Source organism: Pleurodeles waltl, chromosome 1_1 (genome assembly GCF_031143425.1).
Source record: "Pleurodeles waltl isolate 20211129_DDA chromosome 1_1, aPleWal1.hap1.20221129, whole genome shotgun sequence".
NCBI classification, from domain to species: Eukaryota; Metazoa; Chordata; class Amphibia; order Caudata; family Salamandridae; genus Pleurodeles; species Pleurodeles waltl.
This window is the reverse complement of record NC_090436.1, coordinates 249,921,235-251,074,667: the sequence shown is the minus strand read 5'-3', so window position 1 is coordinate 251,074,667 and position 1,153,433 is coordinate 249,921,235. Positions and strand designations below refer to the sequence as shown.

The window sequence follows — 1,153,433 nt, the reverse complement described above, 5'->3', positions numbered from 1 at the left end:
CAGCACCCCATCCCCTGCAGACAGACAACCACCACGCAAGCGGGCCCTGAGATCCAGGAACAGGACAGAGCAAGATGGCAAGACCACCGCCAGGAAATAAGACCACCTGGATTGTCCCCCCACTGTCCCACTTTGTCACCCTGTTCAGATTGGAACTGCCCCAGCTCCACTTCCTATGCCCATATGGGCAATGCACCTGTGAGACTAATAGACTGGACTCTGCCATGGACATTCCTCCACCATCACCTATCCCCATTTTACAACCTTCCTTGATTTTTTTTGCACTTAAATAAACACCCTTGAAAGCCAAAAAAATCTGGAGTCAGTCTATGATTTGGAACTTTGTATTATCAATTACAGTGTCATAATGGGTTACCCATTGTAAGGCTAACATACCAATGTCACACATCACAAGCCCTTCAAGGATGCAAGCAGTTGACACGTAGGTAACCACACCTATGAAACTGAAATGGAAGGGTACAACTCAATTAACAAATAGTGAGTGAAATGTAGGTACAGGATAGAGGTAGACGTGTGAAAGTTAATGTAATGTTAAACCAGAACATGTTCTCACCTGTGTGTCACTGGAAATATTGCTGTATGACTGACTCCCTGTTGTTGTTTTCTTTATCCTCAGCTTCATCCTCATCACTGTCCACTCGCTCCACAGGCTCCACAGCTGCCACAACACCGTCATCTGGATCATCCTCCTGCAGAAAAGGCACCTGGCGTCGCAATGCTAAATTATGGAGCATGGAGCAGGCGATGATGATGTCGCACACCTTCTTCGGTGAGTAGAATAGGGATCCACCTGTCATATGGAGGCACCTGAACCTCGCCTTAAGAAGGCCGAAGGTGCGTTCGATAACCCTCCTAGTCCGCCCATGGGCATCATTGTACCGTTCCTCTGCCCTGGTATTCCTCACTGGGGTCAATAGCCAGGAAAGGTTGGGGTAACCAGAGTCCCCCAATAGCCATACACAGTGCTTCTGGAGTTGACCCATCATATCAGGGATGCTGCTATTCCGCAGGATGTAGGCGTCATGCACAGAGCCAGGGAACATTGCATTTACCTGCTAGATGTACTGGTCTGCCAAACAGACCATCTGGACATTCATCGAATGATAACTCTTCCTGTTCCTGTACACCTGTTCACTCCTGCGGGGGGACCAGAGCTACATGTGTCCCATCAATAGCACCTATGAAGTTCGGGATATGTCCAAGGGCATAGAAGTCACCTTTCACTGTAGGCAAATCCTCCACCTCAGGGAAAATGATGTATCTCCTTACGTGTTTCAGCAGGGCAGACAACACTCTGGACAGGATGTTGGAAAACATAGGCTGGGACATCCCTGATGCCATGGCCACTGTTGTCTGAAAAGAGCCACTTGCAAGGAAATGGAGCACTGACAGCACCTGCACGTCAGGGGGGATTCCAGTCGGATGGCGGATCGTGACATCAGGTCTGGCTCCAACTGGGTACATAGTTCCTGGATTGTGGCACGGTCAAACCGGTAGGTGGCGATGATATGTCTTTTTTCCATTGTCAACAGGTCCACCAGCGGTCGGTACACTGGAGGATTCCGCCATCTTCTCATATGTCCCAGCTGACGGTGCCTAAGAAGGACAACAGCAAAGAACCAGTCACTATTCCTCCAGGTATGTACCCACAGTTACACACAAGACTACACCAGACAAAACCCCTTCCTGTATGTGTGTTGAGTATAGGCCTAGCTATGCGTGACGCAGTAGTAAATGAAGCCATGTGGGCCCCTGAAATGGCGGCTGCCTGACCTCTAACCTGGGACAATGGGATTGTGGGTTAACTGCGCTGGCGTTGCACACCGTCGCGGTAGGCGGTCGTAATCAATCAATCAATCAATCATGGTATTTATAAAGCGCGCTATGTACCTGTCAGGGTTTCGAGGCGCTGAGGGGGGGGGGGGGGGCGCTGCTGGATTAGCGGTCGAAGAGCCAGGTCTTGAGGAGCCTTCTGAATGTGAGGAGGTCCTGGGTCTGGCGAAGAGATGTGGGGAGAGAGTTCCAGGTCTTGGCGGCGAGGAAGGAGAAGGATCCTTGGTCGTAGCATTGGTTAACATTGGACCCTATGGGTCCTAGGAGCCAATGAACAGGTGCGCCGGCGGTGATGATGCGCACCACCGCGGACGTCACCGCCGCGGACGTCTCCGCCATTTTATATCTGTTCAATCACTAGATACCTGACCTTCGACAGGAGAGGACCTACACTGCTAGTGCTGCTGTGACCTCGGTCTGGAAGCGACAATGGCTGCTGCGTCTGGGGAAAGGGCCTCTGCCTTCACTGCACAGGAGTTGGAGAAACTTGTGGATGGGGTCCTCCCCCAGTACACGCTACTCTACGGTCCTCCAGACCAACAGGTTAGTACACAGGGAGCACGTTGTATGGGCTAGGCCTGGGTGGAGAGGGCTGGGTGGAAGAGGGAAGGGGACAGAGTACATAGATCAGTTATGTATGGGAATGAATGGGCCACATGGCCAGAGTAGGGAGGGGGCCACTCACATTGACGGTGCAGTTGGTAATGACTGTTCCTCTTTCCTTGTGCATGTCATGTAGGTCAGCGCCCACCAGAAGAGGGACATTTGGCGTGCCATCGCCAAGGAGGTCCGGACCCTGGTGGCCCACCAGAGACGGGGCACCCACTGCTGTAAGAGATGGGAGGACATTCGCTGCTGCAGCAAGAAGACGGCGGAGGCTCAGCTGGGGATGGCCTCCCAACGTGGGAGGGGTGCCCGTTGCACCATGACCCCCCTGATGTTCCGGATCTGGCGGTGGCCTACCCGGAGTTGGATGGGCGCTTGAAGACATCACAGCAGACACAAGGGGGTGAGTACAACCTCATTCTGCAGACTTTGCGTGCAGTGGAGGGGTCTGGGTGGGGGAGGTGGACTGTGGGTGTCCCTAGGCCAGGGCGAGTTAGGTAGGCAAGGCCCCTCCGTAATGTAGGCCATGTGGCACTCAACCCCACTTCAGCAGTGCTTTGACATGGCGGTCTTTGCCCTGTTCAGCAGTGCCAAGTTGAGGTATAGTTGCCCCTGTGGCATCCATGTGCGCAGATTTCCACCATTGCCATGTAGGCCATGTCCCAGAAATTGCATGTGCAGAGGTCAGGAGTAATGCAGGGGGCTGCTGCGTCTGTCTTGTCCGCCAACGGTAGCGGCATGCCATGCACTAAAACTCTCTTTCTTCTGTCTCCCCCCCTTTTCCTGCTCTCTCTGTCCTTTTGTACATCAGCATCATCAGGCGGAGGTACAGTGGCACCGGAGCATGAGGGAGCTGCATCCCACATGGCCATGGAGGGCCACACCACAGACTCTGAATGCACCAGTGGGACGGAGGGTGAAGGGAGCTTCACATCGGCCACCGGATCACCAACCAGCGACACAGACTCGTCCGCCGATGGGAGCTCCCCTGTGGTGGCGGCACCACCTGTGCGCCCCACTTTTACAGGTACATCCGCCACCCCCCCCACCAGCACCGCCCTCCCAGCAGCCCCTCAGCGTTCGCCCCGTGCCCTCTCTTCCAAGAGGGTGGGCATCACCTTCGCCCCAGGCACCTCAGGCCCTGCCCCAGTCACCCCTGCTGCCCTCAGTGAGGAGGCCATTGACCTCCTGAGGTCGCTTACTGTTGGGAAGTCTACCATTGTGAATGCCATCCAGGGTGTAGAAAGGGAGTTGCAACACGGTAATGCATTCCTGGAGGGCATTCATTCTGGTCAGGCTGTCCTTCAGCGAACCCTGCAATCTCTGGCCTCAGCACTGATGGCAGCCATTGTCCCTGTGTCTAGCCTCCCCCCTCCAACTTCCTCCACCCAGACCCAATCTCCTGTACCCCAGCCCATCCCAAGCACACCTACAGACCAGCATGCACACAAGTCAACACACACAAGTAGCTCAAGCAAACATAGGCACCACACACACCACAGGCACTCACGCAAGCCTCACCCACGTACAGACACAGCAACATCCACTGTCTCCATTGTGTCCCCCTCCTCCTCTTCTCCCTCCTCCCTCCCAGTCTCGTCTACACACTCACCTGCATGCACCACATCTACAGGCACTAGGACTCGCACCAGGACACCCAGCACCACAAGCCGCTCACCTGCACTCACCACCTCCACTGCCATTTACACGTCCCCTGTGTCCTCTCCCAGTGTGTCTGTGACGCCCCCTCCCAAAGTACACAAACGCCGGCAATCACTCACCCAACATCCATCCACCTCACAACAGCCTCCAGTACCTGCACCTGCACCCAAAACAGCTAAAGGGACACCTCCTACAACCACCTCCTCTTCCTCCACTCCCAGACCCCCTCCAGCTACCCATCCCAGTGTTCATCAGAAACTGTCCTTCTGTCAAATTGACCTTTTTGCCCCCCCCTCCAATTCATGTGAGTGTCACGGCGGAGAAGTGCGCCATCATTTCCGGCGGTCCAGACACAACCGCCAGCACCGTCGTCACTGGTCCAGAGACCACCGCCAGAGTCACAGCCCAGGAGGGCACAAGTATCGTTACTGGTCCAGAAACCACCGCCGGAGTCACATCCCAGGAGGGCACAAGTATCGTTACTGGTCCAGAAACCACCGCCGGAGTCACAGCCCAGGAGGGCACAAGTATCGTCACTGGTCCAGAAACCACTCACAGAGTCACAGCCCAGGAGGGCACAAGTATCGTCACTGGTCCAGAGACCACCGCCAGAGTCACAGCCCAGGAGGGCCCAAGTATCGTCACTGGTCAGGAGACCACCGCCGGAGTCACAGCCCAGGAGGGCACAAGTATCATCACTGGTCCAGAGACCACTGCCAGAGTCACAGCCCAGGAGGGCCCAAGTATCGTCACTGGTCAGGAGACCACCGCCGGAGTCACAGCTCAGGAGGGCACAAGTATTGTTACTGGTCCAGAAACCATCGCCGGAGTCACATCCCAGGAGGGCACAAGTATCGTTACTGGTCCAGAAACCACCGCCGGAGTCACAGCCCAGTAGGGCACAAGCATTGTCACTGGTCCAGAAACCACCGCCGGAGTCACAGCCCAGGAGGGCACAAGTATCGTCACTGGTCCAGAGACCACCGCCAGAGTCACAGCCCAGAAGGGCCCAAGTATCATCACTGGTCAGGAGACCACCGCTGGAGTCACAGCCCAGGAGGGCACAAGTATCGTCACTGGTCCAGAGACCACCGCCTGAGTCACAGCCCAGGAGGGGCCAGGATGCCACAGTCCCGCTGGGCAATGATGGAATGTCATGCCCCACACCAATGCCCAGTGCAGAGATCGTCATGCCACACACCAATGCCCAGTGTAGAGATCGTCATGCCACACACCAATGTCCAGTGTGGAAATCGTCATGCCACACACCTATGTCCAGTGTAGAGATCGTCATGCCACACACCAATGTCCGTATCAGAACCGCCATGGCAAAGCACCGCTAAACAGTCCTGAAACGCCATGTCAAAGCACCGCTGAACAGGGCAAAGACCGCCATGTCAAAACACCGCTGAACTGTCCTGAACCGCCATGGCAAAGCACCGCTGAACAGGGCAAAGACCGCCATGTCAAAGCACCGCTGAACAGGGCAAAGACCGCCATGGCAAAGCACCGCTGAACAGGGCAAAGACCGCCATGTCAAAGCACCGCTGAACAAGGCAAAGACAGCCATGGCAAAGCACCGCTGAACTGTCCTGAACCGCCATGGCAAAGCACCGCTGAACAGGGCAAAGACCGCCATGTCAAAGCACCGCTGAACAGGACAAAGACCGCCATGGCAAAGCACCGCTGAACAGGGCAAAGACCGCCATGTCAAAGCACCGCTGAACAGGGCAAAGACCGCAATTGCAAAGCACTGCTGAACTGTCCTGAACCGCCATGTCAAAGCACCGCTGAACAGGGCAAAGACCGCCATGTCAAAGCACCGCTGAACAGGGCAAAGACCGCCATGTCAAAGCACCGCTGAACCGGGCAAAGACCGCCATGGCAAAGCACCGCTGAACTGTCCTGAACCGCCATGTCAAAGCACCGCTGAACAGCGCAAAGACCGCCATGTCAAAGCACCGCTGAACAGGGCAAAGACCGCCATGGCAAAGCACCGCTGAACTGTCCTGAACCGCCATGTCAAAGCACCGCTGAACAGGGCAAAGACCGCCATGTCAAAGCACCGCTGAACAGGGCAAAGAACGCCATGGCAAAGCACCGCTGAACAGGGCATGCACCGTGTAGGAGCGAATGGCCCGCCACATCAGGCATCCTTATCCCATGTGCAGCTGGGGCAGTGACAGGACAGGTACTTTCACGTGGAGACTCATCCAGTCTGGGCACCAGTCCCCCTCCAGAACCAGTGGAGACCTGCATCTACTTGAGAGACTGTGGCTTTGCACTCCCCAGGATATGGCAGTGGGCAAACCACCCACTGTAGAGACTTGAGAGACTGTGGCTTTGCACTCCCAAGGATGGCACAGTGGGCAAACCACCCAGTGTAGAGACTTGTGAGACTGTGGCTTTGCACTTCCCAGGATGGCACAGTGGGCAACCCACCCACTGTAGAGACTTGAGAGACTGTGGCTTTGCACTCCCCAGGATACTTCAATGGGCATGGAGCCCCGTCGTGGATCTGGCTTCGCATTTATCTGGCTGAGGTGCCCCCTCTTTCCTTCCCCCTGAGGTGCCTGTTTTATTTCTATCTGATGCCCCGGCAGTGTTCTCTCCGATTTTGGTCAGGTATCTATTGTGGGCCTCGCCCATGCATTTTTGGACTGTTGGTGCACGGACATTGTTGTGTACATATCTGCACTACTTCTCGGATTGTATGTGTAAATAAGAGTGATTTTGAGATATATATATATCTGTATATTTTTTTATGACATGTATATTGGCACATTACAATGTCTTCCCGAATTTCGCATTGTCTTTTCATTCTTCCGGGGGGATTGTGGGTTGTTACTGTTATTTTTGTGGCTGCATTGGTGTGTATGTTGTGATATGCGAGGGTGGGGGTGCTTGGTGGGTGTCCCCCTAACTTTTGCCTCCCCCGTGTCATAGGTGCAGTACTCACCGGTATCTTCTGCGCCTACGTAGCTGTTGGTCGTAAAGGAGCAGAAAAACAAGCGCAGGGAGTATTTGGAGTTTGGGCTCCATGGTGTCCTCGTTCCTCGTGGGATGTGTTCAGGTGAGCGTTTTCCCATAGCAAAAGCTGTTTCTGCCATGTTTTTATCCGCGGCGCATCCGCCCCGGAAAAGGTGGCGGATTGGCGGGTTGTAATAGTGTGGGCGGTACATTGTCTCCCGCCTGTCTGTTGGCGGTAACCGCCGCGCTGCTTGTCTGTACCGCCGTGGCGGGCGGTGTGTTAAAGTGGCTATCTTTGTTGGCGGTTTCCGCCAGGGTCATGATTCCCTTTTTTTGTCCGCCGGCCTGTTTGCGGTATTACCGCACCTTTAACACCGTCCGCCAGGGTTGTAATGAACCCCTTAGTCTCTTTTTTGGAGATTTTCTTCACCGGGACGAACCTGCAAATCAGGCCTGGTCGCGGTTGAGGCAAGCTGGCTAGAGTTGCCACGGCGAGTCGGTCCCTCTATGGAGCTTTTTTCCAAAAGTTCTCCAAACTTCTCCAAACTTCTGGATCTTCTCCCAGATGTTCCTATAAGGTTCTTTTGGGTTCCACAGCTCACCCCAAGGTTCCAGAAGCTCTGAGATGATCATTGGGGGTGTGGACTACAACTCCCAGAATGCACCTGGCGCAAACTCCTTTTTGGCCCCTGGACAGTGGTCAGCTGGTTGATTTCTTCAGGAGTTGGTGCAGGGGACTCTGGTTAGCAATTTTTCACCTGTAGCAAACATGGAGTCCTTCCTTAAACCAGTTGAAGCCAGGCAAAGTCCTTCTTGTGGTGAAGCCCAAGTGTGCAGCTGGTGCAGTCCTTCAGAGTGCAGGTTCCAGGTGCAGGCCAGGGGTCCAGCAGGGCAGTCCTTCTTCTCCTTTGGTTCTTCCTTGTTGGAATCTGATGGGGATCTGAGGTGTAGGTGCAGGTCTGCCTGTTTTATCCTTGCTCCTGGGTGAAAAACAAGGGGGTCCTGGTTCTCCAATCAGGTGCAGGGTCCTTCCCCCTATGGTGACCACTTCCTGGTAAGTGTGGCAAAAATCAATCCCAGGAGGCAACATTCCTCAAAAATCCATCATGGCTGAAAGTGATTTTTGGGGGTTACATCTGGTTGATCCCACCCACCAGTGTGGCTAAAAATCATAAACACAACCCTCTCCTGCCCTCTCCTAAACTAATCAAGGGGGCACCTAGTTGTCTGGGGTTGCAGGATGTGGGGGTGTTGCTGGGTTGCTCCAAATGTCATTCTCTGCCTTTGAAGACCAGTTTGGCAGCCCTCCCCCTTCCTGCCTCACCATCTCCTAAGGGGAGATCCCCTCCCACAGGCACATCTCTTTGTGTGAAGCCAGGCCACTTCACACCTCATCAAGGCAGCCTGGCCAGGCTGCCAGAGGCTGGCCAATCAGAGCACAGCAGCAAAAACAATGCAGGGCTGAAGTTGGCAACTTTTCAGGTAAAGTTTAAAACTCTTTACCTGAACAAGTTATATTAAATCCAACTACTGGAAGTTGTGGGATTTATTATAACCATTAATTTGATACCAAATTCTTTGTATCTGTCACTTAAGGGGACTTTTAAAATTAAAATAAAGTCTCCCCATTCTAGCCTATGAAGGCCATTCACTGCAATGAGGGAAAACGAATTTGGCTGTTTTTACCTCACCAGGGCTTATACAAACTATTTTTATAAGGTCCCTGCTTATAGTTACATGGTACCCAGCCCTATGGGCACATAGGGCACACCTTAGGGGTGACTTATTTGTAAAAATAAGGTAGTTTAAGACTTTGGAACTACTTTTAATTCCAAAGTCGAATTTGCATATAACTTTAATTTAAAAGCTGCCAACAAGGCAGGCCTGCCTTTAAAATGACACTGGGCACCTCAGCAGTGTACCTATGGGTGCACTACCTATGCTGGGGTCCCTAAACCTACATGCCCTACCATATACTAGGGACTTATAGGTAGGTTGACTTAGCCAATTATAATTAGCCAAATTTGCATATCCACTTTACACAGAGCACTGGCCCTGGGACTGGTAAGCAGTACCCAGGGCACAGCCAAGAGTCAGTATCCACCAGTACCTGTCCGAAAAGTATGGGGGTAACCAGGGCAATAGGAGGACTTTCCTACGCTGCCCCCCCAGATGAAAGGTGATGGGTACTAATCTACACCCTGGTAGTCCTCATCAGCTAAGTGGAAAAACCTGGAAAGGCCATCTGCATTGGCATGGGCACTCCCAGGTCTGTGCACCACTGTGAAGTCCATCCCCTGTAGTCCTTAGCAGTTTTGGGTTCTCCCCCCTCATTTGCATCAACCATCTGAGAGGTCTGTGGTCAGTTTGAACATGGAAGTGAGTGCCAAACAAGTGTGGCCTCAACTTCTTCAGGGACCAGACCGCAGCAAAGGCCTCCCTCTCAATGGCACTCCATCTTTTCTCTCTGGGGAGTAGTCACCTGCTGATGAAGGCAACTGGTTTATCTTGGCCCTCTTCATTAACTTGTGCTAACACTGCCCCAATCCCTTCCTCTGAAGCATCAGTTTGCACTATAAACTCCTTGCTATAGTCAGGGGCCAGTAACACTGGTGCTGAACACATAGCCTGTTTTAGGGTGTCAAAAGCTTTCTGAAACTCTGGGCTGTTTCTTGGAGGTAAGCTCAGTCAGAGGGGCCACTATGGTCCCATAATTCTGAACAAACCTCCTGTAGTACCCAGTCAGACCACGAAAGGCCCTGAACTGAGCCTGGGTTTTAGGAGCCTCCCAATCCAGTATAGTCTGGATCTTTGGCTGGAGAGGTTGTACATGGCCTCCACCAACAAGGTGGCCCAGGTACACAACTGAGCTTTGCCCTATCTGGCACTTGCTTGCCTTGATAGTCAGGCCTGCTTGAAGCTGGGCCTGAAGCACTTCCTTCAGGTGGACCAGGTGGTCCTCCCAGGTGGAACTAAATACAGCTATATCATCCAGATAAGCTGTACTGAAAGATTCCAACCCAGACAGGACTCTATTCACCAACCGTTGGAAGGTGGCAGGAGCATTTTTCAGGCCAAAGGGCATCACCTTAAACTGAAAGTGGCCCTCTGGTGTGGGAAATGCTGACCTCTCCTTAACTCCTGGACTTAAGACAATCTGCCAGTATCCTTAGGTCGGATCAAATGTGCTCAGGAATTTGGCAGCCCCCAACCTATCAATGAGCTCATCAGCTCTAGGTATGGGGTGAGCATCAGTCCTAGTGACTGCATTTAGACCTCTGTAGTCCACACAAAACCTCAATTCCTTCTTCTTATCTTGGGGATTAGGTTTGGGCACCAGTACCACTGGACTGGACCAAGGACTGTCAGAGGGCTCAAGTACCTTGCGCTCCAACATCTTAGCCACTTCAGCTTTGATGTTGGCCTTGACCTGGTAAGACAGCCTGTACAGCTTGTTCTTGACAGGTAAGCTGTCACCAGTGTCAACGTCATGGACACACCAATTGGTGACTCCAGGGGTCAGGGAGAACAGACTAGCAAACTGCTCCAAAACATGTCTGCAGTCTTTTTGTTGCTGGTCTGTCAACTTGGGAGAGAGTACCACTCCCTCCACTGACCCATCTTGTTCATTTGAGAACAGGATGTCTGTCAGAGGTTCACTCTCCTCCTCCTTGCCTTCATCAGTGACCATCAGCATGGTCATGTCTGCCCTGTCCTGGTGCGGTTTAAATCTGTTGACATGCAGGATCCTATGAGGATTCCTGGGGGTGCCAAGGTCCACCAAGTAGGTGACCTCACCCTTTTTCTCCACAATTGGATAGGGCCCAGTCCATTTGGCCTGAAGTGCCCTAGGAGCCATGGGCTCCAAAATCCACCCCAGCTGTCCTGGGTGATACTCAGACATGGTAGCCTTCTGGTCATGCCAGAGCTTCATGAGCTCTTGGCTGGCCTCAGGTTTCAGCTTGCCTTCTTCATGTACTCAGCCATGTGTGACCGCAGGCCCAGCACATAATCCAGCACATTCTCCATGGACTCTTTGAGAGGCTTCTCCCAAGACTCTCTCACCAAGCACAATGGGCCTCTTACTGGGTGCCCAAACAGTAACTCAAAGGGGCTGAATCCAACCCCCTTCTGTGGCACCTCTCTGTAGGCAAACAGCAGGCATGGGAGGAGAACTTCCCATCTCCTCCTGAGTTTGTCAGACAAACCCATGATCAAGCCCTTCAGGGTCTTATAAAATCTTTCCACCAGACCATTGGTCTGTGGATGATAGGGGACGGTTAACTTGTAAGTAACACCACACTCATCCCACATGGCTTTCAGATAGGCAGACATAAAATTAGTGCCCCTATCTGAGACCACCTCCTTTGGGAACCCCACTCTGGTGAACACATCAAGTAGGGCCCTAGCCACTGTGGGAGCAGTGACTGTCCGGAGGGGTATTGCCTTAGGGTACCTGGTGGCATGGTCCACAACCACCAAAATGTACCTATTGCCTGAGGCAGTTGGTGGGTCTAGGGGACCAACCATGTCAATCCCTACCCTCTCAAAGGGAGTCCCAACCACTGACAGTGGTATCAAGGGAGCCTTTGGCTTGCCCCCTGTCTTGCCACTGGCTTGGCAACTAACACAGGAGCTGCAAAACTCCTTGACTTTTTCTGACATTTGGGGCCAATAAAAATGGTTGACCAGCCTGTTAAAGGTCTTGGTCTGTCCCAAATGTCCAGCTAAGGGAATATCATTGTAAGGAAATGGCTCCCTGTTGCAGCTACCCCCCCACACATTTTGCCTGATACTGATGCTGACTTGACTGAGAAGTGTGCTGGGACCCTGCTAACTAGGCCCAAGCACCAGTGCTCTTTCACCTAAAATGTACCATTGTTTCCACAATTGGCCCACCCCTGGCCCACAGATAAGTCCCTTGTAAAAGGTACCAGTGGTACCAAGGGCCCTGTGACCAGGGAAGGTCCCTAAGGGCTGCAACATATGTTGTGCCACCCTAAGGGACCCCTCACCTAACACATGCACACTGCCTTTGCAGACTGTGTGTGTTGGTGGGGAGAAAAAGGCAAAGTCGACATGGCATCCCACTCAGGATGCCATGCACACAAAATACTGCCTATGGCATAGGTAAGTCACCCCTCTAGCAGGCCTTACAGCCCTAAGGCAGGGTGCACTATACCACAGGTGAGGGCATAGCTGCATGAGAAATATGCCCCACCAGTGTCTAAGTCTATTCTTAGACATTGTAAGTACAGTTGTAGCCATATTAAGTATATGGTCTGGGTGTTTGTCAAAAACGAACTCCACAGCTCCATAATGGCTACACTGAATACTGGAAAGTTTGGTATCTAACTTCTCAGAAAAATAAACCCACACTGATGCCAGTGTTGGATTTATTAACAAATGCACACAGAGGGCATCTTAAAGATGCCCCCTGTATTTTACCAATTGGTCAGTGCAGGACTGACTGGTCTGTGCCAGCCTGCTGCTGAGAGACGAGTTTCTGACCCCATGTGGTGAGGGCCTTTGTGCTTTTTGAGGACAGAAACAAAAGCCTGCTCTGGGTGGAGGTGCTTCACACTTGCCCCCTGCAGGAACTGTAACACCTAGCAGTGAGCCTCAAAGGCTCAGGCTTCATGTTACAATGCCCCAGGGCACCCCAGCTAGTGGAGATGCCCGCCCCCTGGACACAGCCCCCACTTTTGGTGGCAAGCCCAGGGGAGATAATGAGAAAAACAAGGAGGAGTCACACACCAGTCAGGACAGCCCCTAAGGTGTCCTGAGCTGAGGTGACCCCTGCCTTTAGAAATCCTCCATCTTGATTTTGGAGGATTCCCCCAATAGGAATAGGGATGTGCCCCCCTCCCCTCAGGGAGGAGGCACAAGGAGGGTGTAGCCACCCTCAAGGACAGTAGCCATTGGCTACTGCCCTCCCAGACCTAAACACACCCCTAAATTCAGTATTTAGGGGCTCCCCAGAACCTAGGAAACTAGATTCCTGCAACCTGAAGATGAAGAAGGACTGCTGACCTGAAGCCCTGCAGAGAAGACGGTGACACCAACTGCTTTGGCCCCAGCCCTACCGGCCTGTCTCCCCACTTCAAGAAAAACTGCAACAGCGACGCGTACCCCAGGGTCCAGTGACCTCTGAAGCCTCAGAGGACTACCCTGCATCTAAAAGGACCAAGAAACTCCCGAGGACAGCGGCCCTGTTCACCAGAAACTGCAACTTTGCAACAAAGAAGCAACTTTTAAAGACCACACGTTTCCCGCCGGAAGCGTGAGACTTTCCACTCTGCACCCGACGCCCCCGGCTCGGCCTGCGGAAAACTAACACCACAGGGAGGACTCCCCGGCGACTGCGAGCCCGTGAGTAGCCAGAGTTGACCCACTGAGCCCTCACAGCGACGCCTGCAGAGGAAACCAGAGGCTCCCCCTGACAGCGACTGCCTGCTTCAAGGAACCCGATGCCTGGAAACCACACTGCACCCGCAACCCCCAGGACCTGAAGGAACTGAACTCAGGTGCAGGAGCGACCCCCAGGCGACCCTCTGACTAACCCAGGTGGTGGCTACCCCAAGGAGCCCCCCCTGTACCTGCCTGCATCATTGAAGAGACCCCCGGGTCTCCCCATTGATTCCAATACAAAACCCGACGCCTGTTTGCACTCTGCACCCGGCTGCCCCTGTGCCACTGAGGGTGTCCTTTCTGTGCCTGCTTGCGTCCCCCCCGGTGCCCTACAAAACCCCCCTGGTCTGCCCTCCGAAGGCGCGGTTACTTACCTGCTGGCAGACTGGAACCGGAGCACCCTATTTCCAATGAAGCCTATGTGTTTTGGACACCACTTTGACCTCTGCACCTGACCGGCCCTGAGCTGCTGGTGTGGTAACTTTGGGGTTGCCTTGAACCCCCAACAGTGGGCTACCTTGGACCCAACTTTGAACCCTGTAAGTGTTTTACTTATCTGTCAACTTAACCTATACTTTCCTCCCCCAGGAACTGTTGAAGTTTGCACTGTGTCCAATTTTAAAATAGCTTATTGCCATTTTTGCCAAAAATGTACATGCTATGGTGATGATTCAAAGTTCCTAAGATACCTGAGTGAAATACCTTTAATTTAAAGTATTGTTTGTAAATCTTGAACCTGTGGTTCTTAAAATAAACTAAGAAAATATATTTTTCTATATAAAAACCTATTGGCCTGGAATTGTCTTTGAGTGTGTGTTCCTCATTTATTGCCTGTGTGTATACAACAAATGCTTAACACTACCCTCTGATAAGCCTACTGCTCGACCACACTACCACAAAATAGAGCATTAGAATTATCTCTTTTTACCACTATCTTACCTCTAAGGGGAACCCTTGGACTCTGTGCATGCTATTTCTTACTTTAAAATAGTACATACAGAGCCAACTTCCTACAATCATGGCTTAAAGTAAGGAGTAATTCTCTATACTTCTGGGGGACCACTAGTCTCCTGTTTGCCCCTGGTTTGGGGTCCCTTGCCTCAGTGTAGAGAACTCCATCCTCCCAGTAAACATTGTGAGTCCCACTGGTATCCCCTTGTTCTTGCCTGGCAGCAGTCTACCTTAGGCCCTCAAGAGTGGGACACTCTCTTTGTCCCTGGCACAACTCTTCTCTGGTGGGCCCACATGCCCATTGCAGTTCTGCCAAGTCAGGCAGAGCTTGTAGGGGAAGTGGCCCTCCCTCAGAGGTCAGATCCTTCCCCTCAGGTTTGGATTCCTCCTGATCCTCTGTGCTTGTGGGGGCTGGCAAGCCAGACACAGTGCCGTTTCTCTTCTTCTTGGAGGCTTGGCCCATTGTTCCAGGGTCCAAGTGTCCAGCACTTCCCTGTTGTGCTGCCTGTGACCTGGTCACAGCGCACACCCATTCAGGGAGGTCTAGCATCTGTGCATGGACCCTTCTCTCCACCTCTGACCATTCAGATGCTTCAAGATCATTTCCCAGCAGACACTCTACTGGGAGGGCAGGAGCTACAGCTACCTTCTTAGGGCCAGTCACACCTCCCCATTCCAGGCTCACCATGGCCATGAGATGGAGTTTGGTTCTGCTATCTGCATAGGTCACTTGGTGGAAGACACCAGGTAAGACCTGTTCTGGAGAAACCAGCTTCTCTGTGGCCATTGTCACACTGGCTCCTGTATCTCTCAGAGCTTCCACCTCAGTCCCATTGACTTTAGGCCTCTGCCTATACCTCTCCATGCTGGGAGGTAAAGTGGCCATAGTTGCAATTTCCACACCACCCACGGATACTAAGGTGACCTCTGTGTACCCTGATCCCAGTCCTGGGCCAACCTCCACCCCCATCCCTACCCTAGCAATCCCCTGGGATTGACCACCAGTGGGGGGCTTCTTGAAGCAGATAGCATCTCCTATTTTGTGTCCAGGTTGATGACACTCAAAACACTTGCCGGCCTTAGCAAGCTCCTGAAACTTTAACAGGATCATAATGCTTCCCCTGATACCATTTCCCCTTAGAAGTGGAATGACTCGGGGCTCCCCCACACTGATATGTTTTTGGGGACTCTTGTGAGGACTCCTTGGGCTTTTTGTCATCTTTGCCTTGGTTCTTCCCCTGTGAAGAACCATGTCCTCCCTTTTTCTGATCACCCCCTGGGAGTTTCTGGTTAACCCTAGTTCTTAACCAGTCATCTGCTGCCTCCCCCAGCTCTCTGGGTTTGGTTAACTTAGAGTCAACTAGATACTGGCTGAGCTTCTTTTGGACACAATTGGTTAGAAGGTGCTCCCTCATAATCAAATTGTACAGCCCCTCAAAGGTACTTACCTTGTTGCCCTGTATCCAGCCCTCTAGTGCTTTAACTGAGATGTCCACAAAGTCTACCCAGGACTGGGTGCTTGTCTTTTGGGTGTCCTTAAACTTGAGCTTATACTGCTCTGGGGTCAGCCCAAATATTTTAGTCAAGCATCTCTTCATACTGGGGTATGAATCTGCCTCCTCTCCTCTCAAGGTTAGGAGCCTATCCCTCCCAGAGCTGGGGACCAACTCCCAAAGAAGTGAACCCCAGTACTGAGGCTTGACTCTCCTCATCTGGAGGGCCCTCTCAAAGGCCCCCAGCCACTTGGCTATGTCATCCCTCTCTACATAGGCAGGAACCACCCCCTTGGGTAATCTGGGGAAACCCCCCCACCCATGGACACCTCAGCTTCTCTGTCGCTGCCACCAAGTCTTTTCTCTTCCCTTGCCCCCTTTTTCTCTTCTAGGGCCAGCTTCTGTGCTTCCAAAGCTATAAATGCTAGCTGGGCCTCCAGCTCTCTTTCCCTGAGGGAGAGGTTCTCTCCTCCTGAAGGGACCCCCTACCCCCAACTAGCTTTGGGTATGACCCTAGTAACTGTGTGCAGTGAGGACCTGTCTCCCTCGTCCTCACTTAGGCTCAGATGCCCTCCCCTGAGTGGTTGGAGCTAGCATCCTCCCCTGCTTCTTCCTCCTTTGGAGCTTCCTCTGAGTCTACCTCTTGGGCCTCAGCCCATGCTGTCAGGGATTTGATCAGGACATGCTTCCTGAGGTCAGTGGTTGCAGGCAACCCTTTTTCAGTACACAACCCCCTAAGCTGGACTACTGTCAGTGTGGGTAGGCTAGTCAGATCAAGCTCCATGGTTCCTAGATTCACAGGAAACAGTTTAAAAGTCCAAAACCAATACAGACGAATGTGGCAAAAATCAATCCCAGGAGGCAACATTCCTAAAAAATCCATTATTGCTGAAAGTGATTTTTGGAGGTTACATCTGGCTGAGCCCACCCACTGTTGTGGCTAAAAATCATAAACACACCCCTCTCCTGCCCTCTCCTAATCTAATCAAGGGGGCACCTAGTTGTCTGGGGTTGCAGGATGTGGGGGTGTTGCTGGGTTGCTCCAAATGTCCTTCTCTGCCTTTGAAGACCAGTTTGGCAGCCCCCCCCCTTCCTGCCTCACCATCTGCTGAGGGGAGATCCCCTCCCACAGGCACATCTCTTTGTGTGAAGCCAGGCCACTTCACACCTCATCAAGGCAGCCTGGCCAGGCCGCCAGAGGCTGGCCAATCAGAGCACAGCAGCAAAAACAATGCAGGGCTGAAGTTGGCAACCTTTCAGGTAAAGTTTAAAACTCTTTACCTGAACAAGTTATATTAAATCCAACAACTGAAAGTTGTGTGATTTATTATAACAATTAATTTGATACAAAACTCTTTGTATCTGTCACTTAAGGGGACTTTTAAAATTAAAATAAAGTCTCCCCATTCTAGCCTATGAAGGCCATTCACTACAATGAGGGAAAAATGAATTTGGCTGTTTTTGCCCCACCAGGGCTTATAAAACTATTTTTATAAGGTCCCTCTTATAGTTACATGGCACCCAGCCCTATGGGCACATAGGGCACACCTTAGGGGTGACTTATTTGTAAAAATAAGGTAGTTTAAGACTTTGGAACTGCTTTTAATTCCAAAGTCGAATTTGCATATAACTTTAATTTAAAAGCAGCCAGCAAGGCAGGCCTGCCTTTAAAATGACACTGGGCACCTCAGCAGTGCACCTATGGGTGCACTACGTATGCTGGGGTCTCTAAACCTACATGCCCTACCATATGCTAGGGACTTATAGGTAGGTTGACTTAGCCAATTATAATTAGCCAAATTTGCATATCCACTTTACACAGAGCACTGGCCCTGGGACTGGTAAGCAGTACCCAGGGCACAGCCAAGAGTCAGTAACCACCAGTACCTGTCCGGAAAGTGTGGGGGTGACAGGGCAAAAAGGAGGACTTTCTTACAGTTTCTTGTTCCAAAAAACGTAATTTAGGTTTTCTTAAAGTTAACGTGTAAGCCATTCTCTAAGTCATATGTAGCAAGGGCATTGAGTGATTGTTGAAATCTTACAGGCATCCTATCAATGCTGACTTGATTGTCCATGTAATATAATGGAATTGCTTTGACCAGGTCTACTTGTGGCAGAAAAGGTGTCCACAACTTGAAGTCATGGCTGTAAATCACCACAGATGTATTAAGCAAAGAAGGTAGCTTAATGCATCCTCAGGGTTCGCTGGACTCAATTGAGATACTGTGACTCCTATTAATTGTTCCAGCCCTTAATCCTGCAGCCCAGCTATGCTGCTGAAGATGATTTAGAAGAGTGGAGTTTACTGTATAGTACAATAGAATATACTGAGGGCTAACATCTTTATCTACATTCCCAAATGCTTTGCTTAAGTCCACAAATAGAGAGTCGAGCAGAATAGCACCCTTGGCTTTCCTGAAGTCTACAATACACAGTCTAGCAGAACCACACCACTGGCCAAAGACTTATCAGCCAGGAGTGTAAAGGTCACTACACTCTGTGTTATGGAACCCTTTTCTGGAGTCCAGTCAGAATAGGATGAAGAATATTGTTTTGCAGCTCCAATAATTCAGTACTTCAAGTATAATTTTGCAATTATCTCTGATGGCAGGGTATGAAATTGCCATGTAGTGCATCGACAATTTATGGCAGCAATCTCATTATATAAGAGTTCTTAGAATAGCTTCTCTGATTATGCCAGGGATAATATTATAGTAGGGGTTGAAAACTAGCAATTTCCTTATTTTGCCACCTTTACACTGGTCTACATGTTGGGACTGGATTAAGCAATAAGCAACAGTTCCAGGGTTGAAATGCCTTTGAGTGTGTGCAAACATACTAACGTGCATGTTTTAAGGATTTCCACCAGGTCTTCTCTAATCTTTTCCCATACTGAGAAAGGTTGGAAATTTACTTCTGACAAGGGCAGAAGTAAAACTTCTTCCAGTGGTTGTAGGGAAAGTGAACTTGTAAACGCTCAATAGATTTTTGCACGAGCAAATCTACACATGCATATTTGCTCATGCTAATATACAGTTCACAACTATTTTCTAGGAGTACAATTTCCTGGTATACTTCTGTAAATTCTTGTACATGAAAACCATAATTCTGCACTAATGCAAAGACATTGGGTGCACTTTTGTGACTTTGGTTAAGAATTGGGCCCCTAATTAAGTCTGGTGTTAACCAAGACCTTTTCTTTTATACAAATTCTAGTTCTCTCTTTATCCATCTAAAGTCTGGCATTAATGTGATTTTTAGCATTCTGCTCTTTCACAAGGAGCATATTAGCACACAAAGTAGTTTTGTTCAGTGCCAGGAACTACTGTGGCCATGTGTGCTTTTTCAGACCAAAAATATTTTTGCCTTTTTCCCATGTTTGTTACAATGGTGAGGGCCTGACAGCTCTCACAACAATAAAGCTTATTTATTTTAGTGTTCCCCATAATGAAGTTGAAACTGGCTACACTGATTTTCCATTATGAATATTTTTTGGAAATAGTAGGATACATCAACGCATTTTACTAAATGATGCTTCAAAGACATGGTACCTAGCATTTCACAGTAAGTTAGCAAAACCATTTTTCTCCTAGTTGCATTTTTTCCTGTACATTTTTCTTTGAAAGCAAAGAATCATCAGTACTGCTTCTAAGCTTCTGCAAACATTTGCATCTAATCAGAGAGCATCCTGGGAGCATTATACGTAGCATCATATTGTTAAACTTTTCAAATGTGTGTGTACACATTTTTGTACTGGAACCACTGTCAGTGGTGCAGTCCGAGCTTCCAAAAATGTATTTAGAACACTCACCCTAATAATTGCATTAATGAACCATAGATACAAGTTAAAACAGCATTCACATACGGACGCAAATATTACCTTAACTGCAGACAGTTCCCTTCCCCTTAAACTAGCAACCAAAGCGTTTGTGCTGCAGGGGGCCTGGACCTACTTGTACCAAGGGCAAAATAGACATGAACACTTGTTGTCTTTGATCCCAAACAATATGTCCTGGGTGACAGGCTATAGGAATTCCACACCCCAGTATACCCACCCTCAGAAGCCACAAGAGTCAATTGATGATTTTGTTTCAAGACTACGAAAGTTATCCATCAAGTTTCAGTTTGGACAAATGAATGATGAACTAATAAGGGACCAATTTATAGTACAATGTAGGATTAAAAAAATCCAAGAAAGCTTCTGGGCAGAGAAAAATCCCTCTTTGAAGGATGCCATACAGATTGCTGAAATAATGGAAGAGTCAGAGTTTGGCATACGAGAGATGGGCAAAAGAGACACCAATGCTGGGATAGGTGGGGTGTCCTCCATACACAAAGAAGAAGTAGAGCAAGATAATGTGGGTGTGTAAAATCTTTAAGGGAAGAATGTGAAAAAATCTCAAAAAAGCAAATCCTCAAAAACAACCCCAAAAGAGTTGTTTTAGGTGTGGAAGTTACTTAGTTGCCACATTTTCTGTAGTGCAATGCGACCACACCAAGGGCCAGATGTAGGTAGCGTTTTGCATGGCACAAACTGCGAAAATCGCAGTTTGCACCATGCAAAACGTGCATCGCGATGCTCATTCCCATTTTGCGAGTTGGTGCCGACTCGCAAAATGGGAATGCGACTCGCAAATAGGAAGGGGTGTCCCCTTCCTATTTGCGACTCTCATGGCGATGCTAAATTGCTTTGTGACCGCAAAAGCGGTCACAAAGCAATTTGCAGTTACCACCAGTGTCACACTGGTGGTAACCCATTTGCAAAAGGGAAGTGGTCCCCATGGGACCCCTTCCCCTTTGTGAATGTTGCCATACATGTTTTTTCATAGCAGGCAGTGGTCCAATGGACCACTACCTACTCTGAAAAAACGAGACCAAATGGTTTTGGTATTTTTTTGTATTGCAATTCGTTTTCTTTTAAGGAAAACGGGCTGCAATACAAAAAAAAACTGCTTTATTTAAAAAGCAGTCACAGACATTGAGGTCTGCTGTCTCCAGCAGGCCACCATCCCTTTGAGTGCAGGGAATCACAATGGGGTCGCAAATCATCTCATTAATATTAATGAGGTGGGTCTTTGCGACCCCATTGCGATTCGCAGACGGTGTCTGAGACACCATTCTGCATCCGATTTTGCGATTCGGAAATTGTGAGTCACACCATCTTGCAATTTCCGAATCGCAAAATCGGAAATTGCTACATCTGGCCCCAAATCTTCAACCATTCTTTGCACATCTTTGCCACTCTGAAGTTCCATCGAGACAGTACCTTTCACCAACCGGTTGGCTCTTTCCACAAGACCGTTACCTTATGGGGTGTAAAGAGCAGCACATTTGTGTATGATGCCACACTTACTTAAAAATTCCTTAATTTCAAATGAAGTAAGTTGTGTGTCATTATCTGTAATGAGAATCCTAGGAAATCCTTCCTCCTGAAACACTCTTTCTAGTATGCAGATGGTATTCCTAGTTGTCACATCTCTCATGAATTTCACCACCAAACACTTGGAATGGGTATCAATCATGACAAGGGCATATCTCAAATCAGATCCCAACGCATACAAAGGCCCTATAAAATTCATGCACACACTGCACCATCGCTTCCCAGGATCCTCAATATGTTCTTTCTCCGATTTTACACCAGTTTTCAACCTCTTCCTACTCTCCTTACAGGCCTGACACTTCAAAATTCAGTTTGTGACCTTCTCATCCATACTGGCCCCCAAAAGCTTTCTTGTAATCTTTTCTTTCTCCTTCTCCAGCCACAGCTTCATCCACTTCACAATCATAGGCACTCACCCAATCACCACCAAGAACCACAGAGCTGACTAACGCAGCTGGAGCAAAGTAACAGGAACACAGTGGACACAGACCCTCACCCCATTCAGTCCTAAAGCTTCATCCAACCCTGACTAGGGCATCCTGAACTTCTCCACCTGGATCACTGAATGTGCGGATAGAGCTGCCCCACTGAAACCATCCAGAACCAATAAAACTGTAAAACACGTCAGCTGGTACACCCTGGAGCTCAGAGACACCAAGCGCAGCTGTTAGAGACTGGTGAAAGAATGGCGATCCACCAGGTATCCCCTCTGACAGAACCACTCCAAAACTAGCCCTCAACAACTACCACCAACAAATTAAAGAAGCCAAGGAATCAGCCATCCTAGATGAAAGGCACAGACACTGGCCCTGGGGGATTTCCAATCCAAATATGTTTCCCTGCCATGTGGAGTTCCCCATGGGTCATCACTCAGTCCCATGCTTTTCAATATTTAGGCAGCCCCACTGGCTAAACGAATTCTATCTTACGGTTTTACCTCAGCAGCATATGCTGACGATACACAGATTGTGGTTTCAGTCCCAGGTAATGCCGATGAAGTAGCTGAAATGTTTATTAACTGTATGAATGCAATAGCTGGATAGGTGACCTCTAATTGTCTGAAACATGATTCAGATAAAACTGAAGTACAAATTTTTGGTAAAGAGCCTACTTTTGGGGGCCATTCTTGGTTGGCCCTTAGGATAAGAATCACCTCCAATTCCGACCTCAAAGGTAAGAAACCTTCGGGTCTTTTTTGACACAGATTTATCTTTTAACAAGCAGGTCAACAAGCTTTCATCTTCCTGCTTCTTACAATTGAAGATTATAAAGAAGGTGCTTTCTTACATTTCTTTTGAGCATCAAAAATCTGTAATGTTGTCTGGGGTCATGTCAAAGATCGATTACAGTAATGCCTTATATATGGAGGCAGTAGAAGCAGTTTTTAAAAAATTACAGAGACTGCAAAATTCTGTTTCACATCTCCTGAAGAAAGTGCAAAAAGTTTATGTCAGTAGAGAATGTGATACAATATCTCTGTTTGCATATTTCCTTTAGTTTTATTTTTCACCATCTTAGGTGTAGTGACAGTCACACACTTGCTCCCTTGTTTACATATCGCTTCTAGTGGTCTGACATTATTCTAGGAGGCTCTCCCAGTACGTCTAGATCATTAGCACCAAGACACCCTCAGGTATTTGTGCATTTTATAAATCCCGCTTCATTCATTCATTCATCACAACCCGCATTGACTCAGCAACCAAGCTCACACAAGAGTTTTCTAGTCAGACAGCCACAGAGAACATCCACCCTTCCAAAGAACTCTGTGACACCCTCTTAGACTACTTCCACAGCAAGATTGCCACCATATAGAACAATTTCGACCGCACGCTCACATTCCAACCTCAGCTCTATTGACCTCTCCAGTGCACACCAACAGAAAAAACACCACATGGTCACCGCACACCACACAATCCACCTCTGCTATCATATCATCCATCTACTCCGGAGCACCCTCCGACCTGTGCCCCACCACCTGTTCAACCTCGGAAGCAACCTCATCAGCACAGAACTCACCAGCATCCTCAACACCTCCACCTTGGCAGTTTATCCGGACAAATAGAGCCATGCGGAAATCAGACCCTTCCTGAAAAAAACATCCACTGACCCCAGTGAACTCAGAAATTACCAACCCATCTCTCTTCTCCCATACCCTGCCAAAGTACTCGAGAAGGCCATCACTCAACAGCCTACCTGCTGCCTGGAAGAAAACAGCCTACTGGACTTCTCCCAATCAGGTTTCTGCTCCAACCAGAGCACCGAGACCGCACTCATCACTGCCACAGACGACATCAGAGCACTAATCGATCATGGGAAAAGGGCCGCCCTGATCCTTCTCGACTTATAAGTTGCTTTTAACATCGTCTCCCACCAACCATCTTGGCATACAAGATGACACCCTAAAATGTATCACCTCCTTCCTGACAGCACACACTGAGAGCATCTGACTACCTCCCTTCATCTCCACACCCAAGAACATAATTTGCGACTTACCCCAAGGCTCATCCCTCAGCCCCATGTTGTTCAACACCTACATGATCCGCCTTGCCGACATCGTCAAATCCCAAGGACTCAACATCATCTCCTACTCCGATGATACTCAACTTATCCTCTCGCTCACTGAAGACCCCACCACCATCGGAATAAACCTCCGCAATGCCATGAACAACGTAGCAGATTGGATGAAAGCAAACTGCCTAAAACTGAACTCCAACAAGAAGGAAGTTGTAATCATTGGAAAAAACATTTTGATATAGGAGCATAGCTGGTGGCCAGCCAAACTCAGACCCACTCCCACACCAACAGACCACGTGTGCAACATTGGCATCTTCCTTGACAGCAAACTGACCATGAAGCAGCAGATCAACGCAGTTTCCTCCTCCTACTTCCACACCCTCCACATACCCCGCAGAATCTTCCAGTGGGTCCCAGCTAACACCTGAGACACTGCCATCCAGGCTCTCGTCACTAGCCACCTCGACTATGGCAGCGCTCTCTATGGCAGCATCTCCTCACAGCTCCTAAAGAAACTCCAGACAATACAGAACACCGTACCCAGACCCATCCTGGACCTCCCCAACAGCATCCACATCACCCCCCCACCTCAGAAACCTCCTCTGGCATCCATGCATGCCTACAAAGCCCTGCACGGTCAAGGATTGGACTACATCAAGCACTGCATACACTTCCACCAGCCTGCTGGACACCTCCACACCTCCTCTCAACACAGGTTTCCAAAATCCGTGTCAGTTGCAGTGGTGGCAGCTAATTCTCCTACATCGCCGCCAAAGGCAGAAACGATCTACCCCTCCCCATTAAAACTGCACTCTTGCTGGCAGACTTCAGGAAGAGACGCAAGACCTGGCTTTTTGAGGGAGACATTGCACCCCAGTGCCCAGATACCCCCAGGGGTGACAGTGCCGCACTCTATAAATGACTGATTGATTGAATGACTGATTCTGTGTGAGAGTTTGCCCTAAATGCCCTTCATGAGCCAAAGACACAATACTTTTTTTCAAACCCTGCGGCAGTATGAATTTGCCACACCTCATAACCACTTGTTGACCACTCAAAGATTATTCATCTAAGATCTTTAAATATGGCCTCACATCAGGCGCAACTGTACTTTCTCTCCTACTGCTTTTACAATTAAATCCTTATCCTTTTTAACACTTCATCAACTTCCATTTCCTTCTTCCATTCCTCCTTGGTAATTGTTCTATCGCCATTATTCTCAAAGTCAGTCAACCACGCTACAGCTCCTTCAAGGTCGTTAGATACCACTGCTTCCTTGTCAGTGATTCTAATGAAAGATATGAGTGTTCTTCCATCCTGGAATATACTTCACTTTATACCTAAATTCTTGTAATCTTGCCGCTAACCTTACAAGCCTAGCTTGCCCTTTCCCTGCGCCTCCTGCTGGGAGTGTTAACAGCGGTTATGCACACACCAATGGGCAGCAATCAAATTCTCTTCAGAAATACAGTGGTACAGTGACTCATGGTAATTTCATTTTAAACCATTTTATGGTACAACAAAGCTAGGAAACTTGTATTTACTGTGGTGATGTGCAAATTAGATACCAATGCAGAGCAGTAATTGTTTCTGAACATTTAAACATTTGAACATTCTTGTGATTATTGATTAATTTATTTCATATACGTTTGGATATAACCACTATTGTTGTCCATTGTAACCAGAAGTTAAGACAGAAAAGTTATACACTCTTAGGGCTACCACATATGTGTGTTTTTACTTCCATATATTCACCTAAAAACCAAAGGTTACAGGGACGTTATAGTTATGTTCTAAATTTACTCACACAAAACCAGAGAAATTCAGCAGTTTTAGTTAGAGCCATTTCAAGTATCTATCACGTGCGGTTTGAGGTAACTATAACTCGAGCCCCCTCCATGCACAGTTTTTTCTTCAATAATTTTACTGCTAAAAGTTAATTGATATTTTTATTGAAGTTATAAAAGTTGTCATGAGTGCTGTAATACGTGTCATACCCAGAGAGACAGGCCCTGGGGCCAAACCCCCATGACCGCCCAACCCCGAGCTGTGCATGGCCTTTGGCCCTATGCGGCTGGATATGGACGCAGGACCTGCCTCTCTGGGTGTGAGAATAGGTGTGAGAGGGTGTCTTTGGGTGTGAGAGTGGGGGTGAGAGTGTCTCTGTGAGTGGGAGTGTCTGTGTGGATCTGGGGTTGGGTGTGTAAGACTCTGAGTGGGTCTGGGAGTGGGTACATGAGTGTCTAAGTGGGTCTGTGAGAAGGTGTGTGAGTGTTTGAGTAGGTCTGTGAGTGGGTAGATGAATCTCTGAGTGCATCTGTGAGTGAGTGCATGAGTTTCTGAGAGGGCCTTTGCATGTGCTCATGAGTCTCTGAGTGGGTCTGTGAGTGGGTGCGTGAGTGTCTGACTGTCTGTGAGTGGTTATGTGAGTGTCTGTGTGGGTGTGTCAGTAGCTGTGTGAGTGACTCAGCCACAAAAAAACCTCACCTGCCCCTTTATCCAACAAGAGTCCATACCTTTGCCCAATATTTGTACCCAAGTAGAGTTCTTTCTGCCTCCATGGGTAAATGTCGATTATGTATTCTACACTACAGCTGTGTAATGGAGCCGAGGAAATGTCACCAGTGACCTTGTACGCATTTTGGCAACATGATTGTTCCTGTTGCCTCTTTCGCTAGAATTCTGTGATAACATGAATCCTCCTCTGCAACAAGACTACAAAGGGGTACATTTCCACCAAGCCATGTTTTTTCCTCTTATCTGTATGACTTAAGTGCTTCTTTGTTTTTGACCTCTTATTCCTTGGCAACAAGAATGTGCCACCAAAATCATTGGGAAATGCACTGGGAGGCCCGTTGGTAGGTTGTCCATTATCCTGGTAAAATGGGGGAAGATCTTTGCTTTTTACTAGCTGACTACTACTAAGTGGACAGTTCGGGCCAAGTGGGTGCACCTTCCAGGTGTTTTGCACATTTGCATACTTGTAACAATTTAAAGGGAGAACCATGGACTCTAGGGGAGGAGGGCCACCTTCATTTCAGACCCACTATCCCATCCCCACGGCCTGGCCATAAACAAATGGAGGAGGGAGCCTACATGTCCCACCTCCCTGAGCCGGTTTTGGCCCCAGGGACCCCATCCCTCAGTGCTCGGCCTAAATTCAGTGGGGGTCAGAGACCCCCTCCCCAGGCCAATTTCTGGACATGTCTCCTGGGTTCCTCCCATGGCACCCAGTGCGCAGTGGGGCCACGGGTGGAAGCCCCAAGGCACCTGTGGTCCCAACTGGCTCACCGTCTTCTCTGGGAGCCGTATTGCTCTTGCACACAGGGAGCTGCTAAATATGAAGCTTTCTGTGTGCAAGTGCAATCGTTTCAACATTTACTTTAGGCTCGGAGAGGTCCTCAGGGTCAGGAGTCTGCAACAGACTCCCTTCACTATTTAATTTCAACTACGGGGAGGTGGCGGTCTCCCAGGCTGCGGTGGGTCACACAACCCCCACTTAATTGGAATAAATTCCCCTGAGGAGGGGACGGTACCTGGGGCTGCAGAGAGACACGCAGTCCCCCCTGCATTCATTTCACATTTAGCCCCAGGCAGGTGGCGGTCTCCAGGTCCTGCCTCATTATAACATAGGGCCAGATTTACAAGGCCCTAGCTCCTCCTTGTGCCTCACCAATGTCATTTTTTTATGCTAATGTTGTTCAAGAAGACAATTTTCACCGCACCATATTTACAAAATGGTGCAATGCATACATTGTGTCACTTTGCGACCCCTTGTGCCACATTATGCATGCGTCAGGCATAATGTATGCAAGGGGGCATTCTAGCATTAGGAGGCCTGCAAAAATGCTGCAGTGAAATTTACAAGATTTCACTGCCCTATTTTTGCCATCATTTTTAACGCCTGCTCAAGGTGACGCACCAATTTTAATCAATGGGCCTTCTTGCACTTTGCTGCACTAGCGTCAAAACTGTTGACGCTATTGGCCTAACGTGCACCATGGTGCTCCGTATTGTAAATACGGTGCACCCAAAGTGTCGTTAGGTGGGCCAGCGGTGACGCAAGAAAACTGGTGCGCTAGTTTCTTGTAAATATGCCCCTTAGGCTCATAGTTATACTTTTTTAGCGCTGCATTTGTGTCATTTTTTTTACACAAAAGTGGCGCAAACTTACAAAATACAATTGTATAAATACAATTGTATTTTGTAAGTTTGCGCCGCTTATGCGTCAAAAAGCAGCGCAAATGCGTCACCAAAAAAGTATAAATATGGGCTTAAGTGTCTTACACTGGGGACGTTGTGATCCCCGGGGCTATGGGGCAACACGTGGACCCCAGCATTCATTTCATATTTAGCCCCATCGAGGTGGCGGTCCCCGGGTCTATGGGGGGGGCTTGTATGGCAATTACTGTTTTGCCCTGGGGAGGTGGTGGTCCGTGGGGTATACGGGACCAGCGGCTCATCTTGCATATTTCAGCCTCATTGCCCGGGTAGGTGGTCATCCCCGGGGCTAATGTAAGCCCAAGGAGGGAGGCCCCACATGCCCCCTCCTTTTTTAAGCCCCCAATACTCCCGGGACCTGGCCCACCTGGGGGCTAAATAAAAGAAAAGGCTGGGAGACCACCCTTTTAAAAAAATCAAAAAATCTTGGAAAATCCTCATATCCAGCCGCGTTTTATTCAGAGATTATTTTAAAAAAATGCTTTTCAGCCCTAACTTTTTGTGTGAAGTTTTTGAAGTATTGGCAGCCAATCAGATATCAGCACGGGAATAGTTGGATCCACTGAGGATCCGTGTTCCTAGATATCTATATTTTTTAAACTCTAATATCTCATAAACTACTGAATGAATTTACACTGAATTACAAAAGCATTCTTTCTGGGCCTATTGCGAGCTTTCTGCCAAATTTGGTGTAATTCCGTCCTGTGGTTCGGACTGTAGTCATGTGCAAAATCCCTATAGGAAAATGCATGGGGAAAACACATTTTCGGCCCCCCTTTTTCTCAGCCCCTGCTTGAGAGATCACTGCAAAACTTTAAAGACAACAGCTGAACCTACTGAAGTATAAGTTTAGAAAATTTCATGAAGATTCATCAAGCAGCGCCAAAGTTATTAGCAAAACAAAAAATGCTCTTCCGATGGAAACCAGGTACTAACTATACCTACCTACTGGCAACCACCTGTAGGTTTTTCATTTATATATATATATCACAGTCCAGCTCGTTATAGACCTCTGCTCCCGAAGAGGGGTGGGGTGACAGACCAGACAAGCACTCCGGTCTAAAATTAATAGTCCAAAAAAAGTATAAAACACCCACTCAGGCACGGATGCGATAATATGTATATTTTCAGTGCTGTTACATAGTTATTATGAACCTAGTATTTTTTTGCATTGCAATTATGCAGTCTGTTACATCTCCTCCTTTATTATTGGAATTGTCAGGGGAACCACCAATAAGGAGGGTGCGGGTGGTTTTATGCTTTTGAAACATATTTGGGACAATTGGGACATCAAGGCTTAGGGTTCAACGGAAAAAATGTTTGCTTTTGCATTCATTAGGTTTTGAAGAAAGGTCTATTTTTAAGCATCTGCCAGAAATACCATAAAATGAGATTGAAGACGTGGATGAATACACATGAGCAGTAAGTAACTTCAAGCTACGTTTTAACAAACAGCCCAGGTTAATGGCCTTAAGGCACAATTTCTTCAAGAGGGAAAAAGGGGCAGATTTAAGAGCCCCTTTCGCCACAGTAGCACCGCCTTAGCATCATTTTTTGATTCTGAGGCAGCGCTAATGTGGCCTTTTCCCTGCGCCAGATTTACAAAGTGGCGCAATGCATGCATTGAGCCACGTTGTAACCCCTTGCACCGTTTTGTAACCCCATGCGCCACATTATGCCTGCATCAAGGTTAATGTATGCCAGAGGGGTGTTCCCCCGCTAGGGGGGGGGCAAAAACATGGCGCAAAGAAATCTAACAGATTTCTTTGTGCAATTTTTTGTGGCATTTTTAATGCCTGTACAGAGCAGGTATTAAAAGGAGACACACCATTATTTATAATAGCCCTCAATGTGCTTTGCATGATTAGCTTCACAGTTTTTGACTGTAATCCTGCAAAGCATCAAACTAGCATCAAAAAGTTTTAATCTAGTTCCCTAACTACGGCCATGGTGTGCCGTATCTTAAATATGGTGCACACATGGTGGCATTAGGGGGGCGCTAAGGGGCGCAAGAAAAGTGGCGCTGCATTGGATGCAGCAGCACATTTCTCAAATCAGGCCCAAAGTGCAGAGGCAAATATTGATGCTTACATTTTAGAATTGTGCAGGTTGATTGCTGAGTGTCAATACAACAATTTTACTGATCAACTTATTAGAGATCAGTTTGTGTGACATTGTAAAGGCAAACAAATTAGGCAGAAGATGCTAGCGTTAGGAAATCCATTGCTTGATGAAATTGCAAAAAGTATTGAAATTTCCCAAATTTCTGCAAAAGAATTTGATGATAAACCTGTGGATGCAGTGAATGCCATAAAAGTGGGACGGGCTCGTCAACCAGTTACATATAATAGAAAAAAGGGTGCACCCAAAGTCAGAGGTGAAACTCTGCCCACAACAAATACTAACCAGTGTTACAGATGTGGAAATCCTCCTCATTTTAAAGGTAGCAAATGTCCTGCTGCTAATGTCATTTGCAATTACTGTGAAAAAGAGGCATTTTATGAAAGCTTGTCTAAAGAAAAGAAATTCAAACAATCTATTGCCTGTGTAGCTGAATTAGAGTCTGATTCAGTTATAGATTTGAGTGGTATGAGAGATATGGTGGTTGTGCTTCGAGATGAAGTTATCTCTGCTGCTATAGAACATATCGTAGTGGGGGAGGAACCCAGGGTTGGTGATCCAGGCCTGTGTGTTGACCCTGCAGTGGATATTAAAGAGGGGAACAAAGCATTGAAATTGTTGGTAGGTTCTGGAGCTTAGATCACTGTGATAACACAATGTCTATTTACTGACATGTGAGTTGTCAAGTCCTTACTACCTCCAGACATGTCTCTCCCTTATGAAGGAAGATCAAGGGAAGGGTTATGTAGCTGTAAAAAGCTGGTTTCATCAAGGGCTGTTTGGAATGGTCCTCAAACCAAGAGCCACGGAACAAGTTTTGGTTATGGATGGTGAGGATACTGAGGTTGACTGCAGCAATATATTTCCTACAGTGTTTGGTGATTAATTGGGTAGTATACGTGGATCCAAACAAAAGATAATAGTAAAAGAGGGGGCCATGTTGATTAAACATAATCTCAGAGGTGTTACTTTCAGTATCAAAAAAGATCTTGAAAAAGAACTCAAGTTTCTTTGTGAGCAGGGTTATTGAGCCAACCATGTCCTCACTCTAGCTTGCGCCTTTAGTTGTGGTGTGTAAGAAGTGAGGTCAATTGTGTGTTTGTGTTGATCTCTAAATAAAGAGATTTGGGTGGATGTCTATCCTTTGCCCAAGATTTCTGATTTATTTGCAAGTACTGCAGGAGACACTGGCCCTCATTACGACCCTGGCGGTATAGAACCGCCAGGGCCGCTGGACGGGGAGGCACCGGCGACAGGCCGGCGGTGCCCCGCGGGGCATTCTGACCGCGGCGGCTTAGCCGCGGTCAGAGAAGGGAAACCGGCGGTCTCCCGCCGGTTTCCCGCTGCCCCCAAGGAATCCTCCAAGCTGCGCCGGCTTGGGGATTCCGACTCCCCCTCCCGCCATCCAGTTCCTGGCGGTTCTCCCGCCGGGAACCGGATGGCGGGAGGGGGAGTCGCGGGGCCCCTGGGGGCCCCTGCAGTGCCCATGCCAACGGCATGGGCACTGCAGGGGCCCCCGTAAGAGGGCCCCACAATGTATTTCACTGTCTGCCTTGCAGACAGTGAAATACGCGACGGGTGAAACAGCACCCGTCGCTCCTTCCCACTCCGCCGGCTCGATTACGAGCCGGCTTCATCGTGGGAAGGGAGTTTTTCCCTGGGCTGGCGGGCGGTCTTTTGGAGACCGCCCACCAGCCCAGGGAAAAACTCATAATACCCTCTGCGGTCTTTTGACCGCGGAGCGGTATTATGGAGGGCTGAATTCTGGCGGGCGGCCTCCGCCGCCCGCCAGAATCAGAATGAGGGCCACTGTCTTTTCTAAACTTGATCCTGCAAGTGACTATCATCAGCTAGAGCTCCATCCAGATTCAAGGCATTTTACTGCTTTATTTCTCATGTTGAAGGATATTGAAGGAGTTCTAGTTTTCCACAATGATGTGTTGGGTTTTGCCAAAGATGTTCGGTCCCACAATGTTGTTCTCCAAAAGGTTTGGCAAAATTTCATGGATCACGGAGTTGCCTTAAAGAAAGAAAAATGCACGTTTTTCTGCAGCGAAGTAAAATATCTTGGTCATGTAATTTCCAAAAAAGGGCTTGAACCCAAACCTGGCCTAGTAGAGTCCGTTGTTGTAGCACCACCTCCTTCTGATAAAGGGGGTGTTAAATAATTTCTTGGTCTGTGCAAGTTCTACTTGTGGTTTATTCCAGAATTTACCAGTAAAGTTAGACCCACCAATGATTTATTGAAAAAGTGGTCTAGATTTATCTGGTCTGATGAATGAGGCTCTTAAATTGTTTGATCCCAATTTGCCTTGCTGTATCACTGTTAATGCCAGTTAAGTAGGTCTTGGTGCTATGTTAACAAAAAGGATGGAAGAAATTAGTATACCATAAGTTTTGCATCCAGAGTACTTTGAGAGGCAGAATTACAATACTCTGTAATTGAAAAAGAGTTGTTGGAGTGCTGTTGGTCCATAGAAGAGTCCTGCACATACGTGTGGGGAAAGCACTTTCAATTGCAAACTGATCACAAACCTTTAGTTAATATTCTTAGTGGGGCGTAGCAAGTGCTGTCCTCCTTGTTTCACTTTGACATTGAGCATATTCATGGTGGGAAGAACTTTAGAGCAGATTTTCTTTCACATTATCTCTGTGAGAATGATGTTTGCGATGATAGAAATGAAAAATTTACAGGTTTATTGTAAGAGTATATTGAAGATTGTCTTGTAGCTTCTTTAGATATCCCAGAAGTAAATGTTTGCTCAGAAGAAGAATAGAAAGAAGCTATGTCGAAAGACTAGGTGTTACAACAAATCTTAGAGTTAGTCAAAAAGGGTTGGCCTAGAGGGAAGGGTCTTTCACCATTGTTACAAGCATATTACAAAATAAGTGATGACATTTCTGTGGAGGATGGTATGGTGTTGAGGTCAGACAAGTTTTTTTTCCCTGCATACCAGAAGGAGTAGCATTTTAAGAAATCCTCCTGATGAACAACTTGAATCGTCTCTTACTAATGTGCATGCACACAAGAGTAATTTTGGTCGCTGAAAATTTACTCTTATGTAGATTGCGTTCTGGAGAGATGTGTGGTATGTAGATTGGCTGACAAAAGTTTGAAAGTACCCACTCCACCTGTAATGCCTATGGAATGCCTATCTGGTACTTGTATCAAGTTGGGTATTGATATCATGGGACCTTATGATGCATTACTGGGAGGTTCCAAATTTATAATGGTTTTGATGGACTATTTTTCTAAATGACCTGAGCTCAGAATGGTCACAGAGCCATTGATATTACTATACTGGAGTTTCTAAGGGTAATTTTCCTTAGGGAACATTTTCCTGAAGCAATTGTTTCAGACAAGGGCACCCGGTTTGTAAGTATAAAGTTTCAGTCTTTTCTTCTGCAAACCAATGACCTTGTAGAGAAAATGAACGGGCTGTGGGTGAATGTATTAAGTGGGCCAAAAGTGGTAATCGTGATGTTGCAAAGGCAGTGCACAGCATGTTGAAGTTTTATCATACCACACCATATTCCACAACCAAGGTCTCACCTTTTGAAATTCTAAGAGGAAGAAAAGCTAATGCCAGTTTCCATCCTTCATGGATGTCAAAATGGAGTAGGAGCGAGTCTAATGTAGAGCAATTGTTAGATTTGGTGAAGAGGAATGTGGGAATTACTCAAGAAAAACAGAAAGCTTGGTATAACAAAACGAAAGGTGTATAAAATGTTGCAGTCAATCCTGGTGACACGTTTTGTATAAAATATGCTATACATGTGTAAAAAGGGAAATGTAAGTTCAGCAATTCTGTCAGAGTAGAGACAATTTGTGGGAATGCTGTCAAAGTCAGTAGAGAACATTGGTGGAATATGGCAAAAATTGTTAAAGTTAAAAATTTACTATTAGTCTGAGGGATCTCATGAAAGTAGTGAGATGAGTATACAAGACAATATGAGTGTCTTTCATGAAGGTGTTTGTCAGCACCAAGTGTATAATAGCCAAAGAAGTTCCAGAACCTCAATTAAGCCAAGCAGGTTTCGTACATGAAGTGTTATTTTTATGTCAAACCAATTTTTTGGTGAAATTCTAGGGTATATGTTTTTTGTTATTTTGTTGTTTAGAAGAAGGGAAGATATGTAATACCTTCTATGAATATATTAGAGTTCATCCCTATGGAGCTCTCTGTACTGTGAATTCTGTATGTAGAATGTAATGATGTGGTTGCTTTTAGAATGCTATGGTCAAGGACTTGATAGTTAAAACTGTTTCAGGGAGCAGCGGGGTTCCTGTGTCTTCAACCTCTGATACCATGTAGCTCTAATAGTAGTAATAAACTACCTGAAGTTCTTCATGTCTCCTGCGTGTCTTCGTGGCCTTTGGAGCTCCCTAATATATCATCTCTTTCCCTTAATCACTTGGTCAAGCACTCTGTCTCAAAGGAATGAACTTTGAACTTTAGACTTCTTTGCCAATGAGTACATTAATATCAGGACATCCCCTTATTGTGTTTTAACAGAGTGGGGATCTTCTTCATATATATATTCTCAGATAATAAGCGAAAAGATGGACTTCTACTCACACAATGAACGAACAGATGAACTGTTAATAATAATCGTAATTTTATTCTGGAAGAATTCCAGAATATCTAAATCACTTACATTGCAGTGTTGATCAGAGGAGAGGTTAGCCTTCACAACATACTCAAGTAGCTGGAATGATGAACGCTTTACTGATGAACGTCATGGCAACTGGATGCAGGGGTTAACCTATGATCCAGGCTGCAAGTGTTATGTGAGTTGCTCAACATTCCCACCCAATTGGAACTCCCCACTTGCATAACAAAATGTGGGTGATGCAAACAAGTGACTGGAGTGTATATGGGAAGAAAGACTGCTCTGGAGCTAAATGGTTTGTGATCAAATTCAGAGGTAGTATCGCCATTCTGTTTTGCTCTGCAGCTGTACAGTTACTATAGAGGGCCATAGGCCACATTCAAAGCAATCTAATCAGGATCTGTTCTGAAGTTGCTGTTTCAAGGTCCAGTGATTGCAAAGTCAAGTGGGATTTCATGAGAGACCTGACTGCACTCAACATGGCTGCCTGCTACCTGTAGGACCTGGACTTCAGTGAGAATTTGCAGTCCTGCAGGAGCTCCCACAAGATTTAGCAGACCAACAGGAACTATTGTGAGATCTGGCTGTTTCACACAATGTCCCTATTGTCTCACAGATGAAGCCTCAGAGTTTGCAGGAGAAATCTGTGAGCCATCCTCTGCTCTCAAATGCCCATCAGGTAGGAGCGAAGAAAGATGACCTGCAGGCAAAACAGTGGGCATGCTGTCAGATAAAGGCCCTAAAATCTAAATGCTACATGGGTTAGGAACTTTGGGGATTGCCTCTTACAAAAGGGTTACGAACAAAAGGCATAACAGTGTAGGTCCATTCAGATCAGGTCCACTGAAAAATGGACTGTACCAATTGGTTTCGGGAATTTCTTTGCAACCTCATTACCAACTTCCTTTAACCTCTTGGAGCAGGAAGGGGAAATGCCCAGGACTAATTAGTCCATCAGAAACCTCATATGTGCCAATTAATCAAAAGGGATGAGGCTCAGGACCGGGGTCATATGAGTCTCATAACCCAAATGCTCTTGTGCAAATAAAAAAACTTTCTCAGGATGAAACTCAAAGTCAAATTCAAATTTAGAAATCATTATAGAAGGCAAAAAGCAGTTAGTCAAATTCAATATCAAAGTCAATAATGCATCAAATAATGCAAATAATCAAATAAGCCAAATGTGAGAGGATCAACATAAGGTAAACCTTCAAAGCAAATACATAGCCAAAACAAAGTATAGGTCAATAGGAGAACTAACATAAATCTGCTCAGTTAAAAAGTCAATGTGGAGTCTGTCTTTGAGAAAAGAAGAAAAAGTATAAATCAACAATTAGAATGATGTAGAATGACATAGAGACTACTCAGTTTGAAAAGCAAGAAAAGTAGGCACACATCCCAAAAAGGGCACATTTTATCGGTTTCAGAAATTAAAAGCCACACACATGACATACTGAGATCTCACAACATAGGGCTGTACTAATAAAGTTACATACACATTGTAAGAAACTGGGTTACTGTTTAAGGTGGTGAAACCCTACTTAAGCAGTAACCACAATCCTTGTCAGGGTTAAGTCACAAGCAACACTGTGCTCAACCTGTGCTCAGCCTTCAGGTAGGTTGGCACAGAGCTCAGACTTAACTTAGAGGCAATGTGCAAACAGTAATAAAGTGAAAACACAACACAAAAAGGATCCCACAACAAGTTAGAAAAATAGAACTCTCTTTAATAAATGAAACAAGACACCGGTCATCTAGATCATTTCCCTCAGGGGAGAAAATCACTTTTGCAGTTTCCCTGGGGTGACAGGTGCCCAAATGTATATTCAAGACATCGGCGGGCTGTTTTTAAAGGCTGATTGAAGCCTTTGAAAGGTGTCTAAAGAGAGCGAAATTAATGATGCCTTATATTTGCCATTGTTCTTTTAGGCCCCTTGAGTGTCCTCAGGCACATAGGGACCCCTTTCCCCCCCTCAGGGAAATGCTTCATTTTGCCATAAGCATAACAACATTCCTACTAAGAGTGTCTAAGGCAGATGATATTGCTTTGTGTAGTGACGCATCTATAACATCCACCAGGTCTTCATCAATGGGGAAGGAGAATTGCTCCCTTCTATTGCATTAATCGGCTCACCCCTATGGGCACCTGCCATGGTAGCTAAGGCGAAAGTAAAATATTTAGACCCTCAGAAATGTGGGTGCCTGGTAGCTCCTACCTGCGGTAGGGCCATTATTTCTAGGTACCAAGACTTGTTACCCAGCTGTGCCTATACAGTGCAGTACCTTACATGTACTAGTGCTTGTTTGCTCAACACGCACCCATAACATTGTCTCCATAGGTAAATATTCCTGATTTGCAAGAGCTCTGCAGCCATTAAGAGCCTCTGCCAGTGGAGCATGAGGTGATTGCTGGACTGTTGGTACTCACTTGTATTCACTGCATCTCTCTTCTCTGTGGAAGAAGAGACCCCGAAGAAGAGACCACTGAAACATGCACAGGTGCTCCTAAGGTCACCGACCCATCAGCATGCTCTGCCACATCAATACCAAACCGTGGAGCTCTCACCTTCATTTCACCCACTCTTGGACAACTTAGAAGCATAGCAAGTTGCTGTTGCACGCCCCGGGAGAATTAATTACAGTGTGTTGCATGAATGGGGCCACTGAAGCGGGAGTGTGAGAAGAGCTGAGGCAGCTCTATCAGCTGTAGACAGTCCCCGCAGGCAAGTGGAGGTCATGCAACACTAATACCACAATAGAAGCACCACCAAACATGTAATAAACATGCCAATCGTATATCAAACATGTCATGTAAGAAATTGGGTTGTTGGTTGAATGGGATGTGGGCCCTGGTCTAGTAGCAACCACAGTCCTTGTCAGGGTGAGGCATCCTGTGCTCATCCCTCTGGTACCTTGGCACAGAGCAAACAGGCTTACCACTGTGGCATTGTGTAAAGTATTAGTGCAACACATCAAGCAGTAACACAGTAAAAACACACCACAAAAGGATCCCACACTAGATTAGACAAATAGAGTACGCTTTAATAAAAAGAAAACAAAACCAAAACAACAAAAATCCAATCAGTAGAACCAGAGATATGCAGTGTTAGAAATTGGGTTTTTGGTTGGCAGTCAGGTTGCCCTCTGTCCAAGCAAGAACCCTCACTCTAGTCAGGGTAAGTCACACACAATCCAAACACAGCCTGTGCTCACCCTCCGGTAGCTTGGCACGAGCAGTCAGGCTTAACTTAGAAGGCAATGTGTAAAGCATTTGTGCAATAAATCATACAACACCATAGCATAACACCACAAAAATACACCACACAGTGTTTAGAAAAATATATAATATTTATCTGGGTATCTTCAGGTCAAAACGATCAAAGTTGCAATACGAATTTGTAAAGATATCACTGAAAAGTGATAGAGAGTGTCTTAAGTCTTTAGAAAGTAAACAAAGTCTCTTTCAAACACAAAGTACGTGGTTTCTGGTGGAAAATCTCCTCAGAGGGCCACAGGAGAAGAGGTGCGTGGAAAACTGGTGTGTGCGTCGATTTCTCCTCAGCACACACGGACTTGCGTCGTTATTTTCCACGTGGGGAAGTCGGCGTCATTTTCCGGCGCGTGGACAGTCTCTTTCTGTGGATCGCGGGGATTACCAGATGTCCCGGGTCTGTGCGTGGATTTTCCTGCTTGTTCTCCGGCTGCGCGTCGGTCTGCGGGGCTGCGCGTCGAAATTACGATCTCACGGCAGGCGTCGCGTCGATTTCTCCTCTAGACTTCGATCTGCAGGGCTGCGCGTTGAAATTACGATCTCACGGCAGGCGTCGCGTCGATTTCTCCTCTAGAGGTCGGGCGGCGTTGTCCTTGCGAGGCCGTGCGTCGGACCTTCGATCGTCCCCAGAGCGTCGCGTTGATCAGCGTCAGAGTGCGGCGTTTTTCTCGCCGCGAAACAAGCTGTGCGTCGAAATTTTCGGCGCACGGAGCGTCCAAGTAAAAGAGAGAAGTCTTTTTGTCCCTGAGACTTCAAGGAACAGGAGGCAAGCTCTATCCAAGCACTTGGAGAGCACTTTCACATCCAGACAAGAGTTCAGCAAGGCAGCAGGGCAACAGCAAGGCAGCAGTCCTTTGTAGAAAGCAGACAGGTGAGTCCTTTGAGCAGCCAGGCAGTTCTTCTTGGCAGGATGTAGTTTCTGGTTCAGGTTTCTTCTCCAGCAAGTGTCTGATGAGGTAGGGCAGAGGCCCTGTTTTATACTAAGTTGTGCCTTTGAAGTGGGGGTGACTTCAAAGAGTCTCTAAGAAATGCACCAAGCCCCCTTTCAGCTCAATCCTGTCTGCCAGAGTCCCAGTAGGGGGTGTGGCAGTCCTTTGTGTGAGGGCAGGCCCTCCACCCTCCCAGCCCAGGAAGACCCATTCAAAATGCAGATGTATGCAAGTGAGGCTGAGTACCCTGTGTTTGGGGTGTGTCTGAGTGAATGCACAAGGAGCTGACAACTAAACCTAGCCAGACGTGGATTGAAGGGCACAACAAGATTTTAGTGCAAAGAAATGCTCACTTTCTAAAAGTGGCATTTCTAGAATAGTAATATTAAATCCGACTTCACCAGTTAGCAGGATTTTATATTACCATTCTGGCCATACTAAATATGACCTTCCTGCTCCTTTCAGATCAGCAGCTGCCACTTCAACAATGTATGAGAGCAGCCCCAATGTTAGCCTATGAAGGGAGCAGGCCTCACAGTAGTGTAAAAACGAATTTAGGAGTTTTACACTACCAGGACATATAACCACACAAGTACATGTCCTGCCTTTTACCCACACAGCACCCTGCTCTAGGGGTTACCTAGGGCACACATTAGGGGTGACTTATGTATAGAAAAAGGGGAGTTCTAGGCTTGGCAAGTACCTTTAAATGCCAAGTCGAAGTGGCAGTGAAACTACACACACAGGCCTTGCAATGGCAGGCCTGAGACAAGGTTAAGGGGCTACTGAGGTGGGTGGCACAACCAGTGCTGCAGGCCCACTAGTAGCATTTAATCTACCTGCCCTAGGCACATGTAGTGCACTCTACCAGGGACTTACAAGTAAATTAAATAGTCAATCATGGATAAACCAATCAGTAGTACAATTTACACAGAGAGCATATGCACTTTAGCACTGGTTAGCAGTGGTAAAGTGCCCAGAGGTCAAAAGCCAACAACAACAGGTCAGAAAAAATAGGAGGAAGGAGGCAAAAAGTTTGGGGATGTCCCTGTCAAAAAGCCAGGTCCAACATGACCCCCTACCAGCCTAAAGCCAGGAGAGAACAATCACTATCCTGATGTACTTCCCTGTTTGAGGCGACAGAACAAGGACCCAGGCCCACAACAGCAGGGGCATGCTCCAGTTCTTCGCCTTCCTGACTCCAATTGGATCACTCTGTCCATACTCTCAGGGCCCACTAAGCCAACCCATGGGGAACCTTTCTCCTTACCTGCGGATCCCATCTGTGCAGCACCTAACCTTACTTTGCTCACAGATGTATCCCAGGAGCAGGATAGTACCACCATGACCAACACAGTGGTGTTGCCCACTCTACCCCCGGGGTGTGACACTTGTCCCCTCCCCAGGGATAACTCTGTCCACCCGGACAGCAAGCCACAGTGATTACTGACAGCTGCCAGGGATGAGAGCCAGGCCCCAGGCCTCTCAAAGCTCTCCAACCACTGTGGCTGTGGAGAGTGGGGGGCGGTAGCCCCAGGTGCTGGGCACCCTTTAACCACTCTCCCTTCCACCAGGTCAGGGATGACAGCCTGAACCTGGTCCTCCCCTCTGGGGCTCTGTACCCTCCCTCCTGGAGCGGTACCCCCAGAGTCCAACATGGTCAGGGTGCTTACAGAAGTCACCCTGTACTATTCGTCCACCAGTGCAGGGCTGTTAACCTGCAACTGGCCCTCCAACCTGGGGTCTGTACCTTCAGGTTGGACTAGGGCCCGGGGTGAGGCTTCCCTCCCCCTGCCCTCCCTTCTGGGGTCCAGCACCCTCCAACTAGGAGTGGCCTCCTCAGAAGACAACATGGTAGGGGCACTGTTATCAGTAGCCCCTCCCTCCAGGTCCGGGGGGACACCCTGAACCTGGTCTTCCAGCCCAGGGTCTGTACCCTCAGACTGGATCACTGCCTGGCAAACCAGGACTTTCTGGGAGGCACACCTACCCCCTACCAGGTCAGAGCTTAACCTTGGCACCTGACCATTCAACTCAGAGTCACCACCCTGAAGTTGAACAATTGCCTGGCGCACCAGGACTTTCTGGGAGGCACACCTACCTCCCACCAGGTCAGAGTTTAACCTCTGAGCCTGGTTCCCCAAACCAGGGTCACCACCCTGAGGTTGGGCAATTGCCTGGCACGTCAGGACTTTCTGGGGGGCCCACCTACCCCCCACCAGGTCAGAGTTTAACCTCTGGACCTGGTCATCCAACCCAGAGTCAACACCCTGAGGTTGGACAATTGCCTGGCACACCAGGACTTTCTGGGAGGCACGCCTACCTCTCACCAGGTCAGAGGTTACCCTCTGAGCCTGGTTCCCCAACCCAGGGTCACCACCCTGAGGTTGGGCAATTGCCTGGCACAGCAGGACTTCTTGGGAGGCACACCTACCTCCCACCAGGTCAGAGTTTAACCTCTGAACCTGGGTATCCAACCCAGAGTCACCACCCTGAGGTTGGCCAACTGCCTGGCACACCAGGACTTTCTGGGAGGCACGCCTACCTCCCACCAGGTCAGAGGTTAACCTCTGAACCTGGTTCTCCAACCCAGGGTCACCACCCTGAGGTTGAACAATTGCCTGGCACGCCAGGACTTTCTGGGGGGCACACCTACCCCCCACCAGGTCAGAGTTTAACCTCTGAACCCGGTTATCCAACCCAGAGTCAGCACTCTGAGGTTGGACCACTGCCTGGTACACCAGGACTTTCTGGGGGGCACACCTACCCCCCAACAGGTCAGAGTTTATCCTCTGAACCTGGTTAGCCAATCCAGAGTCACCACCCTGAAGTTGAACCATTGCCTGGCAGGCCAGGACTTCCAGGAAGGCACACCTACCTCCCACCAGGTTACAGTTTAACCTCTGAGCCTGGTTCCCCAACCCAGGGTCGCCACCCTGAGGTTGGGCAATTGCCTGGCACGCCAGGACTTTCTGGGGGGCACACCTACCCCCCACCAGGTCAGAGTTTAACCTCTGAACCTGGTCATCCAACCCAGAGTCAACACCCTGAGGTTGGACAATTGCCTGGCACAGCAGGACTTCTTGGGAGGCACATCTACCTCCCACCAGGTCAGAGTTTAACCTCTGAACCTGGGTATCCAACCTAGAGTCACCACCCTGAGGTTGAATCCTTGCCTGGCATGCCAGGACTTCCTGGGGGGCACTCTCACCCCCCCCAAGGGACATACCGCCCCCAAGGGTCACACAAGAGTCTGGTTGGCGCAGGTCTCCCGACCTCTGCCCATCCAACAGAGTCTGGGTTTCCCCCAAACCAGAAACGGTTTCACCTGGGTCATTCCTGGGGGGCTCTGCTCTCAGAGCTGTCCCCTGACTCTCAAGGTCCTCCACTGGGGTCTGCAACCCCCTCTCAACCCTATGTCTGGACTTCTGCACCCCCTCACTAGGAGGGGTACTGCCAGACGCCAGAACTGTTGGGATGCTGGCTACAGTCACCCCCCCAAGTTCTTCTGACACTGCGGGGCTTCCCTCAAAAGATGGCCCTACGGTACAGGCTAGGCTTCCCTCCTGGTGTTCCCTCATGGAACACTCTAGGACCTGGGACCTACCTGGGACACTACAATCCTTTCCCACCTCACTCGGTTGGGAACCACCTAGACCACTCCCTTCAGGAGCACCCCCAAATGCCTCTTCAGACTCTCTGGTACTCACCCAGAAGTCTGCCTCCATTGTAAGTTCCCTGGGGTCAGAGAACTCACACTCCACCTGGTGTTGGCGTAGCTCTGGAAAATAAGGACCAGACATATGCTCTCCAGCAATTACATCATTCTGCCCTTCACATGTATTAACCACAGTACCCTTCACCCAACCACCCAGTAACTCAACCTTGGAAAAGCACTCTACTTCACCCTCCTGAGACTGGTGAGACAGTATCTGTCTGTCCCTGACACTCAACCCATACTCTTCTGGGATGTCTCTACACTCTATATCCAGGACGTCCACCAGGGGGGAACCCTTTTCTCTGTCACTCTCTGCTAGAGTCAGTAAAGTGTCCCTCCCCCCAGTAGGAATATGACTCCCTGTGCCAGTTCCCCAATCCTTCTCAGGGACCTTGTGCATAACGGGAACTACCTCATACCCTTGAACTGCCTGGGGTGTGTCAACTCCCTTCTTCAAGTTGGGCACCACATCTCTGGGCTTGTGCCCTTCTTCAGCAGTACCAGATGCAAGATTTTTGCTGCCACCATCTGAACTTGACTCAGCCCTTCCGGCCTCCAGTTTCAGCTCTTTACAGCTCAGCTCTTGAGCTGCAATCTTTTCTTCTTCCAGGGCTAAGAGTCTTTTTGCCTCAACCTCTGCAAGATACTCCTCTAATTGTTGCTCCTGTCGCCTTTGACTTCGGAGCCATTCATCTATTTCTGGGTCACTGTCCAACTCTGAGTAGTCTTCCTCCTCATCTGAGTAGTCTTCCTCCTCATCTGAGGGGTACTTAGTCATTTGGTTTCTTGCTGCCTCTCTCTCTGCCCATCTTTCCTCCCCCCAGACTATGTAGTGATGGAGCATCTCCGCTTTAGTAGATCTCCTTGCTACAGGAAGGCCCCATTTTCTGCAAAGCTTCCTTAGGTCAGCCTTAGTGAGGTGGTCAGTACGAACAAAGAATGAGTAGGTACACAATCCCATTCTGATAAGATCTTATCAGCAAAAACCAAAATTCAAAGTCCAAAATATCAATAGTATATCCAGGAGGACATCAGAGAACCAAAAGCCAAAAAAGATGAAAAATCAAGTTGACCTTCAACTGTGGGTAGGTAGTGAAATACTTAGCTACTGTATGTCACTGCACAAACACAAGTCCTATCCTCACCGCTGATCACCAATGTTAGAAATGGGGTTTTTGGTTGGCAGTCAGGTTGCCCTCTGTCCAAGCAAGAACCCTCACTCTAGTCAGGGTAAGTCACACACAATCCAAACTCAGCCTGTGCTCACCCTCCGGTAGCTTGGCACGAGCAGTCAGGCTTAACTTAGAAGGCAATGTGTAAAGCATTTGTGCAATAAATCATACAACACCATAGCATAACACCACAAAAATACACCACACAGTGTTTAGAAAACTGGTGTGTGCGTCGATTTCTCCTCAGCACACACGGACTTGCGTCGTTATTTTCCACGCGGGGAAGTCAGTGTCGTTTTCCGGCGCGTGGACAGTTTCTTTCTGTGGATCGCGGGGATTACCAGATGTCCCGGGTCTGTGCGTGGATTTGCCTGCTTGTTCTCCGGCTGCGCGTCGGTCTGCGCGTCGAAATTACGATCTCACGGCAGGCGTCGCGTCGATTTCTCCTCTAGACTTCGATCTGCGGGGCTGCGCGTTGAAATTACGATCTCACGCCAGGCGTCGCGTCGATTTCTCCTCTAGAGGTCGGGCGGCGTTGTCCTTGCGAGGCCGTGCGTCGGACCTTCGATCGTCCCCAGAGCGTCGCGTTGATCAGCGTCGGAGTGCGGCGTTTTTCTCGCCGCGAAACAAGCTGTGCGTCGAAATTTTCGGCGCACGGAGCGTCCAAGTAAAAGAGAGAAGTCTTTTTGGCCCTGAGACTTCAAGGAACAGGAGGCAAGCTCTATCCAAGCCCTTGGAGAGCACTTTCACATCCAGACAAGAGTTCAGCAAGGCAGCAGGGCAACAGCAAGGCAGCAGTCCTTTGTAGAAAGCAGACAGGTGAGTCCTTTGAGCAGCCAGGCAGTTCTTCTTGGCAGGATGTAGTTTCTGGTTCAGGTTTCTTCTCCAGCAAGTGTCTGATGAGGTAGGGCAGAGGCCCTGTTTTATACTAAGTTGTGCCTTTGAAGTGGGGGTGACTTCAAAGAGTCTCTAAGAAATGCACCAAGCCCCCTTTCAGCTCAATCCTGTCTGCCAGAGTCCCAGTAGGGGGTGTGGCAGTCCTTTGTGTGAGGGCAGGCCCTCCACCCTCCCAGCCCAGGAAGACCCATTCAAAATGCAGATGTATGCAAGTGAGGCTGAGTACCCTGTGTTTGAGGTGTGTCTGAGTGAATGCACAAGGAGCTGACAACTAAACCTAGCCAGACGTGGATTGAAGGGCACAACAAGATTTTAGTGCAAAGAAATGCTCACTTTCTAAAAGTGGCATTTCTAGAATAGTAATATTAAATCCGACTTCACCAGTTAGCAGGATTTTATATTACCATTCTGGCCATACTAAATATGACCTTCCTGCTCCTTTCAGATCAGCAGCTGCCACTTCAACAATGTATGAGAGCAGCCCCAATGTTAGCCTATGAAGGGAGCAGGCCTCACAGTAGTGTAAAAACGAATTTAGGAGTTTTACACTACCAGGACATATAACCACACAAGCACATGTCCTGCCTTTTACCCACACAGCACCCTGCTCTAGGGGTTACCTAGGGCACACATTAGGGGTGACTTATGTATAGAAAAAGGGGAGTTCTAGGCTTGGCAAGTACCTTTAAATGCCAAGTCGAAGTGGCAGTGAAACTACACACACAGGCCTTGCAATGGCAGGCCTGAGACAAGGTTAAGGGGCTACTGAGGTGGGTGGCACAACCAGTGCTGCAGGCCCACTAGTAGCATTTAATCTACCTGCCCTAGGCACATGTAGTGCACTCTACCAGGGACTTACAAGTAAATTAAATAGTCAATCATGGATAAACCAATCAGTAGTACAATTTACACAGAGAGCATATGCACTTTAGCACTGGTTAGCAGTGGTAAAGTGCCCAGAGGTCAAAAGCCAACAACAACAGGTCAGAAAAAATAGGAGGAAGGAGGCAAAAAGTTTGGGGATGTCCCTGTCAAAAAGCCAGGTCCAACATGCAGGTTTTAAGATTTCAGTAAAAATAGTGCCAAAAAGCCCAAAACACCAACTGTGGTTATTAACAGTCACAAGTTCAGGCCAACCGCAATGAAGCGCAGGCCTGCTACATAAACTCAAATAGGTCTGCTGAACTAAGTATCTTTGGGTCCTGGTTGTTGTGCGTTGCAAGGTTCCACACTGAGGATGTGTTGTGCAGCCAGGTGATGCATCAGCTCTGAAGTACTGCAGAGCTGTGATGCAAGGTCCTGCCTAGTTGCCAAGGATCCTATCGGCGAGGGCTTGTGATGCAAAGTCCGGCATTGAAGATGTGGGCGCATTCAAGGTCGGTTCCAATGAGCTTAGGGGCTGCCATGTGAGAGCCTGCATTATCATTGAGGCTGCCATCAATGAGAGATTTGTGATGCCAGGGCCTGCATCGGGAAAGCTTTGGACAGGCAGTGGTTCCAATGCAGCCACGGGGTGGATGCCAAATCCTTTGCATCAAGTGAACCCCCACAGAAGAGACAATGCATCCGTTGTGTCGGTTTGGAGGATATGTATTGGTTCTGCTGTATCTACAGATAGGCTGGCAGAGCATCTTCACAGTCCACTTCCAAGGGTCCAGAACTGGGGTGGCACCACTTGATGACAGAGTCCAGGTGCTGGGTTCAAGGTTGTTGGAGCGGTCTGTCCCTAAGGTTCTAGCCACAATGCCAGCCAACTTGCCCTTGGAGTCACTTTGGGGTCCTGGGTTCAACAGATGCAGGTCCAGACCTTCTCACCCAGGCAAGAGGGCAGCAGACAACAGGATAGCCAAGCAGAGCGTCAGTTCCTTCAGAGCAGCAGTCCAGCAGAGTGGCAGTTGTCTTCAGAGGTCCAGAAGTGTACTGAACATGTGGTGTCTGAGGTTCAATATTTATACCTGGTGCTCTTCCTCTGGAAGGTGGCAGAAGCTTCTAAAGGTTTCCCTTTAAAGTCCCCAGACATCCTGCCTTCCCTATCCTGCTCAAGGCTAACTACAGGGGGTATGCAGTCCTTTGTGTGTAGGGAGGACTCAACCTATTCAAGTATAAGTAAGGCTATGCCCAGCTCTGCCCTCCCATCCTTCCAGTGATGGCCTATCCAGGCACAATTAAGATCTCTATTGTGTGTGGCTATCTAGGAGGAATACATAAAGCCCACCTGTCAGTTCACCCAGTCATGTCACTCAGGGACAGGTTATATACTAAGGGGCATATTTACGAAAGGCTTGCACCACTGTTGTGCCAAAGGTTTTTGAAGCATCAGTGGCGTGAGCTCTACTCCAAATCTATGAGACGACACATTAGCCCAAATGTGTCTTTTTTTCTACATTTGCATTATCGAAAAGTTGCACCTTAAGCAACTGCACCATGCAGAAACTAGTATATGCAAGATAGGCATTTCCCCACAAAAAGTAACAGAAAACGAACACAGTGGTATTTATGTCTTTGGCAATATGTGCTGCATCAGATGGATGTGGCACACAAAGCCCAAATGCACAATACATTTCATACACATCGGTAAGCCAGATGTAAGAAATGATGCAATGGCTGTGCCATATAAACCAGAACATACAAAAACACTTTGACATGCTCAACTATATCATGGAGGTCGTCATCCTGCAACTAGGAGTAGCGAGAAGACCACCACTACCACGTAGGCAATGAAGGAGGAAAGATTGTGACTTCCACTAACAAATCTCGCTCATCAACCTCGGGGGGGGGTGAGGTGATAAAATTCTTTAGGCTCAGGAGGGAGTCCATCATAGCCAGGCCCCCCAACATTCCTCTACAGGTGAAACTGATGGCTGTACTACACATGGCAGCCTCTAGGTCATTCCAGGTCACAACAGCAAGAGTGGCAAGAATATTTGTCTGCCATCTGCCCACTGTCCTGGATGCCATCATTCACCTCACACCACAGTACCTCCTCATCCCCAAGACACAACAACAACAGATGAAGACCAAACAAGGCTTCTATGCCATTGCAGGTCTTACACATGTCTTGGGGGCTATGGACTGTTCACATGTGCAGTAGAATTCCCCACCTGAAACAGCACACCTGTTGCACAACTGGAAACACACAATTTTTATCAATGTCCAGGCCATCGTGGTTCATCTCGGGAGGTTTCTGCTAACAGAATACCTGGGGAGTGTACATGATGCATACTTCTTCAGACACAGCATCTTAAATGAGCGGTTCCAGAATGGGTGATAAGGGAATGGCCTACTTGTTAAGTAAATTCTGAACCATACAATACACCAACTAAAGATGAAAATTGTATGAAAGAATCACCATGTCCGTCTCTGTTGACAGAGCTAGGGCCATATGTACGATGGGTGTGCCTCAAACTTCCACCATGCATCATGGTACATGTGTAATGCAATCCCATAACTCTGATATGTCAAGGTACACAAAGCACCTTTGGGTGGTTTTCTATGTCAAAGCATGTAGGACAAATGCTACCTTGTGCAAAATGATGTGTTGCTACACTGTGTGCAAGGGATATGTCCCATGTGTGTTATGCTGGTGTTGCCATTAAACTGACATGATTGATCACATATGTCAAACAAGGGAAATCTGGGATTGTGCCCAATAAATATTTTCCACTGGCGGATGTGTAAGAAGGATCAATAAATGTAGTCCATGAAGTCACTACTGCTTTTCTATATGTACTCCATTCTGTGGCACACATACATAATTGCCTTTAAGCGTTGTATATGTGCAGTAATGTGTCATTTCATGCACAAAGAGAAATTTGCATGCAAACACTGGAAGTAGTATCTGCAAAGATCATGTGTGGCATGCAATGTAAGTATAGGCCCCAGAAAATGTATAAAGCCTATAATGCAAAACTTTATGACATCCACAGTACTAAACAGGTACATGCCTCTCCCATACTGACAGTGTAGGTACACACACATATACATAGTGAATAAGTCATATTTACATATATAAGCAACATGATCGTCCACCAGTTTTGTGGTGTCATTTGTCTAAATGAAATGTTTAGCAATGTTGCATTGTGAAACTCACAGAGTCCAACACAATGCTGTGAAAACGGTCAGCTATCAGTCATAAATTGTAATGCAACCTATTCAAAGCATTAGAGTGTACTAAGGATACCAATGTCAACATTTAGAGGCATATTTAGAAAAGTGGCACTGCACATAGTGTAGCGCCACTTTTCTTGCACCCGTTAGCACCCCCCTAATGCCACCATGTGTGTGCCGTATTTAAAATATGCCGCACCCTGGCGGTAGTTCTGGGACTAGCATCAGAATTTTTTACACTAGACCAGCGCTTTGCAGGATTAGCATTAAAAACGTTTATGCTATTCCTGTAGAGCACCTAGAGACCCATTGTCACCAATGGAAAAACTCCTTTAAACGCGTGCTCTGAGCAGGTGTTAAAAGTGCCCCAAAAAAATGACGCAAAGAAATCTCTTAGATTTCTTTGCACCTTTGTTTCGGCTTCCCTAACGGGGAAACGCCTCCTTTACATACATGATGCCTGGTGCAAGCATAATGTAGCCACAGGGGTTACAAAGTGGCACAATGCATGCATTGCACCACTTTGTAAATATGGTGCTGCATTTTTTGTCTTCTGACCTCACATTAGTGTAAACAAAAATGATGCTAATGTGGTGTTAGATTGGGCCTAGGGGCTCTTAAATATGCCCCTTAGTGGTCACAGTAATGATGACAAAGTTAAGGCCTAAAAGTGAAGATTGCCCTACAAGTTACAATCATACACATACCTGTTAAAAACTAACATACTATGGGGGTCATTACAACATTGGCGGTATAAGGCGCTTAGCGCCATGCAGAAGACCGCCAATACACCGCCGCGGCAGCGGTAGACCGCCACAGCTATTATGACACACATCACGGAATCCGCCGAAATTCAGACACCCACACAACACCGCCACACCAAAGGTCAGCGATAAACTGGCAGAAGCACATCCTCCACCTCCACACCAACAGAAACGCGGCCATGCTATTACGACCCACGAATCCACGCGGCGGTCTTTCAACTGCGGTATTCCATTGGCGGTACACACCGCCGCGCTCAAAATACACACACGTCTACAAAACACCGCCCCATTGGACATTTCGAAATACACATACCTGATACACATACAAACACCACTCCCACACACCCAACACAATATAAAACACACACCCACATCACCCACAAACCCTTACAACCAGAATTTCTGAGAGAAGGCCAGAGAGACAGCACAGCTATTGACAACCCCATTACACAGAGGCACACAACACCATCACCCACACTACATCCATGCACAAAACACCACATATCACTACTCTCACTGCACTCATCACCACATACACCACCCCACACATCACACACACCACCCCATGGCACGGCAAAGACACCCCCGCTTCTCCGAGGAGGAGCTCAGGGTCATGGTGGAGGAAATCGTACGGGTAGAGCCACAGTTATTTGGCTCACAGGTACAGCACACATCAATAGCCAGGAAGATGGAGCTATGGCGCAGAATAGTCGACAGGGTCAACGCCGTGGGACAGCACCCAAGAAATAGGGAGGACATCAGGAAGAGGTGGAATGACCTACGGGGCAAGGTGCGTTCCACGGTCTCCAGGCACAACATCGCAGTGCAGCGGACTGGGGGCGGACCCCCACCTCCTCCCCCACAACTAACAACATGGGAGGAGCAAGTCCTGACCATCTTGCATCCTGAAGGCCTCGGAGGAGTCGGTGGAGGATGGGACACTGGTAAGTCAAATCTTAACTATCACATCCCCCACCCTACCTGCATGCTATCACACACCCCCACCCTCACACCCTCCTCTATCACCCCAAATCCTCACTAATCTACCCATGACACCAACCACCCATCCCAACACCAACCCCTGAATGACAAAACTAAGCATGGGCACCCCTCACTTAAGCATCCCCATTGCACATACCGAGAACACCCCCCCCAACCATCACCACACAAGCCCCCACACAGGAATGCCTGCACTGGGGTACACAAACACCCACCCATTGCACACCATTACACACACACATGCAATAATCATGTTCTTATACCCCTGCAGGAACCCGAAGGAACGTCACCACACCAGAGGGTTCAGACAACACCACTCCACCCCCAGAAGAAGCCCACAGTAATGACAGCAGCTCTGCCCTACTGGATCCTGATGACCAGCCCGGACCATCGTGGGCCTCAGGACAGTCGGTTCCCCTTGCCCAGCCACAGCCCAACACCGAGCTGCCACCCTCTGGTAACACCAGCACAGCACCCACCCAGCGGGCCCAAATCTCCCTACCCAGGACAGGTCAATCAGCGGTGTGTCCACCACTACAGGGCACCCAGGCTAACCCACCACCCCAACAACAACAGGGACCTGGGGGCAGTGGTAGTGGGCACACGGTCCAGGGGACGGAGGCACACAGACACAGGGGAACTGGCAGGGCTGCTGTGCGACAGAGGGAGGACAGGCCAAGGGAACCAACTCTCCACAAGGCCCTCTCCTCCATCATGGTAGCATACCACCACTCCCAGGAGACGATGGCAACGGTCCTGGACAAGTTGCAGGAGACCCTGCGTCTGCAGGACAAACTGTATTTGGGGTTCAGGGAGGAGCTCAGGACCATCAGCTCCGCCCCGGGCACCATCATAGGGGTGCTGACGGACATTCAAAAGACCTTGAGGGACACCGTGGCACTCCAAGGGGCCCCTGACACTAGCCAGGATGACGAACTGCCCACCACCTCCGCCGGCGCTAGTGCACAGGACGCCCCACCACAGGACCAACATACCAGGACCCCATCCCCTGCAGACGGACAACCACCACGCAAGCGGGCCCTGAGATCCAGGAACAGGACAGAGCAAGATGGCAAGACCACCGCCAGGAAATAAGACCACCCTGATTGTCCCCCCACTGTCCCACTTTGTCACCCTGTCCAGATTGGAACTGCCCCAGCTCCACTTCCAATGCCCATATGGGCAGTGCACCTGTGAGACTAATAGACTGGACTCTGCCATGGACATTCCTCCACCATCACCTATCCCCATTTTACAACCTTCCTTGATATTTTTAGCACTTAAATAAACACCCTTGAAAGCCAAAAAAATCTGGAGTCAGTCTATGATTTGGAACTTTGTATTATCAATTACAGTGTCATAATGGGTTACCCATTGTAAGGCTAACATACCAATGTCACACATCACAAGCCCTTCAAGGATGCAAGCAGTTGACACGTAGGTAACTACATCTGTGAAACTGAAATGGAAGGGTACAACTCAATTAACAAATAGTGAGTGAAATGTAGGTACAGGATAGAGGTAGACGTGTGAAAGTTAATGTAATGTTAAACCAGAAAATGTTCTCACCTGTGTGTCACTGGAAATATTGCTGTATGACTGACTCCCTGTTGTCGTTTTCTTCATCCTCAGCTTCATCCTCATCACTGTCCACTCGCTCCACAGCTGCCACAACACCGTCATCTGGATCATCCTCCTGCAGAAAAGGCACCTGGCGTCGCAATGCTAAATTATGGAGCATGGAGCAGGCGATGATGATGTCGCACACCTTCTTCGGTGATTAGAATAGGGATCCACCTGTCATATGGAGGCACCTGAACCTGGCCTTAAGAAGGCCGAAAGTGCGTTCGATAACCCTCCTAGTCAGCCCATGGGCATCATTGTACCGTTCCTCTGCCCTGGTCCTGGGATTCCTCACTGGGGTCAATAGCCAGGAAAGGTTGGGGTAACCAGAGTCCCCCAATAGCATACACAGTGCCTCTGGAGTTGACCCATCATATCAAGGATGCTGCTATTCCGCAGGATGTAGGCGTCATGCAATGAGCCAGGGAACATTGCATTTACCTGTGAGATGTACTGGTCTGCCAAACAGACCATCTGGACATTCATCCAATGATAATTCTTCCTGTTCCTGTACACCTGTTCACTCCTGCGGGGGGGACCAGAGCTACATGTGTCCCATCAATAGCACCTATGAAGTTCGGGATATGTCCAAGGGCATAGAAGTCACCTTTCACTGTAGGCAAATCCTCCACCTCAGGGAAAATGATGTATCTCCTTACATGTTTCAGCAGGGCAGACAACACTCTGGACAGGATGTTGGAAAACATAGGCTGGGACATCCCTGATGCCATGGCCACTGTTGTCTGAAAAGAGCCACTTGCAAGGAAATGGAGCACTGACTGCACCTGCACGTCAGGGGGGATTCCAGTCGGATGGCGGATCGGTGACATCAGGTATGGCTCCAACTGGGTACATAGTTCCTGGATTGTGGCACGGTCAAACCGGTAGGTGACGATGATATGTCTTTCTTCCATTGTCAACAGGTCCACCAGCGGTCGGTACACCAGAGGATTCCGCCATCTTCTCATATGTCCCAGCTGACGGTGCCTAAGAAGGACAACAGCGAAGAACCAGTCACTATTCTCCAGGTATGTACCCACAGTTACACACAAGACTACACCAGACAAAACCCCTTCCTGTATGTGTGTTGAGTATAGGCCTAGCTATGCGTGACGGAGTAGTAAATGAAGCCATGTGGGCCCCTGAAATGGCGGCTGCCTGACCTCTAAACTGGTACAATGGGATTGTGGGGTAACTGCGCCGGCGTTGCACACCGTCGCGGTAGGCGGTCGTAGCATTGGTTAACATTGGACCCTATGGGTCCCAGGAGCCAATGAACAGGTGCGCCGGCGGTGATGATGCGCACCACCGCGGACGTCACCGCCGCGGACGTCACCGCCATTTTCTATCTGTTCAATCACTAAATACCTGACCTTCGACAGGAGAGGACCTACACTGCTAGTGCTGCTGTGACCTCGGTCTGGAAGCGACAATGGCTGCTGCGTCTGGGGAAAGGGCCTCTGCCTTCACTGCACAGGAGTTGGAGAAACTTGTGGATGGGGTCCTCCCCCAGTACACGCTACTCTACGGTCCTCCAGACCAACAGGTTAGTACACAGGGAGCACGTTGTATGGGCTAGGCCTGGGTGGAGAGGGCTGGGTGGAAGAGGGAAGGGGACAGAGTACATAGAACAGTTATGCGTGGGAATGAATGGGCCACATGGCCAGAGTAGGGAGGGGGCCACTCACATTGACAGTGCAGTTGGTAATGACTGTTCCTCTTTCCTTGTGCATGTCATGTAGGTCAGCGCCCATCAGAAGAGGGACATTTGGCGTGCCATCGCCAAGGAGGTCCGGACCCTGGGGGCCCACCAGAGACGGGGCACCCACTGTTGTAAGAGATGGGAGGACATTCGCCGCTGCAGCAAGAAGACGGCGGAGGCTCAGCTGGGGATGGCCTCCCAACGTGGGAGGGGTGCCCGTCGCACCATGACCCCCCTGATGTTCCGGATCCTGGCGGTGGCCTACCCGGGGTTGGATGGGCGCTTGAGGACATCACAGCAGACACAAGGGGGTGAGTACAACCTCATTCTGCGGACTTTGCGTGCAGTGGAGGGGTCTGGGTGGGGGAGGTGGACTGTGGGTGACCCTAGGCCAGGGCGAGTTAGGTAGGCAAGGCCCCTCCGTAATGTAGGCCATGTGGCACTCAACCCCACCTCAGCAGAGTGCCAAGTTGAGGTATAGTTGCCCCTGTGGCATCTATGTGCGCTGATTTCCACCATTGCAATGTAGGCCATGTCCCAGAAATTGCATGTGCAGAGGTCAGGAGCACGGAGTAATGCAGGGGGCTGCTGCGTCTGTCTTGTCCGCCAACGGTAACGGCATGCCATGCACTAAAACTCTCTTTCTTCTGTCTCCCCCCTGTTTCCTGCTCTCTCTGTCCTTTTGTACATCAGCATCATCAGGCGGAGGTACAGTGGCACCGGAGCACGAGGGAGCTGCATCCCACATGGCCATGGAGGGCCACACCACAGACTCTGAATGCACCAGTGGGACGGAGGGCGAGGGGAGCTTCACGTCGGCCACTGGATCACCAACCAGCGACACAGACTCATCCGCCGATGGGAGCTCCCCTGTGGTGGCGGCACCACCTGTGCGCCCCACTTCTACAGGTACATCCGCCACCCCCCCCCACCAGCACCGCCCTCCCAGCAGCCCCTCAGCATTCGCCCCGTGCCTGCTCACCCAAGAGGGTGGGCATCACCTTCGCCCCAGGCACCTCAGGCCCTGCCCCAGTCACCCCTGCTGCCCTCAGTGAGGAGGCCATTGACCTCCTCAGGTCGCTTACTGTTGGGCAGTCTAAAACTCTGGCCTCAGCACTGATGGCAGCCATTGTCCCTGTGTCTAGCCTCCCCCCTCCAACTTCCTCCACCCAGACCCAATCTCCTGTACCCCAGCCCATCCCAAGCACACCTACAGACCAGCATGCACACAAGTCAACACACACTAGTAGCTTAAGCAAACATAGGCACCACACACACCACAGGCACTCACGCAAGCCTCACCCACATACAGACACAGCAACATCCACTGTCTCCACTGTGTCCCCCTCCTCCTCTTCTCCCTCCCTGTCTCGTCTACACACACACCTGCATGCACCACATCTACAGGCACTAGGACTCGCACCAGGACACCCAGCACCACAAGCCGCTCACCTGCACTCACCACCTCCACTGCCATTTACATGTCCCCTGTGTCCTCTCCCAGTGTGTCTGTGACGCCCCCGCCCAAAGTACACAAACGCCGGCAGTCACTCACCCAACATCCATCCACCTCACAACAGCCTCCAGTACCTGCACCTGCACCCAAAACAGCTAAAGTGACACCTCCTACAACCACCTCCTCTTCCTCCACTCCCAGACCCCCTCCAGCTACCCATCCCAGTGTTTGTCAGAAACTGTCCCTCTGTCAAATTGACCTTTTTGTCCCCCCCCTCCAATTCCTCAGTCCTGTCGTAGCGCCTCAGCCAAAAAGCCTCCAGTACCAGTTGTGCGTGTTCCAGGTTTTTGGAGTGCACCGGCCACCAGGGCAGGCAGTAGGACCCGGAGCCAAGGCACTGGTAGCCCACCCCCTGTAAAGGCTCTGAAAATGAAGAGTGGACGACGGGACTGTCTTAAGACCCCTGGGGATTGGTGAGTCAGCTGTAACTCCAACAAAGGTGGGGAAGGTCCAGAGGAAGTCTGCCCAGCCTGTTGTGAGTGTCACGGCAGAGAAGTAGGCCATCATTTCCGGCGGTCCAGACACAACCGCCAGCACCGTTGTCACTGGTCCAGAGACCACCGCCAGAGTCACAGCCCAGGAGGGCCCAAGTATCGTCACTGGTCAGGAGACCACCGCCGGAGTCACAGTCCAGGAGGGCCCAAGTATCGTCACTGGTCAGGAGACCACCGCCGGAGTCACAGCCCAGGAGGGCACAAGTATCGTTACTGGTCCGGAGACCACCGCTGGAGTCACAGCCCAGGAGGGCACAAGTATCGTTACTGGTCCAGAAACCATCGCCGGAGTCACAGCCCAGGAGGGCACAAGTATCGTCACTGGTCCGGAGACCACCGTCGGAGTCACAGCCCAGGAGGGCACAAGTATCGTCACTGGTCCAGAAACCACCGCCGGAGTCACAGCCCAGGAGGGCACAAGTATTGTCACTTGTCCAGAGACCACCGCCGGAGTCACAGCCCAGGAGGGGCCAGGATGCCACAGCGCCGCTGGGCAATGATGGAACGTCATGCCACACACCAATTCCCAGTGTAGAGATCATCATGCCACACACCAGTGCCCAGTGTAGAGTTTGTCATGCCACACACCAATGTCCAGTGTGGAGATCGTCATGCCACACACCAATGTCCAGGGTAGAGATCGTCATCCCACACACCAATGTCCGTATCAGAACCGCCATGGCAAAGCACCGCTAAACAGTCCAGAACCGCCATGGCAAAGCAACCGCTGAACAGGGCAAAGACAGCCATGTCAAAGCACCGCTGAACAGGGCAAAGACCGCCATGGCAAAGCACCGCTGAACAGGGCAAAGACCGCCATGGCAAAGCACTGCTGAACTGTCCTGAACCGCCATGGCAAAGCACTGCTGAACAGGGCAAAGACCGCCATGTCAAAGCACCGCTAACCAGGGCAAAGACCGCCATGTCAAAGCACCGCTGAACAGGGCAAAGACCGCCCTGGCAAAGCACCGCTGAACTGTCCTGAACCGCCATGGCAAAGCACTGCTGAACAGGGCAAAGACCGCCATGTCAAAGCACCGCTGAACAGGGCAAAGACCACCATGGCAAAGCACCGCTGAACAGGGCAAAGACCGCAATGGCAAAGCACCAGCTGAACAGGGCAAAGACCGCCATGGCAAAGCACCGCTGAACAGGGCATGCACCGTGTAGGAATGAATAGACCGCCACATCAGGCATCCTTATCCCATGTGCAGCTGGGACAGTGACAGAACAGGTACTTTCATGTGGAGACTCATCCAGTCTGGGCACCAGTCCCCCTCCAGAACCAGTGGAGACCTGCATCTACTTGTGAGACTGTGGCTTTGCACTCCCCAGGATGGCACAGTGGGCAAACCACCCGCTGTAGAGACTTCTGAGACTGTGGCTTTGCACTCCTCAGGGTGGCACAGAGGGCAAACCACCCACTGTAGAGACTTGAGAGACTGTGGCTTTGCACTCCCCAGGATACTTCAATGGGCATGGAGCCCCGTCGTGGATCTGGCTTTGCATTCATCTGGCTGAGGTGCCCCCTTCCCTTCCCCCTGAGGTGCCTGTTTTATTTCTATCTGATGCCCCGGCAGTGTTCTCTCCGATTTTGGTCAGGTATCTATTGTGGGCCTCACCCATGCATTTGAGAACTGTTGGTGCGCGGACATTGTTGTGTACATATCTGCACTACTTCTCGGATTGTATGTGTAAATAAGAGTGATTTTGAGATATATATATCTTTATATTTTTTTATGACATGTATATTGGCACATTACAATGTTTGCCCGAATTTCGCATTGTCTTTTCATTCTTCCGGGGGGATTGTGGGTTGTTACTGTTATTTTTGTGACTGCATTGGTGTGTATGTTGTGATATGCGAGGGTGGGGGTGTTTGGTGGGTGTCCCCCTAACTTTTGCCTCCCCGTGTCGTAGGTGCAGTACTCACCGGTATCTTCTGTGCCTACGTAGCTGTTGGTCGTAAAGGAGCAGAAAAACAAGCACAGGGAGTATTTGGAGTTCGGGCTCCATGGTGTCCTCGTTCCTTGTGGGATGTGTTCAGGTGAGTGTTTTCCCATAGCAAAAGCTGTTTCCGCTGTGTTTTTATCCGCGGTGCATCCGCCCGAAAAAGGTGGCGGATTGGCGGGTTGTAATAGTGTGGGCAGTACATTGTCTCCCGCCTGTCTGTTGGCGGTAACCGCCGCGCTGCTTGTCTGTACCGCCGTGGCGGTCAGAGTGTTAAAGTGGCTGTCTTTGTTGGCGGTTTCCGCCACGGACATAATTCCCTTTTTTTTTCCGCCGGCCTGTTTGCGGTCTTACCGCCGCTTTAACACCGTCCGCCAGGGTTGTAATGACCACCTATATCTAGCTTTTCGGTGGACATGTACTAGTAACTACATTCATGTGTCCCACATTAAGATGGGCAACATCGCAAGACATGTGTCAAAGTGCACCATGAAAACGTCTCAGTCAACAACTATACCTGAAGCTTGACAATAAGTTGGATAAGAATACGAGTTACATGTCATAACATGTGAAAGGAAGTGAACTATTAAAAGGTAGTGTCAATGTTGTGTAGCCCACACACAACCTCAGTGTTTTTACAAAGACATATGAATGTGTGAGTGTCTGACATGTTGGCCATGTCATAACCTATCTAGGATGAACAAATGTCTAAACAGTCTGATCAATAATATTTCACTTAAAGCGTGTAGTGAGTACACATAAAATGGAGTGAGACAGAACTTCTCCAAGTACCCATCACAGTAAGATACTGGAGAAGCATGAAAGTCAGGATGTAGAAGTGTCTAAAGCATCTGCCCATGATCATCATTTGCTATTACACACAGACATGTGTAAACCTTTATCAAAATGTATATGTACTACATAAGGTGAAATACTGTAAGAAATGTGTATGAGTCAATCTGTACACATAACACTATTATACAGAAATGTTGATGAAATAAATAGCAAAATCACTTACATATGTCATATATTTTTCACTTACAGTTGACCAAGAATATGGTCTGCATCCTTGGGTCATGACCCCATCAGCACATCCACAGAGTAGAGTGCACATTTGGGGGCGTATTTATAGGCCCTATCGCCACCTTGCGCCACATTAACGAAATTTATTTTGATGTTATTGTGGCCAAACAATGCCAAACTCCCCACGCCGTATTTACTGGGCGACCAACCCTTTGCGCTACATAATGCCTGCGCCAGGCATAATGTATGCGAAGGGGGCATTGCCCCATTAGGAGAGCCGGTAAAATGGTGTAAGGAAATCTGTGGGATTTCCCTGCACCATTTATTACGGCACTTTTAACGCCTACTCAAGAGCAGGCGTTGAAAGGGGGCTTCTATTCTTAAGAATGGGCCCCTATGTACTCTGCAGGAGTAGCGCCAACAGTTTGGCGCTACCACTGCAGAGTACATCAATAGAGTCATTAGAAATTACTTTATTGCCCCCTACGCCATGGTGCGCCGTATTTTAAATACGACGCACACATGGTAGCTGTAGGGGGGTGCTAAGGTGCAGCACCACTTTCCATAAATCTGCCCCTTGGTATGCTAAAGTTCAGGTTCAGATGCCTGGACATGTCAGGAGGCAAACTGCTATACTTGCCCCCTACAGTCTGCAAGATCATACGAGTCTGTGCCATCCTCCACAACATCTGCGTAAGGACAAATGTCCTGTGAGACGGTGAGCCAGATGATCAGGAGCCAATGGAGGAGGATGAGAATGAGGATGATGGAGGAGAGCACACAGTGGCTGGTAGGTGATGTTGGCACATTGTTCAAAATCTTTTTGTTTAAGAAACTACAACTGTTATGGACAAAGAACTGCTAAAAGATTACATGTTCATCTAGAAAACACATGTTTCCCTGGGGTGCCAGGTGCCCAAATGTATATTCAAGACATCGGCAGGCTGTTTTTAAAGGCTGATTGAAGCCTTTGAAAGGTGTCTAAAGAGAGCGAAATTAATGATGCCTTATATTTGCCATTGTTCTTTTAGGCCCCTTGAGTGTCCTCAGGCACATAGGGACCCCTTTCCCCCCCTCAGGGAAATGCTTCATTTTGCCATAAGCATAACAACATTCCTACTAAGAGTGTCTAAGGCAGATGATATCGCTTTGTGTAGTGACGCATCCATAACATCCACCAGGTCTTCATCAATGGGGAAGTACAATTGCTCCCTTCTATTGCATTAATCGGCTCACCCCTATGGGCACCTGCCATGGTAGCTAAGGCGAAAGTAAAATATTTAGACCCACAGAAATGTGGGTGCCTGGTAGCTCCTACCTGTGGTAGGGCCATTATTTCTAGGTACCAAGACTTGTTACCCAGCTGTGCCTATACAGTGCAGTACCTTACATGTACTAGTGCTTGTTTGCTCAACACGCACCCATAACATTGTCTCCATAGGTAAATATTCCTGATTTGCAAGAGCTCTGCAGCCATTAAGAGCCTCTGCCAGTGGAGCATGAGGTGATTGCTGGACTGTTGGTACTCACTTGTATTCACTGCATCTCTCTTCTCTGTGGAATAAGAGACCCCGAAGAAGAGACCACTGAAACATGCACAGGTGCTCCTAAGGTCACCGACCCATCAGCATGCTCTGCCACATCAATACCAAACCGTGGAGCTCTCACCTTCATTTCACCCACTCTTGGACAACTTAGAAGCATAGCAAGTTGCTGTTGCACGCCCCGGGAGAATTAATTACAGTGTGTTGCATGAATGGGGCCACTGAAGCGGGAGTGTGAGAAGAGCTGAGGCAGCTCTATCAGCTGTAGACAGTCCCCGCAGGCAAGTGGAGGTCATGCAACACTAATACCACAATAGAAGCACCACCAAATATGTAATAAACATGCCAATCGTATATCAAACATGTCATGTAAGAAATTGGGTTGTTGGTTGAATGGGATGTGGGCCCTGGTCTAGTAGCAACCACAGTCCTTGTCAGGGTGAGGCATCCTGTGCTCATCCCTCTGGTACCTTGGCACAGAGCAAACAGGCTTACCACTGTGGCATTGTGTAAAGTATTAGTGCAACACATCAAGCAGTAACACAGTAAAAACACACCACAAAAGGATCCCACACTAGATTAGACAAATAGAGTACGCTTTAATAAAAAGAAAACAAAACCAAAACAACAAAAATCCAATCAGTAGAACCAGAGATATGCAGTGTTAGAAATGGGGTTTTTGGTTGGCAGTCAGGTTGCCCTCTGTCCAAGCAAGAACCCTCACTCTAGTCAGGGTAAGTCACACACAATCCAAACTCAGCCTGTGCTCACCCTCCGGTAGCTTGGCACGAGCAGTCAGGCTTAACTTAGAAGGCAATGTGTAAAGCATTTGTGCAATAAATCATACAACACCATAGCATAACACCACAAAAATACACCACACAGTGTTTAGAAAAATATATAATATTTATCTGGGTATCTTCAGGTCAAAACGATCAAAGTTGCAATACGAATTTGTAAAGATATCACTGAAAAGTGATAGAGAGTGTCTTAAGTCTTTAGAAAGTAAACAAAGTCTCTTTCAAACACAAAGTACCAGGTTTCTGGTGGAAAATCTCCTCAGAGGGCCACAGGAGAAGAGGTGCGTGGAAAACTGGTGTGTGCGTCGATTTCTCCTCAGCACACACGGACTTGCGTCGTTATTTTCCACGTGGGGAAGTCGGCGTCTTTTTCCGGCGCGTGGACAGTCTCTTTATGTGGATCGCGGGGATTACCAGATGTCCCGGGTCTGTGCATGGATTTTCCTGCTTGTTCTCCGGCTGCGCGTCGGTCTGCGGGGCTGCGCGTCGAAATTACGATCTCACGGCAGGCGTTGCGTCGATTTCTCCTCTAGACTTCGATCTGCGGGGCTGCGCGTTGAAATTACGATCTCACGGCAGGCGTCGCGTCGATTTCTCCTCTAGAGGTCGGGCGGCGTTGTCCTTGCGAGGCCGTGCGTCGGACCTTCGATCGTCCCCAGAGCGTCGCGTTGATCAGCGTCGGAGTGCGGCGTTTTTCTCGCCGCGAAACAAGCTGTGCGTCAAAATTTTCGGCGCACGGAGCGTCCAAGTAAAAGAGAGAAGTCTTTTTGGCCCTGAGACTTCAAGGAACAGGAGGCAAGCTCTATCCAAGCCCTTGGAGAGCACTTTCACATCCAGACAAGAGTTCAGCAAGGCAGCAGGGCAACAGCAAGGCAGCAGTCCTTTGTAGAAAGGTGAGTCCTTTGAGCAGCCAGGCAGTTCTTCTTGGCAGGATGTAGTTTCTGGTTCAGGTTTCTTCTCCAGCAAGTGTCTGATGAGGTAGGGCAGAGGCCCTGTTTTATACTAAGTTGTGCCTTTGAAGTGGGGGTGACTTCAAAGAGTCTCTAAGAAATGCACCAAGCCCCCTTTCAGCTCAATCCTGTCTGCCAGAGTCCCAGTAGGGGGTGTGGCAGTCCTTTGTGTGAGGGCAGGCCCTCCACCCTCCCAGCCCAGGAAGACCCATTCAAAATGCAGATGTATGCAAGTGAGGCTGAGTACCCTGTGTTTGGGGTGTGTCTGAGTGAATGCACAAGGAGCTGACAACTAAACCTAGCCAGATGTGGATTGAAGGGCACAACAAGATTTTAGTGCAAAGAAATGCTCACTTTCTAAAAGTGGCATTTCTAGAATAGTAATATTAAATCCGACTTCACCAGTTAGCAGGATTTTATATTACCATTCTGGCCATACTAAATATGACCTTCCTGCTCCTTTCTGATCAGCAGCTGCCACTTCAACAATGTATGAGAGCAGCCCCAATGTTAGCCTATGAAGGGAGCAGGCCTCACAGTAGTGTAAAAACGAATTTAGGAGTTTTACACTACCAGGACATATAACCACACAAGTACATGTCCTGCCTTTTACCCACACAGCACCCTGCTCTAGGGGTTACCTAGGGCACACATTAGGGGTGACTTATGTATAGAAAAAGGGGAGTTCTAGGCTTGGCAAGTACCTTTAAATGCCAAGTCGAAGTGGCAGTGAAACTACACACACAGGCCTTGCAATGGCAGGCCTGAGACAAGGTTAAGGGGCTACTGAGGTGGGTGGCACAACCAGTGCTGCAGGCCCACTAGTAGCATTTAATCTACCTGCCCTAGGCACATGTAGTGCACTCTACCAGGGACTTACAAGTAAATTAAATAGTCAATCATGGATAAACCAATCAGTAGTACAATTTACACAGAGAGCATATGCACTTTAGCACTGGTTAGCAGTGGTAAAGTGCCCAGAGGTCAAAAGCCAACAACAACAGGTCAGAAAAAATAGGAGGAAGGAGGCAAAAAGTTTGGGGATGTCCCTGTCAAAAAGCCAGGTCCAACATGACCCCCTACCAGCCTAAAGCCAGGAGAGAACAATCACTATCCTGATGTACTTCCCTGTTTGAGGCGACAGAACAAGGACCCAGGCCCACAACAGCAGGGGCATGCTCCAGTTCTTCGCCTTCCTGACTCCAATTGGATCACTCTGTCCATACTCTCAGGGCCCACTAAGCCAACCCATGGGGAACCTTTCTCCTTACCTGCGGATCCCATCTGTGCAGCACCTAACCTTACTTTGCTCACAGATGTCTCCCAGGAGCAGGATAGTACCACCATGACCAACACAGTGGTGTTGCCCACTCTACCCCCAGGGTGTGACACTTGTCCCCTCCCCAGGGATAACTCTGTCCACCCGGACAGCAAGCCACAGTGATTACTGACAGCTGCCAGAGATGAGAGCCAGGCCCCAGGCCTCTCAAAGCTCTACAACCACTGTGGCTGTGGAGAGTGGGGGGCGGTAGCCCCAGGTGCTGGGCACCCTTTAACCACTCTCCCTTCCACCAGGTCAGGGATGACAGCCTGAACCTGGTCCTCCCCTCTGGGGCTCTGTACCCTCCCTCCTGGAGCGGTACCCCCAGAGTCCAACATGGTCAGGGTGCTTACAGAAGTCACCCTGTACCATTCGTCCACCAGTGCAGGGCTGTTAACCTGCAACTGGCCCTCCAACCTGGGGTCTGTACCTTCAGGTTGGACTAGGGCCCGGGGTGAGGCTTCCCTCCCCCTGCCCTCCCTTCTGGGGTCCAGCACCCTCCAACTAGGAGTGGCCTCCTCAGAAGACAACATGGTAGGGGCACTGTTATCAGTAGCCCCTCCCTCCAGGTCCGGGGGGACACCCTGAACCTGGTCTTCCAGCCCAGGGTCTGTACCCTCAGACTGGATCACTGCCTGGCAAACCAGGACTTTCTGGGAGGCACACCTACCCCCCACCAGGTCAGAGCTTAACCTTGGCACCTGACCATTCAACTCAGAGTCACCACCCTGAAGTTGAACAATTGCCTGGCGCACCAGGACTTTCTGGGAGGCACACCTACCTCCCACCAGGTCAGAGTTTAACCTCTGAGCCTGGTTCCCCAAACCAGGGTCACCACCCTGAGGTTGGGCAATTGCCTGGCACGCCAGGACTTTCTGGGGGGCCCACCTACCCCCCACCAGGTCAGAGTTTAACCTCTGGACCTGGTCATCCAACCCAGAGTCAACACCCTGAGGTTGGACAATTGCCTGGCACACCAGGACTTTCTGGGAGGCACGCCTACCTCCCACCAGGTCAGAGGTTACCCTCTGAGCCTGGTTCCCCAACCCAGGGTCACCACCCTGAGGTTGGGCAATTGCCTGGCACAGCAGGACTTCTTGGGAGGCACACCTACCTCCCACCAGGTCAGAGTTTAACCTCTGAACCTGGGTATCCAACCCAGAGTCACCACCCTGAGGTTGGCCAACTGCCTGGCACACCAGGACTTTCTGGGAGGCACGCCTACCTCCCACCAGGTCAGAGGTTAACCTCTGAACCTGGTTCTCCAACCCAGGGTCACCACCCTGAGGTTGAACAATTGCCTGGCACGCCAGGACTTTCTGGGGGGCACACCTACCCCCCACCAGGTCAGAGTTTAACCTCTGAACCCGGTTATCCAACCCAGAGTCAGCACTCTGAGGTTGGACCACTGCCTGGTACACCAGGACTTTCTGGGGGGCACACCTACCCCCCAACAGGTCAGAGTTTATCCCCTGAACCTGGTTAGCCAATCCAGAGTCACCACCCTGAAGTTGAACCATTGCCTGGCAGGCCAGGACTTCCAGGAAGGCACACCTACCTCCCACCAGGTTACAGTTTAACCTCTGAGCCTGGTTCCCCAACCCAGGGTCACCACCCTGAGGTTGGGCAATTGCCTGGCACGCCAGGACTTTCTGGGGGGCACACCTACCCCCCACCAGGTCAGAGTTTAACCTCTGAACCTGGTCATCCAACCCAGAGTCAACACCCTGAGGTTGGACAATTGCCTGGCACAGCAGGACTTCTTGGGAGGCACATCTACCTCCCACCAGGTCAGAGTTTAACCTCTGAACCTGGGTATCCAACCTAGAGTCACCACCCTGAGGTTGAATCCTTGCCTGGCATGCCAGGACTTCCTGGGGGGCACTCTCACCCCCCACAAGGGACATACCGTCCCCAAGGGTCACACAAGAGTCTGGTTGGCGCAGGTCTCCCGACCTCTGCCCATCCGACAGAGTCTGGGTTTCCCCCAAACCAGAAACGGTTTCACCTGGGTCATTCCTGGGGGGCTCTGCTCTCAGAGCTGTCCCCTGACTCTCAAGGTCCTCCACTGGGGTCTGCAACCCCCTCTCAACCCTATGTCTGGACTTCTGCACCCCCTCACTAGGAGGGGTACTGCCAGATGCCAGAACTGTTGGGATGCTGGCTACAGTCACCCCCCCAAGTTCTTCTGACACTGCGGGGCTTCCCTCAAAAGATGGCCCTACGGTACAGGCTAGGCTTCCCTCCTGGTGTTCCCTCATGGAACCCTCTAGGACCTGGGACCTACCTGGGACACTACAATCCTTTCCCACCTCACTCGGTTGGGAACCACCTAGACCACTCCCTTCAGGAGCACCCCAAAATGCCTCTTCAGACTCTCTGGTACTCACCCAGAAGTCTGCCTCCATTGTAAGTTCCCTGGGGTCAGAGAACTCACACTCCACCTGGTGTTGGCGTAGCTCTGGAAAATAAGGACCAGACATATGCTCTCCAGCAATTACATCATTCTGCCCTTCACATGTATTAACCACAGTACCCTTCACCCAACCACCCAGTAACTCAACCTTGGAAAAGCACTCTACTTCACCCTCCTGAGACTGGTGAGACAGTATCTGTCTGTCCCTGACACTCAACCCATACTCTTCTGGGATGTCTCTACACTCTATATCCAGGACGTCCACCAGGGGGGAACCCTTTTCTCTGTCACTCTCTGCTAGAGTCAGTAAAGTGTCCCTCCCCCCAGTAGGAATATGACTCCCTGTGCCAGTTCCCCAATCCTTCTCAGTGACCCTGTGCATAACGGGAACTACCTCATACCCTTGAACTGCCTGGGGTGTGTCAACTCCCTTCTTCAAGTTGGGCACCACATCTCTGGGCTTGTGCCCTTCTTCAGCAGTACCAGATGCAAGATTTTTGCTGCCACCATCTGAACTGGACTCAGCCCTTCCGGCCTCCAGTTTCAGCTCTTTACAGCTCAGCTCTTGAGCTGCAATCTTTTCTTCTTCCAGGGCTAATAGTCTTTTTGCCTCAACCTCTGCAAGATACTCCTCTAATTGTTGCTCCTGTCGCCTTTGACTTCGGAGCCATTCATCTATTTCTGGGTCACTGTCCAACTCTGAGTAGTCTTCCTCCTCATCTGAGTAGTCTTCCTCCTCATCTGAGGGGTACTTAGTCATTTGGTTTCTTGCTGCCTCTCTCTCTGCCCATCTTTCCTCCCCCCAGACTATGTAGTGATGGAGCATCTCCGCTTTAGTAGATCTCCTTGCTACAGGAAGGCCCCATTTTCTGCAAAGCTTCCTTAGGTCAGCGTTAGTGAGGTGGTCAGTACGAACAAAGAATGAGTAGGTACACAATCCCATTCTGATAAGATCTTATCAGCAAAAACCAAAATTCTAAGTCCAAAATATCAATAGTATATCCAGGAGGACATCAGAGAACCAAAAGCCAAAAAAGATGAAAAATCAAGTTGACCTTCAACTGTGGGTAGGTAGTGAAATACTTAGCTACTGTATGTCACTGCACAAACACAAGTCCTATCCTCACCGCTGATCACCAATGTTAGAAATGGGGTTTTTGGTTGGCAGTCAGGTTGCCCTCTGTCCAAGCAAGAACCCTCACTCTAGTCAGGGTAAGTCATACACAATCCAAACTCAGCCTGTGCTCACCCTCCGGTAGCTTGGCACGAGCAGTCAGGCTTAACTTAGAAGGCAATGTGTAAAGCATTTGTGCAATAAATCATACAACACCATAGCATAACACCACAAAAATACAGCACACAGTGTTTAGAAAAATATATAATATTTATCTGGGTATCTTCAGGTCAAAACGATCAAAGTTGCAATACGAATTTGTAAAGATATCACTGAAAAGTGATAGAGAGTGTCTTAAGTCTTTAGAAAGTAAACAAAGTCTCTTTAAAACACAAAGTACCTGGTTTCTGGTGGAAAATCTCCTCAGAGGGCCACAGGAGAAGAGGTGCGTGGAAAACTGGTGTGTGCGTCGATTTCTCCTCAGCACACACGGACTTGCGTCGTTATTTTCCACGCGGGGAAGTCAGTGTCGTTTTCCGGCGCGTGGACAGTTTCTTTCTGTGGATCGCGGGGATTACCAGATGTCCCGGGTCTGTGCGTGGATTTTCCTGCTTGTTCTCCGGCTGCGCGTCGGTCTGCGCGGCTGCGTGTCAAAATTACGATCTCACGGCAGGCGTTGCGTCGATTTCTCCTCTAGACTTCGATCTGCGGGGCTGCGCGTTGAAATTACGATCTCACGGCAGGCGTCGCGTCGATTTCTCCTCTAGAGGTCGGGCGGCGTTGTCCTTGCGAGGCCGTGCGCCGGACCTTCGATCGTCCCCAGAGCGTCACGTTGATCAGCGTCGGAGTGCGGCGTTTTTCTCGCCGCGAAACAAGCTGTGCGTCGAAATTTTCGCCGCACGGAGCGTCCAAGTAAAAGAGAGAAGTCTTTTTGGCCCTGAGACTTCAAGGAACAGGAGGCAAGCTCTATCCAAGCCCTTGGAGAGCACTTTCACATCCAGACAAGAGTTCAGCAAGGCAGCAGGGCAACAGCAAGGCAGCAGTCCTTTGTAGAAAGCAGACAGGTGAGTCCTTTGAGCAGCCAGGCAGTTTTTCTTGGCAGGATGTAGTTTCTGGTTCAGGTTTCTTCTCCAGCAAGTGTCTGATGAGGTAGGGCAGAGGCCCTGTTTTATACTAAGTTGTGCCTTTGAAGTGGGGGTGACTTCAAAGAGTCTCTAAGAAATGCACCAAGCCCCCTTTCAGCTCAATCCTGTCTGCCAGAGTCCCAGTAGGGGGTGTGGCAGTCCTTTGTGTGAGGGCAGGCCCTCCACCCTCCCAGCCCAGGAAGACCCATTCAAAATGCAGATGTATGCAAGTGAGGCTGAGTACCCTGTGTTTGGGGTGTGTCTGAGTGAATGCACAAGGAGCTGACAACTAAACCTAGCCAGACGTGGATTGAAGGGCACAACAAGATTTTAGTGCAAAGAAATGCTCACTTTCTAAAAGTGGCATTTCTAGAATAGTAATATTAAATCCGACTTCACCAGTTAGCAGGATTTTATATTACCATTCTGGCCATACTAAATATGACCTTCCTGCTCCTTTCTGATCAGCAGCTGCCACTTCAACAATGTATGAGAGCAGCCCCAATGTTAGCCTATGAAGGGAGCAGGCCTCACAGTAGTGTAAAAACGAATTTAGGAGTTTTACACTACCAGGACATATAACCACACAAGTACATGTCCTGCCTTTTACCCACACAGCACCCTGCTCTAGGGGTTACCTAGGGCACACATTAGGGGTGACTTATGTATAGAAAAAGGGGAGTTCTAGGCTTGGCAAGTACCTTTAAATGCCAAGTCGAAGTGGCAGTGAAACTACACACACAGGCCTTGCAATGGCAGGCCTGAGACAAGGTTAAGGGGCTACTGAGGTGGGTGGCACAACCAGTGCTGCAGGCCCACTAGTAGCATTTAATCTACCTGCCCTAGGCACATGTAGTGCACTCTACCAGGGACTTACAAGTAAATTAAATAGTCAATCATGGATAAACCAATCAGTAGTACAATTTACACAGAGAGCATATGCACTTTAGCACTGGTTAGCAGTGGTAAAGTGCCCAGAGGTCAAAAGCCAACAACAACAGGTCAGAAAAAATAGGAGGAAGGAGGCAAAAAGTTTGGGGATGTCCCTGTCAAAAAGCCAGGTCCAACATGCAGGTTTTAAGATTTCAGTAAAAATAGTGCCAAAAAGCCCAAAACACCAACTGTGGTTATTAACAGTCACAAGTTCAGGCCAACCGCAATGGAGCGCAGGCCTGCTACATAAACTCAAATAGGTCTGCTGAACTAAGTATCTTTGGGTCCTGGTTGTTGTGCGTTGCAAGGTTCCACACTGAGGATGTGTTGTGCAGCCAGGTGATGCATCAGCTCTGAAGTACTGCAGAGCTGTGATGCAAGGTCCTGCATAGTTGCCAAGGATCCTATCGGCGAGGGCTTGTGATGCAAAGTCCGGCATTGAAGATGTGGGCGCATTCAAGGTCGGTTCCAATGAGCTTAGGGGCTGCCATGTGAGAGCCTGCATTATCATTGAGGCTGCCATCAATGAGAGATTTGTGATGCCAGGGCCTGCATCAGGAAAGCTTTGGACAGGCAGTGGTTCCAATGCAGCCACGGGGTGGATGCCAAATCCTTTGCATCAAGTGAACCCCCACAGAAGAGACAATGCATCCGTTGTGTCGGTTTGGAGGATATGTATTGGTTCTGCTGTATCTACAGATAGGCTGGCAGAGCATCTTCACAGTCCACTTCCAAGGGTCCAGAACTGGGGTGGCACCACTTGATGACAGAGTCCAGGTGCTGGGTTCAAGGTTGTTGGAGCGGTCTGTCCCTAAGGTTCTAGCCACAATGCCAGCCAACTTGCCCTTGGAGTCACTTTGGGGTCCTGGGTTCAACAGATGCAGGTCCAGACCTTCTCACCCAGGCAAGAGGGCAGCAGACAACAGGATAGCCAAGCAGAGCGTCAGTTCCTTCAGAGCAGCAGTCCAGTAGAGTGGCAGTTGTCTTCAGAGGTCCAGAAGTGTACTGAACATGTGATGTCTGAGGTTCAATATTTATACCTGGTGCTCTTCCTCTGGAAGGTGGCAGAAGCTTCTAAAGGTTTCCCTTTAAAGTCCCCAGACATCCTGCCTTCCCTATCCTGCTCAAGGCTAACTACAGGGGGTATGCAGTCCTTTGTGTGTAGGGAGGACTCAACCTATTCAAGTATAAGTAAGGCTATGCCCAGCTCTGCCCTCCCATCCTTCCAGTGATGGCCTATCCAGGCACAATTAAGATCTCTATTGTGTGTGGCTATCTAGGAGGAATACATAAAGCCCACCTGTCAGTTCACCCAGTCATGTCACTCAGGGACAGGTTATATACTAAGGGGCATATTTACGAAAGGCTTGCACCACTGTTGTGCCAAAGGTTTTTGAAGCATCAGTGGCGTGAGCTCTACTCCAAATCTATGAGACGACACATTAGCCCAAATGTGTCTTTTTTTCTACATTTGCATTATCGAAAAGTTGCACCTTAAGCAACTGCACCATGCAGAAACTAGTATATGCAAGATAGGCATTTCCCCACAAAAAGTAACAGAAAACGAACACAGTGGTATTTATGTCTTTGGCAATATGTGCTGCATCAGATGGATGTGGCACACAAAGCCCAAATGCACAATACATTTCATACACATCGGTAAGCCAGGTGTAAGAAATGATGCAATGGCTGTGCCATATAAACCAGAACATACAAAAACACTTTGACATGCTCAACTATATAATGGAGGTCGTCATCCTGCAACTAGGAGTAGCGAGAAGACCACCACTACCACGTAGGCAATGAAGGAGGAAAGATTGTGACTTCCACTAACAAATCTCGCTCATCAACCTCGGGGGGGGGGTGAGGTGATAAAATTCTTTAGGCTCAGGAGGGAGTCCATCATAGCCAGGCCCCCCAACATTCCTCTACAGGTGAAACTGATGGCTGTACTACACATGGCAGCCTCTAGGTCATTCCAGGTCACAACAGCAAGAGTGGCAAGAATATTTGTCTGCCATCTGCCCACTGTCCTGGATGCCATCATTCACCTCACACCACAGTACCTCCTCATCCCCAAGACACAACAACAACAGATGAAGACCAAACAAGGCTTCTATGCCATTGCAGGTCTTACACATGTCTTGGGGGCTATGGACTGTTCACATGTGCAGTAGAATTCCCCACCTGAAACAGCACACCTGTTGCACAACTGGAAACACACAATTTTTATCAATGTCCAGGCCATCGTGGTTCATCTCGGGAGGTTTCTGCTAACAGAATACCTGGGGAGTGTACATGATGCATACTTCTTCAGACACAGCATCTTAAATGAGCGGTTCCAGAATGGGTGATAAGGGAATGGCCTACTTGTTAAGTAAATTCTGAACCATACAATACACCAACTAAAGATGAAAATTGTATGAAAGAATCACCATGTCCGTCTCTGTTGACAGAGCTAGGGCCATATGTACGATGGGTGTGCCTCAAACTTCCACCATGCATCATGGTACATGTGTAATGCAATCCCATAACTCTGATATGTCAAGGTACACAAAGCACCTTTGGGTGGTTTTCTATGTCAAAGCATGTAGGACAAATGCTACCTTGTGCAAAATGATGTGTTGCTACACTGTGTGCAAGGGATATGTCCCATGTGTGTTATGCTGGTGTTGCCATTAAACTGACATGATTGATCACATATGTCAAACAAGGGAAATCTGGGATTGTGCCCAATAAATATTTTCCACTAGCGGATGTGTAAGAAGGATCAATAAATGTAGTCCATGAAGTCACTACTGCTTTTCTATATGTACTCCATTCTGTGGCACACATACATAATTGCCTTTAAGCGTTGTATATGTGCAGTAATGTGTCATTTCATGCACAAAGAGAAATTTGCATGCAAACACTGGAAGTAGTATCTGCAAAGATCATGTGTGGCATGCAATGTAAGTATAGGCCCCAGAAAATGTATAAAGCCTATAATGCAAAACTTTATGACATCCACAGTACTAAACAGGTACATGCCTCTCCCATACTGACAGTGTAGGTACACACACATATACATAGTGAATAAGTCATATTTACATATATAAGCAACATGATCGTCCACCAGTTTTGTGGTGTCATTTGCCTAAATGAAATGTTTAGCAATGTTGCATTGTGAAACTCACAGAGTCCAACACAATGCTGTGAAAACGGTCAGCTATCAGTCATAAATTGTAATGCAACCTATTCAAAGCATTAGAGTGTACTAAGGATACCAATGTCAACATTTAGAGGCATATTTAGAAAAGTGGCACTGCACATAGTGTAGCGCCACTTTTCTTGCACCCGTTAGCACCCCCCTAATGCCACCATGTGTGTGCCATATTTAAAATATGCCGCACCCTGGCGGTAGTTCTGGGACTAGCATCAGAGTTTTTTACACTAGACCAGCGCTTTGCAGGATTAGCATTAAAAACGTTTATGCTATTCCTGTAGAGCACCTACAGACCCATTGTCACCAATGGAAAAACTCCTTTAAACGCGTGCTCTGAGCAGGTGTTAAAAGTGCCCCAAAAAAATGACGCAAAGAAATCTCTTAGATTTCTTTGCACCTTTGTTTCGGCTTCCCTAACGGGGGAACGCCTCCTTTACATACATGATGCCTGGTGCAAGCATAATGTAGCCACAGGGGTTACAAAGTGGCACAATGCATGCATTGCACCACTTTGTAAATATGGTGCTGCATTTTTTGTCTTCTGACCTCACATTAGTGTAAACAAAAATGATGCTAATGTGGTGTTAGATTGGGCCTAGGGGCTCTTAAATATGCCCCTTAGTGGTCACAGTAATGATGACAAAGTTAAGGCCTAAAAGTGAAGATTGCCCTACAAGTTACAATCATACACATACCTGTTAAAAACTAACATACTATGGGGGTCATTACAACATTGGCGGTATAAGGCGCTTAGCGCCATGCAGAAGACCGCCAATACACCGCCGCGGCAGCGGTAGACCGCCACAGCTATTATGACACACATCACGGAATCCGCCGAAATTCAGACACCCACACAACACCGCCACACCAAAGGTCAGCGATAAACTGGCAGAAGCACATCCTCCACCTCCACACCAACAGAAACACGGCCATGCTATTACGACCCACGAATCCACGCGGCGGTCTTTCAACTGCGGTATTCCATTGGCGGTACACACCGCCGCGCTCAAAATACACACACGTCTACAAAACACCGCCCCATTGGACATTTCGAAATACACATACCTGATACACATACAAACACCACTCCCACACACCCAACACAATATAAAACACACACCCACATCACCCACAAACCCTTACAACCAGAATTTCTGAGAGAAGGCCAGAGAGACAGCACAGCTATTGACAACCCCATTACACAGAGGCACACAACACCATCACCCACACTACATCCATGCACAAAACACCACATATCACTACTCTCACCGCACTCATCACCACATACACCACCCCACACATCACACACACCACCCCATGGCACGCCAAAGACACCCCCGCTTCTCCGAGGAGGAGCTCAGGGTCATGGTGGAGGAAATCGTACGGGTAGAGCCACAGTTATTTGGCTCACAGGTACAGCACACATCAATAGCCAGGAAGATGGAGCTATGGCGCAGAATAGTCGACAGGGTCAACGCCGTGGGACAGCACCCAAGAAATAGGGAGGACATCAGGAAGAGGTGGAATGACCTACGGGGCAAGGTGCGTTCCACGGTCTCCAGGCACAACATCGCAGTGCAGCGGACTGGGGGCGGACCCCCACCTCCTCCCCCACAACTAACAACATGGGAGGAGCAAGTCCTGACCATCTTGCATCCTGAAGGCCTCGGAGGAGTCGGTGGAGGATGGGACACTGGTAAGTCAAATCTTAACTATCACATCCCCCACCCTACCTGCATGCTATCACACACCCCCACCCTCACACCCTCCTCTATCACCCCAAATCCTCACTAATCTACCCATGACACCAACCACCCATCCCAACACCAACCCCTGCATGACAAAACTAAGCATGGGCACCCCTCACTTAAGCATCCCCATTGCACATACCCAGAACACCCCCCCCAACCATCACCACACAAGCCCCCACACAGGAATGCCTGCACTGGGGTACACAAACACCCACCCATTGCACACCATTACACACACACATGCAATAATCATGTTCTTATACCCCTGCAGGAACCCGAAGGAACGTCACCACACCAGAGGGTTCAGACAACACCACTCCACCCCCAGAAGAAGCCCACAGTAATGACAGCAGCTCTGCCCTACTGGATCCTGATGACCAGCCCGGACCATCGTGGGCCTCAGGACAGTCGGTTGCCCTTGCCCAGCCACAGCCCAACACCGAGCTGCCACCCTCTGGTAACACCAGCACAGCACCCACCCAGCGGGCCCAAATCTCCCTACCCAGGACAGGTCAATCAGCGGTGTGTCCACCACTACAGGGCACCCAGGCTAACCCACCACCCCAACAACAACAGGGACTTGGGGGCAGTGGTAGTGGGCACACGGTCCAGGGGACGGAGGCACACAGACACAGGGGAACTGGCAGGGCTGCTGTGCGACAGAGGGAGGACAGGCCAAGGGAACCAACTCTCCACAAGGCCCTCTCCTCCATCATGGTAGCATACCACCACTCCCAGGAGACGATGGCAACGGTCCTGGACAAGTTGCAGGAGACCCTGCGTCTGCAGGACAAACTGTATTTGGGGTTCAGGGAGGAGCTCAGGACCATCAGCTCCGCCCCGGGCACCATCATAGGGGTGCTGACGGACATTCAAAAGACCTTGAGGGACACCGTGGCACTCCAAGGGGCCCCTGACACTAGCCAGGATGACGAACTGCCCACCACCTCCGCCGGCGCTAGTGCACAGGACGCCCCACCACAGGACCAACATACCAGGACCCCATCCCCTGCAGACGGACAACCACCACGCAAGCGGGCCCTGAGATCCAGGAACAGGACAGAGCAAGATGGCAAGACCACCGCCAGGAAATAAGACCACCCTGATTGTCCCCCCACTGTCCCACTTTGTCACCCTGTCCAGATTGGAACTGCCCCAGCTCCACTTCCAATGCCCATATGGGCAGTGCACCTGTGAGACTAATAGACTGGACTCTGCCATGGACATTCCTCCACCATCACCTATCCCCATTTTACAACCTTCCTTGATATTTTTAGCACTTAAATAAACACCCTTGAAAGCCAAAAAAATCTGGAGTCAGTCTATGATTTGGAACTTTGTATTATCAATTACAGTGTCATAATGGGTTACCCATTGTAAGGCTAACATACCAATGTCACACATCACAAGCCCTTCAAGGATGCAAGCAGTTGACACGTAGGTAACTACATCTGTGAAACTGAAATGGAAGGGTACAACTCAATTAACAAATAGTGAGTGAAATGTAGGTACAGGATAGAGGTAGACGTGTGAAAGTTAATGTAATGTTAAACCAGAAAATGTTCTCACCTGTGTGTCACTGGAAATATTGCTGTATGACTGACTCCCTGTTGTCGTTTTCTTCATCCTCAGCTTCATCCTCATCACTGTCCACTCGCTCCACAGGCTCCACAGCTGCCACAACACCGTCATCTGGATCATCCTCCTGCAGAAAAGGCACCTGGCGTCGCAATGCTAAATTATGGAGCATGGAGCAGGCGATGATGATGTCGCACACCTTCTTCGGTGATTAGAATAGGGATCCACCTGTCATATGGAGGCACCTGAACCTGGCCCGAAGGTGCGTTCGATAACCCTCCTAGTCAGCCCATTGGCATCATTGTACCGTTCCTCTGCCCTGGTCCTGGGATTCCTCACTGGGGTCAATAGCCAGGAAAGGTTGGGGTAACCAGAGTCCCCCAATAGCATACACAGTGCCTCTGGAGTTGACCCATCATATCAAGGATGCTGCTATTCCGCAGGATGTAGGCGTCATGCAATGAGCCAGGGAACATTGCATTTACCTGTGAGATGTACTGGTCTGCCAAACAGACCATCTGGACATTCATCCAATGATAATTCTTCCTGTTCCTGTACACCTGTTCACTCCTGCGGGGGGGACCAGAGCTACATGTGTCCCATCAATAGCACCTATGAAGTTCGGGATATGTCCAAGGGCATAGAAGTCACCTTTCACTGTAGGCAAATCCTCCACCTCAGGGAAAATGATGTATCTCCTTACATGTTTCAGCAGGGCAGACAACACTCTGGACAGGATGTTGGAAAACATAGGCTGGGACATCCCTGATGCCATGGCCACTGTTGTCTGAAAAGAGCCACTTGCAAGGAAATGGAGCACTGACTGCACCTGCACGTCAGGGGGGATTCCAGTCGGATGGCGGATCGGTGACATCAGGTATGGCTCCAACTGGGTACATAGTTCCTGGATTGTGGCACGGTCAAACCGGTAGGTGACGATGATATGTCTTTCTTCCATTGTCAACAGGTCCACCAGCGGTCGGTACACCAGAGGATTCCGCCATCTTCTCATATGTCCCAGCTGACGGTGCCTAAGAAGGACAACAGCGAAGAACCAGTCACTATTCCTCCAGGTATGTACCCACAGTTACACACAAGACTACACCAGACAAAACCCCTTCCTGTATGTGTGTTGAGTATAGGCCTAGCTATGCGTGACGGAGTAGTAAATGAAGCCATGTGGGCCCCTGAAATGGCGGCTGCCTGACCTCTAAACTGGTACAATGGGATTGTGGGGTAACTGCGCCGGCGTTGCACACCGTCGCGGTAGGCGGTCGTAGCATTGGTTAACATTGGACCCTATGGGTCCCAGGAGCCAATGAACAGGTGCGCCGGCGGTGATGATGCGCACCACCGCGGACGTCACCGCCGCGGACGTCACCGCCATTTTCTATCTGTTCAATCACCTGACCTTCGACAGGAGAGGACCTACACTGCTAGTGCTGCTGTGACCTCGGTCTGGAAGCGACAATGGCTGCTGCGTCTGGGGAAAGGGCCTCTGCCTTCACTGCACAGGAGTTGGAGAAACTTGTGGATGGGGTCCTCCCCCAGTACACGCTACTCTACGGTCCTCCAGACCAACAGGTTAGTACACAGGGAGCACGTTGTATGGGCTAGGCCTGGGTGGAGAGGGCTGGGTGGAAGAGGGAAGGGGACAGAGTACATAGAACAGTTATGCGTGGGAATGAATGGGCCACATGGCCAGAGTAGGGAGGGGGCCACTCACATTGACAGTGCAGTTGGTAATGACTGTTCCTCTTTCCTTGTGCATGTCATGTAGGTCAGCGCCCATCAGAAGAGGGACATTTGGCGTGCCATCGCCAAGGAGGTCCGGACCCTGGGGGCCCACCAGAGACGGGGCACCCACTGTTGTAAGAGATGGGAGGACATTCGCCGCTGCAGCAAGAAGACGGCGGAGGCTCAGCTGGGGATGGCCTCCCAACGTGGGAGGGGTGCCCGTCGCACCATGACCCCCCTGATGTTCCGGATCCTGGCGGTGGCCTACCCGGGGTTGGATGGGCGCTTGAGGACATCACAGCAGACACAAGGGGGTGAGTACAACCTCATTCTGCGGACTTTGCGTGCAGTGGAGGGGTCTGGGTGGGGGAGGTGGACTGTGGGTGACCCTAGGCCAGGGCGAGTTAGGTAGGCAAGGCCCCTCCGTAATGTAGGCCATGTGGCACTCAACCCCACCTCAGCAGAGTGCCAAGTTGAGGTATAGTTGCCCCTGTGGCATCTATGTGCGCTGATTTCCACCATTGCAATGTAGGCCATGTCCCAGAAATTGCATGTGCAGAGGTCAGGAGCACGGAGTAATGCAGGGGGCTGCTGCGTCTGTCTTGTCCGCCAACGGTAGCGGCATGCCATGCACTAAAACTCTCTTTCTTCTGTCTCCCCCCTGTTTCCTGCTCTCTCTGTCCTTTTGTACATCAGCATCATCAGGCGGAGGTACAGTGGCACCGGAGCACGAGGGAGCTGCATCCCACATGGCCATGGAGGGCCACACCACAGACTCTGAATGCACCAGTGGGACGGAGGGCGAGGGGAGCTTCACGTCGGCCACTGGATCACCAACCAGCGACACAGACTCATCCGCCGATGGGAGCTCCCCTGTGGTGGCGGCACCACCTGTGCGCCCCACTTCTACAGGTACATCTGCCACCCCCCCCACCAGCACCGCCCTCCCAGCAGCCCCTCAGCATTCGCCCCGTGCCTGCTCACCCAAGAGGGTGGGCATCACCTTCGCCCCAGGCACCTCAGGCCCTGCCCCAGTCACCCCTGCTGCCCTCAGTGAGGAGGCCATTGACCTCCTCAGGTCGCTTACTGTTGGGCAGTCTACCATTGTGAATGCCATCCAGGGTGTAGAAAGGGAGTTGCAACACGGTAATGCATTCCTGGAGGGCATTCATTCTGGTCAGGCTGTCCTTCAGCGAACCCTGAAAACTCTGGCCTCAGCACTGATGGCAGCCATTGTCCCTGTGTCTAGCCTCCCCCCTCCAACTTCCTCCACCCAGACCCAATCTCCTGTACCCCAGCCCATCCCAAGCACATCTACAGACCAGCATGCACACAAGTCAACACACACTAGTAGCTTAAGCAAACATAGGCACCACACACACCACAGGCACTCATGCAAGCCTCACCCACATACAGACACAGCAACATCCACTGTCTCCACTGTGTCCCCCTCCTCCTCTTCTCCCTCCCTGTCTCGTCTACACACACACCTGCATGCACCACATCTACAGGCACTAGGACTCGCACCAGGACACCCAGCACCACAAGCCGCTCACCTGCACTCACCATCTCCACTGCCATTTACATGTCCCCTGTGTCCTCTCCCAGTGTGTCTGTGACGCCCCCGCCCAAAGTACACAAACGCCGGCAGTCACTCACCCAACATCCATCCACCTCACAACAGCCTCCAGTACCTGCACCTGCACCCAAAACAGCTAAAGTGACACCTCCTACAACCACCTCCTCTTCCTCCACTCCCAGACCCCCTCCAGCTACCCATCCCAGTGTTTGTCAGAAACTGTCCCTCTGTCAAATTGACCTTTTTGTCCCCCCCCTCCAATTCATCAGTCCCGTCGTAGCGCCTCAGCCAAAAAGCCTCCAGTACCAGTTGTGCGTGTTCCAGGTTTTTGGAGTGCACCGGCCACCAGGGCAGGCAGTAGGACCCGGAGCCAAGGCACTGGTAGCCCACCCCCTGTAAAGGCTCTGAAAATGAAGAGTGGACGACGGGACTGTCTTAAGACCCCTGGGGATTGGTGAGTCAGCTGTAACTCCAACAAAGGTGGGGAAGGTCCAGAGGAAGTCTGCCCAGCCTGTTGTGAGTGTCACGGCAGAGAAGTAGGCCATCATTTCCGGCGGTCCAGACACAACCGCCAGCACCGTTGTCACTGGTCCAGAGACCACCGCCAGAGTCACAGCCCAGGAGGGCCCAAGTATCGTCACTGGTCAGGAGACCACCGCCGGAGTCACAGCCCAGGAGGGCACAAGTATCGTTACTGGTCCGGAGACCACCGCTGGAGTCACAGCCCAGGAGGGCACAAGTATCGTTACTGGTCCAGAAACCATCGCCGGAGTCACAGCCCAGGAGGGCACAAGTATCGTCACTGGTCCGGAGACCACCGTCGGAGTCACAGCCCAGGAGGGCACAAGTATCGTCACTGGTCCAGAAACCACCGCCGGAGTCACAGCCCAGGAGGGCACAAGTATTGTCACTTGTCCAGAGACCACCACCGGAGTCACAGCCCAGGAGGGGCCAGGATGCCACAGCGCCGCTGGGCAATGATGGAACGTCATGCCACACACCAATTCCCAGTGTAGAGATCATCATGCCACACACCAGTGCCCAGTGTAGAGTTTGTCATGCCACACACCAATGTCCAGTGTGGAGATCGTCATGCCACACACCAATGTCCAGGGTAGAGATCGTCATCCCACACACCAATGTCCGTATCAGAACCGCCATGGCAAAGCACCGCTAAACAGTCCAGAACCGCCATGGCAAAGCAACCGCTGAACAGGGCAAAGACAGCCATGTCAAAGCACCGCTGAACAGGGCAAAGACCGCCATGGCAAAGCACCGCTGAACAGGGCAAAGACCGCCATGGCAAAGCACTGCTGAACTGTCCTGAACCGCCATGGCAAAGCACTGCTGAACAGGGCAAAGACCGCCATGTCAAAGCACCGCTAACCAGGGCAAAGACCGCCATGTCAAAGCACCGCTGAACAGGGCAAAGACCGCCCTGGCAAAGCACCGCTGAACTGTCCTGAACCGCCATGGCAAAGCACTTCTGAACAGGGCAAAGACCGCCATGTCAAAGCACCGCTGAACAGGGCAAAGACCGCCATGGCAAAGCACCGCTGAACAGGGCAAAGACCGCAATGGCAAAGCACCAGCTGAACAGGGCAAAGACCGCCATGGCAAAGCACCGCTGAACAGGGCATGCACCGTGTAGGAATGAATAGACCGCCACATCAGGCATCCTTATCCCATGTGCAGCTGGGACAGTGACAGAACAGGTACTTTCACGTGGAGACTCATCCAGTCTGGGCACCAGTCCCCCTCCAGAACCAGTGGAGACCTGCATCTACTTGTGAGACTGTGGCTTTGCACTCCCCAGGATGGCACAGTGGGCAAACCACCCGCTGTAGAGACTTGTGAGACTGTGGCTTTGCACTCCTCAGGGTGGCACAGAGGGCAAACCACCCACTGTAGAGACTTGAGAGACTGTGGCTTTGCACTCCCCAGGATACTTCAATGGGCATGGAGCCCCGTCGTGGATCTGGCTTTGCATTCATCTGGCTGAGGTGCCCCCTTCCCTTCCCCCTGAGGTGCCTGTTTTATTTCTATCTGATGCCCCGGCAGTGTTCTCTCCGATTTTGGTCAGGTATCTATTGTGGGCCTCACCCATGCATTTGAGAACTGTTGGTGCGCGGACATTGTTGTGTACATATCTGCACTACTTCTCGGATTGTATGTGTAAATAAGAGTGATTTTGAGATATATATATCTTTATATTTTTTTATGACATGTATATTGGCACATTACAATGTTTGCCCGAATTTCGCATTGTCTTTTTATTCTTCCGGGGGGATTGTGGGTTGTTACTGTTATTTTTGTGACTGCATTGGTGTGTATGTTGTGATATGCGAGGGTGGGGGTGTTTGGTGGGTGTCCCCCTAACTTTTGCCTCCCCGTGTCGTAGGTGCAGTACTCACCGGTATCTTCTGTGCCTACGTAGCTGTTGGTCGTAAAGGAGCAGAAAAACAAGCACAGGGAGTATTTGGAGTTCGGGCTCCATGGTGTCCTCGTTCCTTGTGGGATGTGTTCAGGTGAGTGTTTTCCCATAGCAAAAGCTGTTTCCGCTGTGTTTTTATCCGCGGTGCATCCGCCCGAAAAAGGTGGCGGATTGGCGGGTTGTAATAGTGTGGGCAGTACATTGTCTCCCGCCTGTCTGTTGGCGGTAACCGCCGCGCTGCTTGTCTGTACCGCCGTGGCGGTCAGAGTGTTAAAGTGGCTGTCTTTATTGGCGGTTTCCGCCACGGACATAATTCCCTTTTTTTTTCCGCCGGCCTGTTTGCGGTCTTACCGCCGCTTTAACACCGTCCGCCAGGGTTGTAATGACCACCTATATCTAGCTTTTCGGTGGACATGTACTAGTAACTACATTCATGTGTCCCACATTAAGATGGGCAACATCGCAAGACATGTGTCAAAGTGCACCATGAAAACGTCTCAGTCAACAACTATACCTGAAGCTTGACAATAAGTTGGATAAGAATACGAGTTACATGTCATAACATGTGAAAGGAAGTGAACTATTAAAAGGTAGTGTCAATGTTGTGTAGCCCACACACAACCTCAGTGTTTTTACAAAGACATATGAATGTGTGAGTGTCTGACATGTTGGCCATGTCATAACCTATCTAGGATGAACAAATGTCTAAACAGTCTGATCAATAATATTTCACTTAAAGCGTGTAGTGAGTACACATAAAATGGAGTGAGACAGAACTTCTCCAAGTACCCATCACAGTAAGATACTGGAGAAGCATGAAAGTCAGGATGTAGATGTGTCTAAAGCATCTGCCCATGATCATCATTTGCTATTACACACAGACATGTGTAAACCTTTATCAAAATGTATATGTACTACATAAGGTGAAATACTGTAAGAAATGTGTATGAGTCAATCTGTACACATAACACTATTATACAGAAATGTTGATGAAATAAATAGCAAAATCACTTACATATGTCATATATTTTTCACTTACAGTTGACCAAGAATATGGTCTGCATCCTTGGGTCATGACCCCATCAGCACATCCACAGAGTAGAGTGCACATTTGGGGGCGTATTTATAGGCCCTATCGCCACCTTGCGCCACATTAACGAAATTTATTTTGATGTTATTGTGGCCAAACAATGCCAAACTCCCCACGCCGTATTTACTGGGCGACCAACCCTTTGCGCTACATAATGCCTGCGCCAGGCATAATGTATGCGAAGGGGGCATTGCCCCATTAGGAGAGCCGGTAAAATGGTGTAAGGAAATCTGTGGGATTTCCCTGCACCATTTATTACGGCACTTTTAACGCGTACTCAAGAGCAGGCGTTGAAAGGGGGCTTCTATTCTTAAGAATGGGCCCCTATGTACTCTGCAGGAGTAGCGCCAACAGTTTGGCGCTATCACTGCAGAGTACATCAATAGAGTCATTAGAAATTACTCTATTGCCCCCTACGCCATGGTGCGCCGTATTTTAAATACGACGCACACATGGTAGCTGTAGGGGGGTGCTAAGGTGCAGCACCACTTTCCATAAATCTGCCCCTTGGTATGCTAAAGTTCAGGTTCAGATGCCTGGACATGTCAGGAGGCAAACTGCTATACTTGCCCCCTACAGTCTGCAAGATCATACGAGTCTGTGCCATCCTCCACAACATCTGCGTAAGGACAAATGTCCTGTGAGACGGTGAGCCAGATGATCAGGAGCCAATGGAGGAGGATGAGAATGAGGATGATGGAGGAGAGCACACAGTGGCTGGTAGGTGATGTAGGCACATTGTTCAAAATCTTTTTGTTTAAGAAACTACAACTGTTATGGACAAAGAACTGCTAAAAGATTACATGTTCATCTAGAAAACACATGTTTCCCTGGGGTGACAGGTGCCCAAATGTATATTCAAGACATCGGCAGGCTGTTTTTAAAGGCTGATTGAAGCCTTTGAAAGGTGTCTAAAGAGAGCGAAATTAATGATGCCTTATATTTGCCATTGTTCTTTTAGGCCCCTTGAGTGTCCTCAGGCACATAGGGACCCCTTTCCCCCCCTCAGGGAAATGCTTCATTTTGCCATAAGCATAACAACATTCCTACTAAGAGTGTCTAAGGCAGATGATATCGCTTTGTGTAGTGACGCATCCATAACATCCACCAGGTCTTCATCAATGGGGAAGTACAATTGCTCCCTTCTATTGCATTAATCGGCTCACCCCTATGGGCACCTGCCATGGTAGCTAAGGCGAAAGTAAAATATTTAGACCCACAGAAATGTGGGTGCCTGGTAGCTCCTACCTGTGGTAGGGCCATTATTTCTAGGTACCAAGACTTGTTACCCAGCTGTGCCTATACAGTGCAGTACCTTACATGTACTAGTGCTTGTTTGCTCAACACGCACCCATAACATTGTCTCCATAGGTAAATATTCCTGATTTGCAAGAGCTCTGCAGCCATTAAGAGCGTCTGACAGTGGAGCATGAGGTGATTGCTGGACTGTTGGTACTCACTTGTATTCACTGCATCTCTCTTCTCTGTGGAATAAGAGACCCCGAAGAAGAGACCACTGAAACATGCACAGGTGCTCCTAAGGTCACCGACCCATCAGCATGCTCTGCCACATCAATACCAAACCGTGGAGCTCTCACCTTCATTTCACCCACTCTTGGACAACTTAGAAGCATAGCAAGTTGCTGTTGCACGCCCCGGGAGAATTAATTACAGTGTGTTGCATGAATGGGGCCACTGAAGCGGGAGTGGAGAAGAGCTGAGGCAGCTCTATCAGCTGTAGACAGTCCCCGCAGGCAAGTGGAGGTCATGCAACACTAATACCACAATAGAAGCACCACCAAACATGTAATAAACATGCCAATCGTATATCAAACATGTCATGTAAGAAATTGGGTTGTTGGTTGAATGGGATGTGGGCCCTGGTCTAGTAGCAACCACAGTCCTTGTCAGGGTGAGGCATCCTGTGCTCATCCCTCTGGTACCTTGGCACAGAGCAAACAGGCTTACCACTGTGGCATTGTGTAAAGTATTAGTGCAACACATCAAGCAGTAACACAGTAAAAACACACCACAAAAGGATCCCACACTAGATTAGACAAATAGAGTACGCTTTAATAAAAAGAAAACAAAACCAAAACAACAAAAATCCAATCAGTAGAACCAGAGATATGCAGTGTTAGAAATGGGGTTTTTGGTTGGCAGTCAGGTTGCCCTCTGTCCAAGCAAGAACCCTCACTCTAGTCAGGGTAAGTCACACACAATCCAAACTCAGCCTGTGCTCACCCTCCGGTAGCTTGGCACGAGCAGTCAGGCTTAACTTAGAAGGCAATGTGTAAAGCATTTGTGCAATAAATCATACAACACCATAGCATAACACCACAAAAATACACCACACAGTGTTTAGAAAAATATATAATATTTATCTGGGTATCTTCAGGTCAAAACGATCAAAGTTGCAATACGAATTTGTAAAGATATCACTGAAAAGTGATAGAGAGTGTCTTAAGTCTTTAGAAAGTAAACAAAGTCTCTTTCAAACACAAAGTACCAGGTTTCTGGTGGAAAATCTCCTCAGAGGGCCACAGGAGAAGAGGTGCGTGGAAAACTGGTGTGTGCGTCGATTTCTCCTCAGCACACACGGACTTGCGTCGTTATTTTCCACGTGGGGAAGTCGGCGTCGTTTTCCGGCGCGTGGACAGTCTCTTTATGTGGATCGCGGGGATTACCAGATGTCCCGGGTCTGTGCATGGATTTTCCTGCTTGTTCTCCGGCTGCGCGTCGGTCTGCGGGGCTGTGCGTCGAAATTACGATCTCACGGCAGGCGTTGCGTCGATTTCTCCTCTAGACTTCGATCTGCGGGGCTGCGCGTTGAAATTACGATCTCACGGCAGGCGTCGCGTCGATTTCTCCTCTAGAGGTCGGGCGGCGTTGTCCTTGCGAGGCCGTGCGTCGGACCTTCGATCGTCCCCAGAGCGTCGCGTTGATCAGCGTCGGAGTGCGGCGTTTTTCTCGCCGCGAAACAAGCTGTGCGTCGAAATTTTCGGCGCACGGAGCGTCCAAGTAAAAGAGAGAAGTCTTTTTGGCCCTGAGACTTCTAGGAACAGGAGGCAAGCTCTATCCAAGCCCTTGGAGAGCACTTTCACATCCAGACAAGAGTTCAGCAAGGCAGCAGGGCAACAGCAAGGCAGCAGTCCTTTGTAGAAAGGTGAGTCCTTTGAGCAGCCAGGCAGTTCTTCTTGGCAGGATGTAGTTTCTGGTTCAGGTTTCTTCTCCAGCAAGTGTCTGATGAGGTAGGGCAGAGGCCCTGTTTTATACTAAGTTGTGCCTTTGAAGTGGGGGTGACTTCAAAGAGTCTCTAAGAAATGCACCAAGCCCCCTTTCAGCTCAATCCTGTCTGCCAGAGTCCCAGTAGGGGGTGTGGCAGTCCTTTGTGTGAGGGCAGGCCCTCCACCCTCCCAGCCCAGGAAGACCCATTCAAAATGCAGATGTATGCAAGTGAGGCTGAGTACCCTGTGTTTGGGGTGTGTCTGAGTGAATGCACAAGGAGCTGACAACTAAACCTAGCCAGACGTGGATTGAAGGGCACAACAAGATTTTAGTGCAAAGAAATGCTCACTTTCTAAAAGTGGCATTTCTAGAATAGTAATATTAAATCCGACTTCACCAGTTAGCAGGATTTTATATTACCATTCTGGCCATACTAAATATGACCTTCCTGCTCCTTTCTGATCAGCAGCTGCCACTTCAACAATGTATGAGAGCAGCCCCAATGTTAGCCTATGAAGGGAGCAGGCCTCACAGTAGTGTAAAAACGAATTTAGGAGTTTTACACTACCAGGACATATAACCACACAAGTACATGTCCTGCCTTTTACCCACACAGCACCCTGCTCTAGGGGTTACCTAGGGCACACATTAGGGGTGACTTATGTATAGAAAAAGGGGAGTTCTAGGCTTGGCAAGTACCTTTAAATGCCAAGTCGAAGTGGCAGTGAAACTACACACACAGGCCTTGCAATGGCAGGCCTGAGACAAGGTTAAGGGGCTACTGAGGTGGGTGGCACAACCAGTGCTGCAGGCCCACTAGTAGCATTTAATCTACCTGCCCTAGGCACATGTAGTGCACTCTACCAGGGACTTACAAGTAAATTAAATAGTCAATCATGGATAAACCAATCAGTAGTACAATTTACATAGAGAGCATATGCACTTTAGCACTGGTTAGCAGTGGTAAAGTGCCCAGAGGTCAAAAGCCAACAACAACAGGTCAGAAAAAATAGGAGGAAGGAGGCAACAAGTTTGGGGATGTCCCTGTCAAAAAGCCAGGTCCAACATGACCCCCTACCAGCCTAAAGCCAGGAGAGAACAATCACTATCCTGATGTACTTCCCTGTTTGAGGCGACAGAACAAGGACCCAGGCCCACAACAGCAGGGGCATGCTCCAGTTCTTCGCCTTCCTGACTCCAATTGGATCACTCTGTCCATACTCTCAGGGCCCACTAAGCCAACCCATGGGGAACCTTTCTCCTTACCTGCGGATCCCATCTGTGCAGCACCTAAGATGTATCCCAGGAGCAGGATAGTACCACCATGACCAACACAGTGGTGTTGCCCACTCTACCCCCGGGGTGTGACACTTGTCCCCTCCCCAGGGATAACTCTGTCCACCGGGACAGCAAGCCACAGTGATTACTGACAGCTGCCAGAGATGAGAGCCAGGCCCCAGGCCTCTCAAGCTCTACAACCACTGTGGCTGTGGAGAGTGGGGGGCGGTAGCCCCAGGTGCTGGGCACCCTTTAACCACTCTCCCTTCCACCAGGTCAGGGATGACAGCCTGAACCTGGTCCTCCCCTCTGGGGCTCTGTACCCTCCCTCCTGGAGCGGTACCCCCAGAGTCCAACATGGTCAGGGTGCTTACAGAAGTCACCCTGTACCATTCGTCCACCAGTGCAGGGCTGTTAACCTGCAACTGGCCCTCCAACCTGGGGTCTGTACCTTCAGGTTGGACTAGGGCCCGGGGTGAGGCTTCCCTCCCCCTGCCCTCCCTTCTGGGGTCCAGCACCCTCCAACTAGGAGTGGCCTCCTCAGAAGACAACATGGTAGGGGCACTGTTATCAGTAGCCCCTCCCTCCAGGTCCGGGGGGACACCCTGAACCTGGTCTTCCAGCCCATGGTCTGTACCCTCAGACTGGATCACTGCCTGGCAAACCAGGACTTTCTGGGAGGCACACCTACCCCCCACCAGGTCAGAGCTTAACCTTGGCACCTGACCATTCAACTCAGAGTCACCACCCTGAAGTTGAACAATTGCCTGGCGCACCAGGACTTTCTGGGAGGCACACCTACCTCCCACCAGGTCAGAGTTTAACCTCTGAGCCTGGTTCCCCAAACCAGGGTCACCACCCTGAGGTTGGGCAATTGCCTGGCACGGCAGGACTTTCTGGGGGGCCCACCTACCCCCCACCAGGTCAGAGTTTAACCTCTGGACCTGATCATCCAACCCAGAGTCAACACCCTGAGGTTGGACAATTGCCTGGCACACCAGGACTTTCTGGGAGGCACGCCTACCTCCCACCAGGTCAGAGGTTACCCTCTGAGCCTGGTTCCCCAACCCAGGGTCACCACCCTGAGGTTGGGCAATTGCCTGGCACAGCAGGACTTCTTGGGAGGCACACCTACCTCCCACCAGGTCAGAGTTTAACCTCTGAACCTGGGTATCCAACCCAGAGTCACCACCCTGAGGTTGGCCAACTGCCTGGCACACCAGGACTTTCTGGGAGGCACGCCTACCTCCCACCAGGTCAGAGGTTAACCTCTGAACCTGGTTCTCCAACCCAGGGTCACCACCCTGAGGTTGAACAATTGCCTGGCACGCCAGGACTTTCTGGGGGGCACACCTACCCCCCACCAGGTCAGAGTTTAACCTCTGAACCCGGTTATCCAACCCAGAGTCAGCACTCTGAGGTTGGACCACTGCCTGGTACACCAGGACTTTCTGGGGGGCACACCTACCCCCCAACAGGTCAGAGTTTATCCCCTGAACCTGGTTAGCCAATCCAGAGTCACCACCCTGAAGTTGAACCATTGCCTGGCAGGCCAGGACTTCCAGGAAGGCACACCTACCTCCCACCAGGTTACAGTTTAACCTCTGAGCCTGGTTCCCCAACCCAGGGTCACCACCCTGAGGTTGGGCAATTGCCTGGCACGCCAGGACTTTCTGGGGGGCACACCTACCCCCCACCAGGTCAGAGTTTAACCTCTGAACCTGGTCATCCAACCCAGAGTCAACACCCTGAGGTTGGACAATTGCCTGGCACAGCAGGACTTCTTGGGAGGCACATCTACCTCCCACCAGGTCAGAGTTTAACCTCTGAACCTGGGTATCCAACCTAGAGTCACCACCCTGAGGTTGAATCCTTGCCTGGCATGCCAGGACTTCCTGGGGGGCACTCTCACCCCCCACAAGGGACATACCGTCCCCAAGGGTCACACAAGAGTCTGGTTGGCGCAGGTCTCCCGACCTCTGCCCATCCGACAGAGTCTGGGTTTCCCCCAAACCAGAAACGGTTTCACCTGGGTCATTCCTGGGGGGCTCTGCTCTCAGAGCTGTCCCCTGACTCTCAAGGTCCTCCACTGGGGTCTGCAACCCCCTCTCAACCCTATGTCTGGACTTCTGCACCCCCTCACTAGGAGGGGTACTGCCAGACGCCAGAACTGTTGGGATGCTGGCTACAGTCACCCCCCCAAGTTCTTCTGACACTGCGGGGCTTCCCTCAAAAGATGGCCCTACGGTACAGGCTAGGCTTCCCTCCTGGTGTTCCCTCATGGAACCCTCTAGGACCTGGGACCTACCTGGGACACTACAATCCTTTCCCACCTCACTCGGTTGGGAACCACCTAGACCACTCCCTTCAGGAGCACCCCAAAATGCCTCTTCAGACTCTCAGGTACTCACCCAGAAGTCTGCCTCCATTGTAAGTTCCCTGGGGTCAGAGAACTCACACTCCACCTGGTGTTGGCGTAGCTCTGGAAAATAAGGACCAGACATATGCTCTCCAGCAATTACATCATTCTGCCCTTCACATGTATTAACCACAGTACCCTTCACCCAACCACCCAGTAACTCAACCTTGGAAAAGCACTCTACTTCACCCTCCTGAGACTGGTGAGACAGTATCTGTCTGTCCCTGACACTCAACCCATACTCTTCTGGGATGTCTCTACACTCTATATCCAGGACGTCCACCAGGGGGGAACCCTTTTCTCTGTCACTCTCTGCTAGAGTCAGTAAAGTGTCCCTCCCCCCAGTAGGAATATGACTCCCTGTGCCAGTTCCCCAATCCTTCTCAGGGACCCTGTGCATAACGGGAACTACCTCATACCCTTGAACTGCCTGGGGTGTGTCAACTCCCTTCTTCAAGTTGGGCACCACATCTCTGGGCTTGTGCCCTTCTTCAGCAGTACCAGATGCAAGATTTTTGCTGCCACCATCTGAACTGGACTCAGCCCTTCCGGCCTCCAGTTTCAGCTCTTTACAGCTCAGCTCTTGAGCTGCAATCTTTTCTTCTTCCAGGGCTAAGAGTCTTTTTGCCTCAACCTCTGCAAGATACTCCTCTAATTGTTGCTCCTGTCGCCTTTGACTTCGGAGCCATTCATCTATTTCTGGGTCACTGTCCAACTCTGAGTAGTCTTCCTCCTCATCTGAGTAGTCTTCCTCCTCATCTGAGGGGTACTTAGTCATTTGGTTTCTTGCTGCCTCTCTCTCTGCCCATCTTTCCTCCCCCCAGACTATGTAGTGATGGAGCATCTCCGCTTTAGTAGATCTCCTTGCTACAGGAAGGCCCCATTTTCTGCAAAGCTTCCTTAGGTCAGCGTTAGTGAGGTGGTCAGTACGAACAAAGAATGAGTAGGTACACAATCCCATTCTGATAAGATCTTATCAGCAAAAACCAAAATTCTAAGTCCAAAATATCAGTAGTATATCCAGGAGGACATCAGAGAACCAAAAGCCAAAAAAGATGAAAAATCAAGTTGACCTTCAACTGTGGGTAGGTAGTGAAATACTTAGCTACTGTATGTCACTGCACAAACACAAGTCCTATCCTCACCGCTGATCACCAATGTTAGAAATGGGGTTTTTGGTTGGCAGTCAGGTTGCCCTCTGTCCAAGCAAGAACCCTCACTCTAGTCAGGGTAAGTCATACACAATCCAAACTCAGCCTGTGCTCACCCTCCGGTAGCTTGGCACGAGCAGTCAGGCTTAACTTAGAAGGCAATGTGTAAAGCATTTGTGCAATAAATCATACAACACCATAGCATAACACCACAAAAATACACCACACAGTGTTTAGAAAAATATATAATATTTATCTGGGTATCTTCAGGTCAAAACGATCAAAGTTGCAATACGAATTTGTAAAGATATCACTGAAAAGTGATAGAGAGTGTCTTAAATCTTTAGAAAGTAAACAAAGTCTCTTTCAAACACAAAGTACCTGGTTTCTGGTGGAAAATCTCCTCAGAGGGCCACAGGAGAAGAGGTGCGTGGAAAACTGGTGTGTGCGTCGATTTCTCCTCAGCACACACGGACTTGCGTCGTTATTTTCCACGCGGGGAAGTCAGTGTCGTTTTCCGGCGCGTGGACAGTTTCTTTCTGTGGATCGCGGGGATTACCAGATGTCCCGGGTCTGTGCGTGGATTTTCCTGCTTGTTCTCCGGCTGTGCGTCGGTCTGCGCGGCTGCGCGTCGAAATTACGATCTCACGGCAGGCGTTGCGTCGATTTCTCCTCTAGACTTCGATCTGCGGGGCTGCGCGTTGAAATTACGATCTCACGGCAGGCGTCGCGTCGATTTCTCCTCTAGAGGTCGGGCGGCGTTGTCCTTGCGAGGCCGTGCGTCGGACCTTCGATCGTCCCCAGAGCGTCGCGTTGATCAGCGTCGGAGTGCGGCGTTTTTCTCGCCGCGAAAAAAGCTGTGCGTCGAAATTTTCGGCGCACGGAGCGTCCAAGTAAAAGAGAGAAGTCTTTTTGGCCCTGAGACTTCAAGGAACAGGAGGCAAGCTCTATCCAAGCCCTTGGAGAGCACTTTCACATCCAGACAAGAGTTCAGCAAGGCAGCAGGGCAACAGCAAGGCAGCAGTCCTTTGTAGAAAGCAGACAGGTGAGTCCTTTGAGCAGCCAGGCAGTTCTTCTTGGCAGGATGTAGTTTCTGGTTCAGGTTTCTTCTCCAGCAAGTGTCTGATGAGGTAGGGCAGAGGCCCTGTTTTATACTAAGTTGTGCCTTTGAAGTGGGGGTGACTTCAAAGAGTCTCTAAGAAATGCACCAAGCCCCCTTTCAGCTCAATCCTGTCTGCCAGAGTCCCAGTAGGGGGTGTGGCAGTCCTTTGTGTGAGGGCAGGCCCTCCACCCTCCCAGCCCAGGAAGACCCATTCAAAATGCAGATGTATGCAAGTGAGGCTGAGTACCCTGTGTTTGGGGTGTGTCTGAGTGAATGCACAAGGAGCTGACAACTAAACCTAGCCAGACGTGGATTGAAGGGCACAACAAGATTTTAGTGCAAAGAAATGCTCACTTTCTAAAAGTGGCATTTCTAGAATAGTAATATTAAATCCGACTTCACCAGTTAGCAGGATTTTATATTACCATTCTGGCCATACTAAATATGACCTTCCTGCTCCTTTCTGATCAGCAGCTGCCACTTCAACAATGTATGAGAGCAGCCCCAATGTTAGCCTATGAAGGGAGCAGGCCTCACAGTAGTGTAAAAACGAATTTAGGAGTTTTACACTACCAGGACATATAACCACACAAGTACATGTCCTGCCTTTTACCCACACAGCACCCTGCTCTAGGGGTTACCTAGGGCACACATTAGGGGTGACTTATGTATAGAAAAAGGGGAGTTCTAGGCTTGGCAAGTACCTTTAAATGCCAAGTCGAAGTGGCAGTGAAACTACACACACAGGCCTTGCAATGGCAGGCCTGAGACAAGGTTAAGGGGCTACTGAGGTGGGTGGCACAACCAGTGCTGCAGGCCCACTAGTAGCATTTAATCTACCTGCCCTAGGCACATGTAGTGCACTCTACCAGGGACTTACAAGTAAATTAAATAGTCAATCATGGATAAACCAATCAGTAGTACAATTTACACAGAGAGCATATGCACTTTAGCACTGGTTAGCAGTGGTAAAGTGCCCAGAGGTCAAAAGCCAACAACAACAGGTCAGAAAAAATAGGAGGAAGGAGGCAAAAAGTTTGGGGATGTCCCTGTCAAAAAGCCAGGTCCAACATGCAGGTTTTAAGATTTCAGTAAAAATAGTGCCAAAAAGCCCAAAACACCAACTGTGGTTATTAACAGTCACAAGTTCAGGCCAACCGCAATGGAGCGCAGGCCTGCTACATAAACTCAAATAGGTCTGCTGAACTAAGTATCTTTGGGTCCTGGTTGTTGTGCGTTGCAAGGTTCCACACTGAGGATGTGTTGTGCAGCCAGGTGATGCATCAGCTCTGAAGTACTGCAGAGCTGTGATGCAAGGTCCTGCATAGTTGCCAAGGATCCTATCGGCGAGGGCTTGTGATGCAAAGTCCGGCATTGAAGATGTGGGCGCATTCAAGGTCGGTTCCAATGAGCTTAGGGGCTGCCATGTGAGAGCCTGCATTATCATTGAGGCTGCCATCAATGAGAGATTTGTGATGCCAGGGCCTGCATCGGGAAAGCTTTGGACAGGCAGTGGTTCCAATGCAGCCACGGGGTGGATGCCAAATCCTTTGCATCAAGTGAACCCCCACAGAAGAGACAATGCATCCGTTGTGTCGGTTTGGAGGATATGTATTGGTTCTGCTGTATCTACAGATAGGCTGGCAGAGCATCTTCACAGTCCACTTCCAAGGGTCCAGAACTGGGGTGGCACCACTTGATGACAGAGTCCAGGTGCTGGGTTCAAGGTTGTTGGAGCGGTCTGTCCCTAAGGTTCTAGCCACAATGCCAGCCAACTTGCCCTTGGAGTCACTTTGGGGTCCTGGGTTCAACAGATGCAGGTCCAGACCTTCTCACCCAGGCAAGAGGGCAGCAGACAACAGGATAGCCAAGCAGAGCGTCAGTTCCTTCAGAGCAGCAGTCCAGTAGAGTGGCAGTTGTCTTCAGAGGTCCAGAAGTGTACTGAACATGTGATGTCTGAGGTTCAATATTTATACCTGGTGCTCTTCCTCTGGAAGGTGGCAGAAGCTTCTAAAGGTTTCCCTTTAAAGTCCCCAGACATCCTGCCTTCCCTATCCTGCTCAAGGCTAACTACAGGGGGTATGCAGTCCTTTGTGTGTAGGGAGGACTCAACCTATTCAAGTATAAGTAAGGCTATGCCCAGCTCTGCCCTCCCATCCTTCCAGTGATGGCCTATCCAGGCACAATTAAGATCTCTATTGTGTGTGGCTATCTAGGAGGAATACATAAAGCCCACCTGTCAGTTCACCCAGTCATGTCACTCAGGGACAGGTTATATACTAAGGGGCATATTTACGAAAGGCTTGCACCACTGTTGTGCCAAAGGATTTTGAAGCATCAGTGGCGTGAGCTCTACTCCAAATCTCTGAGACGACACATTAGCCCAAATGTGTCTTTTTTTCTACATTTGCATTATCGAAAAGTTGCACCTTAAGCAACTGCACCATGCAGAAACTAGTATATGCAAGATAGGCATTTCCCCACAAAAAGTAACAGAAAACGAACACAGTGGTATTTATGTCTTTGGCAATATGTGCTGCATCAGATGGATGTGGCACACAAAGCCCAAATGCACAATACATTTCATACACATCGGTAAGCCAGGTGTAAGAAATGATGCAATGGCTGTGCCATATAAACCAGAACATACAAAAACACTTTGACATGCTCAACTATATCATGGAGGTCGTCATCCTGCAACTAGGAGTAGCGAGAAGACCACCACTACCACGTAGGCAATGAAGGAGGAAAGATTGTGACTTCCACTAACAAATCTCGCTCATCAACCTCGGGGGTGTGAGGTGATAAAATTATTTAGGCTCAGTAGGGAGTCCATCATAGCCAGGCCCCCCAACATTCCTCTACAGGTGAAACTGATGGCTGTACTACACATGGCAGCCTCTAGGTCATTCCAGGTCACAACAGCAAGAGTGGCAAGAATATTTGTCTGCCATCTGCCCACTGTCCTGGATGCCATCATTCACCTCACACCACAGTACCTCCTCATCCCCAAGACACAACAACAACAGATGAAGACCAAACAAGGCTTCTATGCCATTGCAGGTCTTCCACATGTCTTGGGGGCTATGGACTGTTCACATGTGCAGTAGAATTCCCCACCTGAAACAGCACACCTGTTGCACAACTGGAAACACACAATTTTTATCAATGTCCAGGCCATCGTGGTTCATCTCGGGAGGTTTCTGCTAACAGAATACCTGGGGAGTGTACATGATGCATACTTCTTCAGACACAGCATCTTAAATGAGCGGTTCCAGAATGGGTGATAGGGGAATGGCCTACTTGTTAAGTAATTCTGAACCATACAATACACCAACTAAAGATGAAAATTGTATGAAAGAATCACCATGTCCGTCTCTGTTGACAGAGCTAGGGCCATATGTACGATGGGTGTGCCTCAAACTTCCACCATGCATCATGGTACATGTGTAATGCAATCCCATAACTCTGATATGTCAAGGTACACAAAGCACCTTTGGGTGGTTTTCTATGTCAAAGCATGTAGGACAAATGCTACCTTGTGCAAAATGATGTGTTGCTACACTGTGTGCAAGGGATATGTCCCATGTGTGTTATGCTGGTGTTGCCATTAAACTGACATGATTGATCACATATGTCAAACAAGGGAAATCTGGGATTGTGCCCAATAAATATTTTCCACTAGCGGATGTGTAAGAAGGATCAATAAATGTAGTCCATGAAGTCACTACTGCTTTTCTATATGTACTCCATTCTGTGGCACACATACATAATTGCCTTTAAGCGTTGTATATGTGCAGTAATGTGTCATTTCATGCACAAAGAGAAATTTGCATGCAAACACTGGAAGTAGTATCTGCAAAGATCATGTGTGGCATGCAATGTAAGTATAGGCCCCAGAAAATGTATAAAGCCTATAATGCAAAACTTTATGACATCCACAGTACTAAACAGGTACATGCCTCTCCCATACTGACAGTGTAGGTACACACACATATACATAGTGAATAAGTCATATTTACATATATAAGCAACATGATCGTCCACCAGTTTTGTGGTGTCATTTGCCTAAATGAAATGTTTAGCTATGTTGCATTGTGAAACTCACAGAGTCCAACACAATGCTGTGAAAACGGTCAGCTATCAGTCATAAATTGTAATGCAACCTATTCAAAGCATTAGAGTGTACTAAGGATACCAATGTCAACATTTAGAGGCATATTTAGAAAAGTGGCACTGCACATAGTGTAGCGCCACTTTTCTTGCACCCGTTAGCACCCCCCTAATGCCACCATGTGTGTGCCGTATTTAAAATATGCCGCACCCTGGCGGTAGTTCTGGGACTAGCATCAGAATTTTTTACACTAGACCAGCGCTTTGCAGGATTAGCATTAAAAACGTTTATGCTATTCCTGTAGAGCACCTAGAGACCCATTGTCACCAATGGAAAAACTCCTTTAAACGCGTGCTCTGAGCAGGTGTTAAAAGTGCCCCAAAAAAATGACGCAAAGAAATCTCTTAGATTTCTTTGCACCTTTGTTTCGGCTTCCCTAACGGGGGAACGCCTCCTTTACATACATGATGCCTGGTGCAAGCATAATGTAGCCACAGGGGTTACAAAGTGGCACAATGCATGCATTGCACAACTTTGTAAATATGGTGCTGCATTTTTTGTCTTCTGACCTCACATTAGTGTAAACAAAAATGATGCTAATGTGGTGTTAGATTGGGCCTAGGGGCTCTTAAATATGCCCCTTAGTGGTCACAGTAATGATGACAAAGTTAAGGCCTAAAAGTGAAGATTGCCCTACAAGTTACAATCATACACATACCTGTTAAAAACTAACATACTATGGGGGTCATTACAACATTGGCGGTATAAGGCGCTTAGCGCCATGCAGAAGACCGCCAATACACCGCCGCGGCAGCGGTAGACCACCACAGCTATTATGACACACATCACGGAATCCGCCGAAATTCAGACACCCACACAACACCGCCACACCAAAGGTCAGCGATAAACTGGCAGAAACACATCCTCCACCTCCACACCAACAGAAACACGGCCATGCTATTACGACCCACGAATCCACGCGGCGGTCTTTCAACTGCGGTATTCCATTGGCGGTACACACCGCCGCGCTCAAAATACACACATGTCTACAAAACACTGCCCCATTGGACATTTCGAAATACACACACCTGATACACATACAAACACCACTCCCACACACCCAACACAATATAAAACACACACCCACATCACCCACAAACCCCTACAACCAGAATTTCTGAGAGAAGGCCAGAGAGACAGCACAGCTATTGACAACCCCATCACACAGAGGCACATAACACCATCACCCACACTACATCCATGCACAAAACACCACATACCACTACACTCACCACACTCATCACCACATACACCACCCCACACATCACACACACCACCCCATGGCACGCCAAAGACACCCCCGCTTCTCCGAGGAGGAGCTCAGGGTCATGGTGGAGGAAATCGTACGGGTAGAGCCACAGTTATTTGGCTCACAGGTACAGCACACATCAATAGCCAGGAAGATGGAGCTATGGCGCAGAATAGTCGACAGGGTCAACGCCGTGGGACAGCACCCAAGAAATAGGGAGGACATCAGGAAGAGGTGGAATGACCTACGGGGGAAGGTGCGTTCCACGGTCTCCAGGCACAACATCGCAGTGCAGCGGACTGGGGGCGGACCCCCACCTCCTCCCCCACAACTAACAACATGGGAGGAGCAAGTCCTGACCATCTTGCATCCTGAAGGCCTCGGAGGAGTCGGTGGAGGATGGGACACTGGTAAGTCAAATCTTAACTATCACATCCCCCACCCTACCTGCATGCTATCACACACCCCCACCCTCACACCCTCCTCTATCACCCCAAATCCTCACTAATCTACCCATGACACCAACCACCCATCCCAACACCAACCCCTGCATGACAAAACTAAGCATGGGCACCCCTCACTAAAGCATCCCCATTGCACACACCCAGAACACCCCCCCAACCATCACCACACAAGCCCCCACACAGGAATGCCTGCACTGGGGTACACAAACACCCACCCATTGCACACCATTACACACACACATGCAATAATCATGTTCTTATACCCCTGCAGGAACCCGAAGGAACGTCACCACACCAGAGGGTTCAGACAACACCACTCCACCCCCAGAAGAAGCCCACAGTGATGACAGCAGCTCTGCCCTACTGGATCCTGATGACCAGCCCGGACCATCGTGGGCCTCAGGACAGTCGGTTCCCCTTGCCCAGCCACAGCCCAACACCGAGCTGCCACCCTCTGGTAACACCAGCACAGCACCCACCCAGCGGGCCCAAACCTCCCTACCCAGGACAGGTCAATCAGCGGTGTGTCCACCACTACAGGGCACCCAGGCTAACCCACCACCCCAACAACAACAGGGACCTGGGGGCAGTGGTAGTGGGCACACGGTCCAGGGGACGGAGGCACACAGACACAGGGGAACTGGCAGGGCTGCTGTGCGACAGAGGGAGGACAGGCCAAGGGAACCAACTCTCCACAAGGCCCTCTCCTCCATCATGGTAGCATACCACCACTCCCAGGAGACGATGGCAACGGTCCTGGACAAGTTGCAGGAGACCCTGCATCTGCAGGACAAACTGTATTTGGGGTTCAGGGAGGAGCTCAGGACCATCAGCTCCGCCCCGGGCACCATCATAGGGGTGCTGACGGACATTCAAAAGACCTTGAGGGACACCGTGGCACTCCAAGGGGCCCCTGACACTAGCCAGGATGACGAACTGCCCACCACCTCCGCCGGCGCTAGTGCACAGGACGCCCCACCACAGGACCAACATACCAGGACCCCATCCCCTGCAGACGGACAACCACCACGCAAGCGGGCCCTGAGATCCAGGAACAGGACAGAGCAAGATGGCAAGACCACCGCCAGGAAATAAGACCACCCTGATTGTCCCCCCACTGTCCCACTTTGTCACCCTGTCCAGATTGGAACTGCCCCAGCTCCACTTCCAATGCCCATATGGGCAGTGCACCTGTGAGACTAATAGACTGGACTCTGCCATGGACATTCCTCCACCATCACCTATCCCCATTTTACAACCTTCCTTGATTTTTTTAGCACTTAAATAAACACCCTTGAAAGCCAAAAAAATCTGGAGTCAGTCTATGATTTGGAACTTTTTATTATCAATTACAGTGTCATAATGGGTTACCCATTGTAAGGCTAACATACCAATGTCACACATCACAAGCCCTTCAAGGATGCAAGCAGTTGACACGTAGGTAACTACATCTGTGAAACTGAAATGGAAGGGTACAACTCAATTAACAAATAGTGAGTGAAATGTAGGTACAGGATAGAGGTAGACGTGTGAAAGTTAATGTAATGTTAAACCAGAAAATGTTCTCACCTGTGTGTCACTGGAAATATTGCTGTATGACTGACTCCCTGTTGTCGTTTTCTTCATCCTCAGCTTCATCCTCATCACTGTCCACTCGCTCCACAGGCTCCACAGCTGCCACAACACCGTCATCTGGATCATCCTCCTGCAGAAAAGGCACCTGGCGTCGCAGTGCTAAATTATGGAGCATGGAGCAGGCGATGATGATGTCGCACACCTTCTTCGGTGATTAGAATAGGGATCCACCTGTCATATGGAGGCACCTGAACCTGGCCTTAAGAAGGCCGAAGTTGCGTTCGATAACCCTCCTAGTCAGCCCATGGGCATCATTGTACCGTTCCTCTGCCCTGGTCCTGGGATTCCTCACTGGGGTCAATAGCCAGGAAAGGTTGGGGTAACCAGAGTCCCCCAATAGCCATACACAGTGCCTCTGGAGTTGACCCATCATATCAAGGATGCTGCTATTCCGCAGGATGTAGGCGTCATGCACTGAGCCAGGGAACATTGCATTTACCTGTGAGATGTACTGGTCTGCCAAACAGACCATCTGGACATTCATCCAATGATAATTCTTCCTGTTCCTGTACACCTGTTCACTCCTGCGGGGGGGACCAGAGCTACATGTGTCCCATCAATAGCACCTATGAAGTTCGGGATATGTCCAAGGGCATAGAAGTCACCTTTCACTGTAGGCAAATCCTCCACCTCAGGGAAAATGATGTATCTCCTTACATGTTTCAGCAGGGCAGACAACACTCTGGACAGGATGTTGGAAAACATAGGCTGGGACATCCCTGATGCCATGGCCACTGTTGTCTGAAAAGAGCCACTTGCAAGGAAATGGAGCACTGACTGCACCTGCACGTCAGGGGGGATTCCAGTCGGATGGCGGATCGGTGACATCAGGTATGGCTCCAACTGGGTACATAGTTCCTGGATTGTGGCACGGTCAAACCGGTAGGTGACGATGATATGTCTTTCTTCCATTGTCAACAGGTCCACCAGCGGTCGGTACACCAGAGGATTCCGCCATCTTCTCATATGTCCCAGCTGACGGTGCCTAAGAAGGACAACAGCGAAGAACCAGTCACTATTCCTCCAGGTATGTACCCACAGTTACACACAAGACTACACCAGACAAAACCCCTTCCTGTATGTGTGTTGAGTATAGGCCTAGCTATGCGTGACGGAGTAGTAAATGAAGCCATGTGGGCCCCTGAAATGGCAGCTGCCTGACCTCTAAACTGGGACAATGGGATTGTGGGGTAACTGCGCTGGCGTTGCACACCGTCGCGGTAGGCGGTCGTAGCATTGGTTAACATTGGACCCTATGGGTACCAGGAGCCAATGAACAGGTGCGCCGGCGGTGATGATGCGCACCACCGCGGACGTCACCGCCGCGGACGTCACCGCCATTTTCTATCTGTTCAATCACTAAATACCTGACCTTCGACAGGAGAGGACCTACACTGCTAGTGCTGCTGTGACCTCGGTCTGGAAGCGACAATGGCTGCTGCGTCTGGGGAAAGGGCCTCTGCCTTCACTGCACAGGAGTTGGAGAAACTTGTGGATGGGGTCCTCCCCCAGTACACGCTACTCTACGGTCCTCCAGACCAACAGGTTAGTACACAGGGAGCACGTTGTATGGGCTAGGCCTGGGTGGAGAGGGCTGGGTGGAAGAGGGAAGGGGACAGAGTACATAGATCAGTTATGCATGGGAATGAATGGGCCACATGGCCAGAGTAGGGAGGGGGCCACTCACATTGACAGTGCAGTTGGTAATGACTGTTTCTCTTTCCTTGTGCATGTCATGTAGGTCAGCGCCCATCAGAAGAGGGATATTTGGCATGGCATCGCCAAGGAGGTCCGGACCCTGGGGGCTCACCAGAGACGGGGCACCCACTGTTGTAAGAGATGGGAGGACATTCGCCGCTGCAGCAAGAAGACGGCGGAGGCTCAGCTGGGGATGGCCTCCCAACGTGGGAGGGGTGCCCGTCGCACCATGACCCCCCTGATGTTCCGGATCCTGGCGGTGGCCTACCCGGAGTTGGATGGGCGCTTGAGGACATCACAACAGACACAAGGGGGTGAGTACAACCTCATTCTGTGGACTTTGCGTGCAGTGGAGGGGTCTGGGTGGGGGAGGTGCACTGTGGGTGACCCTAGGCCAGGGCGAGTTAGGTAGGCAAGGCCCCTCCGTAATGTAGGCCATGTGGCACTCAACCCCACCTCAGCAGAGTGCCAAGTTGAGGTATAGTTGCCCCTGTGGCATCTATGTGCGCTGATTTCCACCATTGCAATGTAGGCCATGTCCCAGAAATTGCATGTGCAGAGGTCAGGAGCACGGAGTAATGCAGGGGGCTGCTGCATCTGTCTTGTCCGCCAACGGTAGCGGCATGCCATGCACTAAAACTCTCTTTCTTCTGTCTCCCCCCCGTTTCCTGCTCTCTCTGTCCTTTTGTACATCAGCATCATCAGGCGGAGGTACAGTGGCACCGGAGCACGAGGGAGCTGCATCCCACATGGCCATGGAGGACCACACCACAGACTCTGAATGCACCAGTGGGACGGAGGGCGAGGGGAGCTTCACGTCGCCCACCGGATCACCAACCAGCGACACAGACTCATCCGCCGATGGGAGCTCCCCTGTGGTGGCGGCACCACCTGTGCGCCCCACTTCTACAGGTACATCCGCCACCCCCCCCCACCAGCACCGCCCTCCCAGCAGCCCCTCAGCATTCGCCCCGTGCCTGCTCACCCAAGAGGGTGGGCATCACCTTCGCCCCAGGCACCTCAGGCCCTGCCCCAGTCACCCCTGCTGCCCTCAGTGAGGAGGCCATTGACCTCCTCAGGTCGCTTACTGTTGGGCAGTCTACCATTGTGAATGCCATCCAGGGTGTAGAAAGGGAGTTGCAACATGGTAATGCATTCCTGGAGGGCATTCATTCTGGTCAGGCTGTCCTTCAGCGAACCCTGAAAACTCTGGCCTCAGCACTGATGGCAGCCATTGTCCCTGTGTCTAGCCTCCCCCCTCCAACTTCCTCCACCCAGACCCAATCTCCTGTACCCCAGCCCATCCCAAGCACACCTACAGACCAGCATGCACACAAGTCAACACACACTAGTAGCTTAAGCAAACATAGGCACCACACACACCACAGGCACTCACGCAAGCCTCACCCACATACAGACACAGCAACATCCACTGTCTCCACTGTGTCCCCCTCCTCCTCTTCTCCCTCCCTGTCTCGTCTACACACACACCTGCATGCACCACATCTACAGGCACTAGGACTCGCACCAGGACACCCAGCACCACAAGCCGCTCACCTGCACTCACCACCTCCACTGCCATTTACATGTCCCCTGTGTCCTCTCCCAGTGTGTCTGTGACGCCCCCGCCCAAAGTACACAAACGCCGGCAGTCACTCACCCAACATCCATCCACCTCACAACAGCCTCCAGTACCTGCACCTGCACCCAAAACAGCTAAAGTGACACCTCCTACAACCACCTCCTCTTCCTCCACTCCCAGACCCCCTCCAGCTACCCATCCCAGTGTTTGTCAGAAACTGTCCCTCTGTCAAATTGACCTTTTTGTCCCCCCCTCCAATTCATCAGTCCCGTCGTAGCGCCTCAGCCAAAAAGCCTCCAGTACCAGTTGTGCGTGTTCCAGGTTTTTGGAGTGCACCGGCCACCAGGGCAGGCAGTAGGACCCGGAGCCAAGGCACTGGTAGCCCACCCCCTGTAAAGGCTCTGAAAATGAAGAGTGGACGACGGGACCGTCTTAAGACCCTTGGTGGGACAACAAGTGAATTGGGATCGAAGGGGATTGGTGAGTCAGCTGTAACTCCAACAAAGGTGGGGAAGGTCCAGAGGAAGTCTGCCCAGCCTGTTGTGAGTGTCACGGCAGAGAAGTAGGCCATCATTTCCGGCGGTCCAGACACAACCGCCAGCACCGTCGTCACTGGTCCAGAGACCACCGCCAGAGTCACAGCCCAGGAGGGCCCAAGTATCGTCACTGGTCAGGAGACCACCGCCGGAGTCACAGTCCAGGAGGGCCCAAGTATCGTCACTGGTCAGGAGACCACCGCCGGAGTCACAGCCCAGGAGGGCACAAGTATCGTCACTGGTCAGGAGACCACCGCTGGAGTCACAGCCCAGGAGGGCACAAGTATCGTTACTGGTCCAGAAACCATCGCCGGAGTCACAGCCCAGGAGGGCACAAGTATCGTTACTGGTCCAGAAACCACCGCCGGAGTCGCAGCCCAGGAGGGCACAAGTATCGTTACTGGTCCAGAAACCACTGCCGGAGTCACAGCCCAGGAGGGCACAAGTATCGTTAATGGTCCAGAAACCACCGCCGGAGTCACAGCCCAGGAGGGCACAAGTATCGTCACTGGTCCGGAGACCACCGTCGGAGTCACAGCCCAGGAGGGCACAAGTATCGTCACTGGTCCAGAAACCACCGCCGGAGTCACAGCCCAGGAGGGCACAAGTATTGTCACTTGTCCAGAGACCACCGCCGGAGTCACAGCCCAGGAGGGGCCAGGATGCCACAGCGCCGCTGGGCAATGATGGAACGTCATGCCACACACCAATGCCCAGTGTAGAGATCATCATGCCACACACCAGTGCCCAGTGTAGAGTTTGTCATGCCACACACCAATGTCCAGTGTGGAGATCGTCATGCCACACACCAATGTCCAGTGTAGAGATCGTCATCCCACACACCAATGTCCGTATCAGAACCGCCATGGCAAAGCACCGCTAAACAGTCCAGAACCGCCATGGCAAAGCAACCGCTGAACAGGGCAAAGACAGCCATGTCAAAGCACCGCTGAACAGGGCAAAGACCGCCATGGCAAAGCACCGCTGAACAGGGCAAAGACCGCCATGGCAAAGCACTGCTGAACTGTCCGAACCGCCATGGCAAAGAACTGCTGAACAGGGCAAAGACCGCCATGGCAAAGCACCGCTGAACAGGGCAAAGACCGCCATGGCAAAGCACCGCTGAACAGGGCAAAGACCGCAATGGCAAAGCACCAGCTGAACAGGGTAAAGACCGCCATGGCAAAGCACCGCTGAACAGGGCATGCACCGTGTAGGAATGAATAGACCGCCACATCAGGCATCCTTATCCCATGTGCAGCTGGGACAGTGACAGAACAGGTACTTTCACGTGGAGACTAATCCGGTCTGGGCACCAGTCCCCCTCCAGAAGCAGTGGAGACCTGCATCTACTTGTGAGACTGTGGCTTTGCACTCCCCAGGATGGCACAGTGGCAAACCACCCGCTGTAGAGACTTGTGAGACTGTGGCTTTGCACTCCTCAGGATGGCACAGAGGGCAAACCACCCACTGTAGAGACTTGAGAGACTGTGGCTTTGCACTCCCCAGGATACTTCAATGGGCATGGAGCCCCGTCGTGGATCTGGCTTTGCATTCATCTGGCTGAGGTGCCCCCTTCCCTTCCCCCTGAGGTGCCTGTTTTATTTCTATCTGATGCCCCGGCAGTGTTCTCTCCGATTTTGGTCAGGTATCTATTGTGGGCCTCACCCATGCATTTGAGAACTGTTGGTGCGCGGACATTGTTGTGTACATATCTGCACTACTTCTCGGATTGTATGTGTAAATAAGAGTGATTTTGAGATATATATATATCTTTATATTTTTTTATGACATGTATATTGGCACATTACAATGTTTGCCCGAATTTCGCATTGTCTTTTCATTCTTCCGGGGGGATTGTGGGTTGTTACTGTTATTTTTGTGACTGCATTGGTGTGTATGTTGTGATATGCGAGGGTGGGGGTGTTTGGTGGGTGTCCCCCTAACTTTTGCCTCCCCGTGTCGTAGGTGCAGTACTCACCGGTATCTTCTGTGCCTACGTAGCTGTTGGTCGTAAAGGAGCAGAAAAACAAGCACAGGGAGTATTTGGAGTTCGGGCTCCATGGTGTCCTCGTTCCTTGTGGGATGTGTTCAGGTGAGTGTTTTCCCATAGCAAAAGCTGTTTCCGCCGTGTTTTTATCCGCGGTGCATCCGCCCCGAAAAAGGTGGCGGATTGGCGGGTTGTAATAGTGTGGGCAGTACATTGTCTCCCGCCTGTCTGTTGGCGGTAACCGCTGCGCTGCTTGTCTGTACCGCCGTGGCGGTCAGAGTGTTAAAGTGGGTGTCTTTGTTGGCGGTTTCCGCCACAGACATAATTCCCTTTTTTTTTCCGCCGGCCTGTTTGCGGTCTTACCGCCGCTTTAACACCGTCCGCCAGGGTTGTAATGACCACCTATATCTAGCTTTTCGGTGGACATGTACTAGTAACTACATTCATGTGTCCCACATTAAGATGGGCAACATCGCAAGACATGTGTCAAAGTGCACCATGAAAACTTCTCAGTCAACAACTATACCTGAAGCTTGACAATAAGTTGGATAAGAATACGAGTTACATGTCATAACATGTGAAAGGAAGTGAACTATTAAAAGGTAGTGTCAATGTTGTGTAGCCCACACACAACCTCAGTGTTTTTACAAAGACATATGAATGTGTGAGTGTCTGACATGTTGGCCATGTCATAACCTATCTAGGATGAACAAATGTCTAAACAGTCTGATCAATAATATTTCACTTAAAGCGTGTAGTGAGTACACATAAAATGGAGTGAGACAGAACTTCTCCAAGTACCCATCACAGTAAGATACTGGAGAAGCATGAAAGTCAGGATGTAGAAGTGTCTAAAGCATCTACCCATGATCATCATTTGCTATTACACACAGACATGTGTAAACCTTTATCAAAATGTATATGTACTACATAAGGTGAAATACTGTAAGAAATGTGTATGAGTCAATCTGTACACATAACACTATTATACAGAAATGTTGATGAAATAAATAGCAAAATCACTTACATATGTCATATATTTTTCACTTACAGTTGACCAAGAATATGGTCTGCATCCTTGGGTCATGACCCCATCAGCACATCCACAGAGTAGAGTGCACATTTGGGGGCGTATTTATAGGCCCTATCGCCACCTTGCGCCACATTAACAAAATTTATTTTGATGTTATTGTGGCCATACAATGCCAAACTCCCCATGCCGTATTTACTGGGCGACCAACCCTTTGCGCTACATAATGCCTGCGCCAGGCATAATGTATGCGAAGGGGGCATTGCCCCATTAGGAGAGCCGGTAAAATGGTGTAAGGAAATCTGTGGGATTTCCCTGCCCCATTTATTACGGCACTTTTAACGCCTACTCAAGAGCAGGCGTTGAAAGGGGGCTTCTATTCTTAAGAATGGGCCCCTATGTACTCTGCAGGAGTAGCGCCAACAGTTTGGCGCTACCACTGCAGAGTACATCAATAGAGTCATTAGAAATTACTCTATTGCCCCCTACGCCATGGTGCGCCGTATTTTAAATATGACGCACACATGGTAGCTGTAGGGGGGTGCTAAGGTGCAGCACCACTTTCCATAAATCTGCCCCTTGGTATGCTAAAGTTCAGGTTCAGATGCCTGGACATGTCAGGAGGCAAACTGCTATACTTGCCCCCTACAGTCTGCAAGATCATACGAGTCTGTGCCATCCTCCACAACATCTGCGTAAGGACAAATGTCCTGTGAGACGGTGAGCCAGATGATCAGGAGCCAATGGAGGAGGATGAGAATGAGGATGATGGAGGAGAGCACACAGTGGCTGGTAGGTGATGTAGGCACATTGTTCAAAATCTTTTTGTTTAAGAAACTACAACTGTTATGGACAAAGAACTGCTAAAAGATTACATGTTCATCTAGAAAACACATGTCTGAATCAAATCTTTTTGTATGCTTTTATGTCACAGTAAACTTCAAGGCACCCACATCTATTCAACTGGAACTAGGGCTCAACAGGTTACAATTATGTCATCAGACCTGTTTAGTAACAGGGGGCCATGCCTCTCATTTAATCCATTCCATTCAAATGGAAATGCAATGTGATGCAGAGTGAGGGCATTAAAAGGACAGGACAGGCGTGCCATATTACCAAAACTAATTGAACGTATGTTTCAACACGCACTTAAACAGTACCAAGCTGCTCAGGTAGCAGTCTTGCTGTGTTCTGCATCATCAAAGTGTGTTACAGATGGCACACAGTGAAGTTTGGAACACAAACCAACAACTACAACACCGTTGGCAACCCTCACATTGTAGTGTGTAGTGTATTTCACCAATGTGGTAGCATGCAGAATGGCTGCATTTTGCCTAAACCGATGTTGTTTCAGATACCATCAGATATAATGAGTTACAGTTGTCTTGGACAAACAGGGCCAGCATCAAATCTGATTGGCCAGTACAGCTTCCTGGGTGATAAAACATTTGGTATATGTTGTGGAGGTGGAGTTAGTTGCAGGGGGTTGATGGTGTGTGCACGATTAGGTAGAGGTACATTAAGGGGTGATTTAAAAGCCTTTAATGCTATTGAGTCCAAGTCAGATGGAGGAGCTGCTGTTAACATTAGATTAAGTTATGCAGCTCCCTGCTGCGTCCTTGGAATCTTGGTACCCCGGCCCTGGGCATAGCTCCTGGCACACTGGACAAAGGCCTAGTATCATCTGAACATGTAAAAACCTATCATCTGTAAAGAAAGCTTACATGCGTGTGGGGCTTACCTAAAAAAAAACACATGTGAGACAATTCCTGGCTACACTGTCACATATACCTCATCATGCCACAATAGATAATTGACGCAATAACCACGCATTGCACAGAAATGCAATTAAGAATGGTTGGACCTGGCCCTTCTTGCAGGGTTATCCCCATACTTTCTGCCTTCTTCCTCCTATATTTTCTGATCTGTTTTTGTTGGCTTTAGGACTCTGGGCACTTTACCACAGCAAACCAGTGCTAAAGTGCATATGTTCTGTGTCTAAATTGTATTGGTAATTGATTTATCCATGATTGGCATATTTGATTTACTGGTAAGTCCCTAGTACAGGGCAGCGAGTTTGCCAAGGTCCTGCAAATCAAATGCTACTAGTGGGGGTGCAGCACAGATTGTGCCAACCACATGAGTAGCCCTGTTAACATGTCTCAGACCTAGCACTGCAGTGTCTGTGTGGGCATGTTTAACAGCCATTACGACCTGGCAAGTGCACCCACTTGCCAGGCCCAAACCTTCCCTTTTACTACATGTAAGTCACCCCTAAGGTAGGCCCAAGGCAGCCCCATGGGCAGTGTGCAGTGTATTTAAAAGGTAGGTGTTGGAAAGTGGATTAGTGGTAAGGGCAGGTAAGTACCTACACTTAGCAATAGGCCTCTAAACCCCACTAGGGCCAGTTAGGTCTCAATAATTAACCCCAGCTCAACCCTTGGTAGCTTGGCAACGAGTAACAAGGCTTAACTTAGGAGACAAAGACTCTCATTACGACACCACCAGGGTCTGGATGGCAGTTGAACTGCCACTAATGCTGCTGTCTGACCGCCACATTACAACCGCAGCAGTAGTGCCGCAGTCGGACCAGCAGCACCACCACTTTTCATCAGCACGAAAGTGTGGCAGTGCTGGTGGTCCTAATCCGCCAGGGCAGCGCTGCAAGCAGCACTGCCCTAGGGATTACGACTCCCTTCTCCGCCAGCGGTCTCACGCGGTAGTCCCGCCATGGAACCGCTGGAGGAAATGTGGTGCAGGGGGCCTCAGGGGGGCCCCTGCACAGCCCATGCACTTTGTGATGGTCTATCCATAATTGTCATATTTGATTTACTGGTAAGTCCCTAGTAAAGGGCACAGTGTGTGCCCAGGGTGTGTAAATCAAATGCTACTAGTGGGCCTGCAGCACAGAGTTTGTCACCCACATGAGTAGCCCTGTAAACATGTCTCAGACCTGCCACTGCAGTGTCTGTGTGGGCAGTTTTAACTGCCATTTCAACCTGTCAAACCTTCCCTTTTACTACATGTAAGTCTGCTATGGTAGGTCCAAGGCAGCCCTATGGGCAGTGTGCAGTGTATTTAAAAGGTAGGACATGTACTGGTGTGTTTTACATGGCCTGATAAATTCAGTTGTCACTATTGCAAGGCCTATCTCCCCCATAGGTTAATAAGGAGTTTGCCTTAAAACATCTTTTAAGTGCAGTTTCCCACTGGGAGCAGATAGAGATGTGGAGTTTGGGGGTCTCCGAACTCACAATTTAAAAATACATCTTTTGGTGAAGTTGGTTTTTAGATTGTAAGTTTGAAAATGCCACTTTTAGAAAGTGGACATTTTCTCCCTTAACCATTCTGTGCCTCTGCCTGGCTGCTGGAATACACGTCTGGTTCAGAGTGACAGTTGGGCTGTTTGTGAATTAACTCTAGACAGTCACACAAAGGGAGCTGAGGTGTGTCCTGCATATCCTGATGGGTCTTCGGGCAAGAGTGGTGGGAGTAGCTGACACCTGCACTTGAATAGGGCTGTGCCTGTCCTCACACAAAGCAGTCTCCAACCCCCTAGAGTGTGGCTGGGACAGAACAGGGAGATCCAGAGTCGTGTGCAACACAAAGACTTTCCTTTGAAGTTTGCCTACTTCAAAGGCAGAAATGAGTATAAGTATTGGACTGCTGACCCCACAACTTCAGAACACTGAGGACATTCTGCCAGAAAGAAGAGCTGGATGCTGTAGGAGGAACTTCACTCTGCCTGTTGCTTTGGTGTGCTGGCCTGCTGCTTGCTGCTTCTGTCCTGGGAGTGAAGGGACTGAACTTGGCTTTTTACATCCTGCTTTCCAAGGTTTTGCATGGGCTTGAACTGAGCTTGTCTCCTGTTGTGAAGTCTAGGGACATCAACGATTTAATCTGCCAATACTTGGGCTCTTCTGTTGAGAGTCCTGACTTGCCAAGTGGTGCCAAATCCAGTCCCTTGGATGTGGAAGCTGGTGACCTGAAGTAAAATGCACGCACCAAGGCTGTTGCAGCAGAAACATTGACGCAACACCTGTATCGTGGCTGAAAAATTGATTCATCGCCTGTTTGAGCGCAGATCCATCATTGCTGTGTGTCTTGATTTTCCATGCAACATTCCTAGGTGTCATTTTCTTGATCGACGCTGCACCGCAATAAGGAATCGATGCTTCGCCAGCCCTGCGGGAAAAGAATCCATGCATCGCCCATCCGGTGGGAAAAAAAGTAAAGCATCATAAACCTGGTGGGAAAAGAATCAATGCATCACCCATCCATGGGATAAATAATTGACGCATATCCTGTTTTTTCAACGCATCACCTCCTTTGCGGCCCACATCATCAGATTTTTCAGGATTAAGACTCTTCTAAACCTCTAAAGATGATAACTTTATTTGTGTATGTTGGATTTTTGTCGCTTTGGTCTTGTTTTACTCGGATAAATATTGACAATTTCTTCTAAACTGGTGTTGAGCACTTTTGTGGTGCTTTCGCTGTGTTACCGTATGTGTGTGTACAAATACTTTACACATCACTTCTGAGATAAGCCTGACTGCTTGTGCCACGCTACCAAGGGGGTGACCATGAGTTATCTGAAGTGTGTGACTTCCTTACCCTGACTAGAGTGAGAGTCCCTACTTGGACAGGATGTAAACTGACTGTCAACTAAAGGCCCCATTTCTAACAAGAAAAAACACAATGTGAGCTGATTACAATGTACAGTTCATAGCTAGCCAGAGAAATATGAAACTGCAGTTGTGTGATGCTAACATCTGACTATCTAAAGAAGACTGAGATGTCAAGAGTTTGATTTCACCTGGATCCAAAGTCAGAAAAAGCTGTATGTGCATACACATTCATAAATTACACATTGTCACATTGAGTGATTTAGAGATGAAGTTACCTTTTCATGGAAATAGTTGTTTACCTCTGACCTGAGTGTACAAATGCATAGGTGAGAGGATCACAAATCTTGGATCATCCCAAAGAGAAAATGTAACCAGAGTGTGTGCCATTACATTTGTCTGTGTGAGGGAATGCTGTATCCTTTTACCAGGAGACACACACAAAGGCCCACACTCAGAGTAGATGTACTGCTACTAATGTTGACAGGAGTAAGACAGAGATCGTGTGTGTATGGTTGCCTTGTGTTATTTGAACATCATCAGTTAAATTGACTATTTAACTATGTCACACTGCAGTGATGCCTAAGGGGAGAAAGCCCTATTACAAAGGTCTGTTGGTGTGTGACACAGTCACCCCTGAACCAACATCATGTTTCCTGAAACATGTGTGCTTGATGATTCCAGGCGCAGAACATGTGTGCCTGTGGAAAACATACACAACATTAAGGGGTCATTCTGACCCCGGCGGTCATGGACCGCCGGGGCCAGGGTTGGCGGGAGCACCGCCAACAAGCTCGCTGCGCCGCCATGGGGATTCTGACACCCCATACCGCCATCCTGTTCGGAACAGGATGGCGGTATGGGGTGTTGTGGGGCCCCTGGGGGCCCCTGCAGTGCCCATGCCAATGGCATGGGCACTGCAGGGGCCCCCGTAAGAGGGCCCCACTTTCTATTTCAGTGTCTGCTTTGCAGACACTGAAATACGCGACGGGTGCCACTGCACCCGTCGCACCTTCCCACTCCGCCGGCTCAATTCTGAGCCGGCGTCCTCGTGGGAAGGCTGTTTTGCACTGGGCTGGCGGGCGGCCTTTTGGCGGTCGCCCGCCAGCCCAGTGCAAAACCCAAAATACCCTCAGCGGTCTTTCGACTGCGGAGCGGTATTTTGGAGGGGGGAACTCTGGCGGGCGGCCTCCGCCGCCCGCCAGGGTGAGAATCACCCCCTAAGTGTGCAATGTGTAACAGTGTGCACATGCTGATATTGTGTGGGCTGCTACAATGTGTTCAGCTTCAGAGCCTCTACCACAGTCCAAAGGGAGTGCAGTTCCAAACAGTGTGCAATGACTGACTGTGTGAGCTGCACCTCATGATGATTGTTTCACTCTAACTTATGTAGACCACAGTATAATCTATAAATTGTCCTGTGAGTGTAAATAGATGGCCATATAATAGGTACGGCCCCACAGTGCAGCACAGATAGTCTGCCACACCTATGTCTGCAGGCAAATTGCTAAAAAAGGTACTGTATCTTACAAAACACTTTTAAAAAATCCTACTTTTTGCCCTGTTTCAGGCCTGCATTGGCTGCCTAGGATAAATGCAGGTACACTTGCACCATGAAGCAAGAATGCAAATGTTACATGCTGGAACATATGTGATTGTGATGGTGCATCTTTCTGCTAACCAAATGTGCTGTGATCCATGAAGCTCCATAAATGTGTGCGGCTGTACACAGGACACATAAAAATATAAAGTTACAAGAAGATGTCAAGCTCTAACTCCATGTAATGTCCCTCCTGCCAAGGTACTACATACTGAAGTAATTGCAGGTTTGCCTGGTGTGTCTCTTGGCAATTGCACCGATTTCCATCTGATGAGAATGGCTACTCAATGTAAAGTTAAAAGAACTTCTCTCAGGAGCACAGTAAGGTTACACAGTGATTTGCTATATATTGTGTCACACTAAATCAATCACACATGTCAGGGCTACTCAAGTTGGACTCGTTGTGCTCAAAATATAAGCAAACAGATATGCTGATCACATTTAGCAATGAGCATTGCACATGCACCACACATAATTTACCGGACATGTAGAGCAGACTGCAGATGTGTAATCCATCAGTGATCTTATGGCAGGAATCCAGGCAGATAATCTGAATGTATATATTGTGCATAATAGGGAATACAATTGTTTTGATCAAAGGCATAGTAACGCTATAGTTAAGCCAACAATCTACATACTCCACAGCTAACTACGTTCATCCAAGCATACTATAAATTGCCAAATACGCACAAAATTGATAAAATATCTACACACTTAAATAATTATGTATCATCCAAATATTTATTTGGTCAATCAAAATGTCAATACAAAGAAGGTTAACATTCACACATCGGCACATTATAACCACAGATAAATCACACATCAGAAAATCAACCTATTTAGTAAAAGAGAGGAGCAAAGAAAGGAAATCCAAGGTGTTTTTTCCTGCTTTTCACAATTCCCTTGAGAGTATCCCAGATAGTATGCCACTTGCGTGGGTCAGAACCCACGCATCAACCTATTTGTGCATCACATTGCCCCCATTGCGCAGGTCATAAAAATGGGTAGAATAGATCCAGGAAGTGAGACAATGGGTGTGGCATGATGCAAACTAGGAAGCATTAAGTTACTTTCACTTTCTCTTACTCACTGTTAGTCTGTGCTTGTTGTTGGAAGTGTTTGGAGAGTGTCTCAGTGAATATTGTTTGTTTTGGTCTTGTCAGTGTCTGTTTGATGTATATTTTGTCCCTGTCATATATTTGGTGCTCTGTCATTGTTTGTTTGTTCTAATTGTCTTTGCATTGTTGGGATTTCGATTTTGGTTTTTTTTTCTAGTCAGGATAGTGAGGTTTTGGTTGGGGTGCTAGTATTGGGGGTCAGTGTTTATGGGAGGGTGTCTACCATGTCTGGGAGGGGTAGGAGCTTTAGTGAGGCAGATTTGGGGGGCTTGATATGGTTACCAGTCCATTAGCTCCCAAGGATGCTTGCAGCTGGTGATATGGTGAACCGACAGACAGGTGAGAGTGCATGCGCTGGCACCACCTTAAGATATTCCATGTGTACTCTACCACTGTCCAAATGAAACACAGAAGGGTAGATGTCATATCCCAGGAAGCTTCTGTCATAGACTACCTTGACCTGGAGATCGTGGTCCATTAGATTTGCATGTATATTTTGTCTGCCTTTTGTGATGCACCTTTATTGGTAATGCACAACATAAAAACTGAATGTTCCTCATTTTTTTAATGCAATATGGCAATTTGCATGATTTATATCATGATAAATATTTGTAAGGAGGTGATGTAAGGTAAGGGTACTTAGTGAGCCTCAGAGTGCCTACATCATTGAAATGTAAACAAGCACCCGTTTTGTTGCACAATTCGTATACCCTGCCACAAGGGTCAATTCAGTGGTTAGTGGGTTGTACTTATAGCTGAAATCTCCACTTTAGAGGTTTTTCTTTACTTTACATACAGAAATGTTCAGGGAATGCTAACAAATTTCCAGAACACACAATGTGGAAAGCTAAGCTGCAGATCTCTTCTGTTGATGCTTGTATGTGTACTCCTTAAGGTGTGTTGCATTGTGCTGCACATACACAGATTAGTATGTCTCACGAATATCTACATGTGCAAATCTGTGTTTTTCAGTCCTAACAACATGTTATGTGCTGAGAAGCCATGTAGCCTTACACAAAGTTGGAACGTACATCTCACTACTACTCAGCACACAATACACCAGTACCAGTACACACTTCTATTTCTTCTGTGACGTTATATAAGGTGTGTGTCTGTCCTTTTCCATCATAACAACTCTTAGATGATCCTAGGGTCAAACATGTCATCAATGTTTCATGGTACACTAGAGTCAGATTTTATGCTGGCCAGCATTACTACAAAGATTACATCCTTGAGTCTACAGGATCCATGTATTAATTATCGGACACTGAGTTAATGAAGGCATCAATGTGTGCAGGCTTATGATACTCCACATGTGGTCTCAAGGCCAAGCCAGAGTACCTGAACTGTATCTCCTTATCCACTTTAACTTATGTGGATGATCAGTGTTAGACTTTTCATCCTTGGCGTGGTCTCCCTTAACTTTGTGCCTCTGTTCCCCAGGTTGTTGATGTGTGCTGGACTCTGATTTTGCTATTCGTTTTACTCTGGGTACTTTACCACTGCTAACCAGTGCTAAAGTGCAAGTGCTCCTTTACAAAATGTGTATGTGATTGGTTTATCCATGATTGGCATATTTGATTTACTAGTAAGTCCCTAGTAAAGTTCATTAGAGGTGCCAGGGCCTGTAAATCAAATGCTACTAGTGGGCCTGCAGCACTGGTTGTGCCACCCACATAAGTAGCTCTGTAATCATGACTCAGACCTGCCATTGCAGTATCTATGTGTGCAGTTTTACCTGTAAATTCGACTTGGCAAGTGTACGCACTTGCCAGGCCTAAACCTTCCATTTTCTTACATGTCAGACACCCCTAAGGTCGGCCCTAGGTAGCCCCAAGGGCAGGGTGCAGTGTATGGTTAAGGTAGGACATATGAACAGTGAAATATTGCTAAATTCGTTTTTCACTGTTGCAAGGCCTGTCCCTCTCATAGGTTAACATGGGGGCTACCTTTAAATCTGATTAAAGTGTAGATTCCCTTTGGGAGCGGATGGACATATGGAGTTTTGGGGTCTCTGAGCTCACAATTTAAATATACATCTTTTAGTAAAGTTAATTTTAAGATTGTGCGTTTGAAAATGCCACTTTTAGAAAGTGAGCATTTTCTTGCTCGGACGACACCCTCAGGACAGCAGAACACCTCCACTTCCAGATCCACACGGACCCCAACACGACCCTCAGAGGAACCCTCATTTACCGCCCACCAGGACCAAGAGCCCCCTTCAACGACACCATCGCCGACCTTGCAAGCACCCACGCCCTCGCTTCCCCGGATTACATCCTCCTGGGAGATCTGAACTACCATCTGGAAAATGCCAACGACGTCAACACCGCGTCACTGACCTCCAACCTCCTCAACCTCGGTCTCCGACAGCTAGTCAACACACCTACCCACATCGCCGGTCACACCCTTGACCCCCTCTTCACCTCTAGCAACCACATTTCCTTCAACCACACCTCCGAACTCCACTGGACTGACCATCACTGTGTCCATTTCACCTATAAGAAAACCACAGAGCAACACCGCATCCAGCTACCTCCCCACCGCCGCTGGGGCAAAGTCACCCAAGAACAACTGACCAGCACCCTCAGCAACAACCCTCCACCCGACGCAATCGACCCGAGCACAGCCGCCATCAACCTCCATCAATGGATCCTCGACTGCGCCAACACCCTTGCCCCTCTCAAGAAACCCACCACCATCCAAGGAAAGAAAAAACCAGCCTGGTTCACAGACGATCTCACCACCTCCAAAAGCAACTGCCAGAAGCTCAAAAAGAAATGGATCCAAGAACGCACACCCGACAACCTCGCCGCCCTCAAAAACGCCAACCGCGAACACCACCAACGGATCCGCACCGCCAAGCGCGCCCACTTCACCGAACGCATCAACAACAACGCCCACGACTGCAAAGAACTCTTCGGCATCGTGAAGGAACTCTCCAATCCGAAAGCCAACTCCAACGACATCCCGCCCTCCCAGAAACTCTGCGACGATCTCTCCACCTTCTTCCACCAGAAAATCACCACCATCCACGACAGCTTCATCACCGGTCCACCGCCAGACCTCACCCCTGACGTCTCCTCCCGCGACTGCCGCCTCACCGCCTGGACCCACGTGGACGAGGCAGAAACCATAGCAACCATGAACACCATCCACTCAGGCTCCCCCACGGACCCCTGCCCCCACCATATTTTCAACTCAGCCAACGCCACCATCGCCCCCGAACTCCGCAAGATCATCAACCTATCCCTCACTTCTGCCACCTTCCCGGACAGCTGGAAACACGCAGAAATCCAACCCCTCCTCAAAAAACCCAAGGCTGACCCCAACGACCTCAAAAACTTCCGTCCGATCTCTCTCCTCCCTTTTCCAGCAAAAGTCATCGAGAAGATCGTCAACACTCAGCTCACCCACTTCCTCGAAGACAATTCCATCCTGGACCCCTCACAATCCGGATTCAGACGAAACCACAGCACTGAGACTGCCCTCCTCGCCGCCACAGATGACATCAGACATCAAATGGACAACGGCGAAACCTCAGCCCTCATCCTCCTCGACCTATCAGCCGCTTTTGACACCGTCTGCCACCGCACCCTACTGACCCGCCTCCAAGAAGCCGGCATCCAAGATAAAGCCCTCCACTGGATCTCATCCTTCCTCTCCGACAGAACGCAGAGAGTCCGTCTCTCCCCTTTCCGCTCCAAAGCCACCAACCTCATCTGCGGCGTCCCCCAAGGATCCTCCCTCAGTCCCACGTTGTTCAACGTCTACATGGCCCCCCTCGCTCAACTGGCCCGCCAACACCACCTCAGCATCATCTCCTACGCCGACGATACCCAGCTCGTCCTCTCCCTGACCAAAGACCCGCTCACCGCCAAAACAAACCTCCATGAGGGACTAAAATCCATCGCCGATTGGATGAACAACAGCCGCCTGAAACTCAACTCCGACAAGACGGAAGTCCTCATCCTCGGACGCACTCCCTCGGCCTGGAACGACTCATGGTGGCCCTCCGTCCTCGGACTCCCACCCACCCCTGCCAGCCACGCAAGAAACCTCGGCTTCATCCTGGACTCCGCCCTCACCATGTCCAAACAGGTCAGCGCCGTCTCCTCCTCCTGTTTCAACACCCTTCGAATGCTCCGCAGAATCTTCAAGTGGATTCCAACAGAAACCAGAAAGACGGTGACCCAGGCCCTCGTCAGCAGCAGACTTGACTACGGCAACGCACTCTACACAGGCATACCAACCAAAGACATCAAACGCCTCCAACGTATCCAAAATGCCTCCGCCCGACTGATCCTCAACATACCTCGCCGAAGTCACATCTCCCCTCACCTAAAGGAACTCCACTGGCTCCCGGTAGACAAGAGGATAACCTTCAAACTCCTGACCCACGCTCACAAGGCACTTCACAACACCGGACCCTCCTACCTCAACACCAGACTCAACTTCTACACGCCAACACGTCAACTCCGATCCGCCAACCTCGCCCTCGCCATCGTACCCCGAATCCAGCGCAAGACATCCGGCGGCAGATCCTTCTCCTTCCTCGCCGCCAAGACCTGGAACTCTCTCCCCACATCTCTTCGCCAGACCCAGGACCTCCTCACATTCAGAAGGCTCCTCAAGACCTGGCTCTTCGACCGCTAATCCAGCAGCCCACCCCCCCCCCCTCAGCGCCTCGAAACCCTGACGGGTACATAGCGCGCTTTATAAATACCATGATTGATTGATTGATTGCTTATACCATTTCTGTGACTCTGCCTGTTTGTGGATTCCCTGTCTGGGTCAGTTTGATAGTTGGGCTGGTTGCACCTCACACTAGACAGTGACACAAAGGGAGCTGGGGTGTAGCCAGCATATCCTGATGAGCCATCTGTGCTAGAAGGGAGGGGAGGAGTGGTCACTCGCACCTGAAAGGGCTGTGCCTGCCCTCACACAGTGCAGTCTCCAACCCCCTGGTGAGTGTCTGGGGCATGGCCTGGGCAAGGCAGAAGTTCACATTCCAAAGAGACTTTACTTTGAAGTAGGCCTACTTCAAAGAAGGGCACCCAAAACCACAGACTTTAGAAATACTTCTGGAACCAAGAGGAACCTCTGCCTGGAGAAGAGCTAAATAGCTGAGGAAGAAGTGCTGCCCTGCCTGTGACTGTGCTTTATGGAGCTTTCCTGCAGTGCTTCTTCTGCCAGAGTAAGAGAGCAAAGATTGGACTTTGTGTGCCTTCCATCTTGTGAAGAAATCTCCAAGGGCTTGATTTAGAGCTTGCCTCCTGTTGTTTGAAGTCTCAGGGACAGCAAAGACTTCTCTCTGCCAGCACCTGTAGTCTCTGGAGAGACTCCTGCTCTGACAAGTGGTGCCCTATCCAGTCCTTCGGCCCTTGAAAGGAGAGCTGGTGGAAATCCAAGGAAATCGACTTTGGGCGACTCCAGACCGCCGCCGCTGCTGAATCCACGGACGCCGCCTGCACCTGATGCCGTGACCTTCGCTGGAACGAAGGCCCGACGCCGCTGCAGCCCCGCTGAAGTCCGCGACTCCGTGGAAGTCGCCACACCACGTCGTGACCGCCGCCGCTCAAAGTGCGTGGATTCAACGTTTCGCACAGATGCCGCGATCCCCGACTTTGCGCATCGGCTTGTTTTCACTCTTTACCAAAGGTACTGTACTTGGGGGTCTACGCGACTCCGTGTCCGGCGCCGCTGGTGTCGGCTTGTTGGGAACGACTCCGTCATGACGCCGTGTTAACACCTCATCAAAGCATTTTTGTATCCAAGCGCTATTTTTGAGTTTAATCTTTAAAAATTCATAACTTGACTCGTGTTTGTTGGATTTTTGTCGTTTTGTTTTTGTTTTGTTTAGATAAATATTTCCTATTTTTCTAAACTGGTGTTGTGTCATTTTGTAGTGTTGCCATTGAGTTACTGTGTGTGTTGGTACAAATACTTTACACCTAGCACTCTGAAGTTAAGCCTACTGCTCTGCCAAGCTACCAAGGGGGTAAGCAGGGGTTAGCTGAGGGCGATTCTCTTTTACCCTGACTAGAGTGAGGGTCCTTGCTTATACAGGGGGTAACCTGACTGTCAACCAAAGACCCCATTTCTAACAATCAGCAATATGCACATATGCATGATGCAACTCTAAATCCCATATGTGGTGAAAGAGGCACATATACAAATTTAAATATGGATATCAACATGAGTGAGACATTTAATCCTGTTGGATATGGTATTTATGTTATATTTCGTGCACCCATACAGAGGATGTCTGACTCAGTTTTCCTGGCTCATGTTGTGGATGTCTATGTAGTGACAATATATTGTCCATTCATCCATATCTATTGCTGGTATTGGTTTGCTCAGAGATATATGATTGCGTTACAATGTCAGACTTTTTCTCACACACGTCATGTACATGGACAGCATATGCTAGCAATTTAAAAATATTTTTGTCCTAGACAACATGACAGCTGACGAAGGACATACATATGAGATGAGGCGTGAACGTTTCCAGCATGTGTGCAATATACCCAAGGCATACAGGAAGAAGCTTAAATTGTATGACCATACAAAGGCTGAGGGGTTCCAAGATGTTCCGAGACCAATGGCACCTACAATGCCCACATCTGCCAGTGTCCAGGACAGACCAGGGCCAAGCTACCAACCCACACCTCAGCCACCTATTTGACTGGCTATTTCTGCTGCCACACAGCTGAGACACATCAGGGCTAAGAGGCCTCACAAGAGGGAATTGGTGCTCCACTACACCATTTTTCGTGAACTTAGAAGAGCAAACCATAAACTGGATGGCATTCGGGTGAAGCAGGCCAGTCTGTGCATGACAGACCTAGATGAGGCAATGGAGCAGATCTCCCAGTTGATATGAACATTTATATTTCTCATGTTTTACCTTACATATTGTAGTATTTTAGTTGTTAAGATGGTAGTTAGTTAGTTGATAGTATAGGTTTAGATAAGGTAGGTTTTAGATTTTTATAATATTTTATAGGTTCTAGATTTATAAATTAATATGTTTATAAGGTTTTAGTGGGTGGGGGAGGTAATATTTAGGCTTTGTTATAAAATATATATATATTTATATAAATATTAATGTGTAGTTAGTTTATGTATAGGTGTAGTTTATGTTTGTATTGTGTGACTCTATGTGTGATAAGAGGGGTGGGGGTTGATGTTTAACATGTCCGTTGTGCTTAGTAGTTAATTTACAGTAAGATAAGTTAAGTTAGATTTAGGTAGTGTTTAGGATAGGTAGGGGCAGCGTCACTTTTCTCTCTGCCCTCAGCGCCCCCCCACCACCATCACGTGTGCGCCGTATTTAAAAAACGGTGCAACATGGCTCAGGGTAGGGGGCAATAGTGTCACAATTTATGACGCTATTGATGGACTGTTCAGGGTTAGCGCCAAAATTTTGGCACTAACCCCATAGGGGCACTTAATGAATAATGGTTTGCACCCTTTTAAGCCTGCCCTGAGCAGACGTTAAAAATGCCGAAAAAAATGGTGCAAAGAAATTTTTTAGTTTCTTTTGCGGCATTTTTTGCTCCCCCCAACGGGGAAACGCCCCTGTTGCATATGTTATGTTTGGCGCAAGCATAATGTGGCGCAAGGGGTTATAAAATGGCACATTGCATGCATTGCGCCACTTTGTAAATCTGATGCGGTGATTTTGGCCTTGTTGGGCCACATTAATGTAAAGAAATTAAGCTAATGTGGCACAAAAAGGCGCTTGGCCCTTTTAAATCTGGGCCTTAGTTAAGGATACATAGCTGGAGTTAATTTAGGATGTGTAGTTATTTTAGGTAGTGTAATTTAGGTAGGTTTCGTTTTTTCACAAAACAATATATCTAGTAAAGATTTTTCTACCTTTGCAACCTAGCAATTATTCTATTAATGTGGGTTTTACCATTGACTGTGCTGAGTTGAGTATGATGCTCCTATTGCCCTGCTGTCTTTCAATGTGTATGTGATTTGGTATGAGGACTATGGTCAACAGGTCGTGCATATCACATATGCGTCACCTAAGGGCCATTTGGTCATCTTAATTAATTGTAAGTGGTCATCTAATTGTGATTTGACACACAGGCAAAAATAGATACCCACCGTAGCACTGTGTGTCAAAGAGATACACCATGGGCCAGATGTATCAAGCGTTTTTGCATTCGCAAACGGTGCGAATGTCCGTTTGCGAATGCAAAAATGCGTTTTCCGATGAATGAAAGGCATTCGCAGTGCGAAAATACGAAATTGCAAAAATAGCGATTTTTTGCGAATGTGCCACGAATTAGCGTGTCGCAAACAGCGTATCGCAAATAGCGATATGATTTACCGAATCGCATTTTGCGAAACGCTAATTGCGATACAGATTAGCGAATCACAGATAATGATCCGCTAAATAATGCTGCTATTTGTGATACGCAGATTGCTACACGCAAAAACGCATTCGCAATGCGATGTAGCAAAAAATCGCAAATTGCGATTATTCGCAGAATGGCCGTTTGCACATGCAATTTACCATGAACTGAAACCAGGTGGTAACCAGGTGAAACCTATATAAAGAGGCCCAGAATACCTCAGCCCCTCTTCCACAAGGGCTGCACTCTACGTCATGGCGAGGAGAATGAGGATCTTGGCAGGTTTGAGGAGAGAGAGGAGGAGACAGGAGCGCATTTTCAGAGTGCGCATAACCCTTTTTGAACAGGCTGAGGAGGACATTTATGAGAAGTACAGGTTAAACTCAGCCATGATACTTGACCTAATAGCTGAGCTACAACCCATGCTGCAGCGTACAACACACAGGACCAATAGTATACCCACCCATGTGCAGGTATTATGCGCCCTGCACTTACTAGACTCAGGCAGCTATCAAGGGTTATAGTGCCCTCTCTAGATTTTTCAACGCATTTCTCAATGCCATGCTGAGCAGAATACAACTGTACATAAGATCCCCCAACAGCCCAACACCCCACAGGCATTACAACAAACTAAAGTAAATTTCTACCAGATAGCACAGTTCCCACATGTCCTAGGTGCCATTGATGGGACACATGTAGCAATCTGTCCACCATCGGCCAGCGAGTATGTGTATCGCAACCGTAAAAACCATCATTCTATGAACATACAGGTGATATGCAATGCCTCCTGCATCATTACAGATCTCGTGGCCAGATACCCAGGGAGGACACATGACTCCTACATCTTTCGCCACAGCGAGATACACACAAGACTGCTGGCTGGGGAGTTTGATGAAGGATATCTACTAGGTAATTTGATAGTTCAGAACAATGTATTGATGTAATCATGACGTCAAACAGCAAATGTACTCATTTTACTCTCTGTGCATTCAGGAGACAGCGCCTACACAGTGCGCACCTATATGCTAGCAACCTACCTGAGCCCTGCAACTCCACCAGGAGGTACAATGCTGCACATAGGGCTACCCGCAAAGTGGTGGAGCACACATTTCGGCTGCTGAAGAGCCCTTTCAGGTGCATCCATAAGAGTGGAGGTGCACTACAGTACAGCCCTGAGATGACAAGCAAAATTGTGGCCACATGTGCTATCTTGCACAACATAGCAACCACCAGGGGCATGCCAGTGGAACTCACGGAGCCAGACTCAGATGAGGATGATGATCCCTTACCACCCCTTCTACCAGCAGACAGAACCAGTGCAGCAGGAGGCAGGCAAAGATGTGCTGACATCACACGCAACCATTTTTGATGTAAGTAATCCAAATCCACTTAATAGAAATGTATTTCAGTAGTTAGCATCTTTATTACCTTGACTTCAGGTAAACAATGTGTCATTAGGATGTAGCTATTCACAATGGGCAGACATGAACTATTAACAGTGTCACACTATTAGCATGATAGCCTGACTCTATTTCTACATGTTTAGGTGGTCCCCTGTAGCCCTCAACATCACTTCCTACGTCCACGCACTCCACTTGAGTGCTCAGTGCCCTCGCTGGCAGCGTTAGTAGCAGCTTCACATGCAGTACTGTGTCTGGCACTGTGACGCCTCGGATCAATCACAGGGACTGTCACACTGCTGAGGCTAGAGGACTCCTCACTGTCCCCAACACCCTGTTCGCTGGTTTTGGCACTGCGTGCTGTTTGCATGGCATCCACTATGTTGGTATTTTGCACCAGTCCCTGTGCAATGTCCCGACTGCAATGTGCCATCTCCACCTGTGTGGCAACGACACGCCGTGATATCAGGGCTGTTGAACTGGCAAGCCGATTGACGGATCTACAGAAGTATCAAACTTTCCCAAATGTTGGTGATGGGACCTGCGCTCGCTGACGCGCTCCTGTCGTATCTCAGTGCAGAGTTCCCCAATGGCCTGTGTCAACTCCTTGGTGTTTTCAGCAGCTCTTTGCTGTCCCTCAATCAGGGTCTCCAAGTGCTTGTTTTGTAACCCCATATTGCTATTGTGAGACACAATCTGTCTGTGCAGTGACTTCAAATGTTTGCATTGCAGGCGCTGCACCTTCAGCATGGAAGCTTCAAGGCCGCCAAAGATTGATGGACCCACTCCTTCTTCTTTGCCCTGTCTGCCTGCATCATGGCACCTCCTGAGGGGAGTTGACTGACGCTGGCGCTATTGCAGGGACTGCTGTCTTCCTTTGGGACTTGCCTCTGGTGGTGGTGTGGGTTCGTGCTCTGGCATCGCATCTGAGTCCAGGTTATACTCTGGCAGTGGTAACACCCTTGCCCTGCGTCTAGTCGGAACAATACTGTAGGACTCACTTGTATTTGAGTCAGACTGTGGCTGTGTTTCTGCTTCCACCACTTTTTTCAGATCCTCCAGCAGCAGGGACCGAGTCATCTGCAAGGACAATGTGCAACATGTCAGTTCTAGCATTTGTCACAGATTTCCACAGTGTTGCTTTAAATGTACAATTAAATTGTGTCACCCTGAGTCGTTTGTGGTGTCTCTCTATGTGGCTGACCACTATCTTGCTATTTATGTTGTGTATTCACCTTAGGGTTGTGTACTACCACTCCCATAAGGCACTGTTGTGTTGTATGTAAGATGTGACATGGACTACTTTTCACTGTGCATCAAGCTATGTTCTATTTCCTAAGGGGCATTTGTACAAGCACATGTGGGGATACACATAATCACTGGCCTTACCTTTGCTAGTGCTGGGTGTCCCTGAGGTGTCAATGTCAATTACACCACTGACAGCTTCTGTCAGCAATGTGGACTCCACCAGGTCCTCCATAGTGGTGGACGGTGTGTGGGTGGATGGTCCGCCTCCGGTGCTCTTTGCCTCCCTAAGCCTGCTGGCCACCCTCTTCCTGGAACGGGACTGCAAGTCGTACCATCGCTTGCGTGTCTCCTCCACAGAGCGCTGCGCAAAACACCCACTGCACATATGTTTTTCTGGATGTCAGACCAGAGTTTCCGCTTCTCATTCTCAGGTACTTGGAGTGAGTTTTTTTCCAAATAGTCTATCATGGTTCCCAACAGCCTCCTCAATGAGCACCTCCAATTCTTGTTCACTGAATTTTAGCTTCCTCTTCGTGTCTCCATTCTGCTTCCCATTTCCAGCATTGGCCATGTTGCAGTTTGGTCCTGGCTTACTCACAATGCTGACTCCCTGGTGCTGGGCTGTGTCTCTCTCCCTGCTCCTGTGGGTGTGGCTCCTGGAAAAGAACATGGGCTGACTCACTTCCTGGTTGTGATGTCATCAGGCTGTTCCGGTATGCCATTTTTGCTATTTGTGATTTTCAATTACAGAATCGCAATTTTTTTTGCGATTCAGTATTTGCATCTCGCAAATTGCGTTTGCGAATTTTAAGAAATCGCTATTAGCGATTTTCTAATTTAATACATCGCTTTTTGCATTTCTTAAATTGCGATTTCTTAAAAATCGCAATTTGGAAATCGCTAACTGGAATCTTAATACATCTGGCCCCATGTATCATTTGGATGGTGTTGTGACAGCATATTACAGAATACTGGCTATGCTGGGACACACACTGCTGCATGCCACAGACACACACACCCTTGCACAAATTAGCATGTAGCTACTGGTTGCTCGCTGCTTACAACTCATGTATGTGACCCCAAACCTGTCTGGAGAACATTATTGTTTCTTAGCATTGTGTACTTTTTAGGTCTGGCACTACATGCAAGTGACTTGGTGCACCAAATTGCAATGCTTTCAACATGAGTGTCCCATTTCCTCTTGGTCTGGGGAGGTTTTGCTTTGTTCCTGTGTCTGTGATCTGGCTATAAATCAGTCATATCTGTGTCTATTATAAAGTTGATGCCATGTGTGGTTACACTACATGTGAGGGCTCACAGAAAGAGAGGGACACATAAATCCAATGTATCACTTTGGACATTTCAATAGCAGTTATCATTACTACATGAACCAGTAATAATTTGAATTAAGTTGCATTTCATGCATACTGACATCCAATATTTGCCATACTTTGTACATTCCGGTGCAGCATAGATATGATGCTAAACCTTAAGGAGTGTGTCCATGTATACCTGCATATTGTCAGTGTCAGAGCTAGTATAATAACAGATGTTTAGGGTCTCTTAGTTTTTAGCATTGAGGCTAAGTGCTTGTTGAGGTTTCATGTTCCCAGAGCTTGTTATTTGAGGATGAGTGAAAAGTATTCTTTGCCTCACATGCCTCACAGGTCCCATTTGAACCATGAACACATTTGTGTGTTTAGCTAGGCTTTTTCAATGTGTGGTTGTCCAGTAACTGAGATTTAATTTCACATCGTCACTTTCAATTTGTAGACAAGACATTCCACATAATCCAATATCAGTCAGTGTGCATAATGTTTGGGCATATACAACAAGAGCAGGTGATAGTGAGATAGTGACAGTAGCTTATTCTCCTTGAAATGCTAAAATGTTGGTTCTGTCTGTACACATAAACATTAGTATAAGTATTATTTTCTGGAACAGACATCCAACATTCAGGTTTATAGGAGTGAATGCATTTATATGTGTGGTTGTTCACCATGTGAATGTATACTTTGTTTGAGGCGACAACAGAAAAATAGGTGGTCAGCAGAGGATGTCCAGATAGAAACCATTTGGGAGACATGTCATGTGACATGTAAGGGTTTTGAGAATTTCGTGAGGACATACAAATTGCCATTAGGAAAGGTAGGCCACTTCACAAGTCCACAGGTGGATCAGTTTAGCAGGTGCACAAACAAATATCAACAGTTCTGGGTAACAAAAGAGGTAGCATGATGACAGACACAGGACCAATGGGGAACTCTCCGGGGGGTACAGACATATGTTAACTGGCAGTTTTCCCACAGAAATTAGAAACATCCACATCTTCATCCTCTGAAGGGTGTTGTGCCTTCCCTGCAATTGGTGGTGTTTGTGTGAGGGTGATCCGAGGCATAGACACACCAGAGGAAGAAGATGTTGTTCCCTTGTCCCCAGCAGCATTTCTCTTAGCCATTGGGGCAGCCAGCAAATCCCTGACAAGAGTCTCCTGGCAGGTCAACAAAGCAACAACGTTGCAATTAAGGTCACCCATTGTTTTTATGTAGGACTCCAACTTGCGCTCCTTGGATTTCATGATGTTATGGATGGCCCCCAGCTGCGTGGCTACTTCACTGGTGTAAGAATTAGAGGGTTGATTTTGTTTCCTCTGCCTCATGACACCACCACTCTCAGCTAGGGACTGACTCATCGCATGCAAGGAAGTGTAAGTGCTTTTTATCAATCAATCAATCAATGTATTTGAAGAGCGCAGCTATTCACCCGTTAGGGTCTCAAGGCGCTGTGGGGGGCAGAAGTGAAGGTCAGAGGGGATCAGGTGAAGAGCCAAGGTTTGCAGTCCTTTCTGAATTGTGATAGAGTGGGAGATCTTCTGAGGTGGATAGGAAGAGAGTTTCAGGTCTTTGTGACGTGGTGGGAGAAGGACCTTCCTCTGGCTGTGGCCTTCCGGACGCGTGGGACGGCTGCGAGGGTGAGGTTGGCAGAGCGGAGTTGCCTGGTGGGCGTGTAGAAGTGTAATCTTTGGTTGAGGTATTCTGGTCCGGCATTGTGGAGGGCTTTGTATGTGTGGGCGAGAAGTTTGAATGTGATTCTCTTGTTTATTGAGAGCCCGTACAGGTCTCTCAGTAGGGCGGAGGTGTGGCTGTGTTTGGGGGCATTCTTGATGAGAGTGGGCGTAGGCGTTCTGGATGCATTGTAGTCTATTCCTTACCTTGGTGGTGGTTCTGGCGTAGAGTGCGTTGCCGTAGTCCAAGCGGCTGCTGACTAGGGCCTGTGTGACTGTTCTTTTGGATTCAGTTGGGATCCATTTCAAGATCTTCCTGAGCATGCGCATGGTGTTCAAACAGGCAAAGGAGACTGGGCTGACTTGGCGGTTCATCGAGCGTCCTGAGTCCAGGATGGAACCAAGGTTGCGGGCGTGGTCGGTGGGAGCTGGAGCACTTCTGAGGGCAGTGGGCCACCAGGAGATGTCCCAGGCTGAGGGGTTGTTGCTGATGACGTGGACTTCTATTTCTTCAGTATTTAGCTTGATGAGGCAACTCTCCTTCATCCAGGCTGAGACTGCCCTCATTACATTGTGAAAATTGACTTTGGCTGTGAGCGGGTCGCTGGTGAGGGAGATGAATAGCTGAGTGTCATCTGCGTATGAGACAATGTTGAGTGCATGGTTTCTGGCGATGGTGGCGAGGGGGCCATGTAGAGGTTGAAGAGGGTGGGGCTCAGAGAGGAGCCTTGCAGGACGCCGCAGATGATCTTGGTGGCCTCTGAGTAGAAGGGGTGAGACTGACTTTTTGGGTCCTGTCGGAGAGGAAGGAGGTGATCCATTCTAGTGCCTTGTCTCGGATGCCGGCATCGTGGAGACAAGACTGTAGAGTGCGGTGGGAGGTGGTGTTGAGGGCGGCAGACAGGTCGAGGAAGATGAGAGCCGTGGTCTCACCCGTATGTAGGAGGATGCAAATGTCGTCTGTGGCAGCGAGAAGGGTGGGCTCGGTGCTGTAGTTGCTCCGGAAGCCTGACTGAGAGGGGTCAAGGATGTTGTAGAGTTTGATGTGTATGATGAGTTGTCTGTTGACAGTTTTTAATTACCTTGGCTGGGAAGGGGAGTAGAGAGATAGGTTGGAAGTTCTTGAGGTTATCTGGATCTTCAGTTGGTTTCTTCAGTAAGGGCTTGAGTTCAAAATGTTTCCAGATTTCTGGGAAGCTGGCGGTTTCGAAAGAGCGGTTGATGATGTGCCAGAGCTTGGGTGCAATGGTGCTGCTTGCTTTGTTGAAGATGTGGTGGGGGCAGGGATCAGAGGGAAAGCCAGAGTGGATGGAGTTCATGATGTTGAGGGTTTCCTCGTCGGAGATGTTGGACCAGCAGCGTAGGTGGTGGGGATTGGAGGTGCAGGTGCTTCGGTGGTGGCTATGACGGTGTTGGGCGTGAGATGGTCCTGGGTCGGGAAGCTGTCGTAGATGTCTGCTATCTTGTGGTGGAAGTAGGTAGAGAGATTGTTGCAGAGTTTTTGTGAGGGGAGGATGTCTGTGGAGTTCGCTCTGGGGTTGGTCAGTTTGATGATGATGAGCTCTTTGCTGTTATGTGCTTTGCTGTTGATGTGTTCCTAGAACGCATTTCTCTTGGTGGTCCTGAGGAGTTGGTGGTGTGTGTTTAAGGATTTTTTGAAAGCTTCTTGGTTGGTGGAGGTCTTGTTGGTGCGCCATATAGCCTCAGATGTATCCTTATTTGGACTGAGGCGCCTACGGACTCCTTCTAGGGTACCCATTATGGTCTCCATCTCTGCATGCACTTCATCAACCATCTGCTGCTGGACTCCTACCACTCGCTGTTGGAACACAACTAGGGGGTCCTCGAAGTACATAGCTGTGATTGGACTGATAGATGGGGCAATTTTTGTGGGTGATGGTTCATCTGGAGACCCTGAAATGCTGTCATCCTTTCCAGGTCCAGAGAAGGAGATTCTATGCAATCCCTACCTTGTGCCGCCGTAGTGGGAGCAGGAAGTTTTTCTGCCCCTGCTTGCCCCCTTTTGCCCTTATCCTTCGACCCTCCCCTAGCTGTACAAATTTCTCCTGTTTGGATACCGTGAAGTGCAACTAGTCCTCTCCCTATACTTCCACTCTTCCATATCTTCCATAATTAGGCACTCCAAATAATGTGTTATCTGTAAACATCATTGTGCACAGAGCATAAGAGCTATTGTATGACACTGCAACATATTCTTGTGTCTAATGTCTGAAAATGTTAATAAAGACATATTTTTTTAAAAAGTTCTTCATAGGAGCTCAACATTTTAGGAGATACTGCAGACCGGCAGATGACAAAACTAGTCATTGATATTTGAACTACTGTAAGAAAAATTGATGCACAGTTGGCTCTAGTGGGGAGTTGGCAGCCCAGCAGACGTGAATTATTTACTTTCACTAGAACTTTTAGAGGTACACTTCATCTGATATGTGACAATAAAGATTTCTGTTGTGTTAACAGTCTAAACTTGGTCACACCTGGTAAGTTTCTCTTGGCCCCCCTAAACAGTGCAGGTTTATAACTTACCATTTGGAGTGGGACAATGTACAGGTGTCATGTGAACATCTCCCAAAACCACCTGAAAGTTTCCAGAGACCAGGCGCACTGTTCCTGGATTTCATTCACCCTTTCCCCTGACCCATAACACACAAAACATATGGACCATACTTTTTAGGTTTAAGATCTCTTTTATTAATATATGCATGAAAACAACACATACATCATGTTCCACCTACATATAGATGCTGGTGGCATTAATTCAGCAATGTGCAATACACAGAAGAAAAAAACATATCAACCAGGGTTAGGGAAGTTAAATGGTTAGAGCACAGTGACGACTATCATAACATTAGGGGCATTAGGGCCAGAGCCGGGTGGGGAAGGTCTGTCCGTTACGTGGCCAACCATCTATCTGACCCCAGTCACCTTCCAATGTGGTCTGACTCCTCTCCCCATGTGTCAATCGGAGAATGCGCAGATACACGGGATATGTAAAATCGCGAAACTCCTCTGCTACATAGCAGATGCAGGGGCTCCACGTTTTGTCAAAAAGTAGTAGGGTGTATGTCACAGTGGCCATCAGTTTCTCCATGCCCATCAAATCCCACATTTTGTGAAGCCCTTCTGTAAATGTCAGGATCGAGTCCTTGCCCCAGCTGCAAAGTAAGAGTTGTTTAGCCACTCTCAATGCCAACTTGATGTCCCTGCCTCGGATAGACCTCAGTGGCTATGTTAATGGATTTGGGAGTCCTAATAGTACATAGCTAGGAAAGCGTGGAATTTTTGTATCATACATGTCATCTATGACGTCCAATACATCTCCCCAAAAGGCACCTACTTTAGGGCTTTGCCACAGAATGTGTGTAAGTGTACCTATTTGACCACCAACACATGTTGTTGGTGCCTAGTTTCCGATGTGCAACCCTTGCCGGTGTGTAGTATACCAGTAGTGGGCTATCTTTAAAAACATCTCCTTACTGGTGGCATTATGTGCTGATACACGAGCACGATGCAGAATGACGCACCACTCACTGTCCACACTCAGTCTCCCATCTGCCTCTCGTGACGGTGTTCTGATCAGTGTGGCTGGTGTGACCAAAAAGCTATATATGTCTGACAGAAGACGTTTGTCCGACGAGCTACCTCTCAAACATTGTAAAAGGTCTAGCTGCATGGGGGCGCACTGAGGGGAAGGTTACCCAGTGTCGGACTGCTAGATATTGCCAGTGTGTTGTGGATGGCAAGCCAAAGGCTGCCTGGAGTTGGAAGAATTCCATCAGGCCATCCGAGTCATAGAGGTCTCTGATTCATTTACAATTAGCTGCTTGCCACATGTCATAGGCCGAGTCTGTAAATGGAGAGGGGAAGTCTGGGTTTCCTATGATTGGTGTCTGGGGGGAGAGAGGAGTAGAAAGACCCTTCTGTGTTTGTATTGTGTCCCATACCCCCACTGTAGCCCGCAGTACATGTGAAATGTACACCCCCGGTGGACGGTGTCAATTCGGCAGACATGGTATTTTTCTTATATGAGCCCCAGCTATTGCTTGGTCAATAAAGCACCAGTTCTTCTCTGTGGTTTGGCGCAACCACTCCACCATATAGCACAGCTGTGCCACACGATAACAGCTGACCAGGTATGGTACCCCCAGTCTGCCCTCTGCTTGGGGTAAATATGCCTGCGCCTTCGTCATTCTTGCCTTTTTGCCATCCCACAGGAATTCCCATATCAAGTTCTGCATCTTATCCAGGACTCGCGGGGGAGGAGGTAGTGGCACTGTTTGCATGACATAGAGTATTTTGGGCAGTAGCTCCATCTTGACCGCTGCGAGTCTGCCTAGCCAGGAAAGGCCGTATGCCTTCCACCAAGACAGGTCCAGTTTCACTGTTTCGGCAATCTCTGCATAGTTGTAGGCTGCCATTGACATAGGAGTAGAAAGGATCTGCAGTCCCAAGTATTTTACTGCCTGTGCTGCCCATGTAAATGGATGATTTTTGTAGGTAAGTCTTAAATCCAGAAACTGCCCCAAATGCCGTGAGCTCCTCAAGCACCTGCGGTTGTGTTAAGTAGAGCAGTACATCGTCCACATAAAGAGCTATCTTGTGTGTCCGTCTGCCCATTCTAATACCAGAGATCCCTGGGTGTTGACGGATGCATTCAGCCATTGGCTCCATATGTAAAGCGAACAGTAAAGGCGAGAGTGGCCCTTCCCTAGTTATGGGAAAGGGACGGGATAGAAGGCCTTCACTCGTGCATGTGCTCTCTCCCCAAAACATGGTAGCATTGGTTCCTACCCAATTGGTATATTTAATTTAACAGTAAGTCCCTAATAAAGTGCACTCCACATGCCCATGGCCTGTAAATTAAATGCTACTAGTGGGCCTGCAGCACTGATTGTGCCACCCACATAAGTAGCCCCTTTACCATGTCTCAGGCCTGCCATTGCAAGACCTGTGTGTGCAATTTCACTGCCACATCGACTTGGCATTTAAAACTACTTGACAAGCCTTAAACTCCCCTTTTACCACATATGTCACCCCTGAGGAAGGCGATACATAACTCAGAGGGCGGGGTGCTATGTAACTAAAAAGGCAGGACATGTACTTATGTGTTGTACATGTCCTGGTAGTGAAAAACTCACCAATTCGTTTTCCACTACTGTGAGGCCTGCGCCTCGCATAGACTTTCATTAGAAGTGCTCTCATATACTTCTAATTGGTACATTCTGATCTGGAAGGAGTAGCCCTGTCATGTTCAGTATGGCCGGAATGGTAACAGAAAATCCTGCTTAATGGTGATTTATTATTACTATTTTAGAAATACCACTTTTAGAAAGTGGTCACTTCTCTGCACTTACTGCCATCTGTGCCTTACAGCCTGTCTCCAAACCATATCTGGTCTGTGCTGGTTGACAGCTACCCTTGTGCATTCCACCTAGGCAGCCATAAACACAGGTCACTCAGTCACATTTGCATTCATCTGCATACTGAATGGGTCTCGCAAGGGCAGTAAGGGTGGCTGGGCTCTCTCTTACACTTCGAAGGCCAGTGGCCTGCCCTCACACAAAGGACTGATACCCCCCACAGGGATCCTGGTAGATAGGACTGGGCTGAAAGGGGAACTTGTGCACTTCAAAACCACTCTTTGACTTTTCCCCCGCTTCAAAGGAACTTTTGGGGTATATCTACCACCTAAAACTGAACCTGAACCTTAACTTTTTCACTCTCTAAATCTCAGTGGCTTTGTGACCACACCAGCTTCATTATTCTAATCGCTTGACATCACTTTCAGTCCAGCTCTCAACTTCAGAAGTGCACTTTTATCCCCATACTCTAAAACAAACTGGCAGCTAAAGGGGTTTAGGAAGTCACAATTCTTCCCTACCTGAAAGTCGGTCTCCAGGACGACCTATTCAATCTGTAATTATCTTCCTCCAGTGCCCAGAACTTACCCACCACCATCCAAGATGGCCCTATAACTGAATAGACAAGCCTCACCAAAATTGACACAGTGGCAATCATGCCTAGGATCTACTCAGGGGCCCCAACTGACACATGCCCCAACCACATCTACACCCTGGAAAGATCAACAATCAGCAAAACCCGGACCCACATTATCAACACCTCCATCATGTTCGCTACTTTCCCAGATGAGTGAAAACTTACAGAAATCAATACCCTCCTTAAGAAGACCACAGCCAACCCATATCAACTGAGCAATTTCCGACCCATCTCCATGCTCCCCTATAGAGCCAAAATGATTGAGAAGACCATCAAGACGCAACTCATAACCCACCTCAATGTTCACCAACTTCTACACAACACTCAGTCAGGATTCAGAAAGAACCACAGCACCGAAACACCACTCATTGTAGCCACCAGCAACATTTGAATCATCCTGGGCTGAGGAGAAACAATGGCCCTCATCCTGCTTGACCTCTCTGCAACTTTTAATAATGTCTCCCACAACACCCTCACCAGAAGACTCCACAAGACTGGCATACAAGGATCTACCTTCAAATAGATCTGTTCTTTCCTCATGGATCAACCCAAAGGGTCCGGCTGCCACCCTTCACATCAGACACCAAGAAACTGATATGCGGAGACCCACAGGGATCATCCTTCAGCCCCACTCTTTTCAACACATACATTATACCACGCACCAACATCATTCGATCACAAGACATCACTGTCAACTCCTATGCCAATGACATCCAACTCACCCTCTCCCTGACAGATAAGACAACCACCACCTGAACCATCTTTACCAACTGTATGACCATGATAGCAGACTGGATGTGAACCAACTCCAACAAGACAGAAGTACTGGCCTTTGGCAACAAGACCTCCCCATGGGATTCAACCTAGTGGCCGTCTGAGCTAGGACCAACACCCACACCCAAAGACCAAGCAAGAAATCTAGGGATCATGCTAGACAACAAACTCAGCATGACAGCTCAAGTCAACACAGTATGCATCTCTTGCTTCCACATCCTTCACATCCTGCAAAAGGCCTTCAAATCGTTGCCTCAGAACCCCAGACGGACAGTCATGCAAACATCACCAGCAGGCTAGGCTACTGCAACACTGTCTATATCAAAATCTCCAAACAACTCCTACACAGACTACGAACCATCCAAAACACCGCAGCAAGACTCATGCTTGACCTTCCATACCCACCCACATCACACGAACCTCTGGCAACTTTACTTACTTACAATTCACAAGCGCAGCCAATTCACACTTCTCATGCACACATACAAAGCCCTACACAACACAGGACCAGAATACCTGAACAGCTGCATACACTTTCACCAATCTACCAGACACCTATTCTTTGCCTCACTCTCACACACTCCCCGCATCCACAAACCTGGAGGTCGCTGATTTTCCTACATTGCCCCCAAGGCCAGGAACAACCTCCCTCAACACATCAGAGGCTCCTCCTTACTTCTTGAGTTCCGCAAAAAGCTGAAGACAAGGCTCTTGGTATAAGAACCTTGGGGACCACACACCTGCCCAAGTGCCCAGATACCTTCGCAGGTGGTTAGTGCAGTACACAAATCATCATAACACATAACATAACAGAAGGGAGGAAAGCAGGGGATAAAGGGCGCTACAATCCCGTTAAGACTATGATAATTGGAACCCGTGAAAACACTTTCAACAAATGCTGGGAACAAATCAAGCAGTTTCTGCTTCCTGTAATATATGATGGCGATTTGTTACAGTGGTATGCTGTTCCTGGAATTAATTCAGATCGAAGTGGGCTGTGGAACAGTTTCTACTAGACCCGCGGTAAGAATAGAAACGGAATTGCACATAAATACATCTCGTACCATACAATGGAGCATTTTGCCATAAACTGCTATGCTAGAAGTGTGCAATTATTATAATTATCTTTAATGCATCGCACTCAGCCAGAAAAAAAGAAGGAAAATGATAGTACTGCATTTTAGAGAAAGAAATAAAATACACCCTATGTCTATTTTCAGATGTCAATATAAGGGCTTGAAAGGTTGAGACATATAGACTTCTTCTCAATTAAAGAGGTGCAGAGGGGGTGCACCGAGGCTATACAAAGGAGGGCAGCAGCAAACCTTTTGTGCTTACGTGACATTTTTACTTTCATTATCCCATCCTAATTCATTTTCCTGCAAGGAAACGAATTAGGAAATAATTAGATATGCTGTCATTTAGTGAAATGTATGGCAAGGATGCATGAATTCTATGTCAGTGAAGATTATAGAAAACAATAATTAATAGCACTGATTTAATTCCCTCTCAATTTCCTCTGCATTCAGTCATCTAAACCTCCATTACAAAAAGAGGAAGACCTCATAACTCATGCCTGTGTTCCAAAGTTCCATTCATTGCCAGCGCCTCAGTCACGTGTACTTTGGAAAGGTAAACGTGGTCTTGCCATCATCCACGTTTGTGTGGCTATCAACCCACATGTTGCCCACTGTGCTAATGTAGTGCAACCAGGTCGTGTGCAAATGCCAGCCTTTTATCAGACAAACACCTGGACCGTCCTAAAATATGCAGTAAAGCTTTAGATGGAACAAGCGTCCTCACGACACCATTTTCTGTCGTGTTTTGGCTGCAGGCCCACCTACTCATCCAAGTGTGTGCACTGAGGAAGCTGTACTACTGTGTTGGCGCAGGGTAAACCTAAAATCTCACACTCCAAAGGAAACCTGAATAGCACACCCAAGGATTGGTGATTTGGGAAATCTAAAACTCAATTTCATGAGACAATGTTTCCCAAGATAAGGTGCAAACAGCAGATCAGAAATGCAGTAAAATAAGGTAGAACAGACTTAAGTGAGTTCTAGGATGGAACTGGTAATTTAGAAGGATTCATAATAAAAATTCAAAACATACATACAGGAAAATCAAAATTCTAATTTATAGAGTAATTGCCAACAAGCCTCTCAGTAACAGGGAAATACAGAATAACAAGCAAAATCAAAGACATTCAAAGTCTCAGCAAAATCAGTAACAAATCATACAGCATCCCTACTAGCATCAGTAGTCTAGCTCACCACCAAAATGGGGGCTTTGATAGGAAATCTTCTAATATACTAACCTGAAAGTGTAGATTCATCATGGTGTGAGCAAAAGAGTTACAGCGCCAGCAAATCAGAGCACTAAAATGAGGTGTGTCAAACAGCCTTGCCACCTAACACTATCTCACTACATGAATATTGATTCATGCTAACGTTATCTGGAGATGTCAGAACAAACTAGTTACAAAACAACAGTGAAATACTTTGGATGAATGCAAAACCGTGGGCAGGCAGAAGAACCTTGAGAAAGTAACATTACTGAGCCAATGCTGGAGAGTCTTCTTCGAGAAAGTCATTCAGAAGTAAACAAAGATGACTTGCTTGAAAATGTGCAGCAGAATTAATAAACAGTGAATGTGACATGATGATACATCAATTTTGAACAAGGCGCTGTCGAGGCCTAGCTCTGGCCTAGTTAGCATAATCCATGAAAACACACTTTAACAGGTCATATCAAAATAATAACATATTTTAGGGTCACACATGTAAATCAAAGTGTAGACAACTATTGTGTAAATGTTAATAATGCACAATCATGTTAAATACACAAACCTCCCACAGATTCAACAGGTGCACAGCAAGGTATGTGTTTGATGCCATATCTCCTCCAAGAAGGACAGTTGAGGCAGGAAGTGGTAGTGTAGCAAATTTGGTAAGAGCTACACTGAAATTTATGAATATGCAAAACTTTTTAGCAGTTACAGGAGTTAACAGCTCACCTAAAAAGAAAGATGACCGTGTTCTTTTGTTTTGCCCTCAAGGTAACCATACGGAGGTACTGCTCTGCCAAGCCCAACATGACTGGCATGCTCCTTTTACTATCCCTTGAGGGAGGCACCTTTTTAGGTCATGGCTCTACTTGAGAGGAAGCACCGGAACAGAGCAGATCCGAGAGGGAACAGGCCTGGCACTAGGCCGCAAATAGCCACCGGTGAGTAGATTTCCACGTCCCCTGATGTTATTCAGACCAGCCTTAATGAAAAGCGACACCGGTTCTATTAGAGACGAATTCAGTGCTTAATTGGTACTGGTGTTGACCATCAGCACTTATTTTTTCAGGACCAGGCATCATGCCAGCAGTGCTAAATATGTAGCATATTAGTACCTTGACATATAACATGCTAAGAACCATGGGCCACAGCACTTCTTGACCCACCTGTGCTCAGGAGCTGGCACTTCTCATTAGCTGGTGTATTTGGCTAAATGGTCTCGGTTCAGACATGCTATGTGAGCACGCCTACCGCCACGTTTCTACTCACCCGTGCCCATGTCTTCTTTTTCTCCTGGTATGTCCCCCCTCGAAATCTTAGAATCTCCCAAGCATTTCGGCAAGCACGTGGTGTGTTCACTTAGTTAGACTCGGTGTTCCCTTTAATATTTTTTTTCTGTGCGCAGCAACAATATAATTGTGCGCACACTTCTGAACTGCGCACGACATCAAGAGTAGGGACGAGTCAAGTATGGGAGTGATGTTGGTGAGCATGTTGTAACATTTCATGGCACTTAGAGAACCAGGAGACCACACAAAAGGCAGCAGAAGACTATATAATTTTCTAGTAATAGCAAATATGGCAAAAGCTGTTGCAGAAGAAACTCTATGATGCTCAGTAAGATAAATGATTGCTCCGTGCCTTCAAGGGTTGCCGTTGTTGATAAGCAGGTCACGGGTTCAAATCCCGGCAAGGCTGAGCTAGCCTTCTGTTTTCCCGAAGAAAATACAGTAAGTAATTATTACTAACATCTGTTTTTACAGCATTTAGAAATGGCGGCAGTGTGGTATATAGCGCTGTGGCAAAAACACGTTATAATCAGGGAGACTTCGCACCCAAACTGAAGAGCTGGGCATTGGGAAATGCTAATTCTGTAGGAGAAATCTAGACTTTCTCACATGTATTACTAATTCACTGCATCAGGGTACGGTGGGGGTTTAAAACCCGTTCACTGACTCAATGTACCTATTTTGGATTATCCTTTCATGTGAGAGAGCGTAGTTTAAATATTATATATTATAGACGTGAAATGCTTACATTTGACAATGCAATATTAATAATTAATAATTGAAATATATTAATAAACGTGAAGATTTACTCATTTGTGAACACTAATGCTGAATTAATAATAATCTTTCAGTTATATGTATTATTACGATCAAAACTGTATTCATTAGAACTCGTATGTCTTAAGTTAGCATGAGTCGCGAACTAGCTATGTAACTCTCATTTTAAAAGCGTATTTTTCTGCTTCTCCAGTATGCGGACTTGCAAACGACCATGACCCAGCTATTGTTCTTTTCTGTATTTGTTAGTAACATAGAGGAATGTTCCCATTCGTATGCTAGTAGCTTTTAGTTCAAAATTGTGTGATTTGAAACTAACACAGATACTTCCAAGGACAATGAAGCGAGGAGAAGAGAACTTTTGACCTGAGACGTGTGCCAAAATGGTGAAGTAACCCCGGACATGCCACCTACGAAAATGTCGATTATGAAGACCAATTAGAAGACGAGCTAATATCAAGAAATGACAAATGCATTACTTAATGTATAATTTGATTGGTTACCAATAATGGGGTGTAGTGATTAACCAATAGAATTTTGGGGGAATGTATCACGAAAAAGGGATAAAAACTCGTGACACGAGAGACGAGACACATTAGGCAGGGAATGATATTGATTGCATCCAGAAACTCTGTCACTCTATTTGGTGACTTGAGACTTAGAAAATAACCTTGTCCATAGATTGCCCCATTAACTTTCCCCCTTAAGGGGAAGGTGTTCCTTGTTTCCCACTTAGATAGACTGACGATGACTCAACTGATGTCCTGAAGACGAAGACTGATCCTGTGTGCTGACCTATCTCGAGGAGGGTAATTATAATGCTAACGGAATCTATTTGCCTTTCTTTCTAGGTACCAACTGCTGTATGTTTAATTAGGTATCTTAGTTAGATGTTTTCCAAATTGATATTCTAAATTGTTTTGCATGAAGCCCAACATGCTAATGCTAATTTGAGGTTAGATGAGGTGTTCATTTGACTGACGGAACTGACGTGACTGACATTGGCTATGCTGAACTGATATTCTATGGATTATTATATACTGTGTTCTACTTACGCTGACGCATCTATCTTATGTTTCTGATCATCGCATTATTGAAAACTTATCGTAGTTGACACCTTGTGATTATGTTCTTATGCTTTTTGGTTTTGAGACTAATGCGTTTATTATTAGATTGTAATCAATTGGGAATAAATTCACAAAATCCTCCTTCAAGGTGCGGTTATTTGAGTCTGAGAACTAATGAATGCGCCGAAGGTTCATTAATTGTTATTGTGAAATATGTGTTGACGCTAACTTTTAATAATGCTATTGATTTAATATTGGTAATCTCGTCTTACGGAGACTCACCACTGGGTCCAAAGATTCATCGACCTAAAACGAGTCCTGATGTGTATAAATTGACATAGACGGAGGCGTTAACAGTTCTGGTAGCAGAGCGACGGTTAGGCCCTTGGGGGCCCTAGGACGAAGTTTTCATTGTTAATTTTGTTTTCTGTGATACTGAAATTTGGTAAAACAATGAGTGGCTAGGTTCGCTATGGGCTTTCCCGGGATCTCGGAGCCTGCCTAGATGAAGTTGGGAATGTTCTCGGCGCCATAGTATGTGTGATTAGGGTCTTTGCGCTTGCTTAAAGCTTATGCATTTTTGTACGGAGATTGTGAAGATTTGTGTGTATTTAGGCCAAATTAAGTGTTGTTTAGCAGGAGTGGGCGTACTCCACAGTATGAGAGCAGGGAAGTCGGCGTACTTCATGTGAACGCAGTGCTTATTGTTCAAAATTATCCACGTGGTTGGTTAATGTATACAGACTTGTTAAGGTCTAAGACTCCGAAGTAGGATGAGAAATATGGTTCATGTAATCTGTGCAGGTTTAATAGGTCAATCGGGCGTGATTGACAAGTCAGGTTTGAATTATAACGTATGTATGAAACCTTCGATGGAGATTTGACGAACTCTAAAGTGCACTAGAGGGAGTCATTGACAAGTCGAGAGTAGGATTTGCGGGTCGAATTCTGCTTGCGCATGTGGGAACTGAGAAGGAGAAAGTAGCGGCTGAGGCTTCAAGTGAAATCTCCGTAAAATTCTGAAGCGAATGTGTTACCCTTCCTGTAGTAAACCGGCAGATTTGTATTGTCATTTTAAAGTGTCTGCAGTAAATTGCATTAGTTTGTATGAATTATATGAGTTAGTGAGGTGTGGACAAGCCGCAAGACTTTGTCAGCTGCAGAGTGTGTGAGTGTGACGTCAGTGGTGCCGCGCTGAGATAGGTCAGATGTTAAGAGGGGTCGCACACGGATTGGCTGCCGCCCGTGAGAGGCAACAGGTTGAGAAAGGGTAGGTGAAGAGTGTCCTGGGAATTAAGCCATTTTCTGATTAAAACCAAAATAAAAGAATTGTAAAATGAATTTTGTTAAGGCATTCAAAAGCGCTTTGAGGGGAGATGTGTACATTGTCGCAACCGATGGGGAACCTACACCACCCGAGGGTACTCCAGCTTATACAGTTATGGAGGAAAAGGGTGTTGCACCTTGTTTATGGATAAAACAATGGCGCAAATTGACGGAAAAAGAGGGGTGTCTAGCGTTTGCGGAACATGGGACATTCAATCCAAAGGTATTAGAAAATTTGAGGTGGATGTTAAGTACGCAGAAACCTCCTCCGAGACCGGCACAATATGAGGCTCTAGCGATTTGGGACCTGATGGCTCTTAAACATAGGCAGGAAAGGTTTCATAGGAGGTTGACAAGGGCAGAAAAATCCTATGCAGAAGCTAGATGGGACAATGAGAATAAAATGTGGAGACGGGGAATAGTAGATGGGTTAAAGCTGTTCCCAGCGATAACACAGGGAGAAGAGACACAAGGAAAGAAAGCTTCTTGCAAAACTAACAAAGATTCAGGCAAAGTTAAAGAACAAAAAAGGTCCTGGGAAGAAGAGAATGACTCAGAGGATGAGGAGTTTATGGATAGATTGCTACATGATCGACCACCACCTTATGCGGTGAGCGACGATGTTCCGAGTACTAGCTTGGATCCTGGGAACCAGACGCAGGAGAAGGGAGTTACTGATACGGTACAGACTAGCAATACAGCCTTGATACAGAATGGTGACAGTGTACCCACTGCACCAGACGTGCCGATACAGTTACAGCCTCCACCGCAGATAAAAAGAATTTATCCCGATGTTCCAGTGCTTGAGACTACTACGAACTTGGTGGTGCCGCCAGACCCGATATATACAAAACCAAGGCTGATTCAGATTGAGTCAACTCCAAAGCTAGTGTCTCAACCACCACAGCTGATACCAGGATATAACCCTATAGCAGGACCCCCGATAGTACCTGTACCAGGTACATTGGAACAGACCTATGGTGTTGAGGCTCCTAGAAGCCTGGGAGCAGGTCAGACCCCTGCCGCTATATCACTACCTATCACTGTCGGTCCCCCAGTGCCGTTATATGCCCAAGAGAGGACAAGGACATGTGAACAGGGAGTTATGACTCATGAAGCGATAAGAGGAGGGTCTATTAGAACTCCACAGATAATGGCCCAGGAAGAACAGGTATGTGAGCAACAGAGATCCTTAATGGACCTTAGTCCAATAGGGGCACCTCTTGAAGCAATGCGACAAGCAGGGTTGGGAGTTTTGACTCCCCAAACTATGAGTATGAATACCTCACATACTCCAATGATACATGCAGGAAACATCTCACTGCAAGGTTTTACAGTACAGCAATTAAACGAGTGGCTAGAGAAAACTTCTACTTCTCGAAAAACTACAGTAACCGAAATTGATCCTGAAAAGGGAAAACAAGATGAATATCTGAATCTTGTACGGCTAGGGGCAGAAGCTGCTGAGTTAGTGGAAGGAACAATGGGAGTGAACAGGTTGGAATCCTACACTGAGGCAGAACTGAGATACTTATGCCCTAAAATTACCAAAGAGGTAGGGAAAATACACCAGAGATTAGCAAACTTGGCAGACAAATACAATATTGATATTGGTAACACGTAGCATTTGAAAAGGAGCTACAGATTAGACTTTGACACTAAAGATTTTGACCACATGAGATCTGCAGGCATGAAGACACACCTGAAAGAATTGCTGCAGAGTGCGCAAATCTGGGGAGCATTAGAAAAATGGGAAAACCGATGGGCAAAGAAAAGAGATAGAGGGAAGAAGGATAGCCCAGGGTCTATTGAAACAACGACCACACCCAATGTAGATTCAGTAAAAATCCTGCCCATGAGAGAAACGGCTGGTGGTGTTTTAGTCCATGTGCCTTGGTCCAGGGGAGATATTTTGTCCTTTACGAATGATTATCCGAGGTTAAGAGAAAAACCGATCGAGTGGTATCAACAGACAGATAGATTTGTGAAGCTTGCAAAATGTCTTTGGGAAGACTTAAATACCTTGTTTGAGATTATTGTTCCACCGGATTTGTGGCTCGAGTGCAAAAGAGGGGTAGATTGGCCCACAAAGGAACCAGCAAGGGATAAGGTGACTGGAGCACCTTCTGAAGAGGTGATGAAATATTATCATAAGGTTATTGAGTTTTTGAAACAAAAGGTGTCGCCGAAGGTGACCGATTGGCAGAAAATCGACCGGACTTCGCAAAAGGTTAAGGAATCTATACATGCCTATTATGAAAGGTTGTTAAAGGCATTTAAACATTACAGTGGTACTGAGACGATCGAACCGAAAGACATGAATCATCTTGTGTTCAGATTTGTTGAAGGGCTGAGACCAGAGGTTGGTCAGATGATTAAGAACCATTTGATTTGTTGGCAAGCTAAACCGATTGATGAGGTGTTACAGTATGCAAAATACTGTAGTGATGAAATTGAGTTGAAGCAGAAAAAGCTGAAAGAGAAGGTGATGGTGATGCAGATAAAAGCTGCACAAGCTGGAATTCAGGGAAATGGTGTTCAGCAAATGATGCACCAGCATCCGCAAATGAATGGTGCGTTTCAGGCACAACCGAGAGGCAGAGGCCGAGGTTTTGTGAATCGTAGTTTGGACATGAATAATGTCGTCGTTCAAAATGACGGGCAGGTAGTGAAAAGGATGTCGCCATGCCATGCATGCGGGGGCGTGGGACATTGGAAGCGGGATTGTCCAAATATGGTGCATGATGGTACAGTTCAGCAGAGCATTAATGTTGGTGGACAACAGAATCCGCGAGGTCCAAGAATGAGACATCAGAACCCGAACTTACAGAATAAGTTGATGCAAATGCCAGGGGTACAACCTATGCAACAAATGTCAGTGCCGCGTTTTCAAAACGTGCCCATACAATCGATGCAACAGCAGATTCCTATGGTACCTAGACAGCAAATGCAGTTACCCCTAGCTCCGATGGGACAGCAACAGGTGACGCTTCTTCAGCAGGTCACAGGTCAGGTGACAAGTCAAAACAACACTGTACAACAATTCCCATTACGAGGTGAAAATGAGATGAATGAGGAATGGTCAGATGACAGTTCAGACAGTGAAGAGTGCAGGCTTGCAGCCTCATTAGAAGTTGATCAGAGAGGCCCATACGTAGAGGGAAAGGTGATGGGCTATAAGGTTTCATTTTTAGTTGACACTGGAGCTACACGCTCTACAGTCCGCAGCATAGAAGTACCGAGACTACCCTTATCAGGGCGCACTATACGAGTGGTTGGTGTGGCTAACCAGTATTTGACAAATCCAATTACTGACCCAGTACAGGTTGAAATTGGAAATTTCCAAGGACTGCATAGGTTTGTCGTATGCGACTCAAGTCCAGTATCCCTACTGGGAAGGGACTTACTATGTAAGACTAAATGTTCAATTACCTGTTCCAACGATGGAATAGAAGTCCAGACAAACAGTGATGATGAAGGAGATGAGAGTCAGATCATAGAAGGGGGGGAGACGAGTGAAGATTACCCTCTAATTACCTTATTCCCGGTGTTCACTCTAATCGACTTACCTGCTGACCTACAAGGGTCCGTAACAGAGAGAGTGTGGGATTTGACAGGAAAAGAGGTTGGATTAATTAAAGGGGTTAAACCAGTCAAGGTGCAAATAAGACCAAATGCAGTATTCCCACAAGTACCACAATATCACATGGCTCAAGATGTACTCATTGAAGTGACACAGATAATTGCAGATTTTCTCAGACAAGGAGTTTTGAAAGAAGTTTTGAGCAGTCCGTGTAACTCACCTATTATGGGTTTGAAGAAACCCTGTGGGAAAGTTCGAATTGTGCAGGATTTGAGAAAAATAAATGAAATCGTGATAAAATGTTGCCCTGTGGTACCTAACCCAGCGGTAATAATGTTCCAAGTTCCTTGTGATGCTGAATGGTTTACTGTAGTAGACCTATCACAGGCATTTTTCTCAATACCGCTACATGAAGACAGTCAATTTTTGTTCAATTTCAAATTCCTGGATAAGGTGTACAGTTGGTGCAGAATCCCTCAAGGGTTTTCTGAGTCACCATCCATCTTTAATCAGATATTAAAGAAAGATCTGGAACCTCTTGTACTGCCTTTTAATTCAAATCTTGTGCAATACATTGATGACTTGTTGATTGCATCCAAAACCAGAGACAGTTGTAAATATGATACCATTGCATTGTTGAACCATTTGGGAAAGAATGGGCATAAGGTGTCACCTAAGAAACTGCAATATTGTCAGAAAGAAGTAAAATATTTGGGGCATCTAATTGAGAAAGGATCCCGAAGGATATCAAAGGAGAGAATAACAGCTGTCCTACAGATGAATCCCCCAACGACAAAGAGAGATGTCAGGATGTTTTTGGGAATGGTGGGTTATTGCCGTCAATGGATACCCAACTTCTCAATAATCGCAAAGCCTCTAATAAAATTGACAGGGAAAGATGTCAAAGATGAACCATATACAATCACTTTGACAAAAGAAGAGCTTGAGTCATTCTTAGAGCTGAAGGAATGCATGTGCAGGGCACCAGCATTAGGAATGCCTGATTATGAGAAACCTTTTCTGTTGTTTTGTCATGAACGTGATGCTTGTTCTTTGTCTGTTTTAACACAGGTCCACGGAGATGCAAATCGCCCTGTAGCATATTTTTCCGCTACTTTGGACCCTGTCGCAGCAGCCTTACCGGGTTGTTTGCGAGCAGTTGCAGCAGTTGGTCAAAGCCTTTCACAATGTGAGGGCATAGTCATGGGATACCCTTTGACAGTATTAGTCCCACATTCTGTTGAAATCTTGTTGACAAGAACGAAAACACAACACATGACAAATGCACGACTTACCAAATATGAGACGATTATTTTGGGGTCACCAAATGTTACACTGAAAAGATGCACAGTACTGAACCCGGCAACTCTACTTCCCAATGAGAATACAGAAATCAAAGATGGGGAAGAATTTGAGCATGATTGTCTTGAGGTGACTGACCTCTGTACCAAACCTCGCCCAGACATACAGGACACCCAGTTAAAAGAAAACGACTGCATTATGTTCGTGGATGGGTCCTGTTTAAGAGATGCAACAGGGACATTGAGTGTACAATATCTGGCATAGTTGAGGCCTCTTGGCTTGAAAAGGTATTCTCTGCACAAGTGGCAGAATTAATAGCTCTTACAAAGGCCTGCCATGCTGCTGTGAATTTGAAAGTTACAATCTATACTGATAGCAGACACGGATTCGGAATTGTACATGATTTTGGTCAAATCTGGTCACAAAGGGGTTTTATGACTTCCTCTGGATCACCAGTGAAAAATGGAGAACAAATAAGAGATTTGTTACATGCAATTCAGTTACCTCTTGAAATTGCCGTGGTAAAGTGCAGTGCTCACACCAGATCACAAGATTTTGTGTCAATGGGGAATGATTATGCAGATCAGGTTGCAAGGTTTTGTGTATTGAACTGTATATCTTTTAAAGAGCAGTGGGAATTGCTACCACAGCCTGAAAACAACACAACTTTGAGTCTAGCATTACGAGTGGTTGATACTTTAGATGAATTAAAGACACTACAAAATCGTGCCAGTAAAGAAGAAAAACGTTCCTGGCAGAAAATGCAATGTGTACAAAGAGCAGATGATATATGGGTCTCAGATGATGGAAAGTTGGTCTTACCAAATAGTCTTCTGTCACAATTTGCCCGATTATATCATGGGCAAACACATTTAGGAATAGATGCCATGATCAGATCTTTTAAAATTGATTGGTTTAATCCAAAATTCAGACATGCCGCAGAAATTACTTGTCACAGGTGCATCATCTGTCAACAGATGAATGCTGGAAAAGGAACAGTGGTAAATTTGAGCCACATTGGAAGAGCTGGAGGTCCATTTAATAGAATACAAATGGATTTCATTGAAATGCCTGTTTGTGGAGGATTGAAGTACGTGTTGGTAATTGTATGGGTTTTCAGTCATTGGATTGAGGCATACCCTACACGTAGAAATGACAGTCTCACAGTTGCAAAACTATTACTCAGGGAGTTAATACCAAGATTCGGGTTTCCGGTTTCTATAGAATCAGATAGGGGAAAACACTTCGACAATGAGGTGATCAAGCTTCTGTGTGCAGCACTTAACATCGAGCAGAAGTTGCACTGTAGCTATCGCCCTGAAGCATCAGGACTAGTTGACTAGTTGAACAGATGAATGGTACCTTAAAATAAAGGATAGCAAAAATGTGTGCAGCAACGAACATGAAGTGGCCAGATGCATTACCACTAGTACTGATGTCCATGAGAAACACACCAGATAAGAAAACGGGATTGTCCCCCCATGAAATCCTCATGGGTAGAGCAATGAGGTTACCAGCGGTACCTGCAAATGCCCTAGTGAATATTACAGATGATATGGTGTTGGATTACTGCAAAGGTTTGGCTGACGTGATTCGCTCTTTCTCTCACCAGGTGGAAGCTAACACATTACCACCAATCGGTGAACCAGGACATTCTTTGCAAGCCGGCGACTGGGTGGTTGTCAAGAAGCACGTGAGGAAATCGTGTCTTGAACCACGCTGGAAGGGGCCATATCAAGTAATACTGACTACCACTACTGCTGTGAAGTGTGCCGGAATTCCCAACTGGATACATGCCAGTCATACAAAAAGGGTAACGTGTCCTGTCGAAGAGGAACTTGAAGAGTTCGGTACAGTAACTTCAGGTGGAGAGGTCACAGAAACAGAGATCAGCCAAGAAAGATCTGAGACTGCAGACGAGCCCACTGAGGACAGCCTTGTCACTCAAGCTGACAGTGAGATCGAGAGAGGTGACAGAGTGCCTATCTCAGTTGAGGCAACAGGAGAACAAAGACAAGGAGAGGTTCTCCCAGAAGCAGACGAATACAATTCTGAGTCTGAATACAGTATAGAAGCGGAGGTCGGCAGGGAGAGAGAGACAGGAGATTTAAACCAGAACGAATCAGAGTCTTCTGAATTGATTACAGATCCGTCAAGAGAAAACAACATATCACAAGAGGAGGGTGCTATCCAATGTTTAGAAGGAAGACCCCGAAACAAGACACACAGAGGTGATAAATGGCCAGACAAGTCACATCTTAGAATAAGAGAAATAGCAAACGACACAATAATAGAGGAGAGCGATACCTCACAGGCAGATGATCTGAGTGAAGGAGAACAACAAGGTGAACGAAGATTAAAAAGAAAGAGAATAGCAAACCGAAGGTACGCAGGTCCTGAATAGGCATATGCTACAACTCCTGAATGGCAACAAGAATTCTTAGCATTTTGTTTTGATCGAGAAGTGCCAGGCCAATACTACGGTACCTGAAGGTAAACAACAAAAGAAAACCTTGATAAAATTAAAAGAAAGAGACTTTATAAACTTACCGGAAAGAGACAATTAAACCTGGATTTGACATCAAGAAACCGAATTACGACAAGCTGCTAACCTGAACTGACAAAAAGGGTCCTGGAGTGAGAGAAGACGCTGCAAATACGCAGAAAAAGTTTTGCCATCTTAAGTTGATTGTTGATCTGCTATTCTGATTCTATACAAACATGGCTTATAGTAACAAAGGAAGTAAGGTGTGTGGTTGGTTAGGATTTATGGTAGGTGTTGTATGTGCAATAATAATTGTAGGAGTGATTGTAGGAATGCCGTGGAGAGAGAGAGAAACTATTAATGCAACTTCAAAACCAGAGACTACTACTATTACTAATAAATTATCACCGTGGGAGAAATTTGAACAGGATACTTATCATAGCCTCCCTCTTACTTATGGGATTAGTTGCAGCTTGCTACTAACAAGATTCTATAATCAAGAGCATGTACAATACTTTTATTCAAATCTGGATGTTGTGTTTTCTTTTGTGCCTGTAATTGAATTTTTGAATAGGTTAGCTAAAGAACATGATATTAAAATAGTTAGAGGATTCTTTGAGCCGACACTTACATTTGGAACTGCTTATGCACATCGCAATAATCTGACTTGCTTACTGTCTTCTGTAGAGAAAAGCTTTTTAGACCACACAGATGATAGACGCAAAGCATTAAAGGAGAAGTTAGAGAAAGGCTTAGAAAAACGTACTTATGCAAATGATTATGCTTACACAGCCATTAAAACTCAAGGCAAATTAGCTATAGATGCATTACACGTAGGTAGGCTATGTATATATAGACCAAAATCTGATCAAGACAATTTGTTTGTGGGTACGAGTGAATGTAGACATGTGTTTTTGTTTCAGAGTAAATGGACCTTCATGTTAAATGGACAAGACCCAGCGATTCCTGGAATCTATTACATTTGTGGGTTAAATGCATATTACCGTCTCCCAAAGGGATGGTATGGGACATGTTATTTGGGAATAGTTTTCCCAAAGATATACCAGATTGATGACTTAAAACAAATACCTAAATCTTCTGAAATACAACATACTAGACAGAAACGAGAATCAGTGGCAGCTGTCATTGGTGACATATTTGGAGCAATAATCCCATCAGTTGGGGTTATCTTAAATTCTATGAAAATTCAAAAGTTGTCTACTATTGTGGATAACATGCTGACAAATTTTACAGGAGCAATACTATTGATGGATACTGAACAGTAGGAAGCTGGTTTACCAACATTTGGAATGGAGTTCTTGCGAAAATTATGTTAGGTCTATTAATTGTTTTGATTTGTCTATTAGGATTATGGGGAGCATGCAAAATAAATGACAAAATTAAAAAAAACTTGTCAAAAAGAGCCAGACTGAATGAAGAAAGTGAAAGAGAGAAAATGTTCAATGAAATATGGGAAAGTTCACATAAAGGGTAAGATGTTGAAATGCGCATTATACGCAAGGTGAAAAATTGAAAATGAAGAATTGTTGACGAGCGTCATCAGAGGAGGGACTGAGAGAGCGTAGTTTAAATATTATATATTATAGACGTGAAATGCTTACATTTGACAATGCAATATTAATAATTAATAATTGAAATATATTAATAAACGTGAAGATTTACTCATTTGTGAACACTAATGCTGAATTAATAATAATCTTTCAGTTATATGTATTATTACGATCAAAACTGTATTCATTAGAACTTGTATGTCTTAAGTTAGCATGAGTCGCGAACTAGCTATGTAACTCTCATTTTAAAAGCGTATTTTTTTGCTTCTCCAGTATGCGGACTTGCAAACGACCATGACCCAGCTATTGTTCTTTTCTGTATTTGTTAGTAACATAGAGGAATGTTCCCATTCGTATGCTAGTAGCTTTTAGTTCAAAATTGTGTGATTTGAAACTAACACAGATACTTCCAAGGACAATGAAGCGAGGAGAAGAGAACTTTTGACCTGAGACGTGTGCCAAAATGGTGAAGTAACCCCGGACATGCCACCTACGAAAATGTCGATTATGAAGACCAATTAGAAGACGAGCTAATATCAAGAAATGACAAATGCATTACTTAATGTATAATTTGATTGGTTACCAATAATGGGGTGTAGTTATTAACCAATAGAATTTTGGGGGAATGTATCACGAAAAAGGGATAAAAACTCGTGACACGAGAGACGAGACACATTAGGCAGGGAATGATATTGATTGCATCCAGAAACTCTGTCACTCTATTTGGTGACTTGAGACTTAGAAAATAACCTTGTCCATAGATTGCCCCGTTAACTTTCCCCCTTAAGGGGAAGATGTTCCTTGTTTCCCACTTAGATAGACTGACGATGACTCAACTGATGTCCTGAAGACGAAGACTGATCCTGTGTGCTGACCTATCTCGAGGAGGGTAATTATAATGCTAACGGAATCTATTTGCCTTTCTTTCTAGGTTTCTGCTGTATGTTTAATTAAGTATCTTAGTTAGATGTTTTCCAAATTGATATTCTAAATTGTTTTGCATGAAGCCCAACATGCTAATGCTAATTTGAGGTTAGATGAGGTGTTCATTTGACTGACGGAACTGACGTGACTGACATTGGCTATGCTGAACTGATATTCTATGGATTATTATATACTGTGTTCTACTTACGCTGACGCATCTATCTTATGTTTCTGATCATCGCATTATTGAAAACTTATCGTAGTTGCCACCTTGTGATTATGTTCTTATGCTTTTTGGTTTTGAGACTAATGCGTTTATTATTAGATTGGGGAAACGCCGAAACTTGCAGGGGCCGGAGGAGGTGACGGGCAGCAGCTGTGAGCTGCCTTTTGATCAGGGCAGGAGCCCTTTAAAACTGCGTGTGCGCTCCCGCTCCGCGGGAAACGCCGAAACTTGCAGGGGCCGGAGGAGGTGACGGGCAGCAGCTGTGAGCTGCCTTTTGATCAGGGCAGGAGCCCTTTAAAACTGCGTGTGCGCTCCCGCTCCGCGGGAAACGCCGAAACTTGCAGGGGCCGGAGGAGGTGACGGGCAGCAGCTGTGAGCTGCCTTTTGATCAGGGCAGGAGCCCTTTAAAACTGCGTGTGCGCTCCCGCTCCGCGGGAAACGCCGAAACTTGCAGGGGCCGGAGGAGGTGACGGGCAGCAGCTGTGAGCTGCCTTTTGATCAGGGCAGGAGCCCTTTAAAACTGCGTGTGCGCTCCCGCTCCGCGGGACGCGCGCGGGCGGCGCCCGGGCGAAGCCCGGGCCAAGGGCGGGCCCGTCCTTGCCCGTCATTGCCAGGAAGAGGCAGGGCAGGGCCACCCCTCTGACACTTATTTTTAACTGTGGTCCCAGATAACCACTCTGTATTTGACTGCCTGAAGGACATACTCAAGCCTATTCACACAGTGTTGGGGTAGTTTTCCTTCAAAGCTCTAGGCCTCTACCTAGCTCGTGGTTAATTACCAATATAAACCCGCCTTTGTTCGCCCCGTTGTGCTCCTACTTGAATCTCCCACTAATCCCCATATATTTTCTAACCGTAAATTTGTCTTTTTGGTAGGTGGAACGTGGCGCAGGGGTTGGAACTCTCCATTCATTTTCCGCCCTGTGCCTGCCTGCTCACGAAAAGTGGATTGGGCCAAACTACACACACATATATGTACCTGGGCCTTTGACCGTAGTTTCGTCCCTGAGATCCGCAAATAGCAGGACTTGAGAAGTCCACTTAACGCTTGCTTGGGGCAGAAGTTGGGTTCCAAAAGGCCCAACCATCACTATTATTCAGGAGCTCATTAAAGGCCCTTGGTTTTTGGCAAAATGGGCCGCCGACGTGGGGGGGATTGGATGGGAAACTGCACTCTAACAAAACCCTGGATGGCTTTTTACAAAAGGCCGTTGGGGAACTTGAAAGAGAAATAGAATTAGTGCAACGACGCCTTACCGCCCCTCCTTCCGCATCCATAAGTCTATCCCATGATAGCCCAGTTTCACAGCCCCACCCGCGACTAGAGCTCCAGTCGGTACCGTCTATCCCTTCCCCTCCTCCGTCTAAAACTCCTCAAGAGATCCAAGATGTAACTCCAAATGCACCTGCCATTGGTGTCGCACCAACCTTGTTGGCCCAGTGTCCCTCAACAGAAGGTTCCCTTACTTTAACTGAATCCAATACTAAAGGGAAAAGGAAGCGAAGGGAATCTGTCCTCAAAAATAAACGCTCCAGAACCCTGAGTCCCTCCAACTTGGCCCAACCTTCTACTAATGATATGGCATCAATCTCCTTACATAATACCATTAACCCCTATGTAAATGAGTCTATTAGGGATCTCATAAGAGATGAGCTCTCTAAATTACTTCTTCCTATCTCTAACCGTCTTCAAATAATTGAGGACAAACTTGAAAGTCTCACGAGCAGGCAGCTACCTATAATTTCTTTACCTGTAGAAATTCAACCTAATCATGATTCTTTTGCTTCCAATAGTCACACTGGCCAAATACCCAAAATTTTTCCTCCTATTTTAACTCACGACCGGCCTAGTTCCGCTAAAGCTCCCAGTATCCTGACGAATAAGCCCCACATGGCCTTAGCTCCCTTACCAAAAGGAACTGCCTCATGGAATAATCCAGTAACTAAGTCGGGAGACGGCACCCCTATTAGGGAATTCTCACAACCAGCATACCAGAAGAAGGATAAGAGTAGGGACTCTCAAGAACCTAAAGTGCTTCATTTACCATCTGAATCATGCCCTTATGTTCTTATTATATCCAATGTTCCCGAACTCAAACCTCATTTTTCTGAATCTTTTTTTGAACTTAAAAACAAGGTTATTCACTGGTTGCATGTGAATGCGGGGTTTGCCTTTTCCATGTCACCTTCGATATTGATGGTGAGAAGGGTTGGGTGGGTAGGTCCTCTAGCGAAGATTGGATCTGGGGACTGTATTGTCATTAATTTTAATTCCCCCGATCTTGTTCAACGACTTTCTTTAATTGCTAACAGACCTTATCCTACAACTGGCAAAACTTCTCTTTGCAGGTTACAAGTGTTCTATCCACCTTCCATGTCGTCCTGGAGCACCCAACCATCACCATCATACGGGGCTGGTTCGGTTACTTATACACTGCCTACCCCCGTAACTGGTCCTAGACGTCCCCTATCTTCTCTCTCTGAGGCAGATTGACTAGGAGACGCCTTTCAGGATGTGGTACTGTCTAACTGTGAAGCTGAGTCCATTTGCTCTATTGGCCCTAACATCTTGGCAGATTTTGTTGTCCCGGGTTCACCCACAAGTTCAACATGTCAAGCAACTGAGGAATGCATTTCTAATTTGTCAATTGCTCCCTATACCTCGGGTCACATCAGTATGGTCATTTCACCAAATCCAAACAGTGTTGGGGTTACATCTAGCGTGGTTCTAAAGACACAGAACGAGAAATCTCTTGGTCTTAACCCACCCGAGGGAAGCATCATGGTCTTTAATAGTCCCCCCCCTAGTATTTTGTATTCCCAGAATAAAGTTGGGTCCTCATGCTCAGAGGATCTCGATAAGGTACTCAGCTGGAACATAGCTGGATTGGAAAGCAAATTACAAAGCCCAGGTTGGGGTAACCTTATTGATGATCACTTGATCTGTCTTTTTCAAGAAACATGGGCATTAGAACCCAAATATAGACTCGGTTTCAAAAGCTATTGGGTTTCGGCCCGCAAGTCATCCTCTGGGAGACCTTCGGGAGGGTTGCTTGTGTGGCTAAACACTTCTCTCAGATGTAAGATAGAAGAATTAGATACAGGTTGCCCGGACCTGCAAGCTTTATTGTTAATGATTTCTGAAGAAAAACCCCTCCTGTTAATAAATATCTATAACAGGAATGCGAGCCCCCACTCTGAGCCTGACGTTCTGTCGAATTTGGACTATCTTCTTAAAAGCAATCCCTCCTTTTTTGTCTTAATTGGAGGAGATTTTAATGTTACTTTTGAACCCAATCCTTTAGTCCAAGGAATTTGCAAAGAAGAGGATGCCCATTGGGGCATCCCCCAACTAGTCTCCAACAAAAAACCAAGATTGAACAAATCTGCGCGCTTTTTGGCTGACATTGCACTAGCCCATGGCCTCCGAGCCTGTAATGGCCGCTCACATTCGGATACTATTTTGCGACCCACTTTTAGGCGCAGAGAATATAGCAGTCGCATTGACTACATATTTCTTGATATCCGCCTTTGGCGACACATGGTAGATATGAGGGTAGAGGAGCAGCCCGTGAGCGACCACGATCCTCTGATTCTATCAACCAGAGGTCTTTTTCCTTCACTCATAGTACCTCACCCTAGGTCTAATGCTTCCCATCTAGCCCTAACTAATAATAGATGCAATCTTAAATGGGAATCTGTTATCTCCTCCCCTAATCATCTGGCATCTATTTATAGCTTGCTTGCAAAGCATATGGAGTGTATGACCCGGTTAGACGAGTCTGAGGAGGGCGTCAGCCTTCTCACAGCCCATACTGATCTGTTCCAATCTTTAAAACAACTTTTTATAAAAGAGACTGCCAACAACTTCAAAAAAAAATACAATGCTCCTTGGTTCAATAACTCTTGCAGAATAGCACAATTAGCTCTCCTGGACGCAATTAAAGAAGGCCACGCTGCGACACTGAGAATAGCCAGGGGCGCTTATAAGAAGGAATGCTCAAAGGCACGCAGAAGCTGGGAGGAGGCCAGATGGGCCACTATTCTGGATTCAGCTTTATCTAATAATACATCCAGGTTTTGGAAACTAATAGCTGACAATGACATTGACTCTCCTGCCGCGCCTGGCTCCACAATCCTCTCAGCAACTTGGGTAGAGCATTTTGGGCAACTTTATGGAGGTCCACCAGAAGTTTCTCTGTGGCCCCCCAATGATTCATTAAACCAAAAGATCATTCCAATTTCATTTTCTCTATCCGAAACTAGAGCTGCAATAGACTCCCTGAAATGGGGGAAGGCTCCTGGCCCAGATAAAATTCCAGGTGATCTATATAAATCTAGACCTGACATATGGGCTCCCTACCTCAATTTTATCTGCAATGCAATCGCAGCGGGCGCTCCAGTTCCATCTACTTGGAAAGGGGCTGAAATTGTACCGATCTTTAAAAAAGGAAATCCAAACACTCCAGCTAACTACCGTCCAATCAGTCTCCTCGATAACTTTCAAAAAATGTATGCGAAACATCTTCTGTCCCACCTTGAGGAATGGATTATTGAGTCTGAAGCTCTTTCTGATTTACAAGCGGGTTTCAGACCCGCAGTGAGCACAGTTGACCAAGCCCTAAGATTTATGTCTATAAAATGGAAGAATGTTGACCTGGGGAGGGGTAACCTTTATGTGGTCTTTGTAGATCTAAGAGCCGCATTTGACCTGATCCCCAGGAATCTGCTGTGGTCAACCTTATCAAACATGGGAGTGCCATTTGGCCTCCTGAAACTTATAGCTCAATTGCACCAAAATACCTTTGCCCAAATCAGGTGTGGACAAGGGGGCGAGCTGACTGACCCTGTAGCTATCAAAAAAGGAGTTAGACAAGGTTGTGTTTTGGCACCTACTCTTTTTCTGCTCTACATTAATAATTGTATCCACTACCTAGAGAACTGCATAAATGATTCTCCGAAACTGGGTGGGAAAAAAATCCCCTGTCTGCTTTATGCAGATGATACGATCCTATTGTCAAAATCGCCAATGGGAATTCAACACCTGATCAACCAGTTCTGTGCTTACTGTAGCGACTATGGTTTAGAAGTAAACATTAAGAAAACTAAATTCATGATATTCACTAACTCTAAAAAACGATTGCGTACTGATATTAAGATGAATTCAACCCCATTGGAGAAAGTTGAAGAGTTTGACTATTTGGGTCTCAGATTATCTACATCAGGCAAATGGAAGGCAGCTATTGATAAAGGGGCTCTGATCATAAGCCAAAGAGGTGGGGCCTTAGTCCGTAGATCTAGAAAGGCTCCGAGCCCCCCTCTGAACATTCTCGCGGAGATTTATAATGTTCAAATTAGAGCAGCGGCCTTATATGGAGCGGAACTTTGGGGGTCCAACAAAAACCTGGACATTCTGCAAACCAAGGAAAACATTTTCCTTAGGCAGGTGTCCAGGCTAGGTACAGGTACACCAATGACCCCTTTAAGGCTTGACCTTGGTTTAAATGGCATTAAAACCATAGCGGCCTTAAGACCCCTTTCCTACTGGATTCGTCTATGGAAATCTGCTGAACTTGAACCATATAGGCTGGCTATAAGAGAGTTGATAGCTGCCCCCAAGGCATTGGAGAGAATCCCTTGGCTGAAAGAGATGAAAACCGCCTGGGATAAAATGGGTCTTCCCCATTATTGGAACCACCCGGATCAAATCCCCGATAAGGCTAGGAGATTTGTCACAAGCAGATATTGGGAGAAAGTTAACGAAGATTCCTTGCACCAAAAGGGGGCGGGTAGGTTAACAATGGATTTTCTTCAAATTAAGCATGAACCCTGGGCCGAGAATTTCCTGAACCTCCCTATCCCTCCGTATGCCCGCGCTCTTTACCTGCAGTTAAGATATGGTACATTGCCTATCAATGGGTTCACGGCCCATTGGCCATCTAACATCGCTACAAATGATAGGTGTATTTTCTGCCAACATTGTAAAGAATCATCAGAGCATGTATTATTCTTCTGCCCTCTGTATAAGACACCAAGAAAGAGGTGGATTATTCCCCTCTGTAAAAATATGTCATTTCAGGATAGAGCGACTGCCATTAGAATCTGCACGCATGATTTCTCTCCCAGGGTAGCCATTCCAGTCACCAAATACTTATCGGAGACCTGGTACATCCGTCGCAAATTCATTGCATCCAAAAGCTCCTGAGTCATCTCTATATTAGTCTTTAGAAGGATTTTAATCTGCTCTTTTTATCTTCCTGTATTGTTTTTAGCAGGAAATTTCCATTAGGAAGTTGTTGCCTTCTTCATGATTTCCTGAGACTGCACTAGCCTATATAGCCTTCCCATATAGCTTTTACTGCTGTTTTTTGATTGGTATTCTGATAATGTTTTTTATTCTATTTTTTATTTTTTAATCTAATCAGACTATCTCTGTCTTTTTGTCTTCTGCTCGTGCACACTGGTCCCCCAGACAAAAAGTTTTATACCTTAATTTTTAGCTCTGTCCCCTTTTTTTTACTACATCTATTTATGTCCTACTTTATTGTATTTATATATTTGATCAAATGCTCTGTCCTGTTGTTCTTATTGCTAGAATGTTTTGACGACTATTGGTTTTACATTGTTACCATGTTTTTATCACTCTTTTCTTTTATGTATGATTGTTATTATTACCTCGAATGGTCTAGATTTCTAGACCGAATGAACTCAAAAAATTATTAGATTGTAATCAATAGGGAATAAATTCACAAAATCCTCCTTCAAGGTGCAGTTATTTGAGTCTGAGAACTAATGAATGCGCCGAAGGTTCATTAATGGTTATTGTGAAATATGTGTTGACGCTAACTTTTAATAATGCTATTGATTTAATATTGGTAATCTCGTTTTACGGAGACTCACCACTGGGTCCAAAGATTCATTGTCCTAAAACGAGTCCTGATGTGTATAAATTGACATAGACGGACGCGTTAACACATGAACATATAGGAAAGACGAAATCTAGAAAATGGTGGAGCAACCAAAGCACCCCATAGAAAGGATCAACAAATGGATGTCCAAATCCACCTTAGCTCCTTATTAATTGGGTTCTCTGTGACGGAGATTATGCAGTGCTTGTAATATTATTAAGTGATTGGCGGAGTGCTTGTGGGTGGCACTAGAATTGCGCACTTGACCACTTGGAATCTGAATTAGGGTGTTCTCTAAAACAAATTGTGAGCCCAAATTAAAAGCATTTTTAGGCAGCTCTAGATATAGCAAGTACAAATGCGGGTCTTAGACCAGTGGGTCTTTGGAGGAAGAGAACAGCAAATAAGGCACGAGCAAGATGGAGGATTTTCTTTCGCATTTGCCTGGTTCGAAGGGTATGTTAGGCGGTATTGCTTTCCAAGTGGCAAGTAGGCACTAATGGGAACTAGTGTTCGTATTTGTGTGTGCATAGAGGTGACAAGCGAACACATTTCTAGACAAGATAGGGTTCTTGTCGGTCCTCAATAGTCAGTTTCAGTTTCAAAATCTTTATTCAGTTCAAACAAGTTGACCATAAAACAGCACAGAAAATACAATAACAACAATAATATAAAACAGCCATAATTTGCAAATAAGAACAAATCAAATCAAACTGAGAATCTTAAAAACAATATCTATTAAAGGAGGCTCCTCTCCTACCATGTTGCCCACTAAAATATAAAACTGTCCCTATTCTAGCCACCCCCTAAATATATAAACAATGCAGAGACATAAAATACTCAACAGTGCACATAAAAATCTTGAAAGAGAAATGTAAACCCCGCCTCAGAGGACAGTTTCAAGTGGAATTGCTTTGACTCATCATACAAAACAACACAACAAAGTAAAATAAAGTGCAAATAATCCATACTGAAGAGCTAAAGAGTAATACTTCTGTTAATAGAAAGTTCTCCCCATACATATGAGGCAATACATAAATACACAAGCATTTGCAACGCAACAGGTCTCACTTTTGCTCGAGTTACAGCTATTCGAGTTTTAAACTCTTAACTGGACTTTTGTTACTGCATAAACTGAAAAGTAAAACAGTTTCACATATGTGAGCCCACGGCCACCAGGAAGCATGACGAGGACACACAAAAGGAAACAGAAGTTCGCTCGCAATGAAACGCATCGGCAAAAGTGCAAATATCCATATAACCGGCAAAAGTGCAATTAGCCATGTAACTGGCAAAAATGCAATTAGCCATGTAACAGGGTTGATGTCTTGCAAATCGCTCGACTACTGCCCCCAGAGATCATGCTGCTTGCGAAATAAAGAGAAAAAGTAGTCCAGAAACCACACGGAAAACATAGAGCCTCGTATATTTTCAGTAGTTGGCCGGTGTGCTTGAGGAGGGCTAAACACCGGAAAAGGCATTACGTAAGCATGCCTTTCACTAGTGAATTTTAAAAGACAAGCCCCCAAACCAACCAAAATGATGGGTGTGGTTAAAAGCCCATAAGGAGATTACATCAGGGACAGAGCACTTTGCCATTGACCCTAAAAAAAGGGGTCCTTCAATCCACACAAAGGGGCATATTTATACTCTGTTTGCGCTGAATGTGCGTCAATTTTTTTTACGCACAATCGGCGCAAACCCTGCCCCATATTTATACTTTGACGTCCGACCCCGCGGGCGTCAAAATTCCACCATGTGCGTCATTTTTTGGAAGGGGGAACCAGCCTTGCGTTAATTATATGCAAGGCAGGAATTCCCTTCCAAAAAATGACTTTAAGGCCTGTGCTCCATATTTATACTCTGATGTCATTTTGACGCACAGGAGGGGGTGGGCCTTAAAAAACGACGCACAGCCTGATGGGCGCCGTTTTTTAATGCCTGGGTCAGGGCAGGCGTTAAGGGACCTGTGGGCTCGGAAGGAGCCCAGAGGTGCCTCCCCTGCCCCCAGGGACACCCCCTGCCACCCTTGCCCACCCCAGGAGGACACCCAAGGATGGAGGGACCCATCCCAGGGAAGTAAAGGTAAGTTCGGTTAAGTATTTTTTTCAGATTTTTTTTGTGGCAAAGGGGGGCCTGATTTGGTCCCCCCTACATGCCACTATGCCCAATGACCATGCCCAGGGGCCATTGGGCAAGGGGGCATGACTCCTGTCTTTGCTAAGACAGGAGTCATGTCAATGGAGGTTGGGCGTCAAAAAAAATGGCGCAAATCTGGTTTGAGGCCTGAATTTTGCCTCAGACCTGACTTGCCCCATTTTTTGACGCACAACCCCCATTTTCCCATACGCCGCCGCTGCCTGGTGTGAGTCATTTTTTTGGACGCACACCAGTCCGCATCGCCGGCTAACGTCATTCCATAAATAAGGCACCCGCATGGCGCGTTGGAATGGCGTTAGCCGGCGGTAAAAAAAAATTACGCACAACTACGTTGGTGCAGTTGTGCGTCAAAAAGTATAAATATGGGCCAAAAAATGTAAAGCATTATTATGATCCCTAATAATATTTGCTATAAAACATGGTTTCAAAAGTATCTCCATAGCCCATTATAAAAACTACAAAATAGAACAAAGTGCTGAGCGCTCTGCTTGGAAGTGACATCACAAGGGCATGGAGTCATACTGCTTCATAAAAGGGAAGACAACTAAAAATGTACTATACACAGCCAAAACCTAGTTAAAACAAATCGATATTTGGGGATTGAGACCATAGTCAGATATGGTTGGAAACCATCCCCAAAAGTGATTGACGTATATAAGGCTACCATGTGTTTCCTAGACTCCGTGAGGGCCATGTTTCCGGACCTAGCACCTAAGTAAAATGCTTTGACCCCCCCTCTAATGCAAGGCCAACACGCTATATTGGGTCCGATCCACAGAGGGACAATGCAACATTTTCAGGGGTTCATTCATACAGGAAAGCCAGAGGATGTTAAAAACATGATCAAGTGCTAGACAATCCATAATAATAGATTCTGTGAAGGACGTTTCAGGCTTTCCCCAGATAGAGCCCAGAGCAAGACTGGCTCCAAATAGGTTAGCCCACTTTCTTTGTGGACACAATAAGTCAAAACGGAGGAAGGAGTGCTGAGCAGATGCTTAAGGAAGCCATTCATCTCAGCCTGAAGAGGACCACAAGGCATATAGCCCCAAAGGTCCCCTCAATACATAGCAGCTGACAATTCTTTAGCTTTAGAAATATTAACCATTTCTTTAATTGGGGCGGCTGCCAAGTTTGCTAAAAAATTGGAAAACACCCTCACAGACTGCTCATTTGTAATCTAGCATTTTGTTCAAGATTAACCCATGAGTCAATACTGGGACATAAAAATACTCAAATAGTTAAATGAGTTAACCCTCTCAATTGGGAAGCCCTTAATACAAAAAGTCCTACATTTCTGTATCTTTCTACCACATATCATCTTAAATGTTTTAGCATTGTTGAGCTTCAGTTTACTCCCATCCTTGAAATCAGCAGAGGTTTCCATCAATCTCCGTAGACTGCCAGCAGTTCTTGACATTAGTATTACTTTGGTGGCATAGAATAACAGTGGCAACAATGGGCATGTCGGCCTGCAGAGTCCTGCATCAACCAAGTTAATGTATAAAGAAAATAAGAATGGGGCCAAAACACAACCCTGTCTGATTCCTCTCTTGATTTTAAATGATTGAGTACATTTCCCACTGGGGCCTAGCACTTTGGGTCTGATCTGTCCCCTTTTTTTGAAAATAGGCACTACGATAGAGTCAGTCCAACTAGGGGGAATCATGCCCCCTGCAGCTGCATTGAGCATACGGGTCAGGACGGGCCCCAAAGATCACCCACAACCCTAAAGGCATCGACCTGGAAACCATTAGGGCCAGGTGCTTTATCCCCTGCACTGCACTCCAGTGCAGGGCAAGAAGGACCTCCCCCAAAGTCACTTCTAAGGAACTGCTACAAGTTTGGTTGACTGTTGTACCTGTATCACCCACAAAGGTGCCAAAAATGCCCAAAAAATGATTGACCCACACATGAGGGGGCACATATGTTTGGCAACAGTATCACCTTTTAAAAAAAGGGGCATTAACCGTATTCCAGAACAGGTGGCGTAGTTGGTCTCAGCTGCTTGGGCCAAATTAGTTCAGGCCTCTTCCATGTGCACATTTCTCCTATTGGCTAATGCCAAGTCATAATCCTTCTTGAGTAATTTAATATCAATATGATCCTTAGGTGAGCTACGCAGGGCAATCCACAGCAACTTTGCTGCCTGAGTGCACAAGTGGTCATACCATGCGTGTTTCATTGATGACTGGTGTCTAGGGCGTTGGGTCCAAAAGGCATTGAATGACTTAGTGATTGTTTTGAATGCATGGATTACCCCTGAGTTATCCACCTTTTTTTCCAAAACAATATTTAAACTCTGTCGTATTTGTAATTACCAGCTTTTGCAACATAACTGAAGGATCAACCTATGTCCATTCAATCCGAACACCATTAACACTAGTGCTCACCCCCAGACTCTCAGCATGTAACAACATGACTATAATCCAATGGTTATGATCGCTCACTGTAGTTGGTATTATCCTACGATCAAGAACAAAATTTGTAGCAGGGAGAGAGAATAGAATATGGTCAATGGTCGTAATAGCCAATAAAAGAGGGGGCCTGGACACTATTCACTTCATTATGTGTCTCCAAAAGTGAGAGGTCAAATTTAGAAATAAAGGAATTAAGACACTGTCCATAGGTGTTATGTAAGAAGTGTAAGACTCCCTCACCTGCTAAATCAGTAATGCCGCACAAATGCTTTGCTGAAGAAGGACATTTCTGTATATTAAAGTCCACAGCCCATAAAATAGAATAATTTGGGAGGCTGGCATGCAAGAACATACCTAGATTCGCCTCTAGAGCAAAAATACCCTTGCTGCGAGACAAGTCAAACACACTGTTATAAACATTGATTAAAACCAAATCAGACTCGCCCATAAAGAACGAATGCACAAGCTGATAATAGGGCGGGGCTTTAAAAGACCTCCTAATAACCACAGCCGACAAGTTTGAAATTACAATTTGGAGACTACTCTTAGGGTGACCTGATGATGACAGGATAGCAGGTGTGGAAATGGGGGAGAACCCCTTCACATGAGAGGTTTCTACATTTCAGGTTTTCTGGAGGCAGATTGTGGTAGCTTGAGGAGTGAAAGGAATTCTGTGCATGGGACTGATGTCATAACTGATGTCAGATCAGAGTGTTGGTGGGGGAGAATTCTGAGGTTGGAGGAGAGCTGTTGATGGGAGGCTGTCTTGCTGTGTTGTGGATAAGGTACTTCAAATAAAGAACCTACTTCTCAAGTATTTGGATTGCCACTTTATTACACAGATCATGTGAGAATAGACCCAATTTGGGATGTTTAATTAGCTTTCAAGCCCAAAAATGTTCCATGAGGTAAACAAACTTTCCCTTATATCCCACTGATGTTAACAGAGGAATTGAGGCATCTGGGCTAGGGTCTGTTGATACAACTTCCCCAGCTAACAAAGTAGAATAATTGGAGGAGGGCTGATGGACCTGTGGGCCCAGAGTTGGGGCCTAAAGGATGAATAGTCCGATCACTCACATCCTCTGGATAGAGAAGATCCCATGGGATGTTATGTTAATCTATCTCCTGCACATAGCTTAGTGCCTCAAACCTATTTGGTGTAGGGATAGAGAATGGGCAATCAGCAAAAGAGAACCAGTCAAAAGGTGGAGCATCTGGCTCCCTGCAGAATGGGGTGCAGATGACAATACAAATTGCCCAGCGGAAGGAGTGTGATATTGCCAGGGTTTGTATTAAATGTTGGAGACCTGGAAAAGATCTCTCTTGCAAACCTAGGGTGTTTTGATGATAACTATATTTGATGGCTTCCCCTCCTTCCCAAAGCTACTAGTGTTCCCTAGATGTAGTAAGGCTCTGGTGGGATAAAGAAGGGCCCACTTTTGGCCCAGGCCAAGTCTGGTCACGTCCTGCACCGTTGGAGTTGAGGAGGACTTCAGATAAAAGGTGCATGATTCACTTTTCTGCACAATGTGCTAAGAGAATACACACCAGCCCACCTTTTTCTAAATTAACTTTCTTAAATATATTTTTTGACTTGTGCAGCTCATTTCACTGATTGATCCTTTTTTATTTTAAGCCTGGGTGATATTTGCTCTGCATAGTCCTGAAGAAGCCACAAATTACAAGGCTGAAACGCATCAACCCATAATTCCCAGAACTAACACCAAACAAGAAGAAATAATAAGGAATTAAAATTTTGTTGTAGACCAATGTTAAAGCCACATCTCTATGCAATTGATTTGTGCACACTATAAGCTGATCTACCATAACTGGGCATTCTTATCAGCAGACGGCACTCTTTTGTCACCTGTAACAACTAATTACTGTCCGTCATCGAGGTCCTAAATTTAACCTACACATCAATGTTGATTTTTGACATTTTATTTAATGTATGATGCACATAACTTTCTCATTTTGTTTGTAAAATATGTTAGTTATGTGGCAAAAGCAAATATTGTGATGTGAACTGTATTTTGGTGTTTTTCTGATTGTAACACTGAAATGCCTCTAATAATGATTTGACTTTGTTTATTAGAAAATACAGGATTTAACCTTAATGGTTGATTTCAGTCCCAGTGAGGTTACAAATAAGACGTTTACCTGCTTGAAAATTTTCAGTATATTCATCCTGCTAGAGCTATATTCCTTTGTTTCTTTTCCAGAAGTGTAGCCTAAGCTCCAGAAGGTTATAGGGGCTACCCCCTTCTTTTTTAGTTTCATTAAGCGATAGTGCGGCGTGAGTATAAAAGTTGGCCCGCCTTCTGCTTCAACCAAGGGTAATGCAGGGGGAAGTAGTCTCACCCCAGCAAGGACACAACCAAGTCAGTATTGGTGTTGCACGCTGGGGTGGTTGAGGAGCGCTATTAAGCACTAGTGCGGTATGGGTAATAAAATTGGCCTCTCCTCCTGCTTCGACCAAGGGTGATGCTAGGGGATGTTGGGACATTACACAGGTGAGACACCATCCTAAATACTCACCCTCAGAGGTTGAGTGAACCTTTGGGCTTGATGACAAAGTCAGTAGTTAGGATCAAACAACCACAAGTCAATACCATAAAACCTGATAAACAATATTAAACACCACAAATAATTCAACACTAATACAAAACTCCAACTTGAATAAAGTTTCAAAGCTTTATTGCAGTCCCAAAATCAATGTCACATAAATGGTGTGCAAAACTAACTTATAAATATACATGAAGATCATAGGCTGACCAAAGCATCTGAAAAGATTCAACCTACTAAACATCAGTGCTGTTAGACACTTCAAAAGAATAATGTAGATTAGCGACAACACAATATGCATATTATTACCAGACATCAAAGCAGATAATGGCAATTTAGTTTCAGAGCTGGGCCATTCCCAACACTAACCTGAGTTGCGACTTGCATGTGTGAGAATGGGCTAACACATGCGGGCAAAAGCAAAAATAAAAGAAGGCAAAAATAATTTGGAAAATATCTAACTTGGGTAACTTACAGCGTTGATTCATCAAGCTGAATATTGACCAGTTTCTGGTGTCGTTTGACAGCAGCATCAAGGTGGTGCAGAACACGAGCTGCACATAGGACAGATCAGCAGTTCAGAATTGGTTGGCCTTATTAGTATTGAACCACATAACAGAATAGGGCAATTAAAATAATGATAAGAAAACTCATCAGGAGACTTAAACAAAATAGACAAACTCCAATAGAGTTCTAAACTCTACCAAGCAGAGGAAAAGACTGGAGAAGACTGACATAAGTTCCAAAGTTCTTCACTAGTTACAATAACCAAAATCCATTTGATTGGTCCTCATGGTCGGCACACACTCGACGTCAGTTTCAGCATCCGATCACTGTAGATGGCTCCACCAAGTTCTGATACAGTATGAAATTCTCTCAGTAAATGTCCATTGTTTCTACTGACTCCATATGGTAACCCTAAAATATAACATTTTCTAATAATCTGCAACTAACATTTCCTTTCCCATGACACACAATAACTTTCACATAAGCTTTATGAATCTTCCTGTGCACCTCAGCAACTAGAACAAATATTGTTACATTAGATAAGCTTGAAACATGCTCTTCTCCTGGAATACAATAGAACATTTCAACAAAACATTTGCTCCCTAGAGAAAAAGAATACAAGTTAAAGGACAAAATTAACAGAAACTTTCCACTGCTGCTTGCAGAAATGAACTTTCAGGCCTAGTCATATTAAGAAAGCCTAATGCACATTATAACATTTAATACATTAATAAACCTATTGCACACCTTTAAATTAAAATCAAGGGGCAGATTTATTAAAAGTGGTGCTGCACCCAGTGCAGCGCCACTTTTCATGCACCTCTTAGCGCCCCCCCCCCAATGCCACCATATGTGCGCCGTATTTAATATACGCACACCTTGGCGGTAGTTAGGGAACTATCAGCATTTTAGGCTAGTTCGGCGCTTTGCAGGCTTAGCGTCACAAATTTTGACGCTAGTCCTGCAAAGCACCCGGAGGCCCATTGAAAAGAATGGGAGCCTCCTTTTAACACCTGCTCTGAGCAGGCGTTGAAAATGCTGATAAAAGAAATCTCTTAGATTTCTTTGCACCATTGTTTCAGCCCCCCTAATGGGGGAATGTCCCCTATGCATACATTATGCCTGGCACAGGCATAATGTGGTGTAAGGGGTTACAAATAGACGCAATGCAACATTGCGCCACTATGTAAATATGGCGCAGAGTTTTGGACCACCTAATGCCACATTAGCGTAAACAAAAGTGACACTAATGTGTTGTTAAGGTGGCATTAGGCCCTCTTAAATCTGGGCCCAAATATGCAAAGCAACTTATTTCATTAAACTTCATTCATGTTATTTCAAAGCAATTTTAAAGTTATTCGTATTTTCTAAACACAAAATTCATTATGATCAATGTAAGTGCGTTTAATTTGAATTTATTTAATACTCAATAATATATTTCATTTCCACTGTTTCTATTTGGAAATAATACTTTCATACTAATTTTCATTGTTAAATCACACATGTATAAATGCAAAATAATTTCATGTTAAACATGGTGTCCGAAATACAAAAGGTAGGCACAAATGTCCACCACAATTTAAACTTGAACGATTCATTTCTATGTTATTTTTCTTGGCTACGCTTTTAAACTCCATATTTATTAGCTGCCATATGCTACCTATGTGCCACTAATTTATTATCAGAACTTGATCTCTCACAGGGCCATAGTGCCACCCCAGCAAGGGCATAACAAAATCTGTACAGGTGACAGGTGACAAGCCAGCAAGATAGCGTTCTTGCCTGTCCCTAATAGTCAAAGCAAGATCCAAGCTATTGAAAGCCACACAAGAAATGTCATGTGAACCATAATAAGAGTTCTTTATAACTTTTCATTTCATTCACATTTGTAAGTATGTCAACTTAATGCATCAGAGATCACTGCTTTGACAGACATTTATTGAAAGTACTAATCTCCACACATGAATGCAAAAACATTAATTTAGCAAATCAAGGACAACGATTTGCATTCCGTTGCTTCCTTTCTTTCATGACCTAAATTAGTACATTTAGGGGCATATTTATACCCTGTTTGCACTGAATTAACATCATTTTTTTAATGCTAATTCAGCGCAAACCTAACTCCATATTTATACTTTGGAGCTAAACCCGTCCAGCGGCAAAGATATGGACTTAACGTCATTTTCTGGACGTGAAATCCTACCTTGCTTCAGTGATATGCAAGGTAGGAGTTCCCGTCCAGAAAATTATGATATCGCCTTAACGCCATATTTATCCCGTGTGCTAAATTCAAGCACAGGGGGACGGGGACCTTGAATAGTGGCGCTTGCCATTATTTAACGCCTGGGTATGGGCAGGTGTTAGGGGATCTGTGGGCCTTTTTCCATGGTCAGAGACCATGGAAAGAGCCCACAGGTGCCCTTTCCTGGCCCCAGGGACATCCCCACCCACCCTAGAGGGACAACATAGGATAGGACTTGGGGCCCCCTGCATGGTCATTGGGGTGGTGGGCATGGCTCCTGTCTTTACTAAGACAGGAGCCATGTCCATTGGGGTTATGCGCCAGGAAATGGTGTTACACTGTTTACAGGTTTTTCTTTTTGCCTCTAAACAGTGTAGCGCCATCATAATTCGGCGCACAAGCTCTGGTTTACCCTATGCCTCCCCCACCCTGTTAGCGTCCTTTGCAAGGACGCTAACAGGGCATTAGCACCGGCTAGCACCATTCCATAAATATGGCGCCCGGCCGGCGTCTAGGAATGGCACTAGCCGGTGCTATACTTTTACACGCAAAACTGCGCTAACGCAGTTTTGCGTGTAAAAGTATACATATGGTCCTAAGTTCAATTAATGCACATCAGCTTACATCAATTTGACATGTAAAGTAAAAAAAACTGTAGAAAAAATACACAGTTAATTGAAAAGGAAGAGAGAAAAACTTAATTTTAATGTTTTTATTCCAGGCTTCTCGGTAATGAGGTGCTCTTATAAAACTTTTATAAAATAGCATTTCTCACTGTACTTGAAAAGTTTAACAGTTGCCATGGAGGATACCTCTTGCTCAGCCTTGATTATATGAACACGAGGTGAGGTTTGAGCAGTCAGCAGTTATTGACCTCGGGGGGGGGGGGGGCTGGCAGGGGCAGCAGCACTAAGGTATTATGACAGGCATATCCTTGGTGATATACATAAAGAAAAAGACGAGGCAGCCCTAAATCAGCATAGAGCTGCCCCTAAAGACATGAATGCAATGGTCCAACGAGGTCGAATGGTCTATCGGCCCCGGAGCGTGGGTGATGCTACTCTCCGCCTACACAGCTGTTGTGTGCTCACTCATAAGTTGTCTGTGCGCAGCCGGAAGAGAGCAAGGGGACGGATGCCCGAGTGCGCGTGTCACAGGGACCATAGATTAGAAGTGAAGGTAGGCCATTCTCCTCTGCTATTGCCAATGTCGGGGACTCTTTGCATGTTAACTAACATATGGCTATCAGACTATCTAGCAAGCTCTGAAAACCTGGCTGTTTGCCAACAAGCTCTGAGCTTCTAGGGACAAGCATATTTACCTAAGTGCCCAGATGCCCCTTGCAGCTCGCGGTGTGCTCTGAAAGTACTTCTCATTCATTCACCTTTTATTTATTAGTTTAAAAAGTTGGCTAGGGATCTGCTTGGATGTTCGCCTTCTCCATTGCACCATGCCACTGCTTGTTTAACCAGGTGCTTCACTTTTTACAGGGCACGTCATTGTACTCTGTGACTTTTTCTTTTATCTTTGCCGAGGTCAGAGACTCTGCCAAACCAGACCGTACATTTTCTTGGCCCCAGTGATTTGAGAACCCCATCCTGTTTATCATTCTAGAGGCCATTTATCACTGACGTAAAAACATCCGATACCATGCTAAACTCGGATACTGAATTTCGGATAACTAACAGTATTAGTATGAAAGTGTGCCCGAATTTCCGGAAGCAATTCAACTCGGAACAATTAATCTTTCAAAGAGTCCTGTGAGAATCTCCATAGTCTGATTGTCAACAGTAACTCAGGGACCTGTAGTCGCACTACAACTGGTTCATGGTCCCTGAGGGTTTTGGCAAGATGCTGTGTGATAGTAACCCAGGAACTAACACTGCTGATGGATATCCAAAAGTCCAGTCAGGAGCATGATGAGGATACAAACATGCCTTGTTTTCGGTCAGCATGTGTTATACACCAAACATTTACCAGAGTATGATCTATCATTCTAGCCCTCATCGCCACTGCAGCTCAATGTCTGAGGCTGGCCGTGCTTGACAAACTATCCAGGCTGTGGTCAAGGGCCACATTAGGACAATACACCTCCTCAAAGGACCACCTTAGGAGACAGCAACACCACAATGGCACATGCCATATGGAAAAAGCGTGCTTCATCAATAATGGGGTCGTGTACATTAACGAGTGTAATGTGTTTGCACATAAGTATGCCTTGCATGACGACAAACCTCCCCTGTTTATCATTAAAGGTTTGTAGGTTTTGGAAATGGGTCCCTATTTTTATTAAGATAGCAGTTCCTCTGGAATATGAGAAGGATGAGGAAGCATACATACCCACACGCTATCCGTCTGGTCGTCAGTGAGCTTGGTAAGGTGTCTCTCCACCAGGAATGCTATTGAAATATCATGTAGCGCCAGGTAAGCATACATTAAGCAAACTATTCAGCCCTCTGACATTCCATGTTAGAGGTTAAGTGAGGGTTTTATCTCGTGTATATTAGAGAAATATGTTTTTTATGGTGGTAGGAAAACATCTGGGCAACATCTGTGTGATGGTAACATGAGTGTCAGGACCTGGCACAAGGGATATATTGCAAATGTGAACCAATTATTATTATTATTATTACTCCCTCAACCACACCGACCTCCCCAACCATCAAGTGAGCCATTTAACCAATTCCCCCACCCCTAGAACAGATCCAAAAAGCAAAACAAAGAATTAAACAAATATCACAGAAAAACTCTGCACAAATAATGGTCATGAGGGCATCAGTCAAATGGGGTGTGTCAAGAGTGCCAACTCAACTTCTGTTCACGGAGGCAGCCGGGAGCGTTTTTGTTTGACTTCATGCCCAGTAGCAAAAAAAAGAAAGAAAATAAATAACATAAAAAAAACATAAACATAAAAAAAATAATTCGGTAAATAGATGCCCCATCACCCGCACAGTTAATTTGAACAGAAAAGGATTTTAACGTGGCAACTGGTGCAGCTCAGTAGGCCTTAGGCAGCAATCAACCAGTGGATGTGTTTCCGTTTACTTTAGGAGGCAGCCTCAGAACCACTGTCAAATCTGCGATCCTCTGGTCATTGACCCCACTGCTAGTGACTTGCTTTAGTAAGCTTCTTCAGGAAAGCCAAGTCGAGCTAGGGCATGGAGAAGACATGCTGCTTGTGCTCGTGGTGCTCCCTGGGGCACACAGAGTACAGCATTGTATATTTTGTCCCTGCTTGTTGTAACTTCTTTTTGACAGGAAGGTATTCCTGCCACGCCTGGACAGAGAGTGTAAAATCTGCAATGAATGTGACACTTAGCCCTGTAGTTTAAGTTCAGTTTTTTTCACAAGCCATCCTTAGCACTGCATCCTAGTCCCAGTAGTTTAACAGCCTGGCAACTACGGGGTGCACCTGTGCAGCAGGAGGGGGTTTCCGTGACAGCTCCATGTAAGCGTGCTCCAACACTAACAGTCCAGAGAGGGTGTTAGCACAAAAGATTGTGGTTAGTAGGTTCTCCACAAAGTATTCCATTTTACCAATCTCCACAGCCTCAGGGATGTGTAAATTGTTGTACCAAGACCTGACCTTGACCTCAACATCTTCAAACATGGCCTCAATAGAGATTTTTCTCCACGTTGAGCAGTCTTGCCTTCTTCTGCTCTGCATTGCTTTCCACTTCTGAGATGAGCTGTTCACCCATGTCAAGTCTGGGTGTGTTTGTCTAGCTTATTGGACATTTTGTTTATAGGCATATTGAGGGTGTCAATGTTACTGTCTATGGAGACTAGGCTATGCTGCATTGCTTGCAGCAGGGATTTCATCTCGGAATCTATGTTTGATGCTTGGCTGCTGGAATTATCTGTGCTGTATTGGCCTTGATTTGATCAGTGCTGCTTCTCCATTTTCCTAGACTCGAAGCGCAGATTGGTTTGCTCATTTTGTACATGGGGATGCAGCTTTACTTAGTGCGCATTCCCTGCCCAGCTCTAGTCGTGTGTATCTCTAAGGGCAGTATGGCATTCCAGGAAGGGGGAAAAAGACAATGTAGCATGTATGATCACAGTCCAAGCCACTCTTGAAGCACCCAAACAGGCTATGTAGTTGGGCAATTGGCGTCAGGCACATCCCAGTTTCCAATGGGAGCCAGCCAGAGGCCCCATCCTATGTGGCATGATGAAGGTCCCGGGCTGCCATTGTACAGCAGCGTGCTGGTTGTTCTCTTGTGCCAAGTCTGTGGGTCTGGTGATGCCCCTGCAGTGGGCAACATGATACGGATCCACTAGGGCACCACCTGCAGTGGGTGTACTTCCTGCTTTGTCCAGTCTGCTCCGGCAAACAATGTTCCTCCAATGGAGTCATGAACCGCAATGCTGCACATAGTGGAACAATCTATCTGCTGCATACTGTACTTCCGCTGGGTTGCACCAAAGCTGGGTAATTGCTTTGTAGGCAGGAGCAGCATGGATTTTGCTGTAACCCCTGACATCACAATTATAACCTATATGCATTCATACTAATTGAAAGTGGTGTACTCAAATTCAATAATAAAGTGCATTAACTGTAGTGTTAGGAAGCATGTATTGAGTGTGCCTAAACCTTATTAAATGAAATGTAATCATTGAATTTAATTTCATAACCATCCTTGTGTTATTTGAGTGTATTTGTTTTAGAACCTATAACATTTCATGTAATGTGTGCACTAATATTTTATAGTTTAATGTTTAAATGCATTTTCCAACCAAACTTAAGCTCATGTATTATCAAAGTCTGCATTTTGTCTAACTGTAACATGAAGTTTCATTTGAATCAATGTAATCACATTATAGGAGTGCTGAAATGCATATGTTTACAACATAAACTGAAATTAAATGTGCATTACTGCGTGTAATTCTCAACTTGAATGAACTAGGTCTGTATTTCTTTTAACGTGAGAAACTGTTTTCCATTTTTACTAATGTGTCATTTCATTGCAGGTGCATTCACATGAAATGTTAGTTTGGAAATATATGTTTTATTGTTTTACTAACAGAGAGTCCAAGAAAAGGTCCTTGAAAAAAAGAACATGAAGAAAGTGAGTGTGAGATGACTGTCCGATTCATATACTTTGCAAACGATGACTAGAGGACCAAGGACAGCAATGTTCTTAGGACTGCTCTGTGAGAGAAAGAAGATGTAACAAGTTGCACCGTGGGATAGGAGAATACAATGGAACTCGTGATGGCTTGGTTGAGGTTGTTACCTAATAGACTTGTATGGTACTAACTAGCATTCTCACCAATTGATCTTAGGACACTTTCTCCTGGACTTTGGGAGGTGCAGACCTCTGACTTCCCCCTTTTTTGCTGACTTCCCCGTGTTTTGCTGAGTGTGACTTAGGCTTATACTTAACTCTCTAAGAAGACTCTTGACCAAGCTTCTGAAACGCTGACACCTTCAACGTCTTTTTCTATTTAATCCTATGCCTTTTTCTAGAATTTTTCCTTTTTGCCATAGCTTTTTTACTTTTGACATTTTCATTACCCTTTACAGATAAACGTAGGTAGATGTCCTTAGTCTGTATCCATGTATAGGAGGGAAGACCGAAGATTCTTATCTGAGCATCAAATAATGCTACTGATATTCTGTATTGCTGTCACTGAATTCTTAGTTTGCCTTATGTTAATACGCTTACATTTCTTCAGGAGATTTGGTTATCTTTCAAGTATGTTTTTGAGATTTGTTTACATTAACCTGAGTTAATTTGTAATAAAACCCTTTACTTTTTTTCTGATTTGGGTCTTTATTGTGTGGCCAAAGCGGTTACACTGTAAATTAATGATTACTGAGTGTTACATCATTTACTAGTTAATCCCTTTGAGGGAACAAAACAACAGTCACCCGCAGAAAAGAGCACACAAATGACCCATCAGGACCCATGGCTGCAGCTGCACCTCAGTGGGTGATGCCGATGCTCAGCCCCATACAGGTGGCTGGTATAGGGGTGTCATGGATTCAGTCTGCACTGGTACTCGGGGCAAGGGTCAGCCCTGCTCTGCTTCACAGCCTAGAAACCTCTCTCTGGCACGATTCAACTCTGTAGGGACCGGCTGCCATCTTGGGCCTCCTCGGTCACTGGTGGTGTTGAAGAAGTAAGTTCACTGCAGAGACAGTGAAAGGGAGGCAGGCAGGTCACCATTGTGTTGCGAACCTGGGAATCCAAACCCTGTCTTGATGCAGGCCAGCATCCAGTGATGCTGATAGATAATAATTCCCAGCCTGCAGAGCTATACTAAAGTGCGGCCATCCTGTGGCTGTAAATTTTGCGCCCCTCTTTTCATCTATGTACCGCGACATACAATAAAACCTGTAACTGACTTGCAATATGTGTTCCTATCAAACATCTCTCATGCAATGCACTTTTTCCATGGAGTCATTATGTAACTTTTTTTAATTAAAAATAAATATCTAGTGTTAATCTCCCCAAAATGGACTCTGCAATTAGAAGAAACTTCATGTTGCTATTGTCAGGTATGTCAAGCAAATCTTTAGCAACAAGTAAATGAAAACACCTTGGATATGCACATAAATCACCACACTGGGTACAATGGGTTCCTGAAACTTTATTTGCTGGATACTATCATTCATGACTTTGAAGTTGCATGCCATGAGTGATCTTTGATCATGAATAAGGCTTTTGGATTTAGGTTCATTTCATTTATTTCAACCTTATGTGTTGCTTTTCTCCACATATAAAAGACCCCATGGACATTTTAAGCAATATATTTATCTGCTATTGCAGGTGTTAAATCCACACAATTTAATGTTAGTACCTATTTTCGACAGCCCACCATATTGTCTTTAGTCACATTTTTTCAATTTGAGCGAGAGAGACATGGAAAGGTATCAATTTGATGTTTTTTGCAATCATGTTTTCTATTTGCATGTTTGTTGGTTTCTATGCTATTTAAATTGTCTAACCTACCTCCCTCCTTTTGTGATGTCTAAGTAGAATCAGCTAGACTACCCTTTGCCTCACGGTCAGTTCTGGGGGGCACCTCCTGTAGTCACACATTCGTCAAGGAGCCTTGCCCGTTATGATCCTACCCGGTCCCACTGAACCGCCTGGTAGAGAGGTAGGTCCTCTCTTCACTATTTATTTTTTCCCTCTATTTAAATAAAAGTGAGGGTTCAAATACTTGCTCTGACAAATGCCTGAGACCTTTTATAGGCTGAGAGAAGGGCACAAACATGTCGGCACCATAGGGTGACACAAGGGTGATTATACATCTGACGTCCCCTGATCTCAACCTGTGTGGTATAGTTGTTTTATTTATACCTAGGGTACTACCTTTATAAAGGACACTTAGTGGATTACACTAAGGTATTTTTAGCAATACACAACTGGAGAATCAATTATCCAGAAAGATTAATATCTAAGAACTCCCTGAAGACAGCCCAACTTGAGGTTGCAACCGTCCTGGTACCATCTTACCACAGTGGGACAAGGTGGCATATGATGAAGCATGCCACATGACATGAGTGAGCCCACCTCATTCAAATCTATGTGACTGGCAAGCTTACAGGGAGGATAGCAGCTGGGCAAAGGAACTCTAGTTGAGTAACTGTTCAGACACAGATTACCACGCAAATTTTTGTGTTAGGGATGAATGTCATTCTCTTGGTAGCTCTTTTTTTATATTTCTTATGTAACAATCTTTCTTGCCAATGTTGTTGTTGATTGTAATGCATCTTCTTTAAAACATCTTAAGCAATCTCTTCTCCTGTATATAAATTCTTGTCGTACAATTATCTACTTTCGTTTGATAAGTTGAGAGTAAGGAATTCCTCTATCACACTTCTGGGGTGGAAACTCAGGGCCTCATTTACAAGGCCTTAGCACCAGCATTGCATAATTTTTTTGATGCAGCAATGGTGCTAGCGTGCTCTACACAGCTCCAGATTTACACACTGACCCATGGGCCCAATGCGTTAGTTTGTAAACCCTTGCATCACATTATACGTGCGCCAGGTAGTGTGTGTGCAAGAGAGGCGTTCTCACGGTTAAAGCCACCCAGAACTGGCGCAGTGAACTTTGGACTGTGTAATTACAAGAAATTGTAACAATATTTCAATGAGTCATCCTTCGACTTCAATATGGAAGAATGTTACCGCCTAATCAGAGCAGGCATGAAATTGACACTAGGCTTTTCTCGATGGGGGCCTCCTCGCATTGCTGGAGTAGCATCATTCTTTTTACGCTAGTCTAGCAATGAGTGAGTTAAGTGCCAACAGATGATCAGAATTTGTGTCTCATCCGTGAAAACGTGTGCCATGGAGCTCTGTATTGTAAATACAGTGTATCCATGGCATCGTTAAGGAATCATAGGGCAGCACAAGAAATCTGGTGGATCAGGCTGATGTATCAGATTCTTGTAAATGAGGTTCACAGTCTGTAGTGAACTGGTGGATCACACTTCTGAGGAGGAAACTCAGTCGATTTAATACTGTTCCTGTCTGTAGGTTTACTTAGCAGATGTGTTGTAAATATAGTCCATTGTTTCTTTATTAAAACATTCAGGAAGTTAGCATTCCGACTGATAATACCTAAAGTAAATTGTTTTCTAGGAGGGTTTGGTTCGGCATTCCCTAAAACGTTGTGTTATGTACGGAAACATTTATTAATATGACCTTTCACCAAGTTAAGCCCAGCATTCAACTCCTAAACTCAATACATTTTGCCTATGAACCCATTGCAGTCTCTTTAATTTGCAAATGTTATTCATAATTGCACCTAAAGTCATTATGATGCAATTTCATTTGGAACAATTGTAGTATGAACCCTTTGGCCTATATTTATACTTTTTTAGGGTCGCATTTGCGCCGCTTTTTGATGCAAAAACGGCAAGTTTGCGCTGCTTTTGCGTCAAAAAATGACGCAAATGCGGCGCTAAAAAAGTATAAATATGGGCCTTTATTTGCAATACAACTGTATTTTGTAAGTTTGCGCCGCTTTGGCATAAAAAAAATTACGCAAATGCAATGCTAAAGAAGTATAAATATGGGCCTTAAACTCTTCGGTAGAACAACAAGCCACGCTTTATTTTAGTACGAAAACATTCAAAGAAAACAAATCAAAGACAACAAAACCAATGCCAGATTTGAGGGAAGCAGGTCCTTTGCAGTACTTCTAACCTCACAGATCCAGGGGTGAATGGAGACGCAGGATGCCTGGGCCACTTTCCACTGCACAGATACGAGGGAGAGTAAGAAACGTCCAGACAGCCCACAGGCAAACCACCCTCTCATCTGCTGCCTCCTCATATCAGTGTATTGGAATACCTTCACCCATGCTGCAGTCGCCCTGAAATCATAAAGCGACATGGCTACCCCAAACATTGAACCAGAATTTATACCCAGCCCACGGGTTCACAGGCATGCAGCAGGCGGCATGAGCAAAGACAACACAAACAGGCTAAAGCTTGCATCTGCAAGCCTGAACAAGAGTAAGCTGGTGCAGGTTCCCCTGATCTGTGCAGGGAAACAAAAATGTTGTCAGCTAAGTTGCAGCACAGAAATGTTCTCCAAAGTTTCATTCTCCACATGACACTGATGACACTTCTAAAAAATATGTAATTTGAAACATGCTGTTACTATCTTTTGTGCTTTCTTCTCATGGTAACCTCTGACGTCAAATGGTAGATTTAGGGGGCAGGCTTTGATTAAGTGATGACAGTACTGGTAGTATAATCATCTGACTCTTTCAGGACACTGCATTTGGGGCCAGATGTATGAAGATTTCGCTTTGCGAGTCCTTAATAGCGTTTTTTAAGAAATCGCTATTTCCGGCACGCAAAATGTGATGTACCAAAAATGCGAGTCGGAAATAGCGATTTCTTAAAAATCGCTAATGCAATTTGTGAGGTCCAAATACCGAATTGCAAACAAAATTGCAATTCAGTATTGGAAAATCGCGAATTGCAAAAACGGTTACCTGGCACAGCCTGATGACATCACAAGCAGGAAGTGAGTTAGCCCATGCTGTTTCCAGGTACCACACCCACAGGAGCAGTCAGAGAGTCACAGACCAGCCCCAGGGAGCAAGTGTGGGAGCAAGCCAGGACCTAACACCAACATGGCCAATGCTGGCAATGGGAAAGAGAAGGGAGAGAGGAAGAGGAAGCTGAAATTCAGTGCGCAAGAATTGGAGGTGATCACTGAGGAGGTGGTCAGGAGCCATGACCGGCTCTTTGGGAAGAGCTCACTCCAGGTACCAGAGAGTGAGAAGCAGAAACTTTGGGCTGACATCCAGACCAAAATCTGCGCAGTGGGGGTTGCGCAGCGCTCAGTGGAAGAGATACGTAAGAGGTGGTACGACCTGCTTTCCCATGCCAAGGAGAAGGTGGCCAGCAGGCTAAAGAAGGCAAGGAGCACAAGAGGTGGACCATCCACCCAGACACCCTCCACCCCCATGGAAGACCTGGTGGAGTCCACACTGCTTCCAGAAGCTGTCGGTGGGGTCACTGACATTGACACTTCCGGCACACCCAGCACCAGTAAAGGTAAGTCCAATAATTATGTATATCCCGATATGTGCATGTACAAAGGCCCCTTAGGAAATAGCAATTAGTGCAAAGCATTGTGATAAGTAGTCCATTCCACATCTTACATGTGGCACAACAATGCCTTATGGGAGTGGTAGTCCACAACCCTGAGCTGAAAATAGCACATACATAGCAATTAAGTATACAGACACACAGAAGAACAAAACACACAATTCATAGTGATATGATGTAACTGTACATTTATTACCATAGTGCAACATTTGGTGATACATATATAAATGACATGCTGCACATTGTCGTTGCAGATGGCTCAGGCCCAGCAGCAGCAGAATGTGCCAATGTGGTGGATGCAGAAACACAGCCACTGTCCGACTCTAACACCAGCAAGTCATTGTGTATAGCACCAATCAGACACAGGGCAAGGGTGTTACCTCTCCACGATTTGAACCTGGACTCCGATGAAATGCCAGATGAAGGCCACACACCACCCCCAGAAGCTAGATCCACAGGAAGGCAGCATTCCCTGCCCCAGCGTCACTCAACTCCCCGCAGGAGGCCTAACGATGCAGGCACACAGCACTCAGATGAAGTCGAGGGCCCATCAATCTTTGTGGCCTTGAAGCGTCCATGCTCAAAGTGCAGCACCTGCAATGCAAAAACATGAGGGCAATGCACAGGCAGTTGCAGCCACACAATGCCAATATGGGGGGACTGCACAAGCAGTTGGAGTCTCTGAATGCGAACATCTGCAAGCTGCATGAGGGACAACAAACAGCTGCAGATAACACCAAGGAACTGACAAATGCCATTAAGGAACTCTGTACTGAGATCAGGCATGAGTGTGTGAGCCACCGTAGGCACGAACGGCAATTCATGGGAATGTTCAATGGCTTTTGCAGATCCGTAAATCGTCTTGCTACATCAACTGCCCTGATATCACGGCGTGCTGTGGCCGCACAGGGGGAGGCAGCACATAGCAGTTGGGACGTTGCACAGGGATTGGTGCAAATAACCAAAGTTCTGGGTGCTTTAGTGACAGCACGCAGTGCTACACCCAGCGAACTGGGTGTTGGGGATACTGAGGAGTCATCTAGCCTCAGCAGTCTTGCAGTCCCCGTGATGGAGCCTAGGCATCGCAGTGCCAGGCACAGTACTGCCTGTGTGCCTGATACAAGAGGTGCTGGCGAGGCCACTGCGCACTCAAGTGGAATGCGTGGTCGTAAGAAGTGACATTGAGGGCTACAGAGGACTACTTTCACAACTAGCAATACAGTAAAACTATGATGATAATAGTGTGACACTGTTAATGGCTCATGTCTGCCTCATGTGTATTGCTTTGTCCTAGTGACACATATGTTACCCGAAGTCAAGATAATAAAGGTGCTAACTACCGGAATACATGTCAGTGAGGTGGTGTTGTCATTAATTACTTCTGAAATGGTTGTGCGTGATGTCAGCACGCCTTTGCCTGCCCTCTGCTGCACTGGTCCTGTCTGCTGCCTGTTGGGGTGGTATGGGATCATCATCCTCCTCTGAGTCTGGCTCCGATATTTCCACAGGTATGCCCCTGGTGATAGCTATATTGTGCAAGATCGCACATGTGGCCACTATTCTACAGGTTGTGTCCGGGCTGTACTGTAGTGCCCCTCCACTTTTGTGGATGCACCGGAAGCGACTCTTCAGCAGGCCGAAGGAAGGTGCGCTCCACCACATTGCGGGTTGCCCTGTGTGCTGAATTGTATCTCCGCTCTGCTGGTGTTGCAGGATTTAGGTAGGGCGTCATCATGTAGGTGCGCACTGGGTGGGCACTGTCTCCTGGAAGGAACAGAGGGTATAATGAGTAGCTGTGCCATCTGATGTCACATTGCCATCAATGCAACATTGTAAAGTTGCAAATTACCTAGTAGATATCCTTCACAAAATTCCCCAGCTAGCAGTCTTGTGTGAATCCAGCTGTGGCGAAAGATGTATGAATCATGTGTGCTCCCTGGGTACCTGGACACGAGATCAGTTATGATGTAGGAGGCATTGCATATCACCTGTATGTTGAATGTTGGTTTTTACGGTTGCAGTACACATAAACTGTGGTCGATGGTGGACAGATTGCAACATGTGTCCCATCTATGGCACCTAGGACATGGGGGAACTGTGCTATCTGGTAGAAATCGATTTTTGTCTGCTGTATTTCCTGTGGGGTGTGGGGGAATCGGATGTACTGGTGTATCAAGCTCAGCATGGCATTTAGAAATGCATTGAAAAATCTAGAGAGGGCACTCTGTGATACCCCTCCAGCTGTTGCTATTACCCCTTGATAGCTCCCTGAGGCTAGTAGGTGCAGGGAGCATAATACCTGCACATGGGTGGGTATGCTATTAGTCCTGTGTGTTTTGCGCTGCAGTAGGGGTTGTAGCTCAGCTATCAGGTCAAGTATCATGGCTGAGCTCAACCTGTACTTATCAAAAATTTCCTCCTCAGTCTGGTCACAAAGGGTAATGCGCACTCTGAAAATGCGCTCCTGCCTCCTCCTCCTCTCCTCAAGCCTGCCAAGATCCTCATTCTCCTCGCCATGACGTAGAGTGCAGCCATTGTGGAAAAGAGGCTAAGGCATTCTGGGCCTCTTTATATAGGTTACACCTGGTTACCGCCTGGTTTCAATCCGTGGTAAATTGCATGTGCAAAAGGCCATTCTGCGAATATTCGCAATTTGCGATTTTTTGATGCATCGCAATGGTTTTGCATGTCGCAATCTGCGTATCGCACCTTGCGACAACAAATACCGGTTCTGTATTTGCGAGTCGCTATTCGGACTCACAATTTGCAAGATGCAAATAGCGATTTGTTTTTTCATGTTAATTGCGATACGCAGATTGCGACACACAAAACCGTGTCGCTTCACTAACAATTGCAATTTTTGCGATTCCTTGTTTTTGGCCTGCGAATGCCTTTCATAAATTGCAAAACATGTTTTAGCATTCACAAAATGACGATTTCTGTGATTCACACCGTTTGCGAATACTAAAACGTTTGATACATCTGGCCCCTAGTACCTTCGCTATATAACACCCGAGAAACCAGAGGCACACAAAGACAGGAACATTGTACTCAACCCAAGGTGACATGAAGATACAAGATGTAACAATTCTGCTCTGTGAGATTTGTCTGCGACAGCTAAAGGAACAAGTTGCCCAGTGACACAGAGTGCACATTTATTTTCATATATTTCTATAGATTTTCATAGTATGGGTCTGCACGTTTTCTGCTCAGTGCAGATAATCTGTTTTTATGTAGCTTGTCCTTGATATTTCAAATCTGTTATTTGCTTAAGATTCGTATATCATATCTCTGCATTGCCACCATCATGGCGCAATCAGTAAATGTCCCTCTTTTTGTAGGTAATACATACTCAGGCAGGTCTCACGTGTGATCTTCTGTGCCTCACTCCTAATACTGTAATCACCATTCTACCTTTCTTATGCTCTTTATATTAAAGGGCCTCAGATGTTTGATCTTGGAATAGAGATACGATGCTGGGGCAGTGAAGGGATCTAGTTTATGCACACTGGTTACCTGGTGAAACTCTTCCTCAGAAACAACTGGTGAGCTACCATGTTGTAACTGCTTGCTCAACATTGTTTTTGTTTCATAGAAACAAATGCCCACAGTGGCAGATTGTAACTGTGAAAGAAAGTAACTGTGGCCTTAACACACTGAGGCCCATATTTATACTTTTTGAGCGCCGCTTTTTGGCGCAAAAGTGGCGCAAACTTACAAAATACAAACTTATTTTGTAAGTTTGCGCCACTTTTGCGTAAAAAAATGACGCAAATGTGTTGGTAAAAAAGTATAAATATGGGCCTGAATATTTACTACCAGTGCATGGGGGTCATTCCTGCCCGTGACCTCCATGACTTCCTTGAAGGACTCTGAAGGAAACTGGGGGTGGCTTTGTGTCAGATGGGTTTCCGGCAGATCATTTCCACCGGGGAAACACAACGCTCTGCCACGAGAAACTATGGGGTTCTCCGGCTTCCAAACAAGGTGGGAAAACATCAAGGGCCTGATTTAGGAAAAATTAGCGCCGTCTTTGTATAATTTTTTATGCAAAAGCGGCGTAAACTTACAAACTTACCAAAAACTTATATTTTGTAAGTTTGTGCCACTTTTGCGTCAAAAAATGACGCAAAGGCGGCGCTAACTTTTCATAAAACAGGCCCCTAGTGTGTAGAACGGGGCATCCACCGGTTTAATACACATGAACTGGATTTGCTGCACCCCAAATGGGTCCCACCTAAAATGTTAATATTTTCCGCTAACTCTTTTTTGTGGTTATTATTCAGCATGGTAATAACAAGTCAGCTAGATAATTGCATTTGCCTCAGTATAAAAACATCGATTTCAAAGCATTGCTTAATCACTGTGCAAAGAGTCCATAAACCATGTCTCAAAACCATCTCCTCTAATAGGCTATTCCAATTTTATCAATATTCCAAGTGAGTTATCCTAACATACCCTGATTGCTGCTCCTACATATGATTGCCATATCCTCTTTATAAGTTAAATAGAGGTTCTATATCCTGTCATCTACCTCACGGATGCTGCCTCAAGGAGGAGACAGTGATTTATAGCAGGTGTCTTAACTGTTGCAATAGTGTGGCTCATATAACAACAATAGTCAGATTAGGTTGCTCTTTGGGTGATCTCCTTTTATTTTGACCATTGCAATTATGAACCGAGCAAGTATAGTCTGCTCCAGAAGGATTATGTTACTTACCCTGTAAGCACCTGATAGTGGCATGTAGTGCTGTAGATTCACATGCTTTGCATACTTCTGCCATCTAGTGTTGGGTCCGGATTGTGCAAGCTGTTTTTCTTTAAAGAACTCATCAAAGTCATGAGATAAAGTGACCCCTCCTTTTAGTGGTACTGCACCATGGGTATCAATGCCATTGTTAGATTGTTTTCCCATAGTCGGGGGAGAATGGAGTGTGAATATAGTGTCAGTAAGAGATGTCCATGCATGTGAAGTGTAATGTAATACTGCAATAGCCACAGACGCATGTGAATCTACAGCACTACATGCCACAAACAGATGCTTACAGGTTGAGTAACATAATCTGTTTGATGGCATGTGTGGCTGTAGAAACACATGCTCTGCACAGATTGTAAAGCAGTGCTGGCTCAAACACGGTGGCTAACCCGTGGGTGTTGCAGTTGTCTGAAAAAGAGTACGAAGCACAGCTTGTCCAACATTTGCTTGTTGCCGTGCGAAAGCATCCACACAGCAATGTTTAGTAAATGCCTGCGGTTATGACCATGTGGCTGCTTTGCAGATGTCAGTTATTAAATTACCCAAAAAGGCCATAGATGCACCTACTCTACGAGTTGAGTGTGCTCTAAGAAGTATGGGTAGAGTTCTTTTAGCTTTAGTATAGCATGTTTTGATACATTTAATTATTCATCTCGATATGCCTGCTTTAGATGTAGCCTTCTCTGTATGTGAAGGTGTGAAAGTCACAAAGAGCTGTTTAGTCTTATGAAAGTCTTTAGTCCTATCAATATAGTACATTAATGCTCTTTTAACATCTAAGGTGTGTAGAGCTCTTACAGCAACTAAATCAGGCCGAGGAAAGAAAACTGGTAGCTCAACCAATTGGTTCAGGTGAAAAGTGGAAACCACTTTTGGAAGAAATTTTGGATTGGTAGAAAGGACTACCGTATCCTAATGTATCTGGAAAAAAAGGTTCTTCTAAGGTTAATGCCTGAAGCTTACTGACACGTCTTGGGAAGTGATTGCCACCAAAAATTCTACTTTCCAAGAGAGAAACTGGATTGGGCATTTATGTAAAGATTCAAATGGGGGTCCCATAAGTCTGGTAAGTACAATATTAAGATTTAACATTGGTGCTGGGGGTACCTTAGGTGGAATAACTCTCTTAAGACCTTCCATAAATGCTTTAATAACTGGAATTTTAAATTATGTTAATTGTTGTCTGTTAACTGGTGCCAAGTGCAGCTGTATTGAGGTATATGCTAGCCCACAAGTTTGCAGGTTGCAAGTTGAGCAAATAGCAAACAATATTTTGAGTAGTTACATTAAATGGATCAATTTGTTTGTTTTGACAATAAATAACAAACTGTTTCCATTTATGGGTGCAGCAGTTTGCATACTTAAGAATGGTCATGCATTCTGGAGGTAACTGTAAATATCCAAACTCTATGACCTCAGAAGCCAAATCACAAGGTTGAGTTCTTTGTGATTTGAGTGTCTGATTTCCCCATGTTTCTGAGTGAGAAGAACCAGGCGTAGGGGAAGCTTCTTGTGTGGAACTACTGATAGTTCGAGTAGTCTTGTGAACCATGATTGACGTGCCCAAGTGGGAACCACCAGAATGAGGATGAGAGAGGATTGTCTGAGCTTCTTCACCACAAAGGGAAGGGGAGGTAGAGGTGGAAAAGCTTAAGCAAATATCCCTCAACTCATCCATAGAGCATTGCCCTTGGAGAAAGGGTGTGGGAGCTTGGAGGTGAAGTTTGGGCATTTTGAGTTGTTTGCTGTTGCGAACAGATCTATGTGTGGAAACCCCCAACGACTGAAGTATTTTTGTAGGACTTGAGGGTAGAGTTCCCACTTGTGAACTTATTGCCCCTTCCTGATGAGTAGGTTGGCAAGATCGTTGTCTGTCCCTGGGAGGTGTTCTACTAACAACTGAATGCAATGGCAATTGCCCAAAGCCAGATGGTCTGAGTTAATCGAGACAAATGTAGAGAGTGCCCCCCCTCGTTTCTGTAAATAAAACATGGCTGTTGTATTGTCCATCCGGATTAGAACAGTCTTGTTTTAGAGATGAACCAGAAAACCTTTGAGTGCTAGGTGAATGGCTTGAAGCTCCAAGTTATTTATGTGTAGAGCTTGATGGTTGGTGTCCCACAACACTTGTATTTGTGGAGATGAGCACCCCAACCTGCAAGGGATGCGTTGGCTGTGAGAATGATCTGGGGAACAGGGTTTAGAAATAGCCGTCCTTTTGTCATATTTTGTGTGCTCCCCCATTGCAGAGAAGAGTGCGTGCGGTTGTCTACCAACACTAGTTCATGTAACTGGCCCTGTGCTTGAGACCATTGATTCACCAGGCACTCCTGCAGTGGACGCATGCAAAGTTGTGAATATGGCACTATTGCATCCAAGATGCCATCATCTCTAGAATTCTCTGGACTGTTAGTACTGGAATACCTAGATTGGGGAGTCCTTGACTCAACAGAGTTGTTATATTCTGAATCCTGATTGGATTGAGGTAGGCTAATCCTAAGTGGGTGTTTAGAACAGCTCCTAGATAGGGCTGTATTGGAGATGGTTGAAGGTGTGATTTTTGTATGATGATGGTAAACCCTAACTCGTGTAGGAGATCAATGGCTGTCTGTGTGTGCTGAAGGCATTGCTGAAGTGAACTGGATTTGATAAGCCAATCATCCAGATATTAGAAGACATGAATGCTTTGTCTGCGTAGATGCGCTGTGACTACTGCAAGGCATTTTGTGAATAGACAAGGTGCAGTTGTTACTCCGAATGAGAGTACTTTGAACTGGTAATGTGTACCTTGTATGACAAATTTGAGATATTTTCTCTGTGCTGGATGTATTGGGATGTGGAAATAATCATCCTTTAGATCTAGGGCAGCCATGAAGTCTCCTTGTTGTAATAGTGGTATTACATCTTGTAGAGTGACCATATCAAGATGTTGTGATAGGATATATTGATTTAGTGGTCTGAGATCTAGAATTGGACAAAGGGACCCATCTTTTTTGGAAATGAGAAAGCACAGAGAATAAGCTCCTGTTCCTTTTTGATGATTGGGAACTTACTCTATTGCTCCTTTGTGAAGGAGAGCCTGTACTTCTTGATTTAATAATTGCAGATGTTGGGGGGCGTGGCCAAGGCGTCAAGATGTCAGTCGCACTTTTTTTGTGCTCAGGACCCCTCTGTCATCCGCCTCTCATAAAACCACCATCCGAGCACATCAACACCGTGAACGCTCCATTGGGATTCCTCTATCCCGCCCCGTCCGGCGAGTCCCAGACTCTCCCGGCCCGCGGGGCTGAGGTTTTGGCTGCCTGATGTCCGGCCACTGCTTCCTCCGACCAAGATGGCGGCCAATGGATGGGCCTAGGGCGTGGCCCGCCGCAGGGGAAAGACGGCAGCAGCCCAGACTGCCTGAAGGTAGGGCTGCAGACACCGAGACGAGAGAGGCGCAGGCCGTGGCCGCTGTGATTGGGAGAGACTGAGGTAGGCCCTGGGCCGGCGGCGCCGCGGTTCTCTGGTCCCCCTGAGTCCCCCCCCTTCCCGTGGTAACCGAGGGCTGGAAAGGGGATCGGGATGCTTTGCGGGCCCGGTGCGCGAACTGTGTGGGGACCTGGTGAGCCCGGGGTCCGATGCTGGGAGGACGCCCGCCACGGACCGCTAAAAAGACCGCCTGATCGGGCGGGAGCCTGCCGGGGCGTAGGGACCTATTAATACTATGTTATTTGTTTAAACAATTTGAAAAAAAAAGGATTGAGTGATTATGCAAACTAATAAAAACCTGTATGTTGTACGTACCCAATGATGTAACATAAATTTACCTAATTGTACAATTTACAAATTGGAATATTTAAATAGCTGGACTTAGCTAGGAAGCATCAACACACTGTACATTACATTGTGGGGAGGAGGAGTTGGGGGCTGATATCAGATCCTTTACATCAAGTGGGGATTAAACCACAAATTATGGGGGTCATTCCGACCCTGGCGGTCATGGACCGCCAGGGCCGGGGACAGCGGATGCACCGCCAACAGGCTGGCGGTGCATCCATGGGCATTCTGACCGCGGTCAGAGCTGCCCTAGGGAATCCTCCATGGCGGCGCTGCAGGCAGCGCCGCCATGGGGATTCCGACCCCCTTACCGCCAGCCCGGTTCTGGCGGTTTTGACTGCCAGAACCTGGCTGGCGGTAACGGGTGCCTTGGGGCCCCTGGGGGCCCCTGCAGTGCCCATGCCACTGGCATGGGCACTCCAGGGGCCCCCTAACAGGGCCCCACAAAGATTTTCAGTGTCTGCCAAGCAGACACTGAAAATCGCGATGGGTGCAACTGCACCCGTCGCACCCTTTCCACTCCGCCGGCTCCATTCGGAGCCGGCATCCTCATGGAAGGGGGTTTTCCGCTGGGCGGGCGGGCGGCCTTCTGGCGGTCGCCCGCCCGCCCAGCGGGAAACTCAGAATTACTGCAGCGGTCTTTTGACCGCGCAGCGGTATTCTGACGGCGGGACTTTGGCGGGCGGCCTCCACCGCCCGTCAAAGTCAGAATGACCCCCTTATATTCTTTAGGCACAGGGAGATTAAGTGATTTGCCCAGTGCTGGGGTGGAAACGTCCCTCGCAAGGTGATGGACATGTACTCCTGCCCTGAGTGCCCCAGTTGCAACGATGTGTGGATCTTTGCTGCACAGTTTTGTTGTCATGGACAAACAAGGGTCATGCATGTGCACCATGACATGGGCATGTCTCATGGATCGTGGTCTTGTAGCACCAAAAGAGGCATCCAAAGTGCTACCATCATGGTGATGAAAGGCTACTCTCTTTGCCAGGAGTTAAGCAGCACAAGCATGGTGGTGGCAGCATAACGTACTGATCAGTAGAAGTGAACAGCCCACCTGCTGCAGTGTGCTTAACATCCCTGGCCTACCTCAAATTAGTATGTAGTGCTTGGAGGGTGAGTGTGTGTGTGTGTGGGTGTGCGTGTGTGTGCCTGTGAAATGTACACTTTATGGAAGGTTCTGGGATCCATTCCCAGGTGAACTCCATGAGACTGCTAGTGCGGCCTAACCTGAATGTCACTTATAGTGAATGGGGAATAACCACTACCACTAGTGGGAGGAAAGTTAGACTCAGGGGACTGCCACTAAACATTAGGGCCCTGACCTCTAGGGGGTTGCATGTATTGTTTGTGTATGATGTATTTCACTTTATGTTCATATGTAAATACTACTTTCGTCATAAAAGAATTTGACTGGACAATCATTTATTGCCGCTACTAAACATAGTTTGAGTTATGAGGCTTTGTTCACCCCCTGTGTCTACCTTCCCCCAGCAAAGCCTTGGGCTGCTCGTTCTGCACTACCACTGAAATCCAAGTGCTGAAGGGGTAATTGGCCCAATGGCTCAGGACCCATATTAGGTCGGGTCCCAGGACCTCAGGAGTAAAAGAAATCAACCCTCATGGTTGGGCTCCTGCTTGCCCCGTGGCCCTCCGAGTGGGATTCCTACACCAAGAATCACACGATTGTAAGCCTAGCGCTGAGACTGGGGCTCAAACCTGGGCCTCCAGGTTCCAAGGTCTGCAGCTCTAACCACCAGGACACATCTCTTCCCCTTCCCCTTATACTCTATATATAGCCTTGACTAAACTGGAAAAAGAAAAAACATATTCAAACACTAAATATCCTCTCCTTACTCCTTCTAACTCCTCCATATGTTTTAGATGTTTAATCCAGGACAATTAAGTTTTTAAGGTTAAAGACTCCTTACAATCTTCTACTATCACTATAAGGAGGACATTGTGGCATGGTTGAAGGTCTAGGTGTCAAAAAAGTAGAACATGAGGATGAAGCTGAATGCGTCTTTGGAAGGCAAACATGCTTGTCAATGATTACCCGCTCAGGGTCTTAAAGTGCGATGTTTGTCTTCAAATTCTTCCTTCCACTTTGTGACAAAGGCAATAGTTGGCAGCTGATTTTGTGTTCCGATTGAAAAACTGCAGTGAAACAATTTGATTACATTTCTCATTTGAAAAGAACATTACTGAATTATTATGGTTAGAAAGCTGTATGATGTTTTAAAATATTTGTATTGTATTGACTGAATGACGGGTTAGAATACAAAGGTGTAACAAATAAATGCTACTAAAATTACAAGAAATAGAAATAGCATAATATAGAGTGACAGAAAATAGGGTAAGTATGCAAGTATTGGCTTATTGTTACAAGCTGTCTTATAAGCCAACCTATTCTTATACATACATATGCCAAAGTGTAGGAAATGAAAGAGCATTACAAATGTTAATGATTACACCAGGCCATATGGTGCTTAAGCAACAACAGTTCTATCAATAGTGGAAGGACTATTTTCATGTATTGTTTGACTGATGGCTATATTTAGGTGTATGTTTGCTGTTAAAAACTTAAGTCCCTGGAGTACACACTGTTGTCACAGAGGGTAGAATGAATATAGGGCACTGTATCAAAAGGTTGCTCTTCTAATGTCAACATTAAAAAGGTAATGTCAACACTTATTCAAGAAAATAAATTTATTTAACTTTTGAAAGAATAACACAGACATAGGAAAGTTACTTAAAGACACAAAGATTCATATTTGTGGATAATGGCTTACATTACCAATAAAGTACCAAACTGACATTCTGAGACTGATTGAGGTATTTAACTATTTTTGGCGATATAAAGTTCTCAGTCATTAGCAGTACATTAAGAGACATGTTCATATTGAAATAAAGTTCATATTTGCATTAATGTCCAACATACATGAAATCGAACAGAAAACTGACAACATAGCTTATATTGTTTGCAGCAATTTGACAATTAATCAGAACGAATTGACATGCTAAATGTTCAAACTCATTTCAAACCACTCCGCGAAAATCCTCCAGGGCAATACAAATACAATTCTTTCTTTACAGTTGCTTAAAAATGGCTGTAAAAATTGTAGAAATAATAAGAAGTCTAGAAACGTCTCTTTCCAAGCATAGCAATAATTATTAGAATGAAAATGATTTCCAACGAACATCCAAATTCCTGTATTTGCACTTTTAAATGTCTAGCTACATGTGCAAACACTAAGGAATAATACGTTTGTTTTTATGGTTGTTATAACATACTACTGAACAACAACAAACATGTACTCAAATACCATTCCCACTAACGTTCTATTTTCTATTTTCAAAATATGCATTACATATTCTCCTTAACATTCAGATACAATTTCATTCACATCATGTCACTAAAAAAGAAATTGCCTGAAAGTGGACGGTGTCCAAATCACATTGGAGATGTTATTCTTATTAAACTTTGTGCCACTTTTATTGAGGAGAATTATTAAGTGACAGATGCTTTAGTTGATAAATATGACTTTTTTATCATGAACGTTTCTATCAAAACCCTTCAGAATGTAAATACATATTACAGATAAGAAGAGCATGTTTTGATAATACTAGTTAGCATTTTATAGAAATTGGCTGGTTTATTCTTCGGCATCCAATGATGTACAAAATTGGATCTTTAGAAAACTATATGCATGTACTTGTTTGACTTGAGTGACTAAAGCAAAACCCGTCTTTTTATAAAATCGTAGCAACTACATTCAACAAGATGAAGCTTGTTATTTAAAGCTGTATAGCTTGTAGTGTATTATAAAATATCTATACTTAAAATCTAAAATATTAAAATATCTTAACTAGTAAGTCAAAATATATGTTTTTCTTGCCCAAACTACCCTTTCCACCTACATAATTAAAATATGTACCACCCAGTTACTGACACAGACAAATCCTGTCATTAACTGTGGTACGTTTTGTCAAACTGGAACACCAGATAAATGTAGGTTTTTCGAAAAACGTGATTTACATAGCTTTTCGGGTGCTTAAACAAATTAAGGAACAGTTTCTGCCAATGTTTCTTTGGCAAAATCACATTTTATATAAGGCCCTTTGTTAACTCTATCAGTAACTGGACAGTCATTCGTATTACGCGTTGTATGAGATATCTCTTAAACTATGCTAATATTTAAGAAATAGTATCATTAACGTTTTAGCATTTTTCATCATTTCAGGTAACAGCCTAAACTTTACAACAAGAACCACAAAAAGTGTGTATATTGTTTTGGTTAAAGCACAACAGCCCAAGCTAACCCCATGCCATTAAATACAGTTAAGTACATAGAGAAGCATTTATGGCATGACTTTGTTCACTTGGTCTGGGGTCATGTATCCACACGAAGCAATGAAATTCTTCTCTGGGATTGTAGCTGCATTCAGTACAATGCTCTGAGAAGAATTTATTATGTGTATGGATGTATAGTCTGGGACAGGCATTTCGGCGCTAGGGACTTCTTGTGTTTCACAAGAATTCATGGCAGTAGTGGTAAGGCTCTCTGTGGTGAAATAGGCATCATCATTAAAGTTTGGCTGTATGCGTGGCTCTTCCTGGCGATTTGAAGATAAAGGACAGAAGGTTACTGCATCTGTCTCACAGACGTAGGCGTTGTGAATGTTGAAGGGAGGTTGGAAATGTATAAAGGGCTCTCTGCTGTATTCACTCTCAATCTTGTTTTTCTGCCCGGGGGAAAGAAGAAGTTTTCCCGCTGGAGTAATATCACTAACCAAAGCATAGAAGTCGATGTTTGACTTTGTGCTCTGGTTACTCATCTGCGTAGTGATAGGTGGGGTTTCCTTTTCATTGCAACAAATTAACAGGGGGCTTACTTTCTTTTCATCAGACTCTGGGATGCTGTTTAGCAATTTGCTTGTTGGGGCGTTGGAACTAGAGGGCGAGTCATCATTTTCTCTATGGTCAAGGCACATCAGATCTTCATTTTCACTCAACTTTTGTGACTGAACTATATCTGAAGTTCCATCGCATGTATCACTTGCGCTGAAATCGGTCTCGGGAATATCAGGTTCACAACAACTAGCTCTTCCGGAATCGTCATCGTTAACGCTAATGCAATTCGACTTCAGATGATCCTCATTCAGAAGTCTGTCTGTATCAGATCCTTCGGTTTTCTCATCCAGTTCATCTATGTCCAAGTCTATGAACTCAATCCAAAAGTCATCACTGTACAACTGTGGTTTATAGCTCTCGTGTGAGGCCATGATGGAGTTCAATTCATCGAAATTCCCTTTCTGCAAAATCGTAACAAATAAAAATTATTTTATACATGTAAGTAGTTTCTAAACGGTTTATGTCATTTGTGACGTCAGGTATGTCAAAAACATTTGAGCAGCAGATTACTGACCTTTAAAAGTTCTGGATTAATGCCCTTTATCTTCGGAACTGGAACTGGAGGAAGAATGAGCATCTTCACTCTAAAGAATAGAAAAAAAATACTACTTAGAACATAAATTGATCTTTTTTGAAAATATAGAAAATAAGAGTTTAGTAACAAAGAAACATTATCCTCATAACATATGTGCAATGAGACCACTGAAGGGTGAATAAAAAACATGAAACACAGAGAAACACAGGAGGAGAGAATTACTATAATTCATTTTGACAAGACATGTGACTACATAATCATCTTATAGTCTGGTATAGGAACAGACAACCTGAAGTTTTTTAGCAGTATTAGCTGTTTTTGGGAATCCCCAAATGGCTTGGTATGCAGCTTAAGACTTAGTATATTGCCTACGGTTAAACCTGGGGGACATGTACAGCTAGCAAATGTCCATAAGAGAGAGAGCATATTTTAGGTTATCAGAATAAATGCAGTTGATGAGAAGTTTAGAACAAGGTCATATTCCACCACACACATTTGGATATTTGATTAAAAAAAACTTGGATAGAATTGATTTGCAATTTGAAGAGGAGAAGATGTGTTTCAACCCTGTATTTTATCAGTAAATAAGCATATTGATGAACATGTAAGCATAGGTTTCCTAGTAGAGTACCAAGAAGCCCCATATTTAGGTTGCCAGATGAGGCTTAAGAATTGATGCCTGTTGGACGTCAAAGACTTTTGGAGTAGTAGGGAGGAAAGGTTAATTTATCTTTGCTTGTTGCATACAGTCTTCAAAGGTAGTGGACTATTTCATCAAATTCTAAGATCAGATTCTGTGCAGTTCAGAAGAATCTCATGATCTGTCAATTGAAGACTTAGGACATTAAAGAGCTTAGCAAGTTAGTCTTGCATGACTGGTACTTGGTCAGTATATCATATTGCAGAGAAAATCTCAGAGACTGCCCACACAATTTTCTTTTTTTTGTGGTAGAAATGCAAACATGTGACAAGATGACATTTTATTGTTCACTGTGGAATTTAATTTCTTCATGAATGGTTCTAGCGGGCTATCAATGAAGCATGCATAAAACTCCCATGAGACAAGGAAAGGTCTATTGTGGTACAGGGTGCTGAGGAAGGCACAGCTGAAAACTGCTCAGTCTAGTCAGGGACATACAAGCTTGTATTGTTGGGACTGATGTGTTATACAGGCTCCAACAGCTTTCTAGGATGATTTTTGGCAAAGACTAGTTGAAACGTAACAATGCCAGACTGGGCTCAATAGATAATAGACTTCATATGATCTTATTTCTCCATCTAATAATGTGGGCCCAAGAATTTGATCCCATCTCCATTCACGATGCCTCAGAGCCCTTAGATTGGTATTAAATAAGCTTGCAAGCAATAGGATGATATAGGTATTTCTTTTCTTTTGAGAGTTGGAAGTTAATTTGTAGCTTCAGGATTCTGATGTCCCACATTAGCACTTATCCTTGTTTTTTCCGGACTGTCAAACTAATACCATTCGCTTAGGCACGGACTGAAGGCTAGAGAGCTTATGGGGACCAATGATGGAGAGGGTGTTCCATTAGCCCGTTTCCTTTTGCTGAGAGGTAATAAGGTTGCTATTGGCCTGCATAACCATTATACACCTCCTCTGATCCAAAGTTATAAAGATAATTCAGGAAATTAAAATCTGTTATTAGCCAAAGCTGCTGACAATAGCCCTTAATTAGACAAAAAGAATGCTGGAAAGAGAGTATAATGGAGTAATAGAAACATATAAAGGACTTTCCACTCACCTAGCGATATAGTTTGTTCCAAAATCCCTGTATGAGGAATTTTTCTACTCTAACAGGTTTGTTCTTTCCATCCAGATGGATTTTTACCCAAATATCTACTTGAGACCAAACCGGATCCTGCTTTTCAGGAGGCACTAGTACCTAGTGATCACCTAAAGGACAGTCAGTTTGTAGTTAATCATTTAGGGTTATATTTTTCAGGACATCATAGAGGTTTGACATTTTCTGAATATGTTAATCCGTCATGTGTAAACTCCAACCTAAAGCAAGTGCATAAACCCCCCATGAAGTGCTTTAACTAATCAGCAATGCTTAGTGCCCTACAAGATCTTCATTGCATGAATGAAACATAAATAAATAATAGGCCTGGAGTCATACAATGCCATTACAATGTTTCACCTCTGCCTCATTCTAAGTAAAACATATTATGTCAAATGGTGGATTGTTGTAACAGGGTAAGAAGCTGAAGACCTGTCTTCTTGAGCATTCTCACTAGGCCTAAGGCTAGAATCATATCTGCTCAGTGTCAGGATACCCTCTCAGGGGGTAGCGTGCTATACCAATCTACATAATGAGGCCTTGAAAAAACAAAAAAATGCTACCATACCTGCCGGTCTAGTGACTTTATTAATCTGATCAACTTAACTGTAATGTGCTTGACCCATAAACTCATCCCAAAATGTGTGTTCCTAGGCAAATATTTTATTCCATGGACTCAACTTTTTATTCATTATCACGTTCAAGATCACCTTCAAATATAAGGGTTCAACATGAATGCTGTACAAAAACTCTTTTGTTTCATTTAATAGACTAAACGTTTGCACCAAGTATAATACAAATTCAGCCCACATACAGCGTACACATGACCTCTTCGTCATCACAGCAGTGGCAGGAACCTTCTCAGTTAATTTTTTTAAGCTCTCACTTTTATTAAATGTATTACTAAAGCATGATGTTGTAGCACACTGTCATTTACAGACATTCTATAGAAATGGCCACAAACCTTTCCATTGACATGCAGTTTTACTAATAAGACTATATAACGTACAAATGATAATGCGTGGAAAATGGGTTTCAGCAAATATTTATCTTTTGCACATTATCAAGTAAAGTGTTCTGATTTGTTTTGACCGTGTTAAAATCTTTGGGCCTCATTACGACTTCGGCGGTCCTTTCACAGGAGCAGGCAAAAGACCACCAGTACTGGAGGTCTCTTGCCCGCCATATTACAAGTGTTCGGCTGGCTCAGCGGAACACTCACCACAACATTGACGCTGGCTCGTAATTGAGATGGATTGGATGTTGTGGTGCGTCAGCACCCGTTGCGCTTTACACTGCCAGTAATTTGGGCAGTGAAATGCGCGATGGGCCTGTGCATGGGCAGTGCAGGGACCCCTCACCAACCCGATTCCACCTGCCTTTCCATGGCGGTGTTTACCAACATGGAAAGAATGATGGATGGGGACTCATAATCCCCACAGCAGCACTGCTTGTAGCACTGCAATGGCAGGTTACTACCGCGGGGACCACCAGGCTGCAGGCTGGCTGCAGCCTGGCGGTGTCGGCGGTTGAACCATGGTGGCTCTGCCACAGTCATAATGGGGCGGTCAGAGCGCCCTGTCGGCGGCGGTCCGACCGCCATCACGAGGCTGGCAGTCTTAAGACCACCAGCCTCGTAATGAGGCCCTTTGTGTTCATCTCTTTCCTAACTACGGAAATATATTTTGAAATATTTGTACAGTTTATTTACAAGCTATCTAAATGATGTGTGCCCTGCACGGTTGTCAGACAGTTCACTGTTCAAAATACTTTCAGGGGGATATCGTTATGAGCCCCTTGTGCCACCGTTGCATCGCTTTTTGTGATGCAATGGCGGTGCAAACCTTGAACTCATATCTATGAGGCCACGCAAAGCTGCTTTGCATGGCTTTGAATGGCCTCATAGATGTGAAGTAAGGCAGAGCAGGCCAAAGTGCTGCGATGCATTATTCTGTGCTAGGGAGGCGTTTCATGGGCGTTGAGTGGATGTTCCCATGCAACACAAATGGATTTTGATGCATCCACAGATTTACAAGAGCTTGTAAATCTGGGGATTTGCCAAAACCTTGCGAGCATTTTGTAGCACACATAGAAAGAGGAAAAAGCCTACCAGGATTCTTTTTGTGCAGGAAGGTGCCCCTTCCTGCACAAACAATCCTGCCAACAAAGCAGACACCGTTGCACCATGATGCAAGGGTGCCTGCATTGGTGCTATTGTTTAACAAAATGAGGTAAAAACCATAAACCCTTAGACCTGGGTAAGTAAATAACAGACACAAACTTGGCTACAACGGGGAAGTGTATGCCTTGACTTCCATGGCAAATCTACACTATAGAAAAAAGAACCCTTTTGTCTCAATATGGTATCCTTAAATTAGTTCAGATTTTTTATTTTTTTTAAACAATTCCATCTTTTTCCCATTCAGAAGAAATTCATCTATTGGAAGAACTTATAATTTTTTTATTCTAGGTGCTCCTATAGTGATGGTGCATTGAAAGTAAATACTCTGATACATAAAGTGCCAAAGTGTTATATACAATATATACAAAATGTGGTGAAAAAAGGAATCAGTTATCTTCAACAAGACTCATTAATTCCAGGTGTCTTGAAGTCACCATATATTTTTACATCAATCCACATCAAATTTTGTCGATGTTTCAACCCTATATAAAGACATAAATCAATAACGGGTCACCATCAGGACTGAAAGATTCTCTATGCATGTAGCACCTATTGGTTCAAAGATTTTTAACATTACTCTGCAAAACTGTTTCTTGGCCTTGCATAAATAGAGGCACATGCTACATCAAATTAGTACATCAATCTAGAATTTATTGGTTTCAAACAGATCCTTGTGGAAGCCCTGAGGAAGTCATGGGGTCACTCCCCTAGACGAAACACGTATTGGCTGGGGAACATTTGACATTTCCATCATTTCACTTATGAATACACAAGGATCTGTTTGAAACCAATAAATTCCAGATTGATTGTAAGGAAATGCCTCCTTGGCATGGTTATCCCCTGACTTTTTGCCTTTGCTGATGCCAAGTTATGATTTGAAAGTGTGCTGAGGCCTGCTAACCAGGCCCCAGCACCAGTGTTCTTTCCCTAACCTGTACCTTTGTTTCCACAATTGGCACACCCTGGCATCCAGGTAAGTCCCTTGTAACTGGTACCCCTGGTACCAAGGGCCCTGATGCCAGGCAAGGTCTCTAAGGGCTGCAGCACGTCTTATGCTACCCTGGAGACCCCTCACTCAGCACAGACACAATGCTTGCCAGCTTGTGTGTGCTGGTGGGGAGAAAACGACTAAGTCGACATGGCACTCCCCTCAGGTTGCCATGCCAACCTCACACTGCCTATGGCATAGATAAGTCACCCCTCTATCAGGCCTTACAGCCCTAAGGCAGGGTGCACTATACCATAGGTGAGGGCATAAGTGCATGAGCACTATGCCCCTACAGTGTCTAAGCAAAACCTTAGACATTGCAAGTGCAGGGTAGCCATAAGAGTATATGGTCTGGGAGTCAAACACGAACTCCACAGCACCATAATGGCTACACTGAAAACTGGGAAGTTTGGTATCAAACTTCTCAGCACAATAAATGCACACTGATGCCAGTGTACATTTTATTGTGAAATACACCCCAGAGGGCATCTTAGAGATGCCCCCTGAAGCCATTCCGACTACCAGTGTGGGCTGACTAGTTTTAGCAGCCTGCCACACACCAGACATGTTGCTGGCCACATGGGAGAGTGCCTTTGTCACTCTGTGGCTAGTAACAAAGCCTGTACTGGGTGGAGGTGCTTCTCACCTCCCCCTGCAGGAACTGTAACACCTGGCGGTGAGCCTCAAAGGCTCACCCCCTTTGTTACAGCACCAGCTAGTGGAGTTGCCCACCGCCTCCGGCCACGGCCCCACTTTTGGCGGCAAGGCCGGAGGAGATAATGAGAAAAACAAGGAGGAGTCACTGATCAGTCAGGACAGCCCCTAAGGTGTCCTGAGCTGAGGTGACTCTGACTTTTAGAAATCCTCCATCTTGCAGATGGAGGATTCCCCCAATAGGATTAGGGATGTGCCCCCCTCTCCTCAGGGAGGAGGCACAAAGAGGGTGTATCCACCCTCAGGGCTAGTAGCCATTGGCTACTAACCCCCCAGACCTAAATACACCACTAAATCGAGTATTTAGGGGCTCCCAGAACCTAGGTAACTAGAATCCTGCAACCTAAGACGAAGAAGGACTGCTGAGCTGACAAACCTGCAGAGAAGACGGAGACACCAACTGCTTTGGCCCCAGTTCTACCGGCCTGTCTCCCCACTTCAAAAGAACTGCTCCAGCGACGCGTTCCACAGGGTCCAGCAACCTCTGAAGCCTCAGAGGACTACCCTGCATCTAAAAGGACTAAGAACTCCCAAGGACAGCGGCTCTGTTCCCCAAAGACTGCAACTTTGCAACAAAGAAGCAACTTTTGAAAACAACACGTTTCTTGCCGGAAGCGTGAGACTTGGCACTCTGCACCAGACGCCCCCGGCTCGATTTGTGGAGAACCAACAATACAGGGAGGACTCCCCAGCGACTGCGAGCCCGTGAGTAGCCAGAGTTGACCCCCCTGAGCCCCCACAGCAACGCCTGCAGAGGGAATCCAGAGGCTCCCCCTGACCGCGACTGCCTGCTTCAAAGACCCGACGCCTGGTAAGGACACTGCATCCGCAGCCCCCAGGACCTGAAGGATCCGACCTCCAGTGCAGGAGCGACCCCCAGGTGGCCCTCTCCCTTGCCCAGGTGGTGGCTACCCAGAGGAACCCCTCCCTTGCCTGCCTGCATCGCTGAAGAGACCCCTAGGTTTCCCATTGAACTCCATTACAAACCCGACGCCTGTTTGCACACTGCACCCGGCCGCCCCCGTGCCGCTAAGGGTGTACTTTTTGCGCTGACTTGTGTCTCCCCCAGTGCCCTACAAAACCCCCCTGGTCTGCCCTCCGAAGACACGGGTACTTACCTGCTGGCAGACTGGAACCAGGGCACCCCCTTCTCCATTGAATACTATGCGTTTTGGGAACCACTTTGACCTCTGCACCTGACCGGCCCTGAGCTGCTGGTGTGGTAACTTTGGGGTTGCCCTGATCCCCCAACGGTGGGCTACCTTGGACCCAACTTTGAACCCTGTAGGTGGTTTACTTACCTGCAAAACTAACAAACACTTACCTCCCCCAGGAACTGTTGAAAATTGCACTGCGTCCAGTTTTAAAATAGCTTATTGCCATTTGTGTGAAAACTGTATATGCTATTTTGCTAATTCAAAGTTCCTAAAGTTCCTAAGTGAAATACCTTTCATTTGAGGTATTGTTTGTAAATCTTGAACCTGTGGTTCTTAAAATAAACTAAGAAAAGGTATTTTTCTATATAAAAACCTATTGGCCTGGAATTGTCTTTGAGTGTGTGTTCCCCATTTATTGCCTGTGTGTGTACAACAAATGCTTAACACTACCCTCTGATAAGCCTACTGCTCGACCACACTACCACAAAATAGAGCATTAGAATTATCTCTTTTTGCCACTATCTTACCTCTAAGGGGAACCCTTGGACTCTGTGCATGCTATTTCTTACTTTGAAATAGTACATACAGAGCCAACTTCCTACATTGATGAACTATGCAGATGAACTCTGACACTTATTAACATCTTGCTAGAAGATAAGATTCTGATTTTGAGTATTTGTCTTGGACTTAAACATCTCATCGGTTTTTGACTGAGCTTTTTTCAATTGAACTTTTGTACTATCAATTGAAGTTATGTACTAATTTGATGTAGCGTGTGCCTCTATTTATGCAGTTTTTTCTGATTAAACTTGGATTTTTCAGATTAGGGGTTGTGGGTGTTCTGCTTATGAGAGCACCGCTATTCAAGTTTATACCTGGTATACTGTTTGCTGACAGGTCTCTGAGCACCCTTTTTCTCCATTGTCCAACACCCTATCATTATTTCACTGTTTCATGGCCTTGTTGGTGTCTTCCAGCACGTCGTAACAGAGTAACTAAAACAAGGTTGTATGAGGCGAAGCCATGGCATTTTGTAAGGCTGTAAAGGCCAAAATTTGAAACTAGACAGATGGTTTGTTTGCCAAGCAGTTTGGGACTCATGAAAAACTACCAGAAGCGTTTTTAACTGCCATTAAGAAATAACAACATGGGGCATACCAGCCATTATGAAGTTTGATAATGGTCCACCCTTCAACAGTAAAGAATTTCTCAAGCATCTGAACATAAAGCATGAAAAGTTAACACCTTTATGGCCTCAGGCCAATGAACTTGTTAAGCATTTTATGAGTACGCTAAAGAAAGCAGTACAGCCTGCAACTCTTGAAAAGCTCAGTTTGAAAACAGTTTTGAGCTTATTATTTTACATACCAACAGAAAATGAAAATGTATGCAGATGAGAGGCAACATGAAAAAAGACCTCTCATTCAGAAAAGGAGATCTGGTGATTGCTCGACTGATGCCCACCCCCCCCAAAAAAAATCTGATGTTCCTTTCGATGCTGAACCTTTCCAAGCAGTATCTACCAAAGGACACTTGTGAATGTCCAGTACCCTGGTAAGTGTATTACCAGAGACTCTTCTCACTTCAGGCCTGTGTTGGTCTTGAATTTAAGATGCGAAAGAAAGACTGATTCAGAAAGCTCAGTCTCTGTTGCTGATTCCTTATCATCGTTAACAATCTCTGACATTAAAGATGACAATTTACAGCTTCCAGTAACCAGATTGGACCGATTGATCAAAACACCAAGAAGAATAATTGAAGAGATATATAGTTGAACATGTATATATATTGTGTATGTCCAATGATTTTCTAAAAAAACAAATTGTAATTTTTCATTTAGCAGAGGGGGAGATGTAGTGTCTTGCATGATTTAGAACAGAACCTTACTGCCTCCCCACGGACTCCATTTCAGTGTGATATAATCTTTAGAATAGAATGTAATGAAAGCTTGGTTTAGAATGTAGGAGATCTCAGGTACACTTAGAGGAATAAAGATGTTTAATTTACAAGTATGTGTGTGCCCTAGTCATTGTTGAGCACCAGGCTGATGAAGACAAAGGGAGACTAGATGTTGGCAGGATGGGCCATCCTGCCAGGAAGGGTGGGTCAGAGCTGTTTCATGCCCCACTTACATTTCAAAGGGCCGCTACCAGCACACTCATAAAGGAACTTGGCACCAGCTTTTTGTCACGCTAGACCACGGGAAGGGCAAGGGAAGGAAGGAAATTTACAGACCCATATGAGGGACAGCTTAGAAGTTTCTGCTGCTTCAAAGGATGGCACCAGGCATAAACACTGGACCCTCATACAACTTTTCAGTATACTCCTGGGCCAGCGGAGGGCCTTCAGAAAAGATGCCTTGAACTTCAGAGGACTCCCCTGCTGCTTGAGACCTGTTTTGTACATCAGAGGACTGCCTAACTGCTACCAGAAGACTGCCCTGCTGCTAGAGGTCTGCCTTGCTGCTTGAGCACAGGATTACCTGAGTGACTCAAAGGGCTAATTGGCTGGCCTCCTGTTGGAAAGGGACATAACAAGTTCCAGCAACCTTGAACCCTGCACCAGGGCTCTACCTGGAGTGATTCCAGAACCCCAAGTGGTGCCCAATCAGTTCCTGACCCTTGGAGGTGGTGCTAAAGGTGCTACTCTAACCAAAACCTAAAACATGGGACTTATTTCCTCATTAGCCTGAGGACCAACAGAAGAACGGGACCAAACTGCTTGCCGATCCACCAGAGATGCATCGCCCATTGGTCTGACTTTGTAGTAGCTGCCACTATGTCCTTTTACGCAGCAGCATCTCTTGTTCAGTGGGATCCGGTCTTGTGGAGCCCTTCTTGGCTTCAGCCTGCAACCTTGCCCAGCTGGAGATTTTCAACTTAAACAAAAGTGACAAAGTCTGCACGGCAACATCGTCTAGAGGCTCCCTGACAGCAAAGTCTCCTCCTCGAACACCGCCGGCTGTCTTCCCCCGCTAAACTTTACTTTCTCAGAAAAATTTCTTTAAAATGTTTTTTAAGTGCAAAGGTAATCTGAGACAAGGCCCAATTCACCTTCTGTAGCTGAACCGTGCTCCATCACAGACATTCTTATCTTTTGACTTTGCCCCAGTCTTGCGCGACCAGATACCCGCAGTTGGTGCTATGATTTTTTTGAGTGCTGTTTCTCAATACAAAACTTAAACAATTCATAACTCTAGTTCTACTGATTCATTTGTTTTGGTGTCATTTTATTCTACTTAGGGTTTCTACATTGGTGTGTGATTTTTCTTGTGTTGTGTTTTCACGTTATTATTGTTTGTGTGCTGCATAAATACTTAACACAGAGCCTGTAAGCCAAGCCTCGGTGCTCTTGTACAAAGCTACCAGAGGGTTAGGCACAAGTTAATTTACTAACTTTAGTGGTTCACCCGGACAAAGATTGTGGTTGTTGCTTGAGAAGGGTCTTCACCCCATCAAGCAAAAACCTAATTTATTACAACCACCATGTACTTATTAGTTTGTTGTGGAACAAAACAGGGAATAGGTGATAAATGGCCCACAGAGAGACGGACAGGCCATTCTAAATATTAATACCAGGACATTATGTGACCAGGCATTTGACAATGACTTTTCAATTGACTCAGTTACTCCTCTCACCCAAGATTTTACAATTTGTCTCCCAGGATGTTACAAAAACAAGACAGAAGACCAGTTGGAGTAGTACTACTTTGATGGAGACAAGGTATGGTGTTATTACAACAGGCAAAGCCCGGGCAGGCTAAGAACCTCCTCCAGCTGCAGTATCCTTACTCCAGCTTGAAAGAATACTAGAAATAAAGCTTTCTGGGACAGTCATGATCAAAAGAAAAAACACCTACCACAAATTAGAGAAGGGATTACATATAACGTTACAGAGCTATGCTCAGGGGTTTCTATGAGCCATTGCATAACAAACATTACAACTTGTGCCTCTCTCCACCTAGAAACTAGAACACTGCTGGTCCTTGGAGACTCCAAAATCAAGAAGACTGCTCTTCTGGGTTCTCTTGATGAGGATTCACATGAGGTCAGAGACATTGACCTTTCGTAGTCAAAAGGCCTTTAAATTACATGAGGGCAAGTTGGAGAAAGAATCAACAGGCCACTGGAGCTGGATTTTGACTTGCATCCTTGGTAAGGAGAGTGGTTCAGGCTCCCCCAACCGTTCTGTATGTGCAGATAATCAAGAAGCTGTTTCTGGAAGCTTGGGAAATTTAGAATAGACCAGGGGAAAATATTCAGATTTCTGTACAGTTGGGAGTTGGAAAACTTTTGGCTACCTGACAAAAGCACACTTTTACATGAAAGATTCTATTGTTTATTCCACTTTGAACTTTTTGTCAGCAAAGATTAGAGCTTCTATGGGAACATAAAATCTATGTTCCTAATCCCATGCAGCCCTATATTTGATATGTCCAACCTGATGGATCCCATCTTAGTCACACCCTCCTTTCTTGCCCCTCAAGTGAATTTTCACTTTCATTGCAGGGATGACATCTGAAGGTCAAATTGTTGACCTGTCACAAATTGCTAGGCTTATCCAATGCCCACCTCTTTCACGGTGGCCCAATAAAACCCAGGTGGACCCAGTTATCCACACTGACACACTTATATTGACTTTTCGCTTCCCTATTGTTTTCTATGGATGCTTTTTATTTTTTCTTTAACAAATCATAATCCATGAGCCCTTTTTAGGATGTTTTAGTTGCGTTCGATTCATTTGTTTGCTGGATTGGTTTACAAATTTTAATGGATTCATTTATTGACTGTTTTAATTTGGCTAAAATACTTTTACACATGTGCCACTTTGAAAAACAGCTATAAGTGGTAAGCCCAGGATTCCTCACTGAGAACAGTTTACTTTCTAGGCACTTACACTATTTAGGGGCTGATTACGAGTATGGTGGTTAATGGACTGCTGTTTCCGCAGTGGCAGTCAGACCGCTGCAACCTTGGGAGTCCGACCTTAAGATTACGCTGTTGGCTGTCGGACTGCCAGCACACCACCGCCACCGCGAGGATCAGAGATTCCGACGGGTTGGCGGCGGTAAAAGTCATGGTCAGCAACGGTGGTACCGTGTACGGCGCCGCTGTGCTGATCGCAACTTTCCTTTCTGCCAGTCTTTTCATGGCGCTGTCCCTGCCATGAAAAGGCTGGCGGAAAAATAGAGTTGGGGACACAGAGGGGCCTCTGCACTGCCCACGACCATGTTGTGGACAGTGCAGGAGCCTCCCCTTGCCATGGCAGACAGTGCGCATTCCGAGTGTGCTGTGTGCGGCGCCATTGGCCTTGGCTCTCTTTGAGAGCCGAGGCCAAAGCCGTCACACTGCCCAGCGGAAACATTGTAATATGGCAGTAGGGACGGACCGCCAACTGTTGTGTTGGCAGTCCGGTGGACAGACCGCCAACTTCGCAATCAGGCCGTTAGTCTGGAAGCTCGTACATTGCTCTGTCTCCCGATTAATAATCCAGTTTTCAATACAATGCTTTTGCCCGCCAGTAATAAAGAAAACCTAAATCCACCATTTGAAGGGCTTTAGCCTCAATGCTGTAGTTAATGAGCGTCATCATTAATTTCTTTACACCACTATAACCTTGCATCTGTTTTACAATTCTTCTGTATACTAAGTTTCTTAATTTTGTAAGTGTTTAACTATGGATGCTTTATAGCGTGCATATAACTGTTTTTGATGTTTGTGCTTTAGAAAACATTTAACAAAATAATACGTGCTCTGGCATGGTTGCAAATATGGTGTAGCAAGCAACGCCAGTTTCCTGTACCTGTGGACAAAAACGTATAGGATCATAGGATAACGCCTCTCCGAATATTCTGAAACCACCACCCACTAGAATGGTTCCCAGTAAAGCACTGTCAAATAAATGAAGTTATTCGCGTATCAATTGAAATGCTGTGTTAGCATTACATTACTAAGACGATTGTCAACCTTTTGCTCAGTGCAATGTGTCTGTACCACACTGTACCAATAGATGGCATGATTACATCAGCTTTGTGACGACTTGGTGCCCATCAATAACACGTTTTGTAGCTACTTCTGTAAAAATGAATATCAATAGTAAGTATATATTTCTGTGTTCTGGATCGATTACGAGTGCCTGTATCAATAGAGAGAGCCCTCCAGTGTTTAGTAATAGTAGGGTGACCAGATTTTGAGGAGCAAAAACCGGGACAGGTCGGACATAAAAGAAGGACTATCTGGCAAGTCCCGTTTTTTGCGTGGCTTTGTGAATGTGTGCCTATACATGTGTGTTTTTATATATCTATATATGTATATATATATATATATATATATATATATATATATATATATATATATATATATATATGTATATATATATATATATATATATATATACATACACACACACATTTACAAGACTACATATACAAAATTAGCTATGGCTTGACCTCCCACCCTACACCTCCAATCCGCCCCCACCCTCCTCTCTCTGCTCCCCACTCCTCTCTGCTGGGAGCAGACAGGGGACTGTGTTGCCTGACAGTACCAGATAGTTTACTTTAATGATTGCATACTTTGTAGGGGTCTGTTAAAGGAGAGCATACCTTGAATTTATGCTTCCCTAGATAATCTGACCCTTGTCCCCAAAAACGTGACATTTGTTTAAAATTAAAATAAGCGTTGGGCACGGGAAAGTCCTCTAAAAACCGGGACTGACCGGGGAAATCCGGGACGTCTGGTCACCGTAAGCAACTGATAGGAAGGAGCTCTGTAAAATGGCTTGAATAGCAACCAGCGCTTGAAAGAGAGACACGGAGAATTTCTGTAGCTACTCAGAGATAGTCAGGAGTCCATATGAGCGTCTGGGATTGATTCGAGTTTGTGGAGCAGATAAGACTTTTAAAAAGTAGGCGACCAGGTGTGTTTAAGATAATCAGCTGAATTTGCTATGAATGGGAAGCCCTGAGATGCAATCTGCTGATTTGACCATCCAGAAAAATGGTGAATACTAACTGTTAAAGGGCAGGTGTTTTGGGAGTGGTAAAGGAGGGACATGCTAATATGAACACTCACCTACAAAAGGTATGGCGATTGCTATTCACTACCTATACAACTAAAGTTACTACAGTTCAAACATCACAAATCAGTAGCAAAGGCTTTGAATAAGTCTAGCATCACAAGCGACCATTCACAGGTACTGCAATTCACTCTGAAAAAAAAGAAAACTATTTTGGCTCTGATTGCAGGTTGAGGAATTATTTATTGCCCTGATAAATAACGATGCCATGGGGTACTTTGTTTATCAGGTGCAATAAATAATACCTATTATGGGTTTATGGGGTATAAAATGCAGATTTTGGTGTTTAACGCATCAAACTACGCATGATACAGTAGATACCATGGGCCACATGTATGAACACATTTTCCCATGGACATAGAATGGGTAAAAACCTTTGATACATCTGGCCCCATATGTTTTCCCCTGTTAAATTTCGACAGGTTTGACCTGCCGAAATTTAAAGAATGCTGGGTTATTTATCATATCCGATAAATGTTGGATGCCTTAAATAAGACCAAACTCGTACTTCTGCCCTGTACATTAACAAGTGTTTACGCACATGACAGAATTTAACAATCCACTCATAATGAGGCTCTTGGCTGCTAAATTAAATATATATAAAACTGTTTTGGTATAAAAGGGTTAGATTAAATAAAAAATCAAATATTTTATAATTGAAAATATAGGATTTTACATATTAAACTTTTAACAAAGTTTAAAATTAGTTTAAATTAATACATTTTTTCAATTAAACCTAATTAAATATTTAAATTCCTGTAAGGGTATGTTTCTTTTATTGGGATTAAAAATAATTGTTATCAATAAAATGAATATAAATATGTTTTATGTATTTTTATTTACTTAATTTGATCAGTTTATTTTATTAGTTGCAGGTTAATAATAATTATTTTAAATAATAAACATTTTGATTTCTCATTTAATTATTTGAATTATTTACTTAACAATGAATCAACTTGGTTATTTTTTCCCATACTTTACCATAGGGAGATCTCCACCTACCTGTGAAAACTACTAATACCCTTACACTTGTACATTCTGTCTAATATATCTCCATATGTCAGGGGGATTAAAGGGAGGACAGTGGACATGTAAGTCTGCACATAGGTGTAAATCTACACTTGGAAATGGCCAATAGTGAAAAAGTGTACACAGTTCTCCATGGAGGAATATTGATCAGAGCAACAATAATTTGGAATTACAGAGTTGCTATAGAAAGATCTTTAAGATTCCATAGGGTAATGAATTTGATAAAATTTTCACAAACTTTCCTGGCGTTTAAATTGGGTGGACTGTTTAATCCAACATTCCTTTCAGTCAGATATATTGGCCTCATTATTTGACAATATTTATTTTGTATACGAATATGGTCCACTCATGAAAGGGAGTGATTTAACCCAAATATACAAAACATTCCAGATACACTAAGATTTTTGCATCCCTATTGTAGGATCGCCGGAGATAACTGGACAGGTGAAAACATATATGTTTCCACTAAGTTATGTTAAACAAAAAGGCGCACATTTGCGGTATTCTTCTAACTCTGGCATGCATAAAAAGACACTTGTTAGTTAAAGAGGTCCCGGTCTTGTAGGTAAACTACATCAAATATTTTTCAGCTTTTGATTCTTGATCAAAATTATTTTGGAGTTGATGCAAATGTTCTCTTGCTCTTGGTTAACAATGTATTCATACCCAAGGTTTTGAGCCAAGGAAGGGGCTATGCATTAATTCCTTATATTTTAACTCATAGTCATTCTAACTACCAGTAAAGACATTCTTTGAGTTCAATAGGACTGCCCTGCTATACCATACTTTTTAAAATCTTCAGGAAGTGGCGTGACAGCATTGCCACAACAGTTACACAACTCACAGCCTTGCACAGATTTGCAAGTGCCCCTTCTCAAGAATACTGTTATTGGCATGGCCATCACCAGAAATTACAGACCCATATCAAACTTACAACCATACCCGCAGTAATTAAAAACACCATTTTTTTTAACTCACTGAACCTTAAGATTGACATCCTGTTGCCAGTAAAACTCTGGCTCAGCCCTTGAGCGAGGTCTGAAGAAGACCTACAGAAAACTCAGAAAGATACCTTTGGAGGAGTTGATAAAGAAAAGGCATGCATCCTTCAAATTCTAGATTTTAACATGAATGTTCACTTTTATTTCTGTTCTTCCTATTCATCTATCTTAGTGGTTTATTCAAACCACTTTGTTATCTCTTAAAATAATCTCCCATAATAACTGTACACTTTAAAATGTACAGCCAACTCTCTAGCACACCAACAGAGACTAGAGCCTCTTTTACTACAATTAAATATAAATTCGATGTGTAGGTTACCAACAAGCAAAACTACTGAACAACAACTGGTGTTCAATGCTACATCTAAAAGTGACCTCCCCCTCATTAAAAATCTTGTAACCATCCAATGTGAATCAATAATCTCCAGCACCATGTTTAAGATACTAGGATCCAAAATCAAAAAGGAGGATTGACGCCCAGATCATATAGCCAGTCACCACATTTTAAGCAATGTGGCTCCTTACATGTCAAGCCCAATAATAGGACTGAAAGCCCAAAAAACAAAAGGTCTATATAGAAAACTGATACCCTGAAAATCCACATCAACATAATCTGCACCGACTTGCAACTCTTGACCTAGGAAATGTATAATCCAAAATAGCAAAAGCACACCATTTTTAAGTCGCTAGCATACTCCAAGTCTACAACAATGGTCTCCTCTACTTCATCCAGCCACGGCTAAAAGTCCCCTCATTTTCTACCTGCCCACCCAAAGAGTCTACATTTTACACACAAACAGGTCAATGTTAATTATATGTAGTCTTCTTTGCTTTCTCTTTCCCTCTACCCCTTCATCTTGAAACTTACGTTTAAATTATTGAAAGCCCTGAAACCTCATCATTTCAAAAAGGCCTCTGGGCCTCTCCAAAGATTACAGTACCTGAAGCAGCTGTCCTTCCAAGAATGTATGATCTTTGAATATGCTACACTATTTGCCCCAACATCCTGTAACTCTGCCCTCATTCACACAAGTGCTTTGAAGCAGCTCATGAAAGCATGGGTAATACATGAAAGCAGCAAATTAATAGCAACATTCCAGTATACATTTCTCTAGCTGCTGTATCTACTTAAGGTGTTCTGCACCAAAAAAGGGCTAATTTAGTTTAACATCTTTTAACACACTTTAATGAAAACACTATGCTTTTCTCTAATGATATACTACTGGAACATTTTACATTGACTGGGGTAACAAAAATATCAATTTATTTCATGCCTTAATAGAAGTTCACTATGGAGGTATATCTTACTTCTTAGAATCTGGCAAACAATAATACAAACTCACAAGTGCTAAGTGGAGCATTTCTGCTACCTGTACTGGACTTTATGTACACAATTTAAAGAGCTCCAGCAACGAATTACAATTCCCAGCTGACCATGAACTCTCATACAGTTTGGAGAAGCAGCTGCCATATTGGCTAATTGCGAATATATTCTCTCGGGAGGCACAGCTTCTTTGCTAGGCAACCGTGATACTGCCCAACACGACCATGGAACATGTATTTACTATTTTAAAGGTCAGTTGCTTCCTTTGGATTGTATTGAAGGGTATTAGGAAGACAGAGAACTAGTTTTGAATGCTGTACTGTGTGGCGGGAATAAACTTCAAAATTATTTGAACATATTATATGAACTCATCTAAGACTGTGGGTGTATTGCTTTTTGCTATCCACTGTTGCAACAGGAATGATTCTTAAGCCATCACTCTTTGCTCAAGCTGAGAATAAATATGTGTTAGAAATGGGGTCTTTGGTTGGCAGTCAGGTTACCCCCTGTCTAATAAAGGACCCTCTCCCTAGTCAGGGTAAGTCACATGCAATCCAAATTATCCTATGCCCACCCTCTGGTAGCTTGGCACTGAGCAGTCAGGCTTAACTCAGAAGACAATGTGTAAAGTATTTGTGCAATAAATCATGCAATAATCCACTATAAATACCACAAAAATACCTACACAGGTTTAGGAAAATATAGAATATTTATCTGATTGAAATAAGGTCAAAAACGATCAAGATGCAATAAGTACAAGTTGAAATATTACTTTGTAATGATAAATAGAAGTTTTAGTTCTTAAAAAGCAATAAGTGTCTCTTGTAGGCACAAAGTACCTGATTTGCGTCTAAATTATCCGCAAGGGGCTGCAGAGGAGGAGATGCGTGGATAACGGGGAGGTGTGTGTCGGTTTCTACGGGTGCACACGAACGACGTGTCAGTGCTTTTCCACACAGCAGGGGCTTTGTGTTGATTTCTGGCCAGCAGGCTTGGATCCTCTTTGGGTGGCGGGGTATTTTGACGCCATGGGGACAATGCAGAGAAATCCTGGGGTGCAGGACGAAGTCACAGGAGCTGCATCGATCCGGTGGGCGATGTGGGGAAATATCTGTCGCACGTCAGGCTGCGTTGTTCCGGCTCAGCAATGCGTAGATCCAGTGGGCCACGCGTCTAAGTTCTGGTCACAATGCTGGCGCTGTGTCGATCTCCACTCAGGAGCCAGGCGTCATTCCGGTTTAGCGTCGCATCATTTTCTCACCACGGTGCAGGCTGTGCGTTGATTCCGACAGGCTTTGCGCCGATTTTCGTCGCACAAGGAGTTCTTTGTGGAGGTGAAGTCTTTTTGGCCCTGAGACTTCAGAAAAAAAGAGAAAAGCTCAATCCAAGCCCTTGGAGAGCACATCTCAGCAGAACCAGAAGGCAGCAAGGCAGCAGGGCCACAGCAAGGCAGCAGTCCTTTGTAGACAGGTGAGTCCTTTGGGCAGCCAGGCGGCTTCTCTTAGCAGGCTGCAGGTTCTGGTTCAGAGTTCCTTTCTCAGAAGGAATCTTGTCAAGAAGTGTCTCAGTTGGTAGGGTCGGAGACCCGGCTTAAATACCCAAATGTGCCTTTGAAGTGGGGGAGACATCCAAGAGTGACTTAGAAGTGCACATGTTCCACTTTCAGTTCCATCCTGTCTGCCAGGGTCCCAGAAGGGGGTTTGGAAGTCCATTGTGTGAGGGCAGGCCACTTTCCTTTAACATGTAAGTGTCAGGCCCTCCACCCTCACAGCCCAGGAAGACCCATTCGGTATGCAGATGTGTGCAGGAGTGACTGAGCATCCTGTGTTTGGGGGTTGTCTGAATGAAATGCACAAGGGAGCTGTCAACTAACTCAGACAGACGTGGATTATAAGTCACAGAAGGATTTAAGTGCCGAGAAATGCTCACTTTCTAAGAGTGGCATTTCTAAAATAGCAATATTAAATCCAACCTCAACGGTCGGCAGGATTTTGTATTACCATTCTGGCCATACTAAGTAGGACCCTGTTACTCCTTTCAGGTCAGAATCTACCACCCAATACCACTCAGTATATGAGGGTAGCCCTCATGTTAGTCTATGAAAGGAGCAGGCCTCATAGCAGTGAAAAACGAATTTAGCAGTTTTACACTACCAGGGCATATAAACTACACCGGTATATGACCTGCCTTTTACTTACATAGCACCCTGCTCTATGGGTTACCTAGGGCCTACCCTAGGGGTGACTTATATGTAGAGAAAGGGGAGCTTAAGGCTTGGCAAGTCCTTTTAAATGCCAAGTCGAATTGTCAGTGAAACTGCACACACAGGCCTCGCAATAGCAGGCCTGAGACATGGTTAAGGAGCTTCTTGTGTGGGTGGCACAATCATTGCTTAAGGCCCACTAGTAGCATTTAATCTACAGGCCATGGGCACGTGTAGTACACTTTACTAGGGTCTTATAAGTAAATTAAATAAGCCAATTGGGTATGAGCCAATGTCACCATGTTTAAAAGGAGAGGGCATATGCACTTTAGCACTTGTTAGCAGTGGTAAAGTGTGCAGACCTAAAACCAGCAAAAACAGTGTCAAAAAGTGGAGGGAGGTAGGCAAAAAGTTGAGGGTGACCACCCTAAGGCTTTCAGGTCTAACAATATGTATAAATGGTTACATGAAATTCTTGGATAATGAATAGCAGAATATTAATGTTTGTTAATTGCCTTGCAGTGCTAGAATAGTCACGTAAAAAACATAACTCATCTTCCACAGAGTGTGCATAAAAAGGAAGCTTAATGTAGTTATTCTATTCATAGGAAGAAGTGGCACTGAATATATAAATAAGGTACTCTTTCTTTGTATGTCTTAGTTTCTAGAATTAAAAGTACCAAATCAAACTACAGAGAGTTGGCTACACAGAGATATTGTTAATTTATAGCCATCGACTATTACGGGTAAGGGCAGAATTTTCAAGGTAATTTGATAAAGATAACTCTTTAGATACCCACTAAAACCTCCATACCTCATTGACCAGCAGACGTGACAAGTCAGAGTGGCTAAGCCTGGTGTCTCTGTGATCGAATTCACTTGTTTTCTGCCACTGGCCTTCATATCCCTGTGTATGTGGTCATTGGCAGAGGTGGGGAGAGAGGGAAGAGAGCATCACTCTCATTGGTTCTGCCCACAAGGTCAGTGCATCCTGACATTGACCAATTTTGCAATTTGCAAAGACTCTCTTTAAAAATCCTATTCAAAGCACTGCTATATTCCCTTCTGTCGTCCTTCCATAGTTTAAGCACTAGGGCCCATCTGCCCTACTTACAGTCTATAAGTATGTATATACTGTGAATATGGTAGACAAGATAGCAGGCAACTGTGGAAACTAGAGCCTTCAGTTCCATTCAGTACATAAGAATGTCAGCGTGTATGGAATCCCCACTCTATACTCATCGAAGGTGCATCTTGGCAACCCTCATCACAACTATACTAACATAGTTAAAATGTCCTGTTGATAAATTGTTTACATAGCCTATGCTTTCAGATGTGTGGTTCAATTTGTTTGGTCTAGGTAATGCTACAAGTACAAAATACAATTCAAAATATAATCAGAATGCTAAGAATGCTCATTATTACATAATTCAATATTAAATAGCATATGCACATTTCAATAGTGGCATATCAACCCTCATCAGACATAGAAGTATTCAATGCTGATTAGTGTGAGGTCTTTGTCACTGAGTGAAATAGGGAAGGGAGTGAGTTCTATTGCCTCCTTCATGGACTGGACCTGAACATTGGCAGATTTAGCAAGAATTTGAGGGAGAGGGAGGGCTAGTGCTGATGACAAGAGGCAGGGAGTTGTCACGTGGGGCACAAATGTCACAGATAAAATTGACAGCCATGTGTTGAAATAGCTTTTTTAGGACTGTACAATGTCTTCATGTTTTCTCATGTCCCTTATTAATATTATAATAATAATCAATTATAATGAATAATGGATATTATTAAGGAAATATTTCCTTGTGGCTTGTTTTCTCCCTTTACAAAATGCTACTTTTGTTCATAAAAACTACAACCTTACCTGTATTAATTTTCTTGCACATGTGATAAATCAGCAAAACTGTCAAGGTGTGCCATTTATTGGTCAGCAGCAAAAATACTTGTAGACAAAATACAAATTTTGATTGTGCTGGTGCAAGGCAGTACTGACACCAGCAAAAATGAGAGGCACAGACTTACTGACAAGCAATATGGTGCCAATAAACTCCAAAGTGTAAATTACCACAAGCTACCTAGGCAGTTTATGCAATGTGTCACCAAACTGTAGAACCACCTAATCAGGAAGATTTTAATGCAGGAAATGCGTCCTCTCTCCAGTTGTCTTGAGGTAGGGATAGTGAATGACTACCCGTTTTACAATTTATTTTTAAAACCATCATTGCCACATGAATTTCCATGCTTGGCATCAGCACAAAGAAAACAGCACGGTTCCCTGCCATATGCCCCAAAACTGTAGAAACACTTAGGGGCAGATTTAAGAGCTCCTAGCACCACCTTGCGCCACATTAGCATCAGTTTTACGCTAATGTGGCCCAACGAGGCCAAAATTGTCACACCAAATTTACAAAGTGAAGCAATGCATGCATTGCGCCCCTTTGTAACCCTTGGCACTACATTATGCCTGTCCCAGGCATAATATGTGCAAAGGGGGTGTTACCCCATTAGGGGGGCCGAAAAAATGGCATAAAGAAATTTCTTTGTGTTATTGTTTTCGGCACTTTTAATGCCTTCTCAGAGCAGGTGTTAAAGTTAAAAGAAGCCACACCATTGTTTACAATGGGCCTCTGTGGGCTTTGCAGGATTAGTGTCAACATTGTTGACTCTAATAGTGCAAAGGGCCGAACTAGCATAAAAAATGATGACGTTAGTTCCCTAACTACCATCATGGTGTGCCATCTGGCGTTAGGGGGTGCTAAGGTGTCCTAGAAAAGTGGCGCTATACTAAGTGCAGCGCCACTTTTCATAAACCTGCCACTTAAACAGCAAGGTTTTAATACAGGGAGAGGCCGTCTTGATGCGGGCTAAAGACTGACTACCAGTTTTGCAATTTATGTTTTTATAGACAGATATTTTCAAAACCCTCACGAGACATGCATTTACAGTGTCTGAATCAACACAAAGCAAACTGCTAGGATCACTGCTCAGAGCATTCTGTGAGGATCATTAACATTCATGAGAAATGTGTTTGTGCTTATGAAAACAATTTAGTATATGTTAAAAAGAATTCTGCTTTAAATCACACTTTACAGCGTTCCCAAGCTTTTGGGTGGTGGAAATAGGATGAAAGCTGTCTTGTATAACTTATAATAATGTGGGGATGTACTGGGAATACCTTCCTATTTTCCTAGTAGAGGTACCATTTTACCAAGGTGAATGAATATCTTCCTTAAAGATGGAGGAACATGAGCAGTGTGCTTCCTGAAACTGCGTGTTAGGGATAGACATGTAGTGGTAGGGGAGCTGTTCCATGCACCATTGACTGCTTTGATATTTATGGACTGAACTTAGGGCCAGATGTAGGTAGCTGTTTGCATGTCGCAAACTGCGAAAAACGCAGTTTGCGCCAAGCAAACAGCCTAACGTGATGCTCATCCCCAAATGTCGTGCAAATAGGAAGGGGTGTTCCCTTCCTATTTAAGACCCCATCGCCATGCTGAGTTGCTTTGTGACCGCGAATGCGGTCGCAAACCAACTCGCAGTTACCACCCACTTGAAGTGGGTGGTAACTCATTCACAAAGGGGAAGGGGTCCCCATGGGACCCCTTCCCCTTTGTGAATGCCAAAACAAATGTTTTTTCAGAGCACTGCCTACTCTGAAAAAAACCGAAACCAAATGTTTTCAGAAGTTTTTCTTTTTGCAACTCGTTTTCCTTCCAGGAAAACGGGCTGCAAAAAGAAGAAAAAAAACTGCTTTATTAAAAAAGCAGTCACAGACATGGAGGTCTGCTGTCTCCAGCAGGCCACCATCCCTGTGAGTGCATGGACTCGCTATGGGGTCGCAAAATGGGACCCACCTCATTAATATTCATGAGGTGGGTCTTTGCGACCCCATAGCGAGGCGCAGAAGGTGTCTGAGATACCTTTCTGCATAAAATTTTGCGAGTTGCAAATTGCGAGTCGCTATGACTCGCAATTTGCAACTCGCAATATTTTACTTTGCTACGTCGGGCCCTTGGTGAGGTATCCAGAGCCAAGTTCAAGATACTAGAACTAATAGTATACGTGAAGCTCCCAGTTTTCTGTTTTTAGTGATTTTTACCGATAAATACAGACAGAAAACTATTCATTTTTCTGTCTGTATTTATTTTTAAATTCAGAAAAATCTGGAAAATAGGCCTTCTATGGATGATTTTTTTCTACTGTCAATCATGAATGCCAGGTTTGTAGGTGTATAGACTGAGTATGGGAGATGAAAAAGGACAATAGGTTTCCTAATTAAGCTAAATTAAGTGCAGATCTACAGTCATTTATGCTATTGAAAAATGCAAGTGTTTTCAGATAATGCGATTGCATCATATACTGCTGAAACCTTTGGACATTCAAATGAGGCTCTAACATTTATCAGTTAGTTAAATGCGGGAAAATATCTATTGCAGCTTCATTTATATTGTAGACACAAACTAAAAATGGATAAATACAGAAAGAATGAGCAAAGAATAAATATGGACACAAACAGATCGAAAAAATAAATACCGTAGAACCAGTAATCCTACTTATACGTAACTGTAAGTCAGTACTAAAAGACTTGCAATGTGTTATGCTTTTCAAATCCATGAATAATCCATTGCTAATAAAATGTAGCTCGAAGTCTGGCAGAGATTTTTTTCAGGATATTGTCACTAATGATTCTGGTGATGCAGAAAATTGGAGATAGTTGATCTCAACGCTGAAGTTAGATGACGCAAGTCAAAGGGAGCATTGAAGAATCATACATTAATACGTTTGAAACTAACATTAAAACCCTTTGTTTTCACAGAATGTGGTGGTTCTAGAAGACTCCTTGGGGATGAAGATGCACATAACGTTTTGTTTCATAATAATATAATTTGTGTAGAAGAAGCTTGGTCTTGCAATCTGCTGCTGTTCTTAGGGTCTTGTACTTACTGCAGTGCCAGTAACGTAGGGGAAGAGCGAAGGAATCCTATGCATCTGTGTTTCATACACTGTTGATTAACGCCATTGATTTGGGAATTGACTATATTTAGATGCTTAAACTAAAGTGGATAGGACTATGGAAAGGTTTTATCTCACTTCTTCTGTTGAATGTATACTTACATCCTGCAACAAAATGTATACAAAACAATGCCTGGAAATTGATCTTTTCTCCTAATATGCTCTTGGGGCCGACATGGGCAATGTTAACTTTAATTTAACATACAGTTTGATGGATGAGATTTACTTTGTGTATGTCTATTTTACTTGGGGAATTCCACTGGTAACTAAGCTGTAAGGGTCAAGTGCTACACCTATTAGGTTTCTTATGTTCCATCAATTTGCATTCACTATACTGTAGATTTCTCACTGGTTAGCTCCAGGAAGTTTGCAATGTGGTACTTCATTGCACCATTGTTTCAGAAGAACAATTTAGATGCTTTGGGCATCATTACGACCCTGGTGATCTTGAGACCGCCAGGGTCGTGGTGGCGGTTGGCCCGACGCCAATGTGGCGGGCCGGCATCCACATTACGACTGTGGCAGTTGCACCACTGTCGACCACCATCACCACCAGATCACAACTTTTAGTTGGTCTGGCGGTGCTGGCAGTCCTAATCCACCAGGGCAGCTGGGGATTACATGGCAGTAGCCCCGCCATGTGAAGGCTGGTGGAGACGGGGTACAGGGTGCCTCAGGAGCCCCCCTGGCCAGCCCCGTCGATTGAGATGGGTACGGGCGCACCATACGCAGTACAGCATTGCCGCCAGCCCAATTATGACCCAGCGTCAATGTTGTAGGCTGTTTCCCTCTGGGCCGGCAGGCAGAAACTCTGCTTCCGCCTGCTGACCCAGCGGGAAATTCTTAATGGGGCCCGCGGGAAGGAGACCGCACTGGCGGTAACCTGACCACGGGAGTTTGGCAGACGGCCTTTTCAATCTGCCAAACTCGTAATGACCCCCCTTTATCTCATTTGAAATCATGTCAAAAATTGAGAGTGCGTTTAAGGTAGAGAGCTACACACTTGTCAACTTTTTCATGCTGCCTTTGGCCAGGTCACAGACACTGCACAGACACACTGGTCCAAATTCTAAATGTGTTTCCAATTAATTTTCAAGGATACTGGTACGTGTTTTCAGTATTGCAATATAGGAGCAACTCATGATTATTATTGTAAATAATCACTGCGACCTACTGTCATTTCTCAAATGTGAGGTCCTGGCTTGATAGAAAATAAGCTTTTTTATGGTTGTTGCATGGTGCTGAAAAACCTAAACACAACAGTTCTGTGCAAAAGTCTGAAATAGGCTCCCATTCATCATCTATACTGGATTAAAGCAAAATAGTATTTAGGACAATCTATGTTTAAGAATCATTTAAGGTCATCAGGGCAGGACTGAGTGGAGAACCAAGATGATCAATCAGGGAGACGCTGAAAGAAGGGGCCCTGGGCCACAGCCCACTTTTAAGCACCTCTGCAGAAAGCCAATTACTGTCAGCAGTTAAAACGCACCTCTTGGTCTGATTTAATGGATGGAGACAGATGGGTGTCTTGCTATGATCAAGAATTGTTCTAGAAAGGGCGGGACACCAAATGAATACAATGCTGAATAGGAAGAAATAACCAAATCTATGCTTAAATCTGGGCATCGCTCCTTGTTTCAACAGAATATATTTATTCCCCCAACAGTGCAATCAAGACTGATTGGTATGATACACAATTAAGAGACTAGAAGAACATTTGAACTTGAGAGTTCGATCTTTCATGATCTTTCATGATCGGAAGAGGTTAATGCCCTAAAGAAACATTTTAAGCAAGAGGCTTGGGAAAGAAGGAGGGCTCATATGGGTGGGTGGCTAAAAAGAGGGGACATTTGTAGATCTGGCTGCCCAAGTTTTGGTGGTTTATTAACAGTTTGGATTCTCAAATAGAAACCGCGTTGGGTAATTTTATCGATGAGCACTGTTGGGTGCATACATTGAATCATTATATATGGGCAAGACGGGTGAATGGTGAATTACTTATGCTGCCGGTCTTCAAGTTAGTAAAATCTTCAGCATTATTAAGTCATCAAGATTAGATGAGGCCCCTGGAGTTAATTGTCTGACAAACAAGCCTTTTAAGTCTTACCTTGATTTTTCGTTCTAAACTCTGATTACTCCTTGCTGTGATTTTTCAAGACCCAAGTTATTCCACTCTGATGACAAGGCTCCACCCTACATCCAATATATTACAAAAGGTGATCCATGTCAAATATTACATTATATGATGATTTCTTTGCTTTTTGCTGAGGCCAAGTAATGAACTAGAGACCTGAGCTCACACAAAAAATGTAATCCGAGCGATGCAAACTAGCTTCAAAGATGACAATAATATGACTAATAATGTGGTTGCTTTATCAATATTGATTTATGAGTTAATGAGAATTAAAAAAACAATATGTGTGTTTGCTTTATGGACTACTGTATGGCTTAGATGGAGTGAATCGAGCTATGTTATAGCTGATGTTAATTAGGTGGGGGTTCCCTATCCCACTATTGAGGTCTATACAGTAATTGTATTGGATAACACGGTTGTAGGTATAATTGTCCGAGAATGGTCATATTTTAAAGAAGATCACAACAAACAGAACACTCAAACAAGCTCTGTGCTTGTCCTGCTGTGTTTTATATGCTGCCAATTTACCCATGGCCACTGCAGTGGGAAGTAGGCGTGCACTCAGGCTGGGCAATTTTTGCAATAAGCAGATAACACCATTATTTTGGACTATACAGTAACAGGGTTGGAGAAGTCATTGGCAGCATTGAAGAGCTATAATAATGTTAACAAATTAACATAATGCAAAGTAACAAATAGTGCAAAGTTAAGAAATGGTACATTGGTGAAATATAGATTGAGAGACATACGAATGGTGATTACCTAGAAGTATGTTCTGAACACTGCGATCAATGATCGAACACTTTTGAATCATTAAAAATTAAAGCTGCTTCTTTGACATTGGGAGTCTTCACAAGAATCTTTAATCTCTATACATTAACCATTAAAATATCTTAATAGTTATAAATGTAAAGTGGCTTCCATCCATTGACATTGGTTTGGGAGCCTTCATAAAAAAATTAGATCCATGGCTAGACCGAACACAATGTAATGTATTTAGGCACGTTTTTTAAACATCAAATTTAACTGATGACTCAGTTTCTGACTTGTTGTTTCGCAATGCGCCACGCTAGGGTGTACACCCATAGAGCATTTTCGTGCCCAGCATTCTCTGGATGACATTTTTCACACTTGCTAGGGTTAGTTAATTAATATAAGGCACTTGGTACTTTACAGCTAGAATCTTTATGGAGATCTTCTACATCTCAGGCGAATTTCAAATTAGTGTCTAAAAAATAGATTAAAGCCCTGTATTTTGCTAAGGACATTTAGACTGTGAATTAAAATAAGCAAAAATCAGATTATGGGCCTAATTTAGAGTTTGGTGAAGGGGTTACTTGGTCACTTTGCTGACTCCTGGTAGAGCTCTGAGGTCGGCGGTGAGTGAGCCGTTGTTTTGGGTGCATCAGTACCCTCATTAACAGCATGTCCGGATGACTAAGTCTGAACATGTCAGAACAGTTCATGCACTGAATGTCTATCCATCCATTTTCTAAAGCCCTTCATATGCAAGGAAATTTGAAGGGATGTCTTTGAGGTGGGACTGCTGGAGCAGTTCCTCCTAGCCGTAGATTCTGCTTCCCTGAGTGTTAATGCTACATCACAGCACACACTGAGCGACCACATTACCAAGTAAGTTTATTTTGGTTCAACTGCCTAACCATCCTATACAGAACTAACCAAACTGCCCACACAATTCCCCCTGCAATGCTCCTCTTGCTTCTCTTATCTCCTCTCTTGAACTTTTTGTCATTTTTACAAGGCCCGTCTGCTCTGCTTACTATGATTCTTCACTTAATAACGCTAGCTGTTTACCATCGGTGAACAGTCTTGGATGTCATCTCACACCCTTCGTCTTAACCCAGACAACACTCTCATTCCTTTGTTTGTTGACTCGTCTCTATTCCCCCGCTTCCCCCATCAACGCAACTTCTATTCCACTATCCTTGTTAGCCAAGAGTTGAGGGATAATCTTTTGACTCATCCCTTCTCTATTCATGTTCCTTTCCCTGCAGCTAGCTGTCATTTTCAACTTTATAAACCATATACATTTTTTATGATATCAAGACTCTTATCACGTCTCTTCTTGATTACTGTCATCTTTCAATGCCGCATTTCACTTCTTCTCTCTTGCTTTATTTTCAATTCCACAATCTGACTTCTTTTTTTTGTCTCTCTCCTGGGGCTTCTATGTCTTCATTAACCTCTTCTCTCTCTGGTGGTCTCTATTTCAATCTCGTTATGCAATGAATAATTCTTCACCCCCCCCTCCTTTAAATAGGTACCCACTCATAGACTTTGTACTCTTACATTCATCTGTTATCTCCTCATCTTCCTTGTGCTAGTCTCATTTCTTATCATTTTCATCGCTAATCCACAAATATTCCAACTCCCGCCCTCCTTCTATCTATGCTGCCCCCCACCATACAGTCTTTCCACTCTCGTAAAAGAACATCTCCATTTATCCCCATTAGCAATTTGAATTTCTGGTGCAAGACTTTGGTGAATGTGTCCAATAAAAATAAAAACGACATAATATTAAATTAAATATTTATACGAAGAGTTTTGTGCATTCTGCACGCGTTCATGCAGAAGTGAAACAGTAGCATCACTGTTAGATGGGATCAGCACTTCAATGTGAAATGGGATGTTTGACGTGGTATCTTTAAATATTTACATCTCAAAGACACTCCGATTTTATTGAGACCAGGTTTCTCTATAGTTTTACCATTCCTATGGCCATACTGGAAAATGTCACCGAAAAAATGTTTACAAACATAGTTTACACATACAGTATCAGACACTGCTTTGCCTACTTGGGAGCATAAGTAAACGTTGAAACACAACTTTTGATAATACCTCTTTTGTTTTGAGAATAATACCAGCAGTAGTACCACAGTACCACCAAACGTCCCAAAGATGACAAAGAACAGCCAAGGAAACTTGGATTCTGAAACAAAATAACAAAAAACAAATTCAGACTGGCAAGATATAGTTCGTTAAAACACTGTACCATGGTTATATTAAACGAGACCCCAAGGGTGATTAGCCACGCTTTAGAAATTACTGATTGATTTTTTTAATGCTTCTTGTCTGAACTTCAATTTACAACGGACAGTATTCTCTGGGAGATAAATTCACAATTGTTTACAACAACATCCTAGGGGGAAGAAGCATTCATTTGGACTTAAAATTCCAATCACCCCTACAGTATCATTCCCCTTATAAGGTATATCATATTTTCTTACACAAAGAATCGTCAACCACATTCTATTGTTGTCAAAGTTTTTTTTTATGTGAATTTAATTTCTATGTATATAATTTATACTATCTCTCTCAAAGTAAGATATTTTGGTTAAAAACCTTTAAAAGCTGTACATAAATAATACACAATATTGCACAATTCATTGTCATAATATCAACAGTGTGCATCATAGCATAGCGGGGACAGGAAAGAAAAAGAAGCTCAGTAGAGAATTTGTATCAAGCACAGACTAGTGACAGTAACCTAGACAACGGTCTGCTATCCCTTCCAACTGCGCTAAGTCTATCAGTAGAGCTTAGAAACCTGGTGTAATCGAACCTATAAAGCTGCTGTCATAAAAAATAAAGCCCCCCCCCGTGCCCAAACACAAGTATGAGACAATCTATCAGTAATAATGCAACAAATCGAATGCCACGAATAACATACAATTAAATATATCAGGAATAGCAGTCAAAATATGAACTAATATGTACCTGACAAAAAATAATACAAATACTCTTCGAACATAAATCAATTCAAAGGTCCCAGCATGTGCTAAAACTAATTAAAACTCTTTGCCTTTCATCCTTCTAGTTAAATATATAATGTGCAAAAATCTGCTCAGGCCAAAGACAACGGGCGGTGAAGTGTCAGTTAAAAATAATGGAAGTGCTGGTTAGAAACTGCAGAACACCAAGGGAAGACAGAGGTCTAACTGCTGCTGGGTTTTACAAACATTGGACAGAAGAAGAGAACATGGTCAATGTTTCCAATCACTAAGAATTTATCAAAGTCGCTCTCAATTACAAACATTAACATTAATTTATACTATTTATACAAAATTTGTATTTTACATGTGGCGTCCTTGTGTTCATATATCAAAAGTGATCATTACTTTTGCTTCTCTTGGTTCCATGTTCTGAAACCTCTCACATTTGTCCTTATTTTGATACACCCAGTAGATGGCTTTGTAAGGTCTTTTTAGTACAATGGGTGGGTTTCCTTCTGTAAATGTCAATGCATTTTGGTCCCCTCTATTGCTTTGCTGGTGTCTCCTTAGGACTGGTATAAGGACATACTGATTTTTTGACAGATCCATTCCATACTTAACTGGTTGTACAGCAGCATTCCATATTGGTTGATGTCCCCGCGTAGCTAAGTAGTGTGATCTCAAGAAATTTCCCCAACTGGAGCCTGGCTCCAAACATCCACCTGTTTGCTATCTTTTATGTGCAGTGGTGGGAATGTACCTTTTGGGAGTCATTAAGAGATTGCTCACAATTGAATTCACTTTATTTGTTTGAGGATTTGTAAAACTCAGTCCTGAGAACAAGTATGGGAGTAGGCAAACGACTTGCTGAAGGCTATCAACTGTAGAAGAAATTAACAACCCATTCTTTAACAGATGTATGAGGCTAGGACTTGACCAATGTTTATTGCAAAAATAACTTGGAGCAGGGGATGGGAGGTCACAGTGACCATAATTCTGTCAGACCACAGGCCACTGCCATGACCAGTAGAAAAGTCTCTTTGGTGATACTGCTTTCTCCAAAGGCACAAAAATGGCACCCCACAGCAGAATGTTCCTATAAGAGGACTGGTGAAAGCACTACCAAACATTTGTACATGAAAGTCTACCAAACAGTTAGGAAAAAACAGTCCTACTAAGAAATCATCCAGCCAACACTCACCAAACGACAGGACAATTGCCAACTGGACCCACATAATAGATTCTTAGTCAAATTCCAAGTTGCTTGATGGGAGGACAGTCAGAGTTTATGATTCTGTGAGAACATTATGTTGGGAAATGTGCCCTATGGCAGTCTTACCATGTCAACTTTACAGTACGTCTAGACAACCTGGTGTTCTCTATTAACTTCTGGGAACATAAATCCTTGTTGTTTTAGGATTCTCTGCTCATATCACACCTCCAGATGTAAAGAATGTTTTTTTTTATTTGGGAGTGAGAAAGAACAAAAGTGGGCAGAGATACTAGAAGAAGCAACACAGACCCATGATTAGCTCCTACAAGGAAGGAAATCAGTATATAATGTTCCACCTCAGTCCTACTAAGGGCCTCCTATGACAAACCATATAAAGAGGATTACCACTGATGATTTGGCAGGTGTGGAGAACAATACTTCAAACCAACTAACACTAAATCCGTTTCAGGAAAAGAAAGGCTGGCGGTGTTCTCTGAGTGTCAGTGCTGCCTGTTGTGAGGCTTTGAATATGTGGAGAATGCACTACATGACAGCGCCCCAGAAACCAATGATATTTTCTGGATGTCTTTGAACTCTGATGTTTTCAGATGGATCACCATGTATGGCTTTCCTCAAGTTTCATGGAGCCCTTGTGCTACAATATTGCTGCAGCTAGTTTCTTGCTACTCAGAGTCTGAATTTCCTTTTTCAAAGAACAATCGTTTCTTTGAGAGGTTACTGGAGGACAGCTTGTGAATACAGAGAGATGTTGTGGAAAATCAAGTCATCTGAACATTTGATATTGAGCATTGCTAAAAGATTTTGGCCCTCATTTTGACCATGGTGGTAAGTGCTGCCCATCGCCATGGCGACGGCCGCCAAAAGACCGTTGCTGCGGCTAACAGTTGTCTGCCAAATAATGACTACAGCCGGATTTCTGCCACAAGAAGGGTGGAAATCCAGCTGTGGCCATACTGACGGGCGGCGTTAAGGTGGCGCTGCTACCACCAGCATCGCCACACCAGTAGACCACCGCCATCCATATGATGAAAAATAATACGGCCTGTTGGTGTTCTGCAGGTTGGCGCTGCTGGCGGTGGAAACACTGTGTCCCATCCCCCGACAGGGGAGGGGGTGGGGAATGTTGTGGGTGTGTGTGGATGTGTGTGCATGAATGTGTGAGTTTGTGCGTCAATGCGAATGAGTGTGTAGTGTTGTGTGCATGCATGAATGCATGTGTGAGAATGCGTGTATCAATGGATATGTGAATGCGTGTCAGTGTGAATGTGGTATGGATGTGTGCATGAATGAATGGATGCATGTGCCTATACCTGTGTGAGTGAGTGTGGGACTGCGTGGTGCGTGTCTGCGGGGATGGGGAATTGGAAGGGGGGCGTGGATGGAGCAGTGGAAGGGGGGTCTGGGGAGTGTTTGGGAGGGAGGGGGCCTCCTATCAGTGACAGGGAAGGAATTTCCTGTCACTGATAGGGCCTACCGCCATGGTTTTCATGGTGTTACAAATGCCACTGAAACCATAGCGGTAGGCAGGGTCAAAATGCCTGAGGGGGTACAATAGTGGCCACCAGACTGGAGATTTATGGCGGTCGGAGTGGTACGTTGGCGGGTTGGCTTCAGCCAACTTGCCATTGTCATAATGTGGCGGTATGTACCGCCAGTCTGTGGTGGGACTGCCACCACATTATCACCGACAGCCGGGGTCATAATGACCCCCTTTATATACTGCTAGCAAAAGAAACCACAGAATAATCTTTTTAACTCCTCTTCAAATGACACAAGAATGATGTAAAAACTAAGCTTATCTTCATCAAATAGTGCATATTTATGAAGCTTAAGGTAATGATTCTATCAATAGTGGAGAAGTGTTGATGCTATGGTTCAGTTTCAGGAACAGTAAATTTCATTTCAGGACATAGAGAGCTGGTTACACAGAGATAAAATTAATGTATGCCTTTCTAAATGCTACCAACTGATGCAGCATGTTCATGATAGGTTACTAAAGTATTTCTTATTGCATTCCAAATTTGACCTGCAGGTGTTAGTGCCCAGAATAAATGATGAACCAAAATGGTAGTTTTGTTGTCTGTGTTTTCTCCCTTATCGATTTCCCTTTCACTGTTTCTACTACTGGCCCTCATACTCGCATTACTTATGGTTACCGGTGGAGGCTGTGAGAAATAGAAGACTGTGTCACCTCTATCCGATCCAGGGGTAGTGCTCTCTGACAACCCTCCGCCTAATCTATCAAATCTACCTGGATCTTCTACACGACCTGTAGCATAACAGAAAATGGAATTAATCCACAGAGCACCCTGCCAGGCAATTGGAATGACAAAGCAAACATTAATCAGGATACTGGTAATGGAGTCATCAAGCAGATGTATGGGACAAAAACATTGCATTTGTCCACAACTCGATCCAACCAACGGCTGTTGATCCATTGTACTATCAAAATAAATATCCAATGATAAAGGCATAGATCGCCTGAAGGGGGGAATCTGAACCAGACAAGCTGCATTACCCTCTTCAAAATCTTTAAATAAGATGTGTAGTTCACTAAGCAAATTAGCACAGTTACCTCAACTTGTTCTCACATTCTTAGGATGATTAGGAAAAAGCTTTCTGAATAAACATTTAGGCTCACCTCTTGTGGTGCCGACATTAATCTTATCCCACCTGGACTACTGCAATGTCCTCTATTTGGGAATCAAATAACCTTGAACATGCTTCAGTCCTGAATGCAGCAGCAAGTCTATTACTAGAGATACCTTAAAATCAGTCTATTTCTAAGGATTTAATTAACCTGCATTAGCTATTGATGAGGAAAAAGGCCATGTGTAAATCTCTTTATCTAGTGCACAAAGCCCTATACAAGAATGGTCTTGACTAAATTAAGTCCAAAATGTTAGTCGAATACACCCCAAAGTGCTCTTAGATCAGCTTCCAGGAAGCACTTTATGATACTTAGAATCCGTCGGACTGTTATTCTCTGGAATTCTCTCCCTTGTGATTTGTAATCATTTTCATTTTAAGACCACTCTCTTTTCAGGAAATGGCAAAAGCGTGGCTATTAAATTAGTAATTGGTGTGTTTTTTCAGGTGAGTCTCTGATTGGCTGGTGACGATGCCTCTGGGTATTCAGGCGCTTCATACATTGATTTCCTTTCCTTCACTGACATCTCACATAGATACAGGCACACACGCACACTAAAATTTGGTATACTGAGGCCATCAATTTAACTCCCTCACATATGTTAAAAGAGGCACCAAACTTATTAAAAAAATAAATAAACCTGGCAGTAATAGCATAGCCTGCTGGTGTTTACCAGCACAATTTGACCAGTTATTAAAATTGCACAATTTGTGTGGGCAAACATCACATATTCCGATTTTCTGCACCTTGTAATGAGGGAAAGGGATACATTACTTGAAATGGAAACACTGTTAGCTGTGAAACTGAACGTTATGGGAGTTATTTTGTAGGGTTTATATTTTTCACGCTGCAAGTAACATTGAGTAATAATGATTTTTATGAAGTTATATACGTAAACATTGAAATAATATGTAAGCAGTTATATTATTATGGTTTATTAGTGTGCTTATTAACGTGCTTCAATGAAATTGCCATATTGGTTAAGTGGATGCTGTTCCGCTCTTATTCTTCGCTCCTGCATTCACCCTCCCATCAGGTCTCTTTGCACTTCATCTCTCCCCATAGGCTTATCAAAACAAGAAACAGAATGATATCATAGTGTTTTTTTCCAAAATGTGCATGTATTGTGAATGATCTTTCCTGAGATTTGGAAGTTACAAACGTCCCAAGGTCTTTTCCACTGTAATTCTGCTGCTCGGTTAGTGCTCATGTACTGGTGCATAGCCCATTGTTTATAAATGTCACATTTTCGCTGAACTTCCTATGACGATTTGTTGCTGAGGCTGCTCTAAAACTACTTAGAAATGGGATAGTGTTAGGAGTAATACTGTGACATTACAACCTCTGATTTACTCAGTGTTGGTTATTTTCAGTCATGCCATGCTGAATCTGTGCCTTTAGGTAATGATCTATGCAGGAAACATATATAAGAAGCCTTATTCTGGGGGTGAGGCAGAGACTTTTACTTTTCTACTAGGAATGCTGTCGGTTTTTCTTGTGAATCTGAAAGTTAGATTTTCCTTAGAGGTTTTACCTTTTCCACCAGAGATGCTGCCCAGCTTTATTGCTTTTGTTGCTCATTTGAGCCTTGGAATAATTTATTGACTGTTCTGTATAACTCTGCAATCTGAGCCTTCGTGGCATTTACTGATTTGAGATTTCTATAATAAAACTCTGTAACTTTTCCCTGATCTAGATCTCAGTTATCCAATGGTGTTTATGACTTGCTATATTACTTTGCCAAACTGATGTCAGGTTTTGAAATTTTGGGGTGTGACAATTATTGGGGTACAATCTTGATTATTGGGGCACTGGGTTCCATTTGTACAAGGTCTAGAGTATGGAGTGAGAAATGATAAGAAAATCCTTACCTTCATGTGGGCGAACTATAGAAACTTGGGATAGAGGTACATAAAGAATTTCGCTGAATTCCCCATAGTTGCCAGAAGAAAGTGGCCGGCATCTTACTCTGAATTCATAATCTTTTTCTGGCTTCAAGGAATACACTGGAAGCATTGTTGACTGCACAGGGTCTAGCTGCAGAGGTACAAATTTAACAGATAAAACACTTTTTCTAATCTGCAGTATTTAACAATTATGACAAGATGCAAATCTAAAATGCATATACCAACATAATACAATTTGCTGTTTTGCTGATGTAAGTGATTTACTATTACTCCTATTGTGACACACTTCTATCTTTCATGTTTATTTTTTCTATTGTTGATCCACCATCATCCTCATAAAAAGTAGAACTAATTTAATATTAGAAATCTGCAGCAGTGTAGCATAAAAGGTAACAAGGTTTGCCAATGCCAATAGGTCTGGCTGTAAATAAATGTTGAATGGTAAAGTGAAGCATAGGAGTAAGTAGAATGGGACTGGATTTGCGCAGGAGCAAAATAACTGCAGAATACTATTGTTGAAGGTTAAAAGGCCAGGTGATGGTTGCTCTGTCAAGCTAGACTAAACATCCATGTAGGTTAATGATTGCTTTCCTCCCATCTGTGCTGCTGCCAGAGAAGAACACCATAAATTATCTGATTATCTAAGAGACTATCATTACTCTGCCATGTGTGTGCCCTGAAAGTTCTAACTCAGGCAGCTGGATAAATAAACAAAACTATCACAGCTGTGTGTGGGGTAAACATTTTTTGGTGGAAGCATTCCCCTTTCTGTCTAATCAAAACATGTACTCATGGCTTCCAACATGTGGGCACAGTCAAAGTCCTTCTCTAGTGATGATCACATAACTGTCTGAAGACAGCTTCGCTGTCAACCCAGACCATACAAATTGCTCTACCTAAATCAAGATATTGAAGCCAGGTTTTCCACTTTTTTATCACACTATATCCTCAACTTCAAAACAGAGAATGGCTGCTTCTCTGGTGATGTGAACAAATCTTTACTTAGAATGGGACGGGGCATAGCATTGCACTACAAGTGGCTGGCTATCCTGCAGCTCAGTTGATTCGGGCAACAACTGATTTATTTATATTTAACTAGGTAAATAAATACTGATAGGTGACAAATATATTTACCTAACAGCCCAATTTTCTATGCAACATGCTTCTTTCTCGACGTTCTTACCCTTGAAACAAGTTCACTGTATTGTTTGATATATGTGCGATTTTTTTATTACTTTTTAAATAATATTTCATTAAGCTGCAAAGTAAATCCTAATGTATGAATGCATATACATAACTTACAATGAAGCAAGTTACAATAAACTTCCATCTGGTTTGTCCTATAAGCATAAGAACAGTGAAAGAACCTGCATATTGTACCACATCAAAATATAACCTATGTGTAGACCCAAATATTCTCTATATATTGATCTACATATTGATATATCTAAGTAAGTAGATCTATGTACAGGGAATAAAATATAACACAAACAATAGAGAAAGAGAAGAGGTAGAGCGAAAGGAAATAAAATAACCAAAAGAATTACCAAAAGGGACTACCTATCTATCAACTGTAGGCGCATATGCCTTTAAAATGATACCAGATTCCTTCATATTTGTGTTGTGATTCCAGGTTTATAAAATGTACTTTCTCATTTGGAAGAGCGAGACAAATCGAAAATCCTGCTTTTAACTATAGGAACAGCATTTGACATCTGTACTCTGTTAGCGCGTCAGACCTTATTAAGTAAACTTACAAGGGAGATGCAAATAGGCCGATGGACCTATTGACTGTGCTTCGAGTTTTTCCCTCCATTTATCCCGTATCAATACAGATCAAGAACATCAACAATCAATTACATCAATAGTCAATGAGGGCCAGTAATTTCCACACACCATGACCTCTTGGCCATAAATAACCACACCTTTATGTAAAAGTTAGAATGTTTATTTCCCTATACTAACAATGCTAATGTCATGTAACTTAATCTCAATATCAAATGATAAACATACAAAAATATTACTGGCTGACCAAAGCGGCAAAAGAATTGCAATCTAATTAAAGCTTGAGCTACCACACATTCTAAAGTCACAGTACAAATCAATAACAAGAATAACTGCGCAAACCATATTACATACATTTAGATTCAGCAAAGAAAATACGTCAACTGTTATAACGTGTGGCGAACTTCATCAGTGAGAACCCTAACTAACATCAGATTAGAATAGCATGCTTGGACTTCATGCAAAGCAATTTAGTCAACACAAATTTGTAAAACATCTAACTATGGCTCTATCACAATAAACAGTTCGAACCACTACAGTATTCAAATCCGGACCACGGTTTCCATCACCAATTCTCTGCGACCTCTACCTCTACCTCTCATCTGATTTTGAAACAACACATATCCCTGCTGCCTGCGGCTCTGGAAATTTTCCCTGCATCCCTGTTTGTGCCGCTTTAATCTGCATCACCATCACCTTTTCCTTCAACTTTCTCTGCTTGAAGTCAATTTCGTCACTCCAGTAATTTGCATACTGCAACACCTCATCAATCGGTTTTGCTTGCCAGCAAATCAAATGACTCTTAATCATCTGGCTAATTTCAGGTCTCAATCCTTCCACAAATCTGAACACAAAATGAATCATGTCTTTCGGCTCGATCGTTTCTGTACCACTGTAATGCTGAAATGCCTGCAACAATCTCTCATAATACTCATGTATCAACTCCTTTGCTTCCTGAGCTGTCCTATCTATCGGCCGATCTCTCTAACTATCTCTAATAGAGTGTTCAGGTGTTCCCAAAGGCACTTCGCAAGTTTCACGAACCTTTCTGTCTGCTGGTACCATTCTACTGGCTTCTCTCTCAACCTGGTATAATCATTTGTGAAGGTCAGAATGTCACTTCTGCTCCAAGGGAAATGAACAAAATTCCCTCCTGGGATTTCTCTCATTGGTAACATTTTCACTGGACCCTTGACCTGCTACACATTTGCAGCCAGCTCCGCAGAATCCCTTTTCCTTTTATCTCTTTTCTTTTCCCATCTGCCTTCCCATTTGTCTAAGGTTCCCCATGTTTGGACACTTTGGAGTAATTCCCTAAGGTGTGGCTTCATCCCTGCAGATCTCATGTGTTTAAAGTCTTTTGCGTCAAAATCTAACCTGTAACTCCTTTTCAAATGTTTTGTTTTCTCTATTTCTATGCCATACTTTTCTGCCAAGATTGCTAACCTTTGATGCACATTGCTCACTTCCCTTGTAATTTTTGGGCCCAGATATCTCAACTCTGCTTCTGCGCAGGACTCTAATCTGTTCACACCCATTGTTCCTTAAATGAGCTCACCTGCTTCCATTCCTAGTCTCGTATAGTTCAAGTACTCCACTCCCCTAGGAGCACTCTGTGAGTTATTCAGCTTGTCTAACCAATCAGTCAATTGTTGGGCAGTCAAACCTTTCAGCAAAATATTATTAGCCTGGGCACTTGGCACCTGTTGCACCACTGTATTCGGGGACTGTGGTGTCATTAATTTCAGACTATGAATAACATTCGACCCTATGACAGTATCCGGAGGAACTCCGAATAGGCTAAGGTCTATCAATGATCTCGATCCGTCAAAGGTCTGTCCTACAGGAGGGAGACTACTCAGATATTCTCATTAAGTCCTCCTCTCATTGAATTCTGACTCATGACTCCCTGTCCACTTGCGCTGTTTTTCTCTTCTGTGAACAAAGGTACAACTGGACCAATGGTAACAGATACAGCATCTGGGCTTGGTCTAACACTCAAGTTCTGTGGGTGCATAGTTCCCATATTCAGGCTCATCAGTACGGACCTGTCTAACTGTGTCCCTATTATCGGCGCGTATGTTGGCACTGCTTGTGACTGCACTTGAGGCAGAAAAAGTGGAGTTGGCTCTGTCTGAACCAACATCGGTTTTGGGGAAACCTGTCCTGTTGACACTATTAGGTTTGTGACAGTTTCCACTATGAGTACAACAGGGTAAATTCTCGGGACGTTTGTCTGTGGCACCTGATTCTGTGCTACTGGAGTAATAGGTGCGTTGAGACTGCTCTGCATTGGGCTCTTTGTCATGCTCGGATTAATCTGCACTGGACTCGCTGTCACGATAACCTGGGTTGATGCTAAAGGATTTACACTAGTCCTCGGCCATTCTCTTGTGCTGCATATGGTGGGGGACGATTTCTCAATAACTGCAAAATAAACTCATCATCATCTGACTTTTCCTCAAATGTCAATGATCCTCTAGACTCCTTTGGTCTCCTCTCCCTACTCTCGGAAGGGCTCCTGTTTGTTTGGTAGCTTTCCTTACTTCTCCCTCCTTGTCTTGTGTAATTGCTGGAAATATTTTAATTCCCTGTAAAGTCTCAGCTCTCCACAATTTCTGAGCACTGTCCCATCTAGCCTCTGCTAGTGTCTTTTCTGCCTTTTTCATTCTCCTCTCAAATTTCTGTTGCTGTATGGCTACTAACTCCCAGATTGCTATTGCCTCAAATTGTGCTGGTCTCGGAGGGGGTTTCAGATCATACAGCACCCTCCTCAGATTCTCTAAGCTTCTCATATTAAATGTTCTGTGGGTGGGAAACGCTAAGCTCCCATCCTTCTCTGTCACTTTGCACCACTGCTTCAGCCAAAGGCATGGCGCGACACCCTGCTCCTCGATTACAATATAAGCTGGTGTACCTTCTGCCGGTGCAATATCCCCTATACTCAATGTAATGTATGTATCTTCTCTGAAAGCACTCTTTAAAGCTTTGAAAAATTTCATTTTTACGACCTTTATTTTATTTAAAATCAAATCAGGAAGTGACTTTTAATCAGAAAATTCTCTTCACCCACCTTCTCAACCAATTGCCCTTCATGGATGGCTGCCAATCTGTGTGCGACCCTTATCACTAACCAACCTATCCCAGCGCAGCTCCAATGACGCCACACTCACACGTTCTGCAGCTGACAAAGTCTTGCGGCTTGTAATCCCAAACTCAGATTCACATAAAACTAATGCAAAATTATTGCGAGCACTAAACAAAATCAAAACCCAGTTTGTCCGTTTACTAGTTAGGGTAACACAATCGCTTCAGAAACTTTACGGATTTTTCACTGACGGCGTTTCGCTCTAGCAGCTACTCCTTCTTTCTCAGTTTCCCTGATTGGCAAGCAAAATTTGACCCCCAAATTTCACTCTCAATCGATCAGTGAGTCTGTCCTGGTGCACACAGGACTCGCCAGATCTCAGTCAAAAATTATTTCACTCACTTTGACTCACACTCTGATTTGTCGATCACGCGCGATTGACCTACTAAACCAGACAAATTACAACAAAAACCAAGTGTCTCATACACTTTTCAATATACTCTGGAGTCTTAGACCATGCAGGGTCTGTATACCAACAACCACGTGGACAACTTTTTGAGCACAAAGTGCCACACATGTGAAGTTCGACGACTTCCCTACTCCCACTCTTTGAATACGCACACTCCTTCTACAACTTCATTTGGAATACACAAACTCCCTAAACCCTCACAAACATCACAATTCACCTGCGATTTGCATAAGCTGTGCAAGCCAAAACTTACTTCATCCACACCGTCATTAGAACGCTGAGAACATCCTCAAACAATCATTGGCAAGCTCCAAGATTCTGGGAAAGTCATTTTAGGTACTCAGGGGCATATTTTCTTTACACTTTGTATCACTGAATCTAGAAAAAAAAAAAAAAAATCTGCAAATTATCTTGCTCTTTGTAGGACGTTAACCCTTACCCTACTACCATCTGTGGAGACATCTGTTATTCCTCGCTTATTATCTCTGGGACCAAATACTCTACTACCTATCTCTGGACTGTATGATGGGCTCTTAAGGAGACAAACCTTTACCGGACATCTATGATGGGCTCTTAGCAAGACAAACCATCTATCTGTGCTAGCACCACTGTTAGCGCGTCAGACCTTATTAAGTAAGCTTACAAGGGAGACGCGAATAGGCTGATGGACCTGTTGACTGAGCTTCGAGTTTTTCCTACCATATATCCTGTATCAATACAGAGCAATAACACCAACGATTAAAGACATCAATAATCAATGAGAGTCAGGAGTTTCCACACACCATGACCTCTCGGCCACCAATATCTACACCTTTATGTAAAAGTTAGAATGTTTATTTCCCTATATTAAAAATGCTATTGTCACATAACTTAATCTCAGTATCAAATGATAAACATACAAAAACAATACTGGATGGCCAAAGAGGCGAAAGAATCACAATCTAATTAAAGCTTGAGCTACCACACATTCTAATGTCACAGTACAAATTAATAACAAGAATAACTGCATAAACTCTATAACATACATTTAGATTCAGCAAAGAAAAGAAAAGATATAAACTGTTATTACGTGTGGGGTGGTGGCTACCAACAAGCATGGGCATGGTTATGCCCGCACCCCAACTGAAGGGAGTAACAGCCTTTCAGCTCTCCTCCTGCACATTAAAAGATCTTATCCCAACAGCAAGCAAGAGGACATTTGATTATTTTGGATTTTGGTTTTACATTGGGGCCAAGAGAGCTTGTCTAACTCTCAAAATCGCCCCATTTGAAATGGTGAGGGCTGCACTTTGTGGACTTTGGGACGCTGCCATGTAGAAAAATCTACGAGACCTAGACACATCTGAAAACTAAACATCTGGGTGAGGCCAGGGTGGTGTGCTTCACATGCACCCCACACCATTTTCTTACCCACAATGCCCTGCAAACCTCCAACTTTGCTGGAAATAACACATTTTCCCACATTTTTGTGATGGAACCTTCCGGAACTGCAGGTATTCACAAAATTCCTACCACCCAGCATTGTTGCATCTATACCGATAAAAATTCTGCCCCACTTGTCTGCCTAAAAACGTTTTATTTTTCAAGCTGCCTTTATGGACCCGCTTTGGTTCCCCCTCCTTTTTTACAGGTTTTTGGCTCTTACCTGTCTCAGGCACTTGGCCCACCTACATAAGTGAGGTATCATTTTTACCGGGAGACTGAGGGGAACGTTGGTTGGTAGGAAATTTGGCCAGTGCGGTGATCCCACACAGAAATGAGGAAAAATGTGATTTTTTTTTGTAGCTAAGTTTGAGGTTTGCTGAGGATTCTGGGTAAGAGAACATTGGGGGATCCACGCAAGTCACACCTCCCTGGACTCCCTCAGGTTTCTCGTTTTCAGAAATGTTTGGGTTTGGTAGGTTTCCCTATATGGCTGCTGAGTACAGGACCAAAAACGCAGGTGCTCCCCGCACAAAATAGGTAGTTTTGTATTTGATAATTTTGATCTGTCCACATAGTATTATGGGGCATTTCCTTTCACGGGCACTAGGCCTACCCACACAAGTGAGGCACCATTTTTATCGGGAGACTTGGGGGAATGCTGGGTGGAAGGAAATTTGTGGCTCTTCTCAGATTCCAGAACTTTCTATCACCAAAATGTGAGGAAAAAGTGTTGAGGTTTGCAAAGAATTCTTGGTAACAGGACCTGGTGAGAGCCCAACAAGTAACCCCATCCTGGATTCCCCTAGGTGTATAGTTTTAAAAAATGCATAGGTCTGGTAGGTTTCCCTAGGTTCCGGCTGAGCTAGAGGCCAAAATCCACAACTAGCCACTTTCCAAAAAACACGTCAGATTACAATGTAAAAATGTGTGGTGTCCAAATTGCGTTTCCGGTCGCAGGCATTAGGCCTACCCACGCAAGTGAGGTACCATTTGTATCGGGAGACTTAGGGGAACACAGAATAGCAGAACAAGTGTTATTGCCCCTTATCCTTCTCTACATGTTTTCCTTCCAATTGTAAGCCAGTGTGTAAAAAAGACGTGCATTCGAGAAATGCCCTGTACTTCACATGCTAGTATGGGCATCCCGGAATTCAGAGATGAGCAAATAACCACTGCTTCTCAACACCTTATCTTGTGCCAGTTTTGGAAATAGAAAGGTTTCCTTGATACCTATGTTTCACTCTTTATATTTCACCAAATGAATTGCTCTATCCCCGGTATACAATGAAAACCCATTTCAAGGTGCATCTTTTTTATTGGCTCTAGATACCAGGTTTCTTGATGAACCTACAAGCCCTATATATCCCCGCAAACAGAAGTGTCCAGCAGATGTAACAGTATATTACTTTTGAAAATCTGACATCGCAGGTAAAAGTTACAGAGTAAAACATGGAGAAAAATGCCTTTTTTTTTTTAGCTCAATTTCATTATTTTTTGTTATTTTCTGTAGGAAAACCTTGAAGGTTCTTCACAAATTACCCCTTGCTGAATTCTGAATTTTGTCTATTTTTCTGGAATGTTTAGCTTTCCCGGATCCAGCATTGGTTTCACCCCATTTCTGTCACTAACAGGAAGGAGGCTAAAAGCACAAAAAATAGTAAAAATGGGGTATGTCCCAGTAAAATGACAAAATTGTGTTGAAAAATTTGATTTTCTGATTCAAGTCTGCATGTTCCCGAAAGCTGGGAAGATGGTGATTGTTGATGCCATTTTCAGGGAAAAAACCACAAGCCTTCTTCTGCAGCCCTTTTTCCCATTTTTTTAATTAAATAATAAAATATTTGCTGTATTTTGCCTAATTTCTTGATGTTCTCCAGAGGAACCCACAAACTCTGGGTACCTCTAGAATCCCTAGGATGTTGGAAAAAAGGACGCAAATTTGGCGTGGGTAGCTTATGTGGAAAAAAAGGTTATGAGTATCTGAGCGCAAACTGTCACAAAGAGGCAAAAAAAGGCCTGGGACTGAGGGGGAAAAGTCCTGGCAGTGAAGGAGCTAAGCAGTTCGGAAAAAATAGCTAAATAGTCAAGACAGCTAAGATGAATATCACGGAATGGCCTCTCTCCTCTCGGGGCAGTCTGGCTAAGTTAGATTTCCTAAAACTACTTCCCACATCCTCATTGGTCAAGTAATCAAATGTTTACATTTAGTCCAATGAAACTAAAACCCCTAATCTAAAGTTTACTACTACATGGTTCACATTTCGATGATTGGCTCCTCTTCTCCCGCTCTCGTCATTCGGCTCGTCAGGTATCCATATTGTTGCAGCTTATACTCCAGTCATTGCATCCATTGTCTTCTCCTGGGAAGGTCAGTCTTACACATACTACATTAAACATTGTTTCACTAGCAAGTACAACATCTTCTAACAAGCAGTTTCTCATGAGAACTAACTTCAGCTACGACTACATGGTCAGAACAGTGGAAAAACACAGTTTAATTCCCTAAGCAACCATTCTATAAAAAAATGCAGCTTGACATGAGGCCGTGAAGACCTCGCTAAGTTAAGGCCTACAATTAATAAAGCCAATAAATAATGCATAACCCTTAATATGACATTAGTCAAACATAAACTCAACATTTTACATTATTAAGCCATTAATAAGTACACTTTGTGAACATTAGCGACCACTCTGGTGCGCACAACTTCAAATGCATGGGTTATTTCCCTATGTTAATACATTTTCTACACAAATTCAACACTCAAAATACCAGAATATTCATTAATAAATTCAGCGTTAACAATTATACATATTTGTGTTCCATGACACTTGATTAAAATGTGCGTTAACAGCAAAAGCAATTATGTTTTGCTATCTGTTGCAAAATATATGTCTGGAAAAGCTTTGCTGAACTGGCTGCACCCATCTTCTAGCTGCTCAAGCCAAGTCTATAAATCTATTACTGAACCCTAACTGAAGTTAGAAATATGCAGTCAGGTAACTGCTAGCTATTCTTCATGACATAAGGATGCCAACTTTAATCTGACTGGCATCTAGGCGGTTTGCCATGGCTTGGCTATATCATGTTTGAAATGCAGTGTTAGATATTCTGGCAAAAACTAAACTTTCCTTCCCCAAACAAGATGCCAGAGCCTTGATTCCTACGGAGCAGCCCAAACAACGTAGGTTTTTGCATTGAATGTGAAGGTCCAAATAGACTAGAGGTATGCTGCTGTTACAGGAAAACTGGGGTTATACTAGTCTGTATACAGGATTAGAGCAAAACTAATTAGCAATTCTGTCAAATATTATTGTGAGCAACTTGCCAGGTGGGATATGTACCACATTCCAGTCCACAGAGGTAAACAATTTTCCCTAGGGGTTCATTTGCTGTTCTTTATTAGCTAGGCAGAAAGGCACTTTAATCCTCAGAGATCATGGCTGAGGTGTTACATGTTCCAGGAAGCCAAACTTCAGAAATAGTTCAAAAAGAATCAAGGGATGGGATCAAAAGTTATAAATATAATACAATTGATGCAATTTGAGTAAAAAGGAAATGGAGCAAATGAATCAGCAAGAAAATAATTCATTTATCCAAAATCACCATCATAAAGCAGTGCACTTAGATTATTTGTTGAAGGGAAAGAAGGCAGTTTTAGGAATGCTTCATCCATGCCCAAATGGCTGTGGACTAGACAGTTTCACAGCCTTGATTTGATGCATGTTGCTCTTCTGATGGGATATTACAAAGATAGTCCAAATAGTTTTCAAAGTTGTAGCAATTATGCAACAGTTAAAGTGAGATTCAGACTGCTCAGCTCGCTTGGCAAGGGTGCTGGGCAGCAAGCCCCAAACACATATTCCGTCCTTGTTTCCAGCATCTCCAGAGAACAGTGAATTCTTCCAAAACTGCAGGACTTCTCTTACCTTCGTAGTAGTTTGACATCCAACTGTACTGGTCTTCAGAACTGGATTATTAGCACTTCTATGCAGACAATTCCTACTATATCGAGGATCTTCGCTACTCTCCAGTATACAGCTGACTGAAGTAAGTTCTTTCCAACAGTTAGTTTTTACAATAAAGACAAGATCAAATAACCCAGTGGACAAAGTCAGGTAACCACCTCAACCATTCATGGAGGAGACCTCTTGTAAATGGAATCAAGTCAGCAGTGGAAACAAAGCCTTCTGCTTTTTCCCTGTTAGGCAAAACATGCTAGTGTGATCTTTACACACTCAAGAATGTTCAAATAGTGCACCCAGAAAATACCCATCTCCTCTTTCTGGCTATTGTGTGTATTTCGTTTGAGGTTTAGAGCAAATGTCTCCCATGAAGACTTTTGAAGAGTGCAGGATAAAACTCTCTGTCCATGTAGCAGTCTGAAATAGGCATGAAGGACTACAGAATACATCCCATCAGGCCACTGTAGCGCATAATATCCCATGGTTTGTAGCTTGCATGTTTAAAATGGGCATTTCAAAATAGATTACATGTCTCAGGCAAAATTAGATTTAGGATAATATGTTTTTGCTCATTGCCTTTACCAGGGCCGGCTTTTGCGCCACTGAGCCCAGTGTGACAATCTTTTTTGGCTCACCCCATGATATCCTCCTCTGCGGATTCCCTCACTATCACCAGGCAAAAGTGCCGCTGATCTATCCTTAGCCCTTCCCTCCTTCAGGTCAGTGCCCAGGGCAGCCGCACTGGTCGCACCTCCCTAAAGCCAGCCCTGACCAGAACTGAGATCTAAATAAATACTTAAGTAACATTTGTACTCCAAAGTGACACATGGTCTGAGGCCAAACTCGACAGAGAGCTGGATGACTGTCCAGCACAAATGCTATACTGCAAACTTTTGAGAGTTGTTTGGGATTTAGAACGTGCTTAAAGCACGGTGTATAAGTTTCATTGTGCTGCTGAACAGGTGGACTGTATTCTGTGAGGTCAGAATAGTTGCACTAGAGAGTGACGATTTCACAGTCATATTTTAGTTTAATAGAAATGTTCTCATAAATATTATAGGCACACTGGTTAAGTGGGTGTCAGTAACGAGATCACATCATGGTCATCTGCATTGATAATCCATTGACATCTATCGACAGTCCATGCACATAAAATTAGGCGGTGAAAATGTTTGTTAATGTATAGTTATGAATGGTAATCAACAGAGATTTAAAACAGTTCTGCCATTTGTAAAGTTATAAATTCTTCTTGTACGCCTTTAAGAGGTGCACGGCCACACAGGAGCTAGTGGGGCTCACTTCCATTGCCAGAGTTTACCTTTTTTAATTGAAAAAAAGGACATTGGAACAGAGAGGTATGTAATATGGAGCACAACAGCATAGCAACTAAATGATGGGATAATTCTCCAGAGGTGTAATTTACGACAAAAATCCTGCTGATTGTTGGGAACACTATTGTCAAGTGGATGTGGTGAAGGAAGGGGGATGTGCTAGGATTTAAGCTTGGCAGAAAAAGCTTCTATGTAAGCTTGGCACAAGAGGATTCTATTTAGAATGAAGGCACAGTGAAATTCCAGGGAGGTCAGTTTCTGCTGTCTCCCTGGTGTGGATCGACTCCAGGTCGTGTACTGGAATAAAATTTGAAGCAAACTTCAACAACGTTACTTGTTGTTTCTGGTCCTGCTCACAACATTTCAGCGTATGATGACAAATATGTTTGGAAGGATGGAAAATGTCATATTTTTTTAAGATTACATTTTGATCATGGGTGAGACATCTCAGAAACACAATGTCATCTTGAAAAAAGTGCAAAACATATTGGGTGAAGCTGGTTTATGTTTGAATCAAGAAAAAGGCACGTTTTTAACAGAACAAATTGAATATCTGGGATACACCATATCCAGTGGAAGTATCCAACCAAAGCACTGTTTGTTAGAAGCAATCAAAGTAGCACCCTCTCCTTCTGAAAAGGATCAACTGAGATCATTCTTAGGTTAGATAGAATGTTATTCTAAATGTGTGGACAAATTGGCTGACAAAACAGAGTCCTTAATGATATTATTACGTAAAGGAAACAGATTTATCTGGGAAAGTAATCAACAAGAATGTTTTGTCAATATTAAGAATGAGATTTGTGATGCAGGAATTCTCACTGCTTTTGATATTAAACTAAAATCGATACTAACAGTTCATTCAACTGTTTTAGGAGCCATACTATCCCAAGTACATGGGTGCAAAGAGAAAACAGTAGCATTTGCTTCTCGTACTCTGACACACGCAGAGAGAAATTACTCGGTAATAGAGGGTGAACCTTTGGCTGCAGTGTGGGGTGCTGAGTATTTCAGAGTATACTTGTGGGGGTTGCAATTTGTCCTACGTGGTGATCACAAGCCCTTGACCAAAATTCTGTCTTCAGGTGGAGGAGGCAAAGGCAAAATTAGCCAAATTGGTGGCAAGATTACAGGAGTATCAATACAAGATGGAATGTGTTCAAGGATGGAAGAATGTACGAGCAGATTGTTTGTCCAGATTATCCCGTGATTGGAAAATGGTAGACGGTCAGTCGGTAAAAGATGCTGATACAGAAGAAGCAGTAGCCTCAGTTCAGGATGTTGTAGAAAATGTTATGGGTACTTTCATGAAGTGGTAGTGGGAGGAAGAAATTGGATTAGATCGTGTTCTTTATAAAGTCATAAAGATGATTTGTAAAGGAGCTAAAAGAGAGAGCGCATTACCTGTGTGAACAAGACCTTACTTAAATGTGTTGGATGAGTTATCAATTTGCAGTGAGAATGTGAAAATGAGAGGTGACCAATATGTTCCACCCACGGGTTTGAGGTTTAGATTGTTCAATCTAGCACATGATGGGCATTTGGGCCAGGGACTAACGAGCAGAAGGTTCAAAGAAGTGTTTTGGTGGCCGGGTTTGGATGGACAAATTAAGGACTGGGTGGAGAGATGCAACAAATGCAAGGGGAGTGAGAAAAGGCTTAAAGTGGGTGACAAGCGAGACTGTTGTCATATTAAAGATCCTGGAAAACCGTGGCATACCATTTGTCTTGATTTTGTTGGACCAATGTCAGATTTACCACTTGAGTTAAGGTTTGCAGCTGTAATTGTAGATGTGCATTCGGGGTGGCTCATAATAAAAGTAATGAGAGACATAACCACAAAGGCAACCATAGAAGTGTTGGAGAGGATTTTTGAACAAGAGGGTATACCTTTTGTGCTTATTACGGATAATGGGACTCAGTTAACGTCTAATGGATGGTTATATTTTTAAAGCTGTGTGGGGTGTGATATTCCAGAACTTCGTTAAACAAACCAAAGGGAAATGGTATTCCTGAGAGGGCCAAAAGACTAGTCAAAGGAACCATTCAGATACCTATAGCTAATCATTGTAGTGTGAAAAAACGATTTCTGAAATGTTATGGGCTTATCAAACTACTGTTCATAGTACTAGCAAGCACCAAATTAGTTCCTTCATGGCTTAAAGAGTGGGTTTTGGATGGTGGAGAGAGTGTAATGAGACCATTGAAAGATTCTAAAATAAGAGTAGGTGACTGGATCAAGATTAAATATGGAAGGGTGATAGGAGGAATTTCTATATTCAAGCGTCCATTACGGGTATTGAAAGTTGGTAGGTTTTATGTGGTTGTGGAAGGGGGTGGAAGGTGGAATAGGAGGAATGTGGCTTTGTATCAGAGAGGTGGAGAGCGTGGATGGAGAAATGATGATGGATGTCCCTGTGCAGTGTTGTTTTTGAATGAGGGAAACAAAGAGATTACATAGTCTGGTACAAGATTATGTGAGAATGAGAAAGATAAGGAAGTTACGTATGAATCTCTGGACATGAATAAAGAAGTTAATGAGATGAATGGTTCCAAGGTTGCTAGAAGCATGAGAACTCATAGGCCATCAGCCTATTTGGGTGATTATGTGAGATCTTTAAGTTTATTCTGTTTTCTTTATTTTATTTTACGAGTAGTACAGTAAAGCTTTTAAAGATATCAATGTTAACTTTTCATAGGTATTATTTATGGTTTTTTTGTATACATTTATATATGTATTTTCAAGTGAATTCATTTATGGTTTAGTATGTAGTCTTGTTTTTCTTGGTGTCCTTTGTTAGGTAATAATAATCTTGGGAACAATACTGTCCTGTTGATGTGGTGAAGGGAGGGGGATGTGTTATGATTTAAGCTTGGCAGAAGAAGCTTCTATGTAAGCTTGGCACAAGCGGATTCTATTTGGAATGAAGGCACAGTGAAATTCCAGGGAGGTTAGTTGCTGCTGTCTCCCTGGTGTGGATCGACGCCAGGTTGTGTACTGGAATGAAGCTTGAAGCAAACCTCACCAACGTTACTTGTTGTTATTGGTCCTGCTCACAACATTTCAGCATATGATGACAAATATGTTTGGATGGATGTTTCACCCAATATTTTGATCATGGGTGAAACAACTCAGAAACACAATGTCATCTTGAAAAAAGTGCTAAAAATATTGGGTGAAACTGGTTTATGTTTTAATCAAGAAAAATGCACTTTTTAACAGAACAAATTGAATATCTGCGATACACCATATCCAATGGAAATATCAAACCAAATACCTATTAGCTAGAAGCAATCAAACTAGCACCCTCTCCTTCTGATAAGGATCAACTGAGATATTGGTCCTGCTCACAACACTGATCTGAACACACTAATTCTGCGTGGCATGCATAATTAGTACCCTACTGTACATCACTTAAGATGATGTGAACAGACAGGTTCATCAATAGATAATGCCAATTTTTAGAAAATTTAATATTTACATACTAATAACCCTGGATCCTCACAAATATTCTTATCTTTTGAGAACACAGTCAGTTATTGTATTTTTTGTTTTAACAGTTCTTTAACAATACATTTGTTTTACATGACATCTTTAGTACAGATTTGAAAAGTCCAAATGTTACATTTATTGTACATAATAACACAGCTATTTCTTCCATAGAGTAGCCCCCAGGCCTTCTTTTGTATACACCAGTATTATCATTATCTGATTGGACCAGTTCTGCTTATGTAGCACCTTATAATATCCAAGTTTCAGACGTGCCTCTCTCAGGGGTTTACCACAGCTTGGCAGAGGGTCTGCCCATTCTTCCTCTGTGTATTCCATATGTAAGAAATGCGCCCACCATTCTCGTAAATGCTGGGCTCTGTAAATGCATGGTCTATAGTGATCTTGTATAGCCTCGAAACGACCACTTTGCATGATCCTCATTTATGCAAGTATTTGTCCCAGATTAAATGCTTCTGTTTGTTTCCACAATACCACAAATCTCATGTTACTTGTATAGTATGAACAGTTTTCCAGGAAACTGCAAACTTACGCTCCAGTGAAACAGAGAGTTATAAATAACTGAAATCTTTTATGAATTATAATTGTGATGCTGTTTTCATTGCACCTCTCCTATATCTGCCATAAACTGGTACATTGTACAACTTTTATTGATACACAGATTTAGATTTGTTTGTTCATCTCTTCGGCTCTGATTTTTATTAGGTTGAGCCTGCAGGAAGTGCGAATGCGCTGCTGTCACGAGGCAACCTTTTGTTTCTTAAAAAAAGGGTCTTTCAGGCCATCCTTTACTTAAAATTTGCTGGGATTTTGACACTCTTTTTTGCTGCCTTCTAATTCCGCAGCACGCGACACGTCACTTCCTGTTCTCTTTGTGTGGAGTTTGGACCAAGTACTAATTAAGTAAAGTTAATTAGTGTCCGTCCACTGCTCCAGCTGTGATTAGGGCACTTTTCTTTGTGCATTTTTATATACTGCAAATCTGACACAAACGTATTGGAGCTCTTTTTATGAGTGCCTGCTATTATACGCAAGTCCACCTTCATTTTTAGGGTTGAGCGCGCAAGCGCTTTGATCTATTGTAATCTCTCAGTGGGCTTTTAACCATGCCCACTCTTGCTATTCATTCTTTGTTGTGCTTGTCTTAAATGCTTCATTTTTGTTGGTGCATTTTGTGAAATATCCCTGCTTTGTGTGCTGGGGTCAGGCCCAGGCAATTTCACTAAGTGAATATTTTTGTTGGCCATCACACTACGTCATGCTTCTTCCTGTTACAGCTTCTGATGGCCCCTCCTCCAAAGCATGCAAAAATAATACATGGTGTGCATGCAACAGTTAGCATCACCAGGTCAACATCTCTAAAATACCCTGGAACACAAGCATACACTTTTTGTTTCCTCAGCAGTTTGCTGTCATTTGTCAATGCGAAAATGCACACATTTAAAATGAACCACAGAACTTACCTTTATTATTTTAGTCTGTATTTTAAATGAAAACACCGATTTTGATCAGCAATCTGTGCATTTTCTTCCTCGTTTTAAAAATGAAGTCTGTGTGGTAATGTCTCTGAAACTTGCTGATGCGCTACAGCAGGTGTAAAGGGCATTGGCAAAGCCAATAGCTCCCAAAGGCGAGACCTATTGGCTTTGCCAATGTCTGTGTTACTGTTTCTTAACTGTCTTTCTTTCATTAACTCATGAATGTCGTTCTATCCTTTGTACTGCAATTCTAATATATTTTACTTTCTCTAGCCTGTAGGCATGCCCAGCGTTTAATCTGTAAAATAAGGAGTGCCGGAGACTAAAGCTCTGCTCAGAAACCCACGGCCGGTGCAATTAAATGTCAGCTCACCAAAAACTAAAGCTGAGTAGTCTTGAACCCACCTCAAGCCTCTTTAATTCACTGCCAGACACTGCTGCCCCTTTATCTCACTGTTGCCAGTTCCCATATTCCATTTTTGTGATCATTTTCCATCTATCTCTTCCCCAGTCTTTCAATTTTGTTTGCCTCTTACTCTTGGTAAATGTCTAATGTGGAAAAATAAGTTCAGGTTCCTGAACATGATAGCAGGCGGCCCTTACTGGCTCACATTTGGCTCTGAGCACACCCTACACTTCGAATCTTATAGTAAGATTTTATTCTACATTGTTCTTCTCTCTTACCATTTTCCTGGTTTCATGTATTACAACTGTACAAATAGGAAAATTAAAGTATGTACTACATTTAACACCTATAGTCTTAAAATTATATTCTTCTGACCTTTGCTGTCCCTTTGCAAAACGGTCTCACAGCTTACTCACTTGCATACATTTTCCTATCACACTGCTAACTTCCCACTCACCAAAACCCATATTGTCTTTTTGACCATTTATTTTTATTGGGGGTGAAATGGTTGTATTGTTACCTTTAATTTGAATATATAATTGGTATTTATTCTAAAAAAATTTGAACCATGCGTTTTGTTCTGTGGTGTGGTTTAGTGACAGTATACCACAAGCAAATAAGATAAATACATGAAATAAATACATTGAAATAACCAGAAACACATCATGGGTAATTTTACTCCCAGAGTTGGAAAAAATATATTTTTTGAAGTGCATTTCTTTTTATCTTAAGTCTTACCTGCATCCACATTGTTTCATTGACTTCTTTGAATTGGAGCTCATAAAGTAAAGTGAGCCATCCACTTTTCACGTCAGCAGTAGGCGGTGGCTTCCATCTCACTTGGATATCTGCATTGAGCCCTGTCTGGCTGACGTTCAGCAAGGTCCAGTTGAGACTAATGGGTGGATCCGGATACACTGTTTAAATGAAAATAAATCAAAGGAACAGATTTAGAAAAAAAGAATCTCCATTTGCTAGTTCAGTGGTTCCTAAGCTTTTGATTTCTGTGGACCCCCACATTATCATTACTGGACCCCGGGGACCCCCACTGAATCATAATTGGAATCCGGGGACGCTTCACTGACTTTTGACTTGAAGCTGGGGACCCCGGCCTAAACATTGTTCATGATTTGAAATGCAAAACAATACACACAAAAAAGAAACAAGCATTCATCAAACATAAACACAAAAGATAACACATTTATTTTAATTTGCAAATAAATATAAGTATAAAAAATGTAATTTTAACACGAAAGTTGGAACTTTTTCAAATTCAATTGAAGCCACACATCGTCCATACTATATTCTGTTTGATGCACCTGCATGGCACCCACAAATCAAACTGAGGATACTAATTAAATGTTTAGCTTCCAAATTAAATTTCCTTGACATTTACAGTACATTTTAAGATTTTCAAATGTACATTTAGCCACTTTATTTATAAACACTTTATACACACTTTATGAATCTGTTAATATTATTTAATTTCCTGAGCAGTCGTAGACTCCCTGAGGAGGCTTTGCAGACCCCCATGGGTCCCAGACCACAGGTTGGGAACCACTCTGATACTTTGTTAACTCTATTATGGTCAGACAAAGAGGCCACAAGATGCACACAAACATCAAAATGGCCACACACTGTTTTGGAATTGGAGTGGTTAGGGTTTCTTTTTCACTGGTATTTAAACTAGTCTATTTCAGAAGCTCCTACTTTAGATTATATGTTAATCTTATGTCAAATCATGGGACAGTTGTGGAATTCACTGTGCTACATCAAAGCAGTTAGGGTGCTATATTTCTTTAAATAAGAACACCCCTGGAACCGTACTGGGCGCTATAACGGAGCAATTTGGCCAGGGGTGATCCATGTGAGGATGTGCGTAGATCTTTGCTGCTGATAGAACCTCATGAAAGCACCAGAGCAGAGAGTGTGCTGCATACTGTGCATGGACTGTGTGTGCACTTCATACTCTCAGTACTGTTTCGATTTCAAGAAGACAAGCAATAATATCTAATGGATGGTCGGCTCAGCTTATTAAGTCAGCTAAGTTGAAATAGTGTTTAACCTTGTTTCTTCATCATTTGCAACTTGATTCCAAAAAATCTTTTCTTTAAGGATGGTAATCATAGGTACTCTGGTTAGTTCCAAATTCAGCAGGAATTTCTAGAATCAGTATGGCAGCGTGATAACAGGCAGCAAGAGTATCAGAAAGTGTAGTTATAGCTTTGGCATATGCTGAACCTACTATAAAGAGAATAATATTGCTAATCAACTCAATTAGAGCCTTGATGAAGCGACAATGTACTGTTTGTGTTGTGAAATATGTTGGCTTGAGCAGAATTCTGAAATAAAAAAATATTTCAATAATAAATAAACAGCTATTTTTACAAAAGGGACTTTGACACCAGCATTACTTTCACACTTTAAAACTTGCCTTCTTGCAGTTACTTTCGAAAGAGCTAGAAGGGAGCTCTACAAAAATGGCTAGCCCAGGTAGTTGTTCCGCACTGCAAAGCAATTTTCAAAACAAGCAAATGCTAGTGGAATGTATTTTGTTAAGGAAGCTAAATATTTAGAGGATGCTTATGACCGAGGCCAAACAGCAAATCGTTCGACTGCACTGTGGTATTAAAAGGTTGACCCATTTTTGAAAATACTAATGTCTTTCCCATTGTTTGCATAAACTAATAGGCCCATATCCCCGTTTCAGTACAAGGCTCCGCTATCCTTAAATACTTGCACAAATGAGGAACATGCAAAGTGGTCGTTTCGAGGCTATACAAGATCACTATAGACCATGCATTTACAGAGCCCAGCATTTACAAGAAATGTCCCAGGTCTATTTTCAGGCAAAAAGCTCCTTTTCCAACTTTCTACAGTTTAGAGGGGGTTTTCTGATTACCAATTGCATAGGGAAGGGTAGAGTCTAAGGATGTGGAAAAGGCAGAAACACTTTGGGGGTCATTACGACCTTTTGGTCTTTTCGCAAGACCACCAAGGTACCGCTGTGCTGAAGACTGCCAGTGGTGGTGGTCTTCCGCGCCCCGTATTATGACCGCTGGCAGGCCGCCGTCCTTTTTCGTACGGAAAGCCGCCAGCAGCCATACTGGTGGATGGCGGAAAAGAGGAGGTTGCTCAACCTCCACCACCACATCAACAGAACACCGCCCACTGAATCACGTCCCATGATTCGGTGAGGCGGTGTCCTGGTGACAGTGTTCTGGTGGCGGAGCTGGCCCCATGGATCCCGTCCCCTCCCGGAGAATCAACGGACAAGGTAAGTTGATTGTCCGTTAGGGAAGGGGGTGGGGGGTGTTTGTTGTGTGCGTGCATAGGGGTGTGCGTGTGAGAGTGTAGAGGGGGTGAGCGAGTGAGTGTATGCGTGCGGGGGGGTGCTGTGTGTATGGGAAATGTGTGCGAGTCGGACGGTGTGCATGTATGTTTGTATGTGTGCAGAAATGTGTTGTTGGGGTGCATGTGTGCGTGTAGGGGTGTGTATATGTGCATGTTGGGGGTGTGTGCGTGTAGGGGTGTGTATATGTGCATGTTGGGGTTGGGGTGGTGAGGGGGGTTGTGCCACCTTTGGGGGATTGCAGGGGGGTGGGGGGTGTTGGGGGAGGATTCGTGGGGATTACGGGGTTGGGGGAGACCCCTATTTAGTGGCAGGGAAGGAATTCCCTGGCACTTATAGTGCCTACCGCCATGGATCTCATGGCGGTTCCCAACCACCCGAGATCCATGGCGGTATGCAGGGCCTGATACCGTTGGCGGTCTAGTGACGACCGCCGGGCTGGAGACCGCAATCTCCAGCCCAGCGGTTCTCACCGCCATTTCGGTTGGAATGGTGAAGTGACGGATGACCGTGGCGTCATAATTCAATTTATTTTTCCGCTGGCCTGTTTGCGGTCTTATCGCTGCTTTACCACCGACCGCCAAGGTCGTAATGAGGGCCAATATATGGACAGCTTCAGACACAAAACACAGAACTAGTCTATCCCTCCCCAAAGAGGAGTGGTCCGGGTGCTGTGCATGACACACAGTCTCCATCAGTTTATTGTGTTTTTTCTTCCCTCTGTTTTCCTTTTGAGTTGGAAGCTATCTACTCACCTGTCAATGACCAACTATGACTCTTTTGTTTTTACATTTTTTTTTACATAAGTAACTTTGTGACGTCTCGAACAGGGGCCGACAAAGGACAAGATTGGCCTAGAAACATCCTTTCCTTGAAAAACAGAAAAAGCAGTCCTACCAATCATCCCTGCCATCCACTATATACCAATGCTCAGGAAGACTACACTGCATCTGCTGGTTGAACAAAAAGCCTCTTGGAATTTCTTAAGGTAGCCCAGTTTCTTCCTCCTCACATCAGTGTCTGGGGCTCTTCCCTTGAGTTACAATAATGCAGGTAATGCACTTCCACTATCTGGGGACCTAACCTCATGTGCAACTTGTGCCATGCTAATGGACACTACTTGCTTTGGTAATAAATACTGTGAGGCAAGCTTTAAGGATACAAATCAGACAACCTCCACACCAGCATTTGCAAAATCAAATTTGTGAGGTTTGCATTTCTTATCTTCTATATATTATCACACTTTATCATGGGGTTACTGCTTTATTCAAGAGCAACCTAAAGCTGTCCATAACTACATATATTTGCACCTAGCCATTACTTTACACTTCCAATCACTGAGCTGATCAGCTGTCCTTCCTTTAACAGAGGTCTAGCAGCAGATTAGCCTTAGAAAGACTGTTGCCCTTTTTTGGGGGCCTATTAAACATTACCTGGTTTAGCACTATCTCACATGCACACAATGATGTTTCTCTCTACACTTTTTGCTTCCTGATATTCCATGCTATCTCACAAGTCTACTATGCATTCCCAAAGCCTTGCATTAACATTTTCCCATTCACATACATGTTTCAACTATAGCTTCTCCCTTTTTAGGTCTTGGCTAGAAAGTGCTTGCCCTGTCTTTTCGAGACATGTTTGATATACTTTGTGAGCTTACAGCCAAACTATTAGTTTTCATTTGTTTCTTTGAGTGTCCGTTAAAAAGCCTTGCTTCCAAGTGGTTAATCTTTCCTATTTGTCCCTCCTTTTTATGGGTTGTTCCCTCCCACGAAGCAGTCCCCCATTACTTGTAGCCCTACACTTGTCCCATTTTTAGCAACTGCTTTAGGGACTCCTTTTTTCTTTGTCTAAGAGCACTTCACACAAGCGCTCTGTGTTTTCACTGCTCTGAGCTTTTCATACAAAGAGGGCTGTCATTTTTGTGCTTGTCTCATTGCAATTGCTGTTCATTCAAAGACTGAGGTCAAATGCCAGATGCTGTATTCCCGAGAGTGTCTGTACGTTCTCTGACTTCAAAGTGAGAGAACCCGTCTTCCCCAACCCACTCACTCATCACTGCTTGCCCCCTACTTGCTTGTTATTTGTAGACAAGGCTTAAATAGGCTGCAACTATAAACCTCGCCGGAAACCATCCCTGCCTCTGCCTTCTCCTCTGGCTGCTAAAAACAAGATGGAGAAGAGACTGAGCCTCAAAACGTTAATAACCTCACCCCTCTCTTCTTACCGCTCAAGTCCGGTAATCCCGATGAGTGGGCTCCAAGTAAAGCTTAGGGTCAGTTGTGGTCATGAGTGGCGCTGCCACCAAGGGGAAGCCCACTGTTTTTTGCAATGGCTTCTGAAATTTTCAACAACTTCAGCTGTTTGCTTTAGGATGTCTCGCCTCAAGCAAGCTAAACCAAGATTACTGAAAGTTAAGAACAACAGAATTTTTCCAAGCACAATTGTATACCCCCTGTTTTGACATCCTACCCCCACAGTTTGCCTTTGTGTTTTTAATCAGAGCACAGACACAAAACTGCATAAGGAGGATCGAAAGTTGAGAGAATGAAATGATTAGCGTTTGAAGGGGAAAATGAAAGTGGCGGGGCAGCACCATTGAAACTTTTCTGACCTGCATGGAAAGAAGGAAAGGAATATTTGAGCCCAACTTTCCTCTTCCGTGCTTGTCAGTTTTGGCATGTGTGCGGTGGGAGCACTGTTTAAAACTTCAGCAGTTTGCATGGTAACGTGCACATGAGTTGCAGTGGAGAAGTGAGTTTGTTAAAGCCATGTAGTTGTTTATCTTAGCTCGAGTTGCTGTGAGTGGGGAAGTCTCTGAATGTCCGGATCAGGGTATGCTTTGCTCCAGACCTGTTGTCTCCCCCTCACGGCCCTCCTGTCCACAGACAATGGTGCCCAAGACAAAATGAGGGTGAAGGGAGGATGAAGTGCATGGATCACAACTCTGGGAGACGCGAGTGTTGTGGTTGAGTTTAGTTTTGTGTGTAGGTGATTAACTGCATTTATTTTTCCCTTAATTCGTTCTCATTGCATTACAGCGGAATAACCCACAGCGTTACTTTCACTTTACTTACTGCGAGGTAAATATTTTGAGAAATTATTTTGTCTTGTATATAACGCTTACTTCAAAGTATGACAGCAAAGTATGTCCAAAGAGAGCATGGCTAATAAAACTCACATTCTGGGAGGCAAGGTGGGAGATGATGTATTTTCAGTCTTGAGGGGCCATTGTGAGTGAGAGTCATTATCGGAAAGAGTTAATAGGGGTAAGCGCACGTGGTCTGACCTTACACCGCGGCTCTGTGGGCTTGCTGTCTGGTGTCACCCTAAGAGGTGGGAAGAGGGCAGTGTTTTCAGCTTCTGTCAAACTCATTCCTTTGTTCCATGGGGAGGCTTCTCCTCTGGGTGGTAGCTAAACCCGGTCGTGCTGGAATGTGTGCGTCACAAGGCACCATCCTTCTGTCTGGAGCAGACTCTGAAAGGACTCACTGCCACCCATGCCTGCCACTTTCAGGGAGGATGCACGGTGCCACCCATACCCGGTGATGGCTGTAAACTAAACCAGGGGTTTCTTTTTTTTTAAATGTACATGCCACTTCAGAATTCCAGAACATGAGCATGAATGTGTGATGTACTCAGAAATACCTGGGTCAAGCCATATCAACACGGCACACATTTACAAGTATTTACCATTTCTTGTATTTGTCATTTAGTTCCTAAAGACTTGGCTGAAAAAAGCATGTGGTTGTTGTTCCTTGCTTGAAAGGGAGTGCTGCTTTCAAAACGTCAACATTGTACTCAGTTTATCTTTTGGAATATTTACACCTCTAAACTTGTATTGTTATTTTGGTTAGTATTGTCAATAAAGTCTGTATGGTGACTTTGGGACTTTCTTGATGCTAGGTAACACGTCCAGATTGTGAGAGGTTTGCTAGCAATATCAGACAGAGACAGATGCACATGCGTGCACAGCCAGGCATACAACACATCCTACCCCTCCCACAGGCCCGAAAATGGTGGGCTGTGCACTTCTATCAACTTTCAGAAGGTAACATCCGGAAATATATTTCATCATGCCAATGTGTAAATTTCGTCATGTCACTCTCAGCACATACCGGGCTGCAGACAAGACTTGCGGATGGTTTCAGAGCGATTCTTAAAAAGATTAACATAAATAGGGCAGCTCGATTCACCACCCCCAACCACACTTTCAAAGCAGCGCAACCAAAATCCCTTAATCTCGCCGGGGCAGCCCGAATTTGCTGTTGGTTGCCCACCCAGCTCCCGCCCGTCGCTGCTTGCCCCCACTGAACTTCATTGCTCAGATTCCCTTCTCCACCAACTCCATTTTTCAGATTTTTTTGTACAGTTTTATGTAGCGCCAATACCACCCAAAGGTATTGTAGCATTCTATATAAGCACCAGTTACTTTTTTGGTGCAGTTTTATTTGGTACTAACACCACCCAAAAGTATTGAAGCGCCTTACATTAGAACCAGTTATTTTTTTTCTGCAGTGTTATATAGCGCCAACCTTTTTGTAGGCAGGGTGAGATTAAGTGATATGCCCAAAATCAAGGATGCAAAGCACCGGCAAACTGCATTGCCAAAGCAAGAAAGACTAAAAGACGAGCCTAGTGGCTTTGCCAATGCTTGTCTTTAAATGATCCTACCCTAACTTCACATACTCTGCATGCCTCCTCTCCAAGTGCATGTTTCTCTTAATTTTTATTATTATATTTCGGCAAACTGCCACAACTCATCAAAAAGATAACAACCTCTTCTTCTTTGAAAGTCATACCCTGCAACCTTACACTACCTAATGTCTAGCTCATCTACTAATCCTACCAACCTTCCATGAGAAGTCACATTTAATCTACAACATAGATACTGGAGTATGAGAACAGAAGACTAATCCCAATAAGCAACAATACTGACTGGACTAACCGCTAACCTTGGGTTTTGGGTCAGTCTGCTGCCTGACATAATACACTTCAATCCCTCGCCAGGGGTATTAAGTGCTATATAAATGTAATTACAATACGAGGCTTGTGATGCAAGGTCCTGAGACTTTGTTGAGGAAGCTGGATGGCTTGCGGAGACTGGGGCTGCAATGAGTCAGCCTAGGGAATGAGATGCATCACGCTGGGCCGTTGGTGGTGGTGGAGCTTGCGGGGACTTGCAATCAGATGTGTCAAGGACAAGCTGCATCGTGCTAGTCATAAATTGATGGCTAGCTGCATAGTGCTGGGTCAAAATGTGAGGAGTTGCATCAAAGTCGAAGAAGTCAGTTGTGATCCTGTAGATTAACAAGGAGCCAGCTCACTTACTCTTGGAGATTCCTTAGAGTCCTAGGTCCACACAGCCAGACTGGACTTGGCAGGGCAGCTAAGAGGCAGCAGAAGTCTTGGTGCAGCAACAGCAGGCTTTGGGCACTATAACAGTACTTGGTCAGTGAGCAGGTCAGCAGAACAGACATCACAGCTGGGAAGTCTTTTTTCCTGACATTTTCTCCAGGTCCAGAGGTGATCTGAAGAGTTGGGTCTGAGGGTCCAATATTTATAACTATGTGCCCACTTTGAAGTGGAAGATGCTTCTAGAGCACTCCCTTATAAAGAATTGGGACTTAAAATTTGACTTTACCATTAAAGGGCATTTAAATTACAGTTTAGACACCAAACTCAAGATTCCTAACTGCTTCCAATTGACAGTTCTCACTTATTAGATGTCAAAAGTGTACCCAATGTTATCCTATGGGAGAGGCAGACCTTGCAGTAGTGACAAACAAATGTAAGATTTTTTTTCACTACCAGAACTTATAAAACTTAAAAGTAAATGCCCCACTTTTTAATACATTGCACCCTGCCCTCTGGGCTGTCTAGGGTGAACCCTAGAGGTGATTTATATGTATTAAAAAGGGGTTTTTAGGCCTGGCAAAAGGTTTATTTTGCCAGGTCGACATGGCAGTTTAAAACTGCAAACACAGACTGAGGTGGTAGGCTAGAGACGTGCCTAATGGCCTACTTAAGGGGGTGGCACTATCAGTGCTGCTGGCTCGCTAGTAGCATTTAACTTACAGTTACTGGGTACACATAGAACCAATTTATTAGGGACTTACGAGTAAATTCAATGTGCCAATTGGGTATATGCCAATGTTACCATGTTTAAGGGATAGGGCACAATCACTGTAGCACTGGCTAGCAGTTGTAAAGTGCACAGAGTCCTAAAGCCAGCAAAGATGAAGTAAGCAAAAACATGAGGATTGAAGGCAAGAAGCTTAGGAAAACCACCCCATGGATGGCAGGTCCAGCAGTGTTCAATAATATTGTTGTGTTGTTTCCTTGTATATGTGATATGTTCCACTGACCACGTGGCTAGGTCAATGTCAATGCTATACAAATATTGATAATAAATACTCAATGTATCATAAGGAGAAGAGAAGCCTTGTGGATTCTTACAAAAGATATATCCGATGCGTAGACTCACAATCTGTGTGATTGATTCAAAGCTGGTGAGAAATGGTTGGTTCTTTTTAGCTTTATAGTAATTGATCTGCTGCATTTTGAATGCATTCTTGCAGACATTTTGAAATGCTCTGGTAACTTCTTTCACCTCAAACAATGTGTGCAGATATTAAATCATCTAGTGTTATAAATTGATTAGTGGAGGGGTGGGAAGCAGCAAGATGGCAGCCATTGAGTAACTAGATATGGAAAAATGAGACCATCATTAACCTGATACCAAGATTTCTAATGACAGGCAAGGTAAAGGGCCACCGGTCCACAGGCATATGATAGAAATTCTGCTGCATGAGTGGTGATTTATTGGGCCAGTATTAAGCAGGTTTCAGCTTTAAAAACTGCTTGGAAATCCATAAATGAATTGCTTAGAGAACTGCAGATTTAGAAAATGAGTGCTGTGTACCATCTTTTTAGGTTTCTCAATAATCTGTGTATTATCAGCATACAACATATATTGTACTCAAAACTCTCAGAGAAACCTTGCCTTCCGAATTAACAAGATTTGAAAAAAGTCCTGGGGTATTTGCATGAAGATTAATACAGAGACAAAGCAAATTCAACAAATTAAAATCACTTTCGACCGAAGGATGGACAGTTACCAGACAAGAGTATATGTGATCAATTTAACAGGTGATCCGAAGACATAGTAAGTTCTGAAGGCGACTGACAAAAATCAGACCATATATGTTCATGTCTAAGACCTACCCAAAGGTCAATTAACGTAGTAAGGCCTGAGAACCACAAGTTAAGGTCAGATTCAACTAATTGTTCAAATTGTTAGCTGTTAACCAACTTCTTTTTCTGTTCCAATCTTGCAGTCTTGACTTAAGTCAGAAAAAAACCCAAGACCTTCATCAATTATGCCTCGCCTCTTTTAATGTCGTTGCTTGCTTCAAAATACCATTCCTCTAGGATAGTACCAGTAACTGTACAATGTGCCTCGCCTATTATCATGCATGCTGTACCCATTGAGGTGGAACGCTTTGTGTCCTCTCACTGCAGGACTATGTTCTTGAGTGTCCACCATTTTAATAAAAAAAAACACCACAGCAACTCAACACTCTTCTACTACATCTACCAGGTAAATTCTAATACATGACTGAGTGCTGCTCTCTGATGATTTTCCAGCCCTTCTACGCTATTTTGCATGGAAACTACAGACGTAATAACACATAATTAATTCATCATTCTAAAGCTGGGCACCCATGAATTCAGCCACATTGGTTTGCATATCCCTGCCTGCCTTTTCCGCTGGATTAAGAAATTTTTCAGCTAGAATCATTTGCATATGCAAACCCTCAACTTTTGTTTCCAGCCTCACAATTTTTCTGTCAATGTCATCAGTGTTTTTGTGGAAAGCAGCGTCAGGTGCCATCAGGGCTTTCTCACGTTTGTAGAAGGTCAGCCTACTGGAAACTATTTGAAAGTATCTGTCTTCCACGTGTCCAGAAATCTGGGAGAAAGTGGCAAAAATTCCCCCCTCGTATCCCTCATTATTTGTTACTGTTATCCCGGGTCTGGGTACAAAAGCACCTTTAACAGTCAGCATTTTCATCAGTCATCAAAGAGAACATCAAACATCAATTCTCCAATCCTCTAAAAATCAATGCACATCAAGGAATAACACCTTTAACCCCCACCCAAATCCTCTAACTCCCACTACTTGTCAGGGCAAAGCAGCGTCATAATCCCAAGATAAGCATGCTCAGCCTAAAATCATGCAGGCTCAGCTAGGTAGCTCCAACAATATGAAGCAGATTGGCGATGAGCTCATCCTTCAGTGGAGTTCACCTCCAGCAACAGCGCTCCCTGGCACAGTGTGGGTGAGTGCTCTGGGATACAGTGCCAGCATATTCCACGTAGGGTCTCCAAAAAGTCTGCAACACCTAGCAACACGGCCACTGCAAAATCAGTATACTGGAGAGAGGCAAGATTAGTGCGATCTTCAGGGCTGCCAGAAGGAGCCACAAACACCATCAATATCACCATCAAAACTCAGAGGTCACCTCTTCATAGCTTTCCCTTGGATGCCTCTTCATAACTGACACACACCAGTAGAACAGCTAGAGGATAACAATCTGGACAGAGCTTCATCACTAAACAGCCACCTTGGAACTTGGTTCCCGATAATCAGAGATTAGCAACAACCTCTGGGGCATCAAGTGGATTAAATACAAGGTAAAACTATGTTCACATTCCTTATAGCAGAGTGTACAGGGACTGTGTTTAGATCACTTCTCTGTACAAAAGACCTTGATGCTCACTTCTCAATGAGTTGTTCCATGTACACTTTCCTGTAATAGTGGCGGTCTGCTGGACTTTTATGTATCCACATCATGGCATAATAGCTACTCATGCCTCAGAGGGGGCCAAAAGACATCCATTCGTACATTCTTTGAAAACAATAAAACCTGGTGTAAGAAAACAGAGTTAGTCCTCACTCCACTTTACCAACAATCATTTGGTAATTGACTTCCACGGAATAGAAAGTGTCCTCTATAAACAGATACAAGTTCCTTTAAGCTTGGTTTCAGATATGCCAATGTCACAGAGCAATGGGTGAGATTAAGCCTTACATTTGCTCCAAAAAGCATGAATTTCGTCCAAGAAAGTCAGACAATGTAATGCTAATATTCCTCCATTCTGAACGAGCAACCCTTAAAGAAAGACGGAACGTTCACAGTTACTGAGTGTTATGATTATTCACCGAGTGACACAATTAACAAAAGTTAATCAGTGAAAAAGCACATGAACATTAAAGTCAGATATATGCTCTAATCAAAGAAGATCCATTTCTGACTCTTTGTAGTTACTTTTTGAGTACAGCCTTCCATGATTTTCACAGAACAGCTACAAAGGATGGACTGAAAAGGCCTTTTGGAGTTTGTCTTTCAGTTTTGGAGTTGACAATTGAACATTCAACGTGCGCAAACTCTAACTCAGTGCATCCAGGTGAGCAGTGTTAGACCAGCAACATTATTTCCTCCAACACTATGAGCCAAGTTTATGTGGAACCGATGCTTAATCAGGGAGAGGTAAGGCCGCCTTAGAGAACCACAGAAAATACAAATGGGCCAAAACAAATTCAGTGTATCTGAAGCACTCCAGCAGCAAAACTATATCCTGTCTCTAGAACGCTCTTAGGCCCATATTTATACTTTTTGACGCAAATCAGCGCTAGCGCAGATTTGAGTCAAAAAGTTTACCGCCGACTAACGCCATTCCAACGCGCCAGCCGGGTGCCTTATTTATGGAATTACATCACCCGGCGTTGCGACCTGGTTAGCGTCAAAACAAATTATGGTAAACAGGCAGCGGAGGCGAAGGGAAGATTGGGGGTTGTGCATCAAAGATGGTGCAAGTCAGGTTAGAGTAAAAAATATTGGCTCTAACCTGACTAGCGCCATTTTTTGACGCACAACCCCCATGGAAATGACTCCTGTCTTAGCAAAGACAGGAGTCATGCCACCATGCCCAATGGTCATGCCCAGGGGACTTCTGCCATTGGGCACAGCGTCATGTAGGCGGGCCCAAGTTAGGCCCCCTTATGCCACTTAATAGAAAAAAATAAATTATACTTACCTACACTTATCTGCACTCACCATGGAAGTGTTTAGAAATGTGTAAATGTAATTAACTGCAAAGTCCATCAAAGAGAAATTGGAAAATAGCAAACATATTAATGGAAAGAGAAACAACCCTACAATTATCACTGTTATGGCAAAATATATGATTTACACGTCAGTTTTAAAATCGTCTTGAAGGTTCTATCCTGAACATTTTTGAAACTATGTCTACTCTCGATAATCCGAGACATGCGTGAATATTTTGTAGCTGTGTCATTCCAATGATTACCTACAGACAGGCTGTGGCATCTTTCAGGTTACACACTGGGATACCCAGAAAGGGGAAAGGGACCTCCACATTCAGTTTGATGACCAGGTAGTTTGAGAGCTTGTATCAAGAGACGGGTATAAACAGGCTGACCAGTAACCACGTTCAAAAGTGTATGTCCCGGGGCCCAACTGGATAACATCACCCACAGACCTAGACTAAAGATACCCTGGCCATAGGACCATTGAGCAATGACAGGCAACTTCTCCAACCTACTGGAAAGACGAATAGACTGCCACATCCCATTGGCACACAAGAGCTTAGCCTTCCTTCTCTAACCAATGTCTGGTTCATCACCCTTACAAAAGTCAAAAGAAAATATGCATCTAAATGGAGAAAGAAGTGACAGTCTCAGGATGTGCTGTGTCAAAGGAAGAATAAACTATGGCACTGTTTTGATAATGTCCATCTGATGTACAGACTACAATGCCTGACTCCATTCTCAGTGGCCCGAAATCAATTTTCTGTCATTTCTAAAGAATCATCAATATGTCTGCCCTTGACGCAGCTGTCTGTCCTTATCTTTCCAAGAACCTGCGGAAGTGTCATGTCACTCAGATATAGATATCAACAAGACACCTGATGTGACATCAGCTTGAAACAAGTGTCTTCTTATCTTGTTTTCAAGGTCAAACAAGAACAATACTCATAACAGTGTAGTCTGAACTGTCGTATTTTTACCTTATTTGATTAAAAGAATGTGTCTTATACTAGCATCTGGACACTCATTGCTTGCACTTCACATTACTAACATGATGTTGGAAATTCCATCTTATACAAGATTTAGTATAAAAGTGCTGCCACTTAACCACTTGTCGGGAGAGGGCCTTCACCCCAGATTATCGTGCAAGATACTGCCAGAGATGATCCTGCCTTCCAGAGGTTCTGCTGTATTGCACTTTCTACTGGAAGCTGGTATCGAGCCCAAGGAGGTGATTTTGATCTACCCATGGTTGCCTTTCACTGGGAACACAACCGCTCTGACTGCTGATCTTTACAGTGTGTGGCTGTAAATAGGTATGCAGTGAGCTCATTCTCACTAAGAAACCCTACATGCAAGTTATACTACTCCATGCTCTCCTAGCATAGCACAGAGAAGTAGGTTTTAGGCTTTTAGGTTTTTGGATGACATTATAACAACCGTGATAGAAATGTTCATTTTATTCTTGTTCGCAAAATGAACTTGTGCTGTTTTAATCGTATTCTGTGAGGTTAGTTTAGACGTGCTGAGCAACAGGGTGCACCTGTTGAAATAAACACTTTTTAGTTAAAGTATCTTTTTCTAGTGCAGTTTGTGTGTGTGGTATCAAGGAGAATGAAATAGGTTTTGTTTCCAAACATCTCGGTGTTCCTGGATCCCTGTTTAGAGACTGTTAGTTATGTGCGCTGCCTACGGACTCAACTAGTATAGAACGAATCAGATGCTGTTTTCTTGTATTTCACTAATCATTTTGTCCGCATGAAGCACGGTATCAGCAATTGAAGCCACCAGCGTAAAGTAGCAGCACTTAACAATGGCTTGCACTTAACAATGGCTTGCACTTAACAATGGCTTGCAATTGACACGGTTTAGTACTTCATAGATATCATCCTTATAAGGTGAGTTAAAAATAAACTCCTCCGTACTCTGGAAAGGGATTTAGTCCAGTCTTTTACTGGAGCACAGTTTAACCTTCTCCAGTGTGAGAAAGATTCGGAGAGGGGCTTGTGAATATCTAGAAGACTCACAAGTTTGAGGGCAATCACGAACTTTGAAGGTAAACTACGCTTTGACCTGCTTACTCCGCACCCCATTGTGGAGGTTTTACTATTGCAAATTTTACGCAGTTGTTGCCTACAGTTATGCAGTAGTAAATTGCTACAATTGAGCCATTTATATCTGCATTCATGGCTGAAAATAGCTTTGTGAATGTAGCCCTTTATGTCCTGAGGAAACAATGAATAAATAATACACTCAACACTCCCTATTTAAAACCCCAATTAGGTGCTTTAAAAATATTTCCCCCAAAATCCTCAATTTAGGTATAAGAAAGGTACATAGGAATCCCAGAAAACTGCCGAATTATTTACTTAATAGGTGCACTAAACCAGGCAGCAGGAAATGTTGGCACCTTCAACTACTAACTAAATAAATGAATTACTCTTCAAGTCCCTGAACGAGCAAACCCAAGAGTCAGTATAGGTTCACCTGCATTATATAGTGAACCCTCCAAAACACAATCATCTAAGAATTAAAGCTTCATGGATGGCCCCTCCAAGTTCCCCATTCAATAGAATATCTCAACAACAATATTGCGGAAAAGTGTGGCACAATGGTTAGAGCGGCAGACCTCTGATGCACAGATCTGGTCTGTGACCAGAGATCATTTCCCACTTTGGCGGGTCTTGGGCTCAATTCCCTTGGACCAGATCATTCTCAACTCAGTGCCTAATCTAATTAATGGGTCCCACTCTAGGGAATAGCTTGCTTAATCTCCACAACAGCACTGACAGTGCTTGGGTGCCTGGTTTCACCCTGGGGGATTCCCCAGGAGTGGGTGCCTCACAGGGAAAGACCAGGATGGGTTCCACAGCAGTATGAGTACAGCACCTTGAGACCCTAATGGGTGAGTAGTGCGCTATACAAGTGCGAGGTTTACAGTTTTTACATGTAACAGCTGGATGGATGCTTTATGGTTCATTATCATTCACACCTCTCGTAAAGTGAAGACCACAACTGATTGAAAACAAAATGGCACACCGATTCCACTGAAAGAGTATGTGTGCTTGGAGAACCAACAAGAGTTTAGAGCAAAGACAGACTAGAAACTGCTTTGAACAATTAGGCGCTCTCCCATTTTATGGATAGATTGAAATCCAGATACTCAAAATGGATAAAGCTATTTTCTGTGTTTTGGTCATTTTTCTTATTAACTGACACTGCCAAGCAGTTCGGAATGCCCGGTAAAAGTGTATTATGTAAAAAGTATCATCTGGTATTCCAGGGTCATTAAAAAATCTATAAAAAATAGTGACTGGTCGTTTGAAAGGAGTTCATGTGAAATAAGGAACATTGCACTAATGTGCCAACAATTGCTTGAATTACGTAACGGTAATTTTATAACTGACCTTTCTATTTCAACAACAATTGGCGTTTTCTGTACAACATAACGTTTCAATGTGTAGGAAGTCTCGAATGAGTAGGGCAAGAATAACATTACCTATGTCTTCCACATTGAAACAGAAATTTCCTGGTGCGAGGTCTTCAGGTACCAGCTTCAGACAATATTGTATCCATATATGGGTGTACGTTGAGTTGAAATAACAACTATTTTCGCCAGCAGATTTGTAATCAGGACATTCTGCCCAGACAAAATCCTTCCTGAAAAGGAAAGTAAAGAGGGCAAATGATATTACAATTTGTGCAACACGTTTATACGTCACAAAACATCTGCTATGCAAAGGGTTTTAACTGAATCTGCAGTTGGTTCTTTTTAGGTTTTGTGCGCTAGTCTGCAGAAAAAATATATTTTTTGAATTACTCTTTCAGGGCCATATTGAAGCTTTTTTTTTAAAAATGTATACGCAGAATTCATTTGCGTCTTTTCATTCCCATATTCACAGACATGTAAACTAGCAACACTATTGGAGGACATAGATTCGTAAACAAGGTGAAATTCTCCTTAGCTGGCTGTTTGCCACCCAGACTTCATTCTGACACAAAAGCTTGATTCATACACTTCTTACCTGTGCATGCTGAATTAGAGCAGATCTCATGCCGTGGTGATTCTTACAGAAATTAAAAACTGCACCACTGGAAATTGTGCATTTGTATCACAAGCTATTAATAAATCTATGGTTCAAGAGCTGCCAAGCAACACCATCTTCACTAGTTTTCTCAATGCCCAGTGAAAACGTCATCACAAAACACGCTGAAAAGTCATTACAACACCCGCTGGAAATCTTGCACAACAGGAAACATATCAGTGGGAAAAATAAAAAAAAGTATGAGGCACAAGTGTAACCTTTTCATACCACCCATGCCCGGGTTCAATTTTCATAAAACCATTAAGTATCTGTGATTGCTTATTATGCGTCTGTTATCTCACTATGTAAGGGATTCATTTTCTATTGCATACAGTTAGATAACTCTGTTATGCACTACAAATCCTTTTTCCAAGGACCCTCTTCAGACCCACTAGCCACACTGGTAACACTACTGAATATTGACCTCTAGATAACTGTGGTACAACAATATCCAGGACAGAATATCGAGGAACAAAATGTTGACAGTGCATTTAGAGAAGTACAGAATTATTAATCCTAATTTCACATTGATGTACTTTGAAGATATATATATATATATGTATATATATATATAACCTACTAGTGGTCACTAGTAGGTAGTTATAGTTAGGACCTAGTTTATTGACTTGCCTACATCTTTGGCACCGTTTGATGAATCTTCACGAAAATCTGTAAATTTCCCCAAAACTGTGCCCAGAAATATTGTGCATGGGAAATTTTGGGGTGATCTGTCGAGCTGGGGCTGAAAAAATGGGGGCTAGGGGAAGTATGTGTGTGTGTGTGTGTGGGGGGGGGGGGGGGGGGGGGGGTGGGGGCTGGTTAATAAAAAGTGCATTTCCCATTTTAATTCCCATAGAGATTTTAGAAACAACTACAGCCCGAAGTACTGGATGGAATTACCCCATATTTGGCAGGAAGATAGCTCTTGGTCCAGAAAGAGTGTTTTTGTTATTTGGTGTAAATCCAATAATTTGTTTTTTAAATATTAATAGAAAACCTAATTTGTATATCTAGAGGCAGGGATCCTCCTGTGATCCTTCACAATTCTAGGGAAAAGCAAGGCCCTGATTGGCTGGACACAACCAGACAGAAAAGTTGCAGCCACCATTTTGTTTCTCGCTTTGATTGGGAGTTTGGGAAAAGTAGTGTAAAAACATATAAGGGGTCAGGACACAGGTTTCCTGACCCCATAGGAGAGATGGAGGGGTCCCTTAGCACCCTTCATGGGCAAAAAATGTCCTTTTTTTTTTGGGCTGATCTGTGGTCCTTTTCTGTCTCAAATCGGCTGAGGGTTGGGAAACATGCGTTATAGGGGGTTGGCCGCAGAGCTGGGAGGATTCACGTAAAGTAATTATAGTAATTAAAATTACTTAACTTTGAAAAACCATAGAAATTCACTAAAAAGACTAAAGGTTACAGGGATTATATAGTTAGGAAATATGATTAAAAATATAGTTATCCATCCAGTGCCAACCACGCCAAGCTAGAAAATGACAAAGTATTTTGCCATTTATACAGCAAAGTCGTTAAGCATAGGATTAGCACAGTGCTATCCTCGCTGAGCTGTAAGACCAAAAGTAATTCCTGACACAGGAGATGACTTAGTCATTTGCTAGCTAATTCTATGCTTAAAAACTTTGCTAGAAAAACAGACTTTTGAGGTGACCAAATCTAGAGTGCTGCTGGTGTTGTAGGGTGCTCTATAGTGGATCTGCTCTCCACCTAAACTTGGGAACTACTCAGAGTTCGCTCCTCTCTTTTGTATAATTTATGCATCACTATAACCTAATGTTATTTATATAAATATATATATATATATATATATATAAATATATATATATATATATATATATATATATATATATATATATATATTGAGAGAGACACACACACACACACACACACACACCACCATGGGACATATAGGTGGAGGGAGATACAGAAACTCTTACTTACTTATCTGTTGATATTTTACTTTTGATATTTTGTCTTCGATATTGTGAACCATCATTATTCTGGTGTCGATATTTATGGTGCACACCACCACATCATTTTACAAATCATGCATTAACACATCTTTTTTCAAGCATATACTTCAAGAGCTACTGAAATTGCAAGATACACAACTCATTTGTCCCAAGGTCTATTTCCAACTGATTGTGTTAGACCAACTCCAAGATCCCATTTCAACAAATCTGCTACAACCACTCCCGTACAACTTGAGAACTTCCCACTCAGCCTCGCCCCAATTTGAGACTTTATCAAACAGTTGGAGGACGTCTCAAAAGCATGTATTTGAAAGCTCCTACATTGCACAATACCCACTGAATCCCTCACTAGGTTCGGATTGTTCATTAAGGCTCATGCCACTGACAATCCCATCATGAAAGACCTAATCAACAAATTGTATTGGAAAGGTGTGCTTCCTGGTGTCCTCAAAATGATTGTGTTGCTACTCTACTAAACATCACAAGCTGGACACAAACACCTAACCCAGCTACACACCTTTCACTAGTCAAATTATCAGAAAGATCATGGAATAAGTTGGGGTACTTCAAGTTCACACCCACCTTGATACATGCTTACCCCCCGTAAAACGTTTTGAAATCCGCCCTACTCAAAGTCTATAGTGACAACCAGCAGAGGGTCAATGAGTACAAAAGAGCACTTTTGGACCCTTGATTAGTCCCTACATTACGTGGTGTTAGCATACACTACAATTCCCAGCAGCAATAAAGCGAGAATGAAAACCTATTGAGAACAGTGTCAAAAATAATAGTGACCAGAAACTGGGACATCTTTTTAAGGAGCTACTAAGTCCCATCCCCTTGGGCGGCATGGTGAAGCATTTACCAGTTACATGATATAGTACACAGAGGTCTACTGGTGTACATTGGCATCCACCCTTGAAACCACCCTTCAATCCGTTGAACTTTTAGTAGCCATTCCTCTGCCTACTGACTCATCAGACATCCACACTTTCTTCGCCTATTGATGAGTCACTACATCTTCTTTTTCAACAGTCTTTTTTTAATTACACCTAAATGTCTTATCATGTTTCCTGTTACATCCTTTAGCACGTTGTTTCAGTTCATTTTGCAAATACCCTATATATATTTTTTTATTAAAAAATAAATGTATTCAGCTTCATCTGTCTTACATTGGATTGCCATATCACCCCTCCCCCCTTCATGCACTCTAGTTTTACCCAGGTTTGAAATCTTCTATGGGTGTACTGCCCCTTGTCAGTATTGGCCAGCCTGTGGCATAAGTACTTACTTGGATTGTTCAATGTAATTATTAAATAACTTGGTTAGCGATGCACCAAGCTCTAGTTTTCACCCCAGAAACCAAAGTCTGAATTTCAAATTCAACTCCGAAAGGAGATTCCCAGCAAACGGCGCAGGGCTATTAAGGTAGTTAATGCTGTTCTGTGCCAAAATAACTATTGGCTTCACTTAGAGTTTCATCATTTTCCCTCCCTTTTTATGTTGCAATAGAAATGCACAGCTCATGATTTCATTGACTGATTCCTTCTGTCTTCCAATATTGATCTGTTCTATTTCGCTCATAGTTAGTAATACTTTGCTTCAACAATCCTTTGTTAAATAAATAAATAATTCATGCATGTGAAAAGGTTAGTAGCACATAACATTCCCATTTTTGCAAGCACGATTCATATTTGGAATGTTTGAAATTAAATTTGCAAATGACTTAGGCCCAAATTCTCAAAGTTTATATTTGGTATATATTATGCTGAGAGGGAGGAAGAGACTATTGGCAGGTGCTATCCAAGCCTCCTCATAGCCTGGTTAGTGTTAATATCTTGACTGCAGGGAGCCTGGCTGGGTGATAATGTTAGGTAAGTGTTTCCCGGAAGACTCTAGAGCACCCCCAAGTCTAACATCAACATATGTATTCTGGCACTAAGCAGGTATAGTGTAGCCTCGCCTAGGGTGGCTGGAGGGATTAATCCAAGATCCAGGTCTTCAATTTCTTGTGCAACTCAGGCATTGAGTAGGAGGCCTGATGTGTAAAGGCAGGTCACAGGAGAAGGGACACCTGTTGCCTCCTGTTCTGCATATGCATGGAATGTGTGCTAAAAGGAGTCCGGCATGTCGGAGGTGTCTGGTGGCTTTATAAAAGGAGATATGGCTGTTGAGTAATGCAGGGACAGTGTTTTGCAGAACGCTGTAGGTGTGAGTGAGGAGTTTGAACTGTGCTCATTTGTGTAGGGAGCCAGTGGACGTCCTTGAGGTGCGGTGAAATGTCGGTGTGGCGGGAGAGGTTTGAGAGTGTTTCTAGAGAGTGACACCCGCAGTTACAGAGCATAGCTCAAACTGCCAATGAAGGCAGGTAGGGTATGAGCGTTTGCCATACTGTTCCATGGCGCAACAGTCTAGTTTTTCTTGTACATGGGTTGAAGTATAAATTGCATCTATATGGTATCCAATATGTTGAAAATGTAAATGTACTCAAGGAAATCCTCAACCTCTTATGAAAAATAGTTTCCAAAGTAAAAATTATTAGATGAGCTTCGGGTTGACCTTACCCTGCAGCATACATCAGTTTTACGTGGTCCGTCACGTTGCGTACGTTCCCATAGTTCCAAAAACATGCGAACCTCTCTTGTTCTCGTGATCTGCACCTAAATACAGGTTCTCCTGAAGTGAAGAAAAGGAAAAAATGAACAGACTACCTTAAGATCTAGAAGCATGAACACAAGAAGGCAGATGTGCGTGACTGCAACAGAAGGCACAATAATAACTCTACAAAAAATGGTAATATTCAACATAGCCCTATGTACAAATTACATGATTTGCACCGTTTGCCTTGCTTGTATAACAGTGAAATGAGCAAACAGCTTTTGCTCCAACCTTAGCCTGGACCATATGACTTATGTTTTGCACAAGTGGAAAATGGATGAATGTGTTACACTATTTTTGTTATTTATGCAATGCAGAGACCAGTTAATAAATGTTGCTTCACTTTATAAATGTAAAACATAGGATTACATTTGAGGTAAAATCACATAGCTCCATTTCTTATTTTGGAAGCGGAATTAATAGTGCAAGAAGAATTTGTCCAATTTTCTCCCAAGACAAACTTTAACTTCGACAGATGTTCCTTTCGCAAGGTTGTTGCCGATTACAACCATGAAAAATACAACAGTGATATAAAATGTTCTAGAGGGCAAGTTCACATTTATTACTTATAAGATGTTTATACACATATATAAATATATTCTGAAATGAAAAACCGCCACTAAAATAACTCTGTCAAGGTCCTGCCAACCAAGGAGGCATTTATTGTGCCAACTGGATGGTAGAACATAGCTAAAGGGATGGTGACTAACTGAAAAGTGTCAATGGGGGGTGGGGGGAGGCTGGATTGTATTGGGGTTGCAGTGGGTCATCCAGCTTTGCGCACGTAACAGCTTCCAGTCACTTGCTACATAGCGCACTTGCGGGGAGAGAATGCTGTGGACTTCCTGGACCCAGGGAAGGAGAACATAAATTCCATCATGCTCACCCTATGAGTCTTGGGATTACCTCTCCTGGGGTGTGAGATATCTCCAGGAATCTGAGTTTCCATTTTGAATTGAAGCCATTTGGACCATGCACCAGGGAATTCTGTAGGTCCGTAGGAATATTAGTGATTGCACCGTCATGCTGATGTCCACTAGCGCCACGCCATTCCTGACCTGCCATCCTAATGAGTAAAGACTATTCTGGGGGCAGTCACAGTGGGAGGGTGGAATTGCTATGGCAGCATTTAGACTTCAGAGCATATAGTGTCTCTGGTCATCTCCGAATAGGAGCCTTCATATTTTTTGAGTGAGCAAAATAGGATGTCCACGTCAACATTATTCGGAAGTAAATTACGAATGCAATGTTGCAAGGACATGGAATGCAAATCTGGCTGAAACCCAGAAAGTGGCAACTTTTCCACAGATTCCTCAAGCAACAGTACTGCACAAGCTATATTTATATGTGGAAATAATGTATAAACTGATTGGACTCAGCTTACATTGCACTACAAGTAAAGTTAAGTACACAAATGATTTCTGCAATATCAAAATGCAAGGGATGGATGGCACTAAGCAAAAAATACGATTATTTAGTACAAAATATTAATAAAGTATGGAAAATCCAAATGTGTCTAACTGTAACCATGTGTAATATGCACATGGTGTATTATGTAAGTGTGCTGAAATATCATAGGGGCAATTGTAGGATCCTGGCATCTCCCTTGCTGTTCAGAGTCAGGGGCTACCATATCCCATGGCAGACACCTATCCTCTATTCTCCCATCTGTCAGTGCAGGGGCGTCACCCTGCACCTGAACAGCTGCCTGACTACTCAGGGCTTCCTCGGGGTCAGGTGAAGCCTTACACATGTCAACCCTGGGCTTCCCCCTTACTGGTACACGAGGCCCTTGGCTCACTGCACCTCCTTAGAAGAGTGGTCTACCTCTGCTCTAACTTTTCCTCTTCCTTGGGGACCCCTGTCTCCTAACTGTAGGGACTGGCTCTCCAGGATATTTGGTTGGGGGAGGGGGTGCCATGGGCGACCGCCCCATCTGGGATCAGACCAAGTTCTGGGAGGTCATTTCCCAGGATACAATCTAAGGCGAGGTCAGCACTGACCATCACTTTTTACTAGCCAAGAGTTCCCTTCCTTTCTAGAGGCACTATAGCTACGGGTTTGGTTGTGACCCCACCTAGGGCTACCTTTACCCTCCAGGTTTCTCCTGGCACATGCCTGTCTGGGGACATCAGCCTGTCACTCACTATGGTGTGACTGGCACACGTGTCTCTCTGGCCAGTGGTAAGGATCCCATTCACCTGAAGCGAGTGAAGGTGCTTGCTCTCACCCTCAGGGATCACCAGCTTACCATCTAGACCAGTCTCCCAGCACAATGCTACGAGGACGTCATCATCTGAGGAGTCCTCCTCTATGGCTACACTGGGCAGTCCAGTGCTAACCACCTTCTTGGGACAGGCTGCATCGCCTCTAAAGTGACCTGTCTGCTGACAGTCAAAGCAGGCCCTGTTATCCAAGATCTTTTTTAACCCTGGGGGACTCCCCGCCTCTGCTGGTCAGAGTGGGAGCGGTTTCTACTCTCCTCCTTTTTAGTGTTATGGGTGTACTGAGGGGATTGCTGTGGTGGGCTTACCACCCCCCTCCTTAGGTTTTTGTGGACCTGACCCCACCTTCTTACAGTCTCCCTCCTCAAATGTTTTAAATACTCTGGTTCTCAACCACTCATCAGCTGCCTCTCCCAGGTCTCTGGAACTGTACAGCTCAGAGCTTATATGTATTTAGCTCATCTCCTTTGGAAATAAGACTTTATTATTTTAAAATAAAGACTTCCAATGTTAGATCATGGAGCCCACTGACTACAATGGGGAAAGAAATGTGTCTGTTTTCCCTCACCAGGGCTTATAAAACATCTTTTATAAAGTCCCTGCTTACATTTACACTGCACCCAACCCTTGGGGCACCTTGGGCAGACCTTAGGGGTGACGTATATGCAAAAATAAGATAGTTTTTGACATTGGAAGAATTTTTACTTTTCGCAGTCGAATTTGGTGTTAATTTTAACTTAACTGCAGCCAGCAAGGCAGGCCTGCCTTTACAATGACATTGGGCACCACAGCAGTGCACCTATACTGGGGTCCCTAAACCTACGCGCCCTACCATGTACTAGGGACTTATAGGTAGGTTGTCATAGCCAATTACAATTAGGCCTAATTTGTATATACCACTTCGAACAGAACACTGGCCCTGGGACTGGGACTGAGACTGGGTAGTAGTGTCTAGAGCACAATCAAAGTCAGAAAACACCAGCTACAAATGGGGGCAACATTGAGGGAGCTTCTGCAATCAGTACAGAGTTTCCACACTTATATGCCAAACACACTTTAAGCACGTACTGCAAGAAAAGGTACATGAATTTAGCAAAATATAAGCTAGGAAACTGTGCGAATGTAAATTACTCTTTTGCTGATGTCCTCCTAGACCTTAGTGAGTGACCTATATAACCTTGTTACAAGTATATGTATTAGCCACGTAGCGTAAGGCGGTATCCTTTACACAATGCTCAGTTAACTAAGTAACAGATTTGTGCTTTGCTATTCAATACTTCTGCCAGATGGACAATAGTTTAATTCATGACAGAGGCCAGGGGTGGGTTTCCGTGGAGGGGGCGGCGCATGACTTGAAATTAAGTTACTTCAAGATTCTACGTGAACAGCACTGGCCTCCTGGTAGCCTGGTGGAACACAATTATAGTTTGAATTCACTCTGCTGCAGGAGAAACTAATCATACTGAGACATGGCACAGGTTACGTGGTCCTATCTTAATCTGAAATCATATTAGGAACAAGTAATCGTTTACTTAAGATTTGTTAGCGGTATCCCCTGCACTGTCATTGTATGATTGATACCGATGCACCATGTTTCTGATACACTGCAACTGCACTGACCTCCTGGTCAGTGTCTGCTGCCCTCCCCAGCTCCTTTGGCTGCTGCTGCCGCCTCTACCTCTTGCCTGGGACGAACTGAGAGTCTCCTGACTGAGTTTGAGGCCCTCCTCCACCCGCAGGCTTGTACCTGCGCCTCATCCCTGGCGGTCTAGTGGCCATCTGTAATGACATTAAGTATGTTTGACCACTGACTGTGTTTCACCACTGTGCATATTAGTTGTTCAATGTTCACCAGTAGCACATTACATTTTGTATTCAGTTTAGCTGCCTATTGGCTTTAACGTGGCATTAGACATTACATTCTGTATTCTGTTTAGCTGCCAATTGGCTTTAACGTGGCATCAGGCATTTTGTATTCAGTTTAGCTGCCTATTGGCTTTATCGTGGCGTTAGACATTGCAGTTGAGACATTGCAGATGAGCTGTGTTTTTCCACATGGTAAACCAAGCTGTGTTTTTTCGTAAATTCTCTCACCGAACACTAATCATGATAAGGAAGCGCATATTTTGTGTTTTTCTCTAGGCAGCCTTGGGAAAAACAAGCCTTGAGGACTTGGCCAACCTTCAACGCTTGTTTCCTTCCAACTCTGACCTACAGTAACCAGCATGTTTTGACTATTAGAGGGAAGGGCTGTTAGCAGGCTTTTTTCATTATAAAAGGTGTCCCTGGGTAGCAGCGAGGGGAATTTTCCGAGACTTCAGTCAGGAGCAGACGTCAGCCACCTGACATGTCCCGTACGGGTGGAAAATCTCTTTCTCGCAGTTGAACAGGAGTCATCAACTTGCAGGCATGAGAAAGATGACGAGCAGTGATAGGCCCTACGGTGATGAATTTTGACTTTTATTCTTTGCTTTGAAGTTATGCTATAATATAATCACATATATTCGCTGTGTTCATTGCAATTGAGAATCCCTTTGATATATTTTCCTTTCATTGCTGTGACTATTTTTAAACATGTGCCTCCAACCTACTAATCTCCTCTCTCAGAAACCTCGTGGTGAAGTAATAATAAATGTCTTCTTTAAGCTAAGAAGTGCATTCCAGAGATTATTTTCAGCTCGGTCGTTAGTGAAAGCAAAACAGTATTTTCCATTTCTTTTCTTCTCTCTCACTCTTGCATTTTCTGCCTTTTTCTTCTATCACCCCTCGTTTTTCCCTAGTGCTTTTTCCTTTCACCCCTCTTCCTCTTCCTCTGCCCCTCTCCCCCTGTGATGCACCTTTTCCACCATCCCGCCTCCCACCTGACTGATCCACCTGCCCCCTCCCTTTCTTAATGGCGGCTGCAGCGTTGTGAGTGGGCAACCTTACTGACCTCCTGGTCAGCGTCTGCTGCCCTCCCCAGCTCTTCTGGCTGCTGCTGCCTCTGCCTCTTGCCTGGGACCAACTGAGAGTCTCCTGACCCTCAGTTCGAGGCCCTCCTCCACCCGCAGGCTCGTCGCTGCGCCTCATCCCTGGTGGTCTAGTGGCCATCCCAAGTAAGTATTTTCCGATTCTTTTATTCTCTCTGTCACTCTTGCATTTTCTGCCTTTTTCTTCTATCACCCCTTGTTCACCCACACACATCGCAGGACACACACTGGACCCCATCTTCACCTCAAGCAACTGTATCACCATCAAGACCATCTCCACCCCAGACTGGACCGACCACTGTTGCATACACTTCACAATAACCGCACCCGCACCTCCAGGACCCCCCACAGGAAATGAGCAACTCACCTCATCGCTTGCCAAATCCCTCTCTCCTTCCTCTGACAACGCCAACACAGCAGCACGCAACCTCAACACATGGATCACTGAATGCGCTGACACTCTACCCCTCTCCGGCGGACATCAGCCAAACGCGTACCTAAGAAGACCAGCTGGTTTACCACTGAACTCCAAGAATCAAAGCGTACCTGCAGACGTTTAGGGAAAAAATGGAGGAACAGCCAATCTGGGGAAGACCTCGCCTCCGTTCAGAGCCGCAACCACTGTCCACTGATAAAAAAAATCAAGAACGCAAGGAAGAACGCACTTCGGGAGCGCATCAACTCCTCCACAACTCGAAGGAACTCTTCTCAGTCATCAAGGAGTTCACAGATCCCCCCTCCGAAGCCACCAGCATCCTCCTGTTACAGGACCTCTGCGACAAACTCACCTCCTTTTTCCACCACAAGATCTAGGACATCTACGACAGCTTTCTGTCACCTGGCACCCGAACCTGCGAACAACCCACCCCCCCAGAACCCGTCCAGACCATCCATGATTGGTCCACACTCACCACAGAGGAAACAGTCAACATCATGAACAGCACCCACTCCGGAGCCCCCTCAGACCGCAACACATATACATCAGAGCCAGCGCATCCATCGCCCCCGAGCTTCGTAACACTATTAACTGCTCCATCAGCATGGGCACCTTCCCTGAGGACTGGAAACTTGCAGAAATACACCCTCTCTTGAAGAAACCTTCAGCCGAACCATCAGAACTAAAGAATTTCTGGCCCATCTTGCTGCTGCCCTACCCCGCCAAAGTACTAAAGAAAGCAATCAACGCACAACTTTAGAATTTCATCGAGGCCAACGACTCCCTGGACAGCTCCCAGTCTGGCTTCCACAGGAATGACAGCACAGAGACAGCACTCCTGTCAGCCACCGACGGCATCCGATTACTCCTAGACCGCGGCCACACTGCAGCACTCATACTCCTTGACCTCTCAGCAGCTTTCAACATGGTCTCCCACAGCACTCTGCACACCAGACTCCACGACATAGGAATCTGCGGAAGAGCCCTGGAATAGATCCACTCCTTCCTCTGCGGGAGAACGCAGAGGGTCAGACTCTCACCATACACCTCCAGACCCACAGGAGTCAACTGTGGAGTCCCCCAAGGATCCTCACTGAGTCCCACGCTGTTCAACATATACAACCCCTTTTGCTGCCATCGTCAGAAGCCACGGTATACACATCGTGTCATATGCCGATGACACACAAATCATCATTTCCCTCACCGAAGACCCGGACACGGCCAAAAGGAACTTTCACGCAGGAATGGAAGCCGTCGCCACCTGGATGAGAGAAAGCTGCCTCAAGCTCAACTCAGACAAGACGGAGCTCATCATCTTTGGAAACGCCACCTCAGCTTGGGACGACTCATTGTGGACCACATTCCTCAGCGCCCCCTGTGCGCCGGTCGAGCACGCCCGCAACTTAGGAATCATCCTCGACTCCTCCCTATCCATGACCCGCCAGGTAAACTCTGTCACCTCCTCCTACTGGCACACACTCCGCAAACTCTGATTGGTCTTCAGATGGATTCTTGCAGACTGCGCAGGACAGTCACCAACGCCTTAGTCACGAGCAAGCTCGACTACGGCAACGCCTTCTATGCCGGCACCTCAACTAGGAACATCTAAAAACTTAAACTCATCCAGAATGCCGCCGCCAGACTCATTCTGGACCTCCCTCGGCGAGAACACATCTCCCAACACCTGAGGACCCTCCACTGGCTACCGGTCGAGAAGCGAATCACCTTCAAACTTCTCACCCACACGTACAAGACCATACGGAATGCAGGACCAGCCTACCTGAACCACCGCATCTCCTTCCACACCCCCACCAGATCCCTCTGCTCTGCCCAGATGGCCTTGGTCACCGTCCCTGGCATCTGCAAAACCACCGCCGGAGGACGATCTTTTACCTACACTGCAGCGAAGAGCTGAAACAACCTCCCCCTTGACCTCAGACAAAGCCCGTCACTCACCATCTTCAGGACGTAGCTCTTCGGATGAGCCCTCTCCCCCCCCCAGCACCTTGAGACCCTCACGGGTGAGTAGCCACGCTTTATAAACACTGATTGATTGATACACTAGGCATGGATTCAAGCAAAAGCCAGTTTGCAAAGTATATTGCTGTAGCTAACTTGCGTGTGCCTAGGAGATGGAAAACAGATCATGTACCTTCTTCCAGTGATTGGATGAAAGCAATGGTGTCTACGGTCTGATATGAAGGTTTGGTTATAGATTGAATGACAAAGATGTGCCTGCTTATATTTGGGAAAAATATCTCCAGAATGGAGCTCAGGCTACTTTGGGATCACAATCAATCAGATCAGAAGTAAAAGACAGTAGTAAGGCGGCTGATTGAAGAATTCGACCTTCAAGGTGAAGTCAGTAATTACAGAGGACAACCTTAGGCTGCTGTTTCATAATCCATATGAAATAAGAAAACTTTGTTCTGCTAGGATCCCTTTCCTGAACATTGTGTGATGATTTTTATTAAATTTAGTTTTGCATTTCTCTCCAGAGTCTTCCTACAGCATGGGCCTCACTCTCTTCTTTGTTGCTCCATTGGCAGAAGATTCTGGGGGAAGCCAAGCACTGCCTGAATTTGTCGTAAAGGCACATTCATACCTTTTCGGGGGACCAAAGTCATTAAAAAATACTTTTGTTGTGTATGGCTTAACTCACATGAAAACTAGATTGGATCTAACAACCATAAAAAACAACTTATTTTCAACTGCTCTCATAACACTGGAAGATATCACTTGCTTCATCATCTCCCTGTCTTGCCCAGGCCTCCAGAAAGCAGAGCAAAGCAGCAGATTGGCAGGCAAGACCCCTGTTAGGTGGTGGAACAACTTTGAAGCTCTGGCTCACAACTAACGTTCCTCATGCCAACAATGGGCTGTCCAGACCCAAGGGGGACCGGAGAGTGTTAACCTTTGCTGAAGCAGCTCAGCTTGTTCCAACTCTGTGTTTATTCACTGAGAGCAGAGAGCACATCAGTTAAATGAGGAAAGGGGTTGGCTAGAACGGGGTGGGCGATATTTAAGGGAAAACTGTGTCAATGCCTGGATGGACTCAACCTTCTTCTCAGGGGAGTTCTTAATAAAGCAATACTGGATAGGCAAAGAGCTCAATAAGTTAAAATTACCTTAAGGATAGACATTTGATTTTACTAATAGAGATACTCGAGGGACACTTCAAAGAAAAAAAGGAGATGTCCAAGTGAGTACTTTGATTTACGCATCTATATCACCTGCCAACATCTTTTTGCCTATCAGATTTCCCCTGGAGGTCAGAGGCCTTCTTTGGGGTTGAACCTGATCACTATTCAACTACTGCAAACACTTATGCATATAAGGCTCACATTAGGCAACACTGCAGTACCTCACTCACAGCTATGGGTTGGCTGCCTTTGGGGTTGAAAACAGGGTCTTGGTCAAGCGCAGTGAGTTGGCCTTATGTATGGTAACAAAATATTACTTTATGTAAAAAAAACAAAAAAAACTGAGAAAGTAGCTGAAAAACAAAGGTTAAAATAATGTTAGAGTTAGGTGAAATGTTCAGTAACAATGTAACATTTTCAGCAAAAAAAGCACATTCATAATTATAGCTATCTTAAGTAACTATAACATGTGTGCTAAGGTAACTATAACTCGACACACCTGAGTCCTGAGTCCTAAGATGGCTGTCACCACTTCTTGGTTGATGTGGTGGTATCCAATCAGATCTAAGCAGAAGATCTATCAGCTCCGTGGATCCTCCATGGCATGACATATATACATTTGTGGAGCATTAATTGCTCATAAATTACTGAATGGATTTACAGTAAATTACAAAAAACACTCTTTGTGGGCCAAAACTAAGCTTTCTGCCATCTCTGCTGTACATCTGTTCAGTGATTTGGGCTGTAGCTGTGTCTAAGGTTCTATGGAAAAATGAATGGGAAAATCCATTTTGGGACCCCCCTTTTCATGGCCCCTGCATGACAGATCACTCCGAAACTTTTTGGAAAGTTTCTTAGAGATTTGTAAAATGATGCTAAAGTCATTAGCAAGACAAAAAAGTAATTTCCTATGGAACCATGATCCTAACTGTAACTACTGCCACTCAACCTCTTATGAAAAATAGTTTCCAAAGTAAAAATTATTACTTCAGGTTGACCTTACCCTGCAGCATATATATATGTGAATAGTGCGCCTTTCTTCCACACACACATATATATATATATATATATATATAAATATATATATATATAACTATATATAGAGTGGGGGCCTGTTCACAAAAGTAGTGCTCTTTTACATACTCACATACTCTTACATGCCATTGGGAATTGGACCGAAAGCTTCATAAATGGGGTTTAAATGGATATTTCTATATTGGTAGTATAAACAGAAAGGACTGTGCTGTCTTTGCACTAATAGAGAGTTGGACATCGAAGAAGCTAACACACACACACACACACGTAAGAGTGTGTAAGAGTATTTCTGTAGTACAATTTCCTATACATGCTTCCTGTACTCATAACTTCACCGGCCCCTGTGGTTGTCTGCAGGCACCTCACCAATTTTAAGTTTGTTACCCAACAAAAACATATAAAAATCCAAAGAGAGCACTTCACCTCCTACCGAAAAAGCTGCTCTAAACAACATTTAAAAGACTCTGCGTGACGACTGCTTCCTGAACAGACTGTACAAGAACTTGATAAATGAACATACCAAATAAGCTGAGATTTATTTAAGCATTAAGCCATCAGGATTAAAAATGGAAAGCAAAGGTAACACACATTAATCTCCAAAGCTCTGGAAATGGGATTTAAACAACCTAAACTCAATTGCGTGGTGTTTTCTGACTCGCCATATCAATTTAAATAAGCTGTCAGCACCAACACAAGTTAATAACAACAAATTTCCCATCTAAAGCTACTTACTACATCTTTGCGTTAAACTACTGCTTGCCTGAGCTGCTATTAAACCTAAAAGATTATGTAAATGAATTTTAGAAACTCTTGATAAACATTATGGGAAGAGACATAGAGCTGAGGTGGCACATTAAGTAAGGTGCATGTTTAAAACAATATATGCTTGACTAATACTTAAACGCTAATTGCATCGCTTTTAGTAGTTGCCCCAAAACACAATGTGAAAATGTACTAGAATCTTCATTGAGAAGTGTAGTTCTCTCCAAATATGCTTATGGACAACAATGAAAAGGCACAAGGGCAAAGATGAGCTTGAAAAGGGGAGCCGGGAAGAGATTATGATGATGGTGCAAGGTTGGGTGGACGAACTGAACGGGAACTAAGTGTCAAAATAACTATGAAGAGTTGTCAGGTAAGGAGACCTGTGTGTGGTTAAAAACGTGCCCTAACACAAAAGACTCTTTAACTAGGAAGTCCCCACCCTCACTGTAGTTAGCCGTCTAGTGTCTCCCAGAAGCCACTGATTTGTCTCTAGAGTTTCCAGCCCCTTCCTTGTCTGAATCAGGTGACTCTATGGTTTACATGCGGGTGATGCAGCATTAGTGATGTTGCCTATGGTAGACAGATTTTAATTTGAGTGAGTGACTCTATGATCCCTTCCCAGGTCGTTCTTGGACTGAACACCTGATATGACTGAGCACAGTTATTTTCAAGCTTATGTATTTTTGCACTTGCCATGAAATCTTATAAGTGATATGATATCCCTAATTACCTCCCCTCACCACACCCTGAAGATCCACATCATTGATCAGACAGCACCCTGACCAGCAAACCGTCACCTCCTCCCTGACAGTGTTACCTTTCATTCAGTGGCTTGAGAGGGACGAAAAACATTAAGTGATGGAGAGCTCAGAGGTTCCATAAACCAATATTTATTTGGGACAGACGTGTTAGTAATGACCGAAGCATAATACCCAAACAATCCACCTCCATATGGCGGCTCTTCATTTCACATGACTGAGTCCTTGCCACATGACTCTCAGCCTCTCGAGGTTTTATTGAGTCCCATGCTTATCGGGACATAGACACTGACACCCGTTGACTAGTGTAAAACGCCATTTATTAGGACAGGCTTGCTCATCATGATAATACATCAACATAACTGGAACTTTAAATGAACAACTTTTCATCTTTAACCTTTGGAACTCCCCGCCTTCCATTCTCACTTCAAACCCCCACTTATCCTTCGCTCACCCAGCCTCCATTTCCATTTTCCCACACATCCCCCTTTTCGTTTCGTCCCCTGTCGGACTCGGGCATCCCCCAGTCTGTCATTCTCCACCTGCATCTTTTTCCTCCCTGGAAGGGTGGACAGGCCCGCATCTGACTCTCCATCCTCCCCCATCTACTGCCCGCACCAAGCAACATGCCCTAAAACTGGCGACGAAATCCCCACCCCCCTGAAGCCCCTTATACACACTCTCTCCTACCCCAGCGCCTCTCCCTTTTCCTTCATGTAGGGCGGGCAGGTGGCCAACCTCAGCGCAGCGCGACAAGCTGGCGCAGAAGAGGCCGACCCTAATCTAGTCCCCTCATATAACCCTCCAACTAGACCATCCCTTGAAACACCCCCCAGCCTATCCCAAATTATTTAGTGTGAAATGTGCCATCACATCAAAAGTGGAGTGATTTTGTGCTGCAGTGCAGCACTAAATGTCAGATTTGCATTTCATGGAATTACACTTCATTTTGTGTAATTTTCCCAAAATTTTACATAATTTCGCCAAAGCAAATTAGGCAAACATCCCTCATCCTAACGGGTAAATGCTTATTTTTTACATTAACAATGAATAAAATAGGATGATCAGACTCACAATTTTACCCTGATTTTTCATTTTTCATAAGAAACATAGGGCCAGATGTAGCAAATTCCCAAATTTGCAAGTCGCAATTTGGGATGCAGAAAGGTGTCTCAGACACCTTCTGCGAGTCGCTATGGGGTCGCAAAGACCCACCTCATTAATATTCATGAGGTGGGTCGCAATTTGCGCCCCCATAGCGACTCTGGGCACTCATGGGGATGGAGGCCTGCTGGGAACAGCAGACCTCCATGTCCGTGACTGCTTTTAAATAAAGCAGTTTTTTTTTTTTTCAAGTGTAGCCCGTTTTCCTTAAAGGAAAAAAACCCGAAACCTTTAGTTTCGTATTTTTTCAGGGCAGGCAGTGGTCCCTTGGACCACTGCCTGCCCTGAAAAAATATTTTTGGGTCCAGTCACAAAGGGGAAGGGGTCCCATGAGGACCCCTTCCCGTTTGCGAGTGGGTTACCATCCACTTCAAGTGGATGGTAACTGCGACTCCATTTGCGACCGCGTACGCGGTCGCAAATGGAATTGCATACCACTGCGACTCGCAAATAGGAAGGGAACACCCCTTCCTATTTGCGACTCGAAAATGCATTTTGCAAGTCGGTTCCGACTCGCAAAATGCATTTCTACATAGCAAACACGCATTTGCGACTCGCAAACGGCGATTTTCGCCGTTTGCGAGTCGCAAAGTGTTTGCTACATCTGGCCCATACTGTTTTTCAGCTGTGATGCTTCAAATTATCTCTTCAGTCAGACAGTGCTATTAATAAATGACTGCTATTGTTAAATCAATTAAACATTCCAAACACTATGACTAATGTCCCGAAGCATGTAAACAGGCACCTAGGAAGTTAAAGATGATCCTTTATATAGAACCATAACTAGCATCATCAGTAATTAATGTCAACATAGTTATTGCCTAGATCGTCTTTACAAGAAGCCTGTTAGGTTCTTATCGTTTTAATTTGACTCTGGAGAACATATTATTTCTAGAGATTGGGTACGCAAAGATCGGTTTATGTGTAACACACTTTGAGTGGCATATCTTATCGTAGTCTTAAGTATGTACTCTACAGCAGTGGTTCTTAATATTTTGACTTCTGTAGACCACCGCTTCATAACTATTGGAACCCAGGGACCCCACTGAATCATTATTGGTATCCAGGCCCCCCCACTGAGTCATTACTGGAACCTGAGACCCTGACCTAGGAATGGTTGATGAATTAAAGTAAACATTAATCCATGAAAAAATACAGAAAAAAGCATTCATCAAACAATCAACTGATTAAATATTTTATTTAGTTCACAAAAAATATTACAAAAATAATTTTTTTTATTCTAATTGGAAGGTTGGAGCTTGTCTAAATTTAATTGAGGCCACTCATCGTCCATACTATGTTCTGCTTGAGGATACTAACTTTATTTTTAGCCGCCAGTTAAAAATTCCTTCACATTTACAGATTTTTTTTTTATTTTACATTCTTTTTCTTTATTCATATACACTTTATTAGTCTGCTAATATTATTTAATTTTCTAAGCAGCCACAGACCCTCTAAGTAGACACCTAAGGGTTCCCGAACCACAGGTTAAGAACCACTGCTCTACAGGCATGAAGCCTATTGTCACAGAAGGGTATACCTTTCAAGAGTAGTGAGTAAGCAAAGAAGCATTTATTGTGAAACAACAGAGTGAAAATTCAGAGAAAAACTTAAGCAGGGCTATTACTATTACTAATCATGAGGAAATGATTATGCTGGGGTATTATTACAAAGATAGATTTTAGGGCAGTAATGGATGTGATCATTTTAGCGGACTTGACACAAAACACACAGTGTAAGGAATATTTTTCAGAGAAATGTCAAATCGTGCACCACTTATATATATATTCTTTTATATGAATGATGTGGTACACCTTTTATAGCCACTCTTTCTTTGTAGATGATCAACAATGACGAAATATACATATTGTGCTGGACCAAAGGATTGTTGGGGATCTGCAGTGTGCACCACATCTCGATACAGTAAGAACAGAGAATATACAACAATCACTACTGTGGAGTCCCACATCGCTAGTAAGAATCAGTGTGAGTAAATCCATGTTTTTAGTTTGACTTGTGTCCAATACCAGTAGTGCAATATTTTGAAATAGTATAATTTAGGCATGACTTACTTCAAACGTTTGTCATATCAGGGTATTAAAGAGGACCACTCTTCAGTCCATTATTCTAGTGATAATAATGTGTTCCAGTGTGATAGTCTTTATTGGCTCTGAGAATAATTCTGAATCAGTATGTGTATAGGCCTGTTATGACGCCTTTCTAGTCACTCCATGTTTTGATATATTTTTGATGGCATCTCCATGAGCTGTTGATGCAATGTCTGAGTTGCCAAGTACACCAAAGTTGTGACCGTTGAATGCTATACTCCATTCTCAAATCAAAGATTTTGAGGAAGCTTCCTATAAATATAGGTATTGAATGTCCTAATACCCTTACGATGGCATTCTGACAAAGACAAGGATCTTTAATTGATATGCATGCCTATTGTATGCCAGGTAGGTGCTCCGGAGTGATGGAATTGGTAGGTGTGTACTTTTTTGTATGCGCAATGTTTCATGATGCCCACACTGCTGTTACCTTACGGCACCGGACAGTAGCTCAAATATAGTTAATCTTATGAAAGATGTTTAGACCAGTGATGTTCCCTATGTCTGTTATCTCTATGGCTGTCCAAAGGGGTGATGAAAAAGCAGTTGGGTAAGAGTTATCAGCTAAAACAGATATCCATAGTCATATTTTCCTTAGTGTCCGGTCGATGATGGAACCCAATAAGGTCTATGTTATGTTCTTATGCTCGGTATAACAGAATGTTTGCGTTAATGTTCTGTTGCTGTGGTTTTGCCTGAGTGTTCCCACCATGTCAGTTGGAGCGCGTCGGACAGGGCACAGCGGTGGGTTCTTTGTGCAGATCAAAGTAATAAAAAAAATTACTGAGTCTTTAGCCAAGCATCCGTGATTCAATACGAGAGACTGCAACGGTCTACCCTCAGTGAGTTAAGTTCTGCCGACATTTCACTAGTCTTGTCACCCACTGTTGATGGAGCTTATATTTCCCACATAATAGTTTTGAAAGTCACTTCTAGCATGACTATAAATGGGGTAGTGACAGTCATCCCCCTGACTCCACCAGCAACTCCAAGAAGGATAGTTGATGTAAAGGTTTTTGCAAGGACATCTGCCTCCTGGGCAGTAGCATTTAGAATGAATGTTACATTTAGTGACTGAATGGTGTCTTGCACCTTACCATTTGGTTAATTAAATGAATCAGAAGTAAAGTGCTGTAAAACCTACCCAAGATATAGCACCATGATTAGCAGTAGACAAGACAACTGGAACGTAGGAGGGGTGGTTAGGTGCCCCGAGCATAGTCTTGTAATGGTCACGCGAAATCATGGTCTCTGTCATGATATGTGTTAGACCTGACAGCCTTAGGGTAGTCACCCCTAACTTTTTGCCTGCCTCCCTCCGTTTTTTGGACACTGTTTTTGCTGGTTTATAGACTCTGCGCACTTTACCTCTGCTAACCAGGGCTAAAGTGCATATGCTCTCTCCCCTAAAACATGGTAACCTGGAATCATACCTGATTGGACTATTAATTTACTTATAAGTCCCTAGTAAGGTGCACTCTATGTGCATAGGGCTGGTAAATTAAATGCTACTAGTGGGCCAGCAGCACTGGTTGTGCCACCCACTTAAGTAGCCCCTTCTCCTTGTCTCAGGCTTGCCATTGCAAGGCCTGTGTGTGCAGTTTCACTGCCACATCGACTTGGCATTTAAAAGTTCTTGCCAAGCCTAGAACTCCCCTTTTTCTACATATAAGTCACCCTTAATGTGTGCCCTAGGTAACCCCTAGGGCAGGGTGCTGTGTAGGTAAAAGGCAGGACATGTACCTGTGTAGTTATATGTCATGGTAGTGTAAAACTCCTAAATTCGTTTTCACACTACTGTGAGGCCTGCTCCCTTCATAGGCTAACATTGGGGCTGCCCTCATACACTGTTGAAGTGGCAGCTGCTGATCTGAAAGGAGCAGGAAGGTCATATTTAGTATGGCCAGAATGGTAATACAAAGTCCTACTGACTGGTGCAGTCGGATTTAATATTACTATTCTAGAAATGCCACTTTTAGAAAGTGAGCATTTCTTTGCACTTAAATCCTTCTGTGCCTTACAATCCACGTCTGGCTGGGCTTGGTTGACAGCTCCTTGTGCATTCACTCAGACACACCCCAAACACAGGGTACTCAGCCTCACTTGCATACATCTGCATTTTGAATGGGTCTTCCTGGGCTGGGAGGGTGGAGGGCCTGCTCTCACCCAAAGGACTGCCACACCCCCTACTGGGACCCTGGCAGACAGGATTGAACTGAAAGGGGACCTGGTGCACTTCTTAGCCACTCTTTGAAATCTCCCCCACTTCAAAGGCACATTTGGGTATAAAACAGGGCCTCTGCCCTACCTCATCAGACACTTGCTGGAGAAGAAACCTGAACCAGAAACTACATCCTGCCAAGAAGAACTGCCTGGCTGCTCAAAGGATTCACCTGTCTGCTTTCTACAAAGGACTGCTGCCTTGCTGTTGCCCTGCTGCCTTGCTGAACTCTTGTCTGGCTGTGAAAGTGCTCTCCAAGGGCTTGGATAGAGCTTGCCTCCTGTTCCTTGAAGTCTCAGGACCAAAAAGACTTCTCTCTTTTACTTGGACGCTCCGTGCGCCGAAAATTTCGACGCACAGCTTGTTTCGCGGCGAGAAAAACGCCGCACTCCGACGCGACGCTCTGGGGACGATCGTAAATCCGATGCACGGCTTCGCAAGGATAACGCCGCCCAACCTCTAGAGGAGAAATCGACACAACGCCTGCCGTGAGATCGTAATTTCAACGCGCAGCCCCGCAGACCGACGTCTAGAGGAGAAATCGACGCGACGCCTGCCGTGAGATCGTAATTTCCACGCGCAGCCCCGCAGACCGACGCGCAGCCGGAGAACAAGCAGGAAAATCCACGCACAGACCCGGGACATCTGGTAATCCACAGAAAGAGACTGTCCGCGCGCCGGAAAACGACGCACGACTTCCCCGCGTGTAAAATAACGACGCAAGTCCGTGTGTGCTGGGGAGAAATCGACGCACACACCCTTTTTCCACGCACCTCTTCCTTTGTGGCCCTCTGAGGAGATTTTTCCACGCTAAACCAGGTACTTGTGCTTGAAAGAGACTTTGTTTATATTCTAAAGACTTTAAGACACTTCATATCACTTTTCTGTGATATTTCTACAATTTTCCATTGCAACTTTATACTTTTTGACCTACAATTATCCTGATAAATATTATATATTTTTCTAAACACTGTGTGGTGTATTTTTGTGGTGGTATATGGTGGTATTGTATGATTTATTGCACAAATACTTTACACATTGCCTTCTAAGTTAAGCCTGACTGCTCGTGCCAAGCTACCAGAGGGTGGGCACAGGATAATCTTGGATTGTGTGTGACTTACCCTGACTAGAGTGAGGGCTTTTGCTTGGACAGGGGGTAACCTGACTGCCAACCAAAAACCCCATTTCTAACAATATGCTTCACAGCTGTTGGTAATGCAGTGTACATGACTGTTGTTATATTTACAAGGTGTGGTACAAAGGAAGTGGTAGCACCGTACAAAAGGCAAATACCTCTTCAGGAAAATCTTCTTCCTTCTCAGGTATATTTATATCCACAGTGATTGTTCCCTGTCAGCCATGTCCTTGTTGGCTGTTTGGAAAAATCAGAGACGGGCTGGTAGGTCGTTAAGTGTTCCTATATCAGGGTAATGCTCTCTGACATGGTGATGGAATCTTTCTCTTGTGTACGTGTTCTATAAGGTAGGTACCGTGAGGCTTAGTTGAAGTAGTAATTGATTGCATTGAGATTATGAGCATGTACAACGGTGCTTGCAGAGCAGATATATTTAGTCATAGCCAAGTCATGGTTGCAAATAAGATACAGTTTTACAGAGTAGGAGGTAGAGGGTACAGTCAAGAGATCAGGTAAAACTATTGCTACTGTGCTCCCAATACTTTGGCTTTGCAGCACTTCATTATTCGTGTGTACTTCTCATCTTAGATGGATGCTCCCTGTTGCTTCGTAGCCCCTTTAACATCTTCAGTTCTCAAATGCAAATAAGACATGTTTTCAGTTCTTCAAATGAGCCTATTGCCTCTTCCAGTCTGGCGAGCTCCTCGAGCCTCAGGAAGAGTGGCCATCTTGTGGGTACTCTAGCCTCGCCTCATCTCCTGCAATTCTACCTAAATGTATTCACTCCTTCTGACACTGTATATATCTAATGTCATGACAGTTCAAGACCAAATGTACAGGTCTGTAATGTTTCTCTCAGGAAGTGTAATGGCATTCCTGCCTCTCAGTAAATTCTCTGGGTGTACCTGTTTCAATTGCACAACTCCAAGCTGAGTCAAGCAGTTACTATCTTCAAATTCTAAATTGTATTAAATGCCATCCAAGTAGAATTATTTTGGCCAATGACAGCACCCAGAAACATTATAACTAAACCTGTGTGATTTATCAAAATAAATAATATACATGACATCAATTGTATTTATTGATAAGATTCTCCAATTGGATAACTTACTTTGGGCACTTGACTCTAATAATTACAGATTACGCAAGGAGGCAACAGAGATTTCAGACCTCAGAGTGAGCCTGACGGACTGGACTACACTCAGTATTTCTTTCAAAATAGGTTGGTCTTTTATTTTCATATCAGAAAGCATGACATAAAATTAACCAGGAGGTCCTAGTACCTTCTGCGATTGGGTTATGACTCTGCCACATAATTATAATACAGCAGGAGTTACCATATGTAGAAAGATACAGATCTTCACAACTATCTTTGTAAATGATGTGACAAATGTACTTATCACCAGGTGATTACTAGCCGGGGTCCATGGGTCAAACGTGCTAGACAGAATTTTATAATATAGCAAGTCGATTTCAATATGTCAGCCCTTGCCTGACTGCAATGAGTAATCACTTGGTAATTTGAGCTCATGAGCTGAAAGTCATCTAAATACAACTCAAAATAAAATCTAAGATTCTCTGAGTAAACCAAAAATTCACCACCCAAAATGAACAGAAGATTTCATCCATGTGAAACGGAGAAGTATAGGATGCTATGAAACTACTTGTAAACATCATTATAAGCAGTTTAACAAGCTCACCCGGACTATAGTGAATTATAAGTGAGGGAGATGTTGAGAGAGCTTTTGCAGAGAGGGCTTTCATGAACAATGAGGGTAAGAAATCAACTAGATAGATGATATTTAACGAATGACCATTGTGGGATGCAGTGGAGAGGAGTGGCTGTCAGAGGAAACAGAGGTGTGGTGTTCTCGATGTGCTGTCACAGCTTCTGTATTGTTTCAATGAAAACGTGGTGTGACAGGAAGTTCAGGCAGTGGGTTGAAGCACTTTTTTATTATTTTGAAGAGTGTTCTACCTCTGTTGGCAGCTTCATAGATGGTGTTGGCTTTGGCTGATGTGGTGAGTTTTCTGTGTGATACATGGAGGGATTTCATTAGCGTAAGGTCATTGGAGGGCCTGTTTTTTAAATGTTTTTCCTGTCTGTGGGTGAAGCGTTTACACCAGTTCACCAGCTGGAGCTGGAGAGCTGTGATTTATGATCAGCACACAACTGTGACTTCAAACTGTGGTATCTTCTGAACTATAAGGTCTATAGGTCGAGCAAATCATTTAGGAATCCGAGTGACTGGCTTCTGCACACAAAGTACTACCATAAGAAGGAGGGTGATGAGAAAAAATATTAGTATTTCTTTTGTGCTGTGAATTGGGTGATTTAGGCTCTCTTAGAAATCAAGGATGTTATGAGTCTAGTGGCTGTAGATGGTCACTCTCTACACACACAGCCATGTAATGCTTGCTACATGTCTTTTAGATGCTATGAGATTGCCTCTGACCAATGGCTCTGCAAGGGTCATTTAGTTCCTGGGGAGCTCAGTTCCTCAACGTGACCCTCTCTCCCAGGCAGCTTCAGTGTATTGTACCTTGCTCTTTGCCCTATCATACATGGCATGTCTTACAGGACAAGTCACAAAAGCTGGTCACAAAGGTGTTGCTTTTTCCATAATAAAAGGCTTGGGCCTTGCATTGAGAAAAACAGTAGCCAGTAAAGTCCTGTTTCCGGAAACCATTCCATTGTTCAAGCACTTCAGAGCACCTTAGTGACTCAAGAGACTTATCTACTCTGGGACACAGATGGGAAGTGAGGACAAATTGAGTTCAAGCAACCTTTGTTTTTTTTCATTTTTGAAGGATTTCTATTCAGGTCTTCAGAGGTAAGGAGGAAGGCACCAAAAAGTGAGTTTGTGGAAAGCAGTAAGTGGTCATCCATTGAGCCACTCCACACCAGGTCTCTCAGTTGGCAGCAATCTAAGCCTGGCAGGAAAAAAATGTATATTTCTCTGGTCATACTGAGATTTAAGGAGGATGTGTGACACGAATCCCGCATATCCACACAAAGGACAAGGACAATGTGTAGAGGAATCACCATTTTGAGCAACATTAGCTCCGTCAGTCATCGGATACTACTTATGTCACAAATGTTCTCTTCTTGTGTAGCCATTTTAGTTATAGCTCCATGCACGTTATTTTAGCACACTAGGCCTGCCGCTGTGCACTTTAATCTACATATATTTTATTCAGCTTTGTTTATTATTTCAACAATAACTACATTTGCAGTCTTGTTTTATTTCTCTCAATTTAGCTGTTCTTTGCCTAGGCCAGCACTGTGTTCTTAAACAAGACATTTCTTTCACTCTGTGCTTCTCTCAAGGCTGCAGTAAGATAGGTTGCCGGTACACGTGGTAAAATTTTGTCTCCTGTATTCATAGAAACATACACATCCTTATGTAGGGACGTTTTCTCAGAACATCAGCTGTTTTATTATAAAAACACTTCCCTGTCCCATACACGTTAGAGGGAGATTCCAGCCAGATGACCACGACTGTATGATGATTGCTGAACGCTTCGCTATAGCTGCTTATGCACACTTTATGCCTTTGCTCAGGTATGGGGGATGAAGTCTTCCCAGGTGAACCTGAAGGGCAGAACTACAGCTTAACACGCTGTGCTCCAATATAGCCTAGGTAGGAATTAGTCTATTGACTCTAGTGACAATATGGTAGCGTTATTTCTATGCTTTACTTTCCTTGTCACAATTTTAATCCCGTCAAGCTTTATCATCCTGGTTATTGCAGTACATGCTTTATTGTCTAAGATGCAGTTGCTTCATTAAAACCTTATTGAAACATATACTGCTTCTGCTTGTCCTTGTATATGTGAGACTCATGTAACTGAGAGATACGGATGAGATCTGAGAGACCACGAGTTCCCTGACGAGTCAATTGCATTATGCGCTCAGCTGCCCAATCATCCCTGCTCTTGGATAGAGATGAGGCACTGCTAGTTAGTCGGAGCAAAACCTGGATTGGGGTGACAGGTGTCACCTGTAGTGGGTTAAAATTCAGACTCCTACACCGCAGGCGATTCGGCCGCTCAAATCCAGTAGTCTCATTAGAATAATGAGAGCCTACACAACACTCTGACCACATAACAAAATGTGTAACACACTACAAACACAAAAGGATGGAGTGGATTTTAAAATGGAGGATATCACTTTTTTGCCCAAGCCGAGTATCGACTTTAAGCATAACAAACATAATCAGGCATTGGATTCCTTATGATTTACATCAGGGTACTAGTGGAGAAGACACAGCTTAAAGGCCAAAGCTACTGTCTTTGGAACTTGGGAACTAGGGTTGAGTTCCAGTCTTGCCTTAAAATTCTGTGATTCTGACCAAAACTGTTAACCTCCCAACATAAAAACATGTAACATAATTTGGTTTTCATGTTAAGCACTTGAATACCCTTGAGTCAAGTTCGCACTTTTATATAAAACCCTAAATAATATGGGCCAGATGTTCCTAATTTGTTTGCGGTAGCAAACACTCCAGTTCGGAGTTTGTGACTGCAAAAAAGTTATTCCCCAAGAACAAAACCCAGTTTTGGAGTCTACCGGGTCTAAATGGGATTGCAAACGAATACCAAATCGCAATTTTTAAAGGGAGTGTTGTGCACATCAATTTCAAATTGTGATTCAGTTCCAGATGTATCAAAGGTTTACAACCAGAAATCTGGTTGCAAACAATTGAAAGGTTTCCGACTTCCAACTTCGGGTCATAACTTATTTGCAAAAGTGAAGGGGTGCCCATTGAAGTTATTCCACCTTGTGAACTGGGGTGCACTTTTCAAGGTAATAGGGAAACGTTGTCAACTCTCAATGAAATATTCTTTAGGAAAATTGTGCTGCTTTCAGAAGCAATCACAGGGGTGGAGGTCTGCTGACCCTAGCAGGCTACAATCCCTGTGACTGTGCCATATCATTAGGTAGTTGGATTTTGAACCCCTTATACTCAGACTTTTACAAAACAACTGCTTCTATTTCCCAAATGAACTGTGAATAGCTTCTAAGTTCAGCAGGTTTGGAAAGACATGAAGAACTATCTGGTTTTTTTTTAAACTGCTTTTGAAATATTTTAAAAACGTTTTCTACTTTTACTTTTATGTCTGCATATATTATGTGTCTGTGTGTGTTAGTTATCTTTTTTCGCTTTCAAGTTATTTTATATTTGTATGGTAAGGGGCTCAGTTGGCCATAACTTGGCCATGTGCACAGTAGAATAAGTTTGTTATATTAAAATACAATAAATGTCTTGTGACTGTTAGGTATTTAATTTACAGAATCAGGTGAGTAATAAACCACTGTTTTGTTGTTCACAGCTCTAAATGCTTACACTGTCCCTATGCACTCTAGAAGGTTTCTATCCTCATCCAATTGATGATACAAGTCATTAGACTTGCATGAAGAAAAAAAGATTCCCCGTTCATTATTACTTGTGACTGCTTCAGTATGTTTCGCAGGTGTGTAGTTCTTCATTGTAGCTCAATGATTAACAGATACACTTACCTTCCTCCTTTGACACTATGGCTATGTCCAGAGCAAAAATATTTAAAATATTTAAAATACCAATTCAGTGATACCCTTCTCTTATCTTTCTTCCTTATATCGCTTGTTGTCTCATCCACAATGAGATTCAAACTTCTGACTTGTATTAAGTTTATAGTTATTCATGGTTCATATTATAATTCTTATTATAAGATTTACAATAAAAATAGCAATAATTGTGATAAAATTTCGTTTGAAGATACAACCATTGCTTTAAATGGGCAGGTACAGTCCGGTACTGAGTACCTGCACTAATTTCATTTGAAAGGGAGAGTAGCTGCACTTTTCAGCACTGCTGCAACACATTTAATGGGACAGTACCAGCTCTTGTCAGGAGCAAACAGGTACTCTAAATAGTGAGTACCTGGACTTCTATATTTCTATTTAAAGCACTGGATACAACAAATCAGATTAATAACAACATAATTTCAAGGACCTCCATTCTAAGTTTCATAGTAAAATTGCAATGGGACTTTTTGACTGAAAATTACTGTTACTGGTACATTGCAATTTCCTGGCCATATTTAAAGGTTGCCTATCTTTGTATATTCATAGAGTAATCATGTATTTAGTTGTATTTTAAGAAACCTAATGCAAAGACGGTCAATGTAGGTGCATGTCCATCTACAGTGGTCATTTTGTAATGTCCCAGTCCCAACTCTCCTTGTGCCGTTGCATCGATTTTGCTCCTGTCTTCTTGCTTTTTCCCCAGTTTTTTAGTGCCTTCTTGCTTTTCCCTCGTTCTCACTGACTTATCCTTGCTTTTCCCCCCATCTTTTGTGTGTCTTCTTGCTTTTTCCTCATTTTCACTGCTTTCTCCTTGCTTTTTCCTCCATTTTTGTGTGCCTTTTCCTTGCTTCTCCCTTGGTTTCACTGCTTTCTCCTTGCTTTTCCCACAGTTTTTTGTGTAGCTTTTCCTTGCTTTTCCCCTTATTCTCACTGCTTTCTCCTTGCTTTTCCCGTTTTTACTATGCCTTGTCCTTGCTTTTCCCTCACTTTTTTCTACTTTCTCCTTGCTTTTTCCCAATTTTTAGCATGCCTTCTCCTTGCTTTTACCTCACTTTCACTGCTCTCTCTTTGCTTTTCCCCCATTTTTTGTGTGCTTTCGCCTTGCTTTTCCATCATTTTCGCTGATTTCTCCTTGATTTTTCCTTCATTGCCACTCCTGCATGCAGCCCGTTATTTTTGTCTGCCCACCTAGTCCCGCCCACTGCCTCCCAGCACCCCTCCCTCCTCCCAGGACCTACATAACAGAGGCCGCAGCACGATCTCATTGAGCAGATCCCAGTCCCAGCTCTCCCCGTACTGCTGCATCGCTCTTGCTCCTGTCTTCTTGCTTTTTCCTCTGTTTTTTGAGTGCCTTCTACTTGTTTTTTCCTCATTCACACTGCTATCTCCTTGCTTTTCCCCTGTTTTTTGTGTGCCTTCTCCTTGCTGTCCCATGTTTTCACTACTTTTTCCTTGCTTTTTCCCGGTTTTTTTGTGAGCCTTCTTGCTTTTCCTCATTTTCACTGCTTTCTTCTTGCAGCTTCCCCATGCAACATTGGACCATCAACTCACTTCTGGAATTCTGAAGAGCCCTCAAGACCTGGCTGGTCGAATGAGCCTCCGGGACCTGCAAGTGCCTGGATACCCTGTTGGGTGATTAGCTGCACTTTACAAATCCTAATTGATTTATTGATTTATTTTAAAAAGCCCCATTCCTGTTACAGATGCATGTCCATCTGTGGAAGCCATTCACTCAAAAAAATACTCGTCATGCCTGCAGCTGCATACAGCCTTCCTGTAATGGTTAAAAAACATTTCAAGATGGCCGAAAGCACTGTGGGTGCCGCTAAGTGCAAAAATATCCAGGGAAGAAGCATCTGCTTTAAGAGAGGGTTAATAAAGAGAGAGGGTTAATAAAGAGAGAGGGAAGAGGAAGAACAGAGAGAGATGATGAGAACATATTCTCTCTCATGCAACACAATGCAAGGTCAGATTGCAGCAATAAAAAGACATGTCATCCAATCAAAGCACTGTGAGACAGAAGTGCTCTGTGAGTGAAACAAACACAAGACAGAAAGTAAAGCAATTGAATCAGGAACAAGGAAGTGAGACAAACTACAAAGTTATCCAATCATGAGTAATGGACTGACTCAAGGCCACTCTGTATATTATATTGTTCACAATAGGTCTTTAACCCCTTCTGTGCCGGGGACATAATGGTTACGTCCACCGGCACAGTGCTCATGTGCCGAGGACGTAACCATTACGTCCTCTGCACTGAGCTCAGAGGAAGTGCTAGAGCTCCCTCTGTGGGCTTTCCTCCCACCCCCCAAGGCAGGGATGGAAGGGGAAGCCCTTCCCCTTCCACCCTGACCCCTCCTGACCCCGCCAGTGACGTCTGATGACGTCAGCGCGCATTTGTATGTTGACCTCATCAAAGGCCACTTCCCCATCGCGCTGGAAGCTCAGCTTCCAGCACGATCGGAAGGGAAATGCAAAGCATTCTCTTCCGATCATGTGATGGGGGCCCTGAGAGGCTTCAAAGGGAAGGAAAGGAATTTTGCAAGGCCTTTTCTGCCCCCCAGATAGCGCCAGGGATTTTTGTGTTTATTTTATTTATTTATTTGTGTTGGGGAGCGACCCCTTAGGCAAATTATATTTAGACCATTTCTGCCCCACTAGGCACCGGGGATCTTTTTTTTTTAAGCAAATTCACGGAAGGGGAGCGACCCCTTAGGCAAGGGTCGCTCCCGGGGGGGAGGGGGGAATTTATTTTAGGCCATTTCAGCCCCCACTGGGGGGAGATCAGCCTATTGTTATTCAGCAGATCTGCCCCCAGGGATACATTTTTGGTTTTTTTTTGGTTTTGTTTTGTTTTTTAGAGGTGGGAGCGACCCCTTAGACAAGGGTCGCTCCCCTGGGGGGCAAATTGTATTTAGACCATTTCTGCCCCCATTGGGGGCAGATCGGCCGATTTTTGTTGGGCCAATCTGCCCCCAAGGGGGGCAGTGACAACTAGGCACCGGGGATCATTTTTTTTACGCCAATTTCACGCAAGGGGAGCAACCCCTTAGGCAAGGGTTCGCTCCCTGGGGAGGCAAATTTATTTTAGGCCATTTCTGCCCCCCCCGGGGGCAGATCAGTCTATTGTTATTCGGCCGATCTGCCCCCAGGGGGGGCAGAAACCTCTAGGCGCCAGGGATAAAAAAAAAAAAAAATGTTTTTTTTGTTCTGTTGTTTTAGAGGTGGGGAGCGACCCCTTAGGCAAGGGTCGCTCCCCTGGGGGGCATATTGTATTTAGACAATTTCTGCCCCCCTTGGGGGCAGATCGGCTAATTTTTGTTAGGCCAATCTGCCCCCAATGGGGGCAGAAACCACATAGGCACCAGGGATTGGTGTGTGTGTAGGCGTGTGTTTTCTTTAGGGGGGCAGTCCCTTGGGTAAGGGTCGCTCCCCATGGGGGCACATTACTGTTGGCCATATCTGCCCCCCTTGGGGGCAGATGGGCCTATTTTTGGAAGAACCACCTGCCCCCAAGGGGGGGCAGAAAGCCCACCAGAGACCAGGGAAGTTTATTTTTTCCAAAATAAGAGGGTGGGGGTATGGCCATACCCCCACCCCAAATAAATGGGGCCAAATTTGTTCTGCCCACCAGTGGGCAGATGGGGTAAATAACCCTGATCCACACCCGGGGGCAGAAAGTCTACTAGATGCCGGGGAATTTAAAAAAAAAAAAACATATTGGGGTGGTGGCTACCAACCAGTATGGGCCTAGTTATTCCCCCACCCCAACTGAAGGGGGTTACAGTCTTTCAGCTCTCCCCCGCACTGTAAAACATCTTATCCCACAGCAAGCAAGAACACATTTGATTAATTGGGGTTTTGGTTTTACATTTGGGCCATGAGAGCTTGGCTAACTCTCAAAATCGTCCCACTTGGAATGGTGAGGGCTGCACTTTATGGACTTTGGACGCTGCCATGTAGAAAAATCCACAAGACCTAGACACATCTGAAAACTAAACATTTGGGTGATTCCAAGGTGGTGTGTTTCACATGCACCCCGCACCATTTTTGTACCCACAATGCCCTGCAAACCTCCAACTTTGCTGGAAATCACACATTTTTCCCACGTTTTTGTGATGGAACCTTCCGGAATCTGCAGGAATCCACGAAATTCCTACCACCCAGCATTGTCTCATTTATACCGATAAAAATTCTGCTGCACTTGTCAGCCTAAAAATGTTTTTTTGCAAACTGCCCTTTTGGATCCTCTTTGGTTTCCCCTCAATATCAACATGTTTTTGGCTTTTCCCTTTCACAAGCACTTGGACCACCTACACAAATGAGGTATCATTTTTACCGGGAGACTGAGATAAACATTGGGTGGTATGAAATTTGTCTCAGTGCGGTGATCCCACACAGAAATGTGGGAAAATTTAGATTTTTTAGCTAAATTTGAGGATTGCTGAGGATTCTGGGTCAGAAAACATTGGGGGATCCACGCAAGTCACACCTCACTGGACTACCTCGGGTGTCTAGTTTTCAGATATGTCTGGGTTTGGTAGGTTTCCCTAGAAGGCTGCTGAGCCCAGGACCAAAAATGCAGGTGCCCCCACCACAAAAACAGGTAGTATTGTATTTGATAATTTTGATGTGTCCAGATAGTGTTTTGGGGCATTTCCTTTCGCGGCCAGTAGGCCTACCCACAAAAGTGAGGCACCATTTTTATCGGGAGACTTGGGGGAACGCTGAGTGGAAGGAAATTTGAGGCTCCTCTCAGATTCAAGAACTTTCTGTCACCAAAATGTGAGGAAAAAGTGTTTTTTTGGCCAAATTGTTAGGTTTGCAAAGGATTCTGGGTAACAGAACCTGGTCAGAGCCCCACAAGTCACCCCATCTTGGATTCCCCTAGGTGTCTAGCTTTCAAAACTGTGCAGGTTTGCTAGGTTTCCCTAGGTGCCGGCTGAGCTAGAGGCTAAAATCCACAGCTAGGCACTTTGCAAAAAACAGCTCTTTTTTCTTTGTGAAAATGTGATGTGTCCACGTTGTGTTTTGGGGATTTTCCTGTCGCTGGAGCTAGGCCTACCCCACAAGTGAGGTACCATTTTTATCGTGGGACTTGGGGGAACGCTGGGTGGAAGGAAATTTGTGGCTCCTCTATGATTCCAGAACCTTCTCTCACCGAAATGAGAGGAAAAAGTGTTTTTTTGGCCAAATGTTGAGTTATGCAAAGGATTCTGGGTAAGAGAACCTGGTCAGAGCCCTACAAGTCACCCAATCTTGGATTCCCCTAGGTGTCTAGTTTTCAAAACTACGCAGGTTTGCTAGGTTTCCCCAGGTGCCGGCTGAGCTAGAGGCCAAAATCCACAGCTAGGCACTTTGCAAAAAACAGCTCTGTTTTCTTTGTGAAAATGTGATGTGTCCACATTGTGTTTTGGGGCATTTCCTGTTGCGGGTGCTAGGCCTACCCCCACAAGTGAGGTACCATTTGTATCGGGAGACTTGGGGGAACGCTGGGTGGAAGGAAATTTGAGGCTCCTCTCTGATTCCAGAACTTTCTGTCACCGAAATGAGAGGAGAAAGTGTTTTTTAGCCAAATTTTGAGGTTTGCAAAGGATTCTGGGTAACAAATCCTGGTCGGAGCCCCACAAGTCACCCCATCTTGGATTCCCCTAGGTGTCTAGTTTTTAAAACTGCACAGGTTTGCTAGGTTTCCCTAGGTGCCGGCTGAGCTAGAGGCCAAAATCCACAGCTAGGCACTTTGCAAAAAACAGGTCTGTTTTTCTTTGCGAAAATGTGATGTGTCCACATTGTGTTTTGGGGCTTTTCCTGCTGCGGCACTAGGCCTACCCCCACAAGTGAGGTACCATTTTTATCGGGAGACTTGGGGGAACGCTGGGTGGAAGGAAATTTGTGGCTCCTCTCTGATTCCAGAACTTTCTGTCACCGAAATGAGAGGAAAAAGTGTTTTTTTGGCCAAATTTTGAGGTTTGCAAAGGATTCTGGGTAACAGAACCTGGTCAGACCCCCACAAGTCACCCCATCTTAGATTTCCCTTGGTGTCTAGTTTTCGAAACTGTGCAGGTTTGCTATGTTTCCCTAGGTGCCGGCTGAGCTGGAGGGCAAAATCCACAGCTAGGCACTTTGCAAAAAACAGCTCTGTTTTCTTTGTGAAAATGTGATGTGTCCACGTTGTGTTTTGGGGCTTTTCCTGTCGCGGGTGCTAGTCCTACCCCCACAAGTGAGGTACCATTTTTATCGGGAGACTTGGGGAAACGCTGGGTGGAAGGAAATTTGTGGCTCCTCTCTGATTCCAGAACTTTCTGTCACCAAAATGAGAGGAAAAAGTGTTTTTTTGGCCAAATTTTGAAGTTTGCAAAGGATTCTGGGTAACAGAACCTGGTCAGAGCCCGACAAGTCACCCCATTTTGGATTCCCCTAGGTGTCTAGTTTTCAAAACTGCGCAGGTTTACTAGGTTTCCCTAGGTGCCGGCTGAGCTAGAGGCCAAAATCCACAGCTAGTCACTTTGCAAAAAACAGCTCTGTTTTCTTTGTGAAAATGTGAGGTGTCCACGTTGTGTTTTGGGGCATTTCCTGTCGCGGGGGCTAGGCCTACCCACGCAAGTGAGGTACCATTTTTATCGGGAGACATAGGGTAACACAGAATAGCAAAACAAGTGTTATTGCCTCTTGTCTTTCTCTGTATTTTTTCCTTCCAAATGTAAGACAGTGTGTAAAAAAGACGTCTATTTGAGAAATGCCCTGTAATTCACATGCTAGTACGGACACCCCGGAATTCAGAGATGTGAAAATAACCACTGCTTCTCAACACCTTATCTTGTGGCCATTTTGGAAATACAAAGGTTTTCTTGATACCTATTATTCACTTTTTATATTTCATCAAATTAATTACTGTATACACGGTATAGAATGAAAACCCATTCCAAGGTGCAGCTCATTTATTGGCTCTGTGTACCTAGGGTTCTTGATGAACCTACAAGCCCTATATATCCCCGCAACCAGAAGAGTCCAGCTGACGTAACAGTATATTGCTTTAAAAAATCTTACATCGCTGGAAAAAGTTACAGAGTAAAACGTGAAGAAAAATGGCTGTTTTTTTACCTCAATTTCAAAGTTCTTTTATTTCAGCTGTTATTTTTTGTGGGAAACACTTGTAGGATCTACACAAATGACCCCTTGATGAATTCTGAATTTTGTCTACTTTTCAGAACTGTTTAGCTTTCTGGGATCTAGCATTTGTTTCTCACCCATTTCGGTCACTAACTGGAAGGAGGCTGAAAGCACAAAAAATATTAAAAATGGGGTATGTCCCATTAAAATGTCAAAATTGTGTTGAAAAATTGGGTTTTCTAATTCAAGTCTGCCTGTTCCTGAAAGCTGGGAAGATGGTGATTTTACCACTGCAATCCCTTTGTTGATGCCATTTTCAGGGAAAAAATCACGAGGCTTCTTCTGCAGCCCTTTTTCCCATTTTTTTTTAAAAAACTAAATTTTTGCTGTATTTTGGCTAATTTCTTGGTCTCCTTCAGGGGAACCCACAAAGTCTGAATACCTCTAGAATCCCATAGGGTGTTGGAAAAAAAGGACGCAAATTTGGCATGGGCAGCTTATGTGAACAAAAAGTTATGAGGGCCTAAGCGCCAACTGCCCCAAATAGCCAAAAAAAGGCTCGGCACAGGGGGGGGGGGGAAAGGCCTGGCAGCGAAGGGGTTATTGCTAAAGAAATACCATGCTGATTAATGAGGCTTTGACAATGTGAAGAATCAGTTCATCTCCAGTCGATGAAAAGTTTTTTTAAGGTGTTTTCCAGTATGGCAAGGGACATTACTTCTGTGCTGTGAAGAGGGAGAACATGCATTAGAAGTCAGCTAAGAGATTGTTTTAGATTGTTTTAGGAGATATTTTTTCAAGAATTTGCTGTTTAATGGGAACTTGGATAATAAGTGGAAATTGATTTGGCCTGTGGAGTCTTGAATGGTTTTCAATATAACAAAAAACGCAAGTTATTCTCTAACAAGTTGGATACGGTTTTAGTGGCAAGTTGTTTACACTACTGTTAGTTTTGGGGGCAACGTTTGGTAGGGCACCTGTGGTTCTCCATGTATCCCATCTACCTACATGTGAGGTGTTGTGTGCTGATAATCTGGTATGGGTACGGGTATACTGAAACTATACTGGATACCCCTACTCTACACCTATTGAGATAGAGAAGTGCAAATACCGCCAAGCGAAGGGCAGAAGTATTGTCTGTGGTGGCCATCCTTGTGCTTGTTATGGACCCTGTTTCATAAAGCAATATTACCATCCTTTACTGATCTCATTTTGTGCAACAACCGATTAGTGACCTGAGTTGGTATTCTAGATTGCAGACCACTGACATCTAAAACAAAGAATTTAGTATTACCCACCTTATGGCAGACATATCTCGTAAACACCTACCATAACTAATTATGAAAGTGTATTTTACTTATTCTTTTCTGGTCCCTTATTAGTTCCATTACTTGTATTGCGTTGTTCCACAAAATAAACTCATTTTGATTGAACTTTAGTTTGCTGCTTTTAAGAAAGACAGGGTATTCACATAAAATATTTCAAATATAAATTAAAAACCTTTTCGAGAAAGGGGTTTCTTTAAAACAAAAAAAGGCAACTGATGGTTTTATACTCATTTTTTAATTTGTACTGTGCGACAGGTGCATCACACAATATTTCATCTTACTCTAATTAATCAATTTATTGTGACCTTCTAATTCACCAACTCAGACAGTAGCAGTGAAAATGCAGGCAGTAATTGACCCTGAAAATGAATGAATCTCCATTTAGCCTTAGCCTTGCTAGCTGAGTCACTGATGTTGTGCACAGTATTCACAATAACATTTTCAGAGACTTAATTAAGAAGTACATACCTGGGAAATTGCCTGTGGGCTGCAAAAGCAGCTCTAGCAAGGACACACTACCCTACGGAGCAAGTCAAACACATGAGAGCAGCAAAGGCTCTGAAATCTTAGCCCTCTCCAGGATGAAGAAGCATTTGCAATGCAATGAGTCTTGCGTTTGCTCGAATTAGCGTTGTAAATTCCTCACTGGACTTTTCTTGCCACATAAATTGAAAATTAAAATTAAAAAAGTTGACATAAGCGAGCCAATTCAAAGCGCCACTGCCTCTATGAGTGTCAGTGCGAAGAAGAGACACAAAAGGAAAAAGAATTTTGTTTGCAGTCAAACATACCAGAAGTCATGCAATTATCCATGGAACGGGGTTGATGGCCAAGGCAGTAACAAAACCACCCCAAGGAGTGGCAAACGTAAAGCATTTACCAATGATGATAAAGGATTTTTGAAAGGCAAGCCCATGAACGAGTCATAGTGATGGGCGTGCGGTGGGCGTGGTTAAAAGCCCACAGATAGATTACAACACTTCAGAGGGCTTGCGAGTTTGACCTAAAAAGTAGAGTTGGTCTCCGCATTTACTTTTAGTAACATACCTATATTAGAGCATTTGTTTAAGTTAAAAAGACGGTGGCATAAAATGTTCAATTCCGGACACTTTGAGCTAAATTTAAAATGCATTTGAATACCAGGTTGTTTTCATTTTTGTTATAAATGTTATATCTCTCTTTTTTCTGTTCTTACACTAGTACACAGTTGACCCAAGAGAACCGACTTCCATGAAGAAGAATGTCTTTGGAATACCTGCGACAAGGAAAACACTGTCCTTGCTACACTTCATATGTGGTGCGAGATAAAACCAAGAACATGATTGAAGTTAAAACAGCACAAGATCAGTTTTTTTTCAAGTCTTTGGATTTCGAAGAAACTAAAGTTTGAGGGATTCCATTTGTCAAGGTGTGACTTCAGCCTCCTTGGCACTTGAAGGGTTAAAGCCGCTTGCCTCCTGGATGTGAACCACATCTCCAATTTAATTCTTCTGTTTCCTATCATCATGGGCCTCTTCTGCTTCAGGGCATCTTGCATACAGTCCCGGAGGCAGAATTAACCTAATAGGTTCAAAACGACCCCAAAAGCCCATCTGTTGCCCTTTGCAACAAATATTACAAAGCCTGATGAAGCCATCAGTACAACTGAACAACTAAGACAAATTCTTGGCAAAAGGCTCAAGTGTTCCCTATTGGTACTGGTAAATATGGCCGAAAGGGCTGAACTGGAACATGAGCCTTTCGTGTAATAAGTAGATATGATGAAGAATGATCAGCGCGTCTCCCGATGTTTACCGCAATCCAAATCCAAAAGCAAAAAGCTGCCTAAGAAACTGAAGTTCTTACTAAGAGTTGTTATTACTGTCTAGACTTTTGGCACTGCCACTGCATCCCCTGGTAACACCATCGATGTTTATTAATCATGAAGAGTGGAAAGATGCCCAGTAACACAATAACTGGACATTTTTACCACTCCGCACCATTTGGATGCCTTGTCTAAATGAGGAGGTTAGCCTTACACTACTTACAGATTCACTTTACAGGGATATGGTTTGCAAAACTGCAGCCAGGTAGACAACTCGAATGTACCACTGGTGTCAGTATCATCCCTGATAATACATACAATCACTTACATTGAGTCTATACTTAAAAGACGATTGTATCTAAACACCAATAATGCTGTTGTTACTTTCACATCAAGCTTCAAGGGAGAAGAAAATCGTATTCGGGATAGCTTTAACTGAGTAACTTTCCAGAATCTTCTACAGCTCATGACAGGGCAATATACCGCAGCTAGGACGAGGACGTCTGCTGCCCAAGAATCATTAAGAAGGGCATCTGGGACATTCATTTTTATGATGGTGGAACTTACTACTATGACTGTTTTCCATGTGGTGTTCAAAGGGCCGTTGGAAAAGGGAGCCATGAGCAGGGCAGAACTGGCCCTAGTGGACATCAGGCATTTCCCCGGGAGGCTGGAAGGGTGGGGGCTAGTTTTGCAGCAGTGTTGCAATATCGCCCTTCAGTAACAAAAGCAGCAATGCTTCACACTTGCAATCCACCCCGTCCCCCGGGGCTGGCCTGACAAAAATTGCCAGGGCTGCCTTGAGTTCCAGTCGGGCCGTGGGCTTAAGTCCATTAGTGAAAAAAAAAATAGGATTTAATGCAATGATGCAAATGTAGCAGCATTTCGATTGTTGAGGCAGAAATGTATTTACTCATTCTAAACAATTATTCTATTCAGATTGACCCGTGTATTTAAATATGCAAAACACAAATGCACAAAAGAGCCCTACAAATAATAAACTTTTATTTACAACACATGTTAGCATTAAAGACTCAGAACCAGAGATGCTCACACCTCTGCTACCCAGCAAATGAACCCTTTTGAAGGCTGGTAAGGTTCTAAAGGCTGGTAGGGTTCTTCCAAACTCCCACATATACATGCATGCAATTATGCTTTGTTCGTTACACTCAACTATTATTTCGTAGCTGCGATTCTTTTATAGCAGGTACAAACAGATCATCTTCGAGAATTAGTAAGAAACTTAATTGGAAGATGCCCACGTTCTTCCAAACTCTCATAGGGAATCAGGTTATTATCCTCCAAGAAATAGGTTACTTTGTTCAGTCCATTCAGTCCACTCTCAATCAGTTTGCAACAACCCCAGACCTTATTGGTATTTTTTTTTAAAAAGATGATGCACTAAAATGAATGCACATTAAATATTGCTCAGATGCCATTACAAAAAGTACCACATGAAGTGAATGTTAAACATAAGAAACAAGCATTTTCAATGCAACGGGTCTCGCGTTTGCTCGAGTTAGAGCTATTAGCGTTGTAAAGAAAACAAAACGCAGAACGATCGCACTATGTAAAATGCAATGAGATCGTGCTGCATGGAAAATAAACAGATAAAGTAGTCCGGACCCCAGGCTGAAAACATCGAGCCTCTTATGTTTTTAGTAGTTTACCGGTGCTGTGTAGGTGGAAAAGGCATGACGTATACATGCCTTTCACAAATGAAAGCAAGCGGATTTTAAAAGGCAAGCCCACGAACCAATGTAAGTGACTGACGTGACATGGGTGTGGTTTGAAGCCCAAAGAAAGATTACAGAATGGACGGAGCGCTTTGCGTTTGCCCATAAAAATATACAGAATGGGTGTATTTAAAAACAAAGAAAATATTCAAGGAGAGGTTAGCCATGAACACTCAGTCCATAATCATCCTGTTCTAGATCTCACTTAAATAAATAACATAAATAAACTGTAATTTACTATTTACCTTCCATCAGGTAGTGTTCAATCAGAGATCAAGTCTGTTTGCTATGGGTGGCCTGGGACCAATTGAGCTGCACACGTAGTGCGGCGCTCTCGGACCACAATCCAGGTCCGAAGCTTAAATCCTGCCATAATAACGACCGGAGGTCTTAAAAGTTGAAGAGAAGGGATCGGAGAATATACAGCACAAGTAGAGACCGAGGCGATACATTTTGGGGCAGAGTTTACCAAGAAAACTCCCCCCGACAACTCCGCGGCTGCTGTGACCTAAAATGGCGGCCGCGACAGAGCAGTGAACCCGCTGCAGCTGCAGTCCGCGGCTGAGAATATACGAAGGTCCCGTGGAGGTGAGGGCCCCCACATCATTTGTTGGAGGGTACGAGGGGCTCAGACACCTTCGCCACAAACGGCGAGAGCAACAGTATGAAGCGGAACATCAGCGAAAGCGGCATAGCGTGGGGCCTCTGGGCCACAATCCAGGCCGAAGTTTAAAACCTGCCATAATGACGACCGGTGGTCTTGGGGATTGAAGAGAAGCGATCGGAGAATATACAGCACAAGTAGGAACCGCGGCGCCCCACCCTGGAGCAGAGATCACCCGGAAAGCTCCACCCGAAAACTTGGTGGCTGCCGCAACCCAAAATGGCAGCCGCAACAGAACAGAGAGTTCGCTGCGGTCGCGGCCCTCGGTTGTGAGGACACGAGGGTCTCGTGGAGGTGGGGACCCTCACGCCATCCATCGAGGAATACAAGGGCTCAGACACCTTCACCACCAACGGCGAGAACAACATTACGAAGCGGAGCATCAGCGAATGCGAGTAAGGTGGTGCCCTCAAGCCACAATCCAGGCCCGAAGCTTAAATCCTGCCATAATAACGACCGGAGGTCTTAAAAATTGTGGAGAAGCGATCGGAGAATATACAGCACAAGCAGGAACCGCGGCGCTCCACTTTGGGGCAGAGATCGCCCCCAAAAAAACTCTACCTGACAAGTTTGCGGCTGCCACGACATAAAATGGCGGCCGCGACAGAGCAGGAAATCAGCTACAGCCGCGGCCCTCGATCCATTGAAGAGTGCAAAGGACTCAGTCACTTTTGCCACTAACGACGAGAGCAACAGTACGGAACATCAGCGAATACAGTGTAATCCAGGCCCAAAGCTTAGATACAGCCATAATAACAACCTAGGTTCTCAAAAAGTGAAGAGAAGCGTCTGAGACCTGTTACAATGGTAAAACCAAAAAAGCAAGACAAATCACCAGCGGGGGACTCCCCGCACACTGAGAATCCACCCCCAACGCCCGCCAGAGAATCGCAAACGGGGCACGAACAACAAGAAACAACTCTGGACACTGTGCTACTGGCTATTAAAGATTCCCGGGAAGCGCTTGAGCGTAAAATCGATAACCTCACCACAGATCTTTCCCTTTTGCGAGACGACCACCGTAAATTAAAAGAAACGGTGGGTTTGCACGAGACCACGTTGACAGGAGTATTAGCGGGGCACAAAGGCTCATCCTCAGAAATCAAAGACCTGACCACCCGGCTGAAAACATTGGAGGCAAGGGCAGAGGATGCAGAAAACCGAGCCCGACGGAACAACATCAGATTAGTGGGGGTTCCGGAGGGGGCGGAGGCCTCCGCAGCTAATATAGAAGTATTCCTAGAACAGTGGCTCAGAGACACGATAGCATCAGAGGGCTTCTCACCATTCCTTGCAGTGGAACGTACCCACAGGATCCCTGGCGGACCGCCCCCACCAGGAGTCAGGCCACGGCCAATAATCGCTAGATTACTCCACCACAAAGATAGAGACTACGTACTGTCACAATCCCGCCAACTAGGTGAGATTCAATTGGATGGCCAAAAGGTTATGATATTCCCAGACTTTACGAGAGAAACACAGGCGCAAAGGGCATCCTACATCGCAGTAAAACGAACCATGCGAGAGCATGGTATAAAATATGCCATGCTCTTTCCGGCAAAACTCCGAGTGGAATACGATAACAGAACCCACTTTTTTCTCACACCCCAGCTGGCGATGGAATGGCTTGAATCGCTGAACATCCACTGCAGAGCAACCCGCGACCGGACATTCCGAAACCCCGGGAAGAAACGTAGCAGATCCCGGAAAAAGACCACAGAAGCGGCTCCATCGAAACGTCAATCACAACAGGAGATGCGTGATGCAGTAGAAACAGCAGCAGCATTAAGCAGGGGGGACTTCCACACACGCCGGACCCCAGATGCTACATCAGACGTTGACTCAAACTGCGAACAGTCCTCAATATCCTCCCAGGACACTCTCGTCGGCTTGCCTTTGATCACCCCAGCAACGGCAGACGAGATTATCTGACCTCGCTAAAAGAACAAGTTGGCAAGTGAGCGGACAATTGTGGGGGAATCTCAATCTGTTTAGGGACATTGATAAGACCCAACCAAAAATAGAGCTATAGGAACCTAGATGTCATTTCTTAACCGGCACATTACATATAATCGGGCCTGGGGGAGAGTCCGGGACGCTGCCTCTTGGTCTCTGGCACGCCTCCCTCCAATAGGTTGATAATTAGGATTACAATAGTTGTAATGGTTTGGACGGGGAGAGTTGTAGGTACCGGTCCTGGGGAGAGGGAGTTACAAAGGGGGTTTGATTTTGGTTGTGTTGTCTTCAGGGTTTATCAGGCACATCTATCTCAGAGCCCAAACAGTTCACACCTTAGATTACGAGACTCAATAGGTTTGTCCATTAGTAGTAATAGAGCGGTGTTAGCGGACCGCCTCCACATCCCTCCCTAAACTATGACCACAGAATACAAGATAATCACATGGAATGTCAGGGGCCTAAATAACATGTCCAAGAGGTACAAAGTTCACAGCCTTCTTAAACGAAGGGGAGTGCACATAGCTATCTTACAGGAAACTCACTTGTTGGAGCAGGAGATGAAGGCCTTGAAAAAGCGCTGGAGGGGACAAATATTCGCCACTAACCACTCAGCATTTGCGAGGGGAGTGTTGATATGGATCAGACCAGGCGTTTCATTACAGGTTCTTCATACCTTGATCGACACTGAGGGGAGATACGTAGTAATATCTGGTAGATTGGACGGGAGAGAGATAACTCTTGCGTGACTATACGCCCCAAATCACGAACAGGGAAAATTCCTAGACAGATTATCACTGACCATGAGCACACTTCTCACTAGCACTACATTAATAGGAGGAGACTTTAATTGTGTAGTGGATACCGCAATGGATAGATCGCACCCACAATTGTCACAATCCGTAACTCATAAAACAGCACTGCACTTCCAGCAGTGGCAAAAACACTGGCAATTAACGGATTGTTGGCGCAAACTTAATCCCCCCAATAGAGAATACTCTTTTTATTCAGCAGTTCACGACCTGCATGTACCACTGGACACCGTTCTGGCATCTCCAGAGGTGCAATCTGTGGTGGCGAAGGCCGAGTATCTTGGCCGCACCACCTCAGATCATAATCCCTTATTGATCTCTTTGGCCTCGGGCGGCGAAAGACCTTTGATTCCCACTTGACGCCTGAGAGCAGAGTCACTTGAAGACGAAGCTTTTAGAACCCAACTGGGCACGCAGATTACGGAATTTTTCGAGAACAATGCTGGAACTGCCTCATCCAGATCTGTCGAATGGGAATCATTTAAAACAGTGATCAGGGGATATTGTATTAGCACTACTGTGGGAGTACGGCAAGTGCTAGAGACAGAACTAACCGATCTCGAGAACTCCCTTAGGGAACTCGAACGTAAGCACCCATCACAACCCGACCTCTCAACACAACTAGAAGAGACAAGGACTAGAATAATAGAAACTAACACTAGATTGTCATGTTTCGATTACAAACAATTCTTGCAGAAGCAACATACAGAGGGTGACAGAGCAGGCGCCCTACTGGCATGGCTGGCCAAACCGCCCCAACTTCAAACCATAGTGGTGGAGTTGGAGACCACCCCGGGTATAAAAGTATATGGACAGAAGGAGATCAATACCACCTTTCTTAAATATTACTCAGAGCTGTATGCGCCTCCCTCCGAAATACTCAGCGACGCTCAATTACAAGATCTGGGGAACCTCAACCTCCCAGCATTGAAAGGGGAAGATAGAATAGCCCTGGCGACTCCCATATCACTTACAGAAATAAAGGCTGCAATCCAGAGTATGGCAAGGGGCAAGGTACCGGGAGCAGATGGTCTCCCTCTGGAGTTCTACCTTACATATCAGGACTCATTAACCTCCCAGCTCAGCATCTTATATGCAGAGGCATGGAATAACAACAGCTTACCTCCTTCCACTACAGAGGCAATAATGATTCCCCTTCTGAAACCTACCAAACCCCCCACAGAAGTTCGATCATACCGCCCACTATCAATGTTGAACTTAGATTATAAAATACTAAGCAGGGTACTAGCTAATAGACTTCTACCATATATGTCCTCATTGATCCATCAGGACCAATCAGGATTCATCCCAAAGAGAAGCACTGCCCAAAATATCCGTCGGTTGATCTCACTCCTTCATGCCCTACCCCCGGACGCAAATAGAGCAGTAATCATCTCAATAGATGTCGAGAAGGCTTTTGATAGCCTGCGACGGGACTACCTAGAACGAGTGATGCTGCAGCTAGGACTAGGAGAAGGATTTGTCAAATGGACGAGGCTTCTCTACACAAACCCCACAGCGAGAGTACGCACTGGCCGTACAATATCCCCTTCCTTTGCCATAGGTAGGGGTACAAGACAGGGATGCCCGCTTTCACCTTTGCTTTTTGCATTGGCAGTTGAACCTCTCGCCCAATCAGCTAGGTCCCAGAGGTTCTACGAAGGCATTACAATCAATGCTTGGACGCATCATATTGCTCTCTATGCGGATGACACGTTACTCTTCCTCCGGAACGCAGAGACCGATCTACCAGGAGCAATGACAATGTTAGACAACTTTGGAGCCGCATCTGGACTCCGGATAAACTGGGAGAAGTCGTCCATTTTTCCAGCTGCTAGGGGTATCGAAGAACCAATGGACAATCGGGGTCTTCCGTGGTCCCCGTCCACATTCAAATATTTAGGGGTCAATATCTATCACTCCGCTGAGGATTTACTAGAAGGGAACATTCAGAGCACAATTAGGAGTATCAAAAACAGCATGATATTCTGGCAGACACTCCCGCTAGCGGTTACTGGGAGAGTTGCACTGATTAAGATGATAGTGTTACCTAGAATGTTATATTATTTTGCAACCATCCCACTCATTATACCGAGGGTGGTATTTAAAACAATTTCGTCCTTGATTACAGGATTTATATGGGGAACCATCAGACAAAGGATAGCATTGTGCACCCTCCAGAGAACAACGGCAGAGGGTGGTTTGGATGTTCCTGACTTTGAATTATACTAATGGGCGAGCCAACTCCAATGGCTGGCGCGATTCATCAGAGCACCCCCAGTGGGGGAAGCACTGAGAACCCCTCTCCACTGCCCCCGTGATAGAATTCTGGGCATTCTACTAAACCCCAAGAAACAGAATAAAACACTTCCGATAGAATGGGAAGCATCACGTCACTGCAGGGAACAATACCTAAAACGAACACACACCAGAACACCGTACTCGCCAGAGGCCCCCCTGATCTGTATAGGAACCGTCACAGGTAATCATGTAATAAGGGGTATCACCCAATTCATGGCACTTCAGATCAACACCATAGGGGCTCTATATAATAACGGGAAACTGTGCACTTATGCAGAACTGCAGGAAAGGTTCCAGATACCACCAGGGCTGTTCCTAACCTTTAACGCAATTGCTAGGTCTTACAGGACTAGAAGAGCCCCCCAGACATAACACCTGTGACCAAATATGCACTATAGGAGACCAAGGGAAGTTGATTTCAGGGATATATACATCTCTACTAACCAGCATATGTCTTCCCTTAAATAAACTTAAGACCAAATGGCAGGGGGAACTGGATGTTACAATAGATGACACACAGTGGACCAGAATAACCACACACATATATACAGTTTTCAGAAATGCCAGGTTTAAATTAATAAACATATATGTTTATCACAGAGCTTACTTATCCCCCTATATGATATCAAAGATTTATGGTGTAGAAAATGCCAGCTGCCCCCGATGTGCAGAACTAGCAGCAGGGTTGCTGCACATGCTCTGGAGTAGCCCACTAATCGGGGACTACTGGATGGGGATATTTGAAGCACTCTCCACTTGCACGGGCAGAAAATTATCCCGATCAGCCATGGTGGCGGTTTTGGGAGATTTCCCTCCCCCCAGCAAGCATAAAATCACAAACAGATTCATAGACCTGGCTTTGATACTTGCAAGGAGAGAAATAACTTCACACTGGAAAGATCCGAAGGGACCACAGATAAATCGTTGGAGAAATGCATTAATCAAGTGGACGGAAACTGAAGGGACAGTATTACTAAGGGAAACACTCAGGGGCCTAGGAACTAGAGACAATGCTCAGCACTGGAACATGATACTGGAGAATTTTAGAACACCTGACACTTCTAACTCTGATGCGGAGGCAGATTTACCAGAAACAGATCATGTATAATTGTTCAAGACATTCCTGTTGAAGATCGTACAAGAGACCAAATAAGTGATTCATTTGTGAACCGAACAAATACCTCTGTATAATTGATGGGAAGTGCGAAAGGGGAGAGGGAGGGGGAGGGGGAGTTACAAAAAGATGGGAAGTTATTTTGTTTTTGTATGCGTTCATGCAATTATAAAGCAATAAAAGAGATCTTAAAAAAAAAATTTAAAAAAAAAGTCTGTTTGCTATGACACTTTTTATTACATTTGTCCTACGGAAAATAGTGGGGGTTCTGCCACTTCTACATGTCTTACTTAGTTGGTTCGTACTTTCACTCCATCTATTATATTCATTTTCAGAGCCCCACACAAAAGGACTTCAAGCAAGAATGCTAGACTTTTCTTTTTTTCTATCCTGTTACTCTAAGCCGTCATCCAGTAACAACAGCAAGCTCTAATGTAAAATTTACTATCTCAACCACAGAAAGTGTGAGCTTCATGCCACTTATTCCATACTGAAATGACCGGTCTCCTTTCAGCACCCCATTGTCTGGAGAGCCTGCCTTGTCAATGAGAAATTGATCTGATTGTCCACAATCAACCACCACAGATATTTATTTGTGGCAACAACTACTCTTTATCAGTAACAATCGAGGTAAAGAATAATTGGTTCAAAAAATGTGAAGTATATAGAAATGCCACATCTGGACTGTGATAAATAATGCAATAAGGCCATACATTAGAGCCTGTGTTCAACTGACATAAAAGTTGTATATGGCATAGTTTACAGATAAGCAGCAACAGAATATGCTGTCTTAGTCACACTTGTTCATCAATATTAGATATGCTGCAGCATTCCATGAGAATCTATGGGCCAGATGTGCAAAGCCTGTTTGCATTTCTTAACGGTTCGAATCGATATTTTGGGCCGTTAAGAAATACAAACTGGGCATTTCTAGTGTACAGAGCCCTTTAAGGAATCATAAATTTACAATTCCCAGAATAGGAAATGCAAGTAGGGATTTCCTATTTACATTTCCTATTCTGATGTATCATGCATTTCCAAAATGCGAGTTGGGCATTTTAGAGATGCAATTACCATTAATTTGAAGTCGGTGGTAACCAGGTGCAATTTAAACAAGCATTTGCAGTGCAATGGGTCTTGCGTTTGCTCGAGTTAAAGCTATTAGCATTGTAAACTCCTAACCGGACTTTTCTTGCCACGTAAACTGAAAATGGAAAGTAAAACAGTTTCACATAACTAACTGGACTTTTCTTGCCACATTAACTGAAAATGAAGAGTAAAGCAGTTTCACATAAGCGAGCCGACGGCTGCCATGAGCACAAAGCAGACACACAAAAGGAAACAGAAGTTTACTCACAGTGAAACATATCGACAAAAGTGCAATTATCACTGTAACCATCAAAAGTGCAATTATCCATGTAACCGGCAAAAGTGCAAATATCCATGTAACAGGGTCAATGTCATGCAAAGCGCTCGACTACTGCCCAGTGAGATCGCGCTGCCTACGAAATAAAAAGCAAAGGTAGTCCACAAACCATACGGAAAACAAGGAGCCTCGTATGCTTTTAGCTGGCTGGTCCGCTCGAGGAGGGTTAAACACTGGAAAAGGCATGATGTATGCATGCCTTTCACTAATTAAATCAAATGAATTTTAAAGTGCAAGCCCATGAACTGATGGGCGTGACATGGGTGTGGTTAAAAGCCCACAGAGAGATTACACCAGGGACAGCTCACTTTGTGCTCTACCCTAAAAAAGCACCCGAAGGTGCTTTTTAAAAATTGCAATAGAGCACAAATATGCCCCTTAGGCATATGTGTGCTCTACATGTGCACCCCTATTTTTTGGGCGCACCAAGGGGGGGCTTGTTTTCATTGCCATCCCTGGTTTTGCATTACCTAAATAACGATTTCTTAATAAGAAGAGATGTAAAATAACTTTTGACAATATTTGCAAGGCAATTCTAGGTAGTCACTGACGACACACCTAGCAGTGATACATCAGACTGCAATTAGGAGCACTACATATGACTTTATTGCTAAGGGATGTGGCCAAAAATGCACTTAACCTAAGGCAACAACAAATTTGCACAGTAAGTAGGTGAAGGTACGGTGCCTCCCATCTGGGCTTTTAAAAATTTGTGCATCCTAAACTGAAGCAATATTAAACACCTTTATGCCAATAGATATGCAAGAGCCAGCACCATAGTGTCCTATAGGCAAGGGTATAATAGATCAGATTAGAATAGTCTATTGGTAGGCACACAGATTAATATGCATGATTCTAAGGTGTATTGGAAGTCTCTGGTTTTCTGACTGGTTTCATGCTGAATCTTTGATGGCTTTAGACTCTCCTAGAACTTAGGATCTGTCAGGACAGCCTCTCCATGACTTTGAGAGAGCGTCTTAACAATTGCTCGGTGCAATTGCTGAATAATGTAGAACTTTATTTGTGGAAACTGGGTTTCTGCTCTCCGGTTCGTGAAACAGGTCAACATTCATTTACTCCATCCATTACAAGATTTTTTTTCTGTACAGAAAAGACAACATATAGGAAATGTGGCTAATATGTGCAATGTTTGTGTGCCTACTGCGCTGCCCGTTTATGACTCATAAAACTTTGTATATGTTATAGCTTTCTACATTCTTAACATATTTGTTAAACCTTTGGCTGTTATTCACAAACGTCCGGTCCAAGGGGTTCACTATGAAATGAACTGCAGCCTGATCTGAGACTCAAACTTAAGCAGGACACCTTCTGAAAATTTGTAAACAAGTCTCTTCAAAGAAGCTTTTCCTTTTCTTCACGACACTGTCCGGGAATGCCACACTTCAAAAAGAAATAAGGACTCACAGAGTTTAGAATGTTACCATCTATCTCTTGTACCAGAACACTAAGCCTTCGGAAACAAGACTTATATAGAATGCAAGAATGGGATGGATCATCTTGAGAACCTGGAATCAACTGCATCATCAGTGCCATCAAGCAACTTTGGTCATTGGTTGATGATTTACAAAACTATGAAATCTATATAAATACAAGTAAATAAATATTTTAAATTAGCACATCTTGGTTTTACCATTTACTGGTTGGTTGTGTGTAAAAAAAAAACTGATTTTCCTAGAACCTGCTCCAGCTAATTCTAGGAGCCAGATGAAACTGGGATACGAAACACCTTCTTGACACAAACCATTGAAATGGAAATACATTGACCAATAGGATAAACATGGCTTCTAGTTATTTTCCTAGTGGACTAATATTTTAGTTTCTAAAGAACATGATGAGATGCATGAGCGAACAAGATGTTCAGCATTAATTCAAACTGACTTGATCCCTCCCTAACCCTTTAGTCTCACATATATCTTATGTAGGGGCGCTATAAAGACACCATGCAATTACTGCCCAGCACTGACAATACACTACCCAACTGTACTCATTTTATTGAAGTCAAAAGAATGAAAACGATCACTTGCCTACCAGGACATAACCCAGTTATCTGCAGCTTACATAGAAAGCTCTGAAAACAAGTGCATTAACACACTTATCCATCTGATGCGCTCTCATCATTACCTTGAATAGTTCAGTAATAAAGGCCATGCAAAAACATAATCCAGTTTTTAGAACACTAAACTGTAAGGCTAGATAAGGAGGAGAAAAAAGAAACCCATGTTATACTTGCTCAAATGATCCTCTTTTGTGATCCCCTAATGCAACAGCGCCTTGAAATCCTTTTAAGAAATCAAAACACCTTTCAAAATATTTCCATAATGTGTTAGGTGGAACTCAGACTTGCTGGCTGAGTTCATAAAACAACATTAAATACCGTTGGCAGCAGAAAGTAGCACTCATGGCAACATATTCAAAACAAAGTTCAATTCCCCTGCATTAGTCGGTTGGATTCCTCTTAGTAAATAGCTCCTCTCAAATCAATCAGCACATCGAGGTCAAAATTAGCTGTAGAACATTCAGATATCTGAGACCGGCAGCAGGACATAGGGCCTGATTCTTACTTTGGAGGACGGTGTTAAACCGTCCCAAAAGTGGCGGATATACCACCTACCGTATTACGAGTTCCATAGGATATAATGGACTCGTAATACGGTAGGTGGTATATCCGCCACTTTTGGGACGGTTTAACACCGTCCTCCAAAGTTAGAATCAGGCCCATAGTTTGGCTGCCAAATAAGAAATATCAAGCAGCTCAGTCCTTCAGGTTAACGTTTTTATATTTGTTTTTTCAATATCTGATCACCCACTTCATCCCTTGGCATTATTGTATGTATCCGACTGGGGCAGAGAATCACAGTCCACATTGATCCCACTGAACTCTAACTGTTGCTTTAAATTGTGTGGATTAGTGTGCTACCCATCTACCACAAGTGCCTTGGTGCACACCACTCCTATCACTACCAGTGTTGCTTGCCAAACAATATCATCCACTGTTACACCAAATAACTACTACTTATGGTTAGGTTGTGTATCAACATTTTGTTGAAAAGAAACTTTGACTTTCAACACACAGGAGATTCTGTATGTCCCTAACATGTATTGGGTGGTACATTTGCTTCAGGGGTCTTCTACCTTGACCGCTCTTGTAATGAGGACACACACATTCCTCCCATTATTTTCAATTTGAGACTCAGCTACAAAATAAATGGCTAGGGCTTAACTGCTTCTGCTTCTATCCACTTGGGAAAGAGTTCCATGTGTGGATGTGGAGGGTAGCAGGACTTACTTTTCATCATCAGACTTTGACCCAGAGCAAGAGAGACAAACCAGCAAAAGAGAAAGAAGGAAGGAGGAAGAGAAAGTTAGGAAAAGTGACCAAGTACCACCATGTTAATTTTTCACCACAAAGTGAAGTGTTTTTTTTTTACTCACTGGACAATCACTCTTTGACTATTGCAATAGCATGTCAATAGGCCTCCAGAAGAAGAAGAACTTACATTAGTTCAAACTGAGCATTGACACTAGTCCTTGGCATGAAAAAGCTGGAACCCATTAGCCCTGGATTTTTAAGCATGGACAGTAACCTTCAATTATGTATTCAAATAACGTCTGGATTGTACAGATCACAAACTAAGTTTATAATAAATTGGTGAGGCTGTTAAACCGTCTTTACTATGTCAACCTTACCTGGTTAAGGTGCAGGAGAAGTATACATTTGTTTGACCAGTTTTTAAAGCCCTAGACTCAACTCAAACATGATCCAGCTCCAACCAGTTACATCAATAGTAATGTCATTTTGACACCCTTTTCAGTGGAGTAGAAGTTGCTCTTGTATCCTTATCTTTGATTTACTTCAATTTAAATACAGAAAAATCACCACCAGTTTTGAAGAAGGAGATTCCATTGTTTCTGTGACCTAAACAAACACAGTCAAGGTTGAAGCCTGTATTAAGACAACAATCATCTCTGATAGCTAATTTTGTAAATGTTCCTTTCAGATATGTTCCTAGAAGTACTAACCCATGTTTTTTCATCTGTCCTGTGTTTGTACAACTAACAGCATGTCCCTTGCTAATATTGACTAAACATCACATTAAAAGTTATTCTGCTAAACGTTTTAGATATGGTTGCTTTTTAAAACAATTCGGATCATATTGCATCTGCAGTGACTGCTAGAAAGGTTTTAGAACTGAGCAGGGAAACTGATGCAGACTGACATCTTAGACATACACAACTTTGATCCGGCGCTCAAATTTATGGTCATACTGGTGTCTTAGCATGTTTTTGTGACACTATTTGAGTCTATTATCTAGAGCAGATGTTTTCAAACTGTCTTGGAGCTATATGGAGGAGGGGGAAATTTGGGCGAGATACCAACAGATAAAATCCTGTCTTAAGCTCTAATTCTGGGCCTGCTGACATTATGTCCTGTGGGACACTCCTTCCCTGGAGCACTGGAAAATAAATGACTGACTCCTGCAGCTCATTTATTATTCACTTTTTCATATATTTCATTTTTTCATATATGTTGGGTGCCCCGATGCCTACCTGGGGCACCCACACCTTTCTTTTAAAAAATGAGGGGCACTGGGAGGGGGGGTCCCAAGACCCATTAAGCCCTTGCCAGCTTCCAATCGCGGCTACTGTGGGGAGCCAGAATTTATTTCATTTGTTTGTGAAGGGACCCCTCGGTACCTGCCCCAGCATCCACAATATAGTATTTGCTGGGGGCTGCCGGAGGGAGCCCAGGGTCCCGGTGGCCCATGCTAGCTTCCCTGGCACGAGCCGGCCACTTAGAGTTTTGGTGGGTGCTCTGGTGCTTACCTGGGGCACTCACAATGTCTCCAGCATTGTGGCCATGGGGGACCCTCAAGGCCTCAGCAGCCCCTGCCATACTGGGTGATGGCGGGAGCCGGCTCCGTTACTTTGCATTTTTCACTGCTAAGTTGTGTTACCTGCCTGGGAAAGTGCAGGCAGGGTGTGTGCACACTCTCCAATGCAGGGAACCACAGTGAAATTGCAGTCTACTTCTCGGAAAGGGTAATCGGAAACACCCCTTCCCCAAAAACTAGTGACCCCCGGAGGATGAGCCACCCCTTGGCCCTACTGTGGCTTGGAGAGGGGAGGGCCACATGCCCCTTCTCTCAATTTTAAATATTGTCCCAGGTGTTGGGGTTCCCAGGGTCTCTCTGAAGCTCAGGGGGTGCACTTCGAAAACAGTATGGCTTCAGGGGTGGAGTAGCCCAGGGCCTTTGAGAGGCTCGGGAGAGGGCCTGCATTACCCCTCCCCTTAATTTTAAATATGGTTCCAGGGGATGGGGACTCAGGGCATCTAACAGACTTGGGAGGCACGTGCCCCAACCAAAAAGATGTAAAATCAAATCAATGTTTGTAAAGTGCAGCTACTCACCCGTAAGGGTCTCAAGGCACTGCCCCCAGGACTTGGCCCACCCAGTTTAGTTTTCTTTTAAATAAAATGCAGGACACGATTATGAGGGGCACTGGTAAGGCCAAAGAGGAGCATCGTGAACTGAAAGTGCTTGTGGCTCACCGTGAACCACAAGTACTGTTTGTGGGCAGGAAGGACGGGAATGTGGATGTAAGCGTCCTACAAGTCCAATGCAGTCTCCTGTGTCCTGGGCAGATTGAAACTGAGCCACACTGGAGGTCTAGGATAGGGCGGAGGCCCTTGTCTTTTTTGGGCACCAGAAAGTAGAGAGAATGACAACCACGACCCTGCTTCTGGCACAGGGACCCTCTCTATGGCTCCCTTGGCCAAGAGAGCCGTAACCTCCTTGCAGAGAAGTGCCAGGTGATCCTCCTTCATCCGATCATATGATGATGGCATGGATGGAGGAGTAGCCCCTTCTGACTATTTGCAAAACCCACCTGTCCATGTGATAGACTGCCAGCGGAGCAGGTGATGGTGAATCCTGCTCTGACTGGGCCCTGGTGGGGAACTGTCAGACTAGGAAGGTTTGGAGGCACCTGCAGGGAGGAGGCGGTAAACTGGCTGGACTGCAGGACAGCATGTGCGGCACATGGCTGGAGAGGAATAAATGTGGTGGGACTCCCCTTCTGTGGCCACAAAAGGAGCGAAAAGCAGACTGAGGTGGACGAGGAGGCCCAAGGACCTGGCCGTAGCATGAGAATCATTGAAAAGCCCAAGCGCCGAGTGTGCTTTGTCTCCGAAGAGATGGGTGTCATCAAAGGGCATGTCCAGGTTAGCTTGGACATCCCCCAAAAAGCCAGACATCCTCAACCAGGCGTGGTGCCTAAGGGCCACTGTCAATGCAACCGCTCTGGGCTGTGAGTCGGTGGTGTCCAGCCCACATCTGATTGTGAACTTCGCTAAGTCTCACCCATCAGCAACAGCTTGGGAGATAATGACCAGGCCTCCTCCGGGACCAGTGGCAGCACTTGTGCAACCATGTCCTATAAAGTTTGGGTGTAACAGCCCAAAAGGCATGCGATGTTCAAAGAACGCAATGATAAGCTGGAGAAAGAAAACAACTTTTCCCAAGTTGGTCCAGCTGCTTGGATTCCCTATCCGGGGGAGCAGAAGGGAATGTGCCCTGGGACATAGAGGCTTAGATAACCAAGCTCTTAGGGGTGGAGTGTTGCATCAGGAATGCTGGGTCATTTGGAGCAGGTCTATGAAGGCGGGCAATGGTCTGGTTAACAGGACCCCCTGTGCTGGGTTTGGGCCAGGTGTCCAGCAGGACATATGTAAGGGCCTAATTAAAGGGCTGAATCCCCAGGCTGAAGCACCTCTGTCAGAAGGTTAGTCCATACTGCCATCAAAGGTAACTTGAGGTCCAGAACATGGGCCGCTCTTTGCACCATCATTGAATAGGATGCTCCCTCCTCCATAGCCATGGTTGGGGGAGAAAGCATGCCAGTGTCAGGGAAAGTATCCAGACCACTGGCCTCGTCCAGGTCCATCCGCCAGTACATAGGGTCCACTGGTATTCTAAAGGGTCCAACGACCTCTCCCATCCCTCACTGTACCCCCATCCATAAGAATAAGGGTCATGAGCTGACATGGGGGCAAGGCCCCTGGCGAAGTCAGTGTTGTGCGATGCCAATCCGGCTCCTTGTCGGCAATAAAGATGGGGTCGACACCACCCGGGGGCACGGGCAGCATCAGGAGCGTCGATGTTGGACAGACGTGAGTCCTACCCATCCAAGTGGTGCCACCACAGTCCTGGACCCTTAGAAAATGGACCTGAAGGTGCTCTACCGGCCCATCTGTGATTCAGCAGAATTAATGCATCTCCGCTGCTGCAAGGTGCAACCCTGAGCAGAACCAACACAGCCTCAGTTGTGTGGAATTCCCCTGGTGCAAGGACTTTGCATCACCACCTCCAAACTTCCAGAAATTGCTGCTGCACAAAGCATCTTTGACGCAGGCCTTCACATTGCAACAACAGCATCCTCGACAATGACGCAGGACCTCACATCACAGCTACGTAGCTACTAGGAAACACCACTTCGCGACACATCCTCAATGTGGGACCTAGCAATGCTCCACAACCAGGATTTATGGTACTATTGTTCAGTGGGCCTAACTGGGTCCTGTTGACAGCCTGCACTCAATCTATCATGATCAGCTTGAATGTGTGACTTTGCCCCGGTCTGAACCGACCAGGTAACCACAATTGGCGCTTTGGGCTTTTTGCTACTATATTGACTGAAATCTTTAAATTGCATATCTCTGGTTCTACTAGTTAGATTTTGTTGTCTTGGTCTTGATTTATTAATTAAAATCTTATCTATGGGATTTTTCTTGTGTTTTCACTTTATTACTATTTGAAGTGCTGCATAAATACTTTACAGATTGTCTCTACGTTAAGGCTACATGCTCTGTGCCAAGCTACCAGAGGGTTGAGCACAGGTTTATTTGGGGTTTGCTTGTGACTTCACCCTGACAAGAATTGTGGTGGCTGCTTGAGAAGGATTTCACCCCCCCAACAAGTAATCCAATTTCTTACATTGTGTTAATGTATGTGAATAAATGTTAAGTAACTGTTTTAATGAACTGTTGTGGTATGCTTTGTAGTGGTAAATGTCATTAAAATGAATCTGAATGTGTGGTGAGTGTATTCAATGTATCATACTGAGTTGTGTTGGGCTGGGTGGAAGTGACCTAATACCATTAAGCACATTAGAGACTAGTGAAACAAAATCAGACCCCCATCAACTTTTCAACTTGTCCCAGAGTAGTAGACTAAATACCCTGCAGGGCATTTACATTCAACTCATTCACACCTGGAGACAGAAAGCAGCAGTTTATCAGGGAAATGAAGGCGCAGCTAGTGGGGGAAAGGGATAAGGGTGAGGTTGTTACAAACACTTTTGCTGCATTCTCTCTACAGTCTAACTTTATTTTTGCACCCAATTTGTTTTCTGAAACCACACACAAAAAGTCTATTAAAATGTATGCTAGCTTAAAAATGAGTAAATAAATAAAATGTATTAGTATGCATACTTGTCTAACTCCTGGCTTCCATTTAAACTATTTTCAGACAATAAATATAACCATTTAGCTGCTGACTGATAAATGTAGTCTTCTATGCTGTTTAGTCACATCGTTATAGTTAGCAGCCACATGCAGGTGTCCCTGAACTCAAGAGACTCTCACTGGTTTATCTGCTAGCCCAATGATGATTTTTAGGTCTCGGCTCTAGAGGGCGTGCATGCTCTGTCTTTAACCGAGACATGCTGTAACTACCTCATGGACTTCACTCTGCCCAGAGGCTTGCCTTTTGCTGGGACCATCGTTGCTCCAATCAGCATTCTCCACATTTGTCAAGGGCATGCATACGCCATGCCTCTTCTGGTGTTTAGCCCTCCCTGAGCGCACTACCCAGCTACTGCTTACCATACGCATTGGTCATTTTCTTGCACTGTTTCAGGACTACTTTTTTAGTTTTCAAATGGTTGACCCTCCCGCCACAGGATAGGAGTGCTGGGTTTCCTTATTGCTTCCCCCGTATCTCTGGCTTTCGTTACATCTCCTCTCTCTCTTCTAGCCCCCTCTCTCCCTTTGTTCGTCTCTGTCTACTTATGACTGGATGCCCCTTTTATTCCCTCTTTTTATTACTGAAATGGGATTCTTCAGAGTAAACAGGATATACCTCTGCCCCATCCACAGCTTGGCAATTAGCATGTTAATTCATTTAATCAAATTCCTTTAAGACTGCTATTAGATGTGGGCTGGTTGCCAGGTTTCTTTTGTAATTTCTCACTCGTATGCATTCCTGATACATCAAACACACAGCCCTGGCATTTGAACATCAGTCTGGCTTTCCTCTCTTTACGCTGATAGTTAAAACATAGCTGCCGCTGGTTCCCTTGATGGGATTGATAGCAGCTGCTTGGTTCCCACAGCTTGCAAAAGTGTATTCTCTAACATGCAGAGCTGACTTCCAGAAAGGACAAAAAAATGCACCAGACTTATAACATTTTGGTGAAAAAACACACGCTAAGCATCAGCCATATTGCGGTTGACATGCCAACAAAAAAGTCTGTGCTGCATTAAATGAATATACGATTGAGACAAGATATTTTAGATTGGTTTGAGGTACCTTAGGTTAGATTGCCACTGGTTTAGCACGCTATTGTCACCTGGATAATATACATGCATGCCACAGTGTCATCTATATGTCCTGGTGGAAGGATTAGTCTTTCTTCATTCAGGTGGTGACTGAAAGGAATATCACCGCTGGCTAACATGGCATCTCCCATAACCAGCGCTGCACTCTTCTCTGACATGATGCTATGAATCGCTCATCTGACCATCTAGTCAAATTAATATTCCTTGTTGTAAATAACTATCAATGCTATGTTTAAAGTTATGTTTTTCTTTTAGTTGGCACGTCTGTAAATGCCAGATTACAAAGATAAACAAGCATTGGCAAAGCCAATAGATCTTGCAAAGAGCTGCAAGCGTTATCAATGTTAATCCATTGTCTATATCAGTAAAAACAGCCCCAGAGCCGTACACAAAGGCATTTACAATGCCAACGTCTCTAGCTCTCAAATTGCCAAAACCTTTTGGCTTTGCCAATGCTTGTTATCTAAAGGATCACCCAAATAAACCGCTGTGCGCCGGAATCTCCCTAAGATTACTAACATTAATAAACTCAGATAGATATCCTGACAATTAAATTAAATAATTTTAAATTTTAATAACTGTAAAAATGAATAAAATTATTTCAAATGTTCCTTATAATGAAAGTACTAGTAACGAGAAACACATCTAGGGCATTCCTTAAATTCTAATGCATATTTTGGCAGTATTCAGTGTTCACAGTAAACCACTTTACCGGTGTACATCGCCTGGGGGGGCTGGGCAATTTTTGATTACTTAAGCGGGCATGTGTTAAAAAAAAGTTTGAAGATCGCTGGTCTGTTTGTCACCTGTCTAATGCCAGGGGTTCATGTTTGAAAAAAAGCATTGATGGCTAAAGACCTTTGAAATAAAGATTGCATAATAAGAGGAGGTTACAATTAATTTGTCCCACTTTTCACATATGAGATATGGTCCACAGCTTAAGGGAAAATCAGCCTGCTACATTTTTTATTATATAATCCAAAAATAGTGCAAAATCAGTTTAATAGCTTTAATCAAAAGGAGATTATTCGGGGTGTGTGGCTTGGCCTGGAATGGAGTATGACACAGATCTCCTGTGGGCCCTTAAGCACCCACAAACTTGATTACTGGCCTGAAACCACTCACAGCGGCACCGGAGCAGCCCCTGCTCGGGATGACTTCACCCCAAGCACAGTGGGCGACCTCCCATTCTTGGCAGGGGACCACAAGATGACAGTCGCCAGCCCTGCACAGGTGCGCAGCACCATCTTGCATAACCCGCCCGGAGGAGCAACATCAGCCGAGGAGGATTCTGGTGGCGCCTGAGGGCGCCAGGACCCTCTCTTCTGCCTCCCCGGCCAAGGACTGCTAGCGCGTCAAACCTTAATAGGTAAACTTACAAGGGGACACACAAAGGTCGATGAACCTTTTGGCTCGCAATTAAGATGTTCTTACCATAGCTCCAGTACATAATCAATACACAGTAATCATTGACCATTAGCAATCAATAAAATCAATAATCAATGGAGTCAGTAATTGTCACGCACCATGACCTTTCAGTCATGAATAACCACACCTTTAATAAAAGTTTAGAATGTTTATTTCCCTATATTAACAATGTTAAGGTCATATAAATTGAGCTCAATATCAGATGAAACAAATACAGAAACAACACTGGCTGTTCAAAGCGGCGGAAGAAACGTAATCTAATCAAAGCTTAAACAACAACACATTCCATGGTTATGGTGAAAATCAATAGCAAAGTCAACTGCGTCAATGTGATAAGGTACATGAAGTTTAGCAGAGGAATTCATCAAACATTAGTCCCTGTTATTAAAATGTCATTAGTGAGGATCCTTAAATAACATCAAATTAGCATCAGCATAATGGGCTTCTTGCAAAACAATTTAGTAAGACAAATATGGAAAAACATCAAACTATGGCTCTATCAAAACAGCGCAGTTGGTACCTAGAAAGAAAAAGCAAATATGCATAATAATCACAGTTTGGATATACCTATCCTCAGAGTGGATCAGCAAAGCAGAGTCAGTCTTCGTCCTCAGGAAATCAATCGATCAGCAAGACATCAGGCTTCAGCATCAGAGTTCAGAAAGAGCAAAATCTTTAAGCATTAGAGTTAAGCACGTCTCTTGTCAAGACGCATAAGAAAATAGTAACCTCTTGGTCCGGAAAGATGGGTAATAATGCTCACAATGAATGTAAGGGCAGAATGTCTCGGAATTAATGTCTTCTCTCCTTGTACTCTTGTTAAGTCAAAACTGTTAAAACTACCCTCCAAATCCCTATTGGTCGGTTAATTGTATGTTCACACTTGGTCCATTAAAACTAAAATCCCAAATCTATGAAATCTAATATTACTCCGTTCACACGTTGTTGATTGGTTTGTCTTGCAATGTCCTCATCATCCGGCTTGTCAGGTAACGATATTGTTGCACCTTCCACTCTAGTCAGTATCCTCATTGTTCTTGTCCTGGGAAAGTCAGTCTCACACACGTTACATATAAAATGTTGCATTAGTTAGAACATCATCTTCTAGCAGTCAGTTCTCATGAAAGGCTTCTGTTATGAGCACATTTAAACAATACAATGGAAATTCACAGTTTATTCTGTCTTGGTCAGCTATTTTATTAAACACTAAGAAATGCAGCTTTTACATGAGGCCTGGCAAATATGCCATGACACTCGCTAAGTTAAGGCCTACAATTAATAAAGCTCAAGCAAAATTCATAACCCTTAATATGACATATTACTGCATTAGTCTAACATATATTCAACATTTCATAAGTAATAAATCATTGATTAGTACATTTCGTTAACATTGGTGGCCATTCTTCGTAATCACATTTTCAAATGCGTGCATTATTTTCCTACGTTATTTTATTTTCTACATAAACTTATTATTCAAAATACATAAACACTCATTAATAATTTTTATTAAAACACCTGCGCTAGCAGGACCATTAAGTGGGGCCGATCGGGCTCTGGAAGCAGAGAGACACCTCCCCAGTCTGAGCTCCAGTTTGGACCCAGGCCCACGTGGAGGTAATATTTTCTTTTCCTAGGCTTCAGCAGGGGCTGCTGTGGACTGGAATCTGTGCAACCCCCCCCCTACAGCCTTACAGCCTTACATCATGACATCAGCCATGCCTCCGCACCTGCACCCGACTGACATGAGGCCTACAACATACCGGGAGCCTGGGGGTAGCTGCAGCGAAGGCTCATGCTGCCACAACTTTCAAAGCAGACACCCCCGGACACTCAGGGGGCCACGCAGCATCCACTGTCACAGGCTTGCCGGGCTGACACTCTTCTGGGCACCCTCACGGCTCCCCTTTTGGACACCCCTTGAAACCTGGTGGCATTAACATCACAATCTACACACCGCTCCCTCCACCTATACATCAAGGCCCCTAATGTGCCTCCCTGGTATCCGTGATACTTGGGGAACAGTGGCCAGGGCAGCTTCGACAGTTGCAGACCAGCAGGTAAGGGGCCTATCTCTCCTATTTGAGCAGTGCTAAGCTGGGCCCCGGGAGACTTTATTGGTGGAACTGAACCCTCTCCATCTGTGGAGTGTGCAGCACTCCAGGAGACTGCTATTGATCCTCCCCTTGACAACTGCTCAGGCTGTCTTGAAAATATTCGCAACTTATGTGTGTGACATTGGGGCCCCTTCACATCAGCATGCTATGGGAGACATAAACACTTCTACGGAATCTGCATGGGCAGTCTGAACTCCTTTCCTAGGTGCCTGGTTGCTGACAGTGGAGCCTGCGCCCTCGTTGTGTGCAATGATGTTAACTACCCCCACGTGACCTGACTGAAACCCTCCAACAGTGGTCCCGGCAACCTTGGGGGGCCACCGGCAGCCTGTCTACCCTTTTGAACACCCTGCTCTAGCCCATCTCTGTAGGCTGAGCATGTCTCCTAAACCTGCTTCGCAAGGGATACAGCCCCCTGTGCATTCTACTCCTTCCTGATTAGAGCCCTTTGAACTCACCAGTCTGCCGCCTCCCCTATTATGCTCAGGGGTAAAACCGCCAAAGACAGCTCGGTGGTCTCCCTTTGGGCCAAGACTCCTGAGGCCAACGTGATTGGCAAGAAGGACCTCCTGTGCAGGTCCCCATAGCCCCCCCACTCTCTCCATCACACAGGATTACATAGAGAAGTTCTTGGCAGACATCTGCCAGGAGATTGGCTCTTTAAAAATGGACTTCAAGAGCTGTCTCAATGACCTCCATAGGGATGTGACAGCTGTAGGAGAGAGAATAGATGATTTGAAACGCATGGTAGACTACCGTGCTGTGGACCAGGAGGAGCTATGGAGAGGACTCAACACACTGGAAGAGCATCATATCGAGCTCCAGGTTAAGCAGGAGGACCTGGAGAACTGGGGCAGCTGTAACAACCTGCGCATCAGGGGTATCCCCGTGGTGTGGAGGAAAAGAATATCATGTCGTTTACTAGGGATCTTCTAAGGTCCATTTGGGGTGCTGCAGAGGGGGAGACCCTAGCTCTTGACAAGGCACACAGAGTACCAACTGTGCCTGGAAGGCCTGATGTGCCCCCGACATCCTCACCAGGGTCCATTTCTTCAAGGACAAAGAGGCAGTGCTCAAGGTGAAAGGGGAAGCAGGCTTGATCTTCCAAGGGCACACTGTACAGATCTATCAAGACCTCTCTCCCTTGACTTTGAAGAAGAGGAGAGACTTCAAGCCAGTGACATGGTTTTTGTGTGCCCAGGTAACTAATTATCAATGGCCTGTTGTTCATATGGAATGAAAAACAGTGTATTGCCCGTTCCCTTGCTGAGGCCAGGTTAGTTCTGGGTCACTTGGGGACCCCCCGCAGTAGGGACGCTTTGCCTCCATCTTCTATATGCCCAGACGCTTGGCAATCCAAATGGCACAGGGTCCATCGAAGCGGCCGCAATCGAATTAATAAGGCCACCCAGTCCTCCCATACAGCGAAAGCAGACATAATTGCACACCTCCAGAAAATGAAGAAGGAACCTTCACACTTCTCAGCTCAGGAGAACTGATGAACGTAGCCTGGGCTCCACCCCTGCCTGAGGCTGCCACCGGCTCCCAATGACTTGTACACCATTCATATCCTTAGCAAGGCCCACGGCCCCTAGCTCAAACGTTTGAGGTCCGTTTGATATTACTTGTGTTTTTACTTACTATCACGTCAGGGTTTGTTCATTTCACAGAGTGTGCATCAGGTCTGCTTCCAACCTCTCACCCCCCCCCCTCCACTGGGCTTTCTCTCCATTGATGGCAACTCGTGTAGAGGGTCTGGAAATCTCCTTTGACCCTTTTTGGAGTGGTTCCATAGGTTGGGCCTGTTGGCCCCTTTTATTCCCCCATCACCTGAAATACATCTGTGCCCTCCCTGCTAGGACTCCAAGCTGCTACCACACCCCCACAAGAGCTCAGTGGCGAAAGTACAGACCCCTTTCTCGAACAACCACTTATAGGGTGTCCACGCCCCCTCCAGCATGCACAGAACCTCCTACTCCCCCCATGAGCATCACACATGACGAAGTTAATATCTCTCAACATTTGCAGGCTCAAAAAGTCAACAGATCTGGCGTTATCTTCTACAGCAGGACCCAGAGATAATCTTCCTGCAAGAAACACACCTGCTTAGATCTGACTGACACCCCAATTACCCTCACCAACACTGGGCATACACCGACTCTAGGACTTTGGGCATCGCCATTTTCTATAAAAGGGGTTTTTACACAAAATCTACCAACACGACCACGGACCCTGGAGGGAGCTTCCTTACTTTGACGGTTAAGAGGGGCATGGGCATGCTGACACTCCTCAACCTTTATTCCCTGAACCAAGTGCAGGACACATTCATGCCACAGACACTCACAGAACAACTGAGACCAGTTGAAGGTGACATTGTTGTGGGGGGCGACTTTAACATGGTCTGGGATCCTGACCTAAACAGGAACACAGCACACACACAGGGCACTGGAGCTATGTCCAAGCTGCTTAAGAAGGAACTCATGGACACAAGCCTGCTTGACTCCTGGAAATACCTACAGACACAAGGGACTATTCTTTCTTTTCACATGTGCACCTTTCTTATTCTCGCATTGACTATCTCTTTATCACCCCCTCCTCATTACTGCCAAGCTTAACATCTGTGTGAATATCTGATATTTCCATTTTGGACTACACACGCGTGGAGCTCCACTGGACACCACGTGCAGGTAAAACCTGTGTTCCACTGCGTTGGCACCCCCCCCAACTTCTGCAGGATCCAGTGGACAGGCTGGCAATACAAAAGGCTATCACCAAATACTTCACGCTCAACTCCCATCCTGATAACTCACCCCACACCTTTTGGGATGGGTTTAAAGCCACAGTATTAGGTGTAATATCACTCATCGCTATAGCCAGGGCTCTGGAGGCATGCCTATTAGAGGTGAAGCTTACAGAGAGCATCCTCACCCTAGAACGCTTTGACAAGCAACACGCTACACAAAGGGCCAAGCGTCAACTGGCCATACTACGGGGACAGCTCTGGGCACACAGAGTTAACAAAGCTGAGCGCTTCTTCTTAGCACTTAAGCAAAGGTACTACGAGGGGGAGACAAAGTGAGCACCCTCCTGGTGTGTAGGCTACGTCAACAACACGCAAGGTCCCACATCGCTAAACTCAAGACAGAAGACCCCTGCTGGGTTATCAAGGAATTAGACAAGCAGGAGGCCTTTCTGGCCTTCTACCAATGCCATTACACCTCGGGGAGAGAAGAACAAACCTCAATAGATTCCTACCTCCAGACCTGCCTCTGGCAGTCACTACCCCCCAGTTTGGCTACAGACCTGGAGGAGCCAATTTCAAAGCTGAGCTCCACAAAGCCCTTAAGGTGCTTCCCAATGGCAAATCACCAGGCCCAGGCGGCCTTACTCTGGCCTTCTACATGGTTTTCTTGCTGCAACTTCAAGCTTTACAACTCCTTCACCCACACTACAGGACGTATACCAACCATATCTAATGCAGAAATCACACTCATTTCCAAGCCTGGTAAAGACCCCATGCTTTGCTCTTCCTATCGCCAGATAGCCTTACTGAACACTGACGCCAAGCTCTATATCAAAATGCTGGCCAATCGCCTAGAATCCCTTTAAGCTGCCTTAATGGATCCTGACTAGGTTGGTTTCATACAACATAAAAAGGGCTGTGCTAATGTCCGGCGCCAAGCCCACCTAATTGAAAAGGACCACAGACATGCCATTCCCGTCCTCCTTCTCTCCCTCGATGCTGAGAAGGCTTTCAACAGGGTGAGTTAGACCTTTTTAAAGGCAATCCTGCAGAAAGTAGGGTTAAGTTCAGTCATGATCAGTAGGATCATGGCCTCATACACAGCACCTCCATTCAAATTAACGGCCAGACGACCCGTCCTTGTCCTCGCAGTCAAATCACTTGTCATCCATCTTCGCCAATTCTCCGATAGCAAGGGCATCCCCTTTGGTGGACAAGAGCACAAAGTCCTTCTATACACTGGTGATCTCCTTCTTGCCTTGATGGAGCTGAACACCTCCCTCCCCACAGTGGTCCATGCCCTCTAAACCTATGAGCAGATAACTGGGTATAAGATCAACTTGGCCAAGTCCCAGGCACTCAATCTCACATTCACCACCCACATGCACTCACCCCTTTCAATGGTCCTCCCATTCCATACAATATTTAGGCCTCACTATTACAGATTCCCTGGCCACATGGATGAGCGCTAACTGGCCGCGCTATTGCAAGGCAATACTTGAAGACCTCCGGCGCTGGAGTCCAGTTCAAATCTAATGGCTAGGTCCCACTAACTTAGTGAAAATGAACATCCTGCCCAGACTATTGTACCTTTTTCAATCATTACCCACCCCATCCCCTCAAACGACATCAAATGGTTGCAGGGAGATTTTCGCTCATTCATTTGGAATGGGAAGCACTCTTGTGTTTCCACTGTATTGCTTATCCTCCCGAGAAGCCGGGGAGGGCTTGCCTGTCTCAACATAAAGGGCAGCCCATCTGTGCTACATCTCCAAGTTGGTAGGGTGCGAGAGCGAAAAACACTGGGTACACATGGATACAGCTGTCACGTGCCACCCACCCTGGGATCTTGCGTGGCTCCCAAAGCAGCTTCACCCTCATAGTGCTTATATCGCTACCCAACACACACAGTATTTAATATATGGGACAAACTGGCTCTAGGGCGGGCTCTGACCACACTCCAATTTCCAAACATCCCCATTGCATGTAACCTCAACTTCTCACTAGCTCTTCCTCAAGACTCTTTGACTCTTTCCCAGATTGGGTAAAGGGCGAATGCAGAATCCTACAAGACTCATTCTAGGGAAAGACTATGAAGTCCTTTGACCAGTGTAAAACGGAATTCCACCTTCCTGACTCCACCAGCCATCAGTACTTCCAGCTGCGGCACTGGGCTCTTCACCCCCCCCCCAATGTACTAGCTGATAGCCGCTCCTTCACCCCTGTTCAAACCCGCGGACCGGTGTCAAAGACATATGTGGTCCCCCAGCAATCGCGCCTCTTACCCTACCACCCATACCAGTGGAAATGGGCCTCAGACAACACCCCTGGTATTACACACAAACAGTGGGAGCAGCTATGGAGGGACATCCCACACATCCATAGAAGCTGCCCTCTGTAGATAATGCTTTAGTGGTACTACACTCCAACTCTCTTACATGCCATCTACCCTAAGGTTTCTGCCTTGTGCTGGCGCTGTGGGGCACAAATGGGTGATTTCCACCATATATGGTGGACATGCCGCTCTCTTGCCATTGTTTTGGAAAGAGATCTTAAGCCATATATATCAAGGGCACCATGGGCTATCTCGTCCCAATAGACTACCACAGTTCATCCTGGGGATACGCCCCAGATTGCTGGTAGCAATGACACAAGCGGATTGGTACTTCATATGCCACATGAGTCGCGCGGCCAAACACCTGACAGCCCAAACTTGGATGTCTCCCCAAACCCAACCTCTGGCATACTGGTTTACACAGCTCTGGCACACCATGGCAATGGAACAGATGACACATAAATTGTCCTTCACAGACAAAAAGTTCCTGCGTCTGTGGACGCCTCTTACTGATTGCATGTCCCGTTAAGACTATTTATTCTTCCAGCCCTCCATTGGCTTCAGGCCCATCATATGTTCGATCCATTAGAATAGGGGTGATTTTCCCCCTTCTTCTTGGCGACCACCTGCAATAAGGATCCCGCAGTGTCTTGGGTATCCACTTCCTACCTATACTCCCACTGACGTGAACACTGACTGGAGACCCCTCACACTCCCCTCCTCCCCCCGCTTGTTTGTTATACCCCTGCTTGTTATCTTTTTGCACTTTCCAACCAAGCATACAAAGGTACTGAAGTGAAGAACCAAGTCCTCTACATAGGATTTCACTGCCTCACCTTTGGCAACACATTGGCATACAATGGATTTTCCCTTTACCTTCCCGCTCGAGACAGCTTTAATCTCGCATATGTATTTGCTGCAATTTTTCCTACTGCGTTGGCAATGACGTGTATATTAATCGATGCTTCGTTCTTTATGATGCAAAAATGATGTAAGATTGAAACATTTTAATAAGCAGATTTTGAGCAAAAAAATAAATAAAAGGAGATTATTCATCAATTAGGATTTCCATCTTTATATCTGGGACGCATTCAAACTGGTTAAAAAAACACCACGTTTGTTGAATAATGCTTCTCAAGGCATGTTCTCAAAATGTAATTAGTCCATTGTGTATTAACATTAATCAAATGATGCAAATATGTATTTTTTGCCAGAGAAAAGTTTCTGAAATATAGCGCCAGAAATCTTTAGGTGTGCAAAGCACTAGCCATAGACCTTTGCTCTTGTGTTACTCTCGGCTAAGGCATGGCACACTCCTAGAACCTAAATCACACCGCTGTTTTCTATGAGTTAGCCGACGTTGAGCATGGAAATTCATGAGAAAGTAAAACTAAAGGCTGGAGTAAGACACTACTCACAAAGAACGCGTTGCCAATCAGGCCTTGAAAGCCAGAAGCATTTCACAACCGAGACAGCTGTAAAGTATATCAATGCATAGAAATCTCTCTGTGAATCAGGCCCTAGTGACTTATTTGGCCTGTACGCAAGTGCAATATCGCCTGCATCCGACAACTGGGCTACCCACAGTGCGTGCAGTTTCCGGTTTTTCCTTAAGCAGATTGCGTAGTTTTTTGTTGTAGGGGGAGACTTGGTTAGAGTAAAAATGTATCATTGGAGCTATGACACTGGGTGTGTGCCACATGCGGAGACTTAAAAACATTTTCAGTTTACCCTGCACTTACAGAAAGCGGACAGTCGCCTTGGAAAAGTGCGTGAGGTTGTTTATTCCAGCAGAACAGATGACGAAAAGGATTGTGAAAGTATTGTTTCTATGTTGACAGCTTTTCTCGCACAGCGCAAGTAGAGCTACCGTTCCTCTCGTGAGAATTCAGGCTTCAATTCCAAACCAAACTGCGGATGGAGAATGGGATAGTCCTCATTCTCGGTTACTTAGCTTTGAAATACTCGCATCAGTAGGAGTACATACAGCTGAAGAGCGTTGCACCGCTCCACTATTTGCCATGGCTTCGGGGCACATCTCGTAATTTCAGTAAGCTCCATCACATGCGCGCTCAGCATCAAGTGGTGCCGCAGCCACGGGGCATGGACTGTTGTTGATGAGAACTGGATATCAAAGAGCAGATGCACATATTTGAACTGCTTCTTTTACTCTGCCTTTCCAGTTGTTTGTCTGGTTCTTTCATAATCCTTTTGTAAGAAATCAGTTTCAGATGCTACCAAGGTTTGTGGTACACAGATGCTTAATTCTGGTCGCTTTTCCTAATCCATTAGTGACGTCTCGGTGCTGCAGGCTACTCATGAGAGGTTCTCATGAGGAACTGGCAGTGCCCAAGCACACCAGATGATGAGCAGCTTTCATGCGACTGAAAGTTTAGAGAAAACTATGGCTGTTTGAAGCTAGCACTTGGGCGTCTTGTTCGCTAGGGGATTTACTCCTTCCTCAATCACTCAAGGTACACATCTGTGTTTAAAATAACTGTTATTTCTTTTGTGAGTGTAGTAGTTGGCTTAGTGGCCATTGTAAGGTAAGGTAATTGTGAATAATACGTTCATTTAAAACCTACAATATATTGATACATAAAAAAAAGATTTGAATCTTCTCTTCGGCAAAGCATCCTGAAATAATGAGTGCCGATTTGGTTTTAGGGTGAAGGATATGCACTGGCTGGTGCAAAAATAATGCATTTTTTTAAATATAGCAATTAATGCCTGTATGTCACAGAGGAATAAATATAATCTTATCCCTCACAGGCAGTTGATTAATCCTCTAAAAGGTAATAAGAATGTGATTCTTTTTGATGTGTTGAGATAGTTGTGAGAAGGTTGGGTACGTTTGTAGAGCAGAAGCTTCATGAAAAGTGGAGAATCAAATGAGACAGCAGGAAAAGCTTCCTTTGACAAAGTAGGAATTGAACTGTTGCCATTGCTGAAATGGAACAATAACTTATTTTTAGGATACTCTAAGGAATAACAATCTGTTAGAGTCTGTGCTTGAGTGCAATCAGAATCAGTCTGCTCAACTTCATCTGTAGGTCCTGGATTGTACAGGAGTCATAAATCAAAGAACCTGTGATTGTGAGAATCACCTGCCATCGTCAATCCACACCTCGCCCTCACAAAAAGCAACTCAAGTGTGAGTTAAGAATAAACAGAGCCAGTAAAATCTGCACAGCTTTTAGATGTGCATGCGCTCCTGGGGCTGCTCAAAAGAAGGAGCATTACCTCCCGTCCCTCCCTCGCCTTCCTTTTAACCAATGAGGCCTCCCGCCTCCCCCCTAGACCCTCCCTTCCCCTTTCAAAACCCCCCCCCACCCTTATCCCCTCCTGTTCTTTTGTCTAGCCCACGCTAGACGGATCTCTTTCCTTTTTCTTACCTGCACGGCGGGGCCTGGAGGTCGTCGAAGGAGGCGCTCCTCGGGACGCGGAGCTCCACGAGGAGTGCTACGGCTGGGTCGCGTCTTGAACGAGCAGCATGGCTGCTGGAGAGGCGTGTACTGGGGGCGGGCTGACGGGGTCAGCTGGTCCTCTGTGGCTGGGGCGTTGGTTTCCGGGTTTCCGCGCCGCGGAGCCGCGAGGAACCGAGGAACTTCGATTCTTGTGTTGCTTCCAGGTAGGACGGGCGTTCGGCCCGTGGTTTATTATGCAATGTTACAATAGGTTGACCTCTTTAAGGATTGGTGGAGCCCTGTTGGGGGAGGACCGGGGTCCTTTATATAGGGTAGTTTTTTGGGATGGAAGTCAGTGTTTTTTGATGGTTTACCATGCCTAAAGCTCCAGCAAAGAGACGTAGGATTGTCTCTTCTTCCTCCTCGGAGGGGGGAGGTGAGGATAGCATGGCTCTTCCTGAGAACCCACAGGTACCTGACAGGGGTACTCCCCTCATGTCTAGAGAGGAGGTGCAGGATATGATTGAGGTGGCTGTTACCAGGGCACTGCAAGCTGGCGTGGCCAGGTCTGGTCAGCCTAAGCGTGCGCACTCATCGGTAGCAGCAAGGAAATCCTCATCAGAGAGTGAGGATGAGGCCCCATCAACGTCATCTGGGGGGGAATATGTTTCCAGAGAAGAAATGTGGGAAGTGATGGCACTTGTTCGGAACAATTTGGGTTTCCCAGTGTTTCAACCTACACCCTCGGATTCTCATTTATTTCCTCAATATCAGACACCTTCAAAGTTTGCCATGCCTTTCCAGGGACCTGTGAAGGATATGGTGTTTCGTGAGTGGAAGGATGTGGAGAAGGCTCAAGTTCCACGATTCCTTCAGAAACTTTACTTACTTGAGGGTGAGGAGGTTTTGCCTCCTTCAATACGCCTGGACTCTATTTTGGCTACTCTAATTGGCAAAACGGCAGTCAATCCGGAGGATTGTGTGCCTACGGATGCCACAGACCGTAAAGTGGATTCGGGTCTTAAAAGGGCTTTTGCTGCGGAGAATCTGGCGCTGAAGGCAGGGATTTATTCTGCTTATGCGTCACAGTCATTGGTTCAAGACTTTGATAAACTGGCGGTGGCTGTACAGGAAGGGGCGGAATGTTCAGAGCTCCTGGCTGGTATGGAGCAGCAGGCCAGATTGTTGGCTGATGTGTCTTCTGATGTGGTCCGTACTTCGGCTCTGGCTTCTGGGTCTTTGATTGGGGCTCGTAGGTCTCTCTGGTTGCGTTCCTGGAAGGCTGATCCAGGGGAGAAGGCGGCCTTGTTGAGACTGCCGTTTGAAGGCCGTAACCTGTTTGGAGAGCAGTTGCCGTCCATGCTTTCCAAGGCATTTAAGGAGAGGAAGCATGCCTTACCTTATAAAGGGGGTTCTTCTTCGAGTAAAGGGTGGAAGAAGCATTCCAGATCTTCTCCTACTAGGGATGCTAAATCCTTTTCATTTAGGAAACGTCGTTTTCAGCCACGTTTTTTGCCTAAGAAGTCTGCTCCTGCGACCCGGGGTGGTTTCAAGAAGGGGTCCTGACAATCACTGTGGGCCTGGCAGAGGGCCGGTTGGGGGAAGACTGAGTCACTTTCTTTCAGCTTGGGAGGACAGTGTAAACGATCATTGGGTATTTAGACATTGTGACCAATGGTTATGTCATAGATTTTGTTGTGGTTCCTCCAGATTCAGGGGTACGTCCCACACCTCTGCCTTCAAGGGGGTCACGGAGAAGAGCATTGTTGAATGGAGTGCGAGACTTACTGGTCAAAGGGGCCATTTCCCGCGTTCCGCTAGACGAACGGGGTCAGGGCACTTATTCGGTCTTGTTTCTTGTACAGAAAGTTTCAGGGGGATTTCGGCCTGTGCTCAATCTAAAGGAGGTGAATACCTGGATCAGGACAGTGCATTTCCGCATGCTGTCCATTCAGACTATTTTTCCATTGGTCAGACAAGGGGACTTTCTGGTGTCACTGGATCTGCAGGATGCTTACCTACACGTGCCTGTGGCAAGATCCTCTCAAAAGTTCCTGAGGTTTGCTGTGGGTCAGGACCATTTTCAGTTTTGCGTTCTGCCTTTCGGTCTAAAATCTTCTCCTCGGATTTTCACAAAAGTGCTGGCTCCTCTAGTGGCTTTGCTTCATTCAGAAGGGGTGTTTCTGCATCCTTATCTAGACGACATTTTGATTCATGCCCATTCACGAGACCTTTTGCAGAGGCAAGTGGCCCAAGTTCTGTGGGTCCTGCAAAACCACGGGTTTTTGATCAATTGGGAGAAATCAGACTTAGTGCCGTCCCAGGATTTGGTTTTTCTAGGGGCTCGGTTTCAGACTATTCTAGGGTTGGTGACTGTGTCCGAAAAAAGGTTGGATGCACTCCAGGCTTTGGTAAAGAAGGTATTGTTACTGTCTGCTCCCCGAGCTCTTCTATGGTTGCGACTGCAGGGTCATTTGGCGTCAGTGATATTTCTGGTTCCTTGGGCACGTTTCCATCTCCTGTGCTTGATGACGTGGTTCTTGAGAAGGTGGGCTCCAGGGTCCGGTTCTCTGAAGGACAGGGTTCCAGGGTCCGGATTGATTCACAGAGAGTTGCAATGGTGGTTGGATGCAGACCACCTGAGGGTAGGGGTGTCTTTGTCGCCTCTGAGACCCGTGGTGGTGACGACGGATGCCAGCCTCTCCGGTTGGGGGGCATGGATGGGGTCAGCTCAGATTCAGGGGTTTTGGTCCCCTCGGGAGGCGAGTCGGTCCTCAAATTGGCGCGAATTGCGGGCAATATTCCTGGCTCTGGTCCATTTCCAGGATTCCCTGATGGGGTTGGCGGTTCTGGTTCGCACAGACAACTTAGTGGCCAAGGCTTATGTCAATCGGCAAGGGGGGACCAGATCGAGGGCTCTGTTCAATCTAGTCAGGGAGATTTTTGTGTGGGCTCAGGAGTGGGTTCCTTCTCTCAGGGCTACGTACATTCGGGGGGTGGTAAATGTTCGGGCGGATCTACTGAGCAGAGTGATTCCTTCCTCTCAACTTTTCTCTCTCCGGAAGTCTCTGTTTCAGCATCTGGTTCGGCTTTGGGGTCTTCCAGTGCTGGATGTGTTTGCGTCAGTAGGGAATGCGAAAGTGGAGCGCTTCTGCTCCCGGTTTCGGTGTCCCCAAGCATGGGAGGTGGACGGGATGTCATGTCCTTGGCCGCAGGGCCTTTTATATGCGTTCCCTCCGTTTCAACTACTCAGGGCGTTTCTGTTACGAGTGAGGGATCTGGGGTCCAGGGTTATCCTGATTGCGCCACTTTGGCCGAAGGCGAATTGGTTCCCATTGTTGAGGCTGATGGCGGAGGGGAGGATGTGGCCTCTGCCTCTTTGTCCTTCTCCCCTGGAGTTTCCCTGCCTCCCATTGGGGTCATTGAGGAGGTTACACTTGACGGCTTGGAAGTTGAACGGAGGGGGTTGACAGGTCTAGGGGTGCCAGTGGCTTTGAGTTCTACCTTGCTGGCTTCAAGGAGACGTTCAACTTTGCTTTCTTATGGTAGACAGTGGAAGGTGTTTTCGTCTTGGTGCTTAAGTCGTGAGTTGGATCCTACCTGCGCTTCTCTCTTTGAGGTGATGCAGTTCCTGCCGGACGGTGCTCGTTTAGGGTTGTCAGTGGCTTCTCTTCGGGTACAGTGGGCGGCTATTCAGGCATTTAGAGGACCGTGGCGTAATCTTCAGGATGAAGGGCGATTGATGCCTAGATTTTTTCAGGGGCTTATTAATTTATTTCCTCGCCCGGTACGTTCTTTTCCCTCATGGGATCTGTCCTTGGTTTTGGATGTGTTGACGGAGGCTCCTTTTGAACCATTGGGGGACTGTGATTTGCGACATCTATCTTTGAAGACGTTCTTTTTGGTCGCCATTACTTCGGCTCGTCGGTTGGGGGAATTGGGGGCATTGGCATGTTCCTTTCCTTTTTGTAAGATTTTTCCCGATAGGGTGGTTCTGGTTCCGGTGCCTTCCTTTATTCCAAAAGTCAATTCTTCGTTCCATTCCAGGCAGGAGGTCATCCTTCCTTCATTTTGTCCGAATCCCTCATCAAGGGAGGAGGTCCGTTTGCATTCGTTGGATGTACGTAGGGTTTTGTTGGAGTATCTGTGGGTGGTGGCTCCTTTTCGTAAAGGGGATTCACTGTTTGTTAATTTTGGTCCGGTGCGCAAAGGTGAGAAACCTTCCACGGCTTCCTTGAGTCGGTGGGTTCGATCTTTGATTCTGTTGGCCTATTCCTTGAAAGAGGTGGTTCCTCCTCTAGGGATTCAGGGGAGGTCTACCAGAGGCATGGCGGCGACGGTGGCAGAGCTTCAGGGGACTTCGGTGGTGGAGATTTGCAGGGCCGCCACTTGGGCTTCTCCTTCGACGTTTGTGCGTCATTATAGGCTGTCGGACTTGGGTAGTTTGGAGTCGGTGTTAGGTCACCGGGTCTTATCCTCTATGAGATAATGTTTGGGGATGTTCTTGGTGCAGGATATTAAATAAAGGTCTTGCAACTCGATGTCCGTCTCCTGTGTGTTTTTCTTGCTATGTCTCATTGGTTAAAAGGAAGGCGAGGGAGGGACGGGAGGTAATGCTTCCATTTTCTTACGATAATGGCATTACTCCTAGTCCTACTCCCTCGCCTTCCTTTTCCGTTCCCTCCCACCCTCCCGGTACAGACTGTCCGAGTTGCAGCTTGGGCTTGGTTTTTGTACAGGAGGGGATAAGGGTGGGGGGGGTTTTTGAAAGGGGAAGGGAGGGTCTAGGGGGGAGGCGGGAGGCCTCATTGGTTAAAAGGAAGGCGAGGGAGTAGGACTAGGAGTAATGCCATTATCGTAAGAAAATGGAAGCATTATCACTGTGTGCTGGTAAGGCACATGGACAGGAATAGTTATTACTGGTTAAATAAAACTAGTTTATTATCACAAAGAATCTTTTTAAGGTCTAACCCACTTGTTAACAATAAAGGAGTTTACTCCTCTAGATAACTAGCTCCACTAATTAGGCCTTTATCATCCCGGTTTTCAGAGGTCTAGGCTGGTTCCCGGTAAAGATACAGATCAGCTTCAAAGCCAAGTGCCTTATCTCAAAGGTATCTATTGGGCCTTAATTGCCTTTCTTGTGGTAAAAGCTGATCTTTATGAGCAGGGACCACTAGTTGATCAGTAGATGGCTAGTGACCTGTTTAGTCCGTCCAAGATTGCAGTGCGGGATCCTTGACGAATGTGTGACTACAGGCCCGCACCCCTGCCAGGTGCACTTGATGCGTGAATAACCCACAGACAGGGTACTTCAGAAAGTAAAGTCAGCTTTGAACCAGGTGAGAGCAATAGGCCTCACATGTATGAATGACACTTTGATGTGATAAGCAGGGAAAGTTGTCATTGGCTCTGAAAAAGACCCCTAGACCTGACTGGGCTCTTAGAGAGGGCCAAAACATGTTGGCTTGGAAGAAGGGTTTCCTAGAAACATTAGAAAACCCACAGGAAACAGAAGTATTGTTTGATTTTATTTATACCTTTGGTACCCTGTAATAAACAAAATATTCTTGGGATATACCATTAAGTATTTTAATGCTATGATCTGGATCCCTGCCACTGTCCAGTTGGCATTTTTAACCCTTGGTTGAGTCTGCCCCGGTAGTATCATCTTACCGGGGTGTGGATAGACAGCCGATGATGAAGCATGCCACTATTTAGTGGGGAGGCGTCTATTTTAATTCTTGGAATAATCCGGTTGGTTGGTAGTATGAGAGGTTAGTTCAGAAAATCCCAGTATAGTACGAATGGTCCAGTCACAGAAATAACTCCCATAACGTAGTTACTATGGTGTGATATAGATGTTATGTTGGGAGAAAGTGACTAGGTGTTATTCTCACTCTCAATGTGTGATAAGTGTGATTCCGTCCTCCACCACTGTCAGCCCATCAGGATCACCGATTTCGGCGGGGACGGCGATACTTCTCAATGTGGCGGTCGGACCGCCACAGCAGTTCTGACCTTCACCGCAAGGATGGCGGTCTCAAGACTGCCAGCCTCGTAATCAGGCCCTATGTTTTTATTAGGTAAACTGAGTCTGAGAGGTGGGCGGGTGGAGAGACTAGTGGCAGAAAACAAATGACAATAGTGAAGTATTAGGAGTCAAAAGAACTCTAAAAACGTTATATTTTGTGTATGAAGCGTGCAGTGAGGCGCTCCTGTTTTTCTATTGCATAAAAGTAATGCAGTATCTATTTCTAGGTGTATTTGCTTCGAAAACGCCTTTTTGGGATTAAGAGAATACAATCCTCTCTTGGATGGGGCAAACCACACAGGCCAAGGGCTGAGATGAGGAACACAAGTAAGAGGGATGAGGACGTGGAGTTGCAGCATTGTACACTAACAGCTCCCTCTGAAGTGCTCTGTTGGAGCTCTCCTTTTTAACTTTTCTATTCTTCTTCATATTCAATTTATCGCATTCTCATTATTCTTTTGTTGCTTGTGAGTTTCTGTACTTTTCTTCGTGGATAACGTTTCATGTACTTCAGGAGGTTCACAATATAGAAACTGCTATACTGAGAAGATAATACATAAATCAAAAATCTGTTTTTCATTTTTCAGTGTACAGCCTTCAACCACTAACTCGTGCATGAATACATGTTGCTAAATTAAGCAACATGTGCCCTAAGTTTTGTTGTTGGAACAATATTAAAATCCATAAAAGCCATCTATGCTGCTCGGTGCACACTATTGAAAATGTTCCCCGAAAGACAATGCGTTCATACAGCACATATTAAAAAATGTTTAGCACCGACTCGAAAAAATCATGCAAACAAAGGTGCTGAATTCAATGACATTTCTGCGAGTTTAGCCGCCTGCAAAGAGATATACAGTCAATTAGTGATGGCATGTAGAGCCTTTGTCAAACAGATCATATAAAATGGAATAATGGATCGCAGGACAGGAGATGTAACTTATATCATGCACAGCAGTCGAGCTCTGCGTGGGCGGTGCTGGAAAAGCTTGGCAGACCTTATTGGATAATCAATAGAGCCCAGTGTTTCTAACACACACAGGAGTCCTAAGGATGTGATGGGTTCTGCTGCATGGATACCTGTGGCTGATTTCAGAACAATAGCCGAGCCTTTGGGACACGTGACATGACACGGGAGCTTTGGAACACAAGACAGAGCTCCTGTGACTGAGATCTCTCTTGTTGGGAGCTCAGTGCAATCAACGGAGGCTCTTAAACCTTTTACACTGATCGTGTGTATTCTTATCTCATTAACGGAAATAGGGTGCACCTATCCCATTCAATTCCTGGATACCGCTCTTGCCCACAACTATCAACTGCAAACATTCACAAAAATGAAATCTTTGAAGGGAAAGATGTAAACCCTCTGGACCAGAATCGCAAAGCCTTATATCCAGTCATCCACAAAAAGATACCTGTGAGTGTAAATTGTTTTACTATTATGGAATTCTCTTCCACAAGTGATGTGAATTACACAGGAGGAATGCTGGAGGAATGAGTCAAGGTTACTTTTTATTTTTTATACAGCGCACACTCTACCTGAAGGTATTGGAGCGCTTTACATACGCACAAGTTATGTCACACAAGGCCGCATTCAGTTTTAGTAGACCCGGGGAGATTAAGGTGGTCATTACGACCCTGGCGGTCTGAGACCGCCAGGGCTAAAGTGGCGTCCGTACCACCAACAGGCTGGCAGTATGGAGACACATATTTCGAACGCGGAGGTAGCGCCGCGATCGCACCGCCGGGGCCAGCGTTTTCCTGCCGTTTTAGCCCCGGCGGTGATAATCCGCCAGGGCAGCGCTGCAAGCAGCGCTGCCCTGGGGATTATGACTTCCCTACCGCCAGCCTGTTTCTGGCGGTTTTCACCACCAGGAAGAGGCTGGCGGTAAGGGGAGTCCTGGGGCCCCCTGCACTGCCCATGCCACTGGCATGGGCAGTGCAGGGGCCTCCTAACAGGGCCCCATGCAGCTTTTCACTGTCTGCATAGCAGACAGTGAAAAGCGCGACGGGTGCAACTGCACCTGTCGCACGGCTGCAACACCGCCGGCTCCATTAGGAGTCGGCTCCTATGTTGCGGCCGCATCCCTGCTGGGCCGGCGGGCATAAACTAGGTTTGCGCCCGCCGGCCCAGCGGGGATGTTGTAATGGATACCGCTGGAGTGCGGCCGCATTGGCGGCCGCATGGCGGTTACAGCCAATGTTGTAATGACCCCCTAAGTGATTTACCCGGAATCACAGTATGCTGAGCCTACGCCTAGCCTCGATCCTGGTTCCCCAGTTTCAAAGTCGGATTCTCAGCCTGTTACACAACATCCTCTCCCTCTACCTTGTTAGTTTATGAGCATTCACAAACTCCTTTCCAGTGCTTTCCCATTGGGGATACTGTCAGAGTTTTGCTCCAGAAAAGGTTTCAGTAACTTTACGCTAAGGGTCACCAGAAACTGGGTGGGGGTATCTGAGGAAGGGATCCTCCACTTAAACGTTTTTTCCAGAGGAAAAAATGGAAAATAAAAAAATGTACAATTAACCATTTGGGAAATTTCAGCCACGTGTCTCGCTCAGCAATATGGCAAAAAAGCTGCACTTAGCTCAGCTTTCCACGAATACCACTGCAGAACTCTACGAATAAGGGGACATCGGGAATTTGAACCTGTGAGGAATAGTACAGATACAGTGCAGATTCAGGATAGGTTGTGAATTGGGCCCAGATTATTCCATCATTCCTCACCTTAGTAATTAGGAGGCTGAGAACAGAAAACATTTTCTGAAAGATTAACTCAGATAAAAAAAACAAATAATCTCCTATTAGGCCTGTCTTTACCCAATACCTTTTGATTTTACTAAAATTATGTAAATGATATACAAAATACTTATAGGAGCTTTCAGGCAGGTTTATTCATCGATAGGTCTATTTTTGTGTCATTCACATCTGTCTTTCTCCCACAACAGCATAAATCAATGGAACATTGAGCCAGCCCACTTCAGCCATTGCGCCCAAAAATATTTTTTTTTAGCTTTTGGTCGTTTTTTTTGACAGTGGAATGGTGCCAGCAGAACTACATTCAATATAGTTTTACAGTGACAGTGGCTGACACAAAACAGAATAAGCACTGAAAAATACTTGAAAGACTGGCAGCCTTTGCCAATGCTTCTTTTTCTTTTCTTTTTAAAAGTTTCAAGGTGGAAATACATGGGACTGTAGCAGGTGTAAATGCCCCCAGAATTAAAAAAAAAAACAGAATTCACAGAACTACATTAACATTCAAGCAATGGGCTGCACTATTTTGGATGCCGGTAGTGGAACATGTACATGTGTAAGGTAACTTTTCAGCTCTTGTAAACGTTCACATCTAGAGAAGGCATACGATTTGGATGTACTAACTTAATTTCGTGCCTGATTTTATAACCATTGGATATATATGTATTCATATTATTTGCCTGTATTACTAATCACATAGAGTCACGGTCACTGGAATTATTTGCCAAAAAGGAATCTAATTATGTGGCAGGGTTGACAGTATGCAGCCAGAAAGGCAAATTATGCAGCATAATTTACTATAGTATTTCTCAATTATTTTGTCACTTTTACAGATGATAACACTGTCAGAGCAAATGTTTCACTTCATTAGTACCAGCTTAGCACCCAAATACAGCATTAAGCAACAAAATCACTGCGCAGCAACATATTTCACAAAAAATGTTTAGTAGTAACTTTTGATCTGTTTGAGCAAGAAACATTTCTTGCTAACATCTGCAAGCAATGCACCACATGATTCAGTATTGGCAAATGTGGCCTATCTATACTTATGCGGAAAATGACGTGGCAGCAAAATCACATTATTCCAGTGGCCCTGCATAAAGTCTGTATTGCACTTAGCAGCACTGGGGCGCTTTAAGGAACAGACATGATCCTTTTTAAATACGCCTGATGCAAGGTAGTTTATTGGCATGTATGCATTACCTGTCAGTCAGGCAAGGCCTTTAAAGGAGAGCAACGTCAGGCATAAGACTTACCAAACAGGCGCCCTCAGGTCAGTGCAGGCCCACTGCCTTCTGACAGCAATGCAGTAGCAAAGAGGCAAGGGGAAAGATGATGCGGGGGTCAGACAGAGAAAGACAAACAAACAGTAAAAGGAGAGACTTTTTCTCCTCCAGAACCCTTGTTGTTGTGTTGTCTGAACTCCATCAATGGCATATGCACATGCAAAAACAAGCTCGCAGCGTTGGAAGGGATGTGAGGTCCTCTGAGCCCATTTGAAACATATTAAAATTAATTACAGGTTCACAGAGAAGGAAAATTGTGAGCAATTGATTCCATATTTTCCTTTTTCTATAGCATTTGATTTTTTACTTGCTTAAAGATTACGATATCACTTTGTACCAGAGTTTTTATTGTACTGAAAACTATCACTATTTATTCATGTTTACATCTGCATTAGCAATCATTTCATTTTTTTTTACACATGGACCGCACCGCGATCCAATACTACTGGGGCCTTTCATGGAGAAAGTTAGGAGGTGGGCACACAGGCCGGGAGGGCTCTCGAGAGGCACAGTAACTGTGTGCCCCCGAAGAAGTGGTTCCAAGTTAGTGGACCCTTTGGGGTGCCCTTGGAAGGGTGCGGGGAGGGTCCCACGGCTACACCGTCCCCCACATGCAGGTTTTGCCTGACATAAACATCACTACTGTGCCCTTAATTAGAATGTCACTCATACTTCTAGGCCAAATGAAGGAGCAATCCTTGCTTAAATGACTCTGCTTCCTTCATTTTAAGATATCCCTCTGCATGTTTAAGAGGTAGTGCGTCCGGGGAATTTGATATGTGCCATGGCTGCGTTTTTTTACATCGTTGCCTTATAAGGTAAAATTGGTGCAATTACGGGCACTAATCCTAGCCTTTCCCTGGGCTGATCTGCACCCTTTTTATTTACTACACTGTGACACAGTCAAAAATCCCAGAGGAATTGGTTTGTGGTTGCCAGGGCAACACAGCAGACTTTCTCCTGTTTTAAAGGTGATTCAGGTCTTCCATTATTGTCAGCAAATCAGTTCCTTGTTTGAACTGGTTGACTCAATTGGGAAATAGAGGGTGAATCATAAAAAGGGAAAGAGTAACAGACTTTGTTTAGGGTCTCCTTAGTCATTAGAAATCCATACAGTGTCGTCCTGCGCTTCTGCAGAATTTTCTGTATTGGTCGATGATATTTCACTAATGAAAAAGGTCCGAGAATGTGAGAATTTTTCATTTAGTGAATAAAACTTTATATCCTTCTGTAGTGTCCTGCTGGACACATTCTAATGTTTCCACCAGCCACTCTACTGAGGGCTGGCTTCCACACTCACTGCACACCCATTCATCACAGGCGTCACCAGTCAGGTGACCCTGCTAATAAAAGGGGCCAGGAGCACGTGTTCTGGGCCAGGAATATGAACTCTAACCATGTGTCTGTGTCATCTATATTAGTAGCATGATGGCCTTGGGCGAAGGCCATTGAGCTAGAAGCATGTCATTTCCTCATGGGGTGGAATCGCACCAGTCCGAGTGACCACGAAGCCGGCTTTCAAAAGGTGGAAGTGGCACCGACATCGGACATACCCGAGCCATTAGAGGTAGGACATGGCCCACTCTATAGTTTGCCCCATGCCCAACGGGTGCCCATATGCTGCCCCCACTGAGGACTTAAAATAAAGGACTCCATGACAAAAGCCGCAACTCCCGCGAGGCAGTGGAGGATCAGGACCAGCGCGTGCCCATCCATCAGGCGGGAGGTGAGCCCCGCGGGCAGATTGGAGGCAAAGCTGTGCGAGAGGCTGGGAAGTAAAAAGGGGGTGAAGGACTGCAGCCAGCACCATGCGTAAAGCACCCACACACTCCCAAGAGAGGCTGCGCCCCTCCCCCTTTTTGCCGATACCGCCGTAAAAGTAAGACCGGACGGCACCTTACAATGTGTCCTTAACGCCTTGTTTCCGGCCATGCAAGTTATAAGCGAGAGAGCTGAACTGGCAGCAAGGCAGGATCATGGAGAGAGGCACACCGGCTGAGGCCCTACCTGCAGGCACGATGAGTGTGGAGCGGCCCGCGACTGCCTCTATGGTAATTGCTGATCGCCCCATACCATCACCCGATAGGCTTTGCTGCATGGGCGCATAAGGAGACCCGAATGTTACAGTCATCCCACAGTGACTGCCACCCACCTTTTTGTGCACCCCGCGTTGTAGAAGAGACATTCAACTTCCTAATGAGAAGCGCTCAGGCAAGCAGCGCACCGCCACAAAGAGGGGAGATTGAGTCTGCACGTCAGTTTTGAGAGCAGCATAGTAACTCGAAGCCAACCCCCCAAGCATTGCCTATTTTATGCCTGCCTCTGCAGTGCCCAAGGAGCAACAAAGCCTGCAGCCTTAGACAAGCTACCAAGGCCTCCTGCTGTGACCACAGCGCCACCTAGTGGGCATCCCCCAGCACCACACCTCATCCCGACCCCAGAATGACAGCACAGTGGCACTGTTGTTCCCCCAACAAACCCAGTAACCTGCTACGTCTGTAGGAAAGTGGCAGGAATGGAACTGATGTCTCCCCATCATAGGGATTGCAAAATAAGGGCATGAACCAGTGGGAACTGGAATGTGAAACATGCCCCCTAGTGGTAAACGGCCACCGCTGCAAAAGAGAAAAAGGGGGTCACAAGGCACCAGCAGAGGACGCCTGCAGAGAAAGACTGTTAATCCCATTAGAAGCCCAAACCACCCCCAACGAAAGCTGCCAAGTGTCCAGTAGATGCAACACCCTAGGCCAAGGACAGCGCAAGCAATCAAGGAAGAGCACACCCCCCTTAGTGGCTGCCTGCTGCACATGCAACTAAGAAGATAGCACCACATGCACCCAGCGGCAAAGGGCCACCAACGTAGGCCTGGACAATAGGCACGCCAGGTGCCAGCAAAAGGTGCCCAGGAAGAAGGACAGATCGCAATGTCAGAGATGCGCAGAGGGTCACACCAGCAAACCTGACAGGATGAGCAGGAGCCCAAAAGAGCCCCACAAGACAAGATGAAACGCCAAGTGAGAAGAGGCCGCACTAGCCAGCCACACCGCAGCACCAGATGGCCACCATTGGCCCATAGTTGAGTAGGTCAGGAGGAGTGACGGACCCTGCCAAGCAAACCGGATTGTGGAGGAGCAAGCGCCTCAACAGTGCAATGTTCCGTGAGTGAAGATACGAGGAAGAAGGAGACGGTGACCCTCAAGTAAGGGAGCGGATCACAAAGGAGATCCCGGAAGGGACTAGACCTGCGAGAGGTGTGTGAGGAGAACAGATCAAGACCTACTGACAGGACTAAGCCTGCGACAGGCTGCAATGGAAGAAGATGTACCAGCCGAGGTGAGCACATCAACAGCGAGAGATCCATGTGGCGCAACATGCGACCTATAGCCCAACGCCACATTGAGGAAGGAAATCGAGAGGAGGCGGAAAGGAGGTAACCTGCCATCGCTGCCCTGCAATGGGCCAGATACTGTTCAAAGAGTGCCGTTCCTCAGACTGCTTCAAGACAGAGTCGGCAGTGACTCACAACAGGCAAGAGGAGAGTCGCACAAACTAAATGGAGAAGATGCCTAATCCTTAGACAAGGCAGGACCTGCGAGAGGTCTGCACAAAAGGAAAACATGTGGCCAGACGCCACATCAAGGAAAACAGACAGAGAGGAACGTGGCACGACACCACGTCGTGAAGGTTTGAAGAAGAAGGGTGTGACAGACTGGTCACACGGAAGATCTGGAACACCACAGGTGCGCAAGAGAAAGGGAGAAGAGTGATATGACTGAGGACTCGTGCCAGCATATAAAAGGGCATTTATCCCCACAAGCCAGCCACCAGGGTGAGCAGATGTCACTGGCGACAGCTTGCAGGCCGACCAACGGTAAGCTGCTGGCAAGCTCAAACCGCGTCCAGGCCTCACTCTTCTTCATACAACTGTCCTGCCACCTGTCACCAGCTGCTTGACATTGTTGGCATCCTGTTGCCAACAGCACACACCGTGCAAGAACCGCAAGTGGCCACAAAGTCCCTCAAGTCACCCATTCTCCAAGAACGACACTGCCACCTGTTTATCTAACTCCTAGTTGGTAAGATCATCATCCTTACCAGGTGCATTACCTAAACCACCTAAGGAACACAGCACCACCAGAGTGGAGCCAATGTCACTGAAAAGACCAGAGGTTGACAAGGCATCCCTGGCACCGTGGGAGGCTGATCACACAGAAACCTGCTGTGAGCCCCCGTGACCTGGACACCTGCCGCAGAGAGCATATTTGACCATTTGGACCATCCACCCTTGGGGTTGCATGAGGCTTGGACGTGGCCCTGTTGGGAGTTCCACAGCGACTCCCTTGGCACGGCCTACGAGTGGCCGCACAGCCCATGCAGTCCTGTTGCAATCTAGGGACAAGGGCCTCAGGGGAATTCCAGAGAGAGGGCAATCCCTCCAAGACATATATGTGTCTGAGGCAGCTCCACGACAGGCACTGGGAAGCACTGAAGTCACGGACGGAAACTGGTCACCCAAAGACTATTGCGCAGAGGCCAGAGCACCTGAGTCTTAACAGCCAGAGGACACCAACCCTGTAAAACCCGCATCAAACTTTGTGAATAGACTACAACACCGTGAGCACAGGCAGGACAAGACCAACGGTCCCTAAGTGAACTGTAATGTTGTGGACATGCGATTGAGGTATCCAGACTTCATCAACACTGCCATTCGTGTCCAGGGCAGTCTGGTTAAACTACGGAGGCATGCCTTGATGCCAAGTACCCCCAGCTGTACCTGTCCATGCAGGATGTCCAGTGGACCACCTGATGAAACTCAGGGCCTCATTACGACCCTGGCGGTTTATTGACCACCAGGGTCATAGTGGCAGTCTGACTGCTGCCAAAGCGGTGGTCCGACCGCTTTGGCAGAGGTCTGACTGCCACGTTATGACCGTGGCGGTCAGACTGCCAGCACCGCCAGTTCTCCTCCACAGGAGGGACTGGCGGTCCGGGGATTATGACCCCCCCTCTGCCAGCGTTTACATGGTGGTAGCACCACCATGTAGAGGCTGGCAGAGTCGGGTGCAGGGTGCTCCAGGGGGGCCCCTGCACTGCCCATGCACTTGGCATGGGCAGTGCGGGGACCCCCCTGGCTGGTGCACCCTATGCACTACAGCATTGCCATCGGCTCAATTACGAGCTGGCGACAATGCTGTAGGCCGTTTCCCACTGGGCGGAAAATGACCCAGCAGGAAACCCGTAATGGGGCGCACGAGAAGGCGGCCGCACTGGTGGCAACCCGTCCGTAAGGACTCTGGCGGCGGGTGTAAACCGTCTGCCGAAGTCATAATGGCCCCTTCAGTGTTTATTTCAGTGTTTCTCTCCCGCAGGTTGGACTTGGTTGTTTGTTTTTCAATAAAGTTTGGGAGAAATGTAGTGTCTTGCTGGACACATTCTAGTGTTTCCACCAGCCACACTGCTGAGGGCTGGCTTCCACACACACCCAATACCCATCCATCACAGGTGTCACCAGTTAGGTGACCCTGCTAATAAAAGGGGCCAGGCGCACATGCCCTGGGCTAGGAGTCTGAACCCTAACCGTGTGTCTGTGCCATTTATATTAGTAGCATGAGGGTCTAGGGCCCAAAACATTACTCCTACCACAGGCCTTTCCATCAAACCTCTACATCACTGCAAGCTAGCACAGGGAATCGAGGGCTGATTTCTCAATTATAGGTGTAAAACGCTGCTCAAAGCTGTATCTCATGGCACAGACTGTCATCTTTCCCAGATTGTCAAAATGAGGACCACTGAGCACAGTGGCATAACAAAACCTGGGGTGGGGTGCTGAAAATACGTGGAGGGGGCCCCCTTCCCTGGCCTTCCACCTGCCACTTTTGTTGAGGGGGCCCCTTTGAACACAGGGCACCCCCACACTGCGGGCGACTTATGTTACGCCACTGACTGAGCATAGAGGTTTCCAGCGCTGTTGTTCCTCCTTGCATTCAAGTATAAAAAAAACACAAGGTAATCATAACACGCAAACCCTGTAACAGCAACAGGTGTCTTATATTCAGTGCAAAAAATAATACATTTTAAAGTTGCTGAGGGAACATGGTGATGAGATCTAATGTAATTCTCACATCTGGCAAATTGCATGCTATTTCTTCCCGCAGGCGGTAAACTGCCAATTTACAGGCACCTCGAGGAGCAGTGATAAACACACAGTAAAAAGTCCTAACACTTCAGGCTCCGACAAGAGAGCGTGTTTAGTGCTCAAGGTTTGAGCTTCCCAGTGAATAAAGAAATGCAGGGGTTTTCCAAGGGATGTTGCTGTAGCGCCGTCATGTAAACCATATCTACAATACACACTGCATTGAAACAAGAGCAACTAATTCCCTAAACATGTGTAACCCTGCATCGAAGGTTTACAGAAAAACAGGCACTCTGGTTATAGGTTATCTTCTTTTCGGTGGTGGCAACAGAGCAAGAACCCCTCTTAAACTTGCAGCGGCCTTTTTTTATGTATTATCAAGCAGGGGCCAAGTCCTTACAGGCCAGACCCACAGAGTGTGTCCAACTGCTGCTTACTTCCATCTTAATCCCACTTTTAAGGTCGAGCACGCAAGAGCTCTGGCACCTGTTGTAATCGCTCTGTGGGCTTTAAACAACGCCCATCAGTTTTGTTGGTTCGTGGGCTTGCTTTTTAAAATTCGCTTGATTTGATCAGTGAAAGGCATGCATACGTCATGCCTTTTTCGGCGGTTAGCCCTCCTTGCGCGCACCGGCTAACTGCTGAAAACATACAAGACTCCATGTTTTCCATATGGTTTCTGGACTACTTTTTCTTTTTATTTTGTACGCAGTACGATTTCGCTGGGCAGTAATCAAGCGCTTTTCATGACTACCAGTTCAATGTTATTGTTTATCCTGGCGCGCCTTCGCAAATTCAAGGTTTTACATAGCGCAATGGCGCTCATTTTTTAAAATGTATTCGTAATTTTGTTTGTCATCTTTTGTCGTCCCTATCCCCATCCCCGCCCCCCCCCTTTTTTTCTTGTATTTAATGTGGATGTTTGGTTCGAGAGAAAATAAAACAATATAAATATTGAAAAACTTTTTTTACGCCAACTGGAATGGAAATTTGAAACACACATAGGTATAGCAAATGCTTGCAAAAAAGGGAAAGTAGTAGAAGACGCTAAATGTTGAACTGAAACTAGCCCTGTGCCTTTAGTGATGCCCTCATTCAGAACATATGCACGTTCCATTTGGAACAAGCTATTATAATCTGGAAAGCAGCCCAGTAACTTCAGTGCTCTCTGCTGAGTTCTTTATGTAATGCACTATCTACTGGATATCTAGGGGTCATTCAGCCTTTCATCCTTCCGAAGTTGATAAGCTAGTATCAGCGAATTCGATGAAGCAGTCACCAGGTATGTAGTGTGATGTGAATAAGCTCAAATCTGTCACAGAGGTAAGTTCAAGTAGAAGGTTTATTTCTACAAGCGACCTAGCATCCAGCCACTCTGGAGAGCTTCAGTAACTGTCGCCTCCAGAATCCTTAGACGCCAACATTCCGCCGAACACAGCGCGGAATCAAAACATAACATATCCTCTTATCTTCACACTAAGTAACTAATTAAAAATAATAAACAAAAACAACAAGAGAAATGGAAAACAAGTCGTACTTAAGAATACATGTTACAAATGACATAGTTCTTCAAATAAGTAATACATTAATAAAGAAAACAATAAAGCAATAATTTAGAACAAAAGTTACAAATGTTATTTCATAACACAGTTCAACAGATAACTTAGGACACTACATAGTCCTTCAAATAACTAGGACACTTATGGATCCTCATCGGTTGTTTACGAAGGGATGTCTCCACTTGAGGTGTACTTGCACCTTCTTTTTCACCCTCTTGAAATGCACTTGTACTTTGTATCCCACCTCCTTGAGCTGTACTCGTGCTTTGTATCTCAACCTCTCCAGCATTTTCACAGGTTCCATCACTCACACCAAAGGCAAAAGCTTCTGAATCACCATCCATCTTACTCCCATTTCCCAAGAAAAATTAACTCGAGCACTCTTCCACCTCTTGACTACGGGCACATGCTCCACTTCTCTGATACAAAGCCACATTTCTCAGATTCCACTTCTCCCCTCCTTCAATCTCAACTTGAAACTTCCCCACCTTCTTCACACGAAAAGGGCCTCTAAATCTCGAAACACCCCCCTTGACTCTTCCTGACTTGACTTTAACCCAATCCCCAACCTTCAACTTATAGTTGTGATGAGGGATAACAACCTTCTCACCACTTGACATCTTGACTCCTCCTGAAGCAACCCACTCTTGAAGCCAGGGGGGAATCAATTTCGACCCTATCGATCGCCCCCTCATCACTCGAAAAGGAGACTTGCCAGTAACACTGTGAATTGTGGAACGATAGGCACGTACCACATCAACAATCATTTTCCGCACACAACAACGATTAGCAAGAGCTAGCTGTACTGTCCCCTTGATTAATCTATTGATTCTTTCTACAATTCCATTACCCTGAGGATAATATAGGGACCTTCTAGTGTGACGCACTCCACAATTCTTCAGAAACAAACACATCTCATTCGAAGTTAATTGAGTGCCATTGTCCGTAATCATGACCATAGGAATACCTTCTTCCATAAAAATGTCCTCCAATACCTTTATGGTCGTGGTTGTGGTCACATCACGTACAAATTTAACCACTAACCATCTTGAATGTACATCCACCACCACTACTGCAAAACGCATCTGAAGAGGAAGTTCAAAAAGTGGACCAATAAAATCTAAACAAATCGTGTGCCAGGGTTTCCCAGGATCTTCAATGTGCCCTTCCATCCTGCCCACTCCGACTTTCAACCTCTTCTCACTCTCCTTGCACAGTCTACACTGCTCCACCCAACACTTGACCTGACCATCTAAACCAGGCCACCAAAAAAACTCTTTCAACCTCCTGCTTGTCATCCCCTGACCCAAGTGACCTTCATGAGCTAAGGAAAATAATTTAAACCTTAACCCAGCTGGTGGAACAAAAGTTCTCCCCGCATCAATACACTGTCTCCACAACACGACAATTCATCTAACACATCCAGAAATGGTCTTACCGACAACGGAAGAGAACTCTCTCTTCTAGCCCCTAAAGAAACTAGTTTGAAAACATACTTAAGACAATCATCTGCAGCCATCTCACTCTTCCATTCCTCCAGCGTAAATGTACCCAAACCCCACTCAACCACATCACATATAGAGGCTACAGCATCATCCGTATCGCAACACTTTATCGATTGAGGATCAACTTTTTCCCAGTCTAGAGACAACCTGCTCAGACAATCGGCCTGGACATTTTTCCAACCTTGGACATACTCAACTTGATACAAATACTCTTGCAACCTTGCAGAAAGTCTGGCCAACCTCGCTGATCCCTTCCCGCACCACCAGCAGACAATATCCTTAGCAATGGTTTGTGATCACTCCTCAAAGTAAACTCCAACCCCCACACATACGTTCTGAAGTATTCTGTACCCCATACAGCCGCCAAGGCCTCCCGTTCAATAACAGAATAATTCCGTTCCGTCTGGGTCAAAGTTCGAGACGCAAATGCAACCGTCTTCTCTTGACTCCCATGCTTTTGTGACAACACAGCTCCTAAACCAGTACCGCTGGCATCTACAGTCAAGATAGAACGCAAATTAATGTCAAAAGCTGTAAGGATACCTGCACCACAAATTTCCCCTTTGATTTTATCAAAGCAACTCATCTGCTCACCAGACCAACAAAACTTACTCCCATTCCTCAGCAACTTCCGTAAATCCTCAGTCTTGCTTGCAAACTTATCCACAAACTTGGAGTAGTATTCCACAAGTCCTAAAAAGGACCTTAATTGTTCTTTATTAGTTGGTGCTGGTGCCAACCTAATGGCCTCTAATAGACTTCTTTTTGGTTTAATACTCCCTTTAGAAATAGAGTACCCTAAGTAGTCAATTTCCTCCACCAGAAAAGTGCACTTCTCTTTGTTCAAACTTAAACCAGCTTCACCAATGATCTTGAGAACTTTCCTGAGTGTGATATTATGTTCATCAACTGTTTCACCCATCACCAGTATATCATCCTGAAAAAATAACACTCCTTTAACATCTCCAAAAATCTTTGCCATCATACGTTGAAACACACTCGCAGCGGAAGCCAGACCAAAAGGCATACGGGTAAATTGAAATGTACCTTCCGGAGTGACAAACGCTGTAATGTGTTTGGATTCAGGATGAAGTCTAATCTGATGATAGGCATTTCTCAAATCTAATTTCGAGAAAAACCTACCATTTTTAACCGCTGTTAACAACTCATTTATATTTGGCAAGGGATAAGTATCCACCACAATATTCTGATTCACAGATCTCAAGTCCACACATAATCTCACATTTCCATCTGATTTCCGTGTAATGACAACTGGGGAAATCCATGGAGAAACCTCAATAGGTTCAATGGTACCCTCCATTAACATGTTGCTTATTACTTTTTTGACTTCATCCCTCACCACAAATGGTATCTTGCGAACTTTGTGTTGACTAGGGTGAGCATCATCTCTCAACATTATCTTGTGTACATAACCTTTCAAGCATCCTAACTCTTTCTTAAAAACATCCCTGGCCCCCTCCAAAATATCTTCCAATTGTACATTATCTACCGACAAAATTTGACAGGCGGCTCTAGGACTGATGACAATGTTGAGATCAAATTGATGCATCCATCCCAGGATGGGTGGACCTTCAACAGCCACATAAATTTTCCCAAGAACTTTCCTCTTTCCAAACTGAATTTCCTTCAACATATAACCAAGCAATTGGATTTCCACCCCTTGATACCCACCCGGGGATATATCCTTTGGTAACAATTTTTCCTTCCGCCAATGACTTCTAAAAAGGCTCTCTGGAATTATGGTGTACAATGAACCGGAGTCCACCATGAGGTTAATTTGAACTTCCCCAATAGAGAAAAGAGCTGATGGTCTAGAGCATCTGCGGTCACTCCCATTCACTCTCATGGTCACATCATTCTCAACTACAAGTATCCTGTCCTCACCAGCAGATTCACAGCACTCTTCCACTATATTTATACTTGGTTTAGATTCTTTAGCAAATAGGTTACCTTCCCTACACACCCGAGCATAATGCCCCCTACGACCACACTTGCGACACTCCTTGTTGACAGCAAAACATTTCTTGGAGTCCCCTAAATGAAAAGTACTGCCACACCGAAAGCACTCTTTTCCCTTGCTCCTGTTATACCCCCCTTTCTTTGATACAATTCCAGTTTCCTGTTGAAACCCTGTAGAATTGCTTGACAAAGCCATAACATCCACAGTTTTCTCTTTCCTTTCTAATTCTTTTATACAGCGTCTCGATTCCTCCATGACTTTTGCAAGGTCAATTGCTTCTTGCAATGTGGGATCCTTTGCCGCCCACAACCTCTCCTGAATCTTTTTATCGCGGCACTGAACAATAAGTTGATCCCTTATTAGTTCATCAGTCATGGTTCCAAACCTGCACTTGACAGACAACTCTCTCAACCGTGACACAAAATCATCAATGGATTCATGATGGTCTTGGGGTTGAGTATAAAATTTATATCTAGCTAGCACTAGATTAGTTTGTTTAGCGAACCTGTTCTCCAATCTTTTAATGGCTTCTTTAAAAACATCGTCCATAGGTTGGCCATTGGGCCCCATGGAAGGGGGAAGATATTTAAAAATCCTTTGACCTTCGCACCCCAAAGTACTTAGAAGAATAGCTTTTTTTCTTTGTGGCGAAAAACTTTGTCCATCCAAAGCGACAATATAATTATCAAGCATTTCTATCCAATCTTCCCAGGGAAGAGTTGGAATACCTGGAAGAGATAGAAATAATGGTGGTGGGGAAATATTGGTCTGGGTAGCCATTATAACTGTGCACAGACAATTTGTGCACAACACAATACAGTACAATGTTAGAGTACAGTTATTCCTTACTCCAAAGATGCCAGCTCTTTTCTAATGTCACGTGCCTCGATGCACCAATAACAGTACAGTGTCTCAGCGAGGCTCCTACAATGCCCCGTTTTTATTTTCCTCTTTTTTTTTTTCCTACGCGTTCCAAGTCTGAAGATGCCACCCACACGTCTGCCTCCTCCAATCAATGCGCTGATTTGACGTGAACCAGCCTGCTCCCCCGGAAGAACTAGTGGTGTCCTTCCTGAAACAAGCAGTCAAATAATAAAACCCCCGGCTGCTCGTCAACGCGGCACGAAGGGGAAACTCCAGTCAGAACACCAATTAAGACGGGGGCGCCCGTAATTGCCGAACAGGTGCTGGCAGGCAAGATCGGAAGTCGAGAGAAGATGGGCGCGCCCGCAAACATCAAATAAACACCTGCTGCCGGGTCCGGACGGAGATCAGCACCACTCTCGCCTGTGTACCAGCGTGAAGAGGAATAAGCAACGGCACACAGAAAATCCAAATCGGGCCGACCTAGGTCGCGTTAATCTTGATCCTCGTCGCCAAACTGATGTGAATAAGCTCAAATCTGTCACAGAGGTAAGTTCAAGTAGAAGGTTTATTTCTACAAGCGACCTAGCATCCAGCCACTCTGGAGAGCTTCAGTAACTGTCGCCTCCAGAATCCTTAGACGCCAACATTCCGCTGAACACAGCGCGGAATCAAAACATAACATAGTGCTCCTTGAAAAGGCTAAATGCTGGCACTAACCAAGGTGTAAAAACGTGCCATTATTTTCAAAACGGCAATAAAAGTAATATCCATGCCAATTCTCGTTTCGTGTTCTTCGTGCTAAAGGACCATAGAAAGAAAGTAATGCTTGCTAAAACATCATTCATGGGCATGGAGGTTAGTGGAGAAGCAGCCGCAATTGCACCAGGCCCCGAGGTTAACAGGGGCCTGTCGTGAACTGTGTCTCCAAAGGAACTTGCTCACCCACATACATTTTTCGTGGCTTTAAGCCGTACTGCTCCATTGGGAAGATATTTCTATTACACTACATATGCCGCTAGACACAGGAGCACAGTTGAACGGTATCAGGTTATTTTATTGTAAGGTGCTTGTAAAAAGTAGACCGGCCACCTGCCTGCCACCACGCATGTGTGCACTGAACACCTAAGCTCTGACAGGTCAATGACTGCCCCTCGCACTGAGTGGCAACACAGAACCTAATGAAAGGATGCTTATATCTGGGAGCCCAGTCTGTGCAGGACTGGTGGCTGGTTTGTCTGCATACGCAGACACCACTGCAGAGGTCACTGTCTGCAGCCTGGAAACTGACCGGCTTTAGCTCTGTAACTTTTCAAGTAAAGCAGAAAACCAGCAGCATGGAGGAAACAGTAACTCTTGGTAAATTGTCATGTTTATTGTCAGCTGGATAGTCTGGCAAAGTGGTTTCGGTTCATCATTCGGATTGCAACATAACTCTGCTGTTAGTTATTCTGGAGACTTTAAAAGTCAGCATTAGGAAGTCAGCTGAAACAGATAACTAGCGAGAGGTAAAACAAAGACAGATTGAGATATGGGTCTATATGGGTTTATTTTACTTCTCAGTGCTGCAACTAAAAGATATTACAACTTTGCTCAGTAGTGTTTATAGCTTCCACCTCAAAACGAAACGTAGAATGCCTAGCTTTAACTCACTGAGCTATGGTCTCCTTCTAAGGGCCTTTTTAAGGCATGGGCAAAGTGGATTGCTGTCCATGGCCCCTACCTTCCAAGGGGCACAATGAAAAAACTTATTGAGACAGTCCAAAAACCTGGTGTAATAAATGTGAAGATACAAAATAGATTTATGTTAATTTACCAGCTTGCACCTCTGATTCACATAAGGTAGTGCCTTTCCAATCTGCAAAACCGTAACCCTTATTTCGCATTATTTTTCTGCAACTTAGTTCTCTTTAACTCCTACTCTCTCCCTCATCCCTCCCTACCTCCATTCTCACGCAACCAAAATTCTCTAACTTGCATCTCTGTATCTACATTATCAGTCTCTACTCTGCCCCCTCCCTTTTAATCTAATTAACCTCACAATTTACCTCATCATTCATTTGCTAAACCTCCACCTTATGCCTCTCAATTTCTACCTGTTTCATCTCCCTCACCTCTAGACTACTTCTCTATCTTTGCCTTCTCTCACTCTGCTCTCCCATCACCTTCTTCTTTATTTCAATTCACCCTCTCTACCTCACCTCACCTCTCTCTATACCTGTCTCTAAATACATCTCACTGTATTACCGCTGTTTTTTACGAAACCCTCTCAATACTTGTCTAAACTTCACCTCTCATTCACATAATCCGTTTTTTATACTGCCCCTTATTTCCCTCTGTTATTCATCTCTCCCATTTACCCCTCAGTCTCTCACTCTACCTTTCTTTTGCCTCACTGCTTTCTTTACCATATCTATCTATCCGTCTATTATCGTCCATATACCTACCTTGCATCACTCCATACATCCCTCAACACCTCACCTACCTCTCTGCATTTACCTCTCTCTAGCTCACCTGCCTTTTTACCTTAGCTGCCTTATTCCACCTCACCCCTTGGTGCATCCCACCTGTCGCCCGCTCTCTTTATTTTCTCCTACCTGTGCTGTGCGCTTTCTTCCACACTCTAAAGCATTATGTTCCCCCTTACTTTTCTATCTCTTCCTACTTCTTCCTTTTTTAGGTCAAGCGTGCAAATGATTTGACCTGTTGTAAGTATTGTGGGCTTTTACCACACCCACAGCGCACCTATCACTTTCACTCGTTCGTGGGCTTGCCTTTCAAAAATCCTTTGTTCATTGGTAAATGCTTTCCGTTTGTCCCTCCCTGGGTGAATTTGTTACCACCTTGCAGACTGCCCCTGTTACATGGATAATTGCACGATTGCCGATATGTTTGACTGCAAGCAAAATTCTTTTACTTTTTGTGTCTCTCTTTCACGCTCATGGCGCTTTGAATCGGCTCGCTTATGTCAACTGTTTTACTTTTCATTTTCAGCGTATTTCACAAGAAAAGTTCAGTTAGAAATTTACAACGCTAATAGCTCTAACTCAAGCAAGTGCGAGACCTATTGCATTTCAAATGCTTGTTCTTCCTTCCTATAATCCCGCTTCACTGGTGCTTTGGATCAGGTCCCGCCTACTGCACTGGCGATCTGGCTCAAAGGAAGCTACACATAGTGATTTATTTTAATGTGTAGATATAAACATCAGTTAATGAGGTAATTGCGTATTGAGATCAGTAGAATGAGAGTGTGGAAGGTTTAACAAAGTTAAAGTACCTGAGAAGTAACAAACCAGTCATCTACTTTATTTTGATATTTTCATCAAGGAGCTTTATATATGGCAGTACCAACTCAATTCTGTAAGAAAATTATATTTCAGGTCCATTTCGTCTAAGGGGCTGCATCTAACAAAGATTTTCAGGCCATACACGTAGTATATATTTATTAAGCAACAAACAAAAGCTTCTTTACATAATCAGTGGCTACCCTAAAAATATGTCATGACTACAACCCTGCAGGATCTATGTTGGTCAACCCTCTAATACAAGATATGGTACTCGAAACACAACACATCAAGTTAGTGTTGTGCTTCATGCAGTGGAGACATGCCATGGGAATATTGTAATTTCACTGTACACAAAGCAAGAGGTGTTTTCTTTTTTTCAACACGTGCTAATTATTTTGATCAGGTATACCCGTCACAGACATTAGAAACATATGTACATAGTGTAATACATAAGTATTACATCCTGATGTCATAGGGAGTGTTAGAAATGGGGTTTTTGGTTGGCAGTCAGGTTGCCCTCTGTCCAAGCAAGAACCCTCACTCTAGTCAGGGTAAGTCACACACAATCCAAAATCAGCCTGTGCTCACCCTCCGGTAGCTTGGCACGAGCAGTCAGGCTTAACTTAGAAGGCAATGTGTAAAGCATTTGTGCAATAAATCATACAACACCATAGCATAACACCACAAAAATACACCACACAGTGTTTAGAAAAATCTATAATATTTATCTAGGTATCTTCAGGTCAAAACGATCAAAGTTGCAATATGAATTTCTAAAGATATCACTGAAAAGTGATATAAAGTGTCTTAAGTCTTTAGAAAGTAAACAAAGTCTCTTTCAAACACAAAGTACCTGGTTTCTGGTGGAAAATCTCCATAGAGGGCCACAGGAGAAGAGGTATGTGGAAAACTGGTGTGCGCGTCGATTTCTCCTCAGCACACACGGACTTGCGTCGTTATTTTCCACGCAGGGAGTTGTGCGTCGTTTTCCGGCGCGCGGACAGTCTCTTTCTGTGGTTCGCGGGGAGTACCAGATGTCCCGGGTCTGTGCGTGGATTTTCCTGCTGGTTTTCCGGCTGCGCGTCGTACTGCGGGGCTGCGCGTCGAAGTTTCGATCTCACGGCAGGCGTCGCGTCGATTTCTCCAGGGGAGTCGGGCGGCGTTGTCCTTGCGAGGCCGTGCGTCAAAGTTTTGATCTCACGGCAGGCGTCGCGTCGATTTCTCCTGGGAAGTCGGGCGGCGTTGTCCTTGCGAGGCCGTGCGTAAAAGTTTCGATCTCACGGCAGGCGTCGCGTCGATTTCTCCCGGGAAGTCAGGCGCCGTTGTCCTTGCGAGGCCGTGCGTCAAAGTTTCGGTCGTCCCGAGGGCGTCGCGTCGATCAGCGTCTGTGTGCGGCGTTTTTCTTGCCGCCGAACAAGCTGTGCGTCGAAAATTTCGGCGCACGGAGCGTCCAAGAGGAAGAGAGAAGTCTTTTTGGTCCTGAGACTTCAGGGAACAGGAGGCAAGCTCTATCCAAGCCCTTGGAGAGCACTCTTACAGCCAGACAAGAGTTCAGCAAGGCAGCAGGCCAACAGCAAGGCAGCAGTCCTTTGTAGAAAAGCAGACAGGTGAGTCCTTTGAGCAGCCAGGCAGTTCTTCTTGGCAGGATGTAGTTTCTGGTTCAGGTTTCTTCTCCAGCAAGTGTCTGATGAGGTAGGCCACAGACCCTGTTTTATACTAAGTTGTGCCTTTGAAGTGGGGGTGATTTCAAAGAGTCTCTAAGAAATGCACCAAGCCCCCTTTCAGCTCAATCCTGTCTGCCAGAGTCCCAGTAGGGGGTGTGGCAGTCCTTTGTGTGAGGGCAGGCCCTCCACCCTCCCAGCCCAGGAAGACCCATTCAAAATGCAGATGTATGCAAGTGAGGCTGAGTACCCTGTGTTTGGGGTGTGTCTGAGTGAATGCACAAGGAGCTGTCAACTAAACCTAGCCAGACGTGGATTGAAGGGCACAACAAGATTTTAGTGCAAAGAAATGCTCACTTTCTAAAAGTGGCATTTCTAGAATAGTAATATTAAATCTGACTTCACCAGTCAGCAGGATTTTATATTACCATTCTGGCCATACTAAATATGACCTTCCTGCTCCTTTCAGATCCGCAGCTGCCACTTCAACAATGTATGAGAGCAGCCCCAATGTTAGCCTATGAAGGGAGCAGGCCTCACAGTAGTGTAAAAACGAATTTAGGAGTTTTACACTACCAGGACATATAACCACACAAGTACATGTCCTGCCTTTTACCCACACAGCACCCTGCTCTAGGGGTTACCTAGGGAACACATTAGGGGTGACTTATGTATAGAAAAAGGGGAGTTCTAGGCTTGGCAAATACCTTTAAATGCCAAGTCGAAGTGGCAGTGAAACTGCACACACACGCCTTGCAATGGCAGGCCTGAGACAAGGTTAAGGGGCTACTGAGGTGGGTGGCACAACCAGTGCTGCAGGCCCACTAGTAGCATTTAATCTACCTGCCCTAGGCACATGTAGTGCACTCTACCAGGGACTTACAAGTAAATTAAATAGTCAATCATGGATAAACCAATCAGTAGTACAATTTACACAGAGAGCATATGCACTTCAGCACTGGTTAGCAGTGGTAAAGTGCCCAGAGGTCAAAAGCCAACAACAACAGGTCAGAAAAAATAGGAGGAAGGAGGCAAAAGGTTTGGGGATGTCCCTGGTAAAAAGCCAGGTCCAACAGGGAGGTTTGCTGAATTGAATGTATTATACCCTTTCCTCTCACAACTTAGGCAAATACCTTATTTGCTGACTGTGCATCAGGACACTCTGGTGCTATATTACCTGCAATGCAGACACTTGTTTTTGAAGTTCTATGTCTGGCTCGACAGCTGCAGCTGTTTGCTAGACCTCTTGTAATCAATACACAGAGGGTGGGATCTGTGTGAGCCCCCTCCATTCTTCGGTTACCCTGGGTTAGCAGCCTTCTGCCATCACTTGGAAACAGTGTGAATCACATCTTGGATCAGAAGACTGTTAGTGTCTCACCATTATTCTTTTGGCTAATCGGTGTCTTCTTCTGCCTTCTAGGAACTGCTTCTGTTTCAATCCATGAGGTTTACTGTTTAAGTAGCAGAGCAACTTTTTGGGGCCATTTGGTGAATGCAGAAGTGTTCTAAGAAATAAAGTTTCTTGAACATAAAGGAACACATTTGGGTGTTTGTTAACCAAATTTCCATTTGACATATTATCTAGGTAAGTAAATATGTAAATGAGCTATAATAATTGTTATGCCTTATTTTTCAAGAAAATCTTGTCTATATGGAGCAAACATGTTACATCAAAAATACAGAAGAAACAAATTGTATGTACAATCTGAGACCTGAAAGTGGGTTGTAGTGCTGTCAGTGGGTGTGTTGTTATTTTTTTTGGGTGGGTCATTTTAACCGGCAGCACAGCACATTGCCACTGTGGGTCACAGGGCAAGACTGGATGGCCTCCATGCTCCCAATGTTTACCAACTTAGATGTTATTTTTGCCTGCTGGAGACCAGTTTTTGATGCATGCTTTGTTGCCCAAAACCCAATAAAAAGTTCTGGAAAAAAATTAAACCTGGTTTTGAACTTCATTCACATCATTTTCTTGACTGTATCCTATTTTGCTTTCGTAGGTCATTTAATTTCACTTCGATAACTCCAATATGGACTTACAATTATATCTTGTACGTTTGCGCCGCTTTTGCGGAAAAAAATTATGCAAATGCGGCATTAAAAAAGTATAAATATGGGCCTTAGACCCTGATTTATATTTTTTGGTGCAAAACTGCACTAACGCAGTTTTGCACCAAAATGTTTAGCGCCGGCTTGCACCATTTCTGAGCACCAGCCGGGGACCATATTTATGGAATGGTGAAACCGGTGCAAAGGGTAGGCTAGCCTGAAAAAATGACGTTAGCCAGGTGGGGCTGACGGTATGGAAGAAGGCGGGGTTTGCATCAAAAAATGACGTTAGGCAGGTTAGAGTTTTTAAAAAAATGACTCTAACTAGCCTAGCGTCATTTTCGGATGCAAAACCATCTGTACCACATGACTCCTGTCTTAAAAAAGACAGGAGTCATGCCCACCACCCCAATGGCCAGCACAGGGGAACAGGGTCCCCATGGCATGGCCATTGCACCCAGTGCCATGTGGGGGAACCCATTTTAGGGCCCCCAATGGCACTTTAGAAAACAAAAATACTTACGTAAACTTACCTGGGATGGGGTCCCCCATCCTCTGCTTTCCCTCTGGTGTTGGTGGGGGTGTCCCTGGGGTAGGGGAGGGCACCTTTGGGCTTATTCCATGGTGTTCCACCATGGAAATAGGCCCACAGGTCCCCTAACGCCTGCCCTGACCCAGGCGTTAAATAATGGTGCAAAGCGTGAATTTAGCACGGGGGGATAATTTGGCGCTAAGGCCACAGAGTCAGTTTTTGCACAGGAACGCCTACTTTGCATCTCATTGACGCAAAGTAGGTTTCCACGTCTAAATAATGACTTTAACTCCATAACTTCGGCATTACACAGGTCTAGTGCCAAAGTATAAATATGGAGTTAGTTTTGCACCGAATTTGCGTTAAAAAAAAAATTACACAAATTCGGCACAAAACAAGTATAAATATGCCCCTCAGTTCTACAAATCCTGCCCTTGTATGCTTACACTTTAAGTCATTTGCCCATCTTGTTGCTCTTAAAAACCGCAAATTTGAGTCGCTTTATCTCTTCTGTCTTTGTGGGTCGCCTACGAGTCCCTATTCAAATAGGTGCACAGCCTCATTTCAAGATGCCCTCGCACAACAAGGTATTAAACTACGAATGGTGAACGGCGTTTGGGAGAACATTGTATAACAATATGAAAACGCATTTCATATGTAAATAAGTAAGAAAATGCACTGTGAGACTTGTCGGCAATATTTTAAAATAAAATCATTTTTTGTGTGGAAAAATGCTTCATAAAAATAGAAAGCAGGTAAATGCATTCAAAAACAAACTCTGACAATTGTTATAGTGCATTAATCCTTACTTCGAAAGCACTTAAAGCATTTTCTTTATATTTGCAACTTGTGTTGCTAATAGTGGGGAAAGCAGCCATTCAAATGTGTTTTTCCTTTTGCGTGTTCTACGGCATGGTCTCATTTCAAAATGGCTCTGCACAGCAAGGGATGTGGTCACCTTTGAAAGCCATATATTAACCGAGTGAATGAAAGTTAACTACAAGAAAGTGAATGTCATTATATTTGTTTTTGAAATACAAGTTCCTTCTTTATAATTACTTGTGAAATATGTTTAGCTTCTACTTGATTTTCAGGCACAAGTCAAGTGTTACTGTATCTCATTCAAAGCTCAGTGCTTCAGTGGTGTTGCATTATGGGTAAGCGGACTGTGTGCTACTTTTTTTGTCAACTGACCATTCGTCGCCTGCACTGCAGCGCCTCATAAAAACAGTGCTGCCGTTGGAGGTGGCTAAATGCCCGTGAGGAGGGGGCGAACAAGGGGTACCCTCGGAAAAAGGGCAATAATCATGGGGCAAATGATACATGGCGCAAACAGGGCATCGAGAGTGTGTCAGTAATTCTGCTTTGTGGTCCATCCAGGGCTGGTCGAATCCTTGAAGCTGCTCTCCGTAGAAACACACAGTAAGGGAGAGCACCTAATAGAGCAAACTGAAACATGCACTGAAGAACAAGAAGCTATGATATAATGCTGAACATTCACTTGTAATTGCAATAACAATGAAAACTGACCATTCAACCCAAGATGGAGCACTTCCTATGTAGTAGTTGCTCCGCAATAATGGTTGTAATTCTTGACATAGTTGTGACACCATGATGGCAGCCTCTGGTTATTGCTTGCGCTAACATGGTGACTAAATGTTTCTATATTGTAGGGATTCGTGGCACAATGGTGGTCATTCCTGCGCAAGTCTTGCATTCACATAATATTGGTGTTGTTCAATGTTGTATGACATATTTACCACTGCTGTCTGAGAAACATTGTAACCTGTCACCACCAAAACATAAATTAATTCATCCGTGGATCCTCAAATGTCTTCATTTATTCAATCATTCATCGTACATTTCATTCAGTCTCACATTAAAATCGCAAGAGCTATTGGTTTTTGTCAATGCGTGAATGTTTTACAAGCCAAGCTGCCAAAGGTGTACTGCCAGTCAAAGGCACATCATGGTAGCACTACTGTTGAAACCTTTCATATGAGTTCATTTGAGTTAAGATGCTTCACTTGAGAATGATGAAGGGCATTAGGTGGCTAGTGCCTCGCAGCTCCAAAGCTATGGCTATGAAATCCCTTTTATCCATTTTTTCCTCTGCACATGGTAAAAATGACATATTTTACACACTTTCAAGGATGTGAAGACTTTGATGGCAGATTATGATTTTGTTCGACATGGTCCTTAAACTAAAGTGACTAGGCAGCTTGCCTCAACTGTAGATACTATGCTGCCCTCTTGACAATGGCTATGTTGAGAAAGAGCTTCCCTTGAAATGGGAGGAGACAAAAGCAACGTCTGGCAAATGCCAGAAGGCTCCCCTGTGCTATAAATCGATGAGAGTAAGGAATTAATATACGAGAGGACCTTTTCTGTATCATTTAGCTTGACCGGGAGGGAATAGCTCCTTCAGTCCAGGAGTTCCTCCCTGGAATGCCCTTCTGCAAAGCGTCATGTCGGAACTTTACTTTGTAAAATTTACAGCTGTTCTAAATACTCCTCCTTAGTCCCTAACCAAATGGAGTGTGCAGTTGATTGCAAACTACAGGCTTTTAGTGTCTACCGATGTATTATCAAGAGCTGCTATTTTAGTATCATAATCATCAAAAACCAAAACTGGGTTGGCATCTTGTACAACGAGAACCTCTCCCGTTACCTCTCCCGTTAAATTGTGCAGTAAGGTACTTCACCAAAGCATTACGGCTGACTAGAGTGTAATTATCTTGTCTCAAAGCCCCACAACAGTCTTTGCTTCAGCTGTGGGTCATTGCAGCTTTGTTACAAATGTATGTCCATTCATTTACAGCGGTCTAACGTGCAGTGGAGAAATCCATGTGCTATGATCTTTCATGACAAATTGGGCTCTTCCTGGTGATATTGACAAAGAACACAAGTTGACATCTTGGCATACAGTATCACGCCAATTTGTCTGGCTTTTCCCACAGAGCCCTCTTCTCTTTTTTCACCACAGTTCAACACTGATTAGATCACTGGCAGATTAAAAATAACCTACCAGTGTGACAAATTTAGTGGCAATGTTCTCAACATCTTGTATGAAGCTCCACTGGTGGTTCCACGGATTGCCTTATAACACTTGCAGCAACATCTCAGAGCCACACCAAGATCCTGAAGACAGTGTCACTCTATGAGGAATCACATCACTGGGCAGGGGCATGACTGTTTCTTTTGGCTCTGAAGAGTCAACACCCTGGTGAGTCCAGTAGCTGCAAGAAGCATGAGCTGATGATTTGTGATGACCATTTCAAAATGTCTGGGTGCCAACTCCTTCTAATCTTCAGGATGATAAAGTTTTTATTTATTGACATCCTGGAAACACTGGTTCGATGGGAGCAACTAATGGTCTTGCAGTTATCCTGCTTATAGAATATGGTGTTGATGTTAGTGCAACAAAATGGACTATCAAGTGAGCTCTTTCAAGATGATGAACTAGACGTTATTCATAGGGCCTTTCATAGGCAGGACTGATTTATAAGTCTGGCCCATTGCCAAGCTGGCAGAGCTACCCTGGTGAGGATGGAACAACTGTGCCTGGTAAGGCCACACACGTTGCTGTCCTGCTGATATTTACCAGCGGGTTCAGTCATATGTCCACCAACACTTTCTATGGGACAGGCTCTCTTATCAGACAAAACATGGTGTGGGGGGAACTAAAATTAAAACGGAGAAACAACCCTCAGTAAACCTTCAAAAAACACGGCGGAACATGCGATATTACTATTAAGATAAATTATTATTTTATATCTGATGTTTTAAATCACGATTTTTTGTAATTCCGAGTATAAAACATTGGCCGCATCTTCCGGCCAAATGATGGTTTAGCTTAGCCTTCATTTTTTATTATTTCACAAATAATTTAATGTAACATAATTTTCTCACAAGCTCTGCACTTCTCGAAACCTGAAAGTAGGAAGTTCTTTGCCTGGCTCATGGTGCTATTAAACATCATACCTGAGATGTACCAAACATAAGTTATAAAAGTACACTAGAGTTCTTGATGCCAAAGAGAAATGTAAACATACAATTGATTAATTGCTGACAACGTCTGCAGATGGAAGTCTGTAGAGTGTATCAGTTTCCAGGGCCGCCCTTGCAAAACAACGCAATATCCCATATTCCCCAAAGAAAAAGGCTCGAGCTCCCAGCTCTCTGCAGCAGTTAGGTGGAGAGTTTCGTGAAGATGTTTTACATTTATAAATAATTTGTTCTTCGCAACGAACTCACTGCTTTCGAAACCCATTGCACCAAGTATAGCGCGATGACGTGTCGGTATTCTGATGCATTTTAACCCAGATTGTGCTAGTCGCGTGCTGAAATATGGATATGACAATGCAAACTTGGCTCGATAACAAGTGCATCAACAGTGCCCAAACCCTCATGTTTCTGACAGGAGGTACGCTGGCTGTGTGTGGACTTTCCTTTTAAATATGGTGTTTGTTGAAAAGTTATTACAGAAAAACAACAAGCATTTGCAATGCAACGGGTCTCGTGTTTGCTCATAGCGTTGTAAACTCCTAACCGGACTTTTCACTGGTAATGAAACCTATCAGCAAAAGTGCAATTATGTACGTAACCGGAAACAGTGCAATTAACTGTGTAACAGGGTCGATATTATGTAAAACACTCGACTTCTGCCAAGCGAAATCGCGCTGGGAAAATAGAGAAAATGTAGTCCACGAGCCAGACGGAAAACAGCGAGCCTCGCATGTTTTCTGTACTTGGTCGATGCGCTTGAGGAGGGCTATCCACCGGAAAAGGCATGACGTATGCATGCCTTCCACTAATGAAATCAAGCAGATTCTAAGAGGCAAGCCCAGGAGCTAATGAAAGACACTGACGTGACGTGGACAGGGCTCCGAGCCCTTTTTAATTCCTAAAGCGTCTCGCTTAGTGAAACGGATGCGCAAGCGCATGCGACGCAGGCTCGACCCTAAAAAGTGTGGGACTGGAATTAGTGGTGCACTGGATGGGGCTTTAGGGACCCGTGCCAGGGTGTAAAAACTGTGAAAGTAGAGCAATGAGGCCCAGTAATAAAAAGTACCTCATGGTAAAGTACCTCCCACTGTCATCACATGGAAATATGGTATAGCACAGAAATAATTTCTCTATCCATGTTAATAAATCAAGCGTGCAAGCCAAAGATCAATGGGGAGACAGGAGAGAACAGAAGACTGATGATGTTGTGCAACTGGTGGTCATGGATGCGGTCCTTTGAGAAGTTTAGTCCACAGTTTAGCCGAAAGCATCAACGTTTCATGCTCCAACACAAAGCAAGGCTCACACCTTCTTTGAAGGCGCAGAAGTCGATTGTAGTTGCAGGGAGTGAACTAAAGACCGGAAAATTGGATGAGGACATTGACAGAAATGATAATCGAGGGCAAAGATGGAGAGAAAACTTCCCAACCAGCGAACTAGTTTTTTTAAACGGACACAAGTAGCTAAGAGACTAAATAACAGGGTTCTCGGCTGGCCATGAGCAGATGGTTCGGTTGCCGCCAACATCTACCACCAAACCTACCCTAGTGGCAAATGATGAAAATGGCACCGCTTTGAGAACGCAGTCTGCACTACTGTAATACAAGTGGGGGCTATGGCCAATTTCTGATAAGAAATGGTGGATTTATGTTTTTATTGAAGAAGTCAAGAATTTCAGAAAGTCTACAATAATTGTCATCTTCCTGGATTGGAGAATAGATACTCCCCAACACCGAGTCACCAGGCACAACACAAGTAACATCATAGTGGGAAACAGGATTTGCCTGCCTGGCAGCAGGAATATACTGATTGCGGTCTTATATTGCCAGGTGCCATGTCATGAATACTGTGCATTGGAGCACGACGGACCTGTACACTTGTTTTCCTGAAGCGCACAATGTGCCTGTCCCCACGCAGTAATTCCAGGCGGCAGTGCACGCGCTCCAGACTTGAACAAGAAATCTTGGAGTGCCAAGCACTGCTCTGTGTTTCTAAGCTGTGCCAACTGCTTACGTGCTATTGCAGACTGTCCCCGAGTTCCTGTGCAGCAGAATTTAATTAAAAGAAAGGCACACAGCCGTTTCACCCCTTTGTGCGGAGTTTATGATACAGCCTCATCGGGAGCTGTAAGCAGCACCATTTTGTTAACCAAATTTGGGCTTTGTTCTGCCCCTGTGCACAAGTTACAGCCCCATGCAGCGAAGGGAAGGATCAACAGGCTTAAGCCCAGTGCCGTTACCCATCCCCATTATCATATCATGGGGTCTTGCAATCAATGCACTTTCCCCTTCCAGGAACCTCCTTTAGAAAGAGCCCCTTGCTGTCGGTGAGCGGGCATGATGGGGAGGCACTGGCTTTGGAACTAGGGGTGCGGATGAACAATGAGCTACAATAGAAGCCGCAGGCGTTTTTTTCCTGCCAGTATTAGCTGTACTTTGGAGGACAGGCTGCCAAATATCAAACAAATTATTTTGAAAAACTGCAGATAATTACTCAAGCATGAATAGGTTTCTGTAGCTGATAGGTAACTCTGAAATAGTAGCCCTGTTACTAGGGTCGATTAGGTAGATAAATGCGTGAAGTGAAAGGAGACATACATTATGTCAACATTTTTGTAGGTCACATGTAAAAAAACGTACTTGCAAAAAAAAGTAACCTCTAAAAGTATTTCCAAATATTCCAGCGGCCAGCTAAGCACTGCCATATAAATCAAAGTGTGACGGCAACACATATTTTAGAAGGTAGAACAAAATCCATTTAGAATATGTACAGTGGCCCCCCATCTCTTCAGGGGAGATCCCTCTTTGGTCAGTGTTTTAGCATACCACTCACCATTCCTCCCACCCGCGATTTGTTTGCCAGAGCATTTTTTAGCAAAAATGCATGCTGGTAAAGCAGCCATGTCACGTCGGCGTGCTCTGCTCTTGAACGTTTTTGTATTTGTTTAAAAAAAAAAAAACGTAAAGTGGGGGTTTTGATTCTGAAATACAAAAAACAAATGTAGCAGATGCGTAGGGAAAGTTCTACCGACACTTTCGGGTCATTTTCTTATTTTCCTGCCGAGGTCCACCATGATTCGAATGGCAGAACCGCACATGAAAAGCTCATCTTAAATAGGGCAGACTTTCCGATGCACAGATGGTCGCTGGAACCCAGGGGTTTCAACTGGCAGACCCAGGGTTTAGCACTGCAGGTGAAAACTCGGCAGCTCAGCAGACCAGGGCATCCACAGGTATTCACTAGATGTCCTGGATGGGACAAATCCTAAATGAGGCCCCCTACACGATGAATACACAGCGGGAAATGCTATGAGGTTAACTTTCATCTTGCAATAATGTCCTCATTTCATTTACAATAACATAAGGTGCAAATTCAAAAAACATATTTTTATATAACAGACATGACAATAGTATCGTTTGCATTTAATGCAATATCTACTTTTATGCATTGGGCCTTATTTAGAAAGCCATGCAGTATGCGTGGATACTAGATATCTAAACATATTGTTTGCACACATCATGAGATTAATGGTAAAAATGCTTTCCTTATTACATGAATGACAATTTAAAACTGTGTCATGGCAAGCAAAATGTGCTCCTATTAGTACTTGCAAATGTTGCTCTTAAGTATGGATTTAAAAACGCTCGAAGATATGCAAAAACAAAGGCACCGAGATAGAAAGAGGGAGAGACAGGCATGGGCGTCAATTCAATTCCTTTACTTTGACTGATACACGTGCTTACAAACATTCACACACTCTCTCTTACATAAATACACTCTCACCTACAAGCACACATACAACATATATTTAAAAATATTGTTACTTAGCTTAGCTGCCAGATAGTGTCATATTCCAGCTAAATGTTACTCTAGTTTTTTTTATTATACTAATAGCGAATATTATTCACTATTCGTGTAATGAAAACATTGACATAAATCCAGGAAAGTGGAGCCCCAACCGACATATATTAGGGCGAGCAGGCTCTGTGTGTTCCAGGTACTGATTTTGTCAAGGGGTCGCAAGGGGCAAGCCAGGGGTCGCAGCAGCGACACATGCCGAGCACTAAGTGATGTCCATAGAGACATAACTCCTTGTCCAGTCCCACCATTCTCCAGCGTCTCCTCTGAGGTACAATCAACTAATTTTCTCAATGTACCAGAGAGGTAAAGCGATTTTTGTAATGTGACATACTGCTAACCAAACAAAAAACACATGCTTACAATATGTTTACAGAAACTAGTCATGGTTGAAGGTAATTTGACGAGGGAGTGATGCATAGTATCCATTCATCTCGCACACCGTTCTTCTTATTTATGGGTGACATGCTATTGTATTAGATACATTATATACAACTACATATCCCAGAATGCCACATAAAGGCATAGCTTAGTGGAAAACTATAAATGGCACATGTTTTGGAGTAACAAATTACCGTGATCAAGACCGTGAAGGTCGAAACGCGTAGGTGTTAGGTGGTGGGATGTTTCGTTGTCTGTAATAAAAGTGGATTCATTACAATCCTGTGAGCGCGGCATCTTTAACTTAAATGTTAAACTGGTAAAATAATATATATATATATATATATATATATATATATATATATATATATATATATATACACACAGATTAACTATTAGGCTCCAAACCACTATATAAGTTACCAAGTAAATACAATTAAATAACAATAAAAACATTTACAAAAACTATGATAATAATTTAGAAACAAATAACATTATAAACAAATGCTATAAAGTTCAAATTATGAACAAATTTTAATAAAATGTATTCCAAGCAATATTAGGAAATGTATTTAATTTTGGAATAACACAAACTATTTGCACTCCAGTTCATATAACAGTAGAGCAAAGCATTGGTCTTGGAAGGGTTTAGATTTCCTATACCCACTCCAGCCTATGTAACACTAGGGAAAATGTTGTACTTTGGAGGGGGTAAAATGTACTGTTCTCACTCGAGTCTGTGCAACAGTAGGGAAAGCGCTGGAATTCAGAGGGGTTAAAATTACTATTCCCATTCCAGTCTGTGCAACAGTAGGGAAATTGCTGGACTTCGGAGGGGTAAGATTTACTATCCCCACTGCAGTCTGTGCAACAGGAGGGAAAGTGCTGGACTTCGGAGGGGTTAAAACTACTATTCCCATTGCAGTCTGTGCAAAAGTATGGAAATCTCTGTACTTGGAAGGGATTAAAATTACTACTCCCACTCCAGTCTGTACAACAGTAGGGAAAGAGTTGGACTTCAAGGGGTAAAATTTACTATTCCCACTCCAGCCTATGTAACAGTAGGAAAGGCGTTGGACTTCTGGGGGGGGGAGGGGGAGTAAGATTTACTATTCCCTCTCAAATCTAAGTTCCTGTAGGTAAACTACTTCACTTCAAACACATCACATATTTGCATAACTGTACCACTTTAGAAAAAATATATAACTCTTAATACCTGTGGCTCCCTGCACTTGTTCTCCATCAGCCTTTTAGTAGCGGTCAGAGTGCCATGAAAAGGCTGTCAGAGAATAAGAGTGTAATCAGTACGGCAGCGCTGACCTTAGCGCCGCCCTGGCTGATTACAACCATGACTGCCGTCATCCTGTCGGGATCACTAATCTTGGCGAAGACGGCGGTCTGACCACCAAACTCTTAATTTGACAGTCGGGCCGTCAAAGCCACGGTGTTCTGGACCACCACCACGAGTCTGGCGGTCTAGTGACTGCCAATCTCGTAGTTAGGCCCTTAGCGCCATAGGCTTAATTCGATGTTTGGGACACATTTCTTCCTTTCATGTGGTTCACAAGGAATCACAGTAGTACTCCTGAAAATGTAAGCCAGGCATCGTGTTAGGATGGGTTTTTATAATGGCCCCAGTGTTACGCTACTGTAGTATGTGCACACGGCCTATGCATATCCATGAGAATGCAAGCTTGACCAGACCTTTTTCTCTGCATCAACAGGTAGGCAGTCAACTGACCCATCTCAGGAGAGTTCTACTGTTATTTGAAACACAGAAGCTCACCTTGACATCCCATGTGAATGTTAAGTGGATGTTTGTCTAGTGAGTGTGTGATGCATGTTAGGTAGTAACACTGTGTGTGATAGAGTGTCTGAGTTCTGAAACCAATGGGATCCATTTGGATGTCCCTGGTTTTAACATGGCAGAGGATATCAGAAGGGGGATAGCCTCTGCAAACTGTAAAAGTTTTTTATCAGCATTCCTATTGCTAAAGGGTGGAGACCCAAACACTAAAGTGAAGAGCATGGAGACAGGGTTACTCTGATACATGTTCTCCACCCCATTTAATCCCCTGGGTTTTTCTGCTTTTTGGACTACCTAATTTATGGACGTCTGCTAAGAGTGAATCTTAGGACAGGAGCCTCACTTACTGTTAACGCGGCCATAATGGAATGGGAGTACTAACCACCATTGTTGTCTCTTGAGATAAGGCCCGCTACTAAACAGATAGGGTACGAGGCTTTTGGGTGGATGCATGTGAACAGGTGCACACATGCGTGTGTGCAAGAGTGCAGCCTGAGCATTTGATGCTACCATCTAAGTCAGCCCGGTACCTGTGCACAAGTAGTCTTCCACAGAGGGGACCCATCATGGAATGATGCTGGGCACACCTTATAATATGACTGGGCATTAATAGTGTGAGTATGTACATCTGTAGTGCTTCACTGCATTCAGGGATGTGGAATTCCTATCGCCCGACGCCCGGGACATCTTGTTTGGGGTCAAGGGCAACAAGTTTTTATGTTTACTTTGTCCTTGGGACAAGTAGGCCCAACCCCCTGCAGCACAAACCCTTTGGCTGCCTGTTTACAGAGAGTTGAACTCTCTGCAGTTGAGGTAATGTGTTTCCAAAAGATAATGCTGTTCGAACTTGTATTTATGGTTCATTATTTGAAAGCCTTCATTATTAGGGTGCGTGCTGTAAATAAATGTTTTAAGGTCACACTTCACTACTGACGTTGGTTCCAGTACAAAAAAAAAAAAACGTGTACACACATGTTTGAAAAGTTTAGGCTAAGAGGCTAAGTATAATGCTCCCAGAATGCTCTCTGATTATATGCAAATGAAGTGTCATTTAGTAAAATGTGTTGATGCATGCTAGTATTTCCCAAAAATATTTCTAATGGAAAATCAGTGTAACCATTTTCAACACGATTATGGGAAGCATGAAAATAAACAAACACTGACAAAGCCAACTGATCTGACATATTTTTATAAGTCTTTTAGTTTCATCAATGCGTGTCTTGTTTTGACATGGCTTTTGTAACACTTTATTGTTGTGGGAGCTACCAGGCCCTCAACATTGTAACAAACATTGGCAAAACCCCCCCAAAAAGTTTTTGAACTCTTAAAGCACACGTTGCCACCAGCGGCATAACAAAGGCCCCGCAGCCGCCCTCCAGGGGGCCTCGTCAGCACAGCACCTGCCCTGAGTGAGTCTGGAGAGAGGGCTCCTCCATGTTCTTTGCAAAGGGACACCCTCCAGTTTCGTTACGTCACTGATTGCCACTGTAGTTCCTGACACTGAACAAAACTACTTTGTGTGGCAATATGCTCCTTGTGGAAGAGCAGAATGCGATCACTCACAGTAAAGCCAGCCGAAATAGAAGTTTAATAAAAACAAAATGTCTTTGTTAACACCAGACCTAATTAGGGACCAAGACCCACATGTAGGTAGCTTTTTGCATGTCGCAAACAGCGACTTTCGCTGTTTGCGACGTGCAAAAAGCACATTGCGATGCACAAACCCAGTTTTGCGATTCAGTAACCTGGTTACCGAATCACAAAACGGGTTTGCGACTCGCAATTAGTAAGGGGTGTTCCCTTCCTAATTGCAACTCGCAGTGCAATGTAGGATTGTTTTGTGACCAAGAACGCGGGCGCAAACCAATCGCAGTTTGCACCCATTTCAAATGGGTGCTAACACTTTCGCATCGCTCATGTGAAAATCTATTGAGCATTTGCAAGTTCATTTTCCCTCCAGCCACTTTCTTCCCAACCCTGGAAGAAGTTCTAATTCTGCCATTGTCAGGAGTAAATGTCCAACCTTTCTTATTATGGGAAAATATTAGAGAGAAGCTGGTAAAAATCTTTAAAACATGCAGGTTAGTAGGTTTGCAGACTCAAAGGCATTCCAGCCCTGGAACTATTGCTTACTGCTTCCTCCAGCCCCAGTATGCAGATCTGCAGAAAGGTGGCAAAATAAGGAAATTGCTACAGTAGGGATTGAAACTCCAAGTATTCAAGCCCTACTACGGTAGTAGCCCTGGCATAATCAGAGAGGCTATTAATTGCTGCCATAATTTGTCGCCACACTACATGGCACCAAAGGGACAAGTAGATCTTTTTACAGGACAAGTAGATTTGAGAAGCAACCTGTCCCCTGGACAAGTAGATATTTTAATAAATTCCACACCCCTGGCATTGTATACTATGGATGCTATGGATGAAAACTGCACCGAACAACAGTTTTGACATAATCTGGCCTACAGTCTCACCTGATTTATCAATATTATGGTAAATAAGGACCCTAAAATCAGATCTGACATTAACGTTCACATATCTGCACTCTTTGTGACACTTGAAGATTCATAATTTTTCTCTGGTTCAGTTCTTAATTAATTAGATTCTGGCCTTACAATATCCCAAAATGCTGTGCAGGTGGGTTGGGTCAGGTGTGAAGTGATGATGTGTCACTCTAGGATTGGACAGAGGTGCCTATCTTCTGGAACTTTCCACCCCTGCTTAAAAACCCTTGACCAAGCGAGAGACTTTTGAGAACAGTCTGGAGCTGGGGAAGCGAGGCAGGAGGAATACCTAGCTGGAGGAAGACTGATACCTGACACCACTGCAACAACAGACTCAAGAACTTCGGATTTCAGTTGGCACCCAAGGACTAGGACTTATTTCTCTATGGCCAGTGTTGTTGAATCTGTTACACCCACTGGGCATAGTAAAGGGACTGACCTGCTGGGAAAGAATGCTGGAGGTTTTCCCAGATTTTTCTGTGAACTGGTCATGAAGGAATGTGTGCGCTCCAGAAGTAGGGGGCACCTGAATTCCGTTGACTCAAGTGCACATGGTCAAAGGAGGCTGTGGGACCTGGAGAGTGTGGGAAGGAAGGGCATTGTGCCTGGGGATTTTAGGGGTGCTGTTGAGGAAGACCCTTTATTCAGGAGAAGTAGCAGCAGCCAAACCAGAAGACAGGTCCTATGTGGTGAGGGAGAATAGTCAAAGTCAGACTTCTAAAGATTTACAAAGTTTAGAGGTAAAGAGGCCTGAAGAAACCACTCCTGAAGAAACCACTCCTGAAGAGACCATCAAGTGCAAAACATAACTTCCACAATGCAGTAAACCATTACAGCTGTCATTTTAACAGGACAACATCCCTAATAGTTAGTGGTTTTAATTGTGCTGTATTGTTTTAGCATGACATATTTCTTATATTTGTAATGTGCTTACACCCTGACAAAGCCGGTAGCCTTTTGATAACTACACTCCATTATATTGTATTAGTGTACAGGATGGATATCAAGGCTTAGGGGTCATATTACCACCAGCTACAAGGAGAAGTTTGTCAAGTCACCACTGCAACGGAGAATCAATATCAGGCTGGATGCTGCAACTTTATTAATAGCCACAAGAAACTTGACCTGGATCCTTTGAGGCAAGTGTGAAGGTGAAGTAGGTGGAGTGGCAAAAATCCACGTGGCTCATAGTTGCCACTGTTTAGCAGAATAGTGGGAGCCCATCCACCGCTATGAGGCACGATGGCCTCATAGCATCTGCGTTCATGCTTCACCCTACCATACTCATCGTTCTCAAGTTTAAACCAGAGATAGTGGGTTCTTAAGCTGGGGCATCGCTCTGCCGATGGGCACCTTTGGCTGAGAAATCAAGTTGAATGTTTTCATGTGAATTTTGAAGTGACTGTGCACAAATGACTGAACATTGCGCAAACACAGCGATCAGAAAATAACATACACATAAACACCTACGCGGAGAAATCTCGGCGTTTAGATTCCAACGCATTCAATACATACATTTGCTTGAAACAAAGAAACTATTTATTTCCTTCTCCCAAGAGTTAGCATTATATAGTTATGTTCCCACATAGAATAATATAGTGGAGAACATTACTGTATTGCAAAGCCGTGGCGGCCATGTGTGTATGTATGGAAGTATCTGCAATCAGTATGTACTGCAGCAATGCTAATACCCCGAGGTCCAATTAAGCTTAAGTTTTAAAATGACGTGGATAACTGGAGTAATGTGATAAGATACACTGGATTGCAAAACCGCGTGCATTGCCACGCTAGGCATTTCTATCGCTTATAGAGCAGGACAAAATAGAGACGGTCTTGTAATCGATGCTGTTATTTGACAACCCAGATTCTTTTTGGAGTGGGACCTAGCCACAGAGGCTGTGTTCAGACCAGAAACACAGTTCTTTAATTTAGAGTTCAACGTTTAACATGCAGAATTAGCACAGTATGGCCCCTGTAATTTATCCACACTTCATGATTTTAATTAGGCGTGCAAACATCCACAAAATCAAGATCTCATTCTCTAGGCCAGTGGTCCTAGTGCATTAAAAAAGTAACTACAATTAAAATAAGTCACAGTTTAAATGAAAAATACATGCAAGTTAAGTTAATAAGTGGGAATGCACTATTGTACATTATGAAACCTGTATTAGTTAATGAGCTGCAGAGCTCTGTGTCTGTAACTAGAAAGATACAGAATTGAATCCTAGTTGGTGCAATGGAGAATAGTAAGGGCCCAGTCTGTAAGAGAAGGCACTGTAAACATGCAAGTCATCATTGTAACTTGTATTACACAAGGTATAAGTGCTACAAAATGCGCAAAAACGTTTATGATTCAAATAAAAACGGTGCTTCCAAAACATATAGCCTGATTATGACTTTGGCGGTCAGAGTCCCAAAAAGACCGTTGAGTCGACAGTCTCTCACCTGCCATATTACAATGTTACCGCTTGCACAGGGGTGATGTACTTGATGGCGGTGGCGCGGCTGGGGTCCGTCGGCAATACAATACATATTTTTACATGTGTCTATGCAGGTGTGTACATTGTGACCAAAAGGTACACATATCCATGACACAAGTGAAAAGACATTGTGCATGTACCATTCCGTTGCTGATGACTGGGCCATATGTGCCCAGTCAATGGCAGGAAAATGCAAAATTTACTTATCAGGGGCACACATACTGCTGTGAAGGAGGGCTCTGGTAAAAAGGGGCCCACGTTGGAGACTGAAGGGAAAAGAAGGAAATGGAGGAGCTAGCACCCCATGTCCTTCGATTCCACCATCTTGCAGCAGGTGGTCTCTCCCACCACGGTCGGTGGAACAGCACATCGTAATGGGCACAGTGGTACCCTTGCCTATATCACCCTGTGATGGCTGGTTTTCCCCAGCCGCCGTCAAGGTGGTCGGGGGATGGCTGGCAGTGTCGGAGGGACTCCAGCAGTCTCTAGTTCAGCACACCGTCGACATTGTAATATGGCGAGGTGGACTGTCAATGTAGCAGTGGTTGGACTGCCACCACTGCCATGGTGGTTCCCGGGGCCACCAAAGTCGTATTCAGGCCCATAGATTTTAGTAATGCTCAGATTTTCCATAGTGCATTTTTTTCATAACTGTTCGTTAAAAGCATACCCTTTACATTTGCAGACGTGCACACTTACATTTCTTTCAGGCAAGCAGGCACCATGGCAAAATGGCTTGTTTAACTGTTTGCCCCTCCCTCAGCCTTAAACTTCAGCTGAAGCATTTCAACTCTCAGAATTAATGGTTCCGAGACAGTTATTTTTTCACAAAAAGTGAGGAACTGTTTTTCTTAAATTAAAAAAGTATGGCCATGTCATGCACAGTTTTTTCATCAAAAATGTTACTGCAAATACTACTGTGATATTATCAATTATGTTATCAAAGATGTCATAAGTGCTGTAATTTTTGGGGTAATTGGCAGTGCATGGTGAGGTTTTGTACGTTTAAAATGTGAGCCTAACTATAATGTCCCTGTAGCCTTTGTTTTTTTAAGTGAATTTCTATGGTTTACTTTTGTACGATTTCCAAACTATAATGTCTATGTAACCTTAGTTTTTTTCAGTGAATTTCTATTTTTATTTCTAACATATACAAATTTTCATTACAACACGTTTATCCAACCAGTGTCATGCACGGCCTTTGGATGTGAGTGGTAGAGGTTGGAAGGCCAGGCCCTGAGGCCAACCCCCTATAAGCACCTGACTTTGCACCATGCATGGCCTTCACCGGTGCTTGGCAGGAGTTGCCCACAAGTCCTGGCCTGTGGCCAGACCCTGTGGCCAACATCCCTAACTACCCAACCCCACACTGTACACAGCCCTTTGGCCGTGCGTGGCAGGAGTTGACCACAGCCTGTCTCTCTGGGTGTGAGAATAGGTGTAAGAGGGTGTATCTCGGGATGAGAGTAGCTGTTAGAGGGTCTGGGAGTGAGAGTGCGTGCATCAATGTCTTAGTGGGTGCGTCAGTGTCTGCGCAGGTCTGTGAGTGGGTGCATCAGGGTCTCAGTGAGTGGGTGTGTGAGAGTCTGAGTTGGTGTGTGAGCGGCTGAGTGGGTCTGTGAGTGTGTGCACAAGTTATGGTTACCTTTGGGCACGAGTTATAGTTACTTGAGATAACTCTAACTATAATAGGTGAATTTCTATGGTTTTGTATGTTTAAAATGTGAACCTAACTATAACGTCCCTGTAACCTTTGTTTCTTTTCAGTGAATTTTAATGTTTTTTTAACATATAGTAATTTTCACTACTATACTTTGATCCAACCTTTGGCCGTGCATCGCAGCGGTTGGTCACATGGCTTGGCTGCACCCAACATTGCACCATACACTGCCTCAGCCTGTGTGCAGCAGGGGTTGCTTGCAAGGCGTGGCCTGCAGCCAGACCCTGCTGTGAATACCCTTAGCCACCCAAGACTGCACTGCACACAGCCTTTTGGCCGTGTGCGGTGGGAGTTCGCCACTGCCTATCTGGGTGTGAGAATAGATGTGAGAGGGTGTATCTGGGGATGAGAGTGGCTGTGAGAGTCTCTGTCTGGGTGTAGAGTGCATGCCTCAGTGTCTTAGTGGGTGTGTCACTGTGTGTGCAGGTCTGTGAGTGGGTGAATGAGGGTGTCAGTGGGTCTGAGTCAGTATGTGAGAGTCTGAGTGGGTCTGTGAATGGGTGCGTGAGGGTCTGAGTGTGGCTGTGAGTGGGTGTACGAGCGTCTGAGTGGGGCTGTGAGTGGGAGCAGGAGGGTCAGAGTGGGGCTGTGAGTGGGAGCAGGAGGGTCAGAGAGGGTCTGTGAGTGGGTGCGTAAGGGTCTGAGTGGGTGTGTGAGTGGGAGAAAGAGACTGAAATAGAGAGAGAAAGAGATGGATGATATATTTAGAATGAGAAATTTCTGAACAAATTGAAAAGAATAATGTATTTGTCAATTAAGAAGAGTAAGATCACCTTTCAGTGTGAACCTTAATCTTTCTAAGTTTAAAAGAAATTAAAGGAGGGAAATGATCATGGACACACCTGGAGTAGAACCCTCAACTGTCCGTGTGAGGGTCTGAGAACTTAAATATTAGGCTACAGATGACTCCTTATTGTGTTTTGTCCAGACATAACTATGATATTCAGCCTGCACACTTCGAGAGGAAAAGGACATGAATGTTTCATTACTAGGAAGGTTTATCAGTTTATGCACTAGTAAATAAACTGACCCATTGTCTTGAGATACTAGGCTTTGAACCATCAACCTACTGAGTGACAGTCCACGAGCTTTACCAGTAGGTCAGTAGAGACTCTGTTCTGTTTTGCATCAACATTTAACTATAGCATTCGAACCACACATCTTGCTAGTCTAACTCTTTGAAGTCATTGCATGGAAAGACCATGTAAAGACAATCTCTCTGACCCATTCCATTATGGTACTGGGGATGAGAGAGAAAGAAAGAAAGAGAGAGAGAGAGATTGAGAGAAAGAGAGAGAGACAGAGAGAGAGAGAGAGAGAGAGAGAGAAAGAGAGAGAGAGTGAGAGAGAGTGAGAGAGAAAGAACTGCAGGGGGAGCCTCAAGGCCCCTGCAGGAGCTGGCATTGCTCCCTGAAAGCAGAGAGCTGATTTTAATACCAGCTCCCCGCTTGTGGGAGCAATGTTTTCATCGGTCTTTCCTGCACACATATTTGGATGCAAGAAAGACAGATGAAAGTTCCGCTTACTGACAATGGGAGCTGTTTGACTTTGTTTGCTTTTACTTGGTGGGGGCTGTCAGCTCCCACCAAGCAAAAGCAAACAGCTATGTCCCGGGGGTGGGCACCCCCGGACATAGCAGGAGCCTGCCCTGGGGGTTGTGGTCCCCAGGGCCATCAATGGCTCCTCGAGGGGTGCCATGTCGCCTCCCATCCAATGTTACACAGCCCCGGGGAGGTGGTGGTCCCCGGAGTTCGGGGTCCAAAATGGATCCCCTACATTCATTCTTTTTATTATAGCCCCGGGGAGGTGGTGGTCCCCGGGGCTGTGGGGGAGCTGCATGGCCCCCACATAATATTTATGTAATGCCCCAGGGAGGTGGTATTTCCTGTGGCTACAGTGGGGCCATGCAGCTCCCCTGCATTCAGTAGAAGTGCCTTGGGGAGGGGGTGGTCTCCAGGGCTGTGGGGGCGTGCAGCTATCCTGCATTCAATTTGCAAAAGTGCCACCGGGGAGGTGGTGGTCCCCAGGGTTGCACATGGACCCCCTGCATTGTATTATCAAAACTGCACCGGGGAGGTGGCGGTACCAGGGGCTGCAGGGGGGCCATGCAGCCCCCCACATTCAAGGTGTAAGGAGTGTCCCATGGAAGTGGTGGTACCCAGGACTGCGAGGGAGGCCGTCAGGCTTCCCCTACACAAACAATACAATTTGCCACATGTAGGTGACGGTCCCCAGGGCTAATTAAAGCTCAAGGAGGGGGGCCCCATGCCCCTTCTCCTTATTAAACTCCCCGATGCCCCCGGGACCTGGCCCAACCAGGGTCTAATTTTTAAAAAAAGGGCAGGAGACTGGGCCCTGGTGGGGTCCCACAGGGACCCCAGACCAGAGCTAAGTGGGAAGGGTGACTCTTCCCTGGCCCCTATTCTAATTTTTTTACTTTTGTTCTGGGACTCAGCTGAAGCGGAGTCCCAAGATGGCTGCCAACACTTCCTTGTTGAAATGTTGGCAACCAATCAGAAATCAGCACAGAGACAGTTGGATCCACAGAAGATCTGTGTCTCTAGAGATCTATATTTTTTAAAGTCTAATATCTCAGCAACTGCTGAACAGATTTACACCAAAAAACATGCTTTCTGGACCAAGTACTAGCTTTCTGCCACATTTGGTGTAATTCCGTCCAGCCATTAAGGCTATAGTTGTGTTAAAAAATGTTTTAAGTCCCACTGACTTAAAATGCGGAAAAAGTGTTTTGGGCCAGCCTCTTTTTCTCAGCCCCCGCTTAACGGATCACCCGAAACTTTCAAGACAGCAGCTGAGCTGACAAAAGTATACGTTTTGAAAATTTCATGAAGATTCGTCAAGCGGCGTTAAAGTTACTGGCAAAACAAAAAACGCTTCGTCTTTGGTAAAAAAAAAAAAGTCCTAACTATAGCTACCTAGGTTATATATATGTGTGTGTATACACATATATAGAGATATATATATATGGTCCCTTATCGACCCAACCCCTAAATCCTACCCACCCTAACATCTAAAAATACCCTTGCCATCCGAATACACCTACCCATTCTAAAACCTAAAAAAAACCTGCCATTTAAACACCCCTACCCACTCTACACCCTAAAAATACCCTTGCCACCCAAGTACTCATACCCACCCTAAAACCTAAAACTATCCTTGCACCCAAATACCCCACCCACCCTAAACCCTAAATATACCCCTGGCACCCAAATACCCCTACGACCCTAAATTCTAAAAATAACCCTTGCCACTCAAATACCCTTACCGACCCTAAAAACAAAAAATACTCTTGCCACCCTAACGCCATAACCCACCCTAAATCCTTAAAACGTTAAAAAAAACCTTAAAACGTAAAACACCTATATATACAGTATATATATATATATATATATATATATACATATATATATATACATATATATATATATATATATATATAAATATATATATATATATATATATATATATATACCTAGTAGTTATGATTAGGACTTACATTCCATTTGTTTTGCCTATAACTTTGGCACCGCTTGATGAATCTTCACAACATTTTCAAAACTAATACTTTGCTAAATTCAGCTTCTGTCCTGAAAGCTTTGTGGTGATCTGTCAAGCGGAGGCCGAGACAGGACCTTTGGACACACCTACAGGCTGAACCACTGAACGGAATTACACCAAATTTGGCACAAAACTAGATTCTGTTCCGCAGATCATGCTTTTTGTGGTTTGGTGTAAATCCTTTCAGTAGTTTCCGAGTAATTTTAAGACCAAAAAATATAAATATATAGGGACACCAATCCTCTGCGGATCCAACTGTCCACGTGCTGATATCTGATTGGCTGCCAACACTTCAACATGAAGTGTTGGCAGCCATCTTAGGACTCAGCTTCAGCAGAGTCCCAGAAAAAAAAGACAAAAAAAAAGAAAGAAAAGAGGCCAGGGTAGAGTCACCTTGACCCCTTAGCCCCGGAGCTGGAGTCCTTGAGGAAGACTGCCAGGGCTAAAAATAATTTTGTTTAAAAAAAAAAACACCCAGTCTCCTGCGCTTTAAAAATAGTTTTTCCCTGGGTGGGCCAGATCCCAGGGTTTTTTTGTGTTAATGTAGGAGGGGGGCGCATGGGCTTTAATAAGCCCAGCGGACCTCCACCTTCCCGGGCCGATTGAGGTAATGGGTGAGGGGGCTGCTCCCTAGGGACCACCAACCTCCCAGGGCAAAATGATTTTTAAGGAGGAGTAGGCCTCCCACATTGCCCTGGGGACCACCACCTCCCCCGGGGCAAATATTTAAAAAAAAAAAAAAAAGGTGGTCCCTTTGGGACCCACAAGCCCTGGGACCACCACTTTCCCGGGCTTTGTCCTCGTTGGAGCGGGGCTGCGTGCTCCCCTCGAGGAGCCTCTAATGGCCCTGGGGACCGCCAACCCCCAGGGCCGGCTCTTGCTATGTCCCGGGATGCCCACGCCTGGGACATAGCTGTTTGCTGTGGCTTGGCTACAGCTCTGCAGCTGCAGCCAAGCAACATCAAACACTTCGGGTTTTGACAGTAGGATCTGTAAAGCAGGTCCTGCTGTCAAAATCCGGAGCTTTCATCTCTGTCCCCTGCATGCGTGCAGTGGACAGAGATGAAATGCTTCAGCAAGCTTAGAGCTTCTGTCAAAGCAGCTTTGTGCTTGCTGAAGTAATGGCACTGCGAGGGAAGCCTCAACGCTTCCCCCACAGTGCCAGGTAACCCGTAAGGGCTTTTTATTTAAATAAATAAAAAAATAAAAATAAAAAAAATACATAAATAAGGAGGGACCGCGAAGGAGCACTTGAGGGCTCCCGCGCGGTCCCAGATAGCCCATAAAGGGCTGAAAAACCCCCCAAAAGAAACAAAAAAAAACATAGCTCAGTGTTCTACACTTACCTGCTAAATACTTTTTTGCTTTAAAGGTATGTGTACTAAAGACATATGCATGATAACTTTTGTGTGGTAAAGGCATATGCATTGTAATGGATGCGTGGTAAAGGCATTATGTGGTAAGGGTTGCGTTGTAAAGGGTGTTTCCCTCCAATGAGTAATAGATAGTTCAAGCGGGAATATCTGCTGTTGGATGATCTATTTCCCTCGCGTTTTTGGACCTTACCTTTTATTTTAGGTGGTGCCCTACATTGTTAGTTTGTAAACATGTAAATCATTCATTCATTGATAGAAAAGAGTCACTTTGAAACTACTGGACACAATTTACCAAGGCTTTTACAGGCATAAGTTGCATTAGAAAAAAGTACAACCTTTATGTATAGAGTTTACAACAGAAGTACAAGGTGTATGTAGATATGTCTGTGGCAGTGTGTCATTTATTCACTGATGCATAACTTCATATTTTTTAAGTATCACGGCACCAGTAATGATGCACCGAAAACATGGAGTTAGATTGGTATCGAAGCTGTATAGAGGAGGCAATATTAGTTCACTACATGTTATGAGTCATTTCTATTTTAATGCTGAGTCTGCATACAGATATTAAGAAGAAAGGCCTTAAATTCTTAGTGGATCTCAAAATAAATAGAGGATTTAGGGCCAGATGTATCAAGCGTTTTTGCATTTGCAAATGCTGCTACTGGCCGTTTGCGAATGCAAAAATGCCTTTTCCGATGTGTGAAAGGCATTCGCAGTGCGAAAATAAGGAATCGCAAAAATAGTGATTTATTGCGAATGAGACATGAATTAGCGTATCGCAAACAACGTATCGCAAATAGCGATATGAATTACCGAATAACTATTTGCGAAACGCAAATTGCGACACCGATTAGCGAATCGCAGATAGCGATCTGCAAAATCCTGACGCTATCTGCGATACGCAGATTGCGACACACTAAAACGGTGTCATAGCAGCAGCTGGAGGGGTATCACAGAGTGCCCTCTCTAGATTCTTCAATGCATTTCTCAATGCCATGCTGAGCAGAATACAACTGTACATAAGATTCCCCAACACCCCACAGGCATTACAACAAACTAAAATTAATTTCTTCCAGATAGCACAGTTCCCACATGTCCTAGGTGCCATAGATGGGACACATGTAGCAATCTATCCACCATCGGCCAGTGAGTATGTGTATTGCAACCGTAAAAACGATCATTCTATGAACATAAAGGTGATATGCAATGCCTCCTACATCATTACCGATCTCGTGGCCAGATACCCAGGGAGCACACATGACTCCTACATCTTTCGCCACAGCGGGATACACACAAGACTGCTAGCTGGGGAGTTTGGTGAAGGATATTTACTAGGTAATGTGATAGTTTAGAATAATGCATTGATGTAAGCGTGACATCAGACATCACATGTACTCATTTTACTCTCTGTGCATTCAGGAGACAGTGCCTACACTGTGCACACCTATATGCTTACGCCCTACCTGAGCCCCACAACTCCAGCAGATAGGAGGTACAATGCTGCAAATAGGGCAACCCGCAAGGTGGTGGAGCGCACTTTTGGGGTGGAGGTGCACTACAGTACAGCCCATCCCAGAGACGACATGCAAAATTGTGGCCACATGTGCTATCTTGCTCAACATAGCAACCACCAGGGCCATACCAGTGGAACTCACGAAGCCGGACTCAGATGAGGATGATGATCCCTTACCACCCCTTCAACCAGCAGGCAGGTCCAGTGCAGCAGAGGGTAGGCAAAGACGTGTTGTCATCATGCACAACCATTTTTGATGTAAGTAATGACAACTCCACTTAAATTAAATGTATTTCTGTAGTTAGCGTCTTTATTACCTTGACTTCAGGTAACCAATGTGTCAATAGGACATAGCTATTCACAACAGGCAGACGTACAATTAACAGTGTCACACTATTAGCATCATAGCATAACTGTATTGCTACATGTTTAGGTGGTCCACTGTAGCCCTCAACATCACTTCTTCTGTCCACGCACTCCACTGGAGTGCTCAGTGCCCCCCCTTGGCACCTCTTGTAGCAGGTTCACATGCAGTACAGTGTCTGGTACTGTGACACCTCGGATCTATCACAGGGGCTGTCAGACTGCTGAGGCTAGAGGATCCATACTGTCCCCAACACCCAGTTCGCTGGTTGTGGCACTGTGTGCTGTTTGCATTGCATCCAGTACGTTAGTTATTTGCACCAATCCCTGTGCAATGTCCCGACTGCAATGTGCCATCTCCACCTGTGTGGCAACGGCACGCCGTGATATCAGGGCTATTGAACTTGCGAGCCGATTGACGGATCTACAGAAGCTATCAAACCTTCCCAAATATTGGTGATGACGCCTGCGCTGGCTGATGCGCTCCTGCCATATCTCAGTGCAGAGTTCCCCAATGGCCTGTGTCAACTCCTTGGTGTATTCAGCTGCTGTTTGCTGTCCCTCAATCGAAATCTCCAACTGCTTGTGTAGTAACCCCATATTGCTATTGTGAGACACCAACTGTCTGTGCAGTGACTTCAATTGTTTGCATTGCAGGCACTGCATCTTCAACATGGAAGCTTCAAGGCCGCCAAAGATTGATGGGCCACTCCTTCATCTGTGCACTGTCTGCCTGCATCGTGGTGCCTCCTGAGGGGAGTTGACTGTCGCTGGCGCTGGGACTGCTGTTTTCCTGTGGGACTAGCCTTCGGTGGTGGTGTGGGTTCGTGTTCTGGCATCTCATCAGAGTACAGGTTATACTCTGGCAGTGGTAAAACCCTTGCCCTGCGTCTAGTCGGAACAATACTGTAGGACTCACTGGTAATAGAGTCAGACTGTGGCTGTGCTTCTTCTTCCACCACTTTTTCAGATCCTGCAGCAGCAGGGATCGAGTCATCTGAAAGGACAATGTGCAGCATGTCAGTTCTAGCATTTTTCACAGATTTCCGCAGTGTTGCTTTAAATGTACAATTAAATTGTGTCACCATGAGCTGTTTGTGGTGTTTCTCTATGTGGCTGACCACTATTTTGCTATTTATGATGTGTATTCACCTTAGGGTTGTGTACTACCACTCCCATAAGGCACAGTTGTGTTGTATGTAAGATGTGACATGGACTACTTTTCACTGTGCATCAAGCTATTATCTATTTCCTAAGGGGCATTTGTACATGCACATGTGGGGATACGCATAATTACTGGCCTTACCTTTGCTGGTGCTGGGTGTCCCTGAGCAATGTGGACTCCACCAGGTCTTCCATAGGGGTGGGCGGTGTCTGGGTGGATGGTTCACCTCCGGTGCTCTTTGCCTCCTTTGGCCTGCTGGCCAACCTTTCGTTGGCATGGGACCGCAAGTCGTACCATCGCTTGTGTATCTCCTCCACAAAGCACAGCGCAACACCCACTGCGCATATTTTTGTCTGGATGTCACACCAGAGTTTCCACTTCTCACTCTCAGGTTCTTGGAGTGAGTTTTTGCCAAATAGTCTATCATGGTTCCTAACAACCTCCTCAATAAGCACCTCCAATTCTGCCTTACTGAATTTGAGCTTCCTCTTCCTGTCTCCCTTCTCCTTCCCATTTCCAGCATTGGCCATGTTGCTGTTTGGTCCTGGCTTAATCACAATGCTGACTCCCTGGCTGGTGTTGGGCTGTGTCTCTCTCCCTGCTTCTGTGGGTGTGGCTCCTGGAAACAGCATAGGCTGACTCACTTCCTGGTTGTGATGTCATCAGGCTGTTCCGGTTTGCCGTTTTCGCTATTTGCGATTTTCTGTAACCGAATCACAAATTTGTTTGCGATTCGGTATTTGCATCTCGCAAATTGCGTTTGCTAATTTTAAGAAATCGCTATTAGCGATTTTCAAATTTGATACATCACTTTTTGCATTTCTTAAATTGCGATTTCTTTAAAATCGCAATTTGAAAATCGCTAACTGGAATCTTGATACATATGGCCCTTAGTTTGAACCCATCCAAGAAATACATCCCTGGCTGGAGTCAATTCAGAGTAAGCGGGACGTTACTTATTATGATTGTAGTGGGTGGAACTACATCTGTAGTGAAAACAACACAACATCTATGCCAGTTTAAGCAGCTGCTTTACTAAAGCACTATAAAACACTACATGAAGGTGCTAGATCACATCAAGTGGCCTTAACATTACCTGTTACTTGGAGATGGCCCAATCAGCCAAATGCCCCCTGCAAAAGGGGCAGAATGTTTTCTATAAACTTAGTGTGGGAGGATTAAGCAATGAGAGAGCTGGAATAAGTAAGAAATCCGCCTGGTCATGTTTTTGACACCCTTTCATATTTAGCTTCTGTTTCTTCACTACTACTTGAAGCTAGGTAAGCGAAAATAAGTTTTGATAAGTGATTATCCGCCAGTAAACTTATAAAACATTAAATAATCCTTGAGCACTGCCATGGTAGAACAACATCTATTTTTTTATTTTATTTTTTAAATACCACATAACGTTTTTTTGCTGTCTCCAGGAGGCGTAGATAACAGGCGGCGTGAATACACAGATTATTGGTAGGCGGTTTCATTGGAAGCGTGGAAGTCTGAATGTGAAGGGTACTGCACGTCAGAAACAAATTATGCATTTTATGTGGTTTGCATTTTGAGAACCAATTAGAACATCATTGTTCCATAAATTTATTCTACTGAGTTTAAAAATATGTTGACAAAAATGCAACTCCTAAAATATGTATTCTGAATTAAAAAAAACATTCGGCGATGCTACAGTTTTGAAACACATAAAACAGTTGCTGCAGAGTTAATGCTTTTGATTCGGTGTTAAAATATGCGACACTTCAAAGGGACACAAAACCTCACTACAAACAAAAACCTTTTCATAAAGGCCTGCGCCCCAAGATGTCTTTGCTGTATAATTCCACAATATGCAAATCACGGGAACCGCTCATCTTGAACGCTGCTGGTATTATCTCTCATTGTGCTTGGTTTCTTAATTAGTTGTCTCAAATCAAAATCTCAAATCCAGATTCAAAAACAACAGTTTATGAACATTATATTTTAAGAAAATGTTGGAGTCTGGCATCATTTTGCAAACACATAATACATCAATACAATGTATAGCTGCCATCCATGCTGTTTTTGTAATGTAAATTCAGGCGTATGTTAAGCTTCACGGGGGCTGTTTGAAGTGTGACGCCCTCAAATAAATCCATTCCTTGCTTTGTAGTTGGGCCTGGAGGCCCTGAGTGGGCGGGCTATTCCTGTGTCGATTTTTGCACGTACCCAGATTTCAATAAATGGTTTTAATCTTGTTCATTTTTTTTGGTTCGGACGGGACTTGGATATATATATAAATATATATATCTATATATATATAAATATAAGGATAAACTCATAGCCACCCTGGAAAATTACAAAATGGTGATTAGGCTGGGTAAAACTAATTACTTTTCCAAGGACATTAGAGAAGCCATGAATGCTCCTAAAGAACTTTTTAAGACAGTACGTGCCTTGATCTCTAATACGGGATCTCCTGTCTTGGAGAACTCGGCCATGTTTTCTCAAAAGGTCGCTGACCATTTCGAAAGTAAGGTTCTTAACCTTAAGGCAGTGTTTAGGACCTCTCCCTCAGACTTGGAAGAAATCGAGGTGGAGCCTAGTGTGATTTTGGATGAGAGTAAGCATTTACATGGCTTTCAGCCCCTTACATTAAACAAAATTTTGAATCTATTACTGCTGACCAAATCTGGCTCTCCTAATGATCCCTGCCCAGCACGTGTTCTAAATCTATCGCCTAATCTCATTGCTTCCGCTTTAGAACCTGTGTTTGCCGAAAATTTGGAAGATGGCTGTTTCCCGGGAAGCTGGAAAGAATCTATTGTCATCCCCCTTATTAAAAAACCCAGCAAAGAGGCGGCTGATTTGTCTAATCTCCGGCCGATTTCGCTTCTACCAACATTGGCTAAATTCTTAGAAAAACATCTTAATAGTGAGCTAGTGGATTTTTTACAAGTTAACAGAAAGCTAGATCCTTCCCAACATGGCTTTCGCAGCGGGCATAGCACAGAATCTGCTCTACTATCCACATCAGATCTGATCTGCAGAAGAGTTGATAAAGGAGAAAGCACCATTCTGGTCTTACTTGACCTATCCGCTGTCTTTGATACCATTTCACACCACATCCTGTTACATCATCTGCATCAGGCTGGTGTCAGGAGCAAAGCTCTAAAATTACTTAGTTCTTTTCTGACCAACAGAACCAGCACAGTGTCATGTGGCGAGCAGCGATCCTCTCCTTTCCAACTGCCCTGCGGAGTACCTCAGGGTTCCTCCCTTAGTCGCATCCTTTTTAATTTGTATGTGGCACCGTTGGCCACTTTGGTACGATCTTTTGGCGTTCACATTGTTTCTTATGCTGACGGTACTCAGCTTATCGTCCCTATAGCCCACAATTGGGAAGAGTCTAGGGAGAATTTTCGGCAGTGTATGGGAGCTATTAACAACGGATGGCCAGCAACTAGCTTAAACTTAATAGGGACAAGACCGAAATTCTTTGTTTTGGTCGCAATAATATCCCCTGGGATGCCAGTTGGTGGCCAGAACAATGTGGGGGTTGTCCCCTACCCAGACCCTCGGTTAAAAATGAGGGCATCATTTTTGACTGTGCTCTCCCCTTTGAATCACAAATTAATAACACGATCAAAAGCTGTTTTTGGACTTGGAAAACCCTTAGGAAAATCTTCCATCTTTTGGAGGAAGATCTTAGAATTCCAGTTGTTTTGGCCTTAGTCATATCAAGGCTTTATTATTGCAGTGCATTGCTGCTAAAAGCGAATAAAACCTCAATACACAAGCTCCAATTGATTCAGAATACTGCCTTACTTTGAATCTTCCCTGCAACTCCTCAGCCAGTAGTTGCCTGAATTGGCTACACTGGCTCCCGGTGGAGAGGAGAATTAAATTTAAATCCTTGTGCCTAACACATAAACGAGTGCTGTGAATATTTAAAGTCGCATTTCAATTTTACCAGCCCCCTAGAGCCCATAGATCTTCATCTAAATACTTGATTGCGGTCCCTCGCTGCCATAGGGCCAGATGGGGGGACCGAGCCTTCACAGTGGAAGGGGCCAGACTATGGAATGCCCTCCCTGATTCGCTACGACAATTAGAGTCATATGCCATGTTCAGAAAAAAATTGAAGACCTGGCTTTTTGCCCAATAGGGGGGCTTCTTCTTCTGGTTGGGAGCTTTGTGAATTCAATATTCTTGCTCAGATTAGCGCTTCGATGCATCTGCCGGAATGCGCTCTAGAAATACCCAATACATACATACATACGTACATAAATATATATCTAGTAACTGGTTTACCAAAAAAAGTAGCAATTCTGCAACCACAGAAGTACTCTTTGAATTGATCCAAATTTACTACTTTTTAGAAACCTCAAACTTTAGTAATAGGCATGCAATGTTGCTCTAGTCTCTGCTTCCAGGTATACAACTGGCAATCAAACATCCAAAAGGCATTGGAAGAATACTTGCAAATGGTCTATCCACTGGCAAATATTCTGGGTAATATTCTAAACCCTTTTTTCGCCCACTATGTCACTGTAGAAAAAGAGCCTGATTTAGGGTTTGGAAGATGGAGTAAAGGCAACAGGGGGGCGGAGGACTTCATGTCTGCCACCCTGCCATTACTCTGCCCACCACATTTAGACAGGTCAACCGGCCCTGCAGACATCTCTATACATTAGCAGGAACCGCCATCATGGCAATTCCGGCTGAGATAGGAAAACTTTGACGGACGGCTTCGTCAAAATGACTGCTGGCAGTTAAACCTTTACAAAGTACGAGTTTATTTCTGGAAAAAAATTAAATAAAAATAATGACCCCCAAACCATGAGGGTTTTTCTCATGCTGAGAGATGCGTTATTCTTTTTGTACTGTCCCTCATCACCAGGACATACCTGGTGGTGATGGAGTGAAAAAAGCCGTCCCTCCGTCCACTCCAAATAGGGTGGATGATTGAATGGCTTACTTCTAAAACTACCAATCCAGTAAACTTAATTCTGTTGGTGGAAAACTCCACACCAGTTTAGAAAACTAGAGAATGTGTATCTGAGTAAAACAAGACCAAAACAACAACAATCTAATCAGTAGAAGTCGAGATATGATTTTTTAATGATTACATGTAAAATAGTTCTTAGAAGTCACTAGTGGTCAAATAATTACTTGAGGTCGCTTGGGACCAGAGCAAATCCAAAATCCAGGCTGACTGCTACAAGTGAGTAAGCTACAGCTACAAAAAACACATAGGGTTAGCTGAAACAGCACCTTTATTGGAACAAAGCGTTGAAGCTGGGGCATGATGCGTCAGTATTTTCCACACAGCCAGGTCACTCTGGGATGGCTAAGCTCCACTGAAGTGAATACGATGCATCGTCGAGCCATGCAGAACGTCGTCGCTGAGTAGCACAGGATGTGAAATGGCCCTTGTCGAGCAGCCTCTCCATTGGAGGAGCGATGCAGTGAAATTTTACACACACTCGGGGCAATGCATCAGTTTTTGCAGGAATAAGCTACAGAACTCACTTCTGAGGCCCAGGACTGGAGAGGGGCACCTAAGGTAAGGTTAGGATTCAGAGATGGCACAAGGAGAGTTGCAAGCAGTTGTTGATGTCCCTGAGATTGCAAACGAATAGTGGGCAAGGTAGCAATTCCTTGGAGATACTCTGGTTCAGCAGGATGGACCCAGTCCTTGTCCTCAGCAGGGCAGAGACCAGCAGGCAGTAGGGCAGTTCAGAAATGCAGAGAAAAAGTTCCTTAGAACAGTCAGTCCAGGCAGAGCAGCAGTCCTTACAGCACAGCAGTCCATACTCCATACTGAGTTCTTCCCAAGTCCAGTAGTGATCTGATTTCAGGGGGTCAAAGACCCTTTACTTATACCCAAAAGTGCCTTCGATGTGGGGGATGACTTTAAAGGATCTCTCTGGAGTGCACAGCTCCCTCTTTCATCCCAGTCTTAGCTCCATACTATCAGTTAGGGGTAATGAGCCATGTGTGAGGGTTCTGGCCACTGCCCTTTGAAGTGTATGTGTGAGCCCCTCCATTCTCTCTGCCCAGGAAGACCCATCAGTATACAGCTGAATAAAGAGGCAATTGGGTGTCCTGTGTTGTGGGTGTCTGGAGGGAATGCACAAATGCAGCTGTCACCCAGACCATACGTGTATTGGAGACATGCTGTCAGGCACACAAAACAGTGAGAGCAGAGAAATACCCACTTTCTAAAAAGTGTCATTTCGAGAATAGCAATAATAAATCTGACTTTACTAGTAAAGAGGATTTATGATTTCCATTCCAATGAAAGGAAACATGATGCAACTACTCCTTTCTGATCAGGAATTACAGCTTAATATTTATTAAGGAATTATCAATGCTGGCCTAGGAGAGGAGGAGGCCTCACAGTAATAAAAATGACTTTGGGAGTTTTTTATTACCGGGACATGTAAGACTTAAAAGTATATGTCCTGCCTTATACTTACAGGGCCTACCTTGGTGGTGACTTATTTGTAAGAAAAGGGGCGATTAGAGTTTAAGGCTTGGCAAGAGGTTTTACATGCCGTGTCGAAGTGGCAGTGGAACTGCGCACACAAGCTCTGCAGTGGCAGGCCTGAGAGATGTTTACAGGGCTACTTAAGTGGGTGGCACAATCAGTGCTGCAGACCCACTAGCCGCATTTAATTTACCAGCCCCAGGTGTATGGTATACCACTTTAAAAGATACTTACAAATAAATTAATATGTCTTTTGGGGATACACGATTGTTACTATGTTGATGGAAAAAGCACATGCACTTTAGCACTGGTTAGCAGTGATAAAGTGCTCAAAGTCCTAAGGCCAACAAAAAGATACAGCAATAAAACAGTAAGTGAAAGGCAAAAAGTCTGGAGCAAGACCACCCTAAGAATGGCAGGCCTAATACCCATATAATGCAAATCAGTATTGATCCTACTCCTCATGGGAACAGTCAATCATGAACCTTGGAGTGCGCACCCATTTACCCTGAGGTCCACTGCATTTTCAGTTGGGAAATTTGATGTTAAGTCCCCCTGACTCTCTAAGGTATGTCCCCTGCGTGAAGAAAAGAGGGTTGCTCAGTATGGTAGCCTAATTACACTGTGGTGTTAATGATCATTGGTGTCACGGCTACAGGTGGGTGTCCATAAGAAATAAAAGGTGCAAAAACTAGTGCTATTGACTTGCAGCAGGGTAAATAATAGCAGAAAATAAATGTAAAAGTAAAGGCACCCAATTAATCTGCTGTGTCCCAATTAAATGTCTGCCCTGAGAGAGATTCAGCTGATGGTCCATATTACCAATTGCTAGCTGTAATCTGGACATGTTGTACATACATTATTGTTTTCTTGTAGACCCGTTTAGCCATAATTAAATCTGATAAGCAAATTGTATTGTTTAATACAAATAAATGGCTTAGAGAAAAGGGTAAAACATATTTTTACGACTGGATGAAGACCACTTTAGCTGTCTCCTTTTGAAAACATAACAAAGAAAAATAGAGAATTGCACAGAGAAGTCAAACCACTTCAGCCACTCCATGTCTAGATTTTCAATCACATATCGGAACATCTCAAAAGAGAACCATTCGGTGTTTAAAGTGTGAGTAAATTGCTGTTGTATTTTTGTAGCAGCAGAGATTGGCCAGCAATTATGAGTTTGCCTGGAAGACACCAAGAGAAGATCTAACGTTGTAATGTTCAGCTATTTTCTTGCTGGTGTTTCATTCACGTTTTGGATCAGTAAATGGGACAGCATACAAACAAATAATACAGTGCTGCAGAGTCACAGAAAACACTTGAAACACAGGGCGAAGCTTGTGGCAAGGCTGGTGAGGGGTCCTCTGCTGATCACTGAAACAATTGAGCCACTGAACGCCATTATATTGCAAGAGGATTCTTCTCATCAAAGAAGGCTACCACATAAACTTAATAAGGAAAACAAAAAAAAAGTGATCAGTAGATTGCATGAATTAATTTCAGACACAGATAATTACTCAGAACTACAACATGTTCTGTCAACTTGCCACCTCAGACAAGAACCAGTCATATGCAAATCAGCCTCGGTCCTGCTCCAACCTCATGTATTAGGCCGATTCCCCTCGGAATGGGAACACAAGCAATCCAGTTGCAGCCTCGTCAGTGAGGTATAGCTCGAGGATTCTGGAACAGTAAGCACAACGACCCATGACTGGGCAAATCTGTCACATGAAAAAATAAATAAAATGTGTGTACTGCTTGAATGAATCTCAGCCACAGGTAGTTAGTCTGGGATGCAATCCCAGTTTATCCATTTTTAGCCACCCAGCAGCCTCCCACATGCAAATCAGCCTAGGTACTGCTCTATTAGGAACAATCTAGCCTGAGCTGTCAGGCAAGGCCCCCCCTGAACGAGGCCACAATTAACTCCAGGCCAGTATCAGCCTGTTTGGGTCTCATACGTAGGGTGTGACTTGAGACCTTTGGCACAATAAGCACATGAAGCATATCCAGGTCTATCTGTTGTACATAGGGTGCCGCACTGAGGAAAATAAAAAGATGGGTGGATTTCATTAAATTAATCTCTGCTACTAGTAATTACTCTGGTCTTTAATCCCAAATGGAGGCCCTGTGCATACTGGGCCACTGGAACCAAGCTATACCTGACACATGGACCCTTATCAGGGTGAAACCGGTCCGATATTGCTAGTGGTCAGATTCGGTGAGGACCTGGCCTATCAGTTTAGGTTGGACTGTTCCCATAGGTGCAGGGTCAAGGCCGACATGCATGCCAGGGCCAAACTGAGATGGCATGGGCAGCAAACGAACAAAGTGTTGGGATGCTACACCGTGCAAATGCTAGTGGTTGGAATTATTGCAGGCATTCCTCCCATCACCTTTTGTGTATTTGTAGCCCTTCAATACAACCAAACACAAAAAAACAATAACGCACCCATCAGTACCAATCACTTTCACTCATAAAAAGCCAAATCTGTTACCTTTGTAACTGCGTATTAAGTATTGTTCCCAAAACGTGAGGCATTACGAGACATGAAAGGGCGAGGGAGGTGCCAGGGGCTGGAGACGTGCGCGGGGGCAGGCTGAGAGTTGGGACCGCTGCTCTCCACCCAAAGTAAAACAAAATCCTTGGCAGGCTCAAGTGCAGTCTGCGCCAGAGCGCGTCCCTGCCAAATATACAACGCAGACATGCACTTTTCAGAGCCTTATTTTTGCCAGCACGAGACGCGCCAAGAATCTGCTGTGCTTGAGGGAACAACAATATATCTGTGCCAAACATGGACTGTCTCAAAACAACATCCTTAGCGGTTAGAAGCCTAATCTACTGCCAAGATCACTGATCACGTAAAACGTGTGGATTCTATTTGTTGAGCTCAGTTGCAGATGAAGTCAAGCAGAAAGTAGTGTTAGGTAATCGATTTAAGTAAGGCAGAGCGCCTGAAAAATATACTTTACCAGACACAGCAAACACCGGATGGCAAGCTTATTTTTTTACATTCCATTTATCTCAGTAGTTTTTTTAATTTGACTATGGAAAAAAGTAACCCGCCTTAGAACAAGACCTACTGTGGTTCCAAATGAGATGGTTGAAGCGTTTTCACCTCGAGAAAACCTGCTAATAGTTTGCTCATCTTTTCTTTATCAAAATAGGGTAGTATTGTAGCTGAAAGTATCAGAGTAACAGTCCTAACAGAAATAACGAATGACGGTGTGTATAAAAGTCCAAGACTTGTTTTCATACTGTTTGTGTCTTGAAAAACATACAAAAAGGTGAAGGCTTCTATTAGCATGAGGCCGTTCTTGCAACATGTGTGCTGTGTTAATAGCACAGTATTGAAAAGAATGAGTGTGCTGGGTCAGTACAGTCTGCAAGTGCACAAGGTCACATTATATGGAGCACCCTACAACACCAGTGACACTCTGAGCAGGTTGCCCGCCGCCTAAACTTTGGAACTACCCAGAGTAAGCCTGCAAGGGTATTTGTGTCAATATATATACATATACCTGAAAATATGGCAGACACGTCAGCTGCTGTCTAAAAAGTTTCAGGGTGGTCTGTCAAGCTGGGGGTGTCCCAAAAAGCTTTTTCTCCATTCATTTTTCCATAGGGATTTCAAACAGAGTTCGCGCCGAATTCTGGATGGAATTAAACCAAAGTTGGCAGAAAGGTAAGTCCTGGTCCAGAAACCAAACTTTGTTATTTGGTGTAAATCTATTCAGTGGTTTTCTTGTAATTAACTGGAAAACAAATTTGTATATAAAGGGACGCGGATCCTCCTCCAATGATCCTCCCCGGATTTGGAGGAAAAGCAAGGCCCTGATTGGCTTGCTGTAACTTGACAGAAAAGTTGCGGCCGCCATTTTGCTTCACGCATTGCCTAGGGGGCGGGAATAAACAGTGTAAAAACATATAAGGGGTCAGGATACAGGTAGACTGAGCCCATAGGACACATGGATGGGTCCCTTAGGGCCCCTCATGAGCAAAAAATTAAAATTACCCTTTTTTTTCCCAGTCAATCCATGGATCCTGCCCGGATCCTTAGGAAAACCAAGGGCCTGGGTTGCCACAACCTGACACAAATATTAACGTGTGCATTAAAAAAGTAGAAATTCACTGAAAAAACAAAGATTACAGGGACGTTATAGCTAGGTTTTTAATTTACTCATACAAAAGCATAGAAATTCAGAAGCTATAGTTAAAGTTCTTTCAAATAACTATGCCCTAAGGTAACTATAAGTCGCGCCCTCACCATACACTGCTAATTACCCCAAATTATTGAAGAAAAAACTGTGCATGGTTGGGGCATATAATCAAGACATTACCCTTGCAGGCTTACTCTGGGTAGTACACACACACACACATATATACATATATTCACCGAAAAAACAAAGGTTACAGGGACATTATAGTTAGGAAACAGAATTTTAAAAAACATAGAAATTCACAGAAAAAACACAGGTTGCATGGATGTTATTTTTTTTAGGCAATGGAGCCAAATGGCCCCCTCCTCCCCAGGCTAATATCGGCCCCGGGAACCACATCCCCCGTACACGTCCTAATACATTTTTTGGGGGGAGTGGAGGGATGCCGCATGGCCCCCTGCCACAGGGCCGATCTCGGCCCCCGGGACCCCATCCACTGGAGTGCAGCCTAATTTTTTTTTTTGGGTCGTGTAGGGGAGCTACATGGCCCCCATCCACAGGGCTGATCCAGGTCCCGAGGTCCCATCCCCCAGGCCGAGCCATGTGTCCTGGGTGCCCCCCAGGACACTCAATCATAATGTTGGGGACCATGGAGGGAGCCTGAATGCCTCCACGGTCCCAGCTGGCTCCCCACCTCCTGTGGAAGCCAGCATTGATGGCTGGCAGAGAGATGAAACTCTGCTCCGATAAAGGAAGAGCTGTTTGACAGCTCTCCCTTCATTAGACTGGAGAGTTTGCCATCTGCCGCCATAGCAAACAACTATGGCCTGGGGGTGGGCACCCTGGGACATAACAGGAGCCAACCCTGGAGGGTGGCAGTCCCCAGGGCCATCAGTGGCTCTTTAAAAGGGGGTGCCCCTCTCCAACAAATACCTCTGGGGAGATGGTGGGCCCCAGAGCTACAAGGGGGACAGCGTGGCAACCCGCACTAAATAAGAAAACTTCCCTGGGGAGGTGGCAGTCCCTGGGGCTGCTTGGGTGGCCGCATGGTCCCCCTGCACATATTATGTTAAATGCCCCGGGGAGGCGGTGATCACCAGTTCACATTAAGGGTTTATGGTCAGTGACCACCAAAAATTCCCTGCCCCAAAGGTAAGTGGAAAATGGTAGGCAGCCCATACACAAGCCAAAGCTTCCTTTTCAATTGTACTGTAATTTTTCTCAGATGAAGAGAGTCTGCGAGATGCAAATGCCACTGTGGATTCTTGTCCTTCTTACAACTGAGTAAGCATAGCATCAATCCCCAAATTACTGGAATCCACTGTCACACAGACATAGCTTTGTCATTGAAAGGTTGTATGGCAGGAGCTTTGATGATCAGCTTTTTCAAAACATTGAACGCCTCCAATTGGTCTTCCTCCCATTCAAACTTCACATTTTTCCTTAATAGTTTGCAGAGAGGTTAGCTCTGTACTACAAAACTTTGCAAAAACCTAGAATAATATTCACACAATCCTAGAAGAATTCTTAACTGATCCTTATTTACAGGTTGTGAACATTTCTCTATAGCAGCTAATAGATCATCTTTTGGTTTAATAACTTCCTCACTTATCTTGTGACCTATGTATTCCACCTCTTTCATCATAAATGTGCACTTTTGTTTAGAGACTGTCATACCCTGATCCTCCAATATACCCAAAACTCTATCAAGCTTGTCCAAATGGGAATGTATAGTATCCGAGCATATCAAAATATCATCCTGATAGGTCAGAACTCCACTCTCCTCTCCAAAAAGTTGGTGCATCAATTTCTGAAAAACAAATGCCGCGGATGCTAAGACAAAAGGCATTCTCAGAAACCGAAAGGCACCAAAAGGTGCATTAAATGCAGTTAAATCCTTGGACTCTGGGGTGAGTTCAATCTGATGATATGCAGCCCTCAGATCAATTGTGAAAAATAACTTTGTACTACCAAGTTGAGCTAGCATGTCCTGAATTCTTGGTAAAGGAAAACAATCTACCTGGATGTTTTTGTTTAACTATCTCAAATCAACACAAGTCTCAAGTCTCCTGACTGTTTGATGGCCACCACAATGGGAGAAATCCATGGAGACGATTCAATTGGTTCAATAACCCCATCTACACACAATTATTTGAAATGATCTTTAAGCCTCTGTCTCATGTACAATGGAACATTTCTAACTCTGTGTATAACAGGAACAGAATTCGGTTTAAGAATGATTTTAAGTTCAAATCCTTTGACATCTCCTAACCTATCCTCAAAAACCTTTTTGTGTCTCAACAAAACATGTTCCAAAGAATCAATGCGTATCTCGCTCTCATTAATCAAATACATTTTTTGTGTAGTACCAGGTCTGAGAACCATCCCAAACTTACCCTGACCCTTCCATCCCAAAATGTTGTATCCACGTTTAGCCACATAAACCTTGGAGCTAATGGATCTATCCTTATAATGTAGAGATTCTATGAAATAACCACACAAATCTATTTGTTGACCACCAAAGGCAATAGTGTGTATATCAGTGGGACACAACTATAACCCATTCCATTTCTCCAAAAATAATTTTTCAGAAATTATAGTTATGGGTGAACCTGAATCCATGGTAACTTGAACACAACATTCACCCATTTTCACCTCACACACTGGATCACCAAACCCTTCATATTTGTCATCGTCTGTGTCAACCATCTTTATCGATAAAACCACTCATTTCATTAAACTCTTCCTCCCTTATAGCCGAAGAGATTTCACTTTATTGGTTATCTGAATTGCTAATGGTGCCACTTTTGTTTTGTTGTCCGGGCCTATTTTCTGTCTTAGTCCGACCCTGCTGTTCTACAGTTCATATTTGTGAGTGCTGGGTTTCTCCCTATCTCCTTCTTTTTAAAGCCCATTCACTAGTTGTATCACTGCTCTGCTATGCGCTAGCTAACGCTGTTTTAGATATGTTGTGTTAAACCACAAAACACTGTAACATGATAGACTATGCACCTTCAGTGCGGGTCTAGGGAAGCCAAATCTATGCCAGATTTTCAGGATAAAGGATCGCATTCCATATTCTAGGTGCATTGACAGAACAATCAGAAGGTTGTTTCTTTTTCTTTTTAACCTGGTACTCTTTACGAGTAAGCATTCAGTAGTGCGCATGGAGCGACAGACCTCTCATACGCTGAGTTCTTCAGATAGGAGTTTCAGGGTGCTACAGTGCAGGGCTCTGTGTGACATATATACTCTTTTGACACAGTCCAGTGCCAGTCGAGGAAGGTCAGCACACAAGTAAAGTGATCAGTGTCTTGCTCCTGAGATCATTCTTACTGCAGTGCTGAGGACTATCTTCATTAGAGAAAAGTGGGATTTAAGGCATCCATGAGCAGCACATTGCCAAGGTCTAGTATGGAGAAGACAAAGGATTGTAACACATGCTCGAAATCTGATTCTGGGATGTAAGGTTTGGTGTTTCTAAGAATACTGAGGTGACACTGGACGCCTCTAGTTGTGGCATTTATGTGTTCCTGAATGTTCAGATTGAGCATACAGTGATTATAGGTTTTCTGTTCAGAGTGGCTGGTACGTTCACCAGTGTTGGATCAGGGTCCAACAATGAGGGCAAACTACATAAATTATATTCTCACTATGTAAATTAGTTTATTTAATTTCGTTATCTGAAATAAAAATCCTTAAATTCGGGCATGAATATGGTCCTCCTGGGCTTACGCTATACATCTCAGCCATAGTCCAAGATGCAGTGAAGTCTCGGTCTATCGTTGTCCGTATTATAGGTGCATGTAGGGTTGGCACTTTGCCGGTTTCTTACCAGCATGACAGGTATTTTAATGTTCCTGCAGTACAAAAAAAAAATCAGAAAAACTACACCTTATCAGAACATGCTTTAAACAGTAAATATGAGAAGTTTTTCAAAATGTGCATCACACCTGCTTTAATCACTCCTGACTGACAATGAAAGTAGACGAAGACAGAAAGGCCATGTTAAAACAGAATTCAGACGATTTCTATACATTTCTATTTAAGTATCATGTCCAGCCCTTTCCAGTACCTGAAAACATGTACAAACAGCTGGTGTTTTCTTCTGGGAAATTTAAAAAAAGGTAGATGCATCCTAATTTATGTAAATGGTCCTAAGTGGAGACAGTATCAGTTCAGTCCAAGTCAAGTTGATCCCAAAAGATTGAATTTTTGATACTTGCTCTTCTGATTACAACATGGCAGATGACCGGGTAACAGGTTCTGCTCTTTAGGTCTAAACTGTCTGGCTGCAAAAACATATGGGTGACATCTGAAAGATTACCTAACAATGCATCCTGTTAATTGATTACCATTGACTTTGTGTTTTGCTACTCATAGTTGCTTGCTTTCTATTAGCCGGCTCTCTTGTTTTAAGCCCGTCCAGCATGTCTTTGTCCCTTCCATGTGGCCTAGCCTCTTTACCACCGCTCTGATTAGCTTCTTCTATTCTTCCACAAGTGCTTGCTTTGCAGGTTCTCTTTTTTCCTTTTCTTCTGAAGCACTCCAACAGAGTGTATATTTTACCTAGCTGTCTGCATTACTAGGATTGTCTAATCACCCCCGTCACTCTCAAGCAGAGTGTGCTTCTGTGAAACCTCCATGCTCCACATTACTGTCACACCCATGTGCTTTGTTTTTTTATCTTTATAGAAAGTGTGAATTCAGCCCATGGGCATTGGAGCGCTTTATGTGAGCATATGTTCCATTACACAAAGTAATATTCTACGTAATGTGCCCAGGATCACAGTATGCTGAGCTGACCCCATGACTTGCACCTGGCTTCCCAGTTCCAAAATCGGCAGCCCTGGCTGCACCCCGCGTCATTTGCCAGTGTCACATAGAACACGTAGGTTAATTAAGGGTGTACTGAAGCATTTGCAAAGCTTGTTCAAGTTGATCTCACTGAGATCAAATATCCACTCTTTAAATGTGGGCTAGGCACCTTGATTTTAAGAGTAAATAATTTTACATGCTTGTGTGTTACCCATTAATGAACCCCAGTATTATCAGCATCTCTATAGAATTTGTGATTGTAGGATTCAATGAAATGAGGCATTTTGGATATGTGTAGCAGAAATCTAAAAAAATAGATCTAGTGGTAGATTGCCTATCAATTAGTTTGAAGAACTTGTTTGATCGACCTCAGAGCTTCCTTACTGTAATGGAATAGTGCGGTCACCAGTATGTTATGCCACTAACAGATGCAGAGTTACATGTCTGCTATGGCGAACAGTTGTCAGTATAGAGCTTTCCAACAGGTCCATATGGTCTGGGTTTAAATATAAAGATCAGTGATAGACTCTTGGTATCCAGCTGACATGGTTTTTAAAAAGGTAAAACAATAGCTGCATAAATATTTACCATAATTTCAGCAAATATCTCCTTTTAAAATAGGACATATAGCAACAGATAGAAAAAAACATCGACGCAAGCATTTTTGTGATCCCTTTACCAATTATTAAAAAAATCTTTCAACAGTCTCTAGCATGTATTAAATAATACTATTACACAACGTGAAAAATGTGAATTATTATTGGATGAAAATGTGTTTCCATAAATCAAGTTGTTGGTGGAAAGGCATATGCTCATATTGTGCATGCCCTGCAGTGGCACTTCCAGCATTAGTGCATTACGACCGTGAAACAGGACAGGCTCCCACGACTGGGTGCCTCTTAGAACTATTTTTGCCGGTCACTGGGTGGATAGGGAGTTGGTCTAGAATGTCATACTTTTCCATGAAAGAATATTGTGATAATTCTTTTTGGGCAATACTGCTAAGGAAATCTTTGGTGTGTAGACCTTAAGAGCTAGCAAACAGCAGTATGGGAGGGGCCGCTTATTTGAAGGAGAATAAAAAGCAGGATTCACTTTAAATTGGGCATTACTAATGTGTCTTACTGAATTTCGATAGCACTGTATATGTATCTGCAGGCAACATGTATTTTATTGTTAAGTATCACAAATTGTTGTTTTTACAGCCACAATAACTAGAACAAAATTAACACATATAGCCTGAGTTTTTTTAAAATTCTTGAGTTTCACTTGTAGAATTTAGCTTTCTGTGTGGTGTAAGGTGTGAGTAAGGCAATTCATCAGGATCCTGCCTTCTTTTATTTAAAGGACGGCAGTGCTCTAACGTGATCAATTCGGCCAGTTTGTTTCTCTTGCCATTTCCAGCCTGCAGCTATTCTCCTGGTGGCACCGAGCCCTGCCTCAGATTCGCTGCCTTACTCCTTAGAAATCCAGAACCTAAATCAAAATACAGACTCCATCCTGAGTGTGATGACCTGCCTGTAACTGAAAATGAACTCTACCAATTTCTTCTCTTCCGTTCTGATTGCCAATACCTTCTTGGCTCCTAGCACTGTCTCCCCTTAATTCCACTTGGGCATTGAATATTTTGCATGTAGTGTGCCAATGAAGGGACCTCAAGACAGGAGGCTGCTTCAGATGTATGAGCACCCAGAACCTGGTGAGGGGAAGCATTCTGGATCATCTGAAAAAAAACGCAAGAGACAAATAGGAATGCACACACTTGTCTAATGTAAACACATTTATGTCAGTGGGATTGTAATCTGACAGCAGTATTGAGTGTACCATGTAAACAGATTGGTAGTATGTGCATAAGTGGATAAGGCAAGTAGCGTTATTATATCTGGATGCAGTAATTTGTGCAGTACTTAATGTGAGTACCTCATTGCACCATTAAATGTGGTATTCATTGTTGCCAGAAGAATTCCAATAAATAACAATCTGCACTGTAAATTGCCAATTGCTGCTTTATAGAAAATGTATATACAGTACACAAATCTCTCTACGTGAGAAAATACCAATTTTTTGTATCGTTGCCCCTATTTTTTATCAAATTGTACTGCTGTTTTCAACACTTTGCAGACTGAGACAATGCTGTCCAGTGCCCAGTTTATGTGCTCTGGCCCCTAAACCATGTCAAAATTGTCTGAACCCTTATAAGCAAGTTTAGCTTTTCTGTAAGGCCACAGTATTTTAATTTTAAAAATTAACACGTCACCCTATGCAGGTGCTGTATATGACAAGGCGGGAAGCATGGTATTTAAAAGTAGGACATGTGAAAATTTAAAGTTAACATGTCCTTACAGTGACTAGCACCAAAAATTTATTTTCACTGTAGGAAGGTTGGCTGGCCCATACAGAAACACTGGGAAGCAATATTATCTATTAATTCTACTGTCTTCAGCTAGGGACCAGCTGGAAAAATGATTAAATGATTATTTCAGATTGTTGATAAATATTAAGGAAGCTAAACTTTTAGAAGGTTACCTTCCCCCTGCCTGAAGCTCCAGGAGGTTAATTTGCATTAGCCCTCCAACTGTTACCCAGATGGTGAATAGCCAGCCCTGATCAAGTGTCAAAACTACTCCCAGAGCAGCGACAATGGCCTGGGTGTGGGGAGGTGTTTTTGCTCCACTGGTAGGAAGACCAATTGAGCTGTGCCCACAAACTTAAATTACTTTAAAGGGATCTAACGTATCACTAGCAGATATCAGATGACACATCAACAGGCTTCTTCCTTTGTCCTTTCAGTCAGGTATGCACTGAACCAGTGGGAAAAGCTGGGCAGAACTGGTGTGGAGTGACCACAGAGTGGTGGACTGCTCATTACCTTGGCCACACTTCTAGGTGAGCTCTAAACAATGGGAGATGGGTTTCTCCATCATGGATTTAGTGAGTGAGGTGCACTGTGGGACTGTTTGCAGTAGGGCATACAGGAACCTCTACAACAGTGGGTTAGATTATTTTTAGGAACTTTATCGTATAGGTTAGGGAGGGGCCAGGAGTCACCCCAGCCACAAACTAGTGCCAGTCATAAATGTCAGAATCCAAGACACTTTCTTCACGCTCTGAGGCCGTGGAAAAACAGGAGTGCACCTGCTGTTTGTGACCTGCGAGGAGACCTGGAAAGCTAGACCTGCTCCTACTTGTACCCAAAAAAAGAAAGAATTCTGAGGATCAGTTGACTGATTTCCTGTGAAAGCTGTAGGGCCACGGAAAACTGCAAAACTGGCCAGCACCAACTGGACATGATGTGGACCCTGCTGGTGGCCCCTGCTGGAAGTATTATTCTTGACCAGCAATTGCTGTTACTGAAGTCCTTGGACCACTGGCTGTGTCTGGGACTAAGAAAAATTCTGGAATTCAAGACCTCTGGAGGACTGGGACAAACCTGACAGGTTGATTTACCCAAGGTTCGACACTGGGCTGAAAAGACGGGCTTCCTCCACTTGGAGCTTCTCCACAGCAGCAAATCTGTTTCAGTAGGCCCTCAGCGAGAAGGTATCAGCGCCATGGAGCCCTTGTCAGACACAAACCATAGCCTTGCCCAACCACAGGATTTTGAGCTCTGAAAAAAGACTGTGTCAGAAGGTAAAGCTTTTTTAGCAGGTGAAGGGGCCAAAAGTATCTAACCGGTGAGAGGTTATCACTGGGTGTGAAATTCAAACTGTCCCACTCTGAGATTTTCCAGCCAAAACCAGTGACTTCACCGGGACTTTGCCCAACATCTATACAACATATTTTGCCCTCCTCGTATTCAAACTGCTGCCTTGCCCCACTGAAGGATTTTGCCACCCAGAAAAAACTAAGTCCCAAGGTAAATCCTCCAACTGGGACAACATTTTGCACTTTTTGGTTCTATTTTTACTTTCATCCTTAAAAAAGTTGTGTCTCTGACTCCTCTCATTGGATTTTTGGGTTTTTTTGGAGCCATTTTGTCCATTAGATTATTCTCTGTTTTTATAAGCTGGAGTTGGATTTTCATTGTGTTGTGTATTTGACTTTTTCATTGTTTTGGTACTTCTAAATACTTTATCCAAGTTAAACCGTGTGCTCTGCGCCACAGCTACTAGGGGTTGAGCTCAGGTTGAAATTACTGAGATCTTTGACTGAACCTAGCAAGATAATGACTTTATAATTTATGGTGAGCACAAATCCAGCTTAATAATAAACCACATTATCACAGTGACACAACCCACACCACCCACAAATGCAATTACGCAAACGCAAACTTTGCAACAAATTGCTTTAAAAAATACATATAGGTATTGGTTTTTGCTACCATACACATCGTCAAGATGGCAAATTGCTGTTTTGTCTGGCATGTCATAATCCTTGTAAAGGGGCTGCATTTGGAACACTTAGCATGTGCACTTAATGTTAGAAAAAAATGTATTAGGGTTAGAAATGGATATTTGAATATGTTTACGGTAAACAGGCTGCCTTCGTTATTTTTCATCTACTTCCAAGGGTGATAGACCTGCCATAGGGTGGTCTTCTCCAACACCTTTTGCCTTCTTACCTCACATATTTGCTGATTTCATTTTGATGGCCTTAGGACTCTGAGCACTTTATCACTGCTGCCCAGTGCTAAATTGCATGTGTTCTCTCCCTAAAACATGGTTTGATTGGTATATTCCTAATTAGCATATTTAATGCACTCATATGTCCATAGTGAAGTGCACTACGTGTGCCCAGGGCCTGTACATTAAATGCAACTAGTGGGCCTGCAGCACTGCTTATGCAACCCACTTAAGTTGCACTTTAAAACATGCCACAGGCCTGCATTGCAGCCTGAAGGCAGTCTTACACTGCCATGTTGACTCATCATTTAAAAAACGCTTGCCAAGCCTTAAACTCCCCTTCTATTACATATAAGGCACCCCTAGGTAGGCCCTACGTAGGCCATAGGGCAAAGTGTTGTGTAAATAAAAGGGAGGACATTTACTTTTAAGTTTTACTTGTCCTGTTAAAGTGACAAAGTGAAAAACTCCCAAATTAGCTTTTCACTACTGTGAGGCCTAGCCCTCTCAAAGGATAGCATTTGGTATTCCTTATGACATCTAATAAGATGTAATTCCTAATTAGGAAGGGGTAGACCTGTCATGTTTAGTACCTATGGAAATGTAATGCTAAATAGTCTTTAATGGTAAAGATGGATTTATTGTTATTATTTTGAAATGCCACTGTTATAAATTTGGCATTTTCCTACTCTTAGTCCTATGTGGCTGCAGCCTCTCTCCAATACACATTTAGGGTGGAGTGGCAGATGGGCTTGTCCATTCCCTCTGACAGCCACACACACAGGGAGCTTAGGTGTCACTGATAGACCATGAACATCCTGATGGGCTTTCTGTGGAAGGATGAAAGGGAGGAATGGGCTACAGCCTCACACTTACATCTGAATAGAGTGTGTCCTGACCTCAAAGGACTACTTAACCCCCTGTAGTAAATCTGGAGCCAGGGCAGGAAGGGATGACCTCTGCGCACTTCAAAGCCCTTCCTTGAAGTCTCCCACATGTGAAAGGCACCACTGGGTTAAAAAATGGGACCTCACACACCACCAACTAAGTACACTTCTGGACCTATGGTTTCTCGGCAAGGAGGAAGACTGATATGCCACTACAAGGACTGCCACTCTGCTGAACTGCTGCTCTGGAAGAACTGAATTCTTGCTGTGCTGACCTGCTGCCCTTCTTGCCTGGGTGAGAAAGACTAGACCCACATCACTAAAACCTACAATCAGAGTGACAGCAAGGGCTTGTCTACTGTTCTTCTGAAGTCTCAGGGACACAAAAGAATTCCAACTCTTATGCTACAGCACCTGGGCACTGCCAACTGTAAGTCTTGCCCTGCCAAGTGGCGCCAATCAAGTCCTGGACTCTTGGAAGTGGGTATAAAGTGCTGCTCCAGTCCAGAATCCATACATCAATGCCACTGTGCTGCTTGGACCCAGCGCATCTCCATTGACATCAACGCATTGTAGCTGCTGCGAGGATTGGGGACATCGCCGTGCGCACAGCACATCACCTCCAGTTCCAACACATCTCTGACTCTGCATGGCTCGGAACTGAGGTGTCACCTGCATCCCGAGGATCAACGACGATGCATTGCCTCCTTTGTTCCTCACATCTTGTTCTTAATTTCGATGCAATTGTGAACCAGGGTACTGTTTCAGCGGGCCAAGGCTTGGCCCTGTATCCAACCCGCGCTCCATCGAGGCCGGCCTGACTTTTCAGATTTGACGTGTTCCAGAGCGACCAGATAGCTTTCTGCTTCTGAGCACTACAATTAAGGGTATGTTTTAAAAATTCATATCTTGACTTCTACTTATTGGATGTTTGTCATTGTGGTCTTGTGTTGTTCATTACATTAAGCTCTATGTTTCTAACCAGGTGCACTATCTTTATGTGTGGTGTTTTCACTGTTTCACTGTTTGTTTTGCACAAATACTTACACATTGCCTCTTAAGTTAAGCCCGACTGCTCTGTGCCAAGCTACCAGGGGTTCACCACAGGTTAATTTAGGGCAGGCCACGTTGCAGAAATCTCACCGGTGCCCTCCTAGCAATCGTAAATAGAGATAGAGGATGCCAAATCTCACTGATGCTTGTGAACTTACCACTGTCGAGTTGCATGCGAGAACAAATTCCGCCACACAGTGGTTGGTTGAAATTGGCCGGAACTTGGCCTTACAAGCGTAACATGGAGAGGCCAAAATTCTACTAACTCTAGAGGCGGGGCGGAATTTATTACCCAGTCCTAGGTTTAATAGACCCTTTAATGCTGTCCTCACTTTTTCATTAGACTTCAGATCAGATTGAGTGCTTTTATGAAGGGGGAATGACTGCATGCGAGTGTGATGCCTGGTAACAGCAGTGCTATAATACCTTGTATATCTAATGGCTTCTTTGTGATTAATTTGGTTCGAAGGTAGCAGCTAAATTGGTTCTTTTTGCTTTCTGTCTTTGCTGTCCCCCACCCTGTAACTGCCTATTGTACTGGAGATTCTGAAGCAGTCATATGTATTCAGATTGCATCCTCTATATAACCCTAAGCCTCTGGCTACAATCTGGCTACAAAAAAGATTAAACCTATATGAAGGATATCAGTGCAAATATGAACTACTTGGGAAAAACAGCCATCACCACATATTTTGTGCTTAGGGCTCAAAGTCGAGTGCGATACACATATCATCTTTAAGGAACATCTTTTTACTATTAACACATGTGAACTGCTTATGACAAAGTTGCTCTTCACATAATGAAGTAATCCTTCCTTACTGGGTGCCACTTAGGCATTTCTAAACTTACAATAAACAGTTAACTTTCTGACAGCTGAACTCCTCTTCCCGGCAGTTGGGGTGGCTTTAGGGGCTAAATTAGATGAAAACAGCAACTCAGAACCTGCCAAAATTACATTTCCTCCATTCATTTGTTCAGTAAATAAATTGGACTATGTGTGGTTTTCAGTGGATGCTCTTATGCCATTGAGACATCTGTCGCATGATTCAAACTGTGCAAATGATGGACCTCCCAACACTATCAAGTATTAGGTCCACCACTGTGCTTTTCAGAGTGAGCCTTATGAAACAAAATATGGCAAGCTTTCATAGACATGAATGTATTGTGTCTCTAACATTACAAGTGGCCGCACTGGGCGCTGATGTTTTGCTATTTATTATGAGAAATATTGCATTTTCCACTTATGTCTTTTCTTCCAGTGGCAGAGACAATCACTTTGAAGGAGAAACGTCTGTCACCGAGGAGAAATTCAACCACTGACTGATTCCAGATGGTGAAAGCCATTCTGGAATCATGGAGTTTGGCCACTGTCATTGAGGCCTAGTGGAAGGGGAGAATTCGCTCTCCCTCATGAGCTGAAATAGGCAGCTTTGAACTCTCACAATGGGATAGCACTGGCAGAGTGGGCATATAGCAGACTAGTGTGTGTTTTCAGATTGTGTTTCTAAGTCATAGAAACCGTTGGCTTAAAAGAGTTTCTTTACCTGGTTCTAGCAAGCCAAATATACAAGGACACTGTGGCTCCTGACTTCTTGTAGCCAATTTCCAACTTTGTTTCTGCCTGCTGGTCTGCACCTCTAGTATTTCTTATGAGCAGCCTGCTCCTCTCCTCACTGAACATTACAGCTTTCTGTTCTTTTGATTCCCAACAGCCAAGCTTTTTCCAGGTTCCTAGGCCTTGAGCTTGAATTGAAAGTGACAGAGAAAAAAGGAGTCCTGTCACTAGCAAAAAAAATTCCGGTCTGCTGACCAAAGCTCCTAATTGTAGATCGATTACAATAAGTGGATAGATTGGGCAGATTGATATATCCTGCTTTGGGGGCACTAGTGAGACCAATTCCAAGCCTTCTACAAAAAAAGTATTCCTTTTAATGTGTGGAGGGCATATTTCCTCATCATTCTTCATAGTATTTGTGGAAAGATAGACAAAATACTGAGATCAAACTGTGAGTGTTGGGTAGTCCAAAATAGATTCTTCAGGACAGGTTTTTCAGGTTGCTGAGTGACACTGGCTTGGCTAGAATAGGATGTATATTTTAAACTAATGTGTAAATTCACCCAGGCATTTGAAGACTTTAAAGGTCTAATCAGAAGGGATAGAAGGTGACAAATTGCTCCATCACAACCACCTCACAATGAAATTAGCATTTTATATGGTGTTCTCAGTATGTCTTAAAGGCCATCATTCACTCAATTTACTGGAACATAGACCTGTAGACCTATATGCGCCCCAGCACTGACGCAAACAAACCAAATACTCTACACAGGCATCCCAACAAAAGACATCAAACGACTCCAGCGTATCCAAAATGCATCCGCCCGCCTGATCCTTGACATACCCCGCCGATGTCACATCTCCCCTCACCTGAAGGACCTCCACTGGCTCCACGTGGACAAGAGGATCACCTTTAAACTCCTCACCCACGCTCACAAGGCTCTACACAACACCGGACCTACCTACCTCAACTCCAGACTCAACTTTTACGCCCCCACTCGTCAACTCCGCTCTGCCAATCTCGCCCTCGCCATCGTCCCCAGGATCCAGCGCAAGACCGCCGGCGGCAGATCCTTCTCCTTCCTCGCCGCCAAGACCTGGAACTCTCTCCCCACCTCACTGCGCCAGACCCAGGACCTCCTCGCCTTCAGGAGACTCCTCAAGACCTGGCTCTTCGACCGCTAACAGCTCACCCACCCCCCCCCCCACCAGCGCCTCGAAACCCTGACGGGTACATAGTGCGCTTTACAAATGTTATGATTGATTGATTGATTGAATACAGAAATAGCGGTCTTTTGACTCCATGTGTATTTACAACCAGCACAAGTCTGAAAGGAAACCTTTAAATAAAACATACATACCTGTGTCATTCATGTCATAATTTGAAAACACACAAGAGGGAGATATAAAGAGAGTTTCTCAGTAAATTGCATAATATTGGAGGAAAACTGTAGAAACAGGAGTGTTGGTATGCATACCATTTGTAAGAGTTAGGGCTAACTAATGGCAGATAACCCTCATTGTATTAGTTTTCACATGGGTGAAAGGAAGTGCTCATTTACAAAATGGCTGGATCAGGTTTACATGTGTCCATCCTCAGTCAACATTGAAAAGAGGGTGCAGCACAATTTGTTTGCTGATCTCGTTTTTGTTGGTCTTAGGACTCTGTGCACTTTATCTCTGCTAACTGGTGCTGTAGTGTGCGTGCTCACCCCCTAATTTTTTTTTATATTGGCTTCCATAAAACTGCCACATTTAATTTACTTCTCAGTCCCTAGTAAAGTTGTACTACTTGTACCAAGAGCTTGTAAATTAAATGCTACTAATGGGCCTCCATCACTTATTGTGCCACCCCCTTAAGCAGCCTTTCAATCATGTCTCAGACCTGCCATTGTAGCCTGTGTGTCAAGTTTTAAACTGCTATTTCGACATGGCAAAATAAACCTTTTGCCAGGCCTAATCCTTACTTTTTAATACATATATGTCACCCCTAAAGTAGGCCCTAAACAGACCATAGGGCAGGGTGCAGTGTATTTATAAAGTTCAATATGTAATTTTAACTTTTTCATATCCTGGTAGTAAATTTGTTTTTCACTACTACAAGGCCTACCTCTCACATAGGGTAACACTGGGTTAACTTACTTCACTCAATAAATAATAAGTTTCAATCGGGAGCCAGTTGAGATGCCGAGTTTGGTGTATAAAGAATTGTAATTTAAAACGCTCTTTAATGTTAAAGTCAGATTGTAAGTCACAATTCTGAAAATGACACTTTTATAAAGTTGGCATTTTCTTGCCTTAACCAATTGGTGCCTGCAACATGTGTTCTGGGTCAATCACTAGGTGTAGCTGGCAGTTGGTTCTCGTGTATTGCTGCCAGACAGTGAGACAAAAAGGGCAATTAGTTTGCCATCCCTGACTTGGTTCAGTCACCCACCACACTTACACATCCCAAAGACTCTTCCACAGCACACTTACAAAATGTTTCACACTAGTCTATTGTGCCCTCAGACATGCAGGGGCCAGGGCTGGGAGGCAGAACATTTCAAACATCTCTGTGGGTGAAAACCTCCAGACCCTTCTCCTTCTTCAAAGCAGGCACCAAGAATAAATATTGGACCGTGAGACCCATGTCTTTAGATTCATTTTGGAACTGTTGACAGGAAAAAAGACTGCACGGCTGTTAAGTCTGCCCTGCTGACCTGCATACTGAACAAGGACTGCTTTGCTGTGCAAGGCCTGCTGTTGCTGTGCCAGGATCTCTGCTGCTGTAAACTCCCTTACTGACTCTGCCCTGCCAGTATGGACCCAGGACTCAAGTATAACTCCAAGGTAAGTTGACTGGGCCCCTGTTACAGGGACAGAGCAGGCTTCCTCGATGTCAACGCACCACTACGCAGAGTGGCACAGCTCGCCATCAACTCTGATCCAGAGCGATCAGCTCATACTCGACCCCAACGCATCTCTTCATGAGTCCTTGCCAGTCCTGGAGGCTTTCTCGATGCAGGACATCGCATCTCTTCCTTGAATGTTCATCGACCCGTCCCTGTGCAACGCATCTCCTCAACGACCGACTTTCGTCAACGGCTTCTCAATGCCAGCCCTTGCAGCATGATTCAATATTTCATCCCCCAGGCCCACAGGGTACTTTCTCAGAGGACTGAACTCAGTCCAATATGCGGCCTGCGCTCCATTGCGGTCGGCTTCAACTTGTGACCTGCATCTGGTCTACAATGTCCAGATAACCGCATTTGATGCTTTTTGCTTCTTAGCACTCGATTTTCACAAAATCTTTAAAACTGCATATCCGAGGTCCTGCTAAATTGGATTTTTATCTCTTTGGTCTCAAATATATATTTTTTTAAATTATACTCAATTTTTCTGTGTTCTTTGGGATTTTTCTTGTATTGTGTTTTACTTTATTACTGCTTGAAGTGCTGCAGGAATACTTTACCCATTGCCTCTAAGTTAAGCCTATTTTTGTGGCAAGTTACCACAGGGTTAAGCACAGGTTAATTTGTAGTTTGCTTGTATTTCACCCGGACAAGAATTGTGGTTGCTGCTTGAGTTGGATTTCTCCTACAAAGACCATTATTTTGTTCAGCTCTTTGGAGTCTTTTTCACAGACCATCCAGTGAAAGATAGCACACATATTTAGGTTTTACGAACCTTCAATTGGCTGGACCTAACAAGATAGTGACTAATACTTGTGATGAACACAAACAAATCCTCAACTAATAAACCATGTTCTCACAGTGACACAACCAATACCACCAATAAATACTGATACTGAAAATAGCACTGAACACTCTGAGGAAAATATTGTATTCTTAAAGCATACAAGGTGGTAAATAGCACCTTGGTGCACGTCAACATCCATCTAGGCACTTTCGGCAATCAGACCTTGACTTATTGAGTTAACTGCTTTTATTAATTATATTCACTATCTTGCTTTGAACATTTGAGTTATAAAAAGTTCCTAAAATAAATCACTTATGATCATATGAATGTTGTTTAATCTTATGCATGGCTAAATTATAATTATTCCAATAGAAGGACAACAAACATGATACAGCACCACACAGCAATGGTTCTGTTTAAACAAAGCAACCTGAAAATGAAGACCCCCTTCCAAATGTATCTGTTATTTTAGCCATGGCCAATGAACAATTAAGGCTATAATAGGCAGTTGTTTTATCGCATCAACACAGGTGGCCACCAGAGAGCGTACTTCTGCAACAAACTGCTTTTAAAAATAGTTTTATTACTACAGTAATGGCAATTTGCTATTTTGTCTGGCACTGCAAAATATTTGCCCAGGAGCTGCATTTGGAACACAGCTGTATTGCTAAACTATTTTTGCATGCGGTTTAATGTTAGCAAGCCAAATATTCTTCCGTGGGTAAAAAATGAAAATTTAAACATGCTTATCGTAAACAGTATGCCTTAGATCTTAATTATTTTGATCTATTTCCAAGGGTCTTTCAGTTTTTAAAATTCAAAATGGAAGAAAGGGGCAAGCTTTGCCGAGGATTTCATTATGGACTTCTTATGTATGAAACCAGGCTGGGACTGACGCCAGGAAGGTGTTGCTTTCATAAATTGCACCTGGCAGCCTATCATGGCTGCAAATCAGATTACCTTTTGACAAGTCGGTTATCTGGTTAGGGTTTCCTTTCTAGCATGTACATTTAATGTTAGCAAACCATGTTTTGTATAGGAAAAAATGAATATTTATAAGTATAATAATAAACAGACTGCCTTAGGTCTTTATAGTTTTTCATCTATTCCCAAGGAACTTTCAGTTTTATAGATTTATTAAAGTTTTTATGACGTGGTGGGCGGAGCTCACCCACTGGTATCAGAGCACTTTACAAAAAACAAGACAACACACATTTGTAAAATTGTAAATATAGAAACATGTGATGACTGGGAAGTGGAAGAGGTATTCTGGGATTGGGCTAATCAGTAACAGGCGAAAAAAATAAAATAATGTGGACTTATCACTGATGATATTGTAGTGTGGTCAGTTTTGTGTATCCTTTGCACATTAGCTTTAGGCCTTTGTGCACTTTGCCCTGGATGTATTTTATTCCTTTGCTTGCGGCTTAGAGCCTCTGTGCACTTTGCTCTAAATGCTTTTTATTCGGTGTCGTACTGTTATTTTTCAAATAACCAGTTATACGGTCTTGTTTTATTTTTTATATCACACTGTTTAGCCTACTCCAGCACTGAAGTTTCAATAACACATTCTTGTTCACTCTGTGCTTCAGTCAAGGATACAGTCTGGTACATTGCCGATAGACGTGGTAGGAGTTTAGTCTTTGGCGTTCTTGCGTAGGGACATTTTGTGATCACGCTGACATGTTAGTTATGAAAACACTTCCTTGTCCCAATACATGCAAGAGGGAGATTCCGACCAGAGAACCACAACTAGACGCTGACTGCCTCGTTGCAGATGCTGAACCAGATCACAGGCCTTTGCTCAGGTATGAGGGTTGATGTCTTCCCAGGGAATCTGAAAGGCAAATTAGAAGCTTAACATGCTGTGCTCGAAATAGAATTAGCTGAGAGAGAGTAGAAATTGTTAACACCATGATAGCGTTATTCTTATGTTTCACTCTCCTCGTGACTATTTCAATCCTACTGTGTTGTATGGTTCTGGTTATTGCGGCTCACGCCTTAATATCTAAAATGCAGTCGTTTTATTAAAATGTTATATAAAACTTAAACTGCCTTTGTCATTTGTATATGAGATCATACTGTAAATGAGAGAGCTGGTTTGGATCTGAGTGACCACGACTTCCCTGAGAAGTTCCAAAGATGTCATGCGCTCGGCTGCCCAATCATCTCTTCCCCTTGGGAGAAATGAGGCACTGCTAGTTAGCCGGAGCAAAACCGGGTTTAGGGTGACAGAGGTACTTCCAAGTGGGTCAGACTCAGTCCCCCACACCGTGAACGATCCTGCTGCCTAGAAATCCAGTAGTCTCGTTTAGGATAATGAGAGCCCACGTGACATGGCGCCGCCAACGATTGGTCTGGCTCTAATTTTCGGGTCCGGCTGACTCTCTCGGTCTCATATATATATTGACTCCTCGGTTCCGTTAACGGACACGTCCGTGGGGCTGAGGTTTTCCGCCGCCACGGAATAGGTACATCCTATTACTTAGTGGTCGGTTGTTCAAGCTTGAACTTCGAAAAGGAAAACCCCGTTATTGGTGTGCCTTCTCTGCCCTAGTGCTGTTTCATAATGGCAAATCCTCAAGTAGTGAACATAGCGCTTAATATGCGGCAACCGCTCACAGGACATTTGATAGCACATGGTCTCACGAACCAGGGGGGTCCAGTCACGTTTGTGGTGGACGCCCATGCAGCCTATAGGACAGAACTTTTTTATTCTTGGGTTGTATTTCCAGCAGTAGATGGAGGTACAAACACTTTTCACGAATACACTTTTGCTAATGCCCCTGGACAATACTGGGCATATGCATATTTAGAGATACCTCTATCTTATCAAGAACATAATAATTGGCTTGATGGCACCCTACCCCACACCATAGCACCTGTTAGGTTAGGTCCACTGAGTAATGATGGTCCTACCTGGCCTTTATTGGCTACATATACACACCACATCCTGCGGTAGCTCAATTGGCAGTGGCTGAAGTTCGTCGCTTATATACGGAATTAACGGCTACATATAGACGTTTGGTTCAATTTGTGATGCAGACACTTAACACAAGCCCAGCGCGTGCTGCTCCTGCGCAACCACATGCAGTGGTTCCGGGGGTTAATCCGACCACTGTACACTCAGTTATGGGTAAAGCCCCAGCTAAGCGAGAGGAGACTCCATTTTGGCTGGCGCAAAAAATGTATACGCTGGAAGCAGTATTTCCCCATACGGGACCTCAGGATAAACATAGAATATTGACGATGTGTTTGCCGTATGGAATGGTTCCTCCTGTGGACCACTGTAATACTTGGGGCACGGTATTTGCCGCGCTCTACACTACAGCACAGGGTACACCCACATTGGGTAATTTACCGGAAGTGCTGAAACAAATTCAGGATGAATATGGAGCTGCCCCAGCCTTAGATTTGGGGATGCAGCTTATGGGCAGTTTCTTCTATGATTTTGAGTAATCTCAAAGGAGAGGCAGTAGCACTAGCGGTGCGTATGCGTCTTCGAGACGTCCCGCAGTGTAGCCAGGAGCGGGAATTGCCGAGAATCATAGCGGAAACATATTCAAGTATCGGTCGTGATAGCCTTGGGGCTAGACCCCAAAAACCCCAGTTACAGGATAAGAATAGTAAAGATACTACTAAACAACAGCAACCTGAGGGTACTAAAAAGCGCTGGGAGAAGAAACAACAGACACCTAAGAAAGATAGGGGACAAACTCCGCAACCGGAGACCCCGCAGAATAGGTATAATCTCAGGAATAGGGATAATTTGAAGACGCCTGATAGATATCAATATACTGATACACGCCAATCTCGTTCTTTTCAGGACTCCTCGGAAAAGAGAAGTGAGAGAGGTGGGTGGTCAGAGCGGAGAACGGAGTACGTGAAACCGAGACAGGAGTCACAACGCTCATCGGAGGTTTCAGTCAAACAAGAAGAGAAACCAATCCAACAAAAGCCACAATTTAAAAAGAAGAAAGTGGTGGCCGTCTCAGTTAGACATGCCACTCAAGAAGAGAGTTCTCTTGAAGAACAAGACATGGGCGTTAGCACTGTTAGACAGCGCGGCAGAGGTCACAATAGTTAGCCGGAGTCTTCTAGAGCATCTGGAGGTGAAAGCAACTGATGACTTCATACAAGTCAAAATAGCAGATATGCGTGTCTCTGATCCTGATAGAGTATATACAGTAACTTTACGATTAGAAGGGGACATTGAGCGCACTATAAACGCCATCTTTTGGGACCGTGTGGTCAAATTGTATGACGTTCTGCTGGCCGAACAGGATTGGCCACCTGACTGTGTTTGTGACTGTCCAGTTGGGGAGGAGGTTATTACACCTTCGTTCTCACCACTTGTTCTGGGAGAACAAGCAGAGTCCTATAGTAAATCATGGGCTCTGGCACAGGCCCCCGCCCTATATAGAAATAATGTGGGGTGGGATAGGGATTCACCATATCATGTAATTCCGATAAAAGGCAAACCTCAGCCGCAACCGCAGTATCCTATAAAGTTTGAAGGCAGGGCATCGGTAAGGAAAATTCTTACACAATTGGAGTACCAGGGAGGAATTGAACCCTGTGTCTCGCCGATGAATAATCCCTTATTTCCGGTAGCAAAACCGGACCATTCTTATAGGATAGTGGTGGATTACAGACATTTAAATGGACATACACGCACATATGCAATACAGAATTCACACAGCGCTGCGCTCATGAATAATATAGTGCGTAAGAAATACAAAACAACTTTAGATATCTTGAATGGATTTTTCAGCCAAAATATAGCGCCCGAAAGTAGGGACTATACAAGCTTTACAGCGTTTGGCTCTCAAAAAAAGTTTTGTCGTCTGCCTCAGGGGTATAAGAATAGCCCAGGAATATTTTCGTCTCGTGTAACTGAAATCTTGCACGATTTGGACCCCAAAGCATTATCTTATGTTGATGATATATATTTGACAGGCAATGAGTTGCTGCAACATTTAAGGCGGGTAGCGTGCGTTGTTGTGGGATTTGCTGACATAGGCTACAAATTTAATTTAAAAAAATCAAAGATTGCCTTCTTCAGCGTGATATTCCTGGGATACGAGTTGTCGAATGAGGGCAGGAGCTTAGCGCCTCACTTTTTGGAGAAATGTGCTCAGTTGCAACCTCCTAATACGGTTCGGAAACTCCAGTCATTATTGGGGTTTCAAAATTTTGGCAGAACTTACATTCCTGATTACGCTACACGTATAAAACCATTATACGAGTTGATTCGCCCGAATTTTTTGGGTAGATTTTGGACGACTGAACATACACATATTCTTCGAGATTTACAATCGGATCTCTTAGCAGTAAAACATTTACACACACGGGACAATAAAACGCATCTGGTCATCAGGGTTATACCTGGTGCCGTTGGGTTTACTTATGTCACCTTTAACGAGGGTGACACAGTCCCAATAGCATACAAGTCACACTTGTATTCTGCTGCAGGACACCGTTTTGCACAAATTGAGAAAGTTCTCACTGCTGTGATTAAAGAACGACCTCTTGCCCAGGGCCAACGCATTGTTGTTGTTTCCCCGATTCCAGCCTTAGAAGCTGTTACAAAAGCGAGTGTTCCTAATTCGAAAGCTTTACACCCGCGATGGATTCAATGGGCTACGTCTTTGACAGCCACTGATGTAGATTACATATTTGACCCTAAACTGCAGACTCAAGAATTCCTTCAATATGAAATGGAGTACCCAGTTCCCGCTGGCACATTGTCTATTGACCAATATCAGGTGGGCATGTATACCGATGGCTCTGCACAACCAGCGGTTGGGACTAAACAACAGTATTCTGCTGCATGTGCGGTGGTGAGCGGCTATATGGAGGGGGAGAAGTTCTGCCCCCAACATACTTATACACAGACCTTGGGAGACTGTACGGCACAGTTGGCTGAGCTGAAAGCTCTATTGTTAGCCTTGGAACACGTGGATCCGGCGATATTTACATTGCTGGTTTGTGACTCCTATTACTGTGTTCAGCCTTTCAATGAATATTTGCACTACTGGAGGTTGAATGGGTTCAGAGATTCCAAAGGTAACACCATTAAACACAAATTGCTGTGGGGGAAGGTTGCGGATCTGAAGGAAACGCTTCCTAAAGTCCATGTTGTGCATACACTTGGACACCAGCGCGTTGGAATACACGTTGCTGGGAATATATTGGCTGATGAAGCAGCAAAGTCGGCAGTGGCAGTTGCCACTGTGGCCGCAGTAACTCGTTCGAGTTCCAAACCAGACACAGAGATTTTGGCTGCCATAAAAGCTACGGCTGATGGCACGCCATTTCCTAAAGGATTCCCTTCTAAATATAGTTACTGTATGGGTGGTATGCTGAACGCTGTAGTTAAAATCCCAGGCGTTGGTGTACGTGAAATGCCCAATAAGCTTGAGCGACCTCGATTAATTACTGCACCACATGAGGGGGCGGCATCTGCGCATGCGGGCGTGGCTACCACAATTTCACTCTTACAGGCTCGTTACTGGTGGCCTGGTCTCCATAAAGAGACAAAGCAGTATGTCCTTTGTTGTGAAGTCTGTCAACAAATTAAAGTTTCCACGGTCAGACGCCCGCAGCAGACGCCCCTTCTCGTATCAAATAAACCTTTACAGTGTGTGTACTTGGATGATTGTGGTCCGCTGACGCCAGATAGTGCATACAAATATATATTGGTTGCTGTAGATTCGTGCTCCAGATTTGTGTGGGTCTGGCCACAACGCTTGGCTGACGCTTGAACTGTTATTAAAGATTTGCGCATCTTTGTCAATACATTTGCAGTTGCGGCTTTTCATTCGGACCAGGGCCCTGCTTTTGCCTCTAAGGCATTCAGGGACACCATGGCTTCATTGGGGGTCTAGCTCCAGTTTTTGTCTCCATTTCATCCCAAGGGAAATTCTGTTGTGGAGCGTTTAAATCGCGATTTAAAGCAATCCTTAACGGCCAGAGTTATAGGTACGGGTCGTAGTTGGCTAGCCCACCTGTATGGAGTACAGAGAGCACTTAATAACTTGCCTAGAAGGTCCCTGGGGGGGTCGTACTTCATATGAGTGCCTGTTTGGAACACGAATGTATGTTCCTGATCTAGATGGTCCTGGTGTGGAGACGGCAGATACGCTCTTTGACATAAATGATCGTGTCACTGTTTTGCAGGATTTACAACAATTCAGTGAAGATAACTCTTCTGCAAGTGCTGCCTCCACAGGAATTAAGGATGTGCCAGTAACGCCTACTGGTTGGATTCCCAGGATTGGGGATTGTTGGACCTGGCTTTTTGACAGGGACATCCCCAAACTTTTTGCCTCCTTCCTCCTATTTTTTCTGACCTGTTGTTGTTGGCTTTTGACCTCTGGGCACTTTACCACTGCTAACCAGTGCTAAAGTGCATATGCTCTCTGGGTAAATTTGACTACTGATTGGTTTATCCATGATTGACTATTTAATTTACTTGTAAGTCCCTGGTAGAGTGCACTACATGTGCCTAGGGCAGGTAGATTAAATGCTACTAGTGGGCCTGCAGCACTGGTTGTGCCACCCACCTCAGTAGCCCCTTAACCCTGTCTCAGGCCTGCCATTGCAAGGCCTGTGTGTGCAGTTTCACTGCCACTTCGACTTGGCATTTAAAAGTACTTGCCAAGCCTAGAACTCCCCTTTTACTACATATAAGTCATCCCTAATGTGTGCCCTAGGCAACCCCTAGAGCAGGGTGCTGTGTAGGTAAAAGGCAGGACATGTACCTGTGTAGTTATATGTCCTGGTAGTGTGAAACTCCTAAATTCGTTTTTACACTACTGTGAGGCCTGCTCCTTTCATAGGCTAACATTGGGGCTGCCCTCATACACTGTTGAAGTGGCAGCTGCTGATCTGAAAGGAGCAGGAAGGTCATATTTAGTATGGCCAGAATGGTAATACAAAATCCTGCTGACTGGTGAAGTCGGATTTAATATTACTATTCTAGAAATGCCACTTTTAGAAAGTGAGCATTTCTTTGCACTAAAATCTTGTTGTGCCCTTCAATCCACGTCTGGCTAGGTTTAGTTGACAGCTCCTTGTGCATTCACTCAGACACACCCCAAACACAGGGTACTCAGCCTCACTTGCATACATCTGCATTTTGAATGGGTCTTCCTGGGCTGGGAGGGTGGAGGGCCTGCCCTCACACAAAGGACTGCCACATCCCCTACTGGGACTCTGGCAGACAGGATTAAGCTGAAAGGGAACTTGGTGCATTTCTTAGAGACTCTTTGAAGTCACCCCCACTTCAAAGGCACAACTTAGTATAAAACAGGGCCTCTGCCCTACTTCATGAGACACTTGCTGGAGAAGAAACCTGAACCAGAAACTACATCCTGCCAAGAAGAACTGCCTGGCTGCTCAAAGGACTCACCTGTCTGCTTTTCTACAAAGGACTGCTGCCTTGCTGTTGGCCTGCTGCCTTGCTGAACTCTTGCCTGGCTGTAAAAGTGCTCTCCAAGGGCTTGGATAGAGCTTGCCTCCTGTTCCCTGAAGTCTCAGGACCAAAAAGACTTCACTCTTCCTCTTGGACGCTCCGTGCGCCGAACTTTTCGACGCACAGCTTGTTCCGCGGCAAGAAAAACGCCGCACACCGACGCTGATCAACGCGACGCCTTCGGGACGACGAAACTTTGACGCACGGCCTCGCAAGGACAACGCCGCCCGACTTCCCGGGAGAAATCGACGCGACGCCTGCCGTGAGATCAAAACTTTGACGCACGGCCTCGCAAGGACAACGCCGCCCGACTCCGCAGGAGAAATCGACGCGACGCCTGCCGTGAGCTCAAAACTTTGACGCACGGCCTCGCAAGGACAACGCCGCCCGACTCCGCAGGAGAAATCGACGCGACGCCTGCCGTGAGATCAAAACTTTGACGCACGGCCTCGCAAGGACAACGCCGCCCGACTCCGCAGGAGAAATCGACGCAACGCCTGCCGTGAGATCGAAACTTCGACGCGCAGCCCCGCAGAACGACGCGCAGCCGGAAAACAAGCAGGAAAATCCACGCACAGACCCGGGACATCTGGTAATCCCCGCGACCCACAGAAAGAGTCTGTCCGCGTACCGGAAAACGACGCCCGACTTCCCCGCGTGGAAAATAACGACGCAAGTCCGTGTGTGCTGGGGAGAAATCGACGCACACACCCCTTTTTCCACGCACCTCTTCCTTTGTGGCCCTCTGAGGAGATTTTCCATCAGAAACCAGGTACTTTGTGTTTGAAAGAGACTCTGTTTACTTTCTAAAGACTTAAGACCCTTTATATCACTTTTCAGTGATATCTTTACAAATTCATATGGCAACTTTGATCGTTTTTGACCTGAAGATACCCAGATAAATATTATATATTTTTCTAAATACTGTGTGGCGTATTTTTGTGGTGTTATGCTATGGTGTTGTATGATTTATTGCCCAAATGCTTTACACATTGCCTTCTAAGTTAAGCCTGACTGCTCGTGCCAAGCTACCGGAGGGTGAGCACAGGCTGATTTTGGATTGTGTGTGACTTACCCTGACTAGAGTGAGGGTTCTTGCTTGGACAGAGGGCAACCTAACTGCCAACCAAAAACCCCATTTCTAACATTGGTGATCAGCGGTGAGGATAGGACTTGTGTTTGTGCAGTGACATACAGTAGCTAAGTATTTCACTACCTACCCACAGTTGAAGGTCAACTTGATTTTTCATCTTTTTTGGCTCTTGGTTCTCTGATGTCCTCCTGGATATACTATTGATATTTTGGACTTTGGATTTTGGTTTTTGCTGATAAGATCTTATCAAAATGGGATTGTGTACCTACTCATTCTTTGTTCGTACGGACCACCTCACTAAGGCTGACCTAAGGAAGCTTTGCAGAAAATGGGGCCTTCCTGTAGCAAGGAGATCTACTAAGGTGGAGATGCTCCATCACTACATAGTCTGGGGGGAGGAAAGATGGGCAGAGAGAGAGGCAGCAAGAAACCAAATGACTAAGTACCCCTCAGATGAGGAGGAGGACTACTCACATGAGGAGGAGGACTACTCACATGAGGAGGAAGACTGCTCACATGAGGAGGAAGACTACTCAGATGAGGAAAGAGAACCAGTGGGAGATGAATGGCTCCTAGCTCTAGAGCGGTGTCTAGAAGAGCTAGATGAGCAGCTTGAAAGGGCTGAGGCAGCAAGTCTCTTAGCCCTGGAAGAAGAAAAGATTGCAGCTCAAGAGCTGAGCTGTAAAGAGCTGAAACTGGAGGCCGGAAGGGCTGAGTCCAGTTCAGATGGTGGCAGCAAAAATCTTGCATCCAGTACTGCTGAAGAAGGGCACAAGCCCAGAGATGTGGTGCCCAACTTGAAGAAGGGAGTTGACACACCCCAGGCGGTTCAAGGGTATGAGGTAGTTCCCGTTATGCACAGGGTCCCTGAGAAGGATTGGGGAACTGGCACAGGGAGTCATATTCCTACTGGGGGGAGGGACACTTTACTGACTCTAGCAGAGAGTGACAGAGAAAAGGGTTCCCCCCTGGTGGACGTCCTGGATATAGAGTGTAGAGACATCCCAGAAGAGTTTGGGTTGAGTGTCAGGGACAGGCAGATACTGTCTCACCAGTCTCAGGAGGGCGAAGTAGAGTGCTTTTCCAAGGTTGAGTTACTGGGTGGTTGGGTGAAGGGTACTGTGGTTAATACATGTGAAGGGCAGAGTGATGTAATTGCTGGAGAGCATATGTCTGGTCCTTATTTTCCAGAGCTACGCCAACACCAGGTGGAGTGTGAGTTCTCTGACCCCAGGGAGCTTACAATGGAGGCAGACTTCTGGGTGAGTACCAGAGAGTCTGAAGAGGCATTTGGGGGTGCTCCTGAAGGGAGTGGTCTAGGTGGTTCCCAACCGAGTGTGGTGGGAAAGGATTGTAGTGTCCCAGGTAGGTCCCAGGTCCTAGAGGGTTCCATGAGGGAACACCAGGAGGGAAGCCTAGCCTGTACCGTAGGGCCACCTTTTGAGGGAAGCCCCGCAGTGTCAGAAGAACTTGGGGGGGTGACTGTAGCCAGCATCCCAACAGTTCTGGTGTCTGGCAGTACCCCTCATAGTGAGGGGGTGCAGAAGTCCAGACATAGGGTTGAGAGGGGGTTGCAGACCCCAGTGGAGGACCTTGAGAGTCAGGGGACAGCTCTGAGAGCAGAGCCCCCCAGGAATGACCCAGGTGAAACCGTTTCTGGTTTGGGGGAAACCCAGACTCTGCCGGATGGGCAGAGGTCGGGAGACCTGCGCCAACCAGACTCTTGTGTGGCCCTTGGGGACGGTGTGTCCCTTGTGGGGGGTGAGAGTGCCCCCCAGGAAGTCCTGGCATGCCAGGCAAAGATTCAACCTCAGGATGGTGACTCTGGGTTGGATACCCAGGTTCAGAGGTTAAACTCTGACCTGGTGGGAGGTAGATGTGCCTCCCAAGAAGTCCTGCTGTGCCAGGCAATTGTCCAACCTCAGTGTGTTGACTCTGGGTTGGATGACCAGGTTCAGAGGTTAAACTCTGACCTGGTGGGGGGTAGGTGTGCCCCCCAGAAAGTCCTGGCGTGCCAGGCAATTGCCCAACCTCAGGGTGGTGACCCTGGGTTGGGGAACCAGGCTCAGAGGTTAAACTCTGACCTGGTGGGAGGTAGGTGTGCCTCCCTGGAAGTCCTGGCCTGCCAGGCAATGGTTCAACCTCAGGGTGGTGACTCTGGGTTGGCTAACCAGGTTCAGGGGATAAGCTCTGACCTGTTGGGGGGTAGGCGTGCCCCCCAGAAAGTCCTGGTGTACCAGGCAGTGGTCCAACCTCAGAGTGCTGACTCTGGGTTGGATAACCGGGTTCAGAGGTTAAACTCTGACCTGGTGGGGGGTAGGTGTGCCCCCCAGAAAGTCCTGGCGTGCCAGGCAATTGTTCAACCTCAGAGTGCTGACTCTGGGTTGGATAACCGGGTTCAGAGGTTAAACTCTGACCTGGTGGGGGGTAGGTGTGCCCCCCAGAAAGTCCTGGCGTGCCAGGCAATTGTTCAACCTCAGGGTGGTGACTCTGGGTTGGATACCCAGGTTCAGAGGTTAAACTCTGACCTGGTGGGAGGTAGGTGTGCCTCCCAAGAAGCCCTGCTGTGCCAGGCAATTGTCCAACCTCAGGGTGTTGACTCTGGGTTGGATGACCAGGTTCAGAGGTTAAACTCTGACCTGGTGGGGGGTAGGTGTGCCCCCCAGAAAGTCCTGGCGTGCCAGGCAATTGCCCAACCTCAGGGTGGTGACCCTGGGTTGGGGAACCAGGCTCAGAGGTTAAACTCTGACCTGGTGGGAGGTAGGTGTGCCTCCCAGAAAGTCCTGGTGCGCCAGGCAATTGTTCAACTTCAGGGTGGTGACTCTGAGTCGAATGGTCAGGTGCAGAGGTTAAACTCTGACCTGGTGGAGGGTCAGTGTGCCCTCCAGGAAGTCCTGGCGTGCCAGGCAATTGTTCAACTTCAGGGTGGTGACTCTGAGTTGAATGGTCAGGTGCAGAGGTTAAACTGTGACCTGGTGGGGGGTAGGTGTGCCTCCCAGGAAGTCCTGGTTTGCCAGGCAGTGATCCAGTCTGAGGGTACAGACCCTGGGCTGGAAGACCAGGTTCAGGGTGTCCCCCCGGACCTGGAGGGAGGGGCTACTGATAACAGTGCCCCTACCATGTTGTCTTCTGAGGAGGCCACTCCTAGTTGGAGGGTGCTGGACCCCAGAAGGGAGGGCAGGGGGAGGGAAGCCTCACACCGGGCCCTAGTCCAACCTGAAGGTACAGGCCCCAGGTTGGAGGGCCAGTTGCAGGTTAACAGCCCTGCACTGGTGGAGGAATGGTACAGGGTGACTTCTGTAAGCACCCTGACCATGTTGGACTCTGGGGGTACCGCTCCAGGAGGGAGGGTACAAAGCCCCAGAGGGGAGGACCAGGTTCAGGCTGTCATCCCTGACCTGGTGGAAGGGAGAGTGGTTAAAGGGTGCCCAGCACCTGGGGCTACCGCCCCCACTCTCCACAGCCACAGTGGTTGGAGAGCTTTTAGAGGCCTGGGGCCTGGCTCTCATCCCTGGCAGCTGTCAGTAATCACTGTGGCTTGCTGTCCGGGTGCTCAGAGTTATCCCTGGGGAGGGGACAAGTGTCACACCCCAGGGATAGAGTGGGCAACACCACTGTGTTGGTCATGGTGGTACTATCCTGCTCCTGGGATACATCTGTGAGCAAAGTAAGGTTAGGTGCTGCACAGATGGGATCCGCAGGTAAGGAGAAAGGTTCCCCATGGGTTGGCTTAGTGGGCCCTGAGAGTATGGACAGAGTGATCCAATTGGAGTCAGGAAGGCGAAGAACTGGAGCATGCCCCTGCTGTTGTGGGCCTGGGTCCTTGTTCTGTCGCCTCAAACAGGGAAGTACATCAGGATAGTGATTGTTCTCCCCTGGCTTTAGGCTGGTAGGGGGTCATGTTGGACCTGGCTTTTTGACAGGGACATCCCCAAACTTTTTGCCTCCTTCCTCCTATTTTTTCTGACCTGTTGTTGTTGGCTTTTGACCTCTGGGCACTTTACCACTGCTAACCAGTGCTAAAGTGCATATGCTCTCTGGGTAAATTTGACTACTGATTGGTTTATCCATGATTGACTATTTAATTTACTTGTAAGTCCCTGGTTGAGTGCACTACATGTGCCTAGGGCAGGTAGATTAAATGCTACTAGTGGGCCTGCAGCACTGGTTGTGCCACCCACCTCAGTAGCCCCTTAACCCTGTCTCAGGCCTGCCATTGCAAGGCCTGTGTGTGCAGTTTCACTGCCACTTCGACTTGGCATTTAAAAGTACTTGCCAAGCCTAGAACTCCCCTTTTACTACATATAAGTCATCCCTAATGTGTGCCCTAGGCAACCCCTAGAGCAGGGTGCTGTGTAGGTAAAAGGCAGGACATGTACCTGTGTAGTTATATGTCCTGGTAGTGTGAAACTCCTAAATTCGTTTTTACACTACTGTGAGGCCTGCTCCTTTCATAGGCTAACATTGGGGCTGCCCTCATACACTGTTGAAGTGGCAGCTGCTGATCTGAAAGGAGCAGGAAGGTCATATTTAGTATGGCCAGAATGGTAATACAAAATCCTGCTGACTGGTGAAGTCGGATTTAATATTACTATTCTAGAAATGCCACTTTTAGAAAGTGAGCATTTCTTTGCACTAAAATCTTGTTGTGCCCTTCAATCCACGTCTGGCTAGGTTTAGTTGACAGCTCCTTGTGCATTCACTCAGACACACCCCAAACACAGGGTACTCAGCCTCACTTGCATACATCTGCATTTTGAATGGGTCTTCCTGGGCTGGGAGGGTGGAGGGCCTGCCCTCACACAAAGGACTGCCACATCCCCTACTGGGACTCTGGCAGACAGGATTAAGCTGAAAGGGAACTTGGTGCATTTCTTAGAGACTCTTTGAAGTCACCCCCACTTCAAAGGCACAACTTAGTATAAAACAGGGCCTCTGCCCTACTTCATGAGACACTTGCTGGAGAAGAAACCTGAACCAGAAACTACATCCTGCCAAGAAGAACTGCCTGGCTGCTCAAAGGACTCACCTGTCTGCTTTTCTACAAAGGACTGCTGCCTTGCTGTTGGCCTGCTGCCTTGCTGAACTCTTGCCTGGCTGTAAAAGTGCTCTCCAAGGGCTTGGATAGAGCTTGCCTCCTGTTCCCTGAAGTCTCAGGACCAAAAAGACTTCACTCTTCCTCTTGGACGCTCCGTGCGCCGAACTTTTCGACGCACAGCTTGTTCCGCGGCAAGAAAAACGCCGCACACCGACGCTGATCAACGCGACGCCTTCGGGACGACCGAAACTTTGACTCCGCAGGAGAAATCGACGCGACGCCTGCCGTGAGCTCAAAACTTTGACGCACGGCCTCGCAAGGACAACGCCGCCCGACTTCCCGGGAGAAATCGACGCGACGCCTGCCGTGAGCTCAAAACTTTGACGCACAGCCTCGCAAGGACAAAGCCGCCCGACTCCGCAGGAGAAATCGACGCGACGCCTGCCGTGAGATCAAAACTTTGACGCACGGCCTCGCAAGGACAACGCCGCCCGACTCCGCAGGAGAAATCGACGCGACGCCTGCCGTGAGATCGAAACTTCGACGCGCAGCCCCGCAGAACGACGCGCAGCCGGAAAACAAGCAGGAAAATCCACGCACAGACCCGGGACATCTGGTAATCCCCGCGACCCACAGAAAGAGTCTGTCCGCGTGCCGGAAAACGACGCCCGACTTCCCTGCGTGGAAAATAACGACGCAAGTCCGTGTGTGCTGGGGAGAAATCGACGCACACACCCCTTTTTCCACGCACCTCTTCCTTTGTGGCCCTCTGAGGAGATTTTCCACCAGAAACCAGGTACTTTGTGTTTGAAAGAGACTCTGTTTACTTTCTAAAGACTTAAGACCCTTTATATCACTTTTCAGTGATATCTTTACAAATTCATATGGCAACTTTGATCGTTTTTGACCTGAAGATACCCAGATAAATATTATATATTTTTCTAAATACTGTGTGGCTTATTTTTGTGGTGTTATGCTATGGTGTTGTATGATTTATTGCACAAATGCTTTACACATTGCCTTCTAAGTTAAGCCTGACTGCTCGTGCCAAGCTACCGGAGGGTGAGCACAGGCTGATTTTGGATTGTGTGTGACTTACCCTGACTAGAGTGAGGGTTCTTGCTTGGACAGAGGGCAACCTAACTGCCAACCAAAAACCCCATTTCTAACAGGGATTTTGTGCGTGAAAAAAGTGAAAAAAGTGAAAAAAGAATTTGGTCCTTCTTATCGGGTGCCTGTCCCTGTGATAGGGGTCAGCGGCACGAGGACTGTAATTTTACCACTGTTGCGAGGTGCCAAGGGAAATCACTTGGTTTCCATTGATAATGTCAAGTTACAACATGTGGCCGATTCTGCACAGCAGACCAAGAGGGACACCCAGTAGTTCCGGAATCCCTCTCACTACTGGGGAAGAAGTCCCGCTGCAGGTGATTTGCACCAACGTTGTTTCCTCTCCGAGCTTGGGGAGGGTGGAAGCTGATCTTGCGATTGTTCCACAGACGGCGAATGCTACGGAATCTTTTGATCAAGTTGATGTATGTTCTAATGATGTTACTGACCATGTGGTTTATAGCGTGCCAAGGCGAGAACCACCATCTGCTTCTTTGTTTACGGTTGCACCTTTTGCGAGAACTTCCTCTGGCTGCTTCAACACCACTGATGATACTGTGTCGGACTCCTCGTCCTCTTTACCATCAGCCCAGGGTCCACGTAAGCTACTGTGTTGGCTTAAAAACACATATTTTGTTATTCCTTGGAACTATCTGTGGCTTTTTATGACTGTAATGACTCTTTTTTTGTGGCTGGGATTTGTAGTTACCTTTTCATTGGTGATACATGGTCATTTTCTTCCTAAACGATCTGACATTGAGCACGTGGAGACGGTGTTGAAGCCGCATTTTTCGTCTCATATGGTTCGAAGAGACTTGTCCTTTGTGAACATTTCTGCAGTGCCGATTCCGGATGGGATTGCGTGGGATAAAGTAATGTTTGATATATATGGTCCCACTGAAATAATTCAGATACCGTATGTTCTCAAATTATCAATGAATGATATCGTTATTCCAGGCATTGTATCTGATGATTGGGATGTAAAGACAATGGATTCTATGTTGACGGAATTGCAATATTATACTGTCTATGAAAATGAAGATGCTTACCTGTTTAGAGATAATCATGGTGACATGTTTTGCTACAATTATTATGGACACCACTTTATTCATAAAGCTAGTAGCCCTAAGTCGATATTTGAATATATGCAATGGGAACATTGCCCGACTCCTCCGAGCTCTAAAACGTATTCTGATAAATTTGCATATTTTTCTGGGCATAATCAACAGGGTGCTAAGTCATATTATTTTAAAGTTACTCTGCATACTAATAAGCAAATGTTATTGACGGATACTAAATTACTGTATTCAAATTTGTTTGTATCCAAACTTTCGATTGAGGGGTATGAATACTGGTCCAAAACTGTTGACTTGAAAAGTGTCTGGGGAACGACAAATTGGCAGATGAGGGGCAGGGACACATTGTTTAGGGCGTGTATTATTCCTGTCCAAATGATTTTTCTAAATGGCACTGTACAACACACTAGTTGTTTGGGCTTAGCAACGATTAGAGATTTGAATTTACCTAGCATACCTGTCCCTTCCAAATTGAACGATTGGCAGCAATATATTAATGCCACGTTTCGTGAGCTTACAGACTGGGTCCAAAATGGTACGCTTAACACTTCATTGATACATCCGGGCGGGTGGTTATTGTGGCCCATAGACACTAATGGGTGTCATCAGCGTTTTGTCACCTCTTTGGGGGGGTTCAGGACTAGTAGGGCAGACCCTCGCTACATATCACAAGAACATGCTGATATCATTACTACATACAGCGTGGGGAAACTCTGTCAACAATGGTTGAAGTCATCCACGCTGGATGCAGTTAAGACACATCTCACATTACTGTCTAATGATTCTGACTTGCAAGATTTTTTGTCTGGACCAAGAATGCCGCGGAAGAAACGTTTTCTATATGAAGTATATAATGAGATTTGGAAGCTTTCACAACAGGAGGCAGCGGCCCGGTTGAGGCAAATTGATCAGGAGAATTTGATACAGGCTTTGTCTGTTGTGGATAATGGGATGCATACCCTTTCGGACCGCGTTTACACAATTGACAACATTGTTTTGTCTGCTATAGACATTATTAAATCTGATATGTCTTCTTTATATCATGGGCAGAGTCAAACGCGGTCTATCATGCAGTTGGGTTGGACTTTACAGACCTGAAGGCAGGTCGCGTTCCGTGGCAGCACATTCGTGCCAGGGAGATATTTATTTCCTTTAATTTGACTCGTCAACAACAGCTGATGGCTAAGAAGGAAGCAACATATGTCATGTTAAATATTGAAAAGTTGGAGAAGTTGCCTTTTACTGTTGCTGAGATTCCGTCAGCTGAGTGGTTGATTCACGGGGTTATTAATTTGCCTATCTCCACTCTGCAATTTACTTCATGTTTAAAGCACACTCCGGTGGGTAGATATGAACGGTTGGGAGACAGTTACATACACAAGGTGTGGGAGCTTCCCTTTGTATACAGATGTATTAATGGTTTGAGGGAGGTTTTTCTTAGCGGTAGCGAATGCGAAACTTCTGTCAGCCATTCGATGGTTTGTAAACAGCTGTCTTTGCACGGGGCGTGTAATGCCTCGATTGCTAACTTAGCTTGTTATCTAAAGGGAGTTCCAGTCCCGGTAATTAAAAACACTTTCCAGGTGCTTTCAAACAGCAGTTACGTCCTTCTTAACAGTGAACCCTGTTGTGGCATGCGTGCCGGAATAGTTTATGTAGTCATTGTCACCAAGGCCGTTACGTGCTGCGGGAATGTGTTGTTTCCCCCCACTCAAATTAGGGAGGTAGCGGACATCTGGCCTCATATTGCTACTTCCAAGGTGAATTTCGACAAGTTGAGTCGACTGAAAGCTCTATTGTTTCAAAAGCATGTGGCCCTTACGTCTGCTAGCGAGACCTACGCACTTCAGGTGGCAAGGTCATCAGCAGAGATACAGTCCATTTTGAATACTAACTTTCCGAGTCACTTTGGTGAACTCGTGGGACGTATATTTAATGCGTCCAGCACTGCTGGAATTGCACATTTTTTAAAGCCGTTGGTGTTGGTTTTGCTCATAACTTCTCTTCCATATTCGGTTTAATACCTTCGGCTATTCACTCTATTTTCGGAAGCATTTTTGGGGGATTCCCGATTACTTTGGCTTTGTTGGCTGGGGTTTTGCTGTTGCTGCTGTTTTTCCGCAATGGCTGTCCCGCTGCGACGAGAACCCACATTAGCGCTCCCATCAGCGTAGCTGTGTCGTGACCGCATGATGCAGCATTTTAGAGCAACACTCCTGGGACAATTGGAGTGTGACTGGTCTCTGTCATTCCGACCGGTTTTGGATTGTGTGCAGCCCGTGTTTCGGTGCCTCTGGTGCTCGTTTGAACATGCACTGGCTCTCTGTCTCTCACTGCAGCGCCCCCCAGTGGTTGATACTGATCTGTTGATGTTCCCGATTAGGGCTCAATCCCAGACTTGTGCACTGCGGTTGTGTTTGCTTCGTGAGGCAGTTTATGAGATTCCCTTCCTGGAGGAAGATGGTATTGTCTCTTTCATAGGCCCTTCACGGGGTGCCACCCTGGATGGTTCTGGGGCTTTGGAACACACCTGCTCCATGTTAATCTGGGGCGTACTTTTATATTAGTTGAACCACTTGCTACCGACAAGGGGAGGGTGTAGTGTGGTCAGTTTTGTGTATCCTTTGCGCATTAGCTTTAGGCCTTTGTGCACTTTGCCCTGGATGTATTTTATTACTTTGCTCGCGGCTTAGAGCCTCTGTGCACTTTGCTCTAAATGCTTTTTATTCGGCTTCGTAATGTTATTTTTCAAATAATCAGTTATACGGTCTTGTTTTATTTTTTATATCACACTGTTTAGCCTACTCCAGCACTGAAGTTTCAATAACACATTCTTGTTCACTCTGTGCTTCAGTCAAGGATACAGTCTGGTACATTGCCGATAGACGTGGTAGGAGTTTAGTCTTTGGCGTTCTTGCGTAGGGACATTTTGTGATCACGCTGACATGTTAGTTATAAAAACACTTCCTTGTCCCAATACATGCAAGAGGGAGATTCCGACCAGGGAACCACAACTAGACGCTGACTGCCTCGTTGCAGATGCTGAACCAGATCACAGGCCTTTGCTCAGGTATGAGGGTTGATGTCTTCCCAGGGAATCTGAAAGGCAAATTGGAAGCTTAACATGCTGTGCTCGAAATAGAATTAGCTGAGAGAGAGTAGAAATTGTTAACACCATGATAGCGTTATTCTTATGTTTCACTCTCCTCGTGACTATTTCAATCCTACTGTGTTGTATGGTTCTGGTTATTGCGGCTCACGCCTTAATATCTAAAATGCAGTTGTTTTATTAAAATGTTATATAAAACTTAAACTGTCTTTGTCATTTGTGTATGAGATCATACTGTAAATGAGAGAGCTGGTTTGGATCTGAGTGACCACGACTTCCGAGAGAAGTTCCAAAGATGTCATGCGCTCGGCTGCCCAATCATCTCTTCCCCTTGGGAGAAATGAGGCACTGCTAGTTAGCCGGAGCAAAACCGGGTTTAGGGTGACAGAGGTCCTTCCAAGTGGGTCAGACTCAGTCCCCCACACTGTGAACGATCCTGCTGCCTAGAAATCCAGTAGTCTCATTTAGGATAATGAGAGCCCACGCGACAATATGGTAACCACACTGCATATGAGGCAAAAGAAGTCATAATATTATTGTCTACTGCAGCCCTCCAACTGCTGGGTTGTGAAAAGTGAAAAACAGGTAATGGTTGCTGATGTTTTGATGTTTTAATTCTTGACAACTTCTTTAACGACTGATATTAACAGCATTGGAAAGGTTCAAGATTTTCTGGTGGTACAACTACTGAAAGAGTTGTATGAACATATTCTAGAGAATTTCAATGGAGAATGTTGTTCTCTGCACGATTCATAGTAAGACAACCTGTACAAACACTGTGGATGTATTCATGTTATTTAACTATTTTCAATTATTTTGTTATTGTGGTTGCCGCCTGAGGAGGGTTTTACTCCCCTTAACCCAGGGGTGTAGCTTGGTCAGTAAGATTGCGGGGTGGAGGGGTGTGACCTTCATATTTCCCAGCAACAACGCTGGGGCTTGGGATAGGTTCAAGATTATCTGGTGATACAACCGAGGCTGGGCTAGGTTCAGGATCCCAGGGCATGGGATAGGTTCAGGATTATCTGATTTAATACAACCATTGAAAGCGTTGTATGAACATATTCTAGAAAATGTCAATGAACAATGTTGTATTGTGCACAATTCACAGTAAGACAACCTGTAGAAACACTGTGGATGTATTAAAATTATTTCATTATTATTAATTATTTTGTTATTGTGGATGTCACCTGAGGATGGTTTCACCCCCCAGGTTTCACCCCACCCCCTCAACCCAGGGGCATAGCTTGGTCAGTAAGATTGGTTGGTGGGGGGCGGAGGGGTGAGTTTCAGATTTCCAAGCAATCACAATGGAATATAATGTTAAAATACATTATACAATGAGCAGGGCGAATCAAAGGGGCTTAAAAGGCAGTGGAAAGGGAGAGGTCTGTGGATTGGTAGGAGTACAGAGCGAGAGAAACACAATGGGGCATACTTACAAGCCCCTTGCACCACATTAGCGTCATTTTTTTTCAACGCTAATGTGGCGTTAAGAAGGCATTTTCGACACGCCATATTTACAAGGTGGAGCTGTTCATGCATTGAGCCACTTTGTAACCCTATGTGCCACATTATGACTGCTCCAGGCATAATGTATGCAAGGGGGGGCGTTCCTCCGCAGGCAGGCCCAGAAAAATGGCACAGTGAAATCTACAAGATTTCCCTGTGCCATTTCTAGCGTCATTTTTAATGCCTGCCTTAGACAGGTGTTAAATTGACGCTCCCGTTGTATTTAATGGGGGTCCCTTGACTTTGGTGGATTAGTGCCATAATTTTTGGTGCTAATCCACCAAAGTGCCTGTGGTATTAACAAAGAGATCAGAAGAAACAGGTAAATATTTCAGGTTTATTTATAAGTGTGGAAGCAGGGAAAACCGCAGCCACCGCCTCAGCCTCCAGCTGCCAACTGTCGAGTCTGACCGTGTTCTTTGAACATCAGTGTTCCAGAACAAAACCAGAAGGTAAACACCACCTCCCTCACTATACCCATTAACAATGCACATTTCTTATCTACACACCTTACATGTTGCAACAATTGTAAACACATCTGTAGTCTAACAAAGTTTTACAAACAATGAGAAAACCCTTTAGAAGATACAAGATATTATTATAATTTGATTTTTTTTTATAAACTAATGCCTGGCGTAATCTTTCAAAAAGGCTGGACTCTTTCTCACTCTCTGAGGACTACTTCCTTCTCCCTGAGCCTTGCGATGTTCTATAAAATGATCACATCACGTTTTATCACACATAGCACACTCATCACGACCTTGTATAACTCTTGCAACTCTATTCAAATTCCATATTCTATGATCACTCAACTTTACTGCATTCTTAAAAACTTTAATCACGTTAAAAGGTTGACTGAATTTGGATTCACCCCCTTCCCTAGGTAATTTTATCTTCAACCAATCTCCTACACTTATTAAAGTTTCTTTAACTGCTTTTCTTACATCATACAACTCCTTCCTACGTTTCATTTTCTCTCTCTTTCTCTCTCCAATTTCCAGTACCATCAACCTGACTATCCACCATATTTTGTTTCTCAGATACCCATAACGGTAACATCTCAGTGTTTGGCCTCCTTCCTCTAAATAATTGGAAAGGAGTCACACCAGTAGAAGAATGTGGAGTAAAGCGATACTCTCTCACTTTTTTTCTTATCGCTACCTCCCAATTACACCCTGAAGACAGAGCTTGTTGCACACTTTCTTTCAAAACTTTGATAAACCTTTCAACCACACCATTGCTTTCTGGATGATAGAGAGCCGCTTTCTTATGCCTCACTCCTCTCTCACGAAGGAACTCTTCCACCTCCTTTGAAGTGAATTGCACACCATTGTCCGAAAGCATAGAGCTTGGAAACCCCTCCTTTTCAAATAAATCTTCTAAAAATTCAATAACTACTTTCGACTCCACAGAATTCACAACTTTAACCTCTGGCCAATGCGAAAACATATCCAGACACGCTAACACATAACAATCAAATGAATTAATTCCCAGTGGTCCCAATATGTCAATAACAATGTCTGACCAAGGGCTGTTTGCCCCACCATTGGTTGTGTCCTGCACTTCAACCCTTTATCACACGTCGAGCATTCACTGCAATTTCTTACCATACGTTCTACCTGTACATCCATAGCCGGCCACCAGTATCCTTCTCTCACCCTCACCCTCTCCTTAGTCTTGGCTATACCCATGTGACGTGCATGAGCGTGCTTTACTAAAACTTCTCTTATGTTGGTCGGGGGAACCAGTTTTGTGCCTCTCATAAGCAAACCATCCACAACTGACAACTCATCTTTGACCTGCCAAAAACCTTTTAACGTATCATCACATTTATTTTCCTCACACCAACCATTATTCACCAGAGACATGATCTTTATTAACACCACATCATCACCTAATTCAACCCTCCACATTTCTTCAGAAACAATTCCTTCTGATATTTTGCACACACTGACTCCCTCATCTTCGTCCACTCCTTCCTCCTCCATGACACCTTCACCGCTTTCAACATTCACCATCCTTGATAGACAATCAGCTAACATGTTATCCACACCAGGTATATACAAGACCTCAAAGTCAAACTCCTGCAGCGCAACCACCCATTTCCATATCTTATGAGAAACTAAGTCTATTCCTTTTTTGCAAAGCACTTCTTTAAGTGGCTTATGATCAGTTTTGATTTGAAATTTCTTTCCCCACAGAAACTTTCTTAACTTACGCACTGACCAACACACAGCCAGTGCCTCTTTCTCCACAATGGAATAATTACATTCTTCACCCCTCTACGCAAGAGACACAAACAAAATGGTACGTTCAACACCATCCTTTCTCTGCATAAGTACCACACCTAAACCTTTAGAGCTGGCATCAGTCAATATCCAAGATTAATCTGACGTGTCAAAACTGCCTAAACTTGCAGATGAGATCAAACACTGTTTTAATACTCAAAACTGTTCCTCACAATTTTTTGTCCACTGAAACTCCTTTCCTTTCTGCAACAACTCCCTTATACCTGACGTCTTCTGAGCCAAGTTAGGAATAAACTTGCCATAAAACTCCACCATGCCCAACAGCTTCATCACTTCCTCCTTGTTTTTAGGACTCTCAAGTTTACAGATTGTGTTGACCAAATCATCCTTAGGTTTTATCCCTTCACCACTTACGACATGACCTAAATAAATTGAATTTCCTGCAAGTCAAACTTGCACTTCTCTGCCTTCAAAGTTAACCCAACAGTTTGCAACCGAGACAACACTTTCCTCAACTGAATATCATGATGTACCACATCAGATCTAAAAATCAACATATCATCCTGGTACACTTTAACACCTTCCAGCCTGTTAAGAATATGCTCCATTACTCTCTGGAATACTGCAGCTGCAGAAATGAATCCAAATGGCATTCTCAGGAAATTTAAATATTTCAAAAGGTGCCACAAAAGCTGTCAAATCTTGACAATCCGGATGCAGGGTAATTTGATGGTACGCAGAAGCTAAATCCAGAGAAGAAAAGTGTTTCCCACCATCCAGAGAACACAATAAATCACAAAAATTAGGCAGTGGATAATGACACACAATCACCACCTTGTTGAGTTCCCTTAAACCTACACACAGTCTTGCACTCCCATTAGCCTTCCGTGCCATGACCACAGGAGACAACCATTCTGTAGCCTCGACCTCCTGTATAATTCCTTCATTTACCAATCTGTCTAATTCCATCCTCATGTCTTGTCACACCAAAAATGGTACATTCCTGACTTTGGCAATCTTAGGTATGGCATTAGATTTCAATTTTATTAAATGACAATAATTCTTGAGACAACCAACCCTTTTCGTAAAAACTTCTGGAAACTCTTGCATCCATCTTACATCTCTTTCCCGCACCAGACTGACCACAGAATCATTCCTCACTTGTACATCACACACCTTTTCACTTAAATCTTTTCTAACACATACTGGGGTTATCCTCATTGGGATCTAAATATACATTAAGATCTTGTTGATGCAGCCAACTGATAAGAGAAACTCCCTTCATGGAGACATACATTTTCCCTGGTATAATTCTGTCCTTAAATTCTATGGTGCCCCAAAAGTATCCTAGTAAACGTATTGGTACACCTCCATACCCTCTTGGTTTAATGTCTGGCTTAAATAGTAAAACATTGCCAGACAACGTTTGCTCAAAAAATGTTTTGGGAATGTCCGTTATTTTGGCACCAGAGTCAAACAACATTTTAACAGGATTGTCATTCACTTTAACCACTTCCAAAGGGTGATTGCCAGAAAAACCTTTAATCTGAAAAATTTAATTTTCTTTCTCTAAATCCCCTCTATTGTCCATAATGTCCGCCTCCTGCACTTTCTTTTGATTTTTGTTGATCTGCAGCACATTGTGAAATGACCCTTCCTTCCACAACTTTTACATTGAGCTTTCCATCCAGGACATCCTTTATTATTAGCAGAATGTCCCTCATTACCACATCTAAAACATCTTACCTTCACTTGCCTCATGCTGTCATAATTAAACTCTGACGTCTTGCTAAGAAGCTTAGTATTTTGTACAACCTGTACCAAGCTTCCTTTCTGACATTCATGCCCATTGTCACTTCAATATATTTCTTTCTTCAGAACCTCAGAACATGCTTTTGAATGTTCTAAATTTTTTGCAGCAATAATGACCTCCTGCAAAGAAGGGTTATCCTTGTGCCACATGCTTTCCCAGGTTCTGTAGCACATCCTAACATTAGCTGATCCCTCAGTCTTTCATCAAGTGAAGTTCCAAAGTTACACGTTGAGGCCAATTTTCGCAACTCTGAGATGTATTGTTCCACAGACTCTCCTGAAAGCTACGGCCTCTGACCAAATGATAGCGTTTGAGAACCATACTTATCTTTGGAAGGTAGTGCATATTCAATTTTTTAATGCAAATCTCAAATTCATTTAAGCCTGCAGCCTCTTGCTCTGACAGTTCAGGCAGATGGTCAAATATTTCCTGCCCTTCCGATCCCAAACAGTGCATCAAAAGTGAAGTTTTGCATAGTGAGCAAATATTTTTTCCACTTAATCCAAGGAATGGGAGGACTTCCTGGAGTTGACAAAAAAAACGTAGGTGCAGGAACATTCTGCATCCTTTGATTTTTATATGGTTTATTTATTTTTTTATTTTATTTTTTTTAATATATTTTTATCTCACCGAGATCAGAACTATAAACTAAGGTAAAAGTCTCAGAGCCTTCCTTAAAGTACCATAAAAATAAATAAAGAACTTGTACTTAATTTAACTGCATGAAAGAAAAATTAAAGCAGCACCCACAGCATTAAAAACACAACACTGTGTGGAGCGCGCACAGTTGAGGGTGCTGGCATGGAAACTAGGCAGAGCGTAAACACGCACTGCAGGAGAAGTGTGACGCGAGTTCAAGCAAAGTGGGTGCGTTCTCCGTGTGAAGCTGCGGGGAACAAGCACAAGACACGCCTCGCGGAGGCAAAGCGCAAGTTTAAAGCGCTTGCACGTGGCAAAGCGCGAGGTAAAATGCTCTGCAAAATAAATGAGCCGCTTAACCTCTCCTCTCCACCACGCCCTTGAGGTCATCAAGCCTTGTTGACGCCCGTTAAGTACTCACAGGTGCGATTCACTGCCTCCGAAATGAATACGTGTATCCGCCGAAAAACAGTTCCTGGTGTTGGGGTCACAGAAGTCCACACCGAATGTCATCAGGTCCAAGGAGTTCGTCGCTCGTCGCCAAATTGTGGTATTAACGAAGGGATCGGAAGAAACCAGTAAATATTCCAGGTTTATTTATAAGTGTGGAAGCATGGAAAAACCCAGCCACCGCCTTAGCCTCCAACTGCCAACTCTGGGAGTCTGACCGTGTTCTTTGAACATCAATGTTCCAGAACAGAACCAGAAGGTAAACACCACAGTGCCACAATAGCGTCAACATTTATTTATGCTATTGACCAAACGTGCACCATGGTGTGCGATATTGTAAATAAGGCACACACATGGTGTCTTTAGGGGGTGAAATGGGGCACAAGAAAAGTGGTGCATCATCTATGATGCTCCACTTTCTTGCAAATATATCCCCACATTTTGTAAAATAATCAACATTTTAGGGTTTTCACATCAGAGATGAGAAAGAGTTTTTGTCAGTGTGTGAATGCAAAAAACACCGGTGAGATCTGGCAGACACCTCACCATACCCAACTCAAAGCACCTGTACCCAACTATTCACCAGAAAATACATTTGTTAGGTGGGTGTAATACCCCAAACACACCCACCAAATCTATACCTCTTACTCAACCAGTAAACCAATTTCTTACAAAGGTGTAAACAAAATCATACTGATTATGTCTGAACTGAAGGCTGTAGATAAAGAGGGTGACAGAGGTGCTCCTATGAAAATTTAGTTTAAAGGAAGTGCAACAGAAGGCAACATCTATGTAGCAAAGACAAACAACAAGCTCTTAGTTTGGAGACATCAATGTTATCTCAGTATCACACTAAACTCCAATGCATCTCAACAAGTGATGCTGGTCTCGCGTATGAGTGATGATGATAATTAAATTGTTGAAAAGTTTTCTAAATTATTAGAAATATAGTTGGTATTTTGAATATAACGTTGTGGTGAAAAAGAGAGCTAAACCGGGAGTCCAGAAGGAACAAAGGTTTCCAACATTATGCTTGAATCAGAAAGAAAATAATCAAATAGGGTGGAGAAGATGAGGGTGAGAGAGAAGACTGAAGCATCTGAGTGGTTTGTACCTGTGATGCAAGCTTCCAAGGATGGGGCAAGAAGGTAAGAATCTTTGTTGATTTGTGTGATCTGAAGGGATAACAATCTGCATATCATCAGATACAGCTGCAAGAAGCTTCTAGACAGCTTACTTCTTTTGTGACATGATGTCAATTGCAGCATTCCATATGGTGGGCTCCTGAGAGCCTGTAGCAATTACAGCTTAGCTGGTGCTTTATCGAAGGGCAAGGTTTGTTGGAGGCAAAACATTGAGTGCAAGTGCAGAGGTAGAACAGGATGGAAGCTCACTGCTAAGATCTATGTACAATATGTAGACTATAGGATGGAACCCTGACCTTTTTGTTTGCTCAATGCTGAAATGCGTGCATTTGCCTAGGTTCAATCGCCACACTACCTAATGTAGGCTTTATGATACTCTAGAACAAATGTGGGCGTCAGCTTTTAGACATGTGTAGTAAGTGGAATTAGTTTTCACTCGGTGCGGTACCGAAGACAACTCTAAATCAGCAGATATTAATGTAATACTAACAAACTCATTACATCCAAATCCGCAGAAGCTATTTCTTTAGGACTCTGTAGAAATGGGTCTAAGAGTAGGATACATAATTTCAAGTAAGGTGCCTGCTGACCCTCAAACCAAATATGTAAGGACTAGTACATAGCTGTTAGATGTATGTTTTTGCCTATGCCTTTTTTCACAAGTATCAAGTATAGCAGACATCCATGAAAGAGACTTGCATACAATCATAAAATATCCCTATACCAAGTAGAGGTTAGAGGAAGTAAGTGCATTTATTTTAACACTCACATACATGCACATTCATAAAAATAAAATAAAGCAAAAATATTTGTATTAGGAAATGATGAAGAAGATTTCTATATGTTGCTCACGAGTACATGTGCATGCAACACGTAATTCATTATGGCCTGGTATGGCGTTGACAGTTTCCAACATTTTAGATCAACCTGTATGTTGGGCATGTAGGAAAATGCTGCTGTCAGCATGATCACCTCCATTTTTATTTCACTAATGCTGCTCATTTTTTGACTATGTGCACTGGGACTCGGCTAGCCAGGCCCCAGTGCACCCTAAAACGTGTTGAAATTGGCTAAACTCCTAATTGGTACATTTAAATTAGCTGTACGTTCCTAGCCTATGGCACAAAGTGTACCCAGGGCATGTAGGTTGTGGTACTACTAGACTGCGGCACATATTGTGCCACCACTACAGTGACAGTGAAAAGCATGATTGCAGGCCTACTACCATAACAAGTCTGTGCAGTTTTAATACTGCAAATTCGACTTGTCAAAAACCTTTTGATAGGCCTAAACTCTCCTTTTAAATAATAAGTCGCCCCTAAGTAGGCTTCAACAGCCAGTAAGGCAGGGTCCATCGTATTTAAAACTAGGATTTGTAAAAAAAAAGATTATGTAAACCATGCCCTTACAGTGACCCAGCCAAAACCTATTTTCACTATAGCAGGGTTAGCTGTTACATAAAAAAATTGGAATACAGCATTAAAATTAAATAATGTTATCTCTGCCTAGGAACCAGCTAAAAAGTTCATACTTCGACTTACCCAATTCATTAATAAAGTTGGACTTGTACTAAAAATCTCTTGTCCCTCTAGCCAGCCAGGCACTAACCCCAGTGAGAGAGGAGCTGGCCCCAGAACTGGTTTTGGGTAACTACATCGTAGGAGTTGCTCATATCCCTAGCCACACTTTTAAGGTGGGAATTGGAACGTTGCACAAGGGAAAAAGGTTCTGCCATGTTGGATTTAGGTAGAAGGGGCACTGTAGGATTGTTTGCAGTATGGCACGGAGGAACTGCTACAATGTGGGTAGGGTTACCTCTGAAAACCTCTAGCTATTAGTTAGGAAAGGGCTAGGAGTCACCCCCACCTACAGGCTAGTGTTAGGCATACGCATAGCACCCATGGCACCCTTTTCAGAATACTACTGGACCGGTGGAAGGCAGAAGAAGGTTGAGACCTGTAAGGGGAACCCTAAGGACTGGACTTGCTCCCTCTACTACCTAGGACAAAGAAGTGAACTCCAAAGGTCAGTTCACTGACCTCCTGTTAGGTCACAGGGACAAAAGAGCTGCAAGAAGCCCACCTTCCTGGGAGGGCTCAGATGACCAGTTCCATTCGACCTCCCCGCATGCTGTTGGTGGCTTCTGTGGAGTGAGTCTTGACCTAAGCATTGTTCCCGAGGTCCTGAAAGCTTTGGCTGGTGTTGGAGTATACTCCTCCAGCCTAATGCTAAAGACTGGGGACTTAAGAAACTTTTGTTAACCTTTTGCCTGGAGAACCGTCAAAAGGCCGGGACTAACCTAACAACTGAGCTGCTAAGGACGCATTGCCATTGAGCCTGACTTCAAAGATCCGGCTACGTTGTTCACTTGACTCCAGAATCCATTGACACCAATGTCATCCTTGGTTCCCTGCTGAAATTTTGTCAGTGCTACCATCAGAGAATACCTGATTGTCACCCGAGACCTCCAGGAAGTGAAACATGAACATCTCCAGACAGAGCTTTTACCACCTTAACCAACAGTTTTGCCACAGTACTATCTTGATGCTGGAATCTGTTGACGCGGAGCATTCATCTCTTGGTGCCGGCCACACCGCCTGCTTCACTGAAGGCTGTAAATGCTGGAAGAAAACTTTTTCAATAGGACAAACCTGGTCCCTGTCTCTGATCTGTGTTTCATCACAGTCGGCCAAAGCTTGCACCGTTTACCGGGCAAGTGCAACAAGATGAGCATGGTTGGTCCATAACGCTTTTTATTGCATTTTTATTGAAAACTTAATTAATTTGTATCTCTGGTTTCCATTATTTTTTTAATCTATTTTTATGAATTGAAATGGGATTTTTATTGTGTTGCCTTTTCAACATTTTAACTGTTTTTTTAATTTCAATTACGTTACACATTTTCTCAAGTTAAGCCGGGCCGTTCTCTGCCATAGCTACCAAGGGTTGTGTTCTGGTTTAAATTACTAAAACCTTTACTCAACCTAACAAAAATAGTGACAATGTGCCTCGAAACACATTTCTTATTACTTCAAACAACTTAGGGCCTCATTACCAGTCTGGCGGTTCATGGACCACCAAACTCGCGATGTCGGTCGGATCACCGCGGTCGGACTGCCAGGAGACCGCTACCACTAGCAGGAACATGGTGCCTGATGGGTTGGTGGCGGTCAAAGTTGTGGTCAGCAATAGTGCGACGGCTTCTCTGCTTAATAGAAAACTGATGTAAGATAATATAGCTTAACATCTGGCCAATGATTCTACCTTATAATAACTTAAGCTACCGGGATGCCGGGCAGCAGTCTCGTTTGGAAACGTCTTTACAAAAAAGACCTGTGTATACTGAGAGATTTCTTGAATATGATAGTTGAAACAATAATTACATTTATTGAGTCATACCAATTTCAATCTCTTTCTCTCTACATAATTCCATTTCCCAAAACAGTTATACAATGAAGCTAAATTGACTCCTGTCCATCAAGATTATGCCTTGGTGCCCACATACATGCAGAATGAGTGCAAGGGTCTGTATTGATAACCAAGGGCGTAGCTTGGCCAGTATGATTGGGGGGTTGTGAGATTCAGATTTCCCAACAATCCAGTTGGGACATCTTTTTAAAAAAGATTATGTGAGAAGCAGTAAAAGAGGGGAGTTTGGGGGAGGCAATGAAAAGAGAGAGGAGAGCGGATTATTAGGGTTATTAGAAATGCAATCAGTTTTAAACTAATAAACATTCTTAAGGCCTTCAAAACATAGACCATAGAGAGTGTGACTGTGTGCTGTTGTCAGTGTGGGCATGTATAAAATCCCAGGTGAAATCAGACAGACACTTCACAGTACCAACTGAAAGCACTTGAACCCAACCTTCTACTTCCTCATACATTTTTAGGGGGGTTAACACCCCAACCCTCCCTCTCCCTCCCGGAGTTACGCTCCTGTTGAATACCCAAACAATATCGTTCTACCAGCTATTTACAATCAACCCAGATAGTACCTCCGCTCACAGGGTTAAGGTTTGTGGTAACTATTCCTGCACAGCCAGTAAGAAATATGGCTAGATTTCCATATTTGTTCACACAAATAAGTTTAGAAAAGTCTCTGAAACGTTCTCTAACTCAACCAAGCATAATGCTATGATAAAATCTATAACAATGTGCAACCCTGAAAGCTACAAAATGTTTCCCTTTGGTGCCCTACGAACCCAGAAACAAAGCAATAATCTGAGACCACTCCTTCTTTTTTAAATCTCGGATGCAGTGTCAAGATTCTTTTTGAATGGTCCGCGCTTTGCACATATTTCGAAATGCTGGATTCAGCATTTATTTTAATACAATCATATTGCTGTGCCTTCAAGTGCACAAAATGTAAACATGCGTATGATTAGTCGACGGAAGCCAGCTCATATGAATGGAGTCTCATGGTTTGTAGAAGACATTGCTGCATAAGATTTCATGGAGCTTGTAGAAAGTATAAACAACACCTTAAACAGAAAGGGTAAAAGTATAGAATAACATTCTATAGAGACAGGGCTTAGGAAGAGGAAGAGGGCCTTTTGGCAAAGACTCACACTCAGACCAATCAAAATGATGGAATTACAGAGCTGGAAACTTCTGCCCAAGTATGAGTCAGCAGTGAGAATCACGTTTTCTCATAACTTTTTTGGTTGTATGGTTCCTGCTTGCACTTAGTTAATTCATCGTTCAGTTCTTGCACCTTTGTTTCTTTGCTCCTTCCCTTGGGGAGTTTTCCAGCATCTATCTGCCTTATTGAATGCCATTTCCCTGCAAAATTATTTGTGATTCCACCAGGGTTCTGCTGAAGTCCACCTCTTTATATATATCCAGTCTCTGCTTGGGCTTACCGCTGACATTATCCTATGAGCGCTCTGGCGCTCTTGATTCGGAGAGGTCTCCAGGTACTCTCTGGGGTCGTGAACATCAGTGTTCCCAAGAGCATCACGTAGGTCCTCCAAAGACCACTTGTATTGTTGGAGCATGGTGGTGACGTTTATTGGAGATTTTAAGATACATTTTCAATATTACAAACAGCCTGAGAACCACGGTGAGTGAAACCTGCCCTCACCAAAGCACCAGGATAGTGTTTACAGAAAGAGAAGCTGTGTACTCCGTTTGTTTCTCCCTTTTGTGTCCTAAACCCCATTTTCCTCCGGGGAGATTGTGTTTGCAGTGACAAATATTTTGGGATTCATTAGCATCCATAATGATATGAATTGGTAGAACAGCGCCAAAGATCCTTCATCATCTTGAAGACCGGGCCACAAACAGAAAGGTCTGATAAGGGAGCCAGACAAAGATGTACCCTGTAGTGATGTCACTGTGGGGTGACTCCATATTAACCACATGGATTAAGAAAGCCAAGACCGACAATGACAGCGGTAGTTGAAACCTTGCAGTTTTCGCAGGTGTGAGGCTGCCTATTACGTGTCCAACAGAGAAATGGAAAGTACATGCATTTACAAACATTGGCAGATTAGTTTAAATGAATATTTGAAAAAAACACATTGTTTGTTTTTCCTAGGAAAATGGGCATTTTCATTAAAAACATATTTTAAGACAACGATACAACGAATCAACTTCAGCAAGCATTAGTGGCAGTGCATGGGACAAAGCACAATATTTGCATAGCTACAAAGTATAATTAAATACATTGTAAATGCTGAACCAATGTGTTCAAATAAGGCCAGCAATGTTCATAATACAATGTAACTACAACAATTAGTGCATGCTAGCCATTTTCAGGGTATGAACCAGTGAAGAAGACTAACATTGCTTTTTAAATAAGAAGGCAACAAAAATGAGTCAGATATGAGATCAGTATTCTGCTATGCTCAGATGCCTTGTTTTGTCTTCCTTAACTACATTTTTCAGTTTTTTCAGAGTATGTCTCAGCCACACAAAAACAGCAATTTAGTTCCAATGCCACGTTGTGGAGTAGAGGACTGGATGCATTAGGAGAATAAGGGTGGGGAAGCTTGCCTGGGCAACTACAGTCACAATGACTTTTTAATTATGAATCATGTCCTGGTCTGTGTATTCCAGACGCTAAAGTAGTTACATAATAAGCACTTTGAAAGGACTGCAGTTACTTCCACCTGATGTTTCCCACAGCCCATACATAATTACAGAAGGAAGCTTGATTTTCATCTGGCAATGCCATTGCACATTTTTGGACTTTCCTTGATTGACTCCAAAGATTGTGCCCAATATGACATGCATTTTTCCTTCCTGTCTTTAGAAGTGGGGACTGTTTTAGACAATAAAGGCTCAACTAAACCCCAATTCTATATGTAACTTATTTTTAGTTGCAAATACCTAGAAGAGTAACTTCTAAAAAACACTTTCCTGCTTGCTTTTATTAGTTTAGCTTAACACAGCACCTCCTTGAGGAAGAGGGGTGAGAGTAGTAATACATGTAACTCAATTTAATAAATGTATAGACATAATTAAGTGAAGATCATGTTCATTTTGAATAAGAAAAATCGTAGAACCATACAGATTTTAAATCTCATTAATTAAAAAAAAATGCAATTTTAACAAAAATATTCCACTGCTACTTAGAATCAATGTTTTGTGTGTCTCACAAATGCTAGAAACAGACCCATGTTTTCAGTCTACAATTTGTTTGACTTGTCTCTTGCTATGTTTAAAATAAGTAGGGAATAAGTTACACTGAATACAGGTAAAGTCATCTTGCCCTTCACGTATTCTGCAACTATAGAGAGACTGGCTTGTGGCTTTATGAATGGACAGAAAATGAAGTTTGCATCAAACAAAACAGCAGCCTCATCTACAGAGCATGCTTTTGAGACAAAGTCATTACAAGCTTGTCTTCAATCTGAGGGTGTTTGTTTTGGTACCCCAGAAGGGGTGTATCAATAAAACAGCTAATTCCACCGTAGAGTTTCTCTTACTGAGCCTTCTAGATCTTCTACATATTAAAATTTCAACTTTAGCTCATATTAGTCCAACATAACGACCATCATTCTTCCAATGAAAGATCCCTGGTTGCTGAGAAATGTAGTGAATTGATTAGTTCCTCAGAAGTCCTCTGTGTTCACCCAGACAAGCTTGATCATGTATTATCTCGCAGAAGGACCAACCCAAGAAGGGGCAGGAGGGCAAGGCGGTGAGCTTTCAGATGTGCAGCCTTGAAGGTAACTCAAATAATGATCTCAGCATAAAATAACCATCAGTTCAAAGTCAGACTCTGCATGTCTGTATATTGTAAATCTGGATCCAGTAAATAACTAGAGTGACTCAGCAGAAAATGTATCTGAACATGAGCTCACATGGAGTACACGTTTATCTATTAATGTTGTCTAACCGTTCTTCATGAAAAGAACAAATTAGGTGCAAGCCAATTACCTTGGTAAGCTGAACAAGATGTGTTGCCGAGGGCCTGCCTGTGCCAAGGTATAGCAAGCATGTGAATTTGGTATTATAATCCCTATATGCATCACTACACTGTCATTGTGAGATGCTTGTGCATCATTGCATCCATCTTTGTGATGTAAGTGTTCAGGGTTTTAAGACAGTCAGTTACATCTGGACCAATGAGGAGGGATGCTACTAAAGAATATGCTCTTTAGTTTATGCTGGAGTCGTCCTGTTCAATTCCACAATATGCTAATCTCAAACTACAATTATAAAGAATTACTTATATTTATATTCTTTCCTTATCAAAAGTAAGAACAAACAGCAGGTGCAATATGTGTATGTGATGAAATATGCACCGCCTATTGGACCATTCAAACAAGAAAAAGTACAATCAAATCTAAGGTTTAAGTCACATAAATGTTATTTGTGATTATTATGTATAAAACAATGAATGTTATTTCATAATGAAATATTCTGCAGAGAAACGGTAATTAGAAGATTTTCAGAGCGGGCTCATTATTAACGGATTAAGACTGCGTAGACTTGATCCTCTCAGTAACCCTGCCAAGGGAAAAGTATATCATACTGGCTACAGTAACCAATGTACACCACCCCATGTACGTTTTCCTTTTAAAAGACATTAGTGTTCAGACACCTGGATGTGACTGTTCAGAGGCCCCATCCTACATACCCATATTAGAGTTGAACTGAGAGAAACACTGGATGAGACTAGTTTCAGCTGTGTTTCCGTCATCAGCTATCCAGAAGCTGGAGTGGACAGATTTGTTAATGTAACAAAAAAGTGACAGTAACTGAATGCATTAGGGGCAGGTTACATGTTCTGGTGCCATTGGGAAATGAATGTCTGCTTGGCAACACAACCCTATAAATGGACACAATGTATTTCCCCCCCCAAGTACAGGCTTAGGTCAGTCCACCTTTTTAGGGTGAGCGTACACAGCGCACAGCGCTGTCTGCAAGACATGTATTCAATCTATGGGCTTTTAACCACACCCACTCTTGCCATTCGTTTGTGCGTTTTTGTTGCATTTAGTAGAACTCCACATGGTCAAAGTTTTTTTTTAATTGGAAGGAACAGTTTGAAGTGTCTAAAGTGAGAACATAATAGGTCAAAGGTTCACCCCAAATAAGCATTAGCTTTTATCAGGTATGTGCTCACATGTGTTTTCTCCTTCCCCCGGGCACCATCTGTCTCTGTTGGTGTGGCTGTCTCCTGGTTTATGGGCCTTTCATCAGCTAAGGGCTACCCGATATCCTGCTGGCGGCCACACAGTTATCTTGTCTTTCCTCTTTGCTGCGCTCTTTACTTACCACCCCGACTACCATCCCTCCTTGTCTCCTTTTATCGTCTCTCGCTTTAGGTCTCTGTGTCTTCCCTTCCTATGTCCCTCCTTCCCCTTGTCTTTTCTCTCATTTGCACGTCTCTCCTTCAAGATTCTCTCTTCCCACACCTGTGTCCCAGACACAGCCACACACCTTTCATGTGACAGACGGAGGCAGTCTCCAGTGGCGACCACGACTCCACTCTCTCCCCTCACACTCTCTTCCTTAGATGACCCGCTGCAAAGATGTCGTCTCTGAGACCTCATTTTACAGCTGTCTCTTCTAATACCTTGAAAGTGTTCTCACTAATCCCTCAAGAGGTGTCCTCTCCAGCCTCGGTGACAGCCCTTTCATAACCCCCATTCCCGTACACACCCCCTTCTGCTTCATCACTGCACAGAACGTGTGCCACGCCTAGTGAGAAGCGCGTGTACAAAGACTGCAAGTGGCCAGCATCAGTGACAGTCGCTTCCTATTCTCCATCAATGCACACACTGAGCATGCGCCTCTCCTAGCGTTTACAGAGAATACAAGTGCTCACCAATGACCTGGCAAGTGTTTAAAGGAAAATGCTTCCTGTCCTACTCGTACACATGACCTAGGCCGAGATCTTTGAGTTCATCAGGATGTGCTTGTAGCAGCCACGCACAGTGAACACTCCCATCAATGGAACAACTGCAGGAATAATATACTCGACTATTATTTTGAAAACCGACATAAGTAACAGGAATAATAATAAACCATTGTTCTTGGTAGCAATCCTCCACTGAATAGGATGAGCATAGCTGCAGTGAAGCAGCCATAAAGCAGAGGAAGCCTTTATAAGGAGGGAAATAATGAACTCTAAACTGGCAGGGAGCAGGCCCTAAAGCCTATAATGCAGCCGGCGGATCCTGCATTTGGAAAACAGAATGACATCTGACCCCCCCCATAACCTCCTGCTGCACAGGATACATGTAGCAGCACTGAGCAGAGGTCATGACCCTCAGGCAGATTCTCCTACACTTTGGTCAGACTTCTGTCACCATTATTAACCATTCTTCCAATCTTTTCTGTAGATGCCTCCTGTTTCCGCATCCCAAACAAAAGGCTATGAAAAATGTTAAAGCACACCAACCGACTTTGCTTTAAGTAGTAACTGGCATGAAAATGTGCAATATAGAAAGAATAAATTGCACTTTCCGTGAAGAGGCAAAATGGGCTAAGAATCGTTGTTGAACTTATACAGCATAATGTAAAAAAAAAAAATGTTTTGGTCCCTCTGGGGGAAGGATATGAATTAACCTCCACGATGGTGGTTGTACCATAAAGAACTTTCTGTACCGATGAGGTTTGTGAGTAATATATCACATTTATTAGATTCAACAATTTGAAGTAAAGTAATCGAGGCGCAGTGTGAGTGAATTATTTGTTAGTATAGGTGTTGCAGTGCTATTTACATGAAAACTAAAACCAAACTGTGGTTAAAAGCATGAGGTCTCAAATAAGCACCTATAACCATAGGTACTGTGAACCTGCTAAATTTTTCAAAAGTCAATCCACAATTTCTAATACAATGTCGACATTTCGACCCCAATCAAAGAAATTAATTCAGGCGGGTCATCATCAGGACAGAATATTGCAATAGGAAGCACCCCTATTTGATTGTACTCAGACACATCCTAGTCATGTTAACAATAACATTTTACCAATTCTCCTTCCATCTCATGTAGCCCTAGTGTGTTATTAATACCACTTTTTTACTTTGCCATCTAATGGCTTCACCAAGGTCTTAGATCGTACCAGGAACATTAGCCAATTGTTTAAAGTCGTTTTTAAAAAACTTGTTGGCATGATCCTATGTTAAAGTTAAGGATCTTCAGCCCGGATTTAATCAGGTTAAATGCTTTGGCCGCATGGTGAAAGCACACCCACCGACTCTGCTTTAAGTAGTAACTGTCATGAAATGTGCAATATAGAAAGAATGATTGGCACTGTCCATGAAGAGGTCAAATGTGCTAAGAATCGTTGAACTTTTGCAGCAGGCAGCCTGATACACCAAGCCAGAAAACAATGGGGAGGCATGACACAGACGGGAGGATGCAGGTTAGAAAGATGCAGAGTGATGGTGCACAGCTTGCAGTGAGTAGATATCAGAGGAACCTGAGACCCAAAGATATGGCTACAAGCCACAAGTACAGTGCAGGTTGATGATGTCTGGTCTCTCAGAAGTGGGCGCTATTTCACACGTATAAACAAGCACATGGCAAAGGTCTTGAAACTGGTGATCTAAGCACCCTACCCCGTTAAAACACAATTTACTTAAGTAGTGAAAGTTTCGGGGGGCCATTATTTTTAATGATAATAGGACCTATTTATACGCCATTTGCAATGTGCGTAAGATAAGGGTTGCAATAAGGTGATTCCTTGGAATTTGCTTGCAAAACTGATGTTTCACTGTGTTTATAATTCAAGCTCTGAAGACTGTGGCAGTAGGAAGAAGTGTTAGATATATGAACATAGAGTGTTTTAGTACAGTGGTTCCCAACCTGTGGTCCGAGGCCCCCTGCGGGTCCGCAAAGCCTCCTCAGAGGGTCCGCAACTGCTTAGAAAATCAAATAATATTAATAGATTTGGTCCCCAGCTTTCAGTAATGACTTAGTGGTGGGTCCCCAGATTCCAATAATGATTCATTGGGGTCGCCAGATTCCAGTAATGATAAAGTGGGGGTCCACACAAGTCAAAAGGTTGGAAACCACTGTTCTAGTGTTTGGGTGCAAATCTAATGTGTCATTTGACGTGGGGTTGCGAACTTAACGCTTTTCAACCTCTTAGCCTCTTTTTGTTACCTTGTCTGTTGGTTCTCTCGAATATTTTATATTTGCAAAAATTCATCTAAAATTCAAAAAATTTAGCACAAAATCTAACTTGCTTGGGAGACACTCATTGTGCCTGTATTTTGCCGCATTGCCCTGGGGGTGAAATGGCCTGTGAAGGCCCACCCAGATTTCGGCAGTGGCCATTTTGGGAGTAGAAGGTTAGCAGACTAGCTGCTGGACACTTGCTGTAACTACCGCGTGGAGCGACCATAGGTATTTAAACTGATCGGGTCGCAGGTGTGCAGCGCAGCGGGCACGCTTAAGGCAAGCCCGTCTGCGCCCGTCCTTGCTCGACCGGACCTGGGGGCCAGTGATTCTGCCCGAACAGTTCAAAATCTCCCGCATCCAGTACCCCCAACAGCGCCTTCTAGATTTTACGACTAGGCAAATCTGTAAGGGCAGCAAGCGGGCTTCAAAAGATCGGCTTGAGGGCTGGAAGTCTCCTGACTGCGCCTGGGAGAATGGGCTGATGACCCCCCCATAGGCCCGTCTGTGCTATCCAGCAGGACCCTTCTCCTATGCCTAAGAAATGGGGGTCAGGCGCTTTGAGCCAGTGAATCTGCGGTCCAATTAATGCTCGCTCATTGATTAAACACTGTGCTGAGATTGGGGACATGAATGAATCCTTAGAATTGGATTGTTTGTTCATCACGGAAACATGGACCAGGGAAGACTCCGGTCCTGATTTTACAGCAGCCTCACCCCCAGGTTATGAGTCTTCTAGACTCAATAGAACTTGCAAGAGGGGAGGAAGGCTGGCAGTGATATTTAAGAATAAACTACAATGTGCTTTATACCCTATCAATGTTAGCCCAGAAATTTGCAAAGGCACCTACTTTAAGGATCGCCTTATGAATATGGTGTTCTTCAAGGGCCTCTTGACCTATCATCCACCTGGGCCTGAGAACTCTTTCTTACTTCACTGGCCATCCATTATTGAACCACTTATTGTAACCTCTAAGTGTATTGTGCTGGGAGACTTTAACTTTCACATTGAGGATAAACAGGACTGTGGGATGGGATTTTTCCTTGACCTGATGTCTGATTTTGAGTGGGACCTTAAGGTCACATCAGCCACCCATCAGGCAGGGCACACCACTCTGGATGGCATTTTTTCACGCCATGATAGTTATTCTCTTTTGGATAATGTGGCCCTTGACTGGTCCGATCATCATCTGCTATCATTTAGTGTGGATGGGGGGGGTGTCTACTTATGCCCCATCGGTCACTAAGCTGGTTAGACACTGGGGCAGAATTGGGGAGCAGAAGTTTGCACAGGCATGTGGGAGGGTTGGGAGCAGGATAGGGGGCTGCTTAGCTCCTCGGTGGAAAGGTACAAACAGGGAACAAGAGCAGCAACTGACTTTCTGGCCCCCTTAAGGAAGGCTTGACCCTTGGCCAGTAAGAAAGAATCTTCTCCTTGGTACACTAAGGAACTCAAGGAGCTGCAAAGGCGATATAGAAGGCAGGAGCACAAATGGAAATTGGATCAAAACATAGTAGAACGAGAGAAGCTCAGGACTCTGTTTGGGGAGTATAAATTGTTGATTAAGAAAGCTAAATGGGACTATTTCACTCTTAAAATTAAGGAAGCAGATAATCCACCTAGGGAACTCTTCAGAGTGGTCCACTCTCTCACATCACCGGACACCTCCCTGGAACTGGAGAATTCTCAAACTTTTTGTAAGAAAGTAGCAGATTTAAAAAAAAATAAAGTCTTACAGATCCACACAAATTTTGCCCAGCACTCTGTGAATCTGGACCCCGAAGTCTCTATGGGGAATATGGCATCTCATAAAAGTCCACTTCTAGCCAAACTCCACCCACTGTCAGCAGACAAGATTAAAGCACTAATGTTTGGGATTAGGTCAGGGTCCCCTAACGATCCTTGCACCCCTATAATTTTGAGGCTTGCTCCTGACCTGGTTTCCAAAACATTAGAATTGACTTACCAGGAGGTGTTGAACACCAAGGTTTTTCCCCCCTCCTGGAAAGAGGCAATCATAATCCCGCTTAAAAAGAAACCAGGAGGAGCTCCTAATGATATAAAAAATCTTTGTCCCATTTCTTTAATACCCACTTCGGCTAAGATTCTTGAAAAAACATCTTAATATCGAGCTAGCCCGTTTCCTCCAGGAAAGCGGCTGCTTATATCCCTCCCAGCACGGGTTCTGGAAAGCACATAGCACAGAATCCGCTCTTATCTCCACCTCTGACTTGATCTGCCGGACGGTGGATCAAGGGGAGGGAGCCATTCTGGTATTGTTTGATCTCTTGGAGGCGTTCAACACCGTCTCTCCACAACTGTTGGTGGAGCACCTTCATCAAGCTGGGGTAAGAGGCAGTGCCCTCGATATCCTAGAGTCCTTCTTGCGTGAAAGATCAACCATTGTGAGCTGTGGTGATTTTAGAGCTGCCCCATTCCAACTTCCTTGTGGGGTCCCCTAGGGATCTTCTTTAAGCCCCACTCTGTTCAATCTGTATGTGGCTCAGCTGGCAAAGTTGGTCCGCTCCTTTGGCTTCCAGGTTTCCTCTTATGCTGATGATACCAGCTCATTATCCCGGTCAATAGGGACTGGGAGGAGGTAGCAGTCAGGTTTCACAACTGCATGAAGGAGGTCAACAAGTAGATGAGACAAAACTGGCTAAAAATTAATGGAGAGAAAAACGAAATACTGTTTTTTGGCTCTAACAGCTGGTGGCGGCAATCTTGCAGAGACCTGTCTGCGTCCATGCCGGTGGCTAGCAACTTAGGGGTTTTATTTGACAATTCTATGTCTTTTGACCTGCAGGTTAATCAGACTATTAAAACCTGTTATTGGGTGATTAAAACCCTCCAGAAAATTCTTCCCTTTTTACAGAAATTGTGATTCTTGCTTTAGTCATATCCAAATTGGACTACTGCAACGCGCTGATACTGAATATCAGCAAAGGCTCTCTCCACAAGCTGCAACTTATACAAAACACGTAGCCCGCCTGGTGTTAGATCTTCCGAGGTCAGCATCCGCTAGTGGAATCCTGAGGCAGCTACATTGGCTAGCTGTGGAGAAGAGTATCTTTTTTAAAGCTCTTTGCCTCACACATAAGGCTCTCCATTCCGAAGGATCCAAATACCCTTGCGCTACCCTGAGACGGTATGTGCCTAGTCACCTTGTTAGGTCTACCAGTCCCTATCTGGCTGCAGTCCCCATAGCTGGAAATCTAAATGGGGTGACAGAGCTTTCTCGGTGGCGGTAGCTAAGCTTTGGAACACTTTCCCGCTCCGCATCAGGAAAAAGGAATATTTTATGCCTTTCCAAAAACAGCTAAAAACATGGCTTTTCTCCCTCAAATTATAACTCAGCGTCTGAGTTGCTGCTCCTCCCTCATCTTCATTTGCTCTCACTTGCATTTCTTTCCGCTTAGCGCTTCGATGCTACTGCCGGAACATGCTCTACAAATACATTTACAAATTACAAATAGAGGTAATGTGTGAAGAGGAAGGCTCTGAAACATATGTGTTAGTATGCTTATTGTTGTGAAGAGAATGTTAATTGGGTGGAGTGTTAGGGCAGCAGTCTCTGGGAGGAGAGTACTTGTGGGCAAGAGAGATGAAGAGTTTGGTTTACAGACTTTGGGCATCATTTGCTAAGGTTTTGTGTGGGCGCTCTGGTGACGCAAAGCATTTTGTCAATTTATTACAATTATCAAAACCCATTGGGATCAGACCAAAACTGCAAACGCGCCTACACAACTGTTAGTAAATGACCAGCTTCATTTTGATGCAATTCAGTTCATTTCAGGGAGAGGATGACAAATGAGTGCGGCGAGTCATTGTAACTTTATGTGAATAATGCCTGTTGGTGGTTGCGTACTGCCTTGAGGAGTTTTTTAAATATGGCAAGATCCATGCAAGAATGGATGTTGTTTGATAGATTGTGTCAGTAGAAAGCGGCAAGGAAGGTAAAAGACCTGCCTCCGTATCAAGCCAAATGGACAAGGGGGGGCGGTTCATAACTGGACAATAATAGCTGCACTTCTGTAAATAGATGCGGCCCTTTCCCGTTAGGGACTTATGCATGAGGCAACAGAGCTCGAAGAGTGTTTGTAGAGCCTGAACGTAGGTTGCTAATAAGCAGAGTTGCAGTATTTTGAACTAATCATCAAAGTCTCATTTGCTGCCACATCGTATTGAAACAGTTGCCCCAAGTGGAAGCGACATGTCCTTTCATTGATAAAGATTGATCCAGTTTAACCCCTCGGTTCTTTAGTGACTGCCTGGGGATGAAGGCTTCACCTAGCTCAGGGGGCCATTAGTCAAGAGACCATAACTGTTGGCCCTTACCAAGCAGCATAATCTCTGTTTTATTACTGTTTAATTGTAAACAGTTCATTGTCATCCAGGCAACAATCTCTCTCATGCATCTAGAAAAGCACAATTTTACTTTATCCAGATCTTTATCAATGGAGATGACAAGTTGGATGTTGTCTGCATACAATAGTATTTCAATTCCATATGGTTTATCAGTCTTGGCAAGGGTACCACATAGATGTTTAGTAATGTGGGGCTTAAACAAGAGCCCTGCGTAACCTCTTGTCAATCACCATGGTGTGTGACTTAAAAGGGCCAAGAGAACTGCTTGTGTTTGATTTTTCAAGAAGTGTTTGAACCATTGGAGAACTTTCCCAAAGATGCCTATCTAATGGGGCCTGTGGATCAGCCTGGTATGGGAGAGAGTATCAAAATCTGCTGACAGGTCAAGCAGCACCTGCATAGGTGGGGTACCAGGATCTAGTGAAATTCTAATGAAAAGCGTGTCCCCCTAACCAAGGCAGACTCCATGCTGTGGAAGGTGCTGAACCCTGAATGAGAAGGGTCCAGGATCTTATTTCTCTCTAGATAAGCTGAGAGTTGTTGATTAATTAGGCTTTTCAGCATCCTGCCCAAGAATGGAAGCAATGAAATAGGGTAACAGAAAATTATTTAGGGTCAACACTAGTTTTCTTTTATATTGGGGAGATCTGTGCAGCTCTCCAGGCTTGTGGGATGTTCCTTTTGTCTGCTGACTGATTGAACAGTTGGTCCTTGACAGTATACTTATCTGAGTCAGTAAAGTGCAAGCTTTGTTCCAGTCCATGCTCCCAACTATCTTTATTTATGTAGGCATTATGTTGCATGATTTATTCATCGATGGGTGAGTAGGTGATACTGCAGAAATTGAGGAGTCAGAGAAGGTCGAGCTAATGGTGTCATAGGAGAGATGGTAGGCACAGAAAAAGTCTTAATATCCACAACCACAGTAGCTTTCGGCACTGAAAAATATAAAGGATGATATGTGAGGACTGGACCACAGCCTTCCAGTTTTCATACAGGCTGATCTGCTCATATTTCTGGCTACGGTAGTGTGAGATAATCTGTTTTTCCCAGTCAAAATGTATGTGTTCTTTAAGACTAAAAAGAAAAAGGTGTAGTGTAGTATTTCAGAAGTCTATGCCTTTAGTCAAAAAAGAGTAGGTCAGTTTAATTAGCCCAGTTCAAGACTATGGTTTTTGTTACTGATTAGGGCTTTCAGGGTAGTTTTTTATAGACTTCTGAGATATCCTTGCCTAAATCATGGAATCTGATTTGATATGAAGCTCTCTTACTTTAGGGTTTGCGGCCATAATAATATCAGACTAAAAATGTATAGGCTAAGATCTTGAGAAGCATATTCTGTATGGGACAGCAGCAGTCGGGAGCCGTAGTGTATCAGCAAACAGAAAAGACATTGCAATATTATGTGATGTGAGAGGTAAAAGATGCAGAAAACTATGTCCCCACATTAGTTTGACAACCTACTGTGGTGCATAATCTTCCTTGGTGCACCTATAGCATAAGTGTGGAAAAGGTACAGAAGCGCACATCACATTTATGTGCAAAATAACATTTAGGTGGAAAAAATCACTTTTAGCTGTAAAATCACCATTGGTGCAAAGTAAGCCAGATGCTATAACAGACTTAGGTGAAAAACCACATTTAGGCACAAAGCAAACTGTGGTGCTACATCAACAGTGATACGGTATCACATTTAGGAACACAAATAACATTTAAGATAGAAACAGATTTAGGTACAAAACCACTTTTGATGGAAAACGTGTGAAACAAGTTTAGGAAATCAGTTTTGTGCAAAATCACACTGCGTTCAACATCAACAGGAGTAAGGAAACACCTGTAGGTGCAAAAAGAGATATACATCCATAAACATATTTAAGTGCGAAAATACTAAAATAAATGTAGAATACTTTCAGGTAAAAAGCACATTAAGGTGTAAAGTCATGAAATGAGCAACAGCAACATGAATGTGGTGGCATATTTAGGTGAAACACCCATTGATGCAAAACTACATTTTGGTGCACAACAAAATGACTCTTGGTTTTTTGTGGTGCTATTTCTTGCCCTTTTTTCCACTAAATAAAACTGCAGTATTACTGTAATACTCATTAACCTAGAGAGTGGCTGAGAAGGCGAATGACTATACAAAATAATTAAAAAGTAAGGGAAAAAGAATCAGTAACTTGACTAAGGGGAAAAAATAGGCTTTCATCAGAACGTGTTGTATATTCTGATTGAAGAGTTAGTTTGAATAATACTTAAAAAAAGAAAATGCGGGATGCATCTAATAAGAGAGTGCAGGATCAGACTCTCAGCACCACAGGGATGCTGTAAAACAATATGCCGACATTAATTTAATAACCGAAAAAATAAGGGATTTAGATTTGCGGACACATGATTATTTAAGGAGTTTAGTGTGCTGCCTTTAGAAAGCCAGGAAATATACAAGTTAAATCGTGCATAGAAGGGGCTTAGTTGTTGACCTGGTCTTAGCCAATATGGTGATACTCCTGAATAAAGATGTTTGGTATCCACAGTGTTTGTAAGGTGTGGTTCAGGATGGCATCATAATTCCCAAAGGGTAGGCTGCCCCACAGGTAAAGCATACCCTTTGTGAGTTAGTTATCACTCCAGCTTTGGTATAGGTAACGTTTTGCATCCACAAATTTGGTCACAAATCACTGATACATCTCACTGCTACTCATAAAGAGGAGGGAGTAACCCCTTTAATGCCCAACTATTAGTCGTTATTCGAAAAGTATTCCAAAACCCCTTTTGTAATTGCGAACAACTTTTCTGACTCACAAAAAGAGTTATGTACATTTCAAAAGGGTATTTTGCTGTCATAAGCCCTGTAACTTTGCTATTCACATGCTTTGTTACTTCGAAAAAAACGTTGTACATGGGGCGCTAAGTTATGAGTCAGATTTTGTGATAGGGCCCACTGGTTGTCAGTCACTACGCTGACAGCCGATGCTTAAAGGCTGTTATCAGAACGGTGGCAACAGTGTTCTAAAGTTTGGGACCATACACTCCCAGGCATCTGCCTAAGTACAGCTGCCTTTTTATGTTTGTTCACGGGGAACTGGTTTGTATGTAGTTTTATGTAGTTTCTGTAGGTGGATTTTTCTTTTCCCTCAGTAAACTTTGTGCCCAATAGATTCAGTTGAAGTTTTTCAAGGCAGTGTCATAGGTTCTTGGTTTTTACAAAAAGGCTCAGTTTAGTCCCCCTAAATTGATCGAGCTGTATTGTAAGGAGGTTTTTGGAGAGGTAGGTGCAGGTTATGTTGGATAGGCAAGCTTTGTCACCGCCGTTGCTCTTGTTAATTCCACTTGGTAGGCAGATTTGAGGAACAAAAGCCTCTTTATCAACTTTTCATGTCCACTTTTCTTTTTTTCAGGGAAGAGGCATGAAGTTGAGAGAGTAATCGAAAATATGTCTAGATATCTCTATGAGCACTCAGTTCGGGGCCAGTGATGATGGCCATTGGAGACCCTATGAGCCTTTTCTGGCATCCCTCACATGCCTGGTCTCAGTTTCACTGCACAAAAACCAAGGTAGTTCACGGTCATCAAGAAGCATACACAGTCTACACACAATGATGTTATCTTGGCATTTTCATCCATTTTCCAAGGAGATATAGACCTGAATGTAATCTGCACACATCTGAAATTGATGCAACTTAGCTAAAGATCACCTGCAAATGAGGGTCAGAATGGCCGAGACTGAAGATGCGTAAAGCATTAATCTTGGAACGTTATAGCTAGAAGATGCCACTGATCTGAGAAGCGCACCTGAAACCTCCCTTTACTTTAGCAGCCTTTTAATCAAAATGCCTTCATTGACTGGGCCGCATGCTATTGTGAAGTCAAGAGGTATAAATGCTGCACTGTTGTGTACATCAAGTGTGATAAAGAGGTTCTCTCCAATGTTTACCAGTGCTGTTGAATTCCTCTGGTTGAGGGGAAATCCTGACAGGCAATCATGAAGGCAAGAGTTCCCTTTTTTGGCGTTGTCCAGTCATCTCTGTTTCCCTGGCACCAGCCTGGGCAGCAGGTGTGTTCATGGGAGACTGGACAAGCAGGTACGAAGACATTTCACAGTTGATCAATATGGGCTCTTTAATTTTGTTATTTTAGAATCAGAGAATGATCACACATGTTGGCAGTGTCACTTGGAGTTTTTCTCAGTTTTGGGTTGCTTTTTTCATTGAATATGATGAACATTTCCCATGACTGACAAACTATGCCTTTGATGCAACTGGTTTAAACAGCTCTTTTGTCAGGTTTGTGATAGCTATGTCTATGCATTTTACAACCGACTTTGCTTTTCCATTGTTGATCGGTCCACCTGGCATCCCAATTTGCTTCTAACTCTTTTGAGGTCAAGACGCTTAGCAATGAGCCAGTTGTTTTCTTGGTGGCCCTTTTCCAGGAAGCAATTTTGTTGCAAGAGTATGAGGGATTTCCTCAAGGCTTACCTCAACATGTTGTTTGAACTAATTAGTGGTGAATACATTATGGAACTCAGTCATGGGGAACCATGTACTCTAAAAACAAACTGGCCAGAACGCTGACGATACAGAACTGAACAAGTCTGGCTTTACTGTCATGAGGTTCAAAGGTTCCATGGAAGACAAGGAACAGCTTTACATTCTGGGAGGCAGATATGAGCCATGTGAAATGTACTTAAGTTTGAGAAAACTGGTCTCATCTGTTTCTGCTGTATGTTCACTGCATAAACAAAAGCACTGGAGTTTGTCAGATGACAATGTTATTCCGAATGGGCTCTGCTTTCTTGCATTCTTTAGTTACAGTCATTTGTTCATAGATATTTGTTATGTGGCTAAGAAAAGACGCATGTGGAGCGTGCTGTTAAAAACATATCTGGGTAAAGTGTGAGCTGAAAAGGTATAATAGAAAATTGGTTTGGAGTGGATAATCAATATAAAAGCAAGACGGACCATCTTGAAACAGGCTGAGAGATCAACAAGCAGTCTTCCCTGTGGAGCTTTCATCTTAATTTTAAAGAATGAATCGCAGTGTGCAATGCTCATGTGTTTATTTTTCGTCGGAGAACTGTTTACCTCTGCTTGTTTCATGGACTGGCCGAAAACTGTTTATTTTTTGCAAGGTTGAGTAAAAACGGTGGAGATAAAGAAAGCAGAACATTAGGCGCGCAGGAAAGTTTGATGAAATTGTCATTCGGACACTATTCCCTCTCAGATTCTGAGTTAGCGCCAGACAGCGAAAAGGCAGGTTAGTGGCACCCTTGGGCCTCAGTAGTATTTAGTCCAGTGCCTGAAAACACCAAGGCTACCCCACTGGTCATCAGGTAGAACGGTGTCACTAGTTGGTCCGATAGTGGTAACAAAGGCTTAGCGCAGTAGGACCTCATGAAAAGCGCAAATTAATTTTCCTCCTACACAAGTCAGGGAATCTTTGTAGGCCTCGGCAAGACAGGTGTTGGAAGTGAACATCGTTTGAGTGGTACCACCCTAGATATTTACTGTGACTGATTTTGCTGGCTCTAGAACTTGTATGCTTCACCCCTGGTAAACCAGTTATAAAGTGCCTGTGCTTCCCCTTTTAACATGATAAAACATGATAAAAGTGGCATAAGCCTGACTGGCATCTTTAACTTACCAGTGCATCCCTAGTATATGGTATCACAGTGTACCCTAGGGCCTGTAAGCTAAAAGGCACAAGTGAACTGTAACACTCATTGTGCCATCCACTAGATTGGCAAACATGACTTCAGTAGCTTGGCTGTGTAGGTTTAAACTGCAAATTTGATCTGTCAAAGTAACCCCTTTTAACCCTCCTGTTAATATGCCACCCTTAAGCTGCGTTACATGCCCATGAGGCAGGGCGCATGGCGTTTAAGAGTGTGACATGTAAAAGTTTAACATTAAACATGTCCTTACTGTTAAAAGGCCCAAAAGGCTATTTTCACAGTACAGGGGTAGCTGTTTCATAGGGAAGCAATCAGATACAATATCTATATTAATGTTGACTGTCTCCCCTTAGGAAGCAGCAACAGACTTCATGTTTGGATTTTTAAAATAATTTATTTGAAGCCCAATTCATCAGCAAGGTCCGATATGTCAATGTATGTTTTAAAATAGATACTTTAGCAAAGTTACCTGTTGCCTACTTAAAGCTCCTAGAAGCCAATTTGCATGAGCTTCAAGCTGTCACCCCAGGGCTGTGTAGTTCCCTGATGAGATGTGAACATGCTTCCAGAGCAGAGACAAAGGCCTTTGGTGTGGGAGGTGTTCTGTTTCTCTGGCAGGGTGATCACCTGGGCTGTGCCCAGGAACTTAATTAACTTTTTAAGGCCCTACCTTGTCACAGGCAGATGTAGCTAACATCTGACCCTATTCCCTTCCTTTTTCAACCCAGCCATGCAGGCACCAGGCCCAGTGGGACAGGAGGTGCCCCCGGTAACCAGCTATGAGTGATCACAGAGGAAGGGTTGCTCATATCCCTGGCTATACCTCTAGAGTTGACACTGGAGCTCTGCACAGAGGAGGAAAAGTTATGCTATGTTGGTTTTGGGCAGAGAGTTGCACTGCAAGATTTATTCCAGTAAAACACACAAGAAGTGCTGCAAACCTAGGTAGGGTCATAAGGCTAAGCCTCTTTTTAGGCTTCAGGGACACAACAAGTTTAAAGAAAAGAGGCAACTTCCTACATTCCCAGCTGACCAGTTGCAAATGGAACTGCTCTAGACCTTGCTGCTGGGCTCTGCAGGACCACCTGGAAATGCATGTTGTTTCTAAGGTCCTGAGTCTGTGGCTGGTGTCAAATTTTTCTCCTCCTAAAGTTTCTCGAAACCTGGGACCTAGAAACTTTAGCCAACATTTTCAATCAAGAATTGACCGGGGCTGGGACCAACCTGCCAGGCTGATCTGACGAAGGTGCATTGCTCCTGGACCAAAGTTTCTGTTTGTTCCAGCTATGTCCATCTCAGTGTCAGCACATCCAATTCTGTAATTGCTCACTGAGAAGGTATCTGCCTTGCAGGGCCCTCTTTAACTACAAAGTGCAGCCTTGCCATGTTGGAAGAATCCAATCTTCAAAAAAGTGCAAACTCCAAAGGTAGAAACCTTCACCAGGCAAAGGGGCAATGAGTATCCAGCTGGCAAGGAACTTTCTCTGGGCATGAAGTTTAAATTTCTCCCACTCAGAGCTTTCCCATCAAACGTCACCGGCTTCACCAAGACCTCGTCCAGTGATTAACAGACAAATCCTTCTCTGCAACAGCCTGCTGTCTTGGGCTACTGAGAATTTTTGACTTCCATTCTGGATACTTAGGGCCTGATTATGAGGCTGGCGGTCTGAAAACCTCCAGCCTTGCGGTGGCTGCAGACCACCATGGCTGTGGCAGTCCAACCACCACATTAGGAGGTTGACGAGCAGATCCGCCAACCTACCACTGTCTCTGCCAGCATCTCAGATCCTGACAGGCTGACAGCGGTGCAGGTTGTATTCAGCCAGGGAGGTGCTGAACTCAGCTCTGTCCTGCTGATTACAACCTTGTTCTCCACCAGCCTTTTTGTGGTGGTTCAACTGCCATGAAAAGACTGGCGGAGAACAAATGCATGGGACGACAGGGGGGCCCTGCACTCCCCATGCCTGGGTGCAAACAGTGCGCATTTCGAGGGTGCTGGTGCCCCCTGCATGTGGAAGCATTGCCGGCGGATCATTATGAGCCAGCTACAATGCTGCAGCACATTTCCCACGGGGCTTACCGGCAGAAACCTTGGGTTCCACCGGTCAGCGCACTGGGAAAGATGTAATGGGGCCAGCGGTGAGGTCTCTAGAATGGTGGCGACCACCCCGTCGGGAGTTTGATGGACAGGTGTTTCCGTCCACCAAACTCCTAATCAGCCCCTAAGTCCGAATGCAAAACTCTTCATCAGGATGAACCTGGTCCTTGTATCCAATGCACAATCCATTACAGTTAGCCGTAAACCTTGTCCAGGTCAAGTGTCCGGCTCAAGTTCAACAAGATGACTGCAGTTGGCTTTTAAAGCTTATTTGTGCTATTTTAAACCTTAAAATTATACCCTGGATGCAACTAAAATTTGTACAAACTGTATTAGCTGCAGTTATCCTCCTTTATTAATTCCCAGCACGTATCTTTATTTATTTAAGAAGATTTTTATAGCACTACCTTGTCACTCTGCATCCACCTCAGAGTACTATGTGTCTAGTGAGGAGCAGTGTCAGACTCCACGCAGAACAAGAGAGCAGATGATGCAGACAACAGGAAGGGTTGGTTGCACATGGTAGCCATAAATCTGGGATGCGTGGGATATACCGGATGTCTGGGGTGTAAGATCTTAATGGAGACTGGGGCCTGGGCTTTTTGATAGGTGGGGCTGGGGACTCCTGCAAAGAGGGTAGTGTACTCAAAGTGTTTCTACAAAGGTAGGTTTATGGTCTTTCCTAAATATGTGTTAATTCAGCTGACCTCCTGAAGGTACTTAAAGTTCATTCCAGACTTAAATGGATTTTTCTCTGTATTTTAGGCATCTGCTATTGCTTGGGAAAATTATGCATGAAGCATTGACAATTACCACAGAGGTATATCATGGACGTAGTTGGCATTGAAAACACAGCAGTGAGAGCTATTTTCACTCATAGAATTGTCACCAATGTGAAAACAAATTTTTTGGCTGTTTTTGTTTACACTAGCACCTGTATACAAGTGAGCATGTATAAAGCTGGACATCATGTTATGCTGCCATAGGCCTCTGGACTAAAACTCAATGGAGTCCAAAACAAGTCTAAAGAAAAGGCAAAATGAATTCCCTGGAACCAGGAATGCACTTGCATGCTTAAATCCCTCCATTGTTGGTTATGGCATAGAGATATTTTCTGTCCTGTGTTTTCAGACTGGTCCAGTACAATGATGCTCCAAGCATTTCATAAAATAGAATTTAAGAGCGAGAAACTATTAATCTAGTATACATGGCCACAGTCTCCATATTAGGCACATGAAGGTTACTTTTAACTGCTAAATTGAAAAAAAATATTGTGACACAGAAATTCACTACCACCACTTACTAAGCACTTAAAAGAATCTGCAGGAGACAGAACAATGAGATCAATTCCAGCAGTAGTGAGCTAATGTGCGGGTTACTATCTCGTATCCATAATCAAAGCCCTATAGTTGCTCGTGGGATTCACCTACTTCTCCTCTTCCGATTATATACAGTGGTCACTAAGCACGTAAAAGTGAACTGAAGAAATGGGAAAACCAGAGGACAACTGGTTGGTTTAAGAAATTGAACTATTATTTGGGGTGGCTGATCACTCGCCACAAGAAAAAATAACACTAACTTGTGTGGGTGAACTCCAAAGTCATTTAATTAACCTGAGCTTAAACACCCACCACCAGGTCACTATGCCACAGAGCTTTACTTTGGGAAATCTGTAACCTATGTATACAGTACCAAAACAGTTATAAAGTCAAAAAACTAAATAATAAAAATCCCAAACCCAGTTAGAAAAATAGAGGGACATTTAATAAACAAAACCAAAGTCCCCAATAAGGGAAACTGGAGATATGGATTTTTAAATGTTTTTGTAAAAATAGGTTGGAAGCATAGCCTGGCATGGCATTGTGTTGTCCCATCCAAGCTTGTGCTCCTGTCCCCCTTCCTACTTGCCATCCATTGTCCAAGTCCATGACCCTGCTCCCTCTCTATAAACCTGTGAGGCCAATGTTCTGCCACTGCCCCGCCATCCTGCCCAGCATGGTCAGGTGGCTGCCTCCTGTCTCTGCCACTTCCATCCTGCCTGTCCAAGTTCTATATCCCTGTCCCCTCCATCCTCTCCGCCATGGTCTATTTTGCTGCACCTCCCTTCTGCCCTCCATGCTCTGTTGTGCTGCAACTGCTCATCCTGCCTGCCCTGCGTGGTTTGTTGTGAAGCCCCTTCCCCTGCCCTCTCTTGTCTGGGTCCAGCCCCTACCCCTCCCTTCTGTCCTCCATGGTCCCTGCCCCCTCCCTCTTGCCCACCATGGGCGTTGTACTGCTACTAACCCTCCCGTTTGCAATGCATGGTCTTCTGTGCTGCCCCTCCCACCTGCTGTGTGTTCAGCTTGCTCCCCCTGAGTTCCCCCCACTTTCCCTCCATTGTCTGTGTGTATGCCATTATAGTCTCACTGTTGCCCTCAATGGTGTTCCAGTGCCCATCCTGTCTCCCCTCCATGGTCAGCTTGCTGCTCCTGCCCTCTTTCCCCCTGCCCTCCGTTTTCCATCTGCAGGCCCTTATCCCCTTCTTCCTGCCTTGCCCAGTACATTGCTGTGACCCTGCCCTTCATGGTCCATTATGCTGAAACGGTCCCTCCTGTCTGTCCGGTATGGTTAGCTTGCTGCTCTTGCTTCTTTCCCGTCTGCTCTCTGTTGTCCATGTGCATAGCCCTGTCCCCTCCCTACTGCTTTCCATAGTCTATTGTGCTGCACTGTCACCCCACTTGCCCGGTGTGGTGTATTGTGCTGCTGCAACCCCTGACACCTACCTTGTATAGTCAGTTTGGTGCCCCTGCCCATCTCCCTCCTGTCCTCTGCTATACGAGTCCATGTCCCTATCCCATTCCTCATGTCGTCCGTGATCCAATGTACCTTACTTGCCAACATTTTGAACTTGGTAAGAGGGAGATTTTGAAAAACAAAACCTGTGGAATTGACTTTCCCCATTGACTTACATTGAAAAGAGGACATTTTAGGCAGGAGACAGATATAATAAAGCCTTTTTGAGCTTAAAAACATCTGGAGTTTCCTACCTGAATCGGGTTTGTTGGCATGTAATAGTGTACTGCCACAAACTCTCTTGCTTGTCCTGCATGGTTGGTTTCTTGCCCCTGCCTCACTTTCCCCTGTTTTCCATGGTCCATTATGCTGCCACTGCCATCTGCCTAGCATGTTCAACTTGTTGCCTCTTAACCCTCCTCCCTGCCCTTCATTATCCAAGTCCATGCCCCTGACTTCTGCCTCCCCACAGAATTCTAATGAACAACTAGATTGCTAACATTATAAAACAAAAATACCACACCACTCAAAGTAGGTCCACAATAGTTATGAATATTCCGAATGGGAGTTGTAAAGCACATGTCAAGTTCAATTCTTTTATTGCTATGTAAAATCATTCATTCTTCTCATAATCAAATGTAAACACGTAAACAGCCAATATGTGTTTCATCATCCTCGTGACTTTTTCAAGGCTGTAAATACATAAAATACAATGAGTACAAAATATATAAGAAAAGAGGACACAGACAGGGATAAAACAATATTTGCCATAATTCAAACGGTGTCCTGATCAATAATTCCATGTACACCAAAAGATGTCAGCCTTGAAAAAGTCACAAGGGTGACAAAACATGTGTTGGCTGTCAATGTGTTTACATTTGATTATGAGAGAACAGATGCTTTTATGTGCCAATAAAAAAAATGAATTTGACATGCTCTTTATGAACTCTCATTCAGAATATTCATAACTATTGTGGACTTACTAAGAGTGCTGTGGTATTTTTCTTTTATATGTTTTTACAGTGTAACTGTTTGTTACACTGATCTCCCTTTCGGTAGTATTTCATAATGTACCTTTCAGTACAACCAGAATTCATTATTTGTATACTTACCTGCCCACTTACTATTGGAAACTTTGAGGAGGTGCAATCAGCAGTACCACTAATAGACCCTTGTTTGAAGATTTCAAAAATTCCATATTTATTACAAAAGTGTGGCACACCAGAGGTCATCTTGATGTAATCAAAACTGTGTATCTAAAGCATTTCCTTAAGAAATTATAAAAATGAGAGGGTCTTATTCCCATAGAAGTTATGGTTAGAGTTCTAAAAAGACTAAAATGAGGACATATTTTCTAAGTTCTCAAATAGTGACAAAGCACTTTTAAATTATTTACTATGTTTATGTTTTTTTTTTATCCAGTTGATCACTTGATTATTTGTCACCCTTAGGGAAGAGGATGTGGCACTAAGGCTAGAGATGCAGACTTTGCAACTGGGGAACCAGGTTCCAGTTTTGACGTCAGCTTGACATCTGGTGATTCTGGGCAAATCACTTAAGGGGTCATTATGACTTCGCCAGACGGGACGGGCAGGTTGCTGCCAGTGCGGCAGCCTCCCCGAGGACCTCATTAACAGAGTTTCCACCCGCTGGCCCAGTGGGAAACTGTATAACCACCCAACCACGTGCCACACACAGCATTTGGCTCTGCGTAGTGGGGGTTGGCCGCAGGGCCCCGGGCACCACCACCTCCCCGAGGCTACCTAATAAAAATTATGGGGGGGGTCATGCAAACGCCCCTCGGGCCCCAGGTACCACCACCTCCCCAGGGCAACGTTAAATAAATATATTGGGGGGCAAGCGGACCCTCACAGCCCCATGGGACCACCACCTCCCCTGGACTACATATAGATCCCCCTCCCCAACCTCTCCCCCCAGAGACCACCACTTCCCTGGGACAACATTAAAACAAGCATTTGCAATGCACTAGGGTCTCGCATTTGTTGGAGTTACAGCTGTTCACAGTTGTAAACTCCCAACCGGATTTTCCCTGCATTAAAAGCTGTACAGTTTACTGGCAAAAGTGCAATTAACGAAGCGCTCGACTTCTGCCCAGCGAGATCGTGCTCAGAAAACTGAGAAAAAGTAGTCCACAACCCCAGCGTGCCTCACATGTTTTCCGCACTTGATCGCTGCGCTCGAGGAGGGCTAACCAAGGAAAAGGCATGACGTATGCGTACCTTCCACTAATAAAAAGAAGCAGATTCTAACAGGCAAGCCAACTTGCCAATGAAAGACACTGACGTGACATCGACGGGGCTCCGAGCCCTTTTCTAATACCTAAAGCGTCTCGCTAGTGATACGCATGCGCTAGCGCATGCGAGACCCTAAAAATATGAGTGGAGATGCACAGGGACACCCCCCGGGGCCCTGTGGACCACTACCTCCCTGGGGTACATTTTAAAACAATATGGGGGGCTGCATGGACCCCCGGGGCTATTTTTAAATAATTTATGGGGGGTGCAAGGAACCCTCCAGGGACCACCACCTCCTAAGCCCAAATATTATTTTTTTTAAAAGGAAGTGGGGTCCGTGGCCAATATTGGCCCCAGGGAACCCATCCTCTGGGGCCTGGCTAAATGTTCTTGGGTGCCCAAGACACCCACTCTAAAGTTATGGGTACTGCGGTGGAAGCCTGAACTCCCCCACTGTCCCAGCCATCTCCGGTCTCCTGCAGGCATTACTCTTGCATGCAGGGAGCTGCTGCAAACTGCAGCTCCCTGCATGCGGCAGCAATGTTTTAATCTCTTTCATGTTAGCTGGTAGGGAAAGAGATGAAAACTCTGCTAACAGCAAGCAAGAGCATTTTCAAAACTCTGACTTGCTGAAAGCGGAATGTTTGCTTTTGCTTGAAAAAAGCAATCAGCTACCTCCTGAGGGTGGGCACCTCGAGAGGTAGAAGGAGCCGGCACTGGGGATCCCCAGGAAGTTATATGGCTTCAGGCTTAAGTTAAAAAAAAAAAGAACAAAGTTTACAGGGATGAATTTACACACACAAAACTATAGATCTTTAGCAGTTATAGTTAGAGTTATTTCATGCAACTATTACTCGAGCCCCTGCTATGGACAGTTTTCTCATCAATAATTTTATTGCAAATTTTGCAGTGATAATATCAATGATGCCATAGAAGAAGTAATTAATGATGTAATATGTGGGGTAATTAGCTGTGCATGGGAAGGGCGCAAGTTATAGTTACCTTGGGGCACGTGTTATAGTTACTTGACATAACTCTAACTATATGACTGAGTGCAGCATATTTAACTTTTCACAAGAGCCCTACCAAACGTGTGCTAGATGATGCCCAGCTCAGGGGTAGATCGCTCAGGGGTTCAAATTCTGCTACTCAACTTAAGAGAACACAGCAGGTGTGCTCATTTGGTCAGCTAGTATGGTTTCCTCATTCGCACATCACCTTCATCATACAGGCAGTATAACTGACGTTTTCAAGAGTTTTTTCCCAATCAGTGGGGCTTCAGCAACACCCATGATAAGTTATTTTGTATGGGAAATGTATTCTAGTAGTTTGACTCTTTGTGTTGGAACTAAAAGACCTGAGTTCTAAAGCCATCCAATTGCTCACATTATGTGAATGTGGCACATCACTCCACCCCCTCTTTCACGTTAGTGAAATATATATTAAAAAAGGTGTATAAAAAGCTGATCATTTACGTTTCCATTTAATCTAGAATATGCATACAGATGAATTCTAACAGTACTTACTTGTGTAGAGAATGAATCCTATATTGAACGTGCTGTGCAGGTCGGTTCTTTTCCCTTTTAGAGCTTAATTCACAAAGGTTTGTATCTAGTCATAAATGGGACAGGTTGGTGTAATTAATGTACGTATGCAGATTCACACCATTGATTAACAAGGTTTAAATTTAAAGTTGTAAATGGATTAATTCATACTTAAAACTATGCTAGTGTGCCACCGTTTTCTATCAGAGTGAATCTGCTCACGTTGGTTAAATGTGGGCATTCTAGTACAGGGCACTACAAAGCAGCAGGGCATCTACAAACTCATGATTATGAGTGGTTTTAAGGGAAACAAATATTAAAACTTAAACAGTGCAATTATATGTATGTTTTACATTTCTATATGCAGAATTGTAGATTTTGTGAACGTTTACGCATGTGAGTACGCCTGGGAATTCACAATAGTTATGTTTTTTTTTTTTAAGTATTACAGAGACTACCATGCAAGTCTGAAATTTGTGTGGATGCTAGACAGGCGGTTAAGGGTAGAAATGTTTGATATTCTCGCCCAGACTGAGGCCTATTCTGGGGTTGCAGCCATAGTAGGGAGCCACCCACAAGAGGCATTAAAGAGTTTGCTATGCAGCAGTCAAATGAAATGTGGTACTTCCCTGGAAGAGAGAGAAATCATAAGGAGAGAAATTAATTATTGCTTTTGGCCCCTGTAACCCTCGCATTGCTGCTGGCTGTAATCTTTGTGACTCGGTCCCTGCAGGGACATTGGCTGCTTGCATTTTCTCTGCAGCGCTACCTTTGGTCGAAATTCAAATATTTTATCAATGCTGATTTTTAAGGTCCTGCCTTTTGACGTTGTCATTTCATGGTTGTCCTGCCAGAAGTCCCTTTACTGTTCTTTTTTTCCAAACTGTTCTTTACTTGCAGCTTATGACTTTGTAGAGTATGGATTACAGAGTTTTTAAAATCCTTAGCTGTTAGACCACAGTGGAAAAGCACATCTACAGGAAATTAAGTTTCTATCACGCCTTTTATTTTTTAAACACAATTAACGATGCAACAGCCAATAATATTCATTTCACACTTACTTTCTGCATGGACTTAGTAGCAATTTGCTGTTTTTTGGCCCTAACGCTGCGGCCTTAGAGTTAAGTAAGTGTCATGTTAGAGGTCACTAATTAGATCCTCCAGGGAGTTTCCCTGCTATGGCCTTTCAACCTCTAGCAGGCTGCTGGCCGGAGCAGAGCGCGAGCTGTCATCCGTATCATGCTAAGGAAACGGGCTTGTACCATATCCTCCCACTACTTAAAAGGGAGCACGCGCACCCACCTGCGCCTGGAGATGAATATGCAGGTTAGGTGAAAATTAATCTGCACTTGTAGCATCTGCCTTCATTGCCTCGTAGAAGCCGCACAGTATATCTTCCTATTTTATCACCTACGCAGTTTAAATAACTTTCTATGAAACGAACTAGAATAGAATAAGGATATATTGTGGTAGTTTAAAAGCAAAGGTCGTGCTGTGAGAGGAATTCCTTATTCATATATTTGCTGAACATACTTGTTAGGCCAGAGTTTAGTCAGTCATCATTAATCAATTCTGTTCTCCTGGGCCTCCTGAGCACACTTTTTTTCCGGATCATTGGCCATAATTAAAGGGCCGACAAGCATCATGGGCACAATCCTAACACGCCAAAAACAGAGGTTTGTGAATGAACGGTGAGGATGAATGTTTTTTTAATTCTTTATGTTTAGGTATTTACAATTGATTCACTCATAATTTATGTTAAAATATACCCCCCACAGGATCTGGTCCATCCAGAGATTAAAATACAAACAAGTGCGGGAGCCAGCACTTTTCTTTCTTTTTTTTTTTTAATGCAATTTTGCGAATTCACAGCTAAATTTTAAAAACATAGGATTTTTTGCCTTGGTGTTGGCCCAAGGGGACCCTAACTTCAATGCTAGGGGATCAGGGTATTTACCCTGCCCCCTTTTCTTCATTTTTTATGTTTTTGTTTGGGACTCTGCTGAGTCCAGGTACCAAAATGGCTGCCAACACTTCCTGGTTGAAATGTTGACAGTCAATCAGATCTCTGCAAGTGATATGGATTAGTTGTGAATTATTTGCGCACCTATATATAGAAATTTGGATTTCCTTTATTATTTCAAAAATTACTTAACGGATTTACACCAAATAACAAAAAGTGTGCTTTCTGGACCAAGAGCTACCTTTCTGCTGTAGTCGTATCTACAATCTCTATGGGAATTAACATCAGAAACTCACTTTTTTTTACCCCCCAACACTTTTTTTCTTGGCCTCCGCTTGACGGATCACCCTGAAACTTTCCATGTACAATAAGACCCAAGAAGACACTTGTTTTTGGAAAATTTCATGAAGATTCGTCACACAGTGCCAAAGATATAGCCAAGTGAAAAAACTATTTCCCAACAGCATCTATTTGGGAAGAGGAGATGGGCTTCAAATTAACTCATAATAATATTAAAACTGTACTCATTATTTAACAATACTAATCCATCACTAATTCTTGTTGGGTTCCGGAGTAGCGTGCTACTCATCAAAAAGCGCTTCGACGCCTCGTCAGGGGTAGTAAGCGCTATATAAATACGATTGCAATACAATACAATACTAACGTCTTTTTATTGTTTATATAACACAGACTACTATACCATCAAATTAGCATACTCTATAACACAGGCTAATAAACCATGAGATTAATTGAATAGAGAGAGACAGTTACATCAATTTTGGATTCGAGTGGTGCCTTCTATAGAGAACTTGCAGCCATTGCAGCCACAAGGACTTTTTCCACAGTTGCATTTGGATTTAGTATTGCTGAGTCTATCAAAATATGGAAAGTGACTGGCAATTTTGTGGTTAGGCTTTCGTGTGGTCAGAGACAGCGTAATGGAAATTATGAGACCAGGCGAAATGAGGGTAAAGAAGAAGGTAAAAAAACAGGCTTATCTGGCAACAAAGCATCAGGGTAGAGCTGCCAGTAAATTTACAGAGCCAGTGAGAGGTGTAACAATAAAGGGTAGAAGCAGATGTTGGCAGCACGTACAAATTATGTAAGTGTTATTGGATAATATGGTATAAGTTGAATTTTAACATATGAGGGATGTGCAACAACAAGTGGTTGTAATAGACGAGTAAGAACATCATATGACACATGTAGTAGAAAGTTATCAAATATGGTATATCTAACTGCCAAAGAGTAAACACGGATTTCATGTGTGTGCCAACTGGGCTGTATGATGCCTTGTTCTTTTTATAGATACATCTTCACACATTTGAAAACATTGTACAGTGGGTGATGCATTTATGACGAATATTTTGTAGAAGGCACTCCTCAATTGGAACTGGTGGTTGCAGGTGGTGCCCACCAGAACTACCTTTTGGGGACCGGCATTTATGTTTCTCCCTCATAATGTGGCCCAAAGCAAGAGGAGAAAAACACAAAAGCGGCAAAGAAGAAGCAAGAGTAAGACAGAAAAACAGTGACAAAAGGAGAAAGCAGAAACCTGCAAGAGTGAGATAAAAGGGCAGGGATTGTCTGGTGGTGGATGAAAGATGCATGAATTGTTATAATCAAGAGAACACATTCTTGGCATACAGTACCTCAACATTCAATAGTGCAGGGCGCAGGCTTCAACCCGTCCTGGCACTTATTCCTTTACAAATTAAGCAGCAGCATGGTTATGGCTATTTAAGACTTTCAGCCTTGTAGGCGGGCTGTGATGAAATAGGATCTCCAAGAGATGTTTTAAGGTATGGCCAAAGTGGGCTATTGCCTTCCACAGGACCCCTAGTAAAGTGAACATTTTCTCCATATGATCTCTATTTTTTTATCTCAACCTTTAACACACAATGAATATTGTTTGGCTTCACGAGTATTAAATTAGCAGAAATGGTTAATAAAATTCCAAGTTGTTGTGAACAGGGTCCCCAAAATCATTAAGATGACACTGGGAGTTCCAGATGAGCAAAGTTCCCTTACTGCTGAGGTCTAGTCCCTTATCAGATTATTTAGGGCCTGTTCCCAATGCCATTTTGCTATATGTATTTTATAATATTTTATATAATCTAAAATGCCTTTGTGAATCCGCCCAAAGCCATCAAAAATGGAAGCAACATTGATATAATGAGGGAATAGTTGTATACAATTAGTACTTTCTTCACACTTTTACTCTCAGTGAGTTGAATGTTTCGGATAGATTCACAAAGGCATGCAAGAGTATGTAAAATAGTACTATATGATTACTACTTTCAAGAACTAATGCGTTTGTGAATCGGCACGAATATGCTTACTTGATTATTAAAACATTAAACACATTCCTTCTCCAACTTTTTTTTTCAACACACAGTCACAATTTAAAACATTTTCTAGTTGCGATATCAGATTTTATAAAACAGACTTAGAAAAACAGATTTTAGGCAAAACGTTGTGCTTGATGAATGGAGCGTAATAGCTTTAAATGATAGTACATCAGCTAGACAGAAAAAATAATTAATTCTGCTAAGCAGCCCAAAGTCCTGGAGGAAAGTTACTGGAGGGCAATGGATACAATTGCACCATCGTGGTAAACAAGGACGGATGTGTTCTGTGAATTTCTGCACACAGAATTTGGCATTGGAACACGAGTACCTGAGTTTGAGTGTAAGGTGTGCCAATAACCAGTGATGGTTTCTCGCTTATTCTCTCCCTGTCCTAGTCTGACCCATACTGGATTATTTATGGAGCCTGACACACAGGCATCTTCTAACAGAAAGCGCAGCCCAGCCTTTAAAGAGTCATGCTCAGCAGTCAGCAAAACTCCATCTATCTGACTGGTGTTTGTTTATGTACTGTACATTATTTGTGTACATTTAACTTTCCTTTGATCATATCGTATGTGTTGTTATCTGTGCTATCATACGATGGGGGGGTTCTCTCTGTACATCACTCTGATACCCTATGGCCTCGTTTGTGCTCTATAAAATTATCTAAGTAAAATAAATGCATCTTTAGTCATAAAAATAAAAAAACAAACCAGCTGAAGAAACTATGATATTGGTAAATAGTCAAAAATTCTGTATAGCGCAATATTTTACTAAAACAAGGTGTGCTGATTAACACAGTCATCAACACCAATGTTAATATATAGGCCCATTTCCAAAACTTTTTAAGTGCCAATTCCCTAACTTACACACATAAACCTCCAACAAGTTGCCAAAAAAAAGTAAAACGGAGCATAAATTCTGAAATCTATGTTTAAAGATTATAGTTCTAAGAACATTTCCAGCTGTATATTGAATTTAGTATGCAGAAAATCTGTTAGAAATCTGCTGGATTTGTAGCAGTCCTATATTTGGGGTTGAAGTAGGATTGGGGTGTGATGGGGAAGCAATGCAATATGCTTGGATCACTCACAAACTAAGTATGATAGTATTCACAAATATTAACCGTATCTTTTCTCACCTTGGAAACATGTTGGGGAGTAACCCCTCAGCTGAGAACTATTCTGAAAATCCCTCCTAAAACCTATGATCCTGCTATGTAATCGCTATTGCTAACGCTCTGCCTCCACACTCCCACTATCATGTTTCTTTTTTCTTAAATCACATCCTCTAGTATTCCCCTGCCTTGATTATACCCCCATGTGTACCCTCCATCTACTGCAAAATGTTTGAAGCTTTGTAGCACGACTCAGCCAGGTAAGACCACCTATATACATACATACATACATACATATTTCCATCATCCATCTGCAGAGGAAATGACACCACTGGATTTCCCATCATGTCGCTCAGTCTAATTTCAGACCCAACCACAGCACTCATGCCATGGATGACATCTGCATGAATCTGGATAGAGGAGACCTGGTGACCCTCATCCTCCTGGGCGTCTCTGCACCATTTGACACAGTCTCCCACCCAATCATCATCCAGTGTCTACATGACATCAGAATCCAAGGATCTGCACTCTTATGGATCTGCTCCTTCCTTACTGGAAGGACCCAGTCAGTCTGCCTGACGCCATACACTTTGGACGCCTATGACCTCATCTGTGAGGGACTCCACCTGTTGGCCAACAGAGCTAGGACTGACACCCACCACCCTCGCCAAGAACATCAGGATCATCATCAACAGCAAACTTGACATGATCGCTGAAGTCAATTCCGCCATCGTATCATGCTTCAACACCCTGAAGATGCTGAGGAAGATTTTCAAAAGGCACCTGATCAGCACCCAGAACCCGTTGCAACAAAAAAAACTCAACAGAAGGCTGCAGAAAATTTGGAATTTGCGGGAAGAATCAACCTCCCACTCCGAAAGCTCATCACACCACCCCTGAAGGAGCTGCACTGACTTCCCATTCACAAATGAGAACAATTCCAAACTCCTCACCTACACTTTCAAGGCACTACATAACACTAGCACAGCATACCTCAACAATCGCATTTGCTTTCACAAAACTTCCAGACACCTCTGCTCGTCCAGACTATAACTTGCAGATTTCCCACAAATGCATAAAATTAGATTTAGTGCTCAAGACTTCTCTTACATCGCTCCTGCCGCTACACATGAGCCTCCTACTCACTTCTTGAATCTGCACGAACCTGGAGAGTAGTCCCACTAGGCCCTAGGTGTGCCTAGAGAAACACCTGCTCAGCTCCAGGATACCCTCCTTGGTGATAGTGCACTCTACAAATCTGCATAACGTAACATACAACTACTCTACAGAAGGCAACAAGTTGTTTTCTTGGGTGGGAAAGAGAATGGACATTCCCATATTTCATTGGAGTGTAGGAAACAGGGGTTATCCAGAGGAAGAAATATTTTGTTTAGAAAAAAAAACAAGCAAAAGCACATATCTTCCAAACATTCTGATGTTCACAGTGTGATACTACTCGATGAGGAAATCCTAGGTAATCCGGGACTTGTGCAAATTTACACAGGTACACTTGGAGCTGCCTATGATTACCCAAAAAGTTAGAAATCTACTCAGAGTGGACATATATTTATTATTTCACAAAAGCTTCTGACTCAGTCTTGCCGAAATTATTGTTCTAATTATTGCAATCACCTTCATCCATTGCATTAAACAATACATCCATTGTTATGCTGTGTGTAGTTGTAAAGCGCCCTACCACCAGCAGGGATATCCTGGCACAGATCTACTGCACCATTTAGGCATGCTCTCTTTTAGCGGACCGAGGTCAGTCAATCCCTTAGGGTATGTAACTGACTATTAATAATTGATTGTATTCAACATGTTTAGACTTTTTAAAACTGGCATGTATACTTTTGGGGAACTGCACGAGCAGTAAGTGCATTCCTGTACATATACTGTGTATGCTTTATGTATTTGCAGATATATTTGTGGGCTTAAAAGCTAGATCCCTGGCATTACACGTTATAAAAATAAATCAATGAGAATATAAACGAAATATACGTTTAGTAATTGCCATTTTACAGACTGGCACATAGATAATGTGAAGAACGTATTTTATAGCCATACGCTTATTCAATAAAATCATTGACGTTAAAATGAACATGAAGTTACCAGATTGATTCCCACCAGGCTGGGCCAAATATATTTTTAATTACACTCAAAAAACATCAATAGCTCTGTTTTCAGGGACAGGCCGCTTGACTTTCTCTTGCACGGTGTGGTGAATAGGAGTGAGGTTTGCTGCCTGCAGACATCCAGGTTAATGATTCAGATCATTACCTTGACCTGCATCCTTTTAAAGTAATGCCATAATACCAGGTGCAGCATGGCAGGGTGCCACGTGGACCGCTGCCAGTGTGTTTGTAACAGAGCAGCAGGTAGACGTCGCTTCGGAGAACATCTGATCTGAGCTAGAGTCGCTGCCACGGCTTTCTAACGGAGAAGGGAATACAGCGTCCAAAAAATCCGGCACTGGGGTGTTATTCAACCACCTTTCTGCTTCTAAAATCTACATCTTGTGAAAAATGGGAGCACAAGCGAACTCACCCAAGCTTGACTCAACAAAGAGTTAACCTTATGCAAAGATAACCCAAAATGTTTATCTATAGAATGGGTTGGCGAGGTATGTGGTAGTCAATGTATTCGTGGAGAAAGAAAAATAACCAGCAGGTTCAGGGGCTGGATTGTACGGTGCAAACCGAATGCTTGCTCACAACATGAAATGAATTTCGGAGCTCTAGGGTTATAATAAAATAGCCCGTTAATCGTGACTGAGCGAATGCACTGGCAATTAAAACGTCTTTTAGGATGCTATGGTTCAAGACCAAACTGGAAACCAAAATCAGCCATGACAAGAATGCTCAAACCATCCCCACACCAGGAGACGCGACTAACATGGGGTAGGAAGGGGCTTTCATTGCTGAGTCGTTGCAAGGCAACTAGTTCTGAAAGCAGTTCCTTATCCTGCAGCCTACTAGAGAAAAGGTCACAGAGGCAGAGTGGTCAGTCTGGCCATTGTCTGACTGTTTCAGTGAACAATTTGTTAACCAGTCAGGCTTCAGCATTCAAAGCCTAACCTTCCTGACCATGTGGGTCTATTTTTAGAGCTTTAACACTCTAAAAGTATAGTTCGAAATTGCGAGTTTCTCATCAGTAAATTTGGAAAGAGTCTATCTACATTTCCGGTTTGAATGGCCAAAAGGTGACAGTTTATCAAAGGGGAAGGGGGACTGGGGGGGGGGGGGGGGGGGGGGGTGCGGGTGGAGTCGGTTGGGCAAGGACAAAGAAAGTGACCAGCAGATTAATTTGACTTCTCATCCCTCGCGGAGACTGCATGTCAGTTAAGCATGGGACGACTGTCCACGGTACGGTATGACGGGGCACCAGGACAGTCAGCATACAAAAATTAGAGGCTGTACAAGAGGGACGGATAAGGGGAGTCACTGGAAAAAAAAGTATTTAGGAAGAAAGAGTGGGCTCTTTCTTATAAGACAAATGTGGCAAGAAGGGATGAGAACCCTAGATAAATGCTATGGTCAGAACTCTTAGGAAATAAGATTTTTAGTGCATGCACCCAGATACAGTGCACTTCCATGTAAGCATTTCCAGGATGCAGGAACCCTCCTAAAACAGATGCCAATGATTAACCATCCCGGAAGAAGTTCTAGAAGCACTACGACTGAGCGAAAAACATCTGATCTATATATTTTGGCCAAAGCCATCATTCTGGTATATGGAAGATTCATGAAATAGTTAATATACATTCACAACAGTCAAGGTGGGCTCAGTGTCACGGGATTAATAAGCAGAGGCTACCAATGGTTATTACACCATCAGATGCCTAGCCTTTATAGGATGTTTAGTTGAAATCTGATTTCAACAACTCCATTTTGGGGAATCTCCTGCCCTGCGCATAACTGGGTTCAGTTTGTAGTATGGGTTGAGAGCGTTGCAAAATCCACCCTCCCCCCACCTTTTGCCTGCTTTCTTCTCCAGCCCCCAAAGTACCTCACACCTGTCGGCTAACAACAGTTTTTTATCATTTCAAATTTCCACAGTCATATGCAATGGGCCTCTTTCAATTTCTTTGGTTGGTTTACTGAGGGGAGAAACACCCTAAAAGCATTGCGCGAGTTTCTCGACCGCTAACGAGCAGTTTAAGTGAGAGACAAACTGCAAGTCCCTGGTCAAAGGGGAGTGAAAGCCCCGGTTGTGGCGGTAGCCTGCCTTTAATATAATCTGCTTCCATTGGTGCCCCACTGCACCTGTACACACATTCCTTGCTAATGATTTATAAACCGAGAACGACCAGTTGAAGAACTAAGGGCCAGATGTAGCAAAGGGTTTTACCCATTCTGTGTCTATGGGAAAATGTGTTCGTACATATGCCTCTAAATCATTTGAAGTAGCAGGCAAATGTTTTATCACACACTTACGTGTTTTATACTATAATATTGTGAGACGTTACTAAACTGGCTCCACACTTGGCTACTTGCCCAAACCCTAGCACCTTTTGCCATTGCCTTCATTCAGACCCTAAATCCACTGTGCACTACAAACACTCAGGAAGAGATAGACAGACATACACACTCGCATTCTCTCGCGCTCTTCTGCGGGTGTGTCACTGGCCTCCCTGAGATCCTGATCATATCAGCGGAGGGAAGGGAGAGTTTACAGCAGTGGTTCCCAACCTTTTGACTTCTGTGGACCTCCACTTTATCATTAATTGAACCCAGGGACCCCCACTGAATCATCATTGGAATCCGGGGACCACCCAATGAGTCATTACTGGAAGTTCAGGACCTAATTTTCAATATTTCTTAATATTTTTTAATTTTCTAAGCAGTCGCGGACCCCCTGAGAAGGCTTTGCGGACCCCCAGGGGTCCCCGGACCACAGATTGGGAACCACTGGTTTACATCTTTTGCAAAGGGGAAATTCCCTCTCTTAATGCACCTCAACCCACTGGGGGCAGTCATTTCAGTTTTCTATTTGAATGGCGTGAGGCAAGGAAAAGATGGAGAATGATTTCTTTAAAAAATATGAAATATATTAATGTCAATACAGGAAACAATGACAAAGTCTATGTAAGCTGCAACATGTTGCTTTCCTTTACAGTCACTCCCAGGTTTTCACTATTTATGTTCGAAACAATGAAAACAGGCACTGACAAAGCCAACAGGTATTTCCCATACGAGAGCTATTGGCTTTTCCAATGTCTTTAGCCATGTTTTAGAGCAGCACGGTTCAGTTCATCCCACCTGGTTTGGCTAAATAAACCGAATATAAACACATTCACTTCATGGACAATGGCTAGGTCAACTTATAACAAGTCCACTGTGTATTATCTGATTTATATCATCTAGAATCTCCTAAAGGACAGGGCCATCTATGATCCTGAACTAAAAATATATCATGAACGTACAATCAATAATAAATACAGAGGACATATATTTTCACAGAAGCTGTAATTCACTCCTTAATAAGGAATAAGGCCATTGGGGTATTAAATAATTATGAAAAAGCTACTTACCTTCTTTTGGCGAAAGAGAAACCGTGTTGCAGAAAAGCGCCAAAGTAAACAGAAGCAGCCAAAACGCCATCCCTGCAATTATACGTATTAATTAAAAGAATAGTGCAATTTACTTCAAATTTTATTGCATAAAATTGCAAACAAGACAATAATAAATCACAGCAAAGGCAGTTCAGATATAATTCGTAGCACATTGCAATCAGAACAGACGAAATTTCGGGAAGGTAAAATAAAAGCCCATTTGAGGATTAACTGTCAGCTAACAGCAGGCTGCAAGACCTGGCAGATATCATTGTGCTTTGAACTAGTTGTGCCATGTTTATCTTGGCCAAAATAACTAGAGGACATGTTATACAGGTAACTGTTGACTAGTATCCTCCAAAACAAGTTACATAGCACGTACCTAATGATCCTTTGTAATGGGCTAAATAGTAAAGAAATAAATCCCCTGTTCATTGGTGTTTTATAGTAATTGCAAATTGTATTTATAGAGCACTTCCTATCCCTGAAGAGGCATTGAACCCCCTGCGGCGAGTTGCACGCTACTCTGGAGACTAAGTAAGAGGCTAATAGTTAGATTAGTTAGATATATATATTTTTTCTTTTCATTCCTTTGTGTACTAGTTGTGTTAGGTTTGTGCCCTTGATTTGCTGTGCGTTTAGTAGCGTTTACTTTAGAGATATAATGATGGGAATGGATTTGAAAGGGGAACTAAAGTTGTTTTTGTAAATAGTGATCACGTGTTTGTTGGGTGTCTTTTCATTCCTCTGTGTACTAGTTGTGTTAGGTTTGTGCCCTTGATTTGCTGTGCGTTTAGTAGCGTTTACTTTAGGGATATAATGATGGGAATGGATTTGAAAGGGGAACTAAAGTTGTTTTTGTAAATAGTGATCACGTGTTTGTTGGGTGTCGTGGGTAAAAAAGGAGGGGAACTTTGAGAAGAAAGTTTGGGGGTGAAAAGTATTTAGAAATATTTGGGAGGGGGCAGAGAAAGAAGGGATGGGGAAAAAGGTTGAAAGGAGGACATTCTTTGTACTTTTTATTATAAGAAAAAAAGTAATTTAACATATACGTATGTACATAACACTTGGTAAGGTTGTAATGGATGGAGATAACCCCTCTGTTTAAATACATGTATGTGCACAGAAGCTGTAATATGTAATAATATGGGCCGATGTACTACATACTTTCAGCCAAAAAGACCGAATACCACAAACATAACCTCGTATTTATAGCTTACTGCCAGGGCTCTGTGCTAAACCACAAGTTAAAATATGTAGAAATATTGCATTTTGTGTAATGGTCAGCAGTTGCTGTAGTACAATATTCTGCTTTCAGCAGGTTCAGGTGTGTTATTTGGCGCCACATATGCCTGCTTGTTTTTGATGAAAGTACTTACATGATGTTAGACACTGGGTTTCTGGTTGGCAGTGGCATGCACCCTGTCCAAGCAGGAACCACAATACTAGTCAGGGTAAGTTGAATACACACCATAAACTAACCTTTGCTCACCATCTGGTAGGTTGCCACGAGCAGGCAGGCTTAACATAGGAAGCAATGTGTAAAGTATTGGTGCAGCACTTAAAACAGTAAAACAGTGAAAACACCACACAAAAATTTAGTTAGAAAAATAAAGCATAATTTAATTCAATGACCAAAACCAGAACAAAATGATGAAAATCCAATCAGTACAATTTGAGATATGAATTTTTAAAGAATATCTGAAAATCTAGTGCTTAGAAGCTTAATGTGCCAACCAAGTCTATCTGGTTACGCTAGACCGGGATAAATCCAAAAGTTCAGGCCGACTGCAATGGAGCACAGGCCAATTACAGGGACCAACCTTGTCCTGCTGAAAAAGTACTTTGTGTGAAGGACTGCGTCAATGTCGCAGATCTGATGTGAAGGCAATGCTTTGGTTTTGATCAGTACAGTCAGGGATGCGTCGTCGTTGAGCTGCACAGTCATCGATGCAAAGTCCTCGAGCAGTGGTGCGTCACCAAGGGCCATATGTACAAATGAATTTCCCCATAGACACAGAATGGGTAAAACCCTTTGCTACATCTGGCCCCAAATCCTTTGCGATAAAGGCGATTTGTTGTCGTTGGTCCATGCAGCCAGCGATACAAATGCGATGCATCAGACTGAGGGCAATGTACCTGTTCTGAGCCACACAGTTGGTGCTGCAATGTCTTTGTCCTCAGTGGCAACGGTGATGCGTGGAGGAGAGATGCAGCGGTTTTTGATTGCATGGATTCCTGTAGAAACAGCTGCAGAACCCACTTCTGAGGGCCCAGGACTGGACTGGCACCCCAGGGCAGGGTAGGACTCACAGTTGGCAGAGTCCAGAAGCTGTAGCAGAGTCCAGTGAAGTCTTTGATGTCTCTGAGACTTCGGAACAGGAGGCAAGCCAACAAGCCCTTGTAGTGACTTTCGAGTGAGAAAGTTTAGTCCTTCTCATTCCCAAGCAAGGAGGGCAGCAGGGAGCAGGGCAGGCACAGCAAAGCAGGAGCCCAGCAAAATCCATCAGAGTGACAGTCCCTTCAGCAGCGCAGCACTCCTTCTTTGAGTCAGAATGTCCTGAGATCCAGAAGTGTACTGATTTGATAGGGTCAGAAGTCCAGTTCTTATAGCCAGTCGTGCCTTTGAAGTGGGGAAGACTTTAAAGATAGGCATTTGAAGTACACAAAGTCCCTGCCCTTCCTGCCCTGGTTCCTGACCCACTTCAGGGACTTATACAGCCCTTTGTGAGGGCTCAGGACCCAGCCTATCAAGGTGAAAGTGTCATTTCCTCCCTCCTATCCTGCCCAGGATGGTCGATCAACAAGCAGATCGCCACTCAGTGACACCTAAGCTCCCTTTGTGTGTCACTGTCTGGAGGGTATTCACAAGAGCCCAGCTGTCACCCAACCACACATATGTTCAGAGACAAGCAGAAGGCACTGATCTAAAGTAAGAAAATGCCAACTTAATAAAAGTGGCATTTTCTGACTTACAATTTAAAACCCAACTGCACCTTTAGTTGTGCTTTTAAATTGTGATTCCAGATATACCAAACTTGGGGGTGCCATCTCTTCCCAACTAAACATTACACTTATAAAATGTAATAAAGCATTCCCAATGTTATCATATGTGAAAAATAGGCAGTGCAGAAGTGAAAAACGAATGAAAGAGTTTTTCATTACATGGACATGTAAAGCTTAAAAGTACAAGTCCAACTTTATAAATACACTGCACCCTGCCCTTGGGGCTGTCTAGGACATACCTCAGGGTTGGCTTATATGTATTAAAAAGAAAAGTATGGGCCCTGCAAAAGGATTAACTTCCCAAGCTGACGTGGCAGTTTAAAACTGCACGCACAGGCTCTGCAATGGAAGGCCTGAGTCAGGCTAAAAGGGCTACTGAAGTAGGTGGCACAATCAGTGCTGCAGGCCCACCAGTAGCATTTAATTTACAGACCTAGCCACATGCAGTGCACTTTACTGGGGACTTATATGCAAAATAATATGTCAATTGTAGATAATCCAATTGTATCATGTTTTAGGGAAAGAACACATGCACTTTAGCACTGGTCAGCAATAGTAAAGGGCCCAGGGTCCTAAAGATGGCAAAAACGAAGTCAGCAAACAGGAGGTCAGAAGGCAAAAATGTCAAGGGAAAGCACACCAATGATGCCAGGTCCAACAGTGGGACATTAGTGGTTAATGCAGGTGTTGCTAAGGGATTTTAAATCTGTCAGATTTACAGCATAATGCAATACACCGGGGGATATTTCTACATGGGTTTTGCTTAGAAACTCATAAGATGAGCACAAAGCAAATATACGGGCTAAATGTGAATGTCTTAATTTTCTTCAGAGTTATCCTTTGAGCTACTTGTGACAGCTTGATTCAACTAAACTACTAACTGTCAAAGATATGTTCAGTAAAGTCCAACTCAAATAGCACAATGTACGCAACCAACAGATTGGGAACCTAAGGCTCGGGGTAGATATATAAGTAAAAACATCTGCAAACTACAATTGAGTGTTAAAATACAAGCAAGAAGATTAAAATCCGATTTTGGAATATGTAACAGTATTATTGTAATACACTTTTACGTATTGTTACACACCTTTGCAAATTAGCCCCAAAATATCAAATATGAGGATAAAAGAATAATGTTTAGATAACATTCATATACGATTAGTAAAAATAGAAGGATTGTAGTCTCGTTGGACTTTGAATAATAGGGAGCTTGATTTATAAAACCATGTACAACTACATATAAGAGTAGTCTTATAGGACTGATTTCCTTTTGCCAACTACTCCAAAAGAATGGATATAGGTTTACCAGCATTTGTATCATCATATGTATACCAACAAAAGTATGTAATTCTAACATAATATTTGTAAGCACATTCATGAAAGTAATTATGATTCCAAGGGACATAACTATTAATCTTACGTCTGATATAATTTGGCCTGCCCTTTATCTTATTTAACTGAATGACTGCAAGCCTCACTTCAAAATCTTCTTGTTGCTGCCAGGTTTTTAAATTTGCATGCTAGTTATCAACACCATCTGTGCAACAACACTTCTTTTCGCACAATAGGGGCTGACAGCATAGAAGTGCCAGAAGCAAGTATTATCACAGACAATACCATCTCAAAATGTATCACACATAACAATTTTAAGAAGATACACAGTGCAATTAAAAGATATATGAAAAGGGTAAAGAATAGGAGTTGCAGAAACATGCATTATCATTGACAATATATATCACAAGTACCATTTTAAGAAGGTACATATTAATGAAAAAAGAGTGATCAAAGTAACCAAATATATGGAGGGCAGTATGATACCTGCCCACTTTTGTAGTCAGAGATGAGCAGATTTCAGGTAAGGAAAAGATGAAGGGCAGTTTTAGCTGACTGGTTTAAGGCTAGGCTCGAGTGATGCTCAATGATGGGTGTGAGGTGATATGGAATCTTGAGGCTGGGATAAGTGAAGTTCCTTGTGGGGAACACTGGGAAGTTCCCTCTGAGGAGCACTTAGGGGGAAGCATTCTTGGGTGGGCAGTTGCTGCCGGGTGGTTGAAGTGACAGGAGGAATAAAGCTGTGGTACTTACCATTTGGAGAGTATGTCCCTGTTCCAGTAGCAACAAGCTTCTGTCACCTTCAATGTGTCTTCCTGGGAGATACTGCCTGGTGTTGTGCCTCCAGTGCAGTTTTTACACAGCACTGTCAACAGGCTGGAAACTGTCATCCGTGTTGCTGAGTGAACTGAAGTTCTGAGGTCCTTTGGAGGTAGGCCAGCAAACTAGGCTTTCAGGGGCATTTGTTTTCGGAAAAGGGGCTGTGTCTTCCTGGGAGAAGGTGATAGGAGCTGCGTAAGTGTTCTGACATGCAACTCCACAACAAGCTCAGTGTTGGCAGCCATCTAAGTTGTTTGGGATGGAATTCCTCCATCAGGAATAGAACATGCCCAACTCACTGTTGAAATAAATTCATCTCATGTGCAATGTGGTGGCCATTTTAGGAGGTTGTGAAATTTCCTATTACTCCTAAGTGGATTTGCGTCTACTGTCATCGGTTAGCCTGCATCAGCTGTCTTTGACAGGCACACCTGAGCACCTTTACATTAACCTATGGTTTGGCCTGCACCAGATGCAGTTTACAGTCACACATATATATTCAATTTTGATTTTTTCAGTGGTGTAGAAAATCTAGACACACTTTTGAATTTTGGAGTAAATAGCTTTTTTAGATCTGGAGTTCCACAAAATTCTAACATGGTTTCTGCCAAGAGTAGTGAGGAAAAGAATGATATACTGTGTTTCCAATGTGGGAGTAATTACATCTAGGAAATGCTAAGTTTTGCAAGGTTGTGAGTGGTTTGTTTTAAACCTGGAAAAAAGGACATTTTGCACAAGTGTGTAAAGCCATTCTAGGAAAAAAGCCTCGCACTTTTTTAGGCAATTAAATCTATGGAGGAGAATGCTAAAAGGGATCAATTAGCAGAAGGTGCAGGTCAGTTTGATGATAATGCATGTTCTGATAGAAAATCAGCAAAGTGTGCACCAAATGTTTACAAAGCATGCTTATATTTGAAGAAGTGGATCATTTTTTATGTACCTTACATAGTGCAATAATTGAATGATTGTTAAGAATATATAGACAGATATTTGCTCGAGTGCATCTCTTCTAATAATGTCTGTGCACCGTTTACACCACCTAAAAAGAACTTCCTCTTCTCATGCCAAAAAGCCGAAAGCCCCATGCAAGGTGTGTAATTGTTTTGTAATTCTTTTTATTCAGCTTAGTACAGCCAACAGATCTATAAACTCTTAATAACTCCTCCCACCCTCCCCAGCTTAGTGGCACACCCATAGCTGCGTTATTCTTGACACAGAGTTTATCACTCTTAGCAACCGGTCACTGGTTTTATCATCAATTGTAATCCCTAATCCAAATCAAAAGTAGTACTAAATTTATTAACTTATTACATTATTACCAAACCCTGGGCTTTTGCTTTTGTTCAAATGACTCCAATGATGTCTGATAGAAAGTAGGTTGTGATCTACATGATCTCCCCTCAGATCTACGACTCGTGCTACCACTTGACTTCTCACTGCCCCTCATACTCTCAGCCCCGTTAACCGAAGACTAGCAACGAACCCTAGCTGGAAAGTGGAGCGATACCAGCAGCCAGGCCTGCAACATGGAGTCTCACTTCCTATTATAAGTATGGGCTCTAGAGTTTTACTATAGCACGTGCTGTTGACAAAAAAGCCAGAGCTTGTTACAAATGCTAACCACGAGTTACTAGGCACCAGAGCACTAGTCACCATGGGTGCAATTCCAAATCTACGTTTCTCATATGCGTTTAGAATTTTTGGTGAAAATGCTTCCAGTACCACAGATTCCCCAACTAAATTACTCAGCAAAAAATAACATATTGAAAATGAACTACAACATAATTACATACTGTAAGGTTTGTGGCTGAAAATAGCTAGTGCCCAAACAAAACAGTAATCCCTTTGTGTCTTGCATTGCCCACTAGCATGTGATTACAAGAACATGCTGCAGGCCATAAACAATAGTCCAAGGAACCGTCTGATTAAGAATGATGGATCCCAGCATGCTTCCAGCTTTCCTTTCCGACATAAATAATTCTTTGCTTCCTCAGGGCAAAGAGGTGTAAATTTCTGCAATGTCAAGTGACACAGATCACATTTCTGCACACACAGAACATTAAAACAGTCGTGAAAACAATAATCGCACTGTGAACTGAAATGGAGAAAGGCGAAAATACCCGGTAACACTACCAACAATACCCGTTCCTATTACTCCTTCAGTAGTAGTCCATCCAGTGATTGGATCACTGCTACTTTTATGAAAAGATCTTGGTGGAAGTCAAGTGTGATGAAAAAAAGACTGATTAAAGTATACAAATGGTGAAAAATAAGAGAAGAAAATAGAAGAAACATGCTTTATCATAGACAATGCCGTCTCAGTATGATTCACACATAACACTTTTAAGAAGGTACACAATGTAATGAAAAAAGACAGATAAGCGTAACCAAATGTATGAAAAAGAGTAAAAAATAGGAGTGGCAGAAACACGCATTATCATACACAATTTCCTCTCGATATAAATCACAAATTCTATTTTAAGAAGGTACACAGTGTAATGAAAAGCGATTGATTAAAGTAACCAAATGGATGAAAAGATGTCAAAGAGATCTCAGACATGCTGATTAATGGGTCTGGACACAAAAGCTTATAATAATTCTTAACAGATGAAACACTGATTGGATTAGAAGCTTGTTGAAAAAAACAGGAAAAAGTGCAAAAATGAAACGTAGAAAAGTGATTAAGGAGGATCTATACTTGATGGTCACTGTCCTAATTCGACCATGACCTGAGTAGGGAAGAGGGAGATGAGAGCGGGGGGGGGGGGGAAGGACAGGAGGGCACAGAAGAAGAGAGTTATGGAGGAAAGGGTAAGAGGCTTGAGTGTGGGAATGCAATTGGAGGGTGAGAGGAAATGAGGTCACAGAGCTGTATGATCAATTAAAGGACGTGGTGAAGTGGGAAATAATAAAGAGAACATTTGAGGAAAGCAGGCTGTGGTGTTAGGCAATTCAAAGGGACAAAAAAAGAATAGATAAAAAAGGTGAGGGGGGTATAAAGCTGAAGAGAGGATGAGGACAGGAACAGTTTGCCTGTGAATGGATCGGAAGGCAGACCCGTAAGATGAGGCCAGTAATACAGGGACGTTGAGAGAGAAAAGCAAGATAATTAGAGGGTTAGGGTATCCCAAAGACAATGTTTATTGGTTGAGAAAGATGAATTGAGAATTGTGTTTCGTCGTTTTTGAGGCTGTATATATCATCTCAATCAACCGTTCACAAGGAAACGTTAATGGAAGTGTATTCTTCAGTAGAAAGTTATCACAATGGTAGTCTTTAAGTTAGATCACATAAGACCTACTTATGAAGGTTGATTATTGACAATAGTAAGTGTGTAGCAGTTTGACAATTTTCCTCTTTAAAATATGAACTTGCTTAGATCAGAGTTATGAATCCATGAGCTCTCTAGGCACCCTTCTCACTGCAGCTACCTCGGCATCCATGGTTGACCGTCTAAGAACTGTCCTGACTTATACTGACTTTGAGAAGAATACACACCAAGAAAAAGCAGCATAACACAATGTAAATCAGTCATAGGAAGAAATAATTTAATAATATATCTAAGAAATTACATGCATTTTATATTGAGTAGTGTTGGGGGTAAAAATAAAGAAATAGCAGCTCAAATGGGAAACAAATGGGGCAACTGAAAATTAAGACATTATGATTACTAATACAAATTTACCATGAGGGCTTATTAAAATACATGATGATGGAAAGATGTGCCAAAAATGATGAAGGGCCCGATTAAGGTTTCAGCGATAATGGAACATTCCTTGACATATGGAGGTTGTGGTGGACATTACCTTTGTGGATTGTCACCTGGATGACGCATTTTCTCCAGATATTGAAGGATTTTCCATTACCACCCAACTCTATATCAGGCCACAGGTATCAACTATAGCCTTTAAGGAGGTAAACACTCTAGGACACAAAATAATCTTCCTGTACTGACAGCAGATACCTAGTCTGCAAGATAAAGTTAGAGTCTGACATGTTTATTGCTGGAACGAGATTGAGGGTGTTAAAAGCAAGATTGCCATTTGTTTGCAATTGATTCTTTGTGCAGGACCTGGACGGAGACGTCTCTAATAAAATGTATCATTCATGTCCTTAAGATATGCTTGGGTCCTCACTTAAGATCTATGCCAGTGGTTCCCAACCTGTGCTCCGGGGACTCCTGGGGGTCTGCGAAGCCTCCTCAGGGGGTCTGCAACTCCTTAGAAAATTAAATAATATTACCAGATTAGTTCCCCAGCTTTCAATAATGACTCAGTTTGGGGGGGGGGGCCTCCCAGGATTCGAATTATGATTCAGTTGGGGTCCCTGGGTTCCATTAATGATGAACTTGGGGTCCACAGGAGTCAAAAGGTTAGGAACCACTGATCTATGCTATAAACAGAGCTGCCAGAGAGATTTCTTTCTCTGGAGTCTTCAAAATCCCAAACCTCTTCTGAAGATGTTTTGATTTATCTCAAAACTTCAGCTTATTGTTTATAAATGGTTTGAAGTTGTCCACATTTTTTCTTCAAATCTTGAACATGCAATTCTAAAAGACCCCCGACTCAAAACCTGTGATGGTGGCATACTAGTACATTGCTCATTTAGCAGCCAGAGTACAAACAATGTTGTCTAGTGTTGCAAAGCTCTAAACATAGACTCTCAATTGAGCCAAGTACACTTGCTACACGAATGAGTCACATTCATTTCTGCCCAAATATTAAGTGCTTCTTCTTGCAGGAGTTCCAGATATGACGTATGGCTTGGGCTGGCACTGTTGTCTCACCTCCATGAAAAGAGTGGCTTGATACTCATAATTAGGATAACACGGATATTATTCAGCATGAATCCTCTGGCTTTAGGTCTAGCATATTTTTTTCTATATTCCACACTTTGTATGTAAATTAATATGACCACTGATCAATTGCCAAAGTGCTTCACATATATGGAAATTTGAACCATTGTTCCAATGCCATTTTTCTAATGTATACATTCGACTTGCCCAAGTTAATATCTTATAGCTCTACTCAGCTTGACCCGGCCCCAGCCTCTATGGGTTAGAGAGGACAAAGTACAATAGCAACTGCTCACGGAATCAGTCCACCAGTCACAGAGGACTAACTCTGCTGCTCCACAGTACCAGAAGCAGCATTCGCCTGCTGCTGCTAGCTGCTCGCTCAAAGTGAAGAATAAAGCTGATAGGGACTTTCCATTTATTTGGAATCAGAATCTATTAATTAAGTCAGGGTTAAATGAGCATGATACCTATAGCCCTGCTCTAGATATTTGCACAGTTAAGTTTGCCGGGTTGCACGTGCACGGTGGGCAAGAGAAGGCTCCTAACGGTTAGAGGGGAGTGGGGGTCACAAAGACATTTATGCGTATGGGTCTAGTGTCCCTCTTGACTGCACCTTGTGGATTTGCCTGGCTGGCCAATCTGGATATATCTGATCTAATATAAAAATGGGTGAGAGAGTATTCCACACACTGGGTCCCAATCAGGGAAAAACTATTTGAGATTAAGTACATAAATCTATTTTATATATATTTATATATAGTATACATAAAAATATATATTTATATAGATTCACATATACCTGGCCACACATATAGCTGGCTGCTAGATTGGTTGTTTATTATTTTTTTATGACATACTGCACTAAGCAACGTAAGAGAATATTACTTCTAAGCTCTGTAAAATAGTAAATCAAGCACAGTGGAGGCAGAATAATTAGGATACGTGAAGGTGGACCAGGAGAATAGTGACAAGAGAATCAAATGTAAAACAGAATTAGTGTGGGATACAAGGTAGTTACTAGGTTTAACTTGAAATACAGTTGGTGGTTTCCCAACGGATATGGCAGCAGAATGATGTAACCAAATATCTCCTGCCAGAAATATCATGTCCCAAATATAATTTACAAAAATATTAGCCCGTTGGACTGAATAACAGAAAATCTACAGCCAACAGTTGTAAACGGTATTTAGCACACAATATTTATGTAAGGTGATATTTTTGCTGTAAAGAAATGGCTCCCTGTTGCAGTTACCCCCCACTTTTTGCCTGATACTGATGCTGACTTGACTGAGAAGTGTGCTGGGACCCTGCTAACCAGGCCCCAGCACCAGTGTTCTTTCACCTAAAATGTACCATTGATCCACAATTGGCAGACCCTGGCATCCAGATAAGTCCCTTGTAACTGGTACTTCTAGTACCAAGGGCCCTGATGCCAAGGAAGGTCTCTAAGGGCTGCAGCATGTCTTATGCCACCCTGGAGACCTCTCACTCAGCACAGACACACTGCTTACCAGCTTGTGTGTGCTAGTGAGGACAAAACAAGTAAGTCGACATGGCACTCCCCTCAGGGTGCCATGCCAGCCTCTCACTGCCTATGCAGTATAGGTAAGACACCCCTCTAGCAGGCCTTACAGCCCTAAGGCAGGGTGCACTATACCATAGGTGAGGGTACCAGTGCATGAGCATGGTACCCCTACAGTGTCTAAACAAAACCTTAGACATTGTAAGTGCAGGGTAGCCATAAGAGTATATGGTCTGGGAGTCTGTCAAACACGAACTCCACAGCACCATAATGGCTACACTGAAAACTGGGAAGTTTGGTATCAAACTTCTCAGCACAATAAATGCACACTGATGCCAGTGTACATTTTATTGTAAAATACACCCCAGAGGGCACCTTAGAGGTGCCCCCTGAAACTTAACCGACTATCTGTGTAGGCTGACTAGTTTTAGCAGCCTGCCACAAACCGAGACATGTTGCTGGCCCCATGGGGAGAGTGCCTTTGTCACTCTGAGGCCAGTAACAAAGCCTGCACTGGGTGGAGATGCTAACACCTCCCCCAGGCAGGAATTGTCACACCTGGCGGTGAGCCTCAAAGGCTCACCTCCTTTGTGCCAAACCAGCAGGACACTCCAGCTAGTGGAGTTGCCCGCCCCCTCCGGCCAGGCCCCACTTTTGGCGGCAAGGCCGGAGAAAATAATGAGAAAAACAAGGAGGAGTCACTGGCCAGTCAGGACAGCCCCTAAGGTGTCCTGAGCTGAAGTGACTCTAACTTTTAGAAATCCTCCATCTTGCAGATGGAGGATTCCCCCAATAGGGTTAGGATTGTGACCCCCTCCCCTTGGGAGGAGGCACAAAGAGGGTGTACCCACCCTCAGGGCTAGTGGCCATTGGCTACTAACCCCCCAGACCTAAACACGCCCTTAAATTTAGTATTTAAGGGCTACCCTGAACCCTAGAAAATTAGATTCCTGCAACAAGAAGAAGGACTGCCCAGCTGAAAACCCCTGCAGCGGAAGACCAGAAGACGACAACTGCCTTGGCTCCAGAAACTCACCGGCCTGTCTCCTGCCTTCCAAAGATCCTGCTCCAGCGACGCCTTCCGAAGGGACCAGCGACCTCGACATCCTCTGAGGACTGCCCCTGCTTCGAAAAGACAAGAAACTCCCGAGGACAGCGGACCTGCTCCAAGAAAAGCTGCAACTTTGTTTCCAGCAACTTTAAAGATCCCTGCAAGCTCCCCGCAAGAAGCGTGAGACTTGCAACACTGCACCCGGCGACCCCGACTCGGCTGGTGGCGATCCAACACCTCAGGAGGGACCCCAGGACTACTCTGATACTGTGAGTACCAAAACCTGTCCCCCCTGAGCCCCCACAGCGCCGCCTGCAGAGGGAATCCCGAGGCTTCCCCTGACCGCGACTCTTTGAAACCAAAGTCCCGACACCTGGGAGAGACCCTGCACCCGCAGCCCCCAGGACCTGAAGGACCGGACTTTCACTGGAGGAGTGATCCCCAGGAGTCCCTCTCCCTTGCCCAAGTGGAGGTTTCCCCGAGGAACCCCCCCCTTGCCTGCCTGCAGCGCTGAAGAGATCCCTAGATCTCCCATTGACTTCCATTACAAACCCGACGCTTGTTTCTACACTGCACCCGGCCGCCCCCGCGCTGCTGAGGGTGAAATTTCTGTGTGGACTTGTGTCCCCCCCGGTGCCCTACAAAACCCCCCTGGTCTGCCCTCCGAAGACGCGGGTACTTACCTGCAAGCAGACCGGAACCGGGGCACCCCCTTCTCTCCATTCTAGCCTATGTGTTTTGGGCACCACTTTGAACTCTGCACCTGACCGGCCCTGAGCTGCTGGTGTGGTGACTTTGGGGTTGCTCTGAACCCCCAACGGTGGGCTATCTTGGACCAAGAACTGAACCCTGTAAGTGTCTTACTTACCCGGTAAAACTAACAAATACTTACCTCCCCTAGGAACTGTGAAAATTGCACTAAGTGTCCACTTTTAAAACAGCTATTTGTCAATAACTTGAAAAGTATACATGCAATTTTGATGATTTGAAGTTCCTAAAGTACTTACCTGCAATACCTTTCGAATGAGCTATTACATGTAGAACTTGAACCTGTGGTTCTTAAAATAAACTAAGAAAAGATATTTTTCTATATAAAAACCTATTGGCTGGATTTGTCTCTGAGTGTGTGTACCTCATTTATTGTCTATGTGTATGTACAACAAATGCTTAACACTACTCCTTGGATAAGCCTACTGCTCGACCACACTACCACAAAATAGAGCATTAGTATTATCTATTTTTACCACTATTTTACCTCTAAGGGGAACCCTTGGACTCTGTGCATGCTATTCCTTACTTTGAAATAGCACATACAGAGCCAACTTCCTACATTTGCTAACCAATATTCAGACCTACACCATCCATCAGATAAAACAATCAGGCTAATCTGAGATCAAATTTTGTTTTTGGTTTGCATATAAAATGCTGCAAGCAAATTGTTCTTCAGATTGAAGGTAGGATAAAATGCAATTATACTTGCCATCATTACACATGTGCTTAAGAAATTACTTTTCCTAAACAGATTAAATTTCACTATTGAGATTACTGCCAAACTCAGGTGTACAATAACAACATCTACATTTTGAATGTCTAGGAAAGTTACATTTAATTAGACTAAATAAAAACATCTCTAACATAATAAATCAGAACAACAGCATAACTGTCTCCACGCTGCATGACTGGACACTGACAAATGTCTAAAGCAAATGGAGAGGTCAGTATTCATGTTCAAAGATATATAACTTAGACACGTTGCACGCTGTAACCAAGCTACGAATATTAAACGCTACCCTTCTCCAGAAGAGAAATTTAGAGCCATTCTAAAATCAAGTAATCAGGTCGGCAAAGAATAAACAGCACAGGGATAGTTTATTTTTTAACATAAGCCCCAGAGTTAATAAGCTTCTGTTCTCTCACAACTCAACATACCCTAGTTCACTTTTGCACAAACAAAGATGCATGAGTAAAGCATCACATTCTTTGTACTAATAGTTGCATTCTGTGCTCCAGCCTCTTGCAGGGTAGCATTCGATTTTGCACCGATTTACATATTTTGCAGCCAACCTGCCATTCATGCTCCACTTAATATTTATTTCAGACAGGTGTGACTTATGTTCTGCACTAACTGCAGCATTTCTTCATAACTAGTTACTATTCCACTTTGTCAGCCATATTCATCCTCATATGTTTTTCACTGGGATAGTGGAAGAAGAAATGCAAGGCCTTTAGTCTTTATTAAAGAACTTTCAGTTTGTTGCCCACTATGGCCCGCGGTGGAGAGGTTAATGTCGAATTAGACATGCACATTAGGCTTAAAATAATCAGGGGCTAGAGGTGAGCTCGGCACTTTTACTCAGAGGAGGTAAACTGGTTTGTAGCCGCTGTAAAGCATCTAGAGCTTTACAACATTGAATCCAAGCTATTTGTTTTCATTTCTGATTCAATTCATTGGAGTCAGGTCTGTTGTGGCGTTAATGTCTAGTGTGGGATTGCATTTTGGTGTGACATTTAGCTTTCAGTTTTCCATTCACCTTTTCACCCATTGTTCTGCTTGTTACCCATCAATTCATCCTTTCTTTCAATCTTCCTTCCATCCATTACCATTTATCTACTATGCATCCATCCTTTATGTATTCAGTTTTCACACTTCTATTTACTTTTCCATTCACCATCCCATTTACATATCTGACCACCCATCCTTCCAGCCTACCACACTCAATCCTTTCTTATTTTCATCCATCAAACCTCATTCATCCTTTCCATTCATCCACCCACCTTTCATCCATCCAGTCATTCACCATCCTGTAATTATTCCTTTCAATGTTCCATTTATCCATAGACAGCTATCCACCCTTTTATTCATCTGCTGGCCCTTCCATCAATGTACCCTTTCATTTATTCACCCTTCAAGACATCTATTCACTAATCAATCCTCCCATGCATCATTTTACCTTTTTATTTCCCTTCCATCTGTCCATCTTTTCACATATTCAACTATCTATGCTACACCCTACAACCTTCCACACTACTGTTTTCTTTTTAAGCCCAATGGGTGGGCCAGTTCCCGGCGGAAAAATATTTATATTTTCTGGCAGGGACGGCTGTATTTGAAAAAGGGGAGGGGGGCACGCAGCCCCCATCCCTGGGCTGATTTTGGCAAGTCCGCTCCGAGCGGGTGGGAGATTGAAAAATGCTACCGCCCACTGTCAGTGGATTTTATATCTGTTTCCTTGTCCCCAGTGATGGAGGCAGGGAAAAAGATATAAATATTGCACCCACAGGAGGGGGGGCACACATGCCTCCTACCCCCATAAAATGGGCCGGGCCCCACAGGATGTTTTCCCTGGGGGCCAAAATAAACACGTGGAGGGGGCCGCATGCCCCCCCCTTGGATATAGTGACAGGCCCTGGGGGATGGGGTCCAAACGTGGGCCAGGGAGGGGGCTCATGAGCCCCTTCCCATAAAAAATAAAGCAGGAAAAAGATCTGAATATCGCTCCTGCCTTAAGGGGGCAGTATTTTTAGCTGCTCCCTGCAGGCGGGAGCAATGGCCGCTCCTGCTGGATGCAGGGAGCCAGATAGTGCAGCAGGGACCTTGGGGCTTCTTTGGCAGCTTCCAATGAGGATATGGTGGGTGCCTTGGGTGAGCACTAGGGCACCCACCCTTAGTTGGCCAGACCCTGGGGGAGGAGGGTGGGAGGGAGGTCCCAGAGCCCCCCTCTCCCTTTACTAATCGGCCAGGCCGTGGGGAATGGGGTTCCTTGGGCCCAGGGGTCCCTGGGCTGAAATCGGCCTGGGAGGGGGCCTCATGGTCCTCTCCCCCTTTACAATGTGGTCAGGCCCTTGGAGATGGGGTTCCCGGGGTCAATATCAGCTGTGTGGCCCCCACCCCCATAAATATAGTGGTGGGCCCTAGGGGATGGGGTCTTCAGTTCCAAAAATCGCCTGTGGAAGGGGGGGGGGGGCACGTATCTCCCTCACCTACAAAACACACCAGGCCCCAGGGGATGAAGTTCCTGGAGCCAAAATAGGCCCAGGGAGGGGAAGTGTGTTGGAACTCTGGGATAGGGCCATTGGGCCGAAATTGATCCGGGAGGGGGGCTGCTTGCTTCCCTCCCCATTATAGCGCTGGACCTCAGGGGATGTGGTCCCTGGGACCAAAAACTGCCCCCAGGAGAGGGGCTATGTGCCCTCTCCCCCCCAAAAAAATGTGTCAGGTGATGGGGTCCCTGGGTCTAAAATTGGTCCGGAGAGGGGAGGAGCATTTCTCCATTCCCTTAATTTTAATCAGTGGCACTAGGGGATGGGGTCCCCAGGGTCATAATAAGTTTGGGCGGGGTGGAGGGGATCGCATGGCCCACCTCCTTAAAAAAATGGCCCTGAAGTCCACAGAGATAGGCCCTGTGGCCAACACCCTGCAGCACATGGCTGAAGGCCATGCATGGTGTGGGGTCAGCTGCTTTTGGTAGGTTGGCCACAAGACCTGGGCAAAGGCCCCACGCTGTGCACGACCAATGTCCTTGCACAGTGTGGAACTGGCTGCTTGCAGAGGGTGGTTCCTGTGGCCAACCTCCGCCATGCATGACCGAACGCTCTGCTCAGAGTGGGTTAGCCAAGCCCTGCAGCCAATCACTCGCTGCACACAGCCTATGGCTGTGCACAGCGGCAACTGGATTAATGTATAGTAATTGAGTATTACTTCATCTTTTTTTTTAAAACCTAGAAATTCACTGAAAAAACAAATGTTAAAGTAACATTATTTATAGGTGAAATGTTCAGTAACAACGTAATATTTCAAACTCTAAAAAACACTGAAATTCAGCAGTTGCAGTTATCTAAAGTAACCCTAACTCATGCCCTAAAATAACTATAACTTCTGCCCTCGCCATGCACTGCTAATTATCATACATATTACATCACTCATGACATCTTCTATAACATCATTGATAATATCAATGTGCATGGCGAGCGTGAGTTATAGTTACCTTAGGGCACGAGTTATAGTTTTAGCTTTATATATATATATATCACCGTACCTCAAGCCTAAAAGATTACCTTACTACTGCCTACCCTACCCATGCTTTACAATCTAAAAATGCATTACTACTCCTTTATACTCTACCCATCCCTCAACCACAAAAAACCCTCACTACTCATCCCTTTAACCTAAAATATCTTACTACTTGCTTTACCCCATCATTCCTGAACACTGAAAGACCCTTACTAATCTTAACTACTACCCTTTCCTTAAAACTAAAAATCCCGTAGTACCTTACCAACCTCTGACTCCTAAAAATATTTCACCACCCTTTACTCTCTTACAATCCCTTAAAACTAAAACATCCGTCTCACCCTTTACACCTACCCATCCCTTTAACCTAATAAACCCTTACTATCCTTTACCCCATCCGATGATCAACCCTTTAAACATTTTAATGGCATAAGTACATTTTTATAATATATGTGTAACTTTATTTACGTGTATAGACAAATATGTGTGTGTGTGACTGTGCTTGTACTATGTCATATTAAAAATAAATAAGATTACCACGTTGTAAAGGTGCCGTTAAAATAGGCTGCATGGTACATATATATCTGTGTGGTAAAGTAGCCGCGTGGTAAAAAGCTCGTTGGGAAGGTGACATACCACCTGATATCACCAGAGCTAACAAAAGGTACAATTTACCTCTCACCCACACTATAAACTTCTTCAGAACGTTAACCCAAAATATGGAAATTCACACATTCCATATTCAGCTAAGTGTGCAATCATTCACATGACACGCCTCAATCTCACCTGCATGATCCTGGTGGAAGACGGCATGCCGCCATGGAACACATCAATCTGATCCATGTCCAGAGTACCAGAACTGATCCTAAGTTCAAGCCAATGGATATTAATATCCAACACTTCCTACCTCATTAGGAATTTAGTAAAAACAAAGATTGAAGTACTGCATATACATACATGATCTGCTAAACAGTCTTCTGGGTTCAGAACAGAGGCTCAGAGATAGTTATGCGGGGCAGCAGAATAGATTTATCAAATTACATGGGTAACTGATCAACTGATACTACAAGCTACTATAAATCCAAATATTTTAATATGTTACTCGTCCGTGCGGTCTGCCCTGTATATTTACATTGTTTCAAAGCACACTAAAGTTATCACATGCGGCAAGTTACTAATGAATCATGTTGTGTTTCAGAAGCTGACACGCTTCCAAAAGTTATTTCTCGGAAAAGCGTTAGGATATTAAACTGTGCACGATAACGACCTGTTGACATTTTTGTCTGTGTCACTGGTGATGTGTTTTCTCTAGAAGGGTTTGTTTTGTTCCTTTGTGGCAAGATTCCAGCAGGCACCAGTGCTCTGAGCAGGGCTGAGCTCGGCAGGAAAAGCTCGATATATCTCAGTTGTTATCATACCATCCGGGAAATGCCCATGCTCCACCTACAGGAGATGTGCTCACTTGAAAACGACTACGTTAGTTAGGCCTTTTACAAAGGGGAAGTTATGTCTTTTGCGAGAGGATCAAAAGACGCTATTTCCATATGTAAGTGAAATGTGAACATAAATTGGCACCGTATGCTGTTTATCCGATCATTTATTACACGCCACTTTCCTGTTAGCTGCTGCTGTGCTGACGTTATAGCATCTGACTGATTCACAGTCAACTCACTGTCCCATGGCAGGTGGTGAGACCGATTTTCACCTGTAATTTCAATCCGCGTACCCCTTTCTGCTTCAGCAGGACACTTCCTTAATAATAAACAAGCCCAGTGCCTGTCAAGCGGTTCTCTCACTCTCCTTACTATTATGCCTGGTAACAGCCACATCTTCTCTTTGCAGCCGTGACCTTTTCTATTCCTTTTCCAGTGGTTAATCTGTAAATAAAATCTTGCCGGTGCTCAGAGCTTTCCTCGGAAACTCGCGGCGGCTGTAATTAAATGTGTGAGCACGGTACACTGAGGCCGTGTAATCATAAGGCACTCTGGGGGCTCTTTAATTCAGTTACAACCACTCCCTGCCGCCTTCAGCTCACTCTTGCTGCTATCTGCTTTCTCCCTTTGTGATGCTTTCAGTTGTTCTCTTCCTCCATATTCCCTGTTAGTGTCTTTTTTTCACAGTAAATGCCTGATGCAGAATAATAAGGTCTGCCCCCCCACCCACAAAATAAGTGCTGGTGCCCCCCACCGGCAGCTACCTGTTGAAATTAAGCACCATCCTTTCCTCTTTTAGCCCAGCCCCTGCCTTTCATTAAGTATCATTCCAGGTCTTTTAAAGACACAAAATCCATCACTTCTTATCTGCTCTTTCTTGTAATTTTCTTTTCTCCTTCACCATCAAAGGCCAGCCCTCCATCCAATGCCAGTTTTCCTCCTTCCCACATGGCTTAATTAACCATAGTTTTTCATCATGGTATTATATGCCTCAGGTACCCTGTAACAGCATGTGTGAGAAAACTGGACTGATTGCAGAAGCCCCCTGAAATTTTGACCCCATTTTTCACTTTTTGCTGCGGTTTTCCTGAATCTGATGGTGCCCTGAGTACTGCTAACCAGTCCCAGGGCCTGTGCTCTGTATAAAATAAGTATGCAAATTAGGCAAATTATAACTGGCTATGCCAACCTACCTCTAAGTCCCTAGTATATGGTAGGGCATGTAGGTTTAGGGACTCCAGCATAGATAGTGCACCCATAGGTGCACTGCTGAGGGCCCAGTGTCATGTTAAAGGCAGGCCTGCCTTGATGGCTGCTTTTAAATTAAAGTTACATTCAAATTTGACTTTGGAATTAAAAGTAGTTCTAAAGCCTTAAACTACCTTATTTTTACATATGTCACCCCTAAGGTGTGCCCTATGTGTTCCTAGGGCTAGGTGCCATGTAACTATAAGCAAGTACCTTGTAAAACTAGTTTTATAAGACCTGGTGAGGTAAATTAGTTTTCCCCTTATTGTAATGAATGGCCTCCATAGGCTAGAATGGGGAGACATTATTTTAATTTATAAAGTCCCCTTAAGTGTCAGATGACTTAAGTTTGGTATCAAATTAATTGCTATAATAAATCCCACAACGTACTATTGTTGGATTTAATAGAACTTGTTCAGATAAAGAGTTACAGGAAACGTTGCCAACCTCAGCCCTGTAGTGTTTTGCTGCTTTGCTCTGACTGGCCAGCCTCTGGCAGCTAAGCCAGGCTGCCTTGATGAGGTGTGAAGTGACCTGAGCTCAACAAAAAGAGATGTGCCTGGGGAGGAGATCTTCACTCAGCAGATGGGGAAGCAGGAAGGGGGGAGGGCTGCCAAACTGGTCTTCAAAGCAGGGAATGACATTTGGAGCAATCCAGTACCTCCCTCACATCCTGCAAACCCAGACAATTAGGTTCCCCCTTGATAAGATTAGGAGAGGGCAGGAGAAGGATGTATTTTTAAACACACCAGAGGGTGGGCTCAGCCAGATGTAACCTCCAAAATCACTTTCAGCCATGATGGATTTTTGAGGAATGTTGCTCCCTGGCAATGATCTTTGCCACACTTCCCAGGAAGTGGTCATCACAGGGGGAAGGACCCTGCACCTGATTGGAGAACCAGGACCCCCTTGTTTATCACCTAGGAGCAAGGATAAATATGGCAGCGCTGCACACATACCTCAGATCCCTGCCAGATTCCAACAAGGAAGAACTACAGAAGAAGAAGGACTGCCCTGCTGGACCCCTGACCTGCACCTGGACACTGTACTCCGGAGGACTGCACCAGCTGCACACTTGGGCTTCACCACAAGAAGCACTTTGCCTGGCTTCAACTGGTTCAAGGAGGGACTCCCTGTTTGCTGCAGTGACAAATTGCTAACCAGAGTCCCCTGTACCAACTTCTGAAGAAACTGACCAGCTGACCACTGTCCAGTGGCCGTTTTGGAGTTTGCACCGGGTGCATTCTGGGAGTTATAGTCCACACCCTCATGGAGCATCTCAGAGCTTATGGAACCTTGGGATGAGCTGTGGACCTCAAAAGAACCATAAAAGAACATCTGGAAGACGATCCAGAAGTTTGGAGAACTTTTGGAAAAAAGATCCATAAAGGGACCGACCCACTGCAGCAACTCTAGCCGGCTTGCCTCAGCCATGACCCAGCCTAACTTGCAGGTTTGTGCCGGTGAATAAAATCTCTGAAAAAGTGACTAAGTCAGAACGTAGAATGTTGAGTGGGACCTTCCGGGCACTGTATCTGAAAAGGGCTCCAGGACGTCAGATCAAGATTCAGGTTTGCCCCGGTTGAAAGATTTTCATCTCGAAAAAACGACTGAGTCCAACGGCGGTTCCAGGAGGTCAGATTGGACTGTTGACTTGGTCCCACTGAAGAAAATCTTCAAGAAACCGACTAAGTCCGAAGGTAAACTTTTGACAAAGGCCCCCCGCGAGCTGTAGCCGAGCAGGGCTCCATCGTGGTCAGCCTCAAACTAAGACTTTGCCCCGGTCGAGGTGCAACCAGATTGGTGTTATTCGTTTCTAAGCACTAAACAGCATTAATTCTATAAAAAATTCATATCTCCGGGTCCCCTTATCTGATTTTATTCATTTTGGTGTCATTTTAAAGGTAAAAATATAATCTATTGTTATAAATAGGTGAATTTTTATTGTGTTTTGTGTTTTACTTATTTACTGTTTTGTGTTTTTTAAATGCTTTACACGTATGTCTCCTTGTCGTTCGTTGCCAAGCTACCAAGGGTTGAGCTGGGTTTCATTTATTGAGACCTAGCTGGACCTAAGTGGAGGTTAGTGGCCTATTGCTAAGTGGAGGTACTTACCTGCCCTTACCAATAACCCATTTTCCAACAGCATGTTCATCTCTTTGGTCTCTTTGTTTGCCCGCCAGTGTCTGAACCTCCTGGCCTTTTTTCAGTACCCATATATGTAACTGGTGGGTTAGACCACACGAAATGCCAATTTGATAGGCACCCGTGGAATTAGGAAATAGCATTACTGCAACTATGGGTACATCTTTTATTTGAGGTAATGCCTAAACTTATTGCACATAGAGTGCACCTATTGGCTACCATTTACAGATCCCTGTACTTGTGAAGCCAGCATTTTAATTTTACCATTTGTCCTGCTTTGTCAATGTAGTAAATATGCCTATATCCCGTCTTACGAGGAGACACGTCTACTGCGGAGTAACTTAAACTAGAGTCCCAGGCTACCTCCATATCTTCACCATTCATATGATCTGTCACTACTCAACTCATACTTTAGCTTTCTGAAGACTGCCCTTTATTAGCACATGGTCTGCTGGTTTATTTTACTTAGTGCTCTTTAAGACAGTGCTGCATGTGCTCCCGTTTGTGCTTCAATACTCTTGCACCAATCAGTGATGGAACTGATGGACATTGTCACTCAGGCCGTCCCACCTATTGGAAATCTTGGTTAGGTGGTTTGGTGTAGGTGAAATGGATGCCTCATTTGTAGGACAGTGCTTACAGCCTTGGCAGGACTTGGTTCTTTGGAGCGGGTATGGGTGAGTCCTACTGCCGGCTGTCTGATGGAACCACGCATTCGCCAACCACACATGCCTGAACAACACGGTCGGAACAATGACCACGTTGTTTCCACGCATGCCTTTACCACGCATGCCTTTACAATGATTTTTCGTTGTAAAAGCATGCCTAGTAAAGGCATGTGTGGAAACGTCCTGCGTGGTTGTCGCATGGGCACTCCCCACCCTAAAAACAGAAGTACCCCGACCCCCCACCTTTAAAAACTACCCTGATACCCCCAACCTGCCCTGAGCCCTAAAACGGACCCCCCCTAAAAATAAAACTGCCAAACCCCTAAAAACAAAACTACCCCAACCCTCCCACTCCCACCCCTAATACCCACCCTCCCTAAATACAAAATTACCCAAACCCCCCACCCCGCCCCTAAAAACCCGACCCCCACACCCACCCTAAATACGAAATTACCCTGACCCCCACCCCTAAAAACCCGCCCCACACCCTAAATACGAAATTACTCTGACCCCCACCCCTAATAACCCACCCCCACCCACCCTAAATACAAAATTATCCCAACCCCACCCCGCCACCTAAAAACCTGACCCCCCCACCTGCCTTGAATACAAAATTACCCCAATCCCCTACCCCCACCGACCTCCCCACCTGCCCTGAATACAAAATTACCCGAACACCCCGCCCAGCCCTTAAAAAAGGACCCCAACACCTGCCCTAAATAGAAAATTACCCAAACCCCACCCCTAAAAACCCACCCCCACCCGCCCTAAAAACATAACTACCCCAACTCCCCAAAATACAAAATTACCCTAACCCCCACCCTGCCCCTAAAAACCCAACCCCCCACCCACCCTAAATACAAAATTAACCCGACCCCCACCCCTAAAAACCTAACCGCCTCGCCTAAATACAAAATTACCCCGACCCTCCACCCCGCCCCTAAAAGCATAATAACCCCAACCCCCCCACCCCCTGCCCTAAAAACTATAGCGCCGACCCCCTCACCCCGTCCCTTAAAAAAAATAAAAACCTAACCACCCCTAACCCTTCACCACTCACTGCTAAAAACTACCCCCAACCATACCCAGGCCCCACTTACCTGACCATGTCCTCTCCCAATGGATCTTCCTTTTTCTCTGCCTTAACCACGCATGTTCGTTGTTCAGTACATGCGTGGTTAAGGCAGAGAAAAAGGCCTGTGTTGTTCAGGCAAGCTTTGTTCTGCTTGCATGAACATCGCAGGTGTGGCTCCGGACGCGTTGTTCCAGATCTTTCCCCCTACTGCCTGTCTGTTATAAGCTAAAACCTGTCTAAAAAGGAAAACATATTAGATCTTCCCGGACCACTGTTGGCTCTCTTGTGTCCTCAGAAGCAAGTCCAGATTGTTCTATAAAAACACCCACAACACATATATGTCCTGATTTAAAGTTTCATTGAAAGGGGTTTCAGCCTTGTTGGGCCTCATCAGTGAGGAACAACTAAAGTATTATGCCACAGCAAACACAAGCTCCACATCTGGCCAAACATTCACACTTACCGATCATCAATAAAAAAACTAAGGGTGGAATGCTTGAATTAATTTCAGCCACTGGTAAATACTCCTGAACTCATTCCCGTTCACTATTATTTTGCTTGGTCCATCGCTACAGACAGGGGCCAAACAAATGCAAATTAACTTTGGTCCTGTCATAGGGTCGCTGTTGTTCCCATTCAGAGGAGACGTGACTAGAAGTTCAGCCAGTACACTTTCTACTGCAACAAGGCTTGGGTTGGTTTGCATACGGTTGACCACTGTCTTCATTACCACAGTGACCCATGAAATAATGAGATTAATTCAGGCATTTTACCTATCACTTGTTTTTTTTTTCTTATTCAGAGTCTGGTAGGGATTCTTTGCACAGTACTTAAATGTGGTAATACCACTATCACACTCAGGAGGGGTCGTGTAGTAAATTATTTGAGCACTACAGCAAAGCTAGTGCTTAAAAGTGGGTAAAACATTGTAATATTGAAGCTGAATTGTTGCAGGTTTCAGCACTTATTTTAGCTCTGCATTGGCGTTAACAGTGTCAATGGCAGAGCAAGAGGGTATTGCTAACAATGTTCTAGAGCTGATTGGTACTGTGAGAAAGTATACTATATTTCCTTTATAGATCTGGCAGAAGAAAACTTGGTGCATGTGTTCTGCATTTGCCCAGCTTTGGCTGTTGAAAGAAGACATTTACTGAAAAAAGAACTAAACGGCTTAGGGGTCAGATCCTGTAGACAAGCACTAACTGAAGCATTCAATCCAAAAAACACCATATTGAATATTAGGCTGGTTCAACTTCTGGAAATTTCTTCCTTCAAAATTTCCTCTGCTGAAAGAACCCAGTGATAGGGAGGGCGAAAATGGTAACAAAATCCTTTGACCCAGTATGAATACATCAAAGAATGGAAGGTTCTTAAGCAACATCACACTGGATACAGCCAGCGCAGTAACAAAGTCTTGTACCAACAATCAGAATTGAGTAGGGGCAAACCAAATCTGTAGAATGTATTATACTATTTTTTATCTCATAACTTTTATTGTAGCATAAATGTCTTATTGCACCAATATTGTTCTGTTAAATTTTATGTTGAAGGAATATTTTTTATCGTTTTAATTAACTAATGAAATAAACATTCATCATCCTTTATAGATAGTAGCCTCCAATGTTCACTAAAACAGCTTAGTGCTTAGCGCATGGTCATGTTAAAGTTAACAAACTCTATTTCGCTAATAAAATGTAAAGCACGCTATACAGTCTGCACCATTTAAATGCACAAATTTGTATCCTGAATGCTCGTTGTATTTATGTTGGTAGCAATTTACAGGTTCCTTTCGGAGCTGATATTATTGTCAGTTTTAGGTGTTCCTGGACAATCATAAATCTGGCACATTTACTGCATAGAGTAATATCACATATGGATAATCAAGTATAAAGCCTCCGACAATATATTGGACAATACCAGCAAACGGGAATAATGTAGATTTGTTCATTTTTGCTGATAATTCTAATCTCGCTGAAACTCTGAAAGGGAGATTATTATGTCCTCCATGTTTGTTTTGTTTGAAAACCTTTAGGGAAATAAATTAGGAGTGATGAGAACTCACGTTGTGGATGAGAACGTAGGGTATTCTTAGCTTTTCAGATAGTTCAGCACAACTCTCCAGTTCAGAGTGTTGACTTTAACAAAATCAAAGTCATTATATTGTATTTACCACATTTTATTTGTTTAGGTGACTGTAAAATGTAGCATATCACCAAACCGTCTGACGTGAAGGGAGCTACTGATCTTGCATTCTTCACAGGGGACCCAAACACAATCTTTCAAATGAATGAGCATCTGAATAATTCAGTTTTGAGCAGTTTCCTGAATTTAAGGTCTTTCGGTTCTGAAAAAGGTCATGGATGTCCTAAAATTTGGGGTCCTGGCACTCTAAGGGTACAGCTACTATGTTAAGCTGTTTGAAGTGGTGTTGAGTAATCAGGTGAGAGGTCATAGAACAAAGATGTCTGGTGGAGGTACAATAAGGTGCTCACTTTTGCGGGCATTTTGCAGTCGCGGCTCGAGAGGGGTGGTGCGTGGACAGGAGCAGGAGGGGGTGTCGGGGTGAAAATATTAATACATCAAAAAATAAATAAACTTACCTGAAAGCTGTGCTCTGCCGCCGCTCCTCCGTCTCCTCAGCATGCTGCAGGCACAGGCTTCCAGCCTGACCTGCGGCCAATTCTGACACTGCTCAGAGCAGTATCAGGATTAGCTGGGAGCGCCAATCCAGGGCGCTCCCAGGCAGACTGGGAGCCTGTGCAGGCTCTCTCCAGCCCGGTAACTGTGTTGCTGGGCTGGAGACAACCTACTGCGCATGAGACAGCTGGCCAAACACACATGCACTCTGAGGGGGAGTGCACAGCACTTCCACTCACACTTGTCACCCCCTTCGCCCCACCCCTTTAAAAGGTGACCATATTAAGCACTGTTTATTATTGTTTCCTGGTAAAGGTTTTGCAGCTGCTGGCGGGTGGGTGACACTCCTCTGCCCTGAAGGATGAGCCGCTCCTGGTATTTTGGACCCTTGTTCCAATAGGTTTTGTATACATGCCGAATGTTGAACTTGATTCTGTGTCTACTGGTTGCCAGTGGCGCACTCGCAGGGATGCTTAGGACATGATTTCATCTGTTGAATCAAATCAAGACAGTCTGATTTTGAAACCTTTTTAGCCCACCCATGAGTTTCTTTGATAGACCTGTGTTGGTCATATTACAAGAGTCTAAGCACTCCATGACCAGACAACTAGTCAGAACTAAGAGCAACTTGCTGGAGAGGAATTTTCTAGCTCATTGAGAGCTTACAATTGATGTAATTGACCCTGTCTTTCAATATTTCAATACATTATTTGTACTGATGCATTTTCAATCAAAGACGGATCACATTCACGGTTCCTATAAAGCAAAATCACACAAGGAGTTATCACAGTCAGCACAGCATGGGCAAACACATACAGTACCACAGGGCTGTGCTAGGCAGACCGGAAAGCCTCTGGATGGGGGCGTGCTTCATGTACATGTTTGTTCTGCCTGCTGTCGGCTTGTAGTGTGATGACAACACTGGAAGGTCACCCACTGTTCTGCATTAGGCAAGCATTTCAGTGGTCTAATTTTGAACAGCGTTTGTGGGCGTGTGTGTTGGCGGGAGGAGGGAATTCACGTCGGTCCCACTGGCGCGCTGTGAAGTGGTGTGATCACAAGGCCACATCCATCGCTGTGGAGAGGGGACAGAGCTACACTTCCTCGTGGGTGGGGTACCAACCAGCCCCGCTCCGAAGAGAAGAGATTCACTCCAAGTGCCAGTGACCCAACGGGCAGAAATAATCTAAGATGCTGCGTGGTCCGTTTTTCCAGACTCCCCAGCAAAAATGAATCACTTTATATAAGAGCCTGGTCTGAGCTGCCATTCCAAAACTAACCCAAACAGGACGCCCAAAGTGAATGACAAACGTGAAAGTGCTATTCGCATTATTTAATTAGCTCGTAATTTTAAACGGAGACAGTCAACTTCTTGACATATTCAATAGCACCTGGAACGAATTACTGACGGCATATTATATTATGCGAATCACATTTTTTAAATAATTATATTTGTCCAGATGTACACAATAACGCCGTTGTACTGATTTCAGTTTTTCTTAGAACTGTCTAAAAGATCCAAAGGCAAAAAATATCTGCTGCTTAAGTTTGACATAGACAGGCACCAGTCACATCTGCGATTTATTTTATCAAAACAATTTGAAAGCCAAGGTATTTAACTGCATTCATGCACGGCCATGACCACAGAGTCAAGTCAGCCAAGCTAAAACCACTGAGACACATCATTGAAGTCTGCAGAGGGAAAGTCTTCAGCATCTCAGTGGGGATCTGACAGGGAGAGATGTTCAGAGCTCAACAAGCTGCGCTTTAAATCACAATAAATAGGAGCTGATCAAGGCCAGAGCTGAGCTGTCCACAGCATCGTGAGAGTGCATTTCGCACCCTGTTAAATGTCTGAGAGGCTCGGTGGTCGATCTGTCACTTTCTTGCATTTTTTATTACGACGTACACTTTTTATTTGAAACATTCTGCTTCCATGTTATATGTAGCTTATGACATGTTGTATATTATAATAACTTGTGATTGAGTGTCTGTCTAAAGGAGGAATGAAATGCAACCTTGGCCAATTTGATACTTTGCCTTCATGCACATCTTTAATGATTAGGGTTCCAAGGGCATGGGAGTGGATTATCAGTGGTGATTTCACACTTGTGCATATGGATCCAGGCCTGGAGGTCTGCCAGGGTTCTTGTCACAAGCAAGTCCCAGCTCTTCCCAGATTCCAGGATATGGTCCATGTCCGGTTTCTCTCTGGATGTTTTCTAAAATAGTAAGCTCTTCTGATTTCGCTGATGTTGCCTCATTGTTATCAGGGGCGGCCCCTCTGCTATGACGGAGAAGCCTCGCCCATCTGCTGAAAGGCAGCAGAAACCTAAAATGATATTACAACTATTGTATTGTCATTTTATTTTTTGCTTCCTCCTCCGCCAGTCTGCTGATTAACCCTTTCGCTGCCAGGCCTTTTCCCCCTCAGTGCCAGGCCTTTTTTTGCCTATTTGGAATAGTTCTCGGTTAGGCCCTCATAACTTTTTGTCCACATAAGCTAACCATGACAAATTTGCGTTATTTTTTTCCAACATCCTAGGGATTCTAGAGGTACCCAGACTTTGTGGGTTCCCATGAAGGAGGCCAAGAAATTAGCCAAAATACAGTGAAAATTTCGTTTTTTAAAAATAAAATGGGAAAAAAGGGCTGCAGAAGAAGGCTTGTGGTTTTTTCCTTGAACATGGCATCAACAAAGGGTTTGCGGTGCTAAAATCACCAGCTTCCCAGCTTTCAGGAACAGGCAGACTTGAATCAGAAACCCCAATTTTTCAACACAATTTTGGCATTTTACTGGGACATACCCCATTTTTACGATTTTTTGTGCTTTCAGCCTCCTTCCAGTCAGTGACAGAAATGGGTGTGAAACCAATGCTGGATCCCAGAAACCTAAACATTTCTGAAAAGTAGAGAAAATTTGGAATTTAGCAATGGGTAATTTGTGTAGATCCGACAAGAGTTTCCTACGGAAACTAACAACTGAAATAAAAAAATATTGAAATTGAGGTGAAAAAACCAGCCATTTTTCTCTACGTTTTACTCTGTAACTTTTCCCTGCAATGTCAGATTTTTGAAAGCAATATACTGTTACGTCCGCTGGACTCTTCTGGTTGCGGGGATATATAGGGCTTGTAGGTTCATCAAGAACCCTAGGCACCTAGAGCCAATAAATGAGCTGCACCTTGCAGTGGGTTTTCATTCTATTCCGGGTATACAGCAATTTATTTGCTGAAATATAAAGAGTCAAAAATAGGTATCAAGAAAACCTTTGTATTTCCAAAATGGGCACAAGATAAGATGTTGAGGAGCAGCGGTTACTTGCACATCTCTGAATTCGGGGGTGCCCATACTGCCATGTGAATTACAGGGCATTTCTCAAATAGACGTCTTTTTTACTGTCTTATATTTGGAAGGAAAAAATGTAGAGAAGGACAAGGGGCAATAACACTTGTTTTGCTATTCTATGTTCCCCCAAGTCTCCCGATAAAAATGGTACCTCACTTGTGTGGGTAGGCCTTATGCTCGCAATAGGAAATGCCCCAAAACACAACGTGGACACATCACATTTTTCGACCGAAAACAGAGGTGTTTTTTGCAAAGTGCCTACCTGTGGACTTTGGCCTCTAGCTCAGCCGGACCTTAGGGAAACCTACCAAACCTGTGCATTTTTTAAAACTAGAGACCTAGGGGAATCCAGGACGGGGTGACTTGTGGGGCTCTCACCAGGTTCTATTACCCAGAATCCTTTGCAAACCTCAACATTTGGCTAAAAAAACACTTTTTCCTCAAATTTCGGTGACAGAGAAGTCTGGAATCTGAGAGGAGCCACAAATTTCCTTCCACCCAGCGTTCCCCTAAGTCTCCGGATAAAAATGGTACCTCACTTGTGTGGGTAGGCCTAGTGCCCGCGACAGGAAATGCCCCAAAAGGCAAAGTGGACACATCACATTTTCTCAAAGAAAACAGAGGTGTTTTTTGCAAAGTGCCTACCTGTGGATTTTGGCCTCTACCTCAGCCGCCACCTGGGGAAACCTACCAAACCTGTGCATTTTTGAAAACTAGAGACCTAGGGGAATCCAAGATGGGGTGACTTGTCGGGCTCTTACCAGGTTCTGTTACCCAGAATCCTTTGCAAACCTCAAAAAGTGGCTAAAAAAACACTTTTTCCTCACATTTCAGTGACAGAAAGTTGTGGAATCTGAGAGGAGCCACAAATTTCCTTCCACCCAGCGTTCCCCCAAGTCTCCCGATAAAAATGGTACCTCACTTGTGTGGGTAGGCCTTATGCTCGCAACAGGAAGTGCCCCCAAAACACTATCTGGACACATTGAAATTAGCAAATAGAAAACTACCTGTTTTGGCGGGGGGCACCTGCGTTTTTGGTCCTGGGCTCAGCAGCCATCTAGGGAAACCTACCAAACCCAGACATTTCTGAAAACTAGACACCCGAGGGAGTCAAGGGAGGTGTGACTTGCGTGGATCCCCATATATTTTCTTACCCAGAATCCTCAGCAAACCGCAAATTTAGCTAAACAATCAAATTTTTCCCACATTTCTGTGTGGGATCACTGCACCGGGACAAATTTCCTACCACCCAACGTTCGCCTCAGTCTCCTGGTAAAAATGATACCTCACTTGTGTAGGTGGGCCAAGTGTTTGTGACAGGGAAGAGCCAAAAACACGTCGAAATTGAGGGGGAACCAAAGTGGGTCCAAAAGGGCAGTTTGAAACAAAACATTTTTAGGCTGACAAGTGCAGCAGAAATTTTATCGGTATAGATGAGACAATGCTGGGTGGTAGGAATTTTGTGGATTACTGCACATTCCGGAAGGTTCCATCACAAAAATGTGGGAAAAATGTGTGCTTTCCAGCAAAGTTGCAGGTTTGCAGGGCATTGTGGGTAAGGAAATGGTGCGGGGTGCATATGAAGCACACCACCCTGGAATCAACTAGATGTTTAGTTTTCAGATGTGTCTAGGTCTTGTGCATTTTTGTACATGGCAGCGTCCCAAATAAAAAAAAAAGTGCAGCCCTCACCATTCCAAGTGGGACGATTTTGAGAGTTACCAAGCTCTCACGGCCCAAATGTAAAACAAAAACCAAAAATAATCAAATGTCCTCTTGCTTGCAATGGGATAAGATGTTTTAGTGTGCGGGGGAGAGCTGAAAGACTGTTAGCCCCTTCAGTTCGGGTGGGGGGCATAACCAGGCCCATACTGGTTGGTAGCCACCACCCCACTATTTTCTCCCCCCCCCCCGGGAGTGACCCTTGCCTAAGGGGTCGCTCCCCAAACATAAAAAAATAAAAGTAAACAAAAAAAAAGATCCCTATAAACGGTAAACTTTAAACTGTAAGCTTTGCACTTGTATAGCGCACTATTCACCCGTTAGGGTCTCAAGGCGCTGTACGCATACCACTATGGAATCCCTCCCGGCTTTTCCCTGTGTGATGCTCACTCCTGGACACCCCCAGAGTGAAGCCAGGCATTCAAGCGCTGTTGGGGCTGTTGTGGAGATTAAGCAAGCTATTGGCCAAAGTTACAGATTGGGACCCATTAATTAGATTAGGCACCGAGGCGAGAATTATCTGGGCCAAGGGAATTTAGCCCAAGACCTGCCGAGGCGGGACTTGAACGCTGGTCCTGGGCCAGATCTCTGCATCAGGGTCTGACGATCTAACCATTGTGCCACACACCACTAGGCACCATCCCTGGTGTCTAGTGGTTTTCTGCCACCCCCCTCGGGGCAGATCGGCCTAGTAATATTAGGCCAATCTGCCCCGGGGGGGCAGAAATGGGCTAGAATAATTTGCCCCCCGAGGAATGGCCCTTGCCCAAGGGGCCGCTCCCCTTACTTGAAATAGCCCACAAAAAAAATATATTCCCTGGTGTCTACCCAGGGGGTGCAGAAATGGCCTAATAATGATTTGCCCCCCCATTCCCCCCCACCCCCACCGGAGTGACCCTTACCCAAGGGGTCTCTCCCCAAGCATAAAAAACTAAAAAAAAAAATTTTTTTTTTAGCCCTGGTGTCTAGTGGATTTCTGCCCACGGGGGGGGGCAGAAATGGCCTAGAAATAATTTGCCCCACGAGGAGCAGTCCCCTCCTTACTGTTGCAGAGGGCGACAGTAAGTAAGGGGCTGCTCCCTTACTTCAAAAGCCCACAAAAATATATATTCCCTGGTGTCTGGCCTTGTGATCTGCCCCCAGGGGGCAGAAACCACTAATCTGCCCCCGGGGGGGGTAGAAATGGCCTAATAATAGCTTGCCCCTCCTTGAGCGGTCCTTGCACAAGGGGTCGCTCCCCAAACATAAAAAAACAAAAAAAACAATAAAGAACATTTTCCCTGGTGTCTAGTGGATGGGGGCAGAAACAGCTGTAAAATTATTTGCCCCCCTGGGGAGCGGCCCTTGCCCAAGAGGCCACTCCCCTTATGTGTACATATAAAAAAAAATATCTCTGGTGTCTAGTGGTTTCTGCTTCCCTTGGGGGCAGATTGGCCTGTAGAAATTTTTTTGGAGCGACCCTTGCCTAAGGGGTCGCTCCCCACAAATAACAGAAAAAAAAAAATCCCTGGTGTCTAGGGGGGTGTCTGCCCCCCCTGGGGGCATATCGGCCTATTTTGTTTTAGGCAGATATGCCCCCAGGGGAGGCAGAAACAGCCAAAAAATTATTTGCCCCCCTGGAGAGTGGCCCATGCCCAAGGGGCCGCGCTCCTTATCATGTAAACAAAACAAAAAAACTGGTGTCTAGTGGGATTTCTGCTGCCCGATCGCATCGCGATCGGGCAGCAGAAATGCTCAGAGAAGCCTGAAAGGAGAGGAAAGACCTTTCCTCTCCTTCCAGGCTTCTCTGACCCCCTCCACGTGATCGGAGGAGAAATGCTTTTCATTTCTCCTCCGATCGGGCGTTGGAAGGTGAGCTTCCAGCGCCGGAGGGAAGGCCTCTGATGAGGTCAGCGTGCGAAAGCACGCTGACGTCATCAGACGCCATAGGGAAATCACGGGGCGGGGGTGGAAGGGGAAGCAATTCTCCTTCCATCCCTGCCTAGGGGAGGGGTGTGCCTGGCCATCAGGGGAGCACTAGCGCTTCCCCCGGGGGCCCCTAGCAGGACGAGGTGATCTCGTCCAAGGCACCCGTGAACCAGCGCCTTGGACGAGATCACCTCATCCGGGGCACACAAGGGGTTAAAGGACGGGGCCATCTTCTTCAACGGGGAGGAGTAGTATGCACTCTAAGGGGCATATTTATACTCTGTTTGCGCCCAATTAGCGTCATTTTTTTAAAACTCTAATTCAGTGCAAAACTAATTCCATATTTATACTTTGGTGCTAGACCCGTCGAGCACCAAATTTATGGAGTTAAAGTCATTTTTTGGTAGTGGAAACTTACCTTGCCTTAATGAGATGCAAGGTAGGCATTCCCTTGCAATAAATGACTCTATGACCTTAATGCCCTATTTATACTCCCGTGCAAAAATGGTGCACAGGAGTGGTAAAAAAATGGTGCAAAGCTTGCTTTGCCCCATTTTTTAACGCCTGGGTCAGGGCAGGCATTAGGGGACATGTGGGCTTATTTCCATGGTGGAACACCATGGAATAAGCCCACAGATGCCTGCCTCAGGCACCCCCCCCCCCCACACCAGAGGGACTTCGGAGGATGGGGGGCCCCATCCCAGGTAAGTACAGGTAAGTATTGCATTTAATTTTTTTAAGTTCCATAGGGGGTCCTGAAATGGGCCCCCATACATGGCACAGGGTGCAATGGCCATGCCCTTTTCTAAGACAGGAGTCATGTGGTGTGGATGGTTTTACATCAGAAATGTGTTTCAAAGGCCTTATTTTCTTTCTTTCTTTCTTTCTTTCTTTCTTTCTTTCTTTCTTTCTTTCTTTCTTTCTTTCTTTCTTTCTTTCTTTCTTTCTTTCTTTCCATTGTTATTCTGGGGGGGCACTACAACCCCCAGCTGCCCAGGAGGTAGCTATCTTGGGTGTGGCACTATCCTATAAAGAGTGGCCCCACTCTGTGGAAGCTGCTCACTATTCAGATGCTCTTGCGAGTGCAGGAGTGCCAATCCTTTCCGAAGTGCCCAACAGTCTTCTGGTGGCCTGGTGAGCTCCGAAACATCGCTCTGGAGCGCGCATGTTGCCTGCCAGCTCTGGTTCTCCTGGCCGGCTCCGGCAACAGTTTTATCCCTGACAGGAGAGCTCAAGTAAGCACAGAGCTCTGAGCGCTAAGCCAGCAATTCAACTCTTGTGTTTCCTCGTATCTCTTAATGATGCGGATGTGTCTATCATGTACTATATCACTTATAATTATTGAAATACCGGGTCGCTTGTATGCTCTGAACCTTGCTTGATTTTGGGAGATATTTAATTATATGTATACTTTGATCTCTGAGTACAGAGTGTATTTGCAATATACATTATGAGGAGTCTCAGAGCTTATTCCATTTCTCACCAAAAAGGATCCTGGTGTTTTTATGAATGTGTCTGCATGTGCATGAGGCTCTTAGTATATAGTTTTTGGCTGCATGAACAGCGTGAATGAACTATTAATACTTGTGCAATAATCAGAAAGATTGCCTGAGACTTTAGCCTGATTATGAGCCATCATCATATTCTGGTCTAATGTCATGCAACATATACATTACTCAAAGCTATTAGACAGCAACAAGAGTCATCGAAAAAGCAAGGCTTGCCTTTGCCAATTTATGTTTGTTTTTGCACACTAACTCTTTTCTTTCAGGTCTCCTTCGCTGCAATTCGATTCCCACACTCTTGGCCTCAGCTGGCAACTCTAATCCTCAGTGCTATTAAGGCATACTGTGGTGGAGCTGCCTGGAGGTGGGCCATAAAAGAGCTTCATGTAGATCCTGAGGATACGGCCACTGTGACAGTATAGTGAGCCCATTAATTTTTATACCACCTGTCTGCACAAGAGCTTTTTTTAATGGCCACCATAGATGATCTTTCGAAGGTAGTCACTCAGATGCAACAAGAATTAGTGGAGTTTAAAAATCCTATTGCAGCTCTGGCAGATAAGGTAGCACAGCTATAAGTTAGGGATGAGGAAGGTAGGCAGGTTCCTTTTGGATCCGCTTGGCAAAAGACCCCATCACAGCCTTGTGGTCCATCACAGCCCACTAACATGTCTCTTAAAGTTCCTACACAAATACCTCTAGCTGCTCCAGAACGGTATTCAGGAGATCCAGAAAAGGTGCAAACCTTTCTAACCCACGTAGAATTGCATATTACCTGCAGACCTAGCACCTTCCAAGATCCACAGTACTGCATAGCCTTTCTCATATCCTAATTGTCTGGAGATGCAGCCATCTGAGCTGTACCGTTAGTTTGTCAGGACAGCCCCTTGTTATACAATTTGAGAAAGTTTGTCCAAGAGTTTGAAAATGTATTTGATAGGGAGGCAGTCAACTTGTCTGCTGATCGTGAACCTTTAGAATTATGACAAGGTAACAATGACTTGGTTTCGTACCTTGTTCAATTAAACCGCTCAATAGCAGAAACATGATGGCCTGAGGAGACAAATTCAACCCTTTTTAACAACTATGACCTAAAAGGCATCCTAGCAAAGACTGACTCTCAGTCCACATCTTGCTTGGAACTCATTACCCTAACACTATGGTTAGATCATCATCTCTCCGAAAGGAAGGGAGAAGAAATAAAACCAGAGAAGCCTAATTAGCGATATGAGAAAGTAAAGACCCAACATATATCCACTGACAACCGCACATAACCCATCGACATAGGTACAATATGCAACCATTGACAAAGGAAAAAAAAGAACTAAGCCGTAAAAATGGTCAATGTTTATGTTGTGGCCACAAAGAACACTTTGTAAAGGAATGCCCAGTAAAACCAAAGAAGAAGACTCCACCTACAAAGAAAGTGTAGCAAGTGTGGAAAATGGAGCAGAAGACTAGCCAGCCCAACTAGTAAAGAAGGGTTACACTTAGAGTGTAGTAACAATCCCTTCCCAGATGATGATCTCTAGCACTCCTTCTAGGACTGCACATTTACGAATCAAGGTTGATATGCATGTGTGTGAACAGACTCATAAAATAAGTGCTCTTATTGACTCAGGAGCCACAGAAACTTTTATTGATGCCCAAACCACTCAACAGTTAACAATTCCTTGTATCAAGAAGATGGCCCCGACGTGGTGCAGGCCGTTGATGGCAAAATTTTGTCCGGAGGTCCTGTTCCGTAACAAACCATATTCAGAAAATTGGAGTGTCTGGACTAGCAAGCAAAAGGCATGCAGAAAATATCACACTAGATGTAATAAAAACTCCTCAATATGGCATTATCCTAGGAATGCCATAGCTTGATCTTCACAATCCTCATGTAGATTGGAAGAACACAAACAATACATTTCAATTTATTGTTCTGTAAAAATACCTGTTTTCATCACAAGGTAGCTGATCATGGCCCATCTTCTGTGTTACAAATCACTATGGCTGCAGAGAAGGACACTGACTTAGCACACAAGTATGGCCAATTCATAGATGTATTTGGTGAGAAAGAAGCTGAATTGCTACAATCTCAAAGGCCATATAACTGCCAAATTGACTTGATACCAGGTGCTACGGTACCTACTTGTCATTATGCTTTAACTGACTAAGAAACTCAACACTTAAGGGAGTACTTTGATCGATAGTTAGCCAATGGGTTTATTCACCCCTCCAAATCCCCAGCAGCATTGCCGCTTTTCTTTGTTTCCCAGGCTAATGGGGATGGGAGGCCATGCATAGACTATCAAGCATTAAACAAGATTACCATCAAAAACAGGTACCCATTACCTTTGATCCTAGTTCTCCTGGATCAAGTGAAGATGGTTGTGATTTACACCAACTTATCAGGGGCATACCTTCTGGTTCGAATGCGAACTGGCGATGAATGAAAAGGCGCATTCAAAACCCATTATGGCTTATATGAATATATTGTATTGCCCTTTGGTCTTTGCAATGTGCCAGCTGGGTTTCAACTCTTTCTTAACGGTGTCCTACGTGACTACCTGAATGTATGCACGATTGTGTATTTTGATGATATACTTATATATTCCAATACTGAAAAGGAACATGTGCAACAAGTTAAAAAGATCTTATTGGTTCTCTGACAAAGTCACTTGTATTGTAAGTTGAGCAAGTGCGAATTCCATGTTACCACTGTAGAATTTTTAAGTGTAATGTTCACATCTTCAGGAATGCACATGGCATAGAGAGGTGTATCGGTTTATGCACACTCTTTTCTTTCAGATCTTCTTCCCACACCCTTCCTGTCACTTGACCGATCTAATCCTCAGTGCTATTAAGGCATAATAAGTTGGAGCTGACTGGAGGTGGGCATTAAAAGAGTTTTGTGCAGATCCTGAGGACACTCCCACTTTGAAAATGGGCCCCTTTTGGACCTCTTCTCTTTGGTGAACTGTAGTACACGCTTCAGGGTTTCTGGAGAGTAGGAAGAAATCTCACTGAAACATTTGAAAAAAGAAAACCTTTTTTTTTTTAGGTGTCCCTGTGCCATTTAAGGGAATCAGACTGCTTTAAGAATATATTTCAATTCAAACACAGACAAGGTTGTCTGACCCTTGTAGGTCATCATCCCTACGATTTTGAGCAATCTGTCTGTCACCATTTACAACCACCCTATTTACTAGGACTAAGGTAAGTCAGACTGCGATCCATGCCAGTTCCTTATTTTGCAAACTAACCTATTAGTACATAGAACAGTTCACAAAATGTTTCTATTTTAAAAAAGAATGGCTGCAAATTGCAACTGCTTTTGACAACCAGAATAATAGTACCTTTAACCCCATATTGACTATTGTTTAGGGGAATGCATCTACCACCAGGGAGTTCCTCCTGTGGAAGGAGCAATGCTCTCAGCACAGTGGCAGCAAGTTGTAGCCAGGCAGCCAAAGGGAGACATGATAGAGGTGATGAATGCAGCAGGAATTTCAATTATTGCCCTAAGGTTTGGAATCGCCAAAAGAAACTGTCACAGCTTTGTGTGCTTTTATGCATGGAGAGAGTGAGAGCCATATGCGTACTAGGATAGACCACCACGTGAGGATGGTTGTTAAACTAGCCAATGCCTCCAGTGTCCTGTCTCGAAAGTATTGCACACATATAAAATGAGATAGCCCTATGTATCCATTATGTTGCCAAAGGTCTAGTGCAAGTATCAACAGTCCTTGAAGCCCTGCAGATATTGCAGTCAGGTCCTGTATACCAAACTACCATACCACATAAAACCGTGGAGTAATCTAGCCTTAGTCATGTTTCAGTGACATATGTTCACATAGAACATGGCACATGGAGTCAAAAGAGACAGGATGAAGGTGTCAGTGGAAGGGTCCCTCACTGAAAAGCCCACAAGAGGCGGATAGAAACAACGAATGACAATTACGAAATGTAACATGTTTTTGTGTGTTTTGTATACCCTTAGATTGTGTCATCAATAAACAGCTGCCACTGGTCAGTTATTTTGTTTGAGCTACCTTTGAGCAAAACAGAATATAATGTTACTCCAGCGAATAGGACTAATACGTCATTATTTTACATTAACAAATGATATGCTGTTACTGTATAAACAGCTGGTGACGTGTGACCTGCATACTCTTCCTTCCGCAGCCCTTTCTGAATCCTGTTTGTGGGGGAGGGGAGCGAAGGGGAGATTCCTCTTGATCTGAGTAATTGTCTTATGGCTCAATTTTCAGATCTTTTTTGAGTGGTAATATTAGTATGATTGCCCAAGAGGCAATTTTGCGTGATGTGTCAGAGGCATCCTGCAGGGCTCCTCCACACCTGTATAGGCACCTTAATCTGAATCAAAACCCCAAATGCTCGCTTTAACAAACTTATTGTACACGTATGTGTGGTATTGCATCTCGATTTACTGGAAATAACACTGCTCAGATATAGTGTCAGGAACCAGGGTTGTATGGAACATCCACTATCAGGTACAATGATGCACTGTCTTCGGTGTTGTGTAAAATGAGATGGCTTTTAGTGAATCATAGCACACGCAACATGATTTACCTAATTTGATCCGCCTCCAAAGCCTTCCCTTGACAGATTACTGTAGAGGCCATTACGTCTGAGCATGTAGGAGTCATGTGCACTGCCTGCAAAACATGCCACAAAGTTTGTAATAATGCATTCTGCTCTGCATATGATCTGAATGTTTAAGGAGCGATGATTTTCACTGTTGCAGTACAGAAATTCATGGCCTGACAGTAAACATATCAAGTACGTGTCCCATTTATGTAACAGATCATCTGAGGGAATTGTGCTATACTATAACATAACATGGCACCTACAAACATATGAAAAAAACCGGGATAATGAACTTTGCGACAGCCTACCTACTGTGGCTACTATTCTTTGGAAACTGCTAGAGGCCAATGGATGCAGAGAATATATAAGCTTTGCACATGTATGAATGGCCTCACTTCGGTGTTTCCCCTTACCCAGCTCAGGGTTAGCTATCAGGTCATATATCACCTGTTTGCTCAACCTGTACTTGCTATATGTGTCCTCTTCTCTTTGATCTAAGAGTGTGGCTCTGAGCCTGAAAAGTATCCCTCGTTTCCTCCTCCTTCTGTGCTCTTTCGCCTTGCCTTGGCATAAAGCATAGCTATTTTGAGAAACAGATTTGATTTCTGGACAGATTTTATAGTTTGCACCTGGCAGCCACCAACTTCCACTTGGTGTTTGTTTGTGAGTACTAAATCCTAATTTACACACATTACAAATGCTTCTTATAACACATTTGTGAACTGCTATTAGGTAATCACAATTTGATAGTCACCAGTTTCTGCCATTGTACAATACATACCTTAGCCAGTTTGTGGCTCAAAGAAATTTCTCCTACTTATAAACTTCACCTAATTAAATACCCTCTTCCACATCCTTAACAGAGTGACATGGTTTGTTTTGCATATTAATATGATTTCTATTTCAATGAATAGGAGAGTCAAAGATTGAGTTTCAAAGTAAATCTCTGGGGGGAAGAGAAATGTTGAAATCTGTGTTTACAATGTTTTTATTAAACACCAGGACTGATGTAGTGATTTCGGTTTAAGATCTAGCTGCACAAACAAAATACTTGCCAGTAAACACCATCAAAAGACCAAAATAAAACAATTTCAAGCGGCTCAAAATAGGGCTAATGGAATGGATAAATGTTTCTGCAAAGTGAGAAAATTACACTTGCTATAGATGGAGTAATTCAGGTTAAATAACCTCAGAGTAGGGACGTAGGTAATTGAATCCGATACGGCAGGGCCTCATCTGGATAGCTTTACTTTCCAGTCATAATAATTTTTAATTCGGGATTTCAGTAAAACCATTAAAAATATTTGCGATGACAAGGTTCACAAGTTACTTTATATAGCCAGCAATGCAATACTACTGAATGATATGATAACAGATGGCTAGATTGACATACGTAGGCTCAAAATAAGAGATTATAATTTTTTACAGAAAGCTGTATTTAAACATTACAGAGATAATCTTACAGTCTAGTGCCCAGAATTCTTTTTAAAACTGAGACAGTAGTTTGTGGAATGACTTTGCTCCAGATATTTTAATGCTTGAAATGATCTGATCTCTAGTTTTAAGGGCGGCCAGAAACTCTAACACTGTGAAACTGTTTCTGGGATCTGTCAGGACACTTCTCAGGAGTCTGGTGCACTCGAAATGGCAAGTGCACAATCCTTGTGGCAAGCATTACTTTGGGCCCTAGAACCACAAACACCAGACACTACTCCCATCATCTTCTTTAGACATGTGACTTTTAGAGGGTACCAAGATCAACAGTCAAGGTTGTTGGAGACTGACTGCATGGCAGAAACATTTTAAATTCAGTCAGTACAAGTATATCTTAAAATAATTAATGTCCATTGTTATTTCTTAATTTAAATAAAAATGTTAAGAAACTGTGGTAGTCCAGGATGCTAAAAACTACCTCTGAATAAGTGTCTGTGAATACTTGATATCTTTGTTTAGGCTTGTTGTGATCTAGGAGCACTACAGGAACATACACACTGCTTTGCAAGTAAAAACAACAGCCAAAGTGAAACTTCTTTTTTTATATGAACATTAGCTTTGCATTTTTTCAGTATAGCAAGTGTGTCGTGGCTTATTACTAGTTGGCAACGATTCCACTAGTAACTAATAATCTTCATTGTATTACCCTGAGTTCAAGTGCTCCTCGTCCTAGTCCTTGATATTTGAAGTGATCCGCCCTTTGGGCAGCTTTTTTTAAAGTAAAACAGAAAGACATTCAGTATTCCCTGTACTGTTTTATGCCTGCCACAAAAAATATCCTGCTTCCACTCCCTGCATTCTGTCATCCAAGGAATTATTTGTATTTGGCGCTATGCTTTCAAAGTGGGAGGGAAGGGTAGGTTGTAGGACTGGGACGAGGAGCACTAAGATCCAGGGTGATCATGATTACCAGTAAGTAATGGAATCATCACCCCTTCGTCCATGATCATCGTCCAAGCACCCAAGCAAAGAAATGCCAACAAAACAAATCTGTTCTGCTTTTCTTTAGATTACATTTATTGAAGGACATTAGAAACTAACACAATTACTTCACTGTGGTTTGTAAGAATCCTGAAGCAAAATTTAGTTTTATCTTCAGAGATAAACAATAATGAAAGGCTTTAGTGTGCACCATGCTGCTGCATGGTCTGAGTGCATTAGACAAGGAACATACATACAAGCTCCGATGAAGGCCGTTTGACCTGCAGGGGAAAGGATAAGGCCAAAACATGTTGGCTATAACCATACAATAAAAAATAAAATACGGTTCAGGAACTTGCAAGTCCTTCTTCCTGAAGTGAGTTGATTTCCAGTCAAAATGTCTGCAATAAGCTAGTGGATTTCTTCAAAGATAAGGTAGAATCTGTATAAAGGGCTTTACATTAAGTTCTAGATCTGCCCCATGGTTAATGCATCGGCAAAAATGAACCATCCAAAGCTTCTCAGTTTCCCTTTTCTCTGTACTGAAAGAGTGCCTGACCTGATTAAACTGACTAAATTGAGCACTCCATCTGACCCCTACCCGCTGAAAATATTTCATGAGATAGCTGATACACTGCCCCCTTATTTATTACTAAACCAGATTATCAACACGGGTATCTTCCCATTAGAGTGGAAAAAAGCAAACATCTTGCCATTGCTCAAAAACCCCACACTAGATGCCAAGGAGGACAAACATTATCACTTTATTTCTCGCCTTCCCTTCCTCGCCTAAATCCTAGAGAAACACATGAATACTGTGGTTTTAGAATACCTTGACCATACAAGATCGTGGATGGAGCCCAGTTCGACTTCAGAAAGACCCATAGTACCAAGGTGGCTATATTAGTAGCTGCAAAGGAAAAAAGGGACATCATGGATAATGAAGGAAAGGCTGCAGTGGTCCTGTTGGACCTATCCGCAGCCTTTATCACCGTAAGCCACTTGTTCTTGATGCAAAGAATTGCGGAGATAGGGATAGGTGGGTAAACCTATTACCTTCTTCACTCCTTCCTGTTGGAAAGAAAGCAACTGGTTACATTAGGGGATTTTTGTCTCAAATTTCTTCTCCCTCCTGTGCGGTGTTCTAAAAGGGTCTTCGTTTAGTCCCACCTTATTTATAATTTACGTGGCTCCTCTTGTGAAACTCATAAGATCCTTTGGCCTTTCCACCATTTCATATGCGATGATATGTAAATTGTTGTACCTATCAGCAGTAACATCGAGGAGGTAGCATTGAGGTTCAACAACTGTATGTGAGCAGTGGACACCTGGATGGGAAACCACTGTCTCAAGTTAAAACAAGATACTTCTTTTTGGGAGGGACACCACCTTTTGGAGTGACACGTGGTAGCCACAGAACCTAGGGTCTTTTCCCACCCCAGCTCTGAAGGTAAGGAATCTGGGGGCCATATTTGATTTCTAAACTCACCTTTTCTGATCAAAAAAATAACTTCATCTTTTTCTGATTCTACCAGCTAAAAATCCCCAAAAATATTCTGCCCTTTCTCCCAATAGATCTCTAGAAAACTGTTGTTATTGCTTTGGTCTTATCAAGGTTGAATTAATGCAATGCCCTCTACTGAGGCACGCAGCAGGCCTCCCTCAAGAAATTGAAAAGAGTACAGAATGCAGTATCACTTCTGGTTAAAATCATTAGGAAACTTGACTCAGTAGAGGAGATCCACTGCTTTCCAGTAAAAAAAAAAACGAGTGGCTTTCAAGGCTCTGTGCTTAACACATAAACCACTCCACCGCATAGACCCAGGTTACCTTATAAATAAGCTCTCCTGGTATGTCCCACAAGGAAGAAACCTTAAATCAACAACTTCTAAATCTGTCAAGGTGCCTAGAATCTAAACAACCTCAAGGGGTGGCAGAAGTTTTATATTTTCAGCTAGCAAACTTTGGAATGAGCTGTCTCCCTACCTTAGAAACCAGTCAAATTTGTTGATTTTTAGGATACTGCTCAAAACATGGTTATTCTGACTCTCAGTGTAGACATGATATATTTTCTTCACAGAAGTTCTTTTTCTCATGCAGATGTTAGTGCCAAGACACCCTCGGGCATTCGTTGCGCTTTGCGGAAAACAAAATTAAGAGTGGATACAGGATACATTCTCTATCACTGACTGTCTACATTTCTGTTTTTATTCATATCTAGGTCACTGTTATACCTGGCATCCTTGGCATGGTTCTGCCCTAATTTGTGGCCTTCCATCCACCTGTTTTGCTGGCTTTAGGACTCTTTGCACTTTACCACTGCTAAGCAGTGCTAAGGTGCTTGTGCAATCTTCATAAAACAACGTAGGATTGGATTCTACCCAACTGGTGTGTTTACTTAAAAGTCCAGAGTAAAGTGGCACTACCTGTGCCTAAGGCCTGTAAATTAAATATCACTATTTGGCTTGCAACACTGATTGTGCCACCCACTTAAGTAGCACTTGTAACATGTCTCAGCCATTGCAGCCTGTGTGAGCAGTTTTAAAACTACCATGTCGACCTAGTAAAATAAGTCTCTTGCTAGACCCAGACCTTCCTTTTTTATACATATAAGTGACTCCTCGGGTAAACCCTGGACAGCCCAGAGGGGTAGGTGAGGTGACGTATCCAAATATCTTTGATGCCTGCATACTTTTGGAAGGGGTACAATAGCAGTATCTCTTTACAGTCTCTAGCATTTATGGTGTTGTGTTTATATAGGTTATAATGGAGGTCATGCAAGGATGTTACCCCATACTCCCCATTGGTCCCTTGGTGTTTACAAGACTTCACAGCATTGAAATCAGAATCACCACATAGAAATGGTGCAGTGGTGAGATGCCAGCACTAGAGCTCTTTGGCCCTAACAAAGAGTATTGGTACTGCCAGGAGTGCCTCTCATGCTCACGGAGTATAAGCAACCACAAAAATGCTCTGTACATCTGCCCATAAGCAATCCGTTTTTAATGGGGGTGATGGCATTCTGAAGCTGTGAATTGTTGTCTAAGAAACCTGTTTTATTTGCTTGACTGTGTTGTTAAATCTTTTATTAAATTTCAGGCAGGAAATGCATACAGTACAGCATAAATATGCAAACATGTGCTCAGAAAAAACATCAAAATAAACCAACTACAGCAGACGGTTGTACTAAAAATGCACTGAGCGATCCACTATTAACTGAACATAACAAACCTGATTGCTTGGAAGATTAAACTATTTGCTTCAATTTATATCAAATGAAGTGATTAAAAATAAATTGCGCACTTTGAAGAAATGGTTTACATTTATATGAATTAAATGGAGAGCAGAGAGAAGAGCAATTGATTCTACAAGGAGCTTGTGGCTGTCCTGACTGAGTGTGCGTTGGGGCCAGATGTATGACGCAATTCTGTGGTTGCAAAATGCGAAAATCGCCTTTTGCAACTCCAAAATGGCCTTGTAGGATGTACTATCCCTATTTTGCGAATCGGTATCCAGTCACTGACTCGCAAAACAGGGATTGTGTTGCAAGGGCATGCCTTCCTAATTGTGATCACAGGCCCATCTATGATTGTTTTGTGACTGTGAATATGGTCTCAAAACAATCGCAGTTACCACCATTTTCAAATTGGTGGTAAACCATTTGCAAACGAGAAGGGGTCCCCAAGGCCCCTTTCCCCTTTGTGAATGTGGGTGCAGACATTTTTTCAGAGCAGGCAGTGGTCTTTCAGACTGCCTGCTCTGAAAATATGAAAAAGTAACTTTTTATTTTAGTTTTTTAAATGCATCCCAGTTTCCTTTTAGGAAAACAGGATGTATTTTTTCTTTACTAACAATGCAATCACAGACATGGCTGTCTGCTGGGAAACACCCGGAAGAACGAGTCCGGAACCACGAGGTTGTGAAAAACGAAAGCGAAACAACGCTTTTGTTTTCCACGACTTCTGGGTTTTGGTACCTTAACCACGCATGTCTGAACAACGTACATGCGTGGTTAAGGTACAGAAGAAGGGAGTCGAAGTGGACGCGGTGAAGGAGGAAGTAAGTTGGGCTGGGACTGGAGCTGTTTTTTTGGGGGGGGCTCAGGGTGATTAGGGTTTGGGGGGGCAGGGTTAGGTTTAAGGGGTGGGTTGGGGTCTTTAGGTTTTAGGGGAGGGGGTGGGGACTCAGGGTATTTTTAGTTTTTGGGGTGGTGTGAGGGGTTGGGGATGATTAGGATTTAGGGGGAAGGAGGGGAGTCAGGATTTAGGTTTTTGGGGTGGGGGGGCTGGGGGTGATTAGGGTTTGGGGGGATGGGGTTCAGTGTTTATGTTTAAGGGGTGGGGTGGGGGGCTGGGGTGGAAGCATGCTGGGTTGTGCATGCTGATTGCTAATGCCTTTACCAGCAATGCGGTTACAACAGTAAAATTGTTGTAAACGCATTTGTGGTAAAGGCATTAGTGGTTAGAACAAGGTCATTGTTCCTACCTCGTTGTTGAGCCACGGGTGGTTTAGGCACCCGTGGTTCCGAGATATAACCCTGTCTGCTGACCCCAGCAGGCCACCATGCCTATGATTGTTGCCATTCACAAATAGGTCGAAATTTGTGACCTGTCTCATGAATATTAATGAGGCAGGTCGCTTGTGACCCATTTGCGAACCGCAAACAGTTTGCTTGACACAGTTGTACATTTTGTTTTGCGACATACAGCTTGCGATTTGCAAAAAATCACAAATTGCGAGTCGTAAACCAAAATGGTCGTACATCTGGCCCGTGGTTCAGGTTTAATTATCTTCGGACAGATTAGGTCTATTATTTTGAGTCTGGGGTCAGGGACTCACGAGGTGGCACCTGAAATTAAATTACTATAATTGAAATGAGTAGAATTATATAATATAAAGGTTTGTGACGGAATGTGTTCCAAATGTTTTTAAGACTTTGAACACTGATACAGATTTTTGCTAGGTAAATGCATACTCCGCATGTCATGCTATAGTCTTAGTGATGAGGCGGTGAAAATAAACAGTGGCAAAGTCAATAGGCTAGGTGTATAAATAAAGCTTGCTTGCATTTACTGGTAACTTTATTTGTGTGATAGTGTGGATGGGGTAGTGGAGTGAAAAGGTCAACCTGTGTGTGAATAAAGGCATGAGTGAAAGATTGAGTGACCAAGTGCATGGATGATGAGTGGCTAAGCGCATGGATGGATGAGTGCAGAGATGGAAGCATCCATTCATCCACACTGTGACCCATTGTTGTACATACAGCGCCTTGAGACCCTCACGGGTGAGTAACTGCGCTTTATAAATACTGATTGATTGATTGATTGATTGATTCAATTCTTTAACCATGCACAATAAGACGTATGCAAACTGAGGAATAAACAATGAAGCAACATGATCCGTTAGGAAGAATACCTGTTGGGTTTTCGATATATTTGACAAATATTTACAGAAATGATAGAAACAGTCCATTCAAAAGATACAGTTGTGGTGATACGTTCGTAGGCACACTGTGCTAATCAACCAAACATAATACTGTGTTTCCCTAACAGGCATATTTAGCCATGTAACTAGGTCACAGTAATGTTTTCTTGATGGTACAAATTTCCAATTTTAAACTATCACTGTAAAAAAATGTTAAGTGTGCACAATTCAAGCCCCTTGTATATTTTATCTTTTTCTCAAACGTGCAACACTACGCATTCTCTTTGCTGCAGAATAGTTAAGTACAGAATGAAGAAAACATTAGAAAGTTCCCTAAATAGGAGAATACTTAACAGACAGATATATTGACAAAGTCTGCAACCATTAAATGGCTTTTTACTATGTTCTAATCCATTTTGTGATTCAATTACATGTTACCAAAGCGCAAAATGAGTTTAGAAGCACATAACAAATGGCAATTTGGAAGGGTGTGTTTAGAAATTTCTTCCAAACTTTTTTTGGTATGTTCCAGTATTTTGTGGACTCCCAAAATGGGGCGATAAGCCATTTGTAAAAGAGAAGTGCGTGTGGAGAGGGTGGGGCTGGATACATTTCCTTTTGTGAATGTAAAAAAAATGTTTGTTGGGAAGTAGGCGCAGATCCAGGGGAAAACTATCTCATCTCAAACAAAGTTTTAAAAACTTGAAAACAGCCTTGTTCCCTTCAAGGAAAACAGGCAGTACTTAAAACAAATATTTAAAAAGCGATTATAGAGAAGCAGTGTGTCACAATTTGCAACTTATCTCATGACCTGTGATAAGGTAGGTTGGACTGCTTCACACTACGATGTGGAATTTTGCAAAACAAAATTGCATACTAGTCATAATTTGCGACCAGTCTTTTCCGTCAGTGTTACATTTGGGTCCAAGTTTTTATAATAGGTATTTGATCCCTATTGTGTAACATTTTGGGCAAACAACAGCCACAAATTATCTGCACGCAATTTTAATCTACTGTAAAACGAAATGGCAGGCATAAGTAAAAGTTAATTCAATTAATAGTTCTGAAACATTAATTAATATTTGTAATAAGAACATTGGATCCAACATTAAGGAGTTAAAATACTTGTTGCAGGTGTTACCCCAGGGCAATTTGATTTTCCCAGTACTCCCTTTTCACTGAAGTTGTGATTAGGGAGCAGCAGGTAATTGTGTGGTCTATAACTTCTGAGGCCATCATCACTGCTTTAAGTGAATGACCACTCCTACAGCCTGAAAGAAGATAGTCCGCCTCTGCCACCAGTAGAATGTGAGCACCTCTGCAGTGGATGGGGAAGAACTGAGCATTGGCACAGTTCATCAATACTTGTGTATCAAGTTTCGGAGGGAGGAAGGGAGAATTTTCTTGGTCATCTAGTCTGCCTTCATTACACTCTCTTCTTCCTCATTCATCTCCACATAGTCCACAGACTTGAGGAGACTGGTCTTGCTGAACCTTAAGGCCGGCACAGCACAAGTCTTTAAGGCCACGTGGATCTCTTAATATTCACAGCAGATGGGGCCATTGTTCTGTAGAGTAGTGGCAGGATGCAGTCTTAAATGGAAGCCAATGAGGAGAGAAGCAAGATAATATTCACTGCCTCCTTCCTGGAAGAGGATTGCTTATGTTTCAGATGCTACAGCAGAAGACAGACCACTTGCTGGGGCCCACCCACAGTAGGTGACCATATACTTCCCCCTAATGACTTTTGTGGCCTCTCCTAGGAGACTGACCATGGCAAAGATGACAAACAGTAGGCTAGAGTGCTGCACTGCTCTGGAAGCAGGGAGGTTATGTGCTCAGATAGAGGTTGTTGCCAGTAACGGCCTGGGATCATGTGGCTGCTGCTGGGTATGTACGTCAGAAGCTGCCTGCAGTCTGGCCTCCCTCCTCATAGCCACTTCACTACCTGCAATCGGGCACTAGCATGCCACAGTGGCACTGCTGCCCGCTGCCATAAACGGGTGTCATGAAGCACTGGGAAACAATACCAACGTCTCGCGATGCTCATCGTCCAGCTCTAATTTATCTGCCAGAGTCCCTAATACTACCAATCCTTTCAGTGATTGTGAAAACAGCATACAAGCTGCTTCTATGTCACAGTAACCTCATAACAACATAATGGGCCATGGTTACCACCATAAACTAAGCAAGTAAAGGCATGAAGGACATATGCACACACTAAGGGCCAGATGTAGCAAGCAGTTTTGCCCATTCTGTGTCTATGGGAAAATGTGTTCGTACATATGGCCCTAAATACCTCCATGGTTAAATCAAGTGGGCATTATATGGACTAGGTCAGCAATAGAAGAAAGACACACAGCTACAGTCCTTAATTAGGTCAGGAAGTATATTCTTTAAAAAAGAGGACAGCAGCTGCAGTCCACATAGAACCATGTTTCAGACTCCTGCCCAGCGAAGGGATCAGCATCAGTCTGGCAGAAGGGACCGTTGTGCTATAGTCACTGTCAGGAAACTTTAGGAAATTGTCCCTGTGCAGAACAAGGGTAGCTTTTCTAGGCAGCAGTCAAGCTCATTAGTAGTGAGTGCATTCTCACCCCACCCAGCCCACCGAGGGTACAGCCAACCAAGGGTTGAGCAGCGCTACCCTGCCTGCTTTGGCTGCTGAACAGCACCATCATGGCAGAACAGGCATGTGTACGCATGAGTTCATTCAAAGAACAGGAATGCTCGCTTGTGGAGTGGGCAGAAGAGGGCAGTAGGAGACTAGAGCCTGCGGTGGTGGCACATGTACAACATGCATACCCCTACAGGCACCTACACCTTCAGCTTCTATGCACTGAATCCACTGTAGGTGTAACAAGCATATAAAACGAGATAAAACACCAGTTCTCTCCAGGCAAACTAATATAAATGTTTAACGATGTCAGCTGCCATAAAGAGGCAAAACTATTATTATCGTTGACTGCACTTTCACCACTTAATGGATCTCCAGGAGCATGCCGTTGACAATTTAAATATGCAGTGGATGAAGAGGACTGATACAGAGCTCTTTCATGTACATTTTCTGTATTTCCCTTTTGTTGCGATTTTGTGTTACCAAAGGCTGTGAGAGTCTCTGCTACTTAAATAGGAAATATAAATAGGAAATATATCTCCAATTCAGGGACTGATAAATCAAAACTGTACACAACATATTATTGGTAGAGGGGACCCATCTCCCACAGCGACAAACTGACTCCATCATGCTTTCCCTGAGTAACAGGTGCACGTGGATAGAGGCATTTGGCCACAGAAAAGCAGTCATCTTTCACTACAGCATATGAGATGGAGTGAGTGTGCGCTGAGGTGCTCAAACACCCGTCACCCAGCCCTGAGATGGCTGGGGAAGTCATGCATCAACTACTTGCTACCCAGCCACTGAGCAGCCCCTACAACTCCTACAGGCTCAGCCAGGCAGATGATCGGAGTAAGATAATTTGCATAACCACTGCCTTATTTTTATGGGCCCACAACTACGTATTCGAATTGTTACCCTCAGTTATTTCTGCCAGTATTAACATTTGTCCAAGCAGCTCATTTTTATGGATGGTTTATCGGACGCAATTTTAGTTGGCTGCTTCCCTGGTACATCCTCATATGTGTACCACCTTCTAATCAATGAGAAATGGCACATGCCAAGGTTTGTAAATACCTGTAGTGGAACATGCATCTGCCCAATGGTATGTTTCTAAAAGACCTTCTACTTTGTTAGAAAGGTGCCTTCAGCCGATGACAGGCAATCAAGAGAATGCCTAAAAGAAACAAGGTACTGACAAGAGTAAGATAAGTCAAAGTGCTTGTGTTATTGAGGAACACTTCTGCCAATACCACAGAGTCAAATCAGGTTTACTGGCACGAGCATTACCTTAAAGTATGTTAAGACATGATACGCTGACATTCACAGTTCCTGTTGTTAAGGGCATACATAAATTCATTGGACCAAAATAGAGTTTCACAAAAACTAATGGCGCCAAGAAGCCAACCACAGAATATTATGAGTGTTCATTAAAATACACTGTGATTACATGGTACTTCCTAGGGTAACACTTATGTCAGCATTTACTTTAGCAGGAAAGATAAAAACCAATATCATGATTGCCTCTGTGAAGATCTGTTCTTAATTTGCAAATTACAGACCGTTTTCAATTTCCATACGCATGTAACTTCAAAATCCTGAGCTATGCAGGAAAAGATTTCTAATTGAAAGTGCAGCGTAGGACAGAAAAGCTTGCAAACCTAAATGGCTGGGAGTTTATGCACCATTGCGGAGAAGCAGACTCCTTTACAACTTTTATCCACCATTTGCACCAAAAGGATGATGAATTTGTCAGAGACATAGGGGCCGATGATGGAGAGGGTACTCGGTCGCAACTGAAGGTTTGCTCACCTGATTAACAGAAGGGTTGACCTTAAGTATGTTAGTGATAGAGCCTACTCCAGCTCTGTCGCTGACTTACTCCTCCAAAGGCCAGACGGAGTATGGGCCATTGAATGTTCACATAAAATTATTGCCTGATTTAGAGTGGATGGTGTCAGATGGTATTTTTCCCTTTTATGTATGTCGATGGAAAAAGTAAATCGCTATAAACTTTTGACAGGTGGCCATCATGCTTAACGGAGCAATCTGTCAAACTTTTACAAGAATACCGGGAACTGCCAGCACAGCGGTTCATGCCAATGTTTAGAGCCCTCCACGGGACTTGAGGGGGGAAGACCATTGGTAGGGTAATAGTAAAGTACTGCACCAAACTGACAGACTTACCTCCACCAGCGAAAATCAAAATCAGCCACTTAGTTATTCAAAAGTGCTACTCTACGTCAACAACCATTACCACGATGAAGACAGCACTGGTGCAATGGTGTGCACTTTGAATTAGCTCTAGCACCTGATTTGCTAGGACTTAAGTCAGATTATTACAGCTGCGTAACCAGAGTAATGGCAAGCTAAGGCCATACCCAGATGCAATGCATCGGTAAGGTCATTGTAGATGCCAGTCACGGTGATGGGGTCGAGGTTATGACATAAAATGAAGCAATTATGTGTACTTCCTCAGCACAACATGGTAGTCACTGTAATGCCAATCATGGATCTATTGATTCGAAAGTGTGTCTTTTCGCAGAAAGATCTTTGAACTTATGGAGCATTTACTACTGTGATTGATACAGTGTGTATAACTGCATGTTGACTTAACTGATGGATGACATACACTGAGTGCAGACAGAACGAATGATCCAAAACCCCATATTTAGTTTGATTATATATAGAGAACCTGGGAAACTGACAATGAGAAATAAATTTGATTCAGTAATTTTTTAGTTGAGTTTTGGGAAGTTGTGCGATATATTTGCATTAATTTTACAGACTATACTAGAACAGAGGTGCCTAATATAGGTCGAGGTGGCCTGCATTCATGTTGGCATATCAAGATATTGGTATAAAAGAACTTCACATTAAAAAAAATCCAATGGCCACTCCTTCACCTAGTCATTGGTTTTGTGAAAATTTGCAATGGATCGAGCAATCCTAGATTAACGGTCAATACCTCTTTTTGATGAGCTTTAAATTCACAGTGAAAAAACCCACAGTTCTCAACTAATTAAGGAAATGAGTTACAGGGACTACGTTGTCCATTGATGATTCAAGAGGCCAAAGTTTTAATTTTGGCTAAGTAACCTGCCTAAATATAGGAGACTTGTAAATAAATAATTCCATATCCTACTCCTCAAACTGCTTGTCTGCGCAAATTTTAAACTGTTAGATTCTGGACAAATGCTGAGAAAAAATGTTATATTAGCACATTTCTGAAGTTAATTTGACTTTTCTTTTACACAAAAATCTTATATAAATATTATGAGATACGTACATTCTTAGGTTGTCCAACATATTATAGGTGGGTTTAATAACATAAATACCAATAAGTGGTCAAATCTGCCAAAATTGTGCAAACCTTCATGTGTTGGTCACATTAAAAGATGGGTTCATGCTCTGGCTATATTTTGCTTCAGGGGTGCTGGTTTCACCTGCCCCTTCTAGGGGTGATGCACTATATTTATTGTATACTGGTTTAAAAATTGATAAAGTCTTTGTCTGTGGGACCTTTATTGTCTCTCTGCAAGATTTCGAACTGCCACTTGAAGATAAAGGGTCTTTTGACCCCAGCTAGCCACCGGCCCATAATTATTAAAGACAGTGTATTAATAAATATGCAGATCTGGATGTGTATTTCTCAGGTGAAGGAGAACCTTTGGGCAGATCTTCACTTAATTAGCACAGATTGGCAATTTGATATCTGTGTGCTTAACATTTACAAAATTGTAGTCACTCTTTCTAGCTACTCTCTGCCTCTCTATATTTACGGGTTTCATTTTAAAAACATTTGGACCTACCAGCTTAAATGTGTGCAGTGTTCAGGCCTAGGCATCAAAAACAAGCGTCCTCCATCTGTGAATAAGATATCGCAGCAGTTGGGAGCTTGTACAGACACACTGTACAGGTGTTTTTACAAGATATGATAGACTGCATGCATTTATAGTTGCTGCAGGAAATGTTTGTGGTAATATCAGAGAAGTCAGCTATAAAAACCAGGCTACCAGACCACAAAATACAGGCCCACCAACAGCCAAAAACGGTCCACACACTGGCCTGAAGGACCACCTATTATGGCACTGCTCTATAGGCCTGTCCAACCAATTTAACTGATGATATGGGCAGTTGTGGGCAAAATGCATTAACTAATTTAATGATTACAAATAATACGACTCTGTGTTTGCAGAAATTAAATGGCCATTAAGCAAGTAAATAACTTAAAAACTGACTTCATGCGGATGGAAAAAGTACTTCCATTAACAGCACGGAATCTATTTATCCATATGGCACTTTCCTTTTATCTTATCAGCGATTTGTTCATATCCATTTGCTGGACTCACGCCAACCTGCAATGAGTAATAATTCAGTGTACTGTCAACTTGTCTCATTCTGTATTAGACACGAAACCAGTTAGGAAGCACAAGGGAGCAGCTCTCAACAGCGCAGCAGATGCCGTGGTACTAGGGTCTTGGGCTGTGAGGGGCCTCTGCATCCTACTTATTACTGTACTTCACTACCTAAAGAGTGGAAGGCTTGCCTACTTTCCATTCTTGCATTATGATCCATGTCATCTCTGCTAAGCCACTGAGGAAACACTAACAGTTCATATGTAAAGATTGACTATATATGTGTTGTTCAACGAAACCTGGTCAGAAGAAGTAGACATATCCCTCCGCACACCAAAATCAGCTACTCTAACAAAAATACCTTAATCAGTAGAAAATTCTGAGCTAGCTTGACCTTTGGTCACTATATTATTATATGTTTGGTTGGTGGCTGTATTCACAGAATCAGGTGTACCATATAGACCTGTATCTACATTTCCTACAACTCTTGCTTTCCTTTTGTCTTGCAGGCTCGGTAGGGTGGGTTGGATCATCGCAGGTGCCAGTGTTCTACATCTAGACACTTCCAGAATTAAAGAGTGTAGTTATCTCAAGATTTTAGCTTTTACCACAGATGGCATTAACTGTTGTTAAAGCCATGTGGTGATCAATCCAGTTAGTGAATTGGGCCATCCCAGGGCAAAACCATGTGACTCCAGACTCCAGTACCCTCTTGGCCTGTAAAGATGGTGGAAGGAGAAGACACGAGGCATCCCTGAAAGAGAGGGGATTGTGAGGGCCAGCAAACATTGCAGGCAGTGGGGCAGCCACAATGAGCCTTCTGCACTAAAGAAAAGAGGAGCTCAGAAGATACATCTAATGAGCTTGGAAGGGACATCCACAAGAACCTATGACTCTGGGGGTCTAGGAGAAGCTTGAGCCAAGAAAAGTTCCCCAAGCAGTGCAGGAAGATGAAGGGAACAAACAGAGCAATAGGAAGGGGGCCAAGGGAATATGTAGCTGAAAAAAAGGCATGGACCTACGGAACCCAAAAGAAGCAAATGGCATAAGCATAAAGGAAAACCGGGGATCAGGAAACCTCTAGACATGCCATGAAGCAAACATTAGAGGGGAGTGGAGGAATTCAGACAGTGCAAGGCGCCTTAGGACCCACAAGGAACAAGGCGCTTATTGGTATGGAGCAGAGCGGATGGGCAGTGCAGCCCAACAGCTTGGTTAGAGGCTCCAGGGAATGAATGGCGAGGTAAAGAGGAAAGCAACACGGAGCAAGGATCTTTAGGGTGAAGGTTATGAATGGACAAGAGGCATAGCAAGGACCCAGGAAACCACGAAACAAAAAGAGAGAGGAAGAGAGAAGGGGAAAAGAACCCAAAGGGGAAAGAGCATTCAAGGTGCGGGCACGTTTTTCATCCTTCACAGGAATCAAATGTGCCAGAGAGGTTGACGGATCCTTTGACCCAGAAAGATGCGTGGTGAACCATCAACAAAATTACATCCACACTCCAAACAATTTAGACACCATGACCAATGTGGCCATTGAAAGAAAAGTCCAATCTGAAATTAAGTTAAAAGTCTTATTACAACCACAATCTCAAAGTCATGAAGACAATGCACAAAACCAAATTATTAAGATACATAATCACCAAGGTTTGCCCAAGGCAACAAAATAAATTCAGGCGAACTAACATCAATGCAACTAAGCATTCAAGAAGAAGAATACATAACATCAACAAAATTATCTGAGCTACTAAAATAAGGAGTTAACAATCATTTATCGATTCAAATTAGCAGATTTCATAATCTTTGGTTGGCAAAGGTCAACTCTACAGCTAACCAACTTATGGAAATACATGTGTGGGGAAGAATACATGCAGGCAAAATACTAAAACATAAAAGGAGAAATATAATTTGGAAAAAGGATACATCGGGCTACAAACTAAATATATATATATATATATATATATATATATATATATATATATATATATATATAGAACAAAAGTAGCTAAGGCACCAGTTTGGGATCCATCCAAACACTTTATTCCAGAGTGAACAACAACTCTCCTTTTCCTGACGCGTTTCGGCTCCAACTGCCTTGATCACAGGTGAGACAATGCAAGTGATCACAAAGCCAGTGCTTTTTAAATTGCTGATCATGTGACCTGATAATCACGAACTCCATGTCCCAAGGTGCACCATTCCATGTTCTTAAACTCTGGTGCTGAATCATTGTACTGCATGAAATAGCGTTTTAGGCACCAAAGTTACAATGTATACTGGAAAAGTGTCCTTGTTTAAAGTTGTTGCCCATATTCCTCTCGTTATAATGAGGTCCCAAACAGCTAGAAGGGAGGTAAAATACCTCTCTCCCATCCCTTGCTCACCTCAGTTTGACCTTCTGTCTCGGATAAATGCCGTGGTTCTCACCGAGGAAAGCGGGTCGGGCCCCTTCAATATAAATCTTTGTTCAACACGCTCCATTAAGGGGCCACAGACCCTGACAGGGCAGCCTCCGCATGAGGGCGAAGCATCCCATCTTAACATAGAACAAAAGTAGCTAAGGCACCAGTTTGGGATCCATCCAAACACTTTATTCCAGAGTGAACAACAACTCTCCTTTTCCTGACGCGTTTCGGCTCCAACTGCCTTGATCACAGGTGAGACAATGCAAGTGATCACAAAGCCAGTGCTTTTTAAATTGCTGATCATGTGACCTGATAATCACGAACTCCATGTCCCAAGGTGCACCATTCCATGTTCTTAAACTCTGGTGCTGAATCATTGTACTGCATGAAATAGCGTTTTAGGCACCAAAGTTACAATGTATACTGGAAAAGTGTCCTTGTTTAAAGTTGTTGCCCATATTCCACTCGTTATAATGAGGTCCCAAACAGCTAGAAGGGAGGTAAAATACCTCTCTCCCATCCCTTGCTCACCTCAGTTTGACCTTCTGTCTCGGATAAATGCCGTGGTTCTCACCGAGGAAAGCGGGTCGGGCCCCTTCAATATAAATCTTTGTTCAACACGCTCCATTAAGGGGCCACAGACCCTGACAGGGCAGCCTCCGCATGAGGGCGAAGCATCCCATCTTAACATAGAACAAAAGTAGCTAAGGCACCAGTTTGGGATCCATCCAAACACTTTATTCCAGAGTGAACAACAACTCTCCTTTTCCTGACGCGTTTCGGCTCCAACTGCCTAGATCACAGGTGAGACAATGCAAGTGATCACAAAGCCAGTGCTTTTTAAATTGCTGATCATGTGACCTGATAATCACGAACTCCATGTCCCAAGGTGCACCATTCCATGTTCTTAAACTCTGGTGCTGAATCATTGTACTGCATGAAATAGCGTTTTAGGCACCAAAGTTACAATGTATACTGGAAAAGTGTCCTTGTTTAAAGTTGTTGCCCATATTCCTCTCGTTATAATGAGGTCCCAAACAGCTAGAAGGGAGGTAAAATACCTCTCTCCCATCCCTTGCTCACCTCAGTTTGACCTTCTGTCTCGGATAAATGCCGTGGTTCTCACCGAGGAAAGCGGGTCAGGCCCCTTCAATATAAATCTTTGTTCAACACGCTCCATTAAGGGGCCACAGACCCTGACAGGGCAGCCTCCGCATGAGGGCGAAGCATCCCATCTCAACATAGAACAAAAGTATCTAAGGCACCAGTTTGGGATCCATCCAAACACTTTATTCCAGAGTGAACAACAACTCTCCTTTTCCTGACGCGTTTCGGCTCCAACTGCCTTGATCACAGGTGAGACAATGCAAGTGATCACAAAGCCAGTGCTTTTTAAATTGCTGATCATGTGTCCTGATAATCACGAACTCCAGGTCCCAAGGTGCACCATTCTATGTTCTTAAACTCTGGTGCTGAATCATTGTACTGCATGAAATAGCGTTTTAGGCACCAAAGTTACAATGTATACTGGAAAAGTGTCCTTGTTTAAAGTTGTTGCCCATATTCCTCTCGTTATAATGAGGTCCCAAACAGCTAGAAGGGAGGTAAAATACCTCTCTCCCATCCCTTGCTCACCTCAGTTTGACCTTCTGTCTCGGATAAATGCCGTGGTTCTCACCGAGGAAAGCGGGTCGGCCCCTTCAATATAAATCTTTGTTCAACACGCTCCATTAAGGGGCCACAGACCCTGACAGGGCAGCCTCCGCATGAGGGCGAAGAATCCCATCTTAACATAGAACAAAAGTAGCTAACTGGTGCCCTAGCTACTTTTGTTCTATGTTAAGATGGGATGCTTCGCCCTCATGCGGAGGCTGCCCTGTCAGGGTCTGTGGCCCCTTAATGGAGCGTGTTGAACAAAGATTTATATTGAAGGGGCCCGACCCGCTTTTCTCGGTGAGAACCACGGCATTTATCCGAGACAGAAGGTCAAACTGAGGTGAGCAAGGGATGGGAGAGAGGTATTTTACCTCCCTTCTAGCTGTTTGGGACCTCATTATAACGAGAGGAATATGGGCAACAACTTTAAACAAGGACACTTTTCCAGTATACATTGTAACTTTGGTGCCTAAAACGCTATTTCATGCAGTACAATGATTCAGCACCAGAGTTTAAGAACATGGAATGGTGCACCTTGGGACATGGAGTTCGTGATTATCAGGTCACATGATCAGCAATTTAAAAAGCACTGGCTTTGTGATCACTTGCATTGTCTCACCTGTGATCAAGGCAGTTGGAGCCGAAACGCGTCAGGAAAAGGAGAGTTGTTGTTCACTCTGGAATAAAGTGTTTGGATGGATCCCAAACTGGCGCCTTAGCTACTTTTGTTCTATGTTAAGATGGCATGCTTCGCCCTCATGCGGAGGCTGCCCTGTCAGGGTCTGTGGCCCCTTAATGGAGCGTGTTGAACAAAGATTTATATTGAAGGGGCCTGACCCGCTTTCCTCGGTGAGAACCACGGCATTTATCCGAGACAGAAGGTCAAACTGAGGTGAGCAAGGGATGGGAGAGAGGTATTTTACCTCCCTTCTAGCTGTTTGGGACCTCATTATAACGAGAGGAATATGGGCAACAACTTTAAACAAGGACACTTTTCCAGTATACATTGTAACTTTGGTGCCTAAAACGCTATTTCATGCAGTACAATGATTCAGCACCAGAGTTTAAGAACATGGAATGGTGCACCTTGAGACATGGAGTTCGTGATTATCAGGTCACATGATCAGCAATTTAAAAAGCACTGGCTTTGTGATCACTTGCATTGTCTCACCTGTGATCAAGGCAGTTGGAGCCGAAACGCGTCAGGAAAAGGAGAGTTGTTGTTCACTCTGGAATAAAGTGTTTGGATGGATCCCAAACTGGTGCCTTAGCTACTTTTGTTCTATGTTAAGATGGGATGCTTCGCCCTCATGCGGAGGCTGCCCTGTCAGGGTCTGTGGCCCCTTAATGGAGCGTGTTGAACAAAGATTTATATTGAAGGGGCCCGACCCGCTTTCCTCGGTGAGAACCACGGCATTTATCCGAGACAGAAGGTCAAACTGAGGTGAGCAAGGGATGGGAGAGAGGTATTTTACCTCCCTTCTAGCTGTTTGGGACCTCATTATAACGAGTGGAATATGGGCAACAACTTTAAACAAGGACACTTTTCCAGTATACATTGTAACTTTGGTGCCTAAAACGCTATTTCATGCAGTACAATGATTCAGCACCAGAGTTTAAGAACATGGAATGGTGCACCTTGGGACATGGAGTTCGTGATTATCAGGTCACATGATCAGCAATTTAAAAAGCACTGGCTTTGTGATCACTTGCATTGTCTCACCTGTGATCAAGGCAGTTGGAGCCGAAACGCGTCAGGAAAAGGAGAGTTGTTGTTCACTCTGGAATAAAGTGTTTGGATGGATCCCAAACTGGTGCCTTAGCTACTTTTGTTCTATGTTAAGATGGGATGCTTCGCCCTCATGCGGAGGCTGCCCTGTCAGGGTCTGTGGCCCCTTAATGGAGCGTGTTGAACAAAGATATATATATATATATATATATATAGTGTCAGCATAATGGAGTTTCTAACCTAAAAGGGCATTCCAAGGGGCAATGACAATTGGTAAAGAGGAAAATACCTCTCCAAGGGTACAACATTCAGGGAATCTTCATCAGCAAAGTATCAGGTCAGCAAGACATCTGCAAGCAGCTGGAGAGAGAGTGTAAGTGAGTGTGCTCAGAGAAAAGGTACAGACCTACCCAAGTTCAAATGTCCAACAATATTTCAAATATCATATTATTTGATTTGCCAAGGGTATCAGTTCATGTCACGCGAAGGGGCGTCTACCAATCAAAACTGATCAGCAGACATCAAGTTGCAACAGTTTGACAATTTCCCAAGTCTGTCATAAAAACATCTTTCTGTGTGACTTCAAATGGATTGAAACAAAAGTATAGAAATTCAGTCCATGTTCCAGCAATGGTATTTTTTCAAGGCTAAAGATACTCTTCTTTCTAAATTCAAACAATAAACTTATTACAACAGGACTTTCGTTCTCATGGGAAGAGAACCAAAAAAGGAAACTTCATGTTACAACACTTTTATATGACTACAAAATGCAAGCTCAGTCAGCCTAATTTAAACTAATATAAGAAAAATCATAAAAATGCAATTAATTAATAACTTTTAGTAAATCACATATCATATGCACATTGTAAATTCAACATTAATAATATTTCATCAATATAAGTAAAACATTTCATATGAATGGAAAAGCTTTGCTATTGAATTACATTAAGTATAACAGAGAAGTGCATTTTTTCATTTCTGCATGTATCTTCAAACTCATAAATCACTCATTAATCTTTGGAAATTCAATATCCTTTTGGTGTTCACACTTAATCTAGAGTCTAAATTACATTTTAACATAACTTTATCTTTCTTGCATATGATTTAACTCAAATGGCACCAATGTTGACTTTGAAATACAAGTGAATTGCACAATTAAAATGCATGTCAGAGCAGCTTTCCACGTTAGGCCATTAATCATAAAATGTAAACTGTCATATTCTGATGACTTTTGTAACGCAAGGAACAGTACAAACATGTACACTCTATCAAAGGTAAAACGTTCCTAAGGGCCCAGGACAACCCTGATCATGCAGGGTTCAGAGGCATGGAATGGAGATCTATGGGCTAGACTAAGAGAGAAAAATAGATGAGCCCGGAGAAAGCAGTAGCCTTAAGAAACATGCTTCCTTGCTACCTAGGGGCTCACAAAGATGATGGACCCTTTGGGTTCATGACATACAGGCCCTAGGGGTCTCAGAGGCATACTAAGAGCATCATAGGAATGGATACAGAGCATGAGAAAGAGGGCTTGGGGAAGAGGATAGCCCACAAGGCACAGGAATCCTAAGTGCTCATAAGGAACAAGGACTCTAGGAGTGAAGGAAAAACAGGGACCAACAGGCATGGCAAGAGTTCTTAGGGATCACAAGGCAACAGCAAGATGAAAGGGCTGTGGGATGGAAATCCTGCAAGGAGTCTGGACCCTATTTCCTTGTGCGTACACTTTGAGTTACTCAATGTACCTCTGTATTACTGTGCACACAATTATGTTACTTCACACGTGTTAAAACACAACCTAATACAACCATTTATTCAGACTGCTCAATTTTTGTCACTGGCACCAACTCTTTTCTCAGTACATGGATGTACTTAGATATACAGCCTTGTGGTACCATAAACGAATCCAAGTCGCCTTGCTGAATCAGCATACGTCACAGTACATATCTTTGTGGTGTTATAAAATATTGCATTTTTTGTGCACTGTTTTTGGTACCTAATACACGTAAGCAACGCCCTCCAAAGAAAAACCTTATGTTCTAAAAATGCATAACATGACTTATGCTCTACAAATAGGTGTCAACTGATTTGTAAAACACAGGCTTAATACTGTTTATTCCACCAGAAGTCACATAATTACATATTAAAAAACATGTTTTCGGAGCAGACCAGGGAACTACCCTGAGAACCAATGAGGAGCCCCGGCCCACATGAAAGGTGTCCTACATTTAAGGCACTTATCACTCTGGGCTCACCACACACTAGTGCTCTGTTAAGATTTTATTTGTGGCTGTATAAAGTAAGGTATTGCCTTAGGGTATAGTTACTTCAGATTGGAAACAGACGTTTCTAGAGCTTGTCCTGTTAAATGAAACACAATAGTATTTGTAAGGGATTACAAAGAACGAAGGCGTGTGCAATGTCAATTAAATTAAAGATAACAGTCTTTCATAATCTGCTTTGAAAGGTATAAAATATTTATGTAGCTTCAGATTTAAGTTTGGATTACGTCTGAAAACCTAACTCACAGATGCTGAAAGATGGCATCCCTCTCAAAGCGGTAAATCATAAACGGGTTTAAACCCTCCAGAGTTAATATTGCTGCTGGTTCTTTCCCAAACCAGAGAAATTATGCACTTGCCTGCAGCTGCAACATAATAAGATATAGACTAATTTTGTCTTCAATATGGTATAATAATAACTGCAAAAGAGTATGTGCAGTTTTTGGATGGTGAAAGAACCAATAACTTTATTTTATACCATGCCAGGAACACTAAATGTGGACAAAGAACACATGACACATAAAACACATATACTAATTCAATGCACATTCACACATTTATAACTATAGGACAAAGGTAAAATTTTATGTTATAGCTATAATACAGTTTAACATATGAAAAGTTTACTGTCTCAAGGGATGCATGTTACAATGATATTTCTGCTAAAGGTCACAAGGCAAAGACCCTGTGATATTATCTCAATGCATATATTTAATCTCCTGTATGCTGATTATAATTAAATGATGTTGTTATAACTACCACAAAGATGAGAACAGGGAGGCATAAATGAATAATGTAGGCCCGCTGAGTGTAATATGCTATTTATTACCAATTTTAGGGAGGTGTGGAGTATCATAGCCCATTCAAGGAATAACTTCCAGTGAGTCATGGCTCTTTCCTACACTCAACAATGGTAATAAATAGCGCATTATACTTACAATATAGTACATGGGTGGCTGTTTTTAATGCTCAAAATGAAGTTTCACAATATTCCATAGTCAAATCTTTCCATATTTCACAATAATTGCACCACAACGATAGCCCCAAACAATTCTGCATAATGTTCACTTTGTCCATTGTTTAATTAAAAATAATTACAACCTACATATTCTAATTCCAATACGCATCTACACCTTGCAAAGCACAGTTTCAACAATCTCTCTTTTTTCTATAGGAAGAATGCATTTAACAAAGCAAAATCATGGCTGTGGAATTCAATTAAATGTCTACTCGTCCATGGGACAGGTTGCTTCTCAAATCTACGTGTCTGGTAACAAAATCAACTTGTCCTTTTGGTGCCATGTAGTGCAGCAACAAATTATGGCAGCAATCTCATTATGTAAGAGCTCTGATTATAGCCTCTCTGATTATGCCAGGGCCCTACTATAGTAGGGCTTGAATTTCCTTATTTTGCCACCTTCCGCAAATCTAAATACTTGGGCTGGAGTAAGCAGTAAGAAATAGTTCCAGGGCTGGAATGCCTTTGAGTCTGCAAACCTACTAACTTGCATGTTTTAAGGATTTTCACCAGCTCTTCTCTAATCTTTTCTAATAATGAGAAAGATTGGAAATTTACTCCTGGCAATGGCATAAGTAGAAGTTATTCCAGGTTTGAGAAAAAAGTGGGTGGAGGGAAAGTGAACTTGTAAATGCTCAATAGATTTTCACATGAGCAAGTCTACACATGCATATTTGCTCGTGCTAAAATACAGTTCACAAATGTTTCCTAGGAGAACAGTTTCCTCGTCCCTAATTAGGTCTGGTGTTAAGAGAGACATTTTGTTTATATTAACCTTCTTTTTCTCTATTGGCTGGCTTTACTGTGAGCGATCGCATTCTGCTCTTCCACAATGAGCATACTGACACACAAAGTAGTTTTGTTCAGTGCCAGGAACTACTGTGGCAATCAGTGGCATAATGAAACGGGAAGGGGCCCCCTTGCAAAGAACATGTAGCACCTCGTCCCCTCTAGACTCACTCAGGGCTGGTGCTGTGCTGAGGGGCCCCCAGGAGGAGGGCTGCAGGGCCTTTGGAACACCACTGGTGGCAATGTGTGCTTTTTTAAACCAAAAACTTTTTTTTTTTTTTTCGCCAGTGTTTGTTACAGTGGTGAGGGCCTGGCAGCTCCCACAACAACAAAGAGGCATATTTAATAGCCCTTAGCGCCATCTACTGACTGTGAGAAAGTAGCCTCTTTCTAGCCTTGTTACCCCCACTTTTGGCCTGTTTGTGAGTGTATGTCAGGGTGTTTTCACTGTCTCACTGGGATCCTGCCAGCCAGGACCCAGTGCTCATAGTGAAAACCCTATGTTTTCAGTATGTTTGTTATGTGTCACTGGGACCCTGCTAGCCAGGACCCCAGTGCTCATAAGTTTGTGACCTATATGTATGTGTTACCTGTGTTATGACTAACTGTCTCACTGAGGCTCTGCTATTCAGAACCTCAGTGGTTATGCTCTCTCATTTCTTTCCAAATTGTCACTAACAGGCTAGTGACCAATTTCACCAATTCACATTGGCATACTGGAACACCCTTATAATTCCCTAGTATATGGTACTGAGGTACCCAGGGTATTGGGGTTCCAGGAGATCCCTATGGGCTGCAGCATTTCTTTTGCCACCCATAGGGAGCTCTGACAATTCTTACACAGGCCTGCCACTGCAGCCTGAGTGAAATAACGTCCATGTTATTTCACAGCCATTTTACACTGCACTTAAGTAACTTAGAAGTCACCTATATGTCTTACTTAGTGTGTGGGCACCCTGGCACTAGCCAAGGTGCCCCCACATTGTTCAGGGCAAATTCCCCGGACTTTGTGAGTGCGGGGACACCATTACACGCGTGCACTACACATAGGTCACTACCTATGTGTAGCCTCACAATGGTAACTCCGAATATGGCCATGTAACATGTCTATGATCATGGAATTGCCCCCTCTATGCCATCCTGGCATTGTTGGCACAATCCCATGATCCCACGGGTCTCTAGCACAGACCCGGGTACTGCCAAACTGCCTTTTCAGGGGTTTCACTGCAGCTGCTGCTGCTGCCAACCCCTCAGACAGGTTTCTGCCCTCCTGGGGTCCAGCCAGGCTTGGCCCAGGAAGGCAGAACAAAGGACTTCCTCAGAGAGAGGGTGTTACACCCTCTCCTTTTGGAAAAAGGTGTTAAGGCAGGGGAGGAGTAGCCTCCCCCAGCCTCTGGAAATGCTTTCATGGGCACAGATGGTGCCCATTTCTGCATAAGCCAGTCTACACCGGTTCAGGGACCCCTCAGCCCTGCTCTGGCGCAAAACTGGACAAAGGAAAGGGGAGTGACCACTCCCCGGACCTGCACCTCCCCTGGGAGGTGCCCAGAGCTCCTCCAGTGTGCTCCAGACCTCTGCCATCTTGGAAACAGAGGTGCTACTGGCACACTGGACTGCTCTGAGTGGCCAGGGCCAGCAGGTGACATCAGAGACTCCTTCTGATAGGCTCCTTCAGGTGTTGCTAGCCTATCCTCTCTCCTAAGTAGCCAAACCCTCTTTTCTGGCTATTTAGGGTCTCTGCTCTGGGGAATTCCTTAGTTAACGAATGCAAGAGCTCATCAGAGTTCCTCTGCATCTCTCTCTTCACCTTCTGCCAAGGAATCAACTGCTGACTGCGCTGGAAGCCTGCAAAACTGCAACAAAGTAGCAAAGACGACTACTGCAACACTGTAACGCTGATCCAGCCGCCTTCTCGACTGTTTTCCTGGTGGTGCATGCTGTGGGGGTAGTCTGCCTCCTCTCTGCACTAGAAGCTCCGAAGAAATCTCCCATGGGTCGACGGAATCTTCCCCCTACAACCGCAGGCACCAAAGAACTGCATTACCGGTCCTCTGGGTCTCCTCTCAGCACGACGAGCGAGGTCCCTTGAACTCAGCAACTCTGTCCAAGTGACTCCCACAGTCCAGTGACTCTTCAGTCCAAGTTTGGTGGAGGTAAGTCCTTGCCTCCCCACGCCAGCCTGCATTGCTGGGAACGTCTTTTGCACCTACTCCGGCTCCTGTGCACTTTTCAAGGATTTCCTTTGTGCACAGCCAAGCCTGGGTCCACGGCACTCTAACCTGCATTGCACGACCTCCTGAGTTGTCCTCCGGCGGCGTGGGACTCTCTTGTGCAACTTCGGGTGAGAACCGTTTCACGCCACTTCGTAGTGCCTGTTCCGGCACTTCTGCGGGTGCTGCCTGCTTCTGAGAGGGCTCTTTGTCTTGCTGGACACCCCCTCTGTCCCCTCACACAATTGGTGACATCCTGGTCCCTCCTGGGCCACAGCAGCATCCAAAAAACCCTAACCGCGAGCTTTGCAGCTAGCAAGGCTTGTTTGCGGTCTTTCTTCAGGAAAACACTTCTGCACAACTCTTCACGACGTGGGACATCCAGCCTCCAAAGGGGAAGTTTCTAGCCCTTGTCGTTCTTGCAGAATCCTCAGCTTCTACTGTCCAGTAGCAGCTTCTTTGCATCCACAGCTGGCATGTCCTGGGCATCTGCCCACTCTCGACTTGATCGTGACTTTTGGACTTGGTCCCCTTGTTCCACAGGTACTCTCGTCTGGAAATCCATTGTTGTTGCATTGCTGGTGTTGGTCTTTCCTGCAGAATTTCCCTATCACGACTTCTGTGCTCTTTGGGGAACTTCAGTGCACTTTGCACTCACTTTTCAGGGTCTTGGGGTGGGCTATTTTTCTAACCCTCACTGTTTTCTTACAGTCCCAGCGACCCTCTACAAGGTCACATAGGTTTGGGGTCCATTCGTGGTTCGCATTCCACTTTTGGAGTATATGGTTTATGTTGCCCCTATCCCTATGTGCCCCCATTGCATCCTATTGTAACTATACATTGATTGCACTGTTTTCTATTGCTATACTGCATATTGAATATTGCATATTTTTGGTCTTGTGTACATATATCTTGTGTATATTTGCTATCCTCATACTGAGGGTACTCACTGAGATACTTTGGCATATTGTCATAAAAATAAAGTACCTTTATTTTTAGTATATCTGTGTATTGTGCTTTCTTATGATATTGTGCAAGTGACACTAGTGGTACTGTAGGAGCTTCACTCGTCTCCAAGTTCATCCTAAGCTGCTCTGCTAAGCTACCATTTTCTATCAGCCTAAGCTGCTAGACACCCCTATACACTAATAAGGGATACCTGGGCCTGGTGCAAGGTGTAAGTACCCCTTGGTACTCACTACAAGCCAGTCCAGCCTCCTACACTGACACATTAGCATAATTTATTTGATGCTAATGTTTCTTTAGGTGGCCAAAATCCCAGCACCATATTTACAAAGTGGCGCAATGCATGCTTTGCGCCACTTTGTGAACCCTTGCGCCACATTATGCCTGTGCCAGGCATAATGTATGCAAGGGGGGCGTTCCCCTGTTAGGTGAGGCGAAAAAATGGCACAAGGAAATCTAAGAGACTGCCTTGTGCCATTTTTTTCAGCACATTTTAACGCCTGCTCACAGCAGGCGTCAAATGGGGGCATAATATCATTTACAATGGGCCCCTATGTACTCTGCAGGAGTAGCGCCAAAGTTTTGGCTCTACTTCTGCAGAGTACATCAATAGTGTAATAAAAAATTACTCTATTGCCCCCTACCCTTCGCCATGGTGTGCCGTATTTGAAATACAGCGAACACATGGTGGTGGTATGGGGGTGGTAAAGGGCGCAAGAAGGTGGCGCTGCACTGTGTGCAGCGCAACTTTTCTTAAATATGCCTCTAAGTGTTTCAAAAGCCATGTAAAAAAGCACACATTGATGAAATCAAAAAATGTCAGCTTGGTTGGTTTTGCCAGTGCTTGTTTATTTTCATGCTTCCCATAATCTTGCTGAAAATGGTTACACTGATTTTCCATTAGGAATATTTTTTGATAATGCTAGCATGCATCAACACATTTTACTAACTGACACTTCAAAGAAATAACACCTAAAATGTCATAGTAGCAAAACGTTTTCTTTCCTACTTGCATTTTTTCGGATCATTTTATTTTGAAAGCAGAGCTTCGGCAAACATTTCCGTCTAATCAGAGAGCATTCTCGGAGCATTATACTTAGCCTCATATTGTTACTCTTTTCAAAGGTGTGTACACTTTTTTTTTTAATTAGAACTACTGTCAGTAGTGCAGCGTGACCTTAAAATGTTTATGTACAGCGCTCACCTTAATAATGAAGGCTTTTCTTTAATGAACCATAAATACAAGTTTGAACAGCTTTAACATATGGGCACACATATTACCTGAACTGCAGACAGTTCCCTTCTTTGTAAACTGGCAGCCAAAGGGTTTGTGCTGCAGGGGGTTAGGCCTACTTGTCCCAAGGACAAAATAAACATGAAAACGTGTTGCCCTTGACCCCAAACAATATGTTCCGGGTATAGGGCAATAGGAATTCCACATCCCTGAAAATCTTTTTTTTTTAATACTACATTTTTAATTAAATACTAAATTATTCTTCTCTTCTGCATACTGCAAATATTAAACAGTACAGTCCACCATTTCATTTATTGCTTTCAAAACGATTTGCATATTTTCAAGCTAAATGCCCGAAATAAAAAGGCAATATAAGAATACAAAATGGGCAACTTTTTAATATGATCTATGTTGCAGTCAGGGGTTCTAGTTACATTTACAAACCGTTCAGTCAAATGTTCAAAGCTTAAAATCTAACTTAGAAATTTCTCCTTGTAACTAGTAAAGGCAGCTTTCTTGTAACATTACCATTAAAATAGGTGTCTGATTACGTTTGGCTGTAACATCCTGGAAGAGACACTTACATACAGGTGATCATCTGTTCATGTTATTATTTCATTCTTTATGTGTATGTTGTTTTTGTTGTTATTGTTTTTTTAGTCTCTTTGTTGGATTTTAGTCCCAAGATATCCAATGGCTGTAACAAAAACAAATCTTCATACTGTCAACATTAGCTGCATGTCACAGCTATAAGGAAACAATAAATAGACTGAGGAGTATTTAAAAAATAGAAACCTGCAAGCAGCAAACAAGATAAGGAGGTGAAATTGGTCCCAAAATGGCACACAATGTTGGAAATATTCCACAACGACTAGATTTCAAGATGCCTATTTGTTTGATCATTACAGCTATCGAGTCTTAAATACATCTAATCACTTAGTATGAAAACTCATTAAAAAGCGTACATGATCAAATGCCTATCAAAATATATCACAATAGTTTTTACATTTCAAACCAAAGTGAAAGTTACGCATACCCCTTAGCTTCTGGCATCACATACAATTGTTTATTGGATTATATTATTTTGATTTTCCTGTAGGACCAAGATCGCTTCCTTGAAGTATTATGTTAAAAGGATACTTAGAAGGTATTATTTACCTTATAAAAGGGTATGAGTTCTCAGTCTTCCCTGAAAAATAGTTATGAAGGCGTGTAATTGTGGAGGCTGCGTCAGAATCAGGATGCTAGCAGGTAGGATAACAGCAGCACTGTCATGTTAAAAAAACAGGTTTTTAACTTCTAACAGAATGCAGTTAAATTCTTGAAGTAGGCCATAAAAATGTAATTTCAGTAGTAATGGCCAAGGATGGTGCACCCTTGGAAAATCTGTGACACCAAATATTGTGGACACAATATTGAAGGTCAAAATATCGAAAGATAAGTAAGTGTGGATTTTTTATATCTAACTCCACATATATGTACTTTGACAGTATATTATATATATATATATATATATATATATATATATATATATATATATATATAAATATAGCTGTGGAGTTAAGAATAGTAAATCTATACTTCCTCTATATGCTCTTACCTTTCGATATTTTATCCCTCGATATTCTGTACACAATATTAGTGTATCTCGAAATTACTACACTTGATATTCCATAGCACACCTCCAAAGGACAAACTAGGATCCACCACCTATGTGTTTCAACTAGAGTCCAACTAATAGTTAAAATATTTAACGCTACAACATTGCATGGTTTCAGAAATGCTGACAATAAACTGTGGGAGGGTATAATAAAAAATAGGAGGATACTAGGGCACAGAATACTTCTGATTTTCAGTTGGTGGAACTAACTGAAGTTCATAGTTGCAGTTTCCAAAACATTGCATGGTATATAATGAAATAAAGACTAATGTAGAGTGGTCTTGATACCATTTTCTTAAATTCTCATTTGGCACTTAAAATATGTTGGCCTTTTCCGGTTGAAGAGGCAGCCACATTAATTTAGGACACAACTTCTACATCATTGAATAACCACACAATTTTATCTCTCACATTTTGAGACTGATACCATTATTTGCTTCATGCATGTCTTTTTGCAAGTTGCACCAGTCCATTGTCATTTAGCCTACTGAACTATCAGGGAGAGGAGACTGAGAAGATTAACAAATCAGCAAGTAAAGAAGTGGGTAAATGAGAACAATAAATACCTGCATTAGGTGGGCAGAATTGGGATAAAACTGTGACCTGCATTGTTAAAATTCACAATATATTTAGTGTGCTACCCAAAAGAATGCTTCTAAAGGACATACAGTTTTTTTGCCTGTTCGGTTAAGGTTGTTTACACATGGGAATTTTTTTATGGGTATGTCCAGAATTTTAATGTCCCAGTGGGTACAAAAATTAAGAAAATCATTTAACGCTGGTATTAATCCCGCAAATACTTTAATCAGCAAATGTATGTGTTCTAGAGATGCCAGGCTATCTTGACTCCAGTAGCACAGTGAGCACAGGTCCCACGTCTGGGCATACCCTTCAAACTTAGGGCAATTTTAGCAGCACAAAAGGATGATGGAGAGAGTGCTGAAACTTCTCAAACAATTACCCCCCCCCCCCAATTCAAGTTAGCCTAGCTGATGAGGGGTGATACCCCGAAACCGGTCCTAGGATGCCTGGCCGAACAGTTCGGGCTGGACTGTTCCCATTGGGAGCAGTGTCAAGACTGATTTGCATATGGCTGGTCCAAACTGGGGTGGCGTGGTAGGCAAAAAACACAATGGATTAAACCTGATCTTTGTGACTGGGGGTGAATGTTTGCAATTTTCAGCATGCCGTCCAGCATCTGTTCTTTTTTGCCCTGGGCAAATATTTTACTTCACTGAAATTCCTTTTTCTTTACTATGATATATGAGAGCACCTTGAAATAAGTGAGATAAGGATTTGTGCTGTACAAAAACCTACTGCCTTTGATTTAATACACAGTAATGTTGCTAGTAGCACAAAGGCTTGCCTCTTAGTTCATGATTGGCCTAGTTGGTAAGGCGAGGGGGACAGGAATGTTTCTAAGTTCATGTTTAAAAAATATCACTTTTAATAAATGCCTCTCAATGCAGTGGTACAAACTCATGTACTAAAATGGAACGCTATTGTGAGTTGACTTTTATCATACTTTTAGAACATGTTTATTGTATGACTTACATGTCAAATATTTTCTTGCCTCTGGGCGTGCACAGGCTCGCAAAGCCAGAGCCGACCCTTGGCTCAATTCTCCCTGTTAATTGATTGGCTCATCCACCTCTACTTCTCTACAGCATGAAGCATGGTGCTGCAGAGGTATGTCCTTGTAGGTACCTTGTGGTATGTGCCTCTCTAATCCTTCACTTCAAGGTGGGTTCCAGCAGCAGGCTGTGTATTTCACCTCTTAAGACAGTGCTGCTTGCTAGTAGAAATACTGAATTTATGGTTACTGACATCTGCAGAGAGCAAGGAGAGCCCATCTCTCAGCACGTGCACGAACTTTACTATGCAATACCATGACCGTATTGATTTCTCCTCAACCCCTGATTGTCCAGTCCAGCTGCAGGCAGAGGCACGAGCTAAATGATGGCTGTCAGAATCTTCCAGGACAAATAACCTTTAGACATGATGCAGCAGAGCTCAAAAGAGCTCTCACAATTGCGTGACAATGTGAGGCCAATGTGAGAATGATTAACGATTTGTGTAGACCTAACTGTTACATGGCACTTGGCAAGGCTGCTTCTGGCCAACTTCCCAAACTTAATTCGCTGGCATATTTCCAATTTTCCGGGATTTCATTACTGTCAATAACAGCACCTATCAGCTAAAAAGCTGACCTACTTTCAGATGAGAGACGTTTGATAAGTCTCCAGCTATTGCAGGACACCAAATCTTACATGCCATGAGAGAGCCAGTCTCCCTTCATAAAATGGCGGCCAAAAAACCAGCGCTCACAGAGCAGCAAACATCAACGTGACCCATCCAGTCAAATGTAAATGTCCGAAGCAGGGGTTGTGATCACTAAAACTACAAGCGCACCCACTTTCACTGGCGGGCACTTCTGAAAACAGATTTATTTAGGCAAATTTACCTAACCTCAAAAAGCAACTACCTGACGGTAATGATAACTTTTTTAAAATGCTAAAAATTCGCACATTCAAAAGGAGCCAATAATTGATGGCTACCATGCCTAATTATTTGTGTGGCATAATTTTGCACTGCACTCTCGAGGTTGTGAAGAGTCATTATGGATGACTTACATCAAGTTAACGGTCCAAATATACAACGTACACCACTGAGAGAGGTTTGAACACAAATTTATGGGCTTGAACAGAATTCAAACGTCATGGAGCAACCACAGGCTGAACTTAGGCTGGTCAGATTCCCATCTTAGGAATTAAGGGGAGTGTCTAATAGCCCAAATCTATCTAAGTGCCCAGTGGCATCCACTATCTACTCTCTTACCATTCCATGACATACAGCCTCCCCTACACCTTCACACATTGCAAGCTCCTGTACTGAAACCAATAACAACATGGATTTCATGCGTGTTGCACAATGTATTGAGTTGTATAAACATCTTACTTTTTTCAGTATGTTGATATTTGTTTTGTGAACTTATTTGCAATTTTAAAAACACATTTCTGGCTAATGCTCAGGCGCATTGTCCCATATCATGTCACTTGAATGCTGCTGGATTGCACTGTGGCAATATTTGCAGCCAAGTACAAAAACAAACTTAGGGCCAGATGTATCATACAACTGATTGGCGATTCTCAAATAGCTATTTTTAAGAAATCACTATTTCAGAAATGCAAAAAGGTATGTATGATTTTTGCGATTCGGTAATAGCGATTTCTTAAAAATCGCAAATGCCATTACCGAATCGCAAATAGAGAGTCCGTCCCCATTTGCACCTATGGGCCTGTAGGCCCATATTTGCATGTTTTTGGCGTGTCGCTATTGCGGATTCCAGTTAGCAATTCTTAATTTGGGAAATGCAAACCCCAGGGTGCTGGGGGCCTAAGGCCCTCTCTGCTGCACCCCAAAAAAATATTTAAGGACATGTAAGGCGCACACAGGTCAAAGGGGCATGTGTGCGTTACGTCATTTTTAAAAATTCATTTTTAATGCATTTTTAAAAATTGCACATGGTTACCACCAAATTGAATTTGGTTGTAATTGCATTTCCTAAATGCCCAATTCGCATTTAGGAAATGCTTGTTACACTGGCATAAGAAATCGCAAATAAGAAATCCTTATTTGCAATTTCTTAATTAGAGAATCACAATTTGCGATTCTCTAAATGAGGTCGCAAATAAGGAATCCTTATTTGTGATGTCGCATTTAGAGAATCGCAAATTGCGATTATCTAAATTGGGTTGCAAATTTAAGGAATCACTATTTTAGCGATTCCTTAAAATTGCACTGTGAATGCCTTTCTTACATTCAGAAACGCAATTTTGCATTCGCACCGTTTGCGAATGCAAAATTCTTTGATACATTTGGCCCTTAGTTGGCTGAGTGACCGTACAAGGGTTAACTCATTCACTTGTATATGAGCTTTATCCTCAAGTAGTGTATTAAGTTTTTGATTTATTTCAGTACAGTCATGTCAGCTACAGGGCACTCTTCAAAAATGCATCAATTACTCAGCCTTGTAACTCAATGCAGCCGTCGATCCTTGATGAAGTGTTGATGAAACAACATATGGCTCCAGCAGCTTGTCACAGGAGGTTTTTAATTAACGAAATGCTTCAGAATAATTGGAGAACAGGCTTTCTAGAGAATAATTATAAGTGGTCAAGACCTCTAGACATGCCGCTTCTCAAATGTCTGAAAAGTATCTGGGAGGGATGGCAGTAGGAGTTACTTCGCTTTAAATGAAATGTAAGTGCCTGAAGTCAAAACCACTCCTGCTGGAGAAATCTGACACTCTTGTTGGGAAGAAGCTTTCTGATCAACAGAAACTCACTCCATTAAAGGCTCTGTTGTGGTTATGTGGGTCCCTGCGTTTGCGCCCCATGGAGACTATTAGCAGCTCCAAGGAGGGGAAAAAGTGAGTCCAGACCTCATGGGAGTGGAAAAGTACGGAGACAAACATGGCAAATCCCCTTAAATGCAAAGAGGACTTGCAGAAGATGTGATGCAGTACAGAATAGATACTAGGGAAAAACGACTTTATTGAAAAAAGCAATATTAGAGCTAGAGCTCAGACAGGGTTTGCCACAGGTAGGTAGCAGAAAAACACCAATGTTCTTCCAGAATATTTTAAGCTATTTCATTATTTTATTTGATTTACATTTTTTGTTAGCCTGACCAATCTAGTTCAAATGTCATAACATACCAAAGATATAATTTACCACCGTCTATTCCAGACTTCTGTGCACTCCTTCACTTTATTGAATTGTTAGTGGTTCCATACCATGAGCAAAATAGAAAAAAACTATTAATTTAGGGTTGCGTAAATAAAAATATGTATTACTCAAATGCAATTTGGTATTTGGAAAAAAGAAAGGATACGTTTTGCCACCTCAGGGCTCTTTGTGGAGACTGGGGTACGAGGTAACGACCAGGAGGATAGGGACGTGCTTGCTTGAGAACGTGAAAAGTTTTGAAAAGGTAGGTGTAATGGATTTCAGTTCTGTGCAGTACCTCCAAGGGCTTGAGTTAGGGATGGAGAATCCCTAATACGGTGGCCCACATGCTCCAGATGCCAGCTGATGGATGACTAGTTTAGAACGTGTTTGTGCTTGCACGTGTCCGAATGGTTGCTTAGGTCTAAGATCTCTGAGTGTGGGGTTGAATGAGTTATGAGTTCAGGATTGTAGTGTTAACTAAAGTGGTTAAGTCTATTATTCTGTTACAATTGTAAGCATTTTACATGAAAAATGTATCCCATAAATACAAGCTTGTGATTTAATTGTATTTCATAATCAAAAACTGAATGTGTCACATACTCACTGGGTTCAACACTAAAACTTATCATCACTTGGGTATAATCAAAGCTCTGCTTATATGAAAGACCTGAATTCATATGTCTGGGGAATGTGGCTGCTGCAATTGAGTTCTGCTCATTCAGAACGCCTGGATTTTTATGGTTTTTGGATGACACAGATTTGGACTTTTTACTGTGAGGGAGTCTCACTATGTGTCTCACCCACTGTAATCACATTGCAAACAGAGAGCATGTGTGTTTAGTGCCAGTGTACGCCTTTTAAGATAAGGCCACTGCGATGCAGCAAGGGTAAGGGACATTTGGCTGGTCACACGTGAACATGTGTACACATGATTGCAGGCTGCGCGCAGGAGACTACTGTCGTGCACAGCCTGGTAACTGCATACAGGTAGCCTCGCGCAGTGGGGGCTCCTCAAGATTAACTATTCACCTGAGTAGGCCTTATAAGGGTAGTTCACAGTAACAGGGAAAGTTAGTGTGATTTACTGTGTTGCCTATAGTGACACTTTATTATAAACATGGGAAGAACTGCCTTAGAGAGCAGTTTTGCTTCTCTTTGGTATATGAAGACCATTGATGTCTTGAACTGCGGTGTAATCTTTGCGGGAAAATCAATTCTGTAATTTCAGTAATTATATCTGTATGCTTTATGGGTCATCCAGAGTTGCCATATTTCTCTGGCTTAGCTGGGGATCAGAGCCCAAGCCTTTTGTCACTCTGCTTTGCTTGTTATTGACATTTCTCTCCAAAAGCAGGAACAAAAGCCGCTCCACACAAAAGGAGCAAGTAACAGTACTTCACTCAGCTCCTGAGGAGGAAAGGGGTGGGGCGAGATGATCTGCATCAATCACTCACATGTCACTCTGTACCAGGGAATGGGCCTGCAAAAACACCTAGAGCCAACCCAGGAGGGGGGCTACTTTTGAAATTTTTGGTGAGCAGGACCCTGTCAGTGATGTCAGCGAGGGGCAGAGCTGATTCCTCTGGAGCAGATGTGACCAGTGGCTCCTGAATGACCCAATTTTGGACTGTTTCTGGATCCTGGGCAGGAGGGTTGGGATGGGGTAGAGAGGTGACATGGCACCCTAGAATTGGCCTGGGATGCTCGACTTCTGAAACCTTCCTCTCCTCTTTAAAATCTATTGCACAAGGGGGAGACCCTCTCTTGCCTTTGTGGGGGTCCCAGGACGACAGTGACGCCACTGTAATTTCCTAAAGTGTGGGAGCTGCAGAAACAACACAGCATCCCCAAAATGTACTGCAGGAGTACCCACCCTAAGTTGGGTGGCCCTCCAAAAGACTAACCTACCCAGGATTTCTCTACTGATTTCAAGCACTCCCAAGGCTGGAGCTTTTGATCTACAGCTGGGAGTGCTGCACCCTCTAGGGGTTATTTGTATGGTTGCCATCTTTTTAGACCGAAAGGCCTGAAGGTGGTCAAAATAAATACATGACTCTATGGGTCAGATTTATGGTTGCAATATAATGTGGTTATAACGTGATGTCCTCTAGGGCTGCTTTTATAATTACAGTATTATGGTTAAAAATGGTTAAAAAAGACACAGAAAACAAGTTTTGCTTATTATACATGCTTCATTGGTTTCACATAATGATGACAGGGTCTAGGTTTAGCAATTACACAGGAGTATTGTTTTGATTGGTGCATTTATGTGTCAGCTGCAGTTTATTGATCTTGAACCTTGACAAAACCAATACTCACTTGATATGTTTGTATGACCCCAGTAGGGGGTCCAAATCTGGTTAAATAATGTCATTTATGGTATTTTCCATTTGCCAATGTACATATATGTAAACTACTGCTTCGTATTTAGTAGTGTAAGTAATAAATCAATGTTTCCATTTTCTAAAGAAAAGGCACTGACTAGACAATCATTTATTTTGTGTTATTACTGCGTGCCAGTGAATGGTGATTACTAGCCCACTCCACATCCCCTGAGTAGGCCTTTGACTGTTCTGCCTTGCTACCCTGAGAGTCAAGTGCTACAATGGGGTGCTTGGTTTCCAGTCAGGGGACTGTGGACCTATCACTTGTGCAGGCAACACATTTAATAACTCAATTTCCTACAGTAGCCAACATTCTGTTCTGCTTTCCTTTAGGCTAATGAAAGGTGCAGAGGAATCCACTAATTTCTGATGCTTTGGGGCCAATGGGATTTAGCACAGTAGAAACTACACATAAGATTACAGTCCTATTAAAGCTTAGCACCGTTTCTGAGAATGTGGTGCTACCATTTCTGATGGAAGGGCTATCCAATCTAGGCAAGCTCCTATGTTGGCTTTTCTCTATTCTGCTCTTTTTGAAAGACTGCCATATAAAGAATGGTGGTCCCAAACAGGAAATCTTCTGAAATATTTGCTACATGCTTGGAGGCAATTGCCAGGTCATGAACCCACACTTTGAAAGTCTGACTCAGAAATCAAATAAGTGACAACAGGTCCGTCATGCTAGCACGGCCTGGTGGACCTCTTATCTTAGATCATTTTTCTCCTGAAGTGGCAGCTGCCATGTACATTTACATGGATTTTAGACTACACTGTTTAAATGCCTGTTGTGATGGAGATACTGACTTATGGCAGCTAAGCCATTTCCTTTAAATAGCTTCATTTGTATTCTTGGTGAGAACCAGCATTACTGACCAAATAAAATATAACTCTAGAGCAGCAGTAATACTAGCCAAATAAATGTACAACCACAACCCAGCTGTATAAAACCAATAAAGTATAATATCCTGGCTGAGAAGCAGAGGTCGGCCCCAATGAAAGTAACGCTAAAATAACTCAAAGCAAGTGCATGGTTGACAGTGTCCACAAGCACTCTTGCCACAGCACTGCTGAAAAGTCACTGAACAAATACATTTATGGCGGCTCTGCTGAAATTGCCTGTAAAATCCAAATAAAGCAAAGAGCTCTGCTGAGAAACACTCTCCGCGCTTTCCCCCTGCATTCTCTTGCAAAGCACAACAGGCTTCAGATACGATCTTTCACCAGCCAATGAAATGCACAGCAGATGTCTATGCTGATTAATCCCTCTCCAGCAGCAGCAATATTACCCACTTAAGGTACAGCACAAGTACTAAGTGGCAGAACAACACACCAATTATTTATTTGGGCGCAGCTTTGACATTTTGATCAGAAGTGTTTTACAGTTGCGGCAATAGACGTTTGTGTGATTTATATTAAGACAAAAAGTATATTAAAGCGTGGACCAAATACGCCAAATTGCATAAATAACATGAATGAAGTAAAATACCCATACATTTAATGACTACTACTGGGTATAGAGATTTGCAACATATTTCACTATATATATATATATATATATATATATATATATATATATATTTATATTCGAACAGAGGTTTCCCGAAATATCGAGGCTCCAACGTAGCGGTATTGACATGGGAACGGCGGAAATCCCATAAATATGCTGCAAGTATTTTCTTCTCAAGTGTAAAGAAAAGTCAAGACACAAATGATCAGTTGCAAAAAATATATTAACCAAACAGAAAGGGTCTTCCTCCCAACGCGTTTCAGCCGAAGCCTTGTTCACGGATGATATATATATATATATTCACAGTGTTTGTGCATGTGTAGGGTAATGTGGCAGCCCTGGCCAGAGGTTCAGGTCATTTGCCAAGTGAGCTACAGCAGAACAGATGGGCTCAAGCAATCCTAGAAGAACTGTGGCAGATTCAAGGCACAGCAGTCTGCTGAAAGTGGGGGCGACATGCAGTTAACTGTGCAGCAGCCCTTCTCTGACACACTCAGTTCCAACTAACCTTAAGCCAGTGGTCTCCAAACTTTTTAATGCCACGCCCCCCCAGTTGAAAAATAAAAAACATTGGGTCCCCTTCAGAATTTTTCACAATTATTTTATAAAAATGGCAATGTTTAAATATGTCTAGATGTATTTAAACATTGCAGTTAAGTACTGTTGCCTTTTTTAAAAAGCAATAACACGTTTCTGATTAAAACAAATCACTGTTATCTGTGTAATGCTTATTTTAGCCAGAGCCTGGCGCCCCCCCTGGGATATCTTGAGGCCCCTGCCTTAAGCTGTTGTGCTGAGCAGTGTTCATACAGTCCCATGCAACACTATGCAGCCCTCATGAAAGGAGCTATCACTGCCCCATTATAAATACAGTGTCCTTTCTAACAAGTGCTCATAGTATCTCACTAAATGTACAGCAACTTTTCTCTCGTAAACCTGTGCTGTCCCTTTACGTGTAAAGCTCTTTGAAACCTATAACCACCCTAATGGGAAGTACAGCTCCGTCCCATTCCATACGCTGCAGTCCTGCCGATAAGTGCCGGTGCTCTGATGAAACTCACAGGAGCCCCTTTGAGGAGCGCTGCTGCTGTAATTAAAAAGACAGGCGCCCTTTTCAGAAGTGACGTGCTATCCGTCTAAAGGTGTACCAGTCCTGCTGTATAACGTGCGTACATGCAGATAATCAGAGCCTAGTAGCTGCCGGCCATTGCTTGTTAGAGTGCAGGTAAACGCCATGCGGCGGACTGACCCTGCAACCATCGGTGGCAGGTTACATACACCTTAAACCAGCTTCAATTACGCAAATGTTCCTTATCTCCACTTTGTGGCTTGTGTAATAGACAGAGGAAAACACCTCCTAATCCAGTTCATCTTTTAGCACAGGGCAGCAAGAGTTTTGATTTCTGGACAATGCAAAACATATATGAAACCTACTTTGCGTATTATCCATTTTACACTGCACTCGTAATAAGAAACAAAGCTAGTGTATTACTTTGCACCAGATTTAGTGTCAGCTTTCATATTTTGACAGTAAAGGGGTTTAGCCTTATTACATTAAACCGATCAAAAAGACAGCGTATTTAGTTTGTAGCATTAGTAGCCCGGAACATGATAAAGCGGTTTTCCATGTGTAGAGCTCATGGAGGAGGGAGGCTGAAAGGTCTGTACACGCAGCGATAACAGATCTATACAAACAGGTCAGCATACTATCCGGAACCACACAACTTGGCACACACTGAGGCTTCAAAAATTAAGTAACGTTAGGAATCGAGGCATAGAAATGACGATGTCATATCAGTAACAAAAACAAATGTGTAACAGGATTGATTTAAATAAATGAAGTGTGGCCACAGGGCAGACTGAGAGATGTACTTCACATGTCGCATGAAGAGCACCATGTGAATGAAAGGCATAGCATACATGTTGCCAAAAGGAAGATCAACAGATGTGGCTGTGTAAGAATGGTGCGCACTTCCAATATGTCTGCCACAATAGATGGTTGAAGTTTATGCTGAGAGAGTCATTATTCGTGAGGAGAGGAAGAGTGCTCCAGTGGTACCACACCCAGCCACAAGGTGTGAGGGTCGTAACCTATGTAGGTCACAGTCCATTTAAGTAAAACAGAAAACCACGGCACATCTCAAGGTCACAGTAAAAGCCATTTATTCCTTGGTGATTGTAGCAAGAGAATTGGTGAAAGAAAACAGCCGACACGTGTTTCGTCACACTGCGACGTCAGATGCGACGCGATCCATAAGCAGTAGTGACGGGAGACCGGTAACAGACGTATCATGGTCTACGGACTCCCCCTGTTAACGCTTGACATACCACACATATCTGGTCTATATTCATGACCACTGGAGTACAATATACATTACCAATACCTCTAATCTACGAAAGCCTTGAAAAAGTCCAGTGTGACGAAACATGTGTCGGCTGTTTTCTTTCACCAATTCTCTTGCTACAATCACCAAGGAATAAATGGCTTTTACTGTGACCTTGAGATGTGCCGTGGTTTTCTGTTTTACTTATGTTGCCAAAAGGTATAGCAATGCCTAGCACAACACACAAAAAGCAGGAAACGATCGAGGAAGAAAGACATAACATTGAAAAATAAGTAGGACAATGTCGCTTGAACAGAGGCAACGATACACAGAGACAAAGTAAAGGTCGCTTTGATAGTGGGTGGCAGATTATGAATTCCAATCCTTTTATTGTTTTTATTGAGCAGGCTTTACAACCCTCAACTGTGTAAGTGCCATTGGCAGCTGGTCTGTCCTTAATTCTAACAAGATTACAGCCATTTTTCACCCCTGAAAGTCGCCATCAAATCGTGGTAGGTTGGTCTTAGTGCAAACATTCATCCTATAGCACTGCCCTTCGATAACCTGGCATGCCAAACAAACAAGGGACATTTAGGCACAAGAAGACTCAAGGTATCTGTAGGATGTCCCTAGCATTGTTCCATCCATGGATCAATAATGATCTTGTTGGTCCCAGAAGGAACCGTGACGTAAACATGCATCTCTTCTTTACTTTGCTTGCCTATTTGCCAGGACAGGGGAAACCAGGTTAACACACAGATGCAAACAGGCACTCGCAAACTAATTCTCTGGTCAAAGTTAAAAAACAATACTCTATCAATCATCATGAAGCGTGAAAGGCGTTTTAAAAATTGTTCATTTTGGGGACAGATTTCTTTTGAATTTTATTTTTGTAAATAAAATAACATATAAAGTTTATATGAAGAAAGTAAAAGGACATAGTCATTCGTTAGTGGATCTTTCTCGGAAAGTGGCCGTAGAATTTCTAACCTAGACCTTGCTTAAAATGAGCTGAGTAGCCTTAATTATTAATGTTGTGAAGCCTTTTTTATATAAAGCACTGATAAAGACATTCTGGCTCTAAGCATATCAAAAGGGCCACCACCCTTGCTCTGACTGACCACATGGTTCCCCTTTGAAGCAGTGGGGAGAGAGTAACAATGGTCTATAGATGTATTGCTTCCAAGGAAATGTATCTGACATCTTGGAATTCATTGAAGTGGCATGTAAGGTTAGTTGCATTAAAGCAATGGTCTTCATAATTTGGTGAGATTTCTTTGTAGTAAAAATGAGTGTACGTTTAAGGACTGCATGTCATCACTGCTGGTAGCCTTAAAAATTACAAAAATACAAACACATATTGTCACCATAGAACATCTACCTGTGGGTCTCTGACTTTGTAACAAGAGGGCAAGAAGTGTTTCCTGTAGTGCCAGTGTCTCAAATGATCTGCACTTGCCTATCAGGTTTGGAAAAGCCAAATTTTAAACACATCCCAGTGAGTAGTGGGGCATTCTTCCTAAATGCCTGCTGTTGGAGCTCCCATGTGTATGTATGTCTTTTTAGGGTCGAGCACGTAAAGCGCTCTGTCCCTGTTATTATCTCACTACGGGCTTGTAACCACGGCCATCACTTTGGTTGGTTTGTGGGCTTGTCTTTTAAAATTCGCCTGATTTGATTAGTGAAATGTATGCATACGTCATGCCTTTTCCGGTGTTTAGCCCTCCTCCAGGGCACCGGCCAACTACTGAAAACATACGAGGCTCCATGTTTTCCGTATGGTTACTGGACTTCTCTTTCTCTTTGATTCGTAGGTAGTGCGATCTCACTGGGCAGTAGTCACGTGCTTTGCATGACATAGATCCAGTTACATAGATAATTGCACTTTTTACCGGTTACATGGATAATTGCACTTTTGCCAGTAACATGGATAATTGCACTTTTGCCGATACGTTTCACTGCAAGCTAACTTCTGTTTCCTTTTGTGTGTTTGCTTCGCAGCCGTCGGCTCGCCTATGTGAAACTGTTTATCTTTTTATTTTCAGTTTATATGGCAAGAAAAGTCTGGTTAGGAGTTTACAACACTAATTGCTTTAACTCGAGCAAACGCAAGGCCCTTTGCATTGTAAATGCTTGTTTAACTTGAAATAAGTGAGACGAGCGATAGGCTGCAATATACATTCCTGATGTATGAGGATCTGTTTGTCTTCAGTGATGTGTCTGTGCGTGCTAAAGGAGAGAGAGAGAGAGACGGAGAGAGGGAGAGATGTTTGCTTGGAGAACCCTGCCTAATTTTCAGTACTCAAAACCCACACTAGTGCCTACCGTAGATTTTATTTTTTTGTGATCGTTTTTTATTAGAACAACAATTTATACAGTTAAAAAGATAATAAAATAGATTTCCAATTAAAGACCAAGAAGAACAATGAAAAAACGTCCCCAATAGATAACAAACACTGTCAGTTTTTGGTTGAAACAAAGATGGAGATTATCAGAACACTGTTGAGAAATCCAGCCATAAATCTAATCTCTGCTTAGACTAAACCTGAGCAAAAGAAAGTACATGCTTTAAATGTGAAGTCTCACAAATGCAGCAAGGTCATCCCGGATGCTTGTGTCATGTGCACATTTTAGCTGAATGATTTTACCTATTGGCAAATTCCTTAATTTAAAATTAATGTACAACTTTCTCACAACACTTTCTAACTCAAATTCCTTCAATTTCACAATATTAAAAATAAAAATGAAATTATTTGTTTTTCAGCAATTTTATAAATCCCATTCATGGGTTTTCGTGGACTGATTCAGAATCTCGTACTTAGTTATTCCAAGGACATCTAAAGATATAAAAAGTAATTTGGAAACAGAATACTTCTAATTGGGATCTCTTGATTATTCATACTAAGTAATACTATTTCAAAGAGAAAAAAAGGAGCCTTAGATAAACGGTAAGAGCAGTGAACCACTCTGGAAACACAATATTGCAATGAAGTTAAACCAAGCTCTGTTTGCAAGCAATCTTACCTATAAGTAGTTTTCCGAAAGTCAAGACTTTACCATGTCCATTTTATTCATGGTGTGTAAGGGTTGGTCTAAAAGGCTTATTGGGTAATGGCTGAAATTTTAGAAACATGATTTTAATATGGAGATCATGTCTCTCTTGCCTACAGCATTAAAAAAACACAGAGTAGGCCTAATCCAACAGATTTTGCTTTAATGAACTGCGTTTTCAAATGAGTTAACCATGATACATTATTAGAAACTGTAACACCTAAATATGAATAGTTATCTATGATTTCATGGTGATTACAATTTATTTATTTTTGTTTTTAACCACCATATTATTGAGATCAATCAATACTAAATTTGCTACACACTTTAATGGTGAAAGATGTGTTAGCCCTAAGATTGGGCGCAATAGGCTAAAGGTTTTTTCTAATATTATGAACGTCTAATACTTGGCTGTTAGTTGAAATCTAATCCCAATCAAAACTAATAACCAGTTGCTTGAAGCAATTAGTTTGAGATGTTCAACATTTTGTTTTTGCCTTACTATTGGACAGGCAACAAGAGTGAATGCACAACTAAAATCGATAAAACACAAGTACATTTTTTATGTGTCTACTTTGCACATGTTTAGAAATCAGAAGCTCTAAAAATAAAATGTTGTTGATCCTTGAGCAAGAAGCTGTAAAACCCGGCTCAGCTATTTGGTATTAAATGATATTTCATAACCTATGACCTTAGATATGTTAAAACAACTTCGGGAAACACTTTCTATTTCACACCCAACAAGGCAATGGAAGGCAAGTGAAGGGGTCGGTCCTGTCGCCCTTTTTGTATTGGGGTATTAAATTACTACTTTTACACAAATCTGCTATTTAGTTAAAAACATTATTATTACAAGATTAAAATGTTGTAAAAACATGTCACAAATGAATGCGGCTTATTTAAGAACCATGATTATGACTCTATTTGGCCCTTGGGTACAAAGACTCTTTATATACCATTTGCAATATTGACAAACACATCCATCTTTACTAATTCAAAAACTATAGAACTAGACTAAATATTGTCGAAACTAAATTAAAATGATAACGTTTTTTAATCCCAATAGAGATTAGAAAAATTAGATATAGGAAAAGGCTTTTCAGAGACATCCTTGTCATTCTTACCCAAGACCTTTGCCATTAAATATAAAAAAATCTCTTAACGTTTTGTTAAAAAGTTTGAACAGGGTGACACCACCTGGCTTCTCGAGTCTTCATCCAACTTTGTTCTTTTGTTTTTACATTTCTTTTATTGGACTGTTTTGGTCTCAGATTGTCATTGACCAACAAGTGTTTTGGAGCAGTAGCAGTGTATATACGAATGACCACTCATTTCAAAGTCAGAAGAACGTACTACATTCACAGACTCTGAATTGGCCACGTTGATTATGCCCACTGATAACCAATCTATAAAGGTATCATCAGTAACTTTGTTCCGATTGAACAAATGATTATTGCAGCAACTATATTTGTGCAAAGAAAACAGCGGATCAGAGGGACAGGAGAAAGGGGTCGACTGCATAGTTATGATTAATTGTGAATTGTCACAAATTATTTCACTATTTTCAATGAAGGAACATAATCACATTCTACATAGGAACTAAAATACAAAGTTGATTAAAGAAGATAGTCCCTTCTTGCTCCATTGAAAACTACCCATGTGGATTTCTAAAAAAATACTATTCAATGATTTTGAAAACTTTAAAAAATGTCTAGATCCCTGGAAGACTGCGGTGACGAGCCTACATTCTCAGCATTACAGCTATCTCTACCGCGAGTGGGGCGTGACTCTAAACCGCCTTTGTTTAAGAAAAGAACTGCATTAGAGTGTATATTATTTTTTCTCGCTTTGCCATCTGTTGCCATTTCTCAGGGTCCTTTGTATGTTTTTGCTTCACAGCAGTACTCAGTGTACAATGTGTATTCAGCCTCCCTTGTAAGGAAAATTCTAGAACAAAACCTAGAACATACATTTAACATATGCTTACATGACTACATCGCCAGGCCTTTTGAAAATACTGCTCTTGTAACAGCTAAACCGGAGTCAAAGCTATCGAATTCACAATATGAAAGTTTGTAAAAATAGTTATTTTAGAAAAGGATCTTAAACTTTTTTGTGCACTTCTGCGAAAAAGCAACTGGTTGGTACATAGCACTGCGTTAGCACCGCTGGTACCAGTACCTAATTTGAGCTGGTGGTTGTATATGGGCCCACAGGCATTCATTTCTGGGGACCGGCACTCATTTTTCCTTATCAGAATTGACCTAGAGAGAAAGACAGAACAATAGCAACAAAGAAATAAATAGGTAGAAAGAACCTGAAAGAGTCAGACTAAAAGGCAGGCAATTTCCAGAGGCTTATTATAGAGGAAAGAGGTGGAAAAAAGACATGCAGCCATGGTATTCAACACCCCGAATATTCGAAGTTGCAGGCTTATAAGAAAATGTCGGTCTTTTAGAAAATAAGTACTGGCTCTTACAGATTACTGCAACACGAACTTACAGGTAGGGACAGGAAAAGGACACGCTGGGTGGTGCGGGGTGACTCTGGCAGGTAGTTTTCCTCCTTGGAAACAAGGTAAATCTGGTCCAGCAAAAAACATGCATCAGTTTCAGTAAGTACTGGTAATGCTAAAAGTTTGAAAAAACTATGCAAATAATAGGCATAAAGCTACAATTGTAAGACTTCTTTCGCCACAACATGTTTTGGCTAATTAGGCCCCACTTTTCCTTAACACTCTGTAGTAAAATAGCCACCCAAATCTGTTCTAAATCTCATTTTTGAATGGTGGGCTTGGAAAATAGTCTCTGTGACACAACACTTGCATGGAAAGACAGACATAAGATTCCCATCCGTGAGGACAGCTGGAGGTCTTGAATGATGTATTACCAGTCACAAAAGTATGGAACGCGCGCACACAGCTCTCTTCGAGTAGCAGCATGTTTATAAATGCACTCCTGTGCGAGCCACAGAAAGAGAATACACTTTACAGGTGATGAAGCAGAAAATGAAGGTTTTGCTTTTATTAATGCGTAAACGTAGTGTGAAATAATCATGTGTGACTTTAACCGAACTAATAAAGATTGTACGGGGACAAAATGTGCCCTCAGAATAGTTTGCCAACATTTATAAGCGTGCTTTATATAACGTGATGTATTAGAATTGCACTAATCCGACATAATCGTAAACGTGTGCTATGATTTGCTTGTTTGAAATGCTTTAGCTTAGCATGACTTTAGCGGAGGCTTTGGCCTAGTGGCCTGGTCTCACGGGTTAGATGCTCGTATTTTTCCACTGTGCTAATAAACGTGTATTTTTGCTTGAAGCTGTACTTTTCCACAGAAACTGTTCACATGCTTATCTTAAGGTTTCGTGCCAGCCTGGCATATTTTCTCTTTACTCCAAGGTCGATTTGCAGGTGCGGACAATGGAGGCTCTGAAAGTGAGCTAATTGGTAGACAATGTTGCAACTTGCGTACCCATCTCCAAGGATAATGTATGCTTAAGTAAAAGCTTGAGAACTGTTGTTTTTGATTGGACAATTTGAAGCTAACCTATGAACCCTCCAATGGAAGACCCTACTAGATTTGAACTGTTGTCTATAAAAACCAGGTGCACGAGAGGAAACTCTCTCTCCATTATTGGACATCCCGCCATTTTGTAGACTTCGTAGCTATTATGGCCCACTTTGCTGCGACGCCATTTTGAAAGAGACTTTGATTCTTTCTCTAATCGAGAGAAAGAGACTTTAAATGATTCTTGCCCTAGAAACTTTAACTTTGATCCCTTTGCATGAAGTAGTAGTTTTACCTTGCCGCCGTGAGGCAATTGTCCCGTCCACCCCTGCCCCTTTGCCCCGTCATATGCTGATCGAAACGGTACCCATGCTGATCGAGAAACGGTACCTGTGAGACGAAGACTTCCTTGATTGCTGATCGTAATTGGTAAATATGAAAGGAAATTGTACAATTGCATTGTGTTTCTTTTAGGTAACCAACTGCTGATTTTGATAAGAGCCCTAGTTAGGAGTTTTTCTAAATTAATGTTGCTAAATTGTTTTCGCATGAAGTCCCACATGCCGATGCTAATTTGAGGTTAGATGAGGATTCCTTCTGTTGCACGATGCAATTTGAGACCTTGTTATGCTGACTAAATGTATGCCATTAGTTCATTAAAGATTATCGTATTAGTGATTTGCATTGCTATTATCGAATGCCTTGTGATTCAAATGCTACATAGATTGCACTTGTTTCGCCGTTATGGACAGCTATTAATGTTCATTTATGTTTATCATTTGGTGTTGAGACACATCTATATTGTGCTAGCTTTGTTAATATAGGGAAATAAAATTCACTAACTTTGAATAAACTGGTGTGGTTATTCCTGACTGAAAGGTCAGGGTTCGCCGAAATGTATTCTGGATTAATTGTTAAGTGTTATGTTGAGCAGGGTATTGCTTATGTACGTTATTGATTATTGATTTGATGAAATTGATTGATTAAGAGTACAGAGAGTTCCCACTTAGTCAAAAGATTCATCGGCCTAAAGAGCGTCCGAAAACAGGAAAAATTATTAGTACGGACCGCTCTATCACAGGTCAAAGTACAGAAGTTGCCGGATGCACATGGTATACAAAATGAAGCATCACAAATGCACACAACGTGATGCATATAAAACTACTGTCATGGAAAATAATAAATGCAACCAGAACAAACAAATGTACATGTAAGAGATGACTGAGAATCTAACAACGTGTTTTAATGTCTGTCTAATGGCTGAAGGGAAGTATTAGAACCTACTGCATTTTGCACGTCATATAGCATAACAGAGAAAGTTAATATGTGTTGAAGATTTAGCTTACTGAGAAAAACATGGATGAGTATAAAATAAATCGGAATGGAAATGTGAGTTCAAACTTAAGCACACAAGATACTTTCAAGTACTTTCAACATTCTTTTTTGGTGGCTCTATTGAAGCCAATGTTTACTAGCCACAGATAGTCAATTTATTTCATTATTACCTCCTCATCGTCCTTCCTCGTGCTATTCCTAACGAAGTGGAGTGGATGTGCCCATTCACTCCCCACGTCACCTCTAGAAAGCTTCCTCTTCCCTTTCTACCCGTTGTTTTTTTATGCCCACGTCTACCGTTGGCCTGTAAGGGCTGCGTGGGCTTCCTTCCGAGTTCCTCGGATCTTTAAGGTAAGGGCAGTTGCGTGTATGCCACTTTCTTCCTTTTTTCTGCATTCTGCATTGTCCTGTTTGTGTACTCGCGGCTGCTTTGGTACCCCGTTCCTGATGCTGTACTTTCGCATACAGGCTGACTGGGCAAGCAGTGCCTCTTTTTCATTACTATTACATACAACAATGCCCTAACGGGGAGAGACCGACAAATTATTTACACATCATAAAACAACATAGGTGAAGGCAAAAAAAATATTATTATTCATATAAATATATATATTAATTTATTTACTTATACATAAATATCAATTTGTATAAGTAAATAAATTAATATATATATTTATATGAATAAATAATATTTTTTTTTCCTTCACCTATGTTGTTTTATGATGTGTAAATAATTTGTCGGTCTCTCCCCGTTAGGGCATTGTTGTATGTAATGGTTATCTTCTACCCAGCCCGGTCGGGTTTTTTGGGTTACCCTCTGTGGTTTATAAGTACTCTTTTCAATTACTAGCAGTTCCCTTGGGTCCGGCATGCTTCCGCGTTTCCCAGTTCTGCTTCAGCCCGGACGCCTTCTTTGGTGGCTGCATGGGCACCGCCTTTGCGGTTCTGGCTGCTGTGGCGCCATTGTTTCATTGTGGCCTCCGGTCTGCCCCCTGCTACCTGGCTGGGCAGTGAGGGGAGGGAGGTTCACGATTTTGCACGCGGAGGCAACAGTCCCCTGCGGTTTAACCCAGACTGTTATGCAGAAGGTTGCTGTTTCTCATCTGCATGTATCTGCAGTTCTACCCTACTTATGTTCTTCTCTGGTGACCCTCAGCATTGGCTTACAGCTGCATGCAGTGGCTGCCTGCTGCAGCAGATCGATGCCGTCCGGCTGGGTACTTTTCTTTTGATAATGGCCCCCCTGTGCCTGTCTCTGGCACTCGTGCTGTCAGCTCTGGATGGGGTTGCTTGTTTGTGGGGGGTTGGGATGAATCAGGCCTGATTGTCCTGACCCTTGGTTCTTTTCCTTCCCTCTTGTTTAGGTAAACCTATGGTATATTGGGCAATGTCAAAGGTTCTCACACTGATAGTTGAGGGTTCTACTCCAAGTGTGTCTATGAGCATTTACCACCTTTTCAGTTCTCAAACCTGCTATTCAGGCTCTTTGTCTACCTTACCTGGTTGCCTTGGTGGGTCCTGGTGCGGGGATGGTTGCAGAATCCCCGCTCCCTGCTCTTTTTCTTCGCCATCTTGGTGGTTTTCGACTGCCTGAGGGTCCTTTCTTTTTTCTCTCTGGGTCTTTTATGGTTATCCAGGGTCCTCGGTTGCCTTAAGTTCCTTCATCTGTGTGTTGTAAGCTTCTTTTTTTTCTTTCTGTTCCGCTGGAAACATGGGGAAGCACACTCGGAAGAGCCACCATCTTTTTCCTGACTTGGTCCCTAAGGAGATGCGTGATGGCGGAGTTCACTGTTGCTGCCCCAGATTCCTGATGCCCAGATCCAGGACATGGTTCATCAGCTGTCGGATGCTTATAATCTACAGCAGGGGAAGTCTTCTCCTGTGTCTCCAGCATCTTCTTCTGGTTCTGCCTGGTCTGTTTCATCTCCTTCCTCGGTGTCCTCCTGGTTGTCTCTTGATTATGATGAGGATGATCTGGGGTTTCCAGCTGGTGCCGGGCCTAAAGGGAAGTATGTTCTGAAGGAGGACTTTGAACCAGTGGTCTCTTATTTGTCCTCCAATCTCCAGCTCCCTGTGGATTTGAAACAACCTTGAACTAGTGGAGAATGCTTCCGTCAGTTCCAGCGTCCTTCCATTCCCGAGCTTCCTGTTATCCCTGCTCTTCAATCCTTACTACAGAGTGAATGGTGGGATCCTGAAAGAGTCTCCGTTCCCTGCTTTATGGGCCGTTTTTATCCTTTATCCCACAGATAGACTTCCGTTACTAAGGACCTCACTTTAGATCCTTTGATTTCTAACCTCACAGGGGGAAACCTTCCTTGCTTTTGGAGGAGGTAAATTTTACTGACCCCGTTGATATAAAAGTTGAGGCTGCTCTCAAGAGATCTCACGCTGGCATCAGTCTCTCCTTACGTTCTGAAATTTATGGGGTCTATACTTCTCAGTCCCTGGTCAAGGATTTTCGGCCTCTCTTCTCTGCTGTTCAGGATTATGAAGACTTTTCTGATTTGCTGTCCCGTATGGAGGTTCAGGCTAAGTTTCTCTCCAACATTGCCTCTCACTCTCTTCGGGCTTCTGCGATGGCCACTGTTGGTTCTGTTTCTGCACGTCGTCATCTTCATCTCAGAGGCAGGAAAGTTGATTCTTCTCAGAAGAATTGTTTGTTGCGCTTGCCCTTTGGAGGTTCTAAGCTTTTTGAGGGTGAACTGGAGGAGGTCCTCAGGAAATCCTTCAAGAGTCAGAAACATGTTCAACCTTTTTGTCAGAAGCCTAAGTCCTGGGATAGTGGTAGGAGGCGGGTGGATCACTTTCGGAAATATCGCCCCGATTCACAGCCTAATCGCTCACGATTCGAGCATAAGGGCCCTCCTTCAGGTAGTGCCTCCCGTCAGTCTGGTGGCAAGGGGGGTCTGAAACATCCTTCCTGACTGGGCCACCTCCGCCGTTTCTCCTGTTGGAGGGCACCTGGGTCATTTTTTTTCCAGTTTGGATGACTTCCGTCAGAGACGCCTGGTTTCTTCAGGTGGTGTTCCAGGGTATTTGTCTGTTTCAACAGAGTTTCCAGAGCCCCACTTCCTGCAGAAAGCCTGGCCTCGGGATCCGGTGAAAAGATTGTCCCTGGTCTATGGTATAGCCTCCCTGGTACAGAAACGAGCCCTCTTTTGCTATCCTCCTGAATACCAAGCTTCACCTCTTCTTCAGATGTTAGCCTGGAGAGGGGTTACGGTTGCTATAACCGTGTCTTCTTAGTTAGGAAGGTCACAGGGGATTTTCGACTGATCATCCCCCAATTAACACCCTGAATACCAAGCTTCCTCTCTTCTTCACCCGGTTCCCCTGAAGAGGGGTTACGGTTGCTATTCCCATGTCTTCATGGTTAGGAAGATCACAGGGGATTTTTGACTGATCATCGACCTGCAGTTTCCGAACCACTTTGTTCCTACCCTACACTGTTGCATGCCCACTTTGCGTCAGGTGATTCCGCTGGTCTCTCCGGGGTGTTTCCTGACAAAGATCGATCTTCAGGAAGCCTATCTCCATCATGTTCCAGTGGCTCTCTCCTCCAAGAAGTTTCTGAGGTTTGCCGTGGGCTCCCAACATTGTCAGTTATGGTGCTTCACTTTGGCCTCAAGTCCTCCCCCCAGATTTCCATCAAGGTTCTGGCCCCAGTGGTGGGTCTCCTTCATTCCAGGGGTGTCTTGGTACAACCATCTCTCAATGACCGTCTGATCCATGCACCCTCTCAGAAGCAGTCTCTGGCAGACACAGCCCCTACAGTGTCCCTCTTGGAGGACTTCCGCTTCCTGATCCATCCTTCCAAGTCCCACCTGACTCCCTCTCAACACCTGGAGTATATTGGTGCCTTATTCAATACGGGTCAGGGGACGGTGTCGCCCCCTGCCTCCAGGTGTGCCTGGCTGCGTCAGTCTCTTTAGCATCTGCTGAATGTGCGGGAGGCTTCTGCGAGGAAATGGCTGCATCTTTAGGGTCTGATGGTGAGACGGGTTTGTTTTAAGGTGGTTCTCTCCATTCCTTGCCACTCTGTTGCTTGACCCTGTGATTAGTTTCTATGGTGCTACTTTGTTCTCTCTTATTTTTTTTCAGGCGGTGACTTTGGATGTCATTCCCTGGGCGAGCCTCCACTTGGACCCGGTGATGCGCCATATCCTGCTTCACTGGAACTGGCCAGCAGAACTACAGAGCTCTTATTCCTGTTTCTGCTTCCATTCGCCCAGATATCCCCTGGTGATTGCATCCGCCTTCCCTGGACTGAGGTTTTCCTCTTTAATCTCTGACTCCTTTGGCCCTCAGTACTGATGCCAGCAGCCTGGGCTGGAAGTGGTCCTGGGGAACCTCACTGCTCAGGGTTTGGAATGCCCTCCAGGTCTGTGCCTCCTCTCTTCGGGGTCACTCGGTGGTGGACAGGGTGGACAACCGGGTGGCAACGTTGTACATCAATCGCCACTTCGGCAACGGGTCCTCCTCCCTCAATCTCCTTGTCTGCCTCATCGTATTCTGGGCGGAGTTTCATCTCCTCCGTTTGCCGGCTGTTCACATTCAGGGAGTTCTAAATCCTCAAGCAGATCTTTTGAGTCGGGTGTTCCTGTCCTCCCTGGAGTTTGGTCTGGCTCCTTCAGTGTTTGCCCAGATTTGCAGTCGCTGGGGTGTTCCGACAGTGGATCTCTTTGCTTACCCCCTAAATACCAAGCTTCCCCTCTTCTTCACCCGGTTCCTCACTCTGGGCACGCTGGGGACCAATGCCCTGACCAGTCTTTGGCCTCTGGGTCTTCTTTACGCCCTTCCCCCAATTTCCCTGGTCCAGCAGGTCCAGTCTTACCTGCTCCAGGAGGTGGCGGAGGTGGTGGTAGTCCTTCCTTTTTGGCCTCAAAGACCTTGGTTCCCTCTTCTCCATCTCCTGGCGGTGGGGCCAGAGTGGTGTCTTCCTCTGGAACCATCCGCTCTGTCTGTCCCTCTGCTTCCTCTGTGGACTCTGGCATGTTTGCGTCTCATAGTCTGGAGACTGAGAGGGAGGGTCTCATGAAGAATAGTCTTTCTCTGCAGGTTTCCCGTTCCCTCCAGTCTTCTAGGTGGGGCCCCACTAACAAAGCTTATGCAGATCATTGCTATTGTTTTGATGCTTGGTGCAGGGCACGGTCTTTGTCTCCTGTTTCTGACCCTTCCTCTGTGGTTTTTCAATTTCTTCAGGAAGGGTTTGATAAGGGTCTCTCTGTTGCTACTCTAAAACTTTATTGATGCTCTATTAAAACGTTTTAGGCTCCCTGGGATAATTTATCCTCTGCTGCATGCATGGCCTCTAAGTTGTTCAGGGGTTTCATCCTTCTTCGTCCTCCCCTGTGGAATCTCTTTCCTCCTTGGTACCTTCCTGTAGTGCTTTCCCATTTAAAGTACCCCCGTATCAGCACCTGAAGTCAGTGCCCCTTAAACTCCTGACTTTAAAATGTTTTTTCCTGGTGACCATTACTTCTGCCAGGCGTTTGGGGGAGCTTAATAACTTGGTTGTCGCCCTCTTTACCTGCACGTTTTTGAGGACCAAGTCATCCTTTCCTTCGATTATAAGTTCCTCTCTAAAGTGAATTCTTAATTTCACAGTGAGTAGGAAATTGTTCTACCTGTGCTGCCTCTGACCCTTCCTTGTCTCTGTTGGCTGTGGTCTGTGCTTTGAAGATCTATTTGGCTAAGTCTTCCAAGTTTTGCTTCTCTGACCACCATTTTGTCAGCTTTGGTCGTGTGTGGAAGGGCGGACGGCCTTCTTTTTCTACCTTGTCTCATTGGGTAAAGTCTGTTATCTTTTCCACTTACCAGGCCCTGGCAAGGAGATTCCAGGTGGGGTTAAGGCCCATTCTACATGAGATATGGGTGCTTCCTGGGCTGAATGGTCTGGTGTTCCCCCTGGGATATTTGCAAGGTTGCCACCTGGTCCTCTCCTTGAACTTTCATTATCCATTACAGGTTACATGTTGCTCAGGGTTCCAAACTGTCCTTTGGTTCTGGGTTCTTGGTGGCTGCCAATTTCGCCTCCTGATGAGGCTCCTTGGGTGGGGGCTTTTCCTGTTGCTGGCTCATGAACTGTTGTGTTACCTGACTTCTTCCTTTGTGGTTTCATTAAAGTTTGCACTGCACTACTTTGTGTTCCTTGTGGTTCCTTTGCAGCTGCTGAAAGTGGTCTTGCTTGGGCATTCCTCCATATCATTAGGAATGGGACGAGGAAGGATGATGAGAAGGTTTACTTACCATTAATCTTCATTACTCCGATTCTTCCTTCCTCGTCCCATTCAGTACGTCCCTCCCTTCCTCCTTTCCTGTTCTTTCATCAGCCGGTGTTGTGGTGCTTGGTGATACACAGGAAGTTCTCGGGGAGAGGAGGGGCTATATGCCCCTTGTCCTTCTTCCCTTTCACAGAAATGGAAGAAGAAGCTTTCTAGAGGTGATGTGGGGGAGTGAATGGGCACATTCACTCCATGTCCTAAGGAATGGGAGGAGGAAGGATTAATCGGAGTAATGAGGATTACCAGTAAGTAATCTGACCATTTATTTATGTGCCAATATTATATGCTACACGTGCACAAATAGGTGCTAGGGTGTTCTACATATAACTCTAACTCAAGCTGTTTCTGTGAAAAAAGCTAAAAATATAAACTGAACCCAGTGAAAAAACACTATGATATAATGAGTTATTACGGCATACAGACATCACAATTAAAGATCATTGTATGAAACGATTCAAAGATTTCTTCTTGGCAAAGAGCCAAATGGTACTGGAATCCCTGTAAAGAAATTGACTTGTTCCACCTTTTCCATGAATGAATTTTATAGGCCAGCACAGATGCTGCATGCTTAAGTAAAACATTCATTTTTTGCTGCAAAAGTATGGTGGGGAACTTGAGATTTTCTTGGGCGTGATGTGGGTGTCTTTCTTGTGATACTGGTGCATTTAAAGAGTGATTCAACATTGGTTGTCAAGTTTATTACTCTAATGACTGAGCTCAATTAGTCAATACACCACTAGAAAGAAGGTAAATCATTACGATTGGTACTTGTAAAAGGGAGTTTATATGCAACTATTATTGCAGGTGCATTAAACTAATTATCTAGCAACTTGATTGGAAACTGTGACCAATACATTTCCTTTCCTTCTCCACTTCTCTATTCGCACTGTGGTTCTTTGTGGTGGAGACCCTTTCTTTTATTTTCCCTTCTTTATTTAATTTTTACTGGTAGCTTTTTTCATTTTTGTATTCTTTCCCCTCACTTCTCTTACTCTTTATCCCATTCTTTGTCTACCCTCTTTCTCACAATTGTACCTTCTTTCTTTTTCCCTCCTGCTTCTTTTTTGCTTCCTCTTCTGCATGGAAAGAGTAATTGTCAAGCAAGAGTGGAGCAGAATGATTGTTAGCTATTTTTGAGTTCCTAACAATCTCTTGCCAGGAAAAGCACATGAGAGCTTTTCCTACCCCTGTATAGATACCCTGTGGCGAGACAGACATGCACACCCTAGAGACATACCCTCCTAACACAGACACACAATCCACATTTCTGACACACCCCTCTTGCACATACGCAACCTCTCTGCAATGCTACATACCCTCATGAAGTGATAGACCCCGCACTGAACTGACATTTCACAGCCACCTGCAGACATACACCATTCGAGCACAGACACACACACACACACACACACACACAGAAGGCATGTTCTGCTAAGACACAACCCTGCACAGCACACAAATATACACTCTTAAGGGGCATCCCTGCATTCATACTTTGCAGGCATACTCTTCACACAGACACTCACACATCTTCTGTCAAACAATGATCCCTGCTTAGATATACGCACAGAGGTGAACAGTCACATTCAAACCCATGAACAGACACAGACCCTTGCAAAAAAATACATAAACACACACACCTGGCAGACACCCACACATATATCCGTGACAAGACAAACCACCTGCATGTGTACACCTCTTTGTTAAAAAGAGCTTATAACCACACAGAAGCTCTACCTCAGATGCGTATTTCTAGATCTGCCCCCAATACCCCTATGCAAACGCACTCCTTCAATGGTCAGGGATGGTACATGGATCAAATGTTGAAGGGCTGGGGTATCAAAGAAGAAGCCTGTATAGAGCAGATGCTAGGGATCTGGGATTAGTGCATTCAGAAACTACCTCCATGGGAAAAAGAGGCTGAGTGCAGGGAAAATTAAACACCTCCTCAGTAGTTGCAGATAATGGTATGACTACAGAGATTGCAGGCTGAAGTAGGTCGAGAAACAGTTATGTTGCAAATGTGTGGGGATGAATATCTGGAGAAGGGAGAGAGTTGCAGACTACATTGAAGCCTACTAGGCTGTGGAGGTGTCCGATTATAAAAGTACGTCTTGGGGGCATTCTGAAAGCTCCTCTGGGACTGCCTTCTGCCCATTGGTTACCACTAGCTTTGTGGTTTGAAACTCACAGTTGCTTGCTTTCTATTTGCTGGCTTTCTTTTTTTAGGCTATCCAGCATGTCTTTGTCCCTCCTGTGGAGCAGAGCCTGTTTACCATCGCTCTGTGTGTTCTTTGCTTTCCGTAAACAGACCTTCAAATTTTGTTCTTATCCTGTCACATTTGCTCTGCATTCAAAGACAGAGGTCAAATGACAGGCTCTGTTTTCCAGGAAGCTTGGTGTTTATAACCTTGCTGGATATTCTGCTGGGGTGGAAAAGGAAGGTTTTTTTTTCTAGCATGCAACAAAACTTAAATGTCTGTAAATAAACTGTGCAAATATTTCAGAATATATCAGAAAATAGGAAATCACAAATAAAACACACTTTTTTGTAGTTCTGAACCGTGGTGGAAGCAAATATTTAAATATGATCAAAACAAAGCAATATACTAGGTGATGCTATGTCTCTTACAATATAGTTTGTGAGCTGTACAGTTTTATCAGTAAAACTGTATATGCAGATGTAATAGTCATTTTAGTTAAAAATGTGTTGTCAGTAATGGCAGTGCGCTACCACACTATGCATACTCCACACTTTACCACAAGCTAGTCCACTCTATGCCACTCAAGGACACACCACTCTACGTCACAACACTACTTTCTGTCTTCACCCTACGATATTCTGCTCCACTCTATGCCACTATACTCTACCACACTCTACCCCATGACACTTCATTCTATCCTACTCCACTCTATAGCACTTCACTCTACAGCACTCTAAGCCATTCTATGCCACTCTACTCTTTACTCCACTGTACGCCACTCCATGCTATGTAACACCATTCTATGACCCTTTACTCCACTCTGCACTATGCCACTCCATTGTACTCTATTTAACTCCACTCTACACTACTCAATTCCACTTTACTCCACTCTACCACACTCTACTCTAAGCCTCGCCACTCTACGCTACTCCACTCCACTCTAGGACACTCTTCTCCATTCTATGCCATTGTATGCCACTCCACAACACTCTATGCCACTTCACTGTAGGCCACTTTACTCCACTTTACAACTTCACTCCATGCCACTCCATTCTACTCTACGCCTCTCCACTCTACAACCCAACACTCTAGAACACTCTACTCCCCTCCAATCTACAACATTTTACTCTTCAGTACTCTATGCCACTCCACTCTAACACACTCTACGCAATTCCCTCTATGACAATCTATACGATTCTATGCCGCTCTACTCTTTGAAACTCTACTTCACTATGCCACTTGACACCAATCCACTATATGCAACTCTACGGCACTCCATTCTACAACACTCTATAGCACTCCACTTTACAACACTCATTTCCACTCTATGCCCCTTCATTCTACACTACTCCACTCTACACCATTCCACTGTACGACACTCCACTTCACAATGCTCTACACCACACTTTGCCACTCTACTCCACTCGCCACTCCACTGTACGCTACTCCATGACCCTCTATGCCACTCCAGTATACATCACTTTACTCAACGCTACAACACTCTACTCAACGCTACAGCACTCTACTTCAATCCACTGTGCTACACTACACTCTATACAACTCCATTTAATCTACTCCACTCTACAACACACTAGTCCACTTTTTGACACTCTATTCCAATCTATGTCATTCCCTCTAATGCCACTTTACTCCACTGTATGACACTCTGCTCTACAACACTCTGCTCTACGCCACTCTGCTCTACGCCACTCCATTCCACACTATGCCACTCCACGACATTCTATTCCACTCCACCACTCCACTGTATGCCACTCTATGCCATTCCACTCCACAACTCTCTATGGCATTCCACTCTACAAAACTATACTCCTGTTTATACCTCTCCACTCTACTCTATGCCACTTCACTGGTCAACACTCAACTGTTGGACATTTCATACCACTCTATGCTACTCCACTGTATGCCACTCTAGTCGACTTGCCACTCCATGAACACTGTTCTTTGACTCTCTATGTCACGCCACTCTACAACACTTAATACACGGATAATATAAACATCAAGATGTCTTACCTTCTGGGGAAAACAACAGATCTCGGACGCCAGGTGATACTAGTTCATTATCCCTGCCTTTGCAAATATCTGATGCAAAACCTATGAACAAAGCTTCGATCCTTAAGAGGCAGGTATGGAAGGTAAGTTGTAGGCATTCAGTAACCAAGATTGCCTCCCAAGGAAGGAAAGCACTCTGCCCAAATCCTAGCAATGCGTCTGCTTCACCACACTGCAGTCAAATCGCACCAAATTCACACCCACTAAGCCAACACCATATACACTAACTAACGTTATGCAAACACGACATCTGTCCTGCACACATTCAAGCAGACCATAATATGATACTAATATGGTTGACATAGAATAGTACTCATAAGTTCATTTAAAACCTGGCATATAGATAAAGGGGACTGGTACTGCTTCAGGCCATATATGTGTTTAATAATAATAAAATCACACAGCACTGTTAAGACAACAATGTACAGTACTAAACAACATCCTGTTCTTAATTTTCGTTTTTAAAAAAACAGTGCAGGAGACTAAGGTTTTTCTTAGTAGCCTGCCACTGGTTCTTCTGAATGACAGGGAATACCTTCTCCTTAAACCCTATGCTTCCTGTTTCTTTTTTACGCTTGCATGTTCTTTTTTCAATCTCACTTTGGCTTTTTGTCATTGCTTTCCTATCTTCCTCCTCCCTCATCCTTTTCTGCCTTTCCCTCTCTTGCTCTGGGTCAACGCCTGATGATGAAAAATAAATCATATTTCCTGAAGATGAATGCCAGCTACTCCCACCTGTAACCACCAGAGGTGTATCTTGCTCAGTATGATTGGGTGTGTGAGCTTCAGGTTTCCCAACAATCAAGCAGGGCGCACAAGAGGGGCCTAGGGGCAGTAAAAAGAGTGAGGAATGTGGATTGGTAGGGGTACTAAGTGAGAGAAAGCACATTATTTTGTGAAATAACCAGCATATTTCTAGGCCAAACAGAGAGAGGGAGAGAGTGTGTGCGTGTTTTTGTCCGTCTGTAAAAATTCCTTGTGAAATCCAACAGACACCTCACCATACTCGACTGAAAGCACCTGTAACCAACTATTTATTACAAAATAGATTTATTAGGGGATGTAGGATCCCAAACACCACCACCCCCCTTGAATCTACACCCCTGGTAACCACCTCTATCAATGCAGCACTGACAACACCAAAGAACGAACCTAATTAGCATCAAACAGGCATAGCAACACCTGGATTGAACGACCATGGATACATAAACAAGAATACTATTAATGTAAAGTTTGAAACAGTGAAACCACTGCGTACTTTGTAAAACATTAGAAGTACATATGTAAATGCTATTTCTTTAGCAAGAAACTAGCCAAGAAACAGTGCTGTAAATGGTCGACGTCCAATAAAAACTCAGAGTAATAGAAGACTGTTAATGCACGTGGCATGTTAATGCAATGTTATGTAGCAATCTTTAAAGAGGTGCATCTTCTAATCTTTCCTATACTAGAGGAGCATTGGGGTGGTCCTAATGGATAGGGATTGTTGTTCCAGATCATGAGTGCATAGGTGGAAGAAAACTGTGCTGCACAAAGGAACTGCATTTTGTTTTATACTTCTTGTCACTGTAAGTCATTATCTTCAGATATTAGAAACGATCAGCCAAATATCGATTATGAAATTTCACATGAACACTCAGACCTAATGTATACATCTGTATGTTGTGCAAATGGCATTACACAGCACTTACAATCACACATGTAAAATCCCAAATATGCATGCAATAGAGTCTGACATATGTGTCAGGCGTAACACAATCACATTGTGCGACATAGTGTAACAATATAGCAGATGGCACAGTGAATACTCATCACAAATATACCCTATAATAATAGTTTATTATTATGCATTATTCACTTCCAATGTTTTTGTTTCTGGTCTTGCCTACGAAAACATGTATCTCTCTGTTGTGACCTATTTTGGACAATACCAATACTTAAAGTGGGCTTAAGGGCAGCCCATTGCTTACCACTGGTTGTCCTTCTTGTCCCTCTCATTTGCTTGTTATCCTTCCTCTTCTTGTGTTCCATTTTATGCATGCATCCTTCCACTGCTCACATTCAGGGAACACCTTTATAGCTTCCGATTTTAGCACTGCATGGGAGTGCATGTGTTCTCTTGCTCTCTGCCTCGTGCTGTATCACCCTGCACATTCACAAACCCCTTGTGATCATCTGACTTTTTTATTTTTTCAACCTCAAGCTCCTGCGACCCCTGCTCCCTTAGGTCCCCACACCTATGAAAGTGACATTTACCCACACCTCCTCCTTTGTAGTTTCCCCACCCTAGCAGTCGCAATTTTGTTATATTGTTATTTTTCATCTTAGGGATGGGCTGGGGATGGCGATTTGCTATTGCATAATTTTTTTTTTTTTTGTTACAGATCCAAGACTGATGTCTGTCAACTTGGAAAGATGAACAAAAACAGGGGCAATTCATCACCCTGTGCCACACTATTAAAATGATGCATATGTACTATGAATGATGAAGCATGGGTGTGTGCGCATCATCATGCCTTTTCTTTTCCTTTGCCAATGCTTTTCAAGATTACCAAACAAAGCATTTTTTTCTTTTTGCAGTGAACCTGCACGGGTAAAAAACATTAGCAAAGCCAACAGATCTGAATTAGCAAAACCAAAAGGCAGGATCCATTGGCTTTGCCAATGCCCTTTGTAGTGCTGTAAATAATTAGTGTTAATTATGTTCAGGGTACCCACCACAGGAGGATGAAAAGCTGGGTCTGCTCCACCTCATTCAAGCCTGTGACCTGAAGGACACACATCGATCTCAACAGAGCGTCCTTAACTCTCTTAGCTCAAAAGAAGAAAACGAGTAAAAGAAATATTGCCACTGGCAAACACCACATCCCATCCAACCCGCAAAGGTACAAAAAACAACACAAGATGTGTTGAACTCCCAGGAAGGCAGTGCTGGTTGATGATTAGGATTCACTGCAATATGTTTCTGCGCATGCTACGTTTTTCCCAACATTTGCTCATTGCACTGGATTGTAGTGGATGGGATATCAACATCTGCATAGCACAGCTCTGTCATTTTCGGTCTAAATTTGTCCAATAACAGACAGGTAGTAGACATAGTCGTGGATGGACGTAAGTGAAGGAATGCTTCTGCCTTACCCACTACAAACACCTTGCGGCACACGAGGCTATCACAACACCAACTAAAGAAGAAAAACTGTGGTAAAGGGAGTGCGCTAGGGCAGTGGTTCCCAACCTGTGGTCCGGGGACCACTGGGGGTCCGCGAAGCCTCTCCAGGGGGTCCGCGACTGCTTAGAAAATGTAATAATTTCAACAGATTAGGTCCCCTGCTTTGCATAATGACTTAGTGGGGGTCCCCGGGTTCCAGTATTGATAAAGCGGGGGTCCAAAGAAGTCAAAAGGTTGGGAACCACTGCACTAGGGTATGCAAGTCATCATTTCCATTAAGTATAAAACTATCTGAAGAATTGTGCGCCTTCGAAGGTGGCATTATTATTTTAGGAGTTATCAAAACATAAATGTGTCAAGTATCTCAGTGAAAAACAATTTCCTTTTGCTAGGATATCCCAATGAAGAGATCGGAACTGCATCAAATTCAAATTCTTTATATATAACAAAATGTGCAGTGTCCAACAGACAGACCAACGAAATGGCTTCTTAATCTGTATGAACAGCAACAATATCTCTGCCTAACTTATGCATCATTACTGCATCGAAAATGCACAAATGCTGCTGAATTCACTCCTTGAAGCACACTGAGCATCATTCGATTAACAAGCAACCTGATCAGATGAGGCTTCTGGGCGCACATTGCCTTGGTTCACCTGAAACCTCAAAGAGAGTTGGTCTCAATGTGAAAAAGACAATAACAATAATGTCTCACAAGTGGTTCCTCGACTGAATAGATGGCATTTCGTGTAATTTCAATCTGGTGCCAGACTGCAGGACATATGATATGAATATTCATTTCACATTATTCTGCGAAATATGCACCTGTATTTGAATCTCAAGCCTACCAGATATAGTTTGCCGTTATGGTTAAATGATTGACATACAGTTATAGAAACCGCTTCAAATTGTAGGGCTAGATTAGGATGCAGGTTCACCGCCCTGGGCGGCGTGGATGTGGCCCCTCTTTAGGATCGCTCTACACACACTAGTGGTCCTCGTCTTCTCCAGGAATGCCTCTCCTTTTTAACTGGGATCAATTAGACCACAGAAGATTACAACGTGGCCTCGCTAAGGCTTTTTAAGCTTAAAATGTAACTAAATCACATTGTATCGCAAATTAATACATCTTTGAATTCCTCCCAAACCTGTTACTTGTGTGATCAAACAGATGATCCTATTAGACTTTTGCCTCGTTTATCATAAACTTAGAGTAATACTGATTGTTGCTAACCTTTGCGAGTCCCTTTTTAAACGGCTGTAAATCTTGTGTGCACAAATGATTGCTCGTTAAAATTTCCCAAAATAAATTATGGCTGAAAGAATGATATATATCTCTTCATACACACCTCCAGCCTGCACGCCGGACGAGATCAATTGACATTTGGACTGTAGACACCACCCTCCCGTCCTTGTCCACTTTGTTGATAATGTAAAAAATAAACCCGACTAGCACTACATCCAAACAAAACAAAAAACGCAGCAAATCCAGGATGATAACATTCCCAGTTTTTCAAAACAGAATTGTTTTTTACAACCTATCGCAACAGCGGAAACCGCACTCGAATAACCCAGATAGATTTTTGTGACCTTGAATACTGGCATCCTTAGATCATTCGTGGTGAAAGGATTTTCATTTTGAAACGTGCTTCCTGCTGAAGAGCCTGGTACCACCGCATGTATGCATCGAAAGCATCGCATGTTATATCACTATAGCCTATTGCCAATACCTGCTGCAGCAGTTAAAGGTCTTGTACTCGAGTTTAAGACCTAAAACAGAGGCAAAGCGTCGTAGCAAGGGTGGTACCTTCAACAGCTGGCACAGCTCAAGGCAGGAGGGCTTTAGTGAAACTAGAGCAGTCCATTCACTGAGTGTACAATGTTCTAAAGCAAACAGAAAGATCAGATTTGGAATACTCTTCCCTTCCATGTCCTTCTGTGCGGTTATGAATGTTTTGACATTCTTATTGGAGATAAGCAATCAAACTGTAGATCAAACAGAGGAAAGGAAGGTGATATATAATGTACAGAATAATCGCATTTTTTCTATTAGTAGATGTGTCTGACTTTTATTTTAATAACTCCTGAAGTTCGATGTCTTGTTCACAAAGCACTGGAGCGTGTGGGCCTACTTCACCCGTAGGCTTCCTTACTCATGAATTTTACACTTTCAGATTCTGGAGCTCTGGAAAGCTTCCAAGTGCTCCTCAGTATTTTGAAAGCCTTCAACGCCATTGGGCCACAGTATGTTCTGAACAGATTTAGGGGGTCATTCTGACCCTGGCGGTAATTACCGCCATGGCGGAGGTTGGCGGTAGCACCGCCAACAGGCTGGCGGTGCTCCGCCGGGCATTCTGACCTCGGCGGTACAGCCGCGGCCAGAAGCGGAAAGCCGGCGGTGTACCGCCGACTTTCCGCTGCCCATGGGAATCCGCCATGGCGGCGCAGCTTGCTGCGCCGCCATGGGTATTCTGACAGCCCATACCGCCATCCTGTTCCTGGCGGTTCACCCGCCATGAACAGGATGGCGGTATGGGGTGTCGTGGGGCCCCTGGGGGCCCCTGCAGTGCCCATGCCAATGCCAATGGCATGGGCACTGCAGGGGCCCCCGTAACAGGGCCCCACAAAGAATTTCAGTGTCTGCTTTGCAGACACTGAAATTCGCGACGGGTGCAACTGCACCCGTCGCACCTTCCCACTCCGCCGGCTCCATTCTGAGCCGGCTTCCTCGTGGGAAGGGTGTTTCCCGCTGGGCTGGCGGGCGGACTTTCGGCGGTCGCCCGCCAGCCCAGTGGGAAAGCCAGAATGACCGCCGCAGTCTTTTGACCGCGGAGCGGTCTTTCGGCGGGAACTGCTAGGCGGGCGGCGACCGCCGTCCGCCGCGGTCAGAATCACCCCCTTAGTGAGGTACCAAGTGTGTCTGGACAGGCCTAGCACTGATTCTCTTCCTTATTATGCACGAGATACTTTTTTAAATTTAAATTCCCACAAGTGTTTTGCGTGGCTCAGGTTTAATATTTATACTGGATGTTTGTTTATGCATTCAATTTAACATTGGCACAAATGATATTCAAGTAGCCTTTGGTTTATGGCGGTGTGCTTATGTATATCATTTTCATGAATTATATGTGCTGCAATACTTGTGAGATATAGTCTTACTAACTACATGAACACGTTCAAGAAAGATGCTGTAATATTTTGTGTTCTACCATAACTTAACAATACAGAATATTATAGCTTGGATACAACAACTGTGCATGTTGGTTCAAAATGCCCGATTTAAAATAATAATAATAATTTTTGCTTGTAAAAGGAGGTCAATTAAAAAAAAACACGATACACAGTCAGTCATGTGTGTTACCAATATGTATAAACAAATAAAGCACAAAAGCATGTGTCACTATTGATGAAAGTGTGCTTAAAGCCACATAGCAATCAGTCAACTATCATTAGGTTTGATGAAATGGAGAATGATTTATTTATAGATGCAGAATTCATGTAGCAAAACTAAACTGGTCACAGAGGTTTTTAACATGAGCAATGCTGCTAGGATTGTGGGATTCAAATTTCTCAAGTTATATACTGAGTGAAAGCAAAAACAAGTAACCTTTTTAAGACGGTTTGCGGGCAGCAATGAAACCTATCCTTTGACTACTGTGAATTGGAATCTATCAGGTAAACGTTTTCTTCTTCTAATCGGTAAGTCAATATTTTGTCACTTTGCTACCATGTGATCAATGTAAAAGTCGTAAAAGAGCCAACCATACAATTTCCAAAACGCCTGGCATATTCAAGTCCATATTCTTAATGATATGACAACAAACCACTTGTTAGAACTGATTTACAAACGTACAAGGAAAGAAAGATGTGACCAACAGTAACATATCTTATGTGACTTTATCGGCCAGTGTTGCCAGAGGAATTTTGCTTGTGTTAACCAAATTTCATGATAAATACACTGAATAGGGCAAGGTTAAAATGGTGGATGGGTGAAACACATTTTTTAGTCTCTGCATGCCCCGACGTTGGCCCATCCTGCTCAGAACTGCTGGAGCTCCCTTGGACTGCGGGGACGCAGTAATAGGTGAACGGCCTGGTCTGCTGCCGCTCACACACGTAGAATCGAGATCTGGGCTACAGACCAAGATCGGTCGGATGTGGCCTGGATTGAGGCAGGAGGCCGCGGAAGGCTGTACCAGTGCCGGGAGCCAAAGAGAGGGGCCGGCCACAAGGAGCTCGGAGGTGGGGATCGGAGCTCTGAAGCAGCAGTGCTGGGCTGCTGGAGGAGGATGCCCAGAGGAGACAGATGTGGGTGAGACCTTGCCCCACGAAGAAATCTCTCGAAGGGGGAGGCAGTGGACCTAATACCCTGACGCCTCGCTCAGTGAGGCTGGCCCTGTTTGAACTCTGGCGTCCCCCCCTCTGCTAACCCCTGACTGGCTTGGTGACTGGGTGGCATGCCGGCATTGGACCTCGGCGGCGTGGTGGGCCTCAGTTGGGAAGTGCAGCCTGCTGAAGAACTGGGCAAGGGGCCAAGCCAGTCACTATTTGGACGGGGCCTAACAGGTGAGAGGCCCAGGACTCCCAAATGACCAAAGACAAGACCCTGGGTCAGCAGCCCGGGGGAAGATTACCAGATTACCAGACTGAGAGCTCAGAGAGGACCCCCCTTGTACTGCAGGGCTCCCCGACCACCTCACAGCCTTTGCACAATGCTTGCTTCTCCTACCAACACTAGACTGTAGGCCCTGAGTGGTGACACCACATACACTTGGCCGCGGGGGGTTGGGCGGGGACCGACGGAGTTGGGCCCTGACAACGGCTATTGGAAGTGAACGGATCACTGGGACTCATCTCCTAGGCATTGATGGTTGACGCCCTTTGTTGCAGTTTAACACCTGCCCAGGTTCGGTGCTACAAATCCTGGCAACCCTGACCCCTGTAGGACCACACGGTCCAATGCGGGTTGCGCTGTGCCCTAAACAGTGCTAGGTGAGACATAACACATGGACTGAGAAGCCCAACTCCTTATTTAGAACCAGGCGTGAAATACCTTTTGCAGGTGTCTATGAGTGACACACCCCAGCAGACCAGTTCTCCAGGGACTCACTTACCACTTTATTGTCGCAGTCAGTCATTCCTGATTGGGGGCGTCAGCCACATTCTCTGCACGTTCGGAGATCGAAGCTTCCAGCCATTCGCAGTGTGGACTCTGAAAAGTGGCGAGATATGGCTTCCAGGTGAGGCAAGAAGGACCGGACACTAAAAGAGATGCTCACCAGGCCGCCAGGAGCACAAACTACTGAGCCCACCCGGCCCTCAAGCGGGGACGTTGCAACAACTTCTGGGGAGGCAGATGTGCAGGTCACCCAGCCTTTTCTAGAAGCCTTGTTTGATTCCCTAAGAGATAATTCCCAGACCTTAAAGAAAGACCTCCCCGATGATCTCAAAGAAGTCCGCTGAGACGTGGGCAGCCTGGGCGATAGAGTATCCTCCATGGAAGAACGTGAGAACACACGGGATGAAGAGACTGAACAGTTACAGCAGGAAATTATCTGCCTCTGGATCTGCAGGCCCACACTGAGGATTTGGTAAATGTCTTGAGATGTAATAATATCCGAATCAAAGGACTGCCATCAGGGGCTGAAGGAGCTGACATATATCTGTTTGTTACGTATCTTTTTAGATCCATCTTGGAAGAACCCCCCAATTTTGTCATCCAGCTGGACAGGGCGTATAGATTGGGCCCCAAGAGACCGGACACTGCCCATTCGGCAGACATCCTAGTGCGTGTAAACAATTTCAACTGAAGGAACGTATCCTTCGTACTGCTAGGGCAAGGCACCCATTACAAATTGATGGACTCTAATCCATGTTTTATCAGGATTTGGCGGCTTCCGCGCTTCAGAAATGCAGAACATTTCACCCAGTAACCACCCGCCTCGGACAGGAGGGTATCTTGTATTCATGGGGCCATCCTTCCAGTTGATTTTTAAGTGGCAAGGCAAACTTCACCAGCTCCACTCCCTCAAGTAGGCCTGCCGCATCCTGGGTCCTGGGTATAGAAGATAATCCACATGACCAGTCCCAGACAAAAAGGCAGGATGGAGGGACCCACAGGCATCAACGACAGAACACGGAGGGGGCCCGGTCCACAGGCCTTCAGCCAGATCCAGCAACAATGGCTAAAGAGAGACAGGCAATATTGGAGACTCTCTTGGGGACTCACAAGGCAATGCCTCACCATAAACAAATCTGCAGGAAGCTGTGAACCCCTAATTGCATGGCTTTGGGTGCAGGGTTGGCAGGGGATGGGGGCCAGGCCCCAAGGCTGCCCCACACACCTTACCAACAGTATCCAGTTAAATGCCTTGCCTATTCGCAGGCACGATTTGACCATTAATTGTTTAATGTTTATTTTGTTATTTCCACTGTTGTTGTTGCAGGGTTTTTGTTTATGTGGGGGTAACATCTACCAGACAGTCACACGTCCCTAAAGGTACACATCCATGGGTACTTTTTTTCAATGACTCCCAAGGGGATTTGCAGCTGCAACTCTTCACATATAATGCGATCACTAGCAGTCCTGCCTTTTCATCAAATGTAACATAATCTTCAAATCCTGACTTTAAATGTGAAGGGCCTCAATAATCAAGTCAAACGTCTGTCTATCCTCTCCTATTTAGAACACTCTGGGGCATACATTTGCCTACTCCAGGATACACACTTATTGGCAGGCAATTGGCATAGAATACGTTCCCAAGCCTTTCTGCATCAACTCTTCTTTTCCAGTTCCTCTAAGACAGCAGGGCTGGCAATTGTGGTATCTGGCTTATTCAGGGGTAAGATTGTCACTAAACTGGCTGAGTTTAAAGGCAGACTACTCGCTTACTCGGTCTCTATTGGTGACCATACCTTTATACTGGGTACCATACATGCCCCTAATGAAGAGCAGGACCATTTTCTCAGGCGGTGGGAGAGATTGCAGCAACCCAGAACTGTTCAGTAACCTGGGGGGTGACATAAACATAGTCTTTGATAATGGGATGGACAGATCTGCACAACTGCAGGGCTACTCTGACGCTCTATCACAAGAAGGGAAATCTTGGCTTGAGGAAATGGGATTTTGGCTTACTCTACACACTCACGTTAGGGACTACACATTCTTCTCCCACGCCCATCAACCTCACGCCCAAATTAACTACAACTTGGGCACCTCGAACATGCAATACCTGGTCACATCCTGCGCAACTGAGCCTTGCTCCCTGTCAGGTCACGCTGCTGTATCCCTCACATTCTCTATTCCTCCGCTGCAATCCTACCTGTACCCACCATGGTGGTTGACGGAAACCCTCCTCTATCGCCCGGAAGTTGTCACACAAATTAATAAAACAGTTATGGATTTCATGGCCATCAATGACACGGGAAACATCCTGAACAACGAGGTTTAAATCCCTACTTGCCTGAACCACTACTGCTAAACAACTAAAAAGTCTCTACAACGAAGTACTAAACAACTACTGTCTAAACAACGATTTTGCCTGAATAACGAATGCCTGGACAACGAATTTAAGGCGTTTCTTTTTTTTTTAATGGTTTATAAGTTGTTTAGAATTTATATATATATATTGTTGTTTAGTATAGTTGTTTAGTACTTAGTTGTAGAGACTTTTTAGTTGTTTAGCAGTAGTGGTTTAGGCTATCGTTGTTTAGGACATAGTTGTTTCATCACATATTCCAATGACACTCCTGAGATCTCAACCTTAACCCTGTGGGAGACCTCGAAAGTGGTAGTTAGAGGTGAACTCATCACAATTTCCACAGCCGATAATAGAATTTGCAAGGAAAAGAGAGACCAACTGTCCCACTAGGTCGCGGAACTCGAGCGCATCCATAAACGCAACAAAGCCTTTGCCAGTCATTTTATATTGGAGGCGACAAGTGTGGCCACCTTTACTGAACAGACTGCGGATCCAACATCAGGCCAAAAATATCCAGACGATTGTTGCCAAACATGGTCAGGAATGTACTACAAACAACCAAATTGCCTCGGCATTTCAAACCTTTTTTACAGGCTAGGCGGGACCTTCCACAGGATGCACCAGATAGCTTTTTAGAGGAGGCCTATACCACCAAACTTACAACAGCTCAAGCATCCAATTTAGATCGGCTAATCAGATTTGAATAGGTGATCTCTATCATCTTGAAGCAGAAGTTGCTTAAATCACCAAGCCCAGACTGCTTCTCAGCTATCTTTTCTAAAACCTCCTGCCCCACCCTGGCACCTCTTCTTACTAGATAGCTCAACTCCTTCAAAGACCCTGTCTTCATGTCACCCTCCATGTTTGAGGCGTCCGGTGTGGTCCTCCCAAAACCTGGTAAAGATAAATACCTATGTGCCTCATACAGGCCGATATCTTTCTTGAATGTGGATGCTAATCGTTTTGCAGGTATTCCTGCTGCTCATCTGAGTCCCCTTCTCCCATCTCTTACTGCCCAAGACCAGGCAGGCTTTGTTCCACATCGCCAATGCAGCATCAATACGAAACAAATTCTGCATTTGCTGGACAAGGCACAGCGCTTGGACTGGGAGCGAGTGCTGTTGGCAGTGGATGCCGAAAAGGCATTCAACCAAATCCATTGGCAGTACCTCGATGCTACACTGAAACATTTCGGTTTCAGAGAACGATTCAGGTTGTGGATCTTAAGTAACTACTCCCACACTGTAGCTACTGTTAGGGTGAATGGGAAGACTTTGGCTCCATTCCCCACCCTTAGAGGTACATGACAGTAGTGTCCACTTTCCCCTCTGCTCTTCATACTCTACATGGGACCCTTAGCCCAGAAAATCCGGGACCTTCCGGTTATTAGTGGGATCCCCTTCCGAGGGAAAGAACACACTATCAATCCTTATGCGGAGGACGTCCTAGTGGCACTGGAGGACCCTTTGGTTTCACTCCCAGCTTTCTTGAAGGAGTTAGACTTTTTCTGTCAGGTGGAAGGCTTTTGAGTGAATGTCCACAAGTCCCAGGCCCTTAGTCTCTCCCTCCAACCACACACATTAAGGGTCTTATCACACATTTATCCTGTCAAATGGGCACCCACTTCCTTCCCTTGTTTAAGGAGTCAACTCGCCCCCACTCCCAAAGACACAGCATCCCTAAACAATGCTACCTTACATTGTCAGGTTAAAGCTGAACAGACTAAATGGTCCTTGTTGCGCCTTCCCTGGCTGGGGAGAGTGGCTGCCGTCTAAATGACAATTCTTCCAAAAATACTTTTTCTCTTTCAGTCCTGCCAATTGCTCCTCCCGCTGGGATTATTCAGGCTATGCAGTGAGAGCTAAGTTACTGTCCCCCAGGGGAGGGTCGTTTAGGCGTCCCAAACCTCCAACAATATTATCAAATGGCTCAACTTCGATTCCTACTGAAATGGTCCAGAGCGCAATCTGAAAAGCATTGGCTTTTCATGGGCAGAGCAGTGGCCTTGCAACATCTGTAGAAGATCTCCTTCTTGCATAAAGCAATCCGTCTGCGTAGTCTTTACCTCTACTGCGTCACTGGGGCCTCCTCTGGGGTGTGGGACCAAGTGAGTGTGTGCAGGTGCTTGACTTAATTTCCTTCCCCACTGACTCCAATTGTTGGAAATGCAGACTTCATCCCAGGGCTTCATCCATCTGCCTTTGACCGTTCGCGTCCTCCCGGATGCCGATCCATAGGCCACCTATTTGATGAGGTGGGGCCCCTTTCCTTTGAACATGCCATGCTTGAAACAGAGAGATTACATTTTGTGCAGATCAGACACTGGGTCATAAATCCCACCAACTGCCCCATAGCTCAGCGCCCTCTTGTGTGCTTGAGAAATGATTGTTGACCAAATCTTCTGACAGGCGACTTATTACCAAGCTTTATGCTATCCTTTGACCACCTACTTCACACACTAAATTGCCCACCCACAGGCACTGACAACAGAAACTGGGTCGCTTCCTGACTCCAGTGAAATGGGGAGAGGTTTACCACCGCGCACGACACACAACTCGTAATACTGCCAGTATCGAGACCGCCAAGAAAATTGTGACATATTGATATTTAACACCAGTCCAATTACACCAAGGTAACCCTGCACGCAAGCCTGAATGCTGGCCCAGCTGCGGCTCTCAAGGCACCCTGCTACATCTCCTATGGCACTGACTGCGCCTTACATCTTACTGAACCAAAGTATTTGATGATATAAATTCGCACCTGAAAACTCAGCTTCCCCGCATATACGATTCTGAGCCTACCCTTTGCGCTTACATAGCCGTGGCATAATTATGTGGACCAACATATCAATACATTCTGGAACACTGCTGTTCCCTGGGCGGAGGGAGGCGTTAGGGATTTGTTATGACAATACATGTATTCTACTGCAATTGAGCAATGTACGTTGATGATAGCAATGCTTTAAATTTGTAAAATCCAATAGAGATTTGAACCATAAATACACTGAACATATTATCTTAAGTACCATATATGATTCATGACTTTCTATCAATATCTCTTCCGACCTTGTCCACGTTGCTGATGATTTAAAAATAAATTAACCAAAAAAAGATTTTAAAAAATGAAACCGCAGAAAATCTGGTATAACATTCGCCCAGGTTTTGAAAACAGAATTGTTTTGTGCAACCTATTGCAACAGAGGAATTCACACTCGAATAACCCAAATAGACTTTTGTGACCTTTAATACTGGCATCCCTAGATCATCCACATTTCATGTCTTTTCATTTTAAAACATGTGCTTCGAGCTGAAGAGCCTAGAACCACCGGTATCACTGCAGTTCCGTGTATGCATTGAAAGAATCACATATTATTATATATACCATTATAGCCTATTACCAAAACCTACTGCAGCGGTTAAAGAGTTATATTGAAATTAGAACAGTCCATTCATTGAGTGTAGAATGTTCTAAATTAAACAGGGAGAAACAGAAAGATAAGATTTGGAATGTTGCAGTGTAAGACCTTCACCAGATATTTTTAAAACTGCCAATCCATGCCCTAAGTACGGTTGTGAACATTTTGATTTTCTGGATGGAGCTAAACAGTCACACTTTAGATCAAACAGAGGAACTATGAAGGTAGCATATAATGTCCACAGTAATCAATTTTTTTCTTTTAGTAGGTGTGCCTGGCTTTTGTTTTAATAACTCCTGATGTTCCATCTCTTATTTACAATGCACTGTGAGTGGCTGGGCCTACTTCACCCGGAGGGATAACTTACTGATGAATTTTACACTTTCAGACTCTGGCCCTCTTGATCTAGCTTCCAAGTGCTGCTCAATATTTCGAAAGCCTTTAACACAATTGGCCACAGCATGTTATGAACAAACTCAGTGAGATACCATGTGTGTGGGCAGGCCAAGCATTGGTTTTCTTCCTTGGTGTGCAAGAGATACTCTTTGGAATTTAGATTCCATTCCCACAATTAAGTGGTTTGCATGCTCATGTTTACGATTTATACTGAATGTTCATGTATGGATTCAATTTCATATTGACACAAATTATATTCATGTAGCCTTTAATTTATGGTGTGTTTATGTTTAACATTTCCCGGAATTATATGTACTGCACTACTTGCAGAAATCAACATAAATCCAGTTTGAAATATAGTCTTTATAACTACAACAAAACATTTAAAAAATATTCTAATTATATACCATCATTTCACTAACTATGCAACATTTAGGTCGTTTTTCCGTTCAAACTCTGATATAATCTTCCCTAGTAGATTAAGAGTGTTCTTCTACACTACATAAGATATTGTTGCTTTAGATGCAAAAGAATCAGGTCTCAGGTAACAAAGATGATTTTGTGTTCAATTATTTATAAAAATGATAGACCACATTGACCTTGTAGAAACTGAAGTGATCAAATATATGTTTGATTATTTTAATTCCAGTGCCCTACTATATCTTCCAGCGCAGAGTCTGATTTGTATAGGGAAGGTGTACCACTTGGAAGATTTTTTGCGGTCTCGTTTTAGTTAACCTTGCCATTACCAAAACGTTTTTAAAATGTCATAATGATTGCAATTGCAACCCTTTTCAAATCAAGCTACCAATGAAAGGATGCAATATGTAACAACAAAGATGCATGTTACTTGCCCTGTAATGATCTATTTGTAGTGTGTAATGCTGCAGATTCATATGATATGCACACTCCTGCCATCTGATGTTGGGCCTGGACTTTGCACGTTGTTTTTCCTCAAAGAAGTTTTGTGGTCCACGTTGTGCATCGTATATCCTCCTCCTTGAGGCACTGCGCATATTCAACGGCTCCTTTGTTAGATTGTAATATTTTTCTTCCCTATACAGGAAATGAGGATATAGTATGTTAATTTAACGTTTAACATACTGAAAGTTTTGTGTATTAGTGTCACCATCTAAAACCTGGTGGGAAGGTGCATGTGAATCTGCAGTACACGCTATGAATAGATGCTTACAGGGTAAGTAAAATACTTAATTCGTAGCATGTGTTGGCTGCAGATACACATGCTATGCTTAGACTGTAAACCAGTACCCCTTTTGTGGGGGCCTATCAGATGGTGCACTCACTTGAAATAGTGTACGTAGAACTGTTTGTCCCACTAAAGCCTGTTATCTGGCTTGTACATCTACACAATAATGTTTAGTAAAAGTGTGTGGGCATTTCCATGTGTCTCTTTGCAAATGTCTGTTAGTGGGATGCTTCCTAAAAATGCCTTGGATGCTGCCTTGCAGTGTTGAATAAAGCCTTAGCCTTGTAGGTAGTGCTCTCTTTGCTTTAATGTAGAAAATATGTATTCATGTATACATTTTACCATCCATCTCCCAATTCATGCTTTTGAGATTGGATTGCCTTTCCTTGGGTTAGAAAAAGCTGCAAATAGGTACAAATTGATCTGGGAGGTGTTGCATTAATTCTTGCATTTCATCCCAAGTTGCCCTACTATATCTTGACAGCAGTTCTACTGAATTTGCATCCCACCAGTGGTTTGGATGTTACGTGGCCTCCCTTTTGCCTGCTGTGTTGATGCGCTTAATCTCCGTGTCAGGAGGTGGCTGTTCCTCAGTGCCCTGAGATGCAGTTCTCTTTCTTGCCATTGTAACTAGTAGGGAATCTGTTGTAGGGTGCCCCTGATATATATTGGATCTGAAGATAAAGATATTTATTTCCTTTCAAATCATGGAGTAAGTACCCTGGATCTCACTGGATCCTTAAATATGTCCTTTGACTTTTAACAATGACCAAATCATTGGAAGATACTGGGCTGTATGCTCAGTACGAGAAAGTGTCTCTACTAACAAAATCTGCTTCTTCCTCTGTGGTTTGCATTGGGAGTTTGTGATATTCCTCATCTCTCTGTATAACACTGTGAGATGATGTCATGTCATCAGGTGGTGAAGCTTTTGCAGGGACTGGTGGTTTTTATATCAGTGTCAGGCAGAACCATGTCACGATCGTACCATCAGTCTGATTTAAGGTTGGTATCTTCCTACAGATCAGATTCATAGTCCTATTGATGAGTAACCACGCCCCCATCTTTGTGTGTAAGTGAAGGAGATCTAGGATGTGGGGACTGAGGCTGTTCAAATGTAATAGGGCTTGTCGCCCTGTGTTCAGTAGCCACCCTCTTAGCTGGTGGTAGCATAACATTGAAGTCATGGGCATGTCTTTTAACTGCACCTTTGTGTTGTTTTTTTCTGCATATATCTGTGCAGTCCTTCAAAAACAATGCCTTCCTCTTCTATTGGCATTTATTTTGTGCTGTTTTTGCCTGTTTCTCTGGTACCATTACTGTGGCAGAGGAAGGTGCCTTTGTTTTTCCCTCAGTTATAGTCTGGAATTTCTTCAGCATCTAAGAGTGTCCTTCCTCTTTTTGTTTCATTGATGCCAAGGGGTATCTAGATTCTGAGTGGCTCGATGTCAATCTTTTCTTTGGATCCGATGACTTTTCTGGCGACAAAGCCAGTTTTGTCTTATTTGGGGCCGAAATATGTGTTGAGGCCCATGTGTGTTTCCCCATATTTTGGCCTTGTTGCCTGATCGGGATCAAGAACATTCTCGTCCCTTCTCGCCTACAAGGCATGCTTGCGGTGTCGACCAGAACCAGAGGGTTATGGTGCACCATGGCATGAAGGGAGAGGTGTGTGTAATATTTTCTTAAGTCTGGGTGGATCAATCATACTCACAACCCTTTGTCTTCGGTCCTGACACAGGTAGCGGAGTCTTCTGTGTGGGCTACTCAACCAGCACCTTCAGGTTCCTCTTCCCCGTTGGATTAATCGGAGGTGATATAGTGTGGGCTTGTGATGACAACCCCACCTTAAAAAGGTAAACCGGCGTCGATCTCACCCTCGCCGTGTGATTCTTCATGCGTGAAGTCTGCCTCGGCTGCCATCTCCATGTTGTGTGCTAGGTGCCAATCTCTTCTAGTTTGTAGCACCTTCCTGCTTTTAAAAAGGATGCACGCTGTGCTGTCTTCTTCTTTGTGCTACAGATCTTGTGGGTATCCGAGTAGGCATATTTACCCCGCACTGACGGTACTGTTGAAAAAAGGTCCTTCTTTTCTCGCCGCCATTACCCGGAGATGAACATTCTCAACAGGTGTGTATGTTGACTTCGTGCAGATCCGATGCATGCGCTCGATGTGTACACATTTTCAGCATTTATTGGTGTTGTCCGTTGCTCTTTACTGTCATTTTTTAAAACTTTCTTTCCATATGCCATGTGGCTATCAAAACTGATGAGCTCTGATGCAGTTCGAGCTGGATGGCAGAAAAAGTGAATCTAACAAAGGACCATTTGAACATGAGCAAAGCTCAAGGAGGAGGAGATATGACGCACACCATTGACCATAAAACGTCTTTGAGGAAAAACAGCTTGCAAAGTCCTGGCCCAACTCTACATGGCAGGAGTGTGCATAGCATGTGTATCTGCAGCCAACACAAGCTATGAATATATAAATCCTCTTTTACAGCTACAGGTATTCAGTTTGTAGGAAGCAAGTGTGATATTCTTGTCCCAAAAACCTTAGCACACCTGCATCCAACTGTAAAAAATGTATTTCTAGCCTGAGTATTGCGAGCATTAAAAAGGGCTACAGTGTTTTTATGTTCTTCACAAAATTATTTTTATTGAAATATAATTGCAAGGTGTTTAATTATGTGCCATTTCCACCCAAAGCCAGAAGGATTTCTTCCCACAAATGTTATTAAGGGGAATACTTCAGCTTCTTAATTGCAAAGTTTTTAACATCAAGCCTTAGAAAAAACGGTACTTTGCATAAGAATGGGAATATGGATGGATATGATTAGTCACATGAGGAACATTATGTACTTTTCTCAGCAAATTTTAAGTCACATGATTGAAATATTGAACATGCCTGAATAGGGTTTTGAACTATAAATTACATGATCTTTTTGGAAAAATGACTGGTTTGCAAAGCAAATAGTGAATCGCTCTCTTCCCTGTGAAATTGGATATTTGGGAGATGCTGGAAAGAAGGTGAAGAGAAATAAATGTTGTGATAAAAAACAGCAGTGTAAGACTTTAGGTGAAGAAGAAAAAAACATGGGGAAGCCTGCATTCAGGCAATGTAACCAAGCCAGAACAAAAAGCAACACAACCTATCCCTGACATAGAAACAAAAGTGATCTAATATTAAAAACCAGAAATTGAAATAGAAAGTATAATGGAGCTATGGGGCTCTACATTCGAGTGTAGTGTATCAGAATATTCTGGCCTGAATACTTTCAGTCAAAAATGTACAGTCCTGAATCTCCTTTGCAAAAATATTGCCCAATCGGAGAAACTCTACACCCTTTGGAGTGATATTTTTGAGAAAAATACTTAGCCTATAACCATTTATACCAGACGATATTTTTGAAACCAATAATCTGGCATTATTCACCATGCTGGAAAAAATCGCTATGACCTACAGAGATCTCACTTCAAAAGGATACATGCAAAATATTTTAGTGGACCTGCTCATTTAGTCCTGTTTTCCCTGGCCAACTGACCTGTTTCGTTGACTGTTTTAATTACTGCCAGATTATGGGTGTACTACAGGCATATTGTGTTGAGTCCCACCAGCTAGGAATGGCATTGGTTTCTAATAGGGCACCAGCTATCATCCACTTTAGCATTTCTCTGCATGCTGCATTTCATGCCCGATAAAATTTGAACTGAAGAAGTCACATCAAGGACTAGGTCACAGCACCTTTGAGGAGATTAAAACATTTTGGATGCGTTGGGTGCAACATCTAAAGTTTTACAACTTCTTTATGAAAAACAGTAATATCAAAGTAATATCATTCCTCATAAACTGTTTTAAACCTTTATTTGAATATATATATATGATAGGATTTATTTTTAATTTACATCCACCTTCTATAACAAACATGTTTATATTTTTACATTTGAAGCCAAACAAAATACTGGTATCTCTTTCCACATCATGAAAATTCCATAGTGTACACAGGGACCTTCATATACTACTGTTTCAGTTTTTACAGTGCTTAGTCTAGTCTACATAATTTAATCACCTGTGCTCATTAAACATGAAAACTATCGCCACTACAGCCAAAGAGCCACTTCCTAAGGGAAAAAGACTAGAATGAAAACTGCTTTTCAATTTGTTTATATGATGAATTTTAAAGTGTCGCAAATGTTCTCTCTAAATTTATTACACGCCTTGGTCATTCTCATTCATGGTCCTGTAGTCATTTCATATAATTTCAAAACTCACAGGGGCTTAAGAATTGGACTTGAGTAAACTTCAGATTCCAGAAATTGCAAGATTGAATGCATTGAGCCCAATCTTCTCTTAATATCTGGTCTGTCTCCTCATTTTTTTGAAACGTCACATGTCTAGAATACCTCTCTCTGGGCTCATGTCTTTACCGAACAAGACTGTTTAGTTGTAGAGTGCTTCTCTTGCTGCGACTTTTAATTTTTCACCTTTCTTGCCATGAAACAAGGCCACCTCTTCAGGCCTAGGAACTTTGAAACGGATATCCTGCATATTTCTAATGTTTTGCTAATGATAGGTCAGCCATTTTACTTGCCTTACCAATTTACTGATGTTACTAGATTGGCCTCTGGGGTGTTTTCTTCCAGACTAGATCAGAAGAAATTGTGATTGGAAAGAGGAAGAGACTGGCTGCACTTAATGGCAGTCCAACAGTATGCGGGTGCGAGCTTTACACACTGCAGACCTTGTTGTTCTGCAAGAGAATGTTGTACAGGAGTGCTATTTTACAAACGGTGTTAGCATGGACGAGCATGGGGTCAATGAGAAAATGCAGCAGAGAAGAAGGCTAAAAAACACTGGCTTTGGAGGGAAGTAGAAGGGGATTATTGTGGGCCTGGGGGAGGTGAAGGGTGAGTGGTAGCTTGAGGGAGTTTGGGATGGGATATAGTATAGATAAGTGTAAGGAGGAGTGCCTATTGGAGGCAATGGGATCAGGGGAGAGGAGTAGTAGATGTGAGAATGCAGGAATGCAGGGAGAAGGAGAGATGGAGGGATGGGAAAGGGGTTTTGATTGAACAGCTGAATCTTTTTTTTATAGACAAGAAGAAGGGAAGAGACCTGATGAATCTGATTTGGATGAAGTGAACATGTGAGTTGTCGTTTTACTTCCCTAAATTTCCTCGTTTAGAATCTAGTCATTCTGCTGCAGATCATGCATGTTTGAGATGCCAATTTTATACTTGGTGGTCAGCGAAGGACACATCTGGTGCTAATGGATAGAGACTGCAGTATTAGAACTATATTAGCAATGAAAACAATACAAGTCCCCCTCTCAGTTTTTCTTCCCATAATGTGAGAGCAAGTAAGTAGATTACTGTGTTTTGTTCCAACCCAGACACTTGAGTTTGTTTTTATCACATTAAGCAATTTTAAGGTCCATGAAAATGTGATATGTTAGCTGCTATTTTCTATGCTCTGCTTACAGAAACAAGATTCAATAGTATACTTCTAAAGATCATTCTCCACAATATAAGAGAGTCGCTAGACCTTCCTCACTTATTTCACTGAAGAGCTGCCAACATATAGGTTCCCCTTTGGTTTAAAATGTCCTCTGTTGTCGTCGTCTCAGAGAGGAGTTGGGAATACTCTTTGCAGTTTTATTTTGAACTTATATTCAAGCTGCTTACCTGTTAAGACCCAACTTTATAATACCAAAGTATTCTACCATAAACTGCACTTTGAAATGGCTAATGCTGGTGAGTACATGCCACCTAGTATGAGAAGAAAGTATCAAGCATTTTTATGCTTTATTTCTACACTTATGTGTGTGCCCCTACCGGCATTTGATGCCTATCTGGATTAATAAGAAGAGGTTTTAAAGTGTGCATAGCTGCCAAGGTTTTGCTATGTGTGACATTTTCAGAATTTCAGTGCAAAATCAAGTGATGAAGTCAAGGGAACCATAGAAATATTATAATATATTGAGAAGCCTATATCTCCCGTTGTACACCACCTTGTGGCATTTGATAAACACTACTCGGAGCTTACCTAGCAAAGTGGGAAACTGGAACCAGAAGGTTTTACAGCACCTCAGGACATGGTTCTTTTGCGTGACAATCTCAGGCACTGCGGTATGTGGGAAAATGACCGGATATACGATATTCTAATGCGAGATGCATGACACTTGGCAAGGCTGAGTGGGTTCAATTTATTATGTAATATCAAGTAACCATTGTAAAATTGTATTTTTCATTTTTTTCTTTACTTATAAGCCCCTAGTTGTTTCTTAAGCCACTTTCTTAAGAACTGTTCATCTTAGTTGCTTATTTACAACCCTAAGACAGATTCCTTTACTAGTTACCTTGGGAATCTGTTATGTTCCTGCATGTGTACACTGACAATGTCTTGCATTTTTGAGTAAGGATGTAAGTGTGTATGAAGGATGTGTATCATACTTTTCTCAAATGATTCACATTCAATTTCTTACCCGGAACCGTTCTAAGCAGGAAGTGAAAAATGTTTCTGACACAGGGGAAAATACCCAGTATGTCAGAGACATTTTTATTTTGTCAGAAATAAACCACAGCTTTTAGGGTCTCTTTCTCCAGAACAAAAAAATATGGATACATTGTATAAAATATTGCATTCTAACATCCATGTTATATATACATATGTATGCATGTGTATGTATACATCCATGGGATGTGCGACCACGTTTGAAATCCCCTGCTCCACTGATGCAGACTGAAAAGGATATTTAACAATCATTGAATCAGCACAGCCCTTCAGTGAATCTCATGAGTGTCAGCAGAGTACTTAATCACCAAAAAACTGATGTGATTTATGGCTGTGTTCTTTCATCTAAAAGTTTAACTTGATGTTAATAAATAATTTACGAAGATGTTCGCCTGCAGTGCCTGTCATTAGCTGGTAATTACCTCAAAACATAACATCAAAATTCTTTTTGGCATTTCAAAAACTGATAAAGAAAATTAAATCACATCGTAAATTAAAATGTCATTCAAATGTAGTAGGTACCACGAACCTTTGACATTTCAAAAAAGTATTTATATATAAATAATTACACCGTAGGCTAAAATGTAGTTTAACTATAGTAGATGGTATGGGCATCTTTCAATGGCAGTGAGGGGCAACTACAGTGTTTTTGTTTTAGCAGTATTAATTTTTGATCAGTTTATTTGGATATATGATGATTACTGGGTTGCAAGACGGTTCACGTTCTCTACTGGATTTTTGGGGTTAATATCGAAAACAAAATAAGTACAAATCTAAGTGCTAACAAAGGGTTTGGTTCACAAATACATTTGTATACTTACATGCAAAGATCATAACTGAAGAGTGCAAACTGAGACTTGTATTCTACAGTCTAAATGGCTGTGCGTATACTTAACATACACTTACAATTCCACCAGTATCAGAATTTTCTAGGTCACCTGCTGAAATAGGTGACCACGCCATCATAAAATGTCCTTGTGCGCACTGATGTACTTTTAGTAGACACTTTCCCACCCTGAATAATCTGGATTTACTCCTGCCACGTTAGTATCCAGGACACTTTATGGCGAGTAGCGCACTACTCCGGACCCCAAATGGATTCCCTATTAGTATAGTGAAATATGAGTACAGTATTACTATTGGTATAAGTTGATTTGAGCAGAAGGATATGTGAGTTCATTAGTAGGTTTGAATAGAAAAATGAAGGGATAGAGCAGGAAAGAAACCAGAAGTGTTAATTGGGAATAAGATGAGGCTTGGGATGAGTAAAGGAGAGAAGGAGGAGGGAAGAGTCGGTAGAAAGGGGTTAGGGAAATGATAGTAGTAGAAGGGGTTTTGTGGATTAAAGCACAATGTCAGTTCCTTAGGAAGGTTTTGATACACTAGAAATATTATCCGGTATCTTTTTACAGACCAGATAAATAAACCCTGCTAAGGGATAGCTTAACACATCTTAACACAGCTTGAGCATAGTTTAAAAGTCAAACACAAAAGTGTGTGACACCTAAATTATTCTTATGCAAACGCTATAGGAAGGAAGCTTCATATGCCCTGTAGCTGCAGTGAATAATCACAGAGCTGTGCCTGCTTTCATCACTGTTGCTTTCTCTAACTCCTCCGCCTGCTTTTTTATGAGGGAATTGATATCACTACTGCTACTGACAGCCTTGCATGTGTGAACTGCAACAGCTGGTAATACTACTATCAGTAAAGGCTTTTAGAATGATTGCTCAAAATCCTCTAAAAAAAAAAATGTTAAAAATTCTGGTGATGTGGCACATCTTAGGTGTTTAGGCTTAATGTAGATAATCACACAGATCTTAGTGCGTGGCAACTGAGCTTGAAATTTTTGACTAATTATATGTCTATAAATATGGTATAATTTACTGCAATCATTCCGGTACTAGTTAGTCATGAAAACTGATACCTACATATATGAATGGCATATAAGAGACAATCAATCAATCAATCAGGAATTTGTAAATTGCACTACTCACCCATGAGGATCTCCCATGAGGATCTCAAGGCGCTTAGGAGGGGAGGGGGGGAGAAGGAAAGAGGTGCTGCTACCGCTCGAACAGCCAGGTCTTGAGAAGTTTCCTGAAGGTAAGTAGGTCTTTGGTCTGGCGCAGGTGGGTGGGAAGACAGAATATCTGGATTAAAGGGCAGGGCCTATATTAGCCAAATAGACAGTAACTACTGGTGGGTGGTAAGCATGTGTACTAAATGATGGCAAAGTACTCTCATTACATAACACTGGGCAGCAGGGTGACCATCTCCCTTAGACTAACACACCTGAAGTCAATGATTTGTAGGTGAAATGTTCAGGACTTAAGATTGTGGGCCTAATTGGGAGTTTGGCGGACGTGAGGATCTGTCCGCCCAACTTCCGACGGGGAGGTTTCCGCCACACTGGGTACCTCCCTGCCAGACCGATTAAGAATTTTACGCTAGGCTCACCGGCAGAAACCGAGGTTTCCGCCAGTCAGCCTAGTGGGAAAGTGGCGGCAGCATTGTCTCTGGCTCATAATTGAGCTTGCGGCAATGCTGTTGCCTGCAGAGTGCACCTGCAACAGTGAACATTGCAAGGGTGCTGGGCAGGACGACCCCTGCACTGCCCATGCTAAGTGCATGAGGCCCACCTGTGACCCCCTGCACCTGTTTTCTGCCAGCCTTTTCATGTAGGTAAAACCGCTGTGAAAAGGCTGGTGGAGAACAAGGTCATAATTAGCAGGGTGGCGCTGCATGCAGTGCCGCCCTGGCTGATTCTGACCTCTGCCACTGTCAGCCTGTCGGGATCATGGATCCTGGCGGAGACGGTGGTACCCTAGCGGTCTGACCGCCAGGGTCTTAATGTGGCAGTCGGACCGCCACAGTATCGCAATCCTGACTGCCACCGCAGGCCTAATTCACATGGTTATTCTAGTGAGCAGAGCTTTGTGATCATGACCACTGGAAGATGCTTACCCCTGAGGACTAAAACTGCGTGGCTTGGGGAAGCAGAAGGACATATAAATAAGGGTTAACATGTTTGGAAAAACTGAATATCCGTATTGTTTTGGTATATATGTATTTGTCATTGCTATTTTTGGCAAGGGCTCGGCGAACCCTGGAGTTGCCACTTGTGACATATTGTTAAAAAGTATGATTTATTTGACGTCCTGATCAAGAGACTCCATGAAATTGGAATCCATGGAAACGCCCTCAAATGGATCACCCTACACCTCACAGGAAAAACCCAGAGAATCCGTCTCCCACCATCCACCTCAAGCCCAAGAAGATCATCTGCGGCATCCCCCAAAGATCTTCAACACTTACCTCACAATCCAGCCAAAATCAAGTCAGATCGCACAGACTAAACATCATCTCCTATGCGGATGACACCCAGCTCATTTTCTCTCTGTCAGAAGAGCCCTCCACCACCAAAACCAACTTCCACAGATGTATGATGAACGTCACCTACTGAAAGATAAACAACTATCTTAAGCACAACAGAGACAAGAAGGAAGTCCTCATCTTTGGGAACAACACCTCACAGTGGAATGAATCATGGTGGCCAGCTGAAATCTGCCTTTTCCCTGAAGACTGACCTCGCCGCAACCTCTGCATCATCCTGGACAGCAATCTATCCATGAAGAAACTGATAAACGCAGTCTCATTCGCCTGCTTCTACACCCTGTGCATGCTCTACAAGATCTTCAGGTGGCTCTCAGTCAACACCAGAAGGACTGTCACACAGGCCCTTGTCACCAGCAGACTGGACTACGCGAACACACCCTAAGTAGGAATCACAGCACACCTCTTGAAGAGACTACAGACAGTACAAAACTCAGCACCCAGACTTGTCATAGATCTCCCAGACAAACCTAGATCACACCCCCACCTCAAGAAGCTACACTGGCTCCTGATCCAGGAGAGATGCCAGTTCAAGATGCTGACCCCGCATATAAAGCCCTGCACAATAAAGGGCCGGAATACATCAGCAAATCCACTAACCAACCAGACACCCACAATCTGCCTCTCTCTCCCTCGCAGACGCCCCGTGGATCTGCTGAAGCAACAGGAAACACGCTCCTTCTCACACCTGGCTTCCAGAGCTTCGAATGACCTTCCCCTGCATCTTAGGACTGCCTTATTGCTCCTGCATTTTAGGAAAGGACTAAAGACCTGGCTGTCCAGTGGAGCAGGCCAGCACTAAGCAGCTATCACCTCCAGCGCCTTGAGACCCTCTTGGGTGATTTGACATCCATTACAAATCCCTTGAATGATTGATTGATTTCAGTTGTTTCACCGAAGATGGTGGGTTCAGTGATTCTTTCATTACTGTATTCAGGAGAATAGTTTTCTGGAAAAGTAACATATCCTTTTTTGAGGCAACTTTGAGTGTTGGGCTATTGACTGGTCTCATATTATGCATTCATGTATGGATAGATTGATATTTTTTATTACTATGAAAATTAGTGATATCTGTTTTACATTTGTCATTTTGTTTTATAATAGGAGGTATTTCTGACTTCTGAATGACTTTCATGACCTGCACTGGCAGGTCCATTGAATAAGCATATGAATTGTGTGTTTTTGTATATCTCAAAACAGTTATCTTTTCTAGTGTGTTTTATGTAGCAGAAAGTTCATGCCAGAGTCACAGAAAACTCCCCAGTAATTCTACTCCAATATGTTTTCTTCTATACTTGGAGTGGAAATTTCCATGAGCTCTCTTGGGATGCTGCAGTGGTCTGCTCACAGTTTTCTGTGGTGCACTTCTGGTATTTTTAACTTGTTTTTCCTTGCTTGTTTGCTCCATTGGAAGCATAATTCATATAATGGAGAAACTTGTTCTCTAATACCACACATAATTTTGAGGATGGCATTGTCTGTTACCAACCTGTAAAGTAGTTTACTCTGGCCATTGACAGGATTAATGTTCACAGTACTTTCAACCTGAGAATAGGTGATGAAAACGTTGTTAATATCTACAAACATGTTTCCTTGTGATTGTGAACAAACATTCTGGGTGCACCCTCATTGGAATGCCAATTCCCTATCACTTAGAGTAGATTAAGTGCAAAAATCTTTTTGTGAATGCCAGCCATGGTTTCACACTCATCCAAAAGTTTATTTGTATGTATAGTTCAGAATTATAGATTCAAACAACATTGTGAATGAGACATTGGGTGAACCAGGTCAAGGCCTAGTGCAAGCTCTATGAAATAAATAAAGTGAAACTGTTTGTTAGAAATTGGATCTCAAGTTGGAAGAGGTATGCAGACTGTCCAGGTAGGAACCACAAAAGTAGTCAGGTTAAGTCAGTTACACTCCCTAAATTCACCTGTGCTCACCCTCTGGTAGCCTGGCATAGAGCCGTCAGACTTAACTTGAGAGGCAATGTGTAAGGTATTTGTGCAACAATTACTCCACACCAGCTTAGAAATATAGAGAATATTTATCTGATTAACACAAGACCAAAACTATAAGAAAACTATAAGAATCACATGAGTACTTGGCAAGTTATGCAAGTTTAAAGACATCAGTAATGCTGTAGTTAGCTCTGCTCCTTTTAGAGCCTTTGCGGCAATTTCTTTAGAACTGTTGACAGACCAAGGCCCCCATCGGAGACTAACAACGGGCCTCTGTAAGCAATGGCACGGCGAAAGCAGAGATTCAAAAGGTCCTGGTGAGGGTTCCAACAGTTCCACAAAAATTAATGCCCAGCGCTAGAAAGAAAGGCTTCGCTCGGCCCCTCGCAATTGCATGCTTGCCAAATCACCCGCTCACTAGAGCATGGGGCGGCAACACATGCCCACAGTACCTGGTTCTCTCTAGGTGAGGGGATGCCAATCTCCTGGCCCCCATTGCTGGAGGTTTCCCCAGAGGAGTGCTGATTGAGCCCCAGAGACTGAGGTGACACGAGTGGTGATCTGCACTGCAAGGGTTTTCCTTCATGCAGTGACACATCCTCAGTTGTTGCAACAGTGACTTCAGGTGGTGCACAGCGCAGAGTTGAATTGTGTGCCTTAAATACAGCGTCGGCTAGGGGGAAGACACGGAGCGCTCGGGCCTCTTAAAACAGTCAGGAGCATTGAGTTACTGCCCCACGTCAGGGTGCAGCTGTCGGACTAATGAGTGGCAGAGTCCCACGCCAGCATCACGCAGAGGAAATCTTTGATGTCTGTGAGATTTTCCCAAAGAACAGGTGGCAAGCCAAGAAGCACTTAGAGAATCTTTAGTTTCAAGGATGTAGAGACAGGTTCAGACCTTATCATGCCAGGCAAGAGGTAGCAGGTAGAAGTCCAACACAGCAAAGCCAGTAGCAAAGTGGCGGTCCCTCCAACAGTACACCACACAGCAAGCAGTAGGCCAACTCAGCAATGCACTTGAAGAGTGGTGGTCTCTCCTGAAACACAGCAGTCCTTCTTCCTTGCAGAACGTCCTTGGTTCCAGATTCTGATTTGGTTGGGTTTATGGTCCAGTACTTATATCCACATGTTCCTTTGAAGTGAGGGAGACTTCAAAGCGGCTTTTGAAGGTCACATGTTCCCTGTCCTTCCTTCCAGGGCGCGAGACACTCTAAAGGGTGGTATGCAGCCCTTTGTGTGAGGAGAGGCACAGCCCTATTCAGGTGTGTCAGCTCCTCCCACCCATCTAGACATGGAAGACCCATCAGCCTGGTGATTGGCCATCAGGATGCAAATGTCACCCCCAAGCTCCCTTTGTGTGTGACTGTATAGAGGGAATGCACAAAGATGTTGTAGGACTCTTACCATGAGGGTAAGGCTTCTGAGTTTAGGGGGCAGCACCACAGTGTATGAGTGATTGAGTCAGTCTCACACAGAATGGGAGCTGTCAGCCTGACTGTGTAGGCTAGCAAGCAGCTCCTCACACATACCTAGAAAGTAAGGATGGTTTCTGGCAGCCAAGAGACATAACACTCAGACTCCTCAGGGAAGTTGTGGTTAACAGATCATACCCCTTTCTCCAATGTACACAAGGACTCATCCATATGAAGGCAAACAAAGAGATGCAAAAAAAAGTTTCAATACATTTTATTGCAATGTCTGTATCCTAGTATTAAAACATGATTATTAGGAGCATGAAACATAACACAGTGATGATTGTGACCATTAGTGTGAAAAAATATAAACAGACCCAACATCCTGGAATAAACACGAATCTAGTGTTTCCTACCTATGGCCTAATCTCAACAGAACACAACAAAGTCCAGCTTCAATCAAAGCCAGATGTGTATTCAGAGGCAGGGAGAGGCACAGAATGGTTAAAGACAACGCCAACTTTCTAAATGTGGCATTTTCAGACTTACAATTTAAAATCCGACTTCACCATAAGTTGTGATTTTATACTGTGAGTCCAGAGACACAAAACTCCATATTTTTATATTTTCCCAATTGGAGGTTACATTCAAAGGATGCTTTAAGATAGCCTCAGTGTTAACATATAAGGAGAGATAGGCCTTGCAGTAGTGAACAACACATTTTAAATTTTGCAGTTTTCATTATTTGGACATGTTAAACTTAAAAGTACATATCCAACGTTTTAAACACACTGCACCCTGCCCTTGGGGCAAACAAGGGCTTACCATAGGGGAGAATTATATGTAATAAAGGATAGTTTGCCCTGCAAGTGGGTGCACTTGCCAGGCTGGAGTGGCAGTTTAAAACTGGCACACACAGGCTCTGCAGTGAAAGGCCTGAGACATGTTTGAAAGGTTACTGCAGTGGGTGGAGCAATCAGTGCTGAAGGCCCACTAGTAGCAATTAACTTACAGACCCTGGGCACATATAGTGCACTTTACTAGGGACTTACAGGCAGTCGCAGCTGGTGTCGGGGCAAAGTGGTGGGTTCACAAAACAATAACACAAACACAAAAAAACACAAAACAAATATCTGCTGCCCGCCGCATTGTTGCTCTTTTGGCTCAATTGGAGGCAGGTACAGGCTCCTAGCCTGCCCTGCGGCCAATCCTAAAGCTGCTCTCATGTTGTTGACAGGATCGGCCTAAGCGTCCTTAATTTGTGTTCCCAGACAGCATCGCAGCTCAGGTTGGAGACACCACAGTGCGCATGTCAGTTTGGCTGCCCTGAGATGCCGGCCAAATCCACATGCGCACTGATAGCATTGCACCTACTACTTCCCAGGGTGCCTGTCATCCCTACAGCCCCGCCCCCTGGAAAAATAAAACAATAATAAACATGGTTAATTATCGATTTATTTTTCATGTTTTGTAGCTGCTGCTGCTGGCAGGGGGGCGGCGCTATTAAATATGCCAATTGTGGAGAAGCCAATGTTACCATGTTTAGCGTACAGAGCACCTGCACTTTAGCACTGGTCAGTAGTGGTAAAGTGCCCAGAATTCTAGAAGCCTGTAAAAATGAGTCAGAGAAAGAGGAGGTCAGAGGGCAAAAAGTTTGGGGAAACCATGCCATGGATGCGATGACTAACACTGCAGAAAGCGGATTCAGAACTGCCATTCAAGTACTATTATCCCTGAATCTGGATGGTGACTCTTGCCAAAGTCAGGCATGTGTACAAGGAAGTGCACAAAATTAAAAATAAAGCAACAAGCCTTCCTCATCTATATCCGCAGGATCTGGAACGATATTCCTTTATCCATAAGGACTGCCCACAACCACCTTCCAATTAGGAAAGAGGTGAAGACGCTTCTTTCTAAAAAACACTACATGTCTACTACATTATAAAAGTCAATTTCTACTCTCAGAAACCCCTCCAATCACTCGTTGACTATCTTTGGCTTTTACCCTGTACAGCGTTTCTCTGCTTTTCAGGTATGTGTAACCTATACAAATGCAACATACATACTTATCTCCATAGCTCACTTTCTTACACTTGAAATCTTTGCCCTAGTGCTGCGAAAAATAATGAACCATGTCATAACTGAATATTGTGTTACACTGGTAATATATCTAGATAACGTTTAAGAACTTCGTGTATTGTGTTCTCATGTTAAATACACCTAAAGAAATTTCTTGCAAATGCATACAGTAGCAATTATACAAAGGTAATTACAGTACAGTAGCTATATTATTTTCTTAGAATAAGTGAAAAGTGATGGCACAACTACACTTTAATATGGAAATTAGACACAGTATTATATGCAAGGGTCGCTGGTTTATATGTATAGGTAAACCTATTACTGGCTACTGTAAAGCAGGAAGTGAGCGTTCATTGGTTAGAAGAGAAGCAGCAATCGAGCCCTGCAGTAGCTGAGCCAGCCACTCAAACATGATGGCAGCATTACTACACTGTAAACGCACAGCCTTCTTCTCTGGTTCAAAGGAATTCAGCGTTTTGATGTTTTATAGCCATAACAATTGGAAACCAAAACAACTACAGCTTTGTAGGTCCAGGATATCAGTTGCTGTTCTTAAATATTCACCGTACTATCTATTCTAATATGAAAAAATACGGCGTCATAAAATCTGTTGAAAGTGTTTGTCGAGTGAAAAACACATTAATTTTCACTTTGAAACGATGAGCTAGTCAGACAAAGGACACAACTTCCACAACACCACTAGTGAAGGCCTCTGTCGTGCTTTGTTGACAGATTGTGAGTGCTGGGTCATTTCAACAAACTGTTTCATCGAAAACTCTCACGCTTTGCCTTGCAACATACCACATCACACCATATCAGGGCCCACTGTACCACTTTCTGAAAATATGTGCAAACAATGTGCAACATTTTTACTTTGGGCTCATCATTGGGGAATATGGTGCATTACAAGGATTGATGTGGAGGGCATGTGCTCTATGGATGTCTCTTCAACAAAAGGTCAGGGTAGCAGAAGTGACATTATGGCATAACAGGGTTGCCCTTAAACCCCTTCCTCCACAGTTTAAGAACACTGGGGCATCGGTGTATAAGGGCATGGTGTAGAAAGGACAGAAAGGACCTGTTTATTTTCTGTTCCTGTTGCTGTCACAGTGATCCCTGAGACAAGAGCCTTTGCCAAAGTGTGTTTCAGATACCTGCAGCTGAAGAGTCTCAGAAGTTGGAGACATTCCATCCACCTGAACTCCAACACCAGGATTATTATTTTCCTTATTAATGCATTGTTTGAACTTGGCCCTCCCTGCGGGGTCATCGCCATACTTTTTGCCTTCATCCTCCCTCTGTTTTCGGAACCCTTTTTTTGGAATTTTGGACTCTGCACAACTTACCACTGCTAACCAGTGCTAAAGTGCCAGTGTTCTCTCCTTTAAACATGTTGAAATTGGCTAACACCCAATTGGCACATGTAATGTTAGCGTAAGTCCTAGAAAAGTGGTACTACATGTACCTATGGCATGTAAATTAAATGCTCCTAATAGGCCTACAGCAGTTATTGTGCCGCCCACTTAAGTAGCCCTTTAAACATACCTTAGGCCTACCATTGAAGCTTATGTGTGCAGTTTTAAACTGCCATTTCGACCTGGCAAAGTAAACCTTTTGCCAGGCCCAAACCCTCCTTTTTAATACACAGGTCACCCCTAGGATAGGCCCTCGACAGCCGAGGAGGCTGGTCGCAATGTATTTAAAAAGTAGGACATGTATTTTTAAGTTTGACATGTCCTGGTAGTGAAAAACTCTAAAACTAGTTTTTCACTACTGCAAAGCCTACCTTTCCCATAGGACATATTGGGTTAACTTATTACATTTAAGAAGTGATAACCTTCAGTTGGGAGGAGGTAGAAAGTTTAAGTTTGGTGTGTTAAACTTTAAAGCCTCTTTGATGGTAAAATCCAATTGTAAGTCACAATTCTGAAAATACCACTGGAATTTTCTTGTCCTAACCATTTGGTGCCTTCAATCTGTATCTGGGGTCTTATGACTAGGTGAAGCTGGCAGGTGGTCTTTGTGTATTGCTCTCAGGCAGTGAGTCACTGGGGAACAGATGTGGGCAGGATAGGCCATCTCTGATTCGATGAGGGGAAGGAGCTGTCACTTACCACACTTGCACATCACAAAGGCAGTGCCCAGCACACTCACAAGATTTTTTGACACAAGTCTTTTGTGTCCCTAGATAAGCTGGGGCCCGGGAAGGGAGGCAGGAAATTCCAGATATCTCTGGGGGTGGAAACCTTCAGAACCTTCTCCTACTTCAAAGTGGGCACAAGGTTTAAAAAGTGGACCCTCAGACCCAGCTCTTCAATACACCCCTGGGCCTGTGGGAGACTCAGAAGGATTGCTGTGCTGCTCTACAAGAAGGAGTGCTAATCTGCTACCCTGCTGCCTGAGTGAAAAGTACTGGACCTGCATTTAAAACCCAAGTCCACCACAGTAACCCCAAGGGTTAAATGGCAGGCCTCCTGATCAGAGCCACAGAGGCACTACTTTTAGTTTTGATCTCAAATAATTTATTAAATTTTACTCTATTTTTGTAAAGTGGTAAGTGATTTTTCTTGTATTGTGTCTTCACTTTATTACTGCTGAAGTGCTGCATAAATTCCTTACGCATTGCCTCTAATTCAAGCCTGACTGCTTTTGTGCCAAGCTACCACAGGCTTAAGCACATGTTAATCTGGGGTTTGCTTGTGATTTCACCCTGACATGAATTGCGGTTCCTGCTTCAGTAGGGTTTAGCCCCCCTCAACCAGGAACCCAATTTCTAACATACATGCTTTTCTCCCTTATTGTTAGATGACACCAAGCTCTTAACAAAATATCTGCAAAAAAATAATAACACAGACACCTTCTACCCCTAGCTAACCATAGTTCGCATACACCACACTCTCCTGTCTTATCACTAGTCAATCATTGTTGTTTCCTGTGCATTAATGCTTCAGTAGAGAACATACTGTTTGTCATCCTTTTACGTCATATGTATATAGGAGGGTTTGGATGATGTTTTTTTATAACTTCCAAATTAAAAAAAAAGCACAAACTCACATCAGGCAGTCTTAGAAACCGAGCAGAGCAGAGGTGTGTTGCAATTTTACCAGAATTACTACTATTGAAACCATTTTAGGAGTGCTTACATTCTAATACGACTATTAAAACACAGAGCAATAATTCATAAGTCATATCTAAAGTGTTTGAAAAGTATAAAATGTGAAGTCCAGCATACCTTCTTCTTCCTGATGTTCAAATTCAGTAGCTTGTTTTATGCCACCTACTGATCATCAATGTCTGTGAAGAGCGAGAAAACAATAAGAGAATGTTGTAAGTATAAGGAGAACTTTTTCTGCATCCATTTGCTACTTACTTTTCCTTCATTAGCCCAGGGCCTTTGAAATTTCAATGGAAATAAGAGTAGCTCTACCACAAAGCAAAACACAGCCTTTTGTAGTTTTGTACATGAAAAGATATGATGTCTGGAGTACAAAAAGGTAATCCAGTGAATCTGTTCTTAGCAACGAAGCTTTTACCGAACAAGAGCATATTTTGCTGTGCTAATACCAAAATATATATGTAACTATCTCAATCTTAGTTATGAAACCGTATCTAAAAGGTATTTAAAGATAGAGGATGTGACAAATGGTGCAAGAGTAACCAATATGCACAATCGGTCACTACACACATGCAAACAACTTTCCCTTTGTATAATATAGGGGTTTAACACATGGTTACAGACAGCACATATAAGTTTGTCATCTACAATGCGATAAAAAATATGTCATCCTATTCAATTCTCTGTTCCTAATATTCATAATGTTAAATGTATTATATAAAATATTAAGGCCTCTTATTAGACCTGGGTCGAGCCACCACTCATACACGGAACTAATTCCAACAATCACCAAACAACTCTGAGCGTTTTTATAGCTTCACTGCAGGGGCAGAGTGGTGATCAGTAGTAAAGATCAGCATGGTGCCTACAGCACCCTATGCAGATATCTCTTATCCATTGTCCAACCCTTCAGGGTGACCCATAGTTACTGGTGCATATCTGCCAGACATTGCATCTATGCTGGCAGAATCACCCAGGGCTGTCGTTCCTCGGTTGTATAATGATTCCTGGAAAATGGGGAATCCTGATTGCACATTATGGGGGTCAATACAACCTCGGTGGTCTTTTAACAAGACCGCGAGGGACCGCCGTGCGGAAGACTGCCAGTAGTGGCGGTTTGCCGCTCGGCGTATTATGACCGTTGGCTGCCCTCCGTCGTTTTTCTGACGGAGAGCCGCCAACAGCCATACTTGCGGGCGGCGGGGAAGTGGAGGTTGCTCCACCTCCACCGCCACGCCAACAGAACACCGCCCAGCTAATCACGTCCTGTGATTCTGCACGGCGGTGTTCTGTTGGCGGTGTGGTGTCGGCGGAGCTGCCCCCATGGCTCCCGTCCCCTCCCGGCGGATCGACGGAACAGGTAAGTTGATTGTCCGTTAGGGGAGGGGGGTGGGGGGGTGTTGTGTGTTGTGTGGGTGCATGGGGGTGTGCGTCTGTGTATGTAGGGGGTGTGTGAGTGCGTGTATGCTTGCAGGGGTGTTGCATGTTTTGGGAATGAGTGCATGTATGTCTGTGGGTATGTCTGTATGGATGTGTGCGTGTATGTTTGAATGTGGGTGTACGCGTCTGACTGTGTGTGTGGATGTTGGCATGTATGTCGGTGTGTGCGCATGTATGTGTGTTGGTGGTGCCTGCATGCGTGTCGGGTGTGTATGTGTAAGGTAATGTCGGGGGTCGGGGTGGGGAGGGGGGCCCTGCCACCTTTGGGGGGGTGGCAGGGGTGGTGGGGGGTGTAGGGGAGGGAGTCAGGGTGGGGGTGGGGTGTGGCAGAGACCCCTATCAGTGCCAGGGAAGGAATTCCCTGGCACTGATAGTGCTTACCGCTATCGATTTCATAGCGGTTCCTACCGCTGGAAATCCACGGCGGTAAGCCGGGTCAAAATACCGGCGGCGGTATTGTGACGGCCGCCGGCTGGAGACCCAGGTCTCCAGCCCAGCGGGCGGAACGGAGAACCGGCGGATGACCATGGCAGTAACCGCCATGGTCATGATGCCACAAGGTAAGACCGCCAGCCTGTTGGCGGTCTTACCGCCGGTTTAACACCCACCGCCAGGGTTGTAATGACCCCCTATGTGCGGTATTGATCTAGGAAGCCTTGTTGTTTACTTTTGAAAGGAAGTTGGCAGGATTAAAGGAGTATCTCATGGCTCAGTGGGTGACAGGAGGCATCTCCTCCGTATCAGGACACACAGAATCTCCAGGGATTCTCTCAACTATATTTCTGGTACATCAAGAGAATCCCCAAGAACTCCTTGAGCCTTAGGCAGCTAAGCATGTAAGTTATCACCTGCTCAGAATTTGAGAGAACCATGCCATCCCATCACCATCTTTCATTCTAATCATAGCAGCAAGTACTGCTACTGAATTATAACATGGTGAGCGTGAGGCATGCGGTGGATGAGCAGATCCCATCATCTGAATGGCGGTATCCCTGCCTCCAGCATTACTTTGTAATTGGTCTCCAAGAGGTGAGGTGAGGGCCCTTGGAGGAGGGAAGGGGATACCTCCCTCTGTCTAGGTTTAACACGAAGCCTAAGTTCTGTTCTAGAACATTATACTAGATTTGTTATGCTATGTAAGTCTGCATAGCATGAACATCGACCTTCAACAGGTTGTAGTGTGTTTTTGTTTTCATTTGTGGTCATTTTTGGGCAGGTTAGATATTTTGTTTTACCAGTTCTTAAAAATATACAGAGAGAGGGAGTTGGCTCCATCCATAGGAATACTTCTGTCTCTCCTCATGGGACTGACTATTAGTAGTATCATTCTGCCTTCCAGTTAGCACCTCCACTGTAATGACGAGGGACTATTTTAGATTTGAAAAGTAAACTTAATCATCAAGAAGATTGCCCATTCAGCCCCTCATCTCTTGCATTCATACTACAGAAAGCAGTTATTACTTCTTTTTTCCCCAGGATTGGCAAAGCTAATAGGGCAGGCTTTAATGTGATAAACATTTGTGCATGGAAAGCATTAGTGAGTTCCTGTATTTACATATGTTGCTACATTGGAGACAGCGCTATTGCCTTTACCAATGTTTTTCTGGTTTGATGAGACTTTCCTGAACATTCCAATCAGAATTAACATAAGATCATAAGCATCATTTTACACAATTACCCCTTAAAACTTAGCAATGCTACCTCTTTAAACCTTTAGTGAAAGCCGAAGTTAATCATCTGACTTTCGACTTAGCATCGTAGAAGTTCTGCACAAGAGAAAACTCACACAAGAAATGAAGCGCAGAGCAGAAAGATTTACTGTGGCATTATGATAACATATGTGTAGCCTCAATCAATCAATCAATCAATCAAGAAATTTGTAAAGCGCGCTACTCACCCGGAGGGTCTCAAGGCGCTGGGGGAGGGGGGACCGCTACTGCTCGAACAGCCAGGTCTTGAGTTGCTTCCTGAAGGAGAGGTGGTCTTGGGTCAGACGGAGGTGGATGGGGAGGGAGTTCCAAGTCTTGGCTGCCAGGTAGGAGAAGGATCTTCCTCCCATGGTGGCTTTTCTAATGCGTGGCACGGCGGCGAGGGCGTGGCTGGTCGATCGTAGCTGGCGGGTGGGAGTGTAGAAGGTCAGGCGGTTGTTGAGGTACCTGGGGCCCAGGTCGTGGAGGGCCTTGTGTGCGTGGGTGAGGAGACGGAACGTGATTCTCTTGCTGACGGGGAGCCAGTGCAGGTCTCTCAGGTGTCCGGAGATGTGGCTGTGTCGGGGGATGTCAAGGATGAGGCGTGCGGAGGCGTTCTGGATGCGTTGGAGTCTTTTCTGTAGTTTGGCCGTGGTTCCGGTGTAGAGGGTGTTACCGTAGTCCAGTCGGCTGGTGACGAGTGCCTGGGTGACCGTCTTCCTGGTTTCGGTGGGGATCCATCGGAAGATCTTTCGGAGCATGCGTAGGATGTTGAAGCATGATGATGAGACGGCGTTGACTTGTCTGGTCATCGAGAGGGAGGAGTCCAGGATGAAGCCCAGGTTGCGTGCGTGGTCCGTTGGTTTGGGTGCGCTGCCCAGGGCAGGGGGCCACCAGGAGTCGTCCCAGGCAGATGGTGATGATCCAAGGATGAGGACTTCCGTCTTGTCTGAGTTCAGTTTCAGGCGGCTGTTCATCATCCACTCGGCTACGTCTTTCATCCCTTCGTGCAGGTTGGTTCTGGCGGTGGCTGGGTCGTTGGTGAGGGAGAGGATCAGCTGGGTGTCGTCGGCGTAGGAGATGATGTTGAGGTTGTGTTGGCGTGCGATGGCTGCGAGGGGGCTCATGTAGACGTTGAAGAGGGTGGGGCTGAGTGATGATCCTTGTGGTACGCCGCAGATGACTTCGGTGGCCTCGGATCTGAACGGGGGGAGGCGGACTCTCTGGGTTCTTCCGGCGAGGAACGAGATGATCCACTCTAGTGCCTTTTCTTGGATTCCGATGTTGCTGAGGCGCTGCACTAGGGTGCGATGGCAGACAGTGTCGAACGCTGCGGAGAGGTCCAGGAGGATGAGGGCCGCTGTTTCCCCGTTGTCGAGCAGGGCTCGGATGTCGTCAGTGGCTGCGATGAGGGCGGTCTCGGTGCTGTGGTTGGCTCGGAAGCCAGCCTCACTTCAAGTAAAGTACAAAGGCGTTTATTTGAGACGGCCAGGATTATTTGAGTGTGCATCAGCAAAATGGTGTGACAACGCCAGCTGGTTCTCTGTGTTACCGTAATCTCTCAATTCTCCTGAGCGTAGTAGCAGCTAGATTTTACTTCCTAAATGAGTAACGTTACCGCAGGCCACCCTCCACCAAATATAAACAAACAAACACACTTGTGGATGTTCCTTAATAAACTCTCAATGACCTACTAAGTACCACAAATATCTAAAAGCATATTTTATCACTTGTCATTGTTAGGGATGGTAATTCATTTTTATCTCCCCCATCACAGCCATGATGGTGAATTCTAACTCGCACCTGGACGACGCAACAGTCTCTTTGGCAAAGCTATTGTTACTAAAACAGCAGACTGATCAAAGCGCTGGAGTATAAGATCTCTGTAAGAAGACCATATTTTTGTTGCCATCAAAGCGCTGGTGTATAAGGTCTCAGTAAGCGGGCTATATATTTGTTGCCATCAAAGGGCTGATGTATAACATCTCTGTAAGTGGACGATATATTTGTTGCCATTAAAGCGCTGGTTTATAAGGTCTCAGTAAGCAGGCCATTTATTTGTTGCCATCAAAGTGCTGGTGTATAAGGTCTCAGTCAGCGGGCCATTTATTTGTTGCCATCCAAGCGCTGGTGTATAAGGTTTCAGTAAGCGGGCCATATATCTGTTGCCCAGAGACACATCAACTGATTATAGGGGGCAGACCAAATTAGATTTACAGCCCTGTGCTTCGCTTACAGAGCAATGTACAGATATCTACTCTACTGCTTATTTCATTAAGGGCACTCTTATCATCAAACAATAATGTTTTGTTACTATTAACTGTCGACATCAGAGACCATATGATAGAAAACAGGATTTTTTTATCTTGACCCAAGATAATAGAATTCTCTAAGATACCCAATAAGACTTTAAGAGATCTTCCTGAGGCTTCAGTCGCTCCTTAGGTTTATGAAAGATTTTGCCTGTAGACTAAATTGAGGAAGCAGGCTTCTCAGAGTCAAATGTGCATCATACAAATGTACTCAATTAACCAATAGACATAAAACCGGTACAGAACGTGCCTGGTTCCTACTTATAATCAAAGTCGGATTACTGCAACATTGACTACACAGGGCTGCCCAGGAAACAGCTTTTAAAACAACAGAGAATTAAATAATAGGGTCTGTTTCAGCTTCAAGATATTTCACTATTTCACCCCTACACTAAAAAAGCTAGTGGATTCTATCTTACTCCTGTGGGTCATGCACAAACAAACAGGGACAAAGCCCTGTCTCTCCAGAAATTACTGCAAAAAGAACAGACACAATGCTGAACAAATCAAACATTCAACCCCAGTCACAGATCTGGGTTTAATCCATAGTTTTTTTCTCACCACACCACCCCAGTTTGGACCCAGCCATATGCAAATCAGTCATGACCCTGATCCCTACTGGAACAGTCCAGCCCAGACTGCCAAGCCGGATCCTCCCTGGACTGGAAACAAGCATCCAGGGACCAGTTTTGTGGTAACAGCCCTCATCAGCCAGACTAGAGTGAATCTAGTGGCACAATGAGCATGGGACCTACGTCTGGGCATACCCTTCCCACTTAGGGTGACAAAGCAAAAAAACAGATGATAGGACGGAAGGCTGAACAAATCAAACATTCACCCCCCTTTTGTGACTGGAGGTAAATGTTTGATTTGTTCAGCATTCCACTGAGTGGTTGGATAAATCTAGGATTTACAATATCTGGTACATTATGCAACCAAATTTCAGTTGGATCCATCATGGTGGAAATGTTTTCATGTACCATGTCTCTGCTTATCAGTTGCAGCTGCTAATTTAAGGAGGAGAGGGGGGCGGATGGGACACGAACGTGCACATATACACTCCCTCAAACCCATTTATTCACACACACGTTCATATACACCCATCCATTCGCAACACTCATTATGAAATATTCAAACATACATGCACACCGAACATTAATTAAAAACAAAATACACTTACCTGCAGCACTGCCTTTGGGGTCCCAGGAGGGTTGGGTCTGCTGCCTTCCCTCATTGGTTGACCTTAGGTCAGCCAATGAGGGAAGACAGCAGTCCCAAGCCTCTGAGATTCCAGGAGGCTTGGAACTGCTGTCTTCTCTCATTGGCTAACCTTAGGTAAGCCGATGAGGAAAAGCAGCAGCTCCAACCTTATCACAGAGTGGGATGGTGTCAGTGAGACTGCTGACCCCACCCCACTCTGTGACGAGATGTCACTGGCACGCCCTGGGTGCTCCAGGGCTTAAAACTGAGGTCAGAGGCAATGAGTGATGCTACCCCTCATTACCAAGGGGGAGGGCCTCGAGGACCTTTGCTGAGCTGAGAAGGTCCGCCCACAGGAGCTGTGACATCCTCAGCCCAGCAAAGTTCAGCTAAGGCCTTTGCCTTTGCATTTAGCACATGTCTATCTCCTGGCTGCATAACCTGAAAATGAAGAGTGTAGGCTGACCTTTGCTCAACCTGACAGACTCTCTTCTTGACGGGCACAAGGTGAGGGGCGTGGCCCATCAACCCCTATGGATGGGCCACAGCTGCTGGTTATGGAAGGCTCTGAATAACAAGCTGAAACGTCAGCAAAGCTTCACAGTATTTCAAGAACCATTAAAGCGCCAAACAGAATATGACTTACAACCTACACTACACAGAATTTCTAAAGTATTTACAGTTCAGACACGCCCTCCTGCCGTATATAGCAGAGCTTAATGACATACCAGCCTATAGCCCTCTAGAGGCCATAATCCTTTTGAAAGCTCTGACTACACGCAAGATCTATCAGGTGTACCATTCCATCATTTGTGATTAGTACACCAGATCCCTTCAGCGACCTATGTGAGACCTAAGAGAAGGACCTGGGATAGCTCTCTAATGATGCACTGCCACCACCCATTCCCCCCTCCCCCAGGCAATCAGCCATGGATATGGCTCGTTATCTTTCAGTGCTTTATGTTTATATGGTGGCTGACTGCTTTTTCTAAGTACCACTTGTTGTATAAAGTGAGAAAATCAATCAAATTTTTCTGGAAAAAAAGAAGTACTTGATGATCACTTTTTTGAGTCAAGTCTTAGTGTCATAACCTTCAAGTACAGGACACCCTGACCTTGAACCATTTAGTGTTATGCTTTGTTGCTCTGGCACTTCTAGGTCCCCCCATGCTCTGTGGTCACTATGATGTCACATGCTAGCACTGCACCAGACCCTTACATTAGATAAAAATAGATTGTGTTGACACCGCAGCAATTTAATTTTTCACTACCAAGCGCATTTCCAACAGCGTCTTTTCATGATGCTTATTCAGTGAAATGCAGGTATAAATCAAGTTTAAAATCAAGTTCGTCAACGAATTTTGGCTATACGCTCAGCAACTTGTATGCTCACACCATGAAATCCCAGGAAAAAAGGTCCAAGGACAGAACGCTGAAATCCAAAACACACAGCTCTGTACTTCCAACAACTGATAAGAAAGTAATGACAAAAGCCTAAACAAATAAATCCGATAATGTTCACCTTCTCCTAGCGTAACCACAAAGGGAATTTATAATAATACAAGAATATATGAATTAATGCAAATGTACATCCAGGGTGCAGAAGGGCACCTGGCTTCAAGCAGCAGACCAAATTCCTAGCAGGAACTGACACCAGGGTAACAGGGTCTGGTGAAAGAGTCAGTTGACAGTACTGCACGAAAAAGCCAAGGACTTGAAGTAAGAAAATGCAAAATGTGGAAAAATCAGTAGCAGAAAAAAAGCATAGAAACATAAAATGAGGAATATAATAAATACATTTTATTCCGAATATGTTACCATTGCAGTTATTGGTCATTTGTACAATGCTCCTTACCACTGTTCTCTAAACTTTGCCAGATTAGTTCAGCTAGTTGTCCAGGGTTAGTTAGGCAAGGAAGTGTAAGGAAGGATGTGAGGCCTACAGGTTCCACTAGCTTTAGGCCTACTAGCTTAGTAGGCTGGCGTTACCTTCAAGTTGGTGGGGAAAGGTCAAGTTATTTTATAGGTCTTGAGCACATATGCTCTGCCTTCTAAAAAAAAAAAAAAACGTAATTCACTGCACACGAGGACCTTCCAAGAAAGAACGCTGTCACAAAGAGTTCCTTAAGATAACTTGAAATCCTTCATCTACTAAAAAGATCAGGCTTCGGAAATAATCTCTATTAGTTCATATGAGATATCCTTTCCAGCAACTACTGCAGAAATAAAGGCAAAACAGATGGAAATTGCGAGTACTGGACTGAAGTACGCTGTGTTACCACTGGGATCTTAGTAGATTAGAGGCAACATACATTTAAAAGGCAGTTTTGAAGGGAAACCCATATTATATTCCAATAATTTTCCATTGTCCCTTGAGGCTAGTCAAATCCCAGCAAAGGCTCCATGACTATTCGCAAGAAAAAAACAAGCATTTGCAATGCAACGGGTCTTGCATTTCCTTGAGTTAGAGCTATTGGCGTTGTAAATTCATAACTGGACTTTTTTTGCCACATAAATTGGTCAACCCTGCCTCATATTTTGGTAGTTTCCTGCCACATAATTCCAGTGGTCCTGTATATAACTAAAGCACTTCCATTTACCTTCTTCCTCTTTCTGCAGCCACAAATGACAATGTTTCCATTTAGCATCCTAATTTAAATCTGCATTGCTAATTTCATTAGAATACCACTTTCTCCCACCATCAGAGTTTCTGGCTGGCTAACACAATGCCCAAAACAAGACAGCCACGGAGGTGTAACAAGAGAAATAAACTAGAAGGGTCACCCAAACATCTCATAAGTGTTCAACATTCATAGTCTAATAAGGATGTTAAGTTGACCTGAATCATGGTCATAATTGCAATTAGGAGAGATTATTAAAACATATACAATTATCATATAAACCAAATGGAAAACTTTATCAGGAATAAACGTTTGGCATTACACTGTAATTCTAAAAACAACCCCTAGAGAACACCACAATGAAAATAGCGTTTGTAAGAAACATGGTCATGTTACCATATAGATAGCCCATAGAGGGCATAACCACAAGAAAAGAAAATGACGGCATAGTGCATTGCACATTTTCAGGGCTGACAGGCCTACTGCGATGATATTACAATCAAGACCCTTAAAACACAAACTACTCTCAACTGCAAAACAAAAGTTCAACCCATGAGAGGGTTTCCTATCTTGGGGTCCCCACTAACCTAGTGTGGGGACCCAGAGATGGTCTAGACAGAAAGAGCAGGTTGTGGTGAATGTTTTGAAGGTGGTCCCATTGTCCTAGGCCCACCAAAGGCTGAGTTATGGACAAAAAAATGTTTTGTAAAAGAATGCCCTGCAAAGCATTATGGGATGATCAAGTGCAGCAAATAGTGTAGTATGTTGAGTGTAATGCTCAGAACAGTTCCTAAAAGACACCACAATAAAAATATTATTTGTAAAAAACATGGTCATGTAACCATATAATTAGCCCCTAGAGGGCATAACCACATGAAAATAGAATGGAACAAAGTAATGTAGTACAACCATATATTTAGACCCTAGAAGGCATAGTGCCTTACACATTTTCAGGCCTAATGGCGTGAATAGTGGGAGGGGTTATTATTTTGGGGTCCCCACTAACCTGTGAGGGCCACGGCTGCCTTTGAGCATGAAAGGGAGAGACAAAAGAAAAAAATAGTTCACCCACGCTGAAGTATATTGGCAATCGTGCAGTTATCCATGTAACAGGGTCATTCTGCAAGGCGGTAACAAAACTGCCTCAAGGCGGGAGAAATGTAAAACAATTACCAATCACATCAAGGGATTTTTGAAAGGCAAGCCCATGAACAAGTGAAAGTGATGGGCATGATGTGGGTGACTTAAAAGCCCACAATACTTACAACAGGTCAAAGTGCTTGCGCGCTTGACCTAATGATTTCAACAAAATTACTAACTAATGTTTTGTAATCACAGTTTCAGGTTTCTACGTATGTACTGCTACTCTTAGCATATAATATAATATTTAACTTAATGAACGCCAAGGTACAAAATTCAGTAATTATGCAATTATTGCCTTACGAGTACAGAATTCTGGGGGTCATTCTGACCCTGGCGGTCATGGGCCACCAGGGCCGGGGACGGAGGAAGCACCGCCAACAGGCTGGCGGTGCTTCAGGGGCATTCTGACCGCAGCGGTACAGCCGCGGTCAGAAACGGAAAACCGGCGGTGTCCCGCCGGTTTCCCGCTGCCCTAGGGAATCCTCCATGGCGGCGCTGCAGGCAGCGCCGCCATGGGGATTCCGACCCCCTTACCGCCAGCCTGGTTCTGGTGGTTTTGACGGCGTCGCCATGGGGATTCCGACCCCCTTACCGCCAGCCTGGTTCTGGCGGTTTTGACCGCCAGAACCTGGCTGGCGGTAACGGGTGTCGTGGGGCCCCCTAACAGGGCCCCACCAAGATTTTCAGTGTCTGCAGAGCAGACACTAAAAATCGCAACGGGTGCAAATGCACACCTTGCACACCTTCCACTCCGCCGGCTCCATTCGGAGCCGGCATCCTCATGGAAGGGGGTTTCCCGCTGGGCTGGCGGGCGGCCTTCTGGCGGTCGCCCGCCAGCCCAGCGGGAAACTCAGAATTACCGCGGCAGTCTTTTGACCGCGCAGCGGTATTCTGACGGCGGTACTTTGGCGGGCGGCCTCCGTCGCCCGCCAAAGTCAGAATGACCCCCATAGTGTTCTTTACTGCTGAAGTCAATCAAAACAAAACAAAACAAAACCAGAACGAAAAATTTCAATAGTTTTAATGCAGGATGGAAGTGACCAGAAGGCAGGCCTCCTCCACCTTCGAACCCAGGATCTAGAACAATATCATATCGACATCAGGACCATTCGTACCCTCCTGAAATTTAGAAAGAAACTGAAGTCACAGTTCTTCAAAGAACATAATCACCCTTATCAATAGAAACCTACATTGCCTATTTTATAAATAGATTTATATAGTTATTATTTTTAGTAACATGAAATGTGTATTTTCTTTTGTTAAGTGAATATACGCACGCTTTTAATCGCGTGTTTTTGTAGGATGCAATGCTTTTGTGGTTTGCCATGTCATGTGAATAAAATTTATTTGACTTTGACAGAAACCTACATACGAACTGCCTCATTGTAAACAATGTTGAATCGTAGTCAACTTGCCTGCTGTTCAGTGTTCCTTTGCTCCCAGGATAGGTTGACTTTGTATAAATAGAAATAGAAAGTCTCTGATTCTGATACAACAAAGTAAAAATACAAATACATACACTTATATTCCTTTCACTTAGGAGGAGCTCCACGAGACATATTATTAGACTACTAGTACACTCATAAGGAGTCATGGCAAGGTGCTTGATGCCCTAGGACTCCATAGACACTGCAGCTACCTCTGCATGGAACATTTGATCTTTCTATGTAATCACCATTTACTGAATAATAAGGAATTAAGGAGGAACTAAGGGATCCTTAAACTAAAGAGGAACGAATAACTATACATTTTGTTAGGGAATCCAATGTATGTATACATTGTATAACGGGGTTGTGCATAGGTTCGTATATATAAGTGCAGTTATTTGTATGGTTACTTTATAGTATCAGAATCAGATCAGATCAGAGAATCAGAGACTTAAAAACAACAATACAGAGTGGAAATGTTACATAGACAGGCTTAGGGTAGTTATAAATTGATTTCGGTGGAATTAAGTTCATTATCCAGTGAAAATCGATTGTTTCATTGTTGATACATTGTATTGTACACTAATCCGTCCCTAGTGCCACTACAGTTTTTGTAATCTAGTTGTATTGCTCAGGCTACGGGGGTGAGGTAGGCAAACCCACTTTTTTACCTCTTTTCTTTTGCAGACACTTTTTTAAAGAAGCAGTTACAAAATAGAAATTTTAAATTCGATGTGACCACTAGGTTTTGTTTTGAATTACCATTAAATTGAGTCCTTGAATCATTTTTCTAGCTATTCCCAAAACGAAGTTATGCATTATAAGGAGTTATAATGTAACCCAGTGTGCTTCTATGGGAGAGCCACCCTGGCTTAAGTGAAAAACAATGTTCAAGGATTTTCACTGCCGGGACATGTAAAATGTAAGTGCCCATGTCCTACATTTTATATACCCAGTATCCTGCCTTATGGGTGTTCAGGGCCTACCCAGGGGCGACATATTAAATATTAAAAAGGAAAGTTTAGGCTTGGCAAAAGTTTAATTTTGCCGCATCAAATGGCAGTTTAAAACTGTGGTAGGCCTGAGACATGATTTTCAGTGTTACTTTAGTGGGTGGGATAGTGAGTGCTGCAGCCTTCGTGAAGCATTTAATTTACAGGCCCTATGTACAAATAGTAAGACTTGTAAGTGAATTAAATATGACAAGTGGGTGGATGCCATTGTTATCATGTTTAAACAGGAGAGCAAAATCACTTTTCGACTGATTAGCAAGAGTAAAGTGCACTGAGTCCTACAGCTAACAGAAAAAAAGCCAGCAAAAAATAGGGTATTGAAGAGAAAAACTCTTGGGGAATACCACCGAAAATATGGTAATTTCCAACAATTGCTTTGTTTGATGATGCCTGCTTGGGCTCTGAAACATATGGTGACATCATTCGTCAGATGCCCATTTTCTACTTCGGAAAAGGAAGGGCCCATGGGAAGCTGCTGACAACCACTGATGTAGATACCAGAGAACAACAACACTTGGCAAAGCAAATAGCTCTTGTATATGCAACAGCAATTGGCTTTGGAAAACTGTTTTAGCCATGCTGTACACCAGCCTGAGTGTTGTTCAGCATTGCTGGAAGTGAGTGGAGTAGGATGGGGTGGGGTAGAGTGTTGGGGTGGGCAAATTGGAGTATGGTAAACTGGGGTGGGTATATTAGGGTACACTGGAGTGGGGTTAGGTTGAGGTAGATTGGGGTGGGGTAAATTAGAGTAGATTTGGGTGAGCAGATTGTGGCAGGGTGGAATGGGGCAGATTGGAGTAGATTGGGTGTGAATTACACTGGAGTGAGGTAGTTTGGGGTGGGTAGTATAGAGTGGGGTAGATTGGGATAGGTTGGGTGTTGTAGGTGGGCTAGATAGGAGTGGAGTAAGATTGAGTGAGGTAGATTGGAGTGGGGAGACTGAGGACGTTTGGAGTGAGGTAGATTGGGGTAGAATGGACTGAGCTTGATTGAGGTAGACTGAAGTAGTTGGAGTGGAGTAGATTGGGGTAGATAGGAGTAGCCTGGAGTTGGGTAGATTGAAGTGGAGTAGATTGTAGTACATTGGTCTGGGGTGCTCTGGAGTGGGGTAGATTATTGTGTAGTAGAGAGGCTAGAGTTTGGTAGGTTGGTGGGGTAGAATGAGGTAGTATGAGCTGGGTTGGAATGGGATAGATTTGGTTGAACTGGAGTGTGATACACTGGAGTAGAATAGATTGGACTATATTGGAGTGGGGTGAGTGGATTGGGGTAGATTGAGTGAGCTGGACTGGAAAAGGATAGATTGGGGTAGAATGGACTGGACTTGGATGAGGTAGACAGGAGTAGTTGGAGTGGATTGGAGTAAACTGGAGTGAGGTAAACTGGGGTCGTTTAGATTTGGATAGATACAGTAGGCTGGAGTGGGGTAGACTGAGGTAGGTTAGGTGTGGTAGATTGGGGCAATTGGGTTGGGGTAGATTGGTGTGCGGTAGACAGGGTAGATGAGTAGATTGGAGTGAGGTAGGACGGGTAGATTGGGGTGGGGTAAATTGGGGTGGGGTAGACTGTGGTGGGAAGATTGCGATAGACTGCGATGGGATAGATTGGGGTGGGGTCGATTGGGGCAGATTCAGGTGGTTCAGATTGGGGTGGAGTAGACTGGGGTAGGATGGGTGGGGTAGATTGGAGTGGGGTACATTGGATTTGGGTAGATCGGAACAGGCTGAGGTAGACTGGGGTGGAGTAGTTTGAGGTACATTGGAATGGGTTAGATTGGAGTGCGGTAGATTAGAGTGGGCAAATTGGGGTGGGCATATTGAGGAAGACTGGGGTGAGGAAGATTGGTGTGGTGTAGATTGTGGCAGATTGCGATAGATTGGGGTGGGGTAAATTGAGGTTGGATGGGTGGGGCAGATTGGAGTGGGATACATTGGAGCAGGGTAGTTTTGGGTAGATTAGAGTGGGATAGATTGGGGTAGATTGGAGTGGGGTGGATGGGAGAGGAGTGGGTTGGTGTAAATTGGACTGGGGAAGATTGTGGTAGGATTGTCATGGAGTAGACTTGAGTGAGGTGGAGTGTTCTAGACTTGGGTAGATTGGAGTGTGGTGGAGTGGAGATGGGTAGGTTGGTGTAAATTGGAGTGGGTTAGATTGTGGTAGATTGGAGTGGGGTAGGCTGCAGTGGGGTAGATTGGGGTAGGTTGGGTAGAATGAGGTAGACTGAGCGGGGTTGGAACGGGACAGATTGGATTGAACTGGAGTGTGATACACTGGAGTACAATAGATTGGACTGTATTGTAGTGTGGTAGGGTGGATTGGGGATGATGGAGTGATGTGAACTGGAATGGGATAGATTGGGGTAAACCGGAGTGAAGTAAACTGGGGTAGATTAGATTGGGGTAGATGTGGTAGACTGGAGTGGGTTAGACCGAGGTAGGTTAGGTGTGGTAGACTGGGGCAATTGGGGTGGGGTAGATTGGTGTGCGGTAGACAGGGTAGCTGAGTTGATTGGAGTGAAGTAGGTTGGGGTAGATTGGGGTGGGGTAAATTGGGGTGGAGTAGACTGGGTGTGGTAGATTGGGATGTGGTAGATTGGGGTAGATGGAGGTGGCGTAGACTGAGGTGAGGAGATTGTGATAGACTGCGGTGGGGTAGATTAGGGTGGGGTAGATTGGGGTGGTGTAGACTGGGGCAGATTGGGGTGGAGTAGACTGGGGTAGGATGGCTGGGGTAGATTGGAGTGGGGTACATTGGATTGGGGTAGATTGGAACAGGCTGGGATAGATTAGGGTGGTAGCTTGGGGTAGATGGAGGTGGGGTAGATTGAGGTGAGGAGATTGTGATAGACTGCGGTGGGGTAGATTAGGGTGGGGTAGATTGGGGTGGTGTAGATTGCGGCAGATTGGGGTGGTTCATATTGGGGTGGAGTAGACTGGGGTAGGATGGTTGGGGTAGATTGGAGTGGGGTACATTGGATTGGGGTAGATTGTAACAGGCTGCGGTAGATTGGGGTAGGGTAGTTTAAGGTACATTTGAATGGGTTAGATTAGAGTGGGCAAATTGGGGTGGGCAGATTAAGGAAGACGGGGTGAGGAAGATGGGGTGGTGTAGATTGTGTCAGACTGCGGTAGAATGGGGTGGGGTAAACTGAGGTAGGATGGGTTGGGTAGACTGAAGTGGGGTATATTGAAGCAGGGTAGATTTGGGTAGATTAGAGTGGGATAGATCGGGGTAGATTGGAGTGGGATAGATTGGAGTGGGGTGGATTGGAGAGAGGCAGAGAGGGGTAAAACGGAGTGGGGTAGAGAGGTGTGGATTGAAGTGGTGTAGGGAGGGGTGGTTTGGGGTACATTGGAGTAGAGTATATTGTGGATTAGAGTATGGTAGATTGGAGTCGGGAGATAGGACTGGGGTAGAGGGGTAAATTGGACTGAGGTAGATTAGAGTTGTGTAGATTAGCGTAGATTGGATATGATAGAATGGGGTGGATTAGAGTGGAGTGGACTGTAGTGGGCTAGATCATAGTGGGGTAGATTGAGGTAGATGGGGTGAAGTAGATTGGGGTGGGGTATATTGAGGTACACTGGAGTGAGGTAGGTTGAGGTAGATTGGAGTGGGAGAGACTGGAGTGGGGTAGAGTTAAGTAAATTGGAGTAGTGTGGATTGGTGTAGGCTGAAGTGATGTAGATTTAGTGGGGTAGGATGTAGTGGGGTAGATTGTAACAGGGCAGAGTGGGATAAAAAGAGTGGGGTAGATTGGAGCATGGTTGATTGTGGCAATTGAAGTTGGGTAGATAGGATAGACTGGAGGGGGTAGATTGGGTAGGGTAGATTGGAATGGGGTAGGTTTGGGGAGATTGAAGAGGAGTGGAGTAGGATAGATTAGATTGGGGTGGAGTGCGACGAAATGAAGAAAGGGTGCAGTAGCACATGGAGGGAAGGGCCGAAGCAGTGCCATGAAGGTGGAGAAGGAGTAGTGCGATGAAGAGTGAGGGGCAGCGGTGCCAGGAGGAAGCGAGAGCATTATTGCGATGATGTGCACTTTCCTCTCTAATCAATAGATGTGTACGCAATTTGATTTAAAAATTGAAGAAAAAAAAAACATTTCTGGCCCAGGACGCACTTACCCCATTGCCAGTGGTTTTAAATGGGTGTATTTTGTTTAAAAAAATGTATTGATTTTGTGTATTTTTTTGTCTTTGCATAAAATTTGTATTGCTCCAGGCGAACAAATGCAATACTGATAAATGTGTGTGTCCATAATACTAAGGGCTCCAATTGCCAATTTAAGCTGCGTCCTCCTTTTTCATTATCTTTTAGCCACCAGCGATATGCTTGAAATTTGCCAGTAGACAGCACCGATTGCATGGGCAGTGACGACTAGTTTTTAAAATCAGTCTCATTTTACCATCTTTTCAGGTTAGGGCTTTATATACTGTTCTGTTTGATTTTGCTGTTGCTCACGTTCTGCCTGCAAAACACAGCAGCTTCTCCCGCTTCATTGCAAAGGAGGATGTTGGGGTTGGGGGAAGCAACGTGGAATACTGAGTCAGTGGCATGTGCTTGTTTGGTGGAAGGACACAAGTACTTGGTCCGTGCTCTAGGGGAGGGCAAAACACAAGAAGAGCCATGACGCATGCATGTCATGACAAATAGGAATAAAGGATATGAGAGCAATATCGCAGCTAACAAATGGTAAACCTGTATGCAGGCCTTAGCACAACAACTGTAAATAATATGTCTCAAAGAGACTGGGCAGGCGCTGTCTAGCCGAAACCTAATAAATGGCCTCCACTTGATCTCTGTCTCTCAATCTTCTTACTGATCGCTTTATGAATAAGTTACATGATGATTTACACCATGCCGGTTAGGGCTCCATTTAAGTCGGCTTTCACATTGTACCTCCATTTATTTAGGTACATGGAAAGGCAATGTTTGCGAAACACAATCAGGGGCAAAGTGAATACAATGATGAGCTTGGTTAATCTACCTACAATGTCTGTATTGCTCCAAATGCCACACAGATCTTTGTAACCACCTTTTCACTTTGAAATTAGGTAAATCTTTCTTCCTAACCTACATTTTTTAAATGCTTTTAGAAGCCCTGGGCATTCTTCAAAAAACAATTGACATTAATTATTGGGAATAATACCGTGTGTGCTTTAATTACTATCCTTAACTAAAAACACTTTATTTTTTGCATGATCAGCGCTCGCCAACGAACACTATTTTGATTTTGCATTTTATTTTGAATGTTTTGCAGGTATGCGTGGGGGACGAAGCAATCACTGGAGTTAAACATCACAAGGAGGTAGAAGAAAGGGGGATCTCGGTGGCTATCAGTTGATGGGGATAGCTAAAATATTGATTTATAGAAAAAGTAGATTCAGTTGCTGACATTAACTCTACTGGTTAAAAAAGGAAAACCGTACCTAGCCACATCTCTAGGAATCTGGGCATCTTAAAAACAGCGGCCTTTTAGACTTTTAAACACTGTGCTGCATTGTAGATGGCATTATGCATAACAGGTTGTGCTGTGCAAATGAGCAGGCCTACCTCCAAGCTGCCAACATAACGACATGTGCACCCTTCCATCAAACGTCAGGACATAATGTGCCGGCGCGTCTGTGGCGTGTGCTTTGCAGGGGCTCGTGTCAGAGGAACATTTACACATCAGCTCACTTCCAGCTGTCGTGCTTGGAACAGTTCAGTGCAGCGTGTGGAATGGGTCAAATCCATTAGTGACTTTTCATCAAGCGCCTCTTCATGTCCTTGTGTTGCGCCCCAACTATTTTTGGTCTTTTAGACTATTTTTATTGACCCCAAGTATTTTAGAACTCACGCCAGACTTCAGTGAGCCATTAAACAGACAAGGCTTTTGTACTTCCCACATCACAGCCTGTTTTGTGAAACCCTTGGGCCGACTCACAAAAGAGTTTATAAATACATGAAGCAGCGCTACTCCAGTAGTATTAAAGGTACTCATGAAGGCCTTTGTGAATCGGCGCCATAACTTCGCCTTATCGACAACAAACTCCAACTGCTTCCCTTTAGGAGTGAAATTAGGCCGTGTGGTGGTTTGTATGTTTCCTTTTTTATTTAATTAAGCCAGAACGGTTTTTTGCTAACTTTGTGTAAACAAACGCAATAAACAAATTGCCTCACCAAACAGTTTTGCAGTAAATTTCGTTTGCAAATGTGCAATAAATTTACCTTTAGGTGAGGTTAGTGGGCAAGGTTACTTTTGATGTGTGATCTCCATCCGGGGTTCAGGGTTAGAAATGGCTGTATCTGTAGAGATTTTTCTGTGTTTCAGGGTAAATATAAATTTTTGCAGCCATCAAGAGACAGTCTGTTTTGAAGCAGCGCATATTTGGTGGTGTGTGTCCAGCTAAACCCTGCCAGGAAAGATTTAAGGTGCTGCGTAAAATGATATTGTAATTCACCGCTAGATACCTCCCACTAAAACTGTGGGTTGGCACCGTGCAGCCTGATCAGCATTATCCACCCAGCCTCTTCATATACAAGGTGGGAGATAAGATGTTCGGATCATCAGAAAAAAACGTTTGGCAGTGGTAGATGTGCATATCTCCAACGGAACTTGTTAGATTTATTCACATTTTTATGCTCATCCCAGTTGAATCAAGGTGAACAGAGAGACATCTGGAAGATCAAATGCTCTAAGACTGAAGCATACAATTAGGAGCAGTGGAAATATACACTTAGAGACTGAACACAACTGCTGTTGACCATGTGCTCCTGGCACAGATTTTCTGCAGTTCAAAGTTTAGGGCTAGAAATGGCACCAACGGTGTAATACAAGTTGTGACCGTTCCAGACACAATTATATACTTCTGAGTATTAACAAATATTTTACAAGGCACCCCGCTCAGGTAACACATGTAATTCTAGGTGAGTTTATAGAGTGAGAAAGACACAAGAATACTGCCCTGCCAAACCCATATTCTGCGAAGGTCTTGGGGGGAGGAGAAGGCGAGGGGGGGCTTAATCATACAGAAAAATAGTTTTTTCTATGTAAAAGAAAAAGAAACAAAATCAAGTAAATGCATACATGATAACAAAAATATCGATGAGCATCGTCTGCAGGAGCAAACCCAGAGCAGTAGTAGGCATGGACATCTAGAACTTCTGTGTATTACCATGTGTACCACTCAAGTATTCAGAGATGCCCCAAATAGTTGGAAATCCATATAATTCATAGGTATAAATCTATATGGACTTTTTCCTAACCTTTTGTGAATCAGCCTTAATTTATTTTTAGGTCTGGCGTCATCAAAGACTTTGATTTTACGAAAATTAAAAGTTTAACATATTAAATTAAATTATAAGGGCTTTCAGAGACCTTTCTCATCGATTAGTCTGCTGCTATATCATTCACATTTTTCTGCCACCCACTACAGAATACAGCGTAAGGCATTGAGTCAGCGCAATTCAGCCATGAGCTAACTTCGCTATTCTTCTCTTTTACACGGGGACATATACACACACAGTAGTTCCCTTAAGGAACCACTATCGCAATGTGTGATTTTGTAGACAAAGATGTTTGATTTTAGCCAATGTTCTCTTTCATTTACATTGTCATGGGCCAAGCAGCTCCTGTAACTATAATGTTTCACAAATAAGCCTGGCAAAACAAAACAAGCATTGGCAAAGCCAAAAGGATTTTTAGCTAACAGCAGACCTCTTAGATTTGTGAATCCTTGATCATTTGTCAGTAAAATACCTTTCCTCGCTGATCATTGTAAGACATCCAAGTACATGTAATGCATCTATCTTCCCTCTCTCCCACCAAAGACACCACAAAAGGAATTGAAGCTGCTCAAGGTCCTAAGTATCATGATGATAACTCGAGTGAGATAAAATATGCACCACTGAGTTCGTTAATGGTATCATCTGCTATTTACAGCATTGCCAGTGGGGTTGTTGTTGCAAGTGACATGAAAACATATTATTACTGAAAGTAAATTCTTGTGACCACAGCTATGAATGTAATGTAAAACCAGTGATCACATTCAACTCGTAGATACCTTCTTCACAAGGCTCAAAGACCTGGGGATATTTTGATGGCAAGGGGAATAAGTCTCGTGAAAGGGAGGTGAATTAAGGGAGATGATCTGTTCTGGGGTGCCCATAGTTAGCAGCTTGTCAATGACTTGCAGTCAGCACTGAATCCTCATGCTATTTCAGAAGCTAAGGTTTTAATCAAAAGACAAAGCAGCTGTGAAGACTTCAGCTAATTCAGCTTACTATATATTAATTTGGCGAGAAACAGAAAATGAATAACACGGTTAGCACGGGATAGTGAGGGAGTATTGCACATGCTGACCCCATGCACTTCTGAGAACGCAAGGCCTTGCCTGTGAGATTCTGCAATGTGATATATTTGTTCTCAGCCTACATGAGGAAACATCTGATGTAACTAATTATATATATATATATATATATATATATATATATATATTCAATTAAAAAACAAAAGGTTACAGGGACATTAGGTTCTGAATTTAATCATACAAAACAATAGAAATTCAGCAGTTATAGTTATTTCAAGTAACTATAACTCACGCCCTAAGGTAACCACAACGTGCGCCCCCGCCATGCAAATGTTTTTCTTCAATAATATGATGGCTAATGTTTCATGTATATTTTTAATGATGTTATAGAAGTTGTCATGAGTGCTGTAATATCTGGGGAATTAGAAGTGCATGGCTGAGTGATATTGCTAAATTGCAAAAACCAATCTGGTTCTCACAATTAAAAATCAAGACAAGTCCTTAATCCAGGCCGTCAGATAATCTAACAGAAAAGTGGTAGCCACCGCCAAAAAAGATTTCAAGAGGGGAACCTGGGATAACCTCCTACAGGCCGCCAGAGCAAATGGCTCATTCTGGAACTTGTTGTCCTCGGGCTGTAAGGATGAGCATGGCAGTAAAGATAATAATATTGCAGCATCTGACTGAGTAACACACTTTTCCAGCCTTTACTCACAGCTGGGGGAAACGCAGGGGCACGGCTGCAAACATATTGGTCCTGGAAATATCACTGTGTCCTCTGGGGTGGGAAGGAGGGTGACTGCCTCCAAGGGGATGTCTCTGAAGGGGTTGATGCTCAATACGTTGATCTTGTGGGAGGGGAAGTATCCGTAGAGGAAATTAGCCATGCCATAAGGAGTATTGTTTCTAATAAGGTCCCTGGACCAGATAAAATCCCCAGAGAGATTTGTTTTTGAATGATGTATGCATCTGAAGCACCTACATCTCAGTAACTTTCACTGCAATCATGAAAGGTACCCCTTTACCACCTACATGGACTGAGGCTGAAATTATTCACATTTTAAAAAAGGGAAGTCGTGACCAGCCCTTGAATTACAGACCAGTCAGTCTCATTGACAGCACCCACATTTTTTTTTCAGCAAGGTTACTCTGAGTAGACTTCAGAATTGGCTGTCACACCTACAGGCAGGTTTTAGAGAGTCCATTTGCACCACGGGCCAAGTTTTCCATTTACAGTTGTTGCACGGGAAGACTCTTACCCTGGGTGGGGGACATCTCTATGTTTATTTGTCGATCTGCTTACTGCCTTCGACTTAGTCCCGGGATCAACCTTATGACGAGTCCTTCCGAACTGGGATTACTCACTCACTCCCTCGACATCATAGTGAGGCTGCATTCTATAAACTATGCCCAGGTCAGGTGTGGTACTATAGGAGAAATGACCAACCCATGTCCCCCGGACTAGAGGAGCGAGGCAGGGGTATGTACTTGCCCCCCACACTGTTCACACTCTATATCAATGGTATAGTATATAGTGGGGTATTTGGATGCGTGAGATAGTGATGCGCCCAAATTGGCCAACATGCAGGATCTGGCCCAAATGTTCACCGATGATACCCTGCTACTTTCCAAGTCTACAATTCGTCTGCAAAGGTTGAACGTTTTTGTAAGTTTACAGATCTGGAGATCAATGTGAGCAAAACTAAATATACGGTTCTGAACCAAGGGCAAACAACTAGGGCAAACCCCATGCTAGTAGTAGCCCCTCTAGAAAGGGTAAACACATTTGATTACCTGGGTCTTACACTCACAGAGCAAATGGAATGGCAAGCACACATCACAGAACACCGGCTTAGGATGGAGCAAGCGGTGGCCGGGACCACTAAGATGTTGGGTGGTTCTCAGTTTCACCCTGTCCAGCTGGCCCTCCAGATTTTCAATTATAAGGTCGCCGGGATAGCGTCATATGGAGCCGACTGTCTATGGTGTCTATGGTGTAAAATCGCTTAATGCACCAGTTGCTTGGTGTACCAGTTAGCACTTCGTCTTTACCACTTAGGAGGGACCTTGGGCTGAGACCACTGTCTGATAGAATAAGCCTTCGTCCCCTGCTCTACTGAACGAGGATCTGGGTTACCTAATTTTCAGGTGGAAGTACACATGACCAAACTATGCCATCAACCACAGGACAAGAGAGCCAATGACTGATGTGGACTGAAGCATCATCCTACGTAGTAGGCTGTCATTGATGGAAGCAAATGACACGCAGACACACCCATGACAGAGCTGAGCTGGCCTAAAGGCCCTCTTACTCTTACCTAAAGGCACTCTTACTAAATATTACAGTGGAAATCTTCTTCTAGAGTTTGTCAGAGGCGGAAAAGAAAACCAAACTACTTTCCTACAAAGAGAATCTGTGACATTTCATGTATTAAAATTCATATCTGCAGGCATTAATAGAGAGAAATAACATCCCACATTCTAATGCATATTAACTTTAACATATGCTTTTTATAACCAATGTGTCAGGGATAATGTATATATCATAACTTCTCATAATAAACATATAAGACATATGGCACTGAAAATACTCTTCCTAGAGAACCAATCAGGCCTTTAGCTGTTATTATTGGATTGTCATCATAAGCATTGTAAGCCCTCTGTACCAAAGGATTGTCAGTAGAGGGAACCTGCACAAAAACATTGCCTACTAAGGTAATCTGTGAGATTCCATCTAATAAAATACATGTCTGTACATTTTAGTACAGAGTAATAAAATCTACCCTCTAATTCCAAAATGCCATACCTTCTGCCTTCATCATAATTTTACATAAACAATCAGGCTATAACCTTTATCTTTGGCTTGTCCCCATAGCCACCTCAGACATATTATCTTGCTCACAAGTTTCCCTCAATGAAACCATCAGGTATATTAAAATACAATTACAAATATGTACAAAATGCTACAAATAGATGATAAAAATGATTACAATAGAGTAAATAGTCATCCCCTTAGTTTGTTCAGGTTGGTCCTTAGCACCAAATTGTTCCTATTATGGTAATTCCAGCGAGATTCTGTGTAACAAAATACCTGTATACAGGCTTTGGTGCAGTAAAATAACAATCTACCCTTAAAAGCCCATTGCGTTTAACAAATATTTTTCTTAATAACTAAGGTCTACTTCCTTTGTCTTCTCGATTTGTAAGAAATCTGACATAAACTTTCCCAGGGAACCAATAACACCTGTAGCCTTTACGAATGGCTTGACACTATATTAAAGACAGGCCTCCTAAAGAATGCATAAAATGGTAATCATACTTTTTTAAATTACAATTATGTACAAAGTTATAGCTGCCAAAATAATATACAACTTTTCTAAACAGGGCCTAACAAGAATAATCACAATGAAAATCAACTCCCAGAGTTTGTCAGAGTAGGTGAGCAACAACAAAACCCTTGCCTCCTATGGTAATCTCTGAGATTATGTGTAAAATACTTTTTTACTTCTTGTAACACAATGCGAAAACAATCAAGTGTGAGAGGCCTACATTTTGCGTTTCACAATTAATAACCCAGGCCTACTGCCTTTGTAATAACTTTTCATAATAAATAGGCCAGACCTGTGGCTTATGGCACAGCACACCAACCAAACATAAAGCTGTTATCAATGGCTATCCACCATAACCAACTCAGGTTTACTGTACTGAGTGTAATCATTCCCACAAGGCAACCATCAGGAATACAGTCAAAACATTTGAAATGTAGAGAAAATTACAGATGGCAAAGAAATGTACTATCGCTCATATTAGGGCTTACCACAGATTCTCACAGTGGGAATCCACGATACCCATAAGTTGTCAGAGGGGGTCATCAACACAAAAATCCTCGACTGCTAAGGTAACCTGTGAGATTCCATTTATCAAAAAACGTATCTGTAGGCTTTAATTCAGAGTAAAATCAATCCACCATTAAATGCATTTCACCTTTACGAATGTGCCACGCCTACTGCCTTTATCGTCATTTTGCATAACAAACAATCAACCCTATAGCCTTTAGTACTGGCTTGTCCACATAACTAACTCATATCTACTGTATTGAGCATAAGCTTTACACAAGACAATCATCTGACATACAGTTATAAAAGTTCAAAAGTATGCACAACAGCAAGTTAGCCAAGTAAAATACCGTTGCTTCTAAGACAACCTAACAAGAATTATTGCAGTGCATATCTTCTATCCCCATGGTTTATTGTGGTGGATCACCACACAAAAACCCTTGCCTACTACACCAATCTGTGGAAATCCTTGCACAAAAATACCTACTTAAAGGCTTTAACACATCTTTATAACAATCCATCCTCTAAAACCTATTGTCTTCACAATACATACATCCCACCTACTGGCTTTGGTATAACATTTCATAATGAACAGATCAAACCTGTGAAATCTGTCATGAGTTTTGCCAATGAACCACTGACACATTTACCCTTGGCTTTAACCTGACACAACACCAGCCTATTCAAGTGCACATAAGCTGACAACCGTTATGTATACAGTTATAAAAGTACAAAGATGTAGAAAAAGATAGACCAAAAAAGGCTATGCAACCCCACTCAATGGGGCCTAACAAAAATCATCACAGTGAAAATCCACAGGGTTTGTCAGTGTGGGTGGCCAATGCCAAAACCCTTGTCTACTAGAGTAATGTGAGAATACATGTACCTAAATAACTGTATGTAGCCTTTTGCACAATGTGATAACAACCAACTGTTAAGGCTTACTTGCTTTAACAAATGTTGTTCACAATTAATAAGACAGAACCAATGACCTTTGTCGTAAAGTTTCTTGATATGTACACCATACCTATAGCATTAGACATAGCATTTCCCAGTCCACAAATCAGGCCTACAGACTGTCATCATAACCAACCTGTGGCAACACTTTTTGGGCATAAGCTTTACCACAAGGCAACGGTCAGACAAACAGTATTCTGCTTGGCCAACTGTAATTTTGTATAATTTTTAATTGTATAACTATCTCTCCTAAACGGGCCTACCAAGGAGTCTCATAGACCAAACCTTCTATATCCATGGTTTGTCCTATAGGGCAACCAACACCAACACCCTGGCCTACTATGGCAATCTGTGAGATTCCATGTAACAATATACCTATCTGCAGGGCTTACTATAGAGTAATATTGGCCTGAAGGTAAATATTTAGAAAACACTATTATTTCCTTTTGGTAAGTTAGTGGGGACGTCACCTGAGTGCCTCCCGGACCTAGTGATTCACTGGTAAATTAGCAGCTTTTGATACATAGGTAAACAGGTTGGACATACAGATGCTTGTCACCGGCACCTGAATGTTGACAGGGTCCTGGATGGCATCATGGACTCTGTGAGTTTTTGGAATAGGCTGTCGCTGTCAACAATGGGCAGGGCAGCTAGTGCCAAGATGGTTTCCCTCCCACGCTGTTCCTATTTAGTTCACAATTCCATGTTCCTGCTCAGGCCGCAATGTTTCCGCAAACTGAACAGTTTATTGATCTTGTTGGTCTGTCCTGGGTGGCGCAGTAGAGTAACCCTACTGGTCCTTGAGAGAGACATGGAGGAAGGAGGTCTTGCTCTCCCAGAAATATAACTCTATTATTTTGCGGCACATCTGCAGTATGCCGCAAGGTGGCTCACGGAACCTGACAATTGGAAGAAGAGATTATTTCAGGACATGCTTAGGGATGACCCTTTGGCACATTTATTAATGAAAGAGGATAGCCCGCATCGTCACATCCCATACCGAGTGCAACAAATGGCTGCAATATGGGAAATGGTGGTCAAGAAGCTACCTTGCATGGCTCCGTTCGATAGGGAATTGGGGCTCTGAGATCTTGTGATATTTAGGGCAACTGAATCAGACATGTCCATGGTTCAGTGGAGAACGGGAGGCTGTCTAATGGCAGGTGGCCTCTACCCAGGTGAGGTGTTTATTACCGCTTCGGAGGTGCAGGGTGCCTTTGGCATATGGCTGGGCCACTTTCTGCACTATGCTAAACTAGAAAGTATGGTGAGAGAGGTGTGGAGCAATTTCCTGGCAGAGCCGAGGCCTTCCCAGGAGACACCTGTTCACCCTTTTTGATAAAACCCTTAACAGGGACATGCAGCAGCCCCATTGCACAGCCAGGCAGGCCTGGGAGACTGAACTGGGGGCCCCCATTGCGGACAAAGATTGAGCGTGGGCCTGTGAATTGTTGAGGACGGTATCATGCAATTACAGGTTTCAGTTACTCCATTTTAATTACCGGTACCTCACATTTGTGATCTCTCTTTTGGGTCAACAGGATAGACCTCGTCAGGGTGGTGAGATGCGCACGGTGTGGGACAGTTAGCACCACGTTTTTACATCTTGCCAGGCGTTGCACTCTGAATCAAGGGTTCTGGGGGTCGGTAGTGCCCAGGATTGAGGCGGCCACTAGTGTTGCGATTCCCCTTACTCCTAGGGCCTGCCTGCTGGGTATGATTACGAGGACCAAAGGGCAAAAGGTACCATATTACCTGTCTCAAATTGCACTCCTCTTAGCCAAACCACGGGTGGTCATTGAGTGGTTGGGATCCAGAACACAGCAGATCTCCTCCTAGATCAGGGACCTCCTTGAGTGGGGTGTGGCTGAAGAATCTCGTATGCACCTCTTGCAATGATGAAGGGGCTGCAGAGGCAGTGCTAGCCTGGGGACTTCTCTTAGATAAATTTAATAGTGAAGAAGAGTTTGACTGAGACTCTGGCTTGAATGATGAAGTATGACGTCTGCATGATACGTGGCACTTCGTACAGGTGATAAGACAGCCAAGTGTGGTAACCATTGATCTCCTCATATCGGACTACCTTGTAGACTTGGACAAGGTTACCTTGCATTCTCTAATATATACTTCCTGTTAGAAATGGGGTCTTTGGTTGGCAGTCAGGTTACCACCTGTCGAAAGACCGCTGAGGGTATTTTGGGATTTGCCCTGGGCTGGCGGGCGGCCGCCAAAAGGCCGCCCGCCAGCCCAGGGCAAATCAACCTTCCCACGAGGACGCCGGCTCAGAATTGAGCCGGCGTAGTGGGAATGGTGCGACGGGTGCAGTGGCACCCGTCGCGTATTTCAGTGTCTGCATAGCAGACACTGAAATACTTTGTGGGGCCCTCTTACGGGGGCCCCTGCAGTGCCCATGCCATTGGCATGGGCACTGCAGGGGCCCCCAGGGGCCCCGCGGCACCCCCTACCGCCATCCTGTTCCTGGCGGGAGACCCGCCAGGAACAGGATGGCGGTAGGGGGTGTCAGAATCGCTCCGCCGCCATGGAGGATTCTGCAGGGCAGCGGGAAACCGGCGGGAGACCGCCGGTTTCCCGCATCTGACCGCGGCCGAACCGCCGCGTTCAGAATGCCCTGCGGGGCACCGCCGGTCTGTCGGCGGTGCTCCCGCCGACCCTGGCCCCGGCGGACCCCCAAAGTCTCTTTCAAGCACAAAGTACCTGGTTTGCATGAAAAATCTCCGCAAAGGGCCACAGAGTGAAAACAAAGGGGTGTGCTTTGATTCCTCAGGCCGCACACGGCGATGCGTTGTTTAGATTTCACGCAGGGACGGCTGTGCATCGATTTCCGGCGCTCAGTGGTGGTTCTCTTCGGGTTGCCGGGTTTTCAGACGCCCCGGGGATGATGCGTGGGTTTCCAGCACTGCTAGGACGAAGTCACAGGAGCTGCGTCGATCCGGTAGGCATTGCGTCAAATTTCATACCGCACGGCAGGCGCTGCTTCGATTCCTCTATGGAAATCGGGCTGCGTCGTTCCGGCTCGGCTATGCGTCAATCCGGTGAGGCCGTGCGTTGAAGTTCCGGTCGCTACACTGGCGCTGCGTCGATCTTCTCGTCGCGAAGTCGGGCTGCGTCGTTCCGGTTCGGCGTGTGGCAAGCTCTATCCAAGCCCTTGGAGAGTACTTCGTCACCACAGCCAGAGAGCAGCAGGGCAGCAGGACAGCAGCAATGCAGCAGTCCTTCACAGAAAGCCAACAGGTGAGTCCTTAAAGCAGCCAGGCAGGTCTTCTTCGCAGGATGCAGGTTCTGGTTCAGGTTCTCTTCTCCAGGAAGTGTCTGAGTTGGTAGGGGCAGAGGCCCTGTTTTTAAACCCAAATGTGCCTTTGAAGTGGGGGAGACTTCAAAGAGTGGCTTAGAAGTGCACCAGCTCCCCTATCAGTTCAATCCTGTCTGCCAGGGTCCCAGTAGGGGGTGTGGCAGTCCTTTGTGTGAGAGCAGGCCCTCCACCCTCCCAGCCCAGGAAGACCCATTCAAAATGCAGATGCATGCAAGTGAGGCTGAGTATCCTGTGTTTGGGGTGTGTCTGAGTGAATGCACAAGGAGCTGTCAACTAAACCCAGCCAGACGTGGATTGTAAGGCACAGAAACATTTAAGGGCAGAGAAATGCTCACTTTCTAAAAGTGGCATTTCTAAAATAGTAATATTAAATCCAACTTCACCAGTCAGCAGGATTTTGTATCACCATTCTGGCCATACTAAATATGACCTTCCTACTCCTTTCAGATCACCAGCTCCCACTCAAACAATGTATGAGGGCAGCCCCAATGTTAGCCTATGAAGGGAGCAAGACTCACAGTAGTGTAAAAACGAATTTAGGAGTTTTACACTACCAGGACATGTAAATTACATAGGTACATGCCCTGCCTTTGGCCTACACAGCACCCTGCCCTAGGGGTTACCCAGGGCACACCTTAGGGGTGACTTATATGTAGAAAAGGGGGAGTTTTAGGCTTGGCAAGTACTTTTAAATGCCAAGCCGAATTGGAAGTAAACCTGCACACACAGGCCTTGCAATGGCTGGCCTGAGACAACGTTAAGGGGCTACTTTAAGTGGGTGGCACAATCAGTGCTGCATGCCCACTAGTAGCTTTTAATCTACAGGCCCTGGGCACATATAGTGCACTCTACTAGGGACTTATAAGTAAATTAAATAGCCCAACTGGGTATGATCCATGTTTAAAGGGAGAAGGCATATGCACTTTAGCACTGGTGAGCAGTGGTAAAGTGTGCAGAGTCAAAAAACCAGCAAAAACAGTATCTAAAAAGTGGAGGGAGGCAGGCAAAAAGTTAGGGGTGACCACCCTAAGGCTTTCAGGTCTAACACTTCCTATTCTGTTCTCTTGTTATATTGAATGATGCTGTTCATTGACAACTGCTATATTGATGTTCGGGGAAAGGAAGTAATTGTATCCCGGACTTCTGCACTGCTTAGTTTGTTGTTCTTTAAATAGAAAATTATACAACCAAAACATATAAATAATATATATAGAGAGAGTAATATTAATCCACACAAATGCCTGTTGAATTTAACATATGCTTTTCAAAAACAATATGTCGGACCTACTGCCATTATCTCGACATTCATAACAAATGGATCAGACCTATAGCCATGATCATTGGCTTGCCACATAACCAACTTGGCCTTGCTGTATCATGTACAAGCTTTGCCAGAAGCCTAAATGTGCAATACAAGCAGTCATTTTTTTACTGGAAGAAAACTAAGCCAGCCCAATCAAATCCTGTACTCAGGGGAATTAACATGTGTTGTCTCATTAGTACTCTGAAGGATCTGTAAGGTAAATTGGCAGTTGCACTATCGAGCCGAACCTAATATCCATGTATATTAGTGAACCCCAGGGCGTTCCATACTGCTCCCAACCAGAAAACCGCACTCCGAAGTCTTAGGCTAATGATGGGAGGGGAGGGTACTAGCACTGCGATACACTCCTCGTGACTGCCTCCTCCGATCTGTGCTGCTGTGAGGGGAAAACAAACATAATAAATTATCTAGTTATTTAAGATAGTTTAACAGCATTACAATGTCATGAGGGCGCCCCTATAAAGTTAGGCTCAGGGAGCCATACTGCTGCTGTTCCAGGCAGCTATAGAAACAAAAACAATCACAGCTGTGTGGAGATGGTTCCGCCCAATCAAAACATGTACTTCTGGCTACCAACATGTTGTCGGAATCAAAGCACATCTCTGTAGTACTACTGAAAGCTAATTTGTAGACTAATCACATTACACCTGGTGTCAGCTGCACTGTCAAGCAAGACATAAGATCTAATTTAATGTAAACTGATTGTCTCTTTCATGCTTAGAATACACTCATGATATGTGTTCCAGCATTCCACGGAGCTGTTGTCTGTCCCCAACCGAGCTTTGAGCATAACATGCTATAACAAACTCTTATGCCGAACACATCAAAGGTACTGCAATTCACTTGGTCTCCCTAAACACATGCTAAATCGCTTCCAGATCATTCAAAGTATGATGGCCCGGTATTTTCCTGTGTTTAAAGAAACCTTGCCATAGCTCCCCTCTTCTATTTTCTTTGCACTTGCTGACTTTCTCCAAAGGCTGTCTCTGTGAATACTGCTATTGTGCTTTTTACACTACTAGTCCTACGTTCATTCAGAATCTCTTCACTTAATACCAACCTTACACTTGTCTGACTCATGCTCTACTCTAAGGTTAGGCAGCAAATAATTTGTAGTCCTCATAGCCAAGGCCTGGAAACCCCTTCCTATTGGATTTCGCTCTCTACACTCTCTATTTTGGATTCTGGAAGCTAGTCAAAACTGACCTATTCACTCCATATTTTCTGGATTTACGTAGGTGTTTCTGGTCAGGACACCCACCTGGTGTAATCACACTCTTTACAATTATTATAACAATTAGATTTGGTATGCACCAACAAAGGATTGAAATCCTTGAACATTTTTTTTTTTCTGATTATGTCAGTTTATTTTCTGTGCATTCTGTTCTTGATTTTTTAAGAGGAACGTTTTCATGTTGGCACATTCATTTGATGTGTTTCATTGGCATTTCTTGAAGCAGTATTTCATTGCAATCTATACAGCACTCTGGCCACTTTGCCCAGGTTTGTGCTTAAATACCAAAACATGAAAATGAAATAATTTGAATGTGAATTTTAATACATGAAATGTCACAGAGGATCTCTGTAGGGAAGTATTTTGGTGTTCTTTACCGCCTCTGACAAACTCAAGGGGAAGAAGATTTCCACTGTAATTTTTTTTTGTTAAAACTTCTTTTTAGCAGTCTGCCAGGATTTTGTGGAATGCGGACCTTTAGGTCAGCTCTGCTCTGGTCTGTCATTGGTCTGTCTGAGTGTCATTTGGTTCAATCAATGACAGCCTACTAGGTAGGGTGATGGTTCAGTCCACATCAGTCATTGGCTCTCTTGTCCTGTGGATGAAGGCATCTTTTGGTCATGTGTACTTCCACCTGAAAAAGAGTGCACTTCAGTGTTGGGTACTTTCGTCAGTCCTTTAATCTTCAGTCTTTTCCTTTCATTGATCTGATTTCACTTCTTCCCTTCTTTTTTAGTGTTTCTTAACAAGCAGTGCAAATGTGTCACTTTCTTGCTGCTCCTTTCTTCAGCAGTGTGCCACATCCCATGTGGCCACTTCTTGTAAATCTTGAGAACATTATGTAATGTTTTTTTTGCATAATTTATCATTGTTTTACCTTTCAAGGATGAACACTTTACATCTAAATGTGGCGAACATTCTGGAACTTTAAAACAACAATAGACTATTTACAATACCTCTGCATGATAGATTAGACAGGTGACACATGCCAGTTATTCTCAGAATTGAGGGACTTGTTCTACATTGAAGCAGGGCGAACAGTGGCTAGGAAGCAGCCTTTGTCCTGGTATAATAGATCTTGCCAAATTGCTAAGACAAATTTCGTTCTCACAATTAAAAATCACAAAGACTGAAATAAGGTGCTTGGATGAAGGGAGGACAGCTTTCACAGACAAGTGGAAGTGTATTGCCGGCATTCCTACAGCTGGAGGAAGGGCTGGACTGAGACACACAATAGGCCGGGAACCACAATAAAAGTGGCCCCACTAGTGAATTAAAAAGCTAAAAAGGTGCCCACTGTACAAACTAGCACAGTTTTGAACTTGTAAAGACACGCTGTATATAAGGTTTTGCAAGAAATGGACAATGACATTGATTTGAACTTCTTTTTCATTACCTTTTCTGAATAAGTAGAAACATAGTATAACATATAATATTCAATATGTACATAAATGTTCATAGCTTCTATCCCTGTATCCACATTGCAATCTAAAATGTTCAAAATAGTATATAACTCAGAGGAGGGGACAAAGTATACCACAGTGCTAATTACAATTGATATGTAACAACATCATAATTCATAATCTCACTAACAGGTACTCTCTAAATCTGCACTTCTATTGTACCCTCAACGTGATAATGAATAAAACATTCAATCAGGCAAATATTTCCATCTCTTCCCAATGTTTTCAATAAGCCCGTTCTTGCAGCGTACAAGCTCTCATCCCACTTCACCCGCTTGATCTTATTTAGCTATTGGCTAAAATCCGGTACTCAGTAGCTCTCCAACGCTGCAGTAGTATTGATCTGGCAATCAATGAAGCAAGAAATACAAACTTTTGTCTTACAGTGAAATTAAGTGATCAGAAGATCATACCAAATACAGCTTCATAGTGATTTGGTTGTATTGTTAACCGAAGCTACTGGCTAGTAAATCTGAACACCTAGTCCCAAAGGCCGTAGAGACAAGGGCAGGTGAAGGATATATTCATCCAATCACCATTAGCATTATTACACCTGAAACATCACAGTGAGACTGCGGGATACATTTTGTGAATAATCTGTGGGGTACAAAATAGCTTCCATTTGTTAAGAAATACATTATTTTGAAATTAGCAGCACAAATAGCTTTACCACAAATTTTGCCATAAAGCTGCCATTCCTTTCGATCAGTGGTAAAGTTTTTGGGGGCAGTGATAGTATTTAACAAAAAGGGTATTGCTTCCTCTGCCAGTTTCCGATTAGGCTGGATACAAAATGAGCTTTGCTTATGCTTTGTGCTACTGGGAAAGGGCTCTATTCCACTCCCAATAAGAACATTTCTAATTTTGTTTGTAGCTAAACCTTAGTAAGGAGCTATTGGTGGATGCTTATTAGCAAACTTTGTAGTTTGGAACGTCCCCTCCTTTCCCAGCTTGCTATGGCTAATTCGTTAAGCTCTAAACCTAACTGGCAGCAGTATTTCAATAATAGTAAGGGGTAATAACTACTACAGGTGTAAAAGCCCTCGTGCTTTAACAAAAGTTGGGCTATAATTGAGTCTATATAAATCGGCCAAATTTGTTGGGACAGAGATCCCAGATATCTAACTGGGCGGTCCGCTGTATAAGGTGTCTGCATCTCTCCTGGCAGAATTGAGGGAGAGCTGTTAAATATTAAAACTTCCAACTTGCCATGATTAACTTTATAGCCTCCTATACGAGTAAATTCCTCAGTTCTGTTGAGTCTCTTATGAATATCACTTTCGTCTGCCACTAGGTATAATATCATATCATCAGCGAACAGCTGTAGCTTCGCCAAGCCCTCCACTGGCAATGAAATACCAGAGTTCTGCCTAATTCTGCAAGCCAATGTCTCAGTAAATAGCGCAAAAAGGACAGAAGAGTTTGGACAACCCTCTATCGTCCCACATGTTTTCGTCATAATGGCCACTACCTTAGAATTAATGATAATTTTAGCTTTGGCCTCTTTATGTATATTATGCAGCGGGTAAACAATTTTTAATGGGGACCCAAATTTTATCAAAATTGCAAATAGAACCTCCCACTGGACCAGATTAAGGGCCTGATTACAACTTTGGAGGACGGTGTTAATCCGTGGACAGTTATACCACCTACCGTATTACGAGTCCATTATATCCTATGGAACTCGTAATATGGTAGGTGGCAAATCCGTCACATTTGGGACGGATTAACACCGTCCTCCAAAGTTGTAATCAGGCCCTAAAAGTTTTTCCTGCATCAAACATCACAATAGCTTCCTTAGTCTTATTTGTGGTGTGACAATCAATGGCTTGTATCAAATAGTTATTATTAGTTGATAGAAGCCTTCTGGGCTAAAAGCCATTTTGATCTTGGTGAACCAAGGTTAGTGCAAGCAAGGCCAATATATAGGCAATTATGTTTGCGAAGATTTTATAATCAAGTTAAATAAAGTAATTGAGCGATATGGTCTAGGTCATTTGGGTGGTTTTCCTTTTTTCAAAAACCTTACTATACTTGCCTTGGTAAAAAAACTAGGAGGATTTTTACCATCGTTAATTTCATTGTAAATAACAATTGCTGATGGATAAATAGCTAATAAACCTCTATGGGTAAGCTATCATTCCTGTACACTTTTGCATTCTGAGACACTTTAATTGCTCTTTCTACTTTGGCCAGAGTAATAGGTAACATCAGTGCTCTTTGGGACTGTGCTGATAAAGCCGGCATCTGGATAGATTTGTAAAAGTTATTAATACTTATTTGTGCATTACTATTTATGAAAATGGCCTAATTCCCAGCTTCTGCTTTCCTGCTGTGTATTCAGTTTTTCCTCTGTCCGCAATTATTCACCTGAAAGGCCACAAGTGCCCTCACTCGTTGTGAGATTGCCCGCCTCCCAGGGTGGGTCCAGGCATCTCTGCCTTGCATTTAAATTCTGTCACTTCCCGACCCGCTAGTCAGCTGTTGTGCTGTCCAGCCCACTAGACAGTGACCACACTTTAAACTGAGGTGCAAACTTACATGCGAGTAAATTGACATTCTTATACTTTAGTAAAGTTACTACATTTGGTTACTTACAATTTACAAGTGTACATTTATTATAAACTTTGGACTTCTATGTCTCTATGCCATGAATTCAGGTGGTGGAGCTGAACTTACACATGAAAAGTTACTACTGGTAACAAGCGTACTGGTCTCCATCACCCTCCCATTGTAAAATACATAGAAAAGGTTTTTTTTAAAGTATAATGAACTTTACAAAAAAATTAGAAAAAATAGTTTTATGATAAATCATAATGAAAATTAATGTGGTATATTTATTTTAAATGCAGAACAAATTAAACTGCTATAGCACTATTAATTTAGCAATAAATATTACATTCATTTAAATATAAATTACAATGAAATTATTTTTCTTAAGATGTATTTAAGAAATACTGGAAAGTTAAATGCTGATATGCATTATGCATTAGAAGATACCGCCAGTTAGGTATACAATTATTTGAATTAAATTAATTATTGTTTTGATAAATGTTACATTTATTTTCTAATAAAAAATGCATAGATATTTTACAATAAAAATAAGATTCATTAGTTATATATAATCGTTAAATGTTAAATTAAATTGATTAATATTTGTGAAAAGTTTAATTAAATTAATTTATTTTAACATTCTTCCCTGTTTGGTTCTAGTTTAAGTCCCTACCTCCATTATGTTCTATAGGAGAGTGTTGCAGTAGCAGTTGATGGTGATGTGGGGTGCTGGACTCACTCCAGTTCTGAGCTGGAGTACATTTATGAACTGCTGTGAGTCCTTTGTGTCTATAGAAACCATAGAAGTGCAGTCCGTGAATAGCAATGGACTTACAATTGTGTTGATGGGTGGAAGTTCCTTCCTACATTCCTCCTTGGACCAACCTAAATCTCTCCTTACTCCTCCCTTAACCCCTCCCAATGTGTAGTAAGTATTCCCCATTTTGCAGAAAGTATTCCCCATTTTCCAGCTACTCCCCCCCCTTCTCTCCAACATTTACTGATAAAACGCAGGCCTGCGTGCGCCGAGATCTCTGCAGTAGGGACAGGTATCACTGTACAGAAAAGATAGGCGAGGCAGAGACCTTCGCACGGAGGTTAGTGAATAGCATTTTGTATTATGGGAGTATTTTAGTACTAATGAATGTATAAAAAAAGGCAGTCTGTGAATAGATCCCAGAGTGTTCATCTTGAGAATGTAACACGTTACTCAGGATTGTTTTCCTGTACATTTCTGTGTGTCCAGAAGGGAATGGGCAGAGTGGTGCATTCTCAATCTCACTTGTGATACTGTAATGCTGTGACTATCGGAGTACTTACTTACCAGGATAGTGTCAGAAGAAAGAAAGGGGGGACCCATTCACCCCTCGTGAGCTTCTGTATTAGTATATACAGAGGTAAATGGGGATCATTTACAGGTTTGACCCGGACAGGGAAATTATTTAAAGGTTAATCTTGTATCTATGCATAAAAGCATGTAAAGGTAATCAACAGAGCAATGGATGTTAACATAAAACCAGATAGAATAGTAGTAGGCATACAGTTGCAAGAGTATTTAATCAGTGGGTTATATGGTTAAAACATACATAAATCAACGAGGGGTACATTGAGTAGCAAAGATCACACACTGGTCGCATGCAGATGGAAAGCATATAAGAAAATGCAAAGTTGTCTTCAACAAATGTATGATATTTCACTCTTGTTGGAGAAATAGACCATAGAATGGAACACGTTAGTTATAGATTCAATTATGTTGTTAAAACTGGAGCAAGAAGTGGAACTACGGCCAATACAGATCGCTACTTAGAAAATTGCAAAAAATGTGATGAACATTTTGTTTTCTACTCTGCCTTCTTGTGAAATCTAGGTCTAGGGCGACAGTAATACAGCAAACCTTTTGTTGATGTCATTTTTTTTTTTAAAAGAACACGCTTTCCAAACACTTTTCCCCATTTTCGTAAAAACGGATTGCCACATTTTGGTTATTTTCTGAGGCCCCTCTGGCTGAAGATGCAATCTCTGGGTACCTTTGCAATCCTCAACAGAGACAACACAATATTGACATCAATTTTGTATGGGAAAAAAAGTTTACAAAGGATTAAGTGCACAGTGTCTAGTGGATGGACCTGTTTACAAACGGAGTTTCCTCTACATATAGGATTTTGCATGGTGCAGTGGATGGATTTTAAACCAGACAGTCATGTGATAATTCCTCAAACAGAACAAAAACGTGATGCTATGGCTGAAGGAGGTAGAAGGTGCATTGTGAGAACAGGAGGCTCCTTGTCTGTGGACCCCATTATAAATAGCACACTGCAAGTTGCAAGTTTAACTACTGATCGAATTACATAACTTCGAAAAGATTTGAGCTACGAGCAAACAAAGAATTAAAAAGCAAACATTGAGGCAGCAAAGCCAAAACCTCCTTTCTGCCTTGCCTAGGGCAAAGTCTGATTTTGAATGGTGCAATACACTTCTTAGCTAAAGCGCACTTTAAACTCGTTCATTAGTGTGTAGCAGTCAGTAACATACCATTAGCACCATAAATGCCCTTAACGTCATCCATGGTTAAGTAGCAGCAAATGATCAAATCAGAATTGGTTATATGACAGGTAAGGAGAAAGTTACATTCCTTTAGTTACCGATCTCTGTTTTAGACTTTCTTGCCCAAACCACTTTTTATTTTTAGATTTCCAAGAGAACATTTTGAGACGTAGACAATGCTTGATCTTTGGGTGGGGTACTAATGCCTTTGCAAAAGGACTATAAAGGTGTTTGAGCATTATGGGATAATAATACTGAGGGAGACCTAGTTGACGAATACATAATGATGTCCTATGAAACAATTTTGATGGCAGAAATCTTTCATCAAACATGACAAAAGTAATGATGGCTAGGGTGATGGTGGACAGCAAATATGTAATCCCACATCATGACCTTCTTATGCTGTCGCAGGCATCCGTCTACTCTTCATCTCGTTAAGAAGAAAAAGAAAGGAACAGGAATGTAGGGAAATATCTCTCATAAGAAAAATAAAATGAAGTAAATATTTATATATTGATCATTTATCAAAACTACCTTTGTCATTACTCATTCCTCATCAACCCTTGCTCATGTCAGGCTCTGTCATTTTTAAATAGCTATGTATGTAAATATGGGCTAATGTTCTTAAGTGTCTTCCTGCTGAACGTTTCCTACTAAATATAGTAAACACAAAGGGGCCTAGTGACAAAGGAATTTTGCAGTACGTAAAGTAGTCCTGCTGTATAATTGTTTCATGTACTCTTAAATGTCTTTGCCAATGGGCCTTAAAACATCTAAAATGAAATTAAAATATGTAAACAATTAAGGGAAACATAAAGGAGTGTGCTTTCTTTGTAATTTTACTAACATGCAGCTGAACGTTTTGGGGAAAGTCACAAAGGCAGCTAAGAGTATTATGCAAAAGAGTACCCATGTAGTACAACTCCCAATATTCAAATGCTTTTGTGAATCAGCACATATGGAAAGCAGCTCAAAAAGTGATTGCCTCAAAAACTAAATCATGGAAGGAATGAGGGCACAAATTAAGATTTGTCAAATAATGTTAAAAAGTTCATTTTGGAACTGGTTACTAAAGGTGTTGCCATCAGCAGGCCCTTGGTAGTGTGCATAATGTTTCTTCAGCACGTCTTCTCCACCTTCTCGGGATGTCCTTCTTTTAATATCACCCTACCTGACAACTTCATAGATGTACTCAGCACACACTTCCTGGTTCCCAATGAGCTACGATTACATTCGGGAAAAGGGGATTATGAAATACCAAGGTGGTTGTTTAGGGCAAACGTTATTGTTTAATGGCCAACATTTTTTAATTAACAAACTGAGCACAGTGGGACATAATAAAAAAATGATTAACAGCATAGAGATCATACAGACATCTACTTAATAATCTTCTGAAACACAAGTTTCACTGGACGAAATGTCACTAGGTTTCACCGTGGAAAACAACTTCACTGTCAAATAATACATCGCCAAGAAAACTAAGATGGTTTGGTAGTAGCTCCCTATGCTACATGAAATTAACTCATTTGCAAAAAGTGACTTCAGAGCTGCTGTTTATCCTCTTGTTCTATTGCATCAAAAGGGGGGAAAATCATTTTCCGTAGCCTCCAAGGCACTACTCTGACCTCACTTAAGAACATCTGACAAACTGCGAAAAATGTGATCACAACACTGCCAGTCTGATGGAACTCTATTGATTTCCCGATGGAACTCCATTGGCTCCCTTTGCCAGCCAGCTCCGTTTGCCAAACCAGGTGCATGATCTACGAAGCCATTATAATAAACACCCCTACCTCTCTGGCTCACCAGCTAATCTAATCAAGCTAGCACTTTGGCTCTCGGTACAGCCCTCCAATCTCTCCCGGACTGTATCTTTGCCTTTTATCCTTAACAGGACTAGACTGCCTTTTGGCTAGATTTGAGCTATACAAATGCTACATACATGTATTCATACATACAAATGTATAGGGTGCATATTCAATAAGGCGGATACTGTAGTTGGAGAGAAAAATGACAACTTTTGTCTAACACTTGACACTCATTGATAAACGTAGGTATATGTTTAGACCTAGGTGTCGATGCTGCACAAAAGAAATGTCAGGCATTAAGAAAGGGTTCTACAAAAGCAACAGTTTCCACGTTACCAATAGAGACCTGTCACTGAAATTGCCATTCATTTGGTACAATTGCAAATGAGTGCTCAAATAATTAAATAACAATCAATTAAATAATGTACACAATTAAGTGTCATGTCAATTAAATGTGTAATTGGCCATTCATTGTGTACATTAATTGATTTTTTATTTTTAATAGTTACATGTATTTTGTGCTTTTTAATATGTAATTTAGGTTTTATATAGTTTTGTTAATAATTTATAATTTAGTAGTGAGTTGTTAAGGTTTGGGGAGATAGGATGGGAGATCATTTGCATTATAAATTATTATTTTATTCTAATTGTTTTCTGTTATTTAGCACAACAATAATTTAAGTATGAAAAACTATTTATAATTTAAATAATATCCCCCTCTACTCACCTGCAAACAGGCTGTTACTCAATTATAAATTACTAATTAAATGTAAAAACCCCCATTACATATTAAAACGTACAAACTATAATATAAAATAATATAATAATTATTAATACTAACTAAAAATAATATAACTAACTAATACATATTTGAATCAATATTGATAATTGATACAATTACATTAAAGTAAACAATAGTACATGCAACAATATTTCAAAAAGCATTACCATAAAGGAGTGCATTAAGAATTATAGGTAATATGTTACTGGGCAACCTTACTTAACCTGTTCACCAACAGGTAAGGCAGGGACCAGCATCTATGAAATTTTATAGTGCCATTGAGACCTATAGGCAGTGTTCAACACAATAGAAAAGAAAATGGAGAATCTCTTCGCTGTGCACTGCAGCAGTTTTATGTATTTCTCTTTCGTAAGTGGAGGGGTGAACGTCCAGGACCATTAGAGCAGCTGTGCTATTTTCACCAACTGTCCTTGGCTCTAGATATTTCCCAGGATGTTTGCTTTTTAATCATGATTTTGGGACCAGTAATCATTGAGGAACTCTCAAACTTCACATTTGGTGCTCTTCATTGTCACCCGTTTGTTCCCCATTGGCCTCCATACCTTGTAGTACGGGTGGTATCTGATTTCTTTTTTTTGTGTATATCTGTTTATTTGTCCCCAGGGTAGTTGCCTACTAGCTTCTTGTTGCTAGAAACAAAGAGGAAACCTTTGTGTTATAAATGTTTGTGAATATTAGAATGCGTGAATGGTTATATGACGGAACACCGAATCTTAAACTACTACTAACCTTAACAACGAGGTCGGAACACCGACCTTGTCTTTACTACTAATGATTTTACCACGAATGCCTTAACAACGATATTTCGTTGTAAAGGCATTCCTGATAAAATCATTAGCAATAGGCACCATTCACCCTACATCCCTCACCCCACCCCCCCAACCCCACCCCCCCAACCCCACCCCAAAACCTAAAACCCCCTGACCCCCCCACCCACTCCCCAAAACCAAAAACGCCCCACCCCCCCAACCCCACCCTAAAACCTAAAACCCCCTGACCCCCCACCCACTCCCCAAAACCAAAAACGCCCCACCCCCCCAACCCCACCCCAAAACCTAAAACCCCCGACCCCCCACCCCCTCCCTAACCTAAAACCCCCCACTTACCTGATTCGTCACCTTGTCATCTGCGTCGTCCTCCTCAGCCGACTCCCTTGTTTGTACCTTAACCATGCATGTTCGTTGTTCAGGACATGCGTGGTTAAGGCACAAAATAACAAAGTCGTGGTTAAAGAAAGCGTTGTTCCGCTTTCGTTAACCAGGACTTCGTTATAAAAAATTCGGCATAAAGGTTGTTTACCTGCGTGAATAAAAGGTTTTGCAAGCATGCATGTGTTTGTTTTTAGGATTACCCTTAACCATTTGTGAGCATTATCCCTTACCAACAACATTTGCACCATGGAGGTCACGTGCTGCCCACAGAGCACATTTGCATTCACTACTTCTGTTTCCTACCTGTTTCTTCAGCTCTCAGTCTGTTTGGAGGGAATCCACATAGTTTTCTTAGTCTCTGAATGTGGCTGCATTCATGCAGTGCATGGTGGGGGGATGGCATTCCCGGACTCTGGGGAAGGAAGTACTGGCCTATCCTGATTAGTTTACTATTAACATTACAAAGATGGAGTGGACACTGATTGGCAGTAGGAATACGGCCATCTGTTTGGCTTTGCGAATATAAACTGGAGCTGCCATTTACTTCATTGAACATCATTTGGATTCAGACCTACATGGATCCTACTGTTAAAGATGCACTTGAGAGAGTGAATTCTGGTGACTTTCAGGTGAAGGAGAAGGTCCTTTCTAACGCCATTCGCAATAAAGTCTACCGCACTTCTGAAACCTATTCTGCTAGAATTTTTTCAGACATGTCTATTTCAGCAGCCTAGCACCGCAAAGAATTCAAGTCAATGATTGACTATTTTAAGAGCTTAGGGGCACCAGCAGGGATAGCACAACAGTCTAAACTGAAAGTTCTGCCAAGTAGACAATCCAGGATTTTCCACACAGTGGAACAGGCCACGTAGTTTTCCAGACATTTAGATGTCTGATGTGGGAGGAGGGGGGGCAGGTCGGACCCGGTTTAGGGTGAGTGAGCAGGCTTTTCTGTATTTTCTGTTTTTTCATTTTTAATGTTTGTTTTTGCTTGTGCTTTGCAATGTATCTGTTGATTCTTATATGCACTTTAAGTTGCCGGCTAGTTATGACAGGAGGACACTTCGATAGGCAGGTGGCTTTCGATCACCGACAGTTAGCAATCACCTGAGTGCCATGCCAAAGCACTCATTTGGGGGAAGATGTGGTAAGGGGGACGGTGGGTGAGAAGGTCGGCACACTAGGGGTTGGGGTTCAGGTTTGCAGGGGGCCTGTGGCGGGTGGGGGGCATGTGGAGGGGGCATTGGAGGGTGGGCAAAGGTCACTTTAGGTCAGATAAATCCAGATAGAGTAGTTCAGAATAATTTCCCTCTGCATTTTAGCCTTCAGTGTGTCGGGCTAGTGAGTCTCCTGTTTAGCAACAACTATTTAGTAAGGGGGGAGATAAGCAAGCCAGTAATGAGTCATGAGATTCTCAGCTTTTGCCATTTCACTGTAGTATCCTTCGAAGCGAACAGCATAAATAATCAAGTCCTGTCCATGTTGGCATCACTCAAATCATGAAATGCGCATATTATCCTTCTTCAGGAGATGCATCTCAAAGCTTTGGCCAAGCAACCCAGTATTCCAGTGTTTATTGCACATGCATTTTACACTTCCATCAGCACTGCAGTAATGGAAATTGCGATATTAATATTGCTGGATTTTGCATGTGAAGCGTAATTCATCTCTCAAGATAACTGGGCTAGGTGGATCTTGGTGTGATTAAGGGTCCATACTCAAACCATTGAAATTATCAGCTATTATGATTCAGTTGAAGATGACAACTCCTCTCTTTGAGAAGTATATAATCTCCTTCGATCTTTTGAGCGGTTGGTCTTACGAGGGGAAAATTTCAATACCATTTAGGATACTAAAGTTCATTCTTCACATAATATTAAGCAGCAAAATAAGCCAAAATCCTTGCGCTGGCTGAGAAAATTGTGTAATGATTTTGCATTGCTGGATCCTTCACTAGTTGATCATTTGCATGAGAGATCCTACACATGCTTCTTGAAATTACACAATTCTGCCTCCAGAATTGATTTTTTTAAATTTCTCATCTGTGGACTAGAACAATGTTAGGCATGTTATCAAACCCCTTCTCAGACTATTCACCCCCATTTATTGAAGTGTTACTGAAGGAACTGAGGTCCCAACAACCACAGTGGAGCCTGGACAGATCACTACTGACTGATGAAAGCTGGGAGGCGGTTATGCATTCTGCTGTTGCCAAATTTTCAAGAGAAATTTAGGTACCGTCTCATCTTTTGCAGTCTGAGGACCCTCAAAGCATTTTTACGGGGCAAGGACATTTTGTTTAGAGCTCAAATTAGCAAACATAGAAGGGGCCAGACTGTGGCCCTGAAGTGCAAACGTGATCAGGCCACGCATATTCACAACAGGTCAGTTACCACATACACTTATCAAACTTTGGCAAGCGCGTCAAAATCTTAAAAGATTTGTTTATGTCTAAGGAAATTGTCAATCAACTTACTTGTTCCTAAAACCTCTATGAAGAAAGTGAACATGTAGGTCATTTCTTGGCATGGTTTATCAAGAAAAAGAGGAACAAGGAATTCATTAAGGCAATCTTAGAAGGTAGAAGGTAGAGTGGTCATCCAATCAGAACAGATTGGTAAAGTTTTCCTTGACCACTACTTAAGGTGATATGCCCTTTCCGTGAGTCCTCCCTTTGCGTATTTCGAGGAGTACTGGCACTCCATTCACTTGCCGGTCTTGTCTAGTGAGGCTCAACTCTCTGCATTGGTACCTATCACCCTCGCTGAGGTTCAAGATGCCATAAGGTCTTCCCCCAAAGCCAAAGCTTGTAGATGTGACAGCCTTCCGGCCAGAATCTATAACATGCTTGAGGCCCAAGTAGCAAAGGTTTTAGTTATCTTGTTCAATGAAATTCTCGAAGAATGCAAGATTCCCTACTCATTTACGGAAACTGTGATTATCAGCTTTTGGAAAAAAGACAAGACCCCGGACAAATCTGTCTTTTATCATCCTCTCAGCCTACTGAATAGTGGCTAGAAAATCTTTGCTAGAATAATTGTGACCAGATTATCCCCTCTAAACATCAAGCGTGGTCCATCAGCCCCTCTTTTTAACAGTTCACTGTTGGTTCTACCTACCACTATGGGTCCGCATTATTCTAACACCCGCCCGATTAGATATCTAGGGATCTATGTTACACAAAATTTCACAGACTTGTTTCGATTCAATTACTCCATTACTCTCAACAAGGTGCAAGGCTTACTCTAGCAGAGGCACTCTCTGCCTACTACTGTAATTGGTCACATAGCCTTGATAAAAATGGTAATTCTTCCACTATTTTAATTTTTTTCAAATGCTATGATTAAAATCTCTCACTCTTATTTTTGTCTGTTCAACTCCATGCTTTGCTATTTTTTAATGTCAGGGGAAGAAAGCGCGTGCCAAGTTGATGACTTTACAACTGAAATCCTAAAACAGGGACTAGCCCTCCTGTGGTTGAAAAACTATTTTCAAGAGGCATTTTCAGATTGGCTCGTTTGTGTAGCAAATACAACCAATCTGCCAGATCTCTACTACTTAACCAGATGTTAAGTGAGGCTGTTCCCAGCCTTCAGTTTTTTCAAAAATCCCAAGACTACCCAAATGTCCAAGATGCAAGCTGCCTTTTATTATGATGTCCAGAGTTGCACAATTTAGAGATGAATTTTATCTTCCCTGGACTCATCCTTGTATTTGTTTTCAAGACTGTCCCTGGCTGGGGCTGCAGTTGGAGACTGCAGTCATAGGGGAATGGGAAAGGGTGGGGTTTTCTAGGCTCAGCGACTTTATGGTATCTGAGATGTTGATAACATGGGACCAGCTCATCGTCAATAGTGCAGCCCCCAGCCGTTACCAACAACCTCACAACTCTCTCACAAAAGATATCAGTTGTGCCTATTTCATGACTGGCTTCACTGGGATAGGGAATTGGTACCAACTATTATCCCAGAAGCTATGTGAGACCCTGCTTCCCGTATACTGGGCCACTGTTCAGACCCTCATGGTTTGTAAATTCAATAAGCGGACATGGCTTCCAGAGAATCAAATGACCCGTTAGGCCATCCAGGGTGCAAACCTCAAAAGGATGGCCTTTACTCTACAGGGAGTGCAGAATTATTAGGCAAGTTGTATTTTTGAGGATTAATTTTATTATTGAACAACAACCATGTTCTCAATGAACCCAAAAAACTCATTAATATCAAAGCTGAATATTTTTGGAAGTAGTTTTTAGTTTGTTTTTAGTTTTAGCTATGTTAGGGGGATATCTGTGTGTGCAGGTGACTATTACTGTGCATAATTATTAGGCAACTTAACAAAAAAAATATATACCCCTTTCAATTATTTATTATTACCAGTGAAACCAATATAACATCTCAACATTCACAAATATACATTTCTGACATTCAAAAACAAAACAAAAACAAATCAGTGACCAATATAGCCACCTTTCTTTGCAAGGACACTCAAAAGCCTGCCACCCATGGATTCTGTCAGTGTTTTGATCTGTTCACCATCAACATTGTGTGCAGCAGCAACCACAGCCTCCCAGACACTGTTCAGAGAGGTGTACTGTTTTCCCTCCTTGTAAATCTCACATTTGATGATGGACCACAGGTTCTCAATGGGGTTCAGATCAGGTGAACAAGGAGGCCATGTCATTAGATTTCCTTCTTTTATACCCTTTCTTGCCAGCCACGCTGTAGAGTACTTGGACACGTGTGATGGAGCATTGTCCTGCATGAAAATCATGTTTTTCTTGAAGGATGCAGACTTCTTCCTGTACCACTGCTTGAAGAAGGTGTCTTCCAGGAACTGGCAGTAGGACTGGGAGTTGAGCTTGACTCCATCCTCAACCCGAAAAGGCCCCACAAGCTCATCTTTGATGATACCAGCCCAAACCAGTACCCCACCTCCACCTTGCTGGCGTCTGAGTCGGACTGGAGCTCTCTGCCCTTTACCAATCCAGCCACGGGTCCATCCATCTGGCCCATCAAGACTCACTCTCATTTCATCAGTCCATAAAACCTTAGAAAAATCAGTCTTGAGATATTTCTTGGCCCAGTCTTGAGGTTTCAGCTTGTGTGTCTTGTTCAGTGGTGGTCATCTTTCAGCCTTTCTTACCTTGGCCATGTCTCTGAGTATTGCACACCTTGTGCTTTTGGGCACTCCAGTGATGTTGCAGCTCTGAAATATGGCCAAACTGGTGGCAAGTGGCATCGTGGCAACTGCACGCTTGACTTTTCTCAGTTCATGGGCAGTTATTTTGCGCCTTGGTTTTTCCACACGCTTCTTGCGACCCTGTTGACTATTTTGAATGAAACGCTTGATTGTTCGATGATCACGCTTCAGAAGCTTTGCAATTTTAAGAGTGCTGCATCCCTCTGCAAGATATCTCACTATTTTTGACTTTTCTGAGCCTGTCAAGTCCTTCTTTTGACCCATTTTGCCAAAGGAAAGGAAGTTGCCTAATAATTATGCACACCTGATATAGGGTGTTGATGTCATTAGACCACACCCCTTCTCATTACAGAGATGCACATCACCTAATATGCTTAATTGGTAGTAGGCTTTCGAGCCTATACAGCTTGGAGTAAGACAACATGCATAAAGAGGATGATGTGGTCAAAATACTCATTTGCCTAATAATTCTGCACTCCCTGTAAATGGATCCTTTATGTCACCCCTTTTAGACTGCATAAAATGCTTCCTTGTATCTCTGTGTAAGAGCGTAGATTTTATGTTCTATTTTTCACATATGTAACAATACTCATATTTCTATGTATTAATCATTGTGTAATAATTTTTGTGGAAAGTCGAGATTTATGATCAACTTGATGGCCACCATTATATGCAAAGCCTACTTTTTATTTTCCATGCTAATTTAAGCTAATGAAATGATTCTGTCTTTTTGAAAGAGTGTGTTTCTTTGCTAAAATAAATGTCAGAATTAAATGTGTATTTAATGGTCCCTGTTGGACTAAAGCAGAAGCAGATGCAAGGTCACTGTAAAATGTTATCTGTATAAAATGTTTCTAGTGTGTTCTGTTTACTAGCTTCTTTCCGTGACCTAATAGACTTCATTCATTGTATTTGTATATTTTGCTTGTAGTTATGTTTCTAACCTATGCTCTTTTCCTTGAGGGAGAGAATGGCATGATGAGAAATGTTTCCATATTTTGAAGTCATTATCTGGTTTCGAAGTAATTGGAGTTTTCAACAAAGACTCTACAGATGCAACAGAACGGAAGAAGAAATAACAAATGCATTAGTTTGAGTTTCGTCAATGGAATAACAGCAAATAGAAAGGCTTAGAGCTAACATTTTATATAATTTTGATATTTGTTAGTGTTCTGATTGGACATAGATTTCTCAGCATATTTCTCTGAACCAATCAGAGTGTTTAGTAAGTTTAATTTAATGTTCAGTCACCATTGATTGGTGGTTCATTCATTATTTGAGTTAGATCAGTCTGTCTAGTTCGTGTATCCTGAGTTCCAGAGATCTTATTCTTTATGACTTGTCATTTTGACTTTTCGTGCTTTGCCAGATAGTCTACTGACAATGCTGGTGTTTATTATTTTCTGAAGTTGACTTTGTCTGTTCAATCCTGAACAAATGCTTTGATGGTTTAGTAATTTTAAAGTCCAAATTCTAAACCATACCCCTCACATTGTTCCTGATCCGATCTTGTTCCGATCCTGATATCTGATGTTGCTGTCCCCTTGATGAAGTAGACGTTGTTGCTGAATACCTTAGTGATTGGGTAATTGAGATGTATATTGTTATTTGTCGTTTAGGTACCAACTGATGATAATATAATACATGTCCTGCTCTCCAACAATTCTGGGAAGAGATATATGGCTCCATTAGCAACAAACTTCAAATCAAGATTGACCCAGGCCCATGGTGGGTGCTATTTGGTGCAGCTCCGCTGGTTTGGCTGATTTGTCTGGTTTGATTAATTTCACTACATTCTAGGCTGTACCATACATTATGTTAAGGCACAAGGAATGCCATTCTTGCACTTTATGTGGTATTGTAACTTTACCTATGTACAGGAAATATTCTGTATGACAAAGACATATGAATTGTAGAATTATGATTAAGATGTGTAATTATGCTGTGAACTTTTTATATATGTGGATGAATTAGTGATTGGGTAATTGAGATGTATATTGTTATTTGTCGTTTAGGTACCAACTGATGATAATATAATACATGTCCTGCTCTCCAACAATTCTGGGAAGAGATATATGGCTCCATTAGCAACAAACTTCAAATCAAGATTGACCCAGGCCCATGGTGGGTGCTATTTGGTGCAGCTCCGCTGGTTTGGCTGATTTGTCTGGTTTGATTAATTTCACTACATTCTAGGCTGTACCATACATTATGTTAAGGCACAAGGAATGCCATTCTTGCACTTTATGTGGTATTGTAACTTTACCTATGTACAGGAAATATTCTGTATGACAAAGACATATGAATTGTAGAATTATGATTAAGATGTGTAATTATGCTGTGAACTTTTTATATATGTGGATGAATAACATTTTTTTTAAAACAGCACAGAGCTGGCCTGCTTCCCACTTGCTTCTGGCTAGGACTGAGCCAAAAAGCCTGTTGAAGCTCTGCTGGCTTGCCTTGCTGCTGTCTTTGAGGTTTGTAGAAACCCTCATCCACCTGAAGGAGAATCGAGAGAGGAGAGGAAAAAAGTGCCTGGAAACCTGCTATAACCCTCACATGATTCTGAAGGAGGACCCGTTTTACGGAAGCACAAATACTATAGAAATGCTTCTCAGTGGATATACTTTCTCGCTGCAATTTAATGGGCTGTCACTTCGGTTATATGATCATGTTTACATTGACAGGAATATCACTGCTTCATTGGAGAACTGTCAGAACTGTGGTGAAACCAGGCAAAAACACACCTTATTGTCCAAATATATTGTGGAACACCGTGTATAAAATCTTAGCAAATTTATTGCTGATACATTAAGCAAGATCACAACATTTCTAATCCATCATGATCAAAATGACTTTGTTCCTAATTATTACTTGTCCACTAACAACTAATATTTACTAGAGGCAACTGCCTAATATACCACCGATGACAGCAGTCATAATGCTAAATACTGAGAAGGCATTAGACCTAGTAAATTGTGACTTTGTTTTCCATTTTAAATAAAATTAGCTTTTTACCCCAATTCAAGAGGTTGATCAATGGGATATATTAAGGTTCACATGCTTTGATACTGATTGACTGTTCAGTGTTGATGAAGATAACACAGGTGACGTGAGTTCCTCCACACACACAAGGATGCACCATATCTCCTAATTTATTTGTCATTTTCACAGTGTCCTAACACTACCATTCAATAGAGCTTCATTTAACAGAGGGCGTGTGAGAGACACCTGTCAGTTCTCCTTCTCTCAAAAATGGCTAAACGGATGCACTTCCTTTTAGGGCTAAGAGGATCTATGGTGTGACTCCAAAAATAATTAGATGAACATGACACCTGTAAATGTGGTCTGGAGAGCCCAGTCTGAGAGCTGGTTGTTTACTGGCACATGGACATGATTATTTATTTCCACAGTCTTCTGCATTGTATTGAAAGATAGGCCTGTAGCATTGTTCTTATCCAAGGTTATGAGTCTCATCTGCTCATGCCATTGTCCTGTGCGGCACATCTATATGGGGTTTAGATAATAGCAGTTTATAGTCGTGGCTGCTACCATATGTTTTAATACAATAATCACGTATATCAAACTCTATGCAACTGTGATAAGAAGTTGATATATATAATTGAGGCCTATGCTTCTGCAAGGTACAAGGTATTTCTGTGCAAGGCACATGAAGTTACAGTTGCCTGCATATTGCTATTTATAGCACCTCTACTTGTTGATATTCTTAAAGGACAGGGTATTTGGTAGAAGGCTGACTGTCCATAATTACTAGACTGAGAGGGTCACGGGTGACTTTCAGGGCAGTTGAGCTAATAAATAGCAGCCCATCCGGTCATAAAGACAGGGCTGAGGGAACTACCCATAATTTTGGTGTATGCACATAGACAATTTGCTGCTGCAGAAAAACAGTGCTCTTCGCACCTTGCTAGACCTTCTAGTTTGAGCTTGTTTTTTGAGCTGACGGTAAATGCTATTACAATTTAATTATTATACATAGGCAGTTGTGATGTAAAATTAATTGTTTGACCACCAACACCATCCCTCCTGGAGATGCTCATATTTGCTAGGAAAGTTTGCTATGTGCAATATGGGGCTCTACTGACATTTTTTCGAGGGCTATTTATAGATCCTGGCTTCTCCAGATAACAAGTTTAATTTTATCTAATTGAATCTGCATGAAGAGGGTGTTTTGTTATTATGTAACTTGGCATTGTATAACACGGCACTCACTAATGAATTAGCCTATTTAATCTTTTTTTTTACAAATTTCAGACTGCAGTTGCAATTAGTCCATTCTCAGTGGTTCTCCACTGCCGGGTTGCTACTCGAATCATTAAAGTGATGAAATTGCATTTTTCAAGGCCCTCACTGAAAACAAACAACCCTCTATAGCAAAAATGTACAATAGGAGTAGCAGAGTCGCGGAGCCATTCTTGTCTTTCCAATGAATAATATTTAAAAGGCTTTTGGGAAATGTACAGCTAGGTTTACTCCATGCAATCAAGACCAGGCCTGCACCGCTACACATTTAAAAACTGCATTTTGAGACTGCACTTAACAGAAATTGCAAACAGTGCCAAAAGAAATACATGCAATGTTGGCAGGACGATTAGTCTATTAAAATCTCAGATCAAATGCTAAGCTTTCATTACACAATGTTAAATTAATTTTACGGAAATATCTCAGCTCTGTGTGCTTCTGGGCATTGGCTTGAGTAAGAACCTTAAATTAGAAAAATAGAACAGCCCTTAAACGAGAGACCAGTGAGATTTAAGAGGTAAAACTCTCCAAACAGATCACCTGAATGGATAATAATATTAATGCAAAGTCCTCCATGACAAAAGTATTCTAAAGGCAAGAATGCATCTCAGATGTGTACTGTTATTGACTAGCTAGTCCAGCAGCATTCCTACTTCCTCCTGCCTCGTCGGGTTCCTTTACAGTTCTCTCGATGGTCTCTCTGGCCAGTCGGGCTAGTGGGATATTGCAAAGTCCTCTCAGTTTTATAAGGTCGCAGGAGGAGGCTAGAACTTAAGTAAAAGGTACTACATGATAACATTGCATAAAAGTAAGAGAAAATAAGTCAGTGAGCCTATTCAGAAAACAGACGTTTATCGAATCACAGAGTGAGATATACTGTGACTAGCCAAGTGTTTCCCAAACTGTGGCTTGAGCTGATTTTTGGTGGGTTGTGTTGGTCCAAGCAACAAACAAAGATGCCTTTAAAATCCGTATAAAACGTGTCACATTTACTGCACTTTAAAGACAGAGGCCACATTTCATGCTATATCTGTTGACAAACTGATTCTTATTTTTTTCGCCCATAAATTGGTGTTTACAACCTCCTCTCACTTTGCAGTGAGGGAAAGTAAAGTAAATTATGTGACAATCTTACTGGGGTAAAAAGGTGTGAACAGAAAATCTGTAGGATGCGATTTTTCTAACACAAAAAAATGTGAATACCTGTAAATGAGTTGTACAAATCCAGCAGCTCCGAAAGCAAGAACAAAGCAAATTTTTTTGTAATTCTGTAGTGTGATGAAAGCAAATATTTTAATAGGATTAAAACAAATTAAGATAATTTATTTGGTGATGCGCAAATGATAAATAGTTCCACACATCATTTGTGTGCAATATATCAGTAAAAGTGTATGTTTGTGCAAATTTAGTGGCCATTTCAATAGAAAATGTGTGGTCTGTAAATGACAGTGCGCTGCCACACAACGCTTTAGTTACATTAAGAAACCGACTGCCTGAGGGCCATTAAAGGTAGGTGGGTTGCAAAAATGTGTTGTTCTAAAAAGTGAGTAGTGATTCTATAAAGTGTGGGAAGCAGTGGATTAGCCAGTTTCGAGAGTCACTCAATAAGATAATTTCTCATGGGTCCTAAATTAAACCTACATAAATCAATGTCACTGTAGAACATTACATACAACTAGAAGGCAAATATGAGGGAGGAGAATTTTGATAAACAAAATTTACGAGAAAACATAGAATTTGTAATTTCATGCAGATTTTCATAAGTTTAGAAAGAGTGTAGATGGTGCTGATAGGAAAAAGGAATGACTAGAGCAAAAAAGATGGGCCATATTACCAGTAACTAAATAAAATAGAAACTATCATAACCGAAGTACTGAATAACGATTTTGAAATGAAAATGAACTGAAGTACTGATTGTAGTGCCAGCCCAGGTGAGTTGTAAGCTGGGCTAAGCAATGGGCACCTGAATGCAAAGGCAATCTTGGCAGCACCATTGCCAATCCCAATTTGCCTAATCACTCAGTGGAAACTTGCTCTTTTCCCCTCCCCATGGCTGAACTGGGAAAGCACCTGTGTGCTTTCGTGAGCAAACACATACAAAAGAGGTCAGGGCGAGATATGTGAGAGAGACCAGCACTATAAATCATGACTCCGGGAGGTTGAGAGTTGTGTTTGAAAGTAACCGAGACACCACCATCAGAAGGCAAAGGGGATGGGGAGATGTGGGGTTGAGGTTTACATATTTCCACTAGCTTGCTTTCAACACATTTTTCAATGATTGTTTATTGCTTTTTGGCATCAGAGTGAAAAACATTGGAATAGGTTTGCACCTTTGTATTTGCAGATTTCCTCGGTTTTAACTGCATTTGTTTTAGATTATTTTCATGTAGAAACCTTAACATATTTAAACATAATTTGCATTTTTCAGAACATCTGGACTGTCTGTAGTGATCACATTTCTCTCTTCATAAGTGACTTTGACAGAGGAATGTAAGCTTGCTTTTCTGTGCATGCACTTTTGAGGATGAAGTAGCTGAGGTGGACTGGAAAGTGGCCAAAATGTGTCAATAACTTGGGGCTGAAGTGAGGAGCAGCAGGTTAGGCCTTAAGGGAACAGGCACTTGTGGTACTCCATGTGTGGAGTATTAACACACTCAAAATATAAAGTAGTGGAGAGGATTCCCAATACAAGGGCTATCACCTCAGAGTGGAACTGTTGAGACAAAGGGCCTGATTTAGACCTTGTCAGAGCGGGAAACTCAGTTACAAAGGTGATGGATATGTAATATGATCCCTTTATATCCTATCGAGAATGTAATACAGCAGATGGGATATTCGTCACGTTTGTGATAGAGAATTCCATCTTGCGAGATCTAAATCATGTTCTAAGTGAAGCTTGGGATCAGAAACCTGATTATTCATGAGAACTCAACCTATATTCATTTGGTTCATGTCCAGACAAAGTAATCATCAGAAATTATGAAAGCAGCAACATTCTAGACCATCTCAAGACACTAACGGCCTGATTTAGGTCTTGGCGGCGAAAAATACTCCATCACAAACCTGATGGTCATCCTGTTCGCTGTATTACGATACCATTATCTTCTATGGGGATCGTAATATGGTGACAGGATATTCGTCCTGTTTGTGACAGAGTAGTCCCTCTGCCAAGATCTAAATCAGGTCCCATTTGATTGAATAACTTAATGATCACTGTTAAAGACAAGTGAGCCTGTGAAGGGCACATGAAAACAGCGTAAAACCTGCATATTGAATTCACACAAGATAGATTACTGACAGAGACTGCTTCCACCAGTAGATGGTCAGACCGGTGTCTGCTCCAGTTAGAATGATAAAGATTGCCTAACGTCAACAAGTAAAAGTAAAAAGGAGTAATCTACCTAATTTTAGGATGTAATATTTTTAGCTGCACGGACTGAGGCCCTCATTTCGAGTCTGTCGGTCCCTGGACCGCGAGACACCGCTGGTAAAGGCCGCCATATTACAACTTCGGTGGTTTGGCCAAAGCCAAACCAGAGAAACGCCACCTGTACCACCAGGGCAATGGGACTGCTGGGCCGGAGGTAAGCACCTGATACATTAGCCGCAATACCGCCATCGGCATTGCGACTCGGCAGACCGCCAGCATTTTCGTGGCGGTCGCAGGCCATGAAAATACTGGTGGTCATGCACCGGGCGACAGGACTCTCCAGTCCTGTCGCCGGCAGACACACCCCCACACACCCACACACCTACATTCATGCACCCCCACACATTCACTTACTAACACACCCACACACTGGCAACAAAACACTCACTCAGATACACCCATTCACTCGCACACATGCACTCGATCATACACATTCACTCGCCTGCACGCACTCAAATACACCCATTTACTCGCACACATGCACTGAGACATACACATTCACTTGCATGCACGCACCCAGACATACACATTCACTCGCATGCACGCACTCAGACATACACATTCAGTTGCATGCACGCACTCAGACATACACCCATCCCCTCTGCATTCACACAAACATACACGCACTCACACAGCACCCTCTCTTAGCATACATGCACTTACACACACACGCACAGACACACACCCAGACCCTTTCCCCCAGCATTCATACACACACACACACACTACTCACATTCACACAACACCAACCACCATCCCAAAACCACCCCCCCTTTTTCGAAGACCAACTTACCTGCTTCAGCGAGTTGGGCTTCTGGGAGGGGATGGGTCCCTGTGCTTTCCACCGCCAGTACCACACCGCCGTGCAGAAAACTGCTGCGCCTTATTATGGGTCATAATAGGTGGTGTCCTGTGGGCGTGGCGGTGCCGGCGGTGGAAACCGCCTCTATTCCGACATCACCAGGCCGACGATGTTGGATTTCCACCTATAATCGGGCAGAAATTGGCACAGCGTCGTAATATGGGGGTCTTTTGGCGCCTGCGGCTTTGGCAGTCTTACGAAAAGACCGCAGAAGTCGAAATTAGCACCTGAGTGTACTGGTTGAACTGATTACTTCCTAGCAACCCCTGCCATCCAGACACTAGTTAGTGGCTCCCAGGTCACTCTCAGACCACGCACCGATAACTCTCACCATGCATTTAGGCCCCATGCGAGCAGCTACTCTGCACTGGCGCCTTAGAGATTCACTGCTTTAATCTCCAGAGACAACTGCAGCCATTCAACAGACAATTGTTGGCTACTTACACATCAGTGACTCTGACCAGGTTGCGTTAACCTTCCTCTAGGAAGCTCTGAAATTGGTTGTCAGGTGGAAATTAATCACCATATTCGCCACAGAAATCCGTTTCCAAAAGGAGAAGCATTAAGTGCTTGAACTAAAAGTCCTCGAGCTTGAAACGATCCACAAATGCACAGGAGCCCCATGAGTCTGGAGAGACTTTGAGCAAGCATACTCGCTCCTTAGACGGTTAGGCTTAAATAGGAAGGAATACGTCCTCATCCACCTGAGGCATAAGTACTACCAAGGGGGAAGCAAAAGTGATAGAATGTTAGGCCACTGCTGAGAGCCAGGATACAGTCTGGGTCAAATCAAACAATCTAACCCACCCCCACTACAGAAACACATTTAGACACAAAGATCCCTGATGCTTTTCACAACTTCTACAAATCGTCCTATTCAGAACAGTCGGGAGAGCCCACCGACCCCTCTGAATACCTTCTAGCCTGCCTTCCACTTCTGCTGCAAATAACTGGCTCCCTGGATAATCCCATCCGAATTGAATAAGTAATTTCGGCTATTGCCCGTCTTAAACTCCTGAAATCCCCAGGACCTGACAGCTTCTCTCCTACGTTTTAAAAAACATTCTGTCAGGAGCTGGCACCTGTCCTTACGCCACTCTTCAAATCTTTCGCCTCTACGGACTCCCTTATGACTTTGATGCTCGAAGCTTCCATTTCAGTTATTCCTAAGCCTGAAAAGGACCTGATGCTCTGCGGTCTGATAGGCCCAAATCCCTCCTCAATGTTGATGCCAAATTATATACTAGCATACTGGCCCACCAACACAACCCACATATGCCGTGACTGATCTCCCCAGATCAGGCAGGCCTAATTCTAGCGTGCCAATGCGGTGACAACACAAGACTACCTGATGGATAAGGTGTTGAGGATGAGGAAAGAAGCCTTACTCTTCTAAATCAACGAGAAAAAAAGAGTTTGATAGAGTGCACTGGCCCTACATGCACAAGACTCTAGAGTTTTTCTGTTTTGGTGCCCAGTTCTGTAGGTGGATTAAAAGCATATACAGCTCTCCTAGGGACACTGTGCACGTCAATGGGCTCTCCTCCTCACCCTTCCCCATTGGCCGGTGGCACTCGCCAAGGCTGCCCCCGTGTTCCCTCTCCTCTTTGCTCTCTATATGGCACCTATAGGTTAAAAGGGAGGGAAAGAAAGGAGGAGGGACTGCAATTGTTTACAAAGACTCATTAAAGGTCTCAACAATAGACACATTAAGCTCCGACTGGTCTGAGGTTTGTATCTTTAAAGTAGTTCTTTCTCAGAAAGCTACATGGAAAAGAGCATTGCTTTATAGACCCCCTGGCCCAAAAAGGGATTTTGTTCTGAAACTAACTGAATATATCACCCCCCATGTACTTACCTCACAGCACATTCTTTTACTTTGTGACTTCAACTGTAAAACAACTGTAAACTTCGTACTTATATAGCGCACTTCTACCGTGTAAGTCGCGCTTCTTTGTGCTGTATGCATACCGCTGTGGAACCCTTCCTGGCTTTTCCTGTGAAGTGCCCACTCCTGGCACCCCCAAGGTGAAGCCAGACATCCCAGCGTCGTTGGGGCCGTTGTGGAGATTAAGCAAGCTATTGCCCAGAGTTATAGAATAGGACCCATAATTAGATTGTCACCCAGGTGAGAATTATCAGGTCCGAGAAAATTGAACCCAAGACCCGCCAAGGCAGGAATTAAACCCTGGTCCTGGGCCAGACCTCTGCATCAGGGCATCAGGGTCTGCCGCTCTAACCATTGAGCCACACTTCTACACGGGGATTTATCATGGGGAACTATTTTCTAAGCCAGAGTTTGCCCAACTGTTTTCCGATCTTGAGATCCTGGGCCTATCACAGAAAATCACTGGTCCTACAAATGTAGCCACACACGTTAGATCTTATTTTTACCAGCACCTCTGACTTCATCTGCTCCCTGCCCTCCGCATTGGTCTGGACTGATCACCATCTGATTCAGTTTCATATCACAAAATCATTGAGCTTAGAAAAGTCAAACACCATTGCCAGAGTCATAACCAGACACTGGCACAAAGTTAACCAGGAGTCATTCTCTAAAGAATTTAAAGTTACTTCATCGGAAGAAATACCAGACCCGAACAAGACTTTGGCGAAACTTCACAATGCCCTAACCGTGGCTTTTGACCAAACTGCCGCGCTATATAACAGCTCCAAATTTATATCCAGGACTCATGCCACCTGGTAGACCACTGAACTATGTACAGAAAAAGCTCACTGTAAAAAACTAAAACGACGTACCAGTAAGGACCCTTCTGACAAGTTTACTTTTAAATCAGCCCTAACTGCTTATCATAAGAACATTAAGCAAGCTAGGAAAGTTTTTTGTTGCTTAAAATCTATTCAGCCAAAAACTCTTCCAGATCTTTATATAAAGCCTTGAACAAGTTCACAAACACACATGCCTGTAACCCTGACTGACCTGAGTCACAATACCTATGTAGCTTGTTAGCTGACTATTTTGAACAGAAAATAATCCATATTTAGGACAAAATTTTAATATCTAGAGATTATAAGGGCCATGACACCCTTTCAAGCTCCTCTGTTTATACTAATCACAACACTTCCCCAATTCTTGACTCACATCCCAACTTTAGCAGGTTATCAATTTTTACTTTGTTTACTCCAGAGGAGATATAAGCTCTCACAAAAGGAAAGTCGGGTTCTCCCTCTGATATCTTTCCCCCCAGGATTATGGCCTTACTTGCAGAGCCGTTGGCTCCCGCAATATGCTCCTTATTTAACCAATCTATCGCTACAGGGAAATTTCCCCAGAGGTTGAAAGAAGCTATGGTTTAGGCATTTTTTTTTTTAAATCCTCAACTTCTGCCAGCGACTTAACTAACTACAGTACAGGCCAATCTTTCTTTCACACTTATTAAGTAAAGTTTTAGAAGGCCTGATAAACAAACAACTGATTGACTATCTAGAGCAGAACTCTCTCACAATCAAGATTTTGCTCATCTCAAAGTATAGAAAGGGCCTTAGTTGCTTAACAGATCATATCACACTATCCCTGGATTCCGACACTGGTGATGCTGTTGTCGCTAGATCTTTCTGCTGCTTTTGACACAGTGTCACACCACACTCTCTTGCAAAGGTTGAAAGACTACAGAATCCAGGGAATGGCTCTAAACTGGTTTAGGGACTACTTAAGCAACGGAACCCAAACCATTTCCTTGGGACAGTTTAAAATTCCTACCAAACTGTTTGACAAGGGAGTGCCTCGGGGCTCTTGCTTAGGCTCCACACTCCTTATCATTTATGTAGTGCCCTTGGCAAAATCGCTAGAATAAATGGCCTGGAAATTCAGTCGTATGCTGATGACACTCAGTTGATTCTTTCTTTCAATAAGGACCCAGTAATAACTACAGAAGTGGTTTCTATCTTAAATTAAATCAATCGTTACATGGCTGTCTTGTCACTACTTGCAATTGAATACTGCAAAGACAGAGATATTACTGTTTGGGAAAGCACAACTCCACTGGACCGACGACTGGTGGCCAGCTGAACTGGGTGTTGCTCCTTCTCCCAAACAAGTAGTAAAAAATCTTGGTTTCCATTTTGATAACTTACTGAGTATGAAAGACCAAGTAACAGCAACAACCTGTACCTGCTTTCACATACTGCGTATGCTAAGGAAAGCCCTACCATTTCTACCAATATCATCCAGGAAAATATTAGTACACAGGCTTATAATGAGCAGACTTGACTACTTTAATGTCTTGCTAGCCTCGGTAAATTACATCAAACTTACTAAATTACAAAGACAACAAAACATCGCCGCCCGCCTTATTTGCAATGTGCCATATCGGACGGCTTCTGTCCCCCTTCTAACAATCATTAGATTGGCTACCCATCAGGAAAATAATAATTTTTAAAATATGCTGTCTTACCTACACAGCAATAAGAGGTTTGGGACCACAGTGTCTTGCTCAGAAGGTCCTGCCATCTAGTCCAATGTGACAACTGCAATCAGGCGGAAAAGCTCCTCTGGTCATTCCAAGCATACGAAAATCTAAAGCTGAGGGAAGAGCTTCTTCTTATTTGGCCCCTTACTGTTGGAACCAACTGCCTTACAAAAAATACTCATATGCACTGACTATCACCCTTTTCTAGCTTTTCGCTGTTCGCTATACCCAGCAGCACTGAGATAACCTCTTTGGTTGATTTGTTCGCTATACCAAATTAACTTAACATAACATACAGCCCAACACATACGAGTGTACCCTGACTTATCTGCGGAATTCAACAAACTGACCTATCCCTCCTACCTGAAATGACTGTGACTACTGCCCATCTCTGTTGAAGCGCACCCCCACTGAGCTTCCACCCTTACCGCCCTAGACTTAGGTTTAGATATACTGTCATTGCGCATGCCACCTTTACACTCCCAGAAGGAATGGGGGGCGGTCTGTTTCGTTGATGATTTGTTAACTTTTATATTGGTTGCTTGTTCAATGTTGTAGACATGCCAGAGCTACGGATTTTTGCTGTGCACACCTCTCTTTTCATGTTATTTCGCTGCCGGCCCTCTGGGTTGTAGGCAATGAGCTGTGTGTCACTCCTTTTGCTCTGCGACTTTAAGAAAACAGAATTGATCCATAAAATGTTCTGGCCATCGGGGTGTGTTAAAGCGCAGCAAGCACTGAGGAAGGCAGTGGTGCCGAAATGCGTCTGCTTGCAGGAACAAGAAAACCAATTTGCGTATTACCCCGTGAGTGCCCGCATCTCTGTTTGGAGATATTTTTTTTCATGCTAACGTGAGTTTGCCCTCACGAGCTATGCACCCGTCAGAAAAAAAGTTCGGCAGCTTTGGTGAAGCTAGAAAACATATATATATATATATATATATATATATACATATATATATATATGTATATATATATATATATATATATATATATATATATGTGTGTATGTATATGCACATATATATTCGGATATCACACAATCAGCAGCTTACCCACAAAAATAAACACCTTGACTAACTTGCTCCTACAAGTCTTTCTTGGCATGGCAGCGTTTTTCCCAGTGAAGACAAACCAGCCATCTTTTGTACCCTCATTTCGCAATGTTAGGAAAATAAAAGGCGATGACTCGTACTTGGCAAAGGAGAGCTTATGTGGATGAGCTGTTTTGTCTCATTCCTGTCTAGTTGGTTGCAGGAAACCCATGACAAACGACTCATCTGCCAGGACCATGTGGCAGGCACTGCTGGAAATAAAAGTGGCATAGAAAAGGTATCTGAGAAGGGATAGAACAATGCCTTGCTTGGCACATAACTTGCAAACGTACTACCCAGCACATGCTTGGCATGCGACTGTCTCCTTATGTCACTGACACATATTCACAAAAGATGTCGTGCAATTCATGTGGGGATTCGGGAGCATTCGGTCTCCCTAGTAACTCAGCTCTGTTTTTAATTTGCTGTTTTTCACACTGTAGAAAACACATGATTTGTAAGATCAGACCTTGTTGCAAGAGGCCTCCCTCACGGGATTAATATACAGGAAATGCAGTGTTCCCTCTAGTCTGCAGCAGAACATTAGACAGGAAAGCCAAAAAATGTGGAATTTAAGAAAGAAATGTGAGAGAAAGGGTGCGATCCTGGCCTGTACATGTGCAGGGCACAAACTGTCTGTGCATATAAAGTGAAAAAGCACAGAAAGGAGCAAACAAGGGAGAAAACTAGCAAACCTGAAGCACTTGTCCAACAGAAACAAAATGTAAGAAATCTGGGGTGGATCGAACTTACTCCCACCGATGAGACAGCTAGTCAGTCTGAGGTTAATATGGACACTGCTGAAGTGTAACAGTCGGGCCTATTTCTATATTTATTTGTTGCAGGCAGAGCTCAGATTGCATCTCACACCTGAAATTCCAGTTCTACTGCAGTCCAAATACAGGCTTAAACGCTGAAGCTCTGGGGGGCACATGTGCAGGCACATTCTTTCATGGTCATTTGTTTTTGACAATGTCCCTAGGGGCGAAAAAGGATCAGAGATATACCTACAATGCAGACGGTTATAGGTTGGAGCAGCGCTGTAATGCTGTACAGCCACCAAAGGCACAATAAGAATTCTCTTTGAGCCGCGAGAGGCTACAGGCCTACCCAACAGCGATGTAGTATAGGTCGCCAGCATTGCAAAGTGGGCCAAAAAGGGCCAAAAAGGCACCTCGTTTTCCCTTTATGCTGCCTGCAGGAGCTAGTGAAGCTTTAGACCTGTGACTGAGCACTCGGGAAGTCTCTCCCCACAAGACATGGCTACACTCGAGGCTGGGCCTGAACATCAATGCACAAGTTGCTGAATTCTATAGGGTGGACAGCAAATGGCCATGCTGGTCACAGAGACTGCACAGAGAGTGTGAAGGGACTGTAAGGTCGGCAGGGAAAAAATGGGACCAGCCTCACTGAACACCGGGCACCTCGGCAGTATGTGCTCTTTTCCAACATGTGGAGAGAGGCCAACCGCAAGCCAGAGAGAAAGAGGCTGCTGGCATAAGACGATGTTGTCCATTCCTCAAACCCACTTGCCTAGCTCATTTTTAGGGCAGGCCTCACCATGGGGTAAAATGTGGATACATTTTTATGTGCTAGAATGGTACCAGGGACTTCTGGATCGGTAGTTCTTGAAATACAAATGAAAAGTCCTCAAAAAGATTTTGTAAAGGAAGCCAGAGAGAAAAGGACTTTGGCGGATTAAGCATAATCCGAATTTAATTGCATGGATAAAAGCAAATGTCTCTCATTTGCCTTTTTTCAGCTGGTATAAGTTTAACCTTTAGTGCAAATGATAAATGAAAGGAATATATTCCCTATTCATTTACCAACAGCCGCCTGAAAACCTGTGACATTCGCTGCCTTCAGCTGATATTTTGTTTTGGCTTCCAGTACTTTTGGAATATGGACATTATGAATACATTTGGGAACTGGTTTAGCAGTTGTATTAAAAAAATAAAACTATCCTGAGAAGAGTCAATATGAGAACAAATCATGTGATTCTAAGGTTCATAAGAACAGCACCGAGCAGCTCTTGTGCAAGGACTTTGTTAGCCTCGGGGAAAATCACTGTTTGCCTTATGAGAGCTGTCTTCTCCCAAGCCAAATAAAATTCTGTAAGCTACATTTTAGGAACCCTGTTGTTTTATAATGTGGAGGAAAGGTAAGCCCGCGAGGAAGAGTGCCTTAAGAAAGCAATATAACCTAAAGTACAAAAATGCGAAACAACAAGGGCAGCCGGGCCTTAAAGAACTCATTTAAAGAGGAAAGATATATGTTACATTGGCCAAATCACACACAAACACTTAATGTCTGCTATTGAACACTAGAATATTGCGTTTGCTTAGCAGGATGTCTTCACTTTCAATAGATTCAGTAATTGGCACATTGGTGATGATCTCTGTATGCAGTCCCTCACACAGGATTGATCACATAAGGTATATCTGGGGCTAGTAGCCTCGGTGGGTAAGGAATGACAACATGCATTGGTAATGTGTCTTTTGTTGGATCTGTAGAAGTAAATTTAGTCTTGAAATCTAAAACTCAAGATACATATTTATCAATACCAATATGCTGAAAACATCCTTTTTTCATTACTCTAGTTTACTTTCTAGTTGGATTTGAATTACAGCTCTTTATTGAACACCTTTGTCAGTTTGAAGCATACAGTATGTATGATTGGGATTATAAAACTATTACAACACTGATCTTCACAGGTGGGGGTCATGTGAACCAAGGCTCCTAAAGCCTGGAATGGCCTACCCCTGCACATCAGAGTCTCATGCTCAGCTCTTGAATTCCACAAGAAACTGAAGACCTGGCTCGTCACCTAAGGTGACCTTGGCTGCAGCTCATGCTTCATCACCAGGATGCCCTTTTGGGTGAGCTGTGTGCTACACAAACACACATCACATAACATTCCCCATTGGTTTGGGACTTCATATACAGTTGACTCAAGTTCTGATTTCAAATTCAACATCCACACCTTTCTAAATTGTTGATGCACAAGTGTTTCCCATCCAGAAGCAAGCATATCAAAGATGTATAATATAAGTCCATAACATTTAAACATGTCACCTGTATAGTAGAAATGAGATGGTGCCAAGTATGGATTTATTGTACAAACATCAAAATCATGGATGTCATTTGTATCCCTTCTGTTACACTAATCCTTACAAATACAAAGATTTGTAGTATGTTTCTGTTGTTAAACCTGTGCCCCATGGCTCCTTGCTTCTACTGGCCATACTCGACCATATGTCCCGTGTTGCAGCTGTACTTTGAACTGCCAATGGGTACAGTAAACTAAACTACTAAGTAATTTCAATGATTCTGGTAATAGACAGCATGCACGTGCCTTACAGTACTGTACCTGTGTAGTGTCAGATGTGAAGGCAAGCAGACACCAAATGTAAAGAGAGAAGGGGACTGTAGAGAAAGCCTGACTTCGAATTAAGATTATAATCTGGAACAATGTTAAGGGATAAAGAAGTAAATCTGGCCTAAAATCAAACACCACACTGTAGTGTACATTGAATCATCCTATGGAATATTTCTTTCATTATGCTCTGCTATTTTGTGTGAATAATTGGGTGAACATGCAATGTCTTGATCACACTAAACCTCCAGGAAAGTTGCTAAACATTATCAAATATTCTGTGAAGTAGAAAATGTAACAAAAATCTAACAAAAATCCAGCATTGCAAATTCCAACAGTGAGATCCATTGACGTTTTTTTTAACAATGAACACATTTTTGCATAAGTTAATTTACAAAAGAAATTTGTGGCGAGGTGGTAAACCCTGCTTGCCGGCTAAATGTAATACGCACTATGTGCTAGTGGACGAGCTAGAGGGAGTGGCCGGTACATGGCCAGGCACCACTTTTGGCATCCGTCTCTGAGTATGTCCTGATCTAATGAAGGGCAGGAGAAGGTAAGGGCCAATGTGAATCAGGGAAGGGAAGATCTTTGCCTGAATGCTCGTGCAAGCATCGTTTTGGCTGTATAGTATTACAATACATTTCTGTATTATGATTAAGAATGTAATCCTTCACATTACCTGCGAAGCCTGCTTAGGTAATGTGCAGAGTAAAGTATATTACCTGTGACTGACCCACGATGAATTGTTCCTAACTTTTCATGGAGAATGAACAATGTGAAAGTCATGTGTTGTACATTATGTACTTTGGCAAAGTCAGAAATATTGGAAAACAAGGGGCATATTTCAGAAAAGTGCAGCGCCATTTTCTTGCACCCTTTACCGTCCCCCTATCGTCACCATGTGTGCTCCGTATTTAAAATATGGCGCACCATGGCGCGGGGTAGGGGGCTATAGCGTAATTTTTCATGATGCTATTGATGTACTCTGCATGAGTAGCACCACAATATTGGCACAACTCCTGCAGAGTCCATAGGGGCACATTATAAATAATGGAAGTCCCCTTTTAATGCCTGCGCGGAGCAGGCGTTAAAAGTGCAGTAAAAAATGACTCAAGTAAATCTGTTAGATTTTCTTGCGCCATTTATTCAGCCCCCCCAATGGGGGAACGCCGCCTTTGCATACATAATGCCTGGCGCAGGCATCATGTAGCGCAAAGGGTTACAAAGTGGCACAATGCATCCATTGCACCACTTTGTAAATGTGGCATGGGGATTTTGGCCTCACTGGGCTACATTAGCCGCTAATGTGGCGCAAGGTGGTGCTAGGATCTTATAAATATGCCCCCAAGTGCGATGGATTGCAAATTTAAGTAAAGATTAAAACTCAGGTTAAAATGAAAAAAATATATACAAAAGGAGTGTTAAGTTGGGGGAAAGCGTGGCTGGAGGCGTGGCTAACCGCCAAAGATGGCGGTCGCGTAAGCAGAGAGCTCCTAGACCCGGTCCCTGAAATCCTGCTGACAGTGCCCGCACTACACAGCATCAACAGCAGGTGAGGCCCCTATTTGCCCCTGATGCTGGGCACTGACTCGGTAACTGTTTGGGCACTGCAAACACTCAGGGGGCTCCTCGGTCGGCAGCGGAGACCGGATTGTCATGGCAGCCATTTTTAGACGCGCCCCTGAGGGTGTACAACCAGCGTCTGCCAGACTGGCTGCCATGAGCAGAGGTGTGCGGAGCTGCAGCGACCGAAGGAGGACACAGCTAAGGGCAGAACAATAAAGGCTGGATACCAACTGGGCCCTGGTGCAGGGTCAGGGCCTTTCTGAGCCAAGTAAAGCCTGGAGTGACTGGAGCTGGAGGGTACCGAGGGGGACTCACCGATCACAAGATCTGCCCGTATTTCCGTGGGCTGGCTGGCGAAGAGGCCCTGAACTGAGCTCCGGGCTGGCAGTCAGCTGGATCAGGGCCCACTTAGGACCAGAGGAGCCTGAGTGACAAGAACTGGCAAAGGTACCAAGGGGGGGGGCTTACTGCGCATAAGAACTGCCTGTAATTCAGCGACAGGGGGCATCCTTCTTCTCCCCCCCGGATGCATACTGAGTGAGTGGAACTGATGCATAGTTCACTGTATGGCAGACTGGGCCCCGCATGCCCAGGAGTAGGCAGAGGACTGGACACGGGCCGCAAGAAGAGGTCGGTCCGAGGCATACTGAAACAAGACGAAGTCCCCCGCGCCTGAGGCTTTAAAAACAGCAAATGCAAGTGGCTTAATTTGAGTGGTTCTGTGCATGCTGAAACAATGTGTTTCGCCTCTGCCAACAATAAGCACATGGCCAACTGATTAAATGGAGGGTGCCAAAACCTTGGGCAGAGTTTTTTTTTAAACTTTCAGCCCGCCTCTAAGCACTACCAAGTTCAATAAAGAAAGGAACTGAAGCACAGTGACGTGAATCCAATTGCTCAAAGCAGATACCTGGAGAACGGTGCGGTCTGTTGGCCAATCAGATGCGGCAGATGGGCACCATGATGACCTGATCGGCCATATGACCCTAACCTCGAACTCAAGAGGTGTGTTACACTTGATTGTTCTTAGCACATACTTTCTAGTTATCACCTCATTGGGAGTGAGGAGATTACAGACCGCCAAGACCAACCTCCATGAAGGAATGAAGGCCATCGCCGAATGGATGAAGAGCAGCTGCCTCAAACTCAATTCCGACAAGATGGAAGTCCTCATCTTTGGCTCCACCCCCTCGTCATGGGATGACTCCTGGTGGCCTGCCACTCTCAGAGCCGCTCCGACTCCCATCAACCACGCACGCAAACTAGGATTCATCTTGAACTCCTCATTATCCATTACCCAGCAAGTCAACGCCATCTCCTCCTCCTGCTTCAACACCCTATGCATGCTCCGAAAGATCTACAAATGGATACCCACCGAAACCAGAAGGACAGTCACCCAGGCCCTCGTAAGCAGCAAACTGGACTACGGCAATGCCCTCTACGCAGGAACCATGGCCAAACTCCAGAAGAGGCTGCAACGTATCCAGAACACCTCCACACGCCTCATCCTGGACATCCTCCGCCACTGCCACATCACAGACCACCTGAGAAACCTGCACTGGCTCCCAGTCAACAAGAGAATTACCTTCAAACTCCTCACCCATTTTCACAAAGCACTGCACAACACCGGACCAGAATACCTCAACAGACGGCTCTCCTACAACCCGACCTGGCATCTCTGCTCCGCCGACCTCGCCCTCGCAGCTGTCCCACGCATCCGCAGAACTACAACCGGCGGTAGATCATTCTCGCACCTCGCCACCAAAACGTGGAACACTCTTCCCACCCACCTGCGCCAGACCAAAGACCTCCTTACCTTCAGGAAACTTCTCAAGACCTGGCTGTTCGAGCAGTAGAAGCACCCTTCCCTTCCCCCCTCTCCTCAGCGCCTTGAGACCCTCACGGGTGAGTAGTGCGCTTTACAAATTCCAGATTGATTGATTGATTGATTGATTGCCAGGAGGAAAAAGTGTCAGTCTCACCTTGGGTCCCCCATACCAATATACCATAATAGGCTATGCGCAACGTGGTCTGCTAAATACCCCGGTGAGGCTCATCAAGTGCTGTGGGGGCTACCAGGATACCAGATTAACTGCAACTGGTCCTGACTAGGACTGATTCCAGCAGTAGTGCTGCAACCATGGGCCGCACCAAACACAAGGCAGTAATGGTGGAACCGCCCTTCTACTCTGGATCCACTCGATCGGCGAGCCCAATCATGCAGCTGCCAGATGAGGTTGTCCCCCCCCCACTATTATGCCGGTACAGGCTGATAAGCTAGATATTATTTTGCTGGAAATAAGCGACTCAAGAGTGGCATTGGAACAGCGCTTAGGGGTTTTAACGACGGACATAAGCATTTTAAAGGACAATCAGTGCAAACTGTCTTAGCAAATTAAGACAAACGAAAAGTCACTGTTAGCATTCACTCCTGGTCAGGCAGATCATTCCACGCAGTTGGCACGCCTGCAGCAACAGAAGAAAAGACTCCAGGACTGAGTCGATAACACAGAAGGCAAGGCCTGTAGGAATTATATCAGAATAGTGGGGCTGACGGTGGGAGTCAAGGGACCCAATGCCACCCTATAAACAGAAAACTAGCTTCGCACCTCAGTGTCCCCAATGGAGCTGTCTGACTGGTTCACAATTGAGAGAGTGCACTAGGTCCCTTCAAAGCGACCAATCCCCAGGGCACCATCCCGACCCATGTTGGTCAGAATACTAAATTTTAAGGATCGAGACACGCTGTTACGAGCAGCACAGGAAAGAGCACCCATGCTCATAAACAACAACAGAATCTCCCTGTTCCCAGATTACACTATAGCTGTCCAGCGAAGAAGATGCTCGCTTCAAGAAGTTAAGGAACAGCTGAGATCTGCGAATCTGCAATATGCCTTATTTTTTCTCGCTAGACTAAAGGTGATTCTCGGATCAAGTACCCGTTCTTTGACACTCCTGAGGAGACCCGTGATTGGCTGGAACAGAACTTTCCTGTCTCACGGAAATAGCGTGGAGTAGATCGTGTGCCTCCGAAACAACAGCATAATCGGGGAAGAAAGTAACGTCCTCCCTCACAGATGTGTCCTAGTACGTCACCATCCCCACAACAAGTCAAGGAGGGGAAACGGGCGACAATCACCTCTGCCTCTTCCCTAAGACTGAATACCGACCAAACAAGCCTCTACACATCACAGGACAGTAACTGATTCAGAGTCCACCAGTAGAATAGCACTGTTTCCATCAATTACCCTGCAGATGGCACATGACTTGTAGAAACGAATAAGGGTATAATCGCAAGATGGTACTGATAACCCTTTCCTTTTAGGTGCAGAATTGCTACTGGAGGCAAAGTAGAACCAGTGGTGGGCCTCTGTATAGGTAATGGGTTGACTCTTAAACAGACAATGTTATGGTATACCACTTACTTTGCACAAGATCTGCCGTCTGATAAAGTATGTCTGCTGTTGACATAGTGTTGGGTGCTATAACAAAGATATGTTATGTTGTTCACCGGTTAGGGACGGGTCCGGCTGACCCCTAATGAAGGGTACAGATACCCCACCTTCTTTACATTGTTCCACAAACTGACTGTTTGTGCCCCCGAAGGGTAGACACACATGATTTCACTGCAACTCTGTTGTTAATGGTTTTTAAGTTGGGTTGAACAGTTCAGAAAAGGTGGACCAAGTGTTTGGGGATGAATGTTGATAGATTGTCATTCACTCCAGATGCATCATCCACAGCAGTTATGTCTCACCTAATGAGAGAGGTCACGTTTAAGAGGGGAGATATTGACCTGCATGCTAAAGCTCAAAATGACCACAATCGCAAATAAATACAATATTACCACTTGGAACGCACGTGGTCTAGGATCCATTCAGAAAAGAAACGTTGTGCACACATTATATTTATGCAAGAACCTTACCTAGCCATGCATGAGGCCCAAAAAGTACAAAGGAAATGGAGGGGACAATTATACCATACTTCCTACTACGCCTTTGCCAGATGAGCAGCAATATGGCTAAGATCTGGGGTTCCATTTGCAACAATTGACACTAAAATAGACACACAAGGCTGATATGTCCTGCTCAGAGGTAAGCTAGGTGCTGAACATGTGGTACTGGGATGCATATATCCACCAAATACAGATCAAGAGGCCCTCCTCTCACATCCGTCTACTGTGTTGGCAGAATGGTTGGCATACACCTGGGTGTTGGGTTCTGACTTGAATGCTGTTTTAGATAGAGCCCTAGATAGGTCACATCTCCCTGAAAGGCCGAAATACAACCATGCAAAAATACACATTCTATTCCCACCCACACAAATAACATTCTGGCTTTGATAGGTTTCTAAGTCCCATAGGCTCCTGTCCAATATGATACAGGTCATACATTTGGGTAAAACAATTTCAGAACACAACCTGGTAGAAATAACATTGTCATGGGGACGACTGCCAACGCCCAAACCCGCTTGGTGGTTGCAACCAGATTTATTAGAGAATGCGGTATTGAGGGAGTTCCTGGCCCATATGATAGACAACTATTTCACGGAGTACCTCCTCCTCTGTGTTGGTGGAGTGGCAGGCCTTCAAGGTCATTGTGCGTGGAACATCATTACGAGCAGTGGTGGGGGCCAGACAGGAGGTGGTAAAGAAACAACACAGCCAGAAAACAGGATGGGCCCTGAAAAGTAAAAGCACTCACTGACACAGAGGTAGCAGATGAATAGCAAGAGACCCAAACTTCATATCCAGAACTATTGGAGCACTTCACCTGAGTGACTACAAGGTATAGGCCCAGAAACTACATATTGAAGCAGGCAGGTCGGCATCACTACCAAAGGCTAGGGAAAGACCGGACCACATATTTCATACACCTAGCAGGTACGGGTGGGACTAGACAGGGCTGCCCCCTTTCACCAATTTTATTTGTGTTGGTACCGCCTGCACAGCATATTTGTCAGGCTTTGAGGGAATGGGGTATACAGTTGCACTATGCACTATGTATGTGGATGATATGATCATATATTTCCGCAACCTTCGTAACGGTTTGCCGACAACATTCGGGACACTATCTGGCCTTCGCATTAACACTGAAAACTCATCTGCTTTTTATTTTCACACCAATGCTACAGGACCTGTGCCAAAATGTGAAGGCTCTGAACTGCCAGCTGCTACTTACACCTTCTGCTACTTGGGCATAAATATCTACAGTGACACGAGAGATTTACTAGAGGATAATCTTGTGAGAATTATAAATACACTCAAATCACAAATTGCCTTCTGAACCACACTGTCACTTACGGTTGCTGGCTGGTTGGCTGAAGCTAAGATGGTCATGTTACAGTGCTTGTTGCATCATTTTGTCAACGTGCCGGTGATATTAACGGCATGGATATTCTGTTTGTTAAACACTATGCTGGGGACTTTCGCTTGGGGTAGCGGTCACCATAGAGTAGGCCTTACTAAGTTACTAGGTGTATTAGGAGCTTCAGACTTTAAACAGTATTTTATAGTGAGCCAACTACAGTGGCTGGTATACTGGTTGGCTGGGCACACACTTGTTTAAAATCGGTTACTCAACTACCCAAATTGCGAAGGGTCAACTCCATAAGTTGTTATGTCCCAGAGTGCCCGCACCACAACACTGTCCCCCCCTACTTCATGTAGCCTTGACATACTGAAAACTGGCACTGAAGTGCACTGCAAATACCACACCACATGCACCAAATATTCCTCTTAGTGGGATCCCAACATCAGTGGCTAGAACTGTGGAAATGTGAGAGGGTATCAACAGTGGGTTTGCGCTTTCTGGCTTACACCCTGCTATCACACACAGACTTAGTGCACCTGAAACACTATTTCTGACACATGCAAGCATACTCAAATACACAGAACGGCACTGGGCCCCAGATGGAAAGGAGCCGGATACCCACAAATTGGTACAATCACTATATCTCATGAAGGATGGCAGACATCTTATTCGCTGGCACTATAGAGGAATCGAAGGACACCTGGGAACACCCTTGACATTTTTGACACAGAGGTGAGAAACTGACCTAATTTATGAACTAAAAGACAAAGAATGGAAACATATACTTGAATATCCAAGGCAGGTATCATGCAATTCTAGATTCAAATTCATTCAGTCCCCAATTCTGCACAGGGCATAGCTAACACCACTTAAGATTGCTAAAATATTCCAAGATGCATCCTCCAATTGCCGCCGACGCAAGGCTCTGGAGGCCGATTTATTGCACAGGTTATGGACTTGTCCTCGTCTAACTCAGTTTTGGTCAGGAGTAGCAATGGCATTGACAGAGGTTCTGGGACTAGACCAGAGGAATACATCAGCACAGTATCTACTAGGGCTACGCCCCAGACTGCAGGGCTCGAAGGTAGTACAGCGCTTCGCAAACCTGCCCCTATTACTGGCAAAATGACTTACTACGCAGCAATGGAAAGCGTAAACAACCCAAGTGGAGTTATGGTATAATGAGGTGACCCACTCGGGGCAAGCGGAGAGCAAGGCACTACGTCGAGAGGAGACCGTGGCCTCCACAAGAATCTCATCTCCCTCGAATACAGGGTTTTAGTTCCTGGCACATGGCACCAGATTAGCCATCAGCAGTATACAATAGATGCTCCCCTCGAGAATAGCTTGGTTTAACTGACAACACCCAACCCATGGAATGGGAGAGTCCTCTTAAGAATGAACAAATAAAGTGCAATGGGAAGTACTATAAGCAATATATTGCACCTCCAATATAGCATTGCACAGTACGTAGTATGCCTCCTCTCACAATACGCTGTACCGTAGTTACCTCTTCCAAAACCACAACGAACACGTCACTAACGATGAATGGTGAGGCCAATGGGTTAGGGCGATGAGTTCAAGTTAAGTTTATGACTTAGTTTAAATGCACATGTGAGCAAATACGGTGACTGTAGTATGAATACATGTATGCATTTCATTACAACAATGTGGAATGTCACGTCAACCTAATGACAAATATATTGTAAGTTATATGTTTATGATATTTAATAAATCAATTAAAATATACTGTAAATTAACCTATGCAATACCTTAAATACTTTCTCTGCTATTTAAAATGCTTCATAAAATCAACAGGCAAGATGTTATTTGCATTTAATCTCCAAGAATCAAGATACATTTGTAGAGAACTGCTAAATGGAAAATCTAACAAACGGGAGATTACAGAAAATCCAGTGAAAAAGACACTGCAAAATGTGATCCAGTACAGTATCGAAGACCACAACATCCTGCAAAAATATCGAGTGAAGAATGTTGCTGCCACTATATTGCATTGTAAAATATACACAGAAAGGTGTAGACTGGTTATTTCAACTCTAGTTCACGTTGAAGAACTGTCTATTGTTATGGTAAGTATGTTTGGGTATGAAATTAGTTAATCTACACTCCCCTACACATCAAGCAACAAATACCAGCAGACCACTAACAAATTCATAGTCATTGGAAATATGTTGCTCACCATCCACACAAAGCCTTTCCTCAAGAACTTCATTCGATCTACCATGTAGCAAAATATAAATCCGTTTATAGGGTTTCAAAGTGTATATTGGGGCGTGCCAAGTTCAAAATGTGAAAAAGTGTCTACGGAAAAAGTACCTGCCTTCCCTATATATACTTATCCTGACGCTATGTATAGCATCAAGGTAAGCAGATGTGCAGTAAACTATAATACATTTACCCTTATCTTTACATACTTAACTTGACGAAATAGTCGGGCTCAATATCCTGTAGTCACTGCAGGATTGATCTTAATGCTCTTATAGAAAACTTCCAGTACAATGTTCTGCCTCAAGATAAGGTATCATATATAACATTGTCATTTCCAAATCTTCATTGATTAGGCCATTTGTAAAATAAATTTGCTCATCTGTGATAATGTGGTGTGTGTGCAGATTAAACTGCACCCACTGATGTACCACTTGCTTCACTAATCTCTCGTAATTGAAGACAGGTCAAAAGTTGTGAATGCTGATTGGCTTGATGTGGAATTTACCCCTGGCCTCTCTTCTTCTGTGGGAGTCTTGACCAGTCACAAGGATACTCTAGGACAAGGTGAAAGGCGGAACACAAAGGCAGATAGGTATGCTGACTGCATTGCCTAATCAAATACATCAGTGTTGATGCTTGCTCTATGCCATAAGTACAAGGGTTTTAGACCTGGTTTAAGTTACTGAAAACTTTAACAGGACCTAGCAAAATTTTGCCTTTATTATTTGAGGTGGACCTCAATCCACTCCAACTAATAAATAGTCAGCCTTCAAAGCCATATCTCTCCCAGATCTCATTGACATACTCAACTCCCTCAAAGTCACTTCTTAAGAAGATCATATCTTACCAATTACTTTTATCAAAGCTCTTTCGGGGGATGCGCTTTTAAATCTACCTACCAAGGCATCTTCCCTGAAGCTTCCAGGACAGGCCAGATCCTCCCACTTCTAACGAATCTTATACTAGCCCTGATGCCATCGCCCACCTACCATACATCAGCAAGATCACTGAAAAAACAATCCATGTTCAACTCCAAGATCACATCAGTGGTAACTATCTTCTGAATGACTATCAGTCTAACTTCAAAACAGTCTGCAGCACAGAGTCCACTACCTAACACTTCATAGACAACACCCTTTTGACCACAGAGGAAGACTATCTCTGCTTATTGATATTACTGGATTCCACAGCTGCCTTCGACACAGTCTACCGTCTCACTCTCAAAAGTACCCTGTAGTCTCAAATAATGAAATTCACGTCAATGTTCTTCACTGGTTCTCCTCCTACCTTTCCAACCAACACCAGTTTGCTCACATGGGCATCTCCAGGTCACTAAAGATCTCTTTCACTTGTGGAGTCCTCCAGGTCTTCTGTTATCTTCAAACATTACAAGCTGCTGCTTGGTGCTATACTCACAGATAACAGCATCAGGATTCACCAATATGCTGATGGCACGCAATTCTATCTAAACGTCTCCGCTGTTTCAGACATCCAGTGCCTTAAGCAGTGCTTCCAAATCATCCAGACCTGAATGTCCAGTATCCACCTGATGTTCAACTCAACAAAGACAGAATTCCAGTTGTTTGCCATGGACAACAAGATACAGTACAAACTGTCTCAATGACATGGACTTTGATGGCATTGAACCTCAAATTTCACCGAAGGCAAATCACTTGGGTGTACCCTGGACACAAACCTCCCAGTCAGGAAAAAAAAACTAAGATGGCCTGGTACCAGCTTTGTCTTTTAAAAAAAGTCCAACCTTCCACAAAATGAGTTCAGAACTGCTGCTCAAGCACTAATACTCCTCCATTTTGATGAGGGTAATGCCTTGCTCCATGGCCTCCTAGACTCCACACTGACACCCCAATGGGGCATCCTACATGGCCCAGTATATCTCCTCCATGGCCTGAAGAAATACGATCTCATCACCACTAAGCTGATGGATCTCCGCTGGCTCCCCTTGCTGGCCCACAACAACTTCCAAATCAGCTGTATAATTTACAGAGCCATTCCGAACAGCATCCCTGCTTATCTTGTAGACTAACTCACTATCTCTGGTGGTTCTCAGCTGTTCGACCTGACAGCCTTAGGGTGGCCTTCCCTCCAACTTGTAGCCTACTTCCTTAACTTTCTGACCTTGTTTTTGTTGAATTTAGGACTCTGTGCATTTACCACTGCTAACCAGTGCTAAAGTGCTTGTGCTGTCTCCCCTAAACATGGCAATATTGACTTATCCCCAATTGGCATATTTAACTTACTTATAAATCCCTAGTAAAGGGCACAAAAAATGCCCAGGGCCTGTAAATGAAATGCACTTGTGGGCCTGCAGGACTGATTTTGCCACCCACTTAAGTAGCCCTTTAATCATGTCTCAGGCCTGCCATTGCAGAGCCTGTGTGTGCAGGTTTATGCTGCCATGTCGACCTGGCAAAATAACTCTTTTGTCAGGCCCAACCCTTCCCTTTTTACACCTATAAGTCACCATAAGGTAGACCCTTGACAACCCAGAGTGCAGGGTGCAATGTATTTAAAAGGCAGGATATGTACTTTTAAGTTTTACATGTGCATTTAGTGAAGAACTATCAAAGTCGATGTTCAGTAAAGAAAGGCCTATCTCTCTCATAGGTTAACACTGGCATTACCTTATTACATATTATAAGTGTAATTCACAATGTGGAAAAGATAGGTTTGCCAAGTTTGGTATCTCTGGAATCACAATTTAAAATCACATCTTAGGGTGGTCGGATTTTAACTTGTAATTCTGAAAATGCCACGTTTAGAAAGTTGGCATTGTCTTACTTTAGCCATTTGGTGCCCAATGCCTGCCTCTGATCACTTGTCTGGGGTGGGTGACAGCTGGGCTTTGTGAATTCTCACTAGACAGCCATATACAATGGGAGCTTAGGTGTGACTTGATGGGCCATCCTGACAGGATGAAAAAGAGGAGCTGGCCACAACCCCACATTTAAACCTTAAAAGGCTGCATCCTGTCCCCATACAAAGGGCTGCATTGCCCTGAGTAGTGAGCCTGAAGCCAGTGCGTGACCTCTGTGCACTTCAAAGGCCTTCTTTGAAGTCTCCCCCATTTCAAAGGCAAAACTGGGTATAAGTATTGGACCTCTGACACCACTAACTCAGTATAGTGACTACTCTACCAGGAGGACTGCTGAAAGACTGCCACTGTGTTGGATTGCTGCTCTGCAGGACTCCTGCCTTACTGTGCTGCCTGCTTCCCCCCTGTCTGGGTGAGAAGGACTGAACCTGCATCACATGAACCCATAATGACTCCAAGGATCAGCCGACTGGTCTGCAGATATGAAGTCTCAGACACATAAAATAATTCCAACCATCCTACTGCTGCACCTGGACTCTGTCATCTGTGAGTCTGCCCTGCTATGTGTTGCCACCCCAGTACTAGACCCTTGGAAGTGAGACCTAAGGTGCTTGCTCCAGCAGAACCACCACATCTATGCCATTGCATGGACAGAACCAGTGCCTCTCTGCCGTTGCAAGGACAGAACTGGCACATCGCCTTCATAACCAGCATTGCAGCATTTTCTTCAGTGCAAGGTCTCTGCAACTCCGTCGACGACAGCCTTGACGATGATGATAAAATCTGCATTACAACCACTGCGCTCATCAGAATCAGTGCATCACCTCTATGTTAACACAGCTGGTATCCGCACCCGAATTCCATTGCCTCTTGGAACCTGCGCATTGCCACCATTGCATGGGGTACTTTGACTCACATCTCCTTGACTGCATGGGGAAAATTGATGCATCTCCTCGACAGCATGGTTCGGACAAAATGCAATGCTCCATACCAGAATTTTAAGGTACTTTTGGTTAAGTGGGCCCAGAGGGGTACCTATAGCCAGCCCGCACTTCATCGCAGTCGGCCTGAACTTTGACTTGTCCTGGTCAGGCATGACCAGATATTCCGGGTTGGGGCTTCTTGCTTTTAAGCACTGTTATACAGTTTATGCTTTACAAATTCATATCTTAAGTACTACCTATTTGATTTTTCTAACCTGGTGTGGAATTGTTTGTGAGGTCTTTTCACTGGTTTACTGTTTGAAGTGTTGCATAAATACTTAACACACTGTGTTGGAAAATGGGTTATTGGTAGGGCAGGTAGGTACCTACACCTAGCAACAAGCCACAAACCTCCACAAAAGTACAGTTAGGTCTCAGTAAATTAATCCCAGCTCTACCCTTGGTAGCTTGGCATCGAGCGTCAAGGCTTAACTTAGGAGACAAAGTGTAAAGCATTCAAATATCACACAACAGTAATTAAATAAAACACAGGAAACAGTTTAAAAATCCAAAACCAATTTATAAAAATAGCTTATATTTTTATCTTTAAAATGACACAAAAACGATTAAAATCGGTTCAGGGGAACCGGAGATATGAATTTTTAAATTATTATTATTTTCTAGCGCATAGAAACAAAAAGCGCCAATCGGGTCATCTGGTTGCACCAGGACCGGGACAAAGTCAAACTTTCAGGCCGACCGCGATGGAGCCCTGCTCGGATACAGGTCGCGGGAAGCCTCGGTTAAAAAGTTACCTTCTGACTTAGTCTTTATTTTGAAGTTTTTCTTCACCGGGACGAACCTGCCAGTTGGATCCGACCTCCTGGAGCCCTTGTCCGGATACGCGAAGTCGGTTTCCTCGGTGGTGATTTCTACCTTCGGACTTAGTCGTTTTTTCGAGATGAAAATCCTTCGACCGGGGTAAACCTGGATCTTGATCCGACGTCCGTGGAGCCCTTCTCGGATACGATGGCTGGAAGGTCCCGGTCAACTTTTTACGTTCGGACTTAGTCTTTTTTTCGGATGTTTTTCTTTACCGGGACGAACCACGAAGTCAGGCCGGGTCGCGGTTGAGGCAAGCCGGCTAGAATTTCCGCGTCGAGTCGGTCACTTTATGGAGCTTTTTTCCAAAATTTCTCCAATCTTTTCCAAACTTCTGGGGCTTCACCCAGATGTTCTTTTAAGGTTCTTTTGGGGTCCACAGCTCACCCCAAGGGTCCAGAAGTTCTGTGATGGTCCTTGGGAAGTGCGGACTTCAACTCCCAGAGTGCACCTGGCGCAAACTCCTTTTTGGCCACTGGGCAGTGGTCAGCTGGTCACTTTTTCAGGAGTTGGTGCAGGGGACTCTGGTTAGCAATTTTTCACCTGTAGCAAACAGGGAGTCCCTCCTTGAACCAGTGGAAGCCAGGCAAAGTCCTTCTTGTGGTGAAGCCCAAGTGTGCAGCTGGTGCAGTCTTTCTGAGTGCAGGGTCCAGGTGCAGGCCAGGGGTCCAGCAGGGCAGTCCTTCTTCTTCTTGTAGTTCTTTCTTCTTGAAATTTGGTGGGGATCTGAGGCGTGGGTGCAGGTCTGCCAGTTTTATCCTTGCTCCTGGGTGAAAAGCAGGGGGGCCCTGGTCCTCCAATCAGGGACAGGGTCGTCCCCCTGTGATGACCACTTCCTGGGAAGTGTGGCAAAAATCCATCCCAGAAGGCAACAGTCTCTAAAAATCCAAAGCTGGTGTGGCTAAAAATCATAAACACACCCCTCTCCTGCCCTCTCCTAATCTAATCAAGGGGGCACCTAGCTGTCTGGGGTTGCAGGATGTGGGGGTGTTGCTGGGTGCTCCAGATGTCCTTCTCTGCCTTTGAAGACCAGTTTGGCAGCCCTCCCCCTTCCTGCCTCACCATGTGCTGAGGGGAGATTCTCTCCCCCAAGCACATTCCTTTGTGTGAAGTCAGGCCACTTCACACCTCATTAAAGTAGCCTGGCAGAAGCTGCTGCAGGCTGGCCAATCAGAGCACAGGAGCAAAAACAATGCAGAGCTGAAATTGGCAACTTTTTAGGTAAAGTCTAAACTTTTTACCTGCACTAGTTATATTAAATCCAACAACTGGAAGTTGTGGGATTTATTATAACAATCAATTTGATACCAAATTCTTGGTATGTAACATTTAAGGAGACTTTAAAATTTAAAATAAAGTCTGCCCATTCTAGCCTATGAAGGCCATTTACTTCAATGAGGGAAAAACGAATTTGGCTGTTTTTACCTCACCAGGGCTTATAAATCTATTTTTATAAAGTCCCTGCTTATAGTTACATGGCACCCAGCCCTAGGGGCACATAGGGCACACCTTAGGGGTGACTTATATGTAAAAATAAGGTAGTTTAAGACTTTGGAAGTACCTTTAATTCCAAAGTCGAATTTGCATATAACTTTAATTTAAAAGCAGCCAGCAAGGCAGGCTTGCTTTTAAAATGACACTGGGCACCTCAGCAATGCACCTAGGTGTGCACCACCTATGCTGTGGTCCCTAAACCTACATGCCCTACCATATACTAGGGACTTATAGGTAGGTTAACTTAGCCAATTATAATTAGCCTAATTTGCATATCCATTTTACACAGAGCACAGGCCCTGGGACTGGTTAGCAGTACCCAGGGCACCATCAGAGTCAGGAAAACACCAGCATAAAGTGGAAAATGGGGGCAAAAAGTTATGGGGCCTCTGCAATCAGCCCCAGTTTCTCACACAACCCCCCCCCAGCCCACACGCCCAGGAGACTCAGCCCAACCCTGGGAGAGTCTTCCTGGCTTGTTAGGCGAGGAAGACAGTGAAGAAAACTGGCTGTCCCTTTGCAGGGCCTACTCTGCCTTATATCCTCCTGTCAGGGTCACTCCCTCTGGGTAGTGAAGCCATCCCAACAGTAAAAGGACCCAACTCAAACTGAAACTTCCCTCTAGGGGGGTCTTCCTCCTCTCTCTCTGCCAACTTGGGTAGTGAGGTGCCCACCTCCCCTACTCCTAACTTTGCTAGGGCAACACCTAGCTTACCCAAAGAGGTCACCCAACACTTGAGCAACCCCACCATGACCAACAGGGTCAGGGGGCCTACTTTGCTATTAGCCCTGGGGTCTGCCTCCCAGGTCAAGTACAGTGCTGCCTGGAAGGCTAGCACCCAGCAGAGGCTACTGACAGCTGTCAGTACCCAGAACCACACCCTAAGCTCTCCACTGACAGGTGGCTGAGCTGCTTTAGGGGCATCTTTGGGGTCCTGGCACCCCTCTTGCTGTCTAGAGTGGGGGGCTACCACCTCCTGTGGCAGACACCCTCCTTCCACTCTCCCTTCTGTCAGTGCAGGGGCAACACCTTGCATCTGGACAGCTGCCTGACTACTCAGCACTTCCTTGGGGTCAGGTGAGGCCTCACCAGTGCCAACTCTGGGCTCCCCCCTTACTGGGGCAGAGGGCCCTTGGCTCCCTGGAACTCTCTTTAAGAGTGGCCTACCCTTCCTTTTCTTCTTTCCTTTTCTTGGGGACCCCTGTCTCCTAACTGTAGGGACTGACTCCCCAGGACTTTGGGTTGGGGGGGCGCCCTGGGCGACCACCCCATCTGTGACCAGACTCACCTCTGGGAGGTCATTGCCCAGGATACAATCTAGGGGAAGGTCAGCACTGACTACCACCCTAATCCAGTCAAGGATACCCTCCCTCTCTAGGGGCACTATGGCTACAGGTTTGGAGGTGACCTCCCCTGTGGCTATCCTGACTTTCTTTGTCTTTCCTGGGACATACATGTCTGGGGTCACTAACCGGTCACTCACTACAGTGTGACTGGCACAGGTGTCTCTCAGGCCAGTGGTAGGGATCCCATTCACTTGAATGTGGTGGAAGTGCCTACTCCCACCCTCAGGGATCACCAGCTTACCATCTGGTCCTGTCTCCCAGCACAATGCTAGGAGGACTTCATCATCTGAGGAATCCTCCTCTATGGCTACACTGGACAGCCCAGTGCTAACCACTTTCTTTGGACAGGCTGCATCTCCTCTGAAGTGACCTGTCTGCTGACAGTCAAAGCAAGCCCTACTGTCCAAGAGCTTTTTTAACCCTGGGTCTCCCTGTCTCTGCATGTCAGATTGGGAGTGGGATTTACTCTCCTCCTTCTTAGGGTTCTGGGGTACAGAGGGAGTCTCTGTGGTGGGCTTACCACCTCCCTCCTTAGGTTTTTGGGGACCTGTCCCCCCCTTCTTGGAGTCTCCCCCCTGGGACTTGACAACCACCCTGGTTCTCAACCACTCATCAGCTGCCTCCCCTAGCTCTCTAGGGTTGGTCTGCTTAGAGTCCACTAGATGCTGGCGTAACCTTTCTTGGATACAATTGGTCAAGATGTGCTCTCTCATGATCAGATTGTATAACCCCTCATAAGTATTTACTTTGTTGCCAATAATCCAGCCCTCTAGTGCCTTTAGTGAGGTGTCCACAAAGTCAACCCAAGACTGGGTACTGACCTTCTGGGTGTCCCTGAACTTCATTCTATATTGCTCTGGGGTCAGACCAAACTTCTTGACTAAGCACCTCTTCATACTAGGGTATGAATCTGCCTCCTCCCCCCTTAAGGTCAGAAGCCTATCCCTCCCTGAGTTGGGGACCAACTCCCACAAAAGGGAACCCCAGTATTGAGGCCTAACCCTTCTCATTTGGAGTGCCCTCTCAAAGGCCCCTAGCCACTTATCTATGTCATCCCCCTCTACATAAGCGGGAACCACCCCCTTGGGTAATCTGGGGCAAACTCCCCCACCCATGGACACCTCAGCTTCTTTCTCGCTGCTTCCATCTTTTTTTTCTTTGCTTGCCCATTTTTTCTTTTCTAGGGCAAGCTTCTCTGCCTCCAAAGCTATGTAGGCTAGCTGGGCTTCCAGCTCTCTTTCCCTGATGGATGGGTTCTCTCCTCCTGAAAGGACCCTCTTCCTACCACTAGCTTTGGGTCTGCCCCTAGTGACTGTGTCCAGTGAGGACCGTTCCTCCTCTTCCTCACTTGGGGTCTGATGCCTTTCCTCCCCTGAGTGGTTAGAGTTAGCATCATCTTCTTTTGGTTCCTCCTCTGGAGCTTCCTCTGTCTCTACCTCTTGGGCCTCAGCCCATGCTGTCAGGGATTTAATCAGGATTTCCTTCCTGAGATTAGTGGTTGCAGGCAACCCCCTCTCAATACACAACCCCCTAAGCTGGACTACTGTCAGTGTGGGTAGGCTAGCCAGATCAAGCTCCATGGTTCCCTAGTTTTGTGTCAACAAAAACTTTTTGCAAAAATTGGAAACAAGAATTTAGAAAAATTACAAAAATTCAATAATTGAAATTAATCCAAATTAATTTTTTTTAAAAAAAATTTAAAATTAAAAATTAAAAACAATTTTTGCACTAGGACAATTTAAAGGATTTTTAATTTGTTTTATCTAAAACTGTAACGTGATATTGAACACAAGTACAGGATCCCGTCGCTGCTTCCAATTATGTTGGAAAATGGGTTATTGGTAGGGCAGGTAGGTACCTACACCTAGCAACAAGCCACAAACCTCCACAAAAGTACAGTTAGGTCTCAGTAAATTAATCCCAGCTCTACCCTTGGTAGCTTGGCATCGAGCGTCAAGGCTTAACTTAGGAGACAAAGTGTAAAGCATTCAAATATCACACAACAGTAATTAAATAAAACACAGGAAACAGTTTAAAAATCCAAAACCAATTTATAAAAATAGCTTATATTTTTATCTTTAAAATGACACAAAAACGATTAAAATCGGTTCAGGGGAACCAGAGATATGAATTTTTAAATTATTATTATTTTCTAGCGCATAGAAACAAAAAGCGCCAATCGGGTCATCTGGTTGCACCAGGACCGGGACAAAGTCAAACTTTCAGGCCGACCGCGATTGAGCCCTGCTCGGATACAGGTCGCGGGAAGCCTCGGTTAAAAAGTTACCTTCTGACTTAGTCTTTATTTTGAAGTTTTTCTTCACCGGGACGAACCTGCCAGTTGGATCCGACCTCCTGGAGCCCTTGTCCGGATACGCGAAGTCGGTTTCCTCGGTGGTGATTTCTACCTTCGGACTTAGTCGTTTTTTCGAGATGAAAATCCTTCGACCGGGGTAAACCTGGATCTTGATCCGACGTCCGTGGAGCCCTTCTCGGATACGATGGCTGGAAGGTCCCGGTCAACTTTTTACGTTCGGACTTAGTCTTTTTTTCGGATGTTTTTCTTTACCGGGACGAACCACGAAGTCAGGCCGGGTCGCGGTTGAGGCAAGCCGGCTAGAATTTCCGCGTCGAGTCGGTCACTTTATGGAGCTTTTTTCCAAAATTTCTCCAATCTTTTCCAAACTTCTGGGGCTTCACCCAGATGTTCTTTTAAGGTTCTTTTGGGGTCCACAGCTCACCCCAAGGGTCCAGAAGTTCTGTGATGGTCCTTGGGAAGTGCGGACTTCAACTCCCAGAGTGCACCTGGCGCAAACTCCTTTTTGGCCACTGGGCAGTGGTCAGCTGGTCACTTTTTCAGGAGTTGGTGCAGGGGACTCTGGTTAGCAATTTTTCACCTGTAGCAAACAGGGAGTCCCTCCTTGAACCAGTGGAAGCCAGGCAAAGTCCTTCTTGTGGTGAAGCCCAAGTGTGCAGCTGGTGCAGTCTTTCTGAGTGCAGGGTCCAGGTGCAGGCCAGGGGTCCAGCAGGGCAGTCCTTCTTCTTCTTGTAGTTCTTTCTTCTTGAAATTTGGTGGTGATCTGAGGCGTGGGTGCAGGTCTGCCAGTTTTATCCTTGCTCCTGGGTGAAAAGCAGGGGGGCCCTGGTCCTCCAATCAGGGACAGGGTCGTTCCCCTGTGATGACCACTTCCTGGGAAGTGTGGCAAAAATCCATCCCAGAAGGCAACAGTCTCTAAAAATCCAAAATGGATGAATCTGATTTTTAGAGGAGAGATCTGGCTGAGCCCACCCACTGGTGTGGCTAAAAATCATAAACACACCCCTCTCCTGCCCTCTCCTAATCTAATCAAGGGGGCACCTAGCTGTCTGGGGTTGCAGGATGTGGGGGTGTTGCTGGGTGCTCCAGATGTCCTTCTCTGCCTTTGAAGACCAGTTTGGCAGCCCTCCCCCTTCCTGCCTCACCATGTGCTGAGGGGAGATTCTCTCCCCCAAGCACATTCCTTTGTGTGAAGTCAGGCCACTTCACACCTCATTAAAGTAGCCTGGCAGAAGCTGCTGCAGGCTGGCCAATCAGAGCACAGGAGCAAAAACAATGCAGAGCTGAAATTGGCAACTTTTTAGGTAAAGTCTAAACTTTTTACCTGCACTAGTTATATTAAATCCAACAACTGGAAGTTGTGGGATTTATTATAACAATCAATTTGATACCAAATTCTTGGTATGTAACATTTAAGGAGACTTTAAAATTTAAAATAAAGTCTGCCCATTCTAGCCTATGAAGGCCATTTACTTCAATGAGGGAAAAACGAATTTGGCTGTTTTTACCTCACCAGGGCTTATAAATCTATTTTTATAAAGTCCCTGCTTATAGTTACATGGCACCCAGCCCTAGGGGCACATAGGGCACACCTTAGGGGTGACTTATATGTAAAAATAAGGTAGTTTAAGACTTTGGAAGTACCTTTAATTCCAAAGTCGAATTTGCATATAACTTTAATTTAAAAGCAGCCAGCAAGGCAGGCTTGCTTTTAAAATGACACTGGGCACCTCAGCAATGCACCTAGGTGTGCACCACCTATGCTGTGGTCCCTAAACCTACATGCCCTACCATATACTAGGGACTTATAGGTAGGTTAACTTAGCCAATTATAATTAGCCTAATTTGCATATCCATTTTACACAGAGCACAGGCCCTGGGACTGGTTAGCAGTACCCAGGGCACCATCAGAGTCAGGAAAACACCAGCATAAAGTGGAAAATGGGGGCAAAAAGTTATGGGGCCTCTGCAATCAGCCCCAGTTTCTCACACACTGCCTCTAAGTTCAGCCTGACACTCTGTGCCAAGCTATGAAAGGGTGAGCAAAGGTTAATTTATGATTTTCCTAGCACTTACCCTGACTGGGATTGTTGCTTGACTAATGTTAACACCCTATTCAACCAACAACACAATTTCTAACATTGGCACACTTGCAGCCAGATTACAATTAGACAGTAGACTAAGAAGAGTAAAAAAAACAAGACAGCAGGCCTTTTCCATCTATGCACCCAGGATCTGGACCACCATTCCCAAATCTATCAGGACCGCCCCAACGCTACTCCAAGTTGGGATAGAGCTCAAGAGCCACCTCTCTAAAGCATACTCCATCAAAATGAATTAACCGCCAACAACCTATTGCCACTCCTATTACTTGTTGACTTTATGCTTGTCTTTGACCTAGTACAGCTCTCCGCTGCCTTTTGACTAGGTCTGCACCGTAGCAATACCATACACACTCTGTAGCAAAAGCAGCCCAAATTGGCGTGCAGTGTGCCCCTCACACCCCCAGGGACAAATGCTGCTCTAATGGCAGCTATGCTCTTGCCACATATTGCTGAAGAGAGCTATTCACCAGGTGCTTTAGTATTCATAGACGAAAGAGCTGCAAGAAACCACACTGCTTTGGTGCCTCCTTCCTATCCCTGTCATAAATTATGCAAGCAATTCCAATTTGTGCTCATGCATCCTCTACCGGGTCTTGCACATTTGTGCCATTGTTTTACAAAAGCACATTAAAATATCAAACATTGTTAGATGTGAAGGTGGCTTTAGTAGAATTCACTACTGACTGCACAGAAGTAAATACTCAAAGGGTCCATCTTCCATCCATTGGCGTCAGAGACAGCCATGAACCTTAGACTTTGGTACTACACGCATGTTGCAATACCGTAGGGCTGAAACAAAGAAGGGTTCTTTCTTGTATTTTTCTTGTTTGCTTTTTCAGTCACCAAACGTGTGAAAGGAACTTATTCCAATCCCTGCAAGAACTCGAATATTCATTTGTGTATTTACACTGTGTTTCACTACATCACGAAGGTCTCGTGTTCGTGATTAGGAATAATAGCTGACGTGTTATTTATGGCCTTTGAATGATTCTCATCGCATAAATAGCATTCAAAAAAGAAAAATATAAGTAGAAGGGCAAGAAACATTCTTATCATGCTGAATGTTCCCGAGCAGTGTTAGCACAACATGTCATCTGATATCTGAAGTTATTACAACCACATCAAACTTGAATATTGCTTAACAAAAGCTGACAGTATGATTCATCGTTCACGGTGTAGCTAAAATCGTTGCATGACAGCTCATTTTGTACTCGGGATTTTAAATGCATTTATTTAAAAAGGATGAAGTTGTAGTTTGACTCGAGTCACTGGTTTTAAGAGTAATGTGTTCACAAGTGAAATTAAATGGTTCTTTTTATACCCCACCCAGGGGATTATTTTATTGCTTAGCTGCTTTACAGCCCATTAAAACACTGAAACCGCAGGATGCACTGTAATTAGGCACTGACAGCAGACAGCCTTTAAGTCGTAGGAAAACGTTTTAAAAGCATTGTGGTAAAATCGAGGCTCTTTAAGATCTGCCCTCCAGAAAGGGGTAGTCTTCACAGATCTAGAACTGTTCATTGGCGGAAAAACCTTCAAACTCGCCAGAGCTTTTACATCAAAAGCATTTTAGTTAGTCAATTACAGTAGAATACTGCGTGCCAACACCAGACCCGGAACAAATCAAGAAAACACTACCGAACACGTATAACATCTTGGTGGTGGTGGGGGCAAAACCGGGACCTCGAGGAAGTTTTGTGAAAAAAATATGTGAAATATGGTTCAGTTAAAAAGTGCAACAGCAGCTTCAAAATTAGTATTCTGGCATTAAAACAGCCAGGCAGGAGTAAATATAAATTTATGACTAAATAACAACTAGTGGGAAGCACTCATTAGAACACATCAGTTAAAGGGAGAGATTTGATGGATACATTTGAATAAACAGTTTCTACATCTAAACTTGTAATATTCTTTTAGAAGATGACATTATGATGATGATATCTGTATTCTATTTTTTTTATTTTAGCCCTATATACTTTATTAGTGTTTGCAATGAGTTATTATTACACAAACTTCAGGCTGTGTTGTCAAGGTATTGTCGAATGTATGTGTGGTAGGATTTTGTTAGGTCTGCTTTCATGTGAGTGTGCTACTAACTTCAGCTCTGTTTAGAGGACGAAGGAAAAGCCATGGCCTATGCCAGAGGGCTTCATTGCTCATAGTCCCTGGTGCCAAGAGGTCCTGCCCACCACTAGCGCGCTAGGATTAAGGTATGCTTTCTTTCCTGAGGCCCCAACACTTCAACTTTGACTGGGAGCTCAAGTAATAGGCAGGACCTAGGCCCACAATCCTAGGTGTCAGGATGTCCTGGCCACTGCTGCTACTTAAGGTTTAAGGCAATCATGCTTTCCTGTGGCATGAGATGCTCCTGGGAAGAGCCCAGGCCAAAGGTTCTCCTAATTCCAATGGGGCTGGCAATTCTCATTACTGACCTCCTTCAGGCACAGACACAAGAGGGCACCATACTGCATTTAAAGGCGCCATAAATGTCCATGTTTATAGGGGGCAATTGGCTACAGAACTAAAGTCCTCCAAAAACCTTCCCTGCAGAGTCTGATATTAAGCACTATCTGTAGACTACTGATACAGTGTTAGAATGCATTCTCTTTACATAACATAAATATTGTTAGAAATCACATTTAAAAGTATCTTAGTGGGCAAATGGGTTCCTTAAGCATGCAGCTAGTACAGAGATGACGACATAGCCATTAAAAGCAACTGAGTGGTTTTGCAGGCCTGTGCTCTACTCGCTCTGTCCTATGATGTCGATGAACACATCCGTGCATGTTCCCGTCTCATCTTTTGGGCAATCTGTCCCATCTGCTTGTCAATACTCTGGTACTAGTGTCCTCTTTTCTGCCCACATGCCTTGATGGTTCTTGAGTTTATGCACAACCCTGCCTATGTGCCCAATTACACAACAGAAACACTGGGTTAGTAGTATCTTTCTAGTTATACTTATTGGGTTTTTGTTGTTTTTGTCTTGTTTTCCTCATAAAATTAAGCTATTTTGTCCTAACCAGGTGTGGTGTCTTTTTGTGTGGTGCTTTCACCATTGTACTGCTTAAAGTGTTGCACAAATATTTTACACATTGCCTCTTAAATTAAGCCTGCTTGATCTGTGCCAAACTACCAGAGAGTGAGCACAGGTTAATTTATGATGTGTATCTCACTTACCCTGCCTGGGGGCCCCATAATTTTGTGCTAAGCAACTGTCTTGTGTCTGTAAGAACGTTTAGATGTCAATACTTTTTGTATGATAAGAAGAAAATGGTGTATTTTGGGAGTCTGCGGGTGGAAAGGGGCATGTGTATAGATTTACATAAGGAAGAGTAAAACATAACTACTGATACACTGATAACCTGTACTGTCGAATACATATCCAAAGTGATACGTGCTCATGAGCATTCAGTTGGTCTTGTTTTAACTGTTTTAATTTTTTGGTAACATAAATTGGTGCCATTAAATACTATATCGCATTTGATACAAGATTAGGATTGCATTACGAGCCATCATGGAGTTGAGGGTTCTGCTTTGGCCTCATTTTCCTTTTCTGTGACTTTCCGGGTTCAACCTCTACTCGGATGTTTACTTTCCACTGATTTGAAAAGATTTGTTGCTTGCTTTGTATACTAGAACATGTCGTGTTTATTTTCCACAGTTACTAAAAGTTATGCTTGACACAAAATTTCCGCTGTGGTTTCTTTTTAAACTAAACATACTGTGCATCTCAAAGGTCTTTAATTTCAAAGCCATAACTGGATATCTGAGAAGAAATAATTCTGAGAGGCCCTGTCCCTTTTTATTCATTTTAGTGTGTTTTTCCTTCACTATGAACAGAAAGGTTGGTTCGCTAGAATCGTCTAATAAGACCATTTCCTTGTCCTCTAAATTAATAGTACCTCATTATATTGTGGTGCTGGACTCACCATTGCCTTACACTGTAAACAGACTCCAACGCTACAAGAATGTAGCCAGCTCTGGCTCTATGGACCAGACAGGCAAACTCAGAATCTCCACATGTTCTGGTAGATCTTTGTGTGGCAGTCTGTCATCAAGTTTGCTTTCTGTCCTCGTGACTGTGTGCATGCAATAATTTGCTACAAACTTTAATTTTAACCATTTCATTTTATAACTGCCTTTGACTAGTTCAGCAGATCTAATGTGGAGTTAAGTAGTGCGGTATTTTTATCAGTCTTTGCAGGAGCACCAACATTCCAAGGTCAGGGGCCCCACCAATGAAGGGTCCCCCATGCAGAGTAAGGTTTATGAATACCTGCGAGATATAGGAATCTCAGAGGGCCATCGCCACATTCTACAGGGAGGCACTTCATTGCAGGTTACGCCACTGTCCAGAATATAAAGGAGCATGTGAATGGGTGGCTCATGGTTAATCTCCTTTGATTTTATTCATTCTTCTGCTATCCCTCATAATTGCCTGTTTTCTTTTCATGAGTAAGTATATGCTTTTGGTCACTCTGCTGACTTATGGGGTATTAATCTGACTCACTCTTTACGACTGGCACACGCTACTTGGGTGCCCTTCTTCCTTGAGCTCCTGCTCAGATTCCCCACATAAGTCTTTAAATTCCTTAGTTTCTTGATCTTGCAAGTGCCTAGTTGGTTTTCTCACTGGTATGAACGTCAAGCGTGAGACTTTTCCTCTTTCAACTTTCACTGCACTCTTCTACTTGACTTGGTCTGACTGATTCATGCCTGTTGGCATGTAGCAGACTTCATGTTGCTGCTTCCTTTTGTTTGGGGCTCCATGGACCTGCTACTGGTGTAATAAAGGATAAGATAACACCTTTGACTCCACTTGGCATCTATTGCATGTCTTCTTTCTGTTCCTCAGCTGATTCCAATTTTGATTATTCTCTCTTTTTCTCTCTCTTTTCTTGTTTACACTCGGGAGGATTTTGTCTTCATGCAAAAAGGGTGAGGTGAAATTTTTCTAGAGCCAAATTCAGTAATCCTAGTCACGTTGGACCCACTGGTATGCTCACTGGGGGTGCAGGAATCCCAGTCCCTCGTTTGAAAATAGCATTCAGTTTTTCCCTGCAACTCTAGGTAGTTTTTAGATCCTTCCCAATAAGTTGCTTCCATAGAGTTGTGCTTCAGTTTTTACTCAGAGGCAATGTTTCCTAACCGTTAACTTCCTCAGAAGTGGAACAGGTGCATATGGGGAACATAGCATCCTTGTTCAGTCACGTCATCCAATAAGGCTCATTAAATTACCTGGAAACCTCCTCTTCTGAAAAGGACATATGAATAACAACAATGGAGCCATCAAGTCAATTTACTCAAAAGAGAAAATTGTGGTGAGCTTCAACATGACATGTAAACCAGTTCATCCACAGTGATTAGTTGTTGGAAGTCACGATCCCCAGCTGCTCTTCAAAAGATCTTTCTCCAATCAAGGCTAAACTTAGAAAAAGAACTGCTAGGCACATTGCAGCTTTGATGTGACTAGCTAATGGAATTTCTGACATGTTTCATAAGTTGAACAACTTGAAATAGTGGCACAAATGTCAGTGGCGGTTGGTGAATTATCTAACTAGAGGGTCGTTAAACAAACACTAAATATTTTTAGCAAATAAACGTACCTTACACTGCCCGCAGCATGTTCAGCAGCACATCCTCGCTGTTGCTGGCTCCGGAGTGGACTCCAGTCCAAGTGCGAGGTCCCATAGCCACCTTCTTTTGCCAATCAAGACACTGCTCTCAAGCTGTTAAGCAGCATGAGTGAAGAGCTTTGATTGGCTAGAGTGGGCTGCCTTAGCGCTCCGAAAAGCAATGGAGGCCTGTGCCTACTCTCCATCCCAGCTAAGACAGCCAGATTGAAGTAGTTTGAATTGCGCATGTCGGTTTGGCAGCAGCAAGGTAGCCGGCCAAACCAGCATGCGCACTTCAAACTGAAGTGGCCACTTCTAACTGCTGCCAATCAATGGCAGCAGTGACACACTGGCCCCACCCTGCCCTCGTACTCCATTTGCTGGTAGAAAGCATCAAAAATAAAATGGTAATAAAATCATTGTATTACCCTTTTATTCTTGATGCTTTCTGCACAGAAATGTGTATGTGGGGGGTGACACTCCTCCGCTCCTATGGAGGAACCGCAGTTGACAAAAGTGATAAACCGGACAAGGCCTTTTCACTCGCCCACAGTGACTTCCCCTGGTATTCTAGTACAGGGAATCACACATAGGTCTGCTTATGCATCACACTCCTGACTCCTGCTGTATCGGCCTCTACTCCAGTGCATGCACTTACAAACAGGTCTGTTAATGTTCCTAAATCCTGGCCGCAGCATGCATACTATTTTGGTAGTAGGATTTAATAACGGTTTCATCAATGTACCACAATCCCGACCCTCAGTTATCCATTTTATTCTTATACACAATCCATTCACAACCTGAACCAACCTGAAGAGGGATGATAGTCAGAGTTTTGGGCATGTCACCAAGAGCCTTTGCTGATGTCAGGAGGACTGACAGCAGGCAGTCACAATATATGTTTATTTAGGCCATAGCCTTTAAAACACTGCTAAAGCACTTTAGCAGATAAAAACAATTTAATAGTGTACCGTATGATACAATACAACATATCCCAACTATATAAAACTACCATATACAAAACCCTGGTATACAACATAATTTTTCTCCCTCAACCTGGTAAATAAATCACATTATTGTCTTTCAAAGATGCACTAATGGTAATTAAAAATCGACTCAACGCACACGTCACATCTAAGAATCTCATGTCCATCAACAGGTCAATTGCTTGTCCCAAATCTCTAATACCATATTTAAAAGAAATAGGCCTTATGTACTTCGCCCACTGGGGCAAAAACCACAAATAGTCGACCCGGATAGGGAATGAATTCTTTTTCACATTAAAACCACATTGGCAGATTTTCTCCTCATTTTGCAGAATCTACTGATTCCCTGACATAAAAACTAAGTTCTCCCTGGAACTTAGCAAATTTGAGACTGAACATTTATTACTCAGGTACAAAAGATCCTCTTCCTTGGAGATCTGTTTTAATAGTCTTTTAAACTCTGACTTACTTACTCCCACCTCATCCATACCCCCCTGTTACCTGTATTTTTAATGCCCTGGCGCAAGCCTTAATTCTTCCTCCTACTCTCCGTGCCCAAAATAATTCGCTTTGTGGTATCTCCTTTTTACATAACAGGGAGATTTTCGATAATTCTGCACTATCCATTCTAGTCCAAAATGTTAATATCTCTACACCAGTGATCTGTGTCAACTCTAATAAACCTGTCCCTACTCTAACCGCCTGCGCAATGGTAGAGGTTGAGAGGCAGAGTAACCTTTTCAAGCACCTTCCTTCTTCCAGGTCCCAGCTCTTTTTACCCCCTATACTCCTCACCTCCACCCTATACATGAACTGTGGTCTTACCATGGCTTGATAAGCCTGCAGTACCTGTCGAAGAGAAGGCCCCCATAATTGTCAAATTTCCTTAGCCCCGCTATTGATACCAGTGCCTTATCTTGTGAGGAGGCAAGGTGCTCCTTCAAACTAAAATTGTGCGAAAACCATACCCTTAGGTATTTAAATTTACTCACTCTCTCTATTTTAGTTTTATTAATTACCCAACTCATACACTTCCCATGGGTCCCATCTGGAGCACTTTAGTTTTTTCCACATTTATTTTCAATTTTTTTTTAATGCAGTAATCCCCGAATATATTCAATTTTTGTTGTAGTCCAATTTCTGGCCAATCAAAAATCACTGAATTTTCCGCATATAAGAGACAACTAATATATCTGCCATTCATTTAGGGACTAAAAACAATTTGCAGGCTTAAAACTTTGGGGAGATCGTCGACAAACAGAGAAAGCAATGTTGGGGCCATAACACACCCTTGCCTAAGGCCATTTCTAAAACTGATTTTCCTCTAGAGTGAGCCCCCACTATCCAGCTCCATTTGGGCCCAGTTGTCCCTGTGGAGTTCCTGAAGAATTAAAAGCAGTTCTTCTGGGATCCCATAGCCCTTTAATACCTCCCACAGCAATACCTGATCAACTGAATCGAAAGCGGAGCTGAAATAACAAAAACAACAATAAAGTGCCCCACCCTGCTCTATGGTTTTCTGTGCAATGGCCCACAAACTAAAACAGTGATCAATCGTCGAGTGGCTCGCCGTGAAACTACCATGCTCCTAGGGTATGAGAGAATTTACATCCACCCACTCCTTAATTATCTTCAATGAAATGTTAGAAAAAAATCTTAACACCTATGTCCAACAAATGAATTTGCCAACAATTTCCTGGGATTGACAGCAGATAATAGGCTGCTAAGGAAGCCAGTGGCTAGAAGATGTCTATGACTGAGCACATGTGTATTATTTGTAACCCTTAGGAATAGCCACTAGCCATAAACTAGCTGTAAATTGGTGACAAGAGGGCACCACCAACAAATAACGTGGGGTCACAGTCATAGGAATAGGAGAGCTATCTTCTGCTTATGCTGCAGTCTCTGGATAGAGGCAAGCTAAGTTGGGATATGACAACTAACTTGCTGGTGGGACAAAAGGGATATGTCACATGAGGTCAGGCCACTTCCTACATCATTAAACCATGCTCCATCACAGTAACTATTGCATTCCCGCATCAGATTTAACAGCAAGAGGGCGGTGTCAGTGAAAGTATTATGAATTTTGCCTAAGTTCCTATATACCAAAGGACTGCACACTTATCTCCACCTACAGTGATCAATCTTCACCCCACAGGGCTTCTGGCTCTCTGACTAGATTCAATTGGGATCTGCTGTTCATCCAGTAAAGGCACACAGGTCACCAAATCAGACCTCACAGAGATTGAAGTGAGAATTCCAAATCATAAAACGTAAAGGTAGAAGTTACCTATGCTTTATTTTTCTTCGGCAAATTCATTCTTTGTGTGCAATGGTTATACGGAACTTGCTGGAGTGTGCGATATCTCGGCGACTCGCCACATTCACCACTATTCCTGGGACCAGACAATTCGAATGATGTGAATGTGTGAAATATTTTCAGTGATCAGGATGAGACTGGGACAGAAAATGGGCCCCAGCACCAGAATAAAAGTGCCCTCAATTAGTGAATTAGATAGGTGGAAAGTGGGCCTTGTTTGCAAATTGGGACCGTTTTGAACTTGTAAATGCACACTGAGTGTTTCACAAGGTATGGGGGACTGCAAGGTATGGTAGACTACATGGATGTGAGCTTGCTGCAGGCAATATTTCTTTTATTACCAGGAAAATCAACAGTAAAAACTGGCCCAGCAGACCATAAAAGAGGCCCACAAAAAGCCAGAAAATGGCCCACACACTGACCTGTCAGAGCAGCCTTGCGGGCAGTGCCTGACCACCCATTGGTCAGTCCGATCCTGCCAGTACTTAATATACATGTATATCTAATGTGGGTGTCTAGTATTCAATGTGTTATGTGAACTGCATGAAAGTTATCAGTTAGTACTCCTTGCAGTAAAAAAGACACTGTGTTTCCAGTTATGCAATCCATCCACGTTCCAGCAGTGTACCAGGAATGTTTCCACATTGGTATTCTTTGTCCAATAATAAGTGGCTTCTGTCACTTTTTCCTATCTTGGAGTAAAGTTTTACGCGGTAGTTCCCAAAATATATTTTACCAAGTGGTTGCTTTTTTATGCAGTTAATAATTTGAAATCAGCAGTTGTGAACCAGAACTCTGGGCGCACAGTCCAGTCTCTCTTTTTATTCTGAACATCAACCTCAGTTCAACTTTTTTCTGACAGTGAGGGTTTCATAAGCAGTGTGTGGGAGCCTCTCATGGAGTTCTCTGCCTGCCCTGTACCTTCCATCTCCCTCAACAGCTGTACAGACTGGGACACTTGCCAGGCCTATTCACTCGCCCACAGCGACTTCCTCTGTTATTCCAGTACAGGGAATGACACATAGGTCTGTGTATACACCGCACTCCTGACCTGCAGTACCCTCTTGTTCTCCTGTACATTTACCCATAAACAGCTCCGTTAATGTTCCTCATTCCAGTTCTTCAGCATGCATGCTGTTCTGGTTTTTTAATCAAATACAGGCCCATCAATGTACCTCAATCCCGACCTAAACGCATCCATAAACAACTATGCTGATGTTCCCAAATCCAGCCCTGCAGAATGACTTTTGATCTTGCATCAGAATTCACGAACAGCTCCACTGATGCACCTCAATCCAGACATGCTGCATCCTGTCCTATGTTTTTGTTAACCACACACAAACCGCTATTCAAAATCACAAACAGCTCCATCAGTGCACCTCAGTCTTCTCTGCACTACTTTATCAGTCCGGCCCGGCTCCAATTTACTTCATTACTGGAGTTGGCTTCAGTCTTAAACTGGAACTCCCCAAGGTATGTAAATATCTTCGTCCCCCCTGCAGCACGATGCCCTAGTTCAGTATACTCACACACAGCTCTACTAATACACGGAAGTCGTGGACCAAAGCACAGTCTGCTGGTTCACATCTAAATCCCAGACACACCCCGGCCAATGTTCTGCATTCCGGAACCACGCTACCCATTTTGAGTTCTGGGTTAGCCAACACCTTTTGAGTTTACTTAAACTTTATCAATAATATATTTACTCATAGGGGCTTTCAGCCAGCCCTCTTCATCCATTGGCCAGTTGCATCATTCAGATTTTATTTGCCCCCGCTACAGCACGCAGCATGGGGCAGTGTGTCAGCCACTTCAGCCAATGGCTAACTTCACTGTGAATAACAGCAGTTCGCTCTTTCACAAGGAGCGCATCAACACACAAAAAAAAGTTCCCTTCCGTACCAGCGACCACTGAGGCAATAAGTACCTTTTGAAACCGAAAAAATATTTTAGCTTTTTGTTTATGTTAGCAAAGGCCCTGCAGCTACCCAAACAGTAATGTTTTACAAAAACCATTACAAAACAAAAATAAGAAACATTGACAAACCTAAAAGGCTGACACCTAACTACAAAACTATTAGCTCTGCCAGTGCTTATTTCGAGGCTGAGAGGCACAAACAGATCTGAAAAACCACCTAAGCCCTGATCACCAGTAGTTCAGTGATTTACAAAACATACATTTATCAAAATACTAAAAAGTATCAGTACTTTTTATTTCGTGCTAATTCTGCATACCATTTCTGGTTTAACAAAACTGTAAAACCCAGGGCTTAATTTGTGTTTTTTTTAAAAAATCTCAGGAGTCCCCTTCATGAATTGTTTACTGCCAAGCCTTCCAAAGCTACCCAGTCTTCATTCTACCTCATGACACTTGTTTCTACCACCCCACATTTCCTCTCCTTCTTTATTCCACTCGTATGTGTTCTTCCATCCGTGCTTTCTCTCTCTGTTATTGTTAAACTGTCTGATGCTTTCCCCTTCCCCTTTCTGCATTTCTTTCTCTTTCTTTTGGTTAAAGTCTGATAATGAAAAAAATACCTGACCCCAGAATTTAGTGCTGTGCTCCTAACTAAATCTATTCCCATCACTCTTGCCTTCTGAGTAATGGGCCTTGTATCTAATGTATATTGTGCAAGGACGAAAAAAAAATAGATATTTACGATCCCTTTTAGACAATCCTGACTGAGGCAGTATTGCCCACACTACGAATGTGAGATTTCTAATTTCACGAAAAGGTCGCAGATGTACTGAAACCACAGTAGTCAATGCAGTCAGACCCTGTTACATAAATTTAGAGCTATGCAGTCAAGTAACTTATTAACTGGTGCATTCAGAAAAAAATCCATATACATTACCCAGAAGTGCTGACAGAGCATGACACGGGGCTCATTAAAATAACTAGTCACGTAGGAGGTATGGTAAAGCACAAACACGATTCAATGATAAAGTGCACAGTATGGAAGGTATTTTTCAATCTTCTCAATCAACAGGAAAATGTAAATATTGAGTGCCATTGCCAGATCCTAGTATCCGTATTCAGCTTAATAATGACAACCACTAGGGTTTTCCTTGGCTTCCTGGAATACATTCAAACATACTGGTTTACAGGTTGTAAATACCACCAAGCCCAAATGAGCATTTTCTAATTCCACCGACCTTGCTTAGACAATGGATTATACTTTCCATTTTCACTGCTAAGATACACTTTTATCAACTTCAGGAGTTATTCTCGTTCAAAATTCCCCCCCATTTATGGTACTAATAGTGACCTGATCAGACCATTCTAGATGTGGTACTCGATGAGGGAAAACCTCCCTGGGCCATCACAGTGCTGTACAGAACTACAGAATATTGATATGTGTAGTGCCTCCTAAATGGAATAATGCAAAGATTAAGCCAAGGATATTGGTGGAACAGGACTAGTTCGCTGCTCTCAGGCCTACACTGAGGCTATTCTATATGACAAGTCTTAAGCGACAAATGTAGCAACAGTCTTACATACCACATCTATCAGTCTCCGATATGCTATGCAATCAAAACTCTAGGAGTTATCTGACACGATTGCATTTGGTGAACCAGGTTTCTGTGGATCCTGTTAGCTTGTTTTTCAAAACAAGTCAACAACATTTCTGTTACTTAGATTCTACCACCATTGAGGCCACACTACAAGTCTCAGTCATGCAAAACTCCTCTTTCCTTTGACGTCTGGGAATCAAGTATACATTTGATCTCCTCCATTGTGGAGGTACTACAAACAATTTAAAAGGAAGGTCAGTGGTGGGGCCTACTGTAGTCTTTGTTCCCTCAGTGTATTAATTATGCCATTACTTGGTTTAATAATGTATAAAATATTACATTATCACATATGATGAGGCATTGACACAAAATTGATTCATTGTTCTCATTGTTGATACACTGGTTAAAGTATTTTAAAAATTCAGATTTTACCCTGTCCTCACTGCATTTACCATCCCTTCTCTATTGATTGACAGTAAGCCAATGGCACTATTTCTTACAATCTTGTTTTGATGCTGTACTGGCTGTTTCATTTGTGCTTCCATTTTGCCCTTAGCTCAGTTGCTTTTCTTTTGCATGGATCCTTTTACCAATATGTCCTGCTGTTTTTCTTCCAGTACAGTTACTTTAGCCATCCAGCTGCTCTTCACACCTCTAACATACTGTTCGAGGATCACAATAATTTAATCTACTTTTGTTTATTTGTGCCTAGTAAAAAGGTTCGGTACACTAATTATGGACACTTATGTCTTCACTCGTGTTTATTCCAAGCCTGCTAACTAACATTTGGTATGAATGAATGAATGAGTTTTGTAATGCGCATGGCTACTCAGTGAGTGTCCAGGCGCAAATCTATCAGAAAGACCCATTTCAAACTCGGAAAGGAAAGTTCTCTAAGCAAAGCCACGTTTTCAGCTTACTGTGGAAGACTTTCTCCGAAGGAAGAAGCAATAGGTTTAGAGGGAGCTGGTTTCAGGCTTTAGCAGCTGAAAATGATAATACCTTAACTCCCTTCTTTATAAATTTAACTTGAGGCAATACCGTCAGTGCTGTTGAAGCTGAATTGAGAGATCTGGCAGGACAGTAAGGAAGAAACTTGTCTGCAAGATAGCCAGGACTGCCTTGAACCAGAGCACAGTGGACCAAAAATAGAGGTTTGAAGAGAATGGCTTGCTTAATAGGCAGCTAATGAAGAGATCACATACATTGGGGTGGTCGATGTCCTACAGAGAAGTCTCAGAATAAGGCAGACTGACACATTTTGCAATACCTGGAGCCGACACAGAAAAGCCTTGGACACCCCAGGTGGACAGCATTAACGCAATCTGACCTTGGAGTGACCTGCACATGTACCACTATCTTCCTGTAGTGTATAGTGTATGGGGAGTAAATACAGACATTTCTTAAGAATTCATCAATTTACTGAGAAATTTCTTGTGTATTCAAATAAGACTTAAAATTAAATGGGCTGTCGCTGTGCTTGCTCTTTAACTATAGGATACTAACGAGTGGCACCCAGAGCTCAGTGTTCTGCTTCTTCAGTGTCTGATATCCTTTCCCCATTTCAGAAAATGTCATATTGACATATCACACATGGATGTATCACTAACTGTCTGAGACGTGTCTTGTTTAAGGAGGCCAGTGTGCATCAGCTTCTAGCTGTGTTTGCCATTAGAAAGTTGCAGTTGATACGAGATGGAATGATATCTCCAAAAAGCAGCTTCGGTCCGTTTTCCTTATGTGGAAGTGGTGCGTGTATTACAAGAAAGCGGGCACCATTGAAGTGCTCCGTCTCAAGAAGGACCCCACTGGTCTCTACATATCTTCATGAACCTTATTCCTGTGTGTTGTTTTTCTTTCATCCTTTGCAAACCGAGGAACTACATTCATTGCAGCAATACGTCTTCATGTTTTTCTCAAAAATGTATATCAAATAACTGCATTCATGCTTTTATCAGCATCTCTCTAGAAATAGCTACAATGTCCAAATCTACCTTGACCACCAAAGCTTCTACAACAGAAAAAATACTTCTCAAATCTGTACTCATGAGCTCCAATATGTACTCATGCAGGCATAAGGTTTACTTTGACTAGCACTTTTGCACATCATAATTGTCAGATCTGGTACAGCTTGGGTTGGATGAAAATGATGACAAAATGTGAAATCAGTGAAATTGTCCTGTTCTAGTTCACCAGTGAAAAAAAACCTGAAATAGATTTCAAAATCCAATCCACAAGTGGACTTGGATTTTGTACACAAGCACAGAAAACTAGTTTTGTGGCATGAGCACAACCTTAGAATTCAAAGTATGATCCATGGAGGTGTGGGCAAGTCACAGCTATTATGATTGGATGCCTGTAGCCAATCTAAATGGTACTAGTGCAGGAACCAATATATATGGGTTGAAAGTTGGCCATTCAAAATTGTGGAAACAGTATGCTCTTTTAGCGATCTGACTGGTCATATTTTTAATAGGAGGCTGCTGGACATCACTCACTCCAATGCACTACTCGGCCTAACCCTAGACCTCTCTCAATATATCCTTTATCCCCACTCTCTGATTCATCCCAAACCTCATTCTACTTCTATGATCTCCGGAATAATCCTTGCTAGACCCTTCCCTCCTTTATCCCTCCCAAACCTCAGTTTACTAGTATGATCTCCCAAACAACCCTACTATATTCTTCCCTCGTGTATCTCTCCTTTGAGTCATCCCAAACATCATTTTACTACTATGATCTCCCTAATCCCTTTCTACAGACTCTCCCCTCCTCCATCTCTCCTTTTATTCACCCCAAACCTCATCTTGCTACTATAATCTCCCACCTAAAACTTTCTATACTCTTCCCTCTTCTATCCGTCAATTATTCTATTCTACCCAACTAACAGGCTCACATGTCCACCGCTCAAATGTAACTCATATTTCCCTATACTAATCCACCACTAAACCTTTTGGGTTCCGGAGTAGCGTGCTACTCGCCAAAAAGCGCTTCAAGGCTTTGTCAGGGGTAGTAAACACCGAATATAGATACAATTACTTGTTTGTTATTTGCAGTTCATGATAATTGAAAGTGGATGCACCACAAATAGGAACTTACCACCAACTGATAAAAGTAATCACCCAGTTGGAGGTAATAAAGTAATAAACTATATTTGATCGAGTTTGCAGGTTTCCTCCTCCTAGTACCCCACCACCATCACTATTATCTTATGACCTATAGCATTCTAGGTTAACCTACACAATTGGTCTTTTTCCGTGCATTCAACTGGCCATTTACCATACCCAGTAATGAATCCACAAGCTGTTTTTTCAGCCCCTTTTAGGTCACTTAGAAGAAGGTATGCATTTCTCAGAATAGGTAGCAGGCTTTCAGAACAAAATGTACCACAGAGCAACAGCAACACGTTGTGACCTTTCAAATGGACTTTACTATGATCAACTAAGAAGCTTTTCCCAGTGTTCCTGGCAACATTTCGGTCACAGCCAAGCAAGGGAGAATCACCTCCCCAAGCTTCTTAATTTACTTTTCACTCCAGGGAAATAATTCCTGGGTAAATCTTCTCATGTTCTACTGAAAGGTCAATCAAATCTGTAAGACTAACATACAGAGCAAAATATGTCTACAATGCAACTATAGTTCGAATCTGGAAGTGTCATCTGAAAGAAGCGCCAAATAGATTAAAGGGATGCTCATTGCCATTAGTATAAAAACGTTGTTTAGTGATTTAAACTACAAAAAAGCACAATTTGCACAGCACCTGTACTTTCGTAATGCAATTGTGCTTTGGAAATAGGTTATCTAGCACAGGCGCCAAGATATTTCACAACTGGGGCGTGGGTTATTTTTGATGCTGAGATATTATATAAAACAGGCACAACACAGCCCTAGCGATCAGTTTGTAGTGTGCATACGGCATTTACACGTAAACAGTTTGTGATGCTTCACAACACCACTTCACAGAAACACAAATAATAGAAATATCATATTTATAATGGATAGGAAGATCAACATGGAAAATATAATTTTCTGAAAGACAATTACCAAAGCAGACATTTCTTAAGTCCATTTACTTTCAATATATTTTCATGGATTTACTAATTGCACTGTTTAACTTTTTTTGTGGCATAAGCGTGAGTTTTCGGTAGTTCCCGATTAATGAAGGTAAACTGAAATCCCGCGAGGCTGCAAGTTATTTTCTCCTAACTTCAGAGGGGCCTTGCTTCAGTTTAAAAAATGGTATAAGGCACTGCCTCATCTACAATAAACTAAACGTCTGTAGCACGTTCTGCTGCAGTATGATCTATTTCTAATAAGCGGTATTGATAAAACAAACACAGATCCCAATGCTTTGGAAAAACATAATGCTACTTTTAAAGACAGCAATACACAATACATAGAATATTACATGTTATTCACCACCATAAACATAATTATTGACAAAATATGTGCAAATCTTTAGCTCTGTGCATGTGGTTTTTATTTTACCTGTTATCTGGAGGTCAGTGTGTGAATACCTTTGTATACCCATTGTGTGGTCTTCCGAAGTCACAAAACCTCACTGGTAATTTACGCATTCACGAGGAAAAGGGTTTCAAAGTTCTTAACTTCCTACCCCTTCCTGTGGACAGTGTACACACTGGGCAGAGCACAGCTACATAGAATCAGGACATTTTCAAAGTTTTCTTGAACTGTTGAAAAATCGTTTTCCTTCTTTTTAATTTTCCTTATTCGTACTTCCTTCACACACACACACTGTGAAACCTGGGATAATGCCTACACTTGTTCAAACGTTCATGGCGATGCAAACGCCAAATGTTTATTGGCCTGGGCTTAGTGCATTGAGCGAACACAAGTCTTTTACACACAGACTTAACAAATCCTTGACATCGGCTAAAAGACCTTATTGCAAAAGTACACATATGTGAAATTAATTGACAGTCTGGAAAATGGATTCTCTGGAGATCGAGAAATTGTATCTGTTGGAGCTTTAAACAGTAAAAGCACAAAAAGCAATAACAAACGGGATGAGATTCCACTGTTAGTGGGCAATAGACACCTTATGTCCTATGGCAGATTACGTTCGATGGAAGAAGCTGCTGACTAGGGTGAAGAGTGAGGTCATGCTCTAGCACAATCCAAAAAAAGAGAAAAAAGTAAAACAGTTAATGAAGACAAAGAACATTCACTTGTCAAAGGCGCATACATGAATGGACTTAGTTAGTGGACTTCAGTCGTTTTTAGGTCGTAATGTCTGGTTTGCTAAAGACATCTCTGAGGACATTCAGAAGGCTGACCTGAGAATGCATTCTGCCTCTTGCCTGCCATTGGCTTTCTCATTTGCTGGATTTATTTGTTTTAGGTTGTCCAGCTCAAGTTCATACCTTCCCTTGCCCAAACTTAACCTACAGTATCCTTCTGAGTGGTCCCTTTCTGTAAACAGGCCTGTAAATCAATTTTTTATCTTGTCACATTTGCTGTGCATTCAAGGACCAAGGTCAAATGTCAGGCACTGTCTTCAAAGAGTGCTTGTTTATTTTTCTTTCTCTGACTTCAAAGTGAGAGGATTTATATCAGAATCAGGAACACAAATGGATCAGATTTTTTGTTATTTCTGAAATGTGTTGGAAACAAATACTTTAATATGATAAAAACTAATCATTAAAATAGGTGATGCAATTTCCACACAGTTTTATCTGTGCACTGTATAGTTATTAGTAAAACTGTATAACTGTGAAACTGTAATAGCCATTTCAGTTAAAAATGTGTTGTCTGTAATGGCTGTGTGCTACCACATCATGATTACTTCACTCTATGTCACTCCACTCTACTGTGCACCACTCCATACCACTGCACTCTACTCTGCACCTCTCCACTTTACACCACTCCATGTTACTGCAGTCCCCACCACTGCACTTGATGCCACATTACACTATGCCTCTCTACTCTACCTGTACCACTCTACTCTATGCCAAATCACTCTTTACCACTCTACTCTATGCCATTGCACTCTTCACCACTGCAGTCTACACCACTCTAGTTTAGGACACACCAGTCTACTCTGCATAACTCCACTCTACGCCACTGTACTCTATGCACTTTGCAACACTGAACTCTACGCCACTGCACTCTATGCCAATGTACTTTACGTCAATGCACTTTACTCTGAAACGCTCAATTCAATGCCCCTGCACTCCACAGCAATCTACTGTATGCCACTCTAATCGAGTCTGCGCCACTGCACTCTATGGCACTTTACTCTACACCATTACTCTCTATGCAACTGCACTCAACTCTGCGCCACTCCACTCTACGCCTCTCTACTCCACTCTGCACCACTTCACTCTATGCCACTGTGCTCTACTCTACTCTGCGTCCCTTCACTCTATGCCACAGCACTCAACATCACTCTGAATCACTGCACTTCACACAACTGCATTCTATGTCACTGCCTTCTACACCACTGTGCTCTACTCTGCATCACTGTACTCTATGCCACTGCTCTCTACACCACTGTACACCACTGCACTGGCACTGTACAAAACTGCACTCAATGCTACTGCACTTTACAACACCATACTCTACTCTACATCACTCTATGCTAGTCTACTCCTCACCACTGCACTCAATGCCACTTGATTATACTCTTCATTCTATTCCACTCAACTCTATGCCACTCGACTGTACTCTATGCCACTGCCCTCTGAATCACTCAACTCTAATCCAGCCCACTCTGCACCACTCTACGCCACTACACGCTATGCCACTCTGCATCACTCTACTTTGTGCCACTGTACTCTATGGGCACTCTACTCTCTGCCACTCTAGTCTGCTCCACTCCACGCCACTCCATTGTACACAACTATATTCTACACCAATGCAATCTACACCACTGCACTCAACTATGCACCAGTCTAATCTACACCCCTGCATTCTACGACACTGCATTGTACTCACTGAATTCAATGCCCCTGCACTCAATGTCCCTGCATTGAACCCCACTGTACTCTGCAACACTACATCAATGCACTGCACATGAGTACACTCTACTCAATGCCAATCCAGTGCATGGCACTCTAGGAGACGTCATACTATGCCACTCCAACACACAACACTCTCTGCTACTACACTCTACAAAACTCTACTCCACTCTTCGTCATTCTAATTTACGACACTCCACACCACTCTATTCTACGCAGCTAACTTTTAGCCATGCTGAACAGCTGCCACACTGGTGTACAACACGGCTAAAACACATTGGCAAAGCAAATAGCTCTTGCATATGTGAGACCTAGTGGCATGTTTCTAGAAACCACGACTACAACTCTTCAGGTACAAATATACAAATCAGACATTGAAACAACTATGTTTTGTCACTGTAAGATAAGTTTAAATGTATTAATCCTGACATATTAGTGCCAATATTGTTACGTGAAATGATGTGATCCTAATTCAAATTTTGGTTAAAGGACCCCTAAAAGCTTACTTAACCTCTTTGCTTCACAGTTATACAAAGGTCTTGGCAGAGTGATCTTCTGGGGTGATAAACGCTAGCAATGAGGACCTGGGAAGATGCAATTAAAGTAATGTTAGAAATGGGGTCTTTGGTTGACAGTCAGGTTACCCCCTGTTCAAGTAAGGACCCTCACTCTAGTCAGGGTAAAAGAGAATCACCCTCAGCTAACCCCTGCTTACCCCCTTGGTAGCTTGGCAAAGCAGTAGGCTTAACTTCAGAGTGCTAGGTGTAAAGTATTTGCACCAACACACACAGTAACTTAATGAAAACACTACAAAATGACAACACCAGTTTAGAAAAATAGGAAATATTTATCTAAACAAAACAAGACCAAAACGACAAAAATCTAACATACACAAGTCAAGTTATGATTTTTTAAAGATTAAACTCAAAAATAGCGCTTAGAAACAAAAATGCTTCGATGAGGTGTTAACACGGCGTCGTGACGGAGTCGTTCCCAACAAGCCAACACCAGCGGCGCCGGGCACGGAGTCACGTAGACCCCCAAGTACAGTACCTTTGATGAAGAGTGAAAACAAGCCGATGCGCGAAGTCGGGGTTCGCGGCGTCTGTGCGAAACGTTGAATCCGCGCACTTCGAGCGGCGTCGGTCACAACGTGGTGCGGCGACTTCCACGGAGTCGCAGACTTCAGCGAGGCTGCAGCGACGTCGGGTGCGCGCGTTCCAGCGAAGGTCACGGCGTCGGGTGTAGGCTGTGTCACCGGATTCAGCAGCGGCGTCGGTTCGAAGTCGTCCGAAGTCGATTTCCTTGGTTTTCCACCAGCTTCCCTTTCAAGGGCCCAGGGACTGGATAGGGCACCACTTGTCTGAGCAGGAGTCTCTCCAGAGACTCCAGGTGCTGGCAGAGAGAAGTCTTTGCTGTCCCTGAGACTTCAAACAACAGGAGGCAAGCTCTAAATCAAGCCCTTGGAGATTTCTTCACAAGATGGAAGGCACACAAAGTCCAGTCTTTGCCCTCTTACTCTGGCAGAAGCAGCACTGCAGGAAAGCTCCACAAAGCACAGTCACAGGCAGGGCAGCACTTCTTCCTCAGCTATTCAGCTCTTCTCCAGGCAGAGGTTCCTCTTGGTTCCAGAAGTGTTTCTCAAGTCTGTGGTTTTGGGTGCCCTTCTTATACCCAATTTCTTCTTTGAAGTAGGCCTACTTCAAAGTAAAGTCTCTTCTGAATGTGAAATCCTTTCCTTGCCCAGGCCAGGCCCCAGAAACTCACCAGGGGGTCGGAGACTACATTGTGTGAGGACAGGCACAGCCCTTTCAGGTGTAAGGGACCACTCCTCCCCTTCCTCCCAGCACAGATGGCTCGTCAGGAAATGCAGACTACACCCCAGCTCCTTTTGTGTCACTGTCTAGTGTGAGGTGCAACCAGCCCAACTGTCAAACTGACCCAGACAGGGAATCCACAAACAGGCAGAGTCACAGAAATGGTATAAGCAAGAAGATGCTCACTTTCTAAAAGTGGCATTTTCAAACGCGCAACCTTAAAATCAACTTTACTAAAAGATGTATTTTTAAATTGTGAGCTCAGAGACCACAAACTCCACATGTTCATCCGCTCCCAAAGGGAATCTACACTTTAATCAGATTTAAAGGTAGCCCCCACGTTAACCTATGAGAGGGACAGGCCTTGCAACAGTGAAAAACAAATTTAGCAATATTTCACTGTCAGGACATATAAAACACATTACTATATGTCCTACCTTAACCATACACTGCACCCTGCCCTTGGGGCTACCTAGGGCCTACCTTAGAGGTGCCTTACATGTAAGAAAAGGGAAGGTTCAGGCCTAGCAAGTGGGTACACTTGCCAAGTCGAATTTACAGTGCACATTTACACACACAGACACTGCAGTGGCAGGTCTGAGACATGATTACAGGGTTACTTATGTGGGTGTTACAACCAGTGCTGCAGGCCCACTAGTAACATTTGATTTACAGGCCCTGGGCACCTCTAGTGCACTTTACTAGGGACTTAACAATGCCAATCATGGAGAACCAATTACATACACATTTTAAACAGGAGCACTTGCACTTTAGCACTGGTTAGCAGTGGTAAAGTGCCCAGAGTAATAAAAACAGCAAAATCAGAGTCCAGCACACATCAATAACCTGGGGAACAGAGGCAAAAAGTTAATGGAGACCACGCCAAGGATGAAAAGTCTAACAAGTAAGAAATAGCACATGTGTAAATTTGCTGAGTGCAGAGAGGAATACATAAGGAACATTCCTCTAAAGGGATTACTCACTAATTACTTTATCATCTTCCATGTTTGAATATTGAGTTATAGCATATCCACAGCATCACTTCTACAAATATACCAACATGCGCCATCTTATGATATGTTTTTATAAAGTGTACAAATGCCCATGGGCGTCTTGGCGCTGCCAACTGTCAGAATATATCACAGAACCAAACTGGCACATTAACTGTCATTTGGAGAACAACCACGTATTTAGTATATTTCTAAAATGTAGTAGGTTAGTCAGAGATATGTAAAAGAAGGCTGTTCCAAAGTTTATCAGTGCAGCAGATGAAGCCTTTGCCACCCTAGGATGCATGTTTAAATTTAGGAACCACTACGCTTCTGGCAAAGGTAGATCAAAGCATCCCGGTAGGAGTGTATAATTTAAAGATATGCTTCAGGTATACTAGGCCTACCTCATTAATAGCCTTATGAGCAATGCAATGGCTCTCAACAGCAATCCAGTTTCTGTCGGTATTCAGTGAAGTTTAAGTAATGCCTAAGAAACTGATTTGAGCTTAGGGATACCTAGGAGCATGTGAGGTGATGCATTTTGGAGGGTCTGGATTTTGTTTAACAGTCGCTGCTGTGTATTCACATACAGGGCACTGCAGTAATCAATTTTGGATAGCACAATGGTTACTATTACTGTCATCTGGAAGTTCAAATGGGAAGCAGGAAACATTTATTTTATTGACCTCAAAGTATGGAAAGAGGATGAGGTGACAAAGTTGATTTGATCTAAGAAGGTCAGCTTGTTGTCAAACATAATACCTAGGTTCCTTACTTTTCTGATGGGAATTGGAAGAGTTCTTGAGTTCTGTGGGCACCAAATGGGGGACGAAAAGTAAATATCACTGCCAAAAAGAAGGAAGTCTGCTTTTCCAAAGTTAAGTTTGAGGCAATTGTTTTTCATCCAATTGCCCACTTCCATCATACAATCATGGAAACTGTAAGCTGCATCATGAACCTTACTTGAAATGGAAACAACAAACTGTGTGTTGTCTACATTATAAACTATAAAAAACTCAAACTTGCTGATCAGACCGACAAAGCGTGTAAAGTATACATTGAAAAACTTTGACTTAATGATAACCCCTGCGGAACCCCAGGTGGCAGCAAGAAAGGGCTAGATACAAAATCATTAGGGCAACTAATTGTCCTCTGTCAGAGAGAAAAGAGCTTAAAAGCGCTTAGGCAGCGCCTTAAGTCCCAATTTTATTAAAATAATCCAGGAGCACAATGTGGTTGACCGTGTCAAATGCAGTTGACCAATCTGGAAGAATAAGTGTTGCCCTACCGCCATTGTCCAGAGTTGCCCTGATTTCATCCAATGCCACAATCAGCCCCAATTTAGTACTATGATTGTTTCTAAAACCAAACTGAGAAGAATCTAGAAGAAGGTTATTGTTTAAAAAGAAAGTTAGTTCCAGGTTCATAGACTTCTCTATAACTTTATGTGGCATCGGAAGGTATGAAATGGGTCAGCAGCTGTTGAGATTTCTTTATTAAGGGTAGAAAAGAAGCTTTTTTCCAGGATTTAGGGAAATATCCTGATCTAAGATCCTGAAAGATGTTAGTAAAATGTGGAGCTACCGTCTCTAGGGCTATATGTATTATTGCGGAAGGACAGAGATTAAATGGAGAGCCCAAATTTATTGATGCCATTCTTTTTTTTTATCGCACAACCGTTACAGTGGCAAATTCATTAAAAGTCTCAGGTATTGTGGGGCATCTTACATATTTAGCGACAGACTGATTGGCTTGCTTATTCAAGGAAAATTGATTGCATACCTCTTTAAACTTTTGTAATGAAGTGATTAGCAGGTTGGTCACAAAAGAAATGATTACTATGTGAAGTATTTTTTGTTAATGAAATTAGCAAGCATGTTAACCAAATGAAAAAGTGCTTTGACTGAGTCGTTTGCCGATTTCAATTTAGCTATAAAATATTTACACTGGATCATGACTTTACAGTCCCTGATACAATGTTTGTATTTATCTCTCTCGCTGGTATTATAATTTTTCCTCCATTTTTGTTCCTGTTGTTGACAGAGTGCTTTGTGGGTTCTTAATTTGTCAGGAAACCAGGGAGTTGTAGGTTTGCTTCTATGATGAATATGAGAATTTAAGGTAGCTAGTCGGTCCACTGCTTAGCCAACCCTGTTAGCGTAATTTGTTGTTGCTAAATCCAGATCACTCATGTAACGCAGTTGGGTTTCTGATAATATCTGGTTAAGCTTAACTGCTTCAATTTTATGCCAGGCACGTGATTCTAAACTTTGACGTGGCATGCTAGTTGGGGACAGTTTGTTGAGTACCCTCAACCTAAACATAAGCACCTTATGATTACTTCCCTGCGGTACTTGGTCACCGTACACCCTTTTTCTCTTTATACACTTGCCTCAAACATAGACGGTTAGTAGAAGTATTTCACTTTTATTTGTATCATAACAATTTCATCAATCCCCTCTCATGACTCACATCAATGTTTATTTTACAGTATTTCAAACGTGAAGTAATAGTGATTCTAATGAACACACAAGGACAACTTTGGACAGTATTATCTAAAATTTTTAGTACTGCACCTTTCAAGGAATGTTTTGTTGACCTTTTCTAGTATTTGTAGACACATTTGCCTGGACTTTTTCTTGGACTACACATATTTATTATATTTCCCACATGGCACATTTCAGTGAAGACTTTTTTGGTTTTAGTACACGTTAAAATACTTACACATAATTTACTGATACACAGGTCCTTTCTTTTAAATTCTCATCATGGCTGGGTTATAGCCATTTGTTTAGGTTGCTCTATCACACCACAACTTGGATCACTGGGGTTTTTAATTTCTGAGTACCCTGTTTCTCCTTAACCTTTCAACTAGCAACTACGAACATCATACCTTGTAACAGATTGTAACTTTGGTTGTAGGATCCCTGTACTTTTGCAGCCTTGAAAAAGTCATCTTACATGAAACATGTGTCGGCTGCCTCATGTGTAAACACTAATAGAATATTGGACCAGTTGGGAACTCCGAATGGAATAGATACCACTGTATTGTTTTACACAACTCTACATTGTGGACTGGATATATTTTGTGATTACTATGTAAATGAATGCTTCGGTATCATTCTATATAGCCAAGCCTATACCATTATTAAGAAGTGAACAGGCCACACAGAGTACCAAGCCATCTATTAATACATCTAGGGCCAGTATTAGGGTGGTGCGGCTGCTCTGGGCGGTGACCTGGAGGGGGATACTGACCCTGTGGGAGGGAGGGAGTCAGGGTGTTTAGCAATAACTTACAATTTAGAAGCATCTACTACAGAGTTCCTTGTGCCCAGCTTTCGGGCAGCAATAAAAATGTCAAGGTAAATCTTGTGATTCATTATGCTTATTGTGAGTTTTGACAAGTAGCAATTTTGACTCACCATAAAGTAGCGCAGATGTTTAATTTGCCTGCTGCAAAGAGCAGATCTGTATTCTATGATGGCAGCTGAGTGGATTAGTTAAGCCAGCTTTTACTATCGCTTTAAACAAAATGAAATGTATGTGAAAGAGGGGCTATGGAGAGATGAGGAGCACTTTTGCCAAGTGGTAATGAGGGAATCAGATGAGGATGTCATGGGGTCAAAAAAGACTGCTGCACTAGGCGTCACCAGCGCTAAAGCCGGCCCTGAATACATCAATGGCAGCAGTACTGTGTTAAAAACTCTAGTAGAACTACCGGACTACAGCAAATGCAGAGAATCGAATTTGAGAAGTTTCTCCCAATCCATATTGAGTCCTTTTGATGGCTCCCTTTTTCATGTTTATATAATTTTCGAATTACTATGTATCAATGTTTTCCATACATTTCCAATGTCTGAATGGCTATGCTTGAGGAGTTAATGTTTCTGGAAATTCCCACGAAATGCCACTACATTAGAGGTGAATGTAATATTTTTGGAGGCTACTAATAGGAATTTACTTTAACTCTTCCAGTGCACTCTTGTACCATTGTCCTTATAGAGAGAGCTAACACTTTGTTATACAATACATTAGGAAATGTATTTCTGACTGGAACAGCTACTGATTTTGACGAACAATCCTTGGAGTACTGAGTAGACAACGAAACCCCAACTGCATGTTTTTCATCAAGAAGCTGTAAAAGAGAAATATCTTACAGACTTTTGATGAGGAAACTAGTCTTATCCTAACATATTTTAACATGTCTTTACTGGGAATAAACTGGGAAAGTGAGGTGGCATGCAGTATCAATCTGATTGCGTACATTCTTTCCTGATGATACACTGACATGAGAGTTAGAGTAATTTAGAGCAGTTTAATGTCATACTAAATGCACACTGAATATGAATTGCAAAGTGATTATCAATGAACCAGAAAAAGGGACCGAGGTTAATACCGGGATTAACTAACTACAGTATCCAGAAATTATTTTCCTCTTGATCTCTATTTTGAAAAATTCATAATTTTTAAGAAAGAATAAGATTTGGCTAACTATGTTGACCTTAGAGAAGGACAATGAAACTTGTTTGTCTGATGACTGGTCCAGAAAACACAGTTAGAAGTGATGAATACCAAAGTAATGAGATCCCAATTTGACGGACATCTACCACCTGAAGTCTACCATCTATTGCATATATATCTCAAACATGTTAGCCTAATGACCAGCAGAACCGTGTGCTTGTGAAAATCAAGTCAAATAATCTAGTATATAAATAGCAAACAAACCAATAAGTGCAAGCAAACCCAGGGAAAGCAGAGACTGAGGAAAGTCTATTAAAGGGTAGCAAGAAAGGGGTGTGCCCAAAGACTGAACCTCTGCACCTCATATGAAATCTGAGATAAACATATAGAGGTATGCATATAAGATACAGGCCTGACACAGTGAATTTGTCTAGAATCCAATAACGAATAAAGGAAATGTAACGAATAAAGGAAATGTAGGCACTCTTGCCACAGAAAGGGTGCTCGCTCTGTGTTTAGTAAACAACATCCAAATCAGTCAGGCAATCAAACTAAAGTACTTAATGAGAACTCTACAGTTAAGTGTAGTACAAGCAAACATCTCCAACAGTAAAGGAAGAGATCTAATCACTTCCCTGCATGAGAGCATTTAAATATGTTTGGTATTTTCACTTTGATTATTATAGAGCCCCTATGTTTTATTTAGGTACAGCTCCCTGTTTTCACTTTGTATGTAGCCTTGAAATGTCATATTGGTATCATACACATCACTAATTATTTCTAATACTTTTTTCCATACAACCCTCATTGCGATTATTATTATTCTTTAAAAGACTTACTTCCATTATTTCAAATATTGATATGGGGACGGGAAACTCTTTATGGGAGAACAAGCCCAAATACTTTTATGTGTCTTTAGAGCGTTACTTGCATAGAGGGAATGAGATCTTGGTGATGCAATTATGAAATTACATTATAAAGACAAACACAGAGGTATTCCCATGCATAAAATGAGCATTGAAGCAACAGGAAGAGAAATTCACTAATTGCATTTTTAGTTCGTGAAGTAGCAGTAAAGTACTACTCATGTACTACAAAATGCTATTCGCTAACCTACGGGTGTACACCTTCGGGCTCGCCTCCCATATTGTCCGTAGTGTATATTTTAGTGCATGTTTTAGTACTGTACATTTTAGCAGTGAAGAAGGAAGGGACTAGGGGTAGTGGCTGGCAAAGGTGGACTACTTAGTACCAAATGGGAGCGGTTTGGGGAAATGTAATAAGGGGCTTAGGAAGGTGTATATTAATAGAGACAAACACTGACAAAGGAGTAAGACCATTGCTATTTGCAAATTAGGGCCTTCATTTCAACTTTGGCAGTCTTTTGCCAAGATCGCCTTTGAAGCAGGCGCCAAAAGACCACCAGTGTTGGCGGTCCGAAGACCGCCATATTACAAGGCACCAACGGATTTCCGCCCATAGAAAGGCAGAAATCCGACACCGTTGGTCTGACAGACGGTGGGTGAGAGGCAGTTCCACCACCAGCACCGCCATGAAGGAAGGACTCCGCCCGCCATATTATGAGCAGTAATATGGTATGGCGGTCCTTGCATGGTGGTGCGGCATTGGCGGTGGAACCGCCAACATCCACCCCCTCCCAGATGACCACCTTGACGTGGTCTGCTGTGCGGCCCAGACAGGTAGGTGGACCGACCGGAAAGAGGGGGGAGGTGTGTGGTAGGTGCATGTGTGTGGGTGTATGTGTGCGAGCATGTGTGTGTGTCGGAATGGGTGTATGTGTTTGACAGTATGCGTGCATGGTGGTGGGGGAGTGAATGTATGTGGAGGGTGTGTATGTGTGTGTGAATGTATGCGGAGGGGTGGCCTGTGTGTGCATGAATGCGGAGGGTGTGTGTGTGTGTGTGTGAATGTATGCGGAGGGGTTGTGTGTGAATGTATGCGGAGGGTGGGTGTGCATGAATGTGGAGGGTGTGTGTGAATGTATGCAGAGGAAGGGGGTGTGTGTGAATGTATGAGGGGGCGGCGGGTGTGAATGTATGCAGAAGGTGGGTATATGTGTGTGAATGAATGCGAAGGGGTGTGTGTGTGAATATATGTGGGGGATGTGTGCATGAATGTGGAGGGGGACTGGGGTGTGTATGAATGCAGAGGGGGTGCATATGCATGCGAGCAGGGGTGCGTGTCTGTGTGCGAGTGAGTGCATTGCGTGTCTCTGTGTGGGTGAGTGGGGGTGCAGGTATGTTTGTGTTCGGTTGGGTCGGGGTGCTTGTGTGTTTGTGTTCGGTTGGGTCAGGTCGGGTGCATGTAAGTTTGTGTTCGGTTAGGTGGGGGAGCATGTATGCCTGTGTTCGGTTGGGTGGCGGCGCGTGTATGTTTGTGTTCGGCTGGGTGGGGGTGTTTGGATGTATGTGTGCAGTTGGGTCGGGTTTCTGTATGTATGTGTGCAGTCGGGTGGGGGTGTGTATCAGGAAGTGTGTGGGCAAGTGGGGTGTGTGTCAGGCAATGTGTGGGCGAGTGTGGGTCTGCAAGTGTGTGGGCGAGTGGGGGGGGGTGTCTGCAAGGGCGGGAACGTGTGGGGATGCTTGTGCCAGCGACAGGAACGGGGATTCCTGTCACCGGGTGCGTTACTACTAGAATTTTTGTGACTGCCGCGAAAATCCTGGCGGTTTGCTGCCTCTTAATACGGTTGGCCGTCTTAGGCATGCCGCCGGCCTGGAGGAGCTCACCGCCAGCCCCGCAGGTCTGACCGCACCATCGGGACTGGCAGCATTGTGGCGGTTTGGCTTCGGCCAAACCACCGGGACCGCAGCGATAAGTCTGCCACACTCGTATTGCCGGCCTAGATGTCTAACATTACTTCAGCCCTAAAGATGCCACAACAAGTGTACTGTACTCTAATCCGCCTTGAAGTAAGTGGGAACTAAAAGGTACTGCAATGCACTCCCACAGAAATCAATGGAGGACAATAAACTAATCTATTTCGAATTTTATATAACAACATTTTATATATATATATATATATACTGCGTTAAAAACAATGTGTTATTGGAAAAGTTAAGAAGCTTAATTAAAATATTAAATTAAACCTTTAAACTTATGTAAAATTAAACAGACTTTGAATTAGTTAAATAAATTATGTTTAAGAAACATTAGTAGACATTGATAAAAGTAAAAATGTTAGTGAGGGCTGGATTTCATTTAAAATGTATTATTCATAAATAGAATTAATGCATTGAAATTACTCATGTAATACACATTTACCTTGATCTGTTAATGTAGTGTTACATTTTATGTTATTAGTGCTAAGTTAAGAATAAATATTTACAAGTATTTAATATTATGTTTTACATCAAATATGTTCAACTTTTTTCAAGAATAATACATTTTAATCATTTTACAATCTTAAATCCTGTTGTAGGAGTCTTCACCCCAAGTTTTGAAGATGTAGAGACGTACGTCCATACCTAGGTGTTAATCGACAGGTGGAACTGCTGAATTACAAAAATGTGTAGTTGTACACCTAGGTGTAGTAGTAAATATACACGTGAGTAAATGTACATATGTTTATTTACCTGTGTGACTAGGTCCCTGGCTGTATTATGGTAACATTCAATTGGATCAATTTGAGTACTCATTTTGCCTTTATCAATCCCACAGATTGCACCTGATGGAGGCAGAACCTATTCACTTCTAAACAGAAATGGAAAAGGAATTACTGCATTTGCGGGTAGGACATACCCTGAGAACACTGCTTTTACCATCCTATTCAATGTACGAGAGTAATACATTTGATGGCAATTCAGCATTTTTATGTTGCTACCACCATAAAAAAAAACTGTTGCATCAAAGGCACTTAAATGTTACATATTTCTTACATAAATAGGTATGACAAGATTGGCAAAACACATTGGAAGCACAAATCAGTTTATCACCAAGACTGAAGATGGTGTCACACACACACTATGCCTGCTTGAGCAATGCCATTACAGCTGCAGGACCTTAAAATGGAGCAGAGTGCCAAAGACAACATTCTAAAAGACATAAATGAAAATATTTTATACCGTCTGAATAGGAAATGTTGAAAGACATTTATTGCTTAAAGTTCATGTGTGCTGCAGCATTAAAAAGTATATTTCAACTGGTTAGATAGGTCACAATAAACGATGCATCACACTGTGCAAATTACTTACACCATCTTCATCCTTGTGTGGGCGTCTAATAAACAACTCGAGTGGCAGGCCTGAGAAGTGGATATTCTGCTCAACCAATGACCAAGTCAGTCTTTTCCTCAGCCAATGTTGAGACAATCTTGCTGGTAGCTCAACCTACGATCCCAGCCTTTAACGTCACTAAAACACCTCTTCTCACCCTTGAGTCATTATACAGACTACTTCCATAAGTCACAGCCACATAACCATCATGAGGTTATTGAGATACTGCTATTTGGCAAACCACGCCCCAAAAAATATCACCAGATTCCAATTGGTTTCTTAAACAGTTTCAAACACTTTCAGCCCCATTTTTTGCTAGCTCGCTCAAGCTCGATGCTTACACAGCAAGGTTACCTGCAAAAACATGGCTATGCACTTTGGCACATGGCTACAATTCAAGAAAAATATACAATTGTCTCCGTAAGTACAGTGTTTAAATAATATTAATCATCAGCTAAGTGACAAACGTAATTTCCCTCAGATGCCCGGAGGTTATGACATTAGATCAGCCCTGTCACCAAACGTATAACATGTGTTATCAATGTTCTTTCAGGCGTGACATGTACCTCCTTCTGAACTATACATGGGATCAGTAGTGACCTCTCTCGCGACTGCCCCAATATCAAAGTCGTACTTTTGCCAACCTTTAGAAACTCCAGAAATTTGAAAATGTGTGATTAAATGTTGGAAAAAGCTCGTGCTTTAGAAGTTTCTTTTTTAATAGGGTCCGTAATTAATAAAATTACTTTAAAAGTCTAGTCTCTCAATCCAGCTCCCTCCACACAGTCACAGGTACATAATCCTGATGGCTAAAGGCAATTTTCCAATTAAATCAAAGTTGTCACCACAAAAAGGTCTTAGCTTTTGTTGCTGAACTGCTACAATACTGTATTTATTCTCTCAGGAATTAGACCGTTTGGCATCATGTTTTATGTGGCTACCATCTACGGTGAGTGATTATTCTGCCAGTCACCTCTAGAAAGATGACTGCCCATCAGCCATTACTGAAATTACAATAGATTTCAATCACAACTATTACTTGTAAAACTTTAGCCACATTTTTAGATTCATTTAGCAGCATTTGTATGTGTAGCCTTTATAACAATAATATGTAATGAGAATAAAATACGGAAACTAAATAATAATAACAGTAATAACAGTAACATTAGTAGCAGTGATAGTGGGTGTAGTATTAATAAATATTAACAAGAAGAAGAGAATAAGAACATGTTTTATATATTGCTTAACACCATACAGCTGTCATTTCAAAGCAGTGTAAACAACTACTGCTACTATCACCCTATGACCAAAAGAAAAATGATACAGCAGACCGACTTATCGTGAAATTTCCTAACTGGGCACTCATTGCACGGAAAAATGTTCTCTATGCAGTCGCTACATTTTAAGTAGTTTCAACCACAGTGAACTCATGGAGCTAAATGAACATGACCCAGTCTGTCATCAGATCGTTACACATGTTAAGAGGTCTCTAGGGGACGGCCCCGTGGCGAGTGACGGGGCTGGGCTGTGAGACTGCAAATACCGCAAAGCAAACACAAGCAGGGTTAACAACTACACTGTTTAATCTATTTCATGCTTCATTAGAACTCTGTTTAGACTGATTAAACAGAAGATTAATGCCGGCCACCCACTTACTGTGGATCGCATTTCTCTAGCACCCCTATTTCCTGCTCTCTGCCCCCAACGAAATGTAATCTCCTTTCATGAAACTCTTAGTGGTATTTAGTTCTGCATGACCGGCACATAAAGGGGGGGGGGGGGGGGGGGCTCTAAAACTCGCCAGGTGCTCCAATTAAACCCGTTCACAGAAACACCATATTTAAACTCAAACACTGTAAGAGATCTGCATCTTTAGACACAAAGGGTTATGCTTATCACTTAACTGGGCAATTCATTCTGCACTTATTTTTACCTGCAGGAAAACAAACACCATATATATATATATATATATATATATATATATATATATATATATATATGTATGTATATATATATATATATATATATATATATATATATATATATAGCCTCGTTTATTTTCGACTTTATGTTTTGCTTTGAAAAACAGACATTAGGAAAAATCAAATATTGTTTTACCAACTCGAAAATGTTCAAACTTTGAAAACCATTCAGACAGACCAGACTGAACTTCTGAGTGCTACCAAATTCACTTTTAGGTTGAAGTAGACAGTGCGATTGGCAGGTTTGCAAAAGACACATTGGGGACATTGAGAAAGCTTCCCTGAGAATGCACTACTGCACTCTACTGCACTCTATTACACTCTAATCTTTGTCACTGCATTCTACGAAGCTGCTTTGTATGTTGCTGAATTCTATGCTGCTGCACTCTATGCCACTGCACTCTACACCACTATACTCGACAACACTCTATGCCAATGCACTCTACACTAGTCCACTCTAGTCTACACCACTCTATGTGACTCCACTCTATGCCACTTCAATACACAACATTCTATGCCACTCCACTGTATGACACTATACGTCATTCCTCTCTACGACACTCCATGCCACTCTCTCCTCCATCACTAACCTTTAGCTATGCTGAATAGCAGTCACACTGTTGTACAACATGGCTTAAACAGACTAGCAAAGCCAAATGTTCTTGCATAGGTGAAACCTATTGGCTTTGCTAATGCTTGTTTCAAAAGTTAAGGATAGAACTCATATCAACGCCTCACTCACAAAGAATAAAAATTCCTATTTTATACCATGTAAGAAGATGTAGATTCCATTTTTAAATTTGTAATTTTATATGCTAAACATTGTCTCTCAATTTCTCCTCAGTGTAAACTTCTACCCATGATTCTTAACCCATTTACTTACAGTGAAGTGTCTCCCCTTCTAGAAAAGACCAAATCTTCCAGGCGCCCTTCTTTCTCCTATCCCTCTAGGCACTTGACTCATTTAAAAAATAAATGACACCTAACAACAAATCTTTACCCAATTTGTTAACATTATATGTTTTTGTTAATCCTTGGTACTATATTCAATTGTTTTGCCACATAATTATCAGCAGCGCTCCATCTGTCTTTTTAATTAAAACATACTGGACAACACATTGCTAATTACAGTTATTTGATATGCTTAAAAATGGCAGTCATCATCATCACATTTTATTTGGCTTAGTAAGCCATAAAAGTACATAGTAAAAAAGGCAATTCATGTACATAGACTTAAAAACCTGAAAGTAGACAAGAATATCATATCTAAAATCAGATCACATGCACCATACATCAAAATAAAAACCTAAAAATCAGATCACAAAGTATTTTACAAATCCTCTTATCTATTTCTGATCACCAAAGAAAAAATGGATGAAATTTGTCACAGCAAAACATAGTTCCATATTTTCCACTTGTTGCAAAACGTCTAAGGCTTCTTTATATAGTCTAATATTAGTAAAGCCAAAAAATGTTACCAAGTATAATTCCCATGCTTAAGAGGATAACTGACAGAAAAGGAAAACGTGTGTTGTGCTTGGGAAGAAACATGGGCATACATTTCACATTAAAAACTGATGTCAAGTAAAACTCACATCCCTGGGACAATTTGAATGAATTATAATTAGTATTGGAGTGCAATTAAAATCCTCCTGATGAAATCTGGCTTGCCTTTCTATACACATTTCATTCACCTGCAGCTTTGTTCATACCTCTATGATCTCTGGATTATAAAAGAACTCTGGTAAATCTAGTTCTAAAATGCCATTTTCAACATAGTTAATCCAGGGAATTGTTTTAGCATTGCCCAAAGAAAGACAGTCTGCAAGCATTTCCCTCGAAAAATTGACTATTGGGTTTTCCCAAATTCTTATCCAGAGAAGTAAGGCTCCAATTTAATTCTATCTGCCATAGGATCCAGACCTACCTCAAAGTACCAAAAAGGACTCTGTGGACTGATGTACTGCTAAAAGTCTATGCAGAATTTTTTTTAACATACTGTAGTTGGAATGCACCCTTGCCCCCCCAAAGGCTCGCTCCTTACAACCACCAGAGAAACACACTTGCCTTTGTAGATATGAATCAACTCTTTTACAAGTCGATGTGCAAAACTAAAAATAATTTCCACAATTTAAATTAGAGTCAAGGAGGAACCCTACATAAGTAAACGTAAATGTTTTCATTTTAGAAATTTCTATCCCTTCCAATTGAAATGTTCTTGTTTTAACATGTTTTGTGTCTATCCTCGAAGCAAATGATTTGCTAAGACTAGTTTTAAGTCCCAACCCCCCAATAAAAGACTAAAAACATCTGAAAAGAGTTGCAGACCATTTGCCCTTCTTGAAATTAACACTGCACCATCTGCATAAAGTAAAACTGGTATTGCGCAATACTTAATTTTGGGTAAGTCTTTCCCTATTCTGCACAAATGGTGTTCTAGGCCATTAATATATATAAAGAAGAATACTGGGACCACCACACAACCATGACAAACCCCCTAATGAGGAGTTAATTATAGGGGAAACTTTGCTGTCTAATCTTTGCCACTGTATCTCAATGCATCCTTTGAAGTAAACCAATCAAAACCTGATTAATCCACATTTTCACCACAATGGCCCAAAGTTTCCCCCCCAATCACCATGTCGAAGGTGCAGGAGAGGTCCATAAATGCAAGTGAGTGGATCCCCTCCTGGCCATGACATACTTACCAATTATGAGCTGGAGGTTTAAGCACTGTTCGACCATGCCCACTCCTGGGTGAAACTCGTACTGCACTTTGGACAAGGCTTGATTTTCCTCTAGCTAGCCCTCTAATTTGCTGTCAGAATCCTGCCTAATATTTTGAAAGAGCTATCCAAGAGGGAAAGTGGATGATAGCAAATGGAGAATGCCGACAGCCACTTCCCTCCAAAATTGCCCCTTTATAGCAGTCCTAAAAAGGTTAGTTAATAATGGAGCCCAGAAGACAACATTATAAATATATAAATATCCAATGACACTCTGTCAGACCCTGGGGGCCTTATAGTGGGGAGCGCTCGTTAATGGCGGCAATTACATCCCTAACCTTAATAGTTTAATTGGAATTGAATACACCTCATTAGTACAGCCTACTACCTCTATATTTTGTGGGATGATGTCCTTATTGTCTGGGTCAAAAATGTTAGTAAAATCGTCCACCCAGGGTTGAACAGATATAAAGATGTCCAACGAGGGCTTCTAATACCCAGACAAAAAATCTTGGTTAACAACCTTCCAGAAAACAGCACTATCCCTTAATATAATTTTCTTCTTTAGCTCCTTCCAGACTGCCCTTCTGAGCCCAATTTTCCTAGCCTCAAAGGTATCTTTATAAAACCTCCTGACTCACATAGGCCCTCATTTTGACTTCGGCGGTCTTTTTGAAGACCGCTGAAGTTGCTGCAGCCAACAGACCGCCAGTGCTGGTGGTCTGCTGACTGCCATTTTAGGAATGGGCGGAAGTCCGACTCTGAAGAGGTGGATGTATCGCCAGCACCTCCACAGCAGCAAGACTCTGCCCGCCGTATCACAAGCCGTAATACGGCTTGGCGGAGTCTTGCTGGTGTGGTGGTGCTGGCGATGCAAAACTGCCAGGACCCATCCTCTCCCAGACAATCTCCTCGAAGATTAACTAGAAGAACATCAAAAGAGTTAGGAATCTGCAGTAACACCAACTAAAATAAAATTAATTCACAGAAAACAAAATGGCTAGGCCCCCTGTAGCTCTTCCAGTATGAGATGGCATAGCTGCACTACAAAGGGTTTGAAAACCATTTACACAAAAATCCTCAGTAGACCAGGTTTCTTGCAGACAAACAATGACAGCATTATTAATGACAGAAGACCAGTCGGGATTTCCTAACTTCTAATGGACACCAGCAATGTTCCATGAGAAAATCGTAAGGCCGCGTCGAATAGCCATGGGCCTACTTGTTGTGTCCTTAGGATCTACTAAGTCCAACACAAAGTTGCCGTTAGGAGCTACCTCTTGCCCCAAACCCATAGAGCCCCTATTCTGTGGCACATCAGTGGTAAAACGGTTCAGGGCCACTGAAAGAGCTTTGGAACAAAGTCAGTCCAAGTCTTCTAGGGAGGCTAAGACTTCAAGACTTCAAAAGAATTTTGGACTTCTACATTAAATGTTGACCTATTCATTATGGGGTGAGTGGCACTTCCAATAGCACTCACTTTAAATTAAGAAAACCATGGGTCTGTAAAACTACCCAAAGGGCAGCGCCTGAATTCATCCTGAAATTCAATTCCCATTATCCATGCAATTAAGCAGTAAATTAACCATGCTGATTACTTCCTTTTCACCTGGGCCAATCCAACGGATTCTTCCTCTCATTAATACCTTAGATGAGAAATCGTAGGGCCACCCAGAGTTTTTTCTTTAGCCAGGGTACTGCCTTATTTTTTAAAGCTGAATAGTCTACCTTCACGTATGATGATAAAATTGGAACACCTTTTAGGACTATTATATAAGGGGTACACTCCAGTGGTAGCTGCAGAAAAGTGCTTTTCTTACTCTTGGAGACTCTCTGGCTTTCAGCATTATCTACTGTTTCATTCCTGATATTAGTACTGAGATTCCCCATCCTACTGTTTTTGCCAGATTGCTCAAGAGATATAGACTCTCTGATTGCAGAGGGGTCATGTATGCCTTGATCAGGATGATTTGACTGACCTCCCCTGAGTTATTCTGGACTGTTGGATAGGGGCCTCAAGTTCAAGTAGTTTGCATTTTTGATTTTCCAAGTTTGCCAATACTTAAGCACAAAAGTCATCATACATACCCTCCAGTTTATGCATCTGGTATGAAAGGTGATTAGTTATACGAAATTCAAAATCCTGCATATGTCTAACAGATGGGGCCTTCAAGTTGGTAGTTTGATTCTTTTTGATGACCTTGAACCCTCCTTTTTCACTCCTGTGGCTAAGGTTGGGAGTGACCACAGATGCTTCCGTAGGGGTACAATTTCCTTTTTTCCTTTTTGGTGAGGCAAGAGGTGGATGTTAACTGACTGTCCTTTTCCAGTTGATCGACCCCCTTTCTCTCAGAATGAGTCAGTGGTACATCCACCACTTCACCCCTTTCCTTGCTCTGTAGCTGAACTCATAGTTTCCATGTTTTCACAGTCTTAATGAGCCTCATGCACTCCACATGAAATTTGCTTTGCAGCACAAATTCTCTCTTCAACTGAACTAATCTTTCAATTGATGGCCCTCATAGCAGTGGTCAGACAGTTGGTGATGGCCTAAAGAGAGGAGCTTTCCTGCGGGCCATTTACTTTTCCGTTGCCCATGCTGCAGGGTGAACCCAAAAACATATCAAAACCAAATAACAAAAAGAATTACAGGTGACTATACCTTCAGTGTTTTTTTTTGTTTGTTTTTTTTTCTCTCTCTCTCTCTCTCTCTCTCTCTCGCGCAGGCTGGCCCCCCTCTTGGTCTGGTCTTCACCTGGGCATGTCCCAACCCCCATCCTAGCGCAGCCTGTAGGCAATAAACAAGCATTTGTCCCACAACGCGTGTCCCCACATGATACTTGGTACGGATGCAGAATCCACACACCCTCCTCTTGGGCTGACATGAGGGCAGCAGGAGCCTTGTGGGGATTGGAGTCCCCCTGCAGGAAACAAACAAGCAAGTGTCTGAAGGCTCGCCGGACCCCATGCCCTCTTTATCTCAGATGCAGCGTCCACCGCCTCCTCCTGGGTTCCCTCGAGGGTAGGTGTCTTGTGGGGATTGAATTCCCCCAACAGGCAACAAAAAAGCAAGCGTCCCCAATGGCAGTCATAATTGTGAAGTTGTGTTCACTCCCAGAAGTTTTTGTCTATTTTCTTCAAATTTTGCATGCCAAAACACATTGGTTCTCCACGGGGGCTCTTCTTATGATCAAAGGAAGAGAGAGAGAAAGAGTGAGTGTGTGTATGTGTGTGTTTGTATGCGCATGTGTGTGTGTGTGTGTATATATATATATATATATATATATATATATATATACATATATATAAATATGTATATATATATATATATATATATATATATATATATATATATATATATATAAAAGGAAGCAAGGAACTTCAGGTGGGTCCTATGTTTAGGTGGAGAGCAGCTCCTATATAGAGCACCCTGCAACACCAGTGACACACTGAATCTGCTCACCTCAAATGTCTGTTTTACTAGCAAAGCTTTGGCAGTGCCATTCATGCTGAGCTAGAAAGTGACAAAGTCTTTTGCCATTTTTACACCAAAGTCTTTAAGCATATGATTAGTAAATACCATTGATGCAAATCTGAAAAATTACAAAAGCCTTTTACCACTCCAGGCACAGTATTACAGCTATGGATTGGTAAACTATCATCCAAGCCAAATGGAATCAATAAAAGCAACCCCTGGCGCATGTTTCACTCTTGTTATCAGCTCTTCAGAGAGGCATAGCTTTGTCCAGACAAAAGGGAGCATGCAGTGTAAGTCAAAGCAATAGCTTATCAGGCTTAGAGTGGTGCATAAATTAATCAAAAAAGGCAGCAAGGAACGCTAGATAGGTCCCAACTTAAGGTAGAGCACACTGCAACAAAAGTGACACTGAATCTGCTCACCTCCAATGTCTGTTTTTCTAGCAAAGTTTTTAGGCATAGGATTAGCACAGTTATTTATATATCTATTTATGTCTCTCCACCATTCACAGACGGGTCGCACACTCACGGAGGATATAAATTGAAAGTGATTTATTGGCCATCAAGCATTTTGGTGCTCCACCTTCATCAATGATATATAATATATCTCTCTATATATATATATACACATATATATATATATATAAATGTACACATAACCAGCCAGAGATTGCCTTGGCTGGAATATCAGAATAAGAAAGTTTGGCACTAACCCCTTAGATAATTAAATTATGGCAAGTTCAAGAGAACAAGAAATATGAGTCTCAAGACACTCTATTCGGTCCCAGGAATTCTTTGGTCGGGTCTGCTCCTATAGCATGGAAATTATAGGTAGTCTTCTTGAGTGCCATCACTTAAAAGGCACTGGATCACTCATAGCTACTGTTGTATAATATCACTCCGCTTAAATTGTCAAAACCCCTAGCACTAGCCCTGTTCTTGATATGCTGAAACCTGTGTAGGTTTCAGAAGGTGCTTAATCGGGCATCGAAGTATCAAGATGTTTTAATGAGGCTGTCGGAGACCCGCTGAAGCGTGTCCAAACTGAACTTATTTTTCCACCTGATTTTTCCTATGAAAATGTGGTGATGTTAGATACACTACTTCCATTATAGTAATATATTGGCCTTCAATTAACTTCAAATATGCTTCTCACTTGACCTAGGAAAGATGCAACTCGACTGGTAAAAATGTTTACATGGATCTACTAATATAAGAAGTAAATTGTCAGGCGGTGTTGTGCAAGTTTCTTAGTACAATTTTCCAGAATGAACTAGCATTCAGTTTCTAACACCTGAACATGTTTCCATCATAGTGTATTTTTTTGTTTCACACGATGACCATTTTTGGAAGTCCGCACAAAAGTAATGAATTACTCTGAAAGGCCATCGTTTACCAGAAATTTAAGAGTTTACTGTCGCCAAAAAGTCTGGTCGAAAGTAAGAAATACTCAATATTTACCAGCAGAGTACTTGAAATGACTCAGAAAGAAGTGATCCTGCTCTTGGTTTATCAAAGATCAGATACAGAACATAGCACCTGACAGCAGTCTTTGTTGGGACATTAAAAACACACAGGGGAATCCTAGATCAAATGTGTGCACTTCGGTCTCTGTTCAGTGCTAATACTTTCAAGAGTCCCAAGCTGCCTACGCAACACGCTGCTGAAAATAAGATTCACAGATTACAATTTCAATATCTCTTGTTGTCAAGTAATCATTTTCATGTGACCCTCATTACATTTTCATCTCAGACTAGCGGTATTCTACCACTATGAAAGTCACACTTAGCGAAAAAACATTCTTTTTTCAGCTGAAACCCAGAGTGAAGTAAACAAGGGCCTCATATAATACTCCAAAAACTCCAGCCCACTTTCCATAAATGTGTATGTATATATATATATACATATATATATAAATGTATATATATATTTTAACATGGAAAAAGCCTCCTTTACGTTTGGTCATTTAAGCGTTCCCATCATGAAAATGATGAAATCTGTTGTTAGGAATAATGTGTATCAATATGTCAAATATAACAGCAGAAAGGAAAATGTATATTTCCTTTTATTTATGGAATTTTGTTTACCATGAATCTTTCATATTGAGATCATTTTAAAAAATTGTGCTACAGATGCCATTAGTACTAAATACAATATACAGGAAATCACCGTACTGGTTCCCTAACCAACACATACACTACACTTGTCCAACTATTACCTGCCAGGTACCAAAGCTTTTTATTCATTGACTCGCTCGGGTCCTGTTTCGACTCTACGTACATCGATGTTACTGAATTCAAGCAAACATGCTTCAATTATATTCCATTGGCATTCTCTGAAATGTCAGTCTGTCCAGCCCTCAAACACACTTAGAGGAGGGAAAATGGCAACTCTGTCCTTAGTTCAGAAAAGCTTTTCTGAGTCTACATATCCTTATACCAATAAGAAAAACCTTCCATTAGTTCTCCAAGCCTGTCGGTGTCAGGAATGGCTTGCTGGTAAGGTGGAAGGAGACAGAGCTGGATCTTATTTCTGGACGCTTGGGCTGGTGTTGATGGAAGGTCGGCACTTGGCTGCGGGGGCGCATGTTTGGGTTGTGCCATGTCTGGAGGCAGTTGCATGGAAGGAATTCCAGATTAATGTAAGTACATCAAAGAAAGACGAAAAGACACCTAGCAATGATAGCAGTGGATGTCTTCCATCGGCAATAGTTCACACCTGTTCTGGGGCCTGCACCTTTTTTCCCATTGGTGCTTAAGTTGGGGCCCATTTAGTTTAGTGTGCTTTGTGTTCCTAGTTCTCAGGAAGATGGTAAGGTGATTTATAGGAGGCTTCAATATGCATCTGTTCTACACTTGGACTTTTTGAAATAAAGGATTGTGTTTCTTCTCTTTGCGGGTACATTCTACGACCTCTCTATCCTTAGGACACCCACCCTGTGACATGTAGCTGGAATGTTGCTTCCACTAGATCTAAAGATCCCAAATGATCCCTTTTCCCCTTAACCTTCCCTGCAGGAAAATACCTGAGCAGTCCTTTTGAGCTTGCAAAGGGTTTTGGCCTGGGGGGAGGGTGGAAGCTGGGGCTCCACTTCTGTGTCGTTTTTCCAGTAGCTGAAAGCCAAAACAGGTAATGAACAGATACATTTTTGAACAACGCCTGCATTTTCTGGTTCAAAACGTCTGTTAGTGTTTTGTTCTCAATATCAGATGAAAACCATCCTTTTTTTCTTTAATTCACTGTACACATACGGACACAAGAATGCACAGCACATGTCTTGTTAGTTGGGGTGGCATTAAAAGTAGAGTGCAACACTTTGCGCATGCTGCATACACGTAAATGTGTGTGTCATGATCAGATCACAGTAAAAGCTGTTCCAAGTGTATGCACAACCCCGCACCTGGACTGGAACAGCGCACCAATGAAAGGTGGACTGGCTGTTTCACTGAAGGCTATGCTGTGTCCTCCGGTACAAAGGGAGGCGGGTAGAGATCCCTCTGCCAGCAGGTGCAGTGAGTGACTGTACTCACCTAGAGATAGATACCTGGGGAATCGCTATACCCTGTGTGCCTCCTGGCTGCATCTATGCTTCTGTGGCTGTGTCTGTAATATGCCATGGACACGAAGGGAAACAATTACCTCATTTGCATGGGGCCATGGCTCCATGCAACTGAGCTTACACCCCCTTCAGATCAAGCCGGCACACAATTAGCACCAGCACAGCTCATTGCACACATGGGTTTGTTCAGGTATCTGCGGCCTAGTCCGTAATACGACAGTGCCCCTGTGGCACAAAAAGTGAGCACAAACACATACTGCATCCCAAGGCATTATGTATAAGATGGCCTAACAATGGCATTCAATCCCTTGGATCACCCAGGGTAGCAGGATCTGGTAGGGGTGGTCAGAGAATCACCAAATTCACCTGAGTGTTTCCATTCTTTCCTAGAGGGTAGACACATGACTTATGCTGTTTTATCCTTCATGTGTTATCATCTGAAGAACTAAAGGGCCTCCACTCTGTATGTTTTTAATGTTTAAATGTATCTGCTATTGACTCTCAGACACAGTCAGTGATAACGGTACGCACATGTGCAGATGCACACAGATGTAGGCATGGGTAAATGGAAAATTCGAAATTGTATTAATATCTACAAATATACGCTAGACATCTTTGAATCGATTACTTCTATATGGCATACTGAGGTGCAAAAAATGATGCTGTTTGGTTTGTGTCTTAGAGTTCTAACCTTTTCCTTTGAATCCAGTGGACCCCTTGTCACTGAGGTGAATATACTGTGAAAATTGATAGTGTACCCACTTGAGATGGGCAAAATAATTACGAGGATATTTTGAATCAGGTCAGGTTCGCTGTTTTTTCTGCTTGTGGAGTGGAACTGGGGCTGCTGGTCCACTGCTCCGTGGGTGGAACAAAAGGAAACATGCAAAAGCAAAGCCGATAGGTCTCACCTATGAAAGAGCTATTGGCTTTGGCAATGCATTTTAGGTATGTTGTACACTAGTGTGGCTGCTGCTTAGAATGACTAAAAGTGAGTGGAGTGGAGTAGGGTGGGGTGTATGAGCTAAAGTGGGGTAGACTGGCATAGATTGGAGTGGGGTCGCTTAAGGTAGATTGCAGTTTGGTTGGTTTGGTTTAGATTGGAGGGGGTAGATTGGGGCAGAGCGTAGTGAGGTAAATTGGTGTGAAGAGGAGGGGGTTTACTGGAGTACAGTGGAGTAGGATAGGTGGGGGAGAGTGTGGTAGATTGCGGTAGATTGGAGTGTAGACTGGAGTGGGGTAGAATGTAGTGGAATGGGGTAGATTGGAGTAGTGTAGATTGGAGTGGAGTCAAGTGAGGCAGATTGGAGATGTCTGGAGTAGATTGGTGTAGATTGGGTTAGATTACAGTGGGGTGGGGTACACTGGAGTGGGATAGATTGGAGTGGGGAAGTGGGGAAGATTGAAGGAAGCTATATTGGAGTGGGGCAGAGTGAAATGGGGTGCATTGGTATGGATTTGGGTAGATTGTGGTGGGGAGGGGTAGGCTGGAGTGGAGTGCGGTAGAGTGGAGCAGTGTGGGGCAAAGTAGAGTGCAGTAGATTTTTGTAGATTGGAGTGGGGTAGACTGAGGTAGATTGGGATGGATTGGAGTAAAGTGGGCTATACTGGAGTGGGCTAGTTTGGAGTTGAGTGGGATAGACAGGTGTGGACTGGATTACATTGGAGTGGAATCGGGTGGAGGGAGTAGACTGGAGTGGGGTAGGTAGGCTGGAGTGTGATAGTGCTGTAGATTGGTCTGAAGGACAGTGGAGTAGAGTGGGGAAGTTTGGGATACAGTGAAGTGGGCACGATTGGGGTAGACTGGGGTGGACTGGAGTGAAATAGAGTAGATTGTGGCATAGACCGGAGTTGAGTGGGGTAGACTGGAATGGAGTGAGGTAGATAGGGGAAGGTTGGAGTGGAGTGGGTAGACCGGGGTGGATTGGAGTGAAGTGTGGTAGATTGGGGCAAAGTGGAGTACAGAAGATAGGAGTGGAATAGATTGGAGTGGGGTGGGTGCATTGGAATGGAGTGGGATAGACTGGGGTAGAGTGGAGTGGGTAGATTGGAGTGGAGTGGGGTAGATTGGAGTGAATTGGCATGAGGTGGGGTAGACTGAAGTGGGGTAGAGTGGTGTTGGACAGACTGGACTGGGGTTGATTGGGGTGGAGTGGGATATGCTGCTTAGAGTGGGGTAGAGTGGGGTAGATTGGGGAAGAATGGAGAGGGGTACACTGGAGAGATTGGAGTAAACTGTGATGGGGTAGACTGTGGTGGAACAGAGTGGGGTAGACTGTAGTGGAATGGCGACTGAAGTGGAGGGAGGTAGACTGGAGTTGAGTGGGGTAGATTGGAGTGGCATGGGGTAGATTGGAGTGGTGTGAGTGGGGTACATTGGAATGGAGCGGGGTGGAATGGGGTAAATCTAAGTGAGATGCAGTGGGGTAGACTGGGGTGGAGTAGAGGAGTGGGGGTGATTGGAGCTGAGCAGGGTAGATTGGAGTGGGGTAGGTTGTGGTGGATTGGAGCTCAGTATATTAGGGTACATAGGAGTGGAGAGGGATAGATTTGTGTTTGAAAAGCAACAGAAGCTTCAAAAATGTTTAAGTCGCTTAGTGGCAGTCTGGCTTGATGCGTGTGACAGTAGTGCTTGTATGGAAAGACTACAAGAGACACATTTCAAATTAGAGTATGGTGCTACAAAAGCATCCGCCGAACAGTACAAGAGTCATGAACTGCCTTAATAGCCCATGCCGTTTGTTTGATGCTGTTAAAGGAAGTGCCGAACTCCAAAACGAATTAAAACAACAAACAAACGTGTAGGAAGGAAGTTAAAAGCAACCCAAAGGTGTAGCATGAAGTGTAAATGAACGACAGAACAATGAAAAAAAGTACCCTGAATCACACCATGAGCAGAGGAAGGACACTAATCAAATGAAATCAATTAGTGCTCAGTCTATGCTCCAGAGAACTAAAAGGAAGTTAGGTGTGCCATAAGCCGCCCAATTAGGAGGCAACCAAAAGGATGACAAATAAGCCAACAAATAGTAAGTAATGGGCGTGCTCCAAGCCCTTTACTGTTCACATTACCCTTGCAGCAACAGCAAGACCTAAAATAAGAAGAACAAAGCAAAAAGTACAGCTTCTTTTTGAAGCATGTCGAGGAGCTGGACAATGTTAACTGCATTAATTCAAATACATGGCCCAGACTCCTGACAGTGCACTTCAAAGCCAAAGCAACTTACCATGCTGTGCCAGACTACTGGATCTTCCTGGCACTGTGCCAGGCAGATGCCACACACAATCTCCCCTGTTGGGAACATTGAATTGAAGAGTATTGTCAGGGTGGGAATCGGGGGGGGCAATGTAATTAAGTTACTGTATCATGAAGACAATAGCACTGTCTAGCCCCTTACAATGCAGGACAAAGAACTCCCCATCCCATGCACTCCACTTCTCAGAAGGAAGCCTTGTTCTACAGAGCGTTTCACCTTCATTTTATTTGTTTCCAATAAGGACAGGCAGATGTGAAAACACTGAAAGCCACTATTTTGGGCCTTCACCTCCGCTGTTTTGTTACAACCATTTATCTCTAACTCTATAGGATCAATCAATGTTCCATCTTTATTTTCACAAGTGCACAGAGGCGTCTGCAATGTAATGTTAACTTTACATAAGGTTAGGTGAACCTGATATACCTTGGGCTACAAAATACAATTTTGAGACTAATACAGAGGGCACAGAATACTAGTGCAGGGCTGATACTGGCCCACCTGTGGTTTGTATCACAACATTGGGTCTCAGTAGCAGACAGTGTCAGGTTCAATCGACAAAGAGAGCTATACATGCAATTACCTTGAAATAGATCAGAATATGTCCTACTTGCAAAGCCCACATACAGCAATCAATTGCTAAATATACAAATGTAATATAGTTTCCCGGGGAAGAAAACACTTTTCTTCGAATGGCACAAATGATGTCCTTTTTAGATCTAGACAAAAAAAGACGGAGGTGCACTTTTTTACCAAGTTGCTATAGACCTTTGTTTTGAAAGTGTCTGAATAGCAGACATGAAGTTTACTGATGGATGTGCTCAGATGTGAGGATTTGTGTTATAGGAATGCCCTTCTCCATGTGTCCATTTGTTGATGTATCCATTCATCAATCCATCCATTCACAAGGCTGAATTTAAATGCTAAAGGGGTTCAATACTCACATCCTCCACATATTAGCATTTTATGGCAAGGGATAAATGGGCATTCGGTCACAATAATCAAATCAGAACAAAAAGGTGGGCTGCAAACGCCTGACTTGCATAGGATTTAGGTTACATGTTTGCAGTGCAGTCATTTACAATGTTACATTCGACAATACACCACAATTGTTAAATTGTTAAATGTCCTCAAACAACACACTCACACATAAAACGGTTGGCTGGTATTCAGTGTTTTTGTTGTGCATCCTGCCATGTTCATATGTGACATGCTGGATGTACCATGTGTAAGATGTGCAGGGGTGTACCCAATACTGCTAGAATAGAAGGAGAAAGTATATGAGATGATCTGCTGGTGCTGTAGCCATAGGTGGTCCGTGCACCTGGTGGGTATTTAGTGAATGTAATAAGGAGGAAAGGACTAATATACTGACAAAAGTCACTTGTAACAACTATACATATGGCAAAACATAGTAGCAGTTATTGGCTCATTTACAGAGGGCCGTGAATTTTTTATAAAACAAAGCTAGTAGAATGAAAAGATCTCGTAGTACGAGAGCCAACTGCAGAACACATCCCGGCAGAAAAAAAGACCTTTACAGTGGATTATTATTAGTGGTTCCTTTTGCAAAGTAAATGTCATGGTACAATAAACTGTAGAATTCTGTAGTCGGTTTCAACTTGTCAGTTTGTAGGGCTTTTCTTGGCTGAACGGCATCTGATGCTTGGATTTGGACTATGTATATCCTGTGCATTTACCTTAGCTGTTTTAGTGATCTCACAAGGTTTTGTGCAAATTTCCAAATCCTACCCCATCTACTCACTGAGAGCAACCAAAGCAGCCTTAGTTCGGAGAATAGAGTGTACACCTTGCCATCGCTGCTCTTTTCGGCATGTTTGCTGCACTATGGCTGATACTATGGCTCTCCAGACAGTTCTAATGCAGTTCCTGAAGTATTGCCTAAAAAACTAATGATGGGTGCTTGGAACCCTCTGCTGCAGCCCTGCCCGTATTGTAATATCTGAAACGCTTCAATGTGGAAAGCCATCTACAGACTGCCACATAACTAACTGAGAGGGTAAGAAAGCGCATTTTGAGTCTGCAATGCTACTCAGGGAATCAGGACCAGGATCTTTCAATATTCTGAACTGTATCATTTGAAAGGCCCTGATTGGCCACCTTCTTTCTAGGATAATATGGCCATCAAATTCCAAAGAGCAACCTGCATTGCTAGTATTGGAGTCTACAGTAAACAAGAGGAAAGGGATAACAATATATAGACTAGTTTACCAAGCCAGGGACAGTGCGAGGATGTTCAGTGATTCAGGCAAAACAACATTTTGCTGCTGACCATCATATTCATCACCGAGAGAACACAATGGGTCTGATTACAACTTTGGAGGAGGTGTTAATCCGTCCCAAATGTGACGGATATACCACCAGCCGTATTACGAGTTTCATAGGATATAATGGACTCGTACTACGGCTGGTGGTATATCCGTCACATTTGGGACGGATTAACACCTTCCTCCAAAGTTGTAATCAGGCCCAATGTTTCTAACACTTTTCCTTAACTTGGTGCCATGAGATGGATTGATTACCAAGCCACCTGCCATCAGGCATCAGTGAAAAGGCACATAGCTACCTTGTGTTCCTGTGATCCCAGGTTTGAATATATAATACGAAGAACAATGGTTCCTACTGAAAAGATTCAAAGAAAGAAATATTATTCAAAGAATGAGAGAGTGAAATAGGCCCCTGTAATGGTTTCCTTTCTATAACTAACTAACAAACAAGAAAAACAATGCTTTTATTCATACTGGTATAGACACTTGAGTCAAAATAAATCACATTTGACAAGGTGCTGGCTGAAAAAAGTGGAGAGTGAAAAAAGTAGTTAGAGTGCGAGTTAGAAAAGGAAATGACAAAAACACAATTTCTTTAGATCCACTTTAGATCAAAGGTGGATGCTTCTGGATTGTATTAATGACTGAAAACAGAAATATAAGGACTAAATGACGCCTTGCACTTGATGAATTGAAAACATAGGCACTCCACTCAAATTACTGTTTACATTTCGACCCTTACTGTGAGATGACTTCTAAGGGGTCCTCCTCAGTCCAAAGACAAAGATGCACCTCAGTCGTCAAGGAACTGGAATCACAGAAGAACATTCTCCCCAAATTGTCCAGAAGCATTGGTCCACGTGTCATGGAAGTGTAGCCCAATAGTATCCCAGTGGTTACATACCTAGGGTGCTAAATAATGTGGTCAAGGGCAAGAGTTCCTGGTGTAAGGGTGGTATTGCACTTTACCCACAAGGCAAAGACTCCTTGGTTAGCTCTGGAGAGCTATGTTGAGTCTCAATTCCAACTTTCTGGCAAAGGCACGTGAGAGTTGTGATGGTGATGGCCATGTTTATAATGTGTAATAAATATGTAATAAAGCAAACCAAACTTGCGATAGCATCTCTAATTGCTTTTGGACTGAATGTAATTTCCCCTCACAAAATGTACAATGAGATAGAAATACTCTTAAAAACATGCGTTCCGAAATGTTGCTTGACTGCCATTTCAAATAGTAAATACAATACAAGAATAATGACTAGCCAATCGGTCTTGGCAGGGGCACAGCTTGGTCAGTATGATTATGGGGGAGGGGGCGCTTCAGATTTCCCAGCAATCACACTGGCATATAATGTTAAACTAGATTATAGGCAGGGCCATTGGAATTATGCGGCAAGGGGCCAATTTATGTGGCAGGGTTGAGTAAATTATGTGGCAAAAAAAGGCGAATTATGCAACATAACGTGGCACATTTTATAATAGTATTACTCCATTATTTCATCATTTTTAAGCTTGGTAACACTGTCTGGGCATTGGTTCAACCTAATTAGTACCAGTTTAACCTCCCAAATATAGGAATAAGCAACTATCCAGCTTTGCAAACTGCTTTCCACCACGCAGCAACACATACTGCTGTTTTTTTAGTAACTTTTGAACTGTTTAAGCTAGAAACAAACTCTTTTTGGTTGAATGAATGATTATGTAGCAAATGCGGCAGATATATAATAATGCCTAAATCGCCGCAGCCACACAATCGAATAATTCCAGTGGCTCTGATTACAGGACAAGCAGGGAGCATGAGAGGGGCCTACGGAACAGTGGAAAGGGAGAGGAGTGTGGGTTGGTAGGACTACTAAGCGAAAGAAAACATATTTTGCCAAATAGCCAACAGACAAAACAGAGAGGGAGAGAATGTGTGTGCGTTTTTGTCTGTGTGTATGTAAAAGTACCTGGTGAAATCTGACAGAAACCTCACCATAACCAACTGAAAGCACTTGTACACAACTGTGTGTAAGAAAATACATGTATTGGGGGTGTAACACCCCAAACACCCCTCTGTAGCTACGCCCCCTGGGTCTTGGACACCAACAGCAGCAATTAGTGATGCCTTCGCTAGCTCTGGTTGCTTTAATACACATTATAACATGGCCACTGCCACCACGATGTTTGCCATGTGACACCGGGAAACCGCTGAGCTGCATTTAGATAACCGAGTCCAGTGTGGTGTATCCACGTTGGGGCAAACCAGATGCTGGGTGTCCTCACCTTGCACCGAGTTTCCATGGTTAGGTATCAGATCCATCCGCAGCTGCACACATGTATAGTGACCTTATTGCTGGTTTTGGTATTTAATTTAAAGTGTGTATTTTACATTAACGGGAAGCATTGATACTATGGCGCCTGGTGTGAGTAATTCAGTTTGTTTATTTCTAGGACAAAGGCGGTCTCTTTGTTTACAGTGTGTCTGAGATCTTTCTGATTGTCTGACCTTCCTCTTTTTGCTGGAGATGCAGTACTAATGTTGTACATGCTGGAAGCATGAGGAGTAAAGTTAAAATGCGACATGCCCATCGTTACTGTTTTTAACACAAGATATGTTAATATTGGATTTCATCGTGGCCCATAGATCATGCAAGAAGTTGACATGGTGGTTCTTCAAGTAAGCACCACGTCTTCGTGGTCTGCATTTGATGGCTAACCATTTACAAGATGGCAAAGTAGTGCTGTACAAATTAGTTGAATTGTACATTGTATGGGACTAGCACGTACTGCACACAGAGATATTTACGTATGGCAATTTTGCAGAACAACTGTTAGCGTTTTTGATAACTACCACCCACGACACTACCATGATGTTTGAAAGACATCAATCGGTTTTGAAGGTTTCCACCTTTAATAGCAAGTTGTGTTCTACTGGACAAGTAGAAATTCATTGCTTTGAATGTTATGTTTTACGTTCTTAAGAATATTTTATAGACACTATTGATTTCTTGGTTGTTTTACGATGGACCTGGTGGGTTTGTATCACGTCTTGATCTGGCATGAACAGACTTGCTTGTTGTTGACATTGATGTTTGTATGTATTTCTTATTGCTTGTTAAGTACACCCTTTGATGAAAAACTTGCATCTGAAATGCATTGTACTCTTCTGATGTGATATGTAACTGATGTTACAAAAACAAATTTGTTTTTGCAAAACAAATTAAATCTAATAATAATCAGGGGAATTGGCGAGTGCAGAAGCATAATGATTAATTTTAAATATTTGTTTCAATACAAAAAAATGTAAAAACTAACACACCTAATAGGGTGAATATGATTCTGCAAGTTTGGTGTGGTCAAGCAGTGCATTTGTGGGCCTGATTTACCTAATGCCAGGCGGCTTGATAATCTTTGTATGTATAATCATGAACAGGGAGTGAACCCAGACAGAACACAGCACAAGATCGAAAGCATCAGAATATTAGAAAGAGAGGGAGTGCACAGCCGGAACCATGTGAACCCCAATCAGTATTACCTTGCATTACTTAGTTTTATCCAGCTAAACGTTGCCCCCTAAAGTATTGTATTCTAAATTTATAACATACTAAAGCTGATTAACAAGATTAAAAGTCTGTTTCAATGAGTTAACATTATGTAACATTGCCACTTTGTACAATGACATGAACTAATAAAACACTGCTCAGACTAACAGCTGCAGAAACAAGCATTGACAAAGCCAATATGTTTCGCCTTTGTTTGTTCTTTTGCATTCTATCTTACTACCTGGATTATAAATATTAGGAAAAGATTATAATAATGTTTGTTTCCAAAATGATAAACCGTTAATAGTTGCTTATGTTGTGATGTATGTTGAGTTAATATCCCAGGGGTCCAAACTTGCAATTTTTACCTTATGTAATATGGCATTGCATTACAGTATAGTAATGTGTAGTTAGTAAAGTGCCACTGCACCTCCCGAACCATTCAAATCATGCCCCATTTAACTGCAAGGTAACCACAATTGTGACTGCCCGTTTAGTAGTAAAATATATATCAATATTTGGTGTTTAGAGGTGATATGACAACTTTTGGCCCCGGTGCCACTGCACCTGCTGCACCATTCAAATCATGACCCTAATGCCTGCAAGATAACTGCACTTGTGACTGCCTGTTTGGAAGTAACATGTTTTAATAATTTGTGTTTTGTGATGTTCCTGGAGTTTTGGCCCTGGTGTCATTGCACCTGCTGCACCATTAAAACCATGACCCAAGTGCCTGCAAGATAACTGCACTTGTGACTGCCGGTTTAGTAGTAAAATATTGCAATATTTGGTGCTTAAAGGAGTTATGATAAGGTTTGGCCCCGGTGCCACTGCACCTGCTACACCAGAAAATCATGATCCTAGTGCCTGCAAGATAACTGCACTTATGACTGCCTGTTTAGCTGTAAAATAAAGCAATAATAAACATTTAATGGGGTGCCTTAAGCATTTGTTCCCAGTGCCACTGCACCTGCTAGTGACCCTAGTGCCTGCTAGGTAACTGCACTTGTGACTGTCTGTTTAGTAGAAAAAATTTGCAATGATCCATGTTTAGAGGGATTCTGACACCCTGTGGCCCCGGTGCCACTGCACCTGCTGCACCATTCAAACCATGACCCTAATGCCTGCAAGGTAACTGCACTTGTGACTGCCTCTTTAGTAGTAAAATATACCCATATCGGTGTTTACAGGAGTTCTGAAAACTTTGGGTGCTGGTGCCACTGCACCTGCTGCACCATTCAAATCATGACCCTGGTGCGTGCATGATGGCTGCATTCGTGACTGCCTGTTAATAAGTCACAAAGAGAATAAAATAAAATGTTGCCCAATTATACAAATGACTATTGTTTAAAAATGAGCGAGTGGTAATTTAAAAAATGAGCACTCAATTAATTGTAATATTTACAACTGTTATTCATCAGAAATGTAATTATTAAGTAATGAAAGACACAACATAATGAGCCCACTCGCTGCATGCTTTACATCTGCACTTGATACTCCATTGAAAGATGGCCAACATAGTTACGCACATTTCAACGCAAACTGACTTGCGTTTAGTTTACGTTTTTGCGTACAAACACTAACAATTAACCAATCACTAAACGCCCAGACAGTGTACTTCGGCCATGCACTTCACACGACGGCAAAAGCAGAACTGAAAGCAGAACAGACCAGAAGAGCAGGAACTGACCTGTCAGCCAATAAAAAACAAGTACATTCAAGCAACGTTGGAGCACCGTTTGAATGAAGAAGCAAGAAACGGGAGGTTCAGGTAAGTAAGAGGCGAAGTAGGGGCGTGTTCTACGTCCCTCAAACTGGGGATGTGGCCACGTGTCAGGTAATCTTGTGTCAGTAAACAGTTAACTAGTGCGTGCTTTCTACAGCAGAGCACAAGGTCAGTTATTCACTACAAAGAAAACTTCTCATACAAATGACACTTGGGAACACCATAGAGAATGATTTAGAGAATATTATGGAATTATTTACTTCCCACATTAAACTATTTTGCATTAACATTTTAGGAGAGAGAAAGCTAAAGTAGCATAATTTTAGTTTAAAGAATGGGAGCTTCGCACCTAAATTGGAAGTGTTCTCATGTATAATAGCCATAGCAAACTGAGCATCATGTAGAATAGCCATAGCAAACTGAGCATCACAAAAAAATGAAGAAGACATCATGAGTTTATACAAGTCAGAAAAAATAACGCTATGTACAGAAGACTTTATAGTTCACACCAAACAATCGCAACTAAAATGCACAAAATATTTACACTTTTCTGTGACCTCACTGAAATATTGCTGTACTGTAAGGATAAATGACAATACAGAACGAACTGAAAAGCGTCTGTACATGACGGGCAAACAAATTCAGGAGAGAAGGGCCTCCACATAGTACTGTAAATGCAAAGTGGACCTGAAAATGCCTAGCCTTCAGCACAGTCTGTCTCAGAAATAACAAAAGCACCATGTGTTATTTTATGATACAGCTTTTGTCAGCCTAGAACAAGACCTGAAAATGGGAGGTTCTAGGTATCTTAACTGTTTATTTTCATTCTGATTCAGTTAAATTGATCACAGGTCGGGGCTATCAAAAGCACAGGGACTGCGAAAAATGATTTTGCAGTCATGCTCTTGTAAACAACCATTTATGGCTTAAACATTGCCAGTCACCCCTCCGTGATATTCAAAAACCTCGAAATGACTCTGTGTCATCTTCTGGTAGCCACCAGGGGGTGTGGAGTCAAAATCTTGAATTTAGAATATCAGTCTAAACCTTCATGAACTCCACAATATTCCCTATCTATGTATTATCGTGTTATCAAGTTAAGTAGATGTGGAGTTAAAAATAGTAAAGATATGCTTCCCTATGTGTGCCTACCTTAATGATATCTTGGTAGTCAATACTGTGGACTCAATGTGTGTGCACACTGATATTCTTGACTGAAATATTGCGCCATACAGCCCCTCAGAGACTGTCAGCTCAATCAGCTTGCAGAATTTCTGCTCATCTCTCTGCAGCAAACCAAAGACTTTATGCTTAGCATAAAGTCAGGATCTCCATCGGATACCTTTCCTCTGAAGACTCATCTTGCCCCCGTTTTGATGACTAACGTTTTGCAGAACGTGTTCACCCTCACGCTGTTATGAGGGGTTAGGGGGCAGCCATTTTGGTTATGCTCAATTTATCTGCGCCGTTTGACACAGTCTCGCTGGCATGGATGGTCCAAGTATGTGTCTGGTGTACCGCCCTGAAGCTTCTCTGCTCTTTCCTAACTAATGGAAGACAAATTGCCAGCTGGGGGTTTTCAGGGCAGAAGCCTTTAGCCTCCCTTGTGGAGTGCCCCAGGGCCCATCTCTTAGGCTGAACTTTTTTAATGTTTATGTGGCCCGCAGGCAGAAGTGGTGCACTCCTTTGGGTTCCATGTAATCTCATGTGCTGGCGACCCCCCGATGATTGCGTCCATCTCATCTCAAGTGACCCTACATCAGTGGCAGAGAAGTTCAACCATTGCATGACTAGTACTGGCAGGTGGATGAAAGGCAATGTCCTAAAAGTGAATGCTGGCAAAAACGAGATTCTAGTGTTTGGCATGCAGGAATCCATCTGTTCCATCATCTGGTGGCCGAAGGACTATGGACCTCTTCCCACTCCAGTCAAATCAGCCAAAAACCTGGATATCATCTCATAACATCTTAAGCTTTGACACTCAGGTCAGCTGCGCACCTGCGTCCTCATTATCAGGGCCATGAGGTAGATCTTTCCATACATTCTCCTGGAATTGCGTCAATCAGTCATCTTGGCTCTGGTCACCTTGCAATTTTAATTCCTTAATAAGCACTAAAGCTCCCAGAATGCAGTAGTCAGTCTGGTCCTTAAAATCCCCAGACAGCGCTTGGTCATGGACGCGATTCGCTCTTTACTGGCGCTCTTAGCCCTGCAACAGAAAAGACCCAGTCAACTGAACTCACTTTTTAGCTGGTACATTCCCAGCAGGCTTCTTAGATCTCCCTTCCATAAGAAGGCAATAATTCACAAAGTTCGGAAGGTCAGATGGGGCAGTCACTCCATTTTGGTGGCCAATGGCAAACTATGAAACACCCTTCCCCGTCCACATCTCTGGGCATTACATTTTTCTGTCTTTAAAAAACATCTGAAAACGTGTTTTTTTCCTTCCCAGTCCCACGCTGAACAACTACATACTGCTATGTACTGCCTCTCAAAGCGTTTTTATAACTTTGGGTATAGTGCGCTCTATAAAATCTATTAACATAATATATCAGCATCAATGGCCCCAAGCTGTCTAACAGACCCTCCATGCTGGTCCTCTAAATCCCAAATCAGCCTGCCTTCAGATATTATCAGCAGGCCTTTAGGGGCAATCCACAAGCCACTATACACCCTCACTCTCTCTTAAGACACTCCCAGACAACTCTTCTATCTTCCCAATCGACCCTCAGAGAACTCCAACAGGCAGCCAGCCTGTACTTTAGACACCTCCATTTTGACCTTACACCAATTTATCCTCAAGGTAACATCATCTGATATTTATCAGTGGCGTCCCTTGGTGTGACATCAGACACCTTCAGATGACCATACCACCCCAACAGAGACCCTCAGATTGCACCTACTTAATTCCCATGTGGCCTTCAGATACCTCCAGCATTTCCTTAAGAGTAGTGCTGTTATCAGAATTACTGTGGGAACACTTAGTGGTAGGAATTTTGTAGATTCCTGCAGATTCCAGAACTTTCCTTCATAGAAATGTAAGGAAAATGAGTGATCTTACCAAAGTTCGAGATTTCCAGAGCATTCTGGGTAACAAACCATAGTGGGATCCATGCAAGCCACAACATGGCTTTGGTCTCCAAGTTTCAGAAATGCCAAGTATTTGTACAGTTCCGTAGCTGCCCAGTTCCCAAATTATGCAGCCAGTCACTGTCAAAACACTCCCTATGAGAATCCAAATTTCCTATTACTGGGCATGGGGATGCTCTAGGCCCCAGGAATGTTGGGTCTTTAGGGATGGGGCAGCATCCTGTCAGGATGGATAAACTGCTTCCCAATATTTTTGTAAAAAAAATATCTGTGGCATGAAATCCTAGGGGGAGACTGGGGGGTATATCCTCCAATCTCCTCCCTGAGGGAGAGCGGGGGTAGAAAGACTGCTGGGGTCAGATAGTTTGGCTCCATGTGGACTGCCCCCACACTGATCTTTTTTTTCAAGAATAGGCACACTGGGAGACCACCCCTGCAGTCTACTTCCCAAGAGGTGAAAAAATAATGTTGGGGGTCATTAGAGTGGGAGCATGTCCCAATGCCTGGGTCGGCTGTCCCTACCTCTTCTTAAAAACAAAAAAGAGTAATATCCCTTGCATCTACATGGCTTTCTGCAAGTCCTCCCTCCCCCAAGGGGCCTGACAGAGTCTAAGGGAGGTGGGGGGGGGGGGCTAGAGGGGCGCTGCCTGGGAAGCACATAGACTGCTGGGCATGTTTTCAGGTGGGGGGAATAACTTTATTCCAACATAGGCTGCATTCACACATTTTTGTAAAAATTATCCCTGGTGTCAAGTGGGTTTTCACCCTCCCAAGGCAGTCGTCCTCTTATAGGGCAGAAAAGCGGAATTTTAATTTTTTATTATAATTTTTAAAAATATTTTGGGTACCTTTGTGCTCAGGAGTGAGGTATGCCCTCGAGCGCTGATTGTCAAATAATGGCCCCAACGGGTTTCACTTTCAATCTGTGTAAGGTCAGCGCTCTGGAAGCATCTCCCTTTGCTGATCAGAGAGGCACATGCGTTGGTACTTTTCGCTCTCTTGCTGGAACGCAGTGGGTATTCACATTACTCGGATCCATTTCTGTATGCGTTGCGAGGAGCTCTTCTCTACTTTTGGGATTTATAAAGTCAAATGTGTGCAGAAATAAACAACAGAGTAAAAGTGCACAGCCAGGGTGGCAGCGTTGGCAACACTCAGCAGCATCTCATCTGAGTCACGTATTCAAGTCAGCAGCATTTCATCCCTCTGAACTTGTATAAACGAGCACCAGCTGGGGTTATGCAATAAAGTTATATAATACTGCTTAGCATGTACAATAGCTCAGATGAAACCGACCTAAAAGAACCAGGTCATTTTTAGATTGTTTCTATAGAGATGTCTACTCTGTAAGACAAGGGACAACTGTTTAAAAATGGATTTGAATTGTGCATGCTCTGTCAGGGCCTGATAAGAGATATGAACCGGTAAAAATCTCAGGGAAGTCAAAGTCGCAATTAATATATAACAATGTATTGTGCTGTTGTTGATTGCTTATTTATTTATTTATTTATTTTTCCTTGTAATACTTTCACCTCAGAAGCACTTCAAAGTACATTTACATAGATAATTTATAGGAAGTTTGTGAAAAGAAGGTTTGCACTTTATTGAAGGAATGGTTTCCCAGATTTGAGATGATCTGCGTGATTCTCTGCAGGTCACCACCAGAAGTACAAACGACCTATCTTACTCTTCTTCATTGTTATTCCCTTCTCTGTCTTTTTAGATTGAGCATGGCAGCGCGCCAGCGTGGCTTTTCAGACGTGTTGGTATCTATGTGGGTGTGTAAGCACGCCCACCTCACGCCTATCACTTTCACTCGTTCGTGGGCTTGACTTTTAAAAATCCTTTGTTATCATTGGTAAATGCTTTACGATTGTCCCTTCTTGGGGCGATTTTATTACCCATTACACATGTAACAGGGTCGGTCCCAAAGGTATCTTTGGGACCGACCCTGTTACATGGATGATTGCACGTTTGCCGATATGTTTGACTGTGAATTAACTTCTTTTTCCTTTTGTGTGTCTCCTTCGCGGTCATGGCAGCCATGGAGCTTTGAATCGTCTTGCTTATGTAAACTGCTTTACTTTTCATTTTTCATTTTGTATGTCTCCTTCATACTCACGCTCATGGTGGCCATGGCGCTTTGAATCGGCTCGCTTATGTTAACTGTTTTACTTTTCATTTTCAATGTATGTGGCAAGAAAAGTCCAGTTAGGAATACACCAATAGCAAATGCTTGTTTCTCTTTGTTGTTCTAGGTCAGAGTCAAATGATGAAAAATAAGCCCTGACCCCGGAGGTGGCAGTGCTCTCTGCTGGCACAAATTAAGCACTGGAGGTAAGCATTCAGGAGGCCATGCATGGGGAACCTTAACATTGCACCACAAATTGTTATTATTGATTAAAAGTATTAACTTTCAATAATAACAAGTTTGGTATTTTAATACATTGTTCTTGATTTGCCTTTTTTCCAAGCATGTCTCCAAAGTATATATAACTGAACCATATTGCTCAGAGCAAAGGTAAATGCCCTCATTTGATAATAGTTCAGCAGTATCTGGAGATTGGTGTCCCCCAACTTCAGGGCAAATTAAAGAAAATGATGCATAGAATTCCAATTACAGAACAGCAATGACCCCCCATTCAAAGTCCCAACCAGAGCATCAGTTGCTCTAGATATCTTCAGCATTCTATCTCTAACTACATGTCACTGCCTACTACTCTGCAGACTGTGGCTAATGGATAATACATTTGGAAATGTTAGTCTGAATGACTATGGCCCAATGCCTGGTCAGTGTAGTCCTGTACAATAGACCTTTGCTGAAACTCTTTGATCTATGTACACCATTTCTCTTAGGTTCAGATCTTCTCCAATGCTTTCTATATCAGCACAGCCCAGGGAGTAAGTACATCTTCATACAAGAGACAGACTTCGGGTGTGAGTGATGGTAGAGGCTGTGCTTTTGTAGTTATTGTAGACGAGTACTCCGATGGACTCCATCCCTTCAACTATTGTGCATCAATGCTGATGTTGTAGGTTTCTCAAAAGTACGTCTTTAGCGCTTTGATTTGTGATCTGCTTTGTAAGCTATGCATATTTATACTGTTTATCTTGCTGTTTTAGCTTTTCTAAGAACACAGTAACTCTTTGCTTCATGTTCCTTTTGTGTGTTGTGAGGTTCTTTGTACATAGCAGTGTGAGTATTGGTTTCTAATGGATGGATGGATGTGTAAAACATGACTGTACTGTTTTTTTCAGATGTTGAAAATGTTTTGGGTTTATACACGGTCATCGGACTCACGTGTTTGCATTTAAATTTGGGCATAGAACCCAAGTGTTAGTCCGCTTTGGACCACTCTTTACGTGGCCTTTAGTGCTGCTGCCCTTCTATTTTCAAGAAAAAAATATTAAACCAAATCCTTCCAATGCTCTCTTCCCTAACATAGATAAAATAGTGATGAATGTTGAAATTAATAAATCTAGTTCAACATAGCTCACAAATCCTTACGTTGTAAACCCTCACAGTACCTAGTCAGAAAAATGAAGATCTCATGGGGACTCAGTCCTTATATAGTTCAGATACACTGGTCTTTGAGACTCTGGATTTAAGACAAAAAAAACACACTACTAACCATTTGCTAATCATATTCCTTCATACATAGTACACTTCCTTCTTCTACAGCATCAATAGAAAACTGAAATCGGTTGTTGCGTACAAAACTGCAGTTGCTTTGCAATCTTGTACATAAGGAAACATGCCAGATGCTTTCCTCCACGTGTAACGTCTGGACACCAACAACACAGAATTCATATAGGGCCTGTTAATGTTTAACCCAATGCAAACTGGGAAGTATTGTGCAGCAGTTTCTACCCTTTATCCCTCCATTTACCCACTAACCCTCCAACACCCTTCAAGTGGCTAAGATTTAGCCAGTGGTTGGGTACTGGACGAGAATATCAACAGACTTTACTGCCACACCTAACACTAAGCTTGTGTTTGGCAGCTGAACTAGTAGCCACAACAGAGTTAATCCCTCCTGCATCGGGAACAGGACTATAAAGCAGCCCCAAAGTCTACCAAGCAGTGTTCAGACCTACTGGCCAGCACTCAGATATGAATAACACCATGACGTCCTGTGAATCAGCACCAAGAGCCCTTGGACAACACTCCTTACCGATGAGAAGCACCGAAACCTATTGGTGGCCACGCAGAAGTTCACAGCTGTACGCAGGCTGGCTTGAACTGCACCTAGGATCATTCAGATATATACAGGACTATCGGGCAATGGCAAAAGCTATTGCACAGCACCCATGTCTTTTGGGCAGCACGCAGGCATACTGACCTGAACACGGGCATATGATCTTCAGCATACTGGCATAGATTTTCTTACACTTATTGTTATTGAGTTTTGCATAGTACTTAACAATACATAGGAAACACAGGCAGTGATTCGACATACAGGATAAATGAGCAGATAATTTAGAAGGGAGTATAAAAGAAAGCTGGTGAGTCGACTGTGGACACACTATACACGCACAGCGTTGACGGCCCCAAACTGAGGGGCTGGGCTGCCACAAGCAAGTGTGGGTAGTAGAGTCGGAGTATTGGCAAGCCTGGAACCTAGAATAACTCAGCGTCCAGCATGCTAAAGAAGTGTGCAATATAATTGAGAACTAAGGAAATCAGAAAATAGATGTGATCATTTACACAATGAGAAAGTAAATTGTGAAAGAACCTTTAACCTTAACTTATGCTGGGAGAGCGGGAAGAGCTGGTATATAGGATTAGCACTTAGTTTTTTTGGAGGGTGTGGGGGGCAGTAGCCAGTCAGATAAATGGGAAAGAAGTTGTGGGTCGTCATCTGCTAGTGTCTCCGCTTATGTGGTACCAATGAGGGGTGGAAGCTGAACACAATGCTTGGGGTGGGAGACAGTTGGGAATAATAGGGGTGTGCAGTGTAAGATGTAATGGCTAGTCTGTTTCTTTCTGGGGCAAGACGTCAATCCTGGGTTCCTCCCACACTGCGGCTCATATTCTGTCCCAACCTTCCACTTCTGGATGCTCATGAAGGCCCTTATTCTCTTCTCTATGTAAGGCCTTGCTTTGCTGCTTGGGTCCAATGCAAGACCATTGTGCACCACATAGAGGGAGAATGGGCATGCAGTGATTTCCATTTACAGGTCAACACTCTTGGCCAGAAGAGGGTCAGGGTCCAGGAAGCACATCAGAGCTCTCGTGTTTCCTGGTCCATACTGACATAGTTCATAAGAGATTCAGGCATAATCTGCCCCATCGATGCCAAGCAAGACATACAGGGTACTACCTAACAGCATACATGAATAATAAGGAGCACTTCTGATATACAGTACCATGATATTTAATGAATACCATGGAATATTTGAACAGCACCCAGAGTTATAGTGGCAGCTCCCTGGTGGTTATTTTCGGATAGAGAGACTCTAATTGGCTACCCACTGGTGAAAGAGCAGTGGGGGCAATTATATACCCTGACAGTGCCTTAAAATAACAATTTCTTCTTGACTGTAATTAAGATGGGTATATTTTACTATGGAGCAAGCACTGAACTGCAGTATAGCCATTTCTTCTACTGGGCACAGCATTTTCTGATTGACATATACATTCATTTCCTTCTCCGGATAAAAACAGCTTCAGGGAATTGTTTGGTTTTTAAACTTGTTTTATAATCTTCACTTTATAAATATCTTTGACTTGCTTTTCAATTTTTAAACTATATGACAACCTCTCATGTATAAGGCATTGACACCAGGCTTGTGGAAGACTCAAGAACACCTCATTAACTGATTAAAGGCGAGAAGACATCCAGGAAGACATTTTGATGAACAATGTCAGATGGATAAGAATATGTAAAAGGCTACCGCCTCAACCCACCCCCTAGGAATCTGCCTGACCTGATCAAGTTTTGTTCTCAAACAAATGCAGTTCAGGGAAACTTTATCAAGCACTTTAAAACTGAAAACGCGTTCAAACAAGTGACCTAGAATAAACAATGAACGGTGGGATTTTTTGGGGGATTCCTAGTAATTGAGTTTAAATCTGATGATACTTAGTAAAGAAAGTGACTGTTTTCCTAGCACACATCCATTAGCCAATGTTTAGTTTGTAATTTATTGGAACGCTGGCTCGTGTCCAAGAGAGAAATATTGTTCTGACTCACGCAATGTATGCATGTGATTGTGGAAGGGACAACAGAGACAGATTTAACTAATACTTAGACTTTTCAGTAAAGTTTTCTGTCTTGTTCGAGGCACACCTTGCTTTCCTGCAGGTCAGAGACCGCGTTATAGGTATGGCCTGGAGGATTTTGGGGAGGCACCAGACAGCGGAACACGGAGCTAAGAGGAGGATTAGTTTTAACTGCATAACCTAAGAGGGAGTGGAGTGATGACAAAAGGGTTAGATAAGTGTAAAGCGCCTCTTCAGCCCTTCCCCATCAAGGCACAGTTCCCTGAATGCAGAGGGGTGGAAAGATGTTCAGAGATGGGCTGCTGGCCAGTGAGTGACTTCACTGTCCAGCAGCCTCCCACATCTTCAACATCCCAAGGATATTAATTCTGTTACAGACAGTCATTCTAGAACTAGACACACCTCTTTGTTACCACCTTCCAGAATGTTCAAAAGAATGGCATGCAGGGGTGAATTTTAAAGCACATTTTCAAACAAATGAAAATACGATGTAATACGGGAGACTGATTTGTAGAGAGCATCTTCACTATACATGTCCTCCTGTGGAAGCAGGGAAACCAGTAGAAACAACCACTGGAACTCCCGCTCACAGACAGATCTTTTTTAAAGGGAGATCTTAAAGTGACGAATCAAAACACTGTGGGCCACATTCACCAGCTCCTGGTGCTTGTAAATTCCACTGACGGGGCAAGTGGCTGGATTTACAACTACAAAGAAGTTAAAGGGGACCTTGCTGACATCAGCCCTTCTACATCCACACAAGAATACCCCACGATCAAGTGAGATTATGCAGGAGGAAATGGCATGCAAGGCATGAGGACCACAAAAGTTTGTGAATGTCCAGAAACAGTGTGTGGTTATTCAGAAACTGCTCTCAAACTCTTCCCTATCGTGAAAAAGGTTACAGATTTACTGTTGCCAAGGGATTGGGTACATCAATTTACACTTTTCAAAATATTTGTAAACTTCAGAAAGGAAGAAGCAGCTATAATTGTTACATAACTTTATCCCTTCCCGTTTTCCTATGCCCAAGCTAGTGCTATTACATTTAAGTTCAAAATGTTTACATTTTGACCTTAGACAGTCATAAACCTAAACCTGCATATTACAAAACATTCAGTAGTTTGTAATAAAATGTTATTCCCTGTTTATGTTTCATTGCACCTGACAACTGACGGTACAGGGTGTTTTTATAAAGCGATGTTGCAAAACAAGCTTCAGAATAATGTGTAATATTCCACTCTTGCTGTTCCTTCTTCGTGACCCAAAAATGGGGGGCGGGGAGGGGGGGGAGGTCACAAGCTCGAGAGCCCCCCCAGAGCACAGTAGACTGACCTGAGAGCTCCTGCGTGGTTCTGTTTCATTACCTCAGCCCCGCTGCTCTCCTTTCCTCGCGCTCTCTTTCCATCCTCCCTCTCTCTCGCTCCTGTTCGTCTCTGGTCGCGTGCTCTCTACCTCGCCCCTTTGCCCGTCCTCCCTTTCTCTCACTCTTGAATCCTCTCCCACCCTCCTGCTGCAGCTAATCTCGAGGAGCTGGGGAGAGCGAGAGAGTGACAGAGGCCCCACGTGGCCCTGGGATTCCTAAACCGGCCTCCAGCACCCCCGGTTCCCGGCCCCCTGCATGAATGTGGCACAATGTCAGCATCCGCCCAACTCTAATGTCTCTTTTTCCACACTCATGCTAGGCGATTTCTTTCTCTCGCTCTGTATTTAAAAAAAAAAAACGGTAGCATTTTAACATTTTGTTCACTGTTCCGAAAGACTGCAGCGGTTTACATCTTTGTCAGCTTTATAGACCACAAATGTTGTTCTACTACGTAGTTTCTCCCCCTCCCCATGAGCCAAAATGAATGCCCTATTCTGAGTTTTCCCGCCCACAACGAGGCCTGTTAGTTAGGTGACGGAGTTTGAGCACCTGCTTCCTCAAGTTCAACGTGGTATATTATTCTATCGTGAAGAAAATGACCTCTGCAGCCATGCCAGAATATGGAACGATTTTTTAGCAGGTTTTGGGATGGAATACAAAACTGCAAGTGTGGTGCTATGGTTCTTGGATTATGCTAATTTGCATGGTGGTATCATTTAACAAGTCATACCAGCACTGATTTCTGCTGTTGCAAAACAGCACTGATCATAAGAGTAAATGAAGGAAAATATTATACCAGCCCGGTGTCAATTACCACAGACCAAAACAAAAATCACCACCCGGTCACTTTATGTAATCTAGCCACAGATTCCAAATGTACTTAGATCTGCAGTTTGGGAGTACTGCGCTATGAGACAGGACTACTCTTTGCAGTCACAGAGATTATATTAATTAGCCAAAACAAAAGCTTATCACACAGCATAGGGAATTTTGATTAAACAGTATGTTACCACCCGATCAGTCCACCAGATGGAGGCCCATGGACAACCTCACAAAAAGCAGCGGCCATTTGCCGGCAAGGTGTAATGGTGTGGATGGACAATGCTTAACAGTATAGAAACCCCTCCCACTTTAACTAATCCAGCAACAGTTTAATAACACACACCCAGATGTTACCACAAATGTTGTTGCATACTAACACAATTGTGATGTTGGTTAGAAACTGATGGGCTACTTTGTTGTTGTCAATCGAACCTATCCACAAACGATCAACCCAGGGCATTTGTAGATCTTGCTTGTCCTTAGCAATTGCTTTGGATCGCCCCGAAATCTGCGCCCCCCCCATGTGGGTTAGAATGTCATGCTCTGATAAAAGTTGATCTCTTGTAAGCCTGAGCCTCATTACATTATCATGTATAATCCCTATAACTTTCAAGCATCCTATTGTGTTATCACTACTAAAGAAAGCCTCCCAAGCACCCAATCCACCAACTATTAGCCAATTTCTCACCCGTTTCACCTAGCAGATCTAATAGAATAGACATTCGTACAGATGCTGCATGCAGTTTTTGAAGCAGGCGTCATCCTAGATTCGATGTAGGCTGGATTTAAGTGGAGGCAAAATACACAGCTGTCAACATCATTATGACAGACCAGCTATGAATGTAGATCAACAACACGTTTTTCACACTCAGGTCTCTTCAGATGTGTCTGCAGCCTTCAACACCATCAAAAATACTATTCTATTTTGATAACTAGTGGAATTCAGAGTCCAGTGTATGATGCTAAAATTACTTAGCTCCTTTCCCTTGAGTAGAATTCAGTTTGTGTCAGTTCAACCCTTGACCTAGGTGTCAAATGCAGGTGTCAGCAGGTCTCTGAAGTGCAAGCATTATTATCAACTGATTTGTGTTTAATTACATACATCTTGTAACCAACATATCATTAACTTTAAATTGAAATAAACCATAACACAGCTTATTGTATAAACCACAAGAGGTCTGGTCATAACTATTTCCAAGAGCATCTCAAAAATAAGCATGATGGGAGTATTAAGGTGTCCTCAAGACACAACCAGAATCGAAACAGCCTGAATCTTTCTTCTTATGATACAGTGGTACATATCCCTGGTATCACCTTTAAAGGTACCTACAAACATACACACCAAAGGGAGGTAACCTTGTCCTCAACACCCGCCTCAGAGTGACCCTAGAGTAGCGTTTAGTGGTCCGCCCAACTTCAACCTATTCACTCAAGGCAGTTGCTCATCAGTCTTTATTTCTAGTTTCACCAAAATCGTGTCCCATATCGAACGTGCTGTGGCCCTGCCTCCTTCTTTGTGATATGTATTTGTATGTTTACATCAACCAAAGCCCACCTCTTGACATCATTTAACCACTGGCGTATGCGTGGTGCTAACTCCTATGGTTAAATTATTCCAAGCCATGACTATTTGCCTTTTTTGTGAGTATTAGGGCAAGATCTACACATCTATAAACATATTTGGATTGTTGGGATCTCAGTAGTTGCCCTAACAAACATTCAAGTGGGTTTGCTCTATATTTTTGTTAGTGAGTTCCAACGTTATTTTAAGTATGCTTTCTCAATACCTCACAATCACAAGAGAATTCCATAACATATGGCAAACATCAGTGTCAGATGCTTGACATCTAAGGCAACTGATAGAAGCTGCTCCTGACATTTTACCAATGCACTTGGAGGAGAAGCATCTTTGTTGAATGTATTTAAATTGAGCGTACTTTAAATGGGGATTTTGAGACAGGTTTCCACAATACTTCGAACATTAAGAGCACTGATTGTCTCAACTCGAACGGCCTATTAGGACTTCTCGCTGGAACTTCAGTCTTATATTTTTACTCAGGGACTTTGGCAGAATCACATTATACAGTGGGGTAATAGCTCTTTTGCCTGCCCATGGGTATGTAGGAGATGGAATACTTCCCACTTTGTAGGCTCAGCCCCATTTAACCCCCATGTTTGTGAAACTGCTCTAAATGAGTGCATTATATGTCAAAAAGTGACCTCCTGCAATCCGGAACATTTCTCTCACATGCTCACATCTACATAGTAGGTCATGCTCACACAGATTTCTTGCTGTGATGAGGCCTACTTCTGACCATGGTCCACTGGCATTTGCCCATGATAGTTATTGGAATTTATGCACAACAGTATGACAGCCTATGTATAATAATACAGTCTCAATAAATAACACAGGCAGGGCCACGAAGAAGCACAGCAATCTGGCTAATCTAGCATTTTAGCCATTACCCCATACCCATCAGGGACAGCGGAAGCCTCTTCTAGATGGAAATGATTGCCACACAGAAGTGGCCACTTCACCTAAATTACCCATTGTAGGAAGCTGGCCCTTTATGCTGTATGTGATAACTGTCAAAAGGGTCCAGGAGTTCCCAAGTGAGTGGGCAGGGCTTTCTATGCAATCCCAAAGTTCTGTATTTAGGGGCAGTGTGGTTGAGCAGCATTAGGCTTAACACAAAGGAGTTAAAGACATTTACAAATACACAAAATAGTCAAAAAGTGACTCAAGAAAGAGATTTACACCAATTTATAAAAATAGTAAGTATCTTTATATATGTTTAGGCATTGGAGAAAAATCAGTCAAGTAGGTAAGTGTAGGAAGTTGGCTCTGTATGTGCTATTTCAAAGTAAGGAATAGCATGCACAGAGTCCAAGGGTTCCCCTTAGAGGTAAAATAGTGGTAAAAAGAGATAATACTAATGCTCTATTTTGTGGTAGTGTGGTCGAGCAGTAGGCTTATCCAAGGAGTAGTGTTAAGCATTTGTTGTACATACACAGAGACAATAAATGAGGTACACACACTCAGAGACAAATCCAGCCAATAGGTTTTGTTATAGAAAAATATCTTTTCTTAGTTTATTTTAAGAACCACAGGTTCAAATTTAACATGTAATATCTTGTTTGAAAGGTATTGCAGGTAAGTACATTAGGAACTTTGAATCATTTCAATTGCATGTATACTTTTCAAGTTATTCACAAATAGCTATTTCAAAAGTGGACACAGTGCAATTTTCACAGTTCCTGGGGGAGGTAAGTTTTTGTTAGTTTTACCAGGTAAGTACGACACTTACAAGGTTCAGTTCTTGGTCCAAGGTAGCCCACCGTTGGGGGTTCAGAGCAACCCCAAAGTTACCACACCAGCAGCTCAGGGCCGGTCAGGTGCAGGGTTCAAAGTGGTGCCCAAAACGCATAGGCTTCAATGGAGAGAAGGGGGTGCCCCGGTTCCAGTCTGCCAGCAGGTAAGTACCCGCGTCTTCGGAGGGCAGACCAGGGGGGTTTTGTAGGGCACCGGGGGGGACACAAGCCCACACAGAAATTTCACCCTCAGCGGCGCGGGGGTGTCCGGGTGCAGTGTTAGAACAAGCGTCTGGTTCGCAATGAAAGTCAATGAGAGATCAAGGGATCTCTTCAGCGCTGCAGGCAGGCAAGGGGGGGGCTTCCTCGGGGAAACCTCCACTTGGGCAAGGGAGAGGGACTCCTGGGGGTCACTTCTGCAGTGAAAGTCCGGTCCTTCAGGTCCTGGGGGCTGCGGATGCAGGGTCTTTTCCAGGCGTCGGGACTTAGGTTTCAGAGAGTCGCGGTCAGGGGAAGCCTCGGGATTCCCTCTGCAGGCGGCGCTGTGGGGGCTCAGGGGGGACAGGTTTTGGTACTCACAGTCGTAGAGTAGTCCGGGGGTCCTCCCTGAGGTGTTGGTTCTCCACCAGCCGAGTCGGGGTCGCCGGGTGCAGTGTTGCAAGTCTCACGCTTCTTGCGGGGAGATTGCAGGGTTCTTTAAAGCTGCTCCTTTGGATAAAGTTGCAGTCTTTTTGGAGCAGGTCCGCTGTCCTCGGGAGTTTCTTGTCATCGTCGAAGCAGGGCAGTCCTCAGAGGATTCAGAGGTCGCTGGTCCCTTTGGAAGGCGTCGCTGGAGCAGTGTTCTTTGGAAGGCAGGAGACAGGCCGGTGAGTTTCTGGAGCCAAGGCAGTTGTTGTCTTCTGGTCTTCCTCTGCAGGGGTTTTCAGCTAGGCAGTCCTTCTTCTTGTTGTTGCAGGAATCTAATTTTCTAGGGTTCAGGGTAGCCCTTAAATACTAAATTTAAGGGCGTGTTTAGGTCTGGGGGGTTAGTAGCCAATGGCTACTAGCCCTGAGGGTGGGTACACCCTCTTTGTGCCTCCTCCCAAGGGGAGGGGGTCACATCCCTAATCCTATTGGGGGAATCCTCCTTCTACAAGATGGAGGATTTCTAAAAGTCAGAGTCACCTCAGCTCAGGACACCTTAGGGGCTGTCCTGACTGGCCAGTGACTCCTCCTTGTTTTTCTCATTATCTCTCCTGGACTTGCCGCCAAAAGTGGGGGCTGGGTCCAGGAGGCGGGCAACTCCACTAGCTGGAGTGCCCTGGGGCATTGTAACACGAAGCTTGAGCCTTTGAAGCTCACTGCTAGGTGTTACAGTTCCTGCAGGGGGGAGGTGTGAAGCACCTCCACCCAGAGCAGGCTTTGTTTCTGTCCTCAGAGAGCACAAAGGCTCTCACCGCATGAGGTCAGACACTCGTCTCTCAGCAACAGGCTGGCACAGACCAGTCAGTCCTGCACTGAACAATTGGGTAAAATACAGGGGGTATCTCTAAGATGCCCTCTGTGTGCATTTTTTAATAAATCCAACACTGGCATCAGTGTGGGTTTATTATTCTGAGAAGTTTGATACTAAACTTCCCAGTATTCAGTGTAGCCATTATGGAGCTGTGGAGTTCGTTTTTGACAGACTCCCAGCCCATATACTCTTATGGCTACCCTGCACTTACAATGTCTAAGGTTTTGCTTAGACACTGTAGGGGCATAGTGCTCATGCACCTATGCCCTCACCTGTGGTATAGTGCACCCTGCCTTAGGGCTGTAAGGCCTACTAGAGGGGTGACTTACCTATGCCACAGGCAGTGGGAGGTTGGCATGGCACCCTGAGGGGAGTGCCATGTCGACTTAGTCATTTTCTCCCCATCAGCACACACAAGCTGGCAAGCAGTGTGTCTGTGCTGAGTGAGGGGTCCCTAGGGTGGCATAAGACATGCTGCAGCCCTTAGAGACCTTCCCTGGCATCAGGGCCGTTGGTACCAGGGGTACCAGTTACAAGGGACTTACCTAGGTGCCAGGGTTGTGCCAATTGTGGAAACAATGGTACATTTTAGGTGAAAGAACACTGGTGCTGGGGCCTGGTTAGCAGGGTCCCAGCACACTTCTCAGTCAAGTCAGCATCAGTATCAGGCAAAAAGTGGGGGGTAACTGCAACAGGGAGCCATTTCTTTACACAAGCCCCCCCCAGCCCACAGGCCAGGAGACTCAGCCAAAGCTGGGAGAGTCTTCCTAGTCTGTCAGGCGAGGAAGAGTAGAGGAAATAGGCTGGTTTGTTGCAGGGCCTACTCTGCCTTACATCCTCCTGTTCAGGTCATTCCCTCTGGGGAACTGACCCACTTCCACAGTGATAGGACCTAGTCTGAACTGCCTCTTGTCTGTGCTTTTTATGTCTTCACCCATTCTCTCTATTTTGGGGTTAGAGGTATCCACCTCTGCTAATCTTATCTTAGCCAGGGTCACCCCTAGCTTACCCAAAGAGGTTACCCAGAGCTGGAGTAACCCCACCATGACCAACAGGGTCAGGGGGCCTAACTTGTTATTTGGCATGGGGTCAGACCACCATGCCAAGGATAGTGCAGCCATAAAGGCTAACACCCAGCAGAGGCCACTGACAGCTGTCAGTGCCCAGAACCACACCTTTAGCTCTTCACCTACAAGGGAAGGGGCTAAGTTACAGGCTTCTTTGGGTTCAGGGTGCCTGTCTGCTGTATTGGAGTGGGGGGTTACCACATCTTGTAGTAAACACCCTTCTTCCACTCTTTCTTCTGTTAGCTGAGGAGCCACCCACTCAGGCTTAACAGTTGCCTGACTAGCCAGGACTTCTTGTGGGTCAGGTTGGATTTTATCAGAGCCACTTTTGGAGTTCTCCCCCACTGGAGCAGAATCTCCTTGGCTTGCTGGAACCTTGGCTAAAGGTTGTCCACCTTTCCTACTCTGTTTCCTTTTCTTTTTCTTCTGGGGCCTACTTGCATTTACTGCAGAGGTAGGCACTCCAGACTCCTTGGGAGAGGACTGGCCCTGGACCAGTTCTTCTCTTAGGCTCTGACTAACCTCTGGGTAGTCATTTCCAAGGAGACAATCAAGGGGGAGGTCTGTACTGACTACCACCCTTCTCCAGCTAAAAGTTCCACCCACTTCTATGGGCACAAAAGCCACAGGCCTATTAGTGACCCTGTCTGGGCTAACTCTTACTCTGGCCATCTCACCTGGGATGTACTGGTTTGAGAACACCAGCCTGTCATGCACAATAGTGTGACTGGCACAAGTGTCTCTCAGGGCAGTGGCTGGGATTCCATTCACCTGTAGGTGGTGGAAGTGTCTACTTCCCTCTGGAATCTCCAACTCACCTGTTGGGCCCTTTTTCCAGTTGAAGGCTATGAAGACCTCCTCATCTGAGGAGTCATCCCCAATGGCTACACTGGTCACCCCTGGGATTTTGCTAGGGGGTTTGTTTTTGGGACAAGAAGTGTCCTTGGTGTGGTGCCCTGTCTGTTTACAGTTATGGCACCATGCCTTAGTGGCATCCCAGCTCTTACCCTGGTACCCACCTTGGTTTTGGGTTGTGTCTCTGGGCCCACCCACCTGGTCTGGTTTTTGGGTGCCTACAGGGGACTCTTTTTCTTTGTTTCTAGTGTCACCCACTTTCTCCTGGGGAGGCTTTGTAACCCCTTTCTTTTGGTCACCCCCAGTGGAAGTTTTGGTTACCCTAGTCTTGACCCAGTGGTCTGCCTTCTTTCCCAATTCTTGGGGAGAAATTGGACCTAGGTCTACCAGATACTGATGCAACTTTTCATTGAAGCAGTTACTTAAAATGTGTTCTTTCATAAACAAATTATAAAGCCCAACATAGTCATACACTTCATTTCCAGTTACCCAACCATCCAGTGTTTTCACTGAGTAGTCAACATAATCAACCCAGGTCTGGCTCGAGGATTTTTGAGCCCCCCTGAATCTAATTCTATACTCCTCAGTGGAGAATCCAAAGCCCTCAATCAGGGTACCCTTCATGAGGTCATAAGATTCTGCATCTTTTTTAGAGAGTGTGAGGAGTCTATCCCTACACTTTCCTGTGAACATTTCCCAAAGGAGAGCACCCCAGTGAGATTTGTTCACTTTTCTGGTTACACAAGCCCTCTCAAAAGCTGTGAACCATTTGGTGATGTCATCACCATCTTCATATTTTGTTACAATCCCTTTAGGGATTTTCAACATGTCAGGAGAATCTCTGACCCTATTTATGTTGCTGCCACCATTGATGGGTCCTAGGCCCATCTCTTGTCTTTCCCTTTCTATGGCTAGGATCTGTTTTTCCAAAGCCAATCTTTTGGCCATCCTGGCTAACTGGATGTCCTCTTCACTGGAGTTACCTTCAGTGATTTCAGAGAGGCTGGACCCTCCTGTGAGGGAGCCAGCATTTCTGACTACTATTTTTGGAGTCCGGGTTTGAGAGACCCTGTTCTCCCTAAATAGGACTGGTAGGGGGGAATTTTCCTCCAAGTCACTATCTTCATCCTCTGTGTTGCCATCCTCCGAGGGGTTGGCCTTTGCAAACTCTGCCAACAGCTCCTGGAGCTGTAGTTTGGAAGGTCTGGGGCCCATTGTTATTTTCTTTATTTTACAGAGTGACCTTAGCTCCCTCATCTTAAGATGGAGGTAAGGTGTGGTGTCGAGTTCCACCACATTCACATCTGTGCTAGACATTATGCTTCTAAAAGTTGGAATACTTTTTAAGAAACTAAAACTGGTTCTAGAATCTAATTCAAACTTTTACAAACTTTTAAACTCTAAAAGAAATGCTAAACAGGATCTAACACAAGGCCCTAGCAGGTCTTTTAAGAATTTAGAAAACTTTTCAAATTGCAAAAATCAATTTCTAATGACAATTTTTGGAATTTGTCGTGTGATCAGGTATTGGCTGAGTAGTCCAGCAAATGCAAAGTCTTGTACCCCACCGCTGATCCACCAATGTAGGAAGTTGGCTCTGTATGTGCTATTTCAAAGTAAGGAATAGCATGCACAGAGTCCAAGGGTTCCCCTTAGAGGTAAAATAGTGGTAAAAAGAGATAATACTAATGCTCTATTTTGTGGTAGTGTGGTCGAGCAGTAGGCTTATCCAAGGAGTAGTGTTAAGCATTTGTTGTACATACACAGAGACAATAAATGAGGTACACACACTCAGAGACAAATCCAGCCAATAGGTTTTGTTATAGAAAAATATCTTTTCTTAGTTTATTTTAAGAACCACAGGTTCAAATTTAACATGTAATATCTTGTTTGAAAGGTATTGCAGGTAAGTACATTAGGAACTTTGAATCATTTCAATTGCATGTATACTTTTCAAGTTATTCACAAATAGCTATTTCAAAAGTGGACACAGTGCAATTTTCACAGTTCCTGGGGGAGGTAAGTTTTTGTTAGTTTTACCAGGTAAGTACGACACTTACAAGGTTCAGTTCTTGGTCCAAGGTAGCCCACCGTTGGGGGTTCAGAGCAACCCCAAAGTTACCACACCAGCAGCTCAGGGCCGGTCAGGTGCAGGGTTCAAAGTGGTGCCCAAAACGCATAGGCTTCAATGGAGAGAAGGGGGTGCCCCGGTTCCAGTCTGCCAGCAGGTAAGTACCCGCGTCTTCGGAGGGCAGACCAGGGGGGTTTTGTAGGGCACCGGGGGGGACACAAGCCCACACAGAAATTTCACCCTCAGCGGCGCGGGGGTGTCCGGGTGCAGTGTTAGAACAAGCGTCTGGTTCGCAATGAAAGTCAATGAGAGATCAAGGGATCTCTTCAGCGCTGCAGGCAGGCAAGGGGGGGGCTTCCTCGGGGAAACCTCCACTTGGGCAAGGGAGAGGGACTCCTGGGGGTCACTTCTGCAGTGAAAGTCCGGTCCTTCAGGTCCTGGGGGCTGCGGATGCAGGGTCTTTTCCAGGCGTCGGGACTTAGGTTTCAGAGAGTCGCGGTCAGGGGAAGCCTCGGGATTCCCTCTGCAGGCGGCGCTGTGGGGGCTCAGGGGGGACAGGTTTTGGTACTCACAGTCGTAGAGTAGTCCGGGGGTCCTCCCTGAGGTGTTGGTTCTCCACCAGCCGAGTCGGGGTCGCCGGGTGCAGTGTTGCAAGTCTCACGCTTCTTGCGGGGAGATTGCAGGGTTCTTTAAAGCTGCTCCTTTGGATAAAGTTGCAGTCTTTTTGGAGCAGGTCCGCTGTCCTCGGGAGTTTCTTGTCGTCGTCGAAGCAGGGCAGTCCTCAGAGGATTCAGAGGTCGCTGGTCCCTTTGGAAGGCGTCGCTGGAGCAGTGTTCTTTGGAAGGCAGGAGACAGGCCGGTGAGTTTCTGGAGCCAAGGCAGTTGTTGTCTTCTGGTCTTCCTCTGCAGGGGTTTTCAGCTAGGCAGTCCTTCTTCTTGTTGTTGCAGGAATCTAATTTTCTAGGGTTCAGGGTAGCCCTTAAATACTAAATTTAAGGGCGTGTTTAGGTCTGGGGGGTTAGTAGCCAATGGCTACTAGCCCTGAGGGTGGGTACACCCTCTTTGTGCCTCCTCCCAAGGGGAGGGGGTCACATCCCTAATCCTATTGGGGGAATCCTCCTTCTACAAGATGGAGGATTTCTAAAAGTCAGAGTCACCTCAGCTCAGGACACCTTAGGGGCTGTCCTGACTGGCCAGTGACTCCTCCTTGTTTTTCTCATTATCTCTCCTGGACTTGCCGCCAAAAGTGGGGGCTGGGTCCAGGAGGCGGGCAACTCCACTAGCTGGAGTGCCTTGGGGCATTGTAACACGAAGCTTGAGCCTTTGAAGCTCACTGCTAGGTGTTACAGTTCCTGCAGGGGGGAGGTGTGAAGCACCTCCACCCAGAGCAGGCTTTGTTTCTGTCCTCAGAGAGCACAAAGGCTCTCACCGCATGAGGTCAGACACTCGTCTCTCAGCAACAGGCTGGCACAGACCAGTCAGTCCTGCACTGAACAATTGGGTAAAATACAGGGGGTATCTCTAAGATGCCCTCTGTGTGCATTTTTTAATAAATCCAACACTGGCATCAGTGTGGGTTTATTATTCTGAGAAGTTTGATACTAAACTTCCCAGTATTCAGTGTAGCCATTATGGAGCTGTGGAGTTCGTTTTTGACAGACTCCCAGCCCATATACTCTTATGGCTACCCTGCACTTACAATGTCTAAGGTTTTGCTTAGACACTGTAGGGGCATAGTGCTCATGCACCTATGCCCTCACCTGTGGTATAGTGCACCCTGCCTTAGGGCTGTAAGGCCTACTAGAGGGGTGACTTACCTATGCCACAGGCAGTGGGAGGTTGGCATGGCACCCTGAGGGGAGTGCCATGTCGACTTAGTCATTTTCTCCCCATCAGCACACACAAGCTGGCAAGCAGTGTGTCTGTGCTGAGTGAGGGGTCCCTAGGGTGGCATAAGACATGCTGCAGCCCTTAGAGACCTTCCCTGGCATCAGGGCCGTTGGTACCAGGGGTACCAGTTACAAGGGACTTACCTAGGTGCCAGGGTTGTGCCAATTGTGGAAACAATGGTACATTTTAGGTGAAAGAACACTGGTGCTGGGGCCTGGTTAGCAGGGTCCCAGCACACTTCTCAGTCAAGTCAGCATCAGTATCAGGCAAAAAGTGGGGGGTAACTGCAACAGGGAGCCATTTCTTTACAGTAAGTTTTAAAATAGGAATTCTTTTCACTATAAAAAGTGGGCACAGTTAAATTTCTGAGTTCTACAATATTATATTGTGGGAGGAAAAACAATTTCTGCAAAGAGGTAGAGGTACAGCGACTTGCAAGACCAATCTGCTGGGGTTAAGTGGAGTAGTGGGCAAGGTCCAAGGCAGCATCCACAGAACACCCTCAGCGGCACTGGGGCAGCCGGGTGCAGAGTACAAAACAGCACTGGGTGCCCAATCCGCTCTTATGGAGATCGGTCACTGCAGAAAGATGCTGTAGACTCTGAGGGCCAGTTGGGCTGAACCAACAGCGGGGCTAAGGCCTCACGATGCTCGGGCACAGGCAGGCACCTTTGGTCCTCTTCTCCACAGCTCAGAGGCAACGGTGCATAGGTGTCCTTAAGTGTTGGATTTTCTTTACCGGAGTGGTTGCAGTGGAGGAGTGCTGTGGGCAGAGGCTGCAGGCATCGTCGGGGAATTCCAGGAAGGGTGAAACCACAATGGACTCGGACTCTGAAAGACTAGGGAATCTTGTTGGCATCAGTGGTCAACTTCATCTCGGGTCAGAGATGGTGGGTGTAGTGGTGGCTTCAGGTGTCAGGTTTTGGTGGTTCCAGAGACTTCAGAGTTTCTTCTTTGGGGTTTGTTGGAGAACAGGTCTGCTGTTCACAGAAGATCTTGAGTCTTTTTTGAAGGCAGGCAGTCCTCCCGGGTTTCTGGAGTCACAGCTGCAGGATGAGTTGGCTTTGGTGCAGATTTCGACAAGGGCTGCAGGCAGGCAGGTAGGTTGATATAAGATCAGCTTCTTTTCTCCTCATCTGCTTTGCAGCTTTTCTGTGCTCTTGGTTTTCCTAGGTCATCAGGATCTGCTTCTCTGGTGCCAGGGGCTCCCCTATATACTGAATTTAGGGGCGTTAGGGGTGTGAAGGGTAGTAGCCAATGGGTTATTAAACCTTGGTGTTACTATGCCCCTTATATGACCACTTCCTGTGGGAAGTGGGTAAAACTCCGTCCCAGAATTCCTAAGTATGCCATTACAAAGACGGCTACTTCTGAAGAATCATGTCCACCTCGCAGTAGCCCACTTAGGGGTGGTACTAGCCTGGGGGTGACACACCTACCTGATGAGCTAATTTTCCTGCCTGACCAGGTGCCAAATGAGCTCTGGACAGGAGGCGGGGGGGGCTAACTCTCCTGTGAGGGAAGCCAGGGTCGCATTTCAAAGGTGGCAGCTCTTTGAGACTGGCTGCCTTAGGAAGGCTAATCAGTAGGTCACCCAGGGAGAGGGGGTGTTACAACCTCTTCCCAGACAGGCTTTTGTTCTGGGGCTCCTGAGATCAGAAGGCTCTCACCCTAGGGGTCCAGAATGGAGTCTTGGGTGGCAGGCTGGCAGAAACTGGTCAGCGAGCACACCAGAGGCTGGTAAGGTTTCAGGGGCACCCCTAAGGAGCCCTCTGGGTACATGTATTGGTAAATCCAACACTGTCATCAGTGTGGGTTCACCAATACGACATGTTTGACACCAAACATCCCTATCTTCAGTGAAGCCATCACGTAGCTGGGGAACTCATATTGACCAGTGTCCAGCACATGTATTTAAAATGGCATTCCTGGCCACTTACTATGCCTGAGAATCGAAAAAGACATAGCAGGGGAAAATCTGCTCATGCAGATATGCCCTCACATGTAATACAATGCACCAGGTCTTAGGGCTGCCATGCCTGCTAGAGGGGTGACTTGCATACATTACATGCTGTGTTAGGGGACAAGATAGCCCGTCATGTGCCTGGTAAGGGGTCCATTAAGGCCCCTCAAGGTGGCACAATTTGTGCTGCCACCCTTATGGACCCTCTTTAGTACCCCAGACCATAGGTACCAGGGCAGGCCTCAAAAAACTATAAAAATGTTACTAGACCTGCAGGTCAAGTAACCTTAATAATCCACTGGACCAATAACTGTAATGTACGTCACCCATAAACGGGTCTCAAATTGCGTGATCCTAGGCAAATATTTTAGTTTACGGAGTCGCCTTTTTCTTCATTCTCACATATCAGTGTACCTTCAAATATGTGAGCACAGCATTTCTGCTGTATAAAAAAACTTCTATGTTTCATTAAATAGACTAAACATTTGCACCATGTATAAAAATAATCTAGCCCACATACAGGGCATCAATGATCCATTTCTTGCATCTTAGCTTAATAATAGCATTGCTACAAGGGCAGGAGGGTTTGTTTAAACTCTCACTATTAACAACATTTATTACTAAAGCATGATGTGGTCACACACTGTCATTTACAGACTGAAAAGTTCCCAGAAATGACCAAAATCTTGCCAACTAACTTGCAGCTTTACTGATAAAACTATATAATGTATTACTAAATATGGGAAACTCTGGTTTCAGAAAACATTTATTATTTGCACATCACCAACTAAGGTGTTCTGATCTGTTTCCACCCTATTAAAATATGTTTTTCATCACACAGCAGTACAAACAATGGGCTTTCACAACCACTGAAATATATTTTGAAATGTTTGCACAGATGACTTAGCTGTTTAAATGTTGCTTGTTAGGAAAAAACTGTCAAAATCCTGGAACTCTGCAGTAGGAAGGATAATTAATTGTAAGACACACTGACTTTTGACCTCTGTCTCTGAACTCAAAGCAAAGGCATCCTTCACTTTCTGACTGAACACAACACCTGTTTTATGTCAACTTGCCAGAGTAAGCCTAAGAATAGCTCGACCTCATAAAATATGAATCCTCATAGAGAAGCCTGCAGGGATATCATCTACTAGGAATTGGGGGGAACAATTGTGCAGTTTTGGGAAAGAGACCTGGCACTGGGGACCTGGTTAGCAGGAATCCAATGCACTTTCAGTTGAAATCACATCAGATACTGGGCAAAAAAACAGGGGTGGGGGAAAAATGTCTAAAATAGGCACTTTCCTACACCCACCTTAAGTTGCTTGCCCGTGAGGAAAATCTGTATGCCCACACACTTCAAGGTTTCTTACAGTCAGCAACTATACATCTGATAGTGGTAGTAGCTGAAAGATGCCTCTTAAGCTTGTTGTTCTGCCGTAGCTCTCAGAGGAGGTCCGCCATCTGTCCCTTGTAGTCACTCCGCTTGGCCTTTCAATGAAAGTAAAGCAAAGCAAAACAAAGCAAAGCAAAACACAAAGTAAGCAAGTCCTGTCTTCCATCTCAGGCAGCAAGGTAGCCCTTCAAGCAGCAAGGAATCCTCTGGCAGCAGGGCAGTCCTTCATCTGTGACTTTCACAGGTCCAGGAGTGTACTGAAGAGATGCTCTGTTTTTCAATATGTATTCTTGGTACCAGTCTTTGTGTGGGAGACCTCCCTGTCCTGCCCCCACATAAGGTTCTGGAAAGTTCTTCCCCTTCTCTTGTTAAGGATCCAAACTGTCTGGGAGTGACCAATGGCAGGCTGGCCTCGTGTCAGATTCCATTGTGTGTGCAAGAAGAAAAGCCATTTGAACTGTAAGTCGGGCTAGGTAAAGCCCCTCCCAGTCATCCTGCCAGGATGGACCACCCTATCCACATTGAAGCCCTCTTTGGGTTACTTTCTGGAAGCAATACACAAACTCCAACAGTAGAGCCATTCACAGTCATGTGACCAAGGACACTGACAGAAGGCACTGATGGTTGGGACAAGAAAACAACAACTTTCTAAAAGTGGTACATTCAGAATTGTAACTTAAAATAGACCCCACAATTAAAGAGGGATTTAAAATACAAAAACAGCATATCTCAATCTGCTCCAAATCCAAAGTTAGCACTTCTTAAGTATTATAAATGTAATATGGTAACCAAGTGTTAGTCAATGGGAGAGACAGGCTTCACAACATTGAAAAACAATTTTAGCAGTTTTTTACTACCAGGACATGTAAAACTTTAGTGTCTACCTTAGGAGTTAATTATACACATTAAAAAGGAAGGTTTAGGCCTGGCAAAATGTTTATGTTGCCTGGTTAAAATGTCAGTTTCAACAGCACAACAGGCTGCAGCGGTTAGCCTGAGATGTTTCAAAAGACTACTCTAATGGGTGGCACAGTGAGTGCTGCAGACCTACCAGTAGCATTTAATGTACAGGTTCTGAATACATGCTGTAGTACTATCTACGAGGGACTTACAAGTACATTAAATGTACCAACCAGGTAGATCCTAATTGTACCATGCTCTAGGGAGAGAGCACAAGCACTGGTTAGCAGGGAAAAAGTGCAGAGTCCTAATGCCAAAACAATGGGTGCAGCAAAAGAAAGCAAAAATATAGGGGAGATCCTGCATAAAGGGACAGACCATACAATGAGAAACCACTTGCATGTACTCATAATATTATGTGATAGTGAATGCCATACAGTTTGCTCATGATAAGCACTGTCCTGCAGGCTGCCCCAAGTTTGACATATTTAGCCTCACTCCCATGCTTCGCAGCTCAAACCAAGGATTCAAAATTTGTCAACTCAAAGTCTGGAATGTGTTTTGTATCTCTTCAGTGGGTCACCTGCACCTTTCTCATGACAGCTGGACATCTGCAAAGCTACAACTCTTTTGATTTCGTGTTCCATTGGTGTTTGTATTAAAAAAAATTCTACAAACTCCGTGCATTGGGAAGGTGCTCAACAACAGATGCTCACTGCGGTATAAGGGGAACCTTTGTCACTTTTTCTGTTTATTCACGTTTCGTGTTTTTACTTACTAAATGTTCTGAGATTTCAAGTAGGCCTCAGCGCAGATTTTTCGTCAGCTTTGTGACATCTTTGTTTCTGAGCAGTGGTCTACAGATAACCGACAAACAAGGAAAAATCAAAGCTATACTTAAAGTTGCCAATAGAAACCAGGAGTCCCTTTTAGCGCTGACAACTAAATTGGCCAAGCCACCCTTAAGGCAGCATCTATTATTGTGACCATAGACCATAAAGTGGTGCCTTCAGGCTGGAGCGCATTTCCTAAAGTCTTTATTTCCTGGTTAGTGTAAACATGGAAACAAATCTTGGTCTAATGACTACATTTCTGCTTGATTTTGCCCTCTGAATCCCTTGCCTACAACATTTGAAAACAAACATAGAAAAAGAAACTTGCATTGCAAATGTACATGAACTGAAAGTTTTTTTCTGAGTGACTAACGTTTGTAATAAAGCTTGTTTAGGATTAACTTGTACTGAGCACCAGTCCGTGTTCCAGTGGTTAGATGCTAAATCTCTTTTCAGAGGATTATTATTGTCAGAATGGCATTCCCTTCAAAGTGCAGAGGCAAGTATCCAGACCCTGAACCCGAACGCCTCCTGGACGTGACAGATGTGTTTTTTACACAGTTGAACTATCGCTCCGACTTTTAGAAGAGACGCTATCTTCCTCATTAATCACATTTCCAGCCAGAGCTTTGAAGCAGCAGCGAGCTACCATAATGCACATGTGTGCGATGTGCACTGCTGACCTCAGAGAGGCCTTGGGTGAGGTGTACTAGTGCTTCGCAGCTGTTACTCATGCTGATAGATAGATAGATAGATAGATAGATAGATAGATAGATAGATAGATAGATAGATAGATAGATAGATAGATTTACTGTATATGCATCTCACTTGTGTACATCTTTATTCACGCTGAAATGTGTGGCCACTGAATCCAAAACAAGCCGACAGAAAGTGCATTCTTCACTGTGAGAAAGGTGAGTTCTATTTCAGTATTAGGAGCTAAGTCAATAGTCACATAGCATTAATTTTCCAGTTGTGCAATAAAATACACAACACATCCATCTGCACCATGATTTCTAATTTTGTGAAAGGGAAAGGAGCCAGAATATCACATTACAGCAGAAATCAACCGAAAATATTTTTACCTGATATGCACCCTATGTTTGGCATGTAATTCGTTTGACTTGAGTCGTAAAACCAACGAGAGCCAGTCCAATAATAGCTCCTTTGAAAACTATGCTGCACTTTTATTATCACTTACTTAAAACTGAAATGGGAGAAATTCATGTATCTTAAACTCAGATCGATATTTCAAATAGGAAGGGAAACGCTGTATGTATGCACCTTTCATAAGGTAAACAGCAAAACCAGTGTGTATTAACTGTGCTTTTTGTTTTGCCTTTGTGCAAATACCATTTACTAAGCAAGCAGCATAAATGATGCCAAAGGACAATCTTTGTATTTCTGCACCCATGCACAATTTATGTGACAAGGTCACAGACAGAGCACAGATTTTGTGATCGAAGTTCCCGTACTTTTTAATTTAATATAAATCTGTTGCTATCCTCAGAGTCAGAGTAAGCACTAAAAGCAGCCCTATCAAATGTTGTCAGATCAGACCCCACACAGCGTATAGGGAGTGAAGAGATCTAACCTGATCACTGCACTCCAAATACTTTTTTGAGAAAAGTGCAGATATGGTGCATTTTACGACTCATTTTTCATTATCAAGCCTTGTCCTTTCCTTGACGGAATGTGTGGAGATTGGTTAGAGGGCTGCATAGCCCAATGGATGAATAAGGGGCTTGTGAACGGTGGGTGGATGAATTAATTCAAGAATGGATAACATTTGTTGTAGGAAATGTGAACAATAAGCGCACTACTATAAATATGAAATATGAAAGCATCGCACAACATCAAGCACCAATAGAGACCACACGACTGTTCACAATCAAAAACCAGTATAGGCCAAACCCCCACACTGAAACAAGGAAGGTGAAGGGTTAATGCAAGGATGTAGTGGAATAACCAAACACAAAATGGTCATCTGTTAAAGGTCAACTCATGTCTGACCAACCTGCAGGTATTTACGACATAAGCACACAAGTCCCCGGCACACTCTTCGTGCCTACAAACAGATTGCGGACTGATTAGACACTGGGCACATAATTGAATTAGCCCAAAGCGCACAGGTGTGCGACTTACAATGGATGCAGGGAAGAAACAAAATTCTAAAGACTCAGGAGTCTTGAACACGCAGAATAAGCATATCCGCTTTCCATAAGCACCCCATGAGCTGTCCAACCACCTGGCTGTCAGCAGAACACTTCAAACAAATTACATTAACAAAAGAGCACGTACACAGTCATAGGTCCAATAATGCTTGGTCATAAACCTCTGTCAAATGTATAATGAGTGAGTAATGTCTTAACCTAGGAATTCAGGGTTATGGCGTCACATGTTTTCAAGTGTTTTCCTTTTTAATCCGTAAACCTGCAAGTTATCTATTATTAATCATGTGTAATAAAGTATTGTACTGCTTTGTATAGAAGGGTCTGTCTGTGAACAGGCATTTGAGAAAAAACATAAAGGCAGGTAGTGAGTCAGCAGTTTTTTTCTCCCTGCTGCAACATTTAGTAATTATAGTTTTTGGAACTGCCAAGAGGAGTCTGCATGGTCATTTCTGAGTCATGAGAGCATATTAGTTTACCCCGTAACACAATAGATAAAGACTTTTTAACTATATAGCCATAGAGTTTTAATGCACTGACCAAGGGTGGGTGCTTTGGTTTTCATTTTAACATTTGGTATGGATGTCAGCAATTCAAAAGCCATCTACGCATCTCTCACTATAGGGAATCCACTTTGAATGAATCTAAAAATATCGTCTCTCCATTTCAAAAACTGTGTAAACAGCCAGATGGACCCTTGTCATGTGTGAAACCTTAATCCAGGTCTGGATTTTTAGCTACCCGAAACAGAAGTGCCTTTGTGGAGATCCTACAAAACTAATTGATGTTCCCGTTGAGTGCCATTTGCATTTAAATGCATCAGTGCTTTGCACTACTATATGCAGTCAACTGTTGGCAATTGTAGATCACCTTAGGCTGAAGATACATTATTATTATAATGATTATAGCACAGCATCAAGGGTTAGGATTTGCTTAACAACTCTTTACTTTCAAAGACCAGGTCATCCCTTTTTTTTATTTTTAATATATTTTTATTATTTTATCGGCCAAGTGGCCACATTGAGATAAAGTACAAACTGTTACATCATGTTTCATCATGTATTACACAAATAACTATTACGTATGGGCAAAACGCTATTCTCGTATGCGTGTAGCAACGGCCGGGTAGGGCACCACAAGTGGCAGGTTCACACAGGAGTTATATTAAACATATGCAAAATTTCCAGGAGAACAGAGAACATAGAGAGAAAAGAGTAAGATAGACGCTGAGTAGGCTACAGCTGACACACAACGGCGGGGGCGAAGGAGGGGACCGACAAAGGAGGAGAGGAGGGGCCCAGGAGGACGAGGAACCAGTTTTCGGAGGGTCAGGGAGCAATCTACATGAGGCTTGCATGACATTTGCGGGAGTCTCCGCGTGTTACATAACATCAGCCCGTGGCCATGCCACCCCACGGCCCCAGGGGACCGGCCCACCATTGGCCGCGGAGCGCCATGCTTGAGGGACGGGGCATGGCAGGAGGGAGCCAGAGGGGACCAATGTCTCCCAGCCCTAGTACCCCCCAGCTCACCGCGAAGCACCCGCCATGAGCCCAGGGGAAAACGCCCAAGGCATCGCAATTTTGTACTGGTTCATTTACTTTATTATTGTTATAGTTTTTTTTTTTTTTTTTTTTTTTTTTAAATATTTTCTTTATACTATTCCTTTCCCCCCCTCCCATCCCTCCAACCCGCATGCCCCGAACGCACCATATATTGATGTTACACTGTGGCCACTGCGATGATGTACAATCTCTCCTTTCATTAGTTCAGGGAGGACGCACATCGTCTTTTTTTTCTACAGCTGACAAAAACGAGTTCCATACCTCCAAGCCTTTAACTAGTATCCCCCTATCCAGTAGATTCTGCAATGTCTGTGTTTCTGCTTTGGCCCAACGTATTACCTCTTCGCGCCATTGGGCCACCCCGGGGGCACCGGGGGCTTTCCAATTCATGGCGATCAGGCGTCTATACAGCACCAGAGCCAGGGCAATGCATTTATATGTACGTTTGCGTTTCTTGGGGTGAGGTGTTATGCCCAGTAGGCACACTTCAGGGGTGGGGGATAGTGTAGTGTTCGTCCATTCCGCTAGCAGCGTTATTATCTCTATCCATGTGTTCCGGATCGGGAGGCATTCCCATGTCATGTGGTAGAATGTGGCCTCTTCTGTGTCGCATCTCGGGCATGTCTGCGGCGACCGGGGAAACATACGTGTTATGCGGTGAGGAGATAGGTAAGTCTGATGCACATAATTGAACTGTGTGTATCGGAAGCGCGGGTTGCGTGAAACCTCGCGAGTCAGCTTCAACGCTTGTTCCCATGAATTAGGGGGTAGTGGTTCCGGTAGCACGCAGTCCCATTTGTTTTTTGCCTGATCCTGTTTGTGTTCAGCGTGGGCGGCTATGATATTATATATATTTGAAATACTTGATGGGGTGCATATGCTTCCCAAAAGTTCGTGTAGCAGAGGGGAGGTATCCGGTTCCGAGTTGCCTTTACTCCAGTTCTCTCTCATTACCTGCCTAATTGCACCGTACGCTATGAAACCTCCCCGGCCGAGCGCATACCTATCGGCTAGCGCTTCGTAGGTTTGAAGTTGCCCGACCTGGTAGATGTCGCCTAGTGTGAGTATGCCCCTGCTACCCCAAGTATTCAGGCCCACTTTGGCTGCTATTTTTGCTAATGTCGGATGGGCCAGCAGTGGAATCTTCGGCGAGTACTGCGGGACTTTTGCGTTTTGAAGCGCGTATCGGCCCCAGGCCCAGTGTGCAGTGTGCAACAGCACACTGCTAGTGCTCACTGGATCGGTACGGTTCATGAGGTACTGAATTATCTCCATACCTTCAAGATCCTGCAACATCCTCTGAGTTTCGGGCCCGGCAGGGTTACCAACCCATGTGGATATCCATTGTAGTTGGGCAGCTGCGTAGTACGCTTCAAATCTGGGGGCGCCCAGCCCCCCCAACCTAAGCGGTAGGAGGACCTTTGTTAATGCGACGCGTCTGCGGCCATTGCCCCATATTAAGTCCGTTAGTAAGGTATTCAGTAGTTTAAAGAAGGAGCTCGGGAGTATTAAGGGTAGCGCCATAAAATAATAGAGTAGTCGGGGTAATACTATCATCTTTGCGATAGCTACTCTGCCCATAGGAGACAGTGGTAGTGAGCACCAAAAGGGCAGGGAGCCCCTCGTTGATCTGACCACTTGGCCGAGGTTACCATCTCTGAGATCTAGACTGTCATGGTATATATTTACCCCTAAATATTTAAATGTTGTATGGCACCATTTCAAGCCTCCCGGACCCAACGGTGTTCTCAGTACCTCAGGGACCGGGCGCAAAGGGAATATGCAGGATTTTGTCCAGTTCACTGTTAATCCGGCAACCGAGCTAAATTTTTCTAGGAGTTCCAGTAGGCCCGGCAGGGCTCCAACATGATCTCGTAGGAAGATCAACGCGTCATCCGCATATAAGGATACTATCTGGTGCTTCTGGCCATCCAAGATACCCCACGTGGGGGCCATTATGCGGAGGCGGGCGGCCAGCGGCTCAATGGCTAATGCGAATAATAGTGGTGAGAGGGGGCATCCCTGTCTGGTGCCCCTACCAATATTGAATTTTTCGGAGACCGTGTCGCCCGTTTTAACCCTAGCCGTTGGGTCAGTATATAATGTTTTCACCCAACCAATGTACACTTGCCCGAACCCCATCCGCTTGAGTGTTTCTGTTAAGAAAGGCCAACCCAGAGTATCAAACGCTTTTTCTATGTCCAATGATACTGCCACCTGGTGTCTGCCTTCTACCGGGGAGTTTCTCATTAGACGCAGTAAATTCCTGATGTTGCTGAAGGTGTTGCGGCCGGGAATGAAGCCTGCCTGATCCTGGTGTACCAACTCTGACACACAGGGAAGCAGGCGGTTAGCTAGTATTTTTCCGAGTAATTTGCAGTCGGTGTTTAGTAGTGATAATGGCCTGTATGAGCGAACATCTAAGGGATCACGGCCTGCCTTTGGTAGAACTGCTATCAAAGCCTCACGGCAAGTTTCAGGGAGTTGGCCCCGTTCCAGCGCTTCCTTTAGCATTGCTAGATATGGGGCTAGAGTCTGAGATTGGAACGTGCTGTAGTATTCTATGGGAATGCCATCGCTGCCGGGTGCTTTGCCCTGTGTCAGCTGTAGCAGCGCACGTTGGATTTCTGCTATCTCAATCGGGCCGTCCAGTTCTATAGTTTGAGAGGCAGTTAGGCTGCTTAGAGTTATATCGTTGAAGAATTCATCTAAGTGGGTCTTAGTAGGTGAGGGCCGTGCTTGGTATAACAAGCTATAATACTCTTTGAAAGCGTTATTTATCTCAACCTGGGTATTAAATATACGACCCGACTCCAGGCGGATAGCGCCTATGGGGGCGTTCCGGTGTTCACTCTTTATGAGCCACGCTAATAGTTTACCGGATCTATCGCCCTCTGCATGCGTGCGAGCCATATGGTGTCGATAGTCGAACTGTCCGAGGCGCCTGTCTGTCTCGGACCATTTAGTGCGCAAGTTAGTGAGCTTAGTCACTGTTGAGGCATCTTTGATAAACTCACCCTCAGCAATTTGAATTTCTTGTTCTAATGCGCGGAGTTCGCGCATTAGCGTTTGCCGGACTCCCACTGTGGTTGATATACATACCCCTCTTATGACTGTCTTATGTGCATCCCATTCAATGGCTCTGGAGGTGGCTGTCCCTTTGTTCGATGTGAAGTATGCTGAGATGTGTGTGGCAATGTCCTTCCTAAAAGGGGGGTCTTGTAGTAATTGCGTTTGCAGTCGCCAGGTGGGAATGCATGAGCGGGGCCTTCCCCATCTTATTTGTGCTATGAGTGGGCAGTGGTCTGAGATTACCCTAGCGGAGTACTCCGCTCTTGTTATTTTATGCGTTATATTCTGTGAGGTGAGGATGAGGTCTATACGGGTATGTAATAAGTGTACTGGGGAATAATAGGAGTACACATTTTCATGTGGATGTATGTGTCTCCATATGGCGATCAGTCGACGTTCTTCCATCCATGCGCCCAGCATTTGGGAGTTTTTCGTTATTGGAGCGGCCACTAGCGGGGGATGTGATCTATCCTTATCTATATGTGGGACACAGTTCATGTCCCCCCCCCATATGCATGGTGAAGTTAGATCATTGGTTAATTGAGAGGTCTTGGTTTGTAAGAATTCACCTTGCTTGATGTTTGGTACATATTGTCCATTTATCACAAGATCCTCCCCATCCAGTGAGCCCCTTAACTGTATAAACCTGCCCTCCTTATCTTTTGTGCAGTGTTGTACTATATAAGGGACACCCAGCACTATCCAGACCAGCACTCCTCTGGCGAAGGAGGAATCGCCTGCGCTATATATTGAGCCCAACCAGCACTTTTCTATCCGAGCAGCCTCTGTAGGTGTGATGTGTGTTTCCTGCAGTATTGCTATATGTATGCGGTGGCGCTTTAGGTACGCATGTATTCTATGACGTTTACTAGTCCCTGCCATGCCCTTCACATTCCAAGTTATGAAGTTATAACTAGGTATCTTATTCATTGTGTTATGGTTAGGCGCAGGGGGTTATCTGATCTGTACCCAACACGCCCATCCCCTCCCGCCTCCCCGGTCCCACCCCAGTCGCCCCCCACCGGCCCCCAGCCCTCCCACCCCAGCCTCCCAGCGTCAGTGATAAAAGAATAAGCCCATAGTGGGCTAAAGATAGAAAAGAAAGAGATAGATATAACAACCAAAAGGATATTACGGGCTGTATACGTCCGTTAAGTAAAGTGGCACAACCGGTGCCTGAGATGGCTTCCAGAGAAGACAGTTCCATACGGATACCGTTCCGGTGTGGGGGGTCGTGGATCTCCTGACGACTAGCCCTTGGGTGGCCCACTTGCAGGATATTTTCCTCTTCTGCAGACCCATACGCCTTTATACAATTTACGAGGGTTCAGACGTAGTTCCTCATATTTAATAGTTGTTATTCGCTGTGGAACTTGAGACGATGGTCCCGATGACAGTGACATGCAGCACCTAGTTGCTGTCGCCGACAGCGAGGGGCCACGAACGGCAACTCCACCCCTTCAAAGTTCGTCTGCCAATCGCGGCGTGAGGTCAGGGCCCACCCGTAACGGAGAGGGGGACGGGCTCGTATCTCCCCCATGTGAGGCAGTGTCATTAGTGTCCGTTTCACTCCTTGAGTCCAGCAACCCACGAGCGAATGAATTTGTGTCTTTTAATATTTGCGCCCGGTCCAATGCCATTTGCGCTTTTGTGGGGCGGGCAGATGTTTTGGTGTTTTTTTTCCTTTTTTTGGAGCCAGCTGTGGACCACTCACCGGGAACCGTGTCGTCCCCGGCTGGGTCGGCCAATCCCTTAGCGTGTATCAAGGTCCATGCGTCTTCAGGAGTGGGGAACATTAAGGTTTTCTCGTCCATAACAATGCGTAGTCGTGCAGGGAACATGAGGGAGTAAGTGATGCCTTTCTCTCTTAGCAGCTGCTTGATCTTGCTATACGCTATTCTCCTGCTTTGTACCTCCATTGTGTAATCAGGATAAGCTGCTACCCTGCTGTTCTCCATCACGATCTGGTCAGCCGCTCTAAAGTGTTGGAGGACCAAGTCTCTATCCCTATAATTCAAGAAGCGAGCTATTAGTGGATGGGGTGGTGCTCCCGGCCTAGGTGGCCTGCCCGGAATTCTGTGCGCTCTTTCAATCACCGGTGTTGTGGTAGGGTACTGCTCTTTAAGTGTGTTCCTCAGCCATGCCTCTAAGAACTCCTCTGCTTTAGGAAGTTCGATTCTCTCCGGGATTCCGAGGAATCTGATATTATTCCGCCTGGAACGACCCTCAGCTTCCTCAGCCTTACGTTGTAGTTGAGTTATGTCCAGTTCCATTTTTTGCATTCTAGTTCTCATTTCTTCCACTTCGGGCTGAATGGTTTTCAGTGTCGTTTCCGAGTTGTGTACCCTGTCAGTTAATTTGCGGTGGTCCGCTCGCAGCAATGAGACTTCCTGTACTGCAGCGTCTATTTTCCCCTCTAACGAGGATTTAGTGTCCATTATTGCTTGCATAATTTTGTCAAATTGAAGGGAGTGCGTGCGTAATGTTTCATTCAACTGTAGCTGTGTGGTCGGTTGCGAGTCCCCTTGGCAGGACGGTTGGAGAGGAACAGCTTCTCCAGTGGACCCCGTCTTGGGGTGTTTTGGTTTGACAATGATTTCCGCGCTATTTACATTAGTGTGTTGCCAGCTTTATCAGACAGTTGTTTGCCGGGAGCGATCACCCGGACCCACAGCTTCCTTCAGCACGTCCCCTGGTTCGCTAGGCTGTGCTACAGGAGGGGGTTGAGTGTGCTTTTCTGATATTGGCGCCGGTTTAGATTCACCGAATGCCCACTCCGTCTTGTTGTTTTGGGCTAAGTTAGTGTCTGACTGATCCACGCCATGTGGCTCCCACCACTCTCGATAGCCCGCAGACTCAGGGTGGGTCCTATACCATACTTGGTATTCCACGCCAGAGAGGGCAGCACAATGCCCGGTGCTCCCATGTGTTCCAGGACAAAGGCTGTGTCAGCAGAAATATTGTCAACCAATGACCGGCTATGGTCTGCTACTGGCCGCTCAGTGCAGCCCAGAGGGGGCATTCGTTCCGCCAAAGATCCGCCGTCCCGACTCCAGCCTCGCCGCCAGTAGAGCCCAGGTGCCCAACTCGATGCCAAACTGCAGATGCAAACAGGGTGTGAGGCCAACAGCGTGCTGTTAAGGCAGTTGGTGCGCCCGTTGAGGTTCTCAGTGAGTGCCGTGTATCCCTGGAGCTGGCGTCAGGCGAGGCTGGAAGCATCGACGAGAACGAGGTGCAATGCCGTGCATCTGCTCACGCAGAAAAGACATGGGTGGCGTTTCCAGTCCACCCACCTTATCGCTGCCCACTTCGCATGAGTGAGCCCACAAAGTGAAGATAGAGCCCCCCGCACGCCGCGACCCGAGCCGTGTCGCCGAATGAGGTGCAGGGGGGGGGAGTGCGATCCGTCCCCTCACCGCGACTCGGTCCGTGTCGCCGAGAGGTGTGCTGCTCTTTATCGTTCCGAACATATGTGGGCGCCTGGGGCCCAGTAGGGGATCCCCGGAGCGGCCGCTCCGGACGGCGCAGGCACGTCGGCGGTACAGACACCGCAGCTCCCTGAACACCTGCCGAGCCGGCAGCCTCGGTGCACTCGGGCCGCGCCCGGATTAATCACCATATTCCAGCGCCATGGGGGGGCCGCAGTAAATGGCTCAGAAATCGTCCGGTCCGCGCAGTGAGAAGCGGTAACCAGCCGGGAAGGGAGCCCCGCGGGCCGGAAAGCCCAAGCGCGGCCGCAGTCTGTCGCGCCGCGCGCCCCACGAGGCCCAGCTCTGCAGCGGCAACTCCGCCACAGGCGATGGGGCACGAGCAAGCGCTCCACCGAAGAGCGATCCCCGGGATGCGAGACTCCCGAACGCCGATGCCTCACAGCTCCCCACGATGCCTTTCCATTTCAGCGCCGAGCGCTAGAGGTCCGGGGGCGGATCAGGGCCACGGCCCCGGGCAGCAAACTCACCAGGCGCGGCCGCGAGCGTCGGCTGAGCAGGCCGCCAGCTCCTCCTCGACGTCCGAAGCGACCCCAGAGTCCCGAAGAGGGACACCGCACCCGTTGGTGGTCCCGAACAGCCGGGCAGATGGTACCCGCCTCGATGAAGGTTCTGGGTGCCGATTTCAGGATGTTTTTGTGGGCGAGGCACGGAGCTGCAGTATTACTCTGCCGCTCCGGTCGCCATGTTGGCCACGCCCCAAGACCAGGTCATCCCTAATCAAAAGCTGCCATGAAAGTTCTTAGCCCCACACTTCAATTTCTAGGGATCTAATTGAAAAAAGTATTGTTTCGTATCAAGCAGAGCATACTGGTTTATCTATTTACAAATGCCCTGAAAATGTTGGCATGTTTAGCAAGTCAGCAACGGGGCTGACAACTTCTTGCATGTTCTTGAGGTAGCTGCTACTAATACAGGCCAATGGATAGGAAAACAAATTGAGAATGAGAACTGTTGTGCTTAGATAGGCAAAATGGTAAACCAGTACATATATTTCTCTCTACAAGGGAAAAGTCAGGAAAAGGGATTTAATTATAGCGAATATTCTTCAAGATGCCCGGGTATTTCCCACCCAGGTTGCCAATGCAATACTGAGTGCATTTATTGTGTAGATATGCAGACTTTTGTCCATTCATTAGTAAATATATTAGTTTATGGACTGATGTGACAGATCAGCAAGTATATTAATCTTAGCACACTTGCGCATGACCTAAGGTAACTATGACTTGCATCCCCGCCATGCACAGTTTTCTTCTCAATAATTCTAATGCAAATGTTACACTGATATTATCAATGAGGTTATCAAAGATGTCATGAGTGATGTAATATGTTGGGTTATCAGTAGTGCATGGCGATGGCGCGAGTTATAGTTACCTTAAGGTGGAGTTATAGTACTTGAGCAAACCATAACTATTACTGCTGAATTTCTATGGTTTTGTGTGAGTAAACAGATTCTGACTATTACGTCCCTGTAACCTTTGTTGAATTACTGTAATTTTCTATGTGTTTTTAAAATTCTATTTCCTAACTATAATGTCCCTGTCATCTTGTTTTTTTCAGTGAATTTCTATGTTTTTTTTAACGTAAAGCAATTTGAATTACTCTATGTTAATCCAACCACTGCAGCACTGGGCATTTGACGGTGTGTGGCCTACAGCCAGGCCCTGCATCTAACCCCCTATAACCACCTACTTGCATAAGTCTCTGAGTGGTTCTGTGAGTGTGTGTATGAGTATCTCAGTGGGTGCATGGGTCTGTGAGGAGAGTCTCTGAGTGGGTGCATAAGTCTGTGAGTGGATGTGTGAGTGGATGCATGATTCTTTGAGTAGGTCTCTGAGTGGATGCATGACTGTCTGGATCTTTGAATGATTGTCTGAGTGTGTCTATGGTTGTGTGAATGAGTGTGTGAGTGGATCTGTGACTGGGTGCATGAGGTTCTGAGAGGATCTGTGAGTGGGTGCATGATGTCTGAGTGGGTTTGGGAGTGGGTGCTTGAGTGTCTGAGGGGGTTTGTGAGTTGGTGTGTGAGTGTCTGAGTAGGTCTGTGAGTGGGTACATGAGTCTCTGAGTGCATCTGTGAGTGAGTGCATGGGTTTCTTAGTGGGTCTGTCAGTAGTGCATGAGTCTTTGAGTGGGACTGTGAAAGGGTGCATGAGCTTGAGTGGGTCTGTGAGTGGATGCATGAATATCTGAGTGAGTATGTGAATGGGTGCATGACTGGCTAAGTGGGCCTGTGAGTGGGTGCATAAATGAGTGGGGCTATAAGTACATGAGTCTCTGAGTGGGTGCATGAGTGTCTGTGTGAACCTGTGAGTGGGTGTGTGAGTGTCTGTGTGGGTGTGTCAGTAGCTGTGTGAGTGACTCAGCCACAAAGGAACCTCTCCTGCCCTTTTATTCAAAAAGAGTCCATAGCTTTGCACAAATTATCTGCCCAAGACGAGTTTTTTCTGCCTCCTGGGGTAAATGCCCAGTATGTATTATATACTACAGCTATGTAATGGACCACCAGTGACCTTGTGTGCGTTTTGTCAACATGATTGTTCCTGGTGCCGCTTTCTCTATAATTCTGTGATAACATGAATCCTCCTATAGAGAAGCCAACAAGACTACAAAGATGTAAATCGCCACCAAACCTGGGTCTTTCCTTTTATATATATGAGGTAAGTGCTTCTTTTTTTTTTGCATCAATGTTCTCATATTCCTTGGCATAAAGAATGCACCCCCCAAATTGGCAGCAAATGCACTGGAGGTGCTTTGGAAATCTGTCCATCATCCTGGCAAAATGCGGGAAGATATTTGCATACTACTAAGGTCGACTGTGCGTGGCCAAGCTTCCAGGTGATTTGCACATTTGCATACTCATAGCAATTTAAAGGGACAACCATGGGCTCTCCTTTCACCAGGAGAGGACAAGAAAGAATCCACTCGTCATAGTCACCTACAGCTTGCGCTCCAATTGATCAGCAATATATTCACCTCCACGAAGGATATCAGATTGTAATAAAGGAGGGGGACCACAGAGCCCCATCCCCAGACCAATCTCCACCCCGGGGACCTCATCCCCGGGGGCCCAGCTTTCATTCAATAGGGAAGGGGGGCAAGCCCCCCCACCCTTCAAAGTCAAATTTCACCCCGGAATCCCATCCTCATGGGTCCCGACCATGTCTCCTGGGTGCCCCCAGGGCACCTAGTCAGCAGTGGTGGGAACCACGGGGGAGCCTAGCCGGCTTCCCGCCTCCTGTGGGAGTCGTCATTGCTCTCATACAAAGCGAGCTTCTAAACATGCAGCTCCCTGTGTGGGAGAGCAATTGTTTTGTAACCCAGCGGTTTTGTTTTGCTCCCAGCGGGCAAGAGGGGTTTGACAGCTCTTGCTTCCTGGGAGCAGAATTCGTGTTTGCTCTGGCTTGATGGGAGCTGACAAAGCTCACGCCAAGTCAGAGAAAACAGCTATGTCCTGGGAGTGGACACCCAGGGACATAGCAGGAGTTGGCCCTGGGAAGTGGCAGTCCTTAGGGCCATAATTGGCACCAGGAGGGGGGCCTCGTGGTCCCCCTCCTTCTCTGAGCACAGACCGGCCCCAGGGAGGTGGTGATCCCTGGGGCCATATATGTCCAGGGAGGTGATGGTCCCTGTGGCCGCATATGGCCCAGGAGGGGAGCCATGCTGCCCTACTCCGTGATTTGAAACGAAGCCCCGGGAGGTGGTGGTCTCCGGGGCTTCTTTAAAGCCCAGGAGGGGGTCCACGTGGACACCCTCCATTATTAAAAACAAAGCCGCAGGAAGGTGGTGGCCCCCATGCACCCCCCTTTTTTAAAAAAAATGCACACGGGACCTGGTCCTCCCAGGGGCTCTATTAAAAAAAGCGCGGCAACCCACTTTTTTTTTTTTTTACATATTTTTCACCACATTAGCAGTTTCACCGCAATTCTTTGCACTTTTTTAAAATGCTTTTTTCCCTGGAGCTAAGGGGTCAGGGTGTCCCTACCCTGCCCCCTTTTCTTTTCTTTGTTTACATTTTTCCTGGGACTCAGTTGAAGCCAAGTCCCAAGTCCCAAGATGGCTGCCAACACATCCTGGTTGAAGTGTTGGCAGCCAACCAGAGCTCAGCATGAGAAGCTTTCACACACCTCCATATACACGTTTTTTTTTTTTAATATCTCAAAAACTACTGAATGGATTGCACCAAATAACAAAAAAGTCATCTTTCTGGGCCAAAACCTAACTTTCTGCCAAATTTGGTGTAATTCCGTCCAGCAGTTCAGTCTGTAGTCATGTTCAAAATCCCTACGGGAATTATAATGGGAACACATTTTTTTTTTACACCCCATCCTCCTTTGCTCGGCTTGACTGTTCATCCTGAAACTTTTCATGTACAACAAGATTCTCAGGAACACTTTTTTGGAAAATTTTGTGAAGATTTGTCAAATGGCACCAAAGGTATAATCAACTCAAAAAACACTTTTTCCATGGAAACTAGGACCAAACAATAACTACCTACTATATAAAACCTACTGGCGGTCAGCCCTACTTTCCAAAACAAAAGCATTTTTTGTTTTGCTAATTACTTTGTGGTGCCATTTGATGAACCTCCACACACACATATATATCACCACTGGGTGGTTATAGCAAGAATCGTTTTTCCATAGGAAATGCATTTTTCGTGTTGCTAATAACTTTGGCCAACAAATGTCAACAAAACTTTCCAAAAACGGCTACTTTTTGACTAGTTTGCGCATGAAAAGTTTGTTATTTAACTGATATACAGGGAGTGCAGAATTATTAGGCAAATGAGTATTTTGACCACATCATCCTCTTTATGCATGTTGTCTTACTCCAAGCTGTATAGGCTCGAAAGCCTACTACCAATTAAGCATATTAGGTGATGTGCATCTCTGTAATGAGAAGGGGTGTGGTCTAATGACATCAACACCCTATATCAGGTGTGCATAATTATTAGGCAACTTCCTTTCCTTTGGCAAAATGGGTCAAAAGAAGGACTTGACAGGCTCAGAAAAGTCAAAAATAGTGAGATATCTTGCAGAGGGATGCAGCACTCTTAAAATTGCAAAGCTTCTGAAGCGTGATCATCGAACAATCAAGCGTTTCATTCAAAATAGTCAACAGGGTCGCAAGAAGCATGTGGAAAAACCAAGGCGCAAAATAACTGCCCATGAACTGAGAAAAGTCAAGCGTGCAGCTGCCACGATGCCACTTGCCACCAGTTTGGCCATATTTCAGAGCTGCAACATCACTGGAGTGCCCAAAAGCACAAGGTGTGCAATACTCAGAGACATGGCCAAGGTAAGAAAGGCTGAAAGACGACCACCACTGAACAAGACACACAAGCTGAAACGTCAAGACTGGGCCAAGAAATATCTCAAGACTGATTTTTCTAAGGTTTTATGGACTGATGAAATGAGAGTGAGTCTTGATGGGCCAGATGGATGGGCCCGTGGCTGGATTGGTAAAGGGCAGAGAGCTCCAGTCCGACTCAGACGCCAGCAAGGTGGAGGTGGAGTACTGGTTTGGGCTGGTATCATCAAAGATGAGCTTGTGGGGCCTTTTCGGGTTGAGGATGGAGTCAAGCTCAACTCCCAGTCCTACTGCCAGTTCCTGGAAGACACCTTCTTCAAGCAGTGGTACAGGAAGAAGTCTGCATCCTTCAAGAAAAACATGATTTTCATGCAGGACAATGCTCCATCACACGCGTCCAAGTACTCCACAGCGTGGCTGGCAAGAAAGGGTATAAAAGAAGGAAATCTAATGACATGGCCTCCTTGTTCACCTGATCTGAACCCCATTGAGAACCTGTGGTCCATCATCAAATGTGAGATTTACAAGGAGGGAAAACAGTACACCTCTCTGAACAGTGTCTGGGAGGCTGTGGTTGCTGCTGCACGCAATGTTGATGGTGAACAGATCAAAACACTGACAGAATCCATGGATGGCAGGCTTTTGAGTGTCCTTGCAAAGAAAGGTGGCTATATTGGTCACTGATTTGTTTTTGTTTTGTTTTTGAATGTCAGAAATGTATATTTGTGAATGTTGAGATGTTATATTGGTTTCACTGGTAATGATAAATAATTGAAATGGGTATATATTTTTTTTTGTTAAGTTGCCTAATAATTATGCACAGTGATAGTCACCTGCACACACAGATATCCCCCTAACATAGCTAAAACTAAAAACAAACTAAAAACTACTTCCAAAAATATTCAGTTTTGATATTAATGAGTTTTTTGGGTTCATTGAGAACATGGTTGTTGTTCAATAATAAAATTAATCCTCAAAAATACAACTTGCCTAATAATTCTGCACTCCCTGTAGTGTTGAGTAAAGAAGAAGAAAACATCTTGAAGCTTGGATTATCATATTGCCCAACTAGTAACATCGACTATACACAAACAAGAATGGACCTTTTTAAGTTCATCAGACACATCAATTGAAAAACCTTTTTATGATTCAACCAAAGAAGATCTATAATCATGAAAGTAAGAATGGTGCTAACCAATATATATTGAAGGTTGAAGATTTAATCCTCTTCACTACTCTACATGAGTTAGAGAATGAAACTTAAGAAATTGAGGTGCTGGATTCCCCATAATTAATATGTAATTGGCAAGGTATAGATATCTATGGAAATGCTCCAACTAAATTTACACCTAAATCTAGGTTCATACCATCAATGCCAAAGGGATGTGGTTGATATTTACTGGGACCTAGTGATTCAAGATCTGAAACAATTACATATTCAAGTGAACAGGAAACAGAATAAAAGCCCTAGTCAGTGCAAATACCATGATCTCATGACAAAGTTCAAATCTGAACATGACTGTATTATTCAGAACTTGGATAAAGGGGGTAATTTAGTTCTATGGCCGAAAGGAAAAGACTTAATGGAGGCCTACAAACAGCTCAAAAACAGACATTGTTATGAAAAGGTGACAAAGGAAGCAGTGAAGGAGATACATAGAAAGTATAATGATGAACTGTCTGACTGGCATGACCAGTGTCTTATTTCATGGGATGAATTTCAATTTCTAAAGCTTAACCAACCAAGAACTCCAGTGCTATATTTGACACCTAAAATACATAAAAACAGAGACAATCCACCTGGTCGCCCTATCCTATCTGCGATTAGCAGCACCTTTGAGAACACCTCTAGATATGTGGATTATTTTTTACAAGATTTTGTTACTGCGTTGCCAACTTATGTTCTGGATACAAGAGATTTTTTTTTTAAAGGATTTATGATGTCTCTTGGGAGAAGGATTTTCTCTTAATTACAATAGATGTGGCAACATTATATACATTATATACCAGTATTCAGCATATTGATGGTATTAAGGCTGTACAATATTTTCTAGAATCTAGGCCACTAAGTTTGTGCAAGCATACCCAAATGTTAATAAAAATGATCCAATGGTGTTTAGAGAGTAACATCTTTCTGTTCAATAGGGAGCTATTCCATCAGGTCCGCTGCACTGCAATGGGCACCTGCTTTGTTCTCAATTATGCAAATTTGCATATGGGCAGGTGGGAGGAGCAGGCGGTCAGGGTTGAGCCTCATCATGAGTGGAATACACATATAGTACAATGGAGTAGGTATATAGATGACCTCTTCATAATATCGAAGGGATCTAAAGAAAGTGCTGAACATTTTGTGAAGAAAACCAATACAAATGAACTTCCTTTACAGTTTACATATGCTATCCATCCAACAGAGGTGAATTTCCCACATTTGACTATGTATGTTAAGAACAACAGATTAGAAACTAAGCTATTTAGCAAGCCTAACGCTGGTAATACTGCTACATGCCACAAGCTTCCATCCGTATAAACTAATTCAGAGTGTTCTTTATGGTGAAAGTATAAGAGTCAAACGGAATTGTAGTGAGCCAGATGAAGAAACTAAAGCATTAGACATCCTTTCCAAGAGGGTTGCAGCCAAAGGGTACCCACAAGCATGGATTCGAGGAGCATGTGAGAAAGTGCAAAAAGGTTCTAGAGACCAGTTATTGTTAGTTAACAACAGGAATAGACCCAGTCATAATGAGGATCCTCATTTTAGGTTCATCACCACTTGAAGTAAGCAAGAAAGTAATGAAAGGTCTATTCTGCAAAAACACTGGCGGTTAATTCAGACTGACCCAGTAATTGGGAAGGTGGTGCTCCGCAGACCAAATATGACTTTTAGAAAAGCGAAATCTATGAGGAATTGTCTTGTCAGAATTCTGAAGTAAGTCCCATGGTGAAACGGACGTTTGCTTGGCTTTAGCAATGGATTCAGGAAATTTAAGAAGTGTAAAGCTTGCAGCCATGGAATAAACACTAAGATGTTTGTATCACTGTTAACAAAAAAAAGCAAACAAATTGTTGGGAGTTACCATTGTAAATCAAGCTATGTGGTAAATGCTTTGAAATGCCCGTGTGGCTACTCCATATTGGTAGCACAATACAAAAGCATTTTACAGCATGTACAAGCCATTAAGAATCATGAGAAAACCTATCCAGTTGCAAGACATTTTGAGGAACTGCATGGTAGTGATGCCAAAGGGTTGCAGTACTTTGTGATTGATGATATTCCCCTAAATATAAGGGGCAAGAATAGAGAAAAAGCTTTAAGGAAATTGGAGTTGCAATATATTATTGAGCTGAATACAAAGTGTCCTAATGGGGTGAATAGTGAGGAGGACATGCATACCCATATATAAGTAAGAAAATGAAGGGAGCAGCACACTTTCTTGTGTTTGGCAATTTCCATAAGATTTGAATCCTCACTGGTGTTTTTTATAAGGTTTAGGGTTATATTCAGGGCTCCCTCATGCAAACGCGTCTGTAGTAAGTAACATCAATGGAGATGTTAATCCACTTGGATGAGATTGGAATGTGGGTAAAATTAGACACTTGAACGTTGATATATAGCACTTTATTACATGATCACTCTATTAAATGATGATGTGTAGCACATATAGCACTTTCAATTTTACTTTATTCGATTACAGTAATATTTAGCCAGGATTGATTGAATGCTTAGTAATTGTTTGTAGTAAGAAATTATTACAGAGTATAGAAATGTTGTTGGTAAATATTGTTCCATTGAAAATACAAATAATATCAAGGGTTTCTAATCACCCACATGGGCGTAATTTTCTAAGGAGTATAGAATTACTGTGTGAGATTATAAAAATACCCACTTGGGCTTATTGATATCATGTAAGTAAATTCTCACATATGAGCTTTAATGTATGATATTTCAAAATACGAACGCCACATTTTTATGTGGATTAATGATATGGTTAAGTTGAGATGAGGAAGGTATAAAGTGCTGTCTAAAATTGATGATTTTATATTTTATACATGGGTGGTTAGTATATTAACGTCAATGTTTTGTTTAAGCCCGTAGCATAAATGTATATATATGTATTTTTTCTATGTTCATGGTGATGTCATTCACTTTGGTTAACAGAGTCACAAAACTGCGTTTCCCTGTGAGCGAACAAGGCTGCGAAGGTTGCCGAAATGCGTTTGATGGTGGCAGCAGTGAAACTATCTGCAAACACACAGCAGGCTTTGGTTCCTTTTTCAAAATATTGGTGAGAGGCGTAGTGGATAATTTACGGCAGGTGCTGGCTCCTGTTATGTTGCTACCAATGGGTTTATTTTATTAGGGGTAATCTACACGAGCCGCTGGTATGCGGTCGCGTAGAAACCCCTCTCAATGTTTGGTTTCCGTTGGTTGCTTCATGACGTCATGAAGCCGCGTAATAAAGGTTCTAGTGCTCGCGCTAGAGCGGCAGTTCCACACAGATTTCTAATGCATGTGGTGTGTTTATGTATTGCTCTCCTGATGCCGATTTCCTCACAAGATTACCTGCAAGCAGTGTTAAGAATCTAACAAAGTGGCGACGAGACCGGGAGACGGCCCTCGCACCCCAATCACTGCCAGTTTATTTCTGTTTCTCACCTCGAGTGGCCTGCGGTGCTGGTGTAACAAGCGGGAGCGCGGCTGATTGACATCGTTCGATGTGTTCGCTGAGCAGGAACTCCGGCGGTGAGTCTCCCAAGCGGTAGACTCTGTAGAAGCACGGGCATCTGCTGTGTTTCTAAATCACTCAGCGGCAGAAGGAGCTGACGTGCGTTCAACTCCAGTCAGGAAGACGTTGTTTGTTTTTGGTGGCTGCACTTACACCAGTTACTGGCGCATGAGGAGAATCGTCATTAAAAAAAAAAAAAGAAGAAGAGAGAGGAAGAAGAGAACAACCACGCCCCCATCAGGAAATTCGAGGAAAGCGCGTGGGGGAGCGCTATTCAAGAAATACAGGCAGAGGCTGCAGCCACTGGACTCTTGGTGAGTGACAGGAGCAGGGAGAAGACACAACATTGAGGCAGTGCAGGTGAGGAAATTGAAAAATAAACCTATCTTAAAGGTTTTCATGGCGTGGCAGTAGGACTGCACATTTGCTGGGTGGAAAAATAACTAGGTGTCTGCGCAGACAACACAGAGTACTTGGGACACCTTAGATTACTGAGTGGACGTCAACGACAGTTGCAAGTGGGCCCTATTGGCAAGCACACCCTGTCAGCAACATGAATTCGTTCCCGGCGTTGGAACCGTTCCTAATCGATGGTCCTCCTTCAGCACATACTGCCAAATGGAGAACATGGGTGGAGCGTTTGGAGAACTATTTTGAGGCAGCAGCAATACACCCTGAAAGAAGAAGGCTGATGCTTTTACATTTGGGAGGGCCTGCGGTCCACAAGGTTAGCAAATCAGTGGTAGAAGATGGTCCCCCATTCACATATCAAACTATGAAACGTGCAATCACAGCATATTTCGAGCCATTGGCGAATCCAGACTATGAGTGTTTCCTTCTCAGGCAAGCCAGGCAACTTCCGGAAGAGTCTGTAGATGTCTTCTATGCCCGACTCAGGGAGTTAGCGAGCACATGTACATTACCTGATACGGCTGACGAGATTCGTGCGCAGTTTATTCAAGGCTGTCACTCTACCAAGCTCAGGGAACATATCTTACAAGTCCCAGGCATGTCAATGGTGGACATACTTACAATGGGGCGCTCCAAGGAATTGTCGCGTGTGAGGGCGGCACATATGGAGTCAGCACTTGTAAAACCTGTAAAGACAGAACCTGTGAATGCAGTGGTGGCGGCGACACCTATAAAGAAAAAATAAAAGAATAATTCTGAGGGAGGGGGTCGCACCTGCTACATGTGTGGAGGAGTGTATCCGCACCAAGGAAAATGTCCAGCAATGGGGAAGCAATGTACAAATTGTTAACGTTTCAACCATTTTGCAAAAGTCTGCAGGTCGGCCAAGAAGCCTAAGTCAAGGGGACGGAAAATGATACATGAAGCTCAAACCATCCAACAACAGAATGAGGTTCTAGACATGGATGATGATGACGAACCGGAAGGCACAGTGTATATTATTCACACCACTCAACCAGGCAATGGTCGGGCGAAGAGAATTCCAAGGTGCACAGTGAAAATTGATAATCATCAAGTGCCTGCCCTCATTGACACTGGGGCCTCGATAAACATACTGGCACAGTCGGTATTCCGGCAGCTTCCAACTCGTCCCCAACTTCGGCCCACCACCGTGCAGGTATATGCATTTGGGTCGGCAACCCCAATTCCTCTGGCAGGTGTGTTCACGACAGACCTTGTACATGAGGACACTGCCACCAGAGCAAAGGTGTATGTCACGAAAACTGGAACAGGAATGTTACTGAGCTGTCGCACGGCCGAGGAACTGGAACTAGTCACTTTTGCTTTCAGTGTTCATGTGGGTGCCGTAGAAAGTCTGGAAGAAGAATATGCAGATATCTTCCAAGGCATTGGTTGTTTGAAGGAACGACAAGTGAAACTACACATCGACAAAACGATTGAACCTGTAGCCCTGAAACATCGACACATAGCATTTCACCTGAGGCCAAAGGTGGAAGAGGAATTGGCCAAATTTTAAAAAGCTGGCATTATTGAAAAAGTTGAGGGGCAGAAACCATGGGTGTCACCCATAGTTGTCACTCGAAAGCCAAAACAACCAGGTGAGGTGCGCATATGCGTGGATATGAGGTTGCCGAATATGGCCATTCGGAGGGAGCGGCACCTCACACCAACGGTGGATGACATTGTGGCAGAGGTAAGTGGGTCACAGTGGTTCTCTAAAATGGACCTTCGGGCCAGATATCACCAACTGTTGCTTGCTCCTGAATCAAGGGCCATAACCACATTTTCAACTCATGTGGGGCTGAGGCGGTACAAGCGTCTCACTTTTGGCATTGCCAGTGCCGCAGAATTGTTTCAGGACACGATTCGTGGTGTGTTAGCTGGGCTCGAAGGGGTCATCAACGTGAGTGATGATATTCTTGTGCATGCCCCCACTGTGGAAGGGCATCTCAAGAGACTCCGCGCTACCTTCCACAGACTTAGACAAAACGGACTGACGCTACACAGGGAGAAATGCGAATTCCTGAAACAAGATATCGCATTCTTTGGCTATCATTTCTCGACACAAGGGGTCCGGCCTGATCCAGGAAAAGTGGCTGACATACAGGTGGCACGTCCTCCTACCTCCATCACAGGTGTTCGCAGTTTTCTAGGAATGGTGACCTACTGCAGAAGATTTATTCCTAATCTGACGTCTCTCACGGCGCCGTTAAGAGAACTCACGAAAACTCACACTCCGTGGGAGTGGACGGCTCGCCAGGATGATGCTTTTCAAGCGACTAAACGGGCGTTGTCGGCAGACACCACGTTGGTGTGTTTTGACTCTTCTAAAGACACCGAGATATCTGTGGATGCCAGTCCAGTAGGTCTGGGAGCAGTTTTATCTAAAAAAGGAACAGATGGTGAATGGGCCCCAGTAGCCTATGCGAGTAGAGCTTTGACGACCACAGAACAACGCTACTCTCACATAGAAAAAGAAGCGCTGGCGGTCCATTGGGGCTGTCGTCATTTTCATTTGTATATCTATGGACATCCGTTCACAGTAAATACTGATCACAAGCCTTTGATACCCCTGTTCAATAAGTCAACATCCCAACCCCCACCCAGGATAGAAAAGTGGATCCTCCAGCTCCAGGAATATCAATTTGTGGTGCTGTATCGACCAGGAGCCCAAAACCCGGCAGATTATCTGTCTAGACACACCAGACCCCTCACTACTTAGGAGGAAAAGGAATCGGAGGATGTGGAAGAGTATGTAAGATTGGTGGTGGAACGGTCAAGACCACGTCCCATTTCAGTCCAGGAAATTCAAGAGGCCACCCAAGCAGATGAAGTGCTGCAGTTAGCCATATCGTGTGTTCGTGATGGAAAGTGGCATTTACTAAAACAAGACATGGGTCGTAGAACGACACAAGCCAAAGTAACTTTGTCTTCCCTGCACAATATTCGCCAAGAGTTGGTGGTGTCACCGGAAGAGTGCTTACTGCGAGGTCATCGTTTGGTAATTCCTGAAGCATTGCAGCAACGAACTATTGATTTAGCTCACATCTCCCATCAGGGGATTCTAAAGACCAAAGCGAGACTGAGAAGTAAAGTATGGTTTCCTGGCATGGACGCCAGGGTAGAACAAATGATCCAACATTGCCACACATGTCAAATCCTCAGACCTGCTGATTTGCCCGCTCCAATCATAACAGAGCCAATTCCCCCCCACTCCATGGCATCGAGTGAGTGTGGATTTAGGCAGTCTTCCTGATGGGCGCCATATGTTGGTTGCCATAGACGATTTCTCCAAATACCCAGAGGTGGAGGTCTTGACCTCTACCACTACTGATCGAGTTGTGCCATGTTTGGAAAAAATCATGGCCACCCATGGCATATTCAAAGAGCTGAGAACAGATAATGGACCCCTCTTTTTCGAGCAATGAGTTTGCAGAATATCTAGCGTCACATGATATTTATCATCGAAAAATCACCCCTCGCTGGCCCCAAGCTAATGGGGAAGTTGAACGATTTATGAGAACCTTGAATAAAGTGCTGAGAATTGCGGTTTCTCAGGAAAAGGATGTGGAATGTGCTCTGTTTGAGTTTCTAAGGGAGTACCGCCTGACTCCCCATGGCACCACTGGCGCTATTCCCAGCGAAGTGTGTCGTGTACAGGGTGTGAGAGATACGTTGCCCCAAGTGAATACCTCGAGTGGGTTTCATGATCAAGTTTCTAGTCGTTTGCGAAGTCGTCAAGTGCTGAATGATCGGATGTCTCAGAAGAGGCGAGCCCGGGTGCGACGCTTGAGAGTGGGAGACCAGGTGTTAGTAAAAAATAGACATGCAGGAGGCAAGTTCAAGCTCCCATTTGAAGCTAGCCCTTGGACAGTTGTGAATGTGAAAGGCACGATGGTCACTGCCCAACGAGATAAGGAGATAAGGAGATGGTGACTAGGAATGTATCTTTCTTTAAACCCTATTATTTGCCCATACATGATTCTCTGGAGCCAGTTTTGGGTACACCTATTATCCTGCCGAAGGAATGTATGAATCAGGGTTCTTCAGCACAGGACAGGCTCCCTGCTGAGGACCTGTGTTTGCCCCTGGATGAGACTGAATCATCAGATGATGTTGTTGTTACAGAGAAGCCTACTAGCAAGTCTTTAGACAGTTCTTCCCCGACTGGCACTGTGCTGAGAAGAGGCAGGGATAGATATACTTTGCGTTCCCGAATATCAGCTCCTGTTAAAATGAAAGACTATGGGGGTCATTCTGACTCCCGCCGGCCGCGGTATCCGCAGGGCCGACGGGAGCCGCCAGAATACCGCTGCGCGGTCACAAGACCGCCGCGGGTATTCTGGGTTTCCCGCTGGGCTGGCGGGCGACCGCCAGAAGGCCGCCCGCCAGCCCAGCGGGAAACACCCTTCCACAAGGATGCCGGCTCCGAATGGAGCCGGCGGAGTGGAAGGGGTGCGACGGGTGCAGTTGCACCCGTCGCGATTTTCAGTGTCTGCATGGCAGACACTGAAAATCATGGTGGGGCCCTGTTACGGGGGCCCCATGACACCCCATACCGCCATCCTGTTCCTGGCGGCCAAAACCGCCAGGAACAGGATGGCGGTATGGGGGTCAGAATCCCCATGGCAGCGGAAAACCGACGGTACACCGACGGTTTTCCGTTTCTGACCGCGGCGGCCTTAGGAGCACCGCCAGCCTGTTGGTGGTGCTCCCGCGGTCCCTGGCCCTGGTGGTCCATGACCGCCAGGGTCGGAATGACCGCCTATGTGTGCAATTAGAGTATTCAGGAATTTTTGAAATGCATGCAGTGTTTTTTTTTTGTTTGTTAATTTGTTATTTTTATTTTGAGTGGAGGAGGAATGTTATGTTGCTACCGATGGGTTTATTTTGTTAGGGGTAATCTACACAAGCCGCTAGTATGCGGTCGCGTAGAAACCCCTCTCAATGTTTGGTTTCGGTTGGTTGTTTCATGACGTCATGGACCCGCGTAATAAAGGTTCTAGTGCTCGCGCTAGAACGGCAGTTCCACACAGATTTCTAATGCATGTGGTGTGTTTATTTATTGCTATCCTGACGCCGATTTCCTCACAAGATTACCTGCCAGCAGTGTTAAGAATCTAACAGCTCCCACATTTCCAAAGTGCACCCTAATATATATATATATATACACTGGAAGATGCAGGATCACAAGAAAACAACAGCCAGCCAGGGCAAAAATCTGGATCCCAAAGGATACAATGAGCCACAAGAAAATGTAATATCCAAGAAAGAAGTGACTTAAACAGATGATCTCACTAAAGAACAAAAATATATTTCTACTACAACGTTTCAGCTTCCGCCTTCCTCAGGTAGTACAAGATTGTTTGCTCAGTGGCTGCACAGCTGACACTGGTGGATTTTCAAAAAGCATCATGAGTGAAGATTCCAATTGGAATGTGGAATCAATGCAGTCCTGAGAACTCTTCAGATATGCAGAAATCAAGTGGTATTGTCAGTGATGTTCAGTCCATCTGGATGCAGTGATTTTAAACGGCACATCCAGAAATGTTCTCTGATGTCCAGTAGTTCTTCCTTTAAAACATGTTCCACAGGGAAAATCTTCAAATCTGATGGTAAATGGTCCACAAGGTTAAAATGGTTGGCTACAGGCTGGTCAAGTTTCCTGTTAATTATTGCCGATTTGTGGTTCCTGAATCGTGTACAGAGGTCATTCACAGTTTGACCTACATTTTGTTTTTTACAGCTTTGACGTTGGCACTGAATCACATAAATAATGCATGTAGAGCGACATGTAAGATGCTGTCTTATTCCATAGGTCCTTTTTGTAACAGAGCTAGTTACTGATGATGTTTGTAAAAGGTATTCACATGTGATGCACCTTTTGGAATCACAGCAATGAACTCCTGCATTTGTTACAGCTTGCTTAATGATTTGGGAGAGGAGGTATATGAAATCTTTGATTTGGGAGAGGAGGTATATGAAATCTTTTATTTGGGAGAGGAGGTATATGAAATCTTGATTTGGGAGAGGAGGTATATCAAATGCAGGAGTTCATTGCTGTGATTCCAAAAGGTGCATCACATGTGAATACCTTTTACAAACATCATCAGTATAGCTCTAGCTATATATGTATATATATATATATATATTAACCCAATGCTGAGGGTTATACCAATTGTAAAAGGTCCTGAACCCAAGCTATAGGCCCAAGCCACAGGTGAGGGCCTATAACACTGGAGAAGGACACCAGTATAGCCTGAGGCAGAAGGGCTATTAGACCAATCAACCCAACAAAGGTTGAATGTTCTAAATGAAAAAGGGAGAAATAGAAACACAAACGTTTGAATGTTGGAGCTGAAGCCATTTTTAGCCATGTGGAACTACATTGTCTTCAATGGAGCACCCAACATTCCAATGTTCTATTTCACGTTTTACACCTTTAGCATCCATTCTAGTCGCAGGTAGCCAGGTATAATGCTTAATTAATGGTCACCTGACAATATTCATGTAGATTAAAAGGAGGGAAAAAATAGGGTTGAGAATTTTACCGACTGCTCTGGTCATTGCCAATATGGGAGAATTTATGAGCTCTAGAAAACTCCCTCCAGTAAATTCTGCACAAGGCTCCTGTCATGTGTGCTACCTGCAGCTGGTACCCATTTGTGACACAACTGCAAGAAGCATTCCGAAAAAAATCTGAGTTTTGCTTTTACTTAGAATATGGATTTGGGTGTTGCTGCGGCTTGCATTTGTGGTTAATTTAGAAAGAATTTGAATAAACATATTTTACATCTTATGTCCATACAGTTTGGTTTTGTGTTTACCATTTTGGCTTATATGGAGGATCTGTAACATTTCATAGACATGTGGTGATATATTTTTAAGTTTACTTTGACATCTTCATGTCCTACTATTTATAAATAATTTTTGTCTCTTGCACAAGGAAGAAACATACAATTGTTTTACTTGCTTGTGGGATGAAAGTAGGATTAAAGGTTTATATATTTTAGCCATCCCACATCTCTGTGCACACACTGCTAAGCCTGCTTGACCAAGAGGCAACAGGTGCATGGTTTAAATGAGCTCTCTAACTTCTTACACAATCTAGTCCTAAACAATAAACATCCTGAGTATTCCATCGAAAGAGAGAAACAGCATTCAAAATTAAAAGAGGATTACATTTACTGCATTTGTATTAGCAGTGTCATTTGTGAAAATATTGTGCACTGATGTAGTCTTTGCCTGCTTTGGCTTGGAGGAGGACCGGTGACATTTTTATATCACATTTGTTGCAACAAATGATACTCAGAGAGTATGGTGAACAGGAGAAAGTTAAATAACATGATGGGAAGTCTGAATGCTGCTCTGACTGATCGAAAAACAGACTCAAATACACAACATGCTAGAACTGGGAACACTCTACAGTGCTGCATTGATTTAGTTCTAGCTTCTCCCTCCTCCACTTGGCTAACTGGAGAGGTCTGGTAAGCATACATGCTCACTGTCTTAAACCGAGATCTGCACTCAAAGGAAGAATGGGAAATTACCCTGCAATTAGACAAGCGCTCAATCACCTGGGAGGATATCCGCACACTTCAGCATGATCATCAAGGACAGGCCTCATGGACAAGCTGGTGGTGCCTATTCAAAGAGCCATGTCTTTAGCTTCTTGCAGAATTAAAAAACAGAAGAAGCTTTAGGAGCGATGTAGGAGAAAACTAGACCACCAGTTCTGTTTCTGCATGTAAATGGGTTATCTGTGAGTTGAAGTCTGGCTGAGCAGAGGTGTCTGGTGGGCTTGTGGAAGGTGATGCAGTTGTTGATGATGGCTGGATCAGTATTGTGTAAGGCCCTGAAGGCTGTGTGAGGACTTGAAGGTGAAAACAGATTAACTGTGTATGGCAGCCAGTGAAGCTCCTTGAATTGCAGGGTTATCTCACTGAGGTGTGGGATGATGGGGTGAAATCCTCTGTCTTTACAAGTACTAAGATATACTACTGCACCTGCTACTACCACAGTAGTGGAGTTCAGTCATTTTTGGTTGCAGTCTTACTGGCCCTGTACAGCATTTGTAGTGACAGTTTTATACACGCTTCCTTCTTCCTTACCCTGTACCATCCTGTTATTTCTCTGGCTGCCAACACCTTCTGTCAAGCAAGGCTTGACACGTCTTGTCAGAACCTGCTAGAGTCAAGGCTTCATCTGTAGGATACAATAGTTTACTTTAGAAAACTCTACCTGTTTCAAAGCCTTTTTCAGCATTCCGTGATACCAGCACTGACAACAAAGTTAATAGAAGTTCATTTTTTAGCTGCAATAGCAACAAATCCTTACTACTTTGGCCATCCAGATGCTGTAATTGCCCGAGAAATTATAGCCAATAAATCGTGCTCAGACCTCGATAAAGGCAGTGATATTAAGTGTAGTTCTAGAAAGGTAAAGGGCCTTACGACGATTAGCTACAGAAGTTATAGAAGAATACAAGTTTAAGACAAGGTTAATGATAACTTTTTTAAGTTGTTTAGCGGAACGTTGTTAAGACTGTTATGCATTTAAACAGCCAGCCTTGTATTTGGATGGAGAAGTTACTTCATTTACGTGAACTCATTTTAGTCTGACCGAAAACTGGATCTACTTAGTTAAAATCAAGGGGGTTTGTTAGTAATATAATTGGCCCAATAAGCCCAGTTTTGTGCTGATCCAGAACCCACAAGCAGTGAAAACAGCATGCATTCAGGAAGCTAAAAATGACAGATTGGACCCTTTGTCTTCATAAAGTATTAGCCAATTCGTTTTCCAAGAAATCATGTGCCACGTAGTGTGTTTAGGGAGTGAAAGGAACGAATTCCATTTTTTTATTGTGTAAAAGAATCATCAAATGAACTTGGGTCTACATGTTGTACACTGAAACTATTTACTGTACCCAGCGGTCATTTAGCTTCCAGGAATATTGCAAACTAAACTTAAGATCACTCAGTCTGTTTACATGGATGGACCACTGCCACAACTGGGATGCATTCCCACTTTGCAACACATCCGCAGTGTAGGAAAAGAGACCTACAGAAAATAACAACAAAAGAAAGGGGCAAAGTACGAGCGTTGTACTCACTGAGTGGGCATAAGTAACTGAACGAAACCCGTGCTCTTTCAGTGGAACCAGCTCTTGAATCTATAGTACTCATGGAAGGGAGGATTTGGGTGTTTTGTGCCACTTCCTTTTAAATTAAGGTGCGAAAGTGATACAGTAGTGATAGCTACTATGTGAACCCTATGCACATAGTGTTATTTGAATCGATACAGTAGTGATAGCTACTATGTGAACCCTATGCACATAGTGTTATTTGAATCGCACTAATATGTTTATCAGCCTCCTCATTTAATGGCAGACAGAAGATGTTATGAGGATTCCATCACATGTCAAAAGTATTTGAAATTGTTGATTTATTTGGACGGGGTGCCAGCTTAACTCCCCAGATGTTCCTGTATGCACTCCGGATGCCTTCATCAGTAGCCAGAAAAAGATGTAACCAGGTATAACGAGCCTAGAGGTACCCTCTTCAAACCGAATCAAGGTAGCCCAGGGTACTGACGATTTCCTGGGGCTCAAATTAAAAACTGAGCATGGTGGGTGTGTGAGATATAGTTACCTTTGGGCATGAGTTACACTTACTCGAGATAACTATAACAGGTGAATTTCTATGGTTTTGTATGTTTAAAATGTGAGCCAAACTATAACGTCCCTGGAACCTTTGTTTTTTTGAGTGTAGATAGATAGATAGATAGATAGATAGATAGATAGATAGATAGATAGATAGATAGATAGATAGATACCCTAGTGGTGGTCATTATAGTTAGGTTTGCTTTCCCCTAGAAATAATGTTTTTTTGGTTTGCTAACAACTTTGGCCTCATTTGACAAATTTTCACAAAACTTTCCAAAACAAAAGTCCATCCATCTCAAATCCTTCCTGGATTGTGGGGTGATTCATTCAAGCGGGGTCAGGAAAGAAGGTGGTGTACGAAAAACGCAAAATCCCCATGCATTTTCCCTAATTTCCTTAGACTTCTTTATACAAGACTACAGCAATAACCAAATGGAATTATACCAAATTCTGCAGGAAGTTAGATCTTGGCCCGTAGAATGTACTTTTTGTAATTTGGTGCAAATCCATTCAGTAGTTTTTGAGAAAGTAAGGGACAAAAATGATTGTATATCTGAACAGTTGGGCTCACAAGAGTCTTAAAATTCTCTAGCAGGAGCGCCAATTTAAAAATGGAGGGTTCTGATTGGCCTAGGGAGCTTTATTTTCTTTGGACCATCTTTCTCCCGCTGGAGTCAGACTCCAGTGAGAGTGAGCACCCTGATTGGCTGACAGCAACATGAGGAAAAATGTTGCTGGCAGTGATATTCAACTAACTATAACATTACTTTCGTTAACCTCTGTTTTTTCAGTGAATACACACACACACACACACTATAGGCACGCAATTGATTTATCATATAAATATATTCACCTGTGAACAAGGCTCAAACGTGTCAGGAAAAGGAAAGGAAACAAAGCATACTGTTTTATTATTAGGGAATAAAATGCTATGCAGCACTGGAACTGGGCTTCAACACTTTGATCTGTTGCTGCTGGTTGCCCGTACCCATATGCTGAAGCCGCCTGCAGGGTTGGTGGCTTGCTCATTTTGAAGGTTGTTTTGGAAGTATTTTGGGAGCATGACTCACGTACCCTCAAGTGAATGGAAAGGATTTACTCAGTGATTTAAAGCATGGAGGTGTGCACGGGACTTCAGAGGGGGATTACCTCTTCTCAACTTTTCGGGCTGCCAGCATTCTGAGACATTAACAGCACTGCGCACAATTAGACTATGAAAATGATTTAACTAGACTGTTTTTCAATGTATTCACAATGTGAAGATACTGTATACAGGTGCACCGAATGGAATGCATTTATTACATTATGCAGTGTTTTTTAAACACAATTATGCTTTATTTGAGATTTACACTGCATGGCAAAGGATTATTTAATAATGTTTTTCAGTACACTATGGGAGATGTATGCTCTGATACTATAATCACGTGGCAGCTTGGCTATAGGCGCGCAACCGATTTATGATATAAATAGATTTACCTGTGAACAAGGCTCTACCGGAGCCAAAACGTGTCAGGAAAAGGAAAGGAAACAAAGAGTGCTGTTTCAATATTATGGAATAAAATGCTGTGCAGCACTGGAACTGGGCTTCAACACTTGGGCCCTCATTATAACCCTGGCGGTCAGTGACCGCCAGGGCTATAGTGGCAATAGTACCGCCAACAGGCTGGCGGTACTAGTCACCCTATTTTGACCACAGCGGTTACACCAAGGTAACACTGCCGGGACCAGCAGTATACCGCCATGGAAGCAGCGCTGCCCTGGGGATTTCGACTCCCCTTACTGCCAGCCTGTCCATGGCGGTAGACACCGCCAAGGAAATGCTGGCGGTAAGGGGACTCGGGGTGCCCCGGGGGGGCCCTGCACTGCCCATGTCCTTAGCATGGGCAGTGCAGGGGCCCCAAGGCATAGCCCCATTGCGCATTTCACTGCCCAGAAATGCGCAACAGGTGCTACTGCACCCGCTGCACATCAGCATTGCTGCAGCTCTATTACAAGCCGGCAGCAATGTTGATGTGACTTTTATGGTGGCCCAGCGGAAAAGTCGAAATAGGGAGCCAGGCATACCTCCAGCAATGGCAGTATTCTGCCACCCGCAGCCTCGGGGGTCTTTAGGAAAGACCGCCGAGGTTGTAATGAGGGCCTTAGTTCTTCTGCTTGTTGCTTCATGGGTTGCTCCATACCCATATGCTGAATTGCCCTGCAGGGTTGGTCGCTTCCTCATTTTAGAGGTTGTTTTGTACATACATGTAAGGGGGTAGGGCATTACATCGAAAGCAGCACATGCCAATTTATCACAGTTGATGAGAGTTTGCAGCCTTGTACATTATATCACATTACAGAGAGATACTAACTATCAAGCATAACAGTCCCACTATTTAATCTGTATACCTATTTTCTAATCCATTTCACATCATTAACCAATCCCTCCACAAATTCTCTCCTCCTCTTCTGATGAACCCATAGTGGAGTTTTTTTAACTATGTGTACAGGCTGTTGTGGTCTACTGTCCAGGGAATAATCACTAAAGTTGCACATTTAAAGGCAACAAGACATGCTGTTGAGCGGTAGGAGCCCAACTTCCTTGTTAATAAAAAAATTGTTTAATGAAAATCAGGAGGGCTTCAAGAGAAGGTCCAATTGAAACATAAGCAAGTGGACACATGCATTTATCCATGGTGGAGTCACAGACTTAATCAGTAAGAGAATTAATCAAGGTGCCAGTTCTGAGATGTTGTTCATGAATGGACTATAGCTTTTCCATTTAGTGTTTACTTGCATAAGTGTATGTTTATTTGTATTCAAATTTTATTGTTCTAATTTAGGACATTTATTGAGTGCAGTACAAGATCTATACAGAACATGGGATATCTCAGGTATGCAGATTTACAGTGTTCCAATGACTGTTCAGGCATGTGATACATGAGGTTGAGATGAAGCTCAGTAGTTGGGGGTTTAATTACAATATTGCTAAAAGAAAATGAATTAGCTTCAGCCATGGATCTAAGATTTGTCTGTTGTTTAATTATTTAGAAAGTTTGATTAGTCACCTGGGGCACTTCATGGAGCAACCTTGGCATTTAGAACAACTGTGATACATAGTATCAAAATCAAACAATTTTAAAATGTATATTTTAAACGCTCGCAGGCTTCCAAACTGTGCCTTTTATGTCTTGTAGACGAGCGCTACCTTTAAAGTAAAAAATGGGGCCTTAGATGGTAAAAACCAGGTCTTCTACACAAACAGATTTAGGTGCGGGACATTGATGGAGGTGGAGGTTGGGAATCAGGGTGGAAAGCAGGGCAGGATTTTCTAAAGGCCTTGCAGTTGATCATAACATATTGACATTGCAATACAAAGTCCAACTTTGCATGATGTTCCCTCTCACAGAGAAAGAATGGGTCTAAATCGGCATGGCTTTACTACCTCCTTGGAGAAGAGGGTATGGGGGCTATTTGCAGGGCTGTGGTGCAGGTGACCGGAGGTGGGCAGTGTAGCTGATTGGCACTCTGGGATAAAGTGTCCTTTACTCCCTTAGTGAGCAGCAGGACAGTGAGCAATGGCCTGGTGCGACAGATGCCTACCGTAGCTCCAACACCACATCACATTTCCAATCTGATGTCTCCAGGACTGGCCTTACTGGGTCCACTACTTGTGCATCTGATAATCCTGGGCCCAGAAACACCAGGCTTTTCAGTATAGCCAGGAGTGGTCACACTTCCTCTAACCTCTAGCAAGTTCATGTTTAGTAAGGGTGTTGTAATGTTGGGGCGAGCCATTTGAGAGGGGTGTGCTAGCCTCTCATGGCCGTTCGATTCCCCATGTTTTGGACACAGTTTGGTATGCCCCCTGACTTAAGGGGGACGAGATAATAAATGGGTGTGTGGAGTTTGCGCCACAGGTCAGAATCCCACCAAACCCTGTGAGTTTGTGTCTTTATTCCCACTATGCTCTGCAACACACATTAATGGGCCTGGGTCCACCACACAACAAACTGGCAACGAGCGCTGGCCACGGACCCCAGCAACAATCTCTGATGTCAGTGTTTCATACCTGAAGGCATTCCAACTTCTGAGCCCCAGCAGTCACTCACATGCTCACCCGCCACGGGCTGCATTGCTTCCTGCTGTCGCCGCCTCAGCATTGCTGTGCCTGCCGGCTCTACTCAAGCTGCTCTGGCTCGCTCTGGTGAGCGCATGCTCCCCGAGACCCTGCCCACTGTGAACTCCCTGGAGAGAGCATGCTGCTGCCAGCTGGGGGAAAGGCGCAGCATTTCCTCTCTTGTGCTCAGCTGCCCCTGCTTCAACGCAGTGCGTGTGGGGGTGGATCCATGAAAGGAAAATAATTAATCATACACACTGCAAATCACCATGCGGTGCATCGTGCATCTCCCAGGAGGGAGTGTAGAGTGAGGGTTGTGATGTGTGGGGGCCCAGCAAATTAAAAAGACTGAGTTTTGCACAAACAAAGGTGGAAACAGGAAGTACATGGCAGCAATGAGCCAGGCATCAAAAGGAAAAGATGACATACAGGATAATGACTCTCCCATGTGACTGCAGTATCACACCAGCAAGCCAATGACTATAATTGTAGAGATACGCATCACCCCTCCGTGCACACTACAGTGAATAACTAGTATCACCATCAAATGACCCTGGCTCCCTAGAAAGGACGGTAGACTGGTGAGCAGAGTCATTAAAAGAAAAAAAGAGTCACCCAAGCGCAGTTCAGCACCCGGAGTGGATCCGTAACATGGCGTCTAGCACCCGGAAGGGATCTGTAACATGGCGTCTATACCCACTCTGGAACCCTTTTTCGCACATGGTCCGCCATCGACACAGGCTACCCAATGAAAAGAATGAACTGAGAGGTTAGAAAATTACTTCTCAGCCATTACACTGGACAATGATAGATGCCGTCCTATGCTTCTACACCTGGGGGGCGCGATGATACACAAAATCAGCAAGTCGGCTATCGAGGAAGGACCACCTTGTACCTATCAAACGCTGAAGAGGGCCCTCACTGCATATTTTGAACCCCTCACAAACCGAGACTAGGAGAGATTCCTACTGAGGCAGGCCCGTCAACTATCTGAGGAGTCGGTTGATACTTTCAACGCAAGACTACGAGAACTGACAAGCATCTGCACACTCCCGGATCCAGAGGATGAAATAGGAACGCAGTTCATCTAATGGTGCCACTCTGCAAAGCTAAAGGAAGGTATCCTACAAGTGCCAGGCCTGAGAATGGCAGACAACCTCACCATGGGCAGGTCGAAAGAGATGTCCAAGTCTTGTGCTGCTCACATGGAGGTAGTACTGCTCAGGTAAAAATGGAACAAATTAATGTGGTGGCCCCCACGTCCACAGACAAGAGGAAAAGCCGCCCAAAACCAAAATCCACTGCAAAGGTGTGCTTCATGTGTGGTGGTGTCTACCCACACTCAGAACCATGTCCTGCCCATGGAAAAAGGTGAACAAACTGCAACAAACTCATCAATTGTGCAAAGGTCTGTCAATCCACAGCAGCACCCAAGCCTACCAAGGCCAGAGGCGTAAACTGCGCCCAAATTACACCACATCAGGAAGAGGATGATGACATGGATGATGACGACGACAGCAAGGGTGTGGTGCACGTCACTCATGCCATGCAGCCTGGGGGACAACTCCAGCGGAGCATTCCAAGATGCAACATCACAGTCGCTGGTAAGCATGTATCTGCTCTTATAGACACTGGCGCGTCCATAAACATTCTGGCACATTCTGTTCTTAAGAGCTTCTCCATTCATCTGACACGTCGTCTTAACAGAACACAAGTCGCCAACTCCACTGCCCCTGGCAGGGGTATTCACAATGGAGATTTTCCATGGCCCACAGACCAGACCACAGACCACAAGCGCCAAAGTATATGTCATCCGGTCTGGATCAGGCAGGCATATGTGTCACAAAACGTCAGAGAAGCTATACCTCGTGTCTTTTGCTTTCAGTGAGCACCTGGGGACATTTGATGATCTGGTGTCCAAATTTTCGCAGTTGTTTGAGGGGATTGGATGCCTGAAAGGGTGACTTGTCAACCTGCGCATCGATGAATCCATTCAACCAGTGGCATTGAAACATCGCCAGGTTGCATTTCATCTACGCCCCAAAGTGGAGGAAGAGCTGACAAAGTTAGAGCAAGCCGACATCATTTAACAGGTTGAAGGCCCGACCCCCTGGGTGTCATCCATCGCGATCACTCGGAAGCCTAAGCAGCCAGAGGAAGTGAGGATATGTGTTGACATGAGGCTGCCCAATGTAGCGATCTGATGGGAGCGTCATCTCACCCCAATGGTGGATGACATTGTGGCCGAAGTCAAAGGATGATTCTCAAAAATAGATCTAAGAGCAGGGTATCATCAACTGCTACCTTCTCTGGAATCCCGAGCCATCACTACATTCTCAACGCAATGGGGACTCCGCTGGTATAAACGTCTTATCTTCGGCATCTCAAGTGCCATTGAAGTCTTTCAGGACAAGATCCGTGGAGTGCTTGCTGATCTGGAGGGCAAACTCAATGTCAGAGATGACATCCTGGTGCATTCCTGTACCAATAAAGAACATCTGGAAAGGTTGTGAGCCACCTTCACAAGGATGCATTGCAGTGGTCTGACCTTTAATCGTGAGAAATTTGTGTTTCTGCAACCTGAGATCACTTTCTTTGGATACCATTTTTCAGAGAATGGTGTAATGCCATACCCAGATAAGGTCAGAGACATTCAGGCTGCCCCAGCGCCTACATTGGTTACCAGAGTTCAGAGCTTTCTGCGGATGGTCACCTATTGTTGGAGATTCATCCAAAACCTCACCTTCCTCACTGCTCCTCTGAGGAAATTGACCTAGGCCAATGTTAACTGGCGTGGGGCACAGCACAGGAAGCTGCTTTCAGAGCCACCAAACAAGCACTGTCTGATCACACCACCCTTTTTATTTTGATTCCTCCAAAGACTCTGAACTTTCTCTTGATGCAACTCCAACTGGTCTCAGTGCAGTACTGTCCCAGAACGGATTAGATGGAGAGTGGGCCCCGGTAGCCTACGCCAGTCGGGCTTTGACAGACACTGAACAGTGATATTTGCATATCGAAAACGAGGCAATAGCTGTTGACTGGGGCTGCCATCATTTTCACCTGTACTTGTACTGCAATCCGTTTGTAGTTCACACCGATCACAAACCGTTGAAACTGCTTTTCAATAGATTGTCATCCAAACCACCGCCCTGTATTGAAAAAAGGATTCTCCAACTACAAGAATATCAGTTCTCGCTAGTGTATCAGCCTGGAGCCCAGAACCCAGCGGACTACTTGTCGAGACATGCTAGACCTGCTACGGCTAGTGAGGAGGAGGATGCTGAGGAGGTAGAAGAGTATGTTCGAATGATAGTGGAACAATCCCAACCTCTGCCATTCTCGCTGGAGGAAATTCGGACAGCAAGTGGATGAGTGTCTGCAGTTGCTCATCTTAGCTGTCACCACTGGAAAGTGGCACACCCTCACGTGTCATCTGTCAAGGTGAACTGAAGAGGAGCACATAACATTATCATCTTTCCACTTCATTCGGCAGGAACTAGCCGTGCCACCGGATGGAGGCTTACTGCGAGGACCTCGTTTTGTGATTCGGTCATCGCTGCAACAACGAGTGGTAGACCTTGGTCATTCATCACATCAAGGGACTGTCAAAACCAAAGCCCTCCTCCCATGTAAGATATGGTTTCCTGGGCTTAACAAACACGTAGAATGCACTGTGCGGCACTGCCACATTTGCCAGTCGGTTGGTCCTGTGGATCCCCCTGCACCCATTATCACTGAGTCCGTCCCTTCGGTCCCATGGCATCATGCCAGCATCCCAGATGGATGACACATGTTAGTCATCATTGATGACTTTTCCAAATACCCAGAGGTTGAAATCCTCGATTCCACCACTAGTGCTCAAACAGTTCCACGCCTAAAAGAGATCATGGCCACCCACGGTCTCATAAAAGAACTTTGAACAGACAATGGCCCACCGTTTTCCAGCCAGGAGTTTGCAAATTATCTGATCTTGTTAGAATTCACCATATCAAAATCACTTCTCGCTGGCCACAGGTGAAAGGGAAGACCGAAAGGTTTATGCGCACTATAAACAATGTTCTGCGCATTGCTGTGGCAAATGGACAAAACATTGACCCTGTACACTTTTCTGCAGGACTATTGGCTCACTCCCCATACTACTGCCAAGGTGGCTCCCAGTGTGTTGTGCATGAAGCATCCTGTAGGTGACACGATACCACACTATGAAAGTCCCTCATTTTGAACGATCAGGTGGCTGCTAATCTGAGGCAGCGTGTGAAGAATGACTGCATGTCACAACAGAGATGGCCTTACACGTGGGAGACTTTGTGTTGGTCAGGAATCAACAGGCTGGGGGAAAATTCCGACTGCCATTTAAAACTGTCCCATGGATTGTGAGCAAGGTAAAAGGGACCATGATCACTGTACAGAAAGGAAATAATTCCCTAATGAGGAATGTATCGTTCTTCAAGCGATATCAATCGTTGGAGTCCCCCCCGGGGGAAGATGGTGGTGACTCACCAGACATCTATGTGACTCCACAAGGAGGAGAGACCCCCATCCCATCACCAAATGGGAGGACGGATCTTATGTTCGGCCAACCGGCAAGATGAGGTTCCCAATCAGGGGTCGATGGATGGACACCAGTCTGTGGGCTGTGTGACGAAGAGGCCAGTTGCCAATCGGGCTCTGTTGGACTTTTTGCCTTACGCAGGGTCAGCCCCAGTCTTTTTGCCTCCTTCCTCCTGGTTTTTCTGACCTCTCGCTGTTGGCTCTAGGACTCTGAGCACTTTATCACTGCTGACCAGTGCTAAAGTGTAGGTGCTCTCCCATCTAAAGTTGGTATGATTGGCTTATACCTAATTGGCATATTTAATTTACCTATAAGTCCCTTGTACAGTGGTATCTCTATACCAAGGGCCTGTAAATTAAATACTACTAGTGGGCCTGCAGCGCTGCTTGCGCCACCCACTGAAGTAGACTTTCAAACCTGGGCCTGTGTGCGCAGTTTTCTGCCACAGGGACCTTGCATCTAAACTTACTTGCCAGGCCCAGAACTCCCCTTTTACTACATGTAAGTCACTCCTAAGGTACGCCCTAGCTAGCCCTATGGGCAGGGTGCCATGTATGTAGAAAGGCAGGACATGTGCCAAGTTGCGTGGCCTGTCCTGGAAGTGACAAACAGCCGAACTGGTGTCTCATTGCTGTGAGTGCTGCCTTCTCATAGGATTGCATTAGAAATGCCCTGCCTTATGTGTAAAGGGTATTGTCTGCTTTATGAGGGGTAGCGTAGGCGTGTTTGGTATGGTTGTGATGGTGATAATAAATACTGCTTACTGGTGTGGGTGTATTTTTTATTACTATCACAGAAATGCCACTTCTAGAAAGTGCGCATTTATCTGTGCTTATGACTCTGGTGTTTTGCAGCTTGACTCCAATCCACGTCTGGGCAGAGTGACAGTTGGGGCTTTGTACATACTTTTCAGACAGCCTGTAACAGGGAGGGTGGAGGTGTCACAGAGGTGCATCTGCATACTGAATAGTCTTCCTGGGCTGAGAGAAGGGAGAGGCGGGGCACACCTACATTTGTAAAGACTGTGAACTGGCCTCACACAATAGGGTCGTTAACCCCCCATTGATGTTTGGAGCCTGTGCTGAAAGGAGAGAGGGGGCACTCCCAGAACCAGTTGTAACTGGCTGGAACCTCCTCTCCCTACCATTGTAAAACACTGTAAGAACTGACTATAAGTACAGGGGAATTTTCCCCACAATTTGAACACTCTTGGAAATTGAACCTGGACACAAGACGCTGCTGAATGGACTCACCAGGAAACCGCCTTGGACTGCTGCTGCTGTGCTAACCTGTGACCTGCCTGGTCACTAGGAGGAACTGCCATCATCTGCACCCCTTGTGCTGGCCTGTAGCTGGACCCACCAGCCTTTTGCTCCTTCCTGCTTCATTGTTCCTAGGGACAGGGTGCCGTGGCCCCTGACCCCTGTAACTTTTCCCTGCACGAGGAGTGCTTCCTTGATATCCCCTTTGCGCTGAGAGAGCGCTCTTCTGTGCCCTCAGGCACTTCGAGGCACCTGTTTCATGCTGGAATCACCGTCGCAACCCAGGCTATAAGTATGGCCTTAGCACTTTGAAAAGCGCTTCCTGTGTGCCCCAGATCACTGCCGCAGCCCGGGCGCCCTTTATTTACAAAGCGCGAGACTCGCGCACCTTCTATTGCCCCTGGAGCACGAAGAAAACGTCCTTGCTGTCAACTGGAGCAAGTGTGCTCCTATTGGTGCCCCCGGGGCGAGAACTGCTCCGTGGAGTACCCCTGGGGCACCGGCAGGCCCTGCCTTGGGCCAGGACGACGTCAGGAAGAGAAGGGAGAGGAGGACGCCTCTCCCTCGCCTGCGGGAGCCCCAGAGGGCTCTTTCATTGCGGGCGGGGTTGGAAGCCTCATCGGTGGCTCCCGCGCCGCTAGGCTCCTTTGTTGGCCCCCCTCATGGGCCAGTGGCATTTCTGAGGTCTCCCCTACCAGAGGAGGGCCGGTGGAGGCCCGGGGAGACCCCAGGAAATCACGGGTCCCTAAAAGGGGCCAGTTGTAACACAGAGGGGGTGTGTGGCGCCCCCCTCAGTTCAAAAGCAGTTTTGGCTGACGTGGGCCCCCCTCATGAGGACCGGTGGAGGCCTAGGGGGGCCCCCAGTGTTTACGGTCCCCAGAGGGGCCTGTTCATGGACAATAGGAGGTGCATGTCACCCTCCTCTGACCCCAGGAGATCAGGGAGGCCCCTGTTTTGCACAGAGGAGCGCCGGGGACCCCATTGTTCGTTCTAGGCACTGGAAGTGCCTCTTCATCTCTCACAGGTATTCCCTAGAGGACCAATATATAGAACCTATGTTCTTACTATACTATAGACTTTGCGCATTTATATATTGCCTACCTGCGTTTGATGTTTTTACATATGTGTATACAAATGTTCCTGTTATGGGCATGACATGCTAATATGTTTTTCTAACTTGCCATATGTTTTCTAATGTTCCAACTATGGGCGTTTCATGATATTCCTATGACAAGTGCTTTAGTGTAATAACGTGTTTCCTGACTACTGCTTATGTTGCAGAATATTGAGTAACCTGTGTGTTATTTGTGACTACTGCTAGTTTGCAGAGTAACTAATGTGTAACGTTCTGACAACTGCTAAAGTAGCAGGATACTACTGTTATGTGATGTTGGTCTAATAATTACGTTGTGTACAATACAGTATATTTTCATATAATCTGGTGTTGTGTTTCCTTTGTGGTGGGGATATTGCGTCACATGTGTTGTGTGCGTTGTGCAGACGCTTTACACATTGCCTCTGGGTTAAGCCTGACTGCTCGTGCCAATCTACCAAGGGGGTGAGCAGGGGTTATCTTGGACGTGTAACTCCCTTACCCTGACTAGAGTGGGTAAGTTCTGCCTGGCTGAGATGCATACCCTAGCCAACCAGAAACCCCATTTCTAACAGGCTCTATACTATCCAACAAGAATGCAGGTGTCCAGAGGCATGTTATCACCCGTATCACTTAAGGCCAAACCCCAGACGTCTACCACACTGAAAGACTTTGTGGTAACCTAGTCTGTAACAAAAGCTCCAGTTTGTGTTTTGTGAAGTGGTTTTTTATTACGTTATGTTAATTTTTCTTATGGCAGGTGTAGGAGGAATGTTATGTTGGGCCGAGCCATTTGGGAGGGGTGTGCTAGCCTTTCATGGCCAGTCGGGTCCACATGTTTTGGACACAGTTTGACATGCTCCCTGACATATGGGGGACAAGATAATAAATGGATGTGTGGCATTCGTGTCACAGGTCAGAATCCCAGCAAACCCTGTGAGTGTGTGTCTCTATTCCCGCTACGCTCTGTGACGCACATTAATGCACCTTGGTCCGCCACACAACAGGTGTAAATGCTATTGAAAGAAAAGCATGTATTTTTCAGTTAGGTGGAGAAAATACACGGTAATAACAGTTTAGAACAACTGCCATAAAACAGACGTATAATTTTCTTTACAATAAACTTCTGGTATGCATTTTTGTATTATCTATTGTAGTATATTAATGCTCAACATGTTTGACACATAAAGTAAACAACAAAGCAAGCTATCCAATGGCTCAAGACACCATCAAGTGGCACATCGCCAAGCATAAACTCTGGCGCATCAAATCCATTAGAAAGGAAGAACCATATAGGTGGACCTAAGTAAAAATATTATATTCCTTTTTTGTCAGCTTAAAATCCTGTCATAAAATTCACGGACTGAAGCCCACTGATTTTAGCCACCTCTAGGGTGTTACTCATTCAAATATAGCTCAGACTTTTTGTGCGTCCGCCAAGTAATCCTTCTTGAATTGCTTCCATTGTAGTTTAAGTGAATTACATACATTTGAACCTTAAATATTTACAGACGTACCTGTATCTTCATTTAGGGGACTCCCTCGGTCTCTTCATCATGGAAACATGCAAGACCCTAATAGAAATGCATACATAAATAATTTTAAAACTCGTTGCAGACCTTAATTGGCAAAATGCTATTAGTAACTCATTAAGTCGATAACATGCATGCACTTTAGTAAATGTATGGCAAATGAAGGTTTCTGTGAAGAGACAGTGCATTGGTGAACGTCTAATTTGTAAGGCAGCGCTTAATTATCGAGTCATCGGTAATTTCGTCACTTATGTTTTAGATGGCGTCATCTCTGCCGTCATCTGTAAAGTGATGAACAGCGGGTTGAGGAGGATTTTTTTTTAGACGTTGTAACTGTGGCCTTTTGTGGCTCATGATATATTTCTTTGCAAACTCAATGCATCATTAATTTATTCACTGAAGCTTTGCAGTAAATATATACTTAAGAATGTTTAGCTAGACACAAACGCACACACAAATACACAAGCATCTATTTGAAACCCTTTGTAAAATAACATTACTTTCATTCTGCAAATTACAAGAGCAATCTTTAAATATCAGTTCAAATCAATTTAACATTTTTAGTTAATATGACATTAAACACACTGTTCAGGAAATGTGAATAATAAGTGAAAATTCAACCTCAACTCGCTGCCTAATAATGTGTTAAAATCATACATGCCTCTTCCTATAAATATTGACTGATTTCTCTCCCATCAAAAACTCTCATTGTATGAGGAGCATAACTTGGAAAAAGAAGCCTTGCTGCACTTATTACAATCCACATAGGAAATCCGCGGTGCTTAATTCGTAGCTGAGGTCAGCATTGTTGGTCACAATCTACGAGTGAGTGAGTGAAGATACTTCCAAGAGCATGTACACCTCAAGTATGTTGTTACTATGACTGCAGGAGTATGAGAAAGGGAATATGAACATCTAGGGTCTCATTACAAGCTTTGCAGACAGTCACCATTGCGAGGGTGCTGGTGCACCCTGTGGGCTACAGCATGGCAGCTGGCTCAATTATGAGCTGAAGACAATGCTGTAGCCTGTTTTCTGCTAGGCCGGTTGGTGGAAACTGAGGTTTCCATCCGCTAACATAGCGAGAAACTGTTATTAACCCCGGCGGGGGGGTCACCATGAAGGGGGCACCCACCCTGTCTGGAGTTTGGCAGATGGGCTTTCCCATCCGCCAAACTCGAAATGAGGCCCCTAATGTCTTCCTGTATCCGCAAGTTCACCAGCAGACCATTAAAAAGTCCACACAGACTGTGCTTCACAATGGCCTTCAGATCACTGACAATATCATCGCAAACAATATTGTTGACAAAAATAGAGGGCCTTATTACGAGACTGGCGGTCCGAAGACCCACCAACCTACCGCCTTCCCTGCCAAGATCAGAGATCCCGACGGGCAGATGGCAGTCCTGGTTGCAATCAGCCAGGGCGGCGATGAACTCAGCGCCGCCCTGCTGATTACACTATGCCAAAATATCTTTTACCACAATATCATGATCCTATATTTATAAAGGTGAGTAAAGAAATATCGGAAAAAAAACTATTGTTGACAAGAAAATTGTCCTAAAACAGACAAAAATATACATTTTTGAATATAGTTTAATGTAGTAAATGTTAAATATTTCACCATGTAATTTTAATATAATGTGAATGAACTATATTCCACCAATATTTAATACTATATATAAATACCTGTTATGTTTATAAAAAATTAGATTGAATTTGAGTGATATTTTTTATTTTATTCTTTAAATTTCACTTTCATATATGCTTTTGTACAATGTCAAACAACCATAACCAGAATGCAATGGGGCGGTAATAATGACAGCACACTATTTAAGGGTGGAATAAAAAAAACTAATTTACCGTGAGCAAGACTCTAGTGGAGTTGAAACGCATTGGTGGTTACTATTCTTATTGATTAATCTGCCTAAAGGAACTTTGGAGTGTAGTAAATTACTTTTTGGATACAATATATATAAATATATATATATATATATATATATATATATATATATATATATATAAAACCATAAAAATATTAGCCCATGAAGAACATATTAAATAATGTAAACAATAAATAACATATTAAACCCTGCCAGGCTTTTCCCCCCTCAGGTGCCAGGCCTTTTTTTGGCTATTTGGGGCAGTTCTAACATTTTGTCCACATAACCTACCCACGCCAAATTTGTGTCCTTTTTTTCCAACATCCTAGGGATTCTAGAGGTACCCAGAGTTTGTGGGCTCCCTTGAAGGAGACCAAGAAATTAGCCAAAATACAGCAAACATTTCGTATTTTTTACAAAAAATGGGGAGAAAGAGCTGCAGAACAAGGCTTGTGTTTTTTCCCCTGAAAATGGCATCAACAAAGGGTTTGCGGTGCTAAAATCATCATCTTCCCAGCTTCCAGGAACAGGCAGACTTAAATCAGAAAAACACATTTTTCAACACAATTTTGGCATTTTACTGGGACATAGCCCATTTTTACTATTTTTGGTGCTTTTAGCCTCCTTCCAGTTAGTGACAGAAATGGGTGAGAAACGAATGCTGGATCCCGGAAATCTAAACATTTCTGAAAAGTAGACAGATTTCTGAAATCACCTAGGGGTCATTTGTGTAGATCCTACAAGGCTTTCCTACAGAAAATACAGCTAAAATAAAAACATATTTAAATTGAGGTAAAAAAACAGCCATTTCTCTCTACGTTTTACTCTGTAACTTTTTCCTGCGATGTCAGATTTTTTAAAGCAATATACCATTACGTCTGCTGGACTCTTCTGGTTGCGGGGATACATAGAGCTTGTGGGTTCATCAAGAACCCTAGGTACCCAGAGTCAATAAATGAGCTGCACCTTGAAAAGGGTTTTCATTCTATACTGGGTAGACAGCAATTCATTTGCTGAAATATAAAGAGTGAAAATAGGTATCAAGAAACCCTCTGTATTTCCAAAATGTGCACAAGATAAAGTGTTGAGAAGCAGTGGTTATTTGCACATCTCTGAATTCCAGGGTCCCCATATTAGCATGTGAATTATAGTGCTTTTCCTAAAAAGATGTCTTTTTTACACAATGTCTTACATTTGGAAGGAAAAAATGTAGAGAAAGACAAGGGGCAATAACACTTGTTCTTCTATTCTGTGTTCCCCCAAGTCTTCCGATAAAAATGGTACCTCACTTATGTGGGTAGGCCTAGTGCCTGCAACAGGAAACGCAACATGGACACATCACATTTTTACATTGAAATCGGACGTGTTTTTTTGCCAAGTGCCTAGCTGTGGATTTTGGCCTAAAGCTCAGCTGGCACTTAGGGAATCCCAGAATCCTTTGCAAACCTCAAAATCTGGATAAAAAACACGTTTTCCTCACATTTTGGTGACAGAAAGTTCTGGAATCTGAGAGGAGCCACACTTTCCTTCCACCCAGCATTCCCCCATGTCTCCCGATATAGGCCTAGTGGCCGCCACAGGAAATGCCCCAAAACACAACATGGATACATCACATTTTCCTGAAGAAAACAGAGCTGTTTTTTGCAAAGTGCTTAGCTGTGGATTTTGGCCTCTAGCTCAGCCAGCACCTAGGGAAACCTACCAAACCTGTGCATTTTCTATAACTAGACACCTAGGGGAATCCAAGATGGGGTGACTTGTGGGGCTATCACCAGATTCTGTTACCCAGAATCCTTTGCAAACCTCAGAATTTGGCCAAAAACACAATTTATCCTCACATTTCGGTGACAGAAAGTTCCGGAATCTGAAAGGAGCAACACATTTCCTTCCACCTAGCATTCTCCCAAGTCTCCCAATAAAAATGGTACCTCACTTGTGTGGATAGGCTTAGTGCCCACGAAAGGAAATGCCCAAAAACACTATGTGGACACATCAAAATTATCAAATACAAAACTACCTGTTTGTGCGGGGGGAACCTGTGTTTTAGGTCTTGGGCTCAGTGGCCATATAGGGAAACCTACCAAACCCAAACATTTCTGAAAACTAGGCACCTGAGGGAGTTCAGGAGGTGTGACTTGCGTGGCTCCCCCAGTGTTTTCTTACCAAAAATCCTCAGCAAACCTCAAATTTAGCTACAAAAAATCACATTTTTCCCACATTTCTGTGTGGGATCACTGCACCAGGACAAATTTCCTATCACCCAACATTTCCCTCAGTCTCCCAGTAAAAATTATACCTCATTTGTGTAGGTGGGCAAAGTGCCTGTGACAGGGAAGAGCCAAAAACATGTTGAAATTGAGGGGGAACCAAAGTGGGTCCCAAAGTGAGTTTAAAAAAAAATATTTGACAAGTGGGGCAGAATTTTTATCTGTATAGGTGAGACAATGCCGGGTGGTAGGAATTCTGTGGATTCCTGCAGATTCCAGAAGGTTCCATCACAAAAGTGTGGAAAAATGTGTGATTTCCAGCAAATTAGGAGGTTTGCAGAGCATTGTGGGTAAGAAAATGGTGCAGGTGCATGTGAAGCACACTACATTGGACTCACCCAGATGTTTAGTTTTCAGATGTGTCTAGGTCTTGTGGATATTTGTACATGACAGCGTCCCAAAGTCCAATAGGTACAGCCCTCCCCATTCCAAGTGGGACGATTTTGAGCGTTAGACAAGCTCTCATGGCCCAAATGTTAAACCAAAACCCAAAATAATCAAATGTCCTCTTTGCCGTGGGATAAGATGTTTTAGTGTGCGGGGAAGAGCTGAATCACTATTACCCCATTCAGTTGGGGTGGGGGCATAGCCATGCCCATACTGGTTGGTAGCCACCACCCCACTATTTTTTTTATTTTATTCCCTGGCATCTAGTAGGCTTTCTGCTCCCCCAGGGAGTGGCTCGGGAGTAATTGCCCCATCTATCCACCGGTGGGCAGAACAACCTTGTCCCTATTTATTTGGGGTGGGGGTATGGCCATACCCACACCCTCCTTTTTAAAAAAAAAAAATCTTTCCTGGTCTCTGGTAGGCTTTCTGCCCCCGTTGGAGGCAGATGGGCTTTCAAAGAATAGGCCGATCTTCCCCCAAAGGGGGCAGATATGGCCAACAGTAATGTGTCCCCATGGGGAGCGACCCTTGCCCAAGGGGCTGCCCCTCCAAACAAAACACACACCAATCCTTGGTGTCTAAGTGGTTTCTGCTCCGTGGGAAGATCGGCCTAACAGAAATAGGCCGATCTGCCCCCAAGGTGGGCAGAAATGGCCTAAAATAAATTTGCACACCCAAGGGAGCGACCATTGCCTAAGAATTAATTAGATTAGGCCAATCTGCCCCCAGGGAGGGCAGAAAAGGCCTAAAAATTATTTGCCCCCCGGGGAGTGGCCCTTTACCAAGGGGCTGCTCCCCTTATGTGTAAATATAAAAAATAACAAACTCCCTGGTGTCTAGTGGGCATTTCTGCTGCCCGATCACATCGCGATCCGGCAGCAGAAATGGAGAGAGAGACATGAAATGAAAGGCCTTTCCTTTCCTTTCATGCCTCTCTCGCCCCCTCCACGTGATGGGAGGAAAAATGCTAGAGCATTTCTCTTCCGACCCGCGCTGGAGGGGGCTGCCTCTGATGAGGTCAGCGCACGATTGCGCGCTGACATCATCAGACGCCGGGGGGGCTCAAAGGGGGTGGGGGTGGAAGGGGAAGTGATTCCCCTTCCATCCCTGCCCAGGGGAGGTGGGTGCCAGGTCCTAGGGGAGAGCGTTAGCGCCTCCCCTGAGGGCCGGTAGCTGGACGTAATGGTTACGTCCTGGGCAGCCAGTGCTGCCCAGGACGTAACCGTTACGTCCAGGGCACCCAAGGGGTTAAAAACCGAAAAATCCAAAAGACACATTTATAAAAAAATGCTACAAACATTAAACTAAATTCAAAACTAAAAACACATAATGTAAAATATAAAAAAATTAAAGAAGGTGATAAACTTTAATTTAAACAACTTTATGAAAGCTATTGGAGTATAAGTTTGGAGGAGTAAAATTTACTATTCCCACTCCAGTCTGTGCAACAGTAGGGAAAGTGCTGGATTTTGGAGGGATGACATTTACTACTCCCACTCCAAACAGCACACCACTAAGGTAAGTGTTGGACTTTGGAGGAATACAATTTACTTTTCTCACTCCAGTTTCCTTGCAACAGTAGGGAAAGTGTTATATTTCACAGGGGTACAATTTACTATGCCCTCTTAAATGGTGCAACAGTAGGGAAGGTGCCTGATTTGGGTGGGGCAAAATTTACTATTCCCACTCCACTCTGTGAGACAGTAGAGGAAGTGTTGGACTGTGGAGGGGTGAGATTTACTATTCCAACTCCAAATAGCGCAAAGGTAGAGAAAGTGCTGAACTGAAAAGAGGCTAATTTTGCTATTCCTGCTGCAGTCTACACAAGAGTAGGAAGAGTACTTCACTTCAAACACATTCATAACACTGTGAAAGTAGGAAAAACATTAAACTCCAAATATGGTAATTATTAATTAACACAAATACATATATGTAATAAAAAAATAAAAAATTATCAATTTAAATAATTAATATTGAATAAAATAATCAATTAATTATTCAATTATTACCAAATTAGCTTCCCACTCTATACCCCTAAAAGCCTAGCAACCTGCACCTAAAATATAACTTACAAAATAAGTATTCCATAATTTACACATTTAAAATCAATTAACTATCAATTGCTAATTAAGTATTAATGACTTAATTAGCTTCCCAGCCTAGACCCCTACAAACCTAGCAGCCCACAACTATATTATTAGTATTCCATAGTTGAAATATTTAAAATACAATCAAATAACCAATTCACAAATAATAATTTGTAATTTTTATGAACTTCCCACCCTATACCCACGCAAATTTAGCGTCCCACAACTAAAATATCAGTAAAATAAATCAGTATGCCATATTTAACATATTTAAAAATTAATTACATTGATAAAAAGTTCTTAACACATTACTTAAATAATTTCCCAGCCTAGACCCTACAGACCTAGCAGCCTGCAACTAAAATATAAGTATTTCATAAAATACATAATTTAAATCATTCAAATGCTTAACAATTAATAATTATTACTTAACTTCCCACTCTATGCCTACAAATAACATATACTGAAAATAAATCAATATTACATCATTAACATAATAAATGTCAATCACATAATTAAATAATATCTATTAAGGAATTCATAATTATTAATAACTTAACTTCCCACCCTATTCCCATACAAGCCCAACAACCTGCTATGACACTATAAATTACTATTAAAAAATATATATTCCAACTAAATTAATAAATAAATTACCATCTGTATTTAAAAAAAAATAACTTTTATATAAATAATAATAGCACATAGAATTAATATATCAACTAAAACATTCAAACAATTAAAAAAACATTTTATATTACTGAAAACAAAATTAACAACACCAATATTATTTAAAACAATATTACTTATCTGAAGGAACAGAGGGCCTGATTTTGAGTGTTGCGGTTCTCGGACCGCCACACTTGTGGTAGCTGTTAGACCGCTTTGGTTGTGGCGGTCTGACCTCCACATTATAAGGCTGGCGGTCAGCCATGCAAACCCTACTGCCATCTCCGCCGGGATCGGAGATCCGGACGGGCTCAAGGTGGGTGCAGACTGCAATCAGCAAGGGCAGTGCTGACCTCAGTGCCGCCTTGCTAATTACAACCTGGTTCTCTGCCAGCCTTTTCATGGTGGTTTCACCTCCATGTAAAGGCTGGCAGAGAACAGGTGCAAGGGGCCACAGGGAGGGCCATGCACTGCCCATGGCATGGGCAGTGCAAGTGTCCCCCTCCCCAGCACCCTCGTAAGTGCGCACTGCATTGCTGAGTTGGAGAGACCAGGCAGAGACTCCCAGTCTGCCTGGGAGCACCCTGGCTGGGCGCTCCCAGAAAATCCTGACACTACTTTGAGCAGTGTCAGGATTGGCTGCAGAGCAGGCTGGGAGCCTGTGCCTGCAGTGACGGAGGAGAGCAGAGCAGATGGAGCAGTGTGGCGCGGGCAAGAGGCAAGTTTTACTTTTGGGGGTTTGTTTGGTCCCACCCTCCCTGCCATGCGCCACATCGCCCCTTTTCTCTCCTGCAAGCAGCGCCTGCACCAGGACGCCAGCTAACTGCAGGTTTTCATATAGTTGTTATCATTTTAGCTTTAGAGTGAATCACATAGTTGACACTGTGAAAGAATCACCAAACAAATAGTAGGCAGGGACCCAAAAACCTAACCTTCAATGAGACTTATATTATTGTGCCCAGACACGCAGCTATGCTAGAGATGGACCTGACATTAGAACACTCTAACTTTGAAAAGATCTGCAAATGCCTGTCAAAAGCAACCTACTCTTATCATTTCTTTGCTGTACTCTGCATAGCACTCTAAAATCATATTGAGCTAGACGCTAGGTTTCTTTGATTTTTCATTCCGCTTCCTTTTTCTAGCTGTGCTAAGGCACCTCCATCTTCATCAGAAAGACATGCATTTCCCAATTCTAGGACTAAATCGCTTGGGTAGTAATTAATCAAATCAACCTGCTACTAAGCCGCCTTACAACACCTGACCCTACTTGACCAACTTGCAGCTCATTTAGTCCACCTTGTAATGATGAATTGCTGAGTTGGCCATGGTATTACTCAAGGCTATGAGAAACTGAGCTCCAGTTACTATATGCCATTACCCTTACTCTCCAACCCTGGTTATAAGTAAGAACAGACAGGATGATAGGGAGAGACAAAGGGGCCTCATTACAAGGCTGGTGGTCTTGACCGCCGGTGCTGTGGTGGTCTGACCGTCACATTAAGACCCTGGAGGTCAGGGTTCCGCCGTCTCCACCGGGATCGGTGATCCCAATGGTTGATGGCAGGTGGAGCACCACCCTGCTGACTATGACCTTGTTCCCCACTAGCCTTTTCATGCCAATTTTACCACCATGAAAAGGATGGCGGAGAACAGGTGCAGGGGCCACGGGGGCCAAGTGGATGGGCAGTGCAGAGCTTCCCTTGCCCAGCACCAACGCAATGTTCAATGTCTGCTGTGCAGACAGTGAACAATGCAAAGGTGCTGGTGCACCCTACAGGCGAGAGCATTGCAGCCGGCTCGATTTCAAGGCGGAGTCAATGCTGTCGCCAGTTTTCCGCTAGGTTGATGAACCTCCGTTTCCGCCTGTTGCTAGACGGAAACTCGTAAGAAGTCCGGCAGATTGGTCGCCACTATGGCGGCAGCCACCTTGTCGGGAGTTTGGCGGATGGTGTTCTCATCCGCCAAACCCATAATTAGGCCCAAAGTGTGTATGATGGGTGAAGAGTCAGGATAAGAAGGATTATTGTTTTATTTATTAAATTATTCATTTTAACATAGTAATAGTCATACACAAAGACCAGGAAGCTTGAAGCAATATTGTGTGGGATAGTTAATTTCAAGGTTTTTCTCACTGCCAGTGTTTCTTTCATCCTCTGTGTCTCTCCTTTATCTTGTTTGTGACTGTTGAACTTGTCTCTTTCTGCAGGATCATCCCCAAACTTTTTGCCATCACTGTTTTCTGACCTGTTTCTTTTTGTTGGCTTTTAGGACTGTGTGCACTTTAACACTGCTAATCAGTGCACAGTGCTTGTGCTCTCACCTATAAACATTGTAAAATTGGCTCACACCCAAATGGCACATTTAAATTACTTGTAAGCCCATAGAAAGGTGGTACTTCATTTACTCAGGGCCTTTAAATTAAATGGTACTAGTGGGTCTGCAGCATTTATTGTGCCATCCACTTAAGTAGCCTTTTTAAACATGTCTCTTGTCTGCCCTGGAGAAATGCCTTGAGCAAGATATCACCATAATAATAGGGCACCACTATGGCAATATTGGAAGTGACAACACTGGGTACTAAGAAGTCATGAGAAACCATAGCCTTGGCAATATGAACAAGTATAATGATACGGCAGGGTGGAGTGCATTTGTAAAGCATAACATGTGCTTTTCAGTTTTACATGTTCTGGTGGTGAAAAAGTCTTAAATGTGTTTATCAGTACTGCAAGGCCAGCCTCTGTCATAGGATAACATTGGGGTTACCTTATTACATTTAATAAGCTGTAACTTCCAATTGGCTGCAGGTAAACAGGTCAAGTTTGGGGATCTAAAGAATTGTAGTTAAAATCCTGGTTTAATGGTAGAATCATACTTTTAGTCACAATTCTGGAAATGCCACTTCCAGGAAGTTGGAATTTTCTTGTCCTAACCATTTGGTGCCTGCAGCCTAATCCTAGGTCAAATGACAAGGTGTAGCTGGCAAATGGTCTTTGTGTACTGCTCTCACACAGTGAGACAAAGGGAAGATAGATGCTGGCAGGATGGGCGACTGAATCATTGAGAGGGAGGAGCCATCACCAACCACACTTGCACATCACAAAGGCTCTGCATGAGCACTGTCACAAAGGGTTTGTCACACGTCTTTGTAACCACCCCCATCCCCCTGTCCAGCTGGGGCCAGGACGGATAGAAAGAGAATGCCTGACACCTCGGGGTGCAAACCTCAAGAAGGGTCCTCTACTATAAATAGTCGCCCCTTAGATCAAATCTTTAGTACACTTATGGACCTGAGGACCCTGCCTGGAAGAAGCACTGCTAGGCTGCTGAAAGGATTGCCACTCTGCAGGACTGCTGCCCTGAAAGACTGCTGCACTGCTGTGTTGACCAGCTACTCTGCTGTCCTCTTGCTCAGGTGAGAAGGACTGGACCTGCATCTCTAAACCTAGGGTCCTAGAGTGACTCAACGCCTAACTGGTTGGCACCCTGTGACTTCAAAGACTAGTTGGCTGGCCTCCTGCACAGAAGCCTAAGGGACAGAATAGGCTTCCAACAACCTTAAACCCAGCAGCTGGACTCTGCAATCTGTGAGTCCTGCCCTCCCAAGTGATGCCACCCCAGTGCTGGACCCTTGAACGTGGGCCTGGAGGTGCTCTTCACACCCATCAGTGGATCCAATAGAACCAATGCATCTCCTCAGTGGCACATCTCCAGCAGAACCAGCGCATCACCTTTGCTGCTAGATGCATTATCCTTTTAACCGACTGCTGCATGGACTGCCCCAACTCAAAGGACTTCGCATAGCCCATCGGCGCTGACTGATCTCCACACAGTTAGATTGCCTTGCCCAGCGCAGCCCATCAGAACTGCCACTGCATGATGCACCTCCATGCAAGGACACCACTTCACACTTCGCAGCTCCCTGGAACCACTGCTGCGAAATGCATCTCCTCACCTGGACCTTCAATCACCTCTGTTGGGAGAGGCATCCTCAACACCGTACTCTGCATCTCTTTGCAACCAGGATTAAGGTACTGTGTTCAGCGGGCCTATGTGGGTCCCTGTAGCTGTCTTGCACTCCATCGCAGTCAGCCTGAACTTCAGAGTTTGTCCTTGTCTGGCACAACCAGATAACCATAGCTGGCGCTTTTAGCTCTCTGGTGCTATTTTCACTGAAATCTCGAAACTTGCATATCTCAGGTTCTACTGATTGGATTTTTGTAGTTTTTATCTTGATTTATTTATTATAGCTTGCTTTATGTTGTCTAAATTGGTATAGGATTTTTCTTTTGTTGTGTTGTCAGTTTATCACTGTTTGAGGTGCTGCATAAATACTTTACATATTGCCTCTAAGTTAAGCCTAACTGCTCTATGTCAAGCTACTAGAGAGTTTAGTACAGGGTAACTTGGTTTTTATGTGTGACTTCACCCTGACAAGTTGCTGTTGAGTAGGATGTCATCCCTGTCAACCACTAACCAAATTTCATAAATTGACATATCACTCACATTTTGCCATTTTGGGCTATATCCCTTTTTCTTTTATGTTCTTCTTCTCCTCATGGTCTTCCTTCTTCTTCACATCATATGTTACTCTGCAGTCTCTTCCCCACACACTCATTCCAATCTTTGTTTCGTCTGTCTGCCATTTCTCATTTTTTCACCAAGATGTCTTGTTGCTTTTCTGTCATAGCTTCTACACTCGTTAAACTCACATCCCTTCTTTCTCTATTCACCCACCAAACTCCTACTAATCCTCTTTCTCTACGGTACTTTCGCTCCAATACCATATCCCTCTATTTACCTCATCCTCCTAATCTCCATAAACCTATCCCTTCTCAATCTGTGTCCCTCTGACCTGATATCCCTAGTTTTCACTGTCTCGCTGTCTCATCTGCTTTCCCATCTGCCTGGATACCACAGGAAACTACCATTCTTTTGTCCAACTTGGGCCTCCTTCCACTTTCTGATGATTCCAAGTAAACTCTTTCTTACGAGTCGCTATGCACTCTGCCTTGCTCTTCAGCTTCTCTCCCTTTCACCTTCTATACGCCTGTCATAGTCAGAGCACTTTTCCCTGCTCTTCTACTATCACCCCAATACTGAGTACTAGAAAAAGAGGGTTTAAGACAAGCAGTCCTATATTTTGTCAATGTAGTCTCTCAGGTGGATTACATTTCATGAATAGTAATAATAAGTTTTAAAAAACCAAACTATTAAGAGAGCTAAGCAGCAGCAGGATCAGCCTCCAATGCAGTATCTCACATTGCATCACATTATGAAATCCATATTACGTTCACTGGCAATATAAGAAGTACTCTCTCCACGTTTATTTATTTATATTTTACAGCCTGAACTATTAGCTAGGAAGGCCTCCTGGCGCTAGATTTCCTAAGTGAATAAAGAATACGGAGGAGAGATAGCTAAACTATGTTGGGCCATGTTTTGAGTGCTTTCCTAAAAGCATAAAATTACTACTGCAGGAAGGAGGGCTGGCAGACTGCTCCACTGAGGGGAACCCTGCACCGTGCAGGCACAGCTGCCTATACAAACCTTAAACTTAAGAACCTTTAAGAGGCTGGTGTTAGCAGAACGCAGGGTTCTTTGAGGAATTTAGCACTGCAGTTTATTCTGAAGAGGATGGGGTCTGACTTGGCGGAAAGCTCTGTGCGCAATACAGAGCACCTTAAACTGAATTCTCTTAGGCACAGGGAGCCAGTGCTGACCATCCAAGGTGGATGAGGTTAAGGAGTAATGCGGAAACAGAAGAGCTAACTGCTGCAGATGACTGTATAACGTTGTTTTGATGAGATAACCAGGAACCCATGAACAGCACATTACCAAAGTCTAGTCTACTCAAGATGCCGCTCTGTACTACAAAGAGGTGAGAGGGATTAGGTAGCAAAAATAGGAATTCACGTAATGTTCACATTACAGAAAAGTAAACATTAAATAGTGTCGCACTCAGGGAGGAACCCTGGGGACGCCCTGGCTGAATGACTTGAAAGAGGAGCAAAAGAGGGGGCGCGGAGATGAACTGCTTGCACTCTTTCCTCAAGTAGGACTTGCACCATTTCACAGCTCTTCCTCTACCCCCAGCTCAGCTCACCCAGAAATTAAAAAGCCCCGGTTAACTGTGCTGAATCCAACTCAGTGAATGCAAGAAGGCTACCTGATGATCATTGTCCACCCCATTCGAGATCATCCTATCCCGTGACCAGGGCTGTTTCGGTCCTGTGTGAGGGATGAAAGCCACAAAGGGCCTCATTCAATAGGGAATGTTCTCCCAAGTATTCAGAACGTCTCTTGTTGACATATCTTAGAGGGAAAAGACAAAAAAGAAATCGGTCTATACTTGTTAAGGATGGAAGGATCTGGACGAGCTTTCTGTTTTTCTTTAAATGAGGACGCACCAAAGCGTTTTTCCATTGCGAAGGTACATGTGCGCCTCCAGACAGTGATTACAAATACAAATAGCTACTAAAGAAGGCCAAGGTAATCTGACTGCGATCTCCAGAGCCTGGGTGGTAACGGATCACGTGGGGAACCAGAAGAGATGGAATTTGCTATTTTAAGGATGTCAGCTTCTGACATCTGACCAAGGGAACATAGGGTTGGGAGGTATTTGAGATCGAGCCAATAAAGCCATCTTCGGGGGGGGAGGGGGGCGATTGGGGATGGCAGTAAATTATTACGGGGGGAGTAAATTAGTTTGTGAAGTAATAGTCGATATGACTTTATTTTAATTGTATTCTCAAAGAAGAGTGCCAGATTATCGTACAGTAGTTGTGTGGGAGCGGCCCTCTGCAAAGTGCAAAGTCATTTGGACACTGTATGCAAAGGAAAGGATTTTCTTTATCGTGTTAGGGGCTTCTAGCATTTATTTTTCAAAAGCCTCTGCTTTGGTGCTTCTGGTGATTTTTTTTGTACTTCCACAAAGCCACCTTTAGTTCCGCTGAATAGCTGGCAAACCATGATCTTCCTCGTTTTTACCTAAGTGCAGCGCACCCCTAAGGGTGTCACTGAACTACGTTCACACTTGGATGTCCCCTGACTTAATAGACATACAAAGAAGAAAAAAATCACACGCAAGGCGCCTCATTCAGAGAATCCATTTATTTTAGATGGTAACACCGTTCCGATAGCACTAAATCCACGGGGCGCGGTATTCACTAGGTGGGCATTACTCAACTGAGTTTCGCAGGTTAGACTGAGGCATGGCTTATGGTATTGGAGTTATGTACACAAGACCATCACGTTATGCCTCTGTCGGACCTTTTTTCGTTGCACACATTTTACAAAGTTTTTCCCCAGTGAAATGTGTTCAGAGGAGATTGTAAATGTGTTATTATTAATGGTAGACTCGATCCCCTATTCAGGCACAAACTCCAGTTTGCATTGGAATGGGTTTTACAGGCCAATGCAATGAGGGCCAGATAGTTTCACGGTGTGTACAGAATTACAGCTCATCGAATAAACCTGCCGTTCCATTCCACTGCGTGACTGACGAATTACAGTCTATACGGCAACATCACAAGGGCGTCTATAAGTACGTGAAGTAATACTGCCCTAGTAGTACTCGTGTAGTGCTTGACGTGTTCATAAACATATTAAAAATGGGAATATTCAGATACACTCAGGACGAACAGGAAGCACTGTGCCTCTTAGCAATTTTACTAAAAATGTGTTGGACATTTCAAGGCCAATCACTAAGGCACTTATGAGTACCTAACATAGCATTCCTGATAACACAGAGCATTAAGAGGATGGAAATACATATTCAGTACGATTGAAGAAAAGAAAGGCATTCAGTGTCATGGTTCCCTTTTCCATTAAACCTATTTAAATGGGCGCTCAGTTGACTTGTTTTGAAATTCTGTAGCAGTGACCTTAGAAGACAATCATCTCTGGTTATGCACAGCTTTTAGAAGCAATAAGAGACGTTTTTAAACAAGGTATTTGTTTTAATTGCAGTAAAAGAACACATTTGCACGTAATTGCTGTGTCCACCATACTCATTTTCTTTTCAACAGAAAAAGAGTTAGTGAAAATGTTGTTTATCAAATTGAGCTGTACATCTCAAATGTAGAGCAATTACAAAAAATGTAGAATAAATAGTAAAACTGTCATTTTAAACTTAAAGAGGCTTACAAACCTCCAGTGCACAAACAGAATTAGAGGGTGTTAATCGATTACATTTACATAAATATTCTACAAAATATTCCATCATATTTATACAGCAAGATCTGTAAACTTGTGTCATTTAATTTATGATTGAAGCAAATAGAACTCCACCAGGCTAAAAACGATGAGTAATCTTTCCAAACAGAAGCATACTGCTGAATTGATGAAATAAAGATATGCACAGGTTTTCTTTTACATGTGATATGATCTCAATCATGGATTATCCTACCCAAAATGATACTATGGCACTGAAAAAGTATATCTGTACTTACAATAATGATCAATGGTGGTATAGTTATAGAGCTATTCTGTAAAGGCGGTTCTTGCAACCTTCCACTCTAACCCATGAGATAGTGGTTGTGCCGTAGTTTGTAGTGGAAGATAAGATCTTCAGATTCTCAGTCTAAGTTATGTAAGTTGTCATTGGCCTGACACAGGTTTGATGCTGATGCACCTCTTGTGCAGGATGGATCCTGTTGCACACCTCAAGTGACTTTGTGGTGTTATAGTCAACCTGTGGTGGTACAGCCAAATGTTGCAGCTTAGTGGTTCCCAACCTGTGGTCCGAGGAGCCCTGGTGGTCCGCAAAGACTCCTCAGGGAATCCGCGACTGCTTTGAAAATTAATGAATATTAACAGATTAATTAAGTGTACATAAATAAAGTGGCTAAATGTACAATTGAAATTTTTAATTTTTAAAACGTACTGTAAGTGTTCAGGAATTTGAAAATGGAGGCTAAAAATTAAATTAGTATGCTCAAAATTCAGGATAAAAATTCAGGACAAAAGGTCAATTTTATGGACACATCCGAGGTGCGGCCATACCCTACTACTTTATCAATGCATTTATTTACTAGATTTTATGTTTCACTTATTTACTATTTTTATGCACTGTACTACATGAGATTGCCTCTAGGTATGCTACATTTAGATGGTGCATTATGTTCTTGTTCAACAGTAAACTGATACCCTTTTACACGGTGTCAGGTGCATCTCCCCTACCCAGTCTTTCTTGGCAAGAAAGGAACAGCACAATTCTGATTATGCTTCTAAATACTTCAACATCAAATGCAAACAATTTGGGAAACATTACTGTAAGTGACTTTTTCACCTTCTGCTCACCTCACCCTCCACTAAGACATCAAGCATAAACAAATAATGAAGCAGAGCGGAGGGTGTGGGTGACAGTCTCACACCTGATGTCAGGATGTGAGGTGCCCACATCTTGTCTGTACTCTCACAGCACCAAGAAGATCCAACTGATACATTAGAGTGGGCATCAAGGACTCTACATTCATGTCAGAAATGGGAGCCTGATCACCAGACAGAGAATTAAAGTGTAGGATGAACTCAAGATCAGATCATTAACAATATTAAAGAATACTGGGGTTATTACATTACATTCTTATTTGGCGAGAACATTAGTCTTCAGCCTATTCAGCCAGTAGCACCAGTTTCTGCTTCTAATAACCTTTATTTCTTTGTGTGGCCAAAGTGTTTAGCTTGGCACGTCTATCAGTACTCTACATTGGAAAACTGTTAGGGGGGAGAGAAAGGGAAAGGGGTGACTCTTGCCACGATCATATGCTGTCTCAGTTTCAATCAATCATAGCACTTGTATAGTGCACTACTCACCCGTGAGGGTCTCAAGGTGCTGAGTGGGTGAGGGGGTTTACTGCTACTGCTCAAACAGCCATGTCTTGAGGTGTCTCCTGAAGGTTAGCAGGTCCTGTATCTGTTACAGGTGGATAGGAAGAATATTCTACATCTTGGCGGCGAGCTGGGAGAACGATCTGCCACCGGCGGTCGTTCTGCGGATGCGTGAACAGTGGCGAGGGCAAAGACAGCGGAGCGAAGCTGCAAGGTCGAGGTGGAGAAGGCGAGCAGTCTTTGAGGTATTCTGGTCTGGTGTTGTGAAGTGCTTTGTGAGCGTGGATGAGAAGCTTGAACGGGATTCTCTTGTTGACGGGGAGCCAGTGCAGGTCTTTCAGGTGGGCTGTGATGTGGCTGTGGCGGGGGATGTCTAGGATGAGGTATGCGGAGGCGTTCTGTATGCGATGCAGTCTTTTCTAGAACTTGGCTGTGGTTCCTGTGTAGAGGGCGTTGCTGTAGTCCAGTCTGCTGCTTACGAGGGCTTGGGTGACCGTCCTGGTTCTGATGGGGATCCATTTGTAGATCTTCCAAAGCATGCAGAGGGTGTTGAAGCAGGAGGAAGAGACGGTGTTGACTTGCTGGCTCATTGATAGCTATTTAGTACCATCCTATGGTAAACAATGCAGCCATCACCCTGAGAGGAGACTATTTGTCTGTCATGGCGGCTACTATGGCATCGTATGCTTATACTAAGTCAATTTTACTCATTTCTCTTATAGCCACTCGGTGAACAGGGACCCTTCTGCTTCTGCCCATTTTTTAACTTCTTTCAGCCATCCACTGCTATTAAGGCATCTTGCACTTCTCCAGTTCCTGGTGATCTGCTCTTAGCTAGTAAGTGCTAGGTCTATAATGTAGGGCATGCCATATGGTGTTTTGTTAGCCTAGACCTAGTCCAAAAAGGCAGTGGAGCGCTGTGCATTGTAATGGAACCATTATACTTTCAAATGAAGCAGTAAATAGCAGATGACAATAAAAGGGACCAAAAGCTGGGCTCCTTAGGCATAAACATATACAACAAACACAGTAGTGTGAAGGGTACGGTTCCTGCCACAGTGAGTGCTGTGGGTTTTACAGTGCCTGAAGACTAGCAGTGTGAAGCATGACACAGATGTGGAATACTGCGCTGTATGGCACAGTTAGTGGTCCAGGGCAGGAAAATGTACAGGACGTTCAGTAAGCTGAGCAGAGAGTGGTTCAGTGCACAGCAGTTCAGTTAGGCAGAATGAGGTGTAAGACAAAGAGCTGAGCAGGACAATTCATGTTGCAGGACACGTAGATGGGCAGGAGAATGAACACTGTGGGAGAGAGATTTGTGCAGTACGAGGGTTCTTATCACTGATTACCTGACTTACACTCTGGAGGGCTGAAATGCTTTTTTATTTTCCTCCCTTTTCTACCTATTTTTTGCACACTAAATGAAAACAATGGTTGGTATTAACCTTAATGTTCATCGATGTAAGTTTAATTTTAAATATGTGTAACAACTATGCTTATTCTAACTGAACCTCCTTTAGGCATATTACCTTGCATATTTATATTTATTGTGCCTCAATATATATTTGTGTAGCTTGTCCTCAACCAATTGGGATTTTGTTTGTGATGTGCTTTTAAAACCAACAAATAATTAAGTGTGGGGGCAAGTCACTGGTGCCTAATGTGATGACGTGCATTTAAGCATATGTGCAGAGCAGGTAGGTGTGAGGGTCATGGTGCTGTTTAACTCAGAGCATTCACATACTTAGTGGTGCTTGGAACAGTCATTGGTCCAGGATATGAAGTCATGAGGGATAGTCAAGGGTGTGGGGACATGACATGCACTACAAAGTCTTATGTGGGGAAAGGGGGTGGTATGCAGTCAGAGTTGTGGGACACTCAGTGGTACAAGAAAAACATTGGTTCTGCTCAGAGGGAGGAACTGTGCTATCCTAACAAGCGACATCATCAGGGACACAATAGGTTTGATACAGTTCACCTACAGAGCTGACACCGCCACAACCCGTCTCTGCACAACACTACAGCGTGGACTATTCAAGTTACTGAGCCACTCCAGTGTGGGATGCTGTTCTACGCTCCCGATCAGGACTAGTTTGGTGACCTGAGTCATCAATGATGAGAAGACTATATGAGCAGTGAATATTTGGTATTTATTTATGTCAACCCCTGTCCTGTGTGTGTATGAACTTTAGTTCATGTGTGGGGGATTGAAATATTGACCTGTTACTCCACGGTCAGTACTCTCGTCAAGCTCTTTAGCAGCATTCTTCATCCAAGCCAAACTGCCGGGGCCCATATTTTGGCAACTATATACTGCTTTATAGTGCATCCAAACTAAACACTTTATAATGCAGTATGTGTCAGGCAAACATTGGCTTGACACAAATGGCCTGCCAGGGGTTTTGTTACTTATTGACTGCATCACTAATGCACTTGTACAGGCACTGCATTGAACACATGACACAACTAGGCTCTGCACCTTCTGCTGTACTCTAGGACTGGTTTGGGCTGCATGATGTTCGGTGCGTCACCAACATGCTTTTACAGCTGCACCTCATATTGTGGTTTTAAGGCTGATGTTACAGAAGATGTCTGACCACAGGACTCAATTACATTAAGTACACACGTGCTAAAACAGTGTATGTACCCTGCTTACCCAAAATCTAATATCTGTGGTCATGTTACTGGAGAGGCTTTCCATAATCTTGCCGCTGTGCAGCCTAATGCTTCTAAAGCAGTGGTTCCCAACCTGTGGCCTGGGGACCCCTGAGGGTCCGCAAAGCTTCCTCATGGGGTCTGCGACAGCTTAGAAAATGAAATAATAATCAGAAAGTAGGTCCCCAGCATTTAGTAATGACTCACTGGAGGGTTCCCGGATTCCAATAAGGATTCAGTAGGGGTCCCCGGGTTCCAATATTGATAAAGTGGGGGTCCACAGAAGTCAAAAGGTTGGGAACCACTGTTCTAAAAGAAGAAAAGCTCATTTTTTGACTGATGCAAATGTCTTTATGTATTGTGCATAGTTTCCACTTAGCACTTTATAGAAGCAGCCTGCTGACTTAAACGCTGGTTACATTCAGGGCCACTGGAATTATGAGACAGTGAGGCTGCACCGTTTTTTGCATAATTATGGATTAGCCACTTTTGCCACTTAATTCATTTTCTGCTGCATAATCTGTAGTATTCAACAATAAAAAAAGTTTCAAGCTCAAACGGTTCAGAAGTTACTGAAAACGCAGCAACACGTGAAGGCTTTGCAAAAGTTGACTGGTCACCTTTTCTTTTTTTTAAAAATGTTTTCATTGAGCAGAAAGAATATTCAAACACATTCATAAATTCATAAAAGAGTGTGAGAGTATTTCTTGAACTGACGGATTTCCATATCCTACTAATAAATATACAAATACAAAAGATATAAATATCCTTGTAAAGTGCACAGATAAATATACTGCACAAAAGAAATGAATAAAATAGTAAATTGCAAAATTCCATATTATAGTCCCTGAGCAAGAAAAACAAATGAACCAATGGATTTACCGATAAACAAACATCATTTCAAAAATGCAACATTTCTTATTGGTGTAAGAACCTTCTCTCTCTCAAAGCAGGTGTGACAAGAGTAAAATGGATCATACTCGTTTAGGTGCAACATAGCTACTTAAGCAAATTTACTCAAAATAAAAAAAGTGCCGGTACTCAGTACCGGACAGTACAGGCCCATTTAAAGCACTGCCATAAACCCCATCTGGAACCCCGGAGAATCTAAAATAAACTGCTGTCATAAATTTCGAGCAAAAGTAGAGCCCAAGCTTTAGTTCCTTTTCTTAATTAGAATCAATGTAAAAACAGACTCATAAGAGGGATAAAAATTCAGCCTCAAGTAGGCGGATTGTATATCATATTATAAATGTACAGTCCAAAGACAAAATATAGATAAAGTGTTAAAGTTCATGATTCCAAGAAGTACTTGAGCAGCAACGGGATGCTTAAGCATCCAAGTGACATATCATGTAATAAATATACTATATCGAAAATAAATATATAACATAGCAAAGTGCACATTTCTAAAGCTGTAATTGGGCAGCAAGAGGAGCACATGAACCAATGCTCTTACTAACAGATAAGCCTGTAAAACAAGCCTACAGTCTCTTAGATTATCACGCCATGAGCCAATATAAGCTCCATCTGGACACCCAGGAGAGAAAAATGAAAGTGCTTTTGCAGATATACACCTAAAATGTAACTTGGCTTTATGCTTTAAGCGATAACCCCATCCAATTCCCATTTAGGGTATCTTGAAAGGGGAGACAGCTTCCCTATCAATGCAGATAAAACCAAGGGTGGCGATATCGCCCCTGGTATTTACCCAAGGCCAGGAACCAGTTCTATAATACACTCTACATACTGCCATATAGCCACATGACGCTTAGTCCCCCAAACCATTTTGCATATGCCTCTTCGAACTGCTGTATTCTGAGCATTTTGGACCACCAGACCAGCACTGCTTAGAATGTGCTTTCCAATTTTGGTGAAGCAGGGAGCGGTCAATTGCCAATGCGATAGAAACAAACACATGCCACTCCCCCCCTAGCAATATTCGTCCTTTGGGTCTGAAAGGAAACACCAAATACCACAAAGCCTGCTTCTGGGGTTACTAAGGTATGGAGGTATGGGTACTTGGAGTTCCATTTCCTGAAGCTTCAATTGTAGATAGAAACAGTTTGATTCATCTTTCCGTACCTCCATCTTGTTAAACAAATCCAAACACGTGGCATGGTAATATTTGCGAACATGTGGAAGTGCACACCCAAATAAAATAAAATAAAATTCTGTATAATTTGACCTTTTTCGGTAAAAAAAGGCTTGGTTAGCTGAGATCATACCATTCGAAAAAATGAATGTGAAAAGAGGTATTATAGACATTTTAATGAAGAGATACGTCCTAATATTGTTAAGGGCATGCAGTGACAGTTAGCCAAGGTATTTGATGCTTTCTTTAAAGCGGCAGAGTAGTTTAGTTTAAACAGATCCGAAAAGTCATGGGTCACGTATGTGCCCAAATATCTTATAGGTTCTGTGTCTGAAAATGTAGCTTGCATTTCTTGGGGCAAAACATATGACTGGCAATTGAATAAAAAGATCTCTGTTTTTGTCGTATTGACTTTATAACCGCCTACATGGGAAAACTTTTGGATTTTGGCCAAAGCACAATGAATGTTAGCCCAAGTCCCATCTAAATAAAAAATAATGTCATCCGCCAATAATTTTTGTTTTAGTGCGCCTACCACCGGCGGGGTGATGGGCCCATCCTGTCTAACTGCTAATGCCAATGGCTCGATAAATAGAGAGAAAAGGACCGCTGACATGGGAAATCCTTGACATGTCCCACTCAATATAGGGGTATGGCCTACTACTTGGGTATTAATTATGATAGATACCTGTGCTTGATAAGGTAAATTATATAATAATTATATTATTCCAGATGGGAAACCAAAACGTGCCAGCTTCAGAAACAGAGTCACCCACTGGACACGATCAAATGCTTTTTTGGTGTCAAACATCATGATTGCTGCTTTCATCTTGTTAGCTGAATAATAATCTATAGCTTGTACTAGGAAATTTGTATTACTTAGGATGGACTGACCCGGCAGAAAGCAATTTTGATCGTTATGCACCACTGATGCTGCGACAGAAGCCACTCGAAGAGCCATGATTTTAGTGAAAAGGTTATAGTTTGAGTGTAATGGACTAATTGGTCGGTATGATCCTGGGGACTCATGTGGTTAATCTTTTTTAAGGAAGCTGACCATAGTTGCTTTGGTAAAGTCCACCAGGTTGTTGTCTCCACTCAGAAATTGATTAAAAGCCACCAATAAGTGATCAACTAATTGACTGGTGATGGTCTTACAGAACTCGGCTGGTAAGCCATCCTCACCACAGGCTGTAGTGTTGGAGAGAGTTTTGATGGTAATCAATATCTTGGTTTGCGTTATGGGGTGGTAGGGCTTTTCTGGTGCTCTTCAGATATGGACGGAAATCTTAATTGGCCCAAAAAGCATTGGTCTGTTTGATTGTTGGGGGGTCTTTTTGGGAGTGTAGCTCAGAGTAATGGTTCAGAAATACACATCCAATTTGTTAGTTTTTGGTTACAGTAACTTTATTGATCGTATCCCAAATCTCACAAATGGGTCCCTGATTGCGCCTTGTCTTTACTGACCAGGCCAAAAGACGCCCTGTGTATTCACTCTCTTCGTAAATTTGCTGAAAGAATGTTTCTTGATTGATGATTTCACAAGATACAAAGTAGTCTTTAAGAGCTTGATTCGCATTGGCCAATATATGTATGAACAGTTCTATATCTACTGTCTGCTCATCAAGATTTGTCAACGCAAGCGGTCACGGCAGGTCACTACCGCTCACGTTGAGAAACCTGCCACTCGCGCTGAGGAAGATGCTGTTCAAGTAGAACATCTACTCGAACGGCAAGAATAAGCAGCGCCCTTGTGTGCTGCACATTGTGCCGCTCCCACTGATTTCGCAGTGCGGTACAAACTCCTGGTGTTAAAAATCAGCGCGAGCAGCGCAACTTACCCCACTCCGCCGCTCGTAGCACAGCAGAGTTTTTCAGCACTCTGCAGAGTTCGGCATAGTGGAACTCCACAAACTCTGCCCAGGACTACTCTCCACAACGTGCCAACAGTTCCTGACAAGTTATGTGTTTATCCCTCAGGATCAAATGACCAAGCTCTGCAAAGCTGCATAAATTCCAAAACTTAACATCGGACTCAGAGAGAGCCCATCCAAGACAACAGCACTCCTGAAGTTTAAGATGTATATAACCTGCTGGAATATTATGCAATACATAAAGATCTCTTAGCCGAGTGTTCATCTCCTGGAGCATCTTATACTTAGTTATTTTAGGCAGCTTTGCTGTCTTACTAAATACTGGCAAACTAATCTGATTCTTGGATTGTTCTCTCCAGAAGAAAAAGATACACCACCCCACCACCTTCAAGTTCTCTTGCCAGGAAGTCACGCAGAGTGGACTCATATTAAGTCTGCACATGGGAAAGAGCCAGACCACCCTGCGCAACATCCAATTTCAAAACTACATATTTGACCCTGGAAGCTTTCTTTTTCAGATAAAATTTCTGATCAGTGAATCGAGATCCTTAAAATAACTATTACAAACTTTTATTGGCCCATTAGCAGACAGAAATAACAAGAGAGATAAGATTAACATTTTGATAAGGGCAACTCGCCCCACCCCAGTCAGAGGAAGAAGTGACCATCTCTCCAATAGCCCTCGGATTTTATATAACGTTGTCATTAATTGAAAAAGCTGCAAGTAGCTATTCGAGACAAAAATTCCTAAATAACTAATAGGGCTGCGGGAGGAAGCTTGCTGCTGTAGTGCCAGAGGCAAATCACTTGGTGCTGCGTTAAAAAAATGCAACTCTGTTTTGTCTTCATTTATCTTATAACCACCAATCCTAAAGAACTTGTCAAAGCGATTCAAAACCCTCTGCACATTTGATTTATCTGGCGTCAAGTATCAAATAGTGTCATTTGCAAAAAGCTTTAACTTAGACAAACCCATAACTGGTGGAATAACTCCCTCATTACTATGAATTCTGACAGCCAGGGACTCTATAAAAAAAAGTAAATAAGGGGACATACCCGACGGGTACCCCTATTATTTGCCACTTCGCCTGCCAAACTAGAATTAATATATACCTTCGCTCATGCGTCTTCTTTCAAATTCTTAAGCTTTGAGATAAATTGTTTAGTAAATCCAAACCTCCTTAAACTATAAAACTGTGCTGCCCAGTTTACAAGGTTGAATGCTTTTTCAGTATCTACCATCATTATTGCAGCACTAATCTGGTTACATGCCACATAGTCCATCCCCTGGATTAAACAGACAGTATTAGCTGCCATCAAACGACCGGAAGTAACCCCAGACTGGTCTGTATGAATTAAAGCTTCAGCTGCAGGTGTGATCAGATTGGACCAAATTTTCATCAACAGCTTATAATCGGTGTTCAGGAGGCTGATAGGTCGATGTGAGTTAACCCTAATAGGACCTTTCTCTTTTTCAGGAAAGCTGACAATCGTAGATTCCTTAAAAGTTAGAGATACTTTTCCCCCTCCCTTAATAAAATTAGAGAGGTTGGTTAAAAAAGGTATAAGTTCCCCAGTGAACACTTAAAAAAATTCTCCTGGAAACCCATTGTTTCAACACTCCTACCCATTAGGCATTTTAAAGATAGCTTTGTGATCCTCCATGCTCATTACTTTGACTGTAACTTTTGAAAGCTGAGGTAACATTAAAGATTCAAAGTAACAACAAATGGAAGCTTGCAGGATTGAAAACCTGGTTTCATACAAAGATCAATATTTTTGGGTTGGCCGTGTTCTCTAGCTAACCAACTAACGAGGCCTCTTGACTGACCCGCGTCAACCAAGCCAGAAATTTGCCAACCTGCGGGCTCTCTTCATACACCTGCTGTTGATAAGCTTTAGAGTTAGTTATCTCCTCCAATAAAAAAATTATTTCAAGTTCTGTTCTGCCTCCTCTGACTTAACACTAGGCAAGGAAAGCCTGCTCTGTGCCCAGTGGGCTGATTTGACAGCCGCCTGCAACTCTTCCACTTTACAAACCCTCTGTTTGTTCTGATTAACTTTATATGCAAAAGTCTATCCCCGAGCTGTGGCCTTAAATGTCTCCCAAACTGCAAAAGGTGACGCTGTGTGAAGATACAACAAGAAACATTCTTCAATAAATGTCCTCATAATATCCATCCATTCCTGATTGGAAAGACAGGATCGATCCAGCTGCCACTTGGGCCTTTCCAACCTAATTGTTGGCACCTCTATCGTAACTCCGACCGCAGAGTGGTCGGAGAAGGTATTCGCCCAGATACCCAAACCTACTCTGCTAATCGATTGGGAGATTAAAAAAGAGGCAGTATGAAAGTGGTGTGAAAAACAGGTAAACTGTAAAGACGCAGGGTGATCACAGCATCAACGGTCAATTAATTAGATATCTTGCCTAAAGTTATCAACTACCCATTTTTTCTGAGGCTTCGACTGCTTTTTAGCCGCATTAGAAGTATTCAGTGCCAGATGCTATATAAAATTAAAATCCCCACCCAAAATTATGGGGCCCTCAGACCCCATTGCCATATTAAAAATCTGCAAAAGTGCCTCAGTCTCCTCAGAGACAGGCCCATATTAGTTCACAAAACTGAGGGAACAGCCATTTGCAGCCACCTTCACTCAAACCCACCTACCTCTTGGGTCTCTAGTCACCTCGCTTACCGACCAACCGATCCTGCTTCCCAAAAAATTGCAACCCCCCTTTTACTGCCAATCCTGCTAAAGAAAAATATGCATGTGAAAAATATTTGGGAACAAACATCCTTGGGGAATTATTCTTAAGGTGGGTCTCCTACAAACCACAAAAGAATGGAGGCGCAGTTCCACAATGGAGATGATTGCTCTCCACCAAATCTGGGAGAAATCAATTGGTCCCTGTGAGTATCCAAACTCAGGAAAAAGAGCCCTCACTCACCATTCGGTGACATACTTCATCATCGGGCTTTGCTCCTTGTTAGGCCCGCACTGCAATGCCTGACGGGCCCCTCAAGGGGGGCTCTTTGCCAGAGATCTTTTAGAAATATTTGCTGGTGGTGAATGCAGCAATGTGGGATTAGTGAAATAATCTGTTAAAATTAACTAGAGGGACCATATAATAGAATATTTATTGCGAATGTGGGCCTCTGTCAAGTTAAAAATGAAGAAAATAAGGGGAAAGTAAGAATAATGTTTATTTTACGCTACTCAAATATGATATCTTATGTCAAAAAACCCTATAGGCTAGGGGTTTTGTATGTGGAGGGCAGAGTTGGATATCCTTACACTGCCTGAATTGGAAAGGTCAAGGTGTCTCTCGCTAAATTAGTCTGAAAAGATGTAAGTGCGATTCAAAAGGATTTTAAAAAGATCATACCTAATCCTCACTGTTGCCGTAAACTAAGTTAAATGTGCGGAACAAGATCCTAGAAAGAGAGAAAAGGTTATTAAACACACAATAGTCTAACACATGGTGCAAAGCAATACATGCCAGTGTAAATCAAAACACACTAGTGGAATCCCCTAGTGATGCTCTGAAAAGATTTGAAGACGTGTGGATGTACACTTCTAATTATCAATTATCTTACCATCCTCAAATTAAAGGATGGGCCCCCAAAGGGATAGTGATGGGCATTAGTGATCCATCAAATGTACTAATCTGCATGTATGGAGTCAAAGGAAGAAGATATAGTCATTGGATGTCTGAAAAGAAACTTCAAAGGATTCTGTTAATGATTGTCTACTCATATGTATTGATACATAAAAGAATATCAAAGGGACTGACATCTGATATTATAAAGTACTGTCCCTAAAATGAACTAAAACCCATCTGGTAATACGTTGGGACAGGATATGTAAACTGACATTAGTAGTGTAGTGGACCCGGGTTAGGGTAGTCTAGATTCATCACTGTAGTAGGTACCCATATCAATGAATATACACATGACAGCTCCCGCCATACAGTATATAGGTATAGTATCGGCAGGGATAGTGATACTTGCATAGGTAAAAATAGTCAAATTGATGTCTTCAACCAGGTTGATGAGTAAATGGCAGATCCCGCCAAGTAATGATTAGCATTGGTACCACTCGGAATGTCGAGGTATTACTAATGTCTCAAGTGTCTAAATATTAGACTTATTGACAGGTCCCACCAAGGGACGTACAAATTATACACACATAGACATTGATAAACCCCTAATCGGGTAGCCGTAATACCGCCAACCATGATAATCATGAAAGAATGGTGGCGGTAATGCGTAAATCAAGTGCGGGTCTCCTGCAAAAACACCCCAGGGGAAAGCGAAATCAGCTATATCATCAGCCCACCACATCTACCCCTGTTAGTGATATCAGTCACCAGTGGCTCTGCGAATACTGCACTGAAAAAAATATGTTGTAAGGAATGCACTTTGTTAATATGGATGCTTTAATTCATGTGGCTCCAGGATGCTGTACTGATAGAAATATGTTGTTAGAAATGCACTTTGCTAACAGGGGTGCTTTAATTCCAGTAGCTCTGCAAATCCCAAAGTGAATATGTTGCAAGAAATGCACTTTATTAACATGGATGTTTTAATTCCAGTAGCTCCGCAAATCCTGATGAAAATATGTTGCAAGAAATGCACTTTATTAAAAGGGATGCTTGGATTCCAGTGGCTCTGCGGATGCTGTACTGACGAGGATACGCTGTAAGAAACGTGCTTGTTAATAGGATGCCTGAAATGAGTCGAAGTGAAGCGTTGTAAAAGAAGATATTTATTCCATTTATCAACAAGTATTACTCCTGTAGAAGAGGGGCACAGCACCGCGACCAACCGTCACCTCCACCCATCTGTCGCCTCGAATGGCATGACATCACTCTCACGATGTCACACGATTCCAAGTGACACATGCATATTCTAACCACCTCACCACACTTCTTCCCCTCTTTGAAAACTCAACCCAAACTAAATTCATAAATTAAATATTAAGCTAGACACTAAAATAATTCTAAAAATACTAACAACATTTCATCTATAATTATAGACCTAAAAACAAATTCTTGAGAAACATATGATATAACAGTACACTCTATAGATCATACATAATATATATATATATTTTTTTACATCATGACATAATCCTGAAATTTTGCAGGCTTATTTCTGACTCTCACACTTCTCCTCCCAACATCTTCACTCGTTCCAGTCGGGACATTAACAATTAATTGTTTTTTCATGCCTTGCATTTTCAAGTTAGGGTCCAAAGCTATTCTTGTAGTACTCCACCAAGTACCATCTGACAATTTCACAGCATTCTTACGTAATTCTTGAATCTGCAGAGAATCCCTGAATTTTGACATACCTTTCCTCACTAACAAAGGATTCTTCACTCGCACCCAATCCCCAACTTGCAATGGATTCTTTTTGTCTTGTGGCTCACACAATTTTCTTTGTCCCCTATTATTCGAATTAATTTCCGCCATTTGCCAATTTTTTTTTACATCCGCCCCTTCATGAAATAACTTTACCATCCAGAACGGGCATAATTCGGTCGTAGCAACTCTACCCCTCATAAGTTCAAAAGGACTTTTCCCAGTGGCTACATGCGGTGTAGTGCGATACGACCAAATCAAATCTTTAACACTCTGGCTAACTGACATATTGCTTCTACACGCAGCTTGAACACAATCCACTAAAACCCGGTTAAATCTCTCCACCATTCCATTGCTTTGGGGATGATATAAAGGTGTTCTAATGTGTTTAATACCACATTTATTTAAGAATTGCGTCATGTCTGATGAAATAAACTGAACACCATTATCAGTCAAAATTTGTTCAGGAAAACCTTCACGAATAAAAATGTTCCTTAAGCAATTGATGACACTTTGAGTAGTAGGAGCTCTAACAAATTCTACCTCAACCCATCTCGAAAGATGGTCAATAATGACTATAAAGTACCTCATATCCGGTGGTAATATATGATACGGACCCAAAAAATCTAGACCTATTTTTTGCCAAGCCCTAGCTGGAGATGGTACAAAAGAATCTGTGTCTTTCCCTGTGATCAAAACCTTGTCACTCATGGAGCACTTAGTACAACTCCTTACATACTCCTCTATCTCTTTATCCATTCTGGGCCACCAAAAATCTGATCTCAACCTCCTCTTCGTGATAGTCGCACCTAAATGACCAGAATGAGCACCAACAATTAAATCCCTTCTCATGCTTTCGGGAGGAATAAGTTTATCACTCCTCACCAATTTGTCACCCTCAATAGATAATTCATCTGAAACTTTCCAAAATGGTTGAAGATCCAATGAAAGATTTTTCTCTTTTGGCCATCCAGACTTCACCAAACACATCACTTTACTCAATAAGTCATCTTTCTTCACTGATTCAATCCAACTTTCCTCATCCATAGATTTACAACCATCAGAAATATAAGCTACAAAACACTCTTCAATTTCTGTTTCCCACTCCTCTTCATCATCCTCTTTGATAGGTAATCTAGACAGACAATCAGCTCTACTGTTTTTCCCACCAGGTATATATTCGACCAAAAAGTTAAATTCTAATAATTTGGCAGATAACCTAGCAATTCTGGCTGTAGAACGTTTAATCTTTCTCCCTGACAATATGTCTACTAAAGGCCTATGATCTGTTTTTAACATAAATTGTCTGCCCCATAAATATGGTTTAAATTTCTCAACACCCCATACACATGCCAAAAGCTCTTTCTCTATCACTGAATATTTGCGCTCCACTAAGCGTAGAGTTCTAGATGCAAACCCAATAGTCCTTTCCAAACCATCACCCGAGACTTGTGTTAAAACAGCACCTAAACCATATTCACAAGCATCTACCGTAACCACAGTTTGCAAACCTTCTGTAAAAGGTCGTAACACTGGAGCTTTAATAATGTCTTGTTTAACCTTTTCAAATGCTTTGTTGCACTCATCTGACCAAGCAAAAATCGCATTCTTCCTTAGCAGAGCTCTAAAACACTCAGTGGTATTGGCAAAAGTTTTCAAAAATTTAGCATAAAATTCGCATAGTCCTAAAAATGTCAATAATTGTTCTTTAGTTTTAGGTGAAGGCGCCTCTAAAATACTTTTTACTAATCCCGGCTTTGGCTTAATCCCTTGCTCAGATAAAATGTGACCTAGGTACACAACCTCCGCGGAAAATTATCTACCCAAATTTCTTTGTTCAAACTTCTCAGGTCCACACACATTCTTAAATCCCCTGAACTCTTCTTAGTTAAAACAATTGGAGACAACCATAAAGTGCCCTCAACTTTCTCTATAACACCTTGTTCACACAAATCTTGTAATAAATTTGTTAATTCTGTTCTTATACTGAAAGGTACATTCCTTAACCTATGTTTGACAGGAATTGCATTTTGTTTGATTTTGATAGTATATGTAAAGTTAGTTATCTTCCCTAGTTTATTTTGAAATAACCTTTTGAATTTCTGTTGCCATATGCTTGTCCCTTTTTCAATTGTATTCACAGGACTTGGTCTGTTCCTTTCAATATACACAGGTATCTCTTGTCCTGGTTTAATAACTAATTTAAATTCAGCCTGGTGAATCAATCCTAAAACATTGATTCCCTTTTTAGCCACATAGACTTTCCCATGAATATTTTCATTATAAATAGTTAATGACGCCCAAAAATAACCAAGTAGATCAATTCTACTCCCTTCAAAAGCAACAGTGGAAACATCAGGACTACATAGTGGTTTTGCTCCCCAAAATTCATCATATTTGTCTTTTGACACAATAGTAATACGAGCTCCTGTGTCTACTAATAACTTAATAGCCACCCCTTCTATTGACACTAGAATGTCAGGATCCACAATCAACTTGCTACTTGTATGTCCAGTCTCTTTGACCATCAATACCAACTCGTTCCTGTCTTGTTGTTCCATTTGAATCTCATCATTTAGAACACAGCGGACATTGTTCTTACGAAGACTTCTGCACACTCGTGAAAAATGACCAGTTTTGTTGCAATTCCTACACTGTTGACCAACTGCAGGACAGTTTTTGAAAGAAGATACATGAGAATAAGCCCCACATCTATAACAGAAAGTCTTCTGACTAGATTTGCCTGTAGAAAAAGTTCTAGATGACGTAAAACCATCTTGTTTTTTCTCCAACCCATAACTCTTCTTACTATCAACACTCTGAACATTAGTTACTGCACCTGATATTGTAGTATTTGCTAAGGCAGATTCCAATTGTTTTGCATCTTCCAAAGAACACTCAATACTTTTCGCAATATCAATAGCTTTGTCTAGAGAAGGATCTTTACACGTAAGCAATTTTTCTTGTATTTTCCTTGAAAAACACCTTGCTACCAATTGATCCCTAATCAATTGAGATGTAAAATTTTCAAATTCACATTTTGCAGCTAGTACTTTCAATGCAGTAATAAAAGTATCAATACTTTCATTTGAATTCTGCAATCTCGTGAAAAATTTATATCTATGTACTACAATATTCTTAGTTTTTACAAAATGTTTATCCAACTGTGCAATAGCCATATCAAATTCATCTAACTCTTCTTCTTCGCCCACTTGATACGTAGGTAGATGATCAAAAACATTTTGTCCTTCAACTCCTAAATAGTAATACATTAGACTTTTCTTCCTTTCAGGTCTAAATCTATGACCATCAATAGCTCCGAGAAAAGCTTTAAATGATCGTAACCACAGTTTCCATTCCAATGGAGGATCCCCCGGATCTTGCAAGAATGGAGCAGGTGGATGAATATTCTGCATTGTCCAATTAGTAACAAAAAAACTACTTAAACAAATATACTTCAAAAATGTATATTCTTATTATTTCTCTGTTTTCTATAAATAAAGCAAAATATAATAATTTAATCTTCTTTGGTTGTTAATTTGAGAATTTATTCTTCCCAATGTAAGATGGCCGACACCAAAAAAAACTTTCAGATATCCAGAGTCCCTTTTTTATTTTACTGATGAGATCGTAACAGGAAGTTCATAAAAAACAGTACCACCAGAGCCTGAAGAACCATTGAAGACTGGAGGTGAGACTTGCCTTTATTTTTGGTTCTTAATTACTTTTTACTTGCTCCGATCGATGCGTGTGCGCAATACGAAATGCCTCCTGCCCGAACTCACCACACTCCGAGTAGCGCGTGTGTGTCCTGCGCGCGACACTGTATTTTAACGTTTGTTGCACGAGCGTTGTTCAGCTTGTTAACGCGCTCGATTAATTCAAACTAAACCAATCGATGCGTATACACACCAACTCGGAGTATACTGTTTCTTGTGCGATCACAAAATGCACTCATATATTCTGCGCCCAACAGTGTATTTCACTGTTTGTTGCGCGAGCGTTAAACTGTCAAGTGTCTCACGCTGCCACCAACAATCTCATACTGCTGCAAATCAGCTGATTTGTAACTGCCTTTACGCTTAAAGTCTCTGTGCCCCACACCACCCCAGTTACTGTACTTGCCAAATTCTCCATCAAAAACATCCGATCCAGATCTTCATAATTTCACTTCATTCCACCATTTCTTTTTACTGTTCCGTGTTCAAGAACGTTCCTTGATTCTTCATCCTCGTCGCCACATGAAATGAGTCGAAGTGAAGCGTTGTAAAAGAAGATATTTATTCCATTTATCAACAAGTATTACTCCTGTAGAAGAGGGGCACAGCACCGCGACCAACCGTCACCTCCACCCATCTGTCGCCTCGAATGGCATGACATCACTCTCACGATGTCACACGATTCCAAGTGACACATGCATATTCTAACCACCTCACCACAATGCCTTTGCCTAGTTCACGCTATCTTCCTTTTAATAAGAGCTTTACTGCTGCTGGCAGAAACATTCTGCTTATTTTATTCTCTGTGACAGTTAATTCCTAGATATTTTACTCTTCTCATATTCTGACCAACATCTCATGTTCCCTCTTTACCATTTAACCTTACTGCTGCGTTTGCTTGTGAAAAGATCTGTATTTGTGAGTGTTTTGGCCCAACATCATGGCTAAGTCAGTCAATGACCAATCACTACAAAAGAAAGTAACAAAAGCTGCTGCTTTGGAAGAAGGCCAGAGAGGAATTATCCAGTTTACCAGTCATTTAATATGGATAATGGGGGCATTAAATACTATTGTAAGGCTGAATAGACTTCTCTCCGCTGCCTGGCACTCGAGGATTTATTTCTTAGCACTTACAGATTTAATGACAGTAAATTTACTTTCCACAGTTTATAGATGCGATAAAACTCTTTTATCTGTCAGTCATGCAAATTATAAAAGAGGCCACCATGTGCATCATACACGCCTGCGGCCAGGGCTGGTGCTCCTTGGCAAAGTTACCATTTGCAGTATCATTATGCTAGGATCAGCAATCTGGCACATCCTTGCAGCTGCCTGGTACTGTCTCATCACAGCAAGAGCCCTGGCCGAGCGGGAGCTGTGCAGACAAACCCTTACAACTCGTTCATTCCCTCCAGACTAGGTTCACGACAAGAAAACAACCGTCATGTATAAGAAAATCAGTGATTACTTTGTTTTTGCTTAGGCATTACATAATGCTGACATACATTACTTTAAGCTTAAAAAAATTACAACTGCGAAATTAAGTCAGTAAAACATACCTGTGATATAAAGACTCCCGATGTAAGCTGCTATCGGTTGAAGAGCCATGTCTTGAGGAGTCTCCTGAAGGTGAGGAGGTCCTGGGTCTGGCGCAGGGAGGTCGGGAGAGAATTCCAGGTCTTGGCGGCGAGGTAGGAGAAGAACCTGCCTCCGGAGGTCTTGCGTTGAATTCGGGGGACGATGGCGAGGGAGAGGTTGGCAGAGCGGAGTTGGCGGGAGGGGACGTAGAAGTTGAGTCTGTTGTTCAGGTAGGCGGGACCGGCGTCGTGTAGTGCTTTGTGCGCGTGGGTGAGAAGTTTAAAGGTGATCCTCTTGTCCACGGGGAGCCAGTGAAGGTCCTTCAGGTGGTGGGAGGTGTGGCATCGGCGGGGGATGTCGAGGATCAGGCGGGCGGATGCGTTCTGGATGCGTTGGAGTCGTTGGATGTCTTTTGCTGGGATGCCTGTGTAGAGTGCGTTGCCGTAGTCAAGTCTGCTACTGACGAGGGCCTGGGTCACTGTTTTTCTGGTTTCCGTCGGGATCCACTTGTAGATTCTACAGAGCATGCGGAGGGTGTTGAAGCAGGAGGAGGAGACTGCGTTGACCTGTTTGGACATGGTGAGGGCGGAGTCGAGGATGAAGCCGAGGTTGCGTGCGTGGTTGGCTGGAGTGGGTGGGGGTCCCAGTGAGGTGGGCCACCAGGAGTCGTCCCAGGCCGAGGGGGAGCGTCCGAGGATGAGGACTTCCGTCTTATCTGAGTTTAGCTTCAGGCGGCTGTTTCTCATCCATTCGGCAATGGATTTTAGTCCCTCGTGGAGGTTGGCTTTGGCGGTGTGTGGATCTTTAGTAAGGGAGAGGATGAGCTGGGTGTCGTCGGCGTAGGAGAGGATGCTGAGGTTGTGCTGACGGGCCAGTTGTGCGAGGGGTGCCATGTAGACGTTGGATAGCGTTGGGCTTAGCGAGGAGCCTTGGGGGACGCCGCAGATGAGGTTGGTGGCTTCGGAGCGGAAGGGTGAGAGTCGGACTCTCTGGGTTCTGCCGGAGAGAAAAGAGGAGATCCAGTTGAGGGCTTTGTCTTGTATTCCGGCTTCGTGGAGACGAGTTAGTAGGGTGCGGTGGCAGACCGTATCGAAGGCGGCGGATAGGTCTAGGAGGATGAGGGCTGAAGTTTCGCCGTTGTCCATTTGCTGTCTGATGTCGTCTGTGGCGGCGAGGAGTGCAGTCTCTGTGCTGTGATTGGGTCTGAATCCGGATTGGGAGGGGTCTAGGATGGAGTTGTCTTCGAGGTAGTGGGTGAGCTGGGCGTTGACGATCTTCTCGATGACCTTTGCTGGGAAGGGGAGGAGGGAGATCGGGCGGAAGTTTTTGAGGTCGTTGAGGTCAGCCTTTGGTTTCTTGAGGAGGGCTTGGATGTCGGCGTGCTTCCAGCTGTCCGGGACGGTGGCGGTGTCGAAGGAAAGGTTGATGATCTTACGAAGTTGGGGGGCGATGGTGGAGTCGGCTTTGTTGTAGACGTGGTGTGGGCAGGGGTCTGATGGGGATCCTGAGTGGATGGAGTTCATGGTCTTTCGGGTTTCGGCGTCATCTATGTGGGTCCAGGTGGTGAGGCGGTCGGCGTAGGAGGAGTTTTCGGGGGTGGGGTCTGGCGGAGGTGTGGAGTTGAGACTGTCGTGGATGGCGGCGATTTTCTGGTAGAAAAAAGTAGAGAGTGCGTCGCAGAGTTTCTGGGATGGTGGGATGTCGTTGACGTTGGCGCTGGGGTTGGAGAGCTCCTTCACGATGCAGAAGAGTTCCTTGCTGTCGTGCGCGTTGTTGTTAAGGCGTTCTGTGAAGTGGGAGCGTTTGGCGAGTCGGATAAGTTGGTGGTGCTTGCGGGTGGCTTCCTTGTGGGCTGCTAGGCTGTCTGGTGTGCGTTCGAGCAGCCATTTTTTCTTGAGTTTCTGGCAGGAGTGTTTGGAGGTGATGAGTTCGTCTGTGAACCAGGCTGCTTTTTTCTTTTCTTGGTTGACGGTGGGCCTCTTGAGTGGTGCGAGGGTGTTGGCGCAGTTGAGGAGCCACTGTTGGAGGTTGATGGCGGCGGAGTCCGGGTTGGTGGGGTCGGTCGGCGGGTTCTTGGCGAGGGTGCTGGTTAGTTGGTCTGCGGTGACTTTTCCCCAGCGGCGGTGTGGTGGTAGTGGGGTGCGGTGATGTTCGGTGTTTTTCTTGAATGTGAAATGGACGCAGTGGTGGTCGGTCCAGTGGAGTTCGGTGGTGTGGTTGAAAGAGATGTGGTTGCTTGCAGTGAAGAGTGGGTCTAGGGTGTGACCGGCGATGTGGGTGGGTGTGTTGACCAGTTGTCTGAGTCCGAGGTTGGAGAGATTGGTGGTCAGTGATGCGGTGTTGGCGTCGTTGTTGGTCTCCAGGTGGAAATTGAGGTCTCCAAGGAGGATGTAGTCCGTTGAGGCGAGGGCGTGGGTGCTGGCGAGGTCGGAAATGGTGTCACTGAAGGGGGGTCTTGGTCCTGGTGGTCGGTATATGAGAGTTCCTCTGAGGGTAGTGTTGGGGTCCGTGTGGATCTGGAAGTGAAGGTGTTCAGCTGTCTTGAGGGTGTTGTCCGTGTGGGTGTGGATCTTGAGGGTGGATTTGTGGACGGTGGCTATTCCTCCACCGATTCCGTTGGTGCGATCTCTTCTGGTGATCTTGTAGCCGTCAGGGATGGCGATGGCGATGTCCGGGCCGAGGAGCCGTTCCACCAGGTTTCGGTCAGGAAGGCTACGTCTGGGGCAGTGGTGTCGAGCAGGTCCCAGAGCTCGATGGCGTGCTATCGTGCGGAGCGTCTGTTGAGGAGGATGCAGTGGAGGTGGTTGGTGTTGGTTGATGTAGGCTTCCTTGTTCTGTTGCAGGTGAAGTTGCAGGAGCGGCAGGATAAGGGTCCTTTGGTGTGCTTCGTAGTGGCCTGGAAGCAGGCTGTGGAGGAGCCAGGGTTAAGGGCGAGGAGTTCGCTGGCCGAGTAGCGGAGTCTGGTGGTGCGGGGGGCGTGCGGGCCAGGGGGGGTGGCGCTGGGCGTGGCCCAGGTGCGGACGGGCCCAGACGGGCTTGCTTCTGGCGTGCCTCTGGCGCGCCAGCCATTAAGAAGGGAGGGGGAGGGGGGAACGGAGGAGCAGCTGGGAGGCGGGAGGGAGCGGCGAATGGGGGCGCGAGGGGGGCGGGGCCGCGGGGAGGCAGCGGCAGGGAGCGCACAAGGGGTGAAAAAAAACAGGAAACAAGGCACAATAACAAGAGTAAGGCACAATTCAAAACAGTCACAAAAATACGCTAAATGGCACAAAATACAATTGGAATACGGCAATCAGAAGGGGCACAAATGGGGGCTAGAGCGCAAGGAGGCAGGCGCTGAAAAAGTGGAAAAACACTTACAGGAACGGCGAAAAAGCGGCAGAAGCCTCGGGCCTCGAACACGCTAGCAGCAGCGTGGGCGGGGGTCAGGGGCACGAGACAGCAGGGTGGTGCTGCGGACGTGGGGGGCGAGCTCTGGACCAAAAACAGGTCAGAGGTCGCTCTACCTTTTGAAGTAAACGTATTAATACTGTGGAAGAGCTCTGAGCGATGGATTGCACTGTCTGACTATATGCAGAGCTGGTGGTAAGCAGAGGAGAGATGGAGGACCAGGAGTACTGCATGCAAGGGGGACAGGGTAGTGGCCATGATTTACTGCATCAGTGGTTCTGTTTGCCTGGGCCATTTCTCTGGTGGCTGATTCCTTCACTCCATTATGGGCCAAGACAGAGCATGTAGATCCCCCCAGACAAACCAAGATAGATCACTATCAGGCTAGAGCTGGAAAGCAGAAGCCGAACTAGAGCCTTCTAGTGCTCAGATCTTAGCAGCAATCCAATATTCTAAGCAGGCTCTGGAGTATAAAATGGATTTGATATCTGTAGAAGTCAACCTACTGAGGTAGATTTCCACAAAGTCAGTGAACGCTCTCTGTGGATGGAAAAGATTACCACTTTAACAAAAAAACAAAAAAAAGGTGGAGGGACCATGGACCACATCCCAAACCCAGGATGACTGCCTCACAGGTGGAAGTGGTTTACCTGGAACTCTTCTTGAAAGGATGGCTCACAGACGTCATGGGTCCAGGAAATGTATCACACATTTGTCACTGAAAAATTGGCTCTCTGTCCGCCTCTGGGTCCCCTCCCCCACAAGAGCACGTTTTGCGAGAGCACATAACTATAGAGGCCAGGACTCAGAGAGACCCTAACTTCAAAGGGCCTGTTATCAGAATCTTTCAGGACTATACAAAGACAGTTTAGGCTCCAAAGAAATCCTTCTCTGGCGGCCAAATGACAACTGTGGAAACTAGAAATTCAATATGTGCTATGAGCTTCAATAATGTTTTTGCTCCGGCTAACTATTAGTGCCTCATCCCTACCCAAAACCAGGGATGATTGGACAGCCAAGAGCAAGACATAATTGATTTCTCAGGGAAACCGTGGTCACTCAGGGCTCATCAGTTTCTCTCAGTTACATCAGTCTCACATACACAATGACAAACAGAGGCAGTATATGTTTCAATAAGATTTTAATGAAGCAACTGCATCTTAGATAGCAAAGCATGTGCCGCAATAACCAGGACGATACAGCATGACAAGATTAAAATTGTGACAAGGAAAGTAAAGCATAGAAATAAAGCTACCATATTGTCACTAGAGTCAATAGACTAATTCCTACCTAGGCTATAACAGAGCACAGCATGTTAAGCTCTACCTGCCCTTCAGGTTCCCCTGGGAAGACATCATGCCCCACACCTGAGCAAAGGCCTGAAGTCTGCATAAGCAGTTGTAGTGAAGCGTTCAGCAATCAGCATACAGTCGCGGTTCTCTGGCTGGAATCTTCCTCTCAGTAAGCTCAAAGTGATAGAGCATTTTGATATCTCACTCTGTCCTGGGATTGCATAAAAGGGAGTCGCAGGTTAAAAAGGTTTGTGCATTACACAAGGGGCACATAAAGAGGCCAACACTGAATAGATAATGACATAACAGTTAATATTCAGCAACTAAATCCATTAGTTAGGAACTCCGGTGGGAACTGAACTCTGTGTCTAAATGTAGCCTCAGACTGGGTAATCAGTGGACATTCACTAGATTTGCAGCAATCTAGAATACAAAATAGTAGATTTGTTTGGAGTTGTTGATGATATTGATTTTGGCTAGTTGTGGGGACATAGCAATTATAGTCAATATGGGGAAACATCTTTGATATGTTGAGGGGGGTGCTTACCCAGGGGGTGGCAGGATAGATGGGCAGCTGGGTAGGGACAGTGGAGGATTATATCTAGAGTTCCGCATGAGCTGGACCATTTCAGCATAGCGGTAGTGAGGGCACACTAGGATTCCAGAACACCTGGTGGTCTGAAAACAAAGCGAAATATAAATGAACACCTAAATTGAGACACCTGCACAATATCAACATTGTGTTTGCCCATATGACAGCGGCAAGAATCAAGTATGTGGGATACTACGAAGAATATCACCTGGAATATAAAGGATTGCCACAATTACACCAAGAGACACAGAGCATGTTCATACTTGAAAAGATCATGAGTGGGGCTAGAATCCTTGCAAGAGACTCATTTCAGTGATGCAAAGGAGGACAAATTGTAGACAAAATGGAGGGGGCAGTATTTTTCCAACACATACTGTGCCTATGCAGGGGTGTGGCTATCTGGACGAATACTGGGGTGCCCTTCCATCATCTAGCCTCTCATGCAGACAAAGTCAGATACATCTTGGATTGTGGCCTTTTAGGCAGTATAGAAGTTTGTTTATTGAACGTATATGCCCCCAATGTGGATCAATGGTGACCACACAAATAGCTATTAATAAATACCTGAGGGAGTACTTAGCTAAGTATGTAAGCAGTCACAATAAAACCATGGCTTTTCTGCACCACACTTCCTTACAGGTGTAGAAGTCTCAAAACATTTCCAAGGAGACAATGCTTGATCTAGAGGCAAATATAACACAAGCAGAGCTACATACAGTTATCCTTGAATTGCTGCATAATAAGACTCCAAGAGAATATGGTTTATCATCAGAATTTCATCAGGTATATGCCTTGCTGCTCCCAGATCGCTTACTGGAGGCCACAAATATCGACCAACTACAGCAGTTGATGTGGGAGGCTGTCATAATTGTATTGCCTAAAACAGATAGGGATCAGTTGCTGCTAGGGTCTTATCGACCACTGTCTATGATGAAGGTAGATGTGAAGGCACTATCCAAAATTATTGAGAATAGGCCAATAACTGTGATTGTGATGCTGGTACAAAAAGGCCAGTATGGATTTATACCTACAAAGAGCACCCTTATGAATATTAGATGGTTGACCCATGTCATGCACACAGTTCAGACATCCATTGTAGAAAGGGCATTTGTGACCTTACATATAGAAAAGGCGTTTGATACATTAGGCTGGGGATACATGATTGTGGTCCTCCAGAAGTTGGGATTTTGCCAAAATTTCCTTAAATGGATTTCTTTATTGTATTCAAATCATAGGGCACGGGTTTTCTCCCAAGGTAATATGTCAAACAGCTAGGGTACTAGACATGGATGTCCCCATCTCATCTCTTGTTTGCTCTGGATATAGAGCCATTAGTTGTATAGCTGCATGAGGTGCTGAAAGACGGGGGTATTCCAATGGGGAATACTACTCATGTTATGTCCTTGTATGCATATTGCAATATATTTGCAACAACCTCAGATTTTCATTCTTAGACTACTGGCCAAACTTCAGACATTTGGGGAGGCTTCATGTCTCTTTATCAACCAGAGTAAATCATTATTGTTCCCATAGGCAAGGCTGGGTGGTACATCAAAAGACGAGTTACCTTAGGTAGGGCTACACTGGGAAACAGAAAGGTTCCCTTTATTTAGGTACACAAGTAGCGCACATGTCTCAGAATCAACTCACCCACAACATAAACAAGCCTCTGTCCGCTTTTGGAACACTTTGCCCTTGTCTATGGCGGGAAGGATAGCACTGACAAACATGGTTTTCCTTCTGTGTTTTCTTTACGCATTGCAAAAATTTAAGTGTCCGATATTCTGAACCACATTTAAGGAACTAGAGAGTCTGTTGGTATCATTGATAAGGGCAGGCAAAAGGAGCAGAGTAAGGTTGTAGATCCTCAGAAAGGGGGGGATTGCTGGGACTCGGAGGTGTACTACATGACAAACTATCTCCAGCACGCAGTAAAATGGTGCTCAGTAGAGAATAATTAGGGAAAAGGCTCCTAGAGGGAGTGGAGGGGGTAGACAATTTCTAGCTGATGTTTGAGGCACACCAGGAACGCCACTGCCCCTATGTAGTAAATAGGAGAGTGGGAAATGGTGGTGAGGGTGGTACTATGCAAATTAGCCTTCCCAAGGAGTTTACCAATTTGGTGGCTAAGTCTTTTCATAAGCATTGGTGAGGAAATGGACGGAGGCATTTGTGCTGCTACCCTAGCAGATCATTTGTGTACAGATGACTGTATTACATTCCAGGAGGCGCAAGAACATTTTGGAGTAGGAGCAGGCCAGTTTCTGCAGTTTGTCAAGCTAACCAAAACTATGTGGGATATATGAACAGACTTCCCATCAGCCCCAGCAGTGATGCAAACCTTTGAAGCTATGCTAGAAAAGGGGACTGTAGGACAGGTGGATCTTTGTCTTTATGTTGCATTGAAACAACAGAGGACCCTACTGGTCCTGAAAAAGAGAGAATGATGCAAGGAAGGCTTGCAGGAGCCTTTTTAGGCTAGGGAGTGAAGAGATGTGTGGACCCATGTGAAGAAGATCTCCAGAAATGTCAAATTCAAACTGGCACATTTGTATGTATTACATCGTACCTATCGCACATATGCTAGACTGCATTACATTCACCCACCTAGATCTCACACATGCCCCGCCTAGATCTCAAAGATGCCGAGGTGTGAAACTGGGATGCGAGTTTCCTATGTATGGTTTGGATCTGTGTTGGGGTAGTGCAGTATTGGAGTGAGGTCACGGAAAGGTTGAGGGTTGAAGCAGAGATCCAACTAGAGCTCTTGGTCACGCATTGTCTCATGGGACTCGTCCCCTCCTCTAAGAATAAAAAGATAATGGGCGTTTTGCACCAATGGGGTTTCTGCTAGCAAAAAGGTGTATAGGCAGCTGGTGGCTGGTGGACGTGGGACCTGAGCTGCAGACATGGCTGAGGGTTGTGGAGAAGTGTGTGCTACCCGAGGAATCACAATGAGAGATGTGCACAGATGAAAACGCAGAGGACACTTGTTTGATATAGGCTGAACCTTTACGTGAATTGGGGACCCCTACACAAGTAAAATCATCCCTTGAGGAAGAAGAGGAATCTCAGAATTCCATTGACGCACTCACCCTCCCTGTAGTAACTCGGAGAAATAAGTAGTAAAGCTTGAAATGTTCGTATTCGCACAAACATCTGGTTATATTGTGGGGCCGGACATTGCTTTTACACTCAGGAACTGTAAAAACCTATCAGTGAAATCAAGTAATCTCTGATTGTGGAATGTATGTGCTCTCTGTATGCCTACGGACTCTGAAAAATGTCTTTCGGAGGTAATGCCATTTTATGCTTGCAACTTGGCTCGTTTTATGCTAGGCCACGTTCTACGCTCCCTGCCACTTGTATTGTTGCTGCAAAGCAAGAATAAATAAAAAAATAAATATCTTTAAAAAAGTGGTGGAAGAACGTGCTACAAGTATTACATAATCTCTTTATGGGCAGAGAGGTCTGTAGTGGCCAGTAAGCGAGAAAGTAAATGTTTGTTAATTGACCCGTTTATTTACTTGACAGAGTTCACAATATATACATGCAGATCACATTCCTGTTGGGTCAATTTCTAGTTTGTGCGTGCGTGCTTCTATTAGAGATGTTACATACACGGTTCAATGATAGTTCTGTCAGAAAACCTAAGTACTTTGCTTAAAACAAGTCTGTAAAGATTCTTTAATAAAACAGCAGTTATCACCGCCAGAAATAGTCAGAAGTCTCCTGCAGGCAACAAGCAGAGAAGCCCCCTGAAGAGACAGCACTGCGCACATTTATACCCAACTTGTGAAGTTTCAAAGTAAAGCAACATGGGATAAGGTTTCATTCTAAGAGGATTAAAGATAAACACATCATTGAGAACAGCTTTAATCCATTTTTTTGCAGAACAATTATTGATCAGAACATCTGAAAAACTAAGAAGATACTTATTCACGCAATCTTCTGCAAAGGGCATGACACAGAAGGAACAAGCATTTGCAATGCAATAGGTCTCGTCTTTGGGACCCTTGTAAGTGTTTAGCCATGCAGTTCATACATACATGGGATGGCCAATCACAAAGTGACACACACTTCTGTAGGCCAACACTAAGGAGTGTAGAATTGGGTAGAAAAGGCACCAAGAGTGACTGCTGTGTTTAAATAGTTAAGCTGCCTGCGGAAGCGTCGTATGGGTCCTGCAGGGCTCAAGCTGGGACTAGCCGGGATGCTTCCGCCTCTGTAAACTGACCCCACATACATTAGTGAATAAAAGCCAATCCAACCATATAAGTCTGGGAGGTACTACAGAAGTACAACAGCACGGGCAAGCGCAGACATAAAATCCATGTACATTATCACTGAACTGAATTGGTTTCCTGTAGGGACACCCCTGTGCACAGCTGTGCTGTCTAGTTAAACATTAAGTGCAGCACAGTCCATCGACCTCAGAAGGATGAAAAGCTCACATAACCCCCACAGCATTGGAAACCCCGACCTTCACGCTGCGAATATGTGGTAAGCTAATAAAAATATTGCCTGGCTGACATGCAGGTCCAATGTAAACTAATGCAGCCTATAATTTAAGAGCATCCTTAAGCTGTCACATCTCACAAGTTAAACCAACTGCAGCTCGCTTAATCTTTGCAAAAGTTCTGGGTAAAGAGGAGCCTGTCGGGTGACATATTTTGTGGCAAGCCTGTGCCTAAAAGCGATGTCTTATGTGACTCAGCGCACCATGCCGAAGTGCCCTGAAAACTAGGCCTCAATTCAAAGGCTATTCACCAGCTATGTTTTTTTCTCACCATTACACACATGGGTGACCTGTAGCTTTAAGCAGGGAGAAAGCCCTGAAGAAATATAATGATTAATGTCTACATTCTACTTTTGAATACTGCTGAGCAATGGTTCAAGTTTTAGCATCACTAGAGGGGGACCACAGTGCACAGCACAATAGAAATCGAAATTATAAGACAAAAAGCAGGTACTGGCATAAGAAATGCATCCAACATGCCTTCCGGATAGATCATTACGCTCATCAATAGTAATGGCTGCTGTTTACAGCGCAAGACATCTGAAAAATTTCCATTTCCATTACCGTCCTAGTCACACTTTGAGGGAAACCTGTTGCATAGCATGAACACATACATTAGCAGAAGGGGTCGGGAGCCACGTGGCAAGAAGCAACGATGGCGGCAATCTAAAAAAATCATTAGCAAAGCTGGAAAAAAGCACTATGACATGTCTAGTGGTGGCAGCATTACAGTGCTTTTGCGGGTGGGTAGCTGCAGCACAAACAACAAAGATGAGGAAGATAAGCAACCACATGGGCGAAGGGGGGTAAAAAAACAATGACAGGAGGCGGGTGGGTGAAAGCAACGAGTAAGAGAACAAAGAAGCAACAACTACGGGAAGAAAACAACAAGCATTGTGAATAAAGCAAGTTAAGGAGAAATAGATAAAGGGGGAGCGACTGGTAGGAGGGAGACAGATGGACATGAAAATGAGACAATAGACGATAGACAGGAAGAGCCGAAGAGCGCATGGAAAGAGGCAGACACATGAAAGGGGAGACCCGGAGAGAGCTGGATAGTGGCAGGCAAAGGCATAACAGTAGACCGGGGACAGGAAGAGCAACAGGCAGAGTACCTTACAAGGAGACAGAGGTCAGCATAACGTAAAATGCATGTGATCTCTAACTACTTAACTTGGTGCTAGGCACAGGCAGCCAACTTCAGCCCTGCCTAGCAGTAGTGGATGAACCTATATCGTTACACTGGATGTACACACTGAGGGCTCCTAACCTCTTATCCGAGCTCTGTGAAAACCACCCCAAGTTAGCTACAATGAGATTGGCTCTACAGACCAGACCCTTTAATTACCGAGGTCCTTCAGCCAATCATGTCCATGGGTGTGCAAACGTCTTTTCACTGTGTTCTGAGAATACTGGTAGGAACAGGAACTACCTATAGCGTAATCTTACAAAACGTAGGGACTGAAGAATGTCATAATAGAAAAAACGTGATCCTGTGCCACATGATTTGCAGCAAATCAAACAGTCCTCAAAGAGGTCCCTTTACAATGTTCTTTATAGCATCCCATGACCATGCACATGAATTATATGATCTCCCCAGATGCCTACAGGCGATCCCCCACAACTGCGACAGGTGGCAGTGTGGCAGACTCCCTCCCACCTGTAGAGAGAGGCTGACCAAGGTGCACTGAACCCATTAATGTTAGGATTACCTGCAGAGAGAGGTTGCCAAGTGACACCCCAGGATTTAAGGCAGGAGGGGGGAGAAGGTAGCAGCAGCCAGAGGAGAGGGAGTCAGCGGCAGTACAAAGACAGCTAGCGAGAAAAGGGGGAGGAAAGCGAGCAGTGCCAGCAAAGAGCAGAGGAAGTGCAGAGGCAATTAATCTGCGCTGCACTGTGTAACAGCTGTTCAGAATTTTAAAAAAAGTTCCAGAGCAAAAAGTGAAACAGAAATTAGCAGAAGTCGACAAGTCTTGGGGCAATACTCCAGGGGAGTCAATAACTTGCAAAAAGGAGGGACCTGGAAGACAAATTATCCACTGGCAAGCAATGAATTTTAAAAGACAACGGATTAGACCAATGAAAAGTAATGGGAGGAGTCAAAGCCCACAATGTACATACAACAGATCATCCTGACAGTGAAAGCGATGCCTAGGCTCGACCTAAAAAGTATGGACCGCTAATCAATTTAGAAGGTGCCCTCAAAACAAATAACAGGTCTTCTAACATCGTCAACAACTATGAGGAATACATAGGCAAAGCGTTGCTGCACAGGAAAAATAAATGTATTCAGTGCCCACAAAAATTTTAATGAGTGCACAAGTGAATCAGCTAGGTACCAACAGAAACATCAGCTTTGGGTAGAGGACTTGAATCCTACCTCACTCAAACACACCCGGCTCTGTTGGAAGATTGGAGAGCATTTCAAATTACATCACCTAAAATAATACATTTTTGATTTATAACAGAATCCAACAGAAACGACCAAGCTAAAAAAAAAAAAAAAAAGATATGAGTGGAGCATGGAAGAACCCCTAAACTTAATGGATTCATTGCTTATGACAACAATTCCATGGAAACATACAAAAAACTAACCGAATATTTCCAGTTACAGTGCCACTAATCTGTGGTTTAGTTAATTATCCAGGTACAGTGGACCCATTCACAACTATTTTGCTGTGACTTACCCTTGAATAACTCCGGACTTTATAGTGAAATCCAGAAACAAGCCAGGAGTGCTCGTGACTTGCTAGTGAATTTCACGAGTAAGTCAGGGGTGGAAGAAGAGAATATTGCGTCTACTCAGAGCAAACTCTTTGTGAAGTGGGAGCTTTGGTCTATAGAGCTTTCTTTAAAGTTTATTGTTCAGTATGCCAAAAGTATAGTATGTCCACAAATTAGTGCAGTAAACATGTATGGTAATATGCGATAAATGTATTTAATTGCTTAACAAAGAAATATGAAAATATATTCAGTGCATTGCACCAGATTTCTGACAGTATTCAGTATCTAATCAGAGCATTATGTTAATCAATTAGCAACCCATTAGACGCTTTTTGTGCTATTAGCTAGAAGTCAGCTTACATTCATAGAAAACAAGCATTAGCAAAACCAAAAAATCTTTCCTTTGTAATGTAATGGATTTGCTAATATTTTACAGTTATGCTGTACAGCATCCCTGGAAAAAGGTGCTAAGGCATGGCCACTGCAGTATGGCCATGCCTACAAAATTATGTGGGTGCTTTTTGTTATTTCTATTTACTCATCTAAGAAGGATAGGTACACTTTCCGGAAAAGTGTTTTTTTGTTCCAAAAGGTGGTGGGAGGAAGCATCAAGGGGGTGGAGGGAAGCAACACGGAGGGCATGGCTGTGGGGAAGCAACACGGAGGGCAAGGCTGTGGGGAAGCAACATTGAGGGTGTGCCTGGGGGAAGCAATACGGGACATGCCTGAGGAAAAACAAAGATAGCTTGGTGTGGGAAGCAAAAAAGGGGGGCGGGGTGGAAGCAACAGGTACAGGGGAGAAGAAGCATATATGTGAGGCTGAGCGACATGGAGCATGGGGGAGAGAAGCACACAGGCGAGGGAGAGCAACATGAGCATGGTTTGGAGAAAGCAACACACAAGTGACACAGCTAGAAAATCAGTCAAACTCAAAACCACCACATATATAACCATAGTCCACTTAACGTCTGATTTGGGGTGAGTTGCGGAAACCGTACTGTAGTTATTTGTAGGCAAAGATTAATCAACTTGTCCTTTTTAGGTTGAAGCCTACCAGATAGCAAAGCTGTCTGGTTTGCTAAAGACATATTTGGGACATTCAGAAAGCTTCCCTAGGAAGGAATTCCGCCTGTTGCTTACCAGTTGCTTTGTAACTCATATTTTATGGCTTTCTATTTGCTGGCTTAACTTGTTTTAGAACGTCCAGAGTGAGTTTGACCCTCCCAAGGAACAAAGCCTTTTCACACCATCTCCCAGTGTTCGTAGTATATCATAGTTAGGCCCACACAAATTAAGCACACTTTTTATTCACCATGAAGATGATGATGTCACATTTGTTGTTAATTCTGAAGTGTGTTGGAAACAAATAGTTAAATATCATCAAAACAAATCCATACACTAGGCAATGCCATTTGTACACATTATTGTTTGTGCGCTGGACAGTTTTTATTAGTAAAGATGTATGTGTGTGCAAATGTAATGGTAATTTGCACACACTTGAAAATGTGTTGTCTGTCATGGCACTGTGCTATCACAAAATGCATACTCCATTCTACCCTGCACCACTCCACTTTACAACACTCCAAGCCACTGCACTATGTGCCACTGCACTCTACGTCACTCTACTCTACATCATTACATTCTTCACCATTGCACTCCACACTACTCCAGTTTAGGCCACGCCAATCTACTCCACACTACACCACTCCATACTATGCCACCCTGCACTCTACAGTGGTGCACTCTATGCGCATACACTCTACACCAATGCACTTAACTTTGTACCACTCAACTCCACACCCCTGCACGCTACGCCATTCTACTGTATGTCACTCTAATCGATTCTGCACCATTGCAATCTATGCCACTGCACTCTACACCATTACACTCTAAGCCACTCTAACCTCTCTACTCTGCAACACTGCACTCTACTCCACTCTATGCCAGTGCACACTGTGCCACTCCACTCTGCAATACTTTACACCACTGCACTTCCTATCACTCTACATCCATCTATGCCACTGTTCTCTATATTGTTCTACTCTGCCTCACTCCACTCTGCACTGGTGCACTGTGCTATGCACCACTCTAATCTAAGCCACTGCATTCTACAAAGCTACATTGTAGGCTGCTGAATTTTATGCTGCTGCAATCTACGCCACTGCACTCTGAGCCACTACACTCCGCACTACTGCATCCTATGCCAATGCACTCTGCGCCACTGTGCTGTATGTCACTCTACTCTGCATCTTTTCACTCTACACCACTGCACTCTGCAGCACTCTACTCTGCACCACTCCAGCCTGTACCTTTGTACTCTGCTAGGCAAAACTCTAAGCTACGAAGCTGCACTGTACGCTGCTGAATTCTATGCTGCTGCACCTTATGACATTGCACTCTATGCTACCTTACTGTGCAAGACTCTAAACCAGTCCATTCTACTCCACTTCACTGAATGGCACTCAATGCAACCCTACTCTTTGCCACTCCACTACACAGCATTCTATGTCACTCCACTGTGCTCCACTTTCCTCCACTCTTTGCCATTCCACTCTACAACACTGTGCTCTATGTTATTAACTTTTAGCCATGCTGAACAGCAGCCATAGTGGTGTACCACATGGCTAAAACATACTGACAAAGCCAATAGTTGTTGCGTCGGCAAGACCTACTGTCTTTGCCAATACGTGTTATACAAGTATACATTTCTTGGGGACCTTAATCTAACTTTAAAATAATAAAGGGAATCCTGACTATAGCGAGTATGTTTTCGAAGGTTTCAAAACACATGGATGTGAAATTTCATTAAAGGTGCCTTTGTATTCCTTACCTAAAACTGAAAGAGTGACTTTATCATCGAATCTTCATCTTAACCTTAACTGTGCAGAAACTATGCGGCAAATAGAAATTTGTAAGGGTGAGTAATCAATCGCCAATCATTTTCCTATCACATGAAGAGGCATCTTAAAGACTCAAGTATGCAAACTGCAGTTTCACGCAGATTCAGCGACACTGAAAAGGCTATTGTAAAGTGAATTATTACTGATTGTTTTGTGTGCAAGGACAGATGCCAGGTTCTATACGTAAAATGAATGTTTTGGGTTTGCAAAGTGTGGTGGGGGTACGTGGTTTCCCAGACTGCTACTACTGTGTTATCTATAACAATCTACACACATCAAGCAACAGAGTAAAGTATGTGACAGGTTTTTCTAGTGAGTTTACTTTATTTAAAGGTTGTGCATTTGTTTTCTTTGCAGCAATAGTGACAGGTTAGATAGGTTGTGAGCAGCAAAGGTGTGAAGGCAACAGAAAGCACTGAAAAAACAGGGGGCAAAGTTAACATATATCCAGTTTTTATCGGTCGATCCCTACATTTTTGTAAATTAACTTTGTTGTATGGCTGCATTTGGGCTGTTAAGCAAGACAAGTGAAATAAAACGCGTTTGCCTTCCTCTGTTTGCTGTCCTGACCTCAAGATAAGGAAACGAGTCCAAAGTCCTGCAAAGTGTAGACATGCGTGCCCCATGGCTCCAGAGATGTGGAACATTTATCTGAATCAACAAGTGTGCAAACACGACATTGTTCTTTGCTCAGTACTACCTCCCTGGCTTTTCAAAGTGAAATGAAAAGCTAAATGCGCCGACAGCAGTCAGGGAGAAAAAGTATGGACGTCTGGACTTTCAACTGAGTTTTGTAACAAAGCTGCAGCGACAAAATATCAGATCCTGGCAGAATGTCAGAAACACAAATATCATGTAGACAGAATATCCCGTAAGACCTGTAGAGGACCAAAATATCGAGAGGGTAAGTGCAAACAGGTGAGTATAGCTTTGCTTTGCTATTCTTAACTCCACATCTACGTACCTTAAAGACATATATATCGTCAAGGTACATAGATGAGGAGTTATATGTGGTAAGACTTGCTTACCTATAGGCACTTACCTTCATGATATTATTCTTCTTGATGCTCTTGAAACAATACTTTGTCCACAACAGAAATGTTTTTTCTCTGATATTTTTTTGGCACACCAGAATATCATGTCACAGGCAGTCGACTTTAGCGAGTAAGCAGTTTGGCCAAGCTCTACAACACTGACTCATTTATGAGCTCAGCCAAGGCACACTGCAGTCTCACAAACGACTGGTCCTCAGACAGCACTTCACTCCATGCAGGGGATGATCAAATTTTTCCCTCAACATGCCTGTGCAGGTGGTTTAAAAAGGGCCCACTCCTCAAGAGTTGTTTCAACTTTCTAGTAACGAAAAGACATCCTCATTCCTAAAGGGCAGAAGCCCTAGACAGGGCCCGACTGGGAAAGAAAAGATGCCTGGGGACCAAATTAAAAGGTACCCCCATTAAGGTATCAGATGGATAAAAAATGGATCACATTTGTAAATAGGCAGTTTATGCTTTTAAAGACCAACTGTATAGGTGTTTTGCAATGTATGGGATACTGCATGCATTTGTGCATGCTGCAGGCAATGTCTGTGGTAATAGTAGACAGTAAAAAAACGACCCACCTAGCCATAAAACAAGCCCAAGAACATCCAAAAAACAGCCCATACACTGACACGTCAGACCAGCCCTTTGGTCAGATTGCCCTATAGGCCAGTCCGACTCTGACCCTAGAGTGCAGAAGAATTACCTAAAGTAATCAATGGGCAGCAATAGCACACAAGCCCAGCGGCGCATTCTCTGTGGCTCAAAATTTCAGCTCCAGTGGACCACCCCACAGAAGTTATTTTATTAAATTATTTTTCTACAGCACTGACATAGCCCAAATTATTTCAGGGCTGTTTCCAACAAGACAAAAACTTTATACAATTTGCAGAACTGGAAGAATATGATATTTATATTCGAAATACAATCAGGGATTGTCATCAACACTTCAGCAGTGACTTCTTGTGCATCAAGGGGAACATCCACAGAGGTGCCAATTAGTTGAGAGGAATGGAGCAATTCTCAATGAAGAGATCAGGGGAGAGAAAGCAAAATAGGTTACAGATGGGAAGAAGGGGAGAGGTCTAAACAGGAGGGGGCTTCTTCAGTGTTACAGCTGTAGGGGAAGGGTTATGTCATCAAGGAAGAACAGTACGTTCCTGTTCCAACAATATCAGAGGATTATTTAATAAGGGTACGTTACAAAAGTAAGACCTCTTTGCAGTTACTTTTGAAGGATGAGAAACAAGTGTCGAGTCTATTCTTATTTGGAATGTTATTCCTTCTCTAGACCCAAATCCCAGTTTATGGAAAGTTTTTCACATACCTGGTCTGTTTTAGTCAACAAAATCTTTCTCCAGTGCTTGAGGTATTGATTTTATATCAAATCAATCAATCAGTTTTTGTAGAGCGCAACTACTCACCTGTAAGGCTCTCAAGGTGCTGGAGGAGTTGGTGGTCAGGGGGATGGACAGAACCTCATCTGAAGAGCCACATCTTGAGGTTCTTCCTGAAGATGGTGAGCGAAAGGCTTTGTCTGAGGTGCATGGGTAGGTTGTTCCAGTTCTTTGCTGTGAGGTAGCTGAAGGACCTTCCTACGGAGGTGGTTTTCCGTATGCGTGGGACAGAGGCCAGTGCCTGCTGGGTGGAGGGGTCTGCAGGGGTTGTGGGAGGAGATGCAGTGATTTAGGTAGGCTGGTCCGATGTTGTGAATGGCTTTGCAGGAGTCGGTGAGTCGCTTGAAGATGATTTGTTTCCCGACCAGGAGTCAGTAGAGGGTCCTCAGGTGCTGGGAGGTTTGTTCCTGGTGGGGGAGGTTCAGGATGAGTCTGCCAGTGGTGTTTTGTTTTTTGTTGTTGCCAGCGTAGAGTGCGTTGCCGTAGTCGAGCTTGCTTGTGACTAAGGCATGGGGGACTGTCCTGCGGCAGTCTACTGGGAGCCATTTGGAAATCTTTCGAAGTTGGTGGAGGGTGTGCCAGCAGGAGGAGGTGACTGTCTTTAATTGTCGGGTCATTGATAGGGAGGAGTCAAGGATGATTCCTAGGTTGCGGACGTGGTCAGTCGAAGAAGGCAGGGCGCTGAAAGATGTGGGCCACCAGGAGTAGTCCCAGTTTCCGAAGATGATGAGCTCGGTCTCATCTGCGCTGAGCTTGAGGCAGCTCTCCCTCATCCAGGCTTCCATTCCTGTGTGGAAGTTCCTCTTGGACACGTCTGGGTTTTCAGTGAGGGATATGATGAGTTTGTGTCATCGGCGTAAAATACAATGTTCATACTGTGGCTTCTGACGATGGCTGCAAGTGGGGCCATGTAAATGTTTAAGAGTGTTGGGCTCAGGGAGGATCCCAGAGGCACTCCGCAGCTGACTTCTGTAGGTTTGGATGTGTAGGGGGAGAGCCTGACTCTCTGTGCTCTTTCAGAGATGAAGGAGTGGATCCAGTGCAGATCTCTTCCACAGATTCCTGTGTTGTGGAGTCTGGTGCATAAGGTGCTGTGGGAGACTGTGTCGAAGTCTGCTGAGAGCTTGAGTAGTATGAGTGCTGTGGTGTGGCTGCGGTCTAAGAGTGTGCGGATGTCATCGGTGGCTGCAAGAAGAGCTTTCTCCGTGCTGTGGTTGCTGTGGAACCCAGATTGGGAGGTGTCCAGTGAGTTGTTGTCCTCGATGAATTGCCACACTGTGAGTTGATGGCCTTTTCCAATACTTTGGCCGGGTATGGTAGAAGCGAGATGGGCCGGAGATCTTTAGCTCTGATGGGTTGACTGAGGGTTTCTTCAGGAGGGGGTGTACCTCATCATGTTTCCAGTCTTTGGGGAAGGTGGATGTGTTGATGGAGCAGTTCATTGTCTTGCGAAGCTCGGAAGAGATGGATGTGTTGGCTCTGATGTAAATGTGGTAGGGGCAGGGGTCTGTGGGAGCTCCGGAGTGAGTGCTATCCATGATGCCTTCTGTTCCCTCGGTGGTGAGAGTGGACTAGCTGAGGATGGTTTCGGTGGGTTCTGGGGGCATGGGTCAGTTGCAGGTTCTGTTGTTGGGCTGGTTCTTAGGGAGGAGGCTGTCGTAAATGTCCTTCATCTTGAAGTGGAAGAAGGTGCTGAGTCTGTCACAGAGGTCTTGCGACCGGGGGATTGGTGAATTTGTTGATAAACCATGAAAAGTTCCTTTGTGTTGTGTGTGGAGGAGTTGATGTGTTCCCGGAGTGCGTTTCTTTTGCGTTCTTTATGCGTCGGTGGTGGATGGCGGTGGCGGCTCTGAAGGAGGCAAGGTCTTCATTGGTTTGGCTGTTTCTCCATTTCCTCTCTAGGCGCCTGCAGATGCGCTTGGATTTTTGGAGTTCAGTGGTGAACCAAATGGCTTTCTTTGGGAATGCTCTCGGCTGATTGTGAATGGAGGGGGGCTAGGGTGTCGTCACATTCAGTTATCCAGGAGTTGTAGTTGCCTGCTGCAGTTTTGGCGGCGTCGGAGGGAGGCAGGGGTGATATGGCGAGTGTCGTGGTGAGTTGCTCTTCGGTGGTTTCATTCCATTTCCTGTGGGTGGCCCTGGCGGCACGGATGCGGCTGCTGGGTGCAGAGATGATGAAGTGTAGGCAGTGGTGGTCTGTCCAGTCCTGAGTGGAAATGGTCTTGATGGTAATTCGGTTGCTTGAGGTAAAGAGGGGGCCAGTGTGTGCCCTGTGGTGTGCGTGAGAGCGGTGATCAGTTGTCTGAGGCCGAGGGTGGTGAGATTGTTGAGTGGGGTGGTTGTGTTTTGGTCACTGAGGACCTCAAGGTGGAAATTCAGGTCACTGAGGAGGAGGTAGTCGGAGGACGCCAAGGCCTGGGGGGAGTGGCATTTTCGACAATGCCATCGATGAATGCTGGGCGGGGACCGGACTGTCTGTAGACCAGGATGCCATGGATGGAGGAGTTGTGACCGGCGTGTATTAGGAAATGGAGATGTTCCATTGTGGTGCAGTGTTCCTCTGTATTGGCCGTGATGCATAGTGAGGACTTGTGTACGATGGCAAGTCCTCCGCCAGGGAGGGAGAGAGCCGGTCCTTCCTTAGAATGCTGTAGCCATCTCAGATAGCAATGACGATGTCTGGTCCGAAGGTGGGGTTGGTCCAGGTCTCGGTAAGGAAAAGCGATGTCTGGTTGGGCAAAGTCGATCAGATCCCAGAGTTCGGTGGCGTTCTTATGGAAGGAACTTATATTCAGAAGGATGCTTTTGATGAGGTTGTTTCTGGTGGGCGTTGGTGTTTCTGGGTGTGGGGGTGTTCCTTTTGATTGATGTTGTTGAAACTGAAGTCATAATGGAAGGTGGTCTTGGGACGACTCGTTGGAGATCCAGGGTTCTTGGCGCTGGGTGCGGTCCAGGTGCAGACGGGCACAGACAGGCTTGGCTTTGGCGTGCCTGCTGCACGCGTCCGCCATTAAGAAGGGGAGAGAGATAATGTGTGAGAGAGCTGATAAACTTATTTGTAGATGGCCACTGGGCCACCAGGGATTAGGCGCAGCCTGCGGGAGGAGGAGGGCATCGAACTGAGAGTCAGCAGGCTCTCAGTTCGATCCTGAAGGCAGAAGAGTAGCAGCAGCAGTGGCAGCAACAGCAGCAGCAGGAGCTGGGGAGGGCAACAGATGCTGAACAAAGGACAGAGGAGTCACCCTCTCACAGAGCTGCTGCCGCCAATAGGAAGAAGAGGGAGGCGGGGGAAGGGGACAGCTGGGAGGCAGGAGGGTGGGAAAGGCGCTTTGAGGGGGGAGCGTGGCGGGGCTGCAGGGGCAGCAGCGGCGCGGACCGAGAGAGAGGAGAAGGGCAGGAGAAAATGAGAAAAGGAGTAAAAAGGAGTGAAAATGAGTAAACAGGAGTAAACAGGAGTAAAAAGGAGTAAAAAGGTGAAAAGGAGTAAAAACAAGGAGAGAAAGAGTGAGAGAGCGGAGATACTTACTTGTAGATGGCCACTGGGCCACCTGGGATGAGGCGCAGGCAGGAGCCTGTGGGTGGAAGATGGCCTCGAACTGAGAGGCTGACCTAGGGATAGCCAGTTTAGCTGAGTGCATTATGTACAGAATGATTTCAAAGAGGGAGTGCGAGAGGTATGTAAACCAGTTAGGACAGATATTTCACAGCCTATGTGGGACGTAATCCACTAGAGGTGAACGATTTAACCACATCTATCATTGGGAAGCCCCAACCCAACCAGTTGCAGGGAAGGAGTCTCTCAAGACTCCCAAACTTACCAGAATGTCTTTTGGAGTCCCACCAAATCCCCTCGCACACGTCAAAAAAATCTTGGCAGCCAGCAATGTTTCTTCTAATTATATTTCTCTGAGTGCAGCAACAGTATGCTCATGTGCACACTTTTCACAACTGTGTGAAATCGAGAGCAGCGATGATTCTTTGTGTTGACTAATCTTCCACGTCTGAGGGTGGTGAAAGGGAAGGTAGATGGAGAGGTGTCATAGACAGGAGGCTATGGAGGCCCAGCCAAGATGATTATCATTAATGACTGCAGCAGTATAAATCTGCTTATTACTGGGTTTCAGCTGTTCATATTGGGCTGGAAAGTTTGCAGTTGAGGCCTACAGTTACTGTCTCCAGTGTGAGGATTGGTTTAAAGTTCTATATATATAAAGTGACTCATGTTCATGCATGATGGGAACGTTTAACTCCACTTACAAAATCACAGTATCAGAAAACGTATGTCCCTGGTGGTTAATGTGGTGGTAGTACCGCCAACAGGTTGGCGGTACATATCGCCACACCATGAGATTGGTGGGTTGGCTGCAACCAACCCGCCAATTTACCATTCATACTGCCATGGCGGTATGAGCCGCTGGGCCGGGGATGTAAATCCCCACTCCGGGGGCCGTCAGAGTACCGACCCTGGCCTTCTGAGCCAGCCTACGGCCATTTTTCCGTGGCATTAGCAACGTCATGAAAATCATGTCGGTAGGCTCTACTGGTGACAGGGAATTCCTTCCCTGTCACCGGTAGGTGGCTCCCCCACCCGCAACACTCATCTGACACACCTCACCCCCCTCCATCCAAACTCAGCCCCCCACCCCCATACAAACACTATGCCCCCCACACCCCTCCATCTGAACTCAACCACCACACTCATCTGACATCCTCCACCCCCAATCCAAACTCAGCCCCCCATCCCCATACACACACTAACCCCCCCCACCCCCTCCGATTCATCCGCACATCCCCGTCCCCATACACGCACACAGACACGCACCACGCATACACCCATTAACTTACACTCATCCATACATGCATTCATACACACACTGGCATACACCCCACCCTCCCACAACCCTTCCCCTGTCAGATGATCAACTCACCTGCTCCGGGGAGGTCGTCCAGCAGGGAACGGGATGGGGTGCTGCTACCACCAGCACCGCCCCACCAGCTGAACACCGCCAAGCCATGTCACAGGGTATGATACGGCTGGCGGCGTTCAACTGGCATGGCAATGCTGGTGGTAGCAGTGCCAGCCTACCACAGTCTGCCAGTCTGATCACTGCCGGATTTCCGCCCTTCTTGTGGCGGAAGTCCGGCAGAACTCATAGTCTGGCAGACAGATGGTAGCCACATTGGCGGTCTTATGGCAGCCGTCACCGCGGCGGTAGGCTGATTTTACCGCCAATGTCTAAATGACCACCTAAGCATGCACTGCATTCTATACTGCCATCCCTTCGGGTGGCTTATTGCTTAACCAAGTTGCTCTTTTACACCTTAAACTCACAAATTGTAGTGACAGCCATCAGTCGAGTTAGCCCCAGGAGTAAGTAGAGGGTATGAAATTCAGATACAGTACAGCAGAGTAATTGCACTTTTTAAATGTGCATGAGCAAAGTAATAATGAAAAGTTGTTCACATTACAAATCTCTCACTTCAGTATCCGCTGGAACAATGCTAGGATCCTGACTTTAATAACACTGAAAGGTTTGCAACAGAACACTCTGCAAAAGAGTGCAGTTCCGACTCAAGCCACAAATATTTAGATGCTACTATGATTTTAATGTTTGCTATGAATGTAGGAGCAATTTTCAGACACATTTCCCTCATGAAAGCTCCTGCAGAGTGAGACAACAACCACCCACACTTTTCAGTGCACCACTGTGAAACTGTCCAGGCACGTTTTAAAAGAAAAGCCTTTCACAGTTTCAGCTTTCTCTATTTTTTTGGTAGTGTTATATAGCACAAACACGAGCCAAAAGTTTTGGAGCATTTTACAAAAGCATATGTTACGTTACACATGCTGCATCAGTTGTGGTGCTCTTGCACTGATCTGCTGAATTATAGAATGAGTTTGTGAAAGACCCAATTATGCAAATGTCACTGAGGTGAACATACATGTGTACTCTTAGGGGCATATTTAAGAAAAGTGACACTGCACTTAGCGCAGCACCACTTTTCTTGCACCCCTTAGCGCCCACCTACCACACCCATGTGTGCGCCGTATTTATGATACGGTGCCCCATGGTGCAAGGTAGGGGGCAATAGCATCATTTTTATTGATGCTATTGATGTTCTCTGCAGGAGTAGTGCCAAAATATGGGCCCTAATCCTGCTGAGTACATAGGGGCCCATATAAATAATGGAAGCCCCCTTTTAATGCCTGCTTTGAGCAGGCATTAAAAGTGCCATAAAAAATTATGCAAGGAAATCTCTTAGAATTCCTTGCACCACTTTTTCACCCCTTCCCCTCCCTCCGCCCCCCCCACTAACGGGGAACGACACCAATGCATGCATTGTACCACTTTGTAAATATGGCATGAGTATTTTGGCCTCATTGGGCCACATTAGCATTTTAAAAAATGATGCTAATGTGGTGCAATGTGCCGCTAGAGGCTTATAAATATGCCCTTTAGTCCTTTGCAAACGTTCTTATTCTCACACTGGTGGGCATTTCACAGGATGTCCTTCTGCTGTAAAATAAAACAGGGGCAAATTGTTTTAAAGTAGTTTTCCTTCTGATTTGAGATTTGGGATTCCTCGAGTGCTGGATAGGGGGCCCTCAATTTAAATTGGAGACTAGGTGACCAGAACAGGAGGACAAATGTTTGTAATATGCTAAACACTTTATCAACATTTAGGGCCTGATTCCAACTTTGGAGGAGGTGTTAATCCGTCCGAAAAGTGACGGTAAAGTGACGGATATACCACCAGCCGTATTACAAGTCCATTATATCCTATGGAACTCGTAATAAGGCTGGTGGTATATCCGTCACTTTACCGTCACTTTTAGGACGGATTAACACCTCTTCCAAAGTTGGAATCAGGCCCTTAATCTCTGTAGCAATGCTAATAAAGGAAAAAGGAGGAATGTAGTTGCATGCATCAAGGCTGCCATAAACCAGGAGGGGATCGACCACTAAGTCCTTCACATGGTTGGGCCCACAGTTATATTTAATGGCCAGCCCTGCCCCCTATAATGAAAGATACCTTTTGTGCGCACTCTCTAGCTCTTCGTGCGCCACAATAAGTATACAAAACAATGATGGATGGAATGCTTGAATTACTCTCAGCCACTTGTAATCACTCAGGTCACATTCAAAACCATTGTTATTTTGCACACAATGCCACCTCAGTTTGGGCCCAGCTATATGCATATCAATCCACTGTTCCTGCTCCAATAGTCCACTGCCATGCCAAGTCCTCCTGGGACTCACCTCTAAGCATACCCAGCGGTCTTAGAGCGGCAAATGCAAAAACAACAAGTTGATGGATGGAATGCTTGAAATAATCTCATCCACTGGCAATCACTCGTGTCTCATTCCAATCCATTGCTTTTTGCCCACCATGCCACCTCAGGGTTTCATAGTTACTCTGGGAAGCACATCACACGCCCAACTTTCCGGTTTGCAGCGACTCAGCTCAACCGCCAGGATGCAACATTTTGAATGTAATTGAACGGCGGAGTAACATTTCACACACCCGACTGGCAGCTGTTTAATAAACTTGATGAGTTGATATTCTTTACTTGGAAACAAGTAGCATGGAGCAGCGTTCTTTGCATCTGGCTCTGTTCTTCAACCTAGCCTTCAGTCGGCTCCCTGCACGTGTATATGTTGGGCCGGACTCACACTAAATGAGGTCCTTTTTTCATCAACACATGAACATCTTAGTCCTGAACATGGTCTCTTGGATCACTACAGTGTGAGAATGAAATGTAGATGCACTGGTCATCTTGCTTCTGGATTACTTACCTCACTAAAATAAGTCTTGTCTTCATACTAACAGGGACATTCTTCTGTTGTACCAAGCAAGTGGACTTTAAGTACACTGTCACATGTCACAGAAAATTCTGAATTTAGTTGTGCAGTAGACAACACATTGTCAATGTACCACATGTTTTCATTTATGTTGAATCCTTTAAATTTGTATTTTTCGGACGTTCAATATAATTTTGCAAGTAGCACATACACCGGCCTTTGAGGTTTCTTCATCATTCTCGTAAAACCTTTTTGTTCTTTATGTACTATACTACCAATTGAATTGAGATGTTACTATTGGACATCACTAAATAGTTATATGATCATTCAAATTGATTCAGCTAGGTCTTAAGTGAAGAAAGGGAACAGCTAAGTGTTTCCTGTCTGGCATCACTTACAAAGAACATGTTGCCCACAAAGGCTTCCTATCCCCGTTTAAGGTTATTCACAATGTTCCCCTGAATGCTTAAAACTGAAACAAAAACATAATCTGCAGCCTGAGTAAAAAGGGCTCCGACACTCTACAACAGACTTGCCCATTCTGATTTTAAGAATGAGACCAATGGAGAGGTGATAATGAAAGTATATTTGACATGGAACAATAATTATGAGTGGTCGAAGTCAGCTGTAAAAGCAGCTTGTGGTTTTCAAATTAAACCTGATCAATTCAGCAAATTAAGTCTCTTGAATTCCGGGAATAGGCTGAATGACTGGTGAGTCTGCATAGCCTGAGCCGAGCCTGCATAATAACTCCTCTGAAGCAAACACCTGAGTGAATTATTAGAGCTGCTGTCTGCAGTGACCTTCAAAGTATTCTCACCACAATGTATATATAATGCCACATGTAAATCACGAACGGATGGATATATGGCCCAACTCTGGTGATTGGATTTTTCACACCACAACAGGATGCCATTACAGTGATCTAAGGTCAGGGTTTGTCTATAACAAGGGAGAGGACAGTGAGGGATAACTTCAGCATCTCAGTCAAAATCCAAGTTTCCAGCGACTTTCTAAATTTATATCTCATACTCAATATTCAACAATATTAAGGAATGCCTTGTCTTCTAAAGAACTAGAAAGCTGGAGCAAAAGGTCTAAATCTGAAAGTCAATGGACCCTTAAATTAGAACTCTGTTGTAGAATACAAATTGATTGGTGCAGAATCTGCTTATCGACTGACAACCATATAATAAGACTCGGGTCGGATCACACAATTTCTTTGACTGGCGCTATTCCATGCTTTGGGGGTAAGTTACAGCAGTGCTTGCTTCAAACACCTTTCACCACCTTATTATGAAACAGGGTTGCAGGTCGTAATGATTGACAAGATCATTTGTGTATATGTCTTGTTTAATATTTTGTTGTGGTTGGGATGTGTCCTGTTGCTTTTTGCGCTGCTGTGCTTTTGTGCTGCATTAGTGCGCTGTGGTTTTGTTGCATTGTACTGCGGTAATTGTGAGCTGTTCTGCTTAAATTGTTGTGTTGTGATGTGTAACATTATGTTTTAAATGTGTTGTTATGGTGCTTTGTGCTCTCTTTGATTGTTTACTTTATATATGTCAACAAATGCTGCTACATTTCCATCAAAAATCTGCACATTACTTTAAATTAGTCAATGTTACTACAGATAGTAATTAACGAACACCTGCTGAAAAAATATCATGTACCCCGCTACCTAAGGATAACAATACAGCTTCTGGCTAGAAGGCCTCAGCTTATACCAGTGAGAAGTAATGTGTAACTGAGTACTCCGGTCAGTTAGCAATGTAGTCAAGCAGTCCACAAGTATGACGCCCTTTCTTAGTTTCTGACTGCGGATTAATGTTGAAATGGCACATATTTATCCTTCAGGTAAAAAGGTAAAACTTTTCAGGGCTCATAGAAATGGGTCTGACAAATCTAAGAGGAAAACATTGCTGGTTTCTCCATCAATATGCTGGCAACGATCATTGAGGGACAACAGAGCAACTGGTTTGGTACCATGACCTTGAGCTTGTCAATTAGGTCGTTAGGTTGTAGGTGGATGCAGGGACACCTTTTCCAGAACTTTGCCCATGGGAGACAACAGTGAGATAGGTTTAAGCTAGTCCACATAGTTGACTCTCAGGGCAGGCTGAAAAAATGCCGCGCCCAAAAGAGCTGTGAAAAACAGTCTGGAGGATGTCACTTGCCAGGCACCACCCAAGGGAAATTGGCTTTAGATGCCATAGTGGAACTGGAGCTTTTGGGGAACCTGAAGGTTGTTCATTATGGTCTGCGAGAGTTCCTCTTGTGTTATCTGTGTGAAAGAGTGTAGATGTCCCTGTGTCTGCAAAACACATTTAAATGGTGAAGAAGGTATGCGAGTTGCATCAATAAAGATGGAGTCCCAGATACTAGAAATGTTGTCTGAGAAAAAGGGCAATATTGTCACAAAAGAGGTGTGATGTCGGCATTTCAAACTTTATGGTCGTGGGTTGTTAAGTTCAGAGACAATGCTAAAGAGTTATTTAGAAAGTTTGGTGGAAGGTGAAAGAAGCAGCATGAGATGATAAAAAATAAAATAAATTCTCTAATTCTTGGTTCAGCCTATCCTGTTCTTACAGTGGCTGGATGCTGTCCAATACTTTATTTTCCATATACTATTTAAAGTAAGCGTCCCCAAACCTCTGCTTAGAGTAACATCAGGTTAGAATTAAACTAGTAAAACAAAGATTACGCAGCCTTTCTCAGCTGTGCTCCGAGGCTATGTTTAGCATCCTTAGTTTCTTTAAAGTCAACATGCTAACATAAGTAAATGATGAGCCTAGTTGTCGAAAATACCTGGGTTACAGCCCTGTCAACATCATTAACTGACCTGAATCTTGGGCGATAGGGGTGGCCGTGGACACTGATGGTTGGTGGGTACTGTGACACAAACAATAAAGGATGCGATCATGTTAAAGAATTGGAGCGGCACGGACACGCGGGGGTGAGTTGGGGATTCTCTACTGTGTACTAAGAACTGTTCAGACTTTACAACATTAGTGATTCGTGGAGCACATGACACTGCGAAAGAGGTGAGGGAACTCCGAGTGCTCTAAGCTGTGCAACAAACGGCATGGTCGAGCGACCGTAAGAAACATGGCTGTGCACTTGCTGTGTGAGTAATTAGCGACATGTACACAAAATAATACAAAAAAAACGTTAAAAACTGGCCCGATTCCTAATGGCTTCTGATCAAATCCACCTTCACCTGTTTATTGAGTTGGTGATTGAACAACAAATAAGACTGATGTCATCAAGCGTGTGAAGCTCATATTAAATGGAAAGGTTCAAACTCCAAGGAGGGTAGCTTTCCCACTTTAGTTCTGCTGGTCTATACGTCTTCCCACCAGCCATGGTTACCAATAAGACAATACATTCGTTTGTGGCTTCTGTCTTTGTCAATCTTAGAATTTAGGCTGCGGTAGATGGCTTATCAATTTAGTTGCAGGATACTTCGTTTGTGCAAAGAGAAGCCATAACGTTTTCAAGAATAGTTCTGCATTTGTGCAGTCCTTTGTTGTATTAGAAAAAGGTGTCATAGGCCCATATTTAATGAAATTAGAACTTGCAATTTAGCCATATCATTTTTTTTTGTGATCGCAATCATAGAATGATTGCCTGTATGGTTAGGCTTATATCCAAAGCGTGGGTCACTCAATAGATTCTGTAAGCACAATTGAGCATTAGTTTTAGGTCGAAGGGTCCACTCCACTTCACTACAACACAATATGAAAGCACAGGACCCGCTGCTGAATAATACGCTCTGTTGAATAAACAATAAGCAGAAGCACCATCCATCCTCTCCTCATCCCCCCACAGCACTCCCTCATCAAAAAGGTTTGCTGGTACCCCTACCTGATATTAAAGCCCCCAGATAAATTACTGTTTGAAGGCCGTGCATTAACACGTGGAGATGCTATCAGTGCTGGTCCACGAAATAAGCCAGAATCTTATTTATTTGTGCATCCGATTCACCACTGAGCTAATTTCATAATACCATACTCCTTACACTGCAGGTTCAGGAAGTTGTAAACACACTTAATAAAGCTCAACAAGCATTGACAATACCAATTGGTATGGATTATCAATGCACTCTAAAGCCAGACCTAAAATCCATGTGTATTAATAAATGCCTCCTCCCATCTGTTCTGCTACCAGAGACAAATGCTGTAAATTATTGTGTTATCTAGGACACTTTAATAGCATTTCAATGACATGTGTGTGCCCCTTAAAGTGCAAGCTCAGCCAGCTGCCTAAATAAACAAAATGACCACAACTGTGTAGAGGGCAGGCACTTTCTTTGTGGAAGCACACAAAGTCTGGCCAATCAAAACATGTGGGTGGAGCCAAAGCTCATCTACTACTGGTTCCCGCATAAATGACTGACGGCAGCTGCACTGTAAAGCCAGACCATAAAAATGGCTGCACTTGGAAAGCAATATATTTTTGGTTATGCCCAAGACACCTCCACCGACTTCTCATTTTAAAAAAATTCTGGCAACCCCAATTTTGCACAAACTTTGATCTACTACATACTGGTGATGCAACGTAGGAAACCTGAATGGCACCTGATGCTGTTTGGTAAAAGAAGGGCACGCCTCTCTGCAAGAACTAGTTACCATTTCTTTAAAACATACATAAGGTTTTGGCTTTGCCAAAAGGAGTATTTTGTCTTGCCTCAGGCTATTGACTGTTTGGTGTAGCATTCCACCACCCAAGGAGTACTTGTGTTGCAGTGTATAAGATACTATTTTAGACTTCGAAAGCTTCCCAGCGAATTATACATTATGTTTGAAGCAATGTATAAAGAAAGCAACCATTTCTTTAATGTTTTTTTCACCGCAGCTAACTTTACAAAATACTTTAATCAGGACTTAAAATGCAAGCCAGAACTATTCACCCTGGGTCCTTAGATAGTGTACTGATGTAAGCGGGAATCAGCACCTAAATTCATGACGTTAGTAAAGTGCCAGGAATGCAGATCTTGATACAGAGATAAAAAAAAACCAGAATGCGAGCATGGTGGCAAGTATATATCTCCTCATTTGTTTGAATTTTTATCACGTTCTTCTAAAAAGAACATATTTTCTCCCTCACGGTTTCACGGAGATCAAATAAAAGGAGTTTGTCATTTCCCTCTCTCAAATGGGTTTTACCGGAGAACAAACGAGTAATCCCTCTGGATTTACACAGCTTCTGTTATGCAAACATGTGACTGATATGCCTTTCAATAAAAGATGGTTTAATACTACGATCAAAGAATACCTTGGCACTAGGCATGCTAACATGTAAACTACTTACATCCTTTTAAGCTCCCAGGCTGGCACCAAAATATAATGAAGTATGACAAGCATGCAGCATGTGCAAAAGAGTAATGCTGGCGATAGATTACAGTTCATATTCCATTAATTTGTATGGAAACCGTTTACGCACTACTCTCCAGCTCTTTTTTTGTGGTTAGAATACTTTGGACGGCCTCAAAAGATACTTAGAATCCTTATTAACTACGACTATGAGTCAAGTAACATAGTTAAGAAAGGCAGGAGATGAATATATATAGGTATATATATATATATTCATCTCCTGCCTTTCATATCAGCCATACGTTTGCATAAAAGAAGCTGTGTAAATCCTGAGTATCTGTGGTAGGCTCCAAAAAGTATTGTAACCACAGAAAACCAAGTGCTTAAAAGGTTTTTACACACACACACACACGACCTCCCCCCCCCAACAACAGGCTCCCCAAAGTATTCTAACCACAGAAAACCAAGTGCTTGAAAGGTTTTTACACATACACACACACATACACAATACCTAGGAAGAAGTAATATACAGGTAGCTCTGTAGATGAAGGAATAAACACTGTCTTAGACAATTTATGGGTAGACAGAATCCCTGAGTGAATTTTTAAACCGCCAAAATTAGGGTTGCTCAGCAGTCAGAAAAAAAACTAAGCCCGACATAGTTGTTTCTTAGGAGTACTGTGAGGGGCCAAGTAACACAATACCTTAACTTACATAATTTGTCAGGATCTTTGACAGCGCTCCTGAAAGCAACTTGCTCAACAGGAAAACCTGTATGCAGTACCAGCTTGCAGGGTCCTCCCGTACTATAGCAAGGAGGCACCAAACACAGGCTTCACTGGTGGAGAACTTGCTTTCATGCACTGTCATTGGCATGCTATTCTTCCTCACTTTGATGAATATTTGTGCTGCAAAGCATTTTACCTACATTCTGGCTTTTTTCAAATCTGGGGGAGGCAGATGAGAAGCTAGCAGCATGGACCAAGTTATCTAAAGTTTTGCATCTGCATACCTCACATTAAAAAACAAAATCACTCACTCACAACTATCAAGTTTGCATGTGGGTACAATGGCTTGGCTATTGAATCTAGAAAACTATCATTGTGGAATCACATTTTCCTAGAATCCATTTTTGGGCCTGCTAGGCCCTGTGATAGCCAATGACAACTGAGCCTGTTTTTGTTGAACAATTAATGACCTACATGAACTATGTTTACTGATATTTTGTATTGTTGCTCGGAATGCATTATGTTGCAAGGCTTGCTATTAGAACAGCCTCCATGAAATATCATTGCATGTTAGCTGAAGCAATCATTCTTTAGAAATGTACCATTCTGTGTACGTGCTGTTCACAGTTCTGTAGATATTAGTTATGTAGGACATATGCTGTAATTTCCTTGTCTATGCTTTATCTTACTACATATGGTGCATTATGAAAAATTAATGGTAACACCTCTTGCAATGTTGAAGAAATGACCATACGGCAATGTCAAGAACCAATGAAATGTACAAACACTCCTTGTGGTTTGCTAGAATAAAAGATCATGCATTACGTCCTTCTTCAGACTGCTCGGACTCGGCCTTTCAAGCTGACAGTCTCCGTGTGCATGTAATAAATTACTTTATCTTACCCTAAGAGCAGGCTGGTCTCTGGTTTCTGAGCTGAGCTGAGCTGATTTGGCTTCAACATCATCACTGTGTGTACTGCACTAGTCTACCAAGAGGATAACCCAGTCAAAAAATGAACATGAAGTAATATCTTGCTATGGCTAGCATACTGTGAGACAGAGAGAGGTGAACAAATCACCAACACCATGTCAACATTAGAGAACATTGCCACAGTCACTCACTGAAGATCCTGGAGGAATGTGTCAGCTCCATGAAAAAAAGGAAAAGTAAGAATAAACAAACCCTTTCCTGAGGCTGAACATTGAATGTGTGAAATGAAAAATTGAGAGAAAAGGGGCCTGTGGGGTTGCACTAGATGGAGATGTAAGTGGGGCTTGTCCGAGATGTGCAAGGATGTAAAGCTTTGGGAACACTTGGAAATGCCCATTTAAAAATCTACTTCTTCACCACAGCGGCTCATCCGTTATGGCGGAGGAGCGCCTCCCCCCTCGCAAGCAGCAGCAGCAGCTGCAAGCCTTTTACAACTAAACGATAATAAACAATAATAAACTATTATTGCTTAGTTGTTAAAGGGGCAGGGCCATGGGGGATGACGGGGATGAGCGGTGTGCACTGTGCACTCCCCTCAGAGAGCTTGTGTGTTTGGCTGGTCGTCTCGGGCTGGCCAAACACAAATGCGTACTGTGCACTCTCCAGCCCAGCACTGCGCTGCCGGGCTGGAGAGAGCAGGCACAGGCTCCCAGTCTGTCTGGTACAGTCTTGGCTGAGTGTTCCAGCCAATACTAACGCTGCTCGGAGCAGCGTCAGGATTGGCTGCAACTCAGGCTGGGAGCCTGTGCCTGCAGTGACCAGGAAGGAGAGAAAGAGGAACGGCGGCTGAGAAAGTACGTTTTTTTTTGTAAATGTTTTTGTTCCCCTCGTCCCTCCGCGCGCCGCCCCTTTAGCACGCAGCAAGCCACGACTGTTGCTGGTGCCCACTAAAGAAAAACACTGATATTTTCCATATTTTAATATTTTCGGAAACAGGTCAAATGAAAACTACAAAAGTAGACAAGTTGTATAAATACACTATCTTTCATTACCAATGAAGCATTGTAGGTATAATCTAGATCAGTGCTTCCCAAACGTTTTAGAAATAAGACCCCTTTTTTGGTACAACACTTTCATGAGCCACGGGACATGAGGCTGCGTTTTTTGATGTAACTGAAGGATTGTGTGGCAGTACATTGTGATTTTCGAACACCACATTTTCCATTGAAATAGTCTTAAATTTGCACAGACATACAGTTTTACTGATAAAACTATATTGCACACAAATGATAATGCGTGAAAAGCAGGGTTAAGTGGATATTTATTATCGCTGCATCACCTAGAAAAGTGTCTTGATTTGTTCTGATCCTATTAAAATCTTTGTTTCTATCACAGATCAGAATTACAAAAAATTATTTATTTCATAACAGCTGAATGTGTACAGTTCATTTGAAGGTATTTGCAGTCTGATGTATGTTACGAAATAATGACAACCCACAGACTTCTTGTTCACATTTCATTGACCCAAGCAGGTTTGTTGCATAATTCCCTTTATTTTTCTTTCTCTGACTCAAGTGAAAGGAGTTTGTAAACACCAGTCCTTGTTAAAAAAAAAATAGGGAGCAGAAGCTTAGACTGACATTTGACCTCTGTCTTTGAAGTGCAGCAAATGTGACGAGATAAATATGTAATTTAAAAGCATCTCTATTTATTGCTTGGACTTTTACGACCCATCAAAAATAGGGTAATGACCCACAATTTTGCATACATTGGCCTACATATTCATCACCAAATAAAATGATAAATCATATTTCAAAATGCATACATATGTACATATATTGAGGGGCCTTTGTTCAGCCCTCTTCCCCCATAGGTCTGTTCAACCATTATTCAAATTTTGCTTCGACCCACCACAGTCGGGAAAATGGGTCACCCCACTTTACCCAATGACACTAGCATTTTCCTGATTGCATGTGCACATCCACCTAAAAAGATGTATATTTCTTTGCCAAAGTATTATTTATTTCCATTTGTTATCCTTTTTTAGTCATCATTGTATGATGCAATTTTAATTTGCGATGTGCATTAAAATGTAAAGGGTTTTCTATACCTGCTGTAAGTGGACGTGTGCTGCTCTATCAAAATTGTGTGTTAATAATTTTTTTATCTGTAGACTTTTTATTGCAAGCATATGGACGTCATGTTCAAGCACTGGCTTGTTTGTTCTATTCTATTTTTGAAGCATATGCTCGCAGAAAAGCTAAAAAAAGAAATGCAACCATCGCCCTAGTTGGCAAATGCCAGAACTATTGACTATGCCAATGCTTGTTTAATTATTGAAGTGCTAATGTACATATGCAAAATATCTCAATAAGAACCCAAAAGTAATAGCTAACAATATCATGTTCAACAGACTCAATTAGAGTATTTGCATTTCTGCCCCTTGTGCCTTAGAACAGTGAATCTGCACTGACCACTATGCCTTCTCTTGAAACGTCTTGCAGCAACAAGTTCACAACGAGTGGCAAATAATCACATGGAGATACAAATGGAAAAAAGCCAAGAAACTAATGCAGCAGAAAAAAACACCGGAAAATACTTTTTCTACAGTTTGCATTTCTTTACATAAATGGAATTCATCATGCATATAACATTTTTTTTTCAGCCAAACTGTGCAATAGTGCCCTAAACCTTTCAGTCAGCCAGTACTTAATTTGAGCCGGTGGTCTCCGGTGCAAGCCACCGGAACTTATTTTTGAGGGCCGACACTTAGTTTTCTGCATTTAACTGCGAGCAAAATACATAGATGGGAGAGAGGGAGGAAGAGAACAATGAAAAATCATCACAAAGGGAGAAAGCATAGAGCTGCAAAAGTGAGCTGAAGGGGTAGGGAGTGTCCATAAATCGATTTAAGAGGCCCGAGATAGATTCAGGGTTACGCTGCCTCAGTATTCTGTGCTCGCACATTTAATTGTAGCAGCCGCATGTTTCCGAGGAGAGCTTTTGGCACCGGCACGTTATTAAGCACTGCCTTCAGCTCTCCTGGCTGGAAGTCACGTTTCTCACTCTAACAGAGAGAGTAAATGACCAGCAAAGACACGTAGGGCAGGTCTAGATGGAAAAAGGTTCTGATGTTGAAGTGCTGTAATGAGCACAAGAGAAGTAGAACCCAGGACACGAAGCTGGGAAGGAAGGAGAGAGCAGCACACATGCAGATTCCCAGGAGGGTGCAAGTGGCGAGCAGGCTGATGTTTTTTTCTATTCAAACAAAATCATGGACTCACTGGTTTCCTGAGAGGAAGGAATGGCGTAGGGTCTGCCGTATTGTTTTAAGGTCATTTTTGCAGATTTAACACAATTAAATTCCGCCAATGAACAAAAACAAGGGAAACAATGTACCTGAGAAAAAAACTATTGTACGAACGAGCCTGCAAGATGACATGGATAGACAGTTTAGTACTGTCTGTCCAATGGTTCACGTACTTGAATCTTGACATGGCTAACTCAGCCCTAAACTGCTGAGTTCACTCTAAGAGCACCATTAGATTGGGTAATAGTAACTACTGTTATTTACAGCACCATGAAGCAGCTAAACCCTTAAGACAACAAACACTTTGACATCACCTACAGTCTTCCAAAAGCGAATTAATTACCATGTGTGTTTACTCATTTTTGTTTCATGTCTGCTTATCCTATGAGGTCACGTGCCTCATTTCATAAAGTGATGTGGGTATGGTTCCATGTGAAAAAGAAATGCGTTGGCATGACTGTGTTGCAACTGTACAGATCCATTGCTGATGCCAATGATGGTGACTGGCTAAATGTGTGCATTGCAGATCATACCAAACTGGTAAAATGCAGGAACTCAAAAGGGATGGCTGGAATGCTTGCAATAAGCCTCACCACTGGAAATCAGTTCTGGCAGAATTTCAACCCATTGTTCTTTTGCCCACAGTGCCACCTCCGTGAGGCCCAATCACACGCAAATCAGCTTTAACCCTGCTCCAATAGGAACAGTCCAGCCCGAACTGCCAGGCCAAGATCCTTCTGAACCCGAACGTAAGCAACCAAAGGCCGGTTCCACCTGGATTGTAGCTCACAAGTCGTGGATTAGAGTTTGTGACTCAGGTGTATCTTACTCCTAGTGGCACAATGAGCATGCAGCCATGCCTAGGCAAGACTGGGAAAATGTATCAGATGAAGCAAAAAAGCTATGTATTTTGGTAACAAATTCCAGTGTGGTACTGAATGGTGGTCATATTACATAATCTCATCTATGTACATTCTTCCGTAATCAGAAGGCCTCTTCCCACCAAATAAAGACCAACTTAGTTGTCTATCACAATAAAACCTACCACAATAAGGGACCACTTAAGGCCGAGATGGACATAATCTCCAAGGCCCTAACTTTAAACATGGAGGGTTAACCTTCCAGTTAGCCACTGATGTGTCTGATTCACCCTAGCTAGTAGACTGTTCATATACTGTCAATCCGCACTGTATGCTTCCAACCCTGTCTCAGTAGTGAAGCCTAAGTGGTTGTTGAAATCTGTATGTCACATATGAGTACAAGTATAAACACCAATCCACTACTGTTGGTGATATACTATAAAAATTAAATTCACTCAGAATCACAACCTACAAATCCTGTTTAACTCTTAATGTGGATGGAATTCCGATTTTCTGGTAATCAAAACAGACACGACCTGCCAAATATATCTCTTTATTTTACACAACAGCCATTATGGGGCCACTTTATATATTGTGCAAACCTTGGTTTAAAACTGCAGCTATTTCTTTGACTGCCAGAATACCTGGCTCTTGTTTTAAAGGGGACAGGGACTGTTTCCTGCAGGCAGGTGCACTCAGTAACTGCACCAACCTGTGGGGGGAAACATGTGAGGTTACTAGGATCCCCATGACTACCTGTTAAGGGTTGGCCTGGCGGGGGGGGGGGGGGGGGGGGGGGGGGGGGGCACTATTTGGCATCTCCTACAAAGCGCACGTGCATGGTGCCTTGACTTACCACTGCACTCACGTCTGTAATATGGGGCGGGGATACTTGGAAATGCTTTCCCTCAAATGCATGGGATAATGTCCATGTACATTTTGCTTCAAAAGGGTTCGTGCAAGCATTTGCAGCCCCTTCTGCTGTATCTAAGCACCCTGATGGCACAAAAAGGTTGTAAACACACCAGGTTGTCAAGGCCGCAGAACTGCCTTCCAGTGGGGGAAGTTGCCTTCCGACTTACGCAAACCACGAGGTGGACACTACCTTCTGCCCGGCGATGGAGACCCTTCACCGGCTCTTTTAACCTGCCTCTTGAATCTACACTCGACCTATGAGCCCAGAGCCCTATTGCAGGTTCGCAAACTTCCCGTTCCAGCCTCAAGACGTCCTAAGTGTGTTCTGGGGATAAGAACGCTTTATATTATGTTAGCAGAACAACTAGCCTCTGTACAATATGCTAGTAAATAGACGCTAATTCAAATACTCCTGCGAAGCACAGCAAACGCATTTTTAAATTAACCCAAATAATGAAAGAAAAAGTTATTCTCTGGTGTATTCTTTTGTTTTAGGAATACTGACAATTTAAATGCAAATTTTCAGTTGGCTGGTGTGATTTTTTTTTTTTTACATCCCAGCAGTGCGAGTCTGGCAATTAATGTTACCAAAGGTGGTTGAAATAACTGAAAACAAATAGCCCTAGAGAACTTGAAATCACGGGTCTGCTCTTCAAAATCTTTATTAATGCACAAACATTACCTATGCACAGAAAACCCTCCATGCAAAATATAATCCTAACTCACTAGTTTCTTGGTTTGTACATATAATACGTAATCTTAAAAGGCGTAAACTGTACGGTAAATACAATAAAATAGTTCCCAACTTGTCAGCCGTACAAATGAAGGCGATATATGGCTACCCTCTGCCATTGAATGGCTCTCACGGAAACAGAGAGTGCTTGAGGTTTGCTTATCAGTAATAATCAGTTAACCTTAGAAATATTTGAAAAATCTATAGCATCTACAGTGAATGATTTCTGTTGAGAATGGAACGGCCATAATAGCGCAGATGATGCATTAGAAGGTGGTACTATTTGAGACAAAAATCAAAAAGTAGCTTATTTGATGGGTAACCAAAGAATATAGTGCTGTAGATACAGAGGAGCTGCCTGGATGCAGGGAGATGAGCATTTGATGCAAAACACTGAGGCCCTCATTATGAGTGGCATGTCAATTTCCAGTATGTTTGGTAACTCCTGTGACTGCGCATCCTGTAAGTATACGTTTGTGGCAGATTTTGATGAGTAGTGTTATTCCCCAAAAGGTATAATTGGTGCTATTTGTCGCAAATGACAAAATCAGACCCCTGCGCAGTTGGGGTTTATCAGGTGCAATAGGCATCCCATCAGGCACCTGCTGCTTGTAATGAGGGCCTACACTGTGGAGGCCTTAGGCACGTAATGGCATGCAGTTTAGCTATTGTTTTTTTTTCTTCCCAGTTCTTTCCCTATACTATTTAGCTAGGCTTGAAATGCAACTCCATTCTACTCCCCATTTTCCTCTCCAGCATTGATATGTAACAGAATTCGATCATGTCGGAAGGTTATGCTTCAGAAAAGGATGAGCTTCTGCTGCAGTGCTGATCCTGAAGGTGCCTCTTGTCACGTGCTGTGGGTCATCTTCAATGCGGTGCCCTTGAAGATGAATAGATGAGTCCAAAAATGTGAAACAGAGCTGAAGTAAGAACAAGATCTAACACTGCATAAGTGGAAGGGTGCACCAACAATGTCCAATTCAAAGCCTTGAGAATGTTATAGGCTCTTATCTATCATTCTAATCGATTCATACCACCTTGGTGTCTGTCTACATCTTTAATTCTTAATCAGTTTATAGAAAACTTCAAATCCTTATGTATTTGACAAATAATCAACATACTTCTAGCAAAAGGACTGATTTTCGACCAATCGCAAGGCCTGTATGTGATTCTAAGATTTATGATTCTATTAGTAGTATGTCGAGTTAATTGTTAAATGAATTGGATTTTGTTAGTCCACCATTACATTTGTGAAGTGTGAGAACTTTTTTCAAACTTCAGTTGCATTTCAAAGATAACTTTATCACTAACTGTATTATTCCAATTGTTTGTTTCTATTTTGGGAGCCGTGGTCCCTAGAACAGCAATTTACCATTGCATTAGCATGGCTGTTGGTCTCCTTAGTTTATACCTCAACTGAAAGGTGACATCCGTGGTGAATGAATCAGAACTCTAGTTTAAGCTGGATTCACAGGAAACTTCACCACCATTCTACACTAAGCATTTTAGTTCAGAGTTTTGTTGCATTGGACATTTAATGGAACTATGCTTAAAGACTGGACAACAATTTCACCCTCTGTTTGAAATTGTGGACTTCTGTTTACATCTTGTACATTTATATGCACACCATGAAAGCTTTGGAGTCATCAAGTGGTTTGTATTTTGGAAATATCTTCAGTAATTGTTTGGGTACAAAGGGGGGGGGGGGGGGGCGGCAAAACAGTATTGTACAGGCAGTATTCCGCTTCACAATCACTGGGCATCTAAACCAGTGGTAAATAAGACATAACCCAGGGAGAATGAATAAAAACATTTTTGTTCTAAATTACAAATTGAAAGACACATAGGTTACGTTCCTGGGAGAGAGAATTTATGATCTGACCTACAAGCAAACAAAAGTGGATAAGTATCACTTTAATTGGAAGTGGTTTGTTGTTTTCACTTTTCCATTCTTAGGGGAGCACCCAGATAAAGTAGCTGCACACCGACACACTGGAATGTTTGTGGGTATACACAGACCTCTTTTATATAGGTTCCCCCCGGAAACATGTAGATTTACTCCCATCAAAAGCAAGAGTTAGTGCATTTTCACAGCAGAGCCAGCGATGAGGAAGGACTATACTCACATTTAAAGGAGGTATAGGAGAAGTGGTTTCTCCCGAAGAAAATATATTTGCAGTGTACAGAATTAGCTATGTGTTATTGGCTATTTTACTTTGCATCTACTCCTGCAGGATTTTTTTTTACTTAGCGGGACCATATTCAACTGTCAAAGAGTTCACGGACTAGTCCTGGAATTCTTTGTAAATGCCAAAAAAAGCTGAAGATTTGCTTCAAATGCAGAAGGAACTCTTTCGGAGCAAATGCACCTTTTGATTAAGCTGTGAAAATTATACCTTAATTGGTACTCAATGAAAACGTAAGGGGTCTGATTCACAAACCAATGTAGAGCCATAAACTTAAATGTATTGTTTGAATATGCCTCTAGTTAAACCAGTCCAAAAAGGTACCTGGCAAGTGTAAATAGCTTTACTAAGCAATTGCACACTACAACTGAGTACAAGTACTTAGGAGTCAATATCAAACTAAGGATCAGGAGTGGGTTGGACCAATGTCTGGTGTGCTATAAGAGTTTGTTAACACCCAAAAAACTTGTGAGTTTATGGACATTCACATGCTCCTCTATGAGCCTTTCCTAAACTCTAAACGGTGAGAGGTTTACTTCAGTAAAAAGCATGAGTAGTTTCCCATTTTACGTGGTAAAGGGAAAATAACACCCCTACAGCTCTGTGGCGTGCTGTGGAAAGGCTAGTGTAAAACAAACAAAATAAAACAATGCACATCTGCTGTGCGGTCTGCCATTCCCCAATGCAGAGCTGAACTGAGCTCATTGGTGGAAAAAATGTCTCATGCCATTCCCAGTGGTTCACCCACCAACCTGCAACTGGCACACCTTTTATAGTGCACTACTGGCAAGAAAAACAGTAAAATACAGATGAGAGGAGGCAGATTCCAATTTAGACCTTACTGGTTAGCCCTTTACACAGAGGCTTGAGGAGGTGAGGGGTCACTGTCCGCAACTAGGTTATGCGCTTTGTATGCTGATATTTAATGATAGAAACTATCAGATACAAATAATGGAAAATTATGAACTGTCCAGGGAGGACAGTCTACTCATGGCAAGAAAATTGTTGACAGTTAAAGAAAGAATATGTAGAAATCATGTGGATAATGTATCAGTCCTTACAGTGAGTGCTAAATCAAACCCTAATTGATGAAGGAGTAAAAGGTCGTTGCATGGTCAGCAGGAAGAATAATTGCAGTGCTAAGGTTTGGAGAACATCTAAGAGAAAAAAAAATCAAAGCCTTCCTGTGAACTATATACCAACACCACACACGCCATGCTGGGGTCTGTGTATCACTCACGCTATGATTCCACAGTCTTTCATTCCTCCCGCGATGCACTGGCCGATGTACCAAGATCATTCATCAGAGACAGACTCCATATGTTTGAGACAGAACATATATTTTCATTTAACATTTTCCTGCGGCTCGTTTATTATTACAGTAAAAAATCACCCCTGTAGAATTCAACAGTGAATTTTTCTACGCTTTTTTTCCCCCAACAATTTATCTTATCATGCAACCACTGCCTCGTTTAGGTGCTGCTTCTCACAATTTAACTGACATATATCATTGTTACATCAAAACCATTCGTTCCATGTATTCTTTCTGTTCTAGGCAATATAGTTAATAATACTCAAGTCCTAAACCTGCAATTTTCCTTTGCCAGCATTTACAGGCACTGGAATTCATTTAAGCTTTGGTGTTATTATGGTTTTAGGTAGATTGCCCACGTTTACCAGTGTTACATAGGACTGTAATATAAAGCCTTATTCGCCAACATTCGAAGAGGAACAGCAGGAGAGCTGTTCCAGGTTTAGATTTTCAGGAGTGCAATTGGGAATGTCATGTGATATGCAGTTGCGTCTGGTGACTCGCCAAAGTGGCGGGGTGGGGAGGGACAAGCAAAACAATATATATATATATATCGCTGCTGCTGCGCTGTCGCACTCCAGGCAAAGTCTCCCAACCTGCCCTGCAGCAATTATGACGCAGCTCAGAGCAGCATTATGATTGGATGGAGTGCCCTGGCTAGGCACTGCTGTGCAGAATAGGAGCCTTGGCCGGCGCTTGACATCTCGGCTACACAGTGCTGGGTTGGAGATAGCCCTTGTGTGCATGTTTGTTTCGCAGGCCCGAGATGGCTGGCCAAACATACATACGCACTGAGGGAGTTCTCTGTGCACGCCCCTCACTGTTTGTCACCCCTATGGCCCCCCCCTTTTAGAAATAAAACAGCGTTTATTGTTATTTTGTTTCTAAAGTTTTGCAGCTCCTGCTGCTGCTGATGGGGTGGGGTGGGAGTGACGCTCCTCCGTCCTGACGGAAGAGCCGCTCCTGGTGATATGTCCCACAGATTTCTATGCACCTTGCTTAGAAATATACATGGGAATGCAGCCCCCTGTGCAAGTGCCATTTCAGAAATTCGGGATGACCTCTTCCCATTCTACGAGGTGAGTTGTTCCAATCCTTGGGTGGAGTAGATCTCTGACCATTTCCAGGGCTGGGAAGGATTGGACTGGAGTTTGTGAATGGCTCAAACGTCTTCCACCTGCATGGGCATCACAACTACAGATGTATGTGCATTTAAGGTGGAGAAACCTGCAGCCGTAAATCCATTTATGCTCGTCAGGAGTTGCTTTATGGATTTCTGGCAAGTGTACATGGAGGGAGTTTCGTATGCAAACATATAAATGCTTATGGAAGAATATACCTCAGCGAGCAAGCCCCATAGTTTTTTTAAACTAAAGACATCCTAAGGCCCTGATTAGATTTTGTTAGTGCAGGGTCCTTATTAGTAAGTTTGTAGTTCGCTGACTCCATGTTACAAATCTCCCGATGAGTAATAACACAATTGTACGTTTTTCCTCTTAATGCGGGGCACAAAATACCACTGTATCAGTGTTTGCATTCCAGATTTTTGGCAGATTTTAAATGAAAGTTTGAGCCTAAAACCGAATTAGCGACCCCATTCTGATCAGGGCCTTCATAAGGAAAAAATAAAACAATCGACAGACACAAACACAAAAACTAAAATCAGGACGATTATAAGGTTATGCTTTGGTCCATGCGCAGTTCTTTACTTAAGCCTTGAAGCAAGTCATGGGGGCGTGTGTGCAATTTGGTACTTTAGGTAAATAAAAATATAAAATCCCTGAAAAACATTGGTCAACTAACATATTGCATTCCGCTTAGTGCACACCCTGAAAAGTAAAATTGTTAAAGTGGATGCATTACCCAGTAATAAATAATCAAACTAAGATCATAAGTCCGTGATTGGTATGGTTATTTTCTTTTCTAGACATAGATTTTTACAAAAAGTACACTCGGCACTCTTCATTTACTCTATAAAACGTATCAGAGAAAAAAGCATTATTGGAATGTAGCCGACCGTTTGAAATTTTGAGCCCTTGATACGATGTGTGGCAAATGTTATAGACTTCACCTTATAATAAACATACAGCAAAATCTGGTATGCCTCATTTACATTTTATTATATTCTACTATAATCAAGATATATCCAGACTGATCTAGGATTCATATATAGTTACTGATGAATATGATATACACTTAAACATCTCCTATGTGCTATAAAAGTTATCACTTGGATGAATGAGAATTTATGGGAAGTACCTTTGCTTCCAAACATGATACAAGTTTCCATAGCTTACTCAGCTAGGTGTCGATAAATGATTTCAATTTCGAATTCCAGATTTGCATAGCCTGTTGTTTTCAAAGTGAGAATCAAGCACATAGTTTAATTTGGGCTGGGTTCTGAAACTTGGCCCGGCTCTATCCATGTGACCAACATATTTCTCCACATTTTTACTCCAAGACTACGAATGAAAAACGCAGCTCTTTTTTTCACACTTTACTGGTTTGCTGGCTGATGCCCTGATGAAGATTATGCATTACTAGTCTACATCTCAAAACTCAAGTGACACCACTGAAGAGTGTCCTACATGCAGCATGCTATCTCATTCAATGGTCTCTGAAAATATAATAGAAACACACTGACGTTCAGAGAACTCTGGTGACCCTCCCACATCATATGAATATCTGCTGCATTGTGTAAAAGGCAGTCAATTTCAACACCTCGACATTCTTGGCAAAAGACATCCAAGCTCTGGCAGAATATGCAACATGTGCAACAGCTTCAACACTCTAGAAATCAGGAAATATCATAAACTAAATGTTAGAAACAGAATTATTGATTTGGGAGACTGACCCTACCAGCTTAATAAACAGAGTTGGGTTATGTCAAAACCGTTTTGAGAGAAACCCTGCTCAACCCGAAAACTATTGCACAAGCAGCAGACAATTCCCAGAGAAGTGTGTGTCAAGTTCAAGCAGTACCAGCAATTTTAAAGTCAATATTTCAACACAATAAAGTTGCCAAGACAATAAAAAAAAATAAAGAACAAATTAATGTATAAAAATACACCAAGATCATTGAACCGGGTCAAGGTGAACCAAGGATATGAATATTTTAAGTTTTAAATACTCCTGAAGAGGCTGACATACCCTTTGGGCTTGGGTACCACATTGTAAACATGTAGGAATGCCAACAAGGGACATATTTCTGCAGATGTTCGATGAGTTAAAGTTACTTAAAGTTACGAACTACTAGCATCTGCATTCAATTCAAAGTCAACATCCTATATTATTGATCAGCTAGAACTAATCATGACTGCAGGATTTATTGATTAAAGCATCAGCGAAGTTTCAGTGTCTTCACCCTAGATCTACCCAGGGCTGGTGAAGATCTTAACAAATGGCAGGTGGAGTCCAGCCAGGGTGTCTTGAGAGACTTGCAGCTACTAACACCTCAGGGGAGGTTTAAGGGCACCAGGTCTCTCTCCAGCCCGATCTCCTGCAGAGCCCAATCCTTTATGATCAGTTGGGCCTTTTGGAGTCAGGAACCCATCTGCATTTTGTGTCCCTGAAGCATGTAAATATTGGCCAAACATCTGACCCTTAGAAAGCAGGCCCTGTCCATTGGTGCCAGCAGGAGTGTTCGAGGCTTCTTTCTTCCAACAGGGCCTTCTTCACATGGAACCTTTGCAGTTCTAGGAACGGTCTGAGGAGTTTGTCATTTGAGAAGCCAGATTCATCTCAGCTCTAGCCAGCGAAACTAATTCTACCAATTGATCCTAACAATTTTCTTGCAGCTCCCACTTTTCAGTACTAGTACTAGGTCTTGTTGTGTTATCATAATATTATCCAGGCACCCCTTGCAAGATGGCAGAACACAGTTACAACAAGGGATGGCTCTCTTCAGCTGCTAATCCCTATTTAGAGGAGCTCTCCTCACATCGGACAGGATGATAATTGGTTATCTCCAATACTATGACTGGAGCATATCTATATGGATGGGTGCTAGGATAGAAAAGAAGAAGCCCTCTGTCAAAATGATGTTATTGATTTGGGAGGAGGCACACTTGGCAACTCAATAAACCCACTTTGGTAAGGTCAATACACATTTCTGAGAGAATCTCTCTTTAACCAATGACAGCTATGGCACAAGCAGCAGGCAATCCCCAGAGAAATGCATGCTACGGTCAAGCAGTAACGTAACAACAATTTTAAAGTAAAGAACACAACATAATAAAGTTCCCAAACCAATTTAGAAACAATTTAGTTTAGTTTAGTTTATTCATGCATGATTAATTAAAACCTTTGCACAGTAAAACATAAATATTATCAACAGTTAAAAAGCGCCTAAATAATGGATTGACCCATGAGTAAACTCATTAATGAGGGAGATAAAAGAAAAATAACATAAAAGTAGATTTTACGATTCGAGTTACTAGGTTCTCCAGAATACTGGGTCTTTACGAGGGCTCTTGAAATTTCCTATTTGCAAATAACATTTTATTACATGGGCCGCTGGTTAAATGTTCCTTAATGCGGTTTGTAAAACATGTGACAGATTTACAGCAGTAACTGTAATGACAAGCTCCAATTAAACTTTCCAAGGAGCCAGACAGTAAAGAAGCTGGGTTAGGAGCCACAGTCTAAGTGGCGGGGGGACAACTTCACAATCCCTCTGCAGTCACAGAATGTGCTTAAAAAGTGGTCCCCCTACCTGCCATTTCACAAAGATTTCGTACTTAATCATTTGTGGATCCGGCTTATGTTGCAGCAACTTTCTTCTCAGCCTTCATAAGATATTTCACAAAACGACAGTTCAATTGTACATCCTCTGATGTAAAGCAGGCCAGTGCCGCCCGCCTGCATGTTTAAATACCACGCTGGTTAAAAGTGGCGGCAGCATTGACCTTCTCTTAGTCTTTAGTTCCTTACAGGTGCACACCAGGTGTACCATGTCTTTTTTCCCCTTTCCACACAGCTGGCACTTAGGGATGGTGTGATTGCGCTTCCACTTTGGTTGATGTTGAAGTGATGGAAGTATGCCTAGTCGGTACTTCAGAAACCTTTCTTTAATGTAGTAGAATACCCCATGTGAAGGTAAGGTTGGGCTACCACTTTCCCGTAGCTGTGCAGCACCAGTCACCCATGGGCGCTTCCTGCCAGTGCCATCTTTTAGTTAATTAGTTATGTTATTTTTATGGTTTTATTTAATAATGTCGTTAGGCTGGCGTGGGTTGCAGACAATTCCCAAAGATCCTGTAAAAACCAAGATATGTTAATGATTCCGTCAGGTAGGTCTGGGCAGGAGAGCAAGCCCTGGTCATCAGTTCCAACCATAGGTATGAGTTCAGTGTATTCTGCTCAGACTTCTTGATTTTGTGCCAGTAGTTAACATAAGCACCCCTCCTGGCAAGTGATTGTTTCTGGAGCCCAAACTCCAGCCGTATTTGGGCAGGGTAAATGTATTTGGGGAGGCCAAAAATTATTCTATAAGCTCCAACCGGGATCCTGTCCAAAGTGGCCGCATCCTTTCCACATAGTGCCTCACTCCCAAAGATTATGTTGGGAATCAATTTCGCTTGGATTACCTGGAGCAGTGGTGTCAGTGCTGGGCCCACCACTTTCCTCTTTAAATTTCTAAAAGCCAGGACAAGCATGTTCTCCTTCCTCCGCAAGGCTTCTTTCTGCTGCTTAAAATAGCCCTTTTTATCTACGATGATGGTTAGATATTTATACTCTACCACAGTCTTTAAGTGTTGACTTGCAATATACCAGCTTGAGGCTTACCTTTTCGTACTGTTCACTGACATGTTTAACCCATTTTGTTCCAAGTATGATTGAGTAACATTAATGAGGAACTGTAGTCTGACTGGTGTGCGACTTATAAGCACCAGATCATCCCCGAGGAAAAGGTTGGAGGGGGCTTTACTCCCCAGCCTGGGGGCCTGGACATTGCAGCTATCCAATTTTGGTCATAGTTTCACTTGGACCGAAGTGTCTGTATGCAGCAGGATCAATAGCTTCAGGAGGACAGTCAGAGCATTCATTTTAGCTAGTTTTGACAACAATTTCCCTTAATCAACGTGGTCAAAAGCGGCCCTGAAGCCAATAAAGCAAAAGAATAAAGATGTCTTGGCTCTTATTGCCCAGTCTATTGGTAACGAAAGTACCATGATGTTTGATGTGGTTCCCGTTTGTTTGCAGAATCTAATCTGATTTAGCGGCATCTTTATGAGAGCACACTAACCCCAATATACAGTGTGCCCTATTTATGTACATTAGCCCTCTGCCCTACTGGTGTACAAGGCACATTTTAGGGGTGACTTGTGATTATATAAAAATGGGCTTTTCTTACATGGCAAAGGTATATTTACCTAACATGTGTCACTGTAGTGCCCTTAAACTGCTGTCCAGCACAGCAGCCCTCCTTGCAGGCATATGTTTGTCAGATATATGTGTGCTGTAAGTTTATGCTGAGCCCACATTTGATATTTAGCTACCACATCATAGAATACTTTTCTGTGCAATCTACAAAGGTCTTAAAGGACAGTTCAACAGATCAATGAAGTGAAACCTATTTTATTAATACACATTTAGGCTCAGAGCACACTCACTGGAGCACTGATTATGATCAAATACCAAGACTTCCCCTGCTGTGCTTTAAGAATGTCACAGCTGACCTGCATCTAAATCTGTCAGGCCTTATTCCGTTGCCATTTCTGGAAAGAGATGACAACCAACACTTCTCTGCGTCAAACCCACACCCCTTTCAACCCACCTAAAGTAATATGCCCTCATTCCCATGCTCTCTAATGCAGGACTATAGTCTCCCACACACTTCCTCATATCTACATCCTTTTATTGCATTTTGTACACCCTAGCCTACAAATATGCCATGGCTCTAGACCATGCTTCTCCTTCGAGTAGCTTGTGAGCCACTGGTAGCTCTCTAGCTACCTGTAAGACGCTCTCCTATTTGCATCCCAGCCTAGTAAATTGGAACACTTTGCTTGGGTGAATTAATATACATGTATCAAAAAATTGTGATTTCACTCCAAAATATGTGTATTTTCAGAGCTTATAAAAAGTGGTAGAACTTCCAAATTATATTTAAAGCTGCTTTTTGAGTAATAGATCATGTAGGGAGACTTATTACTAATATTATTACTTTACATGCAGATGTGGCAGGCATGTATTACCTTTGTAGAGGCCTTAAAGATTGACAAGTCCTTTTACATTACTGCTGGCAACCCCTGCTCTAGACTGTAATCTCTATTCAATAAGGAACCTCCTTACTCCCTAAGGCACTCCCCTTGCCATTGCGCCCTCCTATGACATAACAGAACTCTCCCATCCCAGCACTCAACAGTCTTTTATTTGTCATTTTCCCTCATTTTTGACTTGTACTATGTTTTCAAATGTCTTCACAATACATGCTCTTAAATATGGCGATATCTTATTTATTATATGCTAAGTGCATTTGTATGGCTCACCACCATGTATATGATACCCCATATAATGACTGTTAAAATTATGTTAGTCATGATTTGTTTACAAATGTTCTTGGGCCTGTAATGGTCTACTAAATATATTTCAGTGCTTAACATCTCAGTGCGAGCTACATAATTGTCATTAATTAATATATGTACTCAACGTTTTATATAGTTAATTAAAATGTCACAATGATGTGCTTAAAATTGGAACAAAGTGTAATGTAAAAATTAAGTTAAAATTTGCAAATATGTGATAAGTAAATAAACAATCTCTATCATGTCCTGGTTTCCAGAGTCATTGCTTGAGCCCCCCTGTCCCGAATATGGACCCTCCCACTGTGTGTGCTTTTTCTGGGACACAGAGCAGGGGTAGGTTATCCACCCGGTGGCCACAAGTGCGGGTTGACTATACAAGCCTGGACCACTGATGCTTATCGCTATCCCGATGGGGCCCATCCTTTAATACAAGGAGGGTTTTTGTGGTACGAAGAAATCCCGTATTGGGTTATAACATGTGGATTAGGTACGTTTTTTGGTCCTGACGAATCGCACCGATCTTAACAGACATTTTTTGCGAGAAACATGTTGACCCGATGATAGAAGTATAGTTAGTTCTGTACTCTAGCTCTCCAGATTCCCCCAATTTAGGGACTGACAGTTTTGTTGTTTCTGAGGGTGGACTAGACATTACTTCTAATCCTTACCCACACTCTGTTTTTAATCATGACAGGGGTCTGGGTTGATTAAATACGATATTTCCAGACCTCTAGCCATTTTTATTTTCACATACCCATATACCGATCCCACATACTAGCATTCAGCTACCGGCATTCTTTACACTCAAAACATCACTGGCAAAGAGCCCCCACGAGGGGCCCGTCAGGCATTGCAATGCCGGCCTGACGAGGAGCAAAAGCCCGATGATGAAGCATGTCACCATTTGGTGAGTGAGGGCTCTTGTTCTAATAAGAGCAGACTCATAGACTCTATTATTTACTGTATACATTTATACTAGTCTATTGGCTGGAATTGTGTACTTTTGTTTTTTTGGTTTTATAACCATAGCCTAGTTTTATATATACTACCTATTACAATAAAATATTATGTGTGAAGCCATCACAGGCAATATTACCAACAGTGATCCCTTCAGTGCATCAGGCAGATTTGCCAGCAGTAATGTAAAAAGGCTTTGTCAATTTGGAAGGCTTCTACAAAGGTAATACATGCCTGCCACGGCTGCAGTGCCCCAGCACAAAAGTAATTGTATTAGTAATATTTGTCCCCACATGATTTATTGCTAAAAAATCAGCTTTAAATATCATTTGGAAATGCTACCATTATTTATGAGCTCTGAAAATACACACATTTTCGACCTGAATACACAATTTTGACATACATGTATATTAAGTCAACCAAGCAAAGTGTTCCAATTTACTAGGCTGGGATGCAAATAGGAAAGCTACTTACAGGAAGGTGTACATAGAACCTGACCACCTTCCTCCATGTTGACTCAATATGAACAGTGCACATGTGCGAGTCTGGAGTAAGGGATGTAATCACAGTGACAAATGAAGGTTGTGTTTGTCATTGGGAGAATAACATACTGTAACTTGGCAATGCAACACAAGTGTCAGTAGCTCAGTTGGTATTAACACCACATTACTAGACAGCCTGCTATCTTGATGGGCATTTTGCCAAATAGTAAACATTCTCGTTAAATCTGAGAGAAAAGAGTGGGCAGGCATGACTGAAATACTAGTAGGCGGTGCAGCCAAAAGTACTGTAACAATGCAACACCTGCACACCACAGGAATGTTTGCACTGCTTGAAGTCATTTGGGTAAAGCACTCACCATTGGCAATAGCAACTGTCAGAATAGATATTCAGTTGAAACACATTGTGCAAATGTGCATGTAAATGAATGAGTGTGGATGAGCCATAACCCACCCCTGAAACTGAGGAGGGCTTTACTCTGCACAATGTCATTACTCTCATCATCAGTACAATGTTCAAATTCAGAATGTGCCATAACAAGTACTGATAATTACACTTTACAAGTTAAAAGTGTTTACTAGCTGTGTCAATAAATTGATGGTATCCACATTCAAAATAGTATAAATTACAAAAGCTAAAATAACATTTTATGCACAGCTATACCCTGTAGATGTAAGAGTGTAAGTAACTAGTGAAAAACAATTAACAAAGAATTTTCCTGGAGCAAAGAAAGCAGCTGGAAGACATTATGAAAATAATTGGAAGTTCAGATTTGTTTGAGATGCATCACTTCAGGTAGAGCCAGAACAGATGTGGTTTCACTATCCTCCTTAAGTGAGGAGATCTGATTGGTGATCAAAGTGATGATCGAAGTGAGTTCCAGAAAGTAGTCACCGCACCAGTGTAGGATAGCTTTAACTCCTTCGCTGCAGGGCCTTTTCCAGCTCAAGTGCCAGGCCTTTTTTTGGCTATTTGGGGCAGTTTGCGCTTAGGCCCTAATAACTTTTTGTCCACATATGCTACCCACGCCAAATTTGAGTCCTTTTGTCCAACATCTGAGGGATTCTAGAGGTACCCGGAGTTTGTGGGTTCCACTGGAGGAGACCAAGAATTAGCCAAAATACAGTGAAAAATGTGTTTAAAAAAATAAATGGAAAAAAGGGCTGCAGAAGAAGGCTTGTGTTTTTTTCCCCTGAAAATGTCATAAACAAAGGGTTTGCGGTGCTACAATCACCATCTTCCCAGCCTTCAGACACAGGCAGACTTGAAACAGAAAACCACATTTTTCAACACAATTTTGGCATTTTACTGGGACATACCCCATTTTTACTATATTTTGTGCTTTTAGCCTCCTTCCAGTTAGTGACAGAAATGGATATGGAACCAATGCTGGATCCCGGAAAGCTAAACATTTCTGAAAAGTAGACAACATTCTTAATTCAGCAATGGGTCATTTGTGTAGATTATACAAGGTTTTCCAATAGAAATAACAGCTGAAATAAAAAAAGAAAAATTAAATTGAGGTGAGAAAACAGCCATTTTTTCCACGTTTTACTCTGTAATTTTTTCCTCCCATGTCAGATTTTCAAAAGCAATATACTGTTATGCCTGCTGGACTCTTCTGGATGTGGGGATACATAGGGCTTATAGGTTCATCAAGGACCCTAGGTGCCCTGAGCCAATAAATGAACTGCACCTTGTAATGGGTTTTCATTCTATACCGGGTATAAAGCAATTCATTTGCTGAAATATAAAGAGTGCAAAATAGGTATCAAGGAAACCTTTGTATTCCCAAAATGGGCACATGATAAGGTGTTGAGAAGCAGTGGTTATTTGCACATCTCTGAATTCCGGGGTCACCATATTAGCATGTGAATTACAGGGCATTTCTCAAAAAGACATGTTTTTTACAGACTGTCTTACATTTGGAAGGAAAAAATGTGGAGAAAGACAAGGGGCAATAACACTTGTTTTTCTATTCTGTGTTTCCCAAAGTCTCCCGATAAAGATGGTAACGCAAAATGGACACATCACATTTTTACATTGAAATGCAAAGTGCCTAGCTGTGGATTTCGGCCTCTAGCTCAGCCAGCACCTAGGGAAACCTACCGAACCTGTGCATTTTAGAAAACTAGACACCTAGGGGAATCTAGGATGGGGTGACTTGTGCTCTTACTAGGTTCTGTTACCCAGAATCCCTTGCAAACCTCAGAATTCGGCACACAAAAAAAACACTATTTCATCACATCTTGCTGACAGAAAGTTCTGGAATCTGAGAGGTGTCACAAATTTCCTTCCACCCATCGTTTTCCCAATTCTCCAAGAAAAATGGTACCTCACTCATGTGGGTAGACCTAGTGCCTGCAACAGGAAATGCCCCAAAACACAACATAGATACATCACATTTTCCCAAAGAAAACTGAAATGTTTTTTGCAAAGTGCCTAGCTGTGGATTTTGGCCTCTTGCTCAGCCGTCACCTAGGGAAACCTATCAAACCTGTGCATTTTTTAAAACTAGACACCTAGGGGAATCCAAGATCTCACCAGGTTCTGTCTCCCAGAATCCTTTGCAAACCTCAAAAATTGGCAAAAAAAACACTTTTCGCTCACATTTTGGTGATAGAAAGTTCTGGAATCTAAGAGGAGACACACATTTCCTTCCAGCCAGCATCCCCCCCAAGTCTCCCAATAAAAATGATACCTCACTTGTGTGGGTAGGCCTAGTGCCCGCGAAAGGAAATGCCCTAAAACACTACGGGGACACATCAAAATTATCAAATACAAAACTACCTGTTTTTGCGGGGAGGGGCACCTGCGTTTTTGATCCTGGGCTCAGCAGCCATATAGGGAAATCTATCAAACCCAAACATTTCTGAAAACTAGACACCGAAGGGAGTCCAGGGAGGTGTGACTTGTGTGGATCCCCCAGTGTTTTCTTACCCAGAATCCTCAGCAAACCTCAAATTTAGCTAAAAATAAATCACATTTTTCCCACATTTCTGTGTGGGATCACCGCACCGGGACAAATTTCCTACCACCCAACTTTCCCCTCGGCCTCCCGGTAAAAATGATACCTCACTTGTGTAGGTGGGCCAAGTGCCTGAGACAGGAAAGAGACAAAAAGATATCGAAATTGAGGGGGAACCAAAGCTAGTCCAAAAGGGCAGTTTGGAGAAAAAGAATGTTTAGGCTGACAAGTGGGGCAGAATTTTTATCGGTATAGATGCAACAATGCTGGGTGGTAGGAATTTTGTAGATTCTGGAAGGTTCCATGATCAAAAATGTGGGAAAAATATGTGATTTCCAGCAAAGTTGGAGGTTTGCAGGGCATTGTGGGTAAGAAAATGGTGTGGGGTGCATGTGAAGTACACCACCCTGGACTCACCCAGATGTTTCGTTTTCAAATGTGTCTAGGTCTTGTAGATTTTTCTACAAGGCAGCGTCCCAAAGTCCAAAAAGTGCAGCCCTCATCATTCCAAGTGGGACGATTTTGAGAGTTAGACAATCTCTCATAAACAAATGTAAAACCAAAACCAAAAATAATAAAATGTCCTCTTGCTTGCGGTAGGATAAGATGTTTTAGTATGCGGGGGAGAGCTGAAAGACTGTTACCCCCTTCAGTTGGAGACGGGGATATAACCATGCTCATACTGGTTGGTAGCCACCACCCCACTATTTTTTATTTATTCCCTAGCATCTAGTAGGTTTTCTGCCCCCTTCTGGGGGGTGGATCGGAGGTAATTGCCCCATCTGCCCACTGGTGGGCAGAACAACTTTGGCCCCATTTATTTGGGGTGGGAGTATGGCCATACCCCAACACTCTTTTTTAGGAAAAAAAATCTTCCCTGGTCTCTGGTGGACTTTCTGCCCCCCTGGGAGCAGATGAGCCTTCCAAAAATAGGCCAAACTGCCCCCAAGGGGGGCAGATATGGCCAACAGTAATGTGCCCCCATGGGGAGCGACCCTTGACAAAGGGGCTGCCCACACCAAACAAAACACACACATACATACACACCAATCCCTGGTGCCTAAGTGGTTTCTGCCCTCCTCGGGGAAGATCGGCCTAATAGAATACACCGATCTGTCCACGGGGGGGGGGCAGAAATGGCCGAAAATAAATTTACCCCCAAAGGAAACACCCTTCCTTAAGGGGTTGCTCCCTTTGCATGAAATTGATGCCCAAAAAAATATGTGTAAAAAAGTAAACGAAAAACAAAAAAAAAGATCCCTTGTGTCTAGAGGTTTCTGCCCCCCCCCCCCGCTGGGCAGATCGGCCTAGTTAGAGTAGGCTGATCTCCCACCGGGGGGAGTGGAGGGGGGGCAGAAATGGCCTTAAAATATCTTGCCCCCATGCGGAGCAGCCCTTGCCCAAGGTGCCGCTACCCTTATGCGTAAATGAAAAAAACAAACTCCTTGGTGTCTAGTGGGCATTTCTGCTGCCCGATCGCTTCACAATCGGGCAGCAGAAATGCTGAGACATCAAAGGAAAGGAAAGGCCTTTCCTTTACTTTGATGCCTCTCCCACCCCCAGCCTGTGATCGGAAGAGAAATGCTTGGGGGGGATCAGGGGGTGGAAGGGTAAGCGATTCTCATTCAAGGGGGGTGCGAGGCCCCAGGGGGGAGCGCTAGCGCTTCCCCCGAGTGCCCATACCAGGACGAGGTGGTTATATCCATATCGACGAGGACAAAACCACCTCGTCCTGGTCACCCAACGGGTTAAAGCCAGTGAAATGTTCAAGACAATTGTTTGTAAAAGGAGGCCCTACTCCGAAGTTCTCTATGACTAGTGAGAAATAATACTAGGTCAGGAGGTGTACCTAGGTGAAGGGCCTTGTGAGCCAGCTGACTAATTTTGAATTGTATTTTGACTTGTGTGGATAGCCAGTCAAGTTCCTTGAGCATCAGTGAGATATGTTTGAATGTTTTCTTCTAGGCCATTATTCGCTGTGTGGTGTATTCTTGTTCTTCGAAAAGGGATCACTGATGGCAGTGCAACTTATCTTGATAGAAAGGTCATTGACTTCATTATATTCTGAAATAATGACGGATTTGAGAAATTAAATTGGATATAGAAGATGCATTACTACATTTATTTGCAAAGGTCATCTGAATGCTAGCCCATTCAATCACATTAGTGAGCACACAAGCAGCTTGCCAATCTTTGTCTACTGATGGATTGAAGCCACTGAATCATACTAATGACAGTATCTTGAGAGAAGAGAAGTCTATTCAGTTAGTAGAGAGAAAACATGTTATTGCAATCTAGGCTGTGGTAAAACTTACTCTACAAACAAATGTAGGGAATTAAAGCAGTGGACAGAAAAGGGCAGACATTATAAGTAACATGGAATATGTGATGGATTCAGAGGATCTGTACAGGCATTTAGTAGCAAAGAAAAATAATTCAAATATGGTCTTGTTCATTTGCTTTTCTACCATACATTTCTGTCTATGGATACGACGACTCTACAACTTTTAAATATTTGCCTAAAGAACACGGAGATGCATAAACCTTCTTTGACAACAAACAGTAGCTCTTGTAGCACTTTTTAACAGTTTCAATGAATTAACAACAAAGGCGTGTGATCCTTCCAAGATCCTTTGACAAGTGACCATAATCTGTACTTGCATGTCTGTGTAGATCTTTGTATGTATTTTTCTGTGTGTTTCTATAAACCTACGGGTTGGTGTACAGATGTATGCACATCTGTGTGTATTCTCTAGTTCTTGTAGTAAAGCAAAAACCTAGCTATGGGACAGATGAGTACTGCTTACACATCTTGGCCATGGAAAAAGGGGCAAGTAATGTTTACTTATCATTTACAATGGAAGAAGATAGTGGTAAAGGGGCATGCCTTCAATGCAACAAATGTGGTATGCAGAGAAAGGTTGATCAGAGCCTGTGTACACAGACTAAGAATGCTTGTCCTTGTCCTTGCCTCTCTAGAATAAAATCCCATGTAAGGAAAAACCTAACATGAGAAAACGTTGTCCATAGTATGAGGTAAATCACTTTTTCACCATCCCACCAACGTGTTTTCTGCCTGCATAGATGTACTATCTCTCTTCAGTCCCAATGGATTATTTCCTTCATATTGAAGTAGTACTTACATGCACAAAGCGATTTTCTCTCATGAATGAATGTATTACCTTAAAAGCATGCATGGAGACCCTAGGACTTCATTGTGCTAAACAACCTCAAAAAGAGTGAATTCACCAATCCCTAACAAACAAGGGGATTTACTGAAAAAATTAAAATCTTTCTGAAGAGCAATAGAGTAGCAGAGCATGCAATAGAGTTAGAGTAACAGCTGAACATTATTTATTTCCCAATCTTGCGGAGGCACCATCACAAGAAGTAACCTGTTAGAATGAAGAGGACAAAGAGATAAATATGTAGGAAAATTCATGTGAAAGAACAGAGAATAATGTCCATGAAATGCTTTACAGCAGTAGCACAGGCTTTTAATTGGAGTTTTCTTTGAACTAAAAGCCAGTGAAGATGTCGTCGGGCCTCAGAAACTGTTATATTTTCATAGGCTGAAAACTTGCCTGACCACTAAGTTCTGCATTATCTGTAACTTATGCAGTGACCTATGCAGGCCTAAATAATAAGCATTTGTATTATCAAATCAGGAATTGGTGACTGAATTCACCACTAATGACATAACAAGGAACGGGGGAACAATTCCCTTTATACAGGAGGAGAAGATGGAATTTGCCTGAGGAATCATAGTAAGTTCCTTATCAAGCAAAACCTAAGGCTTGTGACCTTCTCCTCGAACAGCAGCACCAGACCCAAAGTAGAGAACTAAACGGAGGGCGATCACTGGCTAATTTAGCCTAACAAGCTGAACCTCTATCTTAGACCCACTGAGTCTCAAAAAACTGTGGTTCATTCAGTGCAAGGTGGCTGATAGAAACCATTTAATGCTTCTTGAGTCTAAAAAACTGTAATTCATCCTATGCAAGGCAGCTGATAGCAATCCTTTTGAATACATCTTAAATCTCTGATAGTAGCTTATAGCAACCCTTTTAAATCAATGTTAAGTCAAGTCATAGAATAAGTTGGGTGTTGTAGGATAATGAAACTACTTAACTGCCAAATTAGCTGATATTTTTGGCTAGAGGCGGAACACAGACGTTAAAAAAGGATGGGCAGGAGTCAAGAGCCATAAGGTACATTACAATAGTTGTGATTAATATGGATTGAAATAGAAGTACAATTATGGAGAATTTTTCATTTTGTAGAAAACATCCCAACCAGTCTTTGGCTGTTCCTGAAAAACCCACCGCCTGCATCCGTCTGATCAAAATGGTGTTCTCTACTATATCTCATGCAGCTGACAAATCAAGTGGAATGAGGCAGGTGAGGATACCAAGATCTAGATCAAATTTTAGATCATTCTACACAGAGACTAGTGTAGCTTCTGTCCCAAATCCTGGTATGAAGCCATTTGATTATGATCAAGCAGATGATGTTCTTCAAGACGACCAACTAAGGAGTGGGCAAGGAATTTCTCTACAATCTTACAGTATGCAGCTAGGAGAGAAATGGACCTATATTGCACCTCAATTGAAGCACCTAGGTTAGGCTTTTTCAAAAGAGTTTTTACAATGATTTCCTTACACTCCTGCACAACCACATGAAAAACACATGAAGTCTTGTGAATAATAGTATTGGCTGAGACTGTAATCAAAGAAACTGCTTAAAATATTAATAGGGCAGATATAATGAGGAGCGTCAAATTCTAGAGACAATATTGTTCCAACTTCTAAATTGGAGACTGCTCATGAGGAGCTAGCAGGGCTATTAACAGACTTTACAGATGCGCACAGAAGTTACATTATCATAAGAGTTTGTGTATTATGGATGGATCATGTCAGGCAGTAGGAACTAGTGAGTTTTTAAACCAATTGGATAACTATTAATAGTAGTTGGCTGCTAGTGTAATTGATTTGATCAGGTAAGAGATTTTGGAAAGAGAACGTTCATATGTTGTATGAACACAATTTCTACATCACAGAATCATGGTTTCTGGAGTTTTATGATCATAAAGAGCCTCATTATGACTTCAGCAGACGGAAAAGCTTGACAGCCGAAGTCCCAACGAGTAGGTTGCCGCCAGTGTGTCAGCCTTCCCGCCGGGCCCATTGCGAGTTTCCCGCTGGGTCAGCGGGCGGAACCTCAATTTCTGCTGCCCTGGTGGATTAGGACCGCTATGTCGCCAGACAGCTGAGAAGATTAATCCTGGTGGGGCTGGTGGTCCGACCGTGCGCAACAGCCACGGTCATAATGTGGTGTTCACATTGGGGGTCTGACCGCGACTCTGGCGGTCATTAGACCACCAGACTCGTAATGATACCCAAAATGTTTTAGGATGAGAAAGGGAACTGAGAATCAAATGTTTAATGGGAGGGTAGGTGAAGTTGTTTAGCCACACGTTTTGTTCTCCATAGTTCTGAGAGCATGAAATACTGTATAAACTACTGTGGCAGATGCACAGTCACATGTTGAAGAGTGACCCTAATTGCAGGGCTTTCTTTAAGATTATCAAGGCCTAATGGTCCCACCTTATTAATGGCAGAGCTGATTTTCCTGCACTATTGAACTTGTGTGAACAGGTTGTGGCCTCAGAACAGGCAATGTGGATGTCAGGATGAGTATACGTTTTCAATGCTCTATGGATAAGCAGAACAGAAGCCTGAATGTGCGCTTCATGTACATGCTCAACTGCACTGTCAATTTGGTGTTCAACTCATGGTGTAGAAGTTCAAAGGTCAGGCTGTCGAAACGTCCCCACTCAGGACTCTGGATCAAGTTCCCTGTGCTGTTGTTCATGATTCAGTGGAGAATGAGAGGAGAGGATTTTTTTATTTTTATGCATAAAGCGCTTGTACACCAAATGGTTTCTTGGCTCTATACTTGTATGGAATGAGTGGGAGCAAAAAAGAAGACACCATTTAAGAGGTAGACAGCTAGTAAGGTGAGTTGCAGTTTAAGGGAGAAAGCTTGTGAAAACAACCACGTTTTCAAAGAAAAGATTCGATTCAGCCCAAATCTGAGGACAAGTAAACCCTTCTGGTTTGAGAATACCGAGGTAACCAACCGGTTCCCTGAAAAGATGCTTAACTAACGGCTAGGGGTACAGCTTGCAATTCTATTAGCAACAGAGAGGGAAGGATTTTCCTCGAGAGCTTTAAATGTGATCCAGAAAGACTTGAGCTAAATCCTCCTCTCGATAGACAGAAAGCGTAGCCTGTGCAAAAGAGGGCTGGCTTTGGGACACCAGAAGCCTTTAGGACCGGTCAGTCTTCTGGACAAACTGAAATCTGTGTCAAATGTGAACAAGATGCCGTGAGTGGACTTAGTCCAGGCCTGACCCAATACCTGCCGTGGCAGCTTTTTCTGTCCTCATTTAGGAAAGGCAAGACCATTTGCATGGCGTGTAAATGAGAACGGGCTTTGAAGGAGGCTGCATGGTATATAAATGAAAGTGTGTGTCAACGGCAGAAGCATGGTATATAAATGAGAACGGGCTTCGACGGTGGCTGCATGGAATATATATGAGAATACGCTTCCAAGGATGCTGTAACTTAGAATGGGCTTCGAAGGAGGCTGTATGGTATATATGTGAGTATGGGTTTCGATGGAGGCTGCATGATATTAAAACGAGAATGTGTTTCGATGGACGCTGTATGGTATGTAAATGGTAAGTGGCTTGGATGGAGACTGAACGATATGTAAAGGAGAGCGGGCTTCACTGGACGCTGTATGGTATATAAATGGTAATGGGCTTTGTTGCAGGCTGTATGGTATGTAAACAGGAATGGGTTTCCATGAAGGCTGCAAGGCATATATATATGGTAAGAGGCTGTAATGGAAGCTGTATGGTGAATACATGGTAATGTGCTTCGAAGGAGGCTGCATGGTATATAAATGAAAGTGTGTGTCAACGGCAGAAGCATGGTATATAAATGAGAACGGGCTTCGATGGAGGATGTATGGTATCTAAATGGAAATGGACTTCGGTGGTGGCTGCATGGAATATATATGAGAATACGCTTGCAAGGATGCTGTAACTTAGAATGGGCTTCGAAGGAGACTGTATGGTATGTAAATGGTAATTGGTTTCCGTATATATGAGAATGGGCTTCGAAGGAGGATGCATCGTATATATGTGAGTATGGGTTTCGATGGAGGCTGCATGATATTAAAACGAGAATGTGTTTCGATGGACGCTGTATGGTATGTAAATGGTAAGTGGCTTGGATGGAGACTGAACGATATGTAAATGAGAGCAGGCTTCACTGGACGCTGTATGGTATATAAATGGTAATGGGCTTTGTTGCAGGCTGTATGGTATGTAAACAGGAATAGGTTTCCATGAAGGCTGCAAGGCATATATATATATGGTAAGAGGCTGTAATGGAAGCTGTATGGTGAATACATGGTAATGTGCTTCGAAGGAGGCTGCATGGTATGTAAAATGACAGTGAAATGCAATGGAATGTGTATGGTGAATAAGTAATATTAGGCCGAGACAGAGGCTTTACAGTATATTAATGATAATGGACTGTGAAGAAGGCTGGTTGGTAAATAAATCACCCCCTCCCCTCCGCCCCCAAACACACACAGAACCCCCCAAGAGCATTTAATGATTTCAGAAAATGCAATTTTCTTTTGAAATATCAAAAGTCATGCCTGCTATTTTAACACATTTGCAGATAAAATTAACTATTGCTTCATGTTGTTTGTTTTGTATTCCCCACCCATCAGTGAAGTAGCCCTCCTACCCGAGGTCAGGATAAATAACTGTCTCAAGGCTACAAGAATGTTTGCAGGGAAGACAACATCATAGCAGCTACTTTCAAGGTACATCGCCTCACTGCTGCAGTAGTGGCAAGCAAGAGCGGGATGCCAGTGTGTCTCTCAGAGACACAGCGAGGACGCCAGGTATCTCCTATCTTTAAACCCTATCATGATGGCCACATGGACCAAATATAAAGCTCTGATGCAAAACAGGAGAGTTGGACATCCATCTAGTGGTTTAATCTAGGCCACAGAGGGTACACATGACAACAGACTTCTCTCTTAGATCACTATTGACATTGTCATCAGATCGGGACATGGGAGCAGGAATACTTCACTTTTAATGAACACCTCTTAATGCAATGTTATATTCTGATGTACTATGGCGAAATGATTCTTCATTTTGAAAAAATTAACCTTTTGAATTTTAAAGAGACTTAGGCGGTCATTCCAACCCTGGCGGTCCGAGACTGCCAGGGTTGGGGACCGCGGGAGTACCGCCAACAGGCTGGCGGTGCTCCCATGGGCATTCTGACCGCGGCGGTACAGCCGCGGTCAGAAACGGAAAACCGGCGGTGTACCGCCGGTTTTCCGCTGCCCTGGGGAATCCTACATGGCGGCGCAGCTTGCTGCGCCGCCATGGGGATTCCGACCCCCATACCGCCATCCTGTTCCTGGCGGTTTCGGCCGCCAGGAACAGGATGGCGGTATGGGGTGTCGTGGGGCCCCTGGGGGCCCCAGCAGTGCCCATGCCAATGGCATGGGCACTGCAGGGGCCCCCTAACAGGTCCCCACAAAGATTTTCAGTGTCTGCCATGCAGACACTGAAAATCGCGACGGGTGCAACTGCACCCGTCACACCCCTTCCACTCCGCCGGCTCCATTCGGAGCCGGCATCCTCATGGAAGGGTGTTTCCCGCTGGGCTTGCGGGCGGCCTTCTGGCGGTCGCCCGCCAGCCCAGCGGGAAACCCAGAATAACCGCGGCGGTCTTCTGACCGCGCAGCGGTATTCTGGCGGCTCCCGCCGGCCCTGCGGTTACCGCGGCCGGCGGGAGTCAGAATGACCCCCTTAGAGCCTGATTTAGATTTCGACAGATGGGTTACTACGTCACAACGGATATCCTGTTCGCCAAAATATAAATCCCATTAATTCTTATGGGATTTATATATTGGCAACCAGGTTATCCGTCACCACTGTGATGGAGTAACCCATCTGCCAAAATCTAAATCAGGCCCTTATTTTATTGACATGATGTTTTTAAAAGGTTTACAGGTCAAGCATTTAGGTGGCTGGTCTCATGCAGGGGCTTCTAGAGTCAAGCCAGGCTCCTCGCTCTGCTTCCCGAGAGAAAGAAAGTGAGAAAAAGCAAAATAGAGAGGGAGAGAGAGAGAGAGAGAGAGAGTGTGTGTGTGTGTGTGGTGCACAATAGCAGTTAGGCTTAACTTAGAGGCAATGCTTATGGTATTTATGCAGCACACAAACAGTAATAAAGTGATAGAACAACACAAGAAAAATCCAAAACCAATTGATAAAGAGTAGCTTCTAATAAATAAAATCATGTCAGAAAGACAAAAATTAGTACAACTGGAGATATTGAATTCTAAAGTTATAGGTAAAAGTAGCATTTATGGAGATAAAGGACCAGGGCAAAGTCACAAACTTCAGCCCGACCATGATGGAGCCTAGGCTTGGCACAGGACCGAACTTGGCCTGCTGGGAGTTGTACGTTATGACCTTAGCGCGAGGTCTGTGTGGCAGTGCTTTGCAAGGCTTAATGTTGCTCCACGTTCGTAAGGATGAAGCTTTCACCTGTGTGCCAAGGGTTTGCAGGGCTTTGCATCGTTCTGCATTGGGTCAGATGAATGTCTCAGCTATGTGGCGAGGCTTTGTGAGGCTTCCTGATAATCTGTGTCATTTTGGATGACACTCTCAGCTGTGCGGCAGGGCTTTGCATCATTCGTACCGATGAAGCTCTCAGCTGCGTGCCAAGGCTTTGTGTCACTCAGCATCAGTGATGAGGAAGCTTTCAGCTGTACGGCAAGGCTTTGCGTCACTGTACGCTGGATTTGATGGAACCTTCAGTTAGCCTTGGAGGAGTTTTCTCTGATGGCAGCAAAGGGTCCAAGATCTGGGGGACACCTCTTGGGGATCAGGACTCACTCCAGCAGAGGGAAGCAGCACAGCTCAGGCAGGTCCAGCTGCAGGTCAAGGCAAGGCCAAGTGCAGCAGGTCAGTTGGGCAGATGCAGGAAGGCCTCTGGAGGTTGCTGTGTCCCTGTAGGACACACAGGAGGTCAGCCAGCTGATCCTTGAAGTCACTCATATTAGCCTGGGATGGAGGAAAGCAGGTCCAATCTTCCTTCTCAGGCAGCACGCAGTCCTTCAAGAAGCAGGGCAGTCGTCCGGCAGCAGGCAGTCTTTCTTCTGTAAGTCTTTCATCTGGCCCAGTAGTGTTCTGATGAGTGACTCAGAGGTCTACTATTTATACCTTGTGCCAGCCTTTGTGTGGAGGAATGCCACTCCTACCCCATATCTGGTTCTGTAAAGTTCCTCCCCTTTCCCTGTCATGGCCTCAAACTGTCTGTGGGTGACAAAAGGCAGGGCACGCCCGGTGTCAGTTTCCATTATGTGTACAAGTTGCAAAGCCCTTTGAAATGTAAGTGGGACTGGTACAGCCTCTCTAAAGTCATCCTGTGAGGCTGGCCATTCCTGTCCACACCTAAGACTCCTTTGTATAACTGTCTAAAGTGATAAAAAAATCCCAGCTGCATAGCAATGCTCAACACTTCAAGCTCTCATGTGCTGAAGGGCTGAGACAAAGGGACAGCATTTCAGTTTCCAATCCTTTTCTGTTGAAGAGATGGCCTGAAAGGATGTCAATTAGCGCCACTTCTGAAGGCAGTGCACGTTCTAACTACGACTAATCTTATAAAGTGCATGTCAAATTATATCTCACTTGAACTTGTTGAATCAGAAATTAATATTTGAATAGTCATGAGCACAATGCAAGGATATTATTAAATATCTGGTACACAGCGGCAGCTCAGCCCTATTGAAGAAATATTTTAAACACCCCTGGAGAATAGCAAGTTGTGTGACCGTATTACCTCGGGCAGTACAACCAGCGTATTTGTTGAAGGTGCGTATGTTTTTGCAGTGGTTAGTTTGGTTTCTAGCTCTACATCAAGTTGATTGTCCAAGCAGGATGAGGGCAGATGTTCTTGTGCATTACTATTCACTTTCCATATATTTTTTATTAGCATTCAAAAATAGAAGAACAAAGCATACATCAGAAATGAACAGCAGAGTCATTATCTGTCACAACTGGTGTGTACAATGGCAGATATTAGTATCATAACATTTGGAGTAATTTACAGATCGATACTAGAGTATCTCCGAAAAGCCCAATTGTAGACATAAACAGTAGGTCCACCACTGCCTAAGGATAGTAGTATACCTGTGTCCTTCAAGTTTTAGATACTTGACTAACAATGGCTTGAATCACTCTATAACCAGTGTGGAACCATAACTGCAAATCCCAAAATCCCCCCTCGCATCCGTCACTTTAGAATGAGCCGTGATAAGTGTGGTTCTTAATTCCAAATGAAGGGATAAGTCAGGGAAGGTACTTCATAACATTATTCACCAGTGCGGTTAAGCATTTCAGTCTTGGTAACGTGTTCGGTTCTACAATTTGGGATTGTGGATTTGGATCTGACTCTTCGTTCTCAATGACTTGGGAGGCCACTTCAGAGGGCTCAGATAGAGTCTGTGTAATCACTTCCCAGGGCAACAGAGCCTCTGCTGCCTTCCTGGCTCTACGTGCGCATATGAGCCTCCTCTGCTCCTACCCACTCAATCAAATCGTTCATCCAGTTGTCAATCGTCGGGGGGCTGACCCAATGTATAGCTAGATGTTGTTTAGCCAGTGTAACACCCAGCAGTGCATAGCCTCTGATCAAGGCCCTCTTGGGATTCTCAGGGAGAAGTCCCAGCAAACACCTGGGGATCTGCTTTGATATGTCCCAGCTCATTGCGTGTCTTGCCGTAGCGAGGACAGCTTTCCAGAAGGGAACCACCAAAGGGCAGTACCAGAGTAGGTGTATAAAGTCAGCACCGTCTGCACTGCAGCGAGGACAGCGGGGGTCCCTATTCGGGTATGTTGTGAGTAAAAAGTTTGGAGACATATATACCATGTGCACAGTGTTATTTTGTATTTGTTTAAATCTAGCACATGCAGCCCCCTGCGAACTCCTGTGTGTATTTTGCACCAGTCTTTTTGGGTGATGGGTTCGTCACATAGGTTGCGATTCTAATCCTCCACTCGCAGTGGCCTAGCCGGTCTATCCCTCATAAAGCACTATATATGTGTGTTATCAGTCAGCATGCTCCCGTCATGCTTAACAGCGTCGCTAAGGTTTGCGAGGTTTCAGGTGCTTCAGGGAACTTGAGCCACAGCTGTCTAGCACTAGCTGCTATTTTAGTGTTTTGTAGAAATTGTCTATGGCCCACTTCAAACGTATTAATTGCCTCATGCATAGTAAAAATCGCCCCCCTGGACAGAGATGCCATAGCATCAGGCACTCTCACTCCTGCCACCTATCTACAGCCATATGTGTTGCAGTACTATTCACATGCTGTGTTCATGTCTCTGGATACTTGGGGTTTGAATCTATAACACAGTTATGTACAAGCAGATTTCCTTTGCTCAGTGGGTCACTTTATAGCAAAGACTGACTATTTACATCAGTTATTAGAAATATTGAAATGTGTTGAAGGTGTAAGCCTTACTACAAGGTCTTCAGAATGCCTTATGCGGTTTTACGCAGCTGGAAATCCTCCTTATTTGCCATTATAGGACTAAACCTTATAAATCTGAATTACTGTGGGAACTGGTTTTCCGCATCAACTGCATTTTAGCAGGATACCTGCTTTCAGCAAGACATTACAAATGCTTATTATGGGATCTAGAAATACAAAACAGGGTATGATCCAGTTCAGGAATAGGGGTCTGGGATCCCAATGCAAATATTAACCACAAAAAACCCCGACAACCAGATTTCAATCTTAGTTAGTTAATTTACCTCATAGTTTCTCTGGGTATATGCATCTAATTATTTACAATAGCATTCAGATGTATTCACACTTCATTCATCCTCCCATGGTGGGTCCCCATCCTCTATCTTTGTGTAGTTTGTGAAATAGTGAGAAATCACATATAGTGTGCGGTGTGTGATATTGTGTAATTGTGATATTTTGAAAACTATATATAGTACAAACTAACCACAAAATACCAATTTCCACAAACAATACAGAATACTTAAAACATAAGGAAATTAAATTCACATCACAATTTCACAAATACATTAAAATTCAGAATTGTCCCTATGAACAATAATTAGAAAAACCTGAAAAAATGGCCAACAGATAAAAGTCCTTTTTATCGATTCTTCAAATCTACTAGAACAATAATTCAGAAAACTGCAATGGCCTATGGGGGATGGGTGCCTAATGAGCAGTCTTATCTTGTCTTCTAGATTTATCCCCCTCTTTCTCACTATTGCAGAAATAGTTTTTCGTGGTAGTCTGTACCATATGTAATTTTCAAAATATCATAATAAAAGGATATCACGCACCACACACTTTATATGATTTGTCACGGTTTCATTTACCACTCAAAGAAAGAGAACGGAAACTTGCAATGGTTAGAATGGGGTGTGAAAGCATTCCAAAGGTACTGTAAGTAATTAGATGCACATACCCAGAGTAAATATGAGGTATATGAAGTGACTAGGATTGATTTACGATTGACGGGTATTTTATGATGGATATTTTTATTATGGGATCCAAACATCGTAACAGGCCTGAAAACTTCACGCTGGGAGGATTCCCTATAAGATTTCTAGGTTCTGAAATGGCAAATTCGAAAGTTAGGAAAGAATCCTCAGACTATGGATGGTAGAGGAGGCCAGAGTTTCAAATCTCCAAACAAAAGATACCAATTGGCATTTAGAATGGGTACAGTGTGCAATTCCAAAATAGAGATAATTGTATTTGGGTGGTATTCCTTGCTAGCACCAAGTCCCCTCCCTTATAGGAGAAAGGAAAGCAAAATGTTTGATGGTCCATTTCCGTGGAGAGTGTTCAAAAACGCTATTACCATGTCAACCCTCTACTAAAGCCCCTACTCCACTTAACCTTTGGTTGAATTCTCATTATACTGAATTGACACTGTCCTTGCACTAATGGTAATGGTAAAGGTAAGTGTGCCGTGCCTTATCTAGGCAGAGATATAAGGTGCTGACATCATGACCTACAGGAGCTTACAAAATGGCCTTCTTTAAGCATCCTGCATCCAGGAATGGACCACCACAACGTTTTCTCGATGAGAGATACTGTGGACCAAGAGTATGCCAGACTCTTATCACTGAATATCACATCTTGGTAATTTCTGCAGCCAGACTGGACTAAAAACACAACCAACACTATTTGTAGGTCATCTGTGGGAAAAAACATATCTTAGAGGTTCCCTTACCCTGTTCAATACCTCTTTAGTTAAAGTATTTGCAGCCCTGATAGGCAAAATTTAGAATACACCGAGGTAATAAACTGTGTTTCCATAAAGGCCACCTCTATAACCAAATCAGTGTTTGTGAACTACCATAAGTATTTTAAACATCACAAACACCAAAGAAAAGGACATTGGTAATTGGTACCATATGGCAAAAACATACAAGGGCCAGGAAAAAGTTGGTTAACACATTCGCTATAATTACTATTAAATGTCCTTGTCAGTGGAAATACTTTCTGTAGCATTTAAAAGACTTCTTTACATACAGTTAACCGCACCGCCCCTTTGCTCAGAATAGAGCACACTACCAAAACCGCAGTTACATTCGCTTAAGTCATGCTCCAGCAGAGAGGCATATTTAGGCCAAATCTATTCACAGCATTATAAACACTTGGATTTGATAGAAACAAAAAGAAAATGGCTGACGCTACTGCATGTTGAATTAACAACAGTGAATCTCAGCGCCTTCACTTTGAAAGTAGTGAGATAATCAATATAGCCATTTACAAATATTGATCCGCAGGGAAAGGAAACCTAATTCGTTTTGTTTACGACCCCCTAGCTCAGTTTTCATACCCGGATCAATGTGAAATCTTTGAATCAGCCATTCTTCTTCAAAATGCAATTATTTGTAAAACAAAACATGGGCAAGACCCAGTGAGAAAAAATAGAGTAATGGAATGACAAAAATACATGAACTTCGTAAGTGCCTAACATTATATTTTTAGATAGAGGAAGTGTTTTTTCAGTCTTAAGGACTGTAAAGCACTCTCCAGGGTAAAGAATAGATTTATTACTCTGAAGGGCTGCTTTTTTAAGAAGCACAACATGTAAGACACAGGGAAGAGTGGTTAAAAAGCCAGTCCTCTTTCGAAAAGAGCTGTGCTTGGTGCATGAACATGTCTCTCACTGTGGAAACAGAAAAGCCAGCCCTAAAAATAGACCAACTGGAGATGAAGGTGGCTGAATACATGTCTGGATGCTTATGTGGGAGTTTCGGGCTGCAACTGAAGCAGGCTTCATGAAGTCGTGCCAAGTGGGCAAATGTTACAAAAGCTGGATGCTGCCCCTGCACATAAATAGATGGAGGGCCGAAGAATGACAGCTGCATTTGGGTGCTCAGAGCCAGCAAGGATTCTCATTAAGGGCATCTGCTTCATTGGTTCAGTTATCATTTGCAGTGGATTTTGCAAAAAAATTATGTATGGCAACGTGAACGTTAGGTTGGATAATAAATGGCAAGAAATTATGTGACAATGACTGAATTTATATTTTCTATTCTGGAAAGATGAAATCTGTTAAGCACATTTCCATCTTTTAGCTTCCAAAAATAGACCCAAAAAATAAAAGATAACACAACCATTGATATTAGGCCATGCATCTTTGAAATTCAAAAACTTCCTACATATTTGACAACGGACACAAAGGAAGTTTTACTGATGAAAAACATCCAGCCAAAGCCAGGAGACACCAGTAAACGCCAGTGCTTACTTTCAGGATGCAACTAGAATCAACTGGAGTTTTCTTCTTAGCTGTTCACTTTTTTCCTTGACTGAGTTAAAGTCAGACTAGGTGTAGACTGCGCCTGCATTAAACAGCAAGGAAGACCATATTGAGACCTTAATCTTTAATCTACAGTGTATTGTAATGCACAGTTCAATTACCTGTTTTTTATAGTGTAATGTAAACTACGTTTATTTCGACTTATATCACTACCAAAAATTTACTACGTCAGTCAATTAATAAGTAAAATCTCTGTTGCTGTACATTCTGTCTTTACATACATTATCAAGTGCCCTTCAATAGAACAAAATATGCACAAATTGTCCTGGTTTTATGACATTCTAGCAAGACCTACAGATGCACAACAGGTATGCCTATTGGAGGGTAAAAATGTGCATAATTTGGAAGAATAATCCTTGTCATAGTAGGTTTACAGCAACGAATTTCAGTACAAAGAAACTCGATGCAGGAAATTGTTTCATTATTGAAGACTTGAGGGTAAATGTGAGTGATCTATCTTTGTAAGGATACTACACTCACTGTAGATACTCATCAACGTAATGTAATAAGTAGGTTCACAGCTTCTTATTGATAATTATCAGAGTGGTACAGACAGGAAATTCTGACGGACTGTTGGAAATTCATCAGTATATTGTTTATCCACCAGGGGGAGATTACTTAAGGAATGTATTGCGTGTTGTGGGGCAGTATCAATAGGTACCCAATCCTACCGAATGATCACTTAAAGGGTGTGTGTAACATTCAGAGTACGGACATGATGATGCTCTTTGTCAAGGCACTAACTTGGAGAGTGAACATAAGGTCAGAGTCAAAGAGCTCTCCCAGATGTGTTGCTCTTACTGAAGTGGGTTTGGGTGTCATTAGATGAATAGGGCCATTGAAAAGGGTCACTCTTGAGCTTTATCCCAGTCAATATAAATCTTACATTTAGGTCCATGTAAGCCCTTTCCTTCTGGGATTTAGCATCTAGACATTATTAATTTGTAATTGCGTTTCCTGGTCTTTTTCTCTTTTTCCAGAAGGATTTTAAGGTGGGTGCTGTTGGTAGCTATTAAAAAGTCTGCACAATATTGCTCTAGCATCTTAGCCAGAGCAGCATGAACAATGTGGATGAAATGCCGGATAAGATGAGGAAGCAGCAGGCAGGCAGGGTGGCCACCAACACAGCTTCACTTCCGAGATGATGAGATGATTGCCCCAGAATAGCTACAGGTGTGTGGAGGACAGAAGAATAATATGTGGGGAGTGATCTGAAGCTAAGATGATGGAAAAAATAAAGTAGTGGGAACTTCAGGGGTGCCATCTCATTTAGAGGATTTAAATATGGCTTGGTGCAGGGTCAGCACCGCAAAAATACCTACAGCTCGAACAAACACATGCAACCAGATGAGCCAGAGAGAGAGCTTGCAGGCTGGGCTACCTTTGGAGATACTTGCAGATGGAACACAGGAACAGGCTTCTCCTGTAGGCAGACCCTAGATGGGATACTGGCATCCCCGGAATAGTTATGGTGTTCTTGATGCTGCTTCATTAACAAGTCCTACCTGCAGGGAGTCTCTATACTACAAGGGTAACATTCTGAACAAATGAGTAAACCTGAACTTGCAGGTCTATGATTTTGCGTGGGTGCTAATTTTGGACTTTCGGGAATGGATGTTTCTAGAGGCAGACCTGGCGACTAACAATAGTTGAAGGTGCTGGAAAACCTTTGTTAATTTCTAGTTCTGGCAATGCAGAGATATATGCATGCATAATTTTACACGTTGTAAAGTTACACGTTGGGGTTAGACAAAGCCCTTGTGCAAATGCACCATTTTTTCTCTACAGTAAAAATAGATTTTCCTCCTGTGAAAAATCCTTACACCTGGGACCGATTTTTGAGGGGGTTTCGAGATTCTCTTTCCACCTTGGAGAGGAAATTACTACTGCCATGTCAGAGGTACATTCCTGATCTTTGTCAAGGAAGGGAGGTGGTAAAAAAGGAGTTTCTGAATAACCACAAATGTGTAACTTTGCAAAAACTCACAGAAATACACGCTACATTTCACAAGGGGTAGAATTATTCATATGAAAACCCCTGTTAAAACATTTTATTTGGCCCTGTACATCAAACAGATACACTCAAAAAGTTTTGTGACTCGAACCCTCATTGTTTTCTTTCAAAAATAAAACAAACTTCACTTTTCATTTCACTGCCACTATTAATTCCAGCTTAATTTAACACTTTTCCTCCATATTCTCCTGCATACCTCTAATATGTAATAAGTGGGGGAGACCGCATTGCTTTCTCAGCTGCCCTTCAAGCTGGCTAATCAGCCTGGGAGTGTAACTAAGGCAGCCAAAACAAGGCAAACTCTTCCAATGTGCCCATTTTGTTCTCTCAGAGCTTAGGACAGCTATCTACCAAACGGCACAAGGGAACACAGAAGGGACAGGCTTTCAAATACCTACAAATCGCTAATTATTGCTTTTCCCAGACAGAGACAAGATACAGATGCGCGTTACTGCTCTCACATATCACAATCATGTTTTTCTCAGTACAGTGCACATCGATGTCGTTTACATTCAATCAATGCCACATTTTAAGACCTCTGGAGCGAGATACCCGCGCAGACCTTTGACGAAGACTCCAGTCCTGTACATCACAAAGCTGTGAATGAATCACCAGCATTTTATATAATGAACACAAGGAGAATGGTCGTGGGTGGCAAAGAAAAAGGACATCGCATTTTTAAATTACTGGATGCCTTCGCAGAAGTAAACAAAACAGAAAATACTGATATTAGAGATTTAACGACGTTCATGCTGTAAATAAACACTGTCATGAGATACTGAACGCAAATCATAATAACACAGACTGATCTTAATTGATATCAGGTTCGAATATAAATGAAAACGAGCATTGGCAATGCCCAAAGTTCTGGCTTTAAAGAAGCATTACAAGTAAATAGCACAACAATGAATATGTATTTGTGTGGAAGCAAAGAGCTGTAGAATAATATTGGTGAAGGTTAAAGGGTCAAGTGACTGTTGCACTGTCAAGCCAGGCCTAAAAATACATGTAAGTTAATGACTGCCCTCTTCCCATCTTCATTGCTGCCAGAGAAAAACACCATAAAGTATCCCTTTATCCAAGACACCTTTACTGCATCACAATGTCATGTGTGTGCACCTGAAAGTTCATGCTCAGCCAGCCAGATAAACAAAATGATCACAGCTGCGAGGAAGGAAAGCATTTTTTTTAAGGAAGCACACAACTTCTGCCCAATCAAAAAGATGTATTCCTGACTCCCAAGATGTAGGCAGAACCAAACACCCTTTCTAGTGATGTTCACATGATTGACTGGGGACAGACTATAAAAAAAAAGGTCAAGATGTGAACGATTGTGACCGAGAAATGCTTGCATTACTGTAGAAATCAAGATTGATTTTAATGCTAAACAGGGTGTTTGATAAGGTAACTAATGTTAAATAATTCCAACGGAACACAAAACAGGAAATTAACAAAATATTTTTGCAGGTGTTAAATTTGTCCACAGAAACATTTGTAACTTATGAGCACACAGTATACATCTAATTTAAAAAAAACTGTGATAATGCCTATGACAAACACATGTGTAAATCACTCCCACGTGTGTGAGCCGTGTACTGTAGACTTAATTCTGACTTGATGTTCATCAGCGTGCACTCCCAACATCAGTGTCTGAGAACTAAGCAAGGAAATACTTTGTAGAGATGATGGGCATGCGCCCATTCCTGGCTAAGTGGGTATTCACAGATATAGCCAAAGAACTAAACTCAAAAGAGAGATGAAGTGGTGGCAATGGCCTTCAAGGACACTATTTGGAGATGGATTGCTCTCTCTCGGATACCGCCTTAGTTCATTGTGTTAGCAAGTAGGCTTTTAAGGCCCACATTCTGAGTCATGCAGAGTGGGTCTATGGAACGTTTTCAAGCAATTACCATGCTAAACGATTCCATGTTTACTGGGTACAGGATAGAACCTGGTAAAACAAAATGCTCTTCTGCAATTGTTTTTCACCTGAAAGGCGGTGGAAAATGTTTGCAGAAAAGAGACTGGAATCGGAGAATCGAACCTCTAAAAAACTGCTGATGAAATGACTGACTTTGTTTGGCCGTTCCCAGCCACTAAGAGGTCAAAGGCCTTTAGCGGGCAATATGTCAGACAAGAGTTTTGCCCTAAAAGCAGAAATCCTGCTCTGTTGTTTTTTACCCTTAAACTGATGTTATCAGGTTGTCATCAGTCAAATTCCACCACATAATTTTGTAAGTGAACATTGGTGACCCATAAAGCACTGATACCAAGGCTTTAAATACACTCAAGGCCTGACAATAGGAGAGTTAAGTGGTAGTCCACATCAGAGACATGCAGTCGAAGCAGCTGAGGTCACTTTAAGAACAGAAAGGGTAAGGGAAAAAGAGGCAATCAAAGACATACAGCACCTACTACAAAGCATCTGCAGCAACTACAAAACAACTGGAATACTCACTATTGTCCCCATACCCAAATGACATTAAAATACTTTGCAAAGCTTTACAAGAAGTTTGTCTTCATAGCTAATCGTGACCCATATCCTGAACATATTTTTCTACTCCTAATACATTGTTTAACTTCCTTTCGGAGATCCACATTAAGGCAGCACAGGAAATACAAATTCCGATCGCTCAAGTATAGCACAGAATTGGCCATAATTATGTGTTTTTAACAAAGTGTATAATATCCACAATATTATAGCTTTGAAAATGGATGAATGAAAAAAGATTTGCAGAGCATATGGATAAACTAAAAGGGTACCGGGACACTGAAGTTTTAGTTCCAGAACTAGACAATGAGGGATTAAAAACTCCTCAACCCAGATGCACATTGGCTCTAGATAGGACATATTTATATCTGAATGCTCCAAGTCACTTGTAGCTCCTCCTTATGAGTCTACTCATATGTGACTTCTAGTCTTGTACCAGAAGAATCAACCATCTAACCCTTATGCTTCTATTTAACATGAGTATTAAACCATACCAGACACGATTTACTTATTTCATCCGTCATTGTATATGTATGCTGGCAATCCAGGACTTATTTGCATGGAAATTTGGGTTGCGTCTAACAGCCAGCTCGGCATCTGAGTGGAAGCCATAAACAGCAGGGGAATGAAAACAGGTTACATCTAACCCTCTAATATTTCTGATTTTTCTAACCTCATCATCTTCTATCCCACATGGTACTGGCTCCAATCAGTGCCAAAATACGTCTGTGCAATTCTGGATGAGCATCTTTCACTTGGATCACAGTTGCATCAGCCACAAAGGAATGCAAAATTGAAGTAGCAAGGAGTCAAAAATGCTGCAGTTCACATGCTGATTCTTTAAAGGCTAGATAGACTGCAAACTGTCCAAAATGTTGCCTTGTGCATGTTGTTCCTTAAAAAGCTTAGCCACAAACAGTCCAAAATTTAGCAGTCTGTATGTTGCTTCTTTAAAGGCAAAAACTGCAAAGAGTCCAGAATGTTGCAGTCTACTTGCTGATGCTGTACTCAATTTGTTCTCAATTTGTTGCATATCTGCTGGAATCAAACAGCCAGCCATAGAAAATGAACAGTGGAAGTGGAAAGATATGAGCAGAATCAGGACGGACGATAAATACGGTTACAATCAGAAGAATCATTATAAAGAGGTAGAAGCTGGTTGCAGACAAAAGTCTTCTTACATGCTTCATTCTTCTTAGTTATAGGCAAAGCTATTATCTTAAAAGAGCTGGATGGCTCTCCTGAAAAGCAGAACCTTTGGCTTTGTTTTAACTTACCGGCACCCAATTGGTCTTATTTTGTCTTGAATCTTTTTCCTAGAAGTCAGAGTGCATAGTCCAAATGGTATCCACGCGTTCCGTGGTCATTTAAATATTCCAGAATGATCAGGCATGTAGTTTTTGATCTCAAGTTCCTTCCTGATCAGAAACCATAAAGAAGCTGCAGGGGATAAATTCCTGGGAAACGCCTGCTTGTGAGTACATGATGCTAAATTCTATCCTGAAGAAACAAAAGAGGGCATTACAGTTCTCAAAGAGGTGGAGATTTATGACCTGGCTCTCATTGTAAGTATAACTGGCAAAACTATGTACATCCAATCAATCATTAATCCCTAATCATGCTTCATATTCAGGTCTAACACCTTCTACTTAGACTGATTCATATTAATAAATTTATCTACTCTCTCACCTAATTGGGCATGCAGCTGCTAAAAGTTTCAAAGATATTTAAAGAAAAAAGTACTTGAATGCAACAGCCACTAAGAGGTCAAAGGCCTTTAGCGGAGGAATTACCTAGAAGAAGTTTCACATAGAGTACCAGATCTACCTATCCTGCCAGGTGTTTCGTTTCCTGAAATGTGAACTCATGCCCCAATGTTAATATAATCAGAATAATTACAACACAAATATAAAAAAAGACACTGATAAAAAATCCTAAGGAACCACACTATAGAACCTGTTGGCTTAAGATGAATTCAAATGAATTCAAATAACAAAACAAATATGAATGGGGGCATGGCTTGAACGCTTATGAGATAGGACGTACCCGCCTCTAGCTCCTGGTGCCATTGCCCTGGGGGCCCCAAAATCCGGAATGTAAACAATTGCGGACGCAGCCAAACCTACAATGCCGACTCGCAGAACACGGGGGCCCGTAAACCACTAGAGGAGGGGCTGAACACTCTGCTCATCGTGCAGGAGCCATAACATGCCTGATAGTAAGATGGCACCCGCGGGGTGCATCGCAACGGAGGAGAGGTGAGGAGACGGGCAGCGAACTGGGAGGTCGTGGAGAGAAGGAGCGCTCCAGACCGCCCGACTAGAGGACAGACGCAGAGGGTCCAACGTCCCTCCATGTGACTAGCCAGAGGGCGCACCTATAGACTGGGAGCGCTGCACCGCCTGACTCCCGGATTGAGCCTGCGGCCTGCATGGCTCCGGGAAGACGGTAGGGGGCATGGGGCGACCGTCCTAGCAGCCTGCGAGGAGTTGGGCGGAGTGTCCCAGCTGCCACCTCCGGGGATCTCCGTGTGGCACAGGAGAGACGGGAGACGCGCAAGGAGGTGGAGGAGGGGCACGTAGTGGGCCTGGGACATGACGGGGAGGAAAGGGTCCAGAGGATATCTGAGGTGTTAGACCTGACAGCCTTAGGGTGGTCACCCCTAACTTTTTGCCTGCCTCCCTCCACTTTTTGGACACTGTTTTTGCTGGCTTTTAGACTATGCGCACTTTACCACTGCTAACCAGTGCTAAAGTGCATATGCTCTCTCCCTTAAAACATGGTAACCTTGAATCATACCTGATTGGACAATTAATTTACTTATAAGTCCCTAGTAATGTGCTCTCTATGTGCATAGGGCCGGTAGATTAAATGCTACTAGTGGGCCTGCAGCACTGGTTGTGCCACCCACTTAAGTAGCCCCTTTTCCTTGTCTCAGGCCTGCCATTGCAAGGCCTGTGTGTGCAGTTTCACTGTCACCTCGACTTGGCATTTAAAAGTACTTGCCAAGCCTAAACCTCCCCTTTCTCCACATATAAGTCACCTCTAATGTGTGCCTTAGGTAACCCCTAGAGCAGGGTGCTGTGTGGGTGAAAGGCAGGACATGTACCTGTGTAGTTTACATGTCCTGGTAGTGTAAAACTCCTAAATTCGTTTTTGCACTACTGTGAGGCCTGCTCCCTTCATAGGCTAACATTGGGGCTGCCCTCATACAGTATTGAAGTGGTAGCTGCTGATCTGAAAGGAGTAGGAAGGTCATATTTAGTATGGCCAGAATGGTAATGTAAAATCCTGCTGACTGGTGAAGTTGGATTTAATATTACTATTCTAGAAATGCCACTTTTAGAAAGTGAGCCTTTCTTTGCACTTAAAACTTTCTGTGCCTTACAATCCACGTCTGGCTGGGTTTAGTTGACAGCTCCTTGTGCATTCACTCAGACACACCCCAAACACAGGGTACTCAGCCTCACTTGCATACATCTGCATTTTGAATGGGTCTTCCTGGGCTGGGAGGGTGGAGGGCCTGCTCTCACACAAAGGACTGCCACACCCCCTACTGGGACCCTGGCAGACAGGATTGAACTGAAAGGGGACCTGGTGCACTTCTTAGCCACTCTTTGAAGTCTCCCCCACTTCAAAGGCACATTTGGGTATAAAACAGGGCCTCTGCCCTACCTCATCAGACACTTGCTGGAGAAGAAACCTGAACCAGAAACTACATCCTGCCAAGAAGAACTGCCTGGCTGCTCAAAGGACTCACCTGTCTGCTTTCTACAAAGGACTGCTGCCTTGCTGTTGGCCTGCTGCCTTGCTGAACTCTTGTCTGGCTGTGAAAGTGCTCTCCAAGGGCTTGGATAGAGCTTGCCTCCTGTTCCTTGAAGTCTCAGGACCAAAAAGACTTCTCTTTTTCACTTGGACGCTCCGTGCGCCGAAATTTTCGACGCACAACTTGTTCCGCGGCGAGAAAAACGCTGCACACCGACGCTGATCGACGCAACGCCTTTGGGACGACCGGAACTTCGACGCACGGCTTCGCAAGGACAACGCCGCCCGACCTCCAGAGGAGAAATCGACGCGACGCCTGCTGTGAGATCGTAATTTCGACGCGCAGCCCCACAGAACGACGCGCAGCCGGAAACAAGCAGGAAAATCCACGCACAGACCCGGGACATCTGGTACTCCCCGCGATCCACAGAAAGAGACTGTCCGCGCGCCGGAAAACGACGCACGACTTCCCCGCGTGAAAAATAACGACGCAAGTCCGTTTGTGCTGGGGAGAAATCGACGCACACACCCTTTTTCCACGTATCTCTTCTTCTGTGGCCCTCTGAGGAGATTTTCCACTCAAAACCAGGTACTTTGTGCTTGAAAGAGACTTTGTTTGCTTTTTAAAGACTTAAGACACTTTGTATCACTTTTCAGTGATAGGCTCTACAAATTCACATTGCAACTTTATTTGTTTTGACCTACAATTATCCTGATAAATATTCTATATTTTTCTAAACACTGTGTGGTGTATTTTTGTGGTGCTATATGGTGGTATTGTATGATTTATTGCACAAATACTTTACACATTGCCTTCTAAGTTAAGCCTGACTGCTCGTGCCAAGCTACCAGAGGGTGGGCACAGGATAATCTTGGATTGTGTGTGACTTACCCTGACTAGAGTGAGGGCTTTTGCTTGGACAGGGGGTAACCTGACTGCCAACCAAAAACCCAATTTCTAACATGAGGCACCTGCTGAAACTGCATTAACTGGAGCTGGTGCCGTGGGGGGAGCGCGGAAGCAGCACTGGGAACAACCGCTTCCTCCCTCCCTTCAACAGCCAGGAGGCGACTGCCCATACTTCATTATTACTACCCTGAAAGAGCGCAGAACAAAGTCTCTCCATTTTAAAGGCAAAACGAGTAACACTCTGATCACTAGTCTACAACCAGAGAGAAGAGACCTCACAAACCCCACTCCGAGAGGTACGAAAGGCGTGCAACCTGAAACAGCAGGAGGAAGCATATTGGGGCGTAAGGACTATAAAATGGTACGCAATTGGGGCTACAGAAGGTCCCACCTGAATGGAGGAGCGACGGACCCAGACCTGGACAAACTTAGTTGAGCAGAGGAAAGTACGCAACTGGCGGAGCACACAGCCACCATTCTACAAACAATCAAGGAAACCAAACTGTCTCTGGAAAGCCAAATAGCGGCAATGTTGAATGAGGTGTGGCTCCTGAGAGACAACCAGCAGAAATTATCAGATAGAGTTAAAGACTCTGAAGACTAAATCAGCAATGTCACGCTACAAGTGGCAGATCTTACCAAGAAATGTGCAGCTATGGACAAAGAACTACAACAACTAGCGGGCAAGATCGAAGACACGGAGGGCAGGTCCCGGCACCATAACTCAAGACTGGTTGGAGTGCCGAAGAAGGCAGAGGGACCAAGTATTGAGCGGTTCGTGGAGGAACGGTTAGAAAGGACGGTTCTACAAGGTAAACCCTCCTGCTTCTTCTCTGTGGAGTGTGCACACAGGATCTCAACGTACCCCCTCGTGATCGGGAGGACCCCCCACCCAATAATAGCATTGCTGATGAACGTTCGGGACAGAGATGTAATCCTGCAAGCAGCTAGGAAAAATGGCCCTTGGCCCATAGGGGGGTCACAATGTACACATATATCCGGATTATACGTACCTAGTGCATGGTACATGGTGCATTCATACCAGTTAAGAAAAGACTGCGACAAGCGGGCCTTAAATACTCCCTACTATTTCCAGCCAAATTGAGAGTCGAACACAAAGGGAAGATCCACTTTTTACAGACACACAAGACGCCTGGAATTGGCTTCACGACCAGGGACTGGGGAGAGGCGTGAAGGCTGCAACGGGAAGCGGAACGGAATGGAGAACAGTGCCTCAAAAGGAACGGGGACAGAGGCGGACGGGGGAAGAATACGGTATCCTCCCCTACAAAGGCAGAGATGAAAGCGGCACAGCTGCAGGCTGTTCAAGAGCTGCATAAACTCTACAGCATCCTCAGCACCAACAAATGGAAAATCCTGGAAACGATGGATCGAGACAGCGACCTAGAGCACATGGTGACTGAACTGGAGGAGGAGGACAGACCAGTGGTAACACCCATGACAGAGGATCAACTGGGATGAGACCCCCTTACAAAAAGCAGGGTCAGGGCAGATATATTAGGAACCCAGGGGTTTGGGAGGGGAGACAATGTTATTGCTCTCATCAAAAGGTAGAGATACTGTAGGAGGCTCAGAGCTAAAGTGGATTGCTTGATGCACATGGCAGACAGTCATCCCCCAGCGACGAAAGCCTAGCTGAATTAATTGTTAAAGTTGTATTGGGATGTATATATGCCGTGAATTGGGGAGATGGTTAGTTCTAAAATCACAGCACAGTGAGGTAGGGAGGTGTGATGGCTGGGGGGACAGGGAGTACGTTATGACACTAAACTTCACCCGATACACACCAGCACACAGGGATGCTCAGACAGGTAGGCTCATCATCACAGATGGAAGATTGTAATTATCTGCCATGACACAAACAAATTCCTTACTACTGACATCATGGAATGTCAGTGATCTGGGAATTAGAGAAAAGAAGGGGTTAGTCCAGCGGGCTCTAAACAGTGTCAAATCGGATATAGTATATTTACAAGAGACTCACTTAATGGACAGACAGCACCTAAGCATGGGACACAGTAGATTCACACTGGCTCGCTCCACACAGTATACATCGGCCTCACGCGGGGTCATGATTCTGATTAGGAAATTACTCCCATTTCATATATCACACACATGGGAAGATGCAACCAGCTGCTACATAGAAATTCTGGGTGAAATGGAAGGGAAGAAGATATTATTGGTTAAAGTGTATGCCCCTCTGGGTTACAGCTGGGGACACTGAGGAAGCTGGGTGGTGTGCTGGCCGAAGCCAGCCCTGATCTGGTCTTGTTGGGGGGAGACTTTAATTTGGTGATGAATACTATCATGGACCGGGGCAGTGAGAAAGTGGAGGGGGACTCTTCCAGAGAAAGTAGCTCATTTCACCCAGGCATTGAGGCTATCTACGGGATATAGGATACTCTTATTATTCAGGGGCACATAACATGCACTCTAGGATAGATTACTTAATCTCTACAGAAGAAACACACTCTAGATTTAGATCAGTGAAATACCAGGCAAGAGGCATTAGCGATCATTCTTCGATGGTGGTGGTTGTCAACACCAAGACTCGGAAATCCAAAGGGCAATGGAGGATTGAAACCTGGAGCCTCGCTGACAAACAGGTCAAACGTCTCGATACAGAAACCAAACATTATTTTGGAGACAATCAGCACTCACTGGATGGCCCAATGATAGTGTGGGAGGCATATAATACAACGATACGAGGTGCCACCAAAACCAGGGAAATAGAGAATAGACTGCAAAGGCGAGAAAGACTGACTGTCTTAGAGAAGGAGCTAAAATGTGAAGAAAGGGACTACTCCCACAATCCACTCCCCTCACAGCAAGATGCTGTGGATCTTAAGCAAGCAGAATACCAGTTGGTAGTAAGAAAAGAGGTGAAGACATCATATCTAGCAAAGCAAAAACTTATTTATGAAGGGGCAAATAAGACGGTGAAATTATTGGAATGGCTGGGCAGCAAACTAAGAGAACATATGACAATTAAGGAGGTGAAGACGGCAGCATGAGACTTAGTGAAAGATAGCAGAAGCATTGCAGAGGCATTGCAGGGGCATTTTTAGACTACCTGGAGTCGTTTTATGGATCCCAATTGGGGGTCATCCACCTAGAGGTGTTGGGTTTCATAAAAGACTGTCCTGTGAGGAGGCTGGAAAGACAGAAAGTAATGGATTTGGAGTCAGATATAACGGTGGAGGAGATAGCCTCCACGTTGAGACAGTTGCAGTCAGGGAAGGCCCCAGGCCCAAATGGACTCCCACTTGAGTTATGCAAGACATCATGACACAAAGTGGCAGCCACGCTTCCCACGGCATATCAACAGGTGCTTCAGGAATGGCAGTTATTGGAGGGCATGCATAATGCAACAATTACATTGATTGTAAAAACAGGCAAGCCCCTGGACAAATGGGACTCTTACAGACCCATATTGTTGCTAAACGTCGACATTAAGATACTGGCCAAAGTGTTGGCCAACAGACTAAGGAAGGTAATACACGCTATGGTACACCCGGATCAAACAGGATTCATAACGGGAAGATAGACCAAACTGAATTTACGTAGACTATATAATAATTTGGCTATGATTGTAGACTCACCAATTGGAATAGTGATTGCATCATTAGGCACAAACAAGGCCTTCAACTTGGTAGAATGGCCATACCTCTATGGGATATTGGCCAAAATGGGCTTCGGTCCCAAATATATTTGGTAGGTCAAACTCTTATATGACTGCCCCATAGCTAGAATTAAAGTCAATGGACATTCGTCGAGGTAAATCCATATTCGTAGACGCACGAGGCTGGGGTGCCCACTCCCCCGGATGTTATTCCCGCTTGCCATTGAGGCACTAGCGGGTTGGGTGCAAGTGGACTTGCTGGTGTGGGGATGGCCTGGTAGAGGGGACAAGGAGGAACATATCTCCTTATATGCAGGTTATATCTTGTTATATCTGTCTAACGTGCCCCAATCCACAGCCAGACTGGAAGCAATCTTTAGAATATTTGGGGCTTTGCTATAAACTAGGATAAATCGCTGCTGTTCCCGCTGGGAATGGGGACACGGCACTGTGACCCAAGACTCCCATTGAGGGTGGAGAAGCTGCAGTTTAAGTACTTGTGGATCACACGAGACCCAGCCATGTTTTACAAAGCTAATGTCGAACCCCAAACAAAAATATTAGAAGAGGAGGTGGGACACTGGCAGACACTCCCGCTCTCGCTATTAAGTAAAGCTGCAATGTTTAAGATGGTGGCGCTACTTCGTCTTTTATATATCCTACAAAATAGCAAATATCAGATACCCGACCATTTTTTTGGTAGGGTGGAATCCCTGCTTCGCATCCTCCTCTGGGCAGGGGAACCACCCAGGATCACCCTGAAAGTTCTACAAAGATCCAAATACGAGGGAGGTATAGCCCTGCCGCACAGTAAAATATACTATGATGCGGCACACGTTAGTGTGGTAAACGAATGGGCACATGCGGAATGGGATGACTCGGCGTTTAGACAGGATAGGATGGCGCTTGGGGAAAATAGATATATGCATACACTCTATGTTGGTAAATAGTAGTACGATTTGGCAGAGACTAATGTCGGAAATGGGCTGGAAATGTAGACTCACCCCCAAAACGGCACTGTGGGAGGGCTCCAGGCTAAAGCCAGTTGTGACACTAAAGGGCTTCTCAGGTTGGAATGCCATAGGGCTATCCAGTTTGGCAGATGGGTAAGGCATAAATGGAGTGGCCCAGAAACACAGCGGTTGCGCTACACTACACCCTATCATGCACTTAAGGTTTGCATATCACCAGAGACTGAAACACAGGAAGAATCCCCTCTAGAAACTATACTCCTTAATGGGAAAGTAAGCGAGAAACTTATCTTGCTGACGTACGGCACCCTCATGAGGAACACACAAACTTCTCTTCTGCCCTTACAGGCCAAATGGGAACAGGAACTGGGAGAATTGGATGAGGAGGACTGGCAAGAAGTACTGGCACACCCTGCTGGGGTGGCCATTAAAGCTAGCTTCCGACTGATCCAACTTAAAGTTCTCCACAGAGTGTACTATACACACACCCTGGTCCGTAGGATAGGCAAAACAGTGGACACACATTGCCTTAGAGGCTGAGGCATGGAGGACACTTTCCTGCATACACTGTGGACCTGCCCTGTATCCGTCCATTCTGGGACAAAGTGGGAAGATCTCTGGAAGAAGTCACAGGCAACACGCTGGACTTGAAACCAAAAATGGCACTGCTGGGAGTGTGGAAGAACACAGATCACACACGATATCCAAAACACCTGGTTAATCTGGGATGTATAGTAGCGAAGCAAGATATCACACAAAAATGGGGATCGGGCACTCCCCCAAACACACAGAGAGTGGAAGACAGGAATGGAATACTGCAAAGTGCTGGAAAAAGAGGTATATAAGGTAAGAGGGTGTGCAAATAAATTTGACATTATATATAAGTGCTACTACTCCCCAATATATTGGTATTAAACGTATTGACCTCAGAAGGATGAAAGAATAAGGGCCTGATTCTGACTTTGGTGGTCCGACCGTCGGACCGTCAAAGCCACGGGGATGAGGCCGCGGTCAAGTCACCATCCACATCACTGTCATATTACAAAGGTTCTATTGGGCTGACCGGGGGAAACGGTCAGCCTGGTTGGAAACAATGTGGCGGCATTGGCCTCGGATCCTTTAGGGATGTGTGGTCAATGCCGTCGCACTCCAGCATCCTCAGAATATGCACTGTCTGCATACCAGACAGTGCACATTCTAAGGGTGCTGGCCACGGCCATGTCGTGGGCAGTGCAGGCCCCTGCACCGCCCCTTGGTGCCCCCAGCACTGGTTTTCCACCAGCCTTTTCATGGCGAGGTCCCAGCCATGACAAGGCTGGTGGAAATTGAAGTCATGATCAGCACAGTGGCATTGCCATGGGCACCACCGTGGCTGACCACGACTTCTACCTCCGCAACCTGTCTGGATCCGTGATCCCGGCGTTGGCGGCGCTCCGACTGTCAGGATCATAATCTGGCAGCGGGATTGCCAGGAGTGTGGCAATCCAACTGCTACCGCATCTTTGGTGGTCCTAGGACTGGCAAACTCCTAATGAGGCCCTAATCATTCCTGCTAGTATTTAAACTCATGACCTGGAGGGTGGCCAAAGTCCTTCACAAGGACCACTAATCTTACTAAGATATATTTCTTCATTTTACAATTCCAAAGTTCTTTACCTATACTTTTACTATCAGGATTTCTGAAATATGGCGTAGAATGGTTACAACAATAAAAACAAATGAAATGAAAATCAACAAAAAATGATTCTTTATCTGGTAGTATAAAGTTTATCTTGAATGTGCCATGAGTAATAAAGTCACCGTTATGCACATCACCTAAATAAATTATGCAATTTGATCATGTGTGGGGAGAAAATATTAGAGTGTCTGTTTTACTGATATTACATTTTTGTCATGTTTAATCCTTAGGTATTAATCTCATTATCCTTGTAAATGTCCAACTGGTCACTGAAGTAATGGGGTTTTATTATCTATAAGAGGGAGAGACCGAAAGTTTATAAAAATTCCCCTAATTACTGTGAGAATAATGTTGGCATGTTGAGAAACAATGGTGTCCAGGATTAATGGAGGCAAACGTTAACAATCATTGACAAAGACAATAGGTCTCGGCTTGGACAATGTTTATTCGTTGGTGCTTTTTACGTGAGCATGAGTCGCCATATTTTATTTACTGTTTTTACTTGGCAGACTGATAAGGTAGAAAGATAAGCTAAAATTTACATTAATTAATTAATTAATTAATAACTGTGCAAAGTATGAAAATGGATGTGAATATATATATATATATATATATATATATATATATATATATATATATATAATTATGCTCAACACAGGGAGCAGGATGAGGAGCTGAAAGTGGGGTGCGCTGGGGAGCAGGGTATAATGGCATGAAGAGGACACAGGGGAGGAGAGAGAGGAAAGAGCTGTGTTTGCAGTAAACTTTTACAACAAATGGTGCACTCACAGTACATTTTTACCATGATGGGTGCATAAATATGTGAAGTGGCGTAATGATATAATATCAGGAATTTGGAAATAACAAGCATAACGCAAAATCCTCAAAATTATGTGAATTATTCTGGCATCACTTACATTTTGGTAAGGTCTAGAAAATTTAGAAATACTCTTGTACATTCGTCTAGGCTGGTAAAATTCCATGAGTGGCCTTTGTTTGGTCCATGTTTGATGGGGGCTCACCAGTCTGAAATCCCACTACCGGGCATCCCAGGTTAATAATATAAACAACAACTATTTGGACACCAAGACAATCCAGCATTTTGATTAGTTCAAGAGCCATTGGGAATCAGTCTGCTGTTTATTCTGTATGGTGGGTATGGTGGCCTAGTGCCCACCTCTTTATTTCCTTACTAAAGTAGTATTGCACCGATGACACAGGAATCTCTGTTGGATGGCCTATAACCACATATCCACTTAGGAGATGCCTCTGTGGATGGGAAAACTGGCTTATTAACATTGTCCACCTACTTCATTTCAAACAATGCAACTATGTTCATATGCCAGTCATTACAACTTTATCAGATTTTTCATGAAAATCATTAAAAGTTTGCACAATAAGGAATATACTAACAGATAAGTATAAAAAGATCTAAAACCCAGTCGATACAACAAGCAAGAGGCAAGTTAAAAACACATATAACCAAGAAAAAGTCTAAAAAGAATCTTGAAAAGCACATGAGTACCAACTGTGAACACAATATAAGAGTTCTACGCACATGCAGGATCCCAGATAAAAGTTATAAAACAGCAAATAGTAGGAGACTTTAACAACTGCAGAAACGAATAGGCTGGTCTCACTTGGCTAAAATTCAAAGGCAAAAAAGCGTCCTGATATACTTGTGATGAAGACTATTAAGTCTAAGGTAAATCATTACAATATTAAAGGTGTCAGCAATAGAAAGATCAGCGCAAGAACAAGCCTGTAGGTCTGATCCTTTAGACCACGGGTACTCACAAACATTTTCCCAGGGGCCAAAAGGTTTTGACTGAGATGTGACCGAGGGCCGCATTGATAATAGAAGAGTGGCGGTTGGGGGGTGGGGGCTTAAACCCAGGAAAGGGGGAGGCGGTGCCTGTAAGGTGGGTGTAGGTAGGGGAGGCGAAGCATATACATCCATTGGCTGGATTGCTTAATGAGAAACCAGAAAACCTGGGATTATTCCCAGGTTCCCTATATTGTGTGATACTAGGCAATTGTTTAATTTCACTATCCCTCCTTATTCTTCGTTATCATATATAAAAGGACATTGAAATAATTGAAATACAAGACTTCTGTGTGTGCATTGTACAAAAACTTCTCCTGTGTCTGATTTAATAAAGTAATGTTTTATTACTATACTATTATAGGATCCCAGCCCAAAATGTGTACTTAACAACTGACTTGCATTATTTTCAGGTTGTGGGGGGGAGAGAGAATGAATGTAAATTCATGTTTGAAAACTATTGCTTAAAAAAATACTTCTCAGTGCACTGGTATAAGGTGATGTATTGGGGGAAACGGTTCTTCGTGTTAATGAACTACACTATTAGAACTTTTAAAATACCTTATATTTTTACACTTTTGCTGCAAGACGACTTTAAAAATAAAGGTGTTTCTTAAAGTTAGGCTGTGCAGGATAAGCTAGTTACGACCTTTCATGAACTTCAATTAAGCTTTAAATACAGGATTGTCTATTTATTTAACGGTGAAGAAAACAGCAGCCCAGTGCTGCTCTTGACCTGGGGGCCACATGTAAAGGTCAGGAGGGCCGCAAGCGGCCCCGGGCCCTACTTTGAGTATCACTGCTTTAGGCAATAGCAGTTGGTAAAGTAGATGAAATTTAAAATAGGTTAATAACCTACGATGGATGGCACAGAGGTTATGAAATGTCAAAGACTCTTGCTCGGCTGCTGCTCTGGCAAGAAAAGTCTGTTTTATCCAAGAAATGTCCCCCTCACAATGTGCTTCAGTTCAGAAAAGAGTTCAAGGGGGCCCACAGAGGTTAAGGTTCGTTCAATATATGAGAGCCATGGGACATACAACATCAAATACAAAGTTAGACAGTCCCTATTTATACGTCTGTTAAGGTTCAAGTCCTCCTTTAACCAAACTGACAGCCAAAGAAGCAAGGGGCATCGCCCAACTAAGTCAAAAATATACCCCAACCAAGCTTCCTCATGAACCACCTCAGAAGGTGTGCTCTTCGGAACTCCGAGAAGACCTTTCAGGAAAGAGGTTTCAATGACCCGTAGTTGAGAAAATGACCCAAACCCCCAAATGTTGCACCCATAGCAAGCCACGTGATACACTTAGCCCTGAAATATCTCTAAAATTGGAGATGTTTGGGCAGGGAACCATAGCAAATTATTTTTTCAACTTAAGTGACGAATTTTATCTACAGAAGTGGCAATTCTTTAAGTAACTCCAGTTGAGTCATGCCCTTGAGGCTCATCAACATGGTCTGAACCCTCTTCAAGAGTTCAGCACCATGGAGCTAAACTAGTCATAAGCAAATTGGAAGTTAAAAGGATCTCAAAGCTAAATCGCACACTCGTTATTAATACAACAGATACGTTACAGATACTCAGCCCATTAGATAATGATGATGATGATGATGATTGGAAGGAAGTTGCAGTGGCCTCCTGTGAGGTGGTCATTTCGACCAAACTGTGCCTAATTAAGTAACTCCACAGGGTTTTTATTCACCAGAACACCTTCGGAGGATGGTGAGAAGGGCCTGAGATGTGGGTTGGCAGTCAGAGGTTTTCTTCCATGTTACATGGGGAAGTGCGATTATCTAGGTATACTGGCTTACGATAACCTGGGTACCATTGAGTATGCTGGTCTGGCATGTTACCCTCTATCAGAAATTGGCAATTATATGTATTATACAGGAAGAGGGGCATACGAGGAAGCGATGCTCCCAAGTTGATCTCGGTTCCTACTGATGAGACAGGACATTACCAAATATTGGAGGCCCACCACAGAAACTCTTCTTCAGGAATAGCCAAAGGGAATTAGCATGTGCTCTTTGACTGAATTTGTTATTCATAAAGTTAGGAGTTCCCCGTGATGGCATAGTAAGATATGGGCCGTCGGGCTGCAACATTTTCAAAATACGGTGACATACATCATGTACATATGTACCATTTATCTTTTCTACCCTGGTATTGTGTTGAATTCCTTATACTATTGTTGTTCATCAATGTGAAAGTCAATATGCACTCGCTATGTTGTCTAGCCTATTATTCAGGTAAGATGATGTCTTTAGAAATATGTGAATAAAATGTTATATTACAAATAATTATTTCACACAGTGTCTTTCTTATGTCTTGCTATATGTCCATCTTGTGTCAGAAGCAACTGGCTGCAATTAATATTGCAGTTTTCAATAAATGTATTTATTTATTTTTATTATTTATAAAGCACAGACACTCACTCCTGGGTACTATGGTGCCAAATACCTTAAATGGAGAAAGTCATAACAGAGGCACAGATTCGCCAGTCAGTGGACAGTCAGAAGTAGGTTTTCAATGAGTTCCTAAATTTCCATATGTAAGGTTTAGAATGTAATAAAGGTGATAAGGGTTTCCAGTGCTTAGCTGCTGTGACTAAGAAAGCTTTGTCTCTAATGGGAGCTCAAGGAAATCTAGTTATTGCCACTAAGTGATAAGTTTCAGACCTTAGACAACGTAAATGCCTCATATGTTATAGGTGCCTAGGGTGATACACTATTATACTTAGAAACCAGAAGTCAATGACAAATGCTTAGTGCCTCTAAAAATCTAACTCTGGTGGACTACTTTTTAGGTGGGTGTTTAAATGTGTACCAGCAAAGTGTAGGTGCTTATAGTGAAGAAAACCAATGGCTGAACAGACCTGATCCACTGCCACAGACTGTGTGCTGTGTTGCATACTCTGATTGACAGTTGAACAAACCAATGGACTAAGATTGTTGTTATTTATATGTGTGGGCGTATGTGTGTGCCCCTATATATATATATATATATATATATACATATATATATATATATATATACATACACATACACGCATATACACATACAAATAGTATTATGTTTTCATAAAAAAAAATATATATATGGCTAGCTAGACATTCATAAAGCTGCAGCACACAAGCCGTTACACTAGATGTTCCTCTCTGTGTTGCAGTACTGCATTTCTATGTCAGGACCGGAGGCTCCGATTATGCTTTCTCTTTCTTTACTGACTCAAACAGCAGCCAATCAAATACAAGTAACAAAAAAAACTACACATCCCAAGATGCCTAACATCCTATCACATGGTCCAATCACTATCCATGTCCTCTGCTATAAGTCCTTTGACCTTTGATGTCACTTTCTCTTTCTTTGCTGCTTCGCAGCAGATAAGTACATGATTTGATTCTCTTGTGCATTTACATGTTTATTTAATTGTTTAAACTGTTATTTAGTCGTTTTATAGCGTCGCGATTCAGCGTGCTTCCTATATACTGTTTTGAGTGCTCGTGCGCTCTGTTTTCTTGGCTTTTCGACAAATTTCTGTGGCCTGTAACAAAGTGGAGCGGGAGCAGAGCTGCTCTTGCAGTCTCCTTTTTATTTCTACTCGCGCGCGTGCGCGCGTGCGCGCGCACGTCTCGGCGAGCCGATTCCTTTCTGATTTTGGAATCGATCGGCTCGTGATGGGTGCGGCGAGGGCGTTCAAGTGCCCTTTTTGCTATTTCAGTGCTCCCTGACGCCCAGCAGAGTGACTGCCTGGGTTGTAAAATATAATTAGGCTTTCAGGCAGCTCCCTCCACATTTTAATAAGGGCTCATAGTTTCTCTTGCCTGAATTGGGGTTTTTGCACTCCCCCTTCCTTGATTACAAATTACCTACTCGTTTATCATTAACCCTTAAAGGTATTTTACCTGAACACTCTGGCCATGGCTCAGTGGGATGATCGAGGAGCAGAATATTATACAGATAAATTGAGCAATCAACTAGAGGTTGATATAGTAGAAGCCCTTGATACCAGGGTTCAACAATCAGTAAATGATGCCCTGGTGAGAGCTTTGGGTCCCTTTCCAGGGCAATTATTTGACTATGCTCGCTCACAGGGCTGGACGCAAGAACATCAACCTCCTCCCGAGTCCAAAAAAGTGAAGGACAAAGCAAAAAACTTAGACTCTAGAGCCGAGGTTAGTAGCCTTCACGCAGACGCCTTCGAAAAACTACATAAGAAACATAGTGGCGAACATAATTACAGTTCAAAAAAGGAAGTCTTCCTTCCTTCCTCGTCCTCTGATAAAAATTCCTCCTCTGATGACTCAGATGATTTCGACGCTCCTAGGCCTAGTAAAAAAGTGAAAAAAGCGCCTCCTCCCTGTCAGGTTCCAGACTTCGATCCCACGGAAATCATACACCCCAGAGCGTCTAATTGGGTTCTTCCACCCGAAGTGGCTCAATATGTCCAATCTAATTTACGGAAAAGCTTTGATAAGGAAGTCAGATCACGCTTAAAAGCAGAATGTCCTAGACATGACCTAGAGGGCAAGCTTTCTGAGACCCCAGAAATAGACCCCACAATGGTCACCTTTATGCAAAAAATTTCTAAGGACCCCAAAAAAAAGGTTTGGATCGCTCCTGGCGTAATTGCCAAGACAAGTTGTTGGACCTTCCAGGACCCTTGACCAAGATTCTTGAGATGGCATATGTTGCTAAGGAATCTGGATCCCCGGTGGACACTGATGTCCTTATATGTTGGGCACAAAGATCCATTTGCCTGCTTGGAAAATCTAATTGTGCTATTTCTGCAGAGCGCAGAAAATCCGTGTTAATGCGCATTGACCCTAAGTTGTCAGACCTTGCGACTTCGGAAGCAGGCCCTTCGGCTGAAGGACTGCTTTTTGGTTCTTCTTTTATCAAAGACTTGTCCAAGTTCTGCTCCACCTTTTCTTCGCTTGACAAGGCTCAAATGTCCCTCAAGAAGGTCTTTAAACGAGGCCTTTTTCTCAGGGCCGGTCGTTACGGGGGACGTATGCCCGGCCGTGGAACATACAACAGTCCCCAGAACTACTACCCGAGAGGCAGAGGTCGCTGGTACGGAGATCAATACCCCACCTTCTACCCAACGCGCCCTAGGGGAGGACGTCCCCGTTTCCGTAGAGGCCAACGCAGAGGGCAGCAAGGAGCCATACAGGACTCAAGTTTCACAGGTGAGCATTATTAATTTTTCTCAGGTCAAACTTGGGGGCAGAGTAGCATTATGCTTGGCAAATTGGAAACGGATATCCGGAGATCCTTGGATTCTCCAAACAGGATTTCGCCTGGAGTTTATCAGTACTCCCAAACAGCTCTACCCTCCATTACAAATGTGTTTTTCCCTAGCAAATCAAATTTTTGTAGACAAAGAAGTGCAAGCTCTTTTAGACAAAGGAGCCGTCCAGTTTGCCTCCCCTCACCCTTACGGTTTCATCAGTCCTATTTTCGTAGTAGACAAGAAAGGAGGAGGTCACCGCTTAGTCTTGAACCTGAAGGATTTCAATCATTGGATCCAATACAGACACTTCAAGATGGAAGGCATCCACATGTTAAGAGATATCCTTTTAGAAGGGGATTGGATGGTTCGACTGGATCTAAAGGATGTATACCTGTCGATTCCAATTTTTCCTCCTCACAGGAGATTTCTGCAATTCCAGTGGAAGGGACAGTATTTGGAGTTTATGGCCCTTCCATTCGGTCTGTCGTCAGCCCCTTGGTGCTTCACGAAGCTTCTGAGACCTGTGATGGAATGGCTCAGAGCCAAGTGAGTCAGATTGACTATATATCTGGACGGCATTCTGCTGATGGCTCAATCCCCTCAAGTCCTCCTATCTCATTTGGATTGGACCATCAATCTTCTGCAAGATTTAGGTTTCCTTATCAATGTGCAGAAGTCATTATTGAAACCCTCTCAGGTGATAGAGTTCCTGGGGTTCCAGATAAACTCCATATTATGTCAACTCATCCTTCCCTCTCAGAAGATCCGCAACATCAAGAGGGAATTGAGATCGGTTCTATCCAGCCAGACCGTCTCATTGAGGAATATTGCCAGAGTAGTGGGCTTACTAGCTTCATCTATTCAGGCGATCTTCCCTGCACCCCTACATTACCGGGCACTACAAAGACTCAAGATCAGACATCTACAACAGGGTCTGAGTTACTTGGAACAAATCCCCTTGACTGACGAATTACGATCAGAGATTCAGTGGTGGCTCCATCATATGGAGGCTTGGAACGGCAGGGCAATTTTCGGGTCCCATCCAGAAGTGGTGATAGAATCCGATGCCAGCAGATGGGGTTGGGGAGCACGCTGCAACTCCCTAGTGACAGGGCAGATGGACAGAATGGGAGCAAACTCTACATATCAATTGCCTGGAACTTCTAACTGGATCTTTTGCCATAAAGAGCCTCTCCCCTCAGAAAACAGATTGTTGCATACTCTTACGGATGGACACGGTCTCAGCAATAAGGTATGTCAACAAACTAGGAGGCACGAAGTCCAGAATTCTGGCAGAGATTGCCAAGGATTTCTGGCATTATTGCCTAACTCAACGTCTAGTGGTCATAGCGGAATACCTTCCTGGGGACCAGAACATCATAGCAGACTGGAACTCCAGATACCTGTCGGATTCCAGCGACTGGAAATTGGACCCTCTGATTTTTTCCCAGATAATCAGGGAGTGGGGCAGTTGCGAAGTGGATCTCTTTGCCTCGCGGCTCAATTGCCAAATTCCAAAATTTTACAGTTGGTGTCCAGACCCTTGTGCGCTAAAGACGATGCCTTTCTTCAGGATTGGTCCCAGTTTCGGAGTTATGCCTTTCCTCCATTCCTGATGATTGCCAGGGTTTTGTCTCAGGTGAGGAGACAGAAGACGGAAATTGTTCTAGTCACCCCCTTTTGGAGAGCACAGCCTTGGTTCCCTATAGCTCTTCATTTAGCTTGTGCCTCTCCTCTTCTGATTCCGCCTTGTCTGAATCTTCTGTTGAGCACGGAAGGCCTTCAACATCCACTGGTCTTGTCAGAGAAGTTGACTCTGCTAGCCTGGTTAATTTCAGGTCTAGATGGAGTACCCCAGACGTTTCGAAGCAAGCTTCAGAATACATTAAGCAGGCCTGGGCCGATAGTACCTATAAAAGATACGACTCAGCTTGGCGCAGATGGTCTAGTTGGTGTGATGGAAGGGGTGCCAATCCAGTGGAAGCACATATTAGTATGATTATTAACTTTTTAGCAGAGCTAGCTAGTTCTGGTTTGGCTGATTGGACAATTAATAACTTTAGATCAGCTATCTCAGCAGGGCACTCTCATCTTGAGGGTAAACCCATTATAGAACACCCATTACTTTGCAAGCTTTTGAGGGGTATACATCTTTCCAAACCTCCTCAAGCTCAATATTCTGTATTATGGGATGTTAACATTATTAAAAAAAATTGGGATTCTTGGCCTACCAACAGGTATTTATCTCGCAAACAGCTTTCTGCTAAGCTGACCATGCTTTTATGTCTTATCTCTTGCAAGAGGGTTTCAGACGTCAGAGCTTTGGATTTAGCTGGTAGAGTTTTTTCTCCAGAAGGGGTCAATTTTTCAGTGACAAGAAGGACTAAAACAAATTACAGGTCAGTATCCTACCCAATATACACTGAAAATTCGAAATTGTGTGTAGTCCAATGTTTAAAGGACTATGAAGTGGTTACAGAAGAATTTCGACAAGATGTTAAAGGTCAATTATTAATTTCTTTGCAAAAACCTTTTAAACCAGTGACCTCAGCCACTTTGGCCAGATGGTTGACATGGTTGATGAGTGAAGCAGGTATTAATACTTCTATATTTGGGGCTCATTCTGTTAGAGGAGCTATAGCTTCCAAATCTTTTGCCTTGGGTTCCAGGATAGAAGACATTATGAAGGCAGCAGATTGGTCTTCAGAAAACACTTTTCGTAAGTTTTATCACAAACCAGTATGGGACGTAGCTACTGTAGTAATGGAACAGCTTTAAACTAGCATAATCAGAGCCTCCGGTCCTGACATTGAATAAAAAAATTCTAGCTATTGCGTCAAGAATTTTCGATTCTATTAAGGACACGGAGGCGAGGATTATCCCTCCCTTTAAAATATAATGAATATTGAATGCCAATTATTGTGAATATTTATGATTATTGTTATTTCTCCCTCCCATTTGATTGTCTATTATAGAAACATCAGTTTATTGAGACATTTTCAATTTATACCTGCCTGTTTTATTTTTACGGGTTCTGATCAGAAAAATTCCTGAAATTCTTATCATCATGGATAAGTTTGATTACAATGTTCTGCCTCGACTGATTAACGGTGTTGAGTTGTCCAGGAGAAGGTTATCCTGGAAGAGAAGATGTTAATGTCGCCGGAGTTCGAGAAGGCGTAAGAAGTTTCGTTTTCAAGTTGATCTTATCTGTTCTGACCAAAGAAAGAGGAAGTGGCATCAAAGGTCAAAGGACTTATAGCAGAGGACATGGATAGTGATTGGACCATGTGATAGGATGTTAGGCATCTTGGGATGTGTAGTTTTTTCTGTTACTTGTATTTGATTGGCTGCTGTTTGAGTCAGTAAAGAAAGAGAAAGCATAATCCTCGCCTCCGTGTCCTTAATAGAATTGAAAATTCTTGACGCAATAGCTAGAAATGTTTTTAGTCTTTACTAGATATTCCTTTAGAATCTGAAGCAGCTGCTGGAATAGTCTCCGTAAAGCCTGCAGTGCTCCAGCACATTACTAGATGCCCCTCTCAAGTCCGGCCAGTGCGGGGCGCTGGTGTAAACGCTGAAGTGCAACAAATGTTGAGTCAGCACAAAATGTCGGTGTCTTTCTCCGCTGTGGTATCTGAATCGGGCAGTCTTTGTTTAAAGCCGACACTGCAAGTAGGACACAACCTCTCCTCAGTTGAATCTGACTTGTCAGTCAGGCAGGGAGACTCGGGACCCAGGTTACCTCATGGGCTTCTCAGCACTATTCCATGTTTCCTCAGTTCGGTCTCGCCTGGCCCTCACACCGGGTTCAGTAGCTTGGTTTTCCTTCACTGGCAAGAAGACTCCACCAGAACAAGGCTCTCTCCTCTCACCTCTTAGCAGGCAGGCAGCTCCCAGGGTCGCTGACAGAATCGAAGCTTTTACAAGCAAGGCTTGCAGAAACCAGGCGATGTCCCCTCATCTTTGGGAGACTTGCTACCAGTAACACCTGTCCTGAAACACAGTGGCTCTTTCCAGGCAGTGAAACAGCTGAAACGGGCACAAATTGGGGGAGTTTGGGCCCCACTTTTATACTGTAATTCAAGGTAAGGGACAAGGATCCACTGTCTGAGTTTAGAAACCGGTTTTGCCTGGTTTATTTTCATAGGTTGTATTCCTCTGCAGCTCAGACAGGTTATTTGTGCAGGGTAATGACCACGTGAATGGAACTTTACTCCAGCAGGCATCACGCTCATATGCTTGAACAGGGAAAAAAGGCCTGTTGAGTTACTGACCACTAAAAGCATGTTACGCTGCCAACTCCACTCAATGTACATGTCTAAGGACAAAAACGGCAGTCTTGTGCTCAGCCAAGGGTTTACTAATGGCACCTCTCCATACCTCAGAGCCAGGCTCTCTACCTAAAGGTTAAATTAAGGCCGATGCCTTCAATACACGAGCAGGATTTTGTGTGTGCAGAGGGTGAAATAAAGTCAGATATCAGATCCACTTGTAATTGGGTCACTCGGGGCACGAGAGTACACATCATTTACTGTACAGGGATATATTCCCATCCCAACACCATCCACTAGACTAATGAAACTAAGAGCTGTTTTCTCTAACACAGAAAACAACGTCAGAAAAGTAGAATGAGAGATGCAATATAAATGAGGGTTTTTTTGCAAAGAAATCTTTTTGTATTTGTTTATTAATGCTGTATCAGAATGAGAGAAATGTTGAGTATCTCATGTGTTATCACATCATGTGCTTAATCACAGCTGAAGTCAAATAGAGAGGTAGTTTTTTGCATTTTAAGGTAACTGGTCTAAACTCTGAATACAGATTTATCAAAACCCTTGGCTGAAAGTTTTTGACGAGGATAAACAGTTTATTTGCCTTAATATATTTGTTACAGGTCATAACTTTATCACTGGATTTTGGATGCCCATGACAATATATGTCACATTGTCCCTTTCTGATCAGTTGTTGTATAGTCATGGTATCGTAAATAATTTTAAAACAATCGAAGCATCTTCATAAAGCAGTCAAACAGGTGCATAAATTGTGAATTAAGAAGTACAAATGATGACCCTTCACTACTTGCCCCTTATTGCTTCTCGGCCCTAAATGTGATTGTGCAAAAAGGCTTTGATGTCAGTGAAAGAACTTATCATCTCATCTCAAGAGCACTTTTCCAAATCAATGGCTGTTGTTTGACTTCTTCAATTTTGTCCATTTCCAACAAGTAACATCATCCCTTTCACACACAAGGGCGTACACACACACACAAGCACACACATACACTTGTGAACATTCTCACACACACTCTCTCACTAGTCATGAGGCATATCTATTGCTTAGTGTGCTCATCAATCAACATCAAATGGATAGATCTCATCAAAACAACTTATTTCCTCTAGATTAACCAGTCAGTGTTTACAAATAATATTACATCACTGCTTATTAGGTCTGAAGGATTTACAATGTTTTATTTTTGACAATTTATATAGCACCAATTTTGAGCTCTGGGATGCTCTAGTACAAGGTTGTCCAGTAAAGGTTTACAACGTCAGGATCAATGCCAGATTTTCAGGATATCAACACAGAATAAAGCTACATACAATGAAACTAAGTGGAACTAGTTTACAGAGTATATGCTTACTACATAAATCTAGCATCGATCTGGCCCTCCTGGGCCTATGTTGGACAACTAGGATTTAGTGCATCTGCTGGAGATCTAATGGTTTCGAGCCATGTGAACAGTTTTTTAAGGGAGAAGTTAGTTGAAACACATATATCTTCCAACACGTTCAAGATAATAGTTGGTGATAGGTTAATCTGCGAGTTAACTAATACAGTTATAAATAGCATTTGAGGTGTAGCTGCACAGAGACTGTTACAATGGTGCAGCTTTAAGATAATTCTAAAGAGAATATCCAAACTTTCTTGTGATCCTAAAGGGAGAATGTTTTCTACTAGGTCAATCTGGTAATAGACACTTCTGTTCTACTACAAGCAGCCAAGGTGTAGCAAGAAAAAGTATGGGAACTGTGATCCTGCATTGGGGGCGGGGTCAAAGGCATGGCTAAACAGAACAAAATATTCAGAGACTAGTTTATTGGTCTTTCATCTTCAGGTAACTGCATATAAAATAATGCACACCTTAAATGAAAAATAAATGCAAGTTAAACGAATCAAAGGGAATTGTACTGTTACACTCAGCATAAGAAAGGCTGCCATAAAATGTGCGAAAAGATTTTTTTTAAACTGCTTCCAAAATATAATTTTAATAATAAGCAGATTGTACCTAATACATTATTATAACTGTCCATTAGAAGCACGCACTCCACAGCTCAGCTGGTAATACCCCTACAACACCTCTAAAAAGATTAAGGGCCTCATTACAAGTCTGGCGGTCAGAAAACCAGATCGCCAGACCCGTGGAGAGGAGACTGCTGCGGAGATGGCGTCCGGCACTATTACAAGGTTTCCACTGGGCTGACCTGCGGAAACCTCAGAAATCTGAGGTTTCCGTCGGTCAGCCCAGTGGAACCCGTGTGGCAGCATTGTTAATGTCATCGCACATGGGGTGCTCCGAGCACCCTCGGAATGCACACTGTCTGCTGTAGCAGACAGTGTGCATTCCGAGAGTTCTAGGCAGAGGGGCCCCTGCACTGCCCACGACATGGTCGTGGGCAGTGCAGGGGCCCCCCTGTGGCCCACAGCACTAGTTTTCTGTCAGTCTTCTCATGGCGGGGTCCCCGCCATGAAATGGCTGGCAGGAAGTAAAGTCGTGATCACCACTCCAGTGTTGCTTTAAACACCGCCGTGGCTGAGCACGACTTTGCCCGCTGCATACCTGTCAGGTTCCTGGTGGCGGCAGTGGTCCCCTAGCAGTCTGACCACGAGGGTCGTAATTTGGCAGTTTGACCACCAGGAGTGCGGTGGTCCCACCACCACCGCGAGTCTGGTGGACTGAAGACCGTCAGACGTCAGGCCCTAAATCTTGTTCATCATGAAGCTTCAATTGACTCTGTCAATTAAAATTGTTTCCGGCTTCCAAGCAACCTTTAGACTGGCAGATTAACCACTTGCACACATTTTCATTTTCTTTCAGGCTGCAGGCGCACTGGCAAGAAGGAGTGTTTCTTGTTTAGCTGTCTGTCCCTGCCACAGCTTCACAGCATAGGAGGCTCCCTCTCTTCCACTTCACCTGAAGCGTCTCAGCTATTGGAATTAACCATTCGGGGGGGTGGTTGTCTTTTAACAAAAAGTAGGGGCAGTGTCTTTGCTAAATTAAACTAAGTATGGGCATGTCGCGCTCCACAGATCACTCCCCCTTCAACCTTTGTATTATAGCATGCTAATATTTTTTTCTAGACTTCTAGATGTACTTCAGATAGCTGCTACCACTCGCATGGGGAACTAAATCCAATGACAGCTAGATATTAGCCCATAGTGTGAGGTCATAAATATAAGTGAACATTCAGGTACGTTTATCCTGAAAATGGTGGAAATGTCAGAGAGCAACCCATTCCGCTGGACATGCCCATCTGAATAGGAATAAATCTTTCCCTTTTATTTAGAGCATTTTTTGCTATAGCACGAACTATACCACATGTTGAGCATCAGATCACTTTAAAACACACTGAACATAGTTTTAGCAGAATAAAATGTCAACTGAATAGGGATGAAACATTGTTATACATAGAAGTGTTACCGCAAAGTTTACTATTGAATATTCATGTATTCTGAATGCTGAATTTGCATAGAAAATGAATTAACTTAGAGAGAATTAATGCACGCATTTGAAGTTGTGCCCACCTGAGTGGCTGCCAGTGTTCACAAAGTGTATTTATTAATAGCTTATTAATGTAAAATGTTGAGCTTTGTTTGATTAAAGTAGTAATATGCCATATTAAAGGTTATGTGTTAGTTTTATTAATCACAGGCCTTAACTCAGAGAGGTCTTGGCCCTAGTTGCACGTCCTCATGTCAAGCTACATTTCTTAGGCGACTTACAAAATAGCTGCTTATAGAATTAAATTGTGATTTTCCACTGTACTGACCAAGTACTCGTAGCTGAAATTCTTTCTCATGGGAACTGGTTACTAGAAGATGTTGTACTAGCTAGGGATACATTGTTTAAGGTAGTATGTGTAAGACTGACCTTCCCAAGAGAAGACAATAGATGCACTGACTGGAGTATAAGCTGCAACAATATTGATACCTGATGAGCCGAACAATGGGAACAGGAAAAGAGGAGCCAATCATCGACATGTGAACCATGTATTAGTGATACTTGTAGATTTAGGGGTTTATTTTTGTTGGACTAAATGCAAACATGTGATTCTTTCACCAATAAGGATGTGGGAAGTAGTTTTAGGAAATCTAACTTAGCTGGACTGCACTGGGAGGAGAGAGGCCATTTGTCCCATTCTTCTTGAGCGTTTAGTGATTATTCTTTCCAAACTGCTTGAAGAGACTTTTTCTGAACTCTAAGGCTGAATCCTGACGTCTTGCTGACTGAACTGATGTCCTATTGATGAAGACTGTCACAGCCACGAGAAAGACAAACAGAAGCCCTTCCGAGAGTGGGGAGCGGAGATCAGGGGAGGCTAGGAGATCTTTGACATTTGAGAAAGAGTCAGACGATGATGAGTTTATTTTGTAGTTATTGAGAAATCGTACCCCACCATATGCAGCACAAGAGAGTGGTCCGTGCACCAGTGTAAATCCTTCAGCTCCGACACAGGTTAATGTGACAATGAGTCCAGTGCAGATTAATCCTAGCATGACACCGAGCCCAATGCAGAGCAATCTTAATGCACCTATTACTCCAATAGCACAAAATCAGGTGCCACAGCCAAGTGTCCAGAGAATTTACCCTGATGTACCTATAGTGGAAACTGCCACAAACTTAATAGTGCCTACAGAACAGGTTTTCCCGAAACCGACACTGGTTCAAACAGAGCCAACCCCACTTTTACTGCCTCGAGTGCAGTCACAAGAAATGCCAAAGTACACTCCAATAACAGGGACACAGTCGGATATGTCTGTACGGATGAACCAGAATGCGGGAATTACACTCCCACAGAAACTGAATGCTGGACCAAGCCCGGATGCTGTATCTGTACCTGTTACCATTGGCCCAATCGTACCTCTGTTTGCACAGGAGAATAACAGAGCAGGCGGACAGGGAGTCCTGAGTCAGAATTCAATGAGGGGAGGACTCAGTGAGAATACCCAAGTAGTCTCTCCTGTGGGACAGACCTTTGACGGAACAAGGTCATTGCTAGACCTTAGTTAATTTGGAGTTCCTCTGGATACTGTAATAGGGTTGAACGTTAGTCCGAGCCAGAAATTACTGACACCGCAGTCCCCAAATGAAGTTGTGCAACCAATGCCACATGCCCAGACCAACAACATTTCGCTGCAAAGTTTGACTGTCCAGCAATTGACTGAATGGTTAGAAAAGCTCAATACCCCGTGGAGTGCTCCTATGGGAGAGGAGTACGTAAACTATACGAGGCTAGAAATGGAAGCAGGTGAGCTCATTGAAGGGACTATGGGTGTGAACAGACTAGAGTCTTACACTGAAGCGGAGTTGAGATATCTGTGCCAAACAATTACGAGGGAATTGAGCAATGTGCATCATTGGCTAGCAGACTTGGCAGAGAAATACGCATAAAAATAAAGAAAACTAAACATTTGAAAAGGAGTTACAGGTTAGATTTTGACACAAAATATTTTGAACACGAGATCTGCAGGAATGAAGGCACATCTTGGGAGATACTCTAAAGTGTCCAGGCATGGGTAGCATTAGACAAATGGGAAGGCAGATGGGTGAAGAAAAGAGATAAATGGAAAAGGGATTCTGCAGAACTAACTGCAAATGTGCAGCAGGGCAAGGATCCAGTCAAAACTTAACAGATGAAAGAGATCCCAGGAGAGAATTTTGTTCATGTCCCTTGGAGCAAAAGTGACATTCTGTCCTTTACAAATGATTATCCCAGGTTGAGAGAGAAACCAGTAGAATGGGACCAGCAGACAGGTTTGTGAAACTTGCAAAATGCCTGTAGGAGGACTTGAACACTCTATTAGAAAGAATAGTTCCAGCTGATTTGTGTATGGAATGTAAGAGGAGCATAGATTGGCCGACAAAAGAACCAGAGAGAGATCCGAATACGGGTGCACCGTCTCCTGAGGTAATGAAACATTATTACAAAGTGATCTCATTTTTGAAAACGAGAATTTCACCCAAAAACATTGACTAGCAGAGAACAGGCAGGACTGCTCAGGAAGCAAAAGAGTCAATACATGCGTCCTATGAGAGATTGTTGCACGCATTCAAGCATTACAGTGGTACAGAAACTATCAAGCCAAAAGATATGATTCATTTTGTGTTTAGATGTGTGGAAGCTTTGAGACCTGAAATTAACCAGATGATTAAGAGTCATTAGATTTGCTGGCAAGCAAAGTCGATTGATGAGGTGTTGCAGTATGCAAAGTACTGTAGTGGCGAGAACGAGTTAAAGCAGAGAAAGGTGAAAGAAAAGGCGATGGTGATGCAGATTAAAACGGCACAAATAGGGATGCAGGGAAATTTTCCACAGCAGCAGCAACAGGAAAATATGGTGTTTCAAAATCAGATGAGAGGTAGAGGTTGTGGAGGAATTGGTAATAGAAATCATAGTCCCAACTTGGTTACTGTAGTGGTTCAGAATAATGTGCAGGGAATGAAGAGATTGTTGCCTTGTCACGCTTGCAGAGCGGTCGGACATTTGAAGCAAAACATCCCGATGATGGCACAGGAAGGTGTTCTTCAGCAAACAGGTGACATCAACTCCTTCCAAAACATATTAGGACCGAGAATGAGAGGTCATAATCCAAATGTTCATAATAATGTGAATCAAATGCAAAATTTTCAACCCATGCCGCAGGTGTAAATGCCACACGTACAAATGCCAAAGTTGCAGCCAATGCAACAGCAGGTTCAAATGGTACCTAGACAGCAAATGGAACATCAGCAGGTGATACTTCCTCAACAGGCCACAGATCAGAAGCTTAACAAGAGTAATAACACGGTACACCAGTTCCCGTTACACAGTGATAATGGAATAAACGATGATTGGGTGAGCAAGAGTTCGGATGAAGAGGAATGTGTGCTTGCAGCTTTGTTAGAAGTAGATTAGAAAGGCCCATATGTGAATGGAAAGGTAATGGGTCATAAGGTTTCATTCTTGGTTGACACAGGAGCTACATGCTCTACAGTGAGAGCTGCAGAGCTTCCGAACTTGCCTCTTTCAGGAAAGACAGTCCAGATTGTAGGAGTAGCGAATCAGTATCTGACCAATCCAATCACAGAACCAATCCGGGTTAAAATTGGTAACTTTAAAGAATTGCGCAAATTCATAGTCTGTGACTCAAGTCCGGGATCCCGACTAGGGAGAGACTTGTTGTGTAAAACCAGGTGCTCAATTACTTGTTCAAATGACGGAATCAAGATACAGGCGAATATTGATGATGAGGATGACCCAGCTCCAGAGACATAGGGTAAGACAATAAATGAGGAGTACCCCCTGATTAATTTCTTTCCAGTATTCACAATAAAAGAACTTCCTCCTGATTTACACAGAAAGGTTAAAGAAAGAGTGTGGGGTTTGACAGGTAAAGAGATTGGCCTGATAAAAGGAGTTGAGCCACTTAAAGTTGCTGTATAGCCAAATGCTATTTTTCCCCAGATTCCCCAGTACCGCATGCCACAGGATATCCTTATAGAAGCTGCTCATGTAATTGCAGAGTTTGTAACCCAAGGGGTCTTGAAAGAAGTGTTGAGCGGCCCATGTAATTCCCCGATAATGGGATTGAAAAAGCCCTGTGGGAAAGTTCGAATTGTCCAGGACCTGAGAAAAATAAATGACATTTTGATCAAATGTTGCCCCAGGGTGCCAAATCCAGCTGTGATTCTGTTTCAGACTCCATGTGAATGCTGAATGGTTCACCATCAATTCTTGAAAAAGAATCTGGAGCCAATGGAATTGCCTTTCCAATCAACATTGGTACAGTACATTGACGATTTGCTGATTGCATCCAAAACAAAGAAAGAGTGCGTGTACGACACGATTGCCCTACTGAACCATTTGGGAAAAAATGGTCATAATGTGTCCACACTTAAATTACAATACTGTCAGATAGAAGTGAAATACTTGGGTCCAGAGAAAGGGTCACAGCCATACTGCAGATGAGTCCCCCAGCCACACAAAGAGATGTCAGGATGTTTCTAGGAATGGTAGGCTACTGTCGCCAATGGATTCCAAATTTTTCAGTCATTTCCAAAACATTGCAGAAGCTGACTCATAAAGAAGTCACTGATCCCCTAGTGTTAGATCAGGCTTGCATGAAAGCATTTTCTGAATTTAGAAAGAGTTTGTGTAAAGCTCTGGCTTTAGGAATGCCTGACTACACTAAATCCTTCACAGTGTTTTGTCATGAGCATGTTCTTTGTCTGTCTTGACGCAGGTCCATGGAGGTGTAAACCGCCCAGTAGCATATTTTCAACTACTTTGGACCCAGTCGCAGCAACTTTTATCAGGCTGTTAGAGTGCAGTTGCAGCGGTTGGACAGAGCCTCACACTGTGTGATGGGACATCCTTTAACGATAATGGCCCGTCAACCTATCAAAGTTTTACTTACACGAACCAAAACCCAGTACTTAACAGGTGCCAGATTGACTCATTATGAGAAGAGTATTTGAGGGTCACCAAATGTGCCATTGAAAAGGTGTAGTGTGTAACCCGGCAACCTTACTTCCGAATGAAAATGTTGAAATTGAGAACTTGGACGACATTGAGCATGATTGTCTTGAAGTAACTGATTTGGGCACAAAATCGAGACCTGATATTAGAGACACCTGATTGGAAGAAAATTACCAAATTATCTTTGTTGATGGTTCTTGTCTAAGGGACAATGCAGGAACAGTGAGAGCAGGATCTGCTGTATGCACAATTTCTGATATACTTAATGAGTCCTGGCTTCAAGGAGTATATTCTGCACAAGTGGTGAAACTGGTAGCCCTTCCTAGAGCGTGCCATGTTTCTACTCAGCTTAAAGTTACCATCTAGATGGATAGCCAGTATGGATTTGGAATAGTCCATGACTTTTGCCAGTTTTGGTCACAGAGATGTTTCATGACCTCTTCTGGATCACCAGTGAGAAATGGTGTAGTTGTAAACTATCCAAATGCCTGAAAAGATTGCCATGGTGAAATGTAGTGCACATATGAAATCACAAGATTTTGTGTCAACGGGGAATGGATATGCGGATCAACTTACAAGGTTTTGCGCATTGAACTGTATATGGTGCAAAGATAGGTGGGAATTGTTACCTCAAGAAGATGAAACATGTCCAAGTTATGCATTACATGTGATAGATACACTGGAAGAATTGAGAACACTGCAGAATAATGTTGACAGGGAGAAAAAACAATCATGGAGCAAAAGGAAATGTGTACAGTGACAGGATGAGTTGTGGGTTTCAGAAGATGGTCAACTGGTTTTGCCGAACAGTTTGTTGTCTCAAATGGCTAGGTATTACCATGGTCAATCACATGTTGGGAGGGATGCCATGGTTTGCCTCTTTAAACACCATTGGCTCAATCCGAGGTTTAGACAAGTTGCTGAAGCAGTTTGCCATTGTTGCGTCATCTGTCAACAAATGAACGCGGGAAAAGGGACAGTGGTTAATTTGAGCCACATTAGAAGAGCAGGAGGTCCATTCAGCAGAATGCAAATGGATTTTATTGAATTGCCTGTGTGTGGAGGTTTAAGATATGTGTTGGTAATTGTCTGCATCTTTAGTCATTGGATTGAAGCATACTCTATAGGGAGAAGTGACAGCCTCACAGTAGCGAAACTGCTGCTTAGGGAACTGATACCACGTTTCGGGTTTCTGATCTCTTTAGAATCAGATAGGGGAAGTTACTTCAACAATTAAGTAATTAAATTGCTATGTGTAGCCCTAAACATTGAGCAGAAGTTGCATTGTAGTTACCGCCCTGAAACATCAGGACTAGTAGAACAGATGAATGGTACCTTGAAATCAAGAATGGCGAAACTGTGCGTGTCCATGACTCTGAAATGGCCTGACGCACTTCCGTTAGTTCTGATGACAATGAGAAACACACCCGACAGGAAGACAGGATTGTCACTGCACTAGATCCTCATGGGCAGAGCAATGAGGTTGCCAGCGGTTCCTGCAAATGGTCTTGTGAACTTTAACAGATGATATGGTGTTGGACTACTGCAAAGGTCTGGCTGATGTGGTTCGCTCTTTCTCTCAGCAGGTGAAAGCCACCACACTGCCACTGATTCAAGATCCAGGACCCAACCTGAGAGCCGGTGACTGGGTTGTGATCCGAAAACACATGAGGAAAACATTTGGAACCTCGGTGAAAAGGCCCATTTCAGGTAGTTTTGATCACTACCACAGCTGTGAAGTGTGGGGGAGTTCCACACTGGATACACACCAGCCACACAAAAAAAGTGGCATGTCCTTTGGACAATGAAGAGGAGTTGTTAAGAGTACCAACAACAGCCAGACAAGCCTCAGAGCCGGAAAGAGAAGAAAGAGGAACTGAGACCGGATCTGAGCATGCTGAGAACGGTTCAGTCACTCCTGTGAGAGACGAAGGAGAAGACTTCCAGGAGAGTGACAGTGAGCCAATCTCAATTGAGGCGGCAGGAGAGTCTAATCAGAGAAGGGCTCTCCCAGAAGTAGACAATTTTGAAAGACAAACAGAGCAATCACCAGACCCCGAGGCAGAGGGAGCTGAGGCGGGTCAAAGCCAATGTGATCGGACTCCTCCTGAACCAGTTGCAGGTCCGTCAAGAGAAAATGCTGCAGAGCAAGAAGAAGTTTTGAGTTCAACACTGAAAAGAGCATTGACCAAGGGTCCACTGAAAGAAGATAAGTGGCCGGAATCACAAGCAAGAGAAAGGAAGCAGTTGTTGTGACAACAATCGAGAAAGAAATAGATACAACAAGGAGAGAAGATCTGAGTGAAGGAGAACTGAATGGAGATCGAAAGTTGAAAAGAAAGAGAGTAGCAAGTTGAAGGTACACAGCTCCTGAATGGGCATATGCAACAACAAGTGAATGGCAAAGAGAATTTTTGTTTTTTTTGCTTCGATAGAGACATTCCAGGTCAATATTTTGGCACTTAAAGGAAATCACTGAACTGTTGAGACAAATTGAGAAAGAGTGCAAAGAAAAAGAGAACTGTTGAAAGTTATGTTATGTTATGTTAATTTAATTTATATAGCGCATGGCTGCCCTAAGGCTTCCCAGCGCTTACGGTAGTGATCTCACTCAGATAGGTGTTGAAGGCAATTACACACAGGAGTTAAAATAACTAGGGGCCTGATTCTAACTTTGGAGGACGGTGTTAAACCGTCCCAAAAGTGGCGGATATACCACCTACCGTATTACGAGTCCATTATATCCTATGGAACTCGTAATACGGTAGGTGGTATATCCGCCACTTTTGGGACGGTTTAACACCGTCCTCCAAAGTTAGAATCAGGCCCTAGGTCTTTAAGAGACACCGGAAACTTAATTCATCTCTATTCTGCCGAAGAGAAATGGGGAGTGAATTCCAAAGTTTGGCGCCCAGGAAAGCCATTGACCTGCCACCCCACTTGGTCTTCTTTGTGGAAGGAATAACTGCTAGGGCTGCGGATAATGACCTGAGTTGTCTCAAAAAAAGGAGGACCATTTGCATGAAGGGTTCTGTGAAGGTAACAGAGCGTCTTAAACTTTATTCGTTGCTCTATCGGTAGCCAATGCAGAGCCACCAGGGCAGCCTTCGCCAAATGATGTTTGGGCAGATTATACAGAAGACAGGCTGCTGTGTTTTGTAGCACCTGGAGTCTTTTTATGACATATTTTGGGGAACCCAGAAATAGGGCATTACCATAGTCTATGCAAGAGCTAATGAGTGCCTGGACTATGAGCCTTTTTGCAAGGAAAGGGAGAATTTTGAAGACTTTCCTGAGAAGTCTGAAAATCCAGACACAGGTAGAAGATATTTTCTTTGCCTGCAACTCCATTGTTAGCCAGGGATCTAGCCATACCCCCAGGCTCTTAATCTGGTTCTTCGGGGCTGGGAGATCTCCTAGGAACTCATGTGTCGGGACCACTTGAAACGAGGGGGAGGGATGTCCCATTATCATAACCTCCGTTTTGTCCCCATTCAGCTTTAGCTTGCTTTCCTCCATCCACTTGGGGACTGCCTGTAAGCAGGGACCCAGCTGATCTGTGGAAGAATTATGAGTGGGGGAGAAGGATACCACAAGCTGCATATCATCAGCATATGATACAAGTGACAGCCCAAAGGATTCCACTATTCTGGCCAGCGGGGTAATATAAACATTAAAAAGTGTGGGGCTAAGGGAGGAGCTCTGCAGTACTCCCCACAGGCTTTCCAAACTGTCCGATAGAAAAGAGCAATCGAAGACTTGGAATGTTCTCCCTTCTAAAAATCGAGTAAGCCATTTATGGGCATTGTCAAATATTCCAGCTTCCCTTAGTCTGTGGAGCGGCATCACATGATCTACAGTATGAAATGCTGCACTAAGGTCTAATAGGATGACTGCAGATGGCATACCTTGGTCCATGCGTTTCTTGACTATTTCAGTCACTCCTATCAGTGCAGATTCAGTACTGTGGGCTGGCCTGAAGCCCATCTGGGAGGGATGGAGAATGTGGTTTTCCTCGAGGAACTTAGAAAGATGGCCATTAACATGTTTCTCAAGGATTTTAGCCAGCGTGGGTAGCATACAGATGGGTCTATAATTGTTCAGTACCAACGGATCCAGATTGGTCTTTTTGATCAAAGGTTTTACTATTACATGCTTCCATTGTGAAGGTAACACATTGTGAGTCAAGGAAAGATTCAGTAAATCTGTCAGAATGGGGACTACCGTATCTCCTCCTTGAAGTAAAATGGAGGGCGGGGCGGGGTCTAAATGAGATCCGGATTTCAAAGTCCTGAGAAGACTCAGCGTGGCCTCTACAGACGGGGCCGGGAACCTAGATGAACTGGGTAGGTTTGCAATTTTTAAGCTACATCTTTCCTGTGGAATGTGGGGTTGATTCGGAAAAGCTGAATATATATTTGCAATTTTCTTTTGGAAGAATGTGGAAAGCTTATTACTGTGTTCTACAGATGCCTCTGTGTTAGGTACAGGGGTATGGGGGGGACACTAATTTGTTAAGAATCCGGAATATTTCTTTGGGGGAGTTTCCGGTTAATTTAATTTTTGTCTCATAGTAATTGCTTTGGGCTATTTCAATTTAAACATGAAATTGTCTGATGGCCTCCCTGTATTCTTTCTTAATCGTGTTATCATACGTTTTCCTCCATTTCCTCTCAATGCGCTTGCAGACTCTTTTTCGCTCACGCAACTGGAGAGAAAACCACATGGCTCTCTTTTTCTGGGTGCCCGAGGACCCTTCGGAAAGTGGGAGAGTGGTATCCAAACTATTAGTTTGGATACCACTCTCCCACTTTCCGGAGGGTGTGACTTTCGACCCTGCTTTAAGCAGGTAGGTCGCTCCCCTCACCCTTGCTGCTACCTGCCGCTAGCCTCCTGCATTTCCTGTTGGGCTCTCTGCTTTTTCTTTGGTTTCACCGTAGCCGCTTTGTCCCCGCGGCCCCGCCCCCCTCCCTCCTCGTATTTCTGCCTTTCCCACCCTTGCTCCTCCACTGGCCCGCCCCGCTCGCCCTGCCATTGGTTGCCGCCACCCTCCTCCCAGCTGACACACCCTCCCTCTTCCCCTCCGCGCCTAGCGCCAGACCCCCTGGCCAACACGCCCCCCCCACTACCTCACAACATTACACCGCTGATGACGCCCTAAACCCAGCTAGTTCCTCCATCTGCTGCCAGGTCACACCAACGCGCACCAGAGGACCCTTCTCTTGCAGTGCCTGCAACTTCACCTGCAAGCCAAACCCCGAACACCACACCAAAACAGACTACCACCTAAAATGCATCCTGTGAACACCCGCTCCGTCCACAAACATGCAATTGAACTATGGGACCTACTGACCACTCATTCGCCAGACATCACATTCCTCACCGAAACATGGATGAATCCTGCCTCGGAACCAGACATAGCAATAGCTATACCAGATAACTACAAAATCACCAGAAGAGACCGCGACAACAAACCAGGAGGAGGAATCGCTATAGTCCATAAAAACACCATAAGTGTCTCCACCAACTCCGACGACGTCAAGTCCGCCGAGCACCTCCACTTCACAATCTACGTAAATGCCAACAACACACTCAGAAGAACACTGGTCTACAGACCCCCCGGCCCGAGACCACAGTTCTGTGATGATATCACTGACACCATCAGCTCCCAAGCCCTCACCTCAACTGACTACATCCTCCCAGGCGACCTGAACTTCCACCTGGAAAATAACAATGATACTAACACCACCAACCTAATCGACAACCTCGGCCTCAAGCAACTGGTCACCTCACCGACCCACTCCGTAGGCCACACTCTTGATCCCATCTTCACAACCAGCAAACATGTGGCCTTCAGCCACACCACCGAACTCTACTGGACAGACCACCGATACATCCACTTTTCCTACCAAAAACCAGTCACTCACCACCACCGCACACAGCCTCCCCGACGCAACTGGAGCAGAATATCCTCGGACCAACTGATCTCCACCCTCGCCCAGACCCCCCCCCGGGACCTCAGACCCCATCACAGCCACCACCAACCTGCACCACTGGCTAGAAGACTGCGCCAACACCCTCGCACCGCTCAAAAAACACCCTAACACTCCGCACAGAATCAAGGCCAGCTGGTTCACCCCAGATTTACAGGAATCAAAACGACATTGCTGCAGAACGGAAAAAAACTGGCGCCGTGACCCCACCGCCTCCAATCGCTGCACCTTCAAGGAGGCCCTTCGCAGACATCACCAATTGATACGCACCGCCAAAAGGACCCACTTCAAAAACCGCATCGACACCAACGCTCACAACACCAAAGAACTCTTCAACATCATCCAAGATCTAACCACCCCGAAAGCATGTTCCAATGAACCCCCGCCATCACAGGAGCTCTGCAACTCAATCGCATTCCACTTCCGTCAAAAGATAGAAGAAATCCACAACAGCTTCAACTCCAAATCCTACCAGCTAACTACGAACACCCTCGAACCCCACGCTACAAGAAACACCCACCTCCTCCACACCTGGACCCCGGTCAACACAGAAGACACCGCGAACACCATGGCCACCATCCACTCTGGATCTCCATCGGACCCCTGTCCACACCACATCTTCAACAAAGCCAACACCATCATCGCACCTCATCTCTGCCACACCATCAACAGCTCCTTAGAATCAGCCACCTTCCCAGAGAGATGGAAGCACGCAGAAATCAACGCCCTGCTAAAGAAACCTAAGGCAGACCCTGACGACCCCAAGAACTACCGACCGATCTCCCTCCTCCACTACCCAGCCAAGGTCATCGAAAAAATCGTGAATAATCAACTATCCCGGTTCCTAGAAGACAACAAGGCACTTGACACCTCCCAATCCGGATTCCGCAAAAACCACAGAACCGAGACCGCACTCATTGCTGCAACAGACGACATCAGGACCATGCTAGACAAAGGAGAAACAGCAGCACTCATTCTCCTGGACCTCTCCACAGCTTTCGACACGGTATGCCATCACACTCTCCGCACACGCCTCCACAACACTGGAATCCGCGACAAAGCCCTGGACTGGATCTCGTCATTTCTCAAGGACAGGATCCAAAGAGTTCGCCTCCCGCCATTCCTATCAGAAGCCTCCAATATCACCTGTGGCGTCCCTCAAGGATCTTCACTCAGCCCCACACTTTTCAACATATACATGGCCCCCCTCGGCAACATCGCACAAACACACCACATCAACATAGTCTCCTACGCCGACGACACTCAGCTCATCATCTCCCTCATGAAAGATCCCACCACTGCAAAGCACAACCTCCACAACGGACTCCACGCCATAGCCAGCTGGATGGAAGCCAGCCACCTAAGGCTAAACACAGACAAGACAGAATTACTCATCTTCGGCACCAACCCCTCAGCCTGGAATGACTCCTGGTGGCCAACCTCCCTAGGATCCGCACCCTCACCCACCACCCACGCTCGCAACCTGGGCGTCATCTTGGATTCCACACTCAGCATGACTCAGCAGGTCAATGCCATCTCCTCTTCCTGTTACTACACCCTCCGCCTGCTCCGCAGAATCTTCGAGTCGATTCCCATCGAAACGAGGAAGACCGTCACCCATGCCTTGGTCAGTAGCCGATTGGATTACGGAAACGCCCTATATGCAGGAATAACAAACAAACTTCAGACAAAACTGCAAAGAATCCAGAACGCATCCGCACGCCTCATTCTGGACATTCCACGCTACGAACACATCTCACCTCATCTCAGAGACCTACATTGGCTACCAGTATCGAAGAGGATCACTTTCAAAATCCTCATCCACGCACACAAGGCCCTCCACAACATGGGTCCGACCTACCTCAACGACAGACTCACCTTTCACACCGCAACCTTCGCTCTGCCAACCACGCCCTCGCCTACGTTCCTCGCATCCGCCGCACGACCACCGGAGGAAGATCATTCTCCTACCTTGCCGCAAAGACCTGGAACTCCCTACCACTCCACCTCCGCCTGACCGAAGACCTTCTATCTTTCAGGAAACACCTTAAGACGTGGCTTTTCGACCAGTAGCTCCCCCCCCAGCGCCTTGAGACCTTCCGGGTGAGTAGTGCGCTTTACAAATCCCTGATTGATTGATTGATAGTTAACCCGTTGTCAAAAACTGTCACTGCATTATCAATATTTACCTAAAGAATGGGTTTAGTTTGTTAGAGAGATTGCGTCCATTGGCTAGTGTTCAGGAGATGCCAGCGCCTATGTGGGTAAGATTTGGCATAGGAGATGTTTACTCTTGTTTTAAGAGTCAGAGTCAAAGAAATTAGCATATAGTCTGACCAGTCCAAAGGAGAGGGGGGGGAGAGCTTTTAGTTCTGATAAATTGCTAAAAACCAAGTCAATCGTATGCCCTTTATCGTGCGTGGGCCCTTGGATCAATTGGCTTAGATCCAATGCTTTCATGTCATCCAGGAGAGCCCTAGCTGCAATGTTGGAGGATTCGGCTTGGATATTAAAATCTCCTAGTAACGTGAAGTTAGGTCTAGTACAAATGAGTTCTGCTACTTTATCAGGGAGAACATCAAGGAACTTTTGCACCGAACCGGAAGGGCGATAAACTAATAAGCCCGAAAGGGTGAATTGGGGGCTAAAATAGAGGTCGAACAGAAGGCTCTCATACTCCGGTAAGGGGAACAATTGGGTGGAAACTCTCAGTGTCATTGCAGATGATGGCGATTCCTCCACCTCTACCAGAAGATCTGTCTAATCTTGTAATTGAATGGGGGTGGGGCAATGCCAGTGCTATGTCAGGTCCAGAGCCCTCATGGAGCCAGGTTTCTGTAAGGAAAAGGACTGAGGGTTTTTTGTTGAGAGAAGAAGGTTAATATCTAGTTTATGCGCTGTCAAAGACCTGCAGTTAGCCATCAAGAGGGTATATTTAGATAATAGTTGACTGTGGTTTATTGGCCCATTGTTTTGCCTAGTCCCCCTGTTGTTTTTCTGAACACCTGTTAAGTTTGTGATGGTGTGGCTACCCCTATCTGTTTCTGTATCAGGTCTGACTGGTCTGCCTGTGAGTTGAGAGATAACCTCTTTGGGACTGTTATCCGGGTAGGATCGGGCAGGGGAACTAGCCCCTAAACCTGGTCTGGTGTGAACGGGCACAGATGGGCGCAGACCGCATACTCGTGTCTTTTTCAAATAACAGGGGAAGTCAGCAACTAGAATGCTGACTTCCTAAAATGGCGGCCGTAAAATGGCCCGGCTTCCAGGAGTACAGCGCAATAATGGGCATGTCAGCGATGCCGGTCCCTGCACACGGGCCAGCAGGGCTGATTAAAAGAAATCAAGCGCCAATATTTCCAACTACTACAGTACGGTAAACAACACAGTTGTAACTTTAAAAAAAAAAAAAATGTTAAATAGCCAGGGCAGACAACACAATTTTAAGAGGTTAACAGTGATTTAAAAAAAGATAAAATGCTAAAAAAACAGGGGCAGCCTGAAGTGGCCTTTGATAACCTGATTTGACTTTTGAAAACCTGATTTGACAAGCTGCTAAACCGATTTTGACAAGCTTACAGATTCTGAGAAAAGGATCCTGGAAGTTAGACTGAAATCTGTAAATAACTGCTGTAGGAAGTTGGCTCTGGATATGCTATCTCAAACTGAGAGATAGTGTCCAAGGGTTCCCCTTAGAGGTTGATAGTGGCAAAATTAGATGATACTAATGCTCTAGTTCGTGGTAGTGTGGTCGAGCAGTAGGCTTATCAGAGGGTAGTGTTAAGCACTTATTGTACACACACACAGGCAATAAATGAGGAACACACACTCAAAGACTTATCTTCAGGCCAATAGTATTATATAGAAAAATGTATTTTCTTAATTTATTTTAGAACCACAAGATTCAAGATTTGAGGTAAGTACATAAAATGTAAGGCAGTTCACACAGGTAAGTAGAGAACTTTGACTTAAAACAGTAGTACACAGAGTTTAAGTTAAAATGGCAATAAACTATTTTAAAAGTGGACACAGTGCAAAAATCAACAGTTCCTGTGGGAGGTAAGTTTGGTTAAGTTTTTTAGGTTACACACACACACAGGTTAAGCACTTACACAGTCAGTCTCCTGGGCATAGTCAGCCCACCATTGGGGATTCAAAGCAACCCCAAAGTCACCGCACCAACAACACAGGGCCGGTCAGGTGCAGAGCTTAAAGGAGGGCCCAAAACGCATAGGTGCCTATGGAGAACAGGGGTGCTCCGGTTACAGTCTGCTGGCAGGTAAGTACCTGCGTCCTCGGGGAGCAGACCAGGGGGGTTTTGTAGAGCACTGGGGGGGGGGGGGGACACAGGCACACAAAACACACCCTCAGTGGCACAGGGGCGGCCGGGTGCAGTGTGCAAAATAGGTGTTGGGTTTGCTATTGAAAGCAATGGAGGGACCCGGGGGTCACTTAGGCTATGCAGGCAGGCACAGGGGGGCTTCTCGGGCCAGCCACTGACTGGGCTAGGAAGAGGGCTGCCTGCTGGTCACTCCTGCACTGGAAGGTGGTTCCTCTCGGTCCTGGGGGTTTGGGCGCAGTGCTTGGTCCAGGCGTCGGGTTCCTTGTTACCAGGCAGTCACAGTCAGGGGTAGCCTATGGATACTCTCTGCAGGCGTCACTGTGAGGGTGCAGGGGGGTCAACTCAGGTTATTCATGTCATTGCAGTCACCTGGGAGTCCTTTCTGCGGTGTTTGTTCTCTTGAGCTCGAGCCAGGGGTGTCAGGTGCAGAGTGAGAAGACTCATGCTTCCGGCGGGAAGGGAGAGTTCTTTCAAAGTTGCTAAAAAGTTGCAATGTTTTTGCCATTTTTGAACAGTGCCGCTGTTCTCTGGAGTTTCTTGGTCCTTGGGTTCAGGGCAGTCCTCTGAGTCCTCAGAGGTCGCTGGTCCCTGTCAGATCCGTCGCTGTGCAGGTTCTTTGAGTCTGGAGACAGGCCGGTAGGGCTGTGGCCAAGTCAGCTGTCATCTCTGCGGGGCTTTCAGGTCAGCAGTCCTTATTCTTTCTTCAGGTTGCAGGAATCTGATTTCTTGGGTTCAGGGTCGCCCCTAAATACTAAATTTAGGGGTGTGTTTAGGTCTGGGGGGCAGTAGCCAATGGCTACTGTCCTGAAGGGTGGCTACGCCCTCTTTGTGCCTCCTCCCTGAGGGGAAGAGGGCACATCCCTATTCCTATTGGGGGAATCCGCCAATCTTAAGATGGAGGATTTCTAAAGGCAGGAATCACCTTAGTTAAGGGCACCTTAGGGGCTGTCCTGACTGGTGGGTGGCTCCTCCTTGTTTTCCTCATTATCTCCTCCAGCCTTGCCACCAAAAGTAGGGGCAGTGGCCGGTGGGGCGGGCATCTCCCTTAGCTGGGATGCCCTGTGGTGCTGTAACAAAAGGCATGAGCCTTTGAGGCTCACCGCCAGGCGTTACAGTTCCTGCAGGGGGAGGTGAGAAGCACTACCACCCAGTACAGGCTTTGTTCCTGGCCACAGAGTTACAAAGGCACTCACCCCATGTGGCCAGAAACTCGTCTGGTTGTGGCAGGCTGGCAGAAACTGGTCAGCCTAGCACTAGGAGTCGGACTGGTATTCAGTGTGCATTTATTGTGCTGAGAAGTTTGATACCAAACTTCCCAGATTTCAGTGTAGCCATTATGGAACTGTGGAGTTCGTGTTTGACAAACTCCCAGACCATATACTCTTTATGGCTACCCTGCACTTACAATGTCTAAGGTTTTGCTTAGACACTGTAGGGGCATAGTACTCATGCACATGTGCCCTCACCTGTGGTATAGTGCACCCTGCCTTAAGGCTGTAAGGCCTGCTAGAGGGGTGACTTACCTATGCCACAGGCAGTGAGAGGTGGGCATGGCACTCTGTGGGGAGTGCCATGTTGACTTAGTCATTTTCTCCCCACCAGCACACAGAAGCTGTGAGGCAGTGTGCATGTGCTGGGTGATGGGTCCCCAGGGTGGCATAAGACATGCTGCAGCCCTTAGAGACCTTCCCTGGCAACAGGGCCCTTGGTACCAGGGGTACCATTTACAAAGGACGTATCTGTGTGCCAGGGCTGTGCCAATTGTGGGAACAAAGGTACAGTTTAGGGAAAGAACACTGGTGCTGGGGCCTGGTTAGCAGGGTCCCAGCACACTTTCCATCATACCTGGCATCAATAAAAGGCAAAATGTCAGGGGGTAACCATGCCAAGGAAGGCATTTCCTTACGACTGCTGAACGAAGATTGAAGATTTTTGTTTTTGTTTTTTGCTGCATCATTTCTAAATTTTCTCTTCTACTTTCTGATTCTTTACAGATCATGAGTAACATTAGCCAGCAGGGTAGGACGGACAGGTGCTGTAAACATATGAGTATTGGTTTGGCAATTGTGTGTGTGATATTGTGTGTGATGTTGATTGTGTATAAGACTGTTCTTGACAAGAGTAAAGCCAACCATACTTCAGCTTTAGAGACAACTAGTGCATTAACAGTGATAGAGAAATTAAGGTTACATGAGAAGTATTTGCACGTAGACAATGTACAAGGGTAACTTTCTTTTAATGTCTTCTATTGCTTACTGAGTAAGTTGAGATGATGGATGCAAAGAATTGTTAAGTGTACGCAGATTCCTTCATCAGTCGAAGAAGGAGTTACCTATCACAGTTTGCCCCTCACTTATGGGATATGTTGTAGTCTTTTACTAGCAAGATTCAATAACCAGGAGTACATTCAATATTTCTATTCCAACCACGATGTAGTGTTTTCGTTTGTCCCCATAATTAGATATCTGAGTAGAGTAACTAAATACAACGACAGTATTAGTGAGAGGTTTTTTTGAGCCTACCTTAACTTTTGCCACTGTTTATGCACACAGGACTAACCAGACATGCTTGCTTACACCATTAGAAAAGAGCTTCTTAGATCATACAGATGACTGGAGAAAGACATTGAAAGAGAAGTTAGAAAAAGGCTTAGAGAAAAGGACTTTTAGAAATGATTACGCTTTTAGTGTACCACAAGGGAAATTAGCTTTAGATGTACAACACGTACGAATGCTTTGTGTATACAGACCTAAATCAAGAACTGACACTTTGTTTGTGGGAACGAGCGACTGTAGTCATGTGTTTTTGTTTCAGAGTAAATGGACATTTATTTTGAATGGACAGGATCCAGTGATTCCTGGTATATACTAAATTTGTGAACCTAATGCATATTACCATCTTCCAAGAGGATAATTTGGCACATGTTACCTGGGGATAGTTTTCCGAAAGATATTCCAACTTGATGACTTGAAAAGATTTCCGAAAATGACTGAGTTACATCATGTTAGACAAAAGAGGGAGTCTCCTTCTGGTAAAGTGGGAGATATTTTTGAGCAATAATTCCTTCAGTAATAGTTGTTCTTAATTCTATAAAGATTTGAAGGTTGTCTACTATTGTGGATAACATGTTGACAAATTTTTCAGGAGCCATGATTTTAATAGATACAGAATTGGCTGCGGGACGATCTATGACTCTTCAGAACCGCCATGCGTAGATATTCTTTGAGCAAAAGATGGCAGAGTTTGCAAAATGCTTAATTCGAGGCATTGCTGTTCGTGTATTCCTGATAATAGTAAAGAAATTAGAAGCTTAATTTCTAATGTGAGTAATGAAAGTGCTGATTTGAAAGACTTGAACGAACCAGGTGTTTGGGAGAAAGTTGGCAAAGGAGTTGTTTCAGTGGGAATTTGGCTCAGCAACATTGGGAAAGGGATATTATTGAAAATAATACAGGGGATACTGATTATTATGATTTGCATAATTGGAGCATGGGAAATATATAAATTGTGTAGAGTGATTAAATTGAAGAAGACAAAAAATAATCAGAGGAGGGAAGAAATGAAAATAGAAAATTTGTTTAGGAAAAATTCAAATAGAGAAAGAAGATCAAGAGGGATTGGAATGACAGAATTTTAAGCTGAAGCAAAAGAAACGTTGTGTGGGAAGGTTTAGTGTGATGACACATTTAGTCATCAGAGGAGGGATTGTTAACACTGAATTTTACTAATGAATAATCGTGTATCTGAGTGTTGAATTTGCATAGAAAATGAGTTAACTTAGAGAGAATTAATGCACGCATTTGAAGTTGTGCCCACCTGAGTGGCCGCCCTTGTTCACAAAGTGTATTTATCAATAGCTTGTTAATGTAAAATGTTGAGCTTTGTTTGATTAAAGTAGTAATATGCCATATTGAAGGTTATGTATTAGTTTTATTAATCATGGGCCTTAACTTAGCGAGGTCTTGGGCCTAGTTGCACGGCCTCATGTCAAGCTGCATTTCTAAGGTGACTTACACAATGGCTGCCTATAGAATTAAATCGTGATTTTCCACCGTACTGACCAAATGCTCGTAGCCGAAATTCTTTCTCGTGGGAACTGCCTGCTTGAAGATGTTGTACTAGCTAGGTATACATTGTTTAAGGTAGTATGTGTAAGACTGACCTTCCCAGGAAAAGACAATGGATGGACTGATTAGAGTATAAGCTGCACCAATATTGATACCTGAGAAGCTGAACGATGGGAACAGGAGAAGAGGAGCCAATCATCGACATGTGAACCGTGTATTAGTGAGACTTGTAGATTTGGGGGGTTATTTCCATTGGACTAAATGCAAACATGGGATTCTTTGACCAATAAGGACGTGGGAAGTAGTTGTAGGAAATCTAACTTAGCTGGACTGCACCGGAAGGAGAGAAGCCATTTGCCCTATTCTTCTTGAGCATTTAGTGATTATTCTTTCTAAACTGTTAAAGAGACTTTGCTTTTTCTGAACTCTAATGCTGAATCCTGATGTCTTGCTGACTGAACTGATGTCTTATTGACAAAGAATGTCACAGCTTGCTAAACCATACTGAGGACAGGTATAAGACGATGTTACTGATTGTTATGTCTATTTGCTTTTGTTTCCAGATACCAACCGCTACTTTTGATAGAGCCATAGTTAAATGTTTTTCCAAATCTGTGTGTCTAAATTGTTTTGCACGAAGTCCAAACATGCTATTCCACTACGATGTTAGTTAGGGCTTTCACTGATGAGGTCCAGTATATGTAATAACAACTGATGTCTTCTCTCCGCTGAATCTAAAATGTATGCTATTCCTTTTGTGCAGTTATTCTTGCTATTAATTTGTACTATAACCTTAGAATGTGTATTGGCTCAAGTTTTGATTAGATTGCGATTCTTTTGACACTTTGGGCAGCCAGTATTGTATCTGTATATTTATAATTTCATTTTGAGACTGAGTTACGTGACATTCGCATTGTTAATATAGGGAAATAAACATTCTAACTTTTACATAAAGGTGTGGTTATTCGTGGCCGCGAGGTCATGGTGTGTTAGAAATTACTGACTCCTATTGATTGTTGATGTCATTGATTGTTATTGCTATTGATTTGTATTGGTATGGGGTTACATGGTGGGAACTACTCAGAGAGCAGTCAAATGGTCCATCGGCCTATATGCGTCTCCTTGTAAATTTACTTACTATGGTCCAATGTGCTAACAGAAGGAATTACCATAATCCAGAATTGTTCAACAATAAGAAATCATATAGATAATAGAGGTCCTAATGAAACATGTACACCCGAAATAAACAAAGGAAGCAGGTCACATGATGTTGGAACTAGGTTACTCTTCTAAGTAAACATATCTTATAAAGCTTTTTTTAATGAGTAGCTATGCCTTACTTTAGACGTGAATGCAAATTATTCCTGAATTTCCAAGTACACAAAGGCTTTATAAATCTGCAGATTCTGAATTACTAAAGAAAGGACTGAGACACAACTACTCATGGAAACTCTCAGTGAATCGGGCTGGCAACTTGTAGTCAGTTAGAACAATGTACTATTATGCATGAGTGATGTCCATAGGTCTGCTGAGAAGATAGCCTCAGTTATTTTACGATCATTATGTAAAGAGAGAAGAATTTTGAATTATCCCATCCGGTCACTGGAATTCTAGGTAGCGGGAATATAATAACTGTTATAGAATATGTAAGTCTAGACACTCTAATGATCAGAGATGGTTTGTTTTACACCTTTTGCCGTTTTGTCAGGAGCACAGTTAGACCTAGTTACAAAACCAAGGACAAATTCTCATTGGCACAAATAGTAATTAGGCTGGGCATCTGCCAAGTTTATACCCACTTTATGGCCCAATTCATATGTTTGTGATACTTATGTTCACCTTAAATATGTACAAACCCTCTAACATGAAGGCATAATCCTACTCCTGATTCAGTGAACAAGGAATGGATTTTTATCTCATGTGGAAATTCCATACATGTGGTTAAATTGATATTAGAACATGTGCTTATCATGGCAGGTGTGTCAGCGAGGGCACTCCTGGGTTTGTTCATCAGCAAAAACTGTAGAATGGCCACCAAATCACAAGTTAATGTGTAAAGACCAAACATTTGATTACGCTCACACATCTACTCTTCTGATGGCAAGTGTAACTGCATTTTTAGCTTAGGAATACCAAGAGGACACCCAGAAAATTAAACGGCATGCACACAAAGAGATCTTTGCACTGGCAAAAATATTTTCACAGCAAATGCATATTGTACATGCATAAATGTACACCTGTTACATTTCTGTAAGCACAAATAATTAGGCATCTGCTTCACAGATTTGCATGAGTACTAATGGAATGCTTTAAAGAAATTCTGTTACGTATGCAATGTACAGCAAACATAAGTGTGGGTCTATAGTTATGGAGTTTTTTGTTTAACGTTTGTAATTTAGGCTGCTAGATCTAGCTGTAAAAAGACACATGATGTAAAATATTTTTTTTGAACTTTGCACCCTTGTTTTTTAAATAACTTCTGTGCTCTGTTTTAAAACCTACTTGTAGTTGGTGGTAGCATTACTTGCGTTCCTTTTTTAATTTGCGGAGGAGCAAAAAAAAAAAAAGAAAAGAGGTGCTTTGAACCTTAGCTGAAAGACCACAACACAGTTATTTACAATATCCGTTATAATAACAATGGTTCTCTGATCAAATAATTATGATTGAATGTTGCATGTCGCTACCAAGGAAATTACTGAGATTAGAAAGGAGTCTTTTGCCTCCATGTCAATTCTTAGAATATGGCCTTGCATTTTTCAGACTTTTGTTCACATATTTTTTCATATTGCTGATAAAGTCGATGTTATTATTTTCACGTCTTTTTAAAAACAGTTTCTAGAGTCTCTACTAGCAACACAGGTAAGAAAGAATAAAATAAAATAAATAAAGTAATAGACTGTCACACAACACGATTTTCAGGTTTTCAAGTTACGCAAAGGGTTGTCGCCAAAAGTCAAAGAAAGTATAAACAATTAAACATTTGGCATTGTTCTGAGTTTGGGGAACCTGAGACCGCCAACCTTGCAGTGGCAGTCAGACTGCAGCAATCCTGGCGGCCTGACCACCAGACTATAATCCTCATCATGGATCCCAAAGTGGTGGGAGTGGTCAAAGTCATGGTCAGCCACGGCGGTGCCGAGCTCGAAACTGCCGTGCTGGTCACGGCTTTGCTGTCTGCGAGCCATTTCCTGGCGGGGTCCTTGCTATGAATAGGCTGGCGGAAAGGCAGTGCTGTGGGCCACAGAGAGGCCCCTGCACTGCCCATGACCATGTTGTGGGCAGTGCAGAGATCCCCTGCCAACACACTTGGAATGCTATGGCAGACAGTGCGCATTCTGAGGGTGCTGTGTGCGACGGCATTGGCCTTGGCTTCCTGAGGGGGCTGAGGTCAATGCCACTGCATTGTTTCCACTAGGCTGACCGGTGGAAAGGTTGTAATGTGACGTTTCTGACAGTCAGCTTGGTGGAAACATCGGAATACGACTGTGGTGAGGCAGCCAAATTGGCAGCAGCCTCACTACTGCCGTATTGGAGTTGTGGTGGCTCAACCGCCACAACTTGTAATCAGGCCCATAGTCTTTTTTAACAAAAACATGGAGGTATTATCATAATATTTAGCAGGTGTAAAATCTAGGTTTTCAGCCTTATCAAGCAATATGTAAATTGATTAAAATGGTTAGAAAACATGTGGACAATGAAATAACCTAGCACTTTTAATCAAATAAAATACCTTGTATAACAAAGACTTTGGGGGTCATTACAACCCTGAGGGACAAGACTGCCAGGGCTGAAATGACGGAAGCACCTCCAACAGACTGGCAGTGCTTCCCTGGTCATTACGACTGCGGTGGTAGCGCAGCAGTCGCAACGCCGGGGCCGGCAGTTTCCTGCCACAATGGCCCCGGCGGTAGTAATCCGCCAGGGCAGCGCTGCTAGCAGCGCTGCCCAGGGGATTACGAGTCCCCCTACCGCCAGCCATTTCCCTGGCGGTTTGAACCGCCAGGAAAAGGCTGGTGGTACGGTCAGTCATGGGGCCCCTGGTGGGCCACTGGCATGGGCAGTGCAGGGGCCCCCTGACAGGGCCCCACGCAGCTTTTCACTGTCTGCTAAGCAGACAGTGAAAAGCGCAACGGGTGCAACTGCACCCGTCGCACGGCCGCAACACCACCGGCTCCATTTGGAGCCGGCTCCTATGTTGCGGCTGAGATCCCCGCTTGGCCGGCAGGTGGAAACCAGGTTTACGTCCGCCAGGCCAGCGGGGATCTCATAATGACCGCGGCGGGGTGCGGCCGCATTGGCGGCTGCCCGGCGGTTACATGGTCATAATGAGGGCCAAAGTGTTCTGTTTATGTGACTGCAATACAGTATTAGGGGACTATACTCAAGCAATTCACAGTTCAACGTAAACGTTTAAGAAACAGCTTCTGAAATAAGCCAGGTGTCAAGCTGCCTTAAAGGAAGGCTCAGCCAATAGCATATAACTAAACAAAGAAAAATTGGTATTACCCTCAGTGCAAGCTAATGTAAATCAGAGTGACAGATTTCTACTACTGACAGATTTTCTGCTATATGTCAATAGTTTGAGCGTCATTACTTAAAAATGACATCAATTCGACTCTTTTACCATCACTGAGACCAGTCTGATCTTAATGTCTGCCTCATTCTTCATCCTGTAGATTACTTCAGTGTCTACACTTAACCTAATCTTTACTCAAAGCCTTACATTTACATTAACACTGTTAGTGTTCCTATCTGTCGTCATATCCTTAATCTTAATATAACCTCTATCCTTAACACAAGTGCTAGCAAGTACCATTCTCTTTAAAAAAGGCCTATATTTAAAATTACTTCACATCTATTTGTCTAATATAAATTAAGTTGATTATACCACAATCTAGTGATAAAACTGCAGTTACTAATTTAATTTAAACCATTTTATTTTGAATGCACTAAATAATTATATACGTTCTATGCTTAAATGTATTTCATATTTGAATTTAGTTTTAATTTTATTTATGTTTAAATTGATGATGGTGGCAAATCATATTATTGAGTTCATGTTATTAATAGTAGCTTTCTACATTTACTTTACATTAATGAATAGTAATCAGTTATATTATAATTATAATAAGTGATTCGCATAAACGGAGAGGGCTGATGGATTTCTGTCACAGAACGAAGGAGAGCTTCCACGGCCACAACGCCTTCCTCTGCACTAGAGAACCACTGCAACCAAGTGCTGAGGTAGAGGCGCAGCTATCATTACTGCACCGATGCTGTGGCAGTGGGATTCATATGTCTTTGAGGCCCTCTGCCCCCAACTAATCCCACTGCTCAGAGACAATTGGTGGGGTAAACACCAAATCGCAACCACAAATTATGGACAGTACTAACATTCAATAAATACCTTATGGTATAAGCCACATCATTTGTCAGGGAAAGCTTATTTCACAACTTAAATCAAATCTGTTTTTCTGCAGATAATCCCACAAACTTTCCTTACGCTAAGCAGTTAAGCAATAAGGGATGGAAAAACTGAAGAAAGAGGGATTCATTAGATTAATCAGTAACAGTTCGGAAAGGCAAAAGATCCACAAATTAGAACAGTGCTAAATATTCAATTTCAAATCTAATGATAATATTTCCCAAAATTGGTCTTGGAATTTGGTTTGTCAGAATAATAGGCTTGATAGATTCAACCACAGATCATAGCCATTGGCATAAGCATTACAACATGTGGCTACCCATCACTAATTACTTGACTAAGGCCATCATTTAGTTTGCCACACTTGCGGTGACTGTCAGACTGCCGCCAAATTGGCGGTCTGACCTCCACATTACGACCATGGCAAAAGCGCCATGGTCGGACCGCCAGCACAGCAACTTTTAGGCCGGCCGACGGCCTGGCAGTGCTGGTGGTCTTAAGCCACCAGGGCAGCGCTACCCTGGGGATTACAACTCTTGTGTCCGCCAGCTTCTGCATGGAAGGTTCCTCCGCCATGCAAAGGCTGGCGGAGACGGGGTGCTGGGGGCCCCATGGCAGCCCCAGTGCACTTTTCAGTGCCTGATTTACAGGCAGTCAAAAGCGCGACGGGGGCTGTCGCGCCCAACCCACCGCAATATTGCAGCCGGCTTGATTACTAGCCGGCATCAATGTTGTGGTGTGTTTCCCGCTGGCCCAGCGGGAAACTCATAATAGGGCCAGCAGGCAGAAGACCGGAGTGGTGGTCTTTGGACCCAAAGAGTTTGGCGGGCAGCCTCCGCCATCCGCTAAACTCATAATGAGGACCTAAGTGTGCTGTTAATAATAAGAATAATTCTGCTACTTATTGATGATCAAGTTCGATGTCCATATTGCTTCAAAAAAAAATTATATACTAATTTTTCATTTTTATGCTATACTGGTTCTTATTTTCAATTCAATTTTTACATTTTTGTTCCTATTCTTTGCATACCCTTCTCTCTCTTTCTTCTCCTTCCCATTTTGAATCTTTATCTTTAGGGTTACATTTGGTACATATTTTTTTCTTCTTGGATTTCTCATCCCTCCTTTCTTTGCCTTTCTTTAATAAAAAAAATATTGTTTCAATTATTATACCTGCATTGTTTACATTATGCTCTTGTAATCCTGTATTTGATTAGATATATGTATTCTAATCAAATTTCTATAAAATTGTATAGTACTTTCTATTAACAATGTTTTATGTTCTCTCTCTTTAGTAAAGGCATATATGTATTTCTTGATTTATTTTTCAGAAATTATGTGGTCTAAGGTATTTTTTTACAAAAACAAGAACACAATCACACACCAAAAATACAGACAGGTGACAGATCAGGTTATCGAAAGCAAGCCCAAATTTGTGAGCTTAAGTTATTCCATTTCTTAATATATTGAGTCTCACTAATAAAAACAACCCATAGCAATAAGTCCAAAGGGTCAATCAAACCAATTCTCTATTGATGTTTCAGCTTCCATCAACTGGGAACCTCCTTCCTCAGGACAAACAGTATACTGACAACACTTCTATACAAATTGCTTTGGAAACACTAAGAAAAAAATAAAAAATGCTAATGCTTTAAAATGTCTTTTACTGCCCCACCAGGAGACAGGCATCCATTCTGCTTGCTTTCATTAGAGCCCATGGCAACGTAGCTATGCCCTGCAAGGGAGGGTTCAATCAAGGAAAGACTGCCATTTTGTGGGGACGTGCAGGGAGGTCTGATGCAGATACTATACTGATATTGTGTGTGCTTGCACAGCCGCCACTGCCAACTGCACTGCAGTATGGCACCCCATACTAATGTGAAGGGGCTGGGGGGGAGGTCGGAGGGGCGGAGGTTCTTCCTTGCAAGTTAAATCGGGAGCACAGAAGAGTTTTTCTCTGATCTGTCTCATGGGTACTGAACTCTTTGAACTGCTCTCTGTTCAGAAGAGGCATAACAAGAAATACCTGAATTCAAAAAAGGCATATGGTTGACACAGGTAACACAGAAAGGAAATTAGTGGGGCTAGGATTCAAGTAGAAAAAGTGGTTTTAAAGGGTAAACAAAGTACTTGACAAAAATATTTCAAATGGTTCTAAAAAACAACCTTTTTTCAAAGTACAGAGGGGAAGCTGTATGTACTTGCTGTTTAAAAGCGTATGTTTCCTTCTGGTGTATAATAACACAGCACAGGGGAGGGCAGGCCACTTTAATCGTGGACTGAATTTGCAGGGGTGAATTCGGTTTTAAAAGGCTCGTTTGTTTTAGTTAAACAAGACAAACATGACAGAAAAGAGAATCTGTTGTGCAGAGGGAGGGTCATACATTTTCAGCAATTCTTCAGTCTTTGAAGAGAGGTTATTTTAGGCACTCAGGACAGATATTTGTGCCTAAAATTATTTTTTCAAAAGGTTACCCGCCTGCTCTGAGCTTGCGCTTTTCACTGTTTGCAGTTGCATTTGGAAGAAGTCTGTACTTAAACCCCAGGTCCGCCCTGCCAGTTCACCAGCTGCTCACACATAACTAACAAGAGCCTGCTGGTATCAACAAAACAAGTGCTCGAACCAGAAGGCCACCCTGCTGGACGTCGAAGCTCCAATTGTAATGAGAGAGGAAACGGAACGAATCTCATGTAGGAATTATCGCCTTTTCACCCCATCGGGAGACCTGGAGTACAAACAGGAAAACCATCCATAGAGACTTCAAACAGAAACCAATCAAACGTGGGGTTATTTCATGCTCACGGAAGTGACATACTACAAACGTATTAAAAAAATATAGGTTTTCATTTTCTTTGGCACATTTAATCTTGAATGCCGTCCCGAGTTATCATCAGGCGAGAGTTTGTGTTTTTCCTTTATTTTGCTTTTTTCGTTGCAGGCACAGTAATGTGCTGTAAGCCTTTTAGCACTGGCTGGCAAAAATGAGGAGGGATACATTGTAGATGGTCCTTTTTTCTAAATATGATTGTAAATGTCATGCAAAAGGTGCTAATCTCCTAGGTGACCAAACGTATTCTTTGTAAGACTCGTTAATTAGTAAGTTGGTTCAGCCAGTGCTGTTAACAAAGGCACCATGTGCTTAGCAGCACTGCAGAATTGATTGTACGCAGAAATCTGAATAATACTCCACAGTAGGGAGGACTCTAGAACACAAATCAACAACACCAGAGATTCCACTGAGCAAATGATAATGTTTTGGAAAAGTGAAAGGAGTTGCCCAAGTCGCTGCTCTCAAAATCTCCAACATAGAAGCTTCTTGTGCCACTGCTCAAAAAGCAGACATTCTTTGAGCTGAGTGGCACCCCACCCCAACTTGGCAGGGATCATTCTCAATGCTATATAGGTCATCGATATGCAAGGTTTCACCCACCTACCTAGAGCAGGGGCAGAGGGTTAAGAGGCTTTCTTGTTGCTCCAAAATTAACAAAGAGCATCCCATTGTCTAAACATGGACAATCTACTACGTACATGAAAACTTTCCTCTTGACATCTAGGAAATTAATCTTCAGGAGAGGATGGATTAGGGAAAAATTCAGATGCAATTATCTCTCGATCCTTGCGAAAAGTGGGAGTTACCTTAGGGACAAAAGCAGGTCCTTATCTTGGTTTCAGGGAGGCCTGCATAACAAAGAAACAAACTAACTCTCTTTAATTTTCTAGGCAGAATTATTACAGCTAGTCCACTCCTTTCTTCTGAGATCTGATGGTACTTTTGTTTAGAACTTTCAGCTGCTTCAGCTGCTATTGCCTTTGACGCTTCTACACCTTTTGACATACTCCAACATCTTTTGCACCCCAGCAGAAGACAAATACTCAGGCCACTCTGCCTATTTACGCACTGGGGAGACTGTGTATTTGGATTTATCCCTATCAGCTCTTCTATTCTTATCATCAGAAGGATCTACAGCAGTCAGGTGATTTAGCATTGCTATCTCTCAAATATCCCAGGAAACCTGTAAATTGCCCTATCCCCAGTACCCAATAAAAAACTTAAATTCAATCACTGAAAAATAAATACTCCTTTTTCATACTCAAATTTTCACAATACATTGAGATGGAGTAGTGCAATCACTATACACAAATTTGTACTTACTTGAAGCGGTAAACAATGTTGAGATGAGATCTTAATTCCATTCAATACGATGATGTGCCTGAGAGAGAGCAAATGTTATTATTAAATTTGTGTCATACGAGAAGCATATGGCAGCTAATAAATCTGCAGTTTCAAAGGCCTAACAGAGAAATTAAGTAGAAATGAAAATGTATACATTTAAATTGTTGTGGACATTTGTCCCTACCACTTTGACATCACGTTTAACATGAAAATACTGTACATTCATTAATGAATGAATTATTAATGAATATTAACATGAAAGTATTATTTTTAGGTAGAAACAGTAGAAATAAAAATGTATTATGAGTATTAAATTAATATGAATTAAACACAATTGTATTGATTTAAATTAATTTAATTAACATGCAAAGAAAAATAAGGATATGTTTAACATTGACATAACATAAATAATATTTGAAATTAAATAATTTGCTTTGCACATGATTTTAACTGTAAGGTGAGCAATAGGTTTATTGATGTATTATTTGTACTAATATGCATTTAGGCTTCATAACTTGACCAGGCCTGAAGGTTCATTTAGCAAGCAGCAATAGAAAATCATTTGTTTATTCTGTCCCACTGACCTGAGTTCTTTCCCTAGGCAGTTCATGTAATGTTGAATGTTCTATTATATTGCAGGAGAAGAGCATGTTTCAAATTTAGCTGATGTAACAATATATGTTGTAGCTATTGAACTGGACAGGAAATCACAGTGTTAGTGTCAAAGAATATTAGTTTAGTGTATTTAGTGTCATGAGAAAGGAACTGTAAGTAACAAAATATAAAGAAAATGTAATATTTCAGTGGAATTGTACGATGTCATAAAGCAAGCAATGCACTTTTGCTGAGAAGATTCTTAAAAGTATCAGAATTTAGTGGTGCCATCGCTTTCCATTGGATGCTGAAATTGACTCACAGAGTGTGCTCACCTGGCGGACCAATGAATGAATTGTGCGTATTTCAATTAGTGAAGAACTTTGGAACTGAAGTCAGTCTTCTCCCCTGCTTGGTACAGTTTCGATGAACTCTGTTGGAGTTTGTCTATTCTTGTTTAAATCTGCTTTTTCACACTCTTATTCTTTGAGTTCCCTGATGAGTTTCCTCACCATCGTTTTAACTGCCCTATTCTGTTATGTGGTTCTGTACTAATAAGGCCAACTAATTCTGAACTACTGTTCTGTCTTATGTGCAGCTTGTGTTCTGCACCATGCTGCTTTCAACTGACGCCAGAAGATGGTGACTGTCCTGCTTGATGAATCATCCTGTATGCTGTCCCGTGAGGAGAGGTATAACTAAATGGGTTTTCTTGTTTCCTATTTAGCTTAGTCACTTACACCCACATAGTTTTAGAGTTAGGTGCCCTAGTTAGATGTTTTTCCAAATTATTTGTGCCTTTCTTATATTTTGATTTTGCCCACATGTGTTAGCCCGTTCAAGTCACAATTCTGTCTAGTGTTAGAATTGGCCCAGCTCTGAAATATTAAATCTGATATTGATTGGTAAAACTGTATTTTGATGATTCACTGATGTCACCATCATCTGCTTTGAATGTTAATAATCATGCTCATATTGTATTGTTGCTAATCTATATTTTTCTTTTGGAGTGTCTAACCGTATTGATGTTTAGTAGATTGAATCTGTTCAGACGCTGCGGTCAGCCTATGGTTTTCATGCATGTTTATTATCTAGTTTTGCACACCATTTATGTAACATTGATTTTGGGATTGTAATAATGCTTTGAAAACTTTATTCAGTTTGAAGTTTTGATTTAGTGTTGAATTGTTCACAGTGTTTAAAATGTGTTAATGGTTTCATATTATTGATTTGTGAATGTATGATTCTGACAACTACCTCCATCACCAAGTCCAACGATTTAGTCGACCTCAGAGGGTGAGAGTTTGTGATGTTGTCTCACCCCAGTGCTTGTGGTTTCTGAACCCAAAGAGGGAAGAAGACCTTGGCGAGTGCTCCATCACACCCCACCACCCCGCTTACTATTAGACTTCACATTAGATGCCTTTAGTTATACCTTACATAATCGGCCCGGCATGAGGATCCGCGCCGCCACTTTGCATCCAGTCATGCGTTTTAATCAAGTAAGCAGTTTCATTTTCACTTCAGGAACACAAACATGACCACTTTAGAGTCCACTAGTAGCCACTGCATGCAGCATTACTAGAGGTGGCCCCCTCAGTAAATCAGGCAAGGTTGCCAGCAAGTACGTTAAAAAAAAGTTTCATAAATTTTAATTTTGAATGTCACGGCAGCCATATAAGCAACTCCCCTTGGCACTCACAAAAGAACATCAGTAATGCCCCCGGCATAAATTATAGCCTTAGAACCCGCCGTAGTGGGCTCTACCGGCTATTAAAGGCCCGCTCCTGCATTAAAGGCCAGAGCCGAAGGCGAGGGCCTTTAACAAGGGAGAGGGCCTTTAATAGCCGGTAGAGCCCGCTACGACGGGTTCTAAGGCTATTAGAACATTCTGCCATTAGAGGGCAGAATGTTCTCCTAAATAAAACAAAGGCTTCACAGAACCTGAGGGGATTAAAATCCCCTCAGGCTCCGTGAGGCTTTGTTCACAGCTGCTGCTGTGAACAAAGAAGATTGGAATGTTGGCGCTGCGGCCAGTAAAAGCCAGGAGCACTCCATTGTTTTCAATGGAGCTGCCAACATTCCAATGTTCTAATATAGCCTTAGAACCCATCATAGTGGGCTCTACCAGCTATTAAAGGCCTGCTCCTTTAACAAGGGAGAGGGCCTTTAATAGCCGGTAGAGCCTGCTACGGCGGGTTCTAAGGCTATTAGAACATTCTGCCACTCAGCGCACAATGTTCTATTAAATAAAACAAATTCCTCACGAAGCGGGAGGGGATTAAAATCCCCTCGGGTTCCGTGAGGCTTTGTTCACAGCTATTGCTGTGAACAAAGAGAACATTGGAATGTTGGCACTGCAGGCTTTTACCAGCCAGTAAAAGCCCGGAGCACTCCATTATTTTCAATGGAGCTGCCAACGTTTCAATATTCTAATATAGCCTTAGAACCCGCCGTAGCGGGCTCTACCGGCTATTCGGCGAGGGCCTTTAACAAGGGAGAGGGCCTTTAATAGCTGGTAGAGCCCGCTACGGCGGGTTCTAAGGCTATTAGAACATTCTGCCAGTCAGGACAGAATGTTCTATTAAATATCAGCCTTAGATATGTTTTTCTGCTTAACAGTTCTGAAAATACACAAATTTTACTTTTAGATATATCTGTTTCAATTTTGGACACATACCTAATTCAACCAACCAAAAGCGTTTAATTTATTTGCTAGGTTGGGATGCACGTAGGGGAGCTACTCACAGATAACTGGAGAGCTACCGATTTCTCCCAAGCTTACTGGAGAACCCTGTGCTAAGGTCTTGGGCCAAGCGGGCCCCACTGAATGAAAAAAGGGGGCCTCTGCAAGACATAAGCCGAATGGAGCAAGGTTGCAGCCATGACTTTCCCAAGTCGTTTTTCTTGTACAAACAACTGTGAAAACTGCAATTATTGCACAAGACCAGAAGACACAAAACAAGATAGCAAACACAGACCTAGGCATAAACATAGACACTCAGCTACAAAGCACCCACAAGAACCAACACTAGCAAACAAGCACTGGACCTTGACCAGGAAACTGTGATTAAAAAGCACAAAGAGAACTACTTCCGAATGCGATAGGATCTGTGAGGTTTCACACAGTGACACGCACTAGGCAACTGGTGTGAGCTGGAAGCAAGGCCATGTCCTCTAACTACATGGAACTGTGCGGCAACAACTCTTTTCAACTGAGATCACATGGAAGCAAAATGTGCAAACAGGGCATTTGAAGCAGAACATCACGTGTTATAATGCCTCGTGAGAACACAAACAATTGTTTACTTCTTGAGCAGCCTCTTTTCTGATGCTGGGCAGCATGGAGAAAATAATTGGGTTTAATACAGTATATCATTTTCATTCCAAGCTAGGATTTAAGAAAAAATGAAGCAACTTTCCTGTATGTCAGAATTCAGAATGGCAGTCTGCAGGGGTGCAAGGTGATGACAACTTGGTTTGCTGGAGCTGGCTAGCACACATACGTGGGGCTTTAGGAGGTATTTTTGGGCTGTATTGTTCTAATCTGGAAGCACAGGATGATGGCATAGGTACAAAAGATCTTTCAGTCAATTACAATGCTTCAAAGGCCTTAAATTGGTTTAGGCCCTCACATAAGCACATTAACATAGATTGGCAATTGTGAAATGTTTCTTGTTAGTGCGTCAACACCAGTGGCAACAAGAACAGGCGAGTCTGCAATTCACTGTTTTCCATGTGATTTAAGGAGCCTAACCTTTATTTAGTCGGGCTATGAGTTGTTCATTTGTAGGGTACAGCTGGTGCGAGTCTATATATTAATTTATTGTTTGGTCTAATATATTAACTGCTTACATGGCTCATCCGCTCAAGGACGCTCCCATAATATCATGATAGAGTATCAAGGATGGATAAAACTTGTTCTCACTGAGGAGAGGGGGTAGTTGTTGAGTGTAGGTCGAAGGGAAGATACAGGTCAAAGGACAGGGCATGTGGTCCTGCCAGAAGGGTTCTCTGCAAAAAGAAATCATCGAAGAACATACACAGCGTAGTTTCTGTGCTAAGGTGGGATACTAAGGGTCTCTTTCGTGCTTTGCATTGATAGGACGCAGGATCCCTGCTAATAATTTTCATTATTAATTTATTTAGATCGCAAATGCATACCTATATATATTAACAACAGAAACATGAGAGTAGCAATCTATTCTAAAACCAGACATGCTAAAACATGGTAAAAACACACCCAAATTATCATTGTGCACCAGCAATTGATATACTGCCCTGGTCATTTAAATAGCTATAAATGTATTTCTTCTTTCCGTAAAAATGAAACAACTAAATAGTTACATTTGCAGTGCTTAAAATGAGAAAATAATCATATACCTCACTAACTGCACGGATGCCAACTTTTTCTAGCCATGGTTTAAAATTTCTCATTTTATCATAAATGTCAGTACACAGTTACACTATATGCCCTACCTCGGTTGGTATTATTTGTCGGCAGCTATGTGGATAAAGTGGGACCCTGATTGACAGGCTCCCTCTTCAAAGTAGCACTGGGAGAAACATTCCTTGAAACTCAGGATTGGCAATGGTGAGAGGTAACCTTAAAGGCAAAGGCCTATAGGTAAGTTGCCACAATCTTGATAAGCACCCTGGGAACCAAGAGATTCTCTGTGACCTGCAGCTGGCAACAGGTGGACAGGCTGAGGAGATGTGGCTGACTGGATGGCTGCTTCATGTCAGGTGACAGGGTACCATATTGCCCTCTATGGTGAGGTGTAAGATTCTAAAACATCTCGCACAAGTACTGAGGGAAAAGGGTCTCTCTTCCTCGTTTGTGTCTCACTCCACTCTCTCTCTCTCACTTTTGCTTTCCTCCCTCTCTATCTCCCCCGCCGCTGCTGCCCCCGTGGCCCTGCCCCCTTTTTGCAGCCCGCCACCTTTTTTGCGCCATTTTTCGCCCCCGCTCCCACCTCCCAGGTGTCCTCCCCCCCCCCACCTCCCTCTTTAATGGCGGCCGCCAAAGGAAAGCTCGTCTGTGCCCACTCGTGCCTGGACCATGCCCAGCGCCAGAACCTCTGGCTCACGTCCCCCGCACCGCCGCCATACACATCTTCACTACGACAACACCACTCTCTGTGCCCTCAACATCGGCCACTCTCCCGCATGCCTTCAAACCTCCCCGCAGACCACCCGCGGACCCCTCTCCTGCCCAAACTGCACCTTTACCAGCCTCCATGCCAACGACCCACCCACCAAGGCAGGACGCAACCATCTCAGATGTATCCTCCTCAACACCTGCTCCGTCCACAAGCACGCAGTAGAGCTATGGAATCTACTCGACTCAGCCTACCCAGATGTTGCCTTCCTGACCGAGACCTGAATGAACCCCTCCTCAGCGCCTGATATCGCCATAGCCATCCCAGATGGCTACAAGATCACCCGAAGGGACTGCTCCAACAAACCAGGAGGAGGCATCGCCATCATCCACAAGAACTCCCTCAGGATCACGACCAGCACCGAAGACACCCTCAGCACCGCAGAACATCCACACTGACCCAAACTTCACCCTCCGAGGGACCCTCATCTACAGGTCCCTCGGTCCCTGACAGCAGTTCAGCGACTCCATCAACGACGTCATCAGAATGCATGCTCAAGCATCCACTGAATACATACTCCTCGGGGATTTAAACTTCCAGCTCGAGAACACCAACGACAACAACACTACCACCCTGCTCGACAACCTCTTCAACCTCGGCCTCAAACAGCTCGTCACAACAGCAACCCACTCGGCAGGACACACACGGACATTTTCTCCGCCAGCAATCACGTCTCCTTTAGTCACACTACCGAACTCCACTGGACAGATCACCACTGCATCCACTTCTCCTTCAAGAAACCCACAACACATCACCACCCACAACGGATCCCCCACCACAGTTGGAACAAGGCCACCGAAAGCCAATTTTTCACGACTCTCTCCCAGAACCCACCCATCGACACCGCAGACACTGATGCAGCTGCCCGCAACTTTAGGCAATGGGTCGACACCTGTGCCAACACTCTCACCCCAATCAAGAATCCCTCCTACAGACGTACCGACAGAAAGGCCTTCTGGTTTACCGCGGACCTCCACGAATCTAAGCAAACCTGCTGAAGACTCGAAAGAAAGTGTCGCCAAGATCAGACTCTGTACAACCACACAGCCTTCAAAATCAACAACAACGCACACAGCCACATGGAGCTCTTCAACGTCGTGAAGGAACTCTCCAACCCCAGCTCCAACGACAACCACATCCCAAGACCTCTGCGACTCACTAGCCTCCTACTTCCAACACAAGATTGCAGACATCCACAACAGCTTCAGCACCCAGACCTCCCCGGCAACCACCAACACCACAGATTCACCTCCGACCAACCTCATGCTCTCCCGGACCCCCGCCAACAACAACAACACCATCAGAATCATGAACAGCATTCACTCCAGCTCTCCATCTGACCTCTGCCCTCACAACATCCTCAACAAAGCAAGCTTCGTCATCGCAGCCCAACTACTGAAGATCATCAACAGCTCCTTCGAGTCCGCCACCTTCCCAGAGAGCTGGAAACATGCCGAGATCAACGCCCTCCTCAAAAATCCCAAGGCGGACTCAAAGGACCTCAGGAACTTCCAGCCTATCTCCCTGCTCCCCTTCCCGGCAAAAGTAATTGAGAAGGCTGTCAACAGACAACTAACCCGCTTCCTCGAGGAGAACTGCACCCTTGACCCTTCCCAATCTGGATTCCGCAGCAACCACAGTACCAAAACCGCCATCATCGCCGCCACTGACGACATCAGAACCATACTGGACAACGGCGAAACCGCTGCCCTCATCCTCCTGGACCTCTCAGCTGCATTCGACACCCTCTGCCACCACACCCTTTGATTATGCCTCAGCAATGCAGGAATCCGCTACATAGCCCTGGACTGGGTCACCTCCTATCTCACCAGCAGAACCCAGAGAGTCTGCCTCCCCACTCTCCGCTCGGAGGCCACTAAAATCATTTGCGGTGCACCCCTGGATTCATCCCTCAGCCCGACTTTCTTCAACGTCTACATGGCCCCGCTTGCTAACATCGCCCAATCCCACAACCTCAACATCATCATCACGCAGACGACACCAAGCTGATCCTCTTCCTCAACAAGAACTCCGCCAAGATCAACCTCCACAAAGAAATTAAGTCCATCACTGAATGCATGCAGATCAGCTGCCTCAAACTCAATTCCGACAAGACGGAGGTCCTTATCTTCGGCTTCACCTCCTCCGCAAGGGATGACTCCTGGTGGCCTGCCACTCTCGGAGCCGCTCCGAATCCCACCGATCACGCATGCAACCTAGAATTCATCTTGGACTTCTCATTATCCATTACCCAGCAGGTCAACGCCATCTCCTCCTCCTGCTTCAACACCCTCTGCATGCTCCGAAAGATCTACAAATGGATATCCACTGAAACCAGAAGAACAGTCACCCAAGCTCTCGTAAGCAGCAAACTGGACTATGGCAATGCCCTCTACGCGGGAACCACGGCCAAACTCCAGAAGAGGCTGCAACGCATCCAGAACACCTCTGAATGCCTCATCCTGGACATCCCCCACCACTGCCACACCACAGACCACCTGAGAAACCTGCACCGGTTCCCAGTCAACAAGAGAATCACCTTCAAACTCCTCACCCACGCTCACAAAGCACTGCACAACACCGGACCAGAATACCTCAACAGATGGCTCTCCTTCTACACCCCGACCCAGCATCTCCGCTCCGCCAACCTCGCCCTCGCAACCATCCCACGCATCCACAGAACTACAACCAGTGGTAGATCATCCTCGCACCTCGCTGCCAAAACGTGGAACACTCTTCCCACCCACCGGCGCCAGACCAAAGACCTCCTTACCTTCAGGAAATTTCTCAAGACTTGGCTGTTCCAGCAGTAGCAGCACCTCCCCCCACATATTCTCCCCTCCTCAGCGCCTTTAGACCCTCGCGGGTGAGTAGTGCGCTTTACAAATTCCTGATTGATTGACTGATTGATAATAACACTATTCTGTGTTCCCCTAAGTCTCCTGATAAAAATGGTACCTCACTTGTGCGGATAGGCCTAGTGCCTGCAACAGGAAACGGCCCAAAACGCAACATGGGCACATCACATTTTTCCACTGAAAACTGACCCTTTTTTGCAATGTGCTTAGCTGTGGATTTTGGGCCCTAGCAGGCAGCTAGCAATTAGGGAATCCTAGCAAACGTACATTTTTGAAAAATGGACACCTCAGAAAATCCAGGATGGGGTTTCTTGTTTGGCTTTCACCAGGTTAAGTTAACCAGAATCCATTTCAAACCTCAATACTTGACTAAAAAAAAAAAAAAACATTTTCCTCAAATTTCAGACAAAATGTTCTGAAGGGATTCACAAACTTCTTTCCACCCAGCATTTCCCCGAGTCTTCTGTTAAAAATGGTACCTCACTTGTGGGGAAGCCTTAGAGCCCGCAATAGTTAATGGCCCAAAACACAATATGAACACATCATATTTTTCCACTGAAAACGGACACTTTTTTGTAATGTGCCTAGTGTGGATTTTGGGCCCTAGTTCAGCCACCACCTAGGGAAACCTATTAAACCTGTACATTTTTTTAAAGTAGATACCTAGGGGAATGCAGGATGGTGTGATCTGCAAGGCTCTCACCAGGTTGTGTTACCTAGAATCTCTTGCAAGCCTCAAAATTTGAATAGGAACATTTTCCTCACATCTCTGTGATGGAAAGTTGAGGAATCTGCAGGGAGCCACGTACTTCCTTCCACCAACAATTCCCCCTAAGTCTTCTGATAAAAATACCATCTCACTTGTGTGGCTGGGCCTAGTGCCTGCATGAGAACGAATCAAACCAAGGTCAATGAGGGTCTCTTTGCGAGGACTTCCACTGATCTTAGCTTAATCTGTTCCTGTCACAGGCACTAGGCCCAGCCACACATGTGGGGCATCATTTTTATTGTGGCAAGTGGGGAAACACTGGGTGATAGGAATTTTGTGGTTTCCTTCTGATTCTGGAAGAATATGGCAAAGGAATCAAGGAAAATGTGTGATTAGTCAAATTGTGAGGTTTGCAGGGCATTGTGGGTAAGAAAACGTGATGGAATCCACGACAGCCACACCACCCTGTACTCCCCAGGATTTTTAGTTAATGAAAATATCTAGAGTTGGTAGATTTTCCCTAGAGACAATGTATACCCTGGCAGAGAAAGACAGAAAGACAAATATTACTGTATAAACATCTGTTCCTCAAGAACACACATATACTGGTTGGATTTGGCATGAGGGTGAGTAAAAGGTTCAAAACGTAAAGTTTATTAACAAGAGATATCAAAAACATTAAATATACTGGTAATTGAAAGTTCAAACTATAGACACAATAACTCACAGCTCGTGAGCTGAAAAGCTGCAACAAGGCACCAAACACTTTACAGGCCATTCACAAATATTTAATGAGTGACACACACAAAGCCATCTACACTGTCAGCCACAGGCCAAAGCCATTACAGCACTCAACAGACAGTGCCATTCCATGACCCATCACTTTCATACACCCACATGACTGACAAACCAATCACACTGGCTGGTAGCTGACGGAGTGTGTGGACTGACGTTTGGCTGACAATGTGTGTGTGATGACAAGCACCAAGTCACTACATACACCAGCAGCCAAGTGCCAGCTCATATACACCACCAGTGAAGTGCTAGTCCATTCACACTGCCAGCCAAGCACCAGTCCACGCACACTGCCAGCCAAGCACCAGTCCACACTGACTGCTAGCCAGGACACAGTCCACGTACCACGCCAGCCAAGCAGCATCCACGCATACCTCCAGCCAAGCACCAGTCCACGTGCACCGTCAGCTGAGCACCATCCATGTACACCTCCAGCCAAGGGCCAATACACACACACTGCCACCCTGGCATTAGTCCACACACGCTGCCAGCAAAGTTCCAGAGCACACACCGCCAGCAAAGCGCCAATCCACACACACCACCATCACAATATTTTGAATTTAAAAAAATACAAACCAATTTTAAGGAGATGCAAAACCAATTATGACTTCAAACACAACTGGTCAAACTAAATACATCAAACTTTTGCCAATTGTGAAACTGAGCAAGAAATATAAAATGAGACACACCAGTCAGTTCACTTTTATGCTCACGGTTGCTCCCAATGATTCTGTTGCATGTGGCACAATTTAAAACATGTAAGCACACACAGCCCAGGATTAAGAGGACACTTGGGGTAGTACATATGACTCTCCTTCCACACAGCTCTTCGGACACAGACTCTACATCTTCTACAGGGAAAGTTTATTTTGGGTGTGCGAGGAAAGTGGCGATTTTTCAATCTAATTACTAAATATGTCAAAATGCACTCAGAGTTTTAACAAACAACTATCATACACCACCAAAAATCATAAAATAAACAAAGTTTTAGTGTGCAACAATGGTGCAAGTTTAGCATGATCGCTGTGTACAATATTAGCGAACAGCTGGTTACCCAATGGAGAACCAGATCCAAAGTGCCCAATTTAACAGCTTACGGGCTACATATATAGACCGTTTAACAATGACTTAACATTTTCTCCACACGAAATTGACATTCTTCAGTACTGTAATTGCTTTATTGAAGATGAAACAAATCAGTGTTCATGATTCAAACAAAATGTTGCTCCCGATTTGTAAGATCTAGATTTGGTTGTGCCGAAATCGTCTTATTCATATAATCATGTTAAAAACCCAATGCATTCCGGTAAAACCCTTCATCAGGGGTTAAAACATGCACGGTAAAGACCAGCCCAAACTAGAAAGTAACCATTACTTGATAAGCACATCATGCAATCAGGCAAAGACAATTGTAAAGCGGACCCTGAGATGATGAAGTTGCTTGGGGTGTTACGTACGTGCTCTAGCAAATGACCAGCTGAAGCCAGGAGCGCACCTAATGCAACAACGTGCTAAACGCATGCATATGGCGTTCTAACAATTACAATACTGCCATATCAAAAGAGATGAATTTCAATCCTCTATTGGGCATTCTCGGCCCCTTCATGCACAAATCCTTCCTGCAACACAGGCACTATTGCACCATGGCATAAGGGTGCCTGTGAGGGCGGTAGCACAAGGAATGAGAAGGAATGTGGCATATCTTGATAGATATGGCACATTCATGCCTTCTCCCTTGCCATGCAATGGAGCACATTAAGGTATCTTGCTGTGCTACGTGACATTTTAATAAATCTGACCTTATGTTTTTTGTGATTTATAACTTTAACACTAGTCAACCATGATAGATCTACTACAAACAATTGCCCTTTCCAACCCATAATCTACATTCCAGACAAATTTCATCTACAGCTATTTACCAATTTTCATACTATGTCTGTTTAAACTTGATTCTACGACATGACACTCCACTGTATGACAACACTCCAATCTATAACACGTGATTCACTCTACGACAGTCCACTTCACTTTGACACTCCACTATCCGACATGACACGCCATTCCACTCTAACACATGCCACTTCATTCTACGACATGCCACTCCACTTTATGACACACCACTACACTCTATGACATGCCACTCTATTGTACACCAGTTCACACTACAACATTCCAGCTCACTCTGCGCCACTCATCTCTGACCCTCCACTCTAACACACTGTATTACATGTCACTCTGACACGTGACTCCCCTCTACTGTAACACATGCCACTCCACTCCACTGTACAGCATGCCACTCCACTGTAGTCTTTTGTTATTTATGTCACTTCACGCCAATACACTGTACCCAAATCCACTTTACACTATTCCAGTGTACCCCACTTCAGTCTACGCCACTCTACTCTATGCTATTCACTCTATACCACTTCCACTCTACACCACTCCACAACACACTTGACACTACACTACACCAGTCTATGCCACTCCACTTTACTCTATGACATGAAACTCTACTCTACATCACTTCACTCTACCCACTTCAGTGTACAATATTTCATTGTACGCCACTCCACTCTACGCTATTCCACTGCATGCCACTCCACTTCGTGCAACTCCACTCTATGCCGCTCCATTACATGCTACTCAGCTCTATGCCACTCCACTCTACTTAATGAAATACCACTCTACTGTACACTACTCCAGACTTCGCCACTCCACATATGCTATTTGACTGTATGTCACTCCACTCTACTTCACTCTACGCCACTCCACTGTACACCATTCCACTCTATGTTATTCCACTCTATGCCACTCCACTCCCTGCCACTCTTATGTACACCACTCCACTGTATACTATTCTACTGGATGCTACTCCACTCTACTGTACGACACGCTACTCAACTCTACAGCACATCAGTCAATGACACTCCACTCTACTCTACAACATGCCACTCTAATGTACACCATTCCACTCTACGCACTCTACTGTACGCCAATCTACTCCATGCCACTCCTCTGTACACAACACCACTCTATGCCACTCCACTCCGCTCTATTCCACCCCATACTTATCCACACTACGCCCCTACACTGAAAGCTATTGGATTGTAAGCCACTCCACACTATACCAATGTGTGTCACTCCACTCAATGCCCTTCCACTGTACCCAATGTATTTCACTACATTCTATTTTAAGACACACTACTCAACTCTTTGCTACTCCAGTTCATGCCACTCTACTCTACTTCATGCCACTCAACTATACGCTATTCAGCTGTTTGCCATTCTACTCTACACCACTCCACTCTAAGGTATTCCACTGTATGCCACTCCACTCTACTGTATTCCACTGTAAACCCTCCACTATATGCTATTCCAATGTTTGCCATTCCACTCTACCCGACTCCACGCCACTCCACTTTACGACACTCAACGCCCATCTTCTTCACCATGCAATAGTCCTCTCTATCTCACTTCACTGTACAACAGTGTATTTCAGCCTGTTCAAGTGTACGGCACTCTACTTTACTCCATTCTACTGTACTAGACACTACTCCACTCTACAACATTCTACACAAGTCCCTCTATGCCACGCCACTCCACTTTACTGCACTATACTCTATAACACACTGCTCCACTCTCCAGTAATCCACTCTATATTCTGCGCTAATCTATGACACTCAACTCTACAACACTCTATGCCACTCCAATTTAACACACTATACACCACTCCACACCACACTAATCAACTCTGTGACACTCCATTCTATGACAGTTTCTGACACTCTTTATGAAATGCTGCTCCCCTTTATGACACTTCACTCCATCCTACGCCAGTCCACTCTATTCCACACCACTGTAAGACCCTCCCCGCCACTATGCTGTATGACAGGCCACTTGATGACTCTGTACTCTATAATTTGAAAAACCTTTTATTTAAAAAAATCCTTGAAAAAAAACAAAGGTTAAACCTTAGACATAGTTAGGAAAACGTTATTTATTCTTTCCATGCAATCTAAACTTAAACTACCCAAGCATTAGAAGTTCTAATGTTGCAGTTATACTTTATTTAATTAAATTTAATTAAATAAATTAAATAAATCAATTTATAATTTACACCCCACCTTCAAATTATTATAACTCTCTCCTTCTCCACGCACATTATATACCCTTTCACGTTACATCACTTATACCATCTAAAATCATAGCATTCACAAAAACACTTTAGAGATCACATATCACATCATTTGTGAGAACATAGTGCATGTTAGTGTGGCAAGTTATAGTTAATGTAGTGTGGCTATCGAGTTCACTACCCTGTATACGGAGGTGCGCGAGTTACAATAGTTTGAAGGTGGTGCATAAATAATAAATTTAAGTTATAAGTTTCTAATATGTGTGTAGTTTATGTTTGGTTTGTATAGAAAGAATAAATAAAGTTATAGTAATTTAACTGTGGTGCAATATTATAAATGTAAGGTTTAACATAACATTAGAATTCCTAGTGTTTGTGTAGTTTAGGGTTGGTTGGTATAGAAACAATAAAGTTTTCCTAACTATAACTAAGGATTAACCTTTGTTTTTTTTTCATTGATATAAATATAAAACTGACATTTGTGACACATCAAATGGCCACATGAACTTGGCTTTAAATTCTGAGTTAAATGTAATGTTTGTCACTGGTGTAACACCTCAGTAAAAAGTGACTAGCATTGCTGAATAAATTAGGCTTTCAGGTAGCTGTACTTTAACAAACTCCACTCATTAGCACCCGCTGAAAATGAAGTGTTATAAGGGAACAGAGAGAACCTTGACTCACACTTGTTTCATCTTTTGGAAAGTGAGATTATTGCAGTAAGATGAATTTCTTAAAGACAATGATAAACTATACAACAGAATCAATGAAACGATGTTAGAATTTCAGCGAAATACAGCACAAGGATTTACATGGAGTCCCACTACTATTTTAAATAGCTGCAATCAGTTTTAAGGCATTGGTTACACCTTACCTTAAAATAGCATTTCACATGTTCACTCTATGTGATCCATCCCCTTAATACATATCTTCCTATAATTACACCCCACTTCAGGGTGATCCTCCCTGACCGAAGATTACATGCTGGGATGCATTAAAGGTCATCGTCCGAGGGCCTATAACACTTTTGGAGCTTCCAGGCACGAGAACAATGCGACATTTGTGTTGGCCGGTGGCGACCCCACTCTGTAGCCTACAAATGTTGTGAATAAAGTGCTGCGTAGAAGGCAATAGAAAAGATAAATGTTACTTTTGCATTTTATCTAAAGGCTGGAATAGTGAAAAGGTGTTTTCTATTGGAATTAGTACCACGGTCTTGCAGGTTATAGCAGGAGATACAAATAAAAATAGTTATTAAGTAACTAAATGAAACTGGGTAGGTTATATTTTGCGTTTTTCTATAGTCCAGGTCACATCAGAGTGTTAGGAGTGGAGGGAGGAGAGGTGGCTGGAGGAAGGCCAGGATGGATGAATCCAACTATCTGCCTCACAAGAACAAACCCTGTGGTCCCGCTGTTGCATCTACACCTGCAGCAATTTATCCTAGGGGCTATAAGGGCGTAATTTTGAAGTTCCTCTGTGGTACCATATTCGTGTGTGAATAATTACTACAGTCTGTGAACTTTTACACCCATGGTTACATACCAGACTTCTTTTCGTATTTAAGCACTGTAAATAACAGGTATCATTATTACCCAATTGCATTATTACCCAATTGAATGCCACTGAATTTAATGGCCTCAGAAAGATGGAAGGCGGAGTTGGCCCTGCCGCAATTCAAATGTGTGGCCTGTAGATCACTGCCCATTTCACCGAGTGTAAAATCATTGAGCCATCCTGCTGACTTTTCTTTCCTTCGTTAAGGGATGTAAGAACCTCTTTCGAATACAAAGGTCTGTACCTCGCTGCTTTGATTCTACTTCTTCATTGGCAGTTTGATGCAGAAGTGACAGAATGTGGTGAAGGACTTCTGACTTGAAGGCGGCCGGACCATGGTCAAGGTTTAGAGAGAGGCGTGGACAGTCGGCTATCAATTGATGTATTGTACCCTGGACAAACACATTATAGTATTAGCTGCGTTTCATCCACTGTCCTTGGGCGTCAACATTAGCACTGCTACAACTGTAATGTGGTGGGAACTGTGGTTTGCAGAAATACTGACCTCTCGTATGTTTATCTCACAGGAAAACGGTCAATTAAAGTCTCTTTTTTGTTACGGTCGTCTCGTGGGAACGAAAGCCCAGCCCATTCTGGATAAATCGGTTAAGAAGTGACATAGACAAACAGAAATGCAGCGGTCTATAATGTAATTTGTATAGTGTGACCGCCTATACCAGTTTTCCAGTCCTGGGATAGATGAATTCTGGACAGCAAAAGTTTGGTTTGACTCCGTCCAGCCAGTTGCACTAACACATCGGATTACACTAAATTAATTACTGAATAAAGGAAAGCATATGATTCGAAAACGGGTGTATGGCGACATGGAGCCATCCGTACATACTGGGATGCAAAACCATAGAAAGGTCTTCGCCCCAGCTACTCTTCGAGCGTGTGCACGTCAAACATATCCCCTATGCCATGTTATCAACAGGTGTGCAGCGCTTTTAACCATTACTGTGAGAGTGTATATTGTTCAGCAAGTTGTTACTGCAAAATCATCAAGGAATCGAGTAGTTTCAAAAACTTAAATTGAGAACTGGTGATTTATAAACAACAGCTGCAGACTGTATTTGCCGGGACAGAATAAAGTAGCGGTATTTGTGTAATAAATTGGCATAAAACCCATAACACGGCTGCAACTAAGAAACGCACACAGAATTATCACAATGAGATTATGCGGGGACACCACAGAAAACAGGGCCCGGCACTTATGAAAACTTAAGTTTGAAGATGTTCCCTCGAAATCGAAAGAGCTCCTACTGTCCAGCCCTCTCAGACCACTCACAACTCACCCAGCAGCAGAACCCTCCCAAGAGTTATACAAGTGCACAGCGCCTGCTAGTAAATCACGGGGTTGCAGGGAAGACTACACAAATGCAAGGTTAGTCAATTATCTTAAACTCAAATACGTCCAAAGCGGTGTATTATATCCCATGCAAGTACTGCATGGGAATATACCGCTTTATGGAGAAGCTCGCGGATGTATCATGTGAAATGGGAACTCGCCTCTTAAAGCGCCTACGGCTGCTCGGATTGTTAATTAAACCACCTCCAGCCGGTCTGGGTTCTTAGCAATTAAACTGTTAGCTAACCACTGCCTCTTTCCATTCTGCCTCCTCTCTTAGTGCCGTCTGCCAGTGTGACATGCCGAGGAGCGCGTGTGCGCCCAAACGCTAAAGGCACGAATCCCCATAAGCGTAAATAGTAAGTACCACGCGGCAAAATCAGCCAGGGAAAGTTTATACGCTTTTCTGACTGGGAAAAATACGAAACCAGAATAGTGCAGAAGTTTTCCGCTTTGGGCTTCCCTCTCTTCCTCCGCCTCCTCCTTCACGTTCGTACGAACACACACACTTGCGAGAGATCAGATTACAAGACCCACCAGTGAAAAACATGTTCAGGAACTTGGAGTTGGGAGAGCAAAGCCCGGGCCCATGCCTGCACATGGAAATCAGAGTGCCATGAAAAAGGTACCTTGAAAGTGGCCTTTCCCGCACTGGTGAGATACTTTGTAAATCCAGAGGAGCAGGCAAGCTCCTTTCCAGCCGCAGTAATCCCCCGCTCCGGGCGATCTGGACAGGGATCAGCAACGGCAGCCGCCGAAGCCTCCTCCCATTTCTCGCCTTTCTGATCTGTCAGATTGTGCAGAGGGAAGGGCTCCTGCCCCCGCTGCCCCGTCCTCCCTTCCCCGGCTCCGGGCTCCAGAGGCAGCGCGCTGACACTGGTCACCACTGTGGGCGGGAATTACCCTGCTGCTCAGGCTCCAAGACGAACAGGACTGGAGGGAAATGGGGAAAAAAGCTCTCAGCACATTCCTGAGAGCTCAGACGGCGGCCTCGCCCCCTCCCCTCGGCCTGTCAGTGGGAGCCGAAGCGCAGCGCCGTGCGTGTCACTTTTCACCGAGCTCCGGGGCTCCTTCTAGAGGAAAACACTGGCTGGTGCCACGGGTTTCACTCAGTGTGATTGAGAGCGAGAGACGAGAGGGACTTTCAAGTGTGCGCTACAGATGGAGCCAACAAAAATGACAAACACATCGCAGTTGCACGTACAGGTTATTCACTCTCTGCCAGGAAAGTAGGCGCCCACGTGGAGTCGCAATGTGTGCAGGAGGACAGTGCAGCCTGTCACCAGGGCCGGACTGGGAACTCAAAGCAGCCATAGCAAAGTTAGTCAGACCAGCCTCCCCAGGGGCGCAACTAAACTGGAAGGGGTCTCCCTGCACTGAATATGGAGGGGGCACCCACCGGACTCACACAGGCCAGGTACTGTGTCGAGGGGACCCCCTGGAGTTCGAGGGCCTTTGTTACGCCCCTGCCACCCCCATAGAGTTCATAGCCAGCGACCCTGACCACTACCATGGCACTTGGGGAGTTCCCCCCACCCCGCTGCAAGAAAATGTGGAAAAAATGGCAAAAAAATGAGCGTTCTACAACACATTTTTCAATATATTATAAATTGTATTCGTTTTTAAAGCATAATGAATAATGACCTTACAGTGCACCAGCATACAGCCATCTTTAGTGGGGTTCATCAGTGATTCCCAGCACTATCACTCTCTAACACTGCCTCTCACCCAGTGCTTAATTTGTAAATAAAAAGGTGCCGGTGCCCAAAGCCTTCCTCTTAAACATGCGGCTGCTGCAATTAAATGTGTGAACACAGAATACTGAGGCGGCGTAATCCTGAAGCCATCTTGGGCCTCTTCAATTCATATAAAGCAACTCCCTGCCCTTTCAGCTCACTCTTGCAGCTTTCTAATTTCTCCCTTTGTGACGCTTTTTCGTTTTATCCTTCCTCCTCTTTCCCATATGTGTCTTTTGCTCGCAGCAAATGCTTGAGGCAGGATAATTAGCCCCTGCCTTCAAAAATAAGTGCCGGTGCTCAGCACTGGAAACAACAAGCACAAATTAAGCACTGCTCTCATCTCACCATAGAGCCCCTCTCACATGTATTTCATTTGTTTTATAGCAACTTTCATAGCAGCGTAGAAGTGTAGGATTCACATCATCCATACTGGTAAACATTTTTTAAGAGTGCTTGGTTTGGGGAAGCATAAACTCAGGATTCAGAAAGTAACACAGTCTTTAGGGTTACATTTACTAATAATTTATTTCTACCCAAACAGCCCCTTTTAGCAAAATTAGAATAATCAAAGCCTGGAAAAAACATAACTTTCTAGCCCATACCATGCAGTTTGCATGCAGCTATTTTATGGCAGTTCATAGCTCAATGTGCTGGATTATGGTTGTAACCTATGAATTGCACAGTGACAAAAGGATCTCTGTGACAAAAGCAGTATCCCACTGAGCATTGCACATAAAATACTTTTCTGTGATCTGCATAGTACACATTGTTTGCAGCAGGCATCTTAAGCCTCTGCCCTATCTTAGATGAGTCAAAACCGCCACCATATTCAGCGGGTATATTATTCACCAGAGTTATCGTGCCACTTTAATTTTTGCCTGAGAACTGTTGGCTATACAAATAAGTCTGCAGTGCTTTTAAAACTGATGCACTGCTACAAAACTGGCCCCGCAGTAATAAATTAAGCCCACCAACATACCAGCTCCTGGGGAAATGCCCGATGTTTGGTATGGCCAGTCTGTCCTTGCCTGTCACTTTGAACCGTTCAGACTTGCCATCCTCCCACAAGTAAACAAAAAGAGAACTTTTGTTGTCAGACTCACGACATTCCAGGAGCAGAACCAACTACTTGATGCCTCCCAATCTGGCTTCCGCAGCAATCACAGCACCGAAACTGCCCTGATCACAGCCACCGACAACATCCAAACCCTCCTCGACCGAGGACAAACAGCAGCTTTGATCCTTCTCAACCTCTTGGCAGCCTTCGACACCGTATCCCACCACATCTTGATCGAAAGACTCCACCACATCAGAATTAAAGGGGACGCACTCAGATGGATCACTTCCTTCCTCACCAGAAGAGCCCAGAAGATCTACCTCCCACCTTCCATCTCCGAACCCAAGGAGATCGCCTACGTTGTTCCCCAGAGATCATCCCTCAGCCCCACACTCTTCAATGCATATATAACCACGCTGGCCAACATCATCAGTTCCCATGGTCTCAACATAATTTCCTATGAATAGGACACACAGCTCATCCTTACACTCACCGACGACCCCTCCACCACCAGAACCAGATTCCACAGATGTATGACAAGCATCGCTGTTTGGATGAAGAACAACTGACTGCAGCTGAACACCGGCAAGACAGAAGTACTGATGTTTGGCAACAGCAGCAACACATGGAACGACTCCTGGTGGCCATCAGACCTAGGACCACACCCACTGAATCCTACCACACCAGAAACCTCAGAATCATCACTGACAATGAGTTCACCATGAAATCACAGATCAGCGCCATCTCCTCTGCCTGCTTCCTAACTTTGCTCATGCTATGTAAGATCTTCAAGTGGCTAGCTCTACACACGAGATGCACCGTGACACAGGCCCTTATCACCAGCGGACTGGACTATAGCAACGCCCTCTATGTAAGAATCGCCACACACCCCCTACAGAGACTTTACATCATACAGAATGCTGCAGCCAGGCTCATCCTTGGCCTTCCCCGACGAACCCACATCACACCCAACCTCAAGCAACTCCACTGGCTTCCCAGACAGAAGAGATGCCATTTCAAGCTGCTGACCCAGGCCTACAAGGCTCTACACAACCAAGGTCCTGCATACATTAACCAACGCCTGAATTTCCACCAACCCTCAAGAAGACTACACTCTGCCTCCCTTTCACTTCCCCATACTCCGTGCATCCACCGAAGCAGAAATGGAGGTTTCTCCTTCTCCCACGTTGCAGCCAAAAACTAGAACAGCCTCCCTACACACCTCCAGGCCTACCTCACTTCCGGAATTCAGAAGGGCCCTCAAGACCTAACTGTTCAAATAAGCCTCCGTGATAGAAGCGCCTGGATGCCCTGGGTGATTAGCCACGATTTATGAATCCTGATTGATTGATTGAGATGATCTAATTGTTCCTTTTCTCTTTATGTTTTCACTGGCCTGCTCTATGATAAAGAATTCTCTCATATTATTCTTTCACATATGCAGTTTTCTTTCCACCATTGTCTTTTTGACTTTTGGTTTCTCTTTGACCCCTATCCAACTTGTATATGTCTTCTCTCTCCAAGGCTTCTATTCATTTATATCATGTGCAAACCCCAACACTCTCTTACCAACAAACCCTAAAACGTGTCCAGCCCTTTCCATCTCCCTCACCTCTTTCAACATGTTCCTTCCACCAAACAGTGGCATAGTGTAAGAAGCTTGGTTATTAGCGGAGAGGGGTGAGAGCCCAATTCAAATAATAAACACAATCCCTGTCAGGGTGAACCACAAAGGTCAACCCTCTGGTATCAGCCTCCTTACAACCATCTTTGTGATTGGGGCAGAGGAGTATTAATCCATGTAGTGACCCTTTTATCTTGCTGCCATGATTCCAAGGGATTGTCATTATTCTTTGCAGCTCGTCCGCATCACCGCGGGTTGTTGCCCACTGAAGGGAAATGCTTCTTTTTACATGATCACCCACATTACTTTTTGGATGAATGCTGCTGATTTGTTGACTCTGTGCCCTGGGACTCCGCTAACCAGGCTCCAGTGCATGTGCTCAGATCCCTGAAGCATGCAGGATTTGGCTATACTCCTAATTGGCATAGTTAACGTACCTTTAAACCCAAAATATATGTTATAAAGTGCACCCCTGACTAGTCAGTGAAAATTCACTAGTGGAGTGCAGCACACACTGTGTCACCACTCAACTGACAATGCAAAACATGACTTTGGACCTATTACTGTACCCTGTGTATGCTGTTTTAAAACTGCAACTTTGATCTATCAAAATAACCCCCATGACGGACCTAAAACCTTCCTTTAACATATGAACATAACCCTCTTAGGCCTTCATGCTTAATAAAGCAAGGTGCATGGTATTTAAAAGTAGGGCACATAAAAGTTTAATGTAAACCATTTCTTTACATTGACAAGGCCCCGAAAGCTATTTTCACTGTAGCAGGTTTAGCTGTTCCATAGGAAAGCAGTCAGATATAATATTAACATAAATAATTTTATCTCAGCTCAGGAAGCAGCTGCAAAGTTAATTGTTGGACTTTTAAAAATATTTAGTACAAACCCAATTCACTGGTAAAGTCAGACTTGTACTAAATATTTTATAAAAGGTACTTTGCAAAAAAGTCACCATTTACCTGCCTAAAACCTTTAGAAGCCCATTTCCACAAGCTTCCAGCTGTCACCCAGGAACTAAATAGCACCCTTGATAAAGTGTGAACTTGCTTCTAGAGTTGAGACAAAGGTCTTGGGTATGGGAGATGTTCTGTTCCTCTGACAGGATGATCATCTAGTCAGTGCACAGGAACTTAAGTAACCACAAAGGGGCCTATCACAGGTAGATATAGCTAATACCTAATCCTGCCCCCTCATTTGTCCTTTGTGTCATCCAGGCACTAATCCCAGTTGGAGAGTAGCTGACCACAGAACCGGTTTTGAGTGACTACAGAGGAAAGGTTGCTCATTTATCTTCCACACTTCCAGGGTAGGCACATGTGCTTTACACAGGGGAAAATACATCTACATGTTGGAATTAGGTAGAGAGGGGCACTGTGGAGCTGTGAAGGGCACACAGGAACAGTTGCAAAAGAAGGTAGGGTTACCCCACGGAACCTTTTCCGTATTGGTTAGAGAGGGAGGCAGGAGTCAGCACACCCATAGGTTGGTATGAGGCATAAATGTGGCACACTACTGGACCTGTGGAAGACAGAAAGAGGAATACACCTGCTGTTGAGGCCTGTTTGGAGACCCGGCAGGCTAGATCTGCTTCCACCTGCCCCCATGACAAAGAAGTGGACTCCAAGTGTCAGTTGGATGACCTCCTGTTAAGCTACAGGGACACAATATGCTCCAAGAGGCCCATTTTCCTAACAAAACAACTGATTAATTTCAAAAGGCTTCTGCTTGACCTCCAAATGCTGTTCCTGGGACCGTTGGCTGTGTCAAAGTGTACCCCTCCTATGATCCTGGAAAAACCTATAAACGTTTTATCTGGAAAACTGTGGGAGACTGGGACCAACCCGCCCAGCTGATTGGATGAGGGTGCACCAATGCTGGGCCTGACTTTGTTGTAGCTCTCACTACATTCGTCTCTTGACTCCATAATCCATCAACATTGAACCCTCTTTGGTTCCAAGCTGCAGCTTTATCAGCATTGCCATCAAAAAAAGAACCAGTGCTGCAGTCTTCTGGGCATGAAAATTTGAACTTCTTCCACTAGAACCCCTTTTGCCTTAAACAACGGTTTTGGAGAGGCTCCATCCCAATGCCAGAATCAATTGACAAATTGACAACAAGCTCCTTCTCTCTGCATCAACCTCAGTGGTTGCTTCACTGAAGGCTGTTGATGTTGGTAGGTAACTTTTCCATTGGTGTGAACCTTGTCTCTGCCTCCTACTCGCACTCCATCACCCTCAGCTTCAACTTGCACCTGAGTACCAGTCAAGCACAACCAAATGATCGCCGTTAGCTCTTAGTGCTCTTTTGTGCTATTTTATTTGAAACGTAAAAAAATTGGATTAGTGTTGTTTTGAAGTGTTATACCTGACTGCCTTAGGGTGGCCTTCCCCCAAATGTTTTGCCTGCTAGCCTCTTATTTTGCTGAATTTGTTTTATTTGGCCTTATGACTCTGTGCACTTTACCACTTCTAACGAGTGAAACATGCTTGTGCTATCCCCATAAAACATGGAAGGATTGGTATATACCTAACTGAGTTATTACATTTACTTACAAGTCCCTAGTAAAATGCACTCTATGTGCCTAGGGCCTGTAAATTAAATGCTACTAGTGGGCCTGCAACATTGCTTGTCCCACCCATGCAAGTAGCACTTTAAAACTTGTCCAAGACCTGCTAGTACAGCCTGAATGCAATTTTATACTACCATGTCGGCAGGACGTTTAAAACCCTTTGGCAAGCTTGAATTCCCCTTTTTATTATATATACATCGCTCCCCAGGTAAGCCCTAGGTAGCCCATAGGGCAAGGTTCTGTGCAATTAAAAGGTAGGACATGTACTTTTAAGTTTTACATGTCCTAGTAATGAACATCTCTCCTTATTACATTTAATAAACTGTAATTCCTGATTGGGAAGGGGTAGATCTGTCATGTTTAGTACCTATGGGATTGTAATAATCATCTTTAATGGAAAAGTCAGATTTATTGTTACAATTTTGAAAATGCCACTTTTGGAAAGTTGACATTTTTCTGCTCTTAGGCCTGTGTCCCTGCAGCATGTCTCAAATATACATCTTGGGTGGGTGACAACTGGGCTTTTTGCATTCCCTCTAGACAGCCACACACGAAGGGAGCTTAGATGTGACTGGAGGGCTTTCCACATCCTGATAGGCCATACTGAGCAGGGTATGAGACAGGAGCTGGACACAGCCTTACACTTACACCTACATAGGATGAGTCCTGTTCCCACACAAATGTCTTCTTAACCCCATGTAGTGAGTCTGGAGATAGGACAGGAAAGGAGGAACTCTGTGCACTTCAAAACCCTTCTTTGAAGTCTCCCCCACTTAATAGGCACCACTGGGTATAAGAAATAGACCTCAAGCCCTACCAACTCAGTAACCTTCTGGACCTGTGGATACTCTGCCAGGAAGAAGGATTGCTGGGCTGCTACAAGAACTACTACTCTGCTAGAATGCTGCACTGGAAGGATTCCTTTCTTGCTGTGCCGGCCTGCTGCCCTCCTTACCTGGATCGAAGGGGCTGGACCCATATCACTTGAACCCAACACCCAGAGTGACTCCAAGGGCCAGCTGACTAGTGTCCTAGTGTCCTGTTGTCTGAAGTCTGAGGGACACAAAATACTTCCAACTCACCTGCTACAGCACCTGGTCTCTACCATTTTGTGAGTCTTACTCTGCCAAGTGGTTCCAATCCAGTCCTGGGCCCTTGTAAGTGGGTATAAAGTGCTGCTTCAGCAAGAATCCCCATATGAACGCTGTTGTGGTGCTCATAAATGGTGCATCTCAATCGACACCAATGCATCATCGCTGCTGCAAGGATCGAGTGCATCTCATAGCCAACTGCGCAGCACGTCAGCTCCATTTCCGAAGCATCCCGACTTTGCGTGGCTCGGAACTGATGTACCGCCTACCTCCTAAGGATCCATGATGACACATCACCTCTTCTGCTCCTCGCATCTCCTTCGACATTGATGCAAGCAAGGTACTTTTCAGTGGGCCAAGGCTGGCCCCAGTATCCGACCCGCTCTCCATTGCGTTCGGCTGGAACTTTCAGATTTGACCCGGTCTAGTGCGACCAGATAGCCTCTGCTGGGGCTTTATGCTTTTAAGCATTACATTTCACTTTATTCTTTAAAAAATAATTACTGTGGTTCTACTTATTGGATTTTTGTTATTTTGCTTGTGTTTTGTTCATTAAATTAAGTTATAGTTTTCTAACCAGGTGTGGTATCTTTTTGTGTTTTTATTCACTGTTTAGTGTTTGAAGTGTTTCACAAATAAGTAACACATTGCCTCTGGGCCCACACCGGAGCAGTCTCCCAGGGACTGGAAACTAGGGGCCATACTCATTATATAGCACTGTATGCAGATAACCTGCTTCTGTTTCCCCGGGATGATTGGGATGCTCTGAGAGGAGCCTGTAATGGCATCATGTCGGGACTTAGAGTCAACTGGAGTAAGTCTTGCCTGTTTCCAATTCATGACTCGTGACAACCCCCAGAGAACTTGGGCCCCCTTATATGGGAGCCTGACTCATTCCAATATCTGGGTGTCCGTATTTATCATATGAATGATTTGCTGGAAGGCAATGTCAGAAGGACAATTGGGTCCCTCATAGCCAGCACGGCCTTTTGGGTGATGCTGCCTCTCTCAGGTTCAGGCCGAGTGGCCCTGCTGAAGTTGGTGACACTGCCTGTCTGCTTTATTTTGTTACAATGATCCCAGTCTGGATTCCTGCTTCATACTTTCATACTATAAATAAGATCACCATTGGGTGAATTTGGGGTTCGAACCAGTGCAGAGTGGTTCTAAACCACCCTTCAGCGTCCTTTGATGGAGGTGGGGCTGACGGTACTGGATTTTGAAGCTTACTACGTGGTGGTGTTGTTGCTGTGGGTGGCTAACAGGAGGTTACCGGGCAGAGGGGTTCCACCGGTGGGCCCTAGTGCACCCCGGCCAATTCAAGCTTTGCTGGGTCTCCCAGTGACTGGAGCCAAGGATGACATGCAGGTGTTGGGCATGCAGTATCCGAAAGGCGCAAATACGGATCCCATATTCTCCAGATATAACGTTCAAGTATCTTTAGGAATTACCCCATGGAGGAACGTGGAATGGGCTGGTTGCATGGTGGGAAGTGGGAGTAACCATGGTGGGGGCCCTCTATGAGGAGGGGGTGCTTCTCCCTTTTGAGGAGCAGCAGTTGCAATATGCTCTGCCACAGAGTCACATCCTATTATACAGAGCACTCGCAGCAGCAATTCACAAACACTGGGGATTTGGCATAGGGAACTTCCAGGGGTGGCCTACTCCCAATACATTCTGACAGCATCTGGAACATTCAGGGCGGTTACCCGTCTATACAGACAGGGGACATCATGGCACTGCTTACCAACCTGAAGGGCAAATGGGAAGCGGACCTTGAGCTGACCATAAGAGATAAGGACTGGGAGGACATCCTATTTCACACAGCTAAAGCGACCAGAAACACCAGGTTTAAACTCATCAATGTTTTTGTGCTCCGTAGGGCATACCTCATTATGGGGAAGCTCAACAGGTACTTTCCACCACTGGTGGCTGCTTGCTCATGCTGTGGGTAAATTGGGGAGAAATATTATCATATGATCTGGAACTGCCAGGAGCTGATAGATGACTGGGGGGATTACAGAGATACTTTCAGCTAGCATAGAGCGTAAGGTCCCTTGCGCAGACCAATATTGTCTTCTGGGGTGGTTCCAACACCCGCCAAAGAACAAAGTCACCAGCCGCTTCCTTGCGTTCGCCCTTGCTAAGGAGGAGATTACTTGGCAATGGAATAGTCAGAGGGGCCCTGACCTGAATGTGTGGAGACAAGAATTCTGAAAGTGGGTGGATTATGAGCAGAAGTGAGACTCTGGGATGCAAAAAGGGGAAGGGGCTTCCTGAAGGCAGTGCAGGCCTGGAGGGCGCTGGTGGATTCCTTCACAGAGCCAGAGGTCGACCAGTAGGGGAAGATCGAACGCGCCCAGTGTGTGGACTGCTGATCCTAGCAAGGGGGATGGACCTTGCAACATTTTTAGCACCAATAGCCCTGGACGCCATGAGGTGAAAGTCACAACCCAAGTGTAGGAGGGAACTAGACAGGCAGCCCGATCCCCAACACTCACAATAATTGATGCACGATGGGGGGGGGGGATAAAAGGAGTTTATAGACAACGATAACAGCAGTTTTACAATGAATGATAGCATAATTAATAAGACTCATGGATGAAACTATAAAGCCACTGTATGTACAGTATAAGAAACAGTTTACACACCTGGCAAGAAGGGTAGAAGTCCCAAGCACAATGAAACCGCAGTGGAGATGTTACAATGACATTGAAAAGATACACAGTATATGGCTATTGTGTTGTAATCATCTTGAATCGCAAGAAAGTAAAAAAAAAAAAAGTAACACATTCCTCTCAAGTTAAGCCAGACTGTTCTGTGCCAAGCTACCAGGGGGCATGCACAGGTTAATTAAGGGTGTGTTTGTGACTTACCCTGACTAGGATTATGGTTCCTGCTTGGACAGGGTGCATACCTCTGCCAACCAAAAACCCAGTTTCTAACATTGGTGATCAGCGGTGAGGATAGGTCTTGTGTTTGTGCAGTATCATACAGAACCCAGGTGTACACCACCATTCCACACCTAAGACCACTTCTGGTAAGCTCTCCCTGATTGGCCTTTTTTGTTTCCAAATGTATCACCTCTCTATCTGCCTGTTGTGACTGGAGCATCACCTGCAAAAGATGAAGTTTGACCTGGCCAACCTGGAGAGCTGCACTGTGGCCTAGTTCAAGGAAGTTTGCCAAGATATGCGTTTGCCTGCCAAGAGGAACATAAAGAAGGCAGAGCTTCAAAAGGTTTTGGGGGCATGGTCTGAGGTCCACCAGGCCCAACAGATGATGAGGAGGAAGAGTTGGATGAGGAGGAATTAGATCAGGACCAGCAGGAGAACCTTGGAAGGCAAACTGCAGAGGAGAGGGGTAACCTACTCCCAGGAATGACAATCCTTCCCCGTGCAGGAAGGAGTGTATCTTCAAGAAGTCTGTCTCAAGAGCAGCTGGAGGACAGAAGGGAAGAGAGCTAGCGTGAGTTCGAGCTTGCTAAATTGGAAAAGAAGCAAGCTCTGGAGGAGAAGAGAATGGCCTTGAGGAAGAGAAGGATGGCCTATGAGCACAGTCAGTTGGATTTGTAAGCTGTATGGGCTAATTCCAGCAGCAGTGGTGGCAGCATACCTGCAGTGTTAACTGAAGAAGGGAAGGTCTGCATACCCAAAGATGTGATGCCCAGCTATGTGGTGGGGAATGACATTGATAAGTGGTTTTCAGCAAATGAGGTAGCTCCAAGGGTGGGTGCACAAGGTTCCTGAGGAGTACTGGGGGGAGGAGGGGGGGAGCTTTTGGAGGTACATGCCCACAGTGGGGAAAGACACTCTCCTGATACTGGAGGTAGAGAACCAGACACAGTGCATTCCCATGAATGCCATACCTACTGTTGGAAATTACCTCTCTGCAGGGTCACCCCAAACCTTTTTGCCTCCTCCTCTTTTTCTGACCTCATGTTTGCTGGCTTTAGGACTCTGCACAATTTACCACTGCTAATCAGTGCTAAAGTGCATATGCTCTCTGCCTAAAACATGGTAACATTGGCTCATACCCAATTGCCATATTTAATTTACTTGTAAGTCCCTAGTAAAATGCACTACATATGCTCAGTGTTGTATTTAGATAATAGAAGGTTGGGGGTGCCTGGCAATTTTACTTAGAGTGTAGATTAGAATGTAGAATTGGAAGTTAGTCTGTAAGGCAGAGGCAGTTGCTGCTGTCATCTGCCAGGGTTGGATGGCTATTTCTTCTGTGTGAATTAAAACAAGAATTTAAGCAAGAATTTAGAAGAAAGAAGAAGTGTACTTCTTTTTATTTACGACGAGGATGGGATATTTTTTCTGTGGATACCCTGGCAGAGTACAAATGAAGGCCACAAGCTGTTGCCGGGTGTGTTGAAAAGGAACCAGTGTTACAGCAGCGATGACAGTTGTAAGTACTCTGACAGTGGCATTTCAATCGTGAAATTCACTACGTGATTGGAAAACTCAACATGGATTTGTGGCGGGGGTCATTCATATGCATCTAGTTGAATGACGTACACATTATCGATTGTGGAGCCTATGTGAGGAGTACTATCGCTGCAGATTTAGTTTTTTCTTTAAAATATTATTGCGTTTGTATTCATTTTTTTTGTCAGCATTGGGATTACTGGAAACAGCAGCGCACGCCGCTATTTTACCTGGAGCTGGCTGCTGTGAAGCATTTGTCGAATTTTGAACGGTGCTGGTGTTCCATCGCGCAATCCTGAATAGGCAGAGTTGGAAAGGCAATGTGGGCCAGCATGCGCTGTGCTGGATGCACACGATTGCGTGAGCGTCTTTGACTCAGCAGCGTGAGCAAGCAATAATTGTGTTGCTGTTTCTGTGGAAATGTACGGCGTACGTCACTCGTAAATGCCGTGACAAATAGGAAGTGGTGAAGCATCGCACAACCATGTTATACATCGGCACCATGGCAACGCAACTGTTCTGGTTTGGTTAGCCGATGTCAGCGCGTTTGAGATGTTGAGTGCTTAAGTGTATTGTCAATCCATCAGATTTAGAGAACAGTGATTTTGATTCAACACAGCACAAGGAAGGAAGGAGGAAATATTTTTTCTTCTCTTTTTTTTTATTTGTGTTTCTATTAATTCCAATTGTGGTGGAGAAAAAAAAAGGAAAGAAAAAGAAAAGAAGCACATTTTTTTTTTCTCTCAACATGAAAGCGCATGGACAACGGTGACTACTTTTATTATTTTAAATTATTATTTTGATAGAGGTGGGGAGATTTTGAGCAATAAGTGAACTATATTAAGAGCGGTGATTGTAAATTTGACTATGCAAGCTATAGCACCTCTGGCCACCTTTTTTCCTGTTCCAGATGAACCATGTATGTCATGGGAGGACTGGCAGGAGGCTTTTAAAACATATTTAGAAGCATTGGGTGGAGCTTTTTTACGGCTAAAAGGAAGTTAGCATTTTTGAAGCATAATTTGGGGGTTGAAGGGAGGAAAGTATTGAAAACATTACCATATGTAAATATAGTAATGAATGAGAATGCAGGTTTGGATGAACAAGGAGATGAAGATGATGTATATACAAATGCAATATTGGCTTTGGGAAATCATTTTGGGCGTAAGCTAAGTATTGTAGTTGAGCATCACAAATTTTTCTCTAGGGTACAAGCATCGCATGAGTCAATTGATCAATTTGTCAGTGCACTACGAATGCTAGCAATAACATGTAAGTTTGGAGACTTGCATGAAGAAATAATTAGGGACCAATTGATCAATCGTACTAAAAGTCTACGTATCCAGGAAAAATTGTTGAGTTTGAAGGACCCATCGTTAGATGAGGTTATAGCAATAGCAAAACGGGTGGAAGATACTTCGAGATATGTCAAGGAATTGAGTAATAATAACGGGGAGAATGCATTGGAACAATCAGTTAGTAGTGTGAAACACAAAACTAGCAGTAGAGTGGATAGAAAAAAAATGTTTTCGTTGTGGAAGTGTGAAACATTTGGCTTTTTCTACCAGTTGTCCTGCATAAGAAGCCAAATGTTTTTGTGCAATAAAGTGGGCCATTTTTCTAAAGTATGCAATCAAAAAATTTAGTCATATAAGAAAAAGAGTGTGAATTGTGTGAGTGGGAAGGTTAAATAGCAGAATATCTCCGAAGAGAATGAGGATGTTAGCAGCCATATAGAGGTTCTCATGATAAACGACAATTCTGTATCAGTGCAGGAGCAAGGAAGTGAGGTGTGTGAACTTGGAAATTATCAATACACTACCCCAAAGTGTGAGATTAGTGTGAATGGCAGGGTGGTCAATATGTGGGCGGATTCGTGTTCCCCTTATACTCTCATTGATAAAACAACATGGATTAGATTAGGACAATGTGATTTATCCAACTCTGATATTGATTTGGTGGGATATGGTGGTAATAAAATACTCGTTATGGGTTGTTTTTAGGGAGGTAGTTTTCAAACAAAGGGAGGAAGAGTGTTGGGTGTATGTTGTGGAAAGGGGTTGTTGTTTGTTAGGTTGGAAAGAACAAAAAATGTTAGGAATAGTTCTGGATCCAAACAATGAGGAACAAGTTTTGACTGTTGAGCAAAATGATGCAGAGAAGCGGAAGGTGGAGTTTCCTAATTTGTTCAATAATAAATTAGGCTGTTTGAGGAAATTTCAGCACAAGATTGTGTTGAAGGAGGGGGTGCTACCAAAGGTGCATAAGGTCAGAAGTGTTCCAATAATTTTGAGGGTTGCCTTGAAGGAAGAACTTAACCGACTATTGGAATTAGGAGTGATTGAAAAAATTGAAGCTTCAGAATGGTTAAGCCCAGTTGTTCTAGCTCGTAAACCTAATGGAAAAATTAGAATGTGTGTGGATTTAAGGGATTTGAATGACAACATATGGGTCGACAGGCACCCTATTCCCAACATAAGGAGTTAAAGGTGGTAGGATACCCACCTTAGATTTGTCAAGTGCGTAACACCATATTTTATTGCATCCGGAGTCTAGGCACATAACCTCCTTCATTACTCCAGAAGGTGCATTTAGATTTGTCCGGATGCCATTTGGTCTGGCTTCAGCATCAGCTGTGTTTCAGAGAGCTATGCAGAGTCTGCTAGGTCGATTGGAGCATGTAAGGTGTTTTCAAGACGATGTACTAGTTTGGGGTGAAAATGTGATGGAGCATGATATTAATTTGAGGAAGGGGTGTCAAATATTGGAGAACGCAGGACTAACAGTGGAAGTGAATAAATGCATATTTGCGCGTCCAAGTGTAGAATATTTGGGTCAGACAATATCTGGGGAAGGAATAAAACCTAAGAGAATTTTAATAGAGGCAATTGAACAAGCACCCAGACTTGAGAATAAGGATCAGTTGCAGTCTTTCCTTGGGTTGGCAGAATATTATGCCAGACTTGTAAAAAATGTTGTAGATTTAGCACAACCTTTGCGTTGTTTTTTGAAAAAAAATCAACAGTATAATTGGACGAGTGAATGTCAACAAGTTTTTCTTGAATTAAAAAAATGTATTGTTGATGTGGTTGAGTTGAAACCATTTGTGGTACAAGACCATACTATAGTATCAACTGATGCTAGCATGTATGGGTTAGGAGCAGTATGAATGCAAATTCACAATGGAAAATAACATGTAATGGCGTTTGCATCACGAACATTGAAGTGTGCGGAAATGTCATATTCAGTGATTGAAAAGGAGGCCCTAGCTTGTTGGTGGAGAATACAATATTTTAGAAACTATGTGTGGGGAAGAAAAGTCGAGCTGTGTACAGATCATAAACCATTAGTAGTTTCATTCACCACAAGCGGTGCAGGCCGTGCATCATCAAGAATTGCTAAATGGGTGTATAGATTACAAGAGTACACATTTAGTGTTAAGTATGTACCTGGTGTGGCAAACGTAAATGCTGACTGTTTGTCAAGATTGCCGGGTGAAATGAGATCTGAAGAGGAGGATCCTTTTTATTATTGACACGCGTTCCCTGTTGTGTAAGTGAGATGAGAGCAGGCTAAATAAGATAATATTGTTGTTAAATCATGAGGTGCCCCTTGAGCATGGTTTTATAGAGATTTGGATCAAAGTGAAACAACAGGCAATCAGTTTTTGCATGCCGATTCATTTTTTACGTTATAAGATCATTTTTTGTACTGGCGCGTGCTGAATTGGAGTAAATATGTAAGCCTTGTTGCTATACCAACAGATGCCAGAGGGGGCGAATAGAGCCCGGTGTAGTTGCGGACCGGAGTGGAACACTAAAAATCATGCTTTCCACACCTGCGATCGCTTCACTTAATGAAGGAAGTTATAAAAGCGCGGCGTTTGACTTGCCGTGTTTTTGAAGGTCGGATATGAAGTAAAACTAACGGCTGCCACATCTAAAGGTATTGGGGCTTTTGGAGAAGCTTGACAGAGCGGAATAATTCAGTTTGTTTGATATGCCAGATTTTTGACTTCCTTGTTTTTATGAGAATAGAAAAATAGAGTAATTTAACTAATGTAGTGAGATATGGGTAATTCCTTATGTGTGTTTCTCCAATAGAACATAGAGAATTGCTAGGTTATTGTGGACAAAGTCTTATAAATGGAGATTATAATGTGTGTTTTTTTTGTTTGTTTTTTAAGCAGTATTTCAAAGAGATTTGGTGAAATTATGGTGGAAGGAGCATATCTTTAGGTGACTCGGGTAAGGGTGTAGTGTTATTTGGTTTGCTCAACATTATTTTGTTGTAAAGTGAGTTGTTTAATAAAGTTAGTTTTTGTATGTTGTAGATGTAAGGCGAGATGAAGTGATGTTGAAGAAGATTGAGGCTACAAGAGTGAGATTGTATGAAGTGTAAGTATTGGTGTAGATAGTTTTGCAGCAGCATGATATTTCACAAAAAGATTAGTACAATTAGATTGATTATTATTCTTTTTGGATTACTTTATTGGTCCCCTATCATTTAAGTCCTGATGAAGACCCATGTGTGAGCCCAGAATTAGCCCGAGAGCCAGAGGGGGTCGAAACGTCGACAATGGTGGTTGAGCCTGGATGTGTTTTCTCTTTTTTATAATGAAGGAAGGACCTGAATGGGGATTTAATACTCTTGTAATTATCTTAATGATTCAATGTGGAAAAGGTTGAACCAACAGGCACTTATTTTAAATCTTTGTTTCTATTGGATAGTTGTGAGACTTATGTTTCTCTTTTTCTTCTAATCACAAGCACTTGCACTTTTTCTTGTCCTTCCAGTTTGGTTTTCCGATAGGGGTATCTTTTATGTGAATATGTAATATATTTTTGTACATAAATAAAGGATGTTTTTCAAATAAGTATCTTATTATGCTGCATGTAAATTATAGGATTTATGTATGTTGTTAGATTTGGTTCCAGAGTGGGCATTATAGTCTCTTAACAATTTCTACCCAACCCCTCTGTGGATTGGCAGGGTTACCCTCTGTGGTTTGTGATATACCCTTTGAGAAGATAGGCATCAACATTGGTGAGCCTGTGGATCCACAGACAGCCTCTGGCAACAGGTTTATCCTGGTTCTGGTTGGTCATGCCTCAAGATAACCAGAGGCCATCCCTTTGTGGGCCATAACTGTACTTGCAGTGGCTAAGTCCCTAATGGACATTTTTGCCAGAGTAGGTTTCCCCAAAGAAGTAGTGTCTGGCAACAGGTTTATCCTGGTTCTGGTGGACTATACCAAAAGATACCCAGAGGCCATCCCTCTCAGGGTCGCAACTGCACCCTCAGCGACTAAGTCTCTAATGGAAATCTTTACCACAGTGGGTTTCCCCAAAGAAGTGGTGTCTGACAGGGGTACCAACTTTATGTTTGCTTACATGCATTCAATGTTGAAGGAGTGTGGAGTTACTTATAAGTTTTCTACAATCTATTATCCACAAACCAATGGGCTAGTTGAAAGATTCAACAAAACCCTCCAGATCATGATCATGGGCCTACCAAAGTCCATGCGGCATAAGAGGGATGTCCCCTTACCATGGCTGCTCTTTGCTTACAGGGAGGTGCCACAGATGTGGGTTGGTTTTACCCTTTGAATTGTTGTATTGGTACCCTGTAAGCGAACCTCTCAGCCTGGTAAGGGAGGAGTGGGAGCAGGCCTCCAGGATGTGGTTAGCTGTGAAATTCAAGCCTGGACAGAAAGTGTGGGTGATGGAGTCAGAAGTGCCCAGGGCCCTCCATGACCACTAGACTGAGCCTCATGATGCGGTTGAGAGAAAGGGGGTGGTCACCTACTTCGTGGACCTCAAGACCCCAAACACTTTCAAACGGTCCTCCACATGTACCATGCTGTTGGTGACAGATGGTGGGATGGAAAAGGAGAGTGAACCTCTCCCTGACCTCCTAGCCTCCAAAAAAAAAAGATGGGTCAGTATAAGTTGTAGACCTCTCGCCTACCCTGACTTCAAAACAGCAGAAGGACTGTCACCAATTACTGGGACAATTCTCCTAGCTGTTTTCCCTCAGTCCTGGGTTACACGTCTGTGTACCCTTTTATATTGATACAAACAAAAACAAAATATACAGGCTGTCAGGCAAAGTGAGGGCCAGCAATATGGAGGAAGTCTCCACGATGTTGGAGTAAGTGGTGATTGAGCCTTCCAGTAGCCCTGTTCTAGCCCTGTTGTGCTTGTACCAAAAGCAGCCCCGCTGTGGGCTACCCTAGAACGTAGTTTCTGTGTGGATTACATGGGGCTCAACTCAGTCACCAAGACTGACGATCATCCCATTCCCCAGGCTTATGAGTTGATTGACAGGTTAGGGGCTGTCTGGTTCCTAAATACTTTTGATCGGACTTCAGAGTAGTGGCAGATCGCCCTAACTGAAGGGGTTGAATGAGAAGTCAGCCTTCTCCACCCCAGAGGGCCACTACCAATTCAAAGTAGCAGTTGGAAGGGACAGCTATTTCACCTGCAGGAGGTGCTTCAGGCTATTAAGGCCAGCAAGTTTCAGAAAGGGCAGTTGTCACTGGTGTACCTAAAACACCTGGTGGGTGGGGGTGGCTATCATGGCTTGGGAGCCCCTCAAAATTTAAACTGAGGTAAGAGCTAAGAAGCACCCCAGAAATGTGATTTGGACCGAGGCATGCCACATAGCATTTGACTTTCTAAAACAGGCCATGTGCGCAGCCCCTGTGCTCAAGGCCCCTAACTTTTCCAGGGAACTCAGTGTTCAAGATGATGCCTCAGAGCATGGCATAGGGGCATTACTTTCATACCTTACTGATGACGGCCTAGAAGAACGAGTAGCTTTCATCTCTAGGAGGTTAGGTCCTAGAGAAAAGTGCTGTTGAAAGGGAAGCCTTTCCTGTGGTGTAGGCACTGAAGAAGTTGAGCCCATACCTGTTTGGGTCTAACTTCTGGATTCAGACAGACTACAGGCCCCTTAGGTGGGTAATGCAAATGAGCTACAGGAAAGGGGTGGAGGGAAGGACAGATAACTTCAGGCGGCCTACGGTCGTCCTACGGTGAGGAAGGAGGTCCACACCTGATTGAATAACTGAGCTTGGTCTTGCAAGTTATAGATAATTCTTTCATGCATGGCAATGCGGGTCATAGCTATGATCCATTCTTCCAGGGTTGGGGAAGTCGCCGATCGCCAGTGATGGAGAATGCAGATTTTTGCAGTGGCTAGCGCCGTGTGTAACAATCTTTTGTGTGGTCTACAAAGGTCCAGGAGAGAGGTCATATCTTGCAAGAGTATGAGAGAAGGGGGGAGTGGTGACGGAAGCAGCATGGACTCGGCCAGAGTAGAGCCCACCACATCCCACAGAGGTCAAACCGTTGGTCAGTCAATTAAGATGTGCTTCAGATCACAGCACGTCTCTGAACATCGCCAACACTTCGCGTGCAGGAGGAGCCCCGTCTTGTGTAGTTACGCTGGGGACCAATACCAGTCATGTAAAACCTTAAAGAGGCAGAACTTTAGACGCGCCTCCCGGGTGCCCCTGTCCAAAGCCTCTAGAATGTCCTCCCAGTCTTTCGGGTCTAGTGTCCATTGTAGTCGGGTGTGCCATTGTAAGCGTAGCTTACCTAGAAGAGGTTGTGAATAAAGCTTCTGGGTAATTAGTTCGTAGAGGCCCACCATAACTCCTCTAAGTTGCCCCCACTTCTGTAGGTAGGTCACCAAGGGTGAAGGCTGGAGCCCCCGCCGGATAGTGTCGGTCCCCTGGTGCAAGCAGTGCTTGAGTTGCAAGTATCTCCACTCTTGACTCGGCTAAAGATCGAATTCTTCCGTCAGTCTAAAGAAAGGTTTAAGCATGTCATTTTCCAGGATCTGAGAAAGTGTATGAATAGCGGGCCTATTCCATTACGGCCAGTTGAGCACCTTGCCGCCTATCCGTAGTAATTGTTATACCACAGAGGTGCCTGAGCATGAAGGAGAGGGTGGACCCCAAGCAGGCGGTGGGCCCTTCGCCAGGCTGCTCAAGTCGCCTTCAAAATCGGGTTCGTCGAGCTAGCGGATGAGAGGTCATAGTGGTAAGGTCCTCGAAATCCCTCATTCGCGGAATGCAGTAGTCTTTCCAAAGCTACCCACTGTGGCGGATCCGGCACTTCGGACAGAGTGTGGGACAATTGAGACAAATGCAGTGCTAGTGAATAGTGCTCTACTGAAGGAAGTCCCATGCCCCCGTGGGAGCGGCAGGCTAAGAGCTTGGCGGGCGCGAGGCGTGGTCGCATAGAGCCCCATACAAATGATCTGATGAGTGCATCTATGCTTCGCAGCGTAGAAAGGGACACTTGTAAGGGGAGGAGCCCCAAGATATAAGTGAAGCGAGGCACCGTGACCATCCTGACCGCCTGTACTCTGCCCCACATGGAGAGGCCCAATTGGTTACATTTTGCTAAATCAAGTTTAGTTCGTGTGATGAGGGGATCGAGATTGTCCGCCACCATATGCACCAGGCCCGGATTAACTAGCACTCCCAGGTATTTGTGGCGTCTCGGAGTCCAGCAAAATGGGAAGCCTAGGAGTGCAGCTCTTGTAGTCACATGCGAAAGGGGAAGCGCCTCGCTCTTATCACAGTTGATGCGGTAGCCTGAGAGGGGCGCAAATCCATCAATGACCTCCAGCAGAGCTGGTAGGGATCGTTCGAGGTCCGTGAGAGTTAAAAGGACATCATTGGCGTATAGATAGATTTTAGAAATGCCTTTCTATAGCGTGAGGCCTGCTATGGAAGAGGAGGAGCGGATGGCTACAGCAAGGGGATCCATTGCTAGTAGAAACAAGAGGGGCGAGAGAGGGCATCCTTGTCGCGTACCTCTGCGGATAGGAAAGGGATCCGAGAGGAAGCCTCCACTGTTAACTCTTGCCGTAGGCTGATCATATAGCAGCTGTGTCATTGAAATGAATCTGCTTCCCAGACCAAATCTCTCCAGTGTCGCAAACCGATAGGGCCACTCTATGCGATCAAACGCCTTTTCGGCATCCAAAGACAGAGCCAGCGCAGGCTCCGGTAGGTCCTTTGAGGTCCACAGAGTATGACATAGTGTGCCCAGATGGTTCCTAGAGGTGCGGCCCGGTACAAACCCCACCTGTGTATGGTGAATCAGGGACGGTATAACTTTGTGTAGTCTATTTGCCAGGATACTTGCTAGGATTTTGATGTCACAGTTTAGAAGAGATATGTGCCGGTAATTGCCACACAACAGGGGATCTCTCCCGGGTTTTGGTATGATAGCTATCGTGGCGTTGTTGGAGACGGCACCTAGGGCTTTCACTTTACAGGCTTTATTCAGGGCCACATGCATAATGTCAATCGCCTCTCTCCCCACCCATTTACAAAATTCCGCCGGGAGTCCATCCTCCCCGGGCGATTTGTGGTAGGGGAGGTTGGAAATGACTCTCTCTACTTCCTGTCTGCTTATTTCCCCTTCTAGGAGGCCGCGCCCGTCTTCTGACAGAGAGGGTAAATCAAGACCCGCCAGAAAGGCCGTAATCTGGGCAGGGCTGGACGTTGTCTCTGGTGTGTAAAGACGCCTATAGAAAGACGCAATTTATTTTGCTATCGCTTGCGGGTGCGTTAGTATTTCTCCGGAGGCAGCACGGATGGCTGGGATAGCAAGAGCGGCCGTCCTCTGGCGGAGCTGGGCTGCCAGCAGACATCCTGCTTTCTCGCCCTGTTTATAATGTCTCCCTTGCAACCTCTGTAGAGCATACTCGACCTGGGAGGTGTACAGCTCATTAAGGGCCATTTGGGCACGCTCTAGATTCCGGTGCCCTAAAAGAGAAGGTTGAGTAGTGTATTGTTGAGTGAGCCGACGAATGTCAAGTTCCAGTGCCGCCTGTTGCTCCTTCCTGCCTCTATTCGCCAGCGCAGCATCCCGCATGAGCTGTCCCCATATCGTTGACTTGGCTGCGGCCCACATGATTCGGCGGGAGTCAACAGTGCCCAGGTTATCTTGGGCACAGGCGGATGCAGGACCCTGTAGTTGTAGCTTGCCCTGGGGGGAGCGATAGAGGTGGACTGCAAATCTCCAGGGCTTGCGGGCCGGGGATACCAGGCCCATTTGGATAGCGACACTAATAGGGGAATGGTCTGAAAGACCACCTTCTAGTATGCAGTCATCATGGGTATGGGCCACAAGGTTGTGGGATAGAAGAAAGTAGTCAAGTCAAGATTGGGTGCCGTGTACCGGTGAAAGAAAGGTAAATTGTCTGTCTTTCGGATGGGTCAGCCTCCAATGGTCCACCAGGCCGTTGTTTGATAGTATATCGGACTGTAGGGCTCTGTCGGCATTATTGCTCATGTCCCGGGGTCCCGTCCTGTCCAATACTGTGTCTCTGACTATGTTCCAGTCACCCCCTATTACATAGTGAGATGCCCCTATCTCCGTCAGAATGCGGTTGATTTGTAGGAAAAAAAGACATTTTGGGCCAGTTGGTGCGTAGACAGAGCCCACACACAGTGAGGAGTCGTTTATCTTTAGTTTAGCAAATACGTAACGACCTTCTGGGTCAGTCCACGATTTTGTAACTGTAGGGGGGACAGTTTTACGCAGCAATAAGGCCACTCCGCATTTTCGAGGAGTATTCTCCGTGTCAGGTAGGGTTGGACTGCAACTGAACAGAGCGGTGCCCACCCAGTCTCTTCGTAGTTTATCCGAATCCAGTCTGTCTAAGTGTGCCTCTTGTAATAATGCAACATCAGCCTGCTTGGAATTGAGATAAGACAATACTTTTTTCCGCTTTATGAAATGGGTGAGGCCATTTACATTCCATGATATAATTCGCAGAGGCACCGAGGGTGATATGTTCGGGCCAGTCATCCTTGGGCCTTATAAAAACCAAGAAGGGTGTGGGAACACCAGGGATAAGGCAAAGGGGGGGAGAAGGGAAAGTGGGGACTTGGTGCTGTCTCTAGTGGCGGGTAGAAGGGGCGGGAAGGAAAGGAGATGGGAAATAAGTAAGGAGAGGAGGAGAAAGAAGAAGAAAGAGAATAAGAAAAGAGAAGAGACAGGTAGACGAGACCAAGAAAAAGATTTAGGAAATCGGGCCAAAAGCCCTGGCGTTCTCGAGCTATAACCTGTGGGTCTAAACCTAGGCCTAAAGAGCTCCCACGCCCAACCAACGGGCCCCGGACTGAGGGAGGCGGTGCACGCGCGGCCCCCCCAAACTCAGTCCCCCCTCTGCGTGCAGATCTAAGCGACATGAAAGGGAGGGGTGGAGGGGGGTATGGAGAGGGGTCAGCACGGAGGGTGTGTTCGGTTCACTTGGGAGCCTAAGTCTAAAGGCAGGACAGTGCTTCACCGCAGGAAGGGGGGAGAGAACGGAGGACGAGGGGAAAGTGCTGCATGGTTCATCAGGGGCATAACAGCAAGGGCAACGTAGGTCAAATTTGTCCAAATAAGAAGGAGGGGAGGGGGGTGGGAGGGATGGGGAGGGGCGGATGGGCTGGATCATTGAGGGTGAAATAGAGTACTGCGCTGCCGTTGTATATTAGCCAATTGTGATAATATGTTACCGCACATAATGAGCATTGGACAATAATCATTGAAAAACAACCAAAGTTAGGACAAATTGCTAACAAATGAGAACAATGTGGCAACTCTAAAGAGGTATCTAGTGTCTTTAAGCAGATAGAACGAGAGCTAAGTTACTGAAAAAGGCATGTCTCATAACCTACAAAAATATACGGAAACATGCGGAAACAAGCAGAAGCAATGGCCCCCAATAGTAAAATGTCTATGAGGTCACAAAACCAGGTACTCATCTCTCCGCTTCATCTTCTCCACAGCAGGGCCCCTATGGTTTTTCCTTCAGAGCTTGTTGCCAGCGATAGCGAGGGTCCTTAAGGGCACAATGTTTTCCTGTTCTCAGGTTGGGGCCAGCGTGGGCTTCAAGGAGGAGCGGGATTTGTCTCTAACCGATATCTGTGTGTGTATCGCTACAGCCTGAAGCACATGACCCCTGTCGTCGTGGCTCTTTGTGAGTCTCTCTAGGTCTCTCACCCTGACCTGGTAGTCTGAGGTGAATCTTCCCCCAAACTCAGATACGGGTGACGAATGGGCGGCTCCTGAAGGCAGCCCCCACATGTCCTGGGGGATCTGGATCATCATGTCCATGGATTGGGTCTGGTCCTGGAGCCCGTCTAAGAATGTTCTCAGGTCCTCCGGGTCATAGAAGTTCCTCGATTCCCTGTTTTTGGTGATCCACATCCTGGCCGGCTCGAATAGGCCAAATTTCACATCTAGGTGACGAAGGCTAGTGCAGAGAGATAGAAAGGCCTTCCTACATTCGGTAGTCTCCTTGGAAAAGTCAGCCGTGAGTAGGATCTCCAGGGTGCCCGACCGAAATGGTCCCTGCATTCGAGCTGCCTGTAGCAGTTGGCTGGCCTGCGTGTGACGCAGTATACAAACTATAATTGGGCGGGGGCAGCTGTTTCCGTCATGTCTCTTGGGACCCAGTCTGTGCACCCTTTGGAATTCCAAAGGAGGATCGAATGTTATATCCGTGAGTTTGGGTAAAGTCTCCCTTAGGTAGGAGTACATGTCCACACCTTTAATGACTTCCGGGAACCCAAGGAGGCGAACGTTGTTCCTGCGGCTCCTGTCCTCCAGGTCTATCAGTTTGCTACGAAGGTGTAAGAGTTCTTGATCTCTGTCGACCCAGGAGGCGACTTGAGTTTCCACTGTTGTCACTCGCTGGTCTAGTCCAGAAACTTGCGACTGGAAGCCCGCTATGTCCAAACGCATAGATTTTGTCTCCGCCGTCAGCAAGGCCATGGCACTGTCCATACCTTCTAGCTTGCGACATACCGCCGATATCTCCTGTAGGATGTGGTCCATTGTCGCGCCCTGTGTTTCATCTGCCATGCAGGTATGGGGAGGGGGTGGAAGGTCCTCTGCGGTCGGGTTTTTCTGTTGGTGTAGGGCTTCAGAGAAGAGTAGTTGCCGGGCTGGTTTACCCAGTGGTTTGCTCGCCGTCTTTCCCCCGGGCATCGCAGGTTCCCCCGTGTAGGTAGGGATCTGAAGGGCACCTACCTATGATTCAGCAGATGTAGAGGGGAAGGGGGGCAGACAGCCGATACATCAGAAAGAGTACAATGCTAGCACTCAGCAAAGTCCCAGTTAGCAGGCATCCGGATGCTGTGGCAAGGCGTAGATCCAGGAGTGAGTGCAGGCACAGGCAACCCCCGCTCCTCGGGGAGGGGAAGAGGGCAGTACAGCAGGAGGCCAGGGCGGGCACAGGTTGAAAGTGAGGGGGTGGGTGAGGGCCAGGGCGTAAGCACAATTGGTGTCTTCACTCATCCGGTGAGTCCGCCTGCCGCGGTGTGCATTAAGGCATCCAGGTTCCACGGGGAGGCCTCCACGAGTCTCTGTTCCCAGCCAGGGGGCCGCTGCGCCGCCGCCGCTCTCTGCAGACTGTCCGAATTCCACCACCGCTATCGCGGGCGGGGGCACCTCAAACGTCGAGCGGGGGCAAGAAGGGGAGAGCGGGGAGGCACTCAGGTGCCCGCAGCCCCGATGTCCGCAAAGAGGCGCTTCCCTCGAGTCGGGCCTCACAGACACGCGAGGCTGCGGCTTCGCCTCATGCCGTAGGCCTCCATGGCGTCTCCGCTCTACCCGTTCACTCGGGGGAGAGAAGGAGCTCCCTGTATGCATCGGGGTACCACGGGTGTCGCCGATCACTGGCACTTGCTCCGCAGATGGTAGGGGGGCCACCAGCGCGCCCCCGGTGCCGCCACCCCCGGTCCAAGGCCCACTGTCCAGCGGAGCTCGGCTCTCAGACGGCCATCTCTGTACGTGGCCAGACCACACCCCTTGCCTCCAATTTTACTGAATTCATTTTTGTTGACCTTGGAACTCTGTACACTTTACCGCTGCTAACCATGCTAAAATGAGTGTGCTCCCTCCCTAAAACATGGTCTGATTGGTATATACCTAATTGGCATATTTAATTTACATAGGTCCCTAGTAAAGTGCACTACATGTGCCCAGGGCCAGTAATCTAAATGCTGCTACTGGGCCTGCAGCATGCAGCACAGCTCATGCCACACACTTAAGTGGCACTTTAAAACATGTCCCAGGCCTGCCATTGCAGCCTGAATGCAGTATTATACTTCCATGTTGACTTGGAATTTAAAACTCCTTTCCAAACCTTAAATTACTATTTTATTACTTATAGGTCATGCCTAAGGTGGGCCGTAGGTATCCTATAGGGCAGGGTGCTGTGTAATTAAAAGGTAGTTTTATTTTAAAAGTTTATATGTCCTGGTTATGAAACCCCCACAAATTTGTTTTTCACTACTGCGAAGCTTACCCATCACATTATATAACATTGGGGATTCCTTATTACTTTTAATAAGATGTAATTCCGGATTGGGGAGTGTTGGATATGTCATGTTTAGTACCTATGGAAATGTAATAATAAATCCTCTTTAGTGGTAAAGTTGGATTTATTGTTACAATTTTGAAAATGTCACTTTTAGAAAGTTGGCATTTTCCTGCCCTTAGCTCTTTGTGCCTGTAGCCTGTCTCCATTACACTTCTAAGGTGACACTGGGCGTTGTACATTCCCTCTAGACAGCCACACACAAAGGCAGCTTAGATGTGACTGATGGGCCATCCTGGGTAGGATGGGAGGGAGGAGCTGGACACTGCCTCACACTTAAATCTGAATAGGCGGTGCCCAACTCCACACAAATGACTTCTTAACTCCCTGTAGTGAATCTGGAGACAGGGCAGGAAAGGAGGACCTCTGTGCACTTCAAACCCCTTCTTTGAAGTGTCCCCCACTTCACAGGCACCACTGGGTATAGGAACTGAACTTCAAACCCTACCAAATCAATCACTTCTGGACCTGTGGATACTCTGCCAGGAAGAAGGACTTCTGTGTTGCTGCAAGAACTGCCTCTCTGCAGGATTGCTGCTCTGGAAGAACTGCTTTGGTGCACTGCTGACCTTGTGCCTGCTGCCCTCCTTGCCTGGGTGAGAAGGACTGCACCCACATCACTTGAACCCAACACCCCGAGTGACTCCAAGGTCCAGCTGATTGGTCTCCTGTTTTCTGAAGTCTCAAGGACACAAAAGGGTTCCAACTCACCTGCTACAGCACCTGGACTCGGCCATCTGTGAGTCTTGGCCTGCCAAGTGGTGCTAATCCAGTCCTGGTCCCTTGGAAGTGGGTATAAAGTGCTGCTCCAGCAAGAACCCCCCCATCGATACCATTGCTCCTCTTGAAACTGGCACATCTCTATCGACGTAGATGCATAGCCACTGCTGCAAGGATCGAGTGCATTGCCAACAGTGAGACGCATTGTTTCCATATCTGACACATCCACAACTTTGAGTGGCCTGGAAATTATGTATTGCCTACTTCCTTAGGTAGTAACGATGATGCATCCCCTCCTACGTGCCTCACATCTTTCTTGACGTTGATGCAAACAAGGTTCTTTTCAGCAGGCCGAGGCTGGTTCCTATATTTGACCCGTGCTCCATCACGATCATCTGGAACTTTCAGACCAGATAGGCCTCGTTGGTGCTTTATGCTTTTAAGGGGAAACGTCCTGAACAACACGTTGTAAACAACGCAGACAATTTCCATGTGAACTTAACCACGGTTGCTGGAACAACGATTGCTTTTTTCTGTGTCTTAACACGCATGTGCTGAACTACGCATATGCGTTGTTAAGGCACAGAAAAAGGCAGAGTGGATCACGGTGAAGTAAGTGGGGCTGGGGCTGGGGCGGGGGTAATTTTTAGGGGTGGGGATTGGGTTAAGTGCTTGTCAGGCTTTTTTTTTTTAGGGGTGGGGTGGTGGGATTTGGTTATGAATTTTTTAGGGCTAAGGGTGGGGGGGTTGGGCTATTTTATTTTTTAGGAGTGGGGGTTGGTTATTTTTATTTAGGGCTTAGGTTGGAAGCGGGTAGTTTACTTTTAAAGGGGTGGTGGAAGATTTAAGGAAGGGCGAGAGGAGGGAGGAGAGAAGAGGAGGAAGGATCGGGCGAAGACGAGTGAGGTAAGTGGGGCTGAGGCAGGGGTGGGGGGAGTAGTTTTTAGAGGTGGGGGTATATTAAGAGCGTGGGGTGGGTGTTTGGGCTTTTCTTTTTTAGGGGTGGTGGTTTGGGTTTTTCATTTTTTAGGGCTTAGGTTGGGGGGTCGGGCTATTTTATTTTTCAGGAGCAGGGGTGGAGGGGGTTGGTTATTTTTATTTAGGGCTTAGGCTAGGTAGTTTACTTTTGAAGGGGTCGGGAAAGGTTTAAGGAAGGGTGGGAGGAGGCAGGAGAGAAGCGGTAAGTGGGGTTGGGGCAGGGGTAGTGGGTAGTTTTTAGAGGAGGTGTCGATTAAAGCCTTGGGGTGGGTGGGGGGGTCGTGTATTTTACTTAGGGGGAAGGTTTTAGAGCTCAGGGCGGGTGGGGGTGTTGGGGTAGTTTTGCTTTATGGGGCAGGGTTGGGGGTCAGTAGGTTTTTTGTTAGGGTTCAGGGTGGGTCGGAGGTCGGGGTACTTTAGTTTCTAAGGAAGGGGGTGGGTGGGGGTTAGGATATTATTTCTTTTTTTAAGGCTCAGAGCAGTGTGTCAGGTTAGTTTAGGTGTTGGGGTGGGGGTTGTTTTGGGCCTTAGGGTGGGAGGGGGGGTTGTATGATAGAGTCACGTATGCTGTTTCGCATGCCGTTTCCACACATGCCTTTACTAGACATGCTTTTACAACAAAATTAGTTGTAAAGGCATGCAAGATAAAGGCATGCATGGAAACAACATGGTCGTGGTTTTGACCGCGTTGTTGAGGCATGTGTTGTTTGTGCATGTGTGGTTCCATCATACAATCGCTTTTATCCACTACATTTCAGTTTATTCTTTAAAAGTTAATTACTTCGGTTCTACTTATGTGATTTAAATAAATACTCAACACATAACAGTTAAGGCAAGCCTTACTGCTCTGTGCCAAGCTTCCAGGGGGTTGGCACAAGTTAATTTAGGGTCTGTTTGTGACTTACCCTGACTAGGGTTGTGGTTCCTTCTTTGACAGAGTGCATACCTCTCCCAACCAGAAACCCAATTTCTAACATGCTTTTATTTTGTTCATTAACTTGTTTTCTTAAATTAAGGCTGAGTGTTCTGTGCCACAGCAACTAGAGTTGTGCTCAGGTTTAAATTACATAATCCTTTACACATGCTATGTTTATATTTTGCCAGGAATTCTCCTCAACAATGAGAGATATTGACTCCTCCAATTAAATCCAGAAATTATGATCTCTGACCATATTGTCCCATGATTCTTTCTAATGTTTTTAAATACTTCATCATGCCTCTCCCCATCATAGTCAGCTAATGTCCTCCTAGTTATATTACAATGATGTATAGCTTGGCCCACTTTACCACACCTTTGTGCAATATGAGAATTAACTCTATCTACTTCATTCCAGGGACCCCAAACCGCTCATGTTTGTGTTTTTTAAATGTAGTCCTGCCCATTCATTGGCAGAATTAATAAAAATGATAAAGAGGCTTGTAAAGGATCCTCTTTTTGCTACAAGAAACCCAGTTTACTTTCTATATATCCCAAGGACTTTCATTTTTTTAATGCTAAACAGCACTAAAACAAAAGAGTCAGCAATGGAAATATCGGAGGCAAATACTTGTTCAGGTAAAATTCAGAATCAAGGACTCATCAGCTGGTATTCTGAAAATCTCAGTTGCCAGCTATGTTGGTCCTTCCAGGCTCTTCTTCCATTAAAATTCAAAGGAACATGAGAGTGGCTCACATGTCTGACGCAGCTTCTTCTGCTGCCAACTGATGGGTATCATTTTGTATTTTTTACAAGTTGCAGATCTAATAGAAGGGCTTTCTCTAGCCAGAGAGAAAAAATCAGTAAATTATTTGGAGAAATTAGATAGCGTTCATTACATAAGTCATATTTTATGCCCCAGCAAGCATACAGAAAGAATTTTCGAATCTTTACCCACAATTAAGAGAACTGAATACTCACTACAGTTTTATCTACCCTTCTATATAATCAAAGAGACATACAAGGGCAGACAATACACTTTTGAGGATCCTTGCAGGCTCAAAGAATTTATTTTTCAACATAAGTCTGATGTGATTGACTCAAGATCTAATTCTGACTTTTGGTAGGATTGTTATAATTTCTTATTTCTCTCCTTTTTCAATTTTTTCTTGGGATGTGATTTTATTGCGGTTCTAATTTTCAGTAGTACTGGTCGGGGGCTAATCTATATTGTGTGGTATATCTTCATCTGTTCCAGTTTCTTCTATTCCTCTAATCATGTGTTTTGTTTTTTTGGACACAACTGTGTTTTAATCACACTTGTTGTCTTGCATCCATGCGTAATGTAGCTTTTGTTTTTTATTTACTTGTTTTTTATTTACTTGTTTTTTTATGTTATTATTTCTCAAGTTCTCTTTTGAAAAATCCAGTTCAGAGCCCTTTTGCTGTTCATTAAAGATTGCTATGAAGTTGGAAGTTATTGCTGTCTTAACACTTAACATTTTCATGCGTTATTTAAATATTGTTACTTTGAATGTTATGAGGCTTAAGAACCCAGTTAAAATATAAAGAGTTCTCAGTGGTGCTTTTTCAGAAAAACTAATTTATTACAGGACAATGTTGATAACATGAAAAATCAATTGGTGTGAGAAGTATTTTGTTCACTTGCAGTAGATAATAATAATGGAGTTGTGTTCTTATTGCATAATGTCTACATTCGGATAGTAAGTCACACAAAATAGACACAGAGGATGGATTGGTGGCAGCTGAGCTAAATATCAGTGGTTTATCTTTCATTATATTTAATTTATATGATCCTAGTTACTCCAGTACTGCATTTTGGAAAAATGTCCTTTCTAAATTAATAATTTTCTAGGTGATAGGATTGTAACAGGAAGGAACTGTAGTCAAACTATGGCCCCTTTTTGGATAGGAACTTCCATGCAAGATACGTTCCAACCCATGATTAAAAGAGTTTTAAGGTTTTAAGAGGGTATTCAGCTTTTGGGTGTTATCAGATGCATGGGGGTTATTTAATCTGGATTGTAGGCGATACACTTTTGTCTCTCACACATAATACACAAATATGTATTGATTATCTTTTTTAAGCAAACATTTGATTCAGTCAGTAGTTCTAACTGAAATAGGTGCAGTGTTGATTTCTGATCACACACATAAACTGAAATCTTCAAATCGGCGTTTCAGTAATTCATTGTAGTCTGATAATGTATTTATATCCAAATTTGAGGAATGCTTTAGAGAATACTATTAATTCAACCATAATGGGTTTTCTTCTTTTAGTATTTTATGCAATACCTTTAAGACAGCAGGTAGAAGATTTATTATAAATTTCGCTTTAGGAAAAGGAAGCAAGTAACAGGATATCCAAAAATATTGTACAAGAAGTTCAAGTCTTGGATCATAAATACTTTAATGGTAACGATAATACAGGTTGTTGAGATAAATTGATTGCAGCAAAGATGGAGTTTAATAGGTGCTCCACTAAAAGGGCTTGCACATATTTATTAAAAGCCCATGCTAAATACTATGGAGAACAGAATAAGTCCAGAAAACCTTTGGCAAACTATTTAAAAATCAAATAAGAGAAATCCTGGATTTAACAGATTGTTAATGATAAGAGAAATCTACTATTTCAATATAAAGATATTGCTGTTTATCTTGTTGAATTTTACAGTAAGCTTTACACTCCGGAGAGGGTTCCTTTGGTGGATTTACTGTGAAGCTGTTTTGAGGGTGTGCATGAGAGGATAAAACCAATATAGACTTAAAGGTTCTTGACAGTACTATTATAATAGAGGTATTGACTGGAGCACTTAATAGATTACCAAAACATAAAGCTCCTTTACCTGATGGTTTTATGGTTGAGTTATACACTAAATTAAAAAAGATTATGGTTCCTAAATGATTTCATTTATAAAAGGGATAAAGGCCCCCCATGGTACATTATAAAGATGTTGCAAGTTACCGAGGTGTTCCATAACCATTTAGAGGAACGAAGCAGGTGGGCAAGTTATGGTACTCTGAGATGACGTGCAATCTCCTTATTATGCATACTAAGTGGTACTTTAACCCATATAATACATATTCACACCATCACCTTTCCCACAAACTACTTAAAATCTTGGTGTGTAGCTTTTTCTTATAAAAGAGCGAGCATGTTTGCAAACATGAAAATTAAAAAAATAAAACTTCTAGTTGAAAATTAAACAGATCAAAAACCTGTTAGATATTTGTTGCAAACAGATATTTGAACCAGTTCAATACAAGGCTGTAAAAAAAAAAGCTGCAGAAGCTCCGAATGTATAGAAACATGCAGAATGATTCTAGTTTTTCTCTATCTAAGGAGTGCAAACATTAAGCATATTTCTCAGGTTGTCATTGTAAACTATTAAAATAGACCACAAGAAAGAAAAGCAGTGTTCCGTTTGTTGCTTTAAAGAGGTACACCAATTATGCTTCATGGCCTGACCTGCCTTTCACCCCGGCTGTTGGCATCAGGCATTATGACATCAGAACTTGACTGTAATAACCTATAATAGTTGAGTTCTGATGTCTTTTCTTTATAATCGGACAAAAACCCTGATTATAAAGAAATTATTTCCTGTTGTTTATACAGGAATTACTGAATCCCATGCATTATATAATTATTTTGAGTTTATTGGGAGGGCTGCTGGAACTTTTTCTGAGGCTCTGGCATGTTTAACGATTATCAAGGACAAGGTCCCATTGCATTTCAAAATCACCCCATTTCTTTGTCTGACACCGACCGTAAAATCTTAGATTGTAACCTTAAGATTGGAAGGAATTGTTCCTGAATTGGCGGGGATTGAACAATCTGGTTTTGTGAAAGGAATACATATTTCAGAAAAAATCTAGAAATCTAAAACTTTTTGAATATTATTCAAGGGGCTTCTAGACATAAGGAAGCAATTGCTGCAATAAGTCTTGATGGAAAAAAGACGTTTGACAAAGTCAATTGGGACTTTATGAAGGAAGTGCTTAAAAAGCATAGTTTGAGGACCATAATAGTTAATTATAACTCCTTATTATATTAATCTCCAAGAACATCAGTCTCTGTGAATGGTGTATCTTCCTTTTTTTTCCTCCTTGCTTTATAGTCTAAGTCCACTGAGGCTAAATTCATGGCATATACAAATGATATTTTATTATTTATTTACAAACCTCAGGATTTAATAGGTGTCTGTTTTCAAGAATTGTCATGTGTATGGCTATAAATTAAATGTGTATAAGTCATATACGCTCCTCTTAGTGGGTTTGGTATTCCAGTTCTATTCAAAATACACTCAAATGTATTATAAAGGACATTATTAATAAACTCGAAAACTTAATTAATAAATGGTCCACACTTTATCTTTCTTGGTGCGTTCATTTAGAAGCCATCAACATAATGTTTCTTTCAATAATTAGTTTTTGGGGTTCACTGCCATAATATCGACATAACAAATATCGACCTACTGAATTTTCAAAACTTAAATATCGTTAACAAAACATAGACGCCCAACACTCAATAAAAAAAAATCAATAGTATTGTACACAGAAATGTCAACAGCAAAAATATCTTATCATACCAATATCGAAAACAAAAATATTGGAAACAAAAATATTTTGCCTTACACTAAACATAGAGTATGTCAAATATATCGAAATTAACAATATCGACAACAACAATATTCTTAAAACAAATAATAAGTAGCATTTTAAAATATGAAAAACACAATATTTAAACAAACAGCCAAAATAAATCCTACAGTAATAACTTTACTTTATAAATAAAACACAATGTTCTACTTTACCAAAATAATACATTTCAAATATACTACTATAAAACTCCTTTAAACTATAAATTACACACATTTACATCCCACTCACATACATATTTATTTTTTGAACAATCTTATCATTTAATTAAAATAAATACATATATTTAAAAAAATAAGTTATCTCAAATACGAGCTGAAAAAACCCATGAATTGGCATTTCAAAATAAAGACGTAACTGAAAAAATAATTGAAAGGAAGCTCAAACAACAAATAATAAAAAAGTGTAAAAACTTATAACCAATAATACAACAATATAAAAGCCACAGTAATCTAACCAAAAAATATCTTCTAAAACGCCAAACCTTTAAAGAGGAAGAAACTCTGCTGGATTTTTCCTGCAAAAGAGAAGAAACATATACAACCATACATCCATACATCCACTTGTCCAGGTAAGTAGCAATTATACTTAAAATAGCAACTTTAATAATTTACCTTTAAAAAGTAATCCTTCATAAACAATTACCAACACTGTTTTTAAAATGTTTCCTTTTCTACACATTATTCAACCTTGGACTACACTCCATCAACAAGTACACCTCAAAGATCACAAAAATGTAAGCATATCTAAAAATCTGCTTTAAACACACTGAGGGCCTCATTAGGAGTTTAGTGGTCGGACAAGCCGACCGCCATACATGCAGGGAGGACGCCACTGTCATACTGGTGGCGCCCACCATGAGCTTATTACAATGTTCCCGTTGGGCTGACCGGCGAGACCATTGCATTACTTGTTCAACCCAGGCTGACCGGCGGGAACAGTGCTACGATATTGGTTTCAGCTTCTTTGACGAAGCCAAGGCCAATACCGCAGCACAACAGCACCATCGGAATGCGCACTCTGCAGTGCAGACAGTGCGCATTCTGATTGTGCTGGGCAGGGGTGCCCTGCACTGCCTATAGGTATGGGCATATCAGGGGCCACCCTATGGGTCGCGGCATTGCCTTTCCACCAGCCTTTCCATGGTGGGGTTACCACCATGGAAAGGCTTTCAGAAAGTTGAGTAATGAGCCAGGCGGCACTGAGTTCTGCGCCGCCCTGACTGTGTACAGCTACGAAAGCCATCGCCCTGTCGGCAACCATGTTCCTGGTGGGTCAGACCGTCACTGTGAGGTTGGCAATTCTTGGACTACCAGCATTATAATAAGGCCCAAAACAACAGTTAAAACACCAAATTACCTAAATATCCGTAAAAAAAAAAAAATATGATATGTGCAAAAAATAGAACTAGCTTTTTTCTTCCAAAAGAAAAAAAAACACCTGTTTGAAAAAGAAGCTTGCCGATGGAAAAGTTTAAAAAAACAAAACTTCGCTAAGCAAGATACAAGTAAGTTAAAAAAAATATATAGTCTATTTATCTGTATATTCATTAAAAACATGTATTAATAATTATTTTTTTATATTCATGTTATTTCAGTAAATAAAGACTTAGGAGTTCGGTCGACGGTCTGCACCATCTGCCGAACTTCTGACAGGGAGGTTGCTGCCACACTGGCTACCTCCCCACCAGACCCATTAAGAGTTTCCCGCTTGGCTGGTAGGAAACAGGCAACAGCATTGTCTCTGGCTCATAATTGAGCAGACGGCAATGCTGCCACTGCAGGGTGCACCAGCACATTTGCAATGTTCACTGTCAGTGAACATTGTGATGGTGCAGGCGGGCCCTGCACTACCCCTGCACCTGTTCTCCACCAGCCTTTTCATGGTGGTTGGCTGGCTGAGAATGAGGCCGCAATCAGCACTGCATCTCCCAGGCTGATTGCGATCTCTGCCACCACCATGTCTTTGGGATCATGGATCCCGACGGTGCTGAAGGTGCACTGGCGGTCTAACCGCCAGGGTCTTAGGGCCAGATGTAGCAAAGGGTTTTACCCATTCTGTGTCTATGGGAAAATTTGTTGGTACATATGGCCCTTAATGTGGTGGTTAGACCGCCACAGCAGCGGCAGTCCTGACTGCCACTGCGAGACTGGCTGTCGTAAGACCGCCAGCCTCATAATGAGGCCATAATGCCAAAAAATGCAAAATTTATAACATCACAGAAGGGTAAACGTTTACTGTGTTACATGGGATACACAGACAGTCAAGAAAATGCTTCTTCTCAACTTATTAATTGCAAATGTAGCAAATATTATTCTAATGCATGTTATGGGAGGGCAACTACCAAAGAAACTGTAGTAATCAGTGATAAAGAGGATAGCCACCCTCACAATGTAACAGAGATAGAAGTTAGAGAGGTAGTAGAAAATATAAGGGAAGAAAGCACTAGTTCTAAAGAACCCACAACACAAATACTTAAAGACATACTACCCCATGTATCAGAACATATAACAGGCCAGTTACTATCAATACCCACCTTAAAATACCTTGTAGCATGAGGTAAATGAGCCACCAGAGAAACTCCACCTGCTCCTAAAACATTCAAACAAATACATATCCCACCAGATCTTACAATAACCCACAGAGAGGATGAATTCCTATCATATGATAATAGAAGCCATGACATTATTTATACTTACATTTGTTACCCCTACAAACTTACTAAAATTAGCCCAATGTCACACATGGATGAGGGATGGCACATTTAAAATGTGTCCCAACCCATACCATCAACGATACACCATAGATGGTGAATTTTAAAAAGAGGAATACACCTTTTGTGTGTGCAAGACTCCTAAATCAAACAAGGCAGTACCTATATGGAAATGCTAAGCCACATTAAACAACAGACAAACAAGTACCGTCCCCAAAAAATCATTATAGATTTTGAGTAAGCCATGATATAATCTATACTTAAAATACACCCACATACAGCCATACGGGGATGTTACTATCATCTTAATCAAAGTATATGGAATCACCTACAGAAATCTGCACTAAGTGCCTGATTACAAGATTAGTAGTAAGGTCACTGCCATGGAAACGGCGTGGTTCTCCCTGACTGCCAGGTCCACAGTCGACCCGCCCAATTGTGAGTTAAGCATGCGCATATATGAAAGACCGCTGCAGCACTGCCGTCACCACCATGAAAATCAGACTGCAATGGAGGCAGTAAAGGTTAATGCATATGTCTGAGGACAGACCGCCAGCTCCACCGCCGATTGATTCACGATGCACCTTGCTGCCGACGTGACCATGGCAGCCAAACCTCCACACCATAGCTGGCGGAAAAGGAGGGGTAAAAGGCAAAAACTCACCTCCACTCACCTACACACATGCTCTGCTGTCAATGAGCCGATCATACACGCTCTGCTGCTGCTGTTGCTGCTTGATGACCGCCAAAACCCTCATTATTGTGAACTCAACCAACAGTAAGTCCTCACCTGAACTGTTTCCATTTGTTTTCCAGTTAACAGATGCACAGACAGGTTCGGGGGCCCCGGGACAAAACTATTTTGGGGGTCCCTGTCCAGAACAGCTAATGATGTTTGCTCCCAAGTCTCATCCCCTCTCTGGCCAGCTCACAGACACTGCACAGGGACACTCCTTCAAAATGTATATGTGTGCCCCAAACATTGATAGGGATAGTGATGTGTGTCCACAATATAGTAACAGAACAGAAGGTCCACACTAACATCACAGCACTTAATCACTGTGACAGCCGCCACCTTCTCTCAGGCTAGGTCCAGTATTGATAGACATATAACGTAAGTAGGGATGATGTTTGAACACTGTCTGTGCTACATTACAACAATATACTCTCACACATCAGGCACATCAAACAATCTCATTTGTAAAATGCTATCCTAAACAATACACCTAAGAAGTAATTCAAGCCCACCTTGGAAATACCCTCTGCGGAACAGGGTCATCTCAATCAGGGGGCCCCCTGAAAGTCTGAGTCCCTGGACCACAGTCCACTTTGCCTGTCCCCCAAAACATCTCTGTGCACAAGCCCCTGGTTTAAAGTTTAGCATGGACAACCAATAGCACCACCAAGTGCAATGCATATGTGTCCAATGTGAAAGTGGAAGGTATTTGAACAAACACATCAGTAACTGCATTCCTCACAGCTAAAGTAGATGTAAGCTACACAGAAACAAATGGAGACATGTCACAAAAAGAAGACAACAAGCCATATCAACCAACCACCATCCAGGACTAAATAAATAAAGACTAACTTGCACACAGTCAACACATATCCAACATACATCATCAGGAGAAGTGCAACACAAATGAGGTTGACAATACACTAGACTAGCTGAACCCTTTACCATTTGAAATATCACACAATACAATGTTTTGCACAATATGGCGACATCCCACAAAAGTACCCCTCCCTAACCTATGTAAGTCTTGTACTGGTCACAAAATTAAAATATGAAAACTTGGTCACATTGATCAACATTGTGTGAAAATAGCATACCTGCAGTCCCACATCTCAATGTTACAAAGCACAGAAATTACGTGGGGCAAGTGCCATAATGAATGCCTGCCCAGAAGAGCCTATCACCAACAGATACCATTACAATCTGTGCATGTCCATAACAAAGTACACCATACATCATGTATGTAAAGTATAACCTGCCATAATGTGTAGACACAATGACATTGTGTCACAATTAAACTGATATAACATTGGTATGTTACTAAAATTTGTTATAAAAAACTAAAATAAGGATTCATGTGTTCTACCAAAAAAACAAATTTAATTTTTGAACATGAAAAAAATGGTTGTATGCAAAGGCCAATGGCCATTCCAATCCACAACTGTGGTGTGCACAGTGCTGAGCCTCCAAACGTGGCCCATCAGACACTGCCAGGGTAACCTCTTCACAAAGGGGCATCCATTGGGCAGGGCAGGCACGTCAAATATCTCATTTGGAGGGGGTTGTTTGGCAGAGGTAGACTTCATATGGAAAGTGGTAGGTTGGGAAGAGAAAGGGGTGGATCTATGTTTAGAGGGTGTGTGGGAAGTGGAAGGGGTTGGCAAATGCTTGGAAGGTGAACCCAAGGACCTGGAAGGAGTGAATGAGTGGATGCTAGTGGTAGGTTGGGAGGTGGGAGAGGTGGTCTTGGGTGTGGGAGTGGAAGGAACCTTTTTGGGGGTAGGTGTTTGAGGTTTAGGAGGGTTCAGGGCCGGGAAGGGTCTTCATTAAAGAACTTAGGATTGGGCTTGGTAAGTGGTGGGCTCTTAGAGGGAGAAGGAGTGACTGTGTGTGATGTGCTTGGGTGTATTGTGTGTGCAGGTGAATGTTTGTCTGGTAAATGTGCTATAAGTATGGGTGTGTCTACTAAAAGTGGTGTGTATTAGGTGCTTTCTTCTGTGTGTCTGTGTTTCTTTGGTGCGTAAGAAGTGAATGCTGTATCAGTGTTGGTTGGTACTGTGGAAGTGGTGGGTGTATATGTGTGAATGGATGTGATGGAGGAGTGGTGCATGTGGGTCTGGTGTTGCCTGTACTGGCCGTGGATGTGGTGGTGGGGTATGTTGTGTGTGTGTAGTGTCATCTGTACTGTTTGTGGAATTGATGCAGGAGTGGTGTGAGTAAATTGATGTGGTGTTGTCAGTGGTGGGTGTGGTGGTAATGCAAGCAATGGAGTCTGTGGTGGTTTGTGTAGTATCTGTGGGTTTGGATGTGTGCCTGTTTTCTTTCATATGTAGATGTGTTACCTGGGTCTGTATGGGTGTGTGAGTGTAAATGTGTGCATGTGCTTTGGACAGGTGGGAAAATAGTGAAGGGGTGGGGGAGAGACAATAGGTTGGGAGGGATGGAAGGCTGCACAGAGGGAAGAGGCCAGAGCCTAAAAAGATATCTGTATGCTAGACATTGCACTATGAATGCCTACCCAGGTAGGCCGCCATAGATTGCAGATGGCTGTTGTGCCCCTGGATGGCATTCAGAATGACAAGCTGACCCACAGAGATAGTCCTCAGGAGGTCTCTAGTCTCCCATTCTGCACAGTGGGTGGGACAGGGGCAAGGGTTGAGGTGCCTGGAGCAGAGGAGATGGCTCTCCTCTTAGAAGAGCAGGCCCGGCCAACTGGGTGGGGAGCAACAGGGAAGTTGCTGATGGAACCGGGGGTAGCAAACATGGATAAAGATGGTTGAAATCCTGTGCGGTCTGCCACCACTCTGGAGTGTCCACTGGGTAAGGATTTGGAAGATGAAGAGTTCAAGCTTGTGTCCTCCATGACACTCCCCGCACCCTCTCGGCCACTGGGTTCCTTGGTCTCCTGAGATCCCTAGCATGAACCACTGTGGCAGGATTCCTCCCCAATGACTTTGGCACTATCTTCCTCGCTTGTCCTGGTTGAACCTGAACTGACACATTAAAAATGGTTGACTGAATCTGCGTAAACACACCTGATCATCGGATTCAAACACAAAAGGTTGCAGAAGGGGACAGACTACTGCAGCTGCATGGCTCACTAGAAGGTCTTCAACATTAGCAGGAGCATGTGCATGCATTTAAGAGTAGCAGGAAATAGATGGTCACAGTGATGTCATAACCCTCCCAAAAACCTATGCCATGAATTCACTTATGAACACTCCCTCCTCATGTATATAGTCGGACAGTTGACCATCTTCTATACTTTGGGCCTTGTAGCAAAGCATTCTGAACTGAAGGCACAAGATACGATGGCTAACAATAGGACATCTCTATAGTGTCCACAGAAGCTCCAGATTCCTGTAATGCTCATTTGTCTGAAACAACATCATGTGATAATGGGCAAGTAGTTTAGCAAGGTAGATGTAATAGGTGCTGTGATGGGAATCCTGTCACATGCAAAGACTCAGTTCACACTGATTACATTTTTCTGGTGATACTACATCATATGTCCAGTTTCAAAATAGTATTGAGAAAGCTGTACTGAGGTAGCTCGACTACCGCTTACATGTAGCATAGAAAAGTAGGCTGGAGAGAATCATGGCCTAGACATCAGAAGATATCCAGTACAAATGAACAGATCAGAATGGTACATATGGCACTATGAACATCCCCAATCAGGCTTGGTACTGGTGACACCACCATTCTTAGATTGTATTCCTAGAAGCCTTTATACCTATGAGGTTTTTTGTATGTCAGTGAATATCAATGGCATGAAGTGGTGGACACACTTCAGTCTTGATGGGATGGCACAACACTGCAACATTTGGTATATGAAACACCAATGGCCGTGTAAAACTGAGTTCAGGCACTCAAATATGATCCCAGCATTACAATATATGATTCCCTGATGCATGTCACAAGTCACTGAATGTGCCTAGAAACAGTATTGCACATGCAACAACAACAGGGAAAGGTACATTTGGTAACATGTAGGCACTACTGCTGATGCCGCAAGTGAAGTTTGCATACTCATGTCACTGTAAAATCAAAAGTTACCAATGGAAAGTACAGTTCAGTCACTGCAGCAAAAGTGCACTGTATTGTATGTCACGTATAATATGTCTCCCATCACATGAGACACAGTAGTGAAGTAGCACCACTCCTGACAGAATGAAGACAAGTGGTCTGTCTGGTACAGCCTTCTCCTAGAACATCAAACAACATGAGGTGATCATGGCCTTACTCAACCATCTGTCTGGTTTAAACAGACAATTGGCAGTGGACTGGACTCTGCTGGCCTCTTGGTCATAACAACGTTAGGCAAAGAACATCATCATTCACCTATTACCAGACCTACACAATCCTGAACTCTTCATGTGCATTGGACATGGCACACATACAATGTGTTTGGGCAAATGGCTACCTGAAAAAATATAGACCCTGATTCTAACTGAGACGGGCGGCGGCAGCCGCCCGCCTCGCGGGAACCGCCATATGGTTTCGACCGCGGAGGCCATTCAGGCTTTCCCGCTGGGCTGGCGGGCGACCGCCAGAAGGGCGCCCGCCAGCCCAGCGGGAAACCCCTCCCCACGAGGAAGCCGGCTTCGAATGGAGCCGGCGGAGTGGGTATGTGCGACGGGTGCAGTGGCACCCGTCGCGTATTTCAGTGTCTGCATAGCAGACACTGAAATACATAGTGGGGCCCTCTTACGGGGGCCCCTCGGCACCCCCTACCGCCATCCTGTTCCTGGCAGGAGACCCGCCAGGAACAGGATCCATGGAGGATTCTAAAGGGCAGCGGAAAACCGGCGGGAGACCGCCGGTTTTCCGCATCTGACTGCGGCCGAACCGCCGCGGTCAGAATGCCCTGCGGGGCACCGCCGGCCTGTCGGCGGTGCTCCCACCGACCCTGGCCCCGGCGGTCTCAGACCGCCGGGGTCAGAATGACCCCCATAGTTTGTAAGGTAACATGGACAACTCTGGCCAGGACTCACCCTCTTGAAGCTGCTGTTGGGCCCTCACCTCTCCATCAAGCTCAGGATAGGCCACCGCCAGAATGCAGGCCAATAGGGGGGGTCAGGAGCAGATGTGTCCTGTCCCCACTGCTAGGACTTCCCCGAGCTTGACCTCTGTGATCTTCCTGGTTCAGCATCTCAGGTCCTCTCTCCGCTTCCTGCAATGGATGCTACGCAGATGATAGACCCCCAGGGTCCGGACCTTCTGGGAAACGGCTTTTCGAGTGTTAAGCTTCTGATTTGCGTTGACCTGACTGGACATAAGAGAGGAAAGAACTTTGTCACTGTATTTATTTGGCTATTGTTTTTTGTTGTCAAACAATTTGTCTACAGTTAGCAAAAGCAACAATGAAAAGTGAACACATAATAAGTTTGGGCTCCACATGTTTAGCACTACAAAGACATGCATATACACTTGGATAGTCATCTGCTGGTCATCCCTGGTCATGTCCTACACTGACTAAGCCAGGAGACTAACATCACTTAGCCCTGGGCCATAATACATATACTGTGTTGCTGGCCACTACAAAAAATGACACACCATTCTGAGGTTACGAACAGCACACTATGGGGGTCATTGCAACCCTGGCGGACGGTGTTAAAGGTGCGGTAATACCGCAAACAGGCCAGCGGACAAAAAAAGGAAATTATGACCCTGGCGGAAACCGCCAACAAAGACAGCCACTTTAACACACCGCCCGCCACAGCGGTACAGACAAGGATCGCGGCGGTCACCGCCAACAGACAGGCGGAAGACAATGTACCATAGTATTACAACCCGCCAATCTGCCACCTTTTCCGGGGCGGATTCACCGTGGATAAAAACACGGCAGAAACAGTTGCTGCAATGGGAAAACGCTCACCTGAACACATCCAACGAGGAACGAGGACTCCATGGAGCCGGAACTCCAAATACTTCCTGCTCCTCTACGAACACCATCTACGTAGGCGCCGAAGACAACGGTGAGTACTGCACCTACGACATAGGGAAGGGGGGAGGCAAAAGTTAGGGGGACACCCACGAAACACTCCCACCCCCACCCTCGCATATTACAACATACACACCAATGCATTTCCAAACATCACAGTAACAACCCACAATCCCCCCGGAAGAATGCAAAGACAAAGCGAGATCCGTTCAAACATTGTAATGTTGCAATAAACAAGTTATGCAAAAATATACAGATATATACAAAATCCTTGCAGAAATATATACAGTACGAGAAGTAGTGCAGATTTGCACCACTAGTCCAAAAATGCATGGGCGAGGCCCACAAAAGATACCTGACCACAATCGGAGAGAACACTGCTGGGACATCAGATAGAAATACTACAGGCACCTCAGGGGGAAGGGAAGGGGGGGCTCCTCAGCCGGATGACTGCAAAGCCAGATCCACGACGGGGCTCCATGCCCACTGTGCCATCCTGGGGAGTGCAAAGCCACAGTCTCACAAGTTCCTACAGTGGGTGGTTTGCCCACTGTGCCATCCTGGGGAGTGCAAAGCCACAGTCTCTCAAGTCTCTCCAGTGGGTGGTTTGCCCACTGTACCATCCTGGGGAGTGCAAAGCCACAGTCACTCAAGTCTCTACAGTGGGTGGGTTGCCCACTGTTCCTTCCTGGGGAGTGCAAAGCCACAGTCTCTCAAGTCTCTACAGTGGGTGGTTTGCCCACTGTGCCATCCTGGTGAGGGCAAAGGCTCAATTTTGCAAGTCTCTACAGTGGGTGGTTTGCCCACTGTGCCATCCTGGGGAGTGCAAAGGCTCAATTTTGCAAGTCTCTACAGTGGGTGTGTTGCCCACTGTTCCTTCCTGTGGAGTACAAAGCCACAGTCTCTCAAGTCTCTACAGTAGGTGGTTTGCCCACTGTGCCATCTTGGGGAGTGCAAAGGCTCAATTTCGCAAGTAGATAACATCCTCCAGTGGCTCGTGAGGGGGACTGGTGCCCAGACTGGTTTAGTCTCCCCGTGAAAGTTCCTGTCCCGTCACTGTACCATCTGCACATGGGATAATGATGCTTGATGTGGCGGTCTATTCATTCTTACCCGGTGCATGCCCTGTTCAGCGGTCTTCACCATGGCGGTTCGGGCCTGTTCAGCGGTGCTTTGCCATGGCAGTGCATGCCCTGTTCAGCGGTCTTCACCATGGCGGTTCGGGACTGTTCAGCGGTGCTTTGCCATGGCGGTGCATGCCCTGTTCAGCGGTCTTCACCATGGCGGTTCGGGACTGTTCAGCGGTGCTTTGCCATGGCGGTTCTGGACTGTTCAGCGGTGCTTTGCCATGGCGGTTCTGGACTTTTCAGCGGTGCTTTGCCATGGCGGTTCTGCATGGCGGTTCTGGACTGTTCAGCGGTGCTTTGCCATGGCGGTACTGGACTGTTCACTGGTGCTTTGCCATGGCGGTACTGGACTGTTCAGCGGTGCTTTGCCATGGCGGTTCGGGACTGTTCAGCAGTGCTTGGCCATGGCGGTTCTGGACTGTTCAGTGGAGCTTTGCCATGGCAGTTCTGGACTGTTCAGCGGTGCTTTGCCATGACGGTTCTGGACTGTTCAGCAGTGCTTTGCCATGGCGGTTCTGGACTGTTCAGCGGTGCTTTGCCATGGCGGTACTGGACTGTTCAGCTGTGCTTTGCCAAGGCGGTTCGGGACTGTTCAGCGGTGCTTTGCCATGGCGGTTCGGGACTGTTCAGCGGTGCTTTGCCATGGCAGTTCTGATACGGACATTGGTGTGTGGCATGACGTTCCCTAGACTGGGCATTGGTGTGTGGCATGACGTTCCCTCATAGCCCACCTGGGCTGTAGCAGCCGGGGCCCTCCTGGGTACTGACTCTGGCGGTGCTCTCCTGACCAGTTACGATACTTGGGCCCTCCTGGACTATGACTCCGGCGGTGGTCTCCTGACCAATGACGATACTTGGGCCCTCCTGGGCTATGACTCCGGCGGTGGTCTCCTGACCAGTGACAATACTTGGGCCCTCCTGGGCTATGACTCTGGCGGTGGCTGTGGTCTCCTGACCAGTGACGATACTTGGGCCCTCCTGGGCTATGACTCCGGTGGTGGTCTCCTGACCAGTGACGATACTTGGGCCCTCCTGGGCTATGACTCCGGCGGTGGTCTCCTGACCAGTGACGATACTTGGGCCCTCCTGGGCTATGACTCCGGCGGTGGTCTCCAGACCAGTGACGATACTTGGGCCCTCCTGGGCTATGACTCCGGCGGTAGTCTCCAGACCAGTGACGATACTTGGGCCCTCCTGGGCTATGACTCCGGCGGTGGTCTCCAGACCAGTGACAATACTTGGGCCCTCCTGGGCTATGACTCCGGCGGTGGCAGTGGTCTCCTGACCAGTTACGATACTTGGGCCCTCCTGGGATATGACTCCGGCGGTGGCGGTGGTCTCCTGACCAATGACGATACTTGGGCCTTCCTGGGCTATGACTCCGGCGGTGGTCTCCTGACCAGTGACGATACTTGGGCCCTCCTGGGCTATGACTCCGGAGGTGATCTCCTGACCAGTGACGACGGTGCTGGCGGTTGGGTCTCGACCGCCGGGAATGATGGCGCCCTTCTCCGCCGTGATACTCACAACATGCTGGCCAGACTTCCTCTGGGCCTTCCCCACCTTTGGTGGAGTCACAGCTGACTCTCCAATCCCCTTGGAACCCATGTGAGTTGTTCTCCCACCAGGAGGCTTCACACTGTCCCGTCGTCCACTATCCAATTTCAGAGCCTTTACAGGGGGTGGGCTGCCAGTTCCTTGGCTCCGGGTCACACTGCCTGCCCTGGTGGCCGGTGCACTCCACATACCTTGAACAGGCACCACTGGTATTGGAGGCTTTTTGGCTGAGGCACTACGACGGGACTGATGAATTGGAGGGGGGGTGGGGGCAAAAAGGTCAACTTTACACAGGGACAGTTTCTGACGAACACTGGGATGGGTAGTTGGAGGGGGGCTGGGAGTGGAGGAAGAGGAGATGGTTGTAGGAGGTGTAACTTTAGGTGATTTGGGTGCAGGTGCAGGGCTGTCGTGAGGTGGATGGATGTTGGGTGTGTGGGTACCCGCGTTTGTGTACTTTGGGAGGGGGCGTCACAGACACACTGGGAGAGGACACAGGGGACGTGAAAATGGCAGTGGAGGTGGTGAGTGCAGGTGAGCGGCTTGTGGTGCTGGGTGTCCTTGTGCGATTCCTGGTGCCTGTAGATGTGGTGCATGCAGGTGTGCGTGTAGACGAGACTGGAAGGGAGGAGTGAGAAGAGGAGGAGGGGGACACATTGGAGGCAGTGGATGTTGCTGTGTCTGTATGTGGGTAAGGCTTGCGTGAGTGCCTGTGGGTTGTGTGGTGCCTATGTTTGCTTGAGCTACTTGTGTGTGCTGACTTGTGTGCATGCTGGTCTGTGGGTGTGCTTGGGATGGGCTGGGGTACAGGGGATTGGGTCTGGGTGGAGGAGGTTGGAGGGGGGGAGGCTGGACACAGGGACAATGGCTGCCATCAGTGCTGAGGCCAGAGATTGCAGGGTTCGCTGGAGGACAGCCTGACCAGAATGAATGCCCTCCAGGAATGCATTACCGTGTTGCAACTCTCGTTCTACACCCTGGATGGCACTCACAATGGTAGACTGCCCAACAGTGAGTGACCTGAAGAGGTCAATGGCCTCCTCACTGAGGGCAGCAGGGGTGACTGGGGCAGGGCCTGAGGTGCCTGGGGCGAAGGTGATGCCCACCCTCCTGGGTGAGCGGGCACGGGGCGAACGCTGAGGGGCTGCTGGGAGGGCGGTGCTGGTAGGGGAGGTGGCGGCTGTACCTGTAGAAGTGGGGCGCACAGATGGTGCCGCCACCACACGGGAGCCCCCATCGCCGGACGAGTCCGTGTCGCTGCTTGGTGATCCGGTGGCCGATGTGAAGCTCCCCTCGCCCTCCATCCCACTGGTGCATTCTGAGTCCGTGGTGTGGCCCTCCATGGCCATGTGGGATGCAGCTCCCTCGTGCTCCGGTGCCACTGTACCTCCGCCTGATGATGCTGATGCACAAAAGAACAGGGAGAACAGAAAAGGGGGGGGGAGACAGAAGAAAGACAGGTTGAGTGCATGGCATACCGCTACCGTTGGCGGACAAGACAGACACAGCAGCCCCCTGCATTACGCCGTGCTCCTGCCCTCTGCATATGCAATTTCTGGGATATGGCCTACATGGCAATGGTGGACATCTGCACACATGGATGCCACAGGGGCAACTATACCTCGACTTGCCACTCTACTGAGGTGGGCTAAAGTGCCACATGGGCTGCATTACAGAGGGTCCTAGTCTTTGTGTTTCTGCCTGGCCTAGGTACACCCACAGGCCTCCTCCCCCACCCAGACCCCTCTACTGCGCGCAAAGTCAGCAGAATGAGGTTGTACTCACCCCCTTGTGGCTGCTGTGATGCCCTCAAGCGCCCATCCAACTCCGGGTAGGCCACCGCCAGGATCCGGAACATCAGGGGGGTCATGGAGCGACTGGCACCCCTCCCACGTTGGGAGGCCATCCCCAGCTGAGCCTCCGCCGTCTTCTTGCTGCAGCGGCGAATGTCCTCCCATCTTTTCCGGCAGTGGGTGCCCCGTCTCTGGTGGGCCCCCAGGGTCCGGACCTCCTTGGCGATGGCACACCAAATGTCCCTCTTCTGGTGGGCGCTGACCTACATGACATGCACAAAGGGAAGAGGAACAGTCATTACCAACTGCACCGTCGATGTGAGTGGCCCCCTCCCTACTCTGGCCATGTGGCCCATTCATTTACATGCATTAATGTTCTATGAACTCTGCCCCCTTCCCTCTTACAGCCAGCCCTCTCCACCCAGGCCTAGCCCATACAACGTGCTCCCTGTGTACTAACCTGTTGGTCTGGAGGACCGTAGAGTAGCGTGTACTGGGGGAGGACCCCGTCTACCAGTTTCTCCAACTCCTGAGCCGTGAAGGCAGGGGCCCTTTCCCCAGACGCAGCAGCCATCGTCGCTTCCAGACCGAGGTCATAGCAGCACTTGCAGTGTAGGTCCTCTCCTGTCGAAGGTCAGGTATCTAGTGATTGAACAGACAGAAAATGGCGTGACGTCCGCGGCGGTGACGTCCGTGGCGGTGCGCATCATCACCGCCGGCGCAACTGTTCATTGGCTCCTGGGACCCATAGGGTCCAATGTTAATCAATGCTGCATTGCGACGGTGTGCAACGCCAGCGCTGTTACCCCACAATCCCATTGTCCCAGCTTAGAGGTCAGGCAGCCGCCATTTCAGGGGCCACATGGCTTCATTTACCTCTGCGTCACACATAGCTGGGCCTACACTCAACACACATACAGGAAGGATTTTGTGATTGGTGTTGTCTTGTGTGTAACTGTGGGTACATACCTGGATGAAAAATGACTGATTCGTCGCTGTTGTCCTTCGTAGGCACCGTCAGCTGGGACATGTGAGAAGATGGCGGAATCCTCCGGTGTACCGACCGCTGGTGGACCTGTTGACAATGGAAGAACGACATGTCATCATCACCTACAGGTTTGACCGTGCCACAATCCAGGAACTATGTACCCAGTTAGAGCCAGACTCATGTCACCAATCCGCCATCCGACTGGAATCCCCCCTGACGTGCAGGTGCTGTCAGTGCTCCATTTCCTTGAAAGTGGGTCATTCCAGACAACAGTGGCCATGGCATCAGGGATGTCCCAGCCTATGTTTTCCAACGTTTTGTCCAGAGTGTTGTTTGCCCTGCTGAAACACGTAAGGAGATACATCATTTTCCCTGAGGTGGAAGATTTGGCTACAGTGAAAGGTGACTTCTATGCCCTTGGACATATCCCCAACGTCATAGGTGCCATTGATGGCACCCATGTAGCTCTGGTCCCCCCCCACAGGAGTGAAAAGGTATACAGGAACAGGAAGAGTTATCATTCGATGAATGTTCAGATGGTCTGTTTGGCAGACCAGTACATCTCGCAGGTAAATGCTATGTTCCCTGGCTCAGTGCATGACGCCTACATCCTGCGGAATAGCAGCATCCCTGATATGATGGCTCAACTCCAGAGGCACCGTGTGTGGCTATTGGGGGACTCTGGTTACCCAAACCTGTCATGGCTATTGACCCCAGTGAGGAATCCCAGGACAAGGGCAGAGGAACGCTACAATGAGGCCCATGGGCGGACTAGGAGGGTGATCGAACGCACCTTCGGGCTCCTGAAGGCCAGGTTCAGGTGCCTCCATATGACAGGTGGTTCCCTATTCTACTCACCGAAGAAGGTGTGCGAGATCATCATCACCTGCTCGATGCTTCATAATTTGGCTTTGCGACGCCGGGAGCCTTTTCTGCAGGAGGATGGTCCAGATGACGGTGTTGTGGCAGCTGTGGAGCCTGTGGACAGTGATGAGGAGAAAGCTGAGGAAGAAGACAATGACAACAGGGAGTCAGTCATACAGCAATATTTCCACTGACACACAGGTGAGAACATTTTCAGTTTTACCATTACATTAACTTTCACACGTCTACCTCTATCCTGTCTGTCGATTTCAACCAGTATTTGGTAACTGAGTTGTTCCTTTCCATTACGGTTTCACAGGTGTGGTTACCAACGTGTGTCATCTGCTTGCATCCTTCAAGGACTTGTGATGTGTGACATAGGTATGTTGGCTTTACAATGGGGAACGCATTATGATTCTGTCATTGATAATACAAATTTAACAAATCACAGACTGACTCCAGATTGTTTTTTGTTTCAAGGGTGTTTATTGAAGTGCTCAGAAATGGGAGGGGGTTGTAATATGAGGATGGGTGATGGTGGAGGAATGTCCATGGCAGAGTCCAGTCTATTAGTCTCACAGGTGCAATGCCCATCTAGGCATAAGAAGTGGAGCTGGGGCAGTTCATGTATGGACAGGGTAACAAAGTGGGTCAGTGGGGGGACAATCAGGGTGGTCTCATTTCCTGGCGGGGGTCTTGCCATCTTGCTTTATCCTGTTTATGGCTCTCAGGGACCGCTTGCGTGGTGGTTGTCCGTCTGCAGGGGGTGGGGTGCTGGTGTGGTGGTCCTGTGGCGGGGCGTCCTGTCCACTAGCGCTGGCGGAGGTGGTGGGCATTTTTATCATCCTGGCTAGTGTCAGGGGCCCCTTGGAGTGCCACGGTGTCCCTCATGGTGTGCTGTATGTCCTTCAGCACCCCTACGATGGTGCCCAGGGCGGAGCTGATGGTCCTGAGCTCCTCCCTGAACCCCAAATACTGTTCCTCCTGCAGGCGTTGGGTCTCCTGAAACTTGGCCAGGACCGTCGCCATCATCTCCTGGGAGTGGTGGTATGCTCCCATGATGGAGGAGAGGGCCTCGTGGAGAGTGGGTTCCCTAGGCCTGTCCGCCCCCTGTCGCACAGCAGCCCTCCCAGTTCCCCTGTGTTCCTGTGCCTCCGTCCCCTGGACTGTGTGCCCACTACCACTGCCCCCAGGTCCCTGTTGTTGTTGGGGTGGTGGGTTATCCTGGGTTCCCTGTAGTGGTGGACACACAGCTGATTCACCTGTCCTGGGTACGGAGGTTTGGGGCAGCTGGGTGGGTGCTGTGCTGGTGTTACCAGAGGGTGGAAGGTCTGTGGTGGGCTGTGCCTGTGCAAGGGGAACCGACTGTCCCGAGGCCAACGATGGTCCGGGCTGGTCATCAGGATCCAGTAGGGCAGAGCTGCTATCGTCACTGTGGGCCTCTTCTGGGGGTGGAGTGGTGTTGTCTGGACCCTCTGGTGTGGTGACGGTCCTTCAGGTTCCTGCAGGGGCATAAGAGCATGATTATTGCATGTGTGTGTGTGATGGTGTGCAATGGGTGGGTGAGCGTGTACCCCAGTGCTAGCATTCCTGTGTGGGGGCTTGTGTGATGATGGTTAGGGATGTTCTGGGTATGTGCAGTGGGCATGCTTTAGTGAGGGGTGACCATGCTTAGTTGTGTCATGCAGGGCTTGGTGTTGGGATGAGTGGTTTGTGTTATTAGTACATAAGTGAGGATTTGGGGTGATAGGGGAGGGTGTGAGGGTGGGGGGGTGTGATAGCATGCAGGTAGGGTGGGGGATATGATAGTTAAGATTTGACTTACCAGTGTCCCATCCTCCACCGACTCCTCTGAGGCCCTCTGGATGCATGATGGTCAAGACTTGCTCCTCCCATGTTGTTAGTTGTGGGGGAGGAGGAGGGGGTCTGCCGCCAGTCCGCTGAACCGCGATGTTGTGCCTGGAGACCGTTGAACGCACCTTCCCCCGTAGGTCGTTCCACCTCTTCCTGATGTCCTCCCTATTTCTTGGGTGCTGTCCCACAGCGTTGACCCTGTCCACGATTCTGCGCCATAGCTCCATCTTCCTGGCTATGGAGGTGTGCTGTACCTGTGAGCCAAATAGCTGTGGCTCTACCCGGATGATTTCCTCCACCATGACCCTGAGCTCCTCCTCGGAGAAGCGGGGGTGTCTTTGGCGTGACATGGGGTGGTGTGTTTGATGTGTGGGGCGGTGTGAGTGTTGATGTGTGTGGTGATGTGTAGTGGTGTGTGGTGTTTTGTGCGTGGATGTGGTGTGGATTATGGTGTTGTGTGCCTCTGTATGGTGGTGTTGTCTTGGCTGTGCTGTCTCTCTGGCCTTCGTCCGTGAATTGTGGTTGTAGGGGTTTGTGGGTGATGTGGGTGTGTGTTTTATATTGTGTTGGGTGTGTGGGAGTGGTGTTTGTATGTGTATCAGGTGTGTGTATTTGGAATTGTCCAATGTGGTGGTGTTTTGGAGATGTGTGTGTATTTTGAGCACGGCGGTGTGTACCGCCAATGGAATACCTCGGTTGAAAGACCGCCACGTGGATTCATGGGTTGTAATAGCATGGGCGTGTTTCTGTTGGCGTGGAGGTGGAGCTTTTGTTCTCGCCACTTTAACACTGACCTTTGGTGTGGCGGAGTTGTGTGGATGTCAGAATTTCGGCGGATTCCGGGATGTGTGTCATAATAGCTGTGGCGGTCTACCGCGGCGGCGGCGGTGTATTGGCAGTCTTCTGCACGGCGGTAAGCGCCTTTTACCGCCAATGTTGTAATGACCCCCTATATCTGCTTCATTGTACAGACACCTCTACAGCCACCCCCATTGACTTGATGCATACGGTCCATACAGCTTGGAAGCACAGTACAGAGTACATCCTAAGACTTGGACATGCATGACAGCATTTCCATTATGACCAGTGATAGCTTCCTATATGCTGATGTGTGGCCATGTGGACAACTTAGCATAACATGGTACTACATCTGTTTGAGTGTGTGTAAATTGTTGATACATACATCAAACCACTTCTAACGCAAGAAATATCTGCACTGTACATGTGAGGCATGTGCAGTAGGCCTGTTTAGTGCAATCATTACTCACGGAAAAGAGAATCCAGACCTGTAGGTAAAAGGGGCCTGTCAGCATGAAATTTGACACATTGCCAATATGGGCTAATGGAATTAGGTATCAGGTCAAAGGGGTAATCTCATTCACCATTCCAAATGTATTCACTGTAAAACCACTTATGGCTACTAATGTGTGTTCAGACTCTTTCAGTGCTCATCCAAGGACTCCGAGATCTACTGGGAAAATACTTTTGTCATCAGTTGTTGTGCCACACAACCCCTTGCTAACTGCAGGTAGCACATACTAATCCCACCTGAACATCACATTTCAAGCATTTCAAAATATAATTTTGCAACTTGTGATAATTCCATTTGAGTGCTCAAGGCTGTCTGGCACTCTGAAGGTGTCTGTGAGCTATTAGTAGCTGTAGACAACACATTTTTTAGACATAATTTACACTGAGTGGTAGGTGGGAACTTACACCTGCCTAACACCATTCTCAACAGTAGTAAGGGACAGACGTATTTGCAGAGTTAGCATCCTCGGAAAGCTAAATTAGTTACAGGTATCATGAAAACTATACATGCATACATGTCTACATATACCACCAATGGGATTTAGGGATTCCTACACTTCACACATCCCAGTGATGATGTTCAGTACACAATGGGGGTAATTCCGACCCTGGCGGTAAAACCCGCCAGGGCCGTGAACTACGGAAAGCACCGCCAGCAGGCTGGCGGTGCTTTCCTGCCCATTCTGACCGCGGCGGTAAAGCCGCAGTCCGAAAAGGGCATCCAGCGGTTTCCCGCCGGATTTCCCCTGGCTGGGCTGAACCTCCATGGCGGCGCTGCAAGCAGCGCCTCCATGGGGATTCCGACCCCCTTCCCGCCAGCCTGTTTCTGGCGGTTTCTACCGCCAGGAACAGGATTGCGGGAATGGGTGTCGTGGGGCCCCCTAACAGGGCCCCAGCATGATTTTCACTGTCTGCATAGCAGACAGTGAAAATCGCGACGGGTGCAACTGCACCCGTCGCACCCCTGCAACACCGCCGGCTCCATTCGGAGCCGGCTTCTGTGTTGCAGGGCCTTTCCCGCTGGGCCGGTGGGCGCTCCCTTGGCGGGCGCCCGCCGACCCAGCGGGAAAGTCAGAATGGCCTCCGCGGTCTTTTGACCGCGGAGCGGCCAAGTGGCGGTTCCCGCCAGGCGGGCCGCGCCCGCCGCCCGCCGGGGTCGGAATGACCCCCAATGTATAGTGCTGCTCAATCTGTGTCATTAGTACCTTATGCTGGTAACACAATACTTTACGCAAGTAATCAGATTGTACAATTGGAATCATAGGCAAAATGTTACCTGTGCAAAGGAACATTATTGTGTAAATCATTGAAACATATGCATTTGAGAGACTTACTTGTTCCTCTGATGACCCACAGAGCTGGCCATACAGGGAAAGGACCTCAGTTACCAGCAGCTCCAGCTCCTCTGCTGAGAAGGCACAGGCCCTCTCACTTGCTTGGCCTCCCAAGATTGCTCCCAGAGGGGGCAAACAGCAGCTTCAATTAAGGAGGTGTTGATAGCAGCAGTGTCAAGAGGCAAGTGAGGTTTTCTCCAAGCCATGGTGTACATGTCTACAACGTACATGGTCATTAGAGTATCATAACACAGCCATTGGCCCTCGACCACAACTATCACCAATGTTAGCCTATAGGTGCATTGTGCACTCATATGCCCACTGCGTTGTCGACTTCTGCCGGTGGCATCAGACACACAATGTTCAATATGCAAGTCAGGAAGCTGCCATTTTACTGGCAGAAAATGCTGTAATGGAGACTGTTAAATACGTCAGCACTACTACGTGTGAGGGGTCACATCTCTTAACATATGAATGACCGTTTTTATTACAATTTTCATCTGTCTGGTGCATTAGTGTGTTTTTAGGCCTAATTAGCACTGTGCACTGTACACCGCAGTTGATGGTATTTTGTCCACGACCAAATTTTAATAAGATATGAAGAGGTGCAAATCATACATTTTACACATCAATGGACAAACAAAATGCCAAGGCTACAATGTGGATTGTGGCAGATATTGCACAATACACAATTTAGATGGAAATGTCTATTTTGAAATCTGAAACAGTTAAATACTGTCACATGAGTTTTTTCTTAGTCTTCACATATGTTACTGGGGACACTGTGACCAGCGTTCATATATTGTTTACAATTCTCACATAGGTACCCTGGGAGAGGCAGAAGACTACAGCCTCCTGTGTACCCCCAATTCCCGGACCTTCACACAATGGAAGAAAGGGACATCTTCAGTAAGTTTCGATTGAATAGGCAAACTCTACTGCATCTGTGTCATCAGTGGGAACCTAATCTCCCACCTCAAAACACAAATCCTATTTGTGTAACACCAATAGTGAAAGTGATAGCAGTACTCCATTTCCTGACAAAAGGTTAATCTCAATACACAGTGGCAATATGTGGTGGTATGTCTTAACCAGTGTTCTGTTGTGTGCTAAAAGCTGTACTTTCAGCAATGATGAGACACCTAAACAGCTACATCTGGTTCCCCGGGTGTGAGGATTTAGCCAAAGTGAAGACTGGAATCTATGGAGTAGCAAGCATACCACATGCTGTTGGAGCCATTGATGGCACACATATTTTGCCTTAATACTAAAGGGTTCCATTGTGCACAGCTTCCAAGACCTCCAACTTGCCCTGCATCCGGCCGCCCTGAGCTCTGCATCGTGGAACCTGCTGTGTGCCACGGGTCCCTAACCCGGTGGGACCTCAGCATCCCAAAGGGACCCAAAGGCACCACCTTTAAATCTGCAAACCAGCTCCTTTTCAAGGTGGCCCCTCCAAGTGGCCCTGTGCCTCTACCAAGAGACCTTCCAGCACTGCTCCCGCCAGAACCAGGAGCCATCTGAGACTCTACAGCTGGCACGGTGTGCCCACCATCCTCACCGAGCATCCTGCAAAAGAAGAGACAGGTAACTCACCCCTATGATTTTATATGCATTTTCTAGGTGGCCTTCCATTGATTCCTATGGTGCGTAATTATGCACAAAAAGACTAACTTTATTAAAACTTTGAAAAATCATAACTGAAAAATTACTTAATGTATCTTAACCATTTTGGTCTTAAATATTATATAAAAGTCTGAAGTAGTTTTATAAATTCTGGTCTTCAGTTATTCATTCAGTGCGTGTGGTGCAAGATTGGATTTGTGAGTACAACAAATGCTTAACACGTCTCCTGGATTAGCCTAGCTGCTCGACCAGCTACCCTAAAAATTGGAGCATTAGGTGGCCTATTTTTTACCTCTGGAAGCCCACGTGTGGTTGCCTGGACCCCCTGCACAGTGTGTCTAGTTTTGCACACTACATAGAGGGCCAGCCTCCTACATTTGGTGTATCAGCGGTGGGATAAAGACTTTGCATTTGCCGATAAAGTTTTTTCAATTGTGTGAACACATGAATAACACCATAAATGGTCTTTAAATAATTATTTTAGATTTTCTAATTGACTGCTAATTGTTTACAAATCTTTAAAATAATTGTTAGGTCCCTGGTTAGGTCCTTACAATTATAGAGGACATTTTTAAAAGTCTTTGCTTTAGTTGGTTATCCAAAAAGGAGAATTTTAAATTCTAAAAAGGTTCCAACTTTAGTAAGATAAAAATGTCAAAAGCAGAGTCCAGAACCCAGGAGCTCAACCTGGAATCTTATGAGGCATATAGCTATGACCAAATAAGGAAACTCTGCAGACTGTACAACATTTACACTGGACAGAGTCTCAAAACAGAGAAACTTAGGTTTCTGGTGGCCCAGTATGAAAGAGATCCTCCCCCAGCTGAAAATGATGATGATACATCTTAGGTGGATGAAAGTCCTGTGGATGATGGGGATGAGGGTAGCTTCTGTTCCCTCAGAAGCTCTAGAGCACCCACAGACACGACGTGGACATTGCCAGGCTGAGCAAAAGACTGGCTTTAGAAAGTCAGCTTTTGGAGATAGAAAAGAAAAGAAAAGAAAGGAGGCTTGGCACCCATCTCTGGTGGCAGCATTCAAGTGTTGAAAGAAAAAGCTTTCAACATCAAACTCCCAAAGGGAGTAGTCCCTCCCTTCACTGAAGGGGAGAATATGGTGGAATGGTTTTCTGCCTTTGCATTGGTTGAGAAATTGAGAAAAAACACTGGGGGACACATGTAGGAGTTTATTCTCAGGAAAGTGCAGGGATAGGCTCCTTATACTGAATGAGGCAGATTCTAAATCCTATGACCTCATGAAGGGTACCCTGATTGAGGGCTTTGGATTTACAACTGAAGAGTACAGCATAAATTTGAGGGAGGCTCAAAAATCCCAGAGCAAGATCTGGATTGACTTTGTGGACTATTCAGTAAAAATGATGGGTGGTTGGTTAGCTGGGAACAAGGCACATGATTATTATGGGTTGTACAATTTGTTTGTGAAAAACCATCTGTTAAGTAATTGTTCCAATGATAGGCTACATCAACATCTGGTAGACCTGGGTCCACTTTCCCGGCAAGAACTGGGGAGGAAGGCAGACCATTGGGTCAAGACAAGGGTGACCAAAACTAGCCCTGGTGGGGGAGACCAAAGAAAGAGGCCACAACCCGGCCCCCCAAGGGAAAGATGGGAGCCAGAGTAAAAAAAATAGAGTCTTGTCATGGCCCCCAAAAATCTGCAGAGGAGGGTGGGCCCAGACACTACTCAATGTTTAGGGGAGGGTACAAAGGGAAACACTTTGACCCTAGCAAAGCTGGAGACTGGCTGTAAAAACAAAAAGAATGCCTCTCTAGTCAACCTGCAGTAAATGCAGTTGCCAGAATCCAGATGGGGTCAGAGGTGTAGCCTGACCATGTCAGTGTCTCCACAGAGGCAACATTTGTCACTGAGGGTAGGGTAGATTTATCCTGTGCTGCCTGGCCAAGTAACATGACAAAATACAGACAGCACCCTGTGATTAATGGGGAAAAACAGAAGCCTTGAGGGATACAGGGGCTAGTATCACAATGGTATCTCAGGACGTGGTTCTCTCATCTCAGTTCCTGGTAGGAAGGTCTTATCCTGTCACCAGTGCTGACAATGAGACCTTGTTCCACACCAGGGCTATGGTAAACTTTGAATGGGGAGCAGTAGCAGGGCAGAAATAAGTGGTTGTGTTCTCATCCATCCCTGTAGATTGCCTGCTTGAAAATGACCCAGAGCATTCCCCCTGGGCTGAGGTAGAGCTAAAGACCCATGCAGCAATGCTAGGGATCCCTGAGTGGGCATGTGTCAAGACTAAGGCACAGAGCAAACTTCAGAGAGAAAAAGGAGAGGTGGATCCTGAAATAGTGGACAAGCCTCCCAAGAGAAAAGGAAAGAAGACTGGGGGACCAGCTTCAAAACAGATCTCAAGACAGGACCCCTCTTCTCAGGAGGAGGAGTCGCCCACCTTGGAGGGAACTGAGCCTGAAGAGCTTGGGCCTTACCACGCAGAGCTCTTGGGCCCGCAGGGACCCTCTAGGGAAGATCTGTGCCAGGGACAAAGAGAGTGTCCCACTCTTGAAGGCCTGAGACAGCAAGCTGCTCAGGCTGAGCTAGGCAATGTCAGTGGTACCCACAGGGTCTACTGGCAGGAGGGGTTCCTGTTCACTGAGGCCAGAGACCTCAAGCAGGGTGCAACCAGGGCGGTGGCCACAGAAGTTCAGGGACTTCCTTCTCACTTTAACCCATGCCATCTCCCTAGCGGGGCATCTGGGCCAGAGTAAGACATGCAGTAGGTTGGTTAACCACTTCTACTGGCCAGATATGTCACAAAAAGTGAAGACTTTTGTCAGTCCTGTCCCTCCTGCCAAACCAGTGGCAGGGCAGGTGAACACTTAAAAGGCCCCCTTAATGCCACTACCTGTGGTTGGGGTGCCCTTTGAAAGGGTAGAGGTTGATATTGTTGGCCCTCTTGTCCCTCCAACAGCATCAGGTCTTCGATACATCTTAGTGGTAGTGGATCATGCCACTAGGTATTCTGAGGCTATTTCCCTAAGGACAATCACTATGTCCTACTTCCTTGCCAGCTGTTTGCCTAGAGGGAAGTGCCACAAAGGGGAGCATGTTTTTCTCCTTTTTAAATTTTGTTTGGGCACCCTGTTAGAGGACCACTAAGTCTTGGGAGGGAAGGCTGGGAGAGACCTATCAAAGAGCCCAAACAGGTATATTATGGACTCTGTGCTTGGCCCACGTTCTACAATGGCTGAGTACATGGAGAACGCCAGCAAAAATCTTCAAGCCAGCCAAGAGCTTCAAAAGCGTTGGTGAGACCATAAAGATGCTATGGCGGAGTTCAATCAGGGCAGAAAGTTTGGGTTTTGGAGCCTGTTGCTCCGAGGGCCTCTAGGACAAACGGTCTGGGCCCTAGCCCATTCTTGAAAAGAAAGGGGAGGTCACTTATCTTGTGGACCTAGGCAGTTGCAAAACCCCCAAAAGGATCATACAGGTCAACCGCCTAAAACCCTTTTATGGCATAGCTGATGTGACCATGCTTATGGTTACAGATGAAGGACAGGAGGATGAGAATGAGCCTCTCCCTGATCTCCTCTCCAGCAACCCCCAAGATGGTTCTGTAGATGGAATGGTCTTGTCAGACACCCTCTCAGGACAACAGCAGCCTGATTGCAGGCAAGTCCTCAACCAGTATGCTGGGCTCTTTTCTATGACCCCTGGGAAGACAAACTGGTGTACCCATGATGTGGACACTGTTGACAGCCTGCCAGTCCAGAACAAAATTTACAGACAGTCTGACCATGTCAGAGAAAGCATAGAAGCTGAAGTAAAAAAGAATTTGGTTTTGGATGTCAATGAACCCTCAGAGAGCCCCTGGGCTAGCCCAGTAATGTTAGTCCCCAAACCTCACTTCAAGGGTGACAAGAAAGAAATGATGTTTTGTGTGGACTACAGCGGCTTCAAATCAGTGACCAAGACAGATACACACCCAATCCCAAGAGCTGATGAGCTTATTGACAGATTTGGGGCAGCCATGTATCTGAGTACTTTTGATTTAACATCAGGGTATTGGCAGATTGGCCTGACCCCCTAGAGCAAAAGAGAGGTCAGTATTTCTTACTCGTAGTGGGCATTATCAGTTCACTGTTATGCCCTTTGGACTACAGAATGCACCTGCCACCTTCCAAAGGTTGGTGAACGAAGTTCTTGCTGAACTGGAAACTTTTAGTGCAGCTTACTTAGATGACATAGCTGTATATAGTTCCACCTGGCAGGATCACCTGATCCACCTTGGCAAGGTCGTTGAGGCTCTGCAAAAGGCAGGCTTCACTATTAAGGCCAGTAAGTGCCAGATAGAGCAGGGGAAATATGTGTACTTGGGCCACCTAGTTGGTGGAGGCCAAGTGCAACCTCTCCAACCCAAGATTCACACTATTCTGGCTTGGGAAGCTCCCACAACCCAGACACAAGTCGGGCATACCTTGGATTAACTGGGTTTCTGAAGGAATATGGCACAATAGTTGCCCCCCTCACAGAGCTTACCTCCAAGAAGATGCCCAGAAAAATCAACGGGGCAGTGAGTTGTCAAAAGGCCTTTCACACTCTGAAGAAAGCTATGTGGTCTGTTCCAGTTCTACAAGCACCAGATTACTCCAGGGAATTCATAGTCCAAACTTATGTATCTGAAATGGGGATAGGAGTGGTCCTTTCCCAAGAGAATGATAATGGCCATGACCAGCCTGTTGCTTTTATTAGCAAAAAAATACTCCTTAGGAAACAAAAATGGAGTGCCATAGAGAGGGAAGCCTTTGCTGTGGTTTGGGCTCTGAAAAGGTTGAGGCCATACTTGTTTGGCTCTCACTTTACTGCTCAGACTGACTACAGGCCTCTCAGATGGATACAACAAATGAAAGGTGAGAACCCCAAACTGCTTAGGTGGTCCATTTCCCTACTGGGGATGGACTTTAAAGTGTAACACCGACCTGGGACTGTCCATGCCAATACATATGGCCTCTCCAGATTCCTCCACTTAGAAGATGAAGGCTCACTAGGGAAATTGTAGTCTCATCCTCTTTCATTGGGGGGATGCAGTAGTGTGAGAGGAGGCCTTTTTTTTTGCCTGGTAAGCCCCCCACTGTTTGCCTGATGTTGATGTGTCCTAGACGTAGTGCCCAGGGCCCCTGCCAGAGCTCTTTCCCTAAATCTGTTATGATGCGTGGCACACTCCCTGTGTGCTCTGTCCACCCTACATTGCTTGTGGTATGGATGAGTCACCCCTCTAGTAGACCTTCCAGCTCTAAGGCAGGTGCACCACACTATGGGGGTTATTACAACTTTGGAGGAGGAGGTGTTAATCCGTCCCAAAAGTGACGGTAAAGTGACGGATATACCACCAGCCGTATTACGAGTCCATTATATCCTATGTAACTCGTAATACGTCTGGTGGTATATCCGTCACATTTGGGATGGATTAACACCTCCTCCAAAGTTGTAATAACCCCCTATATGTGAGGACATAGCTGCATGAGCAATATGCCCCCACCGTATCCTTGCCAAACCTAGGACATAGGTGGTCATTATGAACATGGCGGCAAGCGCTGCCCCGACGGCTGTGGCGGTAACTACCGCCAACAAGCTGGCGGACCGGCAAATAATGAAGCTCATGAGAAACAAGTAGAGATCTATCCACACACCGATATCATTGTAGTGGCAACGAGGAAGGCTTACCCTACCCACAGACCGGCGGAAAGGATCCACCCACCCACCAAATAATGAACTACAAGACCGCCGTCGGTTACGGGGCGGGAACTTGCGTGGCGGAAACAAACTAAATAAAAGGAAACACTCACCAGAGGTACACACAACACGCTGATGCATACATGGAGAGAGAGTTAGAAATAATGCCAGTGCTGCTCCTTGCCACATACCTCCATGACCGTTACCGCCAACGAAGATCACGACGGTAAGTACTGCAACCTAGTACACATGGGAAGAAAGGGCACAGTTATACATGCAACACGCTCCCAACCCCTTACACTATCCCACGCCATACATACCAGAATAAGATGCACTTACACGACAGAAGGCAACAAAGACCTGCACCAAAGTACACACATGTGCACACCACACCCCCACAATGAAACTATGAACCAAGTCAACATATTGTGCCAACAGCACCAATGGGCACTCAAAGTTTAATAAAATTGGAAAAATGTAATGTCCAAATTAGGCCATTGATCAGTCCATTATGAATACCCTGAAGGGCCTAAATAGGCTGGGCTTGACTCACACATGTGCACAGGGTACTCCACTGCAAAGGGACATCAATGGGGCAGCCAGGCACCTCAGGGAACAGGGGTGGGGGTGGGGACTTAAGTCTGGAAGGGGGGGCTTGGGCTTAGTTTTGGGAGCTGGAGGGAGTTTAGGCTTGGCCTTGGAAGGTGGGGGAGTGGGCTTGGACTGGGAGGTGACAGAGGGACCTGGGCAACACAGGGCTTCTTCCTCCCTGGGGAAGGGGCATGGGAATGGGAAGGACGGACTGGGGCGGATTTGGTGGACTGGGCAAGGAGATGGGCACGTTAAGGGTTGAGACGGGGTGGGCCAGTGGGTTCAAACAGGTCAACACGGGAGAGGAAAAGCTTCTTAGGGGCAGTTGGGGGGGATTTGGAGGAAGATTTGGGTGTGGAGGTTGAGGGTGTGCTTGTACCAGGTGCAGGTGTGCCGGACGTGGATGCAGGTGCCTGTAAAGTATGCTGATGTGTGGTGGATGTGTGTTGTGTGGGTGTCTGCAAAAGTTTGAGTGTTTGGGGAGGAGGGGGGTGGACACAGTGGGACAAGACAGGCTGCCACTATACATGGATGTTGTCTGGGTGTCTGCAGGTCTGGTGAGTGTGCTGCATGTGTCTGTCAATGTAGTTGTGGTGATTGCAGGTGTGGTGTTTGGGATGGATGACTGGATGTCAGATGTTGTGGTGACTGCAAGAGTGGGTGCAGCAGTGACTGAGGGTGCAGTGCTTGTGGGTGTGCATGTTGATGTGACAGACAGGGAGAAGGGAGAGGTGGACGCAGAGGGGGAAGTGTTGTGTGTGCCTTTGTATGTTGGGTCTGTGTATGCCTGTGGTGTGACATGTGGGGCTTGTGTTTGTCCGTGTGCTTCTTTTGTGTTGATGTGTATTCATGGCTGTCTGGACGTGTGCTTGGGTGAAGGGAGTGGGATGCTGGAGGGGGTAGAGGTGGTGGGAGGGGTTATGGAAAGACCAGGGACACTGGCTGCAGTCAAAGAGGCCAGAGCCTGAAAAGTTCTCTGTAGGCCAGACATGGCACTGTGCGTGCCTTCCAGGTATGCATTGGATTGCTGCATCTGGGACGCTAGCCCCTGGATTGCATTCACAATGGTTGTCTGCCCTACAGAGATGGTCCTCAGGAGGTCAATAGCAGGGCTGACTGGGGCAGGGGATGAGGTGCCTGGGGCAAAGGTGACGCCCACCCTTCTGGGTGAGTGGGCACGGGCAACTGGGTGGGGAGCAACTAAGAAGGGGGAGATGGCATGGGGGTGGCAGAAGATGACATAGAATGGGTGTGCCCAGTAGGGTCTACCACCACCAGAGAGCTCCCATCGGAGGGGGTATCAGTGTCACTACCGCCAGTGGTAGTAGCCTCCCCGTGGTACTCCCCTCGCCCTCCAACTCACTGGTCCCCTTGCCGTCCGCTGACTCTGCCTCCTTTGAACCGTGGGCCGCTGCATCCCCACTCGCCGGTGCCACTGCTCCCTTGCCAGATGATGCTGATGTACACAAAGGACACAAGAGCACAGGGCTAGAGAGACAAAACATTGGAGAAATCTGTAAATACCTGAATGAATGTACATCCCTGGCTCACACAGACTCCCATCCAGGTCACACACCTATACGCAGCACCTACAACAATGGTCATGACTGTGCCCCTGACTAGTGCCCACTACCCCAGAATACACCCCATTACCCACATGAAACACGGACCTGATAAACTGTATGGAGTACACACATGGGGGACCATGCCCAGCCAATGCACCCTCTAGTCAATGAGCCCACAAAGCATCCAAGATTACAGAAAGGTGAACCCCCATGAATCTATTGGGGCTGCCCACACATGCCCCCACACCATCCCTGGGTCTATGAGGGGGCAGGACTGCAGGACCACACCTGTCCAAGTGCCTAGCATAGAGACAACAGCACCCAAACACATCCATCAGTGTAGTATTACAACAGTGTTGGTACTCACCCCCTTGTGGCTGCTGTGCTGCCTTCAAGCGCCTATCCAGATTCGGATAGGTCACTGCCAGAATACGGGCCATTAGGGGGGTCAGGGTCCGACGGGCACCCCTTCCTTGTTGGGAGGCCTTACCCAGCTGGGCCTCACCGGTCTTCCTGGCCCAGCACCTCAGGTCCTCCCACCGCTTCCTGCAGTGGGTGCTCTGCCGGCTGTAGACCCCCATGGTCCGCACTTCCTTGGTGATGGTTTGCCACAGTCCTCTCTGATGGGTGCTGACCTGCATGGGACACACAGAGCAGAAAAACAGACGTCAGTATGTGTGCTCCTAATACAGATGACATGTCATCCCCTATGGGACGGACATTTTAAAAAGTCATGTTACCAACTCACAGACAGTACATGCCACACAATCTATGGCTGTGCAGTTATAAATCGAACACACATGCATACAGGAATCCGCCACCATCACAGACATCCATGGAAGACAGCTGCCAACTCACCTGCTCCTCTGGTCGCCCTTACAACTTGGCATACGGGGTAAGACCCCGTCCACCAGCTTCTCGAGCTCCTCCGTGGTGAAGGCCGGGGCTCGTTCCCTTGTGACTCACACCATTTCAGGGCCCAGAGTGAGGACACAGCAGAACACTCAGTGGAGTACTGCCCTGCACAGGAATCGGGAGTCAAGTGTCAAGGGTATGACGACATGGCCTACGTTCCGCAGTGGTATACACCGTCACCGCCGGAGGCGATCATGATAGGACCAGTTTCCCCATTGACAACCATGTAATCCAATGATTGGGTGCACGGTGGTGAACACCGCCTTCCGCCATGATGACTACCGTCAGCGGAATTATGTCACTTCCACTCCCTCAAACCTGGATGGCAGGAGGCTGCCATCTTGCTACCACCACGTAAACATATCCTGGCCAGGGCCCCATTCAGGGCCTCCAAGTCTCCGACCTTAGTCGCTTGCTTACATGAGTGTCTGATCCTCACATGCACCCATTTTAGGAAATGTGTCGACACTGGGATGCCATTACAACAGAGTTGACTCTGCACACATGTGCCCTACGTTGTACATAATACATAGCGTCTGTGTGTGTAACCTACGTTTTGCACATCCATTGATACAGGAACATCATGTGTGTTCTTTCCCCCCCCATAGGTACAGACCCATGTGGCGAGGGAGGGCCCCATCTGTGTACAGACCTCTTGTTGATTTGGAAACCATGGATGAATGTCACACCATTGTCACCTACAGACTCAATCGTGCAACAGTCCATGACCTATGTGCTTTACTGGATCCTGTACTGAGACCGGCTAATCGGACTCAGCATGCCATCCCTACTGAAGTGCAAGTGCTATCTGTACTCCATTTTTTGACTACAGGCTCACTTCAGGTGACAGTGAAAATGGGTGCAGGGTTCTCACAGCCAATGTTTAGCCTCATCCTGTCCAAATTCCTGGATGCATTTGTCCAACACCTGCAGACATATGTTCAGTTCCCCCAAAGGGCTGAACTTCCTGCCATCAGGTCTGGATTTTATGCCTTTGCTAACATCCCCCATGTGTAAGGTGCCATTGATGGATCCCACATTGCTCTCATACCCCCAAGAGTGAATGAACAGGTATACAGGAATTGAAAGAACTTCCACTCCATGAATATACTACTTCTGACCAGTACATATCACGTCAGTGCCATGCTCCCAGGATCAGTCCATGATTCCTTTGTCCTGAGAAACAGCAGTGTACCACACTTAATGGGACAACTACAAGGGGACAGATGATGGCTCATAGGTGACTGTGTATGACACTGGATCAGTACATAGCTGACAACCAGGCTGATTGCAAGTAATGGCAGTTTGTTAAAGTGCTCTTTCGCCCACTTTTGCAGGTGATTCTGGCTATCCCAACTTGCAATGGCTTCTGACACCTGTGAGGAATCCCAGGACAGATGCAGAGAGGAATTATAATAAGGCCCATGGACATACTAAGAGGGTGATTGAGGGCACTATAGATCTCCTGAAGGCTAGATTTAGTTGCCTCCATCTCTCTGGGGGATCCCTGTGCTATGGCCCTGAGAATGTTTGTGGAATAGAGGTGGCCTGCTGCTTGCTGCACAACTTGGCTGAGAGGAAAGCTATCCCTGTTCTAGAGGAGGAGGGTGCTGTCCAACCAGACCAGCAATCTCAGAGAGTGGATGAGAGTAATGGTGAGGAAGAAGAGGGGGAAGATCTCAACTCCAGAAACCAGCTGATCCGCCTGTACTTCCAGTGACTATGAGGCACTGTTCACTGATGCTGTTGTCTTCACTGCATAGTGTCAGTCTGACTCATGTGATTGGTGATGTGGTGTCTGTAGTCATTGACACTGTTAACTGAAGACTGAAGTGGCATGTGCCAGGGAAGCCAATATTGTGTACATTGTGACTTACTTCAGACACTACAATGCGTGGGATCCCGTACTGCAATAAAGGTATGCATATGAAATAGACTGGCTAATGCATACACACTCACACTTTTAAACTCAAAATGATGGGGGACATACAATTTGGTGCATATGTGTTTTTATTAAGTGTCACAAATTTGTTATATAGCTGTACAGTGATATGGAGTGGGCTCATGGTGCAGATCCATAGTATGGTGCATGGGCTCAGCTGTTAATGGCAGTGGGTATTGGTCCATTTGTCCCTTGGTAGATGGTGTGTCAGTAGTGGCAGGTCAACAAGGTAGCACAGTGGCACACATGGGAGCCAGTTCAGGGCAGAGTCACTTCTTATCAGGGGCCTTGGTCTTGGCAGGTGTTCCAGTGCCATATCTGGGTCTTAGGGCACGTTTGCGTGACTGGAGCTGGGCTGCAGGGCTAGGGGTGCTAGTCTCCTTTGTGTCCTCTGGCAGTGCCACCAGTCCAGTAGCTGCTGCAGATGTAGATGGCAGGGCAGTGTCCTGACTAGTGGTAGGGGCTGCAGGTGGGTGGAGGTCTCAGGCGGGCTAGGGTAGTGGTGCTGTAGCACCCCTGCAATGGTGGCCATGGTGGCATTGAGTTGTTTCCATTGCTCCATGGCCACTTGGTGGTGTGCTATCTGCAGTCTTTGATTCTGCTCCAGGGTGGCCAGGATCTGGCCCATCCTGTCCTGGGTATGGTGGTATGCTCCCAGGACCTCAGAGATAACCTCCTGGGCTGAAGCATCCATCCTTTGGCTTCCCCCCTGGGCCACTGATGCCCTCCCACTGGCCCTTGCCCCCTGTGCCTGTGTCCTCTGCACAGGTCTGGCAGTCCCACTTGCACTGGGGCCATCATCATCCTACCTGTTGGTGGGAGGAGACTCTGGCCTCTGTACATGTTATCCGCCAGTCTGTGACTGGGATACATTGGTGTGTGGTCTTTTGGCCAGAGCTGATGTTGGTGGCTCGGTGGTAAGGCTGTAAGTGGTATCCTGGGTGGGGCTGCTGGAGGGAAACAGTCCAGGACTGTGTGACGGGCCAGGGTATTCCTTACTTTCCATACATCCCTCTCCAGTCTCCTGAGTGGGGCCTCTGTCTCCGTGTGGGGCGCTGGCACTCCTTGGCCTTTCCGTACGGGTGGCATGGGTGGTGGGGCCTGTGGGGGGGAATGGACATGTATGTTACTAATTCGATATTGGATGCACAGCTCTGCCCTAATTTGTGTTTTTAATCCCCTGTCGTGCCATGTTGGGTCCTTTCGTGGAATTATCCTTTCATTTTGCGTGGGGGGTGGAGGTGCATTGTGGGTGCTGTAGTGCCATTGTGAATCCTTGCAGAGGTAGGTGACTGCACAGGAGGACGGATGGGGGCCTGTTAGTGGGATTGTGGGCATGCGGGGTGACTGGATGTGGGTGTTGTAGCCTGGGTGGGGATGTGGTCCTGATGGTAGTGGGAGGGGTAGGGTGGTACATGCATTACAGGTGTGGTGGATATGAAGTAATTGTAGTTGACTTACCCGAGTCTAGTCCTCCAGTGAGTCCAGTGAGGCCCTCTGATTGCAGGATAGCCAGTACCTTCTCCTCCCAGTCGGTGTAGTCGGGGGTGTAGGTGTGGGTCCTCCACCAGTCTTCTGTACCGCAATGTTGTGCCTGGATGCCATTGACCTCACCTTCCCACGCAGGTCATTCCATCTCTTGCGGATGTCGTCCCTATGTGTGTGGATGGTTTCCCACTGTGTTCACCTTGTTGACAATCGTCTGCATAGCTCCATCTTCCTGGCAATGGTTGTCTGCTGCACCTGTGCCGCGAATAATTGTGGCTCTACCTTGAGTATTTTGTCTACCATGGTCCTTAGCTCTCTATCTGTGAAGGGGGGGTGTCTTGGGGATGCCATGGTGTGTGTTGTGGGTGTGGTGTTATGGGTGTATTGGTGAGGGTGCTGTTTTGTGTTTGGGTGTGTGGCTTGTGATGGTGTTTGGGGAATGAATGGGTTTTGGTGATGTATTTGTGTGTGTGACTTATGTTATATTGTGTTTAGTGTATGCGTGTTGTGTTGTCAATCTCATTTGTGCAATTGACGATGCAAAGGATTGTTGGGGTGTGTATGTGGTTGTTTTATAGTGTTGTGGATTTGTGTCAGGTATGTGGGTTACAAACTTGCCAATGCGTGCATTTGTTGTTGTTGGGTCCCATTGCTGGCCGTAGCATTCCTTACCGCCAATGGTCGTTCGACATCCACTATCCACCACAATAATTTGTTCATCATTATTTGGTGGGCGGAGGATTTGTCTGCATGGCGGAGGTGGGGTGAGCAGTACAACCTTTCCACTAACATAGACCCTGGTGGTGGGTGGAGGTTGCAGGATTTTTGGAGGTTTGAATTTTTAGCATCATTATAGGGTGGTCTGCTGTTCACTCTCACTGGCGGCCTTCTTTTTACCGTTGCCACTGCAGTCGGTGGTGATTGCTGCCATGTTCATTACGAGGGCCATAGTGAGTGAACAGATCAGCCATTATAAATACATGTACTGGACACTGGTCAAACACAAGTTCCGTAGATACATGTTGGCTACCCTGCACCTTGGGTTGTTTGGTATCAAACAGCTCAGGAAGATAAATCCAAACTAGTACCAGTAGTGGATTTATTACTAATGTACTCAGGGGTCACCTTAGAGGTGCCCCCTGCAAAAGCTAATCTAACTGGCATGGTTGCTGACTGGTTCCATCAAGCATGCTACCTCCAGACGGCCAATATACAAACCTTGCGTGAGAGCTCTGGCTTTCCGGTTTGTAAGACAATGCCCTTCCTGGGTGGAGGAGCTAACACCTCCTCCCTGAGGAATGTGCACTCTCCTGGTGGTGAGCTTCAAAGGGCTACTGCCCCTAAAACTCGAGTCCCCAGGCCTGCTGCTAGGAGCAGATGGCTTCCCTCTTGTTAACCCCCATTTTTAGCTTGAGCAATGGTGGGAAAACACACAAAGGGTAGGAGGAGGGGTCTCACTGAGCATGCACCACCCCTAGAGGCTTGCAGGTGGAGTGGACCCTTCATTTAATTTTACTCCATGTTGGATGGCAGGAAAACAGCCAATGAGGGTTAGGATAGTGATCCTTCCCATAGGATGTGGTACCTGTAGTGGGTGTAGCCACCCAAGGGGGTAAGTGTCCAATTGGACACTAGCAGATCTCCCCTAAAATGCCCACTAAATTCAGTATTTAGTGGGGTTCCCTAGATCGGGAAGAAGTTTTAATAATCAGGAAGAAAAGAAGACAGCACCAAAGAACCCAACAGGATGAGAACAGAGGACCTGATGCACCAGAAGAGGCTCCAAGACCCCTGCTTGCTGCACCAGAGTCCCGACAATCACCACTGCGGAGGAGCTGACCACTGGACCCACCTCAAAAGACCCAGAGGACCTCCAGGCTTTGGAAATAGCCCAAGATCTTCCTCCCGAGTGGAGGCACCACTCAAGAACAAAAAGAAACCTGCAAAGAATCAGCGAACAGGTGAGGGTCACTTCACTGACTGGCCGATATCTCCACAATCAGAAGTCACAGCTTGTTGTTAAGGCCGACCTGCCTTAACAACAAGTCTTAAACCACTAGTTAGTCTGTACCACGAGGTACAGAGTAACTACTGTCTTAAGAACGATTTTTCCTAAAGAACGGGTGCTGCAACAATGACTTTAATGATGGAAGAAATAATTTTAAGGTAAGACTTTTTTTTTTTTTATGTTTATTTATATTTTTATGTGTATATATATATATATATATATATATGTATGTTTTAAAAATATTTTTGTATATATGGTTTGAATGCTGTACATTAAGGGGTGGGATATATGTTTTATGTAGGGGTTATGTGAGGGGAAGTGTGTTAATACTCAGGTATTAATTTAACTAGAGTATTAAATGAGGAATGTAGTGGTTTTAGGAGTATATATGGGATATAGGGTTTATGGGTAAGGGATTGTATTTATATGTATTGGTTTAAGTCGCGAAATGTATGGGAGGTAGGGGTTATGGGTGGGGGAGTGTATTAATACTTAGGTATTAATATAAATATTTTATTATTATTATTATTATTATTATTTTTTGTTTGTTACAGGAATAAATGTTTATTTAGAATTAATGGCGGGATGTTTGGGAGTTAGGGTTTATGAGTGGGGAAGTGTATTCATTTGTTTTGGGTTAAGGAACAGGATGTATGGGATAGAGGGGTTATGGGTGGGGAAGTATATTAATACCTAGGTATTGGGTATTATTTTTATTATTATTGTTTTTCGTTGATTAAGGGAATAAATGTTGGTTTAGAATTAGTGGCGGGATATTTGGGATTTAGGGGTTGTGGGTGGGGAAGTATATTAATGTGTATTGGGTTGAGGAACAGGATGTACGGGATAGAGGGGTTATGGGTGGAGAAGTGTATTAATACCTAGGTATTATTATTTAGAATACTTGAGTATTATTTGTATTGTTTTTAATATTATTTTTGCTTGATTAAAGGATGAATTGTTGTAGAATTAGTGACGGGATATATGTGATTTAGGGGTTGTGGGTGGGGAAGTGTGTTAATGTGTATTTGGCTAAGGAGTAAGATGTATGGGAAAGAGGGGTTATGGGTGGGGAAGTGTATTGATACCTAGGTATTAATTAAAATACTTGGGTATTGTTTTTTTTTTGGGGGGGTTGATTAAAGGAGTAAATGTTGTTGTAGAGTTAGTGGTGGGATATATGGAATTTAAGGGTTGTGGGTGGGGAAGTGTATTAATGTGTATTGGGCTTAAGAGTGGGATGTATGGGAAAGAGGGTTTGTGGGTGGGGAAGTGTATTAATACTTGGGTATTTAATTCAATGTTTTATATATAAAAAGGTTTCTGGAGTAAGGGTTTGGATGTTTGGAATGTACACCTTATGGGAGAGGAAGATTAGTAGTACTCAGGTATTATTTTAATTATTTTATGTTTAAATGTTTTTTATAGTGTTTTGTTTTTTTAAAACATGCTTTGATTTTTGGTTTGGAATATATGGGATTTAGGGCTCTTTAGTAGGGATTTTTGTTGATGGTTTTGTATTAATTTCCAAAATTATGTTATGTTTTTGGGTTTATTATTTGTTTCTAAAATATTTCGTGGTAAATGGGATAGGCTATATGGTATTTGTTTTTTATGGTTGGAAAATGTAATTTATATTTAAGCTTTATAAGTTATATTTGTGTTGTATTTTATAATGTTATCTTTTTTATTGTTTGTGTGTATTTTAATTAAATATATTTGTTTTATTTTTTTAAAAATTTATATAATTGTTTATTATTGTCATATTGACATTTTTATTTATTTAGTTAATATGTAAAATGCATTTAAAATTGTTATTCAGTTATTTTTTTATTTATTTAATTTGTACTATTTTTTCTTTATTTTTTCTTGTTTATATATGTTGTAATTGTTGTAAAATATTTTTTATAGATAATTGTTCAAAATATTTTGCACCGAAATAATATTTTTTTGGGGTAATATCTATATTTATACATGTTCATAATATGTTAGAATTTATATTTGTATTAATTATCAATTTATAATAATTTTGAAAGCAAAATGTGTGTTTTTTACACTGATTTTTTTTTTTTAAATATAGTTAGAGAAGATATCTTAGGTTTTTTTGTTTTTGTGTTATTGTGTTATAGTAAAAAAACATTTAGCACCATTTGTTATTTTTTTTAAATGCAAATACATTTTTTTAAAATAAAAACACATAATCAAAACTTTTGAAAATGTTTATTTTTAAATAAAATTGTTTAAAAATACAGAAAATTATTTTTAAATATAAATTAATTTTTACTTATTTTTAGAAATTTTTACAGAAATTATTTCTATTTTGTTTTACTTTTTTAATGGTATTCTTCTATTTATTCCATTATTTCCTATGGAAGCAATAGTCAGTGTTCTATTTTTAGTGGTTTCCTCTGTTTACGTAGGTCGTACGTCTGTTTCTTCATTCCGGGGAGCGTCGCGGGTCAAGAGTGGATGGAAGAGGACACCTCGCTCAGGGAAGTTAACTTAAATTATTTTTAATATATGTTTTAGGGTAGTTTTATTACAGTGATAGGTATTGGAGGTATTTTTAAGTTAGGGAGCAGCGTTTTGAAGTGGCGCCTGTTGATAATTTTTATGTTTTTTTCCTGTACAGCTTAGTTATCGATTGCAGTGTTATTTATAAAGATGTTTAGCATTTTTTTGTTTACTAATATTTGTAATGTGAATGTTAAAAAATTGTGATGCTGATTTGTGTTGTGTATCTGTGATAGACGGAGTAGGCAGTGTTTTTTTGGTGAAAACATTTATTTATCATATATTACTGTTATTCGCATTTGTTTATTTTTGATTTTGTTTAATTTTTTATTTTGTTTTCTTGTGTTTATGCTGTATTTTTTATTAAATTAGTAAATATTTAGTATGGTATTCATGCTTATTCAATTTGTTAGGGAAAACATGTTTTTTTCATGGATTATATGGAATATTGTGCTTCACCTACTTTATAATTGGATACAAAGTTTATTATAATTTCTTTATTACATTTGTTATTGGGTATATGTTTATTTGTTATCATATATTTTGTATTATGAATGGTAATTCTTTGGGTTATTGATTTTTTTTTCTTCTCTGCAGGTTAAAATGAATTATTTATTTGAAAGAAGATCAATATTTCTACAGGGAGAGATGCAGAAATGGTCTTATTATTACATTAAGGCAAGGAAACACCTTAAGGTAGGAGCTTTTGTGTTTTGGGATTATTTTGGTATTACAAACGTTTAATTATTTTTTATTTGAATAATGGTGTTTTGTAAACTGGCAAGTAATGGAGAGTTTCTTTGTTGTTGTTAGTAAGTTAGTATATATGCTAGACTGTCTAGGTAGTCTGAAGGTACCATTAAAGGGAATTCTTGTTTTTTTTGCCAGTATCTTTTCTGACATTTGTTTGCTTTTTTGGGTTGTGTGTGGGTTTAGGCTACATGATAGTGATTGAACAAGCCTTATTTCTTGGAAACTTTGTTCCTTTTCCAAAATTTCCAGGAAATGATATAGGTTTGGGTGGGATTTTCCTATTGCTTTGTTGAAGGAGTTGTGCCATCCTTCAGTGGCATTATTAGGTTTTGCTCCACCTTCTAAACAGGTTGTGTAGCAGTTCCACCACTGTATAGGATATCTTGGTTTTCTTCTGCGGTTTGATCTGTTTAGGTATCCTATCCATGTTTCTTTGAAATAATTTAGTAATGTTGACAATTTGTCTTCGTTTATTGTGTAATAGTTAGATTCTGTGATTGTTGTGTAGTATTGATCTACTTTATGAGGTGGTACAAAGCATAATGCTGTTAGTTTTCTTAATTGAAATTGGAGTATGCAGTCAGAAAAATATTCTGTACTTAAGGATGATTTTTGTATTCGACGCCAATAGGCTTGTGAAAAGTGAAAATAACATCCTTGTATTTGTGTTTCAGGATATATTTTTATTATTGTGTTTATCATTGCAAGTTTAAAGTCAATTATTACTTTTCTAGGTGTTTTATTTATTATTTTGGTTCTGATTACTGTTATTAATTCATTGTAAGTAGAAGAATTTTTGTCAGGTAGTAATTCATATACTAGGGGGATTGTGGTGTTATTTTTTGTAGCATGTATACTGTAAATTTGGTTGAATGGATGTGGTGTTGATTTAAATATTCCGTCCATCATCCAAATTTCACTATTTTGTAGTATTAGTAAGTTGCAGTTTGTACTAAAGATTTAAATTATATTTTGACGGTTTTCATTGTCGTATATTAGGAATTCTTCATTCGAAAAGGTACGTTTTAGTTCTGGTGCAATGTTTTTATCTGTATAGGATTGTGGTGTAACATGTTGGGGGTTACGAGCTCATTTTTCTCGTTGGTACATTTGTCTAAGGTTTTGTATTGAAGGCATGCTACCTACAACCTGTTCAGGAATTGATTGCGCTACTGCCCTTAGCATCTGTCCCCAGGATTCATTGGAGGTGTGTGGCAACTGTTTTATTTTTTCTATACTTTCTCGTACTTCTATTTCCATTGCAGAGGCAGAGTGGTTATGTTCTGTTGTTCTAACAACGGTATGTTCTAGAGTTGCTGCTCTTCCTCTGCAATTTGAAGAGAAGTAGTATACACACCTCCAATGACTTCTGTTTTGCTGAATTCTATCTCTGCAATAAAGATATCCTTCGAATTTAAGGAGTTGGTGTCCTATGCGTGATGTCACATAACTTGCTTCACCTTGTGATGCCATTTTTTGAGAGTCTGTAAATAATAGAAAAAGAGAAAAAAAAGTAAGTAAGTTATTGATTAGTATATAATTATTTAATGGTGTTAGAATAGTTAATTTGGTTTTTAATGGGTGTTTATTTTCCGGTTTGAGGTAAGTATTCTATGGAGTTGGTTTATTTGTTTGGCTATTTTGGTTATCGAACACTTGTTAGAAGGTAAGTAATTTGTGGTGGAGGATTAGTAATTGTGCTGTTATATACAGTTTTTTTGCTGCTTGTTTGTTAAGTATCTATTGGATTATTAGTAGTGATTTTATTTTTTATTTATGTGTGGTATGTGAGTTAATTGAATTCTCGGTGGATTTAATTTAGTAGGTTTTTTTTGTTGTTATACAGGTTTTGTTTTTAGGTTAATAGTTGGTGGAGTAGTTATAGTATTTTTTTTATACTTACTGCTTAGGTGATTTTTTTTATTTGGTTTTGAAGATAGTGGTCTTTGTGTTGTTGATGATCTTCTGCTGTGCTTTTTTGGTGAATCTGAAAAAAAATATATTATTATTCTCTTCAATTATTAATGTTTATAGTTTAGTTAGTTTTAAACTGTTTTGAAGTAGGAAATGTTTATTGGAGGTAGTGTCCTGTATTTGTGTTTCAGAGTCACTGATTAGTATGTATTTAGAAGTCATTGTGTAGGTGTTTTTTACTTTCCACTTGATTTGATGTTTTGTTTGCGTGACGTAGCTATAGTATTTTTGTTTGTAAATTGGTATTTTGCGACTGCTTTGAGTTAAGTTTTTTGAAGATGTATTATGCATGTATGGAATTTTTAGTGCTGTTCTTTATTTATTTTTATATATTTAGTACTGCTAAAATACTGTATTTGTTTGCATCTATAAGGAAACATGTTTTTATAATGAGCATCTTGAGGAGATAGTTGTGAAGTGTTTTAAAAGATGGACAGATGAGGTAAGTGACAAGTATTTTTAGATTCTGTTTAGGTTTGATAAAGGGTGTAGGGGAAAAGCTATCTACAATCCCTTTTATTATTATATTTGAAATAGGGTACCTAGGGAAAGAGGGATGGTTAGGTAGTTGTAGGAAAATGGATTAAGTGGTTGTGTAGTTGTTAACTTTCATTACAGGTAATTCCTGGTTGGCAAAATTAAGGAGGAAAACAAGATTATGAGACAGGGAAACAGAAATTGGATTTTATTAGTTTTATGTAACATATTTTGAAATATTGGTGAATGGCAGGCTTATAATATTTTTGTGGAGGAAAGCTTGAGTGAATAGAGAATTTTACAGTTTTTGGGAGGAAGGTATTTTGAAGTGGTTTTCTACTACTTTTATCTGTATTTGCTATATATAAAGAAATATAGAAGAGTGAAGTAATTTAAGTTTACTATATGTGTTTATGTTTGAGCACAGTATAAATTTATATTATTTTTTCTTAAGGTTTTCCTTATAATGCTCTATTTTATGCTAGGTAGTATGTAATGTTCATTTTTTTGGGTAGGGTTACGTTTTTTTGTTTATAGGTGAATTTAATTGTGTTGTTTTTTTGGTAATTGCATATTAATATTTTTAAATTATTTTCTATAGTTGTGTTAATTTGTTTCTGGAACAAATGTGGAAATTGCCTTTGGTTTTAAAACGATTTTCTTTGTTTCTTGGTCAGTATCCTGTAGTGTATCTCTGAAGTTTTGAGGATATATATTTTAATTTATCATTTTGTTTTCTGGGTTATGTTTTGTTAATTAATAATTTTTGGGGGTATTTTCAAAGAATAATTTACTTGTTAAATACAGTAGACGGCGCTCTTAGATTATTTTTTAATCGCTTTATCTTCGTTCTCCTACACAGGTCTTCTCTGTATGGTGTTCTCTGTAACACTGAATTTAAAATGGTGGACGGTTGCATATGTGTTTATATACCTGTTTGAAGTGTTCAATTAAAATTAAGATTGAACCTATTTTCAACATTTATTTTATTGTATATTTTGATATGCTTGCACGTATGTGTATTATTTTAAGATTATTGTTTGTTTAATTTTGATTGGTTTACCTTTCTGCTCGGTGTTGCTTGGGGAGGAGAAATACTTCACGGGGGTTGTAAACAGTGTTGTAGGACTATGGGGGTCATTCCGACCCTGCCGGTCCATGACCGCCAGGGTGGAGGGCAGCGGAAGAACCGCCAACAGGCTGGCGGTGCTTCCTGGGCTATTCTGACCGCGGCGGTAAAGCCGCGGTCAGAAAAGGGGAACCGGTGGTTTCCCGCCGGTTTTCCCCTGGCCCAGGGAATCCTCCGCGCCGCCACGGGGATTCCGACCCCCTTCCCACCAGCCTGTTTCTGGCGGTCTTCACCGCCAGTACCAGGATGGCGGGAACGGGTGTCGTGGGGCCCCTGGGGGCCCCTGCACTGCCCATGCACTGCCCACTGCACTGGCATGGGCAGTGCAGGGGCCCCCTCACAGGGCCCCATACAGATTTTCACTCTCTGCTTAGCAGACAGTGAAAATCGCGACGGGTGCCACTTCACCCGTCGCACCCCTGCAACTCCGCCGGCTCCATTCGGAGCCGGCTTCCTCGTTGCAGGGGCTTTCCAGCTGGGCCGGCGGGCGGCCTTTTGGCGGTCGCCCGCCGGCCCAGCGGGAAAGTTGGAATGGCCGCCGCGGTCTTTTGACCGCGGGGCGGTCATTCGGCGGTAACCGCATGGCGGGCGGCGACCGCCGCGGTCAGAATGACCGCCTATGTGTTTATGCCGTTTTTTTTTTTATGGAGTCCGTTTCATTTTTTTGTGTAAAAATGCATTTTTTTTTTTGTAAATGAAGGTATCATTTTTCTATTAGAAATTTATGTAATTTGTTAAAGTTTAATTTTAGGTTAGATAGCGTTTTTTTAATTTTCGTAGTTTGTTTAGATGTATATTTTCGGGGTTCCGGTGTTAGTTGTAGTTGATGTCATTGTTTAGGTATTTTACTGTTTGAGAAGATTTTGTCATTATGGAGACGTTGTTGTAATAGAAGTCATTGTTTAGGTTTTATTGTGGTTCTGCAGTAGTTATTTAGATCGTCGTTGTTTAGGCAGTATTTGTTCCATCATATATTCCATCCAGACATGACAACACAGCAATAACAGCCCAGAGGAGACCTAAAAGTATGCCAACTTTGGTGGGACTGCACCCTCATGTGGCCAAGTTGTGTCAATACCCCAGGTACTGGTCAGTGCATGACAGACACCAGCAAAAACAGATCACCCAGAGCTGCAACTGGACCAGGAGGAAGCCCCAGTTTAGGGACATCAGGAACACCATGGACCTCCTATCAGAGCACCCTACTCATTCTGTAAGGTCCCCAGAAGAAGACTTAACTCCAGCTCTAAAGGGTTCCATTGCACACAGCTTTCAAGACTTCCAACTTGCCCTGCATCCGGCCACCCTGAGCCCTGCATCATGGAACCTGCTGTGTGCAGCGGGTCCCAAACCCCTTGGGGTCTCGGCAGCCCAAAAGGACCCAAAGGCACCACCTTTAAATCCAGGTGGCCCTGTGCCTGTGTCAAAAGACCTTCCAGCACTGCTCCCGCCCTGAACCAGGAGCCACCCAAGACTCTCCAGCTGGCACGGTGTGCCCACCGACCTCATTGACTATCCTGCAAAAGAAGAGACTGGTAACTCACCCGTGTGTTTTATTTGCATTTTTCTAGGTGGCTTTTCATTGATTCCAATGGTGCGTAATTACGCACAAAAGACTAACTTTATTAAAACTTTGAAAAATCATAACTCAAAAAGTACTTTACGTATCTTAACCATTTTTGTCCTAAAAAGTATGTAAATGTCTGAAGTACTTTTATAAATTCTGGTTTTGAGTTATTGATTGAGTGTGTGTGGTGCACGATTGCATTTGTTGTACAAAAAATACTTAACACATCTCTTGGATTAGCCTAACTGCTCGACCAACTGCCTTAAAAATTAGAGCAGTAGGTGGTCTAATTTTTACCTCTGCAAACCAACATGTGGTTGCCTGGACCGCCTGCACCGTGTACCTAGTTTTGCCCGCTACATAGAGGAGCAGCCTCTTACAGCTCCAACATTTTGTCGTGGACTATGTACTCCAGGAGTTGACTATCTGAATTTTCTCACCTGTTTGGGTTGCTAGCTAATTTCCATTTCTTATCTGTTTCAGGTACCTTCACCATGGCATCATCTTTTGGACATTTCAAAGTTGTGATTTTTGTGAGTATATGGTGCTGTTTGGATGTACAATGGGGACAATGGTTGTTTCTGGGTATGACAGACACAGACTTTGGGTGTACAAATCCTGTACCAGGTGGGCTTACACTGTTATAGGAGTGAAGTGATGATGAAATCATTGGACTTCTTACTTGTCATGTGGGTGCCCTAATGCAATAGTATGCCATCATGTGCTACAACACAATGCTGTGGTGGAGGCAAAATATGCTAGTCTCCCTCTAGACTTGCTAAATCTTCATTGTGTGGGATGTGTATGTAACTGTTGATGTAGCTCATCATTGTAGGGAAAGTGCTTGTAGCATGACACAGATATTTGTTGTTGACATCCAACTAGATATTGGAAGTATGGTTTGGAATGATCCTGTGATCAGACAATGTAATACTGCCATGTGTGTGTCTATTGATGTTATTATTGAAGGATTACCTTTGTAGGCTAGGTGAGATGGCTGCAGTTGGTGACACAGACTAATTAAAGATTACCTATTCACAGTGAAATTGTCAGATGTATCCCCTCCTTCTAGTTTGTGCATGTTTGCAAAATTAATTGTGAACACTGTTCAAAGTTATTGGTGTCATGTTTGATTTGCCAAATTTTCTGACATGATGCCTGGCTACTGGAGCTGCAATTTACCTAAGCTGGTGTAGGAGTACACAGGTGTCTGGATGTGTAGGTGAGGGATGGTTGTTGTCCAGATCTAAACATTGAAAATATCCAATATATCCATACTTAAGAAGATCTTTGTGCCATTGTCATGTTCAAGTTGAATTACAAGGCAACATCACAAAACAAAATAAAATGATGGACGGAGTGTTGAAACTTTTCAAACACTCACACCCAGTCACAGATCTGTGTTTAATCCATCGTTATTTTGCTCAACACATCACCCGAGTTTGGACCCAGCCATATACAAATCAGTCTTGACCCTGTACACCATGGGAACAGTCCAGCCCGAATTACCAGGCCAGATCCTCCCTGGACGGGAAACAAGCATCCTGGGACCGTTTCACAGTATCACCCTTCATCAGCCAGGCTAGCTTGAATACAGTGGTGCAGCAAGCAAGGGACCCACTTCTGGACATACCCTAGCCACTTAGGGCACACAAGGCAACATCACAAAACAAAATAAAATGATGGACGGAGTGTTGAAGCTTTTCAAACACTCCCCCCGTCACAAGTCTGGGTTTAATCCATTGTTATTTTGCTCGCCACGTCACCCAAATTTGGCCCCAGCCATATACAAATCAGTCTTGACCCTGTTCCCCATGGGAACAGTCCAGCCCGAACTGCCAGGCCAGGTCCTCCCTGGTCAGGAAACAAGCATCCTGGGACCGGTTTCAGGGTATCATCCTTCATCAGCCCGGCTAATTGAATCCAGTGGCGTAACGACCAAGGGACCCACGTTTGGGCATATCCTAGCCACTTAGGGCGCACAAGGCAACATCATAAAAACAAATAAAATGAATTACATGCATACATTTCTAGATGTGAGATGTACAACAGCAGGCAATGAGTTAAATACTGGTAAATTTATTTGAGTGATCAGGGATTAAAGAAATATTGGGTGTTACAAACATGAACAAATGAAAAGTGACGAAAGCAATCATAGTGAATGAAACCATAGTTGGAGGTGCTATGTTATTTGGAGTCTAAAGTCGTAAATACAGCTGCAGACAGAAAGGTCTACATGTCCAGAAAAAGTCCACAGGGTGACTGTAGAACACACACTGGAGGAAATTAAGATCAAGTTTTCTTGATGGTGGTCTTGCCATCTTCCCTCTTGGTAATTTGTGTAGACCTCCCCACTTGGCAATGCCACAGTCTCAGGGACAGGGGTGTCTGCAGGTGTGCCTTCCTCTGGCAGGGCCTCCCTTCTTGTGGCTGCAGCAGATGTTGATGGTCCAGATGTAGTTGGATCACAGGAAGAGGTAGATGGTGCTGTGAATGCCTTGCAAAGGTTGGTATGGATGTCCATCAGCACCCCATTAGTGAACCCATGTTAGAATTATAGGCCTCCATCTAATTGTGTATGTTACTATGCAGAGGCTTCATCTTCCTCAGTTCGATGAGTACCTTGCCCATCACGCCTTGGGACTCCTGCTATACTCCCAAGACTTGGCCGATGGTGTCCTGGGTGTAAGTGTCCCCAGTGGCCTCAATCTGCCTGCCCACATTTACCCTCACATGACTCCTCCCACCACAAGCCACTTCTCTTGACCAAGGTGCCTACTTGCACTATTTCTTCACTCCTCTGTAACTGAGGTGGTGATTGAGTTTGAGTTTGGAAATTTATAGAGCGCATGGCTACCCTAGGGCCTCTCAGCGCTTAGAAGGATATGACAACTACTGAGGAGAAAATATAACCGGCCAGAAGGATTAGCTTGGGAAGAGAGCAGTTTTATTTTTTTTCCGGAACAAACGTTCTGATGGTTCTTGCTGCAGCTCTGGAGGGAGAGCGTTCCAGAGGCGTGCTGCTTTGACAGAGAAAGAATTACCTCCCCACCACAACCTCTTAAACCACGCTATATGTACTAGCCGGGAGGTGGAAGATCTTAAGGATCCAGGACTGGGGGTACACAATGGTGGTTACTGTACTAGGTACACAGGTCATGGTGGGTGATGTTTGCTAATGTGTTGTAGCAGGGGTGGGAGGTGTTGTTGTGGGCCCAGTGACACTCGCAGTTGAAGTCTGCTTAGGCTGTCCATATGAACTAGCATCGTCCTTCGCATCCAGATCACCAGGAGTGTTGTCATCCCTGAAGGCTTGGTCCTGGGGTGGTGCTGGGGCCACCTCTGCCTCCAAGCTCTGGTCAGGTGTTCTGCCAGATAGGCCTGTTGTGAAATAGAGAACAATGTCATTGGAGGAAGTGTGTTATCTACATCCTAAACTTTTGTGACATAGTAAGTAGACATCTAGGAGAAGAAAAATAGATAGGGGTTATTGGTGTGATATATTTCAGTGGTCTTAAAGTTGTCGACAAGACCTTATAGATGTACAATACATATCTTTAAATTATGCAGCTCATTCGATGTCCTGAGGATTGAGGGATGAACATGGCATCTCCCCAACATTCTAGCCAACACAGCGGAGAGTTAACAAGCATATATGACCATTCCACAGGCCTAGATGTGTACAATACAGGCAATCACACAACTTAGTTGAATATTTCACATTAGTCATCATGTGAATGGTGCAAAGGCAATGGTTCACCTGAAATTTCTAGACAGTTCAGTTGACTTCATGCCTTACAAAACTCTGGCTCACACTCTTGGTGTGAGGTCACTCATTCCATAAATAGTTTCAGTTAGGGAGGCCAGGACAGCATAAAACAAAGTATGCAGAAATGTCTCTGAGTGGAACATTGAATGTTGATTGCTCACTCCATATGAAAAGGACATCAGTTGTGTTATGACAAGTAAGGATGGTCATAATCTAATTTTTGTTATGTTTAGATTTGCAAAAACAAGGCCTTATGGTTGTAGTCCTTTCAATATCTACTTGCCAACACTTACAAAATGGTTGGTGTAACATACCTGCTCACAAACTGCATTTGGGATGGACCATTTAGTTACCAATTGACACATGTAATGGTTCCTGAAATGAGATTTTTGATGGGACTACAGTTACAGACTCCATTGTCGCAAGTGGATCTTATCTGCAGCAACACAAATTGACAATGGTAAGACAACCTCTCTCCTACTTCGTGGATTGCATTTTAGGAAAACGAGGCAAATAGCAAAACAAAACAAAACAAAACAAAACAACAAAGGACTAGGCTACCTAGAAATAATAGACACATCTATCCTCCAAACCACATATAAAATCTACCAAGCATCAAACAAACTGCATCATAATACACCATAATAATGTAAAACTAGTCAAATTTTTATTATATCAGTGAAAAAAGAATTTACTCACTGAGATCATAAAAATATTAATACTATTATTTAAAAAAGGTTTTCAGTTATTTAATACATAAAGCAAACTAACAAACTACCTACACATAATTTCAAAAATACATTACATAGTTCAACAAAACAACATTAAAAATAAATCAACATAACATAATTATCAATATTTAACATTTCCCACCTACAGTAAATTAATAAAATTAACATACAATTTTGTTGCTGCAGATGTCTTTCCAAATCCACATACTTCCATAAAGTATTCCACCAAAAAGTTGTAAAAACCATGGTAAAATATACACCCTAAAAATGTAGTTTAGAAAAATACAGCACCTCGAGGCAATCCACAGTATGTTGGTCCCATAAAAAAAAAATACTCTAAAAAAAACTGCTCCAGGAAACCTGAAAAACAAGAAAATGTATTTGAAAAAACAATTAGTTTCTAAAAAACTAGGGGCCTCATTTTGAGTTGGGCGATTGAACCGCCACAACTCCAATATGCCAGGGTTGAGGCGGCCGTCAAGCCGGTGGCCTCACCCCTATCATATTACGATGTAGTATAAACAGGATTATATGTAGTATAAACATTATGATGTTTCTGCCGATCACCCCAGTGGAAATAGTGCGGCGGCATTGGCCAATGCTATTGCACACAGCACCCTCGGAATGCACACTGTTGCAATAGCAGAGTGTGCGCATTCTGAGGGTGCTGGCAAGGGGGCCCCTGCACTGCCCACAACATGGTTATGGGCAGTGCAGGGAGCCCTCTATGGCCCCCAGCACTGGCTTTCCACCAGCTTTGGGCTGGTGGAAAGCAAAGTCGTAATCATCATGGCGGTGCCAAACTGGGCACTGCCGTGGCTGACCACGACTTTGACCGACATCAACCCGTGGGATCCATGATCCCGGTGAAGGTGGCAGTCTCCTGGAGGTCCGACCGCCAGGATCGTAATCTGGTGGTCGAAGCACCAGTATTGTGGTGGTCCAACTGATACCGAGAATTTGGTGGTGCTGTGGACTGCCAAACTCAGAATCAGACACTAATTCAGATTTGCTTAAATAAAAAACACGGGATGTCTGACTGTCCTTAGAAATATCCAGGAAAATGAAACCTGAAAAAAAAGATATAAAACACCATCCCTCACAAAACACTCCCTTCCCAAATATATGCATACATAATATTACTGTACACAAAACTAGTCAGGAATACATACACTATACATAACTAACATTAAAAACACTTTAGTTCCTACAACATATAATAAATGAATACAACACCAAATAGCATACAAAACAACAATAAATCACACAACAAACTCACCAATAACACGAAATATATCATAAAGACAACTGTTCTACCTCCCCTCACCTTAGAAATTCTTAAAAACTAGATAAAAATGAGCTTACCTTTACCAATGAAGATCAGCACCTAACTGCGTCTTCTCTCCTCCAAGAACGACCCAGCAATAACAGTTATGGAGTACTAAATTTAGTTAGCTGTAAAAAAAGGCCACCTAATAAAAGTAAAAAAAAGTACAATCTCCCCATAGGAACCAATAGGAAAAATAGCAGAAATATTAGAAAAATATTTCTAAAAATGTTTAAAAAAACATAACACATGTACAACATTGTTCCAAACATCATTACTAAAATTGTACATATATTAAATAATGTCATATACTTAAGAAATCTTTTAATATCTATTGAAAATGTTATGTTTCTCCTGTCTTGGTGAGATTTTCTCCTGGACCGTACCACAATATCCTAAATTGGCCATGCTTCATGTTAAGGAGGGCTTTGGGGGTAACAGGTACAAACGTACACTCATATTTTTAGGTCTTACCCTTGCCAAGAGAGATATAGCCAAACATTGGAAGACTGAAGTCCCACCCCCACTTGCAGCCTGGAAACAGGAGCTGGATCAATGCATGGGGCTTGAGGTACCCGCAGAAACACCGTAAGATCTGGCAGCAATGGGCTGATAACAGAGGATTTGTTCTGGAACCAATACGCCCTCATGATCCCAGGGCTGACGATAATATTCAGCCCTAAGTTTTGAGAGAGGAAAGTGGGGTTCCCGAGCACTGATTGTCAGCCATTGGTCGATGAGGGGATAGTTTGGGGGACAGGGGGTGTTAGCCTACAGAGGTTGTCTTTCTTACTATTCTACCTTTATGCTATTTGGTATCTACACATGCTTGAAATTATGCTTTTAGGATATTTCTGGACCTTCTGGATCCCAAATGTCTTACATGTGTATAAAAACCTAATAAATGTTGTTCTTCAAAAAAAATGTATGTTAAAAAAATCTGTGTAAATATGTGTCTACAAATATTTTACAATGTTTAAAAAAGTATGAAAATGTATATAACTAAAAATGTATTCATATACATATATTCTAGGACCCTCATTATGACCCTGGTGGTCTGAAGACCCCCAGGGCCACAGTGGGGGTCTCACCGCAGACGGGCCAGCAGTGAAGACTACCGCATTATAAGTGTGGCAGGTTGGCCTCTGCCACCCCGCCACATCCCTGCCTGTACCGCCAGGGCAGTAGGACAGCCGGGCCGGACATTAGCATCTCCGACCCGGCAGCCCAATGAAGATCAAGATTCACCTTTCCACTAGGGTTTCCACGGCGGTAGCACCACCACAAAAACCCTGGTGGAAAGACTATTGGTGACAGGAAATGTTTTTCTTGTCACCTGTAGATGACTCCCCCACCCCCTCTGCAATGCCAACAGTCCATAACTCCCAACCCCACCTTTTATACCAGACCTCCCTCCCCCCTTCCATACCAGACCCTCCTCCCCCTGCATACATGCACATGCACACACACACCCATACATATACCGTATACACTCATTCACAAACACTGACATACATGCATTCACACACATGCATCCATACACGCATTCACACATATGCATCCAGACATGCAATCACACACACGCATCCATACATGCATTCACACAAACATTCCAGCACGCACTCACTTCAACAATCATAAATGCATTCAAACACCCTTTCACACACATACACACATGCATGCACACACGCATTCAAACATGCATTCAAACTCCCATACACACATGCATACACACTTACATTCACACACACAGACTACACCCATTCACACACGAACACACAACACCCCCCACCCTCCCACCCCCTCCCCTGTCGAACGATCTACTTACCTTGTCCGGCAAGGAGGTTTCTGGCAGGGAACGGGAACAAGCGCTTCTGCCGCCGGCAGCGCCCCCATCCAGACTCCACCGGGCCATATGAGGGGTCGTAATACAGCTGGTGGAGTCCTTTTGGCTGGTTGGGGCCAGTGATGGAACCGCCCATGCGCCTCCGACCACCAGCACAACTACTGGAGGATTTCCACCCAAATTGTGGCGAAAATCCTTCAGTACCTGTAACATGGTGGTCGGCAGACCGCGAGCACTGCCGTGGCTTTGGTGGTCTTCTGAAAAGACTGCCAAAGTCATAATGAGGGCCTATATGTTTAACAAGTATTTAAAAATGGATTGTATATATTTTTTTTTATAACATATATAACATTATTTGATATATATATATATATATACATATATATATATATATATATATATATTTATGTTAAAAACCACTGTGAAAATGTAGATAAAATATGTCTCAAAAACATTTAAAAATTTACAATGTTTTTAAAAAATCGAAAAATGTTTATTACTGAAAATGTAATAAAAGCATTTCTTCTGGTTTTCTTTAACTACTATTAATAGATATGTCAAATATTAAATAAAAAAGTGATACATTCACTTTCTAATAAATATATATAAAAATATGCAAAAGTTGCAACACATGTTTTTTTCTTCAGAGCAAAAATAATAAAATATTATATATGCATTGTGTTCCTTTATTAGTTAATGTTTCTAAAATAATAAATTGCAAATGTTATTTATTAATTTACTTATGCTTTTTTACCTTACCAATTCAAAAACTATAAAAACATTTATTTAATGCTACAAACATAATACATACTACTGGCACTTAGCTACAAACAAAATAAACACACACCTATGCCACTAAATACATTAAAATCTCTATTTCCACTGCAATACAACTTACCTAAAAAGGTTTAGGACTCTAAAAGTGTTAAGTATACTATTCCCACTCCAAGATAAATGAAGTCAAAGAAGGTGTTGGACACCAAAGGGTAAACAGTTACTGCTCCCACCCAAATGTAACTTAAGTTAGGGAAGCTGCTGGACACTAAAGGCCTCATTATGAGTTTGGCAGTCCTACCACGGCACCCCAAAACTCACGGGGAGGACGCTATCGCCATAGCGGTGATGTTCCTTCTGAGCATATGGTGGATGTGGTGGATGTCGGTGTGTCTGTTGGGGTGGTGTCTGCAGGTATGGTGGGTGTGGTGGATGTCTGTCTGTCTGTCGGGTTGGTGTCTGCAGGTATGATGGCTGTTTCACTGCCTGTTGTGGTGGTGCTTGTGGGTATGCTGGATGTGGTGTGACGGCTGGTGGGGGTGTCTGGGGAAGTGGTGGCTGATGTGTGTGTGGCTGTCAGTTGATTGCTTGCGTGCCCCGTGTTGACGTGGGTGCATGGGGATGTGTCTATGTGCTTGGGATAGATAGGGTAATTGGGGATTCTGATTGGGAAGAGGGAGAGCAGAAGGTGGGGGGTGACTGGCTGCCATCAGTGAGGAGGCCAGAGCCTCAAAAGATCTCTGTAGGCCAGACATAACACTATGAATGCCTTCCAGGAAAGCATTTGTCTGCTGAAGTTGGCAGGCCAATCTCTAGATGGCATTCATAATGGCAGTCTGATCCACAGAGCTACTCCTTAGGAGGTCAATAGCTTCTTCCCTCAGGGCAGCAGGGGTAACAGAGGCTGGGGTGGAAGTGCCTGCAGCAAAGGAGACACACACCGTCTTGAGTGAGCGGGCACGGCCAATTGGGTTGGGAGCAACAGGGAGGGTGGCAATAGAAGTGGGGGTGGTTGACAAGGATGGTACTGGAGTATGTTCCGATGGGTCTGCCAGCACTAGGGATTGGCCACTGGAGGAAGAATCAAATAATGAGGATGTATATCCCGTCTCCTCTGTTGTCCTCCCTTCACTCTTTGTCCACTTGGCCCCTCTGTGTCAGTGGTGGCTTGATCCAAGATTCCGTGGCCAGATGCTTTCTCAATCAGATGTGCCATGTGACCTTCACTTTCCTGGGCTGATGCTTCAAAAACGAAGAGAAATAGGGTCATCACATGTCCATGATCATATTTGAACAATAGCTGTGATTAGCAAACATTACCATGATGTTAAGCAGGCCCCAGCAACAAACTGCACCTGAGTGTCTCCATACATGTAACATACCATATGCATGCTTGCCATCTGAACTGTCAACAGTTGCCCACTGGAAATCAGGATCTCAGACAACTAGAATTGCATGGCTGAAGTTGTGCAATCATAGTAACCATTGAACAAGTAGGAGACCCCATCACCTTCAGTGCTTTGCCTCATGAAGCATACCTCAGTTACCTGTTGTTATAGAATAGTAGGCAAATGCCAAATGCATTCCCACATATCCCATACAAGGTCTAGCAGACATACATTTGTCACATACACCCTAACACAACAATTTGAAATGATGCTCTCAGAACATGCAATGTTGCTGACAACAGTACAATAGCCTGGAGAAGGTGAAATGGAAATACTAGTCACAATGGAGACATATCAACAATGCACACTTCAGTAAGAAGTCATGGAGGTAGTACCAATGTTGCTCAGATATACCACATATTTGGCATGGAAATGGCATGGTGTAATCACCGCTAATATCTGGCACCCCTTACATTGACATACCCTGATTGCATCAGTAGCCGCCATTAGTCTGTTGAATGTTGGAAACACCCAGACATTTGCAAGTATTCCCGTAGAAGACCCTCAACATGTTGCCCACTGGGAAGCTACAAAAATGTCTACATTTTGGTCATGCAAACCCAGATGTCTGTGGATGAATTGTTGTACCAATTCACATGTGATTTCAACATAACTCCAAGTCACTTCATGATGCATGCCAACACTCAGGTAACAAACCTTCCCCATTACACATGTGCAGTGCACTTTGTTGCATGATGCCAGATCAAAGACATGGAAATGCACATTGTGGCTACAATATCTAGACATATACATCTTGTCACTCATTGCTTCTGCATTTGTACATGCCAAACAACATGCTCTGATGGGTGAGGGTATGTGTCAGCCAATAATCAATGGCGACACACTCTTGTATGTGGCACCACATCAAATGTAGTCTATTGTAAATGTAAATGTCCTATTCTACACACAAATTGGCATGCATATTATTGTGAGGATATACAGATATAATTCCATTAACACAGGTAGACCATGCATGAAACAGCAGCTTCTAAATGTTTTCCAAAAGAGAAAGAAACACATGCTGACATGTAGGCACAAGGAATGTTGGCAACAGTGATGGCACATAAATCATGTCACGGACATTCCCCACTTACCTAGGAAAAGTATTCATCTGTAGCTGCACCCTCAAAAAATGTATGATCTGTCACATGTATGATGGCCATCTTTACAATACAGACAGTAGTGAAGCACCAGCTCCCATCACACGCTGAAGGCAAGCACCCTCTGGGTGGCAGATGCCAGTATACTCATTTCACCAGGCGCATTGAAGAGAACAGTGATCAATCACTACCTTTCATTTGGCCTGTAACACTGCAGAGTAGTGGTCTCTTGCATAGAATTTACACACACTACAACAACAAACATTACTTGATTGATCAATGTACACAGCCATATGTTGTCCCTGACGAGCAATATGTTTGTGGATTGTACACAGTTATGTCCTAGGTCCCTGGGCCAATAGGCAAGGCACATCAGTATGCACCACATGATATGTCTACATAAACTCACCTACTGTATTACACATGGCTCATCTCTAATTGTCAGGGGGAGATGTCAGAACCTAACACATTTACTTGACAATGTGAAAGGCAAGAATATGCCCTGTACTTTGCAGGTTCAGGAGTCATGCCACCATTAGAAAAGATATGGCCAAAGAATCCTGAATCACTGAATAAACAACATACTTTTGTGAGAGCTCTAGCATGCTCCTTACGAGTAGCTCTGAAAACTAATATGCCATCTCTATAATTGAATGCATTCACAACAGGCTGTATGATACTGCGAATGACATCTCAAACAAATTCTGCAGCTGATGACACTGCAAAACTAAGGGCCTGATTTAGGTCTTGGCGGAGGGAAATACTCTGCCACAAACTTAACTGGTATCCTGTCCGCAGTATTACGATCCCATTATCTCATATGTGAATCGTAATATGGTGAACGGAATATCCATCACGTTTGTGACAGGGTATTCCCTCCACCAAGACCTAAATGAGGCCCTAAGTCTTTTGTATCTAAACAAACCAACATGTGTAGAAAAGGTTGTAATGCACCTGCAACTTTCTTCAAGTTTCAACTGATGATAACCTTTATTTAAATCATGGTGAGAAAAGACTTTTCCACAACTCAATTGTGTTATCATTTCAGCAATGTGTGGACCTGGATGTCGTTCTTGTTCAATTGCCTTGTTTGCCTGATGCATGTCAACCCAGATGTGTACAGCTCCTTCGCTGTCCTTTTTGGACACTCAATAATACTCAATAATATGCTTAAGCAACTATTCATATTCTTTTTCAATAGCTCCTTAAAATTGTAATTGAAAAGCAATTTGTCTATTTCTCTGAGCAACAGGACAGACATCATCATCAATATGCAGGTATTAAACACCCATTTATTTTCAATGTAATCTTTGGACAGTGGTTGTATGATTTATCTTTTTTGGCATGTCAACTGTTGTTTGACCTACATTTTTCTTCACATGCGAACAGTCCAACATGCACATGTTTCTCTGAGGTAAACATCGACATAGCACAGTCAGTTTCTTCACTTTCACTTGATCTTGAAATGGAAAAACTGTTATACAATGATTTAGATTAAGAGCGACTTCATTTATTATCAATTTGCCTCAACTGATGTCACTGCTTGACCTTGTGGATGTGCATCAAACATTGCTTCAGGAGTGTTCTGGTGGCAATTTTTTCTTTGCACCATGGCACACTTTTTCCTTTGATTTACTTGTCACAAAATGGTTCTGTTTCCCACGGCCTTTATATATCTGTCAAATGGAGACACAAGCTCCTTCATGTGGAAACAAAAATTCACACCTAAAACACAGCTTCTTTTTTACGTGTGGACATCGCTTTGTGTCCTTCATTCTTTTGCTTTGGGTTACTTTTCACACCCATGACTGATTTGCTCTAGGCATCTCCATCCTCCATGTCAGCAGCTTATCTCTCAGCACATTTCTCAGCTCTGGCAGTCATCAGAACTCGCTTAAGACTATGAGTTTCTTTCAGCATTCATCATCTGAGTTAATCTGAGTTAATCGGACAAGCATCCATCAATAACTCTAAGATGCATAGCTTCTTCATGATTTCATTCATTGAACTTACAGTGTTTGATGAGTGCATCGATTCTTCCTACAAATTCAACAATAGTTTCACCAAGTCTTTGACTTTCTTGACTAAAAATGTATCTTTCATAATCAACGTTTGGTGCTGGATTGAACTTGAGTTTATAGCATTTTTAAGCTGACAGCATGTGACTTCTTCATAAGTTCTCTGCATTTTCTGTATTTCTTTCACACGATCACCAGCAAGATCTGTTAGATACTTGATAATCTTTCTGTTATCAGTTTCTTCAAGTGCATCAATTAAATCTACGAAAATATCTGAGCAGTCCATCTGTTGCCAATATTCATCTTTTTGGTCCCACTCAAAGATGGTGGTGGTTCCAAGAGGGTGGCAGCATTATAACTATTCATGGGAGTGGCTGGCATTGAGGGTGAAGCTCTTTTCAGATACTGTCGGCTGTCTCTGAGAATTTGCATCATCACTGGGGCGCAATGATGGATCAGCCTCTGGGTCATCCAGGACAGTTTTTGGAGTTCTGACTTTCTTCTTGGTCTTCATTGGAGCCTCATCACTATTAGAGACCTCTGGAGTTGTTCTGTGCCACCTTCTGGCAGCTTTGGTGGTATGCCACTCCAGGTATTGAACAGTGCAGTAAGCACAACGCCAGTGCTTTTTCTTGGGTGTCACCACCCAGTGCTGAGGTCATCACACTCCACTCAAGACTCTGCTCAGAGTACTAACAGTATGCTTCCTTTTTACTTGTTCTGACATTAGCACTATTATTCAAATTATATGTGTTAAATTATGATTGTCTTTAACTGTGCTTTTTAAACCAGGTTCTATCCGCCTTCAGCGTTAACAGTACGTATAATATATAACTTTATTTTGCATGTCAGCATGGTACCTTTTAGTATGCTCTTGGTCAGAGCTTCTTGACCAACGATGAGTAGACTTCTCAGTGAATTTTTCTTAACATTCATACACTTCACATCAGCTGGAGTTGCTCTTTAACTCCACGTACACCAACCGTCAACTTATTACTTCAATGAAGGCACACATGGTATGTACAAGAAGTCTGTTCGTGAGAGCACTGCCCTTCTTCGGGCTCCTTATCCCCCATCTTGTCACCAGTTGTAGTGTCCTCCCCAGCCTGGGTACTCACCAATGACTATGCCACACACAGAATTGTAAATCACACATCTTTATTCCTCTTCATGTACCAAGCTTTCATTACGTTCTATTGTAGCGATTACATCACACTGCTGTGGGGTCCTTTCAGAGCTAAAAGCGTTCTGTTATAAAACGTGCAAAACACTATTGGAAAATTCATTGTGCGTTACAATATAGGTCCAAATACATTCTGCATAGTTACCTGTAATATCCCTTATGCCCCTCTAATGCCACTATGTGGGTGCCGTGTTTAAAATATTGTGCACCATGGCGCACGGTAGGGGGCAATAGCATCAGAATTTCTGATGCTATTGATGTGCTGTTCAGGGTTAGCACCAAAAGCTGGGAGCTAACCCTGAACAGTACATAGGGCCCCACTGTAAAGAATGGTATGCTCCCTTTTAACGCCTGCTTTGAGCAGGCGTCAAAAGTGCTGAAAAAAATGATGCAAAGAAATCTCTTAGATTTCTTTGCACCATTTTTTCAGCCCGCCTAACAGGGGAACACCCCTTTGCATACGTTATGTCTGACGCAGGCATAATGTAGTGCAAAAGGTTATAAAGTGGCGCAATGCATGCATTGCGCCACTTTGTAAATATGGCGTGGGGAAATGGCCACCTTAGTACCGCCTTAGCATCAACAAAATGATGCTAAGGCGGTGCTAAAGTGACGCTAGGTGCTTTAGAATCAGGTCCCTAGTATTGAGGATAATCTACGATACGACTTATACATATCTTCGGTCAATACCTATGGAGCCAAGCATTATGCAGCATTTATGTAGCCTGCAGCTCTTTGATGTACAATAGAACATCGTTATTCTTAATTTCTTCCTATTACCATCCTTCCACTAATTTCAGTAATCTAATATTATGCAAATATAGAAGACTAATGTAGCTACTGCAAAGTCTACACACACACACCCAAACATGCACAGGTCTGCACTTCTGCAAATCATTCATTAGCTTGTTTTGCAAATATATAGAAGCAAGGGATTATGAAACCTACTGAATCTTTCTTGGTAGAATACCACCTCAAGAGCTGGGAATTTTAGATGAACTCCAATAATGAAAAGTCCCAAGGAAATCTGAATCAGAATTATTTCACTTGTGGTGGTTGAGATTATTTGGAACTGACTGGATGCTTCATATGCGGAAAACATTTGCGGTATGAGCAATGTTATCCAGTGGCGTAGCGTGGGTTGTCAGCACCCGGGGCAAGGCAAGTAATTTGCGCCCCCTAACCCGTGGATTTTAGCACTCGCGAGTGCGAGCGCGCCCCCCCCCCAGATGTTGCGCCTGGTGCGGCCGGCCCCTCCTGCACCCCCCACGCTACGCCACTGATGTTATCTATTTGCATCCTATTTAAGCTTTGCTGCTTTTTGTGTAGGAACTGTAACCTGGAAAGGAGCATGTTGAGGCGTCTGGAATTATACAGTGTCTGGGTTTGAGCGTTCATAGTACAAAAGACAACTTTTTTCCTACTGCTTAGAAGGCACATTGAAATCATATGCGTGTGCAGGTTTAGGTTGTCTTTATTTTATTTTTTGACTTGGTATATTTGAGATATGTTTTTGGAGTGGATCTAAATATCTGAAGAATTATAAATAATTTGTAGTTTGCCATGAATAAACAAAGAGAATTTACCAACGTCTGTTTTTGTCCAACGGATGCTTCAGCAATTGTTCTCATCCATACTAACATATTTGTCTGACAGTTTGAGAAGTTATGTAAACGTTTTTTAGACTTATCTACTTGTTTATTCTTACACTAAGTGGTGTACCACTGTCATGACTCGCCAGGGATCAAAAAGTGTCAAGCCATTTAGGATTAGACAAGAAACAAGAACAACTAAGAGTTACAAAAAAGATAGAATTCTCATACCTGTAAGCTTTGGAAGACTGGAAAAAAATTGTCCGGAGCTGTGATACAGAGAGAGGGTTCTCCAAGTAAGACAGAAACAAATGAGAAATCACAATAATGGATGCATTCAATCCAGGACAGTTTTAGCAGTTGAGACGCTGAATTATTTGCCATGGAATTACATACTTGTATGGATCCTGTTCTTTTAGTTTGTTCATCATATTTGTGATCCTTCCACCTTGGTTTTGTGTCCATTTCCTCCCTTTCATGTTTGTTCCTTCCTATCTGCACTGCGTGTGAAGTTAGCTCTTATATAATTTTTGAACCATCTGCAACCTATCTGATTCCAAAGGTACACTATTGTCATCAGCATCTCCTGGTGCTCTCGAGCTCAGAGAAGGTGTATGAGTACTTCCTGTGCTCGTAACCATCATTTCTGTCCATAAAGTGTGTGAACCAGAAAAGGAATGGGCTTGTGCGCTATTGCCATCCATGAGCACCTATAGTCATGCTTACTTTCCTAGCCTATTTGCTGCTATACCACTTCCCTTCATGTGAGTGTCGCAATTGTATTTCTGAAACTCCTTGAGATGAAATCCACCCCTCCAGTGCTTGTTTTTTACTTTGTGTCCCTTCCTCATTTTTCCTTCACAGAAGCCGTTGACTTAGCTAGTTTCAGCTCTCAGGCTGCAGATCCTATCTGGAGGAGGGTAGTGAATTTTCATCAGGGCTCTGACACCTGAAGTCCCACGTAATACCGTAGGTGTAGCAACTTATGAACTATATTAGGATAATAATTTGGCTGTTTACTGAATAAGCCTGCAGATGGAATTGTGTGGATCTGCCCAAATCCCAGATTTTTTGTTGTTGTTACAGAAATGTGAGGAACATGTTTGATTTTAGGCAACGTTTGAGGTTAGCCATGCATTGTAGGTAAGAAAATGTCACGGAATCGACACAAGGCACACTACCCTGAACTTCTCTGGGCATTTAGTTTTGAAAAATGTGGTAGCGGAGTCTGGGCCTAACTAACGAAACCATTCAGCGTGGTAATTAAGATGAAATTTGCAATTACACACAGTCTGACAGTCCAGTTATCAAAACTGTGCCAAAAAGAATCATAACTTTCCCTTTCTTGCATGGGAATGGGGGTGCTTAGCAGAAAGACTATTGGGGCTTTAGGGGTGGGGATAGGCTAGAGCTAGGGCAGTTTACCTACACTCTAATCCTAAAAATTAAAATATATCTTTGGTGTCCACTGGACTTTGTGCCTCCTTGAGGGCAGAATTGTGGTAAGACTGTTGGACCGAGTGGGGGCACAATTGATACCTGCGTAGACCACCACCATCCCTACTTTTTTCTGTCCATTATTTCTCTTGTTATCTAAAGGGCTTTCTTCCCTTCTTGGGCGGGGGTGTAAAACCCCCTATCTAGTCCAAGGTGAGGCAGAAAGACTCTTTTGTGCTCAGAGGTTGGCAGATAAACACAGGCTCATGATAGGGAGGCCACATCTCCCCAAACAATAATGATAAAATACTCTCTGGTAGTCTAGTGGGCTTTCTAGTCTCCTGGGGAGCAAATTGGGAGTAAAGAGCACCCATTCATTCATAGGGGAAGAAAGACTTTTGTATCAGGGAGTGGGAGGAAGCACTAACCCATACCCAGTCGTGGCACTCTCTCCCTAACCAATAATGGAAATATTCCTTGTGGACCTAATGGGCTTTTTGCCACTCCAAGGGAGGGCACAAAAACATGTCCATGGGCTGGGAGACCATAGGCCAATGCCCATGATGGGAACTTTCCAATCAACAAAAAAAGGTAAAGAAACTATTACCTGAAGTTCTAATGAACTTTGAAGATACATTCTATCTGTTCTCCAGGCTGGCCAAAATACTATTTTTCCCAGGGATCCTAGGGTGGCAAACAGGAAAAACACAATTCCCTGATGTTCTAGTTGGTATTCTCCACGCACGGGTCAGAATGTGGGTAAACAATCCCTATCTGCCCCGGGGGGGGGGGGGGCAAAGGCCATTATGTCTCTGGTGGAGGGGTAGCACAGGCCCATGACTAGGGTGGATGTACCCTCAAGCAATGGATGGATCTCTGGTATCTAGTAGAGTGGATCTATATTTGGGGATTTAGTGTTCTGTCCTTGTTTCCAATGCTACATTTCTAGTGTTGATCAGTGGGCAGGATGATGACCCTTGCCCTGATTCAAAGTGAAGGCAGACTGCACCATTACCTCCACGATCTGCCCTTGCAGCAGCTCCACCTGGGCCTTCACCCTGGGCTTCCATGTGAACCGCAGTCCCCCTCTGACTCATCACGGCTCCCAGTGCCAGCGAGGGCCGTGTATAGGCCAGACGCACCTGGGCCATTGTTAGATCTGCTTGAACTTTTGTTTTGCACTGGCATTAAAGCAAAACAAAAAATATCAAACTGGGGACGTGAGGAAAGCATTCCAAATGTACTTTTTGAAAAGAAAATTATTTTTGGTGATTTCATCAGAATTATTTTCTTTTCTTCTGTGGCTGTTCTGACATACAACCACTTGACTTCTCTTATGTGCTCTTGTGAGCTGCACAGTGTTGCCGTTTTCTCAATCCTGTTGCAGACCTGTTAACTTCACCAAAAGCCTGACAGTGTGAGGAGGGGACGGGCCGTGGAGGGGCCATGGACTCATGCTGAGAAGCTCCTGAGAGGCACTTTTGCACCCACCACAGTCCCCAAACCCCACACCCATTAGTGGACATTGGCAGTTAAAAGCCTCTAACAAAAGACAGTTTACAGTGTTTTCAACTTGTTTTCCCTGCCACCTTGTGATATTGGCTCCTCACCGGGTGACCGTATGAGGGGAGCCAATATTGTGTGTCACACGGTGGCACAGTGTGAGTTGGCAGGTCTGCTCTTGTGGTTAATGGCAGATGTAGGATGCCTACTCGGCCCATGAGCACATGCTTATATGATAGACTACTCTAGTGCTCTGTGCAACTTGCCCACATTTGTGTTCCACTTAAAGTAGCTATATTTTAACGTAAAAGAAAATGTGTGCTTTTGTCAAATTCATAGGATGCTTGTTGCATCCAAAAACAATGTGCATATGATACACTTACTAACAGGCCTAAAAGATTATTTTTTTATCCTGGGATATTTTTTACGCTAGTCTCGTACTGTTACTCCCTCCCTTCTATAGCTCTACCTCATTTCTACACTATTGTCGAACAAAGGTACACTGTTCCAGGAAGAGGCAACAATTAGTGCCAAAGGAAACTTCGCTTTAAAATATAGGTGAATCAGAAGTAAGAGCCATTTCAGAAGCAAGGGCCCTCAGGTATAATCATCAGGCTTGCTCCACACCAGACTAGCACTGCAATGTCTGACGGAACCCTCAAAGGGGTCACTAGGCCAACATCTGAATTGAGTTGAACAGACCAGTGGGGAAAAAGAAAAAAGTGCAAAATGAAAATGAAATAAAATTGACTCAACTATCCTCAAAAAAACTCCTTTTACTTAACCCCTTCGCTGCCAGGCCTTTTCCCCCTCCTGTGCCAGGCCTTTTTTTGCCTATTTGGGTCAGTTTGCGCTTAGGCCCTCATAACATTTTGTCCACATAAGCTAACCAAGCCAAATTTACGTCCTTTTTTTCCAACATCCTAGGGATTTTAGAGGTACCCAGACTTTGTGGGTTCCCCTGAAGGAGGCCAAGAAATTAGCCAAAATACAGTGAAAATTTCGTTTTTAAAAAAAAAAATGGAAAAAGTGGCTGCAGAAGAAGGCTTGTGGTTTTTCCCCTGAAAATGGCATCAACAAAGGGTTTGTGGTGCTAAACTCAGCAGCTTCCCAGCTTTCAGGAACAGGCAGACTTGAATCAGAAAACCAAATTTTTCAACACAATTGTGGCATTTTACTGGGACATACCCCATTTTTGCATTTTTTGTGTGCTTTCAACCTCCTTCCAGTCAGTGACAGAAATGGGCATGAAACCAATGCTGGATCCCAGAAACCTAAACATTTCTGAAAAGTAGACAAAATTCTGAATTCAAAAAGGGGTAATTTGTGTAGATCCTACAAGGGTTTCATACAGAAAATAACAACTGAAAAAGAAAAATATTGAAATTGAGGTGAAAAAAACATAAATTTTTCTCTACATTTTACTCTGTAACTTTTCCCTGCAATGTCAGATTATCGAAAGCAAAATACCGTTACGTCTGCTGGACTCCTCTGGTTGCGGGGATATATAGGGCTTGTAGGTTCATCAAGAACCCGAGGAACCCAGAGCCAATAAATGAGCTGCACCCTGCAGTGCGTTTTCATTCTATACCGGGTATACAGCAATTCATTTGCTGAAATATAAAGAGTAAAAAATAGCTATCAAAAAAACCTTTGTATTTCCGAAAAGGGCACAAGATAAGGTGTTGAGGAGCAGTGGTTATTTGCACATCTCTGATTTCCGGGGTGACCATACTAGCATGTGAATTACAGGGCATTTCTCAAATAGATGTCTTTTTTACACACACTCCTATATTTGGAAAGAAAAAATGTAGAGAAAGACAAGGGGCAATAACACTTGTTTTGGTAATCTATGTTCCCCCAAGTCTCCCGATAAAAATGATACCTCACTTGTGTGGGTAGGCCTAGTGCCCACGATTGGAAACGCCCCAAAGCGCAACGTGGACACATCCCATTTTCTTTAAAGAAAACAGAGGTGTTTTTTGCAAAGTGCCTACCTGCAGATTTTGGCTCTAGCTCAGCCGGCACCTAGGGAAACCTACCAAACCTGTGCATTTCTGAAAACTAGAGACCTAGGGGAATCCAAGATGGGGTGACTTGTGGGGCTCGGACCAGGTTCTGTTACCCAGAATCCTTTGCAAACCTCAAAATTTGGCTAAAAAAACATGTTCCTCACATTTCTGTGGCAGAAAGTTCTGGAATCTGAGTGGAGCCACAAATTTCCTTTCACCCAGCGTTCCCCCAAGTCTCCCGATAAAAATGATACCTCACTTGTGTGGGTAGGCCTAGCGGCCGCGACAGGAAATGCCCCAAAGCGCAACGTGGACACATCCCATTTTTTGAAAGAAAACAGTGCCTACCTGTGGATTTTGGCCTGTAGCTCAGCCGGCACCTAGGGAAACCTACCAACCCTGTGCATTTTTGAAAACTAGAGACCTAGGGGAATCCAAGATGGGGTGACTTGTGGGGCTCGGACCAGGTTCTGTTACCCAGAATCCTTTGCAAACCTCAACATTTGGCTAAAAAAACACCCTTTCCTCTCATTTCGGTGACAGAAAGTTCTGGAATCTGAGAGGAGACACAAATTTCCTTCCACCCAGCATTCCTTCAAGTCTCCCGATAAAAATGATACCTCACTTGTGTGGGTGGGCCAGGTGCCTGCAACAGAATAAGGCCCAAAACTTAAAGAGATAGAAGGGATAGCACAGCAAGTTTATACGGGCATATTCTTTTATACATCTTTAGACGGACTCTGCTTTGGGGACCCACATAAGTGAGGTGTCATTTTACTTGGGAGACTGAGGGGAAAACTGTGGAGTAGGAATTTTGTGCTGGAGCGGTGATCCTACTAAGAAAAGTCAGGAAAATATGCTTTTTTATGCACATTTTGAGGTTTACAGAGGAGTCTGGGTAAGAAAATGTTGGGGGAGCCACGCAAGCCACACCTCCCTGGACTCCTTGGGGTGTCTAGTTTTAAAAAATGTCTGGGTTTTGTAGGTTTCCCTAGATGAAGGCCACACCCAGGACCAAAAACATAGGTGGGCCCTCCCCCCCAAACACAGGTATTTTTGTAATATATCATTTTGATGTGTGCACATACGTCCGTGATGTGCCAAACACTAAAATTGTGAAAAGAAACACACTTAGGTTATGTGAAGAAGACCCCTCACCCACCAACCAAGTTGGTGGCATGCTTCATCATCGGGGTCCCACCCGAGGCACCTAGCATGTCACAGGTGTGCTGCGACGCCTGATTACAGCGGAGCAGGTTTTGTCATTTTTACCACACATACTGGTTGGATTTGGCACGAGGGTGAGTGATGGTTCAGTGGATCAAATTTTATTAACAAGAAATTTCACAAAAATGAAATGCACTGCTAATAACTGAAAGGCAAAAAACTGAATCAATGACTCACAGCTCGTGAGCTGTAAAGCCGCAACAAGGCACCAACCGCTTTACAGTCCATTCACACACCTTTCATACATGACACGCACAAGACCATTCACACCGCCAGCCACGGGCCCAGCACATTACAACACTCACATCGACAGACCGCGCCACTCAAGGGCCCATCACTTACATACGCCCACGTGCCTGATACAAGAATCACACCAGCTGATGGGAGTGTGGACTGCCGTTTGGCTGGCACCGCCAGCCAAGCGCCACCCCACGCACACCGCCAGCCAAGCGCCACCCCAAGCACACCGCCTTCCAAGCGCCACCCCACACACACCGCCAGCCAAGCGCCACCCCACGCACACCGCCAGCCAAGCGCCACCCCACACACACCGCCATCACTTTTTTTGTTTATAAACAACAAAGAAACCACTAATTATAAAATAAGCACAAAACTACAAACACAAAAGCTCTAACTAAATACATGACAGAGATGCCAACCGTGAAAAATATGAAAATATAAAACAGACAGCTTAAGCTCACGGTATTTCCCAGAATTTCTTTTGGTGTGGTAACTTCTATAACAGCCGGGCACACACAGCCCAGGCTTTGAAGGGCATTCGGGGCAGTACATCCGGCTCTCCCTCCGGATTAATCTCCGGGCACATACTCTACATTTCTTTGTGGGCAAGTCTTTTTTGGGAGTGGGAGGAATGTGATCTGGAAAGTGCCGATCTTTCAATCTAGCCACATCCTCCACCACTTCTACTCTAGGAACTCTTGCCGGTTCCACCACAATAAGGCTTTCTATCACCGACTCCTGAAATTTAACAAATGTCATCCTTGACTCAGGCGAACAATCCTTGTATACAATAAAGGCATTAAAAGTTGCCAAATGAAATAAATGTAGGGCCAACTTTTTATACCACACATAAGACTTACGAAGAGCAGTGTAAGGTTCCAACCTCTGATCTACTCTATCAACACCACCCATGTGCCTATTGTAGTCCAAAATGCACACAGGTTTGCGCACTTCCGCAACCTGACCCCAAAAAGCCACAGGGGAAGTACTCTCATCATGGATGGTCGCTAGCATGTACACATCCCTCCTGTCTGAAAATTTCAGAGCTAGCAGCTCATTATTCCGCAAGGCACTGCACTGTCCGCTCTCAAGTTTTTTACAGACAAGCTCCGTTGGATAGCCTTTCCGGTTAGAACGGATTGTGCCACAAGCAACAGTGTCCACCCTAAACAACTCCTTGAACAACTGCACTCCAGTGTAGAAATTATCTACGTACAAATGGTGACCTTTGTTAAACAGCCGTCTAGCAAGTTCCCAAACAATTTTTTCGCTAACTCCAAAAGTGGCCGGACAACCAGGAGGGTCAATACTGGAATCCCTACCAGTGTAGACCCGGATATTATACACATATCCTGTACTGCTTTCTGACAGCAGATACAATTTAATCCCATACCGTGCCCTCTTACTAGGAATGTACTGCTTAAAAACTAAACGCCCCTTGAAAAGGACCAAAGACTCGTCCACACTTATCTCTTTGAATGGAACATAGACCTCTGAAAACCGATCCACAAAATGATCAAGGACAGGCCTAATCTTAAAAAGATGGTCACAATCAGGGTGATCTCGTGGCAAGGCTAAAGCATTGTCAACAAAATTCAGCATACGAAGAAGAAGCAAATACCGATTACGTGTCATAGTTGCAGGAAATATAGCAGTTGCCATCAAGGGACTAGTAGACCAATAAGAAGCCAGTGACGGCTTCCTGATCAACCCCATCAAAAAAGACAAACCTAAAAACCTTTTCATCTCTTCCAGATATGTGGGAACCCACTGAGTAGCTCTAGACTGAGGCTTAAGTCTGGCAGCGTTGTCCCGCAAATATTGCTCTGCATACACATTTGTCTGCTCCACAATCTCTTCCAAAAATACATCGTCCATAAACAAGTGAAAGAAATGGACAGGCAAAAAGTTTTCCGTATTAACTCTACACCCTGGGAGACCAGTAAATGCAGGTAACTGTGGCTGCTTCATGTTTGGGGCAATCCAGGTGTCAGGTCTTCTAATGGGAAACCCTTCAGCCCCAGGCTGCTGCACTCTTGGCACATCAATGTCCTCCTCTAACACAGGCCCTTCATCTGCACTGAGAGTAGCTTCCTCATCAGAAGAATACTCTCGGACAGAAAACTCACTTCCAGAATCTTCTGCTTCCTCCTCTGTCTCAGATGCAGAGTCAGTGTCGTAATCATGGTCTGAAGACGACTCAAAGAGCATGCGAACAACCTGCTGAGCGGTCACTTTGCGGCTAGCCATGATCCTCACTAACAACAATTGGATTGCCAACAAAAACTAGCACTAAAATAAGTAATAAACAAAGTGTAGCTTTATCACAAAGAGTTATGTACTACAAAAAACTATACCACTCACTTGCCTGAAAAAGCTACTCACCAAGCAACTACTCTGCACAGACACAGCAATCACCAATGATATCCCACTAAAAAGAAAAAAGAAAAAAGAAAATTAGACATATGACAACACAAACATCACTGTGCTCAAATCTAAGGACAATGTCAAACACACAATACTGCATTTAGTACACCACCTACAAACATGTCATTCATGCATGTCAACAATACTCCTTTTGAGTAAATAGCTTTCACTTACCTAAAACATGCAACTATGCAAACCGCAGGACAACTACTGCCAAAACCGCAATGATCCACAGCAAAGGAAGCAAAAGCGTTGAACTAGAAGAAAAAGAAGAAATAAATTGTTATAATCACAAATACAAATACTTTGCCAGTTGACAAACACCCCACCACCAAGAACTTAGAAGTTGTCCCTGCTACCTAAGTGGATCCTGCCCCCCTCGGGGGTAGATGGGCGTAAAAAAATTGGCCAATCTGCCCCCAAGGGGGGCAGAAATGGGCAACACCTCTGTGCCCCCTTTAGGGGGTGACCCTTCCGAAAGGGGGCACCCCCAGCACAACACAAAACAAAAACAAAAAATCCCTGCCGTATTGGTGGTTTCTGCCCTCCTTGGGGGCAGATGAGCCTACAAAAATAGGGGCAGAGATGGCCAATACGAACTTTCCCCACTTTAGGGGGGCGACCGTTGCCCAAGGGGTGCCCCCAAACACACACCACACAATCCCTGGCGCCTAGTGTGCTTCCACCCCCCCGGGGGCCAGATCGTCCAAAAAATGGCTGGTCTGCCATCGGGGGGGCCGAAACAGAAAAAAAAAATAGCCCCCCAGGGGAGCGACCCTTGCCCAAGGGGTTGCCCCCAAAATAAACAATAAAAACAAAATCCCTGGTGTCTAGTGGATTTCGCCCCCCCCCTTGGGGGCAGATCAGCCCAAAAATTGGCAATCTGCCCCGGGGGGGGGGCAAAATACTAAAACAAAATAGCCCCCCCAGGGGGGGTGACCCTTGCCCAAGGGGTCGCCCCCAAAATAAACTTTTCTTTACAAATAAATCCCTGGTGTCTAGTTTTTGCCCCCCCGGGGGCAGATCGGCCCAAAAAAAGGCGATCTGCCCCCGGGGGGGGGGGCGAAACACTAAATAAATTGACCCCGGGGGGGCGACCCTTGCCCAAGGGGTCGCCCCCAAAATAAACACACAAAACAAAATCCCTGGTGCCTAGTGGTCCCCCCCCCCCGGGGCAGATCCGCCAAAAAATCGGGAACGGTAGCCTTGGACGAGGTCACCTCGTCCAAGGCACAGAAGCGGTTAATGATAGAGGATGTTGGTCAAGATTAAAAACAACACTGAGAGTTAGGGGGAATATTGTCCCTTTACTCTGCCAAAAAAGTGATTGGGAGTGCTACTTTTGTCACTGCCAAGTAAGTCAACATGTTTTGCGCCTACTTACGTCTTAACAGATCTCTTGGCGCTTCTTCAGGACTACACATAATCTTCTCCGTTCAAAAAAAGGTAGTATCAAAGGTGATATCGTACAGATATGCTAATAGTGAGATATACTCACTTACTTATTTATTGAGTCCTGCACGTCTCTGAAGCCTGGAATAAAAAACAAAACATTGGAAAATATTGCTGGTGTCTTTTTAAATTACCTTGCATGTTGTGCAAAAGCCAAATATAAGTACACCATCAGGGGATCAGGGAAGATTTGCAGGCCCTCACCACCACCATGGTCTCCATAGCAGGGGTACTGGCAGATATGGCCAGCATCATGAGGGAATGGACAGCACATCAGCCACCAGTCTACTGACCAGCCCACCACTTCCGCTGCAGTTAGTGGGCAGGAGGCCCTGCCACAGGACCCACAGGCCACCAGCACCCTCCACCTGCAGAAGATGAACAACCCCACAAACTTCCCCTGTGACCCAGACAGAAGCCAGAGACACTTGCCAAGACCAAGACCACCGCCAGGAAATGAGACCCTCCTGAATGTCCCTCTTCTGTCCCACCTTGTCCACTTTGAACTGACTTGGCTCCCCTTCCTATGGCCCCTTGGACACTGGACCTGTGGTACCAACAGACTTGAACAATACCCTGGACTTTCCTCAACCATCACCCCATTCCATTGCACTTTTCTGTCAATAATTTGCACTACAATAAACACCCTTGAACACAACCTAAGTGAAAGTGTTTTATGTGATGAAAATGTGCATATATGGAAACAGTCACATCATATGCAAATGATCTGAACACTGTGATAGCATACATTTTATGACCTGTAGTTGTCTGTAGTTATCACATCAGTACAATGTTGTCATATCACCAACATCTGCAAAATGAGAAGCCATAGGTGACAGTAAGTAGAGATGCAAAGGAAGTGAATGCCATCCTGCTACAACCACACAGAAAACATAAATAATCAGAGGAACGGTCACTTCCACTGTCTCAACTGTGTGTCATTGGAAGTATTGACGTATAACTGATGTTCTGTTGTCCACATCCTCATCCTCTGCCTCCTCATCCTCACCGTCCTCAGGGTCCACTGCTGCCACAGGGGCATTTGGTCTCCTCATCCGGCAGATAAGGCACATGTCGGCCGAGGGCCAGGTTGTGCAACATGCACCATGCCACTACTATCTGGCAGACCTTCTCGGGTGAGTAGCACAGGGATCCACCTGTCAGATGGAGGCATCTGAACCTGGCCTTTAGGAGGCTGAAGGTCCTTTCAATAATTCTCCTGGTTCGCCCATGTGCATCATCATAATGATTCACAGCCCCTGTTCTGGCATTCCTCACAGGGGTCAGGAGCCACGATAGGTTTGGGTAGATAGAGTCACTTGCAAGTATTGAGGGACAAACATTAGCCTTACACAATGGTATGGGGTCAACACCAGAAGGCAAACACTGACATACATTGGGTGGGGAGTCAGGCTCACCAATTAGCCACACCCTGTGCCTCTGTAGTTGTGCCATCACATTTGGGATGCTGCTATTTCTCAGGATGAAGGCGTCATGCACCAACCCAGGATACTTGGCAGTGACGTGGGAGAGGTACTGGTCAGCCAGGCACAACATTTGCACATTGAGTGAGTGGAAACTCTTCCAATTCCTGAACACTTGTTCATTCTGGTGGGGGGGACAAACGCAACATGTGTACCATCAATAATGTTGGGTATATGTCCCATTGCATAGAATCCTGCCTTCACAGTTGCCGAATCTTCCACCTGGGGGAAAGCAATTTGCTTCACTAGGGCAGACAAAACCCTTGCCAGCACGATTGAGAACATAGGCTGTTACATTCCTGCTGCCAAGCTCACAGTCACTTGGAAAGAACCAGTTGGCAGGAAATGGAGCACTGATAGAACCTGCCCTAGAGGGGGATCCCAGTGGGATGGCAGATAGCTGACATCAGATCAGGCTCCAATTGAGCACACAGCTCTGTGATTGTGGCCCTGTCCATTCTATTGTTGAGTATTATGTGCCTGTCTTCCAGTGTAGCCAAGTCCACAAGGGGTCTGTACATGGGGTCTTGTTTCCTCCTCCGATTCCTCCGCAGTGGTAGGTATCTAAGGGACACAAGAGTGAATAGGCTGTCACAATTTGAACAATGGAACCACCACCTCAGTGCACATAGAGCAGTAATGTGATGGGACATTGGTAATGGCAATGTATGTGCAAATTCTAGAAATGACGCAGTTCTTGATTATCTGAATATTGTCCACCACCATAAAATGGCGATCGTGAACACATGAACACGCATAGTTATTAACTCTTGCTGTTAATGTGCTTCCCATATAATAATGAAAATAAATTTCTTACGTGGTAGCACAATTATTCTGATCGTGAGGCACCTTTTCTTACTTCCTTCTAAAATGTGCACTCGAGCAAGGATGTTGGAGGTCGAAACGCATGACGAGATGCTACTCCATTGTTTGCACATCACACTCGGCCCTGAGTGGGCATTCATTTTGTTGAATGTTGCATGATTTTAACAGGTGACCTTCGCCTGCAGCGCTCTCCACCTCCAAAATCTCAATGATCTGATGGGAGTGCTTCCTTTAGTACATATAAACATATATGGCAGTGGGGGGTGGTTGATGTTTAATTTCTGTGAAATAAGCATTAGGGCCAGAACGCTTCCTGACCTGCTTATTTATCCAAGAAGAGGCCTCAGTTTTGCGCAAAATGTCTACCCAACTGTAGTACTTTCTACTGGATAATTAGTAAGTACTACCTCGTTGGGTATAGTATAGTAAAGTTCATATTCCGCACTACATGTGCATAAAGGTCCCTGAGGTCTCCAGGGACCTTGTTTGTCTGTAATTTTGGCAATGTGATTGTTCCTCTAGTGCATTCCGAAATCTGCAATAACATGAATTCTCATGTACAGAAGAGGACGTGACTACAAAGAGTTGTAGCTCCATCACACAAGGGTACTTGGTCTGGTGGAGATGTGCTAATATTTCTCAGCATCAAGAAAGCACCTCCAAAATTGGTGGGAAATGTGCTCTGGGGACATTTAAGTAAGCTGTCCATCATCCTTTAAAAAGGCAGGAAGATGTTCCATACCTCTAAAGTATATGTGGTGTGGCTAAGTGGGCAGGTCTTCTAGATAATTTTACATACTCAAAATGATTCAAAGCAACGATCTCTGGTTTGAACAGCAAAGTAACACCAACATTGGGGACCGTGGGGGAAGCCTCAAGACCCCCGCAGTTCCTGCTGGCTCCCCGTCTCCAGCGGGAACCCGCATTGCTCCTGCATGCAGGGGACAGCTAAGAATGCTGCTCCCTGTTTGCTGGAGCAATCCTTTCATCTGCTTCCCTGCCTGCTTGTCAGTGGTCAGGGAAAAAGATGTTTCCAGTGTGCAAGAGCAGTTTTCCTGCCCCCGCCCGCTTGGAGCAGACTTACAGTTTTCTCTTGCTTGATGAGAGCTCTCAAACCTCCAGCCAAGCAATAGTAAACTGCTGTCTACCGAGGGTGGGCACCTCAGGAGATAGGGAGCCAGCTCTGAGTGGTGCAATCCCATGGCCCACTAATGACTCCAGGATGGGGGCTGTATGTATATATATATATATATATATATATATATATATATATATTTAAAACTATAAATGACGTCCTAAGGTAACTATAACTCGCACCCCACCATGTACACAGTTTTCTTAGGCTTTGCTAAATTATATACTTAGAATGAGGTTTTTCCGGACAAATTGAAAAACGTTTTAGTCAATTAAAAAGAGTGAGATCAAATTTTAATATGTAACTTAAATATTTCTATTTGAAAATAAAGCAGATAATGACCACAGACTCACCTAGACTGGAACCCTTAATCTTCAGTATGCATGTCTGATACCTTAACCACTAGGCCAGAGGTGACTCCTTACTGTTCAGTGTCCAGACTTAGCTATGACATTTAACCCACAGATTTTGAGGGGAAAAACACTTCAATGTTCCACTAGGAATGTTTAGTAGTCAAAACTATAGAACATAAACAGACACACTTTTATGAGATACTAGGATTTGAACCTTCATACTACTGACAGTCCAAGAGCTTTACCATTAGGCCAGAAGTGACCCTGGTCTCCTGTCCATCAAAATGTAGCTATAATATTTGCACCAAAAAGCTAGTTTTTGATCCTTTAAAGTCATTGTATGGAGTGACCATTGCAATAAGAATATTTCTTTCTCTCTTCCATCTCTATGTGGGATGGAAGAGAGCAAGAGAGAGAGTGACAGGGCCGCAGGGGGAGCCTGAAGGCCCCTGTGGTCCTAGCTTGCTCCTGACTCCTGCGGGAGCCGACATTGCTTCCACAAGCAGGAAGCTGCTTTAAATAGCAGCTCTCTGCTTGCTGGAGCAATGTATTCATCTGTTCCTCTTTATGCATATTTCCATGCAGGGAAACAGATGAAAACGTTGCTTTCGGCAAACAGGATCTGTTTGACAGCTCCAACTTTCAGAAACCAGACTTTTTGCTCTGACTTGGTAGGAGCTGTCAAAGCTCCTGCCAAGTCAGAGCAAACAGCTATGTTCCCATTTTCATCAAAGCCCCTGGGAAGTGATGGTCCTGGACAATGTGGGGGGCCGCCCGTCCCCCCATTTTTTATAACTTAAACCCTGGTGGCGATCCCTGGGGCTGAAAGGGGGTTGTGTGGCCCACCGCATTCATCAAGATATAAGCACCTGGGAGGTGGTGGTCCCCGGGGCTGCAGAGTGGGGGCACTCAGCCTCCCCGCATTCAGATTTTCAATTCTCCCGGACCTGGGCCACCTGGGAGCTTTATTTAAACAAGCGCAGGAGCCCACAATTGTTTTTGTTTTTATTTTCACTTGATCTGCCATGAATCACAGTGAACATTTAAAAAAAAATGCTTTTTTGCCCTGGAGGGAAGGGGGGACCCCACTGGTACCCCTGCGCCAGAACTAGGGGGCCAGTGTGTCCTCATCCTGGCCCCTTTTCTCTTTTTATTGTCTTTTTGTGGGACTCAGGACTTGGCTGAAGCCGAGTCCCAAGATGGCTGCCAACACTTCTTGGTTGCAATGTGTTGGCAGCCAATCAGAGCTCTGCATTTCCCAGCATGAGCTTGTTATTATTCACAAACCATTTACCCCTCAAGATATCTCTATTTATTTTCCCTTTAAAATCTCGAAAACTACTGAAGAGATTTGCACCAAATACCAAAAAGCATCCTCTCTGGGCCAAGAGTTACCTTTCTGCCAAATTTGGTGTAATTCCATCCAGCGGTTCAGGCTGTAGTCATGTCTAAAATCCCTGTGGAAATTATAATGGGTAACACACTTTTTTTTTAACCCCTCCCTTGTTCTCGTCTCCCGCTGGACAGACCAACCCAAAACTTCCCACGTCCAACAAGGTTTATTCAAGTGTGTATTCACTTAAAAACCAAAGGTTACAGGAACGTACAGAAAGAAGCTCCCCGTGGTCTCAGCCGGTTCCCCATCTCCTATAGGAGCCAGCATTGCTGTCACAGAGAGGGAGCTGCTAAAGAAGCTTGCTCTCTATGAGAGCAATTGCTTCCTCTGTTTCCTGCCTGCATCTTTGCAGGCAGGGAAACAGAGGAAACCTCCGCTTCCAACAAGTGATAACTTTTTGACAGCTCTCACTTGCTGGAACCAGATGGTTTGCTCTGACTTGGCAGAAGCTGTCAAAGCTCCCCACCATGCACAGTTATCTGATCAATAATGCAGATGTTATAGTGACATTATCAATGATGTTATCAAATATATAATGAGAGCTGTGATGTGTGGGGTAATTAGCAGTGCATGGTGAGGGTGCGAGTTATAGTTACCTTAGGGCATGAGTTATAGTTTAGATAACTCTAACAGGTGAATTTCTATGGTTTGGTACTTTTAAAATGTGAACCTAACTGTAATGTCTCTGTAACTTTTGTTTTTTTGAGTGAATGTTAATGGGTTTTTAAATTCTATTTCCTATGTCACACATGGCACATTGTAATGCAAAGCAAACTACCACAACTCCACACACTCCAAGTTTACACTGACAAAAAATGAAGAACACACACCACATGTGCTCAATGCCCATATCAGGGGGACAAATTATACTCCATACATGCTGACATCACACATTACAAAAATAAAGATATACCACTACAAACACAACACAATGCCATCACACCAACATTCATTATACGTACACTTACACTATAATACATGTACACTTGATACTACTTAGGTAGGGGCATCAAGGGGGCAGGCAAGCACCTCAAGAATTATTGGGTGGGGAGGGCTGTCAGGGAAGGTGTGGGTTTGGGTTTTGGGGTGTGCTTGGGTTTGAATATGAGACTGCGGTTTTGGTTTGGCCATGGGAGGGTGGCCTTCTTTGGGGGGGTAGAGATCTTGGCAGGGGGAGGGGCATGAATGTCTACAGAGACAGAGGAGGACATGGAGGTGGAAGGGATGGCCTTCGGGCGGGTATCTGAAAGTTTGGGGGTGGTACGAAGGTGGGAAGAATATGGGTAAGTTTAAGATCACAGAAGATCACAGAAGGACAATTTTTTAGACACACGGGGATGGTCATCAGAAGGGGGATGGGATTTGGAGGTTGAGGGACTGGTTGTATGACATGTCGGGACTGATATATTGGGTATGTTTTTGCGGGAGGTGTGACTGCAGGTATGGCGTATGTGCTGCATGTAGGTGTCTCTGTGGTCAGGGTGTATGCAGGAATGACAGGTGTGGTGGCTGGATCTGTGACTGTTGGTGCAGTGTCTGCAGGTGTGCCAGATGTTGTGTGTGTGATGCTGGGGGGTGTCAGGGAAAGTCGTCACTGTTGCTGTGCCTGCAGGTAGATGTTGTTTGTGTGCGTGCCAGTGGTGTGTCTTGTGGTGCTTGTGTTTGTGTGGGCTACCAGTGTCTGTTGAGGTGGATGCATGTGAGTCTGTCTGTGTGCTTAGGGTGAGTTGGGGAAGGGGGATTTGGACTGGGAAGAGGAAGGTGGAGGGTGACGAAAGACAAGGGGTAACTGGCTGCTGTCGTTGTGGAGGCCAGAGCCTGAAATGATCTGTGTAGGCCAGAGATTGCACCATAAATGCCCTCCAGCAACACATTGCTCTGTTGGATCTGGCTTGCCAGTCCATGCATAGCATTCACAATGGCCATCTGCCCCACAGAGATCGACCTCAAGAGGTCAATAGCCTCCTAACTGAGGGCAGCAGGGCTAACAGGGGCTGGGGCAGAGAGGCCTATGGCAAAGGAGATGCCCACCCTCTCGGGTGAGTGGGCACAGCCAACTAGGTGGGGAGCACCAGGGAGGGCATTTATAGAATGGGGGGGGTGTACAAAGATGGTACAGCGGTGCTCCCCGATGGGTCCGCCACCTCTAGGGCCACTAGAGGAAGAATCAGTGGATGAAGATGTTGATTCGATCTCCCCCATGGCACTCCCCTCATCCTCCAGGCCACTGGGTCCCTTGCTGTCAGTGGTCTTGTGACCTTAGGTCTTGTGGCCAGAAGCTTCTTACTTGACGCGGCCCGTATCCTTCACCTACTGAAACTGAAGACATGAAGTCAGTACAATTACAAATCAGAGAAGCCAAAAATACCATCATGTCAACTGACCCCCACATGAAGTGACAACAAAGTGCCACCATCATGTGCCAATACAAAAATATGCATCTGGAATCCCAAAAGAAACACAGCAAGTTCTGGTGTCACATAGTTACAATGGCATAGTACACCAACCATACCACAACTAGGTGTCCACTCCACAGCAAATTTGTGCAACATCTAGCACACCACATGGAACCAGTAACCAAACTATGGATCCCTCTATAAGGTCCCCTAAGAATTACACTGACCCAAGCCTATACACAGATCTAATTTGCACTGATATGATGTCTCATGGATAACTGATGGTGCTAAGGAAAGGCAATCAACAATGCTTAAATCATGCCATGCCTAGGTTAGGTGACATGGAAACATCAATTTAATTCGGGACACAACACAACAGTGTACAGCTCCACAAGTCACACCTTACCAAAATGAGTCAAGGTTGGTATTTGCAAGACCCACTAAGATGTGGCACACATCTGAAGTGTCAATAAACTACATGGAAGTCAGATCCCATAGGTCATGGAGCGATATCTCCTGAAAACGCACATAAATGGTCTACTAAGGCCCAGGATAGGCTCCACAAATTTCTCCCACCCATTTCCAACTGTACTTCTGACTGTGTCTGTGGTAGATAATTGTACTGTACAGGAAAGAGGGGCACAGACCTTCAAATCTCTATTAGGAGGAAACCATATTGCTTTACAATAAAAAACATCACTACCTACATCAGAGACATGATAAGCATGGAATCTGTCTGTGGGGAATCCCTGACCCAAAACACATGTCATGCTGACATTACTACAAGCAATCCATGATCCATCCATGCAGTCAGGGCACAAGTCCCAAATAACACACAAGTTCTGGGGACCCACAAACATCATACCACATCAAGGGTACAAATCATCGTCAATTGGATCACAACCCTTCCCCTACCCGTCATGTCCATCATGCCAGCTGCTGTTACACATGACTAACAACATGCTATGAGGCATGAATGTATGTTTCTGACTACATATGATGGTGACTCAGTCCTGTCTAGGACATCACAGAAATGGACAACCATTGCAGATGTATCATGACTACAACACAACCCCATGGACACATACATGAGGGATCTGGGATATGCCATCTCCATGGCTGTCACATGCCTACATCTCATCCATAGATGTGTACCGTATTGGAAATAGACCTGATGCAGCCACGTAGGCACAAAGCATGTTGGTTACACTGAGGATACATCACCCATGGCAATGCACATTCCCCACTTACCATAGGGAAGTCCCTTGCTACAGCTGCCAAGACATTTGCCATATGTCATATCACATGTATGATGGACACACATGCATCACAGACTGCTGTGAGGCACAAGCACACAACAAATAGTGGAGAAAACCTGACTTTGGGTTGCAGATGGTAACCTACACACATCCATAGACACGTGACAGAGGACAGTGGCCCACATCCTGCTCATCTTTGGACTGTAACCTTTGTCTGCAATGGTGCCTGTGTGCAAAGTTACATCCAGCAGGATTTTTGCAACACTTTGCTGGACAGTTCACACTGACATATGTGCTCACTGCTGGACAATTATACTGAGGGTTCACCATAGTATAGTCCTAGGTCCCATCTCCTAAAGGATGAGGACACCAGATGTGAACACATGGCCTTTCTCCAAAAATTGGATGCCAGAACATATGTGACACATGCAACATTGTCAGGGGGAGCAGTCTATCCGTCACTCAATCACTTGGCAAACGGGAAAGCATGTCAAACATATATATGTACTCACTCCCTTGTGACTGCTGTGCTGCCGGATGGGCCACCGCCAAAATACGGGCCATTAGGAGGGTCATTGTCCGTAGGGCACCCCGTCCTCATTGGGAGGATATCCCCAGCTGCCCTCCGCGGTCTTCTGGGCAAAGTGTCTCAGGTCCTCCAACCTCTTGAGACAGTGTGCGCTCTACCGACTGTAGGCCCCTAGGGTCTGCATCTTATTGGCGATGGCTCTCCATATCCCCTTCTGATGGGCATTGACCTGCATGGATGCATAAAAACAAGACAAGAAATCATGTCCATAAGGTCAATGAAAAAATGGCAAAGTCACATACATGTCTGTGTACCAAGCCTAGAACATCCTGTCTTAACCTTCCAGCCCACTTGTGGCACATAACAATCATTGTACACGGTTACATGACTGCAAACACTCCCTATTTAGGTGCACTAGACACCCCACAGCTCAGACCCTCCACAGGGCAGTTGTCAATACTGTAACTTTTGTGAATGATGACATGATCACCTGACATTGGTTAGGTGCAAGATGGAATACATCCCACAAAGTGGCATGTGATAGTTACAGCTCACTGCAAACAGTGCACAAAAAGATACACAACCTCAAAATATTACATGCTGCTAAAAGTCATGAGATGTAACAAAAAGCCTACTGACAGACCCATTGTGCTTTAACCACATTGAAAAGAGTGACGGTGGAGCATTCAGAGAGGCAATCCTGTCCATGTGTGCACATGTGCTGAGACAAATGCAGACACATGCTTCTTTAGGGTGTGAGGGTTTTCAGTGTCACATCAACCAATAGCTACATACATTCACACACGTGGACACAGAAACTGTGACACTATAGAGAAATGCCTGGCCCAGCATTGTACACGTCCAACTTCATAACCATTAACGCAGAGTCCACCATCAGGGCACATTTCACAACAGCATATTGTTTGCAAATGTGCAATGTCTGAAATTAAAGGCGCATGCACTGGACACATCAGAGCTGCAAAGTAGAGACAGTAGGGCTGAGTGATCAAGAGAGCCGTAATGGCTATCCACCACCTTGTCAAAAATGAAATGAGCAGATTAGACACATATGATGAACCTGTCCCCATTGCAAATCCCATGGTGATGAGTGAACATTGGCTTAAGAAGCTGTAGATAGGCTGAGAGGCATGAAATGACACCATCTCATGCTGTCAAGGGAATCTGGGAGTGGGCACAGAGTCCCAATTGCAGTGCAAAAGGCGAGCCAATGCCAGGACAGATGTCAAGTTTCCAGTCAGTTGCACTATTCTCGGCAGGCTGAGCAGACAGACCTACACATCACACCATGTCCTACTAATCATGTGCAACAGAATTAATTATGTAGTCCGTAGCCAATTTATAATGTGGGCCTATGTCCATATCTGAGGGGTATAGTGAGTCAATACCTAGCTTCAGTGCAACAGTCCAACAAGGCTACATATGGCCACAGACCTATGTGTAAACAGTGTATAAACATAAATGGGACTCAATCCACACATATGACATGTCATCAACCCTCCTGCTGCTATGCAACTACATCTGACTACACTTTACAGACCTTTTCTGGAATAATTTCAGTGGGGATGTCTGTCATGGCAACTCATCTAGCCATGTGCATACAAAGCAACTTGGGTCAGGGAACACTCAATTCACACTCACCACATTTTCTCACAACGTCAGACCTTTCACTTGACATGGATACCTGCCCATTCAATCAACCATCCATACGCGTTTACAGCACAAAAAAGGTCTTTGCAGACACCAGTTGACTAACTGGGCATAAACATAGGCTAACAAAAGCTGAGATAGGTAGAGGTAGATGAAAAGTATGCACATGGTGCAGTTCCCTGCTCCTCTGGTGAAGCATAGAGCTGTCCATACAGGGGTAAGACCTTCTCCACCAGCTTCTCCAGCTCTTCTGGTGAGAAGGCATGGGCCCTAGCACCAGGTGGACATGGCATGATTGCTCCCAGAGGCAGTATACAGCACCTCAGGTTGTGGAGGTTTTGCTGGCATTCTGCAGAAAATGGTGGTGATGCCCGACATGTAGACGACCGTCACCGCTGGCGGACACTGCCATTGGCCCAAGAATGCCACAGGCAGCAATGTTATTCTATGGAAGTATCCGCCGCTGTTGTATCCGCCTACCGCCATGATGACTTCCACCGGCAGTTGCAGGCGGTTCCTATTGTCCAGTGGAGTAGGTCAAGCATCTGCGGCTTTTGAGCCATATAAAGCAATTACATGAAATACTTTGATGGGTCACTAATCAAATAAATTATGTTCTGGGGGATATTGAGTACTGGTCTAGTCAGATCATGCAAGTCAATCCTTTTGCCAACCATATTGATATGTAGTCATGAAGATGTGACAACATGCTTGGAGGTACAGCCACCACTCTGTCCCATATGTGTGACCTAGGAGGTTGTGCATTAAATCACAAGCAGTTCACATAGTTATCTGACCATGAGCTTCCTGTCCATTAAGGTGATTGTTACACAAATGCTAATAATGAGGGCATTAATGTTCCAGGAAGTACAAGGCTTAGCCCTGGTGTGTTTACACATCATGTTTACAGTGACACATAACATGTGATGTCAGGTATCAAACATGTTACATGTTAAATGTTAAATGTAAGGGACACATTGAGTCACTGCCTTGTTTGTTTCTTGACTCACATAGTTACTCTGGGAGGAGATAGATCAGACAATCTCCTGTGTACCGTCCACTTGCTAACTTGCAGACCATGGTGGACAGATTAGTGATTCGGATCTACCGCCTAGATAGGCAGACAATCATGGATCTATGTTGTCAATTGGAGCCAGATCTGATGCCAGCCACCCGTCATCCAAATAGCATACCACCCATTGTAGAAGTCACGTCAGTGTTGCTCTTCCTGATCACATGGTCCTTCCAAAATACAGTGGCCCTGTCTGCTGGGATGTCCCAGCCTATGTTCAATTTGGTATTGAAGGATGTCCTCTCAGCACTGTTGAAACACCTGGACAGTTACATCTGGTTTCCTCAACGTGAGGATGTTGCACATGTCAAAGCAGAATTCTACGGTTTGGCACACATCCCACATGTTGTTGGAGCCATTGATGGTACCCATGGAGCCTCGGTTCCACCGCTGGGCATTGAACGGGTCTATCAGAACAGGAAAAGCTTCCATTCTATCAATGTTCAAGTAGTGTGTTTGGCGGACCTCTAGATTTCTCAAGTCTGTGCTTGGTACCCAAGTTCAGTCCATGATGCCTTCGTCATGTGGAACAGCGCTCTTCCACAGCTGATGAAACAACTGAGCCCAGAGAAGCCCTGGCTGGTTGGTAAGTCACACATGTCATGTGTGTATGTACGTATCATGTCTGCTGTTAGTGACACTTTGCTCTGTACTCATGGTTGCACATATATTGCCTTGTCTTACAGGGGATTTTGCATACCCAAATTGTCCCAGTGAAAAACCCAACTACGCCAGGGAAAGTCTGATTCAACAAGGCACATGAGAGAACAAGCTGTGTTGTGGAACGGGCTTTTAGGCCACTGAAGGCTAGATTCCATAGCATTGACAAAACAGGTGAAGTCCTCATCTACTCATGTGTAAACGTTTATAAAATCATTGTGGCCTACTTCATGTTCCACATCTTGCGCTGAGGAGGAACATCCCATACATTCCTGATGAGTGGGAGCTGGCAGTGCCATGGAGTGGGAATGCAGAAATGCCAAGTGAGGATGCTAGTGATGAGGATGAAGGTGGAGACATGCGGGCAGATCTCATCAATCAGTACTTTAGCTGAGTGTAAGTACCTGATGTTCTGTAATGAGGCTTTATATTTGCAGGTTTTTCTCCCACCTAAGATTTACTTTTCCCTGCTGAGGGGAATGACTCCTCACCACATAATCTCTTAAGTATTTACTCCTTCTATTAGTTATCTGTGAATTTTTTTCCAATACCTAAACTAATAGTATCATGTCTGCTGTTAGTGACACTTTGCTCTGTACTCATGGTTGCACATATATTGCCTTGTCTTACAGGGGATTTTGCGTACCCATATTGTCCCAGTGAAAAAACCCAACTACGCCAGGGGAAGTCTGATTCAACAAGGCACATGAGAGAACACGCTCTGTTGTGGAACGGGCTTTTCGGTACTGAATGCTAGATTCCATATCATTGACAAAACAGGTGAAGCCCTCAATAACTCATGTGTAAAAGTTTGTAAGATCATTGTGGCCTGCTTCATGCTCCACATCTTGCCCTGAGGAGGAACATCCCTGATGAGTGGGAGCTGGCAGTGCCAGGGAGTGGGAATGCAGAAATGTCAAGTGAGGATGACAGTGATGAGGATGAAGGTGGAGACATGCGGGCAGATCTCATCAATCAGTACTTCAGCTGAGTGTAAGTACCTGATGTTCTGTAAAGAGGCTTTATACTTGCAGGTTTTTCTCCCACCTAAGATTTACTTTTCCCTGCTGAGGGGAATGACTCCTCACCACAGCCAGGGCTAAAATGACGGGAGCACCGCCAACAGGCTGGCGGTGCTCCAATGGGCATTCTGACCGCGGCGGTACAGCCGCGGTCAGAAACGGGAAACCAGCGGTGTCCCGCCGGTTTCCCGCTGCCCTGGGGAATCCTCCATGGCGGCGCTGCAGGCAGCGCCGCCATGGGGATTCCGACCCCCTTACCGCCAGCCTGGTTCTGGCGGTTTTGACCGCCAGAACCTGGCTGGCGGTAACGGGTGTCGTGGGGCCCCCTAACAGGGCCCCACTAAGATTTTCAGTGTCTGCATAGCAGACACTGAAAATCGCGACGGGTGCAACTGATCCCGTCGCACCCTTCCCACTCCGCCGGCTCCATTCGGAGCCGGCATCCTCGTGGGAAGTGGTTTCCCGCTGGGCGGGCGGGCGGCCTTCTGGCGGTCGCCCGCCCGCCCAGCGGGAAACTCAGAATAACCGCAGCGGTCTTATGACCGCGCAGCGGTATTCTGGCGGTTCCCGTTTGGCTGGCGGTGCCCGCCGCCAGCCAAACTTGGAATCACCCCCATAATCTCTTAAGTGTTTACTCCTTCTATTGGTTATCTGTGAATTTGTGTCCAATACCAGAACTAATAGTCTCTCATTTTTCAAGATGTCCCGATTTTTGGGTAAGAATCCTTTCAACCATTTGATTGGCTATAATAGGTTGCAATTATGATGAGTTGTAATTATCCTTATTGAATTTTCACCACTCTATATACTGTGTTTCCTCAAGCAGCACCCATCTGCCCTAGCAAGACACCCACGTAGGACAAGAAAACAATATATATATATATTATATATGATATATATAATAAATGTACACACTCATATATATTTATATATATATTGCTTGGTTTGGGCAGTTTGGGGCATTAGGGTTGGTAGTGAATTAAATATATTATATTTGTTTATAATATATTCAAAACTATTTGCATTGCTTTAGTTGTATTAATAATTTCATTTTTATTTTTTATATTTATTAATCATACTGTGGTTATACAGGGGTTTGGGTGGGTAGTTAATTACATTATTAACATTTTATATTTAGATTTACATTTTATTAAATATAAAAATGCAATTTTGTTATTTACGGATCATGGTTTGGAGTGGGTATTGTGTTAAATTATAGTTTTTCCAAATTGTTAAAACATTTCATATTTATATTCAAAAATCATTTTACATTAATTACTTTTATTTATGTGTGGGGTTGTTGATAATGTTGATCTTTTGGGTGTGTAATTCATTTATATATTTTTCAAATTGCATAAATATTTTTGGGAATTTTATAATTTAAAATTTTGATTATGTTATTTACAGTTTGGGTTTGTTGGCTTTATAGGAGTTTGGGTGGGTAAAGTATTAAACCTTTATTTGTAATTTATAATTTTTAAAATATAAATATGTTTGTTTTTGTTCTTTTATTTATTTTTTATAGGGGCTTTGCATTGTTTTCATGAGCTTTTTAGGGCACAGGGATGTGTATTGCACAGGGTTACTGATTATTGTTTAGTGTTAGCGGTTTTTACCAAGTTTCTGATTAATTGTTAAGGCAATGGGTTGGGGGTTGCATCAGGTTACTGATTAGTTTTTAGTATGCAAGTGTGGGTGTTGCACCATTTTAAAAAAAATAGGGCAAAAGGATTGGTATTGAATAGTGGTAGTAAGGAGTTTATAGGGCTCAGGGATGGGTAGAGCACAGGTATAGCAAGGAAGTTTTAGGGCTTAGGGATGGATGGAGGATATTAGTAACAAGGATTCTTTACAGCTCAAAGATGCATATTGTTTTGGGGTTTGGGAATATCTCTGGGGCAATAGTTCTATCTATCAATCTTTGTTTTTTCTATTTCAGTATTTGTTACCAGTATATAATGTAATGATGTTTTCCAACTGAATATGCATTTTACTGAATTTAAAAATAAATACATTATATTTTACAGACTTTTATTATTTTTTATAAATACATTTGTGACTATATACAGATGCATGCATATATATGTATGTGTGTGTATATATATCTCTGTATATCTATATAGATATATCTATATCTATATATATATATGCTACTTTTTGACTAGTTTTGACTAGCTTCGGGTTGATCTGTCAAGCGAGGGACGAGGGAAAAAAAAGCAGTCCCAAAACACAAAATCCCCCTGGGGTCCCCATGGCCTAAAAAGTCTTTGGAAGGAAGGTTATGCAGCACCAATCCTCTTTATTTTAAGTAGTAACCCTGGGATGGGGTCTCCAGGGCCTAACAAATCTCAGGGAAGGGGGCTGTTGGGCTCCAATCCCTTTCATTAAAAAAGGGCAATGGGGATGGGGTCCCCAGAGACCAAGAATGATTGGGAAGGGGATCCAAGTGGCCCCCTCTCTTTTAGTTAAAAAAGCAGCTTTGGGATGGGGACCCCAGGACCTAACAACGATTAAGGTGAGGCTACATGGCCCCCTCCCCTTTAGTTGTAGTAGTGGCCCTGGGGGTTGTGGTCCCCAGGCTCTAACAAGGCTCACTCATGCCCTAAGGTAACTATAACTTGCTCCCCCGCCATGCATGTTTTTTTCTTTAATAATTTGACTGCAAATGTTTCATTGATATTTTTATTGACGTTATAAACGTTGTCATGAGTGCTGTAATATCTGGGGTAATTAGCAGTGCATGGCGAGGGTGTGATAAATGGTTACCTTAGGGTGCGAGTTATACTTACTTGAAATAACTCTAACTATAACTGCTGAGTTTGTATAGTTTTATGTGAGTAGATTCAGAACCTAAGTATAACGTTCCTGTAACCTTTGGTTCTTGAAGTGAATTTCTGTATTTTTTTTAAATTCTATTTCCTAACTATAACGTCTATGTAACCTTTGTGTTTTTCAGTGAATTTCAATATTGTTTTTAACATACAGTAATTTTAATTGCTATATGTTAATCCAACCACCGCCTGACACCGCGACCAACCCCCTATAACCACCCAAACCCTTGCCCCCCACAGCCTTTGGTATGCGTGGTGGGGGTAGGCCACAGGGCCTGGCCACCAACCCCAATAACTACCGACCCTGTTCCACACTTGCCCAAAGGCTGTGCACTCTCTGGGTGTGAGAATAGGTGTGCGAGGGTGTCTTTGGGTGTGAGAGTGGGTATGAGAGTGTTTGTCTCAGTGTGAGAGTGAGTCTATGTGGGTGTGAGTGTGGGTGTAAGAGTGTCTTTCTGGGTGTGAGAGGGTGTCTATGGGTTTGAGAGTGGGTGGGGGAGTGACGCTGTGAGTGTGTGTGTGAATGTCTTTGTGGGTCTGTTTGTGGGTGTGTAAGACTGAGTGGATCTATGAGTAGGTGCGTGAATGTCTGAGTGGGTGCATGAATGTATAAATGGTTCTGTGAGTGGATGAGTGAGTCTCTGAGTGGGTCGGTGAATGGGTGCATGAATGAGTGGGTCTGTGAGTGGGGGCATAAGTATCTGAGTGCACCTGTGAGTGGATGTGTGAGTGTCTGTTTGGGTGTCAGTAGCTTTGTGAGTGATTCGGCCACAAATGCATCTCACTTGCCCTTTTATCCAACAAAAGTCCAGAGTTTTGCACAAAATATCTACCCAAGTGAGCTCTTTCTGCCTCTTTGGGTAAATGTCCAGAACGTATTCTACACTACATCTGCATAATGGAGCACAATGAAATGTCACCAGTGACCTTGTGTGGGTTTTGGCAATATGATTGTTCCTGGTGCGTCTTTATCTAGAAACGTGGTAAAATGAATCCTCCTGTAGAGAGGCCAACAAGACTACCAAGACGTAAATCTCCACCAAACTAGGGCCCTTCCTGTTATCTATATCACGTGAGTGCTTCTTTGTTTTGTGGAGATGTCCTCATTTCCCTTGGCATTGGGAACATGCAACCAAAATCAGAAGCAAATGCACTGGGGGGCCCTTTGGTAAGCTGTCCACCATCCAGGTAAAAGGAGTCATGCCCCCCAGCCAAATGGCCATGGACTAAAGTGGATGGTGCAGGGCCAAGCGGGCAGAGCTTCCAGGTGACTTGCATATTTGCATACTCATAGCAATTAAAGGGAGAACTATGGATTCCGCTCTCAAAAGGAGAGGACAACAACAAATCCACTTGTCACAGTCATGTACAAACTGTGCTCCATTAGATCCATGATGCATTCACCTCCACAATAGATTTCAGTTTGTATTTCAATATGTAATCCTCCAGGATCCGGCCTTCATTCAATAGGTGAGAGGGACCACATAGCCTGGACAAATTTCAGCCCTGGACTTCATCCCCGGAGCCCAACCTTAAACAAATGGATGAGGGGACCATGCTGCCCCCCTCCCTGGGCTGATTTGAGCATTAGGGACCTCATTCCCTGTTGTCCGGCCATGTCTTCTGGATTCCCCCCAGGGCACGCAGTGTGCAATCGGACCACCGGCTCCCCGCCTCCTGTAGGAGTCGGCATTGCTATTGCACACAGTGAGCTGCTAAACATACAGCTCCCTGTGTGCAAGAGCAATCATTTCATCTCTTTCCCTGTCTGTATCTCTGTGGCCAGGGAACTAGATGAAACCTCTGCTTTTAGCAGGCTAAGCTTGCTTAGCACCATTACTTAACACCTGGGTATGGGCAGGCGTTAGGGGACCTGTGGGTATGTTTCCGTGGTTGTAGAACCCACCCACACCAGGAGGACTGCCAAGGAGGTATTCCAGGTAGGTACAGGTGAGTACTGGTTTTTATTTTTGATTTTCTTTTAAAGTGCCATAGGTGGGCCTAATTTGGGCCCCCTAAATGGCACTGTGCCCAATGGCCAAACGTCCCCTGGGCGTGGCCATTGGGCTGGGGGGGGCATGACTCCTGTCTTCACAAAGACAGGAGTCATGTCCCCATGGTTTTAACATCAGAAAATTGTGCTAATCTGGGTAGAGACATATTTATGTCTCTGCCCGTACTGGCGTCATCCTTTGACGCTAAACCCCCTGTTGCCCTTATGCCTCTCCCACCTGACTAGCATCCTTTTTCAAGACGCTAGCCAGGCCTTACTGCTGGCTAATGTCATACCATAAATATGACGCCTGGCCGACGTCTTGGGATGGCGCTAGCCTGCAGTATGCCTTTTGACGCTAAACTGCGTTAGCGCAGTTTAGCGACAAAAAGTATAAATCAGGGTCCTAGCCACCTCATCACCTATGTGTGCCACAGGGCTGTATTTTGTTTAACACTTTATTTAGAATTTAGGCAGAGTGGGACAAGCATTGGCAAGTTGAAAACATAGCAATCCGATTCCCATCATACATAATATCCAGCAAGATGGAGCACATCCCATTCAAAAGATCAGTTGATCAAGGCAACAGGATATTATATCTCACAGGGCTAGGTGCTAAATACATAAAAATAGGGCATGTCGGAAATAGGAAAAGTTATGGTTGCACAGTGGCTACTTTCAAACTTCCTCTTAGTCCCCGTAAGGAAGAAAGACCTGTTGTAGCACTGACAGGGGGAAGAATACCTCAAGAGGTAGCTAGAGGGAGGTGCAAGTCTCTTGATAGTGGAAGAAAGCCAGCACCATCTTGGTTAAAGGACAATGGGAAAGTTTACAATACACTGAGAAAGGTAGTGCTGAAAAAGGAGGTGAAAATATATCAAGACTGTTGCCAGGATTTTCCAGTTACTGATTAGTGCACAAGACAAGGCTGGAATGCCACTACCAACTTCTCAGAACATTGTTGGACCTAGGAAGAAAGCATCTTGAAGGAAGATAACTTTGACTGACTGCTGGAAGAAGAAGAGTCAAATAAATCTAAAGGGGGATTAGGAAGTGAGCCTGACTTACATCTTAACATAGAATAGGCAAAGTCTGATTCATAGTGTGCATCATATTCAGGTAGCTATTGTTCTAGGTGTTATTTGTAATGCTCTTCTGCAAAATATGTGGTCATTATGCTTTGAGAATGTATTTCTAATGGAGGTGATCTCAGATGGAAGTCACATTGCAGTTACTGTGCACACCAATTGGTCCTTTTGTGCAACCTGAGGGAGAGCTTACTGACAACTGCCTGAGCCTAGTGGCAGCTCTCCTTTTGGAAGTCTGAGCTTGTTCAACCTGAGAAACATGTCTGGGGCCTGACCATGTGTAAGGAAATGCCTCCTTGGCATGGTTACCCCCTAACATTTTGCCTTTGCTGATGCTAAGTTACGATTTGAAAGTGTGCTGGGACCCTGCTAACCAGGCCCCAACACCAGTGTTCTTTCCCTAAACTGTACCGTTGTCTCCACAATTGCCACAACCCTAGCCCTCAGGTAAGTCCCTTGTAACTGGTACCCCTGGTACCAAGGGCCCTGATGCCAGGGAAGGTCTCTAAGGGCTGCAGCATGTCTTATGCCACCCTGGGGACCCCTCACTCAGCACATGCACACTGTCTCTCAGCTTGTGTATGCTGGTGGGGAGAAAATGACTAAGTCGACATTGCACTCCACTCAGAGTGCCATGCCAACCTCACACTGCCTGTGGCATAGGTAAGTCACCCCTCTAGCAGGCCTTACAGCCCTAACGCAGGGTGCACTATACCACAGGTGACGGTATATGTGCATGAGCACTATGCTCCTACACTGTCTAAGCAAAACCTTAGACATTGTAAGTGCAAGGTAGCCATAAGAGCATATGGTCTGGGAGTTTGTCAAACACGGACTCCACAGTTCCATAATGGCTACACTGAAATCTGGGAAGTTTGGTATCAAAGTTCTCAGCACAATAAATGCACTATGATGCCAGTGTGGGATTTATTGTAAAATACACCCAGAGGGCATCTTAGAGATGCCCCCTGAATACCAGTCCGACTCCTAGTGCTAGGCTGACTAGTTTCTGCCAGCCTGCCACAACCAGACGAGTTTCTGGCCACATGGGGTGAGTGCCTTTGTCACTCTGTGGCCAGGAACAAAGCCTGTACTGGGTGGAGGTGCTTCTCACCTCCCCCTGCAGGAACTGTAACACCTGGTGATGAGCCTCAAAGGCTCACCCCTTTTGTTACAGCGCCCCAGGGCATCCCAGCTAGTGGAGATGCCCGCCCCTACGGTCATTTCCCCCAATTTTGGGGGCAAGGCTGGAGGAGATAATGAGAAAAACAAGGAGGAGTCACCCACCATTCAGGACAGCCCCTAAGGTGTCCTGAGCTGAGGTGACCCCTGCCTTGAGAAATCCTCCATCTTGAGTTTGGAGGATTCCCCTTATAGGATTAGGATGTGCCTCCCTCCCCACAGGGAGGAGGCACAAAGAGGGTGTAGCCACCCTCAAGGACAGTAGCCATTGGCTACTGCCCTCCCAGACCTAAACATACCCCTAAATTCAGTATTTAGGGGCTCCCCAGATCCCAGGAAATCAGATTCCTGCAAACTGAAGAAACAAGAAGGACTGCTGACCTACAAGCCTGCAGAGAAGGAGGAAGACGACAACTGCTTTGGCCCCAGTCCTACCGGCCTGTCATCAACTTCGAAAACCTGCTCCAGCAACGCTTCCGACAGGGACCACCGACCTCTGAAGCCTCAGAGGACTGCCCTGGACTAAGGACCAAGAAACTCCAGTGAACAGTGGCCCTGTTCAAAACCAGCTACTTCTTTGCAACAAAGAAGCAACTTTCAAAGACTCCAAGTTTCCTGCCGGAAGCGTAAGACTTCACACTCTTCACCTGACGCCCCTGGCTCAAGATCCAGAGAACAAACACCTCAAGGAGGACTCCCCAGTGACTGTGAGCCCGTGAGTAACCAGAGACGACCCCTCTGAGCCCCCACAGCGACGCCCGCAGAGAGAATCCAGAGGCTCCCCCTAACCGCAACTGCCTGTAACAAGGGACCCGATGCCTGGAGCCAACACTGCACCCGCAGCCACCAGGACCCAAAGGAACTGAACTTCAAAGCAGGAGTGACCCCCAGGTGACCCTCTGCCTAGCCCAGGTGGTGGCTGTCCCGAGAAGCCCCCCCTGTGCCTGCCTGCACCGCTAGAGTGACCCCCGGGTCCCTCCATTGTTTCCTATCTGAAACCCAACGCCTGCTTCGCACACTGCACCCGGCCGCCCCTGTGCCACTGAGGGTATGTTTTGTGTGCCTACTTGTGTCTCCCCCAGTGTTCTACAAAACCCCCCGGGTCTGCCCCCCTGAGGACGCAGGTACTTACCTGCTGGCAGACTGGAACCGGAGCACTCCTGTTCTCCACAGGCGCCTATGTGTTTTGGGCACCTCTTTGACCTCTGCACCTGAGCCCTGAGCTGCTGGTGTGGTAACTTTGGGGTTGCCTTGAACCCCCAATGGTGGGCTGCCTATGCCTCAGAACTGAGACTTGTAAGTGTTTTACTTACCTCCTAATCTAACCTTTACTTACCTCCCTCAGGAACTGTTGATTTTTGCACTGTGTCCACTTTGAAAATAGCTTATTGCCATTTTTACAAAGACTGTATATGATATTGCTATTATTCAAAGTTCCTAAAGTATCTAAGTGAAGTACCTTACATTTAAAGTGTTTAATGTAAATCTTGAACCTGTGGTTCTTAAAATAAACTAAGAAAATATATTTTTCAATATAGAAATCTATTGGCCTGGAGTCAGTCTTTGAGTGTGTGCTGCTCATTTATTGCCTGTGTGTGTACAACAAATGCTTAACACTACCCTCTGATAAGCCTACTGCTCGACCACACTACCACAAAATAGAGTATTAGAATTATCTACTTTTGCCACTATCTTACCTCTAAGGGGAACCCTTGGACTCTGTGCACACTATTTCTTACTTTGAAATAGTATATACAGAGCCAAGTTCCTACACCATGTGTTGCAGTTGGGTTCCTCCCATTTAGCATGCCTGAATATTTACCCAGTTTTGAACTTTTTACTGCAGGTGGGTCTCACTACACGTGTCACACCAACGGTAATCACATGACAAATGGATTGCGCATGTTTACAATCAGTGTCCATTTTCTAGACTAAGGTCACTGCAATGCAGCAAATGTAAGAGGCTCTTGAACGGTTACACAAAAACACATGTACGTACATATGTGTACACATGTACGTGCTACGCCTGGGAGACTACTGTCATGTGCAGCCGGTAACTTCATTCAGGTAGCCTGGTGCAGAGGGGACTCTGCAAGATTAGGTGGTGGCTTGGAGAGACTTTAACCCCTTCGCTGCCAGGCCTTTTCCCCCTCCTGTGCCAGGCCTTTTTTTGCCTATTTGGGTCAGTTCGCGCTTAGGCCCTCATAACTTTTTGTCCACATAAGCTAACCAAGCCAAATTTGCGTCCTTTTTTTCCAACATCCTAGGGATTCTAGAGGTACCCAGACTTTGTGGGTTCCCTTGAAGGAGGCCAAGAAATTGGCCAAAATACAGTGAAAATTTCGTTTTTTTCAAAAAAATTGGAAAAAGTGGCTGCAGAAAAAGGCTTGTGGTTTTTCCCCTGAAAATGGCATCAACAAAGGGTTTGCGGTGCTAAACTCAGCAGCTTCCCAGCTTTCAGGAACAGGCAGACTTGAATCAGAAAACCCAATTTTTCAACACAATTTTGGCATTTTACTGGGACATACCCCATTTTTGCAGTTTTTTGTGCTTTCAGCCTCCTTCCAGTCAGTGACAGAAATGGGCATGAAACCAATGCTGGATCCCAGAAACCTAAACATTTCTGAAAAGTAGACAAAATTCTGAATTCAGCAAGGGGTCATTTGTGTAGATCCTACAAGGGTTTCCTAAAGAAAATAACAACTGAAAAAGAAAAATATTGAAATTGAGGTGAAAAAAACATAAATGTTTCTCTACGTTTTACTCTGTAACTTTTCCCTGCAATGTCAGATTATCGAAAGCAATATACCGTTACGTCTGCTGGACTCCTCTGGTTGCGGGGATACATAGGGCTTGTAGGTTCATCAAGAACCCAAGGAACCCAGAGCCAATAAATGAGCTGCACCCTGACGTGCATTTTCATTCTATACCGGGTATAAAGCAATTCATTTGCTGAAATATACAGAGTAAAAAATTGCTATCAAGAAAACCTTTGTATTTCCAAAAAGGGAACAAGATAAGGTGTTGAGGAGCAGTGGTTATTTGCACATATCTGAATTCCGGGGTGACCAAACTAGCATGTGAATTACAGGGCATTTCTCAAATAGATGTCTTTTTTACACACTCTCCTATATTTGGAAGGAAAAAATGTAGAGAAACACAAGGGGCAATAGCACTTGTTTTGCTAATCTATGTTCCCCCAAGTCTCCCGATAAAAATGATACCTCACTTGTGTGGGTAGGCCTAGCGCCCGCGACAGGAAACGCCCCAAAGCGCAACGTGGACACATCCAAAATTTTGGGAGAAAACGGAGGTGTTTTTTTGCGAAGTGCCTACCTGTAGATTTTGGCCTCTAGCTCAGCCGGCACCTAGGGAAACCTACCAAACCTGTGTATTTCTGAAAACTAGAGACCTAGGGGAATCCAAGGAGGGGTGACTTGCGGGGCTCGGACCAAGTTCTGTTACCCAGAATCCTTTGCAAACCTCAAAATCTGGCTAAAAAAACACATGTCCCTCACATTTCTGTGGCAGAAAGTTCTGTAATCTGAGAGGAGCTACAAATTTCCTTCCACCCAGCATTCCCCCAAGTCTCCCGATAAAAATGATACCTCACTTGCGTGGGTAGGCCTAGCGCCGGCGACAGGAAACACCCCAAAGCGCAACGTGGACACATCCAAAATTTTGGGAGAAAACGGAGGTGTTTTTTTGCGAAGTGCCTACCTGTAGATTTTGGCCTCTAGCTCAGCCGGCACCTAGGGAAACCTACCAAACCTGTGCATTTCTGAAAACTAGAGACCTAGGGGAATCCAAGGAGGGCTCACTTGCGGGGCTCGGACCAGGTTCTGTTACCCAGAATCCTTTGCAAACCACAAAATTTGGCTAAAAAAACACATGTCCCTCACATTTCTGTGGCAGAAAGTTCAGGAATCTGAGAGGAGCCACAAATTTCCTTCCACCCAGCGTTCCCCCAGGTCTCCCGATAAAAATGATACCTCACTTGCGTGGGTAGGCCTAGCGCCGGCGACAGAAAACACCCCAAAGCGCAACGTGGACACATCCTAAATTTTGGGAAAAAACAGAGGTGTTTTTTGCGAAGTGCCTACCTGTAGATTTTGGCCTCTAGCTCAGCCGGCACCTAGGGAAACCTACCAAACCTGTGCATTTCTGAAAACTAGATACCTAGGGGAATCCAAGGAGGGGTGACTTGCGGGGCTCGGACCAGGTTCTGTTACCCAGAATCCTTTGCAAACCTCAAAATTTGGCTAAAAAACACATGTTCCTCACATTTCTGTGGCAGAAAGTTCTGGAATCTGAGAGGAGCCACAAATTTCCTTCCACCCAGCGTTTCCCCAAGTCTCCCGATAAAAATGATACCTCACTTGTGTGGGTAGGACTAGCGCCCACGAAAGGAAAGGGCCCAAAACACAACGTGGACACATCACATTTTTTTATAAAAAGCAGTGCCTACCTGTGGATTTTGGCCTGTAGCTCAGCCGGCACCTGAGGAAACCTAGCAAACCAGTGCATTTTTGAAAACTAGAAACCCAGGGGAATCCAAGATGGGGTGACTTGCGGGGCTCTGACCAGGTTATGTTACCCAGAATCCTTTGCAAACATCAAAATTTGGCCCAAAAAACACTTTTTCCTCTCATTTCGGTGACAGAAAGTTCTGGAATCTGAGAGGAGCCACAAATTTCCTTCCAGCCAGCATTCCCCTAAGTCTCTCGATAAAAATGGTACCTCACTTCTGTGGGTAGGCCTAGCGCCCACAAAAGGAAATGGCCCAAAACACAATGTGGACACAACATATTTTTTCACTGAAAACAGAGGTGTTTTTTGCAAGGTGCCTACCTGTGGTGTTTGGCCTGTAGCTCAGCCGGCCCCAGGGGGGGGGCAGAAATGGCCTAAAATAAATTTACCCCCCCAACCCCCACCCCCCCCCCGGGAGCGACCCTTGCCTACGGGGTCGCTCCCCCTGCGTGACATTGGCGCCAAAAAACAAATCCCCGGTGCCTAGCGGTTTCTGTCCACTTGGGGGCAGATTTACCTAAAATCAGCCAATCTGCCCCCAAGGGGGGCGGAAATGGCCTAAATACAATTTGCCCCCCAGGGGAGCGACCCTTGCCTGATGGGTCACTCCCCATCTCTAAAAAAACAAACAAAGAAAAAAAAGAAAAAAAAAAAAAAATTCCCCTGGCGCCTACAAGTTTCTGCCCCCCCGGGGGGCAGATCGGCCTAACAATAGGCCGATCTGCCCCCAGGGGGGGCCGAAATGGCCTAAAATAAATTTGCCCCCCAACCCCCACCCCTCCCCCCGGGAGCGACCCTTGCCTACGGGGTCGCTCCCCCTGCGTGACATTGGCGCCAAAAAACAAATCCCCGGTGCCTAGTGGTTTCTGCCCGCTTGGGGGCAGATTGACCTAAAATTGTCCAATCTGCCCCCAGGGGGGCAGAAATGGTCTAAATACAATTTGCCCCCCCAGGGGAGCGACCCTTGCCTGATGGGTCGCTCCCCATCTCTAAAAAAAGAAACAACAACAAAAAAAAAACACAAAAAAAAAAATTGCCCTGGCGCCTAGAGGGTTCTGCCCCCCCCTTGGGGCAGTTCGGCCTAATAATAGGCCGATCTGTCCCCCAGGGGGGCAGAAATGGCCTAAAATAAATTTACCCCCCAACCCCCACCCCTCCCCCCGGGAGCGACCCTTGCCTACGGGGTCGCTCCCCCTGCGTGACATTGGCGTCAAAAAACAAATCCCCGGTGCCTAGCGGTTTCTGCCCCCTTGGGGGCAGATTTACCTAAAATCAGCCAATCTGCCCCCAAGGGGGGCGGAAATGGTCTAAATACAATTTGCCCCCCCAGGGGAGCGACCCTTGCCTGATGGGTCGCTCCCCATCTCTAAAAAAAGAAACAACAAAAAAGCAGAGCTTCCAGCGCGACTAGGGAGGCCCCTGTGACAAATCAGCGCGCGCTCGCGCGCTGACGTCACAGGGGGGGGTGGGGGGGGTCGGGGGTGGAAGGGGAAGGTCTTCCCCTTCCATCCCGACTTGGGGGGGGGGAAGGGGGGTGCACGGGGGGCGCGCTAGCGCGCCCCCAAGTTCCCCTGTGCCTAGGACGAGATGATCTCGTCCAAGGCACAGGGGAACTGTAGCCTTGGACGAGATCATCTCGTCCAAGGCACAGAAGGGGTTAAAATGTTAGTATCAACTAATAGGGAAAGTCAGTGTGATTTACTGTTTTGTCTGCAGAGACACTCTAATATAGAAATAGGGAGACCACCTTAGAGTGCGGTTTTGTTTCCCTTAGACCTACAGAGACCGGTGACTTTTCGACTTGGGGTGTAACCTGGACAGGAAAATCTATTCTGCAAGTTCCAAATCAACATCTCTGCCGTATATTGGTCATCCAGAATTGTCATATTTCTCTGGCTCCGCTCAGGATCAGAGCCCAGACTTTTTGCCACCCTTTTGGGCCAGGTTAATTGCATTTCACTCCAGCAGCAGTAACAAAGGCCTTCTCACAGAGAGAGAGCAATTAACAGTGCTTCATTCAGCTTCTGAGGAGGAGAAGGGTGAAGTGGGAGGATCTGCAATAATCGATCAGCTGTCACGTTTTGCCAGGGATGGGCATGCTCAAGCCCACTGAACAAAGGAGAGAGGCCAGACCTCTGGAGCAAAAACAACAAGTGATGGACGGAATGCTGAACAATGTCAAACATTCACCCCCAGTACAGTGATCTGGGCCTAAATCCATCGTTTTATTTTGCTGTCCATGCTATTCCAGTTTGGACCCAGCCATATGCAAATCAGTCTTGACCCTGTTCCCTGTTCTTGACCTCTGGAGCAAACACACAAGGGGGTCCCCTTTGGAAACTTGGTGAGAAAGGCCCGGCTGTGATGTCAGCAAAGGGCAGAGCTGAAGTCCCCAGAGAGAATGTGGCTAGTGACTCCTGAATGATGCCATCTTGAACTGCACTGCCACCGTTTAACCACCTACCACTGAGGTGGGCCAAGGTCCAGAAGTCAAAGTATTTTTTTTTTCAATTTTCCTCAGTGAGGGGGCATGCATAGTGACTCCTCCCCAGACTCTCTACTGAGCCGGGGATCCCATCTTATGGGACATTTATGTAAGAGGGTGACTGAGGGGGGCTGAGGCCCCATCCCTCTCTCCCCAAGACTAAGGAGGCTGGGGGAGTTCTGTTGTGCCCCCCCCAATGGTAGTGGCCTCGCCCCCGCTCCCCAAGTCGATGTCAGGGGGAAACAGGGCAGCCAATGCGGAAGACTGCACCCTGCCCACAGCAGCAGGCATGGAGATAGACATTGCTGGCTTCCACTGTTGCAGTTCATGCAGGATCCTGCAGGGTGGAGAAGGGTGGTCTACCTCAGCTGCCTCCAACGACTAGAGGCGTTGGGGGTACTCAGGTGGGACCGGGCACCCCAGTACCAAACAAGCATTTGCAATGCAATTGGTCTCACATTTGCTTGAGTTAGAGCTATTGGCATTGTAAATTCATAACTGGACTTTCCTTGCCACATACATTGGTCAACTCTGCCTCATAATTTTGTCTTTTCCTGCCATATAATTCCAGTGGCCCTGCATGTAACTAAAGCACTTCCATTTACCTTCTTCCTCTATCTGCAGCAAAAAATGAAAATGTTGTCATTTAGGATTCTAATTTAAATCTGCCATGCTAATTCCAATAGAATACCACTTTCACCACCCAACCATCAGAGTTTCTGGCTGGCTAACACAATTCTCCCAAAAAAGACACAAGACAGCCATAAACTAGAAATAAACTAGAAGGGTCACCCAAGCATATCAAGAGTGTTCAAACAGTCATAGTGTAATAAGGATGTTAAGTTGGCCTGATTCATATTAATAACTGTAATAAGGAGAGGTTATTAAAACATATACAATTATAATATGAATCTTTATCAGCAATACACTTTTGGCATTAGACTTTAATGCTCAAAACTTTTCCTAGAGAGCACCATAACAAAAATATCATGCAACCATATTGTTAGCCCCTAGGGGGCATAACCCCATGACAAAACAGGAAAAAGTAATGCAGTGTAACCATATACTTAGCCCCTGGAGGACGTTTTAGGTCTAGCAGGCCTACTGTAATGATAGCAAAACAAGGCCATTAAATCAAAACTTCTGCCAGCTGTAAAACAAAAGTTCTAGTTATGATAAAGTTTAAACAACACTGAATGGTGGGAGGGGATATTATTTTAGGGTCCCTATTAACCTAGTGTGGGGACCCAGAGATGATGTAGACAGAAAGAGCATTTTGAAGGTGGTCCCTTTGTCCTAGGACCACCACAGGCTGCGTTATGAGCACAAATGTTTTGTAAAAGTAATGCCCTTCAAAGCATTATGGGTCGAGGTATTGTGCTGCAATTATTATAGTATGTTGACTCCAATGCTCAGAAAAGGCCCTTAGAGAACATCACAATAAAAATAGCATTTGGTAAAAACATGATCATGTAACCATACAGTTAGCCTGTAGAGAGCATACCCACATGAGAAAATAATGCAGTGTAACCATATATTTAGCTCCTAGAGAGCATAGTGTATTACACATTTTCAAGGCTAGCAAGCCTACTGCAATGATAATACAAACAAATCCCATAAACCACAACTTCTCCCCCTATAAAACAAAAGGTCCAGCCCTAAGTGTGCTCAAAAAGATACTGAATGGTGGGAGGGGTTATTATTTTGGAGTCCCCACTAACCTAGGGACCCAGAGATGTAGACTGAAAGAGCATGTTGTTATGAACGTTTTTGTGGTGGTCCCTTTGTCCTAGGACCACCACAGGCTGAGTTATGAGCAAAAATGTTTTGTATAAGTAATGCCCTGCAAAGCATTAGGGGGCAAGTATCAGTTCCATGAATATTTTAGTATGTTGATATGACTGTAATGCTAAAAACAGCCCCTAGAGAACACCAAACTGAAAATAGTATGTGTAAGAAACATGGTCATGTAACTATATAGTTAGCCCTTAGACAGGATAATCGCACAAAAAGTAAATGCCAATAAATAATGCAGTGTACCCGTGTTTTTAGCCCCTAGAGAACATGGTGCATTAACACTTTTTCAGAAGTATCAGCCCTATAACAATGATATTAAAAAATAAGGCCCTTAAGACACAAGCCATTCCTAGCTGTAAAACAAAAGCTCCAAACATAAAAGCACTTAAAAAGACACTGAATGGTGGGATGGGTTATTATTTTGGGGTTCCCAATAACCTAGTGTAGGGACCCAGAGATGTAGATAGAAAGAGCACATTGTTGTGAACGTTTTGGTGGTGGTCCTGTTGTCCTAGGACCACCACAGGCAGAGTTATGAGGAATAACATTTTGTAAACGTAATGCCCTGTAAGCATTATGGGCCGAATTTCCCAAGTGGAGTGAATATTGTAGTATGGGCTTCCCCCCGTGCCAGGGGAGCCGCCATCACTTTGAGAATTTCTGTTTTACGTAAAGTATTTACCAGTTTCAAGTGTTTTAAGGGGAGAACCACTAGAAATTACTCTGATTAGGTAACTGTGGACAATACCACAGATCGAGTTCACTGTACTGTGCCCGTTTGCACTGTGAGCACCATGCCCGCCATGCAGCATGAAGAGGAGAGACAAAGGAAAAACAATAGTTTGCCCACGCTGAAGTATATTGGCAGTAGTGCAATAATCCATGTAACAGGGGCAGTCTGCAAGGCGTGACAAAAACAGACTCAAGGCGGCACAAACGCAAAGTATTTACCAATGACATCAAGTGATTTTTGAAAGGCAAGCCCAGGAACAAATGAAAGTGATGGGCGTTAGATGGGTATGGTTAAAAGCCCACAATTCTCACAACAAGTCAAAGTGCTTGCGTGCTCAAACTTAAAATGAGAGACAGGAAGAGCCACATGGTTTGAGTCGGGCAGCAGAAACAAAGTAGCGCCTCTCACCAGCACAATGGGACAGCTGCTTATTAGATATGCCCGTTTACAGAGGAGCATCCCATAATGCCCTGTAGGGCCTTCCAATGCACATATTTTACCGCTTGTGTTGGCCCCAGGATGGCATGGGCACCACCAGCGAAATAAAGGAAGCGTGGGGTTCTGCAAGAGTGCAGCAGCTTCCCACTAACATGTTTTTATAAGAGACTGAACCTATGTTTGCAGGGTCTTTGAAGCTAGGATCTCCCTGAACTTTTTTAACAACGTTTTAAATCACTTTTCAAGGCTGGAGTTTTCCCTCTACAGCTGTGAGTGCTGCATTCTTCAGGGTCTTACTTTATGGTTGAATTTATTGGTCTGAAGTGTCCTCTAGGGGCTAAATCTATGGTTGCATAGAATGTGGACAAAGTGTGATGCTCTCTGGGGGCTGTTTTTATGATTACATTTTCATGGTTGGGAAGTTTGTCAAAAAGTATACAGACATGTTTTGCTCACTTTAAATGCTTTATTGAGATAATGTTGACAATGATTTTTGATCAAAGTTCATATGCATTATTCACATTAATAAGTTATGACTGCTGATTGTATATATGAATGAAATGTTGTCTTTAACATGTGGTTTGTTCTTCTTGAACCTTTGAACCACACAACTCATAACCCAATTTCCTATGCAATGTAAGTTAACCTGATGGATTACCACCAGAGCTTTTTAGAAATGTACATTTCAGGTATAGCTTTCCTGCATGAAGTTGAAACCTGCATTGCAATCTGTATAACTCAAGAGACTGTTTAAGTGTTTAACGTATAAACCCTTTCTAGAGTTCCTTCAGTGAGAGGTCTGTTTTCTAAAGTCAATGCCGCTAACATCTTGGTTGAGCTCTGAAACTAAAACTAAAATTTCCACTTGGAGGTGAAACTTAAAACTCGTCAATATGCTGGCAACTAATTTTATTTGATCTGTTCAGCACATTTTACCAGTGCTTATTTTGTAAAACAGTAAGTGGTGGTGCCCAAGGTTTTTTTCCAGAAGCCAGCTTTATTGAAGATCAGGGTGCTGAATGCCAAGGGTACGCAATTGTGATTCCACCTCATGCCTCTTTAATGCACCACAGTCACTCCTGGTTCCTGTATCTCACTCTTGCATGCACTTATTCACCACTGCATTCTCCCTTCGTCACTGTTTTTCCATCTTTCTCTTTTTCTTTCTTTCCCCCTTTTGTGTTTTTCTGGCTCTGGATTAAAGACTGTTAAGGTCAAATGAGTGCATGTCCTCAAAAATGAGTGCAGGTGGGCTCCACTTGCAAACACAGGTTCAAAGTAAGCACTGCTTCCTACTCTAAAGCATACCTTGCCTCGGAAAGCACTGCAATGACAACAAGACTGTAAATCATAGGTACATAGAATAAAATGAATATTATATACATATATATATATATATATATATATGTAAACATTGTATATAATAGTATATATTTATCAGAATATAATATATATAATATTTAATTGTTATACGTATTGTATATGTTAACATACTGGAGATATTAATTATGTATATGTTAACATACTTACCACGTCAGAAGTAACCGAGGGTTACCTAACGTGATGCCAAGAAAAAAATCAGTTCTGCTGAACTTACAGACATGCGAACAAACTCTACTGATTGTTACTCTCCCTGCTAAATAAGCAACAAAAAAGTTATTTAAATCATAGAAAACGCCTCACTGATGGCAATTAAAAAGGAAACTCCTAAATACGCCTCTGCAGTCCTTCTTCTGTATATGTTGCCTGACAGTCCAAGGTGTTTTTGACTCTATTTTAAGAACCTTTTATTTTAACTGTTCCACGTGTAGTACCCATAATATGTCTGTGACACCTTCTGAATTGCACAAAAGCCCACTCGCGTTTGGACTCTCGTTTCAGACCTCTAACTGTTGGGAATATGTTGAGAGGAGGCGCCAAAGACCTTTCTGTTGAATTTGTCATCATAATCCTTCATTTGCCTCCTTCAGTTCAAACCGATTAAACAAAAAAAAGTTTCTGAACTTTTTAATTGAGCAAGAAATCAGGCATTTCATGACCCTCCAGATATCGGGTTTTAAGAGAATTTTGAGAAATACAATTTAACGCCTAGTTAAGCTATGACCTTTATTTGATAATAAAATGGGTCCCAAACGTTCGCTAAATCCAGACTTTGGGGGTCATTCTGACCCCGGCGGTAATTACCGCCATGGCGGAGGTTGGCGGTAGCACCGCCAACAGGCCGGCGGTGCTCCGCCGGGCATTCTGACCGCGGCGGTACAGCCGTGGCCAGAAGCGGAAAGCCGGCGGTGTACCGCCGACTTTTCGCTGCCCGTCAGAATCCTCCATGGCGGCGGAGCGCGCTCCGCCGCCATGGGGATTCTGACACCCCCTACCGCCATCCTGTTCCTGGCGGTTCTCCCGCCAGGAACAGGATGGCGGTAGGGGGTGCCGCGGGGCCCCTGGGGGCCCCTGCCGTGCCCATGCCACTGGCATGGGCACGGCAGGGGCCCCCGTAAGAGGGCCCCACAACGTATTTCAGTGTCTGCTTAGCAGACACTGAAATACGCGACGGGTGCAACTGCACCCGTCGCACCTTCCCACTCCGCCGGCTCAATTCTGAGCCGGCATCCTAGTGGGAAGGTTGATTTGCCCTGGGCTGGCGGGCGGTTTTTGGCGGCCGCCCGCCAGCGCCGCGGTCTTTTGACCGCGGTGCTGTGTTCTGACGGCAGTACCTTGGCGGACGGCCTCCGCCGTCCGCCAAGGTCAGAATGACCGCCTTTATGTGCTTGTCTTTACAAATCTTTTCTTTAAACTGTGGCATACTGTACGCAACACCGGAATTATAAAGACGATACAAAAAAGTGCTTTAACGTTCACCCAATCCTTCAACGCACGTGATTAACATGACTACAGGACCATCACGTGCATGACTATATTTGTGAATCTACTGAATGATCTACCAGTGTTTATTTGCCTCGCACACCACTGCCCCGCCGCCTGACATTTAGGGCCATATGTACGAAAGTTTTTTCCCACAGACACAGAATGGGTAAAATCCTTTCGTACATCTGGCCCTTAATTCGTAATGGGACTGCAGAGTTTTATCTCTGGGCTGTATTGGTTATGGCATATTATTAAATTATGTATTAGTGTTTACATAGGGAATGCCCAACCTGGGCCCAGGAGCACTAGACCATTATCGGAAATTTAGGATTACCACTAAGTAAATGATTTCCACTGAGACTCGTTTCGTCAAATTATCTCAAGTGGACATTTTGAAAACCTTGGTCGTTGGACTCCCGCACCTCTGGCTTCATGCCAGTTAAGTGAAATCACTGTTCGTATACCGTCTGTGCTAGTGCATTTTAAAGGCGTTTACACCTTTTAAAAGATTACGGTGTTAGAATTAAAGAACAATGTGCCTAATTTACGAGGTCCTAGAGCCACCAGAGGGTCAAAAATACATTTTTGCGACGCTCTGGTGGCGTTGTGCAGTGCACCATATCTACAAGGCGATGTTAAGCCATTTTTCCTGGCTTAACGCACCCTTATAGATATGGGCCCTCCTGATGCAGTTTTCTGCAGCTAAGGGACGTACAATGGGTGTTGCTGTGGGCGTACCCTCTCGACACCCTTTGCTTTTTGACACTGCCTCAGAGTTATGAGAAATTGTAAATCTGAGGCAGCGCCAAATACTAATGCTTCCTCAGGGGACGCTTTATAGTGGCGCAACGGGGAAAAACACTTTTATTTCTCCTTGTTTATTGCTCATTCTCTGTGTGCTGCATTTTGCAGCACACATAGAAGGAGGAAATCACCATTAAAGATTGTTTTTGTGGATTAAGGTGTCCCTTCCTGCACACAATCTCCCCTGAAACGCACCCATACTTGCACCCATACTTGCACCATGGCACAAGGGTTGCTGCGTTGGCGCTAGGCAGCTAATTTAGCGATAACGCAGGGGGAAACACAAGGATGCGCCATGTTCTTTTAAATATGGCGCATCACTGCATTTTGGAAATGTTGCATCTTGGTGCAGCAAGATTGCTTGTTGCACTGCGCTGCGCCATTTCCTTGAAGATGAGGCCCAAAGTGGCAAATTTATTTAAAAAAATAACGAAAAAGGACAAATGCACACAGGACAGATGTGTACTTCTTCCACTGTGCAAACTGTAGGCTGGTGCTTGACATGAGCCTGTTACGTGATATTGTCTAGATTTGATGAACAAATCCTAAGCTGAGCTTTTAACTTTCCATGGGGCAGAATTCTTCCTGGAAGTCAAAGCAGAAAACCAAGCAGCATGCTACAAAAAGCATTGGCAATGCCAAAATATTTGGCTTTAAAATAATGCTGTTTATTTATTAATGTGAAACAATACAAGTAATCAGCATGGGGTTTACTATGTATTTGTGTAGAAGCAAAGACTTGTAGAATAATATTGGTGTAGAGGTCAGGTTACGATTGCACTGTGAAGGGACACCTAAATATTCATGTTGGTCAATGATTGCCCTCCCATCTGTGCTGCTGACAGAGAAAGAGAACATAAAATATCTAGTTATCTAAGATATTTTCATAGCATGACAATGTCATGTGTGTCTGAAAGCTCAAGCTCAAGCACCTGGATAAATAAACAAAATGATCACATCTGAGTGGACGGCAGGCACTTTTTTAATGAAAGCACACAACGTTTGCCCAATCAACATATGTACTCCTGTTTCCAAATGTGCGCGGGCCCAAAGCCCCTCCTTAGTGATGCTCCCATAATTGTCTGTCAACAGCTGCACTGACAAGCCATACCATAAAAATATATACTGTATCTAGTTACTATTGTTTGGTGTTTACTGCAGGAGATTGTGGACAGTGTTTGGTATCATTACCATAGTAACCTTGACATTGATACTGTACCTGGTCTTTTAGGCTACACCAATATCACTTTACAGTTCTTTGCTTCCACACAAACATATATCCATACCCACACTATTTACTTGTGATGGTTCATATTACCATACAACATTCCTTTAAAGATAGGCTGATTGGTATTGCAAGTGCTTGCTGACATTTTAGACAGTTCACTCAATCATTGTAAGAGTGTATACATGATTTAAACTGTCTTGTGATCTTTTTAACCTGCATTCTGTTTCCTGTCTTCTAGGTTGTTCATTTAGTTCAAATTTCATATTGGAGCTTTATTTAGCCAGTGTAGATATTGTCTGTAGGCCTTGAGTGGTTAACCTTCTTCCATGATACTGTAGAGGTTTGTAGCTAAAGTCACCACACTGGTGACGAGTGTTCTGAAGAATCTCACAGCTGATCTATGCAGCCTTGCACTTCTTCCACAGCTTTTCTAAGTTACAGCATTATTTCCTACCCTTATTCGTGCATAACAATCTGCATTTGAGAAAATCGCCCACTTACCTGTGATTTAGGGGGTCATTACAACCCTGGCGGACGGTGTTAAAGCGGCTGTAAGACCGCCAACAGGCCGGCGGTAAAAAATTTGGAATTACGACCGTGGCGGAAACCACCAACAAAGACAGCCAATTTAACACTCCGACCGCCACAGCAGTACAAACAAAAAGCGCGGCGGTCACCGCCAACAGACAGGCGGAGGACAATGTACCGCCCACACTATTATGACAGGCTAAACCGCCACCTTTTCCGGGGCGGATTCACCACGGATAAAAACACGCCGGAAACAGGAATTTCTAAGGGAAAACGCTCACCTCTACACACTCCACGAGGAAGGAGGACACCATGGACCCGGAACTCCAAATCCTACCTGCGATAGTCTTCCTGCTCCTGTACCAGGAGCACGAACGCCGGCGGCGAAGACCACGTTGAGTACTGCACCTACAACACAGGGGAGGGGGAGGGAAAAAACAGGGACACACACATGCAACACCCCCATCCCCACCCTCACCCACTACAACACACACACTAATACATATCTATACATTATAGTTACACCCCTCAAACCCCCCGGAAGAATGCAAAGACAAAAGGAAATTTGTGTAACCATTGTAATATATGAAAATACAGTAAGCAAACATCTACATATATACACTATTAACAAAATATACACCAAGAATAGTAGTCCAGGTATTGCACCATTCATAGTCCGTGGACCACTGGGCCCAAAATGCATGGGCGAGGCCCACACTCGATACCAGATCAAAACAGAGAGAACACTGCAGGGGCATCAGATAGAAATACAACAGGCACCTCAGGGGGAAGGGAAGGGGGGGCACCTCAGCCAGATGGGTGCACGACGCCAGATCCACAAGGGGACTCCATGCCCATTGATGTATCCTAGGGAGTGCAAACCCACAGTCTCTCAAGTCTCTCCAGTGGGTGGTTGCCCACTGCAGTATCCTGGGGAGTGCAAAGCCACAGTCTCTAAAGTCTCTCCAGTGGGTGGTTTGCCCACTGCAGTATCCTGGGGAGTGCAAAGCCACAGTCTCTCAAGTCTCTCCAGTGGGAGGTTTGCCCACTGCATTATCCTGGGGAGTGCAAAGCCACAGTCTCTCAAGTCTCTCCAGTGGGTGGTTTGCCCACTGCATTATGCTGGGGAGTGCAAAGCCACAGTCTCTCAAGTGGGTGGGTTGCCCACTGCTTTATCCTGGGCAGTGCAAAGCCACAGTCTCACAAGTGGATAACAGTTTCCACTGGTTCTGGAGGGGGACTGGTGCCCAGAGTGCTTCATCCTGTGAAGGACAGAGGTAGTGGATGCATGTCTCCACTGGTTCTGGAGGGGGCATGGTGCCCAGAGTGCATCATTCACCCCGTGATGGACTCAGTTGCGTCAGTGCCCCTGCCGCTCATGGGCTAGAGGTGCTTCAGATGGCGGTGCCCTGTTCAGTGGTGCTTGAGATGGGGGTGCACTGTTCAGCGGTGCTTCAGATGGCGGTGCCCTGTTCAGCGGTGCTTGTCCTGTTCAGCGGTGCTTGAGTTGGCGGTGCCCTGTTCAGCGGTGCTTGAGTTGGCGGTGCCCTGTTCAGCGGTGCTTGCCCTGTTCAGCGGTGCCTGAGTTGGCGGTGCCCTGTTCAGCAGGGCTTGATTTGGCGGTGCCCTGTTCAGCGGAGCTTGATTTGGCGGTCCTTCATGGCCCAGCGGGTCTTGTGCTGGGGTCCTTCATGGCCCATCTGGGCTGGGGCTGGCGGTACTTCATGTCCCATCTGGGCTAGGGCTGGCGGTCCGTCATGGCCCATCTGACCTGGGGCTGGCGGTCCTTCATGGCCCATCTGGCCTGGGGCTGGCGGTCCTTCATGGCCCATCTGGCCTGGGGCTGGCGGTGCCCTCCTGGGCAGCTGGGCTGGAACTGGCAGTGCCCTCCTGGGCAGCTGGGCTGGGCCTGGCTGTGGCCTCCTGGGCAGCTGGGCTGGGGCTGGCGGTGGCCTCCTGGGCAGCTGGGCTGGGGGTGGCCTCCTGGGCAGCTGGGCTGGGGGTGGCCTCCTGGGCAGCTGGGCTGGGGCTGGTGGTGGCCTCCTGGGCAGCTGGGCTGGGGCTGGCCTTCTGGGCAGCGGGGATGATGGCGGTCTTCTACGCCGTGCTGCTCTTCCCAGACTTGCCTGGTTTCTTGTGGCCCTTCCCCAACTTGGGCAGTGTCACAGCTGAGTCCACACTCCCACCGGGACCCCTGGTAGCGGCTTGGGTGGCTGGAGTCTTTCCCCTCTCCTGCCGGGCACTGGCCAACTTCAGATGCTTCACAGGGGGAGACTGGCTGTGCTGTGGCTCCGTGCCACACTGGCTGTCCTGGTGGCCGGTGCACTCCACATACCTGTGACTACAGGCACCACTGGTCCCGGAGATGTTGTGGCTGAGGTGCTAGTTCTGGACCTATGAGATGGACGGGGTGGGGGAGGTGTGGGAAAAAGGTCAAGGCTGGACAGAAAAAGTTTTTGGGACACACTGGGACGGGTAGCTGGAGGGGGTTTGGAAGTGGAGGAAGAGGTGGTGGTATTAGAAGGTGTAATTTTGGTGACTTTGGGTGCAGGTGCATGCACTGGAGGCTGTCGTGAGGTGGATGGATGTTGGGTGGGTGAGTGCCTGCGTTTGTGTATCTTGAGAGGGGGCGTCACAGACACACTGGGAGAGGACACAGGGGACGTGTGAATGGTAGTGGGGGTGGTGACTGCACGTGAGCGGGGTGTGCTGGTGGGTGTGTTGGTGAGGGACGTAGTGGCTGTAGAGGTAGTGCATGCAGGTGTGTGTGTAGACGAGACTGGGAGGGAGGAGGGAGATGACGAGGAGGGGGACATAGTGGAGGGAGTGGATGTTGGTGTGTCTGCATGTGTGTGATGCTTGTGTGAGTGCCTGTGGGATGTGTGGTGCTTATGTTTGCCTGAGCTTCCCTTGTGTGGTGAGGTGTGTGCAGGCTGGTCTGATGGTGTGCTTGGGATAGGCAGAGATACTGGGGATTGGGTCTGGGTGGAGGAAGTTGGAGGGGGAGGCTAGACACAGGGACAATGGCTGCCATCAGCGCTGAGGCCAGAGTTTGAAAGGCTCGGTGAAGGGCCACCTGACCAGAATGAATGCCCTCCAGGAATGCATTAGTTTGTTGCAACTGCCTTTCTACACCCTGGATGGCATTCAAAATGGTAGACTGCCCAACAGTGAGTGACCTGAGGAGGTCAATGGCCTCCTCACTGAGGGCAGCAGGGGTGACAGGGGCAGGGGCTGAGGTGCCTGGGGCGAAGGTGAAGCCCACCCTCCTGGGTGAGCGGGCACGTGGCGAAGGCTGAGGGGCTGCTGGGAGGGCGGTGCTGGTAGGGGGGGTGGCGGCTGTACCTGTAGATACGGGGGGCACAGATGTTGCCGTCACCACAAGGGAGCTCCCATCGGAGGACAAGTCCGTGTCGCTGGTTTCAGCTCCTGTCCCCGCCGTGGTGCTCCCCTCGCCCTCCGTCCCACTGGTGAATTCTGAGTAGGTAGTGTGGCCCTCCATGGCCATGTGGGATGCAGCTCCCTTGTGCTCCGGTGCCACTGCTCCTCCGCCTGATGATGCTAATGCACACAA

At 44.3% G+C, this 1,153,433-nt stretch overlaps 1 protein-coding gene across 4 annotated transcripts; it reads right to left on the bottom strand.

Moving 5' to 3' along the window:
* Positions 1-189,737: 189,737 nt before the first annotated feature.
* On the bottom strand, positions 189,738-1,009,811 carry GHR (growth hormone receptor). Of its 4 annotated transcripts, none has more exons than XM_069221472.1 (12): positions 1,009,385-1,009,811; positions 991,577-991,634; positions 828,008-828,064; positions 618,611-618,672; positions 484,329-484,400; positions 268,223-268,334; positions 263,085-263,245; positions 246,855-247,033; positions 228,625-228,790; positions 221,995-222,085; positions 192,476-192,545; positions 189,738-192,362 (listed from the first exon to the last, which is right to left on the bottom strand). In XM_069221472.1, exons 5-12 carry the CDS (start codon positions 484,396-484,398, stop codon positions 191,409-191,411), a joined length of 1,803 nt encoding a protein of 600 aa, XP_069077573.1. In that variant the 5' UTR covers positions 484,399-484,400; positions 618,611-618,672; positions 828,008-828,064; positions 991,577-991,634; positions 1,009,385-1,009,811; the 3' UTR covers positions 189,738-191,408. The 4 variants fall into 4 exon arrangements, with proteins under 4 accessions (XP_069077573.1, XP_069077576.1, XP_069077584.1 ...); XM_069221475.1 differs by lacking the exon at positions 1,009,385-1,009,811 and adding an exon at positions 1,009,293-1,009,312; XM_069221483.1 differs by lacking the exons at positions 828,008-828,064; positions 991,577-991,634; positions 1,009,385-1,009,811 and adding an exon at positions 768,450-768,578.
* Between the last annotated feature and the right edge of the window lie 143,622 nt (positions 1,009,812-1,153,433).

Coding starts and splice junctions, on each gene's coding strand:
- GHR (XM_069221472.1), bottom strand. CDS start 484,398: ATGGCGTTTTGGCTGCTTCTGTTTACTTTGGCGCTTTTCTGCAACACG. Junction 192,546..221,994: donor TTATTCTCAAAACAAAAGAG/GTATTATCAAAA, acceptor TCTATTCTTTAG/AGTGAAGATGCTCATTCTTC. Junction 192,363..192,475: donor TTAATCCAGAACTTTTAAAG/GTCAGTAATCTG, acceptor ACGATTTTGCAG/AAAGGGAATTTCGATGAATT.